The sequence below is a fragment of the Furipterus horrens genome, unplaced genomic scaffold, assembly GCF_987537825.1.
Source record: "Furipterus horrens unplaced genomic scaffold, mFurHor1.1.pri manual_scaffold_17, whole genome shotgun sequence".
Classification (NCBI taxonomy): domain Eukaryota; kingdom Metazoa; phylum Chordata; class Mammalia; order Chiroptera; family Furipteridae; genus Furipterus; species Furipterus horrens.
In genome coordinates this window covers 100,337,141-101,490,573 of record NW_028327187.1, presented here as the reverse complement: position 1 = coordinate 101,490,573, position 1,153,433 = coordinate 100,337,141, and the positions used below count along the sequence as shown (strand labels likewise).

Sequence of the window (1,153,433 nt, the reverse complement as noted above, 5' to 3'; positions counted from 1 at the left end):
TTTTGCATACACGTCTTTAATTTACCATCAGTGCACTTAGCACATAGCCTATTTGTTAAGAAAATGGAGTGTTCGTTGTATTTCTTGAATATTCTACATAATATCTTACCAATTCAAACCTTGCTGGTCCGCTAATGTTCAAGTGGAAAGGAAAATTAGGGAAGAATGCCAATTCGTGTGTAAGACAAAAGTGGAAGTCATTCGCAAGTGTAATTGGCATTAATCATTTTCTCCTGAGTGGTTCTGCATTAGTGCTAAATGCAAAAGTGCCAACTTTCATATGAAAAGCATAAAGAATTGGTCACCAGGGTTTTTTCAACTGTAAAGTGCCATCAATGTCAACATGCACCGTAATTTTGTGAACCACAGAAGAAGAAACAATGCTGCCAAATTAAGAAAGGATGTTGATTGTAAGCTCTATCTTGATTTCAAAGATATTAAAGTGGATTAAAGGTCTGGGTCTTTGAACAGATGAAATGAGGTACTTTTGAGAATTACTTTACACATTGATCTCCTTCTTTTTCAGAGGGTGGCTGTACACAGGCTGTTCATGACACATACACTTCTAGAAAGCTGTGCGAAGCCTAGTGCGCTTTGCAAGACCTGTCACTGCAACTCTTCATTTCTGGATGTGCGAAGATCTGTTCACTGCCTCGGCTTCTTACATACACACTCAAAGCATGTGCTGCCACAGCTTTCTAGGAGGTAACACCTATCCCACAAAGCTTTCCAACATTTTTCAGGCACTTTTCATAGCATCCGTTGGCCTATTCTCTGCTGTGACAGGCTAACGCAAAGCAGTTTGCTCTACACAGAAAGTTAAATATTCTTAAACATTAAAAACATTCAGCGACATTAGTATCATGTTCTCCCCTATTCTTTCTAACAAGTCACAACTGTGCCTTATAAGCTTCTCCCGTGTCCAGAGTTTTAAAGCATTTGACTTTCAGTTAAAAGAAACACTTTTACAATACCCCTAAGATTTAAAGGTGAGGAGAGTATATAACTGTACATCCCAGTAGGTCATTAAAGTAAGAAGGGCGGGGTGCAATAGTACAGTGAAGACGGTGGGTCCACGTCCTGCTCTTTGCTGTTCTCCACATATTTGAACTTCAGTCGTTCAGTTGCATGTCAGCAAGCTTTCCAGGCTTAGCCCTGTGATCTTTTGTAATTGCTTTCTTGTCTTCTTTCCCATGTTATCCTCATCTCTGCTATGGGCACAGTGTCTAGCGCTTGCTACTACTGATTACTATGAGCTAGTATTTAGTTAGCATTCATTGTGTGCCTGGCACTAATCTTTCTCACATATATTAACCAATTGAACTGATTTACTTTAAAAATACATCGATAGTTTGAATACATTTTAGCTTTCCAGCAAAGTTTAAAATAAAGTAGAGAGTTCTCATATAACCATCCTCCATTTGTCCCAAATGTTAGCAACTTACACAACTGTGATACTTTTGTCAAAACTGAAAAGTTAACCTTGGTATATTATTATTCACTGAACTGCAGACTTCATTTGGATTCCAGAAGTTTATTCACTGATGCCCCGTTTCTGTTCTAGGATCTAATCCAGGATATCACTTTAGATTTAGTTATGTGTCCTTTACATCAGTCATTCCTTGTTTTTCATGACTAGGACACTTTGAAGAGCACCCATTGGGTGTTTCATAGAATGGCCTTTCATTTAGGTTTGCCTGCTGTTCTTACCATAATTAGCTTGGGCTTATAGTAACATTCACTCTTCTCAACCTATTAGATGGTACTGTTATGATTCTATTTTGCAGAGAAGGCAACTGGAGTAGGGAACAGCTGAGTAATTTGAGGGCCTGGGTTTGAACCCAGAAAGTCTAGTTATGAACCTTGAGCTCATTATTGCTATGTTGTATTGAGTCAGAATTCCTACACTGGAATCTTGACTTACTACTTACCAGATTGCTAATATTTTTGGTTTCAGGTCACCTTTGAAACAGTACTAATAATTTTACTTACCTAATACAGCAGTGCTGACCACAGTATCTGGCTGTGCTAAGTTCCTGGAGCATATTTGCTGTTAGTATTGCCATTGTTTTTCAAGAAGGCTGCTATATCAGTTTTCTTAGCTGCATAATCACAGTTCTGTGAACATGGAGATATGAAATTATAAATTTTGTTGATTCTGTCTTTTATCTCAGTTCTCAAAAGAGGTGTGTTGGCACTTTGCTTAGGTGCCTTATTTGTAGGGAGAAAGTACTCTGTGAATTCTGCAAAGAAGTCCATGTTCAGAGAAAGAAAACATGAATACTCTAATAGTCCCCACCAGCTTGGGAGTCAATGAAAAAAAAAAAAAATAAAGCCACTTTCCAAATGACCTCTTAGAATTTCCAAGAATAGACACTTTTCAGAATTAGACTGTAGACATAAAAAAAAATAACATTGAAGAAAATTTCAGAGATGTTCGTTTAGTAAACTCTGTCTTTACATATGCTTATGCATGTCTATTGGAAGCTCATACTGTGGTGGTAAGCAATATCAGAATTTCTGTATCAGTAATGTTAACTGCTAATCCCTCCCTCCCAAACTCAAAAATGTCTCATAGGTTAGCATGTCCATGAAAGTGTGGATGTCTTTCCCTGAAGTAAGAATTGAGGGAGAATAAAATACCCATGACATGTATCCATTTTATTTTTTTAAAAGAACATGAAAAATTCTTCCAAAATGTTGCTACAAACTAAATATTGGTCACACTTGTTTTTTGTTTTTGCTTTTAAAAATAAAATCTATTGGGGTGACATTGGTTGAAAAGATCATATAGGTTTCAAGTGCATAATTTTATGATACATCATCTGTATATTGCACTGTGTGCTCACCACCATATGTCAAATCTCCTTCTATCACCATGTATTTGGCCCCCTTTACCCTTTGCTAAGCCCCTCAGCCCCTTCCTTCTGGTAACCATTCTGTTGTCAGTTTCTATGAGTTTTTTCTTCTTTGTTCATTGGCTATTTCCAGGTTTATATCCCACATATGAGTGGAATCATATGAATCTTAACTTTTTCTGACTTATTTCACTTAGCATGATATTCCCAAAGGCACATTTTTGTTTCTAATATTACGTAATTCCTCCTGTGTGCAAGGGACTTTACCTTGATACTGTGTCCTAGGTCATACTTTGTAGTTAATGCAGCCTAAATATTGAAAAGTACACTTCAAAAACCATAAGAAAATGCCCAGACTGGAGAAAGAAGGCATACTGGCCAGGAATCACATTGCAGATGTCCTCCTTTGTCAGGACAGTGATGTTGGCAAGCTTTTGGTGCTTCCCAATTCTCAGATCTTGTTTCTCTGATGTTAAATTACCTGGTTGCAATCAGAAAGCTCTGTCATCACGGAAAGATTTGTAAGTCTGACTTTCTGCTGGTTTTTAACACTGTAGAAAGAACACTGACTAGGCTTTATTCAGATTTTTCAAGTCCTGTGGTGCTACATCTGTGGCCTATAACATATGTAGTTGTGATTAACTGATCTTGTCTAACAGTTTATGTTTTCAGCTTTCTCTTAGCAGTGCCAAGCAGTGGAAAACACTATTTTTTTTTGTTTTGCTTAGATTTCTCAGTACATGTGTATTGCACATCTGGAAGTGAATGAAACACTCTATATACGTGCCCTGTGTTCCTCCATTTCACGGGGAAGGAAATGTATGTCCAATTTTAAATGGGATTGTAGTCCCTTTCTTAATCTTTCACAAGACTTTCATTTGTCTTTTATGAAGTATATCAAACCAAGCAAGTTTATCTCTCTGATCTGTAAAAATGAGCTCAACTCCTTATTTCTCAATGCTAAACCTGCTTCCTGTACAGTCAACTCTGAAGCAGTGGAGGCTATCCCATTCTCTCAGTGACTCAGAGCCAAAATCCTGGGGTCATTGTTAATTCCTGTCTTCCCCTCATCCCTGACAACTAAACTGCCAGCAGACCCTGTGAAGTGCCCTTTCAGTCACTTCTCATATCTCTGTTAGGAGCCCTCTGGCCCGTAACCCTTCTTCAGTGATGATTTTAAAATGTAAGTCAGCTCGTGCCTCCCGCTCCATCTCATTCATATCAGATTCCAAACTCGATGCCCTATGCAGACGATCTTTCTTCCTCTACCTGGCTGACATCATCATCCCTTCTTCTGTCCCTTCTTCCATGCTCGCCACACCACACACCTGGCTGCACCCCCAGAACTCTGCTGCTCATGACTTTTGAAATTACTGTTACCTTTCTCAAAATGCTCCTATCCAAGGTATCCATCTTCAAGGTTTACTCCCTTCCTTCTCTCATGGTCCTCCATTCCCATGTCACTTCCTCTGAGAGGCCTTCCTTGATTACCTCAACCTAAAAGCTCCTGCCTCCCATACACCCCTCACTCTTTACTCTTCTTATCATCTCCATATCAATTACTACTACCTAACATACTTATTTTCCATCTCTCTTCAAAATTAGAACATAAGCTCCATGAAAGCAGGGATGTATCTGTTAAATTGCCTTATCATTAAAGTGCAGAATAGCACATGGAACATAATAGGAGACCAGTAATTACTTGCTGAATGAGTGAGTGAACAATTATGGTTTAAAGATAGACTAGATTTAATTGGACCAAGCCAAATAGATGCCTTGACCAACTTCAATAGTATATAAAATGTATAATAATTATACATATTCAATATCTAATCTTTGGGCATATTTTCACATATTCTAAATATAAATATTTAGTACTATAGTAGGGAAGATTTCAGTTATTTCAATTCACATGACATTTAAGAACCTACATGTAACTTTTATTATTCCTCAGTTTTGTTTTTCCTATAGATATCTAGGATCTCTTTCTTATCGATCATTGCCTTCAGTGCAGTTGTAAAAATTACTTCACTATGATTTTGATATCTTGTTTTATTTGTAAAGTTTAACTATTGTCCAGGACAAGGCCTATAATACTATCCAGATAATTCAATAACCTCCATAAAGTGTTTTCTCTGTCAAAGTCAATGGTTCACATGACCATGGATGTAATGCAGAGCTTTAGAACTGAAAATATAGCTGTGTTCCTATTACTTGCTTCAATCATCATAGTAAAATGCACTATCAATAGACCTTGCAAAAGCATTTAATGGTAGCTTGCTATGCTAAAAATAGTTATTTTATTCAATAGTAGAAATAAACATGGCCTAGATGAGTGGGAAAACAAATATATGCCCTAGTGTATTTTCAGCAGCAAAATACGGTTTTCATGTTTGTTTTACCTTAATCAAAGCAACTAAAATTTGCAACAGCATGCTTTTGTAAGTTTTCTACATAATTAAAATTAGAAAAAATAACAAGGTTGCCACGATACATATATAAAAGGACTCATATTTTTGTATATTCACAACATCTTTCTTAGAATTCATCATGCTAATACACTGGCTTTTTTAACTTACTGCAAATTGGTGTTCTAATTGAGATGCATGTATATGACTCCCCATGTCTATTTTAGGGTAGATTTAATCATAAAATTATTTTACCTTGAGCAAATTAGAATAAAATCACTTGAGTAATTAATTTAGATGTTTCAAGGAGTTAATTTAGTTCATATAAATAAGAACTTTGGATCAAGGAATCATTTAATGCTTTGTATTGCCATTTGGCCTAGACTTTTTTCTTTCCTTATTCGGAAGACAGTCTGTTAATAAGCTATTTGTCATTCTTTGCTGTTTATCAACGTTTTTAGTATATTGGGTACTGTATTAAGAGTCTGTCAAAACTGATGCTTCAGTATAGGCATAAGATTTTTAAAAATGAGGCTTTGGTCAGTCTCCAATTAGAATCATTGCTTTTATATATTTTTTTCAAGCTCATAGCTGAGGGTTATTAATATTATTGAAGAATTGTGTCAATTCACAATGTATCTTAAATCATAGAATGATATAAAGGAATATATCTCACCATATATATTAATATATATTAATAATAGAGATTTGTGTATTCTTATATGCCATTCTTGTACAGCTTGCAGTAATCACAACAATGCTTTATGTCACTAAAGTACTACTGCTGATTTGGTTTCAATCTCTAAGTGTTTATTTTAAATTTCTTCAAGTAATGCTGGGCACTGATATTAACAGAAGAGTAACGACTTGTATTGCCTGTTAATAGAATACACATTACTTCCACTAAATATTTTTTCTTGTGTTCATTTCTGTATCTGTTATTCATTACCATACATGGGAAAAATACTTAGTAGTAATGACAATTTAAGCGTTCTGAAGCTTAGAAACAATCCATTACTTTTTAGGCTCTGAGACTATTTCAAAATCCCATACACATCAGTAGAAAGTTTTATTTTTACATTTTTAAAGTAGATTAGAATAAATGATCACATTAACTCTTGTAAGCAAGTGGGGTTCATTTACAGAAGTGACCATGTTAGTAAAGAAGCGTTATCCTCCTGATCTGAAAATGTTCATTGATGTTTCAAAAATTATACTCAAGGGCTAATTTCCATGCTTGCGGCTGTGTTCATATGAGGACAATTAAAGTGCCAAAGGATCCTCATTTTATTTTTTGGTTATTATATCTAAGTAAATTGATGGCACATTATTGAGATCTGTTTAGGATCCAATGATTAAAATAAAAATGGTGATCTCATCATGATATTCACATAGCACATTATCCATTTCTCTTTTGATTTATACCTTCTTTTTACCTAATGCAGTTAGTCAAGTCTCCTGGACGCATATATATATATATATATATATATATATATATATATATATATTTTTTTTTTTTCTTTTAGTCTTTGCTAATCTATGCTAATGGACTGCAAGAGTAGTAATATAATCTAATGAAGTGGTTACGTCAGAGTCTTGGGAATGGATTGCGATAGTTTGAAGCAAGTCATGTTTGTTCAGCCTAACTTTGTGACTTATTCACATTTATTAAACAGGTCCTTGCTGTATGGTTAGCTGAAAATGACTTAGATTTCAGTAGAGAATTAGAAAAGCAGAGCCAGCTTCTAAGAGTAGAAGTAGAAGTCGAAAATACCTTTGAAGTAAACACCAAGAGTCACCATTTGGTGTTACCTGGTAATTCTTAAAACCCGGTGAAGGGATTAGTCAAAGAACATATATGAATGACCCATAGACATGGTCAATGGTGTGGGGATGGTTTGAGGGCATGGGAGCGGACTGGGTGGAGGTACCAAAGGGGGGAAAATTAGGACAACTGCAATAAAATAATAAAATATTTAAATTAAAAAATAATCCTCAACAAAATCAAAAACCCTATTCTTTATTGAGCTTTGATACAATTACATATCAGTTAATCTGGTTCATGATATATATGACCAGGACTCATAAGTTATGTTTATTATTATTTTTCTTGATTTAACTCTAAGAATATTCTGTGCACAAAATATAAACAAAATATTAATGTTAAAATATGACGGAAAATACACATGCCATTCCATTGTAAAATTTCATAGGTCTAATTGAAACACCTGTTTGAATGAAGGCATTATGAAATATAGTCTTGGATATACATTTCTGGATATGACCACCTTAAAAAATCATTTTTTCCTTGTGTTCTCTATTTGGTAGGAGAGAAAAATGATTCTGGCTAATAGAACATTTATGTAAATTTACCCTTTCTTCTAGGTGCATTCCAGGTACTACAGCCTGTCCCATTCATTAGAACATTTTGTACTGATCTGCACCAACTCTCCTCAGAAGAGAATCTGATGAATTTATGTATCTTTTCCAGCATCAGTCACTTTGGTTTGAGTTTCACTCCATGAACCAGGCAGTTTCTCTTCCGTAGATGCTCCATAATCCTCCAACAGCTATTCCATGTCCTAGGCAGAATGTGATTCTCTTTGTCTTAGAGTTTGTGTCTATCAAAAAGACAGTTAATAGCTCCTTTTTTACTTTGATTTCCACGAATGTCTTAGGGCTTGCACTATAACTTATGGCCAGTTCTGAATCTGGGAACCTCAGAATATAGAAATTTTGTTCACAAATGTTTTGATAAGTGAAATAACTACATCAATGATCATGCTAGGGAACTGTTTGAAGAAAATGGATAGGGCAGAAACTTTGCTTATAGAAAGTTTCTCCATGGACATTGTCAATGTGCAACTGAGTGGTGAATGGCTCCCAGCATTTTCTTTTATGCTAATAAGAATTAGATTGACTTTTTCTTCTCTGTGGTTGACTTATGGTCTGTAGACTCTTACATTGGACAATATATTTTCCCAGATTGCTATACTTGTGTATTATATATTTGAAAGGCAGAACAACTATGATCCATTGTAACTCCAGAGCCAACAGAATTTTTTGTAAGTTTTAGAACCTCCTCAACACCCCAAATGTTAGCTGCAATAGCTTTTCATCATGTAAAAACATGTAGAATAAATAAAATGGGAGCAAATCTGGTTCAGAATAAAAGAAACTAAATTGCTAACATGATTCATTGATACATAAAAATATAGTTTTCATAAAGCTTAATGTAAAAAGGTAAACAAAACAAAAATTAATTGAGAAAATAGTGGAGTATTATTTGCAGCTTGCTGAATAAACATTTTTGGGGAAAGACAATAAAGCTTTAGAATTTGAACTTCTGGGATTTCAATGGAAAAATCAAGCATAAAGAAACTTGATTATCCACTTGAAAGAATGCTGTTCTAACAACATTCTTTGCATAATCTAGTAAGATTTTTTAGTATGGAGTTTATATTTTAATAATAATAGGTAACAAAATCAGAAGACACTAGTTAGGATATCATTAATTATCTAAATGAAATCTCAGTGTACTGATCCATGGATTTGGGGGCAGTTATATGGATACTTTTTATTATTAACAGTATTCATATTTTTAAAAAAACTAAAAGGGCAAAACAAAGGGGTTTAATAGAGTCTTGATTTTAGTGTGCTATACCTTTGATCTTCAAATGGCTCTGTTGGTATCAACTTACCTTGTTTGTGGAAATGTAGAAGTGGTCTAAATGTTGCTTGATGATGTTTTATCTCAAAGGCAAAACCACTAGACTACTTCAACTTCCCATGCAGAATTACATATTCAAACTAAAGTCTAGTTGTGAAAATGGAAAAAAGAAGAGGCAGATGAAGTAATGTAATTATAGACTTGATAAGAGGTTGCAAATGAAGAAGCATTTGGCAATTTGAGTAGTTATGAACCACTGCACATTTTTATTATAGCTGTAATTTTTCAGTTCATAAAGCCATAGTCAAGTAGGAACACACACACACAACACTCATTTTAAGAATAACAATCAAAGTAAGTCAGTCTTTGAGTCAGGGCTGATCTTTACCTTTTTAACCCACAATCCCATAGACTAAACTCTGCTCATCCAGATCATGTCTACCAACTGAGGTACTCCATGCACCAAATTCCCTCTCCTTTTTTCCAAAATGACTTGTGTGGCTCAGTTGGTTAGGTGTTGTTAAACAGAGCAAGAGATCTCTTGTTTGATTCCTGGTCAGGGCACCTGCCTAGGTTATGGGTTCATCCCAGTCAGAGCATGTGCGAGAGGCAATCTATAGATGCTTCTCTCTCACATTGATATTTGTCTCCCTCTCCTTCTCCCTCCATTCCCCTCTCTACGAATAAATGTTTATAATCCTTTTTTTAAAATTCATGTATACAATTTATCTAGTCAATTAAGTGTGGGAGGAATGCTTTGGTTAGAACTTTTATTCCAATTAGTTAATTGTTTGCAATTTTCAAATTGACTGAAAAGTTAATAGCATATTTAAAATCTTTATTTATTTATTTATTTTCAGAGAGTGGGGAAGGGAGGGAGAAAGAGAGGCCAAGAAAAATCAATGTGGGAGAGAAACATCAGTCCACTGCTTCATGCATGCCCCCAACTGGAGACCTGGCCTGCAAACCATGCATGTACCCTGACTAGGATTTGAACCAGTGACCTTTTAGCTCACAGGCGAATGCACAATTCACTGAGCAACACCAGCCAGGGCTTAATGGCATATCTTTAAAGAGCCAGGAAAATATCTCGCTGAGATATCAGTAAGTACATGACAATTGGAATCATTTCACCTACAAGTAGGAAGGGATTTTGCTTGTGCCTGAGAAAAATGACCCTGGGGTTAAATATGCTCCAACAGAGTCTGCACCTGACCTTGGGGTGATAGCTTATATTCACCTGTTCATGAAGTACCCTGATTCACTGATTGTCCCATCCATCCCTGTGCACCTAATAAATGATTACTTAAGAGTCATTATTACTTTAAAAATTTCTGTTTGCTTTATTTCTAAACAATATAGTCAGAGGTTTTCAGGGAGTGGTAAAGGTAAACTAGAGGCATTGGGCCAGGAGTAGCTACAGACAAAGGGGAAAAATGTAATAAGTAAATTATAAAACATGTAATGACAACCCAATGCACAGTGTGTTAAGTGAGATGCATCTATATATTGTTTTATAAATGGTTAATATCTTGTTTGCATAAACTACTTATAAAGACCAATCCATAAACATAAATACCATGAAACATAAAGCTATAAAGAAAGGGCATTAAAAGACAGTCCACATAAAATAATAGAAATATCTTTGGTTATTTTGATAACCCTAGTAATAAACCAAACTATCGAAAGGAAAAGGATGGCAAAACCCACTAGTTATTAAATTTATCTTACTCATATTTTTCAAGCATATATTGAAAAATAGTGAAAGATTCCAAACTCATTCACACTTCCTTTATCTGAAAGGCTTTTAGTTTGGGGAAGGAAAGGTAGAAATATATTTATTAAAACTATTTAACAAGTGTTTCCTGAGTGTTAGAAACACATTGCCACAGACATGGAGGTCTATAACACAGGCCATATACACCTAAAAAGTTCTCAGTCTCAGTAATCAACTGTAGGCAGCTGGAGAGACTGGCATAGTAATTTTTTATTTTCCTCTCTCCTTCATCAAATAAATCTTACCTATTGATATACCAGTTGTTTATACCTGCAAAATGTATGTGGAATCTCTGTCACTTTTTATTTCTAATAGTTACCTCCCTGACCTCAATTTTTTTTCTTATTTGTGTTGTAACCTACATACTGCTGCTTCATTTAATTTTTAAACACATATCTGGTCATATGATTACTGATGATTAAACATTTTTCATGATTTTCCATTGTCTATAAAACATGAGCTTCTTGAAGCAGCATTCAAAATTCTACAGTCTATTTCATTCATACATGTTCACCTTTTTTTCTCTGTTACTCTGCTTTGTGGCCCCTGCAATATTGTATAACCCAAGCAATCCCTCGGCTTCATGAGACCCAGTGGTTGAAGGTTGTCTATTTCAAGGAAGCAGTCTGATATCCATAGGCTAGATAAAAGAATTTCAAAATTATTTAATCTGTCTCACAATGAAACACCCAAGGTAGTAAGGGTAAGTATTCATGGTCCACAGCTAACATCTTAAGTATGCTTGTCACCATTAGTGAGTCTCCAGTGTCCTATAATGCTTGGAAGGACTGTCTCTCATTTTTTCTCATGACACCCCTTTCTTCTCTGAAACTCTGCCATCATTGCTTTATTTTCAGCTCTATCCCACTCAACATTTTAGTTGTAAATAAATTTAGCATGTTTATTTCCTTTAGTATTCTCTCCACTTCACTCATTACTCCATTTTTGTTTGTTTGTTTGTTTACAGTAAAGGAAAGCTCAGGAGCTGACGCTAACAGCAAGAGCTCTCTTCTGTCAAAGTCAGGGAAATGAAAGTTTTAAACATTCATTTTTAAATAACTTTTGTCCTCATTATAAATCTGTTCCTAGATCACAGTTATTCAGTGTATGCTACTGATAGAGATTCCTCCTTTCCCTTTTCTCTTGCCCTTCTCATTATTCAAAATTGAGATTTTCAGCTTAGATGCCCTAATTCCTCAAGTCAGACTCGTCTCTTCCCTTCCCTTTGTTCTCTCAGCTTTTTGCCAATTCGTCTGGTGCCCTGTCTGCCTTGAACAATTCTGTATTGTCTGTTATCCCTCCCACACTGTGAAATATGGGATGGCATGGACCTTGGTCTTATTCACATTGTTATCCCCAGTGCTAAACACAGTGCCATTTACAAAGGGGAGGCGCTATGGATGTTTGTCAAATTGATGTAAATTTAAGCACTACATTTCAGAGATAGGTTTAAATAAATTCACAAGCACTTACATTTCAGAGTGTCAGTACCAACTGTGTTCTTTTGAAATCAAAATGTATACGTCATTAATCACTTAAGAATATTTATCACTGATTTTAATATAAAATCCAATCATGGATGATATTAGGCATATAAATATATGCCAATATATTTGGGCAAAACAAGTTTCTCTTCATATTTATAATTTTGTTGATAACAGTTGCACCAACACTACAAGACCATCTCTTTAATCTGATCACCTTTACCCAGTATGTACACTTACTATATAAATTTTTATTTTTTTAAAAAGTATATTTTATTGATTATGTTGTTACAGTAGTTCCAATTTTTTTCTTCTTTGCTCCCCTCCACCCAGTACCCTCCTTCCCTCCAGCAATCCCACTCCCTCTTAGTTCATGTCCATGGGTCATGTATATGTTATTTGGCTTCACCCTTTCCTATATTATTCTTAACTTCCCCCTGTCTACTTTGTACCAACCAATTATGCTTCTTAACCTTTGCACCATATCCTCATTTCTCCCCCTTCCCCCTCCCAGCTGATAACCCTCCGAATGATTCCCATACCTATGATTCTGTTCCTGTTCTGGTTTGCTTAGTTGGATTTTGTTTTTATTTTTTTAGATTCAGTTGTTGATAATTGTGAGCTGTTGTCATTTTAGTGTTCACAGTTTTGATCTTCTTTTTCTTAAGTAACTCCCCTGGACATTTCATATAATACTGGCTTGGTGATGATGAGCTCCTTTAGCATTACCTTGTCTGGGAAGCACTTCATCTGCCCTTCCATTCCAAATGATAGCTTTGCTGGACAGAGTAATCTTGGTGGTACGTTGCTTTTCATCACTTTGAATACTGTTTGCCAGTCCCTTCCTGCCTGCAAACTTTCTTATGAGAAATCAGCTGATAGTCCTATAGGCACCCCCTGTAGGCAAGTCTCCGCCTCTCTCTTGCTGCCCCCAGGACTCTGTCTTTATCTTTCACATTTGGCATCTCAATCATGATGTGTCCTGGTGTGCTCCCCTCTGGGTCCAGCTCGCCTGGGACCCTCCATGCTTCCCGGACCTGTATGTCCATCTCCTTCACAAAATTGGGGAAGTTTTTCTCATTTTCTTTCCAATTCTTGCTTCCTCATTCTGTGAACTGGTTGACTGTTTTTTTCTTCCTTATGTTCCAAATCATTGATTTGAACCCCGGTTTCCTTCCCTTCACCATTGGTTTTGTGTGGATTTTCCTTCATTTCACTTAGCATAGCCTTCACTTCTTTTCTTATGCATTTGCCATACTCAAGCATAACTGTCAAGCCTGTGAGCATCTTTATCACCAGTGTTTTGAATTCTGCATCTGTCAGGTTGTCTTTCTCCTCATCTGTGAGGTTGGCTATCTCCTTGTCACTTAGTTCTCCCACTGGAACCTTGATCCATTCCCCATTTTGGGCCATACATCTCTGTCTCCTCATTCTGACAGGCTCCTGTGTTTGTTTGCCTCCACATCCCAGGTAGAGCTGTCATTCCTGCTACGTTGTAAGGGGTGGAGCCTTAGGGATTTGTCAGTACAGGGAGACCTGTTTCACCACGTTGTGGCACTGTATATGGGGGAGGGGTCCAAGAGGGAACAATGCCGCCTGCTCAGCACTTGCACCCTTTCGGGGCACTTCTCCCACATCCACACTGGACTGGCCCCTCTCTAGCTGCTGCTCTAGCCATCGCCCCCAGAGCGGGTGAGCCTGTGGATGTTTGAGGACTGTGGGTGTCCTCCAAACAAGCAGACTCTGCTGAGACTGGCAGTTTCTGCCTCCACCCCAACCCCTACCGGTCTGCACAGTGAGAAACAAAGAGGCTTGATTTTCCCCGGTGCTGGGACAGTGAGCTGCAAGGTCTGGTGCAGATCTGGGAATGCTCTCCAGGTGTCCCTCCTGACTCCTTAAAATGTGTGACTGAACTTCCTGCCGGCCTGCTGCTGCCGTGCTGCTGCCGCCACCACACTGTGTCCTCTCCACCCAGTCTCCGCCCCTCCCACCTGTTCGGATGAGTATTTCCCCCTTATATCCCTGTTTGCTTCACCTCCATGCAGTTTGATCCCCTGGAACTTCTGGTTGTTTCTAGTTTTGAGGTAGCTGTATTCCTCCCTAGCTGTGGGGGGAGATGCAGCGTATCTATCCACATCTCCATCTTGGCCAGAAGTCCTTAAATGACTGATGGTACATCATTTTAATATTTTAAATGTTATTTGCAATGCTGGGGAAGCCAATACAACTCTTTAAATTAAGCATATTTTGAAAACAGTTAATTTGGTTGAAGTTTTGAATATAATATTATGAAAAATATATATATTTAACAATTTAATTTTCCAATATGGTATGTAATATTCACAATTGAATAAGAGTTTTCTTTTTTTAATAAAAGCCATTTTTAAAATGTTTTACTGTTGTTAACCTAATTTAGGGATGCTAGCATCTATATTATTACTGTCTGACAATTAGATAAGGGAACAAAAAATGATATAAACATGTTATAAAATAGCTTTCTTAATCACTATGGAAACTTTTTTTTATCATGTGGAGACACCAACCTTAAAAAAAAAAAAAAAAAAAAGCCCCCAGACATAATGTAAAATTTCCAAATTTAGTTTTAAGAAAATATACAAAATGACATTGTACATATATGAAAACCAGTTAAGTATTTTTAGAACTCAAATGCTAGATGCTTGAAATTTAGAAATAAACTCTAGCAAGTTTGGACATGATAAAGTGTAATTAAATGTATAATTTTTTATTAATGAAAAATAAAAACTTTTTTCACATACAAACTTATGAAATTCTACATGAGCTTTGTGTTTCTTACTATGAAGTAAGATTACTTTCCCAAACTTTGTAAAAGAAATAACACATGGCCCATTCTTTGGACCTGCCCTCATGGGTAACTAAAAAGCAATGTAAGGAGTTACGTCAATTCTTTGTAAAGAAGGAATGCTTTGAAATATTCCACTTGTGAAATGGTGGTTGTATGTCCCTTGCCTCTGAAGCTCTCTGACAATGGACACATCTGTTATTCTTTCTTGTTCTCAGTGGCATAAAATGTGACTTGCTCACTGCCCTTTTGGACTCTTTCCAGTATGCCAGAGCCCGTATCTCTTTGAGTTTCTTGACATCTCTCTTCCTTGTTGCTGTGGGGTACTGACCTCCTGCTGGTAGCTTTAATTCAGGAAAGCTTTTGACACTGACTGGAGTTCTTATTATTTTTTAAAAAATCTTCACCCAAGGGTATGTTTATTTATTTTTTATTTATTTATTTTTTTAAGATATGTTTATTGATTTTGGTGAAAAAGGAAGGGAAGGAGGGAGAGATAGAGAGGGGGGAGAGAGACAGACAGACAGACACCAGTTGGTTGCCCCAACCCCAGATCTCACCCGCAAGGTACGTATGTGTCCTGACCTGGAATTGAACTCTCAACCTTTTGGCGTCTGGGCTGACTGTTGATGCTCCAACTGAGCCACATGGCCAAGGCCTGACTCAAATTCTTTAGCTGACATTTTCTTTGCATTTGGACCACTTGCAAACATATTTTTCAAACATGTTTTCCTGTTTCCCATCAGATTGACTTGCAGATATCTGCATAAACCCAAGTCGAATAAATTTATATACTTCTCTGGGCCTACACCCTGGCAGCTGTGTAATGATGAAAAAAAACCCCACAACCATGAAGAGTAATGGCCTGCAAATTGTAGTTACTGCCTTCATCTTTGTACTCAATAAATTCAGCCACTGTAGGTTTCATTACTGTTCTCTTCCTGGTCCATCCCCATTCTCTATCATAGATATTTCCATAGTCTGTACTTGCTCCAAGCCTCTGACTCTGCAACCTCACCTTTCTCAAAGAGAATGGAAGCCATCAGATGTTTTTGTTTTTTATTTCTTCCACAGATCTACACGCTTACTCAACGTAATGACCTCCCCTCTGCTGGGCTTTCTCCAGGCTAAGCTGAGATGATCTCTCATGGGTCCAGAGCCCATCTTCAAATCTTCCCTCTTTATAAAATAAATTGTATTACATTTATTTAGGTGACATTGGTAATTAAAATTACATAGGTTTCAAGTGTACAGGTCTGTATTATATCATCTGTATATTGCATTGTGCCTTCACCAGCCCAAGTCAAGTCTCTTTCCTTCAGCATATATTTGACCCCCATTTCCCTTTACTACCCCCACTCCCTTCCCTCTGGTAACCATCATACTGTTGTCTGCGTCTATGAATTTCTGTGTAACTTGCTCTTTTTTGTCAGCATCTAAATATGTTCAAATCTCCCCCATCTGTAAGTAAGACAATAACAAGAAACACATATTTTCTGCCTCCTGATTGAGTCTTCCCTTGACTTCAACAGACTCTCATGCTTTGGTTTTGACCTCACTTTCTAGTTTGTTTTACTGGATACTTTTTCTCTATCTGCTCCTTTAATTTCCCTTAGATCTCTGTTCTAATTCTTCTTCTCACTCTAAAAATTCCAAGAAATCTAGCACAGTTCATGATGCAAAATTTTTCTCGCAATATATAATAGGTGATTAAATGAAAGAGTAAGAGAATGTATCTTTGCCCCCACAAATCCACCATTTTTATTCTATTTTGCTCTTTGCCAAGACTAAATCTATTGGCCACATTTGAAAGTAACTATCTCCCAGAATTCTTGCTAATGAGACAGCTTAATATTTAACCCTAAGCAAATCCATATATACCTCCTCTATTAATTACCTGACATTATTGTGTGGATTAAGTAAATACTATAAAATGTTAAAAATATTTAAAAATTGACTCTACTATAGATATGTTGCTCTGTGCTATTGTCAATATTTCTCCATTAAATATTAATGTTAAAATGGTTTTAATAGTAGTTATTTATAAAAATTAACTATTTTTAATAGGCTGTTATTAGGTTACTTTCATTTAGAATGTAATATAAAAAGACTGTCTTATTTCTGTTTTGAGACTTTTATGATGGAGTTAAATATGTCAAGTCTTTATATTGTATATATGAAATGTTTTATGTGGCAGCACATTTTTAATAAGTATAGGTTTAATTTTTTTCTCTGAAGGTAGCAAACCCATACTTTATATACATTATTTTTATATACATATTTATATATATATTATAAATATATTTTATATACAGTATTTTTATTATTAGAATAGAATACTTAAAAGCAATAGGTAGATGTTAGTTTATTTGTACTAACTGGCCTATTGAATAATAGTTCTCAAAGTGTATTACAAACTATAAAATACTATATCAAAATATAAAGTGCTTTTAGTAATCAGTTTGGAAATCATAACACCTGATTTGATGAGCATGCTTGTTTTAGATGGAACAGATGCACAGTGTGATGATACACCACATTAAAGTTATGAGTGAATAGCTTTCTTTGCAATTACAAGTCATATAGTGAAGGTAGCTAAGCTTTATATATTTATGCCAATGAAAGAACTGTATGACTTCAAGTATTTAAAATTTTATTTATAGACCAGCCTTTGAAAAATGAGTAAGGCACTGTAGTGCTTTCTCTTCATAGTAATGTTTGGTGGTTCTTTGGTTGTCATTTTAAAACTAAAATTAAATCATGTACTAGAAAATAAAAAGACGCTTAATGAAATTAATCTGTGCAAAAATGTAGCATTATAGATTTAGGTACAGCCAAGTGCTAGAACTTTTACAATTTTATGCCATTAATCAATCAATCAATTAATTAATTAATTAATTTTAAGTCTCACCTGAGAACATGCTCATTGATTTTAGAGAGAAAAGAAGGGAGGGAGAAATAGAGAAGAGAAACATTGATGTGAGAGAGAAACATTGATTAGTTGCCTTTGGTATACACCCTGACCAGGGACTCAACCTGCAACCTAAGTTTGTGCCCTGACCAGGAATCAAACTAGCAACTTTTCATTTTGTGGGATGACACCCAACCAGCTGAGCCAAGCTGGCTAGGGCTAGAACTTCTTCAGTTTTAAATACTGAGACCCATTAAAATTTAGAAACAAAGAGAGAATCTTAAAAGCAGCAAGAGAAAAACAGCAAATAACATACAAGGGAGCTCCGATAAGGCTATCAACTGATTTCTCAACAGAAACATTACAAGCCAGAAGGGGATGGTCAAAACTATTTCAAGCAATGAAAAACAAAGGCCTACAACCAAGAATACTCTACCCAGCAAGGCTCTCATTCAAAATAGAAGGTGAAATAAGGAGTTTCTCAGACAAAGGAAGACTGAAAGAATACATCTCCATCAAACCAGCATTGCAAGAGGTGCTAAAGGGTGTGTTCTAAGAAAAAAGAAGAAAAGAACAAGAGAGGAGAGGAACAGAGGTACAAAGGGCAATGAATAAATACACGTCAATAATAGCCTTAAAGGTAAATGGATTTAATGCTCCAATTAAAAGACATAGGGTAATGGAATGGATAAGAAAACAGGACCAACATATTTGCTGTCTACAAGAAACACACTGAAAACAAGATTTACACAGACTGAAAGTAAAGGGATATAAAAAAATATTCCAAGCAAACGGACTGGAAAAAAAACCCGGGGTAGCAGTCCTCATATCAGACAAAACAAATTTCAAAGCAAGGGCAATAAAAAGAGACAAAAAAGGACATTTCATAATACTTAAAGGAACAATCCATCAAGAAGATATGACATTGATAAACATATATGCACCCAACATAGGAGCACCCAAATACATAAAGCAAATACTGGAAGATCACAAGAAGGATATCAACAACACCACACTCATAGTAAGGGACTTCAACACACCATTATCAACAATAGACAGATCATCAAAGCAAAGAAACACCAAGGATATACAGGCATTGAACAACACACTAAATCACATGGACCTAACTGATATATATAGAACTTCCCACCCCAAAGAAGCAAAATATACATTCTTTTCAAATGCACATGGGACATTTTCAAAGATAGACCACATGATAGGTCACAAAACAAGCCTCAACAAATTCAAGAAAATTGAAATCATATCAAGCATCTTTTCAGATCACAATGCCTTGAAACTAGAAATCAACCTCAGAGAAAAAAACCAAAGACACCCAAACTCATGGAGATTGAATAACATGCTATTAAATAATGAATGGATTAACAATGACATCAAAAAAGAAATCAAGAAATTTCTAGAAACTAATGATGATGAGCACACAACAGCCCAAAACCTGTGGGACACAGCAAAAGCAGTCCTGAGAGGGAAGGTCATAGCAATACAGGCATATCTGAAAAGGCTAGAAGAATCTCAAAAAACCTAACCATAAAGCTACAAGAACTAGAACAACAACAACAAACAAAGCCTAGGGCAAGAAGAAGGAATGAAATCATCAAGATCAGGGCAGAACTAAATGACATAGAGACTAAACAAACAATCCAAAAGATCAACAAAACTAGGAGCTGGTTCTTCGAAAAAAAATAAACAAAATCAACAAGCCTCTAGCCAGTCTAATCAAGAAAAAAAGAGAGAAGACCCAAATAAACAAAATCAGAAATGAAAGAGGAGAAGTCACGACTGATACCACAGAAATACAAGTGATAGTTAGAAATTACTACAGACAACTGTATAGCAAGAAATTTGGCAATCTAGAACAAATAGACAAATTTCTAGAAACATACAACCTTCCAAAACTGAATCAAAAAGGAGTGGAAAGTCTCAACAGACCAATAACAAAGAAGGAAATTGAAACAGTCATCAAAAATCTCCCTGCACACAAAAGCCCTGGACCGGATGGCTTCACAGGTGAATTTTACAAAACATTCAGGGAAAAACTAACTCGTATCCTCCTAAAACTGTTCCGAAAAATCCAAGAAGAGGGGAAACTCCCAAACTCTTTCTATGAAGCCAGTATTATCCTAATCCCCAAACCAGGTCAAGACACAACAAAGAAAGAAAACTACAGGCCAATATCACTGATGAACATAGATGCTAAAATCCTCAATAAAATTTTGGCAAACAGGATCCAGCAATACATCAAAAAGATCATACATCACGATCAAGTAGGCTTCATTCCAGGGGTGCAAGGATGGTTTAATATTCGCAAATCAATAAATATAATACATCACCTAAACAAAATGAAAGACAAAAATCACATGATCATATCAATAGATGCAGAAAAAGCATTTGATAAAGTAGGACACCCATTTATGATGAAAACACTCAGCAAAATGGGAATAGAGGGAGCATACCTTAACATAATTAAGGCTATATATGAGAAGCCTGAGGCCAACATCATACTCAATGGACAAAAACTAAAAGCATTCCCCCTGAATTCAGGAACAAGACAAGGTTGTCCACTCTCTGCACTCCTATTCAACATAGTGTTGGAAGTCCTAGCCACAGCAATCAGACAAGAAAAAGAAATAAAAGGCATCCAAATTGGGAAAGAGGAAGTAAAACTTTCATTATATGCAGATGACATGATAGTATATCTAGAAAATCCTATAAACTCCACTAAAAGACTACTCGATATAATAAGTGAATTTGGCAAAATAGCAGGGTACAAAATAAATATACAGAAATCTAAGTCATTTCTGTACACCAACAGTAAAATATCAGAGACAGAAACAAAAAAGAAAATACCATTTACTATAGCAACAAGAAAAATAAAGTACCTAGGAGTAAACTTAACCAAAGAGATAAAAGACCTGTACTCTGAAAATTACATAACATTGAAGAAAGAAATTAAGGAAGATACAAATAAATGGAAGCAAATACCATGTTCTTGGATGGGAAGAATCAACATCATCAAAATGGCCATACTACCCAAAGCAATATACAGATTCAATGCAATCCCTATTAAAATACCAATGACATATTTCACAGACCTAGAACAAATACTCCATAAATTCACATGGAACCAAAAAAGACCCCGAATAGCAAAAGCAGTCTTGAGACGGAAGAACACAGCAGGAGGAATCACAACACCAGATATCAAACAATACTACAAAGCCACTGTGATCAAAACAGTCTGGTACTGGCTTAAGAACAGACATATAGATCAGTGGAACAGAATAGAGAGTCCAGAAATAAACCCAGGCCTCTATGGTCAACTAATATTTGATAAAGGAGGTAGGAACATAAAATGGAGTGAGAAGAGCCTCTTTAACAAATGGTGCTGGGAGAACTGGACAGGGACATGCAAAAAAATGAAACTAGACCACCAACTTACACCACACACAAGAATAAACTCAAGATGGATCAAAGACTTAAATGTAAGCCGTGACACCACAAAAGTCCTAGAGGAAAACATAGGCAAGAAAATATCAGATATCTCACATAACAGTTTCTTCACGGATACATCTCCTAAAGCAAGAGAAATAAAGGAAAAAATAAATGGGATTACATCAAACTAAAGAGTTTCTGCTCAGCAAAAGAAAACATCAGCAAGATGAAAAGGAAACCAACCATATGGGAAAACATATTTGCCAATGACATCACAGACAGGGGACTGACTTCTGAAATATATAAAGAGCTGATATGAGTCAACATCAAGAAAACAAACAACCCAATTAAAAAATGGGCAAAGGACCTGAACAAACACTTCTCCGAAGAGGACATACAGAAGGTCCATAGACACATGAAAAAATGCTCAACATCATTGGCCATCAGAGAGATGCAAGTAAAAACCACAATGAGATACCACCTTACACCTGTCAGAATGGCCATCATCAACAAATCAACAAGCAACAAGTGCTGGCGAGGATGTGGAGAAACGGGAACCCTACTGCACTGTTGGTGGGAATGCAGACTGGTGCAGCCACTATGGAGAACAGTATGGAATTACCTCAAAAAACTAAAAATGGAACTGCCTTTTGAACCAGCGACTCCACTACTAGAATTATACCCGAAGAATCTTAAAACACCAATTTAAAAGAACTTATGCACCCCTATGTTCATAGCAGCCCTGTTTTCAATAGCTAAGTGCTGGAAACAGCCTAAGTGCCCATCTGTAGATGAGTGGATCAAAAAACTGTGGTACATCTACACAATGGAATACTATGCAGCAGAAAGAAAGAAATAACGCCTGCCATTTGCAACAACATGGGTGGAACTAGAAAGAATTTTGCTTAGTGAAATAAGCCAGGCAAAGAAAGAAAAATACCATATGATATCACCTAATACAGGAAACTAAAGAACAACACAAACAAAAGAACTAAATAGAACAAAGAGCAGAATAGCAGTCAGTAGGGGGGAGGGGGAGGGAGAGAAGGGGGATAAGTAAGGGAAGGGTTTATAGTCAAGGAACGTGTATAAATGACTCATGGACATGGACAACAGGGAGGGATATGATTGTGGGAGAGGGGGTGGGTTGGGTGGGGGAGAGAAATTGGGAGAAAAGGGGACAACTGTAATTGAAAAACCAAAAAAAAAAAAAAAAAATTAGAAACATAGTAGCCAGAATTCTGAATACTAGGGTATGTAGTATAAGGAGAAAACTATTTCCACTCTGTAATCTGTGTTGTGTGTATTTTTATATGTAATTCATATTGACTTAATATAATATGTTTCCACACAAGAGAATGCTATTACACTAGAGGTAGTTAAAAGCAATGATATGGAACTGAACTTCTAGTGAAAATGGAAACTTCAATTTACTTGATTGGCTACAAGTAATTAGAATATTTTTTTTACTATACCAGTAAAAGTGCAGAATCAAACACCAGTATATTCTTCCAGAAAACTAAATAATTCTTGCGGGGATCTTTGAAGTGACATAGAACAGTTTTGCCTGCATTCTATTTTCCTGAAAAGGCCTTGTTTTCTAATGTTGGATAATTTTTCCTAATACTTAAGAGAGCCCTAATGAAATATTCATTGAATGAACTTTGCTCTGGAAAAAAATTACAATGATAAACATAAATCAGTTAAAGAAATACAAGGTAGTACACAGTTAAGCACTAATGTCTGGGACCAGGTAAATGGTTGCTTCAATGATTTAATTATGAGATGGTGAGATTCTAGTATATGGATATTGCAATGGAAATTGAAAGCTAAATATGTGGAAACACTTACTTAAAGTAATAATTAACAGTACTTTAAGCTATGCTTAATGTGAAGAAATAAAAAAGTAATAACATTTGAAACAATAAAGGTTAATACTGATTTGGTTTTATGTTACATAAATTACCTTTACAACTCTATTGTGTGTTTTCATCGATCTATTACATTTTGGATTTTTACCACATTAATGTTTTATTCCATTAAGCTTTCCTTTTTATTTTTGTCTTTATTTTATCCTTCTCTCTTATTATAATTTCCATGGCCCTAGATTCTTTTACCAAGTCCATACATTTTAGTATTTCATGGATGGCATCAGGAAGTAGTCTACAAACCTCTCTGGTTTCTATGGAAAAAATGCAAGGTCTTGTTTACTTTCTAAGCTTTGAGATTACTGTATCCATACAGGTGGCAGAAATTTTCATAAGGATTTCTTGTTGTGCTTCCTGAGCCTTGAATAGGAAGAGATGTATGTAGGCCCAGTGTTTGGTAACAGTGTGAGCAGCATGCTGGATAAGGTCTGCAGTCTTTGTTCTTCTTAGCTTACCTCTCCCAGAATGGAAACTCTGCCCTATGAATGAGATGGGGCAAGAGAGATCAGGGCTCAGTTCCAATATTCTTAGCATGTCACACTTGGGCTAGAGCCTCTGCCCTATGAGTGGGGACTGAGTGGAAGAGAGAACCCCTCAGTCTCTCAGCTGCACTCAGCAGGTATTTAGCCACAACATTGGTGCCACATGGGAAGAGAAATTCTGGTTTCCTTCCCATCTTGGAAAGATATCATAGCCCTTGGCTGGGGGCTGGGGAGAGAGGGTGCCCTGCTTTACTGACCACACCTATCCCACTTGGAGCATCAGTCTTTAAGGGAAGAGGAAGGAGGGAGCAGATGATGATTGAAGTGTTACAGACTCTCTGTTCCCCCTGGGATTTAGTAGAGTTTCTTTAATGAATAATTGTGCATTTGCTGTTTTCCCTTTAAGAAAATTTAAGTGGTTGTTTTTTTTGTTTGTTTATTTTTTGTTTTCATGTATTTTAATAACTTTCATCAGTTACGATTGTTTCCTGGCGAATGGAACTACAGATTTTCTCACAGTGCCATTCCAGAAGTGCAAGGTCTTCCATGCTGCCTATAAAAGGCCTTCTTGAATCCTTGTTGCATCCATAGTAAAAACACTTTTAAAAGACTTCAGTTTTAAATATTTCTTTATGTTTCATCCTACTAGTAAGAAAAATAACAATGCTTTCCAAGCATTCTTTACTCGGATTAAGAAATAGTACACACTCAAAACAAAATATTAATGTCTTAGTGAAATGAGGAAAATGCTAGTTTCTCAATCAGGATTACATGTGGGCTTGGTTGTTAAGTGAAAGAAAATATTGCCTCATTGTTATGCTGAAACTCCTTCATCATTGAAATGTTCCACCAAACAGCTTGTTTCATATCAGTTAAGAGCCTGGCTACAATTTAAGATGAATGCAAATAAGAATGTTTTTAATGCAGATGGCACGGTCGGAGGGACAACTGTTTATATAATTTTCTCCCCCTCATCAACTATCTTTTCTTTTCTTTTTTTGCCTTTTTATTGTTGTTCTTTTACAGTTGTCCCAATTTTTCCCCCAGTTGCTCTCCCCTGTCCTGACTACCACCCGCCCCCTCATCAACTTTCACTCTTAGAAAATAGCACAATGTGAAATAAGATTGCTTGGGTTTGAATCCTGGTACCACCACTGTGTTCTGTGGCCTTTGATGTAGTTACTTTAAACTTCACTACCCCATTAAAAAAATGAAAGTAATAATAGGACATACGTTGATGGTTATTTTGAAGTTTAATAGGTAATCAATCATTTGTATAACATGCTAAGCAATTCCTGATGTATTACAATACATATATGTACTAATAATCGCTAATATGTAAATTTAATATGGTAATAAAAATGAGAAATTATAAACTTATTAATTATTATTCCCTTAACAGCTTGATGTAATCAATAGAAAATAAAATTATAAGACATTACTGTCTCATAAATTATAGATTTAAGTAATAGACAAGAATTTGCTAAATGTTCTTCACTAGTTTCAATTTACTGGATTTTTTTAAACCTTATATATTTTTAATAATCTCTTCTCTACAAGAATATGTAATTATCTTTATTAAATATTAGTCCACATAAGATTATTTCATCAATGTAGGTAAACTAAGCAATGAAACTCTTCATGCTGGTATCTTTGTATCCTTCACTTTTATCCTTAACATACTTTAAGAACTCAAATTGTTCTGTGTATACCCACCATGTAATACCTCTAATGAGATGAATCTTTATATGAGGCTTTCTTCAAGCTGCTATTTAAGTAGCTTTTACTCAATCTCTTTCTATTGTGCCAGGCAATTTGGGGGGCATTTGGAATGCAGAAATGAGTGAAAAATGGTTGCTTCAGCTGAAAGGCGGAGATAGACATGAAAGCAATCCCCTAGGATAAATTTTGATACGTACTATTGGAGAGATACCTCTAATGTAGCGATTTTCAACCAGTGTGCTGCTAGATTTTTTAAAACATGGAATACCTGACTAGTAGTCAGGGCCACTGACCTCTATTCTCTTAGATTGTCAAATAAAAAAATGACAACAATCAACACATTAATAGCTGTCCAGTGTTAATGAATCAGAATCATATCCATTACCTGTCAGATCAGCAGAAAGTATATTTTTTGGTGTGCTGCAGAAGTTTAATAATTAGTTTATGTGTGCCATGAGATGAAAAAGGTTGGAAATCACTTTTCTAAAGTATTGTAGAGACAAAAAAAAGCGAACACTTTCTGGAAGAATTTCAAAGAGGACAGGAAGGAAAAGTCATCTGAGGTTATTTATCAAAGCCGGTGAAGAATTTTCCAGGTATGAGGAAATGCAAAAAGTCCATTTCTGCTACAGAGAACAACAGATACAAATGAATTGAATAGTTAAAGTGCTTGTGTTGGTAAAGAGGTGCTGAAGAGTTCAGATATTTGGAAAGTCCAGTAAACAGGATGAAGAAGGAGAAAAGGATGGGATAAAAGGGGGCATGTCAAAGCTGGGCTGTAAAGAACTTTTGTACTTTTTCAAAGAGTCTGGTCATCATTCTGGAGGCAAAGGTAAGCTGGAGAGGATTTTAACCAGGAAGAATGACATGGTCAGTTAGGTCTCTAGAGTAGAAACTCTGGCTACATTGTGAATGATTGGAGGGCATGGTGCTTACGTTTCTTTTGTAATGGTCTAGTCAGGGTAGGTCAGAACTGGATACAAATAGCTAGCTACGCGGCAGCTTTTCTGTTCCATGCAATAGAGTGTTCTGCCCTAATCACTCCTCTTCCCCAGAAAATACATTTAGTCTTGTTTTATGAAATGGGTAAAGCTATTAAGATTGAACCACCTAGTTTTCATGGCTTAGCCAGCTCAGGGAAATTGCTGTAATGACCATATTGTGAGGGAAGAATATTCCGATTTGGGAAATATATACCAGAAGCCTTTGAAATTGTGCGTTTTAGTGCAACGAGCATTTTAAAGTAGGTACTAAAATGTTTTGAAGTGTTGCAATGATATCATCTACTACATTCATAATGTAATGTACGTTTAGAAGTGATAAAGTTAATTTTGTGCTTATGCTAACCTAATAATGAGGGAAAAAAAGGTAAATATTTGGGAACTAAATAGACTCTTTAGGATGTTTTAAAGCAAGCTCTTCCAAATGAAGATTTTTTAAATGAGGAAAATATATTGATTCATACATATGGTAATCACTTGATCTGGTAGTTGAGGTTATATATGTCTTTCATAAGTGATTTCCTAATCCATTCTGTTGTCACTTTCCTCTGTAGATTGTTGCCAATGTCACGAAATGGCACACTAACACATTCACACATCATGCCCTTCTTTCTTCAGATTTCTCCTACAAAACACACACACACAAGCATACCTCATTGCCATTACTGCTATTTTTCAGGGAATCCTGTGATCTTCTGTCATACAATTCTATCATGACAAATATTGTTTTACAGCATTGAATTATTGTTTCTTTACCTTTATTCTTGTGCTTGAGGGCACTGTGAAAATCGTTCTGTTTTCCTGAGCATTTCCAAATAACAGCTCCACTAGCTGTTGTGGTGGTAGACATCAAGGTAGCACATGGGCTGTGGAGATTTACAGTAAGAAAGATATTTTATTAGAGATGATCGCTTGCATATTGCTCAAGAACAGATGCCCCTGTGGCCATCTGGTCCTATATCAGTTCGTTTCTCTTAGAATTTGGGAACTAGTGTTTTGGAAGTCCATGGGATGGGAAACATGCCAAGAAGCTTTGTCATATGTTGGATTGTCTTGAAATTTATGAATTCTTTTATCTTTCAGAAAAAAAATGTTTTTCAATATTTAATAGAACAAAATACATTTCTCTTCTTTATATTTTCATGTTTCATGAACACTGTTAGAATACAAGCACATTATTAAGGTTGTTAATCCTATTTTTAATTGTCAAGAGCACTGAACTGACAGGGATTGATCCCAGAGTGAATGCACTGTAAAGTTAAGCTATACATTTGTCTTTACCACGTAAGCCTTAGAGTGTTTATAATTTTCTTTGAAGCATCAGGTATCAGCACCCTAATTAACACCTTTCACTATTCCTCTCCTGTACTTGAAGAGTTGGCAGCAGTGCAAATGGACCAGAACCTAACATACAATAAGCATGGACATGACACAGATGGACTTCAAATGTCTTCTTGCATGACCTTGGGGTTCTTCCAAATTTATTTTGTGCAATAACCCCCTAAACCCTGATTGTTATCTCCCAGGGCCATGTTTTTGCATGTTCATTGCTCAAACTTGAGGTGTCATGCCCCAAAATTAGCAAGTAGTCATGTCAGTCTGGCCTTTGAGATACATTTCATGCGGGATGAGGTTGTGATTGATAGAAAGAAGTATGAAAAGTCATGTGACCACTTCAGGGTTATTAATATTTATGTGGTGTATTTGGTACACTGGAAAATAAGTGGTTGATAATTTGTAAAATCATGGCAAACATACTAAAAATGATTTTACTATGAAAATATTTTAAAATATTGACTTGAATTTAAAAATAGCGTTGTTAATCAGAACTTTTACGTGTGTCTTTGGTTACATATCAGACACATTTCACAAAAACTCAGGGTACTACAATTTTATAGAAAATATTACTTATTATATCAGATAAAATCATAAATCAGTATCAGTCCATATAATATACTTTATTTTACTTAAATCAAAAACTTAAAATCACATCACCATGTATTGAGCAGATTTAAGGTGCATGAAGACTGAAGAAAGAAGTACTAAATCTTTTCAGGTCTTGAAAACTTCTGCAAGGTAATCCTGTTGAAGTTTCCATCATGAATGACTTCTCCATTTGTATTAGAGAGAGAACTGGGCTCTGCCTACCTTAGTGAAGATAGAATATAACACAGTGAGTATTGGGTCAGTCACAGAGTTGTTTGGTGTTCATCACCGACCTCAAGGATGGACAGGAAGAAGCAATCTCTAGGAAGTGTGATAATAGTTTTGTGAACAGTCTCTCAGAATCATTCTAATCAAAGCAAACCCATTCTATCCATTTGCTTCCAAATTTCCAGAGGAGTATATAATTGGTTCTAACATACGTACACCCTTTGTCTTAACGTAGGATCACCAGTTGATAGTACCACCAAGATCCCATTAATTGAGAAATGCCATTGCTTGTCTTTGCTTGCTTGTTTCATTTTTCAACTGCTGAACAACATTCCTGCTTTAGTCTCTTCTCTCCGTGTCCTCAAATGGAGAAATACACAGAACTTCTTCCCTGCTGAAATTAATATTTAATGCTTTTGTACTTTTAAGAATTCATAAACTGAAACAAGTGATCAACAACAACAACAACAACAACAACTGCAAGCAAATGTAGTAATAGTCTTTGTCTTCTCAGTTCTTCTCTCTATTTGCTTGTTATTCCCACTGGAATGGCTTGTTTTTGTCCTAGGAATCTCCTTTTAGTTGAGTTAGATAAATCTAAATAATTCAGTTGCAAGTATGTTTGGGGTGGTATGAAGGTTAGAAATGATCAGATATTTGTATTTCTGAATCTGATTCCTAACTGTCTCTAAGAATTCCTTTTCATGCCCCCCACCCCGACACACAGCTTCATTTCTGGGTCTGTGTAGTATTTCAATTCAATAAACATTTATTTTGGCCTAGCATGTGTCAGTCCAGAAATGGTAAATGTCTTTTATCACATGTGCTGACACTGATAAATCTGTAGAGCCTTATGGTGTGTGGTGCTGAGACATGTGAGGGGATGGACCCTAGAATCAATAACTAGCTTCTGTCATTAATAAAGAAAGGGAGTACAGGTGCAACTCTCACACACACTCATTTTCTGTTCTAGACACTCTAGGGCATAAGACAATAAACCTAATGTGGTCTGGCACTTGTGGAGATTCCTAGAATCTAGTTAGAAAGACTAGAGCTTGGTATGTCAGTTAAGAAGTTTCCATAATACTTTAGGTGAGTGGAGGTGAAGACCTGGATTGGGCGGTGGTACTAGAAATGGAATGAATGACATGTGGCCATTTTAGTTGTTATGGCTAAAAGATGCTGTCACTACCCTCACCCTGGAGGCACTAGAACACCGAAGAAGGGAGGCTGTGTCTTTTTGCCCTAGTATTTGCCTGATGTACTTTCACCAGGTTTTCTAGTTCTACCCTTAGGTGATGCTCCCCTTTCCTTTCCATTGTATTCCATGTAGTCTTACGAGCTATGAATGCTCTGTTTCGCCAACTTGAGAGTCTATTCATTAATGGTCTCTTCTCTGTTCCCAGCCAAATTCCGTTTAAATGTTAACTCCCATCCAGTGACCCTTGAGAGGATAGTTAGCTATAGTAGGTAGTATAGACAAAAATGGTAGAATTTTACCTGGCTCAGAGAACCCACTTATGTGGATTCCCTTGACTCCTCATTAAGGAAAGAAAATTGTTCGCTTGACTTTTATCATCATTGGTTTATGATATCAGTATGCTTTAACCATAAAAAGAAAATGGCAGTTATGGTTTTAAAACAGAATCTCAAATTACTGACACTTCATTCATAATTGAGAAGAGTAATGTAAAGTTCTTTATTCTCAGAAACTGTTCTGATCTCCCCCTTCTGCTGGGTATGAGGTAAACTAATATTGGTTTTATAAGCTCTAAAGTCATTCTAATCCTATAATAAGCAGTCACTTTAGCTTTAAGTCAGTCTCATATGAAGATTGTTTCCTATTTGAGATTCCTTTACTTCTTTCTAAAATAGCACCTGAGGTGTGAAGAAGTGGCTTTCATGACATTGTGTTGTGGAGATGGAATGGATCACCTGACCTCATTCTGTTTCTTGGGGGATCAATGGTGAAATCTATCCATTGGCTGTTCTGCTAGCATCTGCTGATTGAAAATCACAGTTGTTAAAATTCATAGCTCAGAGGTTTTCAGCTCAGTTAGGCCTTCTAAAGACCCCTGGCTTACTCATCTCTATAAACCATCCCTAAAAGTGTTTGATTGTTGTCCTTCTTTTCCAGGAAAGACAATTTCTCTATAGTAAGGTTACCAGGCCCTCTTTACAATGAGCCCAATGGCTGGCCTGTGAAAACTGAGGAAGGCCTGGGGAGGGCAAACTAAGCCATCTCTGTGCCTAATCACATCAGCCTGCTTCATACACTGGGTTGTATGCTCTTGTGTTTCCACAGTCACTCTGAACAGCAGTTCTGTTCTAGTGTCCAATATGGAGACAGAAAGTGTCCTTGCCACTTCTCATAGTTTATGGAACATATTCTTCTGGACTGAAACATCCAAAGGGAAAATAGAGATGTGCATTCCTCTCACCTATATCTGTTTCCTTTCCTTTGCCCACAAGCCTCCAGTAAAAAGAGAAAAAAGAAAGAAATCATAATCAGAGTTTTCAACAAGTTTAATCTTATTACATTATCAGTAGACAATAGAAATTATAGAAATTTTATTAAGTTTTTCCTTTGTGGTATCTGTCACCTTTATCTGTTATTCACTCTCACTAAGGATTCAATCTGTTATGTTTGATTTATTGCAATAATTTCCAACGTCTCTTGCCTCTTTTTCTCTTCCCACGCCAGGCTATTTTGCATTCCATTGCCAACCTATTCTTCTGATTGCTCTGCTTTGATTATATCATTTTTTTTTCCTTTAAGACACTCTAGAATTGTGTCTCATCATTTATCCAGTATTCTCTTTCAATCCTATGCCCGCTGAGTCCTAACACTTTTTTCTTGTCATTGTAATTTCTTCAGGACATATTCCTAAATGTCTTCCTTCCTCGTGCCTTTGTTTATTGTATTGCCCCTTACTGATCAGACATCCATCACTGCCTTGTTTCCTCAGAGCCTGGCCTCCAACCTACCTGAGGAAATCTGACTCCCCCCACAGCCGGACTTCCTTCTAAGGGGTCACTAGGGAGTTTAGTCTTTAAAACATGTTGTCTTGAAATGACACCATATGTCTTGGTATTCTCTCTTATTCTGTCTTTTCTTTACATACATCTTCCCTCCTAACTCAGTTTGAAGCATCTTCAGCTTTCACAACGTTTAATGGGCAGCATTGAGTAATTAGTATTTGCTTTTTAAAACAAAATTGACTAGGAACTTAAAAATAAAGCATGTACAGGAAAACATGGCTTTGGATGATGACAATATTGCCTTTTTATTCTGTTCTTCAGATTTATATTGTATGTTTTCTTTAATAGCATGTACTATTCTTGTAATTTAAAATTGTGTCAGCTCAACAGTACTGTAATTTAATTACATTGCAATCCACAGATATCGTACAAGGTTTTATTTACAAAACACCAGTATTTCTGCAGTTAATCATTAAACAGTATTTTTGGTATTCATTTCTTAACATTTTATCTACCTTATTAACTTAGAATATTTGAAACATGCTGCTTCACAACTGTGACCATGATTATCCACTCATATTTATAATACATCTTTAAAGAGTGTTTCTCCGTTTCTCGTTATTCACTTTTAAACTAAATCAAGTTGACATGAATCTAATAAAATTAGTTGTTTAGAACAGATGGTTCATCAGAGATTTGAACCCAGGCAAACAAGATCTGGTAGATTCTGTAAATCATCAAGGATTTTTATTTGAATTATGGCCATGTTATAGTTTCCTTACAAAGAAATTAAGGTTTTAGAAATGATGCTACCTTTAGGTTTTATGTATATGAAATGAAGGGATTGATTTGGGTGATGTCTTATGACTTTCTACTTATTACATCTGTTTTTTACATTCTGTGGTTATATGATCAATCTATCAGTTAGTGAGCTCTTTTTATTTACAAACCACAGAAACTAGTGAAAAAAAATAGAGATTACTCAATACCTTTATTTTACAATAGGTATAATGTTTTCCATGTCTAAGTATGTCTGGATGATACAGAGAAATGTAGACATTTGTGGGTCCCACTAACTTTAGTACAGGGATTTTCCTAAGGAGAAATGTACCTATTTGATTTGCTTGAAAAAGAACAATGATAGATTTTTTTATGAAGAAATACTTAATTGCCCACTCTTGGAATAAGATATTCTTTAGTTCTAAACTAAACCAAGGGTCTTGAGGAAAATGCAAGAAACACAAAAATCCGTTCAGTAAATGTTTAACTTATGGCATGAGTTTGCCATTTTCTCATCAAATTTAGACCAATCTTGACAATATTATAAGATCAATATGTTTTTTCAAAGGCGTAATGTTCTTGTTTAGTTGCTATATAGTAAAGGTGCATAAATGAGTCTGTTGTCTTCATATTTGGATTCAGAGGTCATATTTGAAATGTGTTCCATTGCTATGAAGAAGAAATGAATAGGTATTCTTACCCTTGAGTTGGACAATACCCTGGACAAATTCAGAAGACAAATCTGCCTGAGATGTATATATTTCAGGGCCCTTTCTCTTTAGGTGCACCTCTCATAAAGAGGACATGGTTCCTATTATCTTGCTTTTTATTTTATTTTATTTTATTTCTATTATCTTGCTTTTTTAAAAGTATTTTCACTAGAGTTTATTTCAAAGTGTGCATGTCACTCAATGTAAGAAACATACCTAAATATTAAAATTGATAACTCATTGAAAACCATGGATACTGCTTTTGTAAGTAATAAGTCCAATGGAAAAATTCAAGAACCATATGATTTTACTATGTGGGATATAAAACAAAGCAACAAACAACAAGGCAAATAAACAAAGGCTCATAGACACAGACAACAGTATAGTGAGTATAAGAGGGAAAGGGGGTGGCGAGGAAGGTAGAATGTGGTAAAGGGAGTTCAATACATGGGGATGGAAGGAGACATCACTTCCAAGGGTGAACACAACTCGGAATATACAGCTGATGTATTATAGACTTGCACACTTGAAAGCCATATAGTCTTATTAACTGTTGTCACATGAATAAATTTAATATAGTTTAGATATAAATAAGAAAAAAGAAATAACTCTTTTCTTAAAAGTGCCTAATCTAAAGAGATTGAGTCATACTGAAATGATGAAAAATGTTATTCTTCTTTTTCTAATTTTCTTTTATTTTTATTTAAGTATAGTTGCTATGCAATTTTATATTAGTTAGTTTCAGGTTTACAATGTAGTGATGCAATAATTATATACCTTACAATGTGATCATCTCACTTAATCATCATCATCTTGCATATTTATCATCACATTATTGACTTCACTCCTCTTCACCTTTATCACTAATCCTCACAACCCTCCCCTCAGGTAATCATCACTGCCTAATTAACAAAAGAAAATACCTATCTCCTTTCATATTCATTTCTTCCAGCTCTTTGCAACTTCATCTTAAAAATCAACATTAATATCGTATGTTGCTAATAATTTTTTTCTTACTTTCTGTTATTCCACCTACTCTCCTTATTTAAAAAACAATGTGTCTACCAAGATGCCACAGGAGCAAAGGTTAGAAAGATAGAGGAGAATTTCCGTGTATACCTAGCTCCTAACAAGCATTATTACCATCAAAGCATGAAGCCGGGTGATGCTTACTACAAATTCATTGTACTATATTTTCAAAACTTATGCCAGGCAACTTCTCTTTATTTAAATATCTTTGGGTATAATTTCTAATAGGGAAAGGAACTTCATCTTCCTATTCTTGGTGAAATTCATTTCAATAGTTGGAGATCTAATTCTGATTATTATGGGTTTTTTTTTTTCTGATGAATTTTCACTTCATCCATTCATTCATTAAACATTACTGTTCACATACCACAGGTTAAAAACTTCATTAATCATGGGAAATATAAAAATCCATAGCATTTTCTATCTTTTGAAACAGGTTTTCATGAAAGATAAATATGTATATGTAAACTACAATGTGATAAATTAGATGGTTTAAGTGTGTGAAAAGGAAATTAAAAGCAAAGAGAGTGGGGGCAGAAAGGGGGGAGAGAGAGAGAGAGAGAAAGAGAGAGAGAAGAAGCGGTCTGTAGTATTCCTGAGGGTATTCTATGCAACCAGTATTGAAAGGGGAAAGGGCAGGCAAGAACAGTCCAGGTAATATAAAAAGAACTTGCAAAGTTGTGATATATTCTGGATGTGAAAAGACTTTTCAGAACATCTTGACTCCAGAAAGGGGAAGTGTTGGGCTACATGAATAGAATGGTAAATAGAGAGATGATCATGAATGGCCTCGAAAGCCATACTCAGGAATTTGGACTGTACCCTAACAGTATGGACAACTATTAGAGGATTGAGAGCAGCTGCACAAGTAGGTTATTTCAGGGGGCCTCTGCAGAATTGACTGGGTGAAAAGGACTAACAGAAAAAAAAGGACAGTTTGAAAGCTGTTGCAATAGTCCAATGAGAAATGATAAGAAAAACTACCAAGTGTGCGAGGATGAAATAGAATAAGAAGGAAAGTACTATACCTTGAGAGTCTATAGTAGCCCTTTTGATGGCTGATGGAGACAACAGACCATATTGGAACAATCATAGGAGAGGACATATCTAGGGAGAAATAATGTTTACTTTGAGGCATGTTGCATTTCCAGTGCCTGGGTAGAGAAGTAATGAACATTTATGACGATAGGATGGTGGTCATAAACCTGGGTATCACAGAGCTATAGGCTAACCCATGGGAGAGTCGGAGCTGAGTGTGAGAGTCCACATCTAGATGAAGAAGAAAATCATCCCGAGATAAGAACCTGCAGAACTCCAACTTAATGACGAGCAAGCATAGACAGAGGTTTGTCAATCATAGTTTAAAATATTTAAGGCAATTGAGAATATATAACTAATATTTTGTCCATTTAAGCATGGCCCTATCTCTTTATACACTGGCAAATAGAATCCTAATCAGATATTATTACAATCAGATAAGTTTGCTTACCCAGGAAAAAATAAGTCATGGCATGGATTTGAAATCCAAGAAAAGTTATATAATCAGTGTCCCATAGATTGGCTGTGTTTTAGTTGGAAGCACATTTTGTTCCATGAAGATTCAAAGTATTTAGTTATTTTACTCATGATAACAATTTACTTTCTACCAAAATTCCATGGAGAGATAATAGATCATTATTTATTTTATACTGAGTGTAGACCGTAAAGATTAAAAATAGCTCATGAATAAATAAAATAGAAACTCTATATGTGGGATTTTATGTAATTACGGCAACAATTCCTTGAAGTACTGTGGTCTGTTACGTAAATATGGATAATTATGATAATTCCGAAAGCCATATTATTTACTCAGTAGTTTAACAGCTCCTTTCTCAAAACGGTCACTTTCACAACTCAAGAGGAGTATAGGAATACTTTCCAACTAAATAAAGGTGAATTTAACATTTCAAGTGAATTTAAAATGTGTTTTTATAAGAAAGACTTCAGAACTGAAAAATATATTTACCCTGTTTTTACTTTCCTACAAAGAAATACTTCGGTGGCATAGATCATCATTATCCAAGATCAGGTATGACATATGTAAAGACTGCCTGTTGTTGATAAATGTCAGAATGAATTGATGGTATTCTCATAGGTTTTTTGGAACCATAGTTGGTTTTTTTCTTTCTGTTGTTTAAGGGCCCATTATGGGAGGCATATGAGTGCAATAACCAGAAATCTAAAATTTCAGAATGAAGAAACCGATCATCTACCTACTTATTCAATGAATATTTATTCAGGACCAAAATGTGCTATTCATGTCACTAAATTTGGGGACCATTTAGATAAACAAAATATATGTCCTGTCATTACATGTCAACCAACAAGCAGATAAACATGTTAAAAATAAGTCATAGGGGCTACTATATTGCACTATTCTAGGGGAAGTCCTTTACGTTGTTGTAAAATTGGGAGGCCTTGAGTTTTACAAGTTTTATAATAGAACTGTAAGTAGGGGGCAAAGGGGACACAATTTCATATGAATGGGCAGGACAAAGATCACATGGGGTGAGACAAGTTTCAATGTGTTCATTAGGCAACCAGAGTGACAGGTGAATGTGTGTGGGTGTATTTGTGTGTGTGTGTGGGAGTATTTGTGTGTGCATGCACACATATGTATGTACTTGTATGTGCAGGGTGCATCATTATAAGAAAAGGGAACAGTGTGAGCAAAGGCTCAGAGGTTTGAATCTTTTTGGTATAAAAGTAATACTTTTTGTTCAGAGATCTGCAAAGGCTAAGGCAAAGGTCAAATGCTTAATCATCAAGAGCATTTTTTGTCTTTTAAAAAGATTTTGTGCTAGTACTAGAGGACTATTAAAAGGGCACGAAGTAAGAAAGTGACTTAATTTTTCATTTTAGAAATAATACTATAATAGTAATATGAAAGAAGCAGCAAAATTAATGTATTAATAAGTTAATAATAACAGACACTGGAGACGTTCTTTATGTCACACATGCTGCTAATGCTTACATGGATTATTCCATTTAGTATTTCTGGCCACCCTATGAAATAGGGTATTATTACATAACATGAATTTGAAACCTCAGTATTGATTTTATCAGATCAACAATTATACGCTCAAAAGACAAATATTTGAAATGGGAAAGTCAAAGGGCCAAGGAACAATCTGAGAAAATATGAGAACTTTTTATTTCCTCTCAGTTTGCTTCTTTCATGTGGTTAGCCATTTTATATGAGGATAAGAGAAAAGGGGAAATAAAGGATGGTTTTCAGCTTTCTCTCTTAAATGTGTCATGGTTTTAGTCACTGAGAAATTAGGGGGAAAGGGATTTATTTGGAGAGAAGATAACCAGTTAAGTTGGTAGAGTTGCACTGTAGCTGGTAGCTCAGTTGGTTAGCGCGTCATCCCCATATGCCAAGGTTCCAGGTTCCATCCGTGGTCAACGCACATACAAGAGTCATCCAACGGATATATTAAGAACTGAAACAACAAATTGATATTTTTCTCTGTCTTTGCCCCCGGTCCCTCTCTCTCTATCTCTCTTTCTCTCTTTATTTCTCTCCCTTCATATCTCTCACCAAAAAGAAATCAGTGAATACAATTTTTCAATAAGCCTGGATATTTGAGTGTGAATTGTCTGAGAGCATGTCAGTGAAAATATTTAAGAGGAAGTTGGATACATGGATCTGAAGCTTAGCGGGTGGTGTGGGTTGGGCACCTGGATTTGGGGATAATCAATATATAGCCAATAGTGGAATTATGGGTTGTCTGTATAGAACACGATTTGAGAAAATAGAGATAAAGCAAAAACATCCATTGGCATTAGTGCCAATATTTAGGGCACCAGCAGAGAAGAAGGATCCTAAGTGCAGAATAAGAAGGAATAGTTATCACAGAAAAGGGGTAAAGGAAAAAGCGTGTTTTTTCCTAAATGTAAGGGTGAGATTCAAGAAAGGCCAAATGTTCTGTAGTATTTAAGTGAGGTGAAAGTGAAGGAGTCCATTGGATTTAAAACTTAAGTCATTAGCCACCCAGCTGAGCGCACGTTCAGTAAGATTCACAAATAAATGGAAACCACCTTAAGGAGAAGATGACAAGGCCAATAAAGCAGCTATGAACAAGTCTTCCAAGAGCTGTCATAGTGACGGAAAGAGAGGGGTGTTCAGGGATTTTATATTTTGCTTTAGGTCTCTCTCACTGTGTGGTTTAATTTTTTTCCTGTGCTAATTAAGCATGTTTATATATAGTAGAGGGAAGGATGTTTGTATATGTTAGAAACCTCACCTGAAAAATAACAGAGGAATCAGATTAACAGCAAGGAAAGAGTATGTTGATTTGATCTTTGAATGAGATAAAGGGTCCATTCTTATCTGAATCAGGAAGAAGGAAGGTTGTTGGGAAGGGTTCTAATCTAAATGCAAATAGAAAGCTCTTAACATTATTTTTCACTTAAAAGTCACACAAAAAAGATTTAACCCGAAGTCACTAAAGAACATAAACCTGTGTGTATATTGCACTCAGAAGGGACTCTGCTTTGCCTAAATTCTTCTTCTTCTTCGGAGCAAATACTTTCTGGCTCAAACATCCTGCCTAATTTGTGTGAGAGGGAATCTATATTGGCCCAGGGAGCAGCAGGCTTTTGCTCCCTAGGAAAGGACATTAGAAGAAACACATTAGGTTTTTCTGATCAATATAGCTCTATTTTTAAGAGGAAGTTGTTAATTTCTTTGACTCATTGATTGTCTTTGTGCTGTTTCAGAGACTGTACAATGGTGCTGCAATTAGGAATGACACGTGTATTGAAAAGATTATTGCTCTGGAATTAACTTGTTTTGTTCTGATTTTAGACATTGCATCTGCCTCTGAAAAGTCTCAAACCTCCAGTTAATATTCTTATCATTTAAGAAGTGGATCTAGTATGTCATTGCCTTCTTCTACTCGCAATGATGTGGCTCAGCTCTGGTTTGGGGAATCCAAGTAGGAAGCAAAGGATCTTTTGTGAATATTCAGAGTGAAGACCACTTATTTCTAATAAATTCTCTTTTGAGATCATATTTTTATAAGAGCTCCCATAACAGATAGTTTAAAGGGGAGGACCTGGAATGCAATTTCTGTAACAAGCTTTGCCAAAATTTCAGTTCTTGGTTACCATGCTGTCATCAATGTGTTCATAAGAGGATGTTGCTAAACAAATGTAAGCACGACCCTCTGAAAATAACATGTTTTCACAATGTCACAATCATATGTACAATTTTGAATTCGAGTTCTCTTATGAACCCGTTGTTAGTAGTTTCTAGGAGAAGTCCACTTGGGAATGTGGTATAATCATCAGCCTTTGACTTTTACCATAAGATTTCAGCTATTCATAATATCTTCAAGCATAAAGGGTGACTGTATAATTATTTATGTGGGTCCAGATATTGTACAGAAAGTCCAAATTAACATTTAAAAAAAACAAACTGAGAATATTTACAATGAAGCTGCAGTAGTTTTGGCTGAGTTTAACCTAGTAAAATATATAAGCAATAGACATTTACCAGATAGGGTTAAAGTATACTTTGATAAAAAGATACTTTGGGGCAAACCAACCATATGGCAACTGTTACCTATCACTCAGCTGAAACAAAATCATTGTATGGCTTTGGGCAACCATACCCCTTAATTGAAAATTCTACAAGCCATTCCAAGGCATACTGCTGAAGGGCTCTGGAGTCTGTCCAGGTCAAATCAAATACCCAAAGAACATGACACTTTGGTCAGATTGCTTTTACCAACACCTGAATCCTGTTCTGTCATGTGTAAAAATTGTGGCAGGTGTCACGATTCAGTACACAGCCATCAACAAAGCTGTATGATTGTCTGCCTAATGTTCCCATCACTATTTTTCTTTGTAGTTATGTGAATACATATCTGAATTCTCAGAGCTTTAGCACAATTGATCTGGGACTAAATTAAATCCAAAAAGAATGTAACATATATTTTTCTTTATATTATTGATATACACACACACATTCTTTGGACATTTATGTATTAAGCCATTCCCATGTGCCTAACACAGTTCTAAATTTTCTATGGGTGAGGAAGAATATGACGATCCTGTAATCATTGTTCTTATATTTGTGAGTGGTGGTATGTCATTTTCCTCAGGAAGATTTTGGGTTAGAATTTGTTTACTTACATGGAAATCAATTAAAGGCAATTGGAAAGTATATAAGGGATGGAAACATTCTTTGGGGAATGATGCAAATATTATTGTAAAAACTTGTATTTAGTCCTGTATGTACTAGTGACACATATACCCAAATTTAACTTGATAAAAATTGCGGTGAATAAAACTCTAAGTACCAGAAGAAGCAGTCTCCTTAACAAATAAAATAATAAAAGTGCCATCTCATACCATGTTGGTTGACTAAATTATAAATCCATTTAGCATGCAGTTATAATGCAGAGGGGATCATGGTGCTCTAATAAATCCCTAAACATATTCCTGGCCAGCATTAAAGGAAGGGGCTGCCCAAGTTAAATATAGAAGCATGTACCTGGAGAGCAGAATTCTGCTGCTTGGCATGTTTTTATCCACCACGCCATACTTGTGCAATAGTGGCCAGTATGGTGTGCTGGAAAGTTTGAGGAATTGCCTTGCCACCCATTAGCCAAGAGAACTTGGGAACACCCTGTATGCCTCCCCTGTTACTACAGTAATTTATGAGAAGCGTGGCTTGCAAGAAACGAGTTCTAATGTTCTTAATGGATAACAATTTGATTAGTCTAGTATCAGCTGGTAGTAAAGAAAATGATAGCCCTGCCCTGTGGTGAGTATACAGAGTATAGTTATTAATTCAGATCAAGGTTTTACGAGGTCTGTCCGGAAAGTATCCAGCCATGTACAATGAAAGACTTTTTTCTTCTTCTTTCTTTGTCTGACATTTTATTTAGCATATTGCCCTCAAAGTCTAATCATGTTGTAAATGGCAATATTTACTTTTTTTAAATGGCTAAATAATAATTCCATTGTATATGTACAAGTTGTTTTTTGTTTGTTTGTTTATTTTCTTTTTGCTAGAAGAGATTTTAATTTAGTATCAGTTGGTAGTAAAGGAGAGGGTAACCCTGCCCTGTGGTGAATATATAAAGTATAGTTATTAATTCAAATCAAGGTTTTATGAGGTCTCTCCATAAAGCACCCGGCCATGTACTTGAAAAATAGAAACATTTATTGAAGAAGATACAAGATACAAGAAACACTGTACACAGGACAATGACGCCTCAGCCCCCCTCAAAGGAGGCACCTTGGGCCCTCACACAGTTCTCCTGGTGTCTCTTCCACTGTTCAAAACACTCTGCAAAATCCTTTGTTGGAGTCGCCATCAGCTGCCTCATTGTATTTTCCTGAATCTCATTGACAGTCTGAAATCACTTCCCTTTCAAAAGTGATTGTAGTTCTCAGAAAAGCCAGAAGTTGCAGGGCACCAAATCTGGGCTGTAGCGGGGCTGAGTTGTCTGCATGATTTGATGCTTTGCCAAAAACTGTGCACAAGATGTGATGCCTGAGCGGGTGCGTTGTCATGATGAAGCTGCCGATCACCAGTTGCCCATAGCCGAGGCTGTTTTTGTCATACTGCATCTCTCATCCAATGAAGAACAGTGAGGTAGTCCTCCTTATTAACTGTTTGGCCTGGAGAGGCGTATTTGTGATGAACAGCAGCTTTCTCATCAAAAAACACAGTTAACATGGTCTTGATCTTGCTGCGACCTTGCTGTGACTCTTTTGGGTGTGGAGAATCAGACAACTTCCTTTGGTAGGGTGGGGCCTTCATTTTAGGATTATAGGCGTAGGACCCACTTTTCATCTCCGGTTATGACCTTCTTGAGGAAATCTGGTTCATCGGTAGCAGTGTGAATCAAGTTATTAGCAGCTGTAGCACTATGATCCTTCTGCTCTGGTAGCAGAAACCACAGAACAAATTATGCCAGGAGACATTTCATGCCAAGATCCTGCATCAAAATCTCAGACACAGTAGTTTCTGGAATCCCCAATCAGCTTCTCGTTCTCACACTGTCAGTCGCTGATCTTTGTTGATTGCAGCCTGTACATGTTCACCATTCTCAGGTGTTCTGCTTTCTGCAGCCCTTCCAGAACATGGGTCACTTTCAACAGATTCTCAACCATCTTTGAAGTGTCTGTGCCGCACTTTTATTTGCGCTGCACTCATTGCATCGTCCCTGAAAGCCTTCTGAGTCATCCAAACGGTTTCTGCAGAGGAATGTTCAAGCTTCACCCAAAATTGATGCAGATTCCTTGCTCTACTCACTCAGTCATTACCAACACTGCTCTCCTGAGCCCTGGGAAAGTAATGCTTATAAATAAAATTAAAAAAAAAACTATACCTGCCAATCCAATAGAAAGGAATCAAGTTCACTTGTTAGATTATTCATTTATCGAACAAAGTTGATACAAGAGTCCTTGGATGAATAAGGGGTTTGATTTTTATCAATGATATAAAACTAACTGTTAAAATAGTTTTCACAAGCAGCAAGAGAGCTTGTTCGATTAAGTATAACTGAATAGTCACATTTTGTAGAAATGACTGAACCTGGCTTCCGAAAAAAGAAATCTGCTTTGGAAAATATGCCATTAAAGGAAACAAAAGAATTAGGTCATCTTATTCAATGAAAGGCTTTTAAATCAATAAAATGTTATTTTAGGATATTCATACATGAGAATTTTTACTTTTGTATTAGCTTAACAAACACTGAGGGAGCCCTAAAATTAAGTTTATAAAATTAAAAGAAATACAGATAATGAGGGCTTACTTTCATATTGTACAACATTATCTGATATTCAGATGAAAACCAGTGATCATTTTTTTCAGTAAGTATATATTTAGATTCCACTTACATTAACAAAATAGATAAATAAATAAGGACCCTGAACTGGAGAAGCTTAACAATAGTGATGAAATAATGGACTTCTATTAGTATAGTGTAATAACATCGTAATTAGAATATAAAATGATAATACCTATTAATATATAATGTAACTATATAACATACTGAGGTATGGTTTTGTATTCTATAGAACTTGGAAGACTTTCAGAATTGATCTAGACATTCTATATGTGTTTTGATCAGTTACGTTAAAGAGTGGAATAACATGTGGGCAGCTGGGCCTTGTGCCTATTAAAGTAGTAGTGCTGAGGATGATGATGGTGGCAATAATGAGAAGAAAAAAAGTGAAGGGGGAAAATGAGACTATTCAAATATTAGATAACACCAGAGAGCTTATTGTGTGATAGACAATTTTCTAAAACTTTTTTCATATATGGAGTAAATTAATCCTCACAAAAATCATTTGAAAGATGTACTATTATTAGTTTAATTATACAGTTAGGAAAATTCATGAACAGAGCAGTTAGCTTGCCCAAGATCACAGTCAGTGGGAGTGTGGTTGCTCTTAAAATTTCTATAGAATGGGAGTGGGAATGTTCCAGAGAAATACTAAAAAGTGTTGATGGTTCACTTCATCATATATCTAGAGTAGCTGAACAGAAGTGTACACATGAGATGGTACATGGAAGGGCAGGTGAAGAAGAGGATGGGTGATGAACTGGAGAATTTACAGCCCATCCCTGTGTGGTGAGTGCACCTGAGCTGACAGTGGCCCTCTAGCAATGCTTCACCTAAGTTATCACATCAGCCAAGCTTATAAAGAATCTGAAATCTGGATTCATAAATGAAACCTCCGGATTATTAGATTATTAGCAAATAATTAAAATTTAATAAGTAAGATGGACTCCAGAGAACACATCAGGCACTTACCCCTGGTGGCAGAAGACTTACATTAGGCGTTGGATTGCAAGAACAATACCACATTTGTAGGTATTTTGTTAAACCTACTGGGGCACGGTCCATCATCCTACAGAGGTATTTACTGACTTCCCCAAGTTAAAAGTCACTTCCAGTCTCTCTTCATATTGCTAATTGCTTAGTGAGTTGATTTGAGTGCTAAAATATTTCTTATAAGAATAAACACAGGAGCATGGAAAAATCAAATTTCAGCAACATGTTTGTTGTTTGTTGCATTAGCTTTTATGGCCCAACGTCGTGAGTGTCCCTAGGTTTCCTCTGATGACCTCTCTTGAGCTCTGGCTGTATCAGGCCATGTCACTTACACCAGGGTATGAAGGTCACTGGAAAAAAAGAAATATCTTGTTTCCAAAGAATAAGTTATAAAGCCCTGTTAGAAACCTGCATGGCTATATTAAATTATTTTATCTGAACATGTGAGGAATCCTTAAAGAAGCTGGGAAAGAAGGGATATTTGGGGGAAATAAGATAGCTGTTCTGCAATATTAGCAATGAAAAAGCTCTAATGTTTAGCTAGTTTGTATGGTTATTGTGACTTGGAAAACTGTGGATGCTATGTGTGGTAGATTTTAAGTTAATAAATGAAATATCTATTCATAAGGAGTGCTGCCTACAATAGTGCGTGGATAACTCAAAAGGAGATAAGAGTGGAATGAAGTTCCTGAATTGCCAGTCAGAGCCAGCTGACCTCTAAAGAAGTCTAGATGAATGACTCATGGACATGGACAACGGGGAGGGATATGATTGTGGGAGAAGGGATGGGCTGGGAGGGGGGAGCAATGGGGGGAAATGGGACAACTGTAATTGAATAACCAAAAAATAAAATTAAAAAAAAATAAAGAAGTCTAGAGAAAAAAATATTAATATAAAGCAGTGCCATAATTTGAGATAATTTCTATGATATTGTCGAGGAAGCCACTTTATCTAAACTAACTCTAAACGTTAAAACTGAGTATATATCATACATGAACATTAATAGAGACCCAGGATCTGTTGCTATATAAAAGTATTAATAAAGGGTACATTTGGTTGTTGTATTCAGTTTGTTTTCTCAAGATGTTCAATAACAAGTGATTGAGTAATGAAACTGTATGTCTAGAAAAAAATGTAAGAAATCATCAATGTTTCCATAACTATTCCCTTCCAGAATATATTTTTACATATTTAAATTGACCAGTTACATCAGATCATTTTATCTTTTAAGTTCAAAAAGTCTTCGTACCACTTTCTCCTTGCTTGGTGCTTCGATAAAGCTACTCAAATTCATGCACATTGTATCTGCTTTTTAGCACTCTCTGCCTAGTAATAATAGTTTGTTCAAAGTATACTGGCCTCAGTATTTTAACCAGTGTTATAAAAATGCTATAACAATTTTCTAGGAAAATCAGACAAGTTAAGAATACTCAAGGAAAAATATTGGCTTTTATTTCCAATTAGGTGGTTAATGTTTAATCAATTCATTACTTTCACTAATCAGATCTGTCTTGGGGAGTATGACAAAGTGACCTCAAGGTAAATGTTGATATTCAAGTGCATATGTCATACTCTTACTTTAAGAAAATACTAGGCTGCTGTAGAAAGGTCTGTTTGTCTTCACAAGAAGTCGATTTTATATAACTACCAACCAACACATATTGCTTTGCAAATGAGGTAAAAATAATTACTGAAATAATTATATTTAAAGTAACAAAGGGTTATAGAATATCGCCATGAAAAAATAACATACACTGCATTGCAATCTTTGTCTGTGGCCCTGAAAATTGTAGTCGCTGCTGTTATTCTCTACAGACTTCAGCATGTAATGCTTCAGTTTCCACCAGTTGTCAAGGAAAAATGTACCCTGGAGAAAATGAGATCAACCTTACCTGTGAGCAAATTGAAATTGATGCCCTGTGTCTTAGAAATGCACCTGCAATTTTATTAATGTTCGTATTTGGATCATTTTGTTTTAACTGGTTATGTTTTCAGGTTATGGTTTGTGGGAAGGGGGCAGAGAAGAGGTCAGAAAACCATGCATCTGGATCTAGGGTGGGTAGATAAAGCTTGGGTCACTGGAACGTTTATTTTAATATGAATTGGAAATCCTTTTTTTTTCTAGCTTTGTCATGGTCATGATTCATTTCTGTACTTGAAAGCAGTGAAATACACACACACACACACACACACACACACAAATGGCAGCTTCTTTCTAGATTTCTGCATTTCCTGTTTTGCCCTACTTTGATAGTGAACTGTTCTGCTGGAAAATGACAGGGAACCCCACATGATTCAGTTTAGCATGTTCAAGACAAACTGTGTGGCTTCATTTTCTTTTTCCTACTCATTTTATCACAGGGAGATGGAAGCCTTTGTATTGCGTAAGTTTTGAGCCAGAGTGTCAATAGGACCAGTCACCAAGAAAGGACAACTGTGATGTTATGAAGTGGCCTGTGGTGATCTCATCACTACTGCATTCTATAACATTTGGGGTGCACATCTAAAACTCCTTATTCCCTGCATCTGTTTCAGCTCTTCTACTGTTCAGTAAATTCTCCTGTTAACCAGGCCACTAGATGGTTTGAAACGTGATTTTCTTGAAGCTTGTTTGAAAGCTTGGAAGAAATTGGCGGTGGGGAGATTGTTAAACAGACATTTTAAATTCCATAAATGTCCTTCATATTTTCTTTGCTTGTCTCTCACTACACTATATTATCGAAACTGCACCCCCCAGATTATATTCCTAGAAAGGAGAACAACTGAATTTTTTAAAAGCTCACGCTGAAAGGAAAACTTACATTTAATGCCTGAGAATTCAACCTTTTAAAAGTTAGATGACTTTTGAAACTTATATAATCTGATTCCATCTCTAGGGAGGAAAAAAGACATTTTGCTTTCATTAAAGCAAAAATGACCAAAAACGTTAACCACATATTTGCTATTAAAGATAACTATATTTAATTAAACAAAAATGGGTTTTCCATGGAGTCTAAATGACCTATAGCATTATAGAATTGATTGCCCTTCTCTGTCAGAAACCAGGCTGAAGAAAGCCAGAACTCTCCTCTACATCTAGTACAAAGACTGTTCTTAGGGTTTAAATAAAATGAAAAGAATAATGTGGAAAATTAGAATATGTCGGAGGTTGAAAGACTTGATCCTTGTGACTTTTACATAACTCAGGAAGGAAATAACCCGATTCCTCTGTACTTTTAGTGGAACAGCAAATCAAAACCATAGAGGCTGAGAACTTTCTCTAGAAAGATTTTCAAACAATTTATATAAAGATATTGAGGGAAATTCACGAAGGCCTGGATAATGTTGGAAAATCTTGTTTTCAAGGCAGGACAGAACTGCCTGATACAGCAATGCCATCTATCGGCTCCCAAGGAATGGCAGTGACCACAGCTTGTTTGGCATGTCAGTAAATGGGAGAATTTTGCAGTCTGGAACATGTAAATAGAAGCTCATTAAAGACTCAGATGCTGTTTCTCACGTGCTTTACTCTTGAATGCAAAGCTATACGTGATGCATATGGTACACACATATAAACATAATTTATGTGGATTTGCTCATTGACACCATCAATAACCCTCTGCTTTGTGCTAGATGATGAGCTTTTCTTATGTTTTTAAAGTAGCTGTGTTTTGTCTACATGTGGACTAGTAGATGTCATACATGAAGATTTGTTTTTCTCAAAACAGCACTCTCTTTATTTAGAATGTTACTTGTGTTTTAGTCTCTTACTCTTCCCAACCCCAGTAGCTTTGTGATTTCTAAGCAAACTTAGAATAGGAAAAGCATACAGGACACCAAATTCTCTCAGTAGTCCTGAATCAAGTCTATATCCAGATATTATAACCCAGAGTGTGAAAGAGAAATTTTGGCTGCTTCAAGGAAAGAATAAAACATTAGATTGTGGTTGCTTAGTTTTTTTTGTTTGTCTTTAAAGTTCATTAAGACATGTGCTCTATAAAATCATTTGTAAAAATTTGTAATCATTTTGAAAGATATAGTCCAGATAGGTTATAAAGTTATATTTACATGTGTTTCAGGAAATATACAGGGGACACACATTAAATAATATTAATATTAAGAGTCTCAGCAGTGAAAGAACTTAAAGACAATAAAGATACTATAGTTTGTCCATCAAAAATGGAGCCAAAAGTTAATGAATTAATTAGTTCCCAATGCTTTTGTTCTTGAATACTGACAAAGTGCAAAAGAATAAAAGTCCCAATATGCAATACATGGAGATACATTTTTCCTGCATTTTCTCAAAGATTGTGTAAAAACATACCAAGTAACTGGGTCAAATAATTTTCATATTATAACTGTATGTTAATAGTTGTAGATACACAATATCATTTATTGACAGTCATTACAGATTAAAAAATCTGTGCTAAGAAAGTAACATTTTTATTTAAATAACTCCTTTCCCTTTCATTTTCATTAATTTGATCACTGTTTTCATTCTTGAGGGTTCTAGGTGGCACTTTAGCTGGCTACTTCTGATCAGTAATTTGTCTAATTGATTGTCAGATTCTAATTATTGCTATGCAACATAAGTTTTTACTTGAGGATAGTAAAGACTAAGTCTTTTCATTGAAAATATGGATAACATGTGTTAAAATAAATAAATAAAATAAAATATGGACAACAGGGTGGTGATTGCTGGGGGGAGGAGGGAATAAGGGGACTAAATGGTAATGGGAAAAAACACAAAAAATATTAAATAAAAAATAAAAATAAATAAATAAAACATAAATGAGACTCTATTCAAGCATTCATGTTTACTTGAATGCCATGGCTCATTTGAAAGAAGAATTAAGTTATTAAATAAAGACCTATTGTATTATTTCTACTGCCTGAGTAAAAATATAAAATAGTATGTTGTATTCCTAACTTAAGTTTGCCCTGTCTTGTCTATGTGTGCCATGTTGATTTCTTCCTGTACCTTATATACTTACTATCTTTCTTTAAATCACTTCTCATTTTATTAAAATATAGTTTAAAATGAAAGGTTATACTTCCATAAATGAAAATCTAAAATTTTCATAAATAGTAGGTTACCATTTAATTTCTTAAATCATAAAGATGTTGTATTCATGAATATAAGTAAACCATCATTATACTACATCTAGTTAATTTATCATAAATGAAAAAAACTTTTTATGAAGAAAAATTGAGTTGTATTTCATCAGCCAGCAATAATGGCATATTTGGTTTAATTCATGTTTGAGTAGGTTTCTTGGTGAACAGGAAGTTTCCATTTATTTTAGTTGTAATGTTAATTAGTAATGAGTGTCACAAGTTGTTGAAGTAAGTTCTAGAAAAGGGTAAACATCATTTAAGTAGTTATCCTGATAGTGTTAGACACTGAGATTAACCCTAAACATAGTGTAAGTGACTTTGGATCAGCAAACCTTTGTTTCAAATTTTTGTGTAATAAACCATTTGAAGAACATTTGCTCTTAGGGAAGAATCTAGATTAACCACTCATTGCTTCCATGTTGCTTAAAAGATAGTTACAAAAATTACATCAAATTGTTTAACCATCTCTTTCATACTGTTGGGGATATTTCAATAATGCCTTCAGATGATTCCATAAGCAGGTCCATCAGGTAACCTTGGTTATCAATGATTCTTGGTGGTGAAGTGATTGGACCAAAGTCTCTTAGGTCAACTCCAACTCCCTGCCTTGGTCAGCAATGACAAGATATTGCATTCTATGAGCTCTGCCTCGTGCCCAGTGGACCTGGTCTCTGGCTCCAGACTTGGTCTGTGGGTCCCCCTCAGGAACCAGAATTCAGGCTAGCTCGGCCCTGACAGATCATTCTCAGGTACCCACCCAACCTTTCCTGCTCAGCCCTTCCCTTGAAAGCCAGCGGCGCAGAGTCTGATCCAAGGACAGGACATGGAAGTGTGGTTAGGAGTAACCTGGGAAAGAAAGAATGACACAGTCTTTCTCTCATTCTCGCTGGATATCTATTTCACCTGGTCCAGTCTTCCCCTTCACACGGTCATCACATCATAAGCATCTGCACTTTAGTCTGGGTAACTTCGGAAACTATTTCCTGTATCATGAGTACATGTATTCACTCCAGGGACACTGACCAGTAAAACCAGTTCCTTTACAAGGCTGCTGCAAAACGATTGATTTCCTTGTAAATATATCTATGTTTGTATTTTAAAATAGGAAAGAAGTGAGTTCTCTAAAATATTAAATATGGAATGTATTTCTGAAAATTACAATGAATACTTACCAATTCTGTATGGCATCACAGGGTTATTGAGTGGTTTCTTTGTTGTTTGGTAGTTGACAACTACTTGGTTTTCTCTCACACTTCTAGATTTTTTTTTCTACTTAAGAGAAATCCTTTTTTAAGAATTTAAAAATATATATACTTAGATAAAAAAAAATATCTCTGTTTATCCCACTGCCTAGAGATAATCACTTTTAAAATTTGGTTTCTTTCCCATTTATATTGATTTTTCATTTCAGTTAAATGGGAACTCCATTTCTTTTTTTTATGACTTTGCTTCAAGTGAGTAATTTTCTTTACATTTGTTGAGAATGTCATAATCATTCCTCATGAAGTCCTTTTTTTAATGGGTCGTGTTGTTTTCGGTTTTAGACTACACAAAATATTCTTGCTTCCGTAAGAAGGTATGCAAATAATGTATTTTAACCAGTATGATACTATTTTCCATGCAAAGAATGTAAATGTTTCCTTGTCCTCACAGATGTGTTGATGTTCTCACTTCCTCTAAATGTTAAGATGATTCCGGTTTTTCCTTTCTTGCTAGGCTGCTGCAGTTAACAGGTAGAATCACAGTAAGGAAGGCGATTCTTACCATATCGGTCACTTGAAGGTGTCTTTGCAAATCCAGAGCACCCCTCTTAGGAATTCTTAATTGGTCTAATTTAGTGGTTTCCAAAATTGGCTGAGTAACTGAATCACTGAAATGTTTATCACTTTAAAGACAAAAAATCTTGAAGTCCACCTCCATCGGGGTCCACAAGATATTCCCAGTGGTTCATGGCTGAGAACCTCTGACTGAGCCAATTATACTAACCCAGGTTATATCATAGTAACTGGCATGTGGTAGGCCCAATAAATACATGTTTTAATTAAATAGAAATCTGACAAGATATACGCATGTAAACCATGGATAGAAACCACACAGAACATTGTTATTTGGTGAACCTAATCTTTTGTAGAGAAATAAATTATGTATTGCTCACAGTTTTCTCAAAGAATAATGGTCCCCTTTCATAAGAATTGCTTTTATATTGTGAGCATCTAGATGTAATTTGAATTCATGGCAATGTACTGCTTTTTATCATTTCTTTTACTATCTTTTGAGAAGCCTGCCTGGAGATAAGAACTTAAGTGGTATGCTTTGTATTTGTGCCGGTACCTTGAGAGCAATTTTTGTTTTGTTTTTAATGGCAATACAAATAAAATCCAAAAATCCTGGACATATCTGATAAAAAGTTGGTTGTTTTTTAGACAGGTAAATACGTCCAGTGGGCATTGTTTCTAGCACCTTGAAATGGAATTGATTGATAAACAGAAACTTGAATTCTCTTACATTGAAAGAGGTATTCATGTTCTTTGAATGTTTAAATCCCCTTGGTCATCACTATGAACATTTTTAGGATTCATTTGAAAGATATTTAAGTCTATTCGAAACTAGAATGACAGTGTTTATTAGTATACATTTCAGTGCAATATTATACTAAAAACCAAAACCAACAACAGTTCCGTGGTTGCTTTAATAGTTGTGCCCTTTTAAGGAATTATTTTCAAAGTTGAAAAAAAGAAAAACAGGAAAGGTTTAATGAAATACCTACAAATATGGTATTGGTCTTACAATCCAATGCCTCATGTAAGTATTCTGCCAGGAGGGCATATTGAACAGTAGCTGTAAAATTAGTTTATATATAATAATGTGAATATGCTTTATAGGGAATGCCTATCCATAAAGAATTTAATTTTATGTTTTGGTTTTTTTTTCAAATACTGGCCAATCCCTGGGAAGAAGGATCTGTATTGTCAGGACAGTTGCCAGTAATAAAATACATTGTTTAGACGGAAACTTAGAGTGTTCACTCACTGTGGTTACTACTTAAGCTTACCCAGTGACATTTCAATATGTTGTTTTTTAAAAATTTACTCAGATGCTAATGTCCAATTCAAAATATTCCTCCCTTAAAATATTTCCTTAAAAAAAGTAAATGATTTTTAAAAACAAACACATATGAGCAATGTGTGTAGTATATTTATATACAATAGCTATGCATGTCTTATTATTTATACTAATACAACATATATGTGTAACATATATCATACTATATAATGTACTATACAAGGATTTTCCAAGTGTTAGGGTGAAAACAATTAATCAAACACGCCTTTACATGAGCTTAAGTGCTAAGATATTTCAGCATTTAACTTCAAAATCACACACTTTGGTCATCTTAGAATTCTTTGTGATCATTCAGAGATCACGTTGAAAAGTTTAGCTTGGTGAGAAATATACTCACCAAAAGTATAGCTTGGTTCTTCCCCCTTGCTGCTTCTTCCCCCCAAAAGAAAAGAACATATGAAGGATACCCTTCTGCTCCATGATTTCCATTTCTGGAGGTAGCAGTGTAACATAAATGTGAAACAACTCATTTGATTTATAAAGTGAGTCAAGAAGCTCATCTTTAAATGTAACTTTGATATGTTAATTGATTCAATCAGAATGTCAGTCATATACTTTATTACTTCCCCTTAAGGAGGAGAAAACACTCACACTCCACTGACTATTGTTTCACTTGCACTAGTTATTATAAATGTGTCATGGGAAGCAGAAGATGGATACAAAATTAACTGACGGATATTTGTGTTTTGTTTTTGCTTTTGTTGTTTTTCATCCATTTTGTTCTTTCATAGGATTTTTAGATGGACTCTTAGAACTAAAAGGAAGGTTCTCATTCTAATATCCTTAATAATTGGACACATTTGAGTGCCTCAAATACACACATAAGACAAAGTCTCTTTTCCCACAGTGCAGAATACATACTGAAGCTTTTCCACTTAGGAACAAGAGAAAATAATCTATTATGAAGACCGTTTGTTCATACTCCCAAGGTATACAAGGAGTTGTTTAAGTATTCAGTCCCTTATGCAATTCCATCAAATATGAATATGGGTTAGTCCTTCCAGTAGTTAAGATCAGTAATTCCTGTTTTTCCCTGTTGGTCTATATTTTATTGGGTATTGAGTTCCAGAACATTTTTATCTACATTTTATCTACATTGGAAGTCACTTGATTGATTTAAGCATCCTATTCCACAACACCCAGAGGCTAGTTCTAGCAATTACTGTACAGGTAAACACACCCTTGTGATCATTTCTTATATTGATGTTGCATAAAATTGAATGGATCTTGAATATGTGGCTTACAGCAAAAATGTCAGCAAAAGCACTTTCACCAGTAGACTAGATATGTAGCAATTGTTTTTTTCCCCCTGTACTGAATTTATGCCATCTTTTACACACAATTGCATTTGAGGTGATCAGATGTGATAGACTTAGTCATGTCATTAAACTATTTCAAACCTGATCCTAGGCTCAGCAAACCTGCTAGAGATGAATGACTTAGGTTTAAATGACGTTTATGACTTCTAATCTCTTCATTTGATCATGGGAAGAGTTGCTGTGCTCTTGCTCTGGGATATCACTGTATAATAATTTATAAAAGTTTGTCAAATGAAAGTTAAAACCTCTATATCCATTTTACTAGAAAGGACACCAATTTTCTGGTTTATTATAGTCTGTTCAAAAGGTTTCAAAGATGTAATAAAACTTCAAAAATTTCTGACTAGTGCTTAATGGGAAGCTTAGCATGTCTGGGTAAGAGTTAAGTCTATAGTTCTTGAATCTTTCCCTACTCTCTGTTTCTCCTATGCCACGTCAATCAGATTCAAGAACTTCAGTTTGCAATTTTTATTATCATACTGCCTCCCTTAATGGATAATGCACAGTTTGGTCTATCAGTTGAACTAGCAACAAGAAAAAATTATATCATAATAGCAGCAATTTAGACATCTATAAAGTTTTCAGAATGAAAGGTAGGCATTCTTTCAATAATCACAGTAGAATCAATAATGTCCCTTTATTTAAGTCTTCTTACAGTAGACACAATACTTCTGAAATCGTCAAAATGTTTCACTCCTCTATTATTTTCCCCATATATTTTATTTTATAACTTTTAAATATTTGTGTAATAGTTTCTCTCCTTCCTAGTATAACATGGTAGTTAAACCCTTAGTCCTGGGTTCTTATCTGGCCTCCAACGTTTGCAAGATATATAACTTCATACAGATTAGTCTTCTCTGCTTCAAAGATCTCACCTTTAAAACGGGGATATAAAAGAGCATCTATCTCAGAGTTTTGCTTTGAGGTTTATGTTGGGTGATTTACATGAGTTGCTTAACATGATGCCATAAAAAAATTAAGCACGTACTAAATAGTACCTATTAATATTATGAGGTTTTCTCATCTTGAGACTAGAGATATGATCATATATATCTTCTATATAGTGCTTTTGGTATATGATGGGTAGTTTCAGGAATGGGGAGCTGCAAGCTTCAGAAAACCTTATCAGTAGTTTAAGTAGATAAAGGTTTTTCTCATTTAAAAATAAATGCAGGAGCATTTGAACACTGATGTGCCATGAAGAATTAAAATTTCTTCCATCTTTCTGCACCACCATTTTTTAGCTTGTGGGTTTTAACCCCATGCTCACAGAATTGTTGCAGTAAGCCAGATACTGTGTTCACATTCTAGAAAGATACGAGGTCAAAGGGCAAAAGGAGAAATGACAAGGCTGTAATGATGGTAGGGGATGCTAGTGGAGTCTATCCATGTTAAAAAAACTTTCCTGGAATTCTTATCGAAAGATTTATGTTTTCATCTTCTTGGCAAAAAAATTAATATATAGCTACCCTGAGCTGCAAGAATGCTGAGGAAGGTAAATATTTTACCTTTCTAACCTCTATGTAAAGGATAACAATGTAGAAGAGGGTCCTAAATGTCTTTAGGGTAACTGATCCAAGATATACACTATTGTACTCATTAATCACTCATTCAAGGAAGCAAAGGAAAAAGTCAACACGAAACTCTTTAAATAGAAAACATCGTCTTTTCATAGAAAATCAAATCCATATACATTTAAATATAATGATTCCTTTTATCCAGTATTTTGCCACAAAAGTGTTTGAAGTAAGGAATGAAACTTTGCACAGATAATTTATTTTGGCAGTGTTGCCATGGTGACAGGGGGAAAAAAAAAGTGTCCCTAGAACAGACCCTGAAGAAAACTGCTCTTAGCAAATACTCGGAGGTGTTTCTGCTGCTACAGATAATCACAGGAATTGCCAGAAATTAAAATGTGCAAAGGATAAATAGAAATCTTTCTCCTCTGCAATGCTGGAGAGATCTTGCTATTTTTTTAACCTTTATAATCTTGTTGTCACATTCTGTGTCTTCTGCCTTCGCAATAAATCTGTGACAGCTCAGTTATCACTATTTCTATCTTAGTAACTACTCAAGCTTTGTCAGTTGTGGAGGTGTGATCTCAGGAAATTCTTACCTGACCTCTTCGTCTGTGCTAGCCGTCGTCCACACCCATCTATTCACAACTCTGCTCTATGCTTCCTACCCTGGGATCAGTTATTCTCTGTGGATTTTTTTAATCCTGAAAGCCATCAACAGACTATATGCTCAATGCACAGTGATCTCACTGCTCTTCTCCTATCCACACCCTGGTAGCCTCGCATTCATGAAGAGCATCTTCTTATTATCCCCACAAAAGTCTTCCTCATTCTGCTTTTTAGAAGACACCCCTATCATTGACCTAGAATGTGTTTCATTAATATGGGATGACCTGAACTAAACTGACGTCATTGTTAGGTTTGTCTGTCCACTCATTCCTCCTGGTTAATACGTTTTCATCAATTCCTTGATTCATTCACTGATTTACTAGCAAATACTGTTTGAGCATCAAATATGTACCAGACATTTTGGTAAACATAGGATTTACAGAATTATAGAACTTTGGGTGTATTCTCAAGAAGGTTACAGTCTGGTGGGGAGAATGATTTTGCACTATTCTTAGGATAGCCTATAGGTTTGGGAAAGTCTTGAGCTATAGTTGGTCACACTCCTCAACCTCCTCTTCTCTCACCACTCCCCTTTTGCAATGATACGGGAGTTTCTTAAGGGCAAGAGAGAGTCATTCTACCTCTTTGTTTTAGCATTCTATTCTCTACCACAAGCACACAATTAGATCCTAATAAAAATTAGTTTTTCTAAAATATTATGGGGAAATATTCTGAAAAAAAAAAAGAGACAGAGTGAGATAGGAGTTAGTGATTTTCTGAACTTGTGAGCAAATAACCACATATCATATGTGATTCAATGAAGAGTCATGAAAAATACATTTTTAAACTTCAGAAATTAAAGATATAGACTTAAGAATGTTTCCCTGGGCATGTATGTATGTATGTATATAGTGTGATGTTGTTATACTACTTTGTAGCAGACTATAAATTTGGGCATTATCTAAGTAGAGAAAAGGTTGTTACTCCTGGTTCTGTGTACTTCCCGTATACCATGTTCTTCAAAATCTATCAAAAATGTAAATAAGTAACAATTGATACTTTATTTTCTATTCATACAGAATTTTATTGAATATTGTTTTTCTTGCAACATCTGTCTTTGATTTCTTTTTGTTTGAAACATCTATTTGCTGCTGTTCAGTTGCTCTGCCTATATTGCTTTTTGCTCACTAAAGGATATTAGATGAAAAAGATGTAACTAAGTATCTTAGTTCATGTCCAAAAACACATAAAGAACACATTTTTTCACACTTGGATGAAAGATGAATGATCATGATGTATTCTTTTCTGTGAACACCTGGGTATTTAAGTCAAACTCTAAATGATTTTTTTTTCAACTTACTTATGAGTAAGTAGTTTTTTTCTTCCATAGCAAGGTAATCTTTTTCAGTGATCTCTAATATTTTCAAAGAAGTGAGAATCTTTGCAAGGGTTTGAATCTGAAATTATTATTTATTCTCTGTTGGCTCAGAGTTCTCACTCATTGGAATTACAAAACCCTTTCTCTTACTGCTGAAAGCATTTAATGTATGCAAACTTACATTTGGCTGGAGAGTATTTTTAAAAATAAACTTTTCAAGTTGGAATGTTCTTACTGAATTCAAGCTTTTATGATGCTGTTTGATTTGGCATATGTTCCTTGTGATATCTGCATTGAAAACACTTTGCATTTGAGAGACTTTCTCTGCCTTATTGGGACATTTCAACTCAATTTATAGTTATCAGTAAGAACAGAAAGAAAGAATTTCCATCCAAAAGAGGTTTCAGTAGGATTGAGCAGTAAGGACTTTAAAAAGAACAACAGCGGCCACCTTGAACCTTTGTCCACATTAAAAGAAAAAAAAAATTACAAGATTATCTCTTCCTCTTTTAAGATCCACAGAAAATGCTGTCTTCTTCAAGAAACTTTTTTTCTACCTTACCTGATCCACTGACACCAGAGTAAGACTGAATTTATTCGATGTTACGTTAACGTGCTGGCCATTGTTTGAATAGTTGGATCCTTCACAGAGAGCGTTCATCTATCAGGATACATTTGGCTTCATATACAGGCAATTCTTAGAGGTAGAGACGGGATAAATAGCAACCATGAGGATGTTTACTCTTTCCTGGAAAGAAACATGAAGGTAGGTGTTTCCACAGGTGGAAAGGCACACATAGCTTAGGTGGACCGCTGCCAGGCTCTTCACAAGTAGAACACAGCTGGAGAAGGAGCGTGTAACCCAAGGAACAACGTTCCCAGGACCCCCAGGAAACCCCCTTTTCTGTCTGTTGTAGTCCTTACCCTCCAAAGGCAATCTCTGTTGAGACTTCTGAGAGCAGAGGTTATTTTTCTCACTTATGGAACTTTTATAAATGGCAACATACATTATATAATTTTCTGTTCCTGGATTCTGCGATTCATAATTACGCTTGTGAGATTTACCCCATGTTCTTGCTTGTCATTTAAGATTGTTTGTATTCATCCCTGCGTGGTATTATAGTGTGGGAAATATACTGATGTGTGTGTATGTTTGAGTAGTTTCTAGTATTATTAATGATGTTTCTATCAGCATTTACCATATGAGCATTTAGTGTATGTCTTTAGGTAAACATAGGTATGCACTTCTATTTGATAGATATATAAAAGAGGAACAACATAGTTATTAAGGCACACAAATGTTGAGCTTGAATAGAAACTGACAGCCAGTTTTCCAGAGCAAGACAGTTTTTCCTTCATTTTATGGATCATATTTTGAATTTTGTAAATATATTTTCCAATCGTATGGAAAAATATAGTACTGTCAACTAAAGCATCTGTGCCATGTATTACTTCTAAATTAAAATGAAGATGTGAAAACTGGGGGGTAGGAAGAGTGTATTAATATTAGTTCATAAAAGAGCATCTTCAGATAAGGAAAGAATTGTACCTTGAGTATATTACAGAGTTAAAAAAGATAAAACCAGGTTTTGGAAAAGTAACCTAGTTTTCTTGCCCCAATTTAAAGAATGTGATAGGTCATTCAGGGTAAAATAAATCCTTGTCATTTCAGAAATTTTGCCTGTTATTTTAAATAGAAAATAAAACCCACCAATAAGACATGAATTTTAAACTTGGAATAGATCATGGGAGATAATTCTAGCTACCTAAACACTGTTTGTTTTTTAGAAATAATTTTTCTAATGTAAAGTTACACTAATTAAAACGTTCCTAGTGATATCTAAGTTTCCTATATTTTACTTTTTAATAATATTGACTTATTTTAGGGTATCTGATTTTGTCCTAATAAAGAAACCAAAGATTTGACATAGTTTTAAATTGATTTTGAATGAACTAATTTCAGACTGTGTGTAGAGGACAGAGCAGGCACTGTCTCTTATATACCTTCCTGGGGCTGCAGGAGGTGTTTACTTTGAGTACAAAGTGACAGTTTGTACTTAAATTGATTTAGTTAAAAATTTGAAAAAAAAACTGACATCAATGTTATTCTTTTACTTTATCTCTCACTGCCAAAATTCTCCTTCAATGTCATTTTCTGTGAGAAAGTCAATGGTGTTTTTTAAACGTTGGCTTGAAGAAAACTGCAGTTCATTTTGCTTTGATGAGAAGGAAAAATAATTTCCAATATTAGGTTAGACTGAAACATGGGTATAAAAGAGAGTTTTCTGGGAAGACCTTTGCCTTTTCATCCTTTTAAGGGCTCATGGAACTATTATACAATTCTTCCATTTTGTCTAAGATGTTACTTTAAGCAACTTTCTAAGCCTCGAGGCGTTCATCGTAGGCATTGTGTTCTTCAGCTGTATTACCAGAAGGCTTTTGTTCAAAAAGGCCTTTGGTAAAATTCTTTAAGTTTGAATTTAGGTCTGAGCAACAACAAAAAAGTACTTAATTATTGCTGCCTTTCTTTATGTAACGATCAACTCCCTTTATGGTAGTCTTTATATGTGTGAGCCATTTTCTTGAATCCTTTTCTAAAGTGTGTTTAAAGAATAATGTGACATAAATCTTCTATGTATTCTCTGGTTTTTAAGAGTGTTTATTTTTTCTTTTGTTGGTCCAAATATAGAAATTATCTCCTTCCTTCCCCTCACCTCAATTAGCTGCCAATGGTCTGGAACTTAACGATTTTACCTCATGTGATTCTGTTTGTTTATAATCCTATATTCAACATTGTACTGAAGCCTGTTAAACATTGATAAGCCAGTTTGTATGTAGCAGGTCCTCAGAGAGCGTTGCACTAAAATGCTGTAAAGACTGGATTTGGTTTAGGTATTGTAAGGTGGTTTTGCGAAATTTTCCTAGAGCCTGTTCTTCCAAAGGCGCCAAATCAACTTGGCCTTGATTTAATACTGCTAAAATTGTAATGTTGAGCTGACTTGGAGCTCCACATACTTCAAAATGTGTCTTTCTGGGGGTGATTTAACAAATAGTTCTATTTTTTTAAGTACTGTGGAATGCAATACCCATGGGACATTATTTTGTAGTCGCTGTGAGACACTGAATTCTTTGCCAAAATCTTAAGTTCCTTTTATTGCTATTCTAGTTATACCTTCTTCTGTTATCTCTTGCCAGGATTCTAATAGCCTCATCCGATACTGTTTTTATTTAGTAAGGTGAGTTGTATTCTACGTAATTTTTTTCTGAGTTGTGCAGACTTAATATCCTCCTGCATTCCAGAGATAACCACTATTAACAACTGGGAATATAGCCTTTCTAGATATGTTTTCCATAAATAGATACGCACTTTGAAAATTAAAATAGTATTGTACTTTACAGATTGTTTTATAATGTGCTCTAAACTCTTTCACTATCTATTATATACTTAAAATAATATATATTCATATATAACATATAAAGAATAATAAATAAACCTCCCTGTAACCACCACCCAGCTTACAGAATGGTACCAATACCTTGAAGTCCCACATGTCCCTATGAAATGTTAATCTTTTCCCCGTCTTGCAAAGATAACTGCTTTTCTGAATTTTGGATCTATCATTCTCTTCCTCTGAAAAGTATTGTTTTAGTGTACGCACACACGCACAAACATATTTCCACAAGCATTTTTTGTATCCATCGCCTTTCACTCCTCTTCCTGGCTCTCATTATCCAGCATTTGGTTCTATTTTATACACATTTATTTTCAATTTTAGATATTATAGCTGCATGTTTATATGATAAATTTACTTTAGATTTACTACCTTGTTTACCACACTCTTTACATACCATTTCTAGGATGCTTAGATAAGTATTGGGATTTTATCCAGTGGGAAGGGGGGAGTTATGGACATGTGATCTAGGGAAAGTCATCAAAATGATTCATTAGGGAGAATAATCTTCTACAGTAAAAAAAAAAAAAAGGATGGATGAGGAGAAGAAAAGTAGAAATGCAAATTAAAGGCTATTTTCACAATCCAGCCATTTGAAAGAACGATCCGAACTTGTGGGCTGGTTAAGGAGAAAGGGAGTAGTAAACAGAACAAAAGTCCCTGTGAATGACTACATAGACTTTACCAGCGGGTTTGGTGTGAAATGGTAAAGAAAGCAGAATGATGATGAGATTTTTGAACCCAGATAGTTAAAACTTTGGCAGAAATATTGTGAAGTAACAGAGTCAGAGAGAGGAGCTGCTTTGAGGAGGAAGATAATGCAAATTCCTGCGGCACATACCGATGATATATTCAGCACACAGTTACAAAAACAACAGAGTGCTTGGGAGAGAAATTGAGACTGGCTGGGGATGTGGACATGATGGGGTAGTAAATGGAGGCAGATGTGGGAGAAGGTGACCAGTGCCTAATGAGAGTACTTTGTATAAGCCTGGTTGTAGATACACCCCAAAGAAAATGTTCACATGTGGAAAGCCCAAGGAGTCAGAAGTGGATATTTAGAAATCAGGTCGGGGAGAATTTGTTCTTGTGGGTCATCACTTCCTTATATGTGGTACTGAGATAGGTATTTCCCATGTATATTAATGTCTCATGTGACTATCTAATCAGGTGGTGGTACGATATCAGCTGAGGAGAATGTTTCAAACAGAACAAGATGTTCAGAAGAGTCGAATGATGCAGAAGCAATAAGATGAGAATTCAAATTAAGAAAGAGGGTTTTTGTCATTAGAAGAAAATTGATGAGCTTTGCAGAGAATAAGTTCCAATTAAAAGAGATGGAAGCAAAACTGTAAGGAATTGGTATGAGAATGAATCTTGTGCAAGTGAGCATTGAAATGCAAACAAGATTTAATAATTCAGTGGTGAAAGATTGGAGCAAGGCTGAGAGAAGATGGTTTTGATTTAAAATAGAAAAGATGAGCTATGTGACGAGAATGCTGTCTATACATAATAGGCACTCAACAAATATTTTTTTGAATGAGAAACTAAATGTTCAGAGTTTGAAAAATAAGATCCGGAGGGAAGGACAGATCAGCAATTGAAAAGTACTGAATTGATAAGTTCTGTGATTTAAAATTTCCAACAATATCTATAAAAACACTACTTCATGAAATTGCACAAGTAAAGTATATGCTTTGGACCTTTTGTGATTTTTGGACATGTATTTAAATGTACAAGTATAGGAAAATAAGAAATGATAAATCATTTCTTTAAAAATGGCAACTTGCTATCAATAACCACTGGCATTTGCCATGTAAAAGGCCAAAGAGAGATGAATTTTGATAAAGGATAGATTCTTACTTGAAAACATGTATGTAAGTAGAAAAGGTATTCTTACTATAGCACTTTATAATTAATCTCAAATGTTAGTAGCCTCTTTATCTTTGGCTTTCAAAACACCTTTTCCCTAGTCATAATACCAAACAATTGCAGACTCCACATGATTGTTACTTATTCACTTACACTTGGCTATTCCTGATGACTTTTAAAGTCCCAAAGCAGTTTTTCCCATGTTGAATTTTTTTCTGTACATCAGCATTGCATTAGTTATTAAAAGTGACTTTAATAGCAAGATAAACATGCAAATGACTTACTCTCAAACAATGAAGTGTCTGAGATTTCAGCAACTGCAAGGTGGGCTGTTGTGCCAAAAATTGTTCTGTTTTTCACATTTTAATCTAAAGTTAGAATTTGAGCTGCATGATGCTTGTCTTATGCAATATAATACTCGTGTATGTGCATGCATACTTATTTCCTATATAAGTACTGAGTAACTAAATGTTTTTTTCTATATGCTTACATAAATGAAGTACTAATGAGTTACTGATAATAATAAAAGTGCAAACATTTATTGATGGCTTACCAAGTACAGCACTCTTGTCAAAATGCTTTATAGGTATCATTGTACAAAACACTCAAATATCTTTATTTGTAAGTTATTGCATCATTCCAATTTTACAAGAAACGTAATGTGCAAAGAAGCACAGAGAAATTCAAATAGTTTGTTCATGATTACAAAGCCAGAAAGTTCTGTAGCTGAAATTCTAAGCCAGGTAATGCTCACCACAATGTAATAGTCCTTAATCAACAGCATCTATTGTGATTTTTATGTAAGTTATGATTTAGAGATACGGAAGTTTTGAGAATAGTTCCTATCTCTATCCATTTATTTTCTGGAATAAAAAAAAATTTACAAATTCTTCTTATTGTGCAAACATTATGCTTATATCACAAAAAAAAAGTCATGTAAGCATAGAGTATATATCACATATATTGCTAAGTTGTAAAAACAAGTTACACTTATATAGTTTGGAATAATATGCTTATGTACCAAAATGTATTATGGCCAGATACTAGTAGCATTATTTGAGAGGTTATATTTTATGTAGAATTTCTACTTATTTTTAAAAAATGGGTTAGTTTTGAAGAATCTATAAAATTTTCAATAGATTGTTAAATAAATTGCCCTAGGTTTATAACAGAATAAAGTAAAGACTATTAGGTTTGATTACACACATATATAATATTCTAGCATGCATAAAGCCATATTTCATTATTAGTCCAGATCGATTATTTTCAGAATACACAGATAAAGTCTATGAGCATTATATTTAGATATTAAGAGACCATGTGTTGATCAAAACAATTAATAAAATTATTTTTATAACAGTCAACTGAAACCTGGACCCTTGGAACCATTGTTTTAAAAGTATGTTATATTTATTCATAAATATGGGTAAATATGTTAAATATATCTTATATACAGTTGATATATTTATAAAAGAATGAATAAATGTATCTAACATATTTAAATAACAAAAGAACTCACAGGCAAACATTATGTGTAGATATATTTTATTTCTATTCTACAAATATTCAGAGGTTAGAACAATCTTGTTGTGAGGATGATTTATAGATCACAGTTTCTCTAAATGAACAGAGTATGTCATAGGCACACTAACAAGAGACAGCCAACAGTGATGTGGATTTCCAGGTTCTCCTGTGGCAAATATGGAGCTTAGAATTGCCACTCAGTCCTAACAGTAAGTGAAAAGCTGAACAAATTGCAAAAACAAAGTCTTTATAGAAATGTCATAAAAGTAAACAAACAGGACAAAATGCTGTCCTAGAATTCTAGATTAGTTGTTCTTTATTAATAGTTGGAGGCTTTAATAATGGATAGAAGAACCAGATAGAAAATAAGTGAATAGAGTACTTAACACAATAAACCATAAATCTAATACACATACACAGAACACTCAATAACTCTTCTTAAGGAGACATGAGACCTTTTCCCAGGTATAACATATATAAGGCCAGAAATTCAGTCTTAACGGATTTGAAGAGATAAATATCATACAAAGTATCTTCTCTAACCAAAAGGAAGTGAAATTAGAAAATAATAACAAAAGGAAAACAGGAAAATTCACAAAATTGTGGAAGTCGAATAACACTCCTTTAACAACCAATGGATCGATGAAGAAATGACAAGAAATACTGGAAAATACTTAGAAACAAATGAAAACACAACATACTAAAACTTACCGGATACAGCAAAGTGGTACAGTAGAAATACTGTACATTAAAATAAATATAAATACTGATGTTAAAAACAAGACGTATCTCAGATCAGCAATCTCACTTTACAACTTAAGGAGTAGAAAAAAGAAGAACAAACTAAACTGAAATCTAGGATATGGAAGGAAATACTAAAGGTGATGTTAGAGATGAATGAAATAGAGAATACAAAAACAGTGGGGAATATCAATGAAACCAAAAGTTGGTTCTTTGGAAAAATCATCAAAATTGACAAATCTTTTTCTAGACAGACTAAGACTAAATATAGAGAGACGAGTCAAATTAGTAAAATCAAAAATGAAAGTGGGGACATTATGATTCTACAGAAATAAAAGTCTTCCAGTCAATGCAGCGTTAAGAACAAGGACACATTCTGAAAAATGCTCCCCTAAGCAATTTCATCATTGTGCAAACATTATAGGATGCACTTACACAAACCTAGATGGTCTAGCCAACCACACACTAGGGTATATGGTATAGTCTATCACTCCTACACTACACACATATACAGAATTTTACTGTACAAAACAACACACAATGTTAAGTCAAGCACAAAATAAAGTGACGCTGACCAGGGACATCATAAACACGAGATGTAGCAGGCTGTTGCCTGTGCAACACAGCGTGCTGTTTTAAATTTTAAAAAATGTAAATAAGAAGAGTACACATATGCTAAGTGAAATAAGCCAGGCAGCAAAAGACAAATATATGATCTCACTTAATACAGGAAACTAATGCACAAAACAAACAAACGAGCAAAATAGAACCAGAGGCGGGTAAACAAGGAGCAGACTGACAGTGACCAGAAGGGAGGGGGAGGAGGAGAAGGCGGGGATGGAAGGGAAGGGTCTGGTCAAGGAACTAGTATAAATGACCCATGGACATAGACGATGGGGTGGGGATTGACTGGGAGAAGGGGGATGTGGGCAGGTCAGGGGAGAGCAAAGGGGGGAAAATGGGACACCTGTAATTAAAAAATAAATAAATAAATAGACTCAGAAGAAAAAGAAGAGTACTCTCTTAAACAACAATAAAAGGCATGGTATCGTAAATACGTAAAACATTAACATAGTGGTTTGTTATCATTATGAAGTATTTAGTACTATACATAATTCTATGTGAATACTTTTATTTTTGTGGCAGTGCATGCATTGTGCTTTGATGTGACAGCTATGACGTCACTAGGCGATAAGAATTTTTCAGCTGTGTTATAACTTTAAGGGAATACAGTTGCCTATGTGGTCCAGTGTGCAAAATATTATGTGACACATGACTGTTCAAAAGTGTGCTATGTGAGAATTTTGAGAGAGTTCTATGTTTGCACACTGAGAAATTGGATAACCAAGAGGAAACTGACACATTTCTAGAAACACAAAACAGAGAAATAAAAAATCTGAATAAACCTATAATTAGTATGGACATTGAATCAGTAATCAAAAAATCTCCTAACAGAGGATGACCATGGACCTGATGGCTGCCAAACATTTAAAGGAGAACTAAGACCAATTTTTCTCAAACTTTTCCAGAAAAGTTGAAGAGAAGGAAACATGACATAACTAAGTCTATGAAGTTAGCATTACACTAATAGCAGAGCCAGACAAAGACACTCTAGTAAAATTACAAGCCAATACCTCTCATGAATATGGATGGAAATACCCTCAACAAAGTACTAGCAAGTTGAATCCAACAATGTTATAAAAGAGTTATACACCATGTTCAGTTGGGATTTATCCCAGGTATGCACGACTACTTCAACATTCAAAAAATTATTAATGTCATCCATCACTTCAACAGGCTAACAAAGAAAAATTACATCATGGTATAAATGCTTATTTATGCAGAAAAATAACTTCACAAAATCCAACACCCATTCAATATAAAACTCTCAACAAACTAGGAATAGAGGGGGAGTTCCTCAACTTGATAAAAAATACCTGCAAAAAATACTTCTACATTTAATATGTTTAATGGTGAGAAACTCAAAGATTTCCTGCTAGGATCAAGAACAAGACAAGGATGTCTTCTCTCACAACTGCTTTTCAACCTCATAGTCTAACTCCTAGCTAATACAATAAGGCAAAAGGAAGTAAAATATATATATAATTAGAAAAGAATAAGTAAAACTGTTACAGATATGGAATCATCTACATAGAAAATATAGAATCAGCAAGACAAACAACAGAAAGAAATCTCCTGGAACTAGTAACCAGTTATAACAAGATTGCAGGATACAAGGTTAATGTACAAAATCACTTGCTACCCTATATACCAGAAATTAACAAGTTAAATTTGAAATTTAAAAAATGGTATTACCATTTAAATTAGCACCCTCCAAATGAAATACTTAGATATAAATATAACAAAATATGCACAAGATCTGTGTGAGGAAAATACTAGACACTGATAAAAGATATCAAGAAAGAATGGAATGCTGCATCCATGTTTGTAAATAGAAAAAAATGTGTCAAGATATCAGTTCATAAATAGGAGGACTTAATATTGTCAAGATGTTAGCTCCTTCTGAACTGATCTATAGACTTAATGCAATCCCAGCCAAAACTCAATGAGTTATTGTGTATATATCAACAAATTTACTCAAAATTCATATGGAAACTTAAAAGACTGAGAATAAAAAACTGAGTATTGAAAGGAGAAAAATCAAGCTCAATGACTGACACTACACAACTACAAGACTTACTGTAAAGCCATACTTTCTAGTCCTAATGGAAAGAAGAGACAAATTCATCAATAGAACAGAATAGTGAATCCAGAAATAAAACCACATAAATATAGTCAACAGATCTTTGACAAAAGAGCAAAGTCAATACAATGGAGCAAATATGGTACTTTCAACAAATGGTGCTGGACCAACTTGACATCCACATGCAAAAAGAGGAATCTACACATAGAACCTACACTCTTCACAGAAGTGAACTCTAATTGGATCATACACCTGGGTAAAACACAAAGCTATAAAACTCCTAGTCCTAAAATAGGAGAAACCAGATGACAGTAGGTATGTCATCATCTTTTTACATACAACACCAAGCTATTTACCATTAAAAATATACCAGATATATTTGGAGGAATAGATGATTTGGGGTCTGGGTCAGGAACTAGTCAAGATACACCTGGGGCATCTGGTCATACCACAGAACACGATAGCTATGAAAGGCTATTGGCTTTACTGTAAAGAATTAAGTAGCCACCTGATGCGGTTGACACTAACTGCAGAAATAATTAGGCATCAAGATGATTGAAATCTTTGATTACATTAAATATATAAACAAGTTTAATTCCATAAATTACTAACTAAAAATTCATTGGATGTTTTTAGAGAATGCAGGGAAAAAAATTGTTATAATTTACACTAATACACGAAGGTAACAATTCAAGTATTCTTTCTTTCCAGTTTAAAAAATACCTTAGGATAACCAAATAGTTTAAGAAGAAGAATTCTTGGCTGGTTACCCCTTTACCACATCTTCAAATCCAGTACAGTTGCATGTCTCTGATTCTTCTTTCTGTAATCATGTGGCCCCCTGATCATAGGTGGAAAAGATTCTACACTTTTAAAGAGTCACACGATAAGGTTGCGCCTACCCAGGTCATCTGGGATAATTTCCCCATTTCAAAACCTTAACCTTAATCTCTCTGTGAAATCCCTATTACCATGTAAAATTCCATATTCACACATTCCCAGGATTAGGATGTGAACATCTTTGGGGTGGTTTTGTTCTGCCTACCCCTTTTATTCAGTTACTTTCGGTCTCAGAATTGATTTTTAGACCTTTTAACATTTGCCAGGCTAGGTGATATTTAATACTTTAAAATATCCTGTGACATTAATTATATAGGCATTGAAAAAGAGAGGGGGTCACCACTTGTTATTTAACTGAAGTAACTTAACTCTATATTTGTACGTAATTATTTTCTACAAAGTTCTTATTCAATAAGCAGGAAGTATTTATCCAGTATTAGGGAAATATTTTTTCTTTAAATTCTGCTAGAAGTATGTCTTGTGCAGTAGTGTACCATCATTATTTAAACTCTTATAAGTCAAGTTAATTAACACCTTCATATGTGTCTTTATGATGATAACAAAATCTCCATTTCTAAATAAAAAAGCAATATGCATCACTTCTGATATGAACTTGTATTAACAGATTGGATGAAATTTTATCTTCTAGTTGTAATAATTAATTGTCATGAATATTCTAAAGTAAATACTCTCAAAAAATTGGCTTCTTTAGGTTGAAACATTTTTTTTCTTTTAAGCTCTCTCTTGCTTAGCTGTAAATCAGAGGCTACTCCATATTCCATTGTGAGCCTAAAAGGAAACCGTTGTATATTTCTATTATCTAAAATTCTTAAAAAAAATTTTGTAGTATTCATTTACCAAAATTTGGTAATGCCTGCTCCTTTAAAATGAGCAAAGTTAGAAAAAAAAATTAGCAGTTAATAATAGTGAAAAGACTAAAAGGTGCCAGGACTAAGGGCAATGTGATGCAGAATCCATGCAGGGCCTCCCACTGTTAGGTATTTCTCTAACTTTGTGCTTGGAAACATTTCTGAGATAAATAGGTCCTAGCTCTGACGTTATGCTGAAGGACATGCTCAGAAAGCTTTCTTTTCTTACTGCCTAGCCATGCCCTGGAGCTAAGTACTAGAAAATGCAAAGGGGCAATGTGAAATAGACGAGTAGGCAGTATTGGGAGTAGATGTGTAGGCTTACATTTTAGTTTTGTGAATGCAAATGTATAAGGTCATTTATAGAATAGCACATTTTTAGAGTGGTTTCATGTTCAGGAAACATAAAAAAAAATCCTTGAAATTTTAACTAGTTTAGAGGGAAACTCTGTGAACAGATTTGATAATAAAATAGTCAGATGATACATATGAAAATGTTTGACTGTAAAACAAGACAGACTTCTCTGTAATAAATGCCATTATGACACACTCTGTTAATGTGGGCAATGTGTATGGATGTGATTTTGAAATCATGGGTATCACATTAGTAATTGACTGTGTCTTTATAACATTATTTTTACTTATGCAAATGAAGACCAACTATATCGAGCAAGAACGGAGAAAATGTGTTATATAACTAACACACTTTAAAATTATTTACTGCTTACATCATCTGTATATGGCATTATGTTCCTGCCCATGACCCCAAATCAAATATTATCTTATTACCGTATATTTGACCTCCTTTACCCTTTACTACCCCACCCAACCCCCTTCCTTCTGGTAACCACCATACTGTTTTCTGTGTCTGAGTTTTGCTTGTATGCTTTTCTTTTTGTTCATTTGTTGCTTTTAGCTTATATACCACATATGAGTGAAATTGTATGTTTCCTAACTTTTTCTCTTGTACTTATTTCATTTAGCATGGTATTCTCAAGGTTCACCCATGTTTTGCAAATGGCACTATTTCAAGTGCCTTTGGGCCAATTCTCTTCTTCATCTGGAGAGAGAGAGAGAAGATATTTGAGCTCTATGTGCTAGACCCTGCCCTCCAGCTTATTCTACTTGGAAAAGTCTGTGTCATAAATAAATAATATTTCTCTTATAAGACAAAGGAAATAATGTACTATATTAGAAGACCATAGAGAAAATAAATTACATTGGAAAGATTTGCACGGGATTCAACATCAATTTTTTTTGAACATGTGATAGCTAACTGACTCTAATGACTCCATGGCCACAAAACAGGCTCCGTTTTCAGCCCACACAATTTAAATACAAAAGGAAGACTTGCTGCAAGTGGTTGGTAAAATTACAACAGAAGCTGAGAAGGGCTTTGTAGGTTGTCCTACAAATTGGTGCTTCGAACTAAATTGTTGAGATTGAAATATCAGTATAATTGACAGGCCACATGTACATGTCCCATTTTTATCTTTGGGAAAAACATCATTTTTATAAAAAAAATCACAGAACTTATAAAATAATATGAAAGTAATAATAAAATAAAACTGGATAAATTAAATAGACGTGCCTTTATAGTAATGGATTTGGTACTGAGTGATAATTAGGCATAAAAGATTTATTGCTCCCAAATAGTACATTGGGACAAGAATAGTGAACTGTACACTAATGTATGTCCCAAGCCTCAGCCAATGCTCAGCTCTTTGTGTAAGAAAAAAGTAAATCAGTGGCCAGTGTTATACTTGCCAGCTCTAGGGAAGACAGAGGAAGAGGACATAATTCTAATGCTCCTTTGAAAATCAGTGCAATTTATTCTTCATGCTTTTTCACTTTTCCAATGTGAATTCCTATAGCCCGCCCTTGCCTTCTTAAACCAGACTTATTTTTACAGCAGTTTGGGCTGGAGTAGCATATTTTTATAAAGTAGCCCTTTGCGCCATTTCTAAGATTCATAGGTCAAATCAGTCAGATCGCTGTTGTAACACTGATAATTAGATGCACCCCCTACCAAAATCTGAAATTATTTGGTAGGATTTCATGCTTTGTGGGTTTTATTTGTAAATAACATCATATACAGAAAGTACAAAAACTGTCTTAAGTAAATGACTTTTAAAATTTACTTTTAAAAGCCTTTTCTTTCTCCAGAAAGTCGTGGACATTGTAATATATGTCTTTAAATGGATTACTTGTTGTGTTCACCATTATTATATCATACATTCCTCTGGAAATTGCAGACCATAAAGGTACTATTTATACCAAATATTGTGTAAGGTATGCTACATTTTGAAAGAATTCAGCAATGTCTTAGGATGAATGTGTACGAGAAGTGTATGTGAATAGATTCATGAAATAGCTCCTTTCTTTAGCCCCTCATTTAGCATGTATTGTGTGGGATTAGGTTTGGGCTATGTAAAACATGATAATTTTACTCTACGGACTAGAACCCGAGGAGTTCAGAGACTCAGGTGTTTTCCTGACTGCTATCATTTTGTCATGTACCACTGGTAAGGAATGGAATGGGAAAAAACGCACTCAAGCAAGCAAAGAGGTACTTTTAAATAACATTTTGGAATATTAAAAAAAAGTGGGGGACAGAAATGATTTAACTGAAGTCAACAGAGAAATGTGTAAGGGTTTAGATTTTGGGAGTCACAACATAAGCTTTTATGATTCAGATATACCATCTGTAAATCTAGATAATTGCATGTACACCTCGGTGTTGTTGGAAGAATTAAAGGCGTGATATAGTGAATTCACTTAACAGAGTGCCTGGCAGGTATTAAATGCTCAGTTTGTTGTTGGAATTGCTGCTTCTAGGAACAGCTAATTTCACAGTCTAATAACATGGACACAGACGGTCAAAAGCAAACAGAACGGTTTCAGATTTAATTTTTTTCCCATATGGCTTTGTGAGCTGAGTGCCCATTTTAGTTGAAAATATGCTTTTGCAGAGAGATAATTTTTAGAGGTGATTAAAAGTTTGATTATAACCATTCTTGGGTTTCATAATTTAAAAACAATTTCACAAAATCTGTGATTAAGTTTTCCCATTAAAAATTTTTATTCTCAATAATGTGCAGCATTAAATATGATTAGAATTTCATAAGGCATCTTGGGAGTTACACTTTAACATGTTGAACTATGCAGAAAAAGTTAACTTTCATAGGTGTTCAAGAATTCAAAGCAAAATAAAAAGATAAGAAGATAGTGAAACAGGGTTTATGGTTCTTAAAAGACTTTAATGTGGTTACTTATTTTCTAATGAATTCAAGTAACAAATTGAAGGCCTATCTAAGAACAAAACCTAATTTAACAATTTAGAAATGACAAGGTGATGTAAAATTAAATGAAACTTTTACTTTACCACCTTTCACATGGTCATTTGTTGATTAAATTATCTTCTGTGCTTGCTGCTGGTCTTACTACATAAATCACCCATGAATTTAAATTAGAGGCATTTTGAAAATATAATTAATAAGTCATTGCTTGTATCTATTGAGTAGTAAATTTATATTTTTATACTACCTCTGCTATAGTGTGAACCTTTGAATACTTCATTTCTCACATGAAATAAGCAAATTACAAATATCTAGCAAGTAGCAATTCTGCATGACAGTTCTTTAAAGGATGAAGAACAATAGTTAAGCTGTACCTTTGGTCAAGCATGGCAATATGTAATTACTATCTGTGGTTCCTCCAAATCAGCTTAATCCCTGATATGTGATTCAGATACTGTTGAACTGTACAGTACACTACATGGCTAGTCCAAAAGACTCATTTTATAAGTAAGTGATATTTGTTATAAGCAGTGTTTTTAAAATAACTTGAATGTTAGGCTTAGCATTCTAGAGTGGTGGTGATAGTGGTACCAGTGGTGGTTTTATTCTCCTCCTCCTTTCTTCTTCATCATTATCATCATGTAAATGTCCTTATAGATACAGGCACAGTTCTTTTACCCATATTGTCCAATTCAATAGTCTTCAAACTCCACAGGCAGCAAAATGACCTAGATGGCTTTTCAACACGTGCAAAGTTTGATACCACCCCCCAAATTTCTGATTCAGAAGATGTGAGATGGGGCCTTAACAAGTACTCAGGTGAGGCCAATACTGTCAGTCCAGGGACCACACTTTGAGAATCATTGCTCTGGAAAATGTCTCTGTTCCCTTACCTGTGCAGTTTTAATGCAACTATGCCCAAAGTTTCAATATCAATGCCCCTTGCCTCACTGTGCACTAATCTCTATGGACTCCCAAGAGAAATCACCAGCCCTGATTTCTCTTTCAGGTTTCAGTCCAGTCTATCCACTGCTACAGTACATCTCTACTTGAATATCCTACAAGCTCTTCAAATTTAACATGCCAAGATTGGAACTCATAAGTCAACCCCCACAATGATTGTTTCAATCAAGAATCATCCAATTTTCATGAGGAACTTATTTGCATGGTGCCTTAGTCCATTCAGGCTGCTATAACAAAACGCCACAGGCTGCGAGGCTTAAACAACAAACATTTACTTCTCACGGTTCTGAAGGGTAAAAAGTCCAAAATCAAGGATCCAGGAGATTTGGTGTTGGGTGAGAGCCCTCTTCTAGCTGGAAGATGGCCTTATTGCTATGTCTTCCATGGTGAAGAGAGAGAAAACGCTCTCTACTCTCTTCTTCGCCACCAATCCCATCATGGGATTTCCAGCCTCATGACCTCACGTACATGTAATTACCTTACCTCCCAAAGACCTCATCCCCACATGCCATCACCTTAGAGTCCGGGCTTCAACATTTTGCATTTTGAGGGACATGAACACTCACTCCACAACCTATGTAAATATACATTGGCGAACTTGAGCACCACCACAAATGGGTGATCAAGAATACCATCACCAAGGAGGGCAAACAAACCTCATGTGACCATAGGAGAGACACCCTGAGAATACATTACCTCACACTCTCTGAACATGGCTGAAACCCATGACCCAGCACAAAGAGCACCTAACTTGCTGGCCTCTCTTCTCTCTGCTTCCAACCTCCCAGTTTGCTTTATTACCTTACTAATTTATCGGAATAGTGAAGAACATGCCAGATTTGCTCTTGATCAGGGGTTTTTATTCTTGCTGCTCTTCGCTTGACTCACGCTTCCTCCTCCACAGGTATATTCTGTCCTTTTGCCTAGTTAAAACCAACTGACCCTTCCTGACTAAAATTAAACTGCCTTTTCTGGGAATTCTTCCCGGCTGATTCCCCTTCCGTGGATGGTTTTGCAGCTCTGTTACCTAGAGATATTATAGTTCTTAGTGCATTGTGTTATAATCTCCTCAGTTCTCACTCTCCCTGGTTTGACTGGGAGTTCTTGAAGGGTGGGAACTGTCATATTCAGCTTTGTGTCCTCGGTGCCCAGAACAGTATTAGTTCAAAAATAGCTTCTTAATGAGTATACTGAATGGAGTAATGGATGGAAAAAAATCTCAATTCTAAATATCAGTAATTAAATCTTCATTTTCATTTGGTGGAACATTGATTCAAAAAATGAGCAATAACGTTTAGTTTTATATTTGGCACTTAGTACTGGAGAGGCACCCCTGAATCTGTTCCATATTCTGCATTTAATTGCAATTGAAAACCACAGTTTGTGGTGACCTTTTTGTGTTCTACTATTTAAGGTTGGTTTACAAAATTTGGGGAAAATGTAGTTTACTTTTCTATAGAAACTTTTATATGAAAGTTTTAGGTATGAATAACGTATTTACTAATCTATTATGTTTAAATAACAGGCATAAATGCATATACTCATGATTTTGTGTTTATGTGTTTAGGGACAATTAAGAGACCATGACTAAAAGGATATGTATAATAGCATTTACTTCTAGGTTGTGGAATTAATTTTCTCTTCCATTTTCTAACTTTTCTGCAATTAATGCAAATTAACATTATATGAAGAAGTAATGTACTTTTAATAGTCATGGTTTAGAGATAATATAGTTTTCTAAAGAGCTCCCATGCTCTCTGTTTTACCTTGAAAGATAATTTTTTCTATCCTTTTCAGACTAAGTATCATGACATTTGAAATGTGAATTGATTCGCAATTTAGATCCATCTATAAAGTGAATTAATTCACAAAAACTTGAGGAAAAATTTATTAACCACTTCAAGATTTGTTTTTCTTACTAGGGATGATACAGGGGAACTGCCGCTTCAATAGTCTCTTGTGCTTGAAAGCATTGAAGAGAAAACAGTGTGTTTAAAAATACTAATTACAGGCATGCCCCATGTAACAACCAGGATGTGGGCTAAGAAATGCATCATTAAGTGATTTGCATTTCAAGACCGTCACAGAGTGCACTTCACAAACCTGGATGATGAAATCTGCTGCATTGTAGGCTCTACCCTGTTGCTCCTAGGCTGCATGACTGTTCAGCATGTTACTGTAAGAAACACCGTGGAATTAGATTAAGAACAAGAAAAAATGATGCCATCAAGAGATGCAGTAAACACAAGATGCAAAGAGTACACTGTAGAGTAATGATAAAAACTACATTTTAGTAAATACATATGCCAGTAATATAGTCATTTCTTATTATCGAGTGTTACGTACTATACATAATTGTATTGCTATACTTTTATACAACTGGAAGTGAGTAGGTTTTTTAACACCAACATAATGACAAACAGATGAGTAATACACCGCAATGTCACTAGATGACAGGAGTTATTTTTACCTCCATTATAATCTTATGGGGCCACTGTCTTACGTGCAGTCTGTTGTTTATCAAAATGTTAGGTGTTGCATGAACTTATTCAATATATAGCAGTGCATTCCTTTAATTTTTGTACATAAATGTTGATACATCACTAAGGGAAAATGCTTACTCCTTTTTTATTGGCACTTAAAACTTTCTAGACATCATTTATGATTTCATTTTGAAGGTCAATCTGTAGTTGGATTTTTATTCTTGAATATATTTTTCCTTTATCCACACCTGTCTGTGTTGATCGAGTGGGAAAGGACTGTTAATAAGTCATGTAGTTACAACAGTGTCAGTTATCAACAATGGACTAAGAAAATAGCCAAAATATTGTAAATTTATTACTTGGCCTATCATGGAGGTCACTGTTCATCTAGCAAAACATTCTTCAACTTCATAACTCAAGGTTGTTTTATTGTTTATTGTTCATATATTTATACACTGCCCTCCTTTTTATTTTGCCCTCGATAGTGCTGTTCAGTGAATATTCCACCATTATCATTCATTCTCTTGAACTAAGATATAGAATTTCCAGTTACAATTGTTTTTCATTATAAGTGGCCCACATCATCTGGACTTTCTCCTATTTCTTGAGAGGAGGAAGATGCCTATTGCAAGTATAGCATCTAGAAGAGTAAACCTTCACAGATGCTCAACGCAGATTAATTTTCTTTCTCCTCTCTCACTTTGGTCCTGTTTACCACCTTCACTTATGTAGAGTTTTAAAAAATTACTTAGTTCTCTTCCACTGTATTAAAATACATTTTCTGAACATGTCAAAGCATTAATAATGTGGATATAGTCAAATTTACCACATCTTGGTGGTAATTGGGGATTGCAGCTGAGAAGTAAGGTGTTCCTTTGCATGGCAGTCTGTGACAACAACAACAGTATTTGACTGTTGGTCACATCAGCCACTCCTGAGAGGAAAGCGATGTTCTGCACGCATATTCAGCGCTGCATGCTGTATTGCTGCATTTCGTGTTACATATAGTTGCCCAGCACCAAGTCAGTGCAGCAAATCTTAATGCTAGACTCTTGTCATTTGTCATAGTAACAGAAAAAATAGACGGTTTTCCATTTTATTGCATGAATTTGGATTCATAGAGAACATCAACTTGTGTACACTATGTACTTTGTGGGCCTGTATACTCTCACAATATGGATAAGTTGACCATTCTGGGCACACTAATTCAAAGGGGTCTTGCTAATGTTTTGGAAATATGATTGTATCTATCTTTCTTCACCTTGCTAATGTAATACCTGTGATTTTCAGAAGGACATTTATGGTTCATGCTCTCATTAACACTTCTCAATTTTTAAAGCAGGAAAGGCAAACCTAACTGATGGTTATTCTAACCCCTCGGATTAGCCAGTGATGTAGCGTATTAGCATGTCAGGGACTTTTCTGGCTCAACACCCTGAAATCTATGTCTCTAATGATAAGATTCTATGGCACAGCCCTGAGGCTATGCAGACTCCTCTAGGTCAGTGGCTCTCCAGTTTGCTGGGCACCCATGCCCTGGGGAACTAGGTAAAAATCCCAAAACCAGGACCCTATCTTACTCCTGAATAACGCTGATATACACTCAAGTTTGAAAACCATTGCTCGCGGTATTCAAACAAAAAATAAATATATTATTTAACCAAGATAGAAACTCAGAGAGCATGAGTTATCCCACAGGCCTGTTGTCCTTGACCCCCAGTCACTGTGATAGATCTTTACTGAGCTCCTTGAGGCGTTATGGCTTTACTGGGAGAAGACTGGACAAGAAACAGCCTGCCTAGTATCTGCAATCTTCAAACTCATAAAGGTATCAAAATGACACTTCCATAAGGGTGATGCCAATGTTCTTTTGAAGGCAACTTGAGGTAAACTTATTTATTTCTTGAAGATTCAACATGTACAGGTTTATGTGAAGAAATATCACTGTTTTTAATTCTAGGGCATGTCCCAGAATCTGCTAGGCATTTTTCAAAATATTTAGGGTATACTATGTATTAATTTCCAAAATCGCAAAGTCCACTTTTCAAAGCATATCTTAGACCCAAAGATTTCAGATAAGGATTATGAGTGACTATTATTATTATCATTATTATTAATTATAATTACTTTGCTGAATGCATTTTCTAACATGACCTTTTAGGATTAACTAGAATGTATATTTATTAATTAGTTTTTCCTTTAGTTGCATGGATAGACTAAGATAGATACTCTAATTGCTTGTCCTGGGGCATTCTGTGGGAGAATATTTGGCAAAACTGCCCTAGTTACTTCTCTCTCTCATCATAATAAATAACCACTAATTCTGAGATTAGTTTTTTTCTGGTGAAATAATAAGCACATGTTTTCTGCTAGGTCAGATTCCTAGTAGGTGGCAGAGGGGGTATTAGCAATCTCACACTCTGCTTCCCTAATAAAAGCCTTCAGGAGCATCTGTCCACCTAAAACACGTACAGCCCTCCAGTCTGTAGAGTGCCAGACTTTCACGTTGTGGTTTTGATTCTAAAAGTGATTTTTGCTGTGAATGGTTGGATGAAAAGTGACACACCTCCAACAGTAATGCCAGCCCCACCAGGGAATACAGGGACCCCAAAGAGAAAACGCACACCCCATGTGGCTTTCCTGCTCCACGTCACTGGCTCCTCAGCAGGGGGAAGAAGACAAGTGCAGGTCAGTGGGTTTTCCCTCAGATCTTGAATCATCAGCCTGAATAGCAAACAATTTTGATTGCATATTTCAGTAGTCCTTGTGCTTTCCTTTTTAAAAACTGTAACAGGCTTTATTTTTTAGAGCAGTTTTGGGTTTACAGAAAAATTGCATTGTCAATGCACACTGTTTCTATATACTCTTTCTCCTTTTCCCTTCGCCCCACGGTTTCTCCTGTTAGCAATTTGCGTTAGTGTGGTGCATTTGTTACAGTTTATGAACCAATAGTGATACATTATTATTAACTGAAGTCCACAGTTTACACTAGGGTTCACTGTCTGTGTTGTACAGATCTATGGCTTTTGACAAAGGCACAATGTCTTGTATCTGCCATTACAGTATCATAGAGAACAGTTTCTCTGCCCTTGAACTCCCACATCCTCTGCCTGTTCATCTCCCAATGCCTCTACGATCTCAGCCTCTGGCAGTCATTGATCATATTTACTGTGTCTATAGTTTTGCCTTTTCCAGAATGTTGTATAATTGGAATCATATACAGTAGTCTCTCTATATATCATAGTTCACTTATCACGGCCTCACTGTATAGCGGAATTTTTAAAAATATTATCGTTAATTATTTATCGCAGATTTTTTTCTGTATCGTGGGGTTTTGTGGTACTGTATATGTATGTTGTTAAAGTTACATAGGTTTAAGGGTGTAGAATATGTTTAAGAACATAAGTAGTGTTTATAAAAGTGTGGAAAAGGTTAATAAAGGGAGTGGGAAAGGTTAATAAGGGACTGGGAATGGTTTTACAAGGGTGTGGGAAAGGTTTATAAAGCTTTAAAATATATATAAATACTAAAATAAATGTAAGGTTTCTACTTCGCAGATTTTCACCTATCGTGGGGGTGGGGTGTCGTCTAGAACGTAATAACCGTGATAAGTGAGGGAATACTGTATGTAGCCTTTTCAGACTGGCTCTTACACTTCATTCATTGAAATTTCCTCCATATCTTTTCATGACTCAATAACTAATTTTGCTTTATCACTGAATATTCTGTTTCTGTTGTCTGCATGTAGCATAGTTTATGATCCACCCTTCTATGGAAGGGCTTCTTGGTTGCTTCCAACTTTTGGCAATTAGGAGTAAAGCTGCTATAAACGTGTGTGCATGTTTCTGTGTGGACATGATTTTCAGCTCACTTCGGTAGATGTGTAGGACCATGATTTCTGAATGATATGGCAAGATTATGTAAGACAACACCAAACTGTCTTCCAAGATGGCTGTGCCAATTCACATTCCCACCAGCACTGAATGAGGAATCCTTGTTGTTCCACCTCCTCACCAGCATTTGGTGTTGTTCCGTCGGGGTGTTATCCATTCTAATAGGTGTGCCATGCTTTATTGTAAAATTTAAGAAGCAAGGAATTTGTGTTCAGCATAATCTTTTCCTCTAATTACTTATGTGTATCCTCATGGTTATATAAGATCATTGCCCTGCTTCTTGTCTTGCCTGCCTTAGGCCCCTCCTGGGTTCAGTTTTCTCTCTTCTCTCAGTAGGTACGTGGAGAGCCATGTCTGCCCTGCCAGTTGGCTGTGCTCCCACAGTCAAGGTCCATTTTGGTGCTGGTCTCTGTCACGCCTAGCATGAGCCGCAAGACAATGTTTCTTCCCCTCAGAACTGAAAAGTGGCATTGAGATGTCAGTCACACATAATCCAACTCCATTTCCCTAAATGAATCTCCTCTCTTCGGCTTCTTTGGCAAAGGTTTTCTAATTCTCTGTGTGCATTACCTATTGTTTATTGTTATGGGGAATTTCAAACATACAAAAATATATAAAGAGTGATATAATGGTCAACCACATACCTGTCACACATTCCAGCAATTACTGACCCATGACCAGTCCCACCCCATCGTCTCCCCTGTTCACATTTCGTAGTGTTACATTATTTTGTAGCAAATCAGAAAGATTCTTTTACAGATATATTCTTCTCTTTCTAACATAAGCCTAAAATAATTGTTACACCTAAAATAACAGTAATTTCTTTTTTATCTTCAAATATCTAGACAATGTTCCAATGTAAGTTAGGATCAAATAGGGTCCATACATCGTGACTGGTAGGTTTATATTTTAAGTGCCTTTTAATCAGTAAGCCCCCTTTCTATCTTTTTTACCCTTGCAGTTTATTTGCTGAAAAATTACTGTAACTTGTGTTATAAGCTTTCCCATAATCTGATTTTTACTGATTGCGTCCCTGAGGTGTAGTGTAACATGTTTCTCTGCACTCCATTTTCTGTAAATCAGTCAGAATCTTTATACAAGTTAGATTTATTTTGACACGACTACTGTAAATTATTGTTTCACTTTGTGTTAATGTCTGTTTATTACTGGTTCTCTTAAAGTAACCCTAGAAGGCATATGAGCATATCAATTTATGCTAATTCTGAAAACTTTCACAAAGTTCTAGATGAATTATGTAAAGACTTTCACAGTGTTGAATATCTAATTAAATAGTTGGACTAGGACCCTGGACACCAGACATTTGAATCGAATTCCCTTTCCCTTTAAGCATTTGGTTAGCTTTGTGAAAATAGCATACCTCTTTGTAAGTGACAAATTTCTCCCAGTCGCAAACCAAGGAGTGCATTTGAAGAACATTCTCTTTGCTGTATAATATTCTGTAAAAAACAACAAGAACAACAACAACGACAACTTACATTTGTGTGCATCTTTGAATTACCGAAATACTGTTACTGCATAATCATGTAGCTTGGGAGTTAGAGCGTTTTGGCTCTTTATTCTGACATATAAATAAGAATCCTGATTAGGTTACTTGCTTTGTGATCTGGAATAAATTACTGAACCTAGTTTCTCTGCATGCTAGATGGGATTTTTTTTTATCAGTAATGACCTCATGGAGTTGTTTAGATTATTCAGTAAGGGTAATGTGTAGAAAATACTTAGTGTAATGTCTGGGATGTAATAGTAAATGCTCAGGAATGTTGGGAACTATAGGCAAGGGAAGTGTTGTTAGGAGAACACTGAAGCAAAAATAGTGCGAAGGGGATTGGCCTAATATTACATAGTTGGTGTGTAATATACTTGTTCTTAACATGGGAGCTTGTCTCTTCTATCAGATCTGACCCCATATGCGTCTCTAATGCTGTGAAAGCAGGAACCTACTACCGTCTAGGCTGTGTGGAAGCAGCAGGTACTTTGAGTTGAAACTCAAGTTGATGATAACATTCACTGTGTTGATTGCACACGGATATAAATTCCTTAGGCTACACCAAACTGCTTAGTTCTTAACTTGGCCTCAGCTAGATTGAGAGTTTTTCAATTTTGTAAGAAAAAAAAATTACACGCACACATATACACATGCATTACACATACCAATACAGGGGAAAGGGGTCATTGTCACAAGGTCAAATAAGTTTTTTTTTTCCTCTGCAAAGATTTTATAATGTTGATACCTACAGTATACTTAAAGCATATTTCTTTGTGGCGAAATTGAAATAATGGGAATTATATACATTACTATTTGGGTAAAAATTACAAAAGCACTCCATTGATTATTTTCTCCCCTTTGATGCATGCTTGCCAAGTGGTGCAATAATTAAGTTAAGTTGATATTATTCTAAGAACTTCTTGAGATTTTCTACTTCCTTTACTTGAGTTCTCCTGAGTAGGTACAAGTTACATGTACTTACTTGATTCTTCCTCTGCTTGGCTCTTCCCTTAGTACTTTTTGTACATTTAACTTTAAATGTCTATTTTATTTAATAATTATTTACTCTTTTTTGTTAATTAATGTATCTAAGATTTTAAGTTGATTGAAAAATAATTTCTTCTCCATAGCTTCTGAAATGTTCTTCGTATGATTAGCAAAAGCAACTGCTGTTGATTTTCCCACACTAAAAGTTAAAAGGTATGATGATAATGTTGATGTAACCTGTGACCTTTTATAAGTCATTCTGACTTTTGAAATTATGTGTAGCAGAATCTACAAACATGGTATATGGAATACAATACTGTAATGCTTTTGTTGACTTTTTTATAAGAATTCTTTAAAGAAACTTTGAAGTGTTACTTTTCTTTGCTTTTAGCCTTTTAAATAAATATCACTGAAGCAATTTTAATTTGTACATCTGACACTTCCTTAAAAATGTCCTTCATATGCTTCCATACCTTATTCCTTTACATTTTCAAACACAGACAAAAAGCCAAATTCATAAACTATAAAGTTTTCACTGAGATAACCAGAATGCATTAAACACCCCCTCAACCAGACATCATTATTTCCAAAGCTGACTCAGTGCCTTTGAAAACAATCATTGATTACACAATTAGCTCTCCCACCTATTTGCTCTATAACTTACATTTCTTAACATCCCTTGGGCCTTGGGTTCCTCACCTGATTTTCTTTTTCTTTTTTTATGATTTATTAATTTTTTATTGATTTTTAAGAGAGAGAAACATCAATTCGTTGTTCCACTTGCTTATGCACTCATTGGTTGCTTCTTTTGTATGTCCTGACTGGGGGTCAAACCCACAAGCTTGTTTCGGGATGTTGCTATAATCAACTGAACTATCTGGCCAGGGCATCACTTGCTTGTGAGGATTAAATGAGGCGGTGTTTGGTACATATCAGGTATTCAATTAAATCGTCGGCAGCCGTCCGTCTCGAGAGACGATGGTGTAGCTTCTTAAGAGTCTATCTGCACCGCCGAGAATGGCTGTGCAGTCCGACTCGGGAGTGACACGGTATCTGTCTCCTCCCGTGTTGAATCGACATCTTGTGATGATGCTGGAGTGTCCTCTCCAGTGAAGCTGAAGCTACAGAGCCTGGGCACGGTGATATGGAGGGTCTGCTGTTGCCCATGCAGCAGACCCCCCCTCTCTTCGCAGCTGAAGGGTCCAAGGGAAAGACGGAGTCAATACAGCTTGGCTTCAGGTGCGCCGCAGGAGTTGCCGGTGTTGACTACAACGTCAAACCGCCTTAGGGACTCCGGCTCCGGATTTTCTGTCGGGGTTTACTCCCTTAGCCTTTCCCCTGAAGAGGTATGCCGCAAGGCAGCGGAGGTTTTTTGGAGTCAGAGTTTTCCTTCTCTTCTTTCAATTAAATAATGCTGAACTAATAAACAATGTTTTAAAACTGAAAAAAAAATCTTTGATTTTTAAATTAAGAGAACTTGTCAACTTTCAATGCATGGTATCAGAATGACACTAGTGATTTTACTAGGAAAAAATGTCAGTGGTTAAATCTTGCTAGCCCACAAATAACTTCCCAGCTGTCAAATTGCATTTTAGCATCACCTATGAATATTTCATAGGAAAATGGACAGTTAACAGCTAGGTAAAACTGTATTAATTTATTACAGTAACTGAGTAATACTAGAGTAACATTTAAAAGGCATTGCAAAGACTGGGAGAATTAGGAAATGTCAAGAGTATTTTTAATATTATAACTTATTTTGGTGTTTACACTATTAAGGCTATACTGAATAATAACAATAGTTTTTTCAGCAGCATTATGTAGGAGCCTTTCCAACATAATGTAAATTTGAGAAGAATGATTTCCCAGCCTGGCACTGGCTCCAGTCTTAAGGCTGTGTGAAGGAGCTCTGGAAAGGATCCTGTGTATTATCCAAGAGAGCCTCGTTGCCCACATCTTGCAGCCAGCTACAGAAGGGAGGCAGCAGCAGTGGATTTCTGTGTCATCCACTTACCCAGATCCATTTCCAGAGACAGAGGAAGGCAAAGGCATCCAGAAAAACCTGGTGTCGCAGGGGAAGTCCCTTTTTCAAATCTCTACTTCTTGCCCTCTGAGAAAAGTTTATGGAACATGATATTAGCCAGGAGGGAAGAATGACAGGTGGGAAGGCAAGAGGAATAGTCTCGAGACTTACTAATGAGAAAATTGATAGAAAATGGTCAAAATTAGGGCAGACATGCTAAAGAGAAGAATAGCATTGCAATTTTTAATGGAACTCAAGTATATGTGATTCTGCATACTTTTTCCCCCTGGATTTATCAAAATATGATTTCCTCTTTATTCTCCATTTACCTTCACTGAATATTTTTATTCTTATGTTATTGAAGAGTTTTTGTAAGCCACTTGGTTTGTATGGGTTTGCTTACTTGTATAAATCCCAACCCTCAAATCTCATTGCCTTTTAATGGCATTGGTTTACTTGTGTGTCGTGTTATGTGCCGTGTTGGCAGCTGTGCCTATGGTCTGTGTGCTGTCTTCATTCATAGATCCAGGGTAAGTGAATAACTGCTATCTGAGGAAAGACATTTTCATAGCATAGAGAAAGGAACAATGGTGGCAACCTAAAATGGATTTTAAAATTCATGCTTAGGCATGGCTTGAAAATACAATGTAATCTCCTTTACCACTAATATTCTTTCTGGAATAAGGTGTAGTATTGTAACGTTAACTTTAAATTGATGTGTGTAAAGGGATATTATTAAGCTGGAAACTTAATAATGGTGAGGGTGGTTTTATTAGATGCTTTTTATTATTACATTTATTGAGGTGACATTGGTTAATAAAAGTATATAGGTTTCAAGTGTACAATTCTAAATATTATCAAGCATCTACAATATTGAAGACGCTAGAAAAAAGCAATGATTAATAACTGTATGCTACATTTAAAATCCTCTCATTTCAATGAGAGATACAGTAAAATTATAAAAGTAATATGCACTTATCTAACGATGAGTGCGTTCTTCAGGAATGAAAGACTTGCTATTTTGCATAAAGTGTGAGTTAGATAAACTGTCAAACACTGAGTTTTGGAAACTTTAGGATATTTTCTGTGTGAAAATATGTTAGATGATGGTAGTAATAAAAATGTATAGTAATAATAGTTGGCCTTTCTTGAGCATTTACTATATATAAAGCACTTTGAAACAATCAATATAATTTCACACTAAGTTTTTGACATATATAAATTACCACTCTAATTTTACAGATAAAATAAATAAAAATCTATGTGACTGAAAAGTCCCTATGCTTGTTCTCTGGCAATATTGTGAATGTCCCTATAGCCTAAGTTCAAAAGACATTTTCCAACAGATGCAATCAAAGGCTATTTGCAGAGCAATCTCTATAAAACTTACACACATGAGTCCTTAGGGTAGAATCAATTGATCCAATGCTTCATTTATTTATAGGAATTATTGGGGAAAATAAAACGGTATGCTTATTGACGGCATTTTAATGAATATTTCGACAATTACTTTTATTGTAACCATTAAAGTATAGCTCTATTATTACAGCCTATTGAACCCAGCTCCACTCTTGACCTATATTTTATATGTTAAGAATAGAATTTTGAAGGGAAAAATCTAAGGAGACAAAGATTTTTACATAATGCTTTGTTAATGAGCAAAATTTGGTCATTGTATTTTCTACAGGAAGAATGTAATATTCAGGAAAACTTTGGTATAATTAATCATTGTTCATTTATGTATTCATTACCCTAGGGGTCTTTTTGTAAATATTCCATTTTTCTAAAGCAGCATGCTCTTCTCTAAAATGTTACATCTCTATTGTCTAAAAAGGACCAGGTTCTTTCTTGGAAACAAATTGTCAATATCAAATTAGCATCCTGAAAGATGGCAGACAATCAATAGCTAAAAAATTAAAACCATCATGAGATATGCTAGTACTTCACATACTAATAATCTTTAGTGAAAGTAGGTTAGAAGATTATTTGTAGTAGTTTTACGTATTTTTTAGTTTTGTGTTAAAAATACCAGTCTTAATATTTTTAAACACTTGTATAACATCTATATACAAATATATAACATATATATAGTGTATATATATATGTGTGTGTGTGTGTGTGTGTATATATATATATATATATACACACACACATAGATATATTATTTTCTTCTGACAGAGTCTGGATGAACAGTGCTTGATTTGTGAATTTTGATTTGTACCATATAAAATCTTTAAATCATTTATCTAGTCACCTTGTCTAATCTCATTCTTCAATAAGTAACTTCTACTGAGATAAAAAATTAACTGAACAATAGACCGTGCACTCTTGTATAAAGCATTTAGGACACAACATCATGTCTGTGATAATTTCCCCACAATGTGTAGCTTCAGTGCAGTTATGAGAATATATCTGACATATCAGTATTGAGGAATATGCTACAAAATAAATGACTAGGACTTTTATAATTTTAAAGGTCAGGAAAGACAAAGACTGTGGAACTGTCATAGATTGGAGACTAAGACTTGGCAACTAATGCAATATAGGGTCATTTGGATCCTAGATCAGAAAGGAACCTTAGCGGGAAATCTGGTGAAATTTGAATAAGACCCATAAATCAGTTAATCATATTGTATAAATTGTAGTTTTTTGGTTTTAACAATTGTTTTGTGGTTATATAAAATGTTAAAATTAGAGAAAGCTGGTGCCAGGCATACAGGTATTCTCCATTATTTCTGCAAGTTTTCTGTAAATCTAAAACAAGTTTCAAATAAAAAGCTAAAGAAACACATTTAACTTGGGGAGCAAGCATAAAACTATACCCTCTGGAATCTAAAATAATGAAATCTTATTTTTATTTTAAGATGTCTACATCTTCCATGGAGCCTATTTATGTCTGTAAACTGAGTGTCTACAATGCAAGACATTCTACAAGGTGCTGCATGAGGTAGACAACTGGAGAAAACTAATTTTTAATACCTTAATAATGACATTTTGGCAGGTACCAATGATGACATGTATTAAACTCTAAAATGACATAATATCTGAATACCAACATTGAAATATCATATCTAATATTATGATTGAAGGTAGTATTTGAATCTGGGACATATGGTTGCACAGTTGGGGAAATCAATACAAACAAGCCGTTGAGGAGAATCTAATTTGATCTTGGGGTTTGGGGGAACATTGATATGTTCATATGAATTTGGAGACTAATGATTTATTTTTAGAGTTCATGAGTATGAATATGGGAAAATAAGTGTCAAATTAATCCAATTGTGACCCATTTGTAGTGCCATATTAAGGCATTTAGCCTTCATTGTACAGTCAGTCATAACTGATCAAAGGAATCCGGGGTATAAGCCAAGGGATCAGTTAGGTGCCTCTTAGAGTTAATGGCAGTATGATGTAAAGATTGTAGTGAAGAAAGGTAGGTAGCCAGTAGACCAGGTAGGAGACAATGGTGGTAATTCAGAAGCACTAGAGTAATATACCCTGCTTCCTACTGGACTCTCAATAGGTATCTCAGCTTCATCCTCATGTATTGCAATCCAAGCCCCTGATCATCCCCAAAACCACTCACCACAACATTCCTCCCCATTGCAGTTCATTGAATCTCAATTTTCCTAGTTACTCAGGACAACTTTAAATTCTTGATGCCTTTCTCCCACTTTTACCCACCGTTTGATCCATAAGAATATTCTATTGTGTCTGTCTTTAAAACATATCCAAAATGTAACCACTTCCCACCAGTTCCAGTGCGAGTGTCCTGGACCATCAAATTTCACCTGGGTGCGTTCAAGAGCTCCCCTCCCCCAAGTGACTCCCGACTTCTGCCTTGCTCCACATCAACTCATTCTCAACTCAGTTGCTGAAATGAGTGGGAAACAGAGATCTGTGGCATGTCATTTTTTTAAAATCAAAGCCCTCTAATCTTACTATGAGCAAAAGCCAAAATACCAAACTACTAAGGTCCGTACAGCCCTACAAAGTCTTCATTTGGCCTGTTCTCTTCTACTCCCGTTCCCCCTCTGGCTTGCTGTCAATCACACCGGCCTCTGGCTTTTCCATCGATACCTTAAAAACATCTCTGCCTCTGGGACCTGGCACTTGCTGTTTTCTTCTGGCTGAAGTGCTCTTCCAACAATCCTTAGGTTTCATTCCTCCACCTCCTTCAAGCCTTGAGTCAAGTTACCCCACAATGAAGGCATTTTCAGGCCACTGTCTCTAAACTTGGAACCCCACTTCCGAACCTTAGACTTCTTCCCTCCTTTTGTCCTTAGCAGTTCTATGTTATCGCCACCACACTTACTACAGTTTTTGCTTATGTGTTTTGTTTTTGTCTCTCACGTGCCCAGCAAATTAGAATATAAATCCATTACAGCAACATTTTTTTAATGGCTCTGTACTAAAAACTATATTATAAGTCAGTATCTGTTGAATGAATTTAATAGGAAATATTACTTAGAGTCAGCCCTGCCTTTCTTATTACTGTACTAATCTAACAGAATGTTTTGAGTAACTTTTATGTGCTAGGACTTGGACCTAAGACCCAATGCATTTTAGGATCTCTTATATTCCTAGGGAACAGGCCGGACAAAAGATATAGTCCAGTGTTAGAAGGAGAAGGAGAAGGCTGGGTTTATGCTCTCTGGTTTCAGCAGGAAAATATCTCGCAGCCTGGAATCTTACTTTCATTCTGCCAACACTACCCTACAGAAGCAGTAGAGCAAATGACCAACTGAAAGAAAGTGCTTCAGGAAAAAAAAATCAAGGCTATGATCTTCCGTTCTGTTTGAGATCTTAGTTATATAAACTCACCCTTTTCCAATTCAGATGGTTTTTATAAAGCAGATCACAATCCTTGACAAGTAGCCATTGCAAGGCAGGTTGGCACATGTCTTAATTATGCTTCTTCAGGCTGAAGCCTGGCAATTCCTTTACATAGGCAGACTCTGCTAGGGTGTGGGAGACAAAATGAGAATAAGTTGGTAGGAATCTATGAAGGGAAAATATTCACTATTATGGGTTATTGTCACATTCCCATCTCAACTCCAGCAGTTTAAAGCTCTTGGGCACTTTAAGCTAGATTTATGTTTTATTTGTATTGAATAGCTCATGAATATTCTCATTCAAATATCTGCAGATACAAAAGAGGGCAAAAGATGCTCACACACAAAAATAGTGTACTCAGTTAAAACATATGTCTGTATTAATAAAGAAATCTTTGATTTAGTAATCTCAGTCACTTTTTTCTAGAGCACTGAAGTTGGAATTTGTGGGTGTATGTTTGTTTTGTTGCCAAGATTGAGATGATATTACCACAGTGACCAAACTTATGATGAAATTCCCATTTATAAGAGTAATGGTTGTACCCTGTCTACCACAAAAGGGAGAAATGCCTCGACAAATTCATCATTGTTATGCTTTCTTGCCACAGTTTTATTCTCTTCGGCACTCTGTGGAAATACTTTAGGTCCTGTGGCTTCATCAATCATAAGCGGTTTATTATTTCAGAATCATAAGACTGTAGATCACAGGCGCATTCAAAAGCCTTTCACATTACTCTACCACATACAGAGAATATTTTTTTCAAAGAGGCCAATTAGTGTTTGTATTAATCCAACCAACGTAGCAAATATATATTGAATATTACTGATATATCCTGCAGCGATGATAGAAGTCTCTGAATGTATGTGATCACTGCCACTAGAGCACAACTTTCCAGGGGCAAAGAAGTACTATTTTTATATTCAAGGAAGATCAGTCAGACAACAAACATAAGGTACGTTTTCTGTATTACAGCATCCCCCCTCCCCCAGACGTGTGGTTTCACCTTCTCTGGTTTCATTTACCTGTGGTCAACTGCGGTCCAGAAACATGAAATGGAAACTTCCAGAACTAAACAATACGTTTTAAATTGTGTGCCGTTCTGAATAGGGGGAGGAAATCTCCCGCCTCCAGTCTTCACCCTGTCTGGGATGTGAATCATCCCTTTGTCTGGTGTCTCAATGCTGTGAATGCTCCCTGCTTGTTAGTCCCTTCGTAGCCTTCTCAGTTACCAGATCAGCCGTCATGGTATTGCAGTGTTGTGTTCAAGCCACCCTTGTTTGACTTAATAATACCATGTACACATCACCTTGCCAGGCTTAAAATCAAAGTTGAATCATCCTTATGTGTTAACCCCATGTGAAATAATTTGCCAGTTCCGATGTGTTTCACTTTTACAATGCTTTCAGTCCTGTTGCTTCTGCATGGTTTTGACCTGGTTAATTCTTCTAGTAATTGTTGCCAGACCTCCAGAATGGCAGCCCTGGCTTGCATCCATCAGCTGCCTGATTCAGCTGTCTTAAGTTTGCAGCTCTGCCGTAGTAGACCCTAAGACAAGCTTTCAAAGGCTGGTAGTTTATTCTGAATGTGATTCCCAGACCCACCAGTCAGGGAATGGGGAAGTGAAAGAGGAAAAGAAGTCAGCCAAATGAAGGACGCGCTGTCAAGAAAGTCACCAGTATGGATAAACCAAAGTTCCTAATGGGGGACCCTAGGAACCAGTGTAGGACATCCACCTCAGTGTGGTTGTGTCTGAGACTCGTGGGACCTTCATTCATTCAGCTCCCATCACTCATTGGTTTAAGACTACTCCCTGGGCATTTTCAGTCTTCAGCCTTTTTGCTTCTGGTGCATGTGTGAAGAGCCATTCAGGCAGCCAGGGGAAGCTCTCAGGCTAAAGAACCCAGGTCCAACAGTTGAAAGGAAAGCCACTAGCCAGGAGAATGTGTCTGGGACACTGACCACTTCGGGTCTCCCATACTACATGCTCTTTCTAAAGTGAGTAAGTGTACTGTATGTCTCTGCTGGAGGAAGTTACATTAAGCTACTCCCACTAGGCTACGTGACTTCCACCCTTCAAGCCTGTCTCTTACTCATCCTCAGTATTGTTCTCATCTGTGTTCCCATATCCATATGGTCAAGTGTTAACTGCACTTGAAGTTGCATGTTTTAGGCATTTGTGATTATAACCTATCTGACTTTATATCATAGCTTCATATCCATTGGGCTCAGTGTCTTGTGTATAATAGAGGCTTAATTAATGTTTGTGAACTGACAGTCTGAATGCATACCAACTTGTGAACTTTTTGTTGTTCAAAGACAACAGAAGAGTTCTAAATATGTATATCTGAAATTGCAGCATACAAACTAGATTCTTTCCTAGCAGTTAATTCTCAGTATCCAGTGAATAATAACTATCAATTCGGTCAATTACACTATTAATTATATCCAGGTGGATTTCCTTTATGAGGATTTGGCAAGTGATATTTCTTAGAACAAAATAATATTTTGTTTGTGTATCTGTTTCCTATTGCTGCTGTAACAAATTAGTACAAACTTAGTGGCTTAAACAACACAAATTTTTATAGTTCTGGAAACTACATGTCCAAAATACATCTCAGTGGGCTAAAGTAAAAATGTCAGCATTCTTCTACGGAGGCTCCAGGGGAAAATCTGTTTTTCTGCCTGTTCTGGCTTCTAGAGGCTTCCTATATTTCTTAGCTCTTGGCACTCTTCCATCTTCAAAGCCAACAGTGAACTGGGTAAGGCTTTTTTCACATGGCATCACTCTGACACTGACTTTTTTGCCCCCCTCTTCAATATCTGAAACCCTTGTAATTACTTTGGAAACATCTGGGTAATCTAGGCTGATCTTCCCATTGTAAGGACAGCTGATTAGAGATCCTAATCCCATCTGCTACCTTACTTCCTCTTTGCCATGTAAGGTAACATTTACAGGTTCAGCAGATTAGGACATGGACATCTCTGGGAGTCCATTATTCTGTTTATGACATTTGGGATGTCTTACTTCCCACCCCCAATCCAATAAAATAATTCTATTTATTTGAATTTATCTGATAAAATATTCCAGATGTAATTGAAAATAATCCGATGCTAGAGATGGAGTTATGGTTTCAATAAATAGGGTCTTGTGTGTCAAAAACAATATGAATATTTCATTTTGAAAGACAAAAGTTAATTTAGAAAACTAGAAATTCTGTGTGTATGTATTATAGTTTTGTTACCCAAGGTTCAGCTGTTGGCCTGTTTTTTAGCGTTTCTACAGTAAACTTGTCATTTGTATCATTAGCATAGCTGATTATAAAGTAAATTACCGATAATGACCACGTAGGGAAAATTAACTCATTTAACTTAATAGGAATCTGTCATAGAGTGTGGGTATTATATTTGTACTTGATTCCAGTAGTGGTTAAGAAACATGTAAACTGACCACAATAAGGAAAGGTACACTGTAGAACAATTAAAAAACTTAAAAACCATCTCCCATAAGCTCTTTGATTTTCTTGGGAATTTGTTGCTGTTTAAGAAACAACACTGTTAGGCCTTGCATGCTCATGATCACATCTATTAGAGGAGATGGGTTTTCTGAGAACTTTTGTTTGCGGTCCCTTTTCAACAAGGCTTTACACACATTCATTACACATCATGTGGTGGCCAAGTAGGTCTTCGCTGCCCAGTCATGTTCATGATTTGGACATTCCTACTTCTGTCAATGAAGGATGACTACTTGACGACTTCTTAATGCAATTGTGGTTTTTTTTTTTTTTCATTTCTTTGAATCAGAATTTTACTACTTAAACTGGAAAGTTAATCCATGAAAAGGTAATAATAGTTTGTCTTATTCTTTATTCTAACAGTATAAATCATGCGTATTACCAAATGCCTGCTAGAAAAGTGTGGTTGTGAAATAATTAAGCTAAGTTTTTAAACCCAAATGATTAAAACTTAAGCAATAATGTTATTGTATTTTTATCTTCAGTGCCATCATTTTGAGAAGACAAGTTCTCCTTATAGTGATTCATGTAATATCTTTAACTGAGTCTACAAGTTGTTCACCCATTTCATGCCAGAAGAGTTTTTCCTCATTTTTAAATTCTGTCCAGACTTGTAGCAATCAAATGCTTTTTGAGGTGAGCTATGTTATAGAAATATATATGTGAACTAAAATCCCCTTTAAGTTGACAAAGAGCTCAGAACTTTTGTTGAGTTGAAGTTAACTGAATGAGACATCTCTGTACGTGGACATCTCAACTGGCTTGAAGCCTCGATAGTGAAAGTTCAGTTGTCGTCTTAAAATAAATCCATTCATCCAGGATTGGCTAAAAGCCCAGTTTAACAGGAGCCCTCAGGTATATTCATTGTCTTCATTAACTGCCTTTGTTAGAAACACCCTTCATATAATAATAATATTTCCACCAAAAATATGCAAAATTGGATGACATTACTTGTGCTGATTTTTGAATTGTAAAAAATTGTGGAGATTTCTTACTAAAATTAGGCATAGCATCCATCTCATGAGTCTTTTCCTTAAATATGAGTTATCCTTTTAAATACATAAAAGCTCGGTGAATATAGTAATTTCAAATATGCATGCTTTTTGAGTGGATTGTAAGTTCCTTGCAAATAAGAATTTGGTTACAGTCTTCCTTCATTCTAATGCAAAATTAGTAGTTACTATTTCAGAGCATTTATTATGTTCCTAGCCTCTTTATGTCATTATTTTATTGTTGCTTTTGTTTCTGTAACATTCATTAGCACTATAGTGTGACACGCACACACAGATTATTAATTTAATTATATATCAATATACTCTAGTCTCTCTGACTCCAAAGGTGGATATAAGTTTCTTTCACTATGCTACAGTGCTTACAATTTCCCAGGAGCCTAGCACAGCACACCCCGTTGAGTTGAAGCATATTTGGGAGTGGAGATATGACAGTAAATGGTAAGAGAAGATGCTGGTTATGAAACCAATTGAAGTGTCTTGCTAGAACCAAAATCATAGACTTAGCAGCCTATCATAGGCCACAGTTAGCCTTATATTCACTTAGAAGGTTGTAAAAAAGGAACTCACATCAAGGGTCTGTCTCCCTTGAGAGTTTGTCGTCACTTGTAGTAGTCCCCAGAGCCAGCTGAGAATGTGATATTTTCACCAGCCACTCACCTCATTCCCTCTACCATGGCACAAGAATCACATCAGGCAAGTATGGGAATCAACCAGGCTTAAAAGCATCATTACTTTCAGCCAGTATGTCTTGTACCAAATCTGTAGTCATAGAACTACAGATTGGGGAACATGCTGAGTTACAAGTCAACACACACAGGAAAGACCAAAGGGAAGGCATCCATATTAGGCATTTATAGTTCATTTGTAGTTTCTTCTAGTCCATGTGAGATTTAACAGCCAAGAGTCATGTTTTTAACCATAAGCATGTGGTGTTATAACATTTGATATACCACCTTTATCTGTTTCCAAAGGATCAGAGCTGAAAAGTTAGCCAAATATCAAACCTTAATGCAGAAGGTCAAGAACATTTGGTAACCCTTTATCCCCTAATAATTGAAGAATGGGGCTCTCAAAGTGTAGATTTGGGGATTACTTCTGTCATTAAGGATGAGAGGATTTGGCTTTCTCAAAAGTGGATGGCTGAGATTGCATGAAGATAAATATCCTTGGAGTTAAGAGATCAAGGGACTGAGAGGCCAGGGTGTGAGACAGATGCACCTTCATGTGTGTTGAAATAAAGGAACAGACTGACAGTGACCAGAAGGGAGTGGGGAGGAGGAGAAAGGAGGTAAGAAAGGGCAGGGTCCAGTCAAGGAATATCTATAAATGACCCATGGACATGGACAACAGGGTGGGGACTGACTGTGGGAGAGGGGGGAGGTGGGCAGGGCAGGGGAGAGTAACAGGGGAAAGATGGTCCAACTGTAATAGAACAAGAGTAAAAAAGAACGAAAGAAAAGAAAGTTTGGCTGGCTGAATGGGAGAGTGACTCGGACTCTGAAATTCACACTAAAAGAGAGGAAACGACAAGGACATCTGCAGATGACTAGGTTTAGGGGAAGGTGGGTGATGGGTATGATGGCATGAGCTTCATAGGAGCTGAATGATTTTGGAGGAAGAAGAGGACAATGCATTTGTAAGAAGCAATTGGGAGCAAGGAAAACATATGCTCTTATCTCCATATTTCAATCTTTATTCTCGCAGTTCACTTAAGTGTTCTGAAATACTAAAATAACACTATTCAGTGATAAGGAAACAAAAAGTACAATTTACACATGGAGTTTTAAATGTTTCCATGCTTGTGTATGTGTACCCAGTACCATGTCTGTGGATCAGTTGTGTAAACTAGGATTTGTAATAAAATAAAAACAAGCACACCGCTAGTATTAATATAGGGAACGATATGTTAATATACAGAATAATATGTTGATATAGGGAATGCTAAAAATGTGTTAATAAAGGGAAGAATATGGTGCCACTTTGTTGGTAGATTTAATTATTTGGGGGGGACTCTTTTCTGAGAACATAGCAGAAATGGACCTGAATCATAAATCTTCCATTTATTAGCTGCACAATTCTTGGGCAAATTTGTTCACTAAGCTTCAGATTTGTCTTCTAAGAAATTAGTATGCCAATATTATAAACTCATGGGATTGTAGTCAGGATTAAATGCCCTAATGCACACAAAGAGTTTAGTGTAGTGCCTGGTGTAGTAAATAAAAGTTAGCTATCATGGTTATTCTTTAAATTATATTAAATTGCAATTTTTAAAGAAAAAACTGTTCCCCTGGTAGGTTAGTATGAAGAGATAAAAGAAAGTCAAAAGGTTAATGTGTTTAGTTATTTTCTGAAATAAAATATATGTAGTAATATAATGACCAGAATCCCATGTGGTAGAACAAAGAGAACAAATAAAATATTAAAAGCAGAAAATGTGTGCTCTTGACTTTAATTTCTTACTTTGACCCCAGATTCTTTGGTTATGACCCTGAGGGATTCTTTCCTTGTTTCATTAACAATACTACACTGTTAAAAGCATTTTTGCCCCCCTCTCCACAACAACCCTGAAGGACTTTAGGGGATATTTCTTTAAAAAACTCACACTTTGTCTAATTACAGGAAAACACAGGAAAGGATACCTTGCATCCCAACTTAATTGAGTCACTGGGAAATGACTCTGATTGCTAACTGCATTAGAGATACCTCATCTATCAATTAGCCAGCATTGATCCTTGTTTAGAATTGTGCACTTTTAATTTGGTAGCGATATTTAGCAACATTGCAATCTGTGGTAACAATCTTTATGGGGAAAAAAAATCCTCCAAATGATGCTTAAAGAAGCCTCATTGCATTTGGCACACATCCTTGAAAAATCTGTGTTTTTCTTTTGCTCTTTCGTCTGAAAGACGCATATCTCAGGGAATGAGCGCTGTCTCCTACTACCTGTGGGGTCTTAGATAGGTCACATCATCTCTCACTTTATATTTTCACCTGTAACAAGAGAATAAAAAGGTTTGCTTCACAGAAGTAGCCTCATGATTTTAACGAAAAATGCATTTTGAAATGCTCTTAGAGTGCTTATTACAGAGAAGGTGGAGGTCTTGACCCTTTCAAAAGTTTATCTGTTTTAGTTAACTTAACCACCAAAATTATAATTAGAGTTGATGTCATCAGTTATATGACACTGTTCCAATGATGTGAACATGTTAGTTTTCATTGGAGAACTTGATAATGTGGCAAGTGTTCATTCTATAATTCATTTATGGGAAAATTATTTTTTCACTCTCCTCTACCAGTATTCACCCTACAGCTTGTGGCACAGTGTCCATAATTTTTGTCAGATGGTAGCTAAGTGCATTATAAAAAAGATGCATTATTTACCCGATCAAAGGTCAATGTGTTCATAATTTAATATGCCAAGGGTCAGACAGTCTGGAAATGTCTGCGAATTTCTGAAGTGACGTACATTTCCGAAATAAAACTGTCATTTCATAATGGATAGCCCATCAACTGGGCAGCCAAGCATACTTATAAGATTTACATGGCATAGCTCATCAGTGAGGCCCTCCATAAATCTACGCGAGGAAAAATTTCCAGGTTCCATATTTCAGTACATCAAAATTCTTTTCTACATCTTTTCACAAGATTTTCTCTGAGAAATCATCACAGTTTTGCTCTTGGGACCAAATGTCCTTATGTGGTGGAATGTTAAAGATCCTGAAAGATTCCTTATTAATTTAGTAAGTGTGAACTGTGTCAAATAAATATTTTTGTTATTTTAGTCTTTGGATGGAGTCATTTTTTATTTTACTTTTCTTGGATATGATCATAGCAAAACTACTGTTATCTTTATACTGAGGTAGAGGTAAAAGTTACTGCACCATGATATGGACACCACATTTCATTTTTTTAAATGAATAATATATTATCATTGTAAAACTTTGTCATTAGATATGTCAGTTTTGTTTTCATGTAGTGATGATAGATGTTTTTCATGTTTCATTTAATTGTAATTTGTGTAATATTACAGCATCTTTTAAAAAGCATTGTGTATAGCTTTCTTAATGTTACTAAAGTGAAGGTAATACTATATTGATGATAATACTTATAATAATAATTACCAATTTCTTAATGGTATTGCTACCAAGCACTAAGCTAAAGCTATGGTTTACATACTTAAGTTCATATAATCATCAAAGAATTCTGGAGATCAGCATTATCTCATTTTACAGATAAATCTTAAGGCTAAGCTAAGAGACCAGATTTCCTTTATAAATCTTTTTTTTTTTTTTAGAAATTGTTTTTTTTTATTGATTATATTGTTACAACAGTTCCAATTTTCTCCCCCTTGCTCCCCTCCACCCAGCACCCCCCTCCCCCAGCAATCCCCCCCAAGTCCATACCCCTGGTTCGTAAAAATTAACTATCCCCCCCCTCTCAAATATTAGGACCCTTTGTAATCTTGTAAAGGACAATGGGCGAAGGTCTCAAGCTCCTCTAGCTGCTTCAAGCTGGACATGGTCGTCGTCCTACCTACCCTTGGGTCCAGAAAACCCTAATAAGAGTGGGGGTGGGGAGGAGAGGGTGGCCTTCCCACATGGGGAAGGATTGTGCAGACTCCAGGTCAGTTGGCTGTCCCCGGACAACGGCATGCTTGGTTTAACAGGCTGGTGTCCTTGTTGTGTTCTGGGGGCAACCGATTTGGCGAAAAGGGTTAAAAGACATAATTCAATCCATAACTACTAGATGACAAAAGGCAGGGATTAATTTTTCAATGATCCATATTAGGGGGTAAAAAAAAAAAAAAGAAAAGGGCTTCTTTGTAAGAAGGTGTGCTAGGCACATCTCACCTGTCCAAAACCCTTTTGTCCATTATACTTAGTTTGGGCTGAGGTAAATAGTTTAGGTTTTCCCCCTCTCAGACCTCTGGGCCTTTTCTGTCCAAGCCATTAGGATAGAGAAGAGAAACCCGTTTTAAAGTGAAGCCCACAGACCACCCCATTCTTCCCCAACCCAGCCATTTAGTTCAGCCAAACCGTTGAGTCTCAGGAGGCAGCGCTGCAGAGAGGATTAAGTGAGGCTTATGCGTACAGATAATCACTCAGGTAATGTGATCATAGGCTTATGTCCTTTGAAAACAAAAAACACGTGTTAATTTATGTAACATAACCCGCAAACAAGTCTCTAAATCTGGAGAAGAAACTTTTAAGACGGTTAGTTGCCCTGTTTTATACTCTACTACTGATCATTGTGATTTTCCTTGAATAATAATTTTTCTCCCTAAGGTTACCCTCCTTGTCTTTAAAGGGACTACATTAAGTCCATTTTTAATTTATCCTGTTCGTTTGCATAAACATAACAAGAGCAGCAAATGATCACTTATGATCTTTAGTTCTGCTTTGCTGGAACTTACCCAAGGAATATTTGGGGTGACCCTCAGTCTGTTCTTCAGGGCACAGAAGCTGAGCCACATATCTGGCATTCATCCTTGCCTGTACACACCTGTTTTTTCCAAGTCTTTCTGGTTTTTCCTTGTGCCTTAAGGTCCCTTCTAGCCATCTTTCAGGAAAACAACCTTCGTTCCTTCCCTGGAAAGATTGCTGTGGACCGCACAACCAACCATGGTACCGGGCCTTTTATCTCACGGGCTTTTATTACCTTTGAAAGTCATTCCCAGTTCCTCAGGGCTTTTTGGTAACAATCTGAGCCCAAGTATGTTTCCTTTAGGCTTGACATTCCAGTCAAAGACTTGGTCAAAAAATCCTTTATAAATCTTGAAAATGAATGTATTTAATGGTTCCTTTATCCATTTAACAAATGTGTATGGAGTGACTACTATGTAGCAAAAACTATACCAAGGACTATGAATAGAGCATTTGACAAGATAGACATACTTCTTGCCCTCAAGAACTTCTAGTCCATGAGAAGGTTTAAAATTTAGCCAAGATGTTAACAACAACAAAAAAAGAGTGTGATAAATAAATGGATAAGGCAAGAGGAAGTTGCTATATGAGTGCACAGCAGGGAGACCTAGCCTGGGAGGAGAGGCAGGGATAGACAACCTCTTAGGAAAGAATCAGGTCAATGGAGGGGTTTAAAGGTATCCATGGAGAGAAGTGACAAGCTAGTCCTGATAGGGAGAGAAGCTACTGTGTAGAGAACTGTCCAATTTGTAGTGAGAAAATTTTAACCTGTATTTGAAGAGCACACTGAATTGGAGAAAGGCTTTGTTCAAAAATAAGAACCATGCATAATCCAGAGATCAGTCTTAAAGTGGAATGTTCCCACTGCTGGATGATTATGGAAGGTAATATGTGTTGAACAGATATTTCTAATGCTGAGTTCAAATGGCTTACCCAATTTAACTTTTACAAACATCTCTAGACTTACCTTTTATTTAATAAGTGATGAATATGCTAATGTTTGCACTACTTTGGGGAAGATTTCCCTTAAACTTGGAAACTTTTATCTGACTATATAAATCAAAATCCTTCCCTGAATCAAATAGTCTTATCCATGCTACAGTGGAGCCAGCTGCAAAGTTTCAGGGTAGTTCACCAATATCTGTTTAATTCTGCAGAAGACCCTATGCTTGGTGGGTCAGACAGTAGTCTGAAAACACTTTTGATCGTGCGATCATATCAGTCAAAATAGTATTGAACCAGCATCTCAAGAGACGTATTTGTCTGTTAACAAGGGATCCACTTGCATGACTACATTAATACATAATACACATTCAAACCTAAATAACAGAATAAAATGAATGACTAGATATAAATAGAAAAAAAGTAAATTTACTTCCCCTGGCCCAGATGAGCCAGACTTGGATATCACGTGGGGAATGCAAAATCTGTCTGCAGGCCATCCCCTTTGGAGAGGTGTAGATGAATACTCTGTTAACGCCTACCTTCAAGGAAGTAACAAGATGCTAATAAGACAACTTCCCCAAGGGAGAATGCTGTACTCTGAGGTATTTTAAGTCACACTAATGTGGTTCAAAGTCAGAAAGATGTACCCAGGACTAATTTAGTTGTATACTGGATCCAAAGAAAGTGCATACTGGGCAATAAAGACTGGAAGGCAGTGTTGTAGTGCTTTAGAGCAGTACTTATCAAAATTTAGTGTGCTTGCAGATCAGAGGTCTGAGCAAGGACCCCGAGACTGCGCATGCTCAGGTGATGGTAGTATTGCTGATGTGCAGACCACATTTGGGGCAGTAAGGCCCTCAAAGAATTGTGTACTGCTAGTGAGGAGTTTGTATGTGATTTGGTAGGTAGTAGGCAGCTTCTAGAGGTGGTCCAGCTGGGGATAACATGATCATGTTGAACTCTAGGCATATTTGTTTAGCAATAATTTACAGATTGGGAAGGAGTAGGCTGAGACTGGAGTGAGAGAGAGAAATCTGGATACAATAGTACAGGTGAGAAGCCACAACACCTCTGAACCAGGACAATGGCTCTGGAAGCAGTAAAGAGAAGATAGGCTTGAAGGATGTGGCAGAGGCAGAATCAACCTGAGAAGAGCGATAACAAGCTAACACAGGTATAATATATAAAACAAATTAAATTGAGGGCTAGAGAAACTAATGAGAAATCTGACCCTCTTTGTTCATCTAGTAATTTGGGAGTTTAAGTTTTCATAAATTTGCATACATATGCATAGATTATGTGTTCAGTTAACCACAGCACAATTTTTGGTGGAAAAGATCACGATTAAAATCACAATGCTGAAAATGGGCAACTGGTTTTTAATGCATTTATCTTCTCTGGTTTTTATTTCCAGAAAGAACCACATGCCCTGGCAGTATATGTCTTAATAGGTCCCATAAATCTCAATGATTGTAAATAGAGCTTTGTCTATATTGAGCAAACAATTCCTGTTCACTTGCCTCCAGGTGAAAATCATTAATATCCACATAAAAATCCCTGAAACTTTGGAAGCATAGAGGGGGCCGAGGGGGCCGGGAGAAATGCATTTTCATTATAGGTTCTGAATTTCCATAGCTGTTCTCGGCTGAGTGGCCACTTCTTCCTTTGAGACCTGACTTCACTCTGCACATGCTATCAGCCATAGACACCATTACATTCATTTTACTTGTGTGTGCTTATGTATGCATTCCCCTACTGGACAGCGAGTTCCTTGAGAGCCAAGGCTGCGTCTTACTCATTTTGTATCTTTAGTTCCCAACACAGATGATGAATAAACTGAGTTTTGAATGATGAGTGAATCATCCCAGAACCTAACACAGATGTGAACACAAAGAAAATTCCATTTGAAATGAATGACTGGAAAAAAAATAATTGGATGAGTAAAAGAAGGAAGGTTTACACTCCTTAGAATGTTCACTTCCAGATTTTTTTTTTTTTTATTGCTAGCGAAGTACCCATCTTATTCAACCCCAGGTATGCAATCAGTATTTCATTCACTCATGCCCCTATACTATAAGTAGTCATCATATTATGTAGTGACTCTGAAATCAGATGGCTAAATCTAAATTTTTTATAGGCCAATAAAGAATGTGCTTTGCATTATAGTCTAGTTTAAATATGTTACATCTTCTTAACATAAAATTAATTTTACAATTCTTCACTCACATAGATTTTTTCATCATCCTTTTAAACCTCTCACTTTGCATTATTAAAAAAGTAGTTATACTTCATTACTGCTGTGTATGTGTGTTAGGGAAAACACTAGCCTATTTGCTGGGCATTTTCCTACTATCCTCATGAGTATTATCAGTGAGCATTAACATGGTTAGACAAGGGACTGTTGCCATCAGTTCTTTTTCCATTGTGCATGCACAGCCTGTGACTTATGATTGTAACCAAGGGACACAATGATATAAATTTTTAAAGTAACAGCTGATGCATAATTTTTGCCAAAAAGACCCTTACATTCAGATGGATTTTTGTGTCAGGTTAGTTACTCGTACTGCTATATTGTTTCTAACCTTTCCAGGATTCTAGCACATTGTTTTAAATAAATTGTCACTAGTCCTTTAAATGCTTATATTTTCAAGGATCATAAATATGAGGAGAGCCTTGGAGACCATCTACTTGAATCCCTTTTTGGTAAGGATGGTAAAATAAAAACTTATATTAGTTAAGTCACTTTGCAAAGGATACATAGCTGGTTATTGATAAAAATTCAGTAAAAATGACCCCTCCAAAATCAGCAGCACATTGATTTTTTTCTTATGCTGCACTACATCATGAAAGGATTTTATAGTTTCCCTGTGGCCAGCAGAGAAGCCTGATTCGTAATTAACATTCATTGGATCTACTAGAAACCTAGGTATGATAAAAGCCAAAGCTATTTTTGAAGAACTGTCTATATGGCACCATATGTCTTAAGTTTGGACTGGAACCTTTTGATATCTTCCCAGTGTGCTGATGCTCCAAAAGACTTTCTAGATTCATTTCCAAACTTTGTTGGTAAGAGTAATGTTTAGTCATGCCACACTTCAGTTCAAAATTTTATCACTATACATCGTCTATATATGGAAATCACTTTGAATCTGTCTAGGAATTTTACTGTTTAGTTCAGCATGAGAATTTATTGATCTAAATACACAATAAAAATTGGTTTATGATTTGTGCTATCGTATGTGCTTGTGCTGGAGAGCAATCATTGGGATGTAGAATATAACTTCTGTTAATGCTCATGGTCTGTGGCATTTCACAGGATACTGATCACTAATGGCAAGGCCAGTGTACAAGGTTCTTTAAATACATACCTTCATTCTTGGCAGTAACAGATTGAATGAGGCAACATTTTGCACAATCATTCCATCTTTAAAGAAGGACTCTCATTCAAGGTATCATTGACTTTATTTCCACCTACTTACTGTCATAAAGTAATCTTAATGGTTTGAAGAACCCAGAGCCTCTTAAATTCTCTTTAGAATCTCTACCTGTATCTACTTCCACTATCAACAACCTACTTCAAACCAGCACCTGAACTGCATCCACTCTTGCTCTGTTAAGTCTGTTGTGGACTCAACATTCAAGCCCATGCATTCAAAATACAAATCTGATTTAGTTGCTCTCTGGCCTAAAATCATTTAATAATTTCCCACTGCTCGCAAATTCTTCCTATGTCCAGTAAAATCTGCCTGAGTTATTCTGTGTCTCACATCTTCACCACATTCATCTCTCCTCTCCCTTGTACTTTCTCAGCTTCAACCCTATGTGAAAGCATGTGTCTTGGCTTGGTGACCACCGTGCCTTGGCACATGCTGTTTGCAAAATATTATTGGCCAGATTATCGGTGCTGCTTCAGTTACTTCTCTCCTTTTTATGCATGGGATTTCTAGATTCAATGTCACTTCATTAGAGAAGCTTTTTATCACTTCAAAAACTAGCCTGTTGTATACCTTGTAATACTGTGCAGTTCTGCTTTGTAGCGGCAATCATAGATATATTTAATTAATTGTGTAATTTATCGTAAACTTGTATTGAATTTATTTTTCTTAGATTTACAATAAATAAGGCCATATCTCCTTAGTTCACCATTGTATTAAGAGAACCTGACCTATTTTGAACATGATTGGTCCTCAGTAATATTTCTTGAGTTATTGCTTATCAAAGCTCAATTTTTTCTATTGGATGTGATGAACTTGAGGTTGATCAATACATTGTAGAATAGCGATGGTCAAAATAGTGTTTTGAATTTCAAGGACTCCTTAAATGAATTTATTTTAAGAAAATATTTACTACTTCTTTATATTATATCATTTAAAAATTTTGGTGCCTATTTTATTTTATATTTTGCATAATATATTGATAGAACGTTTTTGGTATATAACCTATATAGAGGCAAATGAAGACAGAATGGGTACTCTGTTTTCTTCTTTTTTTCACCTAATGGCGTTATATGACCAAGAAGTCTGGAGATTGCTGATGCAGAAGGGCTGATTTGTTTTTTTAATTATAACTATTTAATCTCCATTTAATAAGGAGAGATGAGTATGTCTTTTAAATTGTATCTCCTGGCCTAAATTTCTACCCTATAATTCAAAAGTTCTCTGTTAAAATTTGGTGAAAATCATTTCCTGTACCTCCCAAATGAAGGGCAGTGTAGAAAACAATAACCGTTTTATACTAAAGATACGAAAGTTGATAGTTTTCTGAAATCATGTTACTCTTATTTTTGCTTTGGTATCTTTTCTAATTTATACTATATGTGCCAGCAGCTATAAATACTTTATATAGGGTGAATTAAAGGCATTTAAAATTAAATGTCAACCTTCCCACCTCAGCTACATTATGAAGAGTAGAGCAAAATGAAATAGATCAAGAAATTAGCTTACTGGCAAATATCCAAATGGATTATTAGATGTAATGGTACCAATTTATCTAAAGATCACATGTGCTTCCAATCTTTTTAATTGAAATATTTAGCAAAGTGTGGCTTTTGGCTACTTTTCTATTCATGTGGTTGTTTTCTTTCTTTTTAATTTTTTAATGGATTCTGGATGCATAGTTTTAACCTATAGTCTTTGCCTCACCATAGAAGTTATTTTTATTCTCATTTTGTGGTGTCATTGTGTTTTTTAAAATAACAGAAAGGCATCTGTAAAGATAATAAAGCTTTGTTTATTTGCCTGACATGTCTAAATTAGAGTTTGAGGGCTTCCTTCAATACAATTGAAGTCAAAACTTCATGTGAAAAGGCAGAAATATCCACCAGAAAAAAATAATAAATCTCAAAGACTTCATTGGAAGAATAGATGGGCATTTAATTAAAAAGCAATTTCAGTTCACCTGGTGGGATCTAACTGAAGTATTCTTACCATGGTCTCTCAGAGAATATTCATTGTTGCCTCCCTTAAGTTTAATAAAAACAATTATCAAATCTTACTGATATCTGAAAAATGGGTAAATAAACTGGATTATTAACTTGAAAACATTATCAGGGATCACAAACTTTCATAGTAGATTTTTATATATCTTAAACAATGAAGGGGAAGAAAATATGTGAGAAAGGGATTATATTTAATATCTTCATGTGGTTTGTGGCAAAATCAAATGTCACTAGAAATTTGTCCCTATAATAATATTGGTAAAACAATGAGAAACAATATAAATTAGTCCCTTGAGAGCCTCTCTCTTTACTTATTTATTTGATTTTATCGTTAACTATTTTTAAGTGTACAGTTCAGTGATATTAAGTATATTCATACTGTTGTGTGACCATTACCACTGTCCATCTCAAGGACTCTTTTCAACTTGCAAACCTGAAACTCTATACCTGTTAACAGTCATTTCTCCTTCTCTGCTCCTCCCAAGCTCATGAAAATTGCCCTTCTCAGTTATGTTTGAATGCTTTTTTTTACATACAATATTATATTAGTTTGGGGTGTATGACATAGTGATTAGACATTTGGATAAGTTACAAAGCGATCCCCCAATAAGTCTTGTACCCATTTCATACCATGTTCCAACCACATTCTCCATGTAAGCTGGAGAAACTATAATGAATGTCATCAGCTATGCGTCGTATTATTCATCAGAAAGACAGGGAATAGCTATGTTTTCTTGGGTTGCTATGAGAAATTGACAAAGACTAAGTATCACATTGAAGGCTGGCATTTGAGCTGACTTGCAACTGCATTTTCTATTTTTCAGTTTAGAAGTTTAATATAACCAATGATTTTGGATTACATAAGCCTCCCCAGTATTGCTTGATGAATAGGTTGGAATAGTCCTTTACTAAAAAAAGGGGGGGAATGTAATTATGGAATACGCAACATATATATAGATTGCACAATGTCCATAGCAATTTAAGAAATCAAATTGAAAAGTCAAGTTATAAGTTATAAAGAAGAAATAAATACATATATTTCAACCTTGTGATAAAATTTATTTGACATCAGTATGACCATATAATTATTCTTGGTATTAGGGATATATATATTTTTGTTTTTATTTGAACTCAGATAACTTCAGGGAAATGCAGTAATTTTTTATTAAAATATTTTTATTGTTCATAGTATTGCAGTTGTCCCTACTTTTTCTCGAAAATATACAAAGAACCAATACAACTCAACACCAGGAAGACAAACAATCCAGCCCTTATTACATGAAATGTTAAAAAGACACATTTAAGAAAAAGAAGAGTATCAAAACTATAAATAGTAAAATGACAACAAACTCACAATTATCAACAAATGAACCTAAAAAATCAAAAACAAACTAAGCAAACAACTAGAACAGGAACAGAACCATAGAATTGGAGATCATGTGGAGGGTTATCAGTGGGGAGGGGTAAGGGAGAGAACGGGGGAGGGTGCAGGGATCAAGAAGCATAACTGGTAGGTACAAAATAGACAGGGGGACGTTAAGAATAGTAAAGTAAACGGAGAAGTCAAAGAACTTATATGCATGACCCATGGACATGAACTAAGATATGGGGAGATTGCTGGAGGAAAGGGAGGTACTAGGCAGAGGGGGGCAAAAGGGAAAAAAAACAAGACAACTGTAATAGCATAATCTATAAAATATACTTTCTAAAAATGTGCAAAGGACGTGAATAGACACTTTTCCAAAGAGGACATATAGAGGGCCCATAGATGTGAAAATTCTGTTATTAAAATTCATCCAATGAACCCTGGCTGGTGTGGCTCAGTAGATTGAGCGTCGGCCTGCGAACCAAGTGTCGCTGGTTTGATTCCAGTCAGGGGCACATGACTAGGTTGCATGTCAGGTCCCCAGTTGGGGGCGCAAGTGAGAGGCAACCACATAGTGATGTTTCTCTTCCCTTCTTTCTCCTTTCCCCTCTCTCTAAAAACAAACAAACAAATAAATTATAAAAACATTCATCAAATGCCTTTCAGCTATTTTACTAGATGCTTTAAGGACACAGAAATATGGGTGATGATGTGAATTTTGTATGGATGGTGGTTTACTTCCTGGCACTAAATATTGCACCTGTTATATTGAAGTTTTAGGTTAAAATTGAAGGAGCATGGGCCCTTTCAATTAAAATGGAGGTCTTTGTGAATGGAATTAAAATACAGGTCTGTCTTAATGACCTGGACTACTTTGGGCCTTAATCTTTTTACATGTAAAGTGAATGTTAGACTTCCTACTGTCCCAGCAAGTAGTAGGGATAGTCTTATGATTATTTCATAAAATCAAAAATATAAATTATACACACAATATCTAGATAATTCAAAATTCTAAGTTAAAATTAGTTCAGTTGCCTTTATGTGAGCATAAATAAAAGAAAAGAAAAACATTTCATAAGTCAAATGAAATGTCTGAAAATTAAGTGAATATAAAGCCTATAACTATATGTGAACACTATAGAAAATTATGATATACATAAATAGAGTTAAAGTTAGTTAAAATTACTGTTTGATCAGTAATTTATTAGGCATGTAAAATTAAGAGTGTAGAAATAAAAAATTATTTGAGAGCAAACTAAATATCATGTCTATGTTTCTAAATGTCAGTTCAAATGGCAACTAGATGGAGAAAAGAAAACATTTATATTGCTTTCAGCATAGCATTACATGTTTTTGGATGTTTATTGTGGATCAAATAGTGTCTTCTTAATTGCGAGAATGTGAATTTGTGTTCAAGTAGTGTTTTTCAAGTTGTTTTAAGTCTTTTACAAATTGAAAATAGTGATTAATTTTGCCAATAATAACTTGAATGTGTACTTAATAACTCAAGACTTTTTGAACCATTCAACTGGTTTAACTAAATTCTGCTGAATAGCATACATGTAGTTCTTTTAGCATTAAGAAAATTAGATTCTTTTTTTTCCAAAAAGATTAAGTTAGCTGTATGACTGAAGTTTTTCACATTTTTAAATATGCATTATTGATTATGCTGTTACAGTTGTTTCAATTTCTTTTCCTTTTGTTCCCCTTCACCCAGTGACCCCCTCCCTCCAGTTGTCCCTCCCTTTTAGTCCATGACCATTGGTTGTGCATATAGTTCTTCTCAACATCTTCCTGTCTACTCCATTCCCTCCTACTACACTTCTTAATTCCTGTACCATCTCCCTACCTTTCCCCCTCCCCCTCCCTGCTGATCTCTCCCCATAATGTTCCCCATACCTATTAAGTTTTTCACATTTTAAGTTGCTTTATTGATGTTTTCTTTCACTGTCCAGGAGCTTTATAGTTTGATTTAGTCCTATTTGTTTACTTTCACTTTTGTTGCCCTTGACTTTGGAGTCAGATCCAAGAAAATCATAATCAAAATTGATGTCAAGGACCTTACTAAGTAGACAGAGGGTTTTACTCAGATGCCCTGTATAAATCATTAGTATCTGTTGTGTTGAAAAATAACTAATTAAAAATTAAATGAGAAAGGTAAATACTCATGATAAATTCTCAAGAAAGCTCTTGTTTTAGGAATCCGCACATATGGGGAATTGATTTTGTCATTTTTAACATCACCCACTTAATGAACTAAACAGAATTAGTACCTAAGGATGTTTTATATTGTTAATAACAGTGAATGAACAGCTAACCCTCCATGATTTTCTATTATTCTGCTTTATTACAGGGATAGAAAGGGCATGCATTTAAGGCCAAGTAGCTACTCTAAGTTAAATCATTTTTTGATTGATCTGTTTTTTGATTGATCTGATTGTACTTTTCTTATCATTGCTAATGGTTGTTATAAGTACACTCTATTCTTGTAAATTTGCTCAAGCAGCCTGGAAGCTGAAGCAATTTCAGTTATCATTTTCCAGTTACGAGAATAAATTGGTGGTGGAGAGATAAACTGTAAATTTGGAACTATAATGGCATATACAGATTTTGTCATGGCTCATGGTACACAGTCACTTGCAATGTCACTTGGAGCCCAACAGGTTAAATATACCAAAGGAAAAATAAAATATGTTGTTCTATTTTAAAATGCATGTGATGTTTAGCTTAAATTGTCTTGTTTGTGAAGACACAGGTAATTTATAGTACTTATCAAATGAAAGCTTCTGAGCTATAGTAAGACATAATAACCAGCTTTACATGGGGAAATGACAATCAGTTGATAGTTTTATTTAATATTTTCTTGTCATTTAAAGCTACACTCTGTGGGTAAAGTTCTATAACAACTGGTAGGAGGCATAAAAATTCCGGTAATCTCAGCTTATGTACCAAATAAAGACTTCATATTCAAAATTAATATAGGTTGTCACGTTGTGCTTTAGATACTCTAGGATAATTAATTTTTAAAAACAGTGGTGATGCTTTTGTTACAATGATAAGCTACTTATTTATATTTTGAATTCAGCTTTGTTTTTTCCACTGCCTTAGTACAACACACAGCATGCCCTACAAAGTATATATCCAAGTGCTTTGGAAAGCTGACCAAGGGAGTTGTGAGTGGTCTGAACTTAATTTATTATTTCTTGAGCTTACTAGCTACAAGTAAAAGTGAAATGCAATTCAATAATTGAAAATGCCACATATTGCCCACCCCAGAATTGCTCATGCAGAGGGAGAAATAGAAAAGTGATAGTTGCTAGCATTTGGAAGCTACATGGCAGCAACTTCTTTTGATAAGTTTCCAGTATATGTTCCAAGTAGAAATGGGAACATTTAAATTTTTTTTCTTGAAGTAGTATTATCGCTTCATGTAATGCTTTACTTTAGCTTTAAAATTTCGCCTGCATCAGAATTACCAGGAGACTTCTCTTATTACATAGCTTGCTGGTCCTCAGGCCTGCAGTTTCTGATTCCGTGGGTTTGGGGTAGTGTGTGGTAATTTGTTTTTTTAACCAGTCCCTAGGTGATCCTGATACTGCTGGTCCAAGGAACACACTTTGGGAACCATTGTCCTGGTCTATCATAAGCAAATTTGAAATCTAAAAATAAAGGAAGCTTCAAAGGAATTCCTCAACTGTTACAAATGAGTTGATTATGAATGCTTACCTTTACCTTTTTAAATGAAAAATTTTGAACTTTTATGGGAATTATTGAAAGAGGAATGATTTGTTTCATGTGATTTTTTTCTCCTCTGGCAATTCAATTACATAAAACATTCATGCTTAAATCTGATCTTCTCTGGGCTTGCAAAAAGATAGTACAATTCTGCTCATGGTGAAGACCCTTTCTGTATGATATATGGGCATTAGTTTGAAAATGTGCGCACTTTCTGCTCTATTGTGCTTTTCCCTCTCTATCAATGTCATTGGTAGTTTTGGCCAATTGATGTCTCCAGATTTTTGTCATCGCCAAGCAGAAGGAGGCTGGACAGGGATTCAAATGATGTTGGTGAAGACCAGAAAGTATTCCATTTCAGGACTCCAAGATGACTCAACATCTTGTTCTTGGAATTTGAATATAATGGTCTTGATAGTTTCTAGCTCATCAGTCTTTTCAGCCAGTCTACCTTCTTTACCATTAAATTGAAGGCTGGCACTAGAGGAGCTGGGTCTCTGTCAAGTAGCATGCATCTCTCTGGCCGGTAAAGAGAGAGAAGACCATGCAAACAATTGTGCTGGATTCTCCTTCAGTGGAGAAAAGAAAGAAAGAAGATAAATCGTCCTGCTGATTGGAGAACATTCCATGATGCATAGTGCACAGCTGACTATGGGCTAAAAGGTGCCTTTTGGGTAAACCACTTGTTTTACTGACTCGTTTTAAAGATTTATTGAATTATCTGATCATTTTACTACATTCAGAATTACAAAAAATACTTTTAAATTATTTTTCCTCAGTAGTTATTATACTCAACTTCTCCGATTTTCAATTGAATGGACCTATTTTACTTACTGCAAAATGGTCACAAAACGTTTGTTCTTTTCCAGAGCAGAAGTGGTTAATTTTCTTTGAAGTATATTTGCTTTTCCTATAATAGAGTAGTCACCGTTCACACATATAAACACATTTGCAGAAGCTGTGACAAATAATTTTTAAAATTTGCGGTGCTTAACTGAATTGATATTGTGAAACACCTTCTCTCTAACCAATCTAAATTTTATATTTCATATGTTCTGAGGTAGTTAGTGAAGTAGTCCCAATAATCACCTCTCAGAGAAGTCCAGGGCCCCAAAACCTCAGCTGTGTTACTGTATACCAAAAGACAATTTGCATATGTTATTAAGTTAAGGATTTCCCATAGAGAGATTATCCTGGCAGGCCTAATATAATGAATCAAAGGGTGATTTTTATTTTGTCTTCTTCTCTCTCTTTTTTTTTTTTTTAATAAGAAGGAGACCAGAGTCTGAGACAGGATCAGAGAAGGAACTCTAAGTAAAGCTTTGATAATCAATGTTATTATTGAATGTATGTTGATTGTGAATAAGATTTTTTGTGACCCCCCCCCCCACTTTTAGACATCCTCAAAACATGAATGGAATTCTCTTATTAGCAGGAGGGTGCACATTAGGCTGTGTAAAAGCGATGTTTCTACCTCATTGCTGACTGGAAGAGTGATTCTCCAATTTTAACGTGCACCAGAATCACCTAGAAGACTTGCTAAAACAAGAGTTTCTGAGTCAGAAGTTTGGGGGAGGGTCCAGAAATGTTCATTTCTAATCAGTTCGAAGATGAGACTGCTGCTTCTGATCTGGGGACTATTTTGGGAACCAGTAGACTGTGCAATTCGTTTATGGGCACTAGCGACCCATGAAGGGTTTCATATCCCTCCTTTCCTCCCTTCCTTCTTTCCTCCCTTTCTCCCTTCCTCCCTTCCTCCCTCTCTCCTCTTTCAGAACTTTAGCATTTGAAGCTCTTGGTTAAAAGTCTCATTCAATAACTCATGTTACAATGGGGGAGCTTCCAATATAATGAAGATTCTCAGTACATTAAGTAGTCGTCGGCAGCCGTCCGTCTCGAGAGACGATGGTGTAGCTTCTTAAGAGTCTATCTGCACCGCCGAGAATGGCTGTGCAATCCAACTCGGGAGTGACACGGTATCTGTCTCCTCCCGTGTTGAATCGACATCTTGCGATGACGCTGGAGTGTCCTCTCCAGTGAAGCTGAAGCTACAGAGCCTGGGCAGGGTGATATGGAGGGTCTGCTGTTGCCCATGCAGCAGACCCCCCCTCTCTTCGCAGCTGAAGGATCCAAGGGAAAGACGGAGTCAATACAGCTTGGCTTCAGGTGCGTCGCAGGAGTTGCCGGTGTTGACTACAACGTCAAACCGCCTTAGGGACTCCGGCTCCGGATTTTCTGTCGGGGTTTACTCCCTTAGCCTTTCCCCTGAAGAGGTATGCCTCAAGGCAGCAGAGGTTTTTTGGAGTCAGAGTTTTCCTTCTCTGATGTGCCCTGACTGGAAGATCGAACCAGCGACACTTAGCTCGCAGGCCGACGCTCAATCCAGAGTCAAACCAGCCAGGGGTACAGTAAGTAGTACTGTCTTTCAAAAAAGGAAATAAATTGAGCAACAAGGGGTAATTTTTATACCAGGGGTCCCCAGTCCCTGGGCTGCTGACCTGTACCAGCAGGTGACCTGTTAGGAACAGCAGAAGGTGATGGTAGGGTTCCTTAGCATGACCACCTGAGCTCCCCCCACCTCCGACCTTGTGGAAAAACTATCTTCTGAGAAACTGGTCCCTGGTGCCAAAAAGGTTGGGACCACCGTTTTATAGGAAGCACCTCCAAAAATCTGAAGATATATTTAAGGTTTATTTTAAAACAATTTTATTCCTTCTGCATCTTCTTGAGATAAATAAGATCAAAATGTGATTTATTCCTCTTTTTCTTCAAGAAAAAGCGATTACATTTTTTTAAGGGAGCCATGGGCCCTCAATTAGGCTGTTTCTTCTTGTTTCCAAATCTTGTGCTCTATCAATTGATCCACATCCCTCAGTACACACATGTTCCTTTTATTGTGCTTTGCTGTATTGCTGATTAGAATGCAAATGTTAGAGTGCAGTTTTAGGCCACTGTATCTGTATGTGTGTGTAGGTGGGTAGGTGTTCACAGCATAAGCATACTCAAGTCTGTCTGTGTGGACAGGAAGACCTCAGAGAGATTGAGGGTTTGGTTCCAGACCACCGCAGTACAGCAAGTGTCAAAATAAAACAAGTCATAATATATTTGCTGGTGGAGGGTCTTGTCTTCAGTTTGTAAAAAACAAAACACTCAGTGTCTGTGAAATACAATAAAGTGAAGCACAATAAAACCTATGCCCATATATCAAATTATTTCTATAAGGAAGAAAAAAAAAACTGATGATTAACTCATGGAAAAAATGTATCTATGTTTTCATAGTTTTTTCTGTTGGGGATATATGTTATTACTCCACTTCCCCCTTAAAATTCCATGGAGAAGGTTACATCATGATTAAATACATGGGATCAGGACAGAGTCACAGCTACATTTAAATGCTGGATTCGTCACTTTTTAACTGGTGAAGAAGGTTAATTAATAACTTTTAGTCTCAATTTCCTCATCTGTAGTAAAAAGGGAAATAGTCCCATCCTAAGCTTCTAATGAAAATTAACCCTTTGAATGCCAACAAATTTTCCGAAAAGTGCCAGCGTCACTCCCAGCAACTCTTTTTTCGATGGCTATAAATGTAAATAACCATGGAATAATTCATATTTTAGGTTTTGTTCTCTTTTTTTGTACCTCAGGTTACATATTGATATAATTTCTTCTCATGTTGATCCAAATTTCGAATTACACGTGGCATTCAAAGGGCTAAACTATGTAACACTTGTAAAGCTCTTAACACACTGTGTGTTCATAGCTTTTTCTCATTGCTATCTCAGCAATTTCACAGAGCTATTTGTGAAATAGCTCTGCTGTGTCCCCATAGAGCTCCAAATGAATCTTTTGACTATTAAAACATTTCCCTTCAGAATTTATTACTGTTTATATGCTAATGGTCTAGGTAGTATATTACCATTGAAAATAAATATAGATGTTAAATTCCTAGGTTCACTTTGAAAGGTACTTCCTTCACTAGTACTTTGAACACCTTGATGATTTCAATTAAAGTTTTTATTTTAGAGTGAGGGAGATGGGGGTTCAGCAGTGAACCAAACAGATAAAAAAATTCTTCCTCTGTAATATTTATATGCTAGTGGATTAATTCCTTTCCAAAGTGCATAGAATAAAAAATGGTAATTATATTTATTTAACCATGAAGTCAACATTGTTCCTCCTTCAGATATTGACAAAATGCTCATTTTAAAATGTTCATGATGTGAAGCAGGTGCAGCTGAAGAAAATGAGCATTCATTTTTACAATTTATCTAAGCTTTTCATCATTTTAAATAAATTAGCTATAAGTCATTTTTGAAATATAAACTCTCAAACACATTAAATAGCAGACTTTGAGTTTTCTATCAGTGTTGTAGACATTAGCGATTGTGCCTGCATCTACAACCCTCCTGTAATAATATCCAGATTTTCCTCCTGGAATCCATTTGGAACCCCGCTTCTGATTCATTTGTCGTCAGTTGTGGCTAGATCCCGGAGCTGGGCATGAACCATCTGGATTTGGCCCAAGCTACTCAATACAGTCATTCCTCAAGCCTCACTGATTGGTTTGGAGATGAGCATGTACCTTAAACCCACCAAGAAGGATCTGTGCAGTTTATCTCCCTGCTTTTGTTTGGATGCTAGGAAATTCAGCAGGATATAAAATTGAGGAAACTTGAAGCTAGAGCTGCCACTGTAGAATATGAAAATGATGTCATCAGTGAAGGACAGCAGAGCTCATCCAAGTCGAGAGAGAAAAACAGAAGTTAGTGACCTGCTTCAAGCCTCTGCTTTAGGCTACACCCACCTCTGGGCCTTTCCATCATGTAACATGCAAAGCAGAACATCTTGTGTTGTTGGTGGGTTTCCAGACAGGTGTGCACTGCTGACTCAGATCCAGAAATCACAGAGCCACAGCGATGCAGTTTCCTAAAATGGTGGAAAAGTCTTTGTAAAAGTGCAAAGAAAACAAAGCAAAGTCTCCCTCTGAGTGGCACATAGTTGAATGCAAGGAAAATCAATATATATTAAACTTTGAAAAAACATTTTGCATTTTCATATGAAATGGAGCTAGGTTCTGATTCATGCAATTGTAAACAATTTTTTTCACATCTGTAAATGTCCAAAGGAGCATCCAATGGTGGAGGACAATGCTTTGACGTTTGTGAATGGCCTCCATATGTAACCCATGCTAGGGAAAAGAAGGGTCCCCCAAAGATGTGCAGGTCCTGCTCCCCAGGATCTGTGAATATGTTCCCATATAAGAGAGAAAATACTTGGCAGATATGATAGAATTAGGGATCTCGAGGTGTGGAAATGATCTTGGATTATCAGAGTGGGCCCAGTGTAATCACAATAGTATTCACAAGGGAAGGGCAGGAGGGTCAGTGTCAAGAACTGTACCGGAAGGAGAGATTGCAGTGATACTGAGCCACAAGTTGGGAAATGGGGCCAGCCTCTTGAATGTGGAAAAGGCGAAGACGTGTTCCCTCACAGAACCTCCAGAGGGGAATGCAGCCCTTCCTACCTACTTTTGACTTCTGACCTCCAGGACTGTCACAGGATTCATCTGTGCTCTTTTAAGCCTCAAATGTATGATTCTTTGTTACAACGGTAATGGAACGTTAATGCATGTTTCAAACATTAACCACCAGTATTTCCTTCCAATCAACATGACAACACACAAAAAAGAAAATGTTTCTAAAATGCCCACTGTGGAGTATACCGCTCTATCCTTCTTCTAATCCCTGCTGATGCCGCCTCAGTTCACCTGATCATCTTCCATCTGGGCCAATATGAAATCCCCGCATTTCTCTGCCCTTCAAATGTTCATACTTCCAATATAGCCTTTCTACTCTAGAATGCCAAAGTATTTCCTCTCAGCTCTAAAGTTGATTCTCTTACTCCTCCGCCTACGCATCCTCATGGCCTCTAAAATTTCCATGGAATAAAGTATAATTATTGTGACATTTTGGTCAATACAGCCTTCATGATCTAGTTCTTGATTATCTTTCCAGCCATCCACATCATTACACTTGTTTCGCTTTGCACACCCTATTGTTTAATCTGTCACCCCTAGAACATGCCAGACTCTTTTCTTGCCTCTTTTTCTCTTTGTTTCCTGTGTGAGATGTCCTCCTCCCTTCTCCTCCCCCGGTTCCCTTTTAAAATAATTATTTTGCCTCTTTTGACAACTTAGATAGTTTTGTAACTTATTACAAAGTACAGTATTCCCTCACTTATCACAGGTATTACGTTCTATACCCCCCCTGCGATAGCTGAAAATCCACGAAGTAGGAACCTTACATTTATTTTAGTAGTTACGTATATATTAAGGCTTTATAAACCCTTCCCACACACTTATAAACCATTCCTAGTCCCTTACTAACCTTTTCCACTCCCTTATTAACCTTCCCCACACTTTTATAAACACTACTTATGTTCTTAAACACATTCTACATTCTTAAACCTACGTAACTTTAACAACATACGTATACAGTACCGCAAAATCCCGTGATAGAGCAAAAAATCCGCGATAAATAATTAAATATGGTATTTTTTAAATTCCCACGATGCAGTAAAGCTGTGATAAGTGAACTGTGATATAGAGCAGGACTACTGTATTTACTTCTATTATAGAATATACACCATCATCCTGAATTATGTGCACTGGGAGTTCTCATTTCTAGACCATGAGTGCCTAAGTAGCATGAATGGTGTTTTACTAGTCTTTGTGTTCCCAGCAACTGATACATTATCTCAGAGATTAGAAGACCCCTGTTTGATGAATGAATTAAATTAACTAATGTTCATCTGAACCCATGTGATGGTATATGATGAATATCATACCTCGATTTAGGCGTTAGAAATGATATTTAAATTATTATTAGTCCAAAGCTTGCTTTCAACAATGCATCACTTAATATACCCCTGTAGGACTGAGCCATTGAAGTGATGTAGTCTGCATAGGGACTGTGATCCTCTTTTTATTTTGTAATTTTCTTGATGAGCACTTGGTGAGAATACAAATAAAGTAATGTTCTCATGTCAAAATGAGTTCCATAGGTCACTTCCTATTAGTACACTGGACTTGTCACAGAAGAAAAGTTTGTCTATGTAAGATGTATAATGTTGTTCCTAAAGCCATGATAGTTTTTATTATTCCAGAACGGTCTAACAAAGTGTTCTTTGGGTTATTGGCACAATGTTAAGAAGAAGATAAAGGAGAGAAAAATGGTAATGGAAGGAGACTTGACTTGGGGTGGTGAACACACAGTACAATATATGGATGATGTGTTATAGAACTGTACACCTGAAATCTGTATCATATTATTAACCAATGTCACCCCAGTAAATTCAATGAAAAATAAATCCTGACTTCTCAAAAAAAAATCCTCCATCTTTACCCCTCTGAAAGATCCTTTTTAAATGATCATGGGTTGTTTGTGACTTTAAAAATTATATTTTTAGGTGTCAGTGTAATAAGAAAAGCTTTTTATCAAATTACTCGCTAAGTAAAAGCTTGCATTTATCATTCATACAATTAGAGAATATTTAATGGGCTGGAAACATTCTTTAGAGCTTTCTTGCTAAATAAGCATGGTGGTTAATTTCTAATGTTGTATTATTACATTTTGGCATATCACAGGATAATTTAATGATATGAGCTCTTAACTGGACTTTATCTCTAACTTGTGTGACCTTGGGGAAAATTACTTACCTCTGCTAAACCTTCCCTTGTTTAACTCTAAAATGGGACTAATAATGTTGGTAATATCATGGGAAACACTTAGCACAATGTGTGGCTCAAAGTGAAGATTAGTTGTACGGATCATTATTAGTTTGGGATCCCTATTGCTTTATTGTTTATAATATAATGCTCTTTACTTAGACACATTTTATAAATATTGCTGATTTCTTGCTACTTGATAATAAAGCATAATTAAACAACAAACCATGATCTCAATGTGATTAAGATTATAACAGAGGTTGATATGACAAATCTACAAGTAATTATAAGAAAGAATATGATTAATTTCCAAAAAAGGTAAAGTGTGTGACAAGTGAATGAAGAAAAGAGAAATGACATTCACCAGTTGACTTAGCTAGCAAGGTGATGGTGGCAATAAAAAGGCTCTATTTAAGTATTTAAGATTAGATCCAATTTTGACAAAAGCTGTAAAGAGGTATTCTGTGCAAAGAAGGAGAATAGTCATAATTAAATAAAGTAAATATTTTTGTTTAATCCAAATGATCACCCTACTGTTTAAGTATTTTTGCCACCCACATCTCTTTAAAAACTCACTGTTAACAGGACTTTTCATAACAGCTTCCAAGAGATGTTTAGAATTTACTTTCAAGTTGATGTGGAAGTTTTTGTTTTCATTAAAAACATAGATGGTACATACAAAATATGATGCTGTAAAATGAATTCTTATCATATGTGTTATTTGAACAGCTAGGTACATGCTACCAAGTCGAATGCACTAACAAAAGTACTAGGATGAAAAAATGGTGTAGTTGGCCTCATAAAGCTTCTTTGGTGACCAACCTTGACAGAATGGCTAACCCATATGATTAGTTTTGCAAAAATCAAATATTAGGATGCCAGAAAACAGCTTAGTCCAGTCTGTGACAAAGGCTAGGAACTCTACAATAGTAAAAATATTAAGAAGCCATCTTAGGTTGGACAACCCTGGGTGGGGGAAGGAGGGGGACCCGCCTTTTTGCAGAACTGGTCTAACAGAAAAGAAAGAAATAGAAAAATGCAGATATTTCCTGGTATCTGAAAGCAGTATGTTCCTATGAAATCTTTCCTAAGCTGGGATGGTGTAAAGTAAAGAAGCAATTCCTATTAATTTATATGGAGAAACTTTTGAGTGTTCCCAGACCCCAAAAACAACCTACCAAATCCTACCACATATGTTTAATTATATCCACTTTTACGGTCAGCATGCAACCCTTACTAGCTCTCTTAGGCTTTTCTGATACCTTAGGACACATCTTGTTAATGGATGCACAAAATAAATGAAGATAGAGCACAGATGCTCATAGACATAGTTCAAAGCCATGGCAACTTTATGCTGAGATGCTGAGTGTAGTTACTGGGGAAAGACCATGCCAGGGGAACTCTTGCTGTTTGGAGTAACAGCTCCCTGCAAAACAAATGCTGAATGTTATTTTTGCTTTTTACTTTTTTTCATAAAAGTGAAAATCTTCTCCAGATTTCATTCAGTTAGTGAAAACCAGTACTAATGGAGGTCTTCTCTAAAAACAAAGTGTTATAAAGTCACATTTCCCAAAGTGGGAGAGACCTGTTTAAGGAAGAGGAGGAGCAGAAAGAACAATTGTGTTTGTATTCCTGTTCCCCAGTTGTGGCATTATGTTACCATGGTTGGCTGAAAATGAAAATTCCTCTCCAAACTTATACATACTAACAACATCTAACTTAATAGCTTTAAAATCTATTTCTGTTACTACTAGTAATTAAAATGATAATAATAGTTATTTGTTGATTGATTAATATATGACAGATACCACATTAGACCTATGTATACATTATCTACACTCTTAGATAAGTTTTTTTTGAAATATCCATTTTGTAGGTAAGGAAGTGGAGACAAGAATAAATGACCATTTCAGAATTGGAGGCATGTTCTGTACAGCAACAAAACCGTTAACCATTCCACTGTTTTGGACAGCAGAGTGTAGTATGGGGCTTGCCTTGGAAATTGAAGCATGGATGATTTTTTTTTTAGCTTTACTGATCTTCACACCCTTCTCCTGAGAATTGTGACAAGTGTGATAAGGCTAGGATTTGACCCTATTTGCAAGCTAAGAAGATAGCTTACCATAGGTTCATGACTACTGGCCAATGCCATAGCCTCTGAGATCAGAGACTGAGGACCTTACTGCTCATGGCACTTCCCTCAGTGTGGCATGAAGGCTAGATTACACCTGATTGAACAGGGAGTAGCGTTAGAAAAGAACCCTGTGCTTAGGGAAACTGAATCTTTTATATTGGACAGTAAACGTGCTTGCCCATTGCTCTAGGCAGGAGATACTATATCTTCCAAGGTTGTTTTCTATGCAAACATCTTTAAAACATTAGTCTGAGATGAAGTGCCTTTTGCTTGCAAGGCATACATAAATGTAAGAGACTCTTGTAGAATTGTCTCCCAATGCCTTTCATTTGCATAAATGCATCCTTAGTTATGGTCCCAATCCAACCCATCTTTAGCCCTAATTCTCCTATACTTATACTTTTTGGCTTAGATGTCAGTTTACTTCGTCGGGGGAATTTGAGCTGCAATACAGGCATATTAAATGCAGTTCCCACACATAGTCCTCTCTTTGTAAATGCAAAGTCAGTGCTAACCAAGCAGTGGGCCCTCCAGCTCCTGTTGAAACTACAGCTGCTTTCCCAGAAGCCTGAGATTCTTTCAGCCTCAACCTCTGTGGTTGGAATCCTTCTCCTCTCACAGATTTTCCCCTGTGCCTTTACAATAAACTTCCCTCCTATTAGCAATCTCTGCAGGTCTCTTCCTTTGTGACTCTGAGGAATTTGACTGGCACAATAGCGGTATATTTATCTTCCTAATTTTAAAAGCATTTAATTACCAATAATTACTGCCAATGTGATTTTTTCCCTAGTGTGCATTAAAAACTTCGAATCCCATTTTCTGTAATAATTTAAGTCAATCTGGAGGGACAGAGAATAATTAATTATATATGATTTCTCAAACTAGAAATGGTGAAATTATTGACATGAAAGGGAAATCTAGTGTAGAACAAAACTGGAATGAATCGGATTGTGTGAGAAAGACGGATGCAGCAAAATCAAAATTTCCTTTAAAATTGCAAGAGCTATTTTGTACTATAATTGGGTTAAAACATAAACTATTTAGATCAATACGATAGGCCATGTTCCCAGAAGCACGTTTTTCCCTGAAACTTAACAGTCTTTATTATTTGTGAGATGTTATTACTATAATAAATTTAATTTACAACTGTGGGCCACAAGAAGGAAGCAATTGAGAAATTGTCAGGTTATTCCACCTTTTTGGGGCGTCAGTGGAGTTTAGACAGTTTGTGTTCTTCATTTCTCAAGTAAGGCTACCTTTTCGGGAAGTTCTTTTGACAACATCTTCTCCAGTACAAATGAAGACAAAGCAAAATATAAGATGCGCTTTTTCAAATGTACAGTCATGTAAAGGGTATGGCTTTTGGACTCAACCACACTTAAATTTGATAACCTCTGCCTGTATCAACTATATATTTGTGTTTGCACTGACTGAAGAAGGTGAAATGTATTTGGCTTCCTTGCTTATTTATGTAACTAATTATGGTGTACACTCACTATCAAGGTAATGGTTTAATAATTATGAGCATTAAATACACAAGCCCTTCTTTGTATAATGCAATCATAAATCAAACTTCCCTCCTACTTTTATTAATATTTGAAGTGTATTGGGCTATTGTTCTTCAGGTTCCCCATGAAATTTAGTGCAGACTGCATGGCCCTTTGGATCATCTTCAAAAGGTACCAGTCATTACTATGTTCAATAATAATCAAAACTCTAAACTTCTTTAGAAGTAGTTGCTCCCTTCTCCACCTCTTCCTTACCTCCCAGCGTGGCCCAGTGGCAAGCTGGAAGATGTGGCTTCTTTCCTTCCTTCTTTCTCTGCCATGCACTTTTAAAGGTTTTTCTACATCTTGCTCACTTGGCTTTGGATTTATCGTGATTAAAGGGCAGGGAGGGAAAAGATTTAAGGGGAGTAGTATAGTGGTTACTAAGTTGTATTGTGGGGTAGCCCAGGGGGTCATTCAGCGATAGCAGCTACCTGCTCCATGGCGAAAGCTTGCACCGGGACTTTCCTTTAGTAGGCAAAGAAGCTCCCTTCTAGCTTACTGCAGTCTCCTCCCTGAGTCTCCAGGCACTCAGTAGGTCTTCTCAGATCTTTCTGCTGAGGTCTGTGGCCTCCCAGTGTCCTCTTGGTTAGGCCCTATATCACCTCTTTATCACACATGGCCCACCTTTGTTCTCTATATGTTCAAATAAAATTTGGGAACAATATCATACAATAGTAAACTCTCTTATGCTTGACTCTGTAACTTCCCAACTAGCCAGTGTACTCAGCTGTAAATCAGATATCAGTATATATATTTTTTCCTCCACTAACTGAAGGGTGAAAATTTTCTCTTGACTCAGGGTGAGGAGGGAAATATTTCTCACCCTCCACAGGAGGCATGATTCCAAGGCAGAGGGACACTTGATTCCAAAAGTTCTTTCTTTAGTTCTTTACCCCTTCAGACCCTCACTTATGTGAATGTTTAAATGACATAGCAGATGGAATTTGTCTTGTTCTTCCACTGAAACTTAAATTTTAAATCTCTTTACATAATTTTTTTAGTATTTCCATATTGTCTCTTATAAAGAAACATGTACTTATTGAAGCATGGCATCCGGCTTCCCTAACATGCATTTTGGTGGGCCAAAAATTTCTTCTTGTGTGTGTGTTTCTTTTTTTAAATATATGTTATTAATTATGTGATTACAGTTGTCCCAATTCTCCCCCTTTGCCCCCTCCACCTTGTACCCCCTTCCCTCCAGCACCTGCCCCCCCTCAGTTGATGTCCATGGGTCATACATATAAGTTCTTTGACTAATCCATTTCCTATACTGCTCTTAACATCCCCCATCTATTCTGTACCAAGCAATCTGTGCTTCTTAATCCCTGCACATTCTTCCCCCATTCTTCCCCTTCCCCCTCCCAATTGATAACCCTCCAAGTAATCTCCACATCTATGATTCTGTTTCTTTTCTCCTTGTTTTAGTTTTTTTTTTTAGACTTCATTGTTGATAGTTGTGAATTTACTGTTCTTATAATGTTCATAGTTTTGATCTTCCTTGTTTTATTAAGTAAGTCCCTTTAACATTTCATGTAATAATGGCTTGGTGACCTTGTCTGGGGAGCACTGTATCTGCCCTTCCATTCTAAATGATAGCTTTGCTGGATAGAGTAATCTTGGTTGTAGGTCCTGGCTTTTCATCACATTGAATGCTGCTTGCCAGCCCCTTCTTGCCTGCAAAGTTTCTTCTGACAAATCAGCTGATAGTCATGGGAACTCCTTTGTATGTAACTCTGCTTTTCTCTTGCTGCTTTTAAGATTCTCTCTTTATTTTTAACCTTTGACATTTTAAATATGATGTGTCTTGGTGTGGTCTTCTTTGGGTCCTTCTCTTCTGGGACTCTCTGTGCTTCCTGAACTTGTATATCTATTTCCTTCAACAAATTAAGGAAGTTTTCTTTCATTATTTTTTCAAATAAATTTGCAATTTTTTGCTCTTCCTCTTCTCCTTCTGGCATCCTTCGAATGTTGGTATGTTTGAAGCTGTCCCAGAGGCTCCTTAGCCTGTCCTTATCTTTTTGTATTTTTTTATCTTGCTGTTCTGTTTGAATGTTTTTTTCTCCCTTATGTTCCAAATCATTGATTTGATTTTTGGCTTCATCCTCTTCATTGTTGATTCCCTGTTAATTTTTTTCTTTATTTCACTTAGTGTTAACATTTCTGCCTGCGTCATTTTTATGCTGTTGAAATAACCCAATGAATTTCTTGAACATCCTGATAACCAGTGTTTTGAACTCTGCATCTGATAGATTGCGTATCTCCATTTCATTTAGTGATATTTTGGAGTTTTGTTTTGTTCTTTCATTTGGGCCATGTTTCTTTGTCTCTTCATTTCCGCAGCCTCGCTGTGTTTGTTTCTATGTATTAGGTACAGCTGCCTTGATCCCTGTCTTAGTATCATAGCCTATGGTATAAAAATGCACCCATAAGTCGAATGCAGGGGAGCCTTCAGTAATCACCAGGGCAGTGCAACCCATGTGAACCAGGTTGATGGAGTCTCAGATATGGCATTGCCGTTCTGTGGCTCTGTGTGGGGGAGGGCTCAGAAAGGGACAGTAGTTGCTGCCTGGCCTCTGGAGTTTTGTCAGGAAGGAAGTTGTCCCCTGCACTCACCCTCCTGCCAGACACTTCCATTTCTTCTGGTATGCCACTGGTGTCCTTCCAGCTGCTGCCCCTGTGCTGGAGCCCATAGGGAGTGAGTCTGCATAAGTCCTAAGTCTGTTGCAGGCCCCTTAAGAAGAGATGCCTGAGAATCCTGCGGTTTCTTTCACCACTCCAACACCCACTAGTTTTTACATCCAGAAGTTATGTGAACTTATCTTCCTGGCACTGGAACACTGAACTGGGTGGTCTGGTAAGGGGCTGGGACCCCTTACTCCCAAGGTAGCCCTCCCAATTTTTATCTGCCACATGGGGGTGTGGGACCACCTGTTCTGTGTCTGCGCATCTCCACCTCTCGTACCTATCTGCATGGATGTGATTTCTTTAATTACTTGGTTGTTGAACTTTCATACAGCTTGATTTTCTGACCATTCTGGGTGATAGGTGCTTAGTAGTTTAGTTGCAATTTTTGCTATGGATGTGGGAGCAGGTGAGCCATGTTTACTTTCACCTCCATCTTGTGATTTTCTACAATAATTTCTTTACAGTGAACTCATTTGCTAGATGGAGTGATTTTTCCAATCACTAAGCATTTATCTAAACTCTGAGTTCTTTATTACAATGAACTAGTTACTATCATTTCCTTTGTAATGTATTAAATGTAATAAAATTACTTTATATATATTGAGGAATTATTATATTATCAACATTAAATATCTGTATAAAATTATTGTTTTGTTTTGAACTAATAACTAAATGCAGTAAAAAATTAAAGCTGTTTTCCTATGCTTTCATCGATGATGTATTCCAAATAATAATGTGATTCTACTAAAAACATTAACAGTACTTACTATAAATCCATTATATTAAGACATACTAGAGTATGAAATGTATATAGCAATCTGTTTTCCTTGATCCCAATCAGAAAACCATTGGGGTACAACATTTGTGGATGAATATGTTACTATTTGAATCAGAACTTATCTATCTATATACTTTTTTTTTCATAAGAACAATGATTAGGAAATATGTTGGTACTGAAAAGTAGCTAGACAAAGTAAATATGTTAAATATCTGTAATATTAACAACAGTGGCTATTTAAATGTAAAACATCTAACTTCAGGAGTAGTCTATGTGCTAGTTAATGAATATTGTTATTTTGGTTGTATGTTCTGCATTTATGTGATAGAATTTGTATCATATAGTATATTTATGAGTATTCATCATATTTTTTGTTTTTTTAATTTTGGTTTTTCAATTACAGTTGTCCCCTTTTCCCCTAATTTCTCTCCCCCACCCAACCCACCCCCTCTCCCGCAATCATATCCCTCCCCGTTGTCCATGTCCATGAGTCTTTCATACAGGCTCTTTAATTAAACCCTTCCCTTACTTATCCCCCTTCTCTCCCCCTCCCCTCCCCCCTATTGACTGCTATTCTGCTCTTTGTTCTATTTAGTTCCTTTGTTTGTGTTGTTCTTTAGTTTCCTGTATTAGGTGATATCATATGGTATTTTTCTTTCTTTGCCTGGCTTATTTCACTACGCATAATTCTCTCTAGTTCCACCCATGTTGTTGCAAATGGCAGGACTTCCTTCTTTCTTTCTGCTACATAGTATTCCATTGTGTAAATGTACCACAGTTTTTTGATCCACTCATCTACAGATGGGCACTTAGGCTGTTTCCAGCACTTAGCTATTGTAAACAGTGCTGCAATGAACATAGGGGTGCATAAGTTCTTTTGAATTGGTGTTTCAAGATTCTTCGGGTATAATCCTAGTAGTGGAGTCGCTGGTTCAAAAAGCAGTTCCATTTTTAATCTTTTGAGGTAATTCCATACTGTTCTCCATAGTGGCTGCACCAGTCTGCATTCCCACCAACAGTGCAGTAGGGTTCCCGTTTCTCCACATCCTCGCCAGCACTTGTTGCTTTTTCATCATATTTAATACAGGCAAAAGGATAGTCGATTGACTGAAGATACATTTTTTTCATGTTTTTGTTTACAACTCACTTTGCTATGGTAATCCTTGCAATATGAATATCATTGATAATCATATTTTCTATTTTGTATTAGTTTTTTCCAATTGTCATTGGTGTTATTATTGACAAGTAGATACAGATAGATTGAACTGCTAAAACATATATTTCCACTAATTTTTTAATCACTAGTGATTAAACTAAATGTTGCTTAATACAAATTCTCAGATCACCCACATGGGAGGTTAAATGACATCTATTTCTAGAGACCAGTGAACGTTTCCAAAAATAGTGGCTATTGCTTTAGGCATTAAATTCGGAGAACAGTGGTAGTGGAACCAAGATTGAACTTGGGGTATATACTTTTATGTTTGCAGCATAGTAAATACACCAATATTGTCAAGTGGTTTGCTCAGTTATCTAACTAATTTCTAAATCTGAATCCCTGAACCTCCATAGCTCTATTAATTTAAACTCTGAAGTAGTTTAACAGATTATTAAATACCCTACATAATAATATGGATAATTTAAATGATGTGAAGCTGCCAAAATGTCCATATTTATCCCATGCCAGCACCATGATGACCTCAATAAATTGCCAGGTCAGTAGATATCAAATATCTTCTAATGTACTTAAATTCACATCCTTTAAGATTTTCTATATATAAATTAGAGGTTGCAGACTTATTTTTCACTCTGGAGATTACTAAGAACAGGTAAAAATTAAGAAGTAGTAACTAATGTGCTTGCCCATTTTTAGCAAGCCCCCCAGATAAGGTTCTCTTTAGCAATGAAGAACCATAGCGTACAACTGTTTGTGCTAGCTCAATAATACAGTAATATAGCAGCATGTCCCTCAGAGAACTAGTTAAAATATAAGGTAAAGGCACATGTAAGGTGATGGCATCTTTCTTTATGGCTTTTCTACTTAAAGCAACCTTGGATGATGGACAGTACATGCAAGTAACATCATCTAGACTCACGTAAAAATTCTTACAATAGAGTTGGTTTTATCTTTTGTATATGGATGCTAGTGGGTTATAGGCTGGCCACTCAGAGAGGTCGGAGGACAGAATAATCTCTTAACTACTAGATGAAGGTTTCTCATTAACCCATCATTATTGTTTTGTCTTTATGACATGGCATCTGACTCACCATTCTTATTAGCAGTGCAGTCTTCCTCCAGTACTTTGCCTCCCATTTTAATAAGAACCCTGCTGGGATCTCCATACTTGCTTGGTTGAGCCATGACTCATTCCTTAGGTCTGTCCAGTTTCTTCTCCTGGAGGCACTGAGTTCATATATCTTGAAATATTGACTCATGGTTTGTGGAAAGGCTAATTGCTCCAAAAGAAGCAATCCTGCTGCATCCTGCCTGGTTTTCTATCTCACGTTTTTCCTAATCATGGAACAGGCTCTTGAATAACAGGGCCAGTCTTGCACAAGCCCAACTTGATCTTTCTCCTTTGCACATGATTTTGGGATTCTTGGAGGTTAAAGCTGTATGAGTTCCCTCAGCTTGTATCACTTTTGTCTTGTTAGCCCTTTAAGTTATAGTCTATAAATAGCATGATTAAATATATACTTCTTAGGAAGATGTGGTTCTTTAAAGTGAGTTTTACTTGAGTTATTTCATTTATTTTCATTTTTTAAAATAAACTTTAAAAAAGAACATTAGGTCAAATTTGAAGGTTGCCCGAAATTTAACACTCTTGCTTTCTGCTTAGAACTGTAGATATCATTTCCAAAGAAGCAAATGTCTTATTACAAAAAGGACTTGATTTATTTTTTTTAAAAAAAGAACAATGAACTGGAAAGTTTTTCCACAGTTTTTGAAATGCGTGATTTCTGTTTGGAGATTTATCTCAGGCTTTCTGGAAATAAAAAAGGAATTAATATGTGTGACTTCAGGCTGCCCAGCTCCAGACTGCACTGTCAGCCTACCTTGTAATGAAAATCAAACATGATTTTTTTTAAAAAAGTATCTTAAAAATTTATTTCTTTTTAGAGAGAGGGATGGGAGGCAGAGTGGGAGAGAAACATCAGTGTGTGATTGCTTCTCTCATGCTCCATACCTGGGACCTGGCCTACAACCCAGGTGTGTGCCCTGACTGGGAATCGAACTAGTAACCCTTTGGTTCACAGGCTGACACTCAATCCACTGAGCCACACCAGCGAGGGCTGATTTTTTTAAATGCATTCTTACCCAGTAGTACAATTGGCCTCCAAATCTCTCCACTCTCTGCCTATATCTAGGTCTTTTCCATTCTCACCAAACTTTCTTAGAAAAATTGCTGATGTTTGAAGGTTTTTCTGTATCAGATGGAATTTGAGTTACATCCTAATTTTTAAATGAGAAATTTGGACCATCAATAAATTATATATACTGAACATCAATATGTTTACATAGTTTTTTTAGAGAAGTATTTCAATGGAAACTTTTACAGAAAGAAACTTTAATTCTTTAAACCTACCCTCCTGCAATCAGTTTTGATTTTTATATATCTGGGAGTGGCACAGATTAGGCACTAAAGATGAAGGTGAGGATAAGAAGAACCCAGAAGCAAGTTCCAAGGGAGAAAAAGCCTCAGACCAGAAGACAATGGGAATATCTCATGAGCTGCTTAAATGGGTAGATGATAGTCTTCATAACTAAATACGTTTTTCTACTGATACCCTTTAAATCCCTTGGAACTCAGATGCAAGCCTGGGGCAGGTGAGACAGTATCTCAAGTTTAGTTGTACACTGCATATTGATTTAGTTGTAGAAAAATAAAAGGGAAGTTATGAATTCTGCAAACTTGAGTTTTATATCTAATCTGGCTCTGGCTTAAAGGAAGAATAAGAGAAGCTGAAATTGGAGATAGTCCTTAAATATTGCAGGTCAAAAGATGAGCTAAATAAACAGAAGTTGGAGGCAGATTCAGCACACTCAGTGACTGATTGGATGTGCAGAATGTGAAAAAAAGAGAAATGTAGAATAATTTGTCGGTTATTAGAATGGCTTACTACTTGGATTATGGTGCTATTGGATAGTGGAAGTAGGAGAATCAGGATAATAATAAGGAATAAAAGAGAAGAAATAAGTAACACTCCCTTTGGGGCATACTGAGTTTAAGGTGCCTGAAGTACATTCAGGTAGAAAAACCCAGCAGGGAGTTGAATGTAAGGATTTCTAGTTTAGGAGTAAAATCTGAACTGTAGTTTTAGATTTGATTTGGGGATAATAATGGTGTAATAATTGGCTGAAACTGTGAACAGAGAGGACATGAGCTGTGAAAGAAGGATTGAGGACAGAATCCTGCGGTCAGTAAATCCTGGGATCTGTAAACACATGGACATTCCAAGTAAGTGAAGCCAGAGAAGGAGAAAGAGTAATAGTTCTGAAAAGGATTGAAATAAGAAAAAAATGCCATCATGAAATCCATGGGATGAGAAGTTCAGGACATACTTAATGGTCAAAAAGGGAGATGATTTGATAATTCTTGAGATTCCCTTGTTTTTTCCCTATGAATTGTTAATAATGCAAGTCCTTCGAACTCTAAGATCAATCTAAAAGAAATGGACATGTAATGAATTTCTTCTGTTTTAAAAAGATTAGATAAGTGAAATTTATAATCAACTGATAGTATGAATGTTAATAATTTAATTTTTAATGGTTAAGAATTATATGGTTGAGACATCACAAACCGCATTTGTTTGGTTTATTGTATTAGAAGTCAGAAAGCAGACAGTTTAAAAGTTAAAATACTAACTTTTTGATAAACATTCAGTAGAGGTCAAATTATTTTAATATATCAAGAAAATTTTGCTATGGGCATTAAACCTACATTCATTACAGGAATACTGCTTTTATTTTAGCCTTTATAGAATTAAATAATAGTGTTCAAAGCACTATGGTAGACTTCTCTGGGATAAAAATTGTCTTGATGGAACAGTGGCACTTATAAAACAGTCATGATCATGCCCCTACCCTTTCTTTTGGCTCTTGTGGCCTAACATATTTGTCTATGAGTTGGATAAAGTTGAAAGACATGCTCATGAAATTTATGGGTTATGCAAAGTAAAGTAACAGAATGTAGATTTATAAAATGCCCTCAGACTAGGAAGAAGTGCCTGTGTAACAAGATGAAAATTAATAAAGATACATAAAGTGTTCTGTACTTGGCCTACAATGAAGTACTGTGCAAGTGAAACATAAGGAAGATTTCAGCTATATTCAGCAAAATAGATTGTAGGGTTTTTATGCACCAACAAGCTCAGTGTAGATTGTTGGTTTGATGTGTTAAAAAGTCAATGGTGATTTTTGACCACTTTAATATAAAAATATTCCCTGATCAGTATTTTCAAAGCGTGGCCTATGTTATTAAGATCACCTGGAAGGTTTTTAAAGTGTACACACCAGGACCCATCAAGTTATTTACTGAAATTGAGTCTCTAGGGTTTGCGCCCAGAAATCTGCAACAACAACAACAACAACAACAACAAAACCTCCCTAGGCAGTTATTATGCAAATTAAACTTAAATAACCATTGAAGTAGAGTAAGGGCAATTATGATGCTACTCAATTTTATACTATTTTATCACTCCAGGGTAATTGTGTTCTATTCTTGTGCTTATACTTTTAAGAGAGATGTAAACTGTAGGCTGAATTCAGGAAAAAAACAACTGTTAGGGAAGTGGGGAAATAAGTTCTGTCCATGAGGAATGTATGGCGAGTGGAACATTTTTGCTTAGACAAGAGAAGGCCCAGAGAGGCCTTCTGGAATTTGTTATGTAACTGAACGATTAAGTAAATTACTGTTATTCATTTGGCTAGTATTCATGAATTTCCAATAAAAATTCATTGCTATTAGCAGTTAACAGAGATCATTGTGAAGATATACAATAATAATAGAAAGATTAAGTATAAAATTATACACATACTTTGTCTAAGATGCACCTGGAAGAACACCAGAAGAAAAAAACACCAAAGTGATGAGTTCTTTTATTTGGATAGTGTTAGTACAATCACTTTTTTTTTTTTTTTGCAAAATATTATATATTTGTGAATATTTCCTCATGTATTTGATTACTTTCAATATTAATAAAAATAGGAAATTACCAGTTACCTGAAAGAATAAAGTTGACTCCAGGTGATAAACAATTTTATGATCTTTCCTAATATAGGAATGATGATGTAAAAGGAATTAGATGTAAATTCAGACTGGATTTAGGGAAAATTATTTCTGGATCTGAACAGATTGTCATAAAATTCACAGAAACAGACTCACAGATACAGAGAACATTTTGATTGTTGCCAGATGGGAGGGGAATTGAGGGGATGGGTGAAAAAGGTGAAGTGATTAAGAAATACAGATTGGTAGTTACAGAACAGTCACAAAATGTAAAGTACAGCATAAGAAATATAGTCAACAATACTGTAATAACTATGTATGGTGTCAGATGGGTATGAGATTTATTGAGATGATCAGTTAGTAAGTTATATAATGTCAAATCACTAGGGTATACACCTGAAACTAATATAATATTGTATGTCAACTGCAATTGAAAAATAAAAAATGTTTTAAATTAAAATGTTCAATTATTAAGTCATATTTTCCAAATTTTACTTTTAAAACTTTGTTGAAGTAAATGTACTTTATATTTGTTCATGCCATATTCATTATGCTATGTTAATGTAAGTTTATAAGTCTATTCATTAATGAAGTATTGTTCTGAGTTTAAAGTTGTGCATTTAGAACATAAGACTGAGAACAAAACACCTGTTTGAAAAAAGAAAATCTAACAATTGAAGAAGGAGTGCTTATTATAATAAATAAAATATTCCCAAGAAATCATACTGCTTTGCTTTGTTTGGATGTCATCACTGTCATTGTGTCCCTGGGCAGAGGCAGAGCCATTTCAGAGGCTCTGTATGACTAAAACTATCAACTTGCGGAGGCTGCTTCTCTGACTCTGGAAGGGCCCCCACTTCATTGCATTTAGTACAGTATCTCTCTTTCCAACTGGGGGATGTGCTGTCTCCACTCAGAAAAATAATGCAGCAATACATTTTGAAAATATGGGAGGATCACTCTTCCTAATAATACATTATTTGGCATCTTTGAATATGTGAGTATTGCGAATGGTTCATCTGAAATTTTAACAGGTTATTTTTCTCAATTTAAAATCATATTGAAAAGTGGAGAGAAAACTGCCACATCTGAACATTTGCAGGTAGTAAGGTGAAGCACCATTTTTTCCCAATAAAATATTGTTTCATAATAAATTTGGTGTGCGTTAAGAGTGACATTTTTATAGTGCATCTGGGCAGGATGTAACATCTAGAGGTGAAGTAATTGCTTTCTCTTTTATAAAAGCTATTAATACTTAACACATTTATATTATTAAGCTCATGTTAATATTACTATATGATATGATAGTTACACTCATTGTATATTATGCTACATGAGGATTTTTTAAATTCATATTTTTACCCACTTTATGATGTGCAGTATTTGATTAGGAGCAAGAAAAACAAGGAAAAATAAAAATAATAATTATTCATCTAATAGTTTGCAATTTCTAGAGTTTATAATTATATCTTGAAGCTGGCTTCATATCACAATATCAAATATCATGTTATTTACCAACTTAATGTATTATTAACTATTTTACAAATATAATTTACTATGGCTTTCACTTTTCCATAAATTTATGCTTGTTTTATAGTTTCCATTTGCCTGTTTTTGAATTAAAGTTCTTTTTAAGTTTTCTAAAATAAAATTGATTTTGATTACTATAATTTTTATGATAGTTCTGTGCATTTGGAGAATTTTGGAAATTTAAAAAATCATTTTTATGACATTTATTTTTGTAAAAACGACATCGTGCCTATTTTTAATCTTACAGAAATTTATATTATCCATCTATAAGATTTTCTATTCTTTAAAAGTAATAATATAAAGAATCCCTTCCAGAAAATCCTTCATCCCATTTACATACTCAAGAAAAAAGTCCCATCCTCCCACAGAGACTTAGACAGAGGGCCTTAGCTTTTGTGATGACTGCATTGCTTTTCAAAGAGATGGCTCCCCAGTAACTTGAGAAAGGTGTCCTTAGGTCATATAATAGAAGATACACCTCAGAGAAAGAGAAAGGGATTGCAATTTTAAGTTTTCTAATGTAAATGTTCTACGAAAAGGGAGCTCAGGGGCCTATAGTTAGGTTTGAGTTGGGACAAATAGTAAATTCTTTTGGCACTCCAGAGCTTTCTCAGGCAGTGATTTAAAGGGGGTGGGGTCATCTCCCTAGTGTGGCTTTGCGCTTTAGAAATGATACTAATACTTGAGTCTCTTAGTTGGAGGGTGGCGGTGGGGGTGAGGGTGGATAAAATCCTTTGGGCTGAAAGGTGTGGTTTTGATAAGGTAAGATTGAGGTACATGTGAGAAGATTGCTCAGTGGAGCCTGACTAAAGTTTGGTTAAGTAGAGTGTCTTTGTCACTCTGTGCCCTGATCATGGAGAATTGGTCTGCAAGTAATGTCTTACATTTGTAAATATAAATTTTGTAAATTTTGCTTTTCCAAACTTGCAGTTGCAATGTAGACATACAAATGAAAGACGTAAAATACGTATTGTATTTAGACCAAATGTTTGGTTTTATCAATTCTATGAGATTCTCCAAAAATGCATGCAATGACAATGCAAGTTTTGTCCTATATATTGATGGTACAACATGGTCATCTTCATTTTACATGATATATATGGTGGATTCTAGATTCAGATTGCATAGGCTCAAGGACTAACTTGCCTCTTATCAGCTGTATAACTTGTCAAGTTGAATAAACTGTGTAAGCTTCAGTTTCCTCATCTGTAATTAGGATATTATAACAAATGATAGCTATTGCATAAAGTTACTGTGAAGATTAAATGGTACAAGTGCTTGACAAAGTACCTGGTAAGGAATAAGGACTCAGTAAATGTTAGTTTCTATAAATATTAGTAGGTATTACTAGTATTGAATAAGTAAAAGTGGAGATAGAAGTTACCTGATCCATATCATTAACTTACTTGAAAACTGTAGCAATAAGAAATTTCAAATTTTTGTTTTCATTTTCCTCTATTATTTGCTCTGTATACTTGCTATTCTCAGCCCATGTTCCTTTTTAAATTCCCTCTATGTAAAGGATAATTATTTGAAAATGTTATATTTAAAAGGAAAACATTTTGTCAGATAAATGTGAATTCTATTTGCAGGAACAGGTGAAACTCTCTTTTCTTCTGATTTCTATTATGAGAGACTTGGAAAAAAACATATGTTTGGCGTCCTCCTGAGAACTATATAGACTTCCAGGGTTTTATTTATTTTTTGCTAGCAAGAATAGTGCCAAGAAAAATGGTTAAGTCACCTGAGAGGCTAGACCTTTGAGAATATATAAGTGGCATATGGACTGATGTTTATTTTAAATTATGATTGAGCAGAGTTTAAGAAGACAAATACACTTGACAATGTTAATCTTGCAAACAGCTTGATTGCCTAAAATTCCATTCTTTTTGTCAAGTGATGTTAGATTGGCATTTAATACCAACAAAAATGATTGTGTTCCCTTTCTAGAGAAATAATAAGGCTAGTAATTATAATATTTCCTCTGAGTAAAATGCAATTGGACAGATCTTTACATGGATTAAATCTTGCGAGGTATATAGAACATATTTTCTCCATGAAGGAAATAATAATAGTATATATAGTATGGAAGCATGGATTTCTACACTGTTTTATTACTGAGCAAATGGATCTATACCTTCAAAGTTATCTGGGATAAAAAAAAATTAAAAATACATTTGAAAATTGAAAGGAATAATGATTAGAAAAATAAGGTGAAGTTAGTGGTGATTTAACATGGAAATTGTAAGACATGACTTCCTGTAGACTTTGTTCCACTTGCTCAGTGTTTTTACTCTAATAGACGCATAGATATTACTGACAGATCAAAGACTCTTAACTATTTCAATATTCAGATATCATCTAAACAAAGAAAGTCCCCTGTCTCCCCACCACTTATCCTGTGGCCAGAAATGTGTTTTATGGAATTGTCCTTGTTTTCAGTTTTGAAAAAATGCATGGTACTGTATGGTTCAATTTCAAAAGATTGTTCTGAAAGTAGAAGTTCTCATGTATTTTGCATTTTCTAAATTCCAAGAAACAAGAGATGGCATAAAGTATTTCCGGGAATAAAATTAGAATTGTAGAGATTGTTAAGTCCCCAGAAAGTAAAATGAATTTGCTAAAAATGATCATGGCTGAATTCTATGCAAAAAGAACATGCATGCTTTTCATTTTGCTGCACCCTAGGTCATCATGACAAAATGAATGTGTCATTCAAGGTCTAAACTGTTTTAAAACTCTGCTTTGAGTCAAAAATATGAATTCTGACCATGTCTGTCTGCTTTCTAACTCAATACAGAAAGAACAATACTCTTTTTTTTCCTGTTCTTGGCTAAGGAGTATTCCATTACACTTGGGAAATGCTTTGTTGAGAACTGCCCCCGAACAGTTCGCTGGATAACTATATTAACTCAATGTCTTTCTTTCTTATGAGTTCTAGTCTACTTTCTCAGAGAAACATGTTACCCATGCTAGCTAGGATGGACTATCCTGGAAGAATACGTATGCTTACCGAAGAAAGTGTGCTTTTATGTTATTTTCCTCTCTTTACCACTTTGACTTCTATATAAATATCTTAAATAGTCTGCAGAATTATAGACATATGAAGGCAACAATTCATACCAAAAATTATAGTGAACTACTAACATATTGTTGCAAATGAGTGAAGATGTTAATACTAAAGCAAGACTTCCTGTCAACACATGCATTATAATTTAAAAAAAAACATAACAATGCAAAACTTGGGTGTTATAAGTATGTATATATTTATAAATATTGATCTAAGCAACTATCTTCAATTGATTTAAAATCTCATTTCTTACCTTTGGCAATGCAAAAAAGACATTTATGGGCCTTTCATTGGATTACTAAGCTTTATATTGGCTTATATGTCATATAAAATAAAATATATATGGAACTTAAGCAGTAAGTATATTTTTTGCAAGATTAGACAGGATATGAGCAAAGTCATGAAGATAAGATTTATGTTAGAAATTTTTCACATTGATTCTGTTTTTTCAGTAGAAAAACATGGTAAACAGAATAATGGATAGGTTCACAAATCCCTGATGATGTAATATCTCTTTGAACCAGTGATGAGACTTCCAAAAGACTCAGTCAATACAAAACCCCTAACCTCAAACAGTAATTTGATGACATATATGCATTGCTATGTTCATTACAGAATTATTTACAATATTCAAGAAAAGGAATCAACTTGAATGTCCATCTATAGATGATTGGATGAAGAAGACATGTTACATATATACAATGGAATATTAATGAAACACAAAAATAATGAAATCTTACCATTTGTGACAACATGGATGGACCTAGAGGGTATTATGCTAAGTAAAATAAGTCAAACAGAGAAAGACAACTGCCCTATGGTTTTACAGATATGTGGAATCTAAAGAGCAAAATAAACAAACAAACAAAATAGAAACACACTCATAGATACAGAGAACAAATTAATGGTTACTCAATGGGAGGAATGTGTGGGGGCTGGCTGAAAAATGTGAAAGGATTATGAAGTACAATAATAGCCCTGGCTAGGTGGCTCAGGTGGTTTGAGAGTTTTCCCATACACCGAAAGGTTGTGGGTTTGATTCCTGGTCAGAGCACATACATAGATTGCGGGTTATAATCCCCGGTTGGGTGCCTACAGGAGGCAACCAATTGATATTTCTCCTCACATCAGTGTTTTTCTTTCTGTCTCTCTCCCTCCCGCCCTCTTCCTCTCTCTCTAAAGTCAAGTAAAAAAAAAGATATCCTCAGGTGAGCTAAGGTGAAGATTTTTAAAAAGAAGTATAATAACAATAATAACTATGTATGTTTCCAGGTGAGTACTAGACTTATTGGCAGGATCACTATGTAAATTATAGAAATGCCTAACCACTATGCTTTATACCTAAATCTCATCTATTGAGTATACATTGTAATAGGGGATAAAAGCCTTAATCTAAAAACCCAAAATGAATTTAAAAATGAAGAAGAAAGCCTTAGGAAACAGTACTGAGCATAAAGAGCAAGAACCCATTGACATACAATCATTTTCTAATAGTTAGAGACTTAAAGGTGTTGGCTAATTTCTCTCCATTAGTACTTCACAGAATATATGAAGAATACATTAAAAAACTCCAAGCAAGGGGTGAGGGGCAGGTCCAAGAGATGGAATAGAATGTTTACAGTAGTCACAGCTTACTAGACATCCAAATATTTTCTGGCTCACTTCCTGCTTTTAGAACAAAGAAGTCATCATCATTCCCATTTTCCAGGGAAGAGAGTTGAAGTTCACAAAATATAAATAATTTAAGGAAGTTCTATAGTGAGAAAGAAAGAAAACTAGTAGTAGAGCCTGATCCTCTTACCTTCAAACCAGGAGTCTTTTCCCCAAACCGTATTGATAGCACTGCCTAAAAGGTGTCTGTATTCGTGTCTTCATCATTGTCTTGTTCTAACATTGGTTGAAGTAACCGTACTATCCAATGACATCTCACCTATATTAGTCACTTTAATGTCTCTATGTGTGACTGCACCTACACATTAAGTTTTGTGCACATACGATTTCCCCTCTTCTACCCAGTCTCACCACTGTGTCTAACGTGGGCCTTTTTATTTGAATGTGGTCCTTTAAATATGTGAATTGATATTTCTATGCATGAATTTTCATTTCTGTAAAACACATGCTGTTAATACTTCAGTTTTATCCATCACTTTCACTATTATTTGTCAGAATCTTTCCATGTTCCTGGAGGTATATGTGCTCTACAGCTTCTAACTTTATGATGCATACTGAACCTTTTTGAAAATTAGGGAAAACTAATTTTCCAGCAATACATTTCCTTGCTACACAGCCCCTTCCTTGGCTGGTGCTCGTGTACAGGCACAAGTTATACAGCTGTGCACATCTGCAGTGAAGGTCATGATTGTGTACCCAGCCTATTTTACCTTTTTGGATGAATATCCTGGTCACTTCCAACTTCGACCATTACAAATAACCTTGTAATGAATACCTTGATATATATCATGGGCTTGTGTAACGATTTCCTTGGTATAAATGCCAATTGTAGAATTGTTGTGTCAAAGGGCACGTATGTACTTAATCTATGTATTAACAGATGGCTAGACAGATTGCTGTCACTGTCTACACTACCTCCAGCAGAGCACCGAGGCTCCTATGTCACCATGTCCACGTGGTTCTCTTTGTATGTCATGTATACTTGGCCTTGTTTCCCCAGTAATACTGAAGGAATGGAAGGAAAACTCTGACTCCAAAAAAAAAAACCTCCGCTGCCTTGCGGCATACCTCTTCAGGGGAAAGGCTAAGGGAGTAAACCCCGACAGAAAATCCGGAGCCGGAGTCCCTAAGGCGGTTTGACGTTGTAGTCAACACCGGCAACTCCTGCGGCGCACCTGAAGCCAAGCTGTATTGACTCCGTCTTTCCCTTGGACCCTTCAGCTGCGAAGAGAGGGGGGGTCTGCTGCATGGGCAACAGCAGACCCTCCATATCACCCTGCCCAGGCTCTGTAGCTTCAGCTTCACTGGAGAGGACACTCCAGCGTCATCGCAAGATGTCGATTCAACGCGGGAGGAGACAGATACCGTGTCACTCCCGAGTCGGACTGCACAGCCATTCTCGGCGGTGCAGATAGACTCTTAAGAAGCTACACCATCGTCTCTCGAGACGGACGGCTGCCGACGACTGAAGGAATGGGCCATGCTTTGTACTTTTAAAATGGCCCCAATTTGAAATCCTGGGAATGATTTAACTAGCAGTGATTATACTGTAATTCTGGAAGGTGGAAATCAACCAACATTTAAACCAGTTCCAATTAATCAGATGTTTCCTTAGGTACAACTGGTGTTTAGTTAATGTTTTCAGAGTTAAGCAGTGATCTCCATCGAACCCAAATTAGGCTTGTTTTACTTTGATTTTATCTCTGGTTTGTTTGGTTAATTTCATCCTACTGAATATAATGATTTAATTTTATCCATTATTTACTCTTATAATTAAGACAGAATTACATTGGTGAAAATACATATTATAAATCTGTTCAGTATGAATATTTTCAGTCCTAAATATATACTGTTGTCTTTTGGGAAGTTAGTGTAATAGAAATGGTGATGCTGCTCTTATAGATTTGTTGTCTCTGATCTCAGAGATCTTCCCGTTGATCTGATAATGTTTTACATACTTCTTGAAGGGATATTCCAAGTACAGCATTTAAATGTGCTTTTAGATATTTCGATCTATTTATCTTCTAATCATTTGCCTTCCAATTTAAAAAAAAGCGACAATGATCTGACTTCAGACAGTTGCAGAACAACAAGTAGTTAGTCAGGTTATCCTGAAGAGTATAATGTTCCGAAGTGACACTCACTGGTCCAGTCACTGTGTTGTTGGGATTGTCTTTTCTCCAAAGCCTGATGATAAAATCTCCTTCCAAGTGTACTTCAGAGCTGTGCTTCCTTTGTTCTTTACAATAATGCTGGGTAAATAGCAGGAACTCAGTAAATACCAACTAGCTAATTGAAAAAGAAATCTAATCTTTGACTCTACATAGAAACTGTTCTTCTGCAGCTCTTTATGGAAATCAGATATTCGTTGAATGCTCTGCCACATCTGAGCCTTGCACTTACATGTGCACACACTACTTTTATGCCATCTGTTGTCTTATTTTCCTTGTTCATCTGTTCATATCAGCAAAGAATATAAACTGAAAGTGATAGATTAGTTGTATTCTATCTTATAACAGTTACTCTATCTGTGATGCTTACCAAAACACAAACACACATAGATACACACAGACACACAAATTCTACATGAAGTATTCAGTCACATTCTTCTCTTTTAAAGATTTGTAGCTCATGTTAATAGCTGTTTTGGGTTGGAGATGGAAACAGGACTGAGGGAAAGACAAAAGTGGAGCAAAACAGCAATAAACTGTTTGCTAGAACGATCATTTCTCCCCAAATGATTCATTCAATGGTATTGACATAAACCTTCCTGTGTTCCAAAGAATTGATGACATACTGTTGCTACACTGCTGCTTACACTTTGCCATGAGTTTCCTTAAAGATGTGACCACAAAAAGTATTTTGAATTCAAGGAAATTGTCTTCCCTATTAACAATTTTGCCAACCACAGGGGTGATGCAAGGCACATGCTGCTTACCCCATCCTCAGCACACATCATGAAAAGTGGCTTTAAATTTTTTCTACCTCCGTGGTGACTTGAGTGATTAGAAAGCCCCTATACTTGATGCAGAAACAGTGAAAGCCCCTGGAAGGTATCCAAGGTGGTGAGGAAAATCATATAACCACAAGGAGGAAATCCTATATGCTGCTGAACCAAGGAACAAAATGATGATTCAAAGGCAGGGAGAGTGTGAAGTAGGACTTCCTAATCCATCTAAGACTTGTTTTCAACAAACACAATCTGAGAATTTTAATATTAAATTTTAGAAGTGATGGATTATTACAATAGTGATGGGCACTGCTGTTACCCTTCTTGGTTTTCCTGATCTCTATAGATGGGCACACGTAGGGTGTGGTCTCTGTCCTCTATGCTGACATGCTTGTGTTCTGAGAGAATCCTCATGACCTTAAATAAAATCTTTTCATGCGGATGATTGCCAAACCAACCTCTGCAGCCCAAACCCTTCTGCTCAATTCCAGACCTGGTTATCCAACTTCCTACTCAACATTGCCAATTGGAAGTCAGTGGACTGCTCCATGTGTCAAAACCAGAACTCCTGCTTTCCTCCAGCCCCAATCCTGGAAGAAATAACAACTAATTCTAAATGGATAACACCTTCATCCTATGCATGCTCAGGCCAAATGCTTTGGATGTTATCCTGACTTCTCTTTTCACACCCCACCTCTAAACACTCAGTTCTAACATTAAAGTATATCTAGAATTAGACCACTTCTAATCTTCACTACAGTAGTTCTTGTCTCATCTAATGCACTAGCCTCCCAAGTTGTCTGCAAATCAAACCTCCCTATCCATGTGTCCAACTCTCTAGTCTCTACATAGTATCCAGGATGGTCCTCTTAGTAAAGACTAGCATGTGTCATTATTTTGCACTCAACCTTGCAATGGCTCTTATTTCCCTAAGAAGGAAAACTAGAATTCTTACTTAATCCAATATTCTCATCTGCATTCAATCTGCTTGAGCCAGAAATGCTTCCCTCGTGTGTGTACAAGCGTGCACTGGGGCAGTGACACTGCTTCTTTGTCTTCTGGAATCTCTCTTCCTACATATCCCAAAGGTAACTCTTTCACCTTATGTCTTTGCTTGATTTTCTCCTTCTCAATGAAGCCAATTTAAACTTCAAGCAGCCTTCCTCCTCACCTCTACCATAGCACCTACTCAGCCCCACTGTAATATTTGGCCCATATCATTTATCATCCTCATATAAACTCCACACTTTTTTTAATGCATATCTTACTTTCCTCCAACAGGAATAGGGCTCCACAAGGACAGAGATCTTTATCTTTTTTGTTTACACATAATTTCCAAATATGTAGAAGAGAATCTACTAGATGCTGAATCCATACTTGCAGAATGAGTAAAGTGAAAAGCCCAGTGACATCAAGTAAATGACTTACCTTCTCTACATGTCAACTTGCACAAACTGAAGGATTAAATAAAATGGTGTATACATGTCAACCAAATGCAAATGTATATATCACATGTGGATCAAGATTCAGAAATCAAAAAGAAAAATTGTGAGATATACGATATATTTGATAATGGCTTTATACTTTATTGTATTTAAAAATTATTGTTAATATAATATCTGTAACAATTATTTTGATAAAATTTTAAAGGCTTATCTGTTTGGGATGCAAAATGAAGTATTTAGAAATAAACTGATATGAGATACAGGATTTTATTTAAAATAATCTAGAATAATTGAAAAGAATAAATAAAACAAAATTGGCAAAATATGGATGATTATTGATGCAGGGCAATAAGCTTATGTTTTTTATTATACTATTCTTGCCAATTCTGTTTATATTTGAATTTTATGATAAAAAATTTTAAATAGATGCTTTCTGAAATCTTTTCTACTCAAAGTATTATTATTGGAGCCAGAATTTCATAATCAAATATTTTTAACAAATATTGAGGCTCAGTTGTACACCCAAAACAAATAAAGACCATTCCATAGCATAAAATATAACCAAAGACATAGAGACAGAAAATCTAATTTGATTTCATTTATAAATGAAACTTAACATTCATCTGTAAAACTATTAGTTCTAAACTGTGATTCTATCTAAAAAAAACTTAACCAAATTTTCATTCATTGTAAATAATTAATACAAGTAACTGAGTAAATTACATCTGTATATTTAATCATTGTACAAATGGATATCTTATGATTCCATTGACAGAATGGAGCATATTTTTTTAAATAATTTCTAAATATATATTCAAATAGGAATAACTGTGCAATTAGATTGGGCAATAATATACATTTTAAACTATATATTACCATATCATTAAAAATATAAATACTGAAGACTGTCTAGATTTTTTAAAAGAATGATTATTATTTACTATTTATCTTCTCCATGTATGTATATTAGATTCATAGAAATATATATGTTATATATAATGAGATAGGTATAGGTATATATAGTGTAATAAATAATGTACAGGTATATAATCATATAATGAAGCAGTAAAACACCATTTGACAAATAAGTTGTGAATCATAAGTCATTTTGAGGATAAAACTAAGAGGAGAGAGAGATGAGATCATGGATTTAACTTTTTTGAGAGTTGTCTCATTCCGTAAGATACAGAGAATCAGAACATTACAAGTAGGACAGTTACGTGAAGAAAAAATATTTGGGATTTGGCACACGAGCAAAATAGTTTTATTAATCTCTGAAAGTCTAAGGAAAATTCTAAGGAGAAAAAATTAATTGAGTAGTTTATCCATAATTCTATGACGTTACTTCCTCTTGGTATGAGAACCTGTCCTCATATGGAGGCACAAAGTTGGATCAGAAAAATCAGAGTATGGTGATCAGCTTTTTGTTTTTTATATTGTCATATTTGCTTCCTAGTCTCACATGTTTTTGTTGTTGCTATTTTTTTTTCTTTTACTTATGTTTTGTAAATGTTTTTTTCCTTACAACCTCATGAAAGTTTTTGGAGCTTGACCTTGTCTGTTGCCACCTGGCCCACACTAAATGCAATCTCCTGGCCTTTCTTTTCCTTCTCAAAGATGGATTAAATCTCACGTTACATTAACTAGAAATGATCACTTCTTCCTTAAATATCAGTTCTCTCAATCAATACTTTCTGCTTGTTTCTTTGTATTTCCCCACGCAGTGTTTTTCAAACTTTTTAAAAAAATACATTGACACCTACACCAGACTGCTACATACAAGGGGGACTATAAAGGAAGTGGCTACACAAGCGTGAGGTTGGCCTGTCACAATGCCATAGGTGCTGCACGTGACACAGTGAAATACAATATGTTATGCTACAACTGCCTAATACTTAACAGTACAGAAAATAACAGGGGCATCAGCATGATAGCTCCAGTTCCTCTGCCCTAAGTACCATAATGTGACACAGTGGGCCATGATGGTGACTGCACACACAGTGAATTATAGGGAGCTGGGAAAAGCAGGCCAAGGTCTCAGCACCTTTGTAGCAAATAACTGATAAGATAGTCCTCTTTCCTGAGGAACAAGCAATCGCATGGCATCTTCTACACTAGGGGTGATAGTTATGCCTTGCAATTGGACACACTCAAGAAGGATGTGCATTGATGGGTGTTGCCCATGAAAAACTGCCCTTCCCAAGTAACCTGTAATGCAGTATGCTATTGCTCAATTTATTCCATTTGGATAAAATTCTGGACAAGGCCAAATCATTTCCTGACCCACTAGTACATATAGTTCACAACTGGAAATTGCTGCCATTTTTAGCTATTACGTGCCTTGCAGATTCTGATTAAACACGTCATTTTTAAATACTAAATATTTGTCACATAGTAAATGTAATGCTCAACAGGCAACGTGGTATAACAGACAGATCATGGGCTTTAGGTCCCCATTTTACAATATATTTTGTCATTATTTTGTTCTTTGGTTTGTATTACCCATTATGAAGCTAAAACCCAATGCCTGGTAGTTGCTAGGCATTAGTCTTAAATGATGTGACTTCCACGGATTTGTTTGCAGTAAAAATTACAACTGAGTTAAAGAAGGAAATATTGAACAGCTACTCTAAGAAATTGCATGAAAACTGACATTATTCACTGAACTCTTGACTTTAGAAATTTACTCATTTCTCTCTGTCTGTCTGTCTCTGTCTCTCTCTCTCTCACACACACACACATACACAATGGAATGCAAAATAGAGTTGAGGCCCACTAGGCAAAAACTGATGGAAACCAAATAAACAAAACCACTCTGAGATTTAAAAAATTAAATTTGTGTTGCTTTATATACTGTATGCAACTTTCAGAATTAACATGGTTAGTATTATTTACACTTTCCTAATTTTCTAGCTGAAATATTTAAATAAAAAGTCAATCCAAACATTGTATTTGCTTTTCTCTGTACAGAAATGAATCTCATTTGTCTCTTCTGTTGATAGAGCACCATGACAATGGGAAAAAATTTATACAGTTTACTTTATAGTGCAGAATCATGCTTAATAAAACTGCTTTGCTATGACATATTTTTATATGAATATCAGCCTGGTCACATTTGGCTGTAACTTTTATTTTGTTATCTTTGGTTTAGCTAGTGCACTGTCTTTGTTACTATTTAGAAATGATTGTGCTAGCTGGTTTCTATAGTCTTTGGAGAAACATGGATGCCTACAATATCAAAAATTGTTTTTTTCTCATGTCTCCTAGGTAAGGCATATCCAAATCATGACAAAATAAGACCCTTATTTATAGTAAATCTTATTGAGAAAATAATTAAAGCCTTCCATAATTACACTATTTTGAGGTTAGTATACAACAAGAATTGGACAATTAAGTCCTGCTGTGATACCAGTATATCAGCAGGTAGAAACCTAAAAACATAAGCTAAAATGTTGACTGCTACTGAAAGATAACACAAAGATCATTATGAAAATAGTGCAGAAAAAAAATTTTATCAAAAGAAAACAATAATGTATAATTATGTATTCACTTTTAAAACTTTATTTATTCTTCTTTACTAAGGAAGCAGTGTTGATAAACCAGGTACAGAATATTGAAGCTATTAAGGAGAAATTTGATTCAGCATTAGTAGTCATGTTAATGGCACCAAACTACAAACTTTGAATATTCTGTACCTTAGACACTTAAAAATATATCATTCAATGACAGAAGTAAATATTTCAGCAATCTGGGATTTCATATGGAAGAGATATTGGTTTAACACTCCATCTGTATATCACCTCACATTCTTCTAATATTTCTGAATATACATGAAATCCTTGTGAACCTTTTAAAGTAGACCTGGGTGCCAGAGTAGATTTCATGGAATACAATCTTTGAGTCTACCTGTGACAATTTATCATTGCTTCTTATATAATAAGTTTTCAGCAGAAAATAAGCCCTATAGCATATGTGAGTCACAACATATATTAAAAATAGTTTAGTCTGTAAGAAAACTGGGAAATAAGTGAAATGGCAGAAGAACTCCATCTAACTATTGAAAAAGCAACCACTTAAATCTAGATAAGGCACTTATTCCACTCTAAAAATAAGCATCACTTAAATAATTGTTATATTTATTCATCTGAATATTCTACAAATATTTTCTAACACCTGCAATGTTCCAGCCCTTGTGCTAGACCATGGGGATAAAAATAGAAAAGATGAGGGTCTGTTACCTAGAGAGATTGTGCTTAGGTAAAAGAGAGAGCTAAAGATAGGAAGAAATAAAGGACATTGTTATGGTAGAGTGTGGTAACAGTTATGCTAAAAGTCATCAAAGGTTCCTAGGATTGTGCCCATTATCTGTGACTGGCAGATAAGTTCGAGGTCGTGCTGGAGTTGCATCATCTTAACTGTATTGTTGCCTTTTAAATGGTATCCGCACTTCGAGCTGCACCTTCCTCCAGACCTGCCCTCCATGTTGCTGCCTGAAGAATCTAAAATCTGCAATCTGATCAGAGCCCTCACTTGCATGGGAGCCTTCAGTGGTTCTCTGTCCAAATGAAGTTCAAATTCATTAACTGAGCATGAGGCCGGTCATGATGTGGATTCAGTCAGCCACTCCAGCCTTACTTCTATTCCTTTCTGAAACATCCTTTGGTGCATCATGGGAGAAATACTTACTGACTTATAGGCATAGGTGGATGAAGTTAGGATCATTCTAACATAAAGGCCACCAGTTTTAAGTCAATGAGGTAGGAAGCAAAGTAATTTTTAGAAAATAAGAGGGAAAGTGGCAGTGTAGAACGCCTGTGGATGAAGCGCAGTTCGACAATAGTGATCCAGAAGATAGGTAGACGGGACCTGCCAGACTACTGTTTAGTCAGTCAGTGGAGGGATGGAGCAAAAGAGAAAGAGAGAGTGCGAGAACTCATAAAACTCAAGCGCACAAGCAACAGTATGGTGATTGCTGGGGTGGGGGGTGTAAAGGTAGGTGGAGGAGGGGGGATAAATAGTGATGGAGGGAGACTTGACTTGGGGTGGAACACACAATACAATGTAGAGATGAAGTGTTCTAGAATTGTGTACTGGAAACCTATGTAATTTTGTTAACCAGTGTCACCCCAGTAAATTCAATAAAAAGGAAAAATGTGTTCTTTCATTTGTCTAATACCAAATGTTCAAACCTTAGCTAAACCTGAAAACTTGAAGGTATTAAATATAAATATACATACTCATATACATATACATACACACACGTGCACGCGTGTGCATGCACATGCACACACACACACACACACACACTCTACATGACTTTCTCCCATCTGCCACTAGAGTTCTAGAGATCATTACATTATTTAAAAAAAATAATAAAACAACTCATTTTGGCCAGTTCAACATTAACAGAGTGAAAAGAGAACAGATGTACTTTGATGAAAAATTTAAAAGAAAAGACTCATTTGATTTTTGGTAGTATCTTTTTCTACTTTAATTATGTGTGAAGGAACTTTTAAAAACATACTTTTAAGAGAGACTATAATTTGTTTGATGATGGCTTTATCCTGAGTTAATTGACAACTAAGTTAATTGAAAAATATGTTTGAATCTTATCTTACAAACTGCCCATATGTTTGAAACTTAAATAGTATTGAATCTTAAAGAGAGTTATTTTTTTTGTTTTACTTTTGTCATTTGATATATTTTTCTATTGATACTGTACTATTGGGATTTTACATAATTCTCTACAATTGAAAATCTACTTGATGTGAAAGGTATATACATATCCTCCATATCTAAGCAACTTTAAAAATTGCACAAAATGTTAGTAAAGTTTTGGAGACTTATTTTTATCTCATCTTCTAAAGGATGATAGGTATAGTTCAAATTGTATAAGGAGAGAAATAGAATAATCAAATTATAATTTTGAACAATGCTGAATTCTTTAAAGAATGGCTTCATTACTGTAATGAGAGTGCTACTCTTGCTTGCAACAGGGGGTCTGGGATCTGATTGTGGCTATGTGAAAATTGTAAATGTCAGATCTCAGTTTAATTGTGGGGGAAATATGTGGTAGCTCATTCTGACTATTAAACAGCTGTGCAAATATTGGCAGAGCAGAAAATCTAACATATTATTACTAACACATGGATATTCTGAGGTTCTTGTATTTAAAAAAACCGGGAATTGAAATTTTATGTAGTAAAAGTAAAGGTAAAGATGCAGTGTTATAAATCAAGGTTTTTCAACCCTGGCTGCAAGTCAGAATCACTTAGGGAGCTTTTAAAATCAATCCACATTGGGCCCCACTCCCAGGTACTCTGCGTTGGTTGGTCCGGGGTTATGCCTAGGCATTCGCGTTATTAAATTAGGTAGATGTCTAATTCTGCTGTGAATCTCAGGCCGAGAAGCACAGGTTGACATAAATAGACATGAAGTTCATATATTTCAGATATAAAAACATAAGGTAGCAAATGTATCCAATCCTATTAAAAATTTTCATTACGTAATCTTCATGGAATGATGTAGTTAACAATTGAGTGGGCTACCTGCAGTTTTAGGATTATATTGGCCAAACACCTCTTCCAAAGATAAATGAAATGAAGGCAAAACCAGATAGAAGTATATTTCATTCTGTCTTTTGTGATTTCACATCTACTTGACTAGCACTACTAACACTCAGTAGAACGAATCATTCTGACAGTGCATTTTTATATACCCTGTGAAGGTCTCATAAATAAGACATGGCTGAAATTATGTAGGAGGAACCTTTATCTTGAAAACCCAAAATCCCTAAAGCAAGGGGTTATATATTACATATATTATAGCCATTATGCCAAAAGAGTAATATATACACACACATACATATACATATACACCCTATGAGATATGATACATTATAATCATACTTCCTTAGCTATCTGAACTATAAAGTGCATTTAAAGAGTTGCACATGTATATATATATACACATATATATACGTGTATATATATATGAATATATATTTCCCACAAAACAAATATGAGTTCAAACACAAATGAACAGTGAGTTCTTAAACAGTTTTTCACCATTTAGTATAGCTGTACTAACTACCATTCTCACCTGATTTAAGAAGACTATACCTGTTTCCAACAGATAATTTACCCACAAGGGTTCAGTTTTACCACTTTTAAAGGATATATTAATTAAATACACACACACACTCACACAGAAATTTCAGTCATTTTGAGGTCAAAAGACTTAGTTCAAATCTTACGTTTTCCTAAATTCCGTGAGCCTTAATATCATCGATAAAATTATGATACTGTTATCCGTCTCAAAGGATTCTTGTGCAGATAAAAGGCAAGGTAAAAGGACAATGAAGGCAGGGTATTATGACTGTTGTGGTACAATGCTTGCAGCTTAACCGGCCCTCCATCAGTGTTTGTTCAATGAATAAAGGAAACAGTACATATGATTCACTGCCTGGCACCTAGGAGAAACAGTGTTGTGCAGGAGTGGTACAAACTCTGTGTTGTGCTTTTCTTTAATGGCATGATGGATTGCTTCACACATGTCTTCTTTATTTATTTATTTATTTATTTATTTTTTATTTTATTTTTTGGATTTTCAGTTACAGCTGTCCCATTTTCCCCCATTTCTCTCCCTCACCCAGCCCACTCCTCCCACAATCATATCCCTCCCCGTTGTCCATGTCCATGAGTCATTTATACACATTCCTTGACACATGTCTTCTTTAAAGCATTCGCTTATTTTTTAAAAATTAAAAACAGTAAGTAATGGAAATAGAGTCCAGATGATTTCACAATATACTCAAAAGGAACACAGTTAAATACAGAACAAAAAATGTAGAAAATCATTAAAGATAGACTAATAAAATGCCATGGGGATTTTTAAAAATGGATTCTCGAAAGGACATTTATTAGAAACTAATTTTCCTAATTGCATATGAGTCGAGGATTTTTTTTAATATCAAAACAATTTTATTCTAAAATACAATTAATTCACTGACATATTTTATAAAGAAAATAGTGAGGTCTGAAAGGCACTAAAACAACCACAAGCTTTAAGTTGCTAAAACTAAAAGTATATAATGATAACCCAATCCAAAGTTCAAAAAACACATTCATTAAAGGCAAAGAAAATAAATCAATGAATTAATAGGCTTAAGAAAGCTTTGCCTTTTTTTCACAGAAAGCTAAAAAGCAAAAAATGTGATTTTTTTTTAAGGACTAGCTTTACATGAATAGAATTTTTAATCTATTCAAGGCCTAATCCAAGTTCAAGGATTCAACCAAAAACTCCCTAACAGTTTAATTTGCACTCAGGAGAGATTCAATCAAACTAATACATGTAACTTAGTAGCTTCCTTTTTAACAGGTGGAGCTACCTCTTTGGTTTGTCTTGGTTAATAAATTGGGCGAGTTCCCATGATTTTGGATACACAGCAGTAATCAGATGAACTTCATTTTCATTGATTTTTAACAAAATTTTAGATTTTCTTTTTCATACATCAAGTAACACACTCTATAATAAATAATTTCAGATGAAGATTGAATAAAAGAGATATGATGATGCAGAATAGCACTAAAAACTTCATATGTTCACATCACCTTGCATCAGTTCCTCATAATCTCAGTCTGCTGCCTCTGCTTGCTTCCTAGACAGAACCATTTCCTAAAATAATAACTAACACCCACAAAGTCGTATTTTCTGTCTGCCGCACAGCGTTCTAGAACCTTCATCTATTTATCTTCATGATTACTCTATTAAACGGGTACCGTTGAGATCATCAATATCTGCATATTACAAGTGAGAAAACTGAGACCAATTTATGGCCTTGGCCACATAATTAGTGAGTATTAGGGTTTGGGCTTAAATGAGGTAGTCTGGCTTTAGCGCTTGCATTTTTTAAAATATTATTTGTTTTATTTTTATAGGTAACATAGATACTGAAAACATGCACAAAACGAATTTACAGTTAATGACCAGCCTTACTACTAATTAAGGCAAACACCCTTCTCACTTTCCCCAATGTTAGCAAACAGAACCACTAGAAGTCTTCACTTGCCTCCTCCTACCCCCCCAATACGTAATAGTGATTTTTCTAGAATTGCATCGTTACTGTATATTTTAAGGTTTTATCACCTGAATGTGCATCCCTAGACACTATAGTTTAGTTTTGTCTGATTTTTAAAATATTTTATGTCTCTTTTAGTCTATAGGTTCCCCCCCTAGTATTAGGGTTCTCCAGAGAAACAGAGCCAAAAGGATATGTAGAGATAGGTATGGAATGTTTACCATAGCAATGGGCTCATGAGCTTATGGAAACTGAGAAGTCCCATAATCTGCCCTCTGCAAGCTGAAGACCAAGGCAAGCCAGTCTGAGTCTGAAGGTCTGAGAACCAGGGAGTTGCTAGTCTAAATTATAGACTCTGAAGACCCAAGAACCAGGACCTCCAGAGTCTTATGGCAGGAAAAGTTGCGTCTCTCAGCTCAGGAAGAGAGTGGGAATCTGCCCTTTCTTTACCTTTATGAACTATTTATTCTTCCCTTACCGGATTGGATGATGCCCATTAATGAGGGCAGATCTTCTTCAGTCAGTACTGATTCAAATACTAATATCTCCCACAGACACTCTTAGAAATAACATTTTTACAGCTATTTGGGTATCCCTTAACCCATTCAAATCAGCACATAAAATTAACCATCAACCCCTCTATTGTTTTTTAAATTAGTCTATTTGTTGAAGAAACTGGATCATTTGTTCTGTGGTTATCTATGGCTTGGCTTTTCCTGTCTGCTTTTATTCTTGTGATATTGCTGAATCTGTCCCACTGCATTCTGTATTTCCTGTGCACTCTTTCACTGTACTTAAAGATCAATCAGCTTCAAGTTCTCTCCTTCTGTGTTCCTGTGGTACTCGGTCTGCTCTGGATGTGAGTGATGGCTAATAGAGAAGAGCTGCGATCAGGTGCTTCTCCACTAGACCCCACGAGCTCACCTGTATCAGACTCTGAGCAATGGCTCCTAAATGCCTGTCCAAGGTCAAGCTCTAGAGATGACAGGGTATACATGGGCTCAAAGCAGAATGAGAAAGACAAGGAACATTTTTCCATGAAGTTAAATGTCTCCCTTTTCTAGGACTATCCTTTATGAAAAATAAATTAAATTTTAAAGCACCAGAAAGTAGTGAAGAAGGAGAAATAAGCAAATGGTACAAAGTCAACCAATTGTTTAAAAAAAGAGTTTTCTTTTTTGTGAAATTTCAGTTGTCATTTTTCTTTTGTTGTTGCTTTATTTGTAGTTTTGTTTTTATGAAATAAAATGTTAGAAATGCAATGTCAGTCATCATTCTTCTTTATTACGCTAATTTGCAAATTTCAAAAGTTTTGAAAACACTACTTTAACCCAACAGTCCTGCAGAAAATTAAAAATTTTAATTTTCATAAAAGAAAGTGTTGTTCTTAACCATTTGTTTGATAAAATTGTTCTCTCAAGTCTACCTTGAGAAGAGGTATGATTTCTTCAAGCTTTTGAATAAAACTCATGTTAGTTCTAATGTATTTCATCACTAAAACTGTTACACCACTTAATGGAAAAGAGAAAAACAACATTTTTTTAAGTACAGGAAACTTCAAAGTTCATCTCACTGAAGCTGTGGAGAGAAAGGTAGCTACGTAATTCTCCAATGGACATTTCTGAGTTCATTCCTTAATCAGATAACTTCCATTCATGCTGCCTGCTGTCTTAAAAGTCCATGCCTTGCTAGCTATTCCAACATAAATTCTCAGCACAGGAACAGCTTTGCTTGTTCAGGAAGATGTTCTCAATTATAGCCATTATTTAAAAATTATTGCTTCTTCTGCCTATGCTGTTCAGCATACGCATATATATTAAATAGAGTAATCTGAGATATTTTATATTAGTGGAAAAAGGCAACCCATTTTTTTCTTTCCTGTCTTAACTTATTACCATACATCTTCAGTACTCTCAGATGTGCTCCAGGGCCAGTCACAAGCTAGTGCTATTAATTGAGCATACATGGCCACTGGTTCACATGGCATTGACTATAACGTTGTTTTGTTGTTGCGAGCCTTTTTGCCTTTGTGCTAAATGACTCAATCCATCAGAAGAAATTTATAATGGGCATATAATTCACCTATTTAGTCCTCCTGAGATTGATTTGTTACAAAGTTACTGGCTGTAATAATGTCTTTGAGAGGGTAGACCTTCATTTCAAATAAAGACAGCCTCATCTGTGCATTTCCAAGCACGTGTATATACTGTAAGTCTGTTAAGGCAATGGAATGAAGCCAACTTAAAAATGAAAAAATATGTGTAATAGGGTTTAGAACCAATTGTGTGATATAGAGGTTTTAAATGAAGAGCTACAGATTATATTGAAAGTTAATATTGTTTGAATGTTTACTTTGGATCCTATAAAAAAAAGTTAGCACTCTTAATTAGATAATGTGACTTTCACATCCCCAGGCCGTCTGCTCCCCAAGATATCAAAACCTTCTTTCAAGCCCACCCCCTTTATTGTGGTCCCTATAGATGTCCTATCATGTTCCATTTCAGAAATATATTATGTGTTTTTGTCTCTTAGGTAACCAGGGCTTTTAGTCAGCTTCCTGTACCCCCACACCTCCCTTTCCACAGCTGGAAACTTGAAAAACCACATCCAGTTCTTTCTTGGACTTCCAGGCCTGCCAAGGTCTTTTACTAATTCTATCAAATGACCACAAGCTAATCTGATGGTCTGGTTCATACTAACATTGCTAAGAGGAAGTGATTGATGAGTAGGCATGGCCATTTTTCAACAACTCAGGTTTTAATTCTAATTTAGCAGTGATACTCCATAGGTAGAGCTGGTGACTGGAGTTTGATGTCAGAATTTTGGGGAATGACACCCAGGTGGCATGAGGGACATGATCAGCCTGATGACTGATACACGAGACCTTGGTTAACAGAAGGAATCTCAAAGCCTGTAACTCATGGCAGTCTGAAATAGACAAAGGCAGAGCCTTGGACATTTCAGTGATATTTTTAAAGTATATTTATTGATTTTGTTGTTACAGTAGTTTCAAGTTTTCCCCTTTGATCCCCTCTGCCCTGTACCCCACTTCCCTCCAGCAATCCCACCCTACCTTAGTTCATATCCATGGGTTGTGCATATATGTTCTTTGGCTTCACCTTTTCCTATATTATTCTTAACTCTCCCCTGTCAACTTTGTATTTACCAATTATGCTTCTTAATCCCTGCACCATTTCCCCATTTCTCCACCTGCCACTCCCAGCTGATAACTCTCCAAATGATTTTCATACTTATGATTCTGTTCCTATTCTGGTTTACTTAGTTGCATTTTGTTATTTTTTAGATTCAGTTGTTGATAATTGTGAGTTTGTTATCATTTTGATGTTCGTAATTTTGATCTTTTTCTTAAATAAGTCCCTTTGACATTTCATATAATAATAGCTTGGTGATGATGAACTCTTTTAGCTTTACGTTGTCTGGGAAGCACTTTATCTGCCCTTCCACTCTAAATGATAGCTTTGCTGGATAGAGTAATCTTGGTTGTAAGTCCTTGCTTTTCATCACCTTGAATACTTCTTGCCAGTCCTTTCTTGCCTGCCAAGTTTCCTTTGAGGAGTCAGCTGACAGTCTTATAGGCACCCCTTTGTAGGTAACTCTCTGCTTTTCTCTTGGTACTTTTAAGATTCTCTTTTTATCTTGAACCTTTGACATTTTAATTATGATGTGTCTTGGTCTGGTATTTTTTGGGTCTAGCTTGTTTGGGGCGGTCTGTGCTTCCTGGACTTGTCTTTCTATTTCCTTTGCCAAACATAAGGAGTTTTCCTTCAATATTTTCTCACATAAGTTTTCAATTTCTTGCTCTTCCTTTTCTTCTGGCACCCCTATGGTGTGGATGTTGGCATGTTTAAAGTTGTCCCAGAGGTTCCTAAGCCTCTCCTCATTTTTTCAATTCTTGTTTCCTCATTCTGTACTGGTTGACTGTTGTTTTCCTCCTTATGTTCCAAATCATTGATTTTAACCCCAGTTTCCTTCCCTTCACCATTGGCTTTGTGTTGATTTTCCTTCATTTCATTTAGCAGAGCCTTCACTTCTCCCCTTATGCGTTTCCCATACTCAAGCATATCTATCAAGCCTGTGAGCATCTTTATCATCAGTGCTTTGAACTCTGCATCTGTTAGGTTGGGTATTTCCTCATCTGTTATGTTGGCTATCTCATCATCGCTTAGTTCTCCCACTGCAACCTTGATCTGCTCCCTCTTTTGGGCCATACTTCTCTGTTTCCTTATCTGGACAGGCTCCTGTGTTTGTTTGCCTCTGCGTCTTAGGTAGAGCTGTCACTCCTGTTACATTGGAAGGGGCAGAGCCTTAGGTTTTCTCATCAGTAGAGGGTGACCTGTTTCACCACATTGTGGCACTCACTGTATGTGGGGGAGGGGTCTGAGAGGGAACAATGTTGCTTGCCTTTCCCAAGCACTTAGCCCAGTTTGAATGGGACTGGTGCCTCTCTAGTTGTTGCCCTGGCTGTCGTTCCCAGAGGAGGTGGGTCTGCGGATGTTCTAGGACAATGGGGGCCCTTTAAACAGGCGGACTCTGCTGGGAGAGAGGGTCTTCCTCCGCCCCAACCCCACTGGTTTGCACAGTCAGAATCAATGAGGCTTTATTTTCCCTGGCGCTGAGACTGTGAGCTGTGTGGTCTGTTCTGGTGCTGGGAGTGCTTCCCAGGTGTCCCTCCCGACTTTTTAAAATGTGTGACTGCGCTTTTATGGCAGCCGGCTGCTGCTGCTGCCAGTGATGCTGGGACCACCCCTCGTCCTCTCCGTCCGGGCTCCGCCCCTCCTATCTGTCTGGATGAGTATTTCTTCTTTATATCTTTGTTTGTTGGACATCCATGCAGCTCAGTTTCCTGGAACTTCTGGTTGTCTCTAGTTTTGAGGTAATTGTATACCTTCTTAGTTGAGGAGGGAGATGCAGCATGTCTGTCTAAGCCTCCATCTTGGCCAAAAGTCCTCAGTGCTATTTTAAAGAAATCTGTTGTAAATAATCTAGTATGACCAGTTCAGCAGTGTGCCCTGTATTATCAGGAGAAAAAAAGAATCTTCTGCTGCAAGATATTAGAAGTACTGCAGTCTTAAACAAAAGAAAAAAGAAAAAAAGAAATTGAAATTTGCTTCTGGTTTCTTCCTTTTGGCTATGACTTTGCAGATGGAATAGCTGAGAGGGAAGATGGAGCAGATGAGGGGGTAGCTGCTCTGTGCAGTTGCTTTTGTTTATTTTCTCACTCACTTGGCATGGCGTAGGCAGAGGTGATGCATGTTTCCTGACATTGGGCCAGTGATGTATGGCCTGACTTTCAAAACGAGGAGCATCTCTGTGGGGTGAGAATAGAGCCACGCAAATGTTCTTAGCTCATATTGCTGGATAGTTTGCAACCAGTTCTGACAAATAGTACCCACCCCATTGGGTCTGCTGAAGCTTGTATATTGGTTTTAGTTTGAACATTTTGGCAAATTAAAGACTGAGTGAAACCATAAAGTTGTTTGTATTTACAACAAAGCTTTGTGGTGTCTGTTGGTTGTTCTCCCATCTCCCTTCTTTGACTCTCCGAGGTTGTTTGTGGAAGTGGTTTGTCTAACTTTATACTGAACTTGCTACTGTTTCAGTTAAAGGATAATCCTTCCTCTGGGGGTCCTCTTAATTGATATCAGATATGGTATGACCTCTTTTTGGTGTTTGTTCGATGTGGGCCAAACGGACATCTCTCTTCCATCTTGCTCCTTCAGTATCAGGATTCACTGGCAACTGCTTTGCAGTGAACAGATCACATGTCTGTTAACAGTTTAAGGCTTTGGTTTAAATTTCCTCCCAAACATTACAAAGAAGGGATGACAAAGCAACATGTTTTTTATAGTATGATATCCAATATATGCAATATCTTAAATATACACATACACCCCCCCCACACACATACATAAATAAATGAATATATTTTCTTTCTGAAAGTGCTGTTATCATAATTTGTAGCACCTTTTAGGGACACAAAAGATTCCACCCCTTTCTGAATAGATAAGAATTGTGGCAACAGGAATGACCTGCAAGTCGGAGGACCTGAATTCTAGTCCTAACTTTGCTGACAGCATGTATATTTTATGGCAAGATGCTGAACTTATTTGTGACCACTGTCCTTTATATATAAAATAGGGAGCTTTTCCTGTATCAATGGTTCTCAGCCTTGGTTTCATGTTAAAGTCATTGGGGAAACTTTTTGAAATATACCAATAGCCAACCCTCATCCCAGGCAAATCAAAAAAGAAATCTCTGGAGGGGAGACTAGGTTATTGGCAGATTTTCAAAGTTCCGCAGGTTATTCTAATATGCAACCAGGGTTAAAAAAACAATGGGTTTGGCGATTTGTAAAGTTATTTCTATCTCTAAGGTTGTAGAATTCTAATCTGTTAGCAAATCTTTGGGCTGTTGTTTTTCCTATTGTTAGAGTTAAAACTGTTAATTGAATTAGACAAGTATATTAAATCAGCTCACACCATCTCACAAGAATAGTCAAAGCCAAATATGTCTTTTTAAAAAGATCTTTAGTCACATGTTTTCCTTTTTTAAAAAAATTTATTGGGGTGAAACTGGTGAACAAAATCATAGAGGTTTTAGGGGCACAGTTCCACACCACATCAACTGTACACTGTGTGTGTGGTCACCACCCCAGTCAAGTCTCTGTCCATTGCAATTTATTCCCCTGTACCCTCTTCTACCTCCCCCCACTCATGTGCCCCCTGGCAATCACCATGCTATTGCCCATGCCCATGAGCTTTTTTTCTCTTATAAAGTATCATTTTATACTGTTGTTCTCAATCTTTGTGCATAAAGTTGTTAACACTGCAGAGTACGGTTTCTACCTCACCCTGGGTGATTCTGACACTGTAACTATGACATGGACACCCAAACTCCACATTTTTAATAAGTAGCCCAACTGCTTCCTCCTTGTGCATGTACTGACCTTATGTTTAGACATGCTGTCCTGTACCCTGTAAGCGTTTTCCAACTCTTTTCTAAATCATAAAGGTATACAAGTCATGACTCTTCTGGTTTACCATAAAATGGTTTTAGTTTCTCTCTGTTTGGTCAATAGTGCTGCTGTGGATGGCATTTGAAGACAATGTTAAGACTTGGCATAGTATATTTTGAGTGAATTTTGAGTTTTCCTTAGAACTACAAGATTATAAATTAGAATTGTAAGGGAGCCATCTAGTGGATAAGCATACAGACCTGTTGCATCTTGTCCTAAGGTCTTCGCTTTGTGGGTTTAATTGACATATAGATTTAAATATATGTATATACTTACATAGATATATACATTAAATGTGTATGTTTATACATTTTATTTTTGACTTTATGTTTATATTAAATTTTAATGGATTTTTAAATTTTATATTTTTGCTTTTTCTTTCAAAATAATTCATTGTTTTATAAATAACAGCTTATATTTTTCATGGTTCTAGTCCTATTATGAAACATGAATGCAGAAGTGAATAAGCTATAATTTTTCCATGAAATAAAATACATTCTATTTGTAAGGACATATGAAAATATGCAAATAACTAAAACATAGTTTTAAAATTTCTTGGATTTCAATGTAAGAGGGATTTAAGGACTCAAAAATAGTTTATGCAATTAGAGAGTACAGAAACAGTGTGACGAATTCACAGTCTAAGACATTACCCTTTTACATATTCTGGAGTTTTTAACAGTCCATAACAAATGCATGGGGCTGATTTGGGCACTGCCAAAAATATACATCATCGTACTTACCAAATCATTTACAACCTCCAGATTATTCATTTCTCAAATGAACATCCTCCTGCTTTTGTGCATGTTACTTTTATAATGCAATAAATACGTGTTAGAAATTTGAGTGACCATTTCTGTCCTCTACAGACAGAGAGGAATACAAGTTTATAGGAGAGTAAGATGCCCAGGACATTCATTTTCGCAAGCCCATGTTTTCATTTAAGTGTATTTTCACAAGCAGCATTTGAAAAGTTTAACATTTTAAGTTAAACTGAAAATATTCTATCACAGCTTACATTTTGCATCAAGTTCTTCTTTTGGGTCATTTCTCCTTCCCTTGTAGTCAGGCTCCTGGGATCTGATCTATTTAGAGCTGTCTGCTGTTCAAACAAGTTCCAGGTTTACTCCCCCAGTGTCTTTTTTCCCCCCTCTCCCCTCCAGGATCCAGGCTTCCAAATGCCTGCTGGACATCACTTCCTGATATTCTCTTACCACCTCCGCATGCCCCATATCAAATTAGTTATCTTTGTACCTCTGCTATTTTAGTTCTGTATTTCAGTTAAAGGTTTTTACAGTCTTTGCAAGAAGAAAGGATTCTAGTTCTGTTTAATCTTCCTTCTTTCTAATCCTTCTCCCCCTTTTTTTCTTTTCGACCTCGAAAATCTTCTGGCATTACTCAGTCCAGTCACTCTGCACACTGCAATATGGGGATGATGAGGTCAGATTCTGTGGAAAGCAGATGGCCCCTTAGAGGATCCCCAAGTTCCCTCCCCCTATAGAATCTCCCACACTCAACATCTCAGATCATGTATCATGGAAATATACACTTGAAACCCATGTAAGCTTATTAATCAATGCCACCCCAATAAATTTAATTTTAGAAGTGGATATTATTCTAGGAGGACCTGGCTTAGTTAGGAGAACAGCCTAAAGAGGGAGGGACTGGGTCCTCCTTCAAAAAAGATATTCTCCTGCTTGGAACGAAGTCCTGCTTGATGAAGTCAGCAGCTGTGTTGTGAGAAGGCTATGTGATAAAGAGCTTTACGTGGCTTCTAGCATCTGAGAGTGCTTCCTGGTTGATAACCAGCAGTAATAGGGTGAGCTAAGACCACAGGGAACTGACGGCTGCCAAAAGCTGTGTGTGCTGGGAAGAGGACCTGAACTCCGAGCTCTGTAAAGAATGCAGCTCGGCCAACACCTTGTTGTGGCCTTGTGACACCCAGAGCTGGGGATATAGTTCAACCATGCCAGGACTCCCGACCTGCAGGCACTGTGAGATAATAAACTGCAGGTTGTTTTAAGCCATGACATTTTTGATTATTGGCTAAGCAGCAATAGATAACTGATACAGGTCCTCATTATCTTTGGCTTTGGAACAGTGCAATAACCTTCAAACTGAGTTCTCTTATCCATCGCCATGAAATCCTACATACTGCAGTGAGACTCATCTTCATTAGAAGCATACATATGGGACTTGTCTTGGTCAAAGCTGTACTTCTAGAAGAATACCAGCATATTGTATGCTTTTTAGAAGAATACTTTACCTTAGAAGAATGCTAGTCTATTGTATGCAGGTTACAAATATTGACTGGTGGGCTGACTGAATGCATATCATCTGTCTACCTTCACACACATCAAAACCTTTGCTGGCCACACATGGCACACAGAGAGGCATCTTTATGCTAAAAGAAGACTGCATAATAAAATGTTTACATATATGGGTTCTAGAGTTAAAGACCTTGGGTTCAAATTCCAGCACTGACCCTTACTAACTTTGTGACCTCTTGGAAGGAGCATTACCTCATTAAAACTTTTTTCATTTATAAAACATTATAAATAATAATTATTACCACTCTAGGCTGTTGTGAGGATTAAATGAGACAATGGATTTAACATTTCCACAGTGCCTGGCTTATGCAGTAGATCAATTACGCCTATAGAATTGGAGTCCCTCTACCATCCCCATTTCCCTTCTGTCCTCCAACCGTTGTGCATTCTCATTTGGAGTGTGATACAGAGTAAAATGCATAGATACTGGGTCAGTTTCAGGCACTGGGTCAGTTTCAGGCTCTGAACTGGCTATATTTTCCTTGAGCAAATTTCTTCACAGCCTACTTTGGTAATTTGTTTAATGGGGATAAATGTAACTTAGAGCTCAAGAATTTGTCTTGTCTCTAACTCCCCACATGAGTCACGCTGTGCAACAGCTACAAATTCGACAGTGAGGTCATTTACTATAAGGATGATTTTAGAAATGGTTTTAATAACATTGTGAAGTTCCAGAGAAAAATTTTTTTCTCTTATTATAAATAGTTGTGTGGCTCTTGGACAACCCGTGCGTTCTTGCTGTTGTATTTATCCGACTGGGCTCTCATCGTCCAATTAGCTGGTAATTGAAAAAAAATCTGTACTTTCTGTAGCTGCAGCCTTACTTTCTATTGGCATCCTTGTATTACTTTTATTTCCCTTACCAATTTCTAATTTATGTTTTCCTGCTATGTTTAGGTAAGGTTATTTTAAGTTCATTCTTGATAAAAAGAAGAGTAAAAGTAAATATATAAATGTCTTCCAGGCTTGTCACATATTAAGAAGGTAATATTCAAATGCCATTTTTAACAGTGTATATGTAAGTGTTTTAGTGCTGAATATTAACAAATTATATCAGAAAAACTGATATAGACAGGAAAAATGATAGAAAAAAAAGCTACTTAGGAAATCCTATCAAATGAGTCCCATTTCTTGCCATTGAATAGATCATAGATACAATTCACAAAAAGGCAAATAGAGTGATTCTTACATCACTATTTAATTAAAATATCATGAATGTTGTAGCATAAGGAAGCCCATGTGTTAGGAAGGCTATGATTTAATGAACTGATGTTGATACTGAAACTGTACTGTCTTCCTTCCTGGAGATATATCTGAATTTATGCTTAAGCCAGCGCATTTCCACCAGATTCTATTAGATAGTCACTTGGTGAATCATCCTCATTGCCTTATTGAACATAATGTTAACAGCAAGATTTTTGTGCTCTATTAATGTGTTTAAGCAACACTAAACAACTAGACATATCAGTAGAAATATTGGTCAGATCATTTCTCTACCATTCTGTAGCAAAAACAGTTGACTGATCATGTCTTAATTTTTCAAGTGTTTGGGCAGCTATTTTTTAATAAACATGCTCCTCTATGGAGATATGTTAACACTTAATGATGGAAATATACACAGAAGCTTTGACTGAAATCAAACTTCATTTGTGGATGTAGTCTCTCATATATTCAAATGCTACATCAATTTTCAGACTTGAAAGTATATAACTCTTCATTGACACTTCATTGAGGAAGGATATGGTAAATGTTAGCAAAGTCACATCGCATGTTAGATTGGGAGGACTGGCCATTCTGTGAGATCTTCAACAAGATGATTGAGCTCCATTCTGGTTAGCTTAGAATGGCTGTACTTTGTGTTTCACTTGCACCAAAAATATAAACTATAAGTATAAGCAGAAAAATATCAAACCCTCTTAGGGGGTTTATCCTTCTGTTTTCTGTTTATTAATTTTTTTCCCATTCCACAGTCACTAATACAGTATCGTATATATATATAACATTAGAAATAAGGACATCCTTAATGGATTGATATTGTTAAATTGGTATTCAGTAAAATAAAACCATTCTTTGCAGTAATGGATGAGAACTTGCCTTTCACCTAGAGCCAAGTTCATTAGAAATTCATGCACACAGCCGAGGAAAAAAACAGAGTTTTTATGAGATTTCAACAAGTAATATATCTGCATGATGGGTTGTTCCAAGAAACTGAGCAAATGAAAATGTCAGTTTGCAGAAACTGTCAAAACCAGCATAACCTAATTTAGAATTCCTGCTTATTTAATAAGCCACCAGTAGCCCTACCAGACAGAGTCCTGTCAGTCTTGCAGGAAAAATACCTATTTCTTTTGCACTTAAGTTAGGTTTATAGACGCCCTAGGTTCTGCTAATGGGAAAGGAGCATTAATTAGATATAATACCCTATCATTAAAGAGCAATAAGCATAGCTAGCGATTTTAGCTTTGGAATGCCACATGCTTTGATCCGTGTATGCCTTTATATGTCACAGTGGGACCACGGTTTGTGTGCAGTTACAAAACAGTGTGCCTCGTTCTGTGCTTTGCACATGGCACAGTCTCAGAAATGCTCCCTGATAAATGATTTTATCAATGTAGTGTTTATAATGTCAGTTTGAGTTGCACATATTTTCAATATTAAACTTTCAGCATCAATGATATATACTTATTTATGGCCCCCTGTGTTTGCATACTACTGAGGCCCTTGAATATTACTACATTGCATCATCTCACATCTTTAATAACATCACCACTCACTGCATAATTTGTGTTTGTTAGCTCTTGTGAAACAAGTGTGTTAGACCGGTAATGTGTGATGCTGCTTCAATAAAGTATGCGCGTAAAGTGGATTTATTCCAAACCAGCAATATAGAAACTCTGAAGGGGGTGGGGCAAGAGACCACCAGACTGTGAATATGGGAGGGGTGTGTAGATAGGTATTTCTAAAAAAAATCTAGCCATGCATTTTTAATGGCATAGAATAATTTGATTGCAAGTTTTAAAGACAGACTGGAAAAGAATGTAATCAACTCTTTGCATGTTAGCACAATAGAAATTTACAGGGGGAATGTGGAGGAAATGATATGAGAAGAGCTGAATGAACTCAACAGCTATGATGTGGAGCCTTCCTTATTGTTGAGAACGGAAAAGAGTGCAGAAGCACAGTGCGCCAGATTTGACAGCAAGCTGTGTTTTCTCAGTACATTAGAGCCCTATTGCTCATGAGTATTAGAGAAAGACCTGCACACCTGCTTCTGTTATTCTCAAGCTGAATGATGATTACAGAGTTAATGAATGGCCTTTCTTTCCTCTTTGCTAATGTTGCCTCATATGTAGGAGAAGGTAGATTAACTGGCTATCTAAATATCACCTGGAATTTTTATACCATGCAGCAAGTGTTCAAGAGATTAGAGTGGATGATTTAGGTTGAGAGTTTTAGATAATACAGTGTTTTCTACATCTTTAATCATATTCTTCAGAGTTTCTACTGGTTGTTCCCTTGCCACCTGTTGATAATTATAATTTCAGTTCCATAGGACTGTTACCTAGAATCATATTGACAAACTTGTCGTCATTGTTTGCTACTGCTTTCTCTCAACCTCACAATTGTGTAATTTCTTTCCATTTGCCATTTCTTAAGCCCATCTTTGCTTTACTATTTATTCAAATGCATGCGGATCTGGGAGTCAGCCTCTTGTTCTGCATGACAACAACCTCTCACATGGTTTCTTTGTTTGTAACTTGTCTTGATTTCTTTGTAGCCATTAAAGATCACTAAGAACCTATTTGTTCTTCCATTGGGTTTGGGAAGGTAGAAACATCTTTTTCTTTATAACTTCAAGGACTCACAGTTGTTCGTTTTGAAGCTATAGTCTCCTGTAGGAGCTGTCAAATGTTGTATAAACTGTAGAGGGTGGATGTGGGCATGTGTAGTCTGCAAGACAAATTGTCATTGAAGTCAGAGATATCTGTGGCTGTCCTCAGTAGTAGAATCCTACTAGAACATGGCCTAGAACTTCAATTTCAAAACAAAAAGAACACATAGTCCACTTTTTCTTAAGTCAACGACTTCTTAATATATGCTGAATTCATACTGAAAATTTTGATATAGGAGGAGTTTAAGAAATCTAAACTTTTATTTATTTATCTATATTTCACAAAGTATTTATTCTAAAACATGGCAATCCTTAAAAATAAAATATATATGTATATACTCTATAGGCCTTTTGATCTAGGAAAAATTGAAATACTGATACCAAACATTTTTCTTCATGGTCTGTGTTAAAATAGTCTTATTCATGGTAATCTATTTCGAATTTGTCTTGTATAGTCTAATGTCTGTTGCAGATGGTGGAATAGTTATATTCCTTGCCATTAGTCCTCATTTCTTCTGTAATAGACAATTGTTATAACTGCATTAGAGTACTTTGAAAATATAATTAATTTCTTATACAAAGACCTTGAATATCCCAGCAAATTAAATTTCAAATTTTCAATGGTAATTTTTTAAAAATTCATAATGTGCCTTAGGTTTCTTTTGCTGCTGAAACTATCAAAAACTTAGTGGTTTAAAATACAATTTTATTATTTTACACTTTTGGGGTTAGAAATCTGACTGCACTTTTTTCTGGAGGTTCTGGGGAAGAATTCATTTCCTTGTTCTCTTCATCTTCTAGAGGCTGCACACATTTCATGGCTCATGCCCCTCTTTCATGATGTTCGAAACCAGCAATGTTTCATTTTCCTGACCATTCATCAGTAGACATATCACCCTCTCTGATCAGTATTCTGCCTCCTTCGACTTTTAAGGACCCTTATGATTCCACTGGACCCACCTGGGTAATCCAGGGTAACCTTTGTGTTTGAAGGTCATCTGATCAGCAATATTAATTCCACCTGCAAGCTTAATTCCCCTTTACCATGTAACCCAACATATTCAAAAGTTTTAAGGATTAAGATGTGGACCACTTTGTGGGGGATATTATTCTGTCTGCCACATAGTGATATATAGGTATATAAATATGTACATTTTTTATCAATGTCTGCCCATGAAAATAAACAATTCATAAGAATAGATTAAATATTTTCCTGTTTTTTACATTGGCATTAGATTTTTATCTATAGGATGAAAGGAAATCAACCCAGTGATTCACTGTATACTTTGAATCAATTTGAGGACTAGAAATTGTTTTAAAACATAAATACAAATATGCCCTGACCTGTGTGGCTCAGTTAGTTGGTCATCATCTCACAAAGCGAGAGGTCACAGGTTTGATTCCCTGTCAGGGCACTTGTCTGGTTTGCAGGTTTGGCCCTTTGTCAGGTCCTCTACAAGAGGGAACCAATTGATGTTTCTATCCCTCTCCTTCTTCCTCCCTTACCTTCTCTCTAAAAATAAATAAATAAATAATTTATTAAATTTAAGTACAGGATAATGGAATTTTGTTCATCTAAACGTAATTCTCTGTGACACTAATATATAATGCAAATTCCAGTGTGTAGCTGCAGATTCTAAGAAAGACTGAAGTCAGAAAATTGCTAACATTTCCAAACTTCTTCCTATGAGCCACTCATCATTGGCTATGAGCCAATAATCATATAATGTTTCTGTGACACTGTATTTCACAAATGCAGAAAACATTTATTACACGTTTCTGTCAAGTTGTACCAGTTTTCAAGCCCAATTCTAATTTCTTAAATGGAAGGATTAGGAACAAGCACTCAATTACTCATCCAGAACTTATTTGGCATTGTTGCATAAAGTGAGTACCTGCAAAACTCTGTATAGTGGCAGTGTAGAAATATTTTGCATTTGGGGATTAGGAGTTGAGATAATTGGGATGATTCTTATGGAAATAGGAGCTAGTAGTCATAAGATACAGGGACATATCCTTAAGGCAAATCATACTGTATAATGACATCAAATGAGGTGAGAAATTGATTTAAGAAACTCCCTTTTGGGCTGAACTAAGCAGTTCTTCACCCAAAGGCATCATAATACAATGGTAACAATGGAGGAATAGAATACAAGGGGCTTAGTTTCTGATCCTGGCTCTACCTCTAATTATCTGCATCCTTTTGAACAAGTTTAAGGACCTCTTTTTGCCTCGTTTCCCCCATTTTAAAAATGAGCTGAGGTGGAATTGTCACTGCAGTCCTATATCTTTAAAAACTTCTGTTATGTTATAATCCCAGGGTTAAATGGCCTCCATATCTGTCACTTCATCTGTGGTGAGCGTGGAAGAAAGGGGATGGGCTCAGAAAAGGAAATACAGCAGGTATGTGTGATATGACAAAGATCTTGCAGCCATGGGTAGTGGAAGCAGAGAGCTCACTGAAGTGCTGCTGAGTCAAACAGGGCTCCTTCACACATCTCCTTGCAACTATTTTCCAGTTTTCTGAGTTCAATTTCAGTGGCAATGGTAAAAGTGAAGGGGTCTTAAAAAGAAACAGGCTCATGACTTTTACTATGGTTCTGCCTTATTGTGTATGAAATAGGCTTGATACTAGAAAGTTGATAGCAGAATGAAATTCTCTGTATGAGATTCTTTTTCAGCTGACTTCCTTTATAGAACTGAAGCTGCACTCCCAGAGGCAGATTAACAGTCCTCCAAGATGCAGTAAAAATCAGAGAGTGTTATCATAGTAGAAACAGATTGGGATACCAACCAAACCTAGCCCACACCCACATTTAATTGATGAGAACATGCAAGAGGCTGCATGATTCACTCAGGGTCATGAAGCCAGTTAATGACAGACTCAGGATGGACATTGAATGTAGTCTGTCACACGTTCAGCTATGTTCCACCTTTTATCCTGGAATGACGTATGATTGCATATACTATCCACGAGGGAATTTGTTAGTTAAATATCGGCAATATTTCACGTTGGTCACTAATTTTAATGAGTTAACACTTCAGTGGTGCTTTTTAAGTGCCAAGCACTGTTTTATATGATTTACTAACAGCTTGATTACCTTCACTAATCATCTACCAATTCTATAAGATTCTTCTCTTTCTACTTCTGTATGACGGATGGGGGAATTATGTCTCAGTCCACACTTCTTGTAAATCGTAAAGATGGGATTTGAACCCAGACAGTTTGCCTCGAAACCCTCTGCCTTAGATATCAGTTGTGCTCTAATGGCTCTGATCTTAAACACTATAAGGAAAAGTCAACTATCAGGTGGGACCTGGATTCTTTCATTATCAAAAGCATATAAAATGAACCAGTTGGTTACATGGAGCTTTAATTTATGTATATAACTTTTCTTTCTGTCTACCTGAGACTCATTCATGCACATGTAGTAGTTAACCATTTAGCGTATGGACAGGACTTTACCAAGTGATCTCAGGGCTACAAAGGATAATACAATTCAAAATAGTAGCATGCATGATAAAATGGTACAATTCAAAGTATAATAAATAGCATTAATTAGACGTTTTTAGATAATACAAATCCATATTTAGTATGGGCTGAGCTTTGTGCTAAATGCCTTGCATATATTATCTCATTTAATTTTCCTATCAACCCCTTGAGACAAGTCACATTTCTCAGTTTTCCCAATGATGAAATGGAGGCTTGAATAGGCAGGCAATTTATCCATGATCACAAAGGAAGTGACAGTGTTAACATTCAAATCTAGATCTGTGTGTGTGACAATCCCATTTTCTTTCTACTACCCTGCTTGGAATGTAGTAACCCAATCATAAAGAAAGGACACACAGTGCTTCCTTCCATTCCCAGGTGGGTGAATGTTACTTCTGAATGCTCAGCCAGAGTCCTATGTGGCCCCTCTTTGCCCACCTCTTACAGGTTCCTTCGGGTTTTATCATCTCTGTACACATGGTAGTGAGGAGAAATCCTTCAGTTTATCTTCAGCCTTGCTATTTAGGCTCCAATCACCAATTAAGTTGAATTCCTGGGTATTGCAAAGTATTTTAGAAGTCTGAGTGATGGAATCAATGGAGATAGAGATGTGCAACTAAGTTTCTAAATATATGACTTTAACTGAAAATATAATGATTACTTTTTCCCCTTTCCTGTTGCTCTTCCAATTTCCTATTATTCTTATCCTGCTTCTCTCATTCACCTGAAAACTGACTCCCGCTAATATCTGGAGCCTCCTCTGACTCAGTCATTTAGGAAGTGGACTGAGTCTCTCTCCTCTCACCAAATAATGTGGTGGTTTCAGGTTTTTACACCTAATGAGTGCCACTCTTTGAAAGAGAAGGTTGCATTTCTGCTGATTAAAGAGTAATGAATTGTGAAACAATTATTGCTTCGCTGCATTACTTTCCTCTTTTCTCTTTCTCACACATGCACATCAAAATTGTGAAACTCCATGTGTATCCCTCTTATCTATTTACTTTTGATATTATGGTGACTTACTTCTTAAGGGTGTAACTGTATGTGTATTATATTCAGATGGAGACTTGTCAAGACAAATACAGTCTCGCTGACACTAATGCTTGCAGTCAACACTGGAATAGAAAGTTGATAGCAGCATTAACATTTTTGCAATTGGCTGCCATAGAAACCAATGCAAGAGTGACTTTGCACTGAAATACGACATTTCAGGGATATGTCTGGTGAATCTTTGACAAAGAACATGAAATTAATTAGAAAGCAATTTTACAGAGACCTTTTAGATCCTAAAAACTTGGGTCTCAGATCAGCTGGACAAAGTTTAACTATTTAGAAAAAGAAAAGACATTGGTTCTTGACATTTTTATATTCATTGAAAACACTTTCTTTAGATGTTAATAACAACTGATGGTAGACTTACTCTATCTAAAGCATTCAGCTCACCTCAGAAATGATTTAGACAGATTGCAAGAAAGCAGCAGAGTAGATGGAAGCTATACTCACCTCCTCCCAGGACCAAACTGGAATTACAACTAAATTAAAGAAAAATTGTCTTGAATAACTGAAGACTAGCTGAAGAGCCGTCTTATAATCAAAGATTAATAGAAGAAGCCACATTGAGACTGGTAGGAATGGCACAGATGCAAAAAGGGCCAGCCCACTCCTACAGGCAGAGGCTGAGGCTCCAGAGAGATACCTCAGGTATGCGGGTTCCCCCTGAGAAGCATGATGCCTAAATCCCAAGTTGGGCTTCCCAGCCCAGAGCACCAGTGCTGGGAAAAAGTGCCAAGGACCTACAATCAAGACTACTTTACCCTGCAAGGCTATCATTTAAAATGAAAGAAAAATGGCCCTGGCTGCTGTGGCTCAGTGGATTGAGTGTTGGCCTGCGAGCCAAGTGTCGCTGGTTCGATTCCCAGTCAGGGCACATGACTAGGTTGCACGTCAGGTCCCCAGTTGGGGTTGCCAGTGAGAGGCAACCACACAGTGATGTTTCTCTCCCTCTCTTTCTCCTTTCCCCTCTCTCCAAAAATAAAATAAACAAACAAACAAATAAATAAATAAATTACTTAAAAAAATTAAATTAAAAGAAAATGAAGAGTTTCCCAGACACATAAAAGCTAAAGAAATTTGATACTACCAAACCAGTATTACAAGAAATGTTAAAGGACCTGCTTTAAGAAATAGAAGAAGAAAATGGGAAAAAAAAAGAACAAAACAAAACAGCAGAACATAGTTAAAAGAATGAAATGGCCATAAATATGTACCTATCAATAATCATGTTAAATGTAAATGGCTTAAGTGCTCCAATCAAAACACCTAGTGTAGCTGAATGGATAGGAAACAAGATCTATATACATGCTCTCTACAACAGACCCACCTCAGAACCCATTTGTTTAAGTGGAAATGAAACAATAACCTGTGATAGCATACTTATATCTGTCAAAATAGACTTTAAAACAAAGGCTATAGTAAGAGAAAAAGAAGGATACTACATAATGATAATGTAGAATGTAACACTTGTAAACATTTATTCATCCAACATCACAGCAACTAAATATGTAAAGCAAATCTTGATGGACATAAAGGATGAAATTGACAGTAGCACAGTCATAGTAGGGGATTTTAACATCCCATTGACATCAATGGATAGATCTTCCAGACAGAAAAATCAACAAGGAAACAGTGGCCTTAAATGACACCCTAGACCAGATGGATTTAATTGACATCTTCACAGCATTTCACCCCAAAGCAGCAGAATATAAATTATTTTTAAGTGCACATGGAACATTTTCTAGGCTAGGTCAAATACTAGGACACAAAACAAGTAAGTTCTAATAAATTTGAGAAAACTGAAATAATGTCAAGCATCTTCTCTACCCATAATGCTATGAAACTAGAAATCAATCCACAGAAAAAAACTGCAGAACACTCAAACACATGGAGGCGAAATAACATGTTATTAAGCAACGATTGGGTCAACAATGAGATCAAGGATGAAATCAAAATTACCTGCAAACAAATGAAAATGAATACACAACAACCTGACATCAATGAGACACAGCTAAAGCGATCTAGAGAGGGAAGTTCATAGCATTACAGGCCTACCACAGGAAGCAAGAAAAATCTCAAGTAAACAGTCTGACACTACACCTAAAAGGACAAGTAGAACAACAAACCAAGCCTAGAGTAAGTTAAAGGAAGGAAATAATAAAGATGAAAGTGGAAGTAAATGACATAGAGACTAAAACACTGATACAGAAGATCAATGAAACCAAGAGCTAGTACTTTGAGAAGATAAATATAATTGACAAAGCTTAACCAGCCTCATCAAGAAAGAAAGAGGACCCAAATAAATAAAATAAAAAATGAAAAAGGAGAACAACTGACACCATAGGAATACAAGGGATTGTTAAAAAAAAATATTATGCACAACTTTATGCCAAAAATGAAACAACCTGGGTGAAATGGATCGTCGTCGTCGGCAGCCGTCCGTCTCGAGAGACGATGGTGTAGCTTCTTAAGAGTCTATCTGCACCGCCGAGAATGGCTGTGCAGTCCGACTCGGGAGTGACATGGTATCTGTCTCCTCCCGTGTTGAATCGACATCTTGCGATGACGCTGAAGCTACAGAGCCTGGGCAGGGTAATATGGAGGGTCTGCTGTTGCCCATGCAGCAGACCCCCCCTCTCTTCGCAGCTGAAGGATCCAAGGGAAAGACGGAGTCAATACAGCTTGGCTTCAGGTGCGCCGCAGGAGTTGCCGGTGTTGACTACAACGTCAAACCGCCTTAGGGACTCCGGCTCCGGATTTTCTGTCAGGGTTTACTCCCTTAGCCTTTCCCCTGAAGAGGTATGCCGCAAGGCGGCGGAGGTTTTTTGGAGTCAGAGTTTTCCTTCTCTGATGTACCCTGACCTAGGAATAAACTTAACCAAAGAGATAAAAGACCTGTATACTGAAAATTATGCAACATTGAAGAAAGAAATTAAGGAAGATACAGATAAATGGAAGCAAACACCATGCTCTTGGATGGGAAGAATCAACAACATCAAAATGGCCATACTGCCCAAAGCAATGTACGGATTCAATGCAATCCCTATTCAAATACCAATGACATATTTCACTGACCTACAACAAATACTCCAAAACTGCATAGGAAACCCAAAAACACCCCCAATAGCAAAAGCAATCTGGAAACAGAAGAACACGGCGGGAGGAATCACGATACCAGACATCAAACAGTACTACAAAGCCACTGTGATCAAAACAGTCTGGGACTGGCTATCCTATTCTATCAGACATTTCATAAACTTCCTCTATACAGGCTGCACAGTGGACCTTTGTACGGGCGCTCCATGATACATTTACGATTCCTTTCAAATGGAACATATGAGTATTTCCAGTTGTCTTCCTGTGGAATAAATATCTTTGTCCCCTCTTTTTCGATAGTTCTCCTGTTCCTCACAACATTTCTTCATATCTTCCTCAGCACACCACGATCCCTCTATCCTTCCTTGTCTCAAAATTTACATTCTGGAAAGGAGCTGAGGAACTCATTCATACTAACGTGTACATGGTTCATAAAGCTTCATTTATTATCTCTGCTAAGATAGCTGTATTGATTTACACAAAAGGAATGAAGCTCTAAGCTGGGGGGTTAGTCATTAGAAAATCGAGCTGGTGAGGTCCTCCAACCTGCCTAATGAGAGTAGACTCCACAACAGCAAAAAGATTCAGGGCTTACTTACTTATCCATTCAGGGTGAAATGGATACATTGCTAGAAATATACTATCCTTCAAAACTAAATCGGGAAGAATTAAAAAGTTAAAACAGACCAATTGTAACTAATGAAATTGAAGCAGCAATCAAAACACTCCTAGCAGACAACAGTCTTGGACCAGATGGCTTCACAGGCAAATTTTAGCAAACATTCAAAGAAGAATTAACACCTATTCTTCTCAAGCTATTCCAAAAAATTCAAGACAAAGAAAGACTTCCAAATTTGTTTTATGAGGCCAGCATTGTACTAATTCCAAAACCAGAAAAAGAAAGAAATGTATAGGCCAATATACCTCATGAACATATATGCTAAAATTCTTTAAAAATATTAGCAAACCAGATCCATAACACATTAAAATAATCATACACCATTAATAATGGGATTTATTCCAGAGATGCAAGGTTAGTACCATATTCAGAAATCAACAAACATGGTACACCACATAAGCAAAATTAAGGATAAAAATCACATGATCATATCAATAGATGCAGAAAAACATTTGATAAAATTCAACACCCATTTATAATAAAAGCTCTCAGCAAAATGGGAATAGAGGGGAACATACCTCAACATAATAAAGGGCACATATGACAAGCCTACAGACAACATTATACCAATGGACAAAAACTAAAAGTGTTTCTTTTAAAAACAGTAACGAGACAGGGAAATTTGCTTTCATCACTCTTACTCAATATAGAACTGGAAGATCTAACCAAGGCAATCAGAGAAGAAAAATAAATAAACTGCATCCAAGAAGGAAGTAGAATTCTCATTATTTGCAGATAATATGATACTTGCTATAGAAAACACTGAAGGCACCAGCAAAAAACTACTAGAACAGATATATTGTTTTGGTAAAGTAGAAGAATGCATAATATTTAGAAATTGGTGACATTTTATACACCAATAATGAATTATCAGAAAGAGAAATTAATTAAACAATTTCATTTACAATTGCAACAAAAAATAAGGTACCTAGAAATAAATTTAACCAAAGAGGTAAAAGAACTGTACTTAGAAAATTACAGGATGATGAAGAAAGAAACTGAAGAAGATACAAATAAGCGGAGGCAAAAACTGTGTTCATGCATAGGAAGAATTAACATCATTAAGATGTCCAAAGAAATCTAGAGATTCAATGCAATTCTTATGAAAATACCAACAGCATGTCTCAAGGATCTAGAAAAATAATTCCAAAAAACTATATGCAACCACAAAAACCCCAATAGCTACCACAATCTTGAAATAGAACATTGTTGGAGGCATTACACTATATGATATCAAACTATACTACAAGGCTATACTAGTCATGATACTGGCATTAGAATTGGCATAGGTTAATGGAACAGAATATAGAGGCAAGGAATAAACCCACACCTTTATGGTCAATTAATATTTGACAAAAGAGGCAAGAACATATAATGGGGGTAAAGACAGTCTTCAATACATGGCGTTGGGAAAACTGAACAGATAAATGGAAACAAAATGAAAGTAGACCACCAATTTATACCATACACAAGAATAATCTGAAAATGGATTAAAGAATTACCATATTTTTCACTCCATAAGAAGCACTTTTTTTCCCCCAAAAAGTGTGTGTGTGGGGGGGGCGGTTGTCTGTGTGTCTTATGGAGCAAATATTGCATCACAGACCGTGATGTGTATTACCTGACCTGGCTGCAGTGCCGACAGCTATTAGAAGAGGAAGTGGCGGCCCGCACAAAACCCCTGGGGATGCTTAAATGTCCCACTTTCCTGCTGAATCTCAGGTCATCTGGTCAGTATGAAGATAACAAAGAAATGATATCAGTGATTGTAGGCAATTGAGCTTCATAAATTCTGACACTAGCGATGACGAAGTCTTGGGGTTCCTAGAAAACTAGAAGAACACTTGAACCTTAAAGTCTCTCCTCATTTGTTAATGACAGTGATGATGGTTCTTAGTATCACTGTTTACTGATGTTCACTTTACAGGGTTGAAATATTATTCTGTTATATTTTATTAAATATGTTAGTACACCATTTGGTTCAGAATATTTTTTTCCTGTTTTCCTCCTCTAAACCTAGGTGCGTCTTATGGTCAGGTGCGCCTTATAGTGCGAAAAATACGGTAAATGTGTCATGAAACCAAAAAAATCATAGAAGAAAACATAGGTAGTAAAATCTCAGACATTGCTCATAGCAATATTTTTGCAGATATATCTCCTTGGACAAGGAAAACAAAGGAGAAATAAACAAATGAGACTGCATCAAGTTAAGACACTTTTGCACTGCAAAAGAAACTATCCATATAATGAAAAGGCAACCCACTAAATGAGAGAATATATTTGCCAATGATACATCTGATAAGGGGTTAACATAAAAACACATACATAACTTGCATAACTTAACACCAAGGAAACAAACAATCCAATTTAAAAATAGGCAAAGGATTTGAATAGACACTTCTCTGAAGAGGACATACAGGTGGCCAATAGACATATGAAAAGATGCTCAACGTCACTAATCATCAGAGAGATACAGATTAAAACCGCAATGAGATATCACCTCAGGCCCGTCAGAATGGCCATCATCAACAAATCAACAAACAACAAGTGCTGGCGAGGATGCGGAGAAACAGGAACCCTTGTGCACTGTTGGTGCAGCCACTGTGGAAAACAGAAAATGATATGGCGTTTCCTCAAATAATTAAAAATTGAAGTGCCTTTTGACCCAGTAATTCCACTCTAGCAATATATCCAATGAAACCCGAAATACTAATTGTAATGAATGTATGGGCCCCTGTGTTCATGGTTGCATTATTTACAATACCCAAGATCTGGAAACAGCTCAAGTTCCCATTCTTAGAAGAGTGGATTAAAAAGATATGGTGCATTTATACAATGGAACACTACTTGGCCATAAATTAAAAAGCAGGAAATCGTACCTTTTCTGATAGCATGGATTGACATAAAGAACATTATTCTAAGTGCAATAAGCCAGTCAGAGAAACACATATACCATATGATCTCACTTATATGTGGAATCTAATGAACAAAATAATTTAACAAACAAAATAGGAACAGAGGCATAGATATATTAAAAACTGACAGCTTTCAGAGGGGAGGGGGAATGGAGGACTGGGGGAAAAAAGGTGAAGGGATTCAGGAAGAAAATATATACATATATATGTATACACAGAGACACATATAAAGCACATAGACACAGACAATAATATAACGATACCAAGAGGCAAAGGCGGTGGGGATGGGGGAAAGAAGGCAAAGGAAGGAGGGACAAATTTAATAGAAAGACACTTGACTTTGGGCGATGGGCCCATTTTGCAGTATGTAGATGATGCTGTTTTGAGTTATACACTTGAAACCTGTATAGTTTTGTGAACCAATGTCACATTAGTAAACTCAATGTAAAAATGAACTGATTTAGATATTATATTTATGCCTTTAAAAATTAAGCGTCACGTCTTCAATCCCTAAATCAAAATTGGCATAATAAAATTTTGGAACTTAAGGTTTAATCATCAGCAAATAAACATTTTAAAAACTGTAAAATGATTATTTTTGCAGGTGAAAAGCAATGCACCCACATTTTATATATTGAAGATGTATTTCTATTCACTGCATATATGCAGGCAATAAAATTTCATTACCCAGGCTCCATGATGGAGGAGTTACCTGAGTTTTGCTATTACTGAGGTTCCTCTAACCACTAGAATTTCTGCCTGTAACAGATGAATCAGACTTGGCCATCTTCAGCATAGTGAACACCCTTATATACATTTTAGTCCCTATAGAATTCTTCAAGGATGTACTTTCCATCTTAATATGTAGACTGTCTGAAATACAAATTTACTTTTCTCTCTTGATGATTGTTGACAATATTGTTGCATGCTAGTTATTGTGATCTCCTCATGATTATGCCTCCATATGCCACAGTGAGGAGGCACAGGTGACTCTTCCCTACCCTAACCCTGATAGTTGACCGATCTGTCATCACCACCATGCTGCCTGCACAGCTGATGAGTAGATTCTAATAACAGCCAGTGTGGCTGTTTTGAATGATTGCCCTGTAATTTTTTCTTCTTCCCTCAGTTTTCCTTCCATTTTCTTCATTCTGTCTCCTGTCGCTACTCCAAATTTTCTGTAAAAGTCAGTTTTTGTATAGATTACCAACCCATCAGAGAATACCTGTCCTTTCAAGTGAGAAATCAAATAATCACAGCATGGTGGGTACAGTTTTTCTGCTTCTCTCTTCTCTGTTGTTGGTTTATATCCTGGATCCACAGGGGAGGCGTTATTCTGCCCAAGGAGGAAAGGTGTGCAACCCCCTCCTTTTCTAACCACAATCGTTTTGAAGTCTAGTGCTGTTCTCAGAGTTTGAAAGATCAGAAAGCTTGGCCTCAGGCAGCGAAGAGAGTAGTGTGTATGCATATGTGTGTACATACACATGTATTATCTTGCTCAGTACCAGTCATATATTAAATTAATTTGATGAGATGTTTACTTTCAGCATAAGGTGAAACAGAGATATGTACCTCTGTCTCAAAGATTTGAAAATAATTTGTATTTTTAGATCCAATGGAAAATAGGAAATCAGCAACCAGTGATACAATCTTACCTCAATTGGGTTCCTATATGCTGTTTTACATGGAACACAAATGTACTTAGCAAGGTTGTCAGCTATGCCTACATATGTACTAAAATCTATAATTTCCTAAAATTGTATGTGACTACTTTCAATTCATCAGAATTCTATACCAAAAAATATATTAGGCGTTGGGAGAAAGAGCTTATAAAACAAAACGGATACATTCATTAGTTTATTTACTTTAGTCTGATTGGTTAGATGGTGAAAAGGGGAAAAATCAGTAGGATTTCATATTTTTTTCTGAGTTCTTTTTTTTTAGTATATTTTATTTATTATATTGTTACAGTAGTTCTAATTTTTCCCCCTTGCTCCCCTCCGCCCAGCACCCCCGTCCCCCAGCAATCCCCCCACCCAAGTCCATGCCCATGGGTCGTATATACAGGCTCTCCCACTTCACCCTTTCATACAGTCTTCTTCTTCTTCTTTTTTTAAATAAATAAATAATTAATTAATTATTTTAACAATAAAAAATAACAATCCCTCTCTCTCAGACTTAAGACCCTTTATAATCTTATAAAGGACATGGGCGAAGGTCCTGAGCTCCTCTAGCTGCTTCAAGCTGGACATGGTCATCGTCCTACCTACCCTTGGGTCCAGAAATCCCTAATAAGAGTGGGGGTGTGGAGGGGAGGGTGACCTTCCCACATGGGGAAGGATCATGGAGACTCCAGGTCAGTTGGCTGTCCCTGGACAACGGCGTGCTTGGTTTAACAGGCTGGCATCCTTGTTGTATTCTGGAGGCAACAGATTTGGCAACAGGGTTAAAAGACATCATTCAATCCATAACCACCAGATAACATAAGGCAGGGATTAATTTTTCAATGTCCCACATTAGGGAAAAGAAGGGCTTCTTTGGAGGAAGGTGTGCCAGGCACATCTCACCTGTCCAAAACCCTTTGGCCCATTATACTTAGTTTGGGCTGAGGGAAATATTTTAGGTTTCCCCCCTCTCAGACCTCTGGGCTCTTTCTGTCCAAGTCATTAGGACAGAAAAGAGAAACTGGTTTTAAAGTGAAGCCCACAGACTACCCCGTTCTTCACCAACCCAGCCACTTAGTTCAGCCAAACCATTGAGTCTCAGGAGGCAGCGATGCAGACAGGATTAAGTGAGGCCTATACGTACAGACAATCACTCAGGTAATGAGATCATAGGATTTCATTATTTTAAGGACTTACACAAATGATACTGTACTCACTGGGCCCTCAGGGTCATGTCACACAGACATTAAGGATACTACAGTACCATACTCTGGAGGGGGGTACGGATAAGGACAGGGACATAGACAGAGACAGAAAGACAATGCTCTAAGACAGAAATACAAAACTGTCAATAGTGGTGAACGGTAACCACATCAAAAACCAGAAGCTTTGGGGGGGAAATTAATGTCCTCAGTATAACAAAGAGGTGAGACTGAGAATGTTCCTTTTTGCATCAAATTTAGACATCATGAAAAAGAAAACAGTTATTTGGTGGTAGGAATTATACAAAGAGGTTAAAAACAGGACCCATAAGGCCATGTGTGTTCTGGTGTGGCATTGTGAGCAGTTAGTAGAACTCTGGGCTTCTTCACATTTTATAACTTGGGCAAAGTATTATAGTTTTATGTTGTTGAAGACTCTGTGGAGAGGTAGAGGAAAAAGGGTGGTGTCTGAAGAGATGATATTGTTCTGGATTGTTTCTCCAAATTAACACGTTAAAAAGATAACCAAAACAAATAGAAAGTTGCATGCAAGTTATATCACAGACAATATATAAAAGTTCTTATAAATCAATTAGACAATACCAAAAATCAATACAAAATGAACCTGTATGAATACATAGTTCATAGGTAAAGGAAGTCAATTGGCTTTGACATATGAGAATACTTAACCTCCTCGATAATAAAAGAAATCTAAACAAACAACAGAAATTACCCACCAAGTTAACAATGTTAAAATATCAAGGGTGTAGAGAATCAGTTGCCTATATATTGCTCGTGACTGTTTAATTAACAAGGTATATATGCAGAACAATTTAGCAACATCTGTCTAGACCAAAATAGTATATGCTCTTTGACTCAAGAATGATGGAATTTACCTCACAGATACACTCACCCATGTCATATTAATACATTGTATGTGTGTGGTCATTCATGTTTTGAATTGCATAAGATTGGCAATTACTTAATTATGCATCCATAGAGGACAGATTTAGAGAATTACAGTTTATCCACAAAATGAACACCATTCACCTATGAAAAAGGCAAAGACAATTCTGTATGTACTCTTATGGAAAGATCTTCAAAATGTATCGGTAAGTGAAAAAATAGAGGATACAGAAAATGAATAGAGTACCTCCTGGTTGGGGGAAAGGATATGCTCATGCACATGCACACGAAGACACAAAGGCACACACACCAAGATCATTGTTAAGAGGTTGCCTCTAGCAAGGGGGCCTAGTTGGCTGGGGAGACTGGAGTGAGAAGACTTCTTTGCGATTTAGACATGTTCATATGTTTTACATTTTATATCTTAGTGCATGGCCTACTCACAAACAATAATTAAAAACTAAAGAAGTTAAAGGGAAGTCTGGATTCTAAGAATATATTCTCTCTGCATTAGGAATCTGGTAGCAATGAACATTAAGCAGGAGGAAGAAAAACTTCCACAGATATTTTGACATCAAACTGAGTTCATGTGAAATTTTTGCCTTATTAATATTCTTAAATAATTATGGAAAGGATGTTATGAACCAGAAGTGCAATAATCCATTACAGCATTTCAGTTACATCCCATTAAAAATGACAGCGCTCTATGTTACCTTTTAATAAAATTTTTATATGAGAATCTTAGTTATTTAACCATTTTCCAATTATTAAGCGATATATGAATCAAACTCTCATTCTATTTAGAATAATTAAGATCAAAATATGTATTTCTTATAGCAATTATAGATTACAACAGTGAAAAATGGTTTCAGATTATCAAAAAAAATGGAGAACAAGTCAAAATCTTATATGAATATGACATAATATTTTAGTTACTATTAGAAGTTCCCATTGGCCTAATACTCTTCATTAATGCTGAGTGATAGTCTTGAAAAGCATGTACAACTTGTACCAAATGCCAAAACGGTGAAATAAAGAAAAGGCATAAGAAATAAAGCTAAAAGAATCCCCATAGTTCCCATTTCACAGCAAAATGTTTTTTTTAATTGGTCGTGTAAAATGTATAGGAAATTTTATACATCATCATTATCACATACATCATCATATATGAAATCTCTGTTCTTGAGCTGTTATGCTGATTATTTTCAAATAATAATTTAGAAACTCGTGCATAAGTGACATAACTTAGATACATAGACTCTAGTTGTACATAAGAACTGCTGACTCACACTGTTCTCCTCAATGTACCTCAACCTCTAGCTGATAATGAGAAGCTGACATTTCTCTCTTTTATTGGTGTTCCTCTCATTACCACACTTGTCTCTGGCATTCCTCATGCCACCTAAGGAGTCAAGCAGTCCTAAAGGGCGTCATAAAGAAAACTGCAATTGATAAATAGAAACAACAAATATTTCACTAAATAATTAACAGTATTTGATGAGCATCCTAGTGATGTCCAAGTTAATGAACTTGAATGAGAGCAGGAGGGGCATTAATTCATGCATCTTCTCACCTGTTGGAAAAAGACGAAGAAAGTATTCAACCATTAAACAATGGTTTATAGATAAAATTTTGGAGGGCCAGTTTACTGGGCGCTGAAAGTGCTATTCTTTTGAATGCTATTCATTTTGAAAATGCTATTCTTTTAAACTCGAAGATGATTTCTACTCAAATAACACTAGAAGGCATTATATCTTCCCTCCAACTTTTTTTCTGAAGTATTGTTCTCTCATTCATTTTGTTGCATGATATCTAGAATATTAAGGTTTATTTGTCTTTGTTAGATCATTTAAAAAAAAAACTTTCCACAAAGAAAAAGAAAGGTGTTCAGATAAGGTGAGGGGCTTTCTTTGATACTTTCAAGTAAACTTCTGTTTGTGTCTGCAGTGGTACCTTGGCTGTGGTCCAGGTTGTTAATTGGCTTTCATTTGCCTAATCTCCTGTAACAGATAATGTTATTACAGAATTTCTGGGACTCCAAAATCCCCCATCAGACAAAACATGGCTTTTAATGAGAATCCCTTCATTTTACCTGGCATTTTAGCTTGGCTTGAGCCACCTTGATTCCATTTTACTTATGAGCCATGCATTATTTTTCCTAAAAACCGTGCTCGTTCTAAACCAAGAAACATTTATTTGGGACCATTTCTTTTCTTGGAATGATTCAAAGTTCTAGAAAGTAAAATTGGGGAGGAATTTAAATTAAGCTGGAAGAGCCAGGAGATAAAATTAAATTGGGTTTTTATAACTTCTGTTTCCAACCAGGATAATGTTAATTTGTATGTTGAAAGACAAAGCACTAGAGCATTTGCTATTTTTGAACTTACATTATTTTCTTCTATAATAATAAATAAGTGTATATAATTCATATGTCTAGATTTCGTATCTTTTTATTTATCTGTTTAGTTATTTTTACATTTAACAAATATTGAGTATCTTCTGTGTTTAAGGCACTGTTAACAGAGTAAAGAAACCAACAAAGAAACACAAAAGGAAGTCCTGACTCTAAAGGAACTTAGAGTTTTGACAGCGATAAGTATATGAACTAAAATAATCTATAGAAGATAAGAGTATGGTGTATATGTGGAGATGGGGCAAATATGTTTATCATATATATGACTATATACACATGATATATACATATATATTATATTTATCCATATTCATCTACATAGGTGTAGGTTATATGTTTTGTGACTTCAAATACATTTTTATTGTACCATGGAGAGTCACATCCTACTTAAAACATTCAAGAGGCATACATTATATGTTTTAATAAAGGATATTAAGATACCCTCCTCTGATAGATTGACTTTTGAGAAAATGTTAAGGAAGTGAAGAGGCAAGCCAGGAGCTATATGGAGAAAAGAGACTTCCAGGTAAGGCACAGCAAATGCAGTTGCCTGAGGTGAAAGTATGTTTTATGTTTAAGGAAAAGCAACGAGTGATGATAGTTGGGGGGAAATGCTAGAAAAGGAGATGATAGGGAGTGGAGCAGGTGAGGTGAACCTTTGGTGACTCAAATGGTTTGGAGATAAATTCTTTTTAACAACATGTATAAAATGTGGATGTTAAAATACAAAATCAGGGCTATGGAGAAAAGATATAAGCAAAAAATGTGTATCAGAATTGTAATTTGGTTTCTATAATTGTGTATCAGATTTCTCTCTGAGCTTCCTAGTAGCCAGGGCAAAAAGGGAAATAAAATTTTTATAGGTCAGGTTAAATAAACCTGTAAATATGCAATCAAGCATACTAATTATTTAAGAGAACTAAAAATATTTCTAAACTGTTGCTCTTGATGGTCTTTTTTTGTCTGCCAAAAATGCCCCTTTTCTCTTCCTTTTGATTTTTTACTTCATTGGTTCTTCCATTTTTGTTTGTTTGTTTTATCTTTTATTTTTTGGTTTTTCAATTACAGTTGTCCCATTTTTCCCCCATTGCCCCCCCACCCAGCCCACCCCCTCTCCCGCAATCATATCCCTCCCCGTTGTCCATGTCCATGAGTCATTTATACACGTTCCTTGACTAAACCCTTCCCTTACTTATGCCCCTTCTCTCCCTCCCCCCTCCCCCCTACTGACTACTATTCTGCTCTTTGTCCTATTTAGTTTGTTTGTTTGTATTGTTCTTTAGTTTCCTGCATTAGGTAATAAATATCATATGGTATTTTTCTTTCATTGCCTGGCTTATTTCACTCAGCATAATTCTCTCTAGTTCCATCCATGTTGTCGCAAATGGCAAGAGTTCCTTCTTTCTCTCTGCTACATAGTATTCCATTGTGTAAATGTACCACAGTTTTTTGATCCACTCATCTACAGATGGGCACTTAGGCTGCTTCCAGCACTTAGCTATTGTAAACAGTGCTGCTATGAACATAAGGGTGCATAAGTTCTTTTGAATTAGGGTTTTAGGATTTGGGGGGTATAATCCTAGCAGTGGAATCGCTGGTTCAAAAGGCAGTTCCATTTTTAGTTTTTTGAGGTAATTCCATACTGTTTCCCATAGTGGCTGCACCAGTCTGCATTCCCACCAACAGTGCAGTAGGGTTCCCGTTTCTCCACATCCTCGCCAACACTTGTTGTTTGTTGACTTGTTAACGATGGCCATTCTGACTGGTGTGAGGTGGTATCTCATTGTGGGTTTTATTTGCATCTCTCTGATGGCTAATGATGTTGGATATTTTTCCATGTGTCTATGGACCTTCTGTATGTCCTCTTCAGAGAAGTGTTTGTTCAGGTCCTTTGCCCATTTTTTAACTGGGTTGTTTGTTTTCTTCATGTTCTTCCATTTTTTTTGAATAAATTTCCACACATGGGGCACTGTGTAATATCATACAGTTTTAAACAAGGTTGTAGATTATAAAATCCTATGTCTTTTTTAAGTTATCCACTACCATACTGAAACGTTTATGACTTGTCTTACATACAAGAATATGCTTGTGTGTGTGTCAATCCAAAAAATCAGGCAAATCTAGTTTTTATTTTAATTAGAAATCACATATTAAATACTTCACGTACCAAGAGGAAACTTACTTCAGTCAATATATTGATGATCTCTTTTTATTGACTGCCTCTTTCAAATTTGAAACTCTTAGAGTGAGACTAATGCAGTTTCTTATTGGTCTGGTAAGTACTTTCTTATGTACTGTAAAATTTTAAGTTAAAATAAACTGTACTAACCTGAAATAATCTTTTTTTTTGTCCCAAATAATAATTTAAGAAATTTTAAAATGGTCATTATCCGGGAGAACTCACCTCTCTGGGAAACCACAAGAAAGTGAACATACCTAAAGCCGTTGTTAACTGTCTAATGTTTGTAAAAGTTGATAAACCAAATTAGGAATATAGGAAAGTGTGAACTGTATGAAAAGATGGGTAAGAGGAAAATATTACCCTAATAAAATATTACCCTAATGATTTAAGCGATTCTTGTTAGATAATGAGATAGTGAGATTTCAAACATTTTCTGGTTATAATATTAAAATGGGTAGTAATTTAACCAAGCAGATTAAAAATGGCCTAAAGTAATGCAATAGTAAAAGGAGCATGCAAAGTAGAAGACTTGAATAACAGGAGTGAGAAGATAGGGGAAAAAAAAAGTCCAAGTATGTCACCAATGCCCCAAATAATTAATACTGAGAGAGAGAGATGAATATATATATTTCTTACAATGAGGCAGAGTGGCAGAAACCAATGCAAGCATTTTAGACAAACTCCTCATGTAATCGGGGCTACAAACCCCACGTGATTGGTCTTTATTTTTGCAAAGGTTGGAAAACTACTGGTGTAGGGGTATAAAGAACAAAATGAGATGCATTTTCATAGAGTTGACTATTTCATTGTCGTGTTTGCATTTGTAAAGTTTGAATATTTCTATATGTAATGGTGATAAATTACCACTTGCTTCAAACACCAAGAATAGGTATAAAAAATGATTGAAAGTGAATCCATTGATTTCAAGACATTTCAGATAAATATAGTGAGGTTTCTTCCAGATGTTAAGTACTCTTACATGCTCTGACACAATGCATATCTTATAGGCTAGTATACAACTTGGTTATTTTATTTTATTTTTCATTTACAGTCTGCATTCAATATTATTTCATGTTAGTTCTACTTGTTTTCTAACGCCAGGTGTCATTTTTATTTTCATTTTACACATGAAGAAACTAAGAGCACCAAGAGGATTGGCTGTATCCTAACACTCAAAGGCATATGAATCTTAGTTGTTAGTGACTGATGTGGTCAGTCAAGTTGGAGGTTTGGGGTACATAATTTCATATCAGTAATTTAGATGGGTTTAGTCTGGAGATCAGGAAAGATGTGGTTAGAAAATCCAGATGAGAGCAGCTAGGACCGTAATCGGGGGCTAAAACTGAACTGATGGATTTAGGTGGGTGAATCCTTTAGGAGACATTAAAAGGGTCAAGCATGTTAAAGGTAAATGGGTGCAAAGAAGCATTGAATATATGATATCAGTGAAATCATGTAGAATTGTTTGATATAAAGCACTTGAGTTTGTATTTCTTGGGTGATTAGAAGACAGCTTGATAAAAATTTCAGCTAAAATTAGAAAAAGCAAATAAATAAATTAAATTAAAAAATATAACTGAGCTGTGGCTAGATATGAAAAAGCAGAAGTAAGCAGATAAATCCATGTGTGTTTCTCCAGAGTTTACCGTGAGAACAGAGTCAATGGAGAAAAAAAAATTAACAATTGAAGAACCAAAAATTTTAATGAATCTGACCAAGGAATAGCTTCTTATATTGGATATATCTCTTGCGAAATGATAAAGGGTCTCCTCTCTTAGTCAGCAAGGAATAAATAGAACAAATGCCACCATTTTTTAAAATGTAATCTTTTGAAGCTACTATTTCTGTTTATGATTTATATTAGTGGTTATGATATTCTATTGAGAGACATCTTATATCAAACAATTATATACATTGCAAAATATAATATACTTATGTAAAAGTTACTGAGCATATGTGTATGTGAAAGACAGAGGGAGGGAGGCAAGAAGCAAATTCCAGTGAGTGCAAGTTTTAAATGTTTTAAAACTATAGGCAGGTTATAAGATTATAATCATGGAAAAAAGAAATGTTCCAGTTCAAGGTGTATGAATTTATATGGTGGACTTCTAGTATGATGAGCTTGAGGAACAAGTCAAAACACTTGAGTGGAAGCAGAATAATCATAGATAAGACAGATGAAATGTTACAAAGTCACCTTGAAATAAATATAAAATTGGTGTTGGCAGCTCCACGGTGACAGGAGTCAAGATATTATGCTGCTGCGACATCACCGAAGATGCAATTGATATTTTAATCTAAAATATCATGTTTGAGTAAGAAGCCTGAAACTAGGAATTGTTCTTAAAAATAAAGTTGTATCTTTTGATACATATCTGACTCCGCTGCTTTTCATGTTTAATCCTCAAATGGAAAATAATAAAAGTATTATAATTCTCTAGTTTATTATTTTGGATTTAATTTCAGAAACTGAATCTCAGGGTGTTTTTTTTAATAGAAAAGAACCCAATGCTGTCAGAGATTATGTCATTAGATTTTTAAAATAATTTGAGATATTGTTATTGGCACAACACTGCTTTTCTTAAGAAATGAAGTGAATTTTTTGAGTTTTCAATAGTGAGATATTTGTGTGTGTGTGTGTTTGTGCATGGGTTAAAGAACACTCATTCTATTTGCTCTCCTAAAATATTTTGTTCCACTTTTCCTAACCTGGAACATAATTCTGTATTGCCCTTGTTACCCTTTGAAAGGGTCTCCTATGACTCCCAGCCTACCAACTTCTACATGAACCCAATAAAATTGCTCAAATATTTTAATTATTTTTGGTCTATAATCTCCTCTTTAAAAGCTCCCTACATTTTACTTCACAGGCCAGCATATTCCTCCTTTAAAAATACACTGTTTGATTAACTAATGAATTTACTTTCTGTTTTCATCCACAATTTCTGGCAGCACACATTAACACTGTGGTTGCTTAACTAGTAAACACAGTGATACCGAAGCCAAACTGATGCAAGTAAATCAGCAAAGACTGACAACAGTTGTGTTGTGACTGGTTTTCTAAATATTATTTCGAACTTCCCAGTGGTGAACATAAAAAAGAAGACACAGTATTTTATGCAGGACTCAGCAAAGCAGTACCTCCCTCACCGATTTCACTAGGTTCCACCCAACCCTTCCATTCTAAAGCCTCAATTTTTCCATCTGTACATTGAAGATGAAGTGAACCTTGTAGTGCTAGGCTAACTAGTCATTAGCTTGGTCACACATACCTGAGCATGCTGGACACTGGGTCATTGATCCAGGAGTAACGCCTCTTATATGGAGGTCAGTTGCACAAGGCCTTGTTTTCTAGATGATGATGGTGGCAGTAGTGGTGGTCATATGAGGAGGATGATGATGATAGTTAGCATCTACTGGCAGCTTACAATGTGCTGGCGATTACTCTATGTATTTACCTGGCTTAACTCCTTTAATCTCCAAAACAGCGCTGTGAGCTATGTACGTTTTAAATTCCCGTTTTATGTTGACCAGATCTTACATGCACGCCCACACATGTAATATGAACCTGCTATATGTTTCAATATGGCACACGTTGGTCTCATAATGATAAATTTGGGAGAACTACCCTGCTTCCTTATGTCCTCTCACCAGCATAAGTTATTAATTGAGAGTGGTAAATTCAGAAGAGGCCGAGTTGCATTTTTGCAACATATGAAATAAAACCTGAACAGGGTACACCTATACTTGGAAAATATAGAGAGCAAAACATATTTATTTGCTTTTATATTTTCTTTCCTTTTAGAAGAGCAAGCGTAGCATGTTGTGGAACATTTTTGCAATTTATCTAGTTATATGTTAGCACCAAGTAAATTTTCTTGGCAAAGTCTGCCCTGATGCACTATATCAGCCCTGGTGAGAAATATTAGCAAAACTGATTTGAGATCTTCAGTCTACATTGAGGTTGCTGAAGTTATCTATTTACATCTCTCTATTCTGTACAAAAGCAGCATCTTAAACGATGCAGATAAATAACAGTGACATTTTATCTCCCTTTGTAAAGTTGAATTCCTGAAGGTAGGAGAGATCCTTTCATGCTTACATTACCATGACAAACTGAAAGAGATAAATTCATAAGGGATGGGACGAGATGTGGGAGTTAGGGGATTAATGCTTAGAAGCTTCTTCCAATTTATTTCTCCTATTATATGTGTTAAAAATATATACCATATGTCATGCAGCATGTTTGAATCCCATCAAAATTTCTCACACAATTCCTCAGGGGATGCGTTCTTGCTGCCAAGTTTTCGCTGCTAGAATGCTGACTTACTATTCCTTTGCAGAGAGCCTCATGGTTTATTTTATGATAACATGTTGTTATAACTTCTCTGGCTGTAATTTCTATCAGGAAAATTAGTCCCAAGGGAATTCATTTTGAGAGCAGTATGCTTACTGGTGACAGAGAAAGGTACAAGTATTTCCAGAAAGCAATGTATCCTTCATTTGTTTTAATAGAACAGAAATTCCTTTGACAGCATTTGTGAAAGCCTTTATTATACCCGACATTTAAATTCAGTCCTTGAACTGAGGCTTTCCCAGACCATTTAAGGGTCAATTTCGGAACAGTTCTTGTGTCCCATGTCACTTTTCAGTGAAATCACTTATGTGGAGCAGCAAATTTAGAGGAAACAACTTTCTTTTGGTAATATTAAGTATACATGATTTACAGCAAGTGACAGAAAACCCGCATGCAATTACCCTAAGAAGAACTTCCTTTTTGCCAATTTAAAATAAAAAATTGCTGAATAACAATGAATACTGTTAGGTACAGAAGGACAGCTTGAAAGAATTTTCCCTTGAAAAAGCAAAGAAGGTTAAAACTGTAACCTAAGAATGAAGATTATGTCACCTTCATTTTTCTCTGTGTGCCGCTTTAGTTTAAGTCCCATAACATCCTTGAGGTTTTCACTCATTTTACACCTCGTTGTTCACCTAACTCAGGCTGGGGTCCCCCTGATATTTGACTTTACAAACCAGGCATCACTCTAAGCTTTCCTTGACTTAAGTCAGCAAATATAACAAAGGCAAAGTTATTTCTTTGTAGAAATTAAGTTGTTCCTAAATATGCGCCCTGTTTCCAATCAAGGGCTCTAATTGTAATGACATTTCCCCACAGAGAAGCTATTAGCATTTATGGGCTATATTAAGAAGAAATAATAAACAACATGTGTGGGCACAATTCCAGAGGTGCTTTTTTGGGTTTCCTCCCTATTATAAGTTAGAGCAGAAGTGGAGGTCAGCTTTACAAATCGCCTATTTTTATTAAACTAAATCTGCTCATCATGGCACAAATGCCATATTTTAAGTTCTTCCATGGGACATAATAAATGCAGGGAGGCAAACTAAGGAGTTATTTGATGTCATAAGACCACTGGCAATATACTGATGGCGAATATCAAATAATTTGCTTCTCCCCTTCCCTCCCCACCCCATAAGGTTTGCACATATTAGAGCTCAGCTTCTCTTTGTCAGACTCAAATTGGATTTCTTTTGCTATCAGCTCTAGGCTCAGACTTCTATGACCCTAATTTGGCAGCTCTTCAAGGAGTTTATGGTGTAAGCCTTTTCTCTTTCTCACAAAAAATGCAGCTCAAATCTACCTAGCAATAGTGAATTCTGTTTGAAGTTTCATTTTACAAAAGATAACATACTTTCTGAGCTCATTTAAAAATTATTTCTACTGTTTCTGTACTCAATAATCAGTACATTGTAATTCAAGTAAAAAGTTAGTTGGTTTTTTAAAAATATCTACTATGAGTTTCTATAACCTGACTTCCTAGTCAAATTTAGGGCAGAAAGAGTATAAGATATTTACTATGCTATAAAATAAATGTTATATTTCTTTAAGTTACTGTTGGGCCAAGTTAAAGAAATCTATAACTAAGAAATAAAAAAAGATAATAAGATTAACCATTATTTCAAATGGAATTGGTTCTAGGTAAACTTAAGTTAGGAAACCAGATTTCAAAATTATGTTACTAGTGGAAATTCTCATATGATTTATATAACAAACTATAGTCAAATGCTTAAGATTGCCCATGTTACTGTGAGATAACCAATAAATTGAGGTTATGACTTCTTATGAAATATAACCTACACATGGTATCATAGATCATTTTGCATGTTCGTTTCCCATTAGAGGCATTCTACTGAAGGGGTCCAGTAAGATACGGATTAAGAAGTGCTGAGGTAAAAAACATGTTTCTTGTTAAGTTGTAAGGAAAATGGAATGCCACTATATTGCCAAGAAGTTTTTTCAAAAATTAACTGTTTTTATGCTGATTTTGAGATATTCCATTTGGAGAATTGGTTTTCTTATTTGATCCATGAAAACAGCAATACAGACAGTAAGAAAAACCAAAACAGAGATATTACATTAAAAGGGTATCATCGTAGTTCACATTATACAAATACAGAAAAAAGGGAAAAGAAGATATTGTATAATCGCCTGATTTTCGTGAGACTTACATTTGCCTTTAAAATAACAAGAAGTCATAGACTGGGGGTTAAGAACATGCATTTTTTTATTAAAGTACAGTTGATAAACAATATTATATTAGTTTCAGGTGTATAACATAGTGATTCGACCTTTATATACTTTATAAAACGATCATCAAAATCAGTCTAGTCGCCATACAGTTATTAGAATATTATGGATTATATCTCCTGTGCTGGACTTTACATCCCCGTGACTTATTTATTTCATAACAGCAAGTTTGTACCTCTTAATCCCCTTCTCCTATTTCACCCATAGAACCCAGAAGTTCCACTTTTGGGTATTTATCAGAAGAAATTGAAAACACTAATTTGAAAAGATATCTGCACCTCCATGTTAATTACACATTATTTACTATAGCCAGATATAGAAGCAACTGATCCGTCCATTGATGACTGGATAAACAAGAACATGCATTCTGAGTCAGGTAGGGCACAATTTATCCATCTTTTACTCTACTTTATTGAATTGTGACCCTTGAAATTCCAGTTTCCTCATCTGGAAAATGAAGAGTATAAACTGATATTTCTGTTTCAATAATTACACCGATGACAAAATAGGTGTGTTATTTGTGTAAGAAATATAAGCTAATAACATTCTTGCTTTTCCTTTTTGTTGAATTTATTGGGGTGACCCTGTTTAGCAATCTTATACAGCTTTCAAGTACACAGTTCCAGAACACATCATCTATACACTGTTACTGTGTATTCCTCACCCCAAGTCTAGTTTTCATCAATCACCATTTATTCCCCCCTTTACCCTCTTCCACCTTGCCCCTCTCTCCCTCTTTCCAGAAATCATCACATTGTTGTCTCTGTGTGTGAGTTGTTTTTTTAATGTTATGACTTATTGATTTGAGGGAGAAAAACATTGATTTGTTGTTCCACTTATTGATGTATTCATTGGTTCATTCTTTTATGTGCCCTGACAGGGTATCAAACCCACAGCCTTGGTGTATAGGAATAGCGTACTAACCAGCTGAGCTACCCTGCCAGGACCTTGTTCTTGAGGCTTTTTTCTGATTTTTCTTTTTTGCTTAATGCCTTTGCTCCCCGCAACACTGTCCCCCACACCAGATATATGTCAGCCTACTCTCCATATATGAGTTTGTCCCTAGTTTGCTTGTGAATTAATTTTGTTTATTAGATTCCACATAGGAGTGAAATAATGGAGTACTCATCTTTCTCTTACTGGCTTGTTTCACTTAGCATAATGCTCTCCAGATCTATCCCATGTTGTTGCGAAAGATAAGATTTCCTTTTTTAAAAATCATTGGTGGCATAGAACCCCTATAGGAATCCGAGTGGTGGTTACCAAATACTCTGCCACCTTTGACTGAAAACTGCTACTGGCTGGAGAGGAAGAGGGAGGAAGAAAGAGGAAGAGGGACAAAGAGGGAGCAAGAAAGAGAGAGGGAGAGAGAGAGATTTTTAAACTGGTTCTTGCAACTATAAGAACAAAAGGATAGTAGTGATTTTTTTTTTTAACTTAAAGATAAATGTTAAGGACTGTGCTTTTATTCTGATACTGTTTTACATTCACTTTTGTTGATAACATGCTATTTAGTTTATCAGATAATGGCAGTGGATGGAGGTTGTATTCTGCTCTATTTTGTTTTGTTTAAAAACAAAACCACTTTCTAGGCCATATAAAGGTCTCAAGCTTATGTTGACCCACCCTCACATTATTTTATTTTAAATTTTATGATTATCGGGACTCCAAAAGTCAGGGGCCCATAGTTCGAATCTTCTAACCTTAAGTTATTCATCCAGTCTTTTCTTGAAAATTCCATAAGATGTAACTCTTGACACATAGAGTGTATTACTTCAGTGGGCAATTGAAATCATTATGATTTCCCTTCTTTACTCCAATTCATTCTAATGGGGATTTAACTTATGGGGTAATTTAGTTTACCATAGTGTAGAGGAAACAGAAATGAAGAGCAAAGGGTTAAAACTGACATAAAATTTCAAGAGCAACGGAGGTGAAAACTCTAATTGGGCAGCCTTGAGTAGCATAGGTAAGGGTGAGTGAACAGCAGCCTAACCTAATTGACCAGAGTGTAGGTAAGAAAACTCTATAGAAGAGTGACCATGTTTCCATCCTCACTGTACAATATTTAGTCCTTCATCCTTTGCCTACATTCCAGGACATAGATATTAAATTAGGAATTCAGACTCCTTGATTTTTAACCTGTCGGTTGAAAGCACAATTACATTTTTGACTTAACATGAATGTCATCAGAAGATTAAAGCATAAAGAAAGAAAAATGTACTGAAATGGATGTCCTGCAACAGGGTGTGTGTGTGTGTGTGTGTGTGTGTGTGTGTGTCTGCCTGAACGTGTTCGTGCATCTGTACACATGCGTAAACGCGATCCCAGGATTAAAAGACATTTACAAAGATGAAAAATATCACACGTCATGTTCTAACATTTTACACTCCTTTATTAATCTATTTTTTATATTGTACCTACTGTTCTTACTCCATGTATACAGCTAATTTTTATAGTTGGAATAAAAATGTATAAATAAATAAATAAATATAATTAACTTAGTAAGTAAATGAATCTTTATTTCATTATAGTACCTTAAACTTTATTCCAGCTTGAAATAGGCCTTCTGAAGTATGGTTCAGTATGGTTTCAATGACCATAATTTATGTCCTTCCATGAGCTCCCATTGTTGCCTTTCAGATTGCTTTGTCTTTTTAACTACAGCCATTTATGAGTACATGGCATCTTCAGTGTTTGAATTTTTATTGGGGATAAATTGTAGGCCCCAAGATATCCCTTCAGGCTCTTCCCAAATGCGTTTTTCTAACTTTTCAAAAGAGCTGCATCTGATTCCATGTCCTATGCTAAGTTCTTGATCTTCTTGGAGACACATTGTTCCTTCAGAAGAACCTCCTGAATTCAGTAAACCATCCTATTATCCACCCTGTTGCTCAACTTAAAAATCTGACTTGTGACATTCTCTGTCTTCCACAACCCAAGTGCCTGCCCTTGAAATTCATCATTAGGTCTTATCTTTTCTACTTCGTTGTGGTGACTTGCACTGCACTTAGAGTAAAATCCACATTTCTTAATATGATCACCATACTCCCCACCTCTCTAACTGGGACTCTTTCACCCCCTGCCATACAGAGCAAGTACACTTTCTTATACATGCTGTCTTATATGTTTGGGATGCCCTTCTTCCTGCATTTTCCTGTTCTGTGTTCTTCTTATTCTTCAGGGATCAATTTGAATGTTCTACTTTTAGGGAGGCCTCCCTCACCTCTGCAGTCTAAAGTAGCTAGTCTTCCCTTGCATATGACTGACCCTTTCTTTGATGCCATTTTTGCAATGTAAAATATTAAGTGTACATTTGTTGGTTTACTCGATAAATATTTCTCTTCACAATAGATATAACTGCATGGAGCTTGCTACCATGTCCGTTTTTCTTTACCATGGTATATGCAGTTCTTAACATATTACCTGGCACCTTGGCGATTCAGACTGTGTTTGTATCCTGGCTTTGATATGCATAAACTACTATCCCTGGGTAAAAATATAAAATGAGCATAATAATAAAACTTAATATATAGGATTTTCTAAGTATTAAATGAAATTAGTCATATAGAGCTATCAGCAGAGTGCTTAGCTCAGTATAAGTTCTCAATACATATTAGTTACTATTATTGTTATTCTAATGGACATTCATCAAATATTTGTTGAATGAGTGAAAGAATGAATTTGTTTTGTGATATAAATAACTAGCTAATTACCTCCTCAGTTTATGAATGTGCCATTTTCACCACAATTTTATTACATTGTTCATCATTCTTTTTTGTTTCTAATATACAAAATAATCCTCATCATTGTTGCCATCATCATCATCATCATGGTTTTCACTTTCTTTTTAGTGATTATTAGAGTTGGAAACTTTTCCTATCTGTATGAGTTTTTGATAAATAATCCATGCTGCTTTTCTCTTCATTAATATTTTACTTGTGAGGTTATCTGTTTCAAGATCTTTTCAATAGTGGCCAACATGCTCAATTGCTATAGCAGTCAGAAATACAACCCAGATTAACTTGTACCCCAAATAACTAAATCACATACAGTTTAGTTTTTATGTCAAAGTGAATCAAATGCCAGTTATTAGAAGATTGAATGACTATGAATGTAATCCTCTGATGATAATTAGTTTAGCAGCAATTTAACGATGTTTTCCTTTACTAGATGTTCCAGGAATATATGGTAAAATTAGAGGTCATTGATTTGTTCTCTGTTACCAGTGATACCAAAATATTCTGTTTATATCATACCACCATTAGCAACAAATCATATTGTTTTATAGTTGCTTATGTGTTTGTCTCGTCCACTAAAAAGTGAACTCATTGGGGGCAAAATCATATTATATTCTTTATATATCTGTGCATCTGAAAAGAATGAAGGAAGGATCAAATGTTGTGCATTTGTTACTAATGATATTATCTTTATTATTTCCCTCAAAAAAATAACTTTAGTGAATATAAACTGGAAAAACATCAGTAGCAAACTAGTTTACTCAGTTCCTAAGCAGAGGATGAAGCTGAAGTATTTGTGTCTGTTTTCTTTGACATAATTCTTGGTAAAGATACTGAAATTATTCTCTCATGGTGAGGAGGGAAGAATCGAAGCCACAAAGCTTGATTATTTCTAAAATACTTGCCTGCTTTGCTTCTGACTGTCCTTCAATATATCCAGGCATGCTAGGCAGAACTGAAGTAAAATAATCCCTAAGCAAATAATAAGCTTAAGTTACAGGGATAAGTCAAGTACGTGGTTTTACCTGAAGCAAGGAAGCATTAAGTCTCCTTATCACATCTAACCATCACTATTAGGCTAGGGATAGAAGAAACACTGAATGAGGAAGGAAGAGGGGATAGCCCAGGGAGTGAGTAATTGGTCTCTATTAAAATTACCCTAGAATTGGGATTTCCTGTCAAGATGGAGGCATAGGCAGACAAGCTCTGCTTCCTTGCACGACCACAAAAAGAATTACAACTAAATCTCAAAACACATAACACCCAGTACTGTCAGAAAACCGAACTGCATAGAAGTTCAACAATCAGGATTTAAAGAAGCTACATTCATCCAGGTAAGTAGGAGCAGGGAGATGCAGAGATGGGCAGAGAGGCATGGTTTGTTGCAGAGATGCAGTGGCTCAATGGTCATGGGTGGTCCCACATTCACGTGTGGTGGATAAAAATTGTGAGGGATACTTTGGGAGCGAGCAATATCAGCCCCAAACCAGACCGCACAGCCCATGGCTCCAGCATCAGGATGTAAATCCCTGCCATTCTGGCTATAAAAACCAGTGAGGGATGGTGCAGTGGAAGAAAGTGCTAGATTTTCAGGGAACTCTGTTTAAAGGGTCCAAAGTCTTAAAACATGCAAACCTATCCAGTCTGGAATTCAATACCAGAGCAACAGCTGTAAGGGCATCAGTCACATACAAGGAATGAATGATGTGACTGGAAATAGCACAACTGCTGGGCAAAGCTCCAGAAGCCAGGCAGTGGCACAATCCCCTTTCCAGGCCTCCCCCCCCAATACAGAAGGACAAAATGGTGAAATGGATTGCCCTACCTTGGCAATTACCTGAGGCTCTTCCCCACACAATTTATAGGTGCCTTTTCAACAATAGGCCACACCACCAAAACAGGGAGTCAGAGCAGCTCTATCTAATACACAGAAGCAAAACAGGGAGGCTGATAAATTGAGGAGACAAACAAATATGGCCCAAATGAAAGAATAGAACAAAACCCCAGAAAAATATTTAAGTAAAATGGAGATGGACAACCTATCAGATATAGAATTCAAAGCACTGGTGATCAGGATGCTCAAAGAGCTCATTGAGTATGGCCACAGCATAAGGGAATAAATGAAGTCTACACTAAGTGAAATAAAGAAAAATTACAGGGAACCAACAGTAAAGGGAAGGAATCTGGGGATTCAAATCAGCAAGTTGGAACATAAGGAAGAAATAAACTTTCATCCAGAACAGAAAAAAGAAACAAGAATTCAAAATTTTAAAGAGAATGAGGAGAGTATAAGGAGACTCTGGGACATCTTCAAAAGTGCCAACATCTGAATCATAGGGATGACAGAAGGAGAAGAGAAAGAGCAAGAAATTGAAAACGCATGTGAAAAAATAATGAAAGAAAACTTCCCTAAAAGGGAGAAGGAAATAGACATACAAGTCCAGGAAGCACGGAGAGTGCCAAAGAAGCTAGACCCAAAGAGGACCACACCAAGACACATCACCAAATGTTAAAGATAAGAGAGAATCTTAAAAGCAGCAAGAGAAAAGAAGAAAGTTACCTACAAAGGAGTTCCCATAAGACTGTCACCTGATTTCTCAAAAGAAACTTTGCAAGAAGAAGGGAATGCCAAGAAGTATTCAAAGTAATGAAAAGCAAGGACCCACAACCAAGATTACTCTATCCAGCAAAGCTATCATTTAGAATGGAAGGGCAGATGAAGTGCTTCTCAGACAAGGTAAAGCTAAAGGAGATCATCACCACCAAACCATTATTACATGAAATGTTAAAGAGACTTAGTTAAGAAAAAGAAATCAAAACTATAAACATTAAAACGGCAAGAAATTCACAGCTATCAACAACTGAATCTAAAGGAAAAAGAAAATAAAACCTAAACAAACAACCAGAACAGTAATAAAATAATAGATATGGAGATCATCTGGAGGGTTATCAACTGGGAGGGAGAATGGGAAGAACAGGGGAAATGATGCAGGGATTAAGCTTAATTTGTTGGTACAAAATAAACGGGGTGTTAAGAATAGTATAGGAAATGGAGAAGCCAAAGGACTTAATGCATGACCCATGGACATGAACTAAGGAGGGGATCGCTGGCAGGAAGGTTGGGGTACTCGGCAGAGGAGGGGCAAAGAGGGAAATATTGGGACAACTGTAATAACAATCAATAAAATACACTTAAAAAAGAAGTGCAAATCAATGAGGAAAAGATAAATCCATAGAAGAAACATGGGCAAATGACTACCACTTTTCAAAAAAGAGAATGAAAATGGCCAGTAAACATAGCATGATGTTCAAAATCATTAAAAATCTCAGAAATGCAAAATAAGATACATTTTTAACTACAGTGAGATACTGGTTTAATGATGCGCAAAATAAAATGAAGTAACCATCAAGTATTGGTGAACATATCTAACAACTGAAACACTGATGTTGGGATTGCAAATTATGGTTGATACAATTACCTTGCACGTTGGAAATCAACTTGACATCATCTGGCAAAACTAAAGATGTGCATTCTCTATGACACAGCCCATTCTCTCCTACACAGAAACCTCAGGAAAACTCACTGGGTACAAGAATATTCATAACAGCATCCTGACCGGTGTTCCTCAGTTGGTGAGCTGTCTTCTGGCAAAGTGAAAGGTCCTGTTTGATTCCCAGTCAAGGTTGATCGATGTTTCTCTCTTGCATCAATGTTCCTCTCCCTATTTTTCTTCCTCCCTTCCCCTCTCTCTAATAATAATAATAATAATAATAATAATAATAATAATATTTTATAACAGCACTATTTGTAATTAGCAAAAAACTAGAAACAGTCCTATGTACATCAGTAGTGGAATAACATTTTGGTTGATTCTGTTGCAGGAGAAATTAAAAGGGAATTTTATTCATGTTTTTATTCACATATGATTTGCTCTGAGGTGGTAGGGGAAGAACAGAGTTTTTAAAAGATACAAGTTGCTTAATGCTGATCATCAAAGAGATGGGTTGTTAGGGAAAACAAGGCCACACACTTACATAGTGATTGTGTCAGTTGGCAGGGGCAACTGGCCCTTCAAAAGTGGCTCAGTGTTCAGCAAGTGGGGCTGTGATTCAAGAACAATGGGTAACCAATGAATACACATTTCTTAATGTTCTTGTTTGAGCTTGTAGAACAAAAGCTTTTGGGTGAGTAACAGAAATCAAACAGCACAGAGAGCGTTCATTCCTCAGGCAGTTTCCAGGTCCAAGGAGTAGAGTCATGCTCTGGAAGCAGCCTCTGAGGTCAAACTGCAAAATTCCAAGTGTTGGCCCACCAATTATATTACAGTTCTTATAAATCTTCAGTTCATGAGATGCAGACTGCATGGCAATAAAAATGCTCAGTGAAAAAGCAAATCTTGGAAAAATATAGAGCAATTGCATTTACATAAAGCTCACAAACTTGCAAAACTAACTAATATATTGCTTGGAGATTAAAAACAGTGGTGATGAGCCCTGACCAGTGTGGCTCAGTTGGATGGGTGTTGTCCCACAAAGCAAAAGGTTGCCAGTTCAATTCCTAGTCAGGGCACACACCTGGGTTGCACATTTGATCTTGACGATCAGTGTTTCTCTCCCACATCAATGTTACTCTTCCTCTCTTTCTTCCTCCTTTTCCCTCTCTCACATAAATACATAAATAAACAAACAAAAATAAAGTTACCCTAAAATTGGCTCATCAGTATGAATGTCTTTTTATACCAATGATCACATTCATTATTCTCTCTCTCTCTTCTCTCTCTCTCGAGTTTAAAATAGACAATATGATCATTTTTTAAAGTTATAAATCTTGAAATTAAAAGTGTTCTAATATATTCTAGCCTCCAAATTAAGAAGTAATAAGAAATATGTTGTTTAGGTTTTCTAGAATCTTTTAAATTAATTAATTACATACAGGTTAACTTCACTTTAGATACACATATTCACATACTATATATATGCTCTTCCTTTATACACATTAATGAAAGTGATAAAATTTCCTTTTCATCTTTTCCTCATGCTATTTTAGGGCCTTTGAGTATATTATTCTATTTTACGTTGACCCTCTCAACACAAATTGGCCCCCAATTGTAGTATATTAAATGATGTTTTATATGCCTTTTTCCCTTAAACTTACTATGATTTTTATAGAAGCAAGAATCAGAATTCTCTTCTTTTAAGAACTTGAGGGTGGGGTGCATATTCTTCCCATGGTCTCTGAAATACACATAGCATTTTTGTGTACCTGAATTTTTTGTGAGTAACACACTTCTCTAGTGGTGACTCACTGGGGAACCCAAGCTTCGGAGTAAATTTGATGAGGCTGTTCTTCTATGAGAGTTGTGAAGCCTGAAGTAGATTATATAGTTCCAGGTCTAGGTGAATATTCTCAGAACTAGAAGTGGGGAGGAGGCAAGGAAATATTTAGGGTGTTTTGTTTTGGTTCCAGTAAATACTTTGTAATAGATCTCTAAAAGAGTGGGAATATAATGCAATGCATATTATATATTAATTAAAACATTTAAATAGAAACATAACTATTTAATATAACATAGTCCTAAGCATTGAGAAAATATGTTCTCTTCTCAGCAACTAGTTTTCAATTACTGTACATATACCTGTTTATAAAATATACACCAGTCTGGATAATTATTGCACTGTAATTTTCATCAAACTGTTTCTTGGTTAGCCTTGCTAGAGCATTATCAATTTTATTGATCTTTCAAAGAATCACCTTTGGGTTTCATTGATTTCCTCTGTTGTCGCCCTCTGTTTATACCTATTGTTTGAAGGGTATTTAATGGAGTCTTAGCCTCAAAGTTTTCAATTATTTAGAGAAGTTTAAATAATCATGAATTAATATGTGCTTGTAAGTCAAAACTCTTGAATGAGAAATGAACTACAATGCAGTGGTTTTTCAGAAATATGACTTGTCCATTAATTCTAAGTGTACAAAGAAAATATGTGTTTGGATTGACCCCAAACTGTGTTGCATTTATTTGGGGTTTTTGATATTTTTATTTTGTTACTTAATTTGACACTTATATTACATATTATAAGTCAACTAGCAAAGTAGAACCCAGGAGGAAGAATACAGCTTTATTAAGCACTTTCTACAAAATAGAAGTGAAATAGAGTATACAAATATACTTATTATATATCAAATAAAATAATTTGTATATATTATAATCAGATGAAGTATCTAGGCAGGCACGTTATAATAGTAATTTTACTGCATTCATTATACACACAAAAGGAATCTTATAGAATTATTTTGAATGTATATATTTTTATCTCCTTCAAGAATATACAAACAAGTTTTTAATGGATATCAAATTAGTATTGTTGCTAGTAGTTATCTTTTAAAAATACTATTTATCCCCACTTTTGCTTGCTTAAAATATACTTTAATAAGAGAGCCAATTCAAAATTACTATAGAATGAATATATATGTTTAAATAAATGTGAAATAAACACAAACAATTAATATATATGACTGTTTGGACTGAAGAGAATGTCTAATGTCTTTAGGACTAACAGCCCATTAAAGAATTATCTTTCTGTTCGCACTTCACGTAATTGTCGGTTTATTTAAAAGGTTGTGCTTTAATTAGAGGCCATTAGTGGACATGAATTACTGAAATAATTTCAAGTTCTAAGTCGTGAACTTCTCATGAGGGAGCTAAGGATTTGTGGCCCCTGTTTATGGTAGGGACACCCTCAGACAGCCCCATTTGGACTCGCTGATCCCAAACCCAGTAACCCTGTCAATGCTGGTGTCCTTACAGTGCATGCTGCTAACTGGAGTAGATAAGCAGACATGCAAGGGAGCTGGAAGGAGAACCCTCAGGTAGCTCTAAGGAATCACCACTTCCTTCCTTTCTGAACAAATCAGAGCCCATTTGATATAGGAAGAACTCAAATCCCTGGCACATAGAACAGCCTTTATTGTTCCATCTTTCTGAGTTACCCTCAAAAAGAAAACAACAGAAGTGGGTGGAGTGTAAAAGTTCTCAAGTTAATATTTAGGGGGAAGTAAGAAGGATGCACCATGGATCTTGGCACAAAAAAAAAGGTTTCAACCTTAGAGACTTGAATAAGTGGATTTACTCATTTGTCTTCTTTTACTGCACATGCTTGCCTCTTCTAAGGCTAGAAGCCATGAGAGAGAAGTCAAATATGTTCGTTATGGTTTTGCCACATGGTTCTGTTCTCAACGTTAGTTCAAGTAAAGCCATTGCATTTTATATGGGGTACTGCATTTCTGCTCTGTCTTATTCCTCCCCCCCAAAAAAAGTAATATGTAATATATTTTGGCATGAAATTCAAAATAACAAGTGATATAATTTTAAATGTATAAGTATACATGGATTTCACAATTTAACATAAAGACTGATCTTTAACATATTAATTCATGAACACTTTGCCATTATTGTACAGTGATAACTTTATATTGATACCTTTTGGATTTATTTTTTAACATTTGACTTTTGGTTAGGTTTTAGATCTATCTGTTACATGAAAAGATAAAGTGTGGAGTCTTTTGTATTTTTTCCATGTGTATGTAAGTTTAATGGTTTAAGGTTGTTCCTCAGTGTTTACTAATGATGTGGTAGATATCAGAATGTTTTCATTAGCAATAAAGGTGAATTGTATTAGAAGAGATCCCCAGTTATGACCTGGCAGGTTGAGATAAGACACACAGAGACAAAAATAAATAAGAAGGCGCTCTTCCCATCAGCAAACACAATTAATAAGAATTCACTGCCATTAGGAATTACCAATATTAACAAAGAGATGGCAGTTTTGAAAATCACCAAAGACGAGCACAAGTGGATATATAGATTCAGAGTTTTCACTGTATACTTGGAAATTAAAGAAAAAGTGTGTGAAAATACATACACTAGAGAGAATCTCATCAGGACCACCACTGTTTGCTTGTTCGTGGATTTATAAGCAGGTATGGAAAGAATAGAATGGGCACTGAATGAAGCAGAATGCAATAGTGTAGAAATATAGTTCATATATCCAGGACAATGTGAAATGGATACTTTCATGCTCTGCATACAGGAATGTAAATTGGTGCAAAGTCTTTGCAAGCAATTTGGCAAAATGTATGATACTCTGACCCAGTAATCCTCCTTTAGATATTCAAGGTAAAGGAAAAATCAAGAATTCAAACAAAATATATATCTAATGACTTGATGACAGTATACATATTAAAGTGAAAGTTAAAACAAATTAAATTTTTATAATATTATGATGCATTTGTAGAGTGAATATATATTCACCACTAAAATAATAAAGGGGTGGGCAAAAGTAAGTTTATAGTTGTGAGTATGTGAAACACAGATTTTATATTGTATTATTTATTATTAATATTAACATACTTTTGCTGACCCCTGTACTTAAAGAGCAATGCATATTATATAATATTTATGGATAGTATGGAAAATTAAATCCTGCTTCTTGTAGTACAATTCCAATTATGAAAATATTTAATGCTGCTTTTTAGGTGCAAAGTCCAAAACCCATTCAAATTACTTTAAAAAGTGTTTTTATTATGAGAATGCATGAAATTTGGGCTTAAAACTAAAAAGAAGTCTAAAATTAAGTTCTAGAGACTTTCTTGTGTTCTGTGGTTCTTTCCTTAAGGATCTCTTTGTTTCTCTACTTTTTCTAAGCTTCTCTACGTACATCATCTCCCCTCTTATCTATCTAGGACTAGGTTTCTTTATGTTTTCACAGTTCTTTTCCCATTATAACTTTGAATTACATGTGATTATCATAGCCCCTCTGGCCTATATCTACCTTAGGCCTCTGTTTCAACTTAGAGAAGAGGAATCTGATTAGGCCAACTCATCTTTTCTCATAAAGCCAAGGCATGGGTTATTTTTCTGTCAAGGAATTGACTACCCTTGGTTTAGGGGCCATATTGCATTAATAGATCATGGCTGGTCTGGGCATGAGGGCACATAAATGAGCAAATGGCCTTTCCTCGTCAACTACTATTTTTTATGACTGCCTATCCTGGGACCACAATCTCTAAACTTCTTATCCAAATATACCCCATCATTTCACCACACACACTGTCAGCCTGCCTTTTCTTCTTAGAATTACCAGCACTGAATTCATGATTAATCTCCAAGTTCCATCTCTCTCATGCCCCTGTGAAGGCCTTTTTTTAGTCCCCTAGGAAAAGTTATCAAACTGACAGTGTTCTGTTTATGATTGTATTAAAGCAGAGCAGCTCCATGAACTATAAAGAGCACAACTTTTACACCATACTGTTCAACAGTTAAAAAAAAACAAACAAACTACAACACAGTAAGTTTATTAACATGATAACACTCAACTTGGAGCAAAAACAAGAGGCATAAAATACACACAAAAATTTTCATAAACATAGAACTCAACCAAACTTGATATTCTAACATCCTCACCCATGAAAACTGTCCAAGCATCGTTTTGTAGCTATGCTGTTCTTCTCCTACATTAGACCTCATTCTGATGGGAATAGGTGTTTTTAAAGCAACCACACCATATGTTAAACACTGGAATAAGAACATTTTCATTGTTTGCATGACTCAGTATTTTCAATGACCGGTTCAAGCAAAATGAACAAGCATTGCATTTTGTTTCAGTGTTTTCTTTGGGTGCACTCGTTTCACCAAATGCCATCCATAAATTGGTCAGAGAGAATAAAACTTGAGATTTCCACAATCTTAATGGGAACTTTGAAACTTCTGTTACTTCACCAGACCCAGAAACTGAATTGGGGCTTTGTTACTAAACCAGATTGTAGCAAGGGACCCAGGAGTCAATAGTTCAATATTCTACTTCATTGCATCAAATTTTCTCTTGAAAATGATGCATGCAACATTGAAGAATGACAGGGAGGAACCTCTGTGAAGTGTTAGATATCTGGTTCACTGGGTCCTGTCAGCAGGTAGGGCCTGAGGGGAGCTTGTTTATCCAACAGAAAGATCTCATTATGAGAACAGTGATGCAGTACGGTTTACTTCGTACCCTGAAGCCATTCAAGGAAACCACTGACTGAGTGATATTCACCTTGGGCCCTGTATTGTGCTATTATGACTTGCAATAACTGGAGGCATATTAGAATAGAGATCAGGGACCAAGGCTACTCCATTGAATGGAATTCTGAAATTTCAAAGCTGTTCAATCATTCAGTATTTCCCAATTTATTGAATAAAAGAATATACGATTGGCTATATCATGGCAGGGTAATGGGAATAAAAATGCATAAGTTTCATACATTTCACAGTAAATATTTATTTCTCATAATTGCATGGCACCCAAGTGAGTCTTCGTATAGGCCAATGTGGCCTACCTGTCAAACACAAGGCCAAGAACTTGCCTTTGAGAACTGGGGAATAATAAAAGAAAAATATTTTAAAAGAACTTTAATGAATGATCACTATAAGGAACCCACAACACAGCCTTGTTTAGCTTTGAAAATACCCATAAATACTAGATTGAAAAAAAATACAGGTGTGAGACAAATGTCCCCTCTTGCCCATGGGTAGGCTGAAAGTTTAGAATAAAGGAGGGGAACCCTGCTTAATGTCATATGCAGTAATTTTGTCAAATGCTTTATTTCAGCCCCACCAATGCCTAGGGTCTAGCAGGTATCCCTTAAATATTTGTTGAAATAAAGAAAGAATCAGTGAATGCCTCCCAGAGAAGTAGCTCAGACTAAGTACTGTAAAATCATTCCTTGCCTCCCCAAGTTCAAATATTTTGTTTGATCCCTATGAAAGGAAAGAGTCCTGGTGTAACGCCTGAGGGTCTGGGGTTTTAACCTTTGAGAGGTATATAATGGAACCCAGTTAATGCACAGCTTTCTGGTACATCAACCAAAGGAAGGATATTGAGCTGTAAGAACCATGAAAAGTTATATGTTCTTAGTTAAGCAAATAAGAACAAACAAACTGCCACTCACTGAGAATTTAAAGTTGTATTTAAATGAGTAAGCAATAAAAGTCACCATGAGGTAGCATCTGTTTGGCCAGAAGATTTCTGTAGTTTTGAGTTTCACCAGTACTAATGAACAGGCGATGAAGATAATCTTACTTAAGCCCGTATTTGAGGGTCTTTTAACTGCTAAGTGACACTGAAGCATCTTAAATATGCTTGAATTTAGTAGATGTCCATATTAACAACTCTCCAGTACAGTTATACACAGAACTGCATCCTCTCAAATTTATCAGCCCTCAAAAATGTACATGAATTTACCCTAATACCCAGAGTCTGTGCTCTCAAAGGCAGGAAAAAACAAAATCAAAAACAACAAGGTCTGAATCAATGTAATTTTATATTCTCTAGACGGACATTTCTACTTGCCGTGATTATTTAAGAAGTGCCTGAAAGCATGTCAACAAAACCTCTGGAAAGTAGAGGTTAAAGTTCAGGGAAACCTTCTATACTTGATTATTTTTCCTGTTCTTGGCTATTTAAACATGAAAAGACACAAAAAGTTCTTTATTTTTTTTCTGAATTTATTTCCACTTTTTTTCTTGCTAAAGATTGATCATGTTTATGAGAATACTATGCAAATGAAGGCATTCTACACAAATAAAATGAACTGTTATTTTTACACCCATGACAAAAATGAGAATCATTGTAAATATATGATTACACATATAAATGCATACAAATGCCAAAATAGTTGTGTGTAAAGCTAATATGTGTACCGCATATTATGTTTTCAAGAGACCTCTTCTATACTGATAAAAATAGACTCAGCATCACTAAAAAAACTGCTCTAACCTTTTAAAAACATTTCAGTTAGAATTTCACTTGAAAGAGCAATACACAAACTGTGTGTGTTTAATTTCCCTCCACTATCTCTGCAAGAAGTTAATCAAATAGACAATTAATCCATGTGACATTATTCATAAGCAAGTAAATGCATATTAAAATACACAGAAGACTTCATTCCCATTTCTCTTGAGTTTTTCTCTAGCCCTAGGGGACTTGAATGCCCAGCAGACCTCATAATATTGAAAAACATACACAGAAGTGCTTCTGTTGCACAGACCAGGCAACACAAGCGACAGTGTTCTGCTGTATCAACACCTGCAATAAAGACCGGAAGGGTGTTGTAAGATGATGAGAGAGTCTTCTACCCCAATGACAGTTTTCATCTGTCCCCTTGAACCTACTTCTGCTCCTTATTTCCACTGATGATTTCACAGTTCTCTTGGGAATCCTGGTTTGAAACCTCAGACTCATCCTTGACTTCTCCTCCTTCTCCTCCCTCATCTCTCCTGTCTCATCAATCTCTCCATCCTGTTGTTTCCACCTCTCTAATTTCCCCACATTTCCCTTTCATGCCCTTTGCCACTATCTTCCTTCACCTGCACTGCTTTTAGAGCATTCTAAGTGGTCCTTCTGCTCTCAGCTGTCTCCTCCTAACCTACCCTTGATATTGCCACTAGACTGACCTTCCTAAAATGTAGATCAGGTAACGCCACTTCCTTCTCAGACCTCTTCCAGTGTCTGGACTGACAAAAGTGGTTCTCCAAAGCATCATCCCAGAACCAATGAATGCTCCGACAGGGGGACTTTTTACAAATGCACATTCTTAGGTCTCAATCAGCACTTTCTGACCCTGAAACACTGATTGTGGAGCCAAACAATCTGTCTTTTAACAACTCCTCCAGATGACTGTGAGGCATATATTAAAATCATAAAAGACTGGGCTCTGGAGTTAAGTTCAAGTTTCCCATCATGGTGTTTTGCAAACTTAGTTTTCTGATCTTATTTTCATCTATTTTACACTCCCCCCCACTGCATTCCACCTTACCCTTTACTGTTCTAACTAGAATACCCCATAGACAAAGAATTTTATCTTCCTAGTTATCAAGTTTACATTGAGGCACAATTCAAATTCCACCTCTTTATTAAATTCTTTTTGATCTCCCCAGTCATATTTCTAATCCATTAATTTATTCAAAAATAGAATATACTGTTGGGTTAAAATAGAGTGATCCTTTTACTTTGTGTTTCCTCACCAATGCTGTTTTTATTCTTGGAATTTCTCAACTCTCCCATGTGTTATGTGTAGTGGTTGACATGTCTTCTCCTACTAAAGGACATATGTGGAATCACACTGAAATGGGGTTTGAACTCTAATAGATGATTTAATGTGTTCCTTGCTGTAAACAATCTCCCATTTTGAATTGTTCTTAAATTTAAAAATCTTTTATAACTGGCAATCTTTATAAATAAAATGCTTTTCTGCTACATGCTTTGATGCAAAATGAAAGTAAATATGCCCCGTCGGCCCTGCAGCTCTTGCTTTAAAGGATCAATTTGCAGGGTGGGTGTCCTGTCATCCAGCAGGCCTTTCCCTGCGAGGTGCCTCTAAGTTGGCAAAGAGATTAAATTTGATCACTGTTTGTTTGGTCTGTTGCTCATCATGGTGATATTTAATCCTGTGTCCAGCAATGCCCCAAAGGCATAAAATGCCTGAAGCTGGCAGTGTTTTTTTTGACCTATCTGTAAGCATATGCCCTCATTGGTTTTGTTGTCCAAAATAGAGAGTTTTTGCGGAGGTGCACAGGAACCAAGTAAATGGCATAAAACAGGCCCATTAAGTGTAAGACAGAGTGCATTATGTTTAATAAATCAACAGAGATTTGCTGAGTTCTCAACTATGATCAGTTCTGGGGAATAAAATTATTCTGAGTCAAAAAATTGTATTGCTTGGAGAGAGAACAGGCTGGCAGCTCTGGGGGTGGGGGTGGAGGGATGGAAAAAAAATAGAAAGGACTCCTGGACATAGACAACAATGGGGTGATTGCTGGGAGGAGGTGCAAGAGAGTATAAGAGAGATAAACATTAGTGGAAAAAAATACAATAGAAAAGGAAATTGTAGTTACTTTTTTTAATTAGCAGGGTTAAAAATACCTATAAAATAGTTATTAGTATTTGTGCTGATACCCAAGGTACACATTTTCAGTACCAATTTAAGTGAACATCTATTTAGTCAGTCACAATGGTATAAAGCAAATACATATAGATATGGAAATGACTATAGATATATAATTAGAGATAGATTAAGTTTAAATAGATGGATGATGATAGGTAGGTAAGTAGATAGATAGATACAGATAAACATAGATATATGGTAAAGCCCCAGTTCTTGAAGTCCCAAAATTACAGTGATGAATGAAATATATGTGGGCAAGTATTAATTCAATATGATACATACTAACAAAGATGTGTATTAAATAGAGAACACAGAAGTAATTGAAAGAATTAAATTTTTTTAGTAAATTGAAACCGTTCTATTCTTAAAAGGTAGACCATATGTATCAAGGAGTTATTAACCTTATAGTCAGAATTACAACACAGAAAAAGGAATCCAGATTTTCTTGTACAATGTGCATCTGCTTGCATTCACCCAAACACTAGGGCTTTTCCTGCTCCTGTTCAATGTGAGCATGGAAAAGCTAATATCTACTATATTCCAGGTACTGTGTCAGGCTCTTTTAAACATTAAGAAAAGAAAAATAAAGATTCAAAAACAGTATGAGTCTTATGCAGAATTTGCTGTCAGGCAAGGCAGGGGTATCTTGATCCAACACAGCAGAAAGGGGCTTTCATATTTACTGTCAAAGAATCGCACCAAAAAATTGCCTTAAACCATGGAGGATTTGCTCCCATATCTGCATGCAAGAAAGAACAATGCCTATGAAGACTGTCACCCATTGAAAGGCAAACAAGGGCCTTTTCACAAGGAAAGTGATTGATGAGTTTGAAGAAGCTTTGAGGGTCATTTCAGGACTTACTGTAATTGTTATAGTGGATCTTGACCTGGATGACTGTAGAACCCCCAGGTTCTCCTGTTGACCCTGATAGTAGACTTGAATCAGAAAATAATAACTGTCCAAGGTCACCGTGAAGCTCTTTTTTGAGCAGTTTTCTCAGAATGGCTTGCTCTGGTTCTTTTTTTCTGGGGCCCTGACTACTCACTACCTGCCATCCCTCATGCACTCCAAGACACATAGCAGCCACAAGCACAAACTCAAAACACAGGGAGATTTTCTTTATCAAAAGCAGAACAAGCCCACCATTCAGATTTTTCAACATGTTGATTGAAGGTCCTGAGTACTTAAATGACTTGCTTGACCTTAAGAAGACTGAGATTTGAACTTGAGTCTGGTTTGTTCACAGATCATACACTACCCTATTGTACTATTTCTTTCATTTTTCAAGTCTTTCTTTATTAACAAGCATGTACATAATAGAATGACAAATAATCTTTATCCTAATGAATGAGTCACACATAGATCCCAGAACTCCATCTGGTTGAATTATGTTCCGAAGAATTTTACTAAGTGTTTTGTTCCATATCGTCCTATGGAGTATATGCCATGCTTGCCTTTACAGTCATTTTAATTATCCAGAAAAGCCCATCCATTAATCAACCCAAGTACATATATGTACCGGGTATCTCCCAAATTCATGCCCTTCCTGAAGTTTCAGAATGCAAATGATTTGGCAGTAAGGTCTTTGCAGATGTAATTAATTAAGATGAGGAACTTCTAGAATAAAGTGACTCCTAAATCCAATAACTAGTGTCCTTATAAGAAGAAAAAAGACACAGACATAGAGACACACAGCGAAAACATTGGATGAAGATGAAGGCAGCGTTTGGAGTGATGTGTCCACAAGCCAAAAAATACCAAAAGTAGCCCACTGTCACCAGAAGCTAAGTCAAGGACATGGAGCGGCCAGAAGGAACCAACTCTTCTGATACTTTGACTTTGAACTTGTAACTCCCAGAGGCGTGAAAGCATTCATCTCCATGTTTTAAGCCTCTCAGTGCATAGCATTTTCTTACAGCAACACTAGGAAACAAATACAAAGTGTGTATCATGCACAATGCCTAAGACTTAAGCTAGACTTTCGTGTGGCCGTGTAGAAGTGTGGGATGACACTGTAGAGTGACACTGCCAGGAAGGGACACAAAGATACACCAAGGACATTCTCTGTCTCCCATAAGGGATGCTCCATGCTAAGTGTTTCTCTTAGTTCTCCTAACAACTCTGGGAAATAATGATTACCCTCCACCTCTTACAGGTGAGGAAAAGCCCTGGAGGATCTGGCCACTTTCTCTCCCTTCTCTTCCTCCAACTCCCCAGCCTTCTTGGTCTTCCTGAAATGTTTCCAGTGCATTCCCATCTAAGAGCCCTCATTTTGAGCCCCACTGTCCCACCCTTTTGCCCAGTTTACTCTCTGGTCAAATGCTAGCTCCCCAGGAAACCCTTCTGTGGTCACTGTAGTGAGTGCACCTCAGGCACCTAACCTCGTCACGTGCTTTATTTTTGCTTCCCAGTGTGCTGCATGGCTCTGTTTGTTGTCTGACTTCTCTGTGTGTGCAGGAGCTCTGCTTCATCCCCACTACCCCCAGCACATAGTGTTCCCTGTCCTACGGTGGGTGCTTAATAAGTGAATGAATAGCATGAGCTTGGGCATCAAGAAGCTGTCGATTTCCAGTGACCTCACTAAACTCTATCTGACACTCCAAACTGATTTCTTTCTGACTCTTTACAATGAAGTAGCTCATAAATAGGCCCAAAAGTCTGAAAGAAGTGCCATGTGACATCATAATGGAAAAGGAGAACTGATTTATGGAAGCAGTGGATCTAAAAGCACTACATTTACAGATATATTTTTGTACAACCTTTGTGGTGTATGACTGGTAAGAAATGGCTACTGTTTTATTGCAAGAGCTATTCAAGTTACATTATGGGTCCATGTTGATCATAAAGAAGTCAACTTATTACCTAAGGCACTCAATAAACATTTACCTCAAATTATAGGGAGTTCCCTCTAGTTGGCAGCATAGCACCCCTCAAACACATAAAAGATTGCAAGGAGAGGGAACTGAGGGTGGATCCAGGAATCTATTTCTTCCTTTTCTTGTTTCTTTCTGAAAATATAAATACTCAGCTGATCTTCTTTTGCCCTGGACAAGGGGTTTATTTTATTCAACGAGGAAAGATAGAGAGATACATAAGGTCAACAAAGACAAATTTTCATGCAGCAAAGACCAAGACCAGACTCTACTCCAACCCGACGGTGCACTATTTGGACTTGGTTAGATGTTCCTCCCCAGGAAAGATAAAAATCATGCCCAAAGAGGGGTGATCATCCTGACCTGATCCAATAAAGGAAAAAGTAATAACAGCAGTGCAGGAAGAGTAAATACAAATCATGGGCGTGGTATGCAATGGACCAGGCCATGTTACAGGTGAAAGGAAAGATACCAGGTATTGAGGGGCCACTATGGCTGAGCAAAAGGGAGGGGGGTCCCAAGTTGGCCAGCAGATGTCTTTACTGCACCTCGAGGAGCTTCACTACCTTGTTTTGCCTTATGAAAGGCATTCTTGAAGCGTGGAGCCAAATGAAGTACAAAAGCTTGCTTTAACACAATCTTTCGTTGAATAGACAATACAGAAGTGAATGGATTGAATTATACTGTTGAGTAAAGATATTTGGAAATTGAGCGACATATGTATGATGAATCCTGTCAGAGATTTAGGGTTGATAAGTGCTGGCTGTGAATATTTCACCATTCGGTGATCAGATGAATGATACTTATGATGCTATATTTTTGTAATTTGAGTGAAAAGTAGAAAACTATACTCGGTGCTCAGCTTAAGAAACAGTACATGAGAGTAAATAAAATCTTAGCATATGTAGTTAAATAGGTGCTTATGTAGATGGCTGTTATGAGACAGTTTTGAAAAATCTGTTTAAAAATCACTAAAAGCCTTGAAAATACATTATTTGATCCAATAACTGCACTTCTGGGATTAGGCTCTGAGAGAATAATGCTACTTTTATTTGTGAGGGTAAGGATGTGGAGCACTGTATATATAAAATTGTTTTATCACAGTGAAACCTAGAGGCGAAACTTATAAACAACTAATAGCAGAAGAGATAAGTAAATTATAATATAGCATTATTATGGCATATTAGGCATTATTATGGCATATTACAAAATATTCGGTATAAAAATCATGATACATAATTCAACTAAGAAAATGAATGGAATTTTACTCTCCTGCAGTTTCATTTTTTTCTTTTTATTATTAGGAAAAAACATTTTAAAAAGTAAATCGTCACCAATTGCCTGCTGTGCAATGCATGGATTTTTGTGTCTCCATATCAGGAATACCCGCTAGAATTTGGCTGTTAAGATCTGACAGAGGATTAACTCTACTACCACGAGCCTATTTGCCTAGGCAACAGCTCTACCCTAATGCAAGGGTGATAGACTACCACTTCCAGGCTTCACAGACAAAGGGTATTCTAGAAACTGGATTCCTAATAATTGGCAGAGTCTCTTGAGCAACAGGAATTCTTAGCCAGCCACACTAATCTCTCCAAAATACCTGAAAGAGCTCTTCTAAGAGTGTTGCACTGTATATATTTTTAAAGCCCAGAAATCTGGCAATATTCTGAGCCAAATAAGGATAGCCCAGAAAGTAGAGATGAGGAGGAAGTCCCATGTGAACCAATGCACGCTACAAAGGTTAACGTGCGTCGCATTCTGCTGCTGTCATTGTGGCTGATAATTTGGGGTTTCATCAGGTTCCTCTTGTGAAGGATGGCAGAGTTACCAGTTTTAGGTTAGGAAGTTCCTATTTGAAAAGAATAGCAGCCAGTATAAGTGAAATGCAGAATTCACTTATTTAAAATCTAGCCTCAGCCTTTCTGTTCGGTGTCTGGAACAGCTTAAGTGCATGGGTTATACCCCCTAACTGTACTCATGTCCCAAGTTCAGCTCTTCTCAGCACATCTAGGGTAGGAACAAATGAAGTCAATATCCCGGGTACTTATTTTTATTTATTGAAATAAAAGTATATGCACATCTTACGTCTGCCTGTGAACAATTCTTTAAAATGCATTATATGTTTTCAATGACTAAGACTTTTAAACGAAGAAATTGTAAACAAACATATCAAAGACCCCACCACTTCACAGACATGGTGTTTTAATTTTTTTTTTTTTTCGTTGACTGGGAGAGGTAGTTTAGTCTATGATAAAAGATTTGAGTTGCAGACTAAACCAGCATTATTCTTCTTTCTCATTGCTTGTATTCAGTCTGTCACTTACTCCTGCCAATTTCACCTCCTATATCTTTCTCAGATCTGCCCCATTTCTTCTTCTCTGCTACCACTGCCCAACTTCAGACATTTAATAATGTCACTCTCCTGGCTAAAGTCTTATATCTCTACCTAAAAATCCACCCAGTATAACATATCTGAAACCATTAAACTGGCTCCATCACTTCCCTGATCGAAACTTTTAAAGTATTTCCCCCATCGCTTTTACAATGAAGACAGAGATTTTTTACGTCTCATAATGGTACCTCCATAATCTGTCTTTGCCCACTTCTTTCCCCCTCCTCTCCTGTCATCTCTTGCTTTACACTTATTTCAACACCACAGAGCCATTTTATACTTTCTGCAAAACTATGCTGCCTCTTGTTTCTCTGCCTTTGCTTTTGTGCTCCCCTCCAATTCAAATGTCCGTCCGCCAGTCTTTGTGTGGCTAACTTAAGTATCCCTTTCATCTCAAATGTCTACTCTCCATGGAACATGTTCCTGACCAACCCCGTGCATTTATTTATCATTGCATTTCCATGGTATGCTCTTGATTTCCTTTTGACTCTCCTATTGGAATGTGAGCCCCTTGAAAAGAAGGGATATGCCTTCAAGTCTTGATGTCTCCAACCCCTAGGATGGAAACTGGAAGGAAGCTAACTCTCCGTGTACAAACATATAAATCTGCATTAGGTCAGTTTTCCTAGAATAGAGCCAAAGATGAACATGTTGATGCATACAGCTGTTTGAAGGACTGCTCTTCTGGAAAGACCTGGGGGGGGGGGGCAGGAAGCAGGGAAAAGAGGTGGTGAGGAGGTTACAGGCGAACTACAGGCTTGGCATGATCCACAACCACAGACGCTCTGAAGCATGAACTGCACTATAGAACTGTGCTTACTTGAGGCAAAGGGGCTGGCCTCCTGTATACTCACATCAATCAGCTGTAGGCAATGGGTACACTCAGGGGTGTGTAGATTTCCCGGCAGGTTGGCTCCTGTCAATCAAGGGTCATATTCAAGAGGAGACAACTGTGAGCTGTGAGCATGCAATGTTCAAAGTAGCTGCAGAATAGATGTATCAGTTTAGTAAAGGGGATCAAGGAGGGGCATCTATTAAACTATCACATATATCTTATTAATTTTTCACAATTTCAATGTACCTACCCAAGTAGATACTTGGAGAGTAATATAACTTAATTTGCCCTTTTGTAAGTAAAATGTTACATTTTCATATTAGGATGCAATATATATAAGTTCTAGGATTAGACTTCTTTGTTAAGAATGCAAACTTCGAGCTTGTTACATAAAAATCATTTGAGCTCACATATGTAGTAATAGTGACTTAATTAAAAATAGTTTCCCTAATATCATTGGAATATATTTAGATTTATGAAATGATCCATTAGTTTGAAGGCCCTGTAAAAGAATTAGCTCTCAATCTAATTTGATCACTGGCTTCATCTAAGCTCCCAGATTATAGTTAGTAACAAAAATGAATGAATATGGTGCTTCCTATGTGCAACTCTCTGCCTGCATAGACTCCCATGGACTGAGAGAACTTGAACTACAGAGGTGTCTCCATGGAATCCTCCCATCATGGAGGGAAAGCACCAATAACAGACTTCCTGACAGAGGCTTAGAGAATGATATTTTATTCTGAACCACAGAAAAATCAATGAAATGCTACTGGCTTACATGATTATCTGATGATAACTTTAAACTTAATCACGATAAAGGTTACCTGGTAACTTATGTAATGGAACTTACCATGTGTAGAAATAAGCTTTCAGAGTGATTGTTTCCAAGCCAACAGAGTTTAGGTGCTGAAGGAAGGACACATTGACGCAATGCTCGACATCAAGCGTTAAGTTTTAATATCTCTCATTTTCTCTTTAGCTCTGAGATCTTAAAGATCTGTCTGGTTGTCTCAAGATTCCTCCCACTACATAAGTACTTTGTGGCTATAGAAGAAAAATGTCTTTATTCATAAGGACATGTATAAATGACATACTGTGATGTCGTTATGTATCTGCTTTAACTTATTTTCAAATGATTTAAGGAAAAATGTGATACAAACACACTATGAGAGTGAAAATGAGGCAAAATGTTAACCAAGGGAAAAAGACGACTCATCATTTATTTCATTTAATTATTGGACAAAACCATAAGCCCTTTACTTATTTAAATGTTTATCTAAATAATTTGAAAATGTCTTTAATTATCGTTTGTATTATTTGCCATCTTTCCCCCCAAAAGTATTACAACATGTTAATGATTTTATAATTTATTTTGAAGATCACATATTTGGTTTAATAGTAGTAAAACTTTCTAAGGCATGCATCCTCCATCTGGTTCCATATTAAATGAACATACAGTGTCTTTGATTGATATACAAGGTGCCATTACTTCCTCACTTCACCTCTGCCTTTTCTCTGGCATGTGACTGTGAGCTGTTTGAAACTCTTGTCTTGATTGCCAGTTGCCAGTTAAGTACTGAATAACTCTAATTTTCCATAATACATGTGGTTGTCTTTCAACTTTTTTTCAGTAAGCATATTCTGGAAGTATGTATTAATATCTCTATCTGTCACCAACACAACTCTCCCTCTATTGTCTTGATATAATTTGTAACTAACTTTTTAGAACTTTTTAGACCAAATGTTTTTGCCTTTTGCTTCAAGCATTTCACTTAATCTTACAAATCTTCTGAGAGTTTGAGTAATTTTATCTTCCTATTTATACTGCTACCTTGAAGGTATTTCTGCCTTTTTCACTAGCAGCGGTATCTCTGTGACAGACAGTGTCAGTTACTTGATTCTAGAATTGTATTGTAATTCATATAGTGGTAAAACAAGAAATACTGATTGCCAGAATCAGAATCCTTTAAAAGAAAATCCCCCAAAGGATTAATTTTATGTAATGGGTCAAACGTACAAAATTGTGTTAATAAATATCTCAGGCAATTAGATAACTGTGACATCTCTGTTTGGGTACAGTTTTGTCATCCTATGAAGTGCGGTGTGCCAGCTCTGCAGCATTGACAGGGATGATGGCAAGGACTGGGACATGGATAAATGTCCACCAAGCTTCCACAAAATTGGCTCTATACAGTATCTAACACAGGTGTTTAACGGGAGTCTTAGACAAAAATTTGGTAGTGGAAATTATCTAAATTAAAGAATGTTGTGAAGTTGAAAATACCTTTATCAGGAAACAATACTATGGTGGTAGGGAGAAGGAATACAAGGGCCAGACATAGCTGTGTGAAAATCCTAGGAATTCTGTTGAATTTCTACATTCGTACTATTTAGTTGTTAATTTATCTGTTCAATCCTTCATTCGTTTTGTAAATGTATATTAAGCTGGTTAGCAAGTACAGTTTTCTTTAGCACTGGGGCTAAAGAAGTGAGTTTTGCCCTGGCTCTTATGGCTCAGTGGGATGAATACCAACCTGCAAACTGAAAGGTTGCTGGTTCGAGTCCCAGTCAGGACACATGCCTGGGTTGTGGGCCAGATCCGCATTTGTGGACGTATGAGGGGCAGCTGATCAATGTTTCTCTCCCTCTCTTTCTCCCTCCCTACCCCTTTCTAAAAATAAATCAGTAAAATCTTTAAAAATAAAAAAAATAAAAATACAAGTGAGTTTAGAAGGACAAAGTTCTTGACCTCAAGGGGCTTACATTCTTTTAGGGAAACAGAAAGCAAACAAAAAGTGGGTACATGGTGTAACATCAAATAGCAATAACTCTTCTGAAAAAATATTAAAGCAGAATCTGGGTCAAGTGACCAGAATAGGACACTGGTGGTTCAGACAGAACAGTTAGAAAAGGCCTCTTTGAGGAGGTAATATTTGAAGAAAGGGAGGGAGACAGGCATGCAGTTGGTTGGTGACAAATGTTCCCCATGGAGGGAATAAGTAGTTCAACAGTGTTAATGGATGTATATCTTCCTTTTCATCTCGATCATTTTCCTTCTCTCAAATTCTGCATTATTCATCCTGGTCCCAGATCCTTTAGGTTGCCCTCCTTTTTAATCTTCAGCGAGTTAAACCCTGCTGGCAACACTCAGATGCGACTGCTGTTAGAGGCCCTATTTTCTTGGTTTTTACTTCAGCTCAGTGTTTGTATTCTGTGAGCTGTCACATTGATTATCTTGCTAAGAATTGGGCCACTGCCCTCTCTAAGCAGGAAATTCACAACGTCTCAGTGATGATGTTAATAGCGATGTACCTGACCTGTGGGGACCTGTTGTTGTGTGTATGTGGGCACGTGTGTATGAAGGGGGAGGGGTGATAAAAATGATGTTAACATGCCATTTGGAAAATGGTGTTTTCAGATAACCCGGAAAACTCACCCCATCCCCTCTCCCATCAGCTTCATTTCTCACCATGGTGTCTACTTTATACTTCCCCTGATGCTTCCAGAAAACAGATCCAAGTGACCACCTACCTCTGTCTCTGGCTCTGAGACCACTGCCTGAGCTTGACCTGCTTTTGTTGCATTTCTTTCTGCCTTCTTTGGCTATAAAATGTTTATTCCTAATGTTATCGGTGTGGATCCAATCAGAGATGAATGCAACACACTCATATGAATAAGGGAAATTTTTATAAATAATTTTAAATGTAACAACATGTTAGAATCATGTAAGATTGGGTAGAAGGACAGATCTATAGACTGGGTGGCTGCCACAACAGAAATGTATTTCTCATAGCTCTGGAGGCTGAGAAGCCCAAGATCAAGGTGCTGGCTGATTTGGTTCCTAGTGAGAGTCCTCTTCCTAGTTACATATGCTGATCTTCTCACGGTACTCAGAGGCCTGTCCTCTGTGGGCACCTGAAGGGAGGGAGGAGATAGAAGGAGGAGGGGAAGTGCTGGTATATGAGGGTTTTGACCTCATAAACTCATCCAAACCTACTTATCTTCCAAAGACCCCTCCTCCAAATATGATCACATTCTGGGTTAGAGCTTGAACATACGAATTTTAGGAGAACACAAACATTCAGTCCGTAGCAAAAGACGACTCGGAAGAATAAAGGCTGCTGTTACCCCTATGGCTGATTTACAGCACCCGAGGAAAAGCCCCTGTCTTCTCACCTCCAGAATGAGTTACAAACCTTACTGGGAACGTACGTAGCTTACTGAGTGACTTCTGTCACTCAAGTGCCACACGGGAAGAACTTCTAAAGCCCCTGGGAAATCTATTCATGGGAAAGTGTCTCAGATGAGGCTATGCTAAAAAAAAAAAAAAAAAAAAATTGCAAGCTGCTGGCTACCTGGCACTGCAGAAGCTAGATGCTGGAGAAGCCTTGAACTTTGCAAGAGCCCCCTCCCAGCAAGCATGCTGGGACCATAGAGCAAAACTAACCCTTTCCTCCTGCAACGTCTCTCCAGCACCCTCTACCAACAGAATTTCAGGGCCAGCTAGCAAAATAAAACTGTTTCAAAGGCCTAGATCCACACTCACAGAATAGGCAAAAAAGTGGGTGCAGAGTAGAAAGGCAGTAAATGAATAACCATCACCGTGGTAAAACATAAGAATAAATTCCAGCAGAAGCAAACTACATGATTGAATACATTGTTTGTTAGCGGGGTACATTGCTTCTCGGTGCCATTCTGAGTTTTACCTATGACTGCATCCACTGTGCCTACACTAGAATCTGGTCCAAAACAGATGCTCCATGTATATTTGTTGAATGAATACCGACTAAGTAAAGTACTTACTGAATTTTCTCTAACATTTTCTTTCCCTCTCTTTTTTACTATAGCTGATGGATGCACCGATTGGTCCGTCGATATCAAGAAATACCAAGTGTTGGTGGGAGAGCCTGTTCGGATCAAATGCGCCCTATTTTATGGTTATATTCGAGCAAATTACTCCCTAGCCCAAAGTGCTGGGCTCAGTTTGATGTGGTACAAAAGCTCTGGTCCTGGAGACTTTGAAGAGCCGATAGCCTTTGATGGAAGTAGAATGAGCAAGGAAGAAGACTCCATCTGGTTCCGGCCAACATTACTGCAGGACAGCGGTCTCTATGCCTGTGTCATCAGGTACCATTTCAGTTCTTTCTTTTTTTAATTAATTAATTAATTAATTAATTAATTTGGGGGGTGACCCCCGCTCTGTAACAATTCCCCCCTCTCAGACTTAGGACCCTTTATAATCTTATAAAGAACAATGAGCAAAGGTCTCGAGCTCCTCTAGCTGCTTCAAGCTGGATATGGTCATCGTCCTACCTACCCTTGGGTCCCCGTTTTAATTCTCTTACTGCTGACTTGGTCAGACCACATGCTACTCTCTTTTACTTACACTCTGCTGCCATCCCTTTCACCTAAGCTATTGTCTCAATATTTGTGTGTGTTGCTGCTTTCAAAAAGTTAGACTTTAAATCATAAAAAGATGGGATTGGAATTTATATTGAGACATTATTTCTGTCTTATGGAGAAAAGAGATACCATCTGGGTATCTACTTATGTTGCCAGAAATTACTAAAGACTATGAAATAAAATTTATAGAGGAGGTGAAATGTCACAAATCAAATGTAAGCAAAGACTTGCAGAAACGATGCATAGTTTATTGCTTAATGGGTTGTAACATTTTCTTATTGCCCTTCACAGACAGATAGAGCGCAGATAGCTCTGGTTTGCACACATCTGCAAAGATGATTTAGGTAACGTGTGTATGTGCACAGCAGTAGGAGGGAAGCATTGCCATGTTAGGGAATATGAATGCTTTGTTTCCAGATCATTTTCTTAACTAAAAGTGCTAGGTTGATAGAACACTTTCCCCAGGTCCCTCAGGACCAATACAAATTTTAATAGTAAAGTCTGTGCCCTTATCCCCAAAGAAACTCATCACACATCCACACACCTTTGTCTGCTTGCAGAAGATACACATGTAGATTGCCTAATGCTAATACATTGAACCAGTATCTGTGTAACACATCTACGGTTAAAAGATCTCAGTTCAAGAAGTTAGCCCTTCTTGAAAGGTGAATCACACCTAGCACAAATGATCATGGATAGTATTAGACTATAAAAACACTGGCAAAGCAGGGTGTGGGCACACTGAGTGTCTGTTTAAATCTATTTCTTTGTCTTGCATTTTGGCTCATTAAGAGAAATAAAGACAAATTTAATTTAGTTAATTCTCAATTTGGAGAAACTCTGAGAGTCACCTAGTCTCTTTTTCAAATCAGAATCCAACGTCCACTACTGAAATTCTGATGGGCCACTCTCAGTTCTCTGTCATAAGGATTGTGCCTCTCCCTCATCGTCCCCTGTGAGAATGAATGTCATGCTGAGTCATGGCTACAGGTGTGTTCGGACATTAAAACAGGCCAAAGCCACAGAAAAATGTTAAACAGAAAATCATGCTTGAGGAAGAAGTGGGCTGGAGTGGAAAACAACAAATTCACTATTTCTTGGGTGACTCTTGTTCTTCCCCTTCGGGCCTACCAATCCCTATATATTCAACATAACTCATATTAGAAGCAAAGTTTTTGTAGGAGCATTGAGAAATAATTACCATAATAGTAGAGTTAAGAGTATTGTTTGGGCTGGCTGTTCTCATTTGACTAATAGTAATTGGATTGAAAATCACATCTACTGTGTTCCTTTAAATAAAACATTATTTCTGATTGTTCATGCATGTGTAGAGGTGATTCTTCAAGAGAGGCAAATGTGTGTCCTCATTTATCTGAGGTTAGAATTGAGCTGAATGCCCACAATCTAACACTTAATTTCATTATGCACTGTTGATGGGAAAATAATGATGGGTTTACATTAGTAACCTGAATTTTTAAAGCACTGAGTTTGCGTTTAAATATATACTGTGATCCAGTGCTCTGAGGAATTGCATTAAAATGTTCCTCCAATTATAGTTGCAATAAGGAATTTAAGGTCAAGAAGTTTCAAAACCCATGACATTTGCCATATGTTTATAGTCTATGTTTTAATGGAAGGTCAAACTAAAAGACAAACACCTTAAAGTTTACATGTGTCAAGTGGAATTCTAGAGACAGTCATAACCTTGGCCAGAATACTTTTATCACTGAAATTTAAATAGCCTGATTATTGTACTGTGAAGCTAGTGTTGATATGGCTCCTTTTTCCAACTTGGAAAATGTACTCAAAATCATAAACAGCAATTAAAGTATAGCATGGCTTGGTGTTGATGTTAAGGGCCTGTTATGTGAGTAACTGTTCGCCATCAGGCCACAAAGCTGTCACCGTGAGGTTTTTAAATAATCCACTTACAAAGAATTTTAGAAGTTTAAAAATGTCTAGTCTTTCTGATAAGTGTTCTGGGTATTAAACTTATCCATGAAAAGGTTCAATAAGCCTTTTCATGTGTAGCTAATTTGCATGTACATCTAAATATTTAAAATTACATGTTGTAAATAATGGAAATGCCTGAGATTACTATCAGTGCAGTGAATCAGAGCTTTCCTATCCCCTTCTCTTTGTATCTATTTTTGGACAGAATAATACCTCAGAATTCTTTGCTCTCTAGTACCTGGTTCTTTATTCCATTTTTCTCCTTTTTTAATTTTTCTTTTACTTTTCATGAAAAAGTGAATGAAGGAGAGCTGCATAACGATGTATTGTTTTTTATTGCCATTTAAAAATACATTCACTTTCTTAAAACATAAAATTTTTCTGTGCTCTTGACCCCCAGTCTTTTAATCACCTCTACAGAGTTATTCTCTACTGGAAGTTTCATATGTACATTTATGTATCTCATGCCCCCTCCAAAGGGTAGCAGACTGTGTTTTTGGCACCATATTTTTTTAACTAAAATTTTTATTTTTGAGGCAGTTGTAGATTCTCATTCAATTGCGAGAAATAATAGAGAGAGATCTCATGAATCCTTTACTTGGTTTCTCTCAGATGCCCTTCAGTGAATGAATAAACACTGTGGTAATGTCTGTAGCATGAAACACTGCTCAACAATAAACAGGAACAAACTATAGAACACATGCAATAACTTAGATGGATTCAAAGGAATTATGTTGAGTGAAAAATCCATTTCCAAAATATTACATACCATATGATTGCATTTATATAACATTCTTGAATTGAAACAAATAGATAGGAAGAACAGATCAGTGATTAGTAGCAGTCTGGGATTGGTGGGATGAGAAGGTGGATGTGAATGGCAAGAGATCTCCTTCAGAGGATAGCTTTATTCTATATCTTGACTGTATCAACATCAGTATCCTAATTATGATATTGTCCTACAGTTTGATAAAATTTTACGTCCCCACCGGTAGTATATGAGTGGTCCAGTTTCTCCACATCCTTCCAGCGTGGTATTGTCAGTAATTCTCATTGTAGCCATTAGTGTATCATGATATCTCATTGTGGTTCAATTCATATCTCCATACTGGCTAATGATGGTTAACATGTTTTCATGTGGTATTTTGCCACCTCTGCCCTCTTCGGTGAAACGTTTGTTCAGGTTCTTTGCCCATTTGATAGTTGTATTACTTGCATTCTCACTGTTGAATTTTGAGAATTTCTAAAATATATCCTAGATAATTGCCCTATTTGGGATCTCTGGTTTGCAGATCTTTTCTGTCCACCTGTAGTTTGCTTTTTAGCCTCTTAATAGGATCTTTTGCAGAACAAATGTTTCTTTTAATTTTGATGAGGTTCAGTTCATCCTTTTTGCCATTTATGGATGATGCTTTTGGTGTGAAGAACTCTTTGCCTAGCCCTAGGTCCTGCAGATTTTCTCTTAAAAATTTTTTTTTTTGCCAAAAGTGTTATTGCTTTACATTTAAATTAGTCTCTGATCCATTTTAGTTAAAAGCTGTATAATGCATAGGGTTTATTTAGGTCAAGATATAGCTTTTTGGATAGATGTCCAGTTGCTGCAGAACCATTTGTTGAAAAAATTCTGTTTCCCTCGTGGAATTGCTTTTGCACATTTATTCAAAGTCATTTGGACATATGTATGTCAGTCTATTTCTAGATTCTTTATTCTACACCTCTGGTCCATGTGTCTATCTCTCTGTTATTACCACTCTGTCTTTGTTAGTGTTCCTTTATGGTGGGATGAAACATTAAGCAGAGAGAATTCTCTCACTTCATCCTATTTTTTAAAGCTTGCTTTAGCTTTTGTTGGACTTTCCCTTTCCATGTAAATTTTAGTATAAGTTTGTCTATGTCTAGAAAGGTGTTTCCTGGAATATTGATAGAAATTGCATTAAAACTATATAGATCAATTTGAGGTGAGTCTTTACCCTAATATGTTGAATTTCCAAATGCATTTTTATTTCTTTATCAGCATTTTATGGTTTTCAGCATACATATTCTTTACATATTTAGTTAAATTTATACCTGAGTATTTCATTTTTCTTAGGTGTGTTTGTAAATGGTAGTAGTATTTTTTTAATTTCGTTTTCAACATGGACATTGGTACTATTGTTAGAAATGTGATTGATTTTTACGTTAATTTTTTTCAAAACATTTTTTCAAATGACATATAATGCGTTCTCTCTGATATCTAGTTCCTTTACGCAAGTCTTGATTTTCTCTTTTGAGACTAAATAATTGCGTGTGAAGGGGGCAAACAATCGATGTTTCTCTCTCTTTTCCTCTCTAATGCAATGAAAAAATGTCCTTGGGTGAGGATAAAATAAATAAATTATAAAAAAAAGCACCCATCGCAAAAATACTTAAGCAAGTAACTATAAAATCTCTTGAAGCAGATGAAAGAAATGAAAAAAATCTCAAAAAAAGAAATAGAAGTTACAAAGAGAAACAAATGGAAATTACAGAGGTGAAAAAGGCAATAACCAAAATGAAGACTCATTGGGTGGGTGTAATAGTAGAATGGAGATGATGAAAGACAGTTGGACTTTTTAGCTACTCTACTGAAATTTTACTTGCCAAGGCCAAAGTACTTCAAATTGCCAGATCCTCTGAGTATCTCTTGCTTTTCTTAAAACTGATCTTTACCACATCTACTCTTAGCTCTGTGATAGGGAGCTCAGTAAATTCCTTAGCACCCTCTTCCTTCAAATTTTTCTTACATGCCAGTGTTCACCAGAATTTTATTTTTTCCTGTCTCTATTTTGCTACATCAGTTGTTCCCCATTTAGCCACATTTGGAATGAACTGGGGAGCCTTTAAAAACTGCTGCTGTCTGAGTGCTTACTCCAGACAGTTACATCAGGATATCAGATACTTCTATTGTGTAGCCAGCTTCAGAATTACTGCTTCCTGATTTTTCTTATTTATTCTAGTAACTTCATTTATCAAAGAATTGTTGATGACCGAAAGAGCAATTCTGAATCTTTTCACAAATGCTCAAAGTGTATTTTCCATTTCCTAATAGTTCTCTTAACCTGTTTGTCCAAGAGGCAAATTGAATTCAACAGCCTACCAAAGTCTATTTCAAAACTTACTTCAGCAAACCCCTCTCCTCCTCAGGTGATTCCTCCTTTCTTAGTAAATAGGACCACCAGCATGCCAGTGGCACCAGCTGGGAAATTGGCACTGAAACTTGTTTCCTTCACCTTCCTTCCCTTGCCTTAATTCTTTACCAAGATCTGTCCAATTTATCCTAGATATACCCTTGGAGTTTACTCTTTCTTGTTCATACAATCTTCCATTCTCCCAGTGAGTCGTTCGTCGGCAGCCGTCCGTCTCGAGAGACGATGGTGTAGCTTCTTAAGAGTCTATCTGCACCGCCGAGAATGGCTGTGCAGTCCGACTCGGGAGTGACACGGTATCTGTCTCCTCCCGTGTTGAATCGACATCTTGCGATGACGCTGGAGTGTCCTCTCCAGTGAAGCTGAAGCTACAGAGCCTGGGCAGGGTGATATGGAGGGTCTGCTGTTGCCCATGCAGCAGACCCCCCCTCTCTTCGCAGCTGAAGGGTCCAAGGGAAAGACGGAGTCAATACAGCTTGGCTTCAGGTGCGCCGCAGGAGTTGCCGGTGTTGACTACAACGTCAAACCGCCTTAGGGACTCCGGCTCCGGATTTTCTGTCGGGGTTTACTCCCTTAGCCTTTCTCCTGAAGAGGTATGCCGCAAGGCAGCGGAGGTTTTTTGGAGTCAGAGTTTTCCTTCTCTGATGTGCCCTGACTGGAAGATCGAACCAGCGACACTTAGCTCGCAGGCCGATGCTCAATCCACTGAGCCAAACCAGCCAGGGGTCCCAGTGAGTACAATGTCTTTTATTTAATTTTTAAAATTTCTTTAGTTTTCAATTATAGTTTGCTTTCAGTATTATGCTGTATTAGTTTCACATGTACAACACAATGGTTAGAAAATCATGTACTTGACTGAGTGGTCCCCCTGCTGCTTCCAGTACCCACCTGGCCCCATCCATAGTTATCTCGATATCATTGACACGTTCCCTCTGTGGTACTTTACATTCCCATGAGTATTCTGTAACTACCAATTTGTACTTCTTAATCCCTTCGGCTTTTTCACCCAGTCCCCAACCCCTTCCCCTCCTAACAGCTGTCAATCTGTTCTCTGGATTCATGCAATGTCTTCTTAAGTGGTTTCTGTGCCTCCAGGTTGTTTCTATTTGTGTGACTATTCCACACTGCTGCAGAATTATGTTTAAAATAGATTTACCTCTCTACCTAGAAGTCTTTGATGGGCCTTATTACCCAGGAAAATGAAGTCTGAAGACACTGCTTGTCCCTTTAAAACCCGGCTTCAACCTTTCATTCCAGACACATGTAGTGTTTTCCTCTGTAGGAACCTTGAGTTATGTTCTCACCATGCTTCTTGCTGTTCGCAGGTGAAAGTATGAATTTTCCTTAATGTTTCCCTCTTTGTTACTTCATCTAAAATTCCATTTTCATTGTCTCTGAATAATAGTTACTTCTTGAAAAAGATCCAGTGTATGTTTGCCATCTTTGTACCTTTCCCAAATTGTTCCAAAGAATAATTGTTTCAGTTATCTATTGTGGGAAGAAAAGACCCCAAAATGAAGGGGCTTAAAACAAAAACCATTATATTTGAACCTGATTCTGCACTGTGGACTGGACTCTACTGGGTGATTCTTCTGCTGATTTTGGCTATGGTTGCTTAAGGCTGGAATCCACTGGGATACAGATTTGGCTGAGCCTACTTCTTTCTCCACGAGTTCTCAGGGCCTCCCTTTCTCCACGTGGTCTTTGTGGCTGTCTTCACATTAGGATGCCAAGACTTTGTAGAGGTGACCTAGAATGTATAACCACATATCAAGCATCTGCTTGCGTTATGCTTATGAATATCCCATTAACCAAGTCTATAGCTAACAGATGTTTGAATGAGGTGGGGTTCATTGGGGAGCCCACCAAAATAACAGTCCTACAGAGTATGCCCTTTGACCCCTAATAATTCATGGCTGTACGTATGCAAAGCACACTCACCCCATTCCTATCCACACCTAAAGTCTTATCTTATTCTGACATCAGGGTCAGGCTAGAAGTCCAGGATCTCACTAGCTAAATAAGTTCTTGGCATGAAAGAGGTTCTTCATGCTTAGTTGCCTGAAGGCAACTGCTCAGGAGGGGCTCCTAAATCCAGAGCTCTGTGAGCTGAAAAGATATCTAACCTTAAGACACCCAATGTACAATAGTCGACAGGGATAAGATGATTAATTAAATAGGCCCATTTAAAATGGGATGGAGTTGGGGTTGGGATATACAGAGCAGTCACTGGCTCAGGTCACCAATTTATTGATTAGGGCCCAGTCCTGCCTATTAGGAGTAGTTTTCTATGGCTCCCAGTTTTATCTTCTTTTTTTCCATAGAAAGCTAAGGACTCAGAAGCTTCTATCTAATTTGAACATCATCTATCTCTTTTAGTACAATAGAAGCTAGTACGATTCTTTAGACTGCTGTGAGCTTTTTATGTATGAAACTGTAATCCACTCCATTAAGCAGAAGCCACACCCACAAATATCTTTAAGAAAGATGTCTCTCTACTTTGGTGCTCAAGTCAGGGTGCCAGAAGACAATGTACCAAAGTGTCTTAGATTTGCCTTTGCCTGGCTAGCCTTAGGGTATGCCTCATTGACCCTCTTAGCTACATTCTCAGGATGGTAGATTTATGTACTGTACCCCAAACTGATTACTATCACTATGTTTTCTCCTCAGAATCAGTGTAGAATAATGTTCGTCACAAAAAAAGGCATCAAAAAAAAATAGTTCTGAATGAAATTTTTAGTAATTGGAGTTAGTGTTCTTAGACTACATTGTGGAAGACACTGCTATAGCCAAAATTATACCATTTTCTGATTCTTAATTTTTCCATGAGAAAATAAAATAATTCTATTTCTTGTGATATGTCTTGTCTGAAACTAACACAGATAATGAACTGCTTCTCTTACATCATGATTTTTAGTATTCTGAAGACAGTGTGTTTTATTCTTTCTGCAATATATCTTCTCTGTCACCAGGTGGAAGTGGAAAGCAATACTGTTTTAGGCTTTAAGACCCATAACAAGGAACTGCTATAACTGTAGTATAAATAATTTAAGTCATTAATTTTAATCGGTAGGGTAGAATGTAATTTTAATATTTACTATTGTTTTATGTGACTATTGTTTAAAATCAAGTCAATCGTGGATCAAAGGATAAATAATGTCAGCATTATTTTAGAAATTATTAAAGATTTACACACCAAGGAGTCTTCATAATTTGTTCAGGGCAATCAAATTCCATATAAATGTTTTATATCCTACCCAGAAATTTTAATGATCCTATGCATATATGTTCCAAGGACCTAAACTAGTTCCACAGTCTTGGTTTCCTAATTGTTAAACTACTTCTCTTAATTGAAACCAGAGTATACCCTTGAAAATATCAGGTGTAATTTATAGGTGATAAAAGCAATCCAATTAAACCTACATAAGCTAGTCCTTAAAAAAAAAAACTATATGCAATTGAAAGTTTTAAAAATAAAGTTTCATGTCTGGATGCAGATTCTCTTATGGATGAGAAATTAAAACTGGAGAACTGCCCATCAGGCACTTTTCCTGTGCTCTTTTGGTGAGAACCTGTGTTTCTTGCCATAAAATCAGACAGATTTTGCAGTTGCATAATTTTGATACTTTTTGGAGATCATACTGAAGTGGTACATCAACCTAGAAGAGATATTAAATTTAGCTTTCTTTCCATGCTTGAGACATGAGGGCATTTTCTAAGAGATCTAACTATTTTTGTACAGGGCAATAATTAGCCAGATTGCTATCTTTCTGAATGCTTTCCCTTCAGAAACAACAAACCAAATTGATAGAAATAAAAGCCAAGAGCTGTGTGAATTGCCTATTCAACTGACTGATTTTTAACTAAGAAGATGAAATAAATTCTGCTGGTGTGATGATAAGGTAGTTTCTTAGGTAACTGGATTAAGAAAAGCTTTTTCTTATCCTTCTAAGTCCTATAAGAGAGAAAGCTTTGAGACTCTTTGAAATCCATGGTGTCATGTTCAGGGAAGACAGAGACATAAATTTTTCTCCCAAAAAGTATCAATTTAATATGAAATAGTCAGGCTACTGAGAAAAATACATTTTTAAAGTCATTAGGTACATAAAGTTTAATTTTGGGTTCTTATGTATTTTTCTGCTTTTTAAAAAAATTTAAGTAAAATAAATCACTATGAGCCCTTTTCAGTCATGGATATAAAAATGTACATTTATCTTATTTCACAAACATTGCTAAAACTGTGTGATATAACATAATTGGTAATTATCATGAGGAAATAGTTAAATTGCAAAAAATATATATGCCAGGCATGCAGGTCACTTATAATCCAGCAAAACTTTACTGGTGGTTATTTTGTACTGTGATTTTTAATTTTTGTTTATTTGTAAAAATATTCTCCAAATAAAAGGTAACTGCTAATGTTGGTACAGTCAACAAACATAAAGTGAATAGGCCTCAGAAAGTCACAGAACCCAGTCAATAAAAGTTTAGGAAATGTGAACAAGTTGAATAGAAAGCTAAGATTATCCAAGGCTCTTTTTAAGTCTAATTTTGCATGTGGTTCTCAAGTAAAAAATATGAACAGGAATCTCAATGAATGTAGAGCAGACAGTAAAGGGAATGCTTGTTCTTAGAAGAGCTCATAAAGGGCCTGTGATTTGAGCAGTACTTTGGAAAATAAATACATAACTAGGGAAAGTGGAATAGAGAGAGGTCTCATGAAGACTAGTATTAAGAGAAACAAAATTAAGATCTAGAAGAGGCCCTGACTGGTGTGGCTCAGTGAGTTAAACACCGTCCTGCAAACCAACAGGTTAGTGGTTCGATTCCCCATCAGAGCGCATGCTTGGGTTGCGGGCCAGGCCCCTGTTTGGGGGAGAGCAGGAGGCAACTGATTGATGTTTCTCTCCCTCTCTTTCCACCTCCCTTCCCCTAATTCTAAAAATAAATAAGTAAATCCCTTAAAAAAAAGAGGTGGCTTATATAAAAAGCTCTAGAAGAGAGGGTGGAAACTTCGTAAAAATCTAGGTGGTGAACATTTTAGTCTCTATTACAACAACTCAACGCTGCTGTTGTACCAGGTCAGAGGCATAGACCATACATGAAATAATGAGGCTGGTTGTATGCCAGTAAAACTTTATTTGCAGAAACTGGTGGTGAGATGGATTTAGATTGCAGGCTGTAGTCTGCCAACCTCTAATCTAGAAAATGCTTAGCAAACTGCAAATAGTTATCTGACAATAGAAACTGCTGTTGTTACTAAGAAAAAAAGCCACAGACTATTTACTCCTAATAAAGTGAGTAGATCATTTTTATTGGAAAATGGGGTTTTTGTAGATTATGATGAGAAAGATAGGTATAAAGAATAGTAAAACAGATGCTAAGATGTAAATAAAGTTGTCAAGTGGGGAACAGGAAACTGAGAGCCATTTTTTTCTGAAGCAAGGATGTGAATATTTAGAGAAACTGGAACATGGAATACAGGCCAGAATTTTTTTTTATAATAATTCATGCATGAAACTGTGGGGACTATGGTTAGAGTAATAATGGTAGGGGTAGCAAGGGAAAAAAGATTCAAGATCACTTTTGGAAGTTAAAAATACATCAGGGAAGATGCTTGATTGGACATTTTGAGCCCGATTGGATGTTGCTATGGGAAACAAATAAAAGGAAAAGGGCTAGCAAGAGGCTCATCTTAAAGCTTTTCCTGTGCAAACCTGAACTTTTTCAACAAAAATTCTGGGGGTCTTAGGAAACCAAGTTGCCTTGACTTTAAGCCATTACACTAGGAAACACTTGAGTAGAATTACCACACCATTGCTTTTCGCAAACTGTTTGAATGACTCAAGGGAGAAGCCTGCAGCCCTACATACTCCTTATATTCATCTTACCGAAATCTTAGGTGAACGATCAGTATGACTCTTCTCATCAGTTTGCTCTAGCCTAGATTTCTGCGAGTTTCAGTGGCGTGTCTGACTCGCTGGCAGTTCTCCATTTAGTAACTGCTTTATGATATAGAATCCGAGGTTATAAAACAGAAACAGAAGAGGTAATTGAATAAGTATTTAACTGATTTCATTATGCCTCACAATTACAGATCCTGAACTATCTATTTTTCCCATGAATGTCATAAAAGACAGTTCTATAAGCAAGTCAAGGTTATGAAGTGGATGAGTAACATTTGAAGTGAGATCTAGTGGTTTCAGGAAAATGTCTTGTATTGTCCTAAAGCCAAAAAACAAAGAAAGAAACACATTTCAGAGCGATACTATGAGTTATACTTCATAATATAGAAAAGGGGCTTAAACAAGATAATTTATTCTCTCATGTAAATAAGTTGTAATATAGGCATTTCTGAACTTGTATGAAAGTTTCACGGTTTGGCAAGGTCCGGGCTGTAAAGCTTTACACTCTGCTATTCTTAGCATGTGGCTTCCATTCACAAGGTTACTCCATGGTTCTAATGAAACAGAACTGAATTATTTTTTTAAATTTTAAATGACCACATGTGGATCTTAGCCTTGATTTTGAAATGGTAATGTCAAGCCATTCTTGGCTATTTCTTAGAGTATTAACTGTTTTAGATATTCAGCCTAGAATCACGTAATGTAGATGTGGAAAGGGTATTAGACCACATCACTGATATTTGGAAATACTGAAAATCAAGCTGGATCCTCTGATTTCATAATCACTGGCACACAAAAATTCGTTTAACAAGATCTTATAATTAGGTGATGGAATGTTAAGTATCTTGATGTTGGTACTCACCACACAATGGATATATATATTGAACCATCACATTATACACTTTAAATATATACAATTATATTTGGCAACTACTCCTCAGTAAAGTTTTTAAAAAGATTTCATAATTGACATTTTTTTTTGATATTTCAGGCACACCTTCCTCTATTTGCTTCAAATAAGTAAGGTTTTTACATGATTATGATTTCAATTGGTTTTTAATAGTTTTGCATTTAGAGAATGATTAAAATAATATGACAACTAGTTTTTACCCCATCTATCTTAAATATTGAGAACGACACTGTCTTTCTGGTCTTGATTCTGTAAATCAATCCACTAAATGGTAAACTAGTGATTAATTTGCATGTGAACAAGAATATTATTTATTAGTAAAAAGTTTGGGAATTAGCTGCTTCTAAGTAAATGTGTTTGAATTGGCTAGGAATTTTTCATACTGTATTCATTCTGAATTGAATGACTTTCCCAGGAGGTTATTAAATATCTACTCTACATCCATGACTGGGCTAGCCATTGGGAGCACAGCAGTGAATTAAGGCAGACTGGGCTCCCCCTGTAGCTAGTAGTCTATTCAGGGAAAGAGCCTTTGACACAGTAATTACTTGTACCCTGGATATAAAACTGAAAGCAAAAAAATGAATAAAAACAAGAAAAACAAGCAAAAACTCATAGACACAGACAACAGTTTAGTGGTTATGACACCAAAGGAGGTTTGGGCCAGTCAAGGGTAAAGGGGGTCAAGCATGTGTTGATGGAAGATTATTTGAGTTTGGGTGGTGGGTGTACATGCAATATACAGGTCATGTATCATGTATCATATAAACGTACACTTGAAGCTTCTATGAGTTTTATTAAACAATGTCACCCCATTAAAGAATATTACTACTACTATTAATAATAATAATAACAAAGGGAAAAATAACAATGAGAACAGGGTGCCTTAAGATCAGCTGGTAGGCTGACCTAGCCCACTTGGCGTATAGGCTCCCCCTCAGAACTGCACTCTTCCAGCTGAAATCCAAGTTTTTCTAGAGTCACACAAACAATTTCTAAGGGATGTGCCATAAAGCTAGTTTGAATGCAATTCATCCCCAGAACTACTTCAACTTCCATATGTACTCAATTTCCTGGTAATTCATAATAGCATTTCTTTTGCCTTATCAAAAAAAAAAAGGCACATCTCTCTCCCTTCCCAAATTGCACTATGCATCTTGCCACAGAGGCAAATAGACTTTGCTGCCAAACAAAGGGATAGTCTGAAACATTAGTTTGCAGAATAAAGGCCACTTAAACTTATAGGTCTTATTCTCCTGCCTGTCTTACAGTATTTCTGATAAATTTGAAGCCTAATCTAAATTAGTATACTCATAATTCATAACAGCCAATGCAATATATAGTAGTAATACTGATTTAAATGTAATTGGAATGTTTTATTGGACTATCATATTTTAAGATGCACTTGATGAAACCCAGAAAAGTATTGTACTTGTTTTCATTCATATTTGATGTGCATTAACTCCCCCCCAAAAAATAGTTAAAGCCTATTTCATCAAATGATGCCATGAAATATTTCTTGCAATTATTTTATCTCATTTTTAATATTTAAAATATTCCCCCTCCAATTAATGAACTTATTTTAAACTTTCAAAACTACAGATACCATTTTAAAACATATAGAGCTTTTCTAACATCATTTAAGGGAAATAGGACCCCCTCAAAAAACAAACAAAAAAAACTTGAAAACTGCTGCTCAAAGTTTCTCAAATTATGGTCTGATGTGTAATTAGATGAAAAATCCCAAAGTACTAGTTTTAAAAATGTCCTTCAATAAACCAATGTCACCCAATACATTTAATTTTAAAAAATAATAAAAATATATCCTGGACCCAACCACATGCCCATTAAATCAGAACTTCTGGGGAAACAAGGACAAATATTCTGACAGTTCAACATTTATCCAGTTGTTCTTATCCACATTAAGTTTGAGAATTTGTATTCAGATGACAATGATCCTTTTAAGAGAATGATAATATTTCATACAAGTTCAGGAATAACAAGGTGCTTTATACAATAGTACATGTATAAAAAGTCTCTTGATGGAGGACACCCAGCATCTGACATCATTGTTCCCAGCATGTAGCAGATTGAAAGTGAATGAATACAAGTTATATACTTCCTCCTAAAATATTAGAAGATTTAATATAAAGGATGCATCTTCCTTCTAAAATGTTTAAGATGTACTCTGTAGTTAGTGTCTTTACAAAGACTGTTTACCTCTTCATCTAAATTTAATTTACAATGGAGTCATAGGTAGTAAAGGCATAGCAGGGTGCCTTCCAGACTCCACTGATCTTCAAATGAATGAGCCCTGCAGATTATTCAGCCTTCGGAAACTTCTTAATTAAGGAAACCAGTAGTGTGCAGAGTAAAAGCCTATGTGTTAACCTTGTTGACACAGTGTAGAAATCCCATGTAGATATCTTGTACAAAAGAATGAAAATGTTCTAGTTCCTAAATTGGAATTTCCAAGTAATTGTGCTTCTAATGAAAATTGCTGCCATGGATTTAGTACAAAGTACAAAGGCTTTGATTTACAAAGTAAAAAATTGAAACTATCAAACTTTCTTGATAGCTGAATGGTGTTTTTCTTAGGTAAGTATGACAGCTCTCTCTTTACCCTAATAGCCCCCCTGGAGGAAATAACATTTTTGTTTGTCTAAACAGTACTTAATGACTACTCTAAAATCAGAGTTTAAGACCTTTAATTCTGGAGTGCAAAGCTCTATGTCCTTGACTCTGATGTTTATCATGAATATTAATTTTTGATCTTAATGTCAAGCCACAAAATTTTTCTATATTGTCATACCTTTCCCTTGACAATTTTGGTAATTGTTGTAATTTTCTCATCAGCAAGGGTTGTTTGTGGCTTTGCTGTTTTAACAAGGCCATAAAATTAGGAGCTCTGAATTCTCTCTTTTGTGTCAACATGAGAGGCTTGTAGAATTATTAACTCTGAGGAATAACTAGATCTCTGATCTTTAAAAAATTATGGTTTTTATTGTTGCCTTTACAGTTTTGTCATTACAGGTTTTAATCACTAACTTTAGGATTAATTTCCTATTAGGTGAGATTTGTGTCCACTTCTCTGGACCCTTTCTTTGTTGCTCACATAAAAATATCATTTTCTACAATGTATCTATAATTTTCTTTGAAGTTGGTTTATCACTAGTATCTGATCATCAAATATATGGCTATATATGTACAAATGGTGTATCAGTATGTAACAATAAATTTATTTAGAGAATATACACACAGACATACGTCTATACATAAGCATTCACATATGTACTTTTTAAATATATGCAATTCAAGTGGAATATCGTTCTCTTTTGTTTGTACTTTCAACAAAGACTTAATGAACACCTACTAAGCATTAGATCTGCACTTTTGTTTAGGGAGAAGAAGAAAAATGAGTAAGACACAAATTGGCCTGAAGGCAAGACAATCAACCAGGAAGGACAGACTTGTCGAGAATAATCTGTATCACTGCATGGCCAATGCTGTTAGAGATCTGGTGCCAAAGTGCTGTTGCAGCCAGGAGGATTCAGAGATGGGTACACAGAACGGGGTGCCTTGAGGCTGTGCATGAGATGGACGTTTCTTGATAGAGAAATGGAGAGGACGTTGTATTTTACACAGTGGAAATGGCACGATGCCAGCCATGGGCATTTGGGAAAAAGTGCTGTGAGAGAGAACAATAGATGTATGTGGCCAGAGTGAAGGGTGCAAGATGGGGCATCGCAGTGGCTGAGAACCAAAGCCAAAACCTTCATTCTCAAGAATATTATACTCTTTTGTGGGAGAAAATTAAGTCAACAAATAATGTCTAATATGACAAAGGTAACGAGAGAGGAAAGAACAGAATATAATGGGTATATAGATGAGGCATATAATTCAGAATAAATGTCAGGAAAGGCTTATTGAAGCTATGTGTTGAGAGTATTGAGTTCTTACACAGTAATATAACTTAGCTAGATGAAAAAAAGGGAGATTGGAAGAGATCCTAGGTAAGAAAATAGTGTAAGGCTATAACCATCATACATGCCTTCTAATTTTCTATGACTATAACAAAGTATCTGTGACTTGGGTTGCTCTGAGATGTAGCTATGGAAGTAGGAAGGGATCAATTCATGGACTGCATTTGAAAAACTAAAGATGTAAAACTTGATCCTGAAAGATACAGAATGTTGATGAAAGATTTTAAGCAGGTGGATGGCAAAATAAGATTTGAGTTTTAGGGAGCTCATCTGGCAGCAGTGTGAGGAAATTGACGAGAGGTGTTGGAATAACATCTAACTATAAGGTTGTCTTAGACTGGGCTCCCCACATTGCAGATCCTATGTAAAAATCACTAGAGAGATGGGGAAGTAATAGGAGGAAAAGAAGACGGCCAACCAAATATGTATTATAAAGCCAGTTACTCCTGTGGGCAACTGGAATTTAGGCTCCCTGGAGAACCCTGGGAGAAAATGTTGGCATGGCCTCAGAATGATCACACCCAAGGGACGAGGAAGCTGGGTAATTTATGCACCACCTGCCATCTGTTCCTTATTGAGGGCTTCCTGTAGAAGCATTGGTTCTCTAGCACTTCTGGCTTGCCCATCATGCAGACCAGGCTCGGTCCCTAGGCCTGACCAAGGACCGCAGAATGAGGTTTTCTGGTATTTGTAGGAAGCAACCTTTATATGCTTGCCATTTGGCTGCGGTACTGGCATCATCAGCTACGAAGGCTAACCAGATGGAAAGTGTTTAGGGTCCAGACTTAGGCCAGGATAGTGAGCATGCAGAAAAAGCCAGAAGAGCTACTAGGCCATCACTTTCATAGGATTTGAGTATGGATTCAATGTTAGGGATGAATCATCAGTGTTGACTTCCCAAAAAGTAGTTATATATGGAAGATGTTGTAAAATATGTTTTTAAACAACCAAAAGGTTTTAGTGTATGTGTGAAACCAATATTGAAGCATCTTTATATTTGTATCTGTTTTAAAGAAGTATCATGTTATAGCAGTATAAACACTGGCTAGGAACCAGAAGTCACGGAGTAGTTCTTAGATCTTCAAAATTCTAACTGTGAAGATTGAAGGATACTGTTAACCTCTCTGACCCTTTCATGAAAAAAACAGAAGCAACCATCAAAGCAGCTTTGTATAGGTTACACAAAACAAAGTGTAAGCAAGACTTGTACAAAATTTTCACTCTAAAATAGAAATACATCAACTGTTGTGTTCCTAGTACCTATCAAGTTATTATTAATGAGGGGGTGAACCTAGATGAATACCTTTCATTTGTCCTGCACTATATTTGGGGAGCTGTCACTACTTGAGAGTTAGGTGTTAAAATATCTGAACTTAACACCTATTTTATATACTGTTGTATTTTTCTACTAAAAATCGTCGTCGTCGTCGGCAGCTGTCCGTCTCGAGAGACGATGGTGTAGCTTCTTAAGAGTCTATCTGCACCGCCAAGAATGGCTGTGCAGTCCAACTCGGGAGTGACACGGTATCTGTCTCCTCCCGTGTTGAATCGACATCTTGTGATGACGCTAGAGTGTCCTCTCCAGTGGAGCTGAAGCTACAGAGCCTGGGCAGGGTGATATGGAGGGTCTGCTGTTGCCCATGCAACAGACCCCCCCTCTCTTCGCAGCTGAAGGGTCCAAGGGAAAGACAGAGTCAATACAGCTTGGCTTCAGGTGCGCCGCAGGAGTTGCCGGTGTTGACTACAACGTCAAACCGCCTTAGGGACTCCGGCTCCGGATTTTCTGTCGGGGTTTACTCCCTTAGCCTTTCCCCTGAAGAGGTATGCCGCAAGGCAGCGGAGGTTTTTTGGAGTCAGAGTTTTCCTTCTCTGATGTGCCCTGACTGGAAGATCGAACCAGCGACACTTAGCTCGCAAGCCGACGCTCAATCCACTGAGCCAAACCAGCCAGGGTTTACTAAAAATAGTGTCATTATTAAAACATTTCTGTCAATTGAATCACTAATAACTCCACATTTATATTTTTAGAAAAAAATAGTTAAAGGTATAATTTCATTTCTGCTTCAGTAAGCCTCCTTTTTGCCCATGCTAATGAGAAATTTCCTTCTTCTGCACATGACACACTTACGGGGCACTTGGCTGTGAGAAAATCCTCGGGTCATTGGAACTCTGTATTAAGTTGCACCCCCACCCCTTCCAATATATGTGTTATTTTATGGGAAATAACCTTTACTGTTGATTTTTTTTTTTTCAGGAAAACCTTCAGTCTCATCTTGGAGACAAATTATTGTTAGGTCTTCTCTTCTTCCTCTGTGCTTGAGAGGGGACGCTCATTCCCGATTCCAAAGAAGGAGCTTGGGATCCCTACATACATATACACAGGGCCAGCTCTGCTCCTTTATCACTCAAAAGGAGATTTCTCTTCTAGCTTTCTCTTTCCTTTCTGGCTTTTGAAGTTCAAGCTTGTATGAGTTAATTTAAATTGATTTCTTTGAAAATGTATTCTAATCACTTTGGCAAGTTTCTATCGGGGCATTGGGTTACTTTCTGTCTCAAAGAGATCAGGATGTATTTTCTAAAATATGTACTTGAGATTATTCTGCAAAAGAGATAATCAATGTCAGGAATTTCCTTCAAAAGAATCTAGGTGGTCGTTGGGACTATGTATAGGGATACAAATGAAATTAAATCAACAATATATTGATAATTGTTGAGACTGGATGTTAGTTCATGAGAGTTTTGTAGTGTTTTCTACTCTTGCATATGTTTGAAATGCTCCATAATGAAAAAAGTAAGGACACAGAAATTAAAATGGTTCTCTAAATCTTACTTTTGTAGGATTCATCTCCTTCAAAGGTCAGTAAGCTGTAGTTATGTAACGAATCATCTCAAAACATAGTCAATTAGGCAATAAGAATTTGATATTGATCATGAGTCTGTGGACCAGATGAGCTCTGTCATGTATCTGCTGTCAAGTGTAGGTCGGTAGGAAGTTCTACTCACTTTGCCTGAAATTTTACACATGGTTTAGGATTATCTATATATAGGCTGGTCTCATATGGCCTCTCTTGGTATAATATTGGGCTTTCCTGATCATGGTCTCTAATCCTCCACAGACTAACATGATTTTTCATCTAGAAGGGGCTGGGTTCCCAAAAAAGCAGTAGAAGCATGTGCATCTCTTGATGCCTAAGCTCAAGAGTGAAAACGTTGCTGCATTCTGTCACCCAAAGCAAGTCACAAAGACAGCCCAGATTCAAGGAGTGGAAAAGTAAACTACTTCTTGTTGTGGGGAGCTGCAGAGTGACATTGCATTTGGGGGGGGGTGATACAGGGGAGCTGTAAATTGGAGCCATCAATGCAATCAATCAAACAAGTATGCATTTAGTGCTTTTAAATCAGCTACTGCTTATATTCTGATGACTCACAAATGTATGTCTACCCCCAACTCTCCCTCCAGCTTTAACCAGACCACAGGTCACCTACTCTTTGATTTCCCATAAGCACCTCCCATTCAGTGGCTAGAGTTTATTATACCTTCCCTAAAACCTACTCTCTTTCTTTCTCCCTCCCCAATCAATGTCATTACCATCCATTCATTCATCTCTCCATTTATTATTCATCCTTACATCCATTTTTAATTTAATAAACATATTCCATACCTATTATGTGGCTAGAACTAGGCTAATCGCTGAAGAATCTAGACTAGCAAAAACATAGGCCTTATAGGTCAAAGATCAAGAAATACAGTCAGAAATCTTATAAAATACACGTGAAATTGCAATTATAACAACTATTTTAAGAGGAAACATGGTATTATGTGACATTACAATCAGGTCTGAGTTTGTGCAGATTCAACCAATCAAACCTGGGGCTTGGAGTGAAGAGACACACAGCATATCTCCAAGAAACCATGGAAGACATGTCACTTCAGGGAGAAACCTTTGTTGTTAACCTAGCCTATCCTGATGAACATTCATGGTGTTATGATGGGTTAACCTCATATATCTTGAAGACAACAAGATTGATGATGGCAGAGCTTGGTGTGATGAGGAAATCTTTGAACTATGTGCCAAAGACTTCCTTTAATGAGCCTAGACCATGAGAGCTGAGCAGGGTTTGGGGGAAGACAGGAGATGAGTCATTATTTAGGAGCCACAATAAGGAGAAGGAACAACAATGCCAAGTTCATCTCTGAAGTGTAGACTGTGAGGAGACAAATAGTCTCCAACTGAGATGGCTTTAGGTGAAGTGATAATCACAACAAAGGGGGAAAGGGAGGGAGATGGTACAAGAGTTACGAAGCATAGTAGGAGGGAGTGGAGTAGATAGGAAGATGTTCAGAAGAACTATATGGACAACCAATGGGCATGGACTAAGCAGGGGGGACAACTGGAGGAAGGGGTGTCACTGGGTGGAAGGAAACAAAGGTAAAAGAAATTGAGACAACTGTAATAGCATAAACAATAAAGCATATTAAAAAAACGATCAGATCAGAATTAAGTGACACAGAGACTAAAAAATATCCAAAGAATAAATAAAGTCAGGAGCTTGTTCTTTGAAATATTTAAAAAATATTGAACTTATAACCAGACACATCAAGAAAAAAAGCGAAGACATAAAGAAATAAAATCAGAAATGAAAGAGTACCAGTACCACACACACACACACACACACACACACACACAAAAAAAAAAAAAACCCAAAGGATTGTAAGAAATTACTATTAAGAACTATAAGCCTATAAGCCAAAAACCTGGACAACCTGGGCATAATAGGAATTTCTGGAATCTTACAACCCCTCAACACTGAATCAAGATGAAGCATAAAGCCTGAATAGACTGATAACTAACAAATTTGAAGCAGTAATCAAAAAACTAACCCTGGCTGGTTTGGCTCAGTGGATTGAGCGTCGGCCTGCGAGCTAGGTGTCTCTGGTTCGATCTTCCAGTCAGGGCACATCAGAGAAGGAAAACTCTGACTCCAAAAAACCTCCGCTGCCTTGCGGCATACCTCTTCAGGGGAAAGGCTAAGGGAGTAAACCCCGACAGAAAATCCGGAGCCGGAGTCCCTAAGGCGGTTTGACGTTGTAGTCAACACCGGCAACTCCTGCGGCGCACCTGAAGCCAAGCTGTATTGACTCCGTCTTTCCCTTGGACCCTTCAGCTGCGAAGAGAGGGGGCGTCTGCTGCACGGGCAACAGCAGACCCTCCATATCACCCTGCCCAGGCTCTGTAGCTTCAGCTTCACTGGAGAGGACACTCCAGCGTCATCGCAAGATGTCGATTCAACACGGGAGGAGACAGATACCGTGTCACTCCCGAGTCGGACTGCACAACCATTCTCGGCGGTGCAGATAGACTCTTGAGAAGCTACACCATCGTCTCTCGAGACGGACGGCTGCCGAAATACCATAGGGTGCAGTGAAAGACTTTGAGAAAGGGGGTATGTGCGGGTGCTGTAATATGATTGAATGAGTAAATGAATGATTCACAAAACATTATAGAGATGCTAGTGCAGTAAAGGTGTGTGTTTTGGAGGAAGGGATGGTTACAATTTGGCATCAACTCATGAAACTACAGATGACAGACATCATGATCCTGTCGCACTATCTCTTTGAGGAGGATGACTCACTTGGCTGAGGTTATGGCAGACCCAGAGGCCATAGAATCCATGTTTTTCACGCCAGGTCCCAGGGTCCATTACTACTCCTGAATCTAATCTCTGATGAATTGCCACATGTTTAATTGCTCACAGTCAGCTCTTCAACATTTTTATTCCCTGCTGCTTCTAAAGCATGTAAAATCAGGATAAATACAAAGAGCTTAATGAATTTAGATACATTTGATGAAATAAGGAGCTGAAGGAGACTATAAATAGAAGGTATGGAAACCCAGAGCAGCAGAGGAAATATGCAACAAGCTGTAGCAACAGTGATTTGGAACTAAGCTGGAACTATGTGCAGTGTAAAAGGGAACTGTGAGAGTGTAAAATTTGAGCCACTGTGTAGACTTGAAGTAACTGGACCCATAGCTGCAGAAGTTTATTTTGGGGAGTAGAAAGTTTTGTCATCATTTGTGTGTTTTTTCTCTAGATAGCAACCTTCATAAATTCTCTGCGAACACTTATCTCATTACGCTGAATGTAAGAAGGCAAATATTGTAAAAGACACAATCGATATCTGTACCAATAAGCTATGACACAATGCTTTCTTATCAAAGCAATTGTAAAAGACAGTCCCATTTCAAGATGATAAAGTGGGAGCAAAAAGTACATCTCGGAATTGATGAAATCGAGAAATTGATGAAAACAGACAAGTAACTAAATGATTAAATACATGGCATTAGAAAACTTCCAGAGAAAATAAAACCATGACCCACCATGCTTCAGAAATAAAAGTAATTAAAAAAATAAAATTCACTGAAACTGCTTGACCAGTATTTCACAATATGTTTCAGAAACTTTAAGAGTTTCATTAAGTCAGTTCAAAATGCATGATGAGGGTTATTATCTCAGACTCTGTCAAGTGAAATGTTAACTTGTAGCAAACTGTTAAGCTGAAAATTAATTTTGTCTGGGAGGAATACAGATTAATTCTCTTCAGAAAGAATGAAAACCCCAAAGGTTGCATTTTTATTGCTTTATAAAACTGACATTAGCCAGTTTTTACATCTAACTTTGTAATATTATTCCCACACTTTATTTTTTATTAGAGAGATAACCCCAGACCCTTGTTAAAAACAGCAAGAAGACTTCATTGAATATGAATGCAATAGAGGTGAGAGACTGAACTCAATTTAGTTGAAATGAAAAGCAAGTGAGAATCTTTGACAATACCAACTAAACTATTGAAGGGTGTATGTATGTCAAATGGGTACTATATTTATTGGCGTGATCACTTTATAAGTTATGTAAGTATCTAATCACTATGTTGTACACCTGAAACTGACATGATATTGCATCTCAACTGTAATTAAAAATAAAAATACATTTAAAAATTTTAAAAGACCGGCAAAGGAGTTTTAAAGCACTGAAGTGAGCTAATGGACAAATACTGGAAAACATTAAGGGGAAGGTTGGGTTAGATCATCTCTGTTTGCTATGTGGTGCTTATGAGAAGTTAGACTCTTACCCTACCACAGAGACAGGGTGCTGTCCTTCTTCTGGATTACATTTCAGAGATGTCCTTCGCACGTGCTGGAGAAAGACAATCCCAGGATATATAGAAGATTTACATCTCAAAGAGACAGAGCAAGATTTTCCAATTGCAAGTTTTCCAACCTAAGTGCTCTAAGGAAATTTAGAAGAAAAGGAAGGCTATAATCAGGAAGAAACCTGCATGAAGTTGTGTCAAGCTAAGGGAAATACAAAGTCTCTCTTGGTCAATTTCACTGATTATGTATATGAGTCTCTGGAATTCTTTTAGAACTAACTTTGTCATCCTGGCCCTCTCTAAACTTTTGACATGTGTTCACTGCCTATTTGTATGATGTTAATGTTTTTTACAGTTTTGCAAATTATATTGTGACATCTTTTGTCCTATGATACTTGCTAGAATAAGCAGAAATCAAAGGTACTGAATCCAGAAAACAAAACAAAGTAACATAGCAACAAAAAGACACATTAAAACACAGATTTAGAAAGGGCAAAATAATCATTTCTGGAATGTGACTAATGAGACAACGTGGGGAAGGCTAATGGAGTAAGGAGAGGAATAAATGGAAATAACTGTCTTTGGAATGTGAGCATTAACATAATGGAGAGCAATAAATAAGAAGCATGACAGAGTTAAGCATCTTATGTCATTGTCTCAAGAGGTACTCAGTTGAGAAATCACAATACAAAAATTTTTTTTTTTTTGGAAATGTGTTTTATTTGCAGTTATATCTAGAGTTAAATCAGTTCATTAAGAATAGAATTGTAAACTATCTTCCCAAATGCCATATTTAAGTGTTTAAAACAAAAATGATTAAATTATATGCTTACACTGCATTTAGTTAGAACTGTGAAGTCATCTAGTACACAAAATTATGTCCTTTGATAGGAAATCCTTTTTTATTTATTTATTTTTAAGTATGTTTTATTGATTACAAAAATTTTCAAATCAAAAATCTATGTGATAAAAAACAATAAGAAAGCTTAGCAGAGTCAGAGAATAAACAATTTATTGCCACCGCTTAAGTAGTTTCTAATCTCATTCCTAAATGTTCTTTGTCAATTCACAAGTTAACTTGAATTCTGACTCAGACATAAATGAAGCTTGACACATTCATTTCTGTATTGCCAAGAGAAATATTTATCTGGTTCTATTTAAAACCTTTCACGCATTTCTATTTATTTAAATTTATAAAAGGTTTCTCTTCGATGTTATTCTAAATTTATTTTTTTCATTGTCTGAGAAAATGAACTGAAAAATCTAATTTCCATTTCCTAAATTACTACTTTTCCCATGAACTTTCTAAAACTATCCAAATGATTGGAATAAAATGGGATATGGCCAATTGTCTTCTAGAGAGATTTGTCACAATTAGAAATTGCCAAAAGTAAAGATCAAAGCAGTGTGTAATGGTTTTAAAACTAGCTCATGAATGCTGTTGCTTATTTTTGCTTTGAGTACTTTTATCTCATAATTATTTTTACCACGTCCCAAGTATAAATAGTCACTAAAGAAGTGAAGATTAAATTTAAAAACAGTGACATGCTTCGTTTCTAGTCTAAATATAACCAATATGAATCAAGCAGGAAATAATATGTCAGAGTCGCATTACACTTTGTTATCATAAAATTCCCATTATGGAGACATCTCAGGAACAGGTCTTTCCAAAGATTGTTTTCAAGAGTACTAGTATCTCTGGGTCTACGTAATTAACATTATGCAATAGATGTGTATGTAATGAAGGACACATTCTATGTCTCTGCTATCCAGTACAGTAGCCAGTAGCCATATGTGCATATTAAACCCTTGAGATGTAGCTGGAAAAACTGAATTACTGAATTTTTATTTTGTTTTATGGAAATTAATTTAAATAGCCATATGTTGCTACTGGCGTCCATACTTCACAACACAATCTTCCTTGAAGTATTCTTCAAGAATAAAGAAAAATGTTTATTTATTTTTTTTTTTGTTTAAAAAAACAAAGCTTTACTAACTTCATAGTTCTCAAATTTAGTTAAGCAAGGAATCCCTCTATTACAACTGAGAAAAATATTAGGGCACACTGCTCTTTTTTTTAATCAAAAATAAAAAGTAATAAGTGTTTAGGGCCATTTCCACATTATTCCCTATTTTATTTGCTTGTTCATTTAGGTACTCACTCAACTGACATCTACTGAACTATGTGCTGAGCACTGTTGAGACACAGTCTCATTCATTCAGCTCTTTATGATTGGAGAGGCAGATGAGTAAAGGACTAACTATGTGCAGTCTGTTATGTTCAAGAAACAAAGGGCTATGAGAATATAGATGAGAACACAGGCAAGATTTGTCATGGGAACACTTTCCAGAGGGAGACTAGAGGACAGGTAAGATATCATCTGGTGAAAAAGAAAGCCCTGTTCAAGTCAAGGCCTTGAAAATTGGACTATCTGGATGGCAACTTGGCACTTACTCCGTTGTAAAATGGGGATACCAGTGGTACCCTTTTCTTTTGGTTGTTCTGAGAACTCAATGAAATAATACGTATCAAGTCCTTAGTAGGATGCCTGGCACTGAGTAAAAGTACAATGACTGTAAAATATCTTATTTTTAAAATCACCTCTTCTCAATGTAGCAATTCATTGTTAGATCCACTTATAAAACATTCACCAAAACACGATAGGTGCTTTGCTGTGCATTAAAGGCACAGAGATAAGAGGGCCATGCACTCAGATAACTTCTACACTAATAGACATGCTATGCCGTGACATGCAGAGTGCTCTGGGAGAAATAGAAATGACATGCCAAGATAGCCCAGGAGATTTAGAAAAGTGTCCCAGTGAGTGAAGTTGATGTTTATCTGACCTGGGCCTTGAAGGATAAGCAATAATTCATGAGACAGCCAAGAGTCAGCAGATCATTCCAGGCGAAGGAAAAAGCAAGTACGAAGTCTGGGAGCTGTTACTTTCTGTGCTGATTGCAGATATAGGAGAAAGGGGGATTCCAGACAAAGGTCCAGATGGAGCAGTAGGTCATGAGTCTGACTAAAAACAGTACAATAAGTAATAACATAATTCACTAAATAATGAGAATAGTCTGGTTTTTAATAAACATATAAGTTGATTCCAACTAGAGAATCCAGGATTTTCTATGTCAAGGTATGGAATTAGGCTTCTATATTACATGGTTTAGTGGTTATCAAATATTTTCATACATTCAAGTCACATGAAAAGACTATTATAACTGTCCAGGTCTTGCTCACTCTTCCCAGAGATTCTGCTTTTATTTATCTAGATGGTGCCAAGGAATCTGTATTCTTAAATGTTCTTGTGGTTCTTTTTATGCTCTTCTAGAGATTCTAATTTATAGGCAGGACAGAAACCTGCCTGCAATAAAGACTCATAACAAGACCATAGTCAGAAACCAGATCTTTTGGGTGATGAAGTAATATCCCTAAAATCTGTGTACACCATTCTGGAAACAAGGGGTCAAAAGACATTTGCTAGGGGAGCTATTCCAAGATAACCCTTTTAGAAAGTAATGCTCGCAGCATTGAGAGGATGTGTTGGGACAGAATGCATTTTCAGTCACTCCTGCTTATCTGGAGCTTTGTTTCAAAGAAGAAAGTGGAAGAGGCTCTTCAGAACTTCCTAGCAATATTGGCCAAGGTAGTGAACAGGAAATGAGGTGAACTCAAAAGAAGGAAGTAAATGTAGGGATACACTAAGGTGTTGTGATAAAGAAGAGAGAGAGCAAGAGTTCAGTCCAAAGAAAATTCAAGGATTATAGTTATGGGGCACGAGAAGCAGGTATGAGGATGGAGATAAAGGTAACCAATTTGAAAAAGCTGAGCATAAGGGGCTAGCAAATAAATTCTGTCTAGTTTTCCCACATCCCCAGGCACTATTGTGTGGTCCATCACTTCTCATTCTGAAACTCTTTACCAGTTTGCTTTCTCTCCTCCTTTGTGGGGTACTCACATCTGCTAGACCTTTCTCTGACTGTCTTCTCAGTTCCAAAGCATTTTCTCTACTCTTCTAAGAGTTGATTCATTTTGCTAGAGTGTATCTTATTTTATTTTTGAATTGAGGAATGTGCTACAGGGAGCACCCCAAAGCCACAGAAATGAGAGTATTTATGAAATATCTCTGATGAACATGCAAAAAGTCAAATGTGGACAATTGCCTAGATGACCTCAAGGTCAGCAGAACTTCCCTTCTGTCCTGTTGCCGAAGTTGTTGGGGTCACATCGTGAGAAATGAAAATTAAAAGCAGACACACTTTTTAAATTTTTGATACTGAGTTATAAAGTGAGAATAATGACTGTATTCTGGGAGACTGCATCATAAATCTAGGAGTTCTCTAGTGTTCCCCAATTATTTTGGGAACTTGTGTCACGCTTGTCGAAACCCTGACTCCAAGTCTGGAAGAATAAAATGGCTGCTGGCTTTGTACTCGTGTCAAGAAACAGGCAAGCAATTATGCAAGATGACTGTCAACACAGCAGTGTTAACATGGCAGTGACAGCAAGTTTGTATTTTGTTTTATCCCTCAAAGGTCAGGGAACTGATGGGTTCTAGTAATTCATCTAGAAAGTTAACCACCTTTGGCTTTTAAAATGTTCATCAGCAGTATTTTGTTCATAAATATTGTCATTTTCTTCTTATTATGTTTTCAAGTATCTTGTTCATAATTATTTGTTGGAAAGTGATTCTATACGTAATGGCCTATTCAGGACAGCATCTCCTGATGCACCAGAGAAGAATCAAAATTTTTGTAACTGTGACAGCAATTTCCTCCAGAAAGCAAAACCTTAAGGAGCTTCATAAAATTTACCAAAATGTATGCTTTGGATTCCATGATTTATATGCTGATTTGTTTCATCCCCTGGGGGTTGAGTAGTGAATATTTAAGTAAAAGGGGACATGATTGCACATTAAATACAGTGCTGTATGTCTTCTGGGAGAGCAATCTTTTAACCTTAGTCACGTTCACATTCATGTGCCTGTGTGTGTGCATGTGTGAATTTATTCAATAATGCAGATACTATTTCCATTTGCATGATATTTGAAAGGTTTTTTCAGTGTATTTCTCATGCTTCCTCTCTTTTTAAGTCCTCCCAAAATCCTGTGAAGAAACAGTCATATATACAGTACTGCTAACTAAACCCTTTGGCATACACATTTTTTTGAGAAAATAAGCCCAGAAAATAATATTATCTCCATTTAAATAATGAGAAAAGGAAGCTCTAACAAGTGACTTAGCAACCTACAACCAGCTATTTGAGGTAGAACTGATACTTAAACTAAGTGTTATAAGCTAGTAATGTGCTGGATTCATAGAAAGTGCTCAATAATTATATGAACTTTTATTTGTATAGAAACATCATATAGCCACCACAAGGAATTTTTGGCTTTCCTTTTGAAAATGTGAACTATTATATCCCAGCAGAGATTTTCTTTGTGGCTGAATATTATCAAAAAGAGATTATTGAACTAATTAATTTGAACCATATAAACATCTTGCTGACATGGAAAAGCACACCATAATATAGAATTAAAGAACCAAGGGCCCTGCATGTTGTGCATTATTTGGAAAGAAGCAAAACATTTTAATACAAAACTGCTCCACATGAGTTTGATGGGGTATTTGCCCTTTTTTTCTATTAGTATAAATCTGTCTGTTTGTAGTGATTATTGGTGGGAAAAAGTAAAAGCTGATTATTACAAAATAACAACAATGATTTAAGCATGCATAGAGTTCAGTGTTTGTTTTATTTCACAGAGAGACGCCTGCCGAACTTGTGGAACCAATTGGCAGGCTAAAAGAATATCCTTATGTAAATGCAGAATGTAATTACCATTTTCACAAATGTGGTGCATGTTGGAAATGTCATTTCAATCAGGGCTAATCATAATATGACAGGAACAACTGTGATACCATAGTGATAATGTTATGCTGCTCACTTTTTCTAATTTTGGTGATAAAATATGCAAAGATAAAACTTTGAAAGAGCCACTAAAACACAATCAAGGTTTTTCCTGCCGTTACAAATATTTTGGGGAAAATATTCATCAGTATAGTGCAACAGTTATTTTGATAACTGAATTGTTTTTAGATTTAATCCCTTCTTAGAAATTTGGCATCTTCCAAGGCACATGAAAAAGAACAAGTATCAACACTTAAGTGATGATAAAATACTTGGTTGAATTTTCCCATAGATATAAATTTAAATACTTGTTTTATAAATGTTCTCAAAAAAAATGTTCTCTCTTTCATTTTTTTTCATCAACTATACTTCTTATTGATAATGAGTCACATAAATCTCAATGGATGTTCCCACTCATTGCATTAGGAAGTTGGAATGAATGGCATTTTGATGCTATCTTATTTTCTGCTTCCTGATAAACAAATAAATTAATGGAAACATTAATGTTTCACTACTGATTTAATGGGTCTCACAAAGATCATGACTTTTAAAATTTTGATCAATTTAATATTATTTTTCTAATGCACTTGTCTACTTACTAGTCAAAGAATGAATTCTTGAAAGTACCCCTCCACTGGGACTTTTCATGTAGCCCCAGGACAGGGGATACCAGGGAGTCAGTGTAGCAGAGGGCAAGGGTACAGAGGAAAGGAATAGGCATTTGTTGTGGGTTGGTGTTGAGTACAGAGTCACACTGGCACAAAACATAAATAGACTTATTTTTAATACTTGAGTTTGGTAACTTCAGCTGTGATGAAGTTACCAAAAGGTTCTGAAATTTGATGCAATTTTTATTTTGTATTCATATGTTTTTTATGGGACAAGAACAAACAACTTTGATCAGATTTTCCTAGACTTATAAAAATGGCATTTAGATTCTGGATCACTCCTGTATATATTAATCATATTCAGATCCAAATGGAAAAAGGCAGGAAGAAAATATCATAAAGAACTTAATCAATGAATTCACTTTGGTCTATACAAGAAATTACATTTAAAAATCTTAAACCAAAATACAATGTGAAATAGCATTAATAGAACGAAGATGATGTTCTTTACTTAAGCTTAATATTGAAACATAGATTGAAGCGTGTTTAAAGTGTCATTGTCACAGAAAGAGGAAATTGGTATGATTTTTTTAAGTTGGGAAACTCATTATCATTAATATTGTAATTATTTACTCTAAATATTGTAGAAAAATTTCTCATCGTGGAATAAGCTGAGTTTAATATGTTTTTATGACCTAAACTACGTAATCTGCAAACTCAATGATATTGGCCTTATACACGAACTTTCTCAAACATTAAAGTAGCAAGTTTTTAAGGTTTCCAAATAAATTAATGTGAAGGATGAGGATTTCTAAAGGGCTTTTATTATACTCACAAAGTGGAGAATTAAGTACAGTGATGGAAGACCAAGATCAGGATTATCTGTATCCCTCTGACCAAGCAACACATGTGGCCACTGATACGAAATACATTGTATATCTAAATACAAAGGAGTACATAGAGAATCCTGCCCGCAGACAAGAATAGAATGTCTTCTAAGAAGTAGTGTGAGAGGTCTGAAAGAAGTATCTTGAGATGGGTTCCATCCTGTTTCCTGAGAGGGACATTACTAGGCGCTTACCTCTTGCTAGATCACTGACATCCCTTTGAAGCAGTTTACAATAATTAAAAGGAAACAGACTTTCACTTTAAATGAATTTGCCTGTTACAGTGAAGTATATCGGTTAATACGTATTTGTAAACACAGATGCAGGAAAAGCTGTAATTTATTATAATTACTACTTTTTATAGTTTTGAAAAATATGAACAAGTGTGGAAGCATATAGAAGGTGTTTGCATCTGTGTGTGTAGAGTTGTGCATGCAGTGGTATTTTTTTAATTACACATGACTTACAATTATCTAAAAGAGATTTGTTTCACCCTGGCTGGTGTGGCTCAGTGGATTGCATGCTGGCCTGGTTCGATTCCCAGTCAGGGCACATGCCTGGGTTGCACACCAGGTCCCCAGTTGGGGCACATGAGAGGCAACCACACATTGATGTTTCTTTCCCTCTCTTACTCTTGCCCTTCCCCCCTCTCTAAAAATAAATAAAATCTTTTAAAAATGGGGGGGAAAGAGATTTGTTTCATAAACAGCAGTTAGATTGTATCACTGCTTTCCCTTTGAAAAGAGGAGTAAATTCAGACAATAATTTTCTAATTTTGGGCTTAATAACCCAGAATCCTATGGGATGCCACTTTACATTTATGAGTCACTACTCCATGTGCACATGTCATAGAGGGCCATGGAAAAGGTACTTATGACAATTAGAAGACAGGTTTTTGCCTATAAATACAAGCAACAAATATAAAAAGAAGCATAAGTCAAAATACAAACAATGTGAGTCCATTTTAATCATTCTTTATTAAATAAATGACTTTCTTATTAATGCCCTACCCTTTAAAATTGTTTGTTTTCTGAACAATATTCCCTGTTGTGAAATTTAAATCTTGTCATAAAATCCATATTTGGGAAAAAATCCTTTAATTTTCCAATTACATTATGAAATAAAATAGTATAAATGTAAGCCAAACTTCTGGAGTCTTTTTCACTTGGTGTGTTCATTATTTATTGGTGTGTTCATTATTTATAGTCTTATGCAGTATAAGCACCACTCACCAATATTTTACTTGTCTGAGCTCAGATCTCCTTAATATTCCTATACAGGACAATTCCAGAAGTGCACTATTTTCCTCAATCCCCGTATTCCCCTCTCCTTCCTCTTCTTCTCCTCTCAGCTCATATTCTGAAGATGAAGTTTTTAAACACTTGGGACCATCACCTATAAATGCTCTTGATTTCCCTATATCATAATTTGTTTTCTTGACCACAACCAACATCATGCTGTTTTTTTCTGTCTAGGGAATAAAGGTATTAAAAAAAAAAAAAAAAAAAAAAAAAAGTCATGTAATCCTTTATTTTTTTAAAGATTTTATTCATTTTTAGAGAGAGAGGAAAGGAGGGAGAAAGAGGAGAGAAACATCAATGTGTGCTTGCCTCTGGCACACTGCCAACCGAGGACCTGGCCCACAACCCAGGCATGTGCCCTGACTGGGAATCAAACTGGCGACCCTTTGGTTAGCAAATCAGGCACTCAATCCACTAAACCACACCAGCCAGGGTGGAATAAGGGTCTTATCTTCCTGCTGAGGGAGAGTTATTTTACCTCTTCCCACCAGTGTGTGAGGCCGTATCACTCTGAAGGCCCCCCGATTGTATCTGTTTGTTTTTCCACTCTACATGGTCATCTTCATCTTTGCCTCTCTATCACGGTACTACCTTTTTATTTCTCTTCTTTTCTGAGCCAAACTAGTCAAAGGAGTAATGTCAGTTCTCCTAGCCTAATCTCCCATTTCCTGCCAGTACACTGTAATCCAGCCTCTACCCCTCACTGCGCCAAAACTATTGTTTTTATGATAAATGATGACTTTTGTATTGGTAAATGTAGGAAATAATTGCTAGTTAGTCTTTATGAAGTTTTAAATCTGCACTTGAACCTTTTGATTACTCGGTTCCAGGAAGTCTCAACACACTTGCCACCTGTGACATCATTCTCTGTTGTTATTTGTCTGTGAACACTTTGATAAGATTGCCCAGAAGCTCCTCTTTCTCCACTCATCTTTTAGATACAGGTGCCACCATGTTTCCATCCCAGTTCCTTTCCTCTGCTCACTCTGCACACCCTCTTGTTGTCCCCATGCCTTGTCCCAACCTTTGTATCTGCATCTGATATTTCTATGTCATGGTTCCAATTTCAGACCAACCACACTATGTCCAAACTCATACTGAATAAGTCTCTCCTTCCCTTAACCCAACACTAAGGTTACCTGGATTACAAACAAGGGAGTTATCTTTGCTCCTCTACATCCTGAAGTTCCTGTTCAGTCAGTCAAGCCTTGCACATTTTACCAAGTATTTTTCATTCCACTTTTTTTCTTTCATTCTTTTTTTTTTTAATTTTATTTTTGGTTTTTCAATTACAGTTGTCCCATTTTTCCCCCATTGCTCCCCCCCACCCAGCCTATCCCTTCTCGCACAATCATATCCCTCCCCGTTGTCCATGTCCATGAGTCATTTATACACCTTCCTTGACTAGACCCTTCCCTTACTTATCCCCCTTCTCTCCCTCTCCCCTCCCCCCTACTGACTACTATTCTGCTCTTTGTCCTATTTAGTTCATTTGTTTGTGTTGCCCTTTAGTTTCCTGTATTAGGTGATATCACATGGTATTTTTCTTTCATTGCCTGGCTTATTTCCCTAAGCATAATTCTCTCTAGTTCCATCCATGTTATCGCAAATGGCAGGACTATACTTTCAGGGATCATTTCTATAGTTTGCTCTTTCATTCTTGTTCCATGCTCCAATTCAAATATTTTTAATTTATTTTCTGATCTACAACAGCACACACAGTCTCACATAACTGAACATGACATACACACTCTTATTATAAAAGGGTATGATTTTTGGATTTAGAAGCGTGTCATACATACATTTTCAAGTATCTATAAGATTAGTTTATTTCCTCCTATGGTCTTAGATTCTCTCCATGAACAGTTCTACATCACCACTTTATACATGTGTGGCTCAAAAAATATGCAATTAGTTCTATATTGTTATTATTCAGCGATGTACTCAATTTGTAAAATTTGCTAGTAAGGACCAAGCTATTCTGCATTTTTTAAATCTGGAAAGATGTAACTTCTTGTAATTAAAAAAGCTGCTGTTTGTATTAACATTTTAATATTTAGCTCTGTGTAGAATATCTTTTAATTGTTTTTTGATTCTTCTCTCCCTTTTTCACATAGCAACAGGAAATTCCTCCATTTTGACAGATATTTAGGTTACTTTATCTATATTATTGTCACTCTGAAGAACCTTCCAATATTATGATGTATACAATTAAAGGAGATTATGTATGCATATGCAGGGTGGGGAAATATAGGTTTACAGTTGTTTGTGTGCAAAGTAATACAATAATTAATAAGTAATAATACATGAATAAACTATATTTCAAGTATTCAATCTGTAAACCTATTTTGCCCCACCCCACATATCTCAGTCACACAGCTGACCTTTTCCAGGAGAAAAGTGTGCATGTATCAATCATGTTTGTATCCACAGCACTTATCATGCTATCTGTCACATAGTAAGCACTAGATAAATGTTTTTTAAATAAAAGATGCAATTAAAGGTCACCCAGAAAAATAATTAAATCATTCCAGAGGACAAATGAAGTTTTTCATGCTTCTATTTGGTCACAATCCACATTCTTCTTTCTGCAGTTATTTAAAATTAATTGGCAAGAATAGCTACTGCCCTTTTCTCAGACTTGTTTTGAGTTCTAAACTTTATTATTGTATTTTGCCATTTGTATGCTTTCCACTTACTTGAAACTTTTAAAAATCAGATACCATGTAAAGTCACCCACCATTTCAATTGATTGTTATATATCGCATAAAAACATTCTTAATCACTGTGTTCTAGGTCATTGAAATACCTATCTGTCTACTTTCTCTCTTATAAGAATATTGGTATCTCTTTGAAAACCTTATATATGTAGCTACATAAAAACCCCAAAGCTCTTCTTTCTCTTTTTTTGTTGAGGAGATTAAGATAGGAGAAAGTGACACCTAGTTTCATTCAAGGTTTTTTTTATTGAGTTTATTGTATTTTCTCCATTACTATTTAGTCCCCTTATATCACCCCCCCCAGCAATCACCACACTGCTGTCCACGTCCATGAGTCCTTTTGCTTTTTGCTCAGTCCCTCCACCCCCTAACCTACATCCCCAGCTATTTATTAAATTCATTGACACTTGTCTTTGAAGAAAGGATCATGCATCTTGTCTTATTGGTGATGAATTGGTTTGCGTGAAAAGACATATTTATGACCTTAGTTCTAGTCTAGGGGACTCTCTCTCCAATTCATTTGTACGCCTTTCCAAGCACTATCGATTTTTGTCCAAAGACAAAGTTTCTCGTTGAGTTTGAATTTACACCAAATAGAGGCAAAGTACTTAACAGCAAGTGTACTTTCAGTGCAGAAAATTATATGATGTATCTTGTATATTGGTGCTTTTTTTTTTTTTTTTTTTTTTTTTTTTTTTTTGCTGGCTGCTCCTGGTTTATTTTCCACTGGGGCCAAGGCACATGGTCACAGGGGTCAGGAAGGCTTGCATGTGGCTTCGGTAGTAAAGAGGGGGCTTTCTCAACCTCCTTTTTGGTGTTACGCTGTTTCTGATATAAAAGAACCCACTGCTTCTGCTTGCTGCAGCCTGCCTAGTCTGTGGGGTGGGTGGGGAAGGGGAAAGAGGGAGGCGGCGGGAGGGACTCAAAAGAGCCTAGCACTTCTGGAAGTCTGGTGGCTGGTGGTGGCCACTCAGGACACGGGCCCGGCGTTGATGCTGCCAGGCTGGCCGCCAGGAGGCTTCCTCGTGGCTTCCCGAGCCAGGTCACCTGTGATCACGCTGCTGGAGGCCTGGGTGGACTCCGAGTGCTTTGGGGGATTCCAGCATGGTGGCCATGAATGGGAGAGTGGACTTCCCGAAAAATAAGCTTGCCCACCAGTGACCTGGGTCAGCCCTGGGGACACCAGGGTAGTGGGGGAGGACTTCCTCAGGGTACTCTGCACTTCCGCAGGAGCTGTTACGAGAAATGGAGCCCAGGCAGCGCTGGTAGTAGTCGTGGGTGGCCACGAGCAAGCCACTGGAGGGGATGACTGCCATGCTCTTGCTTGTGGGCTTGTGGAAACCTCGGTGGCGACCACTTTTGGTAAAGGTTAGTAGTATTGAGAATGCATTGTTCTAAAGGGTCATAAACTTCACTATTTCTTGACATGAGCAGCCTAAAAAAGGGATAATTATTTAATTTATGTTTTAACTATTTACCCTTGGTGGTATTAACATTATAAACAGTTTTTCTTATTCTCACAGTGACCGTGCAATTGAGTGGTTTATTATTATTTCCATTACTCAGTTGAAAATTCAAGGTTCATAGAATTTACAGGACATCCCACTGTCATATGGACTGGAATCTGGACCATCTTCAGAGGACTTGAGAATGTATGCTCTTTCCTGTAGAGCAATGGCTTTCAATATTTCTCTGCTTCCATATTTCCACATGAGCAATACCTTCCCATTATATTACATGATATTTCTTCAGAAAAAGAGAAAGGCAATGTATATAATCTAAACCTGCTGCCGTTCACCCTTCTCTTGGGTGGTTTCAACACCCATGACCCCCATGAGAATTACTGTACTTTGCAGGAGTGTTGGAATGCTGGTTCAAATTACAATCTCTAATACTCAGATTTAATTGTCCCCAATACCAGGATGTTAGGTGTCAGGTGAACTTTATTCCTTCATGTTTCCCAACTGCAAAGAACACAGTTCATAAATTTTGAGGGATCACATAGAAGACTCCTTCACTTAGCTAGAGATGACAGGTTATAACCCCCAATTCTTCCCCAAGTAGACACAGAACAGCTCTTTCCAAAAAAAAAAAAAAAGAAAAAAGAAAAATATCTGCATAGACTACTACCTTTTTGCTTTTGTAAACCACTTATAATCTGAAAGTCAGCAAAGTGTTCCAGAGTGAAACAGATGCTTACCCATTTCCTTTGAAAAATCTCTGTTAAGTGATTTGTAACTCATGCTAGTACTTCACAAGTGTTTTAACATGGTGCCTAGTTCCATCTTCAGTTTTAACATCTTGTTTCATATATATTCTTTTTCTGTCTACATAAATGTGAGAGCTATTTTTGCAATGTAACATCTAAAGAGATTATGTTTTCTTAGTGGTTAAGTGTGGTACAGACTTTGAAATTAGAAAACCAAGGTAATTAGATTTATGACTTTAAGAAAGTGACTCGGCTTTTTTGTTCCCAGTAAAATGAGGATAATAATAGTAACTACCAAATAGGGTTATTATAACTATAAGTGATCACATATGTAAAGAAATTGACATAATACTTGACTTGTGGTGTGGTGTTCAGTAAGGTAATTATTATTGTTACTATGATTGTTATTATTAAGAATTATGTTAGTAGGAGAAGGGGCTAGTCAAGGAACTAGTATGAATGACCCATGGACATGGACAACGGGGTGGGAAATGATTATGTGAGAAGGGGTGAGCTGGGTTGGGGGGAGCAATGGAGGAAAAAGTGGGACAACTGTAATAGAAAAACAATAAATAAAAAAATAAAAACAGAATTATGTTAGACCATTGGTAGACCAAAAAATGATTAAAACATCAAACTGTATGAAATGCTACAAGTTACTTTTCAGGATACCATTCTAAGTTCTTTAGAAGCGGAAGATGCACAAAATCATTAAAATATCCACATATATTTAAAGGATAAACTTGGCTTATAATGACACTCAATGTTGGAATGAAAGTATGTAACACTTTACTTTAGCTATTAGGTAATTTCACAAAGTATATCGAACCATAACATTTCCTATTAGTTTTCTAAAGCTGCTGTAACAAATTACCACAAACTTGGTGGCTTAAAACACAGAAATTTATTCAATCATAGATCTGGAGGTTCTGAGCCTGAAATCTGGCAGGACCACAGCTTATCGGAGCAAATCAGCAAAAACAGAATGCTTGATTTTATGTATTTTTCTAAACCAATAGAATTGGTTTGAGGTCTGGTTGGCTCCTTGCAGCTTTTACAGAACAAAGACTTGGTGACAGATATTTTTCTCTTTTTTTCTCCCTATATTTGAAAGTATATTTATCAACATTAGGGAAGTTAAGTTAGTTAGAAAGAAGTCAGTGGTGATTAGCTTCTGAAAAAATTACCAGTTAACAAAAAAGATATGTAATTTTTAAAGTATCCTTGATTCTGTTCAAAGACACACATTTATATGTAAATAGTTAGGAAAGTATATGCTAGCTGAAGACATTTTGCCTCTTTATGAAAATATACCTGAGTTATGTCTGTTATTCATTTTTTATAAGCCTGACCTCTGCAGCCAATTACCCATATTAAAAATATATATACCTATATTATTCTGCTGTCTGGATATGTCGCTGCATGTCTTTGTCTTCTTTTGTTCTGAAGGATATACACAAGAATATAAACATTTCAAAATGTAAAATGCTAACTATAAATATACCGTTTTATTGTAAAATGGCTTTGGAAATTTCACTGCAGTACATTAAAAATTAACTGAAGTTTGCCTAGACTAAAATATATATGTGTAAGTAATAACACAATGGACTACTACTTGGCCATAAAAAAAAAGAAGGAAATCTTACGCTTTGCAACAACATGAATGGACCTGGAGAACATGATGCTAAGTGATGTAAGCCAGTCAGAGAAAAATAAGCACCATATGATTTCACAGATATGTGGAATGTAATGAATAAAGTGAACTAACAAGCAAAATAGAGACAGACTCATAGATACAGAACAGGCTGACAGTTATCAGGTTTGGGGTGCTGGATGGGTATGGAGGAAATGAGCAAAAAAGAGAAAAAACTCACAGAAACAGACAACAGTGTGGTGATTTCTGGGGAGAGGAAGGTGTGGAGGTAGAGGAGAGTACAGGGGGGATAGATGGTGATGGAGGGTGACTTGACTTCTTTACTTGGGTGGGGAGCACGCAATACAGTGTACAGATGGTGTGTTGTGGAATTGTGCACTTGAAACCTGCATAATTTTGTTAACCAGTGTCACCCCAAAAATTAAATAAATAGGGAGAGAATACATGCATTTGTCATCTTTCTGTGAAAATATTCATTAATATAGTTCTTGAAGTTTAAAATTCAAGTGACCTTTGTCACTCTTAAGTTTTAAGCTGACTGCAGATTATTTTATCCTAAAGTATTGTCAACAAGATTTAAAAAGCACACATTTATAAAATGAGTTTATTTAAAGAGAAAATACACTAGTGTTTTCAATTCTAAATGAAAATCAACAGCAATAAGGGAATATAGGGAATATGGTTCTGGCTAAAAGAGATGCCTAGTAGTTCATGACCCTCGAATTTATACTCATTATGTTTGTGACCTTAAGAAACAACCTGAACCTCAATTGACTCCAATGCCTTTATCTACAAAATAGGAGTTGTAATAATGATATAAGTATCATAGGTTTTTTATAATTAAATGAGGTACTACATACAAAATTAAAAACAGTACCTGACAAACAAAATATTTAACAGATATTATAATTATTATATATTACATTTAAAATTGTTTTAAAATATTGATATAACACTTTCTCTGGATTGAACCTTTTAAGGACAAAGAAATCAAGCCTTAAAATATTATTTTGGCTTCAGCAACAGCAGGATTTCTATTCTTAAAGGCTTGAATAAATGACTTGTTAAATGAATGAATAGATAGTTGGCTGAGTTTACTATAATGTTCATGAAAGAAATATGAATTTAACTTCTTTTGATGTTTAATTTTAATATTATATGGGAAATATTATATATATACTATTTATACATACAATATACTATATATACCCTTTATATATATTACATATACTATATACATATATACCTGAGCCAAGTGCATTTGAACATAGGATGCTATATTTTTAGTGAATCTAAAAGTATTAAATTATGGGTTTTTATTCTTTACATTTCCAAGAAGTTTCTATAGATATTAAAAGTTTGCTTAGCTAGGTTCCTAAATATTTGCTTTTAATTTTAGACAATTAGCTTAAAAGAAAAACTGTGCTATTATTAAAAATATGGCTTTTTCAAAGCCGAAAGTAGGTGTCATATTTTTCTAATTTTACCCCCATGTATAGTAACCCCCCTTTATTAGTAGGTGATGCATTTTAAGATCCCCAGTGGATGCCTGAAACCACGGGTAGTACCAAACCCTACACACACACACACACACACACACACAAGCAATTTATAGCTTCTCTTTGGCATACCTGAATTGCTAACATCACTACCCTTGTGTTTTGGAGCTCCTATTAAGTAAATTAGGAATCACTTGAACACAAGCACTGTGATAGTGGATAGTTGATCTGGTATCTGTGATGGCTACTAAGTGACTGATGGGGATAGGGGATGGGGTTGTGTCTGCAGTGTGGATATGCTGGACAGAAGGATGATTTGTCCAGAATGCAACATAGCAGGACAGCATGAGAATTCATCCCACTACTCAGAATGGCACGCAGTTTAAAACTTATGAATTGTTTATTTCTGAAAATTTCCATTAAATATTTTCAAACCATGGGGAGCTGAAAGCATGGAAAGTGAAACTGCAAATAAGGGGGGGTGCTAATTTAGCAGTAAGAACACAATAAAATGAAGATTGGTGTGATCAGGAGAGGTCAAGAATGAAGCCCTGTTTGAGGATGAATCACTCAGCAAGTGCATTTGCCTCTGGCCCTTAGTGATGCATTTGGGCAGCTTTGCCTTCACCTTCCTGAGTCACAACTAAAGATGGACATTAGCAGAGGAATATGTGGACAAAGGGAGACATACATACATCACAATATGAAGACTAATTTGGTCTCTTTTCTAATTGTATGTTGATTTTACAGTTGTAAACATGACTCAGAATGTAGACTAGTATCCCCGGAAATTTCTAGTTATACTAACATGCAGCTTAAAAATGATGGTAATAATACATTTCTCTTTAAGTTCACATAAATATCATTAAAAGAAGCACAAAGCCAGTGGACTATGCAAGGTCAAAGAAGCAGGACAAGAGGGCACCATCCAGGTTCACAGGTCTTAATGTTAACAGAGAAAGAAGTCTTTTTTTTACTAGAACCAAATTTCAAACAAAGTAATACTGAAAAACTCCCTTTGACAGCTCATCATCATTGCCTCTAGAGGTCTTTTTCATGAGTTCCTCATGGAGATAACAATTTCTAAAATGTCTGCCAACAAGTGTTAATTACTTTAATAATGAAAACAATACACTTGTTGATTTCCTCCCTGTATTTACCATTAAAAATAAAAACAGCTTTAACTTTTCTTCCATTAAAAGAAAATACAAGTTCATTGGAAAAAAATACAGAAAATAAAGAACCAAATTATTCATCATGGTTTTCTCCCACAACAAGATTTCAGGTGATTTTTGCTTTCTTCTATTTATTTTCTGTATTTTTTTTCCAGTGAGCCTATGAATAAATAGGGTGTGGACAGAGAAGTGGTACAAGTCAAGTGATTCCCTCTTTTTTGTTCTAGCTCAAGAATTTCCCTTTCCTTGGGGCTAAGTTGAATGCTTTCCTTCGTTCCTTAGGGCTACATTCTGTGTTTATTAAGTATTATTCCATACAATGAAGCACACCTTAGAAACTCAAGAAATAAAATAACTCATTGCTTTTATTAAATGCCTACTTTCCTGAAAATTTAAAATAGCATTATCTGAAAGAGATATGATGAAAAGGATTCTACGATGAATTTCCAGAGAGGGAAACACTCTGTAAGGTAATAGCCAACCTCATGCTATTCTATGAGAAAAGATTTATTTATATTGTTTTACATCAGAAAACCTATATATGTATATATCTATGTGCATAATATTCATTTAGTTAAGTACCAAACTTTTCCAAAAATCATGAGAAGTTGTTTTTAATTAAGCTTTGTTCTTGCCCCACATTAGTCACACACACACACACACACACACACACACACACACGCACATGGGTGGAGGTAGGAGAACAAGAGAAAATTCTGTATTAGGCACAGTTCAAAGGTAGGCTAATGCAGTTTGAAAATTCACATTTATTAGCACACTTTACATGCAGGTATTTTCAAAGCTTTGCCATGCATATGAAATATTCCATTGTACACCCATAGTTTCATTATTCAGTATTACTTTCTATTGTTCCCAAATACAAGTTGGAAATCTGCTCAAAAAGTTTCACTGACCTGGGATGTCACTTAGCCTTTGGCATTTGACCAGATCATTTAATTTCAACAGGAAAGTAATTCAATGGAAATTAGTAAGAATAAATGGAAATAGAAAATTGTGTATCTTTGAAATTAAAATTAATAAAATTAATTATTCATTTAGTGGGGTTTTTGCCACACTTACATTCATATTTGTCTCTTTGAAATCAAATTTTATCATACACATGAAATATATTTTATGTTCACAGAAATGGGAAATTTTAAAATCTCCATTCATTTTTCACCTATTTAACTATTCATTATACATAGACATTTGCCTTGACTCTTTCCTTTTTAAAAAATATTAATAATTCTCATGTATATTTAATTAGAGAAGTAAAACACAAAGTCATTCCTAATAAAAATAATAAAAATAAAATACAATGTCTTAAGTTCTTTTTTGAATTTATTAAGGTGACATTGATTAATAAGATTATATATACTCCAAGTGTACCATTCTATGATACATCATCTGTACATTGTATTGTGTGCCCACCACCCAAAGACTAATCTCCTTCTGTCACCGTATATTTATCCCCCTTTACCCTTTACTGCCCTCCACCCACTTCCCTCTGGTGACCAGCTTAGTGTTGTCTGTGTCTATGAGTCTTGGGTTTTTTTTGTCTGTTCATTTGTTCCTTTCAGTTTTATGCCCATCATATGAGTGAAATCATATGGTTCTTAGCTTTTTCTGATTGACTTATTTTGCTTAGCATGATATTCCCAAAGTCCATCCATGTGTTCACAAATGGCAGAATTTCATCTTTTCTTGGGCTGAATAAGTCTTCCTTTATATATGTACCACATCTTCTCTTTCCAATAATCTCTTAAAGGACACTTGGATTGTTTCCATGTCTCTTGGCCACCATGAATAATGCTATGATGAAAAGAGACATGCATATATCTTTGTGAATAAATGCATTTAAGTTTTTTGAATAGATACCCAGAAGAGGGGTTGTCGGGTCATATGGTAACTCTAGTCTTACTTTTTTGAGGAACCTCCATACTGTTTTCCATAGTGGCTGCACCAGTTTGCATTCCAACCAGCAGTAAATGAGGGGTCCTTTTAATCTACAACCTCTCCAGCACTTATTATTACCTCTCTTATTGATAATAGCCATTCTAACAAGTGTGACATAGTATCTCATTGTAGTTTTGATTAGCATTTCCTTATTAGCTAGTGAAGTTGAGCATCTTTTCATATATCTGTTGGCCATTTGGATGTCTTTTTGAGAGAAGTGTCTGTTTCCCTTGGCCAATACTCATATCCACTCTCTAAATTACACAGAAGTAACTGTTTTAAGAGCAGAACACAAGTAGTCAGATGTTTCGTAACTGAAATGTGTAAATTATTTTGCAGATTATCTTGGAGGTGTTCCCATATCAGTACATATAGACTTCACTCATTCTTCTTAATTGATGAAGAACATTCCACAGACTACACAAAATTTTTATTAAACTATTTCCCTATTGGTAGATATTTAAGATAGTCCAAATGTTACACCATTACAAACAATACCTCCATTATAATCCGTGATTACGCCTCATTGTACACATAAGCAAGTATTTCTCTGGGATAGATATTAAGAAGTGGAACTGATAGTCATGGAGTGCAGGCATCATTAAATTTAATAGATACTGTGAAATTGCCCTCTACGTGGCATCGGTACCAATTTACTTTCCCACTAGCAGAATATGACTTCACAGGTCCCCTATCTTTTAGAAGCACTGAAAGGAAGAAATACTATTTGTAGATTTTATACATTGAAGATATTTTCTTAGAGTGTGTTGTTTATCTGTTTTACTTTCCTTAGATTGTTAAAAAAATTTTAATTTATAAATTTGTATCTTGTCATTCATTTTTTTATCCTCCTTCTGGTATTAAGAAAGCCTTCCAGTCTTACCAATCCCAAGATCAGAAGGTAAACTCTGGTTCATTTATAGATTACTTTTTTAAAAGTATTTTGACATGTTGTCCACCTAGGATTTATTTTGTGAATCTGTATGGTAGAAATTGGTATATATATGAATATGTGTTTATATATGTGCATAATATATGATAGATTTTTTGAATTATTAAGTGATATTACAAATCAGAGTCAAAGAACTATGGTAATTAGCAAGAGTTTTATATTTCTTTTTCCTGTTGTCTTTAATATTGCCTCTAAAATAAAATGCTACTTCTTGGGTATTTGAGTTGTCATCAGAATACATTCCTTCTTGTTTATTAAGGTCAGTTTTGTTTTGTTTTTTAATTTAAACTCCAAAAGGCTCAAAAGGAAAACAGGCTCATTTCTTCTCTCTTTTGTACTCTTGCCCAGATGCTTACCCAGCTGTAATCCGTAGTAAAAGTAGCAATTACCTCTTTTCCTTATAACAACCCTTATGATTAGATTGGGTTTACCTGGACAATACTGGCTAGCCTTTCCATCTCATGATCCTTAATTTAATTATATCAACAATGTCCCTTTTGCCACATAAAGTACTATAGTCACAGGTTCTGGAGATTAGGATGTAGACATCTCTGGGGGGTTGTTATTCTGCCCTCCACATTCTCATTATTGTCCCAACTCACTATTCCTCATTGAAGTGGTGTGTGTGTTGAGGGCATGGGACAGTAGGGTGGTAGAATCAGGGGAGTGCTTGGTTGCCTTCAGCTGAGCTTGAGTCTGAGCTCCCACTGAGCAGTTTGATTTATAAGGGTATGTGCTACACAGGCATCATAAAAGATACTTTCAGTGTCATCCTTCTGTTGAAGGAGTTTACAATGGCAAACTGCCTGATAAAATAGAGTTATCATTGCTAAAGCAGTTAGAACAATGCCTGAGCATAGTAGCATTATATGTATTTGTACTCATTAAGTTAAACCAAAAAAAAAAAAAGTAGTGCCCACAGGAAGGGAATTTTAAGCAGACAATTGACTTGCAATTGTGATATATAGCCTTGAGCCAGAGAGCTGATAGATTTTGTGAATTACTTTACTTGGGGTATATTAAACCTTCCCTGTTGAGTGTCATAGGAAATATACCTTGACAGGTTTTCCCAGTGCCAGTGATGATTGTGTATGGATTATATACTTACTTGTCAGAAGTTTATGAGATACCAACTTAAAGTCAAGAGGGAAATGTACATATTGAGAATGGTGGCATTAATTGGTCTATCCAATATTTATTTATTGAACACTTACACTGTGCCAGATGCTACAGAGCATCAGTGATGAATAACAACCCAATCGCTGAAGGCTTTTGAAGTGTAATGGGGTTAATTCTCCTGAATATGCAAATACTTAAAATACAAAGTAGAGTATGTTGTGGCCTAAAGAAAATATAAACAAAGGGCAGTGAAAGATTACTAAGTGAGAGTAATTACACGCGCAAAGATGTCTTAGAGTAGGCAGTGTTTGAAATGAGTTTTTACTACAGAGGTGAAAATTAGGGGCACTCCAGGCAAGGGATTAATGTTACCTAAGATAAAAAGGTAGAGAATCCAAGGATGCAAAATGAAAAGCTTGGCAGAAACATAGGGTGTTGCACCTATGATCACAGCGTGAGAGAACTGAAAAGTTTAATGTCGATTTTAGATCGTATCCCATCATGAAGTGGTTGTACTTAATTCCATAGGAGGTAATGAATTTTGAGTTGGGAGATGTGTCATCCAGCCTAGTTCTGAGAAAAATTGATTTCACTGCCATATAGGTGATAAATAGAATGGAGGTGAGATCAGAGGGAGGGATAATAGTTCACAGCTCATTACCAAATGGCCTAAGTGAGGAACAGTGAAGGCTTTGACTAGGGCAGCGGGGAGGTACTGGAAAGAAGGGGATGGGTATGAGAAACACTGTGTAAAGCAGAACCCACATGATTTAGCAACTAATTGAGGAGCAAAGGGAGGGGCCTATAATGACTGGTTTCCTGCCTGGATGAGTGAGATAATGGTGTCAGAATAGAAACAGGAAATTGGGCAGATGATATATTCTGGTCTTTCACTGAATGGATTGAAAACATTAGGAGAATTTTGAGGATGCCTGCTTCAAACAAGTATTTGAAAATGAGGTGGAAGTTCCGGCGCGAGTTAAATAAAGAGAAAGGGCTTTGGGGGTTTTAGTCTAAAATAGTCTTAGGAGAGTGGAGGGGATACTCTGTAGCTCCTTTCCGCCTAGGAACCCCTTGTATGTGCCCTTTCCTATGGCTGCCAAAGGCTGTCTATCCCATATTTGAACTTTCAGTCCATGCCTTCCTGAGGCAGGCATTTTTGTGCATGCCATTTCAGTTAAAAACATTCTCTTCATTCTGAGCTCTCCAAAGTTCTTGCCTTTTGATCCAAGATTTGTATCCTGGGACCCTATCCTAGGGCAATTGCACGTCTTCATTCTTTCAAAAGTTCTTCTGATCATTTAAGAACTTTGTAACTTCCCTGTTTAGCCTACTCTTATAATAATGCCCAGAGTGCACATGGTGCTCAGAGGTGATGCAATATCTTTATGCCTTTTCTGCCTGTGGTCCTTGCTAGAGTTTTCCTAGATATAAATAAATGCATAGAAAAAAAAAAAAAAACACTTGGCTGGGTTCTAAGCCTCATCAATCTAACATGCAAACTGGAATTTTTAAATTCCCAAAGGGAATCATTAGTGTCTTCCTGTGGATAGATGCCTGGGACACACATCGAGTTCTGTGGCCTTGTCCCCTTCTTATGCTCCTATTTTCTTTTGTAAGCTGAACAGTTCTCACAGGTGTCCATATGACAAAGTTTCAACTCGCATCACCATTTTTTGGTGTAACTAGCATGGAGAAGAACAAGCCCAGCCCCTCCCTTGGTCTAAATTTTGTGATTTTTAACTTTTAGCTAAAATTAGTTGGTGTATAATCTCCATCTGGCTCATAGTCAGCGTCCTGGCATTGGTGTCTGTTAACGTTCTGTAGCTCGCTGTGTAACCAAGTGGTGGCTCTTTCCTGCATCAATGTTATCCTTTTGCCTTGTTATAGTTGACCATTATTCTAATCTGCATAAGTTTTATTTATTTTAAGTATTTTATTTTTGAGAGAGAGGAAGGGAGGGAGAAAGAGAGGGAGGGGAACACCAGTGTGTGAGAAACATCAATTGGTTGCCTTTTGCATGCTCCCAACTGGGGACCTGACCCCACACATATGCCTTGACCGGGAATCGAACCTACGACCTTTTCAGTTTGCAGGCCGACGCTCAACCCACTGAGCCATACCAGCCAGGGCCAACATGCATAATTTTTTAGATTGTAATAGAGTATATGTATCAGGCTCTCTTCTCTATACCCATTTAAGACATTGTCCACAACGTGGAATAATATATAACTAGCAATAATCTTCCAGTTTGCTAGTAGGTTGTCCGAAGGTCTGGAAAGGAATTTGTGGGGAACGTCATTGAAGAGGTATAAATGTAAAAAGTGCTTTTTAAAATGAGGTGACCCTGCTATTTTAACCTGAATTTATTGATCTAAAATAACACTATTTTTGGTTTTAAGAGCTTGAGCTCTTGAATCAGCAGACCTGAGTTCAAATCATGTTCTGTCATTTACAATTTATTTCTCCTCTCTGAATCCATCTCCTTAAGTGTCAGAAAAGTACAATATACTACTGACTTTTTTTTAGTATATTATTGAGGGTTGAGATGATTTGCATTAAACACATAGTACCTTGTTTGGTATATAATTGCTATTTGGTTGTTGTTTTTCTCAAAAAGTCTAATTGCAATAAAAAAAAATACCCCCTCCCCTTTTTTTCAATCTGCATTCAGTTTCATATTGAAAAAAAGCATAGAATTAGATTCTTGAGAGAAACCTTCTAACATATATGGTGAACATTCTGTTTTGTTTTTTTTCTAAAAGTGGAGTTTTATTTGCTCTTCCTACCCTTGATATAGGCAATAAAACATCATTTTTAAGGGTGATCAAGGCCAAGGACGCAGCCTAGAAATCTGTGGCCTTGGCGTTCTTACATTTGTCCTCTTATCAAAGCTGACCTACCATCATCTGTGACCCTCAGGATCCATAAATTATATTCCAATACCCATTAGTCACAGCTCACTCCGAGTAAGAAGGATGCTGGGGAGATGTGAGTGCTCCCCTGTTTTAGTCACTGCCATGCAGCCTGCTGCTGCCTGCTTTATTCCTATTTTCTCACTAGTTCTATGTAATGTGGTGTGACACCTATTCCTTGTGGTTTTCGTTTTATTGTATTTGTCCTTTCTGGAAGTTCTCAGATTTATTTCAAATTGGTTAGGCAATTCTGTAGTCAGGTGCTTTATGCTGGTGTTCTGTTTCTTTGTTTTAAAGTTGCTTGTTCATAAGTCTAATATCTATAATTTCACTACAGAGGGAGAGTGAGAGGGAGAAGGAGGAAGGGAAGAAAGAGAGAGAGAGAGGGAGAGGGAGAGAGAGGGAGAGGAGAGATGCCCTCTGTTCTTTCTCATGATTTTTGCTCAAGGCTTCTATTTTCTTTTGTGCATAGTTTTCTTTTTCCAATGAGCTGATTATTTTACTTGGAACATTATTGGGGCGGGGGGGGTGTAGTCTGAGGCCGAGGACAAAAAGAAAACTCCTCTAAAAAAAGATTTCCATTTGCCTTGGCAGGTGCCTAAGGTATGATCACTCTGGTTTTCCTGTAAATTAAATGAAATCCATACCTTGAGGGTTTTTGGAGGGGTTATCTGTGTAAGATATATTTGTACTATAAATCTGCCTTAAGGATGTATAAGAGTTGAGGAGTGTCAAGTTTAGTTATGTTTCGTCCTTTTCTTGAGGATGGAACTCTTAGCTTTACTGTATGGGTGCTCTCTCCAATTGGAGATTGGACCGAGACCCCTATCCCCACCCTTCCAGTCCTGTGCCACCAATATACCTGGGCTATGGCCACTGGGATTACTAGGTCCAGTAAATGCTTTCAGGGCATTGTCTTCACAGGGCCATTTAACTCTGACTATAATTTTACTTAGATTCTGGCTTATGAATTTTGTAAACTATTTTCCTTGGAGAAAAATTCCAGTAGTTTTACTTATTTTCAATGGGAAAATTGATCCAAATAACCTAGCTTGCTATATTACTAGAATTATAACTTCCCCACTGTTTGTTATAGAGGAGTTTTCTCAACCAGATCTTTCTACATAATAATTCAGATTTCTTAGACATACAGTAGTTCTCTGACCTTACTTTTTTTGCTACTGGCAACTTTATTTCTAATCTCAATTTCAATTTTATTTTCTCCCTTAGACAATCTATATCAACTTCAAACAACTTGAAATAGTTACTGTCATTAGTGTAATACAGATTTTAAAAAATAAATATTGTTAAAAACTATGGATGATTTCATTTTGTGTTTTAAAAAGTAATGCATAACTTTGGAGAAGGAGTCAGGACGTGGCAAATTGGGTGAAATAAAAAAGCGTAGTGAAAAACTTAGGACTAGAAAAAGAGCATTATTGAAATGATTGACCAGATCATTTAGATTTTCAGGGAATTAAAGAAAACCATGAAGAGATTATGGAATATAAGCTGATTAAAGAAGGTAAGGCAAGAAGGAATAATGAAGGAACTGGAAGTACAGAAGCCTGTGTTAATCTTGGAGAATTCTATTCTTTGTTCATATTTTTCTATGTCAGTTAATGAACATTTGACTATGGGCCACATAAATCAAGGCTAGGTCATAATCTTCTCTTAGAACTTATTATCAGATATGAACTTTAACAAAGGATCTTTTGACTTCAAAAGAATATTCTTGGTACATTTACTCATTAACGCAATATCCAGAAACAATGCATGGGAAGTTAATAATATAAGATGTCTGATAACTTAGAATTTTTTCATCTGGAGATAATACAGAGGATGAGAGAAAGGATGAATCTCACAATGCTATCCTTTCTCACTTGGAACAGTTTAAGGTACTACAGATGAAAGGGGATATATTTGATGGTATTGTGGATTATAATATGGGAACAAATACACATATAATGTATATAAATAATTCTCTGTTTCTACTTCTTTAAGTTGTTGTAAATGCTTGAAATTGCTGAGCCACCATTAATCATTTATTGAGCTACTCCTCTGTCTCTGGCATTATGGTGTTTTCAATATATTTCCCTATTGAATCCTCAGAAAATCCTATGAGGTAGAAATTATTATTCCTATTTTACAGGTGAAACTCTCATCATAAAAATCAGTAACATACTTTTTTAAATTAAAGTATTTCACCTATATTTACTTTAATGTGCATTTTAACTCTGATCCTCGTGCCAAGCCAATGAGTGAGGTCATTTATTATACACAAGGACATAGAGAGAGGCTCAGAGGAGTGAGGAGACTTACCAAAGCAACCAGCACACTGATACAAATGGTGCTCAGTCTCAGTGCTTCTAAATTATGATATATTAATTTCTGTACAGTGTCACACTTGTTTGAAAGACAAGTTATGGTGATGATGAAAATAACTTTAATGATTGTGTAGAGGCTGGGATTTAGAAAACCATTACTAACCAACAGTAATTATATTTAATGATGCATATGTCTTATATTCAATACCATGTGAAGAACCCAGGGAATGGGTACCTGTGTGAACATTTCTGGGAAGAATGTAGCAAGTAGACTGTATAACTCTAAATGGCAATCTGTATCCCAACAATTTATTTAAGCTTGTCAGATAACATTTTTTGAAAATACTTCTCTTTTTTATCATGCTAAAACTGCTCCAATGATTAAAGCCAGGAATTAATTGTGGCATGAAGCTATCACCCCAAAATAGCAATTATTTCTTTCTTCTTAGAACAACCTAGTTTGTAAATTCAGGTGCAATAATCAAAGTAAAAAGGAATGTGTAAGGTAAACCATTATGCTGATTAGCTGAAACTTTGCCAGCTTTTTTTTTTTTCATTTTAGATTATTAATATAGGTAAGAAATTATGTATGGCATGAAGCCATAGCATCAGAAGAAAAATAGTACCTGTGCGCTATAAATAATTCCAATATTAAAAGGCCCCATTCAGTGTAGTACATTTCTAGAAAAGTTTTAAAATGTATATAGTAATAAGGTAAAGAGCTTAAATTACTGACCTAAGGTCAGATGGGTAATAAATGGTGGAGCTTGGATTTAAGAACATCTCCCTAGAGCAGATATGGACTTCTGCCACTCAAAGTTTGGTAAATTGGCCAACTGTCTGTCTTAGGATCAGGCGAAAACTGCAGGTTTTTAGATTCATTTAAATGATTGTTAGCCATGTAAGGGTTGCTGATTTGCCAGGAAATAATAACAGGAGTCAAAATTTAAGTAAAATTAAGTCCAGATTAATTCTAACTCACATATTTGTTTCCTTTTTGGACACAAACACAAATTCGTATTTTTAATTTATTATATCAAAACAAATTTTGTAATGCTTATTTTTATGTTGCTGTGTTTATAGTGTTTGGATGAACTAAGGATTTTTTGAAACTTGAGTTTACCAAACAAAGCACTTAATTAAAAGTCTGACATATTTATTTTCTATCCCAGAACTTTGGACAATGACTAGTACATAGTAGTTTCTTAATAAATATTTTTAAGTTAACGTATGGGATTAATATACATATACTCTGACTCCAAAAAACCTCCGCTGCCTTGCAGCATACCTCTTCAGGGGAAAGGCTAAGGGAGTAAACCCCGACAGAAAATCCGGAGCCGGAGTCCCTAAGGCGGTTTGACGTTGTAGTCAACACCGGCAACTCCTGCGGCGCACCTGAAGTCAAGCTGTATTGACTCCGTCTTTCCCTTGGACCCTTCAGCTGCGAAGAGAGGGGGCGTCTGCTGCACGGGCAACAGCAGACCCTCCATATCACCCTGCCCAGGCTCTGTAGCTTCAGCTTCACTGGAGAGGACACTCCAGCGTCATCGCAAGATGTCGATTCAACACGGGAGGAGACAGATACCGTGTCACTCCCGAGTCGGACTGCACAACCATTCTCGGCGGTGCAGATAGACTCTTAAGAAGCTACACCATCGTCTCTCGAGACGGACGGCTGCCGACGACTATCAATATTAGTTTGTCCATCAAATGATTTTCCAGCTACCACACAAGGATTTCAATTGGAAATTATTTCTTTTTTGAAGAAATGCTCAAGATTCTAATATAATTTCTCCTTATTGGAGAATCCTCTAAAGCCTCTGATTGTTTAAGGCTGTTATTAAATATATATCAATAATGCTTAATGGAAAATCTATGAAATCTTAAGACAGTGATATGTACCATACTACATAATGTTTTTCTCAACTGATTATGATAAAAATAATGACTCTCAGAGCTGGGAAATTTTACTATTTCCTAAACCTAGTTAACTATAGCAGATGTCCTCCTAGATGTTAACTACATGTTGATTAATTTAGGGTGCCCGTAGATGGAGTAACTGGGAATGGGAAGACTAGAATCTAGTTCTATGAGACTTTCTTTTTCCAGAGGCTAGCTCAGGCATGGTCTCATGGCAATAGCAATGGAACAACAGAGGAAAAAGTGATGTGTAAGTATTGATTCAAGCCTTTGTTTAATGACTTCTAACATCTCATTGGCCCAAGCAAGTCACATGGTGCATCCAGAGTCAAGGTTCCATGAATGGTATGAATACTTGTAGGAGTGAAAACCTGGGGCCATTAATACAACCAACCCGCCACACAGGCTTACCAAATGTAATCTATTCTCATAAAGTGAATCTGGCATTTCCACTATAATCTTCTAATTCCTTACTTAGAACTAAATCCTAAATGACAGACTGACTACCTTAAAGACACACACACACACTTTATTTTTAGCTTATCTTGTACTTTTTGCTAAAACAATTCATTAGCTAAAATATTCATTGCTTTAGAGCCTGAGAAAAAATAGCAGGCTTTTAAATAGAAATATCACATGGTATTGACTCTGTGTTCAGCATACAAGACAAATATTATCCACATGGCATTTATCAAATAAAGTTTCTGTGTGTAGACATTTTATTTCTAAGCATACATAGCAAGAAAAGCACATATTTTAAAAATATAAATGAGCTGATCATTCTACAAACATTCTAGTTGCCTATTATAATGAAATTGTGTGTTGAGTGTCACTCTTAAAACAATGCAAATGGCATTTGCATATCATTTTAATTGCTTTGGATTAAACATTGAAAGATGAGAGCCAAGAGAGCTTATTAAGCTAAAATGAGGGCAAGTGATAAAAAAGTGATATTATGTCAACACTACATCTGGAGGTCTGTTGCTATTTCCATTTTAAATCCTAAATTGCAATGTTTCTTAAAATTAATCCTGAAATGCCATAGTCTTTAAATATGATAACAATACAAAAGATCAGTGCATGAACAGTGCTTGACACATACAGTTTGACTTGAAAACCACACTAAAGTTTTCTCTCCTTTGTTGATATTTATTTGTACTAAACTGTGAGCTTTTGAAAGACATGATGGCTCATTTACTGCTCTGTCTTTAGGGCTTGGACACAGTCTGTTTCGTAATAGATGCTCAATAAATGTTTGCGAATGAATAAATGTAAGGTATGGCAACCCTTCTATAGTTACCGTTAAGCACTTGAAGTGAGTGACTGAGCACTGCTGATTTTGATCAGTGCCTACCAGGATACCCACAGGCTCTCTTCCACTCGGAAATGCTGTGCTTACTTGCCTTCTCCCTCTGCTTGGAAGAATCATTAGTCACTCTTGTCCTACAGCCACCTGCGCTGAAGTAGGCTTTGTTGAGTGGGACATGTGTGAGGAACTTTAATTCACAATGCAGGTGGTCTCCTTTGGGGATGTTTGATTTGAGGCTTATATTAGAAACTACCATTTGTTTACTGTGTCCAGAGCATCAGAAAACTGGTGCCATGTCATTTTAAAAATCAACAATAATGCAGATGTCATTTATTTGCATGGGAGAATCAGCACCACCTCCAGTTGGTCCCTGTTATCACCAGAGTGATCTTGTGTCTGCAAGATGGCCCTGTACTGTTATATCATCTAAAGCAGATCCTTTACATTTGGTGAGAATAACCCCTTCAGTTTAGTTATTCCGGAGAATTTATTTAATGGAATGTTTAAATGCCTTAAAAATATCTTCTTTAATCCTTGTAACTACTATGTAAAAACAGCCCTACTGAATATCTTCATTTTGCAGATAAAAAACTTGAGGCACAGAGGAGTTAGGTCACTTGTCCATGGTTGACAACTAGTAAGTGGCAGAGCCAGGTTTTGAAAGTAGACAGTGTGGCTCCAGAGGGTGGGGTTCTGCACCATTGTACTGTAAACATGTGACTGAGGTTCCACTAAGACCCCTGAAAATGAACTATTTTCATGCCACATCTCTTTTATTGGTGTTGCTTTAAATGTTAATTATGGTAATAAAAAGCACAACATAAAATTTACCTCCTTAACCATTTTTAAGTATACAGCTCAATAATGTTAACTCTGTTCATATTGTTGTGCAATAAATCACTAGAACTTTCTCATCTCGCAAAACTGAAACCTACACTGAACAAACAACTTCCCGTTTTCCCACCACATCTGCTTTTAAGTACTGTCATCCCAAGCATACACCCCAATCTAATAATATTCCATCAGACTATTATCATATGATGTAATAACAGGCAAACAGAGACAAGAGAACATTTTATTTGCATAATTAGTATATGCCCTGAATTCAAAACTTCTAAGAAATACACATGCACAAGAAATCTGAGGGTTTGAAATAAAAAGAAGTATCTTAGTAATTTTATCTTCTTTTTCCTCAGTTTCAGTTTTAGAATTTTGCAAGAGAAGACTTTTCTGTTGAAAATTCATCAGCATGGCCTATACCTGAATCATAATTTCAGGAATATGTTCTTGGTTAAAAGCCACAAAGACAAAAAAGCCATATTTAATTTTCTCGTTTCTTACATATAAGCAGTATTTTAACTATTATTTAACAATTTAATGAAAATAACTGATAATATAATTTATCTGCCTAAAGAAAATTGTAATCAGATAGTAGTAAAAGTACTATTATTTTATATATCTCTTTTTAAATAATAACAATTCTCATTAAATACTCTTTTGATGTTTTACAAAGACAATTGTGACATTCAATACAAAGTATTAGAGAACATAAATATACATTACATATATTTATAAGAATATAAATTTTATATCATTTCAGAAAAAGTACTAATCACTATAAATACACGCAAGGTTATACAATCTGTGTTTGAAAAAATAAATAAAAACTCTGAAAAGTATACATATTAATACACACATTCAATTCATATTTTTCATTATATTTACCATCATATTTGATTCACAATAACCCTGTGAAATAATACGAAATGCATGGTCATAAATAATATGGAAACAGACTAAGACTCCAGAAGGGTGTTGCTTAGGCTGAGTATAAATGTGGAGGAGAAAATGGAAAGAAGTTCCTGGTTGAGGGTCTCCACCAACACAGGAAATTGAGGAAGAACATGGCACATCAGAGGAAAAAGCGGTTAAGTACAGCCCAAGCCACAGCTGTGAATGGGGACATGCTAAGAGATGGGGAGGAGTGACAGACCAAATTCAGGTCCCAAAACAAAATAGTTTGAATTCGACTCCACAGAGTATTAAGGTGCAGGAAGGAGATTAAGCAAAGGAGTGTGACATGGTCAGAAATGTCACAGAGAAAAATATTGTACCATAAATCTATTTGCTAGAGTCAGGAATCATTATACTTCCAACTTTTGTATGCTATTCATTACCTTATGTTAGGTTGTGGTTCAGCTGTTAAGAAAACAAAACAAACAAATAAAACAGAAACAGACTCAGAAACAGAACAAAGGGATGGTTACCAGAGGGGAGAGGGTGTAGGGGTAGGTTAGAAAGATGAAGAAGAATAAGAGGTACAAACCTCCACTTATTTAAAAAAAAATTCACAAGGATGCAAAGTACAACATAGAGAAAATAGTCAATATTATCATAACTAATCAGTACTAAAATCACTGTGCTTATCATATAATAAGGAACATAAATATCAAATCATTATGCTGTACACATGGAACAATATAACATACTATTGTATATCAACTATACTTTAATAAAATAAATAAAAGAGAGGTACCTATAGAAAACAGGGGGAGGAAAGAATTGAAACTTTCAAATGAGTGACTGGCATGCCTCACATTCTTTTTAGCCTGTTCTGTGTGATAAACAGGAATGCTCAAAAGATCATGAGTGTTGTAGGTATGGGGAAGTAGTATTGTCAAACTTGAATCTTTGATATAAGATACTTCACCCAGTTAGAATTCTATTTCACTATGTTTGCTTTCTGCCTCTAAATGGGAATGGGACAAACCATTAAGAATAAAATATGTAATCAATAAAAGAGGAAGTCTGAGAAGATTTCTAAGTATCCCTCCAAGTTGGAGTAGAAGTAGTTAGGGATGATAAGGTTGTACAGATAGCTTTCATGTTTAAATTATTTAAAAGCACTTGGTAATTAATTCTATTACTTTGTGAATTATTCTAATGCCAAACAGTAAATGTTCTGATAGGCTTGGGGAGATGGTGAATAGCATCATACTTGGACATGTTAAGTGAAAGATGTTTACCAGTCATCAACAGGAGTAGCTCAAATAGCAAATATCATTACAATCAAATACAGTCAACAAATAACTATTTAACAAAAAAATATTCAAGTGTTTTCAATATTTCTCATTCTTTTCAAGCAATCATCAACTCCAGAAAATCAGGAAGATGATGTTTTTGAGTGCTATAAATTTTTTTTTTTTTTTGGTTTTTCAATTACAATTGTCCCCATTTTCCCCAATTTCTCTCCCCCACCCAACCCACCCCCTCTCCCGCAATCATATCCCTCCCCGTTGTCCATGTCCATGAGTCATTTATACGGGTTCTTTGACTAAGCCCTTCCCTTACTTATAGTGCTATAAATCTTTACACTTGCAAATAAAATATTTAAAAGTATTATCCATTTTTAAATTTACTCAAAATTTTTTGGGGGGAAAGAGGTTTGATCTAGCCATTTAGTTTCTTACCTTACAATAATATTCTAAAATATATTGTTTGGCAGCTACAGAAATCATTTTTAGTTAATAGACATATTTAAAGATATTTTCATATTCCAGTTATTCATACTTTTTCCTGTAATTCCCTGTTGTAATGTTTTTCATTAGTTCATCTAAGCTTATCATTTTTCACTCACTTGTTTATTATAAATCAAGAAACTTTTACCCTCTTCTCTCTTATGATTATTATCCTGTCTGATGGGGACCAAATAATTGAGACAGAATAAAGTAGCCAGATGAATGGAAGACAGCAGGTGCATTTGTATATTATGAAGTGTTTGCAAAATAATAAGCACTACATGAATAATGCATTTGAAGATTATTGTCTGGCAAATGATATTGAGCCATATATCCAAATCATCCTTCAATTACTGAAGAATGAATTACAAGAGCCTAAATACATCCAGTTTTATTAGACAGAAAATTCACCATGTGGGAGCAGGGAACTAGACAGAGTAAAATGGCTACTTTTTATTAATAGAGGATTAAAACCTGTCTATGTATCTATACCTATCTAAACATAATATATATGTATTTTTTCTATATATAAATAATTTCCTTACTCATGACTTTTAAGTCTAGTGTGTTTTTAACAATTGGGTTGACTTTTATGTAATGCAACAAACTATTATTGGCACTAATATTATTACTATAGTTTATTTTCAACTTAAATACTTATGCTTCTTTCTTTCAAATATTTAATATTTTAATAATTAAAATTAATTTCTATATAATTTAAATATGCACATTTATCTTATTTACATTAACCCTGAGGATAAAGTTAAGTAGTACATATTTCTATTTACATTTTATAGTCAAGGAAATACAAAAACAGTAGGAAATAGGCTTAAGGTTAATAAATTGCAGAACTGGAATTTTTCTTTCTTTTATAGCCCATTCCTTATTTTTCCCATTAAATTATTACCCTGTTCTTATTTTAAAAGTATAAGGTTTTGCTTCTATACAGTTTGCACATCTAGCAATGTAACAGACTGAGACATTCAATACAAAAATGAAGTAAAAAGTAAGAAACTCTTTGATTCAGTGCTCCTACGATTTAAGACTCAGGATTTGGGAGCTTTGGGCAGGCCACTATTCAATTCAGTTTACCTGTTGACTGGTTTTCTGTCTCCTGGCCAGGATGTGGCTGAACTGTTTGGGTTGCTACAGTTGACACAGCCGCAGGGACTTGCAAGATTCCCAACTGTACCTGCTGGGGCTGCAGCTGCTGCTGGAAGGCAGAGAGGAGCTGGACCCTTTGTTGGGGATGGCTTTGCTCAAGTCTTGTCTGGGTAAAGCCAGGCTGGGACTCCACTGCTTTTGGGGGCTGTGAAACACTTCTGATTGTTTGGGGGGAACTGAGAGGAACTTTCTGAGCTGGTAAGATTGCTCTTTGATGGGTTGAACGTCGCACACTTGAACGCTGTGGCACTGTTTGTTGACTATGAAATATACGTTGTTGTTGAATCAACTGATAGAACTGTGGTGGCTGCAGCTGTGGCGGTTGTGGCTGCAGCTGTAGCTGCCACTGAGGCTGCAGCTGTGGATGCCACTGAAGCTGGCGCTGTGGCTGACACTGAGGCTGCAGCTGTGGCTGCTGTAGCTGTAGCTGTGGCTGCTGTGGTGGCTGCTGTGGCTGTAGCTGTAGCTGAGGCTGCAGCCATGGCTGCTGTGGTGGCTGCAGTGGCTGCCATAGCTTTAGCTGCAGCTGTGGCTGCTGTAGCTGTAGCTGTGGCTGCTGTGGTGGCTGCTGTGGCTGTAGCTGTAGCTGCAGCTGTGGCTCCTGCGGTGGCTGCGGTAGCTGCTGTGGCTGTAGCTGTAGCTGAAGCTGCGGCTGTGGCTGCTGCTGGGTGTCCAAAATGACTGTACCTGGTAGAAGCTGGAGTAGAGTTATGGGCCTGGCATCTGAACCACTTTTTAAAATAAATCCAGTATCTTGTGAAGGAACCTGTGGTACATCAGGCTCTGCCTCTGGTGGCTGCTGGCTTTCTGAGCTTGGGATTTTGGGCTTGATTGGTACAGGATTCCTGGCCCTAGCAGTAGAGCCCTTTGCAGGATTGGAACCTCTCGTTACAGTCTGGACTGCCAGAAAAGGGCCTACCACTTGGAGGACCGTGGGGCTGGCAGACTTGGCCTTGACCTGGCTGGCCGGGGTGGTGTGTGACGAGCTGGCAGTGCATAGGGTGGCTACAGGAAGTGTGCTGACGCGGTTCACTTCCACAGAGGGTTTCTGCGGAAGACTTGGTGGCTTTCGAGCAGGGGCAGGAGATGGTGATTTTTGAAATCTGCTTGCCTGCTGGGAAGTCAAACTGTTATTACCTGAAGAACTGTTCCCTGAGCTGGAGGGAAGGCTGAGGGCTGGAGGGGTGTACTGGACTCTCTCCCCAGGTACTGCAGACTGAACAGACAAGGCTGGAAGCTGCTCTGCTTCTTTCCCTGCAGAAGGCAGGCTGAGGCTGGCTGAGCCACTCGAGCCCGGTGAAGCCTCGAAGGCACACTCGGCGCTGTCCTCCACCAATTCCTCAAACAGACTGACTACTTCCCCAGTGTCAATATTTGACTCAGCCATCAAACTACAGACTTGGTCATCTGTGAAGGAGTAAGGAGGAGACATCTGTATCCCACATCTGGCTTTTTTAGGTGAACTTACTTCTCCAGAGATAAATGGATCATTAAGAGACTGCATTAAGGTGGACTTTGTTGTCTGGGACTGTTCGCCAGTTTCACATCCAAATAGAGAACTATCATCTTTTACATCTTGGGCTAACCAGTCCGTTGGCTGTAAGTTGTCATATATGACAGACATCTTTACCCGCACTTCAGAAGAGCCCGCCAAGTCACAGGGTCTCTGTTTCCACATATCTACACTATTTCCTTCTTTGAAAATTCTGAGGTCATCCTGCTGAGCTGCTTGATTTTCTTTGCTTTTTTTGTGAGGGGCCGGACTACAAGACACCTCCTGCTGAGGATTCTGGGAGGTGACGGAATACCTCTCAGAGGCCCTTCTCATTTCGGGAGTGTTCATCTTTTGCTTGTTATAGAGCAGTCTGTTTTCAGTGCAGGCTACTGATACAGAAGGATCAAGACACAGAGGTTCAGCTGTAGCTAAGATCAGCTGGCTCTCAAATAAAAGTTTGTCCTCCTGGGTCCATTCTGGGTACTTGCTGGCTATGTTCTCCACGTCGCAGGCTAAGGTCTGCATCGTTGGGCGTAAGAGAATATGCCTGCTCTGGTAGCCGGGGGGCTCCGCGTTACTGCTCTGGCGGTAGTCCCGTATTTCTGCAACGACACACCCACGGTGGAAAATGTTAAGCTCCGATTGGTCCAGGACCTCCACCAATGCAGGAGGCAGCTCTTGTGTATCCAGGTATTCAAGAAGTTTCCTTTCCTTGTAAGGCAGCCTAATGGTCTCTGAATGTGTTTCATTTGGTCCCTTGAGCATCAGCGAATAGCCCTCATTTCCTGGGTGCAGGCTGACCACCAAACGGGGCAAGGACTCCCTCTTCGCAAGCTTTTCTAACAAGTTCACGTTCCTTACTAATTCCCCCGGAACCTCGGGCTCTTTTCCATATTCTTCAACGTATAGGTCATACAGTTTTTCATGGAGAGACTTTTCCCCACTCGATGAGTACTGACTTCTAGGAGGTCTGTGTCGCGCGCTTTCAATGACACGCTCCGCACGATCCAAAGCTTGTTCTAAAGCTTTTCGCATTGTGGTGTCAGATGGGGGCCCTAAATGAAGAGAAACTGTTAAGTGCGTCGAGGCACGGGAGGAATACTCTGTCTTTAACGTAACTGTATAGTTATGCAAAACACCGCAACTGCACAGTGGGCTACCAGTCTAACTTCAATAAGGGCACCAAGAAACCAGCCCCCGCAAAAGAGCTACACAAAATCCTCCCAAGTTTCCAAAAATACCTTTATTTGTACAGGCTCTGATCTCTGTGTTGGGCCTCGGCTAATGTCTGGTGCTCCTACCTCAGTCGGAAGGCCACGTTGCGTATTTGCGTCACACAGTTTTTACGTACGTGCATACTCGCGTCACGCAGCTTTTTACGTACATGTGTAACTTCCGCCCTCTTGGTGAATGGCCCTTCATTTGTCCTCACATCCTGTTCGAGTGCCTGCATTTCCTATTGGCAGTTGGGCCAGGCATTTATGTCCAGTTCGTGCAGTTTTTACAAGATAACGACAAAAACCACTGCTAGGGACAGATGCAGTTTCACCCTCTTTCCCACCCATTTTTTTGTTTGTTTTTTTCTTTTGTTTGTGTTTTTTTTGTAAAACAACAAAGATTAAGTACAAAATGTATATGTCCTATGTGCTGTCCTCTTTCATGTAAAAACTATGTATGTTCACCCTGCAGCTTCATTTGAGAATGATTTATAAAGGATTCAGACAGTAGGACCAGTGACAAGTGACTCATCAAGGAGGAGTTCAGTTTCCTTGGGGAGGCAAACAAGTAACCAATAATCACTATTTATAAACTTTTGGACAGAGTGATAAAGGGGAGAAGGTGCTCAACAAGGGGTTATGAGAAAAACTATTCCCAAAGGCGGTAACAGTTGCAAATGAATACAAATTTATCAGACAAATAAAAGGGGTCAAGTCATGGCAATTCTGCGTTCGGAGGGAAATACAGATGAGGATGTTGTCAACATCTATTTGAAATTATTTTCCAGCGAGTTCCCACCAACCGTCAAGTGTATGTCACAAGTTACCTAATGGTTCAGGGATTTTACAAGGCAGCAATTTTTTAACCTCATTTTTCAAATGAAACTGACATTCGACCAACTTAAGTAATGGGCTCAAGATTATAAAACAGTAAGCAGTTGAAGCAGTGTACAGATCTAATCTTTCAATCTAAAACCTGATCTCTTTCCACTTTTCTAAGAAAATACCCCTAAAGAAGAGGAGCACTTGGAAACATTGATACGGAATTTGGTGGCAGGTGCCCCACTGGGTATCTTCTAAAGATGATATTCAAATTTTGTGGGTTTTTAAAAAATAATATAATACATCAAAGTACTTATTTCAAAGCAAAACCGATCACTCATGAATATGCCCTTTTAGAACCAGCCAATGTACTTCTAAAGTTCACATGGAAATGTAAACACCAAAGAATAGTGAAGTTTTTTAAAATAATTATTAATGGCAGGAGACTTGCCTTACCAGATATTGTATCATATTATAGTGTGTTACTGGTACATAAATTTCAAGACATATAAGTTTAACAACTTGAGATCTAAGAAATAATTCCCAAAACATATAGCAGTTTGTTTTACAATAAGAGTTGCGCTGCATGTCAGTGGAGAAAAACGTGAAGTTTTCACTCACTGGTGATGCGAATAAGAACACCTGTGTGAAAATAAAAAAGCTTTTGTCTATTACCACTTCTTTTTATTTCATTTTTTCTTTTTTTATTGAAATTATTTAGGGTGATGCTGGTTAACAAAATTATACAGGTTTCAGCTGCAGAATTCCACATCACCATCACCATTTATTCCCTCTATACCCTCCTCCACCTCTTCACACTTCCCACCCTCAGCAATCACCACACTGTTCTCCATGTCCACAAATTTTCTCCTTTTCTCTTTTTTGCTCAATTCCTCCCACTCCCCAACTAAATGGATCAATCATGAAACTATAAAAGTATTCAAATAAAATATTGGAGAATTTATATATATAAATTCTAAATGCCACAAAATCTAGAAGTAAGTTGTAAAATGAAAGGTTGATACAATTATTACAAATAAAAACAAGCTCCATGACAAACAAAATAAATTTAAATGATAAATGAGGAGATAGTAATTGCAATATACTTCAAAAAGAACTAATATCCTTAATGTAAAAAGATTCTTACAGTCTGTCATGCTCTTTTATATTCTATTTTGTGTTCATTTTTTTCCTCACAAGTTAAGTTTATAATGATACCTTTATATAACCACTTTTAGTCCTCTTTTTTTCTTATTTGGATTTTTACTTTTATGTCAGATTTAAATAATATTTTAATGCCCATCTATATCGTAATGAATTAGGTTACTCTGTGTTCCTTTCTCCCTTCTCTTTGCATTTTTCAGTTGTGTCATCTCTGCTGCATCACAGTGAAAACTTTTGCACATTATTCTCTGAACCTTAATACTGCCTTTATTTTAGTACCAGATGTTCAAATATGTATGTTCATTACCACAATTTCTCCAAATCTTTATCTTTTCATTGTAAAATTCTCTATTTGTAGGAAGGGTTCATATGTTCAAGAAGGGTTCATATTTCATGAGATTTTTTTAAACCTTGCTGGTTATAAAATCCTGGCTCCCACTCTATCCTTTTCTTTAGGTTTTTGACAATTTTGTTCTGCTATTGTTGCATTTTGTGTCTTCTTTACTGTATAAGGACTTGGCTATTTTCTTCTGAAACTTCAGAAGACATTTTCTTCTTTAAAAAAGTGCGATAGCTTTACTAAAATATTTTTTTGGAATTGACCATTCTTTCTCAGTTCTTCCAGGTACATCATAGGGTCCTTTTGATATGTAAATTCAGATATTTTGTTTCAACAAAGTTTTATTTTATTATAATCTTAAAATATTTCCTCTGTTCCTTTGATTTGCTTTTTTTTTCCTTCAGGGATATCAGTATGTTGGATAATCTCTTCTTGTCCTTTCCATTATATTCTTTCTGAATCTTTTTCTCATGTCTTTTCTGTCCTTTATGACCCTATGCTAATTGTGGTTATACCTATTCTCACTCAGGAACTCTGTTAGTATTGTAATGCTGCCATAACAAATTACCATGAACTCAGTGGTGTAAAACAGCACCCATTTTTTTCCCACAGTTATGTAGGTCAGAACACAGGGCAGGCTCAGTTTAGAGTCTCACAAGTCAAAAGCCAAGGTTGGCTGGGTGAGGCTCTTAACTGAAGCATATTGGGAAGAATCCACTTGCAAGTTTACTCAAGTATCATAGTTGGCCCAATTCAGGTTCCTGTGGTAATAGGATCAAGGTTCCCATTTTCTGGCTGGTTTTCAGCCAGGGGCCACTCTCAGCTTCTAAAATTTGCTCACATTCTTTGACAAGTGTCTCCTTCCATCCTCAACCCAGTGATCACATGATTCATGTGTCTCTGACTTCATCTTCTGCCCCTGTCTGGAGAAAACTCTGGTGACACCCGAAAAATTCAAGATTATCCTCCCTATTTTAAGACATGCTGCCACTTATCATACCACAATTACAGGGTGGTAACTCGTATTCACATTCTGGGAATTAGAGTGGATCACTTGGGGACTGGCTATTTTAGAAATTCTGCCTACCACCATCACCTTCAAATATGGACCTCATTTGTGCCTGTCTTTCCTGAGTTTGACTAGCTCCTGTTTCACATCTTCGTGTGGTTTGTCCTTTTCTATTTGGAGGTTTTTTTAAATAAAATTATGATTCATCATTCGTATTCTTCCACTTAGAAATTGCTCATGTATAAAATTTCTGTTGGAGTGTCAAGTTAAAATGTCCCTCTGCTTTGTGCAAATATGAATGTAGATACATGCAGATGTGTTCTGCAGTGGTTTTATTGATTGAATTAATTATCAAGTGTTTGGCTTTTTATACCCCAAGCTAGCAATAGAAGATATTTTGATTGCATGGTTCACTTGATTTCATATTTCAAACCACCTTCTTTTGCTGACGTTATGACATGTAGATTTTGGTGGTGGTATTTTAAACAAGTGGTACATTTTTTTTCAAAGTATGGTTTCTTCTCATTCTTTGACACTATCTTGATTCATTAGAGTTTTTTATCTTTAGTCACTTCCTCTTTTTCTCTTCATCACTGCCTTCAAAGGACATGTTTCCTCTTAAAGGTGCCTCATTCTTCCTATGAAGAAACGACCAACACGACCCTATGCTTTTTTTATGCTTTTTTTTTTTTCTCATTCCCCAATAGCCACTACTCTAGTCTACTTGTTCTAAGTCATTTTTCAGTATTTCCCAGCTCCAAATTTGGCCTAAATTTTTTCTTTTTTCCTTTTTTTTCTTTTCTTTTTTCTTTCCTTTACTGTCTTTTTTTCTGACGGCCTCAAGATTTTATACAAATCAATAAAAATATAAGGTCCTGAAACCAAGAGGAAATAAAGGATCAAAATGACAGTTCACAAAAGAAAGAGTACAATTATTGTTTAAGTATATAGAAAGATATTCAGCTTCACAAATAGAATTGCAAGTTAAGCCTAAAGCAAAACACCATATTTTTATCTATTAGGTTGTCCAAGTTGAAAATACTTCATAGCTTATCATGTTAGTTAATGGTGTGGGGAAACAGAAACTCTCAAAACTATTGTTAATTGGTCCAATTTCTATGGATAGCAAAGAACCTGTTGATAGGATATGTCCCCCAGGTTTGGCTCATAGATGAGAATTTTCTACCATTGGCATGTACTTATTAAAAATGTACTTACATTTAAATTTTTTCTCAGAAGTGCAGCATTTACTCAGTTATTCTGTGCACTGCCAGCACACACATCTTACCCATCAGTGGGGGCAGCAATACTCATTTTGAGTATCACTTGGTAACATAAAAACACTCAAAAGGAAATGAAGCACAAGGACAGAAACTTAGGGCAATCCTAGCATGTAGCAGAAAAGGGAAAGAATGAACAGAGGCCCAAAAGGAAAAGCAAGGAGAGGCCCTCTAATAAAATATAAAGATGAATGGACATAAATAATATTAAGTGTCATATTTTACTCAGGCCTTGTAAAGATTGAAATCCAGGAGATTATTGCCAATTCTAGTAACAACATTTTCTGAGAAATATTGGTGAGAAAATTCATCCCATGGTAGAAAAGAGGATGAGCGTATGTTGAGAAAGCGAGGAGAGCAGTTTATACTGCCGTGGAATAGTTTGTATTAGTGAAAGGATAGAGGTAAATTGCAGTCAGACAGAGAAGGCACACAAATGCACAGACACCAAATACCTCTGTGCAAATACTCTCAATGATGCACTAATGGATCAGATAAATGTAACAGGTGTAATGATATTATCAATAATTTATTTTGAAATTTAAGAAAAGATGCAAACCTTCATGAAGACTTTTATTTGGTAAATAAGAAATGAACATACCCCAAACCACAAAAATTAATGACTTGTTCATGTTCCCTTCTTTATACATTATAGATGTAATAAGCGGTCGATAATGACATCAGTAACTACAAAGTGAAATTATGCAGTGATTCTTTGTATAGATTGAATCCCAGATAAATCCATGTTAGTAAAAGAAAAGTAGAATCCAGAAACAACTTAATAGCTTTTGCAAATTAGCCACCAGGGTAGTCAATTTCAGTTGTATTTTATAAACTAAAGAACAGAAGGGCTTTGAGAGTGGGAATGATTACAATGCTGCTGCATAAATTGTAGCTTTAAGAAAGCAGTCAAGGAAAAGATGTCCAGTTAATCATTGTGATATTTTTCACATGTGCATGAAGAATAATGTAGGAAAACCTTGTGTGCTGATAAGACAATATAATGGAGTTGAACTCCCTTATTCTATAAGAGTCCTCTCCTTTTTTTTTTTTTTTTTTTTTTTTTTTTGTGCTAATATGGACTTTTAAGGGGAAAGAAGATATTGTAACTGGAAATCATGTATACAATAAAGCCACTTTCAATTCTTTTTAAAACAGTTGCTTCATTTGAGAGGAACATAAGAAATGATCTTATCGGATTGGTAGGAAAGTAGCTTCGGCATCTGATTGTTGCAAAGTCTCCTCTATAATTATTCCACCTTCCATCTGGCTGGGGCTAAGAGTTTTTCCTATGGTCCCTCCTTCTGAAACTACTGAGTTTCAAAATGTCTGTTCTACATAACCAGCTATGGCCATCCACAGATATTTCACTATGCACTTTTAGAACCCCTGGAGTACTGACCCATCTAACATTAAGAAAGGAGAACAGAGCTAAGAACACACAAGTCCTCAGTCATCATGTTTTATTTATTTGTCTTACCACTGCTACATCTAGGGATGCATTCTATGTTAGGCCTCCATCAACTGCAGCTGTCTCTGGCAATAAAATGCGACAGGTTTAGCCGACTTTCACATATATGGGACTTCCCTTCCAGAAAGGGTGTTCTAGGCATACTGAACCTTCCTATAAAAATGGAAAGTTGTATCTGGAGAACAGGAATTGAAGAGGGCTGTATTCCAGGTTATTAAACAGAAAGAGTTATGTGATTTGTCTCTTTTATGAGGTGCTGCTAGAAAGGAGATGAGACTTTTAAGAAGGGGTGACCTTGATATAAATTCCATATTTAGCCAGTGGTGAAATATTATGAATAATGAAGAGTATGTGAAACATTGGGCATAACTGGGAAGATTCAAGAGATGTAGGGAGGTTGACGATCTAAGGAGTGAAACCAGCACTGCAGATAATGCAATACTAATAGCAATGAAATATTCTGTAACAGTGTTTTTATTACAAAGTCTGTTTACAGCAGGATGTGATTTGCTTCTCACAACATCTGTATGGAGTCAAATATTCCTATAATTTTATGATCAGGTAACTGAAGTTTAGGGAAGACTTACTCGTCTATGATCACACAGCTTGTTGGTGAATTCTTTTGCCCATGAAAACCTCCTATTCTTTCAGTGTTCTCTATCACAGTTGAATAAAGATTAGACCTACTTTTGGTTTTTAAACTTTTAATCATATCTCTAACATCATTCTATGGCATTATATTCTGAGAATCTAAATGTAAAGTATTTTATTCCATTTTATTTGTCCATAATCCTTAATATAATTGCCACATTGTAAGCATGGTTCTATTTATAAAGAAATACAAGTCATTATGACATTCTTTTTATTAAAAGTGGCCAAGTAGTATTTATACTATTTGTTCTTCTAGTGAACTGTAGCTGATTCAGATTAATAGCTCTTCTTTCTAGTCAGAAAACTCCAAAAATTACTATTGACTGAAATTGATACTAAAATTGCATAACACCATTGAAAAGAAACCAACTTTGATGTATGCATAAATCATATAGAATTACAAAGTCTCTCCCCCAAAAAGTCTAATTCTGCCTTTAAATGAAACCAACTCACAGTTTAATTCTGCTCTTTATTTCTTTCTCCCATTTTTGTTTTTGATGTATAAATCAAAGTCTTCCATCATAGATAAGAAAATGTTAATGTACCTTAATGTATTAAGTATGTCATGTTTAAACAATGCTATTTGTAGTATTTTTAAATATATAACTATATAATTTGTTTACCTTTTTCTTTTCCTGTATGTGAGACTTTTAGGAATTTATGTATAATGTTAATTACATGCTTAGATATTTGTTTCCTAAACTACTGTATTGGCCAGGATATAGCCAGTTAAAGCAAATTCATTCCAATCGTTCAATTTGGGGGGATTTAATATGGAAACAGGTTATAAGTATGTTAGAAGAGCTGAAATGGCAGAACATGAGGCAATCTAGGGTTAGCTACAGGAGGATGCTACTACCACCCTTATATCTGGGTGGAGGGAAGAACAATGAAGTAGTATCATACCTATAAGCTAAAATGCCAGATTCTCTCTTGGAAAAAATCCAACCTTGAAGTCAGTTAGTAACAGAGCCTAGAAATTACAGAATGTATTTATGGAATAAGGCAGAGAAGACTCCACCTTCCATGGTACTTACACCTTAAAGAAAAGATATAAAATCAAGAAAGTATCAATTAGTGATAATGATAGGATAAATATAAAGCAGCTTAGTATACTAAAAAATTACAAATCTTTATTGTTCTCATTGACTTTTGGTATTAACTTGATTTTTTTATATATTGCATTTAAATAATATTTAACTTAATGTTGAGTTTCTGGTACCCCCTTGCTTACTTCATGCCTTTCCATGGATGTAAGACTATAATGTCTTAAAAGAGTCCTAGCCATTGTGCTTGAGAAACTAGGTGAATGGTGTGGTTATCAGTAAGTTAGGGGAGACAAGAGTAAGAGTACATCTGAACGTAAAAATAAAAATTTACTTGTAGGTCACATTAAGTCTGAAGTAATTTCTTGAAATTTCAAATAGGTATGATAAATAAGCAACTAGATATAGAAATCGAAACTTCAGAGACAGTTTCAAGCTAGAGATACAAATACAGGAGACCAAACATAGAGATAGTATTTGAAATGAGTAAGAGTGTTAAATGAGATTACATAGAGGACAATTAAGTGAGATAATGCATGTAAGCTTTTTGAAAATAATAGCTTTATTGAGATATAATTTACATATTTATATAATTCATTCATATAAAGGATACAATATAATATTTTTAAATTGTGATAACATATACATAACATTAAAATTTACTGTTTTAGCCATTTTTAATTGTACAATTTGGTGACATTTAAGTATATTCACAATGTTGTGTAACCATCAACTCTATTTCCAGAATTTTCCATCATCCCAAACAGAAACTCTGTACCCATTAAAGCATAACTCCCCATTCCTTCCTTTTCCGCAGATCAGAGTTAACTGCTGTCTTACTTTTATCTCTATAAGTTTACCTATTCTAGGTACATAATTTAAGTAGATTCATACAATATTCGTCCTTTTGTGTCTGTCTTGTTTCACTTAACATACCATTTTCAAGCTTTATTCATATTGTAGCATGAGTCAGAATTTTATTCCTTTTAAAGGCCAAAAGATTCTCCATTGTGTGTATATGCAATACTACATTTATACCACATTTTGTTTATCCTTTTAGTTTTTGATGGACATTTGAGTAGTATGTAACTTTTTGCTCTTATAAGTAATGCTGGTGTGAACATTGGTGTATAAGTCCTTGATTTCCATTCTTTTAAGTATATACTTAGGAGTAGAATTCCTGGATCATACGGTAATTCTATGTTTGAATTTTGAGGGCCCATCAGCCTGGTTTTTCACGGCAGCTGGCTGGAACATCTTACGTGCCTACCAGCAGTGTTCAAAAGTTCCAGCTGCTTCACATCCTTGCCCAAATTTGTTGTTTTCTGTTTTTTATTAATAGCTATCCTAATGGATTTGAAGTATTATTGTATTAAGCGTTTTGCACAATGTTCTTCCCCCCCACCAGTTCATCTCAGTAAGAGAGAAGCTCCATAAAAACATGTGCTTGGCTTATTCACTATTTCATCCCCAGCTGGTCCAGACACAGAGTCTTTGCTCACCAAATATGTATTCACAGAATGAATGAATTTTATGTGAATTTTACCTATCAGTACATGATAGTTAACTCACTCCTTTAATAAATAATAGTTTAATAACCATTCCTGTATTATCTTGTGTAAACCATGCTGGGCCTGATGGTTTTGTTTTGTTTTATGAAATAGAATGCCTTTTCTCTGAAAAGTTTCAGCAGCAACATGGTGCATTTACATAAGATAAAACTCTCTCAAACCATCACAGAAAAAAAAAAAGAGGTGAAAGAATTGAAAATATGAAATTAGAAAGTGGTGGGAAAAGCAAGCAAGATGTTCCATGTTACCTTCAAATTAGAGCACTAAGCTTCTGTATGAACATGTGGAGAAGTGACTGCAGTCTTTTCTTCGGGGAGCAATTTTGGCTTTTATTTCCATTTCCCCAATCCTTTCTTTAGGTGAGTAATAGTTTTCACGGAAACAGACACTGTTGCATCTTTTCTGTGTCTGCAGAAATTGCGCCACTTTCTAAATATGCTGTTCAAAGAGGTTACTGTCTACAAGAAACTCTGGTCGTGAATGTTAACATCCTATCTTTAAAACTACACCGTTCTCCAGGGTTTGGAAATATTCATCTCTGTCAATTTTATGAATAGATGAAGTATTTGTCTTATACACGTAATTAAGAATATGGTATAAATACCCTGTATACTTAAGCTTATTTACTGTCTTCAGAGTTAATTTTATATATTACTTAACATATTTTAAGTGTAAAGCAAAGCTGTTACTAAGAAGTATTTAGTTGCAAAGTACAACTGATTAAAACATATTTCATTGTGACATTTAAAAAATAATTAGAGAAGTATTAGTAGGAAAAAAAAAAACACTGATTATGTGGGCTGTTCCCTAATATTGTCCAGATTTGGTTTACATGCAGTAGGAAAAAAGGCACGTTTTTTGATTTTTCAAAAAAATTAATCAGACATTTAAAAGGTCTGCTTGTGAATCAGTGTAATTTCAGTGAACTCTAGTATTTCTCTGTGTTCTTTAAAGATCAATATAGTTCTTGGTTTTTGTTTCTGTTTTTTTTCTGTTGGAAGTTTTCCTGGAATTTTCAGATTAGTCAAGCATCTGAATCCTATAGCTCACCTTTCTCCACATCAGTCCAGGAGCAAGATTTAACAGGACCAGAACTGTTACAACCATTTTACAACAAGCTGCCTATGTGATGCTGGGAGAGAAAAAAGTGATTTGCGGCTGACCCAAATGTGGCCTACTCATTTGCCCTTCTTTCCCTTCTCTTTCCAATCAAGAAGGTCAGCCACTACCAGAAGAGGGTCTATTGTGTGCAGAGTGGGAGAAGGAGATAATCAGGGGATTACAGGTGGCTGTTCCAGGCCAGAGAATCTTTACAATTGTATTTCATTTTTTTCGCCTGGCCCAGAAGAAACATCCGCTGTCAGGAACTGTGCACTGTGTCAAAGAGGCATACAACCAAAGTGGAGAAAATACTGTGGTGGGCATAGGTGAGAGCTATTTAGAAGGATTAGCGAAAAAGATGCATGTTCAGAACTATGTAGCCATTAACTCATAGTCAATTCATTCATTGAACAAACTTCTATTGAGAGTGGCTACTATATGACTGACACCATTCTAGGCATGTAGGCAAATTATTAGATCTTTGAAGTCCTTAGTCTCAATAGGCAATCACAGTGAACAGATTCCTGTAATGGATTATTCTCCACATGCCAGCAGAAATTGGATGGTTCCTAAGGAGATAAAGAATTTAAAACATATTTTTAAATTTCCTGATTCATCAGAAATTTAACTGTAGAATAACCTCATGACCCCATGTTTCTGTCCCTAGGTATAACTATTGAAAGTAGGTACGCAAAAAAAATACTTGTGCGTGGGTGTTCATGACAGCATGATTCTCCATAGTCAAAATATGGAAGCAAACCTAAGTTTCCATCAGTTTATATATGAATCAAATAACTATGGTATGTCCCTACAATGGGCTGTTATTCAGCCAAGAAGGGGAATGATGCATACTCCAATATGGACTAACCTTGAAAAAATGATGCTTAAGTGAAAGGAGCCAGACACAACAGTTCACATGTTGTACAATTCCTTTTATATGAAATATTCTGAAGAAGCAAATCTACAAAAATAGAAGCAGATGGGTAGTTGTCCAGGGCTGTGGAGATGGGAAAATAGGGATCGATTGCTAATGGGTAAGGGTTTCCATTTGGAATGATGAAAATGTCCTGGAAGTAAATAGAGGTGATGATTGTGCAACATTATGAATATACCAAGTGACACTTATTTTGTACACTTTCAAATGGTTAATGGTTAATTTTATGCTCCATGAATTTTACCTCAGTTAAAAAAAGATGCCTCTCAATTCAAACAGTATACAGCTAACTTGCTTATTTTACATAGAGGAGAATACATATTAGCAGAGAAGACAGCAAAATAAGTGGAGATAAATAATTGGAAATTGTGATTATTATGAAGAAAATAAACAAAGGGATAAGATGGCTAAAGGTTGACAAGGTCAACTATAGGCTTATCTGAAGAAATGATTCATGTTTTACACGAGCTTAAGTCCATATCCTAGGCCTCCTCTTCCTTCAATGACATGTTTTTTTCCTCCTCTCTCTCTCTGTCTTTTCTTCTCCCTTTAGAGGAGGTCTGGAAGGAGATCAGGGGTTCCACAACAGTAAAGTATGCAAGTGCGCATGCCCAGAGAAATACTGGACTAGGACTTCACACATGTGACCTCCTCAACATTCTTCTTCCTCAATGTTCCAGGAATATTAGACTAATAAAATAAAATGGGAAAATTATATCATTCACTTTCCATCAAAAAAGGGAAATAATTCTTTTGAATGTATAGTTAGCAGAAGACCATAGATGAAGTTCAACTTTCCAGTTAAATTCTTTTTAAAGGCTTTTTTGAAGGAGAAAGCGAGAAAGTGACATTTTTAGGTCTTATCATTTGCTCAGTCATCTCACTCTAATCTTTTCAAAATTTGATTTCAGCCTCAGTTAAATCACTAGGTACTCCAGAGCTCTTCTGAAAAGAAAACCCAATCCATACAAATTTCACATTTAGTGCCAGTAGCTGCAAGCATAGTGTGTGTAAGAAAGATAACATAAGTCTCTTTCAGGGCATGTGGCTCTAAGGTATCCCTGGAGTGAGTGAGCTCCCAGCATTGTTGGCCAGTCCTGTAGATTAGCCATAGTGCCAGCAATCTTTGAAGCCAGATGTGCTTTTCAGTCTTAGAAGTACTGCATATTCCCAGCAACTGAGAGTCTCCATCTATAAAGCCACCAGGTGGAATCTGCAAAGAATGTGTGTAGGTATAGTCATATCAACACCGACAAGCAGGAAAAGTCACCATCAGCAGGCCAGAAATGGGGAGGTGCAGCCAGAGGAAAGAAATCAATGGTTTTAAAAGGACAAAAGTTGAGGAAACCCAAAATGTGTACATGAGAAAAACACTGAGAAGAAAAGACAAGAGCCACTGAAACTCTAAAAAATAGGGTGAAAAGATACCAAGAACTGGACAGAGCTCTATCAAGTGGATAAATAATAATTTAATTAGAACAGCAGCCCTAGCCATTGAATTGGAAAAACAATATTAACATGAGGCTACTATGCTCAAGATACATTCCAAAGAAAGTGATGTGCCACCAGGTGGGGAGAGTTCCCGAGGAGGGTGCAGAGGTCTGAGACAGAAATGCAGCCAAACCAAAGGACTGAGGCGGCCCTGCCAGGAGGAGAAAACACTAAAAGATGGCACTGCCAGAGAGAGGCCCTTATTATTTCAGCAACTGGGAGCTCCAGCTTGCCTGCCCGCTCCACACCCAGGCACCATAAGGAAGGGAAACTCCCCAGTGGACAGGCTGCCCCAGTTATATGAGCCCTGCAATCAACTCTGCCATTCAAGGAGAGAAAACCACAAGTCATCAACGGCGTTTCTCTTTCAAATACATAAATGGACAACAAAAGAGCATCAGATATTTGAGGACAAACAACTGAATTAAAGGGAGGATCAATAGAAACAAACACATGAATGTACAAACTGACCCCAGAAGGACCAGAGAAAATTAAAGGACATAGCGTTTAAAAAATAGTGATTCCAAATGATATTTTCATAGGGGAGAGTGCAAAGAAAAGTCAATAAAATTTAGTTTGACGGTTCAGAGGTTCTTGTTTCTTGCATCACTGGTCAAACTAAATTTTATTGACTTTTCTTTCTGGTGCAGCCACTATGGAAAACAGTATGGAATTACCTCAAAAGATTAAAAATGGAACTGCCTTTTGAACCAACGACTCCACTACTAAGATTATATCTGAAAAATCCTGAAACACCAATTGAAAAGAACTTATGCACCCCTATGTTCATTGCAGCCCTGTTTACAATAGCTAAGTGCTGGAAACAGCCTAAGTGCCCGTCTGTAGATGAGTGGATCAAAAAGCTGTGGTACATTTACACAATGGAATACTATGTAGCAGAGAGAAAGAAGGAACTCCTGCCATTTGCGACAACATGGATGGAACTAGAAAGAATTTTGCTTAGTGAAATAAGCCAGGCAAAGAAAGCAAAACACCATATGATATCACCTAATACAGGAAACTAAAGAACAACACAAACAAAAGAACTAAATAGAACAAAGATCAGAATAGCAGTCAGTAGGGGGGAGGGGAGGGAGAGAAGGGGGATAAGTAAGGGAAGGGTTTAGTCAAAGAACCCGTATAAATGACTCATGGACATGGACAACGGGGAGGGATATGATTGCGGGAGAGGGGGTGGGTTGGGTGGGGGAGAGAAATTGGGAGAAAAGTGGACAACTGTAATTGAAAAACCAAAAATAAAAAAAAAATAAAAAAATAAAAAAATTTAGTTTGAAAAGGAAAAAATAACATGTAACAGAGAGGTCACGTGCATAGCTTCAGGCCTCACCATAAAGACTGAGAGAAAATATTTCAACACAGGGAACACTGGAAAGCTTGAAGATTGGAAATTAACTATCCAAGTATTTTCATGGCTTCACAAACTGTAAGATGTTCCCTCCGCAATGGAACCGTGACGTCTTCGGTTCCCAACACTATTTTCACAGCTAATGATTAAACGCCATGATCAAATTTGTGCTTAAGGAACCGCCTTTCAGACCATTTCAGTTCTGCTCTGCTCTGCAGTAACTGAACCTTTCAAACCTACCATCCTTCTATGCCACGATTCAGTGCTCAGGCATTTGTGACACTTCAGAAATACTCTGCTCTTCTATTGTTATAACACAATTATGTACAAAAGAATGTGACTTGAAAAATGACTGATGAGTGTAAGAGTTAAACCGTTTAAAACATAAAACCATAGCACAACTTAATCCTTTGGAAACATTGATCAAATCCCTGCCTTTCTGAGCATTTCATAAAGTGGGGAAAGATTTCCAAACATTACAGAAATATTTTTCCCCCTCAGGGACCTGAGAATTAATGTAATATATAGGCCAACTCTTTCGTGACACCATTGAGGATATATTGTGTTATTGGTGATTCTGTCAGAGTAAGAAAGAGACAGTGGATGTTAAGCATTATCATGTATAGGTGTGATTACAGAAAAAGTAAAACTGTGGTACCATTATTTACAGTGTAACAATGGTTTTTATTATACTCTCTTTGCTAATTTGTAATATATAAAATTTCCCTTCTCACACGTATTTTCCTTTCTTACCTTGTACCTGCACTACCCAAATTTAATAGTTCAATCTGTACTTGTATAACATTGTTATTCTGTAAAAATTAAATTTTAAAATCTCTGAAAGCTCCCATGCATGCCAGTGCAGAATCTTTCCCTGTTTCAAAGAAGCACACTGCTAAGAAGCCCATGGAGAGCTTCAATGCACTCTTCTCACTTCCAGAGACTGTATTTATAGAATCAGTCTAATTATATTTTTCTGCTTTGTATATGCTTCTAGATTATGTCCACAAAATTTGTAGTTCCCAATATTTGCACTGGATTTAAAGTTAGAGTCTTTTCTTGCTAACAAGGCAGGACTGTAAGCCAGTCCTTTTAAAAGCCCATCTTACTATAAATAAATAAATAAATAAATAAATAAATAAATAAATAAATAAGTCAAAAGTATGTAGTTGGAAGAGCTGAAGAAGCATAATATTTCTTTAAGACCTGGTGCTTGCGCTCTTTCAGTGCTTATTGGAATTTTTAGGAGTTTAAGGACTGAATTTTCAAAGAAATCCAAGTCAGAGCATGTTCTGCCTTTCTCCAGAAGGCACATATTTTGGAATGTAAAATAATACAAAATTAGAGTCTAAGAGTAGGTAACTTTCTTTGGTTCAAACACTGACACATATAAGTAGTAACACAGCACTAGGTGCCTCCAGTAGCACATAAAAGGGACCAATGAATGAGAAGTTCGGAGATGTGCGTTCTAATCCCATTTCTGCCACTAATGAGGTAGAAGCACTTGGATAAACCATGGACTTCTTTAGGCATTGGGTCCCTTTGCTCTAACCTCAGGAGGTTGAAAGAAATAACTATCTGAACTATTTGTACAATACATTGTGTGTACTGCACAGTCACCCTTGCCAGAGAAAATGAGCTCTGTTTAAAAAATTCACATTAACCTTTCTTGGCTGGAATGAGTAATTGAGTATTGACTCTCAATTATGAACTGTTTCTGCACATACCTGTATCTCCTAACTCTGTAGCCATTTTATCAACATTGAAACAGTCATGACTTAACGTTTGGCCTTGATTACAGCTCCTGTGTCCTGTGCAATAGAAGCTGAACCAACATGCACCAGTGGTTTTCCTGGAAGTCCTGCAGGAGCGTTCTCCTGCCCTCATTTACCTCATTCCCCAGCATTTCCCTGGCTGCAGTGAGCCAAGAGCTCCCTAGCTGGCGTGCCTCAGATTTGGTGATCACGGAGGATACTCTTTACTTTGACAGTGTGACATTCCCCTCGGGGGCGGGGGAATCATATGTTTATTAATGTGTCACAAGTTGCTTGCTTCCTGTTAGCTCTTCTCAGTAAATAAGGCTATAGTGTTCATTGGCGGCTGCCTTCCTTTTAGCTTTTAGAGTCACCTCCTGATGAACAGCAACAGTAAACAGGTATTAAAACATCCAAAGTAATTTGAAAATAGTGCTATCCTGGGGAGTCTGGAATTCCAGACATTACCACACAGTTGTAAATCAGCGGTTACCTCGCAGGGCTGGGGAAGCAGAGGCAGGGAAGTAAGAATATCTAAATGTGCTCATCTGGAGCCACGTTCTGAAATATAGGGGTCAGTGACGTTTATAGAAGAGCAGGAGGATGGTCGGGGTGCAGGGGTCTATATATCATCAACTTGACTCGTCCAGCCCCATCGGATATCCCAGATGAAAAATATAAGGAATTCTCTGGATGTTTATGCTCCTTGCTAATAAAACACCAAAGAACTGAAGGCATCATCATCGTGATACTGCACATCTAACTGCCTTGTCAAGAAATACTACTGTGTATCTGTACTGCAAAATGGAAATATAAAGGAAGTAGCGAAAAGGGTCGCAGTTCTGATAATAAGACCTAACACATCCTGCGTGCTCATCAGAGGCCTGGCCCTGTTCTAAGCTCTTTATGTGTTCTAACACGTTTGATTACCACGACCCCCATGGGGTCTTTAGTTTCATTTTCTCCTTGTACAAAGGAGGAAACAGAAGGCTAAGGGGTCAAGTACCTTTCTTTAATTTTAACAGTAATGAGTGATTGAGTTGGAATCCGAACCTCTGCAGTTGGACTTGGGAGATCTTGCTCTTAACTTGGCTGAGAAATAAAAATAAAAAGGCTGGTATTAGATATAAAAAAGGGTGGTAAAATCCCCACACAACAGTAATCGGTAGTGTAAGTAGAAAGAAAACCAAAGATTCATGAATTTGAAAGATTAGTGTGGAATGTTGAAAATTAGAATCCACTGATTTACGTTCTAGAAAAGTCTGTACTTTAAGAATTCTAACATGCTATACGAATATCAGTATTATTCCAAAACCTGAATATTTTCTTAAGACACATTTGGAGTGTGTCCCAAGCTAGTCAATAGCTTAACTTAGATAATTATTTTTCTGAAGAAAAAAAACAAAATTATTTTATTTTATTTATTTATTTATTATTTATTTTTTTAGTTTAGTGGGAGAGATGCAAACAGTTGATACAGTGAAGGGCGAGTAGAGTGGTAGCAAGGCAGAGAGGCACCCAACCCATTAAGGGAAAGGAAATGAGGGGCCATGGAGAGCTTCTCATGGAAGCCAAAAACTATTTTAAAATGAGCCTGGGAAGAGCATGCTCTGGTCTGTACTGGAGTAAAATTAATAAATAATGCATGAGCAATATTGCCAGCAAACCCAAAGAGGATTTTTCCCCATTTGGATGTGAAGCTGAAGCTAAAATTGAACACACTTTCTTTCCTCTCAAAGCTGTTTCTTTGAAAGTATTTTCCATGCTGAAAGATTGACTCTACCTTTCATGTACCCATCTGAGAAAAATTCTTCATCTTGTGCGTCTCTCTCTTTCCTTTGCTTCTACACTGTCACATTGATTCTCTATCTTAAATTCATTTCTAACACAATCCCTCCCCTCCGTCTCAATGGGCACCGCCTTTGTTGGAGCTGACATCTTTTCACTGAATGAATGCGGTTGGTTTTGAATTTGTTTCACTGCACTTAGGCCTCCCTCCAGTCCAATCCATTTTTCGCGCTCCAGTCAGAAAAAAAATCTTTTCAAAAGCCAAACCCTATTATTTCTCAACACAAAATCCAAACTCTTTGCCCTGGCTTTGCATGACTTTCAGTCTGGCTCTTGCTCACCTCTCCAGTCTTAGTTCCTGCAGTTCCTTTCTAAGTGCTTGATAATCCAGCCACACCAAATTGATTGCAATTCCTCAAACATGCCAGGTTGTTTCATGCCTTCAAGCCTTTGTGCATACTAATCCCTGAAGTAGCCTTTCTGAAAATTGCCAAATCCTTACTCATTCTTTAAGAAAACCAGGCATCACAATTTATGAAGTCTTGTTTCTTTCTTTGACACAACTGGGGTAGTACATAAGTCTCTGTGGTACCCATCACATTGAATTTCAGCTATTTACTGTGTATTGCTTCTCCTGGACTGTGAGGGCCTGAGGGCAAGGAATATGTCTCTTCATTCTAGCAAATTCCCTAAAACATTCTCTGAGGATTTATTTCAGGCTGTTGGTTAACTTTCTTTAATGATTCATGGTTTCACCTACTAAATATTTTAAATTTACTTGTAAACTACATATAATGCAAACTAGAAAAATCTACTTTCAATAATTTTAAATTCTAACACTCTGGAAAATTTCTTTGTTTCCCAATAGAAAGCTGAATGATTCACTGTAAAGGAAAACTCTGTTTTTCCTCTTCTGTTGTCAACACTTCTAACACCAGATGTGTGCTGTCTTTCCCTCACTAAGCAATTGTGCAACACCGGCCCGATGGCCCCACAATTCAGTTTTCTTCTAACGCTGTCCACCTGGAGTTAGTTAGCATCAGCTCCTACCGATTGAGAGATCAGTTCCCCATCATTGTGTCCCCTATAATTCATACACCAATTGCAAGTCCAGGTTGTCGCCTGTGCTTCTTACTGACTGGCTCTATACCAGAGATGCCTGAAACCCCCTCATGGGATTTGGACAGTTGCTGGAATGACTCACAGAACAGTTTACTTACTATTAGTGGTTTATTACAAAGGACATTTCAATTATTACAAATGAACAGCCAAGTGGAAGAGACATGTAGGGCAAGGTATGGGGAAGAGACACAGAACTCCCATGCCCTCTCTGGGTGGGTTGCCCCCCCCCCCCGCCCCAGCATCTCCACATGTTCACCAACTCAGAAGCTCATCAAATCATTTCGCTCAAGAATTTTTACAGAGCTTCATCTCCAGCACATGTACTCTTCCCTGAAGGTCAGTGGGTGGGGGCTGAAAGATCCAACGCTCTGATCACTTGGTCTTTCTGGTGACCAGCTGTGTCCCGAGGCTATCTAGAGTCTCTGAAGTCAGCTTATTAGCATAAACTCAGCAGTGATCAAAGGTGCTCCTTATGAATAACAGAAGATATTGTCACACTGGAAATTCTAAGAGTTTTAGGAAAGCTGTGTCTGAAAGATCAAATATATATTTTTTATTCTACTGCAACTAGTTCTGTTTTGGCCATTCTCATCATGTTATATTAGCATTAAAAAAAAGTAAGAATCAAAATCAAGTTGCTGCTTAAACATCAAAGCATCTTGGCTGAATAAAGAGGACTGGAGGGCTATGGTTCATGTGCACCAATGCAGAGCAGAGAGGCCCCAACACCTCTGAGCTCCTGTGATGGGCCAAGCAGATTTGTACCTAGTATCACATTTAGTACTCAGACAATGGTCGTGCCTGCAATCCACCTGAGAGGTTCAGAGGAGTTAAATAAGCTGCCCAAAGTTGCAGAGATAGTAAGCAATGAAACTTAAATGCTGGCAGTTGATGTCCAAGTATGCAAATGAACCATGGGACACTCACCAAATGAGAAGTTCTCTACAGAACCTGAATCTGGTGCTTTCATTTTCCCCTTTATTCTCATGGTGCAGCATCATGCCTGGCACATTATTGGTGTTCATTGAATGCCCGGAGACATAAATAGCAAACAGGAATGGTGCAATTTATTAGAAAACTTCCTTTGGCCCCAACTCTTGCAAAGTGATCTCCAAAAACGATTTCTCATGTATTCTAAGTGATAAACCTATTTTGAGGAATCAGCAAGGAGTAAAATGAAACAGTAATTTTAAAAAATGATTCTGTAGAATCTATCAGGATGGGGTTGTCCTTACATAGTGCATTAGAATGTTTCTCCTGCCTGAAAACCTGGACTGCAGGTTCCAACCCAAATGGATGTGGGTCTGTAAAAATAGTGACATTTGCGATGCTTTTATACAAGACTGTTTTCTGCCCAAACTAATTGACAACCTGTGTTCTTATCAAGACAACCAATACTATGAGAATCGAGCAGACTTACTCTGTCCTTCCATTATACTTAATAGGTCAGTTATATTTTTCTCCTTCTGTATTGAATTTGCCAATTTTAGCATAAACTCAGGCTCCACATTTTCCTGACCTAAATTTCCTGTATTCTTTTAATTTTTCTGCACACAAAAACCTCTGTTGAACATTTTTCAAACTAAGCCTGTACATAATGCAAACAATTTTTTCCAGCAAATGAAAAGTATGCAAATGGTTTCACAGAACCAAGCATTGTTTAGCTGGGTGACAACAGAGCCCTGTGAAATAAGGCACAATGCTGTAACATTGATTAATTGATGGAGTCTGTCTCTCTGTCTCTCTCTGTCTCTGTCTCTGTCTCTCTCTCTGTCTCTCTGTTGACACGTTGTCTTGGCAGCACTTACTTTTTGTTCACACTAGGCTACCATATTTATTCTGTTTCCTTACAGAAACTCCACTTACTGTATGAAAGTATCCATCTCACTGACAGTGGGTGAAAATGACACGGGACTCTGCTACAATTCCAAGATGAAGTACTTTGATAAAGCTGAACTTAGCAAAAGCAAGGAAATTTCATGCCGTGACATAGAAGATTTTTTACTACCAACCAGAGAACCTGAGATCCTATGGTATAAGGTACAGACCGTAAATAATCTTATTGCTTCTACATAGATTAATGTGTGCTTTACTCTTGGGCAAGTTGGATAGAAATTTTGAATGGATGTGATACAGTTCAGCTCTGCCTTCCTAAAATACTACAGCTAGCTGTGCTAGTCATTTTAAGTTTTCAGACCAGTGGCTTTGATAAATACTAGTTAATACTTGTATTGGTAGTTCATTGTAAGAAGCTGTTGTGTTTATATTTATATCTAGTTTATACCTACAGTGCCTTCAAGTTTATTATAGTCTGCATAGATAATTTCAAGAACTCAAACTAAAATTCACTTCAGAGCTCTTCATGTAAGCAGTCCAAAATGTCCCCAAACAAGGAAAGAAAGTATTAATTTGGTTCTCTGATAAAATGGTACAGTAGTTATATTGAAATGTTCTGTGTAATGGAAGTATCTTTGTGCATATTCTAATCATTTTCATATTCAAGCATATGTATTTTTAAAATAACATCTGATGAAAATTTATTGCAGTATAAAAATAGTGATAGAACGTTTTTCAAAATACAAACGAAACTTCAGACTTGAACAGAATAAACCAACCCTACCCTTATCACATCAGCGACTTTCATTGAATTTCAAGATTTGAACATAGTCTTCAACTCATTTCTATGTCATAAAAGATATTTTTGTTATTGAATGTATTCAAGGCTATACAATATAGATGCTATGAACATTTTTCAGGACTATTTTATCCATGGTTTAAAGATCCCTAGTATAAAATTCACATTGTGTAACTCTCTGGGTTAGGAATTTAAGAAGCTGGATGGCTTAGTAACTAGCTCCACTAATGTCAGTATACAGAATGTGAACCCCCATGATTGATTAATCATGAATTCAAAACTTGTTAGAAATGAAACAGGAAACAAATCTTGAACAATTTTTTTAATGTTTTTTATTGATTATATTGTTACAACAGTTCCAATTTTCTCCCCCTTGCTCCCCTCCACCCAGCACCCCCCTCCCCAGCAATCCCCCCCAAGTCCATACCCCTGGTTCGTAAAAATTAACTATCCTCCCCCCCTCAAATATTAAGACCCTTTGTAATCTTGTAAAGGACAATGGGCGAAGGTCTCAAGCTCCTCTAGCTGCTTCAAGCTGGACATGGTCGTCGTCCTACCTACCCTTGGGTCCAGAAAACCCTAATAAGAGTGGGGGTGTGGAGGGGAGGGTGGCCTTCATTTTTAAAGAATTTTGCCAAAATTAACAATGCCTCTCTCTAAGACTTATTTTTTATTTTATGTTTTTATTTTTATTCTTTTATTGCTGAAACTATTACAGATGTCCCCCTTTCTACCTCTTTGTCCCCCAGACCCTTTTCCCCCCTTAACCACATTGTTGTCTGTATTCTTGGGCTATGTGTTTGTTATGCATATACATTCTTTGGCTAATAAGTCTTAATTTTGATTCTTGATAATAAGCAATGCAAGATTCAGAATGGCAAGGGAATTTGTTAAAATATTTTTCTACCTTTTCCTTGAATAGCTGTGTTAGACCATGTTAAACAGCCCTCAAATATTAGCCCCACTGATTTCTGTTCCTGTGCATATGAGTTTTATTTTTTCTTTTTTAAGTCATATGACTATTTCTCATCCTGATTCTCTCCCTGTGGTTTGCCTGCTTTCCACAGGCAGATTTGGAACAAGTCCTGATGATTGCTTTGAAAGGCACAGGTATTTAGGGAGTTTGACCCAAGGTCTCCACAAACAAATACTGTTTTAATACCTTGATGTGTACATTCAGCTTTTAGATATGCAACTTCTTTGGTGTTTGCTAATAAATTGATCTTAAGGGTCATGTGCCTTGTCTCACTTTTTGCAAGAAGTATGTCAAAATTTGTTGAAGCCTTAGAAACTATGTGTACGCACACACACTCAAATACTCAGATCCATAAATGGCTGGCCTCACATTGGTTCTTCAGTGGTGTTTCCACCATCATCCAGATCATTGTGACCTTAAGCTATGAAGATCATACGAGTGCAGTTATGGGTGAGGATACAGTGTATGTCAAATTTAAAAGCCTTGCAACAATTCAGATTATTTTTCAATAGCCAGGGAGATATGTGTACCATAGTTTCGGTGTATAATTTGTGCAATTTGCACAGTGTGTGCAACTAACATGAGGCTATAAAGTGTATACTTTGGTCTGAAATAACTGGATAATTGTCCCCAAATTATACAAAGGCATTGAACCACATAATCAAAATAGTGGTCTGCAAAAATTTGATTCGGCAATACATTTTTTTAGAAGTAATGTTACCTCCGAATAGTGTCAAAAGGTTTAAAGTTACTTTATCCCCATTCCATTGGTTGCAGATCTGGCTAGAGGAAGTAGGCTTCTGTTTTGGCAAAATCAGAAATCCCCTGAGCCAACATCACTATATTCCAAAGCTTAATTCAAGGACCACATTTTGGTAGACCCATCAACAATGAAAATAGACATTTGTGGAACTATGAAGACCTTTCATATAAATATTTTCTATTTATTTCATGGATTATAGAATTTACATGCCCTGAAGAGATTCAGCTATTTCTAAAATAAACATTAAAATATTTAAAATATTGAAGTAGAATCATTTTCATCTAGAAAATTATGTTTTCCTGTGTTCCACTAAATTTATTATTTTAGCTTTTTATGCTGTAAATATCAAGGGGGTTAATTTCTCAATCATCAAATGTGGAATATTTGCTTCTAAAAAAATAATGTCCAAAGTTATCTTAACAAATTTTCCTTTTTGTATCTAATAAATTAATATATATCTCATTTAGAGACACTAATCTTAGAAGTTAATAAAGCAACTCTTGCTAAAAATACTTTTATTTTTAATTGAGGTACCTAATTTTCCAGAGATGTGGAGAAGGTATGAAAATCTTTAACATTAATTCCAAACTATTTAACCCTTTTGAAATATAATTTTAGAAGGTTTTAGTTTAGCTATTTTAAATACTTAATCTTTAGTTGTTATATAAGTAATATATAAATATAAATACTATATATTTTCATAATATATATATTTATAAAATATTACATAACTATAAATATTATATACACTAAAAAAGTTTTTTTTATTTATTCAGGAATGTAGGACAAAATCATGGAGACCGAGTATTGTATTCAAAAGAGATACCCTGCTCATAAGAGAAGTCAGAGAAGATGACATTGGAAATTATACATGTGAATTAAAATATGGAGGCTTTGTTGTGAGGAGAACCACTGAGTTAACTGTTACAGGTAAGGACAGTTTTCATGGTTTCATTTTCGATTAATGAAACTGCCATTTCAAGTTTTGTTTTTGTGCCACACGTTGATTTTTTAAAAATCTATGCAATGAAAGAAGCACTTAACCAAATGCTAAGTGGATTCCTATAGGTGGAATTTATTGCTCCTTGCTTTTATATCATCTTGCACTTAACCGAATTATAGAAATGTTAGCTTTTAAAAGTACTTGAAATAATTAGTTTACAATTTCAGAAAATTATGCTTATATTTTATAGTGTATCATTTTCAGAAACTTTCTAGAGTGCTGAAATGGAATATACGAAATCAGTCTTTGTCTTCCTGTCTTGCTCCAACTTAGAAAAAGTACTTTTCTATTTATCACTGTACAAATCTAACATATGTGTTCTCATGAACTTGAAACTAACATAATTGCAGGTACAATAGCTGAATAATTATGTGAGATACGATACATGGAGTAATTCCATATCTGGTTGCTAAGTTAGAAGGCCAGAAGAGCAAAAGTCACAACACCATCTGTAATCAATGAATCTGTACCTTACTAGTCACATGACATTGTTTCAGTCACTACAGTCTTCAGAATATCAGTTTCCTCAGACATAACATGGTGATGATAAAATTTGCACTGTTTACTTCAAAGGGTTTTTGCCAAGATCGAATGAGGTAAGGTAATATGCATAAGATCAATTTGAAAAAATATAGAATGATATAAAAATATACATCATTTTTTTTCGTTTTACATCATGTGAAATATTGTGTTCATACCCTTTTTTATTTATAATTTACTCTTCTAAAAGTGCTTTCAAGGGGAAAAAACAAGTACAATATAAGGAAGGTAAAGAGATTGTTCTCATCATATTGAGATTCTTCTTGTTGACTTTTTTGTACCGTCATATTTGTGAAACATATTAAAAAGTGTAAAAGGGTATCAAATACTACAAAAAGATTTTTATTTATGTGTTGACTCACATAAGATAGTTTTCCTTAATATGAAAAGTATTTTGTAATAGTCCCCTTCATCTTAAAATAATCATCTTTTCTTTTAAATCTTTAATTGTGATATATATTTGACTTCAACACTAAATTCGGTTTCATGAAATTTATTTGGTGAATAGCAATTATCCTACTAGAAAAAAAAATTTAGTTAAATAAATAAAGTACTTTTTGGTGATAGTAATACCTTTCATAAATATAAACCAGTAAATAACTGGTACTTGCAATATATGATACACTAGAATAATAAACACACATTCAGTCTTGTATTATGTACCTATGGTATGCATGTGTATAATTTACTCTAGTTTGGATTTTAGTTCTGTGTGTAATAGGTCTCTGTAAAGAAAATTAAAATTAACACTTAATCACGTCACCTCATTATCTGTTTAATGGGACAGTGAGGAATATAACTCTGTACTTGGGTTTTCTTTGAAATAGATACTGACTTTTTATTGCTTTTTCTCAATCTATACTGAAGTAGCTTTTCCAGGGAGTATGTATTGAGACAAAAGAATTTAAAAATATAATGAAAAAATCGTACATTCTGAAAAGAAAGTAGCATTCACTTTTAGTCTTTACTCTTTGGAGTGCGGTGTAAGATGTGGTAAATACATCCTTCCCCTTGCTAGAAATACTAGGATACGTAACCACTATCTAGTAAAAGGAGATTGAAAATGAATATCCTGTAGACTAAAAACTGGGTCCCCAATGGGAAGACAACTTAAATGAGGCTATTTTGTATAACTACCCAGAGTTACTGTAGTTTTCTAACTTAATTCTTCCCAAAATATATGAAATAGACAAATACTTATTTTTTATATCCAAGAGGAAGTTAGTGAAAGTTTTAATGAAAGTTTTCATTCTGCTGATTGTCATGAATACCTCTAACTGAAGTAGGCTTACCTGTGACGTTGATTTGGACAAGTGAAAAAAGCAGTGTTTGACTATGTATGGAATTTTGGGTGAGTGGTAGAACTTCATGCCCTAGAATTAAAATAGTATCATTGAAATGCATTTTAGGTATTAACAAATCTATTGACAAGATATATTTATGTTAAATACTGCTATTACTTTACCTATGGCCAAATTAAATAACAATTCTTAGAACCCAAATTGTACCTCTCAGTAAAGCAACAAAGGTGGGCAGTTTTCGCAATGATAATTAGTCACTGTTTTGTACCTTGATTTTCTGCCCATCATGATCATATTGCACTTAATGTAAATAATATGAAAAACATGATTCACTTAGCTTTAGTGGATTTTATGTAGTAGCTGATAATAAATATTTTGAAGTGTGTTAGAATGTTTCTTTAAAATGCAAAAGAAGGAATCCTATATGTGAAGTAAAAAAGACATTTCTGGATGAAGTGGATAAATGTGCAGGTAATATTGTGAGTTTTAATGCGGATCCGTCACTTATTTCAGGTGTATGCATCTACTTAAGTTCTGGAAAACAATAAGCCTGTCCAGCACTTTTGGTGTACTTTAAACATTTTAAAATATTTTTAAACATTAAGATACTTCAGCATCATCTTCATCCTGCACCCTCTTCTCTAAGCCTCAGCCACACTAAAGTTTGTACTATTTCCAAATATTCTGTGGCCGAAGACTTCCTCTTGCTGTGCTCCCTTTGGAATGCTTTTTCCCCACTTGTCAAGGAGCTGACACTTACTGTTTCTGTTCTTTTCATTCAATGACCATTTATATTCTTACTCTTTCTCCAAGGTGCAGCTATAATGTTACCTTTGTTTCAAGGCCTGTAGTTCTTCATGCCTTCACAGTACTTTAAGAATCCTCATTGCAGCATGTACCATATCACATTAGAACTAGTTGTTGAGACTCCTGCTTGTGCACAAGAACATGAGCTAGTCAGAGTCAAGACATATATATATATATATATATATATATATATATATATATATATATATATAAACATTTTATTTTAGAAGTTTTACATTTATAGACAAATATTATAAAACTTGTAGATATTCCATACACAGTACCCCACAACCAACTTCCCCTATTATTAACAACTAACATTAGCATGATACATTTGTTACTATCAATGAACAAATCTTGATATATTATTGTTACCTAAGTCTATAGTTTATTCATATTTCTGTAGTTTTTACCTAATGGCCCTCTTCTGTTCCAGGGCCCCTCCAGGAGACCATATTACATTTCATTGCCTTTTGGTCCTGTTTCTGACTTTCCTCATTTTGATGATCTTGACACTTTTATTTTTTAATTTCATTTAATTTAATTTTTTCTGGTTGACAGCATTGCAAATGTCCCCTATTCCCCCCCCCTTTGGCTCCCTCCACCCAGCCCCTCTTCTAACCTTCACCACATTATTGTCTGTGTCCAGGGGCTTGTCATATACCTTCTTTGACTAATTATCTTGCCACTTTTAAAGAATACTGGCTAGGTAGTCTGTAGAATATCCTGCAATTGTGGATTGTTTGTCGTTTTACTTATCATTAGACTTGGGGCATGTATTCTTGGAAGAGCACAGAGGTAAAATCATAACATATCGTGCTATTAACAGGACGTATCACTGTTGACATTGAGCATCAACTGAGGCAGCATTTGCCGGGTTTTGCCATTGTAAAGTCCCTCTTTGTTTCCTGCTTTCCAAACTGTTCACTTGAGAAGTAATTATATGCAGTCCACACTGAGGAAGTAAGGAATTAGACCCTGACGTCTTTGAAGACAGAGGATCTGCATAAATTCCTTGGACTCTTTTTGCGTGGGGCATATATCTATTTTCCGATTCTTCATCTACTCATTCAATCATTTATTTATATCAGTATGAACTCAGACATTGTATACTTTGGTATATAAAACAAAAATCACCTTATTTATTTTCTTGCTCAAATGATTTTAGCTTTGGCCCTTAGGAGCTCTTTTAGTTGAATCCTCTGTTCCTTTGACATAACTCTGTCATTGTGTGTGTGTGTGTGTGCGCGCGCGCTCGTGCATGGGTGGTCATGCAGACATGCAGGCTCATGCACTCACGTGCTTGAGGGTTGTACAATATGCTTCAGGGTTATGTTTTGCATTCCCTGCTCCTGTCCTAGAATCAGCTTTTCCCTGCAAAGAGCCTCCACCCCCCACTCGCTTTTTTTTTTTTTTTTGTAACTGGAGAATAATACTAGAAACTAAGACCTGGATATTGACAGTACTCATTGCTGCTGGGATATAGTTGCATCTAAAACTCCTCATTTCACAGAGCGGGGAAATATGTGTATATTAACCCAAGTATATACATACTCCTATAAATATTTATATAGGTAACTGTGTATGTATATTAAAGTAAACATGAGTTTATACTGATTTCTCCAACCCTAATTCATTACCATTGGAATAATTCTACCCTCTTCCTCTTGCTTATCTGTAACCTTCCAGCCCAAGAGTGAGAAACCTGGTTCCCACCATCTGCCAATTTTTTACTTAATTGCTCACTTTCAATATAGATGTATAATGAGATCAGGATTGTTTACCTATACTCCTGGGAGAAACAACTTTAGTAACCAGAAAACAGTGCTTATATATAATTTATTTTATCTTAAAAACCCAACTCATTTCCAATGTTGCCTAGGGTAGCGCCTTTTCCCCCAGCCCCTTCAGTGAGCTTGTCCCATCCCATTGTGCATTCCACCCTGGTATCTTCCATCCTCCTAAATTGTGTCTTTTAAAAATTGTATACATTAAGGTTTGTAAGGGAGGAAAAATAAGTCTTTCTACCTTCTAAGTTCTTGGCTGAGACCCTCTGTAATATAAGAAAGATTAACAAGGGAAAAACAAGACAAGAAGAAGTTTATTAACTTGCATACCTCACATATACATGGAAGAGACCAAGGAAAACAGAGTACCTCATAGAGCTGGCCAAAGCAGAAAACATAAACATCTGGCTACTTAGTATGTTACCAAATGAACCTACCTAGGTGAAGAAGCGATATTACATTACTGGCATCAAGAAGCCCTCTGCATACCTTCTGAATATAAGTCCCTTCTCCCCCCCTGTGGATTCTGTTACCGCCGTGGTGACTGTCATGGTATTATTTTCTCATATTTTTTGAAACTTATACTAGCTAGTAATGCATGCCTAAGCAATATAATTAAAATTGTCCTTGTTTCTGAAACAAATATGGGCCCACCCATGGTGTCTATTCTATTGTGTCAGGTTTTTTAACTTCAATTTTATTTTGTTTGAAAAATATTCTAAGGGATATAAAACAGCAGACATGCACTACTTCTAAATGTTATGATTTCTTAGAGTTTATAAAATGTGGTTTGATAGTCATAAAATTCTGTTGTGGGTTACACATAAATTTAATTAAAATATTTTGAAAAGCCCAAGACAATTTTTCTTCTTCAATATTGCTAACTAAAAATATTCAAGTTTGTATTGATATAAATTGCCATATCCTAGAATTTCTTCTACTAAACTCTAACTCAAACCCTGACTATAGCTTTTACACTAAACCTCTGCCAAATTATTTGCAAGGATGTAGATATAGGGAATGGGTCGTGTCCAGAACTGGTGCATAAGAGGCTGGTAATTTCAAAATAAATAAAAAAGCTTGACTCTTCTTATAATATGAACTGTTTAGACAAAAACTACAAGTATTAGTTATGGTATATATTTTTGTATTTGTTAGGTATAAGAAAAAATACACACTACTTAGATTTTTTTCAGAGGTATTGATCAAATCATATGACATTCACTTTCATCTGTTTAATTATTATTTTTCCTTCTAGCCAAAACATTTTTTAGAATTTTAAAAAGAAATATTCATAACAAAGTAATAACCCTGTTCCCATCATAAAATGTAAAAATGAGTCAGACCATTTAAAAAAGCATTTAATTTCTAGGACTAGATCATAGAGTGAAGGAATAATAAGAAAATGGATTGTGAAAATGTTATAGCAGGAAAAAATCTAACTAAAATGTAAGAGTCAGCAAGAACAGTGAGGAAGGCAAAACCAACTTCAAAAAAGTAAAATGAATGAGGAGGTTGCTACTAGGATGTGATGGTTTTAGTAGCATTTTTATATTTGGTCTGACATTTTTAATGGAGTTAATGTAGCAATATTGTTAAACTATTTTCCATAGGCAAAATTTATGCCCTCCAAAAGTACGTCTTCCTCCTCTTTTATGTATGAGGAAGCTGAGGCAAAGAAAGGTTAAGTGGCTTTATCAAGGCCACAAAGCATTGTGGTGACAAATATGGGAGTAAAATTTAATTTCCTGAACTTCAATATGTGATTTATTCCACTGGATAATTAATAGAAAGGCATTGTACTTTTCATATTAGCTCAACCGATCGCTATGAAAGATTTATCTTTTAAAGTTCAACTGAAACACATTTTACTATGAGACCTTTAATTCTTTTGTCACTGATGTAATTAAATGGTATATTTGTGGTCTAGCCTGGAGGTGGAGTGATTACTTTTATTTTTTCTCTCTTTCTTTAAAAAATGGGACCTTTAATGTCCCCCTGTAAAACGTATTTTTGTTAACTCATTTCAGAGACTCAAGTGTGCTTCACTGACTGTTACTTAACAAGAATCAATGACATTGATAATAAGCACGTATCTTTGTAAACTTTACTGTGTGTATGTAGCAATGTGCTAAGATTAATGCCTACTACAGCCCTCATATGTATTATGTTTGATAAAATGCAATATATTTAAGTCTTAGCCATTTTTACAAGAAAACATCTGCCATATTTTGCAACTCAAAGATCATTTGGATTAATTCAGATATTTGAATCAAAAGAGATTAAAGCTGATCAATATGGTGAAACTGAGATTAATCAATTTGGCCACTTGATCTTGATTTGGAGTTAAGTCCCTAGAGCAAAAGACTTCTCTTAGGAGTAATTTCTGCTGATAACTCGCTTGACACTAAGTACCTTAATTTATGGTTTAATCTCTCAATATATTGAATGAGTTCCAAATGTATGAATCAAGCAAACATTTAATGTCAGAACATGAGAACTTTTAATGAAAATCATGATGTTTTTACTCTTAAGAAGAAAATGTATACATTTTAGAATATATCAATAGCAAGGTTGAGATGTATCATTTCTGGCCATGGGGAAACCAAGCATTATTACTTTAAAAGATTTACATCAGTATAAGCAATAATAACTATTAGTAATTAGAATAGTTAATACTATTTATTATGTGCCAGAATCTGTTCTAAGTTCTTTTTTAAATTAAATTTATTGGGGTGACATTTGTTTCAGGGGTACAATCCTATAATATGGCATCTGTATATCGCATTGTGTGCCCACCACCCAAAGTCAAATCATCTTATATTACCATATATTTGACCCCCTTTAGTCTTTACTATCTCTCACCCCTTTTCTTCTTGTAACCACCATACTGTTGTCTGTGCCTATGAGTTTTTGTTTTTTCACTTGTTGCTTTCAGTTTTATGTCCCACATGTGAGTGAAATCATATGGTTCTTGACTGCTTCACTCTGACTTGTTCCACTCAGCATGATATTGTCGAGATGACTCATCTATTTCACATAACCTCAATTTATTTACCCCTCAAAACCTTTCAAGTTCTTGCTAACTACTTGGTATTCTAGGTTTTATAATAGCCACTTGAAAATAATCTATTTTTCATTGTCCACTGTGTATTTATCCTTTGAATTAAAAAAAAAATGGTATCCGTTTCTGAAAATGTGGTTGATTAGAGTATAGATTCCCCACTTCCCTGCTTTAAACACCTAGGAATGCTGGATAAAATGAAATAGATGGGCCTTTTAAATGATTGTCCGAGCTTTCAAGAAAGTCTAAAAAATCTCAAAGGCCAAAAGGAGAGAAGGAACTAAAAACTAGAGCAGTTAAAGAACTTGACTCTGAGGCCATCATGGGTTCAGGGGAGGGTCATAGGAGTGGCAGAGAGGAGTGTTGGGATTGTCATTATCAGCAACCAAAGGCTCAGGTTTCATTCATTACAGGGAGATGAGACTAGGACTTGTACCCTCAAATCCTGGGGAGTTGGAAATGAAGATCCCATAGAAACATAGTATTTATTCTGCAAGGGCTACCATGAAAGTGAAAAGGAAAAAAATGTGACCACTGCCACAGGAAGAAGTCAAACCAGGTTGCTTTCCCTAGCATGAATTCTCCACTTATTTAAAAAAAGCAAAGAGTACCTTCTTAATCTAAAACCTTGGGGGTTGGGGGATTCGAATTTATATCACCTGTGTGATCTGAAAGCCCCTTATGTCAAAAAATTAACATACAAACCATGCCAGGCTCGTATTTACGGGCAGCAGCATGAAGCAAAACTTATAGAGGAACATAGCCTCAACATACACTGTGCGGCATTCCCGTAGATGGAGCCCCACAGAAGACTGCAAGACAAGTAAGGCTACAACTTGCCACGCAGAAAGGATGTTCAGACAAAATAGAAAGGGGGCCTGGACCCGTGTTTTGTACGAGTTACAGATTATTTTGATGGTGGGACAGAGCACACAGACACTGGAACAGCTGGCACGCAGAACTTGTTACTACATACCGATCCAAGGCTGTGGGGCAGGGGCGCATGGGGAGCTGAGCCCACGGACAGGGGAACAGTAAACTGGAAATGTAGGGAACAGCTTCTGGATGACAAGTGGAGTGGTTAGCTAGGTTTCCAGGGCTAGCTGTTGATCGGTTCCATTTGAATAATTTCACAGCTTTAAGGGCAAAGGAGATGTCCTTACTGCCTGATGCCTGCATTTCAGGGCAGCTAGGACTGGTGCCTAGTGGCCACTGAGTGTGAGAGCCCCAAAAGGGAAGTGTCTGGGGTGCATTAATCAGCTACTCAAAATAGGGGGCTTTCTCGCCTCCAGCCTGGGCCTCAACAAGACCTGGGCCAAGACAGCATTAAAATAATCCCAAGGAGGAGGCACTGGGGCACTGGGTGAAAAATGTAAAGGGATTAAGAAGTACAGATTGGTAGTTACAGAATAGTCATGGGGGTGTAAATTGCAGCATGGGGAATACAGTCAATAATATTGTAATAACTATGCATGGTGCCGAGGGATACTGGAAATGTCAGGGGCGCACTTTGTAAATTATAGGAGTATCTAACCACTATGCTGTACACCTGAAATTAATACAAAACAATATTGAATGTAAACTGTGACTGAAAAAGAGAAGCTAAAAAAATAATTAAATAAAACAGAAACATACAAAAAGAGAAGAACCCCAATATTATACACGTAGAAATGTCAGGTACTGGAACCTATAGACGCAGGCTATACATTAGCTCTGCTCCAAATGAATAGTAATATTTTTTTAAATCTAAAACAATGCTTCCATTTCTGGTGCTCTGTGAGAGCATGCATATTAAAAAAGAGAACTTGGTCAGCGGTACTTCCTAACACAGGCCTATATGCCTTTTGATTTGATAGAACATCCTAGTTCAGTTTTTGGTGTCATGTTGTAGCCTGACCATAGTTCATCAGCAAGAGCTAGCCTTTAATTTCTTGCCACTTTCGTCAGTGGTGGATTTCTAGCATACTTGGAATCACCCTAGCAGTGCAATCCCTTGGCCTACTTGTCTCTTAGACATGGGACATCCTTCCTGTCACTAGTCATCCTTCTTGCCTGACTCAGGTGTCGGAACTGTATTGCCTCTAGGCTTGCAGACCATGAGCCAAACTGATACCTATCTCGTTGTTAGAGAAACAACTACTTTGTCTTTGACAGCTAACTACATGGCAGGCACTGTGCAAAGTGATTTATAGGCATTATTATCTACATTTTACCAAGGAGGAAACTCAATGCACACTGTGGACCCAAATTTATAGTTTTAAATACAAATCATCGTAATAATTTCTAATGGGGTTACATTCTTTTATTTGCACTCAACTGCTTTCGATGCTCTTATGCTCATGCCAACAAATTCAGTGGTGAGAACGAAGAAACTATCCAATAAATACTCTTTGATAGAAGGATTAGTTTAGTTAGAGAACTGGGGAAATGTCTGGAACTGTGCTGTGCAACACAGTAGACCTTAGCCACGTGTACCTGTTGAGCACTTGAAATGTGACTAGACTGATTGAAATGTGCTGCAAGTATAAAATACCCACTATGCAGATGTCAAAGACTTGGTATGCCAAAATAATGCACAATATCTCATGTGTAATTTTTATGCTGATTATGTATTGAAGGGATAATATTTGTGTAAATACACTATACTACAGAAACTTTTATCTGTTTTGTTTCACTTTTTAAAATGTAGCTACTAGAAATTTTTAAATTTAACATGTGACACTCATATTTCCATTGGATAATGCTGCTCTAGAAAGTGAATGGGATCTCAGTCCCGAAAAGTGTAAGAGAAAGGCACATGACCCAGAGCCTTGGGTGTAGTTGGATTGGTATCTGCCATGCCTGGGCTAAGAGATTTAACCAAATCACCTGACTTCACTAAGGGTCATCTTAACTTTGGGGCTGTCAGTACATACTCAAGAGTACTACAGGAGTTAGCTTGGACATATGAAAACACGTTGTAAAGATATATATGAACAGAGGTGTCCACTGTCATGATTTGGTCTGGTCTGGAATCTTTTCCTTGGTTTGTTTTAATTAATGCAGTGTTGATATTTATAACCTTAACCCAGTCTTTCAAATGACACTGATTATCATCAATACAAGTCATTGATTAATGCTCATTGAACACTAAGGAATGGTTCATATGTGTGGAGAAATCTCAAAATTTTTTATTTCTATGCAATGAAGTCCAATGTCTATAAGTGATATAAAATATGAACACATCATTCCTTTCATTTCTGCTTTTGGTTTGATTATGTGTATGTTTATAAAAAAAACTCGTTGACTTAGTAACATTTTTTTTAAAAAACCTGGTTTCTTATTTTTGGATCTCATTTCAAAAACCCATTTGAGTATGATTGCACTTATACAAGGTAACTACAAAAAACAAATTCATATAGACAAAAAGGAGAATAGAAGTTGCAGGAGCTGGAAGGGGGAGTTATTGTTTAATGGGTGTAGAGTTTAAGCTTTGGATGATAACAATTATGAAAATGAATAGTGGTGATGGTTGCACAACATAGTGAATATACTCAATGCCACCAAATTTACACTTAAAATTGTTAAAATTGTAAATTTTATGTCATGTATAGTTTACCAACAAAACAAGGCCATATAGAAACAGACTCATAGACAGAGAACAGACTGACAGCTGTCACAGGGGAGAGGGTTGAGGGCTGAGTGAAAAAGATGAAGGGATTAAGTAAAAACAATACCACCCCCCCCAAAAAAAAACCTCATAGACAGACAACAGTGTGGTGATTACCAGAGGGGAAGGGGGTGTGGGAGGTGAAAGAGGGTAAAGGAGGATAAATGGTGATGGAAGGAGACTTGACTTGGAGTGGTGAACGCACAGTACAATATACTGATGATGTTGAGTGGAATTGTACACCTGAAACATACATAACTTTATTAACTAGTGTCACTCCTATAAATTCAGTTGAAAATTTAAAAAATAAATAGCCATTCTTAACAGTTTGGAGGATATTTTTAAATTATCATATCAAAAAATCTTTAAAGCATTATTTCCCTACTTGATGTTGGCCTTCCAGTTTGACAGGCATTGATTTTTTTTTTCCATAAAGCTTATTAAACTCAAGCCATTATGTTGGCACTTTATATTAACTACTTTTAGTTTTGAAATCAGCAAAATTGACTGAGAACTCACCGTTGCACCCATTTCAATAAAGAAGCTCTAGTATGGAAGGTTCGCTAGGACAAGCAAAATAAACCTCTGCTGCCCAACATGCTCCATCTTGTCCGTCTCATCAAATCAGAGACTGAAAATGAACTCTAGGATCATGCATTCCTGGTGAGGGTAGATGATGACAAAATTAAAGTAAACATATTCTAAAAAAAGTAAAGTTCAACTTTTAAGTGTTAAATACAATGTAAAAGGACCTAGAACCTTGAAGAAAGATTCCAACATATTTTATGGCAATTAAGTCTCTGAGCCCCATGAGTAAAAACAGCTGTAACCTCAGTGCTAAATTGCATTTAGGACCCCTCTCCATGCAAACTCTTTAAAATATGAAAACTAAGCTTGGTATATAATATGAATACCAAGACTATTAAAACATATGTGATATTGGACAAGACATATTTGTTAATGGTTCAGTAAATTACTTAAATGTTGTAATGTGATAATGCCTATACCTTCACACAGACATATATGTATGTAATATATGTATATATTTTTTTCTTTTACTTAGAGAATTATCCAACCTACTTTATATACAGCTCTTGTATTCCTAATTTCATTGTTGCTGCTTAGTGGCAAGAAATTCATTACTTGGTATAAATAAAACAAAGTTGATTAGTTTAAGCATAGGTTTCTACTGGACTTAATAATTTATATCATCCTGATATTAGTTTGCATAAATTCCTATTATCTTATTTTTCAAAACAAAGAATAATACATAGAATCTACAATTGAATAATTGCAAAAGCAGAATGATCATGCTGCTACTTCACTATGGGGGGTTAATAAATTGAACTTTGTCAGCTTATTGTGCACAGGACTGAGGAAAAAAATAAAACCACAAGCCAGTTTCCTATCATACTTCCTCTGTGTTTTATTCTTAATGGAGTCTCAGTTTATATTTCTTCTTCCTTAGACACCAAATTAAAAAGAACAGTATGAACTTCTGGAGAACTGTTGAAAAAGTACAGTAATAATTAGAGACAGAAAAATACAATAGGTTAAAGGGACTGTGAATATTGATACTTTTTAAAGATTCTATTTATATTTTTAGAAAAGAGGGTAAAGGAAGGAGAAAGAGAGGGAGATTTTACCTCTCACACACCCGCAATGGGGGACCTGACCTGCACCACAGGCATGTACCCTGACCAGGAATCAAATCAAAGACCTGTAGGTTCATAGGCCAGAGCTCAACCCACTGAACCACACCAGACAGGACAGAATATTGCAATTTTTGAATTTAAAAAAAAACTATAGTGTAATATAATAAGATGTTAAGTATTGGGAAAATTAATAATAATGGAAAAGCAACTATCAGTTACTACATTAAAAATATAACAATGGGTTTCATCATCATTTAGAAGTTGTTTTTCTTAATTATCTACTGTATATGTGGCAATATGTTTATGTTCTCTAGATCTTATCTTCTTTCCTGGTCAATGGGAAGATTAAATTTATAGCTCTGTGAATTAAGCATTTACTGGTCAATACTGCAAGAGATTTCTGGTGCTGTCTTCTTTGGAGACTTTTTATAATAGGATAGATTTCCCAACTAAGGTAAGTTTAGTCATAGACAAGCTGGAGGAAGGTCATGGAGGCTCTACTGACTTTTCATTGTGTTAATTTTTATTACTCATATATTTCAGGGATATTTTATAGTTTAAAAAACAGGAATCAATTAGGAAAATCAAAACATTAGGTTTTGATATGACAGCTAAATATTTTATAATCTTTTAAAATTTTTATTTATCTTTTCTCTCTTTATTTTGTTTTTATTGAATTTATTGGGGTGACCTTGGTTAATTAAATTATATAGGTTACAGGTGTACAATTCTATAATACACCACCTGTATATTGTATTGTGTGTTTACCACCCCAAGTCAAGTCTCCTTATATCACAATTCATCCCGCCTTTACCCTCTTCTACCTCCCCCTCCCCCTTTCCCTCTGGTGATCACCACACTGTTGTTTGTGTCTATGAGGTTTTTTTGATTAACCCCTTCACCGTTGTCATGCAGTCCTCCAATAACCTTCCCTTTTGACAGCTGTCAGTCTGTTTTCTGTATTTATGAGGTTGTTCCTATTTTGTCTGTTTATTTTGTTCATTAGATTTCACATTAAGGGAAATCACATGGTCCCATTCTTTCTCTGACTGGCTTATTTCACTTAGCATAATACTCTCCAGGTTCATCTGTGCTATCAGAAAGGGTAAGATTTCCTTCATTTTTTAGCCAAGCAGTATTCCACTGTGTAAATGTATGACAAAGTTTTTATCCACTCATCATCTACTGATGGGTTCTGGGCTGCTTGCAAATCTTGACTATTGTAGATAATGTTGCAGTGAATATAGTGGTGTATATATTCTTCTGAATTAAAGGTATTGGGTTAATTGGAATAACTGGGCCATAAGGCAGTTTCATTTTTAAGTTTTTTAACTATTTGAAAGAGCCTTTATTATGTTTACATTATGAAAATGTCTAAGGTCTGCTAAGTATATTCCAGGGTTTTTGCTTGTCTTCCCTGCAATATTTTGAAAGTTGTCTCTCAAAGGTAAAATCAAAAGGTAACTCTTAACTTGCAATTGATATGGATGTTGCATAATATATATTTTGAAGAATTTTTAAAACTACCTTTGAGAAAACTGCATGGAAATGGAGTGGTTTTATTCGTGTCAAAATGTATGGCTTTTGCATCTAAGAGGATTTAATGTTTTAATTTCTTAAAATGCTTGACCAAAGCTTTTAGTAATTATGTTAGCATCTGTTGTTCCATCTGGAGGACCTAAAAATCCAATGAATTGTAATTGGAGAGTTCAACATGAATATTCAAATTAAAGGCTTTTCAGGTGGTAAACAGTCAATACAATATCCAGATGATGTATTATAGAATTGTATACCTGAAACCTATATAATTTTATTAACCAATGTCACCACAATAAATTCAATAAAAAATAAAAGACATTTTATGAATTATATGTAAGATGTAAAAAAGTAGCTTGCACTATACCTTAACTAGAAGATCTCACCATATATTTCTTAATCAACTGTTGGGTTTAGCTTTGGGTTCCACTCCCAATATATCAACCAGGACTTCCTGACATATAAACAGCATCAAAACTTTGTTATGAATATCATTGTCTTTATCTCAGTACATGCAGTACAATGTGTTTATCGGGGAAGTTAAAAAATTCAAGTTAACATGTAAGAGGTATTATTTTAAATATAGAAATATTGTCTATAGTCACTGCTATGTTCTGGTGTTAACAAAAGTAATCTGGGGATTTTTCCTGATGTTCCATCAGAATTAGGCTTTTTCCATGCTGCCATCTTTTGAAGAATACATTTGTTTATTCACTAAACCTTGACACATGCCCTAAACATGAATATAAAATGCTGCTCTTTCTATCTCTTCCTTCTAAATTTTATGATTTCTAATATTTTAAAATTTGGGTTTTTAGTACTTAAGTTATGATCACAAAGCAAATGCTGAACTTTTTTAAACCTTGGGATTTGCTCTGTCAAATTAGGATGAAAGGAAGACACTGAAATATATGTCCTTTTAAAAAAAAGTAATAAATCTATATTTTAAGCTTTTTAAGGGAAATTAGGGCTCCAGGATGTCATGAGCATATCCTATTTCTTTTATGCATCAACCTTTATGAGTCCCCAATTTAAAATATAACTTGAAAGCAGAATGTTTCTAATTAGATATTGTTGCTATGGTACTGTTGAGCTAGTTAATGATATAACCCTTTCAGAATAATTAAGTTGATAACAATTGTCACCACAAAACATAAAGGAAGGGAATGAACTAGGAGAAATGTGAAAAATACCCATTAATATTAATACCATATGGTAGGGGGAAGGGCAATGATGTAGTAAGCTGTTTGCTTTTCACTGGTTGGTTATGGTATTGCTAGAATTAGATTAAAGCTAAAATGTTGAGTACACATATAATGAAATAGTTTGAGGATGGTTTCCATTTGCGATATATAATCAGATCATTTTATATTAATCTGATTTCTCTCTGAGTAAGATAAACTCAATAGTGTTGATCTGCATTTCCATGTGTTTTTATTATTCAACAAAATCATTTGATAAACATTTTGTAAGAAATGGAATTACATTCATAACAATTGTATGCTTACACATGCTACCTATAATATATAATTGTGTAAATCAATGTGCATTATCAGTATGCAATCTGCATTTATTATTTTAAGCAGAGCTAAGAAATTATAGATACTTTCTACACTGGTGATATTCAGATAAGAGAGGGAAGTAGTTCTTCACCTTTAATCATTAGAGAAGTACAACAAGGGACTAAAACAAAGGTAAGACAGCAAGTTTGAAGAAGAAGTAATAGACTTAAGATATATGTTGGAGGTAGGACAAAAGAATTAGATGATGACTTATATATGTGTGCTGATGGATGGGGACTGAGTTTTTGTTTGGAAGATTTGAATTTTGAGGGATTTCAAGATGAACCTGTTGAAGAGAAATGTTAACTTTATTTGGTTTATGGTTTTTTACTGCAAGTATCTAATGACTGAAGTAAGAAAGACTTACTATGTTTTCTAACAAGAATTCCAGATATAGGGCAAACCAAACATTGGTAAGTCAGCAGCTATAATGACATGATCAAGGCCACTTCTGTCTTATTTCTTTCCATTCTGCCACTTAGCAATTGTCTTGAGCTCGTAGGCTGGCTTCCCTAGATGGCATCATTGAAGACTCCAGTGTCTACAGACAAAAAAAAAAAAAAAAAAAAAAGAAGGATTGTCCAGTATTTTATCCCCTGAGTAAGAGCAAGGACAGCTCTCCCAGAAGCTCCCAGAGCAGTCTTCTGCCCACCATCCTGTTGTCCCAAGTTGCTCATGAATAAATCAATCACTAAGAAGTGCTATAAGACAATTGTCAGTATGAGTGGCTTACCATTCAACATCCAACTCTGGGATTTAGAAGGATCTCAGCCCTCCCATCCCACTACCCCCTCCAGGAAGCACATGAGAACCTGGAGTAGAGCAAACAATATCAGGATAGCAAGGAAAAAGGAGCGGGGGGATGTAAATTGCATGCCCAAGAATGGGCAGTTAAGATTTGACAGTGTTGGGGGTTTGGGGATATCTAATGGATATCTGTTGGACAGTTTCAGGAGACGATGAGAAATATTGGCCTGGAAGATGTTAAGAATTTAGAATTAATATGCATACAGATGGTACTTGAACCTATAATAGTGATTGGGATTATCTAGAGACTGGGTATTGAGAAGAATGTGAAGTGTACATGAAACAAAATGCTGTAAGGAAAATAGAGATGTTAAAAAAAGGTGATTTCCCAGAGAGAGACATTTAGAACCTGAGAGACATTTTTTAGTGAAATACAATTAACTTCTAAAACATAATTTTTCTACATCAGACAAGTTCATCTTGGACTTTACATTTCTAATTAATAGGAATCCTATTAACATTACAAGTCCTCTCTCTCTCTCTCTCCCTCTCCTTCTTTTTCTTTTTCTCCCTTTAATTTAGAAACATCTGTAATGATGTTTTTATCATTCAGATAATTCCCGGCCATTGATTCTAATCAAATATACTTTGAGAATTTGTATTTGATGTGTACCACCTTGTTCTGATTATATCATTTAGAGTCCTGGAGCGCATGACAAAGTATTTCAACAATACCCCCAGAGTAGTGGTTAAGTCTTCCACTTCAACTGCGTTGAAGTCATAATTATCAATAGTGATGAATTTCTATGATGTAAACATACCAAGTATGCTTTCAAATGGAATATAATATATGTTTTCATCTATATTCCTATACTTTGCCAACTAGTTCCTTAGTGGGTGGGTGTGGCAGAGCAGACTCCTCTTTCCCTCACATAGAGAGCTGCTGCTGGGAAGCAGCTGGTTAGTCAGGAATTCTATCTCCCAGGCCCTCTTGCTTCTAGGTAGTTATATGACTAGTTCTCAACAATGAATACACAGGAAAGGAGGAGGGGTTATTTCTGAGCCAAAGTAGTGAAGAAAAGTATATATTTTTTCCTCTCTTTCTTCCCCCATTAATGGCTGGATGCAGAGAATGCCAAGAGCCCAGTGGAAAGGAGTCCAGGTCTCTAAATCACATCATGGGAGAAAGCTGTTCACTGACCAGAAAAACCCTCATTGTATGCTTTTGTGAGTGAGAAATGAGCATGAATTCATTTAAACCACTGAAATCATGGGGTGTACTTGTATGGCAGCTAGCCTTACCCTAAGCAGCACAGTTAGGTACATTTTGCTAATGCAAAGCCACTCGAATAACAGTGTTCACAAAAGGGCTCAAAATGAAACTGTTAAGCCACACAACTCCCACTTTCCTGTCCATGGGAAAGTCCTTGTCTCTGCTGTTTCTCCTTTTGCTCTGCACACCCACTGGATTGCTGCATGTTGAAAGTCTACCTATCTTTCAAGGGCCAGCTCAAAAGCCACCTCCTCCTCTCAGCTTTCAGTGCTTTCCTCCTAGATCAGGACAGTCCCTTTTCCCAGAGAGGTCACATTGTTTCTTGACACTTTATTTCGTAGACAGTTATCTGGTTATCTGGATAATATTGCCACGTCTTCACAATTCCAAGTTAATTGAGGTAAGACTTTGTCCTGTTTATTTTGCTTTTATTGGTAATTCTGCATTATCTAGCATATAGTAGATGACTAATAAGTATTTTTGAAACATTGAATAAGCAAAAGCTGAATTGAGTGTGTATTTTAGGAACATATTCTATTATAAACAACTTAGTTCAATGTTTTTTAGTCTTAATCCTAAACCTTCTATATAGGTAGTTATTTCAAGGGCCTTCATCTATTCATAAAATGTTAACTTTTTTATTTGAAAGTTTTTGTATATTCACTATGCTTGAATTAGTAGTTAAGGACCCTGATGACCTATAAAAGCTGTTATTTCTTCACAATAATCTTAATAATATGATTTTTAAAGTCAGCTCAAAATATTTTTCTCATACAGGGTCAACTGAACTATTTTTTTAAATTTGTATAGTTCTTGCAATTTACCCATAAAACACATAGCAGTATACTTTAAAATTGGAATCTTCAGAAACCACTTCAATATGAAAAATAAAGACTAATGCTAACAGAAGACACACAGAGGAAAAAAAATCTACAAGAAAAATAAACATGAGAAAGGAGGCAGAAAAGGGGATAGACAAAGAAAAAAGGAAGGAAAAAATAGACCCTGGTCTTCTTGAGGAGGGAATGTTTTCTGAGCATTAATTTAGGAGAGAAACTCATCAGTAAGCTTACTTTTTGTAGTAATACATAAAACAGTGCAATATTAAAAACTCAAATGTCCAAAAAATGATAAGGAAATGAGTTTATGTGAGGCAGTGCCATACAGTGAAAATAGACTGGATTAGAGTGAGGTGACTTCAGTTATGGTCCTGTTTCAACCAGGTTTAGGCAAATGTCCTAACCTTTCCTTGAATACCAGGGAACCCTATGGTTCCTTCCAGGGCTAAAACTTTCTAATGCAATAAATTGTTTTAAAATGTACACTATTGGGATTTTAACAATTTTTTTGAATGTCTTATCTCTTCATAGTTTGGGGGAGGGCAGAGAGTTCTTCCTGAAAGATCAAAATCTCCAAAAACCAGTAAACTATCATCCATTCTTTCAAGGCATGCTTATTAAATGTCTGGATTCTGATCTAAACCAGGATATTTTTTCCCTAAAATGATTCCATTGGCAAATTAACTTTTCAGAGTTAATTTCTTTGGTCTACACAAAATTGTGATGAGAGTTGTTATATTTAGACACCCAATACAGTACTGAACATGTTATAGACGCTCAATAAAAGCTTGTTTCCTCCCTCTGGTGCATAAAACAATAAAATGAAAAACTAAAAGCAAAAAATAAATTAGCTACATGTCTATTCTGGTGTCAAGAGGCTGTTTGTCACAGGGAATACTCATTACTATGATACAAACTATAGTAAAATTGCATTTCAAATTATATGACAGAAAAAAAATCAATTAATAGTCCCTGATTAATTTCAGCCACGATTACAAGTTGGGTACTCTCCTTTAACCGAGCATCTCTTTAATACAAATGCAAAGAAAAGAGGATTCTATTAACGATGATGATGATAACTAGCATTTATTGAATGTTTACTATATGCACCATTCTAAGCCCCTTTTATACTTTATCTAATTTAAACTGGATTATAGATAACATAATAGCTCAAAGTTCCTGTTTGTTTAGTGCATTTTACCATCTACTGACATTTGATAGACTCGGTAGATGTCCTAAGTCCACTTTTCATTCACTTGACAAAAACTAAGTTGTTATTCATGTGCTTTGTGGGCACTGTGAGAAATCGAAGAATGAGTTAGGCAGACACTTCCATCAGAAGAAAGAAATTATGCACACAGTAGGATGCAAAATGAGAAGTGATATAAGAAAGATGGTCGTTGTCCGGAGACAGCCAACTGACCTGGAGTCTGCACAATCCTTCCCCATGTGGGAAAGCCACCCTCCCCTCCACACCCCCACTGTTATTAGGGATTTCTGGACCCAAGGGTAGGTAGGACGACGACCATGTCCAGCTTGAAGCAGCTAGAGGAGCTTGAGACCTTCGCCCATTGTCCTTTACAAGATTACAAAGGGTCTTAATATCTGAGAGGGAGGGATAGTTATTTTTTACGAACCATGGGTATGGACTTGGGGGGGGATGCTGGGGGAGGGAGATACTGGGTGGAGGGGAGTAAAGGGGAAAAAATTGGAACTACTGTAACAACATAATCAATAAAATATACTTTAAAAAAAAAAAAAGAAAGATGGTCATAAACGTTGGTGGGAATTCTAGGATGGTCATGGAAAATCTGCGCAAGTAGAATTTGAGGTCCTCCTTCAAGGAGATCAAAATTTGGACATGAGGATATCACACTTTTGAAAAAATCTGAACTTGGTAAAAACTTGATGAAATGGATTATTACAAAGAGGGGGGTTGTTGCAATAAGAAGAGGGAAGATAGTGCAGTAAGAAGACCACTCTGGCCATAAGGTCTGCCAGCCCCTCTAGAATTAGGCAAAAAATAGCTTTTCTTTTAAAGGGAGGAGAAAACAAGTCTAGAAAGAACTGGTTGGGGGGAAGTGGAATGAGCAAGAGTGGCATGATGGGATAGTAGATCATAAAATACTTTATCCTTTGACCAACCTAGTCTGGAAGGAGTGTTCAGGAAGAGTTGCATGCTAGTTCAGACTGAAGGTAGATTAAAGTGTAGGGCATTGGTGGAGGAGAGAATCTTAATCAAAATAGAGTTAACAAGCATTTTGTTCTGACTGATCAGTGGCAATAATAGTTCAGCTAATCATGAGGCAAAGAATAGGAATTTTGAGGGTCTGTGCCCCACCTTGTCATAAGTAAACACAGGAGCATCCATGAGTCTTCTCAAAGTCATACGAAAAGGTGTACTTTCTATTTTATTTTTTTGCAGAAAGCTATTTTTGGGAACACAGTATTTTTGGTAACTGCTTAACCTTCATTGTTTTCCAGGATCATAGGCCTTGAGTTAAGTTCAACATGCCAGAGATGTGGGAAGAAACAACATGAATGCAATGTGCATGGGAAGCATTTTATTTTTTATTTAGCTGGGTTATGGAAACTCCTGAAGGTGTGCACTAATAAATAATGATGGTATCTTCTGAGTGCCAGGCACTGTTCTAAGCACCTTACCTCTATTAACTTGTTTAATCCTCACAATCCAATAATGCAGCTACAATTATGCTCCCATTTTATGAATGAGGAATTCAGATTTGGGGGGAGATAAGTGACCTAGTTACAGTGTTAGTAAGCTGTACACTCAGGAATCCCATGCCTCCCAACACCTATTCTGACCTCTTTTCGTTACTTCAAACTATTCTTTTTATCCAAGGAGAGATGGGATAAAACTGCTTCAATAAGAGAGAGGAGACACACATCAATATTCTACTTTTCAGCAAAAAGTTGACTCCAACCAATACATATGAGAGAAGTTGCGGGACATAGAAGGCAGTGCATAGAAGACCAGAGAGCTCAAGTTTTGAAGTGGGAATAGCAGCACCCAATGGAACTTGACAGAAGAGAATGATAATTTACCAGAAAGTTTTGGGATGCAGGGAATAAAAAAACTGAGCCAGTCAGAACAGAAGGGCCACTGCTTTGTTAGCTTTCTCTTTGAGTGAGAATAGGGAAGTGGCTGGAGATCAAGGTCAGCCTTAACACTGTTAATCTTTGTAGACACAGGTTTGGGGCTTCATCTGGATCTGAATGCAGTCATGGCAGACCTAGAGGTAAGAGAGTGAGATGGAAAGTGTCCGCTGTTTCAGTCATTAAGGGTATCTCTGAGCTACACTGAAGGCATCTCCAGTAGTACAGCTTAGCCTTACAGAGTAAGGAACCGTCATTGAGTCCAACAGGTATTCAGTTCACCTTCCCTTTACCAGTTACACTTGCACTTGCTTTCATCATTTACATTTACCACTGTTTTCCCTAATGATTAACTTGTGGTCCAGTAGATTCAGTCTAATGAGCCAGGGAGTGCATGGTACATGGTTGAAAAACTTACTGAAATACGGTTAACTGTTTGACATGTGAAGTACTGAGCCAAGTTCATCTAGAAAAGATAGTTGATGTAGAAATGCTGATTGCACCAACCAATAGAAATTTTATTGGAATATAATGTAATAATAAAGCAACTAACCTTTATTGAGCCCATTTTATGCTTCTGAACTAATGGTAGGTGCTTTCCTATCTTTACCTCTTTTCATCTTGCAAGGAACCTTTTTAGTAGGAGATAGGTTTCCAGTTTATGGATGAACAAATTGACGTTAACAGAATTTAATCACTTTGCCCAAGACCTTGTACTTTAATCCTTAGAACCAAGATTTGAACCCAGACCTCCCCAAATTTAAATGTATCCCATTGGACTCGAATCAGTTACTCACATGTTCAAGACTAATTAGTAACAGCTCCACTACCTAATAGCTGTGTAATCCTGGGGAAATTACTTAACTACTCTTTCACTGACTTTCATCATCTGAAAATTGAGGGCAATCATATCTTCACCATAGGATAATTGTGAAGATTAAATAGATTAATACATATAAGGTATTTGAAAGGCATACATAGCTACTGCTTTTATGTGCTAGCTATGATGATTTAGATGCCAATGAAACTATCTTCCCTTTGTCTTAAAAACTCAAAGTGAATAACCAGACCCAACATCTCAATATGACTTCTTATGCTCCAGAAACAGGACTGAGTACATATTCTTTGCTCTCCTGTACTCTTCTAACAGTTCAATTAAAATAAAATCACAGAGAATTAAGATCATTTGTTTATTCCTAATTGAAGTCTAATGTAATTTTTAAAAAAACTCTTATTAAATTGGGAAATCTCTTTTATGTTTGCCTCTAAACTTCTCTGTATTCCTAAAACAAAATTTTATCTAAGAGGACAGGCTGGTAGGTTTGACAACTGGATTTTGGAAAACTTAAGAAAAAAATAGAACAGAATTTGAATAGCCAACACAATATTAAAAGAAAAAAACAAAGTTGGAGGGCTAACACTACATGACTTCAATACTTACTATAAAACTGCAGTAACCAGCACAGTGTAGTACTGATGAAAGAATAAACAAATAGATCAATGGAACAGAATAGAGAGTCCAGAAATAGACTCACATAAATATAGTTAACTGATCTCTGACAAAGGAGCAAAAGCAATACAATAGAGTAGAGATAGTATTTTCAACAAATAGTGTGCTGTAAGCACTGGACATCCACATGCAAAAAAAATTTCATCTAGACACAGAAATTATACCCTTCAAAAAATAACTCAAAATGTATGACAAACATAAATGTAAAATGCAAAACTATAAAACTCCTAGGAAATAATGTGGGGGAGGAAGAAAATTCCCTTTACTCTCCTAGCTTCTTTTGGGTAGTCTACTAATTAAATCTACAGAGACAATGACAAGAGAAAATAACCAAATTTAATTATATACATATGTATGGGAACTCCACATACTGAGATAGTCGGTGACTCACACACATGAGAGGTTTAGGGACAGAAAGATAAAATGAGGTATATATGACATTCTGAGGTCAGGTACCTTGGGCTTTTAAAGGGTCATTGCAGGATAATAAGAACAGGTGTTCAGTAATTAGTAGTTTGTCCTTCTCTACATATAGGTCAAAAAAGGTTATCTTTAATAATCTCTTATTATGGGCAAGGCACTAATCGAAATTATTCTAAGTAATTAAAAGGTGGAGGCAAAGTTTATCTTGAGCCCACAGGGTCTCTATTGCCTTTAGCTCAAAATAATTTGCATACCACAGAGGTGCATCTTAGGGTGATTCTTTCTGAAACCCTACAATAACATAAGAGAAAATCTATTTGACCTTTAACTTGGTGGTGATTTTTAGATATAACACCAAAGACATGATCTAAGAAGGAAATAATAAGCTGAACTTCAATAAAATTTAAAAATTCTCCTCTGAGAAAGACAAATGTCAAGAGAATAAGAAGACAAGTCACAGACTAGGAAAAATATTTACAAAAGACATATCTGATAAAAGAATATTATCTAAAATATACAAAGAATCCTTAAAACTCAACAATAAAAAAACAAGAAACCTGATTTGAAAATGGACCAAAGACCTTAACAGACACCTCACCAGAGAAGATAAATAGGTGGGAGCTAAGCATGTGAAAGGATGCTCCACATCATATGTTTGCTAGTGAAACAATTCAGTCAGAGAAAGACAAATACTATATGATTTCACTCATATGTGGAATCTAAAGAACAAAATAAATGAACGAACAAAATTGAAATGGACTAAAAAAATGTACAGTAAGATACAACTACAAACATCAGAATAGCCTTCAGAAGAATGGAGGAAAACTAAATGCATATTACTAAGTTAAAGAAGCCCATCTAAAGAGGCTATGTAGTGGATGATTCCAACCATATGACCTGGGAAAAGTCAAACTATGAAAACAGTAAAAAGGTTAGTGTTTACCAGGAGTAGGGGTGGGGGATGGAGAGATAAATAAACAGAGGACAGAATTTTTAGCACAGTGAATATACTCTGAATGATAATTAGGTATTTGTCCAAGCCCATACCACGTACAACACAAAGAGGGAGCCCAAACATAAACCATGGACTTTGGTTGATTATGACATGTTGATGCAGATTCATCAGTTGCAGCAAATGTACCACTCTGGTGGGGCATGTTGATCATGGGAGAAGCTGTGCATGCATGAAAGCAGGAGGTCTTTGTAAAATCTCTGTACCTGTTCTATTTGTCTGTGAACCTAAAACTGCACTTAAAAAAATTATTTAATAAAAATAATAAAGAACTTGCATAGTGTTGCTCTGGTATGGAGATTCAGGATCATAAAATGTTAAGAAACATTTAGTCACATTTCCCATTTGTATGGAACATGAGGATATTACCATTTTCTTGACTTACTTGCTCCTCATGATGGTTGGGCTCCACGGAGCCTGAGTTTTTCTGAATGAAATATGTGTGTTGATAGGCATGTACTGTGGTCAGAGATCAAACTGATCAACAAAGGATAACAGTCCAAATCCCTGGCCAGATAGCTCAATTGGTTAGAACATCTTCCTGATACGCCAAGGTTGCAGGTTCAATCTCTGCTCAGGGCACATACAAGAAGCAATCAATGAATGCTTCAGTAAATGAAAGAACAAATCGATATTTCCTCCTTCTCTCTCTGTCCCCTTCTCCCTCTCCCTCTCTTCTTCTTCCTCTTTCTCTAAATCAATAAATAATTTTTAAAAATAACAGGCGAAAGAATAAGGTATAAAAACAAGGTTCTTTTCAAAATTGTCTTAACTATGGAGAACTCAGAGGCAATGAATGAGGGCAGAAGCAATTAGCCAGGAATTCAAATCTAGATTGAAGTCAAAGTTATTTTAAAGCCCTGGAAGTCAGGGTGTGTCCACATGTGGACAGTGGTGCTCATTTGCCTCAGCGATGGCTTTAAACAGCCCTTGGAGTGTGTGATAACTTGATGTTCTGGTAAGCGTGTGGTTTGTAGATACATTGGGCTGGGTTGAAGGATTTATAGCAGGGCTTGAACACGATATTGAGAAAATTGTGCTAGAACTGGTCTTAAACATTTTAAATATAAAAGATGAAATTAAGTTCATCTGGAAGTTCCACATTTTCTATACAGCTGTGACCTGCATCGATTGGGAAAAGAGCGAACAGCGGCCTCCCTTTTCAGTCCATACTGACCACTCAAATGATCGCATGAATGGCTACCGATATTTGTTCTGATGGAAAAAAATCTTTCTGTTCTAGAACACAAAATGAGTAAAAACTTTCTAAAACTGTTTAAGGATGATAGTAATTCTTCTTTCCCCGAAACAAAGAAAGAACTAAGATACAATTCATACAAGCCCAGGCCTGAAGAAATGGGGGGTTGTGTGCTAAGATTAGGACGTATCTTTCAGCTGCCGCCTTGTCTACCTCAAAACCATTCTCCAAATTGTGCAAACACGTTGTGACTAAGTAACACCATATCACCCAAAGGATAAAGTCCCAAATCCTTGGTTGGTTTATTGAACCATCAGTCATTACCCGAACTCACATTCCCCCACCATTATCCATCTCTGTTTGCCTAATTATGCTTACATTTTAGCCAAACTGAAATTTCTTGGGTAGGTGCCAAGGAATATTCCTTCTGCTCAGATCACTATCTAAACTTGCTGTGTACATTTACTCAATTAAGTAACTCCAATGCATCCTGCAGGTCTATTTTATAACTCCAAAGTGGAGTCTGTCCTTAACCCTCAAATTCAGTTGCTCCCCACTTGTGCTCTCAGAATGTCAAGGCGCATCTGTTTTAAGCACGTTTACAGTGATATTTTAAGTTTCTCAAACTGTGATGTACATAGGAATTGCATGGGGATCTTGTTAAAATGCAGATTCTGAGTCAGAGCAATGCCAATGTTGCAGTTCTCAGAGCACAGGCTGAGTAGTGCGGATTTAGGCTGTCTGCTTCCCCAGACCCGATTGCAGGATCCTCAGAGCCTGACACACACAGTAGGTCCTCACTTAACCACTACTGCATGAATTTCCAAAACAATAGACTCCTCACAATACAACAATTGCATTTTAAAAAAGAAGCAGTGATTATAAATAACCACTTGAGAAGAACCTTGTTAATTTCCTCCCCTCCTTTTGTAGCTTGGTATTTCCATCTGTTTATTCTGTCTCCTTGCTTCAAAGTTTACTAGTATCTGGAACTTTCCCCAACCCTCAATCTCCTCCTTAAACCTCTATTCCTTTCACTCCCCAAAGGCAATTTCAACAGTAGCACTTCTGAAAATGAAAGGCAAAGGAAGCCAGGGTGGAGAGGTGAAGAAACAATGAAGCGCTATGCTCTTCCTCAGACAGCATTTGAGGTACTTTCTTCTTTCTCCAGATTTCACCTCCTTGGAGCCCATAGACCATTTATCAGAGAATCACAAACACATCCCTGAACTCCACTTTAGTGTTGTAATGCTCAGAAAGCTATTGTCTACATGTTCTTCGGAAATGGAAATGAACCTTATACCAGTCAGTTGTTTACACAAAGATTTTCTTTTTAACATCAAAGTAGAGACTTGATCTTGTTTGAAGACTATAAACATATATTTTTAAATGCATACACCTTAGTGCTTGGGGGAGAAAAGATACGTAGTCATTTTATTCTAAATGTTTATAGCTGCATGGAGCATGAAAATGGAAAAATGAAAATAACAAACTCCTAGTGGTCCCCATCATGCCCATACCCTCAGCCCTTATCTCTAATACTAGAAGTAAACAGAATCTTCGAGAACAAGTTCCATGGAACAGTCACTGCATTCAAGGTCGAAGTTGGTAGAAATGTTTCATCAAATAAGAATTTTCCTACTCGGTGGGCAGGTCTCTTAGTAGTACAAGCACTGCACTCCTTCTCCATTAGGATTAAATATATTTCTGAGCAAACAAAGCCATCAAGTAGAACATTGTTTCTGGGAAAAAATGTGTCCTCAGAAACCTCAGACACCCATGGTTTTAGGAAATCACAAGGTGAGTTTTCTATTAGCAAATATAAATCTTTGTTAGGCTTCAAGTTTCTTTATTGTCCAAAGGCACAATATAAGGAAGAGGGTTAATTAGTCTGGATTTCTAAGTAATATATATAGTATGGCTTATATAGTTCTGTATATATAATATATAGTTTTATCCATATATGTATGCATTTCTTATGTATGTATATGCTCATGCGTGCATTTTCATTTCTTGACAGCCTAGATGTAAAAAGATGAGAAGAGAAAGTCTTGGCAAATGCATAGGTTTGTTTATTTACTAGATGTTAGACATACATAACTTTCATATTAAAAATACCATCCACAAATACAAAGATAATAGAACAGTTGGAGTAGGGTGTGAATTCTAGAAAATTAAAAGAAATATCTGCGTGATCCACATTTTTAATTATCTGACACAGTGCTGTTAATAATTTTTCTGGAAGCCACAAACACAGCAGTAACACTTAATTATAATGCAGTCTGACAATATAACGCAATGCAGTTTTTCTGCTGCCTTCAACAGCTCATCGGCAGCAGAGCCTAGCATAATGAACTGTCCTGAAGCATCAAAATGCTGTTTTCAGCAATTTCACATTGGAGCATTCAGATTTTACAGCCTGTGAAGTCTGTCTTGAATGCGCTTCACCGCAGTAATTCTTACTTCAAAATACTCGCATTTTTCTTTTTTTAAATTGAAGCCCGTGTTATTAAAAAAAAAGCATATAAAATATCAAAAATAAATAGCTATTGTGAGTCAAGAACTAGCTAGAACACCAAGATTCTTCAGTATATGCTGATGAATATTTTGTGCATTAGATCTCCTTTTGCTGCAACACACGTGTTGAAAAATACTTCGGATTCCCTCAAGGTTCTCCGTGGTGGACGCACTACCCCATAATTACTCGCACACATTTTATTCAGTTATTCACTTGCAATCAAGAATATATATCATTCATTTTATCTCGATATCTTGGTTCACATCATCTAAGTATATGCCCAAAACATTAATGAAATCATATTTTACACATTTGCTTATTAAATAGGGGAAAATATCTTAAACAATAAAATTCTCTGTGACTTTCTTCATTTTACCAATAGTATTCCTCTTTTGCTGTTCTTTTTATCTTAAGTCAAAAGAGTAACTGAGCTTGGTAGGTTTAAAAAAAAGAAAAGTTAAGTTTTCCTAATAAAGAATAATATTCTTAATACTACACAGTACATTATAATTAGTGGTAATTAGAAGTCCTCTTAAATGTGCATATAATACCACTTTTTAAAGTTTAAAGTGTTTTACTTCAATTTGTCACCAATATCCTATCGCTCCTTAAAAATTAAAGAAGCTTTTTCACAACCTAGCTTTTTTTTTTTTTTTTTTTTAACATCAAATGAGAGCTTAACTGTTCTTTGTTTTTAAGTCACTCTGGGGTATTACATTAATTTTTAGCCAGAGGATAACAATAAAAAATAATTTTACTAAACCACAAGACAACTCAGGGGCCTCATAAATGAAGGCAGTTTATGGAGTGCTTATTGACTGAGACAGCCTTCATGTTCCCGGGACTAACCTTTAGACAGATGTCTTCATGACTATAAGTCTCTAACTCCCTGTTCTTAGAACATTCACTTTAGAAGAGTTGAAATTGTAATTTCTTTCCTGCTCCTTTGAGATATAAATGATTTCCCGGGCTCTTGCCAGCTTTACTTCCCAGGGATGTAAAGCTCAAAGACCCGGGAGCTTTCCCTTTGAAATCATCAAGGGAGCTAAGGGCCCTATCTTACAGTCTTTGTGGGAAAGTAGGAATGCAACTTTGATAGATAAGGGACGAATTAGCAAACAGATGGCCTAATCACATTGGCCAACCCCCTACACTAAGGTCCTTTAGTACTTTTGCACTTATCCAAATGCTTAAAACCACTCTTACCTTTTGTTTCCGTGTAAGGAGGTCTGTCTGTCTCCCCCATTGCAACAGTGTTTCATGAAGACTTGCCTGTTTAATTATGTCTGGAGCACTTTTTCTATGACATTATTTTGACCTCAAGTTTACTGTACAGTAAAGGAATCTGAGTCAATGTAAGTAGATTTTGTAAAGGGTTTTGACAAATGTTCTAAGACATAGCAAAGTCCTATCTACCGGCAATCTCTGTGTCTTAGCCTTAACCCTTTCAAGCCATACCACAATTTTTTGTCTACTTTTATCATTCATGATGGAAATATTCTTAAAATGTTATTCAATAATAAGCCTTTTATTTTTTTTTCAAAATGAAGAGAGCTGTTTTTCAAAATGAAAAGAGTTGTGTGTATGTGTGTGTGATTAAACACCAGTGCACATGAAGAAAACTCAAACACCAGAAACCATAGGTTAAAGTAGTGTTTTTCAAAGTCATTGTTGCCCTGCTAAGGAGCCTTTTTAGATATTTGTTTCTATGCACCCCCCCCCTTATGAAATTTTAATATCATGACTATATGGTATATCTGTTTGCGTACTCTGGAGTGCCATAAACCATTGTAATGAATGAGACTTGTTTGCCCCTCCGGAACAAGCTTTTGCCCACTGAAAATGCATGGATTAAAGCACAACATAAAAATCGCTTAAAATCCTACACCTCAAAGGTGACTACAATATGCATTTATTATTCTTCTCTTTTTCTTTTTATGTTTTATGGTATTTTTTCCACTACCATTTACCCCCCTTATACCTCTCTACTCCCCCACAATCACCACACTATTGTCCATGTCCATGGGTCCTTTTTCCTTTGGGGATGGAGTGATTGAACACTAAAAAAAATATCTTTTTGCATATCTTGCTGGCAGTGTTTTATATCATTTCTTTGATCTGTTCTAACATAATTAAAAATATTCCCATATTAATATAGACATCATCATTTTTAAGTACATACCATAATTTATCAATTTTCTGTAACATACATTCTTCTTCTATTTTGTATTTTAAATAATGCTGATGAATATCATTTGTGCATTTGATATGATATTTTTAGAAATAATTTCTCTTCAATTTCTGAATAAAATTGCTTATCCATTTAATTTTTTAATACAATCGTTCGAAAGGGCTTTACAAATTTATATTCTTCATGAGAAAGCCTATTTACAACACCAGAATTATCATATTTTATATCTTTGACCAACTTACACCTGTATACACAAAATGAACCCTCAATATTGTTTTATTTTTTATTGTTTAATAACTGAGCTTAGTTTTTAACAAGAATACAGTATTCCCTCACTTATCATGGGTATTACGTTCTAGACCACCACGACCACCACCACAATAGGTGAAAATACGTGAAGTAGGAACCTTACATTTATTTTAGTATTTATATATTTTTTAAGCTTTATAAACCCTTTCCACACACTTATAAACCCTTCCCAGTCCCTTATTACCCTTTTTCACACTTTTATAAACATAACTTATGTTCTTAAACATATTCTACACTCTTAAACCTACGTCACTTTAACAACATATGTATACAGTACCGCAGAATCCCGCGATAGAGCGAAAAATTTATGATAAATAATTAAATATAATATTTTTAAAAATCCCACAATACAGTGAGGCTGTGATAACTCAACCGCGGTATAGAGAGGGACTACTGTATTGACATTTTTAAGAAAGACTTTTCCTGATCTTGTAGCATTTAGTCATCCTTTTTGCTTTTGCATTCCTTATTAAACACATTACTCAGAATATAATCACCGTGTATAATAATTTACTGTATTTACAGTTGTGCTTGCAAGAATTCTTTAGGTCTCTGTGTCTTTTTATTTTGCACATTATTTGCTTCCTCATACATTTACTCTGTGTAAATGAACTTTATGATAACTATACATGCATTTATATGTATCAGATTACTATTCATATGTGATATGAATCTTAAAATATAATTCATAATAATTTTATATAGAGGTATTTAGAAAAACAGCATTTAAAATAATTGTAGCTCCTTAATTATCACAGGTAAAATGATGCTCTTTAATGTTTCAGGAGAACTCTAATATTCTGAGAGATTTTTTCATACTGAAATAAACTCTCAATTCCTTTGACTCCTTAATAACTTTTTCTCTTGACTTTGAACTGACATATTCGATTTCATCTTTATATTCTTTTTTTAAATATCATTAGAGTGAGGAAAATATAGGATTTTTCTGTGAAGAGATACTTCTTTAAAAGCAGATTTTTATGGAAAGGTAAATATCTATCTAGGAGATAATAATGAGCCTCTGAATGTATAAGAACAATATGTATGTTGCTGTGGTTCCAGTTAGGTTCATTTAGATTATTTTTATGAGCTGTCCATGCAAAGCAATATTTGTTTGCATAGTTGACACATTGTTTTATTCCATGTATTTGCTTGTTTCTCCAAATTTATGATTATTAGTCCTTTTAAATTTTATTTTTATTGTTTTTCTATTACAGTTGTCCCCCATTGCTCCCCCCGCACCCAGCCCACCCCTTCTCCCACAGTCCATCCCGACCCCGTTGTCTATGTTCATGGGTTATTTATATTAGTTCCTTTGCTAAACCTTCCCCCTACCTACCCTCTTCCTTCCCCCCTCCCTCCTGATAACTGTTACTCTGTTCCTTGTTCAATTTTGTTCATTTGTTTGTGTTGTTCATTAGTCTCCTGTATTGGGTGATAGCATACGGTATTTTTCTTTCCTTGCCTGGCTTATTTCACTAAGCTTAATACTCTCTAGTTCCATCCATGTTGTCGCAAATGGCAGGAGTTCCTTCTTTCTTTCTGCTGCAGAGTATTCTATTGTGTAAATGTACCACAGGTTTTTAATCCACTCATCTACAGATGGGCACTTGGGGTTTATTAGTTTTTATTGATACAGTTTAATATTTTACTCATTTAAAATAATTCCAATGATTCCTTAATATTCTGTATATAATAATCCATATGTGGAAAGAAAAATGAGGGTTAATAGTTATGCTTTGGTTTTGATGATTCTTTTTTGAGAATCATTTACATAATTTGACAGTATGTCATTAAATCTTATAGGAATGGAGGACTCTTGCATGCTACAACATGAATAAACCTTAAAATCATTATGCTAAGTGGAAGGAGCAAGGCAAAAAGACCACCTCTTTTATGACATCATTCATATGAAATGTCCAGAATACACAAATGCATAGAGACAAAAACTGGTTAGTGGTTGCCAAGAAGTGGGAGGGAGATGCTCATTAATTATTGTTTTAATTTATGTGCTGAGTCCACAAATGCATTTGGTCCTTTTCTCAGATAAACTTACATAAGTTTCACCATTTTAAACATTTGAAAGTGTACAGTTCAGTGGATTTTTGTATGGTCACAGTGTTGTGCAACTATCACCAGAACATTTCCATTATGGCAAAATAAACCTCATACCTCTCAATTTCCTCTCCTCCCATTTCCTGCCAACCAGTAATCTACTTTCTCTCCCCGGAATCATACAAGACATGATCTAGTGTCTAGTGTCTTTCACTTAGCATGCTTTTAAAGTGTATCCATCTTGTAGCATGTAACAGTACTCCATTCCCTTTTATGGCTAAACCATATTCCATTGCAGGGACATAATATATATTGATTATTCATTCATGAGTTGATGCACACTTGCATTGTTTCTATTTTATTTTATGAATAATTATTTTATGAACATCTGTGTATAGGTTTCTGTGTGAACATGTTTTGAACTCACATCATTCTATCCGTAAGAGTGAACTTGCTGAGTCATAAAGCAGCTCTATTTAACTTTTTGAGGAACTACCATACTTTCTTCTGCCATAGATGTACCATTGTACGTTCAAGCACTACAAACCATATGTTAGCACTGTGTAAGCATTTCAGTTTCTTCACATCTTTGCTAACACTTGTTGTTTTCTTCTTTTTTAAAAAAATATAACTATCCTAATAAGTGTGAAATGTGTCACATTATGATATTGTGCACTTGTATTTAAACTGCTCAAGATATAAATGCATCTGTAGTTTTACACATGGAATTGCTCATACCACTTTTTCCAACAACCTGAAATGAAGCAGGCTATGTATCTTGTGGCATATTATGAGCCGGTGGTGGTTCTGTACTATATTTATAAAATAAAAAAAAATATCTGATATTGTTGAGGCTCTGATTGTACATAATAAGCTTTATCTCAAGTTACTTTTTATAGTTAAGTATTCCAGTCTCTAAAGATCTGTCTTTACTGAATTTGTAAAAGTAACTTTAAAATGATCGTATGCATAGATTTCTAAATTAATGTAATAGGCATTCTGGCTCTTCAAGCCCAGTATCAAGGGTGCTCAGGAAAGAGGGGAAATGTCATGATTATTTATAACCTTTCCTGACCTGAAATTCCATTAGGGGAAAAAAAATAAGAGTTTCTCATTGAAAAAAATATATATATAATACCAGTATGTAAGCCAGCCTTTCAGGGTAAGTTAAATAACTCTAGAGATTTCATTAACTCATTAGACTACCAGTCTTTAAAATAAATATCTCTTCATGAAATGTTTTCGAGCTCCTGGAAGCAAGAGAATAAAAACTATTAGACTAAGTAAATCAATATAGAGGAGAAGGGAGAAGGAAAGTCACACTAATGGTATACAGGGTTTAGATTATCTTTATTAATAAATAAAAACAATCTCTTTGATTTGGGTTGTATTATAATCATTTTAATGACTTTTCAAAAGTCTTGCTCAAAATTATTTACTTTTAGATACAAAAATGAGTCTCTTAGTAGTCTCTTTTTAGAAATTCTCCTATCGGGGCATTTGCAAAAGGTTTTGTTAATACTAGACACAATGATTTTGAATGCATTTTCAAGAAACTAAGAAGCGGTTTGACTAAAGTAGTAATTAACAAAGTTGTGACAACGTCAACTGTAAAAGAATACAAATATCTTACAGGAAATCCCATTCTCCCCTTTCCTTGTTCACTTGTGTGGGAGACAAAACTTATGAGGTAACGGAGAGGAGCAGGAACCTCCCCTTATCTTTGATTACTTGAGGAGAGCCATCTTCTGGGAATGGCTAGAATTTAGTTCTGAGTTCTGATGGGTGAAGACTTAAACTGCTTGAAATTGAAATGAAAATAACTAATTAAAAATACTTAAAAGAAAATACACACATTCTGTAAAGGTCCCGAACAACATCTTAGATCTTAAATATTATTTTAGCATACTGTGGTATTTAAATCGCTTTTAGGTTTAGATATTTTATTTTACTATTTTCTTCTTATTAAATTTATTGGGGTAACATTGGTTGATAAGAATATATAGGTTTCAAGTGTACATTTCTTTTTTTAATTTTATTTTTAATTTTTTTATTTTTTGGTTTTTCAATTACACTTGTCCCATTTTTCTCCCATTGCTCTCCGCAACCCAGCCCACCCCTTTTCCCACAATCACATCCCTCCTCATTGTCCATGTCCCTGAGTCATTTATACACATTCCTGGACTAAACCCTTCCCTTACTTATCCCCCTTCTCTCCCTCCCCACTCCCGCCTGTTGACTGCTATTCTGCTCCTTGTCCTGTTTAGTTCGTTTGTTTATGTTGTTCTTTAGTTTCCTGTATTAGGTGATATCATATGGTATTTTTCTTTCTTTGCCTGGCTTATTTCACTAAGCATAATTCTCTCTAGTTCCATCCATGTTGTCGCAAATGGCAGGAGTTCCTTCTTTCTTTCTGCTACATAGTATTCCATTGTGTAAATGTACCACAGTTTTTTGATCCACTCATCTACAGATGGGCACTTAGGTTGTTTCCAGCACTTAGCTATTGTAAATAGTGCTGCTATGAACATAGGGGTGCATAAGTTCTTTTGAATTCGTGTTTTAGGATTTTTCGGGTATAATCCTAGCAGTGGAATCTTTGGTTCAAAAGGCAGTTCCATTTTTAATCTTTTGAGGAAACTCCATACTGTTTTCAATAGTGGCTGCACCAGTCTGCATTCCCACCAACAGTGCAGTAGGGTTCCCGTTTCTCCACATCCTCGCCAGCACTTGTTGCTTGTTGATTTGTTGATGATGGCCATTCTGACTGGTGTAAAATGGTATCTCATTGTGGTTTTTATTTGCATCTCCCTGATGGCTAATGATGTTGAGCATTTTTTCATGTGTCTATGGACCTTCTGTATGTCCTCTTCTGAGAAGTGTTTGTTCAGGTCCTTTGCCCATTTTTTAATTGGGTGGTTTGTTTTCTTGATGTTGAGTCATATAAGCTCTTTATATATTTCGGAGATCAGTCCCCTCTCTGTGATGTCATTGGCAAATATGTTTTCCCATATGGTTGGTTTGCTTTTCATCTTGTTGATGTTTTCTTTTGCTGAGCAGAAACTCTTTAGTTTGATGTAGTCCCATTTGTTTATTTTTTCCTTCATTTTTCTTGCCTTAGGAGGTGTATCTGTGAAGATATTGTTATGTGGGATATCTGAAATTTTCCTGCTTATGTTTTCCTCTAGGACTTTTATGGTGTCATGGCTTACATTTAAGTCTTTGATCCATCTTGAGTTTATTCTCGTGTGTGGTGTAAGTTGGTGGTCTAGTTTCATTTTTTTGCAGGTCCCTGCCCAGTTCTCCCAGCACCATTTGTTAAAGAGGCTCTTCTCACTCCGTTTTATGTTCCTTCCTCATTTATCAAATATTAGTTGACCATCAAGTGTACATTTCTATAATACATGATCTGTATATTGCATTGTGTGCCCATCACCCAAAGTCAAATAATATTCTGTCACTATATATTAGATCCTCTTCACTCTTTACTACCCCCCACACCCTTCCTTCCAGTTACCACCACATTGTTGTCTGTGTCTGTGGGTTTAAGTTTTCTATCCCACATATGAGTGCAATCATATGGTTCTTAGCTCTTTCTGACTGACTTATTTCACTTAAGAATATTATTCTCAAGGTCCATCCATGTTGTCACAAATGGCAGTATTTCATCTTTTTTATGGCTGAGTAGTATTCCATTGTATATATGTATCACATCTTTATTTCATTAACTATCCAAGGGCTATTTCTATAAAATGTTTATGTGTGTTTTATTATTTATTGGAGATTCTTGATCTCAATTCTTTATTATCTCTCATGATAATGATTTGTACTGGGTAATTTGGGCAGAAATTGCTCCAAGCAGCAAGCAGATCATTTCAAAGTGACATTTTCACACAGCCATACACACAGGGATAAGAAAAAGTAGGTTTTCAATAATTGATAAACTTGGTTAACCATAATTAATAAATAAATACAAGAATAAACTTTCACATAGTTACAGCTATAAACCTACTTTTGCCAACCCCAGTATTTTAAGTTTTGTATCTAAAGTGCAAATTTTAAAGTAATAACAAATGTAAGAACTGTTTTCTTTTTATTCTTTTCTATATGATCAGGCATTGTTTTCTTCATAGGCCTTTTTATAAATTCTAGGATGTTCCCCAAACCTCCAGATTATAGTGTGCTAAATTTAAAAAATTCTAGATTCAGTTAAGTTTAACAATGCATATTTATTAATCATTTCCACTAAGCCTGATTTATATCAAAATAGTACAACCTGAGGACCTACTTCCAATATGCACAAGTCTCCATGAGTATAGTACAATTATGTTATCTCAGATAGGGTTATTTTTATTTCTACCTTTCTCATCTTTATGCATTTTACTTCCTTTTCTTGTCTCATTGCACTGGCTAGATCTTCCAGCACTGTGTTGAATAATAGTGTTGAGGGTGGACATTCTTTCTTGCCTTATTTCTGATTTTAGGGAGAAAGCACTCAGTTCATTCAGCCTTTTATCATTAAGTATAAAATATGATGTCTGCTGTAGGTAGATGCTCTTTATCAAGTTGATGTTCTTTATTTTTTGGTGCTATTTATCAAATTGAGATCTTCCTCTATAGCTCTCTGTTCATATTTTTCTAACAGTTCTTTTCACAAATGAATGTCGAATTTTGTGAAATTATGTTTCTGCATCAATTGATAGGATCATGTGATTTTCTTAATTAGTCTCTTAGTATGTATAATTATTTTTCTATATTACTAAATTATATTTGATGATGCTTTGCTAAATATTTTTGTGTATATGTTTATGGGGGATATTAGATATCACATTAATGTTAGCTTTATAAAATGAATGGAGAGCATTTCATCTTCTCTTGTTTTAGGAAGAGGTTGTGTAGAATTGGTGCTAATGCTTCTTAAAATGTTTGATAGAATTGTCCAGTGAAATTATCTGGACATGAAGACTTACATTTTGAGAGTGTTTCATTATGAACTTAATTTCCTTAATTGTTCTAAGACTATTCAAATTATTTTTATATTGGGTCAGTTGTGGCTCTTTGTTTTTTGAGGAATTGGTCTATTTTATATAAGTTGCCAAATAAATATGTATAGAATTGTTCGTAGCATTCCCTTATTATCCTTTTAGTGTTTGCTCTGTCTGTAGTGATAGTGATTGTTTCATTCTTGATATTAATTTTCTCTTTTTTATGTCAGTCTTGTTAAAGGTTTGACAACTTTATTGAGCTTTTCACTGAACAAGCTCATTGTTTCAATGATTTTCTTTATGCTTTTAAATTTCAATTTCATTGATTTCTGACCTTTGTTGTTTTTTTCATTCAGCTTGATTTGGATTCACTTTGATCTACTTTTTCTAGATTCTTGAGTTGGGAGATTAGATTATTGATTTGAGACCCTTCTTATTTTCTAACATATGCATTTAATGTTTTCCAATTTCTTCTTAGCTCTGGTTTGGCTGCATCCCAAAATTTGACATGTGGTGTTTTTGTTTTTATTTAGGTCAATGGATTTTTTATATTCATTAAGATTTCTTATTTGACCCATGGATTATTTAGTAATATGTTGTATAGTTTTCAAATGTTAGTAGATATTTCTGTTATCTTTCCATTATTTGCTTACTAGGTTGAGTCCACTGTGGTCAGAGAACACACTTTGTATGATTTTAATTATTTTAAATCTGTTGAGGTTTACTTTATGGTCCAAGATATGGTCAATCTTGGTGTATGTTCCCATGGAACTTAAAAAGAATGAGTTTTCTGATGTCTTTGGGTGCATTATTATATAAATGGTGATTATATAATGTTCATTGATGTTGGTCTATGTAATCAGTAGATTTAAATCTCTAGGTCCTGAAAAATCTAACTCTGTATACAGCTGGTGTTTATTAAGGGTTGCTGGATTACATAAACCTACTGTTGCTGTACCCTTATTCCTATAATCTGCTAAAATTTCCAGGAGAAAAATAAGTAGCTAACAATGGCACCCTGCAATGGGATTGGACTAGGGAGGCTATGTTGACGATGCTGCATAATAAACAACCTTAAAAATAAAAATAAAAATAAAATAAAATAAAAACAACCTAAAAGCTCAAAGTTTGTAATACCAATCATTTATTTCATAGTCAAAGGTCTACACAGTTGGCTGTATTCTAGATGATCTTATCTGTTTTTGCCACAGCTCTACATAGCAATGCTGGATTCAAGGTTTTGGGTTAGATTCAAGTATGTTCCAAATGTGTTCATTTGAGGATCGATGCTGAAGGAGTAAGTGCCACAGGGAACGTGTTATTCCCATTTCAAAAGGTGGAAGCTCCAGGAGAGTTGTCAGAAACACGGAATGCATTTGAAAGACTCTGCTTGTAATAGGCAAAGTGTAACTTCCATTCATGTTTCATTCTCCAAAGGAAGTCATAGAAAAGTCTAAAGCACATGTGTTGAAGGTAAATAATCTACTCCAGTAGGAGGCACCTCAAAATCACATGGCAATAAACATGGATGGAAAATTCTATTACATTAAGGGAGTAAATAATTGGAAGCAATGATCCAATTTACCTCTGACTTATTTTCTGAATTTTTCTACTTTCTACTCTACACAAGAGTCAGGAAAATGAATACTAACCCTAAACTTGAAAAGATGTGGAAGCCTTATATATTACTTACAAGCAATAAGATGTTCCTGTGACATACAATTAAGTGTCATACATTGTGTTTTGGATAATTTGAAGAAATAGCCTTAGTAAACTAATGAGGAAGTGCTTCAGCATATACTTCATACTACATCAAAGACAATGTATTTAAAAATCCTATAGGTAAGCTTTTGGTTGGGAAGATTTGTGGAAGGGGGATCCTTTGTAAACTTGCACAAAGAAGCTGAATGAAAGACTTAAAATAGATTTCAGTTGCATCAATTTGATGTGTGTGGTTTGTACTTACCATTTATTTTTGGAAACATTTATTTTTTTGAAACAGAAATGTATACAATACTTGGTACCACTCAGATAGTCATCACAAATTCTTATAGAATGATAAATGTCCATAGCTGTTTAGGTCACAATTGGAATTGTATTTGAAAAGAGACCATAGTCATTAAAAATACAACAAAGAGAACCCTGGGGACAGAATTCTTAATTTAAATCCAGAACAGGAATGTAGCACCTGATACTTCGTGTACTTACAGGGTGACAAACTTTTCTTATCTACAGATTATAAAAGAAGTGATTACTCAGAGTCTGTTCCTGATACTAAGTGGTTGTAGATGATACAGTGCCTTTAATGATATTGACACTTGCATCTCAACAATTGATCCAGGACCACCAACACATTAACACAGACTATTGAGCACAAAAGAAGCCAGTGATGACTTGCAATCACTCCTTGTCGATTGACTTGAATTAAAACCAGTAACTCAGAAGACAGGAGCCATCTCATTATCAGTTTTCTTAAGTCAAGATCAAGCAAAATTAAGAGCCATACTTAAAAAGTACTTGTTTTTGCAGGCATTTGTGTGAATGGCATTTGAAACACAATTATCAGAAGGAAATAAAAGCAGCTGAATTTGAATTAAATTAGAGCTTTTCCAATATTGTCAAATTAAAAAAAAAACATTTCATTAGAAAATCAATGAAGAAAATTTAGAACATGTTTACTGTGATTTGAATTTTGTCAGTTACAGGAAAGAGACATCGGTATTGAAACACTGGCAGTAAATAAATTTAAAAGTTATCTTTTCCTTGAATTTCCCTTTGCATAATGACTTCTAATTCCTTGTAATATAGCAATAAATAAAATGTAAGGAGATCAGCATTGGTTGTGAGTGCCTGCAGCATCACTAGTGATGTATATGTCATGACTTTTTCTTTCTCATCTTCTTTTCTTTTCCTGCTATAATTATCTACTTTTACAACTTCATCATGAACCTGCATACCTTTCACTTGCCTCTCTTCCAAGGAACCCATTCTGTTCACTCAGGTCTCTACTGTAACTGTTCATGGGACATCTTCGCGTTACCTCAACATCCCATCTTCTGTCTGCTCTCTTGTTCCTTCAAATTAAACAAAAATCAACTCATCATTTCTTTTTTAAGTATATTTTACTGATTATGCTGTTACAGTTGTCCCAATTTTCTCTTTCCTCCCTTCTGTCCAGTACCCGCTTCCCTCCAGCAATCTCACCCCCCTTAGTTCATGTCCATGAGTCATGCATGTAAGTTCTTTGGCTTCACCCTTTCCTATATTATTCTTAACTTCCCCCTGTCTATTTTGTTTCTGCCAGTTATGCTTCTTAATCCCTGCACCATTTCCCCATTTCTCCCCGTTCCCCCTCCCAGCTGATAACCCTCCAGATGATCCACAAGCCTATTATTCTGTTCTGATTCTGGTTGTTTGCTTAGTTTGTTTTTGTTTTTATTTTTTAAGGTCTGTTATTGAGAGTTGTGAGTTTGTTGTCATTTTACTGCTCATAGATTTTATCTTCTTTTTCATAAGTAAGTCCCTTTAACATTTCATGTAGTAATGGCTTGGTGATGATGAACTCCTTTAGCTTTACCTTGTCTGGGAAGCACTTCATCTGCCCTTCCATTCTAAATGATAGCTTTGCTGGATAGAGTAATCTTGGTTGTAGGTCTTTGCTTTTCATCAGTTTGAATACTTCTTGCCACTCCCTTCTTGTCTATAAAGTTTCTTTTAAGAAATCAGCTGATAGTCTTATAGAGTTACCCCTTTGTAGGTAACTCTGCTTCTCTCTTGCTGTTTTTAAAATTCTCTCTTTATCTTTAGCCTTTGGCATTTTAATTATGATGTGCCTTGGTGTAGTCCTCTTTGGATCTAGTTTGTTTGGGACTCTCTTTGCTTCTTGAACTTCAATGTCTATTTCCTTCACCAAATTAGGGAAGCTTTCTTTCATTATTTTTTCACATAAGGTTTCAATTTCTTACTCTTACTCTTCTCCTTCTGGCACCTCTATGAGTTGAATGTGGTCATGTTTAAAGTTGTCCCACAGGTTCCTAAGCCTCTCCTCATTTTTTTCAATTCTTGTTTCCTCATTCTGTATTGGTTGACTAGTTATCCCTTATGTTCCAAATCATTGATTTAAAACCCAGATCCCTTCCCTTCACCATTGGTTTTGTGTGGATTTTCCTTCATTTTACTTAGTACAGCCTTCACTTCTTCCCTTATGTGTTTTCCATACTCATGTCTGTCAAGTCTGTGAGCATCATTATCACCAATGTTTTGAACTCTGCGTCTATTAGGTTGACTATCACCTTGTCGCTTAGATCTCCCATTGGAACCTTGACCTGCTCCCTCTTTTGGGCCACACTTTTCTGTCTCCTCAACTTGACAGCCTCCTGTATTTGCCTCTGTGTCTTAGGTAGTGCAGTTGTGCCTATTACATTGTAAGGGGCACAGCCTTAGGTATTCGTCAGTGCAGGGTGACCTGTTTCAACATGTTGTGGCGCTGTTTGTGGGGGAGAGGTCTGAGAGGGAACAATACTGCTTGCTCAGCACTTGCCCTTTTCCCAGGCAATTCTCCCGCTTCCGCTGTGGGACTGGAGACCCTCTACCTGTCTATCTAGCTGTGGTTCCCAGAGTGGGTGGGTTTGCAGATGTTCTAGGACTGTGGGGGCCCTCTAAACCAATGGACTCTGCTGAGAGACTGGCAGTTTCTTCCTCTGCCCCAACCCCCACTAATTGTCACAGTTAGAAGCAGTGAGGCTTTATTTCTCCCCTGTGCTGGAACCGTGAGCTGCACGGTCTGGTCTGGGGCTGGGATCACCCCCGAGTTGTCCCTCTGGACTTTTATAATGTGTTACTGCACTTTCTGCCAATCGGCCACAGCCACTGTCTTACTGCTGCCACTGCCGCCGCCACCACACCGCGTCCTCTCCTCCCTGGCTCTGCCCCTCCTACCTGTCTGGGTGAGTATTACTTCTTTATATCTTAGTTTGTTGGACTTCCATGCAGTTTGATTTTCTGGTACCTCTGGTTGTTTTTAGTTTTGAGGTAGTTGTATTCCTTCTTATGGTTGTGAAAGGAGGTGAAGCATGTCTACCTACACCTTCATCTTGGCCAAAAGTCAACTCATCATTTCTTGATTTATCAATTAGTTGATTGTGCCATCTATGTCAAAAGCTCTATTAACTTTGATTCTTGCCTATCCTGTAACTCAAAATCTCAATTGTTACCGGACCAAACAGGGAAAGAGAAATTGATGTCTGTGACTGGTTTCTGGAGTTCTAACATTTTAATATTAATGATGTTAGTGGTGTTTAGTCTTATCTGATTCACATTTCACTAAACCCCCCTGCTTCAAATTTGCCCTGCCCAATGCCTAGGATAAAAATGGTAAGCACATGACACTTGGTTCTTGGCAGACATTTCATTTGACCTTGATATTCTTTCCTGATGTTCCTAATCATGGCTTCAAAATCCGTTAGTGCCTCAAAAAGTCAAAATCAGTATAGTATTATTGGGACAATATAAAATCTGTATGCAATCTTGGCCTACATTGTGCTAAAACACTTCTTGTCTGCAGATACTTCCCAACTGAATGCATTACACAAACTTCCATCAGATAAATCTACCTGAAGTACACCTCGAGTGTCAGTTTAGCATTCCACGTGAATGTATTCACTGTCTATACATACTGGGATGTGGAAATGTTTGGGAAGCCCTCATTGATGAATTGACATGATTATCATTGGTGCTGGGTGTTGAGGGTCTCCAGGGATCTTTTGAGAAGAATAGCTCAGCAGAACCCACTTTCTTCTGTTTAGTGTGGATATTTTCTTTACCCTGGTTCCTCAGACAAGTGATCCCACCTATTTACTTTTAGCCACAAGTTCTCAATTCTTCTAGTTAGCCAATGTCACCCATTATTTTACTTTAATGTGAGAATGGAAAGACTTTCCTTCATCCAGTTTTTGTTACTTCAGTAGAATTTCATTGGAAATAAAATAAGACAAAAATGTCCTTAGTCCAATATTTTATATATTTTAATGTCTTTATTTTGAAATAATTTTAAACTTAGAAAAAGGTCTGAATATAAGACACAGAGTTCGTGTGTACCTGCTCCATATTTCAACATCTTAAATAACCATAATAATTCCATTGGACTGTGTGTCTGGTTTTCTGCCAATACTATGCTGTTTTGATTATCATTGCTCTGTAGTATAATTTGAAATCAGGTACTATAATATATCTGGCTTCATTCTCTTTTCTCTGTGTTGTTTTTGCTATTCATGGTCTTTTGTGGTTCCATAAAAATTTTTTGTTCTTATTTTTTTAAAAAATGACATTGGGATTTTGATGAGGATTGCATTAAACCTGTATATTGCTTTGGGTAATATGGTCATTTTAACTATGTTGATTCTTCCAGTCTGTAAACACAGACTATCTTATATCTTTCCATTTCATTTTGTGTTTCTCAATCTCTTTTTAATAATGCTTTGTAGTTTTCAATATATAGGTCTTTCATATCCTTTAAATTTATTCCTACATGTTTTATTCTTTTTGTTGCAACCACAAAAGGAATATTTCATTTTTTCTGAAATTTCATTGTTAGTATATAGAAAAGCATAGTAGAATTGAGAGCCCAGAAATAAAACCACATGTACATGGGCAAATAATTTCTAACAAAGGCACCAACACATAATGGAGACTAGAAAACCTCTTCAATAAATGATGCTGAGAAAATTGGAAAGCCACATGCAAAAGAATGAAACTAGGTTACAGTTTGTCCCCATGTAGAAAAAAAAATTAATTCAAAAGATGAATCTAAGACCTAAATATAAGATTTGAAACAATAAATTGCATAGAAGAAAACATAGGTTCTAAACTCATAGACCTTGTTCTTAGAGAACATTTTATAAATTTGACCCCAAAGGCAAGGGAAGTAAAATAAAAATAAATGAATGGGACTATATCAAATTTAAAAGCTTCTGAACAGAAAAAAAAATCTGCCAAACAAATGAAAAAGCAACCAAATGAATGGGAGATGATATTTATAAACAACTGCTCTGACAAGGGGTTAATATACAAAATATACAAAGAACTCAACACCAAACATACAATCTAATTTTAAAAAATGGGCAGAAGACCTGAGCAGACACTTGTCCCAAGAAGACATACAAAAGGCCAACAGATATATGAAAAGATGCTCATCTTCACTAGCCATTATGGAAATGCAAATCAAAACTACAATGAGATAGCACCTCACACCTGTGAGAATGGCTACTATCAACAAGACAGGTAATAACTAGTGTTGGAGAGGTTGTGGAGAAGGAGGAACCCTCATTCTCTGCTGGTGGGAATGTAGACTGGTACAGCAGCTATGGGAAACAGCATGACAGTTCCTCAGAAAATTAAGAATAGAGTTACCATATGGCCCAGCAATCCTTCTTCTGGGCATCTACAAAAAAACTGGAAAACCTTTATTTCCATGGATATATGCATGCCTATGTTCATTGCAGCATTCTTCATGGTGGCTGAGACATGGAGACAACCAAAGTGTTTTTTGATAGAAGATTGGATAAAGAAGATATGGTACATATATGATGGAACACTACTCAGCCATAAGAAAAGATGAAATACTGCCATTTGTGGCAACATGGATGGACCTTGAGAATAATATTCTCAAGTGAATTAAGTCAGTCAGAAAAAGCTAAGAACCATATGATTTCACTCATATGTGGGATATAAAACTGAAACGCATAGACACAGACACAGAGGGATGAGCTTGGGGGTTGTAAAAGGTAAATGGGGCCAAATATATGGTGATGGAAGATGATTTGGCTTTGAGAGATAGGCACACAATCACAATGCAATATATACATAATGTATCATAGAAATGTATACTTGAAACCTATATGATTGTATTAACCAATGTCACCCCAATCAATTTAACTAAATAAATTTGTAAGTAACCATTGCAGAATTATTGAAATCAGGAAATGAACACTGATTCAATACCATTAACTAATGTATGTATTAGTCCTGCATTGTTAAGTATAATGCTCAACTATTAGTTTATGACTATATTTATCTAAAGTTTTCTATATACTTAATTTGATGCAATATTTTACTAGAAATTGTGATGATGTTAAAATTAATAAGTAAAATTATAAAAGTTGCAAATTATTTTTTCATCTTATTCCCATTTTCAACTTTTTTTCTTGCATACTACCTTTTGCTTATATAATTACTACTGTTTTTTCTTGGCTATCTGGATTGCAAAAAGCAACCTCCATTCTTATATGATTAAACATTTACAGGTCTTTGTTATTTGCCACTGCAAGCCTTAGAACCCTTACTAGAATCTTACAGAAATACGTGCAGAGGATGCAAAGTGTAACGCATCTTCTTCAATGTGGAACTGGGACCTAGAAGCTTGTGAAGAACTGAAGCTCTCTCTTTCTCTCCTCTATCTCTGAGACTCACTCTCAGTGGTCAAAAGTTGACTCATTTAGTACTCCAAAGGAATTTTTCATTTCTCTCTACATATGTTCTTTTCTTTTCTCTTGTTCAGACCTTTTTCTCTTCATACAAATAGGCACACACTGGCCACCATAGTCAAAGTTTATTGTCTTTCAGCATTATTATTAACCATAGTCTGGAAATTCCACTATGTGACTCTGTTCTAATCCAAAAAAAGAATTTGCTGATTCCAACTTGTATTTTGTTTGTTTGTTTGTCTTTGGTGGGAGGAGGAGGCAGGCCATATATGTTTCATCACTGGCTTGTGTGGAGATGCTTCCCGCCACCTTTATGTCAGGTCGTTAACCCTTTGAAAACCAAACTATCCATATCATTTAGTCTTTACAAGCAATCCCCCCAAATACAATAATCACTCATTTGCCCACAGATCTGTGAGTCATCAGTTTGGGCTGGTCTCAGCTAGGATGCTTTATCTCTGCTTTGCATCAAGTCAGCCCAGTTTGACTGCTGTATTTGGGATTTCAGCTGGAGGGACTGGGCTTCTGTCTTTATGTACTTCTTTATCTTCAAGGGGCTAACCCAGGTCAATTCATATGCTGACAGAAAGGCCCCCAGAATTAGCAGGAGAGTGCAAGCCCCAAATAAAATACTTTTCATATCTGTCTTTGCATCACTGTTGCTGATGTCTCATTGAGCAAAGAAAGTTACATGGCCAATCCCAGATTCCAGAGATCGAGAAGTAGATTTTGCCTCCTGTTAGAAGTTTCAACATTAACACTGAAGAGGGATGTCATGAAGAGATGGAAGAATTAATATTCTTTTAATCTATGACACTGATCTAAGGAAATGGGGTGGTTTGGTATAGAGCATAACTATTAAGGACAAAAGGAAATGTGAATAAACATCTCCCTGGTCAGGCTTGTGAACAAGCAGTTTCAGAATTTGGTCATGCAATGAGGTCAACAGCGTGCCATACTTCATTTACATTGATGCAGTTTATCATATTAGAAATTATAATGATCTCAACAAGAAAGTCATGAAATAGTCTGGGGGAAGCATACAAGTAAAAAGTACACAGCCTATCTACAGTCAATCCTTTGATTGTAATCCAGTTGAGACGAGATAGCAATCAATGACTGAAAATCATTTTCCCTGACGGCTGTTCTGTAGTGCAAGTATATGAAAGACGTGGTGCACTCCCTGGTGTAGGGGGAAAAAAAACCCACATTGGGAAAAAAACAAAAGATGAAAATACCATCATGATGAACACTCATTGGAGTCAGGACTGGAGAAAAGGCAATTTATTTTTGCTTTCCATTCTTCATAGTCACCGTCGTGGGTAGAACACGAAGTACATGTATTAGTTTGCTTGAGTATTGCATTGATGCTGCCCACATTGAGCTTTTTAGTGGTTGAACAGAAACAATCAGTTCCCCATAGCTAATGTTTTGCTGTGTAGAAGTAGTCAATGCATTTCTACCTAGGCATATGAATGTCTGTTTTCAGGATATTCCTGAGATATAAATATTAGAATTGAGCATATCCATGAAACAGAGTTCATTATGAGGTCAACAGGATGCCATACTTCTTTCTGCGCACTCAAAGCTATAATTTGGTCCCGAAAGGCTTACTAGACTTTCTAAAGGTGAACACTCCAGACTCCACTCAGCTTAGATTCACTCTGCAGGGAGAGAAGTAATCCCACTAGTGAGCAGAAAATCGATTGCTGACTTTCTGGAGCTGCATTAAGTTTTACTTACCAGTAGGACACCATTATCTCTTTTGGAACCCTGCTGGCCTCACCGTTTTCATCAACAGGGTCAGGCCAGTGCTGCTTCTGAGTTAGGACTTGCATACATTATACATAAATGCTGCATTTGTTTTTAAAAATGGAATTACATCAAGATATGTGTTGATATTCTTTAGAGATAGCTGTTGTCCAAGAACAGGTATGATGACGTTGACTATAAGTGACCTCTATATGACCCGTTATATGGCTGTATTTAGATTCTAGGGTCTTGAAAATTATTGCAGTGGTTTGAGGTGTTTAAAATAGGTATTTAAGCTTACTTGAGTTTAATACTTTATTTATTCTCTGTCCTAGTTTAGACATATGATCCCTGGAAAGCATGTGTTCTAAAGGTTTAGATTTGAGTTAAAAAGGGACAGTGATGCTTTGATTTAAAAAGGGAAAGTGACCCTTTACCATGATATAATTCCTATAATGAAGTTGCGGTTTTCAAGTATCATTTATTAGTTACAAAATCAACCTGAGTGCCATTTAAATATCTTTTAATAATTCCTGTACATGAACACCATGGAAAACTGTTTAAACTGAATGAAGATTAAACTAGAAATTACTATCACTTGAACAGTACTACTTTATGTCTGAGACAGTACAGTGAAAATCAGTACAGTACCAAATGATTCACAAGATGTTTTGCCTTGTATACTTTTAATTAGAAAACTCACTTTGAAATTTTTGACCCCTCAAAACAAAGGCATATCTTGAAAAACAAAACCCATGTGACTTTGAAGAATTACGTAATGTTAAAAGCCTTCCTGGTGAGAGTGAACTTCATTTAATTACATCTGTGATTAAACAAATAAAACAATAAACAAAAACACTGCTGATGGGCAACTTTTTATAATTATTTTTAATCAATCTTGTGATATATTCTGACTCCTATATTAGGATGCATCATACAATGCTTAGATTTTTCTGCTTAAGAACTATTAAAATCATTTTTTAGGGGAAAAGAGAATAATAGGTGCTCTATTAATTAATCCGCTAAAAGTAAGAGCCAATTTTAGTTTGGATATTTCTTAAGATAATGAAACCATATGTAGCCAATGTAGTCTGGTAGCTAAGGGAGCACACATATCCTGATTTCAGGCAGTTGTTTTCCTTCTGTAAGATGATACTTAGAAGGGCTGCTTCTTTAGAGATTACAATGCACCTGACAGTCCATAGCAGTGAACATATTAATCATCATTAGAAACATACAAGTGGTTGTACACATGGTATTCTCTGGGACAAACCAGTTATACCTTCACAGGTACCACGTTCACAGGAGAGAATACTATGTGTCATTTGGAATGGCTCGGAACATTTAAACAACTGGTAGCTTGGAGCCAACTTGACAACTCACAAGCGCCTGACAAATGCTACAAATCACGCTCTTCCCATGTCCTTGAAATTGTTGTTCAACATTCACCAATGCACCACTGAATTTTAAACCACCTAGTTTTAAAACAATTAGATTCTACGTGATCTAATTTGAGATGAATTTCATTATTTTATTGTTCTTACTGTGGACTCTCTGTTTAAGTTAGCAAAATCAACTCAGCATTTGAAAAGCTATTTATCTTGAAAAACATAATCTGTCTGTATTTGTACATATTTTTTATTATATCAACCTGCACTGCCTAGTTAGAGTCTGCATTTAGATGCAAGGAGTTTGATTATCCACTTTATGTGTAAACCCTCACTCCTCCAGAAAATGACGCTTCATCTTGCTTATAAAAACACAATTTCTGGCTGATTAGTTTTCATTGTAAAGCTGCCTTGCATAGTTTCATATTGAGACAATTATGTAAGCCTCATGTAAAAGAAAAAAAACATTGTTTCATTAATTGCCTTCTAAAAGGAGGCAAAATAATTTATTTTCTCAAAACAGGCACATGGTTTTCAGTGTTTTTTCCATTAAGTTTACAGTTTATGTATATATTATAACTGCCCTGGAAGCACTTTTTACAATAAGATATTTTTGTAATTATCCAGCTGGATTCATTTGGTATCTGAAGCATATATACTGAAGAGTTAACAATGGCTGTAGGTCACAGAGCTTTGTTTTAGCATCACTTATTGTACTGCGGGATTTGATGAAAGGCAGGTGACTTGTCTCACGGAGTATATTATAGCAGCTGTTAGCAAGAGCTCTCATAACATTTCACTTAAAAATGTCCAAACTTAGAATAGTTTAATTTAAAGAAGCTCATCCTTTGAGATCCAATAACACAGTTCTGCTGTAGGAGTTATCACCCTGCAATACAATTGTTGACTTATTCATTTGTCTACTTTTCGATGATAGAAAACATAATATGTATTATATATTGCTGTAAGAGATTGGATGAATGGCATACAGGGGTCACTCAATACTCATTTGAAGGATACATGAATGAATACTAAGAGCAGAGATTGGTGGTATAAAGAAGAAATTCATTTATTAGTTAAAGGGAATACCCAGCCTATACTAGAATAGCCAGGGAAGACTTTATTGAATTAGTAGGACTGTCATGAACATTGAGTTTATGTATGTAAAGTACAGCAAAGTGGTCTGGGCAGGGAAAACTGCTTCAGCAAGTTTACTGGAGTGTAACTAATGCTTCTGAACTTCAGTAATGGGCCAGCTTGGCTGGAGCCAAGATTTGTAGAAGTTAATTCTGGAGGTTGAGTAGAGATCTGGAATAACACCAGGTCATAGAGATGGTTTAAGATTTATCCTGTTGATTATGGGCAACCATTGTGATTGTGCCTAAACACTTAATTTGGAAAGCTTCCTCTGAAATAATTTGTGACAGGGTTGAAATGAGAGTTAGAAAAAAAAAAAAAAGAGAAAGTCTGGACTGTTCGACTATAATAGTGCCATGAAATACAATGTCATTTAAAGGCGTCCTCATTCTCCCTGCTGACATCTATAAATAATCTTAAGGCAAAAGTATTCCCAAATACTAAATTGTTTTAAACCTTATTTCTAGGAAACATATTTCTATGAAAAAATAGTATTTCTAAATTCTTTGTCTGTATACAGAGCATGAGTATAGCAAAGTCTCTCAATTTTATCACCAGCTAATACAAATCTATTGATTGAAACAGTAAAAAAATGTGAATAATTAGATTCAAAATAATTTTAAACATACAAATACACTAATATTTACTGAGACTCCCTGACAAATAAAATAGAAGTAGAGTCATGAAAGTAAACACAAAAGAATGAAAATATCAAGGAGGTGGTTGAGAAATAAAAAGAAATTAAAATTTGTTTTCAGGTATTTCACTTATCAGAGGAAATTAGTAATAGCTAACTTTTGACAAGCAATCTGCATAGTAGATATAGAAGTTGTAATTTTCAGGTGTCTTTAGTCTTCTGGGGCTGCTATAACAAAATGCCATAATATGTATATACCCACATCTTCGTTATCCATGTATTTGTCTGTGGACACTTAGGTTATTTCTGTATCTTTGATATTAGGAATAATGCTGTAATAAACATGGGAGTGCATATATATTTTTGATATCCTGTTTTCATTGTCTTTGGGTACGTACCCAGAAGTAGGATTGCTGGATCATATGGTCCTTCTTGATGATAACCATTCTGACAGGGAGATGGGAGATATGTGTGCATGTCTATTTCATTATTATATAATGGAATATTATTCAGCCATGAGAAATAAAGAAATTCTGTCATTTGCAACAACATGGATACACATTACAGGCATTATGCTTATTGAGATAAACCAGAGAAAGACAACTGCTGTATCATATTACTTATATGTGGAATCTGAAAAAGTTGAAGTAGAAACAGAGTAGCATGGTGGTTCTCAGGAGGTGGGTGGGGGGTGGATTTGGGAGATATTCAAGGGTACAGGCTTGCAACAAGAAGATCAATAAGTCCTGGAAGTCTAATGCACAGCATTTTGATTATAGTTAACAATACTATATTGTAAACTTCAAAATTGCTGAGACTAGAACTTAAGTGTTCTTACCACAAAAAGGAAATCATAATTCTGTGATGTAACAGAAGTTTTACCTAATGCTATGATGGCAATCATATTGCAATATATAAATGTATCAAATAAACATATTGTATATCTTAAACTAATACAATGTTATATGTAAATTATATCAATAAAAATAATAAAATGCAAATTTTAAAAATTCCGGAGACAGGGTGGCTTACACAACAGTTCTGGAGCCTGGGAAGTACAAGTTGAAGGAGACTGGAGATTTAGCTCCCGGAGGGACTCTGCTTCCTGGCTTATAAATGGCTGTCTTCTCCACATGTTCTCTCATGACAGAGAAGGCAAACTCTGGTGTCTCTTCATTTATTTATAAGAGCATTGTACCCATCATGACAGCTTATACTTCATAACTTCATCTAAATCTAATTATCTTCCAAATATCCCACTTCCAAATAACGTCACATCAGCGATTGGGGTGTCAACATATGAATTTGGTGGGGCACAAACATTTAGTCCTTAACAACAGGTACTATCTTATTTAATATTTATAACCCCAATTAGAATTACTATTCTCACTTTGTAGATAAGGAAACCAAGACAAAGATGGGTAAATAACTTGTCCTATATTAATGGCTATGTGGTTGGAGGGTTGAGAAACAGCCAGGATTTGGACCAGATTTTTAAAAATGGTGTGCTGAATTCATTATCTGGATCAAAGTAGAATATCAGCAGTTTAATGATCATAGGGTATCGGTAATGAGTATGTGTGTGCATCTGAGAAAATGAGTGAGTAAAAGAGAGCTAGAGAACAGAAGGGATTAATAGATGCAATAGTTATTTATCATTTCACTGAGGTTCGGGTATGTTGTTCCAGAAGTGCAACTAAAAAGAGTAATTTTAATCTGATTCTTTTCAGCACGCCCACCATTCTTCCAGCCATCTAGCAGATCCAAACTGGGCTCTGTGATGCATTTTTTTCTTCCAGGAATCTCTCCTTAATAATGAAGAAATCTTTTGTAATGTTGCCAAGAAAAGAAGTTTGTTTTAAGCAAGCGTGACTTGTCCTTTCCTATGCATACAGATATATACAAAATATAAGGAGGGATAAAATAACCTTATTTTGTAAAACTTTAGCTATGTTACAGTGTTCTATAAAAAGTAAGAAAATGTTAGTTGACTAAAATAAAAGTAACAGGAAAAATAATAAAGATGAAAGGAGAAATAGGGGAAGACAGCTATGTTAAGGGAATTCTTCTGACAGCTGGTATTCGAACTTTTAGCTTTCCTAATTCTACTTCCTTGACAATAACAGCAATTTTGCTATCAAAAGCTTAATGACTTGGGAAATGTGAACTGGTTATGAAGGTAGAAAGGAAAATTTTCCAATTTTATGCTTTCTAATGAGGGCTTAAGTTGACAAATCTAGGTCCATTTTAGCATAATGGGAAGATTTGTTATTAATGAGGAACATTTAGCTAATGTTGAACTAAAAATTTTCAATAATATACAATCTAATAAATGCTGAGATGGCTGCAGTGTGCTGACAGGATATGCTAGGTTTTTAAAAGATATTAGGAGGGAAACACACACATACATTTTGGGTTGTTTCTTTTTTTAATACTTTCTTTTTAGTTCATTTTACTTTTATTGACTTAAAGAGAGAAGCCTTGAATTTTATTGTTCTGCTTATTCATGCATTCATTAGTTGATGCTTGTATGTACCCTGATCAGGTATCAAACCCACAACCTTGGTATATTGGAACGATGCTCTAACCAACTGAGCTACCCAGCCAGGGACGACATTTTCAACTAACTAGTAGATGGGTGGGCAAAGAGAGTAAATATTTAGAATTTGCAAGGCAGCTGGTCTCTGTCACAAGTACTCATTTCCGCTGTTGTAGCATGAAAGCAGCCACAGACAATACATAGTCAAATGAGAATGGCTATGTCCCAATAAAACTTTATTTATAAAAATAAGAAAAGAGCTAGATTTTGACCATAAGCCATATCTTACTGACCTGTAATATACATTCATATATTAGATATATAAGGATAGCTTCAAATTACAAGCATTAGTATTGTATAATATATGTGTATAATTTTAAACTTCAAATAGCTAAAAACATATCAAATCATTCAACCTTTAAAAAATTGAATATTTTCATATTTTATAGTTTTACTGAAACAACTATTTTATATTAATGCTTAATTTATGTGAAAGTCATTAAAATGAAGTGGCATCCTTATATTCAAGACTACCTTAAATATATTAGGCTTCTCAGTGCCTTAAATAGACTCTGTGAACATAGACTATAACTCATTAATTATGTCAAATCAACTTGGAAAATAATTGCATAATATTTACTCACCACTTTCTGTACATGATTAAGGTGCCAATATTTGTGTATGATCGCATATTAGTTAGTGGGGGGGTTGTATTTATCATAAAGAGTCACACTTACATTAATAATTAATAAGAAAGAATCAAGTTCAAAGGAAGCAACTGCAAAAAGATAGGGAAAGTTTGTTTAGATGCAAGATGGACAATAGTTGTGTCTATTAATGCCTGACAGGAAAAAAGAAGAACTATTGTAGATTAGAAAAACATTTTAGTAAGTACAGATTGGCAGTAACAAAATACTCTTGGGATGTAAAGTACAGCATAGGGAATGTAATTATTAATAATGTAATGACTATGTATGGTCTCAGGTGGGTACTAATCTTCTTGGGGTGATCACTTTGTAAAGTATAAAAATGTCTAAGCACTATGTTGTATACCTGAAACTAATATAACATTGAATGTCAACTGTAATTGAAAAATAAGTCGTCGTCGTCGTCGTCGTCGGCATCCGTCCGTCTCGAGAGACGATGGTGTAGCTTCTACTGAAGCTACAGAGCCTGGGCAGGGTGATATGGAGGGTCTGCTGTTGAAAAATAAGTATTTTAATCATAATTGTACAGTGATCTGGGATATAGAATTGAATGGTTTTATGAATTAACTTTTAAGAAGTCATTTGTTCTTATTTAGGAATTGGAATTGGTTCTATAGATAAATAGGTAGATAGAGATTGAAATATATAAATATTGCCACAGTTTCATCAACTCTGGAACCCATTGCTGTGAAAAAAGTGGCCCACATTAACCTCAGTGCCCATTTTTGCTTGTCATTACTCAGAAATATATTGAACATGATGCTAGGAAAAATATCTCTCTTTGGGGTGACAATCCCTTTGAAGCTAATGCTAAGGATGACAACTATATTTTAGTTAACTGTTTAGAAGAAGACAGCTAGGTGGGGATGGGGGCAGTTTTTGTGACTTATCAATCAATTCCAGAAATTCTACCTAGCAATGCAAAGGGTGACATCCTTTCCCCTCATGGATAGTCTAACTTTGTTAACACTTGGGTTGACAATGTTTTCGGGTAAGAATCACCTTCTCCAGCTCAAATAGGAGAGGGAATTTTATCTGCTTCATTCACAGCTGTATCATAAGATGTTGCAGCAGTGTCAGGCCCAGCGTAGCTATATACCCCGAAGTTGGCTTGTTATATTATGTGGTGGTTCTAGTTTTAATTTCTTGAGGAATGTCTATACTGTTTTTCTTTCTTTCTTTTTTTTTATATATATAACAAACTGTCTTTATATTTTTATTTTTTGGTTTTTCAATTACAGTTGTCCCATTTTTCCCCCAACCCACAGCTTCTCCCACAATCATATCCCTCCCCGTTGTCCGTGTCCATGAGTCATTCATACACGTTCCTTGACTAAACCCTTCCCTTACTTATCCCCCTTTTCATAGCGGCTGCAACGATTTACATTCCCACCAACAGTGCAGGAGGGCTTCCTTTTCTCCGCATCCTTCACAACATTTGTTATGTCTTTGATAACAGCCATTCTAACAGGTGTGAGGAGATATCTCAGTATGGTTTTGATTTACATTAGGGATTTTCAGTGTCTTCTCACATATCTGTTGGCCATTTGGATGTCTTCTTTGGAAAAATGTATATCCAGGCCCTCTGCCATTTTTTAAGTCAGTTTTTGTAGTTGTTGCTATTATGTTGCATGAGCCCCTCACATATTTTGGATTCGAGCCCGTTATCTGATTCGCGGTTTGCAATATTTTCTCCTATTCTCTCAGTTGCCTCTTCATTCTATTGAGTATGTCTTTCACCGTGTAGAAACATTTTAGTTTGATGAAGTCTCATTTGTTTTATGTTTTCTTGTGCTTTTCGTATCATATTCAAAAAACACATTGATTGCCAAGGCTAATGTCAAAGAGCTTTTTTCCTGTGTTTTATTCTCATTGTTTTATGGTCTTATATTTAAGTCTTTAATCCACATCAAGTTAATTTTTGTGAGTGGTATGTAATGTAGGGGTCTAATTTCACTGATTTGCAAGTGATTATATAGATTTCCCAAAACAATTTATTGAAAAGACTGTCTTTTCCCCATTGAGTATTCTTGGCTCCCTTGTCACATATTAGTTGGCTATGTATGCATGGGTTTATTTCTGGGGACTTTTTAAATTCAGAGAAAGACAATTAGGAAAGATGAGAGGCTGATTATAGGCACATTATGAGATCAATTTTAGATATATCCTTAAGCTAGAAGATCTGGAAATGGAATTCCCTTAAATATATCCATGTCTGTATGCTCCCTGAAAATCTTTTCATGTTGTAGTATGTCTACCCCAGTTGTGAGGTAGTTGGATTAGACCTGAAATTGGTAGTATGGGGAATGGACCGAAGGACAAGCCTGAGAAATGGTGGATCCCTGTCTGAATCTGGCAATTGGCTAACAAATAAAATTGTTGGTTCAGGATGGGGTGAGCTTTTTTTAAAAATTAGAACCATACATGCACCACATGTCAGAGCTAAATAAGGAAAGTTAAAAACTAATGAGACAAGCAGCAGTCTAGGTATATATTTATAAGAGATAAAGGGAAAGTGTGGATGCCAAACCAGGAAAGTAGCTGGAAACAATAGTAAAAATTAATAGTCTAAAGCATAAGAAAAGATGGGAAAATCAAGTAGTAAATTGTTCAGTGATCAACAAAATCAAGAGGGATGAAAATTAAAATAAGCATGATTAGAAAATCAGTGAAAGTAGATGACGATATTGAGGCTCCCTTCTCTCCCACTCAAAAATCTTTCACATTTCATTTTAAAGCAAGAGTAAGTCATCATACATAGTGAATGCACACCAAATGCAGGCAATTGGTAGTTCCAGCTTTTAGGTGTGGAAGTGAAAGGCAGAAAAGAGGGAGATCCTGCCATCTGGAGTACAATGAATGCACAGAAATTTCACTTTTTTTTTTCAATGAAAAAGCCATAGAATCCAACTACAGATGACACTGGCCCAGATATATGACCACAACTAATGACATTTTTTACTGATTTTCTTCCTGAAATCTTTTAAATAAATTTTTTTACAGACTTTTTCACTTTTGGTAAATTTTCTTGGTTCCTGTTTTAACCCAAACAGAATCCCAATAGGTATCTCTTGAATAACTAAAAGTGTCTCTTAAGATTTAAATCTACTTAAAGTTTTAAAAGAGAACTTTTTTAAAAACTTAGATTATAATATACACTTCAATGAGTTTTTCAAAAGGAAAAGAAGCAGAGTGATAATTTCTAAGTATATGAAAGTGTTAATGCAAAGAAGCTTTTACCTTGAAAGGTCTTACTCTGGAGCATAAAAGTAAATGTAGAAGTACTATGGTATTTAGGGGAGCATATTTAAAATCACCAACACCAGAAATGTGGATAAGGGTTAATACAAATAAAATATAACAAAATATTAATTTAATTAAATTGTTATTCAAAGTGTGATCACAAATACATAATGTGAGTTCACACTTGTCTATATAATTAAGGAAAAAAAATGTTTTTCTACTACATAGTGATAAGGTTCCTCACTTAATTTCTTATTTAAAAGTAATTTCATTTTTGCTTTTAATTTAATTAAAATGATGAGACAAAAGGTTAAAGAAAATCCTTAGTCATCACTCTTTCCTTCACCAATGACTCACATTGTTGGGGAATGTCTATCTAGAACAAAACACTGATTTCACTCACTGGGTGATAACTAGCCTTTGTAAAAGGCTGACATGAAATGAAATGTATTTATTCCCTTTAAAGGCATGGAGCACTGAAAATTGGAGTTTATTTATACACTTTGAGGAAATTAATAGAAAACAATCAAAGTACTTCTTTCTTTTTTGACAAAATTTTTAAAACTTGTGAAAATAAAGTTTCCTGTGTCTAGATGTTCACACCCACCCCCATCAAAGGAGACAAAAATATTTTCTTGTAACCCTGATGTTAAAACACATTACAGTATCCTCTACCCTAAGATGAATGTTATTCAAATGTTTTGATGCACATTTTTGAAGTGGCCTGACATCTCACTTTTCAGAAATCCCAGCTTTAGGAAATGAAAGGGAAAAATCGTATTTGAATTAAAATCATTACCCCAGTCAGGGCAAGCTGGCTGAGAGTGGAGTGCAGGGAGTTGGGGGTGCTAGTGAGCATGGCTGTCTTCTTGTCAGGCTACATGGATGTTGCTCATTTGTGTGGTATGTGACTGGATATGGGTTCAGACTTTGGTTACTTGGAAGTGTTCCACCAGGAATTTGCCAAAGTCACAGAATAGAAAAATGGAGAAACGAGTCATTCATTTATTTTTGAAAATAACTGTATTGGACTGTTACTAAATGCTGTGAACTATGCAAGATGCAGAGGACACAATAGCAATGGTAACCAGACATGACAGGCATGGCCAGCAGAGATTAGAAAAGGACTTATCTCTTACAGCGTTTACCGAAGACTGCTATGCTTTAACAGCAACCACCTTTGATTGGCCTACTTATGACCTGTTTCGGTTAACACATGGAAATGGAAGAACATATTCATAATGTATATTGTTATTATTATTTACACAGAGTAATTTTCCAACAATGCTTGGGAGTGTATTAAAAACTGTTTTATGGAAGAATTTTAAGCCCAAACCATTCCATACATTAATATAAAATTTTATTATGAAATTTATACCAGATTTTATCTGTGTCTCTTCTGAAAGATTCAGCCATGTACCATAAGTATGTATTTTAGTAAGTCAGGAAACACATTTGAATAATTAATTCAACGTCCTGAAGTATAGATCACTGCCAAATTAATACAAGAATGTGTGCAAAAGTAGTTGTGCTACTTGAGTAGTCAAATTACACACACACACACACACACACGCACACACACAGTATTCAAATCGATCCTTGGACCATGTGCAGGTGAGTAAATGAATAAGTATGGCCGTGTTCCAATAAAGCATGATGGGACAGATGGCCTGTGGACAAAAGTCTGTTCATCACTAATTTAGACAACATAGAGATTGAAAGGAGGAAGATAAGCTGTCAACTTGGGGAGACAGGAAAGTATTTCATTGAAGAGGTAACTTTTGGGGCATGCTTGAAGACTAAAAGGATTTTGTGAGCAGAGATTGTAATTTCTGATAGAGACTCTGCTGAGTTTAAGAAGCAGAATTATTAAGAACACCAAGCATCCTGCTTTGACAGAATGTAGACTCTGTACAGAGGACCAGCTTCAGATGAGGTACGAATATAGGTTTGCTCTTTTTCTGAGAGTTTTCAGTGCCAGGGTGAAGGAAGAATGTGTACCTAATTTGATAAACAATGGTAATTTAGTAAACATAGTATATTGTAAAAAGGTTTTACAGAAACCATACTTGAAGACAATCAGTCTAGGGATGGTGTGTGGAATATGTGAGAGAAATGAAAGACTTTCAGCAAAGGGACAGGTTACAAGACTGCCATAATAACCTAAAAGGGAGCTAATGAGAGCCCCACTCAGTGAGGCAGGACAATTTGGAAATGAGGGACTGTTACAGTGAATTGTAACATTTTCTTGGTTAACAACCACAAACCTAAATTATCCCGCCTTCATCCCACTATATGCCTGTGTTCCTGTCTCTAGAAAACTATTCAGTAAAACAACCATGAATCCTGTCTTCTTGCTAAGTCCTTTCCTGGAGAAACAAACCCTGCCTAGATTTACGAGGCCTCATGCTTCAGGCCTTGTTATCTTGCAATAGCTGTCTCTGTGGATTTTCAAGTAGTGGAGTCAGCTTCCTTGACCTTAGTACATAACTCCCCACATGGAGCGTGCTACATCTCGGACCTTATAACTCTCTTTGCCTCAGCTCTCACTAGAGGTGTTTATATTTTCTTGGTAACATTGTAATGATCCATAACATTGATTTATAACCATCAGGCCTGTTGGGCAAATTCCCTCTGTGACTATCGTGTCCCACTATGTCAATAAAAAAAGGCCATGTCCCATTTCTGTTTACTCCAGCTTAGTATAAGCAGCTACCCATACCACAGACCTGAATCTTGAGATGTGCTGTTCTTTAACATTTTTTTTAAACTGTGGAATAAGAATTACAGATATTTGATGTATTCCCATTTATAGGCATGCTAAGTGCGACTTATCTGTTAAAGACTGTTACATACAATTAGAGGATATACTCAAAATTGTTTATAGCTCATACTGCCTGGTCAATAAACCATCAAAACAGTTGCCAGACATCAATAACAGCTTGCCTACCAGCGAAAAATATCAGCCCTACCTGTGAAAAAGAAATAAATCTTTTTAAAAATTAAGATCTTAAATTATGAGATGTATACAAGAAAACATAGATAATCTCTGTAACCTTGTGGCAGGCAAAAATTTCTTAATATCACACCAAAAGCATGAACAGTATAATAAAATATTAATAACTTAAATTTCATCAAACTTAAAGACTTTTGTTCTTAAAGAGAGAACATTAAGTTGATGAAAAAATAAGCCACAGGCTTGGAAAAAGTATATGCAAATTATATATTAGAGAAAGTACTTTCATCTAGAACATAGAAAATGTATACAGCTCAATAAGAAAAAGAAAACCCATTTTAAAAAGAGGCAAAATATTTGAATAGACACTTCACCAAAGAAGATATACAAATGGCCAATAAGCACTTGAAAAGTTGTTCAATGTCATTAGTTGTTAGGGAAATGTAAAAGAAACCATACTGAAATACCACATAGCATACACTGGAATGGCTAAAATCTAAAAGAATGACAATACTAAATGTTGGCAAAGAGGTAGAAACTCAAGTCTTCACACATTGATGATGTGAATATAAATTGGTATAGCCACTCTGAAAATTACTTTTGGGTTCTTTATAATTAAACGTACATTTATTATGAAACCCAGTGACTCCACACCTGGATATCTACTCAAGAGAAATGGAAACATATATCCATACAAGCACCTGTACTTAAAATTTTAGACTAAAATTATTCAGAACAGCCCCAAACTGGAAAATCTCCAAAAGCCCATCAACTAGTGAATGGATCCATAAATATGACAGCTGCATTCAATGGAATGAAATTCTGTTAAAAGAAAGAATAAACAGTCGATATGTGAAATAACACAGATGACTCATGAAGTCATTATGTTGAGTGAAAAATTCTCATCACAAAAGTCTGCATATTATCGTCGTCGTCGGCAGCCGTCCGTCTCGAGAGACGATGGTGTAGCTTCCTAAGTGTCTATCTGCACCGTCGAGAATGGCTGTGCAGTCCGACTCGGGAGTGACACGGCATCTGTCTCCTCCCGTGTTGAATCGACATCTTGCGATGACGCTGGAGTGTCCTCTCCAGTGGAGCTGAAGCTACAGAGCCTGGGCAGGGTGATATGGAGGGTCTGCTGTTGCCCATGCAGCAGACCCCCCCTCTCTTCGCAGCTGAAGGGTCCAAGGGAAAGACGGAGTCGATACAGCTTGGGTTCAGGTGCGCCGCAGGAGTTGCCGGTGTTGACTACAACGTCAAACCGCCTTAGGGACTCCGGCTCCGGATTTTCTGTCGGGGTTTACTCCCTTAGCCTTTCCCCAGAAGAGGTATGCCGCAAGGCAGCGGAGGTTTTTTGGAGTCAGAGTTTTCCTTCTCTGATGTACCCTGACTGGAAGATCGAACCAGCGACACTTAGCTCGCAGGCCGACGCTCAATCCACTGAGCTAAACCAGCCAGGGCGTCTGCATATTATATAGTTTCATTTATATGAAGTTTTGAGGAAAAGCAAAACTAGAGAGACAAAAACCAGATGAATGGGTGCCTCAGGCTAGGGGTAGGAGCAAATATTGGCTACAAATGAGCATGAGGAACTTATTGAGATGATGGATTCTAAAACTGGGTTGTGGCGGTGTCTGCACAAGTGTATAAATTTACTAATACTCACTGAAGTGAACACTTAAAATAGGCGGATTTTATTACCTGCAGATCATACCTCAGAAAGCTGCTTTACAACTATAGAATATCCCCATAGGAAAATGTATTTTAATTTAAACGATGATTTTTGTATAAAAGGGAAATGGATCAGATTTCATCACCAAGATTTTTTTAAATGGCTAAGATATAAAACAGGCAATTGAGAGAATTAGAACATAGAATGAAAGCATCTTTTTTTTTTTTTGCAGGCATGCACGTGGCGAAATTGTATGGTTCTGTTTACAAGCCACAAACTTTTATAGTGAAACGCTATTCACAGTCAGTTTTGAAGGGAAAAGCAGCTCCATGAAATAAAGTATCACTTGGGGAGTTCTTTCATACCGCTTGTCAGCGGCGTTCTCGCTAGCGTATAAGTTATAATTGCTCTGTGATAAAGGCATGTGCTTTTCTTCTTCTCTTATAAAAATTTTAATGAGAACTTGAACTCTCACTGAACCTATTTTCATTCCAAAATCTTATGATTTTAATCTTACGATCCTCCTGAGACCCAGCACTCTGGTCTGTGACAGCATGAATACTTCATAATTATTCCTCCTGTTTGTAGAAAACACCACGAGCATCCATCATTCCTTCTTTCCCCCCTGCTGCCTCCAAGCAGCCACAGCCTCTAGCAAGGTCAGTCATTGCAGTTTGAGTTGACAGGTCCAGGCCAGCTGAAGCACGCCCAGCTGGTGAGGACCAGCCATGAGGGGCATTGACCACCTTCCCTTCAGTATCTCTCCTCCTCGTCAGTGTGATCTCAAAACTCTTCCTTAGAAATATGATAGCTGGATGTGAATCATCTCACAGGAGATGCCCCAGAACAGAGAAAATGAATCATTTCTCTACAGCCATGTGTGTAATTTGCATCTGTTGGTATTTGGGGAACAATTGGCCTAACACTCCTGGGGTAAATTAAAGGTCTTCCCTTTGAGTATAAAGAGAAGGTTGTATTAGAACTTGATATTTAATATTAAGTTTCACATCTAAATCTTCTGTAGACAAACTGCATGAAATAAAGTATATTCAACCATGGAGATTAATGTGGAATCTAATGAACAAAATCAACTAACAAACAAAATAGAAACAGACTCAGAGAACAGACTGATGGTTGTCAGAGGGGAACGGGTTGCAGAGCTGGGTGAAAAGTAAGGGATTAAACGAGAAAAAAGGGGTGAGGAAGGTAAAAGAGGGTAAAGGGGGGATAAATAGTGATGGAAGGAGACTTGACTTGGGGTGGTGAACACACAACACCGTATACAAATGATGTGTTCTAGAATCATACGCCTGAAGCATAATTTTATTAACCAATTCATCCCAATACATACATAGGCTCGTCGTCGGCAGCCGTCCACCTCGAGAGACGATGGTGTAGCTTCTTAAGAGTCTATCTGCACCGCCGAGAATGGCTGTGCAGTCCAACTCGGGAGTGACACGGTATCTGTCTCCTCCCGTGTTGAATCGACATCTTGCGATGACGCTGGAGTGTCCTCTCCAGTGATGTTGTAGTCAATACCGGCAACGTTTGACGTTTGACGTTATACATAGACTATATGTACATATATATACATACATAGACTATACATACACACACACACACACAGATATATATATGGAGAGAAAGAGAGAGAGAGAGTGTTGTTTTGGAAATAGGTGTTAACATTTTGGTAATGTTAAAAATTTTAATTATACCTTTGGCCTGTGCTTAGATAAAGAGATATTTTAGAGGCAAATCAGTCATTGACAAATGAATAGAGAGATGCCATCAAAAATGCTAAAGGAATGCTGCATGCTTTAGGAAAAGAAACACATTATCAATAGAAAGAGGGATAATCAGATAGCCTCCATAGTGCATACAATATCAGATGATGTAGATTTGGGGGAAAGAAGATAAACTATTATGTGAAATATTAGTGAATTCCAGAAAAAGAAATGCCTTTGCAAAGTGATACGACATTTTATCTTGCTAACATGTCACTTTGTCCTTCACTCATTTGAGTCCACATCCAAGTACTGGCAGAAGCAAACCCTATGGTGCCCCAGAAACCCGTCCAATCACTTTAGGTTTCAAATAGGTCAGGGCTTTATTTTTAATTTGCTTTCCTTTGTTCTTTTTGGTCCTTTGTTTCTGGGCTTACTTGAGGCTTTAAAAATGGATTTACTTATCCCACTCCTGGTACCAAAAAAAAAAAAAATGGATTTACTTGAAAATAACTTAATTAATCACTCTGGATGAAATTTTAACTGAATTTAATGAACACTTTAGTTAAACACTGAAGTTCATTGTAATCACAACCCCCAAACTTTTTGACACACCTTCCATCAAGACGCTGAGTCTGAGCAGGACAGAAGTTGCTCCAATCAACAGAATAAGGTCGAAACGATGCTATATAACATCTAAGGCTAGGTTTAAAATAAGCGATTTAGTTTCTCCTTGGTTATCTTTGGATGCTTACTCGGGGGACCCCAGTCACCATGTATAGAACTACCCCAAGACCACTATGTGGGGAAGCTACATGTTGATATTCCAAGTGACAGCATCAGCCCACAGCTGTTATCAACTGCCAGCCCTGTGAGCGAGTCTTCTGACATATCCAGATGAGTCTAGCTTTCAAATAACTGCAGCCCTACCAGATGCCAGACCACATTCCCATCAGAGATACCAAGTGAGAATTGCCTACTCAATTCCTTCCCGAATTCTTGTTCCTGCACAATTCTGATAATGCCTTTAATACATTTGTAATGGTAAAACTGCTATGACCCTAACTTTGATATTATATATTTGTTGTGAAAGCTAATTCCTCATGCCTGTATACAAATAATGATTGAATTTATGTTATGGACACATTCAACATCATTCCCTTGATATTCTATGTCATGGCGCTCCCTTGAGCTGTTCAATGTGGTGTCACAGGAAAGAGAAGACATAATGGATTACCTCAGCATTAAGCATTATTTTACTGGTAGTTGCTCAGGGATCGATGCGTAAGAATGCCAAGATATACTATAAAATTCTACACTTGTTCAATCTCCTTCCTTTACACTACTCTGTTGTTGACAAGAGGGAAGAAAATCTAATGAGAATGTAAAATAACCAGGAATATATTGCTTTGAAATTTACAAAATCAAAAAGTTTCACATAGCATTGTATGCAGTAATTTGTAGATGATGCTTTTCTGACACCTTTGGACACTTAGTGTGTCTCATGAGAATATTCCAAGTTGAATAACTATATACTAATGGATGCATCCTTGGCTTACATTGGAATCAACTGGGAAGCTTTAAAAACCAACTAATAGCTGGATCCCCTCCCCAGGAAATCTGATTTAATGGGCCCGTGGTACAGTGTGAACAGTGAGATTTTTCATAGTTTCTAGGCTATTCTAATGGGCAGCCACAACTAAGAAGAACTGATGTATGTTTCTTCATTTAATTTGGTGGTTTTCAATCTTGACTATTAGAATTACCTGTGGAGCTTCTAAAACCGTCAGTGACTTGGTTCCATTTCCAGAGATTGTGGTTTAATTGCTCTGGGAGTGGGGCCTGCTTTTTGGTACTTATTAAAATGTTCCCTATGTGAATTGTAATTTTATATCCAACAATGTGTTCATCCTGGGCTTGGAGATGACTTTTTTTCTCTGTAGTATACACATGTCTTGTTCTCAATTAATATCTTGATTTGACCCTGGCTGGTTTGGCTCAGTGGATTGAGCGTCGGCCTGCGAGCTAAGTGTCGCTGGTTCGATCTTCCAGTCAGGGCACATCAGAGAAGGAAAACTCTGACTCCAAAAAACCTCCGCTGCCTTGCGGCATACCTCTTCAGGGGAAAGGCTAAGGGAGTAAACCCCGACAGAAAATCCGGAGCCGGAGTCCCTAAGGCGGTTTGACGTTGTAGTCAACACCGGCAACTCCTGCGGCGCACCTGAAGCCAAGCTGTATTGACTCCGTCTTTCCCTTGGACCCTTCAGCTGCGAAGAGAGGGGGGGTCTGCTGCATGGGCAACAGCAGACCCTCCATATCACCCTGCCCAGGCTCTGTAGCTTCATCGCAAGATGTCGATTCAACACGGGAGGAGACAGATACCGTGTCACTCCTGAGTCGGACTGCACAGCCATTCTCGGTGGTGCAGATAGAGTCTTAAGAAGCTACACCATCGTCTCTCGAGACGGACGGCTGCCGCCGCCGATGACGACACATGTCTTAGCTACAGTTACCACGTCATTACTGATAGGACACAGCTAAGATTTCCAGATTCAGCAAAGAAAAATGCCTGGATAAATTTAGATTGAAGATAAATGACAAATACTGTTTTAGTATAAGTATGTCCAATGCAATATTTGCAACATACTTATAATTTTAAAAAATATGCTTTTTATCTGTAATTCAAATTTATTAGGGTGTCTGTATTTTTATCTTGCAATTCTAAGCACAGCAGATTTTAGGTAAGAGACAGGACCAGACCTAAACAATGCATTAGGTGCAGTGTGAGTACACTGGAGTTTAATTGATTTTTGAGGACAGAATAAAAATACTCTCATTGGCCCCTACCCTTCTATCCCATAATACTACTTCCAGTTGGGCTCATCAGTAGCCTAACCATTATTTACAGAGCTAAAGCCATGGACAGGTGTAAGAGAGAGAGAGGGAAGAACTGAAACCTGTTCCCCCATGAGTGTTAAATCCATTGCTAGCAGAAAAAGGACAAGATGAGGTGAAGAGGCTGAACCATGTGACTTAAGAACAAACAGGCAAATGAACAAACAGAACCTGTGGGTTTCAGTTGCTACTGCTTAGATAGTTTCTCAAATATTTTCATTTAATTATAGAAGAGAAATAAAGATTTGTGCTGCAGTTCAGGTCACTGGCAGAGCTTTACAACCTTTGCAGCCCTTGCTAAACTTAGAGATTCTCTGCCCCCCTTGTTTGTGTGTTTGTTCATATTGGCACACAATATTATATTAGTTTCAGATGTACAATGTGATTTGACATTCATATACATTGCACATTTTGTATACATTTATCCTGTTTATAATGACAGCAGTTCCCTCAGAGTTACACAGCAGTTGCTGGCAAATATAATCTCACAATTTGGCAAGGGCTTGCATTTCCCAAGCTCACTTTCTCATTTGTTCTTCTCAACAATGCTGTGAAGTAGGCAGGGAAGTTATTGGGACATCCATCCTGTAAATGAGGAGAAGAAGCATCAGATTGCCTTGTCCTAGAGCAGTGTTATTCCAAGTGTGGTCCCTGGACCGGCAACCTCGGCATCACCTAAGAACTTGTTAGACATACAAATTTTCAAGTCACCCTCCAGGCTTACTGAGTCAGAAACTCTCGGCTGAGCCCTTGATTTGTGTTTAATGAGCCCACTGTTGCACATTTAAGCTTGAGAACCCCTGTCCTAGACTATGTGTTTACTCAGTTGGTTAGAAAAAGGAAAAAAAAAAAAAAAACAAGAATTTCAATTCAATTTCAGAGGGCTGGGTCTAAGGCTAAAAGTTTAAAAGCACATATTTCCATTTGTATGTTTCTTTAGTTAGCTATTTCCAAATTCATTAATTTGGTTATAGAAAGATTCGTAATAGCTTCTCATTTACTTTAGGATAAGGTTTAAATTACTTGAATAAAAGATCCTTCAAGGTATGATTTCTGCCCATACTTCTGCCCTGGCCAGGATCCTAACTTAAATGTTGCTGTTATAATATTTATAACAAAAAAAAAATACTTGGAACTATTGTAACAACATAATCAATAAAATATACAAAAGAAAAAAGAAAAAAATATCCAAAAAAAAGAACATCACTTGCTGGAATAAATTTGATATGGATCAGCCACAAGGGCTGTATTATTGATGGATGACACAAATGAATTTGTAGTAGCATCTAAGCCTATTGATTCTATCTCCTCTACATTTTGAAAGTGTTGTATAGCTAAGAGCCTGAAGCTTAACCTCTGTGCAGGACATTTGGGAGAACTGACTGACTACCTCAGAAAATGTATGAGCATCTGCTCCCCTTGCTGCTACAGGTGTATTGGTTTGCTAGGGCTGCCACAAGAAAGTACCACAAACAGAGTAGCTTAAATAATAGAAATTTATTATCTCGTAGTTTCGGAGACTAGATGAAAAACAAGGTGTGGGAAGGGTTGCTTCCTTCTAAGGGTTGTGAGAATAAATAAATAAATAAATAAATAAATAAATAAATAAATAAATGCACATATTTCCATTTGTATGTTTATTTAGTTAGCTATTTCCAAATTCATTAATTCATTTATAGAAAGATTCATGATAGCTTCTCATTTGCTTCAGGATAAGGTTTAAATTACCTCAATAAAACATTCTTCAAGATCTGATTTCTGCCCATACTTCTGCCCTGGACAGGATCCTAACTTAAATGTTGCTGTTATAATATTTACATATTAAATTGTTGGTTTCTCTCTACCCACTGGGTTTTACACTGAGATCACGGGTGGTGTGACACTATTCTGGCATGTCATAAATGTGCAGTAAGTATTTCAAAATAAATTAATAAACAAGTAGAACAGAAGGATGAAATCCACATGCTATGGTCTTTTGTTGGCAAGTCTTGCCTTAGCAGAAATGTCCTATGCTTAGAACAGTGAATTGCTTTGCCGCCATCAAAATGCACAATCTCTTTTTAGTAGAATCTCAGCCAATGGGAAGAAAAATGGTTGACTGCTTGAATTTACCCTAAAGCATATGTGTGAGTGCCTTAGTTCTCTATAAGTATTTAAAAGGGAATTCTTGCATTGTTTACAACAGAGGGAAGCTGGAAATCAGCTGTTGAATACTTTTATAACATGGTAAAATTTTTATAATATATTAAGTGGAAATGGGATTTGCATTAATATGTTAAAGGATGTTTCCTTGTCTGTAACATGAGAGCAATAACAATTCTACATATCTCATAGGGCTGTTAAAAAGATTGATTGGACTTACAGTTTTTAAAAAATAGTTTAATTATTTTTAGAAAGAGGGGAAAGAAGGGAGAAGGAGAGAAAAATCGATGTGTGAGACAAGCGTTGATTAGTTGCCTCTCGCACGCCCCCAACCAGGGACCTGGCCTGAAATCCATACCTGTGTCCTGACTGGGATTTGAACCTGTGAACTTTCACTTTGTGGAAAGACACTCAACCCACTGAGCCATGCTGCCGGTCAGGCCTGGACTGACCTTAAAAGCCCATAGACAACCCCTGAAACAGTCAGATATATTCACAGTTATTATTGTTACTAACATCATTATCATATCTGGATGGAGAAATTACACACAATCTGTTGACTTTTCTCCAAAATATTAAACTTTTACAAAATATGTGCTATTTTCGTTGTGATATAAAAATCTGTGATAAAGGAAAACTACTTGATTCAAAGATATGCCTTTGAATTAGACCACTCTTAATTTTCTACTTCCTCACTTTTGAAAATGCCTCTGGTTTCCCTTGCTTACATCCTTCCCTGTGTGCCTACTTGTCTGGTTTAACAGCCAGGTTCCTACTAAATCATTTTCTGAGACTGAGATTAGTTATTAGCTCTTCTAAGGATTTTCATTTCCATAAGGATGCTCTACGAAGAAAATATCCCAGGGGACTGTATACTAGAAGGCACCTTCAATTTATCTAGTTTGTTCCTCTCATTGTTCACATGAAGAAGCTAAATTTGCAAAAGGTCAAATCTGTATCAAAACAAAAAATACTTGAATAGCTTGGACTAAAACTAATGTCTTTATTCCCTCAGCCTTTCTTATGCACAGAATAATTTCAAGCACAATGTCCTATCAAGAATGTTTAAAATCTCATCACAGAGACTGTCACCAGTTTGATTCTGATGTCTTTACTCACCTATTAATTTTAATTTCTTGTTCTTTCTTTGCAAAATTTCAGCTTCTTACACAGAATAACTAGTACAAATGTGAAATTTTGTACTTATAGAAGACTTAATTTTTTTCAGGAAGCTGATTTGCAACTAGTGGAAAATGTTGATTACTTTTTCCTTAAAGCAGGAGAAAGTAACGTGCAAACATGCAAATAAAGGAAAAATCCAAGCTAATCTCTTATCCGGGTATCCACATTAATGTCATTGGGTGGGTGAGATACTTCTATAATTCTCAAATATTAATGCACCCTTCTTTATTCTACCAGCAAGGGTATAACACTGATTACAGGATGTTTTAGGGAAACAATCCTCATGGCATACAAGGGCCATAATTCTTCCACTTTTTTACTCTGATATTTTGGCTCCTCGCAGTAACCTTTAGTTCATTTTCCCTTATCTGGTCTGCTTTGCAGACACCGTGAAACCACTGTTGGAGTCTATTGAGCTAAAGTCAATTAATTACAGGGTGACTTTTAAAATCAAGATTAATAATAGGCTACTTTATAGCCAGAATGCTTGATTAAGATGGGCACATTTGTGGTTCCCCTCAGGTCCAGGAATAATTGAGCCAAGGTGCAATACCTCAGACAACTTTTCCTTCATATAATTTTTCTGACTTGAACTGCTCAGCTTAGATGGATATTCCTAAGCTTCTCCCAGGGCTTCCCAGAAGTGTTTTACAAAACCACTTCTCTTCCTAAGCTACATAGTGTTGGCACATCCTCAAAAAATGTGAGGGAAGGAAGGGAGAAATACGAAAAAAGTCTGAGAGGATAACAGCATCTGCCATCAACATTGTACACACCTCAGCCACACCCTTCTGGTGAGAAAGGGTTCTCTTTTCTCTCTTGGGCCAACTTTTCCTGTCTTCATGAATCCACTAATGTCCTTGCTGGGAGGATCCTGGTTTATTAGTAGATCTAAAACATTTCATGTGCTTATTCTGCTCAACAATGTGATGGTACAACTTAGCAGTTTAGCAAAATGGCAAATCTCTTTAATAACCCATACCATGTGTTGCATCATCAAGTTGAATTCTGTTCAGTAAACTAAGAGAATCAGTCAGCACTGATGAAGTTGAGTTCTACAGGCCAGTGCACCATCCATATTAAGGAAATCCGGGACAACTATGCGCATGTATATTGTAGCTAGAGGCTGAATACATTTTATACAATATTTCATTTGCTGTTAGAAGGAAAACTGTGAAGGATCATACAGCTACCATTGAAATCAATTTTTAAGTTTGATTTTATTGCTGCCTTTCTATTCCCCAGGTGTGCCTTTTCCCGGCATTTCTACACTAATCACAATTGCCTCTGAGTGGATGACAATTTCTAAATTCCACCTGGAAAATACAGTGCTACTCCTGATGTAACAACTGAAGTAACAGGAGTTGTTATGGGCCACATATCTTCTGCTCTCTACTCTCTTGAGATCTTAGCAGAAACCCTGCCTGGTATCCTTGCCTTATTAAAAAGAATTAGATTATTTGATATTAATCAGAAGATACATGCCATCTCTCAATTCTCTCAATGATGTGATTATTTTTTTTAATCTAGTAAAAACATGGAGTGGCTTCATTCTATAAACAGTAACAGAGTTAATGATATGGAGACCACAGAATGAAGAATATTAAGCTAATTTTCACTGCAAGAAAATTGTTGACTCTGTAGCTCTATGGGTGGGGTAGGAATCTTGTTTACTTTATTGGACTTAATACCCATTTTACCTTTCAAAAAATGGTAAACTTGACTTGGGTAGTGGGCACACAATGCAACATACATATGGTGTATCATAGAATTGTACACTTGAAACCTGTGTAATTTTATTAGCAATGTCACTCTGATCAATTTTTGTTTTTATAAAAAATAGAGTACACTGTGTTTCACTGATATGTTTGTTGATGTATTGATGATGGCCATTCTGACATTCTGACAGGTGAGAGGTAATATCTCATTGTGCTTTTAATTTGCATCTCTCTGATGTTAATGACAATGAGCATCTTTTCATATGTCTATAGGTCGTCTGTATGTCCTCTTTGGAGAAGTGTCTATTCAGGTGCTTTGCCCATTTTTAAATTGGGTTTTTTGTTTTTTTGGTGTTCAGGTTTATGAGTTCTTTATAAATTTGGGATATTAACTCCTTATCAGATGTATCATTGGCAAATATGTTCTCCCATTCAGTAAGTTTTCTTTTCATTTTGTTTATTGTTCCCTTTGCTGTGCAAAACTTTTTTAGTTTGACATAGTGCCATTTGTTTATTTTTTGGTGGTGTTTCCCTTGCCCAAGGAGATGTATCAGAAAAAAAAATATTACTAAAAGAAATATCTGAGATTTTACTGTTTCTGTTTTCTTCTATGAATTTTGTGCTTTGAGCCTTACATTTAAGTCTTTAATCTGTAATATTTTGAATTTATTCTTGTATATGGTGTAAGAAGGTGGTTTAGGTTTGTTTTTATTTTTTGCATGTATGTGTCCAATTTTTTGCAACATCAATTATTGAATAGACTCTGTGCATCCTGGAATTATGTGTCTTTTCTCTTCACCAGGTTAGGGCAGTTTTCAGCCATTATTTCTTCAAATAGGACCTCAATTCTTTGCTCTTCTCCTCGTACCTCTATGATGCAGATATTGTTAAGCTTCATGTTGTCCAAGAGGTCCCTTGGTCTATTCTTTTTTTTTTTTTTTTAATCTTTTTTTTTTTTCTTTTTGCCACTCTGAGTATTATTTTGTTATCTAGGCCTCTGAATCACTGATTTGGTCCTGCTGTTGATTCCTTTAATGTATACTCACATCAGACATGGTATTCTTCATTTCTGCCTGGTTCTTTTTATGATTTATATGTCCTTTTTTATACTTTCTATATCTTTGCTGAAGTTCTCACTACATTCCTTGAGCATTCTTTTAATCCTTGTTTTGAATTTTGTATCTGGTAGCTTATTTGCTTCCATTCCATTTAGTTATTTTCCTGGGGATATCACCTGTTCTTTCATTTGGGGCACGTTTATTTGCCTCTGAATTTTGGCTGCCTCTCTGTGTTTGTTTCTGTGTATTAGGTAGAGCTGCTGTGCCTTGGTGTGGTGGTCTTATGTAGTAGGTATCTTGTGGGGCTCACTGGTGCAGTCTTCATGATTGCCCGGGATGGATGTTTCAGGAATGTTTTTCTTGTGGGTTATGTGAGCTCTCCTGTTGAAGTTGAGTCATGATTGCTGTTGGTCCTTCTGTGGGTGAAGTTGCCCTCTGGCTGGCTATGAGTATTGACCCTGATCACAATGCATGAGCTGCTATGCAGGGGCTGATGCCACGAAGCTGAATTTGCCCCAGTGGTGCCTGGTGTCTACTGGGGCCTCCTTTTCTGTGTGTCACTTGTAGAGCTAAGTGAGTCATTCTCTCATGTGGCCTGAATCTCACTGAATGTGTTGGTTCTGGGACCACTTGAGAGGGATCCAGTACAGGTCAATGGCAGGTGCCATGCACGGAGAGTTTGTAGAGATATAAAAGATATATATTTTTTATGCAAACATTTAATTACTTGGTCATCTAGACTTGAATAAAAATCAAAGAGCTTTTCCCTGGTTAGGTAGTTCAGTCGATTAGTGTCCTCCTGATACTCCAAGAGGTTGCAGGTTCATTCTGTTAGGACACACACAAGAAGAAACTAATGAATGCATAAATAAGTGGAATAAAAAAAATTAATGTTTCCTCTTTCTCCCTCCTTCCTCTCTCTTTCTCTAAAAATAAAAAAAAAATTTTTAAATCAAAGAGCATGAATTCTAATCAGTGTTCCACGTGTCATACATGGGTGCACACTGAAAATGGGAATTCCCAGGTAACTGTTCCAGTCGATAAGATTAGCATATTCTAAGTTTTTCCTTAGGGACTGAGAATGGAACATTCTTCATGAGAATTCATGGAAACACACACACACACACACACATGCTAAACCAGTGGACAAATTTATACTGTGTAGGAGATCTTAGAGCTGCCTGGTATTGGGGTGCTGCTGAGATGCAGGGAATTTTTTTTAATGCCAGGAGAAACTCCCATAAAGAATGCTTTTGAAGCAACAAGGAAATGACACTTCCCAGGAAAAGCTTTGTAAAGAACAAAAACCAAGCAGCTGAGTAACACACTGTAAATTCCAGCTATAGCTTTGACTCCAAAGGCACCTTTCTGGCCCTGCAACCAAAGAAATGTTGGGGAAAACAGATCTTTTCTGTCACGTTCTGCGATAACTTCAATAAGTCACGATATCTTAATTAGCCATGGAAATGAGTGTTGCAGGTTAAGTTGTGGCTGAGTGAGTGCCCCAAGGTCCTTACGGGCACATTTTATAAACAGAATGCTAAAAAATGTTGAAAACTACCTTGTAATAGAGACCAGTGTGATGACTTTTCATCCAAATATTTCTTGTGCACTTACTGCCTGCCAGGCACTTAGACACCAACATGCCATAGCCCAGTCATTTTGTCCCATTAGCCAACAACTTAAACTGAGTGGGTAACTGGTAGAGGATACCGTAGCAATGCAATAGGATAGAGAGCCAAAGACACTCAAATGAGATTGGGTTAATCAAAAGGAGGTGGACAGGAAAGGGGTGTTCTGTGATGAATTTTTAGAGCAAGCATTCTGGGTAGTCTGGTCCATGCCCAATTCAGAGCTGGTAAGAGTCATTAGCAGAAGTGGTGTCTGATGCCCCTGGTCTGCAACAATTCTTGCTCTTATTTCCTGTAGCACTTGAATTTGGTACCATGTAATTTAGTGCAGTCTGCATTGCTTGCTAATAGAGCCGAAACTCCTGATTCCTCAAATAGCTCATTATTTCTTGAGGGAGACATCATTGTTTGGTATTTTTCAACCTCTCACACTGCCGTGACTCATCTATTTGAGTAGCCAGATCTGGTCTTTAAGATGCACGTTTTCCACTCAGAACTGGACCCACTTATGTTTCTCTCTCCTGAGGCCAGCACATTAGAGAAGCTGTGATGTAAATGTGGGGGCCCACGAAAGGTCATAATTTCAACCTTCCTAATATGATGTCAGTGAGGGAAGGTACAGTGCCTTTGGGAGTGGGCATTTAACATGGAAGAGTAATGATGCAATGTGTTATCCTCTGTGCTAGAAGAACCATCGATTCACTTTCCCACCACAGAGATAAGTTACAATGTGTAAGTACATTGAACCTGCAGTTAACCAAAGGGAAGACAATGGAAGACAAGTGCTGTGGCAGCCAGAAAGTATCCAGTGCCAATAACCTGCAGTAGGCAACTGCAGTGACGGCTGTGTCTGCACATGTCGGGTGTATCAGTGTGTATTGGTGCAACCTAGGGCATATGAATATTTATAATGGACTTTCCCAACTGAGGCAAATTTGAGTTAATAAGTATTATGAGGGGTGCATAGTTTTCTCATATGAAAAACCAGTGTTCTCTTTCTTCTCATAAGCCTCAGCTCGTCAATTTAGCTCATCCCAATCTAATTTAGTGAGTATAGACTGAATGCCTTCTATGAGCTAGCAGGTGTGCTACGTACTGGGAATTCACACTGGACATTCCCTGCTCTCAGGGAGTTCTCTGCAAGGGGCAGACATACCCATTAGTGACTGTGAAGTACTTCAACAGAAGAGCACCGAAAATTGGATCATGAATTTCAAGTTTTAATCTCACTTCTTCCATGGGCATTTAGACATAGAGCTAATTACTTTTCTAAGTTGAGTTATCTGTTTGAAAGAATACATCTGCCCCTTTTATTGCATTGAATAATTATGAAATGCCACACAAGCTAATATATTTGAAATATTTTAAAAATTCATAAACCAGTGTAAAACCGTGTTTTTTAAAAAGTCTATTTTTGTCTTTATTTCTACCTTTAGTCTTTTTTAGCCAGACATACATCTGTTTAAAATATTCTATTCTTGTAGAATATATTTTATTTACGGTTTGTGTGGAGTCAACTTCTCATTGTGAGGAAGATATAGCAACACAAATAAGTGTAGAGTTTATTCCAAAATGTCAACCCTTTTATTAGTGACTAGACATTCTATAACCATAATGTGGTTTTTAAATATTATAGTGAGAAAAAGTTCCCTTTTTCTTCATTGCTTTTATTTCAGATGTACACACCATTTTATACTTCTAAGTTGCTTACCAGGACAAAATCTGATTTCTCTATCTTAATGAAGTAGAAAAAGTGAAGTGGGCTTGATTTTTCAGTTTCTTCCAAGTGTCTCTGAAAGGTGAATTTGCAAAACATCACCAGTTCTGAGTCTACCACTTAACATATTATCCTCAATGGACATTGACATTCTATAGACGATTATGTGCTTTCATGATTTTCTGTGTGTCCCTGAAAATGAAAATAAGAACATTTCCATCTCTTTGCAAACAAAAGTTCTTTTAATTCCTTGAAATGATCCTTTAGGTGATAGCTTCTATAAATCAAGGAAAAAGATGGAAAGATTCTTATTTTCATTTTCAGGGACTCACAGAAAACCATGAAAGCATATAAGCATTTGCAGAATATCAATGTCAGTTAAGGGTAGTAGTCAAAGACCATATATGCATATATACACAGACACAGAGAACGGGTTGGTGAAGGCTGGGGAGGGCGCTGGTGGAGGGGGCAAAGTGGGGGGGCATGGGAGACACATGTAACACTGTCAACCATAAAAATAAAATAAAATAAGAATAGTACCTTTAAAAATTATATTTTTAACCTAATAACATTCAGGCTTTTTATTTTCATATGTAAAATGGATTAAGAATGCGATAGTTTGTCATATATGCATAAAAAGTTCAAGTGTAAGAAACTTAAAATTACTGACTTGAAAAAAGTAGTGGAGAAAAAAAGCCATATTCTTTGAAAAAGCAGTTTGTCATCGTTTCCATACTTCTAATTGTCAAATGAGGCCACTGATGTGTTCCTGCATTGGTCATGTCATGTTTGCCTCTTTGCTTCTGAAAGATGTCAACAGCTACCATAATTACTAACATTTATTTGCAAAGACTATGTACAAAGCCTTCTGCTTGGTATAACTGCCTTTGGCCAACATTGAGAAAGTAATATAGTTATTATTCATAAACAGTCTATCCTTTGGATTAAAAAAGAGATGAAACCCACAGACAAGCATTAGTAAATTAGAAGAAGCAGTTCACTTTATTTGGGGTAAGTAAAGTGTTTTGTCTTTCAAAAACAAAACAAAACAAAACATGTTGAACAGAAAAGATTAGTTCTTTCAGAATCTACCTTGACTTATACAAAACTGCTCATCAGACAGCAGATCTAACTCACCCTGGTTTGATAAGAATGCTCCCCTTGAATGACCCTCATGCTTGCAGACTTCGGTGCTGGCTTGGTCAGTTTTGGTCAGCATCACTCAGGATGAGAGAGGGTTGGAATGTAGTCAGTGCAACTCCACAGTTAAGACCTACCTCCCACTCTAAGTGCAGAAAATCATCGAATAGGAGAAAACACTGAAGTCAGAATTACAGAGAGCAGAAAATATGCATTCCCATAATGCTGTGAAGGAAATATTACTAGCTTAACTTTATGAACATATTTAGGCGCATATAGGTCGTGAATTGGCGACAAGCTTTGCGATCATTTTCCATTATTCAGGCAGCGTTAGCACCTGGCAAGACATGTCCAGGCTGTGCCTCCAATGTTGACTCACCTAATGAAAGTTTTTCCAGGTCTAATCTCTTCCCAGTATCAAATACACACACATACAATCCCGGCCAATAACCTTCTCTGCCCTGCCCTTCCCTTCCTTCTCTCCGTCCCTCCGGTCTCCCCCTCTGTCTCCCCTCTTCCCCCTCCGTCCCCCTAGCATCATTCTTCTAAAACCTTTCCGTAGAGTAGATCCAGTTACCATGGCAGCAAGGAAAGGTACGAAAGGGGCAAAAATGTTACAATAGGCAGAAACATAGGTGGGAAGGAAAGTTTATGCAAAATTTCCCTTGGTAGCCGTGGGCTTACGGACTAATTATGGGGAAAGGAGTGTTGAGTCGTCAAAAGCATTCCTTGGAAGTGATGCTCTTTCTCTCCACCACTGTCTGTTGACAGGTCTCATGCCTCGTTCACGCTGGATAACTCGTGGCGCTGACAAAACAGTGATCTTTAAAACAATCATACAGTAAGAATTAATAAAAGTCTAGTTATTTCGAAGGACTTCCTTCCTTCCTCCTTCCCTCCCTTCTTTCCCCTCCCTAACTTCCTTCCGTCCTCCCTCCCACCTCCCTCTTTATTTTTCCCTCCTTCCCTCCCTTTCTCCCTCCCTCCCTCTCCATCTCTCTCCTTCTTTCCTTCCTACCCCTTCCCTCTCTCCCTCCCTTTCTACCTTGCTTCCTCCCTCTCTTCCTCCCTCCCTCCTTCTTTCTTCCTTCTTTTCCCCTCCCTCCCTTACTTCTCCCCGCTCTTCCTTTATTCCTCCCCCTCCCTCCTTCTTTCTTTCATCCTCCCTTTCTCCTTCTTTCCTCTCTCTGCCCTCTTTCTTTTTTATCCCTCACTCCCTCCCTCTTCCTTCCTTCCTTCCTCCTCCCCCTTTTTTTCTTCCTCCCTCCCTCCCTCTCCCTCTTTCTCCTTCTTTCCTTCCTACCCCTTCCCCTCCCTCCCTCCCTCCCTCCCTCGTTCCTTCTTCCTCCCTCCCTCCCTCCAAGTCTGTACATTCTATTATTCGTAATGTCAGGGTGCTAGACAAGAGGAAAAGTGTGAACCCCCCCACCCCCACTCCATGCTGAAGAGAAAAGGCATTCGGTGAAGACTGACCATAGGACCGGATGTTGCACTTAGCAGAGCTCGTTACCGGCTATTACACCACAGCAAATTCGCTCATGAATTTGAACTTTCACGCTTGCTTCCTGTTCCGATTCTCCCACTTGCCAGGCTCCTTCAGTCCCTTTTGCAGCTTCTTGGGAGAGCCGTTGTATGTCTTCCCGAGGATGAGCAATGTTGACCAAATCATCCAGTATTTCCTTCTCAACTGGGTTTACAGTCTTCTGAGGTGCTCCTAGGATGTTTTCAGTCAGCACCTTGGAATTGAAGGGAGCTTGATGACTCTTTGAATAAGCGCACCTGTACTTCAGCGCAAGCTCTCATCACTCTATGAAATGAACGTTCAGGGAGCTCACTGTTTCCTTCTTATTTGAGCAAGTCCTCAAGCGAAGCGTAGAACCTGTTGGTGTTTTTATGGAGTACAGCCAAACACAGAGCTCGTAACATCAGGGACCTGGCTCCTCCTGGAGGTGACAGGCAGGCCTCACGGGCTTGGGTAAGTCTCATCTGTGTGAATTCACGAGATTCTTCCAGCTGGGCAGCGAATCTTCTTGCAACCAGTTTTTTTCTTCCTTAAGATGTATCTTTTCCTTAACATAAAAGCAAGTAGAACAGCAGCACAGAAGACGATGTTCAGGCAAAACTTCTGCGGAGCTAGACTCACATATTTGACGAGCCCCCCCAACAGCACTGAACACTTGCTTCATGGCAAACCGGAAAGTCATTAGTATAACCACCCAGATATCCGTGGCTCCAAAGGGCACCGCAGCTCACTCTGGCTGCCAGCACTGACCACATGAAATCTTGTAGAATGTTCTCATTGTAAGACAAACACTGCCTAGCAACAAGAACGGAACACTGGTAAGGGTGGGGGAAGGGGAGGCCAGGGAGGCGAACCGTGAGCTCGGGCCACACTAGGCTCCACCTGGCCTTACAACAACCTGAGGTCAAATCAGACCCACGTCTAAACGCCTTTGCTCACCAGCTTGTCAGGGCCTGATGGTGCAGCATCTGCAGGAGGGGACGTAGGTGTCCCCATCCCTGAGTGAGGTTTCCCTCCTATTTAATGTCTCCTTCTCCAGTGTGGAAGCCTGATCTCATTTACCAAGGCCCCAAGGATCATTTTCCTCCCCTGAAGGCTTCTTCGCTCCTTTGTCTTTGGTGAGTACTAACAGGCAGGGACAACTAATAAAGAATCTCATCAAAGGTAGTAACCAGGACACCTGATGTCAACAAATGAGGTGACCTTGTCCCCACATGTCTGCATTACTTATCCCCTGGACCTGGGGAAGCAGGCTGGTGTGGTGATTCTGTGGTCATGGATAGCTCAGGGCACGTACAGAGGGTCCAAAGCAGTACAAGCATGGTGTGCTGATAATATAGTAGAATAAGCAGCAGGGCTGGGCAGAGGTTACTAATGTGTCAATGTAAGCAATTGCGGCCAGCCCTTGGCTTTGGTCTTGGAAATAAGAACAACCATTTAGATATAAATCAGCTCACTGTCCTGGGCACATCCTCCAAGCCAGTGACTCAGGCATCTGTCAGACACCTAATCAGATCTGAGTTCCATACAAACCTGTTATACTTTCAGTGAAGATTCAGAAAGGGCCTTTGATCATCTGATATTTAAGCCAGTGCCTGGGAAATGGTAGGCACCAAACATCTGTGGAATGACCAAACAAACAGTCTAATGAATGCCCTGGTAGAGTAGGGAGATAATAATGATGATGATAGTGGTATTAACATTTTTGGAGAGCTTCCTCTGTGCCTGCACTGGGCTAAACATCTTCTAGAATTATACCATTTAATTCTTCCAACTCAAGTATGAACTAAGTTCTAGTATTGTCTCCATTTAACAGTTGAAGAAAGACAGGCATGGAGAATTTATTTGTTTACACTGTGCTTTCAACTTTATTTTGTATTGATTGTAGGTGTACAGCTCAGTGGTTAGATAATGATATACTTTACATAGTGTTCCCCTCGATACTTGTAGTTAGCGACTGGCACCTTCAATAGTTATGATAATATTATTAACTATATTCCCTGTGCTGTAACTTACATCCCTGTTACTGTTTTTTAACTACCAACTTATACTTTTAATCCCTTCATCTCTGTAACACATCCCCCTAATGTCTTCTCCTCTGGCAAAAGCCAGTCTGCTCTGTGTATCTGTGGTTCTGTTTCAATATTATTTGTTCATTAATTTTGTTCTTTAGATTGCACATGTAAGTAAAATCATATGGTACTTGTCTTCCTCTGACTGCCTTATCTCACTTAGCATAATACCCCCTAGGTCCATCCATGCTGTCACAAATGGTGAGATTTCATTCTTTTCTATGGTCATCAAAAGTATCCAAGGACGCTGAGCTCTGCGTCTTCCTGACTATTCCTGCCACTGCTTGTTAGGCTCAGGCACTTATAGAGCCTTCGCTGGTATGGGAGTTGCATGAGGTCAGTTCTCAGTGAGTCACCTGATAGGGACCACTGAATGAGGTTCACCAGACTGATACAGATTCAAACTCATTGGCAGTGCTGAGTCTGAGGCCACTCAGTAAAAGTCCCAGGGTACACCAATGCCAGCTGCCAGGTGCCCACAGGCTTTTGTGTCAGGATGGGGATTCAGGGAGTTTTCAGGGGAGGAAGCCAGCTGAGTTTATCAGGCCTGAACAGACCAAGAATTGGCTGTGTGAAGGGAAGGCTCAGCACTGGTTGGGCATGCGAGGGGAAATGGCCCCTGTCCTAGAGATGCACAGCTCCTTCTTTCCTGGATTCTGCCCAGACCTTCTAGAAAGTCTGAGCTCAGCAGGGTGAGGCTGCTGGGAGTCAGGAGTGCAGTGCTAGTGGGTCTCCTGTGAAGGAAGGGTGCCAGTCAGGCTTGAGGGGAATGGTGCCCACCACAGAGCCACCCAGCTCAGTCCCTGACACCTCCTGTGTCCATCTGGACATATACAGCTTAGGTCTAAACAGATGACTCCTCCGTAGGGCATGTGCTCTGCAGGGTGGGGTGGCAGGAAGTGCAGAGGGCAGGACTCCTTCATTCTTCAAGGCTAATACCTTAAGGAGGACAGTGTTCAACCCAAGAAAAAATGGCATCTGTGGGTTATGGGGAGACGGACTCAGAACAAGGACCCTGGTGGCAATCCCTTTAGCTCTCTCCCCATAGACCCCAGTGTGTCCTCACACAACTCCTGTCCAGTCCGAGACACACTTACTTCACCAGAGTCCAAGGTGGGTGACTAAGAACAAGATTTTATGTATTGGCCCTTCAAGAGGGCACGCATGTCTCTAGCAGCCTCCTGTCTCTCCCTGACAGAATCCCTGCGTATTTTCACAGCTAGATGTGATGTGGGCTCCTCTTCCTGGGCCTGGTGCTCTGAGCTGGGGAGCCCGGCTTGTGGGTGAGACCCCAGCTTCTCAAGGGCAACCCCTGCAGCTGAGATAGCTCTCCAGATTCTCAGCTACAGCATGTGGGCATGGGGCCAGCTCTTTCTGTGTCTCCACCCTTCCTACCAGTGTCAATGTGGCTTCTTCTGTAAATCCTTGGTGATAAGGCTTCTGTTCACCTAGTCTTCATTTGGTTATTCAGGTTCTATATTTTAGTCCTAATTCCAGTTTGGTCCCAGGAGGATGTGAGTGTAACTTGCATGTCTGCTTTTTATTTTCTTCGTGAATGACTTTCATTACAAACCCAGCTTGGCAAGGCACAAAATAAAGAATCTTTCTGAAGGATTGTAATGAAGTAGTTAAGAGCTCTGGGGAATGGCTGGCTGGGTTTAGATTCAAGGTCTACACGCACCACCTCTAGGAACTTGGAGCACTCACAAACCTCCTCTGCCTGTTGTCTCCTTGGTAAAATGAGTGCTCTCCAGAGTTGTTGAATGACTATATGAGTTTAAATATGGTGGATTTCAGGATTATGCCTGATGTGAAATGAGAACTTTAAATATTCACTATTTTTCCTCTGCCTCATTTCTCATTTCTAATTCTTCTCCTCATAAGGAGTTCGCAAATTGCTTAACTTTCCTCTATTACCACCACCACTCTGGAACGAACTCTTATCATGCCTCACTAGAATTGCTTGGTGTCCTCCATACTTCTTATCACACTTTTCATCTTTTCAAACCGTAGCTCTGACCATGTTACAAACTCTCCAAGAAATGTGGACACACACACACACACACACACACACACACACAAGGCTTCCCACTGCTTTAAATATAAAGTGCAAAATCTACACCCTGGCCTGGTGTTTCAGCTTCCTAGTGCCAAAAACTGGCTTAAACAGCAGAAAATGATTGGCTCATAGCTCTGGAGGTTAGAAGTGTGAGAACAAGGTGTTGGTAGGATTAGTTCTTAGGGCCACAAGGGAAGGATGTGTTAAAGGCCTCAGTCCTTGGCTTATAGAGGGATAATGTCTGACCGTATCTCTTCACATCATCTTCCCTCTGTGTATATCCCTGTGTCTGAATTTTCCCTTTTGATGACGACATCCATCCTATTGCATTAGGGGCATACCCCACTTCATCTTAGCTGTTCATCTACAGTGATCTTATTTCCAAAGAAGGCCCTGTTTGCAGGTACTGGGGGTTAGGAAGTCAACATATGAATTGAGGGGTGTTCAAAATTCAACCTGTAATATCTGGTTAGTCCCATGCCTACCTCTCCAGCAACATATATACCGTATGCTTTCTTAGCCTCTCTCCTTGTCATCCATACAACGGCCTCCTTTTTTAGATTATATATTTTTTATTATTGTTCTGTTACAGTTGTCCCATTTTTCCTCCATTGCTCTCCTCTGCCCCACCCCTCTTCCCTCTCCCAAAGTCCATCCCCATTTAGTTGTCTATGTCCCTGGGTCATTTATACTAGTTCCTTGACTAGACCCTTCCCCTTCTTTCCCCCCTTTACCCCTCCCTTCTACCCTCCGGTCACTGTCAGTCTGTTCCTGTTCTCATGCCTTTGGTTCTATTTTGCTCTATTCTTTTGTTCATTAGTTTCCTGTATTAGGTGATATCATATGGTATTTTTCTTTTAATGCCTGGCTTATTTCACTAAGCATAATACTCTCCAGTTGCATCCACGCTGTAGCAAAAGGTAGGAAGGAGTTCCTTCTTTCTCTCTGCTGCATAGTACTCCATTGTGTAAATGTACCACAGTCTTTTGACCCATTCATCTACAGATGGGCACTTAGGCTGTCTCCAGCACTTGGTTATTGTAAATAACACTGCTATGAACATAGAGGTGCAGAGGTTCTTTTGAATTGGTATTTCAGCATTCTTCGGGTATAATCCCAGCATTGGGGTCACTGGACCCAAAAGGCAGTTCCATTTGTAGTTTTCTGAGGAAGTTCCATACTGTTTTCCACAGTGGCTGCACCAGTCTGCATTCCCCCCAATAGTGCACGAGGGTTCCCGTTTCTCCACATCCTCGCTAGCACTTGTTGTTTGCTGATTTGTTGATGATGGCCACATACAATGACCTCTTTTAAAGGGGCTCCCATATTCTCACCTTTCTGGAAACCTTTCTGGATGATACTTCCTTGTTCTGAAACACTCTTTATCCCATCTTTCCCACCCCAAACCATTTTTTTTTTTTGGCTTATTTCTGTACATCATTCAGATTTCAGGTCAAGATCACATACTCGGTGAAGAATTCTCTCATCCCCTAGGATCGGTCAGGTGGATTATGAATCTATGAATCTATCAAAGAATGAAACTCCTAAAGCATTTATCTTGGTTTGCAAATGTACATTCATTACATGCCTTTTTTTGAATGGTTTGATCTGTACTGCAGATCCTTTTAAGCATATCAAGATCCTTACTATTCATTATACCAAGTTACTTTTTCCTGATTTTTTAACCACTCATTCCCTCTAGCAATACTGCATTCAACTTGAAATCCTTTCACTTCTCTGCATCCTTTGCTTGAGGGCAGATTTCACAAAGGACATATTTTATCAGGTACTCTATTCTCAGCACAGTGAAGTTGATTGAGAAGTTCTTCTTTGTTAGATATTCACAATGCGGACTGCTTATTATGTTAAAGGTGATTGCCAAGGATAACAAGCCATGTTTCAGTCCTCTGGCATTTCAAACACATGGTTAATGGCTATTATATGTATGTGTATGTGTAAATTTTTTACTTTCTCACATGCATACACAATTGAGTCTTCAGCAATGCAATTGAATGTGAAATTTATAACTAGAGCCAGAATATCAAAGTTGGAATTTCAGCTCCTACACTCCTACACTCTTCCAGCTGTGCAACCTGGAGTCAATTGCCTAATGAACTAATAATATTCACCTTGCAGGGTTATTTTAAGAGTTAAATGAGTTAATACCACATAAGTGTTACCTAGTAGCAGTACAAGGAAGGGCAAGGAGGAGTAGGATTAGTAGGCGTAGTGGTATTTGTTAAGAAACATCTCACCACCTTGTATGTGTGTGTGTGTGTGTGTGTTTCTGTATGTTTCATGAGAAAGTTTCTTGTAGTTACCTTTTTATCCTCATGACTTAGCACAGGGTAGTTGCTCAATAAAAAGTTGTTTCTATCATTTTAAGCTTAGTTGTTTATGCTTATTTTACTAGTGGCTGTTTATACTGCACTTCAGGTCTGGAAGAACATTACACTTTAAATTTAATTTGAGTATCAATTTGTCATCAAGGCAAATCCTTTGAATAGATGCCTGCTTGAGACAAGTATGCAGGATGTTCATTAGTACTTCAATCCAGTGGGGATATATTTTAGAACTTGAGGTCCTTCTGCTTTTTAGCATCTATGTATGTATGAATTAGTGTACAAATGTATGATTAATAGTTTTAATGAAAATTGCACCTCTGTACCACTCTACTCTCACTTCATTGTGAATGTGGTTGGGTTTGCCATAGCCTTGTCTGTGGGAGCCTGTAGATAAGGCATGGAGAAAATGATTTCTTTTACTAGAATCCTTCTGTTGGATATGATAGGAAATCAGCAAAGAATTTAATATCATTAATGTTCTTTCTGAACTGGAACACTTGAAATAAAATATGGATATTTTTATTAAAAGGTTGACATTATTTTGAAATGTGTTTCATAGCAAGCTTTATATGAATCTTACAACATATGGATATAGGCTTCATTTGGTCTTTCAATTAATATGATGATAAAGGCAAAATGTTTATTTCTGCTATGGATGTGTTATGTTCCTATCACTTGTTACATGTTTCATGTAATAATTTATCACACATTCTGAAGTATTGTTTTACATAGTTTCTTTTAAGTGTTTCCTTCAGTATGCATTTGATAATGGACGCCTACATATCATATTTTTCTTTGGGAGACAGCGTGATTATATTTTAGTTTCATTAAAATAAAAGAAAATTAAAGGATGGATCTAAAGAACGGCTATTTTAGAGTTGCTACACTAAAATACTGAAGTACTTTAGGACTCATAAGGGCATAATGTAGCAGGCAAGGAAGAGTAAGACATAAAAGTAGACACTAAGGCCATTACCTGATCTGCATGCATTAGCCAACAACATGAATGAAGATCGGAGACTGGGCAAGATTTCTCAAGGCATCCACAGCTTCTATGGTTGTATGTTTATTAAGGGACTGAGCATAACAGGATGGGAGAAAGCCATGATGTTGGAATTCACATCGAGGGAAAGGTTAGCTCATAACAAAGGCCAAACCGATATGCAGGTCATAAATTTCAGTAGTTTGTGGTGATAGCTAAAGATAATTTGTGAATAGCATCCTTTATAAGATAACTCTATGCATTTTTCTCTCTGCATTTCTATCATAAATAAATGCTTCTGTTAACACATGATATTACATTACTGTCATCTGTTTACATCAGTTTGTTGCAGGTAAGTCTTACTCATCTGTTCTCCGTAGGGGCCTAGCAGAGTATCTGGTACCACATACAACAACATTCATTAGATGAATGAAGTGATAAGTTCAAAGTTTCATACCACATCAATGAGAAACAAGCCCAGAATAATAATTTTATTCAAAACATGTGATATCTTTACATTAACTGATTTTTCACAGTCCATTGTAAGTTCTAAGTTGTCAAGGGCTGTATTACATCACATCCTGAACTTAACACAGTACCTGCAACATAGCAGGCATTCAAACACAGTTTTTGAAGAAACAAACTAATATAATAATTGTTTTCATTTATATAACACCTACTACATGCCACACATTGTCCTAGGCACTTTAAATATATTGACTCATTTACTCTTTACCTGTGCTTTCCACTAACATGCAATATGGAGTCTTTGCATGGTATTGATCAGCTACACCTTCACTGAATCTATGACTTCATTTGAACAATGGGGGAAAGAGGGCTGACCTCCTAGGATGTTTTGTGAAACTTGGATGAGGCAATGCTTGGCCTTGTGTCTGGCCTAACAGAAGTGCTCAAGATATTTTGGCTCCTATGACTACTATTGCTGCTATCACCATCTCTTCTGACAGTGGACAAAAGTCAGGTTGTAAAATTCAGAGGGCCAGAAAATAAAGAAAGCTGATGGTGTTTGTGTAATTGGCTGTGTGGTGTGTTTACTTTCTGAGCTTTGTCTCTACATCCTCATAAACATACTCTGTCTTCAAAGTATTCCTTTGTCAGATGGAACTTAACTAACCCCTGGTGTCTGTAGACACTGCAGATTTGACTGGCTAACATTTCTATAGTGACTCTCTCTGCTGAGGACAGTATCTTGTGCCCACAGCCGTCTGTCTGTCTTTCCTTGCATTCTTTTGCTGCATCCTATCTGGCATGATATATTTAAATTGTTAATTTGTTTATTCTCTGCTTCCTCATACCCCTATAGACTGTAAGATCTGAGGGCAGGAGACATTTTTTCCCCCCTCATTTAATGTGTTCCCACTGTCAGCTGTTCAGCATCAGAAATGTTGCAAAATGTTTAAGAGTGTAAACTGTCACGACCTTATCAGAGAATATTTGACACTATGACAATTTAAAATGCATAGAATCTTTGACCCAACTGTCTCATTTCTAAATTCCTAAGAAAACAAAATACACAGAAAGTAGAAGGTGAATGAACAAAGCCAGTGAAGCATTGTTTTCAATAGGTAAAATCGTCAACAATCTAGATGAATGTTTAAATAATAAATGCTTATTTATTCTACAGAATATTATGCATTGATACTTGAGTGAATGGGGCAGAGCTCTGTGTGCTGTTACAGAAAGATCTGTAGAATGTACCTTTTTGGTTAAAAAAAGTAAGCTGTGAAAATAATGTATATAGACTGATCCCCACCCCAAGCTCATATTTTGCTGTTCCTCTGTAATCATTTTCACTTTCACCACGTTATTTTCCTCACATCTAGTTTCAGGCACTCATTGGTTTCCACTCTTGTCCATGTATCCCAACTCTACACGTTCTTCAAGTAGTTTTATTGTTTGTTCTGTAGGGTTTATCTGACTCACCTCTTACCTCCCGCTGCTTTGGCTTCAAGCCAACCACTTGGCAGAATCAATCTTTCGTTCTTTCTTGATCGCTAACAAATGTTTGGTGACCTATTCCTGTCCAAACTCAGTTGCTTCATTTCTATCCCACTTCCTCCTGACCTTGAAACTCCATTTAGTACTGTTGGTCCCAATATTTATTTTGAGGGGATATTAAACTCGACAGTTTACTCAAAAGATAATTGAAGTATGACTATGTGTGTGCTTATATTCCTATGTATAAACACATCAGTGTATATAAAAAATATAATCTGGCTCTACAACTCACTTATGACCAAAGGAACATGTCAATCTGGCCTAGTCTGCTACTCCTCTTCTAATATCCTTCTATTTGGGTTGTCAGTAAAAAGAAAAAAAAGTTTGAAAATAAAAAGCCAAGTTTATCGCATTATATCACTTAATATGAAAATTGTGTCAGTACTTTTGCTTTCGGTGCATTTAATTTAAAGCACAATAATATGTATAATTAAAATTTCTACGTTTTCAGAACTGGTTATTTTTTTCAGGAGACTGTGGAATATTTGTAATAAAAGTAACCCGTATTTTATGTATAATATTAAACAAAACGAAGTAAAATTTAAAAAATAAGTTGAACTCTCATTTTGATGCAGTATCTATTTACATTGATGTATATTGTCTCCTTTTCCTTCTCCCTCTATTTAAATATTACTATATTTTTCTAGTTTTTATTTATTGATTTTAGAGAGAGAGAGAGAGGGGAATAGGGAGAAAGAGAGAGATTGAATTGTTGTTCCACTTATTTATACATTCATTGGTTGATTCTTGTATGTGCCCTGACAGGGATTGAACCCGCAAACCTTGGTGTATCAGGACAGTGCTCTAACTGACTGAGCTACCCAGCCAGGGCTGAAATCTTACTATACTAGTACTTGATTTTTTAAAACACAACATAATAACTAATATTATTAACATAATACTTTGCTCTTAAGTATAATTTCATAGTACCATTTTATGACTGAATGAGAACACCATTTTTAATCTTTAAAAAATTTACTTGTTCCAGTGGCTTTCTTAGTTATATTTTATTTGTTGCAAAACCAAATGTCCTCAAAACAAATTATACTTAGTGACTCAATCTATTTTATACATAATTAACTTTCAAATTTTGTTGATGTTGAATTATTAGATATTTGATGATATATAACAAACTAAAATATTCAGGAATCAGCTAATAATGTATTTTTTTACATTCTCTGCTTCATTTAGCTAACATAAATATATCTTTAACGACTAGATAAAATGACAGTCATTTGTCAATTAATGATAACTTTTGCAGATTAGTAGAAAAGATGTATTGATAAATGGGATGCATATGCAAAAGCCTTTTGCATTAACTGCATCAGTATGATAAATTAAGCACGGAACTTCCTTCATAAATTATTCACATAGTCCAAAAAACCTTCAATCACTTCAAAAAAACAGTAACATATAATAATTCAAGGCACTAGCAACCCATGCACCCCTTCTAACAGAAAGGCTGTTCCAAGAATTTTGGCAAAGACCCCCATTTGCAATCCAAGCACTGAAGAGTCTCAGCTCAGAGAGCTAATAATAGTCAACTGATTAGAAAGCATACAGTTGCCAACCTGCAGAATCTACCCAAGGCCTAACAAGCCCTGCACAGCCTGCTTCCAAGAGGAAGACTGGGAGTTTCCTGGGGAGCCTTTGGAGAGATGTGGTGTTTTAAAGAGGGGCCATTCCAATCCCCACCTCACTCTTCATATGGGAAAGGAACCAGTGTTTTCAGGCTGTAGCAGTTCATTGACCTGGTAGCTCCTGCTTCCTGCTTCCAGGAAGTCAGCCACCATTTAAGAAATACAACTGCTCTGATCTGAGAAGCCACACCACCTGGTAAGGTCCTGGAAGATGAGACACCTCCTGGAGAGAAGGCAAGGGGCACCAGTGTGTGTGACAAGGCCACCCTGGAGTGAATCCCTCCCCAGCTGCTCCAGCTGACAATGCAGATCAAATACTAATGACCCAGGCAAGCCCTTCCTGAAATCCTGACCCACAAAATTGTGAGCAAAATAAAATGAGATGTTTTTAAGTCAGTAAATCTTGAGGTTGTTTTCCACATGACAAGAGATAATAGAATCAAAACATATTTAGGAATTGTTATATTATGTCCCATCCTCTAATATTGTCAAGCAAATTGACTCAAGAATGCAATGGGCTCTTAGGTAGGACACAGGGATTACCAAGAGAAGAAAGAAGGGGAAAATATCTTCATATATATACACTTTGCCTTAAAAAATTAACCAAGAATTTGTCTCACATTCATTTGCTATATTTAAAACATTTCAGTGTTTCCCTATTATAATTGTAATACAAGATTGATATGGAAACGTCAGAAATAAACATAAATAAAACTTAGAACAAAATGTTCTTCCACTCCTTATTAGTAACTTATATGTAGAATTGAATCTTTAAGATATTTTTCTTTTCAGTATAGTTAACTGTGTCTTATTTAACTGATGTTATTAGCAGAGGAGCAACACATAACAATTGAAGACCAAGCCTGTGGTGCCAAACCATTTAGGACCCAGCATACCCTCCACCACCAACCCTTACTAACTGTATGACCTTGGCCAAATTTGTTAATGTCTCTGTGCCTTGTTATACATATGGGTATGATACTGGTATCTACCAGTCATAGGGTTGTTAGGAGGATGCTAAATTATTTAAACAATTTTTCTAAAGAATGTAGAATGGGCCTGGTCCAAAGTATGCATGAAATTAGTGTTTATTCAATGCAATAATTACATTTATAAAGAAAAAACAAATAATAGAATATATAGCCTTTTGAAATATGCTGCCTTCACTCAAGAATGTAGAATAAACATTACTCATCAAGAAGTACATATTTGTGGCATTAATTTTTAAAGCTGCATATAATATTATCATATGAATATATTCTATTGCCCCATTTTAGACATTTGTATAACTTCACTTTTTCTTACAATACGTCATAATTTTTGTTAGGAAAATTTTCAAACATGCAAAGGTAGATCAATCAAATAGTACAATGAGACTTCATACACCCGTCACCCAGGTACAATAATTATTAACACATGGCAATTCTTGGTAATGCATTTCAAATAGTCATCTCAATTCTGATAAAATTAAAATATTGGCTATTTTTTAAAGTGTAGGAGACTCCATGTCTTAAGCAAGCAATATTAGGTATTTGTGTTTATATTAAAAGGACATACTTGGTATCCTCAGGATACTACTTTTTATCTGATGCCAAACTTAAAATGGTCAGTTCCCCTTGTTCAACTCCAGTGAACATCCTTCATTATATCCTATTTCTTATGATGTATCAGAAAAGAAAATGGAATAATTTAGAAGATGCTAGTGGGAAAGAACACTATATTCCTAAATATAGTGACATTTTCAGAGCTATTTTAGCCAGTGTTATTGAAGTCTTCTTGTTCTCCACTGCCATATTTTAGAAGCTCATATGTTTAGAGTATGAAATTTCATTCCAAAAATGATAGAAAGCCTCCTGAACTCAGTACAAAGTTACTGAACTGAATTATGATGGGCAAAGGCTTCAGTGAACTTAAGCATTTATGTATGTTCTTCCATGTGGATTAATTTCACAATTTATCCTAGAAAGTATGGCATGCAGGTAGCCACTGTGAAAAATAGCATGTCAGTGATTTTCATGTGCTACCACTTTAGGGCTGAAACCATAAATTCTAAGATGTTATTTTTCTGGCAGATACATTTCTTTAGAGTTATAGTGGTATGTTCAGTACCACATAGAAATAAGTTAAACTTATAAGAGAGAAATAAGCTCCTCTAATCACACTATAATCATAAAGCTATAGCTAAGGGATATTAATATAGAAATAAATCATATTCATTCTAATGATAAAGAATATAGGCATTGACTATTGCTTTGGGTTGTAGCAGGGAACGTTACATTGACTCATTCATTTAAAATATTTATTGAGCACCTCCCTTGTAACAAGCACTGTTCTAGCTGAGAATGAAGAAGACACAATACACAGGTGAACAAATAAACATATCAATAACTCTTCTTTCTATCTTAAAGCCTTTTGAAAATTAATCCTTGTGATTTAGCTCCTCTGACTCATATGTCTCTCATGTCAAATGACACTAGAGTCATTCCACATGACACGGCATCTCTTTGATTCTATTTCCTCATCTGAAAATACAGAAAAGAGAAAACAATAACCTGTTTATACTCTTTGGACCATTGTTGGGATGAGCAAATAAATGTGCAAGTAAGTACTTTGAGAGTTCTCAAGTGCTAGAAAAATAATTGATTTCTATTTTATTATGTAAGGTATTGCATTTTCTTGAACAGTTGATATATATCAAGGGGTGGTATGAAGCTCTTCTCTAAAAATGAATATCTAGCCAGAAGTTCTCAGATATTATGGAGACCTAAGCTTTTCAGTTGTTCAAGAGGTCAGGTGAAAATATGCTAAGGAGACAGATGGCAGGAGAGGGGGTCTGTGAAAAAGGAACAGCCCTTGAAATTGTACAAAAGAGAGTATCTATTATGACAGTTTAGAATTTGCAAAGCTTTTCTCAAACTTTAACGTACATATGAGTCCCTTGGAGATCTTATTAAATTGCACATTTCAATTCAGTAAGTCTGGAATTAAGGCAGAAATTCTACATTTCCAACAAGCTCTGAGGTGATGACAGTGTTGATCCATTAACCACACTTTGAGTAGTGAGAGGCTAGAACATGCACAATAAGTAATTAGGCCTGTTATTTTGAAGATGCCAGTGTCATCAATGAATCTTACCTGTTAATATTCATGAACCTGTTCTGAGCATTCTTCTACTCTTACAATGCTCATTGCTTTTTCCATGTAGCTCACATATGACCTGTGCCTTTGCTTTATTGCTTACATACAGTAAAGCACATTGTAATGCGTACATGTTTAGCTTTACCTCTCTAACTTTAAAAAATTGTTCCTTATAATTTTGATGTCAGTATTCATATCATAAACAACCATAAATTGCCTCTCCCAACCTTCTTTCCTTCATAGATTTCCTTTTACTCATCTCTTTGAATTGGCCTCTGGTGCTCGCTTCGGCAACACATATACTAAAACTGGAATGATACAGAGAAGATTAGCATGGCCCCTGTGCAAAGAATTGGCCTGTGGACATTCTATCTTGCTAGGTCAGATCATTCGATCAAAAGGGATTCATAAATGCATTGACTGAATTAGATGTGTACAGGTGTTTGTTGTTCATGAGGAAAAAGAGACTAGAAAAGGAGATGCATGCAGGTTGCATGTACTCACAGGAACACATTAATTAATATGATGCAAACCATTTGCAGCTGCCTTAGTTCTGTGCTGAGGACGGTGAAAAGACTGAGCTGAGTACCACTACAATCATTCTCTGCTTGCTGTTACACTGCTCTTCAGATATTGTACAATAATCCAACGTGTGGTGGTTTAGCAACAGAATGCTCAAGAACACCCCAACATGATGCCTGAAGGGTACAATCTAATCTATGCAGACTAATGGTTTACAACAGCCGGTGGCACTAAAGTCATTAAGAAGGTCAAAGGATGGAGTGAGATCAGCGTCATGGTTCAATATATGTTCCTTGTTCTTGTGCTGTGTCCAACAACATCAACTGGCATCCATCCACAGACAAAAGTGTTTTTGTGGGAACTGTGTGATGCCACAACATACACTAATGGACCTGGGAGGAGTCTTTCCCACTCATGTGTTAGACAATAGACAGAAAGGCCTTGGTCCCAGCTGTGGACCCGGCAGTGACCAATGAACTGGCTCCAGCCCCTTTCAGCTATGGTCTAGAAGCCCACAGAAAACAGTAACTTAGACAATCACCTACAGAAGACAGAGTATCTTTGGAAGTCCAGCTTTCTATAGGAGAAGCTCCAGCATATTATTAGAGCAAAAAAAAAAATATGTCTTTAGGCACATCAGAAAGTGTAAGAGGAATACTTTGACTTCACCTTCATCATTTCTACCCCAGGGTGACACAGTTTAGCCCCAGAAGATCATCTCAGTATGTGATTTCTACTGTGGGAGAAAGTAAGAGCATGTGAGTGAGTACCTAGTCCCCCCCAACCCCCACATTGTGTAGGACACTGCCAAAGAGACTCATTTCTCTCTTTCTCCATCCACAGTGTTGAATCAAGTACTGGGTGACAAGGTGGCGGGGTGGCAGGAAGAGGCTATGAAAGCAGCAGGTTTGATAATCAGAAAGCATTAATGAGATGAGGATCAGGCCCTGTTGCAGACTCCATCAAGAAGATTGCCCATGAACTGCTGGAAAAACCTCACCCGTGGATCCCCACTCCTGGCCCACAGGCATCCAGAATTCCACATGCCTCACCCAAACACACATGGCACCTTGTGACCAGCTCCCTGTGTGTACACTTCTAGGTGACATCAGCAAAAACAAGTTTTGGCAGACAGCTAGTGAACACATGCAGAAAGCTGGCCCAAACCTGAGGGCCAGGGAGAGGCCACAGGCTTGAACTTTAGCACCATCTTTGGGAAAACAGATAGGAGACTTTCAGCACCTAGCCCCTGGTGTCTTGCAGGATCAAGAGAAGATAATAAGCATAAGAATTCTGCCACAAGAGGAAGCAAGAAGCGTAGGTGTCTGAAAAACCCTCAGAATCCCTAACAGGGCTGGGGTATTTCTCTAGAAGGTATTTCCTCCAAAGGCAATTAGTGAAGACTGGAGGGGGTGACTGTTACTTCAAAGGGGAAGCCAACAATGCAAGACTTCATGGACAGGAAAAATCAAAGAGAACGACACCACCAAAGGATCACAATAATCTTCCAGTTCCTGATTACAAAGACATAGAGATCTCTTAATTACCTGATAAAGAATCCAAAACCAGTGTTTTACAGAAACTCAATGAAAGACAAGAAAACATAGAAAGACAATTCAACAAAATTAGAAACACAATACTCAAACAAAATGAGAGGTTTAACAAAGAGAGAAAATCATTTGTTTAAAAAAATACCAAACAGAAATTCTGGAGCTGAAGAATACAAGTGAATGAAATGTGAAATGCAATAATTCAATCAACAGCAGAATGGATCAATCAGAAGAAATAATCTGCAAGTTAGACAGGAACTTTAAAATCATCCAGTCAGAGGAGAACAAAAAGGGAAATAATCCTCTACAATATGCATTATAATAAAACTGTCAAAAATAGAAAACAAATAAAGAATCTTAAAGGCAGAAAGAGAAAAGGTCATGTAACTTAAACAGAACCCCCATAAAGCTATCAGTGGATTTGTCAGCAGAATCCTTACAGCCCAAGAGAGAATGAGATTATATATTTGAAGTGCTGACATTAAAAAAAAATATATTGCCAATCAAGAATCCTCTATCCAGCAAAGTTATCCTTCAGAAATGAGGGTGCAATGAAGACTTTCTCATACCCCTCCAAAAAACTAAGAATTTTCATCATTATCACAGCCATCTTACAAGAAATGCTGAAAAGATAATTTCTTGGCCTTCTGACTAAATCATCTGAGAAAATCCTGAAAAGAATTTTTTTAAGCTAAAATGAAAGGATGCTAATTAGTAACATCAAACCATATGTAATATATAACACTGGTAAACATAAGTATGTAGTCAAATTCAGAACACTCTAATAATGAAATATAGTTGTGTGTTAATTACTTAACTCTAGCATGAAGGCTAAAGGGCAACAGTATTAAAAATATCTGTAGCTACAATAATGTGTTCATGATACACAATATAAAAATATGTAAATTTAGACATTAAGACAGAAAAGATACTGCTATTGTTGTATTTTGTATAAGCCTCATTGTAACCACAAAACTACAGTAAATTCAGAAAAGATAGAGCAGAGAATCAAGACATGCTACTACAGAAAAGTACCAATTCACAGAGGAAGGCAGTAAGAAAGAAAGGAACAAGGGAATTACAAAGCAGCCAGAAAACAACTAATAAAATGGTACTAATAAGTCCTTGCTTGTCAATAATTACTATAAATGTAAATAAAATAAATTCTCCAATCAAAATGCATAGAGTAGGTGAAAAAATAAAGTACAAGACCCAACTGTATGCCGCCTGCAAGAGATGAGCTTCAGCTTTAAGGACATACATAGGCTTAAAGTGAAAGGATGGAAAAAGAGATTCCATGTAAAGCGGGGGTAGCTATACCTACATCAGACAAAAATAAGCCAAAAATGGTAACAAGAGGCAAAGAAGGTCATTATATAATGGTAAAGGGTTCCATTTATCAAGAAGATATACTAGTCAGGAATATATATGCACCCAACATTGGAGCACTTAAATATATTAAGCAAATAGAACAAAGGATAGTTAATCCAGACAGAAAATCAATAAGGCAATGTTAGACTGGAACTATATTTCAGACCAAATGGACCCAACTGACATATACAGAACATCTAATTCAACAGCATCAGAATACACATTCTTCCCAAGCACACACAGCACAATCTCTAGGATTAATCTTATCATAGGTGATAAACAAAAAGTTTCAGCAAATTTAAGACGATTGAAATCATTCCAGGTCTGTTGTCCAGCCACAGTAGTATGAAACTGGAAATTAATAACAGAAGGAAAGTTGGAAAACTCACAACTATGCAAAAGGGAAACAACATACTCCTGAACAACCAATGGATCAAAGAAGTAATTGAAAGTGACATTAGAAAATATGTTGAGACAGCCAATTTTAAATTGAAGAAATATCGAGGCTCCCTTATTCATTGAAGCATTACTCACAATAGCCAAGGTATGGAGCCTAAAATTCCATCTATGAATGAATGTATAAATAAAGTGTGAGGTACGTAGATGGATAGATATAATGATATATATAATGGAGTATTATTTAAGCATGATAAAGAAGGAAATTCTGCCATTTGAGAGTACTTGGATTGGTCTCATGAGCATCGTGCTAAGTAAAATAAGTCAGACAGAGAGAGGCAAATACTGTATTATACCACTTTTATGTGGAATCTGCAAAAGTCAAACTCATAGAAACAGAGAGTATGATAGTGGTTGCCAGGGGCTGAGGGTGTGGAGAAATCGGGAGATGTTTGTCGAAGGCTACAAAGTGCTGGTTATAAAATGCACAAATGCTGAGAAGCTAACATGCAGCATGCTGATTATAGTTAACAATATTATATGTTTGGAAGTTGCTAAGAGCAAAGATCTTAAATTCTCACCACACACACACAAAGTGCCCATTGTATGAAGTGATCGCAGTGTGAACTAATCTTACTATACTGATAATTAGGCAATATGTATGCATATCTAGTCAACATGTATACACCTTAAGTGTACACAGTGATGCATGTCAATCATAGCTCAACAAAGCTGGAGTGGGGGTAAGGATGTCCTTGTGCAGATTAGATAACAGAACTCCTTTTTGGGGTAGATGGATCTCATTGAAATATGGGCTGGATTTCCACACCCATCATCCATTGGCTAGACCCCTTGTGCAGAACATGACCTACACACCTGATTCTGACTGTTGTGTAAGCCCTTTTATCTATACCGTATCTTCTTTTCCATATGCCGTTTTACCCATTGTTCTTTGGCTTCTTTTTTAAAATATATATATATATATATATTTTTTTTTACCCTTAGTATTCCCAAGGACTTCCCAGTTTATTCACAAGGATGTATACAGTAGATAGAAGCCAGATCTTTTCCTAGGCCTGCCTCTGTATTGAACAGTTGAATAGGGGAACACATTACCAAGTCACATGACCCAAGCCATACATCCCAGCATAGGCCTTACTGATATGCGCACAAATAGGAGCAACAGAATTCAAGACAGGTGAATGAAGTTGTTAGCACATGTAATGTTTCCTTGGGTAACTCGAGCATGCTAACCAAAAAACCAGGGCAATTTAGAAAAGTCTAAACTTAACAAAAATAAGTATTAGTTTTCCATTAACCTTTTAGTGATTTTACAAAATTACAACTTTAGTATTACCTTTGTTTTATTTTGACCCAATGTTGAAAGTACTACATTCATTTTATTGTTTTTATGAGTGATTTATGAGTAACAAATGTGTAAAGTTTTCTTTTAATTCCTGATTCATCTAATTACATCATTGCTCATAATTGTATTTACAAGGGCGTGAACTTCTTTAAAATTCTCATAAATTTTGATTCTGATGTTTGTTACTAAAATTTCACAGTTACAGTAGCACATGAAATTGTGGATGTACAGATACTTACTACAATAGGTTTAAAACTATGCAACAGAAGTAGATAATTTTTCTCATGTAAGAGCTACTTCTTTAAAGATCTATACAGCAAACACTAGGGCATTTGACTATTTAATGCTTTTTTTTCCTTCAATGTCACTGTCATTCAGTTACCAGCCTAATTGTCACTTCGTTTAGAGAGACCTTCCCTGACCCCCAAAGTTAAACCAGTTCAAAGATCACCTTATTTAATCTTTGTGTTGCACTTATTAAATTCTGATGCCATGTAGCGGATTCACTCTTGTTTAGTGTTTTTGTTTTTGTTGTTGTTGTCGTTATTCTGTTGTTTAATTGTTTTTCTGGCTATCTGAACTTCAGGAGGGCAGATGATTTTTATTATTTCTTCATTGGTGTGTTCCAAATGTCTACAACAGTTTCAGGCATGTTACATAAATCCTCAATAAAAATCGTTGGAAAAGGAGTGAATGCATAGATATATTAAAATAAAAATTACATATTTTTAAAAGAGGTCTTAAAAGAAATAATTTGAAAAAAATTGGAAGTAGCCAACACATACTTTGAATAAGGTATCTAGTATGATTTTGTATTTCAAAATGCAAAATAAATAAGACGTTGTTCATCTTCATTTTTTGTCTTTTTAACATTTTTCTTTCATTACTCTATAACATATCAACATTCCTGTAGTAAAGGGAGTTTATTTACCTTGCATGCCTCCTACAGATAGCAAATATTTACATACACACATGTAGACACGTTTCTGTGTATGTATATTTTACAACTATATTGTTTATAAATGTGTATCTCACCACTTGCAGCCTTTTTGATGTGCTCATCATTATTTTCATTGTCTAAAAATAAATATGTGGTAGTTATGTCTCCATCATTAAGCTGTAGATTTCTTGTGGGCAACAAGCATCTTATAATGAAAAATTTAAAGAAGTCAAAACCATTACATTACAAACATGATGCTTTCAAATACACTTTTGGATGTTCATCTCAGTGTTTTAATTAAATTCTAATTTTGCTACACATATCTGCTTATCTGAATGCCTTTAGCAATTTGAAATGACTTACTGAGTATTCTAATTCATCCCATGTTGAATGGAAGCATATCAGAATTGTCTGCTATTTAAATGTGCTATGGCAAGATATAAATAGAACATGGCTCTCTGTCAAATGTGAATTAATTGTGATAAAGCTATTTTGATAAAAGTTATTCCTCACGTGAAACATGGAGTAGCTGATTTATTTCCACAACAGCTTTGTTAAAAGTTCTGCACTTAATAACAAACTTCTGCTTCAGTATATGTCACAATAACTTTTTTTAAAAAATAGGAAAGCCCTTGCATTTGATTAGCTTCAAATGATGCCTCATTGATGGATGCAAACAATTCAACAAAAGAGGCTAATGTATAGAAAATGTAAATATTATACACACACTGTTCATTTGCCTACAATTACACAGGTAATGCCTGTATTTAGTTTCTTAATTTCTCATTGTAAGACAATTGCATCCCACCTAGCAGTGTTTAATTGCATTTGATTCTATTGCTGGAATAATGGCACATTGCTTTTTTAAGATGTTGAATGACAAATAAATTTAGATTATAATCACTTATTATTCCTTCTCTAAGCAAAACCACTCAAGAGTTTCAGTTGCAATAGAAAAAAGTCTGATTTCCTACTAATGATGGCCAAATGGGGGCATTCCAGATAAGTGTATCCTGTCTATTCTTTTCTCCCTCAGTTTTAACCATAATCATTATCTTAATAAGTCTAGCTGGCTAATAACTTTACTCTTTTCTAAAAGTGTCACTCTAAAACTGTGTAGTATTTCACTTCACATCCCAAAACCTTGCTGTAGTCTGTTTCTTTTTTTTTTATTGATTGATTGATTTGAGAGAGAGCAATAAAGGGGGAGAAAGAGAGGAGAGATGGACAGACAGACAGACAGATTTGTTGTTCTGTTTATTTGTGCATGCATTCATTGGTTGATTCTTTTATGTGCCCTAATCGAGGATTGAACTCATAACCTTGGTGTATTGGAACAACGCTCTAATCACCTGAGCTACCCAGCCAGGGCTATTTCTATTCCTAACCTTACATGTCTGCACTGGTGAATGTTAGGTGCACATGGAATGACAAACATGCAGTTACACTGAGTTTAGTTCCTATCTTTTTACTCTAGTTCTCATTCTGACCTTAGTTTAACATAAATTCTACCAAGAGACAAGAATATTAGACAAAGTGATCACATAGCTTTCAACTTATCTTTTAACAGAAGATGAAGTCTTACTCACAACTAGTATTTACATGTCTGTCTTTTATTCCAAATGTATTTTCTAAGTGATTCACGTGCTCCTAGCATTTCACACAGTGCAATGATTTTTATTGCTGCCGTAAAAAATCACCACAAACTCAGTGGCTTAAACAGCACAAATTTATTCATTATCTTACAGTTCTGTGGGTCGAAATTCAGACATAAGTCTCAGTGGGCTAACATCACCGTGTCAGTAGGGCTTCATTTTTTTCTGGAGGCTCTAAGGGAGACTGTGCCCTTGCTTTTTTCCAGCTTCCAGAGGCTGCCCACATCCCTTAGCTCACGGCCCTCTTTCTTCCATCTTGAAAGACAGCAGTGGTCAATCAAGTCCTTTTCACATCACATCACTTGACCCTTCTTCCGTTGTGTCATTTCTCAATGCCTGCAGGGAGAAAAGATTCCTCACTCTCACAGACCCACCTGATTAGGTTTAGCAGGATAACCTCCCGATCTTAAAGTCTGTAAACCTAATCCCATCTGCAAAGTCCTTTGGCCTTATCAGATAGCATCTTCACAGACCCCAGGTGTCAGTGCATGGGCACCTCTGAGAGGGGCAGTATTCTGCACACTACACATGGTCTCTTACTAGTCAGCATGTCTAATGCAGTTGAGTGCTTCCTATGGATGGGAATGCTGCACGTCACCAAACATGACATTGGACTTATGAAATCAAGCATCATGCTCATTGCTTATTAATGTTGGGGGAAAGCTTGAACACAACCAAACTTTATTTCTAGCCCCAGCTTTCTCTTGTTCTTCTTTCCTCATGGTTTTTCTTTTCTTTTTTTCTTTTTTTAATTTTTTTAATTTTATTTTTTGGCTTTTCAATTACAGTTGTCCCATTTTTCCCCCATTGCTCCCCCCTCCCAGCCCACCCCTTCTCCCGCAATCATATCCCTCCCCGTTGTCCATGTCCATGAGTCATTCATATACGTTCCTTGACCTGACCCTTCCCTTACTTATCCCCCTTCTCTCCCTCCCCCCTTCCCCCTACTGACTGCTATTCTAGTCTTTGCCTATTTAGTTCGTTTGTTTTTCAATAAGAATGGATGATAGAGCTCGTACCTTTTTGTTTTGTTTTGTTTTGTGTTGGCAGTATCGCAATGCAGCATTAAATATATCACCAGTTCTGTTGTTGATTTTGAGGAAACAGACTGATAGTCCAGTTATATTTGTATTAATTCAGGACCAAGATATCTGCTTTTTCTCACTGTGTGATTCTCCCTTCTGAGCCAGGTTTCTCAGGTACACCCGAGATTTATGGGTGGTTCTATTTTAGCTGCTGAGAAAGAAGCCCAGATCTCTAGGCTACTCTTGTTAACTACTGTTCAAGATTCCACTGGTATAGATTAGGGAGCTTTTAGAAATTTATAACACATTTGATTTATTTAATATTCATAGTAATTAGGAATAGTAATTAGTTGATTTCTATTCAATACCCACTTGTTGCTTGCATAGATCACTAAAACATAAATATGATTGATGCATTCTCATATTCTTTAACAAATGACACCATTATAGTTATATTTTTAAGGAATACTTCTACCTAATTTTGCAATATTTAGCTGCCCCCCTCTCTTAAATGCTTTATGTTTGGTTAAATAAATCAGGATGAAAAGTATGCAGGTTTTTTTTTAATATTATAATAATCCACCCAGAGGAAAAATTATCTGTCAATGCTTGTTGAATTACCTTAGAAAATAATATGTGTGTGCACTTAGAAGTTACAGCAACAGTTCTTTTTAAAGACAGCAAAATGTTATTAGGTTTAATTGGTCCTTCTCATATAGTTCTGCATTTTGTCAAAAAACAGCAGTGCCAGTTTGGTAGGTATACTGTTAAAAGTAAGCATGTAGATTTACTTGGATTTTCTAATGCTGTTATGTATGATGATTCCCATACAAGGTAGACTTAAATGAGTTTCCTAAGTCTGTTCTTCTCAATATCTAATCTAAATACTGCCTTAAGGAGAGTATCTGAGTGTACTGTGTCTCTTCAGTGAAATCCCTTTATATCAGCTTAGATAGCCATATCGCTGTAAACTTACTAAATGTAGAAAATTTAACTTGGCTTTACTTCTTTCATTCTTAGGAAAACAATCTTCATTTTGTTGATTAACTTTTCTTTAAATGCTTATTTTATACTGTCTTTATTTGGACTCTGCTTCATTAAGCCTTGATTTCCATTTAATTTTGCTTGTGTCTTATTGCTCAAGTTCCTGTGTCTCAGTTCACTAATGAAATGTTTTCTAACCTGGGAAAATTCAAAAGAGCTTAAAGACCCATGTAAAAGTACATTCCAGGTTTCTAAAAGAAAAATTCAAGTCTTTTGGGGGCTCTGATACACTTCAAATTGTAAACACTGTTCTTGCCCCAAACTATAGTCATTGAGTCTTCTGCTCCCTGGTGTCCATGTGTTCAATTTGCCTATCTGTTAATAATGTCAATTGCCAGTGCCTTACTATTTCTCTTTGTATCCTGTTTCAGTGGTTGTTCCTTGTGACCTGATTGTGACATTTCCAAATTCAGTTTGAAAATATAACTAAAGTTGACCAACATTTATAAAAGATGAATATTAAATGGCATTGTGGATACATTTAGATGGAATAAGAGGTGGATGCTCAGGCACAGATAAAACTTCTTTTTTGTTGTTATTTCAAAATGTATATTGGTTCAGCGCATGGCATAATTTTGAACAAAGAAAATAGAAAAAAAAAGACACAGAAGACACACAGATTTGTCAGTTTCATTAATCTATCTCCTAATCCCATATCTAGGCTAATGGGATGTTTCATTAAATAATCTTTTCTGACCAGGGCTCCAGTACCAGCCAAAGTTGCTGTCTCCACATCCATGCTCAGGTCTCTTTTACTGACCACAAAATAGGGATTGTGGTGCCTTAGAGGTAAGGTATGGAAGACCAATACCCAGTGGTCACTATCCTCTATTCTCCCCCACTCCTGTCCTGTTTCCAAACTTGAATTCGTCTTAGTTTTGATTGATAGCCCTGGGCAAGGTTCAGAATCACCAGTGGTTGCCTGGACTCTATCATAGCTTGGATTCTAGTTCTTGTGTCCGACCCACCTAATTGGATCATTTTAAGAGAAAGATACATTACTGTATTCAGTCCCCATCTGTCTTCTCTCATCTCCCTCTCTCTCCATCTCCATCTCTGTTTCTATCTCTGTCTGCCTGAACAACCTGACCCTTGATTTCAGGTCCATTCTCTATGGTAAGTTCAGAATATTTCCTACAATCCTTAACTAGACAGATATGGACACTTCCTATTGCTGAACACCCGGCAAGCTTTGCAGTTGATCCTACCCCAGCTATGACCACGCATAATCTTTATTAGACTTTTATTTGAAATTATATTTTAATATACTCCATTTATTGTGGACAACAATTTCCATACATTTATTGTTGATATAAATAAACATTCATTCAAAGTTCTTAATTTACCTTTTACCTGTACGTAAGATAGCTTCCGACATGTGGAATATTAAAATTTGCCAAATTAAAAGTTTTTTTTTCTAATTAAATATCTTGATAATTTGGTAAAATTAAACCACAAAGTTTAACACTTAACTCTTCATTTTTATTAATAAATTCATAAAACTTATATTGAGACTATACCAAATGAACTTTTCACTAATATGACCATAGAAAGGAGGATGTACTAAGATAACATCCTGGGCTTCCAGAGGCTTACAATTTAATGGGTGAACCAGACTGGACATAAACAAGTCTTCTAACTTCTGTCATTGGAAATGCAAAAAATATACCATTTAAAAATAAAATTTGATTTTCATAAGGCTTGGGAAATATTTACACTTTTGAACAGCAGACCCTCCAATATTCTACATATGCGATGCTAGGCTCATAGAGCATCGGACAGTGTAACCCTGATCATGTGAGCCATTTTCATGAGGTCCCCACATTTAAAAAATAAATTATGTATCTTGGTCATAAATTCCATAATTTCAATACTGAGTTTCTTCATATGTTTTGGAAAAACGTTGGAGGCCTTTTATTTACAACTGATTTGTTAGTTAGATGTAGAATTTCCTTTACCTTGATCAGTGTTTAATGTAGGATTTTACATTTGCAATAAAAAACTGAAGTGTATGTTGCATTAATATTTCTTATTAACAATAGACATTTTACCACTTACTTTCTTATAATTATATGGTTCCCATACTTGAAGTCTCTTATGTCCCTTACCTTAGTATATTTTCCTATTTCCATTTTTATGAGCTCTGCATAAGTTGAATAATACTTTTCCTCAAATATAAAATTATTCACTTTCTACTTAGACTTTATCTGTTTTCCATTTGTGACATAATCTTTATTTGGATACAGGTTCCAGTGAAGGACTAAAGTAATTGTGTGTTTTTTTTAAATAATTTGTTTATTTTATTTTTAGAGAGAGGGGAAAGGAGAAAGAGAGGGAGGGAAACATCACTGTGTGGTTGCCTCTCACTCGTGCCCCCAACTGGGGACCTGACATGCAACCTAGTCATGTGCCCTGACTGGGAATCGAACCAGTGACACTGGGCTCGCAGGTCAGTGCTCAATTCAGTGAGCCACAGTAGTCAGGGCCTAGTAATTGTGTTTTGATAAAAACTCTACCTTGAATTAGTACAACATCTTTATTTTGTTATAGTTCTAATTTCCAGAGTTCACTGGTCACATGTTAGATTTTAAAATCTTACTTTCATAAGTTACTCTTAAATGTAATCTTTTTTTATTTATGTATAGTTGGTACACAATATTATATTAGTTTCAAGTATGCAATATAGTGATTTGACAGTTTTCTACCTTACCATGCGATCACTATTTTAAGTCTAGTAAACATCTGTCACTGTGCAAACTTATCGCAATATTATTGACCACAATTCCGTTCACATTTTTCACCCATCCTCCCCTTCCCTCTGGCAACCATTCCTTTGGTCTCTGTTTCCATGAGCCTGTTTCTGTTTTGTTTTGTTTGTTCATTTCTTTTTTGGTTTTGTTTTTTAGATTTCACATATAAATGAAGCCATTTGGTATTTGTCTTTTTCTGTCTGACTTATTTCACTTAGCATAATATTTTCTAAGTCCATGCATGTTCTTGCAAATGGCAGTATTTCATTCTTTTTTATTGTGGTGTAATATTTCTATATATGGAAATGTATTTTATATATGTTATATATTATAATATATATGCTGCATATATACTGTATATACCATGTAGATGGTGCACACACACACACACACACACACATATACATATATGGTATATATACAAGGTCCATCCAGAAGGTATCCAGCCATGTAACATGAAAAATAGAGACAATTATCCAAGAAGATAAAAGATACAAGATACAAGAAACATTGTACACAGGATAGTGACACCTCAGTCACCTTCAAAGTAGGCTCCTTGGGACCTCACACCATTCTCCTAATCACCATCAGTTGCCCCGTTGTATTTTCCTGAATCTCATCGATGGTCTGAAATCTCTTCCCTTTCAAAGGTGATTGTAGTTTGGGGAAAAGCCAGAAGTTGCAGGCTGCCAAATATGGGCTGTAAGGGAGCTGAATCACTTGGGTGATTTTAGGTTTCACCTAAAAACTCTGTATGAGACATGATGCATGAGCAGGTGCATTGTTCTGATGAAGCTGCCAATCACCAGTATGCCCATAGCTGCAACCTTCTGAATCATCCAAATAGTTTCCATGGAGGAATGTTCAAGCTTAACACAAAATTGGATACAGATTCATTGCTCTATTCACTCAGACATTTTGAGTGCAACAACCACACAGTACACATGCTCACTCAACAGCATCTACCACCCCCACTGACTAGTACAGTGAAGTTGTCATTGTTCACGCATGTGCATTCCAGTACACTGTCCTTGGCTGCCAGGTTACATTGATGTCGCACAAACCATTCTCATTATATTACCAATGGCTAGACTTTTTCCAGACGTTGTGTATGGTGTTAATATATGGTGTATATATGGTATATATGACATATACCACATATTGTTTATACATTCATATATTGATGGACATCTAGGTTGCTTTCATATCTTGGCTACTGTAAATAATGTTGCAATGAACATAGGATAGATATGTCTTTGGAATTGGTGTTTGCATTTTCTTCAGATAAATACCTAGAAGTGGAATTGCTGGGTTGTATGGTAATTATAATTTTAGTTTTTTGAGGAATCTCCACACTGTTTCCCATAGTGGCTGAACCAATTTGCCGTCCCACAAACAGTGCAGTAGGGTTCCCGTTTCTCCACATCCTCTTCAGCATGTTATCATAAATACAATCGTGTACCTTATCATTTCTTATTTTATACACCTTTTGCTGTCTTACTGTTATAGACCACAGTTGAGCAAATTTTTGAAGCACCCTTGTTCTTTTTAATATTTAGAGTATACAATTTTCTCATGGGACTCTAACACATTTTTATAGTTTTGGCAATAGCACTTAAGTGAATAGAAAAAAACTATGAAGAAAAATATACTAAGAATAAGCTAGTATGCATCATCAAATACATAATAGCAGTAAAATTTGACAAAGGTCCTTTTGGGTTTCATATTTGCTTTTCCTGTTTGTCTATTTTTTGTCATGTTTAATTTTTTAACTCCCAGATTATTAGATGTTTCTAGTTTAGCCCATGTCATATCTATTCAACAATTTCCAATGTCTTTAAAACACCATTAAGTTTATTTTGCTCGTTAGGAGTTGCTACTTCCTGAACTTAATGAGAAAATTGAGGGAAGAGTAGATGTTGACAGTAATTAATATTCTCCTATGTAGCAGCTACATAGCAATTAATTATTTTTCAAGAACTTGTTTTCAAAACTATTTGTTAAAAATGTTTTACTATATATTTTCAGCACTGTCAGTTTTCTAACATTGTTATAGCTATTAATTTATTCATTAACTGAATTCATTTTCGTGGTCTGTTTACACAGTTTTTTGTTTTTCTTCAAATTGCTTATGTTATTTTCCATACAAAAAAAAAATAGATAACTGTCTCTTTGACTAATTTCATTCCAAATAAAAACTGTATCACCCTTTACTGACTCTGGGCAAAATGTAATGATATCAGAAGATGCGTTATAACATTGATTCCACTGTATTTTAAAAGCAATTTAATATTTGTGCTATCTCAGTTGCTAATTGGCTCATCTAAATTTCAGTGATCCTCTATAGATTAATAGTTGCCAGAACAAAATGTTTGAGTAATCAAGAATAGAGTTAACAACTGCCAGAATCTTCTGATGCGGGCCTTTTCTCAAGACTAAAACAGATTAGTGAGAAGTCACTGGAAAATTTCTTATTAGCTACTTGGCAGGCTATAAAGTTGCCCTTGCCAATGACCATGCTGACAAGTTCAATCAAGAAATGGTCATTTATATCAATAAAGATTGAGTTCCTCTAATATTTCTTCTTTGACAGCCATGATCTTTCTGTCAGTTCACATCACCTTTGCTTCAAGAGACGCGGCTCCTTCAGTTCCTCTCTGGCATGCCCGGCTTCAATCCTTCTATACTCTGGGGTGGCTGCAGATTGTGGGTGGGAGCGCAATTCCTGTGAAGGCTCTGCAATTGACTTTGCCAATTACATTCGCTAGCACTTACCTTACTTTTTCTTCATTTATTTTTGTTGTCTTCTCATTTGTCTCTTATATTCCTTTCTGGTTTCCCTCTCGTAACCTTTATTGGTTTCTTTTTTTATTCCATTATTTAAGCCTAATTCCCTTTTTTTCTGTCATTCTGAATAAATGCACTTATTTTCTTTTTTGTCCATTACTCTTTTTACTAATTGTGGCTTCATTGTTTTCCTTTTTCTTTTTACCTTAAGTTTCTGTCATTGAAAAAATTAGTCCACATGGAATAGACCTTAGCTTAGAAGCACAAATATTAATACTTCATTAAAAATTTATTGTCTAACACTGTTTGTATTGATTAATACCACAAAATCCTGCCCCATACATCTTGGAATAAGCATTTTTTTTATTTCATTACTTATTTACATAAAGCCATCTTCTAAGTTTCACTCTGGATATACCTAGGTAATGTATTTTGGCATTAAGAATAATATTAAATGCCAGATATTCTCTTGTGAAAAACTGTAATGTTAAGAAAAATTATATAACGTTTATTGAATATACATTAAATATGTTATAAACAATTCAATAAGAATTGAAAAATTCCAAAGGGAGGAGTGAGGAGAAGAACCTCAACCTAAGTGTCATACCTTCTACAAAAATTAACTCAAAATGGACCATGGACTTAAATGTAAACTGTGAAGGCTATAAAACTTTTAGAAGATAACATAGGAGAAACTCCTCAGGCTATAGAGCTATGCAAAGAGTTGTTAGACTTGACACCAAAGCATGATCCATAAAAGGAAAACTGATAAGTTGGACTTCAGCAAAATGAAAAATGTATGCTCTGTGAAAGACCTTCTTAAGAAAATGAAAAGTGAAGCTAGAGAGTGGAAGTAAATATTTGCAAACCACGTACCCAGCAAAGGACTAGTGTCTAGAATATATAAAGATCACACAAAAATCAATAGTAAAAATAAAACAAACAATTCAATTAGAATGTGAGCAAAAACTTAGAGACATTTCATCAAAGAAGATATATGGATGACCAATAAGCACATGAAATGCTATTCAACATCATTAGCCATTAAGAAAATGCAAATTAAAATCACAATGCGATATCACTACATATCTGTCAGAATGGATGAAATAAAAATAGTGACAACATGAACTTCTCATGAGAATGTTGAAAAATTGGATCGCTCGTACATTGCTGGTGGAAATGTGAAATGGAACAGCCACTCTTGAAAATAGTTTTACAGTTTCTTAAAAAACTAAAGGCATACTTAAGACCAAGGCATTGACTCCTGCTCATTTATCCCACAGAAATAAGGATCTATGTTCACAAAAAAAAAAAACCCTCCACTTGAATGAGTATAGCAGCTTTGTTTATAATAGACAAAAGCTGAAAACCACCCATATGTCTTTCAATGGTGACTCGTTAAACAAACTATGGTACATCCGTACCATGGAATACTATTCAGCATTAAAAAATAACAGACTATATTTTTTATTCTTAACAGCTATGAGTTGAATTATTCAACGATAACAGTGAATAAAAGACAATAACTATTTGAGACATTTTCAGAAAATACTCAAAGCAATCTTCTTAAATTGTTTTTGTTTATGTAAATCATTAAGTAAATAGATGAAATATATAAGCTACCCTCTCTCTAACAAATTTATTGCTAAAATTATTTATTAATATTTCCTACCCCCTTAAGGAAATAATCACCAGGATATTTTTATTGCATTAACTAAGAAAACAATAAAAATAACAGACTATTGATACAGGCAACAACACAGATAATTCTCTAGAGAATTATGCTCGGTGACAAAAGGCAATCCCAAAAGATTAGCTACCATACAATTCCATTTATATAACAATGTTGAAATGAACAAAATTATAGAAATGAAGAACAGATCAGGGACTCTCAGGGTAAGGAAGGGTTAGGGCAGAAGGGGAACAAGTGTAACTATAAAAGGACAACATGAAAGATTCTTGTGGCGGTGGAACTGTTCTCTGTCTTGACTGTATCAAAGTTGGTATCCTAGGTGTGACATTATGCTATAGTTTTGCAACGTTACCATTGGGGGAAACTGGGTAAAAGGTAAAGGGCATTTCTCTGTATTATTTCTTACAACTGCATGTGAATCTACAATGTTCTCAAAATAAGAAAATTATTTAAATATATATTTAAATAAACAATGTTATAATTATAGTATTAAAAAGAATTTAAAAAATTAATGGTACATGCAATACACAGTCTATATTGAATTTTGATAAAGTCTAAGATGGTTTTAAATTCTTCTCGGAATATTGAATCCTCACAGGCTTGCAGGGTCAAGATATCAGAGGTGAGTCAGCTCTTTTCAATCCCTTAAAATCAGTCAATTTAACATGGAACAAGTCTTTGCCAGGAGAAAAAAACAAAGACAGAATTGTTGGAGGACCGGCAATTTTGATGTTCTCATTTCTTGACAACGTGCTACATGTTTCTGGGTATACTCTTGCCTTTTGGTAAATGATACTTTCTACATTAGCCCCACCCTCTTTTTTAATATGGAGAAATTAGCAATTGATACTTTATGAATTCAGAGAATAACCTATACTTCTTTAAATTCATTCACATATTTGTTCTGTTACAATGATATTTATGAAGTACCTGACATACTACTTTATGCCAGTGACTTGGTTGATCATCCTCAACCAAGCCTATCAATCAGGGCTCAAACAAAGAAACAGAAGCAGTAGGAGTTATATATTAAGAGATTTATTGCAAAATTTGGCTTATGGAATTTTGGGGTTGGCTAGACAAGTCTGAAATCTGTAGGGAAGGCAGTCAGAAAGGTCAGGCTGGAACCTTGGACATGAGCTGAATCTGTAGCCCACAGAGGGAATTGCTTCTTCAAGGGAACCCCAACTCTTCTCTTAACACCTTTCACCTGACTGAATCAGGCCCATCCAGCTTATCCAGGATAAATCTCCCTTAAAGTCAACTGGTTGTGGGCTTTATCACATCTACAAAATGCCTTCCTAGCAACAGCTAAATTAGTCTTTGGTTGAGTAACTAGGGACTGCAGCGTAGCCATGTTAATGTATAAAACTAACCATCAGGGGCAGATAGTTTTATCATTGTTATTTCCCAGATTCGGGAAATTGACTTGGAAAAAGTTAAATTAAATTGCTGCAACTAGTAAGTGACAGAACATGACTTGAACCCAATTCTGTCTAACCAAGAGCCCATATTACAAAAACACAGTTGCTAAAGAAGAAAATTAGCATTTGACTATTTACCTAGTAAAGAAATTAATGCTGCATATGCACATGTGTGCACATGTGAGTGTACACACAATCACCAGCACCACCATGCACCTATTTATGTAAAAATGCTAAAAGGATATTTAGCACATTTCAATGCATTTATTGATATTGTGGGGACTGGCCAGCATTTCCATTAACTTAAGTTAATTTTATTTTTGGAAGCCATGAAAAATGATCTGTTCATTATAAATTACAGTGATCTTGGAAATAATTTGACAGTCAATCATCATTTAATTAAACTGAAATAAAATGTCAGGAATAAACTATAAAAGACAGTGGGATCACTGTAATTTCTTTCACTTTAAACAGAAGAAAACAGAATATGCTTTCTCCCATTATTAGAATTAGGTAGTAAGTGGACTACATATGCAAATCTGTAAAGTATTACGTTTAATTTATTGGACTTCTGCATTTTGGATTAATGGACATGTGGCAGAAATTGATAAAACAATCACTCCAAAACTTAGCACCTGGATTAGACAGTAGCAGCTAAAGGAATATTTATTATTCTGTTATTACTGATTAAACTTGTGATATATTTTATTCTTCTGTTTATGGTCTGACATAGTACTCTAAATTCATCTAGCTCTGAGATATGTATGTATTTTGAAAAATAGAAGAGGTTAGGTGGAGGATATTGGCTCCCCACAGGATTCTGGGCTAAGAAAAGAAAAAAAAGAGAAAGAAGGAAGGTTCAATCACCAAGATAATAGTACAAAGTGGTGTTTGTACTAGGGTTTCATGTTTCCCAAAGACACAGTATTTCCACTTGCCTCTAATATTTAAATCATTTGTGCATGGCTTGTTTCATAGCTTCACTATTTTCCTTTAGTCCAAATATCAGAAAAATCCTCAGTGAGACCGAATATGTTGTGGAATAGCATCTCTGCCCTAGTTACCTCCTCCTTTGTGAAGCTCGTCTTGTATGCTAAGCAGGACCATGTCCTTCCCTGTGCATGTTCACCTTCCTTACACTGAGTCTTTGCTTAGCCTGAGATGTTGCCCATAGACTGCAAGAAACTTCTACCCTCTCTAGTTCCCAAATCATAATACCATGCTTATTTCCTATTACTTTCCAATACAAGCATCTTCTAGCCACACTGGGTTCTTCACCATTATGATACGTACACATATCCAGACTCATACCTATGCTCACACTCTTGGCCTTATATGACTTTATTAATATAATTGGCTTAAAATATTAAATAGACTATTAGGGTAAATACCTGCCATTAGAACTCCTGTCTCTCTCTCAAAAAAAGATCCATTAACCTATATCATTTTGCTACATTATTCTATACTTATACTATATTACCATATGTTACATATTTAAATATTTCTATATACTATATGTATGTAGGAATATATAATTAACTAGTTTCTTTCACATAAAATAAGACTTGGGGGATGATATTCATGATAGAAATATAATGGAATGACATGCCTTATTCCAAAGAAATGGATTGATAATAGAAATGTAGCATGATTAGTGTAATCATGTAACCCTTTTGGGAGCACACAACACATGCACATTGAAATTGTTTGTTGTCTTTATTATATATATCCTCTCTTTCTATTTTGCTTGTTACAATACATATTTCACTTCACTTCCTGAAAGCAAGCAAAAGATTCCAAGGAAAATTTTCAAAAATCTTATAATTTTATGCTAGAATAAAATGTATTCTGGAAAACATTGAGAACAATGTAAACCATTAATTTACTACTGAACCTTACTCTCAAGCAATAAAGTGATTAATGCTCTCTAAAGAGTCTATCATTTGTATGTTAATACTTCTGAAACTCTTCAGATCAAGTGTGCCATTGCTGAAGTTGTTTTATTATTTGTTTTGGAAAAGAGAAGACTGCTAAGATGGTGTGACCAGTAAATTCAGTGGCAATTATAAAAGTATGTGCTGTTAACATTGAATAATCACATAAGGCTTAGAGCTTGCCATTTGTTACTGATTCTCCAGCGTTGTATATTGAAAAGAAAAAAATGATCCCATACTTCATGGATCAAGAAAATAACCACACTTTACTTGTCAGGATGTGGATAAGCACTGTCTTATAAACTGGAGTAAAACCAAACATGTATTATATCTTTTAAAAATAGTCCCATATTCCTCAAGTGATTTTCAGCTCTTAAGAATTTTACGTTGTTTATGTGACTTAATGTCTCATGAAAATATAACCTAAAAGTGAAAAAAAATTATATAATAAAATACATAATGGTATTAAACCACTAGTAATATGGTCCATTGTGTTAATGGTCTGTATTTCTAGACAAGTAATTGTGACCTCTTGTCTTAATTCCATTTCAGTTACAAATCTTGCTATCTAATTTTAGCAGATAATGCCAGTTTTAAAATATATGTTCTATTACTTATCACAAAGTAATTGTTTGCCCTGAAGTAAATTTGGAAAACAGAGAAATATAAAAAATTAAGAGGAAATTTTGTTATTATTCCATTATATAAGATGAATAACTAAATTAAAAATTGGCTTATATCAATATGTATATAGTTTCTTTTCCAAAATTTAGATTATAATGCACATACTGCTTGGCAACATTACTTTTCTTTCTCAATGCATTTTGAATACTTTCCATGTCAATAAATATTCTAACACATCTATGGCTATAGAAGAATTTATTTAACCAATCCCCTATTGATAGACATTTAAGTTGATTTTAATCTATTGATGCAGGTAAGAATCTTGATGTTTCTAAAGGTGATTTTTTTAATGAATGCATAAATTCTGAGTTCCATTCTGTACAAGGAGTATATATTTTTATATGCCTTCAAAACAGCCTATCATCTATTCTCTTAAAATTGCAAAATTATTGCAATGTTGTAATGAAACAAATGGTTAACTAGAATAATTTTTAATGCATTCTGATAGAAACTTGGTGATGCCTTCATTAAACTCTTGATTGGGGCTTTTAAATAGCTGCAATAGTATTGGATATGACTAATATTCCTTAACATGCACATTGCTGTTTTAAAATATAGCTGTATCTATTTATTGGTTCATTTGTAAAGTACAGGATACTTTACCAAAAGGATCAAATATCTATTCATATCCTCAACTCATGTAAAAACACACTTTTACTAAATTGTATTCAGAAAGCATCAACAAGATTTATAAAAACAGTGGCTAAAGTTAACCAAATTTCTTTAGGTTGAATATAATCTTCCATAATCCCTGGAAATTTCTTTAAAATGTTACATATCTTGCCTGCTTTCATATAACATTTACTGTATGTATACTTTTCTATTTCTATATGCATAGGTGATTCTCAAATTTGTATTGATTTCTAATACTAACCTTATTTTAAGCAAAATCAATTAATTGTAAGAGAGATAACAGTAATGATAATGGTTCTTTTTCTACTTAGAAATATATCTGTACAACATTTGAATTTGATTTTATGTCAGAAAATTATAAAAATTAGATAGTTAAGAAACTGCTGAAATATATATCTGTCCTAGATTTTCCTTAATATTGGAAGTTATGTATACTAAAAAATGACTTTAAAAGTTTCTTCACACATCTCTCAAACTTTGTTTTAAACAAAACACCCTTATGTAACACATGTTTGACGACACAATTATGTACTGAGTTTTTATTATTAAAATGTTTTTACTTAAAAAATAAACTTGAAGACACTCAAGTTGCACATGTTTAATACAAGTACACTGTAAATGATTTTTTTTTAAATCAAAATTGATTTGCAAAACCTAAATAATTGTAGTGAAATCAGTCAAGTTGTTTGAAACTAACTGGACTTCCTTAAAGCCATAACTTATTTCTCTTAAAAAATTGTATAATAATGCTTTTCTGCATTTTTCTGCAAATGCCAAGCCATTGTAGCAGAAGCTGTCGCCTCAAAGCAGCTATAGACAGTGTCAGTTGCTTTTCTAACAATTAAAATCCTTATTGACTCATATTGATCCACAGTGACACTCAGACAGTTTTTCCTGGCTGAAGACAGGAATCCGATAAAACAGTAGAGGCAAACTATTTAGATATGCTCATTAATTTCTATGAATGTTCACTATTTTTGACAACTATTTTCCTGTACTTGTAAACCATTCCATTGCAAATTTATTAATAGTATTGTAGAAATAATATTATTTTTACTAAGTGAATATAATATAATAAATTTCTCAATATAAAATTTAAGAAATTTGAATAACATATTTATAGACTAAGTGTATTCTGATCATGGTAGATATTCAAAGCTTGAATAACTGCTCTATTAAAAGCTTTTTCAGAAAATGTTTTATATTGTGCCACTCACAAATAGAAGCAGAATATTCAGTGTCTTTGGATATCCTAGAGTTGGTTTTTGAAGAGAATTAGGGCACTCATTTTGACAAGAGAAAATATACAATTCCCTTTGTCCAGAAGTCTTAGTGTCCTTCTTTAATTTAAACCACCTTTAAAATTCCATTTTCCATTTATTTTATGATATCTTATGCAAACTCAGTGTAATGTCTATGTGTTTGTTTTTCGCATTTCCAAAGTAATTGCTGCATAAGGGAAAAGAGAGAAATAAAAGTCTCGTGGTTATTTTTTAATGCTCTCCAAAACCTTTCTACAGAAATGTAATGAGCAATGAATGTGCACATGTGTTTTCTTTGGATTCATGAAACATATCAAAATATTTGGAGCTCACATTTAGTTGTAAATTCTATGTAAGTCTTTTTAACTAATTATAACATTGCCAGAAAAGCTAGAGATATTTTTGTTGTTGTTTTTATGATGAGAAACATACCTTTGGTATTTGTTACTATAAAAATCAGACCCACATGTGAACACAAATCAAAGCCTTGCTGTCTGCCTTTAGGAATCTGTCTGCTTGTGGCCCTGAACTATACTTGGAGTGGATCTACTTAGGTTACTTGAAATGAAATTGTTAGTGAAGTTAATTAACTGAATTATAATCTCCTTCACTGGCCTTGTAAAAATCAAGAAGGAAAATCTGAACCAAGCTATTAAAAGTGTCTCACTCAATAATCTTGTACTTGACTTCAACTTACATAGCAAACTGTACAGATGTTTGCTGAATAGAATTTAAGTAGAAGTTCTAAAGAGGTGGAAAAAGTAAAACTTTACCATAAAGATATGTAGAAGACTAGCAAAATAACCATATGCGTAGAAACTGTGATGGCCTACAGAGAGATACCTTAAGTGATGTCAAGATATTTCATGTTGAGATTTAAAAAACAACTCATTTCAAGGGAGGTCATGGAATTACCAACTCAAGAAATATTAAAATCTATATTAGGTATTTATCTCAAAGGTGGGTTTTAGGAATAATTAAATTAATTAATTTTTCAATTCAAGGATGGTATGATTCTCTCCCAGTCCTTCTGACTTCCAGTGAATTATTGATTCTAGTTGCTTCTGTCAATTCATTCTACAATAGGTACAAGCAAAAGTGTAAAATAGATTTCCAACTAGGCCATGTTAAATTGGGCTGTAGAAAGTACTTACCCAGCTATTTACTTTGTATTAATGAATGGTTTCTAGAAAATGTAGTGACATAATTTAATGGTGTGTGGAAAAAATTTAAGTTGATTTACTGGAATGCTTTTCATTTACTTATTTATACTTTTAAAGTAATATGAAATATGTTATAGATACAAACAAATGTATATATTATATAGAGAGAGTTTAAAGAATAAAAATAACATAATAACAATAAAAAAGAAATTTTAAAAAATCTAAACAAAATTTAAAAATAGACTTCTGATCTCTAGAACTGTGAGACAATAAGTTTCTGTCATTCTAAGTAAAAAAAAGATGAACCCCTTTATATCAGAGAGGAGTTTCGAAAATAAAGCCATACAATACTACATCTTGTAAACTCCCTGGGGCCTAGAGCCTTCTGGATCTCAACTCTCATTCTCCCTTTAGATGTAACTACCATATTTTTCGCACTATACGATGCACCTGACCATAAGACGCACCTAGGTTTAGAGGAAGAAAACCAGAAAAAAAATATTATGGACCAAATGGAGTACTAAAATATTTAATAAAATATAACAGAATTATATTTCAACCATGTAAAGTGAACAGCAGTCAACAGCGGTATTAAGAACCATCATCACTGTCATTAACAAATGAGGAGAGACTTTAAGGTTCAAGTACTCTTCTAGTTTTCTGGGAACCCCAAGACTTCATCATCATTGGTGTCAAAATTTATGAAGCTCAGTTGTTCACAGTAACTGATATCACTTTCTTCGCTCTCTTCATCTTGACCAGACGCCCTGGGATTCAGCAGTAAAGTGGGACATTTAAGCGTATCCAGGGGTTTTGCGTGGGCCCGCCACTTCCTCTCCTAATAGCTGTCGGCACCGCTGACAGGTCAGGTAATACACATCACGGTCTGTGACGCAATATTCACTCCATAAGACGCACAGGCATTCCCCACCCCCCACTTTTTTGGGGAAAAAAAAGTGCATCTTATGGAGCAAAAAATACGGTATTTTCCTAAGTTCTATGCCACTCATTTCCTTCCTTTTTATACAGTTTATTTTTATTGTTTATTCTGTTACAGTTGTCATTTCCTTCCTTTTGTCTATGGTTCTACTACATACTCTACATGTGTAACTAAAATACATGTGGTTTATTCTGCTAATTTTGTTACAGAAATGTTTTCATTTGAATATATTTATTTTTCTGTGATTTTTTCACTAATTATTATTTTCAGACAATATTATAATGGTGGCGGTATCAGTATTGACTCATTAATATTACTGTATAATACTTAATTATATGAATATACCACAATTTAATTTATCCATTTACTGTTGATGAACATTTGGGCTATTTAGAGATTTTTGCTGTTATTAACAATGGTGTTATGACTACTTCTGCACTCGTTTCCTGAGGTACATATGGGAAAATGTCTCCAGGGTATGTATGTATCAATAACTTGAACTGCTGCATCTCTATGCATATTTTGAGTTATATTAGGTAGTGCTAAATTTTTCTCTGTGTTAGACCAATTTACACACCCATAAGTATGTTCAACCATATCTTTAATAAAGCCTTTAGCCTTTGTCTACTTTACTTTTCTGTCATTTGCCTTAAGCTTATTGATTCAAAGGAATATTTTATACATTCTGGATACTAGGTCCTTGCCAGTAATCCATATTGCAAATATCTTTTCCAAGAACATGGCTTATCTTTTACTCTCTTTATGGTACCTATAATCAAAAGCAGCTTTTTAACTTTAATCTACTACAACTTGTCATTTTTCTTTCTGGTTTGCACTTTCGAAAAAATTTTTTTGAATTTTGCTTTTACTAAGGTTTAAGGCTTAAGTTTAATATAAGTAAAATACATAACAGAATTATGCTATTTATTTATATATGTTATTAGTAGACACACATATACAATGTTTGTATATATGTAACAAATTTTATTTTAAAGTTTTCAACTTAATTTTAAATTTTAGTTCTGCCTTATCATGCATAAAGTACCTATTCCTTACTTTATTATTTTAGGCAGCTCTTTAAAGCACTTGTACTTTTCACAACAGGTAGTAGTTTGAATTCATCTACTTGCCTTTAAAGTTTTTATGGACACTATGGTTTTATTCCGTAGCATGAGAGAAACCATGGGATTTTAAATTTTATCAGACATCATCATGCTTACGATTTATTGTTTTTGGACAATTGACTCCAACTCAAATGTCCCATGAAATAAAATAACACATTAAGTGCCATTTGTTATTACTAATTATTATGTGTAGCAATCATTTAACTGTACAGATCAAATTTTACTTTGTAAAAAGCTCCTTCCATTAGTTCCAATGCATTTGTTTCTTTTTAAATAAACCTACTAATATTAGGCAGATGGTGAGGAGGAACAGATTAAAAAGTTTTTCAGCTATATTTTCAAAGTGATGAAATAGAAATTCTGTCTCTAACCAACTTTTGCTGGTTAGTTTCTGGAAAAGTATATTCTTAGTTGTTAAAATGGAAAAACAGTTACTATGAACTGTACTTTATCCGGGGAGAAGAGAAAGAGGAACTATCATTGGTAAAGCACACAATAGAGGTCAGGCAATGTTCTGGCCATATTACTTAGCCTGTGCTTTATTCCTTCCTTCCTTCATTCATTCATTCAACAAATATTTTTTCATGCACAAGTTCTGTTCTATGAATTGGGATAAAGCAGTGAACAAAACAGACAAAAACTTTTATCCTGGTGGAATGTAAGAAAAAAAAAAAAGATGGCTTATTGCCTTAAAGACATATAAAAGTTAATAGTGCTTTAGAAAATAGCATGTGGCCCTGCTTCTCAAATTTTCGTGTGCATGTTAATCACCTGGGGATTTTATTGTAATGCAGTAGGTCTTGGGTGGGGGTGGGGCTGAGATTCTGCCTTTATGGGAAGTTCCTGAGTGATGCTGGTGCTGAGAATTTGGAAACATGCTTTCAGTAGCAAAGATTGTACATTAAATAAGGGGGGCGGTGTTGAAGGTAGATAATGAGAGGGTAACTAGCTGCTATTTTCAATTTGACAATTAGGGTGAGCCTTATTGAGAGGGGTGATAATTGAGCAAAGATATGAAAAAGGTGAAAGATTTTAGCCATGCAGTCATCTAGGGAAATAAAACCAGCCAGTGCACCGTCTTTCAGTGGGAGCACGCCTGGCAAGGAGGCCAGTGTGGATGGAGTGGAATGAACAAGATAGTAGTAGTAAATCTGATTTGAGAGGCAGTGGCCAGGAGCAGAACTTGCAGGACCCTGTAGACCATTATAGGTGCTTTGGCTTTCACTGTGGAATGGGGATCCACTCGATGTTCTAAGCAGGGGAATGACTTGCTGTGACTCCTCTCTCTTGGAAACATCACTCTATGTGCTATAGAGACAATACACTGTTGAATTGATGGGGTACAAACAGTGAGAACAGGTGGTTCGCTGCAAAACTGTGATGGCTCAGAGTGAGGTTGTAACAGAAGAGACGATGAGAAGCGGTCATATTCAGAATGCATTTTGAAAATAGAGCCCAGCACATCTTCTTCTGGACGTCCTAAAATTGAGCTGTAAGAGAAGGTGAGGAGGCAAGAATGGCTGCAAGGCTTTTTAGCCTGAGCTTCTTGAAGGATGGAATTGCCCTCAAGTGAAATGGGAAAGGACTAGGTTTCCAGGGGCACGTTGGAAGTTGAGTCCATGCATGTGTTGAATCTTGGTGTGTGGTTTAGACCTCTTAAGTGGATGTGTGGAGGAGACAATGGCATGTGAGAGCCTGGAGTGCAGGGCAGAGGGCCGCACTGGGGGTTGAATGCTCTCTCATAGCATTCTCATAATAATCCTCCACCATTCATCTTTTATCCTTGTCTTGTAGTTTGGGAAACATGATCAGAGAATGTAACTGACTGACTCAGCTGGCAAAGCGAGGCACAGAAACTCAAGGCAGAATCTGTCCGGTTCCAAAGGCCATGCTGTTCTTCAGCTTCAGTAGTAAAATAATCCATACAGGTCACTGTAACTGGTTACGCATTTACTCAGAGCAAGTCAAAACTATTTGGGAGCAGGAAAATGGAGTTGGCTATTTATCATTTTAGCTGCTGTGTTTGACTACTGTAGACAGATTTCTTTAAGTCAGTACTTGGCAGGTTTCCATATGTTTTAGAGCACCATGCTCATCTGGGTGTAACTCATTTTTGTCGTGAATCGCTCACTTCTGTTACAGCTTATTAAAGGAGAGAAAACCATATGGTCAATGATCTGGGCTTCGTAGTGAAAAAATCTGTGCTTTCTCAGTGTAAGGAAGTATGGAGAAGTAGAAGGATGAACATTCTGGCCTCCCTGGCCTCCAGTGGGACAATTATGAAGCACATTCTACATCTTTTCTCAGAGGTTTCCAGCAGGATTGAGCCCCAGTTGCCCACAGCAATAACCTACTCATTAATACTATACATTGGCTTTCTTTGCATCCCTGCCTGACCTTTCCCATTTTTCATTTCTTCTTCTTAGAATAGCCTCCCAAATAGACTGTCTGCCCCCAAGAGCATATTTTGGGCTTATTTAGGAGATGTGACACTGTAAAATGTTCTTAATTGGTCTACCCAAAAAAGTTTTTTTCACATTTCTACCACAGTGCCTCGCAAATAGTCACAATCAATATTTTCCAAACCAACAAATGACAGCAACTTTCCTTAATGATCATTAACTAATGATAGTAACTGCTGTTACTATTATTTTAGGCAAATGTATTTTAAATAGAATAAAGATAAATTCGCCCTTTGTCACCATTGCTGCCAATCTCATTCCTTTCCTGCCTTACTAGAAGCAAGAATTCTTAAGTATCTAGTGTGAGGGTCCAGTGTGTGCGTGTGTGTGTGTGTGTGTGTGTGCATGCGCATGAGGAGGTATATGACATTTACTTCACTTAAATCACATAATTTTATACATATGATTATGTAACTTGTTTTTTCACTCAAATTTATGATTTTGAGCTCTATATTGTATATTTCCTGCTTTCTATTTTATTAAAATTTTCTATTTTTTTCCACTATAAGATTTGAAACTACTAAATTCTGTTTTTATTTTTGGTGAAATTTCTGTAAATCTTTAAGAATTATATGCATCTGCATTTTTAAGAGTGACTACAGAAATGAGCTAATATTTTAACTCTATTAAAATGAATGAGTCTTTCTACTCCTCTGCCAAAAACATGGGCCGTAGTTTACTTTTCCTCCTAGCTACTTCTCTTCATTTCCATATTAATGTTTTCTAGAATTTTAGTTTGAGCTTTACTTAAACAACAAAAGTCTCTTTTCGTTGTAGTTATTGTCATCGATTCTGTTTTAAATTCTTTATTGCATTTTTCCATTACCATTTAGTACCCATATACCCCTCCCTGCAATCACCGCAATGTTGTCCATGCCCATGAGTCCTTTTTCCTTGCTGCTCAGTCCCTGCACCCCTACCCTCCCCCTCTTCAGCTGTCAGCCTGCTCTCCATCTGTGAGTCTGTCTCTATTCTATTTAGATTAATGAAATTTTACTCCTTTCATTTGCTTCTTGAATATATTTCTTTCAAGGCATTTTTTCTTGTTCGTGAAGTGTCTGCTTTAGTCACTAGACTCTGGTAGTTAATCTAGATCATGACAAGTAGTAGGGTTTTGCCATGAAGAGTGAGAAAGCATGATTTCTGCAAGGCCACAGCATCTGGATTCCCTATATGTGTGCTGCAGCATTTATGAATGACCTTCTGAAAACTTCTTTGTGTTGCTCTCATGGTTTGTAATAGAATCCAAATTATGGCAAATATATGTATATTAAAAATAAACTGATAAGGAAATGCACAAGAAGCACATTATAAAGTGACCCAAAAGAAAATATCATCTAAGACCATGCACTTGGTATATTACAATAAAAAGATTTGTTTGGAAATATTTCTTTAGAACCTCATCTAATGCCAGCATAAACAAAGCTAATGAAATAGTTTTAAATTACATTTAAAAACATAATTTTTGCAAGTGTTTAACCTCAGTGACTAGACATGATGAGTGAAATTTTCAATGTTTGTAGATTCTTTATCTTCCTTACTCCTGGAGGCTTTCTTAAGTGCCAGGACAAGCCCTCATTTATTTTTCCTTTAACACTGATGTAATCGTACCCCTAAATTAGTTCTCTCATTATTAATTGTGTGCAATTTCAGCACTACGTGTACTGCTTTATTATTACATCTGTCCTTCTGTTACTATTCTCCCCAAAAGGTTATCATAAAATTTAAGAGACTAAAGACATATATAAAACTCAAAGCCCATGAATAGCAGGTAAAGTTGGAAGTCCCCGGTTGCCAGAATCCCACTCTTGCCTCTCAGATGGCCTGGAATTGCAGAAAAGACAGGTGCTGTGGCACTCAGCTCAGATCTTGCTCTTATGTGTGATGCCGTGGACCTGGTTCCTAGCTTTAGGGGGCTTGTATGGTCAATATCACCTTTAGTACTTCCAGGACCCCAAGAGTTCAACCCAGTTCATCAAACCCTAGCCACATTTGTGCTTCCCTATAATACTTTAAATTCTGCTCTACACTCCTCCTAGCCTAATCATGGGAAAGAAGGGAAAATGCACTTCTTTTCTGCTTCTCAAGACATTATCTTTTTTCAGTCTATTCGGGTTTCTTTTGGTGTCTCTGTTTCCAATGACCTGCAAGTTTACATTTTCTATGGTGTTCCTGAGTTGTATATGTCTTATTCCTCCTGCGAATTTGCTAATATCACCATTGTCTGATTACACTGTTATGCATGTACGGCACAACCACGTATCTTGTTAGAGGCTGCTACAGCATTCATCAGCCTTTGTGGATTTTAGACTAATTTGACCATTCATTTAAGCTTAAAGTCCATGCCATGGGCAATCCAAAACCACCTCCTTGACAAGTTAATGCTTTGTCACAGGCCTAGCTGTTGTCTCTCTATATCCTGAGACCCTCAGAGCATTGTGAAACTATGGCATTGTTAAATGTTAACTTTTATAACCCAATGGAGTTAATCACACATTATCCATGATGAGCCCATTTTCGATTAAACAGTTCTCTGTTCATGATGTATAATTCCCTCAAAGGAACCAGTCATACTGAAAGCGATTCAGAGCCTGTGTGGTATTTCTTCCGGTCCATTTTCACGAGAGCATGTCGTTATTGTACTGCATTTCTGATGTTTGGGGTTGTAGCTATACAAGTTCTGTTGTAAGTGCTCTTGAGATGTCTATCACCCAAATGAACAATCAAGTTTAAATTTTCATCTGTACAAACGCACACACACATACATGCATGCACTGAACATTCATCAAAATTTTAGCTTGTGCTAAACATTTTGTATTGACAAAATGTTAGAATCTGATCCTTTCAGTTCACAAAAAATATTGTATTTTTTTATATTGATGTTATCTTAAGCTAGCCAATAAAAACATCTAATTAATGCTAAAGCTTGTTAAAAACTGCCCCTTCTCCTGTTTATGCTATTATAACTTCGCTGTTTCTGTATAAACCAATTTTTAATACACATCTTAATGACTATTTATGTGTTACATTTTTATTCTGCTTTTATCTTAACGGAACTTATGACTTCATAATATTTTGTTGTAGCATCATAATTTAAGCTTTAAGTCCACTAAAATTTCACTTAGCTTTTTAAAAAGGGACAGGTTTTCAGTAATTCAATATGTTTTATTATTTAATTTGAACTCTCAGTGTAAAATTGGATGAAGAAAATAATTTCCAGTATTTCTTATGGTTCCAATAATACCATCCACTTTCCCAAGTACTGCATTTTATCTGAAAAATATACGAGAATATGTAAACAACCTTGAGACAGAATCATTGAAATTTGATTATTCTCAAAATTGAACAAGTCATTTCTAAATTTGAAAATAAAATTACAGTAATTTCTAGATAGTAAAATGGTAAATAAAACTATATTTATTATTACTAAGAAAACCAGACCCTCTTTAATAGACCACCTTTAATGTATGTGTTTTTTTAAAAAATATATTGAATGTAGCTTTCCCTGATTATACTCGCTTTTAAGGTGACATTATCTCTTTATGCTGGGTAGAAAATAAAGTTTGAAAAAGATTAAAGTGCAACAGAGGTTTGCATCTAAGTTTGAAATGACCTGACCATTCCTTTCTCTTTAGATTGGCCCCCAAATAGATTTTTCTCAGCCCTTCGTTAAGATACATGCATGTCTAAAATTCTAGTTGATTTCTTATGACAGTTCAATTTACCTACTTCTCTGTTTCTTCTAACTGCATTTTATAAAAAAATAGTTATTCTTTATTTCTTTGGCAAATTTAATCAAATCCACCCATGGAAGGAAAATGCTTCCTAACTCTTTTCCATTTCTTTTACCATTTGTTTGTAGGCTGCTTTATCCAGACATCTTGTCTTTTCCTTCTACCTCCTACCTAGTTGAGAGCAAAGATGAGTCTATAAGTTCAGAAGAAACATTTTTCTTTCTTTCTAATATTATTTAGTCACCTTAACTATAATACCTTATAATCTATTGTGATGATGAAGTTGCCATTAAAATGTGTAGTTTTTCAAATGTTTCTAAATATGCACTGCAGGACAATGCTTTAAATAGCTTTTGTTCATTTAATTAAGTTTCACTTTTGCATACTTGAGTATTTGTTCATATAAATATTCTTAAAACATTTCCCAATTTACATTTAAGTAAGGTGATCAAGCCATGGAATAGAAAAGAACTCATTATTTTACAAGAACTCTTTATTACGTAGAAAGAGATAGATTTGTGTATATGTATGTGTATATATGTGTGGCATTACTGTATATATGTACATATATAATATAGTCATAACAGAGAGTTATATTTATTAAAGTTCTAGAGACATACATACTATGAATTATTATCCTTGATTTAAATTATATATAATATGTAATTACTCATGTATCTGTATGCCAACTTAAGTATTTTAATCACAAAATTTCTGTGTAATTTGTCTCCAAAATACTCTTTCTGGACATGGTAAATTTTATGTTCTTTGACAATAGCTTTTTTTTATTATTATCACTAGAAACACTTCTCTCGGGCTAGGTTGTTAATTAACTGTCATTTTTATACAGGGTGTAAAAGAAAAATGAAAAGTGCATGAGCAAACAGAGACAGTTATAGTGCCTTCAAACTTCAAAACTATATATTGATATTTTATCCTATTTAAGTTCATCAGAAGCATGACTTTAATCTTTGATTCATTACACTAGAGCACTGTAAGAAGCAGTTTAGTACTGAATGAGAATATATTAATGTAGCTTTTAAAGTGTCATTAAAACAGATGTCAACTTTTTAAATTTGTGCATTTTCTATGATCACTGTCATTGCCATTGTAGCTAGCTTTGTGTGCATTTATAAGCTTCCAATAGAAATCCAGAAACATAAAACACTGAGAGGAATAATATCAGCAGTGTTTCCCTTCAGCCACTATTTAAATTGACAAATGGTATTACTGCTTTTAGATTTTTAAAATAAACATAGCAACTAAAACATATGTAAACAAATCAGTAGAGTGTTCTCAAAGAAGCCACACTTCTTTATTCCAATGATTCATACACCATTCCCCCTGTAGAATTGCTTTCACTGGCTAGATTAAGAACCAGAAAATAATGACTCATTTTTTTATGGTTATAGCCTCATTTTTGACCAAAAGTGCTCTTGCCAAACATACCACTTAATGTCTTACTGAATCTAATTCTCAATTATTTTTTATTGTTTCTAAAGTTCAAAGCAGTTCTTAGAAGAATGAAGACTTTCAATCATTAAGACTGTTGAGAAGGCTGATCTATAACATTTAAAAATTCAGTAATTACAAATGGCATCATTACCTTTTATTCCCAAAGAAGGTGAGAGGTATAGAGCTTTCATCAGGAATTCCCAGAGATTCTAGAGAGGGGAGAACCTGTCCACAAAGCCAAAGGAACCAGAGGCAGAAGGCCAGGTCATGGTCAGCCAAGTCTATAACCTTTAAAACATACTGCAATCACATGGTAGCTAGCTCGAGCAGATGTGATAAACTTTTTGCCTTGTAGGATTCAGGAAGTACTACATTCCCAAACCCCAAGCCCCAGGAGGCTTCTCAACTACCTGTTGGGGCATTAGCAGTCACCCACTGCTGTGAATGTATGAGTGACAAGCAGTATTAATGTGGAACATAAAAATCCACAGGGATGCTGGGGACCAGGGGACAGATGTGGGCAAGGGAGATAGAGTGAAATTATTGAAAGAAGGGTCTGTTTAGATAGTTGATTGGTGGCTTGTTTCATGGCTAACTTAGAAAATCCAACCCTTCTGCTGAGGCTGCCATTTTTCACTGGCAGGAGTCAACGGGGATGAACAGGCCACACCTTCATGTGCTAGATCTGGTAGCTCAGCATCATCTTCAGCAGACATGTATGGAAATCTGCAGTCTAAGCAGGGAAGGGGGTTCGGTGTATCACTATATGATACATGGAAGTGCTCGATGAAAAAGAATCTAATGAATGAGAGAAATACAAAATGAATCTTCACAGAGTGAAGTGAATGAAAAAAAATGATAAAAGTGGGACCAGTGACAAGGAATTACTAAAATAGAATTAGTTATTCTATATATTTGCCTCATTGTTTATAATTAAAATGTTGTTGAACTCTCCATGAGCCTATCTTCGTATCATTGAGGATTTACAATACATTGCATCTAAAAATAATCCAAAATAAATTATAATTGAGTAGATTCCAACACCAAATTATAAAAATGTTTCACTATGACCAAGTGGGATTACAAAATTGGTTTAATATTGGAAAATTCATTAACGGAATTAACCATATTAATAGGTCTAAAAATATATATACACTTACTCTGTCATCTATAGATGACCAAGTTGGAAAAAAGAAAAGAATAAAATAAGTTAAGATAAGTCAGAGGCATAAAATTAAGGAAAGAAGAAGTGAAACTTTCTGTATCTGCAGGTGGCATGATACTATACCTGGAGAACCCTAGAGAATAGATGGTAGATCTAACTCAATCAATAAAATAATTCAAGTTGGCAGTATATAAAACTGATAAACAAAAACTGATAGTCATCATATGCAAAAAAAGCAGTAAGAAAAGTTGAAAATTTGTTGCAATGACTTAAAAAAAATCTTATTTAAAATGCAACAAAAAAGATAAACTAGGAATAAACTTAACAAAAAATATGTGAAACCTATAAGAAAGAAACTATAAAGGCCTTTTGAAAGACAGTAAAAAGTAGACTTGACAAAAAGACATCTCTCACTCTTTGAGAAGACAGCTCAACATCATTAACATGTCAGTTTAAGCTAAATTAATTTATAAATTTGATCTCCCCAAAAATATCAACATACTTTATTACATGTAGCTTGACAAATTGAAACTAAGGTTTATATGGAAAAACAAGTACACAATATATCTGGGAAAGCACTATAAAAGGAAAAGCTACAAGGCTGGCTAGCCCTACAAGATACTAAAACATGCTACAACATCTCAGTAATTAACAGATCATCAATGGTGCATGCATAGACATACCAATGGAATAAAATCAAAAGTCCAGGAATAGACCCAACTATGTATGGAACATAATATGTAATAAAGATGGCATCTCAAATCACTGAGGCAAAAGTGAATGTAACAGTGATTAGTGTTGGGAAAAAAAGGAAATTAAATCTCTTTCTCAATCCATATATATAAATCTTAAATGAATCAGAACACTAATGTACAAAAATACCCTCTACAAATATTTGGAGAAAACTTTGGTGAACTCCTTTATAACCTGGGTATAAGGAAACACTTTCTGACTCAAAATCTAGATACCACAAATAAAAAAAAATTATTAAGTTGGACTACTTAAACTCAGAAGAAAAAATCAAAGGACAAATGAAAACTTGGAAAAAAATGTGTGACATATCTCAAAATAGAGATTTCATAATCCTAATATAAAATGAACTTTTAAATATGAAGTGGGAAACAAAAGTTCTTTAAAATGCGCAAAAAAATATAGACAATTCACAAAAATATAAAAATTTTCTCTAATAATATGTAAAGATGATTGCTTACTAACAATAATAGAGTCACAAATTAAAAGTATACTTAAGTACCATTCTCACGCATCAGCTTGGCAAAAATTCAAAAGTTTGAAAATATACTTAATTAAGGAAGCTATGGAGAAACAGGCACACTTATACATTGCTGTTGGAATTGCAAGATGCTCCACAACAAATGGAGGAAAAGTTGGCAATGTCTAATGAAAGTACATATGCAATTAAATTTTAATCTCACAATCTCACTTTTTAGGAATTAGCCAGAAGATATATCTTCTACAATGCAAACATCCCAGATGAAGAGATATGACAACTAAACGCAGTATGTAATTCTAGGTTAGATTCAGTAGTGGCAAAACCTTATTAAATAATGTTATAAAGAACATTATTTGAGCAATTAACGCACTTAAAATATGAACTACAGATTAAAGTGTTGAATCAATGTTAGATTCCCTGAATCTGATTGCTGTATGGTAATTATGTAAGAGAATATTCTTGTTCTCAGGTAATACACACTGAAGATTTAAGGAGTAAAGGAATAATATAATATATACAACCTACTCTCAAATGGTTCAGAAAAAAATACTTTATATGCGTGTGTGCATGTGTGTGTGAGTCAATGGAGAAAGAGAAGGAAGAGAGAGTGATAAATCAAATGTGGCAAAATGTTAAAAACTGGTGAATCTTGGTGATGGTGTTCTTTGAATTATCCTTGTAACTTCGATAATTATGAAATTATTCCAAAATTTAAAAATAGTATGAAAACAAGCTAATTAATTAATTGCATTTAAACATCCTAGCACAGGACCTAGCTGCACATAGTAAGTTCCCAATAGGTGGCACTTGATAACATTATCACTGATATTACCTAACTCTTGCTTAAAATTTGTATCCAGTAAACTGAACCTATTTATTGCAACTCCCTTGGGTGTTTTGTTGCATTCAAGCAGAATGTACCATAGCGTAGCATCTTTATGAGAAAACTAGATAAACTATTCCATAAGAATATGTCCTTTCTTTCACTTAAAGTCTAAAACAATTTTAACTGTGATATAAATGTATAGACTAACTGGTGATGAGAATTCCGGCAAACTTAGTGCATTAATGGATTGTCTTGGTTCTCCAAAAGGCAGGCCTTAGATCCCGAAACAAAGATTCAAGAGCAAGTACTTTATTTGGGAGGAGATACCAGGAAATATCAGGTGTGGGGAATATCGGTGGGGGAATAAGACAGGGTGGGGAAAGCATCCAATAAAGCGTGCATTATCAACCAAGTTAGCACTAGGAGCCTGGAGCTTAGTCTGAGTGAGGAACTCTGGGAGACTGTATAATATGGGTCTCAGGTAGCCTGCCCAAGGGGTGGGGGGAATGGGATAGTTGGACACTGACTCCCATCAGTCATTGATTGAGGGCTTCTGGGGAATGTGAATTAATTCTAGGCACTTCCAAACTGTCTCCCTGCCCCACCAGATTCCCTGAAGCAACCACTCACAAGAGCTGACATTCGGCAGGCAGGGCTGTGTACATGCAAATGCTCAGTGCCAAGGAAGTTGATATGCTGAATCAGCTGCCCTGGTAATTTCAGTCAGCAGAGGGGTTGCAGCCTAATCATGATGAGCTCTTCACCTTAGCTCTATTTCTGAGATCACACAGGTCTGAACTGAATTATTCTTTCTTCTATCTGCTACTGAACAACCTGGATGACTTATTCATTCACAACTTTGGTTTCCTCATCTGTAAAATAGGGACAAAATTGTGCGCCCTCATAGAATTGCTTTAGAATTAAAGAGATCGTGCATTTAAAAGGCTTGGCTCTAAAACATGCTCAGTAAGGGTTAGTTTTAATCATTATTTTTGCATCTCTTGTGGTTATTATTACTTTTCATTTTAATTAGTCTGTCAGAGATGATTGTTCTTATCTTGAAGTATAAGATGCACTCTGGCCTGCTAGATTAATGTGTACCTTGGCTACAACAAACCAGAATTGTTTATAACCATTAAAGACTCGAGACTATAGGGAATCCTATTTGCCATCTGTTCTTGAAAATGACAATCAGTTACTTAGGAAAATGACATTGAAAAATACAATGGAAAGTCAGAGAGATTGGAACCTGACAATGAAGCTAAAACACTATCAAAAACACAGGTTGTGAGCAGCACATAAAGGAAAGAAAAATAAACATTGTGAGGACTGCATTAGCCATGCACAGTATGCTTTGGAAATATTTATGTCATAGTTACAATTTAACTGGTTGATTGTGTGAGCTACATTTGGTTGGGTACAAGCAGAAAATCACCTACTCTTTCCTACACTGTCCCTTCAAATCCACTGTCATAGTTTATTCTTCATCTCTGAAGGAAACCTCAGCCAATCCCATGGTTTCTGAGTTTCATAGTGTATTAGTTTGCCAGGGCTGCCATGGCAAAGTACCACAAAGTAGGTGACTCCTGAAAACAGAAATGTATTCTCTCATTGTTCTGTATATAGGATTCCAAAATCAAGGTGTTGGCAGGTCCATGCGCTCTCTGGAGGATTTAGGGGATGTTCCTTCCTTGTCTCTTCCTAACTTCTGGTGATTGCCAGAAATCCTTGACTTGGCTACCTCCTTCTTCATACAGCACTCTCCCTGTGTCTCTGTGTCTTCACGTGGCCATATTCTTATAAAGACATGAGTTAATATCAGATTGAGGTCCTGCGCCAGTCCACTATGACTTCATCTTAACTTAATTATATCTGCAACAACAGTATATCCAAACAAGGTCACCTTCTGAATTTCTGGAGGTTAAGACTTCTACTTATCTTTTGGTGGGATATAATACAACCCCTAACTCATAGATAATGACAATCTAGGCCCATCAATAATTCAACCCAAATCTCCTCCAATGTGTAAATAACCTCCCTTCCTTGGCTCAGGACTGCTTTCTGCCTGAGAAGCTGCATTAGGGTAAGCGCGAGTATTTTCCTGCCTCCCCACCGTGTCCTGAATCTCCTCTTCTCCCACTGACAAGGCTGCAACTGGGTAAAGGTGCTGATGTTGGAAGAAGACAAGAAGGATGAAGAAAGTTCTTATTTTGACTAGTAGAATTATTTTGGCTTTGATATCCCCTAAGACAGCAAATTCCAAATTCTGATTGTTATTCTTCATTTGGGTTACTTTTCTCCCTCCTTCCAAAACCCATTTCCACTCAAGGCATCTCTTACTTAAAGCTACATTTATGTGGACAGAGCCTCCATCAGTAACAACCACATCTTCTGTCCATTCATGTCTCATTCCACTCCTCAACTAGGATCTCTGTAGCCTCCAGGCAGGTGTCTTAGGTGGTGCCTCTCTTGAAATGGAGCAAGCATCCTTCTCCAGGGTCAACCACAACCCCACGCTAAATGCTCAGATCCTTGTCCCACAGAGCTGGGTCTGTTTCCTTGGGCATTGCTTAATGGAACTCCAGCCTCAGGCACCTGCTCTTGAATTTGCAAGCGTGAGTTAGGTATCAGTCCCCTTGCCCCTCAGTCTCCAGGGGACACATCTGACACTGTCCAGCTCACAGTTCTTTCTTATGGAGGTTCTCTCACTAACCTCATGGGGGGGTGTAGCACACTCCTTCCTTGCCCCCAGGACTCCCAAGAAGCTGTGGGCAAAGATGGGGTGGGGGTTATGTGCATTGCAGATACACAGAATACTAACAAGTCTCCCCAAAGAAAGCCACACTGCTGGACACCTTCCCGCACCGAAAGATTTCTTAACGTTGTATAAAGAGCCGAGAGGTCAATAGTGGCCTAATCAAACCTGGCAGAACTTGTCAGAACTCGCCTTTTAACACTTTCTAAAATGGACTGTTTTAAAGTGTTTTACTGAAATATGATTCACACACCTTACACCACTTAAAGTACACAATTCTGTGTTTTTATGATATATTCACGAGCTTCTTCAAACATCACCATGACCTAATTTTTGAATATTTTCATCATCACAAAAGAAAACCAATACCCGCTAAATGTCACTACCCATTTTCCCACTTCTCAGCCCCAGGCAAACACTGATGTGCTTTCTATTTCTGTAGATTTCCCTATTTGGGACATTTCATAGGAATACAATAATATATTACTTGGTCTCCTGTGACTGACTTCTTAGCATATGTTTTTAATGACCATACATTGATTTGCAACATTTCATTTTTCAATTTCTAAATAATATTCTGTTGCATGGATATATCACATTTTATTTACTCATCCATCAGTTGATAAGCATTTGAGTTGTTTCTATTTTTTAAAAAGAATCTTTATTGTATTTTTTCCATTACCAATTAGTCCCCTTATATTCCCCCTCCCCACCACAGTCACCACACTGTTGTCCATGCCCATGAGTTGTTTTTTTTTTCCTTTTCTGCTTTTTGACTATTATAAATAATGCCACTTTGACAGTTTTGTGTACCATTTTTTCTGTGGACATATGTTATTTCCTTTTCGGTATATTCATAGGAGTGGAATTGCTGGGTCATATGAGGAACTGTCAGCCTGCTTTCCAAAGGGGCAGCACCAGCTGACGTTCCCACCACGTTTTTATGTCCTCGCCAGTGCTGGCTTTTGTCTGTCTTATTATGCCATGCTATAATAAAGTGGGTGCGAAGTGATTAATCCATGCCAGTTTACCTTCTCCTTACAGGTATTCAGTTGATTTTCTCTAGGATGTTCAAATAGTCCGTACTTACTATATTTTTATCAGGCTTTGAGGCCTCTGCTAAATCTCTAAAATGACAAGAACAGTGACATTTAACATTCAGTTAAAATGACAAGCGTTTCAACAAAGGCACTAGTACAGTTCTATACCTAGAGTTAGCATAATATCATATACACAATAAATCATGCATGCATCATAAGAAATAGATAGTGGAGTAAATGTGAAATAATCTCACTACATTCTGAGTGCTAGACACTTATAAGGGCCTTCAGACCAGTTACTACCTTTATAACAATAATCACAACGGTAATAATAAATAAACTACAACAATAGTAATAATAACCTATATTGAGCTCTTCCTGTGTTTGTGCCATCATTGTTCTATATACACTTTACATATATTAACTTCCTTAATTCCTATGAGAACCCACTAAATAGATACTATTCTTGCTCTCAGTTCTCAGATGAGCAAACCTTCCCATATGACAAGATTAATCTTTTCGCAAGTAGATGGAAAAAGATTGAGAGGATGTTAAGAATAGCTAATGAATGCATAAAAATGTACAAAGGGTAAGAACAACTGTTTTGCTTAGTTCTGCCCAGATATCCTCAGATCCCTTTTGAATGTTAATGTCTATCCTCTCCCCAGTTACTGTGCTTCCACTGCTCATCAACCAGTTGTTTTCAGAAGATTATCCTCAGGTTACCAAAGTCCATTTCCTTCCAAGTGGGAGACCTGAAAACCTGGGAATTTCCCAAGAAGTTTTTGAAATTTCCCTCCTGATAAAACCTTTCCCCACTCCCTTACTGCTTTGCCCAGAAATTGTTGATTTTCAGTGAATCACACACACAAACGCTGATTTCAGAGTCAGTTTCAGCAAGGCACAAAAGATGTCAAGAAAGGAGAATCCTGAAATATTTAAACAGAACTTAGAATGTGAGGAAGAATTATCATCTCAAGCTAAAAACAAGAATAAGAGGAAATTCTCTTAAGGCAGCAGGAATTTACATTAGAAATAAATAGATTATCATGATTTGAAAATGTTAGAATGAGCTATTTACCCTGAAAAATCTGTGTACTTGCGTTCTGTGAAGACTTTAAACATATATAACCATTTTGCAGGGTTGGTTTCAATATAGTAGTCTTTCTGGAACAAAATGATGAACTTAGTGGCTTCCCAGAGCCTCTTTGGCTCTGACAATGGTATCAGAGCACAACATTATCATTAATCTAAGCAGTAAAGCCTTTTTTTGTATATATTATGCATTGTGCTACGGGCTTTACAAAGATGGTTAAATAGATTTTTGTCCCTGCCTTTTAGGAACTTAAGAAAGCAAACTTTCAAAGAACAATAAAAGAAATCTGCTATTTATGGTACACTACAAAGGAGCATTAAAGTAAATGAGAGTGAAGATCACTTAAAGGAAACATTAATGGATTGCAAATATTAGTATTTCGAAGAAGGAGTATTTAGAAGTGAGGTCCACTTTGAATTTACAGATGAGATATGAACAAGAAAAATATATCCATGATGTATCTAGTCCAAATTGATCCATTTTTCAGGGAATGTAGAAAGTTGAAGAAGAAAAGAAGTAATATAATGAAATTTTAAAATAGTTTTATCATTATATAGTAATGAAACAAAGCGGGAGAGGGATCCCTAAAGTCCCCACAGCCTGTACCAGGAGATAATACAGCATTTAAGGTACTTTGCATATCTATGGAAAGCTGGTAGCTAGATAATAGCTGTGCTGCAGCCCAGGGCAAAAGGAGTATATGACTTTCAGGATTTAAAAGGTAGGGCAGGCAGCCTTGAGAGAGGAGCATGTTGAAGAAGTACACAGAGGCATGCCATGATATAAGAGCATGTTGGAGGAGCATGTAAGGGTGTCATGATGTAGGAGGATGTCATAGCAGCCTGTGGGAAGCAGGAAGCAGCTGTGCAGTTTGTAGTCAGGATCCAACCCTGCGGCCTGGGCTAGTAGGAAAGCAGGCACGCTGCTGCTTTGATCATGCCCACTCCAGCTGACTCTGAAGGCGCCAAAGACTCTGCCTTGCAGACCCAGACTCTATCTGGACTCTTGGAACGCAGGACATATGGAGAGGACACTCACTTAGGATGTGTGCCTTTCCTGGACATCACCATGATCCAGTGTAATAGGGCACGTTCTTCCCTGAACTATTATACGCAGGCTGAAGACAACATACCCCAGGTCCTGAAGGAGAGAGCTGACAGATAAGGGATGGGGGACAACTGAGCTTGGTTTTAGTTTATAGATTTTGGGGAGCAAGGGAAGTGCTGGGTGTCGTGGGAGGACAGGGCTCTGAGCAGGAGTGCTCTCAGCACTGCCAAGGTTGGAATATTGTAAATAAAGACCTGCTTTTCTCAACACTAATTGTTGGGTCATACACCAAGGCACCACGTGAACAAGCGCTGGTTTTCTTGTAACAGTATTAGGGGAAAAGATTAGGAAGTAAGTTTGCCAGAAAGGTGTGAAAATATGAAGCATATATAGGCAGTGATTTTTTAATAAAATGGAGAAAGGAAGATATTAGTGGTCAGGATATTAAGAAAATTCTTTTGCTGGATAAATTCCAATTATATCATTGGGGAAGCAAATAATACTTCCTCTTGGAGTGCTGCAAGCTAGGATCTAATATCAGAAATTATTTCTCAAAGAATTAAGTAGACTTGACTTGGGATGGTGAACACACAATACATGTAGATGATGTATTATAGAATTGTACACCTGAAGCCTATATAATTTTTTAAATTCTATTGAATTTATCAAGATGATATTGGTTAATAAAATTATATAGGTTTCAGGAGTACAGTTCTATAACATGTCATCTGCCTAGTGTAGTGTGTGGTCACCACCCCAAGTCAAGTCTCCTTCCATCACCATTTACCCCCCCTTTACCTTCTTCTACCTCCCCCACCCCTTTTCTTCTGGTAATGACTATGCTGTTGTCTTTGTCTATGAGGTTATTTTTCCTTTGCTTAACCCCTATGATTTTTCCACCCAGCTGCCTAACTTCCTACCCCTGTGACAGCTGTCAGTCCATTCTCTGTATCTATAAGCCTGTTTCTATGTTTCTATTTTGTTCATTAGATTCTATATATAAATGAAATCATATGGCACTTGTCTTTCCACACAATGGAATACTACTCAGCCATAAAAAAGAAGGAAATCTTATCTTTTGCTACAGCGTGGATGGACCTGGAGAGTATTACGCTAAGTGAAATAAGCCCATCAGAGAGAGAGAAGCCTATATAATTTCATTAACTAATGTCACCCCAGTAAATTCAGTAAAAATTAAACAAAAAATAAGGAACACACCACCCTCCCAGAAAATCTTTGCCTTTCTGAATATTGAATATACATTTCCAGATGTGCAATAACACAATATGTTTCACCCTTTCTTCGAATGTTTTTGAAAGATACCATCCTTCAGAACTAGAGAGCAAACCAAAAAGAGAGGAGAGCAGTGAAGAGACGTTTCACGATTACAGATATTTAAAAGGCTCTGGTAGGAAGCAATCTGTTTCAATTTAAAAAGGAGGGAGGACTTGAGAAAAGAAGTATCTGGGGAAGTAATTTTATTTTATCCTTTACATTTAAAACAATGTAAGGAAACAAGAAATCCAGAAGATGAAAGGATAATGCAAAGACAATCTAGCATGAAAGATCTTAGTGCCCTTTTTATGGGGGTGATGGGGGTGAGAGGACTACTTGATAAAATCCAAGCAATCAAGATCAAATACCTCAGTAAATCCAGTAAAAAGGAAAAAAATAATTTTTCTGAACAAACAAGAAAAGAAGGAGACATTTGTTGACTTTTAAACCTAAGTTCTTACAAATGGATGGCATCTCAGCAGAGCCCCTGAGGGTACTGTAAGGCTCAGCCTTCTTCCCACCCAGGATGGTCTCATCTCCTGCCTCTGCTCCTGGGTGGCCTGGAACAAGCACAGGTCCCATTTCCGCCCTGAGCCTGAGGCTGGTCCACACCTTTCTCTGCAGCTGGTGACCGCTGCCTGCCTTCAGCTGGGACAATGAGGCTTGGAGCCCTTCCATTACAGATTCCAACTATCTTTTTAAAAAGACTTCAGTAACTCTCTCAAAATAAGCAGAGTAACACGACTAAAGGCACCGGCACTTAGGAACTGTACTGGGCAGGAGCTGCCTGCAGAATCATGGTTATTTATCCTCATTAGTTACAGACCGCACATCAGCAGAGCGAGAGAGACTCTCTTCACACCTGGGAAATCGAAGCCTGCATGTGCTGTTTCTAAGTCACTGGCCTCCGATTGCTAGTCCAAGGGCAAATGGTGCTCAGCTCCAGCAGAACCACTTAACAAGCATTTCAAAAATGCAGATTCCTTGCCCGAGCCCTGGAGATTTTGGTTCATTAGTCAGAGGTGAAACCCAGGAAGCCGTACAAACCAAGTTTAGGATCTATTAGAAAGACTTTTGAGGCATCTTAAAATATAATGTCCTATTTTAAATGAAAACATATTTTTATTATGAAATGTTACATTCTCACGCAACACTTCAAAAAAATTAGAAAAACATAAATAAGAAAGTAAATAGCACTCAAACATTTTATTACCCGGAGTGATTACTGTATGGATTTTGGAGAACTTCTTTTTCAAACAACTTGACATGCAGATATATATACTGTAACATAAAATAAATGTCAGTTTTCTTTGATAAAAAAGATTTAAAAAATCAAAACCCCAAACTTAGGAATATTGAATATTTTTTAAAAGAACTAAAGAGCTTTAAATGCAAATAAATATGGAATTGAAAATAAAAATAAAGACTGTGAGTCATATTTGTAGAACTGAATGTAAATATTACAAATGTGGAAAGGTGATTTAATATAAAATTGGAACAAAAAGAGGGAAGAGAAGGTTATTTTTCTGTTTTCCACATAGGAAATAAAATTGAAATATTTACTTTAAAATATCTTAATTATAGTGAAGCCAACCTCTGAATCCTGGTTCATGTTAATTTTTCTTAAATTTATAAAGCACCTACATGGATCATTAAGAAACTAATAATTATTTCACTTCAGATTATGTCTTTATTTACTTGCAGATAAAATTGCATTAACTGTATTTCATTAAAAATATATGACCATGTTTAATATCTCATTTTGTAAAATTTTATCTATATTTTTTGTATATATGTATTAGAGAGGTAGCCTGAATGATAGTTACCTGATGTTTATTCCTATTATTTCTTGCCTGTAGTTTTTAATAATGTTTGATTTTTTTAACATTGAAAATATTCTCTAAAATAACCATCTCAAGAGAAAACCAATTCAGTAAAAGTGACTTAAAAATCAATACAGCTATATGTATAGAAGGTCACCAAAACCACACAATTGAAATAAATTTGATTTATAATATAGCAAAATGTCCAGTATATAACTTTAAATGTTCTTTTCAACACACTTCTGTGACCTCCTAAATTATTGCTTTCTTATACAAACATGTAGTTTTCAGCTATATTTTTAACTGGGAAAAAATGTATTAAAGGTATAATTGCTATAAAAAATCTTAGTTAACCCATGGAATTCTAACATAAAAGTATATAGATTAAAAATAGAAGATACATTATTGGCAAGATATAGGACACTGTGGAATTAAATTCAACCCAAATTACTGCCCTTATTTTGCAAGGTGCTTCAGATTTTGTGACCTCTTTTTGCTCTACAAAGAATGTCTGGAGACAGAATATATTTGTTTTTACTTGATAAAGACAAAAGTAAACAATCATCTCTGGTACAGTTTGGGGGCACAGTATACTTATTGGCTTGATAAGAAAATGCATTAGAAAACAGCAGTATCTAAACCTCCCAGGCACAAAACACTAATTTACAACCACCTGGATGCTCTCCTAATCTGAATTTATTATAGAGAGGAAGCCTAACCTAAAGCAGGCGTTCTACATGCTTTTCATACATGAGTAAAATTAGGCCAAATGGTGTAAGAATGAGACCAGGGATATCAGCTTTAGTCAGCCTGGCCAACCTCTCTCTGCTTCATTTCCTTTTACTTCTTCTTTTCCCATCAGCATGGTTAGCAGACCATGCTGCCAGTAGTCATGACCTGGGATGCTGAGTATGTTTTCACTTTCAATTGGCATCCACTTTGCAGCAAGCACTTCTAAGTTTATTATCCAAAAACATGTAATAAATAACCAGATATTTGGACCAGTGGGTTTATGGAATAAATCATATTCAGATTAAAAAAAATAATGTATTTTTGAAATGTTCATAAACTTATATTTTATTGATTCAGTTTCTCCTCTGACTCATGTCAGTTTTCTGAATTAAGGATTTGCTATCCATCCTCCGGTAAGCAGGTTTCCATATTTCCTGGAGTAGTTGATGCCTTGTAATGCTCACCTTATTTCCTACTAACATCTCAGGGACATATGTGTTGGGCTGTAATCGCTCTTCTGCACTCACTTTACATTCAGATTAGTTCATGACATTTCTCCCATGGTTCCTGTCCCAAGAATGCTCTTTGTCTCACCTTTTTCCATCCAGCCATACTTCAAGTTATATAGCCCACCAAGAACTTTCTTGTTCTCTCAATCCCTGTGGAGAATAACATGCAGCTTAGCACTTAATCATTCTCTAGTTATTTGCTACAAGCTAATTTGATCTCTATAACCAAATGTAAATTCCCTGAGGGCAGTACCATACCCTAATCTTCTTTATTCAGCACTACCAGAAATAGTGCTGCGCATATTTGATACCAGTTTAACAAGAGTTATTTGTGATTATTTGATATGAAGGCTTAGACTTGTGGTGGCAGAAGCTTCTTTTAGTTAAAAATAAACAAAATAAAACCTCACATATTTTATGAGAATGTCTAGGCTCCTCTGAATTTCTTTAACAGTTTTAGTTTGAATGAGTCAAACCAGAATATACTTAAAAGGAAATTAGAGTTGTAAATATCTATTGAAATGACATAGGATAAAAAAATGCATGCATACATACATACACACTTACATACATACAAACTCAGGGGATGAGATGAAGGCCAAGGTTCAGAGTTGATGTTTTCAAATATTGGCCAATCTATCTATGTCAGCCAGTTCATCAATGGATCATTTTTGTTTGCCATGGTAACCTATGCATTTCTGTTATCTAGCACCTTTTCTATTACAGTATATTGGTATATATTCCTTTCTGTGCCTGTTGGTCCCTTCTGATGCCCAGCAACTATCTACTCTTCACCATAGTGTTTATTATCAATGCTGAGCATGATACCTAGCACTTAGTAGGTGTTTAATATACGTGTTGGAAGAATGAATGAATGGATGAATGGATGGATGAGCGGTTAAATTACTTACTAGGTCATAAAAAAAGATACACCTTCTCATTAAAATAACAGGCCCTCTGTTGGATTGTCTGATGGCCTAAGATGGTAAGGAAACAAAAAGAACATATGCAATAATTGAAACACATGATCTTACGATATGGAATGGGGAGTAGCTGACTTAAACTTTCCAAGGTGGCATTGGAGATCTCCTTTAAGCAAAAGATGTCTTTGTGAATAAAACTCCATAGTCATTTCACTGTCTCTGTTATGCAATTTTCTCATCTCTAAGGTGGCTATAATAATTCTTTCCTTTTACTTGTTTTACAGTTGTATTAAAATTGAGATCCCTGCCATATGATTATACAGCCCTTGCACACCTTTCTGTGGATACTGACGTAAGGTACAGAAGTCAGGGAAAAGATAATTATAGTTACCAGGACAGCCTTGCTCTGAGAAATCGCCCAGAGACCACTGTGGGATTAGGCAGTGGGTTTATTGAGGGAAAGGGGCGGGGAGAGGGACAGGGGAGAAGCAGCTTCCGGACCAACTCAAGGGCCTGTAGGAGCAAGGGGAATGGGGAATGGGGAACGGGGAATGGGGACTCCTGTTCCTCCTCATGGGCCCGTAGGAGTCCCACCAGCACTTCTGCAGGCACCTTTTTTATACTTGTCAACCACACATTTTGGTGAGGGTGAGTTTGCTTATCAACATACTCAATAGATCATTTACATCTCATTGTTCGGCACCCCCCCCCACACACACACACACCAGGTTAGTTAACATATCGAGCTAGGTTCATTACCATTTCCCCTGGAAATGGTTTCAGTCCATCAACACATCTTTTGGGAACTGCAAAGTCCATCAGCACATCTTTGGGAACGCTAAATCCAGGGCCGGGTTGATTAGCATATACCAAAAGTCCAGGTGTGCATTCTAGCTGCCGCCGTGTTCTGACAATAGTGACCTAGTGGGGTGCCCACAATAGGACAATAAGGGGAAGACTGAGAAATTCAGGCCAAGGAGTAGGGACAGGAGTCTATGAAACTTAGTGCAGATTTCAATGGGGAGGGAAGCATCAAAATGATTAATGTTAGGATTCAAAATCTACACTAAAAGGAGATTTTAAAAACTGATCTTTTGTTCACATGTCACATATATACTTACACAATAGCAGCATTCAAAACAATTTTGAGTCTTAGAGTCACATATTTTTACCTAAGTGTCTCCTATAGTGAGAGTTCACGGATTTGGCTAATTTTATATTTTTTAGCTTGTCAGCCAATCCTTTGTTTCCTCTCTCTGAGCATGCAGAAGGATTCTAAAATTTATTTCTGCCAAACAGTTATCTTTCATGGGAATTTGGTTTAAACCAGCTTTGTTGCTATGGTACCTAGTTTTCAGTTAATGGAAAAATACAGAATTAAAATAATACTGAATTTGCAGCATATATGTACCCACTCGCTCCACATTGGTTTGTTCACATTGATTGAATATGCAAATGGTCAGAAGTTTTCCAATGCTATAAAAATGTACCTAACCTATTTAGAATTCACATACTAGTCATTACATGTATATCTTTAAAGTGTGTCTGTGTGTGTGTGTGTGTGTGTGAAGAGAAATGGCATGATGTAATAGTATTTGGAGTTAAGAGTCCTGAGACTGAAAACCAGTTTAGCCAGCTAAAAGCTAGTTAACCTATTGCTCTGGATCTTTTTTTCCCCATCTGCTGTGGGTATTATTACTAATATTTAATTTTCAATAATGTTATTAAAATTAGAACAATGTATTTTAATTGCCTAGGACAGTGCCTGGCATTGAGCAGGTTTGCATAGGCCTACTGGTGTTTTCCAATATGTAGGTGATATTATATAAACACTATATATAGGGCTGAATTGTGCTCCCCCACACAATTTTATATGTTGAAGCCCTAAATTCTGGGACTTCAGAATGTGACTGTATTTGGAGATAGGGCCTCTAAAGAGATAATTACATTAAAACAAGGCCATTATTGTGGGCTGTAATCCAATCCATCTGGTGTCTTACAAGAAAGAGGAATCAGACACACAGAGAGACACCAGGGGCTCTCAAAACAAGGAGAGACACAGGGAGAAGGCCGCCATCTCAAGCCAAGGAGAGAGGCCTCAGAAGAAACCCAATCTGCTGATACCTTGATCTCAAATTTCTAACCTCCAGAACTGTGAAAAATAATTTTCATTGTTTAAGCCTGTGGTACTTTGTTTGGCAGCCCTCCCACACTAATATTATCTAAATGTATCTACCTACTTACCTACCTACCTACAGCGGGTGAACAAAGGGTCATGATAAAATATAGAAAACCCCTGTGTAACACGGTTGTTAGGGTCCTAACAAATGCCGTGTTATGCGAATCCATGCTAATGAAATGAAGAACTAGTACAAAAGGAGGGTTAGGTTCCAAAAATTTTTAAAACATACTATTATATTTTTATAATTAAGAGAAATATCTTTATTGAAGCAATTTTCATCAAAAGTATTACATATTAATATGAATTAAGTAATGTTTTCTTTGTAATCACTACTAAGCTCCATTAACCGAATGTGTTTTCTTTTTGACAAGATATCCTCATCCTCTGAACCTTCTTCAGCATTAACTTGATTTCTATGCTCTACTTTTTGCAAAAGCTCTGTTATTTTAGATTGCTTGCTTTTAGCTGAGAGATCTTTATAAATTTCATTATACGGTGCTAAGCACTTCTGAAGTTCTCTCTTAAACTTTGTGCTCCTTTCAGTGCAAGGATCTTCATTTAAGAAATATGACTCTAACTTATCAGCTAAGTATAGGCCTTTCTTTACGCTTTTTAGAGCAAACTATTTAACTGCTTCATTTTCATCAGTGCTATGGTCCCCTAAGTAATTTTGGCACATTCCAGATGTCATTTCCCCCAAAACCGCTTCATCCGTTTCTTTTCCTACCAACAATTCTTGGATATCTTCTACAGTCATGTTGTGTTAGAGAGAAACTGGGTTATAGAAGTGCCGTGTTATATGGGGGATACCTGTAGAAACGATAACAACATATTGGGTTCTCCTGAGTCTTTCTCTTCATTCACGGCCTAAAGCATATCAGTTTCTTGTTAGAATTTACTTTTGACTAATAACTTTCATCATGTAATGTCGTCGTCGTCGGCAGCCATCCGTCTCGAGAGACGATGGCGTAGCTTCTTAAGAGTCCATCTGCACCGCCGAGAATGGCTGTGCAGTCCGACTTGGGAGTGACATGGTATCTGTCTCCTCCCGTGTTGAATTGACATCATGCGATGACGCTGAAGCTACAGAGCCTGGGCAGGGTAATATGGAGGGTCTGCTGTAGCCCATGCAGCAGACCCCCCCTCTCTTCGCAGCTGAAGGGTCCAAGGGAAAGACGGAGTCGATACAGCTTGGGTTCAGGTGCGCCGCAGGAGTTGCCGGTGTTGACCACAACGTCAAACCGCCTTAGGGACTCCGGCTCCGGATTTTCTGTCGGGGTTTACTCCCTTAGCCTTTCCCCTGAAGAGGTATGCCGCAAGGCAGCGGAGGTTTTTTGGAGTCAGAGTTTTCCTTCTCTGATGTGCCCTGACTGGAAGATCGAACCAGCGACACTTAGCTCGCAGGCCGACGCTCAATCCACTGAGCTAAACCAGCCAGGGCTATCATGTAATGTACACAGATCTTAAATGGATATCCCAGTGAATGTGTACATACGTATACATTCATGCATCCATCATCCTATCAAGACTGAAAATGTTTTTACTTTCCTAGAAATCTCCATCATGCCCATTCAGGTCAACCACCAATCCTTCCAACAAAGTAACCACTTGTGACTTCCAGTGTTGTGTACAGGACTGTCCTTTCTGGACAGACCGCGCATATTTTGAATGTCATATAAATGATTCTTTTGATTCTGGTTTCTCTCACATAACATCATATGTGTGAAATCCGTCCATGTTGCTGTGTGTTAAGGAGTTCATTTGTTGTTTTTTCTTTCATTTCTGAGTAGTTTTCCATTGTATGAATATAGTCCAATTTATTTATCTATATTAGTGTTGAACATTTGAGTAGCTTTTAGTTTTCCATACTTATGAATGAAGTTGTTATGAACATCCTTGTAATTATTTTTGATGGACATAAGCACTCATTTGTCTTGGGTAAACTGTGCATAGCAATTCTATAAAATGTCTCCATTTTAATGTTACCTAGTCACACTATTATAGTCACAAAAGTCAATATTTTTCTGCCTTCTGAATATTGTCTTTTACCCTCCCCACTAGAAAATCCTAATATCTCTCAACTGGGATGATTTTGCCTCCTAGGGTATATTTGGCAATGTCTGGAGATATTTTTGCTTTCCCAACTGAGGGGATGTTACTGGCATCCAGTGGGTAGAGGGCAGGACTACTACAATACCCTATAAAGCACAGGGCAGACCCCACCCACAAAGAATTAGTCTGCCCTGAATGTCAGTGATGCTGCTGTTGAAATACCCTGGCTCTAGATCAGTTCAATTTGGTATTTTTACCTTGTAGATGTCAGCAGTAGTTGTTATTGCTTGACCAACCACCATATTCCTTCCTGTGTATTTTTTATGATTGCTAAAGGAAAATAGTATATGACATAAGTATCTTCCTTCCTGTTTTATTTGGGATACTAACTCTCAACACCTGTATGGCCTGACTCATATTTCTCCAAGAGGGAAATGACATGTTTCCCCTTTAAGCTTGTGATCTTTCATTCTGTGCATAAATATATATAGATATATAGATAGATAGAGATACAGATATAAATATAGGATGGGGACAAAAGTAGATTTAGAGTTGTGAGTATGCAAAACAGTTTATTCTTGTATCATTATTTATTAATTATTATATTATTTTTCATAGACACAAATGCAAACCCTCGCCTCTATTCAGAGCCAGCTAAGACATCCATGCGTGGATACCTGTTCTATTTCAAAATTTGTGCAGAATATTCTCAGAAGAGCTCCTGTTATTGTCCCCAATCTTTAAAACTGATCAGTCTATCCTCATGATTGCATTTTGCTCACGGTTTCCTCAGGCAGCCTCTTGAAACGTTTAAAATAACTGAAGGTATATTATATTCACTAGAGTTATCATAAATGCTTAAATAAATGAGTATGTTATTTTTGTTTCCATGAGTCTGAACCCTCTCCTCTCCCATATTCCTGTCAATTCTTGTTTCTGAAAACTGAGCTTAAGGGCAATACCTTAATTTACACTTTTTGTTGATGTTGTATCATCCAGCTAGCTATAGGTCCAACAGGGGTGATTACTTAGCTCCCTAAATTGGAATGGAGTTTATGCCTAATATGATTGTCTTCATTTCTTTCAGTGACTGTGAAATGTGGGAATGGTGTTTCCTGGCTCTGGGCTTTAAACACAACGTGATATGCAATATTTCTGGCTGACAGCTAAGTAGCTCTTGGCACTAAAAAAAAAAAAAGTAAAATACAAAATCATGATTTTCCCATTTTCACTTTCAAAATTGAAAAAGCACAGAAAATTAAAAATACTAAATATAAATATAACACATTTAAATACTACACAATCACTGCTTAAGTTGAAAAATATTACAAATAATTCTGTCTGTGCAACCTTGAACATGTTAACAAATTTTTGTGGGTGAGTTCTTATGCCACTGAGATATCACTATGTTTTAGATCTGTGGTTCCTTAACTTTAAAACTCAGTCATTGATATTTGGTTCCTAGGTCTGCAATGCCCAAAGTCTTGCTACATGGTTGAAGGAGTCTCATCAAAAGAAAGACTGCCTGTTTTAAAATTTAATAATGGCCTCATTGGCAACCAGTGACATGAAAAGACAGAATGATTTTTTAAAATTATTCTCAATGAAAGGGGTGATTTCCATGATTTTAGAATCATAGAGAAACTGTGGGGAAAATTAGTTCTGCACTTAAGCTCTTGGGGAATATTTTCATTAAGCTACTAACCACTATTACAGAGAAATGACTCTTGTGGCCTATATTGTAAAATACACGTTTTCTTTTCCCCCTTTCATCTTCAGCAGCATTACTAAACTCTGAGCCTATGGTAGGTCCTTGGAGAAAAAGCATTCTGTGGTTGTCATGGTTAATTTTCTGTGTCATTGTGACTAGGCTAAGGGGTGCCCAGCTAGCCAGTAAAGTATTATTTCTGGGTGTGCCTGTGGGTGTGTCTTTGGAAGAGATTAGCATCTGAATCAATAGACTGAGTAAAGAAGATCTGCTCGCTCCAATGTGTGGGGGGGGGGGGCATCAGCCAATCCATTAAGGGCCTGAATAGAACACAGGCAAGAAAGTGCTATTTTGTTCTCTGCTTGAGCTGAGACATCCATCTTCTCCTGCCCTCCCTCGTCCATCCGTGATCTCAGGTCTCAGAATATTGGACTCAGATCAGGACTTACATCATCAAACCCCAATTTTCACCTCTTCAGATTCAAACCCATACCATTTGTGCCTCAATTCTTTAGACTTGGACTGAATTACACCACCAGCTTTCCAGTTTGCACAGTCTGCCGACAGCAGATCATAGAAATTCACAGCCTCTAAAATCATGTAATTCAATTTTTATCGTGAGCCTCATCATATATATGATCTGATTATATTCTACTGGTTCTATTTCTGTAAATCCCAGACTAATGCAGTGGTGCAACAAATTAATTAAATAACGTATACCATTTCCCTCATACCCCACCATGACCTAGTTTAACCATTTGGATTAGCCTATGAAAAGCTTTAAGAAACTCAGTTTAATCTATTTAACTCATTCTTTTAGTTGTTGTAAAAACACTTAACATTAGATTTACCCTCTTAACAAAAATTTAAGTGCACAATACGGTAGTGTTAACTAAAGGAACAATGTTTTACAGCAAGCAGATCTCTAGAATTTACTCATCTTGCATGACTGAACCTTTATTCCCAGTGAACAGTACTCTTCCTTTCCCCCCCCATCCCTGGCAACAACAATCTGTTTCTATAAGTGTAACTATTTTGGGTACCTAATATAAGTAGAGTCATGCAGTGTTTATCTTCCTGTAACTGGCTTATTCCACTTACATTCTGCCCTCCAGGTTCATCCATTATTCTCACATTCAGGATTTCCTTCTTTTTCAAGGCTGAATAATATTCCATTGCATTTTTTTTTCTTTATCCATTCACTCATCATTGGGCACTTAAGTTGTTTTTGTATCTTGACAATTATTAATAACACTGCAATGAACACAAGTGCAGTTCTCTCTTTAAGATCTGATCTAAGTTCTTATGGATATAGACTCCAAACTAAAATTCATATGGAACCACAAAAGTTTCCGAATAGCCATAGCAATCTTGAGAAAGAAGAACTAAGCTAGAAGCATTACACTTCCTGGTCTTAAAATATATTACAAAGCTGCAGTAATTAAAGTCGTATGGTAATAGCATAACAACAGATATATTGACCAATGGAACAGAATAAAATCCATAGATAATACAGCACATTTGATCAACTGATATTTGACAGAACTTCCAAGAATACACAATGGGAAAAGGATAGTTTTTTCAACAAATGTGTTGGTAAATTTGCATATCCACATGCAAAGAGATGAAATGAGACCTTTGTCTTACTACGTATACAAAAACCAGCTCAAAAAATTTTTAAAAACTTAAATGTAAAACCTGAAATTATAAAACTCCTAGTAGAAAACATAGTGAAAAACCTTCATGACCTTGGTCCTGGCAATGGTTTCTTGGATGTGACACAGAAAGCACAGGCGACAAAAGCAAAAAAGAGGAAGGTGGGACCGCATCAAACTAAAAGGTTTCTGTACAACAAAGATAGCAATCGATAGAGTGAAAAAGCTATTTGCAAATCATGTACTTGACAAGGGTTTAATATCCAAAATATATTAGGAGCTCATACAACTCTATAGCAAAAATAAATGAATAACCTGATTTTAAAATGGGCAAAGTATCTGAACAGATATTTTCCAAAGAAGACATACAAGTGGCTGACAGGTGTATGAGATCATAACTAATTATTAAGGAAATGCAAATCAAAATCACAGTGAGATATCACTGCACATCTGTTAGAATAGCTATTATCACAGAAACAACAGATAAATGTCATTAAGGATAGGCAGAAATTAGAACCCTTGTATACTGTTGTAAGGAGTATGAAATGGTTCAGTCTCTATGGAAAATTGTATGTAGCTTCCTTAAAAATTAAATACAGGATGGGACAAAGTAGGTTGAGGGTTGTTTGTGTGGAAAGTAATACAATAATAAATAATAATATAAGAATAAACTCTGTTTCACATACTCACAAGTGTAAATGAACTTTTGCCCAACCTTGTATGCATTATTTCTTATATGTATAAAACTGTAGGAAACCTTTTTATTTAACATATGGTAATAATCTTGTGAAATAAATGTTCAATGGAACTCACTTTAGAAAATGAATATGTGAAGTCAAACTATCTTGTAATATTTCTTATTCTAGTCTGAATTTAAAAGTGATATTTAAAAGCCAGGTTTTTTCTTACACAGATTTTTAAAAATTTAATGGTTCATAGTGCATAAAAGAGTCTCTAGTTAACCTTTCTCTTGAATCTGTAATTTGAATGATCTAACTGGTGAATCCAAACAGATTCTACATTATCTTGTCTTTGTTAAGGCCACCATGACACTGCTATCTGAAAGACAAGGTGCATTTCACTAAAGAGCATTAAATGAATCGGTTCCTTAAGAGTCTGAATATGAGACAAACCAACATAATGCGAAACCATAGTGATCATTGTTTTTGAATTGTCAATATTTTGGGTAGAGAATTTGTTTTTTTAACTCTAGAAAGAGGTGTGACAGACAAGTCCTCCTTAAACACAGGATAATCTAGATCAATTCCATCTGCACATTTACTATGTGTGACATTCTCCTAAATAAAATTTTTTAAATAAACGCTACAAAGTGTAAAGATAAAAAATAGAACATTATCATAAATCGTATTTGTGCTCGTCTCCTTCCTTATTTTCTAACAAAGTTTTCTTTCCTACCTTTACTATCTATACACAATCTCTGGCTATACAAGTGATATGCCGGTCCCATTTTAAGTCAAGGGACATCATTAGTTCATTAGGGTCGCAGCTCTGGCAGATGAGATCTGAAAGGAAACAACTGTCCTCACACCCTAACTTGTTCGTGGCTTATGCAGATGAAGAGAGCAGTTTAAGCATTTTACATGTTTCAATTGTCATATAATGCCTCCAGTTTTATGCTGATAAAGGACACTAATCTATGTGAAACTTATTTTGATAATCTCACTTTAGCTTCTATCACATTGGACAGGTTTTCCATGCTGTCTTTCTCTTTTTATCTGTAGATCATATGAAAGTTGCCTAGGCTTACACTTGCCCATAAGATCCAGTTGGGATTTAAGTTTTGATGTCTGAATAACTTTAAGAAATAGATTAGAAATACATGTATTCAATTTATCCATATGTTAACATTTGGTTTATGCATATGTCTGTCTCAATAGCTATGCTAACATGTGAATATTTCTATAGCCAAAATAAATTATTTTAAAAAAGAAAAAGAGAATGAAAGCTTTTTGTATGAAATACATCAGATGAACTTTTTACTCACTTAGCACCCATTGAGTAAGTGGCATTCATTTTAATGCTTGAATTTTCTCCATTAAAGATCGCAATAATAATTTCCTAGGTAAAATAAATCCACTGTCATTATTTTAAAGCAAATCAAATAAAATTCTTTGGAAGAGATTGTATAACTGAATTTTTGTGATGATTTACAATATGTCCATAGGAATAGAAAAGATTATTACCATGCAGATAAAGTTGCAATGGCAGTCCGATGAGAAATAAAGCGTGTGGACATTGAATACAGTAAGCTGGTTGCCTTCATTGTTCATGGAGTTTCCAAATGTTATTAAAAAGTTATTATTTTCGATAAATTACATCAGAGATGAAACCTCTTTAAAATGAATAGACTGTTGTAGCACTGGAAATTGTCTATTGGAATGCTTGGGAGGAAAGTGAAACCAGTAAGTTATTTATCTGTAGGTGCCTCTATGTATAGATTGTATAGAGAAATGGGAATATTCTTTTTATTAGAAAAGTTTTAACAATAAAAAAGCGGAATAACTTATTTCCCATAATAATGAAAAACTTGTTTTTGTTATGCATATGTCCTCGGTAGAAACAATTTTTTAGGGGATTTTAAATATATTTGAATGAAATGTTGACTTTCTTAATTATAAATGGTGTTTTAAATTTTAAATGGTTTTTAGCTTTTAATTTTTGCCATGTTGATTGTATAAGGCAAACAACATTGCAACTCCATTCTTCAACTAATCAAAAGTCTTTAAAGCATTCAAGGCCACCATTTAAAAATCATTATATTCCAAATTATGTGTTATACACTAATTCCTTTTGGGAAGTTTAATGCTTCTAGATATTTCTTCCACTTTAAAGACACTAATTCTAAGCTATAATTTTATAGCCTTTTTAAGGTAATGTATCTCATTGCTTAAAAATTCTCACTATTAATAACAAGTCTGATATATAAAATTCTTCTCAACATAGCGAGTTATGAATTTACACCTTCTTTTAGTGTAATATATTTTAGCATAGAAAAAAAAAAAAGCAGCACTAATCTAATGTTTAAAATTCTGTTCAATCCAAGTAAAGTATATGTATTCTGGATCTCTGCCTTATTAAAAAGGAAGAGCAAATTTTCAACATTTTTACCTACAAGTGCAAAGCATTCTTTTAAAAAATTTACAACTTTCTTCTTCTCTAGACTTTGTTTTCTCTTAACTAGATAATAGCAATTAAAAGTTCTCTCTTACAGTAGTGCAGGGTTGATGGAAGTAGGTCAATAATGAGTGAGATCCATGACAGTGATCCCGGCAGAAGGTAGCAATCACATAGATTTGGATGTTAGAAAAGGAGCAAAAGAGAACTGGGCAGGTTTAAGATATATTTTGTCAAATACTGATAGACTGGATATGAAAATCAAAGAAGAAATTATTATAAGAAATTTAAAAACCTCTCCAGCAATATAGAATGCAATGAAAAAGTATTTCCTTCTGAATATCACATGATGATCTCTTAGGAAAGTGATTATCACATAATAGAAACTCAATAAATTTAATTTCATAAATTAATCTATGAAAGGGATTTTAAAGAACTGCTCTAAATGTATGTCCATCCCCAGGAATATTAATTTTACTGATCTTATTTTATTTCTGCAGTTTCAAATTTGTTTTAATTTCTTTTTTTAAAGACATTTGTTTACTTGTGGGTGGCTATGCATGTTCTGGTGATGATTCCACGGAATGGGATGCCCATGCATCCCAATTTTAAAAATTGAGTCGTATTTTTACTATGTTTAAATTTAAATAACATAAAATGTACCATTTTAACCATTTCTAAAGCTACAGTTCTGTAGCATTAAGTACATTCACATTGTTGTGCAACATTTTTACTCATTGTATTAAATAGAATAATGTTTGGTGAGGATTTATTGATTTGCTGTAATGACCCCCTATTTACTCATATTATAATAGTCTTTTTAGGAAATGCTCTATATCTATACTTCTTGTATAATTAAATCATTTAGTAAGGTATTTTAGACTTAAAATAGTGTACCAAGTTTATTCTGTGTTTTTTTCATTTTATTTTCCTTTTGCATTTCAGTTTGGGGAGTGTATGTTGACTGAGAATCAGTACCCTTTCCTTGGCTCTGTGTTAAGTCCAGTAATGAGCGCATCAAAGGCATGTTTCCTTTCTGTTACAATGTTTCTGATTTCCAGTATTTCCTTTGGATTCATCCTGACAGTTTCCATCTCTCTACTTTATGTTACTCATCTGTCTTCAAATGATGTCTACTTTTTCCATTAGAGCCCTTCCCATATTAATCATTGTCATTCTAAATCCCCTCTCTGGTACTTCCGACATCTGTGTCATATCTGAGTTTGGTTCTGACTCGTTTTTCTCTTCAGATGTGCTCTAGCTGGCCTTTTTGACACACTTTGCAAGTTTTGCCGAAAGCCAGGTATTTTGTACCTGGCCATGAGAATTGAGGTGAGTGGTCTTTTTAGTGTGTGAGTTTTTGTTAATAGGCCAGGCGTTGAACTGTGTTTGCTGTTTGCTGTTTGCTGTAGCTGTAACAGTACGTACCAGAGGCTTCAGTTTCCTGTAGTGTCCTTGTTTTTATCTCCTCTGTTTTCTTTGCCCTTCCTTAACTCCTCAGCCTGTGTCTTCTAGCTCTTTCAGCTATAACGCCCTACAGTAGTCCCTCTCTATATCGCGGTTCATTTATCATGGCCTCACTGTATAGCGGGATTTTTAAAAATATTATATTTAATTATTTGTCGCGGATTTTTCGCTCTACTGCGGGATTTTGCGGTACTGTATACGTATGTTGTAAAAGTTACGTAGGTTTAAGAGTGTAGAATATGTTTAAGGACATAAGTAGTGTTTATAAAAGTGTGGAAAAGGTTAATAAGGGAGTGGGAAAGGTTAATAAGGGACTGGGAATGGTTTACAAGTGTGTGGGAAGGGTTTATAAAGCCTTAAAATATATATAAATACTAAAATAAATGGAAGGTTCCTACTTCGTGAATTTTCACCTGTTGCGGGGTGGGGGGGTCTAGACCGTAATACCCGCGATAAGTGGAGGAATGCTGCATTTTATACTGGGGCTATGTTGGTTTGGTGGTAAAGTGTGGAGAGGGGAAAGCATTCTATAAGCTTAGATTAAATATGTTTCTTTGTAGGCCTGTGTGCCTGGACTGTGACATTCACAAGGGTCCCTTAGCTTTTTTATTCCCCTCTTGAGTGAGACAGGAAGGCTAGATGGCAGGGATTGGGGGGAGAGAAGAGAGGCTGGAGTTGGAGAAAAGCCCTTCTTTGAGGTGGGGTAAGTGTCCAGTAAAGCTATCTTCCCTGGAGAGCAAGCTTTTGTTATGGAGAACACTCTTGGCTGATTTCACAGTCTTTACTCTTCCCTATCCTTTGCCACAACCAGAAGCCTTCTATCGTGGCTCTTCACTGTGAGAACAAGCAAGCTGGGGTTCCTGGAGGTAAAACCCACTAAACTGTGGAGGACCCCAGGAACTTGTGACTCTCCTGCTAGTCCCCATTCAGCCTTCAGAAATTCATCACAATCTCCAGTTGACTGTATGGTTCAAGTGCTATTGTTGTCAGTGGAAATCAGGCTCTTCCATGGAATAATGAGGAAAGCATCCCAGAGGCCCACGCATGGGAGATTGCGGTGTGGCAAAATGGTTTATTTGTTTAGAATTCTGCACCTTGGTTTCCAATGTCCCATCTCTGTCTCTTCTGCCATGGAAAAAGTCCAACTGTGTTCTCTGCAAGGCCAATACAAACGCCAGTTTCCAGAGTTTCTGCTTCATATTAAAGTGCAGTCCTTTGGAGTCTTCAGGTGACTGCTAAGCAATCCCCCCTCCACTAGCTCCCCCAAGTATCTTAGCTTGTTTCCAGCTGCTCCAGTGGTAGACTCCTCACAGCTGCCGGCCAGGCAGCTGCTAAGGCCTCATGACTATGGAGAGAGAAGGCACGAGTGCACAGGGTAAGCATGGGTTCCTGAGAGAGAGAGAGAGAGAGAGAGAGAGAGAGAGAGAGAGAGAGAGAGAGACTTTGTTCCCCTGGGATTAGATTAGTTTAGGTCTGGAATGGACCAGGTGCTCTTTCAAAAGAACCAATCAACCTCCAAAGCTTTTGCAGCCTTTTGATAGGCCCACCCCTAGTTAGACTGACAGGTCTCTTTGGTTAAGCACTTCCCCCTTGTGCCCTCCAACAATTCAGTACAGGGGGGTTGGGGGAAAGGAGGAGTGTTGATCCCCTTTGGTGTGAAGCTGTAGCTTTGTGGTGAAGCAAACAGGTTTATGCTCCCCAGTTTATCAAGCTCAATGTCCAACTAGCCCTGCTCCCCTTTCCCATCAATAGGTAGCCAACTACCTACAATAACCATATGGCTCCACAGGCTTCTTTTTTAAGGAAACAGATTTCAGGATTTTCCTCTCCCTCCAGATTTTCAGGGAAGTTTGTTTTGTCACCTCAAGTCTCTGATGAGATCAAGAAAAGTCATTGAATTCCATTTGTTCAGCTTTTCTTATAAAGATGGGAGTAAGAACTTCCAGGCTCTTTACATGTCGGGGTTCCTGGGTTGCCTCTTAGAGTACTAACTAATAGAGTGGGATGCAGTAAAACTAACAAAAACCATAAAACAACAGAACCTGGGGTATTACTTTGGCCATGCAATTCAGAGTAGAAAAGACAGTGTCAGCTATGCAAGTGACCCCTTCCAATACCAAAAACAAATGCATCGCCTACTCGTAAACTTTTGGTTGAAAGGGTTCAACATCATCACATGGAATACTCATACAAATGTCACTTTCAGTGAGATCAACGATCTGGCCCCTCAACATTCTACATATGATGTCAATTCTAACACCTCTTTGGCTAATTACCACAGTGGCTGACTCTGTTCTCAGTCAAGGGAAACTAATCAGCCTGCCAGGCGTTTATTAGAAAGATTTCTTCGGACTGACTGCTCTCCAGTCCTTCAAAATCCCACCTGAGAGAATATTGTAGCATATTCTCGCAGGGGGTGCGTGTTGATTCACCCACTCTTTTTACAGTCTTAAGTGGTGCCTTAGGATCTGTGTAAGTCTCTTAAAGGCCACACTTAGTAGCCTTAGACAGCATTATCCCTCTAAAACACAGGTGTTGCATAATAGCATGCCTTGGGTTTTCTTTATGGGCTGCCTCCCAAATCAATCATGTAAATCGTGATTGTGCATTTACTGTAAAACTGTGGTCACTGACAACAGACTATGTATATATTCATGCACACAAACACACACACATTCCCAGTTTAACTGTTCACTATTTGTCCCTTGTTTTGCAGTGTTTTCCTCTCCTCTCAAATAATGGTTTTAATGATTTCTGAAACCCCATTTGATATAACCCTTTACGACAGATTCTGGGGGATCCAGGTGGCCTTGAAAGTCCACCCGGAGGTCAAGCCTCTGGCAATGAGACCAAGAAACCTCATTAATTGAGCCTGCCAGACCACCTGTTCCACTTGGATAATTCAGAAACAGCTTTTCCCATTAATTCATGCCAAGCATGAATCTAATCCTAAATGAGGCATGTTATAAAGCATTTGGATTAGAAATAATGCCATTATAACCATATGTCTGCATTTTTAAATGTACTTTTAGACAACGTTGTAACATTATTCTAAATTTTGCACCACACTATAGATTTGACCAATAGTGCTTTTTGTACAGCTGTCAATGAAGGGAAAAGGCTGTAAGGGGACCACGCTCATGTAGTTAAAAACTGTGAGTGTGAAGCACCATGAACTTAAGGCTTCTGATGTCCCATGGGTGCACCTGTTTGAAGGCAGAGAATTGCCCTCCTTCCGCTCAAACTTAGAAAAAATAAGCAAGACAGATTTTCAGATTTTGCCTCCATTCTTGCACATCCCCAGGGCCATTCTTGCCACCCTCTCCTGGAACCTTGACAAGATTGCTAGCTGTCTTTTCTGTGACACCACAAATGTTCTTCAGACTTCAGTATAGCCCTTGATAACACTGTAACCTACGTGTGCATGTCTTTTCGGAGCTTCCAGTGGCATGAGAACACTGAGATCAGCTCCATAACAAGTTGTCTCTGTATCCCTCAAAGCCGTGGTATCAAGCCTGACACATAATTGGTATTTGATGAGGTTATGCAATGAATAATTGAATAACTGGATGACCCGTATGTTTGTCGCATTTCAGCTTTCATTAAGGAAAAGTATTTTGGGAAGCAGGAAAAAGCATTGGAAAGGGTTGGGGGAGAGGGCCAAACATTAAAAATTGATTGCATTATTTGCCACCACCACCACCCCCCCCAAAAAAACTACAGGAATGTGCACTTTATAAACAAGGTAAATAAATGCAATACCTTCCTTCTTTCCAAAGAGGGCTTTGCTTTTCTAGAAAGGAATACCAAAGTCCACTCTGTATTTTCTTTCCATAATTTGTTTACCTTCTGCCTCAGCTACAGAAATGAAGAGTCTCTTCTCCCCTGCTACTCCCCAGGACACTGTCTCCCACCTCTATTACAAGTGAGAATGTGGGGCAGACTGAAAGACACAGCTGAGAGAGCCCTGCTGTGTCTAGTCAGGAGGACGTGGAGATAATGTGTCCATTCTCTGCCACTAGGCTTCTCGCCACTGGGGTGAACAGTCAATATTTGATCGAAATGAGTTAGAAAACTCCAGGAAGGCTAATTTTCTCTTTATATAGAGATATGATATCTGTTGGTAAGAAAATAAGAGTTACAGTACACCTTACAATTGGTTCATTACATCTCGTGAACTCTTAAGAATCTTGGTTTAATATCAAAGCTGAATGGGGTGTTATGATACGAGTCCGTGATGTGGAAACTGATTGCTAAAAGGTATACCAGGTTTAAAAATGAGACAACAGCTAATTTTTTTAATGTATGAACATATATATTTTTTCACAACAAAACATACTCAGTATTCCTTACAGCAGTGGTTTTCCATCCAGCTGTGTATCAGAATTCCTTGTGAAGCTTTTAATTAATAATGAGGGATTATGGACTTCCGGCCAAGATGGAGGCTTAGACGGACACGCTAGGTCTCCCTCTACAACTAGAGAGGAATACAACTACTTCAAAACAAAGGATAACTAGAAATTCCAGAAAATAAAACTACACGGAAGCCCAACATATGAAGTTATAAACCAGCGGTGCCATTTGGGCAGGTAAGAGTTAAAGAGGGCAAAGCTGTTTGCGGAGCCGCGGGGCGGCGAAAAATCCCGGCGGCAGTCAAGCCCCTGGCAGTGCGCGACCCCAGCACTGGGGAAAGCGGCCACCGCATCGCCTTGAACAGTGAGGCCCAGGGGGGCGGGAGGATGGATCCCGGTCTCCTAGCTGAATAACTGTGTGAATCCATCTTGGACCCCCGCCCCCAAAGAAAGCACCACAGGGCTGCGAAATAGGTCGCAGACAGGCGCCAGTCACTGATTTGTGATGCGTACGCAGGCACTGCCCCCTATAGCCAGCCCAAGAAAACAAAACGCATCTGTCAAAATGAGGCAGACAACTATAGAAATCCCGGTGACACAACTCACCAGGCAACAGATAGAGAACCTGACAGATGAACAGATAAGAAACCTGTCAGAGGCTCAGTTCTGGGCCATTGTTATCAGGTGGCTTACAGAATTCACAAAAGAGCAGGAAAAAGATAAGAAAGAAGCGAAAAACATTCATAACGAAAGGAACAAAACCACATACGAGACAGATGGTGAGGAAAAAAGATCCAGAGTTCATTTCAACAAACTGGAATATGGAGAAGGAACAAGCAGTCAACCAATGCAGCGAGAGGAAATGGGAAGCAACAATGAGAGGATCAGAAACCTCTGGGACAGCTATAAAAGGCCCAACATAAGAATCATTGGTTTGCCAGAGAGTGAGGAAGATGAACTAGAACTTGAAAAATTGAGTGAAAATATAATAAAGGAGAACTTCCCAGACTTGGGGAAGGGAATAGACTTGCAGGTCCAGGAAGCAAGGAGAGTTCCCAAGAGACTGGACCCAGGGAGAACCACACCAAGACACATTATAATCAAAATGTCAAAAATTAAAGATAAAGAGAGAATCTTAAAAGCAGCAAGAGAGAAGAAAAGAATTATGTACAAAGGGGTCCCAATTAGACTATCAGCTGACTTCTCAAGGGAAACCCTACAGGCAAGAAGAAACTGGCAAGAAATATTCAAAGTAATGAAAATCCAAAACCTACAACCACGAATACTCTATCCAGCGAAATTGTCATTCAGAATAGAAGGACAGAGAAAGTGTTTCCAGGACAAAATAAAACTGAAAGAGTTCATTAGATCCAAACCACTGTTATATGAGATGTTAAAGGGACTGGTTTAAAAAAACAGAAGCTAGGGAGATGAAACAAAGGCAAACGAAACAGGCAACGAGAGTGGAAAAGGAACTGTGGGTACGGGAAGCATATTGGGGGGAGGTCAACAGGGAGGGGGAGTGGGGAGAGGGAGGGAGATGATATAGGAATTGGGGATCATGGTAGGAGGGAATGGAATAGACGGAGAGAGGTTGGGAGGAACTGTATGCACAACTAATGGACATAATCTAAAAGGGGGGGACAACTGGAGGGAGGGGGGCCACCGGGTGGAGGGGAGCAGAGGGAAGGGAAATTGGCACAAATGTAATATTTTAATCAATAAAACACATTAAATCTGAAAAAAAAAATGAGAGATTACTAAACTCAATCCCTGCTTCTTATTATTTTGGCCTGGAGAAAGCTTAGGCATTTTTTAATGGTGTTCTTGATATAGGCTGAAATACCTCTTCTCCGATGTTATCAAGACATTTATACTCATCCTAAGGAAAAAAATTATAAATTTTTCAGGCCTTTATTTTAAGTACTACATAGTCATTTTTTCGTAAGTGGCAAATAATCAAAACCCATAGTATGCTCCATAGGAAATTTGCTTAGTATATGTGGGGCCATCTTGAAACAAACTAAGTTGGTGGCAAATAAGTTTCTGGCTGTCTGATTTTGGAGATATCTTGAAAGTTATGCCTTTTATAAGAAAATCAACCAAATGTCATCCAATGAGTGGAGTGTTTGCAAAAGCAACAAGGCTTTCAAGTTCTGTAATGGCCTGGTTTACAATGCAGCTATGTCTGTGAGAGGTCGTTACATTTACTTAAGCCCCAAGGTGAAAGGTTACCTGTGAAATCTTTTTCCCCAGAGGAAGGGCTTGGTAAGAGAGTCAGGTCATTCAGGAGTGTTCCGCTCCTGATAGTATAGTAGAGGGCTCTCTGGCAAGCAAGAGAGGCACAAAGTGGATGAGCATTTTGGGATGCTTAGCAAGTCTCTCATTTGAAGTAGGAAGGGTTAAACTTCAAACTAGGGGAAAAAAAATAAAAGGATCGCAGTAAGTGGGTGACATAGTATAAAGGATAAAGCCATTATTAATGAAAGCATTCATGGGATGCAAATTTTTATAATAAAAGGCTAAAAGGTGAGTTTTGAGAAAATAAAGCTACTACTCATGCATGCATATTGATATTTACATGTTGTTAGAGAGTATTTGTACCTGTTTGTTTTGCTAATTTGGGAATGAGAGGGTTAAAGTGTCTCTTCATTTTTGATTCTCTCTCTCCCCCAAGATTTTTTCTTGCAGACCTCCCAAAGTTTGTGCTGCTCTATAAATCTCCCTTTTGTATTTAATGGCAATAAGAGAAGCAGCTGGAAGGGCATTCATTATTGGGAGTAGCACGAATGAAGTAGTTGATATTATTGGAAAGATAGAACAGGACAGAACAGGACTGTCACATCGAGTACGGTGCCACATATGCTAAATTAAATGATGTATCAGTCAAGATGTGATAGATTATAAGACAGAAGTAAATGGCCTTACTTTTGATAAGTTACTCTTATTTGAGTTTTTGTAAAACTTAAGAAACATGGCCTCATGATAAACACTTATAGAAATAACAGAACTATTCATATAAATCCAAAATAGAAATACAGAGATGAAGAAGCACAGCCGAGACAGATAGATAATGACTATGCAATTACTTAATGTTCTCATGCATAGTTTTATGTATTACAAATGTACTTTCTAAATAAGAATCTATATAGACCTTTATATTTGGGTCACTGCAGCTCTTTCAATTCTAAATAAGTTAATTCTGGTCCCACTCAAATAATTCAGAGCTGTTTTTACAAAATATTCTATGTTAGCAATGGGTTCCTCCGAGATGTTATACCTAGTATGACACTATCTCCTTAGTAATCTCCAAGTCAGATTGTAGGCAGCAGCTGTTAACAAAAGCACACACTCATTTTTATTTTTTCAGATTGTAAAATTCTAGTGCTGGACACTGCAGTTAGCATATTCATCACACAATATTATTTTTCAAATATAATTTAAATTGAAATTAATGATTAAATGCTGATTTTCAAGAGTTCCTTTTACGTGACATTATTTTTATGAGCTCTCTGAGCAGGAAGAAATAGAAATTCAGCTCCAGGTTCTTGTCTGCTTGTTTATTTGGATCAACTTTTCACAGAAGCTTCAGCTCTGATTTGGCTACCTTATTAGGAGTCCTTATCAACTTACATGCTTATAGTGCTGACATTGTTGGTGGATTCAAAGCTATGAAACTGGCAATCCTGTATCTAATGATCACGTCTTAGGAGTAACAAGGGGAGTTTGAGACAGAGGCTGAAATTGAACACTCATGTATTTCAGTTACTGTAAATCATAGTTTATTTTTTGTTTGGTTTTGTCTTTTACCTTGGAGAGGAGTTTCTTTACTGCCATGGACAATTATATTTATTAAGTAGAGAGAAAGTTCTTGACTTGACCCTTAAATATTTTGCTTTCTTTTAAAAATTAGTCTAAAACTCATTAAGAGTTTGTATATCTTAAACTGATCTGAGTTAACTTATTAGAACTGGGAGGAAAAGACATGACATCTTTTGGGCACTGTGGGAAAATTGGTGTCCTAGAACTTATAAATGGCACCTTCAAAGGCGACTCAGATGACCAGTAAGTGCTGATTTCCATTTTGCGATCTTAAGAGTATTTTATGACAATGAAAAGGCATTGCAAGACTCAGAGGGCAGTGAAAGTAGCAAATAAGCGTGATGATTGCAAAAGCTCACTAGACTGTGTAAGAGGAAAGGGTTTGAAATTATAAATGTATGCACTAATTGCTACTAGAATAGTAGGGAAGCCTCAAGCATTACTTTATGAAACTGTCTTCACAATAAAAAAGTGAATAAATTGCCATCATATTAAAATGTTCTAATAGCTATGATAGATCAAATATAAAAATAGATTAAAGACATAGTCCAACAAAGTAAACATCTCCAGACCAAGTGCGAAACAGAAATTCAATGAGCACACAGTGTGACGGGCAGCTCTAAGGACATAGTACGCTGTGACCAGGATCTGGAAGTAAGAAGAGCCGTCCTGGAATATGTGTGCTGTGGGTCTATGGGACTAGCATGGCTGTTCACAAAGGATGAGACTGGAACTAGGCTCACTGTGCAAACTGGTGTGTACGGCGGAGACCGATTGCTGAGAGCATCTTTTGTCAGGCTCTGGCCTTTCGGAGGCTGTAGTGGGGGTAAAGTAGTTTGTTAGTGTCAATATTGTTGCTGTACTCAATAATCACAAACTTAGCGGCTTTAAACAGTGAAGACAGATCATCTCACAGTTCTCTAGGTCAGAAATCTAGTATGGATTTCACTGGGCTAACGCAAGGCTAATGCAGGGCTGCATCTCTTTTGGAGGCTTCAGGGAGCAATGCGTTTCCTTGCCTTTTCCAGCATCTGGAAACTACCTGCGTCTCTTGGCTCGTGACTCCTGCTTCCATCTTTGAAGCAGCCAGGTAGCATCATCACATCTTCACTGACTCTGCTACCTTTGTCACACCACTAGCTCTCTTCTGTTGCCTTAGACTCCCCTTCATTCCTCTCTTCATTTAGTGAAAGAGCCATAGCTAAAATATTATTGAAGATACTGTACTTTATTATATTTTAAAAAATAATAGTGCCTTCAATTTATCAAAAACAATGAGAAATTAAATTTTTAAAAAGGAAACCGACAGTGAATAAGCACTCAGGGTAAAAAATTGCTCCAGATAAAATGATCATAATGGGAAAAATTACTAAAATAATTATATTTATGATTGTCCAAGAGACAAAGAAGAAGCAGTTATTCCAAAAGAACAGTTAGTAAAGAAACAAAAAGAGACATGAAAGAACAAAACTAGTGCATATATAAAATAATTTTTATTATTACAGAAATGTTTTACAATACCTATAATACAAGATTACTATTCTGAATATGCAAATGTTTCCTAGTTAATAAGTGAAAGCATTTACTTAATAGTGAAAATGTTTAAACAGATTATCAAAGAAGCCAATAAATATGGAAAAATTTCTCAGCTTCATTAGTATTCAGGAAAATGCAATTAAACAACATGTATATGCATTTTTTCTACTGAACAGATTGGTAAATTTTTAAATACTATTACCACTTATAAGGTTGAAAATGGCTACGCTTATGCATATCGATTAAATCTAAAACATACCACCAAGAAATTCAACCTTGTGTATTTCTTCTTGAGAAATCCTCATACACATTTATAAAAAGACATGCACTAGGATACTGTTATTTTCATTGCTGTTTATGATAGAGAAAAAAACAGAAAATATAACAAAAGAGGATTAAAGTATAACAAAACATGAAATACAAGGCATAATGAAATGAAATAAAAGGCACTAAAATTATTTATGTGTTTCAGCATGTGGAGAAATTTCAAAAATAGTATTAAATAAATGATATGATTGGCATAGCATGACATATTTATAGATATTAAAATATAAAATAACACTAAGGATTTTATATCTATATATGTAAAAAATATTTTAAAGTAATGAAAGGGTACAAACCATATTTTTAATAGTGTTCCTCTCAGTGTAGTGGAAGAGTAGGCCAAAGTTAGTGATTGAAGAGGACTTCAGCTTTATGAGTGATGTCTCTAATTATGTTTGTTAGAAATGTACACATCATATTTTCAGTAGTTTGTAAAGCAGGACAGGAAGCGGGGGGGTGTTCATGAGTAAACTAAATCACAAAAAAATGGTTAATTCTGAGAACTGGCAATGTAGGTGCTTGTTATTTTATTTATATTATGTTACTTTTACTTAATTTGTAAATAATTTTCAGGATAGTTTTACTAAAAAGATCACTAAAAAATCTGAAAAGATTAACTTCAGAAAACACAGAGCCAATATGAAGATTAATGAGCAGAGGAATTTATACGAAAAGCAGAATAAGGTAACAGAGATTCAAAAAACATATAAAGGAATAATTAGGAGACAAGGAACAGCTTACGAAGTTCCAACATTTTTCTTTTCATATGAAATCAATAAAGTAAATGGCAAAGACGTAATATTGAAAGTAATAATGTCAGAGAATTTTCCAGAAATGAAAAGTATATGAGCCCACTGATGAAAAGTGCACATTCAATGTCCAGTGGAACCAATATGAAAAAATTCACACCTAGACACATCAAGATTAATGAGAACATCTTACTACCTACCAGAAACAAAAGGAAAGACAATGGAATGACAGCTAATTGTCATCAGCAAGAACAGATGCCAGAAAACAGTAACGCAGAGATTTCGTGAAAGCACTAAGGTTAAAAATCTGTCAACCTAAATGCTATGCCTAGCTACACTATTACTAAGAAGATAAATATATTTCCTGACATTGAAGGACTAAGAGAGTTTTCTGCCCATAAATTCACTGAAGGGTGGGAGACCTCTAAGCAAGAAGAAAAGTCAAGTTAAAAGGCCAGATTGGACTCGGATAATGATGTGTTTTTTCTTTCCTCTTCACTCTGAAAAGATAAAGCCTCTGCTTAACAGTCAGTCAGATTTTTGGTATTTTTCCTTTGGAAAACAAGTGAGATAATGAAGAACTTCATATTCTCTTCAAAGTTTATTTCTGATAAAACTTTATGAAAAGCTTAGAATTCAGTCAAATATTTGACTGATGAAATTGATGCAGTTCATAGCAGCATATGACGACTGGCAGTTTTTCACCCAAATGCCAGTTAACATAGACAATCATGGAAGAATGATATGTAAGTTCTCTTTCATTTCTAAAAAAGAGGAGCTAGATATTTAGGTAAGTAGACAGAAGCTCTATTTGTGCACAGGTTACCAAGATTTTCTTTCATTTGAAGATTTGTTTGGCAAGCATCTTCCCTGTTTTGAAGTTGGGAGAGTTATGGAGGTTTCAAAGGGACTTGTTGGGAAAGTGTAGTGTACAGAAGCAGCAACTGGCTACTTTGATCATTGTCATTATTTTCATCTAAATGCATACGGAAAGAGAATGAAACCTCTGGTAATTGCAATGCAATGTCTTTCAAATTACTAAAGGAAATGTATTATAGTGCATGATACACAGTAAGCACTCAATAGCTGTGTGTTCAACTAATAATAATTATCTTGTCCTTCTGACCTATTAAACTTATTTAATAATCTAATAAATAATCTATTAGACAATGAATATAGATGAAGATAAGTATAATGAAATCAAAGAAAACAGATCCTTGCATGGATCAGTGATGTTCAAATGTCTTGAATCAGGGCTTATGATTATACCAATTGTATGAACATGAGCTTGTTGAAGAACAAAGAATGGATTTTATGTTCTTTTGAAAACTGTAAAGTTCTATATAAATGTAAGATAATTTACTGTTATTTCAACAGCATTAAAATAGTCACCGGGGGCAAATGTTCCATATTGTTTCAAACTCAATTATTTACAAAGATCAAATGAACTCTGAATTAGGTCTCTTTAATGTGAATTACAGATGATATATAATACGGAAGGAGTTATTAAGACAAATAATATTTAAGATGAAGCTTAGTTAATATTATTATCTGGGATGATTTCATAGATTTAAAAAGAGAATAGGATTTACTAAACTAAATACTGTGCAATAGAGACCACCAGTTTTCTGGTTCTTCAGAAACAAGAAGATTTTATTTTTACAGAGAAAGATAAAGAAAAGAGAGTCAAGGAGGGTCTCAAACAGAATATTCACTCAGCTCTATGTCACTTGGTTAAAATAAAGACGTGGCAGTCCTTGGGAATGTCCATGGAGACAACCACACCTAACTTTGAGAAACTACCCACCATAGATCTTGTTGTCACTGAGCCTTGGCAGTCACTTTAAATCTCTTCTGATGCTATTTCTGTTCCGCCCTTCTTCATCGGAACTGAAAAATAAAATCTTTACTAGATAACAGAAATATGCCTATTCCTCCATATTCTAGCAGTTAAATGCCTTGTATTTTCTAGTTAGGCAATCCCAGCCATTCATCAGGCTTTAGGATGGAGCCATGAAAATGGTATATGAAATTGTGTCATGAGACAAATGTTCTGACCAGAGTTTAAGTGAAAAAAAATATAACCGAGGTTGGCTTCTCATAACTGTAGCTTATTCTCGCCATGCTCCTCTTAATGTGATCATGACTGCAGTGTCAGAGTCTGAGGAAGTTGCCCAGGGCCACCTGCCTAGAACGTGACCCACCTGGGGTGTGTTAACATCAAGGCTCATTTTCAGGTTAAAAACAGGAAATGGCTTACGTTTTGAGCATGTTCATATAAAGTTCCAAATGAAAAAATACCATATAACTTCAAAGCCTAACTCTCCTGACTTTATTATATTGCCTCAAGACTACAGTGTTAGCTCAGTATGAAGGACACTGGATGATTGATTTTCTTGTTATTTTGTCATGATCTTAAATGCAGTGCAAAAGTAAGGACAGGTGCCATCTTTTTCCATTTTATGCGTATATTTAATAATTTAGAAAGCAGATTGTCTAAAGAAAAATCCACAATGACCTTGCAACAACTCATAGCCATGTAAAAATATCTATTAATCTAGAATAAATGAAAATGTGTACTGATTTGAATATTAACATTTGCATAATTCACATATTCTCAGGGGGAAATATTTTTTTTTTAATTTGGGCTAGAAATAACACTACCAAACAGAGGTTTCTAATATAGAACCTGTTAGTCTGATAAACCCACGTGTGTTGTCATGGATCTGTGAGGGCATTTAACTAATGCATCCGTATGATCCATCATATGGAAATGTGTGAAGGCAGTTCCAGTCTTTAGTGAGGACATAGCAATGTCACCATCATATAAAACAATAAAATGGCTATTATTTGCTGTATCAGGCAGATGTATTATTAACAAAAGATAAAATTAGATTGGACCCTTAAAGTATATCTGATATCCAGAATCATGAGATATATGTTTTATAAAGATTGCATAGACATCTAATGGGAGAATTTATTTGAAGAGATTTTTTAAATCAAAAAGTAGCTGAGTATTATGTGTACATCTATATATGTACATGCTCCTAAATTCCAAGTTTGCTTCTAAAACAACAGTGACTAATCTAAATGAAAAATCAAACAAAACCTATTTTCAATGCCTACAAAACTAATATGTTAATATCAAAGAACATTAGATGCTTTCTTAGAAAAAGATCTGCAGGTAAAAGCTGAACAGTTAACCTTGGCTGTGCATTTACTTATTCCACTGGTGAGTTTACCATAATATTTTTTTGCCCACATGTGACTACTTAAAAGTGAGGGAGTTTTGAGAATTTGGACACATTTGTTAAGCCTTTCCATCCTAGCCTTACAGAGGTGGTTTCCTTTTATTCGAGCTCTCGGTTACAAGGGGGACATGAATAAGTATGAAAAATTCTACAATGTCTGCTTTATTTACCAAATGCTAGGCTAAGATCACAACCTTGAACAAAGATAGATGAGTAGCACTGAGTACAGTGCAATTGAGCGCTACATTGAGTCACTTGCCCACAAGTGGTTGTGATAAGAGTTTCTAATCTTATCCTTGAATTGCTTTATTGTACTCACAGAAATCAAAGCAGGAGAAAATATATGAAAAAGGTTATGTATCTTATTTGTCCTTTGTCCAAAAGATGCATTGAAAGTCATTTGTCTAAACAGTTACTCTTGACTGTGCTATTTACATTGCAATGATGATTTGAAGTCCCTAACTATTCCAGAATTAGAATGCAAAGATTGCAACTTAAGGCAGGTATCTAAAATTATATTGAAGCTTAGCCTTAATGCCCTTTTACTAAGCCTAGAATGCATCAAAATACAATTAGTGCATAGTAATTACTATGTATCAATGAACTCGGTCAAGAGACCTGGGGACATGTGATACCAAGGAAAATACAGCAGTTTATTTCCAGTTAGATTGCAGTTTTTCTTGTTATTTTAATAGGTGCTGTTCCAATCTTGTTTCCATATCTCTAGATATTGCTCCCCCTCATTGTATTCTCGTGTATATTTTCCCTCTCACTTATGAAGTATCTATTGTTCAGAGAGACAGAGATATAACTGCAATGTGGGACTCTCCCTGTTGCATCTCAGGAGCTGTTGTGCGGCGTGCAGTTTCTGGGAGAGGGGGTGGGAAAGGGAAAGGATGAAAGAATGAGTATTTCAGTGGCAATTGATCATAGTATTTATGTTCCTTCTTCCTGCAGTGCCACCATCCTCTGTAATGCTTGTCTTAAGAATTGAGAGCCCCAGGTGGCCTTGGAGTATACTGATGTTCTTTTTGTTTTGTTTTGTTTTATTAGTTTATTCAGTGAATAATTATTGAACAACTGTATGCCAAGTACTGTTCTTGATTGTAAAATCTGGCAAGTCCCTTTAAGTCCCTTCACAGTGCCTTCTTATGTTACATGTAGTCAAAAATCCTAACCCTGGCTGGTTTGGCTCAGTGGATTGAGCGTCGGCCTGCGAGCTAAGTGTCGCTGGTTCGATCTTCCAGTCAGGGCACATCAGAGAAGGAAAACTCTGACTCCAAAAAACCTCCGCTGCCTTGCGGCATACCTCTTCAGGGGAAAGGCTAAGGGAGTAAACCCCGACAGAAAATCCGGAGCCGGAGTCCCTAAGGCGGTTTGACGTTGTAGTCAACACCGGCAACTCCTGCGGCGCACCTGAAGCCAAGCTGTATTGACTCCGTCTTTCCCTTGGACCCTTCAGCTGCGAGGACAGGGGGGGTCTGCTGCATGGGCAACAGCAGACCCTCCATATCACCCTGCCCAGGCTCTGTAGCTTCAGCGTCATCGCAAGATGTCGATTCAACACGGGAGGAGACAGATACCGTGTCACTCCTGAGTCGGACTGCACAGCCATTCTCGGCGGTGCAGATGGACTCTTGAGAAGCTACACCATCGTCTCTCGAGACGGACGGCTGCCGACGACGAGTCAAAAATCCTTATTGATAGTTATGTGTTTTATCTTAAGTTCACATCAGGATATTACAGGGTTAAGAGTTTTATCACAACAAAGTTTTTTGTTTTGTTTTTGGTGTCCCTGATTTTGTTTTATTTTTATTATTAAATCAGTTGAGGCTAAGGGAATTTTTGTTGCTGTTCACTATGTAGCTTTTCATTTCAAGACAGTCGTAATTTCTTACAGTCCCTGTACTCATGAATGAAAATTGAAGTATATAATCATTCAACTCAAATGTGTAGTTGATCACTCTAAAACCTGTTCTAGGAAGTAAAGCATAATTTATTGGAAGTTGAAGTCAGCATTGTTTCTCATGGTTTGTATTAGGTACTCTCCAAAGTCATTTTCTTCATATATACATAATGTATGTAGAATGAATAATCCTGGCTATTACAATTTCTTTATCTTTTAAGTTCACAGGAGAAAGGTATTGTGTAAGAATTGCTGCCATTTTTTAAAATTCAGAAATTCTTGACACATCCACACAATGAAATTGAAACAAATCCTTTTCTAAAAGTATTTAATGTTTAGAGGCACTGCCTGAAAATACCTGTTCTAGTATTTTCCACATCGTATGCCAAATGAATATCCTGTTCAGAAAAGGGTTTCAGAGTCACACAAGTTAGAGAATGCTGTATGATTAATCACCCCTTGGAAATTTACAATACACATTTCCATATCAAAAGAATCTTTAGAGTAAAGGATCTTGCTTATCTTTTCTGATTCCCTTTAGAAAATGAAAACTATTTGAAACATTTTCATTAGTATTTAGAGAATATTACTGTTGGCAGCCGTCCGTCTCGAGAGACGATGGTGTAGCTTCTTAAGAGTCTATCTGCACCGCCGAGAATGGCTGTGCAGTCCGACTCGGGAGTGACACGGTATCTGTCTCCTCCCGTGTTGAATCGACATCTTGCGATGACGCTGGAGTGTCCTCTCCAGTGAAGCTGAAGCTACAGAGCCTGGGCAGGGTGATATGGAGGGTCTGCTGTTGCCCATGCAGCAGACCCCCCCTCTCTTCGCAGCTGAAGGGTCCAAGGGAAAGACGGAGTCAATACAGCTTGGCTTCAGGTGCGCCGCAGGAGTTGCCGGTGTTGACTACAACGTCAAACCGCCTTAGGGACTCCGGCTCCGGATTTTCTGTCGGGGTTTACTCCCTTAGCCTTTCCCCTGAAGAGGTATGCCGCAAGGCAGCGGAGGTTTTTTGGAGTCAGAGTTTTCCTTCTCTGATGTGCCCTGACTGGAAGATCGAACCAGCGACACTTAGCTCGCAGGCCGACGCTCAATCCACTGAGCCAAACCAGCCAGGGCTCAGAATATTACTACCACTTGAATATTATTGGCCTTTAAACTTTTACCAAATGATGATACATTTCAGTTGTGTGCATGTATCAATGCATTCTGTTTCGTTGCTAGAAATTAACATGAAACAAATCAAACTAAAACAACAAAGCAGAAATGTAGTGGAAACTTAAATTGGGGAGAATTTGAAAAGGAAATTAAGAAATACAATTGAGTTGCCCTGGTTCACAGTTAGTGACAAAAAATGAACTATAATCAAGTATCTTTTTTTCTGTCCTTCCCCAACTCCAATTAATTTACAGTTAAAAAAAATTATTTCTTACTTGATGTTACATTTGTCTGTTTCTTGAAAACTTGTTTTTTCTTATGAAATGAGATTTGTATTTCATGAGAAAAAGGTGAAGCAAATGTCCTGTGGCATCTTCTAGACCACATAGGAACATTCACTGAGTTTTATGAAAGAGTTACATGTTTTTAAAAATGCATGTTTCTTTGTACTTCATCATCTTCCCATTCCTAGCATTTATCTGTAAAAGTAATATGATACAAGCAACAGTCTTTAGGTAGATCCATGTAAAAATTATTTTGAAAGTTGTATTTATGATTTTGGATGTAAGTGTTAACAAAACCATGTTGCAAGAGAAACTGACTTATGGCTAACCACATAACTTTGCTATCCTAGATGGTTAAGGTGCATTTGAACTGGAAGAAGCATAAATATTTGCGTGAAAGTCATGGTATTGGGTGTCCCTGGGTGCAAGGACTCTTGATATGGGCATGCCACTTGGAGGACTTGGGAAACTATGCAGGTGATGTTGTTCCAAACAACATTTGCATCTCTGAGGAGTGATACTTCTAATTCAAGGCAGTCACCCAGCTGCCTGATGTAGAACTGTCTACCTGAACCTGAGCTGTGTCACCTAGGGATATGACAGCTCCCAGAGGGCTGTGTGGACTCTCGTCTACAGGCACTGCTGCAAAGACTTGTGGAGAGGGCCTCTGTCGTCTGAGCTATACTTAAGTAGACTCACGGCAAATGTGACTGTCACAGTTTTGAGAGTATGAATGTTTAGTTGAATCCAGGAAGAATCCCTGGAAGGCAATACAGTATTTCTCCACTCTCTAAATACACAGCTTAGTTCTCACCTTCTATATCATTTATAAAATGGAAAGACTAGAAGGGGTTTCTCCAGGTGTGGACCCTCCGAAAATCACCTGGACTATAGCTTTTCAGGACCCACCTTACAACAATTAAATCAGAATCTTTGGGGATGAGGGCCTTATAATCTGCACAACTGGACAACAGACTCTTTAGATTATTTTCTAATTTCTGCCCTCTATGACTGTTTAATTCTAATGGTTTATTCCTCTCATTCTACATCATTTCTTAATGCAATTAAAATGTTCATTTCTTCAGAAGACCATCAAAGAGTAAATAACTAGGAGTTTCAGAAATGGCAACAGAATGGAAGGGAAGATCTTTTCAGTTAATTCAGATTTTGAGGAACTGCATCCTTTTCCAACTCTCCTTGCTCCTCTGTGATCCTCAAGACACAGCTTCTTGATACCATATGATAATTCTTTTTGAAATGTTGATTTGTCCTTTTTTTTTTTTTAACATGCTGTCACTTTTGTCGCTGTTACCTTGATTGTAAGGTAGCATGACTCTTGCTAGAAGGTCAGTGATTGTATTAGGTCTTGCCAAGCTAGTGAAAAATCAATACTTTTACTCTCTTTAGAATTAGTTTCATATATATTTGAGATGAAAGAAAAAAATCCATTTGTTGTTCTGGTGAAGTTATCAAGACTTCCATTAGTCTAGGTTAAGTTTCTGGGGGTTTGAATTTAATTTTGGTTTCTAATATTGATTTATATTTCATAAATACTTTGTTGATTACCAAAAAAAAAAAGCCTTCAGTAAATTCTTCCACTTGTAAGGAACTGCTTTAGTTCAAAATGAGAAATGTTTCTCAGTGACTCAATCTTCATTTTAGGACTTAAAATTATTAGTGAAATAGAAAATTACTCTGAATTATAAAAGGTTAATAGACAGTAATTCCAGTCACCCAAAGTTGTGTACTTATTTTAGGCTCTTCAAGTTAAGAAAACTGAATGAGATACACAATGTTATGGAAAGTTGTTTAAGATTTCATACTCCTTGAGGGCATGTGTCTTTGAGACCTTTGTATTTCCAACAGTGTTTTTACATTGCAGATATTTTACGCACATTTAATAAATGAGTGAACCAATATGTTGTGAAAAAATGAAAAGTTTTGCTATCAGACTTTAAGTGGAAATAAAAAGCAGCACTAGCTATCCTTCATTATTAGACCTCACCCAAGCCTGCTAGGTCCACTCCCCTCTCCCTCACATTCTGAAGTTCTCAGACTTTTTTCTTTTGTTCCTTAGCTTAGCCAGACCTCCCAAGAGTAGTGACCCATAATCCAAAAACATCTATCCATTTTTCTAATAACCAGACCTGCTCCCTCGGTGCCCCGCTCTGAACTTCATGTCCTGAGAAGAGTGATCTGAGACAAGAAGATACATAGCTGTTAGAATCACATGCGCAAGTTTACCCTCACTGGGGGGATTTGTACTTTAAAAGATGATGGAAATATTCGGTGATATAAGCTTTAAGTCTTCCCAATGGTAGAATTTCAGGCAGTGTGGCCTATGAGAAAGGCTCTTGGGGACATGATCCTAAAATCATGTCAGAAGGCGGCCTCCTTTTCTACCTCCAAGTTTTGCTGGTTCTGATGGAACCTGACGGAATTTTTTATTTATAAGATACTCTTTATAAGTACCCTTCTTCAGAAGAGGTACCAGAGTGGAGGAGCAATCTCACCTTTTGTATCACTCCTTCTCAATCATGGCTATGTGTCAGAATCAGCTTCTAGCTCTCCTGATGTTCAGGCCATACTCCAAAGCGATTAAATTGGGTTCTCTGGGGGCAGATTGCGGACATCATTATATTTAAATCTCCCAGAACCACTACTTTAAACAAGGTTGAGGAGTATAGTAGGCGTCAGATGCCTAGAGGACAAATAGTTACATTAACCGATTGAGTGCCACGCGTAATTCAAAATTTGGATCAACATGAGAAAAAGTTATATCAATATATAACCTGAGGTACAAAAAAAGAGAACAAAACATAAAATACAAATTATTCCACTGTTATTTACATTTATAGCCATCGAGAAAGAGTCGCTGGGAGCAATGCTGACACTTTGGGGAAAACTTGTCAGCGTCGCTCACAGTGACATTGGCACTCAAAGGGTTAAGAAGCCCTGTGAGAAATAAGATTGGCACTGGTGGAGTCTGTGGGAAATGGAGAGCAGACACAGTGGTGCCTCAACTTTAACCAGGTGCTGAAGGGAATGGGGCAGGCTGATGAAGAGGCAGCTGCAGTGGCAGATCCTCTGGGGTCAAAGCAGGGTTCTGCCCTGTCTTGTGAAAGCTTGAGCAAGTGGCTTCTTTATGCTTCCCTTCTCTCGTTAGCAAAATGAAGAGGCTAATTATACCTATCTCTTAGTTTTGTCCTGAGGATTACATGAAGTCATAAGCACTAAGTGCTTAGCTTTTTGTTGGGCACATAACAAACCCAGTCTCTACATTTGTGCTAATTATTGTGACAATGAGCCCTGAAATACTGTTCGCTTGTCTTCTCTTCAACAGGCCCTTGACATGAAGTCATAAGCACTAAGTGCTTAGCTTTTTGTTGGGCACATAACAAACCCAGTCTCTACATTTGTGCTAATTATTGTGACAATGAGCCCTGAAATACTGTTCGCTTGTCTTCTCTTCAACAGGCCCTTGGGTTCCAGTCTAGGCAGAGGAATGGAAAAACACACAAGAGCTAGGGAGAGGGGCATTGAAAGTTTCCGACAATAATTAGTATTTTTCAATTATTTTTGTTATTTTTTTATTGCCTTGTCCCACTCTCAGCCCCCTCCCCAAAACTGCTTGCTATCTTCATACCCTGCCATTTATTGCTCTTTTAGATTCTGATACTTGCAGTTTCATGATACTCCCAACAGACTGGAAGTGGCGTGTGGACGTGAGCGGATGAATTAGTAGCTGTATCAGTTTAGAGTTTGCTGTGTAGCACACTATCTCAGAACAAACAATAACTGTATTGTGGCTTAAAATATATTGTTTTGGCCGCATTGTCCTTTGAGTTGGCAATCGGGCCTGTGCTCTGCTGAGGGTTGTTCACGCATCCGTCTATGTCAGCTGTTGGTCATCAGGGCGGCTCTTTATTTCAGCTTGGCTGGCTGCAGCGGGGGTGAGAACAAAGACTGACTCCAAAAAACCTCTGCTGCCTTGCGGCATACCTCTTCAGGGGAAAGGCTAAGGGAGTAAACCCCGACAGAAAATCCGGAGCCAGAGTCCCTAAGGCGGTTTGACGTTGTAGCCAACACCGGCAACTCCTGCGGCGCACCTGAAGCCAAGCTGTATTGACTCCGTCTTTCCCTTGGACCCTTCAGCTGCGAAGAGAGGGGGGGTCTGCTGCATGGGCAACAGCAGACCCTCCATATCACCCCGCCCAGGCTCTGTAGCTTCAGCTTCACTGGAGAGGACACTCCAGCGTCATCGCAAGATGTCGATTCAACACGGGAGGAGACAGATACCGTGTCACTCCCGAGTCGGACTGCACAGCCACTCTCGGCGGTGCAGATAGACTCTTAAGAAGCTACACCATCGTCTCTCGAGACGGACGGCTGCCGACGACCCTGAGAAGCTTTACCTGATGGTAGCAGCTCCCAGGAGAAGAAGCTCTTCAGGACGAAGCTCAGAATTGACACTACATAGTCTCTGCCACAGACTTGTGATCAAAGGAGATTAGACAGGCAGCCCACATCCAAGGGAGAGGGAAATAGACTCCACCTTTTGTTGCCAATGGAAGTGGGGCTCTTTCATGGGACTGAGAGAAAAACCTTTCATGGGCCCACGCACGGGAGATTGTGCTGTCGAAAGATTTATTTGAGTAGAAAGAGAAGGCGGCCCCTGTGTCCCATCTCTGTCCATGCTGCCATGGAGAAAGTCCAACTGTGTCTTCAGCAAGGCCAAAAGAAAGACCAGTGTCCAGAGTTTTTGTGTCATATTAAAGCTTAGTCCAGTGCTGTGGAACTCAGGGTCACATGTTGATGGAGAAAGAAAACATGAGCCCAAGGAGCAGGCGTAGGTCACCAAGAAAGAGAAAGCAGGAGAGATCTTCTCTGTTAGACTGGGATTATATTATCTCAGCTTGGGATGAACCAGGTGCTTTTTCAAAATAACCAATCAACTTCCCAGGTTTTCATAGGCTTCTTGATGGGTCCACCTCCTAGCTCAACTGACAGGTCTGTATGGTCAAACACTTCCCCCCACATCATTTTGACTTCTACTGCACATATTCCATCCCCCCAGGTCCCCCCAAAAATCCAGTATGGAGGGGGGATGGGAGGAGTGTCAATCTTGGGCAAAATATGCTGTGATCCCCTCAACTGTGTGAAGCTGTAGCTTCCTGGTGAAGCAAACAGGGTTATGCTCCCTGGTTGATTATGCTCAACAATGGACAGTTCACTTTGCCTCATTCTTTATTAATAATTAGCTAACTATCCATAGTAACACCTTGATGTAAGTTTCTGCATAGTATTGTGGTCGTTTTCTGTAATTGTTCACAATACACTGTTGAAATATGGCCAGTGGGAGCAAATGAGCTCAAAGTGATGGTATATAAAAAGCATATTAGAGGTTAGATTAAACATCAAATTAGAAGTCAGAATTTGGGCATGTAAAAGGCATATTATAGACAGGATTTGATGAATAATCAGATGTGCAAGGCGAATGAAAGAGGATTTAAATGTAAGCTGAGGCTTCTGTTGTTATGAGAATCAAACTTTGATTCAATGAAATTGGAAAGCCGGAAGGTGGAACAAGAGCACAGGGCCCTTTATGTTTTCTCTTACAGCAGATTCTGACCTGTATCCCCTTTCTATAATAAAACTGATTTTTTTTTCTATAACCATTTTTCTGCAAAGGGCAGAGCATATATTAAACTCATTAATTAAGGACCCAAAGATATTCGTTTTCATAGTTGACTCCTTCATGAACTTTTACAATACTAATAAAATGTATAAATAATGTATGTAGTTTATAGTTCAAAAGACTCCTCCTCTAATTTCAAATCCATAGCAGGTTATTTAGTTTCAAAACCAAAATATGTAACTCTGAATTGAGACCAAAATCCATGTAACATCCTAAAATACTTTCAGAGAATTTTATAATAATAAAGATACAGTGGGACTTGGCCCTATTCTTTGTTAGTTTATTGAATCTGTATAGCATTCTTCTTCTCCAAAAGTTTTTTGGGTCTTTTGTTATAGATGTGCTCTCCTTAATATAATTTTAGATTAATTTTCTTTCATATAACCATTTTATAGGTGACTAGACTATTAAATAAAGTCAGAGAAGGGTAGACATTGTCTTTCTCTCCTAAATTAGTATTCACAATTATTTTGCTACAGCAAGATAATCTCTCCTTTTTTCTTTGTGGTGTTTTCCGCAGAAGGCCTTTCTTTTCACTTTGGTGTATGTTATTTCAAGTACTTGTAAAGTAGCATATGTTCCTAAGTTAAAATTTTTAAATATTCGTTTAGAAATATCCAATATCATTCATACCAGTGCTTTTAATTGATATGTTGTTACTGTTATTATTTATCATCGTTACTTAAATTTTGTTTTTAAAGACATAAATTTTTCTCTCTTTTTTTGCCCTTAATCTTGGGCACATGTTACCAGCCCTGGTTGTATGTATATATGTCTCCACTTGGAAAGGTAGGTCTACAGAATGGGATAGCCTGGCCCAGGCAGAAGAACCATTTACTTTTATTCCCTTATGGTGTTTCCTCGATCTATTACTTAGCTACTGTCCCATCACCGCTGCATAATAAACCATCTGAAAACTTCCTGATTTCAAACCACAATCCTCAATTCTCACTCAAGCATCTGTGGGTTTGCTGGGGGCTGGCTGATCTGGACTGACTCAGCCACATTAGACTCCAAGATGTAGGTTGGATCTCCATCCATGCCATGTATCTCTTAACCTCCTTGGACCCATTGTAGGTTTCTGAGCATGGTGGTTAAGGTAGATAACTCTGACAGCAGACTTTCTATTTGCCAGTTTGAATGCAGACCACCAGATATCTCAATATATAAGATGTGAAGACAGGAAACAACATGTAAGTATGCTTTATTGACTTAGACAACAAGCAGTTTCATTTTCCTTTACTACTGAAATCTCCATTCCGTTTGTGAATTTGAGTCTTCTTCATCAGTTCGTGGAATTCACATAGGACCCATTCTATCTTAATCTAAGTCTGAAATAGCTTTATATTCTGGAAATACAACATCTTCCATTGCAATGTAGTCCAAAAGAGATTAGAGGAGATGGTTTCCCCTGAACAAGCAGAGCAGGTCTGCACTATAACTTTCTCTAATTATATTATGTCATGTACTTTTTTAGCATTTATATGAGTTGTATACATCACATAGATATGCATCTATAAATGCAAATATCAAAGATGCTGGCACAACACACACTTTAAAACTGTTTTATTGCTTTTTTAATGAAGTCATTTCTAAAAATTTCAATTACACTTGGCATACATTATCATATTAGTTTCAGGTGCACACGCCAGTGATTAGATGTTACATAACTTCATTGATTTTCTATTTTGCTTGTGCTGATTGAAAAGGAAATCTACAAATATTTTTCATTTAAGTAAGGGATGTGAGCTAAAATTCTAAAGTATTAATGCTAAAAGTGATTTTAGAAACCACATAATACAACTTCCACATTGTCAGATTAAGGATTACAACACAGATGTGTCCGTGGCTTCTCAGAGGTTGCATTGTGAGTTAGTGGAAGAACTGGAAATGACATCCAACTCTCCTGACTTAACCGATAGGCTTTTTCTATTTTACTGCCATACCTCCCAACCCCTGCTGGGACAAAATGCCAACAGAGCTTACAGAGGGAAAAACGAGATAGAGTTGTGTCCTGAACTCTATTATTGTGAAGACTTTAAAAATGTGCTTTAATTCCTAAACTAGTCTTGCAGGCACTTCAAAACTAGGAGTGTGTTCTTTTGAAAACTTCTCTGGAATCCTGTATTTGACACTGATGATTCTTATCTTAGAATTCTTGTAGCTCTTATACATTTTGTCATGGGGCAAAAGTTCTGAAAGATAGGAAATACATTCTTTGCTCCTTTGTAGCTTCTCAGAGAGATCATGGAAGTTCTTGCTATTGATGTTGATTGTCAGCCTTCCCAAAAGACAACCAGAAAACCCATTGACTGAGCAAAGCTGAGTTTATTAGACCTACTTTAGCAAAGGGAGACCACTATTGGGATTGAGTCTTGGTAGTGTGTCAAAAGGGGATATACTAGGGGGTTTGAATCCAGGCTGGATAATTTTATGGTAGGTCTTGCAAAGTGGGGAGATGGTTGGGGGTGGGCTGGGTTTATGTCATAATAGTTTTGGACAAGTGGACCCAGAGCACAAGAGTTTTTATATGATTATTAATGAGTAGGGTGTTCATCTTGTTGAATATAAACTTTGATTAATTCACAGTCTTTTTTTTCAAGAGCAGTTATTTCTTGGAACAAGTAGTTAAGTTTTATTAGTCTGAATCCAGGATTTTAAGAATAAAATTATGGAAGTATACACCTGTCCATAATTGCTTAGCACAGGAAAATATATTAGCATCAGTTTTCAATATTTACTTATTAATCGATAATCATGACATCATCCTAAAATTGAAACTGGGCCAATCTCAAGTTATATGCAAGAGACATTTTTGAATAGCACTCTGAAATATGAAGCTATGTAATTTGCTCTATAGGTATAATTACTCGTACACTTCACCAAGTCTTATGTGTAGCAGGCACGGGCAATAGGCGCCATTTGAATTTTTTTTTAAATAATTTATTATTTATTCATTTTTTGTTTTGTTTATTTATTTATTTTTACAGAGAGTGGAAAGGAGAAAGAGAGGGAGAGAAACATCACTGTGTGGTTGCCTCTTATTCACACCCCCAACTGGGGACCTGACATGCAACCGAGTCATGTGCCCTGACTGGGAATCGAACCAGCGACGCTTGGCTCGCAGGCCGACGCTTAATCCACTGAGCCACAGCAGCCAGGGCTGCCATTTGAATTTTAAGGAGCAAAAAGGAAGTTTACTCAGTTATTTGTCATGTGTTATTGATACTTGTAATTTGAGTGCTAGTCTCAAAACTAATGGGGTAAAAGGAATGTGAGATAATTATGTCTAAACCCAGTCCCAACTTTCCCTCCTTCCTGAAAAATGTTATTTGGAGAAACCTTTGTTTTTAGAAACACAAACCAAAAGAAAGAAGCCAGTGGGGCTCCCCCTTTTGCTATTGCTCTTCCCTGAGGAAACTGATATCAAAGGCCAAATAAGATGCCAGATGTTTCAAATGAGTAAATGATACCAATGGGCGTCTGCTGAAGAATACATTCTGCCCACATCTGCCAATTGCAACAGTGCTCTTGAGTCCTGCATTTAGGTATTGTTGAGTGTCAGATTATAGCTCCATTCTCCCCCTGCTTTTCTCTATTCAAACTACTGCAGAAATTTCACTTGCGCCTTTCGTTTTGTTTCATGCCCCCAAAGCTACTGTTTGGCTCCAATTCAATCACAAGCGCAGATCTACCTTCAGCACTAAATTCTGTGGCAGTGGTTAGTGATACAGCAGTTCATATTTTAATATTTTAACATTTCTCTTGGGAACTCTTAAAATTAGGTTTAACAAACACTGCCCTAGAGTTCCGGTGGCAGTAGCAGGCCTCTCTTTTAATGGGTAGACATTCATTTAGTAAATATTTACTAAGCACCTATTATTTTTAAATCACTATGCTTGGCATTAAGGATTCCATGTGGAGCAACAATAAATAAGGCCTCTACCCCTATGAATTTACCGTATAATGGATAAGGCATTCTCTGAATGAACCAAAATTATAATGAACCAGGCAGCTAGGCATGGAGTCATATTTGTCTGTAGCATGGAAAGCCATAGTGCTGAGATGGCTGGAAACTGAGTCATATGCAGCTTAGAGTGAAGCATGTTAACTACCAAACCAGTCGAAAATCTGCACATGAGGGCTTGAGTTGCTTAGCATCATTATCATCCACCTTGTATGTGGAGGGTGTGGTTGACAGAAGGAATATAATTTTGGAGCATGTGATTTCTCAGTAAAGAACAGGTTTTGAGTGGTAGCTACACTGTGATGGAAGAAAGAGTTCCAGGAGATAGAAAAGAAAGATCAGGGAGAGCAATAATGATAAGCTTGACCTCTGTCGTTTTTTATAGTGCAGGTGCCTGGCAATTATGTAGGTGATGCTCTGGCTAATGGTCAGAAGTTGCAGATGTCTGGCGAGTTATTTTATAAGTAAAACCAGGCACCATTTGAATTGAAATATAAATAATGCAGTAGAATTCTTGAATGTGTTAATCAGTGACAGAAACATCAGGTCTGATCGTTTATGCTGCTTTTGCATTCAATGTTGTTCAGAGCAAACCATGGTATCTGTGCACCAGGTCCTTAGGGAGAGATCTCCTGAATAATTTATACCACCCAGGAGAGCGCACCCCTGCTACTGAAAGCACGGCCCTTGAATTAGCAGCATAGACATTATCTGCAGACTTGCTAAGACTGCAGAATCTTAGGTTCTTCCCATACTGAAGCAGAATCTGCACCGTAACAAGGTTTCAGGTGACCTCGAAGAACATTAAAGTTTGAGAAACAGATCTCTTAGATCTCTTTATATTGCATTTTCCCCAGCTTTTGGTTCTACTTTCAAGTAGTACCTTCCTTCTTAACTCAATTTATAGAGTTCTCTAGGTTTATTGTGTTTCCCTGATTCAAAGTATTAATAAGTCTTTAAGATGATTTATGAATCCTTTTAGTCATCTAATCTACTCATAGTAATTGAGCATCCTTTAGGTTTTGGGGATGGAGAAGTGGCCCCAACAAGCCATTTCCTGACTTCATGAAGCTTTTAGTTAAGTGCATTTTTCATGGCAGTCTTAGTTTTAGATATTCTTCTTGCATTCCAGACTTTTGGTCCTGAATATGGGTATAAAAAGTATGCAGCACAATACCAAGTTCATTATAGCGAGGTCGAAAGAACAGAATATTTTGTGTCAGACAGACTCTGGTGCAGTCCAGGATGTTCATGGCTTACTAGGGAAAAATTACTTAAATCTCCTTGATTCAGTTTCCTAAACTGTGATATTATGGTTAGTTCATAGGATGAAATAAAATTACGTATGTTAAATGCCTAGTAGAGCATCTAGCCTAAGAAACTCTCAATGAATTGGAGGAAGAGTAACTCTGGCTGTTACTGTTAGAGCTTATATGAGAAGCAGCATGAAGTTCTTTGAGGCTAGTTCATTAAATCCGAGGAAACCTCTGTTACATATAAGGAAATTACACACCTTTAGAAATGCACAGAAAGGTCTAAGCTTGGGTGGATTGATGCCTTCCCAAGGGCAGTGGTTCTCACTCTCTCCCTGCCTTCCTGCCCCCAAGTGTAGGATTCCCGTGCACTTGTAGAAGGGGGATTGGACAGGGGGATGCATTTAGCTGATGCTATGCTGGCTGTGGCCTGCAAGTTTTCTGTGAAATGCATAGGCACAGCGGCAGCATAATTCTGAAAGGGATGACAGTCACACCGTGCCTGATTCTTCCCTGCCTGTTGACCCTGTAGAGGGCTTGCAAACACGGGTTCATTAAAGCTCAGCCTTCAAACTCCTCCTCACGCATCAGGTAGTCTGAAAGAGCTCAGGAAGCTGGCTCACTTTCAGCATCACGGAAACCACTACGTGTCAACTCCTGCGTGCAGTGGAGGGTCTGATGCCCTGACCACACAAAATCACTAACTGGTCAAGGTCTATGCACCTGCTATGGCTTCCCCTACCTTTAATGAATTCCTCTGATGTGCTTTCCTGTGAAATATCCAGGAGACTGTTATGTGCTACAATAATCCACAGTCATTAGCCAAAATACACAGTTGTTAAAAATCAGGCAGGTATTTGCCCTGGCTGGTGTGGCTCAGTGGATTGACAGCTGGCCTGCAAGTCCAAGGGTCACCAGTTTGATTCCCAGTCAGGGCGCATGCCTGGTTTGTGGGCCAGGTCCCTGGTTGGGGGTATGCAAGAGGTCACCACACATTGATGTTTCTCTCCCTCCTTTTCTCCCTCCCTTCCCCTCTCTCTAAAAATAAATAAATAAAATTTTTGAAAACAATCAGACTGCTATTTAACATATCATTATCCTGGTATACAGTAATGATCAGTTCTCCGGCATCATGTACCCTAGAGGCGTTCACTGTAGGCTGAAGGACACTGGACTATTAGAAACCAATGGCTGGACAAACAGTTAATTTTACTTCATGGTAGAAGACAGGAGGGGAGGTAGTAATGTTATTGCTATCCGCTGATTGGCTAAAGGCAACTCACTACCTGCAGTTGCTGGAGGCAGACCTGCTTGCTACTCAGATGAATGGAAGAGTAATAGTCGAGGTTGGCTAAGGCTAGGAGGGCTTCCTGGCTCTCTATAACAAACTGAAAATTTGTAGGGTGGACATCCTGACAAAGAAGCTTCTGAAGACATGAAGTTTAATGGGCATTATGTGGCAAGCAGGGTTTCTTGGATTTATACAAGTGCATATTCCAATGAGTTCCAAGTATGACTATAACACCAATACTATTTCTTTCATTCTTGGGACATTCCTGAGAATTAACCAAAGGCCAAGCTGGGTCCTTCTGTTTAGACAGATGGTGGAAGGAGGCAGAGAGAGGCTGAGTCACCAGGCAGAAGGGAGCCACGAGGAAACCAGGGTGAGGACTGTCTGGATCCCGGATGTACCTCTGCCTCTCCCTCTGTGTGGCACCCTTCTGTCTCTGCATGAGGCTCAGCAGGCCATGGTTTTCACAGTCAGAGACCCAAGCCTCCAGCAAGCACTGAGAACCAGGCCCAGTGTGCTCCCCTTGGGGAGCACACTAAGCATCTGGCCTACAGGGAGGGAAACACAGGCAGCTACTTAGAAGGGTGAACTCTGGGCTGGACCCTGTGTTATACAGCAGTTACCAGCACACACTGATTTCACCTTAGGGAAAACCTGAACATGGAGGCACTCTTATTATCCCTATTTTACACATGAAGAAACTGCTGCTCAGAGGGGATGGGTGAATTTCCAGGATCCCATGGTCAGACAGTGATCAATGGGGATGGCCCAGCCAGGTCCCCTGACCCCATTGTTGAGGCCGCTGGGCAACCCCTGACCAGCCCTCTATGAGATGCTGGGAGGCAGCAGAGGCTGGTGAACAAGGGGAAAACTTCCAATGTGTTCATTCAGAGCAGAGGGACTGGTTTTCTCCAGTGCTTTAGGTGACATATTTTTTTCTCGACACAGCATGCAAGAGTGACTATAAGAATTATGTGTTCTTTTCTGTCTGGCCTTTGGGACAGAATTTACATAGAATACACTATGCCTCCCAAAACGTATTTTCGACCATTGATCTGTCTATGGTTCTGTATCAAATGTGTGATTTTTAGATAGATTGGGTCTTTCACTGGGAATGAGACTGATAACTGTGTTTGCAATAATGTACATTTATAAATAAATCCATTCTTCAGTAATTAATAACAAAAATCACTTGAATTCTATGTCTTAGGCCAGATAATGGCTTATATATGATATCACTGTTTAACTTACCAATGTTTACAAAGAGAGACAATGTATTCCACAGAAGAATCAGAACCCTAGCTCATAATCTATACCTCAAGTCCTTTTTTGGAACGAGGCAAGAATAAGTAAATAACAGAATCAACCTGGCAATAATTCCTGGTTTTGTGTATTTCTTTCTGGTTTCCCCATCAGTCCTCCATCACCCTGTAAAACTCTATTCAGTCCGGGTTAACTGCTCTGCTGTCCATTTAGCTCCCACCCTCAGTGCGGTAACCTTCTGACCTTTAGACATTCCGTATCATGAATAAAGCCTTTGGCACTACAGTGGTGGTGATCAACTCCACCCGCAACCAACACCATCATACTGAGACTTCGACAGGCCGAGAGGACCCCCAGCCAACATCCTGTTCTCATAAAGAGATGACTTCCTCAGAGCCAATGAGGACGTCTTCCCTCCCTGGTACCTAGGCTAGTGACTCCCACCAGGGCCAGTCCCCACACCATCACCATTAGAAAAGTGCTCCTCTTTGAAATAAGTGACTCAAACACCCCACACTGACCGTGCCTCCTGTCTCTCCTGGGACAACTGGTAGAGTCTCTCTCCTGCAGAAGGTGATGTACACAACTTATAAGAAACTGCAGATTGGTTCTTGCAGAGTGGGAACAAGTCAGCTTCCTGCACCTAGGTAGAAGCCATGACAGTTCTGTTCATCCATCATGGTGTTTGTGAGGTTTTGCTCTCATGGGCCCTGTTTGATTGCCCTGTTGGCATGGGCATTCTGAAGACGGCATTGCTCATTCCCATTCACTTTATTCTATTCTCCAGTCTCTCAGGGAGTGGCCTTTGTGACTTCAAAGCTTAATGTTGTCCTTGATGTCTCAGGGCCTTGATCAGACTTGTGCATGCAAATATTTGATGACGGAACATGGTCATCCTAAACACTGGACCCTCTTTTTGAGGAAACTCATTACTTTCTACTAGACTTGAACATCACAGAAAAATAACTGTGAGTTTCAGTGGAAAACTTTGCCTTGTCTAGAGGACACCATTCTAGGTTATCAGATTCTAGCCTTACATTTTTTTAAGCTTATTTACATCACTTTGATAGTCTCAAGTCACTGATAGACATGCTCAGTGTCTTGCTCAGTAGAGGTTCCATTGTCTCCTCTCTCACATCATGATTAAAGTAGTTTTGTCTCTGTTTACATGTTCATTTCATTATTCCTGATTGATGTTCCATTGTCTATTCTTTGGATGGTGTTTTTTTGCACCAGTTATAACACATGCCCTTTCACTCATGAGTTAAATTAGAATCTTTTAATGTGTTCAGTTCATTTCTGTATGAGTGTCATGACTTCATCTTGTTTGAAAAATATATTTTAACTGCTCTGGACATTGCAACAAGATGTTCAATAGATTCACCTGACAAAGCTAGATAAACTTCCATGACAGAGATGTTCACTTCTTATGTCGTTGAAAGCCAGATATGTTTTTATTGGCTCTTTACATGAATCCAAAGTGCCAAGACAGCATTGTTGACTCTCTGTTTTTCTAGTTTTAATTTTCCTCTCTACTAATTTTGTGTTTCAGTTTCATTTTGGTTCATTTGCAGCCAATAAGTTATTACCCATTGTTGGCAGCAGTGTTTGGAAACTTGATTTTAAGGTCTGACAATTTGGATGTCCCTCTAAATGGATTAGTGGTTTATAGAAATCTAATCTCTGTTGAGAGAAAGACAACAGATGATCTAGTTTGTTAGTCTTATTGTTTTTCTACTTCTGAGCTCAAATCAATGAATAATGTCAGGCTGGCTGGGAGGGGAGCATCTCTTTCACAGGGATGGGCAGGTTTTCTGTTTCTGTGTTGATTCTTTTCCCATAGTTGTTACTGTAGAATTGAAGCTAAAAGCTCTGTTTTCCCATGCCTGTATGTGTATGTGTCTGAATTCAGAAATACCGTCGCCTTTGATTATGCAAGTGAATAATGTTTTTCTACCTCCAGGTGGTATTAATATATTAGCTTATAAAGTCTCTTAAATTAGAGGGGCTCTGTTCTGATTGGCATGTAAAAATACTTGCTTATATAAATTGAATTTTCCTAAAATTCCCTGAAAATAAGGAAAATGAACTGCTGACCCTTTCAATGTACTGAATTTAAAAAAATATATTCTCGAACAGACCAACTCAGAGCCATTATAAGAATTAAAATTCACATAACTTAGGTAAATAGCTGGCGAAAGTACCAGTTTAATTTTTCATGTTTAATAAAAGCAGCATGTCTTCTCTGATGTCTCATTGTTAAGTATCATATATCATTCAAGCATACTTTTTTCTTATGTGGATATTTTTTTTTTTGTCCAAATGTGTACAGGTTGACTAATCTCATAAACTAGCATTGCTTCTAGTTATTGTTTAACATTATGAAAAACATAAATTTATATTTGACCAAATTGAATCATTACTCTGACAATCTTATCTCCATAGTAATTAAGTTTAGAGAATTTTCAAGATGTTTAGATAACCTTTAGACAGATATTCTATGAAGTTATTTGATGGACATTTTTTGGATGCCTAGATCATTTCTATGTAAGATAGAGTACTGAAGTATTGATTATTAAGCATAATTTTAAGTGTTTATACTTTGTTCCTTGCTTTTTATTGCTACAGAGAAGCTATATATATATCTTTGGGTTTCTCATTGAATGTGTTCATGTGTGCCATGTTGAAAAATTTTATAAGTGAATTGTGCAGCTGTACAAAGCTGGATGGTGTGTATTCTGAGCTCTACTATTCACAATTCTCTACCATCTCTTTTTCTTTGCAAAATAGAAGCAACTTTGCATAAAAGTTATGCTTAATATATTTGAATGAAACTCTACTATGAGTCTCAAGATAATAAGGCATGTTTTGTTAAGGGAAAAAAGGGAATGCTTTTGTCTTGAAGTGAAAGAACTTATGTTCCAGAAAAAAAAGAGTGTGGTGAAGGACAATGCTGAGCATATTGATAGATCTGTAAGAGATTTGTGGAAAGAGAATCTGAAAAGGAGAACACATTTGTCTTAAGATTTTGCCAAACCTGGCCCAGATTTGATGGCTTTATTAACAAGATTTTCAAAACCAGCTGTGGCTCCTTTAGAATCAAATATTTTAATGATGCAAACCTAGTGTTTGCCCTCTACTCTGTAAAAATGACAGATTCCTTGGAATGTTCATCTGCTCTTAATAACAAGCAGTAAAAGTTTGCTTTTCACCTTGGAAGCTAATTTACCCAAATAAGAGAGATTTCATGTCTCACCAGTGACATTCTACTCTGTGTTCCTGACTTTGTCATGCCCTTAATTATTCTCCTTAAAATAGAAGAAATAACAAACGTTTCTCCTTCTGAAAGTCTTAAGGATTTCTCTTTACTTAAATATTGCATTGTCACTTGATTAATAGACAGCCAAGTCTCACCCATTTGTGGACTCAGGCACCTTGATCCCATTTGAAGTGCTCAAATTTCATAGCAAACTTTGATTTTTGTCTTCCCCAAATCCAATCCTCAGGGAAAAACAGAATTAAAAATATGAAAGTTTCACCATCTTTTTTCCTCCTAAATCTCTCCTTAAGATTTCCTTGAGGTCCCCTGGAAAGTCACAAAGATTTGTTCTTTTGCCTTACAGAAAGAGATGTTATGAAAATAATGAGGCTTGTTTGTTATAGTACTACCGATGAGCTTCATAGCTTTTATGTCAACCGAGGTGCTTCTTGCTGCTTTTAAGGACTACTTTCAATCTGCATATGTCATGCAATCATTTTTAAATGAATAAGACAGATTGTTAGAGTGTTTGATAATTTAGTACAATAGTTAAATTCAGATACAACAGTTAATAAGTTGTTTAAGAATGTTTATGAAATCTATTCTATATAAGTAGTATGATTTCTTTAATTTGTTGTTTATAGAGATTTTATTTTTCCCAGAATTTTGGTAATGAAGAATCCCAAATAAGCATGTTTAGCTGATAAGTGCATTGATAGCTGCACTTGAAAAACCATGATAGCAGAATTTCCACCATGCAGTTCTTCTTATTGAAATTTGACTAGTCAATTTTCATTTTTCCTAGAAATAATTTGTAGAGGAATTTTTAGCACTTTAGACTTTGAATTTGTTTCCTATTTTTAAAAATGTGCATATACGGGGGTTTTAAGAGAAGACACTGATCATTTTTGGCACGAAATCTTATAATAATGGAAACGTTTCCAAACATGCCATTTTCAAAATGTTCTCTCTATAATAAATTTTTTTAAGTTAGATTCTCATTCTTAAAGTGAAAATTCTACTATGAATAGACAGGGTGCCATATATTTATTAATTAAATATCTTCTAGGAAGATTACTGACAGATAAGGTGGAAAGTCTGGAACACCCATCGTTTTTCGTTTAAAAATTTACACGTAAATTTATGTGTAAATTTGGCAACTCTTTGAAAGACTTTGCTGTGAAATAACAATAAACTTCCATGTGGCCTAAGGGGATTTCATGATTACTCTACATTTCGTTGCAGAGCATTGGAAAGACTTTAATATTTAGGATAATGAAGTCGATAAACCCCTTTTCCTAGACAATATCTCAAAATAAGCTAAAGATACACAAGTGTTTGAGGCTACAGTCAACCTCTTCCTCCTTTCAGACTTAGACTTTTCTCTTTGGCTAGCTGATGTGATGAGTCTTAAGTATCTGACATAGACTAAGGATCAAGGTTAATCTGCATGTGATATATTAGCAAATCTTTAATGTTCTTAAATAATTATACATTTTAAAAGAATATTCTAATATATTATTGTTATACTCTACTAGATTGACTAGTGTGCCTTATCTGTGGAAGTCAGTGGAATAAATTATTACTTTTGTATATGTACTCACTCTTCACTTTATGGTGGTCACAAATAACTAAGTATTGAGTTTTCGATGCAATAAGAATGTACAGCATGGAAGTCATTTTTTAAAAATATTTTAACATGAAAACACACCAGACCATAAACTTGAATTAAAATGGAAAGTGACTTTGAACACTCAACGTCATAAGGCTTCCTGTAAATGATGCTGTTATTTGCCATCATATCCCCCAGGTTTGTCCTTCTCAACACAGCTCTTATTTTGGTCAAGATTCACTCTCTTCTGATGGCCAGATGCTATACTGACTCTTCTCCCCACCGAGGCCAACATGGTCTAAACCAACCATGATAGACTAATTCTCTTGTCTATGATTCATTTTGGAATGGGAACATATTACAATCTGAACAACGAGTTGAGAGACACAGACTTTTGGGGGGATGCTCCTGGGTAAAAATTTACAAATTCTTGAAAACCACACATAAGGAAGAGAAAAGTCTGTTGTACTCATCTGTATATTATCAAAGGACCCTATGCTTGAAGATGCAGTAGCCATATTGCATCTGGGAGACAAGCCAACAGGTGAATAAAGCCAAAGATGGCAGACTGGACTTACAGTCATGCATGTTAATAACTCCCCCTTATTTTTTAAGTAGTTGAATTGAAGTCTTCTTTTCCTTTTAATTTAAAAGCTGCTAACAGATACTTACCTTTACATGTATCATATAGATTACATGTTAGGACTTCACTTAATTGTTACTGAATATTATTTATCAATGTATTTTTTAACAAGTTTGCCTGTCCGGTCTTCCCATGCATTGCACTTTCAAACCAGAAAACTTTTAAAGATTACCACTAGCAAGCAAATGACAGCATATGTGAAAGGTGTCAGGGTACCTTTGAAAGAAGGAGAGGCTAAAATGACAAAGATCAAGGAGACACAGAATTATACCAAAATAAACAAAATGGATGTTCATTATTATGATGACTTTGAGCAGCCATTTTAAAAAGACTTCCATCAAAAATCTTAAAATGTGTTATGTAATGTCGTTTGAAGGGAAAAGTTACATAGACTGTTGATTGACAAGATATTCTTTATTTCTTAACACCCAGCAAAGGGAAAGACATGGAAGAGATAATTAAAAGTTTGTCAAATGAGTAAATAAATGGATCTAAAGGACGGATGATCTATAATTATAAACCAGTACTATTTTGCACAGTTCTATAACTCATTTGACGTCTAAATGATTACCTCTAAATATTTTTCTCCTGTTAATTTTCCATAAAGTCTGTACCCCCAATTTATCTTTTTCTTTTTCACTTTTTTTTTTTTTTTTTTTTTTTGTATTTAAGAAAACTATTGCAAAAGGGAGCATTTGGGAGGTTTCCCATTACAAGTTATGCACAGAAATGCAACTACAAAATTTTGGTTGTTTTTGTCAAATATTATTTATGTAACAAGATAGGATTCCAGGGTCAAAATCAAAGGACAACAATGAAAAAACTGTTAAATCAATTCATATCAGAGATGCCTGGGGTGGGAAGTAATGGGGATCAGTCCTCCTAATGGGCATGGAAAAAAAGAGGTGAAGTGTCTGTAGAACAATTTAGAAACAGTAAAATAATTGACTAGAATTTGGTCTACTTTTCCAGTCTCCATGGATCAGTTTGAGAGCCAGCAAAGGGATTACAAGAGCCTTACAACATAGAGACAGACAATCTTCTTCTTAGTCATCCCCCTGCAATTAAGTTGACACTGTAATTCTCTCCTTGTGTTCATTTTCTCTCTTGAAATGATTGCATTCAAGATCAGATATGAACTAGCAGTTACTCTGTGGAAGACAAAATGGGTATGACATGGATAGGTTAATGACATGATATCAAATATGTCTTCCTTGAAGAAATTAATTCTCCAGATGATGTTTGTGATGTTCAGTTTCTTGGAGGCATTTTTCATTCTGCTTATAAACTATATCCTGTCATCATACATCTTGGCATCATTTTTCACAGGGGTCTGTGTTTCTACTTCTATGGGACACTTCTGTGGCCTTAGTAGATTCCATAGTTTTCTGTTTTTCTAGTTTTTCTGTTCTGTCTCCGTGCTGGCTCATATTTCTCTTACTATTCTTTCCATATGCAAGTTTATCATGGCTGTGGCCTAGATTCCTTCCTTATATCATGTTGTAGTCTTGTAGATAATCTCATACATATTCTTGATTTCAATCACCATCTATGAGTGAATAGCTTCCAAATATCTCCCTCCAGTTTCTCTACAAACTGTATATGGCCATTAACAGCAGAACATCTGCTTAGCTGTCTCAGAGATACCTGAGACTCAGCCTTTCTGTTTTACTTTTGTTGTTTGTTCATTCGTTTGCTTGTTTGCTGCATAAACACAGTAGTTAAAACAATGAAGGTCTGTAACATTTTGACTGGGTAGTTTTTCTTACCTACTTGGTGTGGGCTCCAGGGTTATGCAGCTGCTTTTAGTGTGGGGGTGGGCTGTCTGGGCTGAGCTAGTCTAGGTGGTCTAAAATGGCCCCATTTTTCACATGGTGTCTCTTCCTCTAGGGCCACACTATGTGGCCTCTCTCTTCAACAGGACAGCCTACACTTCCTTATAGTATGTCAGCGGGGTTTCAAGTTAGTGAAGGTGGAAGCTGCCAGGCCTCTTAAGGGCTAGGTCTTGAACTCACTCAGATCAAGGAAGCCAATTGCTTTAGCCAAATGCATGCACTATGACAATATTCATATTATGTTTTAGAGATAGGTAGCTATTGCCACCATCAAAGGAAGTTTCTAAAAATAAGAAATGAAAGAAAGAAGAGAGAGGGGAAGGGAGAGAGGAAAGGAGGGAGAAAGATATTCTTAAGTCAATTTCTCAGAATAAGAAGAGGAATAAATATTTAGCATTAGCAATAAGAGCTATTGATAATCTATGTGTATTAGCTTTATTAGTGTTTGAAGTGAGGACTACCTTTAAGTACTCCCATTTCTACTTACCAAAAAAGGAAAAAATATATAAAAAGAAATTACAGACACATTATAATTATCAAAATGGCTTCTTTCATGGACTACCAAATTCAAAGTATTATTGCTTTTCCATAATTTATGTTGATAACCTTGGAAACATAGTTTGATTGGTTTAACCCTCTTCCTCTACTTCAGTCCAGTCATGTATCCAGTCTAATGGAGTCTCCCTTTATGTGATTTCTCCCATCAAGTAGTACATTTTCATTTTCATTACCACCATCCTCTGTTCCCCTTCTACCTTCAAATCTGAGGTATTGTGGAAATCTCATAACTGTCCACCCAGGATCCAGTCTTGCCCTGGGTCAGCCTGTTTTATACACTAATGATAATGAATTTCCTATTGCCTTCACAATACAGTCCAAACATCTTAGCATGACATTGAGTGTCTTCTTCAAATTGTTGTTCCCAATTTATCTCTAGCTTTCTCATACCCAAACTCTTCCTTAGTGGCCAAATAGATAGGTTTCCCCCTGGTAATTGGTTAAGCTACCTTCTAACTGAACTGTTCTTCCCACATGTCAATTATCTCTAAATCTACCCTTTTTTATGAGCCTTTGCTCAAGTCCCATCTTTTATCTTTCTGGACTACCCCAGCCCTCAATGACCCTCTCAGTCATCAGTCTATCAGATCATATGATTTATCTGTATTTAGTATATTCTGAGACAACAGTGATGGAGCCTAACTTAAAAAGCAAGGAAACTTAATGCTAGTAAGAAAACTAATGGTGATTTGATTAAGATGGTTGGAGGTGTGGACAAAGGAATGATTTAAAAGATGTTTGGGACCTACTTTTAAAATTTTCATCATGGCCAGAATTCCAAAAATACTAATTTCCAGTAGACCAAAAAGGACGGATGGACATTACAAATATTTTTACAACTGTTAAATTGTGTGTTTTTTAGGCTATTTCACAGTGTTTTTTTTTTTTTTTAATAATTTATTTATTTGTTTGTTTATTTTATTTTTAGGGAGAGGGGAAAGGAGAAAGAGGGAATAGAAACATCACTGTGTGGTTGCCTCTCACTCACGCCCCCAGTTGGGGACCTGACGTGCAACTTAGTCATGTGCCCTGACTGGGAATCGAACCAGCGACACTTGGCTCGCAGGTTGATGCTCAATCCACTGAGCCACAGCAGCCAGGGCTTTATTTCACAGTGTTTTAAAATGCTGGCTGGACTAGCCGAGTCTCTAAGGAAAGTTCTAGAAGTCACACATCTTGGGTAATGTGTGAAAAAGAGAAAATAATCCAATGCTTTCCAGCCAAAGGCTAACTTTCCCTAATGTTGAAAGAAGTGAAAGATGTTATTATTTTCTTAGCATTCTGATCCTATTTAATTTTGCACCAGGGCAGTGCCTGGGTAATACATTTTAGTGAAGGGACTGCCTTGAGAACTGAAGACAGCCATAGTATTCTCTCCCCAAAACATACATTTGCACAAATACATACAACTTTGCACACAATTTTGGAGGATTCATATGTCCCTGAAGCCATCTATGGGCGTCAGATTTAGAACCTTCATTATTTTTAAAAAATTAAATTAAAACCACAATAAAAGGACACAGAAGAAGGGATAGCTGTCTTTCATGGGAATATGAGCTTTTCACTTTGGTCATATTTCTCTAAGGTATCTCCTAGCAAATACTTTGTTCCATCCTTATATTATATGGCAGCAGATTTCACTAACATGGAACCAGAACTCAGATCTCAGACTCTGTCCCTACTCCATCCATTTCCCTTCTGTAGTATGGGTGAAAAAAGAACAACTAAGTTTCTGAGACTTGTTCCTAATTTGATTGTGCGTGCCACCAATAGTGATTATTAAGGATTAAGAAGTTATTTTTGAATTGAAAATACTTAGAGACCTAGTTTAAAAAAAAAAAAAAAAGTTTGGTGACATGTAACCTAACCCTTTGTCTCTGCTTATTTTAGAATTTTAATCTGAGTGACTCATTATTTATTATTCATATTTATTACTCATTATTTTCTGGCCCTGAGTGTGTGCCAGAAACTGTTCTAGGTGCTGAGAATATGCAGGTGACAGTGACACACACGGCTTCTGCCTGCAAGGAATGTATAATCTTAATTTACCAGCTCTCATATTCACCATACACATCTGTTCACTTGACTACTTTAAATCTCTAGTTAGATGGCTTAAAATTTATTTTATTCATTCCCTCTGAAGTAGATCTTCTAAATAAATACTATCTAATTGAAATATAATGCCAACCATAATATGTGATTGTAAATATAGTAGTAGTTACATTAAAATAAAACTAAAAAGCAAGATGAAGTTAATTTTAATGATATATTTTGTCTAATCAAGCATTTCTAAATTATTGTCATTTCAACATGTAATTATTGTAAAAATTTATTGTTGAGTTGTTTTACAGTATCTTTTGTACTGAGTCCTCAAAATTCAGCTACATTTCAGTAGCTACATGTGGCAAGCGACTACCTATAGGACAGGTCAGAGCAAAGTGCTCAGCTCCACCTACGGGCTCTTCGTCTGAGAACTTCAAGCCCTCAGCATTTCTTCTGCAGGGCTGTTTGGTTCCTTTTCACATTTCCTTTAAAAATACAATACCGCCCTGCTTGGTGTGGCTCAGTGGACTGAGCACCAGCCTGTGAACCAAGGGATCGCCGGTTCGATTCCCGGTGAGGGCACACGCCTGGGTTGTGGGCCAGGTCCCCAGTTGGGGGCGTGTGAGAGGCAACCACACAGTGATGTTTCCCTCCCTCTCTTTCTGCCTCCCATCCCCTCTCTCTAAAAATAAATAAATAAATAAATAAATGCAATACCTATTCTTTCTCCCTTCTATCCCTCCCCAAATGCTTAATAATATCCTTATTTGTAACAGAAAACAAAAAGGGGTGAGGGAACATTACCATAAACTGTCTGCCTAGTAAGACAATAAAAAGAGCCCTGCATTCAACAACAACAGCAAAAAAATGTTTGGTATAAACGATAGCACTGAAAGGGATGATGGAATTTGGATCAGTGAAACTTTGGATGAGGTAGAATGTGACAGGAGAGATTGACTTTTTAAAATATTGTGTTACTATGTTAATCAAGCTCGTATTTGTCATCTGCTGTGCTCAAAATTGAGGCCAGGGATCGTCTGAGAAATTTAACTCACCTGGAATAATTATACCGGCTGACAAAGACCCACACAGACCTACTGTCTACTTGCCTTATTTGCTCAAACATCCGATTACTAGGCAAAGTGCCAGATTTTCCAAGCAATATCTGTGTCCCAGCTGAGACTCTGGTGTGCACAAATCTCTACTGTAACAACTTCCTTTGGTGCTTCTGTGGCCCAGTGCAGTGGAAATAAGGTTTAAAGAGTTCAACAATTCGAAAACTACTTTTGACTTCGAAAAGCCGCTACTCTAAAATGATTTCTGTTTTATGGTCTTGAGAACTTGAAGAAGTGAATAAAATTCTGGAAGCTATTTAACTCACTTAAAATCCTGCAGATTCTGAATAGGAAATACTAATTGACTGGGTTAGAAAGAGACATTGAGTCACACTTTCTTTCTTTAGTAAAAGAAAAAAAAAGCCAAGTAAAATAGACTCACCTCTTTTATTTCCATATGAAGTTAATATTATCATATGGTAAAGTTTCTCCATGCAGCTAGAGAAGGAAAAAATATTTTCTTTGAAAGCTGCCTGAACAAATACCTGGTATTCTTCTGAGTGAAGAACGATGTCTGCACAGCAAAAATGGTTATTCTAAGAAAGAAAAAACAGAATCGATTCTGACTATTATTTAAGTTGATAGTTTTTCTAGGAAATATTTTCTCATGAATACTGTGGACGTGTAGTAGGAAAATGCGCTTCAGGGTTCTTGACAGGTACGCTTGCCACAGGAAGCACTGCTAGGGAACTGCATTGAAGATGGTAATGTCCAAACTAGGTACTGGGTGGAAAATCATTTGGAATGATAACAGGCCCATGGCTTTTGTCACTTATACCTGGAATGCTACAAAAGCTTCTTCTCAGATTTCTGTTATCTGTCTCTGCCTTCACTACTCCATCCTGTAATATTATTTATTCATCGGACAGCCATGTATTGATTACGTATATATCAGTCACTATGCTATATTCTCATAATACAGCAATGAGTGAGAACAAGTCACTGCCCTCAGAGCGCTTCCAGTCCAAGCAATCCCAATGAAGGAGGAGAACTGCCATAGAGCATATAGAAGCAGCATATAGCAGTGACTCCCTAGTGTCTGATCACCCTCTTTTAGTGATGCCAGATTGATCGGGGGGTTCACGTGGGGACCACCTGGTCTCTGCCTTCAGCCTAAAGATTCCTAGGATTTAAAGCTTCTGGGTAATGGTTTCTTAATAAGACTTACTCAGAGCTTCACAGAGCAACCATTTATTCAGGGTATTCTAAATACTAGCCACTATGTGGTTGCTCCAGATCCAACAATTAAATAAGCCAACATGCATGTGAAAGAGACAGAGACATGAATAACCTTGTGCAATATGAAAAATGTGCAGTCCTGGATATAGTGTTCTGGGACTCAGAAGATGCAAGGTCTGCTCAAGCAGTCAGTGGGGCGGTTCATGTAGATCAGGAGCCGCTGGTTATCATTCATTTACAAGCATTTGACATCCAGCTATAAGACCCATCTGGACATCTTGAATTCCTGCACTTCAAAGCCAGCTACCCAGGAAACTTTTACTAGAGGCCTGATACATCCAACTTTCTGGATTCATTCTGCTGGAGCCATCTTTGTTTTCTTTTTTTCTTTTTCTTTTTTTTTTTTTTCTTTAGCTAAAGCTCACATATCTTCCCTGGACAACACTGCTTTAGCCTCTGGCAAAATAGGCCAGGATGCTCTATGATTCTGCACTAGTGGATTTGTTTCTTTAGAGTTCCTAAGTTGTTTGCATCAGAAATTTCAGGAAGAATATTCCAGTTGGTCTACTTCACCCCCTGGATCCTCACTAAGATAGCATTTTCAGTTGAAGAATTGTTGTTGCCTCTTGCCTATTTTACTGTTACCAACATTGAGGTTTGAATGAAGGAAATCAACTTTCAAATAAAAACAGTGTTGCCTGCTGTTGGTTTAGCCACACTATACACCACAGATTATGCAAGTTACAGATAAAATCTAATCCTTCAACCAAGAGAGGAGCTAGAAGCCCTGTTTTCCCACTGGATCTTATACTGTAGAGTCAGTCGTTTACTTAATTCCTACAGAATAGTTTAAGGGAATACTAAAAGGGTTACCAGAAACACAATATGAGAACACTGTAAATGTTATCTAAAATATAACAAGAAGAGCCCAAAGAATGCAGAACTAGCCCTGAAATTACTCTCATAGGATTTTAATATTAGATTTTAAAAATGCTGATTAGCCTTTAAGTTTCAGCAGTCGCCACCCCCTTCCCCCACCATCAGTAATTGTTTTCCTTGCATACTGGGTTAAAAAAAATTACCACAGAGTGGGTGGCTTATAAACAACAAAAATTTAAGGCCCTGGCTGCTGTGGCTCAGTGGATTGAGTGTCGGCCTATGAACCAAGTGTCGCTGGTTCGATTCCCAGTCAGGGCACATGACTAGGTTGCACATCAGGTTCCCAGTTGGGGGTGTGAGAGGCAACCACACAGTGATGTTTCTCTCTGTCTCTTTCTCCTTTACCTCTCTTTAAAAATAAAATAAATAAACCAACAAACAAATTAATTAATTAATTTAAAAAATTTTATTTCTCCCAGTTCTGGAGACTGGTAGTCCTAGATCAGGGGTGCCAGCATCATTGGGTGAGGGCCCCCTTCTTTGACAAACCTCTTGCTGAATCCTCACGTGGTGAAAGGGACAAGGGAATTCCCTGGGCCTCTTTTATAAGGATGTTAATTTCATCCATGAGGGTTTCACCCTCATGACCTAATTACTTTTTATATGGCCCATCTCCTAAAACCATCGCATTGAGCATTAGAATTTCAACATATGAATTTGGGGGACAGGAAACACACATTCAGACCATAGTACTAGGTAAGTGTCTTGTGGCATGTAATGCTTTGAAATATTTCACATTGTTAAAGATAACATTTTTTTTTAATGTTGTCTTAGGTGGATTAGTTTCTCATGACTGCTGTAAGAAATTACCATAAATTTGGTGATACATTTACTCTGTTTCTGTTCTGGAGGTCAGAAATCCTAAAGGTTTCACTGGACAAAAATCAAGGTGTTGGCTGGGTTGTCCTTCCTCTGGAGGCTCCAGGAAAGAATCAGGCCCCTTGCCTTGTCCAGCTGCTAGAGCTGCATTCCTTGAATTGTTGAGCCCTTTCTTCCACCTTTAAAACCAGCAGCATAGCGTCTTGCTTCAGCATGCCCAGTGAGTTCTGTGCTGGTAGTCAAATCTCTCTGCCTCTCTCTTAAAAGGAGATTTGTGATTGAATTTAAGGACCACCTGGATGATGCAGGATCTAGTTCTGATCAGGATAATCTTCCTGTCTCACAGCCTTTAATTTTGTAATTGTAAACCTCTTTTTGTCATGCAAAATGACATTCACAAATTCCAGAGATTAGGATTTGGGTATTTTGGGGGGACATTATTCAGTTAACCACACTAGGTAGTCAAGACATTGCTTCTAATCTGAAGTATTCATTTTATATAATCCAACCCCTTTGGTCTACCAAGGTTGTTGGAAACTTTTTTTTTTTCTCAAGTACATTAGCTGCCAAAGATAAATGATTGCAGATGGAATCATTGTAGATCTGTAATATACAACCTGTTAGGCTACAATAAACAGAGTCCCCTTTAGCTTTTTATCAATGTTTAACATGCAAAATGATCACCTAAAGAATGTTTCCATGAGGCTTCTAAAACCCCATTGAATATTCAAAGTAACCTTCATTATGTTTTTCAGTATTTCTTTGGGGAAAATTTATGATTTAAAAAAATTTTTTGCCTCTTAGATTTAGAACTTGGATTTACTTATGCTGATGAACTAATACGGAACTTGAGCTGTATAACTCATACTGGTTTTAAAAAATTTGTCTTGGCTTCCAGGAAGTGCAGGGTAAATTTAGTATGTGATTAAAGCAATTATTCTTAGCTAGTATTTCTTGTATAATTATATCTTCCTCAACCCACCCCAATAACCATTTCTTTTACTCCTTACTATGATGCTTTTGATAGTTTATCTTCATTTTCACAAGCCTATTGCAAAAATCCTTTTTGAAAGCAGCAGACATAAATAAATCAAACAAATAAACAAACATGGAAGATATATAGATCCTATGAATTATGGCCCATCTGCATCTTTTTTGAGTGCCAAAGGCATAAATTCAGCTCTGAATACATTCTGTTACTACAAAAGCATTTTAAAATTGTGTTTCTATGCATTATAGGGCTTATTAGACTAGATAGACAGATGATTTAAGATGTCAAGGATATGCCAATTAATGCTACTATAACCCTCAGCTTTCTTGATTTCATTCAGTACCTTCCAATTTTAATAATTTACAACTGGTATCAGTGGCATTAATAAAATTTTAAATGGAAATGTGTATGAGCTGTTTTTTGTTAAACTTCCTGAATTAAAGAGACATAAATGCAGCTTTGAAATCCTATTTTCTGAAATGTTTCCACAGGATAAGAGCTTCACTTTGGAATTATTTTTTATCGAGTTCTGATATATATGATACATATATGGGCCAAATAATTTGTGTGTATCAAAGGCCAAGTAGTCTGGCTATTGTGGAAACTTTAGAACCCTGTCTTAATAGAATAAAAATAAGAAGAGAATAAATATAAGGGTCAAAAATCCCTGTATCCTGTCCTGCTTTCCCATTTATTCTGTTAATCTACTTTCTGATGCTTCCTCATTATGTCAGTATTTCTCATTGCATTTTCAAAGTTACGTCTCCAATAAACCTTAATGACGATTAACTTTTAAAATGGTATATGGTAAGCCTTAATTCAAATGCAGCAAAATAAACAAGCTTGAATGGGATTTAAGATTTGCCTACGAAAAAATCTGGCATTAAAAAATCAATTTGGCTTAGAAAATTAAGCATTAAATTGTAACTCTGAAATTCTGAGTTCAAATTCCATGTTCACTGCCCCATCTATCCTTCTGAGATATCTATATTTTTAAAAACATATAACAATGTATTGTTAATTGATGACTTTAAGCTTATAGTTGTCTAAAAAATCTAATGCACTCATTCCCAATATTTTCAATTAATGATCCCTTTTTATTTTAAAAATATGAAATACTTCAAACAGATAAAATTGTATATAATAACATAATGCAGTGCCTTTAAAACATTTTTACTCACAGTGAAGAGTAAGAAATATATTTTATATCACATTCATGGACATACATAAATATGCAAAATAGCTGAAGCAAACTATCCACAAAACACTGATTAGATATACTGCAACTTACACACGGATATGTTCTACTTTGTTCTACTTTATTCTGTTCTTTTAAAAATATCAGCCACGGGTTTTTAAAGTGATTTCAAGGCCACAATTTAGTATCACCTCACAGTTTGAAAAACAGTGATATACTATGAACATTTATGTCTCCACCATTCATTCATCTTTATAACAGCTTAACATTTAGCCATATTTGTTTTAAATAAAAAGAAAATGAAACATTAGATAAATACAAAGTCCATGTACTCTTTCTTTTCTTACTTTCACACTGGAAGAAACTGTTATTTAAAATCTGTTGTTTATTTTCATACATGTTTAACAGTTTTAACTTCCTATATATGTATCTATAAAAAGGTATAGCATAATTTTATATATTTTAAAGTTTATGTAAAGGGGTATGCTTACCTGTTCTTCTGAAACTTGTCAGGTTTTTTTGTTATTGTTGTTCATTATATCTTGATATTTATCAAGTTTGATACCTATAGCTCAAGTGTATCCATTTTAACTGCTCTATAATAGGCCATTGAATGATTGTTCCATATTTTTTATTAATCAGCTTATTGTGGTTGGTAATTTAGATCTTGTTGTTGTGACTATGTCAGACAATACTGTAATGAGCATTCATGTACAACCATCTTTCTGCTCAAGAAGTGTTTCACTAGGTTCTATAACTAGTAGCGAAAGCATCAAACAATATAAAACCTGCATCACCTTGACTTTCTTATATATTTCCAAATTGTTCTCCAAAGTTGTTTTTATTTCTCTGTATCCTTTCCAATCTTAAGCATGACTAAAAATACTGTGAAGGAAATCTTGTCTTATCTTAATTTGTATTTTATTGATTAGTAGTGACTTTGTAGTGTTTCATGGTTTTTGGTCATTTGAGTTCTTTCTTCTATAAATTTTCCCATTTCTTAATGGGATCGTCGGCAGCCGTCCGTCTCGAGAGACGATGGTGTAGCTTCTTAAGAGTCCATCTGCACCGCCGAGAATGGCTGTGCAGTCTGACTCGGGAGTGACATGGTATCTGTCTCCTCCCGTGTTGAATCGACGTGTTGAATCGACATCTTGCGATGACGCTGAAGCTACAGAGCCTGGGCAGGGTAATATGGAGGGTCTGCTGTTGCCCATGCAGCAGACCCCCCCTCTCTTCGCAGCTGAAGGGTCCAAGGGAAAGACAGAGTCGATACAGCTTGGGTTCAGGTGCGCCGCAGGAGTTGCCGGTGTTGACCACAACATCAAACCACCTTAGGGACTCCGGCTCCGGATTTTCTGTCGGGGTTTACTCCCTTAGCCTTTCCCCTGAAGAGGTATGCCACAAGGCAGCGGACGTTTTTTGGAGTCAGAGTTTTCCTTCTCTGATGTACCCTGACTGGAAGATCGAACCAGCGACACTTAGCTCGCAGGCCGACGCTCAATCCACTGAGCTAAACCAGCCAGGGCTTCTTAATGGGATACATATTGTATATAGGTATGCTATAAGTATTTTCCTCATTTTTCTCTTTGAGAGTGAGGCCAAGTTTATATTATTAATATGGTAGTGAAAATTAAAGTTATCCAAATAAACAAAAGCAAACTCTCACACTTGCTGTTCATGTTTACGATTAAAGTGTGGCTTTTCTGGTTGGTTTCTCTGCAAGAACAGTATTTAAAGTGGGGTTTGAGACTTAAGTTTACCTGAGTTAAGCTCATAATAACAGCTCTCCATTTGGGGTAATACAGAACACAAACCTACGTGTGTTATTGTAGTTCTCATTTATCAAAACTGGATCAAATCTTTGCGATTTCGGTGATTTACCTCTGACAGTTTATTGTTTTCTCTGAATTCAAGTGATTTATTCTTAATTTTCTCTCATTCTAATTTTTTGAGAAAGTCAGTTGCAATGTGAATGAAGAAAACCTACATTTAATATACACCTGCTATGTGAAGTATATTGTAATAGATGGATGGGTAGGTATAGATATTTGATATCTAACTTCAACCAGAATGTGGTTTCATTGGGGCCCTAAACAATCTGCAGAAATGCACAGACTCTCTGCTAGATTGGATCTCAATCTGGGGCTTCAGTTCCAGCCCTGTTCCTTCATGGCCATGTCACCTTAGCCTGTCAATTTCCTTTGTCTTCTCAACGCTTAAGTAACTCAAGACCGCTTCTATTTTTTTAATATAAAAAAATGGCATGCCAAATCAAGATCAGAAATTTATATTTAATATGTTCCACTGTAACTTACTAACTTCCTTACCATTTAATAACGTATATTTTCCTATTCACAAGATAGTGGTGAAAAATTTTTAAATATCGATTCATTGTACCACATCACTGGTATGGACTTGTAATTGAATATAAGCATAAAGAATATGGATTTTTTCAATTCTATCAATAGCTTTTTGAGTAAGTACATAAATTCTTTTGTAAATTATGTTAATTATAAATTTGAAATCTTGAATCTGAGGCACGGGCCAAGAGGTATATTCCCCCTCATTTTTCCCAAATGCTGTGGAATTGGCTCTGACCTCACCTCAGTTGACTTATTCCCCTTAAGCTGTAAAATGATTTGTAAGATCCCATCCATATCTAGCAACCCATGGTTTTGCAGACATCCCTTTGGTAGTTATTTGTGATGTTACACACATAGAATCCATTTCTCTGGTGAAAACAGTATTACTTGACCTTGATGCGCCATTTGACCACTTTTGGAAATATATCAACTCTTTCACTCTGTTGTTTCTTAATAGTAAAGTCTCAGAGAAAACAGATTCTCACATTATCCCAAACTCTAAAATATAGGGCTGTCAACGTCTTTGATTATTCAAGAAGTTAAGATTTAATGTGTTTTCATGCCAAGAGATAATTTTGTGTTAAAACAAACACCTGGTAGACTAGAAAATATTGGCATCCGACACATCAACAAACATGAATTCATTGCAAAGGAATTCCACTGCAGTGCATCTGAGCTACAGCTTCCGTGGCCTAAAAAACTGTGCTGGAGCCTGACTGCTGTGGCTCAGTGGATTGAGCATCGGCTTGCGAGCCAAGTGTCGCTGGTTCAATTCCCAGTCAGGGCACATGACAAGGTTGCACGCCAGGTCCCCAGTTGGGGGTGCCTGAGAGGCAACCACACAGTGATGTTTCTCTCCCTCTCTTTCTCCTTTCCCACCTCTCTAAAAATAAATAAACAAACAAATAAATAATTTTAAAAAGAAAAAGAACTGTGATAGAGAATATATTAGAATTCTGTAGGAAATTTAAAGTACAAGAAATTGTCAATGCTTCAAGAACAAAGTTAATGTCTTATCCTATTTGTAGCCCCAATGGTTAGCTGGAGCTTGTCTCATAGTTGGAGATCAATAAGCATATTCATGAATTGGAGCATAAATCATTAATTTTGAAACCTACATTCTTTGGATAACAAAGGATTTTATTTTTGTTGTTTCTCCACTAGACAGATGTGTGACCCATAGTTTTCTTAGCTTTGCTTTATATTTCTTTAGAACTATGACATGAGCTAAGGCATTTTTAGGGAAGGAGACTTTAACATATTTTTATTAATCTTTCAAATGTACAGTCATAGTCTGAAGATCATCAGGGCATAGGTAACTTTGTTGACATCCATATTTTATAGTGGCAACCATTGTTTACATGTTTCAAGTTCTGCCTGCAGGATTGTTTCCTTACATGAGAAATAGAGTAAATCAACATTAAAAAGACTATAGGAAACTGGACTCTTATCTATGATTAGAAAAGCTTGACTATTTTTATTACTAGATACTTTTGTTCATGTCACATGCCATATAATATTTGATCGTGGAAGAGTTTTAGAATAATTCAGATACACTAATGAATACTCATGTGATAACTATGAGTGGCCATTGGAAAACAAATCCTAAGGCAGGGATCCACAAAGTTTTCTAAAGCAACCATATAGCACACATTTTAGTCTTGTGGTATATACAGTTTCGGTCACAACTACTCAATTCCGCCTTTACAGCACAAAAGCAGCCACAGACCGTGCATAAAAAAAGAGGCATAGCTGTGTTCCAGTAAAACTTTGTTTACAAATACATGCATGGGCCACAGAATGCCTGTTCCTGCTCTAAAAATCCACTGACGTTCTGCAATTCTTAGAATTAAAAAATTTAGTAGAATATGTTATATGTCTTTATATAATTTGTAATACTGCTAACTTTTTAAAGAAAACATAAATGAACTGAAAACTAACCTCAATAAATTTTATTTGATTATTTGAATGGACAAGTGATTTTTTTTCTTACTTGATTATAAATTCATTAAGCTAATCTTAACCTGTTCTTACCACTAGACTGTCATTAAAGATATTTAGACAGTATTTCTTTTAGATTATGTCCCCTAACATGTACTTTAATCTTGGACAGTTGTCTCCTTATTATTGAAATTTAGGTTTCCTGTCTATAAAATACAGGGTTGGTCATGATTTCTCTAACATGTCTTCAAATTATTCGATTCTGTATTTTCATGAGTGTCAGTCATTATCATTTGTCAGTAGGAACAATGTCTTTGTTCATAGACATTTTTAAAAAATTCTCATATTGGGAATGTCATTTTTTCCCAAGAGATCTTATTCTCTTTGAAAGTCACTGCTAGTTTCTATATGAAAAATGTCTTTTGAAATCAATACCAGTGAAAGTTAATCAGTGATAGAATGATTATAGGCTGTCTAGCTTATCATTGGAAAGCTAAGATAATTATCCTCACATGTGATTTGAAAGGACAGAGGGGCAGATTTTCTGGCCATACCACTGCTAATTTGTGAAATGTCCCCATAATAATCACTTTGTAAGATGGCAGCCTGCTTTTATTGCCGTATTCTAAAAAGATCAGTCAATATTATGCCCAAATACCCAGGATATTACCAGCCCTGATCCCATCTTAAATTTATCATAGATTTAACATAGTCAAAAAGGAAATAATTAGAAAATCCTCTCACATCCCATCTCATTAGATTATTATACATAAGGAAAAATACTGTTAAAGTAGAAAGAAGAATGAATTAGGTCAGGCAGCTGCTTCCCAAGTGTTAAATTTCCGTTTCCATTGCCTTTGTTGTAATTCCTCACTGAGAGGCAGAAATTACTCATTTTGAGATACAACTATTTCTTCCCTTCAACTAAGTGTTCAATGCCTGCTATTTTATTAGCCCATAATAAGAGGTCATTGAAAGGGTGTCAATGCAAATGACAGGCAGAAGTCACCAGGTTTATTCTTCATACACCTCTCTGTAGGGTTTTGCCTTCTCAGCACGCCCAGATCTCTGGGAAATGGCTTTTCCTTCTGCCTCGTCCTTTTGAATAGTTACAGTGGAAGCCACCACATTTTTTACAAGGTGAGCGCCCCCACCTCATCTGTATGAATAAAGCCAGAGGGTAGTTCCTGACCCAGGCTGAACTAATTCGAGTCCATTCTTGGATTTTAGAGTTGGAACTGGGAAATGATCTCCCAGACTCTGGGCTGTTAAATGAAAATAATGAAAAACTCACAAGCTGTTGGCTGGACCTATTTTCTGACATGTGGTTTGAGAAATAGAAAAAGCCATTCTACAGAGAGAGAGAGAGAGAGAGAGAGAGAGAGAGAGAGAGAGAGAGAGAGAGAGAGAGAGAGAGAAGAGGAATGAAACAAATATACGGAGAGAAGCAGAATTGAGATTTGAAGAGGAGTTCTGGTTTCTCTAGTTTTTCAATCAGGTTCCAGTTCACCCCATCACCCAGCTGAATTACTGCCCTTGGGGTGTGTGCATTTAATAAACTTACTTTTGCTAAAACTAGTTCAAATAGGTTTTCATAACTTAACACCAAAAGAACTAATTAATTGTGAAGCTTATTTCATCCTATATACATGTATAAAATATAGAATATAAACATAACACCTACAAAAATGTTCTTTTATGCTGGTAAATTATTAATTATCCAAAAGATAATCCCCAGAGAAAGAGACCACACAAATTTTATGTCATTATGTGTGTGTGTGATTTTTTAAAAAATAACATTTCAGTGCCTGTGTGAAGCAGGCAACAGTGTTTGGTAGGTAACAATGAACAAATACAAAACTGAATGTCTCGTTTAATGGGGGAGAGCTATATTGACTGAATAATTATAAAAATTAGTAATTGGTAAAAGAATGTGGGAAATGCTATGAAGGAGAGGTAAGAGCAAGAAGCAGGGTATAGGAAGCCACATATGTGGATTTCTGGAATTTCAGAGAATTGCAGTATCGCTAATCAGAAGGATTTCTTTCCCAAAGCCATTTATGAATTAGGTCCTCAAATCATAGTTTCTGTTTTCTGATAACCACATTTAGCTTTCATGTAGGAGGAGCATTTTTGTTTATGTTTGAAATGTATTTCTCAAATAACTTAAACCCCATTTTCTTAACATTATTCAAGAAAGGCATGTTGTACACAGTGTTGTTCACACTGGCAAATTATTCACCAAACATTCTTTTTTTTTCTAGTAAGGGGAAGAAAAGAAATTTATTTTCAGCATAATCATGATCTCATTATGGATTAGGGAATCGATTGGTGCAGCCCTACTTCAAGTGGTGGGATTGTGGTCACATTATTCCAGGCCAGTCTCAGTTCCATCTAAACCCAACTAAGGTCCCAGAAAGGCATGTGAGCCCAGAGCTATGGGAATGACCATTTCCAGAACTAACAGGAAAAAAAAAAAAAACAAACAACACTATCTTTAGTGAGATATTCTTAGGGGAGCAGCATGGAGTACTGTTTTGGGCTAGCATCCCTTTGTTCATAACCCACAACCAATGCTGCTGTAACATTTCAATAATATTCTAAGAAATGGTGTCAAGGATATAAGAGAGAGAAATGATACACTGTGTGTTCCCCAGGTTCTGAGTGATGCATGAACTATTTAACCATGTACACAAAGAACTGTACATTTAGTTGCTGTGACACTACTTATTCGTTGTCTTTACAGGGAACAAAATGGTCCTTTAACTACTGTGACTCATCCCCTAAAGTAATATTGGTAAAGTTGTTTTTGTTAACTTCGAACTAGGATCCTTCAATTGGCAACCTTTTTTATTGTTGCTTCTGTTGTTGTCCTTAAAGAAAAGATACTTGTTCATAAACTCGAGTTTAATTGCTGTTCTCAATCACTGATAGCTTTGAGGAATGTGAACAATGTACTGAATCGAACTGTAAGAATTCACACATAATTGATGGACAAGAAATCGGATGGCCGTCAGGGAAATAGTGTTTTCCTAACATGTGCTGTCTTGAGTCGTATCTAAGCACTGATGACTGTGTGGCACTAGTGACCCCTGGCATTGTTGATGAGGGACTATCAAATATCTGAGGCATAGTCTGCCCCTGATAAGAAAGCTTTAGCGCTCTTCAGCATACGATCAGCGGAAAGTCCAGTGGGTGTTAGATGTGTGAGTTTAAGAATTCTTCAGTCACTATGCACATTAGTGATAGAAATGATGAGTGATTAGGACAAATGTGAGGATCCATGTGTATACTTATAGATGTGACACTCTATAAGACCCCCTCTGTACTCCCATAGCACTGTGTCTATAGTTCCATTATGACACTTTTCACTTTCCTCTATAATTAATTTTCTTTTATTCCATTGTAGTATCAGCTTTTTGAAGTAGAATGTGCTATTATTATTATTATTATTATTATTATATTGTTATTATCATTCTTAATTTTCAAGCACCTAAAAAGAAGAGGTCAATACATGCTTGCTGTGTTATTATCGTAGTCTACTTTGAGAAAGCTATGTTCATTAACATTTTTTATTTTTTAAGTATTTTATTATTTATTACCGCTGTCCCAATTTTGCCCCCTTTGCTCCCGTCCACCCAGCTCACCCCCATTTCCATAGTCAATCCCTACATCAGCATCCAATTCCATGTGTCCTTCTTATATGTTCTTTGACTAGTCTCTTCACTTTCTTTCAATCAATCCCCACCTCCATCCTCCCCTTACAGCTGTCAATCTGTTCCATGTTTCTATGCCTCTGGTTCTATTTTGGTTTTTAATTTATTTTGTTCATTAAATTCCTCTTATAAGTGAGATTATATGGTATTTTTCTTCAACTGAGTGGCTTATTTCACTTAGCATAATAATCTCCAGTTTCAGCCATGCTGTTGCAAAAGGTAAGAATTATTTCTTTTTAACTGCTGCATAGTATTCTATTATATAAATGTACCACAGCTTTTTTATCTTCTCATCTACTGATGGGCACTTAGGCTGCTTCCAGCATTTGGCTACTGTAAATAGAGCTGCTATGAACATAGGGGTGCATAGGTTCTTTTGAGTTGGTGTTTCAGGATTCTTAGGATATATTCCCAAATGAAGCTTTAACATTATGGAGTACATACAAAGAGAAGAAGTAAGGCTGAGAACCAGTGCATTACTGGATGTCTAAGACTGAGCTCCCTCAGTCTTGGAAAATTTTCTAGGTTGAGGTTGGCCTGGTAATAATAACTCTGATTTCACCTTATCCAGAGAAGTATTGGAAATAGTCCAGAGGTGAGAAAGCTCTCTTCATTGTTATTAAATAATTGTTGCCTTTGACAAATTCTAGAAGCTACAATTTTGGAAGTCCTTAAGAACAAAGAATTTATTTCCTAGACCTGGTAGATTTCTGAGTAAAACAAATAAAACATCCTACGTCCCAACAAATTGTCTAAAATCAGATAACTCTCTGATTGGAAATTAGGCAAAAGTTTAATCGCTGATTTTACTTTTGCTCTAAAATTCCTGAAACAGAAGTTAATTTGAGAATGGTAGACAAACAGTTGTGCAGCATCAACACTGAAGAGACTAAGGGTAGCAAAATTGAGAAGTATGCATCTTTTATGTTGAGTAGTAGTTTTCTTTAAATGAACGAAAAGTCACAAACCAAACCCCACTAAAATTACTGTAAGTTTTACTAAAACTTTGGTGAAACATGAATGTGATCGTGTAGAAAGGATTACAATTTTATATTCTATGAGATTTTACAACTGATTCTTCTTCATTGATATAGAAACTAGTCTCGAAACCTCAAAGTTATTCTAGGTAGTAATACGATAAATGAAACAGCATATTGTATTTATAAAACTGTACTAAAAATACAGCACACAAGTATCTTAGTTTAGAAAAGTGAGTAATAGTATCTTACACAGTTTAACAGTTAGTTTTCTAAAGAAATGCATTTAGTTCCTATTCTTCCATGATAACCTCTACATTACCCCAGAGTCATTTCTGCCTCTTTCTTTCCCAGTCCCCTGGGATGTTCAACTGGAATGCAAAAATTCAACCCTGTTTGCATTTATCAACATTCAGTACATCAGGGATAGTACATCAGGGATATTTCCATCTTCTTTTTTTCCTTTTTAGTTAATGTATTGGGGTGACAGTGGTTAATAAAATTATGCAGGTTTCATGTGCACAATTCCACAACACACCCTCTGTATAACTGTATTGTGTGCTCACCACCCAAGTTAAGCCTCCATCTTTCTTTAAAATCCTGATATAACTAAATTATTGTGTCATAAGACTCCATTAATTCAGGGTAATTGGAGAGAAGGCAACTGGAATTTATTGGGAAGGAGTTTGTTGTTATAAATGTCTTGTCTTTATATAACTCAATCTAAGTGTTTTTTTTTTGTTTGTTTGTTTGTTTGTTTTTTACTTAGAGTGATATCTGAAGTTAAGAGCTGTGGAATGGCTTTCCATTAAAAAGCTTTCCTTTTTAGTAGGTAACATGTTATTTGGCTGCAAAGAAGGAGCTGTCATAAGGTTGAAAAATGTTGTCCTTAGAAAGTTGAATATTCTCTGAAATCTAAAAGCATATTAAATTTGTTAGCAGGAAAAATCATGCCATAAACAGCATTCCAATTTTCATGATTCAAATAAAGCATTAATTTTCTGACTTGATTATCTTGTAAAAAAAAAGTTCTAACAGAATAATATCATATGGGAAACTTATATAAACGGGCTATTTTACCCAGAAATCTTAAGAATTGCCACTACACCTGTATACCTACTGGTCTCTGATTCAACATGAATCATTTAACAGTCATAGAGAGTAGCTTCTCCAGATATTAAACACATACAATGTTTAAATATTAAACTTTTCTGTCTTTTGTCTTCTTATTCAATCTACATTTTAACTTTAAAAATGTTAAGGGTACATTGAAATTATACATTTCAATTTTAACTGGTTGAATCATAAGTAGCCAACTATTAAAAATATGTTCCCATTGTGAGAATTTGTATAGTACCAGAAATAATATGAGTAAATGGAAGCATTGGATTTTAACATTTAACTAAACAAGCACGTCTTGTAATTGTCTTGGGGCTGATGTATGTGACTGTTACATTTGTTTCCACCACAATTTTTATACCTTTTTGGAAAGGCATGACATATGTCACAGGTGTATAGCTCAGTGTGATTATAGCTAATTAAATCCCACACAATTGAAAATTCTATTCAAGAAATGTTTGCTACCTAACTAAAGCATTAAAACAGGCATAAAATTCAGTGTGAAGGGCAGATAACACTGTCCTTGATTTTCCCATGAAACTCTAATCATTGTCAACTGAACTTCGAGGTGTTAATGTGACAGAAAAACCAGCTCCTGGCTCACCTTACTTTGATGAATTATATATTTATATAGTTTTAACCTCCTTCCATTTAACTTCAAAATTGCCCCTCAAGCTTATGAGAGCCTTCAGAAACTTACAGATAAGGCAGATACAGTTTTGGTTATAATTATTAATAAACTATTTCATTGAATTCAATTCCCATGAAGGTAAGTATTCTTGGTTTGTGGACACCTGAAAAAAAAGTATTTAAAACTTAAAGTTGTTCATGTTCATTGGATCATAAGAATGCTATTACTCTGGTGATACTGGGGTCCAATGGATCTGAAATAGCATTCTTTATGTTATGCTTACAGTGTCTTATGTATTAGTTTTGTCATCTGTGTGGACAAGAAGGTGGTTGCCACATGGTCTCTTCAACAGATATGAGCTTTACCTGTACAAAGGAATCACATCAATTTTCAGCTCTTTCCAAACCTTTGTGATGATGCAATGTTGAATAGATGTACAAGGCACTAATGATTTCATGTCATTTGATCCTATGCCACAAATAATCCTCATTCTTAATGATGGCATCAACAAGATATCTAAACCTTCCCGAATAACCCCAAACATTGATAATGGGATTGAATATTACTATAATAATTTTGTAAAATTGTTTGGAGTATCCACTAAATCTGAACATCTACAACCCATCCTTTCCCCTTGTAGGTATGTATCTAACAGAGATGTACAGACCATGTATAAGAATGTTCTTGGGAGCACTATTGTTAGTGCCTCCAAATTAAAAACTACCCAATGGTCCATCCTAGAAGGAATAAATAAATTGTGGTATGGTCACCCAATGGAATAAGTTACATCAATAAAAATGAATGAACTCTATACACAATAATGTGAATAAATCTCATGAGCATTTTGTGAAAGATACCAGACCAAAAGCAGACATAATGTATGACTTCACTTATCTAAATTTTAAAGAGTAAAATTAATTAATGTTTTTAAAAATCAGGATAGTGGTTACCTTTGCTGAGGGGAGAAGTGATGGCAAGGGACCATAAAGAGAACTTCTGGGACATTGATATAATGTTCCATTTCTTTATCTGGTTGCTGATTACAAGGTATATCCAGTTTGTGATGATTTCTCAAGATATAAACTTAACAACTTGTACACTTTTCTGCGTATGTATTTTACTTTAATGGGAGCATTCTTGAAAAGTTTTATGGTTGAATATGGTAAATTGAGCCCAAGTGCTTATCTGTGCTTGTCTTAGTTTCCTAGGGCTACTGTAACTAATTACCATAAACTGAGTGTCTTGAAACAACACAATATTTCTCCCTCACAGTGGAGAAATCCAGAAATCTGGAAATTAAAGCATTGGCAGGGTTGTTTTCTTCTGAAGGTTTTAAGGGAGGGTTTGTTGCATGCGGCTCTCCTGGCTTCCAGTGTCTGATGGCAATCTTTCCCATTCCTTGGTTTGTAGACAGTTCAGTCCAATCTCTGCCTCCTTCTTCTCATGATTCTTCCCTGTACTTTTTCTCTATGTCTCTGATAAAGACACTGGACAGTGGATTTAGGGACCACCTGGGTAATTGAGATTTTTAACTTAATTTCATCAACAAAGACCTTTTTTTCAAATAAGGTCACATGTACAGGTTCTTGGTGGACATTTTTTTTTTTTTTTTTGTAGAGGGGGACCACTCAATCTGTAATAGTATTCTTTGGCAAAACTCCACAGAAACCAAAGCAATATAAATCTAAAAAATATCACACAAATAATAAAATATGGGAAGAGCAGAAAACACAAGAGACATTTTCAAAATTTTGGAAGATGGAAAGTGAGTCTTTAGGAGACTAATGAACAACACAAACAAATGAACAAAGTTGAACCAGAGACATGCAAACAAGAAACAAAGTAACAGTGACCAGCGGGGAGGAAGGGGAGGGAGGGAAGTGGGTTAAGTAGGGGAAAGGTTTAGTCAAGGAACTAGTATAAATAACCTATGGACATGGACAACGGGGTGGGGATTGAGTGTGGGAGAGGGGGTGGGACGGGTGGGGGGGAACAATGAGGGAAAAAGTGGGACAACTGTAATAGAAAAACAATAAAAATAAAATTTAAAAAAAATTGGGTGCCAATAAGAAGCATCTCAGAGCAGGCTCAGGATCTGGAGATACCCGGTACCTCTGGAGATGAGGGTAATGGGTGGGGCTGAAAATAGTAAGTTTGGTTGCAGTTCTACATAAGGAAGTTAAAGCTTCAGCTCCCCTGCCCTGGGCATCCACGTGACTACTCATGCCATACTAAGCAAAATGTAAATTAAAAATAAATATAAAAGAGAGAAGAATCCCAGTGGCTCTGGACTAAGGGCTGTAAGTGACTACTAAGGGAGGGGTGAGGCACTGGGCTGAAACAGTCTATATTTTGAATGGTGCAGACTTCTTTCGCCCACCTCTCTATGCTCATCTCTCAGGACACTGGCATTTGGGCTGCTTCCTGAGTCATGAGGTTAAAGGATTCATCTCTAGGGGAAACTGTAGCCCAAAAGGAAAGGCCTGCCTTTGGCAGGGTTGTGTCCAAATGAAAGGTCCAATACTTCCCTGACCACATACAGTAAGATCTTATTTTCAATCATCCCATCATGCACACAGAGGTTTTATTCAGTTTTTCAAGACCTCATTTTTACATAGTAGTGGTCAGCCAAGAGTTACAAGATATTTGAGGAAAACTCAAAATGTAAGAGATTTTTTTAAGCACACAGATAAAAAGAACTATGAGGAAACAGACTGTTCAGGGAGATGAAAATTCAAAAATTATAATGAATATTCTCACATACATTGAAGAAGCAATTTATAGCATCCAGGATGCTATAAAAATAAACATTTAGGGACTCGTAAGAATTCTTGAGAGATTAAAATATTGTAACACAAATGCCCCAGAATGTAGAACAAATTATCAAAAAAAAGTGTCGTTTTTTTTTCAAAAGGCCATCCATGCAGGGGGTCTGATTGGAATTTTAAAGAGCTGGAAAAAGTGGAGAAAAAATATAAGGAAGAATAAATTATCAAATAAATAATGCAAGAAACTTTCCTTTACTTGATGAATTTGATTTTCTGTATATAAAGGGTTCAATAGATGACCAGAAAATAAATTCAAGCTGACCCACATTGAGGCCTATCAGCCAGAAATTTTAAGATATCAAGAGTAAGAATTCTAAAAGCTTTCCAAATGGGGTAAAGGAAGCTCATATACAACACCACAAGAATCAGCATAACATTAGAATTCTCAAGAGCAACATTGGAAGCAAATTTTAACAAAGTAATGTCTTCAAATTTTTGAGAAAAAAATAATTGCCTTTAACTGCAATTCTGTATATAGAATTTTTCAGAACTATAAGGTCTCAAAAGTATATCTATAAGATACTCTTTACAAGGTCCTGAAGTATGTATTTCACCAAAATGAATACGTAAACTAAGAGAGGAGAGTTGAGAAACACAAAGCAGGGTATACATAGATGAGAGAAAGAAAGAGCACTAACTTCTTGAGAGACATATATGACTTATAAATAATAAGGAAAACAGAAAATACTTTTGCAGTGAAAGAAACCTTTAGGAAATTTAGATGATATACATATAAATGGAAAACAAACCAGCCAAAGTCTCTGAACACTTGATATATGTTTCTGCCTTTCCTATTTCTTCAGCTGATATGCCTTTTCTCCATCCTGACTGTTTGTATACTAGTTCTAAAAAGATCCAATTCAGGGTGTAATCTCCTCCAAAATGTAGGAGAGTACCTATATGTCCTCAGTTAAGGAAAACTTTCTTAACATAGATACAAAATACAGACATAAAGATAAAAACTAGAATTTGACTGTATTATAATTTTAAACTCTTGTAAATAAAAAAAATATCATAAACAACTTAGGAGGTAGGTAACAGAATGAAAAATTGTATTTCCAGTGAATATCACGATAAAGAACTGGTATATAAAATCTATAAATAATTCCTAATCAATAAGATAAAAATACAGTTAAATAAATTCATATTAAATGGTCAAAGTTATAGCATATAAGTCACAGATGAGAAAATCCAAGTAGGAGAGGATGGTCAATTTCACTTTATCAGTAAAAAAATTAAAACAGAGAATTACCATTTTACTCATCAATTAATAAAATATAATTAGAAAATCTGTTTATCAGCTGTGAGGAAGGATAGGAAAAATCTTGTACTGAGGTGCTCCTACTAGAACTACAAAATTGTGCAACCATGTTAGGGAACAATTAGGCAAGTCCATAAAATTGAAAAACTAACTGTATGCCTTATTACTAGGATGAATATATTAATATAATTTATCATTCAATATGGGACACCTTGAACATGAAATGAGGTGCTATTAATTTTTATACCAGAACAGATGTGTAAATTGGGGTTATCCAAGGCCAATCTGGTTATAATGTCACCCTATCTATGACCCACTTTGCACAAAGACCTTAGGTAATTTGTCCTTGTGCACTACGTGTAAGTATAGCTACTCTTTGCTGCAAAGTGTATAACAGCAAGAAAAATCAGGTACAACCCATCAAAAGGGAACTCAATAGCTGAAATGCATAATGCAGAATTCTAAACAACAAAGAAAAGAAATGAACTAGATTTCTCTATATAGCAGTATCAATAGCTATCCAAAAGATAAACTACAGGTATGAATAGAAAGTTCCAGAATGTTGTACACAGATATAGATATAGATGTATATATTTATATTTACATGATGTTAATTAAGTGAATTTGGAAAAAATAGAATAAATAATGCTTCCCAAAATTATGATGGTGGTTGTCTCTCTGACAATTGAAAAGAAATACTGGTAGTGGTGTAAGGTAATTGAGCAATATTAGTAATGTCTTAGTTCTTTCTAAATAACTTGAAGCAAATATTACAGATGTTAACATTGATAGATCTAGATTGGGGGGAGGTACTTTTTCAAATATTCTTTTTATTTTTCATTTCAAAAAATTATACATCTTCTAGGAACACCTCCTTGACCTCTTTAAGCCAGACATTATTTCTGTCACTCCTATATGTGTCTATGACACTCTACAGCTCTTTTATAAGAGTTATGCTATTCTGCTTCTTAGCTTGATCTCCCCCATTAAATTGAAAAATTCCTAATTGAACTTCTTGTCAAGGTGGAGGCATCAGTAGACATGCTTCACCTCCTCACACAACCATAGAAAGAATTACAACCAGATCTCAAAAACAAATAACAACCAGAGCCATCAGAAAATCGAGCTGTATGGAAGTCCTACAACCAAGGAGTTAAAGAAGCCACATTCATACAGACAGGTAGGAGGGGCAGAGTCACAGAAATGGGGCGGAGAGGTGGTGTGGCTTGGACAAGCAGAAGTGGTGGCAGAATGGATGGTCCCACATTCACTTGGGTAGACAAAAATCAAGAGGGATACCTTGGTAGTGAGAGATCACAGGCCCAGGCCAGACCACACATCCCAAGGTTCCAGCACTGAGAAGATTAACCCCTATTACCTCTGGCTGTAAAAACCAGTGGGGTTTGGGGCAGTGGAAGAAACTGCCAGATTTTCGCTGCTTAAAGAGCAGACAGGGTCTTAAAATGTACACAAACCCCACAGCAGCAGCTGGAAGGACGCCAACCACATACAAGAAGTGGGTGAAGTGACTGGAAATGGGGTAAGTGCTGGGCAAATTGCCAGAAGCCAGGCAGCAGCATTGTCCTTCTCTGAGCCCCCCACCACACACAGAGTCACAAAGCAGTGAAGCAGGTGGCCTTGCCCTGGCAATTACCTAAGGCTCCACCCCATACAATTTAAAGGTGTCTTTGCTACATAGGCCACACTACTAAGACAGGGAATAAAAGCAGCTCTACCTAACACACAGAAACAAACACAGGGAGGCTTTTAAATTGAGGAGGCAAAGAAATATGGCCCAAATGAAAGAACAGAACAAAACCCCAGAAAAAGAACTAAAGGAAATGGGAATGCAACCTATCAGATGAAGAGTTCAAAACATTGGTGATAAGGATGCTCAGAGAACTCATAGAGTAAGGCCAAAATATAAAGGAGGAAAGGAAGATTGCACAAAGTGAAATAAAGAAAAATATACAGGGAATCAACAAGTGATGGGAAGGAAGCTGGGGTTCAAGTCAATGATATAGAACACAAGGAAAAAATAAACAGTCAACCAGTACAGAATGATGAAGCAAGAATTGAAAATGACAAGGAGAGGCTTAGGAACCTCTGGGACAACTTTAAATGTGTCAACATCAGAATCATAAGGGTGCCAGAAGAAAAAGAGGAACAACAAGAAATTGAAAACTTCTGTGAGAAAATAATGAAGGAAAACTTCCCTAATTTGGGGAAGAAAATAGACATACAAGTCCAGGAAGCACAGAGAGTCCCAAACAAGCTAGACCCGAAGAGGACCACACCAAGACACATCATAATTAAAATGCCAAAGTTCCAACATAAAGAGAGAATCTTAAAAGCAGCAGGAGAAAGACAAAGAATTACCTGCAAAAAAGTTCTCATAAGACTGTCAGCTGATTTCTCAAAAGAAACTTTGCAAGCAAGAAGGGACTGTCAAGAAGCATGCAAAGTGATAAAAAGCATGGACCCACAACAAAGGTTATTCTATCCAGCAAAGCTATCATTTAGAATGGAAGGGTAGATGAAGTGCTTCCCAGACAAAGTAAAGCTAAAGGAACTTATCATCACCAATCCATTATTACATAAAATGTTAAAGGGACTTATTTAAGAAAAAGAGTAAAACTATGAACACTGAAATGACAGCAAACACAACTATCAGCAACTGAATCTAAAAAATAAAAACAAAATCCAACTAAGCAAACCAGAATAGGAACAGAATCATAGGTATGTGGATCATTTGGAGGGTTATCAGCTGGGAGGGAGGAGGGAGGAGAATAGGGGTAAAGGTGCAGGGACTAAGAAGCATAATTAATAGGAACAAAATAGACAGAGGGACGTTAAGAATAGGATTGAAAATAGAGAAGCCAAAGAACATACACACATGACTCATGGACATGAACTAAGATGGGTGATTACTGGAGGGATGGGGATACTGGGAAGAATGGGGAAATGGGGAAAAATTGGGATAACTGTAACAGCATAATTAATAAAACATACTTAAAAAATGAAATTGAACTGCCCGCGAGAAGCATTTCCTAATTGAAAGAGTAGTGTCTTGTCCCTCTTCATATTCCTCCACAGCACCTGGCTGGATATGTGATACACGGTAAACACCCAGTAAGACTTTATTAAATGAAATACAGAAAGAATAGAATGGTTTCAATAGAAACACTTCCTCCTTTTTAGGTGACTAGAAATGTTTCAGATTTTCAACTCTTTAATGCCTTTCTTTGCATGATGGCCCTCTGTTTTGTGCCAACTTCTATTGACATTCTTTCAGAATGAATCTCTAATTGAAATGAATACACAGTGTTTTATGTTTCTATGTTTCTTAGCATGTTGAAGATGCTCCAGACTCTTACTTACAAAAGTAAATCTAGACTAGCATGATGATGAAGAGGACCTGCTTCATTTTCTCTTCTGTCATAGATATCTAGCCTTTGTCCTATTGCTGAGTTCTGGACCGTCACTTTCTTCTGAGTACTCCTTTGTGTCACTTTGGCTCTATTTGACACTTTAGTAATGTTAATTTCTTCCTGTCAAGATCAATTACCATTTTCTGAATATCTCCTGGGTCCACAGCAGAGCTTCAGTTAGCTGCTGCTCATTTAGAGTCTAGTTGTTAAGAAAAGCTTGAATACAATATGGCATTTGCTTTGCTTTTTTTAAAAAAAGTTCAAATTTCAGGGTTTCAGTTGTTCTATTCTCATAAATAAAACATATGCTTTTATTTTTTTCAAAGTTATCAGAGTTTGTTCAGTTGAACAATGCCCAACTTGCAAATGAACACTTTTGAAAATGCATACGGTGGATATATAGATAAGTACATATGTGAATTCATTTGGCTTCAATGGGAACTTATTAAATGTGCCAAGTTATCTTTTGTCAAAAGAACTGTTACTAAGTGAGGACATCAAGTGTGCTTGCTCATGCATACATAAAGTGGTAAATTTAGGTTTTAATGCTGGCTTTTAAAATGACTTTTTTGGTTGCTACTTATACAGAAAGGATGCCTTTATTCTTGAAAGTGAAATGTGTTATTTAAGAAAACATAAAAAAAAATTTTTAGATTCTTTTGTGATTGTTTTCAGTTTTCTCTCCTGTTTCAGACTTGGGGCGGGCATCACCCTACTGCAGTTGGCCCCTCGATCATTATCCAGCTTTCCTTTGAAACAGTACTTCGCATGGAGTGTTTTCTTAGCCAGTTGATTTCTGTGATTGCTAGACTCTCCTCATGGTGTGATGTGTCTTGCAATTAGACCTGACTAGTTATCCTGGCACTTTGAAAGTGTTGTTTCCAGGTACACTTTGGCACATACAAAAGATGTGCTGATGATAGCACTGACTTTGCAGAGTGATCTTTTCATCATAATTAGCATTTAAAAATCCCTGAGCTGAAATCTCCCATCCTTGCTTGTCCTTGATGCTACTGTCATTAAGAAGGGCAGGAACAGCCTTGGGGAACACTTGCTGACTTGGCAGCATGATGCAAGTCGCATGTACCTCCCGATGAGCCAGAAAGCAAGCTGATTTTATTCATCCTACCGCCACCATGTTACATGGACTGGCTGGCCAGTGACTGCTCATGTTGTCAAAGCTGCCCCTTAAACACTAATCATCTGGCTAACATTCAAATACTGATACCCAAAGTTTGAGATATGCATCCGAGGCAGCCAAGGTTTTACGGCGGGAGCTTCATTATGGCATTTTCAGGCTCATGAGCACAGTGTTTGGCCTTTCGGTGTCAGAAGGTTTCAGAAATCCTGCTCAGCACCTGGTGTCTTTTCGGCCCTCTCTGCATCTCTCGCCTGGCTGTTCAATGAAAAGAAATGAAGCTGAAGCGGCATCAGTGGGTGCTGTGGAGGTTGGGGTTATGCTACCATATAACGCGCGCATTATTTTTACTCGTGTGCAAGGCTGCCTTGCTGTGTGTTCTTAGGACTGTCAGAAAGATTGATTCCTGAAATATTTGGGGAAAAAAAGTGCTAAGTACCAGCTACTTTCGGTACTTACCCAAGGGCATTGCAGCTGCGTGGCATTGCTGTATGGCAGCTGAGCAGTAATCGCTGCTATTTCTCAGGTTTCTTTGTATCTTTGTCAGCATTGGAGAGGAGGGATGTTCATGCTCAGATTGGAGCCCTCGCTCCCGGGTGATCTCATTCAGCCCATCATGACTTTAAATACTTTCTGAGTTGCTAATGACTCCCAAATTTATATTTCTGGCCCTGATGTCATCCCTGTATTCCAGACTCATATATTCAGCCTCCCATTAAATAGCTCACATTGGATGTCTTAAGAGGCATCTCAAACTTAAAATGAACGAAACCGAACTCCAGGTATTTCCACCCATGTGCACCCCAACCACTCCTCCCACCATCTTCCTTCCTTAGAGTTGCTGCAACCAAAGCCTAGCAGTCATTCCTCCCTCCCTTTCTTTGCCTCGTCTCCAACTTCCAAAGAATCCACCTTGAAAGTACATTCAGTGCATGCACACTTCTCCGCCGCTGCTGCCTTACTCCAAGTGACCACCAATGTCATCCGGCCTTTTGTAAGTGCCTCCCAGCATGCTAGCCTGCCTCCCACCTTGTATTTTCTCCCAGCAGCAAAAGTGAGCCCTAAAACACAAATTAGACCATGTTACTCTCTGCTGAGAAAATCACCAACGACTTTCCATCTCAAGGTCCAAGGCAAACGTGCAAAGCCATATGCGATCAGCTCTCTGATATTTCTCTAACTTCGAATCCTTCTGCTCTTTCTTAGCTCGCTTCCTCAACTCGTTCACTTTTACATACAGCCACCTCTTCACTGCCCCTCCAGTTTTCCAGGCACACTCCCACCTAAGCATTTTGAACTTGATCTTCTCTTTGCCTGTAACTCTCTTCCCCTAGGTATTTGCACAGCTTGTTTGCTTACTTCCTTTATGTTCCCACTCAGGTGTCTCTTTATTAGTAAGATCTTCCCTCACCAGCCTTTTTAAAATATAACAGTGCTCTCAATGGTATCTTACCTTGCTCTGTTTTCTCAACGCCTTCCCCCTGCATGCAGGCTTTGATTTGTTCACTGGCAATTCTCCAACGCTAAGGGCAGTGGGTGCCTGGTGCAGAGATCTTCACAGAGCATTTGTGGAAAGCACACCCACCTTACTCTTCTTTCTCCCTGTGCCCACCAGCTATAAACTGGTACTTAGAATATCAGGTTCTTGTTTTCTTTTTATGAGACTAGCTCTATGGTATCTGTAGCTCGTCAGTACAAAAGCCAATTAAGATCCTCGACTCAGGGAGCTCATTTCTCCATCTCTGACTTGACCAGGCCATGGAACACATGCTTCTGTCAACAGGGGCTGCGGAACTCAGGTCACACGACATCTTACATTCCTTGGATGGCCTAACACTTAGTGCCATAGTCATAGTGCCTGGGTAACAAAGACGTTTCCAATGTCTAAAATCATCATGAAGAAAATACATTTCCTAGATCTTGGGGAGAAACTTGAAAGTTCACAGACACATCAGTGTGAACCATTTCCTAGACTTGCCTTTTGCTTCCATCCATTTTGCAAGTAACTGCAGTGTCTGGAACTGATCTGTGTTCACCGCAAACAACTCATCTTTCCTAGTCCTTCTGTATTCTTGTTTAAGAGAAAGAAATAACACATATTCTTTTTTTTGTTTGTTTGTTTTCAAAACCTGTCCTAAGATCTCCAACATTCTAATTTATGATTTGGTTTCCTTTCGGAAGTGAGATAATTTTGTTCTACATTGCCAGTGAGTTTGCTAGTTCTTTGGGGAGCAGGGACCATGAAATTCAATACCAGTGTTTGCTACAACATTCAACAAAAGCCTTGCCTGCGGTACATAATCAATGATATCTGTTAGTTTGCATTTGAGCATTTTTCAAGTATATTTGGCATTATGATTTCCTGTTCTTTTAATTTGAAACACAAACCTGATTAGTGCTTGTTTTTCAAGGGGATAAGCCACTACGCTTATCTGATGTATTGGACTGGATGTTCACTAAGGCCCAGCTTTCCAGCTGATACACAGTGACACATGGTTGTACCCCAGATGGATTTCAGGTGTGCTAAAATAATGACTCCTCTAAGCTCTCAGGGACAGCTGACCACAAGATTGTTTATCCCACTGTGCCCGACAAACACAATGTTTAATATGTGTCATGGCATGAAAAAGGCTGAGAGTGACTCTAATCCAGCACTGCCTAATAGAATTTTTGTACTAATAGAAATGTCCCATATCTGCCTGTACAATAAGGTAACCCCAAGAGACACGTGATTACTGAGCTCTTGAAATGTCACTGCTGCATCTGAGCTAGTAGCTACCATATTGGATAGTGCAGCTCGAGTTTAAATTCTAAACTATATAATCTAATAGGAGCCAAAGATGGCAAATAAACACAATTTAGCAATTTATCAGGCTCAGCAAATATTAATTTGAAGTGTTAACAACCTATAGTGGGACCAGCAGGCACAAATTAAATGAATAGAGCACTAAGGAGAATACAGGCATCAAAGCAGACCTAATCTTTTAATGTGGCAAATACAGTTGGATACTTCAGGCTGACTCTAGCTGTGCTGTCTTCCTCTCTTGTTGCCTCCATTTGCTGTTTGATGATGTGGCAAACTCCAATGCTGTTGTCTGAAAGTGGCCTCAATGTCATACCTGCAGGCCGTACCTTATTGAGTTCAGGAGAATTGTGGTCTACAGTGTTCTTCTAACGCTGCCTGGAGCAATCTAGTAATTCACCTTTGGGTTTTAAAGACAACTGGTGTTACCACCCACCTCCTCATCTTAAATGATCTGACAATCATTGGTGAGGCCAGTGCTCTGTGTTTAGCAGTTGTTATGCTAAATTAATCAGTATGGAATTAGCTATTGCTCACAGCCATTGTTTTCGAAGCATCGTTGAATCCAAGCTAGAGAATTCTGGAGTATGTAGATTTATGAATCAAAACTCACTACTTGTTATTAATTAGCAGTTAGGAAAAACAGGTTAAACAACCTATTGTTTATTCATAATTAATCCTGGGAGATGATTAGTATCTGGCCTTCACCTCATGATTCCTGTATTTGTTAATTCTTTTAATGTCTTTGGAGATGCCTGTGGGCCCATTTTCCTCAAGACCACTGATCAGTTTGTCCCACTATCTCAGTAACCTTTTGGTTTACATGGTATGTCAGGTCCAGCTCTGTTTCTTTGTTCATGCTGCTAGTGCTTCTATTTGCAATGACCAATTACTCTTTTTTTTTTCTCAGGTACATTTTAGCCTTGCTTCTGGTGGTATTCAAATCCTTAATGCTAATATTAATGCACAGTAGCACATATGAAGCCCATTGGCTGTGCTAGGCACAATACCATGCTAATGTCACAACAAGCCTTTAAAAGATGAATTTTTTTTAAGAGATATATTTTATATATACTTTACAGATAAGGAAACTGAGTTTCAAACATGTGGGACAATATGCTTAAAACAATTTTGTAATGAAGTAGAGCCAAAGTTTGAACCTAGGACTTCTGACTCAAAAGCCTTTGATTTTCCATTGGTGATATAGGAGGCAAGAGGTCTGTCTATTAAAGGAGTCTAATGAAGGGGTCTATTAACCTTGTACTTGCCTGGAACACACTGTGTGACTTTATGGTTTCCTTGCTTGGTTTCTTGATTTCCAACACTTGTACTGTTACCTTACTTCCTATGTCATGGTGCATTCCCATACCGATAGAAAACCAATTATTCACCAAGTGTGTGAGAGAGACCATGGTAGACAGGGAAAGTCTAGTTCCTTCCCAGGTAACCTGGTTCAGGTGCGATTATGTACTGCTCATATTATATATTGCTCATCCATGAATATCTCTCTGGTTAATACCCTATCTCTTCCGTCACTTAACTTAGAACTGTGACATCACCCACAGCCAGGACTGCATAATTCACCTTATCAAACAGTGGCTTCCATTTCTTGTTGAATGATTGTTCATGTCTCTTCAACCAGAGTGTAAATTATTTGTGTGTGGGGATCTTGTTTTGTACATATTTGCCCTTGCCCTGTGGTACCAGCCCAAACGGCTAGGCTAATCTCTGGATTTGCCTATTGTTGACTGAGTGATTGAGTACCTTCATCTCTACATTATAGCGGACAAAGAAAAGAAAATGAAAAATTAAAAGTTATTCCCCAGACATAAGTAATATAACTGAATATACTAACTCTTGGTCATAAATCATTTGAAGAAGGATGATGTATCTCTCACACAAGTGTACAAATAGCTGGTACTTAATATTTTTCAGAGGATACTAATAATTGCTTTCTGGATGCATGAGGCACATTTTCTAGATTAGTAAGATTCTTAGCATAACAGAAGCTTATGTCATTAGCCATCCAAAATTTATTTTAATGAACAATTTTAATGCAAATCTTTAGGAAAAAAAGGAGCATATAACTACGGCCTTTTAAGAGAGAATGTATAAAATACAATTAAATCTTCCCATGACTAATTATTCTACCAAAAAAAATTTTGAGCATTCACTGTCTTCTACCTGTTAAGGAAAACATTGAAACCATTAGAGACAAGAATGTTAAAATTTAAAAAAAGAACATAATTCCTATTCTCAGTGGTTTTATAGTCTCAAGAGGAAGTCAGATGTATATAAAGAAAGTTACAACACAGTCTCTAAAAGTCTGGAAAGAGGTAAGGAGGCTGTGCTTGGGGACCCCATTAGAAATCAGGAAAGTTTAGCCTAAGAATTGACATCTGTGGTAGTTATGGAAGGTGAGTTAGGTTTAAGAAGGCATGATATGGCATTCCAGAAAGAGCCAAAACAATCCAAAACAATCCAAGAGAACAGGGAACTGGGAAAACAGTACATTGTCCAATGTGCTTGATGAATTCCAGCCTGAGGATAGTTCCAGACTTCAAAGGAGCAAAAAACATTCACATTGGGTCATGTCACTTCCTTGCTTACAAACTCCATGGATCTAATATTGGGTGCTGAATAAAAGTCTTCACTTGCTAAAGAGATGTAAGCAATCCCAGCCCAGAGGAGCAAAGCCACATTTTAGTGCTGTCGTTGACCATAAACGCAGGAGTGAGCTGAGCAAAGATCATTCAAGCCTGAACCAGATCAGCTGAACCTCCCAGCTGTCTAGTGGACTCACAAATAATCATGAATGGCCACTATTTTAGGCTACTAAGATTTAGGATAATTTGTAGCTCAGTAATATTTAACTGATAACTTGTATTCGTGTTTTTCAATTCTTTTTTCCTTAAATAAAATGCCTTTATGTGTTATAAACAAAGAAATGTGAACATGTAATAGAAACAAATTTTGCTGAGCAAATAAAGCTGTGGTATTGCTTTGAGCTGGCATAGATGCAATTCAGTTTCATGTCATTTCTTGTTCTAAACTTGGCTCAAAATGTATAATTGATGCTTCACTATAAGGGCATATGTAGATGTATTCACGTATTCATGCTATATGTAACACACACAAAAAATTACCAAACCCTGAAGTTTGCATATCTGTGACATCAGAAAAAAAATCTATTTTTATTTTGCACAATTTTGAACATTAATAGACACAAAAATAGAGGGAATAGCAAAATAAAATTTCATGTACCCATTATGTTGTTGTTTGTAACAGGCTTTTGTTTTGTTTTCTTTTTTCTTTTTCTTTTGAGGATATCAGTGCTGTTTAATGCAACTAAGAATAAATTTGCTGTTTGTTCCTGCACTGCTAAAAAGAAAATTTTTGAAATGACTAACCTCTGTTTGTTGCCAAGTTACCCTTGGCTATGCACTGATAGCAAAAGTAATATAACAGCATTTGCAGCATAATTAGATTGGAATAGCAAGTTTTATTTAAAGAGTGCCTGATCTTATTGCTCATAGCCATGCTGTTTTTCTTTTTCTTTCTTTTTTTTTTTTTTGTAGTAATCACATTTTTAATGACTTGTGATAGATTTTCATTTTATGAAACAATAGAAAACTGCCATAGGAACTGTTTAGTAAGCTTTTAAACTTCCATGAAGCTGCTGAAGATCCTTTTAGGTAAGAGGTTATTATTTGTTAAATAATTGTTTCTGTAAAATGACTTCTCTATAAAAGATTATCCCCAACAGTGTTCCTTCAATGGAAAAGTGATGATGATGTAGGCAAGTAAGTTATGAATGAATGGAAATGTAAGGTTCTGTTTTCACATTGTACCCAGAATAGAGATAACAGAATGCTTTTCTTTCAGGTTCCATTCCAGAATATACTTCTTGGGAAGGAAGGAAGTATAAAATGAAAGGCAGGAGAGATGGACGTAGGAAGGGAGAGAAGAAAGAAAGAAGGAGGGAGGATGAACAAGAAGAAGGGAAAAAGGAAGGGAAGAAATGGGAAAGAAGGGAGGGAGAGAGAAGGCTAATTATTTAGAGGAATGTTTCTTAAAGTGACAATGCCATTAAATATTACAATCAGCCTATAATTGAGCACACGGTATTTATATTACTATTATAATGGACTTTCAGGGTTAAATTCGCTTAGATTCATAGAACATCAAAGGAACCTCTGCCATCACCTCATACAGCCTCATCATTAACAGAGATCAGCAAATTTAAACCAAGTGCAAAAGTTTAATATATGAATATTTAACCAACCTCTTATTTTCCCAGAAGAAGCTGACCACTGATGAAGTTTAATTCATCTAGAATGAATGTAGTAAGACTAGAATTGTGTGTTTAATTTATGTTTCTGAATTTTATGCAAAATTATGATTTTTTTTTACAGGATTGGGGTTGTCATAAACTGCCACTCTAAAGGACATTTTTAAATATTTTATACAATTACAACAAAAGTCTTTGAAGTTTAGTTTATATTAATAAACATTGAGTTTCAATGGAGATCATGCTATTGAGATTCATTTTCTCTCTGGTAACAGTTTTAATAGGATTTCTAAAATCTTACTTTTAGTACTTGTGTCGAAGGAACTGCTGAGCTAAAGCCAGCCCTAAAATGCTTACTTTTGAGGGGAGGTCCACCGTCATAATGAGAACATCAAATTATACGTCATCATCAAGTACCGTTATCATTAAAGGGTTTTGCTTATGAGAGTCAATCAATGGCAGACAGACATCTTCCCCACTTCCAATCTTAAAAAAGCAGTGTGAGACATTTAAATTCTACAAGAAAAGCTCACTATTGTCAAATGTAGTTTATTCCCAATGGAGTCCATTAAAATCACAGACCTTTCCATCTCTCTCTTTCCAAACCCTATCAAAATAATGTTTCCCCCTGTCTGTCCCAGATCATCAGAAACTCCAGAAAAAAACAAGGTGTCTAGTAGAAACTGCATTAAAACTCACAAACGTTGAAAGGCAATGTACAGAAATGGAAAGCATGTACTCATTAAAATCACATGAGGTGCGTTCTAATCTTGGCTTCTGTCTTCACTGGCTGTTCATTTTTGGGAGAAGTTTCTAGGTCTTTTCACTGTACCAAATTGATGGTCAAGTGAAATAATGTAATTGCACACCCCAAAATAGAGTGTGTTGATTTTTCCTATACATATGCTTTTTTTTTGCAATCTTATATTTATGTTCTTGTGTCTTAAAAGCCTTTAATGTATAGTGAGAGTTCCAGTTAACCACATGTCAACTTAATAGTTTGTGAATGAAATTAAGCAGTGTGTGCTGTGTTAACTTATACTGATAAATTGAGATATTACATGTGCATGCTTTGTTTTTAATTCCTGGTTAGCTCCTTTGAATAGTTATTGCGACCTACCAAAAAAAATTTTTTTAGGCTTCCTTCTTTTGGTAAATATGTGTTCAGTGATTGCAACCAACTTCCATATTAATTGAAGTATAATAGTATTAGGAAGCTTTTGCTGTAAAATAATTATGTAATATTTCAACAGCTACATCTTTTATAATACATTAGAATTAGTTCTGTGGTTCTGAAATGCTTTTGCTATTCTGCATTAGATAGATTATTCTATGTCTTTACAGAAGAATCTCTTAATTTTTTAGATGTTGGGGTAGGAGCAAGAGGCCTTGGCAGTGATCATTCTTCCTCTGGGGATTTGGAAGGAGGAAGAGAAGGTTACTCATTCTTTATATGAACTCACAATTAATCCTTCTCATTTCAGCCTCTCATCTCTCCCTGGCACTCTGTCACACCTGGCCTTTCTGGGTGCTAAACATACATAGATGTCCTAGAGCCTCTTGGCTTCCTTTGTGACTGTGGTCCACTTTACACTTACCCAGAGAGCAGCATCCTCCACCATGTTTGCAATAGTTTTCAGTCTACCAGAAAATTGAAGTCTTTTGCCCAAATCAGGTTTGAAATATAAGTAATAAAACCCCCTTTTAATATATGGTTATCATAAGGCAGGGTTCCTCAACATCAGCAGTGTTGATATCTGGGACCAGATCATTCCTGTGTGGGATTTCCTGTGCATTGTAGTTAAGTAGCGCCCCACTCCCAACACACACACCAGTTGTGGCAACCTCAGTTGAGAATTACTGGCAGAGAGCCATACCAGTAAGTCATTGTGCAAAATTCTGTATTATGAGGAAGCCAGGGAGTTTAAATATTTTTACATCGATGTACAGTATAAATAATCCAACCCAGTATCATTGGGAAGGCCATTAAATTACACTCGAAAATCCTATGGAAATGTAATGTATTACTGTGATATTCCAAGCCAAGTAGAGAACTAAAACAGTCTCTGACTTTCAGCAGTAACATTGTACCTTTTTCTTATTCTACAATTTTCCTTTAATAAGCATTCCCAAATACCCTGGGATTTGTTATTTACATTTCTTGAAGAGCTTTTATATGCTGATGGAAAAAGAGAAAATGATGCGCCATGGTAATTTTTCTTATTTCCTGATTGCTAGGGGAAAGATACTTTCCCTCACAAGGCATGTCATTTCTTGGAATTGACTGTTGTCCTTAGAAGCTAATTGGTGACCATTAATTTTTTCCTCGCCTGTCAACAGAAGTGAAAACAGTAATTGGCATGCTCACCTACTTGATTATAGCTATTATATCAATCAGCAGCTCTTCCTAGGGTCCATCATTATTTATCTAGATAATTAGATATTGTTTATTTTTCTTGCCATTTGTTTTTTGCTTTGACAACACACTAATTTATTTATATGGTTGAAGTCAGTCATGCAGCCAGTTATAATTCATATCCACATTTATGAAATATCCAGGGCAGCAATCGTTGAAAAGATAAATTTTTTAAAATATTAAGTTACCTTTATGTATTCTGTCTACTCACACTTTCTTTTGTTTGCCCTCCACATTTTCTCCACTCCTTTGGTTAGAAGCAGGGTGCAGTAGGTGACTGAATGAGTTCTGAGGCTTAAGAGACAATTATAGAAGGTGGCAAATAAATAGAGAACCTGAGCCATAATACTAGCCCCATATTAACTAGCTTTTCCTGTGATGTTCTTGAGTGACTCTATTTTGAAAACAATTACTCAAAGAATATAACCTTCTTCACTGTTTATATTACCTGGGAGGTTGATCAAGATAGTGGAAAGTGATTATATGTATTAGGATGGTACTTTATGATAAATATTTTTAATAAGAAAAAAATAAGGTAAACTTGATGATGCTAAATTAGTCCATTGAATCTATTTCACATATCACTGAACCAAGGGAGTACTGGAGAAGTGTTCTTAATCTCTTGGCTAAGCTTGGCCCTGATTCTATTAGTCAAAAATTAGTTTGGAGGTATTATACATCTTTATTATGAATGATGTTAAAGTAGAATATAGTAGAGGTTAGCCAAAGTTTATCTCATGATAAATGAATATAACATTAGCCTGAAATATAAAACTTTTTTCAGAGTATTTTCTCAGTCTTTTAGGGACCAGAAGAAGAAGATGGGTCATCAGTCAGTGGCTCACTTTTTCAAAATACAAATCAATGATTAATAGTAAAATTCTGTAGCCTGGATAAAAGGAAGTGAGTGAATTGATTTATAAAAATTTGTTTCTTGATTCCTTCTACCCATAAAACTGTCTTGCTTGCATTCTCTCCACCCCCATATCATTAACTGGAACTGCCATTCATGTATTTGCTTTAGCCCATATCTGGGGACCCCCTTTAAATCCTGGACTTTCGTTTACAACTCACATCAAATCCATCAGTAAATTTTGTAAATTCTACTTAGCAAATAGATACATAAAGGGAAAAAAGGCCACCATTTCCACCACCAACGCCAATGTATTATCCATCACCACTCAGTGGACTGTTTCAATGCGTCCTTGTGGGACCTTCCTGACACTACTCTTCCTTACTCCCTCCACACTATTCCATTCTTCCAAACTTAGACACCAAGGTGCCAGAGTGATACTTCTGGCATATAATTGTCAGCAAAGTCTCTTTTCCAAACTGTTCAGGGCTTCTTCATTATGGTTAGAATAAACCCCAGTTCTTGTTTATGTTCTACAGAGCCTTGACTGAATTGTCCCGTAGCTGTCTTCTGAACTCAGTGCTACCCTTTGCTGATGTCAATATAGCTAGCTATAATGACCTGCACTGGCCCTCAAACATATCACGTCCATCCCCATCTCAGGGCCTTTGCACTTGTCCTTCCCCCTGCCTTCCATAACTTTACTCTATGTTTTCACATGGCTGGTTTCCTCCCTTCACACAGATCTGTTCAAAAGGATCTTCAGAGCACACTCGCCTCACATTCTTCTCTAAAATAGTGTCTGCATTAGTCTCTCTCTCTTTTATCTACTTTTTTATGGAGTACTTATAACCACCTGATGTTATATTGTGCATGTATTCGTTTACATCTGTATTTTCTATCACCCTCTCTGGAATACAGACTCCCTAAGAGGAAGAATTTTGTCTGTCTGGTTCACTGTTATACTCTCTTGTAACTAGAAAAGGGCCTAGGAAAGAGATGCTTTAAAATCTTTGTTTAATGAATGAACATATTTTCTTACTTGCATGATAAGCAACATTTATCAGTCTATATGAATGAAATATAAGCATCTAGCTAGTCACATGAATTTCTTGATTCTCCTGAATACGCCCATTTTGATAAGTACAGTAACAGTTACATCCTTGGCAGTATTTGCTCTGTTGCTTTGACATGGCTCTTAGATCAAGGTTATCTTGTATATGATGTTAATTTGTTCATAAACTGCTCTCTTCCCTGTACTTCTCTGCTCAGTTGCTATGCCTCTCCCCTCCCTCTTTGAATCTTCTGAGACTCCATGGCATGGCTGTGAATCCCCATAATTACTTGCAACAGAAAGGAGAAACATTGCCAATCCCAGTGCATTAGAGATAAGTGAAAAACAAAGTGTGCTTTCCCCCCAAACAGCTCCACCTCTTATATGTTGATATTTTCTTCTGTCCATTCAGTTTTTCCCCCAAGGACCATGAGATTGTGTCTATTTGTTATAGTTCTCACAAGCTCTATGCTCCAATATTAGAAATTAATGTGAAAACATTCCAGGCCAAAGAGCAGAACTAAATTCTCATGCTGAGTCGTTGAAGCTCCATGGGTCATCTACATTCTCTAGACTTATTAGGGAAATCGGCAGTTGTTTATCAACTCTTTTAAGTTAAACAAAAATACACACAAACCAAAACAAAATTGTAAAATGGAGTGTGTTGGTGGGATTGCCACAAAGCATGTTTTATTGTCAACTGTATAAATCTGTGATACTGTTTTGTGACCAGATTTAGTTAGTAGATTGCAATAGGGTCATAAAGAAATTATCTATGAGTATAGCACTCATCATAATGGATTATATGTATGTTCTCTTCTTATATAGTCTTATGTCAGGCTCCACGTCTTATTTATTTTTTGTTTCTAATGTAGTTCTTACTATTTGTAAGTACTTCATAAATGCTCTCGAAATTGAATTATGAAGTTATAATTACCTAGGTTTTAAGCTCTGTGAGTGTTTAAGAGCTGTGTTTTGTTTTATCTTCAAGTCCTCTACAATCCAAGTACATTACTTGCATATCTAAATGTCTTCAAAATGTTTCCTGTTTAATTGTGTTCTTGAAGATAGATCAGTTCTCCTGCTGTGGAAACTAATGTTGGAAATATTAATGATTCTTAAATTCAGGAACTAAATGCTTTTGAACCCCTAGTTAAATATCCAGTTCATCATTTTACAAACAGAAATAGTTTTTTTATCAGGCTACATAGAATGGTAAACATGTCCCAAACTTCGATGCAGTATCATTAGAAAAGATTTATTTTTTACTTACTATATCCAGGCACTTAATCTCATATCCTATTTAATCCTCACACCAAGCCATAAGGGAAAACTATTTATATCAGGTTTTATATATAAGGAGACTGAGACTCAGAAAGTTTAAATAACTTCTCCAACTTGCCAAGCAAATAAGGCAAAGTCAGGAATTATTACACCCATATCTCCCTGAAAGCGAAGTATATGATCTTTCTTACTCTACCATATAATTCTTCTAAGAAACAAAGCAGAGAAGGTAAAACTCAAAATACATTTTGAAAATTATCTATGATTTTAAAAGGATAAATTTTGTGGTAGTATGATTATAGGTATCCAGAGGCATTGAGTGTTCTCAATAGTATTTGAGAGATTAGTATGTAAGGGACTAAAACTAAATTTTAGAGTGATGACTGGTCAACACAAAAATGTACTTTCATTCTAAATATCTCACATTCTCTCCTTAAAAACATCAGAAATTTTCAAAACTACTGCTTCCATTACTCCGGTCTATTGTCACTTTTTTTTTTTTTTTTTTTTTTGGAAGATGGGATTTTATGTTTCACTGTTGCATAACCCAAATGTACAAGGAATGGAGGGAAAAGGAGAGACTGTAACCCTTTTTGATTAGTTGGGTAGCCTTAACATGAAGATTCAGTCCTGTACACAACTTCATGTATACCCACTCCTAGATGTGTCTCTAAGTGGCAGCTGGCAAGCAAAACAAATGTCCTTAAATGCCCCTCCTCCTCTGCAGAACAGTTTTGTCAATTGGGACATATTAATAACTCTGTAATAGTCATCTGTTTTATTTTAAATAATTAGATCAGCTTTACTGTTGTCAATAGGATCCTCTGAAGAATAGAGTAAGAGCTGAGGAATGCTTTGGTGGGTGGACACATAGAATTATTTTAACACAAAATTAGTGAGAGTAACATCTCTATTATAATTGTGGTTTTTCTTGTTAAACAAAACATGATTATATTTAAAATCAACCTGTGCTCCCTGTGACTCCTGTTGGATTTTCTTTAGTTCTTCGATTATTTCAGTTTAGTCAGTGAGTGAGTGTGTGTGTCTGTGTGTGTGTGTGTGTGTGTGATAGAGAGAGAGAGAGAGAGAGAGAGAGAGAGAGAGAGAGAGAGAGAGAGAGAGAGTTGGAGATCCAAAAGCAAGTGACTTTTTAACCATAAAATGTCAGTTGGTCTTGTCATGGTCTGATGCTATTTTTTTATTGTAATTTGTTTGAATTTCCTTCAGTCCTATCTTTGCCCATGAAGAAAATAAAGAATGTTTTTGTTTGTGTGTGTGTTGATTTTGTTTGGTCACTCCCATTTCTGTATTTGTTTTCTAGTTCTGTCTTCTGTAAATTTGATTCAACTAATAATTATTAAACACCATAAAGTGTCAGAAACATTCAAATAATGGATAACTCAGCACATGCACTGTCTTTGTGGCAGAAAAATTTCTCATTTTCAATTGACTATGGAGCTCAGCTACATGTTAGCATTAATGATAACACCTTTCACAGTCATTTGGCCAGTGTGTCAAATGTGGTAGTTTCTGTTCACTTTTACCAAAGACAGGTAAATTACATGAGAAACATAGCTAACTGATACCCACCATAGCATTGTATCAAAACATGACATTTATCAGATGGCAGATCACACAGTAAGAGCACTTTTCTATGGGTTATGGTTATTTAGTTGCATGTTTTTGCTCTCCTAATAGATTGCTAAGAGCTATAGTAGTTGCCTGACAGAATCTTCAAGGAGCAGGTAACAAAGAATTGGGAGATGAGGATCTAGCGAGGCCTCTAACTTGAATTTGCTCTGCTGCCTTTGGCAAACCAGGTGTTTTAGTCATACCTCGAATTCTCCCTCTCTGAAACAAGGGAGTGCAATAAGCTCAGAATCTTTTACTTTTATTATCATTTTTTACTTTTGATAACTGTAAGGCATAAAGGCAGAAACCAAGCTATTCCGAATCCCCATCAAAATACCTAGCTCATTATAATTTCCAACATACATCAGTTGAATTGATTTTTATTGAACTATAGTTGGAATACAATGTTATATTAGATTCAGGTGTACAACATAGTGGTTTGACATTTATATTTCTTATGATTTGATCAGCACGCTAAGTCCAGTAACCACCTGTTGCCATAAAAAGTTATCACGCTGGCAAAGTTACACCATTGTTATTGACCATATTCCTCTTCCCCTTTTCACCCATCTCTCCCCCCTCCCCCCTCTGGCAGCCATCAGTTTGTTCTTTGTTTCTATGGGTCTTTTTTGTTTTGTTTGTTCATTTGTTTTGATTTTTTTCAATTCCATATATAGATGAAATCATGTGGTATTTGTCTTTCTCTACCTGTCTTATTTGACTTAGCATAATGCTCCCCAGGTCCATCCATGTTGTGAAACATGGCAGGATTTTATCTAATTACTTATTTTTACTATTGAGCACTGTGTCATTGTATGTGTGTGTGTGTGTGCACATATATACCTACATACATACCACATCTTTATCCATTCATCCATTGATACATGAATGAATTTGTTTTAGTTAAACTCTTGGGTGAAGTGCTGATGGATGACAAAAGACAGAGCTACTTTGTCAGAGAGGGGCACATGGAGTCAAATCCCATGGACCACTGCTTATCTGTCTTCACTTCATCTGCCCAGAGGAGCACTGTGAAAATCAGGACTTTAGGGAACACATTTTTAAAAAGCAATACACTTAATAAGCATATAATTTTCTCCGGCTCCAACATTGTACAGTTCCTCTGCTAACTGGAGTTGTCGCCTGAGAGTTCCATGAAAGGTCTTAATGATGTAACATTGTCATGGGCATGGATGGTGGGTTGGGGTGGAGAAGCCCACAAGCATTTTATGCTTCCGAATGAATGTGCTCCGTAGGATTTTATTATCTTTCTCAACAGGTATTTTCTTTTACTATAAATTAGTGCCAGTTTGTTTGAACGGGAGCATGTCTTTCCGCTACTTTCTATAACCAACTGTTCAGTTGTCTACTCATAACTGTAGAATCACAGGATTTTATGAACTGAGTTAATTTGCTGAATAAGCCTATTATTTTGATACCATAGTTGGTTTTGAAGTTCATTGAAATCATTTGGTAACCAGAGCCTAAGGAATGTGACTTTTTGACCTATTCATGATGAAATATTTTGCCAAAATTTAGTGAATAATCTACATATTTAGCTGGTAGGAGAATAAAAATCGGTTAATATCACTGCAGGTAAGAACTGAGAGTACTTAAGCTTAATTAGAGTGACATCGAGACTTTGACAAGAATTTCACAGTAATTGATATTGTATTAGCCTTAATTTCCCTTCCCTTTCATCTCTATCCTTGTGTTAAATATTAACAAATATGAATGAATAACACATTCAATCAGTTAGGAACAAAAGCGATTGATCCTGTGTGTGGTTAGTCTCCCAAACCGGGACTCTTAAAACTCACCCGGTTTTTCTGAGTTGGAGTGCATCATCCATTTGCACCGACTGTGTTTTCTGTTAAAGAGAAATGTGGGTAAGTTGCTAAAGCAGATTGAATTCTTGAATCCTCTGGTGCTGAGGACATGTGGCCAGGTCCTGGCACTGCTGACTAGATCAGCCTTCCAGTTATCGACCAACTGGCATGTCCTCCTGGCAAGGAAGGAAGAAATCCCTCAGAGCAGAAACATTTCATTCAGCAGCCCTTAAATGATGATTTCGGTACTTGGTACAGAGTGAAAGTTGCAGTGACAGATTTCAAGGGACCTTGGCAATTCAATCAGCGAGGGTGGGCAGGGAGACTTAATGAAGGAGAACTGGCTATTTGTCTAAAGTCCAAATAGTTTAATTTAGCTAGGGATGCAATATGCAGTGGGAAACCTATCTTCAAGATGCTTCATAGTAAACTATTAGATATGTATTTTGATAATTGATGAATTGATGAGCACACAGAGTAGATATGTATGGAAATTTAAAAATCAAACAGAGTATATCATGCGTATTAATGATAAATACTATAAAATGTAACAGATAATGCTAGTAAGAAGTCTTGACTAAATGGAAAGTATCATTTAAAAACATGATCTTGGTGAATATTTGTATCATATTTGAGTGTGCAGCTTGTATTTATACTAATTTATGGTCATATTGCTGCCCCATTGATAAAGTATGTGTGTAAGAAATACTCGATCTAATTACTAAGTTATGGGTTTTGAGGCAGTGTGACCCAGGGTATGGAAACTAGGAATGAGAATAAGAATAAAACAATATTATGCCAAAAAAAATCATTGAAATTCCTGATTATGTATCATGTGTAGCTTAAATTAACACAGTAACAGTAAGGTATGCTTTAAAATGGAAAAAATGTGCAAATCGAAAAGATTTGGTGAAACAAAGTTGTAAGTTCTTAAAGAGAGACAGCCAACTGACCTGGAGTCTGCACTATCCTTCCCCACGTGGGAAGGCCACCCTCCCCACTACACCCCCACTCTTATTAGGGATTTCTGGACCCAAGGGTAGGTAGGACGATGACCATGTCCAGCTTGAAGCAGCTACAGGAGCTTGAGACCTTCGGCCATTGTCCTTTATAAGATTACAAAGGGTCTTAATATCTGAGAGGGAGGGATTGTTATATTTTTTATTGTTAAAATAATTAATTAATTACATATTTACTAAAAAAAGAGAGAAGAAGAAGAATATATGAAAGAGTGAAGCCGGAAAGCTTGTATGTATGAACCAAGGGTATGGACTTGGGGGGGGATTGCTGGGGGAGGGAGATGCTGGGTGGAGGGGAGTAAAGGGGAGGAAATTGGAACTATTGTAACGATATAATCAATAAAATACATTTTAAAAAAAAGAGTGACCAATCCTTATTCAGTACTGAAACAGTCTTGTGTGATTGCCAATTTGGAATCTTATATTTGAGTCATGTACAATCCAGTAGCTCTTCAGTTTGCCTGAAGGTAACTGCCTGCAACACGTAAGTCATTACTTGGTAGAATGCTTTGATACACTACTCGTAGAATGAAAAATATTTAGGAAAATAAACTGTGTTCTCTTCCTCAGTTCATGCAGCATAACTATAGTCAGTTCTTTTTTTTCAGCTCCTCTGACTGATAAGCCACCCAAGCTTTTGTATCCTATGGAAAGTAAACTGACAATTCAGGAGACTCAGCTGGGTGAGTAATTCCTTAATTCCACTCAATACAGTTTTCTCAATATACCTTCTGACAGTCAATAAGCCGAGATTGTAACCTGATGTAACACGCTGAGCTCTTCCTGTGTGTACATAAAGGGAACGAAAGTAGAAAATACCAGCAAACACGGATCATTCCATCCTCTGCAGTCCATGCATTAAGAACAAGATGGACATATGTATGTAAAATCTCATATGCCATTTAGATGGTTGTTGGGAAATGAGATAGGCTGAAATTTTTTACTGATGGTGTTACATTGATTGCCATTTTATAAAGCTTGAATTGGTTTTCAAGCAGGCAATATGGAACTGTTTTACTTACCTATTATTAGATACACTAAAATGCAGTTTTTGAAAATTGGGGGAAAAGGCACACATTCATAAAAATGTTACTATTATAGTTAAAATCATTTTATTTCATCAAACATAGCGGATATTATTTATGCTAGTTAAGTTATTGATAATATATTAACAAAATGTGAGTGAGTGGCTTTTGGTTAAAGTATTAATAGGCTTGGGACATAAAAACATGGACAGGATATAATTTGATAAATGTATCCAGTTGTCCACAAATGAGAATTTTATCATAATTATCTTAGAGTTTAGTCTGGAATTTCTGAGTATCGTATCTCTATATTCAGTCATACCAAATTATGAAAATGTTTCCTTCTTAATTGTAAATATATACAGCACAGTTAATTATATTATTTTAGTTGTTACTTATATTTGAAATATAGTATGCATGTATATATTATCAACTTCAGTAGAAAATTGTTTGGTTTTTTGGTTTGATATAAAAGATTGCCAAAAGTATTAATTTAACCATATATTCTTGTTAGTTAAAGAATTTTCTCCTATGTTTACCATTGAGAGTAGAAATGCATTTACTGTACACAACTGAAAAAGAATTGACAACTCATCCTTTAAGTTACTAATGTTATTATTGTTCTTGGTGTGAGAATTTGGATTAAAATAGTAAGTTATCTTCAAAATGAAGATTACAAATAGAATAATCCTTACCAATAACATATGCAAAGTTATAGTACAAAAATATAATGATTTTGAACTTGTAACAGTATTTTAGTCAATGGATTTCTGACATTGGAAAAACATATGTTGACTAACTTTGAGGAAAGAACATGTGCCGGATTTATACAAGTCAGGGTGTTAATATGTTTCTTTGATGGTAAGCCCAAACCTTTGAATTAATGCTATATACATGCAAGTACAATAGTATTGTAATTGTTCTTATTTTGAGGTGGAAGACTATAAGCAGCATTAAAGTGGTGTTATATATGAAACAAACAGATATATTAAAATTGTATCACACTCTTTACTCATGTTATGGTATATTGGGGTATATTAGATTTGATTGTTACTTTGTAGTAATATTTTATAATATAGATCTTGTAAGTAGCTATACTCATAAAGACGTTTCAATAACTCCTAAGAAGATGCACTTCAGAGGACTCATGCAAAACTATAAAATCTTGGGCCAAGAAGGATTTCTTTATGATACAAGTTATCAGTAATGAACATAGTGAAAATGAAATTAATTGTATCTCTTTACTTAACAATATAATTAAAATAATTTCATGATTGTTGGCTGCCCATTAAGTTTCTTTATATTGTCCCTGAAATTGGAATAAATCAGATTGTGCTCTACTTCCTACTGAAATGTTTTACAAAATGAAATATATAATTTGTAAAGCTTTCCTTTTAAAAACTACTTTTTCATGCACAAAAAACTGTGACGACTAATGAAATTAATTTGAAAATATGAAAAGTCTTATGCAAGTTGAAAGGGTTGACTGTATATTCATTTGAAGAAAGATAGGCAGGGCCGCTATCAAAATGCTCCAGGAAATACCCTAATTCTTTTATTGTTACTGCCAGAAGGAACATGAGTTCTCTTTAAACACCAAACAAACTAGAGATATCAACCTGGAATTTGGATTCTTTTTATACAATTTTTGTTTCGTTTTATTTTTTTTATCCCAGCTTTCAGTGGATAGCATACATCATTTAACCTCAACCCTTGAGTTTTGGGGTAACAGTTGATTTGAAATAACTACCTTTCTAGTGTTGTCACTGCAATAGTATTGGAGTAGGTGAACAGCTGATCACAAAGAATAAGTGAAAATAAGAAATAATATTGAAGACAGAAAGAAAGATTCAAGATCCCTGGCCATGGCTGTTATCAAAGTGCTGTAGGAAATATTCTAATTCCTTTATTGTCATTGCCAAAAGGAGCATGAGTTCTTTGAATTTTCACCTCCTTGGAGATTTAATTTTTGCTCTTTTCAGAGTTGAAAATGATATCAATTTCAACAGGCTCGAAATGTGATACCATATTATAAGAAAGGGGGACTGAGTGAAGAGTCATGGGGTGGGAGTAAAGAGCATGACCAGGACCAGTGAGAGCAAACCTGTAAATGGTACCTGCTCTTATGAGAAGCTGGAATCTCCAAATGAGGACTAAAGGACAAGAGCTCAGTGGGGATCTGACTAGACTTTGTCCTAAATTGACTCAACCTTGACTTCAGAGGACAATAAAACTGTCATATGAGCTATAATCTAAGAGCAATCATCGGAAATTACACAAAGCTGAGTTGGTATGTGTCTGATGACCTAACTTGACCATCCTGGCTAAGTTACGCACACATCTACTTGACCTTGGTAATTGCAAATCCGTCAGTTCTCCAGTTAGTCTTCAAATATATAAAATTCATTTATAATGACAGATAAAATCATGAAATGCATGGATTTGTCTTCCCTTCCAAACTCGTCTTTCCCTGCTATTTGCTGGCCATGCCTCCTTTCCCTTTCTATACCCCTTATGCCCTGCTTTTCATCCAATTCCCTGATCGCCACAAAACTGGAAAGCTTCCAATAGTGATCATTTTAAACTGTTGCAGCATAGAAAGCAAAATGCACAAAAAGCAAAGTACTTAGGAAAAATAAAATAAAATGGTAACTAAATCCATATAAAATATGTAAATTGTGGGTTTGAATTTCAATCAATATTTGATCACAGAATAATGTTTTCATTTTAGCTTGCATCTTTGTGTTACTTGTAATGTGGGGGCGGGGAAAGAATTTTGTTCTCTTAAAATACTTTCAGGCATTACCAAATATATGGACAGCACTTTCTTGGGCAAAAGGCCCAGAAATCACATTGTACGATTCTGAAGTTCAGACCTGGAGGTGAGCCTGACTTAGTCCTTTCAGGCAGCTGTAGTTAAGGGAATCATAAGACAGACACCAATTGTCATGCTGAATTTGAGCCCCAAGAATGTCAGTCAGAAATGCAGTCCTCCCGCTATGGACAGGAGACCATTTTCAGAACCTTCCAGAATAGAGGATATTATATTTATCATTACCAGACTTTTGAAGAGTAGAAATCCATCCCACTCTTGACCTAATGAGGCATGTAATATTTTACAACTTAGAACGTACTGACAATTATCATTACTCATCTAGATGTAGATATAACTGTATTTAAATTTTGTTTTTTGCTTTGAAATAAGTACATGGGTTAATAGTAGAAATTTTGGGGGGATACAGAAAAGAATCTTGTTTTTTATACTTTACACTGTAAAAACATTATGCTCCTATTAAATGTTCTCAGAAAATACCCTTTTAATGGCTACACGATATCTATGAGAATGTTCTATAATTTCATATATGGCTGAAATTTTGACTTTTCAAATTTTATTATAAGTAATGATGCAATGATCTTTACCTATACATTTGCCCATGACTATGATTATTTTAATATGACGGATTCCTAGTAAAAAGAAATGTTTTTTTTTAAGTTTCCTGCTACATAGTTTCAGAATTCTTATTAGAGTAGCTGTACAAACTCTCATCAGAAGTATATAATAAGTATAATAACTTTTTAATCTTTAATAAAATCATATCTTTGTAACATGGAGCTCTTTAGGGAAAGGTTACTTTCCTTCAATATCAGAATCACTTCTTTCTCCTCTCTTACCTCTTTTTCCCTCTTTTCACTCAATGAGTCCAAGTGGCCTCTCTTTTTTTCAAGGTTATCCACATTTGGAAGGTTTCAAATAAACCTAGTCCATTTTAGGTAAATGTCTCTGGTTGATGAAATATATAAATCTAATCAAATGTCTGTAGCTTCTATTCATTTTATTCTCTTGGATATTTTAATGCTCAGCTAAGAACTTACTCTGTATTCTATTTTGTAATAAAGTACACAGTAATTTTTTGATGTACTCTGGGCACAGAGAAGGTCAATAAATACTAATTAACGATGAGGTGTACTTACAACAAAGGGCACACGTGTCCAAATTTTCTGCAAGAGAAAATAATAACACTGAACTGAATATAAGCTGCCAGACAGTACTCTGTTTTTCTTTAGTATTTACTTTCATTTCTAAGTTTGTTAAAAAACAAACACTTACAGCCCTGGCCAGGTGGCTCAGGTGGTTGGAGCATGGTCCCATACAGCAGAAGGTTGCATGCAGGTTCAGTCCCCGGTCGGGGCACATATGGGAGGCAACCAATCAATTTCTCTCTCTGTCTCTCTCTGTCTCTCTCTGTCTCTCTCTGTCTCTCTCTCTCTCTCTCTCTCTCTCTCTCTCTCTCTCTCTCTCAACATGTAGAGGACAGTAGTTGATAATGTTATTTTAAACATTTGTTCTGGTAAAGGGACTTTATCGAAGTTAAATACAAGCTAGTTAAAATAACAATGTCACACTAAAACTTAGCTAGCAAACCATACCCTGTTATTATTTTCAGAATTCTAAACTTCAAGTAAACTGGGGGGAAAATGTCCACACATTATATAATGAATCCTGGTTGATATTTTATAGGAAAATTCCTTGTCATAAAAATTATATGTTTAATTCACTGTGTTGTTAAAATAATTAGCTATTGGAGCACTCTAATGCTTTATTTGTTCTGGAACTGTGTGTACATAAATATACTGTGCCTGGAATGTGTTTTATTACAAATATGCTAGTTGAGTTTTTAATCCAAGTAGAACTTATAGGTAATTATTTTATAACATGAAATATAGCAAATCTAACATTTGCTATCTATGTCTAGATTTTCATAGTTGTTTTCTTGAAACAAAACATACCATCTCTGAATAGTGACTACTCTATCTTACTAAAATTGGGATACCTCTTTGTTTTCTTTCTGGGGGAGGAAAGTACTTAATACCAATACCCTAGAAACAAAACAATGCAGGTGTTGAATTTGATACCTACTTCTGAAAGTGTCCTACAGTACAGTTGATGCTAAAAGAATACTTTGTTGCTGAGATGATGCAAATTTGACCTTCCTTTCCAGGGGTAGGGAAGTCAGCTTTGACTGGGTTTTCCCCTTCGCGTTTACTCCTCTGGTTGTCTTGAGCAAATGTAGTGTTATTGACTTTGGTTTTACTGCACCATCGGGAATGTAGAAGACATATCTTCACAGGTGAACTTATATTTTAAAATACCATAAAATTTCCCTTGTAGTCTCTGATACAGAAATTTGTATCCCAAGCCTAAGGTGTAGATGAAAAGTGATGTAATGCTTGCCCACTTTAGGAAGACATGCTGATCAGCACAATTCTGCTGCCTGAAATAAAGCTTGTTAGATATAAATCAGAGCTTCTGGACACATGGACATCACAATTAAATTATGTAAAGGCAAATACTCACTGCTATTATAATTATTTAAACTGATGGTGTTTAGTTCTACTCAACCCAAATTTATCATGCCGTGATAAATGAGAGTAATAACTCTTAACAGTGGTTGTGGTCTGATATCTTACTTTTGAAACAAAAAGCACCTTAAAAATTATGAATCAAACCTGAAGAGGAATGTTTTTCATATTAGTACTTAGTTAATATTTCATATCCTTAAACAAATGATAAATCAATAAATGTAAGCTGGCATTAGTATTCCTAGATCATTTTATGACCTAACTTATATGAATCTCACAGATTCTCAAAACCAAGGTCTTCCTTTACTGCCAGAGAGGAGGATTAGGTTGGGAGAAAAATGCAATTTTGCATTTTTGCTTTAAAAATTGCTATCTAAGCGGAAGTCGAACTTCCTTACAAGTATTAAGTGCTTAAGTACTAGTGCTGGAAAAGGGTAGAAACCCAAAGACGGAGCTGGGGGTTAGAAGAGTTACTGTGGGTCATTGGTACCTGGCAGTTTGGAAGCCAGATGATGCACTTGTTAGAATGCATTAAAACTGGAATAGAGACAGTATATGTGAGTCTGCTTATTCTTACCTTGGAAAATGGCCAGAAGGAAGAGAAGATGGGAGGAAAGAAAGAGTTCAGGAATGAGCATCGTCACAAAACCAGTGTGCAGAGTCCACTGAAATTTCCATGTCCTGGTCTAGTTCTGGTCTAGTTTGTTAGGCATCGACGTAACTCATGTACACTGCTCTTTTGCTACAGCACTAAAAATGTGGTTTTATTTGTTGCTGGCCAGTTAAGAAACTAAATATGTATAACTTCACAATTCTAGATTTAAGAACTTTAGGAAGTGGAGGGGCTTTGGTAGTTATTAAGTCAAATCCTTCTCTTTAATTGACAAGAAAACAGTGAATAAAATTGGTTACGTGGTTTTATGTCACAAAATTTATGGAAACAAATTTACATCATTTATTTTATTATTATTATTACTACTACTACTACTATTTTGTTTACAATAAAAAGGCAGCATATGGTGGTGGTTCCAAGTTTAGGTCATTCTGTCAGACAGCTAGTGTAACCTTGAACAAACAGCCCTCATTTTCCTAATCAATAAAAAAAAAGCACCAGAATAATGCATACCTCTATGGCATCAGTGTGGGTATTTAATGAAATAATGCATGTAAAGATTAGTACATCGTCTGGTATATATTAAATAGTCAATACATGCTTATTGTTAGTAATTGAGATATTTTAATGCTATATATACAATGCTATAAAGAGAAGTTTCCTGAAATGAATTTTGAATACTATTGATTGTTTGATAATGCTTATATTCTTGCTAGAGTATCAAATTATGGAAGCAGACATGAGCTTCATTACAGGATAGATAATATTTTAGTAAATTGATTTCTTTCTTCTAAGAACACAATATACATACTAAATTTTCTATTTAAATGAGACTTAATCTTAAAGAAATTATTGGTTTTAGATTACTTAATCTTTCTACAAGTCTATGCAAATGCGTACAGTAAGCACAGTCATAAAAAAAGAAAATTATTCCCATCCTTTAAAAAATGGCCATGTAATAGACACTATGCCACACAAATTTATAAATGACCATCCAGAAGAGAGTAAAAGTGAAAATTTATTTTTCTAAGTCAAAGAAATTTAGATACAATATTTCATAAGACAAGAAACAGAAGAATAATTTTATAAAACAGAGCATCAAACAATTATGCCTGTCAAGTTCCTCCTGAAGGTTTTAGCAATAGTCAGATTCATTTAGTTGGAACATACTGCTTTTTCTCTGACAAGCACTGTTATCACAAAGCTTTCTGAGTCTTTCTTAATGATTAAAGTTTACTAGCATAGAAAAATGCAATGAGTATCCTATGTTAACAAGAACTCCTTCTGAATTTACAAAATGAATGCCAATTTATCAGAAATAAACCTATCAAAGCATATTATGGTGTAGAATATTGAAAGAGGTTTCAGAATTTAAAAGTATGTACCACATGACCGATATTCATTAAAATAGAAGCTATAAAAAGACCCACATCATTTAAAATTTGATTATAAAGAGAATTGTTCACCCATAAATTTCCTCTTGAGTTTTGTCCAAATAACTAAGCATTCCTAAATTACATGCAGACTCTTCATGAAAAATAACTTGTGTTTGAATATGATTATGAAAATAGGATACCAGTATTTTATGGTTTAATGCTAAAAACACTTAGCATTCCAGCCATACCTTACTCTACCAACATAGTGTGTTCCTACAGATTTGTGGGTATATTGAATCATCATAATTTCAGAGAAGTGTTTCTTTCATGTTTGATTGATCTGTAGTTAGTAGTGGCTTAACACATCAGTTTTAAGAGACTGTCCCCCAGTCTCTCTTAAGCAGCTAATGACCAATGAAAGATTTATGTGCACAAGGGAAATATGCTATTTAAAGAAATTCTGTGGTGAATAATTTTACATAAGAATCCTTCTGTAACTGAATAATCACTCCTATAGCTTTTCTCTGTAGTACTGCAGATTTTTACATTTTCATAAGATGAGATTCATCGATATGAACCTGCAGATAGTGTGTTCTAACTAACCCAGATAAAAGATCATTCATCCATCACATCGTATGACTTCCCCTTGCCTATCAGTGGCAACTGATGTCCCCATTGTTACTTTCTGCCTTCTCTGAGGAAATATTAAATTTTATTCACCAGCTTCAGAATCACTGGTATTTAATTTAAATGTGATTCTTCGGAAATTAATGTGATGGGATAGAATATTTGAGTAACCAGAATAACATGGTTGATTTTGACAAAACAGTTTATTTTCACAACGAAGACACTCTGAAGGCCATAGTACTACTTTATCTGCCTTGGTTTTGTTGAAATGTGTCCTAATACAGTGACTGCCCGTGGTGTACTTTGTTTTTCCATGGCTGTAACTGTGATGAGAGCTCTTATTTCCAACTTTAAAGGGAGCATTTTGAATTTCAATTCTTCTGGGATTTATATGGCCCTTTTCAATACATCATTCTGCAGACCACTTATTTTTTTCTTAATCTATTCATGTGTATTTAATAATGCTTTCCTTTTTAATATCAAAGTATACATTATGAAATCTGATCTGCTACATTATAAATGCCTAATCAGTGACATTTTAAGATGTGCCTAAACATATCCTCCAAAATATGCCGGATAAAAGCAATGCATAAGAGTATCCAGAAGCAAATATGCCGGATAAAAGCAATGCATAAGAGTATCCAGAAGCTTTTAGAACCTGAGTCTCACAGCAAATTCTCTGGAAGAATCATCTTTTCCAATGCCACACACACAAGCCCAATGTGGCTTTCTCGGAAACAGTAAGGATTTGTTTTTTAATTTAGCAGTTAAAATTTGTAAAAATCTAGTTATAGCATATATCAACCAATTGAATAATAAAGAAGAAAAGGAAAGAACTTGATGAAGAATTTTACTTTCCAAAATGCATCTGTATTGAAACAAGACTTGGGGGAACGGTCTGATCAGAAGATACCTCCCACTTCCACTTCTGGTCCACAATGATCGTGAGAGAAAAATGCAATGAGTATCCTATGTTAACAAGGATACTCCTAAGGCTTAAGTTCCTTAGGATTTCAGGTGAGTCAGTAATTTTCTCTCCCCTCCCTCTTTACTGAAATGGTCTTCTCCTCAAACATACATGCAGGCTGCAGGCTCTCTTACTCTCAGAGAATTTGTAGTTTCATAAAAGCAGGGCACTGACCCTTAGATTTTCCTGCTGAAGAGTAGTGTTTATAGAAACTTGGCAGCTATTTGAGTAGGAAGAGTGCAAAGGAAAGTGCATTGCTTTTCTAGAAAACTTAATATGAATGCATCCTGTCACATCAAGCCATTGCTAGAAATCTAATACTTAAAATATGATGAGTTGTAGGAGAATTTGGCATGATTGCCCCTAAATATTCAGTAAGAAGCCTTTATGTGAAACAGCTTAAGGGAAGTTCAGCAACAGTGTTTTTGTTTTCTTTTTCTAAAGGAAAGATTTTAGTGTTTCTGGGGAACATATAGTTTTGATTTGATGTCAATTGTCCTGGCAACTTTAAGACTTTTAATTAATGGATTAAATTGTAATGACTCCTGGATAACATACCTAACTTTGGCTAAAATTATTTGGGATGCAGTTATACACTCTGCTTATGATGCACAGCCTGTTTATATATAGTATGATATTTGCTTCAGGATTTTATGTCACATATAAAATTTATAAAGAGATTATTCGGATATTTTATTAGCTATATATATAATGTGTAATGATTTTTTTTGAAAAGAAAACCTTTCTCTATTTCCCATGAATAATGTATTTTCACTTCAATGTTGTTTATTAGGATTTGTGACAAATTAGAGAGTAGAAGTAACATTTTCATTTAATGGGAGATAAATAAAATAAATGAATCTTATGTTAGATGCACACGTGATCTATTAGCTTCAGGTGAAGTTCAGTGCCACAGCGAGCATCAGTGACTGTGTACAAAAGAGGAGAGAACTCTACCGTTGACAGATTCCTGGTCAGAGAGGCCTTCATTTTCTTTCAGTCACTACCTACGTACATGGAATAAAATAGAGAATTGAGACAAGTAGATAAACAATTTAGAGGGAAAATTATGCAAAAAATAGCTCAATTTTGTCTCAGACAGATGGCTATTTCAAGCAAAAGTTTATTTGAGGAATTTTTTTTTTGCACTAACTTTTTGTGCCCAGACAGCTTACACTTGAAGAATCGCAGGTTCTGATATACCATCGTCAGGGCCCCAGTCACAAGTGACAGCCCACCGACAAGGCAGGAGTGGCGCTGGCCTCAAGGATGTTCGAATTGTCCTTTTCCTTTGTTTCTCCCCATATGTCATCATATTTCATAAAGGGGGAGCACGACAAGGGGGCCAGGGAGCATACATGGGGAGGGCAGTGATCTCCTCAATTCTTCTAACCCTGGGGAAAGTGCACTTTGGAACTTGAGCTGGAGTTGGAAATTCCCTGAGGAGGAATCCTGATTGGCCTATCTTAGGTTACACATCTAAGTTTTGAACGTATTATGACAGCATCAGAAGTGAGATGTGTTGCGGCTACTGTATGCTCTTTCTCATGCGGTGAGGAAACCTGTATGCTTGTGTGAGTACATGCATGCATGCCTGTGGGAGCAGGGCTTGTACCAGGCAAAGGTGGGAAGCAGCCAGTAGTTATTACAGAAGCTGTGCTTTCGTATTCAACGTTTATTTCCTTTAAAGTTCTTGCTTAATCCACATCTTATTAATGCCGCCACCATCTTTATTGTTTCTCCATTATCTTATGGGGGCAGAATTAGCCAGCCTGATGCCTTCGAGTGCAGTGTCTCTCGGTGTGAAAACTCTTCCTTGCCTTTCCTCTCAACCAATACTGACATTCTCTCTGTATCTGAAGTGTAAACTTCACACTTTCTCCTGTAGTCATCTCACTGCTGTCTCTGTACGCTATGTTCTCTCTCAACCTTGACCCTGATGCCAACTACAAACCAAATGTCAACTGTTAAAGATATCTTCGTGTAAAAGATAGGTTCCTGAAAAGACAGAAATGCTACAGCATAGGTATAAAGTCAAATTCATATAACATAAATGAGTAAAGTAACTCAGGTATAATGCAATAAAGAGCAATAGGGACTGTGGTGAAGTAGGAAACGTATGTCCTATGTAAAGAAATTCAGATGTGCCAAGAAAAGGATGGACTGTACAATCCATGATTATTCTTGCCTTATTATTTAGAGTCTACATGAGTTTAATGTAATCATCATTCCTACATATAATCATCAGAGTCAAGAGCTGGGGCTGCAGAGAATAGAAATCCTATAATGGGCATTAGAATTTTTAGTCCCTACAACAAAAATTAAAGGAGAGTCTATTCATCAGACTCTCAATTTTTTATATGAAAATTATCTTTATAATTTGAAGTAATGCTAGATTACCTGCTTTCGAATATTATGCTTGCCTGTAATTTCTAAGATAAAGCCTACTCCCTTATTGATCGCACAGCATCTTTTGTATGTTATTGATTATGCTGTTAAAGTTGCCCTGATTTCTTTTCCCCTCCACCCAGCACCCCCCCTCCCTCCAGCATTCCCACCCTCCTTAGTTCATGTCCATGGGTCATGCATATAAGTTCTGTGGCTTTACCCTTTCCTGTTCTATTCTTTTTTTTTAAAGATTTTATTTACTTATTTTTAGAGAGGGGGGAAGGGAGGAAGAAAGAAAGGGAGAGAAACAGCAATGTGTGGTTGCTTCTCACATGCCCCCAATGAGGGACCTGGCCCACAAACCAGGCATGTGCACTGACTGGGAACCGAACTTGTGACCCTTTGGTTCACAGGCTGGGGCTCAATCCACTGAGCCACACCAGCCAGGTCCTGTTCTATTCTTAACACTCCCCTGTCTATTCTGAACCTTCCTACTGTGCTTCTTAATTCTTGCACCATTTCCCTCCTTCTCCCCTCCCCCGCCAGCTGACACCTCTTCACATGATCCCCATACCTATGATTTAGTTCCCACTCTGGCTGTCTGCTTAGTTAATTTTTGTTTTTATTTTTTATTCTTTATTTTTATTTTTGCTCTTGAGAGTTGTGATTTTGTTGTCATTTTTATGTTCATAGTTTTGATCTTCTTTTTCACAAAAAAGTCCCTTTAACATTTCATATAGTAATGGCTTGGTGATAATGAACTTTTTTAGCTTTACCTTGCCTGGGAAGCACTTTATCTGCCCTTCCATTCTAAGTGATAGCTTTGTTGGATAGAGTAGGTTGGTCCTTGCTTTTTATCACTTTGAATATTTCCTGCCAGTTGCTTCTTGCCTGTAAAGTTTCTTTTGAGAAAGCAGCTGATAGTCTTATAGGAACCCCTTTGTAGGTAACTCATTTTTTCTCTTGCTGCTTTTAAGATTCCGCCTTTATCTTTAAACTTTGTCATTTTGATTATGATGTGTCTTGGCGTGGTCCTCCCTGGGTCTAGTTTCTTTGGGACTCTCTGTGTTTCCTGGACTTGTATGTCTATTTCCTTTGCCAAATTTGGGGAGTTTTCCTTCATTATTTTTTCACATAATTTTTCAATTTCTTGCTCTTCCTCTCCTCCTTCTGGCACCCCTATGATTCACATGTCAGCATGTTTAAAGTTGTCCCAGAGGTTTCTAAGCTTCTCCTCATTTTTTTCAATTCTTGTTTCCTCTTTCTGTACTGATTAACTGTTTCTTTCTTAATTTCCAATTCATTGATTTGAACCTTGGTTTCCTTTCCTTCACCCCTAGTTTCATGTGGATTTTCCTTCATTTCACTTAGTATAGCCTTCACTTCTTCCCTGTCATGCTTAATCTTTTCTGTCCAGTCTGTGAGCATCATTATCACCAGTGCTTTGAACTATACATCTGTTAGGTTGGCTATCTCCTTATCGCTCTGTTCTCTCACTGGAACCTTGATCTGCCCCCCCCCCTTTTTGGGCCATACTTCTCTGTCTCCTCATCTTGACAGCTTTGTGTGTTTGCCTCTGTCTCTTAGGTAGAGCTGTTGCACCTGTTATGTTGTGAGAGGCAGAGCCTTAGGTATTTGTCCGGGCTGGTGACCCATTTCACCATGTGGTACTCTATTTGGGAGAGGGGTCTGATGAGGAACAGTGCCACTTGCCCTGCAGTGGCCCATTTTCCAGGCACTTCTCCCCCCTCCCGTACTAAATAAATGAACTCTGCTGAGAGACCGGCAGTTTCTTCCTCTGCCCCAATCCCCACTGGTTTTCACAGTCAGAAGCAATGTGCCTCTATTTTCCCCTACTCTGGAACCGTGAGCTGCGCAGTCTGGTCTGGGGCTGGGAACACTTCCCCAGTTTAAGATGTATGACTGTGCTTTTCACCATGGCTCCAGTCCCTGTGTTGCTGCCGCAGTGCAGCCGCTCCTTCTCTCCATCCCAGCACTACCCCTCCTACCTGTCTGGCTGAATATTTCTTCTTTATTTCTTCATTTATTGAACATCCATGTAATTCGATTTTCTGTATCTTCTGGTTTTTTCAGTTTTGAAATGGTTGTAAATTCCTTCCTAGTTGTGAGGAAGATGCAGCATGTCTACCTCCACCTCCATCTTGGCCTAATCTCATACCATTTTGTCTTCATAGTTTCATATACCCTCCCTCTAAGCTCACACCATGGACCAGGCACTCTTGATCATACCATGGATTTCCATGACTCTATCCTTTGCACATGTGATACCTGCCATCTGGAATTCTTTCCCCTGCCTTTATCCCTTGTGCCTGTCTACTCAAATGTTAAGATAACCCTGTTTGTCAGCTTTATGAAGTCTTCCCTTAACTTCACTCCCACTAGGCATAATTAAATAACATTTCTCAAGTGCTAGCAAGTCTCTTTTTTACACTTTTATTTGAGAATTTCTCTCATCATTTGGTGTGCATATGATATGTGTCAAATTTTTCTTACTGCACTTAGAACTCTTAAAGAATGGACTACAATGTTTCATCTTCACATCCCTAATATTTAAGTCAATACCTGATACACAGAAGTGCAGCTTTAATATTCATAAATAAAAATCAACATTTATAACTCACCATTTTCAGTAGCTGTATACTAGAGAGTAACAGAATAAACCACACTAAAACTTTTCATTTAGATTTAATTGTCTGGTATGATTGAATATCCTCCTTCATGGATGAAGGAGACAGATCAGGTAGGGCCCAGGAGACTGGCGGAGCTATGAAGATCTAACCTAGAAACTCAGCAATAAATCAAATCTAGATCAGATGGCAATTGAAGGTCAGAAAAGCAGGAGGCTCAGTTTGGAGAAATAAATAGAGGTTAAAAGAACAGTTACATATCACAGTTCAGCCAGAAAACTGGTCAAGGTTAGAGGGTTAAATGGTATCTTGAGTTTAGAACAGATCTCTGAAATTTAGTCAAGTAAACTCCACAATCTTAGGGGTCAAGAATGAGAAATGGGTTCACCAGTTCCATTTACTATTTTTTCATTGAGTGTCTACTGAGCACAAGGTATGCTAAAAAATAGATAGATAGATAGATAGATAGATAGATAGATAGATAGATAGAGAGACAAGGCCTGTCTACAAAGACTTTATATTACAATCTTGATTAACCTCAAAGATAATTCTTGTTCTTCAAGAGAGGCCAAGACTTTCTGTCCTTGTTTATAGTTTCAGCCATAAGTGAATATCAGCTCTCATTCAAATGAGCTTTTCAATCAACCAGAAATCAAGGCCCTGTAGGTGCGGCTTCCCTTGATTAATGATCATTATCTCTCTTTGCTCCTGGAGTGTCTTATATTTGCAAAGCATTTTCATGCTGTCTCATTTCATCTACTCAACAGTCTATGATGCTTGTATTCTGCCTCCATTTTACAGATTGTGACTGAAGCTACATTTTATACTTCTTGTGACATTTCCATACACTAGTGTATTGATTATTGTTTCCTTCTTCACTCCTTTGTTAAATTCTAGTTGTGATCAATGCTCTCTTAAATCTGTGATGCTTCTATAATATAATATTTAGAATGGTCTCATCCTTATTGATGACTTCATTTTTTTATCCCAGTTAACAGCTTCTGTGTCTTGTCAGTAGATTATCTAGTAATAATGCAACTGAATATAAACTTTTCCTTTGAAATGCTTACCAGGGCTATTCTCCTATTCGGTTGCATGTCTCCTGTATCTATTTCTGTTCACCTTTGCTTTTTACTGTCCCATTCCCATTTTTTTTGTATGTCTGCTCTCTCTTGCACATTTTAACAGACACTTTTCTTCTTCCACTGATCTTCAACCATGAGATATCTTTTCAAGGCACTTAAGAAAATGGAAGTACTTAGAACATTCATGAGCAGAATGTTCCATGGGCTGCAAAAGGTAATGTGAGAAAGAGAAGGGTCGGCTAGTTCATCAGTTTTTGTCTTTAAAAAGCAGCAAGTTATAGTTCTTTCTTAAATGGCAAATAAAGAGCAAGTGGTCTCGTTTCACTTCTTAAAATTGACAAAATGAAACTAATAATTGACCTCTAAATTTACTGTGACTACTGATTCCCTGAACAGATGTTGGCTTTTGTTAATTTAGGATTCACATTTTCTTCCCAAATATAATTATCTGACTATATAAAGATAAGTAATTTAAAGCCAGCTAATTATTGTTTGAGAATTTTGTTAAAAAGTATGTAGACATTAGTAAATTATCCATTTAGAAAACCTGTAACAATTGCATCAAAATTAATGTTAACCCAGAAGTTAAATTGGGCCTTGGTATTTTTATGACATTTACAGTGCATCTTGCACATGACTTGTAAATATATGTCAACATTAAAAAAACTTGTTAAGGTTTTCATAGAAATAGAAATGCTTTTATTATGTAATTGTGTAGTGTATTAATGTAATAAAGTAATTTGCAATTTTTCCTATAGGCTGACATTTACTAGGTCAAAGCACCATAAGTCCTAGTATCACAAAACGTCCACTAGTTGGGAAAATGATTGTAAGAATGAAAGTAGCATAGTAACTAAATGAACACTTTATTTTAAAACTCAATGAATAACTAAAAGAACCTTAGCATTAGTTTATGTTATTTTCACAATAGCATGATATTGAAAAATGGAAATTGACTTCATTCTAGCTTATAAGAACAGTTTCTCAATGAGTAGAAAAGACTAATATTCACAACGTTTATTGAAATATACTGATGAATTCTTAATCACGAAAGACTATTTTATATTCAGTTTGGTAATTCAGAACACATGTATTTTAATTATTTTAATATTGTAGGTTGACATTTCACTTTTAGTTTGTTTGTTTTTTTCCCTGAGAATAACAAGATGTTTGGCATCATAGTATACTGATACAAGCCTTTGGGTCAGTGTTGCCATTAATTGAGAATCTCAGTGGCCTGAGGATCTTCATGTCCAACTGTCTGTGGCAATGGTTTCTAATTAAAAATGGCGGTCATAAACAACTGTAGAACTTTGACAAAACACATGCATCCAGTTTCCTAGCTCCCTTGCCTCCCCTCATACATAAAATTTACATTTATTAGATCTGAAATGAAGGCTGAGAGCCACTATTCTCTGTCCTGATGGGACCTTTAAGATCTTCTAACTGAAAATTCTTACAGTCATATATCTATAGCTGTATATGTACATCTTCTGACCTGCTGGGTCTGATGTTTTCTTAGTCATAATCATGATCTCTATACTTACTTTGTAGAGCTTTTGCTATGCATGTGAGGGAGGTAACAGACACAGACATATCTGGATTATCTCATCAGTCAGGCTGTTATTGTCAAGAAAGCAAGACTGTATACATCAGGCACAGACAGTACAAATGATATCTGAATACCGTTCAAAGTGGAGCTATACACTGTACTGGGGAATGAACATGGTGATGAAACGGAGAAAGGAGGCACTTCTCAAAGCATAGAGGGAATTCAGCAGCAATTTTAGTCACTTCCCTTACTTAAAACTGATATCTTTATCAGTTGCTGTGGCTGCTGTAACAAGTTACCACAAACTTGATGTCTTAAAAAATGGAAATTTACTCTCTCTCGGTTCTGGAGATCAGACGTCTAAAACCGAGGACCACACCTCCCCTGGAGGCTTATGGGAGAATTTTTGCCTCATCCAGCATTGGGAGACTGTCAGCATTTCTTCTTCTTTATTTAGATTTTATGTATTTATTTTTAGAAAGAAGAGAATGGAGGGAGAAAGAAAGGGAGAGAAACATCAGTGTGCCAGGGAAGCATCGATCAGTTGCCTCTCACATGGCCCCAACTGGGGACCAAACCCGCAACCCAGGCATGTACCCTGACTGGGTATCAAATCAGGAACCTTTTGGTTTTGGGGACAATGTCCAACCTACTGAGCTCCACTAGTCAGGGCTACTGTCAGCATTTCTTGATGTGTGGTTGTATCACTCCACTCTCTGCCTCTGTGGTCTACATTGCTCTTATTCTCTTTTCTGTGGTTTTTTGTTGTTGTTGTTGTTGTTGTTGTTGTTGTTCCATCTCTAATCTCCCTCTGCCTTCCCTTTATAAAACACTTGTCATAGGATTTAAGGTCCACACGGAAAATCAGATAATCTCTTCTCAAGAACCCTTATTTAATTCATCTGCAAAAACCCTTTTTCCAACTAAAGTAACATTCACAGCCTCCAGAGATTAGGACACACCAGATTTGTTTTTTTTTGGGGGGGGGGCATCATTCAACCCACTATGATATCTGTCACATATTTTACTGCATTCACAAAGCTGTGATTTTGAGTAAATGTTCACAAGGTGAATGAACAGTGAACTTTCTACAAGAACCCTCACTCAATAATTATCAGGGCCTATTCTTGTGTTGTGTATACAAGGCATGCATATGTGTACGCACGTGTGTATATTGTGTTTTGAGGACTCTTTTTTAACCCAAAGGTTGCTTTTTCAGGTAGCCCTTGAGGTCACCAGTTTGGGAAGACATCATTAGAAGTCCATTGCACAAGAGTTTTAAAGTGCCCAATTAATAAAGCAAAAGGAGAAATCTGTTTACCCATTTTTGAAGTAGTAAAACATGTTAGTCCTGGTAGTCCTGAGAGAGCAAAGAAAGTTAGATCCCAACTCTTCAGAAGTGAATTTGACAATAGTGCTCCTTTTCAATTTGCCAAGAGTTAGTTCACCTACAATAGAAAAGAATATCTGCTCATAAGTGGATTGGTGATTATATCTACTAATGGAAACTGGTATATTGTTCCCAAAGTCTTCACAAAGAAAACATCAATAATAATATGCTTTTCTCCATTTCTAGACACCCTGGTATCTAGCCATAATAATTATAGGCATAAGTCTTTAAAACTGTGGATACATTGTGCAGCATTCCAGATCTTAGAATTTATGAACAGAGTTATAGTATTGAAAGATTTTAAGGTACTAAAAAATAAATTTTTCATATAATCGAGCACTTGTTGAATGCCTGCCATATGTCCAGCACAGTGTTAGGGAAAGTGGTGAGGAAAATCAGGAAGAACATACTGTGTGAGTTTAGAGAGGAAGAGCTGATATCTAAGCAGGATGAAGGAAGGCCTCATTGTGGAAATGTTACATGAGCTCTCCCTTAGTTAAGGAGTAGGACTCAGGAAGACAGAGATGAAATAGAAAGGCATGTTGAAAGGCCAGTTTTAGGAGAATCGCGGAGATGAGGAAACAGGTTGGCTTTGGGAGCTGGATAGCATTACAGCCAACTGAAGTAGTTCAGCCAACTGATCTGGTGAATATATCAATAGGCACACTTTCACCAAAGTGAAACCTTCACTTCATTGAAGATCTACATTTTTTAAATAAAGAGGGAAGGAAGAGACCCAATAGGTCAGGTATTCTCACAGTAGACTGTAGAGTGAAGGAGAGAAAAAAGAAGCAGAAGCCAGAGAACCATTCAGGAAACTGATAGTCTAGGTGAGAAATGATAAACTGGTACCTGAAAAAAGATCAGACCTGAGGGGCATCTGCTTTCAGAGAAAGTCAGAGGTACAAATATGATCGATGGGTCAACTAATAGGAAGTAAAGGTGACAGAGAGGAGTCCAAGAAAATAGCTGTTAATTATGGCTGACTGGGAGGAAGGTGATACCAGTAGTAAGAAGAAGAATGTCAAAAAGACGAGCAATATTTTGGGGAAAATATGTTGAGTCAAATTGTGGTTACAAGACTGTGGTACATTTTGGCAAGGCTTTCCCAATGGCAAATGTGAACACAGTATGGGGAAGATGTTTGGGCTGGGCAAGCATTTGAGACATACTCCTGGAGAAGAAGTCATGTTATTTTGGACTGAGAGATAACATTTTTTCTCACTCTGCCTCAAATTATCATTAGAATAATTAAGTACACTAATTTCTAAATGTCTTATTTTCCTCTTGAGGATGGGAGTTGTGTTTTATTTATCTCTGAGTAACCAACGGATATATTGTGTTCAATAAGTCCTTACTTAATGACTGAAATTTAGTTGTAATGTTCCTGAGATCATCTCATTTACATAAATGTAATGGAAGTTGTTTGTGTATTTACTACTGTGTCCTGAAAAAGAATTTTTTGGAGTTTTGCTACAATCATATTATCATATAATTGTATGATACTTTAAGATTCCAAGTATTTTTTAATTTTTTAAATTATTTTAAAACATATTAAGATCTAACTAAGAAAACTGCTCATTATTTTTACAGCTTGAATTATATCCATTTGAACTCACTCATCCACAAATATATATGATTATATTAATATCCTAGTAGAGACATCATGAATTATGCCTTTTCTTTTTGCTACTGCTTCATTTTCTTTTCCTTCTATCCAGGAAAGGAAAGTACTATACATGCATGTTATTAAAATATTTAGCAACTGAGTAATTTAGACAACATTTTAGATAACTGGGGAAATGGTAGGAAACAAAAAGAGCTGAGTCAATTTTTAAACAAAAATTTTTTTTAAATATATAGGCAGACACATATTTGATTAGTATTGATTTGGAAGTATGCTTATTTCCATTTGAATTCCTGTGACCTGCTTCCCACTCTTAGGTTTTGTATTGTTTTCTTCTTTCTTTGTCTCTCTTTCCATGCTATATTGATTTCTGAGTGTCTGAGGGACTTCCATTTTCCAGCTCATTTAAGTGCATTTCATCCCGCCGTGGCGGTCATCAGCAAGCCATGAAAAGCGGTATACAAATGGCTGTAGAATGCAAGTGATTTGAAACAAAGGGGAATTGCACTGCTCTACAGGCATAGGGTGTTTATCTTGGGTTGTTCAATGTACTTGGAAAGTAAAGAGTGATCAGATTTTTTTTTTCATAAAAGTAATGAGAATTTTGGATGCCATTTAGAGCAGTGATTTCAAAACATTTAGATTCCAGGAACCAGTTGAACTATTTGAAAGAAGGAAGGAGGGGAGGAAGGAAGGGAGGAAAGGAGGAAGGGGGGACACCATTATAAAGTTGGCAATTTATTTAGTTTGCCAAATAATATTAATTAAAAAAATAAAGTCACGTCTGCTATTGATGTACTTTGTAATTTATTTTAAAAAATAAAGTAACATCTGCTATGGATGTAATTTGTAATTTCTTAAAAGGGTGATTTAAAATCCAAAACTTGAAGGTTTCTCAAAGAAAGGCCAGTCATTTGAATTGAACACATTCAATTTTATATTTATGTTAAAAGCTCACTCTATAGTTCTCTCTCTCCCCTAAATTCTGCATCTAATAGTATCTCAACGCTGTTACAGATCATGTCCTGCCTCCAAAAGAATAGTCATAATCAAACATTTGACCATGACAACTAATTAAAGTGTTCACTTGCGTTTCTCCTGTCTATTTGAGAATGAAATGTCCTCTTTTATATGTATTTATGGATTTCGTTTACAATGCAAGGGAAGCTATTGTCATCACAGTTACATGTGGAAAGCCATCTTATATAAATTCTAAGCAACTCTCCTCTCCCCACCCCCCCACATAGTGTTACCCCCCTTCCCAGAGGCGACCACCTGCAACTGTCATAGTGGACTTCTGCTATTTTCTTCCTTGTCTTTAATAACATCCTTTTACTACAACTTTAGTTTTCTGTTACTTTATTGAAATTGATTTATTGGTTTAATCTCCTGAATTTCTGTTATTATAGATGAAGATTATAGTTTTCTTTCAAATTCTCACTCTTACTATACAATTTTGCATCTCCTGCCTAGGCATCCTTTTATGTAGTCGCTTTGGCTTCATCCCATCTATTGGTGGCTTATGACTATGGAAACACTAATGAAAGCTGAGCCATTAGGTGTAGTAATTTTCCACCTCTTTTTTTCTTTTTGCTTTACTTTCTGGGAGAATTCCTAAACTTTATATTCCTCAAACCTCTACTAATATTTTTCTGATACATATATTTAGTTGTGTTTTTCTGGATACATGTATATTTTCCTATAGCAGCCTGTTCTTGTCATATGGAGGCAATAGCATGTCTTCTCTCTGAGGGCATTTAAGTTTGTTCTTTTGCTTTGTTTTGTTTTGTTTTGTTTTGTTTTAGGAGGGTAGCTTTTCTCTCCAAGTTCCTGTTGTCTGTTTATTTGCATCTTCAGGTCCCACTCATGTTCAAGTATTCCCTCGATTTTTTGGCGATCCTTGGTTGTCCATTCATCATGAATTGTAGGGCAGTAAAATGATGCTTGGGAACTCTTTACAACCTGTTGAGTGCGGGCTCCATGGTTTAAATGTCTGGCTAGTTAGGACACTCCTGCCATTAGTATCTTTGTGTTGTTTTGATTTTCACTGGTCACATTCACCGAGGAGAGTCCTTCAATATTCTACCTATCTTTCTGCTTCTGAGAAATGAGTAGGAAAAGATTGTACACTTAGCATAAAAGCACTCCTTCAGCTATGCAGAGACTCGCCCTATCCACAGAATAAACTCATCTGCTGTGGTGGAGAAGGAAATCAGTACGGAATGGATTCCTAAGATTTTTGAATAGTCCTCTCCTTGTTGCCCCATTCTCATCCTTCCTCCCATAGATACCTGGCATATCAATTCCTTAACCTTTGGGGGCCTCTGCATTAGTAATCACATTGTTTCTTGTCATAAACTTCTCTTAGGGTAAGGTTCAGCTTTTTCAGTTCTTCTAAGTGAGTTACTATACGTTCATTAACTGCCTAGCTTACAAAATTCTGTTGTTGTAGTCCCCTCCCCTGTTTCCTTTATCATTATGGATATATATATATATGTATACACACACATACATATCGTCGGCGGCGGCAGCCGTCCGTCTCGAGAGACGATGGTGTAGCTTCTTAAGAGTCTATCTGCACCACCGAGAATGGCTGTGCAGTCCGACTCGGGAGTGACACGGTATCTGTCTCCTCCCGTGTTGAATCGACATCTTGCGATGACGCTGGAGTGTCCTCTCCAGTGAAGCTGAAGCTACAGAGCCTGGGCAGGGTGATATGGAGGGTCTGCTGTTGCCCATGCAGCAGACCCCCCCCTCTCTTCGCAGCTGACGGATCCAAGGGAAAGACGGAGTCAATACAGCTTGGCTTCAGGTGCGCCGCAGGAGTTGCCGGTGTTGACTACAACGTCGAACCGCCTTAGGGACTCCGGCTCCGGATTTTCTGTCGGGGTTTACTCCCTTAGCCTTTCCCCTGAAGAGGTATGCCGCAAGGCAGCGGAGGTTTTTTGGAGTCAGAGTTTTCCTTCTCTGATGTGCCCTGACTGGAAGATCGAACCAGCGACACTTAGCTCGCAGGCCGACGCTCAATCCACTGAGCCAAACCAGCCAGGGCCACACACATACATATATATATATATATATATATATATATATATATATATATATATATATATATATATATATAAAATCATTATTATATTTAAAAGTCCTTTATTTATATTTTTGTGTTCTCAGAAGGAAAAATAAAAGTACTATGTTTCTCTGTGAACTCCATCATCATTACCTGATAGTCTGCACATGACTTTAGGAAATTGGTTCTTGACATTTTATAAGATGATGACATAAAAATAAACTGTCAACAAGTTTTCACAGAGCATTTATGAGCTTGAGCAATAATTGTAATACTCTCTATTAGCTAATCTGACACAACTCTAAATTAAAAGGAACCCAGCCCTGTTTTGCTATTGTTGATGTACCATGGAACAATGAGTGACAGTCATTTTTAATTAGTCCGTGGATAATTGCAGTCATGTACCTAAATCCCATTAGTGGTCACTTTGAACAGCCGTGACATGAAAGTACTGAAACCACTCTTTTGTCTTTTGTTATTTGTTTTGTAATGTGGTGGAGAAGGTCAGCTATGCTTTGTAGGTCAGCATTATTGATAGCATACTTTTGTTTGGATTAGCATTTTCATATCTTTTCTGCTTAACTCTCCTCTGTGAGACTAAGCTTATTAATGTCATGTAAGATTTGTTAAACAGCACTACTCATATCTAAAATCCACCTTGAGTGATTTATCCTCGTTTCAGGAAAACCCATGCACCAGGTATAAAAAGCAACTATTCTTCTTTTTAACCTTTTAACATATATTTTTCACAGTGGAATCTAAACAGAATCTATTGTGTTATCTCTTTAGAACCCAGGCACTTTCTGTACACTTGGAGAAAGGGTATTCTGAAACTGGCTATAAATGGATCCTGCTGTGTTCTGCCTTTTCTCAATCATCTTATTCTTTCAAAAATGAGACTTTCGCCCTCCTCTTTGATTTTTAAACTATAATGATTTCACTTCAGCTTTCAAATTGTTCATCCAATTTTCACATTTGTGGAGGGTCCCAGTGTGCCTGCCACATACATACAGGGAACATGCCACTCTAGTCAGGGAAGCTGATGTTTGCATGTGTGTGTGTATATGAAGGATAACATAGTGTTATGGGTAGAGAGCTTTAAGGACACCATAGGTAGGAAGGCTATGTAGTATTGGTTTCGATACACAAAAGATGAGTCATCTCTCCAGGTGGAGAAACACACTAGACCAAACAGTAGTATCAGCAAAGGCTTATGAGTGGCCATAAATCTGAGTGGCCACAATAAGAAATGCCCTTAAGTATAATTAGTAAAAAATTACCTTTAGGTCTAACTATAATAATTACACTGACAGAGTATTTCTTTGCGTCCTACACCTTGCTAAGAACTTTTTCTGAACAATCTTATTAAAAACACCAGCTATATTATCAATCACATTTTACAGATGAGGAGTTTGAGGAACAGATAGGTTTCCCAAGTTGACATAGTTACTAGTGAAAATGAGACTTGGGTCCAAGCAGTCTGATGCTAAGACTCATGGTATTCATTGCTACGCTAACAACTGACAGAAATCCTTCTGTCAGCTCTAATTGACTCCTATTATATAGCTTGAGGATATGGCGTACCCAAAGAAACATACCAGTGGGATTGTGGTTGGTGATGGTGGTAAAGATGCTTAAACCCTTGTTCCTCTTCTTGCTAAATAATAACCACTTGTTACATTTTAGTGGTAAACTTCACTCTAGATGGCAGTGTTTATTTTCAAAGTAGAAATAAATAAAATCTATTTTGGTAAATTTAAATCCCTGTTAGTCAAGTGGGTAACTTACAGAATACCTCTCCCTATGGATAAAAAATTAAAGCGACGTGAGGCCTTAGAATGGGGTTTCTCAATATTGGCACTATTCACATTTTGGGCTAAATAATTCTTTGTTATGTGTGTGAGATGGCTGTACTGGAAGCTATTTAGCAGCATTTATGGCACCTAGTTACTAGATGCTGGTAGCACTCACCCAGTTGTGACATCAAAAAACATCTGCAGACATTGCCAGACATCCCCTATAGGGTAAAAAAGTTTCTACTACTCAGGTTGAGAAGCCATTGCCTTAGAAAAATATAGTGTGATTCCTCTCAACTTTACACAAGAAGAGAAATACTGTAACAAGGGTCACACAGCTAAATGGTGGCAGAATTTTGATAGATCTCGGGTCTCCTAATCCCAAATCCATATTTCATATACAACAACCTGCCTAAGGTAGTGTCTTCTATGTAAAGCAATGCCTCCAGGACATACGATTTCAAAAGTGCTCAGACACCATCCATAACAGCTCCATAAGATAGGTCACGTGGGTGATACAAACCCAATGTTATCAGTGAAGACACAATGGAAAAGTTATGATTTGTCCAAGGCCACACACTTAGTAGGGAAAAGTGCCTGTACACAACAGTTTAGATGACAACTCTGTTCATCTTTCCAAAGTCGATGCTTGCCCCAGTTGGTTGGCATGGGGTTGATTTGAGGAAGGAACAACAGAAACTCTGATCTTGTATTTTTTGCAGGCAGAATAATAGAAATAGCCTTTTTAAATGGGTAGGGAGAAGGAGTCATAATACCTGCATTCACTATGCACTAGCTTGTGTCTATATGTAAGTTTTTCTTATACACAAAGGATTAGGAACAAATGACCTGAAAACATGAAAAAGAAATTTAAATGATTATGTATTATGGATGCCTCAACAAAAGAGACCTAACTACTGATTTGTAAAAACTTATAGAAACGTATGAATGAAGTCATATTCCAAAGGTTTAGCGATTATTGATTTTTTTATAGGTCTCTGTCATGTAGTGATACAAAATCTAAATATTTAACTACCAGCCTCTTTCCATTCATCACTGCACTGCCAAAACAGAGGCCTTTATGTAGATAAATCATTCCTCATTGGTCAAATAACCCTTTCTGAGAAGTGAAGGGTAAGCAGATCTGAACAGGCCTTCCAGCTACTACTGAAGATATGTAGTTGTTCCTCTATTAAAAATAAACTCATTCTGAAAGTTTAAATTCTGCTTAGTTTGTGTAGTGGCCTACATAAAGCCTTACAAATGATTAAAAGAAAGAATTAAGAGCAAGGTTTGTAAACCTGCACAGTGACATTTTTGTTAAATAACCCTAAGCTAACATAAAACCTGTCCATTATGTTTTTAACTTACTGCTATCTGTGGGCAAAATGTGTGTGTGTGTGCGTGTGTGTGTGTGTGTGTGTTGTGTACTACCAAAACTAAAAATGATCTAGTAAAATAAAAGTAGTATCTGTAAATATCTGGAATAAGTTCAGAAATGTTCTGTATAGACTCCAGAAATTTCCACATGAAGGACTTTTTAAAACCCGCATTGCAGTGATCAATTCTAGAGCCGATAGAACAGTATGCACATTTGACCCCATACATCTAATGAATCACCAAGTTCTGTTGACAACATTTCCTAAATATTCCCAAACCTGTTCACTGCTCTCCTTCCCAGCCGACATGAGTGCATTAGCCACTGTCAGCATCTCATTAGGAGTACTTCCGTTGCTTTTTAATTGTTCTTCCACAACTACTCTTGCCCTCTTCTGATTAATTCGGCCCAAAGAAACGAGAATGACCTTTCTAAAATGGAACATGGACCATGGTATCATCCTTCTTAAATCCCTTCCATGCCTTTCCATTGCACTTGGGATAAAATTCCAAGTTCTTAATACAGAGCATAAGCTCTCCCCAATCTTTTTTGGCTTCTCCCGTCCTCTCACTAATATTCAGTTATACCTTACCATGCATCAGGCTCCTTTCAACTAGAGTCTTCACATATTTCCTACTTCTGGAATGTTTTTTCCCCATGCCTTCATCTGGCCAATGCTTTACTCATTGTTCAGGTCCAAGCTTAAATATCACGTCCTCTTGGAATCTTTCCATGATTCTCCAAGAGTTTCTTGGGTATTCACTCTCTGAGTACCTTGTGCCTTGCATTGTAACAACAATCTCATGTGACTCTGGAATTGTTTGTTAAATGTCTCTCTCTCCTAGTAGACTCTAAGCTTCAAAAGAGCAAAGATCTAAGTCAGTTTTGCCCACAGTGCTTCACCAGTGGCTAGCACAGTGCCCAGCATATAGTGGGCATGTCATAACAGATTGCTGGATGAAGCGAGAAACAAGAAGGAAGAAAAGAAGGAAGGGAGGGAGGGCAGCAGGAAAAAATAATTAACAGTGGGGAGTTCCTTCCTTTAGTAGTCTAACTCTAAACTTTTTTCTTTAAGTTTTATTACTTTCTCCGTGCAGACATCACTCCTATATACAATCAACATTCCTTACTTGATAACTGAAATAACTTTCAGAAATAGCCTAACAGTTTCAGTTTGGAGGCATAGAGTTAAATATTATTTGTACATATAGAAACTATAAAAGTAGTCAAATTTAATATTAAGCATAGAATTTCTGTCTTTATTGGATTTTTAGGATTTAATTCATCTTTTGTAAATAGGTAATTCTTTTGCTGGAACATAGTTCAAAAGTTATGGAAGGCTATACAATAAAAAGTTAAGTCTCAACCCCAGCTTCCCAATTCTTCTCCCCAAAGGCAGCCAAGGGTTCCAGTTGCATACCAAAATTTGATTTTAACTTCATGATTTCTGAATTGGCTTACAATTTTGTTTCCTTTTATTTCACTTTGATGTTGTCAGGCTTAGCTTCTCTAAGCACTGAAATATGTGCCATAATGGTAATTACTATTATGTAAGTCATGTCAGTGTGACATGTATGAATAGAAGTATCTTCTAGCATGCTGGACTCAGTTATGGAATTATTCCATTTTCAGGTATTTCTCTTTCTTATAAAACAGTTATTTATCAAATGACCTTATTTTTACAGCTGAACAAGGAGGTAGTTATTTGACCTTAAAAACATTATTGCAATGATTGCTTAAGTTCTTTGCAGAAAAAAATGTCAAGGTTTTATTCAAAAGAGTCTATTATTTTTAGGAACACTAACTAGAAATCCTAGTTAATAAGTCTTGTCACAAATAAGGCCTTAACTTTATGTACTCTGTAAAACATGACTTCCTAGTCAAGACTTTTTTCGCGTGGGGACTAGATGTTAGTGATTTTTTTTAAATATTTTATTTATTTATTTTTAGACAGAGGGGAAGGGAGGGAGAAAGAGAGAGAGAGAGAGAAGCATTGATGAACAAAGAGAAACATCAATTGGTTGCTTCTCACACACACCCAACCAGGACCTAACCCACAACCCTGGGTATGTGCCCTGACCAGAAATCGAACCAGGTACCTTTCAGTTTGCAAGATGATGCCTATACCAACTGAGCCACACCAGTCAGGGCTAAATGTTAGTGATTTTTAAAATGCTTACAACAGATTCTTTTTGGTTGGGTATATCTAGGCTGGCGCAAAAGGAAAGGATGACTTCACCCAAACATCTATGAAAGGAGAATACTGATGAGTCGGCTTTTTTCTCTTTAAGTTGAATTTTTAAGATAGAAAGGTGGTGGCACAATTTGCTGTATTGCTTCTTTCTGTTGGGGGTTGTGGGAGTGGTGAAGAGTGTTTAGGATGGAGACATAAAAAAAAAAAGTTTCTTGTCCCTACTTGTTATCTCTCTGTGTGATCTCATGTTACCCAGCTGACCACTGGTTGTCTCTGTTTTCTCTTCTTTGAAAGGAGAAGGATAGACTTGATTGTCTTTGAGAAGCTCTATTGAATAAAAAAGGAAATGAATGAAATAAATCCAAAATAATTTAATAAATTTGAGGCCGAAGACTGGTTTATTTTTTTTGTTATTTGATATAAAATGCACGTCATTCAATTTATACTTCTAAATCATCAGGGTCTATTAGAAATATCAGCATCACATCATGTAAAACATAAAATATTAGTTCCAAAATTATAGGATACTTTGCATATCCGTGCATGTATGTGGCATACTAAATAAGTATTTTGCAGAAGTCATTTATTTACACAAATAGGATTCTAATTATAGAGTTAATATTCAATCCAAAAGGTTCTCACATTAAAACCTACTTGCTTCGCTTATTTTCAGTTACTAAATACCTTTCCTTGATATTATTAATCTCTTGTTTTTTTCCCTCTGACTCATTATATGATCAATTAATGTGAAAAACAAAAGCATCAAGGGCTGTTACAATCTTTGAATTATCTTTGAAATTATTAATTTTTATTTCATTGAAGTTTTTCACAGGTGTTTCACTAAAATTGTATTTATTTTTTCTCTCTCACCAGAGTAATAATATTACATCTTTGTAAAAAGTTAATTTTGTAAGAGAAGTGACAAATTTTCACATAGTGTATTGGTTAAAAAGAAGGATATGTTGACAACATTTTTGTGACACATCAGGAGTTGCTAGGGATTAAGCCATATGAAATCCATTGTCTGACTACATAAAATTACCATTTGAAAAGTGTTCACTTAGAAAAAAACAAAGAAAATTAGTTTGTAGACTCTTACCGGTGACACTGTACCTTAATATAAAAAACACCTGAACTTTCAGCAAAATGGAAAGATCCATGATTTGCCATAAATGTAGGTTTATCTCTAAAGTATAATGACATTTTGATATCATTAAAAAATCTTTATGGATTGCGTTGCATCAAAAAATAAAAACTTTTAGGAACACTGATTTATAAAGAAAATCAAAGAAAGGAGAACTGAAATTTCATGTTAAAAATTGTTCTACCAATGTATTCAATCCATTTGTTACAGTAAGTCAAACATAAGGTAATTTTTATATCTTACCACTTAAAATAACCATTCATTGATTCATCTAAAGGCAGATTATTAGAGTGGTTAAGAAGCTGGGTTCTGGTCCCAGGCCAGGTTTCAAAATCTGGCACTGTGTCTTACAAAAATTAATTAACGCCTTGCTGGGGTCCAATCCAGCCATCTCATTGAAAACTAAACATTTGCCCTGGCTGGTGTGGCTCAGTGGATCGAGCACTGGCCTTGGAACCAAAGGGTCACCAGTTTGATTCCCAGTCAGGGCACATGCCTGGGTTGTGGGCCAGATCCCCAGCTGGGGGCGTGTGAGAGACAATCACACATTAACGTTTCACTCCCTCACTTTCTCCCTCCCTTCCCACCTGTCTAAAAATAAATAAAACCTTAAAAAAAATAAAAAGAAAACAACATTTGTATTTAGTGTGCAGGATTGTTGAGAGGCTAAAATAAGCTAATGTGAATAAAGATGGGAGAATGATGACAGGCACAGAGCAGTATCTCAAGAAATGCTAGTTATTGTTGCTGTTGTTGTTCTTACTAGTATTATTTAATAGGGTGTGAAAATTGAAATTTTTCCTGAAATGCCAATATAGGGCAATTATCAGATACCCAACTGAGTGTGACGCAGAATACGCTACAGGAATCTTCAAAGTAGGTAAATCAAAACAGTTTCCACGAAACCCTTCTTGAAATCTTCACCCATATTGACAATAATATAAAAGAATCTAGAATGGCGGGTAGAGAGCTGCTGGGGTAGGTCATCCCCTTCTGTCTGAGTGAGTGAGATACCTTCTTTGTAGCAATTCCGAAGGGTGGGAGCTTTAATGGGACCACTCAGAGAGGTTAATGTGTGTTTCTCTAGAGTTTGGAGAAGCAGTGCACTTATGCTGCATTCACACCTGTGAAAGTTCAAGCATGTATGCTGGGGCGGGATTGGGGGGAAGGGAGAGAGAGGGAGCAGACATGAGAGAAGGAGAGGGGGAGGATGAAGGAGCAGAAAATGATACTCTTGTGAGGTGAGATTGTGGAGAACAGGAGGGATAGGAAGGTGTGAGTGTTTCCCATGAAGTGGATTTGGTCCACATAGAAGAGTAAGCCTACCTGGAAAGGTTTTAAGCCCTTCCCAGGAAGAGATGAATCCTTAGACATGCTTGGTGTGAGAGGATGGTGACCAATCGAAGGGGAGGCCTCTTGTCATCTTAGAAGCTTGGTCCAAGCTGGGGACCAATGACAAACCCACAGAGTACCCTGAAGTGAAACACTGAGTTTAACATATTTGTCAGTCACCAAGCAATTGAGAATACTCTATCCTTAGGCTTCTTTACTTCTCCCTGATCTTTAAAAGTTTGATGGTGCTGACTTAAATAGTAAGTTAAACTTAATCTAATTCTCTGTAACAGCTAATATCTATACTAGCTAAATCAAATATGTAATCACTTCTTCTATTCTTATCAATATATTATCTGAAAATTAAGATATTGGAAAGTAGCCACTTGAATGAATAAAATTACCTGAATATATATAAGTGTGTGTATATATATACACACATGTGTGAGTGTGTGTGTGTGTGTGAGGTCTGTCCGGAAAAAGTCCAGCCATTGTTAATATAATGACAATGGTTTGCACAACATCGATGAAACCTGGCAGCCAAGGAGAGTGGACTGGAATGCGCATGCATGAACAATGATGACTTTACTGTACTAGCCAGTTGTGTGGGGATAGACGCTGTTGAGTGAGCATGTGTACTGTGTGCCCCTTGCATGCAAAATGACTGAGCGAGTAGAGAAATGAATCATTTTGCATTAAGCTTGAACATTCCTCCTTGGAAACTATTTGGATGACTCAGAAGGCCACAGCGATGGGCAACTGGTGATCAGCAGCTTCATCACACCAACGCGTCTGCTCATGCATTATGTCTCATGCAGAGATTTTGGTGGAACACCAAATCACCCGGGTGACTCAGCCCCCTGCAGCCCAGATTTGGTGCCCTGTGACCTCTGGCTTTTCCCAAAACTAAAATAACCTTTGAGAGGGAAGAGATTTCAGAGCATCAATGTGATTCAGGAAAATATGATGGGGCAGCTGATGGTGATAGGGAGAACTGTGTGAGGTCCCAGCGTGCCTACGTTGAAGGGGTCTGAGGCATCATTGTTCTGTGTACAGTGTTTGTTGTATCTTGTATCTTCTTCAATAAATGCCTCTATTTTTCATATGATGTGGCTGGATACTTTCTGGACAGATGTCATGTATGTGTCTCTGTGTGTGTGTGTGTGTGTGTGTGTGTGTTTAAGTACCAAGCCCCCAAGAAAAGAAGCCATATAATAAATGCTAGCTTACTAATTAGCTAGTATACTAAATAATAAATACTTTTAAATAGGATAATAATCTTCATACTTGGAGAATGGTGTCGATACAAAAATATTTTAATAAATATAATAAGTTAAATCTAATAAAGCAGATATCTGTTAGGTCTAAATATGAAATTCTTCCCAAATTCAACAACTCTGTTATATAAATGAATACTTAAATGTATTACTATTGTTAGGAGTTAGTTTATGGCAGACATATATTATAAGTGTACTGCGTTGACTAAAACATTTCATGGATACTTAACTGATATGGATAGAAGACACTTCCAATCAAAGGGGAGGGTACTCCTTTCTAAATTTTGCATGGGCATGCTGTGTTAAAATATGAGAACCATTTTTAAGGGGGTATTGAAGAATCAAAATGTATTCTGATATAAGTAACCAGGTTGATAAAAAAGATCTGGAAGTCTTATATGAGAATGGGTTGGATGTCCCCAGGATATTCCACTAAAAAGGGAAGGCTTGTGCAATGGACATATGAGTTTAAATACTTTAATGGCTGTTACATGGAACCAGATTAAGGTTAATTACCCTGTATGTCAGAACCACCAAACTTTTAAAGGTCACTTTGAGTTCAACGACAGTTACTTGTTTTTTTTGTCAATTAAATTATCTAAACATGATGTCTCCGTTGTAATTCATGGAGGAACTTCCTGATTTAAGTGGGAGGCTGAACCAAATTACTCAATTAGCCATTCATTTAACAAACAAGTACTAAGTCCCTATAATGCCCTAGGTGTTGAAAAAAATTTAAATCACTGATTACTAATGATATATGATTGTAAATTTTAACCTACAAGAAAATATTTCTCAAAGCCATTTAAAATATATAAATTTTATAATAAACTTGTGATAATTATTCCAATATTACATGCATTACATAGTGCTGAGTGTATACTAACTTTACAGTTCTGCACCAAGTAGAGTGAGTGATCTAACAGTACGTAATTCATTTTTAAGAATGGGTTCAGCAGTTGTGTAAATTTGTCTAGAGCACTGGGTATTCTTAGAAGGAATGAGAAAAGTGAGCTGTTGGTGTGGCAGTTAAACAGAACCAAATAATGGAAGACATAGAACAAGGGTCCCAAAGAGTAGCGCTTGGACCAGCAGCATAAGCATCACCTGAGACCTTGTTAAACATGCAGGTTCCTGAATCCCACTCCAAACCTGCTAAATCAGAAACTCTGAGAGTGGATTCTAGCAAGTTGTGGTTTAACAAGCCCTCCAGGTAACTGTAATTCATGCTCAATTTGAGAACCACAGTTTAGACGGCTGGTGTGAAGAGAGTTTAGATATAATTTGGAAGGCAATTCATGGTCACTGCACATCAGTTGAAATAAAGGATTAAAAGATCCCATAGCTTGTAGTAGCAATATGATTTATTGGCTGACTTATGTGGTGCATAGCCAGTGTTGAAACTCTTGGTTGAAAAAAATTATTGATAGGTTTTTTTAATTTTATTTTAACATTTACCATTTCAAATAATAGAGCTGGAGATAGATGTCTGCCAGAAACAAGGCCTATATATTTTGTTTCACAGATAATGAATTCTTTCCTCCTCTAAAACAGTGTTGGGTAATGTTCCAAAAAAGTAATTACAGGCCAGTTAGTAAATATATGCTGAGACCATAGAGTGCCAGATAGCAACAGCTATATGTCTGCCACTGCTGATTAACCAGCTGGAGAACAGACCTATTTTTTGACTTAATTTGGGATAGGGACTCCATTAAGGATAGAATCTGCACCTCAGTTATTAAACATATCTCCCCACTATTTTCATCTTTATGGGTGTATGTTTTCTGTTATTTTGTTGTCTAATAGAATGACAATGAGAGATGCACCCTTTTTACAAATTATTCTTGTGCTTCCTGACTTCCTCTTTTATCCAATAGGCTTGTCAAGCTGTAAGAGATTATGTGAAAGTTTTAGGAGTTAGAAATCACAGCTATTTCAATCTCATTTTCATATAAACTGAACAGTAAATTATTATAGTGTAACAGTGTATCACTTTGGACCTGAATTACAGCAAAGGAGTTTGTAAGTCACATAACAAAGATAGATAGTCCATTTATGAAAGCATGTTTCTTACAGTTTGCTATAAGTGTCAGCTCTAGCACATTTTATATAACATTTTAATATATTGGTTTGGAAGGATTTAGTCATGATATGCTGGGCTTTCTGATTTTGTTTCTCTCTAACCTTGGTTGCTGAAGCTGATTCGAAACCCACTTTAGGACCAGCAGCTTCATATTCTAGGATTATTTCTGTTTTAGGTCAAGGGCAACATAAGAAGCATTATGTCTGGAAATGGAAGAGTTGCTGCTCAGTCTACCTTGCTAGTCGTCTTCTTTATATGTTGTACTTCTGTCCATTAATTAGATTCTTGCCCTGCCACTTATGATCAGAACTTTTCCTCATACTCAACAATTGGTCTAGAGTTCTGTCTTGATCCTCAGCCTTGCCCTCTGTCCATTTAAAAATGTATATATATATAGGAAATTCTTGCCACTATCTGCAATCTCCTTTACCTCCCCAGCTACTGATTGTCCATCCACCCAACAGGTATTAGGTCATCCTCTTTCTAAGTACCCCAGTTTGATTCACATGCATTTCAAGCAATCCTGCTTTGTGATCTAAAGGATTTATGTGAATATCTCCTTTTATTGGCTGTTAGAAAATTTCTTGGTTGACAGCTGTAGTTGATGTTCTTAGTACCCCGCTAGATGCTCTTACCCTGCAAGTACACCCATTGTCCATCTGCTGGGAGTGTTGAGTCCTAACTCACAGGTCTCACCATCACCACCACCCTTCTCTGGAGAATTACCTTAGGCCGGTGGTTCCCAGACCCTAGCTTGTTTCCGAATCACGTAGAAAGCTTGTTAAAACAGATGGCTGGGCTCTGCTCCCAGACTTTCTGATTCAGTAGGCCTAGGATGGGGCCTAAGAATGTTTACTTCTAAGAGGTTCCCAATGATGCTAATGCTATTGGTCTTTGAGAGTGACTGGTCTAGTCTATAAGGAGGGGCTTCTTTGTCCCTGGAGGCTACGTGTCCCATCTCCTTTGCTCAGGGCACACCGTGGTCAATGACTGCCACGAGTTTGTGAAGGGCAGGCCTTCTTGCCTCAAGGTGGCACTATTTCTCCGTTTCATTCATGCTCCAGACCTGACTGGTGGGATCAGAATGAGTCACCATCAGAAACCACATCTCTTAGCTTTCTTCCCCACCCGTTTATCCTGCTTCTTTCGTGCTCCTCATGAAAGCACTCTGACAATCAATAACCTGAATAAAATCTCCATTTCAGACCATGCTTGCAGGGGACAGGAGCAGAGCCTCGTACCTATGTGTTTCTGGTGTCTAATCTCTTTATTCCAGTTCATTCAACAAACATGTGCTGAATGCCTTTGAAGCCCCAGGCAATATATAGTATAAGGGAAACAGCAAGACCTACTCTTTCTCTCCAGCAGCCTACCATTTAGCCAGAGTGGATAAGGAAATCTACAAATACAACAGTGAGCTTGTTGCTATGCTACCTCAGTGCCGAGAATTTGAGGCCACAGGAGCTTTTATCTGAGCCATGGAGGGTGTCATGAGCTGGGTCATTTAGAGAAAGAGACTTTGAGAGGGAAATCTGTGGCTAGGAGGTTTATTGAGAGATATTCTCGGTAACAGCAGCAAGGATATGAGGGAAGCATGATTGTACAGGTGAAGATGGTGGGTGAGGCCTCAGGCAAACCCATAGGGAATTTTGGAGATGTCCAGAATGAAGGAAAGGTATCAGTCACTAGATGTGGCCTGCCCACTGACAGAGGCATGACATTGGTAGAAGCAACTCCCTTTGGCTGAGGGATGCTTGCAGAGGGACTCAGCTGTAAGGTATCAATAGTCAGTTCTCCCAGCTGCTGGGGAAATAGATGGCTGAGCCCTATAGTAACGATCTTGGTGGTGAATACAGCATCCAGTACAGGGGGCCAACAGATACAAGGATAAATCAGTCTTCAGCCCTTTAATCCCAGAGCCATACCATTCAAGTTGGACCTTCCGAGAAAAAGTCTTGGTAATCCAGTATGAAGAGTACACGCGCGCGCGTGCGCACACACACGCATACACAGGTTCCTGGAATTCTGAGTTTGGGATCAGCTCAGTAATATATACTGGCTTGCTGTCAGACAACCATGAATCCTTGTCCACCCACCGAGAATTTTAATTGAGTCTATTCTTAAGCAGTAAATTTCTCAAATATCGCAAATGCTACATGCAAGGTAAACCTGAGATTTCCTGAAAATATATCCTGTAGACAGACCTGAAAGAGTTTCCCACCTTGTTGAAATGACTCTGAGAAGTAAAGCAGCAGGTAACAAATCTGCCAACAAGCAGCAATCTTCAGAATAAACATATGTGGGCCCAGAGTTCAGAGGCTAAAGCCAATTTAATGAGAAAGCTGTCACTATTCTTTTTTATGTGAAATAAATGTATGCCAAGTAGCCCGAGTCACAGCCTAACGGTAAATAGTCTGGCTGCAGAGCTGAGCATTCGTTTTACACTGTTCTCGGGGTCACTTAACAATGAATGGGAGTTACCTGCACTGAACAGAATTCTATCCAGTGTGTTCTAATGTATGGCGGTAAAACCCGAGAACCTAATTAAAAAGAACTGTTCTGAGTGTAAAATTGTTTACTTTGCAGTACATCTATGCCAAACATTGAAATTTTTCCATTGTGATGATAACAGCCTGTAATTTGTAAAGAAGGATAGGCAATCTTAGTGACTAAAGAGCAGGCTATAAATAAGTCTTTATAAAGTTAATTACAGAATGTTAAGACAACAGAAGGAAGGCTCAAGTAACCTCATACCTATCCAGAGTAAATGTCATGCAGATTCACAAGCTTATTTTCCAGATTTAGTGCCAGAGATCCAGGCCATACACATACACACACATGAATGAAATAGGGCTTCCTTTCTCCTTGCAGTAGCTAGCTGGAACCTGCCCTGATGGAATGGCCTCTGGCGACAGTGTGAGTCAGCATGAAAGAATAGCCTGGAAGCCATCTCCCCTTGGAATCTCGTGTTTAAATGACCTCATGGCAAGGCCAGTGACATTCAGGGACTGAAAAATGAGGTTAGAAAAATGAAATGTTTCTCTACTTCAGGGAAGGTCTTTTGCCTGATTAACATTATGTAAACATTTTGTCCAAGAAAGAGTAGTACCAGTCTTTAGGAGCCAAATGATTATAAAGCAGCAACCACATTTATGCCCCCTGTGCTCTAGTCCAAGGGTTAGCAAACTGGCCCTTGGGCCAGATTCAGCCAGCACTCATTTATGTAAATACAGTTTTACTGGAACCCGGTTCTGCTCATTTGTTTATGTACTGTCTGTGGCTGTTTTTTTGCACCATAATGGCAGTTGAGTAGTGCAAACGAGACCATATGGCTCTCGAAGCCGAAAATAGTTACTGTGTAGCCCTTTACAGGAAATGTGTGCCTACCCCTGCTCTAGTCTGTTCTATAGTTCAGGATATTCTAGGTTTACTGATGATAAGAATCACCTGGAGTACTTGTTAAACCTACAGCTTCTCAAGCCCCTCCTTTAGAGATTCGGATTCACTGAGTCTGAATAAGACCCAGACCTTTGTATCACTAACAGGTACTACTGGAACTTCTGAAAAACCTCGGTCGAGTTATTCTACTCTGAAATTCTTGTACAAAGCATTTTGTGTGTTCAAGTCTATGTTCTTTTCTTTAAATTCTTCCTCATCTCCCCATATAAGTGCAAGGTACAGCCCAGTGTACCCCATGGCATTGGTATGGGTGGGGAGCAGAGCTTATGACAAGGATTTGGGTGCATGTAGTTTATTGAGGAAGCATTCTCAGGGGCAGCGGAGTCATGGAAGCAAGATAAAGCAGGGGAGAAAAGCTAAGCAAGGATGTGATCTCCGTGGGAAACATACTTGAGTCTGATCCCACAGGGACCTCAGCAACATGAATTGCCCCACAGAGTTAATCCCACCTTGCAGCAGGTGGGTCTGTGTATACTGTCCCTTTGTGCCATCAATCAGTCATTTGGATGTAGGGTGTTCTAGAACAGAGGACAGCTGAGAGCCATTAACAGCAGTAACTGGGACACATGTACACCTCCGGTTAAGGAGGATCAGGGGAGATGTACAGCATCCAGTATAAGAGTTAAACCACCAAATGAATGAAATTTAGATAGACTCATAATGTGCCCTCCAGAAGGTCATACCTATGATAGTCTTGTGGTGATGGCCAGAGGGAAGGTAGTGCGGGGACTGGAAGGAAGGAGGAAAAGCGGGGGGGGGGCATCTGCAATAGTATCAACAATAAAAATAAAAAATAATTAAAAAGTAACTTAAAATATATGTTTAAATTAGTAAATCTTTGGAAGTAATAAATACATCTACTCGCATTGACATCTTCAGCCTTCTGCCACCTTTGAAAAGTAAGAGGAAAATATGTGTCAGAAATAAGTGATTTCTCCGGTAAATAATGATTTTGTTGACCAGCGTCTCTGACTTGGTAAGATCTTTGAGTTATGGTTACCTCTGGTAGGAATACATGAGGTTCTTCTGAACTGAATACCTGTAAACATTGCAGAGGCCCACTTGGAATAGGACTGCTGTCATATATCTGCAAGCATCTTAGAAGGATCCTTCAATAAAAGGTACATTATGGGACCCTGGTTGATGTGGCTCGGTGGATGGAGCACTGACCTGCAAACCGAAAGGTCACCAGTTCAATTCCCAGTCAGGGCACACGCCTGGGTTGCAGGCCAGGTCCCCAGTTGAGGGTACGCGAGAGGCAATCAATCAATGTTTCTTTCCTTCTCTTTCTCCCTCTCTTCCACTCTCTCTAAAAGTAAATAAATAAAATCTTTAAAAAAAATTTTTAAGGAGTACATTACGGGAATGTAGAACAAAGTTCCATCCTCCATACTTGTGGTATACTTTCCAAGGAAATCATAACTAGCACTATTTGCTAATTCTTTCATCCAGCAAGGTAGTCATCAATTCCCCCATCGTCACCCAAAGTCATATAGCTAATCAATGGTAGAGTTGAACCTTCTGAGGATAGGACTCCATAGACCCTATTTAAAAAGTTATCTTTCTGTTTTAACCCAAGTTGTTTGAATAAACCTAGAACTTACAAGTCTAGAGCAAAGGCTCTTTCAGACATTTCCAAATTACTTCTTGGATTTTGCAATATATATTCTTCAAGCTCTCAGGAGTTAGTGGGGGAAAGAAAACGAAAATGTCATAGAGTAAGAGTTGTTCTACTATGCTCAGACCAGCTCTCACTTTCAAACTGCTCTCTCTCTGAAAGATGAGCAGAGAAAAGGTCGGTGACCTGGCAAGAGGCTATGTGACCTGGTAACCTCCTAGAGTCTCCTCTGACACCTCCTGCCCCACCCCCCAAAGACAGAGGGAGCAGCTCACGTAAAGAGCAAGGAGAGTATTACACTGTTTTATAGACTTGGCAGGATCAAGGTAAAAAGAGTACCTACAATGATATCTCACTCTGTTCTGCTGTCTGTCCTCTTGAGGTATAGTTGACTTAAACATTTCTTGAAGTCAACACTGTATGAAAGGATATTTGCCCTAAATAAGTTAAGGACACTTTCAACAACATTTAAATAGCAAAACAGCAAACAAGATCCAGTTCCTGGATTAACTCAGTGTATTTGTAAATTGGTAACAAAAAGAGAACTTTGATTGTATCTCATGTATTTTGGAACAGGGAACAAAAGGCATAATGGGTTTGTCAGCAAAGAAAAGGGAGACCTGGAAGGGTCTAGATTTTCCCATGCTTCTGCTGTGAACTTGAGATTCCAAGAAAAATAAACTGAGCTGATGTCAAAGCCAGTTCTATTTCCAACGTGCCATGCCAATTTCCTATAACTCCCCTGAGGCTAGGGTTAGATGCACATCCCTGGAATTAGCCCTCACCGGCGGAGGACTGGATATGGGGATAAGTGAATCACAACCAGGAATGGTAGCAGAGCACAAGGCCTAGGCCTGCCATGAAGCCATTCTCTAGGTAGATGTAGGTGAGTCTTCTCTTTCCATGTGCTTGTAACTGCTTGCGCATTCTTCTGTTTAAGAAATTAGCACCTGGTTATACTTTTATAAAAACCTCTTTTTCAAATGTGCTAGATCAGGAGCCCATCTAAAGTGTGTTGTGTTCCATGAATTCACTCATTCAAAAGCTATTTATTCAGTGCATACTATGTGACAGGTGTTTTTTTAGGTGCTACAGATACAATAGTGAATAAAACAGACCAAAATTCTTATCCTTAAGGAGCTTACAATTTATCAATGGAGACAGTATATGGATGAGTGCTGAAGTCTAAAAATTAGTCTAGTGATCAGCACAGGAGTTTGACCTGCTTTGTTTCTGAACTGGGCTCATTCGACCCTCCTTAGGAACCCTGGTGGTCCCCCACTGCCATTTGTGACAACATGGATAGATCTTGAGAATATCATGCTAAGCAAAATAAGTCATACAGTAAAAATTAAGGACCATATGATTTCACTCATATGTGAATATAAAACTGAAAGTGACGAATGAACTAATAAGAAAAAAAACAACAACAAAAACTCATAGACACAGACAGGAGTACAGTGATCACCAGAGGGAAGAGGGTGGCGGGGTAGAAAAGGGTGGTCATGAAAATCTGACTGTGAGTGGCAGGCACACAATACAAAACACAGGTGATGTATCATAGAAATGTACATGTGAAACATATATAATTTTATTAACTAACATCACCCCATAAATTTAGTTAAAAATGGAAAATAAAAAAATTAATAATAAAAGATTAGGCAAGAGAGGAGATGAGTGTTTGGAGAGGGTTGCTATTTTAGACAGGTTCAGGGAAAGCCTCACAGAGATGTTGACATTTGATTAAATCCTTAAGGAAATGAGGGAAGTAGTCCACAGGTATTTGGCAGAAGAGAAGCTCAAGAAGGGGGATAAAGGCAAGGACCTGGAGGTAGCAGCATGCTTATGGTGTTTAAGACCCACAGGGAGGCTTTTTAGGTCAGGAGTAGAGTACACAGCAGAGGAGTTACAGATGAGCTCAGAAAGGAAAGGGCAGGGTGGGGTTAGAGATCACCTGTGGCCTTGAAAAGCACAATAATAACTTTGGCTTTTACTTCGAATGAGATCAGATGCCATTGGAAGGCTTTGACCAAAAGAGTTATTGTATTTTTTGCTCCATAAGACACACTTTTTTTCCCCAAAAGTGCGGGGGGGGATGTCTGTGCATCTTATGGAGCGAATATTGCATCACAGACCGTGATGTGTATTACCTGACCTGTCAGCGGTGCCGACAGCTATTAGAAGAGGAAGTGGCGGGCCCGCACAAAACCCCTGGGGATGCTTAAATGTCCCACTTTACTGCTGAATCTCAGGGCGTCTGGTCAGTATGAAGAGGGCAAAGAAAGTGATATCAGTGATTGTGAGCAACTGAGCTTCATAAATTCTGACACTAGTGATTATGAGTTCTTGGGGTTCCCAGAAAACTAGAAGAGTACTTGAACTTTCAAGTCTCTCCTCATTTGTTAATGACAATGATGATGGTTCTTAATACCGCTGTTAACTGCTGTTCACTTTACATGGTTGAAATATAATTCTGTTATATTTTATTAAATATTTTAGTACACCATTTGGTTCAGAATATTCTTTCTCTTGTTTTCCTCCTCTAAACCTAGGTGCGTCTTATGGTCAAGTGCATCTCATAGTGTGAAAAATATGGTACATGAAATTTCAGTTTTAATAAGGTCACACTAATGTTTAGTTGGTTAATTAATTAATTAATTAACATGTGCTTTCAAGAAGTGCACAAAAAAGCCCGTCTTTGGATTAAGCTTAAGCACACTTTCCTAGAAGCTGATGGTTCAATACTGAGCCATGGGTCTCATCAAGGGGCAAGGAGAAGGCAGCCCCAACTGATGAACATGAGAGAAACCCCAGATGCCCTGAAAGTCTTGCATAATTCCCACTGCTACCAACATATCCAATAATTGACTTTTAGGGGTAATGTCCACCCAGGTTAGGGAATGTGGGCAATTCTCATATAGCAACAAGCTAAGTGAGTAAAACTGTGATAAGAAGATGCATCCCATCTACGTCTCTAGCATCCAAGACTGAGCTATATCTTGGCAAGTTATATCAGAGTGTAGAGAGCTCTGCAGCATTTGGGAACTTGAAACATTTGTTGATGATATGCTGGGTCCTATTTTCTTTAAATCATTGCTATGTATTTTCTTGGCCAACTGACAGGATCAAACCCCCTAGTATACATTCACAAAACCTCATAAGCTCCCAGAAATGTTTATGTTAAAGAAGTCTCAGTGAATTATAAGATTGTAATTTCTAATTTCTGTCTAATTTCACTCTTAAATCACAGGCTAATATCTGGAGTAGAAAATGTTGGTTACAACAGAAACTAAAGCATCTCATTTGCACACTTTTACACTATGGTCAAAGATAATCAGGGGAATTTTACTATAAGAATATATGAGGTTGAAAGAATGTCAAAACACATATTTACTTAAAAACAGGTCAAAGTGTGGAATTAAAATACTTTTAGAATTCTAATACTTTCAAGAATTTCATAATTAGAATTCCTGGAATGTTTATCCAAGATTTTTAAAAATCAGCCTTTGATTTTTCAGAATGAGCATCTTACCTTTTTTTTTTTTTTTTTAATTTTGGAAGCACATTGTGATACTTGCCATTATCTGTGTCTTTTTTTTTTTTTAATTGAATTACCTTCACTTTTTTTTGAAGAAGTTTTTTTTTTTAACTGGGTTACTTTATTTTATTTTATCTTATTTTTATTTATTTTATTTTATTTATCTGTTTTTAGAGAGAGGGGAAAGGAGAAAGAGAAGGAGAGAAACATCACTGTGTGGTTGCCTCTCACTCACCCCCACAACTGGGGACCTGACGTGCGACCTAGTCATGTGCCCTGACTGGGGATTGAACCAGCGACACTTGGCTCACAGGCCGACACTCAATCCACTGAGCCACAGCAGCCAGGGCTGAATTACCTTCACTTTAAAAATATATATATTTTATTGATTATGTTGTTATAGTAGTTTCAATTCTTTCCCCTTTGCTCCCCTTTGCCCAGTACCCCCTTTCCCTCCAGCAACCCACTCCCCCTTTAGTTCATGTCTGTGGGTCATACATATACGTTCTTTGGATTTACCTTTTCCTGTATTATTCTTAACATCCCCCTGTGTATTTTGTATTTACCAATTATGCTTCTTACTCCCTGCACCATATCCCCATTTCTCCCCCTTCACCTCCCCCCCTAGCTGATAACCCTCCAAATGATCTGCATACCTATGATTCTATTCCTATTCTGGTTTGCTTAGTTAGATTTTGTTTTTATTTTTTAGATTCAGTTGTTGATAGTTGTGAGTTTGTTGTCATTTTAGTGTTCATAATTTTGATCCTTTTCTTAAGTAAGTTCCTTTGATATTTCATATAATAATAGCTTGGTGATGATGAGCTCCTTTAGCTTTTCCTTGTCTGGGAAGCACTTCATCTGCCCTTCCATTCTAAATGATAGTTTTGCTGGATAGAGTAATCTTGGTTGTAAGTCCTTGCTTTTCGTCACCTTGAATACTTCTTGCCAGTTTCTTACTTGCCTGCAAAGTTTCTTTTGAGAAATCAGCTGATAGTCTTATAGGCACCCCTTTGTGGTAACTCTCTGCTTTTCTCTTGCTGCTCTTAAGATTCTTTATCTTTCACCTTTGGCATTTTAATTATGATGTGTCTTGGTGTGGTCTTTTTTGGGTCTAGCTTGTTTGGGACTCTCTGTGCTTCCTGGACTTGTATGCCTATTTACTTCACCAAATATGGGGAGTTTTCTTTAATTATTTTCTCACGTAAGTTTTCAATTTCTTGCTCTTCCTCTTCTCCTTTGGTTTGGATGTTGGCATATTTAAAGTTGTCCCAGAGGTTCCTAAGCCTCTCATTTTTTTCAATTCTTGTTTCCTCATTCTGTGCTGGTTGACTGTTGTTTTCCTCCTTACGTTCCAAATCATTGATTTGAACCCCGGTTTCCTTCCCTTCACTATTGGTTTTGTGTGGACTTTCCTTCATTTCATTGAACATAGCCTTCACTTCTTTCCTTATGTGTTTGCCGTACTTAAGCATATCTGTCAAGTCTGTGAGCATCTTTATCACCAGTATTCTGAACTCTGCATTTGTTACATTGGCTATCTCCTTGTTGCTTAGTTCTCCCACTGGAACCTTGATCTGTTCTCCCTTTTGGGCCATACTTCTCTGTCTCCTCATCTTGACAGGTTCCTGTGTTTGTTTGCCTCTGTGTCTTAGGTAGAGCTGTCACTCCTGTTACGGTGTAAGGGGCGGAGCCTTAGGTATTCATCAGTACTGGCAACCTGTTTCACCGTGTTGTGGCGCTATATGTGGGGGAGGGGTCTGAGAGGGAGCAATGCTGTTTGTTCAGCACTTGCCCCTTTTCCAGGAACTTCTCCCACTTTGTATGGGACTGGCACCCCTCTAGTTGTTGCCCTGGCTGTCATTCCCAGAGTGGGTGGGTCTGTGGATGTTCTAGGACTGTGTGGGCCCTTTAAACAAGCAGACTCTGCTGAGAGACCGGCTGTTTCTTCCTCCACCGCAACCCCCACTGGTTTGCACAGTCAGAAGCAATGAAGCTTTATTTTCCCCGCCGCTGGGACCGTGAGCTGTGTGCTCTGGTCTGGTTCTGGGAGTGCCCCCCAGGTGTCCCTCCTGACTTTTTAAAATGTGTGACTGTGCTTTCCGGCAGCCTGCCGCTGCCACCACTGCTGCCATCACCACACCGTGTCCTCTCTGTCCCCGCTCTGCCTCTCATACCTGTCTGGATAAGTATTTCTTCTTTATATCTTTGTTTGCTGGACTTCCATGCAGCTCAATTTTCTGGAGCTTCCGGTTGTCTCTAGTTTTGAGGTAGTTGTATTCTTCCTTAGTTGTGGAGGGAGATGCAGTGTGTCTGTCTAGGCCTCCATCTTGGCCAGAAGTGTCACCTTCAATTGTTTTTGCTCACCCCACCCCTGGACTCCCTCCTCTGGCAACCACCAATCTGTTCTCTTATCTATTTTTTTAAATTCCACATATAAGTATGATCATACAGTTTTTATCTTTCTCTGTTCTACTTATTTTACTTAGCCCAATACTCTCAAGGTCCATCCATGTTCTCTCAAAAGGCAGGATTTCTTTCTTTTTATGGCTGAATAGTATTCTATTGTGTGTGTGTGTATGTGTGTGTGTGTGTGTGTGTGTGTCTGTGTACATTCATCTGTCACTGGACACTTAGATTGTTTCCATGTCTTCATTATTAGAAATAATGATTTTATTTCCTATGGATAAAAGTTTTAGTTTTTTTGTAGGTCCTATTGGTTAATTAATTTGTAGAAATGTTTATTTGTATTTAATTTTTAAATTTCCTGTTACTATCTTTTTGCCTACTTTTCTATTTATATGTTCCTCCTTTTATATTGATTTGTGTAAATGTTTTATATGTCAGTGATATCTGAAATCCATTACAAAGATTTTCTGTTTGTCTTTTGTCTTAAAAGTTTACTTTAAAAATTAATTAAATATATACTTTTCAAATAAATTCTGCCTTGGACTTTGTGTTTAGAAAGCTTGTTTTTACCCCGAGATGAAACCAATAACCACCTGTATTTTCTTTCAGTGCTTTTAAAGTTAACATTTATATGTCTGCGTTTTTTCTGGTCAGATTATTTTTCCCTTTATGTTTCCCATATGCATGACACCTTTTTATCAACCCATTATTTGATTGATAACTTCTTTCCCCTGTGATGTGAGATGCTATCTGTAGTGTGTAGTAAGTTCTTACACTATGCTTGGCCTGTTTCTAGAGTTTGCCTTCTGCTTAACATCTCTGCTCATGCATCACCAGCACATCAGGAACATTCCTGTAATTGTTACACCCTTGATTTACATTTTGAAATCTGCTGCTTCAAGTTTATCAAAACTTTCTTGGCTATTCTTGCACACTTAATTTGTCCAGACTATTTTGGCAAGAGTTTAAAAATGCCATTTGGATTTTTGTTAAGATTGCTTCAAATATTTTGATTAATTTAAGAACAATTGGAAGTTTTACCATATTAACTTTCCATCCAGAACATATGGTTCCTCTGTTTTTCCAGGACTTTAAAATTTTTTCTCACTGTAAATTGTTATAATTTTCTTAATGTGGATCTTACACATTTCTTATCAAGTTTATTCCTGTTCATTTTATAATTGTTACTATTGTAAATGAAATTTTTTAAATTATATTTTTAATTTTATTCCTGGGTATGTAAGGAAACTATAACTTTGTGTACATATTTATTTTTAAATGTTTCATCAAATTTTATGGAATGGAGACCTTGCCAATTTTAACATGGCCATATATAGAACATTGGCACACTTGAACATTCCCAATGATTTCTAAGCAATATTGCCTTTGATAATAAGTTATTCCAGAAAGTTTTACATGTAACTCTGCATTTCTTTTTGTGAATACTTTATGTAACCTTCCACCTATGTCTGATAGAACAAAGGAAAAATGAAAAGCAATGTGATCAATGCGAGGATTGACCATTAGTTTTTAGAAAGTTATACTGCTTCCAAATGAGATAATTCATTTTTTCCACATAGTTTAGCAAGCAACAAGCAGGAAATAATGAAATCAATAACTTTATTTTTATTATGTCGATATTTCAATTTTTCTGAATCAAACAAGCAGTATAATATATATTTACTATTAATATGAAGATATTGCTATGCTTGAATGACACCCCTTTGGGGTTGAAAGAGGAGTTACAAATCAGACACAGTTCCATGTGATCCCCAGTCCTTTTCATTGTACTCTTGCACACATTCACATCCCCTACCCCACAGACAGCCGAGGGACACTGACCAGTCCCTCAGGAAATCTCTGGGGCTACATACACACCAGACATTGATAGGAAAAGAATTGTAAGCTATTCTTCCCGCTCTCTAATTAGACTTTCCAGCCTAATTGCAGGAGATGAAATCGAGGGCGATCCAATTTACCCGGATGACCAGACCTTATAATCATTACAAAGCAATACATTGATGAGTACAAGCCAGCATGCCCCTGAGAGTAAAATCAACCTCCTCTGTCTCATCAGGGTATCAGATCTACCTGCTTCACACTCTTGTCCACCGGTTTTAAATATTATTTTTAGCTTTGTTAATTTCACAACTATTTTAAAGTAGAAACAAATATTGTTTTTGTTTTTTGTTTTTTAAGAAAACAGTCTCTTGTTTAGAGGAGTGAATTTCTCAAGAACTGTTTTCCTGGAAATTCATTTTGAAAAGAATTTTCATAAAAATCTTTTATTTAAAGTGAAGAAAATAGTCAATTATAAAGATATGTATAATGTACTGGAGACATTATTCATTCCTATAATATAAGTGGTGCTGGAAAATGTTGCTCTTTTACTTTATCTTAAATTGATTTGGTCTCCTTGATGAGGCTTCCTCCATTATGTAATAGAGGAAAAATAAATTCTCACTCTGGTTTAAATTCAATCTCTCCTAAGTAAGAAGGCACAGTCTCTCATTCAGCCTCCTTCTACCTCAGTTTGTTGCAAATAAGATGTTGCTCAGATATGTGGGGTGAAGGGGAGGCTTGCCCAGCCCTCATGGTTGCAAAAAGAATCAGGATGCTTGGGAGTCATGTCCCCGTTCTCTAGCCATTGATGTATGTGTCAGCTGGTGCAGTGCATAGCCAGTCTCCTAATTGAATTATTGTCCAATATCCCTTTCTGGTTGACCTGGCTTCTCCTTAGATTAGAATAGCTTCAGACCTCCCAGCCTCCACCATTGGGCCAGGTACATCTGCCACAGGATATCCACAACAAGCCCCTTGGCAGTGTCCAGCCAGAATTCATAGCTCCTATAGATGTGTATGTATGAGTGTACCAAAGTCTGTCTGGAAAAAGTCCAGCCATTGTTAATATAACAAGAATGGCTCGCACGACATCAATGTAACTTGGCAACCTAGGAGAGTGGACTGGAATGGGCTTATGTGAACAATGACGACTTCACTGTACTAGTCAATGGGGGTGGTGGATGCCATTGAGTGAGCATGTGTACTGTGTGGCTGTCACATTCAAAATGACTGAGGAAGTAGAGCAGTGAATCTGCATCAAATTTTGTGTTAAACTTGAACATTTTTCTGTGGAAACTACTCATATGATTCAGAAGGCTTTTGGGGACAATGCAATGAGTGCAGCGCAAATAAAATTGTGGCACAAATGCTTCAAAGTTGGTCGAGAGTATTTTGAAAATGATCCACATTCTGAAAAGCCTGCAGCAAGCAGAACACCTGAGAATGTGGACCGTGTATGGGCTGCAATGAACAAAGACCAGCAACTGACAGTGCAAGAACTGCAGACTGTTTGGGGATTCCAGAAACTACTATGTCTGAGATTCTGATGCAGGATCTTGGCATGAAACATGTCATGGCAAAATTCATTCCATGGCTTCTGCAACCAGAGCAGAAGGAACGTCATGCTGTGGCTGCTAATGTCTTGATTCACACTGCTATCAATGAAGCAGGTTTCTTCAAGAAGGACATTACTTTGAAGAGGACTGAGGTGTCATTGCCTTATATACAATGTTTCTTGTAACTTGTATCTTCAATAAATGTCTCTATTTTTCATATTATGTGGATGGATACTTTCTGGACAGATCTCGATATCCATCGTTACTCATATCTGTATCTATACACTAGACTGACAAAATTTTATATGGTGCATTTCACCCCAGCTAGTGTAGGTTGCAAAATGTTTCAAAGTAGAGAGTATCTCTCACTTATCTTTGACTCTGCGGCACCACATCTGATATCTGGACTATATTCAATATGTATTCTCTTCATGATTGAGGATATTTCTCCATTCTCACTGATAGTAAGTTCTTGACCACTGAGCATGCACACGGTATTGGTGTGAATGCACACTATATTGAAACAGTGGCACAAATAGGAAAAAAAAAAACCAACATTGAGAGACATGTTAGGATAATAATACATTTTGGAAGGGCTCTCTGGATACCTTTGATCCAGCTTCTGAATTTATAATATAAAATCGGCATTTCTACTCAATGAATTTCTTTAATTTATGGAATTCTTGCAGTGACCTGGACAAAAACTCAAAGAACATACTGAGACTAGCACAGTCTCCGTTTTTTTTTTTTTCCTCTAGTCATTTTATACATAGTGCTGAACATATAAATGGAGCTTTACAAAGTACAAGAAAGGGATCAAAAACCTGATCACAAATATTTACATGGAAAGGCTTTAAAGAGGTTGGTTTGTTTTTTTGTTTTTTTTGTATTTTTTTATAGGTTCCCTAAAAAGATAAAGAAAAACGTCCATTGAGAAGGGAGTATCTGGGGAGGGGGAGTAATTCAGAGGCAGTTGACGTTTTGAGGTTAAATGGAAACAAGGCCTTCATTGCAGTGAGCACTTCTGCTGTGGGTCAAAGGGGGTACCCAGTCATTGACAATGACTGCATTCTCTCTGGCTTTGGGTTCCCGGTGCTGTTATGCAAAACTAAATAACTGCTGTCACTGCTCTGTAATTTGTCCATGAGCTCTCTGGTTTCTTTCAGACAAAAGAAAATGTCTCATGATAATGGGGTTTTATATGAGTGTGCTCTTTCTTCCGGAAAAAAATACTTAGTTAAGGATTTATCTCTGTTCACATTGAGGAAGAAAAGAAGCTCTACAAAGTTTTACTCCTCCCTCCCTATAGCAATTCTTTGTCTGGCTTCCCATGGTGGGGGGTGGGGGTGTTACCTTCAGTATATTCAGCATGTGAAAGACATCGTGCCAGATGCTTTAAATGCTCCTAATTGAGAAGCATATGAAAAAGGCAGCATCTTCCTACTGTGTTTCATTTAAACATGGAGGGGAAAAGCCCTTTGGGTAAATTAGCGCTTGGAGGATTTAACAAAATGAATGAACTCTGACAGAGGCCTGTAACATATGATGATCTAGCACTAGCAAGTCTTGTTCCCGGTTCCCTGGGCTACTGCCCTGCCTTGGAATGCCATGGAGTCAAGAAAATGTGAGACAGAGTCTCCTGAAGAGGAAAACCAGATGAACCTTGACTTGCATACAGTAGCTCTTGCTAAATAGCATTTCCTTTGACTGGCTGTACCTTTCCTTTGGTGCAACATTCCTCACATACTCATCTGAAAAATCAAGCAGCTGACTTAGTTTCAGCTGCCCAAACTAAAGGACTGTTGGGAAAGCTCTTTACAAGTGATTAGCAAGTGTACTGTCTATTTGTAAATTGTTATTAAAAACTAGCCTCTATTGTGTTATAGGAATAAGGGAAGTAGAAATAAAGGCAGAAGCTTGTCATCACAAAGTAAGAAAAATAATATCTGTGTGTCCATTACCCCTTACACAGAATTCTAAAATAAAATAAAATAGAAGCTCTGAAAAGTTAAATGCCTTTGTGGTAACTTGTTCAACCGAACTTGGATGGATTTGGTGGCTGAGGCCTACCTGATCTACAGTGAATTATTCATCTTTATTTATCTCTACTGATGTAACTATTCATATGCTTCACTGCAGTAATATTAGTGAACATGATCTCAGGGTTGTGCCAGACCCCACCGAGGGTCCTGTAGCATATGTACGGTGTCACTTTTACAATTCTGAAAAAGCCTGAATTTCTGAACAGAAAATTCGGAGTCTTTGAACAGACAAATCTCTATATGCTTTGCTTGCTACGGTGTGAGGTATTGTGCTAACTGCTTGACAAACTAAATCTCACTGAAGCCTTACAACTGCCATGATGTCTACTTTGTAGATGAGGAAACTAAAGGTTGGAAAGATGAAATAAGTTGCTCAAGATTATTCTTTCAGTTATGTATTGCTGCATAACAAACATCCCTGAAATCTAGTGGCTCCAAACACTGCTTTCTTGCTGCCACACACATTTCTGTGGTCAGACTGGACTCAGTGGGGTGGTTCTCAACGTGGCCGCTATCAGGCAGGAGCTGGGAATCGAATCATCCTGAAGCACCTTTACTCATATTACCTGTATCTCAGTTGGCACGCCTCGGGGCTGGTCAGGCACCTCCGTCTCCATGTGGCTCCTCTGCATGGCTACATCACCCGTACCAGAGTGGAGGCCTCAGCATAATGAGACCTCTTACATGGTGACCAGCATCCCCTAGACCAGAGCAAACGTTCTGGGAAACAAGAGGTGCAACTTGCCAATTTCTTAAATGCTGGGCTCAGAAATGGACACAGTATTGCTTCTACTTTTTTTCATAGACATGGATTCCAAGTCTGTCTATAGCAATGGAAGCTACTGAGCTTCTAAGTCAACATCTAGGACTTGAATTTAGGTCTCTGTAGTGCCAAAAGTCCATTCACGGTGGAGGAATCTTGCCTCTCACCCATTTCTCCCACTGAATGCCACCTCCACTTTGTGGTGTTCTTTTGCATAATATTCCTTTACAAATGTGCAAATATTCAAAGGAATATTATGCAGCAGATACGCTTCCCAGACATCTCACCCACAACCTGTCTCTAGGTTACCCTCTATTCAACCAAAAGTAGAAAAACAAATAGCTGGGTCATGCTTGTTAGCTGGCAAGGTTTTAGTTTGGGCTGTAATGAGACCTTGAGCTGTTTTTGCCCTTGTGGGTTAAGCTTCGTGGTCTGGTCAACTTGGAACAAATAGAAAGGGCCTTGAGAATTGAGGTCCATACTGATTTATGGAGGAATAATCACAGTGCTGTTCAGAAGGAGAGCTGATGCACTTGAGGTCTTTTTAGGGAAAATCTAAGATTCACTGGGATTTAGTGTTGGGTCTGGCGAGAGTGAGAAGAGAAACAACAGGAGAGCAGGCCAAGAGTGTAAAAGGATTTCCTTGGCCAGCTGCTACAGCGGACTGAGACCCTAAGGTGTCGGCCACCAACAAAAGTAAGGTGGGGGGTAGGGAGGAGGTTAAAGGGGATATGGGCGGAGGGGGGTTGAAGGGATTCTCTGCAGATGGCTCAGGGGGAGTTGGCTCTGGGAACAAAGAAGTTTACTAAAACAGAAGTTACTAAATTCTTGCCACAGGCTCAGATATCTCTGAAGGACACAGGCCCTCACTGGTATCAGCAGTTACTGCGGGGGCAGCAGATTTGTGGGGGCTTGTTAATATTAGACCAGAATTCCTGTAATCCAGGTCTTATGCCTAAGCTTTAGGTAAGGGGCTGTTGGAATATTGAACCCTATCATATCACGTGTGTCAAAATGGCATGCTTTCCTCAGGGGGCTTATGGGAGTGAGACCCCCGACCAGGCAGCTGTGCTGATCAAATCGAGCTGAACAGTGGCATTGCATTCATCGGTCCTTCTCAGACACACCTGGTGTTTTCTTTCCAACTCCTTTCTCTCCCCACCTTACCTCCTGGATGCTGAACGTACAAGTGGCCTCCCTTTCCTGTCTTCTACTACCCTCCCCAAAACGACACAACTTCTTACGCAACAGCTTCCGTGCTTTTCTGACTCCTCATTCTTCCTTGTTAAATGAAAACTTGATGGCTCCTTCCTACAGAAACAAATGTCACCTCCTAGAGCACTCCTGAGCTTGAGGTCATTAGCACCGGGTGCAAATATCAAGCATAGCTGTTTATGGTTTGCCCCTCTAGTTTGAGTGAAGATGCTGTAGTGGCCAAGAGCCTTTTCTAACAGAGAATAATGAGCCTCAGAGCCAAGAAAGTAGTTAAGTGCAACCATTCAGGTTGCTAGGTTACAAACACCAGGTGAGAACTCGCTGTCTCCTCAGTGACAGGACTGTTATATATCAACATGGAAGCGCCTTTGGGATCTCTTTATCCAATTGCCTCATTTTACCTGTTAGGAAACTGAGACCCAGGTAGGTAAAGCCATCTTCCCACAGATCTGCAATGATACTGTGAGGTTATAGACCAACTCTCCTAATTCCTTCTAGTTCAGTGACCATAACACAATGCTGTATTCAGATCACAATTTTTTCCCTTTGTCCATCAAAATACCCAGTGTGTTTTATTCTGTCCCACACTTCTACACCACTGTGATTTATACTCCTGTCACCTCAAAGCTATTTTTAATTTTCTAGATCTCCTTTAGAGTGTGGGTGCATTGGTCAAGAGAGCATTCCTTGTTCTTGGTTCATTTGCTGCCAGCATATACGTTCCCGCCCTCTGTTCATTATGAGTAGTTATGCCCACGTTGCCAGGGAAAGTAGGATATCTTCTGGCCAAAAGATGGACAAGAATAAGATCTGGTTTGTTGATCATCATATAACCTTCCCTTTAGTCCCACCATGCCTGGCTGATGGAAGACAGTTGCCCTCTCAATAAAGATTATAACTCCAGCAAATAGTGGATTGTTTTACTTGCTTTATACTAGCTCATGAGGAGCCCATCCAATGAGGAAGGGTCCCTACATTCAGTGTAGCCTTCTGCGAAACCTATCGCAAAATGTCATAATTTAGGGCGCGTATCCAAGATGTCTGAGCAGGGTAGATTTACTCTGCATTCAGGGTCCAAGAGAGAGTGAGTGGTCCACGTGTTTCTGTGGCAGCCTTAGTGAAGGAGCTCCCAGAAAGCAAAAACAGTGCAGGGTGACAGGGTGATGCCCCTGCCTTTGACCTTTCAGTTCCATCTGAAAGACAAGTGTATCTTTCTCAGAAAGTCATGTATGACAGGATTGTGTTAAGTGTCATCGTTTTTCCACTACTCAGAATAATTGGAGAACTGAAAAGTTAAAAGAGTTTAGCCTTAGTTGATAGGCGTAAGTGATTAATGCCCATGGCTATTATTCCAGGAACTGGAATCCATGGGCACTGGCTCTAGGAGGTAGACAAGCCATTCAACCTTTGTGCCCTAGGGGGTCTTCAAGTGATAGAGATAGTATCTGAGCCATTGTGTTCTGGAAAGGGAACGCCCTGTGATGCAGATAAATAATTGTTGCTTCACAGATAAAGAAGTACTAGGAAAATGAGCCCTGGACTGCAACTCTTAGCCAATTAAACTGTTTCCCAACCCCCTTACTACCCTTTCTTGTCCTTATAGAAAAGCCAGCTTAAAATGACATATCAAGACTGTTTTGGAAGGTACATAACCTGCCGTCTTCTCAGTTCGCCAGCCATCTGAATAAAGCACCCATAAAGATTCAATCCCTGTCTCTGCTGTTGGTTCTGGTGGTGACAGGCAGCACGAATGCCAACTTTTCTGGTTTTAGTAACTGTTACAGTAGCTAGGACCAGGCAAAATGGGATTTAAAACATCTATCTGATCATAACTTCAGTAGTTCTCAGTTTTTATCTCAAAACTTTCTACAGGTATAAAGGTCAAGCTCCATTTGTGGCTTCCAGCCCTTTTCACTGTGCTCTCGGTTGTCCTCTCAAGCTTAAACTCGTTGTACGTCCCTTTGATTTCCTCCCCAATCCACCAACGTAACTGAGAAATGCTGCGAACTTTTAACACATGGCACGTACTCCTTCTCTCACTGGAATATCCATCTCTTCTGCTTCCACCTGATGAACTGTTACTTGTACTATAAACTCCATCTGACTTATTTTGCCTTCTGCAAGGATCTTGTTATGGATGTTATCATACCTTTCTGCCCCATCTTTATGAACACACCTTGGAGAATGTCTCCTTGGCAAACCTCAGGCTCAAAGCAGTTTTACTTCTCTGAAACCATCAGTTTGTATTTATCTTATCAATGCTCAATAGTGAGTCTCACCAGGTTTTCCCTTTAACAATTGTTGCTAGAACTTTCATAGCTAAAATTGTAGCCTGTGTACAACCAAGGGTATGAATTTTTCTCGATTACATTTCTGTCCATATTTTATGAACTGAACTTTGTTTTTCTTTTACTTTTAAGTATGATATCTTGTCTCCTTTCTGGAACGAGTTGGCCAGGGAAGGAAGGAAAGGAGGGAAGGAGGGAGGAAGGGAGGGAGAGGGGAGGGCAGGAAAGGGGAGAAGAATCCAAACTCAAAAGCAACTTTATGATTCTGTCACCTGGAAAAATTAATTTTCACTCTGCTTTCCTTGCACTTTCAAGTAGCCTCTATTATACCATTTATATCACTTCATGTCAATTCTTCTTTTCTTGGCCTTTTTTCCTTGTACCTGATTGCAAATTCTTTAAAAAACAAGGACAGCTTCTTACTTTGTATTCCCAGCTTCTGGCTCAGTTCCTGACTCAATTAACTACTCAGTATATGTTTATCAAGTGAGCAGTAGCTGAAAAGTAGCTCCAAAGATTTAATCCAATCACATAAATTGATTTAACTAATTGGGGTTCTGTTCAAGAGTTAGACTCATTCTCTAAATCAGACTTCTGACCTTCAGAATTTTATACGTGACTAGTCACAGTCGTATTTTCATTTTCCTTGTCTCCAACTGAATTTTAGCAGATAACCCACAGCTGTATTTAATACAAATCAGATGATATTAAATATAATTTAAAATCTCTACATGAAATAGGATCAGATCCCATTGGGGCACGACAAAACACAATTATACCTTCGTGGCATATGCTATTTTTAAGCAAATCCATTCATGAGTATTAAAGTCTGCCAATCTTTTCTCAAAGTTGCTATCCTATCAGGAGTGCCAATCCCAAATGGGAATTAAGGAGTCATTGTATTATCTCTATCCTGGATTATTTCTCTAAGCAGAATCATCAACATTGATACATACCAGGGCTTTATTTGAATTTAATGGCAAATCAGTAACATCCGCATAACAGCTAATTCTATTCATGCTCTTTAATAGATGATGAAATTCTACAATATGTGTATCCCAGTAAGCACAGGGCAGGTTCAAACTTCCTTTCTTTGTTAGTTGAAACAGGCTTGACCACTCCAACAGTTATTCATCTAGGTCTTCCAGGCCATTGCTAGGGCAACTGCCTGAAATGTCATTTGAAACATTAAAATAGAAATAAAGTAGTCTGAAGAAATTATTATTGATTCTGATTTTCTCTCTGTTATTTGGAAAAATCACAGGCACAGGAAGAAAAAAAGCACAAGTTAGCTAGAGAATGGATAGCCCTACTGTACTGTTTTACAAGTGGGAAGACTAGAAGGATTTGACAGTTTCTTCACCATCAGGGACACATTGTCATTTTAATAAAGGGACAATGAAAAGTGAATTAACCATTAACACAGAAGTGTGTCATATACACGTGCATAAGCACAAGTGCTTGTGGGTCAGAGCTGCCTCTGGATAAATTATAATGATGTCACAGCAGCCGCCGAAAGTGAGCAGACACCAGAACAGGGTTGAACAGAGCTATCTGCTAAGCGAGCACCAGCTCCCTGCCTCGCCAGCATGACGCCTCGCTGAGTTTCAGTAAAAGAAGGGGAAAATTAATCAATATCTGCAGCAGATGGTGTCTGGAAATTTACTTCCTAATCTAGTCAATAATTGTAGTTCTTTCAAAGACGCACAGTTTCCTTGACAAGGTAGCTCATCAGAGACTTAACCATTTGGAAATGTCTTCTTTCAATTTAGTGTTCAGTGTTCTCAAAATAACAGCATTTGCAGCCAGATTAGGGCAAGCCACCACTCCTTGTATTTCCCTTCCTCCTTGGTCTCAGTGATATCAAAAGCCAGATGGCAGGAGAGTATAATAAAAGAAGGGTAAACCTAAGGTTGGGTGGTAAATACTGCCTTTTTGTCCCCCAGATTCCTAGGGGAAAGCACCTAACTTATACCCACCCCCTTTGGGGTTGAAATAGAAGTTACAAATCAGACACAGTTCCATGTGATCCCCAGTCCTTTTCATTGTACTCTTGTTCATATTCACACCCCCTCCCCTGCAGACATCTGAGGGACACTGACCACTCCCTCAGGAAATCTCTGGGGCTACATACACACCAGACATCGGTAGGAAAAGAATTGTAAGCTACTCTTCCCGCTCTCTAATTAGACTTTCCAGCCTAATTGCAGGAGATGAAATTGAGGAAGAGTCTAGATGGAAAGGGATGCATTCCCCAAATGACTCAGTATAACCCACTGGAGTGTGGGAAGACGGTTTCTATATCTGTATCTTTATTTTAAGTAAGAACTTAAGCTTTACTAACTTTTAGCATACATATTGACACTCTCATGATCTTCCGGTTTGTACATTTGCTCACATATCACACAAATAAATGAAAACATTTATTTGAGAAAGAGGAAGAATGTCACCCTGCAGAGAGCTAGTCTGGGTCTCTTCACTCATATGCTGTCACCTTAGTGTGACTTAATTGCAATACTTATGAAACCACTAAGTGGATTGATTGCTATCTTATTTCATTTTAAGTAAATTAACCCTCACAAAATGAACAAGTGGTTTAAAAGTAAGCAAGTGTTTAGAGAGTCCTACAAGAAACTACGTACGGAGATAGTGCTAATAAGGTAAACACCAAGCCAATGAAAGAAACGACTTTTATCCAACCTCCAGTCCTATCTTCATCAGTCACAAAAAAGTCCCAATCTGATCAGATGTGATGCATTCAATTTTGAGCAGAAAAATATTTTTACATCTTAAATGAAAACAATAAAAATAAACTGTTTACATTGATATGTATTTCCTCTTTAACTGTGACTAAATTGATATTTAGTACATATTTTATAATGTTTGCAATATATTAGTACACTATTCCATAAACAAATAAATTCATAAACAAATATTGTTATAAACAAATATATTTATAAGCAAATATATTTGTTTTATGGACAAGGGTGTATCATTTTATTCTTTGCAAACTGCTGTTCTAAAGGAGAGAGCTTTTGGAAGGAAGCAGCAAAAACCAAAGAAAAGGTTGCACATGGAAAAAAGTGTAAAAAGCCATCAAAAGAAGGTATAAGAGGGAACCCCAATGTAGGTCACAGGACATGGTACATTAAGTTGGATCTGGCATTGCTAGAAACCAGTCTTATGTTGACCTCTGTGTAGTACTTCTATCCTATAATAGGGTCCATGACATATTTTATAAAATAAACCATCAATGGCTCAGGAAAATCCTTAAAATTTTAAATTTCCACCTTGTTTTCAATGCTAAAAAGGTAAACTTCTGCAAAGTTGACAGAAATATGTCCTTTCCCATTGCTTAGAACCATGAAGCATCTCATAAATATATTCATTCCAACATTAAAATATCAAATAATATTTTTTTACAAACAGGATTTAATTGGCAATTTAAGCTGCAGCTAACATACAGCGAGTCTACCTAATAATCATTGTGTCTTCTCTCTGGACACAGCAATCTTATATTCAGCTACTCTTTTATTGAATTAAAAAAAAATAAGTAACAAGATGCATTTTATGAGAAATGACTGGAGAAGAATTCCATCCTATAAAGTTTGATTCTTTTATAGGTTGGGAGATTTTCATAACTTCCGTTCCAACATAATACAGAAACATCCTTCAAAATGTTATCTTTACGATCATAGAAGCTAAGAGATTCAAATTTCAAAGTGCGTGTTATTCATTTTCTGGTCATTTTTAACTCCCAGGCAAGCTCTCTGATACCCTCATCATTTGTTTAATGTTTTTTTTTTCTTCATTTTTCCTGCTGTTTTGGGAGTCAATTTCAGATCACAAAGGACAGAAAAGTTTTTTTTCTTTCCCAGACAAGATTTTTATCAGCCTTAAATAGATTCACTGACCCAGGACTAGTAACCTCCCCATAGCAGCAGCTTCTGAGGTGCTCGGTGGAGCATGGAAGGGCCTGTAATGACTGATTAAGGTCCTCAGGAGAGCCTGAGATCATTGTAAAGGATTCTGGGGCAGAATGTCCCTATAAGCCATTCGTGTTAGCCCATGTCATTTCATAACCATTAACGCTGTCCCCTGTCCCGCTCTCCCAATGCAGAGAATCGTGGGAACTTGACCCAGACTCACATGAACAGTTGCATGTTCTGTGTGCTGGGACAGAAAAATAAATCTTCTTCCCTGGTAAGATGCCCTGGCAGAAGTTTCTACAGGTGTTTCCTCCAGAAGGTATCCCATGAGTACTTACTTGAGGGATACTATTTTGGATTGCATTACAGAGCAAAGTATACAGTCAGACAATCTAATAAGAATGATAACTACCAACCTACATTTCATCCTCAGATCAGAGAAACCCAATTAGGTCATCTTTCCCCACTTCCTAGACCAGAGAAGGAAATTTCTGAGAGGTTAATTGATGTGCTGAAGAGCACAGAGTAAAGTGCCTGGCTCAGTCCCACAGTCCTTTACATTGTTCTAGATTTTGCTTTCCCTTCTGAATGGATTATTAGGTCCATGTTAATTCTGCCCAAATAATGAGTAACATTCATAACTTTAGAATGTTGTTACTTATCTCAATTCTACTATCATCTGTAGCTAAAAAATTGTTCAGAAAATTTTGATAATCATACTTTTCAGAAAAAAACATAACTTCTTATATATTGTTTCTTCATTATTTTTTTAAATGAATGTTTTTATGTAACAACTTAAACAGATTTAAAAAATTTAAATATGTTGGTTAATAGTTATAGTAAAGAATATGCTTTAAGAGTGGGAATAAAAGCTATCTGATTCCCCTTGGTACCACCAGCTCAGAAGATCTTAGTTGTGGACAAGTACGATGACACAATCTCTCACATAATTAAAACTGGATAATCCACATAGGTGTGTTCCTCAAAGAGTTTGCCAAGTAGTTGTCCATGTCTATTATAGCTGCTGAGCAAATGGGTTGGCATGAATAGTTATATCCTTAATGTGCATATCGTTAAGAGGTTGGTATGTCTTCTCATTTACTGGTAACTTCTCCAGTTCATCTAGAGTCTCCAGACCATCCATTACCTTTTCAAATACTGTGTATTTCATGGCCAAATGTGGCTGCTTGCCATAGGTGATGAAAAACTGAGATCCATTGGAGTTTGGGCCATTATTAGCCATAGATACAACACCTCTAACATTGTGGTTTATATTAAGGAACAGTATGATGGTATGAAATGATCGGGCAGACAATAAAACCAAAATCTCCATAATCTCTTCACACATACACTAGATTCTGGCTAATTTCTTTATCTTGAGATATTCACTGTATTCATCCTCAAATTTCTTGCCCCAGATACTGTTACCTCCTCTTCCAGTACCTGTGGGATCTCCTGTTTGAACCATGATGCTTTTTATATTTCTATGAAATATACAGCCATTGTAGTAATTACTGGCACAAAGAGCCAATAAATTTTCACATGTTTTGGGTGTCCTCTCACAGAAAAGTTCTATTTTAATATCACCTACATCTGTATGGAGTGTCACCGACATTTTTCTTCTTGATGGTTATGTTACTTAATTTCTCAGTCTTACCGAGAGAAGTTCAAAAATGAATTTAATCACTTCGGTAAGCACAGCTGTTGTTCAAACAGAAAAGGTGCAATTGCAGATGCCCCTCACAGGTCTCTAGATTCAAAATTAGTTTTTTGAGCTCTTCATTATTTTTTTATTAAATATTTTCCCCTTTGGCTCTGACCATCCTTAAGATTGATTTTCTCTGCCCAGAGGAGGATTAAGGTCAGTTGAGGCTCCAGGCACAGAAGGAAATATTGGGCCCATTAAAAAAAAGAGAGAGGGAAAATAAAAATACATGTTAATCGCATTTTTAAATAACTAAAAAATATTATGTACTATTAATGTTTTATTTCCAATAAAATTTGAATATAATATATGTATAATTAATAATAGCATAATAATAATCACAAAGTCTTGATGTCATTTCATTTTTCTAGCTACCAATGAAAAGAAAAATATAAAATTTAATAGTCTGAATGACTAAAATACTAGAGAAGAGATTTTTCATTATAGTGCAATAAATTAATGATTAATTAAAATTCAAAAATTATTCATAAACTAGGAAAATCCAGGCACTGATGTAACAACAGGAATTAATTTTATCTTAATATAATTTCAACAATAGGAATTAATTTTATTTTAATATAATTTCAACTTACCTGAATATTTATTTATAATCACAGAAAACTATTTTTAAAACCATAAATGAAACAAGTACATGTCCACAAACTAATTTACATCCCTGCCTATTTGCGTATATAGTAAGTCTGCACTGCAGGAGAACCTTTGTAAGTACAAAGTGGCAAATACGATTCCATTGCTCTGCTGAGCAGTAGCTCAGCCGCCCAGGGCCTATGCAACATAGTAATGAAATAATGAAAATAAGCTAATATAAACATACTATCAGGTTTTACCACCGATTGTAAACTTGTACGTAATTAAAATTGCACATATGAAACCAAACTTGGTGTCATTAGAAAAAAGTGTAAAGTTGGGGTTTTGCAGGGCCCTTCCAAAGTCAGGGTGCAGGGCGTGTGCCCGGTGCACCCGCCGTCAAATCCGCCTCTGCCTCTGCCCAAGTTATAGCTCTCTTTCTTTTAACCAGAAGTCATCACGCAAATGCTTGCGCATCATATCGTGCTCTTTAAATGTGATTGCAATAGCTAGAGGGAGTGTATTTACTTGAATATTTAATTGTTAAAACAACACTGCTGCGCTTGTCCTTAAAACATCTTGTAGCTCTGTGGTCTTAGCTACCTAAAGAGCCAACCATCCTTGCATCCTGGTTTAAGAAAGGGCATGTGGCAAAGTTAGAGCACCTTGCTCTGAGCCAGTTGTATATGTTATTAATTCCATAGCAAAATATGTGTAGCCAGTTTGCACACATCATGCATCAAATCATGGCCCCGCCAGTGCGCTTCATACATTTAGAAGTCCAATGTCAAATAGTAAGTCCAGTGCTTAGTACTTTGCAGATCTGATATGATTTTAGAATTTAATCTCTAACCTGTATACATTTCCTGTTAAACCAGATTCTATTTCCAGGACAACTATATAGAATTTAAGTTCCTTATCTTTAGTTTTCTAGTAGAAATATCCAGCTGAATCTTTCACTGGCTCCTCCAACTTGACTTGCCTAGAGTCAAACTCATCTCCCTCACCACCTTCAGAACTTCCTTATTTCACCCTCCAGTTCAATTATTCTCTTAGTTACTCAGGCTTGAACTTGTCACACTTTAGTCTTTTCCCCTTCTTCTTCTTCTTTTTTGTAAAGATTTTATTTTTTTTATTTTTAGAGAGGGGAGAAGAGAGGGAGAAAGAGGGAGGAGAAACATCAATGTGTGGTTGCCTCTCACACACCCCCAGCTGGGGACCTGGCCCAAAACCCAGGCACTTGCCCTAACTGGGAATCGAACCAGCGACCCTTTGCTTCACAAGTCAGTGCTCAATCCACTGAGCACACCATTCAGGGCTCCCCTCTTCTTTCATGTCCTATGTCCTGTAAATCATTCTGAGCTTGTAATAATAACCTTGCCATTTCTATTGCCACTCTCACTGCCTCGCAGGGACTACACCATAGTGCCTTAACCAGTCTCCCTTCCCCTCTCTCTCCTCCTCTCTGCCCTCCAAACTACTCCAAGATTGATCTCTCTAAATCAACATTTTGCGTCTACTCTTCACCCCCTCAAAACACGCATTTCTTCTAAAATTAAGTCTAGAGAAACTACAATTCAAAAGCTCTCTCTTACAGTTAAAAATCATCACTCCAACATCTATACTACTCCCTGACATAGTAGGAGCCACACCAAAGTCCTCACCCACATGCTATTCTCATTTCTGCCCTGGTTCTTTACTTAAAACTTGTACATTGACAGCACTGAATTTCCTGTTGTTGGTGACAGGTAATTACAGGTCAGTAGCCCTCTATCCCAACTAGTTCCATGGTTCTTTGGGAGAAAAGAAATATATAGAGACAGTCTAAAGAAAGAAAAAATCACATACTTTAAACATTGCTTTTCTTTAGATCGGTTATATTGTTATTGAATCAGCTTTTGCATGAAATAAGAAGATATACAGTCCACAGTTTAATTTATAGAATCTGACCATCTCAAGCAATTCGTTTACATCACTTGAACTCTAAAAGAGTCTCTGTAGTTTTCCAGAATCAAAATTCAAATTCCATGTTTTGTCATAAAGGATCCTTTTTAGTTCTCTTGGAGTTAACAGTCATTTTTAAAATTTTAATTTGGAATCAAGGAGAAAGCCAAATAACATTGTCAATCCAGACAACAGACTGCTGGAGCACACATCTGGCCTTGTGCCCATCATGTTATGCAATGATTGGTAGGTTTATTTTAATAGTTTTTTTTTTCCTCCAGCTGTTATAAAAGCAAAGCAGAGGCTTAGGAGCTGGCATGTGGATACTGCAGGTAAGGGAGTTAAGAAACTGAGTGACTCTGGAAGCTCCCCGCTTCTTTGGGGCTATTTGCAGTCATAGGTCTGAGGAGAAGAACTCCATGTCTCTGCTGACCACATACAATCTTGCCCAGCATTGTTGCATTCCAGCCATCTCATAAAACTCAATTCCTATTATTTTGAAATCATTTTATCCTTTCCAGTGAGACTGATAGACAAAACCGATTCCTACATTCATAATCCTGAGCATGTGCATTATTAAGTAACTGGTAGGAAAAGTAGCCTCATACAGAACTGTAAACATGATTTGGGGAAGAGGAAAAGTCTGTGTGTGCTAAGGTGAAATAGTGCTCCTTACAGTTCTTTCTGATGTGTCTTCAACCTAAATTATAATGAAAACTCAGGTCAATGAATTTGTAATGGCTCGAAAAAAATGAAAGCAGAATATAGGTGACTAAGTACTGAATTTCTTTTCAAATCATTTGCCTTTAGACTCTCAAAGAACATATTAGCTAACAGAATTGGTGGCCAAGCTATGGTGTAAATGGAGCAAAGGTCAGGGTTAGATTCTATCTGGAGCTGGAGAAAAACCTGGCTGTGGCCTTAGTTTGCACTCCTGAAACTGATTTGCCAACTCTGGAGTGTTGCAAGGTGTATGATGAAAAAAACTTATTACTCCAAAAAACTCTGAATATCAAAACGCATGTCTTACATTGGTTAGGTTTGTTACTACAGCTTCTTACAAAACAAAGTGGAATGGAAAAAAAAATCGAAATCATGCATGAAACAATGAAACACACAGATGGGTTCACCTGTCGTGTTAGCAAAAAAAATCCAACATTTTCAGTTTTTTGATTAGTAAGAGTAAACATTCAGTCATTACACTTCAAATATGAATATTTAGTCTGGGTTACTAATGTGTAAAATCAACCTGCATCTCCCTATTTTTTTTTATTTTCTGGATTTGACAGGAAAAGTGGTTGTGGAATGAGGTCTTAGACAACCTCATATTTAGGTTCCAGTTCCAGTTCTGCCTTTTCTTAGCTCTGTAACCTTGATCAAATCAGCTAACCACTCTGACTGTACCCCTTCACCTGAAAGTATAACAAAATAACACATTAAAAATGATCATTTTATAAACATGTATACGACACATATAAATAATACATATGAAATATAACAATATTTACAGTAATAAAACTACTTATATATTCCATGTTAATATTATATAATGTATTCATAGTATATTGATGTAAATGCATTTTATATTAGTTTAAGATTTATATTATGTATTAACTATACATATTATATATTGTGTAAGTATTAAAAATATACAATTGCAGTACTCTTCTATGACCCCACAGCATTACAAAGCATGCACACACATACGTACATACATATGAAGTAGGTGTGGGGTCATAGAAGTGTACTCTAATTTAAAAACTTAATATTATTAGACTATAGGTGAATTTAAGGCTGCTAGCAGGCTTCCAATGTAATTTACTTCAGAAAAAAAATTGATGAGATTATCTCTCTTTCTCTTTTTAATTGTTTACCATACCTAGCTTGACTTTTATGCTATTAATTAGGTGAACATTTATTTTCCTTAGAACAGGTCGCCAACAAGCACACACATACCCATAGTGCCCTGAGAAGGCTGGTGCCAGTGCTTAAGCTCTGTTTCCTGGGGACAATAGAGCTTTTCTCATTATTGCAAATGCGTGAATGAGTGAACAACATCGCAGGCATGGACTTTCCCTCCACTTTGTCACCACACAGCCCCATCGCTTCCTCAGTACTCTTTTCTTTGCAGCAGTATTGATTTTTCCAACAACTGAGTCTGTTTGCAAGAAGCAGAACCGGAGCATAACCTTTCATTAATTAGAAAAAATGTGTGGGTATGAGCTTGAGGAAGCAACAGCAATGCTTGTGTGTTTTCTAGGGCAAACTGAGGGTGAGGTTTTGTTTGATTGCTATTGTTTCTTTTTTCCCTTGTGACAGTGTTGTTAAGTCTGATAAACGAAAAGAAAAAAGAAAAAGAAAAGGTCTGAGAACCTTTTAAATAACTCATGCGCATTCCAGAAAATAAAAAACCTACCAAGGTCAGTTGTGAATGAATGTGAAACTAGAATGTTAGAAAACAAATCTGCGCCATTACTCTCTCTTACTTCTAAGCCTTTGTCATCATTTACAATTGTTTTTACACTCTCTTCCACATCAAAACAAACACCTTAATTAGCTTCTTTGTTTTAACTGTGGAATTGAGAAAAATATTCCTTGATTCATATTTATATTCCTTAGGAAATTATCACTACTAAAAAGCTAGGAAAGTTATATATGTATATTTTTCTGTTTAGTTCTTCACTGGTTCTGGTCAGGCTGATTGAATTAGCCAATGCAGATTTCTTAAACTCAGCAAAATGTAATCATGTAAGTAATTACAATCATATAATAAATAAAAACTGCTTTACCTCAGCATATTCAGTGTGACCTATTTTTCACTGCACAGGGATTAAACATGACTCTTAACTTCTGAAATCTGACAGTATTCCTTGAATGGAATAGTTTATGATAGAAATAAATTGAAAATGAGGGCAGCAGTGGTCACCGAGGTGGCAAATAGGTGCAACATAATAGAGGTAAAACGTAACTTGGAATTGTTAAGCAGAAATCAAGGTGCCTGTAAACATGTAAATCAGACATTGTTAGGGAAATCTCTGATAGAAAAAGGAAGCCAGAAATCATCACATTGACATTACCATGAGATGTCATTGCATCGCTTTAACATAGAGATGAGACCATCCTGACCCCACTATTCATAGGAGACTAAACAGATAATGGTCTTGAATCTACTTCCTTTTGAAAATTGTTAACCATGTAAGGTATTTGGCGATGCATTTTTGGCTGAACAAAATTTCTGGTGATAGACTGCTGTCACTGAAGTGCTAAATGCTAAAAACAAATTAATTGCCCTGACTTCCATCCCCTGCATTAGCTCATTCTCTGAAGACCATTGTCATAAAGGAGATTCCCTGTGTGACAGTTGAGAGCAAGCATGTTATTGATCGGGTAACAGTGCCTCTATGAGGAAGAAGAGTAGGGGCAAAAATGCCCCTTCTCTGTCTTCTCTGATTTTTAAATAGCTTCAGTCTTCACTAGCATTACTAAAGGCTATATAATGACTTCTGATATGAAGTTTTCACCCCCATTTAAAATGTACGCATAAAGCAAAGGTCTCTGCTCTGCGCCATACCAATGCGAGTGTTGGTCACCATCAGGTTACTTGAGTTTTCAGTGAGTAGAACTACCATATTGTTAATGATTTGTTCCCATTAACACGCTACCACTATTAACACACACATTATTTTGGACAGCAAAATTCCTGCTCTAGTATTTTATATCAAATTCGCACAATGTCAAGAGACAAATTTATGCTCCTTGATTTAGTTTTCCTCATTTTAAAATGTCAGTTCCCTGGATAAAAAAGAAATAAGGGTACCGCATTTTGACACCTGTGCAACTAACAAGCAATATGCAAATTTCCAAATAGCATACTGTTCAAATGCTTCTTTTTCTCAAACCCTAATAACTTTCTAAGGAATTATAATAGTACATTTTTAAGAAATTTTTGCTCAGTGCAGAGAGAACTTCAAAATATTAATATATTAGCCAAATATATAATTTAGAAAAATAATTTTATTGTAAGAAAAGAACTTAAAATTTTGATAATAAGCATAATTTAGTTAATAATTTTCTGTGGTGAGTCATCATTTCCTTGTAATAAAAATAATTTCTCTGTGTGCATGCACAGAATAAGTTTTGTTAAAAGAATCCAAAACTTTTAAGGAAAAGAAACTGGAGTATGGCCAAAATATATTTCTAACTTTGTTGAGGTTTCATATGATATTCGATAATATATTGAATGCCTCTTTGTGAAACAGTTAATAGCAGAGACTACAGGAGAGAGCTTATTATTTATTAATCATGAACTCTTTTATAAAATAATAAGTCATTAGGTTGGTTTTGTTCACTGATATATCCAAAGCACCATAACATTGTGTGGAACATAGTAGGCCCTCAATAAAAAAATTGTTGAAGTAACCATATGATTAGACTCTGTATACAAAGGCTGAAGTGAATTAAAGTAATTCAAGATGGAAGCCACTGGATAATCAAGTACATATGTTACTGAGCATATTGGGGCTCATTCAAGTGCCACCTTGGTATATGACCCAACAATTGGTGTTGAGAAAAATAGGTCTTTATTTACAATATTCCATTGTTGGGAGGGCTGAATGCACTTCTGCTTGGTGCCTGGTTCTCCCACAAGACCCAACACTTCTCTTGTTCCCCAAAAAGCCGTAAACCAAAACCAAGCCCAGTAGTCCCCTATCCCTTATCTGCCATCTCTCTCCTTCAGGATCTGGGGTGTGTTGTCCTCAGGCTCTGTGTAATAGTCCAGGAAAGCATGTGCTGTGTTACACTAGATCACGGTGACGTCCAGGAAAGACACAAGTCCTAAGGGAGTGTCCTTTCTGTATGTCCCAAGTTCCAAGAGTCCAGATAGAGCCCAGGATTGCAAGGCAGAGTCCTTGGCGCCTTCAGAGTCAGCTGGAGTGGGCACTGTCAAAGCAGCAGCATGCCTGCTTTCCTACTAGCCCAGGCCACCTGGCCGGATCCTGACTACAAACTGCACAGCTGCTTGCTGCCTCCCACAGGCTGCTACAACCTGCTCCTACATCATGTCATGTCTCCACCTTGCTTTCCTCAAGGCTGCCTACCCTTACTTTTAAATCCTGAAATTCATGTACACCATTTGCCCTGGGGCTGTAGCATAGCTATTATCTGGCTACCATCTTGATATAGATATGCAAAGTCCCTTAAAAGCTGTATTATCTCCTTCCCCCTTCCCCCAGTTGTGGGAATATCTGTACCCTGTTTCACAGAAGTGACCTTAATTATGTGGCTGCTCCAGGGCTAAAAAGGGATGAAAGTACTCAAATAGCTTGATGCTTTGGCTACTGGGCAACTTGGATGGCCATTGGGCTTTTTGCTCTTACTTCATCACAAATTTTTGGAACAAAGACAGCCTAATTAGATATGGAGTAGATACAATAATCAGACATGGAGCAGATATTATAAAATATTGCTATGGTGAATGCAGATGTTTTGTATAGCAATAATTTTCATAGCAATTTGCAGTAATTTCCAAATACTATGCCAATAGAAGTTAAAGTAGCATTATTCCATTGGCTTATTCATGAAAGCATAAATAATGCATACTTATTTATTTACCTAGAGGGTTCTTATTGAATACAGTGAGCTGTCTGTCAGTTATCTCCCTTATGTAGTGTGCCAACTCATTAGGGAGATTCCACAAAGTAATAATGCAGTCACTCTGAAATGACTTCATTTCAACACAAATCCTATGTGAAAGGATTTTTGGTAAGCAGTCTTTCCCCACAGGGTTTAGGTTATCTTTTAAGAATTAGAAATGAATAGATAAAAAATATAAGAACACTTTAGTTTTCCAAATAATTTCTTAATCACTTCTCATTTTAATAGTGGCTTTAAGAAAAATAGTAAATTAAATGAACTCTCAGACTATTGTATTTTACCATATGGAAGGCACTTAAAGAATTAATGTCTAATTATCTTATTATAAACATTCACTCCCTTTTTGACTTCACTGGCAAATGTGACTCCTAACAAAAGAAATCAGGCCATTTTACATGTTCGTGCTATAGAGGGTTTTTTTGTTGTTGTTTTGTTTTGCCAATCTTAAGAAGCTCCATAAGAACTGAGCAAAAAAGAAAAAGGGGAAGAGAAAACTTACGGACATAGACAACAGAGTAATGATTGCAAAGTGCGATGGGAGGGAGAGGGGGAAGGTAAGGTAAGAGAGGGTAAAGGGGGATAAATGTAATGGAAGGAGACTTGACTTGATGGGTCGTGAACACACAATACAGTGTACAGATGATGTGTTATAGAATTGTGCATCTGAAACCTGTAAAATGTTAATCAGTGTCATCCCAATAAACTCAATAAAAAAATAAAGTTAAACAAAAATAAAGAAACTCCATGAATATTTTAATGTCAGATTTTACAATTTACCATATCAAGATAAGATTACTAAAGACTGATAATTCTTATCTCCACTATCCCCCCAGTTTCATTACCATCATGCATTCTTGGGGCATTTCTAAAGCCAGAAACAGCAACTGTAAAAGAATGTGCAGCACTAGATGTCAATAGTTTCACTGCTCATAATATCAAACATGTTCCAACACATATTGACCAACAGCATGCCTCCAACCTTCATGAAGTTATCCTTTTCCCTTTACTTTTTGATATAGTCATGGAAACTAACATAATACACAGATCATTCAATAAATATATTTGATCACCGAATATACTTCAGGCACCCAAAACTCTTTGGGAACACACAGTAGAGTTTAAATCTACCAAAAAAGCCAGACATGAACATATATAACCATAATCCAATAAAATGTGCAATGATAAAACTGTGTAATTAATTAGTACATTTGAACACAGTTATGATACCATTAATTATTCTTTGGGAAGTAGTAAATATAACAGCTAATATTAGCTGAGTAATTACCATGGGTCACATTCACTTTTAAGAGCTTTACATGCACTAACAGAAGTAAGAGGGAATGGGTATTATCTCCATATTTTTAGACTATAAGTGATAATGCATCTTGCCCAAGTCTGGGGAGCTAATAGACACTAGGACTAGGATTTGAACTCAGGAAATATAGCTCTAAAGCCAATGCTCTTGACCCCAGACCATACTACCGCTCTTTTTTCCTTTGGAGTAGTCTGGGAAAGGTCGAGAGAAAAGTTCATATTTGAGTTAAAAGCCAAACTATAATAAGGACTTTATGAATTATAGAAGGAGGAGAAAAAAATTTAAACAGAAGAAATACAGTGAGCAAAATCAGGAAGACATAAAAGACGTGAAATGCAGGTGGGAAATTGCCCAACATCTGAGTTCCTAGATTGGAGGGCTTGCGGGAGACAGCAGGGAGAGGGAGATTTTAAAGGCAGAAGTAGCCCTTACTGTGAGCGGCCTTGTGGGCCGTGAAATAGGCTTTGGCCTTATTCTATAGGATCCCATAGCAAGTATTGTTTTACTCTGGCTTTCTAGCCAGGTCAAAGTACATTTAAACTGGCAATGAAAAGTACAGGTTTTAACTTTTGTCACCATTTTTAAAGCACTATATCAGGTTGAAGCAATCAACCACATAATACAGAAAATAAAAAACATTTTACGCACAATATTTGTAAGCCATTTAAATAATGATCTAAAAGTATTTGTCTCACATAATTTATATAAGTTTTCTCTCAAATGAGATGTTAAGTAATTCTTATATTAAAAATTTCAGTATTTTTAAAATTAAAATGCTGTTACAGATGCTCCCCAATCATACATACTGGATGTAATCTTTTGTGTTGAAAATGCCCCTGATCAAAGAAACAAAGGAAAACAAAACAAAACAAAACAGAACACCACAACCACCAACAACATCAAAATCTCACTTGGAAGGGAAGACTTAGCTTGCAACTTGATGCAGCTGCCAGGTGGCCAGATGTTCTTTGTTAAAACCATCCAATACAACTTTTGGGAAGCGTTTTGGTGAATAGAAAATACCATCAGCTAATATTAAGTTTGAAAATTGCATATGGTGGTTGAGACCCAGTCTCTTGAAAGCTCATCCTAGCTGAACCTCCTCTTAATTCCTTTCTAATTCCTATGGTAGTATGTGGAATCTTCCTGTCTCCAAAACTGGGCTTCTTTCTTATTCCCTGATACCCTGTAGGATGACCCAGGAAAGCCTTGACTTTAGAGTCCTTGGTTTCTTTTGTCTATGGGATGTGACTTGGTAGTGTCTGTGCTTCATTGGTGGCTGTGTTCAGTTTGTAGTAGCTACATGTTTTCTTGAGCACATCCAGAATCTTCTCAGGGGAAGCATTCACTCCATTCTTTTCTTGCAGCTCTTCCATTTTCCACCCTCTCCTTCTGTTCAATGCATCCCTTTCCCTGGGGAAGCATCAAAAAATAAAAAATAAAACAACAACAAAAGCGTTCTTTATGTGCAACTTTCCTGTCAAAATTATCTTTTTTATTCTTACAAAACTTGCAGTTACTTTCCATCCAAGATTTTAGAAAACCCTTGTTTCCATGTTTCCATTTTAAGAAAAGCTGGGTAACGAGAATATCATACAAGAAGCAGTCACTGTACTAGAGATAAGGCGATTCATATTTGTATCCTCTGAGGCGTTCTCCACTTTTTTTTTTCAGAAAGCAAGACCATGCCTTTGTATTCAAATGTTGAGAATAAAAAAGATTGAGAATAAGTGGTAATAATAATAGGTTACATCTCAAAATATATTTATATATTATCTGTTGAATTAAAATATGGTTGGCTATAGTATAATTTTGAGAAATTATTCACATTATAATATTTAAGTCATTAGAAGTGTCAGTGGTCACACTAAGAGATAAAATAGTATGAGCCTTATAAAGGATACATTTTTTTGAACTATTAAAAGATGGGACCAGCCCTGGCCAGGTGGCTCAGTTCATTGGAGTGTCATCTTGTACATGGAAAGGTTGTAGGTTTAATTCTCTGTCAGATCACATACCTAGGTTGTGGGATTGTTCCCCAAACGAGAGACAACCAATCAATCTCTCTCTCAATCTCTCTCTCTCTCTCTCTCTCACTCTCTCTTGCTCGCTCTCTCTCTCTTTCTCTCCCCGCCTCCACCCATCTTCCTCTCCGTCTCTGAAATCTATAAACATATCCTCAGGTGAAGATAAAAAAAAATAAAACTGCACCATACTTCACTACATCAATTGTCTTTCATTAGGTATTTATACTTCTCTATCTGTAACGACATGTGACATTTATAATTTGCTACAAATGATTGAAGTTTTTTAACCAAATAGAATATTTAAATGTATTCCTATAATTATATCACCCTAAAATATTTGCAGTCTGATATGTGTCATTTGAAGAAGAGGGATGGAATTAGAGCCATAAGCTAGGTTTACTGGTTATGGCCATAGCATGCCAGTCATCTCATATGACTCAGTGGAAAATAGAGTGAGAAAAGCTGTCCAGATATGTCACTAAGCATCATAGGTACGCTTAGATTCAGTTCTCAAATGTTGATTGAAATAGTGGAAATCCAGTGTTTGTTGAAACATGATGGGTTAAAAGTAATCAAACTTCAATCTCTGTCTCTTGCTATGTACAAGGTCAAATCTCCATTCTAAAACTCACAGTTATATGTATATGTGTGTGGGAGAGTATGTATGTTTTTAAAAAATAGAACATGAATATATGGATTGGATAAGGGCAAGTGATTATCTAAAAGTAGATTCCAGGTAACTTTTCAACAAATATTAATGAAAAACCTACTATTGGTCACAAACTATTAATACAAATATAAAAAATCTTATACATAACCCCCCCAAATAAAGTAGTCAGTCTACAGTAGAGATAACCATGAAATAAATTATTGTGCACTTACTAAAAATACATAGATGATTCTCCTTACTGAATTTCTTATGTTCTTGGAAAAACAATTTGGAAAAAACTCTAAGGATAAATTTGCTCCAGATTATGGTAGGGTATTTACCCTCTAAAATGAAATCTCCCATAATATCTGAGGGTGAAAATATATTTTAAAATAACATAAATTAATACATGTTTTGAAATAAAGATTAAACCTCCTAACATGTGATTTTTACTACTGATTGTGTAACTTCAAAAATATGGAAAAATGTAAATCTGAATGTATGTTTGTAAACTTGTTCCATAGATCTAAAATATTTTGTGTACTTTTGTTATAAATGAGCAACATCGGAATTAGATTTCAAAAATGTTACAGTATTAAGACTTGCTAAACATTAGTTTAACGGAAGGAAGTCATCAAATCTGCTTCTCTAATTAGGTAAGATTCTCATTCACTGGGCTCATTCCTTTGAGGATACTCGAAAGGAAAAGGATGGACATTCATGATTCCTTTGAAGGTTGAATCAACCCTTCCCTGACCAACCTTGGTTTTATAGTCCTTTCACACTCTAGAGTTCCTTTTACATCTCCAGGCATTTTACATTGATTACAATTTCTTCACCAATTGGTTTAGAAATAATACAGAAAGTAGTCAATAAAATTAACCACTCTAAAGATGGGCCATTGCTGTTATTTTTATCTATTTCTAAGTAAAAGAACTAAAAATTAAGCAGTTCGCTTTACTGAGCGATCTCAAACAGATCAGTTAAGGTATACAATCAAAACTATTAATGTGTCCAGTATATCTTCCCTTAGAATTATTTATCTAGTGCCTGTAGGGCTGGGGGTTCACAAAATGAGACCCAAAAATTAAAATGTGTGCCTTGTGACATAGTTCAGCAGGGTCAGCTAAGTGAAAAAAATCACATAATTTCAGGTAAATTGACAATCTGCATAAAGTATTCTGGACAATTAAAATTAACTAGTAAGTAAAATTGGGAAAATCATCAGTTATTTTAATTAGATGTCAAAAACATAGAATAATGTTTGATACCACTAATGCCTCATTCAAGCAAGTGTTTCTCAGAGGCTCTCATTTCGTTGTTTATCTGTCATCACTCTGATAAACATGCACTTGAGTTTATATCATCTGAAAATAGTTGACATGCCCTACCGAGACACGGGAAACTGATGTAGGCAGACACCCGCCCCACATTTAATGACCTTAATCCATCTCAATGACTTGCCTTTATATTCAAATAACCAGTTTGGGGTGTAATTTACTAAAATCAACTTTTGTGGTCTTATTTCAACAAAGGACAGCCTTTTGTGTGACAAGCTATAATATTATTTAGCTACCGAAAGGCCTACCATATTTCTCTCCCACTGAGAACTATTTGTTATCTAATGTCACTTATAGACTGCATGTAAATCAAATTATTATTTCTGGCCCTGCATGGTGCATGCTGATTAAAAACTTGTCAAGCTATCAGAAGAATAAGGCCATTTCCCAGCATGGAATGATGTTATTTATTCTAGGCCCAATGATTGGTACCAGAACCAATGCTTAATAATATCTGTGACCAGGGGGTAAAGAATCATTTTAAATGATCACTCTGATCACAATCCTAGTGCTTTAGAATTTCCGACAATGCTGAAAGAATTGTGCAACTTTAAAGAAATGTATATGAAGGTAACTAAACTCTCTCTGAACTCATCGAAGTCAATGGTCACTATGCAGTTCTCATCGCTCATGGCTTCTCAAAAGCATTTAACACTGTTGATCACTGTCCACTTGAAATGTTCTTCTACCTGCCTCTCACACTCTCTTGGCTCTTGAACTTGTTGTCTATTACTTCTCAGCTTCCTTGGCTTACCCTTTGGTCCTCTGTTAAATGTTGTTGATTCCTGTGATTTGTCTTGCGGTCCCTTGTCTTTTCATTTTACTTGCTGCCCTGGAAAACTTTTATGCCTTCGTGTGTGTTTACTACTCCCCATATATTCTCCAGGCAACAGCTCTTTCTTGACCTATAGACCCGCACATCAATAGACCATAAGACAACTCCCACTGATAACTCAAATTCAACTTGCATAAACCGGTCTTAGTAGCTTCTTCCCAAACCAACTTTTCCTAATGTGTGGCTCCAAAATTTATGCAGTTATTTGGCGAAATTCCCAGGAATCCTCCTAGACTATCTTGCACTCCTTCACTATTCAATCCATTAAAACCTGGTGAGTCAACCTGTTAAATACTGCTCAATCCTAAGATGGCTATATCTTCCCCACTGCTCAGGTTTGTGTTGCTAGCAGCTGTCCACCATCACTACCCCAGAAGGCCTCCAGCCTGCATTCTTTCACGTCTCTCAGATGACTTCCAGAGTGTGTTTTCTAAAACATTGATTTGAGTATCTTATTTCTAGCCTTCAAGAATACCACACTGCCTAAGATCTAAGATCATTAGCATCGCGTAAGTAGCCTTCCTGGTCAGCTCTTCATGTACATTTCCAGGCTCAATCCTTAGCTTGGACATCTTTGCATTATAATTCTCAACAAGTATACTATAGTACCAAGGCAGAGCAAGGTATTTCATACCTGTGACTCTCTGTTTGTTCTGTGCATTTTACAGTTGACTCTGCTTATAACACCCATTGTATTAGTTATCTATTACTAGATAACAAATTACCAAAAACTTAGTGGCTTCAAAAATACACAATTATTACATCATTTTTGTCAGGAATCCAAGTGTGGCCTAGCTCAGTCCCCTGTTTCAGGGTGTCTGGAAAGCTTCAATTAAGGCATTAGTCAGGACTAAGGGTCTCATCTGAAGACTCAACTGGGGAAGGACTTTACCTCCAAGCTCATTCGGTGGTGGTAACAGAATTTAACTTCTCAAGGCTCAAGTTCTAACAGACTGTTACCTGGAGGTCTTCTTCAATTCTTTGCCTCATGGGCCTATTTATAGGCAGCTCCTTCACAAATACAGCAGCTTCTCCATCAAAGCCAACAAGGGAGAAGGTCACAATCTCATTTAACCTAGCCACAAAAATGGCATCCCATCAGCTTTTTCATATTCTGTTGGGTAGAAGCATGTCACTAGGTTCAGCCCACACTGAAGGGGAGGAGATTACACAAAGATACAAATACCAGGAAGAAGAATTATTAGGACCAATTTCATGAGCTACTTCCCACATCCACCAACCCCAGGTTCCCCCACCCTCATCCATCTGACAACATTGGTGCACGTTTTTCAAGACTCGTCTTAATCATCAAGACTTCAGTTCCTCAGTAAAAATTTTCTTGAACAACCCTCCCTAAAGGTGGTTACTCCCTTTTTAAAAAAATTCCACTGCACCTCCAACATTTCTCAATTATCCACATAACTTCCTCCTCCCCAAGTATTGGGTTGGCAAAAAAGTCCATATATTTTTTTCCATAAAATAAAGGGCACATTTTTCATTTTCACTAATGACTAATAATTTGGATATTATGAGCATGCTGGCTATCTCCCACTATTGGCTTCTAGTGGGTAGAGGCCAATGGTGCTCCTAAACACTTTCCAATGTGTAAGACAGCCCCACAGCAAAGAATTCTTTGGCTAAAATGCCCATATACCAAGAAACTTCACAAAACACTTTTGACATGTTCAATCAGGCACCCCATACACCGCACACATCTTTTTTTTTTTTTTTTGCATTTCAGTTGCATTTTTACCTTTCTTGAAATATTAAAGCAGAATATGCTGAAAATGTTGCATATTTTCTTCCATCTTCAATATTAAAATGGCTGCAAAAAATTCACCAATTCTAACAAGATTTTTTAAATGCATGCTGATATGACAGCTGTCACAATACAGTCTAACAAAGTTGTTATGACATTAAAGACAACTAAGCAGTACTAGAGACCTTGTACAGAAAAAACTAAATAAACTTTTTGGCCAACTTAATACTTTGAGTAGTTTTTTTTCAACATCTGGTAGTTGTCAACCCAAAGAAAGTGCTCATCAAATGCGACATAATAATTTTCAAAGAAAAGTTGGGTAACGTAAGAATATCACATGAGAAGCAGACAGTCAATGTATTAGAGACAACGTGATTCCTATATGTATCCTCTGAGTTGTTCTGCACTTTTTCTTTTTCAGAAAGCAAGACCATGCTTTTGTATCCAAGTGTTTAGAAAAAAGTGATTGAGAATAAGTAGTAACAGTAATAGATTGCATCTCAAAAGGTATTAAAATGTTACGTGTTAAATGAAAATATGAATGGCTATAGTGTAATTCTGAGAACTTATTCACAGAATTTTTAGTCATTAGAAGTAATTATCAGTGGTCACACTAAAAGATAAAGATTATGAGCCTTATAAAAGATATACAGGTAAACCTCATAAAACATGGTTGTTAGGTTCCTAACAAATGCTGTTTTGTGAATCCGTGTTATACAAAACAAGAATGAGTACAAAAAGGGGCGTTAGGTTCGAAAAAAAATTTTAAAGTACTATTACATTTTTATAATTAAGAGAAATATCTTTATTAAAGCAATTTTCATCAAAATTATTACATATTAATATGAATTAAGTAATGTTTTCTTCGTCATCATTACTAAGCTCCATTAACTGAATGTGTTTTCTTTTTGACTAGATATCCTCATCCTCTGAGATTTCTTCAGCATTATTTTGATTTCTATGCTCTACTTTTTGCAAAAAAAATCTGCTATTTTAGATTGCTTGCTTTTAGCTGATAGATCTTTATAGATTTCATTATATGGTACTAAGCACTTCTGAAGTTCTCTCTTAAACTTTGTGCTCCTTTCAGTGCAAGGGTCTTCATTTAAGAAATACGACTCAACTGTTTGGCTAAGTATAGGCCTTTCTTTTTTTTTTTTTTTTTTCAGAGACGTCTCAGATTTTTATTGACAAAAATCACATAGGGAGGAACACATTACAATTGACAAACTAGGGAGTGAGATGTGTGCTGGGAGCCATGGAGAAAGGGTGCCCACAGTCCCTGGGATGTTTCCTAGAATCCTGGATTTCCCTCCAGGGCTCCCAAGTACCCCAAGTGCCTCCTTGAAGTCCCTCAGGGGTCCCATGGAGTGGAGTTAAAGAACAAGTACTAAGCTATGGGTTTCATTGCACAAGGTTGGTGGTTCAGACAGTGGCCTCAATCTCAGTGGCTTCCTCCTCCTCCTCCAGCAGGCTGTAGGAGGCATGGCTCTGGCAGGGCCGCTGCAGGGGGTGAGCCAACAGCTTGGCCATACAGTTGTGCAGCTCGAGGGCTAGCCCAGCCAGGGCTACCTCATACTTGTAGCTGGTGCCTTTGGTATCCAGGCTGCCCATGAAGGCAAACATGTCCTTCCAGCTCATCTCCTCCTCCTTCTCGTCGGCGCCATTGTGGATGTAAACAACATCAAAGAAGAAATATGGGCACTGGAACATTTTCTTCATGGGCTCTGTTAGGGAGAACTGAGGCTGGCAGGGAGGGCGGCTGTACACAAGAATGGTACGGACCACATATGGTGGTGGGATTGTCTGCACGTTCTCCGTAACTGGCAGTTCGGTCTTCTGTTGGATGAGACTGAGGAGACCTTCCATATTGAAGGTGGAGCAGGAGGCTGTCTCCAGGTCATAGAGGCAGCTGCAGAGGTCACGGGGGTCAGAGGTCAGGCCAGACAACCAGGCAGTGTCATCATTCACTACCACCAGTGCAAACTCACGGCTTTTGTCAATCTTGTGTTTTGTCCGCACGAACATCTCAATCATCTTCTGGGAGACATTGAGAGCGTTGGTTTTAGAGCCGTTGAATGAGTCCAATTTTGGCAATGACATTTCCTCCGACAGGTCCAGGCAGATGATCACCTTCTCTGAGCAGTTGACCCTTGGTGTCCACACCTGGACCTCAGGGGCTGGCGGGGGCACCTGCCAAGGCTTGGTGCCAGCTCCCAGAGGGTTGGGTGTCCCATCATCAGCACTGGCTGCCTCACCCTCGCCTTCACTGTGGCTGCCCACACTGGCCTGGGCCCCCACTGCCCGGTCCTCAGCCCCCTCAGGGTTGGATCGAGTACGGGGCCTCGGCTCTGTTGATTGCTCCTCCTCCTCCTCTTCCTCATCTTCCTCAGTGGGGCTGCTGGGCTCTGCCACCTCCATGGCTTCTAAGTAGCCGGATGAAGCAGGGATAGGGGAAGCCAGAATCCTGCCCGTAGCCTAAGCCTCCCTCCGACTCGGCTGCCGACTCGCTACAAAGCCGCCATCTTCGCAGCCGGACGTAGTGCAGCCAGTATAGGCCTTTCTTTATGCTTTTTAGAGTAAACTGATATGACATACGCACTCAAATGAAAAATTTTAAATGAGTTATCTTTTGCTCTTAAAAGCTTTTATCACATTCAGTATGGTACAAGGATTTCCCTAATTTCATATTATACAGGGGGTTCCCCAATTCTCTAGCCTTGTTATAGAAGTACCGTGTTATACAGGGGATACCTGCATTTTTTTAACTGTTAAAAGACTGTACCATATTTTACTAGGCCCTATTCATTATTACAATGATATCCCCTAGGGATACTTGAGATCAAATACTATAACATTGGGGCGTTGCATTCACTTTAGTTAGAGTACAAAAGGCAATCTTCTGTGAGTGACATCACAAAGTGACAGATTGGTCTGTCTCTATTACTTTTAAGTTCTTTCAAATGAGAGATGACTAAAAATGAAATGCCATGTGGCTAAGGGGTTAAGGACATAGGTTTTAGCATCAGACTATGGGGATGGTATCCCACTTCGCCATTTACTGTTTGTGTGGCCTTGGACAAGTTACTTAGCCTCACTGTGCATTGGTTTACTGCTCTGTAAAATGGGGATAGTAATCAGACATCCATCATAGGGCTGCTGCCAATATTAAATACAGGGATTCATGGAAAGAAGTTAAAAGAAACTTGCTATATATAGGACTTCCAGTGACTATCAATCATTATTATTTCAGGCTGTACTAACATGGAAGGATGCTCATGGCATTTAGTAAGTGAAAAAAACAACTTGGAAAAAAGTATGTACAGCCTTAATTACCTTTGTAAAAAAATAAAAATATACTTAGTTTATCTATATGTTTATACATAGGAAATATCTGGAAGCACACACAGTGTTTATTTCCAGAGGTTGAGACTAGGACAAGCGTGCTTATCTCCATTTGTTCTTTTGCATACTATCCTATTGTTTGACTCATGTTAAATAAGTATATATTACTTTTATATCCTCTTATGAGCTGAATCGTTTCTTCCAAAAATATATGTTAAAATCCTCATTTCCAATAATTCAAAATGTGACCTTATTTGGAAATCATTGCAGATGTAATTAGTTAAAATGAGGTTACACTGGAGTGGGATGGGGCCTTAATGCACTATGACCCTGTCCTTAACTTATAAGAGGGGAAGAGATACGCAGACAGAGTGACAATGCCACGTGATGACAGAGGCAGAGATTGGAGTTACACAGGTTCAAGCCAAAGAAGGTCAAGGATTGCTGCCATAACAGTATTGATTAGGAGGCAACAAGGAAGGACTCTCCTCCAGGTTTCAGAGTTGAGCTAAACACTGATGATGCCTTGATTTTGGACATCTAACCTCTGGAATTCTGTCCTTTTACACCACCCAGTTTGTGGTATACTGCTACAACAGCCCTAGGAAACTAATATATAACTAAAATAAAATAATTTATATTTTCAAATTATAAGCAAAATGTTAAAATTAAGACAGGCAGTTACACAGTTTATAAGATTACAATCACATGGTAAAGTTTAAGTTACAGGATAATTTTGAATCTAACCCTCTTCAAAGCCCTGGCTGGTTTGGCTCAGTGGATTGAGCGTTGGCCTGCGAGCTAAGTGTCGCTGGTTCGATCTTCCAGTCAGGGCACATCAGAGAAGGAAAACTCTGACTCCAAAAAACCTCCGCTGCCTTGCGGCATACCTCTTCAGGGGAAAGGCTAAGGGAGTAAACCCCGACAGAAAATCCGGAGCCGGAGTCCCTAAGGCGGTTTGACGTTGTAGTCAACACCGGCAACTCCTGCGGCGCACCTGAAGCCAAGCTGTATTGACTCCGTCTTTCCCTTGGACCCTTCAGCTGCGAAGAGAGGGGGGGTCTGCTGCATGGGCAACAGCAGACCCTCCATATCACCCTGCCCAGGCTCTGTAGCTTCAGCTTCACTGGAGAGGACACTCCAGCGTCATCGCAAGATGTCGATTCAACACGGGAGGAGACAGATACCGTGTCACTCCCGAGTCGGACTGCACAGCCATTCTCGGCGGTGCAGATAGACTCTTAAGAAGCTACACCATCGTCTCTCGAGACGGACGGCTGCCGACGAACCCTCTTCAGTCATGGCAATAGAATTATTCTTTTTTTTTAAGATTTTATTTATTTATTTTTAGAGAGAGGAGAAGGGAAGGAGAAAGAAAGGGAGAAAAACACTGATGTGTAAGAGAAACATCAATTGGCTGCCTCTTGCACAAACCCTAGCTGGCGACTGAACCCACAACCCAGGCATGTGCCCTGAACGGGAATCGAAGTAGCGACATTTAACTAGTGGAACAGCACCCAACCAACTGAGCCACATCAGTCAGAGCTAAAATTATTCCTTTTAGAAATTTCAACAAAATGCTTGATAAGTAGTTCATATACTGGTGGGAAGTACTAATAAATCTCAGAGCTATTTCTTTTCATTCAGTTCTTTCATAAAATTTCTTCTATTCAATTTTCAATCATGTAAGTGGCATCAGGAGAGCAGGTGGTTCATGGGCCATGCAACATTTGATCAGCTCCTAGAACAGTATATACCAAATACTAAAGAGAAATATTGAGTAATTTTCCTATATTGTGTGACTCAAGTGATGATATGTATTTTAGAAAAATAATTTTAAACTAGATTGGTTTCTAGCCAGTCTTTCAACTGTTTAAAATATAACAGCAATAAAACTGGCCAGAAATTTTTTCCCTAAAAACATGGAAATAATTAAAATGGAGAGTCAGTTAGAAAAATACAGACAAAAATATACATTAATAATTTTTAAATACTACAACATATCAAATGAACAAATTGATCCAGATTTTTGTAGGTAAAGTTAGAGCTTCTGAAAAAAATTTTTCTTTAATGAAAAAGGCTTTACAATTTAGATTTTTGCTTCTTATGTTAGGTGGAAGAATAAGGACAGAAATGAAAAGATTTTTCTTCTCTCAACATGTGTAACCATGGAAGCTAGCAGAAGAGAGTGAGAAAAATGCAATCATTTTGATTAATAAAACACATGGAGGAAGCAGTGGAACTCATAACCCCAAACAGTGTATTATATATTATTATTTCTGTCCTTTGTGTATCTCTCCTATCTCTTTCTCAAATGTCGGGCTATTCATCAAGTAGGCTTTCCCTCTAAGGATCTCAGAATTTCTGAAGATTTAAACTTAACTTAATCTATCACTGTTTTATTCTACATTTCTGGTGGGATTGCTTGTGTTCTTAAGATGTTTCCAAATTACTCAAAGTTGTTTAAGGTTGATACTGTCCAAAGACTTTCCTGTCATTCAATTTAAGAGATTATAAGGCAAACATATATGAAAAAAAATATTACAAAATGTGACAAAAATAGAAAAAGTGAAAGAGAGGGGAGGCACTGTATATATCTAAAAGGTAAAGAGATTATTGAAAAAGAAGGCAGGGCAGGAAATACCAACACAACTTTCGTCTGAAAATCTTCCTTTACTACATCCCATGCGTTTTTGAGACAGATGTTTGGTGGACGTGTTATTTAGGGCAGAATCAGCACAAGGGTCAAACTACACCTGGACATATGCTTTAGGAGGTCATTTTACTAAGGTTAAGACTATGCCTCCCAAAACCATAAAACCACAGTGAGATATCACCTCACACCTGTCAGAATGGTTGTCATCAATAAATCAACAAACAAGTGCTGGTGAGGATGTGGAGAAAGGGGAAACCTGGTTCACTATTGGTGGGAACGCAGACTGGTGCAGCCACTGTGGAAAGCAGTTGGAGATATCTCAAAAAATTAAAAATGGATCTCCCTTTTGACCCAGTGACCCCACTTTTGGGAATATACCCAGAGGAACCCAAAACACTAATTCGGAAGAACATAAGCAGCCCTATGTTCATTGCATCGTTATTTACCATCACCAAGATATGGAAGCCGAAGTGTCCCTCAGTAGATGAGTGGATAAAACAACAAGGGGACATTTACACAATGGAATTCTACTCGGCTGTAATGAACAAACTGAACTAATAAGCAAAATAGAGACAGACTCATAGATGGAGAGCAGGCTGACAGCTAAGGGGGAGGTAGGGGGTGAAGGGATCCAGGAAAAAGGAGAAAGGACTCATGAGCATGGACATCAGTGTGGTGATTGCAGGGGGGCAGTGAGGGGTAAGGGGGCTAAATGGTAATGGAGAAATACAATAAAAAATTGAAAATCAATCATTTGCAAAAGTACATGGCAAAAATAGAAAAAGTGAAGAGGAAGGAGGGAAGGAAGGAGGAGAGGGAAGGAGGGAGGGAGGAAACTGAAAATGGAAAGACAAATCTTTATCATTCATTTGCACAAATGTGTAATATTTCCTATGATCAGTACAGGAAAAAAACTTTATCATTCTGAAATCATTACTGTTACTTACTAAGAGAGCAAACTAGCAATGTTTTCCTCTTGAAGTAGTGCAAAGGTTAAAGAGCCTGGGAATTACCTGCACCATGGAAATGTACTCGGGGTTTAATAGGCACAAAGTGTTCATCTTAGAGTTATTTTAACAACTAAACCCTAGGGACCGAAGAGATACTAAGGGACTGTAAAGAAACATAATTGCATTGGACACTAATGTCATGAAGAGTTAATTAGGCTTCAATGGGTCATAACTTATTTTGAAGCTGCAGCATTTTACAAAACCACCTTGCTCGCTTCATATTATTTTCAGATGCTAAAGGTGTAATTGTTGTCATTATCGTTTTAATCAGCGCTGCACTTCAATGCTTGTCTATGTGGTTGTCGTGAAGCCTTTTGAGTTGTCGGGGATTTCAGTGTTTGACACAGAACTTGAAAAAGGAATTGTGACATTTTGTAGATTTAATATCGCCCTTTACAGTTAATAATCTTGCCTTTTGAAACGGTTATTATTGATAGAGTGCATACTCAAATGGCTCACAGAGCTGCCTTGTTCTGCGCCATATTTCTTTTTCTTGGAGGTCACTAAGATTATCTAATTACACCAACATTGCCACTACATTTGCTCAGTATGTAATGTATGGTAGGTATGTTGCCAAATACTGAAGGGAAGGGAAAAATACGTGAAGTAGTTTCTACTTGAAAAATAATATAGCTACAAAGGGTGACAGGAATAATATTTTATTAGCCATAGGTCTGATTTTTTTTTATTGCAAATACTAGGTACCATATTAGGCATACAGCTTGAAATATATGTAGCATAATGAAGAGTAAAAGCTTACTTCCCTAAAATACAAAAGGAATGAGGAATAGGTTTTTGATTATCACATTTAAATATTTTCCAAAAGGGCCATTTTCCACCCAGCAGTAGAATAATTGATATATAATTATAAAAGAGGCTGTGCCAAAATTATTGCTAAATCCTTTATATTGAGCACAATGGTCTTTATACATTAGTGTTTGGTGGCAAAGCAATCATTTCCCTTGGGGTAACGGCCAGTTCTTTTACCACTGTAACGGCTTCAATGCCTCTGTTTCTAGATTTCCGGTCAGCTGCACTTACTAAATCTTGAAAATGAGCAAAGCACAAATTTCTAAGACAAACAATTAGTGGGCCATCTCCACTTTGAGGATTTGGGGCGCCTTTCAGCTTGCAAGCCTGGCTTCTGCTCTGAAACTAGGAGGGAAAGGGCTGAGGGTTAAAATACTGCAGGGGCTCTTACCTCGGCTGCACGTTAGACTTGCTGGGGAAGGGGGTGCCCAGGCCTCGCCTTCAGTGATTCATCTGGATTTGGAAACTGGACTTTTTTTTTTTTTTTTAATAAAACTCTCCAGGTGATTCTCACGTGCAGTCAAGACATTAGAGGTTTTAGATCAGTTGTCAAAATGCAGTCTGCTTCACACTGGTGAATTGTGTCACTGTCAATATCCTGGTGTGTCATTGTCCTATGACTTTGCGAGAGGGAACTAGAAAAAGGGTACACGGAATGGAATCTCTCTGTATTATCTCTTACAACTGCCTGTACATCTATAATTATTTTTAAGTAAAACTTAATTTTAATAGACTACCAATGAATTCTATTATTCTCACCTGTGACTCTTCAAAATGCAGAAATTGGGGCCCCAGCTAATATGAATATCTGTGAGTGGGGCCTGGAAATCTACATTTTTATCAAGCTCTCCAGGAGATTTTACTGAAATTGCAGAAACACTCATTTAGGTTCTCACACGTTTAGATTTTGAGGACTACTGGGCACCTGGCCAGTCCTAGGTGAGGGGGGAATTGGATAAGTTGACATCCTAACTTTCCTCCCCTATTCAATATTATCCTGCTATTCCCACTTCACTCTTGCACAGAAAGGAGGGCTTTGTGTACTAAGGTGTTATCATGCTAAAGTAAACAAAAAAATAATATATAATGGATTGTTTAATCGTTCACTTCACAGAAGCACTTAATATATGTCCAACACAGTTCTAAGTGCTGCATTGAAGAATAACATTTGCAAACCAGTGACCTCAGGCATTGTGATAAAAACTATACGTGGGTTTTTTAATTTAACCCTTACAACCACCCTGGGATGTAGGTTCTTTTATTCTCCCCACTTTATAGAAAAGAACACAAACTTAGAGGGACTAGCTTCCTTACCGCTAATAAGCTATGGGCCTAGAATTAGAATTCAGTATCTGAAATCAGAGGCTTTTTTAGTGGTAAAATGTGCATAACAAAATATTTACTATTCTAATCACTTTAACATGTAGAGTTCTTATGGGCAGCATTCACCACCATCCCCATTCAGAACTTTTCTCTCTCTCCAAACTGAAGCTCAGTGCCCATTACACAATATGAGAGGTTGTTTGTATTAGGCAGTATACAATACTTCCTACCTAAAAAAAAAAAATCTCTAAAGGTAAAGAAAACAATTTGAAGGAGGAGCCCCTTGCCAGTGTTCCCCAAATCATGTTATGTAGAAAAGACTCTGTGTGTAAGGCCAGACGTGACTTGGTTGCTTTTACCTTGAATCTAAAAGAAGTAATTATCAGCACTATTGTATGTTGATCAAAATCCGAGCTGTAGAGCCAGGCTGCCCAGTTGTAAAGCCAAGGCAACCAGTTGTTAGCTGAGTTACTGGTTAAATGATATAACTTATATGTGCAACAGTCACTTCTCATTTGTAAAATAGGCACACTAATGTTGCCAAATGAAAGTTTTATCATGAAGATTAAATGATTAATACTTGCAAAACTCTTAGAACATTGCCCAGTCCCATGTAAGACCCCTCCTCATCCCACCCACTTCCAGCCAAGACAGTTATTTTCCCAGATGTCAATTTTATGTATTTAATTTCATGTACATAAATTTCTCAATTTATTTCACTGATTTTTAATCTTACAGTTCAGTAGGAAACACAATGATTAACAGCCTAAATTTATTTTTATAATAATTATTTCAAAAAATGACAGTACTACATGCCAAAAAGGTAGGTCTCAAGTAATTTTATTATCAGTGATGTCAGCCCTTGATTCAGCAGCCTACATTCTTGAGTTCAGCAAAGAAAGAATTCAGAGCCAGGAACTCTAGGGCAAGAACTTGATTTGGCCTTTTAGGAAGAAAGTCAGAGGCAGAACAAATGAGCCAGCTGGGTTGCATGGACTCAGGAAACAAGTTAGAGGCAAAAGAAGGGCCCTTGGAGCTTAGGAGACAGAAAGCAAAAGATACGGGAAAGTTGGAAAAGGCACTGGTGTTCTCTACACAGAGAGAGAGAGAGAGAGACACGGCAGGGGTTGGAGGGGGCATTGGGTCCCTTGTCTTAAGGTTTTTATCTGTTTTCTAATGACACATCCCAGGTGTGTCCTTTCAGGGTTTAGTCTACTGATTGGCTCTAGCATAGGAGGCATTGGTCATTACATCTGGTCCTGATGTCAGCCATGGCATCGCCCTGCCTGGCCTCACTGCTTTTCTGGGCCTGGAGCTGAAACATAACCGAGGCTTAGATGTTATCTCTGTTTTGTCCAAATCTCACTCTCTCTCTCTCTCTCTTTCTCTCTCTCTCTCTCTCTCTCCCTCTCCCCTCTCTCTTTCTCTCTCTATGGCCAACAGACCCAAGGCTTTGTTTCTAAGATTATTTGATAACGATCAGAACCTCATTCACTGAGGGCTTATGTTTAAGGGAGTGGACATGCAAGGGAGCTGCAGGTGGGTGAGTCAGGGTGCTGGATGAGGCCATTTTGAAACAGCTCTGTCTCCGGTTCTCCATTTCACTTGCCAAGGAATTTTCCTAATTTGTTACTATCCTGCCTCAATTTCACTTGTTCTTCAGGAACTGAACCCAGTCTTGAAAAAATAGTAGTAAATCTGAGTACAAAATAAATTGCTTTCCTGAAGACTTGTTTCTCTTTTCATTCCACTTGAATAGAAAATGCATTGTTGGTGGCAAATCCATGGGCAATTTAAATATATAATTAATTAGAAGAACAAATTGAAATTGACCAAAACTGCTCAAATCTCTCAGGGCTCTAAAAAGACCACTTTTCAAATGGTCAAAACAAGTACTTAGAATGCAGGCATGCATTTAAAAGCAAGTCAGCATGCAATGGAAATACAAAGGAGAAACCAGGCTCCCATTGATACTAGAAATGCTAACCCTGCATCTTAAAGCAAACTAAAGTCTCTTTCTGTTATCAGTAGCTGTCTTCTAGGACAAAGTTTGGTATTTTATAAAAGGGAAAAAAAACTTATCAAAAACATTTTTATGAAATATATCTCTTTTGAAAAATTACTCCTTGAATTTGAGTAAAAGAATTCTTTAGAAGCCCAACTATTGAGATGATTCATCTGCACAAAAGAATACTATTCAAGAAGCATATTTGAAGATATGCCATTGAAAATCAAAGATGATTTTCAAAATAAGCCTCAAATGGCAAAAAAGAGAGATAAATCAATAATTAAAGTCATAGGTAATTTAAGTTTAGAGATTAGTATCCACTTGTTGCTTTATGATATTGTAATATAGTGACAAATGAAACAGAGGAAGAACTTCGGTTTTTACACTAAGAAATTGAAGCATATACGAAGCTTAGCCACTGATAGGAATTTTGTTTTGATGGTTGTTATGAAACACAGTGCTGAGGGTTTTCAGTTCCAGATAAAGATGGGTAATGAAGGTCAATTTCTGACCTGCCTATTTGGATTGTCACTACCAGTACAATTTCAATGGAATCAGGTAATTGCTCAGAAGGCCACAGTGACCGCATTATCATCCCTCAGTGTCACTCCTGCACTCCTAGCTATCCTGACGTTGTTTGTCAAAAACTGTCACAATGGAGTGTGTCACACTGAGAAAAATAACCTGCATGTCATCACTCAGAGCAACAATACTAAACCCTAAAGTGATGAGAAAAATATTTTATTAAACAAAACCCTCTGGACTGATTAAATCGGTCCATCATGGTAATATGACAGAACACTTCAATAAAATAAATTATTTAGGAAAGGTCAGTGATCTTTGTTCTTCTAGCTTTTGTGTGATGGTTTTAAAATGTTCCTCTTGGCCTCTTCTGGCATTGAAGAATATTTTATTAGTCTTGAATGTCTTATGAACAATACTATGTATTATGCAAATAAAAGTTGTAAACGTTGCTTTAAGGATTATAGTACTATAAATTTTATGTTTATTGCAAAAATATATCTTAAGTATGTTATGAATGAGGTAGAAACAAGGTAAAATTAAACTTTGTTAGTATCACAAATTTCTTTGCATGATTCTTTTCCCGGGTGAAGTTGCGGTGATTTTCGTTGACACAAACTTTGGAGAGCAACATGTAATGGGCCACAGGCATAAAACATGAAGGTTCCTTTTAAACAGGCTTAACACTTTCAGCTGTTGCTTGCATTTTATATTTGAAAAAGTAAGATATGGATGTAGCTGAGAGAGAATTGGATATATAGAGGATTGCTTTGTCTTTTTCTCTGAGTAGTGGTCACCTGAGTGATTTTAAGGTAAAAAAGGCACGCCCTACCTGGTGTGCTCAGTGGTTTGTGCACTGGCCTGTGGACTGAAGGGTCATTGGTTCGATTCCCAGTCAGGGCACATGCCTGTGTTATGGGCCAGGTCCCCATTTGGGGGTGCGTGAGAGGCAGCTGGTCGATGTTTCTCTCATGCATCGTTGTCTCTCCCCCTTCTTCCTTCCTTGCCCTCTCTCTAAAAAATAAATAAATAAAATATTTAAAAAGGAAAGACAAAGGGGCCCTTACTAAGCCAATTACCTGCCTTACTTTTAGTAGGAGACAGACCTTCCAGCTTGCAATAAGATGCAAGTTGTAAAATTCAAATGACTCTGATTAGATGCCATCTTTCTTCACTTAATTTGAATTGTTATTGCGTCCTTTTTAATGATCGATCAGTCTACAGGGAGAGCAACAAGGCAGAGGGTTTGCCAATCTTCAGCATGAGTTAGAGCCGGGAAACACAGAAACAGGGAGGTGGGAAGCACCGGGCACACTGTTTCTTTTTGTTTAATAATTTTGCCTGGGCTGAAAAAAGGGCATTTCCTTTGTCCAAGTCACAAAGTCACATGCTGTGTTCCATATTTAGCTGTAGCGTTAATATAGGGAAAACACCCCTGTATTTTGGCAGGTAGGCCTCTGCCCTGGGCTGGTCCTGATCATACAAGCGCACATTTGTTTAGCTCTCGGAGGCCTGTCACCACCAAAGTGTCTGTTTTACGGTCTTCCTGCTATCAACAAGTGGATTTGCTGTCCCTGGCCAAGTCCACTTGTGCCTCTGAACGGAGCTCCAGCTTGCTGGAGAAGGAGATACTAAAATTAGGACAACAGCTTCTGCTGAAAAGCTCATGCCCAGTATCTACTGGAAACTAATTAAAATTACTATAGGAATAAACTAATCCTCCACTCATTCAAGGGACAGGAAAGTGAAAAAAATGATGCTTTGTGTTCCATCAATGGGTTATGTGGCACATTCATTATATTCTTTGTTCTCAAGCTGAATAAAACAGGCAAGTGCTGAGTTTTCTTCCTTGGCTTCCGAAGGTTTTTCCTTTTTTGCCAGGTACAACTCAGCTCTCAATTGCTTTTAGGTCTGAAGTTCATAGCAGTGGTTCTATGTTTTTTTTATCAATGGCTCCTTAACCATTATCTCAGTTATTTACATGTGAATGCAGGAGTTGTATTTTCCCAGCTGCTAGACCAAGAAGGCATTGCCACTGGCATAATTTATAACATGACTAATTAAAATAAATTTGCTTGCAGTCACATTCTGTGTGCTATTTGTGGGAAAGAAGTTATTAAAATATTCAGTGTAGCAACAGTAAACTTGAATGCAAACTAATAATAATCATACATTTTAATTATATGTTTAATACCCATTTGGCTAATATAGGACTATTCTGAAATTACTTAGGCTCAGGATAATATTGTTTGTGCTTAGTAGTATCCAAAGGCATCTTCCTGAATGGGCTTAGCATATCTGTACTGTCATTGAGATATGGCTGTTTAATAACGGGCATGCTGTGTGTGTGTTTCTGTGATGCTTTGCGTAGGAGCAGCTTTGATCAGTATGAGTTCATTGTGCTTATTGCAGGCATATTCTTATATGAGTGTTTAAGAAACAACATTTGGAATAAATTGAATTTGTGTTTTGTCTATTATGCCTCAAATGTTCCCTTTTCACTTTCAATTGTGTCTTCCATTTATTTCTCTAACTAGGACATCCTTTGTGAAAAAAAATTAATACAAGCTTTGAAAGAGTCCCATTTCCCCACCAACTGTTTTTGAAAATTTCAAGCCTATGAAAGTTGCAAGACTAGTACAATGCTTTTCACCCAGGATCAGTCGCTAGCATTTGCACTTGCTTGCACGCTCTTTCTGTCTTCCGCCCTTTTATCTATAATTTGTATACATAATTTATATGTATATAAATTTTCCTTAACTATTTGAGAGGTATTTGAAGATGTCATGATACTTCACTTCTAAATACTTTCTCATGTATCTTCTAAGAACAAAATATTCTGCCACATAGCCAAAATATAGTTATTCCCTCCTGGAAATTCATCATACAATTATCCAATATGTGGACCATATTCAAATTTCACCAGCTGTCCCAGTAACATTCTTTTACAGTTGTTCCTCACTTCCCACCCTTCTCCAGGATTTAATGAAGAACCTTATGATACATTCAGAGAGATGGCATGTCTGTTTGCTCTTCTTTAATCTAAAAACAGTTCCCAGCCTTTGTCAATATTTATATCATTGATGCTATTGAACAATTCATCCCCATTTTTAAATGGCTTCTGATGTTTGGGTTGTTCTTAGCCAACTTCACAAAGTGGTATAAATTCATGCTCAACAAACCATGAGTTGTCATTGTTAAGAACTGGACATTAACAGATTCCTTGTCAATTCTTTTGCTATTTTAGCTGTAATACCCGCAAGGCATCCCCCTCCTTCCTTTCATTTGGAAGGTGTTTCCATTTACTTGTAGCAAGCTATTCTCTTAGCTCTCAATGATGCTGTTAGTTACGACATCGCTGTATGAAATGAAGTAAAAAGTGTTATTAGTATTCCCAAGGAAATTATAATCTAAATGATGAAGGGAAAGGGCAACATGGGGGAAATCAATATAACATTTGAATAAAATTTAAAGTAAAAACGGAGCATATGTTACAAGGCAGTTTAGCCTTAATTGCTAACTATATGGTAGAGGAAATGTCTTTATCTAAAATTTATATAATTTCTGATTTCTATAAGGATAATTCAATACCACTGGTCAAAAATGGGCAGAAAATAATATTGACTCTACCAATAATCATTTACATGTGATTTCAAGGACAGTAAGGTAGTGCTGGCTCATAAATATGCATATTTTTCATTGATCAAAACTACTCCCATAAACTTCTGGTGTCTGATCTTTTAAACTATTACACAACATTAAAGTAATTAAGAAGACAATAGAGGCAAAATAGACTTCTTTTAAAGCATAACTTGCATGGTTCTTTATCTTGAAGTAGATCATTACAAATGCTAAGTTTATTCTGAAAAATAGTTCTAAATTTTTAAAAAACCTCCATTACATTTATCAAGCTTTCCAAGCCTTTATTCACCATTTTAAAACATTCTATTTTCTACTTTATGTTCCATGCCAAATAGTATACAATGTTTAACTAAAACTCTTTACAAATTACTTATTTCTTCATATTGTTATGACAAGTTTTACAATAGTTCTTCATTTAGAATTCAGTAAACTGGGAATGAAAAACTCCTTTAGATTCAGTGACTCTAACTTCATGGACCTTCTGATTAATAAGCTTTCTCAAACGCATTTTAAGCTGAAAAAAATTGCTGAATATGAACTAAAACTGCTCAGAGAAATGCTTTTTATTTTGCCTTTTTCAAACAAAAGTGAATGGACAATGCACCCAGGTCTCTCTTTAGTGTTCAGTGCAGAACTCCAGGCTAGAGTGTTAGCCCAGTGCCCTCCCTTTTGTAGTTACCAGTTAGTATTGACTGATTGACTGACTGATTGATTGATTGATAGACTGCGCACTTGACATGGGTGATGACTAAGATACATAAATTTGTAATGAAAGCCCTGCCAGGCCATTGTGCATGCCTAATATCTTACTGGAGATAAACAACAAAAATCATGATTTTTCAATCAACTGTATATAGACTGGAAAATATGCTCTTTGTCTTCGTCTGTATAGTACTTACTTCTGTTTAGTGATTGTGTTTTCCTGGTGACAAATGTTAATGATATATTTTTCTCCTAACCAAAAGAGAAAAGTTATATTGTGTTTTCTTCTCTGTTTTAAACTTTAGTTTGAAAAAGCTTATACTTTTCATGTTATTTTGTGCGTACTCATACAAGGCACTTAGCATGTTCGAGGCACTGCCGTAAGTGTTTTAAATATTAATCTGCAAGACATGAGCAAGAGCTCTTATATTTCTGTTGTGAATTTAATACCTAGTATGAATTTTAGTGCAGGGTGTTTCCATTTCTAGACCACTTCACAGGACCATCGCTGCTCAGGCTCCCATCATCTATCATATAATAGTATGGTGTCCAATATGGCCTCCTTCCCATGAATCTGCCCACACAGTGAAAAAAACCCTAGGTATCTTAGCAGTCACTCCCTATTTCCTCACCTGCCCCTCCAGCGCTTAGCAACCACTAATCTGCTTTCTGTCTCTATGATTGTGCCAGTTCTGGACATTTCACATAAATGGAATCATACAATAAGTGGCCTTTTGTGTTTGACTTCTTTTATTTAAGATTATGTTTTCAGGGTTCATCCAACCATGTGGTAGCATATCAGTATTTTATTCCTTTTCATTGCTGAATAATGTTACACTGTGTGGAATGTTTTTTATTGACTGTATGGAGGTAGCATTGGGTTGTAATGGAATATTTTATTTATCTTATCGATAGACGTTTAGGATTTTTTTCTTTTTGGCTACATAAATATTGCTGCTATGGACATTTATGTACATGTTTTGGAGTAGACACACGTTTTCAATCTTCTTGGTTATATAACACAAGTGGAATTGCTAGATCATAGTTTTGAGGAGCTACAAAACTGTTTTCCAAAATGGTTACACATTTTACCTTCCCCACAAACATACTTTTCTATTTCAACTGAGTGAGAAAATTTAAATATACACAGCATATAAGGAGATTTTCACTTCAAGTTACATCTGAAACATTTGGCTATATTTGAAAGTGGATGCTCAGTATTTAACAGCAAAACCTAAAAATACGCCTCTTTATATGACTGACATTAGTATGCAGGATGGCAGTTGGTGAAGCACAGTTTGAAGGATACCAGATACACAGCTGATGTAGGCATGGGCTACACATCCTTCCAAAGAACAATAGGAAACCAAATAGCAGATTTTCATCCAATACGCAGGTTGAAATAGAAATTTGGTGCGTCTATCTTTCTTCTTACCTTCCTCCATTAAAATAAAGGAAAACAAACAAAATGCTCCATTCCAACTTGTTTCTCAGTATAGGGAACAAATGGTATAATGAAAGCCATAGTGCATAGCAGGTAAGCAAACCTGATCGAGAAATGTTTTGTCAAGTATAAAATTGAAGGGTAGATTGCATTTACTGAGTGATGAGTTTATATCAGACACTATTATAAGTTCTTTCCATGATGAACCTAAGCCTCTGAGGTGGGTACAATTGTTCTCCACATTGTACAGTTGAGGCCATGAAGGAACACACTGGCTAAATGTTAGAGCTAAGTGAAAGAATTGAAATCCAGGCAGACTAGCTCCAGAGTCTGTAGTTTCATCTACTACTCTGTCCTGCTACATGGAGTCTGTTACCACCGTTATCTCACTAGGAACTTTAAATTCATTTATATACTAAAGGACAACTTCACACACTAAAGCCTTTTGTATGCACAATTAAGTAAACATCTCTAATATCTAACTTTCTGATTCACATATGCAGATCTACTATTGATACCTGAAGGGCCCTTTGATTCACTGGCAAACTATTGATGTGTGGCTTGTTTTGTGGGAGAGTAGAATTCAGTGAGAATTTCCACAGGAGGCAATCAGGATTAAGTGCTCTAGGGGGGTGCTAATTCCATTTCAACATTCATAGCTCAAGCAAATTACTGTTTCTTGAGAATATTCTTCAGCCTGTTACTATATGTACCTGCCATGTCTTTTTCCTGAACAATAACGCTGACCTTTGTGTTCTAAGGTCTTATGCGTCCATGAGCGTCACCTCCACATTTGAAATGTTTGAAGCAAGAGAATACGTAAATTTTCAGATGGAAATGTGTCCCAAAAAAAGTCCACCTTTGATGGACGTGGGTGAGCATGACTGTGTATCACAGATTATATCATAGAGTACAATTTCCTGTTCAGTCTGCTCCCTTCCAACAGTCCCCCATCTTTTTCAAAGGAAGATGTGGCGATATCGTTTCAGATTTCAAAGGCTGCAGTGAACTATGTTTTCTTGAGTAAAAGGGAAGAAACAGTAATTCTTCCATGATGTGTAGATTTAAACCCTATCATTGAGCACATATCTGCACATAAAATAAGTCAAAGCTTTGCAGTAGATAAGGTATTTGGTAGGATTCCTCTGTGGTTTGAATTCCCATCACAGGAAGGAAAGTGTAAGAAAAATAAAATGAGTGTCCCTTTTCTCACCTGCTCTTCAATAGTTTGGGGTCACTGTTTGGAAAATCATAAGAAACTGTAATAGCTCAAATAAATAGTGGAGAGCAGGTTACTTTAACCTATGCTATTTATATATTTGCTTCTACCATCAATTTCAGCTGTATCTTAGGAGAAAAAATGTAACATAACATTCCTGACTTAAATCATGTGGAAGTACAATTTTTCTCCACCCTTGAAAATAAATTTCAACCCTGCTTTCAAAATAGAAAATTAATTTATTATCACATAATAAATTAGTTATTATGATGAGATAGTTATGATGTCACAGTTGTTAGTTATGATGATGAGATAGTTATTATGATGAAATAGTTATGATGTCGCGGAGTCTGATCAGACAATTATCTGTTCATGCATAGAGGGAAACATATGAATATTATATAAGAACGATCGTATCACCACCATTACAAACCATTTATGAATGTTCTTTTTGGCTACCCCTGTATGTGTATGCCTTTGTACATGTGCCATGCTTTGTGGAGCATGCCAAAACCCTATTAAGTAGCCTTCTCTTCATTTTATTGGAAGTTCTGAAGTCTGTGATGCAAGCCAATTGTCAAGGAAAGCCCTGAACTTCATTTTTATACTGTATGCTAGATTCAAACAATATTGTGTTGGTTTATTATTTCAGCTGAAGTTTAGATTTTAAATGTAGTTTTATGTGATAATGGGGAGAAGTTAATTTCTATTGTTCAGTGGAGCAGAGGGTGGCGAGAGTGGCGTTGGAGGTAAAAGCAAGTGCTGGTTAGCTTCCCCTTCTCTTGCTTTAGCCCTGACAGATAGGTACCTTTCACTTTCATTTCTACCACTGGCACAAAGGAAAGCCTCTTTCCTGTTCGTTGGGAAGACTCTCTGTGTATCGTTGTTATGATCACTCCTTCTCGAATTCTTTCAAAGGCTCCTGCTACCTATTCTGTGCCATTTCTGATTTTGAAAAAGTGTGGAAGAGAGAGTTGATAAGATTACAGAAAGAAAAATTATTTTTCCAAAATGTGAGGATTTAAAAGAGTACTAGTGGAGGGAAATACAAAATAAAATAAAATAAAATAACTCTTAACCTACCACTTCACTAACATTGTAAGGAAATATTCCAAGGCTATTTAAGGCAAAAAGTTTCATTCAAAGGGTTTGTCCTTAAGTAATCATTTCCTTTTTGAGTTGATTGTCTACATGAAACTAGAGATGGCATTAAAGATAAAGACACTTCATTCTTGTTTTCACCTCTTTCTGTTGGTTTCCAGCTGTGCCATGGGCTTTCTTTTCATTACTTATTTAAGAACCTGTGTGCTGAACTATCATTGCTTCTCCCTGTCTGCACCCACATATTTCTGTAGCTCAGAAATTTGCCTTTGAGTTTATGTGGTAAGGATATTTTATCCGTTACTGTATAGTAGCTTTAGCATAACTGCATTTAGATTTAGAACTTGAAGCTTATATCTTAATTATAAATACAGCTCCATAAGAAATCATTTCATTTAAATTTAATATTTTGATTCAACAAAGCTCAGCTCATGAGTATTCTTGTTAAATTGTCTCTCATTGGATACATCCTTGTCATTACCTTGGACATCAGTGCTTGTTCACTGTTGCAGGCTATAGCAAAATAGCAATGTAGACCTGACTTCTGTCTGAGCTGATCCTTACAAAAGACTAATGATGTCATAGACATAATTACAATTCATCTGGTTAATAAATACCTCAGTGTGTGTGTGTTATGTGTGTGTGCTTGCATACATGCATTTGTATACATGTATGTGCCTTGCTGTGCTAGATCCTGGACAAATAACTTAGTTAAAAATATATCTGTAAGGCCTTGGCCAGGTAACTCTTTTGAAGCATTATCTCATACCCAAAAGGTTGCAGGTTCCATCCTGGTCAGGGTACATATGGAAGGCAACCAATCGATGTTTCTCTCTCACATTGATGTTTCTCTCTCTCTGTCTCCTCCTCCTCCCCCTAGTCTTCCTCCTCCTCTCTCTCTAAAAGTCAATAAACATAGCCTCAGGTGAGGATTTAAAAAAAATATATATATATATATATAAACCTGTAAGGCCTGACCTAAAATTATAATGTATATCATGTTTAAGTAGATACACTTTTTTGGTTTCTTAATTTTATGCCCCATGAACACACAATGATACACACACACACACACACACACACACATACATATAACATTATGTGTATATATACTATATATATATAGCATTATACATACATATGTGTATATATATATGATACTTATAACACTAGTAATATAGATGTTCAAATATGAAAGCCATTATTTGTAGTAACCCTTCAATAGTATCTTTTACCCCGCCTCCCTTCCTCCATTCCTTTCTTGCTTCCCTCCTTATCTCCCTTCTTTCCTCCATTTTTCCTTCTCTCCTTTTCTATCTCTATAAAAATTTTAAAAAGAAGAATGGTCCAGTCAAGTAAATAATTTTTAAACTTTTTTTTAAAACAGACTTTATAAAAGCGACTTGATCTAAGAAACAACTACACTATGGGGGACTGATCTGTACATGTAAAGCTTTTCATTATCAATGGAAAATGTCCATTTGTCAATATGCTTACAACATCAGAAGCAGGAATACATTCAGTGTCTCAAAGGAAAGCTTAGGGAGCCTTGTGAACTTTGTTTATAATTAGACAAAGAAATGATTAGTACATATTGCAGTATATAAGTGTAGCAGATCAACATGTTGTGTACCTTCAACTTACACAACATCATATGTCAATTATATATCAATAAAGATGAAAAAAGTGATTAATAGTGAAAGTCTTAAATAAGTTCCTTGAATAAGCAACATTAAAGCAACAATAATAAGCACTTAAAAATATACATAAGTATCATGTCATGGTGCCATCTACTTATTTCTCTCCTAGTTAAAATCTTAGTGTATAACATTTTAGTGGATATACTTTTTATATGTATAAACCCCCCAATATACAAAGAATTATTTGTTATAAATTTCATTGGCAGTAATTTTAAACTAGAAAGGCATTTCTATAGAAATATTCAGCCTTCTCCACAAGATGCTAGTGAGGTGTTGGTGTGGAGAAGACATGGGGGCTGTGGCACATCTGCTGATGGCCTGACCTCACACCAAGTAGCTCCACTTTGATGTGTTTTGAAATTGGATCTTTATTAATATTTTCCTCTGAAATAAAATATTTCTTATTTTCAAATATTTGAAAATCAATAGTATAATTCATAGTAAATTTTCCAATTTGAGCATACCTCTTACTGCACTACGAGTACTGTGCCTTTGTAATAAAAATAACAACCAGTCACAGAAAGAAATGCTAAAGATTCCATTTATGTGAACTACCTAAAGTAGTCAAATTTATATAATCAGAAAGTGGGATGCATCCCCAAAATGTGACTGTATTTAGAGGTAGGTAAAGTTAAATGAGGTCATAAGGGTGGGGCCCTAATCTGATAGGACTGGTGTCCTTATAAGAAGAGGGAGAGATACCAGAGAACTCTCTCAATGGGTGCCCACAAAGAAAAAGACAAGTGAAGAGACAGAAAGTGATGGTGTGTAAACCAGGAAGAGGTTCCTCACCAGGAACCAACCCTTACAGCACCTTAATATTGGACTTCTAGTCCTGACTAATGTGGCTCAATTACTTGGGCATCATCCTCCAGAAAGGCACCAGTTTGATTCCTGGTCAGGGCACATGCCTGGCTTGTGGTTTTGGTCCCCAGTCCGGACGCATATGAGAGGTAACTGATGTTTCTCTCTCACATGGATGTTTCTCGCCCTTTCTTTCTCCCTCCCTTCTCTCTCTCTAAAAATAAAAGAATACAATCTTTTTTAAAATATTGGATTTCTAGCCTCCAGAACTATTAGAAAATAACTTTCTTGGTTTTTAGATTTGAATGCGCTGGTTGCTAGGACCTGGGGTGAGAGGGAAATGGGAAGTCACTAATCAAAGGGCATAAGGGTTCAGCTAAACAAGATAAGAAAGTTCTAGAGGTTTTAATGTACAAGATTGTACCTATAGTCAACAACACCGAATCTGTTAAAAAAGTAGATCTGATATTAAATGTGCTTATCACAAGAAAATAAAAATTGGAAAAAATCACGTGGATGAAGTGGAAAAAAAGAAAATCGAAACACTCCCATAAAGTAAGGGTAATTGAAACCTAAACAAAATCACTCAGATCACTCAGTAGCACACCTTCAGCACAATGCTTAAGGAAAACAAATCAAATTAGGGAAAGACAGGAGGCAGAGGAAGACTTTGGTGGGAATCGGAAACAGAGAATTAGGGCATTTGCAACAGCTTTGAGTTTGAAAAGAGTCATTATATCCTAATTCACTTTCCATCTCCTAGTTGTTACTTTCATTACTCCTGTACTCATTCATCACCAGGGTTGTTTGGGAGCTTACAAGTGAGTTCAAGAGCTTGGAGAGAGAAATCTCCTGTGATGATGAGACAAGCCAAGAGGGAAAGGAAGAAGTCAGGACCATGTTGTGCTTTTGTGGAACGGACATATTGATTAGTTGCTCTGTGAGAAGCACAAAAGAAACATAGACAGGTCCTATGTCATCATTCACCCCTTTGAGGAAGACTCATCAAACACTCATTCACTCACTAAATTGTTACGGAACAAGTTTGTATAACACAGTGTCCTAGGCAAAGGGTATTCACTGATGAACAAGACCTGCCTGGAGCTTTCAATCTTCTGAGATAGCAGGCATAGAATAAAGAAGCAAATATCGTAAGTGCTAAAAAGAACTAGAGCATAAAATGAGAACCGGTGATAAGGATGCCTATTACCATCTTGGTGCTAAGGGAAGACCTCTCTGAGGAAATAATGCCTTAGCAGAGACCTGAGTGATGCGCAGGAGTTAACTTACGTGCTGTTGTCGGGGTACAGTGTTCCTGATGAGGGAATAGCTGGTATTAAGCTGAGTTGTGGATGTTGTATTTGATATATATGACCTAAGACCTCCTCTTTCTTTTGTCTACTCTGGATAATGTGATGTAATCAGCATCCTTCCAGTTACAAAGCCAAGAACTCTGACAGTAATTTGGACCTGCTCTCTCTGCCACCCCTGCCTTCCCTTTACCCTTACTCTAATCACACATCCATTTAATCAAGTTACTTCTCTTCCTGTCTCCAGTTCTTCCTCAATCCATTCTGCACTTCGTCTTCAACTCAATTCAGGCCTCAATCACTTATTGCTGAACGTTTTGCCTTCTCACTTCTAACAGAATTGACTTTCAGAAATATAGGGTGAGGTCAAAGGAGGTTTACAGTTGTGAGTACACGTAACACAGAGTTTATTCTTATATTATTATCTATTGTATTATTTTCCATAAGAGCAACTGTAAAGCTATTTTTGCCACAGCCTGTATTTTATCGTGCCGTCCTCAACATGAACCTATTTTTCTGAAGCAGTAAAGTAGTGATTTTATTTTATTATATGATAATACATCTTTATTTTTATTTTTTTTGCTTTTTTTAATGTTTTATTGTTTATGCTATTACAGTTGACCCAGTTTCCCCCCCCTTCACCCTCCTCCACCCAGTCCAACCCCCACTTCCATAGTCAGTCTCCACACCACATGTCCATGGGTCCTTCATGTATGTTCTTTGACTAATCCCTTCACCTTATTTCAGTCAGGCCCCACCTGCCCCCTCCCCTCTCACAGCTGTCAGTCTGTTTCATGTTTCCATGCCTCTGGTTCTGTTTTGCTCATTAGTTTGTTTTTGTTCATTAGGTTCCTCTTATAGCTGAGATCATATGTATTTGTCTTTCACTGACTGACTTATTGCTCTTAGTATAATACTCTCCAGTTCCATCCATGCTGTCACGAAGGGCAGGAATTTAATGACATAGCTCTGCCTGTGGAATAAAGAACATTTCTGTATGGTTTCCTGACATAATCTAGATCCCTCCTCATCTCCTGCCACTTTCAAGACACAGACCATACACAGTAATTAGGTTTAAATATAGTTCTGCTGTTTTTAAACAACAGATGGCTTCCACCTTGAATACTTCCATTTTTATAAAAATATTTTATTGTTGGCTGAAAAGCCCACAAAGATTTCCATTTGTTGCTCTGCCTGAATGTCCTTTGGTTTATACAAAGGACTAGTTCAGGGATTATAAAATGCTAGCATTAAAATAATAATAATATTAACTAATATTATTATTTTTAAAGAATATTATTTTAATATTCCACGAATGCTTGATTTTCAGTGATGCCATCTTGTTTCGACAGTGACTCTAATTGCTATAGATTTTCAAACAGTATTTCCTTCTGAGAGCAGACAGCAGATGCTGGCATTTTCACAAACAAGAACTTAAACTGTGTCATGCTCAGAGAAATAAAGTGGTTCCTAGAAAATTTTAAAAATTGTAATGGTGCTTAGGTGATGCTTAGGATTTTCTGATACCTATAAGTTGTTAAGAGGGCCAAGCAGGCCTCTATTCCTCTCCTTACCTGGCAATCCCACAAATAACTTTTGACTGTTAGCTATGTATGCCTATGAGCTAATAGCACCTCTTTTAAAAAACATGAGTATTCCAACACACATGAAAATAATACATGAGATATTTTACTTACAATTTATGTTTTGTCAGTTGGTTTAATTTGCTTGCTTTGACCCAAAGCCTGAGCCAAAGTTTGTGGGCAGAGAATGGACATCTTGTTAATAGGGAAGGAGGACAGAGCCATAAGAAAGTAGTGAGTCCTCAATGCCAAAAAAAGAATATAAAAGTGTGTCAAGATATGGAAGGGCAGAACCCGGACAAGATTTGTATGGGGCCTCTCCTTCCCTTATGCCTGAATAAAACCCATAATTCCTAGGTGAAGTATATTATTACAGTTGAACAGCACTAACTGTTTTGTCTGTGGAATCCTGAACTTCTAAAATTGTCAAATGTACTTTGAATTAAAATAGTTGTTGTGATATAATAGGTCACTGGATCCTCGTCTATCCTGCAGAGTGACTCAGAACTCTTAAAAGGTCACTAATTTTGAACTTCCTCAGCATTCTTAAAATCAGTTGAGGAATGACTGTTTTCAGTGTATATTACTTGAAGGTACAGTCTTTCTTGTTCTGTGTCAACGGGCTGTCCACATTTAAAAATTGGGAGATCTCATATAAGCATCATTTTTCCCCTTGAAAAGCTAAAGATCTCACAACATTAGGCTCGTGTTCTGCTGGAGCTGAGTGTAACCGGCTTTCTTGTAAGGGGCCTTCCATCTGTAATTCTCCAGGTCCTGGAAAACCTACTTCTTTTTTCAGACACAGTTGCTCTGACACCTGCTGCCATTTATTGTAGAAACGTCATTCCTAAAGTTTGGACAATGCGCTGATTGATTATTTTGTAAAGAGTTGAATGAAGATTCTCAGTTGTCAATTGCTCTATGACAGACATATGAGAGTGGGCACAAGTAGGTTTACAGTTGTGAGTATGCAAAACACAGAGTTTATTCTTGTATTATGATTTACTGATCATTGTATTATTTATTTGTATTACAACTGTAAACCTGCTTTTGCCCACCCCTGTATATAGAGAGCATGCAAACCATGGAGAAAATTGCACTTTTAAATGGGTCAGTTTACCACTGTACAATTATAAAGCCTACATTGAAACAAATTTAGAACATATTTTTCCATGTAAAGCTCTTTGTCTTATGGGTATGAGATTAGGAAGAGAATAAGAAATAGTCATAGCTTTTGTATCTCCTAGTGGCTCTAAGTGTGTAAAATATTGCATAATTAAAAGAAGAATTATCCAAGAATATACTCTCTTCCATAAATACAGTTCCTCTCATCCAATTCATCCTAGGGGTATAAATAGGCTATGTTCCCTAGACTATCCATTTCAGAGTTCAGTGGTTAAAAAATAAAAATATGACAATAATTAAAATAGAATGTGATCAAGGCCATAGTATAGGCAGGTACACATTATATGGAAGAACTGGGCAGAAGTAATTCTGCCTCAGATATCTGTGAAGGTCCCACAGAAACATTTTCTGAGCTGATTCTTGGAAAATATATAGGGTTTTATCTGGCCGGGGAAGCAGGAAAAGGCATTCTAAGGAGAGGAAATGACATAAGCAAAGACCTAGACATGTGAAAGTTAATTTTCAAATCTCTTAAAACTTTACACAGAAGCATAATGTTACCGGTGGGGGGTGGTGAAATGGAAGATGTGGAAGATAGAATACGTTGATAGTGAGATTTGAAGAGGCTTTTTACTCCTTCTCAAAAAGCCGGAGCTTTTTATGATAGACGATAGGAAGTAGTAAATGTTTTTAGAGGAGATTATGAGTCATTAGAAAGGCAACTCTGTGGCACTGTGGAGTTGTGATTAGCGGTGGGAACAAGTGAAGTCAAGGAGTTTGTTAGGAAGCTTCAGGGACTGGCCAAGGACAGTGGCTATAAGATCTGAAGTAACTGGCAGGGAGGAAGAATCAAAGAGAAATAGCAAGGCCACCTTTGAAGACATTTTCCCAGTGACATATGAGTGCTCAGAGGACAAGATGAGTTGGAGGTATGTGGCTTGAAGAAGAATGAAGAATTCAAAATCATGGTTAACTAGGAAAAGGGTTTTCTGTAGTCCCAGAGAAATTTATAAACTCTGTCATAAAATTTTATTTCCCACAAATATTAACTGGGCATTTGAACCAAAAAATTGTTAAATGTTTATTATTAGTAGTGCTGCTGTTACTATTATTATTAGAGGTCGTCGTCGTCGTCGGCAGCCGTCTGTCTCGAGAGACGATGGTGTAGCTTCTTAAGAGTCTATCTGCACCGCCGAGAATGGTTGTGCAGTCCGACTCGGGAGTGACACGGTATCTGTCTCCTCCCGTGTTAAATCGACATCTTGCGATGACGCTGGAGTGTCCTCTCCAGTGAAGCTGAAGCTACAGAGCCTGGGCAGGGTGATATGGAGGGTCTGCTGTTGCCCATGCAGCAGACCCCCCCTCTCTTCACAGCTGAAGGGTCCAAGGGAAAGACGGAGTCAATACAGCTTGGCTTCAGGTGCGCTGCAGGAGTTGCCGGTGTTGACTACAACGTCAAGCCGCCTTAGGGACTCCGGCTCCGGATTTTCTGTCGGGGTTTACTCCCTTAGCCTTTCCCCTGAAGAGGTATGCCGCAAGGCAGCGGAGGTTTTTTGGAGTCAGTTTTCCTTCTCTGATGTGCCCTGACTGGAAGATCGAACCAGCGACACTTAGCTCGCAGGCCGACGCTCAATCCACTGAGCCAAACCAGCCAGGGGGTTATTAGAGGTAGTATTTTGAAAATGTGAGTGACCTTATGTTGTCGTGTACACTAGGAATAACACTCAAAACAAAAATGGCAACAACCTTGATTTAATGCAAGAAAAACACACATTTATTTTACCTTGCTTTTTCTTAGTTATTCTAAGGAAGTGTGCACCAATATTTAAAAAAGAAAACTGTTGCCATCCTGGCAAACAGTAACTATGGAGTTACCCTGCACTGGAGGATAACAACCTTAAAGAAAAAAAGAAAAGAAAAAACACAGTGTTGTGGCCTTCCCAAATTGTTTATATCACATGTCCTATATTTTAAACCAGACCAGCCCAGACCTAGACCTATCATCCAAGTTTGCTTAAATCTGTATAACCATTTCACAGGACTTAGAAAGTTAACCTTATTATGTAGTATAGGTTCTATTGCTTCTATCACATTATTACTAATTGCCTTCCTGGATCATGATTCCAGTTTCTCTGTAACTCTGCATTTTCATGGATGAATATCCCAGTGTTTAATCCCTCTAGATATCCTAATTAAAATAGAGATAGACCTGAGACTTCTTCAGTTCTTCGCTTGGCTGCCCAATCTACTTCCCATAATGTAAGTTTCTAATGTAATATATTGAACATAGTATGATACATTCCAATTTGCATGGGCTACTCTTACACAGGCATGTATGTTGTATTCAAAGTGCAATAACATTTTTTGTTAAAAACATACTGATCCAGTGGTCTTCTAATTGTGGGATTAGCAAAAATTAAGATTGTACTTTGAAGAGTATAAATCGATATGAAGTATCATGAATAGCTGCTGTTCTACTTTATCAAATTCAGAGTTAAAATAGGATTTAAGTGATTAAAATGGAGGCATTTTCGGTTTATGGGCTTTCTTATTATCTTTAAAAAAAGTGATAGTAGGGTTTCCAGCTGAGAGGAATGGATGCAAAAACATTTTGTTCCAGTTAGTTAATTTTTCCCTACATGTGCTATATTCATCGGATCCATTTTAAAAGCAAATGAGCCATCTCTATCTCTTCTTGCATTTGTGGCAAACTCTTGCTGTGCCAATTTCAGATTACATGTATCTTAGGGAGAATAAGGTGTTCTAATCTTGATTATAATTTTAATTTAAAAGAATGTAAATAGTTCAATATGAAGATATTGATAATGTGCACTAGTCAGACTGCTTTGTTCCTTTCAAAAAATATTGGAAAAACATGCCTGTAAACAAGATAGTAGGTTCTTATATTCAAATGTGTCATAAGATGCATTATGCTGCAAATGCTAGTAGATTTCAACTCAATCAAGTTATCAGTTCATCCAGGCTAAAAATTGTTGATAAATGTGTTGTATACTTGAGATTCAGCCATTTTGCAAGTAATTGCAGCAAACTTTCAATGAAATTATTTTCATTGTAAAAACAGATACTTCCCAAATGAAGACATAAAAGTTGATAATAGACACATTAAAAGATACTCAGTATTATTAGTCATCAGAGAAATGTAAATTAAAACCACAATGAGATTCTACTACACACCTATTAGAATGACAAAAATTTTAAATACTGGTCATATCAAGTGTTGTCATGATAAGGAGCAAATGGAATACTGAAGCATATTTTGGAAGTGAAAAATATCATAACCACTTTAGAAAATTTGATAGTTTCTTATAAGGTTAAATATATGTCTATCTGCCCATGCCCTCAGGTTCTACTCTTAAATATTTACCCAGGAGAAATAAAAATATATGTAACATAAAAGACCTGTTCACAAATTTTCATAGCAACTTTATTCACAATATCACTAACCTTGAAACAAGCCTAATGTCTATCAACAGTTCAATGAATAAACACATAGTGATACAAGCACACAATGGCAGACCACTCACCAATACAAAGAAACAAACCACTGGTACACATATGAAAATGAATAAATCTCAAGCCATTATGTTGAGCAAAGAAGCCACACACAAGAGTGCATAAGCATTCATATGAAAATTAAGCTGCGGTGATAGAAATTAGATCAGTAATTGCCTGCTCATGGGTGAATTTTATGAGGTAATGAGAATACCTTGTATCTTAGAAGATGTCATCTACCCCAACACTTAAACATGGAAAAGATTTTTAATTTAGATTTTCTGCAAGGCAGTCAAAGTATTCAGGCCACAGACACAGAAAAGAAAGGCACAGTGTAGGAGCATTACACAGTTAGGACTAGAAGTCCCTTGTGAAAATGGAAGCAGGTGTGAATGACGAGGTATCCATTCTTTCATCCAATTAACAACCAAATAGTTATTACATTGTGAATGATGAGCCAGACCATTCAAGGCATCGAGGATATAAATGAAGTCTCTGGCCTCAGCAAATTTACACTTCAGTGGGCTAAGTCATACAATAAACAAGCACCAAATAAGCAGAATGATCACAGAACAGTGCTATAAAGGAAATAAGGACACTTCAGACAGGAAGGATGGGACATCCATTTCTGGAGAATCCCAGAGAAGGGTGTACCAGGTAAGGAAGAGTTAATGTGAAGGCCCCCAACGTGAGAAAGAGCTCAGCTGGTTTGAGGAGCCAAAAGGGGAACAGTGTTGTCTAAAAGGTGGCTGAACCTTTACATTAGAGTGCCAGGTGGGGAGGTCTGTTTATTTTAGGCCTCGAAGGCCACAGTAAGGTGTTCGCATTTTAACCAAAGTGAAATAGTCAGCCATTATCGAGTTTTAGGTTAGGGGTGCATTAACTATTTGTGTTTTTTTAAAATAAGTTTCTTTATTTAACATGTAGATTGAAGTAGGAGGAGAGTGAGAAGTAGGGAATGAGGTAGGAAAGACTACCCCAATTAAAAGAAAGCAGGGAGGCAGGATGGGAGAAAAAAGGGGAGGGATTCAAGAGGTACAAATCTCCAGTTACAGGATACATTAGTCATGGGGATGCAATTTACAGCACAGGGAATGCAGACAATAATATTGTATCAACTTTGTATAGTGGCAGATGGTAACTTGACTTATTGTGGGGATCAATTCATAATGTATATAAACATCGAATCACTACACTGTACACCTGAAACTAATATAATATTGTATGTCAATTTTAAAAAAAAAAAGAAAGAAAGAAAGCAGGGAGAGAGATCAGTTAGGGGGTTATTGCAATACCGCAGGCAGGAAATGATGGTAGCTTGAATTAAGGGGTTGGCAGTTGAGAACAAGAGAAGTAGACAATTTCAAAATGTATTTGAGTGGTAGAGCTGACATGACTCATTAATAGGATGTGAAAGAATGAGTATTTTCTTGAGTTTTGTACCATTTAGAGAGGTGGAGAAGTTTGGTATGTAAAGCAAGGCACCAGGGTGAGAAAGTCAATGTGTATCTAATCAGATGTTTAGCAGGAAGGACATGGCACCCAAACCAGGTAAGATGAGAGAGACTATTTACAAAGGTCTGGGAAGCGTGTAAGAACAACAATAATAGTGTGGTGCCCTGGTGCTAGAGCCAGCAGGGAGCCATCACTCTCCCTGGAATACAGAGGCAAGGGGAACAAGCAAGCCCAAGCAGGATGGTTTTAGAGAGAGGCCTCCTACAAGAGAAGAGGTCCTCAGTAGAAGAATCCCGCAAATCCATACAAATCTGACTGGAAGGACCTCTGTTCTTGTGGCTGGAGAACATTCTCATTGACCAAACCCAACCCGGACTTGAAAGGATAAGGGGATGATGGAGGACTAGGGAGGGTGACAGTCACCCAGTACCGAGAGCATAGAGAAGGAGTCTGGCAAGGCGTAACCAGATCCTTAGCATAATACTCGTATACTGAATTCTGCAGAATTTACATGAACTTTCCCAAACAATCTGAACTATAACCAATATATTTTGCAGCAGCATAGAAATTTTTGTTACAAAGAAAATGAACTTGGCTTTTTTAGTTATGTATTAGTCAGATATTATTGTTTTCAGATTGATTAAAAGAAGCGATTCCCCTTACTATTTTAAAAGGTAGTCATTACTTAGTGAATAAGGAAAAAAGTGTATGAAAAAATTATGGGATGCTCAAAACCTGAAGACAGCTTTTGGGTTACAGAGGGTCTTGAGAGTACTAGACAGATGGAAGTGAAGAACACATCCATTTATGTACCATTCAGACCTTGCATAGGTGTTTGTGACATTTGGAACTGAGAGAATAAAATCAGGTTTTATTCCATATGCTCAAAGTCTTTATTAACATAATCTTTTTAGTTATCACGTGTAATTCTGTTTCTGCATTTTGCTGAAATTGTCTAGCAAACACAAGATTTTTACGTTTCATAATACAAGCTATCCAAGGGTCACGTTGGCTACCATAAAATCTGCTTTGAAAGTTTATTTAATCAGAAAGCATTGCTGTCAAAAGCATTGATATCAATTTTTAATGATGCCCTCATTTAAAAAGTATTTCATACTTGCCCATATTTGTTGCTCTTTGACATTTTATTAAATCTGTCATTATGAACAGATTGACTACCAACAGATAATAAAGGCATTGGAAGGAAATAAGACGAAGCTCAATATATGTGTATGCATGTCTATGCACAATTATTCAGTGAGGCAACAGCTTTGGATTTTTTCAGAACTAAAGAGCTTTCATTGATTACACAGTATTTATTGGGTGCCTACTATGTGCCAGGCACTCTTCTAGGTCTACAAATTGACCCAGATTTCAGTTTCTATGGATATGATATTTTGGGGAGGTAAAACATACAATAACTAAAATATGTAATAAAACATCAACTATGCAACATGTTAGAAGGAGACATATTCTATGGGAAAAATAGAACACATGCAAAGTAAAGTGATATTCATCAGGATCGGGAAGCAACCGCAACCCTACTCTCATCTGATCTCCTTGAATTGAGAATTGAAGTTTTTTGCAGGTTTGTAGACATCAGTTCTTAAATAGTAAAGCCAAACTCTTCATGAAAACTCCTTGATACATTCATGCTTTATATGTCAATGTTTTGGATCACTAAATACATTTAAAACAAGAGACCAGACTTTCAACTTTCACTATTAAACTTCACATAATTAACTATGTTTATGACAAAGAAAACAAAACAAAAGTAACTTCTAAGACTTCATTTTGCAGTCAATCAGGATATGTATATATATTGTAGATGTTTCTAGGTGCATCATTTATCTCATTATTTATTGTTTGACTTTTTTTGAGGAATTCTATTCGCATGAGTTTTAATCTGCATTGGTATCTCTTTCTAGTCCTGAATACAAAGGAGAAATTATCTTGTGTTTGTGTGTGTTGGTTTTGAAGAAATTATAGTCACATGAGGTAATTCTATCGTAAAGTTTCATTTTTCTTAAAGCTTTTCAGAAGTTGCTGAAGCAAATTTTCATGAGACTAAGTCACTAAGTTCCCCCAAATGACAACCATTAAGAAGGTGAATGGAAGGCAATCGTCCCTTTGGGCAATGGGCAAACTGCCCCATTATCAACCCTGAACTCATTAAACTAAGAAATATGCATATGATATCAATGTCTATTAGACTTGACTTCCTTTTAACCAGCTTTATTCTAGGTAAAGACTCCCACTTTTTATTGCAAGGCACACTGGAAAATAGAAGAAAAGGATCATCATCTCGTTTTGGGTGATCAATAACTTTGGAAACATTAAATTTCTTTGGTATTTTCCTGGTAATAGTTTGAGGTGAAACAACTTTTTGGGGGGAACTAATTTAAACCACTTATTTCCCAAGAGTTTGCACTTGGCATCAGATAATGATTCTTCTCATTTCTCTAGGCTTTCTACAAACTACTGAAAAAATTCCCTTTTAGTTATTTTTTATCTTTCTTCATGAGATTCATATATATATATTAAGATGTTCTTGGAGATTGGAGGTTGGCTACTTAGCTACTATTAAAAATCTAACAGAAAATATACCATTCAGCATTTGAGCTTCTCAGATCAAAGTATTTAAGACCAAATAGTGTTATGCAAGGTTTTCTGATCATAAACAGAGAATTTAGTAACTTTGACAGGATGTTTGTATTTGTTAGACATCGAATTTACTTTTGTAAGTCTACCATTCCTGATTAATATCCCTGCCTGCGATATGTCTAACAGGTATATAGCCCAATCAGCATAAACATTTTACCACTATTATATATTTGGTGTCTTTCTGTTTCTGTAAAAGGAATAAAGTTGCCCTTTAATGTTTTGGTGCATTTATATGATTTCTTTGAAAGCTAACACTAGGATTCACCATGAATTACAGCAATATACTTAGTGCCATTCAGAAAACATTTATCCCTTTCTCTGTTTTTGAAAATGTTTATTTCCTTTTAATATTTTTAACCCCCCTTATTTAAAGCCTAAGTCTAAAACATTCATGGCTCTTATTACAAAGTATGAAATATGTGCTTAATGTCATTAGCCTTTCTGAAAATTGTCCTGAATCCTTATAGTTTAATCACACATCTTGCTTGTAAGTAAATTTTACAATATCTGTAAATTTTCAGAACTTATAAAACAAAATGACTAAGAATATTATATAGTGATGTGGCTTTTTGGCAGTGGATCATAGCTTGTTTTGCAAAATTACTTTTTTTAGCTCTTTAAGTTGTATTTGCCCATTATATGTAACTTATAAAATCAAACTGGAACTTAGATACTGAATATTTTTAAAGCCAACCACCTTGGTGCCATCCTTGGTTTCTCTTTTTCTCACACTTCTGACATCTACTCCATCAAGTCCTATTGGCTATATCCCAGATTTGTCCCTGTACTTGTCTGTAAGTGTTCTGTCACCCTCTTATTTCAAGCTTCCTCCAGGCTCTCTCCATAATCCACACTACCCAAAAAAATGAAAGCTACTTCTTAAAGGGAAATCAGTGTGAACCACTTTCTTACTTAAAACTGCTCAATGACTTCATGGAACCAAATCCAAACTCCCTATCATGGCCAGCTTAGTCCCTGCATCCACTGGTCCCTGCTTCCTCCTCAGATGTCATCTCCTGTCACATCCCCTTCTGGTCACATACCGAATTCGTCCTACCTTAGGACCTTGGCTCTTGATGTTCCTTCACTTATCTCATGGCTTCACCCTTCTCATCCCTCAGGTCTAAGCTCAGATATCACGCCTTCAAAGAAGCCTTTGGACCACCGGCCCAAAGACCCTCAGGTCAATCTCTAGCGTATCTCCCAGTTCTATGTATTTCATTGCAGTTAACACCATCTGAAATGACTTGTTTATTTATGTATTTGCTTCTTTGTTGCCTGCATCTCCACCTCCCTCAACCCCATCATAAGTTCCATGAGAGCAGGGCCCTTATCTTGGTGCAGTACCTGAGACCCCTGGTCAGAATCTGGCATACGTAATTCATGCTCTGTGTAGATGTGCTGAATGAAGAGTTTATTAATATGTCAAAACCTGAGGCTATATACGTTGAACATTTTTTTGAAGCATTGATTCTTAAACATTTTCATCTGGTGAAACTGTCAAGTTACCATACAGTACGTGAATTTCCATAAAGCAGATTCAGTGTTATAGGGCTTTTCTGCTCATGGCAAACACATTTCCTATCAGCAAGATTTAATTTTGTTAAAATGTTCAATAGGTCTTGAGTCATATAAATCATGCTTGAACTGCCTTTCACATAAGGAGACCAGGAAACTAGCTTATCATGTGTTGCGATTTCAAGGGTTTTGGAAAGCATCTGATCACTTCCTTCTACCTCCATCTACCCACCCTCACGTATACCTGAAATCTATGTTTCGAGTTTTATTTCTTTAGTTTACATTTAGATCCATGTTAAGATAGAAATACTCCTGGAAGAATTAACACTTGAAACTAGTTCAACCATTTATGTATAAGCTCTGAGGATCTAAAAAGATGATTTGAGAAGGAAAAAGGGCAAATGTTAGAACACCAGGAAGCTGAGGATAGGCAGAAGGGAGCACATAGAGGGTGGGGGGCGCGGTCATTCAAAAATCTTAGTCTGCTTTGTAAAGCAGGTGGAATGTAATCTACTGCATTCTGGTTCTTTTCCTGGTTCTACTATGAACTGTGCAAATTTGGACATGTTATTCAATCTTTATGTGAAAAATTAAGAGATTCAGCTGGGTGATGTTGAAACTATTCCAGGTTGGTGACTCTAGACTCAATAATTTCACCCATGATCAACCCTCTTTACTTCTCATGGATAATGAAAACTATAAGAGAGCTGATGGAATTAAAAGCCAAATGGTTCCTATAAATACAGTAATGTTGGAAAAAACAGCAACAGACCTTGAATTTCACGTTTAGCTCATGTATTTTATTCCACACATATTCATATTGTTTGTTACACATTATTCCGATATGAATGTGTGTGCATATACATACATACTCGTGTGCACATTGCCTCCATGAAGAAATTACAACACCATTATCCATTCAGAGGCACAGATTCTGAGACATGTGAAACAGGTGATACTTCTCTCCTACATAATGATTTTCTTCATTATATTACATTTTATATATCACATTAGGTTGAGCCAGAATGCACAAAGCCATAGCCGGTTGAGGTTAGCAGATCATCTGCTTCTTTCTTCCATTCAGCCTCTTTTCAAATAACTCTTTCTTGGTGATTCTCTTTTTAAATTAGTGTTCTTCCTTTTGCCTATACCCTTAATTAATCTATTAACATAGGGTCAATAGTAGGGATCCTGACTGTGTAATAACAAGAATCACTGTGGCGCTAACAAAAGGCAATATTTTGTTAATATTTATATTCTCAAATAGGATCACAATTATACTTATTACATTATTAGTTTTACTACACTTACTACTTATTATATTTATTACAATAGCCATGATCAAAAGAATGGTCCACTGATTCTGACTCTCAGGAGGCAACTCAATAAATATTTGGGGAGTGTATGAATAAATGCAATGTTGGAATTAAGATACACTCTCAACATTTCAACAAAACACTTCATTGAAAAACATGGGGGCGGGAAAGAATGGGGCTGGAGGCAGTGCACTAGAACGTTACATATTTTTCCATAGCATGAGATCCTGTCCTCATTAAATTGCTTCTAATGTGAAACTATTGCTCCAGAGGATCTGCTGTGTGCTGGGGAAGTTACCCTCACCAGTCCGTGGATTAGCTAGCTGTAGGGGAGGACGGAACTGATGCTTGTGCCTGTACTTAGATGACTAGAGAAAGGAAGTTATAGGGATTAACATTCTGCTGTTACAAGTACAATTATAAATTTAACACAGGAACAACTTTATTTTTAGTGTATTTCATCTGTGCATTATGAATGGTATGTTCCGATCATGCTTTCTTGCATTTATTTTCCATTTTTGTGGAATTGAAGTAAACTCGTCCAATTTATACATGAAATTCAAAACTTTTCTTGAAAAGGAAAGAAGGCATCAGTTTTGAAAGGGTGAGTGTGAATAAATCATCAAAACTTTAACAGTGTTCAAAAAAATAGCTTTAAAATATACTTAACTCAGTCTGTTATTTCTCAAAGTAGGTGCTTTAAACATTTTGCACCTCCATTGTGAAAAGTAACCTAGGCCAATTCGACCATTCTGTAATTTTCAGGTTCTTAAAACAACCTTTGTTAGAATCCTGCAGTTACAGACCTGTGGGTGACCCATGGCAACCTACCAGGTGGGTGTGCTAAAATTAAAACAAGTCTTAGAGCAGATAGAACAAATTCTGTCAAATGTACCAACATTTAGTAGCGAATAGGCACAAAAATAGTTACTGAGTGTAAGTCTTAACGTTCCCATAGGAACTTCCACTAGCCCCCTTGCAAAAGAGGTTTTCTGTGAGGAAGATCAGCCAGCCTTCTAATTAGATCAGAGGACAGAATCTTCCATGAAAGAACAAAGCAAGTTTATACCTAGAACTAGTGCACTTATCTGAAGGCATTAGGCTCCTGATCTTGCTGAGGGCTTATGCCTTATTCATGGTAAGGCCTACAGAATCTATCTAACCAACTGAACATCTTAAAAAGCACTCATTTCATCAATGATTAATTATTTCAAGCATTCTTTTTTTGAATTAATGAAACCTCTGGTGTATATTTTGATAATGATACTTAAAATTCTTACATATCTATTTTTCAAGTGTGAATTTTTGATTAGGGAACATAAAATGCTAGCCACCTTAGGTATGAATCAAAGTTAACTCACAGATACATATTTCAAAGTGAAGTATTTTAAAGTATATCTCCACACCAGGACATAATAGCTTTTTAAATAGATTTATTGAATATTATAACAATAGCTTTTTTATTAGATTTGTACTATAATGTTACATCTCCACCAAGATGTTCATTGGAATAGGTAATATTTCACAGATATCCTACACATGTCAATTCATATATATTTCTGTCTCTACTATGATAGATGTGTTTATTTAGCAGGTATATCTATTCAGATGTCTATTCATCTTCTACTATCACTGTAGGAGCAGGAAGCACATAAAATGAGGTCATTTGAGCCAATGACCCTTGTGTGTGTCATTTAAATGGTCTTAAATTTCAACCATATGAATCCTTATTCACTCAACTTAATGCAAATTCTAAAGGTGCCTGGAGTAATCTCTTCCAAATCTTAACTCTACTGACTGCACATAACTTTCTCATATTTAAGAAAAGTATTAGATGGTGAAGAAGACAAAACTAAATTCAACTGAGTTGTTAAGAAGCTTTGGAAGGAAAACAGGGACACATTAAAAGTCTGCCTCTGCCCAGGGCGTAACTAACTCCCTGGGTGAAAGAGAGAGCTCTAAAATTGCTTTTCCAAAGAAAAGTTTAAGTCACAAAACAGGGCCCTAGGGGAAAAGTTCTGGTTCCTTCCATAAAAGCTCGATCTAGAAGTAGGCTAAAGTAAAGTTTCAGGGAACCTTCTCTAACCAGGTGGAGGGATACAATATGATACTCCTATGCTTACCACCTTTCAGTTAACCCTTTGTGAATGAGTCGAGTGGTTTGTTTTTAATCAATATATTGATTCCTTTACCCTTGGGAAGACCAATTCTACTCATATTCCTGGATCTATTGTTTTCTTAGAATTAGTTATATACAGGTGCTTTGGAAAACAACAGAGCTTTCATTCTACCTCTTTACAGGTAGAATGTTTACAGTAACTCTACCTGAGATTAAGTGCTCCCCACATGGACTCACTGAGTATTATACTACCTACACACTTATGACTACCAAATGTTTATTTCTCACTCAGACTCTGCTGAACAAACACTCATATATCCAAATGACTACTAGAAAACTCCTGAAAAATCTGGCAGGCAACTCAGCCATAACTTTCAAAGCAAAAATAATGGTTTCTTGCTCAGTGCCCCAAACGGCTTCCCATCCACTCTCCCCATCACAATTAATGTTTGCAACATCACCACTGTTATTCAAGCCAAACAACTGAGTCATTCTTCTTTCTCTTTCTCGCTTAAACTCCACAGCCAGACTGTCAGCACTTTCTGAGAGCTATAAATCACCATCTCTGCTGCTATTCTGCCAGGTCAAGCTTCCATCAACTCTCACCCAGAATGCTGTATTTTGTGCCCACTAACTCTTCTTTCTTCTACTCTGGCTATACTTCTCTGGTTAACATAGCAATTAAATGATAATGAAAAGAAAAAATAAGTATCCTGTTACTCCTTTGGTCAAAAGCCTCTTATAGCTTGTCTTTACTCATGAAATTAATCCAGACCTATAGCTATGGCCTACAGATCCCCTAACCCTTGGCCATTCTCTAATCTCACAAATCTCACCAGTTTCCTGCTCACTCTGGCCACATAGTCTTTTTCTCCTGTTCCAAACAGAAAGCCAGCATAGCCTAGCCTCGGGACCTTTGCACTCACTGTTCCCTCTTCCTGGCAAACACTGGCCCCTAATATCACATTTCTGGTTCCTTAGTATCCAAGTCTCAAGCCAAAGGTAACACCACTGCGAGAGCATTGCTACTACCTCATCTCAGGAAGCTCAGCAACACCCTGAGCCAGGCACTCTACTCTGAATACAGTGTCGTCGTCGTCGGCAGCCGTCCGTCTCGAGAGACGATGGTGTAGCTTCTTAAGAGTCTATCTGCACCGCCGAGAATGGCTGTGCAGTCCGACTCGGGAGTGACATGGTATCTGTCTCCTCCCGTGTTGAATCGACATCTTGTGATGACGCTGAAGCTACAGAGCCTGGGCAGGGTAATATGGAGGGTCTGCTGTTGCCCATGCAGCAGACCCCCCCTCTCTTCGCAGCTGAAGGGTCCAAGGGAAAGACGGAGTCGATACAGCTTGGGTTCAGGTGCGCCGCAGGAGTTGCCGGTGTTGACTACAACGTCAAACCGCCTTAGGGACTCCGGCTCCGGATTTTCTGTCGGGGTTTACTCCCTTAGCCTTTCCCCTGAAGAGGTATGCCGCAAGGCAGCGGAGGTTTTTTGGAGTCAGAGTTTTCCTTCTCTGATGTACCCTGACTGGAAGATCGAACCAGCGACACTTAGCTCGCAGGCCGACGCTCAATCCACTGAGCTAAACCAGCCAGGGCAGAATACAGTGTGAATTCCACAAAACCAAGGGCCTTGCTTCTCTTCTGCTCTATTTTATTTGCCTTAGCACATAGTAGGAGTTGTGTTGAATAAGCAATGAGGACCCCCCCACCTAGCAAGTTTCTTCTTTTAAGAAGGGGAGGATCCATGTGACCTTCTCTGATGTAGCTGAGGTGCTTGGTCATATGCTGATGTGGCAGAACTGTTCTGAGGTCCTCTCCTTAAATCCAACTCTGAACACATGAGCTGCTCAAGGAGCCTCCAAGGAACCAACAGGATCAATTTGAGTGTTTCTCGTGGGCGCCCCTTCGTCCTTCTGTTTGCTAAATCAATGCAAGAGGAAGAGGAGCAGCATCATGTTCAATGACAAGTATGGCCTCTGATAATTTGCATTATCTCTGAAGAGAATTTGAGGGGGACTGACTCAGTCCCAAGGCCCTAGGGCGGTGATTATCAAAGTGTGGCCCTTGGGTCAGCAGCATCAGCACCACCTGGGAACTTGTTAGAGATGCAGATTCACAGGCTGACGTACAGAATCCAAAATTTAAAATTTGTTGGAGCAAGACCCCTGCCAACATATGAGAACTGCTGTGCTAGGGCAACAGCCCCCAACTTTGCACTTTATAATCACCTGCCGAGCTTTTAAATGTTTGCATCTTGAGCTCCTCTATTAGAGGTTCTGACTTAGCTCGTCTGTAATGGTCCAGGGCTATATTTCATTTAAGTTATGCTAGGTGATGTTGTTGGACCTCCAATGTTTAGAACCGCTGCCCTAGTGTGGAAGCAGGATAATCTCATGTCTATCTCGGCACTTTGCAGAGGTTCCTCCTAGAAAGGAATATAATTTCGAATTCAGAATTTGTTTGCTTCACAGTTGTACCAGAGGGGAGAAGGGAAATGACTTGGACTAAAACACAGCATATGGTTATAAATGCTAGAATTGTATAGCCTCATCCAAAGCATCAATTTATACGGAAGCACATTAAAGCAGGGTAATGTTCAAAACCGAGTTCCGTGGTAAGCATCTGCTATATAATAGAATGACTTATTCCAGAAGGGAAGTTTCATTCCAGGGGAGCTTACCATAATATCAAATATGTTTTGAGTTAATGAAAATGCAGGAAGCACTGAGTTAATAGGGCACTTTTAAACCATAAACCCTAATTTAACTGCACTAAGAATGACAATGATCTGCAGAAAAGGATGTTTCACGACCTGATTGATCAAATCGAGGATTACTAAAATGCTGTGTGACATCTCTTTTGGAGAAGTTAAGCTGACTGGGAGGAGCAGGCTTCTTTAGAATATGCTTATTTGCTTCTTAATTAAACACAGAATAATTAACAAGGGATTCCACTTTACAAGGCCACAGAACAGCTTGTTTGATAAAATTGTTATAAGCCTCCAGACTCTCATTTCCATTTTAGCATTGATTCCTTATATTTGTTTTCAGAAATAATGAAAATGAAGGTTCTTCAGTTACTGTTTATATATTTGCTTTTCTTGTTGTCATTAGAAGATAAAATTTGAGTGAAAAGAGAAATGGTGTTTATTTTTGCAATAAAAAGCTTACTTTTCTCTGTAATAGTGAAAATTTTAAAAATTTTCCTTTGTGTAATTTAAAACTATCTCTTTTGATATAGATAACCCTATATTTTAGCTGCTTAATTTCAAATTCAATTATTGAGTCAAAAAAGTAAAAGTCAGTACTAATGAAACAAAGCTACTTGTTTTTCTCATTTTATGGATGGATTATAAAATATAAAACCAGCTGTTTCATTATAAATTTCCTGAATTGAATCACCTTAAGTGCTTTGCTGAAATATATTTAATCAATAGCTCTCTTAAGACTTCCCCTATAAAATTTATTTCTTTGTAGTATTTTCTTTCCATATAAAAGTGATTACTACTGTGTGTGTTAAGAACTTCTGTTAGCTTTCCTTAGTTCGTTAGACTGCCATATTATTACTAACAAAACCTATTAGGCCATTTACTAAACAGAGAATACTGGAAGCATGCTACATGCAAAGCATGATGTTATAAGTGATCCAACTTTCCCATTTTTAGATTAGATTGGCAGCATAATACACTTAGAAAATGTGGCTAGTTAAATTTAAAATAATTAAAATAAAATAATGTTACAAATTTAGTTCTTCACTCACACTAGGTACACTTCCAATGCTCAATAACCATATGTGTCTGATGGCTACTCCTTTGGACAGAAAAGGTATAGAATGCTTCTATCATCACAGAAAGCTCCCCTGAGCAGTGCTACATAGGCTAGTTTGTGAGCAAATACACACACACACACACACACACACATACACACACATATATATTTTTAAACACTGTTTTCTAGGATACTTTGGGATAATTTTAAGAATTTTTCAATAACCTGGCTGCTGTGGCTCAGTGGATTGAGCGTCGGCCTGCGAGCCAAGTGTCGCTGGTTCGATTCCCAGTCAGGGCACATGACTAGATTGTACATCAGGTCTCCAGCTGGGGGCGTGAGTTAGACGCAACCACACATCAATGTTTCTCTCCCTCTCTTTCTCCTTTCCCCTCTCTCTAAAAATAAATAAATAAACAAACGAACAAACAAATAATTAATTTGTTTTTTAAAAAAATTTTTCAGTAAAATTAAATATTGAATAAATAAGGAAATATTACACCATGCATGCACATACCATTTCCTATCAGAGTTGGTTGCCTAGGGCTTTTGTACATCTGAGCTCCGTAACTGGGCCATAGGGGTTTTGAAGGCAATATCTTCTGTTTTTTTCAATGTCCTCACAATGCCAGAAAGAGGGGTGTGCATAAAGAGGGCACTCGGTGAATTTTTCCTAAAAGCACTAAAAAAATTGAAGCAAGGACAGACTCTATAAACGTTGGCTTTGAACACAAACAGTAATATGCGACTCCTGGTTTATCTAGCACTCCACTATAGGGTCATTCTGAGCAGTAGTAGGCCATGACCTCCTTCTGGGTCAAATAGAGTCACAAGACCAAGTGATCCTCTCAACCACTTTTTGAACTATATGCTACCTACACTAACACAGCTCTGATTCCCCACTATACCCTCTTTATACCTGCTGCAGGACCAACCAAAGTAAACGCAGACTGGCTATCCAGGCTTCTCATAATCTAATTATTCAGCTTGAATTACCATATGGCTTTCTTCATTGAAGACCCATCTCTAATTCTCTTTGTTTTTTGTTTTTTTCCTTTCTATAGGAGATGGATACTCAAAACACACACACACACACACACACACACACACACATGTAACACATATACAAAAAAGCAGTTATGAAATGCCTCCCTGAATCAGCAAGATTTGTGCCCTGGCCAGTGTGGATAAGCTGGTTGGAGCATTGTCCCATAGACTAAAAAGTCATGAGTTCAATTCCTAGTCAGGGAACATGCCTGGGTTGCAGGTCTGATCCTTGGTCAGGGTGCTTATGAGAATGCAACCAAATAATGTTTCTCTCTGGCATCAATGTCTCTCTGTCTCTCTCTCAAAGCAATGAAAAAATGTCCTTGGGTGGGGATTAAACATAATGCATAAATTTCATAAGGTACTCTGAAATTTAATTTAAAATTTAATTCAATAAAGATTACCTTATTCAGAAAAAAATTATACTTGAAAATTAGTTTAAAACCTAGGGAACCACCCACAGACAGCTTCATTCCTGTATTCAAGCATGGCAAATATTTTCAAGTATTTTCTGATCTTTTTATGATTCCTTAATCTCCTCTCCCACTAGACTGTATAGATCTAAAAAGCACAGAAATTATTGAAAAAGAAGACAGGGCAGGAAATACTAACACAACTTTTGTCTGAAAATCTTCCCTTACTACATCCCATGTGTTTTTGAGACAGATGTTTGGCGGACATGTGTTGGGGGGAGGGCAGGGGGTGGCAGGACCAGCACAGCTGTCAAACTATGCCTGGACATATGTTTCTGGACATATGTCATTTTACTAGGGTTGAAACTACATCTCTCAAAACCATAAAACCACAGTGAGATATCACCTCACATGGGTCAGAATGGCCATCATCAATAAATCAACAAACAACAAGTGCTGGCGAGGATGTGGAGAAACGGGAACCCCAGTGCACTGTTGGTGGGAATGCAGACTGGTGTAGCCACTGTGGAAAACAGTATGGAGTTACCTCAAAAAATTAGAAATGGAACTGCGTTATGATTCAGCAGTTCCACTTCTGGTATTATATCTGAAGAAACTGAAACACTAATTTGAAAGAACATAAGCACCCCTATGTTCATAGCAGCATTATTTATTTACAATCACCAATATATGGAAGCAGCCCAAGTGTCCATGAACAGGTGAGTGGATAAAACAGCTATGGGACATTTATACAATGGAATACTACTCAGCCATAAAAAAGAAGGAAATTTTACCTTTTGCAACAGCATAGATATGCTAAGTGAAATAAGCCTGTCAGGGAAAGACAAATACCATACAATTTCACTAATATGTGGAATCAAATGAACAAAATAAACTCACAAACAAAAACAGTCTCATAGATAAAGAAAACAAACTGACAGTTGTCAGAGGGTAAAGGGATTGGAGAGCTGAGTAAAAAAGAATAAAAGGATTAACCAAATAAACAACAACAAAAACAACTCCCATAGTTATAGACAACAGTATGATGATTACAAGAGGGAAAGTGGAGTGGATGGATGTAGGAGAGGGTAACGAGGGGATAAATGGTGATGGAAGGAGACCCAAGATGGTGACCACACAGTACAATATACAGATGATGTGTTGTAGAATTGTACACCTACCTGCAACCTATACAATGTTATTAACATATAGCATCCCAATAAATTCAACAAAAATAAAAATAAAATAAATTTTTAAATGAAAAAGAAAACAATAAAGAAACAAAAAAATTTTAATTAAAAATGAGATTCATCTCAGAAGGCAATGTTGTCTCCCAGTGTGAGCTTTCTTTTTATAAGCTGAGCTTGAAGTCCCTGCTATTTAGAAATGACAGTGTGGTCAGCGCGAGGTTCTTTTCAATAATCCTTCTAAGTTTTATCAGCTTTGCAAAATGTTGCTAAGTGCTAGTATGCAGTTTATGAAATGTTTTACCTATTGAGAGTGTGATGGTGGCTGAAAAGGGTAGTTGTTAGCTAAGATGGATCAAAGATATTTCGGTGACTGTTTTAAAATGAGATGGTGGTGATGTTGTTCAATGGTTTTAGAGAGATATGGAAGCATTCCCTAGTTGTTCTTTTAAGGCATACACAATTTCATATCTTTTAAAAAAATTTATGTCATAACATTTTAAAATTAGGTTGGAATAAAAATGAACCAAGGAGAGAAACAAGATGGCGGAGGAGTAAGTGGAAGCTACACTAACTTCCTCCTAGAACTAGTCTGGATTTACAATGTAATTTTGGAGAAATCATCTGGAATAACGAACCGAACACCAGCTGGAGAGAAGTCTTATAACCACGGAGAGACAGAAAAGGCCGCTACATCACAACGTGACCGGTAGGGAGTGCGGAGACGTGGAAGGGCTGGCTGGGCTCCCACGGGTGGCAGCTGAAGGGGCTGAGAAACAGCTCAGCAGCCGGGGATTCCCCCTGAGAAGGGCAGGGTCTAAACCCCCAGCTGGGCTTCCCAGCCTACAGCGACAGAGTGGAAAGTAAAATAGTATCAGCTGTGAAAAGCGAAAAGCCACAGGCTTTCTTGCTAGCCGGAGAGAAACAGCAGGAGAAAAAGAGCTCTTAAGTGGATCACATACGAAAATATTTTGGCCACCACTTACCCTGGGCTCAAGCAGAGGGAAGGCAGAGAGGACTGGAGACACTTGGGGAGAATTTGGCACGGTGGCTTTGAGGGGAGAACTGGAGGAGCAGCTGACTGGGTCCCAGTGCTGACTCATCCCCAGTACTGCGGGTAGACCATTCCCCTCCAAGTGGCGTCAGCCTGAGGGGAAGCAAAAGCCCTGCCTACAGGAATTAAGCTGCCACACCCACAGTCCTTAAGCCTGACAGCTAATCACAGATTGAATAGATTAACAATCAAAGAAGACAGACAACAGCAGTAGATCCCTGGAAGTCTCCAACAGGCTGCCTAGGGCCAGACTGGTACATGATCTGACGCCACCAGAGGCAGATCCAGGAAGTGCAGATCATTCCAAGAAGCACCAACAAACAATAGGAGTCAAAAAAATGGGGAGACAGAGAAACAACCTCCCATCAAAAGGAAAGGTAGAATCCCCAGAAAGAGTGCTAAATGAAATAGAGGGGAGCGAACTATCAGATATGGAATTCAAAACATGGATTATGGAGAAGCTGAATGAGCTCAGCGGAAACTTCAAAGAACTCCAGAAAAACTACAAGGAACTCACAGAAAATTACGTGAGCATGAAAAAGGACATAGAAGCTATCAATAAGAGCCAGGAGGAAATGAAAAATACGATCTCTGAATTGAAGAACACAGTAGAAGGAATTAAAAGCAGGCTAGAGGAAGCAGAAGATCGGATCAGCGAGCTGGAGGACAACCTACACAAAAACTCCCAGACAATGCAACAAAATGAAAAAAGACTGAACAAGACTGAAGAGGTTCTAAGACAGCTGCAGGACAACATGAAACGTAATAATATCCGTATCATAGGAATTCCAGAAGGAGAAGAAGAAGAGCAAGGGATAGAAAACCTCTTTGAAAAACTAATGACAGAAAACTTTCCTAACATGACGAGAGAAAGAGTCACGCAAGTCCAGGAAGCACAGAGGGTCCCAATGAAGATGAACCCCAACAGGCCCACTTCAAGACACATCATAATTAAAATGCCAACACTCAAAGACAAAGAGAGAATCCTAAAAGCAGCAAGAGAGAAACAACTAATAACATACAAGGGAGCTCCAATAAGGCTATCATCAGATTTCTCAGCAGAAACACTACAAGCCAGAAGGGAATGGCAAAAAATATTCCAAGCAATGAAAAACAAAGGCCTACAACCAAGAATACTCTACCCAGCAAGGCTTTCATTCAAAATGGAAGGTGAAATAAGGAGTTTCCAAGACAAAAGAAGGCTAAAAGAATACATCTCCACCAAACCAGCATTGCAAGAGATGCTAAAGGGTCTGCTTTAAGAAGATGAAGAAACAGAGAGACAGAGAGGAACACGAGTACAAAGGGGGAAAATGACAATGAATAAGTACTGAAAGAAAGAAGGAACTTCTACCATTTGCAACAACATGATTGGAACTAGAGAGAATTATGCTTAGCGAAATAAGCCAGGCAACAAAAGAAAATTACCTTATGCTGTCACCTGTTACAGGAAACTAATGAACAACACAAACAAATGAGCAAAATTGAACCAGAGGTATGTAAACAAGGAATAAACTAACAGTAACAAAGGGGGAGATGGGAGGGAGAGAAGGGGTAAGAAGGGGAAGGGTCTAGTCAAAGAACATGTATGAATGACCCATGGACATGGACAACTGGGTGGGGACTGACTGTGGGGGGGGGCAGGGTGCAGGGAAGCAAGAGGGGGAAAAAAAGTGAGACAACTGTAGTGGAAAAACAAACAAACAGAAAATTTTTTAGTGGGGGGGGGGGAATAAAAATATAAAGAATAGAAATGCAAGTTCAGTGAATATTAGAAGGACAAGGATTTTCCTTCCGATAAGACAGTCCTACAGATTTAGAGACTTGTATGTGGGTTATGTTACATAAATTAACATGTGTTTTCTGTTTTCAAAGGGCATAAGCCTACAATCTCATTACCTGAGTGATTATCTGTATGCATAGGCCTCACTTAATCCTGTCTGCATTGCTGCCTCCTGAGACTCAATGGTTTGGCTGAACTAAGTGGCTGGGTTGGTGAAGAACGGGGTGGTCTGTGGGCTTCACTTTAAAACTGGTTTCTCTTTTCTATCCTAATGGCTTGGACAGAAAAAGCCCAGAGGCCTGAGATGGGGGAAACCTAAAATATTTCCCTCAGTCCAAAATAAGTATAATGGGCAAAAGGGTTTTGGACAGGTGAGATGTACCTGGCACACCTTCCTCCAAAGAAGCCCTTCTTTTCCCTAATGTGGGACATTGAAAAATTAATACCTGTCTTTTGTCATCTAGTGGTTACGGATTAAATGATGTCCTTTAACCCTGTTGCCCCCAGAATACAACAAGGATGCCAGCCTGTCAAACCAAGTATGCCGTTGTCCAGAGACAGCCAACTAACCTGGAGTCTGCACGATCCTTCCCCTTGTGGGAAGGCCACCCTCCCCTCCACATCCCCACTCTTATTAGGGATTTCTTGACCCACGGGTAGGTAGGACGACGACCATGTCCAGCTTGAAGCAGCTAGAGGAGCTCGAGACCTTCATCCATTGTCCTTTATAAGATTGTAAAGGGTCTTAAGTCTGAGAGGGAGGAATTGTTATTTTTTATTGTTAAAATATTTAACTAATTAATTAATTAATTTTAAAAAAAGAAGAAGAAGAATATATGAAAGGGTGAGGCGGGAGAGCTTGTATGTACGACCCATGGGCATGGACTTGGAGAGGGGATTGTTGGGGAAGGGGGGTGCTGGGCGGAGGGGAGCAAAGGGGAAAAAAAATTGGAACTATTGTAACAATATAATCAATAAAATATACTTAAAAAAAAAAAATGAACCAAGGAAATGTTTAGAGAAGTATTTATAGTTAAAAGGAAATGTAATTCAATTATTGAAAAAGGAATTTAATGGCTTTTAATACATCTTTATGTTAAACATATATATGATTATGAATAGTGCTTGGGAATTTTATGAACATCCCAAGAATATGCATGATCTTGTGTGTATGAATGTGTATGTCTGTGTTCAATTTAATGCGGGCCATTGACCAAGTTTCTGTACCATTCATTTGAACAGTTTGCTTAATATATGCATCATTGAAAGAAAATAGACAAGGAAATATCTAGCTTCTAATAGATTTCATTAGAGAAAAATTGTGATAGAGAAATTGAGACTTAAAAAAACAAGCTTGATGATGTGCAAGCTTGATTCATAGACAAGAAAGGAAAAATAATTAAGCTTTTAAAATTTTAATAGTATTAAAAGCAATTAATACACCAGTGCTTCTGAAAGTACCTGAGGTTAAGTACCTGGGTTTTTGTTTTGTTTTGTCTTGTTTGCTTTAATTTCCAATCCCTCAGAGTCCAATAATCTGGTAAAATGTCATAAAAATCAATAACTAAAAACAATAATTTTTAAAAGGTATGCAAAAATACAAGCCAGATTTTTTATTGTTTCATTCCAGATAATTACCAAATTGCCATAAAAGTTACTAAATGCGTACTCTCACTTTATATACTTCCTTTATTGAAGAACAATAAAAACAGTTTGTAGACTGGCTGTGACCTGTGAGTCACATTCTAAATACAATTGTTCTACATTGGTGGATTCTCAGGGAGTTATGAGATAACTCATAAAATATTATATGTATGTATATATACATATATGTAGATAAATTTGGTGGTTTTATTTTGATGATAATTTTAAAAATAACATAAGCATTTTCTGTATTATCTGGTAGATCAGAAGTACAGATGCATAAGTGCCAATATCTGTGCTTGTGTTCAAGGTCAAGTTGGCAACAGGTAATATTATTTTAAATGTCAAGGTCTGATGAGTAAAGACAAGAGGAAGCTCAAGAACCTTATTTTTTAACAGCCACCTCTATTAAATGGGAAAGTTGGGCCTTGAATCCAATTGTTTTAATTAACTACTTTACTGTGATTTATTTTGGTTTTAAGGCAAATGCATAGCAGAACAAATTGACGTATATGAATCTTTTATTTTGAAGCAGATTCTATCATTTTACGATGTATGAGAAGTAAAATAATAAAACAAGACCTTTGATTGCCACTAAATTTTTAAATCACAACTTATATAATATTTTCCCAGGAGTATACTACTTCTATTTGTATAATTGCAAATTTTAATGCAAAATTAGAAACAAATAATAGAATATTTGTGAAATCTACCTTGTACTCCTTTTTTTAAGACTTTGAAGGGAGAGATCAGAGAATGCATATTAAATGTATTAGAGGCATGAACCATTTTCTGAAGGTTACACATTTTCATTCCATTTGGGGGGGAGGAAATAGTTAAGAAACATGTTAAATGCAGAATATGATTTTATATATTAATGGGCTAACTTGTGTATTTCAGAATTATATATACTAGGAGTTCATGGAAGAGGAAGTTGAAACTCAATGTGAGCTAACTTGATCATTAGTAGCCTTACCAAAGAGTTTGACCAAACTTCAGTATGAATTGTATTTCCTTTCTTAAAAAAATAATTAAATGTATATTATTGTTGTCTGAATAATTCTTTAATGCTGAGCATATAAACATTAATTATGATGTAAAAAAAAATCAAAACTTTTGTATGCCCTACTAATTAGTAAGAAAGACTGGCAATTGATTATTTTCTTTCACCATTGTCATAAATGGGATATTGGTTATATAGCAAATCTTTTTATTTACAGATTTGAGTTTTGAATATTTCTGCTTTTTATATAACGTTATTCTCTAAATGACAAAATATTACTTAGTGAAAAATTCTGGAACAGATTAAAGCTATTTAACATTCATTGCAATATTTCACAGTGAAATATGCACTTTAATTTGTGCAATATGTCAATCACCCTTCCGCTTTGACAAAGGAAACACCATTAACTATTTTATCGATGGAGAATTCCTAGGGTCATGTTGGAGCAGATGATGTGTGACTCATATAGCTTCTCTAAGCTTCCCATAATACACATACACACAAATATGCACTCATGTACATGCATGTGCATGAATGCACACACACACATATGCACACACCAGCTTCAAAATTGTTCTGCCAAGAGTGCAGTGCATAGTGCTAAAATCACTCCACTCCATTTGGGCACTTGCCATGCCTGAATAAGACTATACCCATTGGAAAACAGGTCTTTGTTTATATTTTCTAAATAGTATCTTTAAAATTATGCATTGTGAGAAAAGAAAGATTTTTTTGAAGTTTCAAAGTAGCAACATATTTCTGAAAGTATGTTTCTGATAAGAGGTGAAAAGTTTAGAAAGACATCTTTGTGTCCTCAAAAGGTAGAAACAATACATGTTCACTATTAATTAAAGAGCCAGAAGCCCTAGAGAGAAATGTGAGAGATGAAGGGCAGAGATGCAAAAAAACCTTGTTGTAGTGAGGAAAGAATTCTCAAAAAATCTAATTCAAATAAGAACTCAAAAGCCACATTTACAAAAAGGCATTATAATGTGAAATAGCAGAGAAAAGCTGAACAAATTGTATAGGAATAAGTGAAGAAATCTCCGGAATGCTAAGTAAAGAAAGATATATAGAAAAGTGAGAGAGTGCTGGGGGGAAAAGAACAGACATCTAACCTCATTTACATTGAATTCTAGTGAAGAAACCACAAAAAGGGAAGGAAGTTAATGTATTTGCAAGGAATAATTATTATAATAGGGTAATGGGAGTAAAAGATTGAAGTCTTTTTCTTGTGCTTATTCTTGTTCTAGCTCTTGCTCTTGTTCTAGCGCTTGCTCTACACATGTGCATACACAAACACGAACACACACACAACTAAGGATGTTGAAGACATGAAGGATATTACAACCTTTTACAGTGATAGGCAAGCACTTCAATAAATGGAGCTATGTATGTATTCTTTGGTGGGAGAGCAAATAATGACATAGAAAGGCACAATTTTCAAACTCAGCTCTAATCAAATCCAATATGTTTTTTTCTTAAACTTAATAAGGTTATTTGAAAGCACATTTGAACAAAATAGTTAATAATATATTTAAAATTTTAAATACAGGAGGACTTGCCATACTAAATAATAGAGTCATGATTATAGTCATTATAACAATATGGCAATATCAATAATATGGAGGAATAGCAAGTCCACAGTCCATTTCCCCCACAGAAACAAATAGTTGGCAGCCATTTATGGACAAAAGTGCTTTTATGGGAGTTTTGATATCCAAATACCCAGTGGAGCCCAAGACCAAGGAAGGCCAATCTGAGAAGGTAAGCCTGTGCATTGCCCCTGTAGAATGGGCACCAGCCCCACTTGTATTTGTTCTTGCCACTAGCACTTTCCACCAAGGAATCTGAGAGAATCCACATCTGTCCATGTTGACTGATAAAAGCTCTGCTGACCTTGGACTCTACTGTAATCCTTGAAGCACTCCTATGATCTACAGTAGTTCCAGCCTATGTTCACTGAAGCATTATTTACAATAGCTAATATATGGAATCAACTTAATTGTCTATCACTAGATAAATGGATAAAGAAGATGTGGTATATGTAATGGAATATTACTTGGCCATCAAAAAGAATGAAATCTTACCATTTGAGACACCATGGATGGACCTAGAGGGTATTATGCCAGGTGAAATATGTTAGACAGAAAAGGACAAACACCATATGATTTCACCTATATGTGGAATCTAAACAACAAAATGAACAAACAAAACAGAAATAAACTCTAGATACAGACAACAAACAGGTAACTGCCAGATGAAAGGGGACCGCGGGCTGAGTGAAAACGTTGAAGGGATCGAGAAGTACAAATTGGCAGTTACAAAATAGTCACAGGGCTGTAAAGCACAGCATAGGGAATACAATCAATAATATTGCAATAACTATGTATGGTACCAGGTGGGTACTGGACTTATCAGGGGTATCACCTCATAAGTTACATAAATTTCTAGCCACTGTGCTGTACACCTGAAACTAATATAATTTTGAATGTCAACTGTAATTGCAAATTTTTAAACATGAAAAGACATGGAGAAATCTTAAATGCATATTACTGAGTGAAAGAAGTTGATCATACTGGATGATTCCAACTACATGCCATTCTGAAAAAGGCAAAACTGTGGAGACAATACAAAGACCTGTGTTTCCTAGAGTTTGGTGTGGAGACAGGATGAATAGACAGAGTGCAAGGGAATTTCAGGGCAGTGGAAATACTCTGTATGACACTGTAATGATAGATCTAGGTCACTGTACATTTTCCAGTAGGTAAACTATCCCTTTTTTTGGATTAGGATTTTGAAAAAATAACCTCACATATAACCTTAATATAGTAGATAAAAGCAACATTTTATTAGGATGCATTTATTTAATGATATTAATCTTTAAAAATTTATAGAGTTGTAATAAGGCCCAGTATGTTATTAATTTTCATTATTGCTCCATGTGTATTTGAAAAGCTTTTATATCCTGAAATTATTGGGTGCATTAGATCAAGTGTGTTAGTTGTTTATCTCAAATGTTATATATTATACTGATTAATCTTTTTCTTTTGCCTGCTATGTTTATAAATTGGAAGGAGGAATTTTGAAAAGCTTTCACTAAGGTTGCCTATTTTTGTATTTATCTTCATAATCTGTCAAATTTACTTTATATATTTTCACACTGTGCTTTTAGATACATAATTATATAGTCTCAGTATGTATCATAGGTATAGCTTTTTGATAAATTGAAACTCATCATTATATGGTGGCCGTCTGTAACACTAATAATACCTTTGCTTTAAAGCCTGTTTCATGTATTATTAGTGGACTAAGGCCAGCTTTGTTTTGTTTGTATTTATTGTGTATACAATTTTATATGCCATTCTGTATGATTTTAATTTAAATGTGCCTCTTGGGAACACATTTAGTTTGATTTGATTTTTTTGTTCCTTTCTGACAGTTTTCACTAACTAGAACTTTTTTAGTTCATTTTAATTTTAATTAAGTGGTATTAGGAATATCTCTACCATATTTTGTGCTTATTTGCCTGCTTTTTTGTGTGGGTCATTGTCTCTGATTGTCTTTTCCTTCTTTTACATTGATTAAGTGGAAGTTTTCTACTTGATCTCGTTCTTTTCATTATACCCTACAAAAGTCACACATATATGCTTCACTTATCAAGGTTTACTTTTAACTATATTTTCCTTCTCTTTAGAAGAAAATAAAGACTGTAGGAGACTTCATTTCTGCTGCTCCTCTCAACTTATGGTATTGCTCCTCAGTGTTTTAGTCATTTTCTTCTTAATTTACAAAAGGTGCAGTGTTACTGCTTTATATTGTCAACATTTGTTTAGACAGCTATTCACTAGGATGTAAGCTGCACAAAAGCAGGAATTCTTGTGGTGGTGGTTGTTCCATGCTGTTCTTGAAGCACTTATAAACAGTCATTGCTCATAATAATTATTAAATCTGTGGGTTGAATATATCCAAGTACTTAACCCTTTCCCTCCCTCCTCCTACTTCCCTGCCTCCCTCTGTGATCATTTTCTTTCTGCCTGAAGAGTAATTATTTCTTATTTCCTTCAGTGATGGCCTGTTGGCACCAGATACAATCTGTTTCTTGGTTATCTCAAATGTTGGTAGTATTTTGCTTTTACTCATGAAGGATACTTTGAAGGTTATTTAATTCTAAATTCTTTTCAGCACAGTGAAATATGCTTCCCCAGGCCTTTGACTTCTATTGCTGCCTCTGAGAATTTGGTTGTCAGTGATTGTTGCTCTCTTGAAGGTATTTTGCCTTTTTTCATTTTAAAAGTCCTCTCTTTATGTTTAATTTCATGTAATTTCATTATGCATACCCATCAGTGGATTTTTCAAAAAAAAATTTATCCTTTTTGCGACTTGTTAGTATTCATGAATCTGGGAATCCCTCTCTTTCAAGACTTGTGGAAAATTCTCATATATTAGCAGTTCAAATATATGTCAGCTTCATTCTTTCATTCTTTTCTCTTCTTATGAAACTCCACTTAGAATAAGGCATACCTTCCTATTCTAGTCTCCATGTCTTAAACTGTATTTTTTTAATTCAATTCTTACACCCCTTCTTATATCAAATTATTGTATTTTTATCTGTAAAAGTTATAGTTTTTTATTTTTAAATCTGTTTAGTCATTTTCCATAGTTTCTTGTTCATATATTCAACCCCATCTTTTTATTTTTATAACATATTAAACATACTTATTTACATTCAATTTTAATGATTTAAATATCCCAAGATATTTGATGTCTGTGTTTTCTGTTGGTCCTCGCTTATGGTGCCTGATCTCTACCTGTCATTCTATGTAAGTGTGTTGCACATCTAGGAAATGCAGTCCAACACAGAGTAATGCAAGAGATCTATCTGCCAATGACTCTCTAAGTAGACAGGGTGTGTGCGTGACAAAAAAGGGGAGTGGGAAGGAGGGCAGCCTTACGAAGGGACACAGGAAAACTTTTGGAAGTGATTAATACATTCCTTATTTTGACCATGGGAATGATTTCCCAGGTATATACATATGTTAAAAACTGTCAAATTGTATTCTTTATGGAGTTCATTGTATGTTAGTTCTACCTCATTAAAGTTGTTTTTAAATCAGTTGAGTACATAGGTACCAGGATCTTAATAATGGTTACTCTCTATATGGTAAGTTCATTGACAATTTTAGGTCCATTTTTCTTTTTTGCGTGTTGAAAAACAAACATACCTTCAGGCACAGGGATTTTATGTTCCAGAATCTGTTCTAACCAAAGTCTCAGATAAACAGAAGATCACACAGAAGCTACGAATTACAATGTTGCTGATAAGAAGATATGTATAGAAACAACTTAAATACTGAATGGTAGAAGTTAGGTAAATAGATTGTGAAATATATGTAATGGAATATAATATAGCTAAAATAATCTAGGAAGGGCTTCATGATATAGTGTTGACTAAACAATAGCATAAAACCAAACTGTTTACACTATAACAATTTCTTAAAGATTCAAAAACATTGAGAGAAGGGGAAACAAAAGGTTAGGGATGCTGAGTTACCTTGGGAAAGTGGGATTATGGGTAGTTTTTATTTTCCTTTTTATGCCTTTTTTTTTCATATTCCAAAATCTCTACCATGAATATGCATCACTTCTCTCATAAAAAATTTAGAAAATGACTAAAAGGAGCTTTCCAAAATAATTTTTCTTTTTATCTTTCAAAGAGATGGCTTTTAAAAGAATCCTCTCATAGAGGATTTCAAGCGCGTGAAGAAAATTGTTCAGAACTGCTGGAAGTCTTATGGTGAATGTGACAAGGTTATATTCCAACTTTTGACATGTTCATCATTAACGTTTCAGTGGTCCCTAGCCTGTCCGAACAGAGAGATGATTTCATTAGAGATGGGTAAATAGAAAAGTGATTTTCTCTCTAAATTAATATAAATGACACACTTTCATGATGAATTTTCTAAATCACTTTGGGTTATATCTTCGTCTTTGGGAGTTCAATTATCTTTGCCATAAAAACCTTTTCTTTTCCCACAGACAACCTTCGCCCATTTGTCATAGCCTAATTTAACTATAAAGCTGTTAACGTTCCATTTTAAAGCTGATGATAAATTGCCTTTTAACCTATTTGAAATTTTTGATATTAGATGGTATATTCATAGACATAACTTTACCAATTATGAGGAGGAAAAAAAACCCTCAAAAACATAAATATGGCTTTAACCTTGAATCCTGACAGGTGTTTGGATAAGAAAGAGATGAGCTATTTTATGTATTTAAATTCCTCTACACCCCTAGCTGTCTGTGTGTCACTGTTATGATTAGTTCTTCTTAGCACTTATCTTCCAGTAAATGTGTGAAAAACATATGTTCCCTATTGTTAGAGACTCAATACTCTTTTATGAAAGAATTGCATAATCTGAGAAAGTTTAAACAATAAAGAAAATTCACATTAGCATCTCCTGGCTCTGTGTGTGTGTGTGTGTGTGTGTGTGTGTGTGTGTGTGTGTGTTTTGCACCTTTCTCTTTGTAAGTAATCAAAATAGTGTGAAAATTCAGACTGAGGCTTAGAATAACAGTACCTTTTACTCTAAATCTCTTAGGAAAGTATCCTAAGGTTAATCACAAGTGAATACTGTATCTTAATATTTTAAATGAATACCTGCTAACACTTCTTTTTTATTTTACCATGGCATCAACTTACCAAATGCCAAGGTTTTGACATAAGGCAGTGAATAACTTATAAAAACCAAAATAAGAGAAACTTTAAAAATCAACTTGCTTGGGACTTTATTTATTTAAGCCATTACTTTCTAGCATTTTACCAATTCATTTGTGTTTGAATTATCAAGGAAGCATTTTCTTACACTGATCCCTTTCTAAAATGACATTTAATTTGCTTCTTTTCCCTCTTTGCTCACATTTGCTTCTACCCTATGATTACTGTTGTATCTATTGTATCTAACACTGAGCAGGTATCTCAGGAAATGGTCCAATATCATCTTGTAAAAGAAGTTCTGCAGTAGTAGCCTGTATATTAATGTTACTTGTCCTGTCTTGTTACTAGGATGATGTGATAATGTTTCTTTAAACTCTCAAAGTTCTCTCTCTCTTTCTCTATGTGTGTGTGTATATATATACGCACACATACACACACATGCATATATATGTATATATGTATAATATGTATAGATGTGTGTACATATGTATGGTGTGGGTGCACGTATATACCCATATATGTGTATACGTGTGTGCATGTACACATATATTGATACACACATGATCTTAGTAGATTGGGCACATTTTAGTTTGAGGTACTTAAAGATCTGCTCGGGCATTTCTATTCCTACATGCCACCTCAAGTATAGTTTGGGAAGTGTGCATTGCCTGGTTCTTCCTGTTGCCTTTGCACAATAGCTTTTGACTTGGAGGCAGTTGTATTCTGTTTGCTGCACAATTAGCCTTACATCCAGTTCACTTTCAAGGGTGCCTTTGACTGCTTTGGTGGAATGGTTTGATAGCCTGTTGGCCTTGTAGATTCAAATGCATTTCACATTACTTATCTCTCAGTTGGCCCAGTATAATGTGGCTGGTGACTTTCCAATTGTTTACCAATTTTGTAGAAATGTTTTCAATTGATCTACATTGCACCTGTGCCTTATTACCTTGTGTTGACCAAACCCTGAACTGGAAGACCTGTGAAGTATAATGCTATGTCTTAACACATTCTTGGTAGTAAGTTGGCTCTAAATGTGCTGATGCATATAGTGTATTTCTGCTATGATCTCTCTCTGGGATATCCCATTTAACTTCAGTTATAATCAGCAAAGATAACAGCCATAGCATAAACCAAAATTTCTCAGAACTTTTAACAACAAAGGTTTCAGACAATTCATAAGAACTAAGATGCTTTTGGCTGTGAGTTACAAAAGCCCAAATTTCAACTGACTAAAACAATAAAAAACAAATCATCTCATGTGACTAGAAATTCATATATGAGGCTGGCTTCTGGGCAGGCTGATTCAGTGATGTCATCAAAGACTTGGGTGCTTTCTATCTCTGTTCTGTAAATTTTTAAAATTTCACTTGTTATTTTAGAGAGAGAGATAGAGGAAGGGAAGGAGAGAGAAAGAGAAAGAGACAGAGACATCGATTTGTTGTTCCACTTATTGATGCATTTGTTGGTTGCTTCTTATATGTGTCCTGACCAGGATTCAAACCCACTCGTGTCATATCTGGATGCCACTCTAACCAAATGAGCTACCTACCTAGCCAGGGATGTGTTCTATAATTCTAAGTGTGACTAGGTTCTCAGTGTAGTAGCAACATGGCTGCAGCAGTCCTAAGCAACATATGCACACTTAACACTAATGTACAGGGCACATTCCTATGGCTAGCTCCTAGAAGCAAGGAAATGTTCTGTTATTCCCTAGAAGACTTCCCACTGCACTTCAAAATGGGGTCATATGCTGGTTCCAGAGCCAATCATATTCAAGATTACCCCTGAAACAATCCCTTCCTAAAATTGGGATGACTTCACTTTCCCCTGAGACATTTGACCACTTGGATTTGAGGAGATAGCTGATCAAAATTGGGGTTCTAATACTACCAAAAAGGCAGAGAAATTAATGCTGTGTAGGCAACAAGTGATGTGTACTGCCTAGTTCTATCATCATAGCTTGACCCTGAAGTAATACAGGGGGAAATGAGAGTCCCTGTGGCCAATTTCCTTTAACCAACATGTGTTTCTAAAGCAAAAGAAACATACAGTGAGTTTGCCCATCTTTGGGGCTGAGTCTGGAATAATTAATATAATTCCTTAGTGGGCGGATACTATAGTCTGGCTCACTCAACATCCTTTCCAACCCTATTCTCCTGTCCTATGGACACTGAAAAGTAATGTCCTTGATGTCACAGCCTGTCTAGAAGCTTGGTTTGGCCATGAGCAGAGTTCTGGTCAATGAAATTTAAGAAGTCACTGGAGCAGGCTTCATTTCCAAGAGATGAATGACAAGTTTGGCTATGATGACTGGAAGTGTTGTATCTACCTTAAAACCAGGAAAATCAAGTCACCTGTTAAGGATGGTGGAGCAAGAAGGAGGCAAGACTGTGAATGGCATCATTGAGCTTGCCATTCAAGCCGTGAACCCACCTTTGATCACATGAGAAAACACCAGCCACAAAAGTAGCTGAAAGTGATACTAGAAAATTATATAAATTCACTAATATTTTATCTCATTTAACTTAGTTTTTTATTTCCCAAAAGCCAAATTGGAGAAGCTCCTCAAATAGCATATATCGTGAATATGTTAAATAATATTAACCCAGGAATCCAATAATCACATTCTTGGTATCTAAGTAGAGACGATTGTGGCTGAAAGTGCAAGGCTCCATCCATATGGATAAAATGTCTCATATCTGAACCACCACATGCTTCACAAATCAGCAGTCAGTCCACTTTGAGTCTGCATGTCAGTCTTACTATGACACTGAATGCAACTTAACTGAAGAGCCGTTAATTATGTCTTATCATGCAAACTGATTTGGAAATAAGTCTGAAAATATTAACATGCATGAATACAGTTATGCTCCAGCAAGGAAGTGAACATTTATATTAAGGACACTTTGTTTACCAATAGTATTTGAACTGCTAACAGTCAAATAGTAAGCAGATAGTCCTTTCCTCCTATATTTGATTAAAAATAAAAACCACACAGATTACTTGGAAAATACAACTTTTAACTACATGCAAGAGGATGACAAAATATGTTAGCTGGAGGGGAGGTTGTTCTCTACCAATAAATGAAAGTATCTTTAAAATGCACCATTATAGGGAAGAACTATTTTTGGTTTAAAATTACAAATCCACAGTTCCTTTAATACGACAGCTTCCTTCCATTCGCCTCTCAATTATTCCTGCTGGGCCTTCTGCTGAAGTCTATTGATGTATATAAGAGGTTCCATTACCTTTGAAACAAAGCCAGCAATTATTTTCCAAAAGGCATTGATATTGTCAGTGTGTATTGCCAATACTAAGCATTCATTATGTTACTGCATACGTGCATACACCTACTCAGTGGAATAAACTTACAGTCCTAGAGTGGAAAGAAAAAACGATTAAAATTAAGACTTTAAAAAGTTCTCCAGTACAGATGTAATCTTAATTAAGGTTGGGACAAAGAGGCCACTGTGAGATATTTTACCAAAATATTTATGTTAAAGATAAGGTTCTGCTACATTTGGGATATTATTTCTATCAAAATACCTCATAATTATCTAATTGCCTACAGGAAAAACAGGAAGGTAAGGATTAATTTGATAAATATGAAAGGGCTTTCATATGTGCCCATTCATACAGTTAAAAAGTACTAATATAAGCTGCTATGTGGTACATGGGTAGTTTATTCTCCTAAGTAACACCAACCATTAATATATATCATGAAAAAGAGTTTAAATGTTTAGGATTCAATAATATTCTGGGGCATTTTCCACTAATAGATATATGCAGAATTCAGATTTTAGCATTGAAATCCTTTATTTAAATCAGAGCGTACAAGGAAGCCCAAAGCAAAATACAGATCAAAACAGAGCCCATGATTGAAGCCAAGCTGGCATGTTTAAAAACTAGGCTTCTTAGCTCACGCATTGCCCAAGCGGCCCCCGAGACACTTCTGCAGAACTACTAGAATCCTTCTTAAGGTCCTGGAGAAACTTGGGACTCAAATGTTTCCTCCTACGCCCTTCCTAATAACCATACCTATTTTAGCTTCCCCGTGAGGATAATTTAGGTGACCAAGAAGTGAGGAGAATGACCCCTCTCCTGGAAAATGGAAAGTGTCCTGAGTTGCAAACTACATTTCATGCTGTTTCTCTGTTCCTCTTAGGAGATCTGATTACTTGTATGAAAGGGATGTCTCAGGAATCCTTGGGGTTTCCTAATTGAAAGTTCCATCTCACGCTTTACTGCTTCAATAGCTGTATAAAGTTGAACCTTACATCAGATCCCTACACAATAGAGGTCTTTTCCCTTCTTTTTTCCTGTTTTCCATTTGGGCTTCCCTTTTCTCTTGTAGCATATAATGTATCGGTGTATGTGTGTGCACGTGTGTGTGTGTGTGTGTGTGTGTGTGTGTGTGTGTGTCCTGACCTGAAGTTTAAAATCCTCCAGTTAGCTTTGGGCCAATCCTAAGAGGTTCATTGAGCTTATATTAATGTTGCTGTAAAATACTGCTGACGAAACCTACAAACACAGAGTGTTGTATAGAAATGGTGTGGCTGTGTTCTTTTGTTCTACTGAGCTGTGTTCCTTTAAGTAGAAAAACTAGCTTTCATGACAAACAGAATCATATAAGAGGTGACACAGCCACAGATGCTGTTGTGGTAAACAAGCCACCAACTGCAACCCATTCCTCATATTTCAAGCCACCTACAGTCTCCTTTTTTGCCTTTGTTTCAGATTGTACACACGTGTTCTTTCTCCTGGTTAATGCCTGGGCTTCTCTACAATATACTAGGCTTTTTGTACCAACAGTATACTCTTAGACTCTCATGTATTAGGGTATATTCAGCTAGGAAATAGTTGACAAACTCAACAGGACATGGGAAAACATAATGTAGCTGTTGGGGGTCTTTGATAAAGAAACACAACCAACCACAGGGTGCTCAGCAGGGAACTGGGAGAATAAATATCTTGACCATATTTCTGTCCCACTCTCTGTTCCTCATGGACCAAAGTGAACCCAAAGCTCTCACCTGGGGCACAGAGGAGGGTAAAGAAGTATTGAGCAGTGGGGGAGTAAACAGCAAAGAAAAAAGCTAGCACTCTTTTTAATAAACCTTTTTATTGGGGAATGCCTAATATCAATAATGAAAGCTATTATTTATCTAAATTTTCCCTATTCCTGTAATAGTACAACAATAAAAAAAGAAATTTAAAAAATTTTGCCCTATTCCAGTCTCTGTATTAAGCCTTCTATATGCATGATTTTAATTTATATCCCACCTAATGGCTTTAAAGTCTAATTACAATTATTCTTCCCATTTTGCCCATGAGGAGAGTAAAGGATTAGAAAGTTTGAGTAATTTCCCAAGGTCTTATACAGAAATAAATATTAGAGCCAAGCTTGGAACCTAAGTGTGCCTCTAAAACTCATGCTTTTAATCAATTTTTATATAGTCTTCTATTGCTACAACAGTGGCATTCTCAGCTAACTCAGTTACTTTTTGCTGAAAATCTTGAATTCTTAGACTGCTTTCCTTTAAATTACAGGGTTGAACCTATAGATCTCCATATTGTCAGTTAATTGTGACAACATTGATGAACACCCCCAAAGCTTTTGTTTGTCTTTGGTGGGAAGATTATATAACATATACAAGAGGAACCCCCATAAAACCTAGAATTATCTTTTGGAAAGCAGGCCCCTTGTAGTCCAGGCTTCCCCCACTAGGTGAGTGTTCTAGGAACCCATCTGTATCAGTGCACCAGCTGGTGTTTTTGTGAGAAGCTGCATTCAGCTTCAGTAAATTTTTTTTTTTTTTTTGGAGACTCTTTCAATGCATTTGCCCATTTCATGATGAGTGATTTACAAGCACATCTGCCCACAGCACGCTGAGTGTTCTGCAGTTTCTGACTAAAACTGACATGACCCCCATGCCCCACCGTGCCTATTCACCTGATCTCACCTCAGTCGACTTTTTTTTTTTATTTCCCTGATGAGAAAAGCCCTCAAAGGGCAAAGTTTTGCCATTGTGAAAAGGTGAAACAAAAAATGGCAGAAGCACTAAAGGGATTAAAATCGACAAGTTCAAAAACTGTTTTGAGCAATCGGAAAAACATCTCAATAGGTAATTGCATTAAATGGAGAGTACTTTGAAGGGACTGAAGTTTAAATGTGTAAGAATAAATACACAATTTTTAATAAATAAATTCCAGTTTTCTTGGGTCCCCTCTCTTATAAAATTTTGGGGCAAGGCACAAAAAGTTTAGTAATACCTGTAAATCTAAGCATTTAGCAGTTAAAATGTTGAATGGGTGACCTTACAGAAATTGAAAAAAAATATTCATTTTTATTCAGGCAAATAATAATGTGGTCCATATGGTATTGTCCCATTATTAACTGATCATTTGTCTCTGTCTTAGATACCAGACGGAGTGGATTTTGAAGTTACATCCTTGCTTAGAGCATTGGTTTACTTCCCCCAGGTCACTTCCAAGATTGCACTTATTTATGACCAATTTCTACCATGACATGACCGATGTCATTAGCCTGGGTCATTAAGAGTCTAGATTCAAGATCATTCTATTCAAATGGCTAGGACTAGATCTATTTAGAAAGTTAATGTAACTCTTAATGGGTCAAACTACTTTCTGTAACAATAATGACATTTTATTTCAAAAGGGAAAGTTTTGTTATCTGAAGACATTTATTTTTCCAAACTAGAACAGACATAATCCTATACTTTAAGCATTTTATTCATAGCACTTCAGCTTTATGTTGAATTATGATAAAATGTAGGGTGGATCTGGACAGGACTTCATTTTCTGGTGAGTGCAAGTTAACGTTGATCTGAATTATTTTTATGCTCTTGAATATGCCATTCAGTCTTTCAGCAATAAGTGTGCAACATGTAAGTGCCAGAGAGAAGCAAAGTTACCTTTGTAATCTTCTGATTCATGGCTTGTAACCATTCATATAGAAGCCAGAAATTGTAGTCTAGGATTTCAATTTTTATATTTATTAATCTTATATTTAGCATCATGTAGAATAGCAATCTAGATACTTAATCTAGTGTTCCACTCTTAATTCATTTTTTGAAATCATGTGAACAAAGCTGGTACTGTCAAAAAATATTTTGCATTATTATGGACTTTTAAGAAACACTGATTAAACCATATGTGTTAAAGATTTGCAACAATAAATGTGAATATTATAATATTAAAGAACTAATAGACTTAATTAACAGTGAAATTTTACCAGGTGTGAATCATAGAAAAATATAAAATTATTAACATTAAGCCAATGTTTATCTGCAACTTATATAAAAGTTTAAAGTTTTCAAGCTTGTTTTGTCTTCATGTTTAAAAATATATATACTTTTTTCATGTTTTGTCTACATGTAACATTTAGATATTATTAAGGATAATCTGGTAAAGCCTACTTTCTGAGTAGAATTTCCTATTAATTTTATCATGTCATAAACTAGAATTTTTTGTAGTCAATGAGATACTCATTTATGTATTCCACATCTATTTTTTAGTACCAACAATATGCCTAACATTGTAGCAGACAGTGGAGGGCAGGGATTAAGTTTTATTCAACTTGTCAACTCCTTTAATGTCTAAAACTTTGCTTTAAATTATATTGCTGTTCTGCAAATATTTGCTCAAAGAATGAAATCAATGTCCCTGACTGTGGAATTACACATGCAGATGATCTCAATGTTATGCTACAGTGGACGAATAGTTCTGATATTTCTAAAGCGCAGAAAAATTTCTGGTGGGAGGAATCAGGAGTTTTTATGGAGGGGAGATATTATGACCTAACACTTAAAAAGTGGGTAGAAACTTGATAGGTAGATACGGTAACAGGAGATAGTGTGGTCAAAGGCACAACTTCAGAAAAGAATGAAGTATCCATACTAGAGTAGTGAAGTATAGACTAAATTGACTGGACGTGGTGCCCTGGTAAAGGAAACAAACTTGGGAAGACTATGCAGGTCAAGAAGTTTGAAATTTACTTAGGAGTCACTGAGATCATTTGAGTATCGTGTCCTTCGTGAAGATGAATGTAGCTGCAGTGTATGCGGTGGATGGTTTCAATGGGAGATGAAAATGGGGAAATCCTCTATGAGATGAATGTACCCGTCATTGTTCACCTGGAAGGTACTAATAGCCTGAGTGGCCAAGTAGCGTTCCTATATTTGAGACCGATTTTATTTCTCAAAAATGCTTCAAACTATTTATAAGGGACTTCCGAACAACTCAAGGTTGAAGCAATCAATGTTACTCTAAAATAGCAACATGTTAGGTGAGGCTACCTCAATTCCTCACTTCTTTAAGATATCAAGCATCTTAAAATATGGAAGACACTGGAACCGTTGTAAATCTGAATTTTTGCTAGTGTCCATTGGAGACCATCTTAGGCCTTCACTGGGAATCTATTTAAATTTTTAAACACACTTTAATGAACCATGTTACATTGAATTCCATAATATATGGGATTAGAAAAGGCTAATCAGAAGGTGATAACAAGCTATCAAAAAGTCTAGACTTATTTGTGTGGTCACAGCTATTAGTGTGCTTTGAAAAATACTGAGATAATAACAGTGTACTTTAGTAAGTAATATTTAGAATAATGGTAGTGATCGCGAAAATTTAAACTGTTTTTCACAAATTCTGAAGAACAGCTGTTATAAGTATAGCCAATATGTCTTCCATTAGGATAACTACTTCTACTCAAAAATTTGACATCAGCAAAATGTTTGTGTCACCAGAAACAATTATTCAAAATATGTCTTCCTAGGTCAACACAGCCTGGCTATTCGGATCCAATAGAGTGGGCAGCCTCAGATAAAGCTCACTACAGCGTTCTTAGGTGTGGATTCCAGGGGTCGTGCTTTGAGAGATGTAACTTAAGCCCTCTCACTTTACTTGAGTTGCGTGTCATAGCCCTGACTTCAATAGCTGCTGTTAGTTATTTAATTTAATGAGTGAAGTCGAGCAGTGTGGATAGCCAGGAAGTCTCTACTGAGTCCAAAGCACAGCGTGCCCACCTAGAGTCTGATCATTCCTAGCATCATCCCACACTGAGGACTGCAGTTTTATATTGTGAACCCTGAGATGGTTTATATTAAGTTAAATGATCCAACTTATATTATTTGCTGACATATTTCCGAAGACAAATCACTTCCAAGGTAGTCCCTTTTATGCATTTAATTACACTTGGATTCCAATTCAATTCAACACCATGTCTACAAAGGCTGGAGCATATTCAGCTAAACATTTGAATGCTCCTTTGTTCCGAAGGAGGAAAGCACAAGACTAATTTCTGCACAAGTAATTGCAGGTTCAGGTTAAGTCTGCGATCTTGAAAAAGGAAATGTCTCAGTGAAAGAGAAATTAAATGAGAGGGTTAAGTGTGTGGCCTGGAAAGAACATCCAAATCACCTGTGGTTTTCCATCCTGTTTTAGAATTAATCTTTCCTATGATGTGGGGCCACGTGACCAACTGTGTTACTCTTAAGAGGAGTAAATTGGGGATAGGGTGAGGGTAAGAGATAAAAAGATAGAAAAAAAAAATAGCCAAACCACCACCAAAATATATTAGGTCTTTTTAAAGGTAACAGGAAGCAGGTGAAGATCTACACAATAAAGGGATAAATAAACACCATTATGGAAAAATAATGAAGTGCTCTCCCATCCACTAAAGACAATCACATTCCATGTTTAGGTTTCTCTTTATTCAGTTCACTTTGGAATGAACTTTATCAGCTTTTTCTTGTCCAAAAATATTTCCAAGTTACACCATCGGATAAAGAAGTGCCTCTGAGGAGTATGCACATTAGGAAGATGGGTAACTTGAGGCCCTCTTTCCTCCATTGTGGATTCTCTGGCCACCCTTGTCCTTCGAACAAGTTCTCAGGAGATGCTGATGCTGCCTGTCCAAGGACCACGCTTTGAGAACTGCTGATCAAAAGTATAATGCTTCCTCCTAGTAAATATAGTATGCTATGCATAGTTAATTTTCCTTTTCACTCATAGTCATTCATCAGCACTTCAGACATCGAATAAGAAAAAAGAATTTATTCCGTAAAATTTTATTGAGGACCTGCTAAGTGTCAGACAATGTTCTAATCATGGGGAAATATACCTTTTAATAACAGAGATAAAGTGTAGCTTATATTCAAGTGAGAGAAGATAGACAATAGTTAATACAGAAGCATCTGATGTACCAGGTGCTGATATATACTATGAACAAAATTGAGAGGAGGTGTGGCACTAGAGAGGGGACAATGGGGAAATGTCAGGTGGCCAAAAAGGCCTCTGAAGAGGTGAGGTTTGATCAGGGCTATGGGGGGCAGTGAGAGCAGAAAGTACAGATTCAATGCACATTGTGGTAAAAGCATGGAGTCAGGCCAAGCAGAATTGAAAACTCACCCCTGGCCTGCCCTCTTATAGCTATTTGAACTGGGTCAGATTAGTTAACTACTCTATGCCTCAGATTCCCTAGCTGTAAAATGGGGATAATAATATCTCCCCCATAGTGTTGTTGTGAAAATTAAATTAGATAGTATATATAAAGCATTTAGAGCCATGCATGGCATATGGTGTTACATAAGAGGTAGATTTACTGTGAGGATAAAAAAGGTAAAATTCAGTCTCCTCATTTATATGGACCTCTTCTGAGGGTCTCTATTGAATTTAGTATACAAAGTGTCATATTCTTTTTATAAAGAGATCCCAAAATGGTATAAGCCTCAGGCCTTATATAACCTGGACCTGCCCTTGATCTTATCTACTATTTTTATTAAGCTCTGGAACATATGACTACAGACAAAAGCAACAAGAAGTGCAAAGGCCCAGTGGCTGAGAGGAAATAAAGGAGAGCATTGTGACTGGAGGAGTCAGTGCAAGACGAAGAGGGCAAGTGACAGGGCTGAGATCAGAGGGCACCATTGGGGAAGGTCATAGGCCTGGAGCAGGCTTTGGTAAAGTACTGTGTTAGTCTGAGTGAGATGGGGAGACACTGGAGGGTTTTGAGGACAGGGGAGATATGAACTGGTTTACATTGTAAAGTTAGCATCATTGTGACTGACAGAGAATAGATAGGAAAGCAAAATTAGAAGCCAGAAGACCCATGAAGAGGCAACAATCTAAAGAAGAAATAATGGAATTCAGGACTAAGGTAGAGCGTTGTTATGGACAAGTCAGGATTGGATATGCCTGTGAAGAAAAAATCAAGATTTTGGTTTTGGACATGTTAGTTTTGAGATGCTTATTTGATATGTAAGAGTCTAGTTAATGCCCTGGAAAAGTAGCCTTGGTTGGCATTTTTCAGAATCATTACAATTAAATTACTTTATAGTCATGTGCCTATTAAAAAAATTATAGAAAAGGTACCATATAGAATCTTTGAAGTTGTAACACAGATAACTTTTGTAGCAAATTAATTTTTAAATATGAGGTTTATTGACTTATTATTTACATACAATATGATTTTAAATGTACAGTTCAATGGTTTTAGCATTCAGATGGAAGTAGCTTTCTTCTAATGAAGTCTTTACTATATTTATCATTATCCCTTGACTTTTTAGAAGCATCCAAAACATTCTTTATTACTTTACTACCTAACACAGCATTCCAAATCTATTATCTTGTGAGCTTCAACACATTCTGTTTCATTTGAATTTAGTTCTTCTACCTTGCACAGGTTTTAATATTTACCATGGGAATGGGACATTTAAGGATGCTAAAATACTTGGGGGTTTACTATATCTGAAAGTGGTAAGTTTATTATTATTTAATTACATCATCATTGATCAGAGAATTCCAAGCATGAGCTATTCTCTACTCAGAGAAATACCATTGAGTTTTTTTCTTTTTTCTTTAATTAAAAATATTAACTAGGTCAAACTTATAAAAGATAAAAACAATAAAGAATATGCTTATATATTCTCATTTTTCTTGGTCTTTATTGGTTTATCCTCAAGGCAGTATCATGAGTCTATTCCTTTTATGTTACATGATATGGAAAGTTTCCATTTAAACTCTGTCATCTAACTAGATAACAATGGCCATATGATTAAAAATATTTTGTTCTCTTAGATTCTAAAGTCCTGGGGAGAAGAGCCATGTTTACTCATCTGCCTATCCCTGTGATTGACCACAGTAGGTGCTAAAAATATTACATGAATAAAAGTTGTAATAATATATGTGAGGATAAAGTACTTAGGCATTTCATTTTTGTCCAGAAGAAACCTAATATCTGTAATTATCAACAACAGTTTAAAAATGGATAATGTGGTAAAAGCATGTGACTTCAAGTTACAAGTTCATCAATTTTTGCTTTTATTTGTCTCGCCATTAATTCATCAGAACATTATTATATGGAATCAGCTTTTGTCCTATCAAATAAAATAATATATAGAAAAACATGACTTAGAAAATACCAAAAATTATATTTAGATTTATCTAATATGAAAGAATTTTTATTGACAGTCTCTAATCCTTATTCTGAGAATAACATAATTTGCTGTAGTTTTTTAAACTTTGCACAGAGTTAGTAAAATGGACTTTCAGAAACTTCATTTCCCTTAATATAAATTACAAGGTTTTGGTCATTGAAATGCAATTCCCATTAAAATGTGAGCTGCTTTTTAGGCTAAATTAGCTCTCTTTTAAGATTCATTTGTGGGAAATAATCCAGTCCTGGAAGGCTTACTGAAAAAGTCCTCTGACATTTCAATTCAATTATTCTGAATTTAAGGTTTGTTAAATCAGTGAATAAATTTGGGGGATAAAATGTCCCTGTACCTTTTCATAGCTTTCATAACTTCTTACACATTAACCAGAATTAGAAAAAGAAATAATCACCTTCTCTTCCTTAAGCTAAAATAGAATAGTTGGCACATTTAAACAATAAATGATGAGACTAAATGACATTGATAAATGTTTCACTGAATCACCATGAAGATCATCATAGCTCCATTGGGTGATAATGTGCAAGTTTTTTTTGTAATTCAATACTTTATCCTAATATTTCAAATAATACTTGTTATTTGAATATATTTCCTTATTTTCCCATCATTCAACAAATATTAACTCACCATTTATCAACTCTCAGACTCTTTGAAGGCCTAGCTGAATGCGACTGACACAAATAGCGAGGGTCCCAAAGGGCAGAAGCTGGGAGTAGTACCTTATTATCCTATCTCTAATTCTATGGTAGCAGAGAGAGAAAACCATGTTTTAAAAGAGTTCCAGGCCCCAAGGCTAGAAAAGCTGGCTTTATCCAAATGGGTTCTCAAAGAGTGAAGCAGGATTTAAGAGATGTGTTTTGGAAATGGGCCTGGCAGCTGAGGAATAATGGAGTAAGTTATAAAGGTTCTAAGTTAGAATTCAAGAGGAAAATTAGAGATAGTGTTCTTAGAGACCAAGGACCCTGTCTGTCTTGTTCCTGCCCTATCCTCCATGTATAGTGCTTTGGAATATAAATATTTGTTGGTTGGCAAAATGCTGTTGATCAATTGTATTTGAATGTCCCCCTGCTAAGGTGTCATGTGAGCAAAGCAGACACAATGAATGGACTAAGGAAAGAAAGAACAAGGTGCTGGTAACAAAAAGGTGAATAAAGTATGGTTCTTGCTTCCCATTACTAGGTGATGAGGTCTCCCTATGGAACTTAGCTTAAAGGAACCAGTACTTAACACTGTGTGGGAGAGAAGAGTCAAAGGATGATTAGAAACTGCCCAACAGACAAAACAGGAATGGAATCCCAGGAAGAAGCAATATTATGTGCAAAGTCTTTGAGCTGTACAAAAGGAAGGGTTGTTTGCAAGATGTCTTGTTTAATATGAATGTGATGACAAATACCACTGGGAAAATAGACACGAATCAAATTATGAGGGATCTTCAATGTCATGCTAGGGAATTTAAATTTTGGTAAAACTAAATGTCAAACAGTTAATTGTAGCACACTGACCCTAATATTTTAATCGTGTTACAGAGAAAAAGTAGCTTGTTAGTAACAGTATTATACTGACCTAGAAGAATAACTATACTTGTGTCACAAAAGTAGAGACTTTTGTTCTAAGGAGGAAAAAAAATCACACACATCGCCAGAAGCAGTGATGTAACAGGCACATTTCCCCTCCCTCTTCACCATTATCTACTGAAAGAACTTTTCTATCAGGCCCCACAGATGGTAGGTCTTAACATGGGTACCCTCTACTTTTATGATATAAGATTATTAATAACCACCTGTGTATTTCTTGTTATAGTTAATATACAAAGAGGATTAAATTATGGTAGTCCGCAGTTTTGTTGTTGTTTATACAGTTTTTTGTAATGTTGCCAACCTGCAGGGTCACCAGTGACATTCTGTGTCAGGAACAGTCATCACAACTGACGTTGTATGTCCCATGAAAGTAATGAAAGGAGCTTGTCCTGAGACAAAAAGAAAAACCATTCTACTTCTGTTACATTCATTTCAAGAGCTGAGAAATGCATCGGATTTTTAGGTATACTTGGTGCAAATAAGTTAATGAATATGTGCTGCTGAGAAGTACAGGATTATAGAGGATGAAATGAAAGCCATGCTCTCTCTGCCTTAAATGTTCGCATTATCTCTCCATTTCAAAATATCTAGCATTCTTACAGAAGAAAAACAATTCTCACATAATTATTTCTTTTCTACCTATCACATCCCAGCCATCAAAAACAAGCTTTGTTTTTTGTTTGAAAAAAGAAGGTATAGTCACCAGCAAAATCTGGGAGTGTGAGTAGGGAATTACAGGCAGAAAGAGCAAGAGATGAAAAGGGAAAGCTTTATGAAAATCCCTGACTTTCTCCTACAAAGGAAATGGAACATTTCATGCACAAAACCAAATATCACTTGTCAGGCAGTATACGATCATATCAAAGATGTAGCAAATATCACCTGCCTGCCCCTGACTGACTGGTAAAAGGAAAATGTGCTCAAGTTGGTGGAAACTCACTTTTCAGTGCCCCACAAGATCCCCGCCATCCTTATTTCTTCAGTAGATACTCACTGACCTATTTTGGCATAAAAATGCATACATGTGCACACACACACACTAACACACATTGTTAAATAGAGCGTTTTCTCCTAGATGAATTTATTGTTTAAAGTCCTCCCTCACTCCTTCTGTCATGAATACATGTTGGCTTTGATTTCACTCTCAGGATTAAGAAATTTCACAAATGTCTCCTGCATGCGTCTCAAACCTGTGACATTGAACAAGATGTTACTCATTAATAAATGGCAGGGGAGAAGCTCAGATATTAATAAATATTGTCATGGTTGCTGATGGAATAGGACACAAGAAGAAAAATATACACAATTGCCCTCTTGCTAATTTAAAGTACAAGTGTCAAAAAAAACCACATGTATGCTGAAGGTATTTGGTCTATTAAAATCATTTTCAGCCCGGGCTGGTGTGGCACAGTGGATTGAGCACCGGCCTGAGAACCTAAGGGTCACCGGTTCGATTCCCAGTCAAGGCATATGCCTGGGTTGTGGGTATGCAAGAGGCAACCACACATTGATATTTCTCTCCCTATCTTTCTCTCTACCTTCCCCTCACTCTAAAAATAAAGTCTTTTTTTAATGTTTAAAAAATTACCTTCAGATATAAAATAACCATTATATTGATATAATTAAAAATTTTGAACCCCACAAATTCTTTCATAATTACCTTCTATAATAAGATTTAAAATAATATTCAGATTATAGAGATGGGCATATATGCACATGCATACACATATATGTGGCAGATATAACTACATAATAAATATTCTTCTCTCTTCCTTTCTGCATTAAAGAGGCAGGAATGAAAGCTAATTATAGTTAAGCAGTTATCAGATTTTATTATATTTAGTATGTACTGCTTTTTTTGTTTAAGTCCTGTGTATTTTGACCCACACTTATGCTTTCACTCATGGAGTTGAGAGTTGTCTAAGCAACCTTCAGTTCCATGCCTTCTTACACGAATCCTCTTCAGGGAAGAGCAGCACTTTCCCCAGAGACTTTTAGGGAAAACGTGCTACTCTCAACACATTAAAACATAGAAATTTATTCATATGGATCTAAAATCTGCCTCTAAGACTTGGGTTTATTCTACCTGGAGCCCACCCCAACAGTCACACATATTTCTTACATGACAAAGAAGTTTCATCTCTTGAGAAAATCCTGCTTAGTAGGCGCTAGCTAGAGTGTCAGCAGGAATTCCAAGGTCTTTTCCATCTCACCAGGGAAGAGTGCAGGAATCTATTAGTGATGTCTGCCATGGGCAGGGTGTGGGACTGGCCAAGGTTGGATTCAATCTAATTCTTCTTCCCATGAAATCCCCTCAAAAATGTGAATATAGCAATCATGTTCCTTTTAAGGACGATCTTCTACCTAAATCTGAAATCTTCCAGCTGCCTCACCGCACGTAGTGTTGCTTTCTTTCTAGCCTCCCACCACACTTTAGCTTGTTCTATGACTATCCTTCCCGCCATCACCTCACCCATAAAGCACAGAGCTGTTCTGTGCTTGCAGAAATATCCTAAGAAAACCTTTCCTTCACGGTCACAAGTGAAGCTTGAACACTTCTTAAAAGTTCCTCTGAGTTCATATCTATATGCAGTTCAGCGTGCTGAAAGCAAAACATCATCTTGTCATTTGACTACTAAGATAGCTTGCCATAACCATCTAAAATTTGCTAAAAATTGCATTTTTTTTACTCTGCTTTTCAGGGACATTGCTGATTAAATACATACTCTGTCTCTACTTTGAAGGTTCCATATCCTCATATGTCCACATGGACGTAGCTAAGGCTATATTGATGACTCCCGCAGCAATAGTGAGTGTGACAGCTGACAGTTGACAGAAAAACTACTTACATTTGTTAAATGGAAATCCAGTTCTGGAAATGTCAGAGCACAGCCCCTCACCCACCCTTCCACCCTGCCCTGCCCCCACCCACCAAGAGGCTGTGAAACAAACATGAATGTTTTCCTTTGTATTTTTATTGGGTGGTGTTCTTTTAAGAGCTAGTTAGCCAAAGTGGAATGTTGTCACTTTCAGTTCTACCCAAGTCCAGACTCAGATGCCATCATATAATGGACTTCCAGGATGGCCCTGCAGCAATCAATATAGAACATCAAGTGATATACTTGTCATTACAAATCTGTCAATGTAAAACGATTTCAGTTGTGAATATCCTTCATTCATACTACATTAACTGGGTAAGTAAAACCACGCTGACATTGTGAACACTTCCACTATATTTTATTTTTGATGTACTGGTATACATAGGATTTGATCTTTCCTCTTCATATGCTGTGTTACCTTGTGTCAATAATGTATATAAAACTGTTTACATGTTCTTTCATGACAGCTGTACAAAGTCCATGTTTTGGAGCTGTATATCAAAGTGGCAAATATATTAACACAACACAGATCTGTTTTGATACTAATGTGGATTCCATGCTTGTTTCACAACCCCTTGGCCAAACTTTCACAAGCATTGTAGTACCCAGGAAACAACAGGCCAGAAGCAAAATCCAGAGGCTGTATCTATTATTTCAGAGCAGAACTTATGAGATACAAGAATGCACAATCCTTTTCTACATTTTGCATCTTACTTTGTAGCCTGGGTTTTTAGGACTCAAGTACTTTGTTTCCTTAATTCGAACTGTGACGCGGTAGAATAAGAGGCTTCTTTAGAGGTTTCTCTTTTAAAATAAAAACAATATTGTTTTATCATCAGTCGTTTTCATTTCCTTTCACCGTCCTATGCGAGGCACCTATTCGTGCATTTTTATAAGAAATTTGGTTGTTTAAGTCTTTAAATGACCCTGTTAGATAGAGTCTATCGTTACTCCATGTCACAGATGTGAAAACTGAGGCACAGAAGAGTTAAGTGACATGCCCAAGATTCCAAATTTAGTAATGATATGATCAGGGTTTGCACTCAGAAGGTCTGGCTCCAGAGCCCATGGAGTTATCATAACATACCATGCTGTCCAGTATATAAAAATTATAATGAAGGTGAAGAGTACTAAAAGTACTAAGGTACTAACGTTTGTTGAGCTCCTACTGTGTATCAGGAATTAGGACAATCAACATCAACAATCTTACTTAATCCTCACAGCAGTCCTATTGGTTAGGAACCAACCATTCTCCATTTTGCAAGTACAACTCAAAAGGTCAAGCAAATAGGCAATAAAATTAGAAAAGTTACGAAGACCTGAGTTATACATCTGATAAAGGAGAAAAGCCAGATGTGTACTCCCATTTTCCTACATCTAAAGTAGACATTCTTTCTGTTTTCATAGCCCCTCTATTCTAAAACAAAATCTGACCTTCATAAAGTGTTTGACTAAATTGTCTTCCCTACTTTCTCATTTCCAAGAAACTGAAGGGCTTTTGGGTGAAACAACATACTACTGTGTTTATAATGTCTTTGGGACACATTGAAGTCACTTTAGAGTCGTCTGGTGTTAATTTTTTCTTGGAAATTGAGTGGCATTGTTGGTGTTTTGAAAGGCAGCAAATATAACTGCATATTATATCATAAGAATAGACAATTGTAAAAAGAGTATAAGATGAAGTACCTTTACATGAGCTTTAATTGCTACTGGTAATTAAACTGAAGGGTTTCATTTTCCCAGTCAGCTCATCAGTGACACCAGCAAATAAACAATTTGAAAGTGAAATCCTTAGGGGCAAACAATTGTAATTAATTGCATTTTCCAAGGGAAAAAATCATTCCTAAAACCTGTTTTCGGTGACCTCTTGAGTAATATACACAGTGATTTACACTGTGAGCCAAGTGTGGGGTTCAGAACCAGACCTGATTTAATTTGAATATTCATGAGGTCTCCAGCATGATTTATCTTCAAATCCATCTCCATTGTCAAATTTATTGTCTCTTAGGTGGAAAATAAAAGGATGCAGATTTATATTCTGAATAATTTTCATTGCACAATGAGATGATCAGCATGGAAAGACTGTACCATGGTGGAAACACTTTTAAGTGATGCTGCTATTAATTCCTTCCATCTTGGAGTTTCTTCAAGTACCAAGAGTATTTTTTTAGAGATGTGTGAGAGCTGAAATGAAAACATTTATGCGTGTAAGTTTAGGTCCATAACTTTAAGACTATTGGATTAGAATCATGAAATTCATACCGTCTAGTTTGCCCTTGTTCTTTTGCACAGAGAGCTGCATTTGAGATTGTGCACAGCCTTTTGGCTATTCAGATCACACGAAACAAACTGCTGTGACTTTAACTCTGACTCATACTGCTTGCTCTGGGACCAGACCCGAAGTGGGCTTTCTTCTATATAATTTCGCATAACTTAATCAAGAGCTCTAGTATTAATTTTGCTTCTCTCTCTCTCTCTCTCTGTCTTTCTCTTAACTTATGATATCAACTTGGCTTTTGAACTGAGATAGACGTGGATACAGAACCCAGCCCCGCTGCTTACTCTCTGTCAGTTAGCTTTTACCGTGTAACAAGGAGCCACAAAACTTAGTGGCTTAAAATAGTAATTATTTAGTTCACGATTCTGCAGGAAGTTGTTCTGAGCTGAGCTCAGCTAGGTGGTTCTTCTGGTCTAGGCCAGGCTCACCTGATTTCAGCTGGGCCTCATATTTGCAACCACGATTAACTGCCAGGTTGGGGCGGGGGTGATCTAGGGAGGCTTCAGAAAACGTGGTTTGTCTGTGGTCTATGTGGTCTTCTATCTTCCAGCAGGCTAACCTGACCTTTTTCAAATGGTGGTTTGGCAGAGACCCCCTAGAGCAGTAAGAGAGGGCAAGCCCAAACATGCAAGGACTCTTAAAATGTTGACAGCTGCTCTTGTCCCATTGGCTTAATGGCTAAGCCCAGAGGCAGGGTGAAGGGTACTACCAAAAACTAAGAATACTTGGAGCCCTGAACAAATTGGGGGCCTTTAGTACAAGAATTGACAACATACGTAATATGAGAAACTGTGGGTTAGTTTCTTAATCCCTCATTTTCAGTTCCAGCATCATTTCATGTCATGGTTTGGGGGATTAAAATCAACTAGTATATGTAAATTAGTGGGTAAACTGGCATATGGAAGGCAGTTAATATTAGCCCTTTTTGTCTTTTAATATCTATGTAGACAAATTTGGTTATACAAAACAGATATTTTAAATATGTAAGCAAAGTATATGACTAGTGACACGTCATCCCACTGACCTCTAGAATCGTTCAGTATTTAGGTGGTGAGACTGTCTCCTTCTTCCTTAACATTTCATGTTAATCTCTCCTGAAGCTATGCATAAACTGGAAGGTAAACTTCTGCAAAGAAGTATATTCTTAAAATTGAGTATGAAAAATGCATTTATGTGTAATGTGTTTTCATTAAACTAAAAATGTATTGATCCTTTTATTTAGTTCCTCTTATTTCCTTATGACCTACCAATCAGAGGGAAAACTAGACCAAGACAATCCATGCATTGCTTTGGGGTCATAGGCTAGAAGAGGTTCAAAGGTTTCAAAATACTGATCATGGCCATTGAAACAGCTAAGGCATTTCAATGTCAGCATGACATTTTAAGCAAATAATCAAAGGAGCCCTTAAATTGAACTCAACTTCAGTCTGACTGTCTTTAAAATCTGGCTCCAGTATTAATGCACGGATGTTCACATCCTTAATTTGGAACTAGGCCACCAACACAATACAGTAGATGAGCTTCCGTAATTTTCAAGTGCACCCATGCTTTTTACCATTGATCTGTGGATAATAGATCATTCTATTCGCTACCCTGCAGAATTCAAATAAAGTCTGCATAATTCAAAACTAGTCAGTAAATGTAACACAAAATTACCTTGACCTGAAGATCATATAAATGAAAATCTATTAAAAATCACAATAGATCATTATTCTTGTCATATTTGCTCTGTGAAATATACAGTTTGTTTGTTTTGCCATAATATTCTTCTCACACATATATAACTTTATAGGTCATTGAAATAGTGAAGAGAATATCAGATTTATAATAATGTGCAACGAGAGCTCTTGGTCTTTCAAGACTGATAGTACCTGTCTGATTTTTACTGACTCTTTAGCCAAAAAGAAAAAGAACATACGGTCAGCATGGGCTGAGTCAAAAAACTATGTTTACAAGTATACTTGGAAGTCCTCTGATATTGACTGTTTTAAGGATAGAGGACAGCAATAATTTTTTAAGTATATTTTATTGATTATATTGTCACATTAGTTCCAATTTTTACCCCTTTGCTCACCTCTGCCCAGCACCCCCCACCCCCAAGAGTCCTCCCCCGCAGTCCATGCCCATGAGTCACGCATACAAGCTCTCCGGTTTCTCCCTTTCCTATATTATTATTATTTTTAAATTAGTGAATTAATTATTTTAATTTTTTATAATAATAAAAAATAACAACCCCCACCTCTCAGACTTAAGACCCTTTATAATCTTATAGAGGACAATGGGCAACGGTCTTGTGCTTCTCTAGCTGCTTCAAGCTGGACATGGTCATCATCCTACCTACCCTTGGGTCCAGAAATCCCTAATAAGAGTGGAGGTGTGGAGGGCAGGGTGGCCTTCCCATATGGGGAAGGATCGTGCAGACTCCAGGTCAGTTGTCTGTCCCCGGACAATGGCGTGCTTGATTTAATAGGCTGGCATCCTTGTTGTATTCTGGGGGCAACAGATTTGGCAACAGAGTTAAAAGACATCATTCAATCCATAACCACTAGATGACAAAAAGCAGGTATTAATTTTTCAATGTCCCTCATTAGGGAAAAAAAGGGGCTTCTTTGGAGGAAGGTGTGCCAGGCACGTCATACCGAAAACAGCAATAATTTGAAGACTTCATTGGGATCATGTTAATAGGCGACAAGGCAAAATATAATCTTGCTTCTTTCAAAACAGTCTCTTTTCTATTATTCCAATGATCATTTAATATATTTATGTAAATATGTATGTATATTTACTTTTTGATGAGTCTACTTTAGCGGGTCAATCTGCTGGCCACCAAAGTTGTTGCCTCTCTCATCTTAGACTTTTCTGAGATGAAAATATTATAATTCTATTCTTGTCATTAAAGTAATCATTTCTAATCAGATACGGCATGAATAAAGCATGATCTCTGTCCTCAGAGGAGATAGATACATACACTTTAATATGCATGTAAGAGCTCTACAAGTGGTATGAACTGCATTTACTCAAAGCAGTCAAAGGAGTGATTCTTCTGGAGTAGGAGGTTTGAGAGAGGCTTCACAGAGAAGGTGACATTGGAGCCGAGAATGCAGGGAGATGTATTAGGGGTCTCCAAGGTCACCCCCAGGTTCAACAATTCACTAGAAGGACTCACCATATCATTGTACAGATGGCTGCAATTTCTTAAGTGAGAGGCTACAAAAAACTCAGTGAAAAAAAAAAAAAAAAAAGGTACATGGAGTGAATGCTAAAGGAAACCAGGCACATGGTGCCAAGAGTCTTCTCCCAGGCAGGTCACACAGGATGCACTTAATTCTTCCAGCAGGAGTTATGACAACATGTGTGAAATATTGTCTCCCACTGAAGTTCAGTAGACAGTTAGGGATTTTACTGGGGACCAGTCACGTCTGCCTAGCACATATCAAAATCCTAGAATCTCAGAATAACGCAGATGTTCAGCATAAACCACATTGTTTGCACAATCCATTTAAGTACATGAGCCATTCTTATCAGGGAATGGTGAGCACCATCCTGAAATCTGAATCCGCAGAGGCCAACTGAGAGCTGAGCTTGGAATCGGGCCTTTCTAAGGACAGCAGCCTCAGGCCTGGTAGGTTAACATTTTTCTGCACAGGTGAATAGGCTCTTTCCAGAATGACTTGGTGGAGAAATGAATTCAGGTTGGGGAAAAAAAAAGCCATAAAGAAAGGGCTCAGAGATGTGCCAAAAAAGATTCAAAACATTTTATCCAGTGAGACACTGAAGCCCAAATGTTACTGGAACTATTTGGAATGTCAGATCCCTGAAATGATTCCAGAGTGAATGAACAGGCATCACCTTGTAAAGAGGATTAAAGCAGTTATCAGGTTGTTCCTACATTTTGCCTCAGTTGTCTGCTTCTTCCATGTTAAAGATGTATTTCTAGTTCAGAATGTCTGGATATTTGACTTAGGTTAGTGTTTTAGTTTCACAGTGTGTACAGTTTCTGACCATAGCACGTTTGAAGTTGTATAGTGTAAAAGGTCTTTGTTGTAGTACAGTGGAGAGTTTAATGTTGTCCTGGGGGTGGGGAGGTGCATACCATCAGAGATGACATTTCAGAATATAGTACATTTAGTAAAATGATCGACACCAAATATCATTTTTATCTCTAGTACTTACGACATTAACTATAAGCTGCTCTTTCTTTTCCCCAGAGAGATTAAGACATACTTCAGTGTCTATCATATTCTATACTTATACAATCTAAAGCACAACCATCCCTCTATTCTACTAGGAGAGAAATGAAAACTTAAGCTTATAAATATTTCACTACAGATTGCTATGTATTAGCTGCTCACTGCTGAATTCAGCTACTGTGAAATGCTGATAATTCTCTACTGAGGGCTAGAGGACAACCTCTATTTCAAAAAATAATATGACTTGTACTTATTTATAAATTCCATGAATTCACTAACAGACAAGATGGAATATGTTAGCCTTATTCATACAATTGGTGCAATGTACTCAAAGAACTAGGCCTCAACATTAAAGATTTAGCCATTCAGGTATACTACCACTGTAACATGCATGGGCCTTAGTGGTGTAGAAATATATATCTTATAAAATATTGCACAACTGTTAATTCTTCAGTTTGGAAATATATTGGAAAATGTATACATTTTTGCATATCTCCCATTTTGTCAATACTCTTGGGGCATTATAAATGAATTGTTAAACTAAAAAAATACCACATGAAAACAGAAAATTTTTATCTTTTTTACTGAAAATAACCTAGGACTCTGAGAAAAATATTAGCCCTTTATATGAGTGCCGTTACTGCTGTAACAATTTACCACAAACTTGATGGCTCAAGACAACACAAAGATACTATGTCATAGTTGTGGAGGTCAGAAGTTCAAAATAGGCTTTACAGAACTAAAATCAAGCTGTGGACAAGGCTGTGTTTGTTTCGGGCGGCTCCAGGGATGAATCTATTTTCTTGCCTTTTCCAGCTTCTGGAGGCTGCCCGCATGCCTTGGCCTGTGACCCTCTTCCTCTATCTCCAAAGCCAGAAGCACAGTACTTTCAAATCTCTCTCTCTCTTTCTCTCTCATCTCTGCTTCCATCATCACATCTCCTTCTCCTTCTCATACCCTGTCTGTCCTGCCTCCCACTAATAATGATCCTGGTGATTACATTGGGCCCAGCCAGATAGTTCAGGATTCTATCTCCATTTCAATTTCTAACTTAATCACATCTGCAAAATCCCTTTGGCCATGTAAGGTAACATAGTGACAGGTTGTGTTGATTATGATATGGACATCTCAGGGGGGGGAAGCATTATTCTGTCTACCACAACCCCTATATTTTTGTTTTGTGTAATCATAAATACTATAAATTATTCAATACCAGTAGCAAATTTTGACTAGTCAGTAAATATTTATTGAGCACCTACTATATCCCTTGTAATGTTCTAGATGCTGAGGAACATAAGTTAACCAAACGAAGTCTTTTCTTTCATGGAGCTTGCATTATACAAGGGGAGAAAAATTAATATTTTATGTGTTCTGAATATTTAGTGCTATAAAGAAAAGGAATTCAGAGTTACATGGGAGAGTGTGATAGTATTTGTACCATGAGTAGTACTATTTTATCACTGAGTGTGGCCAATAATGGCATCTTTGAAAATGCAACATAATGGGCTGAATAGTGGCCCCCAAAAGGTATGTCCAACTCTTAACCTCTGGTACCTATGAATGTGAACTTACACAGAAATAGCATCTTTACAGATGTAATCAGGTTAAGGATCCTGAGATGAGATCATCCTGGATTTTGGGTGGGCCCTAAATCCAGTGATGCATGTCCTTATAAGAGACAGAAGAGAAAAAGACACAGAGAAGGTCATGTGAAGAAGGAAGCAAAGATTGAAGCAATGCATCAATAAGCTAAAGAATGCCAAGGATTTCCAGGAGAAAAGCATGGAAGGGATTCTTCCTCTGAGTCTCCAGAAGAAACCAACTCTGTTGACACCTTGATTCTAGACTTCTGGCCTTCAGAACTGTGAGAGAATAAATACACTTCTGTTGCTTTCAGCCTTTCAGTTTGTGATGATTTGTTACAGCGGCTTTAGAAAACTAATACAGACCATGTTTAAGCCTGGTTGATATGAGAAAACAAGCCATGCAGATATTTGAAGGAAAAGGGAGATAGGCGGAGTGCACAGTAAGTGGGAGACACTTTATAGTACCTCAATAACAATGGGAGGACATTGTGACTGGAACCCAGAAATCAAGGGGGAAGAGTGCAGATGGTTTCAGAACGATCATATGGACCAGATCTGGAATGGAGTACCTCGTGAGCCATAGTAAGGATTTTGGATTTTATTCTGTCCATATGTTAGTTTAATTATGACCCAATAAAATATAGAATTCCATATTAGGTATTTTTATCTTTTTTCTTGTACATGACAGTGTTTAACTGCCAGAAGGAAGTAATCATGACACAACTCACTATAGTTACAAGAAACAAAGGTTGCATTCTTGTAGGCTTGAGCATATTCCAATAACCTGTGAAATTTCTATGTTGGCCTTGGCATGAACAAAGAAGACAAACTGGTCCCTCCATTCCTACAACACAGCACTTATTTTCTTTTGTGTCTGTATATAAACTCTGTTCTGTTCAGTTCCATGAGCAGCAGTGTTCCGTATATTAGTAGTTTCACTGATATACTGCGATACTCACACAAAATAACCCTGCCCATCAGTGAGAATAGAGGCCACAGGTCTCAGAATGAGAATGCTACACAGAATCTGAAACCAGAGTTGTGAAGTAGAAGTAAAACGGGTGAATTTATGTTTCATTTCCTCCACTGCTCCCTGCTAATCCTGACTCTAGAAAGCCATAAAATATAATCAAGAGGTGACAACAGAAATACACTCAAAAATAATGAATGGATTATTTGAACTTGTAACATATGTGTTAATGGTTGCTAGAACTGTTCTAGAAATAAGAAAATTGTAATGGGGCCAGGAGTTACACTTCTAGACAGAACTCTCTACGTTAAGACATAAAGATTAAACCTTAGAAAATTAAATAGGTTTTAATGGTTTTGAAACTATGTAATTGGTAGTATCATTTCAAGGAAATTATTAATGCACAGAAACATAATCAATGCAAATTTATTAGGACATGCTTCATTTCTTTTTTATTGAATGTATTGCAGTGACATTGGTTCACGAAACCATGCAGGTTTCAGGTGTACAACTCAACAAAACATCATCTGCATGCTGCATCATGAGCCCATCACCGAAGGCAAAGTCTCCTTCCATCCCCATTTATCCCGCTTTGCCCACCTCTACCTACCCCCAACCCTTTTCCCCTGGCTATCACTACACTGCTGTGTGTGTGTGTGTGTGTGTGTGTGTGTGTGCGTGATTTTTCCCTTCATCTTCTTTCATCCAGCCCTCCAACCTCCCTCCCCTCTGACAGTTGTCAGTCTCTTTCATGTATGCATGCCTCAGTTTCTATTTTGTTCTTTATTTTGTTCATTTTATTTCACTTAGTATAAAACTCTCCAGCTGCATCCATGCTTTTGCAAAAGGTACAATTTCCTTCTTTTTTTACAGCCAAGTAGTATTCCATTGTATAAATTTACTATGGCTTTTTTATCCACTCGTCTACTGATGGACACTTGGGCTGTTCCCAAATCTTGGCTATTGTAAAGAAGGCTTAACATTTGTCCTTCCTTATATAATGGAAAATTTAAATATTTTACATGGCATATCCATCAACAAAGTAAAGCAAACCATCACCCATATGTGTGCTTATTCACTTTGTATAAATAGATATATAGTGAATCATAGCTTACAGCCCTTTGTGCAGGAAAAATTACAAAAAGTACATACAAGATTTTATCCCTACTCATTTTTTATTGCTCCTTCATTTTGTTTTTCATATCACATGCAAATTAAAGTGTTCTAAATGACAAAAGATAATTTCATTTGTGGGAAATTAATAGCGAATGTGAACTGAATCTTGAGTTTGGAATCCTATCTGTTACTTAAAATAGAACATTTCACATCCCTTTTAAGGGAGCACCTGCTAAGTTCCTTTGATTTCAATGTAGAAATCTTGGAAATACTTCAAGTAGATAGACAACGATAATCTAGAAATAAGAACATGAGCAGAGGAAAGTTCCTTGAAATCAACAAGTTTGAAATATGCTTACAGAAAATATTGCCTTAACAAAGGCTATTTGAATCCAGAAGGAACTATCCACAGCCCTCTAAATTATCCTGAGAGGTGGTGCAGTGACAAAGAGTGACAGAATTCTACTTCTATCTTTATTATTAGTGAGTTGACTCACCTACACAGGTAGGTCACTTAAACGCACTGTAATTCTGGTTCCTTACATTTAAACTGAGCAGTGTGAAAATCAGAAAAAAAGAAAAAAGAAAATTTAAAAAAAATAATAAAAATAATAATAATTAAAAAAGAAATATATTACTTGATAAACTTGATACAAAAAAAACACATCATTTTAGGCTGCATAAAGTGTGGAGAACATTTCATTTTAAAATATCACCAATGTTATCAAAACTATATATCTAAATACCTACAAGTGACCTAAGTATGACTTATTTATATAGATGGCATATAGAAACTACATATAGTACTTATGTTCTTTATCTTGAAAGGATTAGACATAGCTGTACATTTTGTCATTGAAGAAAGTTAAATACCTTGAAGGAAAATATAAATCTGTCCAATTATAATTTTATATCTAAATCTGCTTTATCTTTGATTTGCCATAGTTAACATTTTTATCCTGTGCACAGAAATAAAAACCTTTATGATCTAAAGGTATTTTTAGGTTACTTCCCCAATGATTTTTTCATTTGGTAATGGTTTAGTATACAAATAATTTTTTTTAGGAAAATTACTGCCACATTTGTATATTTTGAAGTTTTATTCTGTAAATATACTAATTTGTTCCTTCTTTTCAAATACTACATATTTTTATTAAAAGTAATCTGATATAATGAAAAAAAGCAGATACATTTACTTGTGCAGTAGAGACAGTTCTCCAACAGAAGAATTCAATGCTTCATGGATGACCAGAAATGTGTTTCATTGAAAAGAACATAAAAATTAAAAAGTTACTACTTTTCATATGATGACAACTAACAGCAACTGAGACTCCTGCAGGAGAACACACACCTACATGAAATAGATTGCAGGACAGTGATGACCTATTATCACACTCACAAGTGAAAACTGTTGACTCAGCCTAGTAATTTAGAAGATCTGTGTAGACTATTTTTCTCCCCTTTATGTGATCTCCACTTTAATTATTTTCGATCATAAATTTTCATTAGAACTAATATATCCTACTAACTCCCTTCCTAATCTTCTGTGGCTGAAGCTTGCTATGTGCTATGTGGAAATAAAAAAATCAAAAGTCACCACGTATGTGAGTTCAAGCTCTTCTTTTCTTTTCCAAAATAGAGGAAGAATGTATTTTATTACTTCATTCAAAAAAAAAAAAAATGGCCCTTTTGAGATAAGTGCAGGCCTGCTCATGTCCGGGATTTTAAATAGCAACACACAGGATGTAGGTCATACATTCTTTACATAAAAGGCCAACGCAACTGGGTCATTATGTTTTTGTTTCTATTTTTTTTTTATGCTTTAACCATATGTTTTCAAAAGGAAACTAAAGATTGATAAAATTTTGGATCAGATGTAGACTGGACCAATGTCAAGGAAGCTGTGCACTGGTCTGGACTATACCACTGACTTGCCATATACCTCTAGTTTCCCTGTCTTTACCTGGAGAGTATTATGCTAAGTGAAATAAGCCAGTGAGAGAAAGACCAATACCACATGATCTCACTTATACATGGGATCTAAAGAAAAAGTAAACTGACAAACATATTAGAAACAGAGATATGGATACATGGAACAGACTGACAGCTGCCACAGGAGACGGGAGTTGGGGGTGCTGGAGGAAAGAAGATAAAGGGATTAGCCAAAGAACATATATGCATAACTCACAGACACAAACAACAGTGTGGCGAAAGCCAGAGGGAAAGGGGGTGGGGGTAGGTGGAGGTGGGCAAAGTAGAAGAAATGGGGACAGAAGGAGACTTTGCTTGGACCGATGGGCACACGATGCAGCGTGCAGATGGTGTTTAGTTGAGTTGTGCACTTGAAACCTGTGTGGTTTTGCAAACCCATGGCACCCCCAATAAACTCAATAAAAAATAAAAATAAATACAAATTTAAAAATAAAATAAGAAAAGTCTTAATAGAGAAAAAATGAAATAAGAACCTCATTGTCTATGACAGCATCAGACCTACTATAATAGAGTCTCAAGTTCTAACTGAAGAACACATGGCCCTGCTTGCCACTTAGAGGCGAGAGAGAAGGGACTTCTTCCTGTCCCAAGTGAACTCTTATGACAAGGCACTCTCACTGTATAATAAAGTGGGAATCAACTGCTTTTCTCTTCACTCTTTACTCCCCTGGGTTACTCCCAGGTCATTTTATTTACTTTACCGTTGCAACCATTTGGTTTCTTTCCATCCACTTCCCTTGTTCTCGTCTCCCTCCCAAAATAAAATTTAACTGATACTTTTTGAAAAAGCAAAACTTGCTTTTATCAAACTCATGGGGATAACTAAGAGAAAAATCAGGTGAGCTGATAGAAAATCTTCTTTTTTTAAGAAGAAATGCAATTTGTTCTCTCTCTTTTTTTGCTGTATTATAAAATCCTCCCTCATGTTTTGATTTATATTAAGTTTGTTAAAATGTAAATGAATGTTGCCAGTTTGCTTTAAGGCCTGTCTCCATACCAGAAAATTGAAGGATCGTCCAATGATATAATCCTTATTTTCTGAGGTGTAGTATGAGGCAGGAACTCTGCTAGGTGCTGGGATACCTGTTGACCAAGACAAACCAGTCCCCCTAGAAGTTTGCGTTCCATACACTGGATGGGCTATACAATGAAACAAATATTTTGACAGGTGTCGAGAAGTGCTATGAACAAAAAGAAAGCTGGATATTAAATAGAAGGTATAAAGGAAGGGGACACTTTTATAGTGAGTGGTAAGAGAAGACCTTTCTGAGGTGGTGTCATATGAGTTGAGACATGAAAGTTGAGGACAACCGAGCCATCCAAAGGTCTTAGAGGCATTCTGGGCAGTGGTAACAAAATATTAGTATAGGGCTCCTGAGCCTGAAGGAACTTGCCAAGATGGAGGAACTTGAAGGTTACTAGGCTGGACAGAATTGAACACAGAAAAGAATATTGGATCAGGTTGAAAAGGCAGCCGGGACCCAGATTAGATGGGCCTTGCAAGCCGTGACAAGGAGTTTACATTTCATCCTCAGTACAAAGGGTAGCCATTGGAAAAATAAGCAGATTGTTAGAACAAAGTTCCTCGGTATAACAGAACTGGGACGGGAAGTGTTTACTCAGCATATTACCCAGAAAACTTTGCCTCAATTTCTCCACAGATTTCTCTTTCTCTCCTCAAAGTGTTCGTCTCTTGAGTGGCTAAAATCTTAATCCGTCTCTGTCCTTCTCCCAAGAGAGTGAAACTGTTATGTTGTCTTCCCCTTTAACAGCTTCCTCTTTGGCATCTAGGGTACCTACCCTCAACCCTCCTTGCTGAGTATAGTCCCTCAGGAATATATATTCTCTTCTCTGCTCCTCCTCTTCCAATGAGATCCTCACACTCTTCAAAAAAAAAAATATTGGGAGTGAAATTCTATTCTGCACACTGTCTACCTGTTTAAATCTTGCAGTCATCTGCCAAAGAGGCACAATATTTGTCTCTACATCCAGGTCTACTTTCTATTCATAGCCTCATGGCCCTCCTCCTCAAGGGATTTTTCTCAAGGACCTCTGGAGATGGTTCTAGGTTAGACATGGCCATGGATTTCAAAATTCAGTCCATCAGTTCTAGGATACCCACTGCCAGAGTTTGCTGTTCAAGGCAGTCACTAAAATGTTTTGCCTCTCTGCCACCCATACTCCTCCAAGTTCACCTCCTTTGCTTCTTCTGCACAGTTGCGCTCAGTCATGCCTTGATCTGTCCATAGGTGGCCCTCATACATGCATCTACCCATGAGAGCTGTGGGTCCTCTTCTGTTCTTAATGCTCTTCTCGGGAGCTCTTTCTCTTTTGCCCTTCCGCCACCCCACACCCATAATTATGGTAATGAAAAATAAGATTAAGAATAAGAAGCCATTCTTTCTTCTTTAAAGGAAAGGAGTCTTTATTCAAAAGCAGTCACTTAAGCCTATCAAGTCACAGCTTTAATTACTTAAACTTATCAATTAAGGCTAAACCCTAACACCTGGGTTCTCCGAGCATTTCCCCATTAGTTTTTAGTTATTTTATTTCTATAGGGTTAGTTGACAAACTAAAACAACATAAGATACAGAAGCTGCACAATTTTGGAAAAATGGCAGACTTCTGCCTGAGAGCTCGTTCCCTCTAGAACACCCAAAGAAGAATAACCCTGCCACTCTCTGCCAGGCCAGCCTGATCCTAGGCTGTGCCCAGAGGTCCTTCCCACCCAAAATACCATCCTTTCGGAACCACAGGCAGCTGCAGCATGATCATCCAGGCATCCTCGAGGAAGAAGAGCCTGAGAGGCAGAGGGACGGCCCAGGAGTCAGAGAGCCCCAGCCAGCCCGAGAGCCTCAGAAGCCATTATTGTTTGTGGCTTAGACAACCTACTGGATATTATAGACTGCAATAATTAGAATGACAAGTTATTCTTAAAACACAGTTATGCTCTTAAAATATCTTAGCATGAGCTGTCTGTTCCTATTCAAACTCACACAGAGGTTGCTCTTGAAAATTTTCCCACAGGTCCAGGGGCCACGAATCAGATGTATAGCAATTAAAACGTAAATGAATCTTCTCACTTAGGGATGACCAAGCTGTGGAGAAGTGATGAATACCAAGCCAACTTGCCAGAAACTAATTTATAAACCAGAATGCTGATTCATTAAATTAAATGGAAGATGAATCTAATAAGATATGTGGCATCAATCATTTCAACAGGGCACACCCTCTTAATGAATAAGTCCATCAAAGAGACTAACTTGAAGAGTAAACGAATTCTAAGTATAGGGGATTAGAAGAGAAAGGAATGTTAAGGGCCTTTCCTTCAAACTCAGGTTGCAGTGCCAATTTATTTCTCCCTAGTCTGCGGGTCTTACAGTCGGACTTGACATTGCCAGTTCTAACGCTTCTAGCTGACTTTTACCTCTTCTCCCTTCAGACCACCACTTTTGTCTGGGGACAACAAAGCTCCAATATTGTTAGAAAGATTTAGGTCAGAGTTTATTTTGCACTCGTGACATTTAGTCTGCTGTGGTTCTGAGAGAGAGAAACTAAGGAATCCAGTAAGGATCTTTGGGAAGCACCTTAAAATAACCAGCCACCTTTTATATAAACCATTTTTATGGTGAGTTTTTTCAATGAATGAATAAACATGTCTGTTTCGGCTTAATGCTTATTAGCTTTCATTTTCAAGAGGTGATGGTTTTTCCCATTCAATTTAGCAAGTACTTACTGAGCTCCTCAAGAGCAAGAAAGCTATCCAAAGGAAACAGAAATGAGCAAGACAGTCCTCTGTAGAAGCTCACAGAAAGGCTCAAGCACAAGAGCAACAAAAGGTGTAAAAATTATGGTACAGAATTAAGGAATCACGTAAGAAAATCTCTTCCAGAAAATGAGGCAATCACATATCTGAGCTTGAGAATCGGTGGCTTTTGAGTTGGACCTTCCAGAGCACAGAGGGTTTGCCAAGAAGGATGGCAAAGAGGCTGCTCTGAGCAGCTGAGGAGATCTTGGTAAAAGCCACAGCCTAGAATGAGAAAAGCCCCAGGCATATTCACAGAAAAAGGGATACATGGACCCTAGTGGACAACTGCAAGGATCTGTCAAGTCTATTACTATGGTTTTTAAAAATGTAGCAAACAAACCAACCATGCAAAAAACACCCATGAAAACCCTGTCCTTAATTGTAACCCCAACTTGTTGAGTTAGCAGTTTTATTCTTTTCTTTTGTGGGTAACAAATGTGAAAAGCCAGGACAGTTGAAAAGCAATTATTTACACAATAAGCATGACCTTTAATAATTAAATACTATTGAGAGCAACTTAATTGTAACTAGTCATCAATTGCTGTTCCATATTTAACCTTTTTTTTTTTTTTCCCTGAGAGTGTGTTCTTAGTAAAAGGAAACATGCAAAATTAACAAAGTCTTTCGTTTCTGAAGTTTTGGCAGTCTAGTTCAGCTCTGGAATGCCTGGTTATATGTCATTTTCTATTATATAATTTCACTCAGAGGTGCTATGTTTTGTGGCATTGTGGTTGTTGAGAACTTGATAGTTAATAAGAAGATAGTTTGAATTCACCTGACAAGATTGTTTTTAACTCGTTATTTTTAACTAACTAAAAATGAGTAATATTTTGTTTTCATCTGAAGAGAACCTCACTATATCTACTTTATGACATTTTTTTTTCTGAGTTCTCTCAAATCCTCCTCAGAATATTTGAGGTATAAAAAGAATGGCTTTCTGGAGTCACATAAATTGCCCCTGAAGCGTTTCTGTAGTTAAGGAGAGCCATCTTCCACTTACTTCCAGGAGAAAGACTCTACTCACACGCTGTTCAGCCTCTTTCACTGGCTAGCGTCACTTACAACAGGGAGAAGAATGTAACAGTACTATAGGCTTTCTGTGGCTTTTACTTTATAGGCTGTCTTTGAATAACACATACTGCTACCTACCCGCTGAGAGGCGTAGAGATGGAGTGAACAGAGTGAATTTAACCTCTGGAGAGAGGGGCTTTCTAAGATAAAGTAGGAATAAGATAAGAGCCACTTTAGGGATAAATGTTTCACATGATGCATATTTTTTTTTAGTTTTACTTTTTTCTTAGTTTAGCTCAAAGTACAGAAATATTGGAGAATATTATTCCATGTAATCATTAGAAGTGGCAAGCCACTCAAGTGCAGGACAAGTCTGGTTCTGAATTCAGATGCCTTGTTTGAATCCCAACACACATTTGAATACCCAGATGTGAAGATGTTGATTCCTGCAACCACTGTATTATTCACCTATGCCTCCTTGTGAATTGGAAGGCTAAAGCACATAGTACATGTTGGCCCCCACGTAATTGCTCAGAAAGTGGTAGCTATTATAATTTAATTACCTTAGACCGTACCTGGCTCTCTCAGCTTTCTATCATCAGTGTTATTTTCTTACTGCCACTGCTTCCATGAAGCAGTTTTCAGTCTTTTCCGGGTCACAGGGCCTTGGGGAATTTCATGAAAGCTGTAGATCCCCTCTTAAAAGTGCATACACCTACATCAATACAACATGCATAATTTTCATACATATTTTAGGAGGCTTACCTAGTCCGTAAATTGAGAGGCTCTGTTAAAAACTGGCACTGGTTCAGAAACTCCTCTTTCCTAAAAAAAAAAATAGATATATGTATATCTATATCTATGTAATTATATATAGATATATAATTATAATACAGTAATTAATAAATAATAATAAAAGAATAAACTCTGTGTTTTCTGTACTCACAACTCTAACCTACCTTAGCCCCAGTGTGTGTGTGTGCATGCACGTGCGTGTGTGTGTGTGTGTGTGTGTATCCAATTGCCCTCGATTTGATTTTAGAAGATATTAGTCAACACACTCCAAGCTACTCCCTTGAATCCTTTCTCTTGGGTCTTGAGGTAGAGCCTCTGCTCGCTTCAGACACCCTAAGAGTACTTCACAGAGAGAAAGGGGCAGTGTGGAGTCCATCAGCCCCTTGTGAGGGGTTGGGACAAGATGGGGTTCTGAATTCAAATTATCCAGAATGTAGTAAGATGGTATAGTGTATCTATCATATATTGTACCATCCCAAGGGAGTTCAGAGGCAGCACCTTATAATCAGAGTAATATTTCTGCAGCAAAAATATGAATATTCACACTAAGTGTGATAAATAAGGACCGTAAATAGCCATACAACAGTTTAAGGGAAAGTTTTGCCACCAAATGAGTTACATTTTTTAAAAGACAACTTTCAGCTTTCAGAGATTTTGTGAATTCTGAAATATAAATGAGGAATTGTGGATCTGTAGCTGAATTCAGGTATCCCAGGAACCGGTATTAAGACTCATATCTCTCTCTTTTCTCCAGTGCTCATAAAGAATTGTAAATTGCTATTAAAAACAGCCTTATATCTCCTGTAATTTATCACAAATAATAATTTTTAAATTACATAATCATAGACATAATCATAAAATTTATATATAAATACATATATGTTATGTTTATTTATTATTATATGTGATTATTCTTTTAGCAGCATTTAACAATGCATCCCTGTAGCTCCACTTGGACCAATATAAATTGCTTGTTTAGCCCAATACGAACATATAAATCATTTTTAAAAAAGACTTGAAAACCTCTGCTAGAAATTAGAAATATATCTCTGCAATGAGATATTTTTATTCAAAGAGAAAATGAATTGAGTATTTGAATCGGGAACCCGTTTCAGCTTCTCTTGAAATAAATTTGCCCCCAAATTGTGTAACATCACTGATAAGAGAAGCAATGAGTCTTCATAAAATAAGTGTATCTAACTTTAAAGTACCATTCAGATTTCAAATGGCACAAAGGTAAAACTTCCTCAAAGGTTTAAACCCTACTGAAACCATGGAAGTAAATGAATAATAATAATAGTATAAGCCATATGTCTGTATCCTTATTTATATTTACTCATCCACCTATTTATTGTGGTCAAGCCATTGATAAAATGAATTATTATCAATGTAAAGATGCTAAAGACTATTTCTCCCTTTGAAGGAAAATCTAACTCTCAGATATTGAGAACCCCTTTTTAAGCTTTCTTCATCTTCTATCTATCAAGAATTGATTGTACAACTGCTGGTGCTCCAAATGTGGTCTGGTAAAGCTTTGAATCTAAGAGAAATACCAGAAATACCCTGCTACTAGAAGAATTTAGTCTAGTTAGAGGAGATGCCACTAGGGTTATATGGATCAAAAGAGCATACAATGTTTTGTACAGTATAAGAGTTGCTTGATTATCACACATCCACATTCACAGCTAGTACCTCTGAACTCCTATTTCTTCATTTGGACTCCACCCAGACCTTGGGACCACATGGCCTTGGCAGAAAAAAAGAAGAAGGGAAAAAAAACAGAAAAAGTATTTATTACCTTGAAACATATGAAATTGCCATTCTGTAGGTCTGAAATGGCCAAATACCAGCAATTTCTTGTGACTTTTTGTAACATCAGACAACTTGATCTAGGATCTATTGCCCTAAGTTAGTTACTCTTTTGTTCCTCCTCCAACCTGGATCTTGGACATTTTGTCCTGGAGCAACAACCCCTAAAATCTAGGTGCCTCCAGACCTCCACAATGCTAACTGTCTATAACCCAGAGCTTGGACATAGTCTGAGCATATTTTATCTACCTAGTCTTCTCTTCAGACTTAAATGCCCCTGAGAATTAGTGCTTTCTTAAATTTTGCTCCCTAGATATCTTGTTTGCCTCATCTTAGTCCCAACCCTGAGTGACATCAAACTTGATCATCAACCCAGAGCTGTCTGAATTCAACCATGAAAATTAAATTGAAAAGTTCTCCCCCTTTTTTACTGAATGTATGAGGTGATTTTGGTTAATAAAATTACATAGGGTTCAGGTGTACAGATCCTGAGTCTCCTTCCATCACCATTTAGCCCCCTTTACCCTCTTCTACCTCCCCCCACCCAATTTCCCTCTGGTAAAAATGATACTCTTGTCTATGAGTTAAGGGGATTTTTATTTTTTTATTTTTTGCTTAATTCCTTCACCTTCGCCTTCTCACTCTTAACTATATATATATTTTTCACCTTAATCATATCACCTCCTCTGCTTTATTTGACACAATGAGTCATTCATTCTTCCTAAAGCTCTTTCCTTTCACAAGCTATCATCATAAAGTAGTCATGTATACCTGTACACCTGTGCTACTCTACCAAAGCAGTCTTCACTCACCTCTTGGAGCTACCCAAGGCTTGGTTTCCTCTCTTCTCATTTTAAATTCTCTCTTGAAATATCATTCCAGAGCGACTTTGACCACCGTTTCTTTTGAGAAATCAGCTGAGAGTCTTATTGGGACTCCTTTGTACGTAATTCTCTTCTTATCTCTTGCTGCTTTTAAGGTTCTCTCTTTATCCTTAATTTTTGACATTTTAATTATAATGTGTCTTGGTGTGGTTCTCCCTGGGTCCAGTTCTTTTGGAACTCTCTGTGCTTTTTGAAACTGTAAGTCTATTTCCTTCCCCAAGTTAGGGAAATTCTGCTTCATTATTTTTTCACATAATTTTTCAATTCCTAGTTCTTCTTCTTCACCTTCTGGCAACCCTGTGATTCATATGTTGGCCCACTTATAGCTGTCCCAAAGGTTTCTGAGCCTCTCCTCATTTTCCTCACTTTTTGTTTCCTCTTTCTGCACTGGTTGACTGTTTGTTCTTTCTCTATGTTCCAATTTATTGATTTGATCCCTGGTTTTCTTTCCCTCACCTTTTGTTCTCTATGTGTTTTCGTTCATTTCAAGAGGACTAGCTTTCATTCCTCCCCTGTCTTGTTTAAGACCTGCTGTTATATCTGTAAGCATTCGTATAACCAAAGCTCTGAACAGTGCTTCAGAAAGATTTCCTATCTATTGCTTCATTAGATTAGATATTTGCTGGCTGGTCAGCAGTGTCACCGGGATCTCTATCATGATCTCTACCATCCTGACAGTTTTGTGTTTACCTTTGCTTCCTCGGCAGGATTGTCACACCTGCTACACTATAGGGGGCATAGCCCTGTGCACTTGTCACTACCAGGCGACCCATCTCACCACACTGTGGAGCTTTGTGTGGGGGCAGGGGTCCAAGATGGATTCCTGCCATTCACTCTCCGCTGAGAGACTGGGAGCCTCCTCCTCCATCCCCACCCACTCCGAGCCTCACAGTCCAAGGCAATGGGGATCTGCCTTTCCCAGTGTTGGAATCACAAGCTGATGGATCTGGTCTGAAGCCGGGGGTGCTCCCCAGGTGCTTCTCACTTCCCCTTAAATATGTGTGCCTGTGCTTACCGCTGTCCCGCCTCTGTGGCCGCCAGCACAGCTTGACCTTTCCACCCCAGCTTTGCCCCTCCTACCCGTCTGGACAAGCACCACATCTTCATAACTTTATACGTTGGACTTCCATGTAGCTTTATTTTCTGGAACTTCTGGTTATTTCTGGTTTTGTGGTACGTAGTTGTATTTCTTTTTAGTTGTGGAGGAAGACAGAGCGTGTCAGTCTAGGCCTCCATCTTGGCCAGAAGTCTTTATAGTAATTATTAATGTAGGGTAGTGTCAGTCCTCCAACTTTGTTCTCCTTCAGTATTGCATTTTCTCATCTGGGTCTTTTGTCTCTACATGTATAAACATTAGAAATACTTTGTTTATATCCACAAAACAACTTGCTGTAATTCTGATTAAATTCCATCAAATGTATAGATCAAGTTGTGAAGAATTGATATCTTAACAGTACAGTATTGACACTTCTTATTCATGAGCATGGAATGTCTCTCCATTTACTTAGTTCTTAAATTTCTTTTATCAGAATTTTGTAGTATTCCTCCTATGGGTCTTATACATATTTTGTTGTATTTATACCTAATATTTCATTTTGGAGGGTGATGATGTGAATGGTATTGTGTTTTTAATTTCAGATCCACTTGTTCATTACTGGTGTATAGGAAAGCAATTGGCTTTTGTGTATTACCCTTGTATCCTTCAACTTTCTATAATCACTTATTAGTTCCAAGGTTTTTTTTTTATATTATTTCAGATTTTCTACATAAACAATCACATTATCGGTGAACATAGTTTTATTTCTTTCTTCCAAAGTATATTTTATTTCATTTTCTTGATTTACTACGTTAACTAGAACTTCCAGTACCATGTTCAAAGGCAGTCATGAAAAGAGACAGCCTTGTCTGGTTCCTGATCTTATTGGAAAATCTTTGAGTTTTGTACCATCAAATATGAGGTTAGGTATAGTTTTTTGTAAAGGTACTTTATCAAATTGAGGAAGTTCTCCTCAATTCCTAGCTTATTGAGTGCTTTTATCATAAAAGGGTATTGAATTTTTTCAAATGCTTTTTCTGCATCTATTGATATAACCATGTGATTTTTCTTTTGTAGCCTGTTGATGAAATAGATTACATTAATTGAGTTTCAATTGTTGAACCAGCTTTGGATACCTGGTATAAATCCCACTTGGTCATGGTGTATAATTATTTTTTATCATTTGATGCACTTTTAATAGATTTCATAGTTGAATATCTTTTCTTAAAATGAACATAAATGAGAGTATCAATATATGAGGAGTGAGGACTAAAAAATGGTACAAGATAAATGTAAATCTTGATACTGGTGCTATTTTTGGAACTAGAGTTTTAACAAAGAAAGTTGAAAAACTTTGATTGTATGAAAGACATAATTATTATAATATATTGAGAAGTATTTATTAGTCACAACCAAAAATACCTCACAAAAGCTAGTAAGCATGTCATTTTATGTCAAGTCAACCTGCCAAGTCAACCATAAGTAAGCATTACTTAAGAACTTATTGGGACAACCGATATGTAAAGTAACACAGGCACAATATGTTGGTCCTACTCCAAAAGAATTTATAATTTTATAGTGTAAATAAAACATACGAGAAACTGTAATACTCTAACTGCAAGTATGGGTTGTAACACCAGTCACATTAAGTGACATAAGTTGCACAAAGTTACTGAGTCTCTTTCTTTTACTTGTCTTTGGAAATCTCCTTTGAAAACACCTTCTAACTTTCTGTTCAAAAATATTGTAGAAGAAAGAAGTATAAAGGAGTAGTAGGAAGAAGAAACAGTAATAAACTAGTTAAAAATTAAAGTTTTTGTATGGGAGTAAGGGGTATGTGGGACATCTCTGTGCCTTTTTAATTATGCTGTGAATCTAAAACTGCCCTAAACAAATAGTCTTTAAAAGAGATTAAAGCTTTTTTGAAAGAACTCTTTATCAAAGGCTCAGGAATTAATGTGGACCCAATGCTGCACTTTTTAGGTGGCAACAGATGGAAATAACTTCTGGAAAGTAGTCTTTTAAATCATCTGTGGGAGCTTTTGCAAATCCCTATTCTTGAGCTCCACCCCAGAGAAATTAAATTCAAATCTCTGGGATAAAACTCAGGCACCTATACTTTAATAAACTCCTCAGGCATTGCTAAAATGCAGTCACAGTGGAAAACCCTGCCCTAACAGATCTGGAAAGGGTATGTGAAGGAAGACTTTAACAAAGAATTTTAATTAAATTGATTGGGGTGACATTGGTTAATAAGATTGCAAAGAATTTTTTCGTCTATGTAGAAAGGTTTATCTTGAGCCTGCAGGGAGTAGGCTGGCCCTAGACGTCTCCAACTCCACAGTTCTCTGCCTCCAGTTTTCATGTGTCCAAGAACAGGGAACCACAGATATGCCTTTATAGGAGGTTAAGAATACAAAGAATTTGAGAGCAGCTAAGTATATTAAGTTCCTGATGTGATATTTCTTCTTCTGGCCTGCACCTAAAAGGTTAACTCTTGGTCCACTAATAAATATACACTCACTGAAGGACATGTTAAATGATCTAAGCATTCAGGAAGATGATACTATGGAAATTCAGGTCTGAGGTTGATATGTGGGTGGACGATTTCAAAAGCTCTTAGCTCTTGATATCAGTCAATGTATTCTATTTTCCTCCCTTACAAAATTCATGTATTGTTTATTGCTTGCAGGGTACTTTTGTGTGTGTGAAGGCATCTCTCACTCATTTTCATTCTGTAAATGTGCCAGTTCCTTGTCGCACACGAAGGAAAGCTACAGTTGGTTATAAAAGTTGATGGATGAGTGAGGTATCTGTATTCAGCTGTAAGCAATAAATGCTGAGCTCGGCAGAAAGTACTATAGGCAAACTGCAAGTGATTTACTAGCTATCTGAAGCACATGAGATCTGTAATGCATGAGCCCCTCAGGTCCATCACTTCTCTTCAGTAACGGGAAACAATATTTTGGTGAAAAAATGACACATTTAATTTCAACTTTCTGTTGTAAAACCAAAAGGCAGCCTAATTTTTGTTGTATTATTTTTTCATAAAGCATCTTTGCATCTTATTGGGGGTACAGATGGTTTCATAAGCAGAAACCGTAGAGCATGTTAGAAACAATATCTGTTGGTAGACATATATCGTTGGCTGCATGTTTGTACATGGTTGATGAGATCAAAATGAGAAACTCAGAGTGCTGTGACGGACCCATTATACTCATGGACTTTCACAGAACTGATTCTAATAGTTTAGTGCTCTTTAAGTCAGGTGTAGAACCAGGGAATTGCCTTGGTTATATATGCATAATGAAAACAGTCTTGGCACTGCCGTGCCCCGCAAAAAAAGCCAGAAAAATAGTAAGAAGGGAAACATTACTCATGGACCCGCGGGTAAAAAATGTAGTCATAAAAGACCATGAACTCAAATCCCAACTCTGCTAATAATATGTGGTGTGAATGCTATAATATGTGGTATGAATGCTATAAACTTTCTGCAAATCATTGTACCAGTCTGTGAAATACTGACCTATTTTGCAATTTTAGTGTAAGAGATGAATAAAACCTTTTCCAAGGCACTTTGAAAATAGATTCTGCATTTCAGAATAAATGTTAAACAATGATGATGATGATGGAATAGCTGACACAATGCAAATTTTAAATAGAGCAGAGTAACTTTCTAATTATGGGCTAAGTTTTATTCTTTATAAGTGTAATTAGAAAGCGACCATGTTCCTTTAATTAGAAAGTTAATTAGATTGTGACCTCTTTTCCCATTTTATTGTCTTGGACTGCAGGCCAGAGGTAAATTACAAATCCCACTACCTATGTATGTATAGTTCCCCAAAATAACATAAATATGATTATAAGGAATAATATTAGGACTTAGAAGTCAGATAGGGCCTTCACAGGCAATGGAATGGATTTCCTATTAGAGAAAATTGTATCTGGGTAAATGAAGAAGATACTCTTCTAGATCAAGCCCATATGTATATTGTGTTCTTCATGGTACTTGTTTTCATACTTTAGCATGCATGCAAGAAAATCACCTGAAGGACTTGTTAAAACACAGACTTCTGAGCTCCACACATAGAGCTTCTAATTCAGTGACTCTGGATAGGACTTAAGAATTTACATTTCTCACAAGTTTCCTGGTTATGCTGATGCTGCTATCCAGAGACCACACTTTGCGAGCCATTGCCTTAAAATATTAAAAGTATAAAGCATTAAGTATTGTTCTATTATAAAATAATTGGAGAGTTCTTAGAGTAGAACAAAGTTAGGCGAGTTTCTTCAATGTGCGAGCCTTTTATATATTACTATGCTTTAGGAATCTGCAAGAAGAAGGATCAAGTATACATTCCTCCTCAAGTGTATTTGACCTCTCCATCTGTTAGACTGTCTATAATTTAACATATTTAAGCATTGACGAAATGACAGCCAGTACGTATTACTCTGTTTACACTAAACTGTAGAGGTGGTGAGTGGCCCTTAGAGTAATAACTTCCAAAGGTGATCCCTATTTGCACTTTGCCTCTCTCCTCAGAGCTACAGCCAGAGGTTTTTCTATTTCATGTACTGTTGTTAGAATGGGTTGTTAATTAGCATTAACAGCAGAATGTTAGAATTTTTATTGGTGTAGTGATTTTCCGATGTGTGTATTGGTTAATATATTATAGAGACGCTTCCTACCCTTGTATGAACAAGGTATACAAATTTAGTTAAGACTTCATCTTTTAAAGATGAAGAAATGTGAGAAATGTTCTAAATTTGATTGCTAATCCTGGAAGCTTCTCGATTGCCTGTCTCCAATGAGTCTAATGAGCCGAATTCATTCTCTAATATTATCATATTTGCCTCAGGTGAAATTTTCATGCAAAAATAATGTTGGATCACTTTAAAAGATATTTGGGACTTCATAGAGTTGACTAGCTGTTTTTGTGCTTGCTTGTTAATAAATGTCCAGAGAAAAATTTGCTCTGAGATTTTCCCACATTATAATCTAGGAGCACAGCTCCTAGAGGAAGAAGAAAACCCGTCTCTAGCCAGTGGCAGTTATGGATATCTACAAGATAATAGTTATGCAAGATGAGATTGCTTAGATCAGATCACAACACTGCCCCTGCTCCCACTGCTATTCTTGTCTGAGTCTTTGTGAAGCATTTCATACAACCAATGCTCTTCAAAAATACTTAGGGAAATACTGTGTGATTATTTTCAATCTCTTAGAATACAGGAGGCTTATGTCACATAAAACCAAGCAGCATTACTAAACTGGTCTGCAGCATCTCTGTTGTGTTCCATGTGAAAATTCCATGCAGAGCAAAATAGAAGCACAAGAATCACATAGAAGCAAACACATGGAGGGGAGATAATGATTTCCTGTTTACATTCTTAGTAGCAATTTCCTAGGGAAATAATAACTTGCAAACTATTGTCAATTTGCCTCACTTGGTGGTATAAATTGTATACTGCCTAGAAAAAAAGTGCTCTAAAGCAGGACTGTTTTTGTCTAAAAAAAATTGTGCACCTCAACAATACTGAGAAACTCAAAGATATCTTTTTAGGCTGTTCTTATTTTGTTTCATTGAAAGCAAGATGCTCATATTTACATAATCTCATTATTGAGTGAAATTAAGAAATCTCATCCCCAATATAACGTTATGTACAAAACAGGTGCTCAGTAGATGTCTGTGTTTGTTTTTGGAATCATTTCTGTTGGCATTTCAATTTCATCTTACTATATGTGCTTAGAATATATTTTTTAAAACTTATTTTGATGGCACAATGGCCCTGCTCTACAGTAGACTTCGAATGAGTACAATTTTAGTCCAGAACTAATGGAAAGCACTCGGCTTTGGAGTTATATTTGAATTAAATTATTGGTTTTATCACTTACTAGCTCAGTTGAGTGAGGGAACACCCTGGAAAAATCCTTGATTTATTTGAGTTTCAGTGTGAAACAACCCCAAAGGTGATTAATAATAAATCTTACCACATAGGATGACTCATTCATTCATTCAACTAACATTTATTGACTATCTACATATGACAAGCATATTATCTACTGTTATGGAGTCCCCATCTAGCCACAGAAAACAGAAAAGACCACCTGCAAATATGTAGTATAATATATGGGGATGATGAGCACTGTGAAAAAAAAAGTCAGGATAAGAGAGCAATAGAGATTATAAGGATGCTATTTAATATATTAGGAATCAGATGCAGCAAATGGTACACTGTAGTCTATTATGATTACTGTTATTGGCATTATCACTGATGCTGATGCATTTTCATAGACACTTGACTCATGTCCATGTGTAGTAGACAAGCCTGAGGAAAGAATTTCTAACTCATAAAAGGTCCTCACAAATGAACTGTGACTTATGGGAGGAAACACTACTTTAGGTGAGAGCCTTATTATGATCATTGCAATAGTTTACGCTTCCAAGATTATTGATAGAGGAAGTGTGCCAAATGTTTTATATTCACTGTTGCTTTGAATTCTCCCAACAATTCTGTAAGTTAGATATTTAGAATATTCTAAAGTAACTTGCCAAGATAACCCAGACACTTTCTATCAGGCCTGGGACTGGAGCCTGGAGAAATGTGAAAACAATATCCATGCCCTTATTCACCATATTCATAATGTAAACTATATTGGTACACACACACACAAAAAAAAAAAACAGAAAATTATAACACTTTTCAAAATGTGTATATTTCTACTGATATTACAGAATAAAGAACTAAACTTTTGAGGAGGTCCAAGAGGGCAGAGGAATAAGTGGAAGCTGCACTAACCTCTTCCCAGGGCCAATCTGGAATTACAACTAAATTGTAGAGAAAGAATTCTGAATCAACAACTGAACACTAGCTAGAGAGAAGTCTTGTAACCATGGACAGACTGAAGAAACCACTTCAGCACAACAAGACTGGTAGGCAGTGTGGAGAAGGCGTGTGAGGGCTGGCTGGGTTCCCACGGGCAGCAGCTGAAGTGCTGGAGAGATATTTCAGCAGCCAGGGAGTTCCCCTTGAGAAGTGTGGGGTCTAAATCCCAAGCAGGGCTCCCCAGCCTACAGCACCAGAGCCTGAAAGGAACCCAGATAACATCCAGCTGTGAAAAGCAGCCAGGTTTCTCTGACAGGGAGAGACAGCTAGAGATACAGAGAGCCTCTTAAAGAGCCAATGCACAACATTTTCATTTGCAGCCACTTACTCTGGGCTCCAGCAGAGGGAGGACAGAGTGGACTACAGGTGTTTGAGGGGAGTCTGGGGTTGGTGGCTCTGGGGAGAGAACTAAAGGAACAGCTGCCAGGATCCTTGTGCTTAGTCATTCCCCATACTGAAAAAGCCATCTTTCTCAGGCAGAGCACTTCTCTGCAAGTGGCATCAGCGTGCAGGGAAGCAGGTGGCCAATAGACATATGAAAAGATGCCCAGTGTCACTAATCACCAAAGAAATGCAAATTAAAACCACAATGACATACCATCTCACACCTGCCAGAATGGCCATCATCAATAAATCAACAAACAAGTCTGGAAAGGATGTGGGGAAATGGGAACCCTTTTGCACTGTTGGTGGAAATGCAGAGTGGTGCAGCCACTGTGGAAAGCAGTATGGAGATGCCTCAAATAATTAAAAATGGTTCTGCCTTATGACCCAGTGATTCCACTTCTGGAAAAACATCCTAAGAAACCCAAAACACTAATTTGAAAGAACATAAGCATTGCAGCATTGTTTATCAACGCCAATATAAAGCAACAGCCCAAGTGCCCATCAGTAGATGAGTGGATAAAACAATTATGGGACATTTACACAATGGAATACTACGCAGCCGTAAAAAAAAGAAGAAAGTTAAACTCTTCACAACAGCATGGATGGACCTGGAGAACATTATGCTGAGTGAAATAAGCAGTCAGACAAAGATATGTGCCATATGATTTCACTCATGCATGGAATCTAATGAACAAACTCAGCTAACAAAGAAAATGGGGACAGACTCATAGATGGAGAGCAGGATGACAGCTAGTGGGGAAATGAGGGGGTGGAGGGACTGAGCAAAAAGGAAAAAGGACTCGTGGACATGGACAACAGTGTGGTGACTGCTGGGGCAGGGAGGTATGAGGGGACTAAATGGTAATGGGAAAAAATACAATAGAGCTTTTTTTTTAAAAAAAAAGAAGAAAAAAAAATAAAACATAAAAGGGAGTAAACTTTTGCTCCTGATTTTGGAACTTATTCTTCTGTGTTTTCCATTTTTAAATGAAAAATGTATTTTAATACCAGATAAAAAATAAAAAATAAACTTTTAGAGAACATATGTGTGCACCCAAAACTTCAGAGAGAGAGCTTTTTTTTTTTTAATTCTAAACACTGAGAGAGTAAACAATGTACTTTGACTTTAAAAAAATATATAGCCTACCCTCAAATCAATATTTACCCATCATCTCTCTACACAGTGTTGGAGGTCACAATCAAACTCCTGAATAGAATCATTTATACAATCATCACTAAGTCCTATTTAAGATATGGAGATTTTATAAGTTAGGTGTTTAAGAAAGCAAGCACCTAACTAAGACAGCTTATTAGATTTTTGAACTTTATTTAGTAGAATGACCTTGGTGGCACAAATGCTATAAATTAGTTTTGAATTACTATTCAGGGTGACCTGTGAGGGGCCATGAATAGACAGACAATCAGCTAGCAAATTTATTACAAAATAAATCCCTAGCAACCTACTGGTTTTCTTTCCTAGTGAAGTTTCTCAAAGCATAATCCTATCACTTTTGAGTTGAATGAACTAGTCACTATCTCTCAAGCTGAACTACAACATCACATGAAAGTTTAATTTTCATTTTATTTTATTTGACCTTGAGTAAGCTGGATCGTAAAAAGGCATTATGATCTCCAATTCTAAACTTTAAGCCTCTTGTATCTGCTCCACCTGGCATGATTCCTCAAGAAACCTTGTGAAATTTTAAAAAGAAATTGGTCAAATTGGCCACCTCTAATTTTACTGCCCCAGATATTTAGTCATCTCTTTTTTCTTATCAGTGCTTCTCAAACTCCAGTGACCAAATAGATAACCCCTATGCATGGGGAAGAAACTTGCAGTAATAAATCCCAGACATTATCCTCTTTAGCTGGGCACCCTGTTCTAATGCTTAACACTATGCCTGGCACATAGTTCTCATTCATATGGTGTTAGTTGCTTAAATCACTAACTCAATGAATCAATGACTAGATCAACCACCTAACAAACAAACAACAAAGTTCACCTTCAATTTTCATTTATTTGGAGTTCAATTCAGGGCCATAGAACCCATTCGAAAAAGTATTGTATGTAGATATAGCAGTAAATGATTCATGATTTACACTTTCTGGAAACACATTTTTATCTTAACTGGACTTTTTGTAAACATCAAACTAAATGAATGCTTAACTGGAAATTTCAGGTTCTCATTGGGCAAAATGATGAGGGAGGCAATGTGGAGAGGTGATTTCATGTGTTTTTACATCCTTTTCAACATCCAGCATCCTAGAGTGTAAAATAAGGTTTAGATTTCCACTCTTGCTATTGGAATTGCAGATTTCCCAAACTAGGCTCTCTCTATTTCTTCTTTATAGCCTCATCTTTATATAAATACGCAATTCACCTGGAAAGCATAAAATGAGCACTACATTAGGTAGCAGATGAATAGGACAAAGGAAGCTAGTGAAAACCTTCTTTTGATATAATAATTTCTCATTGTGTGTGCCAGCACCCAAGAATTTATTTCTCCTAGAATCTTAAAGTAGTAATTATAGTATAATAAGATACATTTCAAAATTTTAAAGAACATTTAGGATACATCAGTGCCCATTATTTGATAGCCATGAGATTAATATACAATCAAAAATATCCTTAATATTTTAGTTCTGTATTAGTATTAGTATTTCAAATACTTATCACATGTTAGGACCCATATTCCCACCTCTTACAGTAGGGAGGCTTTATGAAGGGGAGGCACTGTCCCTAGGTTTCTAGTGATGGTTAGTGTTATCCATTAGCAGCTAAATGGAAGTCACCAGATGCAAGTCCGTAAGCTGGGGTGAGACAAGGAACACCGGGCTAAGTCTTATGAGCCATAGGCTTCAGCAGAAGCTCAGAGTCTCAACATAAAACTCTCAAATAGAATAGGAGTGTTTCAGGTAAGAATTAGGATAGTGACATGATCTTCTTGCTGTATTCTCTTCCCTGTTGTCAAACTTGTTCAACTTCAAGGATGGATACAACAGCAACTGCTATTCTGTGGATAGCCAGGGTGAGCACACGCTACAGTATCTGTCAAGTACTATGAAGTATTTGAGAATTGTTGGGGTAGTTGAATTTGAGAAAAAATTACAACAAGAGGCCCTCCTTGGCATAGTCCGGCAGAACCTGCATAAGCAGAAATGAAAAATTAGGATGGAGAGTAGGCTTCTCTAAGTACAATAGAAAGTAGATTAGTGTGACTTCTTTGGCATTGTTATGGAAATGTAATAGAAAACTAATGTGGAAATGAAACAGTAGTGACATCAAGGAGTGAGTGACGCGATGAGAGCTATTCGGGGAAGTTGCCTTAGAAGGTGACCAGTCAGGACCAATTCTAGAAAAGGACTGGTGGAAGATATTCAGCATGGTGAATGGACATGGTTCAGTCGTACATTGGATAATGTGAGCAAATGATAGAGTGGTATAAAGCATCATTCAAAGTCAAGGAATCTGACTATCGCCAGTGACAGAGAGACAAATAAATAAAGAGGGAAAATGTATGAGAGGGAGGGAAATAAGATGAGTTTTTAAATGATTATTTTCAGTTTCTACATTATTCCTTCTGCTTTGGAGTTTCCAACTTCCCACATCTAGGGGACAGGTGAGGATGGGAGATGGTCCCACCTAGAAGAACCTGATCAAGGCTGAGGGCAACTAGGCTGCTATGGCCCCTCCCATTCAGTGGAAGACTTAACATTTGTTGTGGGATATGGGATGCAATTGCTGAACTGATAAATCTACTCTCCCTCCCAAGGCCTCCCAAATCACAGCTCCAAATTGACTTCATAGGAAACCTCTTCCACCACTGTTTCTGTTATCCTGGCTTATATTCATCATAATTCCCTATATGCAGAGCCCTTTCTTCTCCTTGTGTTCTGATAGTGGTGCTACTTTATGGATTGCCCTCCTGGTGACAACCTTCTGCTTGGCTGGTTCTCTGAAACATAGCATAGATTTTCTACTACTGTGTCTCATTCACCTGTTCAGAAACCACCACCTCATTTGGATTCTGCCCATTCATCAATGCCCAGCAAAGGACCAAATTGTGGCTTGAAAAAGAATGTACTAAGAAACTGTGCCTTGCAATCTGGCTATCTGTCTATAATTCTGTCTCAGTCTGCAGGTCATTTTCCTCAGCTTCTGCCTCATCATAGAGAGCTGATGTTGTTTCATAATAGTGACAACCTACTATGTGTAAAACAGTATGTACAGGACTCTCTGCTATGTACTTTGCATACATTATCTCATGTAGTCTTTTTGGCTATCCTGAAAAATAAATATTATTACTTGTTTTTGCAGATGACAAAATTGAGTTTCCCAAATATTGAATAATATGACTCATATAGTGCAGGAAATAACACAGTCAGACCTAAAGTAAGGTCTGCTTAAACTCGAGACTTGCCTTTTTCCAGTGTGCTCTAGCAAAATATGAATGGAGAGAGGTATTAGGAGACAGCTTACTGACTCTTGCCACCTTTCCTATTTGCCAGGCTGAACCTTTAGACCATGTATCCCAGACTCATGATGATTATATTATGCTGTTTAACTTAAAAGTTACTAAGAGATATCTATAATTTGATATTCTATAATCAAGAAGAGAGTGAGAAAAGAGTGGGCACAACCAGAATACTAGAAACATGGATTGGAGGTTTGTCTACATGCAGGTCGTATTAAATTCCTAGTGCTGCTGTAACAAATGACCACACATTTAGAGGCTTAGAGTTCAGTCAGTCAGAAGTATGATATGGGTCTCATTGAGAAAAAAATCAAAGTGTTAGCAGAGCTGAATTCCTTTTGAAAACTCTAAAGGAGACTCAGTTTCCTTGCCTTTTCAAGCTCCTGGAGGCTGCCTACATTCTTTGCCACATGGCCCCTTCCTCTGTCTTCAAAGGTAACAACTCATCTATCTGACTGTTTCCTTCCTGCTATCTCTCTCTGACCACAGCAGTAAAGATTCTTTGCTTTTCAGGACTCATGATTAGAATGACCCACCAGAATACACTCCAATCTCAAGGTCCATAACTTTTATCATATCTGTAAAGTCCCTTTGCCATGTTAGGTAACATATTCATAGGTCCCAGGGGTTTGAATGTGACCATCTTTGGTGGGTCGGGGGGGGGGGGGTATCTGCTTTCCACAAAGGTGTTTTATGGACCAGTGAATGTACATGAGAGTCTTGTAACCAGTATCAACAAGAGTCATTTTGATACACAGCACAACCAGCCAAATGAAAAGGAAGTCCTCTGAGGTGCTGTGCACAGTGATACTCCCACTTTCATTCTAGAGAACTATATATTTTACCCATGTGGTGGCCACGTTGTCTTGCCTCAAAGTGACTGTTACTTCAACATCTTGCTAGATAATGCCATACACTCCAGTTCAGCCCATCTAACCATTAGAATGGGAACTTTTTTGTTCAATTGGAACAAGGGGATTCCTGTCATTTTTGCTCTTTCTCCATAAGTATCTGATTTTGTGGTAATTTGAAATATAGACCTTTTTCTAAGTGATTAAAGTTGACATTTTCTCTACCTTGCCAATTTCTTCCCATTTGGGCAATCATAAGCTAAAAGAAGAACACATATCAAGCACTGAATCTTCTACAGGTTGCGTGTATAAGACAGTGAGTACTGATAGTGCCTTTTAGCCCCTTCTCAGATTCATGGTTATCCATTTGACCTGCTTATCCATGACATTAATTCAATGTAGCCTAAATTTCTTCAGAGCAGAACATTCCTCTGGAGGAATGTTATGTCAGGTAGCTTTTCAGCACTAAACCTATAAATATCCTGCCTTATATAAGAAGGAAGTTGTAGCAAATGCTGGGTTATCTGTTGTCAGCAAGCAGCTAACATGTCTTGCCTGTAAGTTATCTTTTTACCATTTCTTTTTCTGAGTAATTGTCAGATTCAGCTAACACTCTCTCCTTTTGGTCTCATAGATCTGCTCTCCCAGGATTGACTGCCATGTGCCTACACAGCACAGCCCAGCATTATTTCAGACAGTCAAACTAGGTCACATTGTATTCAGGGCCTTCCTCACAACACACTCATCTCAGTTATATGTTACTATCAAAATCAGAATGCAAGTTCTATTGCACTTCATGTTGTCCCTGAGAAGAGAATTTTTATTTAAAAACTGTAAGGAATGGGAGAAAGAATGGAAAAGTAACAATATGGAACAACGTGTGCACTTATTTCTGCTTCCTTTCTTTTTCTTACTAATTAAGACAGATAATAGAGCCTTTTGGTCATAATCCTCACAGTTGCAGGTGGTAAGCTACCTTTGATGATGCGGTATCACTGGAGTGGAAGTGAGCAGTCATGGCCTTGAAAAGTAAGGCGGCAAAAGGAGCCCCGATTGTATGATTGAACCTTAGCAGCTCCCCTGCTCCATGACACTAACTGCAATAACATACCAAAGAGTGCCCTTTTGATAGGCAGTCTCTTTTTTATACAGTATGTAAATAAATACCAGGTGATTCTTCTGCAACATCTGTGGTCACCAATGAGCACATATGACCTTTCTCATTGGTGTGATCCAGCTTGATCCTCAGGTGGTGCGCCTGAGAAATCCACTGTTGGCGTGCGCCAGTGGTGAGGTTTCTTACAGCCTTGTTTGTTTTTCTGTTAATTTAGCATTAATCAGAATCGCAAAGTCAACCATGAGATCATTTGCTGCTTCTTCTGTGACACAGCTATCCTTTTCACAAATCAATATAGATAAAACTAGAGATAGAAAATGAGAGGTTACCAATCAGTACCTGTCCAGTCTGCCCTTTATGTTGCAGTAGTCATTGCTGTTAGAGCCATTTTCCTGTATAGTATTACCCAGCCATTGCACAAAACCAAGGCACAAATTCTAGATCTAAAAGGCTGTTTCCCTGAACCGCTGTTTCCCTCTACCCATTAACTTGCTTCCAGTGGAATATTTTCTATCCTCTCCGTGTCCCAGGTTTGTGGCGGTCATATTTCCCTTAGGATTTCCTTAGTTAGGTGGACTCCTTGAAATTAGCCTTGGCTGGAAAAACTCGGGTTGTTCCTGTGTGTTTTACCCCCTAGGTGACAATTCCCATAGGCCCTTCCTCTCCCTGCCATTTCCAACAAGGCAAGGAAATGTGTCATCACTTTTTGTATTTTTGTGGAAAGAGATATGCTCTAAGATAGTTTAAATCTATTCATTAAAGTTAAGAAAATATTCTGTATTATATCCATTCATTCTAAGACATTCCCCCTCCCTGACTTATCTCTTCAGCTATCCAAAATGATAATATGAAACTTCCAAATTTTCTTCCACAAATTCATGCTTTATTATCTGGACCACATCAAATTAGATTACCATTCCTGGGACCCTTGAAGTGATCTTTGGGAAATCATAGTACCAACAGAAATTATAAAATAAAGGTGCTCACGTAAGAGGAATGATCGCTTGCCAACCATTGATATATTCAGATTGAAAACTAATGCTCACACTTCAACTCTAGCTTTTACTGAAAAGTACATTTCATTGCTTCATTCACAATAGGCTGTTGATACAATTTGGCAAACCATTTCACCCAGACTTCTGGCAACATAAACAGTGAAAGATATCCCGCTGAGATAGGTGCTTGGAGTATCTTAGGGATATAAATTTCCACCCTCCAAAAATCTCACCTTAGCATTTATCTTTGATTTAGGGTGGTCAATTTTAAATATAAGTGGTTCTATTAATAAAACATATTCCTTTCACATTTTTTCTCTTAAAGAGAATACAATGTTAAGGGTTTTTTGTTTGTTTTTGTACATAAGTGTAATGGCTACAACACTTACCACCCCCTACTTCCCTAACACACTCATATACACATGGTTTTTTAAATCCCCAATTCTCAAACAGTTTTCTCTGTGTGAATTCCTTGGACATACTGCCTCCCGGTGGTGTGAATCAGTTCTTTTCTATCTTTCATTGTCCCTAGAGTGATTTCTAGAAATCTATCTGTAATAGAATCATTATTTCATAATGGTTAAATATTCAGAAAACTAGGTATTTCAGAAATGTGGACTAATTACCCAGTAAAAGCATACATTTAAGCAAACTGTACAGATTTTAAGACATCACAACCTCTATCAAGTAATCTGAGGACTTTCTTCATCAGCTTCCTCTGAGGTTCTCGTTACCCAAATTTATTCCAGAACCTGCTACAGACTTACCAAACTGGAGTCTTTGAGGGTGGAGCCAGGAAAGGGAATCTGATCTGGTGATTTTCATACACATTGAAGTCAGAGAACCATTCCCCTCAGAGCCATTAGAAATTCAGTTCAGGAGGGTGTAGAATTCTACAAGGGGCAATCACAACATGCCATCTAAAGAATTCCTAACCCCAAGTCTGTACATTTCACTTGTTTATTTCTCCACTAAACACCTTATCTCTGGAAAAGGGTTAAGAAAGGATAGTGGGGAAAGCTTAGAAGGAAATATGTGGTGATCAGATGATATGGTAATGATCCGATACTTTTATTATCTCAAGGAAGAAGGAAATGCTAGAGAAAGCAGATACTGACCAACTCCAGTTCAGAGCTAGTTCATCCTTTGGCTATGCGACTATGTGACTTAGACAAGTTAAATAACTCTGATGATCAAAATGTGAATACTAACAGACACCATACTGTTGTTGTAAATATTAAATGGCTAATGTAATGGTTCCAGTGCAATAGTAGATGCATAGTAGCCCCCCACCCCATGAATTATTTCCTTTTCTTCAATTGCTGTCACTACTACTCAAAAGGGGAGACTTTAAAACTTTGAGGGAGTTCTGACGGCAAAGTCTAAAGTTTCTTCAGGTCATGTCTCTAGATCATCATACAGAGATGTAATGTGCCAAAAAGTATAGTCTGTACACTTCAGGAAATGAACACCGGTGTGCTTTATCCAATAGCAGCAATGGTCATCTAGTATTTGCAACTTCAGGGCAGGGCTCCTCAGAAAGATACCCAAGGATCCAGTCACATAAGTGAAAAAGACTACACCTAAGGGTAAGCTGCACAAAGAAGACTGTCCTATAGTCCTTTTACTTTCAGGAAGGAGAATATATCAGGAGAGAGAAGAGTAAACAGCCCTGGAAAATGGCGGTAAAGGAGAGTAAGTAGGACAAATGAGACTAATAAAAGAAGTAGAGCACAGTGAAGCTAAGTAGACTAACAACTCATGATAAATTGACTTCGTGTCTTGACTCCTGATTCTTGAATCAGAATCTTCCACTAACAAACTACTGAATATGGTTTAGCACCCTCTATGAATGGTGCAATAGACTAGACCTAATCACCCAGAAATAAACAAGTCCCATCTCTGCCTTCTAGGATTTTGCAGAATAACAGAAAACCTCAACGAATCTGGCACCAGAAATGGGCAGCTAATCAGGAAAAATTAAGCTTATCTCAATGTACTTAGGCTAAGAAGAAACAGCCCCATACTTCTTGTTAAAAATAAATGTGATTTAATTGCTCAAAGAGATCCCAGTGCACAGATTATCACGGTAAATAATTGTACACCCATCTCTTTGCGAATCACAAAGCAACCTCCTCCGAGCACCTCAGATGCCTTTCCAAATCACCACAGAGGGAGACTTTTAATCATTTCAATAACCAGAGCCCGTTTTGTTCTCAAATAATGCTGGAAGGTTTCTAACATCTGTGCTATCCATAACACTACAATTTTTTTGGCTTTATATCAGCAGGGGGGTTTTGTTTGTTTGTTTGTTGTTTGGTTCATGTTATCATATTCCAGGAATAAAACAGTTCTGCAGGTCAATGCCACAGGTGCAACTATGCATATATTCTTCTCTTCAGATTTCTATTTTCTGGATTAGGACTACATAGTGACTGGAGGTATTGCCTGCATCTGCCTTTCATTATGAATTTTGGCAAAATGAGTGAAGATTGACTTTTACGCATGCCTTCTTACGTTGAAGATCTGGAATGAGCCCTGGCTATACTGCTAACAGTATGGAGCCACTTATTGATGTGCATTGCTGAAGGATCAGCATTCCATCTTGTTTATCCCCAGGAAAGATAGCCACTTAGGGACAAATTAGCATCAATATGAACTATCCTGTAGAAGAGTCACAATAGAAATACAAAATACAAAATACAGAAATGAATCATTTTAATCACTACATTTTTCAATAAAATTCTATTGAAAAGAGTAATTAACAAATTATTATGTTAACCTAGAAAAAATAACATAATTGCTGTATAATCTCTAAGAAGACATTAGATACAAACAGGTGTTTGCATGTTCTCACATATTCTGATCTCAGGTATCTGATTCATTAACTCATAAAATGAGTAGGATGTAAGCTAATTGGCAAGTTTTTGCAGTGCTAAATGTCTAATGTGAGTCCAAATTAGCTCTGAGTTTCAAAAATCATTAAAACAGAAGGCAAAACTTTGAATAATTTGTGAATAAATTTCTACACCTTAGAGTTTTCCTTTAAGTCTGAGACCAAAACGATCATGGAAGAAACGTAAATGTTTAGTTCTCAATGACAGTGACTTATATGAGAATGTCAGATCCAAGAAAACAAGCATTATTGTATATTATTGATCACCAGTGTATCCACAGTGCCTAGAAGAATGCCTGGCACATAGTGGACCTTTAGTGAATTTTCCTGAAGTAAAGAAATGAATTAAACTTATGTTTTATTACAGTTTCTCTGTCAGAATTACCATCATTGGTCAAGCCAAGTAGTAGGCATGTGTATCTTTCTTAGGAGGAATAACTACAGGAGGATATGGTACTGAAAGCTAGCTCGTGGAAGGCATGGGTTAAGGTGTCTCATGGATACCTGGTCTCATAATGGGCTCTGCACAACCGTAAGCTCAAACTAACTACAAAATTAGGACAACCATTTCTCTAGCTACGGCCTCACTTTGTTTGCCTACCAAACACCACTCAGGGAGTTCTCCTTCCCATTTTTCCCGACCGTCACTTTGCTTTCTTCACTAAGAACCATTTACCCTTCAGTCCTTGCCCACTGTATTTATATGCATTTAAGAGGATTCCATTCATTGCTCTTCTAACTTCACTTTTGCAGTGGATGCGAGAACACAATTTGAGGCACTGGTGTGAAGAAAATTGGGGCAAATTTTCTGAATCCACTCTCTGTTTCCCAGCCCATTCTTTAGCTTTTCAGATTCTTAATGAGGGCAAAGGAGATTTCAGATGCCTTTGTGACAATGAGGAACAATCTGAAATAGCCATTCTTGGTTCTGTGTTATCTACAATCATGAACCTTTTTATTAGCTATATTTTTAGGGAAAATTTATTTTTCTCTTCTCTCTGAATGAAAGGAAACTGTGTTGCTTTTCTGTCAGTTTCTAGAATTTCACTTCCAAGAAATGGTATAAAGATATATCAGTCACAGAAGAGGTCTTCTGTTAGTTCTTTTGGCATTATCGATGCTTTGATTTAATGTTTAAAATAGCATATTGTGTCTCTCATACAGTTAAATGTACACTAACCATTTGACCTGGTAATTCTACTCTCAAGTATTTACCATAAAAAATGAAAATGCATATTCACACAAAACTCTGTACATGAATATTCATGGAAACATTATTTGTAATAGCCAAAAAACTAGAAGCAGACCAAATGGTCTTCATTGGGTAACTGGATAACTAAATAGTGGCAAATGGTGACAGAGGAGACTTGGCCTGGGTTGGTGAACACACAATGCGATATACAGATGATATATTATAGAGTTGTACACTTGAAACCTATATAATTTTATTAACCAATGTCACCCCAATAAATTCAATAAGAAAATAAAAACACAAAGACCAGACATCCAGAATCTTACATCGTCGTCGTCGGCAGCCGTCCGTCTCGAGAGACGATGGTGTAGCTTCTTAAGAGTCTATCTGCACCGCCGAGAATGGCTGTGCAGTCCGACTCGGGAGTGACATGGTATCTGTCTCCTCCCGTGTTGAATCGACATCTTGCGATGACGCTGAAGCTACAGAGCCTTACAACAAGCAAGGAAAATCTCATGCTAGGAGATCAATGAGTAGTTTGCCAACTATTGATACACAAACCAACTTGGATAGATCTCAAAGACATTAGTATACTGAGTGAAAGAGTCCAGGCTCAAAGGGTCACATACTGTATGATTCCATTTGTGTGACATTCTGGAAAAGACAAACTATAGTTATGAGAACAGAACAGTGGTTTCCTGGGATTAGGAATAGAGGGAGAATTGTATTCCACGATAGTACAAGGGAGATTTAGGGGTGATGGAACTCTTCTGTTACCTATTTGTAGTGGTGGTTACATGTATCTATATATGTGTTAACACATATAGAATTGTACACCAAAAGAAAACAAGTCAATTTTATTGCATGAGAATTTTAAAAGGAAAAAATTTTAAATAAAATATCATAATGTTTCCTTTGAGTTCATAACCATAGAGAGATGCCTGGAAAGGTATACACCAAAATGATATCATCTGCATGGAAGCTCTTCAGAATCACATATTTCTGTTGTTATTTGAAAATAGCTATTTCCTTTTTTAAATATTTTAAAGTAAGTTCTTTAAAATTTAGAAATGGTCAAGTGCTTTTTTGTTTGTTTAACTCGTGCACTAACAGCTTTTGATTAATACAACAACCCAAAATCATTAATAATTATTTTTATGCAGTATTTTTCTGGCAACATCAATATTATTTGGGTGCAATGAGTATTATATTACTTCCTGCCAAACTTGGAAACCAAGATGACAAGTGCCATAGGTGCTAAAAATATGTAAAATTAATAGTTTTGTGCCTAAGAGCCTCTCTTTGCACATGAAATTAGTACACCATTCTTAGTTTCATTTCATAGTATAATTGACCTCTTCAAAGAGCTCACTTTCTTCTGTTCAATTGCAAAGCTGAAATAGTTGATATGTCTGTAATAAGTTTATAAAATTAAGTTATTATACAATGAGGTTTTCAAAACTTCATCCATTCAAATATTTTAGTCATACTTTCCACAAAAGAGCAGCTAGAAAGACAAGTGCTGTCAGTATTTCTCCTTCTTCCCTGAATCCATCCTTATATGCCTTAAAAATGAGTGCATGATATGATGTCACATATGCATACATGCATGTGTATCTAAAAGATGAACGAGTGCATATCTTTGTAGCCAGATCTTTATCCTACATTTAAATATCAGAATAGAGGTATCTTTTCTTATGTTAGAATTTAAGCAAAAGAAAATTAAATGGCCTATAAAATTAATGATTCCCTTTTCTCCCATGGTAGCTTTCTTCCTTTGTTTTGCATGCAATGTAATACCAGTTTGTTCAGGTTTTTTCCACTGAGATATATTGAAAGGAATCCTTAAAATGATCGTGAAGCCTGGTCTCTAGAAGAACTAGGTGCAAAATGCAACTCAAACTAAACAAGAGAAATAAAATAAGGTATTCAAGTGGATACTGAGAGGTGAATGAATTATGTTCATTTTATGACACCTAAACATTTCATGTTTCAATTTAATGTCAAAAGTTAAACTTTAACTGGAATAAAAACTTTTCTTTCTGAGTAAAATCAGTTGACTTACCAGTTTCATGCATGAATTGAAGCTTTCAATCAGTACTTTGTTCTGTCAGATTTCCCTTTTTATGGAAAATTCTGCACCTGATTCTTTTTCCTTTAAACATCATCGAAAAGAATAATAAAAGAACACCAAGTGCTTCTTTTTGTTGAAAAAATTGGAAAAGAGACACCACAATAACCCTTTGTTTTCTTGTTTGGAAGCTACCTTTATAAAAAGGCTAATTTTATACTGGAATCTGCTGTTAAAATTGTGTGACTAATGTTTCACAATGAATCATGATCACCAACGGGGTCATTGTGTATGGCAGAGCAGAGAGATGCTTTCAACCACCATTCAAGAATAGATATTTGACCTTAAGGGGAAAAAAATGTTACAACAGAGAAAGAAAAAAGTTATTGATAAAAGGGTTAATCCACCAAGAATATATGACAATTATAATTGTATATGTGCCTCCAAACAGAGCCCTAAAACAAGAAAATGAAGAATAGATATTTTCATGAGTTCTGGTTTAATTTCCCCTATTTTCAAGGGAAAGATTACCTGTCTTGCTTCTCAAAGCATTCTCTTGCACCTTTCCTTGGTTCTTCTTGCATCTGAGTTCCCCCTCTTCTTACAGACTGTGATACTTGGCGGGGTCAATGGCCTGTGAATCTGGAGAGTGTCTTGAGGCACTTTCACTTCAATTCCAGTTGTTTAATTCTCATGACGGACCTCATCCTACAGTAAAGCTAATGTGAGGGTTAATGGATCATAAATAAGCAAGGCTGAGACCACCCAGAAAAGACATCAGGGGCCAGGCCACTGAATTAACTGAATCCACAAAGTGGGAGGATGCGTAGAGACAGAGGGAGGCTGCCTTATTTAAGAGTCATCAGCTGAAGGCTAAGGAAAGAATATTCTGGAAATTCTGCTTTCCCAAGACACAGGTAGGAATTTTAGAAGAAAATAAGAACACAGATTTTGTCGTAACAAGTCTTTCAGCAATTACTTTGCTTTTTGCTGACACTCTTGCCATTCTTCCTTCTCTTTCATTCTTTTTATTCTCCTTCTTGGCCTTCTGAACTCTCTGGTCTGTATTAGTAGAGACTTATTGGTATTCACTTATCAGAATTTAGCATATGAATAATTTGTTCTTTTTATATATTATTTTTTAAATATACTTTATTGATTATGCCATTACAGCTGTCCCAATTTTTCCTTCTTGCCCCCTTCCACTTGGTACTCCCATTCCCTCCAGCAGTCCCCACCTTAGTTTATGTCCATGGCTCATGCATATAAGCTCTTTGGCTTCTCCATTACCTATGCTGTTCTTAACTTCCCCTTGTCTATTTTGTACCTACCATTTGTGCTTCTTAAACCCTGTAGCTTTCCCTCCATTTTCCTCCTTACCCCTCCCAGATGATAACCCTCCATATGATCTCCATATCTATGATTCTGTTTCTGTTCTGCTTGCTTGCTTAGTTTGTTATTTGGATTCAATTAGTGATAGCTGTGAATTTATTTCCATTTTATTATTCATTGTTTTGATCTTCTTATATAATTCCCTTTAACATTTCATATAATAATGGCTTGGTTATGGTGCATTCCTTTAGTTTTACCTTGTCTGGGAAGCACTTTATCTGCCCTTCCATTCTAAATGATAGCTTTGCTGGAGAGAGTAATGTAGGTTGTAGGCCCTTGCTTTTCAACACTTTGAATACTCCTTGCCAGTCCCTTCTAGCCTGCAAAGTTTCTGTTGAGAAATCAGCTGACAGTATTATGGGAACTCCTCTGTAGGTAGTTCTCTGCTTCTCTCTTGCTGCTTTTAAGATTCTCTATCTTTAACTTTTGGCATTTTAATTATGATGTGTTTTCGTGTGGTCCTCTTTGGGTCCATCTTGTTTGGGACTCTCTGTGCTTCTTGGACTTGTAAGTCTATTTCCTTCACCAAATTAGAGAAGTTTTCTTTCATTATTTTTTCAAAGAACTTTTCAGTTTCTTGCTCTTCCTCTTCTCCTCTTGGCACCCCTATGATTCGTGGATGTTGGTACATTTAAAGATGTCCCAGGAGTCCCTAAGCCTCTCTCTCTCTCTTTTTTTTTTAATTCTTTTTATCTTCCTGCTGTTCTAATTGAATATTTTTTCTTCTTTGTGTTTCAAATTATTTATTTCATTCTCGGCTTCATCCTCTCCACTGTTGGTTCCCTGTAGATTTCTCTTTATTTCATTTAACGCAACCTTTATTTTTGCCTGGGTCTTTTTTCAGCATTGAATTACCCAGTGAGTTCCTGGAGCATCCTGATAATCAGTGTTTTAAACTATGTATCTGGTAAGTTGTTTATCTCCATTTCCTTTTAGTTCTTTCTCTGGAGTTTTGTTCTGTTCTTTCATTTGGGCCATATTTCTTTGTCTCTTCACTTTGGAAGCCTCCCTGTGTTTGTCTTTGCATGTTAGGTAGAGCTGCTTTGACTCCCTGTCCTAGTGCACCTGTTAAGTTTTATAAGGTGGAGCCTTAGGTAATCACCAGAACGGGGCAACCTGCATCACTGCTCTGTTGCTCTGTGTGAGGGAGGGTATGCAGAGGGGACAATGCCACTGCCTGGCCTCTGGAGTTTTGTGTCGGAGGAAGCTGTCTCCCCACTTGCACTTTAATTTCTCCCCATATACCACTAGTGCCTTTCCAACTGTTGCCTTGGAGCTGAAACCCAGAGAGAGTGGGTCTGTGTGAGTCCTAAGTATTTTGCAGGCCATTTAAGAGGATATAGTTTCTTCCATCACCCCAATCGCCACTGGTTTTTACAGCTAGAAGTTATGAGGACTTATCTCCCTGGCACTGGGACCCTGAGCTGAGCAGTCTGGACTAGGGCTGGGACTTCTGGCTCCTGAGGTATCCCTCTCATGGATGTGGGACTATCCATTCCAGTCCCCAGCCCCATGACTCTCTGCCACTCTGCATCTCCACACCTCTCCATGCCTCTCTGTGTCTCTACCCTCCCACCCCTGACCCATCTGGATGAATGTGGCTTCTTTAACTCCTTGGTTGTTGGACTTCCACACAGCTCGATTTTCTGACAATTTTGGTTGTTATTTGCTTTGTAATGTAGCTGTATTTTTTGCTATAGCTGTGAGCAGAGGCAAGGCGTGTTTACCTATGCCTCCATCTTGACAAGAAGTCATCTTTTTATATATTCTTTATATATGGTTGGGTTCAAATATTTACTCTGGCACCATCTACTTGGTGATTCAGTCAAGTAATCTCAACCTCACATACCCAAGTTCTGAAATAGCTATTTACTATACTGTGAGAGATAAGGGATTCCATAGAAAAGAGCCCTTGAAAAGTTATATGTATTACTAGTATATTATATAAGTAGTAAAGCTGATGGTAGATTGTTTCATTTATATATTGTCGATGACAGGTGGACTAACTTTTTTACTCTAAGCAGTTAAGTTGCATATCAAGAAATAATCTATCTCTGTTCCTCGCATTTCTTTGTACTTGAATAACAAAATGTTGCTAAGTATATCTAGGATAGCCCTGGTTTTCAGAATACAAGATTTCTCTATGCTGTAACACTTGCATTAGTTCTACTAACACAGTTACCTTCAGACATTATTGGAAGGCATTATGTGATGGTTAAGATCATAAGTTTGGGAACTAGTCCTGGATTCAGATTTTGTGTCCGCTACTTTCTTAGCTTGTAATCTTGGGCAATTTGTTTAATCCCTCTGAGCTTCAATAACTCTTCTGCCATAAGCTGGGTTAATAGTAGTACTAACATCAAAGGTTGTGAAGCGAATACCCTTATTTCTGGGGGATACCATCCAAGACCCCCAGTGAATGACTGAAACTGTATAGTGTACTGAACTTTATATATCTTGTATGAGGAGGGACCCCCTAAAAAACTGGAATTATCTTCTGTTTGGTGGGCCCCATGTAGTACAGACTTCCCCCGCTAGATGCGTGTTCTAGGAACCCATCTGTATCAGTGCACCAGCTGGCGTTGTTGTGAGAGGCTGCATTCAACTACAGTGAATTTTTTAAAGACTCTTTCAGTGTGTTTGCCTGTTTCATGATGGGTGATTTACAAGCTCACCTGCCCACACTGCACAGAGTGTTAAGCAGTTTTTGACCAAAAACGGAGTGACTCCCATGCCCCACCCTCCCTATTCACTTGATCTCACCCTGAGTGACTTTTTGTTCTTTTGTTTCCCTGGATGCAAAAAGTCCTCAAAGGGAAACATTTTGCTGATGTGGGACAGGTGAAACAGGAAACGGCACAAGCACTAAATAAAAGGGACCAAAATTGACGAGATCAAAAACTGTTTTGAGCAGTGGAAAAAAACATCTCGATGGGTATAGTGCATCATATGGAGAGTGCTTTGAAGGTGACTGAAGTTTAAACATGTAAGAATGAATACTCAAGTTTTTTATAAATAAATTCCAAGGATTATTTTGGTGTCCCCCCCCCCAACCCATACACTTCGCAGCTTCTCTTTGGCATACCCAAATTGCCAGCAACTCAGAATGGTGCGCAATTTAAAACTTGTGAATTGTTTATTTATAGACTTTTTTATCTAATATTTTCAGACTACAGTTGACCACTGGTAATTGAAACTGCAGAACATGAAACAATAAGATAAGGGAGGACTACTGTAATCTACACCCCTGGCTGGTTTGGCTCAGTGGATTGAGCGTCGGCCTTCGAGCTAAGTGTGGCTGGTTCGATCTTCCATTCAGGGCACATCAGAGAAGGAAAACTCTGACTCCAAAAAACCTCCGCTGCCTTGCGGCATACCTCTTCAGGGGAAAAGCTAAGGGAGTAAACCCCGACAGAAAATCCGGAGCCGGAGTCCCTAAGGCGGTTTGACGTTGTAGTCAACACCGGCAACTCCTGTGGCGCACCTGAAGCCAAGCTGTATTGACTCCGTCTTTCCCTTGGACCCTTCAGCTGCGAAGAGAGGCGGGGGTCTGCTGCATGGGCAACAGCAGACCCTCCATATCACCCTGCCCAGGCTCTGTAGCTTCAGCTTCACTGGAGAGGACACTCCAGCGTCATCGCAAGATGTCGATTCAACACGGGAGGAGACAGATACCGTGTCACTCCCGAGTCGGAGTGCACAGCCATTCTCGGCGGTGCAGATAGACTCTTAAGAAGCTACACCATCGTCTCTCGAGACGGACGGCTGCCGACGACGACTGTAATCTACATCAAGGGCCAACACACATTTTCTATAACAGACCAGATAGCAAATCTTTTAGGCTTTACAGACTGTATCATATATAGTGTCTTTCACAACTACTCAACTCTGTCTTTTGGTGCAAAAGCAAACCTAGACAATAGGTAAATGAATGGGTGTGACTCCAATGAAGCTTTATTTACCAAAACAGGCTGTAAGCTGGATTTAGCCCACTGACCCTAGTTTGGTAACTACCCACGATCTACATTAATGCTTAGCATCATTCTAAACATTAATTTTAATTAACATAAACTAAAAGGATATTAATTCAGTGCCATAAATTTAAACTTATTTTGTTATTCAAGAATATGTCACAGCCGAGTAGTATTTTGTTGTGTAAATGTACCACAGCTTTTTTATCTGCTTGTCTACTGATGGACACTTGGGCTGCTTCCATATCTTAGTGATTGTAAATTATACTGCAATGAAGAGAGGGATGCATATATTCTTTTGAATTACTGTTTCGGGTTTCTTAGGATGTTTTCCCAGAAGTGGGATCACTGGGTCATAAGGCAGTTCCATTTTTAATGTTTTGAGGTAACTCCATACTGCTTTCCACAGGGGCTGCACCAGTCTGCATCCTCACCAACACAATACAACATACAGATGAGGTAGTATAGAATTGTACACTTGAAACCTATATACTGTTATTAACCAGTGTCACCCCAATAAATTCAATAAAAATAAAAATAAATTGAGATAATAATTCAGAAAAAGAAAATGTCACAATCATATAGAGCTAGATTCTGTTATTTCAGAAACTAAAATCACTAGATCATTAAGGAAAATGTCACAGTTTGAAGACTTATGTTTGTGAGGACTTCTGCAGTAGAATCTGCTGCTCTGATGAAAGAGAAGTAATAATCATTAAACATTTTGAAGGGTTTTCAAAACTAATAAGTAGATCAGGATGATAAAATATTGAAACACAAATCAATACAATGAAATTTTCTATAAGGTAGGACCATATATTTATTCATTCTTCAAAGTATTTATCCTTTCACTGTCATTTCCTTCCTAAATGCTGCTAAACATATGCACCTAGTAGAAGCCTAATGTGCTGAACTTGTAACATTACATTCCTGTTCCTTGTCTTCCTAATATAGTGAAGCTGATTATATTCCTTGTTTTATAATGTCCACCGTATTAGGATAGGGAAATTCATTGGCTGCCAAGCACAGCCTTATGTTCATGTTCGTATCATTAGCACTGCTCTAGCTATGGAGCTGTCAGCGTTTTCAGGGCTTTGCAATTCAGCCATAAAAATTAGCTGCAGGGAGAAACTTGACATATGAAGTCCAGACCCAAGAGAAAATTTTTATTACATTTTTAGCAGGGAGAGGCAAGTACGTTAGCCATTATAAAAAGCATAAATATCATTGTAGTGGACTTGCTCTGGATCTTTTTCTGTCTTGGCATAATTTAGATTGCATTTGTACTCTGCCTCGTCCATTTTCCACATATCCGCGGAGGAACCCTATGGACTTCAGCATTAGATGACTTTTCAGCAAGTTCCCTTAAGGCTACTGTTCTATTTAAGATTGGACCAAAGCACTTTTTTTTTTTTTTTTTAGTACCATTTGTCAATAGGAAAGGGAAATTTTAGCCTCTCACTATAGCCTTCTATGAATTCAAGTTCTGAATCATTCTTTTGCCACAATATAGCAACACAGGATATGACCTGCATCAAACTTCATGTTTTAGGCTTGCGCTTTAGAACTGGCTTGGGTGGGCAAAGACTTTTTTTTTATGCAGGATTGAGTTAAGGAAGACTAATTAACATTTTCTAATTAAATGCTGCACTGTGAACTCAATCACGTTATACTCTGCAACACTGATGAGATTATCTTCATTTAAATAAACAAGATGAGTTATAGGATTGAGAGCTTGGACAATAACCATCCCTTCCCTCCCTCAGCTGTCACCCTGTTTCTTCAGAATCATTTTTAGCCATTCATGTAATTGCAAGAACTTGGTAGGAACACATTTCTCAAAAATGCTCAAGAATATTAAAAATGCTGCCTGATATCATGACTGAGAGTGGTGTTATACCCATTTAATACATAATTCAAGGTTATTCTATTCATTAGAGACAAAGCCTGTTTTTTAACTCCCTTAATTAAACTCATTTTCTATGTAGAATATGTGATGTATAACATAAATCAGGTGATACATATATGTGAGTTCCTGTGACCTCCGTGTTGTTCATTAATGGCTAGTGCACCATTTTCATCTCACATGGCCTGAGTAGAGCACTCACCCTCCTCAGTGACACTCCTTCTCCCATGGCTTCCATGGCACCTCACCCTCTGCCTTTCCCTCCCCCTTTCCTCCCACTGTCACGTTCTTTTGATGATGACTCCTGTTCCTCCCTGACGTCCCAATATTGCAAAGCCCCAGGTCTTCTCTACTCTCCTATGGATGATCTCATCCCACCTATATGCCAATGATTCCTAAGTGTATGTACCCATTCCTGATAATTCTCTAAAGTCACATATCTAACCACCCACCCCTCTCTACTGGAGTAGATACCCCAAACTCCACAGCTTCAAAACTGAGCTTCTGATCTTTCCCTGCAGACCTGCGCCACTCACAAACTTCAAAATTTTCCAGAATCTGTCCACCTCTCACTTCCTCAACTGTTATGACCCTGGTGTGAGGCACTTCTCATTACTCGTCTGTTCAAAAGCTCCCACTTTCACATTCAATGCAATAGTCATTGCGATGCCCCGCAAGGCCCTACCCGGGTAAACTCGTCATCCGCTCTATGACCACATCTCTGCCCCTTTCTGACTTCCTCACTCCACACCAGCCCCGGGTCTCCTTGCTGTTCTTCTAACATGCCTGGCACTCTTCCTTCTTAGGACTTTGTACTCACTGCCTCTCTGCCTGCATTCTCCTCTGTAACACATCTACCTGGCTAACTCCTTCACCTCTTCCAAATCTTTTCTCAAATGTCACCAGTTCAGTGCATCCTAGTTTGACCCCCTATTTAAAGTTACAAACTTGTCCTACTGCTGGCATTCCTGGGTTCTAGTTTTTTTTCATTTTCCCATATATCTGATCACCTTTGACATAATGTATATAATCTTTGCGAATTCCTTATCATCTCGCACTAGGGTGCAAGTCCCATGGGGGTTCAAAGTTTTACTTTGTTATTTTACGTATCCCAAGAACCAAGAGTAGTGCTTGGTGCTCAGATTAACTCAATAAATAGTTAAAATGCTGAAACATACACAAAATTGTAACATATAATAATAAAAATTCAAGCATTCACAATAGATAGTACAATGCCAAATGATTTCTTAAATATTTCTAGTTTGGGGGAGATGATCTTTTAAAGTAATATTTGTTATTACTTTGTATTCTTTTTAATATTTTAACAGATTGATTTTTACATAATGAAAGATAGATAATGACATTCTGTATTAAGCAAGTTTCAAAGAAATAATGGTTATGTTGTCATAGAGTTGTACATAAAATTTTCACATGGAAAATTAAGCATGTAAAGCAACTGCATCCTCATGATTTAGTTAATAAAATGTCCAAAAAAGATAAGCTTAGTTGTAGATTCAACTAAGTGGCTCATGACAAAAGCCATCTTGTACAGTGGCAGCAAGACCAAGAAATTTGGAAGATATTTCTCCAAATGTTTGAGTGTTTTTATTTCTTCCTCAAGCACAATGATTTATTTAGTTTAGCATACTTACTGGAAGCAAGCAATCATCAATCATTTTAATCTCTGGTTTATAGAACCTCCTGCTTTTGGAGGTATGTTTTGCCCCATGTTCTGCTTTCTCCACTCCAGAGGTTTTGATCATATAAAATCTCCCTTAATGAAGATGATTAGAGAGTGGAACCCAGTGATAACTTTGAGAAAAGAATAGAAGATTCTCTTTGGCATTGAATTTTTACCATGTTAAGATATTATTGATATCTGTTCAGCATTTCATATTAAATTATTTAAAATCTTTAAGAAGGATGATTATGGAGTCACCACTAATAACTTCATGACAACAGAGTATGTTAAGTGCTAAAAAAAATAAACAGATCTAAGTTACAACTCCTGACTCAAATAACTACAATTTTTCCATAGTTACCTTTCCCAGAATGCAATTTACATAGAGATAAAACAAAAGGTAGATGCAACATGGAGTAGAACTGATAGCACATAGAATCCAGAATTAAGTAGAAAGTTATAGTCCCTAATGTCATTGTGTTGCAGAAGTCTTTCATTAAAAATATAAACTATGAAATAAAATTTGTATGAAGTCCTTATTGAAGCCTCATTTTTATACACTTACTGTTTAGATGATTTACACTTCTAATTTTATATCTTTCTTTGAGTGTGCCTTAAGCAAAATTATAAAAACATGTTTCTCATTAGAGTACTTGGAATCCCCTCATATAACTGATTCTACCAAGTGAATAGGAATTTTCTTTCTGCAATGAATATTGCAGCTATCCCATTATCTATATTTTACTTGCATATTAAAAATGTTTCAGCACTGATTCCTTAGCTATTAAAATAGTCTAATCAAGTTTTGCAACTCCCACTCATAAAAACAGAAAAATTATTAAAGTAAAATCACTACAGCTTATCCTCTCAAATTATAAGAACGGGAAAATTATAAATTTCTGGCAAAATATATTTTTAATATTATTCAAATATTTCACCTAAAGCATTAATGCCATAAAAATTGTATTTTGAACTATTTGCATATTAACTTGTGTTGAAGATAACTTATAGCAGAATTCCGTCAACTTTCCATATCAGCACACCTAACAATGGAGTCAATTTGGGCTCTTTGTGGCTATTTCAACATTAAACCTTTTTTAGAAATTATCTACCTTTGGAAGTTTGTCATTGTGCCATTTAATGAGTGGGACACAGTTACACTGAATCTCTCGATTTAAAAAAATTGAACTGACACGCATTTCAAGACTTCTCTGATGAGGTGTTGCAATATTTCGATTGAACAGACTTATGTAACTATCAGGATACAAAGAGCAAGAGATTCTTTATGTTTTTCAATTGTCCTGAGCTCATCAGAAAGATTTCTGAACATAGATACCCAAGAGGATGCCAAGAAGTGGAAAAGACCAATTTTTTTCAGGCTCTTGGTAGACATTTTAATAAGTTCATTCTCTTTTAGAGATCAAGATACCTGCGTCCAGTGATGGATGTAAAGGCTCTGTGATCCACTGATTAGTCTTCTTGACTGCCTCAGGGAAAAATAAAAGGATGACATCATTAAGAAAAAATGATGCTGGAGTTCTATATTTATAATTAATGGTGTAATTTTTAATTTGTCAGTCAAATAAGAATCCCAAACAACTCATAATCCTCATGAACTCTTCACCTAACATGCAGTATTCATTTCACTGTAGCAATTTTTATCATGAGTAATAAAAATATTTATAGCCTTGCCTTAAAGTTGTCAACAGGAGAACTCAATTTTGGGGGGAAATCTTACCTGAGTTTCTACTCTTTCTTATTGCATTAGTTCAGATAATGATAACTGTTCTAATACAGAAAAAAAAAATTCTAAATCTCCAGAGCTTAATATCATAAAAGTTTATTTTTGGAGCACATGAAATGAACTCGATTGGTGGCAGGGGTTACTGGCACAATCCTCTGTTCCATGCAGTCATTTAGGGACCCAGGAACATAGGGACTCTGTCACATTCAGCAAATGGCTTCCAAATTCATCCTAGGTGTTGAAATCCAGTCTAGAAATCAGAGAAATGAGTGCATTTCTCAGGGGGAGTAGGGAGGTAAAATGAGTAAGTCAAGCCTGGAAGTTTCACTTATCATTTTTGCCTACCTTCCATTGGCCACAACTCAGTCTTATGGCTGCATTTAACTGCAAGGAAGACTGATAATGTTATTTGGCTGTATGCCTAGAAGGAAAGAAATACAGACTTGGTGCATGGCTAGCCAGTATCTGTCCAGTCATGTTTTATTTGTTTGTTTGTGTCCATGAAGACAGTTAACAATTCTACATAGGGTTTGAAAATCCTTCCCTGCACCATATATCATCCATGTGTGCAATAAACAGGTTTTGAAGGTCACTTCCCATTTTGATACCAGTATGTCTAAAGAATGCGAATTTCAACTCCTGTGTTTTACAAAATTTATGACTTGTACCACTGTGTTGAGCTCCTGGGAAAATATCAAAAGGTGAACTATTCAAGATGGTGTCCCTTGTGAGTGATGCAGCAGCAGGGGAGCTTGGGGTGAAAAGTAGCTCCAAACAAGGCTACTGTACTTTAGCTCTAGCTTTTGTGATCTGACTCTTTTTGTGTACATATCTGTCTGGTTACTTTTCCATGAATTTTATGCTCACTTAAAAACGTATTCCTTGTTGAAAATTTTCAGCAACTGTTTTCCATCAAACAGGTCTTCACAAAGATTGCCATTTTAAATATTGAGAATCAAAGACTAATAAAACACCAAATCATCTAGAGCTTTAGTACTGCCCTTGTTGTAAGCTTTAATAAACTATTAGATGTAACGTCAACCTAGAAACCAGTTGTTCTACAATGTTTCTGAGCACTTTGAAAGATGTCCCTTGTTAATGTCAGTAAATAAAGGCACTTTTTTTTGGTCAGCTTGGCTCCCTCCTTTTGGCTCAAAACAGATTCGAGCATCTTTACAATCCAAGTTTTCAAGTACTCATATTAGAAATCCATCCTCCAAAATGATATTTCCCAGGTGAATTTTTTGTTTGCTTTTTCACTAGCCCAATTTTTTAATTGTAAAAAAAAAAGCTCATTTTTTTTTCTAAATGTATATGATTGGTTTTAAAATCCAATGAAGAGTGATGGTTTCATGGAGAATAGCTTCATGCTTTTTTATGTGCTAAAATGTAGGTTCATTTACATCACCAAATTAAAAATCATATTTGAAATAAGAAACAAAGTGCAGCCTACACAGCTTTAGATTCACTGCTGCTTATTACTGATTGGTCTAATTTGGGTATTGAGTTTCATGAATCTCGCCTTTCATCATTTCAGGTAGTTCTTTCGTTTATCTTGCACATTTTCACCAGTTTAAATTTACACTTTAAACTTTCTTTTTTTATCCATGACTCATTTCAACATATATTACACTTTACTGTAAATATATTCAAAGAGGTTTAGTACACCCTTTTTTGTAATAATAAATACAAGAAGAAACTTTAAAATGCTCATGACTATGAACTGGTGAAAGACACTATGATCCACATATTACCACACTGTAACTATTGGAAGAGCAAAATAGTTACTTATAGTGACATAATCTAACTTGTATTTCATACAAGACATATGTGTAAGTATTCATGTATTACATGTATGTATACCACATGTGTGTGAATGTATATTTACATGTACACATGTATATGTTTTATATGGATATTATTAGCAGAGAAACATACAGAAGAAACTGTTTCTGTGGTTACCTTTGAAGGAGTAAAGCCAAAGCATGGAATGTGTGTAGGAGCTCTTTTGTCTTCATCTTATACTTCTTTTTCTTTTTTTGATTTATTTATTGTTCTTCCATTACAGTTGTCCCAATTTTTCCCCCATTGCTCCCCCCAACTCTGCCCACCCCTTCTCCCATAGTCAATCCCCACCCCATTGTCCATGTCCATGGGTTGTTCATACTAGTTTCTAACCCTTCCCCTTACTTCCTCCCTTCTCCCCCCCGCCCCCCTGGTCACTGTCAGTCTGCTTCTTGTTTGCTTGCCTCTGGTTCAGTTTTGCTCTTTTGTTTGTGTTGTTCATTAGTCTTCTGTATTAGGTGATATCATATGGTATTTGTCTTTTGCCATCTGGCTTATTTCGTTAAGCATAACTGTCTCTAGTTCCATCCATGTTGTCGCAAATGGTAGGATTTCCTTCTTTCTTTCTGCTGCATAGTATTCCATTGTGTAAATGTACTTACACTTTCCTTAACTGGGATGTTTGTTTTGTTTGTTTTTTACCATGACCATCTGATTTGGCATGTCATTTATTCCATGAGTGTGTACATGTATACATACATGTGATATATACAGGGGGAGTAGATTTATAGTTGTTTACATGGAAAATAATACAATAACTAGTGAATAATAGTACAAGAATAAACTATGTTTCCCATACTCACAATCATAAACCTACTTTTGTTTTACCCTGCATATATGCTCATATACATATATATATATCACATATACACAACCTTGCAGTACCTGTCATTAAAGTTTTAATATAACTAAGGAATAAGAACATTAAAGATGGCAGAAAACTTCAAGATCCAAATAACTTAGAAGTGTTTAAATCCTACTTTTTGTTTCTACCCTGCCACTTCTTAGCTAAGTTCATTCCCACCTCAGAGTTAAGGGCGGCAGCTTCTGGAACCACAGCTGGGGAACTTGTAGCTGGGAATGGGACCATAGCTTTAAACCAGCCAGAATCCATGGAAACTAAAGACCAGACATTTAGCAATAGCTTTAAAATGTAGTCCCAGCCCACTCTCCCTCCTTTCTAATTACTCACTAACTATTTCCTAACTGCTTGCAGCCAGGCTGCAGTGATTGGGGGTATGAAGAAGGAAGAACTTTTTCAATAAGGCAAAGCTTACTCTGGAATAAAGCAATGCTAACCAAAAACCCAACTGTAACTAAAATGAGGTAAGAGTTCCTACTACTTGCATCGAATTCATTCTGCCCCAGGTAAAAGGATGATGATTCGACCTTAATTATGCTAACAGCATTTTAATAGCCTCATGAGAAAATGCCTCCTTTCCAAAATGCAGATCACGAATTTATACTGTACTATTTAGCAACCCCTACCACTGCGAATTGAAAGCTTACCCCAACTGTACATGGTTTTAGCTATCCTAGGGTTCCAGGCCATAGTCTCCTCATAAATGCTGCCTGCCCTTCAGTGTCTAGGACACACTCTCTAGAAATAAAGGTCTTTTCAAGCCACCGTGATTCCTCTGATTCCACTCAAGATAGCCCAGGTTCCAGCTCTTGCTCGCTTTCCCTCTGAAGGCCCACCCCCTGCCTCTAGTGTCCCAGGTTTGTTTCTTTCTTTCACAGCAGAGAAAAACCCAGAGGTTCCCAAACCTGCTATGCACCTGAGTCATCAGGAAAACTTAGTAAATAAATAAACAGACTCTTGGTTTCGGGGCTATACTCTGCCGGTTTTGAAATCCCGGGCCTCTTGGTTCATTGCGTCTGAGTCGTGTGTATAGAAGCACCACCAGAGCTCCCCGCCCCACTGCCAGCTTCTCCCTGCACGCCACTGTGCTACCCGCCCTTTGTATTCATAAGCGGCCTTCTACTCCTTAAACTCCCAGTTTCCTTTTTATGAACTATTTAAACCAACTCATTAAGAGCGGTATAAAAGATAACAGCACCAACAGAATAACAGTGAGACCTTCGTTTTAGGCCAGATTTCCCTCTGCTCTTCCACTTCCTGAAGAGGACCTCGGCTTTCAGACTTCCTTGATTCAGAAGGAGGATCGCGCTTTTCACAAATAGCCATTAGCAGGGACTCAGGGGTGGTCACCATTGATGTCCCCTGAGAGGCTTTTTAGTCCAAAGTGGGAAACATGGCTTTGGGGCTCAGAATCCTCCTCACTGAATTTTGAGCCTCCTCTAATAGGTCTCATTCTGAATACGCATCCGTGATATCATTAGTGGGCATTGTTATACGTATATAGGTTTTCGGAAGGGGACTTCTGTTCACGAAGAACTACCTAAAAGATTATTTTACACACATTTAGGAATGAATAAGAGGCCCAGAGTAAAATAATTTTTACTGAAAAGATTTGAGTCTGATCGCTTGATATATTGTTTCATGTGCAACACCTCTGAAAATCTTCCTTGGTTGCCTTAGAGTTTACATAGGAGGATATGAAACTAGCCCGTGAAGCTAAATAAGAGAGTGCACATTTCATAAATTTCAATATATATGCAACTCTTGCACACAAATATGTTTACAATCTGGTAAAATGGCAAAGGACAAAATGTGGTCACAATGAACTTGAACAAATGGATTGAATTTAGATGATATCTGGAGGATAGAGCAAGGATTTGTATAGGCACTTGGGAACATGATGGGAGAAATGATGGAAATACTTGAGAAAGGCTTTCTGGGTGGGCTGGATCAAGTTCTGAGTTCTAAAAGACAGTCATGGAATGGTAGGCAACAAAGCAACTTGGAGTGAGACTGGAGATGGGAAAAAGACTTGGGCACAAAGGATGGCAACAGATGAAATCGAGCAGAACAGGATGAAGTAGTGAAGAATCTTCACTTCATTGCACAGCGCTTGCTCTTTCCTTCTTTGGATAGGTTAGCCTGGAGTTCAGCAATGCTTTTGGAGACTAATACAGAATGAAGAGAGCCAAGACACGAGCTATTAAACAAAACACTTGGCAACATTGAGTGTGTGAAAATTAAGTATCGTGACTTCCGTTTTGCAGAACATCAGTTTTGTTTTATCAAGGGATGCTTTTCAGATACCTAGTAGGCATTTTATTTTTTAGGGTTATGTGTCATTTTTACTAGTACTAACACCCACTATTTATTGAACCATTACTCTCTCTTCTAAAGTACAATGTGCTAAGCCCTTTGTATACCTTGTTCACGCATTTAATGCTCACAATAAACTTAGGAGTTAAATATTTTTAAATTTAGTGTTCCAAATGAAAAAATTAAAATATTAGAGTTAAATTATATAAATTGCTTAAGTTCAGGGAGATGATAAATGATCGAATCCTATTTGGACAAAGATTTAGCTGACTCAGGGTTCTGGATTTCAACCACATTTCTGCTTTAGGATAAAGATTGCGAAGTGGTGACTGGAGCACCAAATTCATCCTAGGAGCTTGCTTCACTCAGCCTACATAGCATGTTTTTAGAGAATCTAAATCTGCATTTTTATAGCGGTAACTGTTAACTGCAGTCACCATGCATCATTGCCTTAAACCATCTTGACATTTAAGGTTTTAGTCTCATTTAAGGTTACAGGTTGAATATTCCCCTCACTTTATCTAAACTGCATATATGTATGTATGTGTGTGAGTGTGTGTGTATGTGTGTGTGTATCATCTGATGGTCTCTCCAGAAGGTATCCAGCCATGTACTATGAAAAATAAAAACACTTACTGAAGATACAAGAAACATTGTACATAGGACAATGCCACCTCAGTCCTCTTCAAAGTAGGCCTTTGGGACCTCACACAGTTCTCCCAATTGCCATCAGCTGGCTCCATTGTATTTTCCTGAATCTCATCAACAGTCTGGAATCTGTTCCTTTTCAAAGGTGATTTTAGTTTTGGGGAAAAGAAACAGAAGTTGCAGGGCACCAAATCTGGGCTGAATTATCTGGGTGATTTGATGTTTTGCCAAAAAACTCTGCACGAGATGTGATACATTGAGCAGGCATGTTGTTGTGATGAAGCTGCCAATCACCAGTTTCCCATAGCTGTGGCCTTCTGAGTCATCTGAATAGTTTCCATGGAAGAATATTTAAGCTTAACACAAAATTTGATGCAGATTCGTTGCTTTACTTGCTCAGTCATTTCGAATGCGACAACCACACAGTACACATGCTCACTCAACGGCATCTACCACTTCCACTGACTAGTACAGTGAGGTCATCATTGTTCACAGATGCGCATTCCAGTCCACTCTCCTTGGCTGCCAGGTTACGTCAATGTCACACAAACCGTTCTCGTTATATTAACAATGGCTGAACTTTTTCTGGACAGTCCTCGTGTGTGTGTGTGTGTTTGTGTGTGTGTGTGTAGTGTATACAATACAATATATTTATTCAAGTACAGCACATATTTAAGGAAAATTCCATTGTTTATGCTAAAAAATGCAAAGAGAAAACATTGATGTGAAATTTACAACATTCTTAAAATACCCAGGTACATTGATGTTGCAATCTTGAAGTGACATTATTTCCAAAGATTCCATCTTTGTCTTCCAATTTTACATCTTGCTTTCCATGAATAGACACAGCCAGAGGGATTCCCTTCTGTAATCCCCATCCACAAGCCTCTGTCAACTAATTAATTGCTCATTAATGCAACAACCTGGGTGTTAATTTGTTGACAGACAGATGCATTTAAAAAAGAGGTTCTGTGTACTGTCCCAATCGCCCTACCCACTGTGGAACATAGGTGAAACCATAATCACAGTGAATATAATGTCAAATTTCTTGTCTCAAACGTGTATTTCATGCTGTGATAATTTTTCATCGATGTTGTATTGTGGCTATATTTTACTTTTATTTTACATTATTATACATTACTGAACTTGATTTTATATTCAGAATAAGCATGTTTTGAGGGATGTAGCTATATTTTTATTTCTGTTTTATCTTTCCCACAAGCTGGTAGACCAGTTACTATTTGAATGTTTATAAAATTATTTTGTTTTCCTAAAAATCTATAATAAATCTATTAACTGGAGAAAGAATGGTTGAAAATTCAGATGATATGGCCAGTGATTTTAGCACAGAATTGGTTTTTGCATTTTTAGCACGTTAAAACAATTTTAAAATTGATTTACTAAATTCAGTCTAAACATTACAATAACACCTCACCAATACCTTAATATCTTAAAAACAATAGCTTATTTTATGTAAAATTTTTGCTACTTTATTATTATCAGATAAATCATCAGTGTTTCAGTTCAGCAAGACAATCATGTTTGTTTTGAAAAACAACTCTGGGTTTTCATTTCTATTAACCCAAATAGACAAAAAATATAAATATACTTGAAGGCAGCATGAATCTCCCAACATCTTCCAGAGAAATTATAACTCACATAGAAGTTCATAGGCAGGCCACCGGGAAGGGAAGATAATAAGCAGGAGAGAGCGCATGAACATGAGCTGAGCTTACAGTTCACAGAGTCAGCAGTCAGGCAGGAAGAGCGTGAGCAGGCTTGAAAGCAACTAGGATACTTAAATGCAGGTGAGTTCCTGTTGCCTCTGAACTTAGCAACAAGAATGAACAAGGCCTCTCATCACAGAGCTAAGCACGTACATCTCTAGCCAAGGAGTCAGAGACACTGATGGTAGCTCCAGGGGAAAAGAGCAATTTCAGACCCAACTGCTACTTTGTCAACAAAGTGAGGGAGCATAGCTTAACAGCGCACACACACACACACACACACCCTAACTGCTGCCTCACTTCCATTCTCTATTTAATGTGACAGAATCTCTCTTGTAGCCTACTCTAACTGAACACATACAAGAAAATGGAATTCTGGGAAATTCAGTTCAGCCTAGCCAAGTCAGTGCATTACAAAGCTATCACAATGTGCATTCTCAAAGGGTCTGGGTAATCATTGTTCTACCAGCACTTGGAGGATAAATGAAGGAAGTAATGTAGAAATCAGAGGATGAGACCATATATCAGCTTTTTTATCCTCACAACAGTTCCAAAAGCATTGCTCACATGGATGTATGCAAATTAGATAAGCAAGGGGATTAGGAAATAATGAAGGTACCCAATTTACCTCTCTACTATCTTGCATATCAGACATGTTCACTTTCCACTTTCGAGGGGGCAATATTTTTCTAAGATGAATTGTCTTAGTTATTACAATGAAAAGAGAAGGCTCTCTAAAAAATTTAAGAGGGTGGTGGAACAAATCTAAGTGACAGTGTTGGCTTAAATAAAGGAGAGAGCATAAATACATTTCACCTCTTCTTCGACTCTCCAAAAAGAACAAATATTGCTACAGGGTATAACCTTATTTATTGTTATGAAAAAGTGGAAGGGTTTTATTTATACTGTACCAAATCCCTAATTTTAGAGTAAGATGTTGATGCAAAGAGGGAGCTAGGCTAAAAATAAACACAAGTTCAGCAAAGCTGACTTTAAAATTTTCATTTGTGTTGTGGAAATCCACAGTCCCTAACTATGGTTGAGAAAGATGTCTCTTCTAATATCTATATTATGTGAATGCTGTGCTCTCAAGAAGTATCATTAACCTATAATCTATAGAACTGCACTTTTCTCAGCATATCAAAAGTCACAGAGCTCGTCTTGACTGAGGAAGAATTGTTTCTCTAAGGGCCTTCTATGACCCATGGGGAAAAGAGGTAGTGGAGGAAGACAGTGTATGATCTGCTGTGCTACCTTGAAGTAGAATATATGGTGACATTTTAATACTATAATTAACTTTCTCTTAAATTATAAAAGCAATATTTTCCTATTGTGTCACGTTTTAAAACTAAAGAAGAAAGAAGTAATCAAGATGTGTAGAAAGTGCTTTTATGCCTCATCCATGAAATCCTAAGAGTCCTTCTCCTACTTCAAATGAGAAAGTCAAGAAGCATACCTTTTGTGTAAATAGTGGTAGAAAAAGTACTAATTCAGAAACGTTTCAGAATTGCAATTTTCTGCTCACAAAATCTGGTTATGCTTCATAGCTTTATTTATGTTGTCTTAATTTCTGTTACAACTATTTTTTATTATATGACAGGCCTGGTCATGGTAAATGAAAGCATCACAATTTATCAAGGTAATCAGATCAATGAGTATTTTCATTAATCCAAGGTAGTACTTGATCCAGAGTGCATATCCTATCAGCAAAACTTGCCATTAACTTTCAACACAGAGTATTCCAACAGCTAGCTCCAAGGAGTTAATATGTTATGAAACATTATTCAGATATGAATGAATGGCTTTATTCTTTCTACTGTCTTGGGCTGTGTGAAAGTTTCCAGGGTTTCCTGGAAAAGATTTAAAACTAGTTGTTTCATTTTACCTGAATTGATTAGATATATTAAAAGGCATTACCCAGGAGATTCAAGTGTTAGGGTCGGGGTGGGGCGGGTGAAACAAGCTTATTCATATAACTACAGATAGAACATCAATAATGTGAATGATTCGTAAATATGTTGGAGAAGGTAGCCCTCTCTGTGAAATGATAACAAGTAGTCATTTTCCTAAAGACGAGAAGACTCAGTTATTTTAATTTACTTTTACAACTTTTACTTCGAGCATTGCTAATATTGGAACATAACATTTTTTAAATCACAGAATAAAGTGATGGGTACAAAAATAGACTTCAGAAAGTCATATAGCTTCTGTAGGTAAGAAAGCTGTAACAATATTCTCAAACAATTACCTTTATTAGATGCTGGCAGATCTCAGTTGCTACTTTACAATCTCTTTTATTGAAGACATGTTGAGGGTTATAAACCTTCCAGATAGGGTGATTAAAACCCATGTGAAAATCTCTCAATAACTCACAGAAGAGTAACCGGTATAGTTGGTATTGGTGTGCGTGTGTGTGTGTTCACACGCTTAAACAAAATACTGATATAGTGTAATATAAAGAACAGAAAGTGAGACTAGATCTTCAAAAAGAAGGAAACAATTAAGCAGAAGTTCATAGCTTCTCAAGAAATTTCAGGTATAGAGACAATGAAAATACTTTTAAGCATAGCAATAAATGTCTCCTGAACCTGAGTTTCTATTATCAGGAAAGAGGGATGAGTTAGAATAGAAGGGTTACTTTCAGGTGATTTTAAAGACACCAATAGTAGAATGGATGGAGAAGGCTAGATACAGGTTCCAAAGATAAATAATGTATCCTTTTCAAGAATGAAAAGAACTGGGAGAAATAGCTCTGGCCATACATTGAAACAAAAAATAACAGTGAAATTGTTTAAATACTTAAAATATCTATGAATGCTATCAACTTCTGATTAACTCGGCACAGAAAATTTCCTCCAATTTTGAACTTCAGATTTTTAAACTGCTTCCATGGCCATTCACCCTGCTATCATTTCTCCTTCTATCAAATGTGTACAAAAAAATTAAAAAAGTTCCATAGTGTATTTTAGGCTAAGAAGCTGTCAGAAGCATTTACTAAGCCACTACAGAGGGGAGACAAGCAGAGCAAACCAATGTATGAAACACCAGCAGCCATACTGAGTACTTTCAATATAATGCTGACCAACAAAATCCCTTCTATACAGTGAGTTCACTGAATATTCGCTTACATTTTAAATAATAGATATCATGCATGAGCTATCGTTATGTCCTGCACTAGCCATGTTTTATAAGGTTATAAAACTCCCAAAGAATATTTCATTAACTTTAAAAGCTGCATAAACCTAAGGCTTACAAGATACAAGGATTTTATTTTTTAAAAACATAAGAAAAGCAAGCTTTGTACATATCTAAATGATCTCTTATGACCTTGAGTGTCAGGAAATTTAAGGGAAGGTGTCTTTTTAAATTGCACAGATAAAGAAAACTGCAATTTGGTTTTTTTTTTTAATTATATTTTATTGATTATGCTATTACAGTTGTCCCAACTTTTCCCCCTTTGCGCCCCTCCACCCAGCAACCCCCACACCCTCAGGCAATCCCCACATCACTGTTCATGTCCACGGGCCATGCATATACGTTCTTATGAAATTTGAGTTGGACCTTTCATTTCAGCACAGCCAGCCCATGTAAGAAACAGCAAAAGGAAAAAAATCCTTTTTTTAAGTCACAAGGTATATACGTATTTTAGAACAGATGCTATTGACTGTAATTACCCCCTAAATAAACCACAACATAAGTAAATGCCTTATAGTTTTCTTCTAAGTAAAGTTAAGTACTTTCTCAAAAGGAGAGTCATTCCTAATTTCATACTTTCCTTCTCAAAGGGAATATTTTGTATTTTGCTGCTTCTCCATTTTATACATAGGTACTGTTGGAAATTTTTAGAGTACTAGCAAGAGATAAATGTGGTTCTTGTCTACAATACTCATTGGATCAAATGAGTTAGTATAGTGTCATGAGTTTTATCCTGCCATACTGTACACTGGCAGGCGAGGTGGAAAAGTACGTTGTAGAGATACTAGTTGGGCACAGGCTAAGCTGGGTAACAAAGGTACCCCCAAATACAATGTTTTCAATAAATTAGAAGTACATTTCTCTCATTAAACAGGCCAGGAGAGAGAGAGGCCCAGACTGCTGGGGTGGTCATGTTGCATTAAGTCATTCACAGACCCTGGTTTCTTGTATCTTGTTGCTCCAATATTTTGTCTTTGCATATATGATAGAAACTAGCTCACTGACACGATCCGCTTTCCAGCCAACAGGAAAGAGAAAAATTAAGTCCAGGGTGTCAGGTCCAACCAGAGTGAAAGGAAAAACGACAGGTGAGCAGGCCAGGGGTGTAAAAGGATTTCCCTGGCCAGCTGCTACAGGCGGGATGACACCCTAAGGTGTCAGCAGCAAACAAAGGTCAGGCAGGGGATTTTAAAGGGGAGAAGGGGGAAGGGGTTAAAGAGACTTTCTGCAGATGGCTCAGATAGGGGAGCAGAGAATAGAGAAGCTGCTAACTTCCTGTCTGCAGATAAGGACACCTTTGAAGGTCAGGGGCAGCAGATTCACTGGGGGTGAGGCAGTCCCCGACACCAGCAGTTCCTGTGGGGACTTGCTAAAACCAGGCCTGGAGTCCCAGAACCCAGGTCTCATGCCTAGGACAGGGCACGAAGCTTCATCATGAAAGAGATGACCAGGAAATTGTACGCTTCACACATCTCATTGGCTTGATCTCAGTCATGTGGCCACCATCTACCTGCAAAGGAAGCTAGGAAATACAGTATGTAGCTGGGTAGCCTTGTGTCCAAGTAAATCTGTGGGGGTTATGTTACTAAAGGGAAGAAGGATAATAGACATCCAGAGGAATTTAGTGATCTCTACCTCAATAAGTACCAGCCAAGATTTGGAGATTACAGATTAAGCACATGAAAGATAAAGGTAATGTCAGGAGAGGGTCTGTTCAAGAACATGGCAACCTATATGTAACACTTGTGTTTAAGTAAGCTGTTGGGGAGTTTTCAATATCCTTCACCACCACTAATAGCCCTTTTTTCCCTCCTCCTTTTATTATTCTTTCCCTCTCAGGCCTCCTTTTCATATTCCTATTTTCACACACACACCCTGTTCTTTTCTTTCCTGTTTATGATACTGAAGCCTAAAGAACTTGCTGGTCACTGACCACAGATAAATGTTGTTTCTATATTTGTTAAGGCCGAATTTAAACATACTTGGAGACTAAAAATGGAATATTTAACTTTAAAAATGTGAAACTTTGTAAGGATAAGAAAGCACCAGAATAGTTAAAAGAATCAATGTGGGATTTAGTACAGTGACTATGTCATTAATGGAGCAAAAATAAAGATGTTTTATCAAGATGGTATCACAAAATGTTGAGATCAGTAATAAAATCGTAAAAATGTCTGCATTACAGAAACAGGCTTATTTTCTGGATTACTCAAAACCATTTTAGAAATGAATAAAGTTACAAGCGGCCCCGATGTCTTTGGCAGGAAGCAAACCACAAGTCACTTCCTTCATCCACTCTTCAACTGACAGGCAAAATGGCCTTACTTCCTTGTACATTTAAACACAGCTAAGATGGCAAAATGTATGTTATGTGTATTTTGACTCAATTAAAAAATATTAGAAAATTGACCCTATTTTCTCTTCTTCATCATCACCACGAGTTTCTGAATAACCTTTTTGAGCAAATCCATTTTCTGGCAGTTGAATGTTTTCCACAGAGCAGTCGTAAGTCTCCTCCTTCTTTTAACTCATACCCATCTTCTCAACGTTCAGGTGCAACATCGCACTTTCCCAGGGTGAGTTATTTCGGATGGCAACAGATGGTGACTGTTCAGCCTGATGTCTACTGGTTTTTCTAGATTCCATGGAAGTGTGTAATGTGCAGGTAGAAGGCAGCCATTAAGAGCCACAATTTGAGTCCTTACAAGCATCTTGGAACCATCTAAAGACAATGCAGCAATAATATTCCCATTTGGCCCACATTTCTTCTCAAGGACATGAGTTTTCACTCCATTCTGGAGGGGCTCTGCCACTGCTTCTATTTGTATCATTAGTGTGGATAATATCCCCAACATTTCATTCAAATTCTGGTATGCAGCCCTCAGCTTCCTGAAAGGCATATCTGACCTAACTTGATGTATGAACTGCAAATCATCACTTATAGAAAAGTGTAAGTCCCTTGATAATAGCAATGCGAGTAATACTAATACTTGCTAACAACCTGTGAACACTCACCCGCCATGTGTACTGTGGACGTATATTAACTCAGTTAACACCAAGTTATTTGTGACTACATAAATCCTCTTGCAATTCTCTGTTTCCTGTGTATATATTTTTTCTTTTCCCCCTTTTTTTTCTTTTTTGGTTGTTCTGTTACTGTTGTCCCAGTTTCTCCCCCATTGCTCCCACTGCCCCTCTCTTGCAATTCTTTTAGCCAACCAAATAAGTTGCTTTTTCCTTAGAAACCAAAGAAATATGTTGTGACATAGTCTGAAATACACTATCATAAAGAATTCTGACACTACAGCTGTGTCATGGTGAGCATATTTAAAAGTGCATGTGTTGTTTTTCTGTGATTTTGTTTCCTTGAAATTTGAGCAGACGTTGTTACATCCTGCAGGAGTAACATCCTCAACTATGAGCTTAATATAACCTATCCCTTCCCTTTCTTTCCTTTCTTTTGGAATCCTTAGAGAAACCTCTGATTTCCAGAGAACTCTTCTGTAGTTAGATACTGCCAAATATTATGTGCCATAGGTCCTGATACTTATTTGGGCCAAAGATCTTGAGGAAATTACAAAGGAATTTTCTTTCTGTGTGTGTGCGTGTGCGTGTGTGTGTGTGCCTGTGTGTGAGAAAGAGAGGTGGGGGGCGGGGGAGAAGAAAAGAGAGAGATTTTTCTTTTCTGGATAAAGCTTTCTGGAAGAGGAGCCATTCAGTGTAACTGATGACAAAAGATAAATATGTTTTGCAAACCACTTTGCTCTTAACTTAAATGGAGAGTCTTTGGCAAAGCATTTATTTTTACCATGACCACAACGTAATTTTAATATGCATGAGTAATGGTGCAAATGAAATTAAAATCCCCCTACCATTCAACATCTTATTTAAGAACAAAATGCACATATATTCTAATATCAGTGAGTACGATCTCTGAATGCTGATGCTTTTTAATTAGGGAAGAAAATTTCTTTTAATTAAAAAAGAGGCTTTTTTGTTGTTGTCTATATTTTTCAATAAGTTAGAGAGTGTCCTCTAGTGGAGAAAGAGTCTCTGCTCTCAGCAGTTTTAGAAATGACCAAATGATCCCTAATTAGAAGGCTATGCTAAATCACAAGTGACCGTACTTACTGCCCGTTGGAATCCAGTGGGTGAAGGGAAAATGTATTATTTTTCCTCTAAGGCCTCTTCACATCGTGGCCTACTTGAAATCCTGATGTATGGCAGGCATTGTTCTCATTTTAGATAGCAAATGATTTTTTTTATGATCAATTTTAGAGTGCTTCCTTTGTAACCTGGTAAGATTGAGCTGATGGTGCACCTTTCTGCCAAAAAGGCGGCAGAAGCATTCAGTGCAATTTACTGTAGCTTTTACAGATATCAACTTGAGACAGCAATACTATTATCTTCAAGACTCCAACCTTGGCTGACTGATATATTTGATGTGTGCAGCTACCTAGGCCATAGACTAAATTATTCTGCTATTGTTTGAAGAAAAACCTAGAAATGAAATTGAGATAAAAATTAAGTTGTGTAACTTCTATGTAACTTGTGGAATTCTCATGCTAATTTCCTGCATTTCTGATCAAGCGTAGTAAACAGTATTAGCACTATCACTTGGGTGTCAGAGGTAAGACTGGAGGTGCTTTATCAATATCTAAATGGAAGAGGATAAAGGGAAGCTGTGGTGTTTGAATCTCTGAATCACATGTCAGGATTGCCTCATCAGAAACTGCAGGTTACAGCAAATTAAAGACCAAAAGAGAGAAAAAAATGGATAGTTTTCTTGATAACAAGTGAAAGCAATTGGACTTAAACGGAGTAAAGATAACATTTTCTTGCTGCTCTTATATTTGAGAAAAGAAAGAGAAATAAAGTGTTCATAAAATCCTTCAGTAATCCAACAAATGTCAGATATATTGCATGGGTAGAAATATTGTGTGTTCTTTATTTTAAGGGCAGTGATAAGCAATGATGCAAGCATTGTACTACTGTTAACAGATAATTTTCAGAAAAGTGTACAATCATTACTTGCATACAGATAGAAGAAAGAACACGTTAAAGAAATTTTTCCTCATATGATATGAAAGGACCAGGCAGATTATGACCAGTTCAAAGGTTAAGTCAAAACAGCAAATTTATAGAGTAAAGGAATGTTGAGCTGAATTTCAAGTAGAGAAAAAATAGATTTTTCCTTGGGTTGGGGGTGGGGAGCTAAGATAGCAGAGAGGGATGAAGTCCATTAAATCACTACCAGACATGGGAGAATTTACATGTTAGTTACTTATAATTTACAGTCAAAAAATAGCTCAAAAACACAAAGAGTTAGAATTAGTAACTCATAAAGGTGTGCAATAGATAAATGAGTGGTATTCCATTGACACACAAATTCTTTCCTATGTTTTTCTTTGGAAAGAGAATATATCTCCATAGCTTGGATGGGGTCATCAGGGATTCAGCTGTACATTCTACGGCTTATCTACCCCAGCTACCTCCCTACCCACCATTGTCATTATTATAAACGTTCTTTCCTCTTTCCCAGCCTCCCCATCTTGCTCTCTGATCTAGGTCTCTGCCTGAATAGTTTTCAATCTTATTGCTTTTCTGAGCCCCAATTCTACTTTAAACAAAGACCAAGGTAGAAAGAAATTGTTCCAGGCAGTTAACTGTAACCACTTGCATGACAATCTCCTGACAGTGTTTGTTAAATGAAATTCCCCCAAACCCTCCACACTTGCTGAGTCAACATCTGATGGGAGTGGGGCAAGTTTTTTGACAATAAGTTTGAGACTCACTGGCTTCAGTAAAATTAGAAAAAATATATAACATGGTAAACCCTGTTTATGTAAACTACATGATATTGTTGAATATATGGGAATATAAAATAAAATCTGGTATGAAAGTTAGTGTAAATTTGCAAAAAGCATGCTAATGGTGGTGGCATTAGGACATAGAATAGAGTAATAACCTTTCCTCTCAGTTTCTTTCAAAACAGGCTGATTATTTTCAAGTTGAGTATCTGGAATATTAATCCATTAATGAACTTTCAAGGCACTTGGCTGAGTGTTATTTTATCATGTTTCCTTTTTTACATGAAAACATACTCAGACACAAATTAGATAGCGAACACAATGAAGAAAAATTCATATTGTCTGTTGTTTTAATTTTCTTTGTATTGTTTTCCAGTCTACTGAAGGTTTACTATTTATTTATTTAAGTCTTTTTATCTTGAATTTTCTTATGTTGAGACTTGAATTCTAATAAATCATTTTTTCTCCATAGACTCATAAAGTAGCATACTTCTCCTAGATAGTATATCTGTTTTATAATAATATTTAACTCTAATACATTTCAATTTTTGTTGTATCATATGAAATTAACTTTTGTTTCCAGATCATAATTCAAATTCTGATAATTCATTGCCTGGAATTAATCTGCTTTACACCTTATATATATGCAATTTTTATTAAAAAACAAAATACACAAAAATCAATACATTTTGCTTTTTGTTTGGACCATTCACATGCATATATTTCTTCTTTAGGAAATTATTGACAATATTTATCTATAATACTTAAATTTGTAAATGAATATAGAATTATATTTTTGAATTCTGTGACCTATTGGATTTTCATTAGCAGTAACTTTGAATCTAAAATATAACTTGGGAATAGACCTCAAAAATATTTAGTTTTTTTATCCAAGACTTTGCAAAGTTTCTGTATATGTATTTCATAAAACCTTTGATCTGACTTAATATTATTTTGTGGTTCATTTATTCACAACCATTTATGATTATAGTTTTTTTGTTTCTTTTTTGCTAGTATAAATAAGATCTCTACTATTTTATACTCGATTACAGTGTGAATCATGTATAATATAGTTTTAGATATCATAGACCATTGCTAACCCCAAAGTTTTCTTGTTGAGGCTAGCAAAACCATGATAAAAATCACCATCTCTTGGAGAGAAAGATTAAGGAAAAATAATTTAAAACCAAATGAACTATAGCTAAAATGAAAGTACATTAATTTGCTACAAATCATCTACTTGAAAACTATTCAAATTTGTCAGAGTTCCAAACTTACCCTATTAAGAAAAACTTTTTCTCTCCTGAATTGCTTTCTTCAATTGTTTGCCACAATCCCTAATAGGCTGAGGTAGATCCTCATACTATTTCATATTGGACAGACTATGTCTCATTTTAAAATTTCATAAGCCAGTTCTTAATGATTTTAAAATTATTGCCTCTTACATTTGCATACTCTGTTGTTTTTGTTTTGCATATCCTGACTCTATTGAGTTCCTTAGGGCATTTGTTTTAATGTGAAGTTCTATTCAAATATATTGAGAGGGTGGATAGCCCTTCTGTAGACATTACCACACACACTCCATTTGTTCAGCAAGGAAGTATATTTTTTACATGATTTTGACATGATCTACTTAGAATAACTTAAATTGCACAGATTTTGACAAAAAGTATGTTATATCAAAAGGCCAAATATTAGAGTTTCACTAATAAGATATTCCCTATATATTTCTTACATTTGGACATCTGAAAGAACTTATTTTCAAAGAAAGTAAAAATATAAGTTCTTCTGACCTGTTTCAGTATGCAATTGTGTTATTTTCAAATAATGCTCTTATCACCTTTTAAAGCATCTTATAATTTTTCATGTCTCAGTAAATTAGCAGAACTACAAAAAATATTATATAAAAATGATGCTAGTAGGTGTCCTTGTATTGAATTTAAAGGAGATGATCCTGTAGACCCTATTTATATTAATTGCTTGTTTAAAATATGTTTACTTTTAAACATTTGAAAATAATTCTTCTCAGTTTTTCTTAAAAAGTGTAAGCCTTCAATAATAAAATTCCTATAATTCTCAACCAAAATTATAAATCCATCATAGGGTCTATAATACAACAGTGAGGAAATCAGCATTGTAGGTATGATGTTCACAATCACATTCTGTGGCCCAATAAAAGCCCTTTCATCTTCATATTGGTTTCATAATTTTGAACAACACTGATTATTAATAAAATAATTATATGTAATAATAATTTGTGGTTTTCTATGAATGGTAAGGATCACATAAAAATAGTTTCATACACACTAGAATGGCTATAATCAAAAAGACAGATAACAAGTGTTGGCGAACGTGTGGAATCGGGACACTCATACATTGCTGGAGAGATTGTAAAATGGTACAGCCACTTTGGAAAACAGTTTGGCAATCCTTCAAAGATTTAAACATAGAATTATCTTATGGCCTAGCAATTTTACTTATAGATATGCGTATATCTAAGATAAATGACACCTATGTCCATACAAAAATTTGTACAGGAGTGTACAAAGCAGCATTATTCATTGGAGGTAAAGAGTAGCAACAACCCAAATGTCCACCAACTGATGAATGAATAAACAAAATATGGTATATCTGTACAAGGCAATATTATGTAACCATAAAGAGAAATGAAGTATTGATACATGCTATAATATAGATGAACCTTGAAAACATTAAGCTAAGCAAAAGAAGCCGGACACAAAAAGCTACATACCACATAATTCCACTTATACAAGATGCCCAGAATAAGCAAATCTATAAAGACGGAACGTAGAAATTGATTAGTGGTTGCCAAAGGCTGGCAGGTTAGGAGGAAATGACAAGTAACTGCTAATTGGTCTGTGTTTTCTTTTGAGGGTGATGCAAGTGTCCTCAACTTGATTATGCTGCTGGTTACACAATCCTGTGAATGTGCTGAAAACCATTGAATTATATTACATTCTAAATGGGTAAATTGATGATCTGTGAATTATATCATAATAAAGCTATTGAAATATGCTTGTAATATCTTTGAAAAAGCAATTTTATAGAGAGTGGTATGCTGGTAAATGTTTAACAATTGGTTCTCCAAGTATAATTCTGACATGTAGGTGGTAGATACTTCTATTTACATTAGCAAATAAGAGCAAACACGGGAGATATCTTTTAGAACATTGTTCATCAATGATGTAAATTACTTCCTTGCTGAATCAAATGATAGTTTTGGGGTACTAGAGGAATATGTTTTTAATGTTTGTGCTGTTACCAATATAATAGCTATACACACGACACTTTTAAGTTTAATCTGAGTTATTAACATTTTCTCCATAAACAATTAAACCAGTAAATCATACCTTGATTTGTAGCATTTGGCAACTCATGGGTACCTACTTCAATCATGGTCGATTGCAAGCTACTAACAGAATCTCACTAAGTGTGCAGTTGAGATGTGCAGTAGCACACTGTTATATAGTATTTCTGCCGTATGGATACTACAGATTAATAATGTTGTGAAATAATGAGGAAATTTTAATTATTTATTCGCCTTTGTTTTTAATATGGTATTTTTCACTGTAAGTTTTTTATAATTTAATTTTAAGTAATTACTGTGTTTAACAAACTGCTTACAGATTTTCCAAAAATGTAGTAATCGACACTCATAAGCTGGAATGAAGGGGCTCCAGCCCACAAGTGAAATAATACCTTGCCCTAGTTGGTGTGGCTCAGTGGACTGAGTGCTGGCCTGTGAACCTGAAGGTTGCTGGTTTGATTCCCAGTCAGGGCACATGCCTGGGTTTCAGGCCAGGTCACCAGCCGGGGGGGACGTGTGGAATGCAACCGATTGATGTACCCATTACACGTTGACGTTTCTCTCCTTCTTTCTTCCTTCCTTCCCTTCTCTCTGGAAATAAATAAATAAAATCTTTTTAAAAACAAAAACAAAAAAAGAAGAAGAAATAATACCTGAATGTTGAAGGCTAGTTTAGAAGATAGATTTGGCCTCTTGAGATGAGCTGTGGGCATGTTACCTTTAATTAATGAAGCTTTGATAAAAGGAAGTAAGGGAAAATGCAAATTTGAAAGATATTACGCAAGTTGTTAATTGATTTGAAACTATTTATTGAGTTCCTAATATATTCCAGAGACTGTAATGGGTCCTTGTAATACATAAAGGTAAATACAGATGTAATGTCTACCTTTGGGGAATGAATACTGTAGTTGCTGAGTTAGACATCAAATAAACCAAATATTGTAGGGAATATATTATGATAAATACAGGTATGTTTCAAGGGCTATGGGAGGAGATGACAAAATGACTGACTATTCTTAGAAAAGCCATGTCAGGTTTTTGAAAGAGTTTCTATTTGAGCTGGAACTTAATGATGAGGAGTAGACATTGTGTGGAAATAAAGAGAATATAAATCAAAGAGTATATCTTTAAAAAGCATGAGAATATGAACTATATAGTGGATGGACTACTCCTAAAACTCAGATGCTAAAAATCTATTATGCAACTGGCATGTCCGGCTTCATCAGCTAAAGGTACAAACACAGTCATACCAGTTTTATTTTCCTAATTGCGTAATTAGCTTCCTAAATAAAATTTCCCAATTTTCCTATTCGTCCTTATTAATCTCTATTGGCCCTTATTGAGTAGGAGTGCATTATCTTTCCCTAGGCCCCACCCTGAGCCAAGAATTTCCATCAGCTGCTTCTTATTCAACCTGAAGGGAAAGGATGATAGTTCTTTATTGCAGCTTTCAAACACTGGCAATACAGACCTGGGGCATAAGGTCATGGCTCCCTGACACTCACGTAATTAGCCACGATTACCTAAGTGAAAAGTACTGGATAGTCATAGCTTTCCTCCCAAACATTTGGGCAATTGGGTCCCGGGCATGACCCTGACTTGACCTGGCATTCTTTCATGATTCACTACACGGGGCTCCTAGTGTGCTTTCCTGGTGGTGGTGCCTTTTACTGAGCCACATAAATGAGTATAATTAAGAGAAACTACTCAAAAATGCCTTCATAGAACAGAGCTATGCTCAAGCTTTCTATCTTGATTATATGGAGAAATAGCTGGCAACGTTGCAATTCCGCCATTCTCTCCTATGATACACAGTGATACATGTAAATTATAAGAAATAAAAAATAATATTTCCTACCTTATTAGACTTTCTATGAAATCTCTGCTTTGAGAGGCTCCCTATTATCACATTGACAAAAAGTATAGTGATCTGCAGTCAATGCTATTAACTATGCTTTATCCTTTTACGTAATTATGTGGGAAAATTCCAGTCTCAAATCTTCAGCATGGCCTATATGGAACGATAGGGCTGCCACTGCTCTGGCCTCATCATTGCTCTGTTTTTCACCTAATCCTCTCCCCAACCCACTCCCAAGTACACTTCAGCTTTAGCCAGTATGAACTTATTAATTTCTTCCACAGTTCTCTGGCCTTCTTTTACTCATGCTCTTTCCTCTGTGCCCGGAGTGCTTTCCTAATTTTCGTTCATCCTCTTTTAATTCCTTCCATGAATTTTAGTCTATGACCCACAACAAGCTCAATCCAAGTCTGGATAGAGTTCCCCAAGGTGCCCCATAACACTGCAGATACCTTAGTACTGGAGATCAGTGCAAGGTAGATGGTCAAAGACCAGGTGAGCAAAGAAGATTGAGAAAGCAAATCATTCCTGACATGGGTGCAAGAGCAATTTCCTAGGTGTGGCAGCACAAAGCCTGCAGGTAAGAGAAATGAAGAATTAGGTAATGGAAAATCACTTGATCTAGGAAGGTAGGATTGTGACAGGAGAGACACATTCAGGTCCCAAGGAGGGATCCAATTGACTTCTCTTGTAAAGAATGTCAGGCTGAGTTGCTAATGGAATGATATATTTTGTAAGCCCCATATTTACCAGAACTGTAATGGAAACTTAGGTTATTTCTGGAGATTTCTATTTATGAGTTTTAGTCATTAACACCCACCTAAAAACTAAAACTTAATCCCTTAAGAAATAAATTTTGTAAATTACTGCCATAAAAATTTAAACGTCTCTAATGTATGTTCATTCTTTTGGCATGTGACGTTAATCATCACAACAGGTAGTATTTTGAAATTTACTGTTGAATTCATGACTACCTCGACACTATAACAGGTAGTGAAGTTGCATAGAAGTCCGTGCTCTTATAAAAATGTAAAGCCAAAAATATTGGATTTCAAGTTGTTTTGTAACATTGAATTGATACTTCTCATAGAAATATGTGGTTGATTTCCAATCAACAAGGTTGACATTTAGTTATCCATTTTGTAATGTAAGTATTCTCCAACAGAGTTTTGATTCCATATTAGAATATTTAGGCAATGTTTATGTACAAAAATAATAATAAAGTAACCTTCTTGGAACTCCATTTTGTTTCTTAAAAGCTTGTAGACATTTTCTGGATTTGCCTTATCTGGTTTCTAATGTTGACTATTGTATATAGAATTGAAGTCCATGAGGAATCACATACTTGAATAAGATTCAGACATGAACAAAGATGAAAGGACGAAGCTTATCATGCCATCTTAGAAATAATAGAAGAGCAAGAATATATTTATGAACCATCTTTATACAATGGACATAATTAGGGTAGTATTAATTTTATCCAATAAAAATTATCTTGCTGTGAAACTTAAAGAGTAGAATTTACATCTAGGTATACCCATAGGAGGGCTTAGAAAGAGTTCACTGCACACACTTCGCCTTCCTTTGGATTTATATTGTAGAATCGCTCCTAAGCACAATTTCAGTAGATGTTCACTATTAGCTCATAGCTTAGCTCTGAGGCTTCCAAGTCTTTAACGATGTCCTTCTTTGCACCTTAAAGTCATAGAGTTGTCAGGTCCTCAAGAATCTTCTCTGGAATTTCTGAAACTGAGAAAGTTTTCTTACTTCAGATGCCAACAAAGGGGTCACTGGGGTGTAGTTTTCAGCCCCTCGTGTATGTAATACCCATCCCCGAAAGTTCCCTTGCCCCAACCCAAGTGGAGTCAGCCCTTAGAGGTCCTCTGCCCACCCTATCCCCCACTTTCTGATTCCACATGGATGCAGTGAGACTTTAAAACTACCATATACTTGAATAGTTCAGTTCTCTAATGCTGGCTGAGGCTTGGGTAAAGCAGATGTTTGCAAAGTGGCATAACCTGTCCAGAAATAAACCTTATGTTCTCTGCAGGCATGAAATGCACTTCTACCCTTTAGTCAGGGACCTCTACTTACTTTTTTAAGTAATCATCCAATCTATACTCGCCATTACAATAGTTTCTCCTAAGGAGCATATTGAAAGAAACTAATCTCTACAGTGGGATCACAGAGTTTTACAGCTAATAAAAATCTCCACTATATATTCTTAGCTGTTTATTTGTTTTTCATGTTCTTTTCTACCTGAGGATGTGTTGGTTCACTTAATTAAATTATTATTCCTTATATAGTAAAAATGATTTAATAACATTTTTCAAGGATCACTGATTTACAGTTCCTTTTCTTTCTCATCCATCAAGTTTGTTCCCTTTCTATTACCTATATTTAGGACTGAGAAACTCCTTCTAATTGCCCTGTAAACTCTTATAATTATCAATAGTATGTACCCTCTGATATCATGCTTTGGGAAGGGCACATCACCTCTGTGGTATATTCCCATATATCCATAGCCTCAGTCTAATCATGTGAAAACATCAGGCAAACGTATATGGAAGAACCTTCCCTAAAATAACTGACCAGTCTTATTTAAAATTTATGAACCATTATCATTTCATTCAACAAGCTGTCAAAAGCACACATTTTATAAACTTGACAAAGATGGAAAAGGGCTGAAAAATATTATTTTAGAAAGATGTTTCATTGAATCAATTAAGTGATCAAAATGTTACCTGCCAGTGTCCTTAACATAAGAATGTGCAAGTAGTTTTATAACATATTTCTATCACTTCTCTCCACAGGCGACTCAGCTAATCTAACCTGCAGAGCCTTCTTTGGGTACAGTGGAGACGTCAGTCCTTTAATCTACTGGATGAAAGGAGAAAAGTTTATCGAAGATCTGGATGAAAATCGACTTTGGGAAAGTGACATTAGGTAAAATGCTTTTTTTTCTTTTACCTTGTGTCAAGATTAACATTTGCTCTGTTGGTGACTAGAAAGAGAGATAAAAGTTTTTTTTTTTCTTTTGTTTCATTATTATAATAAAAACGTTGCAACATTTAATGGCAAAGAGGCAAAACACTGTTAAGAGACTATGGAATTGCAAAACATGAATACCATTTGCAAAGAATTAAGAGAAATAAAAAGGAATTTTTTAATTGAGGAATGTCCTTAATGTGAGACAGACCAAAGTACCATCAAATATAGAAAATGTGATATTGTGCCTTTTGTAAGAGCTCTTTGTTTTTAATTGTTAAGAGGAAATACGAACAAGATACCAGGACTCAACCAAACACAATCTGTTATTTCCTTTTATATATTTTCATATCTGAGACATCAGGTAGACTATAAAGCACTTGGTGGGAATGATAAAGGATACACAAAGTGTTTTTATCACCCTTTTTAATGTTACTTTCAGGTCTAAATATTAATATAGTGGGAATAATAGAGAATAACTTAAGCCTCTTTTAAAAAAGTCATTTATTTGTTCATTTACTTTTAAGAATTGAAGTATTCAATTAGAACTAAAAGTATGCTTGAGCGTAGGTACTCATTTTTAATCATAACATACCGAAGCAAACATATTAATAATAATTAAGTTATAACTGAATCAAAATGATGACCATTTGCAAACAATCTCCCCTCTAAAGGTCACATCTGGGAGTACATGAGCATTTTAACCAAAGTTCCTCTCCTGGGATGAGGATACTTTTAAGTGTGAGGAGTTTTAAAACTTGACCAAAGGTATAAGGGGAAATTTTTTCAATAGAAAACGAAAACATATAAGACTGTCACATAAGGTTATTTCTACTAGGATCTTCTTCCTGGCTACAAATACACAAGAATCTTACACTCCAACTGGGTTCTGAAATACTCTGAAGGGCAGTTCTCCAATGTGTATGCTAAGGTGTTCCCCTGCCATTTTTCATATTTACAACTTCACTATTATTCACCCACACACTTTGAAATACTAAAATTAAAGAAGGACAATAAACATCCTAACTTTCCCCTTTTCTCTTTTTGTGAGTGCTCAGGGAAGGTTCTAGAAAGGTGCTTTTCTTTAATTCTGCATTAGGAAATGAGTTACCAAACAGGTGGGAAGGTAGAGGTGGAAACTTTTTCAGCAGGGAAAAGGAGCTTTACTCTGAAATTTCCCATTTGCTCTGAAAGATTGCTAAAATCTTTGACAGTGAGATTAGTAAGCACTTACCATTAATTTTAAATGTCAGAATTAAACACTTCATCGGAACACTTTGTCTACAGCTTTATAATTTCATATTTCTTTAAAAATAGGCAATTGATTTGTATCAAAAAAAGGAGCGAGGCTGGAGGTTTCAACTGAAATGTCAAAATAACTCAAAAATTTCCTATTGCTCATTTTTAAATAATGTGATATATATCATTAACCCTCTAGCCTAAGACATTAGAATTTCCAATATCACTTTTGCATCATATTTCTTCTTAAAGGGAAAGCAGTTCATAAACTTTTCTTCAAGGTTTCTCTCGGTTCTTTATTATGACAGTGTGATTGTCCTGCTAAGAGAGATAATTAACTGCAACTTCATTAGCATCTACAAAGACAAATTTACTCATTAGAAGTGAAGAGGGCATGATATAACTTTATTAAGATAGCATCACTCCATAGCCAAATTTGAAGACAGATGCTGCACTTATTTTCACATCAGATTCAGATCCATCTAATGTTCTTTTCTTTTTTTGTGTATGTGTATGTTTGTGTGGGGTGTTTTTTTTGTTTGTTTGTTTCGTTTTGCTTTATATTTTAGAATTCTCAAGGAGCATCTTGGGGAACAAGAAGTTTCCATCTCATTAATTGTGGACTCTGTACAAGAAGGTGACTTGGGAAATTACTCCTGCTATGTGGAAAATGGAAATGGACGCCGGCACGCCAGCATTCTCCTTCACAAACGGGGTGAGTATAACTTCTATGCTGGAGTGGTCAACCAGTCCTATAAAGGGGAGGAAATAAGTGAGAACCAAAAAAATTAAAATTCATTGTTCTACACAAATTTATCTTTTATAAAAACATCACATTAGCACTCAGGCTATCAAGGCAGATAACACAGTTGATGGGTGAATAGCTCAGTCTCTAGAGTCAAATTTGGATTTCTTGCTGTGTTTTATTTTAATACCAACTGTATAACCTAGGACATGGTATCTAACTTCCTTATGCTTCAGCTTCCTGTTTACGTGGAATGGGGGAAAAATACTTTCAATTCTTTAGAGTATTTTCAGGATGAAAGAAGAAAAAACGTAAAGAATTTGGCACAAAGCCTATACACAGAAAGGATTTGTTAAATGTAAATAAATTAATATTAAAAAGAAGCAAATCAATGAAAAATAACAAATAGTTTTAAGTCCGAGGCTGTGTTTCTTATTGGAAGTTATTCTGTTAATGTAAAAATTATTGCCAGTGGATTCCCTATTGCAGTACTTCTTGATATTTTTTCCACCTTGGATAACTTTTACATATGTAATATATAATGAATTATTATTTTACTATGATTTATTAACTGTGATTGAAGTAAAATAGATTGTGGTTGAGTGCAACATCTGCCATGCTAAATCTGATTCCACAACGGCTCCAGTGCCTTATGTACAGGGTTAAAATATACATAAATATATATTGAATTGTTTGAAATTAGGGATAATTATGAAATTTTAAGCATTTTTTTAGTTGATAAAATTTGTCATGTACACTATAAGAGAAAAAATACTTTTCTATATTATGCTAAGCGAGATCTTTTTAGTTTTTGCAATAGTTACACTTGATGTTCTGTTACTCAGCAAATTTACAATTATTTTAAATTCAAAGTATATGTTTAACCCTAAACTCTTTGAGGTAAGAAAAGAAAGAGAATGCTGAAGACTCTTTTCCCCACTTTATTGGGACATAGATTGCCTTTGAATAATGTTACTTAAAACTATGAAAACAGACACCTCTGTTGTCAAGGTGACTACAATATTAAAATAGTCTACTTTGGGGGAATGTAAGTAATGGGAAAGGTAAGCAGCAGCTAGCAATATCATTATTTCTTTCTCTAGTCCAATATATCTTTCAGTCAATGAAGGGATTTTTGAGTAGAAATATATTATACATGTAAAAGGACAGGAAAAGCTTCTTACGGTTGGAACCAACTTAAATGGTAAAACTACTCCACAGCATCATCCCAAATGATCTAGTAGCTAATACTGGATCACATTCCTTCTCAAGGAAGTCAATTCTATCTTTGGAAAAACTTAACTATTAGAAAAGCATCCTTATTTCCTCATCTGTAAGCCCCTTGATTCTACTACTTTTATTCATTCTTCCTTTGTGTGGAGAAAATAGTTTCACCATTTTTGTCACTCTCTTCAATATGTTCTAATTAAAGGTTGACTCAGACAATATGTATTTTTATCTTAGGACAAGGTGGGAGTGACTGTTAAGTAGTAATAATCATAAGGAGAGAGGAAGAAAATGAAATGTATCTAAGGAGGATACAACTATTAAAGCTCTGTTCTTACAGACAGGCACACTGCCAGGAAAGGTCAAACACCCCAGGCTATTTTTAGCATGTGTGGCCTAAAGTTAAGTTGCCTATAGCTAGATAAACTTCCAGTACTACAAAAAAAAATGGTTGAAGAATCAAGGAAATTGAAAAAAACTTTCACAATCATGTCTGATTACTTAAAGCTGAAGAGGAGAATTGTGACCAATGTTAAAGCACCTTTCTTTTTAATAGTTAAGTCTTCCGCAATGCTTTTCAAATATGTATTTATACCAACAGTTTATTATTAGTAGTAAGATAAAAGCTTTAAGAAGCCAAAAAGAAACCTTTCAAGTCCACATATTCCAAAAGTTCCTCTTCAAGTTTAGTGTGTGGCTTCTTTTTAAGGGAGATGCAGCAAACGAGTCATCAATTCACAAAGGCAGCAACACATACAGTCTCCTGCTCTTGAGAGGCTTATAATCATGTGGTGTGATCTATCCCAATAATCTTTGGAAAAAAGAAATGACTTTGGTTAACATACAGCATAACTACAAGTTCATCAGCTCTGCAAGGTTCAGAAGGTCAGGGCACAGCACACGTAAGCTGGTAGTTTGAGGTTTTGATCATGAGGTCCCTGAAAGAGTCAAATTGCTGTCTTCTAGAATTAGGTAAATTTCTAGATGAGTTGCTGTATTACTCACAAGACTGAAGCTGAAAGAAAGAACTGGAATGTTTTTCTATTAATCATATTTTCTGCCATTGATTCAGAAATCCCTTAACTTATTTTACAGGCCTTGAAAATCTTTCTTTTGAAGACCCCTCACCCAGAGAGATATGTTAAACGTTTGATGAATACAGATTTTGCAAACCACAAATTATCAGTTATGACTGGTAAACATGCCAGGACACATATTGATTCAAAAGTGTGTCCTGGGCCAAAGTTACTTAAGTACTTTTTCCTCCACTGTTACCTTTTGCTCAGTATTAGAGCCCTCCAATGGATGGTATGGATACTTTGTGACATCATTTACATGTATCAAACGAGTCTTCCTAAATTCCAAAAGGATACTGCAATAAATAATGAAGCTAGAAGCTAGAATTCTGGTACCATCCTTTTATCAAATATATATATATATACTTACCCTGGCTGCTTTGGCTCAGTGGATTGAGCGTCGACCTGCGAGCTAAGTGTCGCTGGTTCGATCTTCCAGTCAGGGCACATCAGAGAAGGAAAACTCTGATTCCAAAAAACCTCCGCTGCCTTGCGGCATACCTCTTCAGGGGAAAGGCTAAGGGAGTAAACCCCGACAGAAAATTCGGAGCCGGAGTCCCTAAGGCGGTTTGACGTTGTAGTCAACACCGGCAACTCCTGCGGCGCACCTGAAGCCAAGCTGTATTGACTCCGTCTTTCCCTTGGACCCTTCAGCTGCGAAGAGAGGGGGGGTCTGCTGCATGGGCAACAGCAGACCCTCCATATCACCCTGCCCAGGCTCTGTAGCTTCAGCTCCACTGGAGAGGACACTCCAGCGTCATCGCAAGATGTCGATTCAACACGGGAGGAGACAGATACCGTGTCACTCCCGAGTCGGACTGCACAGCCATTCTCGGCGGTGCAGATAGACTCTTAAGAAGCTACACCATCGTCTCTTGAGACGGACGGCTGCCGACGATATATATATATATATATATATATATACACATACATATATCTTAGTTCCACAAAAACTGGCTGAAAATTTACCAAGAAATTAGACCATAGAAAAACTTTACTTGAGAATATCTAAAGGTGATGATTTTTACAGCCAGGGAAGGTATTTGGACAGTTAGGATTATACCAGACATTCAATATAAACATATTTTGCATGCTACACAGAAAACTAGATTATGCAGTGAAAGAGAGACAAAGAATGAAGGAGCAAGGGCCATGGGGCTATATTAGCCTATGACTGCCCTTGTCTCTTATTCCTCACTCTAGTACCTGTTCTGACAAGCTTGAAAATTAGACCCTTGCTTTGCAAAGAGCCAAGGCAGAGGTGATACATTCACTACTAAGTCATTTCTTGTTCCCACTATTGTGCATACATGACTGGGTTCCATATTTGAGTATCTGAATCTTTCACCCAGATACCCTTGTTTAGGTTCTAATTGTGGGTACCTGACTTGACTTGCATCAAATACTGACCTTCGGTTTCCCTCCAAAACGCTGAGCTTTCCTATTTCCTCCATTTTTACATTTTCCATTTCCCTGACACAAATAATTCTCCAGATGGAAACTGCTGCGGTCCAGGGTAGGCCAACCCAAAATATCCACTATGACATATGTATTATTTTGAATTAAACTTACTTAAGAAATTTCCAATATAAGAAGAATGCTCTGACCTCTCTCTCTATCTGCCCCCTTAACGCAGGAGATAAATCTCCCATGTGAAAAGTGACCTCCCTACACCTTGAGGTGAAGAGAAGCACCCTTACTGCTAGAGTTAAGGAATCTAGAGCCAAAAAGCTCACATAAACAAACCTCGTTGCATCTTTATTCATTTACTACCCAAGCCTACACTTTGCTTAGATTTCTTACTAATGAGCACTCACTTTTTTTTGTCCCACCAATTTCTCAAAAGTTTATTACTATTTCTTTGTCCAAAAAATATTTAAAAAGTGCCTGCTTCAATCATTTCTATGAGCATCGTTTGTGACCTTGAACATCATTGCTTAAATTGGCTTTTCTCTTCTTAATTTTTTCTTGCATCGGTTTTATTACTAGTCTAGCCATAAGAACTCAAGAAGGGTAGAGAGGAAATTTGACCGCCCCTGACAATACCCAGCTGCATTGCCTCTGGCCTCTGGCCCAGCTGCTCTTAACATCCATCAGGCACTCCTATGTTTCTTCTTCACTCTCTGTGGTTTTTGTCCATACTCTAACTCTGGCTGACCTCAAAGTGTGAACATGTTTACTATCTGGAGCAAAGCAGTTTCATGGTTAAGGATGTGGACTCTGGAGTAAGGCTATCCATTCAAAACCCAACTCAATGCTATACAGCTGTGCTATCTTGGATAAATTACTTAATTACTGAGAACCTCAAATTTCTCTTCTATAAAATGATAATAGTAATAATGTCTTCCATATAGAGCAGTCCTGAGGGTTAAGTAAACTAATACATGTCAATACAAAGCACTATGTCTGGCACATGTTTATCACGCAATAAGTATTAGCAGCTATTACATGATTTGTCTGCTCCAACTACATGATATTCTGGGCAAATAAGGATGCAATAATAATGCGTTTCATCAAAAATACCTCAAACCTAATTTATCTTTCATTAAAATGGTCAGCTTTGCCTCCAGCAATTTTGTTCAATTTTGATTCTATATTTTACCTAATAATAGATTTATTTTACTTTGAATGTACTGTCCTAAAGAAGATCTTCATTTATTTATTCATACATTTAATAGTAATTATAAGAACTTACTGTTAGCAGTGGAAGTAGGGCCCTTACAGTATCTAAAGGAAAGAAATTTCCTGAGACCCACACGAGAAGATGTGGTTCTGTGGTATGGTTTATTGATGATGTACAATTAAGGGTGTTCTCCTCCTGACTTCCCAGTGTCCCATCTCCATCCATCTCACCATGGAAAAATTCCAATCCTGTCTTCAGTACGACCAGAATAAAGGCCACATCCGGAGTTTATGCTCCATATTAAAGTACAGTCCAATCCAATATCCAGCTAGCTTAGTGGGTGTTTCCACCTGCAGTCCATTGCTATGCTATAGTATTCAGGCTCTGCTAAGTGGTCTCAGCCCCCACCCATGTAGCTTAGCTTATTCCCATATGCTCTGGTGGCAGAGTCCTTGTGGCTGTGGAAAGAGACATACAAGCGCACAGGGCAAGAGTGTTCCCAGGTGGGTGAGAGAGAGAGTTTAGTCCTTTTGGAGGCCATGCCATCTGCTGCAGGCCACGTGGTTGTGTGCTTCTGGGAAAGAGACTACACTGACAAATGGGTGAGTGCATTACCAGGTGGGGTAGGGAGCAGGGAGAGATAGAGAGAACAGAAGAGAAGAGAAGAGAAGAGAAGAGAAGAGAAGAGAAGAGAAAAGAAGAGAAGAGAAGAGAATCTTTGTTCCCCTGGAGTTATAATCAGGAGCTGGAATTTGGGATGGACCAGGCATGTTTTGAAAAGAAGCAATCAACTTCCCAAACTTTCAAAGGTTTGGATGGGCCCACCTCCCAACCAACCCTTCTTTCCCCAGGCCAGATTGACAGGCCTCTTTGGTCAAGCACCTCCACTTGTGCCATTTTGACTTCTGTTGCACCTGTGCCTGCCTTCTGTTCCCACTTGGCAATCTGTTACTGGATTGGGGAAGGGAAGAGTGTTAATCACCTTGGCAGAATACAATGCTATACTCCCCTGGGGTATGAAACTGTAACTTCAGGGTTAGCAAGCAGACTTATGTTCCAAGTTTATTAAGCTCAATGTCTAAGTTCCATTTTGCTCCCCTTTTCAATATCTAGGTAAACACCTACAGTAGCATTACAATGTGTCTGGCACTCATAATATTCAATGAATAGGAAATAAGAACCAACATAATTTAGAATGCCATCATATACTTTTTAAATTGCACTGTTATTAAGCATTCCTAATGTAGAATTGTGCTTCTTGGGAATGTTTGACTTTGAAACTGTCCCATTAAGGGGATGCTCATTATCAATCTTATTCTGAATGGTTATATTTAGATATATTGATTACAATGATATGGCAATTCATTCACCGTGAAGTTGTTTGGGAACTCACAAAGTATCTACCTGAGAGACTGTTACCAAGCAAACTGGGGCTCGTCCATGTGGCACCTTTACATATGACCTGACAACTAGTGTTAAAGGAAATAGGTTTTTATTAACAAGGTTCCAAGCTCGGGAGGGCCGAGAACACTCCTGCTCAGAGCCCTCCTTTCCCATGAGATCCAGCGCTTCCCTTGCTCCCCAAAAAGCTACAGAAGTTTCCCATTTCCTTATCTGTTCTTAAGCTGGCCACGTAAACGATCTCCATCCCCTCTGGAATGTGTGCTTGTGGGTTTCAGAGTCGCCACCCTCTCACAGCAGCTCTCTCCTTCAGGATCTGGGGTGCGCTGTCCTCAGCCTGCATGTAGTGGTTCAGGGAAACATGCGCCGTGTTACACTGGATGGTGGTGGAGTCTAAGGAGGCACACGTCCCAAAGGCTTCTCCATACATCCTTCAGAGGAGCAGAAGTAGCTCCTCCCTTACTCCAGACTGTGTGGCTCCCTCTTCTCTTTCCGCCCACCCTCATGTAAATGCTCTTCCAGAACTTCCTGCGTGACGTCATATGTGTCAGTGTCCACCGTTTTTGCTGGTTCCCCTATAACTTTTACCTTTCTTTGGCACCATCTTTAGTCAGGGCAAGTGTTCTCAGCAACACACGAGTGACACACAGACATCTGGGGTGGGCATCTGCCCCCTGCCTCTCACGCAGGTACAATATAAGCTCCCCCCACCACAGCTATGTCACGAGTTCCTGCAATATAAGCTCACCTCTGGCTGTCATGAGTCCCTGAATGTTCTTACAGTCACGGACACAATTTGCTGTAAGCGGCAGCCCTCTTCTCTTCAGGAACGCATGGCTACTACTTGGCATTGTTATGCAGTGTATCTTAAATGCCATATGATCCACTCTGCACTTCCCCCAATCAAGAAATGTGGGGGTTATTCTCCTAATTTCAGGGAACCCTCGCCTGCACCCTGTTACAAGACTAACACTAATTAATAATGATGAACATCTAGGTTTTCTCTATTCCCCCTAAAACCCATTTTAATCCTTGTGCACACTCTCTCTCTCTCTCCAAAGAATGTAATCGATAGGAATTAGACTTGTTCAATAAACTGCCTAGTCCTTGGAATATCTTTAGTAATGTAATTAACATGCACATCATTTAAGATGCATAGTTTTAAAGCTGGATGAATTTAGACCCAGTGGACTTCTTATCCCTTCTTATAATGAATCATTTTTGTAATATGTCCCCTTATCCTTGTTACTACTTACCTAGTACATTTATTTACTGAGAGATGCAGTAAGACCAAAGAACTATTTAAACCTCTCTCTCGGGGCTCATCTTTGACAATTACCACTCATTTCAGAAAATGAAAAGGCCAAACTTTTTCCTGATATCAAAACCTCCTACCTCTCCATACGGTGGAATCTCCCTAGAAAGAAAATGACCCATTAAAAACTGAGTAGGCATCCAGGAAAAAGTCGCTTTTACTGAGTCATTGCTGTGCGGGAGAAAAGACAGTTTTCCCTTTACCTTCTAGGTTTCTGGCTGAGGCAGCCCTTATAGTAAGAAACCAGATTAACAGGAGAAAAACAAACAGAATTTTATTAACAAGTATACATCCTGTATACACAGGGGATACCCAGGAAAACTAAGTAACTCCTTGAAATGGCCCAAGCCACCACCTTAAATAGCATTTCAAGTTAAAGACCAAATAAGATGTTGGGGAGGGATCATTAGGAGAGGTTACCAAGGAAAACACAGAAAACAAGGATAAGGTTGTTATGCAGATTGAAGTCATTACCTTCTCCATTGATAAGGGTTTGCAGAAATTTAGTTATTCTTCTGTTTCTGGTACAGAGAGGAAGAAAGCCTTACAAATGGAAATTGCCCTTATTAATGTCAATGTCTTTTACAAAAGGGTAACTTCTTGGTTTTCAGAGGTACTCCTGCATCTGCTGTTTCTTAAAAATAATCAGGCATAGTTGGGGATGGTATATTCTGCTCCCTTTCATTGCTTATGCAATGTCAAAATATTAAGGAACTTAAGTTATATTGCTTCAGCATCTTGAAATCAGAGCCATCGGGTTTAACAAATTCTCTCCTTGGATTTGAACATTTTTTTCTATCCTGTAGCATTTTTCTTATTTCTCTGCTCTTCAATTGTATAAGACATCTAAATAGTTGATCCAAATTTTTGTTCCTGTTTCCTAATGCCAAAACAAACAAAGACAAACAAACAAACAAATAAGAGCCACACCTGGAGGTTGTTATGAATGCCAGAAGCACAAATTGTCTGATACCATTGAGGGAAATTACAGAGTGCGAGAAACGCAAGCGACACTCGGAGAGGCGGAGGAACAAACTTATATCCACGCACGCGGGGCCAGAGGAGTAGCCTCCAAAGGTCTGAGCCCCGAACTGCACATCTCACGGGCTTTTATGGCATTCCACCAGCACAAGCGGAAGTCAATGCTCATTGGCAGATCATTCGCGGGCAAACTGTTTATTGACGGATTGTTCGGGGGCAAATTGTTCAAAAAGTTTTCTGAGCCCTGGCTGCTGTGGCTCTGTGGATTTAGCCTCGGCGTGCGAACCAAGTGTCGCTGGTTCGATTCCCAGTCAGGGCACATAACTAGGTTGCACATCAGGTCCCCAGTTGGGGGCGTGAGTGAGAGGCAACCACGCAGTGATGTTTCTCTCCCTCTCTCCATTCCCCTCTCTCTAAAAATAAATAAAATAAATAAACAAACAAACAAATTTTTTTAAAATTTTCTAATGCAAATATGCAAACACAGTTACAGAAACAGAACATGGCAGTTCTTTCCCTATCAATACTCGTTCGTGGTTTTATACCTTTGATTTTCTTGATATGGACATTCCAACAAGGTTATTTGATTGCCACCAAAATTACAGGTATGAAAACTAAACTTTTGAGCTATTTCCTGTTAGGTTTGTGCCTGGAAGAAGGAAGGAGTCGGGTAGACCAGTTCAAAGCCTTTATTGAGGGAGGTTCAAGCAGGCAGTTGAGTCCAAGCAGACTGCAGCACCAAGGGAAGGGGTAGAGGGATCTTTAAGGGCTTGGAGCAAACCCTCAGGGGGTTGGGTCACCCTGCTGGTCAGCTCCAGAGTCCGGGGTATAGGTGTTTGCAAAAAAACAATGTCCCCTGATTAGGGGTGGCTGTCAAGAGACTTATGGTCCTTGTTTGTGGGAAGCGATTAAGGGAGAGGGGAAGGGGCAATGGGGGTGTAGTTAGCTCTCAGCAGGATGCCGCGGCTATGTCTTAGTCGCCTCTGTTAATGGGGAACCTTCTAATCAGATTTTTGACTGGTAACACAGACCCTCTTTGTTCCAGCACTGGCAGTGGCCCAGGTCCTGCATGACAGCAGGCCACAGTTTCCAAGGACACAGCAACCACTGGCCATAGCTTGTTTTGCAAGGCCTGACTCAGGTGGCAGGTCACAGGGGCAGGCAACATGGAGTCTCTGGCCCTAACATTCCTTAGACATGAAATATATGATTTAAGTGAGGTTAACTCCACCTTATTTTTACCTCAACACTGGAATACCTTTTTAACAGTCTGTTGATCATAGGTTTTCCTAATCAACTATAGCATGGAGATTTATTATGTAGCATAGTTTTGCATTTTAGTAATTTTGCTCATTCAGTTTTCCTTAGTGTGAACTAGAATATTCAAGCAGCATCTTTGTTTGGAAAAAAAAAAAAACAGGACCACTGGGTACCGACGATTAGTTTATTTCTCAATTTATAATTAACAAGGGGAAAACCCTTGACAAAACCAATATTGGGAGCTAAGTATGATATGCCCTTCAGTCTTTATCATTCCAGGTGAACTAATTGTGGGTGCCAAAGCTGTTAGTATTTGATTATACAGGGCATAGCCATTGAAAGTCCTTTATTTGCTTTACTGAATTTTTCACTTGTTTCCTATAAATAGTAAATTCTTGATAAAGGTCTTTAACTTGTACTTCTCTGTTATATGATTCTTTATGCATAACGCATTTTGATGAATGAGATGCTTAAATGTATTCTGAGTTATATGAACTTTATCAGCAGTAGGATTTCTCAATCTTATCACTATTGACCTTTGGGTGATTCTTTGTTATAGGGGGCTGTCCTGCTCCTACACAGTGTAGATTGTTTAACAGCATCCCTGTCCTTTACCCATTAGATGCCAATAGTACTTTTCCTAGTTGTGACAAATACTGTCTTCAAAGATTGTCAAGTTCCCCCAAGGGACAAAATAGCCACCAATTGACAACCACTGACCTACACTATGGATATCAGAAGGATGAGTATTTTGATCTCATCCAAGATTATACCCAATGTAATTGTAAGGTCAAGAGAATGGGCACTTCTTAGGCCATAGGAAATGACAAATAAGTTCCTCGAGTTTCTACTCTTGGAGAGTCAACTAAAAGTCACTAGAGCAGTTCTTCAGTCTTTTTATTGCTGCTATTGCAATATTTACAGTGCACACAAATCACCTAGGGAGTTTGTTAAAAAGGGATTCAAAATCAATAGTCTAAGGTGTGATTCAAGATTTGAATTTCAAACAAGTTCCTTATTGATGCTGATCTTGTGGTCTGTGAATGACAATTTGCATACCAAGGTCTTTGCCTAGACAATAGATCATCTAATAAACTTGGTAGTATCTAATAGGTGAAGAGCAGCTAGCTCTCTTGAGATCACAGTTTCCATGAGACAGGAATGAAAAAGAGAGGAGTTAAGCCAGTCACTGGGATTATTCCAACTAATTGCCTCATTCTTTTTACATGGTCAGCACCTTTGAACCTATTTGAACATTGCCCTCACACTCTACTCTTAATGAGGTTACTTGCCTCATGTATTCAAAGAAATTGTGCTTTATAGAACACATTTGCTACTCAGAGATATGGCTGAGAGGGCATTCTCTTCAAGTATTAAATAATTAACCTCTTAAATGAAGAGAGCTTTCATTGTTGGATATAGTTCCTACATAACTTTTTCATTAAAAAAAGGAAATCCACTTAGGAATGTCTCAACAACATGATTATATATGTGGCAATTGCCAAGAAGGAACAAGGTATATGATGGATAGTAAACACTGCTAATTTCCTGTTTTGAACACTTGTATTCAGCTAAATCTCAATTATGTGTAGTAAGGAAGGACAGGAATAGTATGAGAAATGAACTGCCACATATTATTAATCAATGATATGACAGCAGATAGGCAAAGAAAAAATAATACAGTAACACAACCTGTGTAAACAGTTCCTATGTGTTCAAAACTTTAATATGTTTTATTTTATTTTTTATTTAAGCATAGTTCGCATACAATCTTATATTGATTATGTTAGTCTCGGGTGTGCAATATAGTGATCCAACACTTTGATACCTTACAATGTGCTCTCCCCACTAACGCTAGTAATCATGCCACCGTGTAAAATTATCTCAATATTATTGACTATATTCCCCTTCCCCTTTTCACTCATATTCTACCCCATCCTCTATCTAGCATCTAATAACAGAAATTATAAAACAAGAATAAACCTAAGGTGAAAAATAGATGGAATCCAGTGGAACTCAGATCTTTGTGTTGGGAGAATGACGGGCAGTTTTCAAAAAACATTTCAACTTAAGGTATTTGCAGGAAGCCCACTGATATCATTTGGCATACACATAACACATTTCCACATATGTGAGCAGATGTCACAAACAGGATAGCACATTCATGGCCAAACACACTGTTCCTTCTTCCCCGAACCACCTGAATATTCTTATTGTGTTTAGGTCAAAACAACCTGTTGGCTGATGATGTTTCATAACCTGCTATAATCTCCCTTCACTGCAGGGTGCTTAGAGATGATTCATGTAATGCTTTTGAATGAAAAAGCAACAAATCATTCCTCTTCACCAAATATATATTGAGTGCCAGCTATGGGAAAAGCACCGGGTTAGTTGTCTTTAGTAGTTGAGTCAGTGCTGCCTGCGGGATATCTACCACCATGCTGGGGCATTGAAGCAACATTGTTGAGGAGTAGGAGATGGCTGTGCATTTTTATGGCAGTGAATTCCTGCAGTTCAGTTGAGAAATGGCACAACTGGGTCATAAAATGCAAGTTACAACTTTTAATAAGCAGTTCCTGCATATCGAACTTTAACAACCAGGTCAGTAACATGAGAAATTAGACATGACACATAAAACCTGCTAACTACTCTCTCAGGTCACACAGTAGGGAAAAAAATGTGTTGATTTCCAATAAATTTCCATGGTAACTTGTATTAGATTGTATTGTTGAGAATTACATTCATCATCTGTAAGAAATATGTTAGGTATTTGTCTCTTTTTTAGGACACATACTATTTTTAACATGTGTTCTATGAAGGATGATATATCTGCAGGCTAATTTCTCTAAATTAAAAGTTGACATTGAACTGTTATTAAAGTAGATTTTATTTTTATCTCACAAAAAACCCACTGGTATATTTAAGAAAGCACAAAAAGGTCATTTTTAAAACCACCCAAGAATCATGAATTCAAATTTGACATGAATGAGGATTGACTAAAAAGAAATTGTAAACTATGAAGAAAGTGTTTTGTTTTTGACTCTTCACTTGTGTGTGATGTAAGCAAGTCTCTTGGAGTCATTGTTCTTTATTTTTATCATTTGCAAACTAATTACCTTTAAGCCTCAGTGCAGGAATCTTGTAAGAACATATTAAACCCTGGGTGACTAATAGTATATATTAACCCATTTTTCAAGTTTTATAGCTTTTCAAGAGTTTTGAATCATTGTACCTCACTTTGCAAATCTTGAAAGTGAAATAAAGTAGTAGCTCTTCCCGGGGATTTTCTTATAGTTTTCAAGTGTCTGTAAAGTTGACTCAGATCTTTAGATGGGAAGTTCTTATTTCTTATAACTGCACAAGAGAAATTACAGTTCCTTAGGAAATGTGAGTGCAGTTAAAAGTACCAACTGGTAATGGTTGTCAAATTCATAGAAATTAAAATGGAAGAGGCCATTATCAAAGCTTAAAAGGATGACACACATAAATTGCCTGACTCAAATCAATTTGGAATTCTAATTCTAGTATGTAATGTAAAATGAGTATGACTTGAAAACTCATTTCTACTATCCCACAGTTTCAAGGTAATGACTCACAAATGCTTGGTTGCACTTTTAACTTTCTCCAAATAAATTTGTCTATATCATTTAAATATCTCAGTATTGAAAGTAACTTAAAGGAATATATTAAAGACACCACAATAAAATTTCATATTGACTGTCTTCTTAAGCAGACTACTGTTACTAGCAACCCAGTAGTCACATAAAAATTTGTATTATTAAAATTATTTTCAACTGTTCACTAACATGCCAAGGTAGTTCCTCATCTGTAAAACAATGCAATTAAACTAAATGAAATTTGAAATTCATATTTTGTCTAAAACAGGGTTATGTTTTAACCTACTTTTTCAGTGAATACTTGTAAACTCTTGCCAAAATGATTATTTATATAGAGAAAAGTGTCATAGTAGCATTAAATAGTTCCCACTAGACTTGCCTTGCTGAACCAGGCATTTATAAATGATAGTTGGATAAATAGGTATGTGACTGAAATTTTAATTTGGCTAGAGAGTTTACCATGATTCTTAGTAGAAACATGGAATATAAACCACCTCATACAACTCTATTCCAAAGTGTCCTGGGTAAAAGGCAAAATATAAGCTATTTTAGAATATTAACATTTAAAGCTATATATCACTTGTCTCTTCTAAGTTTGCTTGAAAACATAATATATTGGAAATATGCATTAAAAAGCACTTAAACTGAAGTAATAATAGTGGTTATCTCAGGAAGTATGATTCCATGTGACCTTTAATTTATTCTTTGTGTTCTTACATGATTTTGAAATTCCTTCCAATAAGCAAGTTTTATGGAGTCAGGAAAAACATGAGAAAAAAATAAATATATTTTTGTACAGACACTGAAAAATTTTTAAATGCTTACAGGAAACCTATTATTACTCTGTTTGCAATGAAATCAAGTTATTTTCACACTTTTAAAGTATGTTAAAACCTATTTGCTTGAATATACAGTCTTGCTCCCACTTTATGTCTGTCTATATTAGAAAGCACTGAATTTTATGGGACACCTATACTTGTATATTATTTTCTCAAGCCACTGCTGGTTTTCATGCACCAGAAATCAATACACAGAGCATGAGATGATAAGATAATGCTTTATTCTTTGGGAAGTAGGGCTCTGTTATTGCCATTTTGGTTAAAAGAGAATTTATTATTGAGGACAGGCCCTTCATATAGGATCCCAACTACATAGGCCACTATAATATACAAGTCACTCACTTTATTTTCAACTTTTTCATAGTTTAAGAAGCCATTCACTGTTATCTTAGGAGGAATCAAGAAATGGTAGGTTCTGTTATTGATAGTTCTCAAAATATGCCTATGTCTTTATAGAGTATTAATGGAGGAGGACTTAAGTTTTAATAAATTATTGATTTGTATCTCTTTACAAAATGAGAAAAGAAGGCCAACTTACCACTATTTCCCCCAGCATTTTTATGCTTTGAGAAAATGAAGAGCAATCAAAAAGATTCAAGAGAGATTTTTCTGTTATTTCCATTGAAGGAAATGAACCAGCATATGGTTTGATTATTGTTTTTGCCTTAATAGTCTCTAGCTCTATAGAATCACTAAGATTTTGAATGAAAGTTGTCCCATGAGAGAAACAGCTTTTGCTGAATACATTTTATTCTAATGCTTTCAATAATTAGGAAATTTGTTAAAACCCTAAAGGAAGAAAAATTTTATAATAACATAAAATTCTGAAGTTTATTAAAGCATCCCAGTTTCTATATTGCAATGCAATCAGTTTTTACCTGTGTATAATATTTTATAAATCTATTTTCAACCATTGAATATACCAGAAAACACTGCATCGAATTTTTAGAGGGGTTCAATGTTTCTGTAGAAAACATGGCTTCTTCTACTGATTATCTAAGCAGTACAGATGTTCTGGCCTCTTTGGCAAATCCAAAGCATTCCCAATAGAAGACCAAATTGTTCTGTGATAATTTATCTGGTGGAGGATGGCCTTCACGATGAACAGTGCAGCCTTTAACAAAAAGGAGAAAAATGGCAATGACACCTTCACTGTGACAATTTGCTCTCAAGAAATGTTTTGTAACATTCCATCTGTGTCTGTCTATTTGCATGACATGTTCAGAAGGAAATTCCTAGTAGAGGAAAAGCAAACACCTTTTCTTCTAAGCGATTTTCTTCAAGGCATTGGTGAAGTTTGACACCTTGATATACAATAGCCCTGACTTCTAAGCTGGTCACCTGAGACCCATTTTACTCTTTATTGTTAGCAGTATCTTCCTTCTTTTCTGGCCTCTCCCCATCATACTCAATTTTATAAGATCTAAGATGAAGGCGGCTTCTTAGGAATACATTGTATGTTTGTATGTCTGCAAATACATAATGTCTGTGTACATCTCACATTATGGTCTTTAGATAGACTTATTTCAAATAATGCTTTTATAATCTAAAGGGGATATGTTTTCAGTGATAAAAGCTCTGTTAATCTAAAGGGGATATGTTTTCAGTGATAAAAGCTCTGTGTTAGTAAACTAAACTGTCCATTTATAAAATATGTCAATTTTCCACTAGAGAGAATGAATCATTGTCCTATTTTTCTGACCTGATTTGGAGAACCTGGCTTAATTGATATCATGAATCCTTCAAACAAATATTTATTGACAAGGTACATGCTAGTTGTTTTGAAAGGGAAAAAAGATAAACAACATATTCTAGCTGAGAAATCACTGCATGAATTTGCCTATCACCACCCATGACAACATGCATTTGCTCTCCTTGTACTCTACACCAAACTACTTGCTAAAAGCATTTGTAGACACTGTACCGCACTGTGTCATACAGTCTGATCCCCATCTCTAAAATCCCACAACAGAAACATGCATCTGCACAAACACCATAAAAGTTGCTCACCTATGGTTATGGTACTTACAGTGAAACAGTTCTTACACCCATATAAAAGGCCTAGCAGAGTGACACTTAAGTGTGCAATAAATAGTAACTTTTATTATTTTGTTTTTGAAAATTGCTTGTGTGCCCGACTCTGTAACTAGACATGGTCTCCTTTAAGACAAGAAGCATATTTCGTTTATCATTTTATCACTAGGACTCAAAGCACTACTCCTGACACATTTAAGGCACTTACCAAGCAAAAATAAAGTGAACAAGTGAATGACTGAGTGAAAAGAAGAAAATGAACAGCAGTCTCAAAGATATAAAGCAATACATAATTTATTTGTAAGTGCTAATTGAAAACAAACTTTTCTAGTTCTGTAACTATATATGACTATATTGTCATGGGATTTATGAATGAAAGAACATTTCTAAATCAATATTCTGAAGTTGACCATTTTTCTATGGAATATAATGGACCACATATTAATAATTATACTTCATCAGTTACTTGAACCTTCTGGTTGCCGGTAAATGATTTACAGAGATATACTTGGAATGTTAAAGTGGGAATATACAAAAATCTAACTAAATTGAGTTTTTTCTCAATCATCCAGTCATTCACTTAGTCAGCAAGTACTCATTGAATACCTACTGTGTGTCAGATAGTTTTCAAGGCGCTTAAATAGATTTTTAAAATATGAACAAAATTTTAAAAGTTGCCGTGATGAAACTTAAATTCCAGTGGAATTAGATAGACAATAAACAATAATAAACTTATTAACAAGAAAATTAAATGTCATGGTATATAGTGATAAATGAAATAGGAAAAATGGAGAAAGAAAAGTAAATGCAAAGACTTGAAGAAGCAAAAAGAGAAGCATGCAGAAATCTGAGGAGGGACATTCTAATCAGAGGGAACAGCCAGAGCAGAGGTCTCAAAGCACTTATTTATAATGTAAAAATCATAAACAAAACTAAATTATATAATGCCATGTGATAAGTCACCAAAGAAAGCCTACAGAAAATACGCATTCTAAGGAGATGATTCACTTTTAGTTTAAAAAACGTCCAAAGTACAAGTCTTAACCTTGCCTTGAAGAATGGGTAGAGCTTCGAGAAATGAAAAGAAGTTCTAGGTCTGTACATAAATGGACAAACATGTCAAATTCTATTCACAATGGAGGGATGATTCTGGCCAGAGGTTAATCAACTGCTTCAATTAAAGGAGTGAAAGACTTGGCCAACACAAGAAATTCAGACTGTCTTCCATCAGCATTGTAGATCGGCTAACAATTACTGCAGAAAATTACAAGGTTAGGACATGTTTTTGGAAGATCAAACAGAAGGTTTTGTACAGATTACATTAGAGTAGCTGTGAATAATAAAATTTGAATCCAAAAGTAATCAACGCAAAATACACTCTAATTACAGTAACACTTGCAATAATGTGATCGTGCCATATGACCTTTTATATTTTTTAACTTTTAATTTTGAAAGAAAATCCTGCAGACATTACAGAAAAACTGCAAAAAAATAGTACAGTAAATTTCCACCTATTCTCTCCAGCTAGACTCAACAATTATTAACATTTTGTCAATTTGCCTTATATAGCTCTCTCTCTCTTTCTCTGTCTAGATAGGTAAATGAAAAGATAAAATGACCCTCTATATAGTAACACACAATGCATATTATTATTGAAACACATGAGAGTAAGTTATGGACATCGTGACTAAATTCTTCAGTGTGAATCTCCTAAAAACAAGGATATTTTCTTTAAAAAAAAAAACAGAGTCTGTTTATCAAATTCTGGAAAATTGAAAATGACAGAATTCTATTATCTAGTATATACAGTATTCCCTCACTTATCACGGGTATTATGTTCTAAACTCCCCCACCCCACGAAGTAAGAACCTTACATTTATTCTACACTCTTAAACCTACATAACTTTAACAACATATGTATACAGTACCGCTAAATCCTGCAATATAGCAAAAAAACCGCGATAAATAATTAAATATGATCTTTTTTTAAATCCCACTATACAGTGAGGCTGCAATAAGTGGACCACGAAATAGAGAGGGACTACTATAGTCTATTTTCATATTTCAAAGATTGTCTCAAATATACTTTATTCCATATTTCCCATCCAGGACTGAGCATGGCATTTGGTTGCTATGTCTTTTTGGTCTCTTTTATTCTGGGACAGTCCCTCAGCCTTTCTTTGTCTGTTATGACATTGACATTTTAGAGGAACAGGAACCACATTTTATTTACATAATTTCAATTTGTCCCATTACTGGTGATATTGATTTTGGTCACTTCTTTAAGATGCTGTTCATTTTCCCCTTAATTATTAATAAATGGGCTGTGGGGAGGTACTATAAGACAGTGTGAATATCCTGCCTTATCAATCTTTCACCCAATAATTTTAGTCTTTGTTGATAATTCTTTCCCAAATCAATTATTATTAAGATGGGAGGAAATGGTAATTTCTAACTGTATCATTCCTTCTATGGTTACCCATCGGCAGTCTGCTCTAAGAGAGAGCTTCCTTCTTTATTAATTTATAATTAATATGAACTCACAGATTCATATTTTATTCAATTACAGTCATTATTCATTTTAACTTGTTAACCTGTCTTTTAATACATACCATTTATGAATATTACCTACTTCATAGAAAAACAAAACAAAACATAACACCTTTCCTATCTGGCTGGAAAGAGGAAAAATACATTCCAAAAGTAGGCTCTAACAAACTGTAAAGAGAATGATACATTTTCCCTCTAGTGTTTCATTTTATTTTTAATTTGTAATAGTTTATTAACATGTAATAATTCAGTTCCAAGGGCTTGTGGGAACTTAGACTAACTATGCCCTAATGATGGGTCCTAGCCAAAGACCATATTGACATTCTTGATTGGCAATAAGTTAAAGTTAATTTGATACTTTGGCAGAAAATTTCTTTCTAAAATGGCAAAATAAGCTACTTTGAAGGTAATCTTTTGCCCAAGTATTTGGTTTGGTTCACCAATCAAGCTGCTACATTCAGAGTTCATTTTCATTTCATCATCATTATTATTATGAAGTATACCTGCCTTGTTTCAGAAAGCACTTTTGCCAGAGCAAAACCGCTGTCTTTACATACTAGTTTCTACCTTCCCAAAATATTTTCTTGCTATTATATGAATAGCAATTCAGCTTCTTAATGTGTTACCAAAAAAATTATAACTACTTCTAAATTGCATTGATGTATTCTAGAATTGAGTTGAATATCTTTGTAGGTTGAGCATAATTATCCTCCTGCCAGGAACAAATAAGTTATACTGCCCCAGAGAAATAAATATGCATATGAATTTATGTGGATGGGTAAATCCTTATAAAGCTTAGCTCTTTATAACACAATGAAAGAAGAGGAAATGTATTTGGTGAAGCTAATGAATAAACTGGCATCATTATATTGCCTATCATGCACTCCTACCCCCACAAACTTGCATTTTACTGCATATAAATCAGAGTAGAGCATTTCAAAGGACTTTACCACCTCAAATCTTCAATCATACTTTAAACAAATACATAAACACATATATACATATATATATGAGGAAGAGACAGAGATAAAAATATGAACAAGTGAAGAATTCAAAAATACACATAAACTTTGATTTAGCTTTGTTAACATCTTTACTTTTTCAAAGATACCTAGCAGAAAAAGTTTGCACACAATAACACGAGATACGGGCCAATAAAAAATTAGGATCCCTAACTATACTAGGTAATTGCAGCAAGATTCGTGTAAACCAAATGCATTTATTATTTCCAGTGTAATCCAATATACTAAGAGATGGCATGTGCTTTATTTTAATTAGCTGTTTCTTTCAAAGGGTTGCTTGGTCCAACTGTCTTGATAAGAAAAAATTGTAGTCATTGCTCAAAATGCTTGTAGCAAATCTAGTTTCAAATTGAAGCAATTTATTCCAAACGCAGTCTACTACTGCAGCAATAATCAATGTGTTTTCCCTTAGCCCATGCTGGAGCTTTCCAAGGACTATTGTTAATTGCCTGTAACTAAATGGCTACTGGTGCCCTTAAATGTAACTCCTTGGCACTTGTTCATTTGTTGCTTTTAACCAAATGCCAGTTTCCCTTAGGTTTTGCCCAGTGATTTTGCTTTACAATTTTCAATATTCAGTCTCAGTACCTTAAAGGGGACAAAGTCTATCATTTTAACAAAATAGCACAAAAGCTAAACAGATTTTAAAAGGTCTGCACTTTCTCTTTCTGTCCTCTCACGTTGAATTGTGCTGAAATGGAATCTTTTTTATTTTTTAAATGCTGCCACTCCAGGCAACTTGAACTTGAGCTGAAAAGCAGATCCCTTTTCAAGAGAGAAATGATATTTGCTGGGGCAACACAGTTCACATTGTAATGTAAAGATATTCTTTCCAATTAGTGTTTTGGGTTTCTTCGGATGTATTCCCAGAGTGGAATTGCTGGGGCATAAGGCAGTTCCATTTTGGTCTAAAGATAAAGTACAGAAGTGGACCCAAATCATTCCTTTTAACTGAAACAGGATTTAAGCCCTAGTAAATTTGTCCTCACTCAATGTATAAACAATAATGGGTAACACTCATATTAATGAATGTGTCCAGCTTGGAGCAAAAGAAATGTGGAAACTAAATGTTAATACACCACTTTCTTTGGGAGAGTTTACACATGCTTTATAAACCAATGTAAATGACTTAGATCAAATGGAAAATTTTTCTACCTGCACACATTTATAATGTGAAGGCATGTAAATTAGTCCTGCATAAACATGATGTAACTGAGGAGCAGACACTTGTGTGTGCTGTACAGAAAGACCCACTTCTTTACTGACTTTAAGGACATTATAAGAACATCATGCTTCTGCATGTAATTCTACAGAAGTAGCTGGGATAATCTGAAATAATCTCAGGATTTTAGAATCGATTAGCTCCTTGCAAATGCTATTTCTTTTGACCAGTTTTGGGTGTTCTTATTATTAGTAAAAGACTATCATGTGGCTCAGCAGACTTACTCTTGCTTATTGCCCATACTCTAGGTATATCTAACTTCTCATACTTGTGTACATTAGAGGAGGTATTTCTGTGACAAGACCACTTTGTATTGCTTAGCTACATCAACCCTGCTCTCTTTTTCTCATTACATTTCAGACAATAATAATTGATTGGCCTAGTAAATAGTATATAAAACTTTTTGAGTAGTTCATGACATCCAGAAATGGAAATCATTCACATTTGCGCAATTACTTCTCTGAAGATAAAAAGGAATTACCTTTACAAAATTCTTCTCTAACTTACACATATTCAACTTTTAAAAGCTTTTAAAAACTATATAGAGACCCGTATTATAAATAGCATCTGAGGAAAATGAGAATTCTGCTTATTGGCTTAATAGGATTATGTTTCACGCATACTTGCAGATTGTTTCAAGACATATTTGACTAGATACATGTATAAGGCATGCTAGATGCCCAAGCCCAGTGCAATGCCTCCTAAATCAAAGGATGTGCTTCAGGGGGCCACAGAAGAACTATGACCTGCAGAGCAGCCGTCTGCGTCCATCTTTCTGTGCAGCTTCTCCCCACATAGGCCTTGGGTTACAGCTTACAATGGCTCTTCATTTAAAATAATTAAACTTTTTAAAGAATTGAAGTACAGTTAACAAGATATTGGGTTGGCCAAAAAGTCTGTTACATTTTTTTCAGAAAAGAGACACATTATTTTAATTTTTACCAATAGTTTTATTGATCTGGAGATTTTGAGTATGCTGGCTATCTCCTGCTATTGGCCTCTAGTGGGTAGAGGCCAGGAGTGCTGCTAAATACCTTGCAATGCATAAGACAGCCCCACAGCAAAAAAACTATCTGGCCAAAAATGTCAAACCACTTTGATACATTCAATCAGTCACAATACCTTCTCCATACACTGGACAAATCTTTTTATTTATTTATTTATTTTTTTTTTGCATTTCAGTTGCTTTTTTATCTTATGAAATAATAAAGCATACGTGCAGAAAATGTGTATTTTCTTCCATCTTCAATTTAAAATGGCTGCACAAAATTCACCAATTTTGGTAAGTTTTTTTAAAATGCACACTGATATGACAGCTGCCACAATACAAACTAACAAAATTGCTTCGAATGACATTAAAGACAACTAAGCACTACTAAAGCCATTGTGCAGAAAACACTAAATGAACTTTTTGGCCAACCCAATAATATGCATAGATCTTAAGTGTTCAACTCAATGAGTTATTTCCTTTTCATTGAGTTTATTGGCTCACAACATTATACAGGTTTCAGGTACACAATTGTGCAATACATCATCTGTACACTGTATTGTGTGTTGACAAATGTATATACTTGTGTATCCACACCTGAAAAAAAATACAGAATATTTCTTGCACCTCAGAAAGTTTCTTCTTACTTCTTTCCAATAAATTTTTCCATAACCCATCCACAAAACAATTATTTTGTGATTTCTATAACTGTGGTTAATTTTGACCTACTCTTGGACTTCATTTAAACAGAATTATACAAAAAATATTAGTTAGTGCCTGGCTTCCTTCACCTAACATCATTTTGTGAGATTCACGCATGTTGCATGTATCAGTAGTTTTTATTGCTTGTACTGCTGAGTATATTCTACCATATGAACACACAACAGTTTGTTCTTTATCTCCTGTTAACGAGCATTTGGGTTGTTTCCAGTTGTGGCTACATCAAATAAGACTAATCTGAACATTTTTGTACACATCTTGTGGACATCTGCTTATTTTATTTTGGGCAAATAGGAGTATAATTGCTGATGATAGGGTACATTCATATTTAACTTCATTAGAAACTACCCCAAGTTTTCTAATATATTAGGACCATTGAGCAACTTCCACTAGCAATGTTTGAGAATAGAAGGTAAGCGTTCTCCACTAGTTTTCCATTTATGTTCTCCCTCAAGAAATTATGGTGATAAATTCCAAGTGTTTAATGTATTAAATTAGAAAACAGAATGAATCTTAGAACAAGGCACAGTGCAGCTTATCTTTCCCATCATACTCAGTGTAATTTAAAGCAGATTTTTCTAATGCATAAATCAGCCTATGGGCATAAGTTTTATGCAGGCTTCTATGTGCGGTGGAGTTTAACACGTATCCTGAGAGAACAAGACTCAATGTATGCCACAGAATTATTTACCCACTTATCCTTTCTGTTCACATAGTATTGGGAAACCATTATGCTGAATAACTTTTGTATTTTATTCCTGGTGCACTTGTAGTACTATTTTGTGTAGTCCCTAACAAAAGTCATTCAGGGAAAGCTGGCTGATATTTATAAGCACGAAATATTAAATTTCCTGAAGGTACTTTTCCGTCTTTCACACTTCATTGTAATTTATGTAAACACTAAAAGATTTAATAGCTCACTTCATATTTTTTTTCTGAAATTCATAAAATCCAATCACTTTTTCTAAGATTTTCTTCTGTGTCCATTCCATTTCAATCAGAACAGGAAAAAACACTTGATTAAACAGTAGTTATATGTGTTTGTTTATTAAACTGTCAAATTAGAAATGAAGGACTAGAAAATGAGAAGTTTGGCTGAGTTTTTTCCTGCAATTATCACAAGAGAAGTGACATCACTTGCAAACACACACACACACACACACACACACACACACACACACACACACACACCCCACACTCACTCACACTCAAAATGTCTGTGAGGAAATGATGGCCACTCTTTTCAGCTTATTTACCACTGATATTGCACTGCACCATGATGATCTCACCTCATTCATTACAAGCTCTCGGAAATGATTTTGTAACCCAAGAGCAGTCATCACTACAAAATCATATATTAATATTCTCAATCTAAGCCTACATTGACTGTTACAAAATTAGGTAACCCACTGGTGAAGTCTAAATTATAAAACCAAAAATACTATTATTGTAGACACATAATTTCAGGAAGATTTATCTTTATTATAATTAAGTAAAATAGTACGTTTCAAGGTGGCTACCCATCGATAACAACATTTGGACTATGATGATCATGAACAACATGCATACATAAGCAATTAGTTAAAGTGAGTTTCAAAGTCTGTGAATTCTGGCTTAATGTTTAAATATCAGTAACCTTGAATTCGTTACAATGTCCATGAATTCTGAAGGAGGAGAAAGAAGTGAATATTTTACCCCCAACATTGCCTCATAAATTCTGATTTAATGTAGATATTTATTAGGAATGAGAGAACTTGTGTACTGCAAATGGCAAGAAAAATCTTTTTTTTTTTTTTTATGGAATATAGTAACATGCTTAGTGAAAAGGGAAACAAAGAAAAAATAACATCTTACGTAGCTTAGTGAGAGGAAAATACTCCCAACATAGTCTGGTGTAACATCCGCTCGGTGGACTACTTCTTCAACGCTAGTAAGCATTTAGCCTCCAGTACTGTGGTAGGCCACAGTGGCACCACTTTATTCAGAAAGGTATAGGACAGGAGTCATTGCTCCTGGCAAAAGCCAGCAAACAGTATTGATTACATGGTCCTCCCAACACTCTGCAACTGTCCACGCTACCCTTAAGAAACTGTGCTTTTTCACTCCTCACGTCCCCTCTGCCCCAGTCCCCAGGTGTTGGCTTGGGTGAGAAAGATAAAGATTCACAATGGCTGAGTTAAGAAGCCATCCTGGCTTAAAAACTTCATATCACAGAAACCGACCCTATAAGCATAACCTGCAGAATTCCTACAAGGGCTATGTTTGTATCTGAGTTACTACACTCAAGCAAGCCTAAAATTACAGTTTCCAAACAGGTATTTATCATTCTCTCAGTCCAAATTCAATCTACCAACATAGGTTCATTTTTACCATAAGCAGTGTTGCTTAGCAACACAGTTACCACATGCCACCTCATCTAGTTACCAAGGAAACAAAGCTGGAAAGTTATCAAAAGGTCAGATTTTCCTGCAAAAGGGGAAGGGGTTGTATTGATTCATTGCCCACATCTGGTCTCACCCACAAAAATGTGAAATCAAGTTGAATTTATGATTTTGGATGTGAACATGGTGCAATTCTCTCTTGTGTTTGGTTTTTTGTTTTTTGTTTTTAATCCTAGAGCTGATGTACACCGTTGAACTTGCTGGAGGGCTTGGTGCTATCCTTTTGCTGCTTGTTTGTTTGGTGACCATCTACAAGTGTTACAAAATAGAAATCATGCTCTTCTACAGAAATCATTTTGGGACTGAGGAACTGGATGGAGGTAAGATGAGTTTCATTTTACTGTTTTTCTGAATATTCTTATTTGTTTCATTAAGGAGAAAGAAGCATTACCTGCATAACCATTGACAGCAGCTTTTCCAATCTTTCAATGTTCAGTTTGTAACTTCTTTTTTTATATGGAACTCTATGTGTGGTGCTTGGGAGCCAATGGTGTTTCCCTCTGAAAATTGTAAAGCAATACATAGTCTTTTTAAGCTTGTATTCCAATCAGCACTTGTGAATTACAAATGCTGATTGAAATGCTATCAGTGTTCATATTCTCTCACATTGTAATCAGTACTGAAAGGCCAGCTTTACTTTTCTATAGGTAAAGAGTGTCTCTTTTAATAGTGCTCGTTGGCCTAGTAGTTTGAAGTGAATCTCAATTTGTACCTTGTTTAAACTGATCAGTTATAATAAACTGTACTGAATGTTTTAGAATTCACCCAGCAGTCTTTTGATCTTGTTTATTTAGCTATATTTAGACAAGTTAATTTTTATTCCCAATGTGGACCAACAGATAAGAAAGTACACAAGCATATTGTTTTCATAATTATACATTTAATAGTTCTACTCAAATTGGACAAATAAATATTCTTTTCATAGAACTGGTGATTGTTATTTGCCTCTGGTCACTCATAAATATGCATATAATCTAAGAGGAATTTGGATTCCTAAAAATTGGGCTCCTTAAACCACCTATTAGAGCACTTAAGCTTTTCCCTTTTTGGTCATTTGAAAGTGATACAAATATAAGATAAACTTGTAATATAGGAAGCATATACAAATTGGCAATAAATAGTGCAGCTGGTAAAGGTTTCTTAATCATATTTATAAACTTTCTTTTTCACTGACCATCAGTTTTGCAATTACCCATGCTACCACATTTTCAGGGTCCTCTGGAATAAATCCACAGGTAGAACTGTAAATGGTCAAATTTGTGAAGAAGAGCAGTTTAATCAACATCCATGACATTCCTTTCTTTTTAACTTCCCCTTTCCATTAGAGTGAAGTCTGTCATAGCAAAACAGTATTTTTTTTTTAAGGGCTAATTTGCCTATTTGTTCTTTGTTCTTCTCTTGCCTGTTTGTACAAAGTATTAATTTTTTGACACTGCTTTAAAGAAATATGAGAAAATTGTCAATGTCAGCGCTATTGTTGAATGGGTACCAAGCAATGGGCTAGGAACTCTTTTCTTTAAATTTTAATAAAATATTTTATTTAATCTAATATATTCAAAATGTTACATTTCAACATGTAAATAATAGAAAAATTATTATGAGACACTATGCATTTCTAAGTATATTTTATTCATTATGCTACTACAGTTGTCTCAATGTTTCCCCCTCTGTCCGCCTCCACCCGGTACCCACCTTCCCTCCAGCAATCCACTCCTTAGTTCATGTCATGCACGTAAGTTCTTTGGCTTCTCCCTTTCCTATACTACTCTTATCTTCCCCCTGTCTATTTTGTTCCTACCTATTATGCTTCTTAATCCCTGCACCATTTCCCTGTTCTTCCCCTTCCCTCCCAGCTGATAACTCTCCCAATGATCTCCATATCTATGATTCTGTTCCTGTTCTGCTTGTTTGCATAGTTTTTTCTTTTTAGGTTCAGTTGTTGATAGTTGCGAATTCGTTGCTTATTTAATGTTCATAGTTTTTATTATCTTCTTTTTCTTAAATAAATCCCTTTAACATTTCATATAATAACGGCTTGGTGGTGATGAACTCATTTAGCTTTACCTTATCTGGGAAGCACTTTATCTGCCCTTCCATTCTAAATGATAGCTTTGCTGGATAGAGTAGTCTTGGTTGTAGGTCCTTGCCTCTCATTACTTTGAATATTTCCTGCCAGTCACTTCTTGCCTGCGAAGTTTCTTTTGAGAAATCCACTGATAGTGTTATGGGAACTCCTTTGTAAGTAACTCTCTGCTTTTCTCTTGCTACTTTTAAAATTCTGTCTTTATCTTTAGCCTTTGGCATTGTAATTATGGCTTGGTGTAGTCTCTTTGAGCCCAACTTGTTGAGGATTCTCTGTGCTTCCTGGATTTGTAGGTCTATTTCTTTCCTCAAATTAGGGTAAGTTTTCTTTCATCATTTTTTCAAATAAGTGTTCAATTTCTAGCTCTTCCTCTTCTCTTTCTGCCATCACTATGATTCGGATGAGAGCACATTTAGAGATGTCCCAGAGGTTCCTTAACCTCTCCTCATTTATTTGACTTCTTATTTCTTCTTTTTGTTTAGATTGAATGTTTATCTCTTCCTTATGTTCCAAATTGTTGGTTTGAATCCTGGCTTCCTTCCCTTCTCTGTTGGTTTCCTGAGGATTATTCTTTATTTCACTCAGTGTGATCTTCATTTCTTCCTTTATTATTAATTTTTTTTTTTGCCATACTCAAGGAGTCCTCTGAGCATTCGTATCACTAGTCTTTTAGACTCTGCATCTGATAGGTTGCTTATCTCCATTTCACTTAGTTCTTTTATTTTATTTTATTTATTTGAGTCTTCTCTCTTTTTTTCTTTTTTTCTTGTTTTATTTTTATTTTGGGGGGGACCTCTGCTCTTTAACAATTCCCCTCCTCAGACTTAAGACCCTTTATAATCTTATAAAGGACAATGGGCGAAGGTCTCGTGCTCCTCTACCTGCTTCAAGCTGGACACGGTCATTGTCCTACCTACCCTTGGGTCCAGAAATCCCTAATAAGAGCCACTTAGTTCTTTTTCTGGGGTTTTGTTCTGTTCTTTCATTTGGGCCATCTTTCTTTGTCTTGTCAATTTGGCAACCTCCCTGTGCTTGTTTCTGTGTAGTAGGTAGAGCTGCTTTGACTGCCTGCCTAAGTAGCTTGGCCTATGTAGAAAAGGCATCTGTAAATTGTGTGGGGTGGAGCCTTAGGTAATTGCCAGGGTGGGGCAGGCCACTTCACTGCTTTGTGGTTGTGTGGGGAGGGCTCACAGAAGGGACAATACTGCTACCTGGCTTCTGGCAGTTCACCTGGCTCTTGCCCTGTTTCTTGTCACTTTACTCCCTTCCCGTGTGTGACTGGCACCTTCCAGCTGCTGCTCCAGTGGTGAATCCCAGAGATGGTGGGTTTGCCTACATTCTAAGACCCTGCTGGCCCTTTAAGTGGAGAAAATCTGGCAGTTTCTTCTGCTGCCCTAACACCCACTGGTTTTTATAACCAGAGGTAACAGGGGTCTATCTTTCTGGTGCTGGAACCTTGGGCTGTGCAGTCTGGCCTGGGGCTGGGATCACTCTCTCCCAAGCTATGCCTCCAGTCCATTTCCTCACCACTGCCACTGCCATCTTTCTGCCACACAAACTGTCCTCCCGTCTCTGTGATTGTGCCCTTCATACCCGTTTGGATGAATGTGTCTTCTTTAAATCTTTGGTGTCAAACTTCCATACAACTCAGTTTACTGATGGTTCTAGATGTTATTAGTTTTGAGATCTGGTTGTAATTCTTTCTATGGTTACGCAAGGAGGCAAAGTTTGTATACTTATGCTTCCATCTGGACCAGAAGTCTGGAATTGTAAAATTATTCTTGCTAAGCTTCAAAAAATTCTGAGGTCAGTTATCATCTCCATTTTACTGATAAGGCAACTGAGGTTCTCAGAAGTTAACTTACTGAGGATGATTATACAAGTATTATTGTACGTGACCAAGATGGGATTTGAAAAGAGGCCAATTTCCAAAATCTTTATTTTATTGAACACTGAGTCCATATTTTTTAAATTATATTTTATTGGTTATGCTATCACAGTTGTCCTGATTTTCCCTCTTACCCTCACTACACCTGGGACGCACCATTCCCTCAGGTAATCCCCTACCATTGTTCATGTCCATGGGTCATGCGTATAAGTTCTTTGGCTGCTCCACGTCCTATGCTGTACTTTACATCCCCATGGCTATTCTGTAACTACCTATTTGTACTTAATCCCCTCACCTCTTTATGCATTCCCTCACACCCCACTCCCATCTGGCAACCATCAAAACACTCTTCGTATCCATGATTCTGTCTCTGTTATTGTTTGCTTAGTTTGTTTTTAGATTCAGTTGTTGATAGATTCGTATTTTTTGTCATTTTATTGTTCATAGTTCTGATTATCTTTTTCTTAAATAAGTTCCTGTAACATTTCATATAATAATGGCAGAAATAAAGTGAAAAGTAAAATTTATTAAAACAATGGGCTGCAACAGTCATAAAATTAAAGTATTAATATTACATACCTAATTTTTATTCATTCAAAGCTATATAATTTATTTCTACAGAGTTTTTTAATTAAAAATTATATCTTGGAAATGTGAGAAAGCATATGAAGGCAAATCTGAGACACAAAACAGAAATGTAGTTTAATTTTTTTAAAACTTCTTTATTCAAACTTGATCAGTGCTAATTTTAATGATGGTATGTTTCTGTGCTAACATGCCACATGCAAACATTAAAAAATTGCCTTTTAAGATGAAAACTGAAATTTATTATTGAGACCTACCTCCTCCAGTTTCATTTTGGTGACCCATTTGTTGAATGATGGCCTCTCTCACTAGTCTTTTTCATGTATATTACTTATAAATATTTGAGAAAAAATGACCAACTACCAATATCATCTGACAACTATTCAATGGATGTTTAAAAATTAAAATCTCCCAAAAACTCAAATGTCAATCTCAAGCCATTTATATTGTCACTAAATCTCTTGCCTAGCCCAGATCCAATATATCCACCACCTTCATCTTGAAAAGGGAGCTTTAAATCTACATTTTCTTAAAAGCTGTGTTGTTCTAAAAATCCATGGATCCTTTGGGTTCTTAATCCTCCTAAAGAGCATTGACTAATATCCTCTCATTTGTCAAAAAGAAAAGTATTTATCATTTTTCAAAACCACTTTTTCATTCCTGATACACAGTTCCATATATTCCTTTGCTCATCAAGATTTCTAACTAATAATATTTTAAGCTCTTTTATTTTTTTAACTCTTCAGAGTCCAAACTTCTTACTTCTCTCAAATTTATTTTTATAAAAATGCAGCAGTTAATTCAGTCAATTGAAGGAGAAAATTCTACTGGACCTGTTGATTGACTGGAACAACTTACATTCAATTGCATACAAAAAATTCTGCACTTTTACTTTCTTCCCTGCACACTTGATGCTATTTTTGTCATATTTTGTATCTTTTTATATTGTGTATTAATTAAAATAAATTACTGTAGCTACAGTTATTTTAATATTATTATTTTTTAACTTTTGTACTAGAGATAAAAGTGATTTATACACCATCATTACAGTACTAAGCTATTCTGAATTTTACTATACATTTACTTTTACCATTGAGTTTTATATTAATATTTTATATGTTTTCATGCTGTCACTTAGTGTCCTTTCATTTTAATTTGAAGAACTTCCTTTAGCATTTCCTGTTAGGCAGGTCTAGTGCTGATGAGCTCACTTAACTTCTGTTGGTCTGGGAATGTCTTTATATCTCCCTCATTTCTAAAGGACACTTTTTCTGAGTATAGTATTCTTGGTTGGAATTTTTCTTTTATCGCTTTCTATCCTTCATCCTATTTTTTCCTGGTATGCAAAATTTTTACAGAGAAATTCACAGCCTTACAAGGGTTCCTTTGCATGTGATGAGTCATTTTTGTCTGGCTGCCTTCAAAATTCTCTCTTTTTTATATTTAGCATTTTAAATATAATGCGTCTCAGATTAATCATCTTTGGTTTGATCTTCCTTGGAGTCCTTTGAGCTACCTATACCTAGATGTCTACCTCTCTCCCAAAATTTAGGGAAGTTTTCAGTTATTTCTTTAAATAAGCTCCCTGTCACTTCTTTTCTCTCCTGTTTTTCTTTAACTCACATACTGTGAAGTTAGTTCACTTGATGGTGTCCATAATTCACATAGGTGTTATTTTTTAAAACATTTTGTTCCTCCATCTAATTTAAAATTATCTGTCTTCAAGTTCTCTGATTTTTTCTTCTTCAGCATGACCACATTTATTTTTGAAGGTGTCAGTCGAATTTTTTTAGTTATGTCATGTTCTTCAGCTCTAGTATTTCTGCTTAGTTCTTTTTTACTGTTACTATTTCCTTATTAAAATTCTCATTTTATTCATGCATTGTTTTTCTGATTTTGTTAAATAGTCTATCTGGGGGTTTCTCTTGCATTTCATTGAGTTTCTTTAAGATAATTATTTTTAATTCTTTCTCAGGGAAATTGTAGATTTATATTTGGGGGGGCTTGGTTACTGGAGCTTTATTATTTTCTTTTGATGGTGTCATATTTGCCTGATCCTTCTTTATTCATGTATCTTTGCATGGATATCTATGCATTTGAAGAAACAAATACCTTTTCCAGTCTTTACAGACTGACTTCACCAAGTAAACTTCTTCTATCTATTTCCCAAGCCAATGGGATTACCTCTAGAATTGCAATCAGGCTGGGCTGGAGCTAGTTTTAAGGCTGTTGCTGGTTCTGCAATAAGATCCATGGTTGGCAGGCTTGTTACAAGGGGCTCAGGTAAGCACTTATCCTGTCTGGGTGAGTGGGACTGCTTCTAGTACCTGTTCAGTAGGCTATCACTTGGACAAGTGTACACTTCAGGGTCCACTGGTGAGTTCTCAGTCAACAGGCCTATTACCTGCTGTATGGATGTGTATGGTTCCAACCAGGTCCCTAGAAGGACTCTTGCCTGGTTACTGGAAGGGTCCCTGGGTGGGCAAGACTAGCCCTGGGTCATAGCTGAGAGAACACAGGCAAAGTATGTCTTATTTGGCCATTTTACTGACATCACTTCTGTTCATTTTTGGTGGGACCTAGCAGTCAGAATCTCTTAAAAGTAATGGGAAGAGTAAATCAATGACTATATTTGAGTTTATAAAAATTATTACACAGAGTATATACTGCAGCTACTCTCTATCTCTGCAGTGAACAGAATTATAGTTGGGAGTTTAAATTAGGGAAAAAAAGCTATTTAGAGAATAAAGTTCAGAATAAGAAATATACTCAATACTACCTTGTAATGACTATTTATTCATTCATTCATTCATTTATTTAATTTTTCAATTACAGTTGACATTCAACATTATTTTGTATATACTTAAGGGATATAGCACATTTAGACATTTACATAATTTACAAAGTGATCCCCCATTAATTCCAGTACCCACCTGCATCATAGTTATTATAATATTTTTGAGTAAATTCCCTATGCTTTACTCTACATCCCCATGATTGTTTTGTAACCAATTAGTACTTCTTAATTCTTTCCCCATTTTTCACCCCAACCCCTCTCCCCTTTGGCATCCATAAGTCTATTTTCTGTATTTATAAGTCTGTTTATATTTTGTTTGTTCATTTACTTTTTTCTTTAGGTTTTACATATCAGTGATATTATATGGTATTTCTCTTTTTTGTTTGGCTTATTTCACTTAGCTTAATACCCTCTAGGTCCATACATGCTGTTGCAAATGATGACTATTTTTTTGCTGTTTATAAACTTGAGTTGACTTCAAAAGATCACCTATCCTTTAAAAAGTTTTACACAATTTTGTTTTTTTCTATGGTTATGAAAATGTCATTTTTTCAAAGTTTCTCCAGTCACATGACCCTCATACTAACTAGTCAGTATATGTTCATACAGATATGTTTTTAAGTCTAAGAGATGTTACCCAAGCTTCATCTTCAGCTGGTAATTGGGAAAAAGGAAGACACCTTATAATCCATGTGATTTTGAGCCAGAATACATTACTGAATTTAATATATGGTGTCTGGCAAAGTGTTTACTGTCTGATAACTTTCAAATCTAGAGTTTGTTTCTGGTGATAAATAAATGTCTAGCCCACTATTTCACTGATGTAGACTCTGGGAAAAAAAGGGGGAATTAGATATCAATCAAGTGTCTCATTGATTTGAGGATGCTGATGCAGCTGCTCACAAGGGGCTTTTTAGCCACATTTTCTCCCAGGATAACTTGCATGTGAGCAATTTCTTTTTATCTGAGAGTTATTAGCTTAAATGTTATAAATCCATCCAGATGACACAAAGACATAGAAAACTGACTGAGGCCATAGCACCGATTTCTGAGGTTCACTTAAGCTTACTATAGTTACTGTATATATTACTCTAGGCAAGACTCTATCCCCTTTTTGATGGAAGTGTGGATTTCAGCTATTTTATTGAGAGTACATGCCCTGTCATGTAAAGACCAAATATCATGGAGCTGAAGCTACTGTATTTATGTTTTGAGGTGCTCTGGTCAATTACCTGGCTGCTGACTACAGTCCTTTGATATCTTTGAGACTTCTAGATGCCTATATCCTGTCCTAAGAAAGAGTTCCTAAAGTATGGTCCCTGGATCAACAGCAGCATCTCCTGAGACTTTTCTATAAATGTAAATTATCAAGACCTATTTTAGATCTTCTGAATGAAAAACTCAGGAGGTGGGGTCCAGGAGTCTATATTTTAATAAGTCCTCCAAATATGGTCATTCATGCTCAAGTCTACTTTTCTGGAGAAGTTTACGGTGACTCTAGGGCTTTCCCTTGAGTCACAGTGAGAAACTTCAGTTCAAGACTATTCTAAATGAGCCTCGCTAAACTCTACCCCCATAGCTCCTAGCAATTCCTTGCAGAATCCATCCAGTCAGCATGGAGTGCATACCACCAAAGACTTCTCTCCTAGGAAATGGCCCAGGACTTGAGAAAATCTCTACACTGGCTATAAGATAATAAATCATGTGAAACCCAAATGAATGGCCATTCATTCATTTAATCAACAGATATGATTGAGCATCTACTAAGCTCTAGTCACATACCTGAGCCAAGAATCTTGTGGTCAAAAAAAGAAGATAAGATGTGAGCACAATAATGCAATACATGGGAAAAGAGATTACCTCCAACTCAGAGATACTAGACTCAAATTCAAAGGAAACAAACTGCATATTTAGCTGCTGTTTTTGACAATAGAGAGCTATAAATATTTTTCAAGCTACCATAAAAATAATAAGTGGTGAGGTTTGGAAAGATAAAATTCTGTGACTTTATGTGGAATGGGCCAGAAGGAGAAGGAAACAGAGAAAGAAGATCCACCAAAAATAATTACAACTGAAAAGTGAATTTGACCTGACCCAGGAACAGTTATGAAGTTTTTGGTAAATGCAAAGGGATAAGTGAAACATGCATCTGAAGTTTGAAGACTAAAGAAGTAAGATATTTATTAAAATTAAAGTGAAATAAAAGGTGAAAAACAGCTTTGATGGGAAGCTTGTTATTTTGCAGGCATGTTGAATATAAGGTGCATGATGAACATGTGAATTAAGGGGTCTAAATTATACATAGAAGTGGAGGACTGTTGGTAGTTCATAAGAAAGAAAACAGGATTGGACATCTATGTTAGGGAGACAGCTACACAGAAGTGGTTGTTTATGTTATGGGAAGAAAGAAGATTTTTAAAGGAAAGTGAGTTGAGAAAAAATGCAGTAGGCTATAGAAAACATCTTGAGAAATTATAGCATTTTATGGCTTGTAAGAGAGGCGTCCATGAACGAGGCAGAGGAACCAGAAACTGACAGACAGTGTCATGTAAGCAAAAATGATATCCAGGTGGAACTTACCAGTATTGGTGAACCAGTTGTTTACATTTATTCTGAGTTATAAGTGCTCTGTTTTTATTGGTGTTGATATTGATATGGTTTTCAAATATTCTTTTCTTATGGGAAGTAACATGTTTATCCCTTTTTTAGTATATTTTATTGATTATGCTATTACAATTACCCCAATTTCTTTTCCCTTTGCTCCACTCCACCCATTTACCCCCCTACCCATCAGCAATCCTACACATGTTAATTAATGTCCAGGGTTTATGCATATAAGTTCTTTGGCTTCAACCTTTCCTGCACTATTCTTAACATCCCCCTGTCTATTTTGAGCCTACCAATTATGCTTCTTAATCCCTGCACCATTTCCCCATTTCTCCTCCTCCCCCCTCCCAGCTGATAACCCTCCAGATGATCCCCATACCTATGATTCTGTTCCTATTCTGGTTTACCTAGTAGGACTCAGTTTTTATATTTTAGATTCAGTTGTTGAGAGTTGTAAGTTTGTTGTCATCTTAATGTTCATAGTTTTTATCTTTTTGTTAAATAAGATCCTGTAACATTTCATATAATAATGGCTTGGTGACGATGAACTCCTCTAGCGTTGCCTTGTCTGGGAAGCACTTCATTTGCCCTTCCATTCTAAATGATAGCTTTGCTGGATAGAATAATCTTGGTTGTAGGTCCTTTCTTTTCATCACTTTGAATACTTCTTGCCAGTCCCTTCTTTCCTATAGTGTATTTTGAGAAATCTGCTGATAATCTTATAGGCACCCCTTTGTAGGGAACTCTCTTCTTTTCTCTTGCTGCCTTTAAGATTCTCTCTTTATCTTTAACCTTTGGCATTTTAATTATGTTGTGTCTTAGTGTGGTCCTCCTTGGGTCTAGCTTATTTGGGACTCTCTGTGCTTCCTCAACTTGTATGTGTATTTCCTTTGACAAATTAGGGAAGTTTTCCTTCATTATTTTTTTACATAATTTTTCAATTTCTTGCCCTTTCTCTTCTCCTTCTGGTACCCGTATGATTCAGATGTTGGCATGTTTAAAGCTGTCCCAGGGATTCCTAAGCTGCTCCTCATTTTTTTCAATTCTTGTTTCTTCATTCTGTACTGATTGACTATTATTTCTTCCTTTTGTTCCAAATCACTAACTTGAACCCTGGTTTCTTTCCCTTCACCACTGATCTCTTATGGGTTTTCCTTCATTTCACTTAGTATAGCCTTCATTTCTTCCCTGTCATGCTTAAACATTTTTGTCAAATCTAAGCATCCTTATCACCAGTGTTTTGAACTCTGCATCTGTTAGGTTGACTATCTCTTCGCTGCTCAGTTCTCCCACTGGAACCTTGATCTGCTCCTTTCTTTGGGCCATGTTTTTCTGTCTGCTCAACTTGACAACCTCCTGTGTTTGCCTCTGCATCTTAGGTAGGGCTGTCACACCTGTTACGTTATAAGGGGCAGAGCCTTAGGTATTTGCCAGTGCAGGGGTGACTTGTTTCCCTGCTCTGTGGCACTAAATGTTCGGGAGGGGTCTGAGAAGAGGAACAAGGTGGCTTACTGAGTACTCACCCCTTTTCCACTAAAGACATGGACTTTACTGAGGGACCGGTGGCTCCCTGCACAACGCCGACCCCCACTGGTTTTCAGTCAATAGCAATGAGGCTATATTTTGACTGGCACTGGAACCATGAGCTGCCTGGACTGGCTGGGGCTGCGATAGTTCCGCAGGTTCTTCTCCCTGACTTTTTTTTTTATATGCTTTATTGATTATGCTGTTACAGTTGTCCCAATTTCTTTTCCCTTTGTTCCCCTCCACCCAGTGACATCCCTCCCTCCAGTTATCCCCCACCCTTAGTCCATGCCCATTGGTTGTGCATATATTTCTTCTCGACATCTTCCTATCTACTCCACTCCCTCCTACATTGCATCTTAATTCCTGTACCATCTTCTTCCCTTTCCCCCCTTCATCCTCCCTGCTGACTTCCCCCCATAATTTTCCCCATGCCTATAATTCTGTTCACACTCTCATTACCTACTTAGTTTGTCTTTGTTTCAGTTCCCTAGCTTCTGTTGTTGGTTGTTGTGACACAGCTTTCATTTTAATGTTCATAGTTTTGATCCTCTTTCTCCTAAACAAGTCCCTTTAACATTTCATATAACAGGGTTTGGATCTGATGAACTCCTTCAGTTTTACTTTGTCCTGGAAGCACCTTCTCTGCCCTTCTATTGTGAATGACAGCTTTGCTGGATAGAGTAATTGTGGTTGTAGGTTTTCACGTTGCATTACTTTGAATATTTCTTGCGAGTCCCTTCATGCCTGCAGAGTTTCTTTTGAGAAATAAGCTGAGAGTCTTAATGGGATCCCTTTGTTTGTAATTCTCTTCTTATCTCTTGCTGCTTTTAAGATTCTCTCTTTATCCTTAATTTTTGACATTTTGATTATAATGTCTTGGTGTGGTTCTCCCTGGGTCCAGTTTATTTGGAACTCTCTGTGTTTCCTGGACCTGTAATTCCATTTCCTTCCCCAAGTTAGGGAAGTTCTGCTTCATTATTTTTTCACATAATTTTTCCATTTCTAGTTCTTCTTCACCTTATGGCAATCCTATGATTCAGATGTTGGCCCGCTTATAGCTGTCCAATAAGTTTCTGAGACTCTCCTCATTTTCCTCACTTCTCATTCCCTGTTTCTGTACTGGTTGACTGTTTGTTCTTTCCCTATGTTCCGATTTGTTGATTTGATCCCTGGTTTTCTTGCCCTCACCACTAGTTTCATATGTGTTTTTGTTCATTTCAGCAGGACTAGCCTTCATTCCTTCCCCATCTTGTTTAAGATCTGCTATTAGGTCTGTAAGTACTTTTATAAGCAAAGCTCTGAACTGTGCCTCAGAAAGATTTTCTATCTGTTGCTTCGTTAGATTAGAAATTTGCTGTCTGGTCAGCTGCATCACTGGGATCTCTATCATGATCTGTGCCATCCTGACCATTTTGTGTTTACCTTTGCTTCCTTGGGCAGGGCTGTCACACTTCCTATGCTATAGAGGGCAGAGCCCCATACACTCATCACAACCAGGTGACGCGTCTCACCACGCTGTGGCATTTTTGGCGGGGGTGGGGGTCCAAGATGGATTCCTGCCGTTCACTTTCCGCTGAGAGACCGGGAGCCTCCTCCTCCGTCCCAACCCCACTGGGCCTCACAGTCCAACGCAATGGGGGTCTGCCTTCCCCAGCTTTGGAATCACAAGCTGATGGGTCTGGTCTACAGCCAGGGGTGCTTCCCAGGCGCTTCTCGCTTCCCCTCAAATACGGGTGTCTGTGCTTACCGCTGTCCAGTTGCCGTCACTGCTGCTGCCACGGACAGCACAGCTTGACTTCCCTCCCCAGCTTCACCCCTCCTTTCTGTCCGGATGAGCACCGCTTCTTTATAACTTCATATGTTGGACTTCCATTTATTTTCTGGAACTTCTGGTTATTGCTGGTTTTGCGGTAGTTGTATTCCTTCTTAGTTGTGGAGGGAGATGGATCGTGTCAGTCTAGGCCTCCATCTTGGCCGGAAGTCTCCTGTGTTTGTTTGCTTCCATGTCCCAGGGAGAGCTGTCGCTCCTACTATGTTGTAAGGGGCGGAGCCTTAGGGATTCGTCAGTAAGGGGCGAACTGTTTTGCCACGTTCTGGTCCTGTATGTGGGGGAGGGGTCTGAGAAGGAATAATGCCGCTTGCCCAGCACTCAGTCCTTTTCCAGGCACTTCTCCCACTTCTGCACCGGACTGGCACCTCTCTAGCTGCTGACCTGGCTGTCGTTCCCAGAGTGGGTGGGTCTGCGGACGTTCTAGGACCATGGGGGCCCTTTAAACAAGCAGGCTCTGCTAAGAGGCCGGCAGTTTCTGCCTCCGTCCCAACACCGACTGGTTTGCACAGTCAAAAGCAATGAGGCTTGATTTTCCTGGGACAGTGAGCTGCTCTTGTGAGGAGCTGGGAACGCCCCCCAGGTGTCCCTCCTGACTTTTTAAAATGTGTGACTGCACTGTCCACCAGCCTGCTGCTGTTGCCGCTGCTGCCACCACCACACCGCGTGCTCTCCGCCCAGGCTCTGCCCCTACTACCTGTCTGGATGAGTATTTCTTCTTTATATCTTTGTTTGCTGGACTTCCATGAAGTTTGATTTTCTGGAACTTCTGATTGTTTCTAGTTTTGAAGTAGTTGTATTCCTTCTTAGTTGTGGAGGGAGACACAGCGTGTCTGCCTATAATACCTTCATCTTGGCTGGAAGTCCCACTGCTTCATCCTCCCTGACTTTTTTAAATGTGCGACTGCGCTTTCCACCGGCCGCCACCAGCCACTGTGTTGCCACCACTGCCAGCACCGCTTCTCTTGGTGCAGGTGCCGCTGCTGTTGGTGTGGGTGCCACTGCTGCTGGAACCGCTGGTGCCACTGGGGGTGTTGCTGCCCTAGTTCCACTGGTGCCACTGCCGGTGTCGCTGCCTTAGTGCTGCTAGCTCTGCAGCCAATGTCTCCTCCCCAGTTCCTCTCCGCCCCTGTTCTTCCCTCCTTCCTGTTCAGATGAGTATTTCTTCTTTATTTCTTAGTTGGACTTCCCTTCTGTTTGATATTTCTGGAATTTTCGTTGATTCTTACAGTTTTTGAAGTAGTTGTATTCCTTCTTAGTTGTGGAGGGAGATGCAATGTGTCTACCTACGCCTCCATCTTGGCTGGAATTCTTTGGTTTTCAAATATTCTTAAGCCAACAAAAGACAAAAGGCAAAGAATAAGGATCCAGTCATTACACATCCCAGATTTGGGCAAACTTCAATACTTTATAGATATTTTAGGTAAACCAGAGGAGAACAACTTCCCATAAAGAAAATAGTATATGCCTAAAATTCTACAGTCTACAGTCTGGCTTAAGGAGCCCTCCCTCAGCATAAAGACAGTAATTAAAACTGAGGTGAATTATGAATTCTGATATCACATTCTGAAAAGGAAATTGATGAATGAGAGACTACCCAGAAGATAAATGACTTCTTGTTCTTACAAACAATAAATGAGAAATTTGGGGTGTTTTTTCTTGAAAAATTAGAATAAAGGTAATACATGAGGGTGGTCATCAAATATTTAAAGAGTTTTATGTAAAAAGAGGGAAGAATGCAGAAAGAAACAGATTTTAAAACCAAGTTTCATTCATGTATATTATAATTTTTTATTCTTATGCTTAAACTGATTAACATGATGAGAAATAATTTGGCTGCATTTTACATGTAAGATAAGTGAAGATCAGTAAAGCAATATGCTTTTTCTATAATAATTCAGTGTAACAATATCGTCAGTCCCAAAATCCAAGAACTGACTTCCAGTAACAAATTAAATATCCCATTGTCAAGCAAGGCAAACTTTTCTCTCTTTTTTTCAAACAGGGTAAAATGCTTAAAGGCAAGATTAATTAAATGTATCATTATTTAGAGTAAGCACATGCCATCCAAATATGTAGCTTTTTCTAAGCAGTTAAGATTCTCTATGATCTATGCATCAAAAATGCTGTAAGTTAACATAGAATTGTTCTTTTCATTGTTTTTTTTTTCTCCTACTGCCTTCACAACAACAACAAATTGGAAACACATTCCCTTACAACTCTAAACTAGTTCCAGAATATTTGGCATTATGAAATTGGTATTGAAAACTAACAAAGGCTTCTTTCTTTGGTCTCCCAAAAGTGGGACATATGGAGATGTTTGTGAAAAGAGGTGAATGTTTTCATTTCCTATTATTTTCCTTGTAAAATAGTGACTTCAGCTTTACTCTGTAATGTTTTTGACAGACAATAAAGATTATGATGCATACTTATCATACACCAAAGTGGATCCTGACCAGTGGAATCAAGAGACTGGGGAAGAAGAACGCTTTGCTCTTGAAATCCTACCTGATATGCTTGAAAAGCACTATGGATATAAGTTGTTTATACCAGATAGAGATTTAATCCCAACTGGAAGTAAGTTAATGTTTTCATATGAACGTATGTATATTCTTGTGTCTATCTGTGTAGTCATCATTTTTAGACATAGTTTTACCTTTTGGTTCTTGACTTCAGAAATTGAATGTGTTAGCTTCTCAACAAAGAAATGTCATTATGTGTTCATATGAAACTTAATCTTTGACAGTTCCAAGGAGCTATTTCCATTATTTTATAAAGCATCTCATGTTATGAGCTTTAACAATGAAAGTAACCAAATGAGAGATTTGTACTTGGAAAAATATTCCTGACATTAAAAGAAGCAAAGCCCATGCTCTAGTCAAAGGGATCATTGGCTATTTTCATCTCCTCAACAAACACCAATTCTCATGTAATGTGTGAAAGAGAATCTTTCAGGGCTTTCTGGACTGCATGTTGGATTTACTCATTCTGGAACCTTTTCTCTTTTGTAGCATACATTGAAGATGTAGCAAGATGTGTAGATCAAAGCAAGCGGCTGATTATTGTCATGACCCCAAATTACGTAGTCAGAAGGGGCTGGAGCATCTTTGAGCTGGAGACCAGACTGCGAAACATGCTTGTGACTGGGGAAATTAAAGTGATACTAATTGAATGCAGTGAACTACGAGGAGTTATGAACTACCAGGAGGTGGAGGCCCTCAAGCACACCATCAAGCTCCTGACGGTTATTAAATGGCATGGACCAAAATGCAACAAGTTGAACTCTAAGTTCTGGAAACGTTTACAATATGAAATGCCTTTTAAGAGGATAGAACCCATTACGCACGAGCAGGCTTTAGATGTTAGTGAGCAGGGGCCTTTCGGGGAGCTGCAGACTGTCTCGGCCATTTCCATGGCTGCGGCCACCTCCACAGCTCTAGCCACTGCTCATCCAGATCTCCGTTCCACCTTTCACAACACATACCATTCACAAATGCGTCAGAAACACTACTACCGAAGCTACGAGTATGACGTACCTCCTACCGGCACCCTGCCTCTTACCTCCATAGGAAATCAGCATACCTATTGTAACATCCCTATGACACTCATCAATGGGCAGCGGCCACAGACAAAATCGAGCAGGGAGCAGAATCCAGATGAGGCTCACACAAACAGTGCCATCCTGCCGCTGTTGCCAAGGGAGACCAGTATATCCAGTGTGATTTGGTGACAGAAAAGCAAGGGACACCCCGTCGTCCCTGGGAGTTTGAGTAGAGTCTGCAGTCCAGTGCCTGGAACTAAATCCTCGACTGCTGCTGTTAAAAACATGCATTACAATCTCTAGAACACGAGGAAAAACAGGGTCTTGTACATATATTTTTTGCAGTTTCTTTGTAGCATCAGTGTCTTCCTGTTTCACCATGTCTCTTACCCATTACATTTTTTACTTTGTTTTATATGTCATTTGAATTTGTAAATTTACATTCTTTTTAAAGAAGAGACATATGTATAGATAGAAAACCCTTTTTTGCTTCATTAGTTTAGTTTTAGAATGGGTTTTATTTCCTTTCCTTGATTGTGTTTTGCTTTTAACATTTCCTTGGGGTGCTTGGACAAATCAATCCGATGGGACAAGGAGCAGTGGATCCTCTCTTGGGTTCTACCTAGAATCAGCAGGGCCATGTGGGCTCTCAGGGAGCAGTGCAACGAATGCCAGCATTGCCATTTGAGGGGGAGAAATGAGAAGAACACTTGTTCATAAGAGGGTCCTGCCAATCAGAGCCCTGAATCTCTTCCTCGTCCCGCCTCATTCCCCACCTCTACCCTTCTAATGGTGGCATGATGTGTAAACTCTGAGGAGGGGTGGGGGTGGGTCTAACTGTCTTAACATTTAATTCACTGCTCGTCAGAATACACTCCAGACCCAAAAGTGTGCTAGTCAGTTGGCAGTAACCGCTACAGCGTGCTAAGAAGAGAAGATCAAGGGCATGAGAATGGGGGAAAGAGTGTTGTTTCCATTTTTTAAATGAGTTGATGTACCCTTCTATAAATATATATATATATAGAAAAACACACAACAAAACAAAAATAAACAAAAACAAAAAAACAAAAAAAATACCCAAAAAACAAAAACAAAAAAAATTAAGCCCTATATTTGATCACTTCCTGGAAAGGCATGAATGTGTTTGTGGCTGTTTTTGTTTAATATTCTACTTCCTCTTTTCCCTTTATATTTTTTCTGCAAATGAGATTATGTGCAAATGCCAGGCAAGTTAACTCAAAAGGGTGAATCAACATGAGTCAAAATGAAATTTACATTGAAGGCTTCCAAACCAAAGGGAAGGACAGGATGTGTCATCAAATATGTTTTGTCACATTGTATTATACAAAATGTTATTTTCTAAAGAGTCAGAAAAAATCTGTGAAACTTATTATGGGGTCCCCTTGTACTAAATGTTAATTCACTGTATTTATTTTTTTCAATGCTACATTCAGAATCAAGTGTTTGGTTTCAGTTTGTGAACATTAATAACGCTTATTAATATCAAAGTGTTTAAGTAAGAACTCAGGAGGTCAAACATATGAATACCTACAGAAATCAGTATTTTCAAAATAAACATTATTTACACAAAGTGGTTTTTAAATTAGGTGAGAACGTGTTTAAAATAAGTTTATTGTATAGAAAAGTTGTTTTATTTTAACTATATAATTCTATCTTTCAGAAGCAGAAGGCTTATGCTTCCAGGAAATTCCTCCCTACCATGTAGCTTTATGTTTGAAACCAGTGACATAAGCAGCTAATATATATTTACGTTGAAGATAATACAAAATCAGTCATAAAGGAACTTGCAGAGGGCAGCATTGTTAAAGGGAAATAGAACCTAAGTAGCTTTTAGTTTAAAAAATATCTATGTAATAAAAACACTGATAATATGACATTTACATTACTTTAGTGATTCATTGTAGGAACTTCTATTCCAGTCACCGTCTGTGGGCTCGTGTAGTGACTATTGTATGTTTGATTTGTTCCTACCATATAATAAGAAAACAAGTCTACAGTTTTGGTCACAATTCTATGGTGTGAGTTGGTCACAAAAAGTGTAAACTTCAATAGAATTCATCAGGGAGGGTAAAATTGAATTGCAAATGTGCAAGAGATATGTATAAGAATTTTGTAACAATGCAAAAGTATCAGTATTTGTGTGACAAGATAAAAGAGCTTTGGGATGTGCATTGATTTTTATTTGTCTGAAAACTGTTCATTTCCCTGACAACTCACCTGGGTCCTTCTCTAGAATCTGTTCTTTATTCCCTCGCTCCCTTTGGACCTGTGTCACATTTCCACAAACCAGAACTGAAGCTGCAAGGACACATAAACTTTAAGGTCAGCTTTGCACATTGGGTTATTTTCAGAATCTAAGAAAGCCATTGTTTACTTTGTACTGTGGACACCTGTCAGAGACTGGTGGCAGTGAATCTCATTGGACTGGATTCTAGACTTCCCCAGTGTTCAGAAAACTGTAAACATGGCAATGATCTGGTTTATTTCTTTTTCTTTTTTCTTTTTTAAGTGCACGATGGAAGTGTGGAATAAATGTAGAAGAAGTAATCACACCACAGTCATAAAATAGGCATCCATAGGTGTTAATTTAGCTGCCTTGGGACTTTTTTTTTTTTTCCTGTTCTACTTTTAGTGTAGATTTAAGCACTTTGAATAGCATGATTCAGGGATTGATGGGTAATATTTGATATCTCACAACTTAAGAAATATTTTTTCCTCTAATGCTTTGTCATATTTTTTAAAATGAAGTAAATGGAGAAGCTATCTATGGCTTTAGAAACATTCCTCCCAAGTACTCCTCTATCAGCTCCATGTGAGAACAAATGAAGGAAACTGTCATGTGTTCACGTGCTCTATGTTTCACCAATTTTATGTTAGAACTCACAATAAAAAGAGAAAAACTATATTTTTCCCTAGTGCTTAGGTTTCATCCTTCTTTTTTTCCCATGGGGGCTATCGGGGATAAGCATACTCTAGTTTTAAAAACACAGTTGAAAGTGTGAATATGTTAGCCAAGCTGAGGGAGAGAGTGACCTTGTGGGCTTGAACATCTGTGATGTTTGGTATTGCCTGTTTTCATCCATCACTGCTCAGGCTCCGAGTGAGACGTTATGGGTTCAAGAGTTCATCTGGTTCTTTAATGTAACCTCTACTTGCTGCCTATGAGTGTCCTACCCTTTATACTGGTGCTCAAATCTTTGATTATTTAATTTATAATTCATTCCTTAGATTTCCTATTGGCAGAGAAGAAATTTGTATCTCAAGCAGACAGCTGATTTAAGTTTAGATATAGTCTATGAAATAAATCTTAAGACATAATGAGTTAAGAGACTTGACCCTATTATATTTCTATAGCTAAACACTGAGTTGTTCAAACGGTCAACCATTTTGTGTTTATTGCTTTCTGGATAATATATGTATTTGAACCCTATTGACCTAATCTTAAATCTATAGATACTGGTTTCTTCTTTATTTCTTTATTATTTAGTGTTTTATAACAAGAGGAGATATTAACTGAGAGCCAACCCCTAAACTCTAAGTAAGTTTTATTTATCCTAGAATAGTCATTAACTTTGACAGATAGTATTTATGTAAATGAAGATCACCATTTCTAGAAAAACATTATTTCAGACATTTGTAAGTTATTTTCTGATTCTGGAATGATACTTTAGTTCTCCCTTTTCTAAGAAGTATTTTTTTATCTTGTGCTTAATTTCTTTCCTTTTTTTCAAATATAGTTTAAGTTTATATCATTAGTCCCAGAAGAAAGCTTATTTAAATTCAAAGGAAACTATTGGTATTATACAAGTGAAATGACTGAATGGAACTAAGATAATGCACAGACACAGAAGAGGAAAATTCCTTACTGTCTGTAATCTGAACTTGCTTGGTCATTATTCCCATTATTGTCAGAGTTGGTTAACAGAAGTAAAATATTAAGTGGGTTAAAAATTCCACCTGCAGGCACACATACCCTATCACTGAAGAACTTTGTTTACAATATAGGCAGTTATTTGAAAGAGTTGATGATGCAGCTGAGTTCCCTAAAAGGAGAAGCTTGTCAATGGAAGCAGAGCTATTCCTTGCCTTATCAAGAACCCTTTCCACCTTCTGAGCAATGAAAGTAACCAACAGTCAAATTTTGATTATCCTGAACAATAGACCTCAAACCAGGGTTCAGGAACCCCTTGAGTCTATGAAAAGAATTAAAGGAAATACTGAAGTCCTTGAAATTCCAGACAAAATTGTGAATGTGTGCCAAACTATGTTTTCCTGGATGTCAGAGTCAAAGACATCCATAACCTAAAAAATCTACTGATGTTTGGATTTAGAACATAATCTCAGAAACTGGTATTCAGATGAACCACATAACTTTCAGGCACCATGCCATTTATGGCTACTATTTCTCACCTTCATTCATGGAAATTCACTGGCTGCTTATCGTTCTTTTAACAAACAAAGGCATTTCCTCTTCCAATATGCCCCAGCCTATGGGGGGCTTGGTTTTCTGTGAGGAAAACTTTTGTCTGATGACAAATAATTCATGCCCAGATAAATGAGAGCTCACTTACTATGATAATTTACCCACTTCTTAATTTACTCAAAATAGAGTTTGGGGTAATGTGAAATCATGTAATTTTGCATGATGCCTTTTTTCATTAAACTTCTTTATGATTTGGGTTTAATCATGTTTCCTACAACAAAGAAGAGTTGATCTAGTACAGGAGTAGAAGAAACAACCATTTGACCTGCTTTTCCAAGGGGATCCAGTTTTCTTAGGCCAAGATTTGGAATTGGTTATATACTTGATTTTCAGCAATTGGGCTTTTGCCAGTTTCAGGATATATGATATGACTTTGGGGCAAATGAAGAATTCTGAGAATAAATTGAAGTGAGATGATTATTTAAAGTTTCACTTTTTACTCATCATTGGCAGCAAGTGAAAGTTTGTGCTAAATTGATAATTAAGATTAATCAAGATACAAGGAGCTCTAAGACCTAAATTTGAGTAGAGAAAGATGATGGTAGTTAATCTTGATCCTAAACTTGCATGCTTTGTCATCATTAAATCCCAGTCACATGCATAGCAAATTCCCAGTCCAAAAAGAAGAAACTCGGCTCTAATCTTCCATTGAGTATCATTTCTTCTATCCAGACTTAGAATACAAAATATCTCTCCATTATAGACACATAAACATACAAAAGAAAAATTTCCTTCTGCCCTTTAGTAAATGTTCCTCTGAAAAGTCTGTGAGTCCAATGACAAACTCGTGCTTCTGAGTTGTTCATTAAAGTAAGTAAAGTAAGGCACTATTGTTTTTCTGCCATTCACTACCATCACTGATGCATTCCCCAGGGTCCACAGCCTGAAAGTATTGTCTTTCTGACAAACAAAGGCAATCATCCTCAGTCATTACACTGTGTTCTCCCCACAACTAAATGGATAGAAACCGAAGAACTGCACATGAACTTGAGACTATTACATGTAATATTGATGTGTAAATTTCAATCTTCATAGTCCAGATAACCTTAAGTTTCAAAGGGCATGCTGGTCATTAAAAAAATGATTTAATGTAAAATGACATATTACATAGTGCATGAACATGTGGCGAAGTAAATTGGATCTATCCTTACTAGTCAATGAGAGACTAAATTTGGGAAGATCAGATGTGAGTGTTTTAGGTTAATTCTCAACTGGGATGAAGACATCTTTATGTTAGGACACATGGACAGTTGTCCATATTCTTTGCAGCATACACTCCTGGTAACTAGAATCCTTAGTGTGTTCTTTCCACTGAAGTAGTGGAGATATGTTCATATAATCTGTTATTGAATTGTAAAAACTTTTACACTTTCAGAGTTTGAGGGAACCCAAAATAGGAAAGTGAGTTGCGTCATTTTCCTCTGCTGGTGTTCAAATCAAATTTTAAACTCAGATACTCTCAGATATGTTCAACAGTCAGTAAACAGTGCATTTTACATAGTGTTTCCCTTTAGTTCTGCCTACCCTCTTTGATTTCTGTACAATCTAGAATGTATGTAACTCATGTGTAGGTGATGGAGGCGCTCCTTTCTTCTTAGAATACTTACAATTATATATTTGGTTTTGCTTTGACTAGCAATAGGAAAATAGACAAATACAAGTGTAAAAATGAGAAATTTTAAACTTGAATTATAATTTGTGTTTTATAGTCGTTTCATAAGTCTGTTGCTCTCTATGAGTATGCTCTCTATATATCATGTAAAAATAAATTTATATGTTACATAGAAATTCAAGAAATTAAATTATTTATTAAGCTACAAATGTTTCTTCTGGTTTCTACCTGATAATAGATAAAAATAAATTAATAATGTGTTGTTGGAACATATGTAAGTACCTTCGTTAATTTGATAACTCTTGTTATACTTTTCTTTATTTATGTGTGTATAAGCTTATAACTCTTAGGTTTAATTCCTATTCTGAGTGTGAAGAAAAGGACTTAAGAAATGTTCAATTGGATGAACAAAAATAAAACCTTGTTAAAAGGTCAAGTCCACTTACAAACCCTTCTATCTTCATTACTGGATTTTGGAGAGGTTTCAATCACAAACTTGATCACTGAAAAGTTATCACATTAATGAGCTTTTCAAAGATAAATTCTGCATTTTCCTTCATCTATTACATAAAATTCTTTGAGAAATAGAAATGAAAGGCGTTATAACATGTGAGCCCTTTTCACTGTTCCTCTTTCTTACTTCTTGCTCCCCAAGGTATTTTATTCCTTCCTTTTTAAGGTACTACTCACAAAATATCCTTAAAATAAAGTCCCCTCAGGTAATATTTTGAAGTGACCAAGGTCTTTAATCATCTTATTTTTCTACTCTGTTTGCACCTACTTGTAGTGCACAGTCATTCCTAAAGGGAAATGTTTTTGGCCTTACTTTTCATTTCCTGTTAAACGTAAATAAACTTATTACTTGTTTATTTGTGGGGAAGGTAAAGGTGGTAAATCTTTCCATGACAAGCATAATGAGTGAACAACCAGAAACCTCTTCAAATGAATGGGCTGTTTAGGCAGAATTCATACCTTAGCACAGCCTTTGAAGAACACTTATCAAAGATGAGTCAGAGTTAAATCATAATAAAAATGCAAAGTAATATATTTTTTTAAAAACTGTAAGGTTATTGCAAGTTGAATTTTAAAGTAATTATTGTATGTAAAATTTCATAAAGTAATTTCTACCTCAGTAGGGTTTTTCAATGTGAAAAATAACTTCTACTGAAAAAGTAAAATATTATATAGATTATGACTCCATGTATAATATCCACACTGCATTTAAACTGTGGATCGTAAGATCCAATCCATTATTAAAAACATAAGGAGATAACTCTGTTTGAATAATATTTCTGACTATTTGTGCCCCGCGCACACACACACACATAAATTCTCAGGATCTTTCAATTACACTCATTATCAACAGGTGTTTAAGAGACTGATACTCATAAAACATTACTTATATCTAGAAGAATTTTTATTGGTATCATATCTAAAGTTACAGGAAAAATAAGAACAGAAAGTAAGGCAAATATTCAGAGAATTAAAGTAGTGGTGACCCAATTATTTACTGCTATAGTATTTTTAGCATTTTTGTATGGCCTGTAAGAGTAATTCTAACAAACTTCTTAATTAATTTGAATTTTCAATCAACTTTTAATGCTCAGTGATACTGATGTGTGTGGGGGAGGATGAGATAAAGTTCTGAAAGATAGAGAACAGCAAAATTTGGCCAATTGATTAGCCAATTTTTGCCCAAATTAGGGGGTTTTATCCCAGTGATATGTTAATTGTTTTAGATGGTACACAGAAGTAGATTTATATTTCAATAATTATGTCTTTGATTTAAAATGTCTTATGGTTTTAAAAATATTTAAGTAGTACATTAAACTTCACTTTATGGAGACTTTCTAGTTCTGCTCATGTAGTAGAATGGTATATACTTACGTGATTTAAATTACAACATAGGTAAGTAACAGTTTAGGAAGGCCATATATGACAAAATTCACTAAGATGGTTTATGAATGAATGGATTGTGGAAATACTGCTAAGGCAGTCAAATTTCTAACTTCTGGGGAAAAATAGTAACAAAAGGCAAAACATCCCAAGAAATAAAGAGCAGAAGAATATGCCAAAAGCCTACATAAATGACAAACAGAACTGTGAGTTCATTAAAACCAATGTCTGGTTTAAATTAAGCAATGAACTATCTCACTTCTGCTATTGTCCTTGGCAATAAAGAACTGTTTACATAATTATGAACTTCAAAGGAAAACTGGAGTCTGAATGAAAATTCTTTCTCAGGCAGTCTTAGGCTGAACAAAGAACCATTCTTCAGCATGCTTTTTTCTAAAATAAAATGAAAAATTTGATTGCTAAACATTATAATATATGAAGAGAAATTATTATTTTTGGCATGCTTAATACTGTATAGCCTAAAGATTTCACAGGGGGTGAAATAGTTCTTTCATAGCATCCTTCTAATGGGGCAACTAGTAATAGTTCTAAAATCTACATGTACTTAGAATCACCAGGATGTTTTAAGAAGTCCCAAAGTCTCAGAAATTCAAAAGATACTAGTCTGGGGCTTGTCTCTATTATTAGTTTCTCTTCTTTAAACAAATGCCTCCAGATGATTCTGTAAGAACCAGAGTTGAAAACTACAGGAAACAAACAGGTGGGTCTCAAATTTTAGGCCTCAGAAGAATTGCCTGGAAAGCTTGTTAAAAATGGAAATTGAAATTGAACTCCAATAGTACTGGAGTGCGGCCCAGAATCTATCAACTCAAAAAGCTTCCTAGGTAAATTTTCATGTGGGATCCCACAGACCACTCTACCACGCACAGGTGTAGGATTCATTCTTTCTGTCATTACGACTGCCATCACTTTTTGAAATACAAAATTAAAGTTTGCAGAGCATTAATGTCACCATAAGCTCTGTCTTCCTTTTAAACAAGTCCTCCAAATTTGTTGGTCAAAACTCACAATAAAAGCCCTGAAAAAAAAAAAGAACTACATAGATTATTACACTTTATATGAGAATATCTCTGAAAGAATGGGGGAAAAGTAGTCAAGAAAACCAAGTCCAACTTTCTCATGAAATATATGACTTCAGAAAAGTAATTGTGCCATCACAGAAGAAAAATAAGCTAATTAATATGTAAGTGTTAATTAAAAATACACCTTGCAAGAGAATACGGGTCTATTGTCACTTATGCTTCTATTAAGGAAGAAAAATAGCAGAATTTGACAGGGATATCAGAGATATCAGTTGGAAAATAAATATACCAATATCAAACATTTTTAATTGGTCGGACTTAATTAACAAGTATTTTCCCTCATGTTAACAACAACAGATCAACTCCAATGAAGATTTTTCCAAATGTCCTTTAACATAAGAATCACTTGTAACATTTGTTAATAGCATAGATTACTGGTTCACACTCCAAAACATTTGAACAACAAGAAGCTTTTATAATCATGTAATTTGGGAAGTCCTAGAAAGTACAAGACTATATTGATGCAGTGCCAATAAATTTATTTTTATGTAAAATGTAAGTTTAATGCATCATCTTGTGTTACTTTAGCAAAATGATAACCTACACAATGACAAACCAGTTGTTTTTTTATTATACACAATCACTTATTCTGACAATATGTTTCCAGCCACACACATTTATTTCATTGGGCTAATGTTGATCCTTGAATGCCTTGCTATGTCAGGAATGACTACAAGTGATGAGGTTCCTAGCTTCTGTTCTTAAGACAAATGTCCTTTTTGATGTCTGATTCTCATAACTAATCATGTCACTGACACTAAAGGCAAATTTCAAGGATAAGGATCCTGTTGAGAGAAAATATTCTTATACATTCTCTGTGGAGTAGCCACATCAAAGAGTTTCTAAAGAATTGGTTTGTTTTTCCACTCATGTTGCAGTTACTTCCACAGCCACTGTAAGCCCTCTTACCATCTAGAATTTTATAACATTAGAAAAAATAATATTCAACACTAGAATTTTATTGAATGCAATACAACCTTCTTTATTTCTACACTCAACTGAAGGAGACAATGTACCAATTTATTTGCAGAACATATTCTGGATGGCAACAGTTCAAGACAGTAAGCTTTGACAACATTGAACATTTAGTGTCCATGCACGTGTAATGTGTGTACTCTAAAACATGCACTAGCAATACATTTAAGTAAACTAATCAATATATGCCTTCTATTAAATAAATAGTTCTGTGAGTTCCCAAGACAATGAACTCCATCAGGAAATTACCCAGTGAATTATTTTTGCACAGACTAAAAATAAACATCCAGATTCCTGTTCAACTAACCTTTCTTTAAGGACATGTATTTTACCTTAAAGGAGAGAGCCAGCTCATTCTTGCTTTTCCCATAAAAATTCTGTGACTATTTCCATTTCTTACATTTTCCACTATGTGATAGCCCTGAATTATTTATTTATAAAAATGGGGGTGGTATTGCACTCAGCAACTATCATAAGAAAAGCTTGTGAAAGCACCAAAGTTATTACCATGGGTTTCCTATCTTCTGATCGATTTTATTTTTTTCAGGACTGTGAAACAGCTTATTTTTTCAGATTCCATTTAAATTATGTTCTTAGCAAATAACATGTCCTCAGCAAAGCCTAACTTTAGAAACAGTTACTGATAAGATTCTTTTTTAGTTTTCTCTTACTTTACAGAATCTGTGCCATCACTGAAGTGAAATAAAAATACAATAGAATTAAGGAAATTTACAGTTTAGTACTGCACCTTAAATATTCTCTGCTATGAGGTGACCTTGTATACACAGACATCTTCAAACAGGAGTTGAATAATTTGCTATACATTATCATGAGAAAACTGGACATGGAATGAGAAACTACAGTAAGAGGATAGCAGAAATTTCTGCAGGTGTAGCATTAGAGCGGTAGACTTTTGTGTTGATATCCCTAAAGATTTTAACTATGGCTTATAGGTAAGACTATATAATCTACAGTAACAATTATAACTTACGTAGTATTTTGTGCTTTCATTTTTAAGAGGGAAGGAGATCACTCACTAAATATGAATGCTTCATATGTTAGCAATAGAAATAGTGATTTTGTAATTTTGATTGCACTTGCCTTAAATTTTTTCCAAAAAGAAATTATATATATAAACAAATATAGATGAGGATGGTTAAAGAACACTGTTTTAAAATAGGCAAGTTCTGCACTGATTATACTTTTTTATATAACTTAATGCATAATGACAGAGTATATTTGCCAGATCCATGTAAGGAGTATATGAGCACATGATAACAACAGTTTGTATAAGCACAAGGTGTTCTATGTTTAGATTAGAAATCAACATTGATAACTTTTGGTGTGACTGCTTTAAATTTCAAAAAAGTTGGATGTTTAAAGATAAATTTATTACTTGCATAAGAATATTTTTGTATAATATTGGGAAAGGTTTTAAAAAATGGACTTGCTTTATGGAGTGCAATTTTTGGAGAAAATAAACAGGGTATGTGTCCAGTTTGTAAAATGTTTTCTTTCAAGATTACACTTTTGCTGGTTTAATGCAAGGATATGATGACTTGAAATACTTTTTTTGTGAACTGAACAATACCACCACCACTAACAAGAAAAATAAAGCAATGTGAATAAGTTGCGTATGCAAACTTCTTTTAATCAATGCCAGTACATCCTGAAAACAGTAGCAAAGATCCATCTCTGTGAATATAGTGCTAGAAATAATTATCAATGTGGCTTACTACTCAATGCGTGAACTTAAATTAATTATAAAATATATATAAAAGTGTCTTGTTTTTAGGAGAATTTTTGTTCTTTGTGCTTTAATATAAAATTATATTTATTTTCTAAAATTAAGAGCAATAGGTTAATAGTACACCATACTTCCTATTAAATAGTTATTACATCAAAACTAATATATGAAGAAAGTTCTTGAATTTATGAGAGGTTCTATGCATACCTATTAGTGAATGTATGTCTTAACCTAAAAATGTTATAAAATTTTTGAAAAATAACATATTCACCAATAATGGTGTGCTGGTTAATATTTATATATTATATAGAAAGATTATAGATACATGTATATATGTATATGTAATAAATGTATACATGTGTATATAATCTCCCTATAATGCACCTATATTTAGTTAAATACCCTGCTTTGAAATCTATAAATGATATATGTGATTGTGAACTGGTTTGAGCACTAAGGAGTATCTGTAAGGCTAAAAATATCTCTTAGAGATTAAAATTAGAGACTAAGTTATTTAAGAAGACAACAGTCCCAGATAAGATGTGTGGATTTTTATACATGCTTTTATAAGTATTATCCAATAAGTGTTTTTAAGGAGATTCTATTAACTCCTCCTATTTGAGAAAAAAATATAGAAACTGAAAATAAGCCTTCTTTACTGGGGACAAGACTTGTGACAAGAAAATCAGAAAAATAATTACAGTCTTTAAAAAACTTGAGGTATCATATCTGCAGCTCTATGGGGTGTGGAAAAATGGTAGACTAATACAGAAATTTTTTAAGCTTGAAAAACATTTCTTCCAAGAGGCCGAGGACATTAAAAAGAAAATTGAATCTCTAATTTATCACAGATGTTCCTATACCCTTGGTAAGTATTGCTACCTCTTAATGATGTACAGTTATTTTTATGTTTTGAGTATCTGTGTAAAAGTTTGCAGTTATTACTGTATTAGGTTGCACCCAGGGGAAATGCCAAAATCAAGAGTGGGTGAATGAAATTTCTCAAAAAAGTATTACAGGAATTTATTTGGAAAAGAAGAGCATTTAGGTCAATTTGAAAAAAACAATGAAAAATTAACCTGTAGAAATTTACCTTAATGTCTTACTCCCACCCAGTTGTCATAAATAACTTCCCTGAATCTAACATATTGACACACCCTAGTTGTTTATCTTGTGATTCATTAAGAATTTTGCTACATTAACAATAGATTTATCCTTTTTGTTCTATCTCTCTAATCCCTACCTTCAATTAAAAGAAACAGGAAGACAAAACTGACCTTGACACACACACAAACACACACACCACATACACAGGTCTTAGGTGGTTTTTTCTTTTCTGATGCTCTGTGCATCCCTGCTCCAGTGTTGGTGGGTGGTCACAGAGATAAAGCCCCAAGTTTGTATTATGGGTACAGATTTCAATCTTTCTGTGATACTGTTAACATATGTAGAGAGTCATCTCAGGGTAGGACCCCTGGGATAGCACTTGAGTGGGCCTCCATGGATAAGGATCTGAGCCTATAATTTTAAGTTTTCTAGGTTCAGATCAATTAACAAACCTAAGAACAATTGTTTGTACAGAATCATGCTAATCGGGCCTTTAAGACTCTGTTTTCAAAACAAATTACAATTATTAATAGTGGATAAGAACACCAGAATATTCTTGTCACTGTGTAAAAAAAGCCAACATTAATTAGTAGTTTTTGCAAAATGTTGAATCATAAAGAGAAAAGTTAGTAGAAAGAACTTAGTGTCGAGTGTCATGATGCATCTGTCTCCACCATTGAGATGTAGTTGCCAACCAGTCTCTGTCCTAAGCATTTTCTTCCTTGCACAGAACTAGAAAGAAGGATATAAATTCTGATTACTGTTGTTTCCTTTTCCTGGACTCCCAGATGTCCCTCACCCTCCTCTCAAATAATACATCTTTAAATATGACAACATAGTCATACCTGCTCTCACTACCTGGAATAAAAGTGGTAACAAGACTTTTCAGCTGTCCATTTATAAATATCTCCTTAAGCAATTTGTTTACTTTCAGTCTCAGAAGATAACCTCAATTTTCAGCTTTTGAGGTGAATGTTCTTTTTGCTTAAATAAGCTCATTACATCATTAAAACCTGTTGATTGGTGCTGTTGTTTAATAATTGAATTAAAAATTATAGACCTCATTTACCTCTTAAAATGTATGAGGGAAGAGCACCAGAAAAATATTCTTATGGCTTGTTTTGACATTCTGGTAGAGGACAGCAGCTATTTACTCAAGTCATCAGTTTTGCTCTTTTCTAGACCCCCTTTAAGACTGCTTAACAGAGTTGTTTATCTCCTAACCTAACTACATAGAAGCCCTGGAGAGGACAGCAGAATAGCATGAAGAACAGAGAAAGTTATTTACTGTAACCCAAGGGTCCCTAAGCATGTTATATGACCTATTTTAACCTTGAATTGCACATCAGGAAAAAGTAGACAGTAAGAGTTATAAGGCACGTTATAAAGAGTTTCTTCCTTTGTCGCTTCATTCATTTATTAATGCCTGGCATTGTTCTAGTTAGGTCGTACTGAAAGATCAGACAATAGTCTTGACTCATGTGTCTTACTCTCTTCTTGAGGGTGACACAGAAAGCAAGTCCCAGAATCTGTCAGAAAATTTCAGACAGTTATACATGCAAGGATAATATAAACTAGGGGGATGTGATAGGAAGTGACTACCTCAGGAGGTTAATTTACTTGGAATGGCTATGGAAGGCTACTTGGAAGAGATGAAATTATGGCGAGATGTAGATTCAAGAGAAGAAGACAACTAGGAAAAGATGTGCCATTAACAGCCAACCAGTCTGAAGGACAGGCTAAAACAAAGACCCTGAGGCAAGAATGAGCTTGGTGTGTTTGAAAAAGAAAAGAAAGTCCACTGTGACTGGATCATTGTGAATATAGCTTAGAAGTAGTATGTAGAAGGCATAGGACACAGTAGGATATAATTAAAGGGTAGTTAGTATTATTAAAAACAGATTGGGAATTAGATTTTAAAATTCTAGTTGTCTTAATGTTAAATGAAAATATGTAGAGTAATTTTTCATTCCCTTCTTTTGTCTAAAACATGTTTGGGTTGTAATTTTTCAGTGGTGTCCTGGAGGGACTTTAATAGCTTGAATTGAAGGTCATTTATTCCCACCTAATCAGCTGTAAGAAAAACAAAACAAAACCCCTAAAATATAAACTCAGGACTTGATATGTTATATCAGAATCATGGGCTAATTAGAGTCTATATGATTCTTGGGGGAAAGGCAGCAGAAGAACAAAGGTAGACATGTAATGCCCAGAAACTGGGGCAAGAACCAATACAATAGTCTCTTACTTCTCACCTCACCATAATATGCAAAGAAACAACTGGGAGGGAGAGACATGGGCAAAGAGGCCTGGTAGAAGTGCATTGATTTGGTTATTTGTTGCTATGTAACAAACCATCCCAAAAGTCAGTGATTTCAAACAATAATCATTTTATTACTTCTCATATGCATTGACTGGGATCAGCTGGGCAGTTCTTCTGCTGGTCTCATTTACAATCTGTCACATGATTGTGGTCAAATTACAAAGAGAATAATGTCATAGGGAGTATAAACTGGAATTCTTCCTCTTTGTGTAGTTTAGGGCCTCTGCTCTCCACTTGGCCCCTCTATAAGGTCTCTCCTTGTGGTTTCTCCATGCTAGACTTCTTACATAGCAGCTCCAGTTTCCCAAAAGTGTACAAGTGAAGGCAGTCAGGTCTTCTCAAAGATCAGCATGACTTCCACAACATTCTGTTGTTTAAAATGAGTCAAGTCAGATTCATTGTGATTGATTGTGGGAGGGAGCCACACACAGGCATGACTTCTAGAAGGCATGGTTTTTGGAGGCCATCCTTAGAGACTACCATAGAGTCAATGAGAAAGACAGGATATATAGCGCTGAAGCTTCTGTTTAGAGCCCAGCACATGGTCTCACTTCATGAAAACAACTTTGAAAGGCAGGAAGTTCATAGCTGCCTTTAGTTTCTAAGCAAAAATGTCTAATCTTGAATTCTCATTAGTACCACCAAATTTAAATGTAAAACATACAAGCAAAAAATCCTCTCTTCCTTCTCCCATCCTCATGTTACAAGGGTTTTTTTAATCTTAGTCAACATTAACTCTGCTTACAGAACAGAGAACTGACTTCCGGCCAAGATGGAAGCTTAGACGGACGCGCTAGGTCTCCCTCTACAACTAGAGAGGAATACAACTGCTTCAAAACAAAGGATAACTAGAAATTCCAGAAAATAAAACTACACGGAAGCCCAACATATGAAGTTATAAACCAGCGGCGCCCTTTGGGCAGGTAAGAGCAAAAGAGGGCGGCGCTGTTTGCGGTCGCACCTGGGACAGCGGCGGGGAGAACAACCCTGGCTGCAGTCGAACCCCCGGCAGCTCGCGACCCCAACGCTGGGGAAAGCAGCCACCACATTGCCTTGAACAGTGAGGCCCAGGGGGGCGGGAGGATGGATCCCGGTCTCCTAGCGGAATAACTGTGTGAATCCATCTTGGACCCCCGCCCCCAAAGAAAGCGCCACAGGGCTGCGAAATAGGTCACGGACAGGCACCGGTCGCTGGATTGTGACGACAAAGCACCACGGCACAGTAAGAAAGGTTGCCGAACGGCGCCGGTCGCTGGGTCATTACGAGTACACAGGCACTGCCCCCTACAGCCGGCCCAAGAAAACAAAACGCATCTGTCAAAATGAGGCAGACAACTATAGAAATCCCGGTGGCACAGCTCACCAGGCAACAGATGGAGAACCTGACAGATGAACAGATAAGAAACCTGTCAGATGCTCAGTTCTGGGCCATTGTTATCAGGTGGCTTACAGAATTCACAAAAGATCTGGAAAAAGATGAGAAAGAAGCGAAAAACACTCATAACGAGGGGAACAAAACCACATACGAGACAGATGGTGAGGAAAAAAAATCCAGAGTTCATTTCAACAAACTGGAATATGGAGAAGGAACAAGCAGTCAACCAATGCAGAGAGAGGAAATGGGAAGCAACGATGAGAGGATCAGAAACCTCTGGGACAGCTATAAAAGGCCCAATATAAGAATCATTGGTTTGCCAGAGAGCGAGGAAGATGAACTAGAACTTGAAAAATTGAGTGAAAATATAATAAAGGAGAACTTCCCAGACTTGGGGAAGGAAATAGACTTACAGGTCCAGGAAGCACAGAGAGTTCCAAAAAAACTGGACCCAGGGAGAACCACTCCAAGACACATTATAATCAAAATGTCAAAAATTAAAGATAAAGAGAGAATCTTAAAAGCAGCAAGAGAGAAGAAAAGAATTATGTACAAAGGGGTCCCAATTAGACTATCAGCTGACTTCTCAATGGAGACCCTGCAGGCAAGAAGGGACTGGCAAGAAATATTCAAAGTAATGAAAAGCAAAAACCTACAAACACGAATACTCTATCCAGTGAAATTGTCATTCAGAATAGAAGGGCAGAGAAAGTGTTTCCAGGACAAAATGAAACTGAAAGAGTTCATTAGATCCAAACCACTGTTATATGAGATGTTAAAGGGACTGGTTTAGAAAAAGGAGGATCAAGACAATGAAATCTAAAATGAAAACTGCATCACAAGAAACAACAGAAGCTAGGGAATTGAAACAAAGGCAAACTAAACAGGCAACGAGAGTGGAAAAAGAACTATAGGTACGGGGAACATATTGGGGGGAGGTCAACAGGGAGGGGGGATGGGGAGAGGGAGGGAGATGATATAGGAATTAAGGATCATGGTAGGAGGGAATGGAATAGACAGAGAGGTTGAGAAGAACTGTATGCACAACTAATGGACATGATCTAAAAGGGGGGGACAACTGGAGGGAGGGGGGCCACCAGGTGGAGGGGAGCAGAGGGAAGGGAAATTGGCACAAATGTAATATTATAATCAATAAAACACATTAAAAAAAAAAGAACAGAGAACTGTCCAAGGAAGGCTTTATATTGAGGTTTAGTATTACTAGTAATGAACTAATAATGCCAAACCTTCATCAACAAGGTCCCCAGGGATCACTCCCTAGATAAATAAAAATTATGAAATGTATAAAACTGTTATTTCCTAAATGAAGTCCTCAGAACTGAAAACAACCCATATATATAGCTCTTTAGCCAAGAGGTACTACTAGAACTTGTCCCTGGCTGGTTTGGCTCAGTGGATTGAGCGTCGGCCTGCGAGCTAAGTGTCGCTGGTTCGATCTTCCAGTCAGGGCACATCAGAGAAGGAAAACTCTGACTCCAAAAAACCTCCGCTGCCTTGCGGCATACCTCTTCAGGGGAAAGGCTAAGGGAGTAAACCCCGACAGAAAATCCGGAGCCAGAGTCCCTAAGGCGGTTTGACGTTGTAGTCAACACCGGCAACTCCTGCGGCGCACCTGAAGCCAAGCTGTATTGACTCTGTCTTTCCCTTGGACCCTTCAGCTGCGAAGAGAGGGGGGTTCTGCTGCATGGGCAACAGCAGACCCTCCATATCACCCTGCCCAGGCTCTGTAGCTTCAGCTCCACTGGAGAGGACACTCCAGTGTCATCGCAAGATGTCGATTCAACACGGGAGGAGACAGATACCGTGTCACTCCCGAGTTGGACTGCACAGCCATTCTCGGCGGTGCAGATAGACTCTTAAGAAGCTACACCATCGTCTCTCGAGACGGACGGCTGCCGACGACTACTAGAACTTTGAACAAGAATGGGAAAATTGGATTCCAAGATGGCTGCAGAGTAGGTGAAAACTATACTCACATGTTCCTGGCCCCAAATTGGATTTACAGCTAAATTATAGGGCCATCAACCATAATAACCAATTGAAGACTAGCTGAGCTGAAATACTATAACCAAGGATTTACAGAAGAAGCCACATAGAAACTGGTAAGACGGGTAAAGATGTGTAAAGGGCTAGCCCCCACAACAAGGTGTCACCATGGCTGAGAAGCCAGAGGGATATTATGACTGAAAAACTCCCTCACCCCAAAAATCCCCAACCCTGAGTAACAGAGACAAGAAGAGGAGCCTGCATAACATCTGGCAGTGAAAATCAGTGGGGATTGAGTCTGCCTCGGAGACCCAGATGCCACCTTCCCAGGGACAAGCACTCTTACTGCTATAGCACCAGCCTGTGGAGTGCACTGCCCAGGCTTCAACTAATGTTGTCACCACTCTGCCATACTCAGGTCCTATGAAGGGGACTCCTGGCTGTACCAAGCAGTGATTTGGGAGCCCTCTTTTCCTGGGGAGGCTTTTGACAGAGACTCGGAACATGACTAAACTGTGTGACTTTAGAAAGGCGGCCAGTCTCCCCACACTTGAGTGCATATTTGCCAATGATACATCTGATAAGAGGTTAATCTTCAAAATATATAAAGAACTTAAACAGTTCAACATTAGGAAGACAAACAATCCAATGAAAAAATGGGCAAATGACCTGAAAGACACTTCTCCAAAGAGGACATATAAATGGCCAAAAGGCGTATGAAAGGATGCTCAACATCACAAGCCATAAGAGAGATGCAAATTAAAACCACAATGAGATATCACCTCACTCCTGTCGAAACGTCTATCATTAATAAATCAACAATCAACAAGTGCTAGTGAGGATGTGGAGAAAGGGGAACTCTTGTGCCCTGTTGGTGGGAATGCAGACTGGTGCAGCCACTGTGGAAAACAGTATGACTTTTCCTCATAAACATTAAAAATGGAACTTCTTTTTGACCCAGCAATCCCACTTCTGGGAATACATCCTAAGAATCTCAAAACATTAATTTGAAAGAATATATGCACACCTATGTTCATTGAAGTGTTATTTATAATAGCCAAGATCTGGAAACAGTTTAAGTGCCCATCAGTTGATGAGTGGATAAAAAAGCCATAGTATATTTACACAATGGAACACTATGCAGCCATAAACCAGAAGGAAATCTTATCTTTTGTGACAGAATGGATTGACCTAGAGATTATTACACTAAGATAAGTCAGTCACAGAAAGACAAATACCATATGATCTCACTCATATGTTAAATCTAAAGAACAAATATACTGATGAATAAAATAGATACAGAGACATGAATACATGGAACAGACTGACAGCTGTCAGAGGGCAGGAGGGAGGGAGACTGGATGAAAGAAGATGAAGGAATTACCCAAACGACATATATACATAACCCATAGACACAGAGACCAGAGGGAAAATGAGGTGAGAGTAGGTGGAGGTGGGTGTAGGAGGGCAATACGGAAGAGGAAAGAGACTTTGCTTGGGGTGATGAGCATACGATGCAATGCACAGATGATTGTTGAGTTGTACACTTGAAACCCACACGTACTGTGAACCATGTCACCCCAATAAATTAAAGAATGGGAAAGTTGAAGCTATGTTAAACTCTCATTAACATTTGTTTGATCAAATATACATTTTCCTCCTTTTTATAATTTTTTACAAATGCAAATATGTGCTTAAACATTAGCTACTGAGCTGCAAATGGGAGGGCATTAATGGAATGTTTAAATATGCAAATTAGCACCTTAGAGAGGAAAAGATGAACCTTCCCTACTTGGCTCTTTTCTAAAGTGCAGCAAGCAGTGGAAAGCAAAATTAAATAGTCTCTCTGTGAACTCTCCCATCAAGAAGTATGTATTATCAATTGAACTATAAGCAGCTGTACTACCAGAAGTCTTAGCAAAATGCCACTTGTGCCCCAGAGAGATTCTAAATGGAATCCAAATGCAGTTAAATTGAAACACCACTGAGAAAAGTGGCCCAAATCTGTGTTCATACAGATCAAACACAAAGTTTTGTTTGAAAATGGGTTCAGTCATTTTATTGTGTAGGTGATTTTGAAAGCAAGGAAATATAAAGAATGAAGGTAGAGGCTTGTGGAAATAATACACTCCATCATATTTTACTCAGACATTGCATCGAGCCTTATCCAGGGTTTCTAGACTACCACACTACTGGAAATACACATCATTTTTCCCATTGGTTTATTTTTTCTTTTAGTTATATTTCATTGATTATGCTATTATAGTTGTACCAATTTTTCCCCCTTTTGTCCCCTCCACCCAGGACCAGCCACTCCCTCAGGCAGTCCCCACATCATTGTTCATGTCCATGGGTTACATTTATATGTTCTTGATTACTCCATTTACATCCCCATGACTATTCTGTAACTACCTATTTGTACTTCTTTTTTTTCAATCTGGGCATGAACTCTTTTTTTTATTTTTATTTTTATTTTTGTTTTTCAATTACAGTTGTCCCCTTTTCCCCTAATTTCTCTCCCCCACCCACCCCACCCCCCCTCCCGCAATCATATCCCTCCCCTCTGTCCATGTCCATGAGTCCTTCATGCAGGTTGTCTAAACCCTTCCCTTACTTATCCCCCTTCTCTCCCTCTCCCCTCCCCCCTATTTGTACTTCTTAATCCTCTCACCTCTTCAATCATTCCCTCACAACCCCCTCCCATATGGCAACCATTAAAACACTCTCTGTATACACAATTCTCTCTCTGTTCTTCTTGTTTGCTTAGTTTGTTTTTAGATTCAATTGTTGATAGACATATATATTGATTTTCATTTTATTGTTCATAGTTTTGATCTTCTTTTTCTTAAATAAGTCCCTTTAGAATTTCATATAATAATGATGATAATGAACTCCTTTAGTTTTCTCTTGTCTGGGAAGCTCTTTATCTGCCTTTCGATTCTAAATGATATCTTTGATGGGTAGAGCAATTTTGGCTGTAGGTCTCTGCTTTTCATGACTTTGACTATTTCTTGCCAATCTCTTCTAGCTGCAATGTTTCTTTTGATAAATCAGCTGACAGCCTTATGGGAACTCCTCTGTAGATAACTAGCTGTTTTTCTCTTGCTTCTTTTAATACTCCCTCTTCATCTTTAACCTTTGTCATTGTAATTATGATGTGTCTTGGAGTGGGCCTCTTTGCATCTACCTTGTTTGGGAACTTCTGTGCTTCCTAGACTTGCATGTCTATTTCCTTTACCAAATTAGGGAAGTTTTCTTTCATTTTTTAAATAGATTTCCAATTTCTTGCTCTTTCTCTTCTCCTTCTGTCATCCCTATGATGTAACTGTTGGAATACTTGAAGATGTCCCAGAGGCTGCTTACACTATCTTCAATTTTTTGGATTATTTCTCTTCTTGTTGTTCTGATTGGTTGTTTTTTGCTTCCTTATTTTTCAAATCATTGATTTGTATCTTGGCTTCATCCACTCTGCTGTTGTTTCCCTGTAAATTTTTCTTGATTTCAATTAGCATATCCTTCATTTGTGAGTGAATCTTTTTTATATTGTTGAGGTTCTCACTAAGTTCCCTGAGCATCCTTGCCACCAGTGTTTTAAACTCTGCATCTGATAGATTGCTTATCTCCACATTGTTTAGTTCTTTTTCTGGAGTTTTGTTCTGTTCTTTCATTTGGGCCATGTTTCTTTGTCTCCTCATTTTGGCAGCCTCCCTGTGTTTGTGTCTATGTATTAAGTAGAGCTGCTACAAGTCCCTGTCTTGGTAGCATGGTTTAATGTAGTACATGTCCTGCGGCGTCCAGTGGCACAGGCTTCCCTATCACCCAAGCTGGGTACTTGAGGTGCATCCCTCATGTGGGCTGAGTACACCCTTCTCTTGCAGTTGAGCCTGGATTGCTGTTGGCAGGCTAATGGGAGGGATTTAGTCAGGCCAGTCAGCTGCAAGGACTGGCTGTGACCACTGACAACCAACCTCCACCCTCTGTGGAGGATCAGCTGTGTAGGGGATGGATGGTGCTGCTTCAACATGGTCTGTAGCTGTCCACTGGGTGCACAGGCTCTGGAGTTTCCCAGGTGGTACAGGCCAAGGTCAGCCCTCACCTGTGGAAATATACATCTTAAGTTAGCACCCTCACATACTGACCTACCTTCCTTTATTTTTATTTCATTAGGCCTCCTCCTAATTATATTTCTCCCTCCTCTCTCTGTTCTTTCTCTTTTTTCCCCACATTTTAAATGAAAACTAGTACAATGTAAAGAAAATGATATAAACTTTATAAGCATAAATTTCCATCTTGGCTTCTCAACTTTCTTATGGATCTTTTTCAAGTTATAATCTGTTTGTGCCTCAGTTTTTTCAACCCTAAAACAGAGATAATACCATGCAGTGTTTTATGAATTTTAAATTTACAGATAGATAGACAGGTACATGGATAGATGGTTGATAGATAGATAGATAGATAGATAGATAGATAGATAGATAGAACCCATAGAAGGTACCTGAGTATATTATGTAATGCTAAGTTCTACAACAATTAAAAAATATCCAGTGGCTTAACTTACTAGAATTGTATTCCTATAGGTGTTTCTGGTCAGCCCAGATATAATCATAGGTGTTGGGATTTTTTCCATTTTGTAGCTGTACCTTTCCCTTAGTCTTAGACAGGTATGAGTATGCAGGAGCTCACCCCCACCTCATTATCTATAAGAAAGTGACATATCACTTGCATTCAGATTCAAAACTAGGCATTTGTCAACACCTGAAGTAAGTGGGCCAAAAAGTATAGACCATGCCTGGACAGCCCCTCTCAGCAACAATTCAACATTATGAAAGTCCCACCTTATGATGAATGGCCATTTATGTAGTACAATCAGCCTCTCTGATCTCCACATATTCCTGCACACCCTTCTACCCACATTTAGAAAGTGCCTGCCTGCCTCGTGGAGGGAACCTAAATTCCCATCTTGTCTCTGCATTAGGATCAGTCTTAAATCACAGGCCAAGGAATCATTTTCTTCATGTAGAATGGCTGTGGCTTCTCATAGTTCAGAGACATACAGAAGAAAACACAAATTATATTTATTGTCCTCGCCTCCAGGGTACAATAGTTGGAGAAAGTATGTTTTAAAAATGCATTTGGAAAAGAGAATAGGAAACAGAAATGTTACTGGTTTATGGCAGGCATGCACTGTAAAGATTCCAGCAATCCCCCTAGAAGTGAATAAAGTCCTTGATAAGACTTTGATTCTCTTTCTGTGTAGAACCCATTACCTATTGTTCTTTATATCCAATGGCACCATTCATTGTGGGAATCTTTTGCTTCCATTTGCCTGGGTGGACTCGTGTAACATAGACACTAGGAAAATAAGATGTCCTCCTCGGGGATTGCACACATTTTGCTGCTGTCTTCATGCCTGTGATACAAAGAGGCCTTCAGGTAGTTTTAAGTTTTGATGTGTCAAAAGCTTTGATTCTTACATGGGTTGACAGTTTCTTTGGCAATACAATTCCTTCAGTCAATTAATTGTTTTTTCATAGATTAGTTTTCAGTCTATTTTATTTGCTTGCAACCATACTCAAATTTCTTTTTCAGACTGAATTCTCACTCCTGATCTATCTGTTTATTTCCTTATCCCTTTGGAACTCTCTTAATTTAATAATTATTGTCTTGAGACTATCCAAAAGAAAGGACTTGGGTAGGAAAGAAACATTCATAATCTGATCTTCTCTGCAGGGTTGTGTCCCTTCATTCTAATGAAAAGTCCGAATACTTTTGCTCAAACTTTCTTCAGTTTTGTATTTTATTTCTTAGCTCTCTAAGAAACCTCCTTTTACAGCCCTGCAGGGATTCAAATTTCTCAAATCTTTCTATTCATTTTATTTTTAAGTAAAGTTATTTGGGAATAACAGAGAACTGTAATTCAGGACAAGCAAGCTATGGTAACCATAGACAATTCCAGAGAACAAAGGAAAGAGATGCTTGCTTTTGTAGAGGAAAAAGGGATTTGGGAAGGGTGATTTTGACAGAAAGTCCTTTGGCAAAGAATTAAGAGTCCAGGGTGGTGACAACTGGGTTGTTGCTAGGTCAGGAAAAAATCTTCCTTTCTCTTGTTGGGAAATAAATATAAAAGATATTTCTTCCTGCTATAGTTTCCCAAGATGTGATGAGCACTTTTTACAGGCATTCTTGACTCTATTTTATTTTTAATTTTTATTGAATTTATTGCGGTGACATTGGTTAATAAAATTATATAGGTTTCAGGTGTACAATTCTATAATACATCCTCTGTATATTGTGTTGTGTGTTCACCACCCCAAGTCAAATCTCCTTCTATCACCATTTATTCCCCCTCTTTACCCTCTTCTACTTCCCTCCTCCTCTTATCCCTCTGGTAATCACCATATTGTTGTCTGTGTCTATAAGCGGGGTTTCTTGTTGTTGTTGTTAATTCCTTCACCTTTTTAACCCAGTCCTCCATTCCCTTCCTCTCTGACAGCTATCAGTCTCTTTTTTGTATCTATGAGTCTATTTCTGTTTTGTTTGTTAGTTCATTTTGTTCATTATATTCCACATATAAGTTAAATCATATGGTTACTTATCTTTCTCCAACTGGCTTATTTCATTTAGCATAATTCTCTCCAGTTCCATCCATGTTGTCGCAAAGGGTAAGATTCCCTTCTTTTAGTGTTTTATGTGTAGATGTACCACAACTTTTTCATCCACTCATCTCCTTTTGGGCACTTGAGCTGCTTCCAAATCTTGACCATTGTAAATAACATTACAATGGACATAGAGGTACATACATTCTATTGAATTAGTGTCTCAGGTTTCTTTGGATATATTCCCAGAAGTGAAATCGCTGGGTCTCTATTTTTTTTTATTTCTACTCTCAAGCAAGCTAGTTCTGGCATATGTATATGTGTGTGTGTGTGTGTGTATACTTGTTAAACACGTCATGTTACAATGAAACACACACTAACATTATGTTTTCTCACCCCTTCCCTTACTTAGAGCCAGTGGTTCAGTAGGAACCTAATGTTCTTTCTGGGGTATCACAGGCAACAGTTTTACCAAATATTTTGCCCTATGTGGGGTTCCATCTTCCCAGTCTCTGATAATAAGTTTTTTCACCACCCACCAACTGCCTGCTAAGCCAACAACACACGTTTAGGTTGACAATAACACCCAACTTCAAGGAAACTATTTCTGTATTTGTAGAGTAACATAGACCATGCTAGATGATGTAACAATCAAACCCCCAACAACCCAATAGAATCTCATTTTTAACAATCAAATACAAATGTCCCTGGTCATCCCACAGCCTTCCACAGGGCAATAGCTCCTTTCAATTATGGTTGTACCACTTTCTCAGGCCTCAGAATCCTCTGCATCTAGCTGGCAAATGGAGGAAAAGAGTGTAGAAGCCCTTCTTGTTTTTATTTTGAATTTCTTAAATTACACTTTACAGTTAATATTATTTTGTATGAGTTTCAGGTATACAGTATTGTGGTTAAAAATCATATACTTTACAATATTTCCAGTACCCACTTGGCACCTTACATAGTTATTACAATATTATTGACTCTATTCCCTATGCTGTACTTCACATCCTCATGACTATTCTATAACTACCAATTTGTACATCTTAATCCCTTCACCTTTATCACCCAGTACCCTAATCTCCCTCCCCACTGGCAATCACCAGTCTGTTCTCTTTATCTATGAGTCTGTTTGTTTGTTCATTTATATTGTTATTTAGATTCTACATATAAATGAAATCATATGGTATTTGTCTTTCTCTGACTCCTGTTTTTTAAAAGCACTGATCTAGAAGTGGCATTCATCCCTTCTGCTCTATTCTATTAAAGGATGCATGTGGTCATTTGGGTTCACCACATGCAGAGTCTGAGAAGGAGATTAACATAAATTAGTTTCTTTAGGGAGGGTTTTTGGAATCATCTGTATAAGGAAATGGAAGTAAGTAAGACAGGGTGGAAGAAAAAGTTGGGCTATGATTCTTTTCCATAAAAGACCTCAGCTGACACCCACAGGAAATTATAAAGTTGAAACGGTGCTTTAGAATTGTTGCATGTCATGACAAAGGTGCTAGTCAGTTATACTCCTGTATAGACCACTCATTAGATGCAGGCTGCCACTGGAATGGGCATGTGAAATTTCTAGTCTTCCCATAAGTGGTAACGTTCTTTGAAAAACAATCATAAAAATATTAATAGTTTCTGACAAAAAATACATTTCTTTAATGCAAGTCAACAGCTGTATGTATAGCATGAAATCACTGGTTGAGTTGGCCAAGCAGAGATAATTTTTCATTGAAATTTGTGTTTTGACTTCACTAGAGGCTTCCAATTAATACATGTTCCTTATGTAAATGCTCTTCCAATTTTGATACATAGCCCTCTCTCCAATCTTCAGCCTAAATTTGGCTTGTATTCTTCAATATTTCTGGGGGGATCAGTCTAGGTAATCCCAAACATAGAGAATGAGAGGAAATTCCATGATACTTTCTATGGCATTAGAACAATTAACCTTTTTCACTTAGGAGAAACCAACCATTCTGAGACCCTAACTACCCCAGTACAATCTGACTCCCAGAGAGTGAAGAATAAAATTCCACTGCCCCTTTCACTTACTTAGTAATGCCTAAAATTCCAACTCTGGAGATTTAGTTGCTTAATCTAAAAGCCCATGTTCAATTAACATACAAATACCTTGGGTGAAGTAAGGGTGGCTTTTATCAGTTATTAACACCTTGAATTAAATAATCCTATCAGATTGTTTTATGGAATGACCTACTAGAAGAATGAGATGAACCTGAATGTCAACTATTGACTAGGAGAATAGGAATACCACCAAGTTTGTGCATGGGGAGGATATATTAGCTTTCTATGGTAGCATATATCTTACCTTAAGACTTACAGGCTTCAAACAACATTCACTTACTTTCTCTCATTTTCTGTGCAATTTGGGAAGAGCTTACCTGGGCCCAATGTTTCAGGGCCTATCATAAAATTACAATGAGAGTGTTTGCTGGATCAGTGGTCTCATCTGAAAGCTCATTTGAGGAAGATTCTGCTTCCCAACTCAGTCCCATGGTTGCTGGCAAAGTTCAGATCCCTGCTAAATTTTGAGTGCCTCCATTCCTCACTGGCTGTTGAACAGAAGTTACTCTCAGTTCATTTCCATGTGGCCCTTTCAGACATGGCAGCTGGCTTCATCAAAGGGAGGTTGCTGTGATGGCAAGAGAGAGAAAAATTGCAAGAAAGTAGGAAGTCACGGTCCTCTGTAACCTAATAATGGAAATAACATTCCATCACCTTTGCTGTATTCTATTCACTTGAAGTAGGGTTATATGTAGTGTTTATTCTCTGCATGTTTATTGATGCTGTAACATTTTTCTAAAGTTATATGTGCAGTTTTTTAAAAATTTAAGTACCTATTGGGATATATTAGACACTCAAGTAAATATTAGAAAATCTTAGATCTACACCTGAACTACTAAGTAGAGAGTATATTTAAGCTATAGATTTCATGGGGCCTTAAGGGTCCTTTACTTTGAAGTCAATCCCTGTAAAATGGTTATTTTGTAGTGATTAACTTCCAAATAAAGTTGAAATAAAGACAGAACAAATTTATTCCTCAGTGATGTATGCAGATTGGGAATCTGCTCCATCAATGTTCAGTATACAAGAGGCTGGTAATTGTATTTATCGTGAGACCTGCCTTATCATGGACAAGATTCTTGTTAAAGTTAAAGAAGAAAAATCTGAATACTCTAAATGCAGGCAATTTATCTTTGTCTTGATTCACTGCAACGAAAGGACTCTTATTTATCTAATTTTCTATTTAACTCATGCCAGACAAATACTTAAAATGTGCTGTAATGTTGCCCTGCATTATTTTTTCCACTGTTCTCCCTCTATTATAAAGAATGATAACTTTGGGGTGTATTTTTTTACATTAATTTTTTAATATGTTTTATTGATTATACTGTCACAATTGTCCCGATTTCCCTTCCCTCTGCTCCTCTCCACCCAGTGGCCCCCCTCCCTCCAGCTGTTCCCCCCCTTTTAGTCCATGTCCATTGGATGTGCACAAAGTTCTTCTCAACATCTTCCTGTCTATTCCATTCCCTCCTACCATGCTTCTTAATTACTGTACCATCTCCCTCCCTCTCCCCCTTCCCCCGCCACTGACCTCCCCCCAGTATGTTCCCCATACCTATAATTCTTTTCCCACTCTCATTGCCTATATAATTTGCCTTTGTTTCGATTCCCTAGCTTCTGTTATTGGTTATTGTGATGCAGTTTTCATTTTAATGTTCATAGTTTTGATCCTCCTTTTTCTAAAGCAGTCCCTTTAACATCTCATATAATAGTGGTTTGGATCTGATGAACTCCTTCAGTTTTATTTTGTTCTGGAAGCACTTTCTCTGCCCTTCTATTCTGAATGACAATTCTGCTGGATAGAGTATTCGTGGTTGTAGGTTTTTGCTTTTCATTACTTTGAATATTTCTTGCCAGTCCCTTCTTGCTTGCAGGGTCTCCCTTGAGAAGTCAGCTGATAGTCTAATTGGGACCCCTTTGTACATGATTCTTTTCTTCTCTCTTGCTGCTTTTAAGATTCTCTCTTTATCTTTAATTTTTGACAATTTGATTATAATGTGTCTTGGAGTGGTTCTCCCTGGGTCCAGTTTTTCTGGAACTCTCTGTGCTTCCTGGACCTGTAAGTCTATGTCCTTCCCCAAGTTTAGGAAGTTCTGGTTCATTACTTTTTCACATAATTTTTCAATTTCTAGTTCTTCTTCTTCGCCCTCTGGCAATCCTATTATCCGTATGTTCGATCTCTTATAGCTGTCCCAGAGGTTTCTGACCCTCTCCTCACTTTTCTTGTTTCCTGTGTTCTCTTTCTGCACTGGTTGACTGTTCCTTCCCTACGTTCCGGTTTGTCGATTTTAGCTCTGGATTTTATTTCCTCACCACTTGTCTCATATGTGTTTTCGTTCTTTTCAGTATGAGTGGCTTTCAATCCTTTCTCATCTTGTTCCAAATCCTTTGTTAATTCTGTAAGCCACCTAATGACTATAGCTCTGAATTGAGCCTCTGAAAGGTTTCTTATTTGTTCGTATGTCAGATTCTTCATCTGCTGCCTTGTGAGCTGCATCACCGGGATTTCTATAGTTGTCTGCCTCATTTTGACAGATTTGTATTTTGCTTTGCTTCTTGGGCAGGTTATAGGGGGCGGAGCCCGTGTAGTTGTCACAACCTGGCGGCCGGCAAAGATCCGCTATCTTTTTCACCGTGCTTGGTGCTTTGTCTTCACCTTCCGGTGACCGGTGGTGATCCACAACTTTTTTTGTGGCACTGTGGTGCTTTGTGTGGGGGTAGGAGTCCAAGATGGATTCCTGCCATTATTCTCTGCTGAGAGACCGGGATCCGTCCTCCCGCCCTCTGGGCCTCACCGTCTGAAGCAATGTGGGGGCTGCCTTTCCCAGCGTTGGGGTCGTGAGCTGCCAGGGCTTAACTGCAGCCGGGATTGCTCTCCCTGCTGCTGTCGCCACTGCTATTGCAAACAGCACCACCCACTTTCGTTCTTCCTGTCCATTCAGGTGAGCACCACTGGTTTATAACTTCATACGTTGGGCTTCCATGTGGTTTTATTTTCTGGAATTTCTAATTATCTTTTGTTTTGATGTAGCTGTATTCCTTTCTAGTTGTAGAGGGAGACCAAGTGTGTCAGTCTAAGCCTCCATCTTGGCCGGAAGTTAATCTCTTTTTAAATGCATTTAAAACTCATTCATTCCACAAACATTTATGGAGTTTTTACAAAAACTTTTTGAGAATTCAGTCTTATTAAAAAATGTACTCACTGACTTTAAGGATCATAGGATCTATGAGAGAAATTATATGTCTATTAACAATACAAATGCTGAGAAAGTGATTAATTCAAACTACTGCAATCAACAAAGGCAACATTAAGTGCCATTTGGGAACTGACTTGGAGTTCAAGATTTGATATGTGCGCAGGGAATTACAAACAGTGGATCAAAGTATTTTCAAAATGCAAAAAAAAATGACACTCATACAACTATAGAATGAGCACATGTCAAAAATTTAACCCATTAATGGGAGAACCAGCAAGAAGGTAAAAATGGTTCAAAGGAGATTTTAAGAAAGAAATTTATATCTCAGCAAGTCAAAGGAATGTTGAAATAAATGTGCTAATAGATGAAAAAATTAACATCCCACAGGGTAATAAGACTGTATCCTTTGAAATACACCAGTATTCCCTCCTAAATAGAAATTTATAAGCTAACATATAACTTTGGAGCCTAAGCCCTGATCAGCAGTAAACAGGAAACCAAACAAAGGTAAATCCTCTAAGAAATAATCTTTGGGTGAGTCTGTCAAGAAATGCTTCACTGTGACACCAAAGTGATAGGCAGTCATTCCTTTGTCTTATTTATAAGTTTTGAATACTTTTCATCAGCAAAGATAAATGTCATTAACATGGCCACAGAGTTACATTTTCAGAGAACGGCACATAAGGAAGGGGTTGACAGATTTTTTGTGGAGGGCAGATAGTAAATATTTTAGGTTTTGGGAGCCACATGATCTCTGTTGTAGCCACTCATCTTGGCCACATAAGCGTAAAACAACTTTAGGCAATAGGTAAGCAAATGAGCATTACTGTGTTGGCATAAAATTTATCTTATTGTAAGAAACAAGGAAACAGTGACTCCCAAACCAGTAGAAAGATAGTCATCACCAGACAAAGGGAAAATGGGAGAAGGGAGTTGACAACATCAGCATATTTACAAATCACAAAAGGGGCACTTAGATAATTGAGTTAGATTGTAACTCCGGAGTTACCAGTAATGGAGAAACAGGGGGGGGAGGGGAGGGGGAGCTAATCGAATTACTATAAAACCAGTTTTCTTTGTCTACTTAGTGCATACATTCTCCTGGCTGAGGGTGCGCCAGACTCTGCAAACTCATGAATAAACACCTCGCTTTGCTGCTCAAGTCCTGTGTCCTTGTTTTTATTGTGAGCATTTTCTCACATTATGAAAGTTGAAATTGAAGTTCCCTATAATTTTTCCATTTCATAAAACATTCCTCTTTTTTGATAGTTTTTCAATCATTTAGTACTGCAAAAACCACTCTGTAGGCCATACAAAAACAGGTGGCACGTTGCATTTGATTTGCCGGTCATAGTTTACTGACCTTAACAGACTCTCTGAAGCGATACATTGTTATTATGTATCAGAGGCAAATAAGAAAGCAATGAAGTTGAGGCCAGGAAATGCATGGTCTTAATTAATTCCGCTCCTCAGACACAGAGACAGACAGGTTAAGTTCTCAATTTGAGCATCAGTGGGGGTTTGATAAATGTCATTGTAATGCTTTCATAAGATTAATATGAGCAAAGTGTTTTAGATAAGGTGCAGGAGGGAAAGATCAGAAATAGCAAAAATAGGTAAGAATTTTTCATTAGTTATAAAGATGGAATCATGTGGTCCAGTATGGCTAAATAAAAATTTCTCAACAGATCAGATTATATTGGGCAGGAGAGTAACTATTCAAGGGTTACACAGAAGATTCAAGCTGGAAACAGTGAAGAATGAAGATTTCTTTATCAGAAAATAGGCGTGATGGATACATTGGTTTTGAATCAGCTGAGCTTAACTTAGGGTGTCCATGGAATTCCCACTGTAGGAAATTAAGCAGATTGTCAAGAATGCTTGAATGGATTTGGAGTGACAGTACTTGGCCAAGAGTGACAATCTGTGAGAAATTTTTCTCAAGGAAGGCAGAATGAGGAGACACAAGAATGAATGAACTATTCACAGGAAAATGCATGGCCAAAAAATTGAAATAAGGACAGAAGCTGTTATATGTGATGCTGCTGGTGGTGGTGGGAGAGCAGTGAGAGTATAAGGTAGCTTAATAGATAAAATACAACGGAGGGGGGAGGGACCTATTCAGCAAATATAAAATCTGGAAAATCAGATTTGTTTATAATTATAGAAGTCAGTTATTTTATTCATCGTGTGAGGGAAATGAACAACCACGTGATGATTTTGCTTTTGTTTGTTTTTACTTTGGGGGGAATTAAAAATTCTAATTTATTTGATAGCAAATGAATTTCTAAAGTGGCAAAATATTAGGATAACAGCTAACGAAGACTTTAGAAAGAGCCTCAAGACCCACCTCTACTGCTTCTCAAAGTGGCATTAAATAGTGGAAAGAAAGGGCTAGGGTTATAACTCTGACTTGCTCTCTTACTGATTGTGTAAACTTTCCAATGTCAAGTCCACAACTTAGGACCTTAGTCTCTATGTGTACTTAGTGAGCTATCTCTAAAATTATTTGTGGGTCTGAAATTCAGTGATTCTATTTTATTCTTCTCGTATATAAGAACAGTGCTGCGTAATCCCTAAACTCCAAAACCCAAAGAGTTATATGGAGGTACTAATGGAGATTCTGAGGTTCTTAAAAAGCATTTTAATATATATAACTATTTTAAAAGCTAATTAAAATGGTACCTCTCTTCAGGAGAGTGCTTGAAACATTAATATTCTTTGTTTGGTGGTAAAATCTTATTAATTCAAGGGTGGAATATTCTCGTGTGGATCAGAAGCTCTGATTGGCATTGGTGACCCTTCGACACCCCAAAACATTAAAAGCACTCTTTATTTTAAAAGTTTGGAAACTTGTGGTCAAGACAGGTTCAAATGAATTACTGCAACAATACCAATGCCTAATGAACAGTTCATTATTCAAAGTTTGACATTGGCAATAATTCCAACATATGATAAAACATCGTTGACTCTCAGAAGATAGGAAAACCCTATAGCTGTGGTTTGCTTCTGCTGAAGAGTATACTTATACACAATTTTACACTTGTCAGAGAAGAGAAAGGGAAATGTCCTCCATGTGCACAAGAAATTAAGAGAAGTTTCAGGTCATCACTGGATAAAAAGAAAGGACTATATGGTTGCTGCTATATAATAAAATAACTGATAATAAATTAAATTTGGAGCACATTTTACTTTATTGAAAAGAATTTCCATATATGTTGTCATGTTCTCTAATTCAATTTAAACAACAATAACTTCATACAACAAGGAAGAAAGACATTATTATTTCTATTTTATAGCTGGGTAAACTGAGGTTCACAAAGGTAAAGGCTTGCCTAAGATATCAGAAGTAGTAATCTTAAAGCTGGAATGTATTAGTAATCTATTGCCATGGTACTTCTATGTAACAAACAACCACAAAACCATAGTAGCATGCAAAAACAAGCATTTCTTACACACGTGGGCTGATCTGCAAGGCAACTCTATTAATCTTGGCTGGGCTCACGCATGTGGGTAGGGTATGCAGACTGCTGGCTGATCTAACATGGCCTTGGATAGAATGACTGGAGAAACTTAACTCTATACCACTATCTTTTATCTCGAGTCCATGAGCCTGGACATGTCCTCTGCGCAATGGCAGAACAAAACTATAAATACAGACACAGAAGTGCATTCCCAAGCCTCTTATAATATCCCATTGGCCAAAGCATGTCACATGTTCAAACTAGGAAATAAGAATCAAAACAAAGTTGCAAGTAAAAACATTGGTCCACTCATATTTACCCCTTGGAATGTCAACCTATGATTTCTTCAAATCTCATCCAATCTCCTTTTACTTTTCGAATGTGCATATGGCTCCCAAACTGAAGCACAATTTCAAGGGAAAAAAGCTGGTCCTTAAAGAATAAATGAGATTTCTTTTTAGATGTACTGGATGACAATTAATGTGAACATCCTTAATTCTCTCATTCACTTAAAAATACATGGTGGGGAAAAAGTAGGTTTACAGTTGTTCATATGGGAAGCAATACAATAATTAATAAATAATTATGGGACATCTGGCCAAGATGGAGGCGTAAACAGACATGCTGCATCTCCCTCCACAACTAAGAAGGAATACAACTACCTCAAAACTAGAAACAACCAGAAGTTCCAGAAAATCAAACTACATGAAAGTCGAGCAAACAAAGATACAAAGAAGAAATACTCACCCAGACAGATAGGAGGGGCGGAGCCGGGGCAGAGAGGACTTGGTGTGGTGGTGGCAGCAGCAGCAGCAGCAGCAACAGCAGCAGGCCGGCGGAAAGCGCAGTTAAATGTTTTAAAAAGTCAGGAGGGACACCTGGGGGGCGTTCCCAGCTCCTCACCAGACCGCACAGCTGACTGTCCCAGCACTGGAGAAAATCAAGCCTCATTGCTTTTGACTGCAAACCAGTCGGCGTTGGGACAGAGGCAAAAACTGCCGGTCTCTTAGCAGAGTCCGCTTGTTTAAAGGGCCTTCACAGACATAGAGCATCCGCAGACCCACACACTCTGGGAACAACAGCCAGGGCAGCAGCTAGAGGGGCGCCAGTTCGGTGCGGAAGTGGGAGAAGTGCCTGGAAAAAGGGGCGAGTGCTGGGCAAGTGGCATTGTTCCTTCTCAGACCCCTCCCCCACATACAGTGCCACAACGTGGTGAAACAGGTCACCCGTTACTGAGGAATACCTAAGGCTCTGCCACTTACAACATAGTAGGAGCGACAGCTCTCCCTGGGACACAGAAGCAAACAAACACAGGAGACTTCTGGCCAAGATGGCTGGACACACTACATCTGACACACTTCGTGTCCCTCCATAACTAAGAAGGAATACAACTACCGCAAAACCAGAAAAAGAAAAAAAAAACTATATGCAAAGTACTGAAAATAATGGGCTTCATGGAATATTTTACAATGTATACAGTTCCCATATATAGGTGTGACTTAAAGGTCAAACACTATTTCAGGCACTTGACCATATATTAGCTGGAAGAAAGAACTTTCTGTCAATAAATTTACTTCAGGCTGTTAAAAAAAAAAAAAAAGAAAGAAAGTAAATGGAAGTCCAATGAATGATGTTATAAAGAAGTGGTGGTGCTTGTCCAGACAGGTAGGAGGGGCGAAGCTGAGAAGAGTTCAAGCTGTGCTGTCCACAGCAGCAACAGCGACAGAGACAGGACAGCAGTAACACACACACCCGTATTTAGGGGGAGGCGAGAAGTGCCTGGGGAGCACCCCTGGCTGCAGACCAGACCTGCCAACTTGCGATTCCAAAGCTGGGGAAGGCAGACCTCCATTGCCTTGGACTGTGGGGCCCGGAGGGAGTGGGGATGGAGGAGGAGGCTACCGGTCTCTCAGCAGAGAATGAATGGCAGGAATCCATCTTGGACCCCCACCCCCACAGAAAACACCACAGCGTGGTGAGACGGGTCGCCCGGCTGTGATGAGTGCACGGGGCTCTGCCCGCTATAGCATAGGAGGTGTGACAGCCCTGCCCATGAAGCAAAGGTAAACACAAAATGGTCAGGATGGCACAGATCATGATAGAGATCCCAGTGACGCAGTTGACCAGACAGCAAATATCTAATGTAACGAAGCAGCAGATAGGAAATCTTTCTGAGGCTCAGTTCAGAGCTTTGCTTATAAAAATGCTTACAGACCTAACAGCAGATCTTAAACAAGACAGGGAAGGGACGAAGGCTAGTCCTGCTGAAATGAACAAAAACACATATGAAACTAGTGATGAGGGCAAGAAAACCAGGGATCAAATCAACAAATCGGAACATAGGGAAGGAACAAACAGTCAACCAGTGCTGAAAGAGGAAATAAAAAGTGATGAAAATGAGGAGAGGCTCAGAAACATTTTGAACAGCTATAAGTGGGCTAACATCCGAATCACAGGGTTGCCAGAAGGTGAAGAAGGAGAACTAGGAATTGAAAAATTATGTGAAAAAATAATAAAGCAGAATTTCCCTAACTTGGAGAAGGAAATAGACTTACAGGTCCAGGAAGCACAGAGAGTTCCAAAACAATTGGACCCAGGGAGAACCACACCAAGACACATTATCATCAAAATGTCAAAAATTAAGGATAAAGAGAGAAGAAGAGGATTATGTACAAAGGGGTACCAATAAGACTCTCAGCTGATTTCTCAAAAGACTCTGCAGGCAAGAAGGGACTGGCAAGAAATATTCAAAGTAATGTAAAGCAAAAACCTACAACCATGATTACTCTACCCAGCGCAGCTGTCATGCAGAATAGACGGGCAGAGAAATTGCTTCCAGGACAAAGTAAAACTGAAGGAGTTCATCACATCCAAACCACTGTTTATATGAAATGTGAAAGGGACTTGTTTAGGAGAAAGAGGATCAAAACTATGAACATTAAAATGAAAACTGTATCACAACAACCAACAACGGAAGCTATGGAATCCAAACAAAGGCAGACTAAGTAGGCAACAAGAGTGGGAAAAGAATTATAGGTATGGGGAACATTTTGGGGGGAGGTCAGCAGGAAGAGGGGAGGGGGAAAGGGAGGGATATGGTACAGGAATTAAGAAGCATAGTAGGAGAGAGTGGAGTAGACCGGAAGATGTTGAGAAGAACTATATGCACAACCAATGGACATGGACTAAATGGGGGGGCAACTTGAGGGAAGGGGGTCACGGGGTGGAGGGGAACAAAGGGAAAAGAAATTGAGGCAACTGTAATAGCATAAACAATAAAGCATGTTTTAAATAAACAAATATGCAAGAATAAGCTTTGTGTTTCATGTACCCACTACTGTAAACCTACTGTTGCCCTATCCTGTATTTATTGCCTATTGTAGGCTATGCACTATGCTGAGAAGCTTATTGTTTATAAATGAACAGAGTAGTCACATCAGCTTTTTTATAATTATATATCAAACCGTTGTGTCAAATCATAAAAGTATAAAATTTCTTCTATTTACATTTTCTAAATTCAATATTCAGATACCAGCACCTGAAAACTAAAGGGAAAAACGTTATAGTGCAGTTCAGCAGTTCTTCTCAATTATCTCACACAGCTCCTGCGGCAGCTGCCACATTCTTCATGGTCTCATACACCAAATACACCTTCAATTCTTTTCTCTTTCCTCCCACACCTGACCCTGCTCATAAAGAGAGTCAGCAGCTCTTTACCTCTGCTATAATACACTTGCAACTGCCTCAAATTCCAAAATTAGTTTCTCATATTGAATGGGTCAGGTGGAAAAAGCAGGGCATTTCTCCCCAGGTTCACAGATAGAATGCCATATGTGTTGACATTTTAAAGCTGGAAGAGACATAGAATCTTCTATTTCAGACAGTTTTAAATTATTTACATTATTTTAATTGGAAAGCAATGGAATTCCTTCTTTAAATTTCCAAATGAAATTTTTAGTATGGCCCATGACCTGGAATAGATACAAGTAGGTTTTCCTGTTTAAATTGAGTTGATTATTTAGAGGCCTCAACCACTCACTCAAGTTGGACCAAGCTAAAACTAATGGAAACATTCTGGAAAAAAAATAAGAAATTTGCCCTAGATAAACCCTGCCAGTTCTGAAGATCCTATTCTTTTCCCCCAGTAGCACTAAGAGATGCTAATATATGACATGACTAATGTCATATATTTAGTAGGCACTGTTGCTTACTAAAACAGAATCTGGCATCAGAATTCCTTTCAATATAGAACACTAGAAAATCACCATTTATCAGTACAATATCTCTATTACAGCCTGTCTGTCCTCTCTCTCTCACACACACACACACACACACAAGTGTAAGTGTACATCTTCTTTATATACACACAGTACTTGTCCTATATGTAATACTGATGTTACCTGGCTATCTGGTCAGGTCAACAAGTTATGAGCTTTAGATAAGCTGAACTAGGGAGTTACAGTTAGCTCTTAGAATCCAAGCAGCCTCCCTCACCCAGGCAGAATTCATCTTGAGAAAACATCAAGAACACACAGAGAAGTCACAAAAACCAGACCTAGAGAGACCTTTATTAATTTACAATACACAGAGGCAGACTGAGGGGACATTACTGTATTTCCACTTTTAGGGTACATACCATTTTTTAATAAGAAAAGACATTTATATTTAAATAGTTATAAATTCTACTTTCCATCAGTTAAAAGTGTTTTTTTACCATCTTCCCTAAACTAGTCTGATATGAAGAGATAAGTGGCCTTTTAGTGGATATAAAGTCTGGATGTTATCCTTAAAAGGCCTTTATTTTCTCAAATCCATTTCCCTTCACCGTTCCTGCTTAGTGGCAAAATTATGGGCTTTGCAGTTAGTTAGTCCCAGGTCCACCTCCCACCTCTGCCTCTTGTTTGCCATATGATCAGGTATTGTTTTATTATTTTGGGTTCTCAGAAACTCCTATTACTCCAAAGCTTATTTAAAGAAGATATATCAGCATGGTGATTCACTAGCCCTAAAGTCAAGACTGAGGTTCTAGTACCTGTCACGTGCCTTAGAGATCCCTGTGGACTTCAGTATCTTCATTTGTCCAAGAAGATTGGATTTGCTATGCTGTGAGGCAGCCATTGGTGGTACACCAATCAGATTTTCCATTAGGAGAAAACTCACCATTTAGCTGCAAAGAGTGCAGTTCTATTTGCCTAGCTTTTGATCTGAGGCCAGCAATTCCCAAACAGCCCCAGCCAGTGACAAGGGCTGAGTATGCCATTTCTCTTTTAATGGGCGAACTTTGCACCAGAGTTCCCCGTTGGATTCCCTGAGACTTTGTCAGAGTGCACTGCGACTGCTTCCTGCCCAATGCTGTTTCCTCTTTTTTCTTTCTGTGTCAGATCAAACGTGCAGTTTGAAAGCTTTCCTTGCCCATTCTCTCTTTCTCTCTCCTTCATCATTTACTAGCATTATCTTCTTTCTCCCTCCAATAAACCCTTTGTACTCCTAACTCCATTTCAAAGTCTACTTCACGATTGACCCAAGTAACACATTTAATAAGATCTATTTCAAGTCAATCATCTTTTAATAAATAATATAACATTGAAAGTGATTCTTCTTTCTCTTATCCTTATGTTTGACATTTTAGCAATAGACATGGGAGAGCGTAAGTGAGATGCTTAGGAGTTCCATACATCCCAGTTTGCCTGGAACAGTGCCAGTAGACACCTGTTGTCCAGATGTCCCTTCTGAACTATCCTTTGCTATTACAAAAATTGTTTTGGAGACCATAAGTTACATAGTCTCCCTAATGATACTTAATAATGTCTATAATTTCTTCCCTATCTAAGGTTTAAAATGCTTCCATATATTTTCCAGAATAGCTCCAGAATATCAGTGTGATGATATTCTCATTCATTCATGTATTCACTTATTTCTGGAAATATTTATTGAGTGTAATTCATCAAGCATTATATACTCAGGACTTGGATAAAAGATAATAAATACTCAGGTAACATTTTAAGCCAAGTTGTTATATCTTATTGGCTAAAAGACTAATTTGAAACATCAATTCTTCCCTGATTCTCCAATTCACAAAGGACATTTAGAATAGCTAGTGTACCATGACAGATCCTTCTTCCAGTGGGGATGACATGCTTCCCTTGGGAAAATCCCTCTGGGCAACTACAGCCACAGTGCAGGTTGTTGACTTAAGTTAGATTATATTCAATAGATTGAAAATTCACAGGTGCCTGGAGTATACCAGAAAAAATATTTGTCTGTCTTAGTAGGATAATTGGAAGTATTTTCATTGGTTGTGCTTGTTTTTTCACTTGTACATGTTTTAATTGTACATTTCTGCATGACAAAAGTAATGGCACTAGGATATATTCTGCTATGTATTAAATCATTAAATATTTTTCACCTTATCCATAATTTTCAATGAATTTAAGTAGCTTTATGAAATATTTGCTTTTTTTAAACAAGTTGAGACACTGTTGGGACTTTGCATGTTTCTCATGGTTAAAAATAAACCTGCTTGACTCCACTTCTTCATACTTTCCAATTTGCACTTGCCATGGTAAAATCTAATAAGCATGGTTAAAATGGGCAACCACAGAGAACACTTACTTCAAACATAATGCAACTTTTTATTCTTGAAAGCTAGGCTAGATTCTATTTTAGTTGAAAAATTGTGAAAAGGGGATATGTATCAAAAGATGAATAACCTGAAGACTGGTCACTACAATGACTAATCACATCTCTAAGTATCCCTATATATTTAAATTTTCTCTTTACATCATGAGATGGTCGCAACTAAAATGGTTTGCATATACAATTCTATTTTGTTGTTTATGCCATTCAGTGGCTTTAGAGATCTCCGAATTTCCATTTAGGACACAAAACTCAGTTTTTGGTAATTATTGTGTAATAGAAAAACGTTTTTAAAGATTTTTAATATTAGAAGATACCATGGTTGATTATTGCTTATATCTTTCAAAGAGTTGTCTTAATATATTTTCTACAAATATTACTTTGATTAGGTAACAAGTACGAATTGCTCCACGGCATATGAGTTACAAATAATGTTACATTTAATTATTTTCCCAAGCTTACTGAAATCAGCTCCAATCCCCACTTATTCTGGGGGCACATCTATTCACCTCCTTTATAAAGTCATAGTTCATTCAGAAAAGTGCAAATCATTATATATATATATTTCTACCTGGTAGGTATTTAATACAGGGACACAAAGGCTTCCACAAACTTTGCAGTGTTGCTGACGTTAGGGAAGCAGAAAATGCAGGGATCAGGAGGACTCCACTGATCACCTCAGATGTCTGCAGGAGCCAAGCAGGATATTCCCACAGGATGCTGAGAACTTGTCAAAGCCCTGTCTGTTTTAGCCCAGCCCTTGCCTGCAACTTCAGAAGGAGAAATAGTGGCTTTTCTTTTTATTACATTTTCCAAATCTCACACAAGTCCCTTTTCATGGCATTGTCTAAGCTGAACACGTTGCTGGTAAAAGGATCCTGAAAATGTATTTCTAGGATTTTCCGTTACTGGACCAACATAAAAGAGTAAAAAGTGATATAGAGTATCACAACCCGAAGAGTCATAAATAGTCCCAAGAAAACAGTCTCCCATGTTTCTAATACTCATCATGAGAGGCCAACAGTTCTTAGCCCATGACTGTTTTCAATGATCCTATGTGTTACTACATCCTGTAGCTGCAGAAGGCTGGTCCCATTTCCATGTGCATTTGTCTCCGATCATGGAGACCCTGGCTCAACTCCCTTACCAGGTAAGCAAGATCATTGCAATAAGGACATCTCTCTCTGAATTCTGCCGTGGCTAAGCTTGCACATTAGCCCATCTTGCAGGCTCCCTGGGTTGTGGAGTTATACCCAATCCTCGCTAACATAGTCCTAATATCACCTGGTGCACCGGAAGATGTTCCAACCACATCCATCCCTACCCTCCAGGACCCGAAGCACTCCATTGTTTTCCCTATGTCCCAGTCATGGGGTAATATCCAATACAGTTTAAAAATTTTTTAAGCACAAAGATTTGTTTTCATTGATTTTTAAAGAGTAATGCTTAATTGCATCTGTGGACCTCCATGCCTTCTCAAAAAAAAAGGTCTGCTTTAAGGGAGGCTTCTGTTGCCACCCACATCAAGACATCTTCTAAAGAGCCCTACAAGCCAAAAGCTGATTAGTCTCCAGTAGAGGAAAGGTAACCCAAAATCCTAGGGAGAGAAGACTTACTGGTCTCCTGGTGGGGTAAAAAGCACATTTCATTCTTTCCCAGTGAATTTTCATCAGCAAAAGCACAATGCTATTTCTTTGTAGGTCACCCCGTCACATTGAATTTGCAATAAATCAACCTGCCACACTTGCTAAAAGACTGTCTTTTCCTGTAGACGCTGAGGTGGAAAGCACTCCTCTCCAGCAAATCATTGTGGATCAAGTGCCATGTCTATCTCCCCAGAACTAAACTGCTATTAAATGAGGATGGATTATTGCTTTATATTCATCTCATCAAGAAGAAATCAAAGCCCAGATATCCCGATTTATGACTATGAGAGGTGATACAGTGATATTTTTAGATGCAGGTGGAGGTTAGACATTCTGGGCCACCTAATTGACTGGTCTTTCTAAGTTTGGAGATGGGAAAGAACAGAGGAACTCTTAGAGCTCCTTTAAAAGACATGTGGTAATGGGTCATGGTGGGGGCCAATGAGAAATGGACAGAGGAGGAGAGTGAGTGAGCAAGCGAGCAAGCAGGCAAGGATTGATGAACATGAAAGACAATGAGCTTAGGGGAACTGCATAAGGGGCTATAAAGCATCCATGCCTGAAGAATTAGAACCTTAAAAGTCACATATTAGCACTTGACCACCAAAACAGGTATACTACCTCCAGCATTATGAGACAAAAGAAAGGAATTCAGGATCAAAACCCAGATTTATTTACAAGAGTGGGCAGGTAAAACTCTGTGACCAAGCCCAGACTTGAAGCTAGGCAGTGGAATTCAGAGAAGCTAATGCAAATCTGTGGGGGTATTCTGATGCATAAGGTAAACACTGTAGTAAAGAATCACAGAACAAGCCACATGCAGAAATCTACAAAAGTAGGTAAGTGATGCCCATCCAGAAAGTCCACTGGCAGATAAAGGGACTCAAACCCCTTGGCTGGGGTTCAGACTGAGATTATACTGTTTGAGAAGATAGGACAGGCATAACCAAGGCTGAAAATCTTGCCTATATAGTTATGCTGTAGGGAAGGTTCCTGGTTCAGAAGTCATAACATAATTTATTTACTACTACAGTGTGAACATTTTCAGAAAATACAGAATTCCAGTCATGAGAATCAAGAATAAAGCTGGAATTGAAATAACAGAACTGATGATAATAATAATAATAACTATCATTTATAGATGTATTACCAGGTTCCACAATCTCTGCTATATCTTTTTAATATCTTTTTTCTTTAATCATTACAACTACTAATGAGGTAGATATTACTATCTGATTTAACAGATGAATAAACTGAGCCCCAAGGTGTTAAATTATCAAAATCATATATCTAGTAAGGGACAGAGCATGAATCAAACTCCAGGCTCTCTGATTTCAATTATGATTCAATGATAAGCATAGAATTGAATTCCCTCAATCATTGAACTTGATTTCCCTCAATCATTACAGTGGCCAATAGTATTTTCCAAAGATGGCTGCAACATTAACTCTTATTCCACATGATTTTATGCAATGTGACTGCCACTATACCAAAAAGAGGAGTTTATTTCTATACTCTCTTGAAACTGGTATAAAATATGGCAGAAGGGATACTGTCCCAGTTATGGATTTAGCCCTAAACTGGCCTGAAAGTTTTCACTTACAGTGTCTTGGAATGTGTGTTCTTGGGATGCTCCAACTCAGAGCAGATCCACCATGCTATGAGAAACCTAAGGCACGTGGGAAAAGTCACATGTAGATGCTCCAACTGACCACTCCAGCTAATTCCCTACTGACAGTCTGAATCAACTGCCAGCACTAGGAATGGGTTGTCTTGGACGTCCAGTCCACTTGAGCCTTTAGATGACTCCAGCCTTGACCATTATTTATATGACTACAACCACATGAGCACAGAACCACAATAACTAATGATGCACAGTGGTACCTTGGTACTCATGGGCTTCAGAACTTTTCAAACCTGATACTCATCGCATTTTGACGAGGAAAAATATTTTAGCACTTGGCGCTTCCTCACCACTCGTCGCACTTGCTAGAACTTGTATGAGTCACAACGCCACTCCACTAGAGAAAATACTTCATCAATCGTTGCTTGTTTACCACTCGTCAGGACAAATGAATGATGAGTACAGACGTATCACTGTATTCTTCCAAACCACTAAGATCAGGGGATAGTCTGTTATGCAGCAAAAGATTAGAATCCGTCGGCAGCCGTCCGTCTCGAGAGACGATGGTGTAGCTTCTTAAGAGTCTATCTGCACCGCCGAGAATGGCTGTGCAGTCCAACTCGGGAGTGACACGGTATCTGTCTCCTCCCGTGTTGAATCGACATCTTGTGATGACGCTGGAGTGTCCTCTCCAGTGAAGCTGAAGCTACAGAGCCTGGGCAGGGTGATATGGAGGGTCTGCTGTTGCCCATGCAGCAGACCCCCCCTCTCTTCGCAGCTGAAGGGTCCAAGGGAAAGACGGAGTCAATACAGCTTGGCTTCAGGTGCGCCGCAGGAGTTGCTGGTGTTGACTACAACGTCGAACCGCCTTAGGGACTCCGGCTCCGGATTTTCTGTCGGGGTTTACTCCCTTAGCCTTTCCCCTGAAGAGGTATGCCGCAAGGCAGCAGAGGTTTTTTGGAGTCAGAGTTTTCCTTCTCTGATGTGCCCTGACTGGAAGATCGAACCAGCGACACTTAGCTCGCAGGCCGATGCTCAATCCACTGAGCCAAACCAGCCAGGGAAAAGATTAGAATACTGCACAAGTAAAGTGGGGTTCACAGTTTCACTGGTTCAGGAATCTAGGTACAACTTAGCTGGATCTTCTGGGAAGGATCTAACAAGGCTACAATCATGGTGTTCACCAGGCTGTATTCTCATGTGGACCTTAGTCTCCTCTTCCTAGCTCACATGGGTGTTGATAGAATTTAGTTCTCTGTGGCTATAAGACTATGAACCTCAGTTCCTAGAGGCCACCTGCAGTTCCTTACAATGTGGTTCTTTCCACGGGCAGGTCACATCCCAGAATCCTACCTCTTCAAGGCCAGTAGGAGAGTCTCTCTAGGGCATGCTAGCAAGACAGATGTATATCTAGATAGATATAGATATAGATACAGATACAGATTTAGATGCAATAACATAACCATGGGAGTAACAATTCCTTATCTTTGCCATATTCTGTTTGTTAAAAGCAAGTTACAGTGTCTGCCCACACTCAAGGGGAAGTGATTATCCAGGATACAAACATTGGAATCACTAGAGGATCTGTCTCCAACAGTTTATCTTCCTTAATTTATTCAGTATTCAATATTTATCCATCCAACAATCCATCATTTATTCTCTAGTTGTGCTCCCTCAGAACCTTGGCATTTACTTTTTCCTCTGCCTGGAACACTTCCCCAGAAATTTGCACACTCAACCCTCTACCTTCCTTCAGGTTTCTGCTCAAATGTCACCTCGTCAGTGAGGAAGTCCATGGACCAACCTGTCCAAAGCAGCAGCCAATCTTGGGCCCTAATATTCACTATCCCACTTATCTTGTTTGAATTTTCTCAACAACTCTTACAAACATATATATATATATTTGTTTATTGGCTGTTTTTACCACTACCGTGTAAGTTCTGTAAGAACAGGGCATTTGTTTTATTCACTCTTGAAATCCCAAGTCCTAAAACAGTGCCTAACCATAGCTGGAATTCAATAAATATTTGTTAAATGAATGAATGCAGAAACAAACAAAACATGATTGAGCACCTACCATGCATAAAGGGTTGTGTCAATTGCTTTAGGAACCAAATAGTTTCAGCTGTAAGAGAGTTTATTAGGACAGTACAGAAACTTGAGACTGGTAATGAAGATTTTGAAGTAAAAAGACTTTTTAAAATCAAACTCAATCTGAAACAGCATAAAGGAGACATTAGAAATTTCTACAAACCCCAGAGAAAGCACAAATTAAAACAGAGGCAGCTGGAGTTAGTGTTTGAGTAAAGATGAGCACTCAGAAAATTAAAACTGTGTCAAAACAAAGATGAAAACAAATCATTTCAAGAGCAGTGGTTTCTGGGTTCACTTTTCCCAGAGGCTGAGAGCTGTAAACAGACCAGTAATTTTCACAGGATTCAGAAATGCTTTACCTGGTGTGGTGTGCTAGTTTTAATTGTTCCAATGGAGAAGCTACTTTCTTATAGATGACGCCTGACGGGTCCTGGATCATCTTGAGATGGTTTCTAGAGTTGTTTATAATGATGTAGGTATGAGTATTGTTCCAGTGAGAGGACGCTTCAAAGGCTGACTTCCAGATGCTGAGCTCTATTGAAAAAAACTATATGTCAGTGCGACTTACAAGTAACTAGTGGAGCCAAAGCAACAGTAGTTAAGAGGGAGGCTATTTCTGGAAAACAGGAGAGTGTGCAAAGACAGAAAAAAATTAGCTATTAGAGTTGGTCTTGGCATGGAGGAGTGAGGATGCAAGTGACAATGATGGTATAATTTAATTATGAATAATAAATAAATAAAATCCAGTCTCGATATGAGGAGAAATGGGTTGGTTTCTTTCTATTGCCAGGCTTATTTTGTGATGCTGAGGATCATGCTCATGCTGTCTGAATACCCATGGAGAAAATATCCCAAGCAGCAAGAATAGAACTAGGCAGCCTACAGCTATTGCCTTCTTATCTAAAGAAAAGCATGAAGCCAATTTCAAAGTGTGAAATCAACTTGGACTTTGGTTTTCAACTAACTGCCTAGCCGCTGCCACCCCTTGCCATTGGTGAGAAGGAGCTGGGGACAGCTGATTTAAAGAACCCTGCAAAAACCATGAGTTGGTGATAGTAAGGAAGTAAAAGTAATTTCACTATGAACACTGCACAAACTTCAAAAGCCCTGTGGGCATTACCTGTGCACCCCCGTCTGCCAACCAGATGCAGCCTCTATCTGGTAGGGAAATGTAGCCAAGCAGACACAGCCAGCTGCATGACATGTGGGTGCCAAAGCCTTGTTGTTGCAATTAGCTCTTAAATGATCATAGATTGGAACTAATTGGTATCTCTGCAAAATGCAATATGTTTGCAATTTGGAAATACCCAATGTTAAAGTAATGGTGCTAGTAAAAGTGATATTTGGTAACCTTGGAATCTCTGAGTTTAAAAAAAGAAGAAAATGGATCTTTGAAAGTGTCCACCCACACCCCGCCATGTAGACAATAAATCAGTGGTGATTCTGTTACATTACTTAACTGTAAGGCAGGTTAGCGAAAGAAACATTTAAGTTACAGAATCCTGGGTCTTACCTCTTAGAGTTTCTGGATTGATAGGCTTGAGATTCAGAATCTATTTTTTTTAATCTCATGTGATTCTGATGGGCATTTTTGAGAACCTTGAAAATTGATTACTTGAAGGAGGTCCGCAGTTTATATAAATAAAAGACTGAAAGATAGATGTCTAAAAGACAAAATATTTATTATACTTTAGTATTTCCTAGTACTTTGGCCCCAAATGATAGGAGGTTCCTGAATTGAAGATCTTAGAAGGCAGATTTTGGTTCAACTGAAGGGGGAAATTTCTAAATTTAGAAGTGAGAAGACCAGTAAAAAACCAAGCACAATGATCAATGAGGTGGTAAGTATGGAGACTAGACCATTAGGACATATATAGAAATATCCAGTGGCATAGTGGTTTCTGGTGGCAATGAGTATCTTTTTGCTACTGGATTTAACCCTTTGAGTGCCAACATTGCTGTGAGCAACGCTGACACATTTTTCCTAAAAGCGCCAGTGTCGCTCCCAGTGACTCTTTTTTCGATGGCTATAAATGTAAATAACAATGGAATAATTCGTATTTTATGTTTTGTTCTCTTTTTTTGTACCTCAGGTTCTTTATTGATATAGCTTTTTCTCATGTTGATCCAAATTTCGAATTACACGTGGCACTCAAAGAGTTAATCAAGAGCTATGAAAACAATTTTATCAACAGAGCATTTACCCTTTAACCCACTCCAAACCACTTTATGCCTCCACTGCCATTGCCAAATCAAAAAACACCTCTTAATGTTCATTGAGTGCTTGCTGTTCACCAGGTATTGTTCTATGCAATTTAGGTGTTGCATTTAATTCACACAAAAACCCTATGAAGTATGTAACATTTTCATCTGACTTTATACATGTGGAATCTGAGGCAGTGAGAATAAATTATTTTCTCAGCTCCCATGACTGGTAAGGAGTACAATTGATATGTGTCTCTGAAAAACCAAATTCTAGAACCAGAATTCATAAATATTCTACTACACAAACTCTCTTACCAGACTTCCAGCAACATTTGGCATGACTGACCTCTCTCTCTCTTGGAAATAACCTTAGTTTACCACAATTTCAAGCATATCCCCTTAGTTTTCTATCATTCATTCCAATTTTCATTACCTTCCTCTCCCTGAACCTTTTGGTAACCACTGATTTTTTGACTCCCTCTTTACCTTCTCCTTAAACCTGCCTCCCTCTTTCCTCCATAAACACACTCATCCGCTGGGCACCATCACAAGAACTAATATGTCTATACACAGGCTTTGGAGACAAACAGGCCTGGCTTTATATTTTCTTTCTCCTTCATAGAATTTTAGAGCATTGAGGAATCTTGGATATTATTTAATCCAATAATTTTTGTTCTTTTATGTCTGTTGTACTATTTGTTTACTATTCTATTTTTTGACTGCAGATAGAAGGAATGAAGAGACAAAACCAACATGACATTTTAGTTTATAAGTACAAAACATGAACAGAATTCTAAACTACAGAGATGGAGATACCAGACCAGCTTAGTATAGTCCTGCAAATCAAATATCTTCTGCATCTGCTTGGACCAGCTACACATTGGCCTGTGATTTCAACATGCTCAAATACATGCATACTTTCAGTGGAAAAGAGCGGACAAAAATCTTTATCATCTATTTATCTATTCTAACTATTTAGCTTTTTATCTGTTTTTCTACACTATATTGGTTCTGTTTCTCTGGAGAATCCTGACCAATACACATGCCTGAAAGTGAAGGGGAAGTGCTGAGTCATATTTTTGATAGACAGGATTGAGAACATGTAAATTCTTGAGAGTTATTACAGTATTTAAAACCTACATTCTGCTTGAACTATTTCTGATTCCCAATGTGAAGTCAAAAGATGGAGTAAAGAGAACAAGAGGTATGTGGGAGGGAGGATAAGGATGAGTGAGTATTACCACCTTAAGCCTCCCAATTTCCAATTGAAGATAACTCCGTCAATAATATTTCCCCATGGCAGGCAGTGGCTTTCAAGATAATTGCATGAACTTCACGGCTCCTCAAAATAATATGATTATTACTCCTGTGGTATGGGTAATGATGATGCATCTTCCTCAGAAAAAAAGAATTTTAAAAATCAAGTCTGATGCATAGTTTCTGTCTTGCAAAGCATCTTATCTCCTCAGCTTGTAGAAAGCTACAGTATGAGACTAAAAAGTAGGAAACTATCGTTAAATCCTTCCACCACTATTTTCAGTGCTCCACAAAGGTGACATCTTTTCTTTTTTACAGAAAAAATATATTAGCAAAGACTTTTCAAAAGAAACTTCAAAAGAAGCACTTAGAGAATTTCTAAGACTAGTAGTAGGAAGGAATGGAGCTGCTTTCATGTGTTAAGACAGGCAGCTTAATGTACCAAAAAGGCAAACGTAACTGTTTATGGATTTTATTCGGCAATATTTATTTATTTAACAAATGCTTGGGGATTCTCTACCATGCGAAAAGTCATGTGTCTCAGAACCTGTTTATAATGCCTAGTAAGACATTGTCCGTAAATTCAGGAAGTTCATCATTTAGAAGAAAAGCCATAGTCAATCAGTTACCTATATATACTGCAATATGGTAAGGATTTATAATAGGTATCTGAAGGGTGCATGAAGAAATCTCTGTGGAAATAACATTCAAGAGTTCGAACAGGTTGAGCAAAAATGTGAATGAATGACATGAGGCAAGACTCTGTTGATAAATTCAGTTTAAAAAAATTCACTCTTCCCTGGCTGCTGTGGCTCAGTGGATTGAGCGTTGGCCTGCGAGCCAAGTGTCACTGGTCCGATTCCCAGTCAGGGCACATGACTAGGTTGCACGTCAGGTCCCCAGTTGGGGGCGCAAGTGAGAGGCAACCACACAGTGATGTTTCTCTCCCTCTCTTTCTCCTTTCCCCTCTCTCTACAAATAAATAAATAAATAAATAAGTTATTTTTAAAAATTCACTCTTATAGCAAAGAGATTATTTTAAAAAGCAGTCATTTGAAACAGTTAATATTAACTTCCTGTTGTTTGACTTTCTTGCATCTTCAAAACTTGATGAGTGTTATGTCATAGTTTCTTTTTTTCAGTATAGTTGACATATAGTATATTTGGTGTACCTTCCTAGAACATTACAAAAAACAGATGGAATAGAAAACAAAGTAGTAAACATGTGCATATACATGAGACAACTAATAAGTGAGATTGTTTCCTTTTAAAAATTATTCATTGTTAAATTTTGAATGGTGCTGAATTAATTTATGAAAAAGTAAAGACTGCTTAAATATTTGTAAGAAGGTTTCAGATAGATCAAGATTTTTCAAAGTCTTGTGCGAAATGAAAAATCATGCTTTGGTAGTTGCTTAACTTTAAAAACTAAATGTGTTATATTATTTGATCTGGTGAAATATCACAATATTGGATAACTCAATTTCTGAAACACTGTAGCCTTATTCCAACAAAACAAAACAAAAAAGCATTTCTCGACTCAAGGAATCTATAGATTATAGAAATTAAGAAGTAAAAGCATTAACTACCCTATCTACCTTTAGTTAAGTTTGTGTTTATTTCTTTTCTCCCACTTACACGTCTATAAAAAGACTCTGGAGAAATTTTAAAGCCCCTGGAAAAGTTTGCAAATTAAAAGGACACAACTTCTCTCTCTTTTCTGTACTGCATGCCGGAAGCCACCATCTGCACTAATGGAACTGCAATGAAAGCATATGTATTCCTGAGAAATGAAAGTGATTGGGCATTGTCACCACAAGGATTAAAATTTTTGTTTTTTAGTAAGAGTGTGAATGTGGTAGATATGAGCACACATTATTTTATCTTGAAGTGTAACAAATTGCATAAATTAACTTAATGCTGAGAAGTAGAGATATTACTCAATTGCACAAAACCACATCCTGAGTGAGAATTATTGTACAATTGCCTCTGTGTTTTGAATGAGGCACTTCAGTGTGAATAAAAAGATACATAGTGCATTCGAAAAAGGAAAATGACGTCTTCATATATGAAAGACTCGTGCTGTCATTTTTCTGTTATTTTACGCAATTCAAAAGTGGCACGAATGCCGATTGGAGAACTTGACACAAATCATAACTTTTCATTTTCAAAACCAATCCACTTAACAATTGCATTAGCAGTATAAAGAGGCTTCTTCTGAGCTATTGTTCATGAGGACTATGTCTCAAACTGGAATTGGAAAAGACACTAATATCAGCAGTTTGTGAACACGTGAAAATCACCACCTAAATCTATTATAGGCATATGTTTTCTTTTTTCACAAGACCATGATTTAACACCTGAAAAATAATGAGAAAAAAATAAGCTTTAGAAACATATTCATTAAGCACTGGGTTATATGTGAAGGGAATGAACCAATTCTAAAAATGCAGGCAAGTTGATATTGTGAATATAAAGCATGGGCTCTCACACTCGTGTTTTCTTTTCTAAACTTGAAAAAAATGTCCCTTTATTGGAGTTGCATTCCTGGTCATACAGGTAAATAGAGTTGGGTGATTAAAGTTTTATAGATTTTTTTAAAATTCAAACTTTCTTTTGAAAATTATAGGTAAGGCTTGAATAAACTTTATCCACCTTAATAGAAAACAGTAGCTATCTTTTAATCATACTATGAGAAATACAATGAAATGAAAACAAATAACATGGCCTTCCAAAGGCGGAGAACATGTGTATAGTGTCAGGTGCTGATTCATAGACCCAAAGGAAGAAAATAAAAGGAGAGAGAACAAAGAAGTGGAGACTTGTTGTTTGAATACTGTCTATGCATCTTCTGAGGACCCCAGTGGTAACTGAACAAGACATGGGCATGACAGTCAGACAAACAGTTGTCAGAATACAATGTATGCTCTCTGTAAGGGGGACCTGAGCCTGGAACAAATAGTTCCTCCTGAGGTCCTATCTCCAACCACATGTTTTTGCTTTGCGAACCCTGTAAGAAATCCACATGTAAGATGTTTGAATGCTGTATGTATCACAATGGGTGTCTACTAAATTAGTAGCACCAGGCTTCTGTCTTTGTGAAATGAGCAGGGGCAAACTTGCCCTTCTGCTGTAAACAACTAGAAAATTGCAGGGAATAGATAGAACAGCAGCTTTCAGACATTGGACAATAGGTAGTACATTACAGACATCCCCAAGAGAAAGGAAACACACGAAATAAACTCCGGGATTGCCTCACCTCTCTGCCAGAGAAGTGATTCTGGAAGGGAAAACCTATAAAGAGAATGGTGGTTTCTTTGAGTGGAGGAGTCTGGAGAGGCTGAGGCAGCTAGAATTTCAGAACAAACTATCCGAAAAGAGGGAGCTCCACCAAGAAAGTGCTCAAGAAAACTTCCTATGGTTTCCTTTGAGCCTGTGGCACTTGTGTAGGATGAAGATCCACACCACTAAGCACAGACCCATCACGAAGCTGACACTGAGCACCTTCAGGCAGATCAAGTATTTGTGTCTGCTGATGTTACAAAATTTGTGTGTTTGATTGCAGTTTTAGGGGAAAGGTGATGATTTGTAATTTGAAGTGCTATCGGACCATCTAGGTAAACAAATGGTGAAAGAAAACACATTATTGAAAAGCAAATTATACAACTGGAAACATGAAAATGAGAATCAATTCAGAGAGGTCGTAAAGTTAAGAAAATTTACATATTCCCTAGTGAAGTTATGTATTTATTTATTTTTTTTATTTTTTGGTTTTTCAATTACAGCTGTCCCATTTTTCCCCCACTGAAGTTATGTAAAGACGTGTGAAAAGTAACAGTTTTTACCACCCCCTTTGCATCAGCACTAAAGTGGGTATATTCATATGGTATCTTAATTTAAAAGGTTGCAACAGTCCTATCAAGCAGGTAATGTAATTCCAATGGTAAAGATCAGAAAGTTGTAACTTAGGAAGGTAAATTCATGTGTTCAAGGTTCTACAATTGGAAACAATAATTTAGTTAAGAGCTCACAATAATTACCCAGATATGTGAGACTCCAAAGTCCAATCTCATCCAACTAAAAAAGGCAGATAGGATTTTTGTGCTGAGTTTCAGAGAAGGAAACAAAATGGTCTTGCTGTTCTTGAGGCCTAAGGCACCCGCCTAACCTGGCCCCTGGGTACTTTCATCTCTCTCAATGCTCATTTCTCATTCAATCTGGTCAGCCCTGCTGACTCCTAGTTGTCGCTGGAGGCACAGAGTATGTTTTTACCTCAGGCAATGACCCTCAGCATCCCTTTCAGAAATGCTCACTCCCAGAATATCCACGCGGCTTACTTTCTTCTTTTGTTCAGGCTTCTGTTCAACTATCAGTTACCTATAGAAGACTACATGACCACCCAATGTAAAATATTAACCCCTTCCATTCTCTATCTCTTTCGTTTGCTTTATTTTTTCTCTATAGCACTTTCGTCTGTCAGACAATATGGCACATAATTATTTATGTTTTATATTCTGCCTCCCAAAATAGAATTAAGCTCCATGAGATTAAAGATACTATCTGTTTCAATCACTGCTCTCTTCCAAGTACCTATAAAGTGTCTGGCACATTGAATGTTCTCAGTAAATGTAAGTGAATGAATGAGTGAACCTGTTTTAAGTTACAGATCCTTTGAGAATTGATTAAAAGTATGGAAACACAGAAATGCACCCCTAAGAGCTTTGCACCCCACTGGAAAAAGCAATCTACACATCTAAATTACTCTATTTAAAAACTAGAGATATAGAGAAGTAGAAAAGTGAGAATAGTAATTATAAAAGGGGTAGTGGAAAAGATAATTGAAAATAGAGAAATGGCCAATTGTGTTACATAAGCCAGAGAGTATTCAGAATGAGCTTGATATGCTATTTGATTTGGCAAAGAACACAGTGGTGACCTTCAGGAGTTCACTTTACATATAGAGAAGGACAAATGCTGATAGTCAAGGCATTAAAGTGTATATGGCAAGGGACAGGATTCAGGTTAAAGACGATTATAGATCATGGCTAAAGGTAGCTAGCAATACAGGCTTGGCCACTGTGTCCAGCTATCTGTCTTAGTTTCCCTACTCAATTTGCTAAGGAATTTTTTCTAGCTTCTCACTATCCTGTCTTAAGAGCACTTATCAGGACCAAATCATATTTATTGGAATTCAGGTTGCTTCATTTTCCTAATTCCCATGAGCCCAGAACATTATCTGGGATTACATCCAAATAAGTCTTTACTAGACACTCAGCTTAATTGGTGTTTCTCAATAATTTTTCTTATTTTTAAATAACTGCAAAGCTACCTGAAGATAGCTTAATGTGTAACTTCTGGCAATAGAAATGAAATTATTGAGTCAAGGATCATGTTTTCAATCACAAAAACATTTCATTTTATCAGACATTGAATTGTGATCAAGTAACTAGGATGCATGGCATTCAACCATAATCAGTTCATTGAATGGTTTTTCTGGTCATCCCATGTAGATACCTTTGTGGAACAAAATTCAGAGACAAGGGTATTGGAAAGGTAATTAGTGCATTGATTTAATGGTTGTCTTTAAGAAAATAAAGAAATAAATAAACACTTGTAATAAGAAAGAAATTAAGGCAATTGTTTTATTCATGATACAGATTGAATGCTTCATATTGCTTAAAAACAATAGGCACTGGTGCTCTTTTAAAAAGAAGAGCTACTTCCTGATTAAATTCAAAACAGCAAAATCTGTACTTAAAAATTTTTAAATGAGAAGTGGTTAATCACATTTTCAAAGATCCTTTATGTTATCAATGGATAATCACTAAATTTTTCTATAAAACTATTAAATATGATTGTAATTTATAAAAGTCAAGCCTTATATCCTCTTAACAATCGTTGAATAGATTTGTTGTCTGTCCCCAAATGAGTACACTGAATATGCCTAGGGTTTCTGAGATCTCTTGATCTTGAAATAACTTTTTCCTATGGGGATATGACAATTAAGTAGTATCTCTTCACCAGAAAAGATAGTATGACAAGATGAAAGAGGTTTAATATACTTGATCTTCATTACCTTTGTTAGTGCATAGATGTAGGTACAAACATTACTCTAACTTGACCAAGGGGGAGGTGATGGGAAAAGGGGGGAAAGAAGAAGAAGGGTCTAGTCAAGGAACTAGTATGAATGACCCATGGACATGGACAACGGGGTGGGGACTGAATGTGGGAGAAGAGGTGGGTGGGGTAGGGGGAAGCAATGGGAGGAAAAGGGGAGAAATGTAATAGAAAAACAATTAAAAATAAATTTTAAAAAAGAAAATAATTTTTCAACTTTGGACTGATTCATATGATCTTTTGCATCAATACATGTGGTTAGTTAGATTTGATTTGTATAAATATTTTAAAATTTCAAAATGTCTTATGCATTAACCAATAAAGGTAATAAACTATAAAGATATTTTCTTTTCTACATATTTTTCTAAATATAAGAATTGGTAATAAGCAATGTGAAGGACTTAAAAACATCAGCTTGGATTGTTTATTTAGTGTTTTGATTATAAACATTATAAGATATCTTAAATCATTTGACTCTTACACTGTCTTGTAGTCTCATCTTGCAGAATTTAGAAAGAGTAAAAATTAGAGAGAAGATATATAACTAAATTTCACATACAGGAAAGTAGATGCATCCTACAGATGAATTCTGTATCATTTTATGGGCACAAGTCTTCTTTAATTATCCTAGTAGTCTTACCATAAATGAATCAGTCAAAATCAAGATGATGGTGCCTGATCTCTGTATGTTATTACCACAATTCTGGTTGAAATGTATGATTTATTTGAAGTGGTTGAAAGACAATGAGACTAAACCAGAATTCCTCTGGTAACATTTAAGATGAATAGCAGAACTGCACATCTAATTATATTGTCAGAGTCCTTCAGCTGTAATACAGAGACTCTTTCTCAGTATCTCCACTCAGGCTTTTTTCTCTTTTTTAATTTATAGGCACATTTTTCTTTAGTTCCAGCAGCTAAAAATCTAAGAGGAACAAAAACAGAAGAGATAGACTTTTATGTACTGCTATGGCAATTATTTTCTTGAAAAAAATTTAAAGTTCTCTAAGGACATCCACAAATAGGTGGACATTTGACATCATAGAGATATAGCCTCATTTGAGACTATATATATTAACAGCTATAGACACTTACACAAAGATTAACATGGGAGATAGTATGAACTTTGCACTCAGACAGATATGAGTTTGTATACTGGTTCCATCATTTATAAATAGTATAGCAATAACAATTAATTGAGTGTATACTGTGTCTTAAGACAATTATTGCATGCTCTGAGTCTTAGTTTCCTCACCTGCAAAATAGAGGTAATACCTATTTATATCTTTAATAGGAATGTATATAAACTACCAGATATACAATAAAGATCCAATAAAATTTGCTTTTTCTTCACTTTTTGGTTAGAAAATATATAACACTTCACCAGTACATGCCCATTTGTTTTAGCCATGGATTCCAAGTAAAATCATCGCATAATTTACAATAAGTACATGTAGTTTTGATACAGAAGATAGACTTCTTCTTAATTGAAAAATACATAATAAGAATTAAATATGTGAGTCAGTCCATACTCAAAACTATCTTTATATGTTTCAAGTGTGAGAAGGGTAAGGTCAGTGGAAGATGAGCCCAGGGAGGCTGGTAGGAGATAAATCATGTACCTCATTGTGTACTAAGCTTAAGAATTTGACTTTATATTGAATGCTAAAGAGAGCTGTAGAAGAAAGATTTAGGCAATGGAGTAATATCAAAATAATAAATACAGGTAGGCTATATGGGGAAGGTCTGGTCTAAAGGAATGACCATGAGATTGTAAGAAGACGGATACTGAAATACCAAGAATACAGAATTTTCATAATAGACTTAATAGCAATCTTCTGCCACCCAAACTTTCATTTATAGTAAAAAATAAAAAACATTAATTACCTCTCTTACACATGCCTCTTTAGAGCAATTTTCAAAAGATTGTTTGTTTGATTTTGTATTGTCTTCATAATCACTGATTATTTCTGACAGAGAGAAATCAGTCCCAGTAGTACTATATCCCAGAGATAAGCAACTGTTCCTTATGTATTAATTTCTTGTGATCTCAAGCAGTTAATAGACTTGAGCTAACACATCATACTAACTTTTGGGGGAATAAATTTCCTAGCTATCTATATTTCCCCTAAACTTAAATATCCTCTTTGTTTGAAAAATGCTCTCCAACCAAGTTAGTTATTATTATTAGCTGCAACCCTGAATCTTCAATATTAAGATTATCTTTCTTAATAGACTCATTAACCATCAAATACTAGTTACTTGCCATGTTTCCAGTTGCTTTATAAAGTGTCATTTCTGTGAGATGAGTATGTGTGGAATAGAGAGGATGTAGAAGTGAGGAGGAAGATAAGATGATGGTAATATTAGTATTTGGAAAAGACAAATAAGGCTGAACAGAAGAAAACCAAAACAATATCTAAGAGGAAGTAACATTCCAGTACTAATATTAAGATCAATGGATCCAAGGACTAGAATATGTTTAATGACCAATACACAGAAGTAAAAGAATGTGGCAGACACAATTGGTAGCATATCCAACATCTATTCCCTTCTTTTTTATTAGAATAGAACTCCAACTATGTTTGGGCAATGTGCCTGCTAAAAGAACTACATTACCCAGCTTCCCTTGCAGCTAAGGATGGCCATGTGACATAGTTAAAGCTAACAAGATATAAGTGAAAGTTACAATATGGAATCTCTGAGAAATTTCTTTAAAACTATAGCCTCAACTGACTTACATCATCTGTCTTTAACTTTTTTCCCCCTGGAACACAGTTATGATGTTGATGGTGGAATAACTAACTTGAAATCATAATCACAAAGACAAACACTGCCAACTAAGAAGAGAAGAGTAGAAAGCTAGAAGAAGCTGGAGTCCTTGATGGCATCCATTGAACTGGTTGAGCTGATGAACTCTAATAGAGTTTTTGTTTTACAAAAATTAAGGACCCTGTATATTAGTCAGGGTTCTTCAGAAAACCAGAACATACACAACGTCCCAACCTCCCCCCAACCCCCAACACACACAGACACAGACATAGTAGAAAAAAAACTGAAAACAATACAAATTTCATCAACTGGTGAATGGATAAGCACACTTTTAAAAATCCAAACAATGGAACACTACTCAACGTTTGGCTCTCATTTGATTGTGGGGGCTGGCAAGTTTGAAGTTTGCAGAGCAGGCCAACAGATGGAAACTCAGCAGGATTTTTATTTTGTGGTCTTGAAGCAGAATTCCTTCTTCAGGAAACATGTCTTTGCTCTTAAGACCTTATGCTCTTTTGACAAGGCCACACCCACATTATGGGGAGCAATCTACTTTATTTAAAGTCCACTCATTGTAGATGCGTGGTCACATTTTTTTTTTTATAAAACCTGCTCAGCAATATCTATACTATTGCTTGACCAAACAGTTGGGTACCATCACTCAGCCAAGTCAACACATAAAATTAATCATCACCCCTTCTAAATTGTTTGAACCACTGGTTAGTTGGGTTTTTTTGTTGCAAAGCACACATACAAAATGTGTTCATTATTAATGGCAAAGAAAGGAGATCACATCTGTAGGAAGGAACAGTTCTAGATGATAAGAATGGAGAATGAGCAGAAGTGAAGGTGGGGAGGTTAGGACATAAATTAATAAATAATCTTGTATCTGTTTGACCTTAGTTTCTGTTAACATCTGCACATGTTCACCTTTTAGACTTCAAAGATTCTGACTATGAAGGTTTGGAATCCCCAAACCCATCATGGTAGATGATTCAATATTTATTACCCTCCCCCTTTTCTATTTTGTTACAAAACAAATATTATAACATTTATTAAGCAAATGCTTTAACAAATTGAATCAACCATTTAAATACATATCAATGAGAAAAACTTGAGTTTGTTTTATTTCTTTGATATATTATGGGCACTTTTTCTTGAAATACAACTGTTCCTCTCTCCAAGTTGTAGAATCAGTCACATATTAGTGCATTGTTTCAAAGGTCCAGTGTGGTATTTTTGTTTCTCAATGAGATTTACTTTGTAACATTAGCTTTTAGAATTCCTTAGATTTATTTATACTGCTTATCTACAGTTAGGTGTAAATCTAGTAGAATTATTTTAAGGGAAAATCAACCCCAGCTTTTATATTTGGGATTTCTTGGGTGAGCCATTCACTTTCTTTGGGTCTTAGTTTCTTTAGCTGTAGAATGAGGTGTTCAGCCTGGATAATATTTAAGGTCACATTCAGTATAAAATGGTATTATATTGTTGAATTATCAAATAATTCTTTGTATATTGGCAGGAAAAGAATATTAAAGTAGCTATTCTGGGATTCTTAATGTCATTTGCTGTACATACAAAATCAAGTAGAATTAAACTGCTTGTCTGTTCCCTACAGCGAATAATGTCACATTTTTTCAACTTTTATTGTGGTAAAATTTTTATATGATATTCTATTAAAGTATGGTTCTATAACCATGGTCAGTCAAAATGTAGAACATTTTTATAATCCCCAAAAGTTTCCTCATGCCTCCACCTATCTCCAGTTCTCTAGAAACCAATAATATGTTTCTGTCCCTTTATTTTTTCCTTTATTAAAAGGTCATTCATATGGAATCAGTCAGCATGTAGTGTTATGTGACTGGCTTTTTTCATTTCACATAATGATGTGAAATCTGCCCACGTTTTAAATGTATCAGTAGTTTGTACCCTTTTATTGCTGAGTGGTGCTTCATTTTCTGGACTTTGAAATGTATGCTTATCCATTCACCAGTTGATGAAATTTGTATTGTTTTTATTTTTTTCTATTATAATAAAGCTAATGGGAACATTTACATATAGGTGCTTTTTGCATTTCTCTTGGGTAAATATGTAGGAGTGGGATTACTGAGTCATAAAATAAATATATTTTTAACTTTGTAAGACACGATCAAAGTGACTGAATTATTTTGCATTCCAACCAGCAATGTTATACCTCATCCTTCCAAGGGGCTAAAAAAAATTATGATCTTTCAAAGTATCCATCTTTTTCTCATTGTTAGGGTAAGATCAATGTTCTTTCATGGTTTTCTACATTCTAAAAAAAAAAGCAGAAATCTTAATATTTCTTAATTATCAAGCCACTAAATGCATCATCTTAACCAAGAGCTCTAGTTGGGGACTGAATACTAAGAGCAAAGGGATGAAAGCTGTTAACTGGAAAGGATGACTCTGAATAAGTGCACAGCATCTTCTGCAGAAGAAAAGTTCTGAAAAGCAAGTAACCAGAGATACATCTTATCACCAAAGTCATTCTTGATGGGGAGCCTGAAGATTTTAAATGCTAATGCAGTTGAAATAGAAATAAGGGTTGTAACTTGTGGGTAAATTCTCAGCAATTATTCTATATATTCCCACTTATATAGAGAGTAAATTAGTTACTTTATTGTTTTATTTAATAATACTTATTGAGCACCTACTATGTGCTACAAATTCTCCTTGACTCACAAGATAGAGCAGTGAATAAACACAGAATGAATTTTATGAAGCTATGTCTACAACCAGTAGAAAACTGAGAAACACAGACATGCTGATTATTTGGTTTCAAGCAGATGAAATACCTGGTTATTATTATTCAATTTGGCCAATTCAAGTTATTTTTTTTAATCTAGGCAAAGGCAAATTGTGAGTCTTCCCAATCACTGAATGGGTTTCTTGCCTTCTTACTTGCTCAAGGGGAAAACAATTTTCCTAAGCAAAACTGAGCAAATTCCTCTTTATTAGGGTAGATGATGTCAATTCCACATACATTCAGAAAACTTGACTCAAAATATGTTTAGTTATACTTAGCTGGGGAAATCCCAATAACATTAAAATATGTCATTTGTAAATATGGTATCTGTATTTTTTCTAGATTCACTCTAAACCTTCAAAAAGCAGCAAGACTAGAGCTAATTCTAAATCTCAAATATTGAAGACATAGTTCAGACTCAGTGTTTAATAAGTAAGAAGGATGCCTCAAGTATAATTTCCTGAAAAAAAATCAAGTGTTATTTTTAAAAATCCTCTTTATATATGTAAGACATTGAAATTTTGTTGCTTGTTATGTACTACTGAATGCTGACACTCCAAATATCACCAATACAACCTATCGGTAAGACAGATCTCAATGTACTGCTTATTATAGTAAGAGAGATCTCTGCCTTGCCAGTTTGGTCTTGTCTCAGAGGGAGAAGGACAAAGTTAGATTTTTGTCAAGAATTTGATGCTTGGTTTAAAGTGGTTTTTCAATGTTAGCCTTGATTAGGATTAAGTAAGAATAATGATATAATAACTTAGCATTGGGAGGACAGCAAGGTGAGGACACAAATTGTCTGTTAATGTTTTCTACAGAAGAGTTGATGGGCAATCGGGGAAGTCCTATAATGAGTAATGCAATTAGTTGCCTGAGCAGAGTCTTCCAGAATGATAAAATTATACCAATGTAGACAACTGAATAGTAAACTCATGTTAGTGGTTCTCAACTATTGCTGTTTTGCTTCCCAGGGTGGGGGTGATTTGGGCAAAGTCTAGAAACAACTATAAAAGTTGTCACAAGGGGTGTGGGGACCATGGGGCTACTGGCATCTAGTCAATAGATGTCAGCCAGGGATGCTGCTAAACATGCTACAATGCAGAGGACAAGGTCCACAACAAAATTATCCAGCCTAATATGTCAATAGTGCCCTCACTGGGAAATGCTGATATAGACATGAGGTCTGCAAAGGGCCAGATAGTAAAAATTTTTAGGCTTTGAGACATACAATCTCTGTTGTAACTAGTTAAGTCTGTTGCAGCTCAAAAAGAGTCATGGATAATAAAGAAACAAATGGCACAGCCATGTTCCACACGTTATTTACAAAAACAAGCAGGGAGCAAGATTTGACCATGGGCTGCAGTCTGATGAACCCTAATAGAGACAGTAAGCTGTATGTGGATAGGGGGTCTCGGTACTCAGGGGGGTAATATATGAGTAGATGGTTTCTGGTCTCAGCAAAAACCTTTTCAAGAAAAGAGAAAATAAGTATGGAATGCCATGTGAAAATGCTAGACTTTCCTAAAGACATCACGAACAATCTTATGGAGTTGATTTTTCTGTGCTATCTGAACTACACCAAAACAATGATCTGATTGCCAGACCAGTAATTTTCCCATAATGAACTAATGAAATGAAAACTTTTAGCTGGATTTTATTTATATTTTCAAAATGATGCAAATTTTCTTAAATAGCAAAATAAAACAAAAAATAATATCATTGTTTCTTTTAAAACAAATAAAATATGACACTCTCATGGACTATACTTCAGAATTATCCCTTTAACTCTTAGTAGTCTTTTTTTTCTTTTCTCCTTTTTTTCCCAGGTTTTGTTTCACTGCCTTTACTACTTCCTGAAATGATATATATTTATTTACTGTTAAGCTCACCCTCTGAGGTCAAGATCATAATTATTTTAGTCATAGCTGTATCTCATTACCTAGAGGACTAGAGTGAATAATTGCACCCCACATAGAGAACCATGACTATTATAACAGCTAAGTCACAGCACTTATTATGTGCCAGATACTGTCCTAAGCACTTTACATGGATTAGCTTGTCTAATCACATTAAAACCCTGGGAAGAGAGTACTATTATTGTTCACACCTTAGTTTTTCCCTTTTTATTGAATGTATTGGGGTGACACTTGTTAACAAATTTATACAGGTTTCCAGTACACGATTCCACATCACATCATTTGTACACTGTATTGTGTGTTCACCACCCCAGTCAAGTCTCCATCTATCACCATATATCTCCCCTGTACCCTCCTCTACCTCCTCCCACCCCCTTTCCCCTGGCAATTACCACACTGTTGTCTGTCCATATTATTCACACTTTAAAAGATGAGAATCATGAGACATAGACAGGCTAAGTTCAGGCCCACAGAGCTAGCAAGTGACAAATATAAGATTGGCAGCCACGTACTGAGGCTCCTGAACCCATGCTTTGAACTACTACACTGTAGCTACTTCAAATGGCAAAATGTTGCATAAATGCATACACATACATAGGGTTTGCATGTTCCACAATTTCTCTGTTGTAAATCAGGTTATATCTGAAGCCTAGGTATGCTGGCTTTGCCATCCTTGAATGACATCAGGATATTCAGGGCCAAATCCTGAGAGGTCTATCTCTATAAGGCACCGAGGTGCCTCATGGGAAACAGCAGATCCTGAGGAAAGAGAGAATTGGGAAAACCAGCTCACTTTGTTCCCACCATTAGAACACAATGTCTATTGCTTCCTGTGAATGGACATCTGAAACCTAGCAGAGTGGTTTGCATTAATAAAATTTGAAAGAGCAATTTTCTCAGAAAAATCTCCAAGGTATCAGGAGCACAAGGAATGCTGCTTGGTGATGAAGCATGACACAAAGTTAGAGGTTGGGAGGGAACTGTGCTGCACCAGCAGTGGGGTTACACCTCAACACTGCCTAGTATCCATAGTCACCAGTGTTTCTTCAGGGCTAGGATAGTCCATACAGGGGCAGACAGCACAGAACGTGGACAATACATCACAGCTGTATGTGTTGGCAGCTGGAGGACAGAGGCAAGAGTCACAGAGTTGATGCAGCTGAGGGAGCTGTGTGTGTGTGTGTGTGTGTGTGTGTGTGAGAAAGAGGGGGGGGGCTGTATATTTGTATGTATTTAGGACTAAATCATCTTTGGTCTTACAAATTGACTAAACTAATAGTATTGCGGCAGGTCCTTAATAAAAAGTACAATGGTCTAAGCCATTCTCCAAATTACTAATGCCCTGAAACTGTCTGGAAGTTATTTGGCTATGCTTGCTGATAATACTCTTGATGAGGAATAAAATTTATTTTTGCCTGAGAGCTAATTAATGTAATCTTTAGAATATATAAATCCCGTGGTGAGCTCTAATAGTTTTAATTGAAATGTGGACCTTGCCAAAACTGAGAAAATTAAAATGCAAACAAAATCTGTTAATATATCTAAATTAAAAAATAAAAACAAAAAGGAAAGAAAACCAACTTCTGAAAACAGGGTTTGGTTTTTAGAACAAAGAGATTAAGTTTTGCAGATATCAGATTAACACTTGGAGCAAACATGGTGTTGCCTAGCTGCCTTTCAAAGCTTCAGCTAAAGTTGCTAGAGAGCAGTGAAGTGAGCTGTTTAAAAGGCCACAGTTGTGTTCCTAAATGGTCCACAAAGGGATCATAAAAATCCCTGATGGAATCTTTAGCAGCCTGGAGGTAATTGGAAGGAAGGCATGGGGCTAGTAATTAAATCACAGTTCTTTTCTGGGGAGATTATATGTAGATACACATATAGAAAGACATGCATAAATAAATAAACAAGATGGAAATTGGCAAGGACAGATATATACATGTATATTATTTATACCACACCTAGTTAGTCATTTTGGTAAACAGCTAAGGGAAACCATAAAAAAAGACAAATGACATCAGAGGCATGGGGTTTAGAATACAATTGCAAACCTTTCATGTGACAATTTACTAGTTAAAACAAAATGGCCAGATTATATTTTTCTTTCTGTTTTTTTTTTATTTTTTGTTTGTTTGTTTTATGCCTGAACTGACCCACTCAATCTGAGTACTGGAAATTTCATGTTACTTATGAATTTAGGAAGCCAGATAAATGTCTGGCTTTGGGGTATTGCTATGTGTGTTTCACTTTTCAAATGGTTGTTTTTAGCATTATGTAAGTGTTGTCACAGCCTCTTCCACTGCGTTATGATTAGGAGTTCACTCTGGGAGTAATTTTGGTAGACACACCACCATAAAGATATTATGGTATATCACTCTGGATGGACTTGTTCTTACCTCATTAGCTAGATAGACAGGAGTAATTTTCAATATCACATCTGGACCCCAGGGTAACTCTTATCCTTTCACTAAGACAATCTGTAGAGTGTATACCCTGCCGCACAGCCTTGACATGACCATTAAAGTTCAGAACTCAATCATGGATGCCATCACCAAATGGCCATATTAATGACACCAGGGAGACCAATCAGACATGAAAACACTTCCAGACACATATAACTGGTATTGACAGGGACACAAGACATTCATCTTATTCTGATTATTTGGGTTTCTTAGCCCAGAGGAAAGAAAACAAGTCAGAAAAACAAAAGGTTTGTGGAATTAGTTTGGTATCATTACATCTATTTCCCCAGAGGAGCAAAAAAACACAGAGTGGGAGAAAAAATAGAGGTAGAATAATTTTTTTCCAAGTACAATAGTCAAAAAAAAAAAAAACTGGTAAGATGAACAGTTAATGAATGCATAAACCCATTTAGCAAATATGAACTAGGTTAGATTTGGAATTACGAGCATGAGCAATAGAATTACAGCCTAGTGTGGGGTGCAGACTTTCATTGAATAATTACTCTGATGTAAAGAAGCACAGTTCTATGGATATGTATTATGAAGAAAGAAGATTTAGAATCAGCATCACCAAAATAGTGCTTTGGAATATGGTTATATTAAACCCTACTCCAAATTGGAATGAAGGACTGCCCACATCAGTCTTTCAGTTAATCTTATATGCCAAAAACTTTTGTAATATCCCCATTCTCTGGAATTGTAATTGCACAACTCTTTTCACATTAACTACTGCAGAAATCTTATTTTTTGTAAAAAGTTGGATCTGTGCATAGGAAAAAATGCAGGTATAATGCAGTTCTTTAAGATATGCTATAATATAGTTTTAGAGATGTGGACTTTATAAATTAACTATGATTCTTTGGCACTATAATACACAAAAGTAACTCAAAAATTCTTTTTCTATCAGGAGGAAATCAAATTTTAATATGTCACACGGGGATTTCACATAAGCATGAAAATTCCCTAGGAAATTCTTAATTTTCAAAATTGTTGTTAAAGATTTTTTTCCTAATGTTTTCCTAATTTGATGCCAGTTGAAACCCTGTTTACTAGGATAGAAGTAAGGACATGGTTGTCTGTGCAACCAGTGATGATTATTTGGCAACTTGGTAGTCTGTACAAAACTAATCTGATTTGCAATGGAGCTGGTGTAGCAGGTAAAAACATGACTACATATTTACTGTGTTGATGTGCCATTTATTTTATTTATTTCTACTGGGTGGTGCCCATTTATCTTAACCCATTCACTTTCTTCCCCTAATCCCTGATTTTCTTTCAGGGGTCAGCCTAATTACAAGACACAGCAAAGGGACTTTAGCCTGAGTAATCTATGCATGTTGGCATCTTCCATGTTGTCCTTGCTCCCATCTGTCCATTGGTCCCAACGAGTCATAGCCAAATCCCACTCCCAACTACAAGCCACCTTTAGTTTGGCTCTTTCTATGACACTTGTGAACGCACAGAATTTATCTTCTTGATCTTTTCTACCAGCTGGCACAGTTGCTCTGTGAGGCTTTCTCAGTCCCGCTTGCCTAGACACACAATGAAGAGGCTTGCTGCTTCTCTTGACTATCTTGGAAAAGGGAGTCCAGTTTCCCATGTTCTTGGGTCTCCAATCTAGCAGCGTTTCCCTTTACTATCCCTGTTCAATATGAGGTAGAGCTTGATAGAAGTAATATGGCTCAAGTCTAACCTTTTGGAGGGTTCCTTACTGACTATTTAGTCAGTGCTTCCCATAAAGATTTCCTGCAATCTCATTAATTTGGTGTATCTAGTTGTGACGTGGATAGCCTTGCTCTGGACCGCTATGTAATCTTTCTGCCATACATCCTTTTATCAAAAGTTTTCTCAGCTCCTGCTGTAGCAACCAGTTTTTGAAATATTCCATATTCCACCTTCCAGAATGGGGCAAGGATCACAGATAACAAACCACACAATTGAGTAATACCATAATGCCTTATGTTAACTTTGTAATGCTTTTGAAGATTATTGAGTGGATTCAAACCTCAAGAAAAGCAACAAACCACACCTTTTTGCAGTCTTGTAAAAAATCTTAGTGTTCTGGAGAGATCTCACTCAGCTAACAAGTACTTTATATTTTCATGGAGAACTGTAGGACCATATACTTAACTATGCCCATATTTACTGTATATTTCATCCTCTTTTGACAGGGGAGGCCAGTATTACGAGTTAAGAGGTTTACTGGAGTTGTTTAAATATTTGAAACATTCCAAACGTAAGCATCAAAAAGTTTGTTTAGCCATTGTTTTTATTCTCATGTTTTTTCCAAAGTAAAATATTTTTTTATTTTTTTCCTCTCTCAGATAGAATAGAAAAATGATAGCATGTGTGTGTGTATGTGGTTGTGTGGCACTGATTCAATTATCATGTTCCAGTGTTTATGACTCTCAGGAATTAAGCTTATATGAATGGAACTATTTCTCTACTAAAAAAGGAAGGGCAAATTTAAGTTTTCTTCCATAGATATTGTTCCTTGGAAATCCAGACAAGATATATTTCTCTTTATGCTGTGGTGAGTGAGTTGTATGAACTCTTATTGAGAGATATACAGTCTTTATTGACAATGGCACCATACCTCTTCATTCATTTTTATTGAAATATTATATGGAGGAAATAACACTTGACTCATTTACAGAAATTCTAAGTGTGTGCCCCCAGTTCCATCACCTATCTATTAGCTATGTGGTTGTGCTTTATATTTACAAAATTCACAATCTCATTTTATTCATTCTTAAAAAGAGGAATAATAATATATCTTATCCCATCACACTAGGCTTTTGCACATTTGTTGTTATAGCTGAATCTTTGAGCTTAAGTAATTCCTTAATGTTTGCATCTATAAAATAAAAATATCATTCTCTCATTTCTCTCACTGGTTCAGAGATTTTCTTAAACCAGGATAATACACAGTATGGCAAAGACTCCCTAGTGCAATATAGTCTTCATAAAGCTCCTGTCAATCGAGATATTATAATACAATAAGGAAGACTTTTCTTCACTAGTGTGGAGGCAAATCAACATCATGGCACTGAGGTTGCAGAACAGGGTCAGAACAATGCTTGTGGCTGAATTCCTGAGCAGACAAATTTGCCAAATCCATGGAAACCTCCTTTCATAAATTGACTTGAATGTAAAGGAAACTTTTTTTCTGATTGGTCTAATGACTTTCAACCTTATCTGTCATTTTGGTGAACCAAATTTCTGACAAAAATGGCATTGCATAACAATGACCATCTCAGGGTTGATCAGAGCTATGAAGACAATGAGAGGGATTATATTCTATAAGTAAAACAGTCTGAACTCACAGATTTGCTAGATTTTTTTTTCATACAATATTTTCATGGTGTTTAAGAAAGATGTGTCTGATAAATAAATTATTATAAAACAGATGTTAATGATTTAAGGACAGTATATATGATCCTCATGAAATTTAAAGACTGATTTCTTTCCAGATGAATCTCTGACAGCCTGTTTTACTGTAGTTACAGTATTACTTATTGACACAGCTGAAATTAGAGGATCAGCTGGGGTGCCATAGGCCTGCTTTCTCCAGAATAGGGAGCCACCCTTTGTGGGAGGGTTTATTTAAGAGTGTATTGCAACCTACTTGGTAGGTCAGTGTTTGTTTTCCCTGTTAGTTTGTGCTACATGTTTTGTGTGGTGGGCCTGAAATTCATCATAAAATAAGAGAAAGTTTAGGAAGAAAGGAGATGGAGCAAAAAGTTGAAGCTTATGCTGTTTTAGGAGCACAGTGATTCAATATTAAGCATTTTGTTTCATTTGAATTCTTATAAATTATGGTTGAATGAGTCAGGTGGAAATAGTATATGGCTGAATTTGTAAATAAAGGTATATTTCATTGATTACGTGCTCATCTGTCATGTAGCCTATTTTATTGATACTCAGTCTAATATCTCCTGGTGATGAAGGTGATATCTAATTTAAAAGAAAAATAGAAATCAACAGCAGTATATAGAGTGAACTCACTCTAAATTGCTACTCATAAGCCATTAAACATGGCTTCCCCTTGGATTCTTTACAGCCAATACACTTAAAATAGTTTCTTTGGCACATCCTGCACAGTTTGATAGCATTCAATCTCCTTACTAAGATGTTGAGGGGATTTCACTCTATCTTGAAGGAAAACCAAAAGTAAGGCAAAAGCTTGAAATACAAGATAATAGTAAAGAGGCCTTAAACTCTTGCCAACATCATATTTCTGTTTTATCTAGGAGAGCGATTCTCAATTAGGGACAATTTTGTCCCCCAGGGGACATTTGGCAATGTCTGAGACTATTTTGGTTGTGACCACAGGAAGGTGCTACTGTCATCTAGTGGGTAGAGGCCTGGATCCATCTAAACATCTTAAAATGCATAAGAAAGCTCCTACTCCTCCCTCTCCTCATTCCCCATTCACAACTACAATTATCTGAGCATTGGTATTTGTAAAACAACAGATATTATGGATTCTAGATTGCATCTCAATGTTAAATATTCACTGACAGGTATACTTATGTCCATCATGAAAATTTTGTAAATACAGAAGTGAAATGTGGACATAAAAAGATCATGCCACTTGGATAATTGTACTAAGCAGAAGTTTTGTAATAATTAAGGACAAAAATTTATGGCTAGTGATATATAAAATAAAATTCTCTTTGCAGTAAAAAAAAAAAAAAAAAAAAAAAAAAATGAATTACCTTGGCCAAAATGTCAATGGTGTCAAGGCAGAGAAATGGTGACCTAGGGCAATGACATCTTGTGCGATGCTGGGATTTTTTTAGGAATACCTTTACCTTACATCATCAGTCTTTGAACATTAATACATTATTTCAAAAATAAAATTAACTATGGTTGCTCTAAGTTCAAATACATATACTTCTCATCAGAACTCAGGGAATTATAACTTCATGTACATTCTCAGGAAATACTCCCTGATTATACAATATAAATTCTGTGAAGAGAAACCTCCATTCCTAGATGGGGAAAAATGATATACTTTCCACTAAAAATCCATTAGAACGGAGAGATTATCGTAGCTTTATTTTAAACAATAAGACTTTATTGTTTCTGTAAGTCAAAATTTTCACATATGGGCAATATCATATACTTCAATGATTGTACTATGTCCTCTGTTGTCAGATCATGATCTGAAAGAAATTCTCATTTGGGAGAGAGATGTCAGGATGCTCCCTCAAGATGCCTCACTTGTGTTTCAACCTATTATAGTAACTATGGCTGGAATCTGAATACATTTGTGGTAACTTAATAATCAGTGACATATTGTTCAAAATCTATCTTTGCAAGAACTTTTACCAAAATCCTTTAGGTTGGCATAAACTTTTTGAGAACTGCACATAGATATAACAGAGTTGACGTTGCTGAGAAATTTTGAGAATTATCACTCTGGTTTCTGAATTTAAAAAGTCACTAAAAGACTTAAGGAAATAGAGACTTCTGGCCAAGATGGAGGCCTAGACTGACACACTCCATCTCCCTCCACAGCTAAGAAGGACTATAACTACCGCAAAACCAGCAATAACCAGAAGTTCCAGAAAATAAAGCTACATGGAAGTCCAACGTATGAAATTATAAACAAGTGGTGCTCGTCTGGATGGGTAGGAGGGGCAAAGCCAGGGTGAAGAGGTCAAGCTGTGCTGGCAGCGGCAGCAGCAGTGACAGAGACAGGACAGCAGTAACCACAAACACCTGTATTTAGGGGAAGGCGAGAAGTGCCTGGGGAGCACCCCTGGTTGAAGACCAGACCCGTCAGCTTGCGATTCCAAAGCCGGGGAAGGCAGACCTCCATTGCCTTGGGCTGTGAGGCCCGGAGGGGGTGGGGACAGAGGAGGAGGCTCCTGGTCTCTCAGCGGAGAGTGAATGGCAGGAATTCATCTTGGACCCCCACCTCCGCAGAAAACACCACAGCGTGGTGAGATGGGTCACCTGGCTGTGACGAGTACACGGGGCTCTGGCCCCTATAGCATAGGAGGTGTGGCAGCCCTGCCCAGGAAGCAAAGGTAAACACAAAATGGTCAGGAAGGCACAGATCATGATAGAGATCCCAGTGACGCAGTTGACCAGACAGCAAATATCTAATGTAACGAAGCAGCAGATAGGAAATCTTTCTGAGGCTCAGTTCAGAGCTTTGCTTATAAAAATGCTTACAGACCTAACAGCAGATCTTAAACAAGACAGGGAAGGGACGAAGGCTAGTCCTGCAGAAATGAACAAAAACACATATGAAACTAGTGGTGAGGGCAAGAAAACCAGGGATCAAATCAACAAATCGGAACATAGGGAAGGAACAGTCAACCAGTGCAGAAAGAGGAAACAAAAAGTGATGAAAACGAGGAGAGGCTCAGAAACTTAACAGACAGCAATAAGCAGGCCAACATCTGAGTAATAAGATTGCCAGAAGGTGACAAAGAAGAACTACAAATTGAAAAATTATGTGAAAAAATAATGAAGCAGAACTTCCCTAACTTGGGGAAGGAAATGGAATTACAGGTCCAAGAAGCACAGAGAGGTCCAAAAAATCTGGACCCAGGGAGGACCACACCAAGACACATTATCATCAAAATGTCAAAAATTAAGGATAAAGAGAGAATCTTAAAGGCAGCAAGAGAGAAGGAGAGAATTACATGCAAAGGTGTCCCAATAAGACTCTCAGCTGATTTTTCAAAGGAGACTCTGCAGGCAAGAAGGGAATGGCAAGAAATATTCAAAGTAATGAAAAGCAAAAACCTACAACCATGATTACTCTCTCCAGTGAAGCTGTCATTCAGAACAGAAGGGCAGAAAAAGTGCTTCCAGGACAAAGTAATACTGAAGGAGTTCATCAGATCCAAACCACTGTTATACGAGATGTTAAAGGGACTTATTTAGGAGAAAGAGGATCAAAACTATGGACATTAAAATGAAAACTGTATCACAACCACCAACAACAGAAGCTAAGGAACTGAAACAAAGGCAAATTAAGTAGGTAACAAGAGTGGAAAAAGAATTATAGTTATGGCGAACATATTGGGGGAGGTCAGTAGGAAGGGGGAAGGGGGGAAAGAGAGGGAGATGGTACAGGAATTAAAAAGCATAGTAGGAGGGAGTAGAGTAGACAGGCAGATGTTGAGAAGAACTATATACACAACCAACGGGAATGGATTAAGGGGGACAACTGGAGGAAGGGGGGTCCACTGAGTGGAGGGGAACAAAGGAAAAAGAAATTGGAACAACTGTAACAGCATAATCAATAAAACATTTTTTAAAAAGAATTAAAGAAATAAGTTTAATATAGCAGTTAGTGATTAATATGGTAATTACGGGAGTGCTGGTCAGGAAGGTTGCTGCTGAAGGATTAGAAAAACAGTCACTATGACATCAGTCTGAAGCCTTGGAGTGGGTGAAAGAGATGCCAATCTTGGGGAAATTCAGGAAAGGTGCACTACCACAAAGTGGTAGTTTGCAGAGTGGTCTAGAACTAGACACCTCCCTCTCTTATTGTCATGATGTTTTGAGCAATAACAGCTTCAGATTCATTTCTACCTTCCAATTTCGCCAAGATTTCCTTTAATTACTAAGTTCTAACCTGGGTCTATGAACTGAAGGTGGTATCAATAAGCACAGTTCCCATCCTTAGGAGGAACTGAAAACAGTAATGCCAGGTAGACTGTCACCATTCCAGCACAATGAAAATTTCTCCTGTGATGAATTGCTTGCATTCATCATTGAGGGTAGGTAAGGACAGGCAGTTAAAGTTTTACAAGATATCACAGTGTTGTGACTGCATTTTTATTAGGACAAGTGAAGATGTGCAGCTAGAGCCTTGGCAGAATTCACAGTATTACAGCTACCTGATCATTATGGGAGGTGAGGAAGCACAACTTAAAATCTCATAAGTTTTCACAGTGTTATAATTGCCTTCTCATAAGAAGTCATCAACAATGAAAATGAACAGTAGAATATCATTGTCATCTTCTTGTTTCAAATGATGAGAGGTGCCTTTTAGGAAAAGGAGGAGAAAAAGAAGCTTGAATAACTTTTATTACAAGAAAAGCCCTCTCAGGAAACTCATATCTGACTGTGTCTACCACTCTGGCAGTCTTAAAGCCAAGTGGTGAGATGAGATGTGGACATTTTATTTGCTTTCTCTATGACTGAACTTATTTTCTACTATACAGTATTTTGTTTTAAGGTCAAAAAATGGAATTTTAGAAAATGCTGGTACACAATTATTTCCAGATCAAAAATAGTTAATTCATACAGTTTTCATCTTCTCTTTCTCCACAGAAAGCATCTAACTTGCAAGGAGCCTATGTGGTGTCCTTCCTTCAGAGAAAATTAGTTGATGTCCAGTCCTTCTCAATCTATTTTTGGTATACTAAAATAGTCCTATTTTTGCTTGGTGTATCAGTCAGGGTAGAATGGCCAGTGTTAATCAAACTCTCAGTGGTGAAGAACTGGTTTTTATTACTTTCAATCTGTATTTTTTAAAAATACAATAAAGATAAATTACCTAAGAGAGAAATTTTTTAAAAGTCAATAACAACAAAATACAAACCTGTATTTGTTTTCTGTTAAGCAGATGTAAAATTTGTCTTTAAAAATATCATCAAAGTTCCTTAAAAACTTTTATTTTTGTACTTAAATTTCATCATAGATTGATATCAACCAGGTTGCAGACCAGAACTTACTAATGTGGACCTCATTTTGATTAACACTGAGATAAGCTATACTTCATTAATAAATAAAACCTGCAAGAATAGTGCCTTACAAATAAAAATTTTGCTCATATTAAGTTGAACGTGCTTATTCCTGGTCTGGACTCTCCTGGACAGCTCTCTTTCAAATAATGGTAGAAAAACCCATTTCCCTTCCCTCTTATGCTGTGGTATGTAGTCTTTAATCTCACATCGGAAGGAGAATGCAGGTAGGCACACCTAATATTTAGTCACTTGGTCCAGAACTGATTCACACCACTTCATTCATAACCTCTTTTTCTTTAAATTTATTTATTCATTTTTTAGAGAGAGGGGAAGAGAGGGACAGAAGGAGAGTAACATTGATGTGCGAGAGAAACATCTATCTGTTGCCTCTAGTATGCACCCTGAGCAGGTAATCGAACCAGCGACATTTCGTTTTGTGGGATGATGCCAACCTAACTGAGCCACACCAGTCAGGGCTGCTCATAACCTCTTACCAGAACTAGTCACATGGCCAAACTAAATGCAAGAGAGTCTGGGAAATGTAAAGGAGCACATTAGTACTGATAAACTTGAATAGTCTCTTTTACACATAACTTTATATATCCTGTGATCTTGTTCTTATTTCCATGCCCCTCTTAGAGTATGCACAATTTTGAAATGTTCTCTTGGGTATTTAAAATGCACTGTATGGAGTCTGTGGGACATTCACATTGCCTGACTCAGATCCTGACTGCTGAGAATACAGCTTAGTGCCACTTCTCTGTTGGTGCCACACTATTCTGACCTTAACAAATATCTCTGAAATTTCACATGAGAACTATGCACTAAATCTCCTTGGTGCTCAGGTTTCCATACAGACTAGGGAGTTTACCGTTCCACTTCGGATTATGTTGAGGGGATTGTATTGGAGCAGACTTAGACTTCTATCAGGGATGTTCTTAGACTCAAAACCTTTTAATTCTCTCTGACTTTCCTCTTTCTCATTAATTTTTGGCATCTTTCTAAAATCTAAGGAAAGAAAGTGGTTCTTTTATCATCATCATGCATTCTTCTTAAATTTAACCTTTAAAGAATATATTTTTACTTTGGTACTTTAAAGCACTATATTTTCAGATTTTATGACTCTCCAACTGCTTTGTTTTTCTCAACCTACAACCTCTTAAGAAGTTTAAACATCTTTTCCGATATGCTACACCTGACCAGAATGTAGAAGGATGTGAACAACCATTTGGTAACAAACAGAAACTAGATACAATAAGACAATCATAGTTCATACATCTATAACCCTTGAATAACAGTGAATGCTAAGGAGTCTTAATGAACTAAATTCCACAGAAGGATGAGACTTTTCAATGGTAAACAAAGAGCCACAGTCACTTCCATAGTTGGAAGCAAATACCTAGGAAGAGTGTGAGTGGTCAAAGGAGCAGGCCTGACAGAGATGAAAAGACATTGAAGGACAAGGATAATACATTTGTGCTTTTAGTGACATGATTGATTGGCAAAATGAATTGGAATTTGGAAGAACCCACGTGGAAAAGTAAATCACTTGGTCCTGTCCTCTAAGAATTTACATTTCTTGCCCTAAGCATTTTGTTAAGTGTTCAGCAGCGAAAGCAGTAGAGTTTGCAGTAAAGCTAAGTCTGGAAAACAGAGTTTGAACAGTGTTCTGGTGTTCCAACAAGGAACTCCATCTAGGGAAATCCAAACTGCATGAGACAATTTTATGAATTTTTTCATAGGTAAATAATGTGAGAATATTATAGGATAGAAAGGAATGAGGTTCCCCATTTAGATTTTTATTTTTATTTTTTAAACCCTCACCTGAGAACATTTTTCTCATTGCTTTTTAAAGAGAAAAGGAGGGAGGGAGAAAGTGAGAGAGAGAAACATGATACGAGAGAGAAGCATCAATTGGTTGCCTCCTGTATGCACCTGGACTGGGGACCATATGTGCCCCAGACCAGGGATTAAGCTCAAAACCTAGGTATGTGCCCTGATGGGGAATCAAAATTGCAACCCTTCGGTTAAGGGACGAAGCTTTAACCAACTGAGCCACACCAACCAGGGCTAGCTTATTAGTTTTAAATATTCAGGACAAAAATATGGAAGTTGGCTTCCTTCGCTTCTTACATGAATACAAATCAAAATTTAAAAAATGCAATATTTGGGAACTGGTGTCAGTGTTACTATTCTAGAGTTCACAGGGAGTTGTGTTTTAAGTTATCAGGCTGGGATAAAATGTATGTATCCTGTATAACATTATGCTAAGTGAAATAAGCCAGTCAGAAAAAGACAAATGCCATATGAATTCACTCATATGTGGAATCTAATGAACAAACTGAACTAACAAGCAAAATAGATACAGAGCAGGATGACAGCTAAGGGGGGCAGGTAAGGGTAGAGGGATTGAGCAAAAAGGAAAAGGACTCATGGACATGGACCACAGTGTGGTGACTGCGGGGGGAGGGGAAGTAGTATACGGGACTAAATGGTAATGGAAAAATACAATAAAATACAAAAATAAAATTAAAACCTTCAACAAAATAGCCAGTAACATATAAAAGGGTTAAAATCTCATTAATACCTGAGGAAATGAGGAGTTTTAAAAGTGAGAGATTTTGTTTATTTGTTTCTGTTTTTGATATCAGTGAAGATATTTTTTAGAAATGTTATAATCCAAGCCCTGGCTGCTGTGGCTCAGTAGATTGAGCATCGGCCTGCGAGCCAAGTGTCGCTGGTTCGATTCCCAGTCAGGGTACATGACTAGATTGCACGTCAGGTCCCCATTTGGGGGTGCGAGTGAGAGGCAACCACACAGTAATGTTTCTCTCCCTCTCTTTCTCTTTTTTCCTCTCTCTAAAAATAAATAAATAAATAAACAAACAAATAAATAATTTTTTAAAAATTGTTTTAAAAAAAAGAAATGTTATAATCTTATGCTTGGGGAATTTGGGGACATGGACACCCTCTAGCATCATTGTTTGGAGTGAAAATTGGTACAGAACCTCTATTGTTCTGGAAGGCCAGTTGGTAAAATATAAGTATATAAATACATATGTAGCTATAAAAAAAGAAATTATGTATCAGTTTTATCAGTCTAACATATCATTTGCTCTAGCGTTAACTATGGCATCTAAATCTAGAGTCATTCAGGCAAGAGGAAAGTTCTCATAAATAATAGAATCTTAGATTGTATTGCTGGAACTTACGAACCTTAAAAAGGTCATCTGGCATAACACATGCATTTTACACATGAAGAAATTAAGCCACAAAGTAAGCAAGTGACCTGAGTGTCATATGGCTTGTTAGTGGCACAGTTTGGTTCCCTTCTTCTATCTAGTATGTTTCCCACCAAACCAATCTCAGTCTATTGTCTTCAAAAATATATTGTAAAATGTAGTCATTGTGTTTATTTTATTCTCTTTCAATGACAAAATATTTCTGTTGTGTGAAAGGGTCATGAAATTACCGTGCTTGTGAAAGTAGATCTATCTCAGAATTATTCTTCTTTAATACTATGCTCCCCTTTCTCCTTCACCCTCTCCTTCTACTTTTTCCTCCCTTTTCCCTTCTCCCTCATTGCTCCACTCTATTCCCTTTTCCTCTCCTTCTTATCCATTTCTGTCTTTTCCTCTTTTTTTTTTCATGTCTATAAAAGTGCAACACACAAAACAAGTGCCACAACAATTATCAAATTAATTTCTTATGCAACAATACTCTTCAAATATATAAGTTAAGTATTTCTTTACTCAATTAGTTGGCATTTATTTCAGGTTAATAGTAAATAAGAGTAAATTAAATTGAATTTCACCTGTGTCGTTAAAGTTTCAAAATCTTAAATTTCATATGAGGAGACCAAGCTCTGTCAACACCTTCATATGGAAATGCTTCTAAGTGCAGGAATAAACATAGCTTCCATGAACAATCATTCATCCTTTGGAAGTATAATCAGAATTAATGAATTGAAAGTGTTCTTACTGCCAGTAACACTGGCCAATAAATATCTAAAATGGCCATAATTTTTCAATGTGGTTGGCTCTGACTGAGACTTTCAAATGTTAGCTGAAGCAGAAATGAAAAAATTAGAATGATGTTGTGCGAGTCATTGGCTTGTTTGCTCTTGGATCCTGTTGGATTTATCTTTTGCTGTGTGACAACACACCACAACACTTAGTGGCTTAAACAATGGTAATATTGGTTTTGATCAAGGATCAGCAATTTGTGTAGGACTCAATGGAGACAACTTGTCTTTACTCCATGTGGCATCAGCGAGGGTGGTTTGAAATCTAGGGTTAGAATCATTTAAATGTTCACTCCTGCCCTTGTCTGGCCATTGATGCCAGTTGTCAGCTGGAACTTAGCTGGGGGTGCAAGCAGAACACCTGTTTCCTCATCACTGCTTGGCTATTGCTAATATCTAGTCTATCTCACTGCCTTCTGTTGAATTTTCTGGGTATTTTAAACCACTGTTAACAATTATTTCAATGTATTAAATTCTCTTTGTTGGTTTACACCTCAGAGAACTTGGATTTCAAGGATGGAGAGAGAATGAGAGAGAGAGAGAGAGAGAGAGAGAGAAATAGAGAACAATGTGTAAACTGTATCTTCTTTTATATATTTATGCAGTCACTTTTTGCTATATTCTGTTTTTTAGAAGCAAGTCACTAAGTCATTAAGAGGAGGGGAATTAGGCACTACTTTTTGGTAATGGTAAGGTCAAAGAATTTGTGAATATGTTTTAAAACCACTGTAGTTTCCCTCCTCTAGTCATTTGCTTGCTTGCTCATACCAAGCCCTGCTCTTTCCTTTTGCGTATCTATATATCAAGGCATTTATTTCTCTACACAGCACATTACCCAAGACCTCTTGTGCTTTCTGTCTTCAGATTAAGGGCAACCCATGGAAGGCATTTAGAAAAAATTTGAGTATAAGATGAGGAAGAAAGCCAAATAGTTCTTTTCTTTCTGCTTTAGGCAAAGTCTTTGACATGAATGTATCCTTTTTCTGGTTCCAGTTCCCATTGGGAGTCTTCAGTCTTTGTACCCTGGCAACACCACTTCTTCCTTCTGTCTCTCCACCAGCAGTGGTGGTAGTTGACTTTTGTTGCCGCCAATCCCTGGATTCCATTCCCATCCTCTGTTTGGAATTTTTAGGTCCTTTGTAATTAGGTAATTAGTTTCAGATATCAGATTTTCTCTAATGAACTATTCTAAAAAATTTGCTTTTCTGGTTAAAAACAGACATAATAGATAAGAGAAAAATGCAAGGAACATTGGTTTTAAAAAACTGATGGAGCCCTGGCTGAGTGGCTCAGTGGATTGCGTGCTGGCCTGTGGACTGAAAGGTTGCCAGTTTGATTCCTGGTCAGAGCACATGCCTGGCTTGTGGGCCACGTCCCTACTTGGCAGCACATGAGAGGCAACCAATCAATGTATCTCTCACTCATTGATGTTTCTCTCCCTCTCTTTTTCCCTTACCCCTCTCTAAAAATAAATTTTAAAAAATATTTTTAAAAACTGATGGAGATTTCATTAAGAGCTAGAAAACAAAGAAAGACTGCTTCAGATTGTGATTTGATAATACAATTTTTCAGAACAAGAACCATGAAGTTGTACAATATACATTCCACATTTCACCTATATTTGTGAAAAACAGGTGAATAACAAGTGCCATGGATTATTTCAGTGGCTGTGTCATAAATTCAGAATTGGTACAGGACAATGCTGCAGGTCAGTCACACCAGAGTATAAAAGAATGAAAAAGTCCCATTGATCAAAACAAGGATATACACAGTGCATTTTTTATGGTCATCAAAAAAGTTTTATTGTGACCATTGTATTGCCTAAAGAGCCTATACTCTAGTTTCCCAAATTTTTATTGTTCTAACCACATCATGTTACTGAATTGTTTTGATGATAAAGTGAGCTCTTATGTGTTCTTTTTATATGCTATCAGATTATAAGGGACTTTATGAGGGGGGAACAAAAAAACAAGAGTTATCTTTAACAGGGTGGGCCCCTTATAGTACAGGCTTCCCCCGCTAGGTGAGTGTTCTAAGATTCCATCTGTGTCAGTGTGCCAGCTGGCGTTGTTGTGAGAGGCTGCATTAGACTTCAGTGAATATTTTTTCAATGTGTTTGCCTATTTCATGAAGGGTGATTTAGGAGCATACCCACCCACAGTGTGCTGAGTGTTCAGCAGTTTTTGATGAAAAATGGCATGATCCCCGTGCCTCACCATCCCTATTCACCTCATCTTGCCCTTACTGACTTTTTGTTTCCTTAGATGATAAAAGTCCTCAAAGGGGAACATTTTGCCTATGTGGAAGAGGTGTAACAAAAAACAGCAGAAGCACTAAAAGGCATCAAAATCAACGCGTTCAAAAACTGCTTTGAGTAGTGGAAGAAAACGTCTCGGTAGATATATTGCATCAAATGGAGAATACATTGAAAATGACTACAATTTAAACATGTAAGAATAAATACATAATGTTTTATAAATAAATTCCAGGTTTTTTGGGTCTCTTAGCCCTAAACCTAATTAGGTAATTTGTCTTCTTGTAAAAGGACTTGACAAGCACCCCTTGCCATGAATTCTTTCATAGTTCATCCAAAGTTCACCTGGTAATTGAGGCACCTATGTTTTTCCTAGTTGCTTTTAGCCAGAGAAATAGGAAAATTTCACTTATCTCTACAAGAAGCAAATGGTTTACAGTTCAGAGAAAGGCATCTAGGTGAGACTCTCAAGGTTTCAGAAACATAGTGTCATTTTCTTCCTTAATGTTTACATTGCAAAGAGATGGCTCTCAGCCCCTTAAGACAAACATTCCTGAGTTGTAAACCGGACAAGGGACTGACATAGCCCTTGCAAAGATTTGTATACATATCAAATTGTTAGAGGAAAGGTTCACAAACTTTAGGTTTATCAAGGAAATGCTCTAAGGGGAAGAAGGGTAGAGTTCTCTTTCTCTTTTGGCAATAGGGAAAATTCAAATTTTAAATTTACCCTTATAATGTTCTCCAGGTCCATCCATGCTGTTGCAAAGGGTAAAATGTTTTTTTTATGGCTGAGTAGTATTCCACTGTGTAAATGTCCCAAAGCTGTTTTATGCTCTCATCTACTGATGGACGCTTGGGCTTATTCCAGATCTTGGTGATTGTAAATAACACTGCAATTAACAGGGGTGCTTATATTCTTTTGAAAAAGTGTTTTGAGTTTCTTTGGATAAAGTCCCAGAAGTCGAATTGCTGGATCAAAAGGCATTTCTATTTTTAGTTTTTTGAGGAAACTCCATACTTCTTTCCACAGTGGCTGCACCAGTCTGCATTCCCGCCAACAGTGCACTAGGGTTTCCCTTTCTCCACATCCTTGCCAGTACTTGTTGTTTGTTGATTTGTTGATGATGGCCATTCTGACTGGTGTAAAATGGTATATCATTGTGGTTTTAGTATGCATTTCTCTGATGATTAGTGCTGATAAGCCAGTCAGAGAAAGACAAATACCGTATTATTTCACTCATATGTGGAACCTAATGAACAAACTGAACTAACAAGGAAAATGGGGACAGACTCTTAGATGGCTAGCAGGATGACAGCTAGTGGGGGGAGGATGTGAGGAGAGGGAGGGATTGAGCAAAAAGGAAAAAGCGTTCATGGCCATGGACTGCAATGTGGTGATTGCTCATGGCAAGGGTTATATAGGAAAATACAATAAAGGGAAATAGTAAAGGGAGAATACAATAAAGACTAAATTTTAAAAAAGATAACAAGAGTTATTTATTGAGCACATACTACATCTCAGACACCATGGTAAAAATATACATAAATGCATTGTTATTTAAATGTTCTAAAAAGAACACATAAAATATGGCTTTACTTCTTCAGTTTATAGATGAGGAAACTTACTGTCACACAGCTAGTCATTGAAGGAGTTGGGATTTAAGTTCAATTGCTCTGCCTTCAAAGCCCATACTCATAAGTCTATAGTCTCATACACAAGCCAAGGTCATATAATAGTACGGACAAGAACCACAGCTTAATCACCTAGTATGGTAGAACTGGTTAAAATCACAATGAACAGACAAATATTAAAAAATCTATTGCTAAAGCCATTTGTGGAAACATCATCACAGCTTCACCATTACAGAAACTACCACTCAAACCAGTGCATAGGTATTTATTCTCCCACTGAAATATTCTGGTGTAGAAGTAGTCATCTTGAATAGATTATTCCCATTATACCCTGGAGTCTTTTCATTGAAGGAATGGTATAGTCCGCCAGTCAAGACAAGAACCTTTATCACTTCTATGTGTTGGAAATATCTTCTGCCACTATTTTGCTTGCCTTTCTATGCTTTTAATGCTCTGGGGGTATCAAGCCACTATGAAAGAAGTGTGAATACCCTGAGACTTCCATGTTGTGGAGTCCAAACTGACCACATGAAAAGGCTACATGGAGCGATGTTTGGCTAGCCTCACCATTCCAGCCATTCCCGGGCAAGCATCCCAAGGAACACAGCCAGCAGCCAGAACTGAGACCTCAGACATAGGACCCAAACTGAGCCGTTGCAGGCATCTCGATTCACTCAAACCAACCAACTAAGACTTCAGTCACTGTGGAACAAAAACTTTATCACTGATGGTCCCTGGCCCAATTTCTAACCCATAAAATTTCACCCACAATATTGTCTGATGCTACTAAGTTTGGGGTGGAGTGTAATGCGATTATATCATTGGAACAGAGGACTTCAAGGGGACAGATATGGAGCCAGGCTCTGAAGTACTAAAATAAGTGCAGAAGAAGGGTTCTGGGAAAGAAAAATACATGAGCCAATTTGGTGAATGAAGACCTGGAGTTTTTGTGTGTCCATAAGTTAACCATACAAACAATGGGAGAAGATTATTTTGGGATAAATGTGGCAAGATGTTCTTCACCTTCTACTGGTTAGACAGAGAAAACAAAGAGAGACTTTGTTAGCATAATAGCACATTAAAATGAAGCTATGATAGTTTTTCATCATGGTGAGAAAAATATATGATTTGTGGAATTTTCACTCTGAAGAATCTGACATCATAATTCCTGGAGTGGCCGAAGGGCAATAACTGAAAAGAAGGAGAGACAACAGAGATAATGACCTCCTAGATACATATCCGATGTAAGCCTAGTATGAACTTTTTTAAAAAAATGTTTTTATTCCCCTAATAAACTCTGAACTCAGTGTATATCCATTATCAACAGTTAATTTCACAATGGGACATGTGGAGCTTCTGTATCAGTTCACTATTTTTCTCTTAATGTGAAAATGTATGGTATTTTAAAAGATTTTTTATTTATTTACTTTTAGAAAAAGAGAAAAGGGACAGAGAAAGAGAGAAAGAGCAACATCAATCTGTGGTTGCCTCTCACACATTCCCAAATGGAGACCTGGTGCGCAACCCACACATGTGCCCTGACTGAGAATTGAACCAGTGACCCTATGGTTTGCAGACCAGTACTGAATCCACTGAGCCACACCAGCCAATGAAAAAATGCATGGTATTGTTGATGCAAATGCCGATATGGGATCATAAATATACAGTATTTTGAAAACCATAATTTGTGATATTTAGACTAAGAGTGTTGATGTAGATGATGGTGATGATAAAAGTGTTACCAGCTCCACATACACTTACAGGTTAAACATCACATATTCCTAGATGTTAGGTAGAAAGAAAAACTGTCATCCTTTTCTTTTGAAAAAGAAAAACAGATTTTCCCCGGCCATGCATTTTTAACATAAGCTATTATCTGTATAATAGTCTGTCAGTCCCTATTTATTGATATCCACTGTGTGTACAATGCATTTCTTGTGGCTTGGGGGAGCTGTAAAAAGGAATAGTAGTGAAGTCTCTGTACAGGAGGAACTTATTTTCTAATGGGAAAGAGAATAGTTTCATGTACCTAACATGTATGTGAACGCATATGTGGGTGCATAATTCATTGTAAATTTCTCCCCCACACAACCACTTTTCCCGTGATTTAGGAAGGGTTGGTGAACTACGGCCTGGGGGCCAAATTTGGTTTGTGGCCTATTTTTATATGGCCCTTGAGCTAAGAACATTTTTTACATTTGTAAAGTGTTGTAAAGAAATAAAAACAAAGAAAAATATGCAACACAGTCAGTATGTGTCCAACAAAGCTTAAAATATGTACTATCTGGCCATTTACAGAAAAAAATATTGATCCTTGAATTAGAGTAATCTTTACAGCTATGGGGTGTTGCTAAATTAGAAAGACCAGAATTGTTTGGGTTTAGTATAGGAGCAAGTGCAGAATGATCTCTAAGAGCACTGGACAAAGCTTAAATAAAGATACCTCCCATTTGTACTGCACTGGCCTTCCGAGCCCTTCCTTTATGAAAGACAAAAACATACACTGAAGTCATACTTATTACTAAAGGAAATTTTATGTGTGGATTCTTCCATGTAGGTGTGTCAACTTTTGTCATCTCTGAAAGTACAGACTCTTCAAGTCAAATCAGTAAACTAGGTCTCTACTTTCTCTTCCTTATCACCAGCTGGTTTTCAACATTTTTAACATTCTGTTTATAAAGTGTGCCCGTAAGGACCTTGGGGCACTCACTGACCCACAAATTGACCTTCTACACTCGTTTCCATGGCTAATTAAGACATCGTGACTTATTGAAGTTGCCGCGGGATGTGACAGAAGAGACCTGTTTCCCTCGACATTTCTTTGCTTGCAGGACCAGAAAGGTGTCTTTGGAGTCAAAGCTGTAGCTGAAATTTGCAGTGTGTGACTCAGCCTTTTAGTTTATGTTCTTCACAAATCTTTTGCTGGGAACTGTCATTTCCTTGCTGCTTCAAAAGCATTCTTTATGGGAGTTTCTCCTGGCATTAAAAAAATTCTCTGCATCTCACCAACACTCCAACGCCCCACAGCTCTGAGGTCTGCTACACAGTATAAACTTGTCCTCTAGGTTATCATCACATGTGAATGTGTGTTTTCATGCATTCTCATGAAGCATGTTCCATTCCCAGTCACTGAGCACAAAGTTAGAAGTTGCCTATCTTATCTACTGGAATAGTTACCTGGGAAACCCCATTTTGAGTGTGCACTCATGCATGACTCTTGGGCCAGTGATTAGATTCAAGCTCTTTGATTTTTATTCAACTTTAGTTGATCAAGTAATCAAATCATAAACTACATATAGTACATCTCTTTAAACGCTCTGTGCCTCACCTTCCTCAACTATTAGAAGAATTAAATGACATAATTCACGAAGAAGTTTAGCCTAGTGCAGGCACCGAGAAAGCTCTCCAGCAATGTTAATTCCAGTATCATCATCATTATTATCTCTCTATCTTACCAGGGCAGTCCTTAGACTGTTTTTTTGTTTGTTTGTTTGTTTTTGTTTATTTGGTCATTCCACAGATATTTGGTGCCTACCTTTGCCCAGGCACTGTCTCAAATATCAGATGATCAAAGGAACTCTCTGAATCTTCACTGAAAGTATAACAGGTTGTATGGAATTCAGATCTGATCAGGTGTCTGACAGATGCCTGAGTCACTGGCTTGGAGGATGTGCCCAGGACAGTGAGCTGATTTATGTCTAAGTGGTTGTTCTTATCTCTGACAGCAAAGCTAGGGGCTGGCCGCAATTGCTTCCCTTGACACATTAGTAACCTCTGCCCAGCCCTGCTGCTTATTCTACTATATTATCAGCACACCATGCTTGTACTGCTTTGGACCCTCTGTATGTGCCCTGAGCTATCCATGACCACAGAATCACCACACCAGCCTGCTTCCCCAGGTCCAGGGGATAAGTAATGCAGGCATGTGGGGACAAGGTCACCTCATTTGTTGACATCAGGTGTCCTGGTTACTACCTTTGATGAGATTCTTTATTACTTGCCCCTGCCTGTTAGTACTCACCAAAGACAAAGGAGCGAAGAAGCCTTCAGGGGAGGAAAATGATCCTTGGGGCCTTGGTAAATGAGATCAGGCTTCCACACTGGAGAAGGAGACATTAAATAGGAGGGAAACCTCACTCAGGGATGGGGACACCTACGTCCCCTCCTGCAGATGCTGCACCATCAGGCCCTGACAAGCTGGTGAGCAAAGGCGTTTAGACGTGGGACTGATTTGACCTCAGGTTGTTGTAAGGCCAGGTGGAGCCTAGTGTGGCCCGAGCTCACGGTTCGCCTCCCTGGCCTCCCCTTCCCCCACCCTTACCAGTGTTCCGTTCTTGTTGCTAGGCAGTGTTTGTCTTACAATGAGAACATTCTACAAGATTTCATGTGGTCAGTGCTGGCAGCCAGAGTGAGCTGCGGTGCCCTTTGGAGCCACGGATATCTGGGTGGTTATACTAATGACTTTCCAGTTTGCCATGAAGCAAGTGTTCAGTGCTGTGGGGGGGCTCGTCAAATATGTGAGTCTAGCTCCGCAGAAGTTTTGCCTGAATATCGTCTTCTGTGCTGCTGTTCTACTTGCTTTTATGTTAAGGAGAAGATACATTTTAAGAAAGAAAAAACTGGTAGCCAGAAGATTCGCTGCCCAGCTGGAAGAATCTCGTGAATTCACGCAGATGAGACTTACCCAAGCCCGTGAGGTCTGCCTGTCACCTCCAGGAGGAGCCAGGTCCCTGATGTTACGAGCTCTGTGTTTGGCTGTACTCCATAAAAACACCAACAGGTTCTATCCTTTGCTTGAGGACTTGCTCAAATAAGAAGGAAACAGTGAGCTCCCTGAACGTTCATTTCATAGAGTGATGAGAGCTTGCGCTGAAGTACAGGTGCGCTTATTCAAAGAGTCATCAAGCTCCCTTCAAGTCCAAGGTGCTGAGACCGAAAACATCCTAGGAGTACCTCAGAAGACTGTAAACCCAGTTGAGAAGGAAATACTGGATGATTTGGTCAACATTGCTCATCCTCGGGAAGACATACAACGGCTCTCCCAAGAAGCTACAAAAGGGACTGAAGGAGCCTGGCCAGTGGGAGAATCGGAACAGGAAGCAAGCGTGAAAGTTCAAATTCATGAGCGAATTTGCTGTGGTGTAATAGCCGGTAACGAGCTCTGCTAAGTGCAACATCCGGTCCTATGGTCAGTCTTCACTGAATGCCTTTTCTCTTGAGTACGGGTGTGGGGGTGGGGGGGTTCACACTTTCCTTCCTGTCTAGGACCCTGACATTACGAATAATAGAATGTACAGACTTGGAGGGAGGGAGGGAGGAAGAAGGAACGAGGGAGGGAGGGAGAGAGAGAAGGGGTAGGAAGGAAAGAAGGAGAGAGACGGAGAGGGAGGGAGGGAGGGAGGGAGTGAGGGATAAAAAAGAAAGAGGGCAGAGAGAGGAAAGAAGGAGAAAGGGAGGATGAAAGAAAGAAGGAGGGAGGGGGAGGAATAAAGGAAGAGCGGGGAGAAGTAAGGGAGGGAGGGGAAAAGAAGGAAGAAAGAAGGAGGGAGGGAGGGAGGGAGGACGCAAGGTAGAAAGGGAGGGAGAGAGGGAAGGGGTAGGAAGGAAAGAAGGAGAGAGACGGAGAGGGAGGGAGGGAGAAAGGGAGGGAGGGAGGGAGGGAAAAATAAAGAGGGAGGTGGGAGGGAGGACGGAAGGAAGTTAGGGAGGGGAAAGAAGGGAGGGACGGAGAGAAGGAAGGGAAGGGCAGGGCAGAGCAGGTTATTGGCCAGGATCGTATGTGTGTGTATTTGATACTGGGAAGAGATTAGACCTGGAAAAACTTTTATTAGGTGAGTCAACATTGGAGGCACAGCCTGGACATGTCTTGCCAGGTGCTAACGCTGCCTGAATAATGGAAAATGATCGCAAAGCTTGTCGCCAATTCATGACCTATATGCGCCTAAATATGTTCATAAAGTTAAGCTAGTAATATTTCCTTCACAGCATTATGGGAATGCATATTTTCTGCTCTGTAATTCTGACTTCAGTGTTTTCTCCTATTCGATGATTTTCTGCACTTAGAGTGGGAGGTAGGCCTTAACTGTGGAGTTGCACTGACTACATTCCAACCCTCTCTCATCCTGAGTGATGCTGACCAAAACTGACCAAGCCAGCACTGAAGTCTGCAAGCATGAGGGTCATTCAAGGGGAGCATTCTTATCAAACCAGGGTGAGTTAGATCTGCTGTCTGATGAGCAGTTTTGTATAAGTCAAGGTAGATTCTGAAAGAACTAATCTTTTCTGTTCAACATGTTTTGTTTTGTTTTGTTTTTTGAAAGACAAAACACTTTACTTACCCCAAATAAAGTGAACTGCTTCTTCTAATTGACTAATGCTTGTCTGTGGGTTTCATCTCTTTTTCAATCCAAAGGATAGACTGTTTATGAATAATAACTATATTACTTTCTCAATGTTGCCTGAAGGCAGTTATACCAAGCAGAAGGCTTTGTACATAGTCTTTGCAAATAAATGTTAGTAATTATGGTAGCTGTTGACATCTTTCAGAGGCAAAGAGGCAAACATGACATGACCAATGCAGGAACACATCAGTGGCCTCATTTGACAATTAGAAGTATGGAAACGATGACAAACTGCTTTTTCAAACAATATGGCTTTTTTTCTCCACTACCTTTTTCAAGTCAGTAATTTTAAGTTTCTTACACTTGAACTTTTTCTGCATATATGACAAACTATCGCATTCTTAATCCATTTTACATATGAAAATGAAAAGCCCAAACGTTATTAGGTTAAAAATATAATTTTTAAAGGCACTATTCTTATTTTATTTTATTCTTATGGTTGACAGTGTTCCATGTGTCTCCCATGCCCCCCCCACTTTGCCCCCTCCACCAGCGCCCTCCCCAGCCTTCACCACCCCGTTGTCTGTGTCTGTGTATATATGCATATATGGTCTTTGACTACTACCCTTAACTGACATTGATATTCTGCAAATGCTTATATGCTTTCATGGTTTTCTGTGAGTCCCTGAAAATGAAAATAAGAATCTTTCCATCTTTTTCCTTGATTTATAGAAGCTATCACCTAAAGGATCATTTCAAGGAATTAAAAGAACTTTTGTTTGCAAAGAGATGGAAATGTTCTTATTTTCATTTTCAGGGACACACAGAAAATCATGAAAGCACATAATCGTCTATAGAATGTCAATGTCCATTGAGGATAATATGTTAAGTGGTAGACTCAGAACTGGTGATGTTTTGCAAATTCACCTTTCAGAGACACTTGGAAGAAACTGAAAAATCAAGCCCACTTCACTTTTTCTACTTCATTAAGATAGAGAAATCAGATTTTGTCCTGGTAAGCAACTTAGAAGTATAAAATGGTGTGTACATCTGAAATAAAAGCAATGAAGAAAAAGGGAACTTTTTCTCACTATAATATTTAAAAACCACATTATGGTTATAGAATGTCTAGTCACTAATAAAAGGGTTGACATTTTGGAATAAACTCTACACTTATTTGTGTTGCTATATCTTCCTCACAATGAGAAGTTGACTCCACACAAACCGTAAATAAAATATATTCTACAAGAATAGAATATTTTAAACAGATGTATGTCTGGCTAAAAAAGACTAAAGGTAGAAATAAAGACAAAAATAGACTTTTTAAAAAACACGGTTTTACACTGGTTTATGAATTTTTAAAATATTTCAAATATATTAGCTTGTGTGGCATTTCATAATTATTCAATGCAATAAAAGGGGCAGATGTATTCTTTCAAACAGATAACTCAACTTAGAAAAGTAATTAGCTCTATGTCTAAATGCCCATGGAAGAAGTGAGATTAAAACTTGAAATTCATGATCCAATTTTCGGTGCTCTTCTGTTGAAGTACTTCACAGTCACTAATGGGTATGTCTGCCCCTTGCAGAGAACTCCCTGAGAGCAGGAATGTCCAGTGTGAATTCCCAGTACGTAGCACACCTGCTAGCTCATAGAAGGCATTCAGTCTATACTCACTAAATTAGATTGGGATGAACTAAATTGACGAGCTGAGGCTTATGAGAGAAAAGAGAACACTGGTTTTTCATATGAGAAAATTCTGCACCTCTCATAATACTTATTAACTCAAATTTGCCTCAGTTGGGAAAGTCCATTATAAATACTCGCATGCTCTAGGTTGCACCAATACACACTGATACACCCGACATGTGCAGACACAGCCGTCACTGCAGTTGCCTACTGCAGGTTATTGGCACTGGATACTTTCTGGCTGCCACAGCACTTGTCTTCCATTGTCTTCCCTTTGGTTAACTGCATGTTCAATGTACTTACACACTGTAACTTATCTCTGTGGTGGGAAAGTGAATCGATGGTTCTTCTAGCACAGAGGATAACACATTGCATCATTACTCTTCCATGTTAAATGCCCACTCCCAAAGGCACTGTACCTTCCCTCACTGACATCATATTAGGAAGGTTGAAATTATGACCTTTCGTGGGCCCCCACATTTACATCACAGCTTCTCTAATGTGCTGGCCTCAGGAGAGAGAAACATAAGTGGGTCCAGTTCTGAGTGGAAAACGTGCATCTTAAAGACCAGATCTGGCTACTCAAATAGATGAGTCACGGCAGTGTGAGAGGTTGAAAAATACCAAACAATGATGTCTCCCTCAAGAAATGACCTACTTAAGGAATCAGGAGTTTCAGCACTATTAGCAAGCAATGCAGACTGCACTAAATTACATGGTACCAAATTTAAGTGCTACAGAAAATAAGAGCAAGAATTGCTGCAGACCAGGGGCATCAGAGATGGGTGGGGCTTTGTAGGACACCACTTCTGCTAATGACTCTCTTATCAGCTCTAAATTGGGCGTGGACCAGACTACCCAGAATGCTTGCTCTAAAAATTCATCACAGAACACCCCTTTCCTCTCCACCTCCTTTTGATTAACCCAATCTCATTTGAGTGTCTTTGGCTCTCTATCCTACTGCATTGCTACGGTATCCTCTACCAGTTACCCACTCAGTTGAAGCTGTTGACTGATGGGACAAAATGACTGGGCTATTTCGTGTTGGCATCTAACAAAGTGCCTGGCAGGCAGTGAGTGCACAAGAAATATTTTGGGTGAAAATCCATCACGCTGTTAAATGAATGGCCTCACTGGTCACTTTTCATTGCTTTATTATCAATTTAATCCTTCGGCCAATAGATATGCAAGTAATGAGGAAACAGCTAATATAGTTACTGTAAGTAGATGTGACTTGGAAGTGGATTGCGGTAATTGGGACATATTACCTCAAATATATATATATATATATATATATATATATATATATATATATATATATATATATATTTATGCACACATAAACTCATTGCCATAGACACAAAGTTTGAAATCTGTTACAAGAACTATATTTTTGTATAGCAATTTTTTATTTTAAGTGTAAATAAGGTTATATGAAGTATTTATCCTAAAGATTAAACACTACCCAACCATTTTTCTGTGTCTCTTTTATTGATTAATTTTCATATTGATTCATTGCTTGCTACATTTGAAACAAATGGCAAAAAGTGGACCAGGTTTTAGAAAATGCCATGTACTTTGAAACAATCTACTACAACCAGCAAATGTTTAATACCTGTTACATTTCTTCTATTGTTAAAGTCTAAAATATGTGGAGTGGTCGATTTCATAATTATATTTATATTGAAGCCTTATCTCTGCATCATGGTATATTCATACAATGGCAAAACTATAAAACAAGGAAAATGAACTATACGACTACTCCCAATACTGTGGATTAATCTCAGACTTGATGTCATGTGAAAGAAGACAGATAGAAGAATACATATTCTATAATTATTTCAATTTAATATACTAAAATTGGCAAAATTAGTATATACTATTAGAAGTAAAGCTATTGATTTCCTTGAAGGGGAAAGATTTGTAATAGAAAGAAAGCAGGAGTGTCCTCCATAGGATGATCAGATTCTGTTTCTGAATCTGGCTGTTACATTCATAGTGTGTTCAGTTTGTGAAAAATAAAACAAATCTATAATCAAAATGTATTTGCTTACTTATATTTTCATTTTCATAAAACATTTGAAAATTAGGTTAACATTTGCTTCCTAGGGTTAACAGGAGGGTTGAGTCAAGTGGTACTTATGAAAGTTCTCACCAGACACTGAATTCAGTAAGTAATTAATAAACATGACTTCCTAATATGTTTAATACATACACCCTCGTATATCTTACAAATAAGGACTTGAATAATACATATTATATCTATTTTAATACATACTATAATGAGGCAATGTGCCAATATCTTTCAGACCATATGTGCTCTGTCTTCTATCCCACAGATATTCACAAACAACAAATGGTATCCAAATAGAGCTGCTTTGTCAGGTTGATATCCATGAGTTTTTCCTTGCTGAAAATGTGTACATACGTAGCAACTGTATAATAGTACCCATCATGCACTAATAATAAGTGAACAGCAGCAGAATGGAGTTCATAAGAGAACAAAAACAAACTATAATAAGAGCAAAAAAATAAACTTTTTTTTTTAACTGACAGGAAAAATATTGCTTGAAATTGTGATGTGGCAGTCCATATCAAAGAAAATAATGTGAAATGACTTCTTGCATAATCAGTTTACTGATCAGAGCCCAATGGATATAAACGTTGTGCTGAAGAGTTCTTCCTAGCTCTTGGACCGAACAGACAGTATTGAGAATTGATATAATCCCTAGGTTCTCGGACTTGTGCATTTCCTGAAAATTGCTTTAAATTTAAGACTGGATAATTTTTTAAAAACAGAATCATACATGACTCTTTTTATTTGCCAAGTTTTTGTCTTATTGTAGTCAGTTGTTTATTCTGACTTGCTCGCTAATGGCAGCCAACGTCTTTCTTATCTCATTACATTTCATCTACTGCCCAATCTAACTATCACATTGAAGTTAAAGGATGATTATTGAGGGACTGGATTTTACAATGAAAGCATTATACACTGGAACAAAGCATTCCTAGTAATTATTATCATGCACATGTATTATATGTTTGGACTTCCACGTCTTCATAAAATAATTCCTGTTGAAAAATATTTTCCACTTCCTGGAATCACTTTGCATTTACTTTTTTATCAATACAAATTACTATATTAAGGTTTGAAGATCAATGTTGAACCTGCTTTCTAAAATCTTAAATAATCAACTGTTCCCTAGTGAAAGCAAAAATAGAAAACCTTAGAGGCCTATTGTAATTGATTTTTCTTAGAACTGCAAAAAATGTTTGTGAAGCAGCAAGAGACACAAAGAGGAAAAAATCTAAAGCAATTAGGCATGACATTTCAGAAGATGGACTTGTTTGGAGACAAAACGCCACCTGCAAAATCCTTCTTAAATAACTGTATGATACCACTTCCTCTAAACCAATAATGCAACTCCCCATATTTATAAAATGAAAAACAATCCTACTGAGTTAAACACAGAAATGAAAAAGAAATGCTCATTTTGATGAAGTAAAGGGGACTCTAATGTATTGGCATTGCTTTTCATGATCCTCATACACTAGCCTTTCTAACATAGAAGCAAACAACAGATGAAATTTATTGAAAAACACCACTCAGGAAATGACCACTTAAGAATCTGTGGCAGCAACATAAACAAGGGGCTGTGATAATTTGGGGCCATGTCAACCCTTACATATAGAGTCAACCCTTGAACAACATGGGTTTGAAACGTGTGGGTCCACTTCTATGCAGATTTTTTAAAATAAATACACTCAGCCCTTCCTATCTGTGGGTTTTGTATCCATGGATTTAACCAACCATGGATCAAAAACACTGTTTTCAATCCGTGGCTTGTTGAATCTGCAGATGCGAAGGACTGACTACAGTTAAGTTTTGGAGGAGTCAAAGTTATTCACAGGTTTGGCCAGGGGGTTGGGGGCAGTATCAGGCCCCTACCCACCCCCCACAATGTTCAAGAGCCAACTATTATAAAAACCTTTCCCATGCCAGGAAGAAAAACAAGACAGCCAGCTCACTGCAGGTAAAATGTGTAGATGCTAAGTAAGTGCCTTACTTGCAGAGCACTGTATTTTATGCAGCGCCTCAATTCACCACTGGATTCTGCAGGGGAAAAATTCATGTAAATAATTAGAGTGCACTTGTTTTTTTTTAAACAAGATCAAGACCTTGAATTGTTTGTGTCCTCTTTCTTGGTGCTGCCGGTATAATTCTAGCCTTCAAGTGAATTCTACAGTTCAAGTCTGACTCTTAAATTAAGAGCCCCTGTTTAAAGTGTTTTATTTTAAGTCCACATAGAGAAAAGTCCTCTAACACATTATCTAAGAATGGGCTGATTCATTATCCTAGTTTATAGGACACTGAACATCCTCTGAGCAGCAAATACTCAGGATTGCATGCATTTTCCTCAGGACTTCCCTTCATTAAGACTTTTACCTGATGGATTGAGGAGGGTTGCAGTGTCCAGACTTACTGGAGGGGTTCACATTCTGACTGAGTACAGAACACTCATATTTATTCTTCCTCGTTGTCTCATGTTCACGTGTCCTTTTAATAGACATCCACACAGTGATAACCCTGTCAACCTTCTATCCAGATGGCAGATCCCTCTTTGAAGAAAAGTTTTCAAGATCTCTGCCCAACTGACAACAGTTCGTTCCTTCCTAACATGCTCGTTTGCTGCCAAAGAGCAATGGAAGATACTTAATTTGGGCAGCAGAAACTTGACTATTCATGTATAATTGTTGGTTTATTGAGCTAGGGGTATTTTCACTTTTATGACTAAAATTACTTTTATAATCTTGCGGATGAGCTTTCTGGTACCAAGATGTAACCCCAAATTGATTCCATATTCCTTGCTCATTATTCTCAGCTGGAAATTTCTTACATTTTTTCATATGCAACACGAACAAGAAACAACTGAACCAATGAATAAGCAACTCCTACACTGTTTATTTTAATTTATGTTTAAAAAAATCTTTAAATTTTCCTGGCTGATGTAGCTCAGTAGATTGAGCCCCAGCCTGTGAACCAAGTGTCACTGGTTCGATTCCCAGGCAGGGAACATGCCTGAGTTGCACGCCAGGTCTCCAGTTGGGGGCATGTAAGAGGCAACTACACATAGATGTTTTTCTCTCTCTCTTTCTCCCTCCCTTACGCTCTCTCTAAAAATAAAAAATAAAATCTTTATAAATAAATAAATAAATAAATATTTTTTAAATCTTTATATTTAGAAAAGTACACAAGTTATAAATATATATCTCAGTATTTTCCATAAAGTGAACATACCTATGTAACCACTACTTATATCAAGAAACAGAATATTACCTAGAAGCTTCACTTCTGCCCATTTAATCCTTTTGTTTGTTTGTTTTTTGTTTTGTTTTTTTTAAGTCTGTGAGGCGGCATTTATTTATTTATTTTTAAGTATATTTTATTGATTATATTGTTACAATAGTTCCAATTTTTCCCCTTTGCTCCCCTCCGCCCAGCACCTCCCCTCCCCCCAGCAATCCCCCCCCCAAGTCCATGCCCATGGGTCGTACTTCTTAACACCATCAATTAGTTTCTCTGAATTTGAACTTTATTGAAATAAAAAAAATTGCTTTTTCCATGTGTACTCTTCTGTGTTCCCCTGGCTGGTTTGGCTCAGTGGATTGAGCGTCGGCCTGCAAGCTAAGTGTCGCTGGTTCGATCTTCCAGTCAGGGTACATCAGAGAAGGAAAACTCTGACTCCAAAAAACCTCCGCTGCCTTGCGGCATACCTCTTCAGGGGAAAGGCTAAGGGAGTAAACCCCGACAGAAAATCCGGAGCCGGAGTCCCTAAGGCGGTTTGACGTTGTAGTCAACACCGGCAACTCCTGCGGCGCACCTGAAGCCAAGCTGTATTGACTCTGTCTTTCCCTTGGACCCTTCAGCTGCGAAGAGAGGGGGGTCTGCTGCATGGGCAACAGCAGACCCTCCATATCACCCTGCCCGGGCTCTGTAGCTTCAGCTCCACTGGAGAGGACACTCCAGCGTCATCGCAAGATGTCGATTCAACACGGGAGGAGACAGATACCGTGTCACTCCCGAGTCGGACTGCACAGCCATTCTCGGCGGTGCAGATAGACTCTTAAGAAGCTACACCATCGTCTCTCGAGACGGTCGGCTGCCGACGACGACTCTTCTGTGTCAGGCTTCATTTAGTCATCACTTTGTTAGTGATATTTATCCTAGCACTCGTGAGTAGTTCTAATTTATTCATTCTCACTGCTCTATACTATTCCATTGTGTGAATATGCAGTGATATATTTATCCATTTTACTGTTGAGGAGCAATTGGATACTTTCTAGTTCGAGGCTATCTACAGTGTTGCTATCTATATTCTTGTCCATGTCTATTGGCATCCATGTCTTTTGGTGCACATTCTTTTGACCTATCTCTTCTTGCTGTAATTAGAAGAAAAGTTATGAAGTAAAGTGGAAGTACCATCTAAAAAAGACAAACCCATGATGTCACTGTTATTTGGGTCTTGCTATGTGACTAATTATATTTTGAACACAAACAACCCCCTCTACCACAATATTTCCCCTCAAGAACCCACACTCATTGAGTAACTAAGAAAAATGTCCCCAAGACACTTCTGTTCTCATTTGGAAATCAACCAGATTTCAGTTAGGGATGAAAGCAAAATTTAGGATGAAAATATGCAAGCTTAAAGCCATATAGAACAGCATGGCCAAAAACACTCATTAAAATTCTCATGGACAAAAGAGATTTTCACTAATTAAAATGCCTAGTCACTGTAGAGTGGGTTAAGAGGAAAGATTGACTTAGTACCAAATGGCTTCATTTTATGACTTTACATCAAACTTTTGAAATATTTTCAGTTAAGGAAATGAAAAGAACCTCATAGGGAGACAGATAAGATACCACAGACCTAAGGAGATCCATTATCATCATTATGGCAGCATTTTCTTTCACATTTATGAATGTGGGCAATTTTTATCACAATTGTTGTTAAGGGACAATTGAGCAGGTGCCATTTTATGAGCTACAAATTCTTGAGTGATTTCCAAGTGGAGGATCCACACACAAGGGTCAATTATTATGAATCTAATAAAAATGCTGTGATTAGGAAAAATGCAAAGTAACATTAATCTCCCTATTGCTCCCTTGAGCAGAGTTCAGCTGTCAATTTTAGTCCTGAGTAACTTGGAGAGCATCGACATAGCCAGAAGGGTTTCCGATTTGTTACATCAAGGGTATTGTGAGCTGAATATTTTTAATATAACTTTATAAAATCAGTTCCTAATTTTAACATCATAGGACTATTTAAAGGAAAAAAGATAAATATTATTTCTATGATTAAAATATAGCCTGTATATGTTTGTATATTATTTTAAGATTTTAGCCTTCAAATTAAAATTTGTTCCTACTTTAGAATAAGTCTTGATTCTTTAGTAGCTTCTATTTCAGTGTTTATATGACTAAGCATGGGGGGGATTTTATTCAGGTAATATGGAATATGTATTTTATTGCTCACAAAAATCAGAACCAAATATCCTTCTAAAAATTGAAATAATAGCCCTGGTTTGTGTGGCTCAGTGGATTGAGTGCTGGCCTGTGAACCAAGGGATTGCCAGTTCAATTCCTAGTCAGGGCACATGCCTGAGTTACTGGCCGAATCCATGATTGGGGATGTGCAAGAGGCAACCACATGTTGATGTTTCTCTCCCTCTTTTCCTCCCTCCCTTTCCCACTCTCTAAAAATAAATAAATAAAATCTAAAAACTTGAAACAATAAATGTGAACTACATAGCACCATAATTACATATTTGGCTCTCAATAAAATTTAGTTCCTTCTAGCATATATTTGTATAAATGACATATAACTTTCATTTGCCACATATGGATGAGGCCATAAAAATGGAAAGAAAAGGAAGGAAATGTGGAAGAAGACTAATATTTATTGATGGCTTCTTATGTGTGAGGTAACAAGCTCAATATTTTATATGTGGTAGCTGATTTAATCCTTTCAATAATGCTGCAAGGAATGATTTATTAAGCTCTCTACAAACTAGAAAATTGATATTCAGTGAGGTTAAATATCTTGAGCAATGTCACTCCCTAGTAAATAGTGGACTCAAGAATAGGAGGCACATCCCTCCCTGTCCATGATCCTTTTCCACTATACTACTTGGCCTTTCTCATCCTAAAGACTGATCCCTCAGTGTTTAAGATCCTTAATGTACCATGGGAAAGTTTGAAATGAAAATGATCATGCCTCACCTGCCAGTGCACCAAGCAGTTCTCCAAATTCAAGGTCACTGTGTCTCATACCGGTTTTGACACTGGCAATGTTTTTTGAGGAATCTCAAAGAATACCTACCAACTTCCAGTTATGGATCCCAGGGCAATAAGGAAAGCACAACCAGCAGCTACAGGCCACATCTGGGCCAAGGTCAAGCTTACAAGAAGGAACAAGACTGCTATAATTCATGCCTGCAGGCTGACACTGCCTGTTAATTTAGAACACTCCCCATTTCCTCATTACTTGCCCCCAGTTTGCTGTTTTCTCTGTATTCCATCTCTCCCGACTCCAAACCATCCTCTAAGCTGCTGCCAGAGATCTTGAAGTTTATAAAATGCAAATCTGCCCATGTCCCTCTTTTCCAAAAAATTCCTTAACCCTCATAGAATTATGACAACGTCCAAATTTATTAGATTAGTACACAAGAGTTGGGACCCTTCTTCCTTCTCTGGCCTTGCCTCTCCCCTTTTCTTTTACCCTCACATCTTTCTCTCTGACCATCCTGAAACAATGTGAGTAGTTGCTTCATATCCCCAAGCCTTTGTTCATGCAGTTGTATCTTTGAATATTCTTCCTTCCTTTTTCTTCTAAGTAAACCCAACTTTGTCTTTCATGGTGCAGCTCCAACATTAACTTCTTTAGACTTTAATGTCTGTATTGTATTGTATGTCCCACTATGTACTCAAATATGATAGACTTATATTACTGATTTACAAAAAGTCACTTGACTGTATTTTCCACTATATGGTAAAATGTCTTGAGGACAAGGACTATGGTTTCAGTCATGTTATTCTCTGTACATAGCACAAGAGTATGCATTCTGTATTCTGTCACTTACTGACTGTCTTATTTCTCCTTTCTAAGCCTCACTTTTTTCACCTATCAAATGGGACATTACCCACTGTGTAGGGTTATTGTTAGGGTTAAGTGAGATTAGCCCATGTCAATAAAATGCAATGTCTGCAATATGTTAAGTACTCACTGAATGATAGCTATTACTATAGTGAGAAGAACAGTGACCATTTATTTAACGAATACTCATTCTTAATTTATAAAAATGATTAATTTAATAACATTTTCATAAAAATTTAAAGGAGTTCTACCTTTATCACACCTACCAGAGGAACTCATAACAAGAGCTAAAATTTATTTTATCTAACAGAGAAAGGAAACTAAGGGAGCTTCTAGTCTCCCTTGATCTTTTTTTACAGATGAGTGTTTGAGGCTTGATAGCAACAACTGTATCAGTTAGAATTTGATCAGAGAAGAAGAACCCTTTTGAATGACGTAGAATGAGGAATTTATTATATAAATTGGACCTTGGGCAGTTGTGAAAGGTGGTAGAGGTGTCTATGCAAGGTTGTTGCTTTCATGCCTGATGGTGTCTCTGAAGTCACCATAGATCAGCTGCACCAGCAGTCAGAAAACAAAGCTGTACCTGAGGTAAAGGAACATGAGGACAAACTGAACCCTTCAAAAACAAACTGGAGCCCTGACCGGTGTGGCTTACTTGATTGAGCATTGTCCTGCAAAGTGAAAGGTCACCAGTTCAATTCCAGGTCAGTGCACATGCCTGGGTTGCAGGCCAGTCCTTGGTTTGGGGTGTGCAAGAGGCAACAGATTGATGTTTCTCTCACAGGTTAATGTTTCTCTCCCTCTTTCTCCCTCCCTTCTGCTCTCTCTAAAAACAAATAAAAAATATATCTGTTAATAAACCAGAACCCACTGGGACAAACTGGTACTCACATTTGTTTCCCACTGCTTCTAACCATGCTGATACATGTGATCTGAAAAGGGAGAGGGTGCCCTTTGCCATTGAGGTACATATGTGCCCAGTTCAATACTTAGAGAAACTAAAGGGTAAGAAGAGTCAGGAGCTGAAGGAGCTGATAGCTGGTGGCTAATGGGACCAGCAAGGTGAACCAGAAGATAAATAGTAATGTGCATGTGAATTATGGCAATATGTGAGGCCCTGCATTGACCTTCAGGGCCTAGAGGCTGCTGCTTCCCTTCCTCCTTCTAAATCTCATGAAAATTTCTCTTGTGGCAAACTATAACCTACGAAAGGAATTATTGAAAGTGCAATTCCAGCTCAGATAAAGTGTCACAGTTTAAAACCACCATCAAGTAACAATTCCACAAAAATTCAATTGTACAGCTGGCCCTAAGACCCAATGTTCTTTTCATTAGATTACTCTCTCATCTCTGTAGATGAGTGGATTAAAAAACTGGTATATTTACACAATGGAGTACTATGTAGCAGAAAGAAAGAAGGAACTCCTGCCATTTGCGACAACATGGATGGAACTGGAGAGAATTATACTTAGCGAAATAAGCCAGGCAAAGAAAGCAAAATACCATATGATACCACCTGATACAGGAGACTGATGAACAACACAAACAAATGGGCAAAATTGAACAAGGAACAGAGTAACAGTTATCAGGGAGGAGGTGGGGAGGGAGAGAAAGGGATAAGTAGGGGAAGGGTTTAGTAAAGGAACTAGTATAAAGAACCCATGGACATGGACAAAGGGGTGGGGAATGACTGTGGGATAAGGGGTGAGCTGGGTGGGGGGAGAGCAATGGGAGAAAAATGGGACAACTGTAATAGAAAAACAATAAAATTAAATTTTAAAAAATGTGAAAAAAAAATAAGAGTACTTTTCCATTTCAAATATTATCAATTGCAAGGTTAAGAACATACAGGGTGGGGGAAAGGTAGTTTTACAGTTGTGAGGGTTCAAAACACAGAGTATATTCTTCTGTTTTCATTTGTCAATTATTGTATTATTTTCCATGCAAACAACTATAAAACTACTTTTGCCCCACCTGAATACTGTACTTTGGAAAAAATTAAGTATTAAATTTTTTAAAGCAAACACCAAAGCACTGAATTTCCATCAAAAGCAATGCCAATTTTTCCAGTACTTCTCATAAAATTTGTTTTTGTGTTAATTGGTCTGTGAAATTATTAGGCCCACCTTTCTTATTCAATATGACATCCATGTTGAAAAAATCTGGCTAACACCAATCCTTCTTGGCAAAACAGGGAGGATACTTTCCCGAGTTCTGATCCTTGAGGGGGAAATTCTAAATTGTTCATTTTTGATCAAAATCACACAAACCTATTAACAATGGAGGATTTTGGTTTTTCAGAGATGGCCTATTCTAAGACCATAAAACTACAAGTAGTCACAGGCCATTTATTGTCTGACTTTGTAAAAATCCTTCCAACACTCCAAACTCTACTACTTAGTAGTAGGGAAATTTTTACCTAGAGATATATAGGAGAACCTTAGTTGCCATGAAATCTTTGGTTTAAGTGGCTATATCCAGCTAGTTACATATTACTCAAAATGCTATGTGATCAACTGTGATTGAAAAAAAAATCGAAAATTTGAAAAATAAAATGAAAACCATAAGATTTTCGAAGATCCACCTCTAGGTGGCCCCAGAACTCTGTTTCTGCCCTGACATCCTTGTGTTCTCATTTTAAAAGTTTCCACTAACACAGAAACTCCAGAACACTGCATGTAAGTATTAACTTTGTGACAAACTACATTTCTTTAACCCTTTCAATTCCATTTTACCTTAATCATAACTGTTTTAAAGTGCTGTGTTTTGAAAACACATTCCTTCAATTCTTCCCACAGCTCTTGTAAATGATGTAGCTCAAAAACATGAATCAGTTGTCTTATAATAAATACTCTGTAGTGTATATATGATATATGGCATCCTTATAATATCCTGACTGAGTTTTTAACTATAATTTGCTTTGAGGAAGAGAGTAAAGGCTTCTTAGTGTGCCTGGAACCATTTTTTTCCCATGATAATGGCAGATTCCAAGAATCTGGCTCCTTCATCTCTGCGGCTGAACCTTCACTCATAGGGCTTTGATTATGCACACCAGGCTCTCCAGACCACAAGCAGTTGAACCACAGGGCATGTTCACTTTGGTGAGACAGCTGGGTTTCCAGTGATGAACTGAGATGTCAGAAACCACAGTGTGAGGATGGCAGCTGGCATCAGAGTCCAGTGTTAAGGCAGGAACTTTTCTCAATTCAGGAACCAGAATTCAACCGTATCTTCAGAGCGAGGACCTTCCGCATGGAGGCCAGTGTCATGAATGTCTCCATGTAAAACTCAGCTCACTTCTCCCCCTGTAGCTGTTTTTTTTCCTCTGGGACCAGTCTTGCCTACCATTATTGTTAATTCTCTCTATGCTGTAAAGTGAAACAAGTATATTTACTGGTGATAGTGGAATATACCAAGTTTCCCAAAGACATTTTCATCTAAGAAGACATTTTTTTAGTATTAGAATAAGGCAATGGTTACGGCCTGGAAACTTAGAGTCAGGGATATGTAGGCTAAGTTTTATCTCTGCCACTTAGTAGTGTGCAACCATCCTAAACAATGAAATAAAAACAATATCTTGGAACCTTCCTGTGAGGACCAAATGAAATGTCAGTGGGTATAGTGATTAGCACTGAGAGAGTGTGCCATAAGTGGTGGCTTTTACTATTTTTTCATACAGAAGTGAAATTACAATGGCACCTAATATAAATGGGTTTAAATCATGGAGTCTGAATGCACATCTTGTGTTTCTATCTAAGCATCCTCATTTGTGAACTGTGAAACCTTGGGAAAATTGTTTAACCCTTAACCCCTATGCCATTGTCTCTTCATCTGCAGAATGGGGACAATAGCTACTTTTAAGGACCGTTATGAGAAATATATATATATGCATGAAAGTAGGTTTAAAGTTGTCCATATGGAAAATAATATACGAATTAATAGATAATTATACAAGAATAAACTTTTGTTCTGAGTACTCGCAACTGTAAACCTACTTTTACCCAAACCCGTATCACTTAGGAAGGGCCTAGTGCATAGTAAATGCACAATAAAGTTTAGCTTCTTTCTAATCATTCTTCTGGATGGGCAACACACACCTCATTTTAATACATGCATTTTAATGTTAAAAATTATTGAGGAAATACTGGGATTTAGGATGACAGGTGACAGGCTCTGGAGGTTTACTCTCTAAGCAACAAACTAGACAATTATGGGGACCAAGACAGAGAAAGTTCATTTTGTATCCATCTTGACCACCTTGCTTTTCTTTTCACTCCTACCAGAAGGTTATTTTAGGTAACATGATGTTTAAGTAGGTGCCATTGCATTTAAGTGTCAACAAATTTCAGGAAAACTTGGAAATGGCATCAGAGATCACTGAGTGCATCACAATTATGGGAGCTAGTTTAGCAACACAGAACCTCAACCTTCATCACACAGGGTTTGACTATGTAGATCTAGGTCATGCCCAGGAACTGGCATTTGCACTTAGCACTCCAGGTGATCCTATTCCACATTGAGTCACAAGAGTAAGAGCCTTCAAAAGGGACGAAAATCCATTTCTAGAAAAATCTGACTCTAACGCCTAATATTTTAACCACTATTTTATTCTGACCTTAAAGAATGTGTCTGACTATTTATGTACAAATGTGTGTGCAAGAATGGTTACTATTGATAAGAGGGAAAATTTAGCAGCCATGTGAATGTCCAAAATTAAGAGATTCATTAAATAAATCATATCAGTTCTATCCACATGGTGGAATACTATGTAGGCATTAAAATTAAAACTTTATTTTTTCAAGGTCACAATTTAGTGGTAAGTGAAAAGAGAAAATAGGGACGATATATGCAGTATACATCTATTTTTGTCAAAATGTTGTATTTATAGATGTTGAAAAAGACAAATGCTAAAATGCTATCATGCTTACTTAACTCTGGATAATAGCTTATAGACAATTTTACAAGTTTTTTTTTTTTGTGCTTTCAAATGCCTTTAAAATTATCTCTTAGCTTCATGATTAGGAATTTTAAAATATATTTTTTAGATTAAAAAAAGACTGTGTGTGTGTGTGTGTGTGTGTGTGTGTGTGTGTGTGTGTTTACTACAATGCTTAGTAAACACATTTGCCAAGAAAACTGTGGTAGGCAGAATATTGGGTTCTGCCACAAAGATGTCCATGCTGTAATTCCCAGAAATTAAATATGTTGCTTTACATGGCAAAAGGGACTTTGAAGATGTGATTAAGGGTCTGTTAAAGACTTTGAGATGAATTTTCCTGGATTCTCCGTGGGCCCAATCTAATCAAATGAGTCCTTAAAAGCTGATAACTTTCATGGGCTGTGGTCAGAGAGGAATATGATGACAGAAGGGTCAGTGAGACGTGATGTGAGAACTTAACCTGCCTTTGCCGACTGTGAAGTTGGATGGAAGGGGGCCACAAGAAAATAATGCTGACAGTCTCTAACATTGGAAGACAAGGAATCAAACTCTCTTCTAGAGGCTCCAAAGACAAGTGCAGTCTCTGACTATATCTTGATTTGTGTTGAACTTCTAAACTACAGAACAGGAACATAATAAATTAGTGCTGTTTTAAACCACTACGTTTGTATTAATTTATTACAGCAGCAATAGAAAACTAATATGAAAACAAAGCTAAATATTTGCCAGTGTTTGAGCTTTTTGCTAGGGTACAGACCCTCTGCAATAATCAGCAACCAAATTGCTGCCCTTATCAACAGTGTCATTAAAATCATAAATGTTAATAGAAGAAACAACTTCAGCAATCATCTAATTCAAGACTTATAGTTTATACATGAAGAAATTAAGGCCCTGCAAAGTGCATGACTTAGCTGTTGAAAAATTAAAATGCTTTAAGTTGCAAGCATCAGAAAAGTTGGGCTCACTCTGATTTAGACATTGAGTTTTATCACGTCACATAACAGGAAACAAGATGGTCTTCACCACAGGGTATCAGAACTCTAGTTGTTGGCAATTCCCTTGTCCCTGGGTATTACCAAGATGACTGGCCCAGCCTTAGGCCTCAGATCCACATATGACAATGTCCAGAGGAACAATAGGAGTGTTGCTTTCTGTAGCTCCTTCTAAACAAGGAGGAATAGTTTTCCTTACACCCCTCAGCTATACCTACACTGTGATTCTGAGTGTGAAAATTAGAACGAGACTGGCCAATTTCAAACAACAATGCTGCCTCTTAGTAGCTGGACAACCTTTCTGGGCAAGTTATTTAACAGCTTTGTGTCTCATTTTCTGCTACTGTAAAATGGCATGAGTACATTTTGCGTACCTCACTGAATTTTTGAAGGATTAAATGAGTTATTGTGTAAAGAAAGCTTAGAACATTCTCTGGCACATAGTGAATATTGTCCTTACTGATTTGTTCAAGCCTTCCTGTATCCACATTCAGGGGATAGTTCCCTTCCATACTGATTGGGCTCAGCCATGTGACTTAAGTTGGCCAATGAAATAATACTGGCCATGACACAAGCAGAGACTTGAAATGCACTTATGTGTATCAAGGCTTGCCTTTCTTGTTGCTCCTGATCACTGCTATCATATTAAGCAGCTCAGAGTAGCCTGCAGGAGAGAAAAAACACATTGCTTCTGTTGCCCTGGCCAACAGCTAGACATATGAAGGAGGCCATCTTAGATCAACTAGTCACCAATCATCGCTCCAGCAGACCACAGGCACCTGTGCAAACCCAGCACAGGTAATCCAAGGCAGGCCACACCTAAAGAACCTCACAGCTAACCCCCAGAATCGTGAACTAAGTTGATTAAAATCACAAAGTTTTCGGGTGTTTTATTAGTGCAGCAATGGCTAACTGATGCAGTAAGCACTTAATAAACATTGGGTATCCTGTGCTAAGGACACTGCCCAGTCACCAACAATGGCTTAATTATATAAACAAGAATAACAGTGGTTAGTTTAAAGCAGAGGCTCTCCACCCTGGTAGACAAAGCCTTTTGCATTATGAAACTCTCCCCCTATACCTTTCTAGCTTTTTCTGTTACTCTACCTATTATATAGCCTGAATTCCCGACAAACTATGGGTCTTATTGTCCCCTAATGAATCCTGTACTCTGCTGCCTCATTGTCTGGGATTGTGCCTTGCTCTTATACCCACCCATTAAATGTATGTAAAGTGTTAGCAAGTAACAGAGGTGATTTTTGTTATCAGCCGGTGTTGGGAGTAGTCATTTGATTTGGAGTTAGTGTTGAGAAGGAATGGATGTTGGAGTGCCAATCATCAAGATCATTACACATATGATCACGCAGCTGCTCAGTAGCAGAGTGATGTTATTGGCTACTACTCCTGAGCCCCTTCCTGGTGTTTGTTTCTATCATTGCGTGCTGTGGAAAACAGTGATACCCTCAGGCATTCACAACAACTTAATTATTGGGCATATTGTCCAACAGCAGAAAAACTTGTTCACACTGTTTCTTCTTTGAGCTTCATATATTCTGAGGCAAAATAGAAAACTTCAGATACCATTACTGAGACCTTGTTTTTCTTTTTTCCTGCATGCCCAGCAGCGGGTGAGTGTTCAGCATCAGCTATGAGAAGTTAAGTTGAAAAACTGGTGGAAAACCATCTAGAGAAAGCAAGCTCAGCTTTAAAAAAAAAATGCTAAATTTGCCTACCCAATAGCCCAGGATAGCTTAATAAAATTAAACAGAGGGAAACCAATTAAGCACTTTAAACTGCTATTCCTGGGCTCACCAAAACAGCACAAATCAAAAGAGGAAATATTCAATTATTAGTAGCAGCTGGATTTTTGTGAAAGTATTTTGTTAAGCCATGTCCCCCATCTTGCTGCTGCTTCCCAGAAGGCCAGATGATTTCTCAATCTCCACAGATTACTTCACTGTGGATTTGACCACAGTGATAGTCAAAAAAATCCTAATGACTTAATGCATAGCTCTGAACATTTCACTTCTCTTTTCAAAAACTTTCAGGGGCCCCCCATGGTTGTCAATATCTTTGACAGGGTAGACAAAGCCTTTTGCAATATGACCCCCCTACTCTAGCTTTCTCTATTATGCTACCTTACTTGTAGCCTGGATTCTTGACAAACTAGGGGGCTCATTGTCCCCTGATGAATCCTGTCCTCTGCTGCCTCTGCGCTTATGCCCTGCTCTATACCCAGCTCTCTTTATATCCTCGCTGGTTAAATAACTCATTTTTCAAGACCAACCACAAATGCTAACTTCCTGAAGCCTTTCTGTATCTTTTGTTGAAACTCACCAGCCACAGAGTACCCATAATACAAGTGTAGTCAAGGTGCATTTAACTTGCTGTAGCTTGGAAGAATACATATCAGAGGAACCATGAGAATTTGGATTCGAAGGAGGGTTGAAGGGGGGTTGAAGGGGGCAGGGGCTATTTCTGGATTGAATGCTCTCAGGAAGCAGGAGCTACTTGCTGAATCGGTATCTTGATAACTTTTATATAAGAAACAGGAGAATTAAAGCAATGCTACAGTTGTCATAGATGAGGAAGCACATATTAGAGAGAAGAGAGAATCATTCGGCCACTTTACTATAGCAGAGTGTTCTTGCTCTGTGGTTGTGTCTGATTGTTTATATACTGTGTGTATATATTCTGTTTATACACCTTGTGTGTTGTTTATGTTCAGCTAGGACATCTCAACTCTCTGGACTGTTTTTCATTCCCTTACGATGCAACTGGTTATGTCCATCTTTTCAGAATCTCCGTAGTACAGAAGTGAGAAAAATGTCCCACAGCTACATCAACATTTGCCCTCATAGGTTGCTCTTTTTGACTTCTAATTGAGTCTTAAGTCTTTTATACTTCACATTAAAGCACACTTTGTTTTAAAAATCCATGTAGATCTATGGAAGAAACTGAATAGCAAGTATCCCTCTTAGGAAGACATGTTCTCTCCAACTGACCACAGCCCCAGCTACTCACACAAGGTAGACTTGTCCATTTACACTGGACTCATAACCCTCTCCTGCTGTTCCCTATGGATATTTGAGACTATATACTCTTCTGATTCATGTTTCAGAGTTAAATAGGGAACTGTATAGAAGAGGAGGAGTAATGGACTAGCAAGAATGAAGGAGCAATGGCCTGTAAAGAGCAGATATTAAACATTTTAGGCTTTAAGGGCCAGCCAGTCTCTGTCACAACTACTCAACTCTAGTTTTGTAGCAAGAAGGCAGCCAGAGACAATACGTAAGACTTGAGTTCCAATAAAACTTTATTTATAAAAAAAGGTGGTGGACAGAATTTAGCCCACAGGACCAGTGCTAACTTTGAGACCCATTCTTGCCATTTGCTCATAAGCCCATGATCATCTCTGGGTTTTGTATTCTCATCTATAAAATAATGATAATAACACTTGCTTTATGTGTAAGGATCCACATAGGATATTATTATGTGAAAAACCTTTTAAAATATTAGGTGCTCTGTACTTAAAATATATTATTAGCTTGTTATATATTTAAAGGGCAGAACCATTCATCTTTCTGCAAAAAAATTGTGGTAGACATGAAAATGTGCCATACAGAGCTCCCTTCAAGGAAGGACTTGTCACCCAGCTGCTGGGAGTGTGCTCAGCAGGCAGCCTCCAACTGTCAGCTCCTTTACAGTTGGCCTCAGTTGCTCATGGTCACCTCATCCAAGGCAGACATCATGGTGACTGAGCAAGACAGAGGTATTGTACAGGTTCAACCATTTCAGCCTGAACTCTCATAAGTAATACGCACTGCAGAGCTCCTCACCAGACCAGCTAAGTCATTGTGGGACCTCGTGTCATATCAGCTTTCCAGTCTGCCCAATCATACCTTCCCCCTCCTTTTCTTTATAAGTTAATCCTTAGTAAATATCTTATACCCTAACCTCCATTGCAGGGTGTGCCTCTGGAGAGCACAACCTGTGACAAGGACAGTTTACTGAGGTGCTACTGTGTGTTTTTCTTTTTGTGTGTTTCGTTCTCCATTCCAAGAACATAGCCATGCCTTGCCTTGGAACCATTTGTGCTCTTTGATGATAACCACCCTTTCTAGACAAAATCTCTGATGGAAATATGCTTGGGTTTTAAGTGTTTAGATGGAGAGATAGGCTGTGAGGGAAATGGCCAACCTTGAGGGAACAGGAATATTCTGGACTAGGAAGACATCAATGGTTGGGGTTCTGTGTTCTATAAGCATCAAAACCCGCTCACCATGTATTCACAACACCCCAGCAAGATCTCAGAGAGGACTAGTAGAATTATGTAACTCAGAGAGTTAAGAACTGAAAAATTGGGGTGCTGATGCCAGCAAAATTATTGGGACTATAGGATCTCTTCAAGAGAATATGCAGGCTTGAACCATGAACAGGTCACCAACAAGACGGGAATTGAGACTCAAATAGAATTAAAACTTTGAAAAATAAAGTAATGTGGTATATCTTGCATAGCTTAATTGCTGAGTAAAATCCAATATACTGCACTTATATCATTTTTATGATACTTTCTGAAAAAGGAAATCCAATGATTTTTAAGAAAATCACAAAGACCCAATCACTCATTGATTTCACAATGTATATTAAGCAGCTGTTGTACTATATCCCTGGAATTCTACTAGGTTTACAGTGATGAGCATGGGAGTTTGCAGCCACTTTTTCGTTTGCTGCTGCCAACAGTGTCTCAAGGCCAGGCAGCTGGACTCACAGTCCAGTTTGGCCTCCTACCACTTCCTGGAAGACTCTGATTCAGTTCAGTCCAGATTGAGCAACTCAGAGGCTCCTCTTGCTGCCAGCATCTGTGACTCTCTACCTGAAGGCTTTCTCTAGTTCCATGAGCATGCAGGGCAGGCCTGAGTGGTGTGGGGCTAGGGGAGCAGGGAGAGAAGGTGTGGTTGTGGTATGGAATTGATGTCTTTGGAAGCAGCTTTCAACCGTTGGAAACGAGAGTTGCATAAACTCCCATGCTTTACCCTTTGGGTGGGAAAACTCTGAGATGTGCGCTACACTGTCTCCCAGACATCCCCAGTGGGATTCAGCCACAGTTGCCCACAGCAATAATATGCTCATTAACATAATCTGTTTTGGCTTCCTTCCCTTCACTGTCTCATTTTCCCATTCTTGTTCCAGTGAGTCCCAAGTTACTTCGCAACTAAGCTGCTTGCACTGAAATTCTCATTTTACTGTCTGTTTCCTGTGGAACCTTAAACTAAGATTCCCATCACCTTCAGGCATGCTTCAACCTAGGGGGAAGGGACACCATGACCACTACTATGTCTACCCTGGCACATGTATGCAGGAAAGCCCCATCTCTGGGCCCTGGATGACAAATGCCTGTGCTTACACAGTAGCAGATCTCTAAGCACTCTAATTGAAATATGGCTGAAAACAGCAGGCAAGTAATTTGCTTTGTCCCCCTAACTAACAGTAAGCACATTGAGGGCAGGTTGTGTAATGCCTTCTTCTATCAGCACCAAGCATATTGTTAGGCACCAAGTAGGTACTCAATGATGGAACTGAATTTCTTCCACAGGGAGTCAGTGTCTACTTGTAACTAAACAGGCTTTTAGGAGCCAAGTATTTGTCTTAATTCACATTTAAAGTTATTTAGAGCCTGAAGAAATGGTGTGTGTGGTCTCTGGAGTGAAAGAATTAAATCCCTCTGGTATTTCCATGAAGTTTTCAGGCATTTTTATGCAAAGTCTCTAAACTGACATGATCAAGAATAGCCTAAAGCAAGCAAACATTTTCTGAACAGGGCCAAATACTAAAGATTTTAGGCTTTGTGACCGGAAAATCTCCATCACAGCTACCCAAATCTGCTGTTCCAAGACAAAAGCAGGCACAGATAATATGGAAATAAATGTTCCAATGAAACTTTATTTACAAAAACGGGCGGCTAGCTGTATTTAAACCTTGAGACTTAAGTTTTATGACCTATGAGGTAAGGCAGTATAGTCAGATAGAACTTTCTCCAGGATGAAAATATTTTATAATTTGAGATATCCAGTTTTAACCAATATATGGCTAGTGCTACCAAGAATATTAATTTATCTTATTTACATTTAAATAGGCACATGTGGCCAGTGACTACCATATTGGACATCGTACAGTGTTGTTTTGCCAATGCTGGCAAACCCCTGAGCACTTAATCATGTTTTGTTAACATTTCTGCCCCAATTGTTTATTCATTGAGAAACACAATGCTGGGAACAGTGAAACTGAGAATAGCATATGCCCCTGTCTTCCCAGTGAAACTAACAGTTTCCCTTTTGCTTTGGTGTGGTTGGCTGAGTATCGTACATATGGAGAACACAAACCATTATTTATCTCTGGGCATGCTAAGGTATAAGTAAAGCCCTTAGGCATGAAGTTCATGAGCTGCAGTATCTCTGCCAATAATTCAGACATCTGTAGGTGGTTTTGGATACTAGCACAAGTCTCATCAAAGTGGGGGCTTAAGTTTTCTTTCTCAGCAGGCCTTTTTAGTTTACTAGCACTGTCAGCTCCAAAACTCTGACCTTTTAGCAGTTGATAACTCAATTTTGGCAAACAGTTTTCACCCACCTTCTCCTTTATAAAGTTTGCTTTTCAAAACAAGCCTAACAGGGATCATTTCAGAGTGTGATGAAGTAGGCACTTACCGAGCAATAAACCTGTGGATTTATGCTTATCGGTTTCCAGAAACAACTTTGCCACAATCCTGTGAAATCTTGCCCACAGTTCATTGAGCTCTGACTGGATCTTGATTTATAGTTGATGCTCCAAACAGAAAGTAATATTTGTCACATCCCATGACTGTATATTCTAGAGCTTTGGAAAACTGTGGATTGCTTTGACAAATTCACATTGTTAGGGATGAAGTAACCCCTTAGATCCTGGATCACACAGCTATAATGTGTCTCTGTATTTTAAGAATAATTTATAGGTAGGAAAATACACATACCAACACTTGAAGCATCTTCCTAAGCTCAACACAGCCATAGAATCAGTATGTGAATCATGCCCACCAAGTTGGGAAGAAAGCACAATCCTTACTTTTAATGGTACAGGTCAGTGTTTCCTATTTTTTTTTTTTTTGTTGTTGTTGTTGTTGCTTTCCTTACTTTACATAAATTGAATTAATCACAGATCTGGATTATTTTGCTTGTAAGAGCCATTCAACCCATTTTTCTATATATATATGTAGATTGATTATTCTCCTTAATGTAAGATATTCCATTGCATGAATGCACCACAATTTATTTATCCAGGGAACTCTAGATTAATATTTGTGTGGTTTCTAAAGTTTGGAATAAATTCTAAACAGTACTTCTATGAACATTCTAGCACATGTCTTTGGTGCACATGTGCAGAATTTCTGGATCATCGGGTATGAATATATTCACTGTAAGAGATCCTGCCAAACATTTTTCTAAAATGATTGAAGCATTTCAGACTCCCATTTACCTACAATGGATGGGAATTCCAGTTGCTCTGCATCTTCAAAAGCATATTTTCTTTTTTATTTTAACTCTTCTTGTTGACATATGGTACTTTATTGTGATTTTAATTGCATTTCCCTAATGAGTTGAGCATCCTTTTATATCTTTATCAGCCATTTGTATATTTCTTTTTGTGGAATGTTCAATTTCATTGCTCAATTTTCTATTGGATCAACTCCCTTTTCTTATTCAAATTTTTAATTTAGTTTTTCAATATATAATTTAGTTAAAAGTTTAAAAATTAAAATATTTTTAAATATATAGAAAAACACATCCCTCTTACTTTTGTCCCAGGTTCAACCACATTTCACTCCTCCTCTCCCCACAAGAAACTAGTTTTTATGAGTTTATTGCTTTTCTTTTATTAGTTTCCTATGCTTCCAGGGCTTATTTATGAGGATTCTCTTATTTAAATATGAAACAAATTTTCCATGGAAAGTAGCAGAAAGGCAATACAATGATCCCACTTTAAGTAACTGAAGAGGTGGGTTATTTTCTTTTTTCTTCATTTTTCTTTTTTTGCACTGCCAATGCAATGTTAACAGCAATTGAAATGATAGCTGTTCAGTACAACCATAAGGCAAAAAGCACAATTTGTAAATCATTCCAGATCTGAAAGTTAGGATATGTACATTTTATCTAATACTGTTATTTTTCAAGACTAAGCAATTGGATCTATTAAACCTGAAGCTTACAAACCAAATATCAAAGTTGTAAGTCAATCTGTTCATCCTCTAAGCTGTATATTCTCTAAACAGAAAGATTCATTGGCATTGCAGGACTTACATAAACAAGGATGTATGATTTGTGGCAGATTTGCTGACTTAACTGATACTAGACTCTTTACTCCCCTTTTCCTCAGTTACTCACTAATAGTAAGTGGACACTTGGAGAAGTGCACTAACTTTTCTGAGCCACCTGAGTAGCATAAAGAAGATTGATTTCTCTATAAGAATTCTTGTTCTACAAGCTTGCTGACATGCTCAAGTTCCACTTTGAGGCAGAATCAGAGAGCCACATTGACCATGTCAAACTTTACGAGACAAGGCCCATGTGCTCTAGAAGAGCTATTTACCAAAAGTGAAATATTTTCCAAAGTAGTGTAGAGATAAACCACTTATGATCACGAGGGGTCACACACACACATTTCAGACAATTAAACTTACAGCTCAAAATGATCTTGACAGCCTCTCAGCCATGGTAGACATATGGGAAAGCCCTCAGACTTTTATCTGGGAGAACCCCAGATATATATGTGCATACCTGGAAAATATTGGTTGGTCCTTGAGGAGTGGGCATCTACCTTGATGTATGTTAAGTTCGTATTTTCCAAGGAAAAGCCTCCAAACACCTTTTACCTCTCTCCAGGGGGAAAAAAAATCCAACTAGAGCCACTGCTGTGTCAGAGAAACAACTGAATATGGGTGGAATCGTGAGCTTCCAATGGCAACAAATATAATGCGCATAAAGGAGACTACTTCAGCTGGTGCCAGGTGCCAAACAACAGAAAAAAAGTATCCCTTGATAGTAATTTAGGCATCTGAGATAGGTACCAAGACTCTTGAAGTATTTCTAATAGCATTTTCAATAAGCACCTTAATTAATTTTGATGAAAACTAAAACCTGATAACCATTGCACTCAGTTATAAATTTATAGTATATTACATATTTATTATATATTAACATACTTATGTAACAAATTAATTATGTAATAAATATGTAAAATATTTTGGAGCAGCTAAAAATCCTTAGTTATGTGAAAAATATATAAAAATATTATAATTATAATAAGTTTAGAGAATGCCATAGTTTTCAAATTATAAATTGATTCACAGATTTATTTTAATTCCTTGTATTAAATAAGACAATCTGTTAGACTAAGAAGCATCTAAAATTTGTGGGTCATATAGAAAGCTATAAATCAGACCAGCAGAGAAATAATATATGTTCTGTCCTCCTACCTTGAGCCGTAAAGGAAAGGCTAGTCTCCAGCCTGACCACATTTTCCTCCCCTCACCTTGGCTCTGTTCCTACAGTGGTCACATACATAGACATGTGGACACTCAGCCCACACTATTAACCTCTATCCTCCATTCTCCACCCACATAAACCTTCTCTGCAAAAGCTACTCCTTAGTCAATCCTCAGGCCTAAGGGTGCACACACCAGCAGTGTCCACCCTCAAATGCATAGAACCAAGAAAAAAACCCACACATACCTTGGAAGCAGAAGTGTGGTTTAAGACGAGCTGGGAGAGACCTGAGTTTCAACTGGGCTCCTAGGTAGATGCATGGTTGATAGAAGACCAAAGCAGACTCTCAAAAGTACAGGAAACAAGTCAGGATTTCTTCTTATCCCATTCTAACAATGGTATTACTGCTAGGCGGCTAGGTACAGTGAAAAATGGAAGGAAAATAACACCAGTAACAAAGATTTCAGCTCTCATTCAGCTTGCCATTTAATTGATGGGAAAAGTTCCTTATAAGAATGCAAATAATTCTCAGATATATTTTACCAGGAACTTACAGGGAATTGCTTAAAGTAACCTCTCTCAATATATAAAAACAGATTTTCCTTTTAGGAAATGCTGGGAGGCAAACTTCCCTGAGGCCCATGTCCATTCATTACCAACTAACAACAAAAACCCTTGAAAGATAAACTTAACCACCTACAACAGGAGTGGTAAAATTTTTCTGTAAAGGACCAGATAGTAACCATTTCAGGTTTTATGGGTCAGATCATACAGTATGTATCACAAATACTGAACTCTGTCTTTATAGTGAGAAAGCAGACCTAAACAATGTGTAAAGAAATTGGGAATGGCAGTGTTCCAGTGGAATCTATTTACAAAAGTAAGCAGAGGGCTGGATTTGGCCTGTAGGCGATAGTTTGCCTGTTTTGTATTATGACCAAATAAGGAACAAAGATAGAAGTAGGAGGTAGAAGAAGAGAAGACAAATTCAGGAAAAGAGATAAATATACATGGTCAAAGGGGCAAATATATTCTTTAAGGACAAAGAAGAAACACTGTCATAAAATTATATACTCAAGGAATGATTGCAAGCATGTGCACACAGGACATGTACACAGAGAACAGTAGTAAAAAGTATAATAGAAGTAAACAAAAGTCAATGTACTGATCCTATGTTGTACTTATATAGTTTTCTATGTAAAATTATTTTAAATATGAAACCAATTTCTAACATCTATAAACTCAATATTTTAAAATCCTCTCTTTGCCTCATTTTAACATTTAAAAAAACCCAATATTTTATTCTAAAAAAGAAGATGTTGTATTTTATTTTCTAGATCAGAAGCTATTTTCAAATAGTATGTATTTCTTGTAGCCTATGACTATTTTGCCATAAAAAAACTTCAAATGCCATTTTTAAAGCTCAAAATGTGGTTCTAATAAAGATAATCTTGGAGGCATGATCTAATAATTAAACTGAAGGCTGAATTAAGCCTAAGAGCCATCCTCACCTATAACCTAAACATCTAGGATGCTCCTATTTCCTCTCTTGAATCAGAGATAGAATTACTGGAAAAACAAATATCTTGATTGAGTAAAATCTTATTGAAACAGGGATCACTTGAGTTGGGGATGCTTTCAATAACATTGTGAACTTCAGTCAGTGTTTTCTTCACATTGGCTGGCTCTAATCAGCCACAGACGAGGTTTTCAAACACCCCTGTGTTGTGGAAAACTTCAGCCAATGTGTCCTTGATATCTCAGTGGGTAGGAAATGATGGTGACTAATATGAGAGTTTATTATACATGGCATTTCAACTTGAGACAGTGTTGTTTCTTTGTTATTTACAGATAGTTATATTTGACGATAAATATTATATTTTAAGTTAGCCTGTTGCTGGGGAAAAAAGGGCTTCTCTGTAACTGTGGAGTGTATTGCCTTTCTACATTGCTGCCCTAAAGAGCTAGTATGAGTTCACAGACCATCTCCACCATGTGTATGTACACTTGCTTCCCCTTCAGCGTCACTTATTAAATATCTGAGAACTACATAACAGACCATTTTTCTATTTCCATGTCAAAATATCAATTTCATTTGCTACTGGTTGGATAGATAAAACTTCTGGGTTCCTGCCATGGCTGGTATGGCTCAATGAATTGAGCACCAGCCTATGAACCAAAGGGTCATTGGCTTGATTCCGACTCAGGGCACATGCCTGGGTTGCAGGCCAGGTCCCCAGTTGGGGGCACGGGAGATGCAACCACACACTGATGTTTCTCTTCCTCTCGTTCTCCTTCCTTTTCTCTCCCTCTAAAAATAAATAAATAAAATCTTTAAAACAAAGAGAATGTCCTTGTTTTACATGGGGAGAGAAAGAGAATGACAGAGAGAGAGAGAGAGAGAAAGGGAGAATTATAATTATTAAGGACAAAATGTAAACGATTATTGAATCTGAAATACCTTGTACTGTACTTTTCCTAAAACTTTTCTGTAAGACTAAGACTATATGAAAATAAACTAAAAATCATTCACAGCAGAAAAAAGAAGGAACTCTTCCTTGTTGCAACAGCATGGATGGAACTGGAGAGTATTATGCTAAGTGAAATAATCCAGGTGGTAAAAGACAAATACCATATGATCTCACATATAAGTAGAACTTAATGAACAAAACAAACAAATGAGAAAAATAGAACCAGAGTGACAGAAACAAGGAAGAGACTGACAGCACCAGAGGGGAGAGGGAAGAGGGTAAGGAAGGAAAGAAAGGGAAGGGTCTAGTCAAGGAACTAGTATGAATGACCCAGGGACACAGACAACGGGCTGGGAATTGACTGTGGGAGAGGGGGTGGTGGGCTGGGCAGGGGAGACCAATAGGGGAAAATTGGGACAACTGTAATAGAACAATAATTTAAAAAAGAAAATGAAAGGCAATTTCCTCAAGGAGTAAAACAATCTGAAGTTTTCATTACATTGGAAATGATAAAGATCCTCAGCTAAGCTTTCTTCTTCTTTCAGATAAAATGAACTATTTCTTAGGAAAATGTAAATTACCCAATCTGACTGAAGAAGACAAAGATAGACTGAATGGATAAATGGCTACAAATAATAAGAAAGTAATAAAAACATCCACCCTTCTAACAGGTCTAATTTGTTTCATGGGTCAGTTCTACCAATCTCATCAAGAACAGAAGATATTTTTTTCACTTAAAAATTGTAGAGCATGAAAAGTGATGGAAAGTTTGCCAATATATTCTACCAACCTAAAGTAGTTCTGATACCCAAGTCTTGTGAGACCTTATAAGCCAATCTCACTTATGAAAATAAGTGTGGAAGTCTTAAATAAAATGTTAGCAAAGAAATACTAGAGGGATAGAATATTAGACCCAAGAATTCATTCCAAGAATGCAAGCATAATTCATATTAAGAACTACCGTATATTAATATAATTAATCACAGTAACAGGAGAGACAGAAAAATCATATTACTTCTAGTGGATGCTAAATTATTCTGACAAAATTCAAAACATTGCCTAATAAAAATTCCTAATTTTAATAATATAAATTTCTTAACTTGATAATGAGTATGTAGCAGAAACCTATACTAAACATTATAGTTCACAGAAAAACTTGAACGGCATTCTCATTATCAGTAAGAGCAGGACAAGAATACTCATTATCTCCCCAGGTCTTTTCAAAAGAGAAAGAAAAATGTGGGGAGGCAGTGAGGAAACACTAAAGCTTAAAAAGAAATAGCTGAATAGATAGATTCCTGGAATTCCCCAGTCAATTTCATCAACATGATCCATTTGCTCTGCTTATTTGAAGAACCATTATCAGTTTTCTTTCCTTGTTATTTTCAGGGGTTGGGGGAGACTTGATTCTCCCTATAGATGGCATCATTACAGAATGTCTTCCTAGAACTTTTCAGTCTTTTGCAAATGGTAGACTTTTCTGCCTCAAATTCTTGTCTTTTGCATTTGTCCCATGATGTGTGTGGTTTGTGCATGTATGTTATTTGGAAATCGCCTCAGATACCTGGCCTGGTTTCTGCCTTTTATGGTATTCTCATCTGCCTTTCACGTCTCTCTGCAGTGTTGGATTTGGCAACAAATCTTAAACTTCCTGATTCTTCCATGTTCTGGCAGATGGATTCTTATTGGGGGGTGCTGCTTTTGTGGGTTAAAGCTTTTACCTGCTATTTCCCCTTGGCTCCGTGAATCTCATCAGTAAATTCCATCTTTTCATACCATTTTATTTGCTTACATAGCCAATTGAGTATTCCAAGTATATGGAATATATTCATACCAGTTTCTTAAGCTTCTCTTCTAGCATGACTAGGACTTTCTGTCACAGGTATTTTCATTCCATATTAGCTTTCTTTATTGTTGTCTATTCCAATTTTGAGTGTGTACCCTGCAAATAACTCAAATCTATGTTTGCTTCCTTGCTTATTTTCTCAAAAGAGAATATAGTACTAAAGTGATGGAGTCTTCATGTGGATTTTAATTAAAACCTCATGTGTAAGTTGGTGAGAATGCTCAATTTAGATTGGTTTCTAAACACTCTTTTCTTTTAATCATGGACCTGGAGTGGCATGTGATTTCAAACTGCTGTAGATGTACTCTTTGGAGGCATATAACTTTTGAAAAACAGGAGACATTATTTTAAAGCAAGGCTTAGCATTGGCACATGTTAACCCTTTCAAAATTATTTTTAGGCGCAGACTAGTCTATTGGAAATAAACTTTACCTACAAGTTTTATGAAATTTACCAAGTACATTTTTAGAAATATATCAACTTAGCTGGTAAGAAGTATCAAATTGTGAAAGACTTTGAAATCTCAAAAGAGAGGTTTAGATGTGATTTTGGAAGGAATTGAGAACTTCTGGTTTGTTAACGTGGTTAAAAGTATATATTACAAATGCAAATTCCCATGTACCTTTGGGGAGAGAAGGAAGGGGAAAGGGACAGATGAGTTTCTGGAGTGTATAACTGAGTTGAAAGGTGCACTGGTAAAGCTGGCACCAGAACAAGACCAAGAGCTAGCACACAGGGGGCAATGATGATAGTGCAGGGGTGCTGCTTCCTGGTTTCCTCCCTTTCATTGCTCAACCTTGAGAACTGCTTCTGAAGCCATAAGGGAAATGAGGTGATGATTTGAAAGAAAGTTTATGATAACTGCATGCCCCAACTGTAAATCATAGCACAAAAAAATTGTGGAGCACAAACTGGGTGATACACACTAACTTTTGCTGTCCACACCTTGTATGATAGCTTGTCTCATATGCTGGCATTTTGAACTATATTAAATGAAAACTCTCTTGAACCAAGAAAACTATATTTTTATTCATACTGATATATAACTTCAGGTATCTTTAAAAGAAAGGAGAACACACTGGAGTTCAGTAATGAAATGTTTATTATAATACTGAAAGTGAAAGTGCCTCACCAGTAGTTTTTTAAAATGCATGAAGAGACTACAAAGCTCTTTAATGCAGTGAAAATAAATAAATAAATAAATAAATAAATAAATAAATAAATCCCATAAAATGGAAAGTCAGTGACACTAGTTCTTATGTATATGTTCTCCTCTGAAATCATCTGTCTTTTTGCTTGATCAAATCCGACACATAGATGCTGATGCAGAAAAAAAAGAAACCTATATTTCATATTTGTTTGCTTTGTTCATTCTTCATTGTGATCAATGGTAGATTCTGTGTATAAATGACAGATTTTGAGCTGGTAGTCCAGCTAAATTTCCAATGGGAAATCTGGAGCTCCTGAATCAGTTCACTATTTTTTTCTTAATGTAAAAATATCATTACCTGTGAAGATGCATGGTATTTTTAAAGACTTTTTATTTATTTATTTTAAAGATGGGGGAAGGTAGGGATAAAGAGAGGCGGAGAAACATCACTGTGTGGTTGTTTCTCACACACTCCCAAATTGGGACCTGGCCTACAACCCAGGCATGTGCCCTGAATGGGAATTGAACCGGAGACGCTTTGGTTCACAGGGCCAGCGTTCAATCCACTGAGCAACAGCAGCCAGGGTGAAAACGCATAGTATTGTTGATTCAAATGCCAATTTGGCATAATAAATATAAAGTATTTTGAAAACCATAATTTATGACATTTAGACTAAGAGTGTTGATGTAGATGATGGTGGTGATAAAAGGGTTACCAGCTCCACATATACTTACAGGTTAAACATCACATATTCCTAGATGTTAGGTAGAAAGAAAAACTGTCATCCTTTTCTTTTGAAAAAGAAAAACAGATTTTCCCTGGCCATGCATTTTTAACATAAGCTATTATCTATATAATAGTCTGTCAGTCCCTATTTATTGATATCCACTGTGTGTACAATGCATTTCTTGTGGCTTGGGGGAGCTGTAAAAAGGAATAGTAGTGAAGTCTCTGTACAGGAGGAACTTATTTTCTAATGGGAAAGAGAATAGTTTCATGTACCTAACATGTATGTGAACGCATATGTGGATGCATAATTCATTGTAAATTTCTCCCCCACACAACCACTTTTCCCGTGATTTAGGAAGGGTTGGTGAACTACGGCCTGGGGGCCAAATTTGGTTTGTGGCCTATTTTTATATGGCATGGCCCTCAAGCTGAGAACATTTTTTTACATTTGTAAAGGGTTGTAAAGAAATAAAAACAAAGAAAAATATGCAACACAGTCAGTATGTGTCCAACAAAGCCTAAAATATGTACTATCTGGCCATTTACAGAAAAAAATATTGATCCTTGATTTAGAGTAATCTTTACAGCTATGGAGTGTTGCTAAATTAGAAAGACCAGAATTGTTTGGGTTTAGTATAGGAGCAAGTGCAGAATGATCTCTAAGAGCACTGGACAAAGCTTAAATAAAGATACCTCCCATTTGTACTGCACTGGCCTTCCGAGCCCTTCCTTTATGAAAGACAAAAACATACACTGAAGTCATACTTATTACTAAAGGAAATTTTATGTGTGGATTCTTCCATGTAGGTGTGTCAACTTTTGTCATCTCTGAAAGTACAGACTCTTCAAGTCAAATCGGCAAACTAGGTCTCTACTTTCTCTTCCTTATCACCCAGCTGGTTTTCAACATTTTTAACATTCTGTTTATAAAGTGTGCCCGTAAGGACCTTGGGGCACTCACTGACCCACAAATTGACCTTCTACACTCGTTTCCATGGCTAATTAAGACATCGTGACTTATTGAAGTTGCCGCGGGATGTGACAGAAGAGACCTGTTTCCCTCGACATTTCTTTGCTTGCAGGACCAGAAAGGTGTCTTTGGAGTCAAAGCTGTAGCTGAAATTTGCAGTGTGTGACTCAGCCTTTTAGTTTATGTTCTTCACAAACCTTTTGCTGGGAACTGTCATTTCCTTGCTGCTTCAAAAGCATTCTTTATGGGAGTTTCTCCTGGCATTAAAAAAATTCTCTGCATCTCACCAACACTCCAACGCCCCACAGCTCTGAGGTCTGCTACACAGTATAAACTTGTCCTCTAGGTTATCATCACGCATGAATGTGTGTTTTCATGTATTCTCATGAAGAATGTTCCATTCCCAGTCACTGAGCACAAAGTTAGAAGTTGCCTATCTTATCTACTGGAATAGTTACCTGGGAAACCCCATTTTGAGTGTGCACTCATGCATGACTCTTGGGCCAGTGATTAGATTCAAGCTCTTTGATTTTTATTCAACTTTAGTTGACCAAGTAATCAAATCATAAACTACATATAGTACATCTCTTTAAACGCTCTGTGCCTCACCTTCCTCAACTGTTGGAAGAATTAAATGACATAATTCACGAAGTTTATCGTAGTGCAGGCACCGAGAAAGCTCTCCAGCAATGTTAATTCCAGTATCATCATCATTATTATCTCTCTATCCTACCAGGGCAGTCCTTAGACTGTTTTTTTTGTTTGTTTGTTTTTGTTTTTTTGGTCATTCCACAGATATTTGGTGCCTACCATTTCCCAGGCACTGACTCAAATATCAGATGATCAAAGGAACTCTCTGAATCTTCACTGAAAGTATAACAGGTTGTATGGAATTCAGATCTGATCAGGTGTCTGATAGATGCCTGAGTCACTGGCTTGGAGGATGTGCCCAGGACAGTGAGCTGATTTATGTCTAAGTGGTTGTTCTTATCTCTGACAGCAAAGCTGGGGGCTGGCTGCAATTGCTTCCCTTGACACATTAGTAACCTCTGCCCAGCCCTGCTGCTTATTCTACTATATTATCAGCACACCATGCTTGTACTGCTTTGGACCCTCTGTATGTGCCCTGAGCTATCCATGACCACAGAATCACCACACCAGCCTGCTTCCCCAGGTCCAGGGGATAAGTAATGCAGACATGTGGGGACAAGGTCACCTCATTTGTTGACATCAGGTGTCCTGGTTACTACCTTTGATGAGATTCTTTATTACTTGCCCCTGCCTGTTAGTACTCACCAAAGACAAAGGAGCGAAGAAGCCTTCAGGGGAGGAAAATGATCCTTGGGGCCTTGGTAAATGAGATCAGGCTTCCACACTGGAGAAGGAGACATTAAATAGGAGGGGGGCTTCTCTCAGGGATGGGGACACCTACATCCCCTCCTGCAGATGCTGCACCATCAGGCCCTGACAAGCTGGTGAGCAAAGGCGTTTAGACGTGGGACTGATTTGACCTCAGGTTGTTGTAAGGCCAGGTGGAGCCTAGTGTGGCCCGAGCTCACGGTTCGCCTCCCTGGCCTCCCCTTCCCCCACCCTTACCAGTGTTCCGTTCTTGTTGCTAGGCAGTGTTTGTCTTACAATGAGAACATTCTACAAGATTTCATGTGGTCAGTGCTGGCAGCCAGAGTGAGCTGCGGTGCCCTTTGGAGCCACGGATATCTGGGTGGTTATACTAATGACTTTCCAGTTTGCCATGAAGCAAGTGTTCAGTGCTGTGGGGGGGCTCGTCAAATATGTGAGTCTAGCTCCGCAGAAATTTTGCCTGAATATCGTCTTCTGTGCTGCTGTTCTACTTGCTTTTATATTAAGGAAAAGATACATCTTAAGGAAGAAAAAAACTGGTTGCAAGAAGATTCGCTGCCCAGCTGGAAGAATCTCGTGAATTCACGCAGATGAGACTGACCCAAGCCCGTGAGGCCTGCCTGTCACCTCCAGGAGGAGCCAGGTCCCTGATGTTACGAGCTCTGTGTTTGGCTGTACTCCATAAAAACACCAACAGGTTCTACGCTTCGCTTGAGGACTTGCTCAAATAAGAAGGAAACAGTGAGCTCCCTGAACTTTCATTTCATAGAGTGATGAGAGCTTGCGCTGAAGTACAGGTGTGCTTATTCAAAGAGTCATCAAGCTCCCTTCAAGTCCAAGGTGCTGACTGAAAACATCCTAGGAGCACCTCAGAAGACTGTAAACCCAGTTGAGAAGGAAATACTGGATGATTTGGTCAACATTGCTCATCCTCGGGAAGACATACAACGGCTCTCCCAAGAAGCTGCAAAAGGGACTGAAGGAGCCTGGCAAGTGGGAGAATCGGAACAGGAAGCAAGCGTGAAAGTTCAAATTCATGAGTGAATTTGCTGTGGTGTAATAGCCGGTAACGAGCTCTGCTAAGTGCAACATCTGGTCCTATGGTCAGTCTTCACTGAATGCCTTTTCTCTTGAGTACGGGTGTGGGGTGTCATGTTTTTCTTTTCTTCCTGTCTAGCACCCTGACATTACAAAAAATAGAATGTACAGACTTGGAAAGAAGGAAGGAAGGAGGGAAGGAAAGAAAGAAGGTTGGAAGGAAGGAAAGATGGATGGATGGGAGGCAGGGATAAAGGAAGTAAGGAGAGAGAAAGGGAAAGAGAGAGGAAGAAATAAAGAGGGAGGGAAGAAGGGAGGGATGGAAGGCAGGAGCAAGAAAGTAGGAGAGAATGAGGGAGGAAAGGAGGAATAAAGAGGGAGGAAGGGAGTAAGAAGGAGAAAGAGATGGAGGGGTGAGGAAGGAAGGAAGAGGCATGGAGGAAGGAAGAAAGAAGGAGAAAGGGATGGAGAGAAGGAGGAAGAAAGAAGGGGGGAGGAAGGGAAGAGGGAAGGAAGGAGAGATGAAAGAAGAAAGAAGGATGGAGGGAAGAAAGAAGAAGGGAGGGAGGAAGAAGGTAGGAGGTAAAGAGGGAGGAAGGAAGAAGAAGGAGGGAGTTAGGAAAGGAGGGGGAAAAGAAGGAAGGAAGGGAGGGGAAAAAGAAGGGAAGGAGGGAGAGAGGGAGGAAAGAAGGAAGTCCTTTGAAATAACTAGACTTTTATTAATTTTTACTGTACGATTGTTTTAAAGATCACTGTTTTGTCAGAGCCACGAGTTATCCAGCATGAATGAGGCATGAGACCTGTCATGGACAGGGTGGGCAGGGCAGGGGAGAGCAATGGGGGAAAAATTGGGGCAACTGTTAAAGAACAATTTTAAAAAGAAATATTCAAGAAGAACAAAGAAAAATAATAAATAGAAAAATAAAAATTTACTCAGAGTAGATCTTATGTTGAGTTCATATCACAAATAGTAATGATAATAACAATAAACTGAGAGGGTGAGAGGAACGTTTTGCAGGTGGTGGATATGTTTTATGGCATAGGTTGTGGTGATGGTTCAAGGGTGCTTAGTTATCTCCAAACTCGCCAAGTTGTGTACATTAAATATGTACAGTTTTTTGCTTGTCAATCACACCTCAGTAAAGTGGTTTAAGAGTGAAATTACTTACTGAGCACCTACAATGGGGCAAACATCTCTAGATGCAGAAGATATGAGGATATATAAAGTAGATGAGAATGCACAGCTTCTAGAAAAACAGTCACAAAACTAAGGCGATAATCTTTATAAAGCACAATGTGCTAGGTGTTGTGGGAACATAAACAAAGGGATAACCCATTCATCCTGGATGCAAAAGTGATACAAGTTTCCAAAGACTGACACATTTTATCCATAGAGAATGCATCGGTTCCTTTGCTTTACTCAGTGCCTGAAATATCAGTGCAATTCCTACACTGTGTAATCTTCATCCTTTTAGCCTGTATTTCTAGAATATATACAGTTTATACATGAAACGATGGAATATAAGCCACAGACTTTACATAGCCTTTAAATTTAAGCAGCTTAGAACTGAAAAGAAGATAGACTTTGATGTAATGTAACACAACCTGCAAGAAACAGCCAAATAAAGTAGAGTGTGAAGAAAAAGAGAAGGTGGGTTGGAATTAAGTCAGGTGTTATAAATAAGAATGTTTCCCAAAAAAAGTGAGCACAGTAGAAGTTCTCTGAGATGAAGAAATATAACTAGTAGTTTATATTACGAATGTGTATATATATATATATTTTTTTTTAAACTTGGGGTGCGTTTAATTGAATGAAAGAGAAAAAAACACCCTGTAGTTTCACCATCCAGAGATAAGCATTAACATTTTTGGTATTCAGTTGTTTTCACAGGATTTTCTTAGGCACACACAAACAAAATTTATTTACAGAAACTGGGTTCATATTGTAGGTATTGTTTTGTAATTCAAAGATTATACGTAATAATATAGTGTGGGCATTTTTTACTCCATTTAATACTCTGCTAAAATGTGATTTTATAGTAGTGTATATCATATAACTAATTTATTAAATGAATGTAGTAATTTCCTGTGTTATTCATTAAGGTTGTTTCTGGCATTTTGCTATATAAGTAACATCAAAAGGAACAAAAACATTTGCACATAAATATTGGTTTCAATCTTTGATTGTTTCAGATTCTTGGAACTTGAATCATTAGGCCACACTTTAAGCTTTTGATGCTCATAAACCATTACTTCCCATTAAAACTTTAGCCATTTTAATCCCATAAATCCTAACTAATAGAGTTACCACTTTAAAAAATCCTTTTAGAAGCACAAATTAGGTATTGTTACAGTTTATGTTCCTTTGTTTTATCATTAGGTTTAAAAATACATGATTATTATCTACTTGTATTTTTCCATTGAATTGTTCATTAATGTCCTAAAACCAGCCTAAACGAGCAGAAGCACTTAAACAATGATCCAAGGCCTATTTGTTGAGACTGGGAAACAAGGAAGAAAGGACCTCAAATAGCTACTTTCCCCCAATCTTGTCACTGAGCTGAATACTTTCAACATCTAGATGTTCTCCTATTATATACACATAGAATACAAGGGATGTGTATTATGTTAGTTTTGCATCTCACATTTTCTCAGTTGCTTGATAAATAACAAGAATGGCACAGGTGTCAAGTTCTGAATTAAAGCATCAGGCAAAAAATATATGGGCTAAACTACAGTAGTACCAAGGTCTTTACAATTACTGTAAATAAAGAAGGTTTTTCTTATTACCTCATTTATTCATAAATCATGCCAAAATAAAAAGGATCATAGTTATCACTGGCTCTATTGGTTTAGTTTACATAGGAGATCAAAGTTTAAACTGAGAGATGAAAGAATTTTCCTGACAAGGTGTCACCAGCTAATAAAAGTTTGCTTTGATTCCAGTTCATATGTAACAATACATTCCAAATCAAAACATTATACTTAAATTTTACAATATGTGAAAATCACATATTTTAGGAAATTTTCCAAACATTGACATTTGTTCTTATTTTTATTTAGAAATCCCACTCTGTTTTCCTAGGAAAAGTTTTCTCTTATTGCATCTGTTGTTGCTGTTTCTGTTTTCATTCCTTTTGATCTGATCTTCAGCTATTTGATTATCTTCACTGCTACATGTCTATTTTCTGGCCTCCACATTTATAATTTCTCATAATTTTATCTCTTTATATTTCTTTTCTACCTAATAAAAATACATGTCAAGTTTTCATCCTCCTTCATGATTTTCCATAATTTTGCATGTCAATTTTCCTCATTACTGTTTTAGGTATTTTGGGTGTTTTCTTTTTTTTTATTGCAGTTCTATTACACTTATGCCAATTTCTCCCATTACTCTCCCCTGCCTCACCCACCAATGTTTCCACATTCAATCCCCACCCTGTTGTCCAAGTCCATGGGTCATTTATACCTGTTCTTTGACTAGATCTTTCCCTTTCTTTTTCCCCTTATGCCCCCACCCCCTTCCCTCTGGTCGCTGTCATTACTGTTTTGAATATAGGTTTTTAATATGCTAAATAATTGTCATTTCTTTATTAAGCTTTATATCTAACATCCTTTTAATTTCCACTTTACTTTCTTTCTCACCATATCTTATATCCTATGTCTTATTTCTTATAGTCATATTTTCTTAAACATTACTGTGAACACTTATCATAGGCTATATAATTTTTACTTCTGGTTTTTGTAATTAAAGCTTTCAAAATGATACTTTTCCATTGCATCTTCTCATGTGCTCTCTCTTTCCATTAACTCGGTGTTGGGATTTTACTGATCACTCTCCATGCAGTTTCAGTTGGCATTCCCTGGCCTGGTGAGAGGATTCCTCCTGGATCACCTCTTTGATCCCTGGAGGCCGTTACATTGCCTAACATGAAATTAAAACCCAGGTAGCACATACAAGGAAGGGCAGATGATAGAATTTTCAATGACTTGGCAGCCAGAGAGAAGTAAGAAGAATGTGAGAGTTGTGAGGAATGTTGTCCCTGTATAGACTTTTCTGTGTGTGATGATTTTATGAGAGCCCCAAAATTTCTATAGTAAATATCCCTGCCCTGTGCCAAATAACTGATGTAGTGACCCTTAGTCCTCTCCCTTATGCTTCTTTCACTGGGTGACTTTCATGCTTTGCCAGTGAACATTTTTACTGCTGTTCAACACAGGAGCAAAAATAATTTCCAGTGTTCACTCTCACTTCCAAATCTTGTCCTTTCATCGTTAAGGAGGTGTTCGTCAATTTCTGCCAGACCTCGTGTACTTATTTTTGGATGCGATCGACAACCCTCCTAGGAAAATTCACTTTGAGCAAACATTATCTAGGTACCAGCCTCAGTGTAGCAGGGGGAAAAAAAGTCATCAAATATCCCTTTATCCCAATATTTCTTCCCAAATCCAGTTAAATTGTTCAAAAGAATAGAGAGGATGATGGTTTTCTGCATGGTGCAAGATGGCTTTCCACTAATGAAGAATTAACTTTCATCTGTGGAATCAGAAACCCATTGGCCAGGAATTTTTCTGTTTACCTAGACTTATTTTCAACTGTCATTTCAGTTTTTTTCTACTTTGTTAAACTTAACACCTCACCATGCTTCTCTTCAATCTTGGGAGTTAAATTTACCTCTCTTTGTAGTGAACGGAACAATCTCCTGATGGGAACCCATTAACCTTCCTGCCTCCAGTTTAAAATTTACCTGCATCCAGCCGCTGACTGGTGTGGCTCAGTGGATTGGCATGATCCAACAAAATGAAAGGTCGCCGGTTCGATTCCTGGTCAGGGCACACTCCTGGGTTGCGGGTTTGGTCCCCAGATGAGGCTTCTACAAGAGGCAACTGATCGATGTTTCTCTCGCACATTGATATTTCTCTCCCTCTCTTCCACCCTCCTTTCCCCTCTCTCTAAAAAGAAATAAGTAACTAAATAAAATCTTTTAAAATGTACTTTCAGCCTCACCTATTGTTTCTTCTTTCCAATTATAATGGAAACAGCATCCATTTTCCTGCACTAGCATTGGTCTCCTAAACTGTCTAAAACCCCCTAACCCAGTCCCACACAAATAATTAAAGAATAATTTATCCCATGAACCATCTTTGAAATCTTCTTCTTATTCCCTGTATCTAATCCAGCACTTTGTTCTCCCCAGCTGTTTCTATCAGCCTCCATGAAACAACCATCATCTACAGGCTGGACCGTTGAAATTGTCCCTAAGTGATCTGCTCTAGCTCACTACTTTATTCTCCAGCTTTTCACTACATTATAGTTAGAGTAACCATACAGGTCTTTCAAAAATGCAGGTCTGATCACATCCCTTCACCAGTTAAAAATTTTTCAATGCTTCCTATAAGAGAAAGCAAAATCTTTCACATGTAGCTAGCAAGCTCTCCAGCATTATCCTGTCACTCTTGCTCCTTATGATCCAAGGCTTTTTCCTTGTATTTCCTGTGTACAGAATGTTCTTTCCTTCTCTTTTCACCTCATCAATTTCTACTCATTCCTTACATTTCAGTTACATCAATGTTCTCTGGGAGAAGCCTCTCCTGACCTGTTGACTCCTACGGTTCTTCACTGTTACAAAGTAAATTCCAGGAGGGTACAGAAAGCTTACTTTTAATCACAATTTCATCCCTAGAACCTGGCATAATATAAGGAACAGATTCTGCCTCAATGAATATCTGTTGAATTAATGAGGACTGGATGTAGGAAAAGGAATCTACAATGGGAACTGAGAAAAAAAAACAAAAATGGAAGTTGAAAGAAACTCAGTATAGCCTTTAGCTTCAGAAGCCAGTGGGGGAAAAACAGTCCACGAAGGAAAGTAACTGCATCAAATGTTGCTGGGAAGTCAAGTGGGCCCATGGAGTTAACCAATGTGTGGGTGATTCATGACTTTAGAGATAGTGTGCTTTCCATAGAGTGATGAGGGCAGGGAGATAGTGTCTATAAATAGGTCTGTAAATATGTTTGTCACCCAAGAAAAGGAGAGAAATAGCAGGTATGTGAGTTAAAAGGAGAATCTTTTATTTTACTACAAAAATGCTTATGTTTAAAAACTAATAGAAAAGAGCCAGCTGAGAGAAAGAATGGAGGTATAGGAATTAAAATATCTGTAGCATAAAAAAAGATATTATTTTTGATAAGAGAAATGAAGCAGATTACCCTGAAATGGGTTTTACTTTCAGCTACCCAAGATAGACCTTTAAAATCAAGAAAAGTTACTCATATTTTAGTATAAAGAATGAGAATGAAAGTAAAGTAATTGCAAAAAACATTAAGGTTAGCAGAATATGATCTGTGCCCCCCACCACCACCTTCGCCCTGGGACATCACATTAGATTTAGCAATGATTGAAAATTTCAGTTTTGAAACTTTTGAAAAAGAAATGAAAGTTGAACACTAGCATCTCCAAATTCAGTTATTTTAACAGTTTACTTTGTAAATAATGTTAATTTTTCTTGTTGGAACTTTCTGAAGTATAAGACTAATTGTTATTGTTGTTTCATTCTAGTTGACAAATTGATAACTGTTAAGTAACATGATAATGATAAAAGAGAGAAGAGGAGTGGGGATCTAAAGGACTCAGTGAGAGATCTGGCTCTGCTCCGAATTAGCTGTGGGACCATGCTGCTGCTGTTTCATCTTTCCTGCCTTACTTTCCCCAGCTACAAAATAAGGTCTATAACACCTTTCTCAGCAGGCATATGTCATGAGGATCAAATGTGTTCATGCATATAAAAGCCTTTTTACTCGTACAAAAAATGCTATAGAAAGCAGCTAGACAAGAAGATAGAAAACCTCAGTGCAAACTGTTACTCGGTCACTTTCCAGGCATGTGACTTTGGGCAAGCTCCTTAACAGGTCTCTTCTACAATTCCCTCGCCCAGGGAATGGGGGTAATGTTGTTGAACAGTGGAAATTTTTATTATGAATAAATGAGTTGTGACTGAAAAGAGTGAACCTACTTATTAAATGGGTCTTGCTATAAGATTTACTTGGCCTATGATTTTGTTCTTTCGCTTTTAATAGATGGGGAAATGACTCCACTTGAGTGGTTTGATATTAGATAAGTTTCAGATTCTAGTGTGGTAAAACCTTTTATAACTTTGCTATTCAAAGGGTGGTCCCCAGGCCAACAGCACCAGCAAGTAGCAGCCAGACATAGAGAATAAGAATGTGCATTTTAATAAGACCCCTAGATGATGTGCACACAATTAATTTGGAAATCACTAACAAGCCATACAGTTGTAAGGCGTCGGTTAAAAGAGAGCAGTGTACATGCTGTAACCTGTGATGTCATTTCCTCCTGTTCATTTTCCTTTATCCTCCAGTCCCCCAACTCTGTTTTACTATGAAAATGAAATGAACTACATATTAGAGAAATGGAGCAAGAAGTTGAACAAACTTCAAATGTGTTTTGTGAAGTGGTTTATACTGGGCAAGAATTAGCTCCAGAGCTACCGCGTGCCTTTGTATTATCACTCATTGGGTGTCTCTGCCTGGAATAGTACTGCCTAAGTGGAGGCCTTCTTATCCTCCCTACCCATCTGTTCTTTAACTTCCCACCACCATCAAAGGCACTATCAAAATATGTCAAGAAGAGTGTCCGAGTTATTGCTTTTTAATGACCACAGTAGCTACAGTTCTATGGATTTTCCTGCTAGTTTATCAAAGGTGAATGTGAAATACAGAAAAATATTTAATCAATAAGTTTATAACATTTTAATAAGCACTGAGAGGAATGTCGTTTTCAAAAACATATGCAAAGAATAAGATTGAATCTGTTTAAGTAAATTTCAATAATAATCAAACTGCATAGGCTGAGTCTATCATGGGCTAAGTTCATTTTCTTTAAAAAAATTTTTTCTGTTTTTTTTTCTTCATTTTTACTGTTGACATTATTACAGATGTTCCCATTTCTCCCACCTCCACCCTGTCATGTCACCCTTCCCTCTGGCTATCACCACACCGTTGTCTGTGTTTATGGGTTATACATGTATGTCGTTTGGCTAATCCCTTCCCCTTCTTTCATCCAGTCTCCCCTCGCCCCTCCCCTCTGTCAGTCTGTTCCATGTATCCATTAAAAATTGTTGTGCTTTATTAAATGATCAATTTAAAGACTGGGGAAACTTGTTACTGAGAACACATGGTATTTCAGCAATGAATTAAGTTTGCACCTTGCTGATGAAGGTAAAATAAGTGTCCCTTGGTTCAATCCAAGATCTATAGCCTTCTACTAAATACCAAGAGAGCCATCCTGTCAGTGCTCCAAAGGAAAGAGATTTACAAGTTATCCAAAATAGGGTAGCATCTCCTGGGCTGAAAAGATATGTCATGAAAATAAATGTATGGGGAGGTTATCAGGGGAGTGTTTCTAAATGAAACCGCAGTTTTAAAAATTACCCCATTTCCCTCATTAAAATTCTCCCTTTAAGTGGCAAATGGCCCTTTAAACACAGTGTCTAAGATTTTGACTTATGGAAAACCAGGAGTGAAGTTTGATTTAAATGTATTTGGGAGTAGCTATGATTTTAGAAGCAGTATATATTGTATTTATGAGGAGGCCTCCCACACAGCATTTAAAGATTTGTGTTTCCCTTGGAGGTACAGGTGAGAGAATTGTTGCTTTTTACTTTATGCTAACAGACTCAATTTTTCAATTTGTAATTAAATAGCCCATAGTCATCTTGAGGGGCCGCTAGAACTGGTGCTATTCAGGCAAACCTTGAGGAAGTTATGGCAAATAAAGGCTAAAAAGATGATCGCCTGAGAAATCAAGATGATTAAATACTCAGACCCACCAGAGCTCTCAGAATGCAGTTAGCAGTGATTGTGAGCATTTGAAAGAAACACGGATCCAATCACTGCTAAATAAAATCAAAGCTGAATGAATAATGGATTCTGCTCTTATGATCTGGCTGCAAAATTTAGAAAAAGGAAAGGTATGAATGAATCTTTGCAAGATGTATGAAAGGCAGGGAAAATTAGAATTTCAAACAAGTTTGCTGTAAGTGACATGAGCTTGAGTATTATGAAATTTGCATCCCACCTTAGATTGTGGTCTTGTTCTAAATATAAGTATATACTCTTCACGGGTGTTCAGGTTCAAGACAAAACAGAACTATTGACAATATTTGAAGTTCTCAATTTGCTAACCTTTTCACTTCTAGTTTTTCGGAGAGCAAAATCCAAATTGAATAAGACTCTTATGCTTTATACACTTTATTTTTCCTTTTTATGGAACTTATTGGGGTGACACTGATTAACAAAATTATACAGGTTTCAGGTGTACAATTCCACAGCACATCATCTGTACACGGTATTGTGTGCTCATTACCCCAAGTCACGGCTCTGTTCTTTACTATTTATCCCCCTATACCCTCCTTCAACTTCATACATACCCTTCCCCTCAGCAATCCTCACAATGTTGTTCATGTCCATGAGTTTTTATATTTTCTCTTTTCTACTAAATCCTTCCACTCCTTCACCTAGCCCCTCAACCCCTTCTCCAGACAGCTGTCAACCTGCTCTCTATCTATGAGCTTGTCTCTATTTTGCTTCTTATTTTATTTTCTTCATTACATTCCACATATGGGTAAAATCATATGGTCCTTGTCTTTCTTTCATTGGCTTATTTCACTTAGCATAATGCTCTCCAGGTCCATCCATGCTGTCACAAAAGGTAGGATTTCCTTCTTTTTCACAACTGAGTAGCATTCCATTGTATAAATGTTCCATAGTTGTTTTATCCATTCATCTACTGATGGAGTCATGGATTGTTTTCAGATCTTGGTGATTCTAAATAATGCTGCAATGAACATAGGGGTGCATATATTCATTTGAATTAGTGTTCCGGGTTTCTTCGAATAAATTCCCAGAAGTGGAATTTCTGGGTGATAAGGCCATTCCATTTTTAATTTTTTGAGGTAACTGCATACTGTTTTCCACAATGACTGCACCAGTCTGCATTCCCACCAAATATGTGCGAGGGTTCCCCTTTCTCCACATCCTCACCAGCACTTGTTTGTTGATTTATTGATGACAGTCATTCTGAAAAGTGTGCAGTGGTATGTCATTGTGATTTTAATTTGCATTTTTCTGATGATTAGGGACATCAAGCATTTTTTTCATATGTCTATTGGCCATTTGTATGTCATCTTTTGAAAAGGATCTATTCAAATCCTTTGCCCTTTTTTAATTGGATTGTTTGGTGTTGAGTTATGTAACTTCTTTATAAATTTTGGATATTAACCCCTTATCAGATATATCATTGACAAATATGTTCTTCCATGCAGTGAGTTGTCTTTCTATTTTGTTGATTTTTTTTTTGCTTTGCAAAAACTTTTTAGTTTGATGTAATCCCATTTGTTTACTTTTTCTTTTGTCTCCATTGCCTAAGGAGATATATCAGGAAAAAGATCGCTATGAGAAATATCTGAGATTATACTGCTTATGTTTTCTTCTAGAATTTTAATGTTCTTGAGTCTAACATTTAAGTCTTTAATCCATTTTGAATTTATTCTTGTGTAGGGTGTAAGAGGGTGGTCTAAGATCAGTTTTTGCATGCATCTGTCCCATTTTCCCAAAACCATTTACTAAATAGACTATCTTTTTTTAAAGATTTTATTTATTTATTTATTTTGAGAGAGTGGAAGGGAAGGAGAAAGAGGGAGAAAAACGTCAATGTGTGGTTGCCTCTCATGCGCCCCCAAGTGGGAACCTGGCCCACAACCCATGCATGTGCCCTGACTGGTATTCGAACTGGCAACCTTTTGATTCGCAGGCCGGCGCTCAGTCCACTGAGCCATACCAGTCAGGGCTAAATAGACTATCTTTACCTCAGTGTATCCTGTTGTCTCTTTTGTCAAATATTAATTGACTGTAAAGGCATGAGTTTATTTCTGAGCTCTCTATTCTGTTCCATTAATCTTTATGTTTGTTTTTATGCCAGTACCACACTGTTTTGTTTACTGTGCCCTTGTAGTATAGTTTGATGTCAGGTAGCTTGGTTCCTCCATCTTGGTTCTTCTTTCTCAATATTGCTGATGTTTTAGAAACAATAAGAAGAAATAAAAAGAAACAAGAAGATATTAGACATTTTGTTCCTAAAGAAAAGGAAAGAACCAAAAAAGGAGGACAGGAAAGCAGCGAGGCAGGAAAGCAAGGAGGTAGGCAACTTGCCAACCTGATGTGGTTCACTAAAAATTCATGCCATCCATACCTTCCAGAGTATCACCTCCATTTAAAATCAATTCATGATTAGAGATTATGTGCAGCTATCTTAGCAATATGACTTGATTGGATCTACAAATTGATATCCTGCATCAAAGTAGCTCTTTTTCTGTGCATATATTTGGGACATTCCCTTCCAAGTTATCTTATTAAAAGACAAAAACAAAACATATTGTTTGTCTTATGAAAGTAATGCATTGTTATTACAGAATGTTTTAAGTGTAGATAAATAAAGCAAAAAATAAAATTGTTTTGACATCATCACCTGAAAAGAGAAGTACTACTTACATTTGCCATTAAGTGGGGTCTTTAGTATATTCAGTATACATCACAATAAAATATTGTTTTGTATTGTAACAGTTTCCTTTAATAATACATGAGAAAGGTCTGTCTCATCACTGCATATTCTTCTATTACTTAACTTTTTGAAGATTGAATAGTATTACACTTTGTGGATTTTAATAACGTGTTAATCTTCTATTTTGGAATGTTTATACTATTTCTAATTTTTTAGTTATTAAAAACAGTTTTGAAACCATCACTATTGTAACTCAATGATTCTTAGCTGAGGTGGTTTTGTCAACATCTGGCAATATCTGGAGACATTTTTGGTTGTTATAATGAAGAGGAAGGAGGAGAGATCATTGCAATCTAGAAAGCAGAAATATGTATTTCATAAAATTGTTGAAATGTAAACGAGATCAACGGGTTGTGCTTATGACATTGAGATATTAAGTCTTATCGATTAGCCATACTACGGTTTTTAATTCTATCTACCACTTATTCAAAGTTTCTGTAAAAAAAATTTTAAGCATGAAGATATGAGACTTTTTATAGGCAACATTATTTTAAATTTTTAAAAACACATGTGATTTCACTCATATGTGGAGGCATCTAACAAAAGAAAAGGACCCATGAACATGGACAATAGTGTGGTGATTGTGGGAGAGGATGAGGATATAAAGGGGATAAATGGTAATGGAAAAATATAATAATAATAAATTATAGAAAGCACATACCAAAGGAAATTTTTCCAAATATTCAATATCAAAATGATCTATTCATAACATGGTTTTTTTTCCCAAAAAGAAAAAACTTTCACAGTTACTGTTAATACTTTACCTTTACCTTAAAGATATAAAGTGTGATTTAGATAGAAACTGGTTATTTTTGCCCTATCTCTTGTTGCCCTGGTTAAGCTTTCCAAAAATTTGTCAATTTAAAAAACAATCTTTGATTTCATTGATAACATGTTGTATGTGTGTTTTTTGTTTATCATTTTGTTCTCCTTTTCTTTATTATGCTTTTTTTTTTTTTTTTGCTGCCCTGTTTCTAAGATCTTGGGATGTATGTCTAGGTCATTAATTATCCTCTTTTATAATACACACATTTAAAACTATACCTTCGTATCTAACCTCATTGAAAAGAACAGATATCTGAATTCTAATCATGATGAAAAAAAGGTTCATACTTTATAGGAAGGCAAATGACTATAAATGTAATAATTTTTAATGTAAGAAATGGCCATGCAAAAGAGTAAAAACTACCTATTTGCATCAGGTGGAAAGTCATGAAGCTGTACTAGTTACTTGAAGTTTTCCAGTAATGCACTTTGCTTTTCCAATGTAAAAGTTTGGTGCACTGAATTGTTGAAATCCTTTAGATTATTTCTCCACATGGTTTCGGCTCCAAGGAAAATGTGGCATAAGGGCTCACAGCTAGAGTTACTATCAAGAGCTAGGCAAGCACAGAAATATTTATGCTCCTATAGGATGTTGCAATTATGGAATACAATCCAAATTTTAGGCCAAATGTTGACTCCAAGAAAGATCAGTTTGAAATGTTTGCTGCAACTTTGTTTTATACCACATATATTTTGTAGTTTTTGTAGCCTCCCTAACAGAGGTAACCAATTTTTTTTTTGGTTCATGGCACCCTTAGTTTTCCAGTAATTTTTTTCATGGATTCCTAGGCCAAAAGAAATACTTGTGTTTATGGTACTTAGGTCCAAACAACTTAATAAGTATTTACATCCTAACAGTTTCTCAAACCTTGGAATCAGATTGGACACTGCCGCCCTCATTTCCTGTTCCACATTGATTTTTGCACAGTACCTGCTTTTTATCACAACTACCGGAGTGCCAGCGTTGTGAAGATAGGACATCATCAATCTGAATGTAATTCACACAGTATCCTCCAGGGGTGTCTGAGTTAACCTTGAAAATTTAAACTATCCTGTGGTGCTTCTGTAAGTTTGCTGTGTCACCCTGAGACATTGCGTCACAGTTTGAAAACAATGACTCTATACCATTTCCTATGTATTTGAAGTTAATTCAGATAAGTATCCATTATGCATAGATTGCTGTTTGGATCTAAATATTACCTTCTACCTTTCAGAATGTTTCTATTGAGGAGGGTGGATGATGGGATTTGACTAAGTGAATGTAAGGAGTTACATTGTAACTCATCATAAAATGTTTATTGAGACTTTATGGAATGTAAGGAATGGAGAGGGGGGCAAACAGACTCACATGTTTCTCAAGAAGTTTAGTTTATTGGACTAAATAGTTTATATATGTGATCTGATTGTCATTTTCTCTGTGAATTTTGTTATTATCTCCCCTATATCTCTGCTACATAGTCCTTCAATATTTAGGTTCCCTTTCTTTTTCTTGCTATCCTGTCTCTTTCTGACACTACATCTCTCACTCTGCCTTCCAGCTCCCGACATTGAAGTATAATCATCTAGCCATCAGGTATTTCCTGTCTGGTGGAATGAATTTCTCCCCATTCTTCACTTAACAAACTTCCATTCATCCTCGTAGTCCCGTTCAAATATTTTTCTTAGTGAAATCTTTACCTACCCTTAACCTGGTTACTCTTCCCCTTTCAGGAAAAATTACTCATCTGCTCATGTTTTTTCTTATAGTACTCAGTACATGTGCCCGTGTTTCTATTAGTGTCTCATAAGTGGAGAACCTCTAGAGGGTAGAATAGAAACAGGTTAGGTAGGTAGGTAGGTAGGTAGGTAGGTAGATAGATAGATAGATAGATAGACAGATATAGGATTTCATAAAGGGATTTGAATTTCCATAATTGTTGGGAGAGCAGGTTAAACCATCTGTGTGAGGCAGTTATAATGGTGATCATTTTATAAGGGATATAAATATTAAATAATTATGTTGTACACCTGAAACTAATTTAATATTGTGCGTCAACTATACTTTAATTTAAAAATAATGAATAACGACTGTACCTAAGTTAATGCAAACAACCTGGAATGAAACTGCTATGCCGCTCTAAAATTTACCCTAAATCCTGAAACCATTGTATAGTAATGGTAAGTTGGGAAGCCTTATGACATTAAGGCTTTGCCATTTTTAAGTGGTTAAAATCCTGAGTTAAAATCTTGGCTTTGAAATGTATTAGCTGTTTAGTCTTAACAAGGTACTTGATATTTTTTATCTTAAATGTTTTCATTTGTAAATGGAAATAAGGATGTCTGCCTCATGACCTGTGCTCATCACATAGTTGTCATTCTAAGCTTCAGTTTTCTCTTGAAATTTGAAGACACAGAAACAAAACTTCCAGAGAAAAAGTTTACCTACAAGGTTTTTTTTTTAAGTGTCCAGAGGCAAGAAAGATTGATTCATCAAATTAAAATACAAGTCTTTTGGGGAAAAAAAAATGGTTCCATGTTTGCCAATGTTATAGTTAGTCTGTTCATAGTAAAATAACATTTTTATCATGATTATCTGTCAAAGTTTTCACATACCTTAAGATATCAACAAAATTTAAGGATCAAAATTTTTGTTGTTGTTAATTTTTATTATTTTATAAGGTAAGTATTATATAGCAAAAGCTAAGGTTACTTACATTCTGGGAACTTTCAGTGGGACATGAGGTGTGTGTCTTACCATTAATTACAGAAAAGCAAGATGTTGATTTTTCATCCATAAGAATCACAATAAGTTTACTTAGTATGCATAGTCTTAAAGCCTCTCTATGAAGGTGCAGTTTAACATAGAATTGGGGTCTGTCTTGCTGTAGGCTATTAACGATGTAATTACAGGTGGGTATAGGCTACAGATGACAATAGATTTTAGAAATTGAAAATAATGGAATGACCATATTAGTGATGCTTTGGAGCTTAAAAACAAAAACAAAACGCAGTTGAAAAAGAGGACCTGGGGTTGAATTAATGCTCAGAGAAGTATTGATAAGTAGAATTGCAGACAGAGTTAGGTTGTCAATATTTTTCTTCAGTTTGTTCTATGCCAGTGAATTTTGAAATATGATGTACATAAATTTAAAAAAACTGAATAAAAAGTAACTAGTAAGTCAACATTTTTTTTTTAATTTAATTGAAGCTGGTCTTAAAGAATATTTTTATTGTCATAATATTCAGACACTTTTCTACTGAAAAGTAGAAAATATTACTACTTTGTGGCTCAGTTATATTTAACCAAATAAGTCATCAAGTAAAATAACTTTTATAAACACAATTTGTAAATTTGAAAGTTTTATATACATGATAAAGTCTTGATAGACTTAAAAATATTAATCTCATTCTAAAGGGATTAGTCTATAAAAGGTACCTTAAGTATTTGCTTTGGGAAATAATGAAAGAGTCTTTCTGCTTATTATCTTGTTATATGATCAAATATTTAGTACTTAAAATTTACTGTCTGATGTTGTTAATCATCTTTTTTATTCATACATTTATTTATTTGTTTATTTGTTTATCCATCGTTCAACAAAAGTCTCTGAGTTCTTATTATGTATCAGTTTTTATAAGAAGCAGAAGGGAAATACTATAAGTAAGATGTAGTCCCTGTCTGCAGGAGCACACATCCTAGGAACAGAAGCAGACATTGAAACAACTGGCCACAGTGAAGCAAATGCTCTTAAAGGCTATGGTATATTTTTGTTGTGTCAACTTAAGCTAAAGTATGTTTCCCAGAATTTCCTTCTCTGCACAGGTCCAGTTTGGTGTGGCCCACAAGAGACATATTGTGTGAAATTTAGAAGGCAGAATTAAAGCAGCTACCTTCTTCATTTTATGCTTTAAAGGTCCAGTTAAGGTATAAGACTCTCTTGCAGCCCACATAAGCTTCTGTTAGCTCCCAGAAGTGGTACAGAGCACCAGCTAGGGCCACTGTTCTTTGAGCTTCTCCTTCAATTTCTGTCAGTCCAAATGAATGTTTAGCTTCATGATAATGAGCACCAGCTTCCTCTGTTGTCAAAGTTGGAAGTTTGAGGTATTGACAAATCAAACTAGGTTCTAGTAAGTTCTAATTTGCAGATTCCACTTTGTCCTTACTTCATTAATATCACCCTTTTTGACTGACTTCTCTGCATACTTCAAACTCTGCATTTTATTTTTTTGTTTCCATAACATTCTAAGTATTAACACACAGAACCATATATGAATTGAAAATTATCTTTTTAAAAATATTTTTTATTTATTTTTAGATAGGCAGGAAGGGAGGGTGAAAGAGAGAAAGAGAAACATCGATGTGAAAGAGAAACATCAATCAGTTGCCCCTCGCACATACCCCACCTGGGAACCAAACCCGCAACCTAAGGATGTTCCCTGACTGGGAATTGAACCCACAATCTTTCACTTTGGAGGACGATGCCCAACCAACTTAACCACACCAGTCAGAGCTAAAAATTATTTTCATCATGAGTGAGTTTAAAAGGTATCAGCAAGAAAAAGAACAAATGTAACCTTGACCTTGACATTGTAGAAAAAATGAGATCGAAAACTATTCTTATTTTAATGTTGTTGATCAAAAAGGCAATATAGAAAATTGATCAAAACTCAAATGAGTTCTAAAATCAAATACCTGTGTTCAAGTCCCAGATCTGTTGGTGAGTGCCTGAATAATTTGAACAAATTAGTAGACCTTTTAAGAAGGGCATCATGACTGTATTTGCCTCATATATTCATTTTAAATAATAAGTATCATAAAAATATAGTATTCTTAGTGCAGCACCAGGCATTTACTAACACACTAGAGATAGGAGAGATAGGTGTTAGATAATTTTATTTTCACCGTTGATGAGTAGATAGGTTTAAGGACAAAAGATATCTTCCCCCATCTTATCTGGAAATCTCCTTTGTATATTTCAAAACTCATCTTCAACATAATCTCTCCTGTCAAGCCTTCTGTGATTTCCCAGGAAGACTTAGGTGCCCTTTTCATGTGCCCCCATCTCACTTTATTTCCAATTCTGTGTGAGAATTGTAAAGGGGTACGGGCAGCTCTCTTTCCAGTGGCTACTGTATCAATTGCCTAAAGTGAATTTTCCTAAATGCAAATCCTAACAAAAAGATTTGGGTACAACTCGTTGATTTAGGAAGTACTTCTCAGTGAAACTGGAAAGAGGAATGGGGAGATCAGAAGAGACAAAGCCAAACAAAGATCTGATTTCAGGTATAGTCTCATTCTCAATCTGATCCCACAGGGAGCTCTAGAACATACATTACAACCCTGAATTTGTTATTTTTATTTTTCAATTACCAGTTAACATGCAATATTATATTAGTTTCAGGTGTACAATATACAATAATTATTAGACATTTATATACCTTGCAAAGTGATCACCCCAATAAGTCTAGTAGTACCCATCTGACACCTTACATAGTTACTAGAATATTACTGACTGTATTCCCTATACTGCACTTTACATCCCCATAACTATTTTGTAACTACCAATTTGTATTTCTTAATCCCTTCACCCAGTCTCCCAACCTCCCTTTCAACTGGAAACCATCAAAATGTTCTCTGTATCTATGAGTCTCTTTTTGTTTTGTTTGTTCATTTATTTTGCTTTGTTTTTTTAGATTCCACATATAAGTAAAATAAAAATCACTAAGTTGAAAAGCCATATGCACCCTTACGTTCATTGCAACATTATGCATAATAGCCAAGAAATGGAAACAATCTCAGTGTTCATCAATAGATAAATGGATAAAGATATGGTATATACATACAATGGAATGTTACTTAGCAATAAAAATGAAAGAAATCTTGCCATTTGCAACATTAATGGACCTTGAGAGCATTGTGTAAGTGAATTTGTCATTTTTTAAGGTAAGAAATCTGGGCTCTCATACTATCTCATTAGTTAGTGGTTGGTTAAGGGTGTGGGATGAGGCATAAACCTGCAGGTACTTTCTGCTTTGCAGGCAATGTTTTGAACAAGGTCTCAGGTAAAAGCCATTAAAAACAAAACTCACAGAAGATGAGCCTTAGGGACACCAAGTCAAGGAGGGGAAGAATTTGGGTACAGCATCAAGAGTGTCTGACACATAATCATTTCTTAATGAAGTCCTACTCTTATAATCATTTAATTGCCAGATCCCCTACACTACCATATTGTTTCTGGTTTCTGGCTCAGTGCCAAGACAGGTTGGCCTTGGAAGTCCCTTTCTGTAGTAAACAGAATTTCAACTTACAGTAATAACCAGAGTGCTGTTATGGCCTGGGGTTATTTTCAACCTCTATAGCTGATTTTATGGATACCACTGACTCTTCTGATCTACAGTAACTTACACAGGAGTGTAACTTTAGCTTTCTTGTAACTCCAATAACTACAAACATCTAGGTGGTCACTTGCATCACCTTTTGTTTGAAGACTTGCTGACCAATATTTATGCCCAAATCCTAATATCCATTCTATTCTTGCAGTTTCAGAAAGAAATTGTCTTTGTCTCTTCTAAATGAAACTTTTAAGGCTCATCTTCCTTTACGATGTTCCTGCCATTCTACATGAAGTTGCATTATCAATATCTCAGGGAACCAAAATCTGTCACCCATGTCTTTTGTTTCCCAGTTAGAATCTGTTTCATAAATAGAATATTCTTATTATTAGAAAATACTTCATGATAGAAAAATATGTGTTCAGATTTCATCATCATTATTTTCATATATAACATATCTATATGTTTATTACAATCTGTGTATACTATGTAGCATTTAGTGATATTCACCCTCACCACATGAATCATTCTCTATTATAAAATTAGAAACTCTCCCTGATAGTATATAAGCAAGAAGAGATCTGTTCCACAGTGGAAATAAATAGCATAATTTTAAAACGCTGAAAGTAAAAGCCTTGGAGTTTTGTTTGGATCAAGAATATCTAGTCAGAAATGGGATTCCATAAGTAGATGGATAGGTAGATGATAAGTAGATAGATAGATTGATAATATAGCATAGGTTATAATACTTTCTTTGTTGGTCATGTATTTCACAATATTTATTGAGCCACTACTATTGGGGTAGACCCTGTGAATAACACAAGATAAAGAAATCAGGACAACCAAAGGTGGGTGGCAAGGAGGGTAGGAGGTGGGGAGATTGAGCAAAAAGGAAAAAGGACTCATGGACATGGACTCATGTGTGTTTATTGGTGGGGAAGGGGGTATAGGAGGACTTCATGGTAATGGGAAAAACATTTGAAAAAACAAATGAGTAAAAAAGTAGTCATACCAACTCAAAAAAAGAAAGAAAGAAAGAAAGAAAGAAAGAAAGAAAGAAAGGAAGGAAGGAAGGAAGGAAGGAAGGAAGGAAGGAAGGAAGGAAGGAAGGAAGGAAGGAAGGAAGAAAGAAAGGAAGGAAGAAAGAAAGATAGAAAGGAAGAAAGAAAGAAATCAGAACTTCCCCTAAGGCAGCACACTCTAGTAGGGAAGACAGACATGAAAAGAAATAATTATAATACATTGTTAAAAATTCCACAAAAAAAGAAAGCAAAGAAGTAAAAGCACCAAACGTTTGCAAAAACTTTGTCTTCAATTTACATCATGCTTTGTTGAATTAGTGAACCAGCGATTGATTATGACTCAGCTCAGCCCACTCAGACTGCGTAATATTCTTTCTCCTTGTGACTGCCTTCGAATTCATCACTTAATCCTATAGTTCTTTACTTGTCTCTCTTCCAGACTATACTCTGAGCTTCTTAAATACAGGACTTTGTCGTACTGTTTCTGTGTGCAAAGCATGGATTACAATTTTTGGTACATGGATGCTCCTCAATGTTTGTTAACTGAATTAATAAATGAATGAATGAATTGATGGATGGATGGACAAATAAGAGAATGAACAAAGGAAGGAGATGGAAGAATTTCTTTAAAGTCTTTATATATAAAGTTATATTTAAACTGTTATAGATCACATATTGTCCAGCTAAAATTCTGACACTCAAAGTGAGGTTAGCAGGCTCATCTAATATAATAGGCCGGCCCCAATTTTGTTTTCTTGTCCTAAGTTTCAGACTTTGCAAAGTTGACATACCTGTCTGTATACACCATGCTAAAGCTCTTTAGGAACAGAAAATAGCTGCACCTTCCAGAGCAACGTGTGACATGTACTGGAAAGAAATGAATATTTTCTATGTCGAGAACATGGACTTTTAAACACTTGTTGAATCCAATTCTGGTAATGTTTAGTTTTTTTAATATTGTGTATAAGGTGTTATTTGCTGGCCCTGCACTGTCATTGGATAACTGCTGCCTCAGCATTTGTAAGTAATTATGGCGAGTTTTAAAATCAAGCAGCAGTATAGGGGTGCAATTTTCCTGGTTCAATAATACAGTTTGACTTCATGCCTTAATATTTTTTCATCCATTGTTAAGTGATTTCTTGATGGGCTTTCTAAAGAGAATTTAGAAATAAAAGTGCTCTACTATTGACTTCCAGATATTCAAATATTTTTTCCTTTTTTTGAAATACAGTCTGAAATTTCTGGGTGCATGTGAGACTTGAGTATAATAACTTAAGTACTCATGTTTAGAAATTAGCTATACAGATAATTATCCTGTCCTGCTAAGTTCCATAAGCTATATTTGCCTCAAATGCCTCTTTACAAGATTCTAGAAGAGAGTTTGGAAGATAGATGCTTACCTGAAATTTTTGCTTTAATGATTCTAACAGGGGAATTTCAGTTGAGAAAAACCAGATAACACTTTCCTTTTCCTCCAAAATAATCAGGAAGTGAGTTGCAAAAGCCTGGAAGTTTAGACCCTCGAATCGAAACAAACCTCCCTCATGTGCATTTTTTTTTAATTATAAACATTCTTTTATAAAGCTTTTTATTTATTTGTTTATTTTTAGACAGAGGGGAAAGGAGAAAGAGAGGGAGAGAAACATCACTGTGTGGCTGCTTCTCATGTGCCCCCAACTGGGGACCTGATATGCAACCTAGTCATGTGCCCTGACTGGGAATCGAACCAGTGACACTTGGTGCACAGGCCGATGCTCAATCCACTAAGCCACAGCAGCTAGGGCCTTGTGTGCATTCTTAAGTAGCCACTCTTATTATACTCATGTAGTACAATATCAAGTGGAGCAAAAATTCAGCTAGCTTGTCCTCTCTTCATTATCCTCTGACTTCTGAGTCCTTCATCCCCTTCCCTCTTTCTCAGTTGAGCACCTTCATTTGACCCTGCCACTCTTCTGTTACTAAGCTCTTGCTTTCTGTGAACAAGGCTGCTTGACTTATTTCAATTCTTGTTTTGTAGAAGGACTTCAAAATGTTCAAAAGAAATAATGGTCCAACTTTCCTAAGAAGTTAAATTTGGTCATTTCCCTGGTGAAAATGACCTGCTGTGAGGGTATTCCAAGCTTCTAGGGTATCGCCTATGAAATAGAGTTCAGAGTTAGTGGGAACATAAGGAAAAATCCAAAAGTTGTACTGAGACTGAGTTATTTAGGAGGAACAGCTGTTCACATGGGGATTTTAAATGCAGTCAGCACTTGTCTTCTAAATACCTGGTGAGCATATATTGAAATATTCATTTCATAATCTGTGAAATGGCCTGGTGCTTTTTGTGAGAACAATAGTAATCATACAAATAGAGAAGAATTCATTCAGTGACAATATTCTTCATTGGATTTTTAGGTAGAAACATAGAATGTAACATGTTTTACTAAAAGGGACCTAAGAGATCATTGACACTCATGACCTCAGTTTGTATAAAAGGAAATTATCCTCCAAAAAGGTCATACTATATTTCTGTGATAACACACTTCACTGGGAGAAGTGGAACTAGGACTCAGGACTCCTGATTCCTACCATGCTCTTCCCACTGGAAGAGTCAGGCCAATGAATTTTCAGGCTCTTTGCTAAATTATAGTTTCTTACACTGGGATCTTTGGAAGAGATATGTGAGCCCTCTATAATTTCAGGTAAATTCCAGTGTGTATGTACATTTTCCCCAAGAGGGGACAGAGTTTTCAAAAGACTAAGAATAGCCCATACTGCCTTGAAGGAAAACAAGGTAAAAACTTTGAAACTAAATAAATGTTTATTTTATCTTAATATAAAAATCATATATACATGTTTTAATGCTATATCTTCCTTGCTCCTCTCAGCTAAATACATATGAAGTTAGTCTAGTTTCAGTTCTAGTTCAGTCATCCAAGGACCATGGAGTTAAAAAAAAAAAAATGATTCCATATACCATGACCATACATAATCAATTTGCTAAGAGATCTTGGTTTTTTTTTTTTTTTTTAATTTATTTGTTTTTAGAGAGAGGAGAAGGGAGGGAGAAAGAGAAAGAGAGAGAAACATCAGTGTGTGGTTGCCTCTCGCACTCCCCCAACTGGGGACCTGGCCCACAACCTAGGCATGTGCCCTGACTGGGAATTGAACCAGCAACCCTTTGGTTCGCAGGTTGGAGCTCAGTCCACTGAGCCACACCAGCCAGGGCCAGAGATCTTGGTTTTACACACTCTGGTTATATATGCAGTTTCAATTTCCTCACCACTTATCCCACTCACCTGAAACTCATTCTTGAAGGACCTGTCAAAAAATCTAACTCACAAGAGTATTATATCATAGTAAGAAAGCTCTTCTGGGCAGCTAAAGACCACTTGGAAAAAATTAGTAAAGGGGTTTGTTGTTTGCTATTTTTAATTTATTCACCTAAATTTCTTTATTATATGTTGTTACTTCTTGTAGCACAGTTGCCTCTTTGATCGTTGTCTTTTCTCAGCTAATACAACACTCCTCTTTTAAATTGGTTCTGATTCCTCTTTTTCTCTCCCATCTGTTGACTCTGGAAATTCCAAAATCTCTAGTTCTTGACCTTCTTTATATATGTAATATTTTATACATATTCCCTCAGGGACTTCATTTATTCTGAATATTTAAATGTGTTCTCTCCACCAAGGAATCCTAAAACCGTCTCTCCAGCCTCTTTCCTAATGTATTTCCAACCACTCAGATTTAAGCCCAGTTTATTATATATTCCTCCATCAAATATGAATCATCTCCAAATAGCCTCGAAGGGAATTAATTTCTTATTTACAAGTTAAATCTCCATTCAACATTCCAGGTGTTTCATAATAGCACCAACTTTTTCACAATCTCCAAATTAAGATATTTCAACTACTTCTTCACTGACAACATCTAAGAACTATTCACATCCATATCATTAATTTATTTAATAAACAGAATTTTTTTTTTTTTGAGAATCCACTAGGTGCCAGATGATTGTTACGTGCTATAGAAGGAGTCAAGGTGAATGAGACCGTTTTAGCCCTCTAAGGAATTGCTAACAATGAATATAGTATGAAGCATATTTACAAATAGCTACAATGCAAGGTCTTAATAACACTGGCAGTGGCTATCCATGGCTTCAATTATGCCTCAGTTATGCCTTGATGTTATTGACTTTTGCCAAATTCATACCCATTTATAAGGTTTATTTCAGACTTTTCCATTTTGTATACCTTACTTTATTTTATATTTATCCTCTTTTTCACTTATGGTCCTTTCAACTATATGACTTACTTGACTTTTTTCCTCTCTTCTGGGTCTACACGTAGAAGGATATGACTCTGTAATTCTTCTGTGGATCCAGTGGAGGTTTTTTGAGACCAAAAACAAAAGCAAAAACAAAAAAAAACCCCAAAAACTGGGCCGAGTGTTTGGTAGCCCAGTGCAAGAAAGAAAACTGCCAAAACCTTAGCACTCATGCCTACTGATTTCCTTGTCTTTCAACATCCACATTCGACCTCAAGTATTGTAATTGAGCTCTCAACTCCCCTGAGATTCATATACCACTATAATGAATGTTTTATACAGCATTCCATCATGTGTTAACTGCTATGTCACACAACTGAGTGAAGAGAACACAACAGAACATCATGCCTAGTTTTTGAGATTTTTGTCAATTCCATTTCTCAGGCAAAAGGTTGCCAAAGAAAAAACCTATCCTTAGAACCACGTGTATTTGTTTATATTTTTTCTGCTATTAATTAATTCATGAAAGAGTCATATCCGCATTCTTTTTTGAAAAACAAAAAATTCATTTTATTCAATTCCCCTAAGATCTTTACGAGAAAACAGTTGTTGAAACATGATTTTGTTTATCTTTAGGCTAAGATTTTACAAATCATTTGTAAATAAAGAAGAAAAGAGAGGTAACCCACATTCTTAGTTGCACCTTGGTTCTAACTTGAAAGATTATTCATGGAATAATGAAACGAAGGTGGCAAATGTAATTTTCTAACTTTGAAACTACTCCTGTGTGTGTGTGTGTGTGTGTGTGTGTGTGTGTGTGTGTCTGTGCGTGTTTTACTGCCTGATTTGCAATTTTACATTCTAGGAAATCTCACCTTTCAATTCTTTGTTTAGAAAACAGAACTTTCAATGTCCTTTCAAATATTCATTCCTTCACCTCTGATGGGATGGACTCAGTAAGAATTATAAGTGTATAGTGACATCTACAGGTAGAAGTTAAGTAAGACGTGGTTACCCTCTGCTGAAAAATAGATTGTTCTAACAAGCCTCTCTGACTTACCTTCGTTTAAATGTGCCTTGCCCACAGTAACCAACACAAAAGGTTAAACCAATTAAACTGGAATGGCTGATGTAAGTGATCTTCTTAAAATTAAAAATCCATGCAATAAATAGGGCTTTGATTTACCTACTTTCTTAGACCTAGTTTATTTTCATTTTTGAAATAGCAATAGCAGTTTGATTGGAAGTTCATTTTGAAAATCTGTGTAAGGCATACATATATACTTGATAAAAGTAGTCACTGAAAATTGATGGAAATCACAGAGAAAGGATATTCCAATTAGAAATTCAAAAAGTCATTTTCAGCTCTCAATGATAAAAGAGCCCAAATAAAACTTTTTTAAAGATCTGTTCCAGTAATAACAACTCAAGATAACATGTCAGAACTTATGTGTACGTTTACTTAATCAAGAATGGGGAGAACAGTAACAGTGGGTTGGGTTGAATAATAAAATATAATCAAATTAGGCTCATTGATTTCGATTATTTTGCTATCTGAGTAAAAACAAAACAAATCAGGGCAAAGAAAAGATACAATTTAAGCTTCCTGTAGGGTAAGATTATGTGTTATAATTGTTTGTATTTTCTCATGGTAGCTAGACATATATAGTGAATAGTTGATTAGTTAAGAAAAATATAAATAAGGTGTTACCCTAAATATATCTTGCCCCCAACAATTTCTACTTTATTTTTATTTCTATGCTTTTGTTCATGTTTTGGTTTCATAATCTAGAATACCCTTTCTTTCTCTGAACATTCAAATCCTACCCAGCCCAAATGGCCTGTTGTCTATGAAGTCTTTCTTGGCTAAGTTAAAATAAAGGTATTTCTTATTCTTTGAATTCTCATAACCTCTCACTTTTTACCTTGATATTAAAATATTTATGTATTTATTTTAGCTTTCCTTAGATACCTTGAGAACAGGGACAATTCTGAATGTTTTTATTTACATCTATTGCACACTTTGGGTGCTTAATATGTATTTGTTGAATGAATGAAATAAGAGATTCATCCTCCGGACATTGAATAAACAATTCAAGAATTAGAGGATAAGATAATATTTACAAAATGAGTTCACAAGGCCATTAGTTAGTTTTTGTTTTAAAAAGTCTTTATTCCTTAAGATCTCCTTTTTTGATGTAAATCAAAATCTTAAAAACCTTTTAGGATTTCACTTGTGTGCTTATCTGAGAAGGAAGAATAGGGTTAAATACACATGGATGACTGGAGAGAGAGGGAGGCGGTAGAGCAATCTAAATTCCCTTCTTTTGGCATGGGATAAAAATGTATGAGCTTCCAGTGGTCACTGACAAGACTCCCTGGCTAGGGTAATTTTGCTTATAGCCAGATAAAGGAGGCTGGACACCAGGTGAGGCACCTCAGCAGCAAGAGGTTATAGGATGTTCTGCTACCTGGAGACCTCTCCTGTCAGGGAACAGCATAATAGACAGGCTTCTTGGAGACCCATGAAGAACCTACATGTGTATCCAATGAGTAGGTCAGTATTTGGGCACTGCCACAGAGGGTATCTTCAGCCTGTCAATATTAGTCAGAGAAGCAGGAATAGCCACAGAGAGGGTAAGCTTTAAAGAGATAGGGGAAAGAGGTGTCTGAGAGCCAGATCCTGCCCACACCTCCCAGCTCAAACCAAATAGTCAATACTGCCAAACGAGATTTTTAAAAACTTTGAAATTAGTGCTTCGATTTGAGCTAAAGTTGATACCGAACCCAGATTCAGCTGCCTGACACTCAAAAGCCAATACTGAAGAGACAGGGTCTGATGAAAGGAAAACAGGTTTATTCAAGGGCAGGCAGCTTGAAAAGTTAGGGAACGCTCATCACAAAGACTATCTTAACATCTCAATGGCAGACAGGGGTTTTTATGAGCTGGGAAGTAGAAGGCAGAACAAAGGAAACCTGAGGATTTGTGGTCTCTTGCTGAGGGTGCCATGCATGAGTCAGCACAATCTGCTCTGATAACCATCTTGGAGTTGGTCAAGTGATGGTCTGGGTTTCCTCTAAGGTAAGCAAATCTCCTGGAACCAAAATGTCTGAAAGCTAAGTCTGCTTCCTAGAATTCTTTAAACAAACAGACTGTTAATCAGTAGCTACATGTGAACTTACAAGTCATCATTTACAGAAACAATGCTAAAAGAATGGTGGGGTAAATTTTAAAGTTTAATAACCAAAAGTGGCCACGAAGTTTTGGAGTCTTCATTGCTGTACTAGAAAGGGAGATCCAATAGGCAAGAGAGAAAACAGTAATTGGAAACACCACAGCCATATTATCGTTAGTTTCCACTGACCTCAAACATCTCAATAAACCCATTTACATTAGTTAACAAAGAACTGTCTTAATCTGTTAGGGCTACCATAACAAAATACCATAGAATATGTGGTTTAAAAAAAGAGAAGCTTATTTTCTCAGTTTTAGAGGTTCTTGTAGGGTTCAGTTTCTAGTGAGAGCTCTCTTCCTTGCTTGCAGGTGGCTGTCTTCTCACTGAGTCTCACATGGCAGAAAAAGAGAGAGAGAGAGATTTTAGCTGAAGGCAGTATTTAAGGTAGTGTATTCTGCTATTTGGGGGAGTTACTTAGTGTTCCTGGGTCTCTCCCATGTATACAGGAGGTATACATGTCATTAAACTTGAATTTTTTTTCTCCTCCTAATCTGTCTTATGTCAATTTGATTATTAGACCAGCCAGAAGAACCCTGAACTGAAGGAAAATTTTTCCTCCTTGACAGGCATTTTTCCCGGTTATTTTAAAATTACACCTCAACAACTTGTAAAAGGTAAGTAGAGGTAAATGTACTTGTTTTATACATGGCAGACAAGAACACCAAGGTAACTGTTGAAAGAGCCAGCCCTCCCGAAGCAATGAAATTTTCATTAGCCCCTGTGGCACAGTCAGCTCCACAAATATAAAGGGCTTTGAAAACATTCAACTGGCTACTGCTATTAATGTTTGATAGGAAGTTAAAGTACAATGTGAAACAATAAAATACTGAATGTGAGAGCTGGGAACAATGGAGCATGGTCCTGGTGCTCTGGAATTTGAACAATAACATATTTGTAAACCTGGAAGATCTCTGCAAACCAGCTACTGGCCAGTCTGATAGGTTATAGGTGTAAGCTCTATAACCGCAATTGTCTTGAAGACAAGCTCCACCTTGGGTGTGTAACCACATAAAAATTTAATCTCTTTCCTTTTGATTCAAACTGGCCTCACCCAGCACCCTGACTCACCTACTTACTCTTCTCTTGCACTACCACTCCCTTAAGCATTAAGACAATGAGGTTCTGATCCGTATCAAATAAATCTTAGGAGCAAAGCCTCAGATCTGTTGACCAGAGAGATAGTTTCAGTCAAACTAAAGATAACATCTAAGCCTCAGCTCTATTTCAGTTCCAGAAAAGCAGCAAAACCAGATGAAGGGATGCCATGGCTGATGTCAGGGCCAGATGCAATGATCAACAGCCCCCTGCCCTACTGCTGACCAATCAGTAGAGACCATGACTCTAACTCCGTTAGTGACTATAATTAATGATTTTTTTCCCCTATATAACCCATCCCCTGGAAGCCATTTGGGGAGCTTGGTCTTTGAGTGTTAGCTCTCCTGTTTCTCCAATAGACGAGTTCCTAAAAATAAACTCTGAAAGACTGGACTCAGGACTTCTGGCCAACATGGAGGTGTAGACAGACATGCTGCGTCTCCCTCCACAACTACGAAGGAATACAACTACTTCAAAACTAGAAACAACCAGAAGTTCCAGAAAATCAAACTTCATGGAAGTCCATCAAACAAGGATATAAAGAAGAAATACTCATCCAGACAGGTAGGAGGGGCAGTACCAGGGTGGAGAGGATGCAGCATGGTGGTGGCAGTAGTGGCAACAGCAGCAGGCCAGCGGAAAGTTCAGTTACACGTTTTAAAAAGTTAGAAGGGACACCTGGGGAGCATTCCCAGCTCCTCACCGGAGCAGCTCACTGTCCCAGCTCCAGGGAAAATCAAGCTTCATTGCTTTTGACTGTGCAAACCAATAGGGGTTGGGACAGAGGCAGAAATTGCCACTCTCTCAGCAGAGTCTGCTTATTTAAAGGGCCCCCATGGACCTAGAACATCCGCAGACCTACCCACTCTGGGAACGATGGCCAGGGCAGCAGCTAGAGGGGCGCCAGTCCGGTGCAGAAGTGGGAAAGGTGCCTGGAAAGGGGGCGAGTGCTGGGCAAGTGGCATTGTCCCTTCTCAGACCCCTCCCCCACATACAGCACCACAATGTGGCGAAACAGGTCGCCCCTTACTGACGAATCCCTAAGGCTCCGCCCCTTACAACATAGTAGGAGCGACAGCTCTCCCTGGGACATGGAAGCAAACAAACACAGGAGACTTCCGGCCAAGATGGAGGCCTAGACTGACATGGCCCGTCTCCCTCCACAACTAAGAAGGAATACAACTACCGCAAAACCAGAAATAACCAGAAGTTACAGAAAATAAATGAAAGTCCAACGTATGAAGTTATAAAGAAGTGGTGCTCATCCGGACAGGTAGGAGGGTTGAAGCCGGGGAGGAGCGGTCAAGCTGTGCTGTCCGTGGTAGCAGCAATGACGGCGGCAGAACAGTGGTAAGCACAGACACCCATATTTAAGGGGAGGCGAGAAGTGCCTGGGGAGCACGCGTGGCTGCAGACCAGACCCGTCAGCTTGTGATTCCAAAGCCAGGGAAGGCAGACCCCCATTGCCTTGGACAGTGAGGCCCAGTGGAGGTGGGGACAGAGGAGGAGGCTCCTGGTCTCTCAGCGTAGAGTGAACGGCAGGAATTCATCTTAGACCCCCACCCCCGCAGAAAATTCCCGGTTCTGACAAGTGCACAGGGCTCCCCCCCCAATAGCGTAAGAGGTGTAACAGTCCCACCCAGGAAGCAAAGGTAAACACAAAACTGTTCAGGATGGCACAGATCGTGATAGAGATCCCAGTGACTCAGCTGACCAGACAGCAAATTTCTAATCTAACGAAGCAGCAGATAGGAAATATTCCTGAGGCACAGTTTAGAGCTTTACTTATAAAAGCACTAACGGACCTAACAGCAGATCTTAAACAAGACAGGGAAGGAATGGAGGCTAGTCCTGCTGAAATGAACAAAAACACATACGAAACTAGTGGTGAGGGCAAGGAAACCAGGGATCAAATCAACAAATCGGAACATAGGGAAGGAACAAACAGTCAACCAGTGCAGAAAGAGGAAACGAAAAGTGAGGAAAATGAGGAGAGGCTCAGAAACCTAGGGACAGCTGTAAGCGGGCCAATATCCAAATCATAAGGCTGCCAGAAGGTGAAGAAGAAGAACTAAGAATGGAAAAATTATGTGAAAAAATAATGAAGCAGAACTTCCCTAACTTGGGGAAGGAAATACTTAACAGGTCCAGGAAGCACAGAGAGTTCCAAAACAACTGAACCCAGGGAGAACCACACCAAGACACATTATAATCAAAATGTCAAAAATTAAGGATAAAGAGAGAATCTTAAAAGCAGCAAGAGAGAAGAAGAGAATTATATACAAAGACTTCCCAATAAGACTGTCAGCTGATTTCTCAAAAGAAACTCTGCAGGCAAGAAGGGAATGGCAAGAAATATTCAAAGTAATGAAAAGCAAAAACCTAAAACCACGATTATTCTATCCAGCAAAGCTGTCATTCAGAATAGAAGGGCAGAGAAATTGCTTCCAGGACAAGGTAAAACTGAAGGAGTTCATCAGATCCAAACCACTGTTATATGAGATGTTAAAGGGACTTGTTTAGGAGAAGGAGGATCAAAACTATGAACAATAAAATGAAAATTGTATCACAACCAGCAACAACAGAAGCTAGGGAACTGAAACAAAGGCAACTAAGTAGGCAATGAGAATGGGAAACGAATCATAGTACGGGGAACATTTTGGGCAGAGGTTAGCAAGGAGGGGGAAGGGAGGAAAGGGATGGAGTGATACAGGAATTAAGAAGCATAGTAGGAGGGAGTGGAGTAGACAGGAAGATGTTGAGAGGAACTATATGCACAACCAATGGGCATGGACTAAGTGGGGGACCGCTGGAGGGAGGGATGTCACTGGGTGGAGGGGAACAAAGGGAAAAGAAATTGGGACAACTGTAACAGCACAATCAATAAAGCATATTTTAAAAATAAATAAGTAAACTCTTTTCTGGAAAAAAAAAAACTGAGATGTGCTGCAAACTGGAACTCAACAGCAGCAAGCCTCAAATTAATCAACAGTGCATTGGAGAATCCAGATAGTAGCAATAACATTGGAAAGTAAGGCTAAGTAGAAAAAAGTTTTCATCTGAAAACTACTTGTTAAGTTACAATAGTCTGCTCTTTTAGAAGAAATAGTTCTGACTTTCAGTTTCAGGTCTGACATGTAAAGAGCTTGGAAGTACTCACTACTGTACTCACAAGAAAAGAGCTGTTCTCAAACTAAAAATCAGCAATTCTTCTGGATTCATCAAAGAATTGAAGCCACAGGGCAAACTTCAGCCCCCAAAACTGAAGAGACTGACAGGCAGGTAGAAAGAATCACAGCCTCCTAGGAGCAGAAGCCCAGAGTTGGAGGCAGAATGGTGAAAAACTTTACATTATAACTAGTGAATTTCTGGAGGTTCAATGTAGACTAACTGGAGAGTTAAAGACCCCAAGTGGGCGCATTCTTAGTACATTCACTTTCCTGAGTTTTACCTTCAGGAACCTTACCAGGTTCTCACTATAAAGATGAGAGAAAAATCCCCTTACCCTTTAGGGACCAGGAGGGGAAAAGTAACACTTTGAAATATCACCAGAGTTCTCTGTTCTTAAGAAGGGCTGCCCTCAAGGGAAACTATTTTACCAGAGCTTAACCGACTGCAGTTTTACCAAAGCCTAATCAACATGGGGAAGGGGATAGTTCCAACTCAGTTCTCTTTAGCTTTCCATGTGGCAGAAGGGAAATACCCAATTCAAGTTCACTAAAATACTGAGAACCAATCATAGAATTATAGACCTCCCTGCACATAAATAGGGCTCATGTGTAACAACAGCAGGTCACAGATAAAAGAATTGGATGCCTCAGACCCTGAAAACCCCAAAGGCAATAAGGGAGAAAAAACAAGGACACTAGAGGAAACTTTATCCCCTGACAGGACAATGACAACAAACAGTAAACAGAGCCTAACTCCTAGCCAGATAAACTTAAACCTCACATTGAACCCATAACCCATATCTACCCCATACATCATGTTTGGTTTTCAACAAAAATATTGCAAGATATACTAAAAGACAAAAAAAAAAAAAAAAAAAAAAAAAAAAACCAGTCTGAATGTACAAAGCAAGCATCAGAACCTGACTCAGATATGACAGAGATTTTGGAATTAACTGACTGGGAATTTAAAATACCTATAATTTACATGCTAAAGGATCTAATGGCAAGAAAAGAGGAAAACATGCAAGAAAAGATAGGTAATATAAGCAGAAAGATGGAAACTCTAAAAAAGAATTTTTAAAAATGCTAGAAATCAAAACCACTGTAACAGAAATGAAGAATATCTTTCATGGATTCATATGCAGATTATACACAGCCAGAAAAGAAACATTGAGTTTGAGGATATATCAGGAGAAACTTCCATAACTAAAATAAAAGAAAAAATAATGCAAAAGACTGAACAGAATACCAAGAACTGTGGGAGAGTTACAAAAGGTGTAACATGCATATAATATCAATACCAAGAGGAAAGAAAGGAACAGAAGAAATATTGAAGTTTTTAATGACAGGGAATTTCCCAAAATTAAAGGCAGACACCAAGCCACAAATCCAGGAATCTCAGAGCACGATAAGCTGGATTTTCTTTAAAAGCATGACACCTAGGCATATCATATTCAAACTACAGAAAATCAAAGACCATGAGAAAATCTTGGAAGAAACCAGAGAAAAATTGCCTTACCTACAGAGGAACAAGGATACAAATTAAATCAGGCTTCTTTTCAGAAACCCTGCAAGCAACAAGAAAGTGAAGGAAAATATTTAAAGTACTGAGAAAACAAACAACCAACAATAGAACTCTATATCTAGCAAAAATCTTGCAAAATCAAAGAAGAAATAAAGACTTTCTCAAACAAAAATAGAGGAAATTTGTCACCAGGTGACCTACCTTTAAAGACGTATTAAAAGAAGTTCTTCAGAGGAAAATGATGCAGAAACTTAGATCTACATAAAGAACAAAGGAGTGTCAAAAAAAGGATAAGTTAAAGTATAATATAATCTCTTCTTTTTCCTATTCTTATCTAACAGGTAACAATTTGTTCAAAATAATAGTAACAATGTATTCAGTGACTGTAACTTATGTATAAGTGAAATGAAAGACAATTATGTTTATGGGATGAAAGAAGAAATTGGGAATACTCCATTATACGATACATGTACTACCTGTGAAGAAACAGTACAGTGTTATTTGAAAGTGAACTTGGATTAGTTGTAAATGTATATTGCTAACCTTAGGCCAACTCCTAACATTTTTTAAGTATAATTGATATGCTAAGACTAGAGAGAAAATTAAATTATGTAAAAAGCTCAATTAAAAAGCTCAATTAAAACACGAGAAGGAAAAAAAGGAATGGAATACAAATAAATAAATAAATAAATAAATAAATAAATAAATAAATATACTAATTGAAAGACAGAAACTGAGAGGATATTTTTTAAAAAAGACCAAGCTAGATGCTGTCTACAAGAAACCCACTTTAAATATAAAGATAGATTAATTTAATTAAAGGGACAGATAAAAATATAATAAGCAGACGTTTATCATAAGAAAGCTGGAGAGCTATATTAATTTTGGACAAAGCAGCATTCATAGCAAAGAAAATTATCACTGATAAAGAGGTGAATTGCATAACAATAAAAAGGTTGACTTTCAAATAAAACATAATTCTTCATGTGTACTGTACCTAACAACAGAGCATCAAAATACATGAGACAAAAACTGATAGAATTCAAGGAAAACAGATAAATTCACTATGATAACTGGAGATTTCAACACCCTTCTATTAGTAATTGACATATCCAGCAAGCAGAGAATCGGTAAGGACACAGTTGAACTGAAAAGCACTATCAATCAATTGGATCTAATTCACTTGCTCCAGTAACAGTACATTACACATTCTTCTCAAGTTCACATGGAACATTCACCAAAACAGACCACATTCTGGGCCACAAAATATACCTTAACAATTTTAAAAGAACAATCATCAAAAAAATATATATATGCTCTCAGACCACAGTGGAATTTAAATAGAAATCAATAAGAGAAAGACAGCTGGGAAATCTCAATATATTTGGAGACTAAACAACACAATTCTAAATGACACACAGATCTCAAAAGAAATTGAAAAATATTTTAAATAAATGAAAATGCAAATAAAACCTATCAAAATTAGAAATACATAGCAAAACCAGTGCTTAGCAAAAAATTTTATAGCAATGAATGCATATATTAGAAAAGAATATTCTAAAATCAATATTGTCAGTTTCTACCTTAGGAAACCAGAAAAAGAAGAGCAAATTAAATCCAAAGGAAGCAGAAGAAAAGAAATAACAAGAGTCAGAGCAGAAATCATTGAAATTGAAACCAGAAATAAACAAAGAAATAAACAAAAGCTGGTACTATTTTTTTTTTTTTTTGTGGGCCCCAACACCGCCCTCGCCAGACACCTGCCGCAGTCAAGCACGCTGCCTGCCCCGGCCCGCCCGGTGTCCTGCACTCCTACACTACACTCCGTAGATACTGGGTGTGCACAGCCCACTGGCAGGCCGCCACGCCCTGCCGCCCGCTCGAACCCCGGCCTCTGCAAAGCTGGTACTTTGAAAAGACCAAAACATATAGTCAGGCTAACTACGACAATAAAGAGAAAATAAAAATTACTAATATTAGAAATCAAAGAGGAGCCATCACTACTGGTCCAATGGATATTATAAGAATAATGAAAGAATATTTTGAACAATTCTTTGCCCACAGATTTGATAACTTTCATGAAATTGACCAATTCTTTGAAAGAAGCAATCTAAAAAAACTTACACAATGAAAATTAGATCATCTGAGTAGGCCTACAACTATTAAAGAAATTGAAACCAATAATTAATAACCTTCCAAAACAGAAATCACTAGGCCCAAGTTGTTTCACTAATGAATTTCACCAAACACATAGAAAAGTGATACCAATTTTTTGCAATCCACTTCAAAAAACAGAAGCAGAGTAAATACCTCCTAATTTATTCTGTGAGGCCAGAATTAACTGAATACCAAAACAAAGCAGACATTGCAAGAAAAAAAATACCAATCAATATCTCTCATAGTTACAAGAATCTTTAGCAAAATATTATCAAATCAAATTCAACAGTGTATAAAAAGCTTATATACATCACAATCAAATATGACTTATTCCAGGTATGCAAGGGTAGCTCAAAATTTGAAACTCAATTAATGTAATCGATTACATCAATAAGTCAAAAAATCATATTATCATATGGATATATGCAGAAAAAGCATTTGACAAGATATTATATTCATTCATGTTAATATACTAATAGAGGGGAACTTTCTTCAACTTGATAAAAAACATCTGCAAGAAATACTACAACTAAAGTTATACTTTTTAAAATGTGTCTTTTAATTGCAGTTGACATACAATATTATATTAGTTTCAGGTGTACAACACAGTGACAACTAAAATCAATTCTTAATGGTGAGAAACTAGATGCTTTCCCCCAAAGATGAGGAACGAGGCAAGGATGTCCCATCTCATCACTACTTATCATGATCTACCACAACACCTATCTAATACAATAAAACAAAATAAGAGAAGGAAATAAAATGTACACAGATTGGGAAAGAAGGGAATAAAGCTCTCTTTGTTTGCAGATGACATGATTGTCTACAGAGTGGGGGGGGGGAGAGAAAGGATTTGTATAAATCAGCATTGTCCAATAGAATTTTCTTCATAAATGGAAATATTCTATATTTATGCTGTCCAATATGGGAGGGACATATGACTATTGAACAGTTGAAATGTGAATAGTGCAGCTAAAGCACTGAATTTTAACTTTAATTTAATTTTGACTCATTTAAATTTAAATAGCTACATGTGACTAGTGACTACTGTATTGAAGAGCACAGGTATATATAATTTTCTCATTTGGAAAAATTCAGTGTTTTAGAAAGTCCATGGAGTAAATGATTATTGAGAGTCTACTACGTTTAAAATACTAACTGTGAATATTCTGGGTAATAAAGAAGTAAAATCTGTGCTCCTCCTCTTGGAAATTCATTTGAGGAAAGGAAGAATGAGTATCAAACAATTAACAACTGCATTATAACCTACACACAAAAACTGTAGATACCACTTACAACTGTAAGGAAACGTACTTTCCATTGGAAGTATAAAGCTATAAAGAAACTTAGTTATAAGTATAGAAGTGAAAAGAGGTTAAAAAATATATGTAGAAGTCTGAAAAGGGAATGGAAAAAGAATATTATGTGTGACCCAAAATCTGTTTTTACCCTTACCTACAAAAAAATTTAAATATTAATAGTGCAAGGTTTCAAGTAATATTTTGAGCCATTTTTATTTTATTCATCCTGACACAAGTTGGACAGTTTGAGGCCTATATTTTAATAAATGTCCACAGCCAGCTAAAAAATGTTTTTTACTGAAGAAAAATTCAGCAGTTGAAAGTGATCACCAAAAATTTTTATGTAAGTTCCAGAATATCTGTGGGCTTCTAATTAGTATGTTTGAATTTAAATGGAAAACATTTTTTTTATCTTGCGGGGAAAACCTTAATTTCCAGTTGTTAAACACTTCTTAATAGAGTGCTAGCAAGAAAGTGTGGTAACGGTGTAGCTTCAGATTTGGCTTCTTAAAATCACTTGAGACCTCTTTTTTTTTCATCTAGATTACAAGACCCTCTTGATTCGGGGGTTGCAGTGAGCTTGGAAATCAGTAGTCTCAATAAACTCCCCAAGTGATTTTGATTACCAAGGGAAAGGAAACTCATTGTTTTTCTAAATTTTATTTTTCAATTACAGTTTACATTCAATATTATTCTGTATTAGTTTCAGGTGCACAGCATAGTGGTTACACAACATGTAGTTTACAGAGTGTTCCCCAATATTTCCAGTACCCACCTGGCACCATACCTAGTTATTACAATGTTACTGACTGTATTCCCTATGCTGTGCTTACATCCCTGTGACGATTCTGTAACTACCAATCTTTACTTCTCAATCCCTTCACCTTTTTCATCCAGTCCCTGCAAACTCCCCTCTCCACTGGCAACCATCACTCTACTTTCTGTACCTATGAGTCTGTTTCTGTTTTGTTTGGAATCCACTGCTTTCTAAGAACTCACAAATTCTGTTTTCCATTGCTTTCCCCCAGCTACCTCTGAGGGACTAGAGAGAAGCTACCACTTCTTCAGTGCCCTGTCATTTTTCGCATTTCCCTTCCCATTCCTACCAACACACAGAAATCCACTTTTCCCCTGCATCACTTGTGGGACTCTCTGCAGCATGATTGTGTACTCCAGGTATATGAATGGACTCTGAACTTAACTAAGATTTTCTTTAATTTAAACAGAGCTTTAATTAAAACAGAGCTCCTTTGATTTCAACAATACCTACTTATTAAGTTATATTGTAATATGCCTTGTACCTTCTGTTGCTTGTTTGATGTTCTGGATTTTGAATACTTGCTGTTTTTTGTCATTAAAGAAAGATTGTTTTCATCACTCTTAGTGTTGACTCCATTTTGCTCTCCAAATAGCTTACTTATGTCTTCATCTTTGTTCAGAAACTGAAAGCCAGGGACATCTTAGTTCTACCAATTTGGACTTGTATAGACATTTCATATAATCCAGGACTTAAGACCCCATCTCTCTAGGTAACAGACACTTGATCTGGACCTCTAGCTTTCAGTCACAAATGTCACATCAAATCCAACTAATTAAATAAATATCTAACAAATGTAGGCCACTTGGTCACTGTGTATTTAGTGGATGTTAATGTATGGGAAAAATTGTATTCTACATTATGGGTTCTCTGTCAATCACTGACAAATCCTGAAGTTCAGATCCTGCCAAATCCTGGTGATGGATTTTTGTTTCCTTTTATTTTTGCTCTTCAAATATCCTATGCCATTTTAAAGCTATTTTCTCCCTAGGGTTCTGTTTTAAGAGAAAATTATTGTCAACAGCTTAAGAAAAACTCTGCAGTAATCAAAGCAGTGTCTTCATTGGATGAAGAAAAGTAGGGAGGGATAATTTAAAGAGCAACATTTTTTTACTTGGGGCTGAGTTTTTTTACCCATCTCCAAACTGAAAAGAACTAACTAGGTGGTAGGATTCTGCCATTGTTCACTAGGTGGTTTGCATATGCCAAGCTGAGATTTTTTTCAGACTTCCAAAATTGCCTAATAACAAATAAAAAACTAGTTTGATAACAGCATATGTCTCTGAATAGAGATTATATTGTTACTGCTGTTGATTTTCTTTGTGATTTTCCTATTTCTCTACAATGATCATTTTAAACATTAATATTTTAATAGGTTTTTATAACAACATGGGAAAAAAGAAGGAAAATAGAATTATTCTTGAAAACCAGACTGGTACTTTGAAAAGCTTATTATCTGCTTAAACATTGACCGAATGTTTTTATTTTGTTGTGGGTTTCTTCCTCTGTAATGAAAAACTGGTACGTGGTAGCACATCATTATAAAACTTGCAGTTGTCTCCCAATATCAACAGCTACTCTATGGATCTGTTTTCAACTGAAAAGAATTTTTAGTAAATTCAGAAAGCCTTGTTCCAATTCCCTGATGAATAATTGTATAATATTTTTAAACCATATGCATATCCAATTATCATAGAGGGAAATATCACAACACTAATATCCCATTGAAGAGGCATTGCTAAAATAAGTGTCAGTGTCACAGATTTCAGAAATGATTATATTTAATATCTTTCTTAATTATCTATCACATGACTAAAACAATATATTATTGACATTCACTAATTTTATTCTACTTGGAGATAAAGAGCCTAGTACTAAAATTACAAGGAGATGCAATACATATAGTTCTAAATATATTATTCATATACTGTTTTTTTTTAATGTCAGCTATCTTGAGCCACCACCAATTTCTCTTTTGTTTGAAAATGCTTTGAAATACAGCATTTAAGAAAGTAACTTGATAAGATCAACACATTTCTGTCTGTATACCTTAATACAAATCACAAGATAAAGGCTGGGTTTGTATTACAGCTTTGCCTAGGAAATTGCTTTAGTTTTAAAATATTTTGAATTGTAAAGTGGAAAATGGGTGTGTGTTTTCAGCTGTACCCCACTGGACCTCTAGAAGCATCTGTGGGTCATTTTTCTGAGCCCCTAGCTCCATTCCCTGCCTTTGTCTTCCCCAGATAGATCTACTACATTACGTGTGTCCTCTGCAAGAACATGGCTTGCTCCACTTCCTGAACAAATCATTATAAGAATAGCACAAATAATATCAACCTCAGTCCCAACATCCAAAGGAGCCCAGGATTAAGTCCTTTAAAAACTGCGGAATCTTGTACCAGTTGGTGGAATTGCAGTCACTTATGCAGCTTCCATATTACCACAATTCCTCTCCACTCTCACTATGTGAAGTCAGTTCATAAGATAGAATTTCTCTCCTGTGGTTTCCAAGCACTCTCGTTCTCCACTGAGGGCGAACACCTGCCCTGTACTCACACTTTTCTAATTAGGTCTCCTACAGCTGATTGACTCTAGCCTATTTACCCCCTTGGGGCTTTGGAGGCTGAGAAAATATGTATCTACTTTCTTTTCAGCAGCCCTAGTATCATTCTTTGGGAAATTTATCATAACCTATATTTAACATGACCTTTAGACTGTGTCGCTCAATGATCATGCATCTCAAGCAAGTTTTGGATGTGGCTGCGTCCTGTTTACTCCAAACTGAAATTTTGGAAAAGTACCTGAAGAGCTGATATTTTGTATCACTCCTTAAAGAGATGTCCTTGCACTTTATAGGCACTAAAGCAGACGTTTTGTTTTGAAAATGTCCTTAGCTTGTATTCTTGTCCCCTGCAAGGACCACTGCATTTTCACCAAAAACATTCTCGAAAACATAAGCTGAGTATCTTTCAGGAACCTCATAAATACCACCTCCAAAGTGCAAAATGTTCTATGTTGAAGTCTTGAGATTCAAAGTGAAGAAAAAAAAAATGACAGGAAGGCATAATTTCCATGGTCAAATGTGTTAAGAAAACTCATCGTACTATATCATCCCTCTTGGAGTTTCTGGCATAGTGGAGGCTCTGGGAATCTTGCAGTGAAAACAAAACCAGAAACTAAAATATATCTAACTTTAACTAGTTTACTATAAAATAATTTTAAAATTTTAGTAGCACCTAATATTATCTATTAGGCCCTATTTTTTGAAATGCTGATGTAAACACCATTACAGTACCGATTGGGAGGTATCGTCAATTTGCTGTAATGAAATGCTTCAGCAAGACATGCAGGTACACCCTGGCTGGTATGACTCAGTGGATTGAGTGCCAACCTGCAAATCAAAGGGTCACAAGTTCGATTCCCAGTCAGAGCACATGCCTGGGTTGCAGGCCAGGTCCCCAGTTGGGGGCGAATGAGAGGAAACCACACAGTAATGTTTCCCTCCCTCTCTCTCGCCCTCCCTTCGTCTCTCTCTAAAAATAAATAAATAAATAATTAAAAAAAAAATGTATGCAGTACAGTCTGCTGTTTCACCCTTCAGTGTTGTTACTCCGTCCCCGGTAGGTCCCTTGTAGGCTCTCAAACTTGCTTTTCTCTGAGTACCATAATGTCTCAGAGTACCTCCCACATGAACTAAAAATAATATAACTCCACAACACAGGGACCTCAGAGTGCTGCTCCATCCCTGTGGTGAGACCTGGGAGACCCAGGCAGAATTTCAAGATGATGTCTCTCACTTCTTCCTCAGCCAGGTTTGCCAGGCCTCCTGCATACATAACAATAGGTCCTGCATTTCTTTGCCCTGTGCAATTTTCTCCTCAGAGGACTCAAAGAGGTGAGGTCCTTGGTCAGAAAAGAATTCCATACTCTGCCAGGAGTCAAGGTGAGGAATCAGGATGAGGAGCAAGGAGACTACTCACCCCAGAAGTGGGGGTGCTCCCAAGACTCAAGGTCCTACTGCCACAGAGAGGTGGCCATATAAGATATTCCCTCACTTCCTCATAACAGTCACAGGGAAGTGAAGGCCTTAGTCTAAAGGGATATAGCCTCAGGTCAGCAAAGTGTCTTAAGAGCTTCCAGGAGTCACAGTGAGGACCTTGAGTGAGAACTGAGGGGACCACCCACCTTAATACAGAGGGGACCCCACAAAGCTCAATTCTGTCTGTCCTACTGTGAGACCTAAAAAGTCTGCAACTATGTTGGCTGGCTTTACTGTGAAATGCCTTCTCATCTCCTCCTTCAAGTACTTATGGGACCAGCAGGACAGAAGACCTGTGAAGACCTAGACCACTTGCTTTAGGAAAAGCCTCTTGGAGTTGGCCTTTATCAGCAACAACAAAGTTGAGTTTATCACATGAGGCCACACAGATCCTCCTCTTCTTTATCTTGTGATGCCCTATCACCATGCCTCCTACCTACACTCCTGCCTATTGATATCAACACAACTCATCGTACATCTGTGTCAGAAGCATCAGTGCTGCACACATCAGAAATTCTTTCAGGTCCACAGGGAGACCCAAAGCCAGAACTGTCCACAGACCACTCATCAAACATATCAGATGATGACTCTAGTAGTCACAAATGGAAGAAACACCCTCTGGACCAGAAAATGGCTTTGTTGGTGAATTCCCTCGTGCTTATATATCAAATGAAAGAGTACATCTCAAAGAAAGACATAGTGAAGAATTTCATAAAAGAGGCTAAGAAACACTTTCTGAGATGTTCAGGAGAGCCTCTGAGGACATGGAGCTGGTCTTTGAGTTGACATGAAGGAAGTGGACCATTACTATACCCTTGTCAGAAAACTGGACCTCACCTAAGATAAAGTTATGAAAAGGGCATGCAGAAGACTAATCTCCTGATGACTGTCCTGGACCTGATATTCACCAAGAGTAACTGTATCACTGAGGAAATAGTTTGGGAAGACCTGAATATAATGGATGCCAATTCTCGGAAGAGGCACTTCATCCTTGTGGATCCAATGGAGCTCATTATCAGCAATTTGGTGCAGCTAAACAAAACAGAACTACTGGCAGTGGTCCTCCACACTATGAGTTCCTATGGAGTCCAAGAGCCCGCATTGAAACCACCAAGATCAAAGCCCTGCAGTTTTTGGCCAAGGTCAATAGTATATCACCAATGCCTTCCTATGTCATTATAAAGAGGCTTTGAGAGAGGAGGAAGAGAGAGGCCAAGCCAGAGATGTAGCCAGGGTTACCACTACTGCCAAGGCCACTGTGCAGCCAGGATCATGTCCAGCAGTACTAACCACCTCTAGTGAGGCCTGAGGCAGCCTCTTCACTTTGTGTTCAATGTTCCAAGTAGTAGAGGGTCAGGACAGGAATAAAGCGTAGTGAGAATATGGGTAACATATAGATTTATTTATTTGTTTATTTATTTATTTATTTATTTGCTTATTCACTTATTTACTTATTGGTAGTTAACAAATGTTCATTTTAATGGAAGATTTATTTAGCTTCAGACTCTAACTTTTTGAATGACATGGGTTCTACTTTTACTTATTTATCAAGTTTAAGAATACAAGTTTTGGTATTTAGTAAAAATAGAAAATCATTGAATGTTTTTTTCTGTGATCCACACAAGATAACATAGCATTGGAATATGCATTTTCTTGGAAATGTGAAAAAAACCTACATCAAAATAGGATCATACAACAAATAAAAGGATAAGAGGCGGTCAATTCTTGGTTTGCCTTATTATACCTTTTAGTCTTTATTTTTGTAAAATTAAAAGATATATTTCTGAATTTGCTTGGCTTATTCAAGACTATAGAATAAATTAATTGTAATAATTTAGACTACTTATTCACTGGCTCTTTAATTCTTCCAAATATTGATGGAAACATCTGCGTTTTGGAAGTTTCCATGATATCATAGTATTGGAGACAGAAATTTTAAAAAAAGAGAAAAAAAGACTGAGCCACTGCCCATAGAATTTTAGTGGTTAGGGGCAGCTATCATATAAAAAGAAGATAAGATTATCTCTCGGACATAAAAGATAGGCAAAAAAGTAAGATGAGGAAGGGGGGGATGTTCCCAATTAGAGCTTCAAGTGTAAATGCCCTAAAGCAAGGCAGTGTTGAGCCTTGGGAAACTGCAAGTCCCTACGTGACAGAGAATTCTAAGCTAGCTGCATGGTAGGCTAGAGGAGTCTGTGATACTGGTGAGCAGTGGCTAGACCCTCAGATGGAGAAACTCATGGTTCAGAATTAATCCTGAAATGAGAAACCTCCCTTAACTGTTACTTTGGGATTGTGGGTAAACCAGAGAGAATTTCCACCTTGGCCAAGGATAGAATGTGTCTTATGCTCTTGTCCCAGTGTAGATGAACACAATGTGTTTTAGTCACATTATCTCAGGGAGTTTCTGAGAAGTAAGGCTGAGTCTCCTTTGAGGTGAGAATGTAAGAAGCCACTGGGCACTTTTCACACTGAGCTTGGAAGGTCAGATCCTGCTCCATCAAAACTATTCGAATTAAGTTATCATATACATAAGTGAGTCCTAGGTTTTGGTGCTGGTTAAATTAATGAAAACAAGAGTGGTTTACATGAAAGAAGCTTCTAGGAAGGAGGAAAGTTGTCAGTCCTTGACAAAAATTCTAGGAACTTTGTGTTGCATCTGTCTGAGGGAGTATACCTCATACCCATACTGAATGACTTACCACGTAATAGGAAAATACTACTGAGTTTTCCTGGCTAATCATTTTAGCTGACTGGATTTCTTTGCTCTAGAATGCTACATACTTGCTGGTTTATGCTGTATTAAAACAAACAAAAAATCCCAGCAGGGTGTGTGGCATCACTGGGGTTCAAGTTAATAATAGTAATACATGCCATGTTGAAGTCTCAATAGAGGCCAGGTGCTATTCAGACACTTAACACATATTAATCGCATTCCACCAGTCCAATAAGACAGAGTTTATCAAACCCACTTTACTAATTCAGAGCCTGATGCTAACAAAGTTTAGAAATGTGCCCAAATTTACACAACTGTTAAGGGACAAGGTTGAAACTAGAATCCTGATCTAGGGTAGTTAAAAGTTCACATTAAACCCCTTTAATCTTTCTAGAGTGACTTTGGACTAATGAAGATAGTCCCAGATATGCAGAGAGAGCTCTAATTCTCCAAACCTGAGGCCCACCTTGTGCCTCTTAATTCAATTTTCCTTTTTCTTATTAAAAATGTATCTCAGGCAATAAAAATAAAGAACCTATGGTCATACTACTGAGTTGGACTACATTCCCAGTGCAATACAAATACCAAAACAAATGAGAGGCCTGAAAAGAAAGCCAATACTTGGTGGCAGTATGATCATCTACATATGCAATATCATAACTTCAAAATATCAGTATCATAAAATTATCCCGGACATCCCTTACGCTATAGAATATAAATCTATCGGTACAAACTTTACATGAGAATCTAAATCTGACTGATGAAGAGAAGGAAAATATCAGCATATTTTTTGCCTGACAGTCCTTTATCTGTCCTGGGACTCCTGCCTGGTGCTTCTGCTACCCCATCTCGCATCACTCTTAGAACAGGGAACAAGTTTTGCAGATGTGAAACTGTTCAAGGTTTGCAGGGATGTGGCAATTTCCAGGATGCCTTTAACCCAGAAGGCAGGAGCCAAGATTAGAGGACTGGATAGACAATCACCCCAGATTATTGGGGGACACACATAGACATGCTTCCACCTACTCTCAGAGTTAAGGGCCCGAGGCAGAGCTTTAAGGCTGAGCATGCCCAAAATTATTTGTCAGGACTTTGAGGGACTTAAGAGCCTTAAGCAGATTGATAGATGTAAAGGTAAATCTGAATGAGGAATGATGAAGGAACTCAGACAAAACTGTAGGGTTCCATAAAGTCTGGCTCAGACCATAAACCCTTGGAGGCCTGGAAAAGTCTCAGCTGGGTGTGGCTTATCCTGACTTCCACTTTGGAGGTCCCAAAAAGGTGAGTACCTTAAATTGATGGGAACAATCTCAGGTTAGCAAAGAGTAGAGTCCCAAGAATGGTCAGGTGGCAAAGTGAGGACTCTGAATAAGAATGAGAGAGCCACCCACACGAAAAAAAAAATATATATATATATAGAAGAGCTATAACTGATTACACCTGTGGGGCCTCAGGGAGGCAGGCCCTCACTTTGCAGGAGGCAGCCCCATTTCTGCAGGAGTGGTCTTGGACTTAATTGGAGTTATGATGAGGCCCCTGAGTGCTGAAGATAAAACTACTCCCTAAAAAGGGAACTTGCCCTGTTGTTAGGCTTATGAGGCAGAGGAAGAACGAGACATGTATCGTATAACCAAACATTCCCTCTAGAAACTCAGAAATATGAAGTGTTTGTTTAGAGGATAGCGGACTTGGATCACTAAAAAGAGAAGATTCAGTTTGCGATATAAACAAGAGGAAGATCCCAAGTGAAGGGTTAGGATCCACGACCCCTAATCAAGGGGTTGAAATGAGAACCACCCCTCCGGGCAGGCCTCTAAGGCCCAGCGCGCACAGAAGAAGCAGTCCGCCCCAACTGCCGCACTGGAACTCAGCAAAGTGAGGACTTGGTGTGCGGCCAGGCCCACCGGGCTCACAGGAGGGACAAACCCAGGCTCTGAACACACAAGAGTGCGGACCCCGAGTGAGGACCTAGGTCCCACCAACTCCTAACCAATGGGACCCCACGGAGCTCCGCGCGGCTCTCAGTTTTCAGGCGCCCTGGACAGCCCTGCTGGATAGGACCCGCCTACTTCCGCTTTGGAGTAGGGGTTTTTTTCCTGGCGCGCGCCAACGGCTGCGTTCCAGCTGAGGCGGATTCGCAGGACTGGCCTTGAGTCAAGGTGAGGACCCTGAGTGGGAGCTGCAGATACCACAGCCCTCCGATAGCGAAGGTGGGCCCCCTTTATCTCCCGCACCTTGCCATCCGGCTCTCAGAGGCCCCAACAGAGCCGTCAGACTGAATTTGGCCCCGAATGTGTTAGTAAGAAGGCTTTTCTTGCTGTACGGGAGTAGCCGATTCCGGAGGCCTATGCCATGTAGGTCCGAACTTCTCTCAGGATGAGGGCCCTGAGTGCTTAAGAGCCCCCCTCTATCCTGAAAAGGAGGTCGAATAGTGCAGCAACCCTTCTCTCAGCTCTAGGAGGCGCCAGGCAGATGAGACAAGATAAAACGCAAAGTAACCTCTCTTCTAGCGGTAACTAAGGGAGTCAAGGGCTTCATCCGCCAACTCCCAAACTCAGCAAAGGTGGCCTGGGCAGAGCTAGCAGACAGATTTCCTCTTGCAGTGGTGTCAGGGATGTGAGGACCATGGTTTAGTGGACAAAGTCCAATTCAGAAAAGGGGATCCAGTCCCTAAGGGGATTCAGGGTTGTGACACCGAGGAGGATGGGGTAACGTGCCAAGAAAGTAGGGGCCACCTGACACCTCAGCCCTGTTTCAGACCTCGGATATTGGACATGTTGCCATGATCAATTGCACTCACTTCTTCCCAGGCCATCTGAGGGATAGGGCCGATCAGGTCAAAGCAGGCAACCGCCAGCCATGGGTGACAGGGTTTCATGTTATGCCCGGTTTCTCAGAGAAACCTTGAGAACTCTGGGGATGTGTTACATCATACCAAAGGGGCCACAAAAAATCCTAAGTTCCGTGCTGGCAAACCTCTAGGATAGATGTCAGGCAGGAGTGGCCATCAGTTACTGCTCAAGAGAAACAGGGAAGTGAGGAGACTGGTCCCAGAATAGCAAAGAGAGAAGTCATGAACTCAGTAAGAGTCAAATTTAGACCTTGAGTTGGGATCGTTGTGGAACCACCTACCATAAGACCTCAATCTGCAGGCAACAGTCCCCACTCTTGGCAGTCTACATTTGATCAGAAAAGACCAACTTCATTTCCTTCAATTGGATTTCAGGGAGGTTGACACTTACTGTAAGAAGTTCTCTACCAGACATGAAAGCATGCATCTAAACTCTTTGCTATCAGCTCCAGAAATCTCAGGTGGAGCAACACCATCACTTCCTTATATCAGGTCAGAGAGAGGTGAGATCCTTAGTTGGAAGGCCCAGCCATTCATCAGCCCAAGGGGAGTGGTGGTAAGCCTTATGAGAAGACTAGGTGAGGAACTTGACTGGCAACTGAGGATCCAGATGAACTCAGGACACAGAGGACCCCACTAAGCTTATAGCACTGCGTGTTCCCTGATATGCAGGTGGACTGAGGCTCCTATCCAGTTCCTTCTCCTGGGTGCTTGAAAGCATTATAGTGTCAACATCAGAGTAGCAGAGGGGAAGGTGCCCAGATTGTGCCCAGAGTTGACATAATAATACTGAACATGAAGTAAGAGGACCCCATATGCTGGAACAAAGGGGGATACACTGACATCACCTGCTGTCGCCTGAGTAATGTCAAGGCAGGGCTGGTAGGATGCAGCGTGAGACTCTCTAAAGGTTCTGTGGTTCTGTTATGGGATTTTTAGGGGACAGACTGACCTGGAGGGCAGGAACCTGGTGGGTTTCTAGAGTAGTGCCCTCAAAAAAGTCTATAGAGGCAGACATCAAAAAAGTCAAAGTGGAATCTACCTGTTGAAAGTGCTCACATTCTCTCATTCTCCATCTAACAGGTGCCCAAATCACCTGTCCATTGGCGTACACTCCTGTCTGCTGTCCTGAACAAGAGCCATTATGCCTCGTGGCCACAAGAGTAAGCTCCGTGCTCGTGAGAAACGCCGCCAGAACAGAGCTGAGACTGAAGGTCTTAAGGATGCTGAGGCCACTACAGGAGAGGAAGAAGAGGCGGCTTGCTGCTCCTCTTCTGTTCTGGGGGATGCTGCCTCAAGCTCCTCTGGTGCTACACCTCTCCAGGCACCTTTCAGTGCCCTAGCCATCACCAGTCCCACTGCAGGTGTTTCATGTGAGGGATCTGCTGGAAAAGCCAAAGGCCGTGTTCGGAAAGGTAAAAATTCGTCTGAGCCTTCAACTTCCACTAGGAGCACTGGCAAAGATCTTCTAAGGAAGAAGGCTATTCAGTTGGTAGAGTACGTGATGCATCAGTATGTAATGAAGGAGCCCATTAAAAAGACAGACATGCTGAAGATAGTCCACAAATGGTACAAGAAGGACTTCCCTGAGATCCTCAAGAAGGCCTCTGAACGCATAGATCTGCTCTTTGGCCTAGAATTGACAGAAGTCCAGCCCAGCGGTAACTTTTATATACTTGTCGACAGTCAAGATGATGCCAGTGGTGGGAGCCTGAGCAGAGGCTGGAGATTTCCTCTAAGAGGGATTCTGATGCCTCTTCTGAGTGTGATCTTCTTGAAAGGCAACCACACCTCTGAGGAGGAGATCTGGAGGTTCCTGAATGCCTTGGGCATCTATGATGGAAAGAGTCACTTCCTTTTTGGGGAGCCTAGGAAAATTATCACTGAAGATTTGGTGCAGGGAGAATACCTGGTGTACCAGCAAGTGCCTAACAGTGATCCTCCACGCTATGAGTACCTGTGGGGTCCAAAAACCCATGCTGAGAGCAGCAAGATGAAAGTCCTGGAGTTTTGGGCCAAGCTCAGTGATAAGGATCCCACAGCCTTCGGATGTCATTACGAAGAGGCTTTGAGAGAAGCAGAAGAAAGAGCCCAAGCTGCACCCAGGGCTGATACTCCCTCCAAGGCCCCGTAGCCACATCCAGCCACTACTCTCACCCTGAGTAACGTCGAGGTAGAGTCTTCACTTTTTGGTTGGAAAAGCCTGTTAAGCAGTTTCCTAATATGCAAAATATTTTGTTGGCTTACCTTGGGGGTTATTTTTTGTTTTTTGTTTCTTTACATTTTCAAGTGGTGGTGTTTAGACAGAATGTTTTATTTAGATTTAGAATATAAGTTTATGAGGACATGGATCGCACATTAATGCTATTTATCAGGTTAGGAATAAGAGTTTTGGTTTTGAAATACAAATTGGTAATCCTTCAATCACTTTTGTTCTCCAGAATAAGTTAACATGCGTTTAGGATAAGAATATCTTTTGAGATGTGAAAGAAGTTTACATTAAAACAGTAGGAAGCAGTAAATAGATAAATATATAGATGAATAATATAAAAATTGTCCACTTAAAAACTTTAATTACAGTTGACATACAATATTATATTTTAGGTGGGGGACATATTGATTAGACATTTATATAATGTACAAAGTGTTCACTGTCATAAGTTTAGTACCCATCTGAACCATATGTACTTATTACAATGTTATTTACTTTATTACTTATGTTGTACCCAGCATGATCTGTTACAGCCAAGACATGGACACAAACTATGTGTCCATATGAAGACTACTGGATAAAGAAGATGTGATACATATATAGAACTGTTCACTTTTTATTTGCCTTACTACATTTAGTCTTTCATTGTGCAAGTTGGAAAGATATATACCTCGATTTGCTTATGGTTTTCAAGAATGTTTGATAATATAAGTGCTAGTGAATCAGACCTCTCAGTTCATGACTTTTATTTCATACAGTCGTTAACGGAGCATGAGCTCTTTGGATTTCTACATGCTTGCACTGGTGATGTTTATGCAAAGAAGACCCTGCCCCTGCTCATGCAAATATAGAATGTAGAAGAAGTTAACATTACAAAAGAGGGTGAGGTACACTTTTTTTCATATGGAACAAAGGAAAAGGAGGGTAAACAGGAGGTGGAGATAGCATGTCAATTAGCTCTCATTGCTAACCAGAATTTAGTCCCCGTAGGAAGTTAATGGATAATCTAGGGCCATATCAATTTGCTTCTCTCACCCTAAGTGAGGTCTGATGTGGAGCCTTCACATTCTGGTTGGAAATCCCTGTTGACCAGTATTCCTGATGTGCACGGATATCTTGTTGACTTAAATTTTGAGGTAATTTTCAAGTGGTTCTATCAACAAAATCTGTTTAGGTTCAGAATGTAAGTATGAATTATAGTGCTCACACGCTTATTGTTGTGTATCAGGTTTAGGAGTAAGAGTTTTGTATTCTGAAATACACGTGGAAAATCCTTAAATCACTTTTGTGATCCTGAAGAAGACAGCATGCCATTACATTTGGCTGATTTTTGGTAATATGAAAAAACTCAAACAAAAATAGATGAGATCAGACCATAGAGAGGTAGAAAAATATAAAAGTTGGTTGCTTGTGTGTTTGCTTTACTCCATTCAGTCTTTTCCTAAATTTAAAAGTTATATACCTGGATGTCCTTAGACTATTCAAAAATGAACGAGTTTAGGAGAATGTAAATTGATGCAGCCACTATGGAAGACAGTACAGAGATGGCTCAAATAGTTCAAAATAGAACTACCATATTATGCAGCAATTCCACTATTGGGTATTTATGTAAACAAAATTACTAACTTGAAGGGATATTTGTACCTCCATGTTCATTGCAACATTAGTTACAGTAGCCAAGACATGGAAACAACTTACATAACCTTAATGAGTGAATGTATAAAGAAAATGTGATACACACATGCAAAGAGAGAGAAAAAGATATAACATTCAACCATAAAAAAAGAATTCCTAATATTTGTGACAGCACATGCTAGGTTAAATAAGTAGTAATTTTCAAGTGGTGTTCTTTCATTAGGAACTTCAACATACAGACACAAATACTGTATGGTATCACTTACATGTGGGATCTTTATAACACATACTTAAAAATTAACTCATAGATCGAACAGATTGGTGCTTGCCGGAAGAGGTGGGGTGGAAGGTGGGTGAAATTGGTGAAGGTGGCCAAAAGGTACAAACTTCCAGTTATTAAATAACTCTTGGGGTATAATGTACAGAATGAACAGTAATAATTAATATACTATATTAGATATGTGAACATAGCCAAGAGAGGACATCTCAAAAGATCTAATTATAAGGGGAAAAAATCTGTAGATAAAAGTTATCCAATGTATATGTTACAATATTTTATGACAAATTACCACAAATTTAGTAGTTTCAACCTACAGACATTTAGTATCTCACAGTTCGTAGGTCAAAAGTTGGGCGTGGAGTAGCTGGGTTCCTAGTTCAGAAATCTCACAACACTGCAATCAATGCATCTGGTAACTTGGTTCTCATGTGGAGCTCAGGAGCTCCTTCTAATACCATGCATTTTGGAGGCAGAATTTACCTACTGGAAATTGAATGACTAAGGTGTCCATTTGCTTGAATGCTGTTAGCTAGGAGTCATTCTTAGGTCACTCTTAGGTCTTTGCTATGCTTTGCAGCTCCTTCCATCTTCAAAGGCAGCAATGGAAAACCACCCTCACTCTCTGGATTTTGCTTGCCAGGAAAAGCCCCAACCCATTTAAGGATTCACCTCGTTTGGTTTGGTCCATGGAGGATAATCTCCCTATTTTAAGCATATCAGATTTGGGACCTCAGTCACATCTGCTAAACCCTCATAGCAGCACCTAGATTCCTGTTTCATCAATTAACTGGAAGATGTGTGTACACCAGGAGTCAGGAATCTGGTAGGCCATCTTGGGGATCTGACTGCCAGTGTCCTGGTATTGGGATTATGTTTGTAATAAGAAGGTTTAACCATTAAAAGTACATAATAGGATAAATATTGTTATTGATGTTTACCTCAAAATAACTTGGAGGTTGAGTGTAGATATAGACAAGATTGGCCATGTGTTGATATTGCTGAAGCTGGGAAATGAACCCCTGGGACATTGATTACATTATTCTCTTATGCTGAAAATGTTATCAGTTTCATCACACAAGCTATTCTAGAGCATTTAAAATCAATCAAAACTTCCAAAAAATTTTTAAAGATTTTATTTAATTTTAGAGATAAGGGGAAGGAGGGAGAAAGAAAGGGGGATAAACATCAATTTGTGGTTGCTTCTTGCATGGCCCCAGCTGGGTACCTGGCCTGCAACCCAGGCATGTGCCTGACTGGGAATCAAACCAGCAATCCTTTGGTTTCATAGGCCAGCACTCAATCTACTGAACCACACCGGCCAGGAAAACTTCCAAAAATTTTAATGAAACATATATAACATTATTATATAGACCAGGTAAAGGTAGCTCAGAATTACTTAGTTTATTATTATATTACTTAAGGATGTTACTTATTTTCCATATTACTTAAGAACATTCATGCAAAATTTCTCAAAATGTTAACTTTTAAAATTTGACAATATGTAACAAAACTATTCATTTACCAGTAACCCAGTAATTCCACTTTTGAAGATTTACCTTTAAGTCACACTCAGAGATAAAATATATAAATGCTCATCTATATATGGATTAAAAAGGCATGGTATATCTACACTGATAGCTTCAACCAGGGATCCCCTACCGCTGCCATGGCCAGTTCGTTATCCAAGGCATGTTCCAAAACTCCATCCCTAGTGAGTTCTGAGGCAAAGTCTTCATGTTGTGGCTAAACAAAGAAGCCACTCTTCTAACTAGTGAGGAGCCAAGGTGGGGCTCCTGCAAATGCAGTGCATAATGTGTCTGAGTTACTCTACAATATGGGTAAATTGGAGATTTATCTTTTCTTTTTTCTATTTTAAATGTTGTTCCTTTCAATTAGAGGTTTATTTAGCTCCAGAACCCAGGTATATGTGTGACATGGATCACACATTTATTACAGATTAAGAAATTGAAAAATAGGAATTCTAGTATTATGTAAAAATTTTAAATTGGATCAATTCCTGTCATTCAGAATAAGATACCATAGCATTGGAATATGGATTATTGTAAAAAGGGGGGGGCATATTACCACACAGTAAAGTCTGTGTTATCATGAGAATGGAAAAAAATGGAAAACATATTTACTTCATTTGTTTTATTCCTATTAGACTCTGTAAAATTGAAGTATATGGATGTGAATTAGATCATTTAAGGATGTGGGAGAAATTAAGTCATAATAAGACTGATTTCTTGTACACTTGCTCTTTAAATGTCCAAATATTAATTTAGCATCTGCTCTTTGGAAGGATCCAGACTAGTATTGGGGATGCTAAGAGAAATAGACCCTGCCTTCACTGCTTATAAGATTTTAAAGTCTTCGTGTAAAGTAAGCGGTCAGATTCTTCCATCAGAACTAGAGGACCAGTAAAATTAAGGGGTCAAAAGCAAGGCAGGAGTTTCCATATTAGGGGTCTAGTATAGATGCTGTCTGGCGAGGTAGTTAAATACCAGGAAAGTCAAAGTCATGCAATGGGAGGTAAATGAAGTTAACAGCAGGGTGGGCTAGATGAGGCTGTGATAATGGTGGGCAGGAGCCAGACCCTTAGATAGTGGGTCTCAGAGTTGAAAGACATATTAACAATGAAAAACTACCCTTACCAGTTATTTTGGAATTAAGAGTAAACCAAAGAGAATCTCCACTTGGGGCAAGGATGGAATGCATCTTGTGCTCCTGTTCTAGTATACGTGACCACACTGAACAGACAAGGTGTTGTATGCATTTCATCTCCACAGAGTATCTATTAAATAGTGGAGATCATCTGTGATGGAAACTCAGAAGCCATTGGGCTGGCATTCTTTGCTGTGTGTTAGGGATCAGAGCCCATTCTATGAAAATGGCATTCAAAATATTTTTGTTGTGTTGTTGCTGCTGTTGTTGTTGCCATTTGGTAAACTCTAAGACAGGAGTAGATTTGAAATTAATGAAGACAGGAAAAGTTTGTATAAAAGAGCACCAAGGTGGGAAGAAAGTCAGCTTATGAACCAAATTTTAGCAGATTTGACTTGTATTCAGCTAGAAGAAACACTCCTACATTCAAAATATGATTTAATGGGAGGCAATTTACTCAGAGTTTCTTTGCAAACAGCATTTTGGACTGATTTGGTGTTCCCTGTACTACAGTGGCACACATTCTGTGGTATCTACTTAATGTTTTTTTATTCCTTTAAGGAAAATGATATATTCTGGGTTTGAAATAATCATAATCATAGACATAACACATATTGTGCAAAATCTCAATGCATTACAGGCACTGTACACATGCTTTACATATATTAACCACAATCCACTAACTAGAGAGATTAACAAAAGCACATGAGAAATGCAGAACCTGAGACTCAAAGACAACAAATAAGTGACAGAACTGGTACTAGAATCCCTGGACTGGATTTGCCTGGAGCTCACACTAGAGCACTCCTTCCAGCTGACCATGAGTCAGTTAATCCACTTACGTCTACTACTCCAAAGTATAGTTCAAATGATAAAAGAGAGGACCATGTAACCAAAAACGCTGGATGTATTACATAACAAGAGCAATAAGAATGCCCAAATAAATAAGAGATATTAATAAAGGAGAGAAGAGATCATGCTTAGAGACAATATGATCAGCTACATATATAATATTAGATACTGTCAAAATATGAACCAGGGCTCACACACATCAGGTTCTTTCCTTCTATGCTCCTTAAGTCTGGCTGATAAAGAGAAAGAATATATCAACTTTCTTTTCTCTGACAGCACAGCACATGTCTTGGGCTCCTATATGTGCTGTAGTTTCCTGATTTTCTATCACTCATGGAAGGGGGCCCATTTTCTGCAGATTTGCAATAAGCAAACTGCTCAAGTGTTAGCAGGGATGTGTCACTTACCAAGAAGCCTTTAATCAACAGACAGAAGCCAAGTCTAGAACTCCCATGACTGAGAGCTGAGAAAACAATCATCCCAAAATGTAAGGATCAAACAGTAACCTAAGAGGGTATATCAGTTCACTAGGAGTCTGAGGCTCTGAAAGAAAAGGCAGATCTTAAGTAAGAAAAACTATAAGGGATCAGCCAGAACACTAAGGTCCTAGAGTCGTACCCCTATGGGGCCTCCAAGGACCATGATCATATGAGGATCACCCTGATTTCCAACTTGGAATACTCAGGAAAATGGGACATTAACTTAAGATGAGCAGAGTTAGGAAAGCAAAGGCCAAAGTTACAGGACTGGCCATCTATCAAAGTAAGGACCCTGAAGTGGACTAAGGGTAGCATCCACAGCATGAAAGGAGATCTCACAAAATCTCTTCTGTCACCCTGGGAAGCCCATGGCAGAGACTACAGCCTGATTTGAACCTGAGAAGTGTCAGGCAGGTGAGGGCCTCTGTGTACTGTGTGCGGTTTTCGTTTGGTAGAGGGGATGACTGGGTCGCTAACAAGAATCCATCTATGTGAATATTCTGAGTGTTACGGGGAGAAGTGCCAAAACCAGAGGGAGCACCCCAAAAAGCAGACAGGCCACATAGGGTTAGGAATGTCCTTAGCCCTGGTGGACCCAGCAACACTACCACTGAGGAGTCCACGCATTCCACGTGGGCGGTCTCAGGGAGGCAAGGGCCTTGCACACTAGGATCCCAGGCCAGCTGTGCAAAGACAAGACCTTGCAATCAACCGAGGGAAAGCGAGGACTCTCAGCGCTAAAGGAGGGGATCGCCGCCACTCCGTGGGAGCCTCACGGGGTCCCGTCTCCCCGGGCAGGCCTCTAAGGCCCAGCGCGCACAGAAGAAGCAGTCCGCCCCAACTGCCGCACTGGAACTCAGCAAAGTGAGGACTTGGTGTGCGGCCAGGCCCACCGGGCTCACAGGGGGGAGGAGCCCGGGCTCTGGACACGCAACAGTGGATACCCTGGGTGAGGCCCTAGGGCCTAGCGGCTCCTAAGCAATAGGGTTCCATGGGGCCCCGCGCAGCACTCAGTTTTCAGGCGCCCTGGACAGCCCTCCCAGATAGAACCCACCGACTTCCGCTTTGGAGCAGGGGGCCTTTCCTGGCGGGCACGGACCGCTGCTTTCCGGCTGCGGGTAGATCCTCCAGCGGCTCTAAACTCAAGGTGAGGACCTGAGTGCAGCCCTGCGAGAGTGAGAGTGGGCCCTTTCCATCCTCGCACCCTGCCGTCCGGCTCCGAGAGACCCCAGAAGAGCCGTCGGACTGAATCCGTCCCGAATGCGTTCATGAGAAGGCTGTCCTTGCTCTACGGGTGGAGCCGATTCAGGAGGCCTCGGCCCTGTAGGTCCGAACTGTTCTCAGGATGAGGGCCCGGAGTGCTTCAGAGCCCCCCTCTATCCTGGAAAGGGGCCTGCACAGCACAGCAGCCCCGCCCTCACCCCTAGGAGGCGCTGGGCAGAGGGGACAGATAAAACACAAAGCATCCTCTTCTCTAGCGGCTGCTAAGGGAGGGCTGCACCCGCTAACTCCCAAACTCAGCAACGGCGCCCCGAGCAGAGCTGGCAGACCCAGCCGGCCCCTCCTTTTCTCTGGCAGTGGTGTCAGGGATGTGAGGGCCTCGGTTTAGTGGACTAGGCCCACTTCAGAAAGGAGGAGCCAGTCCCTAAGGGGATTGAGGGTTGTGGCACTGAAGAGCTTGGGGGAACGTGCCAAGAAAGTAGGGACCCCCTGACACGTCAGCCCTGTTTTCAGGTCAGGAAGACTGACCTTCTCGCCACGACGAGTTGCGCTCACTTCTTCCCAGGCCATCCAGGGAGGGGATCGATCAGGTCAAAGGGGGCAAACCACCTGTCATGGGTGGCAGGGTTTCATTTACGCCACCTTTCTCGGAGAAACCGTTCAGGACTGTGGTGATGTGCCACAGCATAACGTGGTGACAAAAGAATGCGCCCTATTTCTCGTGCTAGGTGACATGAAGGATAGATGTCAGGCCCAATGGTCACCACCCAAAGGAAACAGGGCAGTGTGGGGAGTCCCCACAGTTTAGCAAAGAGAGAGAGAGAAATTATAACCCCGGCAGGAGTCTAATTTAGACTTGAATTGCGATTCCATTTGGAACCACCCACCATAGGGCCTTAACCTACGTGCAGCAGCCCACACACTTGGGGACGTGCTTTGGTGACATTAAGTCCAACTTCATATCGTCTTACTGGGTCTCGGGGAGGCCAGATCCTACTGTGTGCAGTTCTCCATCAGGAGCCCCACTGAGGATGTGGGAGAGGGGTGAGGCGACCGAACGACCCTGAATAGAGCAGCCCTCAAGGAGTCCCTCCCAACACTTACCTGCCAGCCCAGGTTATGTCAGGGATGGACTGTCAGATTGAGCTTCCTCTTCATTTCTCTATTTCAGGTCTAAGAGAGGTGAGATCCTTAGTCTGTAGGTCCAGCCACCAGTTAAAGAAAGTGGAGACGTGCCTGGTCCTCACACGGAGCCAAGGTGAGGAGCTTGACTGACAGGTGAGGATCCGCATGAGCTCAGGAAACAGGGGAACCACTAAGCTCTCAGCACTGGTGTCCCCCGATACAAAGGGGGACTGATGCTCCCCTCCAGTTCCTTCTGGGTCGCAGGGAGCGTTGAGGTGTCAACGTCAAAGTAACAGAGAGGCAGATGCCCAGGCTCTGCCCAGAGTTTACACGATAATACTAAAGGTGAACTGAGGGGTCCCACGTGCCAAACAACGGGGGATACGCTGATTCACTTCCTGTCACTTGAATAAAATCAAAGCACAGCTAGTAAGAGGCAGCCTGAGACTCTGTGTAACGGTTCTCTGGCTCCACTATGGGATTCATAACCGGGGACTGAGCTGAAGCAGGAGCCTTGGGGGTGTCTCTGGAGTAATGCCCTCAAGGAAGTCTACAGAGGCTTCCTTCAAAAAAAAAACAAAAAAACACCTAAGGTTGAATTTACCTGTTGAATGTGCTCACTCCTCTCATCTTCACTCCAACAGGTGCCCAAATCACCTGTCCATTGGCCCACACTCTTGTCTGCTGTCCTGAACAACAGCCATCATGCCTCGTGGTCACAAGAGTAAGCTGCGTGCTCGTGAGAAACGCCGCCAGAAGAGAGCTGAGACCCAAAGTCTTAAGGATGCTGGGGCCGCTACAGGGGAGGAAGAAGACGCTGCTTGCTGCTCCTCTTCTGTTCTGGGGGACACGCCCTCTGGCTCCACTGGTGCTGCACCTCTCCAGGCACCTTCGAGTGCCCCAGACACCACCAGTGCCGCTGCACGTGTTTCACGCAGAAGATCTGCTAGAAAAGCCAAAAGCCATGTTGAGAAAAGTAAAAGTTCCCCCCAGGCCTCACCTTCCCCTCAGAGCTTTGCCCTAGATCTCCTAAATAAGAAGGCGTGTAAGTTGGTACAGTACCTGCTGTGTCAGTATAGATTGGGAGAGCCCATGAAAAAGGTGGATATGCTGAAGATAGTACGCAAATGGTACAGGAAGAACTATTCTGAGGTTCTCAGCAAGGCCTCTGAGAAGATGCATCTGGTCTATGGCCTAAAATTGAAAGAAGTCGAGCCCAATGGAAATTTCTACACCCTCGTCGATGATCAAGATGACCCTGGCTATGGGAATCTGAGTCCCGGCTGGAGATTTCCTGTAAGAGGAATTCTGTTGCCTCTTCTGAGTGTGATCCTCTTGAATGGGGACCGTGCCTCTGAGGAGGAGATCTGGGATTCCCTGAATAAGATAGGTGTCTATGATGGAACACATCACTTCATTTTTGGGGAGCCCAGGCAGCTAATCAACGAAGTTTTGTTGCAGAAAGAATACCTGGTGTACCAGAGGGTGCCCAACACAGATCCTCCACGCTACGAGTACCTGTGGGGTCCAAGAACCCATGCTGAGACCAGCAAGATGAAAATCCTGGAGTTCCTGGCCAAGATCAGTGAAACAGAGCTCACTGCGTTCCCAGGCCTTTATGAAGAGGCTTTGAAAGATGAGGAAGAAAGAGCTCAAGCCAGAGCCGAAGCCAGAGCCCAAGCCAAACGTAAGACCGGCCGTCGTTCCAAGACTGGTGGTCGCCCCACAGCCACATCCCACCATTCCCCGCACCCTGAGTGACATCCAGATGGAGTCTTCAGTCTGGTGGGAAAGGAAAGGCCGGTGACACAGTTTCTTACTATGCAAAATTTCTTGTTAGCTTGCCTGTGTGGGGTTTTTTGCATTTGCAAATGTTCTTTTGACAGAATGTTTCTTTAGGATTCAGAATGTAAGTTTATGAGTGGCATGGGTCACACATTTATTGCCCTGCGTCAGTTGGCAGTAGGAGTTTCCTTTTCGAAATGTAAATTGGGAATCCTTCAGTAACTTTTGTGATCCAGAACAAGATAATGCGGCTTTAGGGTAAGACTATCTTTAGCGATGTGAAAGAAGTTTACACTGACCTAATAGGGAACAGTAGGTAGATATACAGAAGGATAGATAGATAAAGTTAAAGGTAGCCTCGTTACAGATGTTTATACAATTACTGTTGGCATAGGATGTTAATTTGGATTCAGGTGTACAACATAGTGATGAGACATTTATATAACTTCCAAGGTGTTCACCCCCATTGCTCTGCAACCATTTGAACCATATGTGTTATAACAATACTCTTTGCTGTGTTACCTGTGCTGTACCCAGCTGGTCTGTTACAGCCATGACAAGGACACCAACTGCATGACCGCCTGTAGATGGATGCGTAAGGGGGATGTGGTACATATATAAAGTTGGTCATTTCTTGTTTGCTAACTGCACTTAGTGCATCGTTGTACCAGTTGTAAAGCTATGTACCTGAATCTCCTTCTGTTTTTCAAGAATGTTTGATAATATAAATGGTAGTGAATCACACCTCTCGGTTCATGGCTTTTATTTCATACGGTCGTTAACGGAGCATGAGCTCTGTGGAAGTCTGCATGCTTGCATTGGGGATGCTTAGGCAAAGAAGACCACACACGGGTCCATGCAATTATAGATTGTAGAAGAAGCTAACATTACCAAAGAGGGTGAGATGCTCTGCTTCCTGAGGAGCAACTGAAAAGTAAAGAGGGGGTGGAGATAGCATAGCACTTAGGTCTCATTGCTAAGCAGTATTTAGTCCCATTGGAAGATCAATGGCTGATCCGGGGTCACATCCAGTCGCTTGTGTCACCCATAGTGAGATCTGATGTGGAGCCTTCACATAGTGATGGGAATTCCTACTGACCAGTATTCCTGATGTGCACGGACATCTTGTTGACTTCTATTTTGAGGTAATTTTCCGGCGGTGTTCTATCAACACGAAGTCTGTTTAGGTTCAGAGTATACGTGTATGAATGACAGGGCTCACACTCTGACTGCTGTGGATCCAGTTTAAGGGTGAGAGTTTTGTTCCTTGAGACGCACACTGAAAATCCTTAAATCCCTTTTGTTTTCCTGAAGAAGACAGTGTGCCATTACATTGGGATCATGAAAAGCGACACTCAGAGAGATGGGATCAGAACATAGGGAGAAGAAGGTAAAAGTATGTCAGTTATCTGTTTGCCCTACTCCAGTTTTGCTTTTTGTAAACTTAATCTTCATATACCTGGATGTCCTTACTTTATTTACCAGTGAATGAGTCGAGAGAAATCTAAATTGGTGTAGCCTCTGTGGGAGACTGTGTAGATGTTCCTTAAAGACTTAAAAGTTAAACTGTCACACTCCAGCAGTTCCACTATTGGGTATTTTTGTCAAGAACATGAAGTACTATGTCTCTGTCTCCATGTTCACTGCAACATTATTGCCAAGACATGGAAACAACCTACGTGCCCACTGGTGAATAAATGGATAAAGTAAAAGGGATACACACCCTTGCAAACACACACAAACGCACACACGATGTGTCAGCCACAAACGCAAGAAGTCCTCCCATTTGGGAAAACACGTGAAGAACTTGAGGACATTATGCTAAGTGAAATATATGGTAATATTCAAGGGGTGTTCTTGCAACTTTCAGCAAAAGACAAATACTATATAGTATCATTCGTATGTGGGACCTTTAAAATACATGACACACACATGCAAGTGAACTCAGATATGGAGAACCGATGGGGATTGCCAGAAGCGAGGGTGAGAGATGGCCAAAAGCTACACATTTCCAGTTACGAATTAAATAAGACGGGGCTTGTCATGTACAGGACAAGCAATAATATTAATACTGTACTACCTGTGTGAAAGCTGCCCTAGAGACACCTTAAAAGTTTTAATTACAGGAAGGGAAAAAAGAATTTCATAAAAAGTTTGTGTTGATTAACTTTATAAAAAATTATTGCAAATTTCACAGCTTCAAACCACAGACTTTTACTATCTCACAGCTCCTTAGGTCAGAATTGAGGGCACACAGTAGCTGCATCTGTAGGTCAGATATCTGAATTTCTAGAAACAATGTATCAGGCAGCTGGGTTCTCACAAGGACCTCAGAAGCTCCATCCACTACCACGCGTGTTTGGGGCAGAATTCACTTACCGGAAACTGAAAGACGAAGGTTCGCATTTGCATGCATGCTGTTGGCTAGAGGTCATTCTCGGGTCACCCTTAGGTCTTTGCTCTGCTATGCAGCTCCTTCCATCTTGAAAGCCAGGAAGGAAACCGCCCCCTCACACTTCGGACTTCTTTGGCCAGGAAAAACTCCATTGCATGTAAGGACTCACTATGTCTAGATCGTGGAGGATAATATCCCCATTTTAGAAATATCAGATTTCGGAACTCAATTACATCTCCTAAATTCCTCATAGCAGTACCTCGATTCATGTTTGATGAATAACTGGAAGATGTACACCATGCATCAGGAATCCGGTAGGACCTCTTGGAATTCTGACTGCCGGTGTCCTTGCGGAATTGTGGTTATGTTTTTAATTAGGAGCTTTACCCTCTCAATGTTCATGGTACGATAAATATTGTCCCTGATGCTTGCCTCAGAATAACCTAAGGGCTGAGAGTGGATTTAGATGAGACAAGGTTGGCGGTGTGGCGATTTAGCCAGAGCTGAGAAATGAGTGTGTGGAGCGTTGATTACATTATTCTCTCGCTACTGCAAATGTATACATTTCGTGCCATGAATTATTCCAACGCAGAGAAATTAAAACAAAGCTTCCAAACTTTTTCTTATTAAATAAGTATGACAACGTTACTTAGACCAGGTAGAGGTAGGTCATAATTAATTTATTATTAGATAGCTTAACAATACTACTCAATTCCAATATTACTTAAGAACATTGAGACACACATTCTGAAAATGCAAACTTGCGGCTTTGACGATATATTAAGAAAGCTATGCATTTATCTGTGGCCCAGTAATTTCATGTTTTTAAGATCACCCTGAATACATGCCCCAAACAACAGGAAAATACGTAAATGTTCATCAATATGTTTATTTAAAACACATCATCGTATATACACAGTGTACTCCATAGTTGTAAATAAGCATGAGTAGGATCTTTTTGTTTTCTTATATATACATGTAATTTGTGATTTTTTCGGGCTAATGTCCATGACACCATGCTCGGTGTCTTCCCACTTCCTTAGGAGGAGGTTTTAGAGAGAGAGAGAAATGGGAGAGCACGAGTCAGAGCTGAAGCCAGGCCTCCACTACTGCTGCCGTGGCCACTTTTCTGTCCAGAGCATGTCCCGAAACTCCTCCCATCCCTAGTGAACTTCTGAGGTACAGTGTCACTTTGCAGTTAAAGAAAGCAGCCATTCTGCAAACAAGTGAAGAGCTAAGACAGTGCATAACATCTCTGTGTTTCTGTACAGAACGGGTTAATTGGAATCTTACCTTCTATCTTAAGTGTCCTTAATTTCATTTAGAGGAATACTTACCTTGAAAACCTAAGTTTATAAATGCATTGGATCACACATTTATCGGAGATTATCTGGTTGAAAAATAGGAATTCTGCTGTTATGTAACAAATGAAAAGCCTTGAATAATTTCCTGTAATTCCATAACATTGGAATATGGATTTTTGTGAAAAAGGAAATTATTTCACCGTAAGGTCTGTGTGATCATGAGATGTGAAAAAATTCGACCTGTAATCAATCCTGGGTTTGTTTTATTCCATTCACTTTTTTTGTGAAATTGCAGTATATGGATCTGGATTGGCTCAGCTTATTCAAGAATGTAGAAGAAATTAAATCATAGTAAGTTTGAGTTCTTGTACACTCACTCTTTACAGGTCGAGACATAATTTAGCATGTGTTGTTTAAAAGGCTTCTGATTACTACTCGGAATGCTCAGAAAAATAGGGCCTACCTGCGCTGCCCATAGGAATTAGAGTCCAAGAGCAGCTGTCATGTAGAAAGCGCGGTGACATATTCAAAAGGATTTAAAGGACCAGTACAATTAGGGGTCAGAAGCAGGGAGGGAGGTTCCAGATCAGGGGTCTACTTAAGAGGCTGTAAGGAAAGGAAGCTAGAGAACGGGAAGCTGAAAGTCGTGAGATGAGAGGTGATGTGACATTCACAGCAGGGTGTGCTACAGGAGGCTGCAATAACGGTGAGCAGGGGCCAGACCCTCACAGAGTGGCTATCAAAGGTGAGACACTCGCAGAACGAAAGCTCCCCTTACCAGTTACTGTGTAATGATGAGTCGTCGGCGGCGGCAGCCGTCCGTCTCGAGAGACGACGGTGTAGCTTCTTAAGAGTCTATCTGCACCGCCGAGAATGGCTGTGCAGTCCGACTCGGGAGTGACACGGTATCTGTCTCCTCCCGTGTTGAATCGACATCTTGCGATGACGCTGGAATGTCCTCTCCAGTGGAGCTGAAGCTACAGAGCCTGGGCAGGGTGATATGGAGGGTCTGCTGTTGCCCATGCAGCAGACCCCCCCTCTCTTCGCAGCCGAAGGGTCCAAGGGAAAGACGGAGTCAATACAGCTTGGCTTCAGGTGCGCCGCAGGAGTTGCCGGTGTTGACTACAACGTCAAACCGCCTTAGGGACTCCGGCTCCGGATTTTCTGTCGGGGTTTACTCCCCTAGCCTTTCCCCTGAAGGGGTATGCCGCAAGGCAGCGGAGGTTTTTTGGAGTCAGAGTTTTCCTTCTCTGATGTGCCCTGACTGGAAGATCGAACCAGCGACACTTAGCTCGCAGGCCGACGCTCAATCCACTGAGCCAAACCAGCCAGGGGGAAGGCAGCACTTGGGACAGCAATGGAAGGCATCCTTTGCTCCTGTCCAGTACAATTTACCTTATTGCACAGAGTAGGCGTTTCATGCATATGATCTCCAGAGCGTTTCTGTGAAATATAGTGGTAATTTGTGTTTGGAAGCTCAGGTGGCACTGAGTTAGCACACTTTGGCCGCGGGTAGGGTGTCAGAACCCTTTTTGTAAGAATGGCAATCAAATCTTTTTGAGTGTGTGGTGATGTTGCTGTCATTTGTCAAAGCCCAAGAGAGTTGTAGATTTTAAGTGATGGTGAAATTAACAGAGATAGGGGGGTTAGTAGGAAAAGTCAGCTCTGAGGGAAGAAAGATTCAGACATTGGAACAAATTCTAGCAGGTCTGAGTTATATTCAAAGGGAGAAACTCCCTCATACTCGAAACATGAATTAATGGGAAGAAATTTACTCAGAGTTCCCGGTAAACAAAATTTTGGATGAATTTACTGGTTTGCATACTAAACTGCACATATTCTCTCATATCCCCTGGAAATTTTTTTTTTTTTTTTATGCTTTAAGGTGAGTGGTATTTTCTGAGGTTGAAATGATCCTAACCATGGACATCACAGATATTTTGCAAAATATCAGTGCATTCCAGACACTTTGCCACATGCTTTATATACATTAGCCACAATTTACCAGCTCTAAAAGACAGGGCTTAACAAACCCCTTCAGATGTAGAACCTGGGTTCACTGAGCCTGCTAACGTACCTGAGGTCACAGGGCTAATAAGTGACAAGACTGGGACAACATCCCCTGGACTGTACTTGTCCAAAACCCACACTAGAGCACTCCTTCCAGCTGATCGTGAGTCAATTTATTCACATATGGCTACTAGTCCGAAGTTTACCTCAAGAGAGAAAAAGGAGAACCTTGTGACCAAAACACTGGATTCCAAAACTAGAACAATAAGGATACAAAATGATAAGAGAGATGAGTAAAGGAGAGAAAAGATGAGTCTTAGTGACAATATGATCATCCACATACGCAGTATAAGACACCAAGAGAAGATGATTCCGGGCCTGACAGGTGTGGTTCAATGGGTTGGGCATTGTCTCCCATACCCAAAAGTCCTTGATTCAATTCCCAATCAACTGACACACCCGGGATGCAGGCCAGGTCCCTTGTAAGGTGCCTGCAACAAGCATCCGATAAATATGTCTGTTGCACATTTACGTTTCTCTCCCTGTCTTTCACCCTCACTTCCCCTCCACCAAAAATAAATAAATAAAGCTTTTAAGAAAAAGAAAAGGTCAACCAGGGCTCAAACATAACTGAGTCTATCCTTCTATGTTCGTTAAGTATGGTTGGTGTGGAGAAATAATATATCAGCTTTCTTTTCTCTGGCAGCACAGCACGTGTCCTGGCCTCCGGTTTGTGCTGCGGTTTCCCGTTTCGCATCAGTCATGGAATAGTGGCGCATTTACTGCAGATTTACAATAGGGGGATTGTCATGTGTCATTTTCCAGGAAGCACTTAATCGAGATGCAGGAGCCGAACTGGAGGACTCCCGTGTCTCAGGGCTGAAGAAACAATCACCCCAAAATACGGGGATCAAACAAAAAGCTCAGGAGGGTTATCTCAGATCCGAAGGAGTCCGAGGCTACAACAGATATGGTGAACATCGTTAGTAAGGAAGAGAGAGGAAGTTACGTGCCAAAACACTAAAGTCCTAGAGTCCCACCTGTGTTTTCTGTTCTTGGAGGGCACGAAATATCATGACCCTATCAAGATCACTCCGATTTCGAACTTGAAATTCTCAGGAAAGTGGGGGCATTCATGAAAGATGAGCAGAGTTAGGAAAGCAAAGGCCAAAGTTACAGGACTGGTCATCAGACGAAGTACGGACCCTTCAGTGGACTAAGGGTAGCACCCACAGCATGAAAGGTCTCACAATCTCCCCTCTGCTGTCGGGAATCCCTGGGAATCCCCTGGCAGAGACGTCAGGCAGATTGAGCCTAAGAAGTCTGAGTAAGATGAGGTCCTCCATGTACTGTGTGTGGTTTCCGTTTGGCACGAGAATGAGTGGGTGTCTAACAGGAATCCATTTGTGTGAATATCCTGAGTGTTATGAGGGGACGTGCCAAAACCAGAAGGGACACCGCAAAAGCCAACAGGCCATGTAGTGTCCAGGAAATTTCTTAGCCTTGACAGACCCAGCAGCGCTACCACTGAGGAGTCCACGCATTCCACGTGGGCGGTCTCAGGGAGGGAAGGGCCTTGCACACTAGGATCCCAGGCCAGCTGTGCAAAGACAAGACCTTGCAATCAACCGAGGGAAAGCGAGGACTCTCAGCGCTAAAGGAGGGGATCGCCGCCACTCCGTGGGAGCCTCACGGGGTCCCGTCTCCCCGGGCAGGCCTCTAAGGCCCAGCGCGCACAGAAGAAGCAGTCCGCCCCAACTGCCGCACTGGAACTCAGCAAAGTGAGGACTTGGTGTGCGGCCAGGCCCACCGGGCTCACAGCGGGGAGGAGCCCGGGCTCTGTACACGCAACAGTCGATACCCTGGGTGAGGCCCTAGGGCCTAGCGGCTCCTAAGCAATAGGGTTCCATGGGGCCCCGCGCAGCACTCAGTTTTCAGGCGCCCTGGACAGCCCTCCCAGATAGAACCCACCGACTTCCGCTTTGGAGCAGGGGGCCTTTCCTGGCGGGCACGGACCGCTGCTTTCCGGCTGCGGGTAGATCCTCCAGCGGCTCTAAACTCAAGGTGAGGACCTGAGTGCAGCCCTGCGAGAGTGAGAGTGGGCCCTTTCCATCCTCGCACCCTGCCGTCCGGCTCCGAGAGACCCCAGAAGAGCCGTCGGACTGAATCCGTCCCGAATGCGTTCATGAGAAGGCTGTCCTTGCTCTACGGGTGGAGCCGATTCAGGAGGCCTCGGCCCTGTAGGTCCGAACTGTTCTCAGGATGAGGGCCCGGAGTGCTTCAGAGCCCCCCTCTATCCTGGAAAGGGGCCTGCACAGCACAGCAGCCCCGCCCTCACCCCTAGGAGGCGCTGGGCAGAGGGGACAGATAAAACACAAAGCATCCTCTTCTCTAGCGGCTGCTAAGGGAGGGCTGCACCCGCTAACTCCCAAACTCAGCAACGGCGCCCCGAGCAGAGCTGGCAGACCCAGCCGGCCCCTCCTTTTCTCTGGCAGTGGTGTCAGCGATGTGAGGGCCTCGGTTTAGTGGACTAGGCCCACTTCAGAAAGGAGGAGCCAGTCCCTAAGGGGATTGAGGGTTGTGGCACTGAAGAGCTTGGGGGAACGTGCCAAGAAAGTAGGGACCCCCTGACACGTCAGCCCTGTTTTCAGGTCAGGAAGACTGACCTTCTCGTCACGACGAGTGGCGCTCACTTCTTCCCAGGCCATCCAGGGAGGGGATCGATCAGGTCAAAGGGGGCAAACCACCTGTCATGGGTGGCAGGGTTTCATTTACGCCACCTTTCTCGGAGAAACCGTTCAGGACTGTGGTGATGTGCCACAGCATAACGTGGTGACAAAAGAATGCGCCCTATTTCTCGTGCTAGGTGACATGAAGGATAGATGTCAGGCCCATTGGTCACCACCCAAAGGAAACAGGGCAGTGTGGGGAGTCCCCACAGTTTAGCAAAGAGAGAGAGAGAAATTATAACCCCGGCAGGAGTCTAATTTAGACTTGAATTGCGATTCCATTTGGAACCACCCACCATAGGGCCTTAACCTACGTCCAGCAGCCCACACACTTGGGGACGTGCTTTGGTGACATAAGTCCAACTTCATATCGTCTTACTGGGTCTCGGGGAGGCCAGATCTTACTGTGTGCAGTTCTCCATCAGGAGCCCCATTGAGGATGTGGGAGAGGGGTGAGGCGACCGAACGACCCTGAATAAAGCGGCCCTCAAGGAGTCCCTCCCAACCTTTACCTGCCAGCCCAGGTTATGTCAGGGATGGACTGTCAGATTGAGCTTCCTCTTCATTTCTCTATTTCAGGTCTAAGGGAGGTGAGATCCTTAGTTTGTAGGTCCAGCCACCAGTAAAGAAAGTGGAGACGTGCCAGTTCCTCACAAGGAGCCAAGGTGAGGAGCTTGACTGACAGGTGAGGATCCGCATGAGCTCAGGAAACAGGGGAACCACTAAGCTCTCAGCACTGGTGTCCCCCGATACAAAGGGGGACTGATGCTCCCCTCCAGTTCCTTCTGGGTCGCAGGGAGCGTTGAGGTGTCCACGTCAGAGTAACAGAGAGGCAGATGCCCAGGCTCTGCCCAGAGTTTACATGATAATACTAAAGGTGAACTGAGGGGTCCCACGTGCCAAACAACGGGGGATACGCTGATTCACTTCCTGTCACTTGAATAAAATCAAAGCACAGCTAGTAAGAGGCAGCCTGAGACTCTGTGTAACGGTTCTCTGGCTCCACTATGGGTTTCATAACCGGGGACTGACCTGAAGCAGGAGCCTTGGGGGGGGTCTCTGGAGTAATGCCCTCAAGGAAGTCTACAGAGGCTTCCTTCAAAAAAAAAACAAAAAAACACCTAAGGTTGAATTTACCTGTTGAATGTGCTCACTCCTCTCATCTTCACTCCAACAGGTGCCCAAATCACCTGTCCATTGGCCCACACTCTTGTCTGCTGTCCTGAACAACAGCCATCATGCCTCGTGGTCACAAGAGTAAGCTGAGTGCTCGTGAGAAACGCCGCCAGAAGAGAGCTGAGACCCAAAGTCTTAAGGATGCTGGGGCCGCTTCAGGGGCGGAAGAAGACGCTGCTTGCTGCTCCTCTTCCATTCTGGGGGACACGCCCTCTGGCTCCACTGGTGCTGCACCTCTCCAGGCACCTTCGAGTGCCCCAGACACCACCAGTGCCGCTGCACATGTTTCACGCAGAAGATCTGCTGGAAAAGCCAAAAGCCATGTTGAGAAAAGTAAAAGTTCCCCCCAGGCCTCACCTTCCCCTCAGAGCTTTGCCCTTAATCTCCTAAGTCAGAAGGCGTGTAAGTTAGTCGAGTATCTGCTGTGTCACTATAAATTGGGGGCGCCCATTAAAAAGGCGGATATGCTGAAGATAGTACGCAAATGGTACAGGAAGAACTATTCTGAGGTTCTCAGCAAGGCCTCTGAGAAGATGCATCTGGCCTATGGCCTAAAATTGAAAGAAGTCGAGCCCAATGGAAATTTCTACACCCTCGTCGTTGATCAAGATGACACTGGCTATGGGAATCTGAGCCCCGGCTGGAGATTTCCTGTAAGAGGAATTCTGTTGCCTCTTCTGAGTGTGATCCTCTTGAATGGGGACCGTGCCTCTGAGGAGGAGATCTGGGATTCCCTGAATATGATAGGTGTCTATGATGGAACACATCACTTCATTTTTGGGGAGCCTAGGCAGCTAATCAACGAAGTTTTGTTGCAGAAAGAATACCTGGTGTACCAGAGGGTGCCCAACACAGATCCTCCACGCTACGAGTACCTGTGGGGTCCAAGAACCCATGCTGAGACCAGCAAGATGAAAATCCTGGAGTTCATAGCCAAGATGAATGAAAAAGAGCTCACTGCGTTCCCAAGCCTTTATGAAGAGGCTTTGAAAGATGAGGAAGAAAGAGCTCAAGCCAGAGCCCAAGCCAAACGTAAGAGCGGCCGTCGTTCCAAGGCCGGTGGTCACCCCACAGCCACATCCTGCCATTCCCTGCACCCTGAGTGACATCGAGATGGAGTCTTCAGTCTGGTGGGAAAGGAAAGGCCGGTTAAATAGTTTCTTAATATGCAAAATTTCTTGTTAGCTTGCCTATGTGGGGCGTTATGCATTTGCAGATGTGCTTTTGACAGAATGTTTTTTTTTTGATTCAGAATGTAAGTTTACGAATGGCATGGGTCATACATTTATTGCCCTGTGTCAGGTTAGCAGTAGGAGTTTCCGTTTTGAAACGCGAATTGGGAATCCTTCAGTCACTTTTGTGATCCGGAACAAGATAATGCGGCTTTAGAGTAGGACTGTCTTCAGCGGTGTGAGAGAAGTTTACACTGACCTAATAGGGAACAGTAGGTAGATATACAGAAGGGTAGATAAAGTAAAAGTTGGTCACTTGTTATAAATGTTTATTCAGTTATTGTTGGCATAGAATGTTAATCTGGATTCAGGTTTACGACATAGTGATGAGACATTTATATAACTTCGAAGGTATTCGGGCCCATTGCTCTGCAACCCCTTTGAACCATATGTGCTTATCACAATACTTTTTGTTATGTTAGCTGCGCTGTACCCAGCTGGTCTGTTACAGCCATGACAAGGATACAAGCTACATAACCATCTGTAGATGGATGCATAAAGTGGATATGGTACATATATAAACTTGGTCATTTCTTGTTTGCTAACTGCATTTAGTCTATTATGTGAATTGTAAAGCTCTGTACCTGAATTTGCTTCTGTATTTCAAGAATGTTTGATAATATAAACGGTAGTGAATCAGACCTCTCGGTTCATGGCTTTTATTTCATACAGTCGTTAACGAAGCATGAGCTTTTTGGAAGTCTGCATGCTTGCATTGGGGATGTTTAGGCAAAGAAGACCACACACGGGTCCATGCAATTATAGATTGCAGAAGAAGCTAACATTACCAAAGAGGGTGAGATGCGCTGCTTCCTGAGGAGCAACTGAAAAGTAAAGAGGGGGTGGAGATAGCATCGCACTTAGGTCTCATTGCTAAGCAGTATTTAGTCCCATTGGAAGATCAATGGCTGATCCGGGGTCACATCCAGTCGCTTGTGTCACCGTGAGTGAGGTCTGATGTGGAGCCTTCACGTAGTGATGGGAATTCCTACTGACCAGTATTCCTGATGTGCACGGACATCTTGTTGACTTCTATTTTGAGGTAATTTTCCGGCGGTGTTCTATCACCACAAAGTCTGTTTAGGTTCAGAGTATACGTGTATGAACGACAGGGCTCACACTCTGACTGCTGCGGATCCAGTTTAAGGGTGAGAGTTTTGTTCCTCGACACGCACGCTGAAAATCCTTAAATCACTTTTGTTTTCCTGAAGAAGACAGTGTGCCATTACATTAGGATCATGAAAAGCGACACTCAGAGAGATGGGATCAGAACATAGGGAGAAGAAGGTAAAAGTTGGTCAGTTATGTGTATGCCTTACTCCAGTTTTGCTTTTTGTAAATTTAATCTTCATATACCTGGGTGGCCTTTATTTACCAGTGAATCAGTCGAGGGAAATATAAATTGGTGTAGCCCCTGTGGGAGACTGTGTAGATATTCCTTTAAGAGTTAAAAGTTAAACTGTCACACTCCAGCAGTTCCACTATTGGGTATTTTTGTAAGGAACATGAACTTCTATTTCTCTATTCCCATGTTCACTGCAATATTACCTCCAAGACATGGAAACAACCTACGGCCTGCTGCTGCATAAATGGATAAAGTAAAAGTGATACACAACCTTACGAACACACACACACACACACAAATGCACACACGATGTGTCAGCCACAAACACAAGAAGTCCTCCCATTTGGGAAAGCACGCGAAGAACTTGAGGACATTATAGTAAGTGAAATATATGGTAATATTCAAGGGGTGTTCTTGCAACTTTCAGCAAAAGACAAATACTATATAGTATCATTCGTATGTGGGACCTTTAAAATACATGACACACACATGCAAGTGAACTCAGATATGGAGAACCGATGTTGGTTGCCAGAAGCGAGGGTGAGAGATGGCCAAAAGCTACAATTTCCAGTTATGAATGAAATAAGACGGGGCATGTCATGTACAGGACAGACAATAATAGTAATACTGTACTACCTGTGTGAAAGCTGCCCTAGAGACACCTGAAAAGTTCTAATTACAGGAAGGGAAAAAATAATTACATAAAAAGTTAGTGTTGATCCATTACCTATAACAAACTACTGCAAATTTCGGAGCTTCAAACCACAGACTTTTACTATCTCACAGCTCCTTAGGTCAGAATTGAGGGCACACAGTAGCTGCATCTCTAGGTCAGATATCTGAATTTCTAGAAACAATGTATCAGGCAGCTGGGTTCTCACATGGACCTCGGAAGCTCCATCCACTACCACGCGAGTTTGGGGCAGAATTCACTTACCGGAAATTGAAGGACGAAGGTTTGCATTTGCATGCATGCTGTTGGCTAGGGGTCATTCTTGGGTCACCCTTAGGTCTTTGCTATGCTATGCAGCTCCTTCCATCTTCAAAGCAAAGAAGGAAACAGCCTCCTCAGACTTCAGATTTCTTTCACCAGGAAAAGCCCCATTCCATCCATGTAAGGACTCACATCACTATGTCTAGATTGTGGAGGATAATATCCCCCTTTTAAGAGTATGGGATTTGGGACCCCCATTACATCTTCTAAATTCCTCATAGCAGTACCTCAATTAGTGTTTGATGAATAACTGGAAGATGTACACCATGAGTCAGGAATCCGGTAGGCCATCTTGGGATTCTGACTGCCAGAGTCCTTGCGGTATTGTGGTTATGTGTATAATTAGGAGCTTTACCTTCTGAATGTTCATGGTAGGATAAATATCGTCCTTGATGCTTGCCTCAGAATAACCTGGGCTAAGGGTGGATATAGATGAAACAATGTTGAACATGTTTTGATTTCGTCGAAGCTGGGAAAAGTGTGCATGGGGCGTTGGTTACATTATTCTTTCACTACTGCACGTATACACATCATGACACAAATTCTTCCAGATCATGAAAACTGAAACAAAACCTTCAGACATTTTTTATGAAACAAGTATGACAATATTTTACTTTATATTACTTTAAAATACTATTTCCAGTATTAAGAACATTGATGTAAAATTATCAAAATGTGACCTTGAAGAATTTGACAATATACTTGAAAACTATGCTCTTACTTGTGACCCAGTAATTCCATGCTTTTAAGACTAACCGAAATATAAGCCAAGCCCGCAACAATAGAAACAAACACAAATTCTCTTCAATATATTCGTCGGCAGCCGTCCGTCTCGAGAGACAATGGTGTAGCTTCTTAAGAGTCTATCTGCACCGCCGAGAATGGCTGTGCAGTCCGACTCGGGAGTGACATGGTATCTGTCTCCTCCCGTGTTGAATCAACATCTTGTGATGACGCTGAAGCTACAGAGCCTGGGCAGGGTAATATGGAGGGTCTGCTGTTGCCCATGCAGCAGACCCCCCCTCTCTTCGCAGCTGAAGGATCCAAGGGAAAGACGGAGTCAATACAGCTTGGCTTCAGGTGCGCCGCAGGAGTTGCCGGTGTTGACTACAACGTCAAACCGCCTTAGGGACTCCGGCTCCGGATTTTCTGTCGGGGTTTACTCCCTTAGCCTTTCCCCTGAAGAGGTATGCCGCAAGGCAGCGGAGGTTTTTTGGAGTCAGAGTTTTCCTTCTCTGATGTACCCTGACTGGAAGATCGAACCAGCGACACTTAGCTCGCAGGCCGACGCTCAATCCACTGAGCTAAACCAGCCAGGGCAATCTTCAATATATTGATTTTATTATATCATGGTATGTCCACAATGTATACTTATGAAAAAGAATGAGTATGATTTCTGTTATTGATATGGGATGTTTTCTCATGTATACAAATAATTTGTGAGGTTTTGGCTAATGTCCCTTATATCATGCCCAGTGCCATTCCATTTTATTATGAAGAGGTTTTGAGACAGAGACAGAGACAGAGAGACAGAGACAGAGAGACAGTGTCAGAATCAGAGCTGCAGCCAGGGCTCCCCTACCACAGCCATGGCCAGTTTGCTGTACAGAGTATGTCCAGCAATTTCTCCCATCCTAGTGAAGGCTGAGGTAGAGTCTTCACATGTGGTTCTGGAAAGCAACCACTCTTCTAACCAGTGAGGAGCCAAGGTGGGGCTCCTGAGAGCACTGTGCATAACATCTTTGTGCTCCTGTACAATATGGGTAAATTGGAGATTTGTCCTTTTTGTTTCTTTCTGCTTTAAATGGCGTTACTTTCAATTAGAGGATTATTTACCCCCAAAACCTGTTTATGAATGTCATGGACCACACATTTACTGGTGATTATCTGGCTGAAAAATAGGAATTCTGCTATTATGTAACAAATTGAAAATCCTTGGATAATTTGCTATTTTCAGAACAAGATAGCATAACATTGGAATATGGATTTTTGTGAAAAAGGAAGTTACCTCACAGGGAAGTCCGTGTAATCATGAGATGTGAAAACAATATATAAACTGTAATCAATTCTTGGTTTGTTTTATTCCTTTCAGTTTCTTTGTAAAATTGCAGTGTATGGATCTAGATGGGTTCAGCTTATTCAAGAATGGAGAAGAAATTAAATTATAATAAGTTTGACTCACTCTTTTACAAATCTGAACATTCATTTAGCATGTGCTGTTTAAAAGGCTCCTGGCTAATACTAGGAGTTGTGAGAAAAATAAGAGCCTACCTACGCTGCCCATAGGATTTAGAGTCTAAAAACAACTTTCAGGTAAAAAAACGTGGTGAGATACTCAATGGGACTTAAAGGACCAGTACAATGAAGGAGTCAGAAGCAGGGAGGGAGGTTCCAGATGAGGGGTCTAGTGCAGAGGCTGTAAGGCAAGGAAGTTAGAGAACCGGAAACAGAAAGTGGTGTGTTGAGAGGTAATGTGTCGTTCATGGCAAGATGGGCTAGATGAGGCTGGGATAACGGTGAGCAGGGGCCAGACCCTCAGATAGTGGGTATCATAGGTGAGACACTTACTCCCAGAATGGAAAACTCCCTTTAGCAGTTACTTTGTAGTGAGGAGAAAACCAGAGAGAATCTCCACGTTGAACAGCATTGAAAGGCGTCATGTGCTCCGGGCCAAGTGCACGTGACCACAATGCGCACACTAGCAGTTTTTTGCACGTCAACTCCAGGGAGTTTCTGCGGAATAAGGGTGATAATCTGTGATTGCAAACTCAGCAGCCATTGGGCTGGCACTCCCTGCTGTGGATAGGGGAGTCATAGCCCATTCTATTAAAACAGCATTCAAAATCTTTTGTCATTTTGGTGGTGTTCTCATTTGTCAAAATGTAATTGTAGATTTTAGGAGACGGTGAAATTAATGAAGGTAGGGGAGGTTTGTATGAAAGGGCAGCTAGGTGGGAAAAACACCTAGACTTTGAAGAAAATTTTAGAAGATCTGAGTGGTATTGAGCTGTAAAACACCTACACTCAAAATGTGATTTAATGGGGGGAAATTTACTCAGCGTTTTTTTGTTAAGAACATTTTGTCCTAATTTGGTGTTTCATGACCTGAACTGTCGCACGTTCTCAGATATCTACTGGATTTCTTTAAGTTGAGTAGTATTTTTCTCAGGGCAAAATAATCTTAATCATGGACATAACAGACATTGTGCAAAAGATAAAAGCATTCCACACACCGTGCCACGTGCTGTACATACAGTAACCGCAATCCATAAGCACTGCCATACAGGCCTTAACAAACCCCCTTCGCAAATGCAGAACCTCGGACTCATAGAGTCTGCTAGTGTACCTGAGGTCACACAGTGAATAACTGGCAGCGCTGGGACTAGACTCCCTGTTCTGGAGTTGCCCAGAGCTCACACTGGCGCACGCCACCCAGCTGACCTTGGGTGGCTTAATTCACTTAGTTCTCCTACTCCAAAACGTACCTAAAGTGACAGAAAGGAGGACCCTGGGACCAAACATCTGGATTGGTTTACCTAGCAAAGTATAGACTTACCTAAATAAATAAGAGATACGCATGCAGGAGAGAAGAGATCAGTCTCAGGGACAATATGGTCATCTACGCTTGCAAACTCAGAAACCCTAGAAAGATCGGTCGGGTCTCACAAAGCTCTAGCTCTGTCCTTCTAGGGAGAAAGTGGATGCTTGAGAACTTCCCTAAGCCTGGCCGGTGAAGAGCAAGGATGTATCAACTTTCTTTTCTCTGACAGCACAGCACATTTCCTGGGCTCCGCTTTGTGCTGCCGTTTCCTATTTTTACATCAGTCATGGAATGCTGGCTCATTCCTGCAAATTTGCATTAAGGAAACTGGTCATGTGTTTGCAGGGAGGCATCATTTCTCAGGAAGTTTTTAATCCAGAGACAGGAGCCAAGTTGACGATTCCCATGACTGAATTTAGGAAACAATCAGTCCAAAATACAGGGGTCAAACAAAACCCGAGGAGTGTTCCTTCGGTTCAGTAGAAGGAATCTGAGGCTCTGACAAGGTGAAGATCTTAGGTAAGGAAGACTAGAGAGAACCAGCCAGAACAGTGAGGAACTGGAGTCGCACCCTTGTTGTGTGTTGTCGTAGGCCTCGAAAGACCATGATCGTATGAGGATCACTCTGATTTTGAACTTGGAATTCTCAGGAAGTGGGGCATTAATGGAAGATGAGCAGAGTTAGGAAAGCAAAGGCCAAAGTTACAGGACTGGTCATCAGTCGAAGTACAGACCCTTCAGTGGACTAAGGGTAGCACCGACAGGCTGAAAGGAGGTCTCACAGAATCTCTGTTGTCATCCCTGGGAAGCCCCTGGCAGAGACGTCAGGCGGATTTGAGCCTGAGAAGTGTCAGGGAGCTGAGGGCTTCCGTGTACTGTGTGCGGTTTCTGTTTGGCAGGGGAAGGAGTGGGTCTCAAGCAGAAATCCTTCTGAGCGATATTCTGAGTGTTACGAGGGGACGTGCCAAAACCAGAGGGAGCACCGCAAAAGCCGACAAGCCGCAGAGGCTCCAGGACTTTCCTTAGCTGTGGCGGACCCAGCAGCGCTACCACTGAGGAGTCCACGCAATCTACGTGGGTGGTCTCAGGGAGGGAAGGGTCTCGCCTACTTGGAGACTTGGATCCCAGGCCAACTGTGCAAAGACAGGAGTCTTGCACATAACCGAGGCAAGGCGAGGACACTGAGCGTTAAAGGAGGGGATCGCCGCCACTCCGTGGGAGCCTCACGGGGTCCCGTCTCCCCGGGCAGGCCTCTAAGGCCCAGCGCGCACAGAAGAAGCAGTCCGCCCCAACTGCCGCACTGGAACTCAGCAAAGTGAGGACTTGGTGTGCGGCCAGGCCCACCGGGCTCACAGGGGGGAGGAGTCCGGGCTCTGGACACGCAAGAGTGCGGACCGTGAGTGAGGACCTAGGGCCCACCAGCTCATAAACAATGGGGTCCCACGGAACCCGGTACCGGTCTCAGTTTTCAGGCGCCCTGGACAGCCTTGCTGGATAAGACCCACCGATTTCCGATTCAGTGCGGGGGCGTTTCCTGGCAGGCGCGTCCGGCTGCTTTCCGGCTGAGCGTGGGTTCTCGGACGGGCCTCGAGTCAAGGTGAGGACCTGAGTGCAGCCCTGCGAGAGCGAAAGTGGGCCCTTTCCATCCTCCCACCCTGCCGTGCGGCTCCGAGAGGCCCCAGCAGAGCCGTCGGACTGAGCTAGGCCCCAAGTGTGTTTGTGAGAAGGTTTTCCTTGTTCTACGGGCGTAGCCCATTCCGCAGGCGACGCCATGTAGGGCTGCATTGCTCTCAGGATGAGGGCCCTGAGTGCTTAAGAGCCCCCTTCTATCCTCAAGTGGGGGCCGCACGCCACATCAGCCCCACTCTCATCTCTAGGAGGCACCAGGCAGAGGAGCCAGAGAAAACACCAAGTACTCTTCCCTCTAGCGAGAACTAAGGGAGGGGAGGGCTGCGGCCGCCAACTCCCAAATTTAGCAGAACGGCCGCCTGTAATTTGTCAGGACGACCTGGGCCCAGTTTCCTCAGGCAGTGGTGTCAGGGATGTGAGGGCCTTGGTTTAGAGGCCGAGCCCACTTCAGAAAAGAGGAGCCAGTCCCTAAGGGCACTCACGGTTGTGATATTGAAGAGGTTGGGGGAACTTGTCCAGAAACTGGGGACCACTGGACACCTCTGCCCTGTTTCCACATCAGGGAGATGGGGCATGTCGCCACGATGATTTGCACTCATTTCTTCCTAGGCCATCCCAGGGAGGGGACCGATGAGGTCGAAGGGGGCAAACCACCTGTCATGGGTGGCAGGGTTTCATTTATGCCACTTTCCACGGCGAGACCATTATGGATTGTGGTCATGTGCCAAACCGTACAGAGTAGGCACAAAAGAGTGCTCCCTATTTTCCGTGCTAGGTGACGTCACGGATAGATGCCAAGCCCATCGGTCACCACTTAGGGGAAACAGGGAACTGAGGGGGTCACGTCAGTTTAGCAGAGAAAACGACATCATGACCCTACCAGGAATCTAATTTAGACCTTCAATTGCGGTTTCATTTGGAACCAACATCGGTAGGACCTTAACGTACTTGCAGCAGCCCTCACTCTTGGGGACGTGCTTTGGTGACATAAGTTCAACTTCATATCCTCTTACTGGGTCTCAGGGAGGCCAGATCTTACAGTGTGCAGTCAGGAGCCCCACTGTGGACGTGAGAGAAGGGTGAAGTGACCGAACAACCCTGAATAAAGCAGACCTCAAGGAGTCCCTCCCAGCCTTTAACTGCCAACCCAGGTTATGTCACAGATGGGCTGGCATATTGAGCTTCCTTTTTATTTATTTCAGGTCTAAGGGACGTGAGATCCTTAGTCTGTAGGTCCAGCCACCAGTTAAAGGAAGTGGAGACGTGCCAGTTCCTCACAAGGAGCCAAGGTGAGGAGCTTGACTGACAGGCGAGGATCCGCATGAACTCGGGAAAGAGCAGAGCCACTAAACTCTCAGCTACAGATACGAAGATACTGAGGTGGACTTAGGCTCCCTCCGGTTCCTTCTGGGTCCCAGGGAGCAATGAGCTCTCAACTACAGAGTAGCAGAGAGGCAGGTCCCCAGGGGATGGTAATACTAAAGGTAATACTAGTACTAAATGATAATATGATATGATAATACTAAAAGTGACGTGATAATACTAAAGGTAAACTGAGGGGATCCCACATGCCAAAAACAGGGATACATTCATATTACCTGCAGTCACTTGATAAAATCGAAGCACAGCTAGTAGGAGGCAGCATGGGACTCTGTCTAATGCTTTTCTGGCTTTTTTATGGGATTCATAACCGGGGACTGACCTGAATCAGCAGCCTTGCAGGTCTCTGGACTAATACCCTCAAGGAAGCCTACAGAGGCTTCCTTCAAAAAAGTAAAAATGAAAACCAAGGTTGAATCTACCTGTTGAAGGTGCTCACTCTTCTCATTTTCCCTCCAGCAGGTGCCTAAACCACCTGTCCATTGGCCCTCACTCTTGTCTGCTGTCCTGAACGACAGCCATCATGCCTCGTGGTCACAAGAGTAAGCTGCGTGCTCGTGAGAAACGCCGCCAGAAGAGAGCTGAGACCCAAAGTCTTAAGGATGCTGGGGCCGCTGCAGGGGAGGAAGAAGACGCTGCTTGCTGCTCCTCTTCCGTTCTGGGGGACACGCCCTCTGGCTCCACTGGTGCTGCACCTCTCCAGGCACCTTCGAGTGCCCCAGACACCACCAGTGCCGCTGCACGTGTTTCACGCAGAAGATCTGCTAGAAAAGCCAAAAGCCGTGTTGAGAAAAGTAAAAGTTCCCCCCAGGCCTCACCTTCCTCTGAGAACTTTGCCCTTAATCTCCTAAGTCAGAAGGCGTGTAAGTTAGTCGAGTATCTGCTGTGTCACTATAAATTGGGGGTGCCCATGAAAACGGCAGATATGTTGAAGGTAGTACACAAATGGTACAGGAAGAAGTTTTCTGAGGATATTCTCAGCAAGGCGTCTCAGCAGATGGATATGATCTATGGCCTAAAATTGAAAGAAGAAGAGCCCAATGGAGATTTCTACACCCTCGTCGATGATCAAGATGACGCCAGCGATGGGAATCTGAGCCCAGGCTGGAGATTTCCTATAAAAGGAATTCTGTTGCCTCTTCTGAGTGTGATCCTCTTGAATGGGAACCGCGCCACTGAGGAGGAGATCTGGGATTTCCTGAATATGATAGGCGTCTATCATGGAACATGTCACTTCATTTTTGGGGAACCCCGGAAGCTAATCAACCAAGTTTTGTTGCGGGAAGAATACCTGGTGCAGCGGCGAGTGCCCAATAGCTACCCTCCATGCTACGAGTTCCTATGGGGTCCAAGAGCCCACGCTGAGACCAGCAAGATGAAAGTCCTGGAGTTCATGGCCAAGATTAATGAAACAAAGCTCACGGCGTTCCCAGGCCTTTATGAAGAGGCTTTGAAAGATGAGGAAGAGAGAGCTCAAGCCAGAGCCCAAGCCTAACATAAGACTGGCCATCGTTCCAAGGCAGGTGGTCGCCCCACAGCCACATCTCACCACTCCCTTCACCCTGAGTGACATCTAGATGGAGTCTTCAGTCTGGTGGGAAAGGCCGGTGAAACAGTTTCTTACTATGCAAATTTTCTTGTTAACTTGCCTGTGTGGCGTTTTTTGCATTTGCAAATGTGCTTTTGACAGAATGTTTCTTTAGGATTCAGAATGTAAGTTTATGAATAGCATTGGTCACACATTTATTGCCGTGTGTCAGGTTAGCAGTAGAAGTTTCCTTTTTGAAATGTAAATTGGGAATCCTTCAATCACTTTTGTGATCCAGAACAAGATAATGCGGCTTTAGGGTAGGACTATCTTTAGCGATGTGAAAGAAGTTTACACTGACCTAATAGGGAACAGTAGGTAGATATACAAAAGGATAGATAGATAAAGTTAAAGTTAGTCTCTTGTTACAGATGTTTATACAATTAATGTTGGCATAGAATGTTAATTTGGATTCAGGTGTACAACATAGTGATAAGACATTTATATAACTTCGAAGGTATTCACCCTCATTGCTCTACAACCCATTTGAACCATATGTGTTATAACAATACTCTTTGCTGTGTTACCTGTGCTGTACCCAGCTGGTCTGTTACAGCCATGACAAGGACACCAACTGCATGACCGCCTGTAGATGGATGCGTAAGGAGGATGTGGTACATATATAAAGTTGGTCATTTCTTGTTTGCTAACTGCATTTAGTGCATTGTTGTACCAGTTGTAAAGCTATGTACCTGAGTGTGCTTCTGTTTTTCAAGAATGTTTGATAATAGAAATGATAGTGAATCAGACCTCTCGGTTCATGGCTTTTATTTCATACAGTCGTTAACGGAGCATGAGCTCTGTGGACGTCTGCATGCTTGTACTGGGGATGTTTAGGCAAAGAAGACCATACACGGGTCCATGCAATTATAGATTGTAGAAGAAGCTAACATTACCAAAGAGGGTGAGATGCTCTACTTCCTGAGGAGCAACTGAAAACTAAAGCGGGGGTGGAGATAGCATAGCACTTAGGTCTCATTGCTAAGCAGTATTTAGTCCCATTGGAAGATCAGTGGCTGATCCGGGGTCATATCCACTCGCCTGTGTCACCCTGAGTGACGTCTGATGTGGAGCCTTCACATAGTGATGGGAATTCCTACTGACCAGTATTCCTGATGTGCACGGACATCTTGTTGACTTCTATTTTGAGGTAATTTTCTAGTGGTGTTCTAGCAACACAAAGTCTGTTTAGGTTCAGAGTATACGTGTATGAACGACAGGGCTCACACTCTGACTGCTGTGGATCCAGTTTAAGAGTGAGAGTTTTGTTCCTTGACAGGCATGTTGAAAATCCTGAAATTACTTTTGTTTTCCTGAAGAAGACAACGTGCTATTACATTGGGGGTATTCTTGGGAATGTGAAAGAACTTTATACTAAAAGAAATGGGATCAGAACATAGGGAGAAAAATGTAAAAGTTGGTCAGTTATGTGTATGCCTTACTCCAGTCTTGCTTTTTCTAAGTTAAAAATTTATATACCTGTAAATCCTTATTTTATTTATCCGAGAGTGAGTTGAGAGGAATATAAATTGAGGCAGCCACTGTGCAGAGAGTATAGAAAGGAATTTCTATAAACTACTGTGAGAAACGCTCACAATAAAAACCGGAACACAGGACTTGAGCAGCAAAGCGAGGCGTTTATTCAGAGTCTGCAGAGTCAGGAGCACCCCCAGCCAGGAGAATGTGCTCCCCAAAAGAGGCAACTGGCTGCGTTTATCCCTAATGCCTCTAAAGCCCCCCTCACTCTCCCTTTTATCCCCATTTCTCCATGCTGGATACTCTGGAGTTACAATCTAATGCGATTATCTAAATGCCCGTTTTGTGATTTGTAAATATGCTAATACTGTTAACTTCCTTCTAAGAGATCCTCTAATTACATTTGCCCTTGAGACCCTCTAATTATATTTGCCCTTAAGACCCTCTAATTACATTTGTCCTTTGTTACTAATGGTTTTCTACTGGTTTGGGAGTCACTATTTCCTTGTTTCTTACACTACCACATTCTCCAGCAGTTCCACTATTGGTTATTTACGTAAAAATGAAACCACTAAGGTGAAGAGATTCTGTACCTCCATGTTCACTGCAACATTCTTTACAGTTGCCAATACATAAAAAAACCTACCTAGCCACTGATGAATAAATGGATAAAGGAAATGTGTATACAATTGCACACACACACACACACACACATACACACACACAAAGGATGTGCCACTCAGCCACAAACATAAGAAGTCCTTCCATTTGGGACAGCACGTGACGAACTTGAGGACATTATGCTAAGTGAAATAACTGGTAATTTTTAAAGGGTGTTCTTGCAACTTGCAGTGAAAGACAAATGCTATATAGTATCGTTCATATGTGGAACCTTTAAAATACATAACACACACACAAGCAAGTGAACTGAGGTGTGGAGAACCGATGGTGGTTGCCAGAGGTGGGGATGAGAGGTGGCCAAAAGCTACACATTTCCAGTTATGGATTAAATAGGATGGAGCGAGTCATGTACAGGAGGAACAGTAATATTAATACTGTATTACCTGTGTGAAAGCCGCCCTAGAAACACCTTAAAAGTTGTAGTTACAGGAAGGGACAAATAATTTCATAAAAAGTTTGTGTTGATTAACTTTATAAAAAATCATTGCAAATTTCACAGCTTCGAAGCACAGACTTTTAGTATCTCACAGCTCCTTAAGTCAGAATTGAGGGCACATAGAAGCTGGGATTTGTAGGTCAGAAATCTGAATCGCTACAATCAATGAATCAGGCAGCTGGGTTCTCACAAGGACCTCAGAAGCTCCATCCACTACCACGCGTCTTTGGGGAAGAATTCACTTACTGGAAACTGAAGGACGAAGGTTCGCATTTGCATGCATGCTGTTGGCTAGGGGTCATTCTCGGGTCACCCTTAGGTCTTTGCTCTGCTATGCAGCTCCTTCCATCTTCAAAGCCAAGAAGGAAACCGCCCCCTCACACTTCGGACTTCTTTGGCCAGGAAAAACTCCATTCCATGTAAGGACTCACTATGTCTAGATCATGGAGGAAAATATCCCCATTTTAGAAATATCAAATTTCAGACCTCAATTACATCTCCTAAATTCCTCATAGCAGTACCTCGATTCATGTTTGATGAATAACTGGAAGATGTACACATGCATCAGGAATCCGGTAGGACCTCTTGGAATTCTGACTGCCGGTGTCCTTGCGGTATTGTGGTTATGTTTTTAATTAGGAGCTTTACCTTCTCAATGTTCATGGTACGATAAATATTGTCCCTGATGCTTGCCTCAAAATAACCTAAGGGCTGAGAGTGGATTTAGATGAGACAAGGTTGGCGGTGTGGCGATTTAGCCAGAGCTGGGAAATGAGTGTGTGGAGCGTTGATTACATTATTCTCTCGCTACTGCAAATGTATACATTTCGTGCCATGAATTATTCCAACGCACAGAAATTAAAACAAAACTTCCAAACTTTTTCTTATTAAATAAGTATGACAACGTTACTTAGACCAGGTAGAGGTAGGTCATAATTAATTTATTATTAGATAGCTTAACAATACTACTCAATTCCAATATTACTTAAGAACATTGAGACAAACATTCTGAAAATGCAAACTCGCGGCTTTGACGATATATTAAGAAAGCTATGCATTTATCTGTGGCCCAGTAATTTCATGTTTTTAAGATCACCCTGAATACATGCCCCAAACAACAGGAAAATACGTAAATGTTCATCAATATGTTTATTTAAAACACATCATCGTATATACACAGTGTACTCCATAGTTGTAAATAAGCATGAGTATGATCTTTTTGTTTTCTTATATATACATGTAATTTGTGATTTGGGGGGGGCTAATGTCCATGACACCATGCTCGGTGTCTTCCCACTTCCTTAGGAGGAGGTTTTACAGAGAGAGAGAGAAATGGGAGAGCACGAGTCAGAGCTGAAGCCAGGCCTCCACTACTGCTGCCGTGGCCACTTTTCTGTCCAGAGCATGTCCCGAAACTCCTCCCATCCCTAGTGAACTTCTGAGGTACAGTGTCACTTTGCAGTTAAAGAAAGCAGCCATTCTGCAAACAAGTGAAGAGCTCAGACAGTGCATAACATCTCTGTGTTTCTGTACAGAACGGGTTAATTGGAATCTTACCTTCTATCTTAAGTGTTCTTAATTTCATTTAGAGGAATACTTACCTTGAAAACCTAAGTTTATAAATGCATTGGATCACGCATTTATTGGAGATTATCTGGTTGAAAAATAGGAATTCTGCTGTTATGTAAGAAATGAAAAGCCTTGAATAATTTCCTGTAATTCCATAACATTGGAATATGGATTTTTGTGAAAAAGGAAATTATTTCACCGTAAGGTCTGTGTGATCATGAGATGTGAAAAAATTCGACCCGTAATCAATCCTGGGTTTGTTTTATTCCATTCAGTTTTTTTGTGAAATTGCAGTATATGGATCTGGATTGGCTCAGCTTATTCAAGAATGTAGAAGAAATTAAATCATAGTAAGTTTGAGTTCTTGTACACTCACTCTTTACAGTTCGGGACATAATGTAGCATGTGCTGTTTAAAAGGCTTCTGACTACTACTAGGAATGCTCAGAAAAATAGAGCCTACCTGCGCTGCCCATAGGAATTAGAGTCTAAGAGCAGCTGTCATGTAGAAAGCGCGGTGACATATTCAAAAGGATTTAAAGGACCAGTACAATTAGGGGTCAGAAGCAGGGAGGGAGGTTCCAGATCAGGGGTCTACTTAAGAGGCTGTAAGGAAAGGAAGCTAGAGAACGGGAAGCTGAAAGTCGTGAGATGAGAGGTGATGTGACATTCACAGCAGGGTGGGCTACAGGAGGCTGCAATAACGGTGAACAGGGGACAGACCCTCACAGAGTGGCTATCAAAGGTGAGACACTCGCAGAACGAAAGCTCCCCTTACCAGTTACTGTGTAATGATGAGTAAACCAGAGAGAAGGCAGCACTTGGGACAGCAATGGAAGGCATCCTTTGCTCCTCCTGTCCAGTACAGTTTACCCTATTGCACAGAGTAGGCGTTTCATGCATATGATCTCCAGAGCGTTTCTGTGAAATATAGTGGTAATTTGTGTTTGGAAGCTCAGGTGGCACTGAGTTAGCACACTTTGGCCGCGGGTAGGGTGTCAGAACCCTTTTTGTAAGAATGGCAATCAAATCTTTTTGAGTGTTTGATGATGTTGCTGTCATTTGTCAAAGCCCAAGAGAGTTGTAGATTTTAAGTGATGGTGAAATTAACAGAGATGGGGGGGGTTAGTAGGAAAAGTCAGCTCTGAGGGAAGAAAGATTCAGACATTGGAACAAATTCTAGCAGGTCTGAGTTATATTCAAAGGGAGAAACTCCCTCATACTCAAAACATAAATTAATGGAAAGAAATTTACTCAGAGTTCCCGGTAAACAAAATTTTGGATGAATTTACTGGTCTACATACTAAACTGCACATATTCTCTCATATCCCCTGGTAATTTTTTTTTTTTAATGCTTTAAGGTGAGTGGTATTTTCTGAGGTTGAAATGATCCTAACCATGGACATCACAGATATTTTGCAAAATATCAGTGCATTCCAGACACTTTTCCACATGCTTTATATACATTAGCCACAATTTACCAGCTCTAAAAGACAGGGCTTAACAAACCCCTTCAGATGTAGAACCTGGGTTCACTGAGCCTGCTAACGTACCTGAGGTCACAGGGCTAATAAGTGACAAGACTGGGACAACATCCCCTGGACTGTACTTGTCCAAAGCCCACACTAGAGCACTCCTTCCAGCTGATCGTGAGTCAATTTATTCACATATGGCTACTAGTCCAAAGTTTACCTCAAGAGAGAAAAAGGAGAACCTTGTGACCAAAACACTGGATTCCAAAACTAGAACAATAAGGATACAAAATGATAAGAGAGATGAGTAAAGGAGAGAAAAGATGAGTCTTAGTGACAATATGATCATCCACATACGCAGTATAAGACACCAAGAGAAGATGATTCCGGGCCTGACAGGTGTGGTTCAATGGGTTGGGCATTGTCTCCCATACCCAAAAGTCCTTGATTCAATTCCCAATCAACTGACACACCCGGGATGCAGGCCAGGTCCCTTGTAAGGTGCCTGCAACAAGCATCCGATAAATATGTCTGTTGCACATTTACGTTTCTCTCCCTGTCTTTCACCCTCACTTCCCCTCCACCAAAAATAAATAAATAAAGCTTTTAAGAAAAAGAAAAGGTCAACCAGGGCTCAAACATAACTGAGTCTATCCTTCTATGTTCGTTAAGTATGGTTGGTGTGGAGAAATAATATATCAGCTTTCTTTTCTCTGGCAGCACAGCACGTGTCCTGGCCTCCGGTTTGTGCTGCGGTTTCCCGTTTCGCATCAGTCATGGAATAGTGGCGCATTTACTGCAGATTTACAATAGGGGGATTGTCATGTGTCATTTTCCAGGAAGCACTTAATCGAGATGCAGGAGCCGAACTGGAGGACTCCCGTGTCTCAGGGCTGAAGAAACAATCACCCCAAAATATGGGGATCAAACAAAAAGCTCAGGAGAGTTATCTCAGATCCGAAGGAGTCCGGGGCTATAACAGATATGGTGAACATCGTTAGTAAGGAAGAGAGAGGAAGTTACGTGCCAAAACACTAAAGTCCTAGAGTCCCACCTGTGTTCTCTGTTCTTGGAGGGCACGAAATATCATGACCCTATCAAGATCACTCTGATTTCGAACTTGAAATTCTCAGGAAAGTGGGGGCATTCATGAAAGATGAGCAGAGTTAGGAAAGCAAAGGCCAAAGTTACAGGACTGGTCATCAGACGAAGTACGGACCCTTCAGTGGACTAAGGGTAGCACCCACAGCATGAAAGGTCTCACAATCTCCCCTCTGCTGTCGGGAATCCCTGGGAATCCCCTGGCAGAGACGTCAGGCAGATTGAGCCTAAGAAGTCTGAGTAAGATGAGGTCCTCCATGTACTGTGTGTGGTTTCCGTTTGGCACGAGAATGAGTGGGTGTCTAACAGGAATCCATTTGTGTGAATATCCTGAGTGTTATGAGGGGACGTGCCAAAACCAGAAGGGACACCGCAAAAGCCAACAGGCCATGTAGTGTCCAGGAAATTTCTTAGCCTTGACAGATCCAGCAGCGCTACCACTGAGGAGTCCACGCATTCCACGTGGGCGGTCTCAGGGAGGGAAGGGCCTTGCACACTAGGATCCCAGGCCAGCTGTGCAAAGACAGGAGTCTTGCACATAACCGAGGCAAGGCGAGGACACTGAGCGTTAAAGGAGGGGATCGCCGCCACTCCGTGGGAGCCTCACGGGGTCCCGTCTCCCCGGGCAGGCCTCTAAGGCCCAGCGCGCACAGAAGAAGCAGTCCGCCCCAACTGCCGCACTGGAACTCAGCAAAGTGAGGACTTGGTGTGCGGCCAGGCCCACCAGGCTCACCAGAGGGACGAGCCCAGGCTCTGGACACACAAGAGTGCGGACCGTGAGTGAGGACCTAGGGCCCACCGACTCCTAAGCAAAGAGATCCCGCAGAGCCCCGCGCGGCTCTCAGTTTTCAGGCGCCCTGGACAGCCCTGCCGGATAGGACCCGCCTTACTTCCGCTTTGGAGGGGGAGAAGGTTGGGGGGGCGTGTTTCCGTTAGGAACGCGGACGGCTGCTTTCCGGCTAATGGCGGATGTGGAGACTGGACATCGAGGCAAGGTGAGGACCCCGAGTGAGAGCTGCGGCAACCACTGCGCAGCCGGAGCGAAGGTGAACACTTTGTAGCCCCCTACCCTGCTGTCCGGCTCTGAGAGACCACAGCAGACCCGTAGGACTGAATTCGGCCTCAAATGTGTTAGTGAGGGCTTCCTTGCTCTACGGGCGTAGCCAATATGGCAGGCGGACACCATGTAGGTCCGAACTGCTCTCAAGATGAGGGCCTTGAGTGTGTAAGAGCCTATCTCTAGCCTGAAAAGGGGGCCACACAGTGTAGCGACCCTGCCGTCAGCTCTAGGAGGCGCCAGGCAGAGGAGATAGATAAAACACAAAGTAACCTCCTTTTTAGCGGTAACTAAGGGAGGCCAGGGCTGCACCCACCAACTTCCAAATTCAGCTAAGATGGCTTGGGCAGAGCTGGCGGGCTGAGCTCACCCCTCATTTCTTCTGGCGGTGGTCTCAGGGAAGTGAGGGCCTTGGTTTATTGGAGGAAACCCAATTCACAACAGGGAGCCAGTCCCTAAGGGGATTCAGGGTTGTGACACTGAGGAGGATGGAGGACCATGCCTAGAAAGTAGCCGCCCCCCCCCGAAACTTCAGCCCTGGGAGATTGGGCATGTCGCCATGATAAGTTGCACTCACTTCTTCCCAGGCCATCTCAGGGTGGGGACCGGTCAGGTCAAAACGGGCAACTTTCCTTCATGGGTGGCAGGATTTCAAGCTATGCCATGTTTCTCAGAGATACCATTGAGGACTGTGGGCATGTGCCACATCATACCAGTGGGACCGCAAAGTATTCTCCTTATATTCCTTGCTGGCAGATCTCAAGAATAGATGTCAGGCAGGAGGGCCCATCAGTGGTCCTCAGGGGAACTAAGGAAGTGAGGAGAGTTTTCCCAGTTTGTCAGAGAGAGAAATCATGACCTTACCATCAGTCAAATTTAGACCTTGAATTGAGATCCTGTGTGGAACCAACTACCATATGACCTCAACCTGCTGGCAGTAACCCCTACTCTTGGGATTTCAAGTTTGGTTAGATAAGGTCACTTTCATATTCTCCTACTAGGTTTCAGGGAGGTTGAATCTTACTGCGATATGTTTGTTCTCTGCCAGAAGCTCAATTGAAGATTATGAGAGAACGATCAAGGAACCAACCAACCCTGAATTAGGGGACATCAAATTGTCCATTCCAACCGTTTTTTATCCACCCAGAATATCTCGGAGATGAGCTGACAGGTTGAGCTTCCCCGTTACTTCTTTATATCAGGTCTAAGGGCGGTAAGATCCTTTGTCCGTAGGTTCAGCTATCAGTTAAAGAAATGGGAGACATGCCAGGCTCCACAAGAAGCCAAGGTGAGAAGCTTGACTGACAACTGAGTTCCAAATGAACTCAGGAAACTAAGGAGCCTACTAAACTCTCAGCAGTGGGTGTCCCCTGATAAACAGGTGGACCAAGGCTCGCTCCTCTCCAGTTCCTTCTCCTGGGTCTCAGGGAATGTTGAGATGTTAACATCAGAGTAGAAGAGGGGAAGTTTCCCAGACTCTGCCAGAATTGACATGATAATACTGAATGAAGGGGAATCAAGGGGAACACACATGCCAGAAAAAAGGGGGCTACACTGACATCACCTGCTGTCACTTGAGTAAAATCAAGGCAATGCTGGTGAGTTCCAGTGTAAGACTCACTCTAAAGGTTTTCTGGTTATGCTATGGGATTCATAGGGGACAGAACTACCGGATGAACAGAAACCTTGTAGGTTTCTAGGGTAGTGCACTGAAGGAAGCGTTCAGAGGCTGCCTTCAGTAAAGCCAAGGTGGAATCTACCTGTTAAAGGTGTCCACCGTCTCTCACTCTTTTTTTTCGTATTTTATTGAGTATGCTATTATAGTTGTCCCAATTTTCCCCCCTTTTCCCCCGCCACCCAGCAGCTCCCACTCCCTTCAGGTATCCCCCTCCTTTGTTCATGTCCATAGGTCATGCATCTAAATCCTTTGAAAACTCCTTTTCCTATACTCTTAACATCCCCCCTGCCTATTCTTTTAACTCCAATTTGTACTTCTTAATTTCTTCACCTTTTTCCCCATTCCCTCAGACCCCCCTCCCAACTGTCCACCATCCCAGTGTTCTCCATATCTATAATTCTATATCTGTTCCGCTCATTTGCTTAGTTTGTTTTTTTAGTCAATTTCTGATAGTTATATGTTTATTGTCATTTAAATGTTTATGGTTTTGATCTTTTTCTTAAATAAGTCCGTTTATTATTTCATATAATGGTTTGGTGTTCATTAGCTTTACCTTATCTGTGAAACACTTTATCTGCCCTTAAATTCTCAATGATAGCTTTGGTAGATAAAGTATTCTAGGTTGTAGGTCCTTGCTTTTGATCACTTTGAATACTTCTTGCCAATCCCTTCAAGCCTGCAACGTTTCTGTTGAGAAATCAGCGGACAGCCTTGTGGGAACTCCTTTGTAGTTAAGTATCTGCTTTTCTCTTGCTGCTTTTAAGATTCTCTATTGGTCTTTAATCTTTGGCATTTTAAATATTATGTGTCTTAGTGTAGTCCTCTTTGTGTCCATCTTGTTTGGGACCCTCTCTGCTTCCTGGACTGGTATATATCTTTACTTCACCCAGTTAAGGAAATTTTCTTTTATTATTTCTTCAAGTATGTTTCCAATTCCTTGCTCTTTCTCTTCTTCTTCTGGTACTCCTAAGATACGAATATTAGTACACTTAAAGTTGTCCCAGAGGCTCCTTACACTATCCTGTTTTTTTTGTTTGTTTTTTGTTTGTTTTTTTATTCTCTTTCCTTCTTACTGTACTGATTGGATGTCTTTTGCTTCCTTATGTTCCAAGTCATTGATTTAATTCTCGACTTCATCCACCTCGCTGTTGATTCCCTGTAAATTTTTCTTTAGTTCAGTTAGTGTGTGCTTCATTTCTGATTGGATCAATTTTATGCTCTTGAAATACCCACTGATTTTTTTGATCATCCTTATAACCAGCGTTTGGAACTCTGCTTCTGATAGATTGCTTATCTCCATTTTGTTTAGTTCTTTTTCTGGCGATTTGTTCTATTCTTTTACGTGGGCCATATTTCTTTGTCTCCTATTTTGACAGCCTTCCTGTGTTTGTTTCTAATATTGGGTAGAGCTACTTAGACTCCGTGTCTTGGTAGCATGGCCTGATGCAGTAGGTTTCCTGTATGGTCCAATGGCACAGCCTCCCCTATCCCCCAAGCTGGGTACTTGAAGTGCACCTTCTCTGTAGGCTGAGTACTCCTGCCTCTTGTAGTTGAGTCTTGATTACTGTCAGAATGTCAATGGGAGGGATTTACTCAGGCCAAGTAGCTGGTAGGATTGCCTCTAACCACTGGCCACCAACCACCTCCCTCTGTGGCTTATGGAGGTTTTTGGTTTTTTTGTTTGTTTGTTTGTTTTTTTAATGTGTTTTATTGATTATAATGTTACATTTGTCCCAATTTCCTTTCCTTCTTCTCCCCTCCACCCGGTGGCCCCCCTCCCGCCAGTTGTCCCCCACTTTTAGATCATGTCCATTATTTGTGCATATAGTTCTTCTCAACCTCTCTCTGTCTATTCCATTCCTTCCTACCATGATCCTTAATTCCTATATCATCTCCCTCCCTCTCCCCCTCCCCCTCCCTGCTGACCTCCCCCCAATACGCTCCCCATACCTATAGTTCTTTTTCCACTCTCGTTGCCTGTTTAGTTTGCCTTTGTTTCAATTCCCTAGCTTCTGTTGTTGGTTCTTGTGATGTAGTTTTCATTTTAGATTTCATAGTTTTGATCCTCCTTTTTCCAAACCAGTCCCTTTAACATCTCATATAACAGTGGTTTGGATCTAATGAACTCTTTCAGTTTTGTTTTGTCCTGGAAGCACTTTCTCTGCCCTTCTATTCTGAATGACAGTTTCACTGGATAAAGTATTCGTGGTTGTAGGTTTTGGATTTTCATTACTTTGAGTATTTCTTGCCAGTCCCTTCTTGCCTGCAGGGTCTCCCTTGAGAAGTCAGCTGATAGTCTAATTGGAACCCCTTTGTACATGATTCTTTTCTTCTCTCTTGCTGCTTTTAAGATTCTCTCTTTATCTTTAACTTTTGACATTTTGATTATAATGTGTCTTGGAGTGGTTCTCCCTGGGTCCAGTTGTTTTGGAACTCTCTGTGCTTTCTGGACCTGTACGTCTATTTCCTTCCCCAAGTTTGGGAAGTTCTGCTTTATTATATTTTCACTTAATTTTTCAATTTCTAGTTCATCTTCTTCGCCCTCTGGCAAACCAATGATTCTTATGTAGGGCCTTTTATAGCTGTCCCAGAGGTTTCTGATCCTCTCATCATTTTCCTTGCTTCCCGTTTTTTCTCTCTGCACTGGTTGACTGTTTGTTCCTTCTCTGTGTTCTGGTTTGTTGATTTGAACTCTGGATTTTATTTCCTCACCATCTGTCTCGTATGTGGTTTTGTTCCTTTCATTATGGGTGTTTTTCGATTCTTTCTCATCTTTTTCCAGATCTTTTGTTAATTCTGTAAGCCACCTGATAACAATGGCCCTGAACTGAGCCTCTGACAGGTTTCTTATCTGTTCATCTGTCAGATTCTTCATCTGTTGCCTGGTGAGCTGCATCACCGGGATTTCTATAGTTGTCTGCCTCATTTTGACAGATGCGTTTTGCTTCCTTGGGCCGGCTATAGGGGGCAGTGCCTGTGTACTCGTCACGACCCAGCGACCGGCGGCAATCCGCAACCTTTTTCGCCGCTCTGTGGCCCTTTGTCGTCACAACCCAGCGACCGGCGCCGTTGCGCAACCTTTCTCGCTGGCTGTGGTGCTTTGTCGTCACAACCCAGCGAGCGGCGCCTGTCCGCGACCTATTTCGCAGCCCTGTGGCGCTTTGTGTGGGGGTGGGGGTCCAAGATGGATTCACACAGTTATTCCGCTAGGAGACCGGGATCCGTCCTCCCGCCCCCCTGGGCCTCACTGTTCAAGGCGATGTGGTGGCTGCTTTCCCCAGCGTTGGGGTCGCGAGCTGCCGGGGGTTCGACTGCAGCCGGGATTGTTCTCCCTGCCGCTGGGATTGTTCTCCCTGCCACTGTCGCTGGTGCGACCGCAAACAGCACCGCCCCCTTTCGCTCTTCCTACCTGCCCAAAGGGCGCCGCTGGTTTATAACTTCATACGTTGGGCTTCCGTGTAGTTTTATTTTCTGGAATTTCTAGTTATCTTTTGTTGTGAAGTAGTTGTATTCCTCTCTAGTTGCAGAGGGAGACCGAGCGTGTCCGTCTAAGCCTCCATCTTGGCCGGAAGTCTAATTTACTCTCTTGTAATGACACTTCCTGCCTTCTCTGGCTGACTCATCATTGACAGTGAATAGGAAAGGTTGATAAATACCTTGAAAGTTCTGACCTCAAATGCTTGGACTGAGGCCAGGATCCTAAAGGTTGAGCTTTACTCCTGTGTTTCAATTATTTTTCCAAATCAGAGATAATACTCTTCTTCCAGCAGGTCTGCTGACAGTTCTTTCTGATGGAACCAGGCTGGGCGGGAACAGAGCGAAGAGCATGGTAGTCTGACCTGGTGACTCCACGTCTGAGAGGTACAGCTCTTTCATACTTCGGGATGCACTTCGTCCCTTGGATGTTCTCTGAAGAGTCACAGGGTCACGTTATAACGAACCAGCCTGGCACCGACACACCACGGGACTCATCTCCTGCCTCTGTTAGAGCCACATGTTTATGGAGGTCTTTGGGTGGTGGTGCTCTGGTGTGGTCTGTAGCTGTCCACTGGGTTCACTGTCTCTGAGATTCCCCAGGTGGTGCAGGCCAGGGTCAGCTACAACCTGTGTTCTGTCTGGGGTCACTTGGCATAAGCAATAAAGCCATCTGCAGATGGCTGTTGCTAGTGCCAGGTCTGGGGCCACTGAGCAAGTCATATAGGGTCTGGGCTCAGTGGTTGCTTGTTTGAGCAGATTTAGGAAGGTCTGAAGCCTGTGCCTAGACCAGCCATTCATATGGAAAAGCTACTGAAACAGCTTGGGTGGGCCCAAAAGTTGGATAAGATAGAGACTAAGGTAATCATTAAGGTGGGGGTTACCATGTGAGCCAAGATGATGGAGTCTCAGATATGGTGGTGCTGCACTATGGCTCTGTATAAGGGAGGAATAAGAAAAAGAACAATGACCGCTTTATGCAGTTGTCTGGGAGGAAGCTGTCCCCAGCTCTCACCCTGATGCCAGACACTTCTGTTTTTCTCTGTATGCCTCTAGTGCCCTTTAAGATGCTGCCCCAGTGCTGGAGCCCAGAGAGAGTGAGTCTCAGTAAGTCTATGTGTGGGGCCCCTCCAAGAGGAGACACCTGAGATTCCCACAGTTTTTCTGCTGACCAAACTCCCACTGGTTTTTACAGCCAAAAGTAATGGGGACTTATCTTCCTGGCCCTGGAACCCTGGACTGGATGGTATTTGTGTGGGGTTGGGACCCTTCACTCCCACAATAGCCCTCTGGTTTATACCCACCACACAGTGAATGTGTGACCAAACCATTCCAGATTTCCACCCCTCTGCCCCTTCTGCCTGTTTTAATGAATGTGGTTTCTTTAATTCTTTACTTGCCAGACTTCCACACAGCTAAATTTTCTTACAGTCTGAATGATACTTGTTAGAGAGCAGGCTGACAGCTCTGGGTGGTGGGTTAGGGATGGAGGGTTTGAGCAAAAAAGAAAACGGGTTCATGGACACAGACCTCAGTGTGGTGAATTGGGGGGATAGGTGTAAGTGGAAGAGGGTCTAAAGACGATAAATGGTAATGGAAAAATATACAATGAAAAATCTCAGACAAATAGTAAGTCTATTAGAACAGAAGTTACAGGAGAAGTTAAGCCTGTCTGGGGAGAGAAGGAATAGATTAAGATGTTTTATTTCTATTACAGCCCACCCCCTGGTCCCCAATTTGTGCTGTGAATTTCGCACATCACATCACTTCCAGGAGAGGGACCCATTCTCTGCAAGTTTCAGAGGAGGAAAAGTGATGGCCAGTCTCACTAGGTATCTTCAGTGGCCTCCTTGACAGCCCCCAGCAGTGAGGTTCCTGACTGGTGACTTGGTGAGCCAGGAGGAGAATGACCAGCAGTATACTTATTTGAGTGTATGCCAGCTCCCAGGATCAGGGCAACAGCACATTGTTATTGTGCCCTATAGTGAGAATAACTGTGCCCTACTCCACTTCACCACCTCTGCCCACTTCAACTGCTCTGTGTGGGCTCTGGCCAAGGCCAAGGACATGAGCTTGTCAGAGCATGCCCTCTGCACAGCTGTGCGGCGGGACACCTGAGGCCTCAAGGTGAATAAACACAAGAAAATTGTTTGAATCCAAAAATTTAAAAAGGTCTCTGCTGAGTGGCATCAGCAACATGGTATAATTGAAATTCTTAGCCCCTGTTTCCCCCCTTGAATCACACGTTTAACAATGATATTAGTAACAGAATACATTTACCAGAGAACCATAATCTAATTGAGAAGTTGCAGTACCACAGGAAAGTATAAAGCCAAGCTCAGCTGCACCTAAATGGGTAAAAAGAACAATTAGACTTTACTGGCATCAGAACCTCCCTCAAGCTGACACAGCTCAGCACCAGGAGAGATGATAACTCCTCTCTAGGTGTGGGGCAAGAGAGAGTAGGGTGAACGTCCCATGCACCCCCCAAAACTGATAGAATTAATAAATGTATTCAGTAAACTTGCAAGATGTAAATTCAACATGCAAACATCATTTGTGTTTCTATATACTGACTACAACCTATATGATAAGGAGATTAAGAAAACCGTTCTACCTAAGATAGTGACATAAAGAATATAATTCTTGGGAATAAATTTAACCAAGGAGTTGAAAGTTCTCTACACTGGAAACAATAAGACATTAGTGGAAAAATTAAAGAAGATAACAATTAAAGAAAAGATATCACATATTCATGGATTGGAGGAATTCGTATTGTTAAAATATTCACATTACCAATGTTACCCTCAGATTCAAAGCAACACCATCAAAATTTCAGTGGACTTTTTCACAGAAATAAAAAAGTAAAATTCATATGAAACCACAAAACACCTCAAATAGCCAAAGTATTTTTGAGAAAGAGGAACAAGCTTATATAACAAAGCTATATTAATAAAACCAGGGTGAAAGTACCATAGAATAGAGACACATAAATGAATGGAACAGAATAGAACCCAGAAATAGCCCATGCATATATACTAAGGTAATCTTTGGCAAAGGCACAGTAAATACAATATGGAGAAATGATAGTCTCTTCAGTAAATGGTGCTGGGAAAATTGAATATCCATTTGAAAAAATTAAATTAGATGTTTATATCATACTCAAAAATTAACACAAAATGGATTAATGACTTAAAAAGGAGTCCTAAAACTATAACATTCCAAGAAGAAAACATGGGAAAAGCTCCTTCACGTTGGCCTGGCAATGATATGTTTTTTTAAAATATGACTACAGAAACATGAAAAGAAAAAGAAGGAAGGAAGGCAAAAAACTAGTGGGACTGCATTAAGCTAAAAAACTTCTGTTCAGCCATAGAAACAATTATTAACGAAATAAACCAATTTATAGCATGGGCGAAAGTATTTGCAAATCTCTGTCACATGTTGTATGCACGTCATCACTTGTGAGTTTCTGAGCAATATGGGTGAAACTGTTCTGGAGTGGGATGCCCAGTATCCATCTGCTGGGCTGGTACCTTTAACCCTGGGTTGGAGAGTCAGAGACTGCTCCATTTAAAAGGCTCTCAATTAGCTTATCTGGTGTGCAATTTGGCGAATGCTAGGCAGGATCCAGATTTACGCTGGTGATTAAATGAGTAAGAAAATAATGGTGATTTAGATGGAAGGGCAGCTGAGAGAGAAAATATGAGTCACTGACAAACTTCCAAGAACTTTTGAGTTGTTTCCAAGTGTGACAGACTCCCACATATGATATATTATGTATCTTCTGATGAGGCTATATTACATAATTGTGCCTGCTAAGCAGCATTTTGGTTGATTGCAATTTCTTTGTCTTAGAGTTTGGGAATATGTTTGAGTTTTCTGGACTAAGTTGACAGGGCTGGGACAAGGCTCCTGGTCTGAATTCCTTTAGAGCCCACGCTGTTCATTTCACTTTCTGTCTGAAGTAGACCTTGTGTTCCTTAATATTCTGAAGTGTTTCTGAGAGAATAAAAATAAAGATTGTGTGCCCTAAGAATTGGATGGGCATACATAGCCAGAGTAACTAAGAGCACCACAGGAAAACCAAAGTTATGGATAGACAGGAGAAACAGATATACTTGGTGACAATACGACCCTCTCTGTATGCTGTGTCAGGTAACTTAAAAATCTGGGATTACAGAACCCTCCTAGACAGCTCCTTCCTGTTAGGACCTAAAGCAATTAAAACAGAAGCCTTAAAGCTAACTCTGACCATTGAAAAGGATAGGTCAGTGTCATTTTGCTTAGGAGCATCAATTGTTTTCCTTTGAGGGTCAAGTCCCAGCACTGGTCTGAAGTCTAAGGTGAGGTTCTGAGTGTAGACTGCTGAGTCCATGTCCTCTGCTAGGAAGAATTGGCCCTAAAAGGTCCCTCCTCTGTGATCAACAGTGGAAAATCTCTAAGAGTTTTCTGGCTACATTCTCCCTGGACAGTCGCAGGGAGGAAGGCCTTGGTATAAGATGCTTGCTCTGATTCTTCAAATCAAGAAAACCTCAGCCTGAACTAGAATCAAGGGGAGGGCCTTGAGTGCTAGTGAGGCAATCTCTTCCTATTAAAGATGAAACCACAAAGCAGCACCCCAACTCACATTTTTGGGAGTCCTCAGGCAGGGGTAGTCATTTGACAGGCCCTGGCTTACCCTTAGTAGTTCACGGAGGGGAGGGCTCCATTTGGAGGCTGTTGGACTCAGTAGAGCAAGGAGCCTTCTTTGGCTCTGATAGCTATCAAATAAAGACTCTAACTGAGGACTCAGAGACCTCCTGGATACCTGTCAATGTGAGCCACCCCTGTCATTTCTTTCTAGAGTCCCAGACAGGTAAGCGTGTTGGGCTCATTGAGCAGCCTCAATTCTGGAGTAACAGTATACCCAAGGGGAGAATCCAGAATTAAGGCTGCTGGTAGCACTCGAGCCCACAAAATAGGAGACAGTAGAGAGGCCCTCTCCTTGCCTGCATCACTGAGAAGACCAGGCCTGGGAGTCAGGTGTATGTGAACCCTCTTTTATTTTGATGGTATCATGTTGGTGAGAGCCTGAGTATAGGGATATCGGGTCTGCAGAGGCAGATATTGAAGGCCTTAACCTAGAGTGAAGGTGAGAACCCTAAATGAGGACTCAGGAAGCCACCAAGCTCAGAACAATGAGTCCCATGGAGCTGTCAGCAGTGCGTGTTCCCTAGCAAAGTTGGTGGGTTGAGGTGCCTCTTTGGTTCCACTTAAGATGCCAAGATGATGACCTGGGTTTAAAGTGTAAATTTAGAGCCCCTCCAGAGGAAGGGGACCAGACCCTGCCAAGAGTTGATATGGTCATCTGGAATGAGAGCTGGTGAGACCCCCACACTCTTAGTAGAGAGTGCTCCACAAAGATGGAAGCTGCCAACTCCTGCCGTCAACCCTAGTAAGCACTGGGCAGTGCTGTTCGTCTGCAGCCTGAGCTTCACTTTAATGATTTCCACAGGGTTCTCAGAGGACAGGTTGGTCAGAGCAGGAGATCTGTAGGTGCCTAGAGCACTGCCCTCAAAGAAAGCTACAGAAGTGGCCTTCTTAAGGCAACGGAGTAGATCCCCAATGAAGGTGCTCACACCCTCTCATCTTCTCTCTTCTCATGCCCAGGTTGCCTGCTGTCCTACCTGCACTCCTAACTACTGTCCTTGACAGTCATCGTGCCTCCTCACGGTTATAAAAAGAAGCTCCACATCCATGCAAAACACCACCAGGCCCAAAGTGTGACCCAGGGTCTGAGTGATGTCAAGGAGAAAGCACTGGTGTCCTCGTCCCCTCCCCCTTTGGAAGCTGTCGCACAGAGAAAAGCTGGTGCTAGGTCAGGTAGCACTGTCAAACGGCCTCAGAGAGCCCTGTCCACCATCACTGAGTCTGCAGATGCTTCAAACAAAGGATTATCTGAAGAAGCCAACTGCGAATTGGAGAATAGGCAAAGTTCTTCCAAGGCCCCATGTTCCATGGTGCAGTCTCAGACAGACCCTCTGAACAAGGTGACTAGTATGTTGGTGCAGTTCTTGATGCAGATGTACAAAAAGAAACAGCCTGTTAGGGAAACAGCTATGCTGAAAATTGTTACTAAAAAGTACAAAGAATACTTCCAGGAAATCCTCAGTAGAGCATCGTTCAACATAGAGGTGGTATTTGGTGTTGACTTAACGGAAGTTGATGCTACAAAGCATTCCTATACCCTGGTCAGCAAAATGGATCTCCCCAACAATGGGAGGGTGAGCCGCAACACCAGGGCATTACCCAAGACGGGTCTCCTGATGTATATCCTAGGCGTGATCTTCATGAACGTCAATTGCGCCACTGAGCAGAAGATCTGGGAGTTCCTGAATAAGATGAGAATATATGCTGGAAGGAGGCACTTTCTATTTGGGGAGCCAAAGAAGCTCATCACCCAAGATCTTGTGAAGCTCCAGTACCTGGAGTACCGCCAGGTGCCTGAGAGTAATCCTCCTTGTTACAATTTCCTGTGGGGTCCAAGAGCCCGTGCTGAGACCAGCAAGATGAAAGTGCTGGAGTTTTGGGCCAAGATTAATCACACTGTCCCCACGACCTTCACATCCTTGTATGAAGAGGTTTGCGAGATGAGGAAAGAGCCCACTAATGGCTGACACCAATGCCATGGCAGTGAATGATTCAGGGCCATGTCCACCAGCTGCTCCCACACCTGACGAAGTTGTTTGAGGCCAATTCTTCATTTTGTGGTTGAAGAGAATAGTCAGTGTTCTAAGCGGTGGACAGCTGGGTGTTACTGAGGGAACACAGGGTATGGTAATTTAGTGTTCCTATTCTATGTGGGCAGTTTGGAGATTCATCTGTATTTTTACTTTTTCCTGTTTGTCAGTGGGTTTACTGCTAAAGAAAGGTTTGTCTAGCCTTATAATTAAAGTTAATTATATTGTTCACACTTGTTGTTTATCTGACTTAAAATTGAGAGTCTTGCTGTTTTGTAAAACAAATTGAGGAAAATTCCATCTAGTTAAGTGATCTAGTGCAAGTTAACATATGCATTTCCTTGAAAATGTAGAGGTATAAAGCTGTAAAAGGTACGGAATCACTAAATAGAGAAAAAAATAATATTGTCAATATTGACTGCCCAGTGCCTTTTACTGTGTGTTTTATAAAGTTATAAATAACAGCATATACTTGACTAATTCGAGAATGTAGAAATAAACTGTAATAAATTAAGCTCCATGCTCACAGGCTCATTTAATCCCCAAACAGTAATTGCACATCTGTTCTTACAAGGATCCATGCTAACACTGGGAGAGGTGAGAAGAAGAATACCTAGTCACTTAACATAAAAAGTATAGCGCTGAGAAGCAGCTATCATATTGGGGAAATAATATACAACCCAAGATGGAAAACCAAATGAAAAGACAGATTAAGAATGGAGAAAAGTGTTTCCAGAGGAGAGCAGTCAAGTGTAAATGCCCTGAGGCAAGACAGCATTGGAACTTGGGAAAAGGATGGGAGGGAATTTCATTTAGCTGCATCATTATTTATTTATTTTTATTTTTGGGTTTTCAATTGCAGTTGTCCTCTTTTCCCCCAATTTCTCTCCCCCACCCAACCCACCCCCTCTTCCGCAATCATATCCCTCCCCGTTGTCCATGTCCATGAGTAATTTATACGGGTTCTTTGACTAAACCTTTCCCTTACTTATCCCCCTTCTCTCCCTCCCCTCCCCCCTATTGACTGCTATTCTGCTCTTTGTTCTATTTAGTTCCTTTGTTTGTGTTGCTCTTTAGTTTCCTGTATTGGGTGATATCATATGGTATTTTTCTTTCTTTGCCTGGCTTATTTCGCTTAGCATAATTCTCTCTAGTTCCATCCATGTTGTTGCAAATGGCAGGACTTCCTTCTTTCTTTCTGCTGCATAGTATTCCGTTGTGTAAATGTACCACAGTTTTTTGATCCACTCATCTACAGATGGGCACTTAGGTTGTTTCCAGCACTTAGCTATTGTAAACAGTGCTGCTATGAACATAGGGGTGCATAAGTTCTTTTGAATTGGTGTTTCAAGATTCTTCGGGTATAATCCTAGCAGTGGAGTCGCTGGTTCAAAAGGCAGTTCCATTTTTAGTTTTTGGAGGTAATTCCATACTGTTTTCCATAGTGGCTGCGCCAGTCTGCATTCCCACCAACAGTGCACTAGGGTTTCCTTTTCTCCACATCCTCGCCAGCACTTGTTGTTTGTTGATTTGTTGATGATGGCCATTCTGACTGGTGTAAAATGGTATCTCATTATGGTTTTTATTTGCATCTCCCAGCTGCATCATTTAGATGATGCTGTGAAACTGGTGAGCAGAGGGTGGGCCGCATAGTTGTAAGACAAAGCCTGAAATGGGAAAAACTGCACTTAACAGTTACTTTGAAATTCTAAGTATGCGACATGCCCTGTGCTGTTGTCCTAGTGCAAGTGTCTTTTACTATGTCTGATCCAAATTAACCTTCAACCTACTCCACAACAATCTTGAAAACTTAAAATTCCCAGATAACTTTTTCATCCTCATCTACTGTTCAATTCACATCATCCTTAGAAAATCCTTGCTGCCCATTAAAAGAGGATCCCCTTCCTCAATACCATGCTCACATTTCAGCCTCCATGAAATCATGTCCAGTGTTCTCAAGACAAAAAAGATCTCTGGATTGTCTGAACTCTCATAGCATAAAATATATGCATAAATCATAAATGGAATTACAATGTAAATGTGTTGCTCAAACTGTGGATTTAGGCTTGATTCAGAACAAAGCTTTCCCACTGTTTCAACAAGCAGGTTTGAAGAAAAACTGAATTTTAAAAAATGAAACAAAACAAATACAAACTATCATCTATTGTTCTGCAGAGCAGAGACATGGCTTCTCATGACAGAAAAATAACAAAAGTCTATTATTATCAATAGACTTTATTGTGTTCAGGGAAAACTTTGTTTCTAAAATAAACACTATGTTATATGTTAATGGTTAATATGTTTAATAAATATGAATGTCATTATTATAATTCTAAAATTTTTAGATACTTTTATATTTAACAAATTTTAGATAAATTGGTGAAAAAATAAAACATGACTAAGCCATGATTTTAAGGTATTCAGTAAAGGATAGGACATTCTTTTACTAAATATATGTGGAAACTCTCTTTTCCTTTGGAAAAAGGAGCATAGTTTTGCCTCTCAAGATTGATTATCCCTTAGCCTTTGGGAAAGCATTAAAATGACATACACACTTTCAGGTACACTTAGGATAAACAATTCTCTCTTTCTCATCTTATAAATACACTCAATCTTTTACGTAGTGCTTTCAAAGTTCTTTTACAAATAGGATTCAATCCAACAAATATTTATTGAGAGTAATATGTAAAAGGCCTGTGTTAAGATACAAGGGGGTGTAAATGTGAATAAAACAATATCCTTGCCCTCAAGGAGTTTGTAGATACACTGGAACAATTTACTTACAATCAAGATTTGCATGAAACTAGTCTTTATAGAAAAATCCGTGGCATAGCTGCTGGAGGCAAAACTCGATTAATCCTCCTGTTTTATGTCCCTCAAGAGTCAATGATCAAACAATAATAATTTTCTCTGATTTAAAAAACAAGTGTCAGTGATCAAAATAGAGAAAAGTAGATCCTTGAGATTTTTACTTCCTATTCAGTTTTTAAGAGAATTTAAATTTAACCCAAAGAATAGAAAATACTCATGCTTTTGAACTAAAGAGTACCTTTAAAGACTTAATGTCATTTAAAACCCAAAAGAAGCTCTTAACTATATATGACACTCAACAGATGCTAGAGTATATGCACTGTAACAGTAAAAATCTGCCTGACACTTTAAAAAGCTGTCTTGGATTAAAACAGAAGAAAAGCAAGCCTGTTGTAAATCATGCTGGAAGGATAGGCACAAATAATAGTAGTTGCAAAATTAACAGAAAACACCGATTCACCGATTCACTCAAGGCTGTGTACCACTCTCCCACCCTCTGTCCCAGTTTGAATGTTTGTTGATTTCTTACCAATGATGCTCCCATGTACACTCTGCTATTCCTTTCTATTACTGTGGATACTTAGTTGCCAAACTGCCATTAGGTCAAGACAACACCCAATTCTTAGTTAATGCCTGGTTTTCCTGATCAGACCTCAGAGACACTCATCCGTTCAGAACTGCTCCCACTTCACTGAGATTTTCCATTGAATCCTTCAATAGGAATCAAAACCTTACAAAAGATGTCTCTATCCTTCCCTTTGTTGAGAGCAGCAATCCACAGTCCCTCTGCATTTCACCTCTCTCACTTTATTGAAGCAATAAATATGATTCTGTCAGACTACAGGCTTGTCTCTTGTAATCTTTGGGTCATTGGATTTTAACAGCATACATGTACATATAGAATAACAAATATTTAAGTAACAACACCAACAACATATCTCAACATACTCTTCACAGTTGACCTGGGAGTTAAAAAACTTATTTAAATTTTTCAAAGACTGTGTGTGATTTATCTCTTAGAATTGACTTCAGGGATAGGGGTTTCCTCATTTCCTTCCTTCTTTCCTTCTTTCCTTTCTTTCTTCCTTCTTTTGTTCCCTTCTTCCCTCCCTCTCTTCCTTTCATTAATCTTTGATAGTAAATACATTGATATATCTGAATTTTGGAAATAACCAAATATTATTTGGAAACATACTTGCTGTGAACCCCTTCAATCACTGTAAATATTTGTTTAAAACTCATTCTGAATTTCTGTTAGAAAAAAAACCATTGAGGTGAATTTTAAAATATAATGGCTGCATCAACCCTTCAAATGTAATGGTCACCACCATTTCTTTTGCATAAGTAAGTGATAGAAAGGTGTAGGATTTCTCCTATAGTAAAATGTAATAATGTATCATTGAGTACATACAGTGTACTATTGCCCATCTATTTTCCTATCTACAAACATTTTCTCATTGACGTTCCAAAACAGAAAATTCTGACCATTAAATATTTAATTATTTATACTCTACATATCATCTTTTCTCAAAAATAATTTCTGTTGACTGCCATTATTCTAAACCATTTTGGGTTGTCCAGTCACCCATGAGTAAGAGCAAAGACACATTAAAAGGATGATACACCATACCCAGTAGGATTTATCCCAGGAATGTAAGGGTGGTTTAACACATGAAAATCAATTAATATAATATATAATATAAATAGAATGAAGGAAAAAAGAGACATGATCACCTTAACTGATGCAGAACCAGCATTTGACAAAACCTAGTAACATTTTATGATTAAAAACACTCAACAAACTAGGAATATAGGGGGAACTACCTCAATCAGATAAAAACATCTATGAAAAACCCACAACTAACATCGTGTATAATACTGAATGGCTGAAAGACTTCACTGTAAGATCAGGAACAAGCCAAACATACCTATTCTCACCATTTTCTTTCAATAGTGTACTGGAAGTTCTACCCAGAACAATTGGACAAGAAAAAGTAATGAAAGGTATCAAAATTTGAGAGGAAAGATAAAATTATCTCTATTCACAGTGATATAATCTTATGTATAAAAAGCCTAAAGAATTATAAAAAAGCTACTTGTGCTGATAAACGAGGTCAGTAAAATTGCACAATTCAAGCTCAACATACAATAATCTCTTGTATTTCTATAAGCCAGTAAAAATGTGAATATGAATTGACTTTATAAAGTATTGTAAGTCTATTTTATGCATTAAAGTAAAAAAAATCTGAACATAAAATTAGGAAAGCATTTCCACTTATAATAGTATAAAAATAAAATACCTAGGTATAAATTTGACCAAAGAGGTATGAGACTTGTACACCAAAAATTATAAAGCATTGTTGAAAGAAATTAAAGATGACTTAAATAAATGACAAGACATCCTGTGTTTATGGATTAGAAGATTTAATATCATTAAGATGGCAATACTCTTAAAATTCTTCTAAAGATTCAATGAAAACCCTATCAAAATTCGAACACCTTTTTTCCAGAAACGAACAAACTAATTCTAAAATTCATATGGAATTACAAAGAAGCACAAATAGCCAAAACAATCTGGAGAAAAAAAGTACTAAATAAATGACTTCACACTTCTTTATTTCAAAACTTACTACAAAGCCATTGTAACCAAAACAATGAAGTACTAACATAAGAATACATATAGTGAGATTCCAGGGATAAACCCTTATATCTATGGTCAACTGGTTTTTGGCAAGGGTGCCAAGACTATTCAATAAGGGAAGGGACAGCCTTTTCAGCAAATGATGTTGCGTTAACTGGATACCAACATGAAAAAAAAAAAAAAAAAAAAGGGAATTTGTAACTCTATTTCATACCATACAAAAATCAATTCAGAATGGATCAAATATGTAAACACAAGAGCTAAAACCATAAAAAATCTTAGAAGAAGACATGTGTAAATCTTTGTGACCATGAATTCGACAGTGGTTTCTTAAATATGACAACAAAAGCACAAGAAACAAAAAGAAAAGATAAATTGGACTCCTTCAAAATTAAAACTTTTGTCCATCAAAGGACTTATCAAAAAATTGAGAAGACAGTTCACAGAATGGGAAGAAACATTTGCAAATCATCTATCTGATAAAGTATTAATATCCAGAATATACAAAAACTTACTGCTCAACCACAAAAATACAAACAACCCAATTAAAAATGGGCTGACTCAAACAGACGTTTTGCCACAGAAGATATATAAATGGTCAACAAATACATCAAAAGATGCTCAACACCATTAATATTTAGAAAAATGTAAATTGAAATCACAATGAGATACTACTTGACACCCTCTGAGATGCTATAATTAAAAAACAGACAAACACCTTGACAGGCGTGGCTCAGTCAGTTGGGCAAGGTCCCACAAAGTGAAAGGTCACCGGTTCGATTCCTGGTCAGGGTACATGCCTGGGTTGTGGGTTCTCTCCCTGGTCAGGGCATGTACAAGAAGGAATCGATCGATGTTTCTCTCTCACATGGATGTGTCTCTCCCTTTCTTTCTCCCATCCTTTCCTTCTCTCTAAAAATAAATAAATAAAATATTTAAAAAACAGAAAAGCAACCAGAAAATAACTGTTGGTGAAAATGTATATAAGTTGTAAACCTTATTTGTTGGTGGAGATGTAAAATAGTTTAGGCACTGTGGGAAACAGTTTGGCTGTTTTTCAGAATGTTAAATATAGAATTATAACCCAGCAATTCCACTCCGACGTATTTATACCCAAGAAAAATAAAAACATATATCCGAACAAAAATCTATATGTGAATGTTAATAGCAACATTACCAATAATAGCCAAAAAACAGAAAAAAACCAAGTGTCCATTAATTGATGAATGGGTAGACAATATGTCGTATATTCAAATAATGGAATAAATTTGGCCATAAAAATGAATGAACTGCTGTTATACCATACAACATGCATGAGTTGTTTTTTTTTTTTTTTAACTTTTTACAGCTTAGAATTTTTATTAAAACAATCACTTAAATTACAACGATCCCCCCAAACAGAAAAGTCTTCCAGGGTCTGTCCCTGACAGGGGGCAAAACTCAGGCCCCACAGGAACAAGTGGGGTTTGACCTCTCTGAAAAGGGATGGAGCTTCCCTGGGAGCCCACAGCCTGGCCCCAGGGCGGCTGGGAGCGGCTGCCCCCCTGCCAAGGCCGCCCCTCCAGGGACTGTGAAGCTCCAGCTCTGTCAGCGAGCAACACTTAGTCACCTTTGTCACCGTCCATGGTCATCAGCCTCTGGACTGGCCGTTTTGGTTTGAAAGAGAGAGAAACGTGCTCCCAAGATTACAAAACACTGTCACTTAAGAAGTGTTATGCAATGCCACGGGGTGTTGTCTAGCGGGGCCGGGCGGGTCCATGAATAATTGAGGCAATACCGCAGGCCGCAGCGTTGCTGTGGCAGAGGTGGGGCCTCAGTCAGGACGGGCGAGGTGGTCCGTGTGGACAGCTGAGCGCTGGCAGCGCAGCCGCACCGAGTGTCATGGCTGGGCAGCGACTTCATGAATGGTGTGTCTGCCCAAGAACCTCAGAAGTGTTTCTAATGAAATAATCATGGCCGGGGCCCTGCTCTCAATGGAGGTGAGAGGCTTCCTTACTTGATAAGCTCCTAACCCTAAAAATATTCACTTAGAAAGAACCTAGGCACAAGTTTATGAAAACCAACCTCTTCTTTCATCCTTTCTTCTTCTGCTGGGGCCCGACGCCTGGCTGAGGGCCCCCTCCTCTCTGCCCTTCCTCTCCAAGAGATCCCACCAGCTCTCACCTCTGAGGAGAGCCTGTGTTCCTGGCTGGGCAACACTCTCCTGGCCTGCTGGGTCTGTTCCCCGCTCCCGCCGCAGCTCAGACGCCAGCCCGGCTTCCCTGTGGCCACACAGGTTGGCATTTCCCAGACTTCAGACATACACATGGCAGTTAAATAATAATTTTTAAAAAGCCTGACAATGCTTTTATAAACTACCACCATGCTTCTGTGCCCACAGCCAGTTGTGGATTAAATTTACAGGTCAGGAGGAAAGTAGCTCTCTGGGAAATGCAGGGAGGGCTGGTGAGCCCGAGGAGACAGCCTCAGCGGAAGAGCCAGACCTTACATCACAAACGCATGAGGGCTCCCTGTCTCCGGGGAAGGGGCCTTTGAGGGACAGGGAGATACGAAGGAACTCTTTCAGCTGCAGCCATCCACTCTTAGTGTCCAGATACAGAGTCCCATCCTGTGTGTTCTAAGAAGCTGGGGTGACAGAGAGGTGGCTTCCTTGGGGCAAGATGGCCCAAGAAGGCGGCAGGCAGCCCAGGACACCATAGCTCTTGACCTCACGTGTCTTCATTCAATAAGCACCCTTTCATGGTGAAAGCTTATCACCTGCTCTACGTAACAGCCCCGTTGGAAGGATCTGAAAGGCTCAGTGGGTCACAGCAGCACCAAGGAGCCAGTGCGGGTCACAGGGGTGGTCTATGACCTGCTGCCCAACATGGGTGGGTAGTCATGCGCCAGCTCACCTTGGGAGGGGCACAAAGAGACCCCATATGTCCCACAAGGGAACATAAAATAAAGGGCCCTCTGGGAGACAAGGGCAACAGCAAAACAGGTTAGGAGAGACTTGCTGGCCGGTGGCCAGGAGAAAAGGTGATTCAGATCAACAAGGCAGCCTGGCGCCAGTGGCGCTCAGTGTTCTGTGGAGGCCCCCAGTCCCAGCGGGGCCACCAGGTGCTGACTAGAGCCTGACCAAGGAGTCCCCAGCCCTCCGTGGCAGGAGAGGCTGAGACTGAAGCAGAGTGAAAAAGACAAGTGACCCCCTTGGCCCTCGGACCCTGGCTTGGGGAGGCAGGAGGAGGGGCAGCGTGTGTTCTGATGGTGCAGGTTCCTGCACGGCTATCTGGCCTCCCAGCACCTCCGCTGGCAGCCAGCCCATCGTCACAGCTTCTGCCAAGTCTTCCCCCCCGTCATGGCGGCCTTTCCCGCTGCCGACCACCTGGCAGCCAGAGCTGCTGCGGGGGTGCCTGGGCCGTGAACAAGCTCCTCAACAACGTGAGCAGGCAGGCCTGGGTGGACCTGGGTGGGCCTGCTTCTTAGGAGACCAGTGCCTCACCAGCGGGAGAAACGACTGTGCTGGAAACCAGAGGGTGGGGGCGGGGCCACCACCTCCTGGCCTCCAGGGGCCTGTGCACTTCACTCTGCAGCCACTTCCCAGCCTGGGCTGGGAGTCAGCACTGGACAGTAGGACACCCCTCCCCCCCAGGGTGCCTTTGATGAGGAAAGTATGGCTCACACATCAGATGAGAAAACACAAACACTTCTTAAGGGGTTTAAAGACTTGGGTCAGGAGAACTGGAACCCTCTGAGGGAAACCTCTGCAGGGCCGCAGTTCAAGGCAATTGCACGTGAAGGGGGCTGGGTTCTCCACGCAGCTGGGGAGAGTTCCAGAGCTCCCACGGAAGCTCCCAGCCCCCTACGGGTGGCTCCCACGGTGTCTGACCCGTCCTGCTGGAGCTGGGAGCAGCAGAAGTTGTAGGCCCTGGGGTGGCGGAGTCATCTGCTAGAGCTCTTCAAAGAAGGCCACTCGGGACTTGGCGCTCTGCAAGGTGAGCTGCAAGGAAGCAGAGGAGAGGTTGGAAGAGGGACTAGATTTCCGCCCCTCAGGCCAGGAAGCCGTTCCGCCTTGCGGACTAGCCTAGAAGTGGTTTGCAGTGAAAGGGAAGCTGGTGGTCAATCCCAAATAAGCTTCCAAATTTGCCCAGGAACTCAAATTAGGAGGTGACAAACAAGGACATGCCAGGAGAAATAGCTGGTGGGCGGAAGCATGTCAGCAGGAAGATGTCGTCTCTTCAGAGGGCAGGAGGTCCCTAGACATTTTAATAGATGCCCACATTCCAGTCCAGAGAAGTCTCTACGGGACCCGGTGGTGTGCTGTCTGCGGTGGCGCCAGTCCGGGAGGCTCACCCTCCCACGGCTCCAAGTCTCAGTCCTCGCATCCTGGGGACGAGCTGGGGCAAGGTGACATGGCCTCAGACAGAGCAGGCCTGCATCAGATGAGGAAGAGCTTGTCCCTTCATGGATGAGTTTTGAAAACACTATGCAAAGCGAAATAAGCAAAACACAAAAGGCCACATATTGCATGATTCCATTTATACTAAATGTGTAGAATGAGGTAAATCCATAGAGACAGAAAGCAAATTACTGGTTGCTAGGGTTTGGTGGAAGGGAGAAATGTGGAGTAATTGTTACATGGGTTCAGGGCTTCTTTTTGAGATGATGAAAATGTTCAGAAATTAGATAGTGGTAATGGTTGCACAGCATTGTAAATATACTAAAAGGCAGTGTCCATAAAATGGTTAAAATAGCAAATTTTGTGTTATATGAATTTAACATCAATAAAATGAACCTCTTTGAGTAATGTTTTTAACAGATTGTGATTTGTTAGACCCAAGTGAGAATCACTCATATTTTGGTACTCAGAATGAGAACTCTAGGTAAAAAGTGCTCATTTCAAAATACAGTAAATATATAACTCATACTTCTTTGGATGAGCCACATATTACAAAATTATAGAGAAGCTTGAACATTTGTGGTAAGGCCTATAGGCTGGGTGGTGGGTGGCAAGGGCAGGGGAAAGGAGAATGGCTGAGACAGAAAAGGCATATACTATTTTACAAGTCAGAATAGCATATTTATTTTATATTTTGAAATATATTCTATACTAGAGATGACTGCCTACTTCAAAGTCCATTTCCTCCTTCTTATCTTCTAAAAGAACCCCTGATTTTTACCAGGGTTGTGACTGTGTAAAGATTACAGTTCTCACTCTTCCTTTCAAGCCAGGCATGACTTTGTGACTAAGTTTTATTTAATGAAAAGTTAAATTGTGGCATGATAACTTCTTTGTAAACATGATCAAAGAGATTTCCACTAATTCCTTGTCTCATCCGTCTTTCTTGTGGCTAGAATGTGAATTCAATGGCTGAGGCAGTCATCTTGACCATAAAAAGTAGGCTAACAGTGTAGAGAAAAAGTAAGATAGAAAGATGTCCGTGATGGATCCTTGAACATGGAGATGTCTTAACAGCCATGAAATTTCTGTCCCCGGATCGATTACAAATGAGAAAGAATGGATTTCTATATTGTTCAAGGTACTATTATTTTGAATTGAATGATTGAGTGTCACAGCAAACTTTTTTATTTCTATTAAATTTACTGGGGGTGACCTTGATTAATAAAATTACATAGGTTTCAAGTGTACAATTCTATAATATATCATCTGTATACTGCATTGCATGTTCACCAGCCAAAGTCAAATCTCCTTCTGTCACCATATATTTGACCCATTTTACCCTTTACTACCACTCCCTGACCCCCTTTCCCTCTGGTGACCACCATGCTGTTGTCTGTCTATGAAGTTTTTTTGTTTGTTACTTTCAGTTTTATATCCTACATATGAGTGAAATCATATGGTTCTTGATTTTTTTCTGACATTTTGTTTAGCATGATATTCTCAAGATTCATCCATGTTGTCACAGTGGCAGTATTTCATCTTTTCTCATGGCTGAGTAGTATTCCCTTGTATATATATGTACCACAACTTCTTTATTCAGTCATCTGTAGAAGGACACCTCCCTTGTTTCTATGTTTTGCCCACTGTGAATAATTATTCCACGAACATATGGGTACATATATCTTTATGAATAAATGGTTTAATTTTGGGGGTATATATCCAGAAGATGTATAATCTCATGAATCACCTTATTTCTCTCCTATTTGTCACAAAACCAACGATGTTCCAGATGGAATTTGCTCTGTTGACTTGGACCTTGGAGTGAAGATAGCATGAAACAGAGCTCCAACCTACCCATGATAACATAAGCAAGAAACATACCTTTGCTATTATAGACCATCAAGTTTTGTGGGTTAATTGTTATATAGCATAACTAGCTCAAATTGACTTATATAGATCCCAATATGAGGAAGACACTGACTACAAAAATGAATGTGACATTATTTATATTTTCAAGAACCTCATTTTATTATAGGGGAATAAATGCATCTAAATAATTATAAATAATATATTGAAAGCTCATAGAACATGTGGAAAAGACTATGATTACACTGAAGAAAGAGACAAACCCTATTTAAGGGGTTTTGGGAATGCTTCATGTAGGAAATGACAGTGAATTTATTATTTTTTTTAATTTTATTTTTTGGTTATTCAATTACAGTTGTCCCATTTTTCCCCCATTGCTCCCCCCTCCCAGCCCATCCCTTCTCCCACAATTATATCCCTCCCCATTGTCCATGTCCATGAGTCATTCATACATGTTCCTTGACCTGACCCTTTCCTTACTTATCCCCCTTCTCTCCCTCGCCCCTCCCCTTTACTGACTACTATTCTAGTCTTTGCCTATTTAGTTCGTTTGTTTGTGTTGCTCTTTAGTTTCCTGTATTAGGTGATATCATATGGTATTTTGCTTTCTTTGCCTGGCTTATTTCACTAAGCATAATTCTCTCTAGTTCCATCCATGTTGTCGCAAATGGCAGGAGTTCCTTCTTTCTTTCTGCTACATAGTATTCCATTGTGTAGATGTACCACAGTTTTTTGATCCATTCATCTACAGATGGGCAGTTAGGCTGTTTCCAGCACTTAGCTATTGTAAACAGGGCTGCTATGAACATAGGGGTGCATAGGTTTTTCGAATTAGGGTTTTAGGATTTTTCGGGTATAATCCTAGCAGTGGAATCACTGGTTCAAATGGCAGTTCCATTTTTAGTTTTTTGAGGTAATTCCATACTGTTCTCCATAGTGGCTGCACCAGTCTGCATTCCCACCAACAGTGCAGTAGGGTTCCCGTTTCTCCACATCCTCGCCAGCACTTGTTGTTTGTTGATTTGTTGATGGTGGCCATTCTGACAGGTGTAAGGTGGTATCTCATTGTGGTTTTTACTTGCATCTCTCTGATGGCCAATGATGTTGAGCATTTTTTCATGTGCCTATGGACCTTCTGTATGTCCTCTTCGGAGAAGTGTTTGTTCAGGTCCTTTGCCCATTTTAAAAATAACATTTTCTGACAATACGATCATCTACATACAGAACAAGAACGTACCTCAAAAGATCAGGGGGTTGCTAAACCATTCTGGACAGTACCTTCTGGATAGAAAATTAAATCTATTTAAACAGAAGTTACACAAGAAGCTGAGTCTAGCTGGAAAAGGAAGGAACACATCGACGTATTCTTTTTTCATTGACAGGACATCTGTCCTGGTGTCTGTGCCTTGGGTTACAGCATCCCTATCACATATCATTCCTGGGACAAGGACCCGTTCTCTGAAGAGTTTGCCATAGGGAAACTGGTCAGGAGTTTACAGAGATGTGGTTTTGACCAGAAAGGTTTTAATCAAGAAACGGAAGCCATAAGGAAGATTCTCTTATAGGACCGTGGAGAGGAACATGCCAGGCAAAATTGTAGCCTGAGCAAAGCTGTCAGGTCTCTCAGGAACTTGTGAGAGGGCACCTTAGGAGGATAACTCCAGGTCACTGGAGGGAAGGTCCTAGTCTCTAACACATATGAAGGTGAGGACCCTGAATGAGGAATTAGGGAAACACCCACAGAGAATAATGTGGCCCATGGATGCCCAACCTGCCTATCAGCCCTCAGAGCCCCAAAACAGCCTTGACAGGATATGAATTAACCTGATTTCCACTTCAGAGGTCAAGAAGGTGAAGACCTTGTGCTGAGGTTCATCAACGTGGGTGAATAAAGGTAGGATTTCCAAGGTGTGCCAGGATAAAGGTGAGTACTATAAAAAGTTCAGAGACCATCAAACTCTTATAAGTGGAGACCTCACCAAATTCTTTCTATTTCATTGGCATGAGAGATCCAGGAATAAATGTCAGGCAGAGAGGGCCTTATATCCTTCTCAGGGGTAACAGAGGAGTGAGGAGTGTGATCACAGGGCAGAGACCCCAATTTAGCAGAGATAAACCTTAGACCTTCACACGAGTCAGATTTGGAATACTGAGTTGGAACCCTCAGTGGGATCACCATCATAGGGCCTCAACCTGCACTCAAGACTTAAATCCTAGGGCTGGCGGTGAGCCTGAAGACACTTGCTCACGTTTTTACTTGCTTTGGTTTCATACAGCAGTTCTAGCTTTATAGCAGACAGAAAAGAAAGCACAGAGGCAACCCATATACCCTCTTACCAGAAGCACAGCCTCCACAACAAGCAACATCCTGCAACAGAGTGGTACATTTACTACCATCTATGAACCTACATTGACACATCCTTGGCATGCTAAGTCCATAGTTACGTTAGACTTCATTCTTAGTATTGTGTATTTTGGGAATTTGACAAAGGTATGATGACTTGTAGCCACATTATAGTTTCATGCAGCCTAGGTTCACTGCCTTAAAAATGCTCTGTGCCCCACCTATTCATCTCTCCCTACCACCTAAACCCTGGCGACCACTTAACTTTTTACTTTTCCTGTAGTGTTGGCTTTTCCAGAATGTCATATGGTTGAAACCATGCAGAATGTAGCCCTTTAAGATTGGCTTGTTTCATGTAGTAATATATATTTAAGCTTCCTCCGTGTCCTTTCGGGGCTTGAAGTTCAATTCTTTTGTCTAGAGGTACCAAGAATGGGCTTCCATGGACTATCCTGGGTGTGATCATCTTGAACAACAACTATGCAACTGAAAAAGAGAATTGGAATTCCTGAATATTTAAGACATCTATATTGGGAGGTGGCACTTTATTTTGGGGGATTATTGGAAGCTTTTTGCTCAATATTTGGTGTAGAAAATACCCCTGCAAAACCAGGAGGTGCCTAAAAGTGATTTTCCATGCAATGAGTTCCGGTGGGGACCAAGAGCCCGTGCTGACACCACCAAGATGAATCCTGCAGTTTATGTCCAAGGTCAATGATACCATCCCTACTGCCTGCCCACCTCCTTATGAAGAGGCTTTGAAAGATGAGAAGAGGAGAGCCCGAGCCCGAGCTGCATCTAGGGTTGGCATGCCTTCTAAGTCCAGTGACTGTCCAGGGCCACATGCAGTTGCTAATCTCCCCTTGAGTGAGGTCTGAGGCAAAGTCCTCACATTGTGGGCGGAAAAGCCTGTTGACTAGTATTTCTGATGTGCATGAATACATTAGTGATGTGTTTTTAGTGGTAATTTTCAAGCGGTGTTCTTTCAACAGAAACTTTTACACAGACAAAGAATGGCAAATACTGTGTAGTATCACATAAATGTGGAATCCTTAAGGCACACACACACACACACAGATGTACTCATAGGTACAGAGAACAGATTGGAGGTTGCCAGAGGCAGGGGTGGAATGTGGGCGAAATGGATAAAGGTGGCCAAAATGTACACATTTCCAGTTATAATATATAATGATAGGACATTGGGATGTAATGTAGAGGATGAAGAGTAAAAGTTAATAATACAATATTACAAGTGTGAACAGTGTCAAGACAGATGTTCTAATTACAAGAAAGAAAAAAGAATCTAGATTAAAAAAACTTTTCAGTGCATATATTAGTTTACAACAAATGGCTGCAAATTTAACAACTTCAAACCACAGACATGGAGTATCTCACTAAATATCGGTCAGACTTGTGGGCACACAGTAGGTGGGATCTGCAGGTCAGAAATCTCACAGAGCTACAATCAATGTATCGGGCACCTGCGTTCTCACATGAAGCACAGGAGCTCCTTCAAATACCATGCATGTTTGGGGCAGAATTCACTTACCAAAAGGACTGAGATGCCCATTTGCTTGCTTGCTGTTGGCTAGGGGTCATTCTCAGGTCACTCGTAGGTCTTTGCTCTGCTATGCAGGTCTTCCCATCTTCAAAGCCAGCAAGAAGAACTGCCTTCTCACTTTTGGATTTCTTTTGACAGGAAAAGCCACATTCCATGTAAGGACTCACCTTATTATGTCTAGACTATGGAGAATAATATCCCCATTTTAAAACTATCCGATTTGGGACCTCAATTACATCTTTTAAAGTTCTCATAGCAGTACCTCGATTAGTGTTTGATGAATTAACTGGAAGATGTACACCACGAGTCAGGAATCCGGTAGGCCCTCTTGGAATTCTGACTGCCAGTGTCCTTGTGGGATTGTGGTTATGTGTGTAATTAGGAGCTTTACCCTCTCAAGGTACATGATAGGATAAATGCTGTTCTTGATGCTTGCCTCAAAAATAACCTGAGGTCCCAGGTGGATATTGATGAGATAAGATTGACCTTGTGTTGATTTTGCTGAAGCTGGGAAATGAGTCTTGAAACAATGATTACATTATGCTCTTACTACTGCAAATGTATAAATTTCATCACACAAATTATTCCAGAACTTGAAAACAGAAACAAAACTTCCAAAAGTTCTTTATGAAATAACTATGACAATACTATTTGGACCAGGTAAATAAAGCTCAAAATTACTTTATTATTATATTGCTTAAAAAATATTACTTAATTCCAGTATGACTTAAGAACATTGATGGAAAAATCCTCAAAATGCAAACTTACAGAGTTTTACAATATATGAAAAACTGTGCATTTACCTATGATGCACTAAGTCCACGTTTTTACAACTTACCCTGAATACATGCCGGCAACAATAGGAAAATACATATTCATCAATATATTGTTGTTAATAAATAATGGTATATCCACACCGAATACTTGTAAAAAAGAATGAGGTTGGGGAGATGGCGGAGGAGTGAGGAGAGGCTGAGGTTTCAGGCTCCCGAGACCCTTCTGCAGTTTGGACTAACTGCAGACAGAACATCTCAGTGAGCAGCTGGACACTGGCAGGAGTCGAGCCAAGGCACTGCTGGATTAGAGAAAATCCATCTGGGAACAACCTGTTTAGTGAGGATAGCAGAGAAAAAGGGGATGAAACGGGATTCCTGACTGGGACGGCTGCCGGAGCTGTGGCTGGAAGTAAACAAAGGCTTTTTGGGGCCCAAAGGTTACCCAGGAGAGGTGTTGGGAGGAGAGCAGATCTCTGCCCGCTGGCAGAGACCAGACTCGACCAAGTGGCATTGGCGCTGAAGGACAGGAGACAGCGTGCTGCCGGGCAAGTGAGAACATAATTCTCCTTTATGTTTTTCTCTAGTGGATGGTGGAGAGGGGAGGAAAGTTTGGGGGTGGTAGGCCATTCTTGAGGAGCGCAGGCGCAGTAGTGTGCTCATCCACCCCCCAACCCTCCCCTTGGGTCACGGGGGCGCGCATAGGGAAGTGCCCTCATTCACTGGCCCAGGTGCGCAGGGCTGCGCGTCCAGGTGCCCCTCGGACACATGCCAACAGACATAAAATCAGTGACCCAACAGGCGCAGGGAGGGCCCACTGGACACGCAGAAGACTGTGCGCAGTCGCCCCTGGCCAGCCCAATGGGCGCCAGGCCAAAGTACCAGGCCGGAATCCGGAGCGCCGCAGAGCACTTGCCCAGGCTAGCTCCCAGCCTCTTGGGTATACACCGGCACTAGAGCCAAAAAACACCTCAAGGGCTTTCCTGGAACGCCGCGCAGCCGGCTTTCTAGGAGTGTGGTGCGGCAGGCCAGAGCTGAGTTCCCCGTACACCTTGGGCGCCCACCGGTGCTCGAGCCAAAAAAAACACCTCGAGGGCTTTTCCGGAGTGCAGCGCGGCCCGCTTTCTCAGAGCGCGGTGCGGCCAGCTTTCTAGGAGCGCGGCGCAGCAGGCAGGAGCTTAGTTCCCCAGACACCTTGGGCGCGCACCGGTGCTTGAGCCAAAAAGAAAACACCTGGAGGGCTTTCCCGGTGCTTGGCGTGGCCAGCTTTCTAGGAGCGCGGCACGGCAGTCCTGAGCTTAGTTCCCCAGCCACTTTGGGCGCGCATTGATGCTTGAGTGAAAAAAAAAAAACACCTCGCCAGCTTCCCCAGAGCACAGTATGGCCTGCTTTCCTGGAGCGCGGCGTGGCAGACCTGAGGTGGGCTCTTGGCTGCCTTGCATTGCGCCCTGCCGGGCACCTCGCGCACACCACAGCTGCAAGGAATAGGAATCTCTGACCCATCACATTAGACCAGCTGTGGACGCAGAAAAACAAGACGACACAAGAAGGCTGAACTGACATCTCCACAAAAGAATTCGAGATAAAGTGGATAGAGTGACTCCCAATCAACAAGCCAGAAGGAATATCGTAACAAAAAAAAAATCTGAAATATAATCAGACAGCATAAACAAATGATATAAAAGGTACCCCAAGAACATCAGGCTCAGGAGATCAAAGAGACTGCACCACTGAAACCCCCAGATCTACCATAAACAATCTCATACCACAAAGGAGGGAAGGCAAAGCAGACAAATCCAAATAACAAAAACAAACAAGAAGTACCCAACATGGTAAGATGCAGAAACAACCTCTCAATGAAAAGAAAAGAGGAATCCCCAGAAAGAGAGGTAGATGGAACAGACATAGCCCAAATGTCAGACATGGAATTCAAAACTATGGTGGTGAAGAAGCTCAATATGCTCGAAAACCTCAAAAACAACTATGACAACCTCCAAGGAAGTTACCAACAGCTCCAAGAAAATTACAGGGAACTTGCAGAGAACTACACCAGCATAAAAAAAAGACATAGAAACTATCAACAAGAACCAGGAAGAAATGAAGAATGCAATCTCTGAACTGAAAAACACAGTAGAATCAGTCAAAAGCAGACTAAGCGAAGCAGAAGATCGGATTAGTGAGTTAGAGGATAATGTAGGTAATAATTCTCAAATGATACAGCAAAATGAAAAAAGATTGAAAAAATATGAACAAGATGTAAGGGAATTACAGGATAGCATTAGAAAAAATAATTTAAGGATCATCGGAATAAGAGAGGGAGAAGAAAAGGAGCATGGAATTGAAAAACCGATAGGAGAAATAGTGACAGAAAATTTTCCGAACCAATTGAGAGAAAAAGTTATGCAAGTCCAAGAAGCACTGAGAGTTCCAATAAAGAGGAACCCCCAAAAACCCACTCCAAGGCACATCATAGTCAAAATGGCAACATTCCAAGACAAAGAGAGAATCCTCAAAGCAGCAAGATAAAAACAGCAAAGAACTTACAAGGGAGCTCCAATAAGGCTATCGACCGATTTCTCAACAGAAACATTACAAGCCAGAAGGGAATGGTCAAAAATATTTCAAGCAATGAAAAACAAAGGCCTACAACCAAGAATACTCTACCCAGCAAGGCTCTCATTCAAAATAGAAGGTGAAATAAGGAGTTTCTCAGGCAAAGGAAGACTAAAAGAATACATCTCCACCAAACCAGCATTGCAACAGATGCTAAAGGGAATATTCCAAGAAAAAGGAAGAGAAGAAAACAAAAAAAGAGTAGAGGAACAGAGATACAAAAGGGAAATGAATAAATACATGTCAATAATAACCTTAAATGTAAATGGATTATATGCTCCCATTAAAAGACATAGGGTAACAGAATGGATAAGAAAACAATACCCACATATTTGCTGTCTACAAGAAACACACCTGAAAACAAAAGATTTACAGAGACTGAAAGTAAAGGGATATAAAAAAATATTCCAAGCAAATGGACCTGAAAAAAAAAGCTGGGGTAGCAGTCCTCATATCAGACAAAATGGATTTCAAAGCAAGGGCAATAAAAAGAGACAAAGAAGGACATTTCATAGTACTTAAAGGAACGATTCATCAAGAAGATATAACACTGATAAACATATATGCACCCAACATAGGAGCACCCAAATACATAAAGCAAATACTAGAAGACCACAAGAAAGATATTAACAACAACACACTCATAGTAGGGGACTTCAACACTCCATTATCAACAATAGACAGATCATCGAAGCAAAGAAATACCAAGGCTATACAGGCATTGAACAACACACTAAACCACATGGATCTAACTGATATATATAGAACTTTTCACCCCAAAGAAGCAAAATATACATTCTTTTCAAAGGCACATGGGACATTTTCAAAGATAGACCACATGATAGGACACAAAACAAGCCTCAACAAATTCAAGAAAATTGAAATCATATCAAGCATCTTTTCAGACCACAATGCCTTGAAACTAAAAATCAACCTCAGGGAAAAAAAATCAAAGACACCCAAACTCAGGGAGAATGAATAACATGCTCTTAAATAACGAATGGGTTAACAATGACATCAAAGAGAAAATCAAGAAATTTCTAGAAACTAATGACAGTGAACACACAACAGCCCAAAACCTATGGGACACAGCAAAAGCAGTCCTAAGATGGAAGTGCATAGCAATACAGGCATATCTGAAAAGGCTAGAAGAATCTCAAATAAAAAACCTAACCATAAAGCTACAAGAACTAGAACAGCAACAACAAACAAAGCCTAGGGCAGAAAGAAGAAAGGAAATCATCAAGATCAAAGCAGAATTAAACGATATAGAAACGAAACGAACAATCCAAAAAATCAACAAAACTAGGAGCTGGTTCTTTGAAAAAATAAACAAAATTGACAAGCCTCTAGCCAGGCTCATTAAGAGAAAAAGAGAGAAGACCGAAATAAACAAAATCAGAAATGAAAGAGGAGAAATCACGACTGATACCTCAGAAATACAAACAATTATAAGAAATTACTACAAACAACTATATGGCAAGAAATTTGACAACCTAGAAGAAATGGAGAAAATTCTAGAAATATATAACCTTCCCAAACTGAATCAAGAAGAAGTAGAAAGTCTCAACAGACCAATAACAAAGAAGGAAATTGAAACAGTAATCCAAAATCTCCCTGCACACAAAAGCCCTGGACCGGATGGCTTCACAGGTGAATTTTACAAAACATTTAGGGAAGAACTAACTCCTACCCTCCTCAAACTATTCCAGAAAATCCAAGAAGAGGGAAAAATCCCAAACTCTTTCTATGAAGCCAGTATTACCCTAATCCCAAAACCAGGTCAGGACAAAACAAAGAAAGAAAACTACAGGCCAATATCACTGATGAACATAGATGCTAAAATCCTCAATAAAATTTTGGCAAACAGGATCCAACAATACATCAAAAAGATCATACACCATGATCAAGTGGGATTCATCCCAGGGATGCAAGGATGGTTTAATATTCGCAAATCAATAAATATAATAGAGCACCTAAACAAAATGAAGGACAAAAATCACATGATCATATCAATAGATGCAGAAAAGGCATTTGATAAAGTACAACACCCATTTATGTTGAAAACACTCAGCAAAATGGGAATAGAGGGAGCATACCTTAACATCATTAAGGCTATATATGAGAAGCCTGAAGCTGACATCATACTCAATGGACAAAAACTGAAAGCATTCCCCTTGAAATCAGGAACTAGACAAGGCTGTCCACTCTCCCCACTTCTATTCAACATAGTGTTGGAAGTCCTAGCCACAGCAATCAGACAAGACAAAGAAATAAAAGGCATACAAATTGGGAAAGAAGAAGTAAAACTATCACTATTTGCAGACAACATGATAGTATACCTAGAAAACCCTATAAAATCCACTAAAAGACTACTTGATATAATAAGTGAATCTGGCAAAATAGCAGGGTACAAAATAAATATACAGAAATCTAAGGCATCTCTGTACACCAACAATAAAGTCTCAGAGACAGAAGCAAAAAAGAAAATACCATTTACTATAGCAACAAGAAAAATAAAGTACCTAGGAATAAACTTAACCAAAGAGATAAAAGACCTGTACACTGAAAATTATGCAACATTGAAGAAAGAAATTAAGGAAGATACAAATAAATGGAGGCAAATACCATGTTCTTGGATGGGAAGAATCAACATCATCAAAATGGCCATACTACCCAAAGCAATTTACATATTCAATGCAATCCCTATTAAAATACCAATGACATATTTCGCTGACCTAGAACAAATCCTCCAAAAATTCATATGGAACCAAAAAAGACCCAGAATAGCAAAAGCAATCTTGAAACAGAAGAACACAGCAGGAGGAATCACGATACCAGACATCAAACAATACTACAAAGCCACTGTGATCAAAACAACCTGGTACTGGCATAAGAACAGACATATAGATCAGTGGAACAGAATTGAACGCCCAGAAATAAACCCAGGCCTCTATGGTCAACTAATCTTTGATAAAGGAGGAAGGAACATAAAATGGAGTGAGAAGAGCCTCTTTAACAAATGGTGCTGGGAGAACTAGACAGGGACGTGCAAAAAAATGAAACTAGACCACCAATTTACAGCACACACGAGAATAAACTCAAGATGGATTAAAGACTTAAATGTAAGCCGTGATACCATAAAAGTCCTAGAGGAAAACATAGGCAGGAAAATTTCAGATATCACACGTAACAATATCTTCACGGATACATCTCCCAAGGCAAGAGAAATAAAGGAAAAAATAAACAAATGGGACTACATCAAACTAAAAAGTTTCTGCTCATCAAAAGAAAACATCAGCAAGATGAAAAGGAAACCAACCATATGGGAAAACATATCTGCCAATGATATCACAGACAGGGGACTGATCTCCAAAATATATAAAGAGCTTATACAACTCAACATCAAGAAAACAAACAACCCAATTAAAAAATGGGCAAAGGACCTGAACAAACACTTCTCCGAAGAGGACATACAGAAGGTCCATAGGCACATGAAAAAATGCTCAACATCATTAGCCATCAGAGAGATGCAATTAAAAACCACAATGAGGTACCACTTTACACCAGTCAGAATGGCCATCATCAACAAATCAACAAACAACAAGTGCTGGCGAGGATGTGGAGAAACGGGAACCCTACTGCACTGTTGGTGGGAATGCAGACCGGTGTAACCACTATGGAAAACAGTATGGAATTACCTCAAAAAACTAAAAATGGAACTGCCATTTGAACCAGTGATTCCACTGCTAGGATTATACCCGAAAAATCCTGAAACCCTAATTCAAGAGAACTTATGCACCCCTATGTTCATAGCAAGGCTGTTTACAATAGCTAAGTGCTGGAAACAGCCTAACTGCCCATCTGTAGATGAGTGGATCAAAAAACTGTGGTACATTTACACAATGGAATACTATGTAGCAGAAAGAAAGAAGGAACTCCTGCCATTTGCAACAACATGGATGGAACTAGAGAGAATTATGCTTAGTGAAATAAGCCAGGCAAAGAAAGAAAAATACCATATCATATCACCTAATACAGGAAACTAAAGAACAACACAAACAAACGAACTAAATAGGCAAAGACTAGAATAGTAGTCAATAGGGAGGAGGGGGGAGGGAGAGAAGGAGGATAAGTAAGGGAAGGGTCAGGTCAAGGAACGTATATGAATGACTCATGGACATGGACAACGGGGAGGGATATGATTGTTGGAGAAGGGATGGACTGGGAGGGGGGAGCAATGGGGAAAAATGGGACAACTGAAATTGAATAACAAATAATAAATTAAAAAATAAAAAAAATTAAAAAAAAGGAATGAGTATAATCTTGGTTATTGATATGGGGTGCTTTCTTGTGGTAACAAATAATGCATGGGGTTTTGACTAACATCAATGATACTGTGCCCAGTACCTTCCCATTTTATTATGAGGAAATTTTGAGAGATTAAAAGAAATGTAAGTTCCAGAATCAGAGTTGTAACCAGGGCTTCTGTATGGCAGCAATGGCCAGTTTGCTGTCCAGGTCATGTCCTGCAACTCTCCCCATCACTAGTGAAGTCTGAGGTAGAGTCTTCACTTTGTGTTCAATGAAGTGCCAGGCTGAGGCTGGTGTGGTTCAGTGGATTGAGGACCAACCTGCGAACTGAAATGTCACTGGATCTGCTCCCAGTCACGGCAAGTGCACGGGTTGCAGACCTTCCCCTGTTAGGAGTGTATGGAAGGCAAACAATTGACAAATCTCTTGCACATTGCTGTTTCTCTCAATCTTACTCTCCCACCTTTTCAACTGCTCTAAAAGAAAAGTACATAAAGTCTTGAAAAAAAAGAAAGCAGCCAGTCTTCTAACAAGTGAGGAGCCAATGCGGGGCTCCTGAGAACACAGCGCATAACATCTCTGTGTTCCTGTACAGAACGGGTTAATTGGAAACTTACCTTCTCTTCTATTTTAAGTATTATTAATTTCAATTAGAGGAATACTTAGCTTGAAAACCTAAGTTTATAAGTGTCATGGATCACATATTTGCTGGAGATTATCTGGTTGAAAAATAGGAATTCTGCTGTTATGTAACAAATGAAAAGCCTTGAATAATTTCCTGTAATTCACAACAAGATACCATAACATTGGAATATGGATTTTTGTGAAAAAGGAAATTATTTCACCGTAAGATCTGTGTGATCATGAGATGTGAAAAAATTCGACATGTAATCAATCCTTGGTTTGTTTTATTTCACTCAGTTTTTTTTGTGTGTGTGTGTGAAATTGCAGTATATGGATCTGGATTCGCTCAGTTTATCCAAGAATATAGAAGAAATTAAATCATAGTAAGTTTGAGTTCTTGTACACTCACTCTTTACAGGTCGGGACATTATTTAGCATGTGCTGTTTAAAAGGCTTCTGACTACTACTCGGAATGCTCAGAAAAATAGAGCCTACCTGCGCTGCCCATAGGAATTAGAGTCTAAGAGCAGCTGTCATGTAGAAAGCGCGGTGACATATTCAAAAGGATTTAAAGGACCAGTACAATTAGGGGTCAGAAGCAGGGAGGGAGGTTCCAGATCAGGGGTCTACTTAAGAGGCTTTAAGGAAAGGAAGCTAGAGAACGGGAAGCTGAAAGTCGTGAGATGAGAGGTGATGTGACATTCACAGCAGGGTGGGCTACAGGAGGCTGCAATAACGGTGAGCAGGGGCCAGGCCCTCACAGAGTGGCTATCAAAGGTGAGACACTCGCAGAACGAAAGCTCCCCTTACCAGTTACTGTGTAATGATGAGTCGTCGTCGTCGGCAGCCGTCCGTCTCGAGAGACGATGGTGTAGCTTCTTAAGAGTCTATCTGCACCGCCGAGAATGGCTGTGCAGTCCGACTCGGGAGTGACACGGTATCTGTCTCCTCCCGTGTTGAATCGACATCTTGCGATGACGCTGGAGTGTCCTCTCCAGTGGAGCTGAAGCTACAGAGCCTGGGCAGGGTGATATGGAGGGTCTGCTGTTGCCCATGCAGCAGACCCCCCCTCTCTTCGCAGCTGAAGGGTCCAAGGGAAAGACGGAGTCAATACAGCTTGGCTTCAGGTGCGCCGCAGGAGTTGCCGGTGTTGACTACAACGTCAAACCGCCTTAGGGACTCCGGCTCCGGATTTTCTGTCGGGGTTTACTCCCTTAGCCTTTCCCCTGAAGAGGTATGCCGCAAGGCAGCGGAGGTTTTTTGGAGTCAGAGTTTTCCTTCTCTGATGTGCCCTGACTGGAAGATCGAACCAGCGACACTTAGCTCGCAGGCCGACGCTCAATCCACTGAGCCAAACCAGCCAGGGAGAAGGCAGCACTTGGGACAGCAATGCAAGGCATCCTTTGCTCCTGTCCAGTACAATTTACCCTATTGCACAGAGCAGGCGTTTCATGCATATGATCTCCAGAGCGTTTCTGTGAATTATAGTTATTACTTGTGTTTGGAAGTTCAAGTGGCACTGAGTTAGCACACCTTGGTGGTGAGTGGGGAGTCAGAACCCTTTTTATTAGAATGGCAGTCAAATGTTTTTTTATTGTAGGGTTGTTGCTATCATTTGTCACAGTCCAAGAGAGTTGTAGATTTTAAGTGATGGTGAAATTAACAGAGATAGGGGGGGTTAGTAGGAAAAGGCAGCTATGAGTAAAGAAAGACTTAGACATTAGGCCAATTTCTAGCAGGTGTGAGTTATATTCAGAGGAAGAAACTCCCTCCTATTCAAAATATGATTTAGTGGGAGGAAATTTACTCAGAGTTCCTGGTAAACAACATTTTGGATGGAATTACTGGTCCACATACTAAAGTGCACACATTCTCTCATATCTCCTGGAGTTTTTTTTCTTTTTATGCTTTAAGGTGAGTGGTATTTTCTGAGGTTGAAATGATCCTAACCATGGACATCACAGATATTTTGCAAAATAACAGTGCATTCCAGACGCTCTGCCAAGTGCTTTATATACATTAGCCACAACTCAACCTAAAAGACAGGGCTTAATAAACCCGGTTCAAATGTAAAACCTGGGCTCACAGAGTCTGCTAACGTACCTGAGGTCGCAGAGCTAGTAAGTGACAAGACTGGGACAACATCCCCTGGACAGTATTTGTCCAGAGCTCACACTAGAGCACTCCTTCCAGCTGATCGTGAATCAGTTATTCACATATGGCTGCTAATCCAAAATTTATCTCAAGAGAGAAGAAGGAGAACCTTGTGACCAAAACACTGAATTGGATTCCAAAACAAGAGCAATAAGAATACATAAAAATAAGAGAGATGAAAAAGAGACAAGAGATCAGTCTCTGTGACAATATGCTCATGTGCATATGCAATTTAAGATACCCAGAGAAGATCAATGGGGGCCTGACAGATGTGGCTCAATGGGTGAGGCGTTGTCTCCCATACCCAAAAGTCCTTGGTTCAATTCCCGCTCAGGTCACATGCCTGGGTTGCAGGGAAGGTCCCTGGTTATGTGCCTGCAAAAAGCATCTGATAAATGTGTCTCTTGCACATTGATGTTTCTCTCCATCTCTTTCTGTCTTATTTCCCCTCTCCCAAAAATCAATATATAAAACTTTTAAGGAAAACAAAAGGTCAATCAGGGCTCACACATAACTGAGTCTATCCTTCTATGTTCGTTAAGTATGGTTGGTGTGGACAAATAATATATCAGCTTTCTTTTCTCTGACAGCACAGCACATGTCCTGGGCTTCAATTTGTGCTGCAGCTTCTCAGATTTATATCACTCATGGAATAGTGGTGCATTTTCTGCTGACTTAAAATAGGGGGATTGTCATGTGTCATTTTCCAGGAAGCACTTAATCGAGATGCAGGAGCCAAACTGGAGGACTCCCATGTCTCAGGGCTGAAGAACCAATCACCCCAAAATACGGGGATCAAACAAAAAGCTCAGGAGGGTTATCTCAGATCCGAAGGAGTCCGAGGCTACAACAGATATGGTGAACATCGTTAGTAAGGAAGAGAGAGGAAGTTACGTGCCAAAACACTAAAGTCCTAGAGTCCCACCTGTGTTTTCTGTTCTTGGAGGGCACGAAATATCATGACCCTATCAAGATCACTCCGATTTCGAAATTGAAATTCTCAGGAAAGTGGGGGCATTCATGAAAGATGAGCAGAGTTAGGAAAGCAAAGGCCAAAGTTACAGGACTGGTCATCAGACGAAGTACGGACCCTTCAGTGGACTAAGGGTAGCACCCACAGCATGAAAGGTCTCACAAACTCCCCTCTGCTGTCATCTCTGGGAAGCCCCAGGCAAAGATGTCAGGCAGATTGAGCCTAAGAAGTCTCAGTGAGATGAGGTCTTCCGTGTACTGTGTGCGCTTTTCGTTCGGCAGAGAAATGACGGGGTGTCTAACAGGAATCCACCTTTGTGAATGTCCTGAGTGTTATGAGGAGACGTGCCAAAACCAGAGGGGGCACCGCAAAAGCCAACAAACCACATAGCGTGCAGAACGTTCCTTAGCTCTGAAGGTCCCAGCAATGCTACCCCTGAGGGGTCCAAGCATTCCACATGGGTGGTCTCAGGGTGGGAAAGGCCTCCGCTACTAGGATCCCAGGCCAGCTGTACAAAGACAAGAGTCTTGCACATAACCGAGGGAAAGCGAGGACTCTCAGCGCTAAAGGAGGGGATCGCCGCCACTCCGTGGGAGCCTCACGGGGTCCCGTCTCCCCGGGCAGGCCTCTAAGGCCCAGCGCGCACAGAAGAAGCAGTCCGCCCCAACTGCCGCACTGGAACTCAGCAAAGTGAGGACTTGGTGTGCGGCCAGGCCCACCGGGCTCACAGGGGGGACAAGCCCAGGCTCTGAACACACAAGAATGCGTACCCCGAGTGAGGCCCTAGGCCCAACCGCCTCTTAAGTAATAGGGTCCCGCGGGGTTTCCACGACTCTCAGTTTTCAGGCGCCCTGGACAGCCTGATCATATAGGACCCACCGACTTCCGCTTCGGAGTGGGGGCCTTTATTGGCGCGCGTGGACCGCCGCTTTCCGGCTGAGGGTGGATTCTCGGACGGCCCTGAGGTCCTGAGTGCAGCCCTGCAAGACCGAAGGTGGGTGCCCCCCACCCTTCAAACCTGCCGTCTGGCTCTGCAAGACCCCAGCAGAGCCGTTGGACTGAATTCAGCCCTTAATGTTAGTGAGAAGGCTGTCCTTGCTCTATGGGTGTAGCCGATCCAGGAGGCCTCGGCCATGTAGGTCCGAACTGTTCTCAGGATGAGGGCCGGGAGTGCTTAAGAGCCCCCCTCTATCCTAGAAAGGGGCCTGCACAGCACAGCAGCCCCGCCCTCACCCCTAGGAGGCGCTGGGCAGAGGGGACAGATAAAACACAAAGTATCCTCTCCTCTAGTGGTAACTAAGGGAGGCGAGGGTTGCGCACACCAACTGCCAATTCAGCAGAAGGGGCCCCTGCAATTTGTGAGGCTGAGCTGGGCCCTGATTTCCTTGGGCAGTGGTGTCAGGGATGTGAGGGCCTTGGTTTCGTGGGCAAGACCCACTTCAGAAAAGAGGAGCCAGTCTCTAAGGGGAGTCAGGGTTGTGACACTGAAGAGGTTCGGGGAACTTGTCCAGAAAGTAGGGACCATCGGACACCTCAGCCCTGTTTCCAGATCAGGAAGACTGACCCTGTCGCCACAATAAGTTACACTCATTTCTTCCCAGGCCATCCCAGGGAGGAGAATGGTTAGGTCAAAGGGGAGAAACCACCTGTCATGGATGGCAGGGTTCAATTATGCCACCTTTCTTGGTGAGACTGTTGTGAATTTTGGTGATGTGCCAAACTATGCAGAGTGGCCATAAAAGAATGCTCCCTGTTTTCCATGCTAGGTGACATCAAGGATTGATGTCAGGCCCATCAGTCACCACTCAGGGTAAACAGGGAACTGAGTGGAGTCACCCCAGTTTAACAGAAAGAAAAAGAAATCATGACTCCAGAAGGTGTCTAATTTAGACCTTGAATTGCGATTTCATTTGGAACCAACAACCATAGGACCTTAACCTACACCCAGCAGCCCACACACTTGGGGACGTGCTTTGGTGACATAAGTCCAACTTCATATCGTTTTACTGGGTCTCGGGGAGGCCAGATCTTACTGTGTGCAGTTCTCCATCAGGAGCCCCATTGAGGATGTGGGAGAGGGGTGAGACGACCGAACGACCCTGAATAAAGCGGCCCTCAAGGAGTCCCTCCCAACCCTTACCTGCCAGCCCAGGTTATGTCAGAGATGGACTGTCAGATTGAGCTTCCTCTTCATTTCTCTATTTCAGGTCTAAGAGAGGTGAGATCCTTAGTCTGGAAGTCCAGCCACCAGTAAAGAAAGTGGAGACGTGCCAGTTCCTCACAAGGAGCCAAGGTGAAGAGCTTGACTGACAGGTGAGGATCCGCATGAGCTCAGGAAACAGTGGAACCACTAAGCTCTCAGCACTGGTGTCCCCCGATACAAAGGGGGACTGATGCTCCCCTCCAGTTCCTTCTGGGTCGCAGGGAGCGTTGAGGTGTCAACGTCAGAGTAACAGAGAGGCAGATGCCCAGGCTCTGCCCAGAGTTTACATGATAATACTAAAGGTGAACTGAGGGGTCCCACGTGCCAAACAACGGGGGATACGCTGATTCACTTCCTGTCACTTGAATAAAATCAAAGCACAGCTAGTAAGAGGCAGCCTGAGACTCTGTGTAACGGTTCTCTGGCTCCACTATGGGATTCATAACCGGGGACTGAGCTGAAGCAGGAGCCTTGGGGGGGTCTCTGGAGTAATGCCCTCAAGGAAGTCTACAGAGGCTTCCTTCAAAAAGTAAACAAACCAAAAAAAAAAAAAAAGAAAGGTAAAATCTACCTGTTGAAGGTGCTCACTCCTTTCATTTTCCCTCCAACAGGTGCCCAAATCACCTGTCCATTGGCCCACACTCTTGTTGCTTTTCCTGAACAATAGCCATCATGCCTCGTCGTCGCAAGAGTAAGCTCTGTGTTCGTAAAAAACACCGCCAGAAGAGAGCTGAGACCCAAAGTATTAAGAGCACTGAGGCCTCTACAAGAGAGGAAGAAGAGGCTGCAGGCTGCTCCTCTTCTGTTCTGGGGGACGTGCCCTCTGGCTCCACTGGTGCTGCACCTCTCCAGGCACCTTCAAGTGCCCCAGACACCACCAGAGCTACTGCAGGTGATTCATGTGAAAGATCTACTGAAACAGCCAAAGGCCGCGTTCAGAAAAGTTCCCCCCAGGCCTCACCTTCCTCTGAGGACTTTGTCATAGATTTCCTAAGTAGTATGTCCTGTAAGTTGGTAAATCACATGCTGCATCAGTATAAATCGAGGCAGCCCATTAAAAAGGAAGACATGCTGAACATAGTGCAGAGATGCAATAGGAAGAAATTCCTTCAGATTCTCCACCAGGCCTCTGAGCACTTGGAACTGGTCTATGGCCTAAAATTGACAGAAGGCAAGCCCAAGGGAAATTACACCCTCATCAACTATCAAGATGACACCAGCGGTGGTCATCGGGGCAGAGGCTGGAGATTCCCTATAAGAGGAATTCTGGTGCCTCTCCTGAGTAATATCTTCTTGAATGGCAACCGCGTCTCTGAGGCGAGAACCTGGGAATTCCTGAATATGATGGGCGTCTATGATGGAGTAAGTCACTTCGTTTTTGGGGATACCAGGCAGCTTATCTACCATGATTTAGTGCAGGAAAAATACCTGGTGTACCGGCAGAGGCCCAACACTGATCCTCCACGCTACGAGTTCGTGTGGGGTCCAAGAGCCCACGCTGAGACCAGCAAGATGAAAATCCTGAAGTTCACAGCCAAGATGATTGACACAGAGCTCACTGCATTCCAAGGCCTTTATGAAGAGGCTTTGAAAGATGAGCAAGAGAGAGCTCAAGCCAGAGCCGAAGCCAGAGCCCAAACCAGAAGCCATACCAAAACCACACTCAAACGCAAGATCTGCATTTGTTGCAAGTCCAGTGGTCACCCCACAACCATATGCCACCACTCCCCTCACCCTGAGTGACATCAGGATGGAGTCTTCAGTCTGGTGGGAAAGGCCTGTGAAAAAGTTTCTTAATATGCAAAATTTCTTGTAAGCTTGCCTGTGTGGGGTTTTTTGCATTTGCAAATCTGCTTTTGACAGAATGTTCCTTTAGATTCAGAATGTAAGTTTATGACTGGCACGGGTCACATATTTATTGCCATGTGTCAGGTTAGCAGTAGGAGTTTCCTTTTTGAAATGTAAATTGGGAATCCTTCAGTAACTTTTGTGATCCAGAACAAGATAATGCGGCTTTAGGGTAGGACTATCTTTAGCGATGTGCAAGAAGTTTACACTGACCTAATAGGGAACAGTAGGTAGATATACAGAATGATAGATAGATAAAGTAAAAGTTGGTCGCTTGTTCAAATGTTTATTCAGTTACTGTTGGCATAGAATGTTAATATGTATTGAGGTATACAACATAGTGATGAGACATTTATATAACTTACAAGGTGTTCACCCTCTTGCTCTACAACCCATTTGAACCATATGTGTTATAACAATACTCTTTGCTGTGTTACCTGTGCTGTACTCAGCTGGTCTGTTACAGCCATGACAAGGACACCAACTGCATGACCGCCTGTAGATGGATGCTTAAGGGGGATGTGGTACATATATAAAGTTGGTCATTTCTTGTTTGCTAACTGCATTTAGTGCATTGTTGTACCAATTGTAAAGCTATGTACCTGAATCTCCTTCTGTTTTTCAAGAATGTTTGATAATATAAGCGGTAGTGAATCAGACCACTCGGTTCATGGCTTTTATTTCTTACAGTCGTTAATGGAGCATGAGCTCTTTGGACGTCTGCATGCTTGCATTGGGGATGCTTAGGCAAAGAACACCACACACGGGTCCATGCAATTATAGATTGTAGAAGAAGCTAACATTACCAAAGAGGGTGAGATGCTCTGCTTCCTGAGGAGCAACTGAAAAGTAAAGCAGGGGTGGAGATAGCATAGCACTTAGGTCTCATTGCTAAGCAGTATTTAGTCCCATTGGAAGATCAATGGCTGATCCGGGGTCACATCAAGTCGCTTGTGTCACCCATAGTGAGATCTGATGTGGAGCCTTCACATAGTGATGGGAATTCCTACTGACCAGTATTCCTGATGTGCACGGACATCTTGTTGACTTCTATTTTGAGGTAATTTTCCGGCGGTGTTCTATCAACACGAAGTCTGTTTAGGTTCAGAGTATACGTGTATGAATGACAGGGCTCACACTCTGACTGCTGTGGATCCAGTTTAAGGGTGAGAGTTTTGTTCCTTGACACGCACGTTGAAAATCCTTAAATCCCTTTTGTTTTCCTGAAGAAGACAGTGTGCCATTACATTGGGATCATGAAAAGTGACACTCAGAGAGATGGGATCAGAACATAGGGAGAAGAAGGTAAAAGTATGTCAGTTATCTGTTTGCCCTACTCCAGTTTTGCTTTTTGTAAACTTAATCTTCATATACCTGGATGTCCTTACTTTATTTACCAGTGAATGAGTCGAGAGAAATCTAAATTGGTGTAGCCTCTGTGGGAGACTGTGTAGATGTTCCTTAAAGACTTAAAAGTTAAACTGTCACACTCCAGCAGTTCCACTATTGGGTATTTTTGTCAAGAACATGAAGTACTATGTCTCTGTCTCCATGTTCACTGCAACATTATTGCCAAGACATGGAAACAACCTACGTGTCCACTGGTGAATAAATGGATAAAGTAAAAGGGATACACACCCTTGCAAACACACACAAACGCACACACGATGTGTCAGCCACAAACACAAGAAGTCCTCCCATTTGGGAAAACACGTGAAGAACTTCAGGACGTTATGCTAAGTGAAATATATGGTAATATTCAAGGGGTGTTCTTGCAACTTTCAGCAAAAGGCAAATACTATATAGTATCATTCGTATGTGGGACCTTTAAAATACATGACACACACATGCAAGTGAACTCAGATATGGAGAACCGATGGGGATTGCCAGAAGCGAGGGTGAGAGATGGCCAAAAGCTACACATTTCCAGTTACAAATTAAACAAGACGGGGCTTGTCATGTACAGGACAAGCAATAATATTAATACTGTACTACCTGTGTGAAAGCTGCCCTAGAGACACCTGAAAAGTTTTAATTACAGGAAGGGAAAAAAGAATTTCATAAAAAGTTTGTGTTGATTAACTTTATAAAAAATTATTGCAAATTTCACAGCTTCAAACCACAGACTTTTACTATCTCACAGCTCCTTAGGTCAGAATTGAGGGCACACAGTAGCTGCATCTGTAGGTCAGATATCTGAATTTCTAGAAACAATGTATCAGGCAGCTGGGTTCTCACAAGGACCTCAGAAGCTCCATCCACTACCACGCGTGTTTGGGGCAGAATTCACTTACCGGAAACTGAAAGACGAAGGTTCGCATTTGCATGCATGCTGTTGGCTAGAGGTCATTCTCGGGTCACCCTTAGGTCTTTGCTCTGCTATGCAGCTCCTTCCATCTTGAAAGCCAGGAAGGAAACCGCCCCCTCACACTTCGGACTTCTTTGGCCAGGAAAAACTCCATTGCATGTAAGGACTCACTATGTCTAGATCGTGGAGGATAATATCCCCATTTTAGAAATATCAGATTTCGGAACTCAATTACATCTCCTAAATTCCTCACAGCAGTACCTCGATTCATGTTTGATGAATAACTGGAAGATGTACACCATGCATCAGGAATCCGGTAGGACCTCTTGGAATTCTGACTGCCGGTGTCCTTGCGGTATTGTGGTTATGTTTTTAATTAGGAGCTTTACCCTCTCAATGTTCATGGTAGGATAAATATTGTCCCTGATGCTTGCCTCAGAATAACCTAAGGGCTGAGAGTGGATTTAGATGAGACAAGGTTGGCGGTGTGGCGATTTAGCCAGAGCTGGGAAATGAGTGTGTGGAGCGTTGATTACATTATTCTCTCGCTACTGCAAATGTCTACATTTCGTGCCATGGATTATTCCAACGCACAGAAATTAAAACAAAACTTCCAAACTTTTTCTTATTAAATAAGTATGACAACGTTACTTAGACCAGGTAGAGGTAGGTCATAATTAATTTATTATTAGATAGCTTAACAATACTACTCAATTCCAATATTACTTAAGAACATTGAGACAAACATTCTGAAAATGCAAACTTGCGGCTTTGACAATATATTAAGAAAGCTATGCATTTATCTGTGGCCCAGTAATTTCATGTTTTTAAGATCACCCTGAATACATGCCCCAAACAACAGGAAAATACGTAAATGTTCATCAATATGTTTATTTAAAACACATCATCGTATATACACAGTGTACTCCATAGTTGTAAATAAGCATGAGTAGGATCTTTTTGTTTTCTTATATATACATGTAATTTGTGATTTGGGGGGCGGGGCTAATGTCCATGACACCATGCTCGGTGTCTTCCCACTTCCTTAGGAGGAGGTTTTACAGAGAGAGAGAGAAATGAGAGAGCATGAGTCAGAGCTGAAGCCAGGCCTCCACTACTGCTGCCGTGGCCACTTTTCTGTCCAGAGCATGTCCCGAAACTCCTCCCATCCCTAGTGAACTTCTGAGGTACAGTGTCACTTTGCAGTTAAAGAAAGCAGCCATTCTGCAAACAAGTGAAGAGCTCAGACAGTGCATAACATCTCTGTGTTTCTGTACAGAACGGGTTAATTGGAATCTTACCTTCTATCTTAAGTGTTCTTAATTTCATTTAGAGGAATACTTACCTTGAAAACCTAAGTTTATAAATGCATTGGATCACACATTTATCGGAGATTATCTGGTTGAAAAATAGGAATTCTGTTGTTATGTAACAAATGAAAAGCCTTGAATAATTTCCTGTAATTCCATAACATTGGAATATGGATTTTTGTGAAAAAGGACATTATTTCACCGTAAGGTCTGTGTGATCATGAGATGTGAAAAAATTCGACCTGTAATCAATCCTGGATTTGTTTTATTCCATTCAGTTTTTTTGTGAAATTGCAGTATATGGATCTGGATTGGCTCAGCTTATTCAAGAATGTAGAAGAAATTAAATCATAGTAAGTTTGAGTTCTTGTACACTCACTCTTTACAGGTCGAGACATAATTTAGCATGTGCTGTTTAAAAGGCTTCTGACTACTACTAGGAATGCTCAGAAAAATAGGGCCTACCTGCGCTGCCCATAGGAATTAGAGTCTAAGAGCAGCTGTCATGTAGAAAGCGCGGTGACATATTCAAAAGGATTTAAAGGACCAGTACAATTAGGGGTCAGAAGCAGGGAGGGAGGTTCCAGATCAGGGGTCTACTTAAGAGGCTTTAAGGAAAGGAAGCTAGAGAACGGGAAGCTGAAAGTCGTGAGATGAGAGGTGATGTGACATTCACAGCAGGGTGGGCTACAGGAGGCTGCAATAACGGTGAGCAGGGGCCAGACCCTCACAGAGTGGCTATCAAAGGTGAGACACTCACAGAACGAAAGCTCCCCTTACCAGTTACTGTGTAATGATGAGTCGTCGTCGTCGGCAGCCGTCCGTCTCGAGAGACGATGGTGTAGCTTCTTAAGAGTCTATCTGCACCGCCGAGAATGGATGTGCAGTCCGACTCGGGAGTGACACGGTATCTGTCTCCTCCCGTGTTGAATCGACATCTTGCGATGACGCTGGAATGTCCTCTCCAGTGGAGCTGAAGCTACAGAGCCTGGGCAGGGTGATATGGAGGGTCTGCTGTTGCCCATGCAGCAGACCCCCCCTCTCTTCGCAGCTGAAGGGTCCAAGGGAAAGACGGAGTCAATACAGCTTGGCTTCAGGTGCGCCGCAGGAGTTGCCGGTGTTGACTACAACGTCAAACCGCCTTAGGGACTCCGGCTCCGGGTTTTCTGTCGGGGTTTACTCCCTTAGCCTTTCCCCTGAAGAGGTATGCCGCAAGGCAGCGGAGGTTTTTTGGAGTCAGAGATTTCCTTCTCTGATGTGCCCTGACTGGAAGATCGAACCAGCGACACTTAGCTCGCAGGCCGGCGCTCAATCCACTGAGGCAAACCAGCCAGGGAGAAGGCAGCACTTGGGACAGCAATGCAAGGCATCCTTTGCTCCTGTCCAGTACAATTTACCCTATTGCACAGAGTAGGCGTTTCATGCATATGATCTCCAGAGCGTTTCTGTGAAATATAGTGGTAATTTGTGTTTGGAAGCTCAGGTGGCACTGAGTTAGCACACTTTGGCCGCGGGTAGGGTGTCAGAACCCTTTTTGTGAGAATGGCAATCAAATCTTTTTGAGTGTGTGGTGATGTTGCTGTCATTTGTCAAAGCCCAAGAGAGTTGTAGATTTTAAGTGATGATGAAATTAACAGAGATAGGGGGGGTTAGTAGGAAAAGTCAGCTCTGAGGGAAGAAAGATTCAGACATTGGAACAAATTCTAGCAGGTCTGAGTTATATTCAAAGGGAGAAACTCCCTCATACTCGAAACATGAATTAATGGGAAGAAATTTACTCAGAGTTCCCGGTAAACAAAATTTTGGATGAATTTACTGGTCTGCATACTAAACTGCACATATTCTCTCATATCCCCTGGGAATTTTTTTTTTTTTATGCTTTAAGGTGAGTGGTATTTTCTGAGGTTGAAATGATCCTAACCATGGACATCACAGATATTTTGCAAAATATCAGTGCATTCCAGACACTTTGCCACATGCTTTATATACATTAGCCACAATTTACCAGCTCTAAAAGACAGGGCTTAACAAACCCCTTCAGATGTAGAACCTGGGTTCACTGAGCCTACTAACGTACCTGAGGTCACAGGGCTAATAAGTGACAAGACTGGGACAACATCCCCTGGACTGTACTTGTCGAAAACCCACACTAGAGCACTCCTTCCAGCTGATCGTGAGTCAATTTATTCACATATGGCTACTAGTCCGAAGTTTACCTCAAGAGAGAAAAAGGAGAACCTTGTGACCAAAACACTGGATTCCAAAACTAGAATAATAAGGATACAAAATGATAAGAGAGATGAGTAAAGGAGAGAAAAGATGAGTCTTAGTGACAATATGATCATCCACATACGCAGTATAAGACACCAAGAGAAGATCAATGTGGGCCTGACAGGTGTGGTTCAATGGGTTGGGCATTGTCTCCCATACCCAAAAGTCCTTGATTCAATTCCCAATCAACTGACACACCCGGGATGCAGGCCAGGTCCCTTGTAAGGTGCCTGCAACAAGCATCCGATAAATATGTCTGTTGCACGTTTACGTTTCTCTCCCTGTCTTTCACCCTCACTTCCCCTCCACCAAAAATAAATAAATAAAGCTTTTAAGAAAAAGAAAAGGTCAATCAGGGCTCAAACATAACTGAGTCTCTCCTTCTATGTTCGTTAAGTATGGTTGGTGTGGAGAAATAATATATCAGCTTTCTTTTCTCTGGCAGCACAGCACGTGTCCTGGCCTCCGGTTTGTGCTGCGGTTTCCCATTTCGCAGCAGTCATGGAATAGTGGCGCATTTACTGCAGATTTACAATAGGGGGATTGTCATGTGTCATTTTCCAGGAAGCACTTAATCGAGATGCAGGAGCCAAACTGGAGGACTCCCGTGTCTCAGGGCTGAAGAAACAATCACCCCAAAATACGGGGATCAAACAAAAAGCTCAGGAGGGTTATCTCAGATCCGAAGGTGTCCGAGGCTACAACAGATATGGTGAACATCGTTAGTAAGGAAGAGAGAGGAAGTTACGTGCCAAAACACTAAAGTCCTAGAGTCCCACCTGTGTTCTCTGTTCTTGGAGGGCACGAAATATCATGACCCTATCAAGATCATTCCGATTTCGAACTTGAAATTCTCAGGAAAGTGGGGGCATTCATGAAAGATGAGCAGAGTTAGGAAAGCAAAGGCCAAAGTTACAGGACTGGTCATCAGACGAAGTACGGACCCTTCAGTGGACTAAGGGTAGCACCCACAGCATGAAAGGTCTCACAATCTCCCCTCTGCTGTCGGGAATCCCTGGGAATCCCCTGGCAGAGACGTCAGGCAGATTGAGCCTAAGAAGTCTGAGTAAGATGAGGTCCTCCATGTACTGTGTGTGGTTTCCGTTTGGCACGAGAATGAGTGGGTGTCTAACAGGAATCCATTTGTGTGAATATCCTGAGTGTTATGAGGGGACGTGCCAAAACCAGAAGGGACACCGCAAAAGCCAACAGGCCATGTAGTGTCCAGGAAATTTCTTAGCCTTGACAGACCCAGCAGCGCTACCACTGAGGAGTCCACGCATTCCACGTGGGCAGTCTCAGGGAGGGAAGGGCCTTGCACACTAGGATCCCAGGCCAGCTGTGCAAAGACAAGACCTTGCAATCAACCGAGGGAAAGCGAGGACTCTCAGCGCTAAAGGAGGGGATCGCCGCCACTCCGTGGGAGCCTCACGGGGTCCCGTCTCCCCGGGCAGGCCTCTAAGGCCCAGCGCGCACAGAAGAAGCAGTCCGCCCCAACTGCCGCACTGGAACTCAGCAAAGTGAGGACTTGGTGTGCGGCCAGGCCCACCGGGCTCACAGCGGGGAGGAGCCCGGGCTCTGGACACGCAACAGTGGATACCCTGGGTGAGGCCCTAGGGCCTAGCGGCTCCTAAGCAATAGGGTTCCATGGGGCCCCGCGCAGCACTCAGTTTTCAGGCGCCCTGGACAGCCCTCCCAGATAGAACCCACCGACTTCCGCTTTGGAGCAGGGGGCCTTTCCTGGCGGGCACGGACCGCTGCTTTCCGGCTGCGGGTAGATCCTCCAGCGGCTCTAAACTCAAGGTGAGGACCTGAGTGCAGCCCTGCGAGAGTGAGAGTGGGCCCTTTCCATCCTCGCACCCTGCCGTCCGGCTCCGAGAGGTCCCAGAAGAGCCGTCGGACTGAATCCGTCCCGAATGCGTTCATGAGAAGGCTGTCCTTGCTCTACGGGTGGAGCCGATTCAGGAGGCCTCGGCCCTGTAGGTCCGAACTGTTCTCAGGATGAGGGCCCGGAGTGCTTAAGAGCCCCCCTCTATCCTGGAAAGGGGCCTGCACAGCACAGCAGCCCCGCCCTCACCCCTAGGAGGCGCTGGGCAGAGGGGACAGATAAAACACAAAGTATCCTCTTCTCTAGCGGCTGCTAAGGGAGGGCTGCACCCGCTAACTCCCAAACTCAGCAACGGCGCCCCGAGCAGAGCTGGCAGACCCAGCCGGCCCCTCCTTTTCTCTGGCAGTGGTGTCAGGGATGTGAGGGCCTCGGTTTAGTGGACTAGGCCCACTTCAGAAAGGAGGAGCCAGTCCCTAAGGGGATTGAGGGTTGTGGCACTGAAGAGCTTGGGGGAACGTGCCAAGAAAGTAGGGACCCCCTGACACGTCAGCCCTGTTTTCAGGTCAGGAAGACTGACCTTCTCGCCACGACGAGTTGCGCTCACTTCTTCCCAGGCCATCCAGGGAGGGGATCGATCAGGTCAAAGGGGGTAAACCACCTGTCATGGGTGGCAGGGTTTCATTTACGCCACCTTTCTCAGAGAAACCGTTCAGGACTGTGGTGATGTGCCACAGCATAACGTGGTGACAAAAGAATGCGCCCTATTTCTCGTGCTAGGTGACATGAAGGATAGATGTCAGGCCCATTGGTCACCACCTAAAGGGAACAGGGCAGTGTGGGGAGTCCCCACAGTTTAGCAAAGAGAGAGAGAGAAATTATAACCCCGGCAGGAGTCTAATTTAAACTTGAATTGCGATTCCATTTGGAACCACCCACCATAGGGCCTTAACCTACGTCCAGCAGCCCACACACTTGGGGACGTGCTTTGGTGACATAAGTCCAACTTCATATCGTCTTACTGGGTCTCGGGGAGGCCAGATCTTACTGTGTGCAGTTCTCCATCAGGAGCCCCATTGAGGATGTGGGAGAGGGGTGAGGCGACCGAACGACCCTGAATAAAGCGGCCCTCAAGGAGTCCCTCCCAACCCTTACCTGCCAGCCCAGGTTATGTCAGAGATGGACTGTCAGATTGAGCTTCCTCTTCATTTCTCTGTTTCAGGTCTAAGAGAGGTGAGATCCTTAGTCTGGAAGTCCAGCCACCAGTAAAGAAAGTGGAGACGTGCCAGTTCCTCACAAGGAGCCAAGGTGAAGAGCTTGACTGACAGGTGAGGATCCGCATGAGCTCAGGAAACAGTGGAACCACTAAGCTCTCAGCACTGGTGTCCCCGGATACAAAGGGGGACTGATGCTCCCCTCCAGTTCCTTCTGGGTCGCAGGGAGCGTTGAGGTGTCAACGTCAGAGTAACAGAAAGGCAGATGCCCAGGCTCTGCCCAGAGTTTACACGATAATACTAAAGGTGAACTGAGGGGTCCCACGTGCCAAACAACGGGGGATACGCTGATTCACTTCCTGTCACTTGAATAAAATCAAAGCACAGCTAGTAAGAGGCAGCCTGAGACTCTGTGTAACGGTTCTCTGGCTCCACTATGGGTTTCATAACCGGGGACTGACCAGAAGCAGGAGCCTTGGGGGAGTCTCTGGAGTAATGCCCTCAAGGAAGTCTACAGAGGCTTCCTTCAAAAAAAAAAACAAAAAAACACCTAAGGTTGAATTTACCTGTTGAATGTGCTCACTCCTCTCATCTTCACTCCAACAGGTGCCCAAATCACCTGTCCATTGGCCCACACTCTTGTCTGCTGTCCTGAACAACAGCCATCATGCCTCGTGGTCACAAGAGCAAGCTGCGTGCTCGTGAGAAACGCCGCCAGAAGAGAGCTGAGACCCAAAGTCTTAAGGATGCTGGGGCCGCTACAGGGGAGGAAGAAGACGCTGCTTGCTGCTCCTCTTCCGTTCTGGGGGACACGCCCTCTGGCTCCACTGGTGCTGCACCTCTCCAGGCACCTTCGAGTGCCCCAGACACCACCAGTGCCGCTGCACGTGTTTCACGCAGGAGATCTGCTAGAAAAGCCAAAAGCCATGTTGAGAAAAGTAAAAGTTCCCCCCAGGCCTCACCTTCCCCTCAGAGCTTTGCCCTAGATCTCCTAAATAAGAAGGCGTGTAAGTTGGTACAGTACCTGCTGTGTCAGTATAGATTGGGAGAGCCCATGAAAAAGGCGGATATGCTGAAGATAGTACGCAAATGGTACAGGAAGAACTATTCTGAGGTTCTCAGCAAGGCCTCTGAGAAGATGCATCTGGTCTATGGCCTAAAATTGAAAGAAGTCGAGCCCAATGGAAATTTCTACACCCTCTTCGATGATCAAGATGACCCTGGCTATGGGAATCTGAGTCCCGGCTGGAGATTTCCTGTAAGAGGAATTCTGTTGCCTCTTCTGAGTGTGATCCTCTTGAATGGGGACCGTGCCTCTGAGGAGGAGATCTGGGATTCCCTGAATAAGATAGGTGTCTATGATGGAACACATCACTTCATTTTTGGGGAGCCCAGGCAGCTAATCAACGAAGTTTTGTTGCAGAAAGAATACCTGGTGTACCAGAGGGTGCCCAACACAGATCCTCCACGCTACGAGTACCTGTGGGGTCCAAGAACCCATGCTGAGACCAGCAAGATGAAAATCCTGGAGTTCCTGGCCAAGATCAGTGAAACAGAGCTCACTGCGTTCCCAGGCCTTTATGAAGAGGCTTTAAAAGATGAGGAAGAAAGAGCTCAAGCCAGAGCCCAAGCCAGAGCCCAAGCCAAACGTAAGACCGGCCGTCGTTCCAAGGCTGGTGGTCGCCCCACAGCCACATCCCACCATTCCCCGCACCCTGAGTGACATCCAGATGGAGTCTTCAGTCTGGTGGGAAAGGAAAGGCCGGTGACACAGTTTCTTACTATGCAAAATTTCTTGTTAGCTTGCCTGTGTGGAGTTTTTTGCATTTGCAAATGTTCTTTTGACAGAATGTTTCTTTAGGATTCAGAATGTAAGTTTATGAATGGCATGGGTCACACATTTATTGCCCTGCGTCAGTTGGCAGTAGGAGTTTCCTTTTCGAAATGTAAATTGGGAATCCTTCAGTAACTTTTGTGATCCAGAACAAGATAATGCGGCTTTAGGGTAAGACTATCTTTAGCGATGTGAAAGAAGTTTACACTGACCTAATAGGGAACAGTAGGTAGATATACAGAAGGATAGATAGATAAAGTTAAAGGTAGCCTCGTTACAGATGTTTATACAATTACTGTTGGCATAGGATGTTAATTTGGATTCAGGTGTACAACATAGTGATGAGACATTTATATAACTTCCAAGGTGTTCACCCCCATTGCTCTGCAACCATTTGAACCATATGTGTTATAACAATACTCTTTGCTGTGTTACCTGTGCTGTACCCAGCTGGTCTGTTACAGCCATGACAAGGACACCAACTGCATGACCGCCTGTAGATGGATGCTTAAGGGGGATGTGGTACATATATAAAGTTGGTCATTTCTTGTTTGCTAACTGCACTTAGTGCATCGTTGTACCAGTTGTAAAGCTATGTACCTGAATCTCCTTCTGTTTTTCAAGAATGTTTGATAATATAAGCAGTAGTGAATCAGACCTCTCGGTTCATGGCTTTTATTTCTTACAGTCGTTAACGGAGCATGAGCTCTTTGGACGTCTGCATGCTTGCATTGGGGATGCTTAGGCAAAGAAGACCACACATGGGTCCATGCAATTATAGATTGTAGAAGAAGCTAACATTACCAAAGAGGGTGAGATGCTCTGCTTCCTGAGGAGCAACTGAAAAGTAAAGCGGGAGCGGAGATAGCATAGCACTTAGGTCTCATTGCTAAGCAGTATTTAGTCCCATTGGAAGATCAATGGCTGATCCGGGGTCACATCCAGTCGCTTGTGTCACCCATAGTGAGATCTGATGTGGAGCCTTCACATAGTGATGGGAATTCCTACTGACCAGTATTCCTGATGTGCATGGACATCTTGTTGACTTCTATTCTGAGGTAATTTTCCGGCGGTGTTCTATCAACACGAAGTCTGTTTAGGTTCAGAGTATACGTGTATGAATGACAGGGCTCACACTCTGACTGCTGTGGATCCAGTTTAAGGGTGAGAGTTTTGTTCCTTGACACGCACGCTGAAAATCCTTAAATCCCTTTTGTTTTCCTGAAGAAGACAGTGTGCCATTACATTGGGATCATGAAAAGCGACACTCAGAGAGATGGGATCAGAACATAGGGAGAAGAAGGTAAAAGTATGTCAGTTATCTGTTTGCCCTACTCCAGTTTTGCTTTTTGTAAACTTAATCTTCATATACCTGGATGTCCTTACTTTATTTACCAGTGAATGAGTCGAGAGAAATCTAAATTGGTGTAGCCTCTGTGGGAGACTGTGTAGATGTTCCTTAAAGACTTAAAAGTTAAACTGTCACACTCCAGCAGTTCCACTATTGGGTATTTTTGTCAAGAACATGAAGTACTATGTCTCTGTCTCCATGTTCACTGCAACATTATTGCCAAGACATGGAAACAACCTACGTGCCCACTGGTGAATAAATGGATAAAGTAAAAGGGATACACACCCTTGCAAACACACACAAACACACACACGATGTGTCAGCCACAAACGCAAGAAGTCCTCCCATTTGGGAAAACACGTGAAGAACTTGAGGACATTATGCTAAGTGAAATATATGGTAATATTCAAGGGGTGTTCTTGCAACTTTCAGCAAAAGACAAATACTATATAGTATCATTCGTATGTGGGACCTTTAAAATACATGACACACACATGCAAGTGAACTCAGATATGGAGAACCGATGGGGATTGCCAGAAGCGAGGGTGAGAGATGGCCAAAAGCTACACATTTCCAGTTACGAATTAAATAAGACGGGGCTTGTCATGTACAGGACAAGCAATAATATTAATACTGTACTACCTGTGTGAAAGCTGCCCTAGAGACACCTTAAAAGTTTTAATTACAGGAAGGGAAAAAAGAATTTCATAAAAAGTTTGTGTTGATTAACTTTATAAAAAATTATTGCAAATTTCACAGCTTCAAACCACAGACTTTTACTATCTCACAGCTCCTTAGGTCAGAATTGAGGGCACACAGTAGCTGCATCTGTAGGTCAGATATCTGAATTTCTAGAAACAATGTATCAGGCAGCTGGGTTCTCACAAGGACCTCAGAAGCTCCATCCACTACCACGCGTGTTTGGGGCAGAATTCACTTACCGGAAACTGAAAGACGAAGGTTCGCATTTGCATGCATGCTGTTGGCTAGAGGTCATTCTCGGGTCACCCTTAGGTCTTTGCTCTGCTATGCAGCTCCTTCCATCTTGAAAGCCAGGAAGGAAACCGCCCCCTCACACTTCGGACTTCTTTGGCCAGGAAAAACTCCATTGCATGTAAGGACTCACTATGTCTAGATCGTGGAGGATAATATCCCCATTTTAGAAATATCAGATTTCGGAACTCAATTACATCTCCTAAATTCCTCATAGCAGTACCTCGATTCATGTTTGATGAATAACTGGAAGATGTACACCATGCATCAGGAATCCGGTAGGACCTCTTGGAATTCTGACTGCCGGTGTCCTTGCGGAATTGTGGTTATGTTTTTAATTAGGAGCTTTACCCTCTCAATGTTCATGGTACGATAAATATTGTCCCTGATGCTTGCCTCAGAATAACCTAAGGGCTGAGAGTGGATTTAGATGAGACAAGGTTGGCGGTGTGGCGATTTAGCCAGAGCTGAGAAATGAGTGTGTGGAGCGTTGATTACATTATTCTCTCGCTACTGCAAATGTATACATTTCGTGCCATGAATTATTCCAACGCAGAGAAATTAAAACAAAGCTTCCAAACTTTTTCTTATTAAATAAGTATGACAACGTTACTTAGACCAGGTAGAGGTAGGTCATAATTAATTTATTATTAGATAGCTTAACAATACTACTCAATTCCAATATTACTTAAGAACATTGAGACACACATTCTGAAAATGCAAACTTGCGGCTTTGACGATATATTAAGAAAGCTATGCATTTATCTGTGGCCCAGTAATTTCATGTTTTTAAGATCACCCTGAATACATGCCCCAAACAACAGGAAAATACGTAAATGTTCATCAATATGTTTATTTAAAACACATCATCGTATATACACAGTGTACTCCATAGTTGTAAATAAGCATGAGTAGGATCTTTTTGTTTTCTTATATATACATGTAATTTGTGATTTGGGGGGCGGGGCTAATGTCCATGACACCATGCTCGGTGTCTTCCCACTTCCTTATGAGGAGGTTTTAGAGAGAGAGAGAAATGGGAGAGCACGAGTCAGAGCTGAAGCCAGGCCTCCACTACTGCTGCCGTGGCCACTTTTCTGTCCAGAGCATGTCCCGAAACTCCTCCCATCCCTAGTGAACTTCTGAGGTACAGTGTCACTTTGCAGTTAAAGAAAGCAGCCATTCTGCAAACAAGTGAAGAGCTCAGACAGTGCATAACATCTCTGTGTTTCTGTACAGAACGGGTTAATTGGAATCTTATCTTCTATCTTAAGTGTTCTTAATTTCATTTAGAGGAATACTTACCTTGAAAACCTAAGTTTATAAATGCATTGGATCACACATTTATCGGAGATTATCTGGTTGAAAAATAGGAATTCTGCTGTTATGTAACAAATGAAAAGCCTTGAATAATTTCCTGTAATTCCATAACATTGGAATATGGATTTTTGTGAAAAAGGAAATTATTTCACCGTAAGGTTTGTGTGATCATGAGATGTGAAAAAATTCGACCTGTAATCAATCCTGGGTTTGTTTTATTCCATTCAGTTTTTTTGTGAAATTGCAGTATATGGATCTGGATTGGCTCAGCTTATTCAAGAATGTAGAAGAAATTAAATCATAGTAAGTTTGAGTTCTTGTACACTCACTCTTTACAGGTCGAGACATAATTTAGCATGTGCTGTTTAAAAGGCTTCTGACTACTACTAGGAATGCTCAGAAAAATAGGGCCTACCTGCGCTGCCCATAGGAATTAGAGTCTAAGAGCAGCTGTCATGTAGAAAGCGCGGTGACATATTCAAAAGGATTTAAAGGACCAGTACAATTAGGGGTCAGAAGCAGGGAGGGAGGTTCCAGATCAGGGGTCTACTTAAGAGGCTTTAAGGAAAGGAAGCTAGAGAACGGGAAGCTGAAAGTCGTGAGATGAGAGGTGATGTGACATTCACAGCAGGGTGGGCTACAGGAGGCTGCAATAACGGTGAGCAGGGGCCAGACCCTCACAGAGTGGCTATCAAAGGTGAGACACTCGCAGAACGAAAGCTCCCCTTACCAGTTACTGTGTAATGATGAGTCGTCGTCGTCGGCAGCCGTCCGTCTCGAGAGACGATGGTGTAGCTTCTTAAGAGTCTATCTGCACCGCCGAGAATGGATGTGCAGTCCGACTCGGGAGTGACACGGTATCTGTCTCCTCCCGTGTTGAATCGACATCTTGCGATGACGCTGGAATGTCCTCTCCAGTGGAGCTGAAGCTACAGAGCCTGGGCAGGGTGATATGGAGGGTCTGCTGTTGCCCATGCAGCAGACCGCCCCTCTCTTCGCAGCTGAAGGGTCCAAGGGAAAGACGGAGTCAATACAGCTTGGCTTCAGGTGCGCCGCAGGAGTTGCCGGTGTTGACTACAACGTCAAACCGCCTTAGGGACTCCGGCTCCGGATTTTCTGTCAGGGTTTACTCCCTTAGCCTTTCCCCTGAAGAGGTATGCCGCAAGGCAGCGGAGGTTTTTTGGAGTCAGAGTTTTCCTTCTCTGATGTGCCCTGACTGGAAGATCGAACCAGCGACACTTAGCTCGCAGGCCGACGCTCAATCCACTGAGCCAAACCAGCCAGGGAGAAGGCAGCACTTGGGACAGCAATGGAAGGCATCCTTTGCTCCTGTCCAGTACAATTTACCCTATTGCACAGAGTAGGCGTTTCATGCATATGATCTCCAGAGCGTTTCTGTGAAATATAGTGGTAATTTGTGTTTGGAAGCTCAGGTGGCACTGAGTTAGCACACTTTGGCCGCGGGTAGGGTGTCAGAACCCTTTTTGTGAGAATGGCAATCAAATCTTTTTGAGTGTGTGGTGTTGTTGCTATCATTTGTCAAAGTCCAAGAGAGTTGTAGATTTTAAGTGATGGTGAAATTAACAGAGATGGGGGGGTTAGTAGGAAAAGTCAGCTCTGAGGGAAGAAAGATTCAGACATTGGAACAAATTCTAGCAGGTCTGAGTTATATTCAAAGGGAGAAACTCCCTCATATTCGAAACATGAATTAATGGGAAGAAATTTACTCAGAGTTCCCGGTAAACAAAATTTTGGATGAATTTACTGGTCTGCATACTAAATTGCACACATTCTCCCATATCCCCTGGAATTTTTTTTTTTTTTTTTAATGCTTTAAGGTGAGTGGTATTTTCTGAGGTTGAAATGATCCTAACCATGGACATCACAGATATTTTGCAAAATATCAGTGCATTCCAGACACTTTGCCACATGCTTTATATACATTAGCCACAATCTACCAGCTCTAAAAGACAGGGCTTAACAAACCCCTTCAGATGTAGAACCTGGGTTCACTGAGCCTGCTAACGTACCTGAGGTCACAGGGTTCATAAGTGACAAGACTGGGACAACATCCCCTGGACTGTACCTGTCCAAAGCCCACACTAGAGCACTCCTTCCAGCTGATCGTGAGTCAATTTATTCACATATGGCTACTAGTCCAAAGTTTACCTCAAGAGAGAAAAAGGAGAACCTTGTGACCAAAACACTGAATTGGATTCCAAAACTAGAACAATAAGGACACAAAAAGCTAAGATAGATGAATAAAGGAGAGAAAAGATGAGTCTTAGTGACAATATGATCATCCACATACGCAGTATAAGACACCAAGAGAAGATCAATGCGGGCCTGACAGGTGTGGTTCAATGGGTTGGGCATTGTCTCCCATACCCAAAAGTCCTTGATTCAATTCCCAATCAACTGACACACCCGGGATGCAGGCCAGGTCCCTTGTAAGGTGCCTGCAACAAGCATCCGATAAATATGTCTGTTGCACATTTACGTTTCTCTCCCTGTCTTTCACCCTCACTTCCCCTCCACCAAAAATAAATAAATAAAGCTTTTAAGAAAAAGAAAAGGTCAATCAGGGCTCAAACATAACTGAGTCTCTCCTTCTATGTTCGTTAAGTATGGTTGGTGTGGAGAAATAATATATCAGCTTTCTTTTCTCTGGCAGCACAGCACGTGTCCTGGCCTCCGGTTTGTGCTGCGGTTTCCCATTTCGCAGCAGTCGTGGAATAGTGGCGCATTTACTGCAGATTTACAATAGGGGGATTGCCATGTGTCATTTTCCAGGAAGCACTTAATCGAGATGCAGGAGTCAAACTGGAGGACTCCCGTGTCTCAGGGCTGAAGAAACAATCACCCCAAAATACGGGGATCAAACAAAAAGCTCAGGAGGGTTATCTCAGATCCGAAGGAGTCCGCGGCTATAACAGATATGGTGAACATCGTTAGTAAGGAAGAGAGAGGAAGTTACGTGCCAAAACACTAAAGTCCTAGAGTCCCACCTGTGTTCTCTGTTCTTGGAGGGCACGAAATATCATGACCCTATCAAGATCATTCCGATTTCGAACTTGAAATTCTCAGGAAAGTGGGGGCATTCATGAAAGATGAGCAGAGTTAGGAAAGCAAAGGCCAAAGTTACAGGACTGGTCATCAGACGAAGTACGGACCCTTCAGTGGACTAAGGGTAGCACCCACAGCATGAGAGGTCTCACAATCTCCCCTCTGCTGTCGGGAATCCCTGGGAATCCCCTGGCAGAGACGTCAGGCAGATTGAGCCTAAGAAGTCTGAGTAAGATGAGGTCCTCCATGTACTGTGTGTGGTTTCCGTTTGGCACGAGAATGAGTGGGTGTCTAACAGGAATCCATTTGTGTGAATATCCTGAGTGTTATGAGGGGACGTGCCAAAACCAGAAGGGACACCGCAAAAGCCAACAGGCCATGTAGTGTCCAGGAAATTTCTTAGCCTTGACAGACCCAGCAGCGCTACCACTGAGGAGTCCACGCATTCCACGTGGGCGGTCTCAGGGAGGGAAGGGCCTTGCACACTAGGATCCCAGGCCAGCTGTGCAAAGACAAGACCTTGCAATCAACCGAGGGAAAGCGAGGACTCTCAGCGCTAAAGGAGGGGATCGCCGCCACTCCGTGGGAGCCTCACGGGGTCCCGTCTCCCCGGGCAGGCCTCTAAGGCCCAGCGCGCACAGAAGAAGCAGTCCGCCCCAACTGCCGCACTGGAACTCAGCAAAGTGAGGACTTGGTGTGCGGCCAGGCCCACCGGGCTCACAGCGGGGAGGAGCCCGGGCTCTGGACACGCAACAGTGGATACCCTGGGTGAGGCCCTAGGGCCTAGCGGCTCCTAAGCAATAGGGTTCCATGGGGCCCCGCGCAGCACTCAGTTTTCAGGCGCCCTGGACAGCCCTCCCAGATAGAACCCACCGACTTCCGCTTTGGAGCAGGGGGCCTTTCCTGGCGGGCACGGACCGCTGCTTTCCGGCTGCGGGTAGATCCTCCAGCGGCTCTAAACTCAAGGTGAGGACCTGAGTGCAGCCCTGCGAGAGTGAGAGTGGGCCCTTTCCATCCTCGCACCCTGCCGTCCGGCTCCGAGAGGTCCCAGAAGAGCCGTCGGACTGAATCCGTCCCGAATGCGTTCATGAGAAGGCTGTCCTTGCTCTACGGGTGGAGCCGATTCAGGAGGCCTCGGCCCTGTAGGTCCGAACTGTTCTCAGGATGAGGGCCCGGAGTGCTTAAGAGCCCCCCTCTATCCTGGAAAGGGGCCTGCACAGCACAGCAGCCCCGCCCTCACCCCTAGGAGGCGCTGGGCAGAGGGGACAGATAAAACACAAAGTATCCTCTTCTCTAGCGGCTGCTAAGGGAGGGCTGCACCCGCTAACTCCCAAACTCAGCAACGGCGCCCCGAGCAGAGCTGGCAGACCCAGCCGGCCCCTCCTTTTCTCTGGCAGTGGTGTCAGGGATGTGAGGGCCTCGGTTTAGTGGACTAGGCCCACTTCAGAAAGGAGGAGCCAGTCCCTAAGGGGATTGAGGGTTGTGGCACTGAAGAGCTTGGGGGAACGTGCCAAGAAAGTAGGGACCCCCTGACACGTCAGCCCTGTTTTCAGGTCAGGAAGACTGACCTTCTCGCCACGACGAGTTGCGCTCACTTCCTCCCAGGCCATCCAGGGAGGGGATCGATTAGGTCAAAGGGGGCAAACCACCTGTCATGGGTGGCAGGGTTTCATTTACGCCACCTTTCTCGGAGAAACCGTTCAGGACTGTGGTGATGTGCCACAGCATAACGTGGTGACAAAAGAATGCGCCCTATTTCTCGTGCTAGGTGACATGAAGGATAGATGTCAGGCCCATTGGTCACCACCCAAAGGGAACAGGGCAGTGTGGGGAGTCCCCACAGTTTAGCAAAGAGAGAGAGAGAAATTATAACCCCGGCAGGAGTCTAATTTAGACTTGAATTGCGATTCCATTTGGAACCACCCACCATAGGGCCTTAACCTACGTCCAGCAGCCCACACACTTGGGGACGTGCTTTGGTGACATAAGTCCAACTTCATATCGTCTTACTGGGTCTCGGGGAGGCCAGATCTTACTGTGTGCAGTTCTCCATCAGGAGCCCCATTGAGGATGTGGGAGAGGGGTGAGGCGACCGAACGACCCTGAATAAAGCGGCCCTCAAGGAGTCCCTCCCAACCCTTACCTGCCAGCCCAGGTTATGTCAGGGATGGACTGTCAGATTGAGCTTCCTCTTCATTTCTCTATTTCAGGTCTAAGGGAGGTGAGATCCTTAGTTTGTAGGTCCAGCCACCAGTAAAGAAAGTGGAGACGTGCCTGGTCCTCACAAGGAGCCAAGGTGAGGAGCTTGACTGACAGGTGAGGATCCGCATGAGCTCAGGAAACAGTGGAACCACTAAGCTCTCAGCACTGGTGTCCCCCGATACAAAGGGGGACTGATGCTCCCCTCCAGTTCCTTCTGGGTCGCAGGGAGCGTTGAGGTGTCAACGTCAGAGTAACAGAGAGGCAGATGCCCAGGCTCTGCCCAGAGTTTACACGATAATACTAAAGGTGAACTGAGGGGTCCCACGTGCCAAACAACGGGGGATACGCTGATTCACTTCCTGTCACTTGAATAAAATCAAAGCACAGCTAGTAAGAGGCAGCCTGAGACTCTGTGTAACGGTTCTCTGGCTCCACTATGGGTTTCATAACCGGGGACTGACCAGAAGCAGGAGCCTTGGGGGAGTCTCTGGAGTAATGCCCTCAAGGAAGTCTACAGAGGCTTCCTTCAAAAAAAAAAACAAAAAAACACCTAAGGTTGAATTTACCTGTTGAATGTGCTCACTCCTCTCATCTTCACTCCAACAGGTGCCCAAATCACCTGTCCATTGGCCCACACTCTTGTCTGCTGTCCTGAACAACAGCCATCATGCCTCGTGGTCACAAGAGTAAGCTGAGTGCTCGTGAGAAACGCCGCCAGAAGAGAGCTGAGACCCAAAGTCTTAAGGATGCTGGGGCCGCTTCAGGGGCGGAAGAAGACGCTGCTTGCTGCTCCTCTTCCGTTCTGGGGGGCGTGCCCTCTGGCTCCACTGGTGCTGCACCTCTCCAGGCACCTTCGAGTGCCCCAGACACCACCAGTGCCGCTGCACGTGTTTCACGCAGAAGATCTGCTGGAAAAGCCAAAAGCCATGTTGAGAAAAGTAGAAGTTCCCCCCAGGCCTCACCTTCCTCTGAGAACTTTGCCCTTAATCTCCTAAGTCAGAAGGCGTGTAAGTTAGTCGAGTATCTGCTGTGTCACTATAAATTGGGGGCGCCCATTAAAAAGGCGGATATGCTGAAGATAGTACGCAAATGGTACAGGAAGAACTATTCTGAGGTTCTCAGCAAGGCCTCTGAGAAGATGCATCTGGCCTATGGCCTAAAATTGAAAGAAGTCGAGCCCAATGGAAATTTCTACACCCTCGTCGATGATCAAGATGACCCTGGCTATGGGAATCTGAGCCCCGGCTGGAGATTTCCTGTAAGAGGAATTCTGTTGCCTCTTCTGAGTGTGATCCTCTTGAATGGGGACCGTGCCTCTGAGGAGGAGATCTGGGATTCCCTGAATATGATAGGTGTCTATGATGGAACACATCACTTCATTTTTGGGGAGCCCAGGCAGCTAATCAACGAAGTTTTGTTGCAGAAAGAATACCTGGTGTACCAGAGGGTGCCCAACACAGATCCTCCACGCTACGAGTACCTGTGGGGTCCAAGAACCCATGCTGAGACCAGCAAGATGAAAATCCTGGAGTTCATAGCCAAGATGAATGAAAAAGAGCTCACTGCGTTCCCAAGCCTTTATGAAGAGGCTTTGAAAGATGAGGAAGAAAGAGCTCAAGCCAGAGCCCAAGCCAAACGTAAGAGCGGCCGTCGTTCCAAGGCCGGTGGTCACCCCACAGCCACATCCCGCCATTCCCTGCACCCTGAGTGACATCGAGATGGAGTCTTCAGTCTGGTGGGAAAGGAAAGGCCGGTTAAATAGTTTCTTAATATGCAAAATTTCTTGTTAGCTTGCCTATGTGGGGCGTTATGCATTTGCAGATGTGCTTTTGACTGAATTTTTTTTTTTGATTCAGAATGTAAGTTTACGAATGGCATGGGTCATACATTTATTGCCGTGTGTCAGGTTAGCAGTAGGAGTTTCCGTTTTGAAACGCGAATTGGGAATCCTTCAGTCACTTTTGTGATCCGGAACAAGATAATGCGGCTTTAGAGTAGGACTGTCTTCAGCGGTGTGAGAGAAGTTTACACTGACCTAATAGGGAACAGTAGGTAGATATACAGAAGGGTAGATAAAGTAAAAGTTGGTCACTTGTTATAAATGTTTATTCAGTTATTGTTGGCATAGAATGTTAATCTGGATTCAGGTTTACGACATAGTGATGAGACATTTATATAACTTCGAAGGTATTCGGGCCCATTGCTCTGCAACCCCTTTGAACCATATGTGCTTATCACAATACTTTTTGTTATGTTAGCTGCGCTGTACCCAGCTGGTCTGTTACAGCCATGACAAGGATACAAGCTACATAACCATCTGTAGATGGATGCATAAAGTGGATATGGTACATATATAAAGTTGGTCATTTCTTGTTTGCTAACTGCATTTAGTCTATTGTTATGTGAATTGTAAAGCTCCGTACCTGAATTTGCTTTTGTTTTTCAAGAATGTTTGATAATATAAATGGTAGTGAATCAGACCTCTCGGTTCATGGCTTTTATTTCTTACAGTCGTTAACGGAGCATGAGCTCTTTGGACGTCTGCACGCTTGCATTGGGGATGCTTAGGCAAAGAAGACCATACACGGGTCCATGCAATTATAGATTGTAGAAGAAGCTAACATTACCAAAGAGGGTGAGATGCGCTGCTTCCTGAGGAGCAACTGAAAAGTAAAGAGGGGGTGGAGATAGCATCGCACTTAGGTCTCATTGCTAAGCAGTATTTAGTCCCATTGGAAGATCAATGGCTGATCCGGGGTCACATCCAGTCGCTTGTGTCACCGTGAGTGAGGTCTGATGTGGAGCCTTCACGTAGTGATGGGAATTCCTACTGACCAGTATTCCTGATGTGTATGGACATCTTGTTGACTTCTATTTTGAGGTAATTTTCCGGCGGTGTTCTATCAACACGAAGTCTGTTTAGGTTCAGAGTATACGTGTATGAACGACAGGGCTCACACTCTGACTGCTGTGGATCCAGTTTAAGGGCGAGAGTTTTGTTCCTCGACACGCACGCTGAAAATCCTTAAATCCCTTTTGTTTTCCTGAAGAAGACAGTGTGCCATTACATTAGGATCATGAAAAGCGACACTCAGAGAGATGGGATCAGAACATAGGGAGAAGAAGGTAAAAGTTGGTCAGTTATGTGTATGCCTTACTCCAGTTTTGCTTTTTGTAAATTTAATCTTCATATACCTGGGTGGCTTTTATTTACCAGTGAATCAGTCGAGGGAAATATAAATTGGTGTAGCCCCTGTGGGAGACTGTGTAGATATTCCTTTAAGAGTTAAAAGTTAAACTGTCACACTCCAGCAGTTCCACTATTGGGTATTTTTGTAAGGAACACGAACTTCTATTTCTCTATTCCCATGTTCACTGCAATATTACCTCCAAGACATGGAAACAACCTACGGCCTGCTGCTGCATAAATGTATAAAGTAAAAGTGATACACAACCTTACGAACACACACACACACAAACGCACACACGATGTGTCAGCCACAAACACAAGAAGTCCTCCCATTTGGGAAAGCACGCGAAGAACTTGAGGACATTATAGTAAGTGAAATATATGGTAATATTCAAGGGGTGTTCTTGCAACTTTCAGCAAAAGACAAATACTATATAGTATCATTCGTATGTGGGACCTTTAAAATACATGACACACACATGCAAGTGAACTCAGATATGGAGAACCGATGTTGGTTGCCAGAAGCGAGGGTGAGAGATGGCCAAAAGCTACACATTTCCAGTTATGAATGAAATAAGACGGGGCATGTCATGTACAGGACAGACAATAATAGTAATACTGTACTACCTGTGTGAAAGCTGCCCTAGAGACACCTGAAAAGTTCTAATTACAGGAAGGGAAAAAATAATTACATAAAAAGTTAGTGTTGATCCATTACCTATAACAAACTACTGCAAATTTCAGAGCTTCAAACCACAGACTTATACTATCTCACAGCTCCTTAGGTCAGAATTGAGGGCACACAGTAGCTGCATCTGTAGGTCAGATATCTGAATTTCTAGAAACAATGTATCAGGCAGCTGGGTTCTCACATGGACCTCGGAAGCTCCATCCACTACCACGCGAGTTTGGGGCAGAATTCACTTACCGGAAATTGAAGGACGAAGGTTTGCATTTGCATGTATGCTGTTGGCTAGGGGTCATTCTTGGGTCACCCTTAGGTCTTTGCTATGCTATGCAGCTCCTTCCATCTTCAAAGCAAAGAAGGAAACAGCCTCCTCAGACTTCAGATTTCTTTCACCAGGAAAAGCCCCATTCCATGTAAGGACTCACATCACTATGTCTAGATTGTGGAGGATAATATCCCCCTTTTAAGAGTATCGGATTTGGGACCCCCTTTACATCTCCTAAATTCCTCATAGCAGTACCTCAATTAGTGTTTGATGAGTAACTGGAAGATGTACACCATGAGTCAGGAATCCGGTAGGCCATCTTGGGATTCTGACTGCCAGAGTCCTTGCGGTATTGTGGTTATGTGTATAATTAGGAGCTTTACTTTCTGAATGTTCATGGTAGGATAAATATTGTCCTTGATGCTTGCCTCAGAATAACCTGGGCTAAGGGTGGATATAGATGAAACAATGTTGAACATGTTTTGATTTCGTCGAAGCTGGGAAAAGTGTGCATGGGGCGTTGGTTACATTATTCTTTCACTACTGCACGTATACACATCATGACACAAATTCTTCCAGATCATGAAAACTGAAACAAAACCTTCAGACATTTTTTATGAAACAAGTATGACAATATTTTACTTTATATTACTTTAAAATACTATTTCCAGTATTAAGAACATTGATGTAAAATTATCAAAATGTGACCTTGAAGAATTTGACAATATACTTGAAAACTATGCACTTACTTGTGACCCAGTAATTCCATGCTTTTAAGACTAACCGAAATATAAGCCAAGCCCGCAACAATAGAAACAAACACAAATTCTCTTCAATATATTGATTTTATTATATCATGGTATGTCCACAATGTATACTTATGAAAAAGAATGAGTATGATCTCTGTTATTGATATGGGATGTTTTCTCATGTATACAAATAATTTGTGAGGTTTTGGCTAATGTCCCTTATATCATGCCCAGTGCCATTCCATTTTATTATGAAGAGATTTTGAGACAGAGACAGAGACAGAGAGACAGAGACAGAGACAGAGAGACAGTGTCAGAATCAGAGCTGCAGCCAGGGCTCCCCTACCACAGCCATGGCCAGTTTGCTGTACAGAGTATGTCCAGCAATTTCTCCCATCCTAGTGAAGGCTGAGGTAGAGTCTTCACATGTGGTTCTGGAAAGCAGCCACTCTTCTAACCAGTGAGGAGCCTAGGTGGGGCTCCTGAGAGCACTGTGCATAACATCTTTGTGCTCCTGTACAATATGGGTAAATTGGAGATTTGTCCTTTTTGTTTCTTTCTACTTTAAATGGCGTTACTTTCAATTAGAGGATTATTTACCCCCAAAACCTGTTTATGAATGTCATGGACCACACATTTACTGGTGATTATCTGGCTGAAAAATCGAATCCAATTGGTCACGTCTCCGCAATGCCATATACAACTCCGCCATTATTGCTTACGGGAAGAAAGAGCGGAAGAACGCTGACTGGTACGAGGCTCACTGGGAAGAAATGGAACCCGTGATCGAGGCTAAGAGGAAGGCCCTACCGGCTTACAAGGCCACGCCCACTCCCAGTACACTTCAAGCTCTACGGGCTGCCAGGAACAAAGTCCAGAAGACCGCCCGCCACTGTGCCAACACCTATTGGCTAAACCTGTGCAGAACCATCCAGGAAGCCGCCGATATAGGCAACGCACGAGGAATGTATGAGGGTATCAAGAAGGCAACAGGCCCAATCCCCTCCAAGATCGCCCCCCTTAAGTCCAAGACAGGTGAGGTCATCACTGACCAGGAACAGCAAATGCGGCGGTGGACCGAGCACTACCTCGAGCTGTACGCAACGAGGAACACCGTAACAGACACTGCTCTTAAGGCCATCCCAGACCTACCAGTCATGGAGGAGCTAGACACCCCACCTACTGCGGCAGAGCTCGGCAAAGCCATCGACCGCCTCGCTTGTGGGAAAGCACCAGGAAGCGACGGAATCCCTCCAGAAATCCTAAAGAGCGGGAAACCAGTCCTGCTACAGCCGCTCCACCATCTACTCTGTCTCTGCTGGAAGGAGGGTTACATCCCCCAGGATATGAGAGACGCCAACATTATCACCATGTACAAGAACAAAGGAGACCTCAGCGACTGCAACAACTACCGGGGCATCTCTCTCCTCAGCGTCGTCGGTAAAGTATTCGCCCGGGTCGCTCTTGCCCGCCTGCAGACCCTTGCTTCCCGCATCTACCCAGAGTCCCAGTGTGGCTTCAGAGCTGGCCGATCAACAGTGGACATGATCTTCTCCCTACGCCAACTGCAGGAGAAGTGTCACGAGCAGCATAAACCACTCTACCTCGCCTTTATCGACCTCACGAAGGCGTTTGATCTGGTCAGTCGAAGCGGACTCTTCAGCTTGCTACGGAAGATTGGCTGTCCACCACATCTGCTTGCTGTGGTCATGTCCTTTCACGACAACATGCACAGCACGGTGTCCTACAACGGCGCAACCTCTGAGGCCTTCCCAGTCAGCAGCGGAGTAAAGCAGGGCTGTGTCCTCGTGCCTACGCTGTTCGGAATCTTCTTCTCCATGCTCCTCCAATACGCCTTTAAGGACTGCAGCGAGGGTGTCTTCATTCACACCAGATCCGATGGCAAGCTCTACAACCTGGCCCGTCTACGAGCCAAGACCAAAGTCAAAGAGGTGCTCATCCGTGAGATGCTCTTCGCCGACGACGCAGCCTTGACATCACACTCCGAAGAGGGACTCCAGCAGCTAGTCACTTGCCTTTCCCACGCATGCAAGGAGTTCGGACTAGCCATCAGCCTGACGAAGACGAACGTTATGGCTCAAGGCACGGGGACTCCCCCATGCATCACCATCGACGGATACACCCTGGAGGTTGTCAACGACTTCACTTACCTCGGGTCCACCATCTCGAGCTCTCTGTCAGTCGACTTGGAGGTCAACCGGAGAATCGCCAGGGCAGCCACAGTTATGGCCAAACTGAACCGGCGAGCGTGGAACAATTCCAGCCTCACTGAGAAAACCAGACTGCGCATCTACCAAGCCTGCGTACTCAGCACTCTCCTCTATGGCAGCGAGACGTGGACCACCTACGCAAGGCACGAAAGGAAACTCAACAGCTTCCACATGAGGTGCCTGCGACGCATCCTGCATGTCGCCTGGCAGGATAAGGTCCCCAACACCGAGGTGCTGAAGCGAGCCAACATGAGCAGTTTGCATGCAGTTCTTAGTGAGAGACGCCTCAGGTGGCTCGGCCATGTCAAAAGAATGGATGCAGGCCGTATTCCGAAAGACCTCCTCTACGGCGAGCTAGCAGAAGGCCAGAGGATGACAGGGCGCCCAAAACTGCGGTTCAAAGACATCTGCAAAAAAGACATGACACAATGCTCCATCAATCTCAACACATGGGAAGTTCAAGCAGACGACCGCCTAGCCTGGAGGCTCGCGGTCAGGCAAGGTACGTCACGCGCGGAGGCTGCGCGCAACGAGGAGGCGGTCCAGAAAAGATCGAGGCGGAAGCAGCGTCAACAGCAGCAACAACAGCCATCTGCCTTCACCTGTAACAAGTGCGGCAGGGATTGTCACTCCCGAGTCGGACTGCACAGCCATTCTCGGCGGTGCAGATAGACTCTCAAGAAGCTACGCCATCGTCTCTCGAGACGGACGGCTGCCGACGACGACGATCTGGCTGAAAAATAGGAATTCTGCTATTATGTAACAAATTGAAAATCCTTGGATAATTTGCTATTTTCAGAACAAGATAGCATAACATTGGAATATGGATTTTTGTGAAAAAGGAAGTTACCTCACAGGGAAGTCCGTGTAATCATGAGATGTGAAAACAATATATAAACTGTAATCAATTCTTGGTTTGTTTTATTCCTTTCAGTTTCTTGGTAAAATTGCAGTGTATGGATCTAGATGGGTTCAGCTTATTCAAGAATGGAGAAGAAATTAAATCATAATAAGTTTGACTTTTCATACACTCACTCTTTTACAAATCTGAACATTCATTTAGCATGTGCTGTTTAAAAGGCTCCTGGCTAATACTAGGAGTTGTGAGAAAAATAAGAGCCTACCTACGCTGCCCATAGGATTTAGAGTCTTAAAACAACTTTCAGGTAAAAAAACGTGGTGAGATACTCAATGGGACTTAAAGGACCAGTACAATGAAGGAGTCAGAAGCAGGGAGGGAGGTTCCAGATGAGGGGTCTAGTGCAGAGGCTGTAAGGCAAGGAAGTTAGAGAACCGGAAACAGAAAGTGGTGTGTTGAGAGGTAATGTGTCGTTCATGGCAAGATGGGCTAGATGAGGCTGGGATAACGGTGAGCAGGGGCCAGACCCTCAGATAGTGGGTATCATAGGTGAGACACTTACTCCCAGAATGGAAAACTCCCTTTAGCAGTTACTTTGTAGTGAGGAGAAAACCAGAGAGAATCTCCACGTTGAACAGCATTGAAAGGCGTCATGTGCTCCGGGCCAAGTGCACGTGACCACAATGCGCACACTAGCAGTTTTTTGCACGTCAACTCCAGGGAGTTTCTGCGGAATAAGGGTGATAATCTGTGATTGCAAACTCAGCAGCCATTGGGCTGGCACTCCCTGCTGTGGATAGGGGAGTCATAGCCCATTCTATTAAAACAGCATTCAAAATCTTTTGTCATTTTGGTGGTGTTCTCATTTGTCAAAATGTAATTGTAGATTTTAGGAGACGGTGAAATTAATGAAGGTAGGGGAGGTTTGTATGAAAGGGCAGCTAGGTGGGAAAAACACCTAGACTTTGAAGAAAATTTTAGAAGATCTGAGTGGTATTGAGCTGTAAAACACCTACACTCAAAATGTGATTTAATGGGGGAAAATTTACTCAGAGTTTCTTTGTTAAGAACATTTTGTCCTAATTTGGTGTTTCATGACCTGAACTGTCGCACGTTCTCAGATATCTACTGGATTTCTTTAAGTTGAGTAGTATTTTTCTCAGGGCAAAATAATCTTAATCATGGACATAACAGACATTGTGCAAAAGATAAAAGCATTCCACACACCGTGCCACGTGCTGTACATACAGTAACCGCAATCCATAAGCACTGCCATACAGGCCTTAACAAACCCCCTTCGCAAATGCAGAACCTCGGACTCACAGAGTCTGCTAATGTACCTGAGGTCACACAGTGAATAACTGGCAGCGCTGGGACTAGACTCCCTGTTCTGGAGTTGCCCAGAGCTCACACTGGCGCACGCCACCCAGCTGACCTTGGGTGGCTTAATTCACTTAGTTCTCCTACTCCAAAACGTACCTAAAGTGACAGAAAGGAGGACCCTGGGACCAAACATCTGGATTGGTTTACCTAGCAAAGTATAGACTTACCTAAATAAATAAGAGATACGCATGGAGGAGAGAAGAGATCAGTCTCAGGGACAATATGGTCATCTACGCTTGCAAACTCAGAAACCCTAGAAAGATCGGTCGGGTCTCACAAAGCTCTAGCTCTGTCCTTCTAGGGAGAAAGTGGATGCTTGAGAACTTCCCTAAGCCTGGCCGGTGAAGAGCAAGAATGTATCAACTTTCTTTTCTCTGACAGCACAGCACATTTCCTGGGCTCCGCTTTGTGCTGCCGTTTCCTATTTTTACATCAGTCATGGAATGCTGGCTCATTCCTGCAAATTTGCATTAAGGAAACTGGTCATGTGTTTGCAGGGAGGCATCATTTCTCAGGAAGTTTTTAATCCAGAGACAGCAGCCAAGTTGACAATTCCCATGACTGAATTTAGGAAACAATCAGTCCAAAATACAGGGGTCAAACAAAACCCGAGGAGTGTTCCTTCGGTTCAGGAGAAGGAATCTGAGGCTCTGACAAGGTGAAGATCTTAGGTAAGGAAGACTAGAGAGAACCAGCCAGAACAGTGAGGAACTGGAGTCGCACCCTTGTTGTGTGTTGTCGTAGGCCTCGAAAGACCATGATCGTATGAGGATCACTCTGATTTTGAACTTGGAATTCTCAGGAAGTGGGGCATTAATGGAAGATGAGCAGAGTTAGGAAAGCAAAGGCCAAAGTTACAGGACTGGTCATCAGTCGAAGTACAGACCCTTCAGTGGACTAAGGGTAGCACCGACAGGCTGAAAGGAGGTCTCACAGAATCTCTGTTGTCATCCCTGGGAAGCCCCTGGCAGAGACGTCAGGCGGATTTGAGCCTGACAAGTGTCAGGGAGGTGAGGGCTTCCGTGTACTGTGTGCGGTTTCTGTTTGGCAGGGGAAGGAGTGGGTCTCAAGCAGAAATCCTTCTAAGCGATATTCTGAGTGTTACGAGGGGACGTGCCAAAACCAGAGGGAGCACCGCAAAAGCCGACAAGCCGCAGAGGCTCCAGGACTTTCCTTAGCTGTGGCGGACCCAGCAGCGCTACCACTGAGGAGTCCACGCAATCTACGTGGGTGGTCTCAGGGAGGGAAAGGTCTCGCCTACTTGGAGACTTGGATCCCAGGCCAACTGTGCAAAGACAGGAGTCTTGCACATAACCGAGGCAAGGCGAGGACACTGAGCGTTAAAGGAGGGGATCGCCGCCACTCCGTGGGAGCCTCACGGGGTCCCGTCTCCCCGGGCAGGCCTCTAAGGCCCAGCGCGCACAGAAGAAGCAGTCCGCCCCAACTGCCGCACTGGAACTCAGCAAAGTGAGGACTTGGTGTGCGGCCAGGCCCACCGGGCTCACAGGAGGGAGGAGTCCGGGCTCTGGACACACAAGAGTGCGGACCGTGAGTGAGGACCTAGGGCCCACCAGCTCATAAACAATGGGGTCCCACGGAACCCGGTACCGGTCTCAGTTTTCAGGCGCCCTGGACAGCCTTGCTGGATAAGACCCACCGATTTCCGATTCAGTGCGGGGGTGTTTCCTGGCGGGCACGTACGGCTGCTTTCCGGCTGAGCGTGGGTTCTCGGACGGGCCTCGAGTCAAGGTGAGGACCTGAGTGCAGCCCTGCGAGAGCGAAAGTGGGCCCTTTCCATCCTCCCACCCTGCCGTGCGGCTCCGAGAGGCCCCAGCAGAGCCGTCGGACTGAGCTAGGCCCCAAGTGTGTTTGTGAGAAGGTTTTCCTTGTTCTACGGGCGAAGCCCATTCCGCAGGCGACGCCATGTAGGGCTGCATTGCTCTCAGGATGAGGGCCCTGAGTGCTTAAGAGCCCCCTTCTATCCTCAAGTGGGGGCCGCACGCCACATCAGCCCCACTCTCATCTCTAGGAGGCACCAGGCAGAGGAGCCAGAGAAAACACCAAGTACTCTTCCCTCTAGCGAGAACTAAGGGAGGGGAGGGCTGCGGCCGCCAACTCCCAAATTTAGCAGAACGGCCGCCTGTAATTTGTCAGGACGACCTGGGCCCAGTTTCCTCAGGCAGTGGTGTCAGGGATGTGAGGGCCTTGGTTTAGAGGCCGAGCCCACTTCAGAAAAGAGGAGCCAGTCCCTAAGGGCACTCAGGGTTGTGATATTGAAGAGGTTGGGGGAACTTGTCCAGAAACTGGGGGCCACTGGACACCTCTGCCCTGTTTCCACATCAGGGAGATGGGGCATGTCGCCACGATGATTTGCACTCATTTCTTCCTAGGCCATCCCAGGGAGGGGACCGATGAGGTCGAAGGGGGCAAACCACCTGTCATGGGTGGCAGGGTTTCATTTATGCCACTTTCCACGGCGAGACCATTATGGATTGTGGTCATGTGCCAAACCGTACAGAGTAGGCACAAAAGAGTGCTCCCTATTTTCCGTGCTAGGTGACGTCAGGGATAGATGCCAAGCCCATCGGTCACCACTTAGGGGAAACAGGGAACTGAGGGAGTCACGTCAGTTTAGCAGAGAAAACGACATCATGACCCTACCAGGAATCTAATTTAGACCTTGAATTGCGGTTTCATTTGGAACCAACATCGGTAGGACCTTAACGTACTTGCAGCAGCCCTCACTCTTGGGGACGTGCTTTGGTGACATAAGTTCAACTTCATATCCTCTTACTGGGTCTCGGGGAGGCCAGATCTCACAGTGTGCAGTTCTTCGTCAGGAGCCCCACTGTGGACATGAGAGAAGGGTGAAGCGACCGAACAACCCTGAATAAAGCAGACCTCAAGGAGTCCCTCCCAGCCTTTAACTGCCAACCCAGGTTATGTCACAGATGGGCTGGCATATTGAGCTTCCTTTTCATTTATTTCAGGTCTAAGGGACGTGAGATCCTTAGTCTGTAGGTCTAGCCACCAGTTAAAGGAAGTGGAGACGTGCCAGTTCCTCACAAGGAGCCAAGGTGAGGAGCTTGACTGACAGACGAGGATCCACATGAACTCGGGAAAGAGCGGAGCCACTAAACTCTCAGCTACAGATACGAAGATACTGAGGTGGACTTAGGCTCCCTCCGGTTCCTTCTGGGTCCCAGGGAGCAATGAGCTCTCAACTACAGAGTAGCAGAGAGGCAGATCCCCAGGGGATGATAATACTAAAGGTAATACTAGTACTAAATGATAATATGATATGATAATACTAAAAGTGACATGATAATACTAAAGGTAAACTGAGGGGATCCCACATGCCAAAAACAGGGATACAGTGATATTACCTGCAGTCACTTGATAAAATCAAAGCACAGCTAGTAGGAGGCAGCATGGGACTCTGTCTAATGGTTTTCTGGCTTTTTTATGGGATTCATAACCGGCGCCTGACCTGAATCAGCAGCCTTGCCGGTCTCTGGAGTAATACCTTCAAGGAAGCCTACAGAGGCTTCCTTCAAAAAAGTAAAAATGAAAACCAAGGTTGAATCTACATATTGAAGGTGCTTACTCTTCTCATTTTCCCTCCAGCAGGTGCCTAAACCACCTGTCCATTGGCCCTCACTCTTGTCTGCTGTCCTGAACGACAGCCATCATGCCTCGTGGTCACAAGAGTAAGCTGCGTGCTCGTGAGAAACGCCGCCAGAAGAGAGCTGAGGCCCAAAGTCTTAAGGATGCTGGGGCCGCTGCAGGGGAGGAAGAAGACGCTGCTTGCTGCTCCTCTTCTGTTCTGGGGGGCGTGCCCTCTGGTTCCACTGGTGCTGCACCTCTCCAGGCACCTTCGAGTGCCCCAGACACCACCAGTGCCGCTGCACGTGTTTCACGCACAAGATCCTCTAGAAAAGCCAAAGGCCGTGTTCGGAAAAGTAAAAGTTTCCCCCAGGCCTCACCTTCCCCTGAGAGATTTTCCCTAGATCCCCTAACTCAAAAGGTGTGTAAGTTGGTAGAGTACATGCTGTATCAGTATAAATTGGAGGAGCCCATTAAAAAGGTGGATATGCTGAAGATAGTGCACAAATGGAATAGGAAGAACTTTCCTGAGGTTCTCAGCAAGGCGTCTGAGCAGATGGATCTGGTCTACGGCCTAAAATTGAAAGAACTCAAGCCCAGTGGAAATTTCTACACCCTCGTCGATGATCAAGATGACACCGGCGATGACAGTCTGAGCAAAGGCTGGAGATTCCCTATAAGAGGAATTCTGGTGCCTCTCCTGGGTGTGATCTCCTTGAATGGGGACCGCGCCTCTGAAGAGGCAATCTGGGAATTTCTGAATATGATAGGCGTCTATGACGGAATATGTCACTTCATTTTTGGGGAGCCCAGGCAGCTTATCAACCAAATTTTGTTGCGGGAAGAATACCTGGTGCACCTGAGGGTGCCCAACAGCTACCCTCCACGCTACGAGTACCTGTGGGGTCCAAGAGCACATGCTGAGACCAGCAAGATGAAAATCCTGGAGTTCGTGGCCAAGATGACTGAAAAAGAGCTCACTGCCTTCCCAGACCTTTATGAAGATGCTTTGAAAGATGAGGAAGAAAGAGCTCAAGCCAGAGCCCAAGCCAGAGCCCAAGCCAAACGCAAGACCGGCCATCGTTCCAAGGCTGGTGGTCGTCCCACAGCCACATCCCACCATTCCCCGCACCCTGAGTGACATCCAGATGGAGTCTTCAGTCTGGTGGGAAAGGAAAGGCCGATGACACAGTTTCTTACTATGCAAAATTTCTTGTTAGCTTGCCTGTGTGGGGTTTTTTGCATTTGCAAATGTTCTTTTGACAGAATGTTTCTTTAGGATTCAGAATGTAAGTTTATGAATGGCATGGGTCACACATTTATTGCCCTGCGTCAGTTGGCAGTAGGAGTTTCCTTTTCGAAATGTAAATTGGGAATCCTTCAATCACTTTTGTGATCCAGAACAAGATAATGCAGCTTTAGGGTAAGACTATCTTTAGCGATGTGAGAGAAGTTTACACTGACCTAATAGGGAACAGTAGGTAGATATACAGAAGGATAGATAGATAAAGCTAAAGGTAGCCTCGTTACAGATGTTTATACAATTACTGTTGGCATAGGATGTTAATTTGGATTCAGCTGTACAACATAGTGATGAGACATTTATATAACTTCCAAGGTGTTCACCCCCATTGCTCTGCAACCATTTGAACCATATGTGTTATAACAATACTCTTTGCTGTGTTACCTGTGCTGTACCCAGCTGGTCTGTTACAGCCATGACAAGGACACAAACTGCATGACCGCCTGTAGATGGATGCGTAAGGGGGATGTGGTACATATATAAAGTTGGTCATTTCTTGTTTGCTAACTGCATTTAGTGCGTTGTTATACCAATTGTATAGCTATGTACCTGATCTCCTTCTGTTTTTCAAGAATGTTTGATAATATAAGCGGTAGTGAATCAGACCTCTCGGTTCATGGCTTTTATTTCTTACAGTCGTTAACGGAGCATGAGCTCTTTGGACGTCTGCATGCTTGTATTTGGGATGCTTAGGCAAAGAAGACCACACACGGGTCCATGCAATTATAGATTGTAGAAGAAGCTAACATTACCAAAGAGGGTGAGATGCTCTGCTTCCTGAGGAGCAACTGAAAAGTAAAGCGGGGGTGGAGATAACATAGCACTTAGGTCTCATTGCTAAGCAGTATTTAGTCCCATTGGAAGATCAATGGCTGATCCGGGGTCACATCCAGTCGCTTGTGTCACCCATAGTGAGATCTGATGTGGAGCCTTCACATAGTGATGGGAATTCCTACTGACCAGTATTCCTGATGTGCACGGACATCTTGTTGACTTCTATTTTGAGGTAATTTTCCGGCGGTGTTCTATCAACACGAAGTCTGTTTAGGTTCAGAGTATACGTGTATGAATGACAGGGCTCACACTCTGACTGCTGTGGATCCAGTTTAAGGGTGAGAGTTTTGTTCCTTGACACGCACACTGAAAATCCTTAAATCCCTTTTGTTTTCCTGAAGAAGACAGTGTGCCATTACATTGGGATCATGAAAAGCGACACTCAGAGAGATGGGATCAGAACATAGGGAGAAGAAGGTAAAAGTATGTCAGTTATCTGTTTGCCCTACTCCAGTTTTGCTTTTTGTAAACTTAATCTTCATATACCTGGATGTCCTTACTTTATTTACCAGTGAATGAGTCTAGAGAAATCTAAATTGGTGTAGCCTCTGTGGGAGACTGTGTAGATGTTCCTTAAAGACTTAAAAGTTAAACTGTCACACTCCAGCAGTTCCACTATTGGGTATTTTTGTCAAGAACATGAAGTACTATGTCTCTGTCTCCATGTTCACTGCAACATTATTGCCAAGACATGGAAACAACCTACGTGCCCACTGGTGAATAAATGGATAAAGTAAAAGGGATACACACCCTTGCAAACACACACAAACGCACACACGATGTGTCAGCCACAAACGCAAGAAGTCCTCCCATTTGGGAAAACACGTGAAGAACTTGAGGACATTATGCTAAGTGAAATATATGGTAATATTCAAGGGGTGTTCTTGCAACTTTCAGCAAAAGACAAATACTATATAGTATCATTCGTATGTGGGACCTTTAAAATACATGACACACACATGCAAGTGAACTCAGATATGGAGAACCGATGGGGATTGCCAGAAGCGAGGGTGAGAGATGGCCAAAAGCTACACATTTCCAGTTACGAATTAAATAAGACGGGGCTTGTCATGTACAGGACAAGCAATAATATTAATACTGTACTACCTGTGTGAAAGCTGCCCTAGAGACACCTTAAAAGTTTTAATTACAGGAAGGGAAAAAAGAATTTCATAAAAAGTTTGTGTTGATTAACTTTATAAAAAATTATTGCAAATTTCACAGCTTCAAACCACAGACTTTTACTATCTCACAGCTCCTTAGGTCAGAATTGAGGGCACACAGTAGCTGCATCTGTAGGTCAGATATCTGAATTTCTAGAAACAATGTATCAGGCAGCTGGGTTCTCACAAGGACCTCAGAAGCTCCATCCACTACCACGCGTGTTTGGGGCAGAATTCACTTACCGGAAACTGAAAGACGAAGGTTCGCATTTGCATGCATGCTGTTGGCTAGAGGTCATTCTCGGGTCACCCTTAGGTCTTTGCTCTGCTATGCAGCTCCTTCCATCTTGAAAGCCAGGAAGGAAACCGCCCCCTCACACTTCGGACTTCTTTGGCCAGGAAAAACTCCATTGCATGTAAGGACTCACTATGTCTAGATCGTGGAGGATAATATCCCCATTTTAGAAATATCAGATTTCGGAACTCAATTACATCTCCTAAATTCCTCATAGCAGTACCTCGATTCATGTTTGATGAATAACTGGAAGATGTACACCATGCATCAGGAATCCGGTAGGACCTCTTGGAATTCTGACTGCCGGTGTCCTTGCGGAATTGTGGTTATGTTTTTAATTAGGAGCTTTACCCTCTCAATGTTCATGGTACGATAAATATTGTCCCTGATGCTTGCCTCAGAATAACCTAAGGGCTGAGAGTGGATTTAGATGAGACAAGGTTGGCGGTGTGGCGATTTAGCCAGAGCTGGGAAATGAGTGTGTGGAGCGTTGATTACATTATTCTCTCGCTACTGCAAATGTATACATTTCGTGCCATGAATTATTCCAACGCAGAGAAATTAAAACAAAGCTTCCAAACTTTTTCTTATTAAATAAGTATGACAACGTTACTTAGACCAGGTAGAGGTAGGTCATAATTAATTTATTATTAGATAGCTTAACAATACTACTCAATTCGAATATTACTTAAGAACATTGAGACAAACATTCTGAAAATGCAAACTTGCGGCTTTGACGATATATTAAGAAAGCTATGCATTTATCTGTGGCCCAGTAATTTCATGTTTTTAAGATCACCCTGAATACATGCCCCAAACAACAGGAAAATACGTAAATGTTCATCAATATGTTTATTTAAAACACATCATCGTATATACACAGTGTACTCCATAGTTGTAAATAAGCATGAGTATGATCTTTTTGTTTTCTTATATATACATGTAATTTGTGATTTGGGGGGGGGGGCTAATGTCCATGACACCATGCTCGGTGTCTTCCCACTTCCTTAGGAGGAGGTTTTACAGAGAGAGAGAGAAATGGGAGAGCACGAGTCAGAGCTGAAGCCAGGCCTCCACTACTGCTGCCGTGGCCACTTTTCTGTCCAGAGCACGTCCCGAAACTCCTCCCATCCCTAGTGAACTTCTGAGGTACAGTGTCACTTTGCAGTTAAAGAAAGCAGCCATTCTGCAAACAAGTGAAGAGCTAAGACAGTGCATAACATCTCTGTGTTTCTGTACAGAACGGGTTAATTGGAATCTTACCTTCTATCTTAAGTGTTCTTAATTTCATTTAGAGGAATACTTACCTTGAAAACCTAAGTTTATAAATGCATTGGATCACACATTTATCGGAGATTATCTGGTTGAAAAATAGGAATTCTGCTGTTATGTAAGAAATGAAAAGCCTTGAATAATTTCCTGTAATTCCATAACATTGGAATATGGATTTTTGTGAAAAAGGAAATTATTTCACCGTAAGGTCTGTGTGATCATGAGATGTGAAAAAATTCGACCTGTAATCAATCCTGGGTTTGTTTTATTCCATTCAGTTTTTTTGTGAAATTGCAGTATATGGACCTGGATTGGCTCAGCTTATTCAAGAATGTAGAAGAAATTAAATCATAGTAAGTTTGAGTTCTTGTACACTCACTCTTTACAGGTCGAGACATAATTTAGCATGTGCTGTTTAAAAGGCTTCTGATTACTACTCGGAATGCTCAGAAAAATAGGGCCTACCTGCGCTGCCCATAGGAATTAGAGTCTAAGAGCAGCTGTCATGTAGAAAGCGCGGTGACATATTCAAAAGGATTTAAAGGACCAGTACAATTAGGGGTCAGAAGCAGGGAGGGAGGTTCCAGATCAGGGGTCTACTTAAGAGGCTTTAAGGAAAGGAAGCTAGAGAACGGGAAGCTGAAAGTCGTGAGATGAGAGGTGATGTGACATTCACAGCAGGGTGGGCTACAGGAGGCTGCAATAACGGTGAGCAGGGGCCAGACCCTCACAGAGTGGCTATCAAAGGTGAGACACTCGCAGAACGAAAGCTCCCCTTACCAGTTACTGTGTAATGATGAGTCGTCGTCGTCGGCAGCCGTCCGTCTCGAGAGACGATGGTGTAGCTTCTTAAGAGTCTATCTGCACCGCCGAGAATGGCTGTGCAGTCCGACTCGGGAGTGACATGGTATCTGTCTCCTCCCGTGTTGAATCGACATGTTGCGATGACGCTGGAATGTCCTCTCCAGTGGAGCTGAAGCTACAGAGCCTGGGCAGGGTGATATGGAGGGTCTGCTGTTGCCCATGCAGCAGACCCCCCCTCTCTTCGCAGCTGAAGGGTCCAAGGGAAAGACGGAGTCAATACAGCTTGGCTTCAGGTGCGCCGCAGGAGTTGCCGGTGTTGACTACAACGTCAAACCGCCTTAGGGACTCCGGCTCCGGATTTTCTATCGGGGTTTACTCCCTTAGCCTTTCCCCTGAAGAGGTATGCCGCAAGGCAGCGGAGGTTTTTTGGAGTCAGAGTTTTCCTTCTCTGATGTGCCCTGACTGGAAGATCGAACCAGCGACACTTAGCTCTCAGGCCGACGCTCAATCCACTGAGCCAAACCAGCCAGGGAGAAGGCAGCACTTGGGACAGCAATGCAAGGCATCCTTTGCTCCTGTCCAGTACAATTTACCCTATTGCACAGAGTAGGCGTTTCATGCATATGATCTCCAGAGCGTTTCTGTGAAATATAGTGGTAATTTGTGTTTGGAAGCTCAGGTGGCACTGAGTTAGCACACTTTGGCCGCGGGTAGGGTGTCAGAACCCTTTTTGTAAGAATGGCAATCAAATCTTTTTGAGTGTGTGGTGATGTTGCTGTCATTTGTCAAAGCCCAAGAGAGTTGTAGATTTTAAGTGATGGTGAAATTAACAGAGATGGGGGGGGGTTAGTAGGAAAAGTCAGCTCTGAGGGAAGAAAGATTCAGACATTGGAACAAATTCTAGCAGGTCTGAGTTATATTCAAAGGGAGAAACTCCCTCATACTCGAAACATGAATTAATGGGAAGAAATTTACTCAGAGTTCCCGGTAAACAAAATTTTGGATGAATTTACTGGTCTGCATACTAAACTGCACATATTCTCTCATATCCCCAGTTATGAATTAAATAGGATGAGGCATGTCATGTACAGGGCAAACAATAATAGTAATACTGTACTACCTGTGTGAAAGCTGCCCTAGAGACACCTGAAAAGTTCTGATTACAAGAAGGGAAAAATTAATCTAGAGCAAAGGTTGTGCTTATTAGTGAACTGAGGGTGGATTCTAGGACGGGCCTCAAGTGAAGGTCAGGACCTGAGTGCAGCCCTGCGAGAGCGAAGGTGGGCCGCCTCTATCCCCCTACCCTGCTGTCCGGCTCTGAGCAGCCCCAGCAGAGCTATCAGACTGAATTCGGCCCCAGATGTCTTCGTAAAGCCTTCCTTGCTGTATGGGCATAGGTGATTCAGCAGGCCTACGCCATGTAGGTCCGAACTACTTTCAAGATGGGAGCCCTGAGTTCCTAAGAGCACCCCTCTAACCTAGAATGGGGGCCACACAGTGCAGCAACCCTGCTCTCAACTCTAGGAGGCGCCAGGCAGAGGAGATAGATAAAACACAAAGTAACCTCTCTTCTAGCGGTAACTAAGGGAGGCAAGGGTTCCACCTGCCAGCTCCCAAACTCAGCAAAGGCGCCCTGGGCAGAGCTGGCAGACCCAGCCGGCCCCTCACTTTCTCTGGCAGTGGTGTCAGGATGTGAGGGCCTTGTTTTAGTGGACGAAGCCCACTTCAGAAAAGAGGAGTCAGTCTCTAAGGGCATTCAGGGCTGTGACACTGAGGAGGATGGGGGACCATGCCCCAAAAGTATGGAGCCACCTGAAATCTCAGCCTTGTTTACAGGCCTGGGAGATTAGGCAGGTCACCATATGAATTCCACTCACTTCTTCCCCATCCATCTGAGGGAGGGGACCGATCAGGTCAAAGCGGGTAACTTCCTGTCAGGGGCGGCAGGATTTCATGTTATGTCAGCTTTCTCTAGGAGACCATTGCGGACTGTGGTGATGTGCCACACCATACCAGAGGGCCCACAGAGAATCCTCCCTATTTTCCATGCTAGCTGCAGTGCCCATCAGTCGAAATTCAAGGAAAACAGGGAAGTGAGGGGAGTGGCCTCAGATTAGCAGAGAAAGAGATAAATCATGACCCAAGCATCAGTCAAATTGGAGCTTGAATTGCTATACTGTATGGAACCACTTGTCCGCTTGCAATTATTAGTAGACCATATTTTGTCAGATAAAAGCACCTTCATGTCCTCATATTGGGTCTTGGGGATCTTGGCTCTTTTCTTTGAGGAATTCTCTACCAGGAACCCAATTGACGAATACGAGAGAAGGCTCAGGGAACCGACCAACCCTGAGTAAAGCGCCCATCTCAACTCTGCTACCAGCCCAAGGAATCTCAGGAAAGGGCTTCCAGGTTGCGCTTTCCCTTCATTTCTCTATTTCAGGTCTAAGGGAGGTGAGATCCTTAGTCTGTAGGTCCAGACACCAGTTAAAGAAAGGGGAGAGGTGCCAGGCCCCACAGGTGTCAAGGTGAGGAATTTGACTGACAACTGAGGATCCCCATGAACTCAGGAAACAAAGGAGCCTACTAAACTCTTAGCAGTGGGGATCCTCTGATACGCGGGTGGACTGAGGCTTCCCCGATTTTTTTCCTTGGTGCCAGTGAGTGTTGAGGTGTCAACATCAGAGTAGCAGAGAGGAAGGTACTCAGGCTCTGCCCAGAATTGACATGATAATACTGCAGGTGAACTCAGAGGACCTTACAGAACAAAGGGAGCTTACGGACATCACCTGCTGTCACGAGTAAAATCGAGGCAGGAGTGGTAGCATGCGGCGTAAAACTGTGAAGGTTCCCTGTTTCCTCTATGGGATTCCTATGAGACAGACTGACCTTGAGAACAGGAGCTTTTGTTTCCTAGAGTAGCACCCACAAGAAAGCCTGCAGAGGCATCATTTAATGGTGACAAGTTGGAGCCTACCTGTTGAAGGTGCTCACTCCTCTCATTTTTCCCTCCAACACGTGCCCAAATTACTGTTCCATTGGCCCACACTCCTTTCTGCTGTCCTGAACAAGAACAAGAGCCATTATGCCTCGTGGCCACAAGAGTAAGCTGCATGCTCGTGAGAAACGCCGTGAGAACAGAGTTGAGACCCAAAGTCTTAAGAGCACTAAGGCCACTACAGGAGAGGAAGAAGACGCTGCTTGCCGCTCCTCTTCTCTTCTGGGGGATGCTCCCTCAAGCTCCAGTGTGCTGGTCCTCTCCAGGCACCTTCAAGTGTCCCAGCCAGCACCAGTGCTGCTGCAGGTGTTTCATGTGAAAGATTTGCTGGAAAAGCCAAAGGCCGCGTTCAGAAAAGTAAAAATTATTCTGAGGCCTCAACTTTCACAAAGAGCTCTGGCCTAAATCTTTTATCTCAGAAGGCTAATAAGTTGGTAGAGTATCTGCTGAATCAGCATAGAATGAAGGATCCAATTAAAAAGGTAGACATGCTGAAGATAGTCCACAAGTGGTACAAGAAAGGCTTATCTGAGATTCTTGGCAAGGCCTCTGAGTACATGGATCTGGTCTATGGTCTAAAATTGAAAGAAGTCAAGCCCAATGGAAATTTCTAAACCCTTGTCGAAAATCAAGCGATGGGAGTCTAAGCAAATGTTGGAGATTTCCCATAAAAGGCATTCTGATGTCTCTCCTCAGTATGATCTTCTTGAATAGCAACCACGCCTCTGAGGAGGAGACCTGGGAATTCCTGAATATGATGGGCATCTATGATGGAAAGTGTCACTTCATTTTTGGGGAACCCAGGCAGCTTATCACCCAAGATTTGGTGCAGGAAGAATACCTGGTGTACCAGTGAATGCCCAACAGTGATCCTCCATGTTTTGAATTCCTGTGGGGTCCAAGAGCCCACGCTGAGACCAGCAAGATGAAAGTCCTAGAGTTTGTGGCCATGATCAATGATAGTGATCCCACAGCCTTCCCACGTTTTTATGACAAGGCTTTTAAGAGATGAGAAAGAGAGAGCCCAAGCCAGAGCCAAAGCCGAATCCAGGGCTTGAAGTCCTTCCAAGGCCAGTGATCGCCGCACAGCCACATCCAGCCGCAACCCTCACCCTGAGTGACTTCGAGGTGGAGTCTTCACTCTTTGGTCATAAAGGCCTGTTATACAGTTTCCTAATATGCAAAATAATTTGGCTTATCTTTGTTTTTTTTTTTACTGTTTAAGTAGTGTTACTTTAGAAAGAATGTTTTTTTAGATTCAGAATATACGTTTATGAATGACAGAAATCTCACAGTTATTGCCATTTATCAGGTCAGCAGTATGAGTTTTGTGTTTGAAATACTGATTGTCAGTCCTTTGTGATCCAGAATAAGGTAACATGGCTTTAGGATAAGAATGTTTTGACATTTGAAAGAAATTTACAGTAAAATAGTTGGGAGCAGTATATAGATAGATACATAAATACATACATATATATATGTGTGTGCATGTGTGTGTATGTACAACATAGTGATGAGACTTTTATATAACTTTCAGAGTGTTCATCCTTATAAGTCAAGTAGCCATCTGAACCCTGTGTAGTTATTACAATGTTACTATTGTATCAATGATGTAGCCAGCATTATCTGTTACTGCCAAGTCATGGAGGTGAAGTTTGTGTCCATCTGTGGACAAATGGATAACAAAATACGGTACATACATAAAATTGATCACTTGTTTTTTGCTTACTACATTTAGTCTTTTGTTGTGTAAATTGAAAAAATATGTACCTGGGTTTGCTCATGTTTTTCAAGAATGTTTGATAATAGAAACGATAGTGAATCAGACCTCTCAGTTCATGGCTTTTATTTCATACAGTCGTTAACGGAGCATGAGCTCTTTGGACGTCTACATGCTTGTACTGGGGATGTGTAAGCAAAGAAGACCCTGCACCTGCCCACACAATTATAGAATGTAGGAGAAGCTATCATTACCAAAGAGTGTATGATACCCTCTACTTCATAAGGAACAATTGAAAAACAGAGTGAAGAGGGGGAGGTAGATAGCATGTTACTTAGTTTGCATTGCCAAACCCAATTTTGTCGCAATGGGAGGTTTTCTTTTTCTCTAGAACACTGCATATTTTCTGACATCTCTTAGATGTAAAAATAAAATCCACTGGATGGATGATAACATCTAAGTTCAGAGATTATCATAGTAATAACTGCCATTTTCAAATGTCTCAATCCAAGACAGGCATAATGACAGATGTTTTGCATACATTACATATATTCCATTAGTTCTATAAGACAGGGCTCATCAGACTCACTGTACAGTGGAGAGTGAGCCTCATAGAGGTAGAGGTTGGTAATGTGCCAGAATTCCTGGGGCTTGTAAATGGCAAGGCTGGAACTAGACTCCCAGTATAAATTTCAGTAAGCCCACACTGTTCTATTTGTCCCACCCCAGACACACCTCGTGCCCCTTATTTCCATTTTCTTCTCAGTACTTCAAAATGTGTCTGAAGTGATGGAAGGCATGGTCCTGTTCCTAAACTACTAGATTAGAATATATACCTAGAACAATAAGAATACCATTATAACTGAGTGGTATAAATAAATAAATGGAAGAGAGTGTTCTGTGAAAGTATGATCATCTACATTTGCAATGTTAGATAACCTAAAAAGATGAGGGGCTCTCAAAATTATCCTGGGAAGTTTCTTCTCAGTAGAAAGTAAATCTGTCAGAATAGAAGTTACATGAGAATTCTCATCTGGCTGATGAAGAGAAGGAACAGATCAATGTATATTTCCCCCAGCAACCCACCACCTGTTCAGGAACTCCTACCTTGTTCTACAGTTTTCTCCTGGAGAAGGAGCCATTCTCTGGAAGGTGTTGAGTGGTAATGCTTAAGAGTTTGCAGAGCTGTGGAATTTGCCAGGAAACCTTTAATCCAAGTGACAAGAACCAAAGAAAAGGGCCCCATGTAGGGGGACAGGGGAGACCAACACCCCGGAATATAGAGGGTCACAGGGACACGGAAGGTCTGAGAAATAGCTGTCAGGCTGAACATACCATCCCTTATTTTTCTGGCTTCTCAGGGGCATGAGAGCCTTGGTCTAAGGGCAGGGTTCTCAGATCAGTAGAGTAAAGAGTATCAGGTTCTCAGAAATGACTGCAGTAAACCTTAGTGAGGTTGATGGCAGAACCCAGCCAGAACAGTATGATCCCATAAAGTCCCATCCCAGTTGTCAGCCCTGTGAGGTTCAGAAGAGTCCTAGTTGCTTGTGACTAACACTGACTTTCAAGTCAGGTCCCTGGAAGGTGAGGATTTTGTCTGCAGTCTATAGGCTCTGACGTGCAGAGAGTGCAGTCCCAGGAAGGGTGCAGAGTCAAAGTAAAGAACTTGCATATAGACACATTAACATCATAATTGACAGGGTTGGCAAATCCCTTTTCTGATGTTATCCTTGAGAAGCACAGGCAAAAGTAAGCAGGCTCAAGTTCCCCTTGGATTCTGCCTGCAATGTGTCAAAGACATGAGAGCGTTAGTTTATAGGCTGGGTCTTCAGCAGAGAGTGGAAACCCAGGCATGCCAGTGTCATGGTAAAAATCCTCTATGAAGAATAAGGCAAGCAACTGCTTTATAACAGGTTCTACTCTGGAGCTGGACATCGAAGGTCAAAGGCAGGGTTTCCAGACCAAGGTTACCCCTCATTTTATGAAAGGGAATGGTCTCGGGGGCTTAATATCCTTGGACTAATGGGGAAGGTCCCATTTGTCAGAGGAAAGATACCCAGTTTCTAACACGATTCAACCTGATGACACCAAGTAACAGTGAGTGGATCCCTCCCAAAAGAAGGGGGCCTCATAAAGCCTTGTCTTTGTTGTCAGACCTGAGACCATGTGACATAGTGGTGGTGACATGGTGAATCATACTCACTTTCTCCCAGAGGTCTCATGGAGATGAGGAACTTCATTAAAGTGAGCAGCCACAGGTCACCATAAGAGAAATTGCCAGGTTGTGCCAGGAACCAAGGTAAGGATCCTGAATCCTGAAAGGACAACCCATATCTTCAGAGTGGGTATAAGCACAGATTTGTTCCATTTTTGTTAGCCTTGAGAGAACATGGTTTGTTGTAATCAGATGAGGCAAACTTCACTTTTTTCTGGGGGGGGGGGGGTCTCAGGGAATTGGGGACCTTAGTAAGAAGGGAGAAGCTTCAAGTCAAGACAAGGAATATCTCCAGGTTGTGCCAGGAGTCAGGAGGATGACAGTGAGGAGTGTGGGGACACAAACCACATACCATCCATGACCATGCAATATCTTGCTTTTCTTAGCTCTAGGATGGCCTAGGTAAAGATGTAAGCCCAAGGGGACCATCAATTTCAGGTAAGGAGTAATAGGAAAGTGAGTGTTTTGGTCTGTGTGTGGTAGTCACATGTCAACAGAGGGAAGAATATTAGGCCTGCCTAGGAATCAAATTTAGGACTGGACTGGGATCCCTGAGTGGGGCCATCCCTCACAGGGCCTGAATTGACCTGCTCCACTTTTATTCTTGTGAGGCCATGGGCAGGTGTGGCCCGATGAGGTCAACCTTACTTTTTCCTTAGATCACAGAGAGGTGTAGGCCTTACTATGAGGAGATAGGTGTCAGGTCAAGAAGTAGGGGAGCCCCAGGCCCTGGCAGAACTCAAATTACAGAGCCTGAGTGAGAACAGAGAGGAACCCACACTACCAGCCCCTGTTGTCACCCCAGTCAGTCACAGGCAGGACTGTCAGGTCCTAAGGTTCAGTCAATCTGCCTTCTTCCACTAGGTTGTCAAGGGACAGGATGACAAAGAGCAAGAGCCTTGTGGATTGCTAGAGCAGTGCCCTCAAACCTGCAGAGGTGGCCTCTTAAAAGCCAATTAGTATCTCCTTGCTGAAAGTGCTCACATCTTCTCATCTTCTCTCCTCCGGGTTCCCACATCACCTACTCTCTTGCACACACTTTTGTCTGCTGTCCATGACCACCGTCCTGCCTTGGGGTCAGAAGAGTGAGCTAGTAGAACTGTCAGCATGGATCCCTGAGTAACTACCATGAGCAGGACATTATTGCTAATCTGCTTCCAATACATAACGTGGGAAAATTTGTGTTTTAAGCCTCTAATATTTGGGGGGGATGCTTGTTTTAACAATGTAAGCTATACTAACGTGACAGATACAACAAGTGTAAAAAAAGTAATGAAAACTAGATATTTATAATCAAAAGGTGGCGCAGGGTGCCCTTGAAGTTAATGACAGAAGGAACGATCATTGTATGGTGATGAAAGATGACTTTCCAGAAGAAATAATATTAAACTATGTAATGAATGATATAGTAATTAACCAAGTAAATAATATTAAACAGAGTATTGCCTGTCTTGTAAGGCTGAGGATTAAAATGATATTAACTATGTCCTGCTGAGTACTACGGTAAAGGCTTAATAAACACTAGTTCCTTTTTCTCATAATCTCCTAATTGGTTCCTGCCAAAATATTTCTTTCTTATTCACTAGACATGTCCTAGACTTCTGTTCATCCTTCTCAACCTCTTCCAGTAGCCATCTTTGCCTTGGATCAGAAGATAATGCAATCTGGGATCAGCAAGGAAACCTTTAATAACTTACAGGAAAATCTAATAACTGAAAACTGGCCTTAAATAATCTTACACTGCTCCTTTTTAAGACCATTTAGAAAGACTGTCAAAGAACAGTCTCCACAAAGCACTACATGCACTTCAAACCCAGTATGTCTAAAGAGAACTTATGGGGTTTCCGCAAAACCAAAGTCTGCTTAAGGCCTCATGTCAGTAAATGGCTCTACGGTCCACCCTGTTGCTAATGTCGGAAATCTAGGCTTCATTACTCTTCCTCACTACCCTCCCAAACTATAACCAAGTATCAAGGTCTGTTAATTCCACTGTTAAGTATTAGTTAATATTTTCCCAAGCCTCTCAATTTTCCTCACCATCATCTCTCATTGATTTTTTCATATGCCATCTAACTACTTATTTCCCTGAATTTGTTTTTATGCACTCCTTCCAATCCTTTCTACCTCAAGCTTTAAGACCTGCATTGCAGCACTACCTTTGTGCTTCAGTTTCAAGCTTCATTTTCACAAACTTGTAATATTTTCTAATGATCACATTCTGATTTTGTGCTTTAGTACTTTGTGTTCTTGGGTATACTATAGAAATCTTCCAGAATTCTGTTTGGAAATTTTGATATCCTGAAATAGAGTGAACGTCCAGAGGATTGGGTGAGAAAAGAAAAGCATCAGAATCATTTCTCGATTTAACACAGCCAGGTGGCAGTGTTGCTTCTTGGAAGATAGTCATCAGAGGTTTGTAGGTTTGGAGCTGAGATAAAAGTTTGACCTTTGGCATTTATTATATTACTCTGTTAAATTCAATATACCTGTGCTTTATTTCTCCCCAGCCATGACACTGAAACAGCAACATGAGCCTTCCTTACTTAAAAAAAAATGTATCTTTATTTTTAAAAACACACTTTCCAATTCCCTAGATGAAAAGTATTTGCCTGGAAGAAAGACTGCATGAGGAAGAATTAAAATACAGTTCCTGGCTGTCATTCCCATATCAAGATTCATTATCAGGGATGTAATTGTAGTGTCATTGCAACATAGTCTATGAAAAACTGATTCGAAACCTACAGTAAAAGAATACTTTAAAGCAGTTTAGTCCAATCCATGTGACTGCAGAGTAATTAGTGAAATCCAGATTAATCAGAAACTTGCTAGGCACCAGGGTGATTTGACTAACAACCTGGGAAGGTACAAAATAGCTGGGTAATGAAGTGAATCTTACTCTAATGTGCAAAATTACTTCTGAAATTGTACAGAAATTCATTATTTAGACAGATGCTATATCTTATGGACAAGAGATCTTTAAAACTGGAACTATTGTATCTTTTCTATTTGATACTGCTTCATGCTTCCACAGACAAAGGATTGAAGGGCAGCATTAGAGAAGGGACTATTTCACTCTTTGCAGGTCTAATCTGATACCTGACATAAAAGGTAGAGGATGTGTTCTGTGTTAATCCAGGGCTTTATCACACATCATATTATCTGACTCCCATAAAAAATAAGCTCTGTCTCCAACAGGAAGAAGAGTTATCACTCATTTTTTCATTGGTGATGAATTTGAAGCTGCCAAATATGAAATGTTATATTTGGGTATAGTTACTAACAGCACATAAAGACAGGTTTTCTTTTATTACCAATACCTATGTTAATTGCCCAGGTTGAAGCTGAAATCCTCTCTTTTATTTTACTCAGGCAGAGTACAAAACTCCATGCACACATTACTGGACCAATCATCAGCTTCACAGATAACATGAGCACATTTTGTTCCAGGTGAAGTTCTCAGAGATAAATAAGTGCAAACAGCATCCACTGCTTATTAAAAATGAGAACTTTCACTATAACAAAAAGAATTAGCCTTAAGCAGGAAGGAAATAGGTGTCTGCCAATGTGGCAAGATTTAGGAAGCAGCTGAATGACCCCTCGTTCTACCCTGATACAAATCTAAATGGATCTCTATCCCTGCTATTGTTATCCTCCCAGGTGGGAGAGCATACCAGGGTCAGAGGCAAATGGTACTATTCTTATAGCACACCATTGAGATACTAGACCAAATAAATGGATAAGACATTTGGCAAAAGAACAGGCAAGGAGACAGAAAGCTAATTTTAAGTTCTGAGACTTGAAATATAAGCAAAGACTAGGTCAACTTCCCTATGAGGAATTAATTAGCAGAAACAAATCAACAATAATAATGATAATTAATTCCTTAGGAATTACAAGGAATTATTTACTGGCTCATTGGCTGACGATAGTGGGATAGAGGGTGGGTGATATTTTTGAGGGTGTGGATCTCCTGCCTGGGCTGTGTGTTTATGTTTTTAACAGCATCTCCACAAAAGAACTCAAGACAAAGTGGATAGAGTGACTCTCAATCAACTAGCCAGAAGGAAGATCCTATCAAAGAACATCTGAAAAATAACCAAACAGCTTAAACAAACGACATAAAGGGTAACTCAAGAACGTCAGGCTCAGGATATCAAAGAGACTGCACCACTGAAACCCCTAGATCTCCTATAAAGAATCTCATACCACAGAGGTGGGAAGTCAAAGCAGACAAATCCAAAAAACAAAAACAAACAAGAAGAATCCAACATGGTAAGATGCAGAAACAACCCCTCAATGAAAAGACAAGAGGAATCCTCAGAAAGAGAGGTCGATGGAATAGACATAGCCCAAATGTCAGACATAGAATTCAAAACAATGGTGGTGAAGAAGCTCAATATACCTGACAACCTTAAAAACAACTATGACAACCTCCAAGGAAGTTACCAACAGCTCCAAGAAAATTACAGGGAACTTGCAGAGAACTACACCAGCATAAAAAAGGACATAGAAACTATCAACAAGAACCAGGAAGAAATGAAGAACGCAATCTCTGAACTGAAAAACACAATAGAACCAGTCAAAGGCAGACTAAACGAAGCAGAGGATTGGATTAGTGAGCTAGAAGATAATGTAGAGAAAAACTCCCAGACAATACAGCAAAATGAAAAAAGATTGCAAAAGTACAAAGAATGAATAAGGGAATTACAGGATAGCATAAGAAAATACAACATCAGAACCATTGGAATTAAAGAGGGAGAAGAGGAACAAGGAATAGAAAAACAGATAGAAGAAATAGTGACAGAAAATTTTCCGAACCTGATGAGAGAAAAAGTTATGCAAGTTCAGGAAGCACGGAGAGTTCCAATGAAGAGGAACCCAAAAAGCCCACTCCAAGGCACATCATAATTAAAATGGCAACATTCCAAGACAAAGAGAGAATCCTGAAAGCAGCAAGAGAAAAACAGCAAATAACATACAAGGGAGCTCTGATAAGGCCATTGACCAATTTCACAACAGAAACACTACAAGCCAGAAGGGAATGGTCAAAAATATTTCAAGCAATGAAAAACAAAGGCCTACAACCAAGAATACTCTACCCAGCAAGGCTCTCATTCAAAATGGAAGGTGAAATAAGGAGTTTCTCAGACAAAGGAAGACTAAAAGAATACATCTCCACCAAACCAGCATTGCAAGAGATGCTAAAGGGAATGTTCTAAGAAAAAAGAAGGAAAAAAGAGTAGAGGAACAGAGATACAAAAGAGAAATGAATAAATACATGTCAATAATAACCTTAAATGTAAATGGATTATATGCTCCCATTAAAAGACATAGGGTAACAGAATAGATAAGAAAACAGGACCCACGTACTTGCTGTCTACAAGAAACACACCTCAAAACAAAAGATTTACATAGACTGAAAGTAAAGGGATATAAAAAAAATATTCCAAGCAAACAGACCAGAAAGAAAAGCCAGGGCAGCAGTCCTCATATCAGAAAAAACAGATTTCAAAGCAAGGGCAATAAAAAGACACAAAGGACACTTCATAATACTTAAAGGAACAATCCATCAAGAAGATATAACACTGATAAACATATATGCATCGAACATAGGAGCACCCAAATACATAAAGAAAACACTAGAAGACCACAAGAAGGATATCAACAACAACACACTCATAGTAGGGGACTTCAACACTCTATTATCAACAATAGACAGATCATCGAAGCAAAGAAATACCAAGGATATACAGGCATTGAACAACACACTAAACCACATGGACTTAACTGATATATATAGAACTTTTCACCCCAAAGAAGCAAAATATACATTCTTTTCAAATGCACAAGGGACATTTTCAAAAATAGACCACAGGATAGGACACAAAACAAGCCTCAACAAATTCAAGAAAATTGAAATCATATCAAGCATCTTTTCAGACCACAATGCCTTGAAACTAAAAATCAACCTCAGGGAAAAAAATCAAAGACACACAAACTCATGGAGAATGAATAACACACTATTAAATAATGAATGGGTTAACAATGACATCAAAGAAGAAATCAAGAAATTTCTGGAAACTAATGATAATGAACACATAACAGCCCAAAACCTATGGGACACAGCAAAAGCAGTCCTGAGAGGGAAGTTCATAGCAATACAGGCATATCTGAAAAGGCTAGAAGAATCTCAAATAAAAAACCTAACCCTAAAGCTACAAGAAAAAACAACAACAACAAACAAAGCCTAGGGCAACTAGAAGGAAGGAAATCATCAAGATTAAAGCAGAATTAAATGACATAGAGACTAAACAAACAATCCAAAAGATCAACGAAACTAGGAGCTGGTTCCTCAAAAAAATAAACAAAATCGACAAGCCTCTAGCCAGGCTCATCAAGAACAAAAGAGAGAAAACCCAAATAAACAAAATCAGAAATGAAAGAGGAGAAATCACGAATGATACCACAGAAATACAAAGGATTGTAAGAAATTACTACAAACAACTGTATGGCAAGAAATTTGACAACCTAGAAGAACTGGACAAATTTCTAGAAACATATAACTTTCCAAAACTCAATCAAGAAAAAGTAGAAAGTCTCAACAGACCAATAACAAAGAAGGAAATTGAAACAGTAATCAAAAATTTCCCTGCACACAAAAGCCCTGGACCGGATGGTTTCACAGGCAAATTTTACAAAACATTTAGGGAAGAACTAACTCCTACCCTTCTCAAACTGTTCCAAAAAATCCAAGAAGAGGGGAAAATTCCAAACTCTTTCTATGAAGCCAGTATTACCCTAATCCCAAAGCCAGGTCAAGACACAACAAAGAAAGAAAATTACAAGCCAATATCACTGATGAACATAGATGCTAAAATCCTCAACAAAATATTGGCAAACAGGATCCAGTAATACATCAAAAAGATGATACACCACGATCAAGTGGGATTCATCCCAGGGATGCAAGGATGGTTTAATATTCACAAATCAATAAATATAATACAGCACCTAAACAAAATGAAAGACAAAAATCACATGATCATATCAATAGATGCAGTAAAAGCATTTGATAAAGTACAACACCCATTTATGATGAAAACACTCAGCAAAATGGGAAGAAGAGAGCATACCTTAACATAATTAAGGCTATATATGAGAAACCTGAAGCCAACATCATACTCAATGGACAAAAACTGAAAGCATTCCCCCTGAAATCAAGAACTAGACAAGGCCGTGCACTCTCTCCACTCCTATTAGACATAGTGTTGGAAGTCCTAGCCACAGCAATCAGACAAGACAAAGAAATAAAAGGCATCCAAATTAGGAAAGAAGAAGTAAAACTATCATTATATGCAGATGACATGATAGTATACCTAGAAAACCCTATAAACTCCACTAAAAGACTACTCGATATAATAAGTGAATTTGGCAAAATAGCAGGGTACAAAATAAATATACAGAAATCTAAGGCATTTCTGTACACCAACAATAAAATATCAGAGACAGAGACAAAAAAGAAAATACCATTTACTATAGCAACAAGAAAAATAAAGTACCTAGGAGTAAACTTAACCAAAGAGATAAAAGACCTATACTCTGAAAATTACATAACATTGAAGAAAGAAATTAAGGAAGATACAAATAAGTGGAGGCAAATACCATGTTCTTGGATGGGAAGAATCAACATCATCAAAATGGCCATACTACCCAAAGCAATTTACAGATTCAATGCAATCCCTATTAAAATACCAATGACATATTTCACAGACCTAGAACAAATACTCCAAAAATTCATATGGAACCAAAAAAAGGACCCCGAATAGCAGAAGCAATATTGAGACAGAAGAACACAGCAGGAGGAATCACAATACCAGACATCAAACAATATTACAAAGCCACTGTGATCAAAACAGTCTGGTAATGGCATAAGAACAGACATATAGATCAGTGGAACAGAATAGAGAGTCCAGAAATAAACCCAGGCCTCTATGGTCAACGAATATTTGATAAAGGAGGAAGGAACATAAAATGGAGTGAGAAGAGCCTCTTTAACAAATGGTGCTGGGAGAACTGGACAGGGACGTGCAAAAAAATGAAACGAGACCACCAACTTACACCACACACGAGAATAAACTCAAGATGGATCAAAGACTTAAATGTAAGCTGTGACACCATAAAAGTCCTAGAGGAAAACATAGGCAGGAAAATTTCAGATATCCCACGTAACAATATCTTCGCGGATACATCTCCTAAGGCAAGGGAAATAAAGGAAAAAATAAACAAATGGGAGTACATCAAACTAAAGAGTTTCTGCTCAGCAAAAGAAAACATCATCAAGATGAAAAGGAAACCAACCATATGGGAAAACATATCTGCCAATGATATCCCAGACAGGGGACTGATCTCCAAAATATATAAAGAGCTTATACAACTCAACATCAAGAAAATAAACAACCCAATTAAAAAATGGGCAAAGGACCTGAACAAACACTTCTCCGAAGAGGACATACAGAAGGTCCATAGACACATGAAAAAATGCTCAACATCATTAGCCATCAGGGAGACGCAAATAAAAACCACAATGAGATACCACCTCACACCAGTCAGAATGGCCATCATCAACAAATCAACAAACAACAAGTGCTGGCGAGGATGTGGAGAAATGGGAACCCTACTGCACTGTTGGTGGGAATGCAGACTGGTGCAGCCACTATGGAAAACAGTATGGAACTACCTCAAAAAACTAAAAATGGAACTGCCTTTTGAACCACAGATTCCACTCCTAGGATTATACCCGAAGGATCTTGAAACACCAATTCAAGAGAACTTATGCACCCCTATGTTCATTGCAGCCCTGTTTACAATAGCTAAGTGCTGGAAACAGCCTAAGTGCCCATCTGTAGATGAGTGGATCAAAAAACTGTGGTACATTTACACAATGGAATACTATGTAGCAGAAAGAAAGAAGGAACTCCTGCCATTTGCAACAACATGGATGGAACTAGAGAGAATTATGCTTAGTGAAATAAGCCAGGCAAAGAAAGAAAAATACCATATCATATCACCTAATACAGGAAACTAAAGAGCAACACAAACAAACGAACTAAATAGGACAAAGAGCAGAATAACAGTCAATAGGGGGGAGGGGGGAGGGAGAGAAGGGGGATAAGTAAGGGAAGGGTTTAGTCAAGGAACGTGTATAAATAACTCATGGACATGGACAACGGGGAGGTATATGACTGTGGGAGAAGGGATGGACTGGGAGGGGGGAGCAATGGGGGAAAAATGGGACAACTGTAATTGAAAAACCAAAAAATAAAAATAAATTAAAAATTAAATAAAAAAAAAAAACGAAAACATTGTCCTGCCCTCAAAGAGTTTACAGTTTGTCTTGAAAGATAATGCATGTGCATATGAAACCACACCTAACAGTCCAAAGCAGTACAGTACAAGTGTGAAATGACTGAACTGACATACAAAAGAATGTTTTTTGCCTTTTTTCCTAAATGTTTATTTTGGGATTTGGGAGCACATGGGAATTTTTCTGGAGTTAGAATTTAATGTTTCAGAAGAAGATAGGTAAAACTTGAAGAGTGCTATTTTTTCTTAAAACTGAAAGATATAAAGATAATCTGAGTCCCCTCTCACTTATTTCTCCAATTCTAACTATAAACTCGATAATTCAATCAGCAAGAATTGATTGAATACAAGTCATGAGTAAAAAAAAAAAAAAAAAAAAGCTCGATATTTGTGTAGCACTAAAGAATTACAAAAAGATACATTTTATACTTTCTATGTATTCTCTCTGCAATGGTAATTGGGGCAGAGATTACTTTGGCAATTTATGGTTGAGACCCCTGAATACACTGTCCAAGTCAAAGATTGACCATACTGATGCTCAGTGGAAGTTCTGCCATCAGAGGCCCTTGTTTCAATTGCAGTGGAAACATAGTCATATATGTGAGAAAAAAAATAGCTATAGGGAGACAGTACAATTAAAAAGCACTTGACTATAAATCAGAAAATTTTGATTTGTGACCTGATGTTGCTGTTTACAACAAGTGAACCTAGAGAAGTTACTCAACTTCTTGGAATCATTTTTTTTTTCATCCATAAAACTAGGCAATGGCTTGCTTGAAATGGTTGATCAGAGGTTCAAATCATATGGATTAGATAGGCTTTAGAAACAGAAACATGAATGTGTGGAATTAAAAAAAGAAAAAAGAAAGAAAAGGTATGAAGAAAAATGTTGAATGAATGGTAGAATAACAATAGTAAACATACATTGTTTACTTACCATTTCTAAAACCTTCAATAAGTGATATGTATATATCGCTTCCTAAGTATATATCGTAGAAATTTTATATGCTTTTATATGTAAATATGTGAATGCATATATATTGTATATGTAAATTCTATATATAAAGAATTTTTACAATTTATATATAAAATATATAATACATAAATATGTAAAATTTTAGTTAATCTGCACAAGAACTTTTGAAGTAGGCAGTATTATTCCATTTCACAAATGAGTATAACTGAGGCTTAAAGAGGTTTAATTAGTTGTCCAAGTTTACCTACTAGTAAGTAGCAAGGCTTGTATTCAAATTAAGACGTTTTTACTTGTAAATATCTATGCTTTCTCATGCACCTTTGCCTCCATTTAAAACATACTGTAATTATCATAGTATTTTGGGGTAACTAGAAATAGTCACGGGCAATCAGAAGCCCACATTCCAATTCCAGTTCTCTTAATCCCATGAAACCACTTACCTAGTAAACTTATTTTGTTTAGTCACTTAGATGCTCTGTTTTCAGGTAAGCAAATTGAGAAGGTTGATCTGGGTAATTTCTAGAATCTCTTCTAGCTCTTGAGTGACGGACTTATGTCACTTTCCCTGAGATTGTCAGAGTTTTAGCATGGAAAGTCCTGTGTCCCAGTAAATCCCTCAATCCTGGGGTTTCTGTTAACATTCTGTGACTCCATGTTAGGAGAAAGCTTTGTGAAAGGTCAAACATGAGCTAAATCCTGAATTATTTAATAGGCAGAGAATGAAGAATGTCCATCAAAACAGAGGTGAGACCAGCAACTTGCAGAAGTACTGATTAGCAAGACATATACACAAAGCATGTAAGAGATGACATGGGAAACAAAGGTGACATAGGGCCATGGTATGGGGAATTAAACATCAGAATTTAGACTCCATGTGGATCTCAATGATGCATCTTTATAGACCTAAGTGTTCTTTGTAAGAATAGTAATAACAATAGCAAATATTTGTTGAGTGTTTACTCTATACCAGGCACTATGCTAAGCCCTTAATATATTTTATCAATTTTTGTTCTCCTCATAAGCCTACACCAGTACAATTATTAACTCCATTTTAATGATGAGAAAGATAAGGGTTATAGAATTTAAGGGAACTACTGAAGGTTACACAGCTGATATGCAACAGAGCTGAGGTTTGAACTCTGTCCATTTCAGGTCAAGCTCTTAACATTTATGCTCCGTTCTCATCCAGTTCCTGCATGTTACTATTATGCTTGCTCAAGCAATACCTCACTTATTCCTCAACATATTTCTAAATGGGTGACTTAATCTATACTAATTTTTATCACTCTTTGATCCAATCACAGTGGTGTGACAATTGAAAGCAACATGAATTAGAGTTTTGAGTTAATATGGAAATTGGCAATCTTATGCATGTGTGTATAAACCCCTCACTGCCTTCTGAAAAGGTCACCACCAACCACTGCCTACCATTTGCAAATGATAGTGCCCAGTTATGCTTTCTCTAATTCTCCCAACTTCTCTATGAAAACCAGAGAAGAAATGATTTGTTTGGTTTAACAACTGTGTAAGCATTTATTTATTTATTTTTTTTAGAGAGAGAGAGGGGAGGGGAAAGAGAAAGAAAGAGAATAAAACATTACTGTGTGGTTGCCTCTTGTGCGCCCCCAACTGGTGACCTGGCCTGCAACCCAGGCATGTGCCCTGACTGGCAATAGAACCAGAGACACTTTGGTTCGCAGGCCGGTGCTCAATCCACTGAGCCACACCAGTCAGGGTGCAACTGTGTAAGCATTTAGCATCTAACTTTATATTTCTCTATTTTGGGCCCAAGAAATAAAGGGTTGAGAGACCAATGTAGCTCCTTCTGTCTGTTGATGATAACCCACAAACTCTGCAAAATAGCCAGGCTTAGGAGATGTAATAAAGTTGTAAAACAGGGGAGAGTCAAAGTGATTATAATTTAATTTAAATATTAATTTAAACATTTGTCTTCCTGGAAAAGGGACTATGTAGTCCATTACAGATACCTCTGTTGCAGTACCATTTCAAAGAAGAAAAAGAATGTAGAAAAGGAATCCTTTAGGAAATCACATTTACTTTCACAGTGGTAGGGTGATGTGTGAAGAGAGAGAAATTACAAATAAATGTGATAACCATAATGAGGCTGAACAAATTATCATTTTTTACAATAAATGGACTGATATGTTTTTCTATAATGATATTAGCTTAGTGATATTTAAAGTTAGATATTTAAAAGTAAGCTATACTTTATATTTCATAACCCTTTTAAAAAGCTAATATATATTTATTCTTGATTTTTCTCTCTATTAAGCACTCAATTATGGGGAGACGATAGTGTAAAGTAATTGATAGCTTAAAGTCATTCTGTTCTACATTTAAGTATATCTGATACTAAAAGAAGGGGAAAATAACTACACATTAGAGCAATTTGCAAAAACAATCTATGGCCTTATGATAAGCAGTATTATAGAAACTACTTTGGAAATAAAATATGTGTTTCAGTGACTAAATTCCATTCTACAAGTTGCATTAAATTCACATAGAAATATTAAAGTAATGGAATTAATTTTAGCCACTTCTGCTGAAAATGGTTATAATTAAAGTATACTTCATCTTTGAGGTTAGACTCTGGCTTTTTATCTTATTCAGAAGTTTAGATTTCTCTTACAAGTATTAACTTAAAAAAAAAGAACTAGCTTCTAGTCTCCAAGCTAGCTACTGCTGCCCATCTACCCATCTGTCTGCAGCATGATTGGCCTATGCTTCTATAGGTTTACATCACGTCCATCACCAGCTGCTGCGAAATCAAGTCCCAGCAGAGCAAGGTGACCCACATCCTGGATGGGAAGCACATCCAGTACCAGCTAGTGGATACCTCCCAGGACAGCACATTGTGGGATGAGATGTGAGTCTTGATGGCAACCCCAAGGCCACCTCACCCCAGATTGTCAATGGGGACCAGTATTGTGAGGACTATGAGCTCTTCATGGAGGTTGTGGAACAAAGAATGCTGCAGGAGTTTCTGAAAATGGCCTGAGCCAAACCGAAGTTGGCCCACTGAACTCTATTACCACATTCTCCAGCCATCACTAGACATGAAGGATCCTGTTATTCTTAACCTTTTAACCTTGGAGCCCCTCCTCCCAACCCAAGCCTCTCCTCCTCCTCCCTCTAACTGTAGCCACCTCTCCTCCCCTCTGAGGCAATATTCCTTACTCAGTAAGTATCAGCATTGTCATAAGCAACAGCCCAAGTGTTAGCCATCCTTAGTTGGGCCCTGGGGCTGCCCCTGTGGGGTTTTGTAATTTGCTTCATGGATTTTTACAGAACATATGGAGATAAGGTGGCTAAAGTCATTGGCCCTCCCTGCCCTTTGTGAAACCTCAGTCTATTAAATGATAATTCTGCCTGTCCCACAACTCACATAAGAAAGAGAGAGAGAGAGACAGAGACAAAGACACAGACAAAGAGAGACAAAGAGAGAAAGAAAGAAATGGCTTTTGTAAAGGGGAAGGAAAGAGAAAGAGAAAGGTTGAAATTGAGCTGAGGCTGGAGAAAGACCAGAAGTGGAGGGTCCTAGTAAGATCAAGGACCTACACATAATTCAGAAGGAGCCCTCCAGGGACAAGAAAACCTTTAGAAGGATGGCTTGTGATAGGCTCAAGGAGTCTGGATCTCATGTACAGGGGCTCTGAGTCTCAAACATGACTGAAAAACAGCAGAACTGCCAGACCTAAAGAGACTGTGTAGAAGCCTTAATAACAGCTCAAACTGCCATTTCCCAGCAGCCTGGTGAGATGGAGCTTGGATTTTGTTTCAAGTTTAATGTCATTTAAATATGATAACAAATGATTTTTACACATCTGAGTTTGTTGGAAAAGACTCCTACCTACGACACATGGAAGCTAATCTGAAACTGCTAAGAATATTCATGTCGCACATATCTGCATTCTGGATGGATTATAATCTTCAGCTTCTGAAAGTGGTTTCTGAGACAACTGTGCTCATCTGCATCAAGATAACAGAGGAAGTAAAAACCTGGAGGACATTAAGGATATGGATTGCATGCATCAGTTCGGAAGAGGCACATATCACTTCTAGTCACAACTCATTGGCTAGAACTCCATCCTGTACCTAAACCTAACTGTAAGATAAGAAGTTATACTCAGTTGTGTATTTTAGCTGTGTGCCCAGGAAGAAGACCCCAATGTGTGAACAGATAACTCACCTTTTCCAGTGTTTATCTGTCTGGTCACTAAATATTCATTTTGCCCTTCCTCTCACATGTGGAACACATTAACCCGCTCTTCATGCAAGATAACCCAAAGTGAAAGCCAGTCACTACATCCAGCTGAACATCCAGGATCTTTGGATGATCTGTATTCTTTTCCATAAAATTCAGATGTTATGTTCCATGGTCTGAGATATACATTGGTTATGCAGTGATAAATCAGGGGTAGAAGAATGCCACAATAAGTTTCATTTAGAACAGAGAAGAATGGAAAACACCCAGGTGTCACTGATCTGTAGAAATTACAGTATCCTGCTAAGGTACAAGATGTTTCTTGCCTTTATAAAAAGAAGTGAGAAATTGCTGATATTTGGAAAGTAATTGGAGTGCAAAATCACTATATTTCTATCACTTTTTCAAACTTTCACAGTTGTTTCACTCACACCTAGGATCAGCACAGCATTTCTCGACTATTTTCCAGGGATTTGGCATGAACACGGATGAGGCTGGACTTGAACTACATGTTTTCCAGCCTGCTGAATATTCCTGTTTCAAGCTTGGCAAAGAAGTAACACAGAGGGGCATTAAGACCATGAGTAGCTCAAAGATCAACATATACCTAGGATTTGGGGCCAAACTGGGAGAAGGACAGTCAAAACAATGATTAGAGTTGAATATCTCACTGGTTTTGTGGGTTTAGCACTTGTGGTCAGTTTCTATTTTATTTAAAAAATAAACAATAGGATATTTTTTGAACAACTAAATTTTAGGTTGAGGATTTCCAGCCAAGATGGAGGTGTAGATAGACACACTTCACCTCCTTCCACAACCATAAGAAGAATTACATCTACCTCAAAACAAAAAGCAACCTGAACTATCAGAAAATCGAACTGCACGGAAGTCCAACAAACAAAGATATAAAGAAGTAATACTCATCTGATGGGTAGGAGGGGCAGACACAGGGACTGGGGACAGAGAGGATGCAGTGTGGCGGCGGCAGCAGTGGAGGTGACAAGGCAGAGGCTGTGGCCAGTCAGTGGAATGAGCAGTCACACATTATAAAAGCTGGGAGGGAAACCTGGGGAGAGATCCCAGTCCAGGCCAGACTGCGCAGCTCACAGTTCCAGTGCCGGGAAAATAAAACCTCATTGTTTCTGTCTGTGAAAACCAGTAGGGGTTGGGGCAGTGGAAGAAACTGACAATCTTTCAGTAGAGTCCATTTAGAGGGCCCCCATGGTCCTACAATGTACACAAACTCACCCACTCTGGGAACTATCACCAGGACAATAGCTAGAGGGGTACCAGTAGCATACAGGAAAGTGAGTGAAGTGAGGGAAAAAGGGGCTATTGCCAAGCAAGTGGCATTCTTCCCTCTCTGACCCCTCCCGCACACACAGCACCACAAAGTGGTGAAATCAGTTGCCCAGCACTTAGGAATACCTAAGGCTCCGCCCCTTACAATGTATCAGGTGTGACAGCTCTATCTACTACACAGAGGCAGGAGGCTGTCAAGTTGAGGAAACAGAGAAGTATGGCCCAGAAGAAGGAGCAGATCAAGGCTCTAGAGGGAGAACTAAGCGAGGAGGAGATAGCCAACCTAACAGATGCAGAATTCAAAAAACACTGGTGATAATGATGCTCATAGAAATGACTGAGTATGGCAAATGCATAAGGAAAGAAGTGAAAGCTCCACTGAGTGAAATGAAGAAAAATCCACACGAAACCAATGGTTAAGCGAAGGAAGCTGGGATTCAAATCAACGATTTGAAACATAGGGAAGAAATAAACAGTCAACCAATACAGAATGAAGAAACAAGAATTGAAAAAAATGAGGAGAGACCTAGGGACCTCTGGGACAACTTTAAATGTGCCAATATCTGATCATAGCAGTGCCAGAAAAAGAAGAGGAAAAGCAAGAAATTGAAAACTTATGTGAAAAAATAATGAAGGGAAACTTTTCTACTTTGGCGAAGGAAATAGACATACAGGTCCAGGAAGCAAAGAGGGTCCCAAACAAGCTAGACTCAAAGAGGACCACACCAAGGCACATCATAATTAAAATGGCAAGGGTTAAAGATAAAGAGAGACTATTAAAAGCAACAAGAGAAAAGAAGACAGTTACCTACAAAGGAGTTCCCATAAACCTGTCAGCTGATTTCTCAAAAGAAACTTTGCAGGCAAGAAGGGACTGGCAAGAAGTATTCGAAGTGATGAAAAGCAAGGACCTATAACCAAGATTACCCTACCAATGAAAGCTATCATTTGGAATGGAAAGGCAGAGAAAGTGCTTTCCACACAAGGTTAAGCTAAAGGAGTTCATCATCACCAAGCCCTTATTATATGAAATGTTAAAGGGACACATTTAAGAAAAAGAATATCAAAACTATCAACGATAAAATGACAACAAGCTCACAACTACAACAAATAAATCTTAAAAAACAAAAACGAACTAAGCAAACAACTAGAACAAGAACAAAACCATAGATATGGAGAATATATGGAGGGTTATCAGTGGGTAGAGGGAGAGAAAGGGGAAAAGGTGCAAGATCAAGAAGCATAACTGGTAGGTACAAATACACAAAGGGACATTAAGGATAGTAAAGTAAATGGAGAAGCCAAAGAACTTATAGGCATGACTCATGGACATGAACTAAGGGAGGGGGAATTGCGGGAGGAAAGGGGAGTACCAGGCAAAGGGAGCAAAGGGGAAAACATTGGGACAAATGTAATAGCATAATTGATAAAATATACTTAAAAATAAATTTTAGGCTGAGATTCATACCTGCTACATGCGTAAGATTTTCCTCTCAGCACAAAGATTTGGAAAGGCATATGAAAGGAACACTTATTTCAGGACAAAACAAAAACATTGTGTGTATTATATTAACATTTTTCTGAATGTTCAGTTTGAGGAAGATACGATTGGTAACAAAAGTTTAGATAAAGGAGAAGAAAGAAAAGTAAATGTTGGTGCCATCAATATTATATTGTCTGGGAAAACAAAAGCCCAGTCATGCCAACATGATCTCCCTAGTCGTCGGCAGCCGTCCGTCTCGAGAGACGATGGTGTAGCTTCTTAAGAGTCTATCTGCACCGCCGAAAATGACTGTGCAGTCCGACTCGGGAGTGACACGGTATCTGTCTCCTCCCGTGTTGAATCGACATCTTGCGATGACACTGGAGTGTCCTCTCCAGTGGAGCTGAAGCTATAGAGCCTGGGCAGGGTGATATGGAGGGTCTGCTGTTGCCCATGCAGCAGACCCCCCCTCTCTTTGCAGCTGAAGGGTCCAAGGGAAAGACGGAGTCAATACAGCTTGGGTTCAGGTGCGCCGCAGGAGTTGCCGGTGTTGACTACAACGTCAAACTGCCTTAGGGACTCCGGCTCCGGATTTTCTGTCGGGGTTTACTCCCTTAGCCTTTCCCCTGAAGAGGTATGCCGCAAGGCAGCGGAGGTTTTTTGGAGTCAGAGTTTTCCTTCTCTGATGTGCCCTGACTGGAAGATCAAACCAGCGACACTTAGCTCGCAGGCCGACGCTCAATCCACTGAGCCAAACCAGCCAGGGTTGATCTCCCTAGTAGTGAGGAGATAAACTCTTAGTGACATAAATACTTCCAACATATTTATTCTTCTTGTCTAATCCCATACTCAGCAATTGACATTCTGATATTTTGGCATCCAGCATAACATGTCTGCTGGGTTAGAAAGGATATGTCAAGCTGGCTCCAGTACATGGTCTGCTTGACAATTTTATTTCTAATTGTAAATTAGCTTTCCAATTTTATGTGATAGCTCTATGAGCTTTGAGTACATCCTGAACACAACTGGCTTTTAGGCACTGCAGTGATTGATCTAAATATTAGTACAAATGCTTTGACTGTTTTCTCAGTGAGAGGTGGGACCTATGTATCCTGCAGTTGAAACTCCGTAGACTTTTGTCACTGCTTTGACAAATAGAACATAGTATAAGTGGCTCTAGTGGCTAAGGAAAGGCTTCTGCATATTTCTCCCAGAATATTCACTTTTGGATCCCTGAACACCAAATAAGAAGCCTGGCTACCCTGAGGCCACCAGCCTGGAGAGACCATAAGAGAGAATACATGGAGAGGGCTTGATACTATATCAGAAGAGGGAAATGACACTTACTACCCCAAACTCCACCCCTATTCCTACTTCAGCCACCAACTGACTGCAACCACATAAGAGACCCGGAGACAGACCCACCCAATTTTGCTCTTCCTCAGTTCTCATTGCACAGGAATTATGAGAGATAATAAATGACTATTGTTAGTTGAAGGCAATTAGTTTTGGGGTGATATTTTAAGGCAGAGATAGATAACTAGAAGAGGCACCAAGGAGCTAGGATTTCTGAGCCTGTGATGAAGAGGGCCAGGAGCTGGGCAATGATGAAGCTGCTGAATGAGCTCCATCATATGATGCCTCCTGATAGACAGCTGGTCAGACATTTAGTTCCAGCCATTTAGCTGTGCTGTTTTCTTTTAAAACTTGACTCCAGCTACAATTACCTTATGGAGAATGAAACTATCTTACACTGCTTTTTATCCTGCTTCTGCCTAATTTGATGTTGGCCACCTTCAGGAGCAACATAATTAATACTATCTGATCAATGACAGATCTCAAGGAAGCAAAACCATGCAGTTCGAAAACGGTGCCCCCAGAATCCTAGACTTGATCAAAACTGGCAAAGGGAATCATATCACCAGAAGTCACATATGGAACACTTATGGAACAATTGAGTATGTGTATGCAAAACATTGTTCCAAAAACTTGCCTTGCATTTACACATTTGATCCTTACAGCTCTGTAAGGTAGATTCCACTATTATCCTCATTGGGCAGATGAAGAAACTGAGTAATGGAGAGGTGAGGTTATCTTACTTTCTCAGGGTCACCCTCAAGTAAGAGGCTATAGCAGAAATGAAGCTTAAGTTGCCTGAGTTGAAAGCCTATTTTGTTACCTATTGCACTTGACTGTCCCTGAATAGACTCCCAGCTCGAAAATAAAATTATTGATGGTTGTTTCTACATAGGTAAGATGGTAAAGGATAAAGAACACAAGGTTTGGAGTCTAGGTTTTATAAGATCTCAGTCTCTTATTGGCTGTGTGACTTCTTTCTCTGAACCTTCCTTTTTTAAATCTATCGATTCGATTCGATTCGGCAGCCGTCCGTCTCGAGAGACGATGGTGTAGCTTCTTAAGTGTCTATCTGCACCGCCGAGAATGGCTGTGCAGTCCGACTCGGGAGTGACACGGTATCTGTCTCCTCCCGTGTTGAATCGACATCTTGCGATGACGCTGGAATGCCCTCTCCAGTGGAGCTGAAGCTACAGAGCCTGGGCAGGGTGATATGGAGGGTCTGCTGTTGCCCATGCAGCAGACCCCCCCTCTCTTCGCAGCTGAAGGGTCCAAGGGAAAGACGGAGTCAATACAGCTTGGCTTCAGGTGCGCCGCAGGAGTTGCCGGTGTTGACTACAACGTCAAACCGCCTTAGGGACTCCGGCTCCGGATTTTCTGTCGGGGTTTACTCCCTTAGCCTTTCCCCTGAAGAGGTATGCCGCAAGGCAGCGGAGGTTTTTTGGAGTCAGAGTTTTCCTTCTCTGATGTGCCCTGACTGGAAGATCGAACCAGCGACACTTAGCTCGCAGGCCGACGCTCAATCCACTGAGCCAAACCAGCCAGGGTTTTAAATCTATACAATGGAGATAATAATAATATCCACTTTTTAGGGTTAAATTTGATGAAATATGTTAAGAACCTTGTACAGTACTGAGAGAGACTCTGGATCCCTCGGAGTGGATGAAAAAACTACTCAGACACTCACCATCTGAGGAAGGAAGGGAAGGGGTTTTCTCTGAGGAAAATCGACCTCATTTCTTTATTAACCAGGGATTTTATCTACTTTTTAAATGGGAAATGCATAAGGAAAAACATGCAGCCTCTCAGCAAATGGTTGAGAGTCATAACAAAGGGAAATGGAAATCAATACAGGGTTGCGGCGCCTAGGTGCTTTACACAAGTTCAAAACATTTACTCTTGCTCAGTCGTTCTGTTTTTTCACATCTTACTGACAAGAATTTGGGGCGGTTTAGAGAAAAACAGAGCAGATTCCCTTTTCCTTAAAAGCCACTTTGTATTTCTATCCTATCTCTAAAATCCCCTGGAGGGTGGAATTCAGAGCAGGCCTGGGAGACAACCTGCCGCCTAAGGGCCCAGCAGGGGGCGGCTCCACACAGCGGTCAGTCTTTTAAACCAAGCCTGTTTTCCACATCTCTCCAAGCCTGTCTGTCCCTCACACAGTACCAGCACTGGTAGCTATTATTGTTTAATCATCTAACTTTGGGTAGCAGTCAAATTACCAGCTGATAAGGTAAACCACAAGATGGAGTTATAAACCAAAGGAAAAGTACAGCTAAAGCAGGCTTCAGCTGACTTGAGATTTGCCATAAGAACCATTCACTAGATATGACACAGTGAAGTCATAGCAACCACATATGAGACTTTAGAGGAATAAGTTTGCCAAAATAACAGAGAGGGATAAAAAAAACAATTTCAACGTGCAGAAAATTCTAGCTCTCTTACTCCTGAGAGTTAGCATGAGATGGGATAGGTGAATCTTTCTTCTCAGTCTGTTTCCAGTAGCTCTTACAATTTGAGACATCTTGCCTCAGTGGATGTGATTTTAAGATTTTAATAAAAAACCTCCTTTTCCCAAACATGAGCCCGACGCATGACAAAACAGTTTAATCTGGTTCTAGCCTAATAAAGAGCAATCTATTCTAATATTTCAGGACAAACTAGCATTGGACTCTGTATAGTTGTTACAGAACCCCTGGGCTGCTCCAGTTGAAAACAAACCCACGGGCTCTTTAGTTAGGGGCCCGATTGCCCGCCGCCAAAATTATAACTCTCAATACCAGAGTTTGGTGAAAAGAAAAAGAATTGTTTATTTAACAGTTATATAGATTTAGTTATTTGCGGATTTCTGTTGTTAAGTCTTATGCTCTTTAAAATACCCACAAACACATATCCTTGCCTCCCCCCCTTCCAAACCAGGCTAGTTTTCGGAAAGTCAGAGAAACTGTTTCCCTACTTTCCAAACACAGTTCAGCTTTACCAGCAGCTGCCAATCATTCAATCCTGATTGGGGAGGTCCTTTCTGTGCTGTGGTGCCCTCCAGCTCTCAATGCAGAACCGCCTGGATTCTCAGCCTCCTTGCAAACTGCCTTCTTCCTGCAAACCGCGCAGATCTCCTCTCCTCCTCAAAACCGCATGGTGAGAGCCTCTTAAAGCAGCCCGGAGACCCCTTCTCCAAGCCACATGGAGAAGGCCCCTTCACCAAGCCACGTGGAGGGAGCACACGGGAGAGCGAGAGAGCGAGAGCCCGAGAGCGCGAGCACGAGTGAGAGCCCGAGTCAGAGCGCCAGAGCGAGAGCCAGAGTGCCAGTGAGTGCCAGAGCCCGAACGAGAGCTTGAGAGACCCTCAGAGAGTCTGAGTCAGTCTGAGAGAGTCTGAGCTAAAATGTCTGCAGCTGCCTATATATCCCCGACTGCGTCATCTGACGCAGTGGGCGTTGCAAACAGTTCTGACCATTCACAGAACCTTACGTAGGCTCTGTGTGCTTTCCATACCGTCCCCTGGTTCAAGACTCCTCCCATCTGCCTGAGGCTTTGGATGCATTAAAGCCATTTGCATAAGAAAGACACTAGCCACCAGCCTCAGGCATGTGGAGGCATTCCAAAAGCTGCTTCCTTCTCCCCATCCCCCAGCTGCAAGCTCTGGGGATTTTTGGACTCCCCTGTTTCTGTAACATAGTGACAGGCAACACCATGTTGATATCCAGTGAGGTGTCTTCCCTTGGGAATCTTTAAGGGTAACGTATTATAGCTGATTATCATTTTACAGGTTTATGATGTGAGGCCACCATATTCTCAATATGGTTTATTTGTTGCTTTTGCTCATTTGGGCCCTTACTTTTCTTGAAACAGCAAAGAAAGTTCAGTCCTGAAGCACTTGGACCATGTATAGAAAAGCACACTGGCATTCAAACTTCTGCATGATAAAGTATATTAATAAAGTGAATGTGTTTCAAAATTGTTAGCTTATATTTCTTCTTACCTATGTTTCAAAAGAAATTATCTTTTCACAGTGCTGCAAATTCTCCAGTTAAAGGTATAAATTTTATATGGGAACAAATTGTTCTGGCTTTCCATTCAGACAGTGTATAGTTGACTATATCCCTGACTATCCTAGTGTTTATTACTGCAAGCAATCTTATCTAAAGGGGAAAAGAAGGAATTTATGTTTTCATCATTTAGTTTGCTGATGCCCGAAGTTTAGAACAATTCCAAAGCACTGTTTGTCAGCTCTCTTTGAACTGAACAAAATATTTTCAAATGCTGCATATTTTTCTGTGAAGTGTACCAAAACATGCAGATTTTCTTATATGCTTAATATTGATATCTTTGCTGCTTAATCTTGTTAAATTGTCAGGAAAGTCATGGACCAAGCAATAAGAGCTTAACGTACTTTAGATATCAATATTTATCCTGCAGCTTGTTCTTCTGAGTTATGCTATTATATTATGAAGGATCTTTGATTTTAAGCAGCAGAAATAACCTAATTTTGCTGAAGTTAAATAGTGTTTATGTGGAAAACTATCAGGGATATATAGGGCTTAGGTTTTGGAATAGGGCCAGAACCAAGACTGTCTTTCAAGCTGCAAAGCAAGAATCAGCAGTTGGGACAGTCAGAACATTCCTCCCTCCATCTCCCACTCCAGGGAGGAATGAAGTTCCAAGAGTTGTTAATTTGTATTTCTCTGCCCAAGATTCATACTGATTTGGATTGGGTCACATGCCAGCATTTAGTTGGGAGGAAGGACAGGACTATTGTTCACAGCTCACCAGACTGCATTCGATGAGAAAGAAGTAATTACTCCAAAAAAAAAAAAAATTAGGTGCTTTTAGGGAGAGGAAGTTGATGCTGGCCTGCCAAACTCAATCATAATTTTATTTCCAGAAGAAATTTTATTAAATTTTCATTTACTTAATCCCTCCTCCCCTGTCCCGCATCGGTGTTCTAACAGTCTAAAGGTTTCCTTCTGCTCTCCATTGGTTAGTTTAACTCTTACGCAATGTAAATCCCCATATTTGGAGAAAAAAAAAAAAAGAAATAAAGCAGACCTGTCAGGTGGAGAGCCTCTCTCAGGTACCAGAGGTTCAATGGGAGCTAAGGGTAGTTATGGCAGGGTCCCTTGGAGCAGAGTAAAACAGCCCCACATTGCCAAGGTGTCTACTTGCATTTAAAGAAGGACATCTGAGGAACCTCTACACACCAGAGAGACTGTGGTACTGGGATCAGTGAGGGTGTGGTCCCTGTCCAAGGGAAGAAAGATTCCCCATCCCTGACTGTTTTTAGCTAATGCCTGCTCTCAGGACTCTGAAAAGATTTCAAAAGAGATTTCCACTGGGGTGCCCAGCAGCTGCCATGATGTAGAAGAGGAGGGGATTGTGACTACGAGGAATGGAAAGGAATCCTTGCTCTGTGGCCCCATTAAATCTGTCCATATTCTAAACAGGAAAGGATTTCTGAAACAGGTTCTGTGTGGAGGTGGGGTGTGATTTTGCATGTAAATCTCTGAGGTTTCCACTTTTGTCTTATGATTTTCCAATGATAAAGTTAGTTTTGACCTCATTTATGGAGTGATTTAATAGAGAAATTATCTTGTATGAAGTATAATCTGAATAATCCTCCCACATTCCTCACCTTAATAAAAATAAAGCAATATATCTTCCTGATGTTAGTGAAAACAAAGCAAAAGAAAACATCATAGAGGAAGGCGGTTTTTCACTCTTGTGGTACCCATTGTGCTCTAAAAACTTCAAAAAACAAAAGTTAAGAAATATTGTGGAGGAGAAGAAGAAATTATCTTGGTTTGACAGATAAAATAGTTTCCTGGAGAAAAGATAATTTGAAATGGCCTTGAAAAGTGGACAGAATTTTAACTATCAAATGGCACTTTGGGAAGATGGAGGCAACAAGAAATAAGATTTTAACACTTTAGAAAAGTGTTAGGAGACTTCCGGCCAAGATGGAGGCTTAGACAGACATGCTCGGCCTCCCTCTAGAACTAGAGAGGAATACAACTACTTCAAAACAAAGGATAACTAGAAATTCCAGAAAATAAAACTACACGGAAGCCCAACGTATGAAGTTATAAACCAGCGGCGCCCTTTGGGCAGGTAAGGGGAGCGAAAGGGGGCGCTGCTGTTTGCGGTCGCACCAGGGACAGCGGCGGGGAGGACAATCCCAGCGGCAGGGAGGACAATCCCAGCGGCAGGGAGGACAATCCCGGCTGCAGTCGAACCCCCGGCAGCTCGCGACCCCAACGCTGGGGAAAGCAGCCACCACATCGCCTTGAACAGTGAGGCCCAGGGGGGCGGGAGGACGGATCCCGGTCTCCTGGCTGAATAACTGTGTGAATCCATCTTGGACCCCCGCCCCCAAAGAAAGCGCCACAGGGCTGTGAAATAGGTCGCGGACAGGCAGGCGCCGGTCGCTGGATTGTGACGACAAAACACCACGGCACAGCGAGAAAGGTTGCGGATTGCTGCCGGTCGCTGGGTCGTGACGAGTACGCAGGCACCTCCCCCTATAGCCGGCCCAAGAAAACAAAACGCATCTGTCAAAATGTGGCAGACAACTATAGAAATCCCGGTGGCACAGCTCACCAGGCAACAGATGGAGAACCTGACAGATGAACAGATAAGAAACCTGTCAGAGGCTCAGTTCAGGGCCATTGTTATCAGGTGGCTTACAGAATTAACAAAAGATCTGGAAAAGATGAGAAAGAAGCGAAAAACACTCATAACGAAAGGAACAAAACCACATACGAGACAGATGGTGAGGAAATGAAATCCAGAGTTCATTTCAACAAACCGGAATATGGAGAAGGAACAAGCAGTCAACCAATGCAGTGAGAGGAAATGGGAAGCAACGATGAGAGGATCAGAAACCTCTGGGACAGCTATGAAAGGCCCAACATAAGAATCATTGGTTTGCCAGAGAGCGAGGAAGATGAATTAGAACTTGAAAAATTGAGTGAAAATATAATAAAGGAGAACTTCCCAGACTTGGGGAAGGAAATAGACTTACAGGTCCAGGAAGCACAGAGAGTTCCAAAACAACTGGACCCAGGGAGAATCACTCCAAGACACATTATAATCAAAATGTCAAAAATTAAAGATAAAGAGAGAATCCTAAAAGCAGCAAGAAAGAAGAAAAGAATCATATACAAAGGGGTCCCAATTAGACTATCAGCTGACTTCTCAAGGGAGACCCTGCAGGCAAGAAGGGACTGGCAAGAAATATTCAAAGTAATGAAAATCCAAAACCTACAACCACAAATACTCTATCCAGCGAAATTGTCATTCAGAATAGAAGGGCAGAGAAAGTGTTTCCAGGACAAAATAAAACTGAAAGAGTTCATTAGATCCAAACCACTGTTATATGAGATGTTAAAGGGACTGGTTTAGAAAAAGGAGGATCAAGACTATGAAATCTAAAATGAAAACTGCATCACAAGAAACAACAGAAGCTAGGGAATTGAAACAAAGGCAAACTAAACAGGCAACGAGAGTGGAAAAAGAACTATAGGTACGGGGAACATATTGGGGGGAGGTCAACAGGGAGGGGGAATGGGGAGAGGGAGGGAGATGATATAAGAATTAAGGATCATGGTAGGAGGGAATGGAATAGACAGAGGTTGAGAAGAACTATATGCACAACTAATGGACATGATCTAAAAGGGGGGGACAACTGGAGGGAGGGGGACCACCAGGTGGAGGGGAGCAGAGGGAAGGGAAATTGGGACAAATGTAATATTATAATCAATAAAACATTTAAAAAAATAATAAAATAAAATAAAAAAAAGTGTTAGGACTTTTAAGATATTAAAGTGAACTCAACTGCAACAAATGGTATATGGGTGGAAATGTTTTTTGATTTGTGTTTTTCTTGTTTAGTTCTTGTTTTTTTTATGTGGAAAAACTGCAATATATACAATTTGACGAGTTTGGACATAAGCATACACCCATGAAACCATCACCAAAATCAAGGTAATAAACAAAAGGTTCCTTGTGCCTCTTTGGCTTTTATTGTTTGCTTTTGTTTTAGAGTAAAAGCTTTTAACATGAGATATATCCCCTTAACACATTTTTAAGTGCACAATACAGCATTACTGACTATAGGTGCTATGATGTACAGCAGACCTCTAGATCTAATTCATCTTGTACAGTATAACTAAAACTTCATACCAATTGAACAACAACTGCCCATTAACCCTTTCCCCTAGCCACTGGTAACCACGATTCTGCATTTTGCTTGTATAAGTTTGAGTGTTTTAGGCACTTCATGTAAGTGGAATCATGTTGTACATGTCCTTCTGTGGCTTGTTTATTTCATTTAGCATAATGTCCTCTGGGTTCGTCCATGTTGTTGCAAATGGCAGGATTTCCTTCCTTTTTAAGGCTGAATAATATTCCATTGTATGCATATGCACACTTCTTCTTTTTCTTTAAGATTGCACATTTTCTTTATTCATTTATCCATCCCTGGACAGTTGCTCTGCTAGCTCACTAGATAGAGCATTATATTCTTGACTTGTTTTTTACAAGTGAGTTTAGATATCCCAAAGATGAAGCAGACTTCTTTGATGATCTGAATTGGTAACTCATACATTTCCAGGGTAAGAGGAGAGACCATAATGCTTTGTCATTCCTAAGGTCGCCCCAAACTACTTAAGGCTCTTTAGTTTATAGTTCAATTTGCTAAATGAAATGAATACCTCTGGAATAATGTGGGGGCAGTGCAGAGTGCCTACAGAAGAAAGACAACTTTCATGTAAACTTAAGCACATCTGTATTTTAAGAGAGAGATATATTAACTAATGAAAGGCCTCTTTTGACATATAGATTGCCAATATATATGAAAAGTGCTCAATGTCTCAAATCATCAAAGAAATGCAAATTTAAACCACAATGAGATATCATCTCACACCTGTCAGAATGGCTATCATCAATAAATCAACAAACAACAAGTGCTGGTATGTGGAGAAAGGGAAACCCTTTTGCACTGTTCATGGGAATGCAGACTGGTCCAGCCACTGTGGAAAGCAGTATGCAGATGCCTCAAAAACTTAAAAGTGGATCTGCCTTTTGACCCAGTTATTCTACTTCTGGGAATATATCCAAAGGAACCCAAAACACTTATTCGAAAGAACATAAGCACCCTCATATTCATTGCAGCACTATTTACAATTGCCAAGATATGAAAGCCTCCCAGGTGCCATTGATAGGTGAGTGAATAAAACAACTGTGGGACATTTACACAATGGAATATTACTCAGCCATTAAAAAGAAAATCTTACCCTCTGCGACAGTATGGATAAACTTGGAGAACATTACTCTAAGTGAAATAAACCAGTCAGAGAAAGACAAGTACCATATGATTTCATTCATAAGTGGAAACTAACAAACACACTAAACTAACAGGGAAAATAGAGACAGACTTGTAGATAGAAAGCAGGATGACAGCTAAGAGGAGGGGAGGTTAGGGGTAGAGGGATTGAGTGAAAGAAAAATGGACTCATGACATAGACAACAGTGAGGTGATTGCAGAGGAGGGGAAAAACATTGGGACTAAATGGTAATGGAAAATATACAATAAAAAAAAGGTCAGGAAACTAAAAATAAAAGGTCTCTCTTATAATTTTGCCTCCTTGGATTTAAGCAAATAAACTAGCCTTGGTTGTTTTGATATGTCTGGCATATACATGCAAAGAAAGTGTTTGATAAATAAATAAGTGTCCTCTATTAAGGAGCCAATGGTGGTAAAAATGCCATCAATGGAGCATGTCAGGTCAAAATTATTCCATCTAAATGGCCCAGCACTAACGTTTGTTTCTTGCATAGATTTGCCAGCTCCCTGTTGATAAAGGGCATCTACTTGTGAAACAAAAATGAATGTGAGACAATTATTTAAATATTTTCAAAAATAGTGAAACTTTATTTCACAGTTTTTGGGGATTGTTCATCCTCTTGCTTTACTTTGCCCCTGGTTATAGCAAAATAGTTGGTAAAATTTGGAGGTTCACTGCAGAGGGAAAAATAAGGGAGGTAGAAGGGGAAATGTTTATTTCTTGCCCCCACCGTCACAATGCAGTATCTGTGGATTATTTTTCAGGTGTAATGCATCAGTACGTTGGAATACTTCAGGGTCAACTGTCTACCCATGAAATCTTAAGCTTCTTGAGGGTACAGTTTTCTACACATTTTAGAGACTCGATATACATTATTTGGATTGAATTGAACTCTCAAGTTACTTGTTTTAAATACTTGCTGACCTGAAAGCCCTTGCCTAAACTTACACAACCCCCACCATTTTGAGGGGCGAAATACTGGTATAAATGGCTATCTTAATATGGAAAGCACCTTGATAAGAAGTTTTCCTTAGTGGAAATTTTCTAGTCAAGTCTTCATATGAACTGTCAGTAGATCAGTGTACAAAGATGTTTTACATGCATTGTGTATCGTACATTCAACTTTTACCCAGATCCCCCCTCAAAAATTATAGGCATACTCTACCAGAGAGCCAAGTTCAAGTTTCTTAGTACCATCTGATTTATACATTCACCTTTTTTGACATGCACATCTTGATGGAATTAAAGGTTAAAGTTTGTCATGATTTAACTTGGAATCAGCTTGCTTTGAAACCAGAGCATAACTCAGAGGAATTCAAGCAAAGAAAATGTAATTGCATGCTGAAATGAAAATAGTTATTGATCTCCAAACTCTTACTAATATACAAAGAGAAAAAAATGTTTTGAGAACAAAGGTACTCAATCTACCCAATTGTACCTTTCTGGCATTTTGTTGGCATATGGATTAAACGATGACCAAGGCTCCACCTACATGGCTTTCTATGTACTTGTGTGTATCCCTTCAAAGCATTACTCAACATAACTTTAGATATATCAGGCTGAAAATTCATGGCCCTGGTTTTCAGCTTCTTCTTTACAAGAAAGTTTGCCATTGCTTTTAGTATTCATTAAGGTTTACTGGTATTAAATAACATTTAAAGAAGTAGGCCTTAATTTATGTACATAGAATTGAAACTTGGCATACAATAGATCATGCTTCAGTTTATAGTTCCTAGAAGACTTAGCTAACTTTGTCTATAAGAATTTTTGGTGCATCTTATCTAGAATAAAATTCTCAAGACCTTAACTGCTCTCCATATCAGTTGGGGTCTAGTGAGGGAACAGCACCAGTAATTTGAATAGAAAAGATTAGCATAAAGAATTAATAACAAACAAAAGGAAGTTAAATACTACATTGGGTAAGGGATCTAGGGATAGTAAGTTCTAAAACAAACTGCAGTAACTAGGCTGAGGAGAGTTGACATTAGAAGGGCATAACTTAGCTCAGACTTCTTCAAGGAAGGCAGGATCAGGTATCCTCCAGGGTGAAGGAAACTTGCCAGAGGTCACAGATCACAGCTGGTAAACCACTAAGTGAGGAGAGTGTGGCCTGAGAGGACAGTTGGCTGGAGCTGATCTGAGTGGGCCAGTAGGTTCCTATACTGAATAATAAGAAAGGAGGACCAGAATCTGAAGGAAAGTGTCTTCCTGCTGTTATAACCTCATGGTGTCCCTTAAGATTTTTCTATTGTCAAAACAAAATTGTGTCACTGGAAAAATAGAAATGCTTCCAGGGTGTGCCTCTGATATCACAAAGCAAGACAAAGAGTGAAAGGCTAGGGACTTAGAGTCAAGAAATGAATCACTGGTACACACATATATGATTAATCTAACTCAAATGTCCAATTTTTAAAAAATATAATGGCCAATATACCATTTATATATTCCTTTCAACCTCTCAGTTAAGAGCAATAAACTCACATAATCCTAGAAGCTCAGAAGATAACCTAAATAAGTAAAATAGAACATACATAAAGGAATAAAGAGTGGTGTGAACTAATGTGAAGAGAATATGTTTTGCCTCCTAAAAGTGATCCAGTTCATATATGAATATCCAAATTCTGTACACAGATCCCATAATATAGTGTTAGCATTATAAAATGAAATAATTCAACTGTTTACAAACCAGAGGTTTAGTTTCATTTTTTTTTTTTTGTATGGCCAATGAGAAATACCATTCTCAAGCTAGTTATGGAAACCACAGATTCCATCAGTTATCCAATTGATTAGAAGCATTTATCATTCATCTACTGTTTAAATGTTATTCCCTGTAAGACTCCCAACTAAATAATTCATAGTATTTAACCAGATATATGTTGAGTGTTTTGAGGGCTAATTAAAAATAATCCTTTTTATTTTGTATTGGAAGGAAAAGAAGCAAAGGAAGCAGAGATCCTTGTATCTTAATATTCTACATGTTATGCTTAATTTGAATTAGGATACATTTTCCACATTGGCAGTTCCCTTGTGTATAATTTAAAAAGCAATGATAATAGCAGCATCAGAATTTATTACAATTACTTTGCAGAGGTAAGAAAAGAACCACTTAAAACATTGTAATTACATCAATGTTATTAAATGTCAAAATCCCAACATTAATCACCATTCTGCACTGAAGCATGAAATGGCTTCAAAGTCCTTTGCTAAACAAGGATTATGACTAAATTAGTAAGGGTAAAGGTTGAACCTGCAAGGAACAAAAAAAAAAAAAATTGGCTGTAAAGTAAAAAAGTATGTTTTAGAGAACCATGTATTTGGTATTTTCCAAGTGGGCCGTATCTCATGCGAATTTCTTTTTCTTTTCAATTAAAGTGATTGGTTAAACATATACTTTATGTATCTTCATAACGTTTTTCATATAAACATATGTGCAAACCTGAGACTCTTTTTGTTAAACCTCAGGTCCCAATTTGTAATTTGGAAACTGTGTCCATTGTAATTATACAATGGCAACATAGGAACCACCAGATTTACTTATAGTTAAAAACCAAAAATAACCTTAAGTACCTGGGTTTAGAAATGAAGTGTATTGGATGTATTCTACAAAGTGTCACACATATACCTTTATTGGCTACTGCAGTCAAGTTGGAGACAGTGGGCATCGTGATAGGAACTCAGACGCTTTCACATACAGGACTGCTTTTACATTCTAGCCATGCTTGTGCTACTCATGGGGTCTTGGGAGAGAGTATTATAAACAAAACTAATCTTCACAGATATCAACACCTCGGTGAACTATACACTAGAACCAGAGAACTGCCTTTCATCCGTCACCTGATAAGAGAACATTTGGAGCTTTCTTGGTGCTGCCTGCCAGCCAACAGTTGCAATTTCTAAAGTTTTCCCATCTTAGTGTGCCCATAGCAGTGTTTGTGAAATATTTAAATAGCCTCTTGGGCTTTTCCCTTATTGTTTTATAAGAAACCAAATCTTAAAACATGGAAATGAAAGAAAAGAAGTTGAGGGTGATGTTTAATACAATCAAGGCAGAATGAAATAAGGCATCATGAATGCCAAGAAAAAACCCTCATTGGACTTACATGCTGATCATAGGTTCAATTGTTTAGGAAAAGAACATTTATGAATGCCCATTAGTAACTGGCTTTCAAAATAGAATTTTGTCACAAGTTTTTGCTGAGTCCAAAACAAAAAACAAAATACAAGATACTGAGTGAGGTTTATTTTTTTTCTTTTGTTTTGTATGTTTTATTGATCATGCTGTTACAGTTGTCCCAATTTCTTTTCCCTTTGCTCCTCAGCACCCAGCAACCCCATCCCTCTAGCATTCCCCTCCCCCTTAGTCCATGTCCATGGGTCATGTATAAAGTTCTTCGCAACATCCCCCTGTCCATTCCGCACCCTCATACTATGCTTCTTCTTCTTCTTCTTCTTTTTTTTTTTTTAACAAATCAGTTATTTAATTGGGTTTTTCGAAAGAAGCTTAGAACTTCATCCTGTGAGGATAAAGCCCATTTGTGAGAGCAAACAGTGGAGGTTGCCCTGCAGCTGAGGAACAGCCTTGATTTTTGGCAGAATTTGGGAGTCCACGGCTTTCTGATCAATCTTGTGCTACTCTGTAATCCCATATTTCTCCTTCTCGGTGTCAAAAATCTCCCCCTCCTGGTGCCTGGACTTGCGCAGCTTCTTCTTGAAGTAAGCATCAGTGAGGTGTTTTGAGATTTTCACACCGCTGATATCAATTTTGGTGGAGGTGGTGATGACAAACTTCTGGTGTGTTCTATGCAGAGGAACTCGATTAAGGGCCAGAGGTCCAGTCACAAGTAGCACGCCACTGCTCAGCTGCTTCGGGAAAACCACCCTCTTGCCCCGGTGGCGCCCGGTGAGGACGATGAGAATGGTCCTGGGAGTGATGTTAGCCCACAGTTTCCTCACGTGCTGACTGAAGGGTTTCTTGTCGTGGCTCAACAGCTTTCAAGGCACATCTTCAGTAGGACAGTATTGAGGCATTTTGTGAAGTTTAACCACTCGGGTACCACCGTTCTTGTCGCCACCAACTGCTTTTGTGACAGTAGCAAAACCTTCTCCTTTTTCTTTTCAGTCCTGGATTTAGCTGCTGAATACTTCCTCTTGTACATAGCCTTTCAGGAATACATCGCTGATCAGGAATACCTGCCAATTCCTCAGACTAGGACAGGGTTTTGGCTGCAGTTGGGCTTCCCCTTCTTAGGAGTATTGGCCTTGGGGTTACCCTTCTTAACCTTGCAGCCAGCATCAGCCTTCTTGGCTTCAGGTTTCTTCTTCTTAATATCTGGCTTCTCAGTTTTTCCACCCGCCATCTTGCAAGATGGGAGAAAAGCGTACTATGCTGACAATCTTATAGGTACCCCTTTGTAGGTAACTCTCCTCTTCTCTCTTGCTGCTTTTAAGATTCTCTCTTTATCCTTGACCTTTGGTATTTTAATTATGATATGTCTTGGTGTGGTCCTCCCTGGGTCTAGTTTGTTTGAGACTCTTTGTGCTTCCTGGACTCGTACATCCATTTCCTTGCCCAAATTAGAAAAGTTTTCCTTCGTTATTTTTTCGCATAATTTCTCAATTTTCTGTTCTCCCTCTTCACCTTCTGGCAACCCTATGATTCAAATGTTGGCACATTTAAAGCTATCCCAGAGGTTGCTAAGCTTTAACTCATTTTTAAAAAATTCTCAATTCCTCCTTCTGTATTGGTTGACTCTTTATTTCTTCCTTATGTTCCAAATCATTAATTTGAACCCTGTTTTTTTTTCCTTCACCTCTAGTATCATGTGGATTTTCCTTCATTTCAGCCAGGATAGTTTTCATTCATTTCCCATCTGTTTAACTTTTTCTGTCAAGACTGTGAGCATCTTTATTACCAGTGCCTTAAACTGTGCATCTGTTAAGCTCTCTATCTCTTCATCCGTTAGGCATGCTATCTGCTTGTTGCTTAGTTGTGTCCCTGGGACCTTGATCTGCCCCCCCCTTCTGGGCCATACTTCTCTGTCTCCTCATCTTGGCAGCTTTCTGTGTTTGCGTTTATGATTTGGGTGAGGCTGTCCCACCTCTTACATAACAGGGGGCGGAGCCTTAGGTATTAGTCGTCGGCAGCCGTCCATCTCGAGAGACGATGGTGTAGCTTCTTAAGAGTCTATCTGCACCGCCGAGAATGGCTGTGCAGTCCAACTCGGGAGTGACACGGTATCTGTCTCCTCCCGTGTTGAATAGACATCTTGCGATGACGCTGGAGTGTCCTCTCCAGTGAAGCTGAAGCTACAGAGCCTGGGCAGGGTGATATGGAGGGTCTGCTGTTGCCCATGCAGCAGACTCCCCCTCTCTTCACAGCTGAAGGGTCCAAGGGAAAGACGGAGTCAATACAGCTTGGCTTCAGGTGCGCCGCAGGAGTTGCCGGTGTTGACTACAACGTCAAACCGCCTTAGGGACTCCGGCTCCGGATTTTCTGTCGGGGTTTACTCCCTTAGCCTTTCCCCTGAAGAGGTATGCCGCAAGGCAGTGGAGGTTTTTTGGAATCAGAGTTTTCCTTCTCTGATGTGCCCTGACTGGAAGATCGAACCAGCGACACTTAGCTCGCAGGCCGACGCTCAATCCACTGAGCCAAACCAGCCAGGGGCTTCATATTAGGTATTAGTACTGGCGACCACTTCAGCACATTTTGGTGCTGTATGTGGGGGAGGGGTCTGAGAGGGAACAGTGCCGGCTGCCGCTGCTGCTTTTCTAGGCACTTCTCCCCCTTCCCATACCAAGAAAGCTGCCTCATTTTCCAGACTGGTAGCTTCTTCCTCTGCCCCAACCCCCACTGACTTTCACAGTCAGAAGCAATATGGCTCTATCTTCCCCGGCGCTGGAACTGCAAGCTACGCAGTCTGATCTGGGGCTGGGATCTGTCTAGTTTGGGGCTGGGATCGCTTCTTGGGTTTAAACTGTTTGACTGTGTTTTTTGCCACAGCTACAGTCACTGTACTGGTAGCCACACCTGCCTGCCACGCTCCTGCCAGCCACACTGCCTTTAGCCTTACTGTCTGCCAAGCACCGCTCCCGCAGCCACTACTCCACTCCTATTTCTCTCTGTTCTGGCTCCACCCCTCCTACTTTTCTGGCTGATTATTTCTTCTTTATTTCTTTGCTAAACTTCCCTGTAGTTTCAACTTTGTTTTGTTTTTTTTTTAAGTTTTGAAGTAATTTGTAAATTCCTTCTTAGTTGTGAGGAGATGCAGCATGTGTATTTATGCCTCCATCTTGGTCGGAAGTCTCTTGAGTGAGGTTTAAAGTCATGGTGCAGGAACCATAAAGTTTACATGATTCTTAATCCCTCCTCCATGTCAAGCACATAAAGGTATGGAAGTTGGAAAAAGGAAAGGAATGTTTGAGAGAGCCAAGCCCTTTTTGTGTTGAGGGCATCCCACAGGTGAAGTGGCAGAGGTACTTCCGCTTTCAACTCATGTCAACAAAAGAAGATGACTTGTAAAGCTAATCTGTTTTCACTGTAGTTTGGGGCACATCATGGATTAGCATCTGACTCACCTAGAAATCTAAAGGGCAACAGACAGGCTGAGTAAAACATGAGATGACAGAGTACAGAGCATGTGGTTGGGTTGGGAAGCTTACACTCTCAGACTTTGCCAAAGCAAAAAAGTGTTTTCCTTCAAGAGGAAGGAAGAGAGAGAGAGATAACATGCATGCTGCCATAAATTTATCTTACATCTGTCCAAAAGAGTTGCCTAGTAGGGTGAAAAGACTTAGTAGAAGGAGCTGAGGTGAGAGGTAGATATCTGGGGCCTGAAGAAGGAGAAGCAACACTAGAAGGAATACAAAAGTAGTTGC

General features: G+C 37.9%; 11 protein-coding genes, 1 non-coding gene and 7 pseudogenes across 12 annotated transcripts; 13 read left to right on the top strand and 6 right to left on the bottom strand.

Moving 5' to 3' along the window:
• Positions 1–218,749: 218,749 nt before the first annotated feature.
• On the top strand, positions 218,750–816,918 carry IL1RAPL1 (interleukin 1 receptor accessory protein like 1). Its single transcript, XM_090264147.1, has 10 exons — positions 218,750–218,825; positions 219,465–219,744; positions 301,709–301,895; positions 305,006–305,159; positions 543,583–543,657; positions 772,276–772,408; positions 774,259–774,404; positions 799,927–800,070; positions 815,472–815,642; positions 816,077–816,918. The coding sequence occupies exons 1-10, from the start codon at positions 218,750–218,752 to the stop codon at positions 816,793–816,795; spliced, it is 2,085 nt and encodes a 694-aa protein (XP_090120273.1). The 3' UTR covers positions 816,796–816,918.
• On the bottom strand, positions 255,487–255,832 carry LOC149991707 (pancreatic progenitor cell differentiation and proliferation factor pseudogene; annotated as a pseudogene).
• Positions 278,148–280,763, bottom strand: LOC149991706 (transcription factor SPT20 homolog pseudogene; annotated as a pseudogene).
• Positions 399,084–399,156, top strand: LOC149991705 (U6 spliceosomal RNA; annotated as a pseudogene).
• On the bottom strand, positions 603,582–604,244 carry LOC149991704 (peptidyl-prolyl cis-trans isomerase-like 3). The gene is made up of 2 exons (XM_090265190.1): positions 603,942–604,244; positions 603,582–603,833 (listed from the first exon to the last, which is right to left on the bottom strand). Exons 1-2 carry the CDS (start codon positions 604,179–604,181, stop codon positions 603,582–603,584), a joined length of 492 nt encoding a protein of 163 aa, XP_090121316.1. The 5' UTR covers positions 604,182–604,244.
• LOC149991703 (BRISC and BRCA1-A complex member 1 pseudogene) lies at positions 621,772–622,926 on the bottom strand (annotated as a pseudogene).
• LOC149991702 (small nucleolar RNA SNORA38) lies at positions 718,585–718,715 on the bottom strand. Its single transcript, XR_016508798.1, has one exon. It is a non-coding gene; the product is annotated as a small nucleolar RNA SNORA38 (small nucleolar RNA).
• A 172,119-nt stretch (positions 816,919–989,037) lies between the features above and the next one.
• On the top strand, positions 989,038–990,027 carry LOC149991700 (melanoma-associated antigen B4-like). The gene has a single exon (XM_090264146.1). The coding sequence runs from the start codon at positions 989,038–989,040 to the stop codon at positions 990,025–990,027; it is 990 nt and encodes a 329-aa protein (XP_090120272.1).
• Positions 990,028–999,066: 9,039 nt separating this feature from the next.
• LOC149991699 (melanoma-associated antigen B4-like) lies at positions 999,067–1,000,122 on the top strand. Its single transcript, XM_090264145.1, has one exon. The coding sequence runs from the start codon at positions 999,067–999,069 to the stop codon at positions 1,000,120–1,000,122; it is 1,056 nt and encodes a 351-aa protein (XP_090120271.1).
• Positions 1,000,123–1,009,822: 9,700 nt separating this feature from the next.
• LOC149991698 (melanoma-associated antigen B4-like) lies at positions 1,009,823–1,010,866 on the top strand. Its single transcript, XM_090264144.1, has one exon. The coding sequence runs from the start codon at positions 1,009,823–1,009,825 to the stop codon at positions 1,010,864–1,010,866; it is 1,044 nt and encodes a 347-aa protein (XP_090120270.1).
• Positions 1,010,867–1,020,404: 9,538 nt separating this feature from the next.
• Positions 1,020,405–1,021,376, top strand: LOC149991697 (melanoma-associated antigen B1-like). The gene has a single exon (XM_090264143.1). It carries the CDS (start codon positions 1,020,405–1,020,407, stop codon positions 1,021,374–1,021,376), a length of 972 nt encoding a protein of 323 aa, XP_090120269.1.
• Positions 1,021,377–1,039,767: 18,391 nt separating this feature from the next.
• LOC149991696 (melanoma-associated antigen B3-like) lies at positions 1,039,768–1,070,502 on the top strand. Its single transcript, XM_090264142.1, has 7 exons — positions 1,039,768–1,039,849; positions 1,040,110–1,041,035; positions 1,055,936–1,055,989; positions 1,058,461–1,058,684; positions 1,067,457–1,067,502; positions 1,069,065–1,069,186; positions 1,070,400–1,070,502. Exons 1-7 carry the CDS (start codon positions 1,039,768–1,039,770, stop codon positions 1,070,500–1,070,502), a joined length of 1,557 nt encoding a protein of 518 aa, XP_090120268.1.
• Positions 1,070,503–1,071,067: 565 nt separating this feature from the next.
• On the top strand, positions 1,071,068–1,072,138 carry LOC149991695 (melanoma-associated antigen B1-like). Its single transcript, XM_090264139.1, has one exon. It carries the CDS (start codon positions 1,071,068–1,071,070, stop codon positions 1,072,136–1,072,138), a length of 1,071 nt encoding a protein of 356 aa, XP_090120265.1.
• Positions 1,072,139–1,081,838: 9,700 nt separating this feature from the next.
• LOC149991694 (melanoma-associated antigen B4-like) lies at positions 1,081,839–1,082,894 on the top strand. Its single transcript, XM_090264138.1, has one exon. It carries the CDS (start codon positions 1,081,839–1,081,841, stop codon positions 1,082,892–1,082,894), a length of 1,056 nt encoding a protein of 351 aa, XP_090120264.1.
• Positions 1,082,895–1,092,604: 9,710 nt separating this feature from the next.
• On the top strand, positions 1,092,605–1,093,648 carry LOC149991693 (melanoma-associated antigen B4-like). Its single transcript, XM_090264137.1, has one exon. The coding sequence runs from the start codon at positions 1,092,605–1,092,607 to the stop codon at positions 1,093,646–1,093,648; it is 1,044 nt and encodes a 347-aa protein (XP_090120263.1).
• An 11,345-nt stretch (positions 1,093,649–1,104,993) lies between these two features.
• On the top strand, positions 1,104,994–1,106,049 carry LOC149991692 (melanoma-associated antigen B4-like). Its single transcript, XM_090264136.1, has one exon. The coding sequence runs from the start codon at positions 1,104,994–1,104,996 to the stop codon at positions 1,106,047–1,106,049; it is 1,056 nt and encodes a 351-aa protein (XP_090120262.1).
• A 7,615-nt stretch (positions 1,106,050–1,113,664) lies between these two features.
• LOC149991691 (melanoma-associated antigen B4-like) lies at positions 1,113,665–1,114,589 on the top strand (annotated as a pseudogene).
• On the top strand, positions 1,114,586–1,130,867 carry LOC149991690 (SH3 domain-binding glutamic acid-rich-like protein 3 pseudogene; annotated as a pseudogene).
• Positions 1,130,868–1,150,059: 19,192 nt separating this feature from the next.
• On the bottom strand, positions 1,150,060–1,150,915 carry LOC149991689 (large ribosomal subunit protein eL6 pseudogene; annotated as a pseudogene).
• Positions 1,150,916–1,153,433: the final 2,518 nt, after the last annotated feature.

Bases quoted from the DNA above. Each gene is read 5' to 3' on its own strand.
- LOC149991695 (XM_090264139.1), top strand. From the start codon at position 1,071,068: ATGCCTCGTCGTCGCAAGAGTAAGCTCTGTGTTCGTAAAAAACACCGC.
- LOC149991694 (XM_090264138.1), top strand. From the start codon at position 1,081,839: ATGCCTCGTGGTCACAAGAGCAAGCTGCGTGCTCGTGAGAAACGCCGC.
- LOC149991696 (XM_090264142.1), top strand. From the start codon at position 1,039,768: ATGAGAGCTGGTGAGACCCCCACACTCTTAGTAGAGAGTGCTCCACAA. The intron at 1,058,685-1,067,456 runs GCAGGAGCTTAG...ATGCAATTTAAG, and splicing joins CTAGGAGCGCGGCGCAGCAG to ATACCCAGAGAAGATCAATG. The intron at 1,067,503-1,069,064 runs GTGAGGCGTTGT...CTGATCATATAG, and splicing joins TGACAGATGTGGCTCAATGG to GACCCACCGACTTCCGCTTC.
- IL1RAPL1 (XM_090264147.1), top strand. From the start codon at position 218,750: ATGGCTGATTTACAGCACCCGAGGAAAAGCCCCTGTCTTCTCACCTCC. The intron at 301,896-305,005 runs GTACAGACCGTA...TTATTTATTCAG, and splicing joins CTGAGATCCTATGGTATAAG to GAATGTAGGACAAAATCATG. The intron at 815,643-816,076 runs GTAAGTTAATGT...TCTCTTTTGTAG, and splicing joins AGATTTAATCCCAACTGGAA to CATACATTGAAGATGTAGCA.
- LOC149991698 (XM_090264144.1), top strand. From the start codon at position 1,009,823: ATGCCTCGTGGTCACAAGAGTAAGCTGAGTGCTCGTGAGAAACGCCGC.
- LOC149991699 (XM_090264145.1), top strand. From the start codon at position 999,067: ATGCCTCGTGGTCACAAGAGTAAGCTGCGTGCTCGTGAGAAACGCCGC.
- LOC149991700 (XM_090264146.1), top strand. From the start codon at position 989,038: ATGCCTCGTGGCCACAAGAGTAAGCTCCGTGCTCGTGAGAAACGCCGC.
- LOC149991704 (XM_090265190.1), bottom strand. From the start codon at position 604,181: ATGTCGGTGACACTCCATACAGATGTAGGTGATATTAAAATAGAACTT. The intron at 603,834-603,941 runs ATAAAGAAATTA...CTTAATATAAAC, and splicing joins AATACAGTGAATATCTCAAG to CACAATGTTAGAGGTGTTGT.
- LOC149991697 (XM_090264143.1), top strand. From the start codon at position 1,020,405: ATGCCTCGTGGTCACAAGAGTAAGCTGCGTGCTCGTGAGAAACGCCGC.
- LOC149991692 (XM_090264136.1), top strand. From the start codon at position 1,104,994: ATGCCTCGTGGTCACAAGAGTAAGCTGCGTGCTCGTGAGAAACGCCGC.
- LOC149991693 (XM_090264137.1), top strand. From the start codon at position 1,092,605: ATGCCTCGTGGTCACAAGAGTAAGCTGAGTGCTCGTGAGAAACGCCGC.